The following is a 1,153,433-nucleotide window of genomic DNA, read 5'->3' on the forward strand; positions in this document are numbered from 1 at the left end:
TGACAAGTTTTGATTAATATTTTTCATTACTTGTGCTGACTATAAGAATTTTCCCTGCAAGTGTGCTACTGGGACTGCTGCTGTGATCTACCAGGTAGGTGAGGGCTGGCAAGCAGATGAATTGGGATCTGATTCCATTCTGTTACTGTATTGACTTCAAGTTACTTAATTTCTTTCAGGATTAGTTTGTTGCTCTTTAAATAGGAGATGATGCCAGCAGGTAAGCTCAGTGAATTTAAAATGCTGTGTAAATGCAAAGTTGAATTGTAGGTCTGGTTATAAGATGCTGTAAAGAGAGCTCAGTTGGTCTGGGACTTCTCCATGTGTAACTTAATTCTTACGGAAAGGACATGGCAAGAGTTAAAGTGTGAGACACCTGCAGAAAGTTACTCAAATTCAGCACATGATTCAGTTTAGATGAATCTGGGCATCTTCTTTCTGAAGTCCTCATTATTTTTTTTTAAATATCAAGATATTCGTTTTACTTTTTCATTAATTATTAGACAGCATCATCCCTAGTATGACCAACACTGAACAAGAAGTGTACAACCCTGAGTAATAAGTAGGACCATGTTTTTTTCTGCTCTAGCTCATTGTTTTTCAGAAATATCATTAAGGCTCCTTACATGTTGAATTAATCCCTTCTGTTAAAACTAGTAAATATTTCAGGTATTCCTTTTAATTTGTCTTCAACCTTCTGGACCCATAAGTCTGCACTTTTGTGTGGGAACAAATTCCAGGTAGAAGACTGCCGAACAGACCTGGCAGACAAGGGATGTTCGTTATGCTTTGTCAACCTTTTTTTCCCTAGTAGAAGAAAGTTAAAAGATTGAAATAAGAGATTAATACTTCTGTTATAATAAAGTAGAAGTAAAGAGCTTAAGGACGTTATGGAAATAGTTTAAATGTCAGAAATACTGTAAAATGGGGGGCTATTAATTTTTTAGGAGAAATCTCTCCTTACCTTTGGTGAAATCACCACTTTGATTTCTGTCAGTGACGGAATCTTTCCATACCATGCTTTGATGCACAGGATGACTTGAATGAGAGTTGAAGTGGGACTTGCCAGCCATCATAGTAGAGCTCTTTCACAGTGGTAGGGCGAAGGAAGAAGAGAGTGCACCCTGCATCATCTGGCAGCAAATAAGGCACAGTTATTTGGGTGGCAGATGCCTGACGTAGGGAACATCTCCACTATCTGTGCTAGCAAATGTGAACCAGTGTAAGTCCAGGAAGTTGTGGGTACATGTTACAGCCCCTCTAGGGCAGGAGACCACTGTCCTCTTGGTGCCTGCACAAAACCAGGCACAGAGCTGGGAGCTGCTGCCACCAGCACAACCATCACCACTATGGGTCGAGAGAATTTCATTTCTGTGATGATCATATTCAAGTAATGAAGATTAGACACCCCTAACAGAAAGATGTTCCTCCCAGAAGCTGGTCCTCACAGTTACAGTTTTCACATGTATTTATCTCTTTTCACAAAGGGGCAATTAAACTCCCATAAGTCTGCCAAATTTATTACATTCTGTCTACCTAAATATTTCCTGTCATTTCAGTTGAATGTGGCATTTTCCGGTTCTTTTTATCTTGCAACTGCTTAACTGTCACACGTTCTCTCTGAGCTGGCTAAATGTCGAGGGTGGAATAAATTATTAGTCACATACTGTTATTTGTACAACTGTACTATTTGGATTGGGGACCAATATCCTCTTGTATTAGGTAGGCATCTGAATTTGAATCTGAATGGTGGTCACTGTTCCAAAGAAGTCACAATGTTGATGTGTTGAAGCATTTTTTTTTAAAATCAGTTGTAGATGAAAGCTGCTTTGAAGATAAATGCAGGATGATTAAATTAAGTATTACTTACTGATATATATTTCTTGCATAAATTTGATTTTCTATTTACATTGCTTCCTGAAAATGCCATTGTTAATAGAGTTCTGACATCTTATTTCCCTTATTGCTGTCTCAGTAGCATTTTATTTCTGATGCTTTAATAACTCAATATAGATTGAAAGGATAAAACTGGGGGAATTGACTGAACTAATTAGACCCTGATTTGTCTGACTGTCCAGCACCTGACAAACGTGTCTTTGACATAAACAGAATAAAACATTTTTGCCATTAGCCACTTACAAATAGCTATTTTGGTGAATCTTTGAAACTATTTAATTCTTGGGGCTTATTGTGCTGGGTAAGGAACCAATTCAGGATTTTTCTTTTGCCATTGTGACTCCTCCTTCCTGTCTGTGTTGAAGTAGAGTTGTATTTAGTAGTTTCACAAAAACTCAAAAGCAGTTAGTGCAGTTATCACCCTAACAAACTGAGTATTTCTGAGAAAGTGGAAATGTTCCCATTTCAATTTCTGGTTAATGACACACTTGAGTACGGGATCTGAAATGTCAGTCTTTGTATTTTCAAACCTGTAGAAACTTGAATAAAGCTTATACATAAGAGCAATCAACTCTGATAGCAGTAGGCTAAATATCAGTTTCTGAAAATAAATTTTATATGAATCTATTCTCCAGACAATTTGACTTTTAAATGTTTAAAAAATGTGACATCTTTATATAAGTGAATATAGATTGAGGCAGGAGCTATAAAAACTTGAAGTTTCCATGCATCACCTACTTTTCACTATCACCTGTTAAACAGCACAACTAGATACAATGGGGCTTTACTACTTTCCATTGCAATAATTTACTGCCCTTCTGACCTATAAACAGATAACCATTAGCATGACTTGATACTGTTAGATGTTTGGATACATTCTCAGAGGTAATTCACGGTTTTAAATATTGTATGTCTGAAGGGTTTTATAACCCAGCATTTGGAGGACGGCAGCATTACATTTCCTTGAGCAGTGTTCTGGGAGTAATGGTTTGTCACTGCAGCCCTCTTACAGGGCAAGTGTCTTCTCTTCTCACCTCCTCCTGGAATGCTGTATCCTTATGTGAGGACCACTGAAAAATTCATTGTCCTTTTGTCATTGCTTTTTTAGAGTGTGACTTCACTGCAATCTGCATGCAGAAAGTTTTTGGTGACCTCAGTTATTGATTTATACTTATAACTTCATTGCAGTAAGGGGGGCTTGCTCCATTAGAGAATTTGGGAGTAAATGTAAGTAGGTTCTTGTCTTGCATCTGCTACTGACTCATGCTGTGACCTTTGGGTAATTACTTCAGCTTTCTGTGCCTAAGTTCACTATTTGTACAGTGAGGTCAACAAGGCTTCCCACCAGCACTTGTAAAGCTTTTCAAGTTCTGTGCTTGAAAACCACAAGAACAAAGCACTGTCATGATTCATAATGGCATTACTCCTTTGCACCAAAGCCCTCTATTGAAATAAGAACAGTTGGGCTGAGGTAAGGGTAGTGAATCAAGTCTGTTACCTTTTTTCTATTTTTTGAGGTAAAAAGCAGCCCTAAGAAGCATTCATGCAAAATGGCAAGCCATTTAAATGCCAGCGGGGTTGTTAGTCTCCTCAGATTGCTGCTTTTGAACATTGCTTTTCCTTTTGGTCAGAAATAAGCCTTAGAACCTCAGGTGAAACACAGGTTTTCACATCTCATTAAACTGAGTGTGCAGCAATGTGCCTGAACTGTGCCCGTTCATGGAAACCAAAGGATTAACACCAGGTACTGGTGCTGGCTAGGTTGTGAGCTAATGACCAGTGGCACTTGGGAAGGTCCACTTCATCATTGTTCCTGTTGTTTAGAGAGGTTAGGGGCAGGGGAAGTAATCCTGAAGATGTCCCGCTTAAAGAAGAAAGCATGGAAGAATCTTGAATGACTTGCAAAAGACTGTATGTTAGTGAGACGTGAGGTGCTTAATCCTCATTTCTCTTATTAACTTAATTTTTAAAGCTTGTTTTAGGACGAAAGTGAGAAGAGGGCTCATAGCAGTGGACAAATAATTTACTTGGTAAGCCAGTATAGATAGAGAATGATTGAAGCAGAAGACCTCTGACATTTACATGATGTTTACCTAAAGCACTCATTGTGACTTGTTTGTTACAGAAGTCATTGCCTGGAGATTAACAGTAAATGGTTGAAATGGGAATATAAGAACAGAATGAGAATAAGACAAAGGATAACAACAGGGAAATGTGTTCAAGTGGAGGAACAGGCAGATGACGTAGCCATGCTCTGTTGATGATATTTTTGGACTGTGATAATGTTATCTCAGTAGATACTCTCAAAGGAAGAATTATTCATCCAGGTTATTGTTTCTTGAGAGGGCAGTCTTCTCTGATAAGCATTGTGAAGATTATCTATAAGTGCATGTAGTGTCGGTAAGAGGGCTTTTGTATATCCAGGGTTTATATTTCTTTCAAACTTGGAAGAAACTCTGTCATTTACTCTGTAAGGGTAAGCATGTGCCTTTTCTTCACAGTGGGTGTATTGAGGTTGCCAAGTTCAGCTGCCCATCAAAGATGAGATCATTTAATTAGAAAAAGGCTTTTATGCTTTTGTGGGAAGCTGTAGAGAGAATGTGGGTAGGGAATAAAATGATTGGAGGAACGGTAGAAAGTATGCAGCACAGGTCAATGAGAGGTCCTCTGTAATGACAGTAATTGTTGGGAACATTTTAAAATACACCTAATCAGTATTGGGATTATAAAGATTTAATATCTGACAGGCAGAGATTTCCACATAGCCATAATTAGAGAGCTTGTTTAGGCAGTGGAAGATCTCTGCTGAAGTAGTGAAGGTTGGGTTAGGGTCTGGCCATGGCCCAATTTTATGTCTTTAAGATTTTGGAGGCATGCTGGGATTTGAGGTTGCAGTTATGCTGGATTACTGAATTGAAATGAGTTTTTCATACATCAGACGCGAGTACTACACACTCATAGTTTTACTGAAATATTAGTAAAAAGAAGTCCTTTCATTCCTCAAATGCTCTTAAAATGTTCTTTCTAACAAGATAATAACTGTAACCTAGCAATTTTATATGCATAACCTTTTGTAGGCTGTACAGCGTGTGCAAGCAGAAATGGCAGGTTGTAAAAAATTATTGTAGTTGTTTGTATTGTGTTAGTGTTTAGAAGCTCAACCTCCATTCTTTGAGGTATAGCGTGAATATTAAAGGAAGATAGAGATTTCTGGCCCACGCTGCAATTTTGCAGAAGCACAGCTTGCTGCTCGCACCCGTGTATGAGCTCCTTACTGGGCAGTCAGGCACTTCAGCAAAGGAGCTGGTGGTGGTCTGGGCAGCAGAGTCCTGAGCCTGGAAATACATACTAACAGCTAAAGAAGCTGTTAGGGTTTGTGAAATGCTGTAATAAAATAGAAACAGAATTCAGATTTTCTAGTTTATTTGTGTCACTGCAGAGGTGCTGGAAAATGGAGGGACCACAGTCATCAATCTTGGGGTCATTTAGACAGATTGTGCACGTGTAAATAAAACATAGTTCCTGTCTTGTCCAGCTTACAATTTGGGGTACAAGCAGCAGAGAAATGAAAGAAAATATGTAGTGGTGATAGCAGAGATGGAAAGACAAGGGTGTCCATGGAGCATATTGCCATATGAGCTTGCTGAGTGCACAGTGGTGCTCTGTGCCTGTCTCCCTGTTATCTTCTAGTAGTAGTAACCAGCAGTTGTTGTTAGCCCTAGCAGGGCTTGCTATTCTGATTACAATCTTGCTTTTTTTCCCCCCTCAGCTTGCATTCCCATGTAATTTTAGCAGTATTCTTATGGAGAACTGTTAGAGCAAGATAGGAAGCGAATGTTTTATGGCAGCTCAAATCTGTGCTGGAAAATGGCTTAAAGCGTTCCCTTTTAACCCAAGCGCTTAGTACGGTATTTGTGGCAATCAAGAATGCAGGAAATGAGGATGCTTTGTTGCAGAGTTAATGAAGAAGATTTCAGTGTCTGCAAACCCTTGGTTGCAGTTACCCTAGCGATCAGAAGGTGCTTATTTTCCTGTCTTTCAAGGCACTCTTGCGAGAGCATTTTCCATATGTGGCAGAGGAGACACGGAGGAGGGGGCCTGTGGGAGATCACATGCCGGGTCATCAGTGAAGAAAAGGGATCTTTATTTGTTGTTTGTTATCAGAAATGAATTACTTAAGGGCATGGTTGTGCCCTGCTTTGGTCAGGTACCTGAGCCTGCTCCAAGCAGGCTGATATGTTGTACGGCATGGTGGTATTAGCTCAGCTCCCAGAAGCAGTAGAGCTGCATCAGTAATTAGTTCTTCTCAGCAAGCTTAATTAGCAGGCTCAAGCAGATACTGCACTGACATGGATACTTAACTTCTGGTTTGTGAGCCAGCTTAAGTATGTGTGCAAGAGCCAAGAGCTGTGCAATGTGGACTTAAAGTTTTACCATCTTTGCTCTATTTCATTTGCAAAACAGACCTTCAATCTGTTTTTAAACTTCTTTCCTCGAACTTTTGCTGCAGCCAGTGCATTTGGAGGTACTTTGTATCTGTCAGAATAAGTACTGCTTTAAACAAGGCCCACACATGTCTGATTAGAGAATATTCTTTTTGATTAAAATCCATTGGTTAATTATTCAAACAATTTTTTGTTGCTTTTATTACTTTTTTTAAAAAATCAAATCCCATTTCAGTCATCTTTTTAGGCAGGAGATGATTTATAGAAAATGATCTTAGTGTTTATTTGAACATCCAAATGCAATAAATCTGCTCAGTATTTCAATAGCATGCTTATTAATAGAACACATTATTCTGTTCAATATTGCGTTGTCTTTAAAATTTAGCAGAGCATTAGTAGTAATGAAACTAGCTTAAATCAATATATCCCTGTTATGAAACCATCTATGTGAGGAAGAAAACTCAAAAATTTGCCTGTAGCACAATAGCTAGGTGATAGTTGCATAAAAGCATCTAGAAGAAAGAGTTTCATGGAACTTTTAGTTTCTAATTTAGGATGTGTGCAGATCACAATGTATTAATTTTAATAGAAATCTTTTCAGAACTAAAAAAATTTCCCATAAAATACTTTGATTGCTGAGAATGGAATGTTGATCTCACTGTCAATAATGAAAAAGCTCCAACTCATTGGAGTAGGCTTTATAACTACACCACATGCAACAACTAAATTGAGTATTGTGAATACAGTCCAGAAAATATCACAGATATTTTTCTATTCAGTTGCAGAAATTGTGTGAAAAAAAAAAAACAAGTGCGCAAAGAAAAACTAAAATTAGATTTAACATTCTCAGCTTGGCAATCGCACGCTTCCATTAAATGTATGGGCCAGAATTTTTATACTTAGATGTCTAAAATTAAACTCCAGAATAAAAGACCTGATTGTAGAAAGTGCTTAAGCACAGTGTTTGTGGAGAGATGCGTGCCCTAGTTCTGATAGTTTAATTTTAGTTTTCCTGGTGGTTACTGTCAGTTCGTTTAACTCAGTGTTGCCGCAGAGCGTCTCATTCTCTTGACTTAAGCTCGTAGAGTTATCCAGCAGTGAGTACAGGGCTGTGCCCTGCCCAGTGTGCCCTGGCAGCACAGCAGCTCAGGTGGGTGGAACTCCATGGTACTACGAGTGTTTACAGTTTACAGGAAGCAGAGAGAAGACCAGTTAAAGCCAGGCCACTAGTTCCTTCTAAAAGCCTCTTAACTTGGTATTGCTATGGAATGGCTGTGGGGAAAGCTGCCTTGGTTTCCATTTTTGAGAACCAGGCTATGGTTCTCCAGTTTCTGGAAGGCAATTCGGGTTTGCATCTCAGTGGAGTGTTTTGCTAACAATGCTCCCATACTGAAGACTTAATGACTTTTAATGTGTTTTTTATTGTGCATTGACCACAGTTTTCTGCATCTATTTCAGCTTGGTTAAATCCTCCAAAAATACCCACTGCCCTTCCAAAATTCAAATCAAAACAAAAAAGCCCTCATCAAAAACCCCAACCAAAACCTTCGCCCAAAACTTCAGAGATATTGTGGAGGAAGCAGTTTGCTCCTCCGTTCTCTATCAGCCTCTACCCATGAAGCTGGAGGTCTTCAGCAAACATTGTCTCACAGCACTTTCATGAGGTGGGTAAGTAGTAAAGTGTTGCAGATGGGTATCTTGAGTCTTGGACCCATTGATTTACTGTTGAGATATAAGTGGAAGAGACAGATGAGTGACAGCATTCCTGCTCATGAACTTGCTAGCTCTTTCCCCTTCGTAAGATGTTGAAATGTAATGAAACTTAAACATTTTTAAACAACTTCCAGATTAAATTTTAATAGGAATGAAAAATGAACAATATTCTTACAAGTAAGAAATGGTCTTCATTATTTTTTAAAGTCCGTATCATAAGGAACAGCACCATTAATAAAAGCCCTGAGTTTTTTTTATATTATGTACACTGTTCAGATAGAAATTTAACAGGGAATTTTAATGAATTGATGGCAGAAATCACATTTTTATTACATCCCTTTGCGGAATATTTCCTGTGAGACCAAGATAGAGGGAGGCCAAAATTAATGGCTTTTCATAGGAACTGAGTGATAAGTTATGGAAAGCTTATAGAGATAATAATTTTAGGCTGCTGTTTGGATAGCTAAACAGCCTTATGGAGAATTGCTGCTTAATAGACATATCATGGGAATTAAAGACATTTGGATGTTAATTTGTATACTTATTTTTGGTATAGGACCACAAAGAGAAATTCATTCTACAGATACTTTGCTTGCTGCTCTGTAGAGAGAGGGAAAGAATTCACTTATCGGATAGTTCCTGTCACTCAGCCGCTTAAGAGAACATGGAGAGTTGTCTGGGGGCTGCCTCTCTTTTCCTTTTTCTCCCCTCTTGTGGTTTTTAATCTGCACCATAAGAGAGCATGATAAGATCTTGCCATGGTTTTGTTCTCATTAAAAATTAAAGAAATTGTTATTTTGGGAAATGAGAGTTATGTTTAGGGAAAATAAGCACCAAAAATATTTATGAAAATCTAAGCAATCTAGCATATTATGTTGACTTAGAGTCGGGCTTGTATTGCCCACTTGGCAAATATATTTTACCATATTGCCGTACAACTATGATAATAAATGAACATATACTAAAGCCCCCTATCTTCTATGGCAACTGGCGCTTTAAAAGCACTTCACGTGCTCAGTTTCCTGTATTTTAAATGCAGATGTTCATCCAAGTTTTAATACCAATGGGAGGCCCTGTTCAAAACCTGCATTAGAGTGAAGCACAAGGTGGCAATAAACTTAATTCGGGCTTTTATCTTTCTTGGTTCCACCTCAAAGCTTTTAAATATTGCAGTTCTGAAGTGCGAATTTCTTTTGTGTTAGTCATTTCTGCGAACACCTGCGAGCGGCTGGGTTTAATTGGCCTACAGCTGGCACTGGCTGCGTGTGCAGGGGCTGGGGGAGGCACTCCGGATCGGCTGCCTTCGCGGCGGGCATCATTATCTCCTCTCCTTCCTATTCAACTCCCCTTTTTTTTTTCGGTCTTACATGCAGGTTAGAAAGGTTTAGGGATTAGGCACTGAAAATAGAAGGGGCTCCAGCGAGATTTGATGCCTCCTGGATGAAGTAATTTCGGCAAATATATCTGCATGCATCAACACCTTACTGAACAAGTCAAGCGTGGGTTTGCTAATCTTGTTAGCCAATTTGCAATACTTCTGTAGCTTTCGTGGAGGTGACTGTGCCAGGGGCCAGAGAGGCAGAAGTGCACAGCAGTGACAGCAGCGTAGAAGGGAGTAAGGATTTTAAAAGTCCCTTCTCCATGTCAGCTGTTAGCAGTGTGATGGACGGTGTCACCCTACAAAGCGAGTACAGCTTTGTGTATGGATATTTTTGGTGGGATGGCTTTGCTTTAGTTGTCAGTGGTCCCATTTGCATCGAGACTCATTCGATCTCAGTAACTCAGTTTAAATTAGCAGTCTTTTTGTTTCCCTGAGTGTCTTCTGCTTGTTCTACAGCTTTGAAATAACTGTTGCTCTGCTTTTATTTTTTAAGTTGATTTTCAGAATTAGGAATTGACATGACAAACCTTCTGATCTCGTGCAAGAAAATACTGCAGAGTGCTTGTTTAGAAAGTATGCATTTAAGAGGAAATAAATAGTTCTTTACCAGTTGCTGCTTTGTAATAGATTAGTACATTGTTCTGCAAAGCTTCCCTGGGCTTTGCAGATGAAGTTGAATTATATAACCTTCAATTGAAAAGGAACGAGGGAAGGGAGAAATGCAGCCAAATCACTTGAACTAAGCCAGAATGTCCTAAAGGTCGTATTTCCCAGTGCTAAGAAGGAGAAAATAGTCTCTGTATGGAATATTTTATTCACAACAGGAGCAAAACTGAAGCCTTCTAAATCTAAATTGAAAGCTGTGAACAGCCGCAAGCCTATAAATACACCTTTTGGATTATAATAGGCCATGTAGTCTTTGTGTCTCCCTTACAAATGGATTGTAATTTGGAGAATTGTGTAGTTTGTGAATCCAGTGAGTTTGCTGCATCCTCTGTTGCCAGGTGTATTTCCATTAGGCATTCATTGTACGTGGCCTGTAAGGGCCTTTCATGCCACTGTGTTGTGAATCCTCTGTGCTTTGTAGCTTAATGGTCTTCTACCAGGTGAGACTTACTCTAGAACAAAAAGTCTGCTTAAGTGGCCATGAAAACTAAGGAAATGCCTCTTCACTTCCCTATCAAAGGAGCACATATATTAGTCTAGCTGAATTTTTCCTTTTACATGGGCCACAATCTTGCTGGTGATTGACTTTGTTCCAACAAAAGCAGTGCAAGTCTTTATTTCTGAACAAGCGGAATTTCAAAAAATAAGTGCATGCTGGGTGCAAAGTGAATACTGGAGAAATAAGGTCAATTAATTACCTCTCCCAACTTTAATACTTGGGGTTTTTTTTCCTTCCTGCTGTTTTTCTGGGATCTCACTCCTAGTGTTTATGTCAAGCTTGTTGCTTCCCTTTAAAATGTTTTTCTGTGCAGAGAGGTACTTTAGTGAAATATCATGTTAAAAAGAACATCATTGCCAAGGAGAGAAATGGTACACTCTGGAAGAAAGAAAGGGCAACTACTTTGGGACCGAGTCTGTATTGGTTACTCTGTTCGAATACATGGACGATATCAGTGATGTAACTTGTGTTGGGGAGAGTGTAGTACAGAGATTTTCGTCAGTCTTGACTTTGGTGTAGTGCCTTTCATCCTTCATGTTTTCCATTAAACACATTTGGTGTGACTGCCTGCATGCCCAGAAAAGTGTAGCAGCACCCTCCTAACTTCAATGCAACTTGTTCCAAGTTTCTTATTTGTGTTACCCAATTGTGTTTAATTAGAATACCTTAATATAGCAGACACCTTGCCTTCGTCTAACCAGATTTAGGACTGAGAATGAGTGGAAAGGTCTTATCTTAATGAAAATGAATTTTCTTCTGTCTGAACAATAATGCAATAAAATGATCAACCTTCTTTTTTTAAGCTGTTAATTGCCTGCATGTGTAATGCTACCTAGTGACATTTCTAGCAGTGCTGTGTGAGAGCCCTGCTGTTGGTCAGAGATTTTCGGAGAGTGCTGAAAGATAACATTATTAGTAACAATTAAGACAAATGTTTCTTTTGTGGCTCGAAGAAGGCTCATTTAGCAAAATCTCTCAAAGGCAAGGCATTGAGCGTTTACAGGGTTTTATTTATTTTGCAGGAAAGTAAACTGTTTGAAGGAGGGGAGGGGCTGGAGATTACATTAGACCCAGTGTAGCAACAGTCAGAGGCATTCCAGTAATGGTACCGATGCAGGGCCTGAGTGTGGATATCATATACAGCAGAGGGTGAGAAACAGCTACCTTGAATATTCTTCTTACAGTAACCAAATTCTTTAGTTCCTGAATTAATTAATCAAAGACTCTAGGCTGCAATGTCATTATGAATAGTCAGAACATTTTCAGCTTGGTGTTTGGCTCATCAGTCTGGCAGGCACTGAACTCTGTCAATCCCTATTGAAGTTGTGCCAATCTTCTTAGATGAAGCTGATTGATGTGAGCCCTTTCCTCACCATTTATTTGGACAGCCAGACTGTGTGTGACTAAATTCTTGGCCATCACAGACATTCAGATGAATTCATTTTGATTACTTCTGGTTGAGACTTTGGGGAAACATGAAGACTGAATTGCCGTTCTTTTCCTCCCTTGCCCTGTGTCCTCCTCAATCTCTTCCCTGGTCCATCCGCAAGCACTCTGCTCATGCACGCGTGCATGTGAATATACATGCACACATTTCTGTTGCTAGGCATTAATCCATGGGTCCAGGCAGAGTTCAAGAGCTTTTTTTATACTAATTGTCTTTTACCAAACTATTTCTCTTCTCTGTACAGCACGATATTGGAAAATCATGCTGTTTTCTCAGTTGCAGCAGTTTAATGCTTGCTCTGTCTTCAGTGAGTTGCTTTGCTTTTTTTCTGCTATCTGGGACAAATTTAGTGTAAATTAAATGACCAGTTCATTTTTTGCGCTCCATAGGCTGCAGCAAGTAATAAACAGCTTATGTAATCTCCTAATCATCAACTCAGCCAAAAAATGTCATAAAACTCTGCAGTGTACAGCACCTCGCAATGATTTTTGTAGCCTGCAGAAACCGTATATTATGAATATTGTTTGCTATGGTTTTTTTTATTTGAATCGTCATCATCCTCCATTTGCAGAAAAGAGAAAGACTTTCTTTTTTTATTAGATGTTCCACTTTCAATCCATATTTATTGCCTCTGTGTGTGGTTTTTAATTCTGCTTGGAGATTGTTGCTTGCTTTCATTGAATTGGAAAAATGATGTAAAAATCAAAAACATTAGGGACAAAGAGCTTCTCTATCTTTTCCTTCTCTGCCTCACTCCCCCCCCCCGCAAAATTTCCACTTCACTTTTGGTGACTCATCTCATCCTTGCATTCTCCATCTATGAGTGTAACCAAACTTTTCATCTTCCCCTCCTTGCTCCCACTGTAGGATTTTTCTCCTTCCATATCTTCTTTTAAACATTTTTGTCCAGCCTAAATACCATGACAGTTGGCTTCCACTGCTTCCCACGGGAGGCTTCTTTTGTGGTTTGCTATCGGAAAGCATTTTTATAGACCTTATTTCCCATTTCGTCATTTCACACCCATTTTTAGTGTCCTGTATAACTATTGCCTATTACTTGATGTTAACCTGTTAGTGCATACTGTGATGTTTTGTTTAAGTGTTTGTCTTTTTATTGGCTCACTGGTGTTGTAAATTGTTGTCTATCATTAATACATCTTAATTCTTTTTTAATGGTATGACTTTGAGAAGGCATTATAGAACAGCATGCTCTGTTTCAGGCTCAGTGGTATGAAATACAGTGTTGAGCATTTTCTTCTCAAACGCTTTTAGAGGTAATTTTTCAGTTTTCATGGTGCTGTCATTGATGCCAGCCATATCTCAGTCAGTCTTCCTCAGTGCAATGCATTGAAGAGAATTGATTTGAACAGAATGATAGATGTGGTCTAAAAGTTACTTTGGGGAAACTTCTTAGGGTGATCTTACAGTATCAGAAAGATTTGAAACAGGTTTGTGTGGCTTCAATTGTAAGGGAATACTGCCTTGGGATTTTTGTGAAGGACTCTGCGTTAGCCCTTGGAAGGGTGAATTGCTACTCCCTTGTGAGTAATCCTCTGCCCTGTGAAACTGGCCCTCTTAATTCTGTTCTATGCAGTTTTATTTGTAGCTTGCTTTACATGTTTAAATATATATTCAAATAAAGTTATTTGACATGGGCTTGAACTAATCCTGCTGATGCTGAGTGTTCTTGACTCTGAAATTGTTGAAAGGGGAGAGCAGTCAGCCCCTCAGCACCTTTCAAAACTACTACGTTGTTGCTTTAATGTCAGATGTGTATTTTATGTGGGCAGCGGAAACTGTCTTTCGGTGAACCTTCTTCTTTCTTTATAATTTGAGCTAAGCAATTGCTCAGTGCCATTTGATGAAATTGTAGTGAATTATGTATTTTCAGGCACAACAGTTTCATGAAGGAAAGCAAGCTTTTACAGAGCTTATAAGAGTCTGAGATGGAGTACAACATGGTTGGGATTCATCCAAGAGAAGTAATGCAACATGCATTGCATGAATGTTAATGGGAATAGTTTCTGAAAAGGAATTGCAAATTCCAACCTAATGCAAGGAGGTAGGAGAAAATCCTGGCCCTTTTGTTGTGGTCCTGTAGATACTAACAGAGAAATCCACATACTGGTTTATGGGTCATCATTGCCTATGGTGCTCTTGCTAAGTACATTAATAGAACAGTGTTTGTAAAAGGATACAAGTTTAAATGTTTTAGTAAACTACAGAAGAAGATTTGAAAGGGGGAAGACGTGGGTGTTCTAACTACCTACAGCTTTGGCACCCTGTCTGCTTGTTTAATTACTGTAACACATTTGACACAGTTGAAAACTTTTGAGTTAAAATCTTTGTGTGTATTTTATATAGAATGATGTCTTTTATATTTTCTCCTCTGGATTGATCAGTCATTTTTATTTAGGCTTTATTACTGTAATACAGCTGTTGGTTATTTTTCTTTTTAATGCTTAGCCCTTGCCCAAGGTGCTTTAAGGGGAGGAGGAATAGATCAAAATAATAATTTTTCTTCTCCTAACATTAAGATAGGAGTTTTTAAATTACTCAAGCCAATTTATTGCAGAGTAGATTCATTGCGGATACACTCAAAATCTATCGGATTGATTGACGATGCTGTTCTATCGACATGTCTGTTCCAAAAGAGAATGTGGGATAATAGGCTGAAGATTTGATGAATACCATTTTGTTTAGAGAAAATTATATTTTGGTGCATTTAGTATATTTGTAATGTGGAAAAGACTTTGAAAGTTACCTTCAAAAGGTGACTGTAGAAAGGCTCTTCCATTGCTGATATCAAGCCTTGTGAGAATGGAGGGTTTCGGCGTTGCTCCAATTCCAGGGAGATTCCACTGCTGGAAAAACACAAGCAAAATACATCACTATGGGTTTTGTAGTCTGAAGGTTTATAAAAAAACCTCAGCAAACAAATCACAGAACTTTACTTTGAACTTGACTTGTATACAACTTGTATAAACTCCTTTCAAATAATACTGAGTTAAAGTTACCTTAATGAAAATGTTTGTAATTTTTTTGGATCTCTCTTTTTAAACAGGAAGCCTGGCTCACTCATTGCCCTTATGAAGTGAAAGGTGATAGTTCTTTTCAAATTTATGCTATTACTTTTGTAGGTTTTATGAAATAGTACATTTTAAAATTAGTGGAATTTGTGAAATCACATGGTGTAATTCCTAATAATGCATGTGAATTCCTAAAATTCACAAGAAAATAAGCTAATAGATTCCTCTCACGATTATTTTTTTGAATTGATTTATCTTTGGAGGCAAAAAGTGGTGGATGTTCTCTTTGATTTTTCCATATTAGATTTACTTTCTGAACCATGATGTCCCCAAGTTTAAATCTGAGTTTAGAGCAGAGGCATACTCTGAGTGCAGCAGGTAAGACACAGAGGAAGAAAAAGGTTAATTTCCAATTCTGTCTTCTTTATATTTTGTGTGTGGCAAAAGATTAGGTGTGACACAGATTAGGTGTCTTTGAGATGTTTATTTAAAGTGTTTTTCGACACAACTTGCTGATTCACGGTGAAGCCTTTCTGTCCCACAACTCTGTGGCCTGGCCTGTATCCCAGCCAGACGGGTGAAATTGGCTCCAGGCTCTCCCTTCTTTGTTGGGGGGGCTGTATGTGATGCCTGAGGGGATGAGAGAGGAGTAAGGACCAATAGTTTTTGGCCTTTCCTTGATCACTTCCACTGTAGCCTCAATTTTAAGAGTCCCTAAGCTGTGGCTTACTTCAGTGCTCAAACCTTGGTAAAGGGTAAGGCTGAGGTTGAAACAGAAAACTACAGGAGCTGTGAAGTTGTGTTAGCAAGCACAGAGAGGGGTATTGCCCTGTTTCTCATGCATCTTCAATATGCATTCAGTAATAGCCACAGCTTTGTCTCTGCTCCATGTACAGGGAGAATGGAGATTTCAGGATGAAATAGAGCTCTCCAGGAGAGAACAGCTTCAAAGCATTATTTAGCCCTCCTTGTGCCCCCCCTTCCAGCAATTATCTTAACCTCATTTATTTTCCTCCCAACTCTGATATGGGGACTGCAGTTTTCTGTGCTGAAAGAAATTATGACTATTACTTTGATTATTCTAGTTGGGAACTGCCATGAGTACACTACATGCAGGTGCCAATTTTTTTCAGTTGTAGAATTGAATTCAGACATTGATATTGATGCAGTTGAACACATACAAATTTCAGTACAAAATACGAGACTCCTAGAGTTCTAGTTAGTTGCTTTTGATGAATTGAAATAATTCATATGCTCTTATTAAAAGCCCAGAGAAGAAACTGAAATGCATCTCTGTATGCATGATTCTTTTTTAAAATGAAGGCTAAGAAAATCCCAACTGATACATATAAGATGTAGCTTTTTTAATTTATTGCTCAAGCATATGCAAAAAAGGCATTAATTTTCAGTAATATAAAATTCTCGATGTGTAGTGCCTGGAGCTATGGTTTTGAACCTAAATTGCATGTATTTACTTAGCCATATAACTCTGCAATGTGGAAAATGGAAGTGCATTTCAAATGTGTGCAGGGATTGCTATTACTAAAACCAGTTGTAATTTATAAGTGAGAAAAATAAAGCTTTAGATGGCAGATGAAGAGACACCTTTATTGACTCCATATGCTTGACTGCATGAGGTGCCTTCCTGAAAATGGGAAGCAAGTGCCATATTTTAAGGAATTTCAGAAGCCAAGCATCAAGGGGTAATAGAGTTGACCTCTAATTTCAGAAATCACAGGCTAACGTTTGAGAACATTTGACTTCCAAACTTTATTGAATGCTCTGCTTAGCACTCAGTTTTATGATAGTAAGGATTTTTGGCTGGGAGGCACATCAGTTATACTGTTACCTAGCAGACTTTTTCACTTTAACAGCAGACACCAATGGTCTCTAGGAATGAAATGCTGCTGCTTCAGACTGTGCAGAGGTGTGGCTGGACTGGCCTTCAGTCCTTGATTTCACAAGTGTGGTTTTGCATCCTCTGTTCTTTTTTACCTTGAACAAAGTGCAGTGTAGTTGGTCGCTTTGTTTCTAAGTAGAGATTTTTTTCATTCCTGAGGGTTTGCTGTCTCCTTGGCGTTGTAATATTTTAACTGGCATTTTTCTATCTGCCGCTTCCTAGAGTGTCCATTATCCATTGCTGCAGTATGTTATCTACAGGCTGTGTCTTGGAATTCTCAGTAGGCAGTTCTCAGCATGGGTGCTGCTCACCTTACAGAGGTGTTAAGGAAATACATGGTTTGGATGTATATTTAGTGCAGACTTGATTCCACCCTGTGGTCCCTCCACCTAGAAGTAAAGATTCCATATGAACACAATGTTGCACTTTCCAAGATGATTGAACTTTTGCTTTCAGTACAGGTGTGTAAATTTTTAGAAAAGGGAAAGTTTTCCCATTAAATAAGAAGTTTCAGCACAGGTGAGGTAAAACTGTGACTTCCACCTGCTCTTAGCTTGATCATATTCTTGTGTGTCTGTTGCTTTTGGTATGAATAAAAAAAAGCTGTGTGAACAATTTTTGTGAGCATTGGTAAATGCCACCAATAAGACACAGGAGCACAGTTAAGCATCCCTTTGTGAGTTCCAAGTTTATTAAGTAACAAACTGCCCATCATCATATAAAAAATGAAGGGAAGAATTTAAATGTATTTTCTGTAAGGCAGTTTTCTTTAGGTTATTCCTAAGTAACCATATCTGCTTTCTGAATATAGAATTTGAGCCTTATTAATACATAATACATAAATTTGTACAAGAGCAAAAGATTCTTTTAGCATCTGGACTCCTAAAGCGACAGGTTTAAAGATACTCAGAAACATTATGGATGAATAAAGCTTCTATTGCAAAAAATACAGCATAGGTATAAAAGCAAATGAAGGACAAGACTTCTAGGTAGGCATACTATTTTTTGTTAAACAAGACTGGCATACCTGGGAAAATTAACAAGGTTTTGGGCAGCCAAACTTTTTTGAGGTCTGAAAAGGAAACAGCAGATTTCAAAGCTAAATGCAACAACTTGAGGGCAATTAGCAGTTTGTTTAAAATCTAGTTAGGATACTTAGAGGTTTGTCCATCAAATATAAAATCCTAGATGAGCCTCGAGGTTTTCAACAACTTCTTTACTTGAAGTCATGAATAGCTGTCATATATACTAGTTAGGTTTTTTTTCAAGTATAATTGTCTTGTACAAATATCCAGACTATTATGTGTTGTTAGCAGTCTGCTCTCATGCCTGATAGTGCTTAAAAGCTGGAATGCTGTTTGTAGCCCTGCTGGTATTCGTTTCAGATTTGGAGGAAAGAGCGGGCTAGGTCTGCAATACAAAGTGATTAGTGGCAAAGTAAAAAAGTTCTTTCTACTGAATTAACTATTTTGTCAAATGGCACATTTATTTACAGGCAGGCTCTTTGGACAATTGAAATGCACTTGAAACAGTCCTGATACTTCAGCACTGCAAATTGGAGACTGGAAAATAGGAGGACAGAAGGCACAGTTTTCATGCTAAGGTTCCTACCCTGCTCTACTGCTGAGGAAATGAGCTGCCACATCTGCTGTGCTGTGACAAGATCTGGACAGGATATGTCCAGGAGACTGTGTGGGAACAGAATCCAGGCAGATGATGGAATTGTTTGAGCTGTAGGCTATCTATGCTGTCACATTTAATGGCATACGTTCAGCATCATCACAGACAATAGTGAGGCAGAACACAAGCATGTTAAGCACTGCTGTTTTTTGCCTTTTCAAAAATGAATTTCTTGTATTTATTAATTAGACTAGTTCAGAAACACCGAATTTTGCCAATATGGATATAGCAGCAGTGCCAAGAACATGGCAATTTAACCAGTTTCCAGTTTAGTGCTGGTTACCTAAAGCTAAATAAAAGAAGAAACTAGAAATGAAACCAGAAATCCTGGTAGATGTTTTTGCAGCAACCTTACAGTGTGAGCAATATCAGTGTAGCTGATTAGATTTCTCTTTACACATAAAGATTCTGTTGTTTTGGATGTGGATTGCAGTTTTGATTTAATCTTTTTTTTTCCCCCCAGTGACTTCATATTGTCATTCAGATTGATTCTAGCTATCAATTTCAGACAAATTAATTTATGAATGATTTTTTTAAATAAAAAAATTGTTCATAAGGCTCTTAACTCTTTGGAACTTGTAACCCAGAGTAACCCTTGTGTAGCAGCCTCCTGTTGGACTGTAACTGGAGCTATAGGTTTTCTGTTCCTCCAAAATTTGTACCACTTCAGATTTGAATTTTTTAATATCTATCTCTTGAACAATCTCTTTGTGACTGAGATTCAGAGAGGTCCTGTGTATTCTTTGACCCCGGTGTCTTCATCTATAGAACAAGGAGAAGAGTGCTTAGTTACTGCCAGGAATATTCAGGCATAATGTATATAAATACCTCTAAAGGTTACAAGTTCTCTCAAAGTGCCTCATATTTTTGCTGATTTAATGTTAAGTAGAAAACTGTGTGTATGTGTGGTGGTGGCAGTGGGGGGAGTTCAATCATCAGATGTCAAGTTTTGTTTTATTTTTATAATGATTTATGCAGTTGTTAATCGGCAGCTGACTCCTCAGAGGGAACTTCAGGGGGATCATGTATTTAGAAACAATCTGGCTTCTAGTATTTTCTCTCCATTGTAGTTTTCTCCCTTTGTTCTTTTGTTCTCTATTATGAAGGACATTTGCATGAAAACAAGATTTTTGTTTCTTAAGAGTTCAACTGCTCCTGCTGCTTATTCCCCACCTGGTCATAATCCTCCGTTTGTGACATCTCAATTGGTGGCTGTGCAAATGATTATGATGTCAAAGACAGGATTATGACTTCAGGTGAGAAACAAACAGCAGGAACTGGTGAACTCGGGAGAAATACACATCTAGATTTTTCTCTAACCATTTTTATGTTAAAAGCACAAGAGAAATGCAGACAATAGATTATGTATGCATATTAAAATAACTGATGTATAAGCAGATTGTATCATACCAGAGAGTAACATGACAAATCTATTCTTTAAATTGCTTCCACTACTGTTATTCTCTAGTTTCATCTACAGAAAATTACAGTAGTAGAATAATATCCAAAGACAGTGTTATCAGGACATAGTTACTTCATTTTACCATGTTATAGCTCTTGTGAGAAACTTGTGCTGTTGCAGCACAAAGTCCTTATTTTGATTATAAAAAGGTTTGATGAAAAACATAGAAACAGACCCAAATTGTGGACTGTCAGTGAGTTAACAAGGGTCCCTGGCGACAGTGCGGTTTTGGACTAGATCAAGCTGCTTTATGATACAGTGGGAGGTTCTTGAATTTGTTTGAGTTCTTCTGCTTGGGTTCTTTTTCTCTTGTGTAATATCGCACTTCCTTTTTGTTCCTGAGGACCCCACTGCCCCCAGAAGCTAATTCCCTAAAGGGTTTTTGCACAGTATCTCCTTTTGAGCATTCTTGTCTGTGGTTGGGAGTCCTATGACAGTAAATGGCTTGTATGGCTCTGCAATACAATAATTTGCCCCTGTGCACAGGGCAAGGGGAGAAAGGTATTTGCTATAGAAGCTTTACAGGTTTGAGAATTACAACATGAGGAAGGTGTGTGTGTATGTGTTACAGCACCAGCTGATGTAACTAACACCTGAGATTATGTCTTTGGTAAGTTAGTGGTGGATTCTGAAGAGATTGCTCCACAGAAATCCTGTCCAGGGAATCAGCTTGCACAGTTCTGCTGTTCAAGTTGTTACAGTCATGACTGGCACTTTTAGTAGCTAATGCTAAGGTCATCACAATGACAATTTTTGGTTAGGAAAAAATTTTTCCCCTTCTGCATGATTTCAAGAATGGCTACTTATAGATACGTTATGGAGGAGTTTTTTTGAGGTATTTAGCTTTTCTATTTTTTGTGTGTAGTTTGTGAAATGAAATGGAAATAAACTATGTTATCTTTTAAGCATTTACTGTACTGTGTCAGAATGACTGGGTGAAAATAAAAAGGGAAGAGAGGAGTTAATGTAACAGAAATAAAGATGTGGAAAATCATCCAATCCACAGTTCTGATATTTGAAGTACTCCCAGCTTCAGAGAAACCATGGGGAGTGGTGGTTTTTTTTTTTGGTTTGTGGTTTGTTTTTTTTTTTTTTGAGCAGAATTGAAGTAGTTATCTTCAGGAGCCCAGTAATTAAAATTAGAAAGTTGGTAACATTTTTATTGCAGGCAATTCTAGTGGTGAGATTAACATTAGATAATCTTATCATTAAATAACCAGGCACCCTGTGATGATCTGACACATGAGAGGCTGCACAGAGCTTCTGGTCCCCCAAGGGCTGTGATTGTTTTATGGTTTTATCTTATGATAACTGTGCTTTGGTTTTGCCCTTTTCTAAGGGTTTCATACGGTACACATTCCCTCCCACCTCCCTGTAAATTTGTAATTTAACGCTACTCTAGGAAATGGCAAATCAGCATGAAACTATTAATCTTATCTCATATCATGAAACAGACACTGATCCAAGAGATCTGATTACTTTGCTTCTGGTCATTATCCAGACTGAACACTCGGCTTGGGCATTTGTATCATCAAGAGTTCTGTCATCAGAAAGGAAAAGATTTCAAAAACAAGAGCAAAATCTATGATCAATCCAGTTTAACATTTCCTGCCAAAAATACAGTGTGGCACCAGAGTCCTTTTACTGGTCACTTAGCGATCCGTTGTGGTATTAAAGCCTTAATTTCTGCCCTGTGTCTACAGCTTCTTCTTATGGGTGTTTAAAGCAGAATAAAGGACTTGAATGTCAGGCATGAAGACTTTAAATAATCTGTAGTGATTTTAATGAGTTCAGTCACAATTGCCACAGGTTTGCTGTGCTTCGTAAGTATTTCTGAGATGGAGCTTGCAGTCAGGCTCTCTGCTGCCAAGTTGCTTTTCGGTCTTTTGAGAAGGATGGAAACTGGCTCCTGTTCAGTCCTGCAGAACTGAGTCGGTTTTAGCTTGAACTGCTCTGGAAATAGCCATCTGCATCCCCTCCCCTCCAATGAGTATATTGTGAACAAGAAATTCAGTTTTAATTTGTATTACAGTTTAGCTAATTAAAGAAAACTCATTTTAAATACCCGACTGAACCAATGTGATTTGGGTTTCTTCTGTTCTTTACTCTTGGCTCTTCTTCCTTTTTTTCCCCCCACTCAGTTCTTCCAAATACTTGCAAGTTCATATCTTCTCTCCCATCAAGTTTGTGGCACTTCAAAAGATGCACTTATTTAATATGTAACTGTGAGGGAAGCTCAATCTCTTTTTTTACTTTTCCAGTAGGATAGAACTTTATGCTCTACAACAGTATTTGGAAAATATTTTTTTTTTTTTACTATTTACAAATCCCAAGGGACTTTGTAGATATGGAAACATGTGGTGAGAATTTCTTCTCTGCTCAACTGTGTGGTTGAAACTCTGTTCCTGGAGGGAGGGAATTTTACTGTTGACCTAATTCTACTCCTGTTAAAGTTGGCACTGAGTGGTTTTAGAGATTTTCAGCCTCAAAGCGTTACCATTCTTTGTTGAATCCGAAGTTTAAGGAGGAGAGCTGAAGTGCAGCTCTTTCAGATGGAATAAGGAAGGCTTAAGCCTGGTAATCAGAATACATTTATTAACTAACTCTATCCAAAGAAGTGGCCTGGGAACCCAGATAGAGGGTTCAACTTTGCATTAGAATTTTGTCAGAACTTCAAAAATTCATACCTTTTGGCATCATGGGCTGTTTCTGCTCTCTACATTGGTGCAGACTTACCGTACAGATTGAGTTCACAAAGTGGGGAAGGATAAACCAGAGCAAAGGTAAAATATAAACCCACAAACTTCTATAGTTTTCCCTGGGGAAAAAAAAAAATCCCTTAAAATGGTTCCCTTCTTGAGAATAATTAATGTCACATTTTGGATTTCATATATCTGCTACATTAATTGCTATCAAGTGGCGAACAGACTTTTTTTTTAAAATGCACAGCTGTTAGGGTACTGGTTGGAAAGGGCACAAAAGAAGTATGTAACACCTCATCACAATACAGCTCTTAAATTGGCACAACACAAGAAAATAATGGTTCTCTATTAAAAGGAAGGTCTGCATCTCCAACTTGGAAAGACTGTACTGTAGGGGCTCAAAGTTGGAAATTGTCCTTCATCTTGTAAGCGGGGCACGGTGTTTTGCTAACTATTAATGTAAGACTATAAACACATATTTAGTACTTTTGCATATCTTTGTGTGCTTATGATTAAGGCCAGCTTTGTGCAAGGCTTTCCTTTCCTCAGACTCTTGCAATTGCTGAGACTTTACTAAGCTGAGCTCAATTTGATAAGCCTGTTGGGTGGGTTTTATTTGGTTTGTCTGTCCAGACTGCAGTGTCTTAGAGTGAAGGCGTTTCCCTCACAAGGTCACTGCTGCCCTGGAGTAGGGAAGGGCCTTTCAATTTATGCTTGGTCATGCCCTTTTAACTTAATGTTCTCTTTCACACAAGCTGGTAGTGATGGATGTCCATTCAGACAACCTAATGGCCTATGGTAGCTATAGAAGAGCCTTTACATCAATATTCTGCAGCTGAGACCCATCAGGTTGGACTGTCAAACTGCTATACAACACATCTAGGACTATTTTATGCAAATAATAGCTGTGACAACATTGCTATACTTTATGATGTCAAGTGGGACTGTAAATGATCATTTCCACAGGTCAAGAGTAAGCTGATCTCTGTGGCTTGATATATCAGAGGTCATTTCCCTCTGTCAGTGGTCGCTGCCTTCAACAGTACTAAACCCACTGCAGAATACCCTCAGCTCTTAAGGAGCCTCAGCCATACATGGATGTCTACTGGGACATCTGTTGTGGCATTTCAGGTGTGGTGAGAATGTTGTGGAGTCAGCATCTTCATGGTGAGCTCCAGAAGGCAACAGTTGGCTTACCCTGGGAATGGGAGATTCCTATTTGCTCCATGCCTGTTCTTATCCTTTGATTCAACTCTTCCTGCAGTCTTTCATTAGTTAATTTATGTACCTATTTGGAATACTGCAAGCCTGCCAAAGAGAAAACATTTAATTTCTCACTGAAATCACAGCCTGTGTGCCAAAAGGACCTTGAATTTTTATGTTCAGAGGGCTGAGCCTTCCAGGCTCCAGTGAGATTGTTTGCCTGTGTTGCTTAGAGGTCTCAGGGACACCTGTCCAATGCAGAGACTGTCAGATTAGGTTACAGATTATGAGATATCATGCTGTAAACGTGCTTAGGTAGAACTTCTTCAGGGGTTGTTATATTTTGCACAAAACTTCCAGTTACATGTGTTCTTATTTAAAAAAGTTCACATCCTTTGCATCTGTGGAGCGCTGCTTGCATGTTCAGCTCTTCCTGTGTAACTGTAAACAAAGATGTTGACTTCTTGCTAAGGCAAGAGAACCTGACAAGAGCAAGGATATGAACTAACTATGGAAAGCAGGAACTGGAAGCATAATATGCAATATCTGCCCATGGTGGAGTTGTGCCACTGTTCAGAGAAGACTCAGCATTTCAGGCACCTTGGTAGCAACTCCAGCATTACCCATGTACTGGTTCATTCATCTCTACGTTGCATTGTACCCTTATGTGTGTTTGGAGTATGTCTGTTTTTGCACTATTACTGTGATATATAGAAATAGTCTGTGCTTCCAGCAGGTTAATTTGTATTTTCTTCACTCCCTTATCTAAATAAGTTGTTCCTGGTAATTTAGTCACCTTGGCATGACAGCAAGTTTTGGCATGACAACAAGTTTCTGCATGTCAGCGACTCCAGACTGGTTGTTTTCTCTCTTAGCTTCATATCCAGTGAGAGAGACATAAGGACCCCTCTTGTGTTTACCAGGGGTTAGCATGGGGTAAAAACACACAAGCTGTGATCTCAAAGCTGATGAGACTTTGGGCAGTCAGTTAGACAGCTGCTGTCTTATAAATGGTATATATACTTTTCTGAAATGTGTGGAAGTCAAGTACCATGGCTCTGACTTGATTCTTATAGAAGACATTCGTAATTTTCTGTTACCAAGGCTATTTAACACATAACTCTGTCTTGCACCAGCATTTAGCCAGTTAATGTAAAGCTCTATATTGGTGGGGTGCTGGTGTGTTAGTCTTGTTCCAGTCTTTGTTCTGAAGAACAGCATCATTACAAAATAAAAGAGTCCTTCTAAAAAGCTTTTATTTCTTTCATGAAACTTCTTCTTTGACAAGATGAAGTGAGTCAGCCTGTCTTTAATGGGATTGCACTGAAATGTCTGCAACTCTTGTTGTCATTCCTTGGCATGATCGTTACTTGAGGGGCAGATTAGAGGTCAATCAGCCAGAGCCACAGGGGCGCCCACAGCTAGCCTCAGGATACTCCCTACAAATGTAAGATCAAAAGGGCAGGCATATGAAAATTACTGTTTACTTTTTATGAATTATTTCCCAGAGATGGGATCATTAGCAGAATCTAAATGCTGTCTAGCTATTAGTGCAAGGACACTCCTGACAGAATGCACTTGCTTGGGCATACCTTTCCACTGTTAAAATAAAAAGATTTTCTGGTTTTGCTTTTGTGGGATTTCTTTATTATTTAAATAACTTTCTGGTTGTTGTTGTTTGGTGTGGTTTTTTTTGCCCCCAGTACACTGTCCCTGCTTCTGAAGAACGTGCCTTTAATTCCTAGATGTCATCTATTTCTTTGTGCAGCAAAGGTATTTCAAAGTCTTCATCTGGGGACTCTGCAGGAGTCTTCTGAAGGAAGTAAAACTTTCTGGTAATCTTCCTGACTGAAGAGTGGCTGTTACAATTCATTGCTAGCCAATGGGTACCAGAATTATCCCTACTGTAAATACAGGGGAAAGGTGATATTGGCTGTCACACGGTGAGGTGCATGTTGCAAATGCTGATGCAATGTCTACTTCTGCAGTAATCTTCACACATCAAAGTCTGCACCTTCTTATCCACATAAGTATCTGGCTTCTGTTTGATCACAGTAATCAGGGCTATTTAGAAGGGTCACAGTATATTTGCCCTTTTGTCTTGTGTCTGGAGCTATGAAAGCATGACTTTGGAGCAAATGTTGATTGAATTCTAAGGAGACTGGCAGGAGCTGGGAACATGTGTAGCCCCTGATATGCTAAACTTGTGATTCCAAGTAGAAAACTGTTTGCTTTTTAAAATAACTTTGAAAAAGTTACCTTGAAGAACCAAATACATGGTGGATATTACTCTTTAATGAAAACCAATATGAACTTTCCTCTTATCGTCTAACATGTTACTACCCTTAATGTGCAATAATCAAATGCTGCCCAGTGTAGGAACGAAGCTAAATCTGGCTGGCAACCAAAATAAAATCCCTTATAGCTATTTTTTATGTTCTTCAAATGTGTGCTGAGAGATTAGGCAGTTGCCTTTTTTCCCCCTTCTCTGCTGTTTTCCTTAAAAAGTTTAACCCCCCTAGAATTCTCTTGCACCACCCTCCTATGATAAGGTCAGGAGGCAGAAAATCCGATGTTGTGTTCTTTATCTAAATCCTTATCCTTCCTAATCTGGCTAGACATTTTGGATAGGTGTGTTTTTACTTATTTGGCGTGATATTTTCTCAACATTACTTTTTTGGCATTTATCTTGACAGCAGTAGCTAGAGAACTTCTTGCTAGTGTTTAAAAGGATAAACTGAGCATCTCCCTTTCCATCTTTTCCTCTTGCTGTTGGATAGAGCCCAGGAAACTTTTTAATCCTTGCAAAGCTGTGAGCATGCAAAGGAAACGTGTGTGCAGATGAGTGGGGTCGCTGGGTCCTCCAAGACAGGGGTCTGCAAAGTGTCCATCTACATGAGTGGGTCTGGGACTTAGCACAACAACCTTCTAAGAACTGAGGCACAGATACTATGAGTCTGTGTGTGCTAGGCACAGTTTATGTTTGTACTGAGCACACCCAATCTCAAAAGTTTTCCACCATATGACTTGGACTTCTTGGGCTAGCTCTTCAGCTGCAGTCATGCTCACAGGTTCATGAGATTCAGGGCCTGGACATTGCAGGCTTGCCCTGCAATTTCTTGCAGACTTTACACTGAGGCAGAATCAAATATCTAATGGTTCTGTTCATCTTAGCTATCTTCATTGCTGATGTCTTCTTGTTCTTCTAGTCATCATGTAAAGCAGTGGTTTTAAGATATCTTTTACTGCATCTGTGCTTCAGAGGCTGTTACGTATGCTTTTTTTTTGATTATGTTGTACTGCAAGGTTTCTTAAACCTCTCTGAAGTGGTATGTCTTGAAGCCAATACTCGAATCCTGATGGGTTTCTAGAGCACTGGTCTCTCCAGTGCTGTTAGAACAGAAGAATGGTGGAGGTCTCTTCTCCACCCAAATGGTGAGGTATGTGAGGTGCATCTGTCAGCTGATAGCTTTTAAATTAATATTTCCATTTCCCTGTGTGTAGCCTTATCTTTACAGGCAGGTGTATATGCGTTGGGAGAGGGACTATTTTTGGCTCTGCTGTAGGAGAGCCTGAAGGTAATGAGTTGTGCATAGTAAATCTTGCTTACTCCATAATTTCCACTACATTTCAAATTAAGGGCCTAAATTAGGGTTAGTGTCAGACTTGCTCTTTTGCTATGTCCTAATTTTGTTTTAAAAGCACATAGCTAAGGACTTTAATATGTTTTAGATTCAGGGCTTGTAAGTTATACTAAAATCCCTAAGGGAGGCAAAATAACTTATTAAAACCTTGCAAATGTTTTTGACTGCTGCATTCTATTATTTTCTATTCCAGTGGTAGCATGCAGCCTCTGCTGCTGATGGGTGGAGGAACGCAAACCTCCAGGGCCCATTAGACTTAACTTGTTTACTGCATTGATATCTATATGTTAAATGACAAGAGAGTTCAGGTTATTGAATAATTTAAAATTCAGCTCTAATTGGTGTCATATGACCTGGAAAAGGCCATGGATGACGCCAGGAGCATGCTGTGAAATTCTTATAAATAATTCATAAATTAGATCATTCATTTGCCTGGATGTCTTGTTAAATGCAGAAGTTTGTAAGTAATAACTGATGATATAACACCTGTAAGTATTTAGTTCATATGCTGGAAGGTAATCTACCTTGATGATCTTCTAGCAAAACCTGCCAGAGTACGAGAGTTAATTGCACTAGGGAGAATGCACTACATTTATTTGGGATGGGCTTTGGCAAGGCGTACCGTGCAGATGTTGCATTACACATTCTCTATCAGCTAGACAACTATTCTGTGTATGCCCATGTTAAAAATGCAGCTCATCACTCTTCTGCCCTTATTTCACATGAACTCCAAATGCACTGGGAAATGGTAGTGACCTGCTCTGCTCACAAATAGTATAGTTTTTGAAATATTTATCTAGGTCTTGAACTACTGATTCTTCAGTAAAATAAAGGGCAAAAGTAAAAAATTGAAGTCAGAAGATTCTGATTTTTTTTTTTTTATTATTTCTATAATGCTGGCAGCACATTGAATCTTAATAGTAGGACCTGGTGCTGTCAAGATTAGTGCAGTGGCATTTTTCTATAGTGCAAACAGGAATGACACAGTTTTTTCCCGGAAAGCAAACATATTTGTTTAATTTTAGTGGTCAGGTATTGCACTGCCATATGTGAGTACTGGTCGAGTTTAATGGGCATTCTGCTCACAGTGACTTCCAGGACTCAAGGTACAGGCACCTCACTTTAGTTTTCTTGGAGCACTATATTATTAACAACTGCCTCATCAGCCAGCGTAAAAACAGTTTACTGATCTAAAATGGTAGCGTTTGTTAGAGATTATCTACAATATTTGGGTAGCAGGAGAAGAAGGGTGGCATGTTTATGAATGCAAAATATACACTTAAAGCTGAGTGCCAGCAAATGCTCACATGCTACTTTGAATGCAGGTTTTTGTGCACCTGGCATCCCAGCTCAAACCCTCTTAACAAAGAGGAGAAAAAATACTGAAGGCAGCACAAATATAGGAGGTGTTCCTCTGCTGTCAGCCAGCAGCTATAGATTCACTTTTTTGTGATGTGATCATATTACTTTTACTTTTTTTTTTTTTTTTTCCTACGCCTGTTCAGTATGTTGAGTTCAGTAGATTTTTACAGGAAAAATACAGGTTGGTTGACTGTCATTCACAGTTTCTTTCATTTTGAGACCACTTGTTTTATTCAGTGGAATATGGCAATCATAGCTATACATAATTTCTACAGAAAATGGTGCTTTATTTCTTGCTTGAAAAATGGTCGGCTTACCTTAGAGTTATCTACTGTATTTATCTTAGGCAGTGACAGAGACAGTTGCTTTACTATTACGTGGCCCTTTGTAATGGCTGATACTGGGTTATTTATGGTAGAGATTTTAATAAAGGATTACACGATTTAAAGAAAAAAATTTATAGACTTCAGTAGATCCTACCAATATACTTTCAAATCTTTGCCCTTTTATGTTCTTTCTGATAAATTCTTACAGATTCTTGGAAAGAACAGCTCCTTAATCACTAGTAATGCACTTCAAATAGTCCTATCATTTGAAATAATTGTTCTTAAAAACATCATTTCTGTTGCCCCAATATCCTACCTGAGCTTATTTATAATTCATTCTCCTCATTCCACTGACAAAAGCTTATACTGTTGATAGACCTGAAACCCAAAGCCAGGCTTTGTTCAGATAAGAGCCATACATCAACAATGCAGAGTGGTGACTGAGTTCCAGGTTTTGAATGTGTACCTTAGTGAGTGTGTCAGCTGAATCACTTGGTAGAATCACAGATTTCTTTAGGTTGGAGGACACCTTTGAGCCCAACCATTAACCCAGCGCTACCAAGCCTACCATTATATAAGCACCACATCTACATGTCTCTAAAATACCTCCAGGGTTGCTGACTCCACCACTGGCCTGATCATCCTGTTCCAGTGCCTGACAGCACTTCCAGTGGACAAATTTTTCCTAATACATTTTACTGACTGTGTCCAAAGAACAGCTATGCTGGTGAAGAGTCTTTAGGTATGTGCCCTTGGTGCTCTGTAAGGTGATTCTGTGTATGGTAGCCTCTCGTTTGCCCATTTAGATGTTTTTACTTCATCTTTGAAAATCTTTATATCTCTATATTTCTTCTCTCTTCATTCTTCTTGGTCTCCTCCAGGGTTCTCACCTCAGATCATCACAATGGACTAGTTCTAAATCAGTGCGTTCCTCCCACTGTTTCTACCCCACCAAAAGACACCCCTGAGCTGAAAATCCAGATTAGAGAAATGTTCTTAAAATAAAACTGAGAATAATTTTACTTTGTTGTCTCTCTTTCTGCATTCAAACATGTTTCAGCTAAAAGCTACAAACCCAGGTGCTATGAATTAAACTCTTAACGCTGTTAACATCTCTAGCAATTTTGCTCTTCACCCCAAAAGCACTGTATTTTACTGGGAACCCAGCTTTTGCCCCTCAGAGTGCAAGACTTCTCAAGGTAATGATTCTGGGCTGTTTCTTAAGCATGTTTTGTACGTGCAGTAAAATCTGCTGGGACCTTGCCTGTGTTGAGATTGTAAGTTACGGATTCATCCCTTGCAACACAAAGCCCTGTGTGCTGGAGTCAGCCTGTAAATGTGCCTCCTCTGCCAGCGCTGTGAATTAGAACTGCCAAGCACACAAGTTGCATTTAAGAACAATTTGCAGAGATCATAATGCTGCGTGCATAAAACTGGTGCACTGTTTGTCTGTTCGTAGGAAGTTTTTAAGGGCTGGATGTTTGTTTAAGCTCTGCGCTGAATCCCCGAGCAAAAATTACTGGGGTTGCAGTAAAGATTTTGTAGACCTTCGCATGTGTCTTCCTCTTTAAACCCTTCTAAAGATTATTTAAACCATTTTTAATATCTCCTTGTTTCACAAGAGTTTCACATCTGATCAAGTCTTCTTAACTCCTTGTGCTGCAAGGAGCAGTGTGAGTTTGTTTGTTTAAGCCCCAGTTAAAGGAACTTGTATCTTTAAGTACTGTACAGCAAGCCTGGAAGAGCTCCATGGAGGGGAAAGCACAGCTGTTCCATCATGGTCCGTCATGGTTTCTATGTGTCCCATAGGCAATATCTTTCTTAAACTCATCTTGTAAAATTACCCAATTCCTTGTGCTTGTGTGTCTTTAGACTCACAGTAGAAGGTGGGTCTTCGGATAATTTTTTTTTCTTACTTTTCCCCTTCACCTGGCCTGCATCCTACAGATCTTGACATGCACTGGTCTCTTCTCATCCTTCGTAAGTGTAAATGTCAGTCCCATTTCCCTACAACCTCTACCATCCAGCTGTACCTTCAATCAGAGCTTTAACACAAATTACTAAAGAAGTTGTTGACTAGCTTCTGACTCCCAATAGCTAATTTTTCTTTGGGGTTAGACCCTTCAAAGTACTGAGTAGCCATCAAAGGCATGTTGGAACTCACTCTTCTGCCTAACATGACCTCCTCCTCATAAAGGAATAAAAAACCCCACTAACATTCTATGACATTAATGAGAATTTTCCCCCCCGCAAACATATTGTAACTGTGAAATAACATTAAAGTTTCTCTGCCTTGTTATGAAGTCTTTAAATGTCAATGCCATTTCTGAGACCATCAGGGCAGACTTAATGGCGACCAGGGTCAACAAATGCTAACTGGTACCTCTCTTTTAGGGCCTTCAGGGACTCTTAATAGAGTCTCAGCCATGAAGTTAATTTGTGATGTGGACCTTTATTCTTAGACCCGATGATTATTTTGTAACATCTTCATTCATGTGCTTAGATTTCTTAACGTTCTCTTGTCTATTCAGTCAATAAACTGCTGAAATAAAGACATTCTCAGGCATTCCATCTCTTGAGTTTCCTTTTTTTGATGTTCCTTTTAACTTCTGGTTATGGGCTGTGGAAGGGTAGTGTGTGCTTTCAGTAGACCACCCCTACACTGCCAGCCCTGATAGGATCCTCTGATACCCTCAGGTCTGAGATCTCCTGCTGTCCTAAGGGACTGGGAAACTGTCCACTGTGAAAGCCTCTTCCTGTAGGTGTCCTAAATCCTTTGCTGCCAGAAACAGGTGAGGTGGGAAATGAGAGACTGTGTAACTACAGGATTCTTTTACTTACTCTTTTCTGTAATATTTCTTCCTGTTGCTGGTCATCCCTTTCTCTATTGCCTAATTTAGATTAAAAGGGCTCTTTAGCCTTTATTTGCCTAGAAAATATTGGAGACAGTGATGGCACGCCACAAATAATAAATAACAAAACTCCATCTTTTTGGTGGCATGTTGCGTTTCTACTCAGTTGCCCTGCCAGACCCTCTGACTTTAAAATATTTTAGTGTCCTGCACTTTTCACCCAGTCCAAGCACCAGACTCTCCTCAGACATTTAGCACTGACATTAATGCAAATGCCTCCAACTCACTAGGCCCTTTGGGGCAAAACATGACATCCTTGGCTTTCAATCACATGGCAGAGAGGATATATTTGTATGCACAAAACTGGAAATAATAAAATATCAGTATTCAGGTGCTAATCCACATTAATTTGCATTCTGTGAAGTCTACAAGAAACTTGTAATTGGTTGTCTTGAAGGGCAGCTGAGTATATTTGGTATTTTGTTTATTTATTAAAAAAGAATTTAAATTATACATACAAATGCTGCACAGATTTGTATTATATCTCTCTTCTAATCGTTGTTGGACCCTTGCTTGCATTCCTAAATTCTAATGTTTTGGGTCTGATTGACTGTCTTGCACTCTGTGTGCACAATACATATCTATTGTAAGCATTGCCAGAGTGCAAATTATACCTTTCTTTCCATCAATGGATTCCAAATTGCCCTGCTAAACCACTTATACTGCAGTGCTTTTGCTGTCCTTAACAAACCTGGCTTCTGTAATTAAAAAAAAAAAAACAACCACAACAAGATCTTTGTGAAAGGTCCCAAAGGCTGGAGGAGTTTAAATTCAGTTTGTTATTGAAATTAATGCACAGGTCTAGCAAAAGATATGTGGGTGCCTGATACACTGCTGTTCTGATGTGCATAAAACCTCAAATGCTTAGCTGCCTAGATGAACCTCAGTGCAAAGATACTCCAGGATGTAAGTAGGATTGTGATGTCTGTTACATCATATCCACAAGTATAACAAAACCACTAGAATTTGCTTGCACTGGGTTGACAAATGTGAATTACAGTTGCTTGCTTTCTTCAGAGTTTTATCAGACTATAATCACTTGCCCAGCTTAATTGAAAAATCACTTACGTTTATAGCTGTATTTAAACATGTTTTGTATTTAAATGACAGCTTTTGATGTACAACCATTTTTTACAGAAAGTAGTTGGTTTTTATCTGTGTTTCTGTAAAGATATTTCAAAAACTCTCATCAAATTTCCAGTGGTAAGTAATATCCCATTCAGTGCAAGGTGAAATGTTTTACATCAAATCTCCTGCTGTGTAATGGCCAATCAAAGACTATTTATAGTGGCTGAATGGATTTTTTGGCTCCGTATTCAAAATTAAACATTTTCAAACCTTAACATTTAATGTTTTTTGCCACTCTTCAAGTTGATTTTATGTAACCCTAGATGCTCACAACTACTTGATACTCTGAAGTGACTCATTTTATGCTGAGGATCCTGCAGGCAGTAGTTTTACATTTATTACACTTGTGTAGATGGAATGAAATGTAGATTTGATAGCAGATCCGTGTCTGTCTTCTGGTAAACATTTTGTTGGGTTTGGCTGTATGTCCATCAGTGTGGCGTCTGTTTCTGAGAGAACACATTTATCAAGGGAAATTGTTGAGCAAAGATAAATTTGAGTAATTTACAGGAAATTGTTTCTCTTATTGCAGTTATCCAGTAAGAAGATCTCATGCCAGCAGCCATCTCTTGAGCTAGATGGCTCCTACCTGGGTGTTGGGGGACCTTGGACTCTTCATAAGAACTGCAGAGCACCAGAGGCTGGAAGCCCAGCCTGTGTTGCATTGTCTCAGCCTTGCAGGAATAACCCCCATTACGGGACTGAAATCCGTTGCAACCATCAGGAGTGTCTGAAGGAATATATGATGGAAAATGACTTGCACAGAAAGTGTAACAACACTGCGATTTCCCCAGCCAAGCAGAGGAGCCCTCACCATGTAAAACAAGCTCAGGAGGTGGACCAGAAAGCAAATGAATTTCAGAGCACGTGCCCTCAGCAAGTGAGTCATGGTTGTGCCTTCAGGCATGTAGGGAGCTCAGGGAGCGTGGAAGAGAGCCGCTATGTCGGCCAGGTACTTAGAAAACACTCTGGGCCAGTACACAAAACCTGTGATCATTCCAGGCACTCTCGAGGTTTTGGGCAGAATCACAGTGCGGACTCGGGGCCTAAGGAAACGGAGCTGGCTAAAAGCTTGCAGGAAGAAAGAAGGCAGAGGCTGCTTCTGCAAAAAATGGAGCTGGAAATCGAAAAGGAACGACTCCAACATTTATTGACTCAACAAGAAGCAAAACTGCTCCTAAAACAACAGCAACTACACCAATCCCGTATGGATTATAACAGGTGATTTTGAGACTTATAATTAAACTTAAAGAAAAATTCTGAAATTTCTAGTGAAGACATGGGTGATAGTTGATTAAAGTGGGAGAATGGAACTGATAAAACAAGACAGGCAAGACTTGTGGCACAAATTCTAACAGTGATTTAGAGGAGAGAAGACTTTTTAGTGTGTTGGTATATACTGTTGGCAAACAGCATGACAGCTGTGGAAAGCAGCAGAGGAAAACAGTAGGTGGTAGAAAGAAAGGCACAAGACAAGCACTGCTAAAAGACTAGGTAAGAAAAGAGAAGCAGTAGAAGAAAATGAGACTTTGATCTTAGTGCAGACACTTGAAGGAATACAGACATTTGCCAAGAGAGCAGCGTGAGCGTGGATGGCATAGATTCATTCCCTCTTCTTTCCTTGGAGAGTTTTGAAGTGTTGCACCCTCCTAGGTAGGGACTGTAAGGAATGTGTTTTACAGAAAAGATAGAGATCATTATGTGCATATATATATATATGGAATATATATTTTTTCCCCATGTATTTATGGAAAAGGAAGGGTGCTCTGTGTAGCAAGGCCATTTTCTTTCCAGTGGTGGTTGTGAAAAGGAGAATGCTGAGACTGAGCCACGGTACATGCTTAAAACTATAAGAAGAAAAAGGCAGCAACCATAGAAATACATGATGTGGCTTGAAAGGCCCTTGAGCTTATTGCAGAAGGTTAAGTAACAGGTTTCTGACAGTGTAAATAGAGTCTCTGAGAAAGGAGACAATGGGAACAGGTTAAAGCGAGTTAAATTAACCATTGTAACTGAGTTGAGTACTAGCATTTCAGCATTAGGAAGGGAAAACAATAGGGAAGAATGTAGCAGTCTTTTAGGAGAGGCAGTAGGAGTGTTTCACAAGGATGCATATTTCTATACAGTTCTAATATGGCAACTGCTGATAGCATCCCATGAGAGTCTGCATTACATGACCCACTTCCTACGTTCATATATTATAACCACCATGGAGGAATATATCACTTTCTCTTCTTAATTCCAGCCCCTGGTTACTTTTCAAACTGTAGAAGAGAATACTGTAATCTAGATGGTCTTTTGTTTGCCTTCTTGGATTGTTGTTTACATTTAAAATATTGTGTTTATATGGCTTTAGAAGTACCTGTCTTTAAAGCAATCACAGTTGTGTGTGTTGAAAATGACTGAGGTCACTAACAAAGGATTACGACTTCAGGTGAGAATTAAGTAGGAACAGATGGATTCTTAATCATCAAATACCTTAATTCCATGCATGCATCCCTCTAATGAAAAACAAGTAGATATGAAGGACACAAAGACTTTTAGAGTTGGTTGTGAGTTTTTTGGTGTTTTTTTTTTCCCAGTGGGAATTTTTCAGGATTCAGAAAAATATAGACCTTAAATATCTACAGTGATGTCCTCGTTATATCTATTTTAGCTATTTTTTTCTGAAAAAAAAACAACTCTCATGGTTTACAGAGCTCTAGTTACCTAAAAAGAATTCTATGAATTAAAATCATATATGATCAATCTGAGGACTCAGTATTTTTGTGATCTCTTTTCAAAGGTGCACTTGAAGGCGGATATGCCATATTCTCTCTAAGAAAGCAACTAGAAAATAGTGTGCTTTCTCTTAAAAATGTTTCAGTATCTTTAGAATTAAATAGTTGATATTTACAGGTAAATCTCTTACACATCACAGTTCTGTTTCAGTTCCAGGTATATAATTCACTTTTGCACTTGGTAACAGGGCGGTTTTCTATACTACTAACAATAAAAATGAGTTTAGCTAAGCTCAAATACCCTTTGCTTCATTGTCAGGAGGTTCTAACCTAGTTAGGACATCATGACAGTTTAAAAAAAACAATACAACAAAAATCCTTTTCCAGACAGTGTTTATTTTTGTCTGTCCTTCTGCCTGGGCAGAGTGCTGGTTAAAGTCCATTCCAAGCTACTGAAAGTATTGTCATTGAATGACAAATAAAAGGTCTGACCATTTGCAATTATTGGCTATTAACTTTTCTGATCTTTTAGCTAAAGTGTGAGTTGATCCTTTTTTTTTCTGCTGTGCTGCATCATGACTGCAATCTAATTGTCCACATTTCCCTATTTAACCTCAAGTGTACATAGTACTTTCAGTTTGCAGTTTCTGTCTCTGTGAAATAGTTGCTCAGCTGTCAAAAATGGTGTGTGTGCAGGCAAAGGGGTAGTTCAGTGACTCCTGATGCCAGCCTCACTGGAGTAGACTAGTAAGGGCGAAGCCCGGAAACAGGAATTTTATTCAAGTAAAAAAGTAGTACCACTGTCTTGGCTTTTCTGTCTTCATTAGAGAGAAAGAAAAAGGTGGAGTGATCTATTAAAATTGGAGCATCATCTGAGGGCCCATAGTTTGAGGACACAAAACCATCTGAAACAAATTCTACATTTTACGCAACTTAGGCATGATGCCTTTGAGCTCTGATGCTGAAACTGTAATCTGAGCCCAACAGGGATGTTTTTTATTTGATACTGTGACCCTTTCCTTAAGAGAGCTAGTCCTTGGAAATCAGTAAATGAAACTTTTCTGTCTGTTTCCCAGTGGTAACCCTTGGAAGCAAAGGCACTGGACCTAAGTCAGCCTTTCGATACAAAAGTATATCTGAAAGTGTGAAAACAATTGCAAAAGCATCTGCATTTAATGTGTTTAAGCACCCTGTTTATAGACACATAGGTCACCTTTTTTGTGGCAAATTCCTGGCATGGTGAATTGACCAGCTGCAGAACCAACTAACTCATCTTTTTCAGGATTAGAGGCCACGTCCCTGGCTCAGAGTATGTGCCCATTGCTGAAGCACCCGGAGAACTTGCTCTGATGATGAACGGCAGCAGCATGGGGCTGAGGTAATTTCTCTCTTCACTTCTAAGTGCTTCACAGGGTCGGTATATCTTCTTGACAGTGTGCTGTTGCCTGCCAAGTGTATTTGTTCATGTGTTTGTTTCAGATTAAGAGCTTTTTTCTGCAGGAAAGGTAAAATTCATTGACTGCTGTGTTTTATGAGTCAACTCAGTAGTTATGATGACCAGTTATTACTCAAGGTTTAGGGTCTGACTTCCTGAAGAGGTCTCAGGTTTTGTGTGTCACCTCTTACCCCAGTGCAAAATGGAATGTTCTCAAAATCTTAGCTTTTTTTCTTTGTTCTAGGTGCTGCTTGTAATTTTTTTAATTAAAATCGGAACATCTCTTTAGCCTGGATTTGGACCTGCTGTAAATAATATACTATTCCTTAACTCTCAGATCTTTTACAGTTGGTGACAGATACTTGTTTTTTAAATATTGCTGCGTTGCACCTCTGCTTCGGTGAGATCAGAGCAAACCACCACTGAAATAACTGGAAGTAGAGTTAAGCCAATATTTAGCTTATAATCTCCATCTTGCTTGCTATTTAAAACTTCAATCAATACAGTATTGCACTTTCTTTCTGTCCTACCCTGTCACATTTCCTGTTAACACTGGAAGAAGATTCAGGCTTATTAGAAAAGCAACAAATAAAAGCTGTGGATTTGGCAGGGTTTTTCTCCTTTTCTCAAAAAGTAACAGCTTCTTGTTCTATGCTGTAACTACAGGTATCCTTTTGACCAAAGAATTACCTCTTTCGTAATTACCTCTTTGGACAAGACGAGCTGTGGTTTGAATAGCCCTTTTTTTAAGTGACGAGACAATACCTTAAAATAATAAACTTTCTTCTCTGTTTTGAGAATACTGGAAGAACGGATAATTTATTTATGAACTAAGGGTCCAATACTTTCTTTTTTCTTCTTTTTTTTTTAACTTTGTTATACTGATTTTATTTTATGAGATCTTCTTCACTGAAAAGGGATAAGGCTTTTTTCTCCAGAACAACAGGAGTTTGTAGTTTCCTTGGAATACTTCACTGCTTACCCAGGTGTTTGGTTACTGTGAGTTACTGTCATATCCTCCTTGTAGTCTGATGCTTTTTCTTTCACTTTTTAGAGTATTATCACTGTAACAAAAAATCTGGAGAGTCACAACATGTTTAAGATGCAGTAGCATTAAGCTCCTTGGAGGAAAAAATGTAACCTAGAACATCTGTAGGGCTTCTGGCAACAGTTTACCAAAAATCTGCAAATATCTACATTGCCTAACAGGGAAAATTTGTGCTGTTAACAAAATGAGAGTTCCAGATTTCAAAAGGTTCCCTACCCTCTCTTCATTCCCCTGGTTTAATTTACTGTAATTTTTCAAAGTTAATGTCTGTTCGAGCAGTCTCAAGTTGCCTTGCCAGCTGGTTGCAAAGTTTGGCAGCAAAACACTTGGAAGTTTTTCTTCCTATATGCCATCCTCAGTTTCGCAAAGGTTACCAGATGAATGGTCCCTAAATAATTTACTCTAATGTAAGGCTTAAAGAGGCTGCAGAAGACAAGTCCATTTGTCTCTTTTATGCATTTGAATATGTAAGTGATGTTTTCTTCAGTATAGAATCTGCAAGTGTGTGGCTAGAGCTTAGAAAGGAGGAAGAGCTGGTAGGCATAAATCTTTTTTTTAACTGTTTCTTTTTTTTTTTTTCATTTTCTTGGTGCTGTTATTTGTTTTTTAATTGACCTGTCAAACAGTTCTTGTTACGGCAAATGCTAGCAGAACGCTAATGGAAAATCAGCCCTCTCTGACTTCCAGTTCATACATGAGAGCTCCTCTAGCAAATCTCACAGCATGAAACTTGATTTCAGTCTTCAAATAAGCAAAAAAACTTAGCTTAAAAATATCCTGGTATTTTAAAGGAAATTGTGAAATTCCTGTAAAATACTAAACTTGATGAAGTGAGATATTGGAGTTTAGAAGTAAAATAAATAATATAATCAAGAACTGAAAAACACTGGTTTTTTTTTATAATTAACAGCTCATTTTGAGTTAATTATCTACAATTACAAAAATCTAATTGCAATTTATCCTGTACTGTCTGTGGGAAGAATTGTAGGCAAGGGAATGTGCACACTGCCAGGCATAAATGCTATAGGATGGGTACAAATAATAGACGAACCCTTAATGAAAAGAAAAAGCAAATAGGAGCGTGCAGCTGTGCCAGGCTATTGAAAGGTAATTGTAGCCAGAAATGAGGTATGTAGTTTAAAAGGCATCTTGTCATCTCCTGTAGGGATTAATTTTTTCCCTCATTGAAGAAAGAAAAAAAAGAGTTCACAAGCAAATACAGTAGAGTTTGATTTCTGATACAGGCTTTCCTTATAGTCTGTCAGTGAAAATGAAAACTTTTGTCTTAGGGGCTACTACAGACAAATTTTCAAATGGATGCCTGTTTTCTTTTCTCTTCTACTACTAAGGTCTTTTTGTTGTCGTAGTCAGGAGGCACTGTCCATCTCAACCTATTTGGACATCTACTCTGGTATGAATTTGCGGTGTTGAATTTGTCACTTCCCTGATGGGTATGTTGAGAAGAAATGTGACTGTACCTTTGCCTGCTTGCAACTGGGCCGGCATGTGGGACCTGAAGGTCTTCAGAAGTAGGATCTCCAGTTCTCTAAGGTGCAGCAGTCAGAGCAAGTTTTATTGAGGACGGTTTTCGGTAGCTCGGAGTGCTCCTGTGTGAGCCCACATCCAATTTTTAGCTATGGAGATAGTAGCTTGTGCAATTAATGACAAGTTGTCTGTATAATTTCTTTTCAAGTCTGCCCCAGTGTGTGAGATGCTTTAAAATATTCAAAATAAAAACATAACCTGATGCATTTGTTCAACATAAAACAGCCTTTTACAAAGTGCTTTCCATCTCCCAGATGCAGATGCTTGGTACATGCTCAAGTACCCACTCCATGCTTATTCAGTAGTATCAATACACCCAGCACCTGCTTTTGTGTGTGCTCCTGACATCTGCATCTGGGAAAGGAATTCTAAAACTCTTCTCCTCTTTATTTAATCTTAACTTTGGATCTGAATGGCGTGGAAATAAGACCTGTTTAATGGCACCAACTAAAGAAGACACGTTTTTCTACTTTGCAAGCACTCCTCCCCACAGCTCTGCTGTGTGCCTAAATCTTAGCATACAAGATACCCTGGTTTTCTGACTCTTGGGTTCCCTATACAGCTCTGCCAGTATGGCTTTTTACTGCCTTCTCTCTAACGCACATCTCTGCCTCAGATTTCACACAATTCTGCCACTGAGCCTCTACGCAGACCTGTGCAAAGTGTTATAAATAGGAATTGTTGGATACAGCAGCTACTGAATGTGTTTACAGCTATCTGCAGGCATTCTTTCAATGTGTGCTACCTGGTGAAAGGATTTCTTTCCCGGTGCATTAAAGATTTGCAGGTGGAATTTGCCACCTTTAATTTCATTGAAGGCTCTTTATGTTTAAGTGCTTCATTCTATATCACCTGTGTGTGTTTTTTTCCAGTTTGTATTTTTAGTTAGTTGAAAATATCAAAGACAGAATTCAGCAGTACTTCCCCTCTACTTGGATGCTCATTGCTATGGTGATAGTTCCAGGAGGGAATGCTGTCAGGGGTCTTTCAAAAGATTTTTATGTTTATGGTGTAACTATTTTTATTATCTAGTAAGAGAAGGTGACAATTATCTGTTGCTCCTTGTTTAATGCTTTGTTACGAACTCTCTTTTTTCTGAGGGTTGTTAGACGTGCAGAAATCTTTCCGTGGTGATGTGCAAACACACTTACATGCTTTTGTTCAAATATTCAATGCAATTAAACAGACCTGCAGAGGAACACAGACTTGCAGCTCCCCCTACTGTCCCAGGCATATCCAGGTTTGTTCACACAATCCTTCCTTCTAATTAATTTAAAAATAAAATGAAAATCACATGAAATCTCATGGCACTGCTGCCTCTGACCTGTCTTGTGCTGGCCCCATTACTCCTGTTTTTGAGAACAGATTTTTAGAAACAACAGTAGCACCCATTTTGTTTCCTGTTTGCAGCTTTCTTGTCAGTTCCTCATTCTGGTGGGTGTCACCTCCTGTTACTCTTGTCCTGAACCTCTGGAGGAGGAACCATCATCAGAGCTGCATCTGGCTTGTTGGCCAAGACCTTCCAGGCTCCAGGTCCTCTATGAGTTGTCCTTGGTCTCTTGAGGTGTGTCTATATAGGACTCGGTCAACTTTTAGGAATGTACTGTATGCAGTCTGTTGGAATTTTTTTTCATCTATTTGCTGTTTTGGCAGACTGGCACATTAAATTGGGATGAAATCAACCGTGCTTGCAAATGGCCCATAAAATCTGTGTATCTGGAAGCTGCTTACCCACTTGTTAGTGCTCCTTTTAACACCCAAGTTACTTTCTTGTTCCAGATAATTTTACATTGAAGTTTGCATCATTTTTAGATTGGATATTTGTGGAGCGAACGCTTGTTTGGCCGGTAAAAAAAAATGCTTGCAGATCTGCCAATAGTGTGCATGCTGAATTAGGTGCAGATATGAGTTTTTCTTTCTCTCGTGGTGTTGTCTGGCTATATATAGGCACAGCATCCTTCCAACAGATGGCTGCTGGAGTCTGCTGTGACGTATGGGAGAGTACAGTCAGAGTCAGACACACATTTTTGCTTCGTTAGTGCCACGTGCAGACTCCGAAGGTAGTACCTTTTCTTGCTCAGGGCGAAGGCTTTTGTTCTGATGTGGTTACTGAAAGCTTACTGCTGAATGGGGGGGTGTGTGTGGCAATTTTTTACTTATATCTATGCATGCATTTAATTGTTTTTTTGTTAGGGTAGGCAGTGATCCTTATCAGACCAGGGAGAAGGGAGCTCATTTCTGCTGACCTGGTTCCTTCACTAATCTAATTTTCAGGTTTACTTTCAACTGCGACAGTGATTTCAAGCTGCCTGTCTAACATTTACCTGAATTATGCTGATTCTGTTCTCATGATCACGTCTGCTGCACACAGCAGTATTACATCATTTCCATTGCAGTCCAGAGTAACCTTGAGCAGGAAGCCTACTGACAGACCAGAGGTGTAAGATCTAAGCGGGAGACACCATAGGTAGTTTCTGTAGGCAGATGCAGCCTACAGCCTCTCAACCTGTAGGTGAGATCTTCCAAAAGCACAGAAGCTCAGGTGTTAGAAACACTGCTTATCATAGGAGGGCAGTCAGTGAAAACAGGCTTGTTAACACTCAAGCACTTTGGTGTTTTCACAAAACTTGCATTTCTTGCCAGGCTTCTGCATGGGTATAGTTCTGCAATAGCACACATCAAAACTGGAAATGCTCAGAGATTTTTTTTTTGTCCTTTGGGTTGAAATATTTAAAATGCATGCATCTCCTGAAGGAATTTGTTCCTTGCCAACGCTTGCAGACAGTGAGAGACATTTTTGCAAGTCATTTGCAGATGCCTCCTTTACAGGAAAATGTAGACACTGTTAGTTTACTGCCTGAATTGAATTTTGAAAACCTGAATTCTATTTTTATAAATTGGAGTGGATTACCTTTTCAGACATATAATTTTGTTACTTTTTATTTTTATATGTAATCTTGGGTGAAGAGAAAATTATGTTCGATTTAGATATTCATGTCCCAGAAATTTATGACTTGGAAAAGTTAGGAAAAATCTTATAAAACAAAATGTTCTGGAGGATAGTTTTAGATCAGGAAATTCTAAACCCACCCGCACAACTTTCATGCCATTTAAAAGCTTATATCAGAACTGATGGGGCAGGACTAAGAACAAAAGCTATTGGTATTGCAAAGTTAAGCGAGAAATCCTCTGTACCCTGCTGTTCTGGCCATGATCACAGCTGCACTAAGCTAAAACCCACTCCCCCGCCCCTCTTGTGACCTTGGCTGCACTTCAGCACACAGAGAATTGAAGCAAAAGGCGAACTTCAGTAAATGTTAGGTTCTGCCACTTGCAGATGTGCAGACTACATGTAAAGATAACGGCACACGTGCTCTCGCTTGCGCTCCAGCTCTCGCTGTCTGTGATGTGGACTTGGTGTATTTGCCACTGAATTATTCTGACATAAAACTTCCCCGACCGTACTGTGTATTGAGTTGAACTCTGTGCCTTGGCGTGGGTGCTGAGGCTTTGCAGAACTACCCATTATATTTATAACAGTGCTAATTTCTGAGAGCCACACAGAGAAAATTTTAGATTCAGCCCAGCTGATTTGTTCTTCACACTGCTCCTGCGGTGAAGAGGATTGATTTTTGTGTTTCTTTTGATATTTGGCTTCATTTCCTCTGGTACTCAGTGCTTCAGGCCTTAATCCTTTAACCTTGAATGCGAGCATCAAGGCTTCAGGAGGGATCAGGCCTTTTGATGGAGAGAGAACGTCTTTTGTTGTACCAAATGGTTGGGAGTGGTATAAGGTGAGACAGATCTCCAGACAGTATATATTTCTCTATGGTGTTAGAAGACTATAAACAGAGGGTGGGTTTAGTGGGGATTATAAATAATCTGGAGGAAGGTGGGGTATTAGAAGCAGTGGAAAAGAGTTAATGACTTTTTCTTTAACATTTGACCAATAACCAGTCTATCATGACAGATGTGTACTGGGTTGCCAAATGCTATAGTCTGATTTGGGTAATGGTTCAAAGCTCAGCCTGTCATGGAAATGGCAGTGTGGTCCCTGATGGAGCAGGGGAAAAAAACCTTTTCAGCTTCTCAAAGGGCAGTATTTGTGGAAGCAGATGCTTGCTTGCCCTACCCAGCATAAAGAACAGTTCTGTGGGCAGCCGGGAGAGTTCGTACTGCTGGATTTTTATAGGATCATTAATTATATGTTATAAGGCAGCTAAGCATGGCATTCCTAACTCGATGAATTCCATTATGAATGGCCTTTTCATATTCCTCATCTCATTATATTAAATGCATGTGACCTGAAGTTTAGCTAAAGTTATTGTTCGGGTTAACTTTCATTTAGTGGTTGCCCTAGTTTTAGAAACAGTATGATCTTTAGATTTTATGGAGAGACAGGTTTTTTTATGCATGTTTTTGCAGCACTATTTTAGATAATTTCATTTGAAACTAGGTAGGAAACTCTGTGAGGTGTCAGGGAAGGGATTTAGTTACTCCTTGATTTGCCTGGAGATTTCTGTACCCACTGGATGACAACATCCTGTTACACGGATTTGGCTATCATCTCTCTGCCAATAACTCTTAAACCCTCTGCTCTGTTCCGTCTAGTCGTGCATATCTGACTGCCTCCCTGACATATAATCCCAGTTGTTTTGCCTTCAGATCATTCCTAATCTGGCCAAAACAGAACTCCTTACTTTTTCTTCCGAATCTCTCTTCACTTCTGATTTTGATAACGCCACATCCTCCCTGCCAATCAGACTCCTAACCTCGGGGTCACTCCTCTTCTCTGTATGCATCTGGGCTGCTGACAGCTATTGCAGCTTCCTTCTTCTTTGCAGCTAAAACATCCTTTCAGTGTGTCAACACTTAACCCCTTGCTCTAGTCCTTCCTTCATCTTGCACCTTGACTTCTCTAAAGTTGTCTTTCACTGCTCAATAGTCATTCACTTCCTTCAAAATAAGTTTTCCAAGTGGGTATCTTGGCTGTTTATTCAGATCTTGTCACCTTTACTTCTCTGAAACCTCTCTGACCAGTTGTCCACAGTATCAGTCTGTTAAAAGTCATAAAGGTGTTTCTTATTTTATTTTCTCTGCCACCATCTCTTCTTTAGTTCTTCAGTCATGTGTCAAAGTTTTGTTGGATGTTGGATGAACTTTCAGCCAGGCACTCTGACCACATTCCCTAATTCTATCTTTTGGAACCACTGAGTCATGTCATGGCTACTTCTGCCTCCATCTGTCTGTTCCGACAATGTCTTTCGTGTTTTACATTTTAACTCTTTGAGCCTTTTTCTTCCCCTCTAAACTCTGAAAAAGTTTGAGTGCTTTTTTCCCCTCCCTTCCCTCAGTCCTAATTTGGTGAGTTTCAGACTAATATATCTCTTTGCACTGACCACAAGGATGGTCTTTGCCTGGTAAATCCACACAAAAACTAAATCATATTGAAAACATATCACTGGTGACCTAGAGATAAAAGTATTACAATTCAACTGCAGTGACAAATCATCAGGTCTTCTTTGTAGAAGAGTTTTCATATGGCTTCTAGCACACACAAGAGTTTGGAATAAAACAATGTCCAAATGTCCTCAGTCTTCTGTCAATAGTGCCAGACTTCACCTCTCAGTGTAACTACATGCCCTTCAGTTTGATCAATGCGTAGTCAATCCTTTTTTTCCTTTTAACTCTGTATTCCCTTAATCTCTGTTTACCTCTTGCATCCTTTTTGAGTAAATCATGTCTCTGAGAAATGGGCTAAATTTATATATCAGCTGTGGACTCAGCAGTGCCGAGATGGTTTGACAACATAAATAATGCAAACCTCTGGACCCACGTCAGTGTCACAGTGGCACTTGGTGGCATCTGCTTTGGACAAACTTATAACAAACTTATGCAAAGGTAGACTTCCAAGTCCAAAAATCAGTAATGGTAGCTCTAAGAATCACTTATATCTGGACCAAAAGGGTTTCCAGAGGCTGGGAACTGGCAGCCCAGAGCCCACGGTTTTCACTGCACACAGCCTCGTGCCGGGATGTCTTCCCTTTGTTCTTTCTCTTGGTACTGGACATCAGAGCATGCCAATACATATTTCAGTGATATGTGCCTCTTAGTGAGGCAATACTTTCTGTCTAGTTTCAATTCTATTATATCTGAATATATTCTGAATTTGAGTGCAAAAACATGTTCCATCTGCTCTGTAAACATCCTGGTTGAGTCAATATTTGGTGGTGCTGTCAAATTCACATAAAATACATGCATTGAAAGGAAATCTTTAGTGTGTTGAGCTTTTTTTGTGGGGCCCAGGCCATGGCTTTTATAGTTGTATGCCACCATTTAGGCATCCAAGTCTGTATTGGACTTGCAATAAATACCTGATTTTTCAATCACTAGCCATCAAACATGCTCTGTGAAATACGTACCTTCAGTGGATTTAAGGCAACTGAATTGGCCAGAATTGAAATCTTAAATCTTTACCAAGAGCTACCCTGTCAAATCTGCATCTGTTGGGCATGGTAATCCACTAATCTGAGTAAAGTCCAAAGTCTAACTTCTCTATTTATTTCTCTTCAGGCTATAGGATTTTTTTTTTTTTTAAGCAGATCAATAAACAATCTCAGTGTTTTCATTTTACTAAGCAATATAATATAGATGACTACTAGTGTAGTGGTAAATCATTAATATACTCTTTAATCATAGAGTGACCATGTCCCACAGATGTGATTTAATCATGGAGAAAAGTCTGAAGTGTGAAAGTGCATCAGGAGGGGTGTTACCAAGAGATCTATAATAGTGTATGACACCATTTTAAAAGATGATGTAGTATGAGAGTATTTAGGATCTCATGTACATTTGTAGTTACAGACCTGGCAAAATTCTAACATGTGATTGTTTTTATTACTATAAAAGAAAAATCAAAACCCATGTCAGGTTTGTCTTTGGCTGAGGCCCCTGTGTGATTAATGGCTTTTTGGAATAAGAAAAGCATTATATCCTCCAGATTCACTAGCCCCAAGATTTGTAAGAGTTTGACACTAACAGATCTATAACCCTATAACCTAAAAACCTGTAGTAACCTGTGCTTAGCATGCTTGATTCAATCATCATGGGATACAGATAAAGGTGATTAGAATAAGAGGACAGAAATTTCATAGTAGAAGAAGGGTCCTGTAAGGGTGGTCCCACGTTGGTTTCAGTGGTAATGGTTCCTGTTTAGAGAAATCAGATTCAAGGACAGCAGCCTCAGAAGAACAGACAATACAAAAACTCTATGTGTATTATGCACTTCGATGCATTTATGGAACACTTTCCCTGCAACATTCAGGGCCCAGAAGGTCACCTCAGGATCCTTAGGGGTATGTGTGTTTGCCCACCTTAGTGGTTATTAATTTTCACTGCTATTAGTGAAAAAAGTTTGAAACTTTAAATTTCTTCATTTGCTCACTTAGAAGCCAGGAGTGATAATTTATCCTTGCTGGTATCCTGAGTATTGGAAGTTAGCATCTATCAAGTGTAACTCTGTCCATGAACAGAAGCAACTGTCTTTAACTGTTCTGATCCTCCAAAACTGCAAATTTTCTGTGCATATACATTCTCTTCATAATACCTGCACACAAGAGTGTAATCTTAAGTATCTGTTGCTCTAATTAGGAATTTCTTCAAAGTATCTTATTAGTCGGGCATACTGGAAACCTTGTGAGTATCTACTTTTCAATTCTTATTGTGTCCCTCCTGTGCTGTATTGTCACTTATCCTTAGCAAATGATTGCTCCATGATGTGTCCATGATCAGAAAAAGGGCTTTTGCAATTGCTTCTCATTTACTGAAAGCTCCTGTTATCAACACCTATCAGCCTGTCTGGAAACTTCTGCAGAGGAGAGAATGCTTCTGTACTGATAGTGTGAGCAAAGGAAAACATGGGGTGGTTAACACCTGCACATCAGACCAATCTTGGCCACAACCTGTTTTGCAGTGCAGCCCATCTCCTGTGAAGCCTTTTGTTCTGGATGAGTCAAGTGGAGAAGAGATTGTTCTTCTTCTTCTGTGCTTTTATCACAACCAAATTGCAATCCAATCTGGTGCATGATGGGTATCTTGTGAATGGGGCTGGCTCTCAGCCAAACACTAGTGAGGCTGGATAAGGCACTAAGGCATTCACTTTGCTGAAGAGCATGTGATTCTCCTTCTGAAGGAGAGAGTGATGCGGATTGATGTACTGAAGAAGTTTGGATTTAGTTCAAAAACTTTGTCCTAAACAGGCTTTTGCATCATTCCTTGTGGTCCTTTCACTGGTGACAGCCAGGAAGGCTTTTCAGTTATACGGACACTGTTTGGAAGGATTGTTTTTATACCTATGACTTGACATTTACATGACTTCCTTTTGTGAAGGCTGACAGCAGTGCTTGCTGGAACGACAGCTGCTCTGCTCTGCTCTATAAGAAAGGCCAAACACACAATCACAGCATTTTGCCCTGCTAAAGCTTGGCCAGTCTGTTTCCTGTGGCCATTTCTCTGTGACTGTCTGAAAACCTTTCTGCTGGAATTTTCTTTGAATTCAGAAGAGAGAAAAGCAATCACAGCTCATTTCACTGTTTATTAGGACAACTCATACATGTGGGAAACGTGCTGGTAGGGAGTTGAAATGTAGTGAACAGAGGAAGGACAGGACTTCAAAGGGAAGGCATGAATATAATTCTAGGTTAAATTTAGCTCAGTACTTGCTGCAAATGGACCTCTAACTGTGTATATTAAGTGAAGCCTTGACTTCATTGAAGATAAAGACAGTATTCTGATTGATTCAATGGGACCAGGGTTTCACCTATGGCTGGTATGATCTAATAGGTCATTGCTAATTAAGAGCATATGTGGCCTCAGTTCTTTCTGGCGGAATTAAATATCTGAGCACTAGTCACTGAGGGAATGGGAAAGGAACTGTTCTCTGAAAGAGTGGTCTGGAGAAGCCATGCTATGGATTGCTGTACCCTGGTACAGCTTGAGTGAAATATGGAAGAGTTTTTATCACAGTTAGCACTATAACTCCTCCAAGATGAGAGAAAAATAAACCAAATGCAGTAAGTCCAAGAGAGACTGTTCAACGGGGAAAAAAAAAACCCAAAACAACAGAGAAACCCGACACAGCCATGGGCATTACTGGATTCGAGGGCATTGAGCCTGAAGGGTGCTGTAAGAGATGAAATCTGCATCACTCCCCAGCAATATATTGTCTGCATAATAACATGTAGATTGTAGGCAATCACTGTCTATTTTCTGTGATGAAAAATCCTTTTATTACAAGCAGATTTGATAATATTTATATTTCAGTTCCAGTACTCTCTTTCACTGTTGTAGTGTTTCCCTACCTGTCCCTGCCCTCTTGCCTAAAAAATATGTGAGAAAGGAGATGGACGTGGTTCTGAAGACAGTTGGTGTTCTTTAGCCTGGAGGAGAGAAGGCCCTGGGGAGATCTGATTGCGGCTTTTTATGCTTAAAGGGGTCTTTTAAGAAAGATGGGGACAGACTTTTTAACAGGGCCTATAGCTTCTCAACTAAAAGGACATATTTAAATTAGATAAGATGAAGCAATTTTTCACCATGAGAGTGGTGATAGGTTGCTCAGAGAGGTAGTGGATGCCCCAACCATGGAAACATTGAAGGTCTCTCTGAATGGGCTCTGAGCAACCTGCTGTAGTTAAAGATGTCCCTGCTCATTGCAGGGGAGTTGGACCAGGTGACTTTTAAAAGGTCCCTTCTAACCAAAACTGTTCTATGATTCTGTGATCTCAAACCTTTAAATGAATATGCTCTCTAGAAAGGAAAGCAGCTGTTTCTTATTAACATGCACTGGATCCCAGCAGTGCCATTAACATGCTGATGCATCCAACATAAACCTCAAAATACCAGGTTTCATAATTGGCCCATGAAATCTCACTCTAGGTTTAAATATGGTCTTCAAGGTCCGTATTAGAAAAGGATTTTTTCCTGCTTCTTAAAGGGAGGAAGAAAGTGTTAATCTTAGATTTTTTTCCCCTACTGCTCTATGTTTCAATTAGATAGGCTTTAGATTTTTAAGAATGTGTTTTTAAGGTGGTTGATCATCTGACGAGAGCAGATTGGTTTTGTGGTGAGGAACAGAAGGGTGATGACATTCAGAGATGAGAGATTGTCCTGAAGGTCACACTGTGCTTCTCCTCCTCACCTGCATCCCTCTTACTTCCCTTCCAGCTCTACCGAGCCATCCTGTGGATTTGTACCCCCTACATGAAGCAGTAGCTAGTAGACCAATCTCCCTCCTCGTTCCCATGTGCTGCTCTGCTGACTCAGCCACTCTGACATGTTTCTCCTCAGCTCCACTTGAGAGGACTGAAAGAGTTGTGGTTGCTCAGTAGACCACTACCATTTGTTTTCTGATGCACTCATCCAAAGGCTAGAGTGCTTCTTTTCCCCCTGCAGATGTTTTTCTGTTTGCCATGCAGACAGCTGACTTCCCAAACAGCCCCACTTTGGAGCAGGTGGTTTTCAAAAGTGTGGTTTGATAACTTGATATAAACTGATCTAAATTTGGACCCCTGCAGAAAAGATGCTCTTGTGATACATTGACACCTTGTCCTTTGTCCCAGCGCTTGTAATGCTGCTGCTTTGTACCGAGCTGACTCTGGAAGCTGATGTGGCTCAAAACACTCCCAGCCAAAGTGGCAGGGGAGGAAGCAATTTTCAGCCTGTTTGTCAAACTGCATCTGAAATGGCAATTCAGGTTCCAGCTACAAAAACGTATTGCTTGGGTTGTCTACTTATCACCAGTTTTGCATCATTAAGTGTTATGCATTCTTGGCCCGATATAATTGCAGCAGATTGCACACATGAACTGTTAATTATTTTATTTTTAAAACAGAAATTACGGAACAGGAAAATAACATTCCAACATGTTTGCTTTTGGAGCTAACCTACCACAGCAATCTGTTAGTTTGATAATGGTTAAACTCGCAAGCCCTTGCCTCAGCAGAGTGCAGTAGGGTACCATTAAGGCAGCCATCTGTTGAACATACAGTACTGGAGGCATGAATTGCCTCACGTTCTGGGTTTCCGAGTAGGTGTAATGTAGTCTTGTTTCTCTGAATGCCACTGCTCTGCACTGAAAAACGCGTGGAAAGATGAGAGTTCAGTGAAAGGTGAGCACCCAAAACTGGGATCGAAGGCTGGGAACCCGTCGGAGCAGCGCCGGGTGTGGAGCATGGAAGAGACGGAAGCTCGTGGGCGTGCACATGCTGATAGTAAATGGGACTCTGGCAAGAGCCTGAGCTGCTGGGGTTGCTTAGCAATTCAATAGATCTGCAAAACTCCATTTGCAGACCAAGGCTGCCATTATGTTGGATTGATTCATCAGGATCAGTAGCTAAAACAAGTTATATTCTATCAGAGTTTTCTTGCATTAGTTTAAAAATGAATTTAGTTGGCTCTAAGTGGACATTTATTTTAGTATCTTGAAGAACTGACTTTCCTCTATTAAAGCAGAATAATGTATCTATATGGTGCCCTAACTTGAACAGTACATAAAGATTAGTAAATAAGACCCCATTAAAAATACTTATAATGTAAGTAACATGGGTCCCAATAGCCTTTCTAATGTCCATTAATGCTTATTCTGAGGATCAGAGCTCATTTTACTGAGCCATTTAGTCAAACCGTGTGATTATTTAGAAAGTTAATTCATGCATACTAAAATCTAGCTTAAGTAATGCAGAGGGTAGGAGGTAAAACTCTATGGAGACGATAGTCCTTTTTGTTATTTAATGATCAGCCATAATTAACTTGCAAATTTGAAATAATTAGAACAAATTAAAGGTATTTAACTTTGCCTCCCTAAAGAAAAATTCAAATTGCACCAAATGCAGCTTTAAATTATTCAAGTCTCAGAGGTCTGTGCTGGGTTTTTTTACAATGCCTTTTCTATGATGAGAATACCAATCTGCTTTTTGTCAGAAAGCATCCTATCAAGTAATTGTTCTTTGTGTCTAATAAATGACAGCTATTCTTCTTTGTAAAAGTATTTCAGTCTCTGAAGACTACATCAGCATTTCCATGGCATTTTAATTCAATAAAACAAAAGGTTAATGTTTTTCTACTTTTTAAGGAATGCAAATACTAGCAGTATTCAATGGGTCCTGAATGACATTTAAAATTTGCCATTCACGCTCAGCAGGGATATCGCGATATGAGGTTCAGGCAAAGAGGAAAGAACGTTCAAGGTGTGTTTCCCTTTGTTGGTGGTGTACTTCAACATTCATAATGAGGCAGCAGTGCTGAGACTTGCTTCTTTTCTGACGACACTACAACTCCTGCCTTGGTGTGTAGGTTAGGTGGGTTAATAAGGTCTTTACTTAAGACGGTCTTCTCTGTTGTGTAGTTTCAGGGAATGGCATGAAAATTCATTGGGTATTGTGGTGCCCTGCAGGAAGTCCTTCCAACCATGGTGCTTTTGTGTGATACAAAGGATCGTTGGATTTGAAAATAGACAAGAACCTCTTTTGTCTCTAAATCTCTCTAGATATAAATAACTGATTCCTTTGGACCATATGTTAAGTTTCAATTTCCAGGTTGCAATAGTCACATCATTCATTTTACTAATTATTCCACAGGTGAATGAGTAAATATGTTCTGAAACAGATTTTTTTCCCTTATGTTTTCTTTGTTTAATTGTGGCACATAGTTAATTATTGCACTATCCCTTTCCCTTCTTGGTCTGCACACCCTTCAGTTTAAGTGTCATTTTAAGATTTGACACTCTATCCTTACTTGAGCAAAACTTCAGCATGAGCTATCTTGTATTAAATACTAAACAATGAGGCTCTAACTAGTTGCTTACTGAGCCTATAAATGCAAATACATTTGTTTATGGTATTTACCATAAATTAGCTTCTCTAACTTCTTCATGGTGTCTGCTTGAATTGCCTCTGTCATTGCATTATTTAAAGCAGAACTCAGTATTCTAGAGGTAACTGCACCATGTAAAAGGTGTATGTGGTATCATCTCCCTTATCTGCAAGCCAAAGGTCACTGTCTTCACAGGAGGACTGTAGGTTGTAATTAAATGTGCTTTAAAAACCCAGAAAGCATCCAAATAATGACAACCTCACTGTTTTTAAGTGCTGTTAATCATCCAAGTCCAGGCAAATGGAATTTCAGGTCCTGTATTATCAGAGAAATCTGGTCAAGTATTAGACCTGTAAGCCTCTTTAAGCAACTACCAGGATCTAAAACCACCTCTTGCTTTACTTGGGGTTGCAGGTATTAGTAGGTTAATAATTTCATATAATTCAAATAAGATACTAATTTAGTTCACCATAAATTTTAAAAACACTTTGCAGTATTATTAGTAGTCACATGGTTTGAAGCCCTAAAGTAAACGGAGGTTATTCAGAGAAGTTATATCCAACACTTCAGCCAGTTATTATAGGTCATAAGCTATTATATACTGTTCTGCATTAATAATGCAGGAGTAATACTAATTGTCCAACAGGCTCAGTGGGCCCTATTAAACAATGTCTTATACAGCACATTGATTTGAAACTTTTAATTTAGCTATCATTTTCTGACTTTCCCTCAGATCTACAATAACTTCAGTCCTGTAAGCTTTTAGGTAAAAGATTCATGTGATTCAACTCCACAAAGCTGTATCCCAAACTCAGTGACAGTCTTTGGGTTGCCAATGCAAAAGACACTTTTTTATGGTTTTAATTTCTTTTTGTAACGGGGCTTTTTATGATGGGAACTGATGATGTGTACGTGTTGGGAATCCTCATTTAAACCAGTAGTTTAAACCAGAGAACAGAATTTGAAAGCAGTAGGTTGTCTTTACTGAGAGAAAGATGGGTCTCCATAACCTCTTGTCTGGCCAGAATGTCTTGAGATTGATGTGTCTGCAGAGACTGAAGTCATGCTTCCTCCTTGTCACCAGATTTGCCTCCTGGCTCTATCTGTGCAATTGTTTACAATCTTGTGCTGAAGTTCATATAGAACCATAATGGTTCTGGTTAACTTTCTCTTTTCTTACTTCACTCAACGTGCTGCACTTGTTGCACCAGATGCTCTCCCACCAGTTTGCTTGCATATTCTCTATCCTCCTTAAAAGTACCTCTGTTCATTCATCTCACCTCTTTGTCTCCCCTCCTCTCATCCATTTTCTTCTTGAATCAACTTGTCACCATCCCTGGAGGCTGTGGTGGGGGGAAACAGTTTTCCCCCTGAAGTTATAAAATGGCAAAACCCCAGGGGGTGGTGACCCTTGAAGTTTTGAGGTTTTACCCAATGAGCGCTTCTGCAAAATATAAACATATCACAAGCAGAACAGAAGAGAAGGTAGTTGTAGTTGTTGTGGAAGAAGTAGCCATGTTCTAAAGCCACGAGCTGAAGGGGCAAGAGCCCCTCTGGGGGGCCACGGCCCCCCAGGCCCCCAACTGGGGTCATAGAAACTCAGAAACAGTGTTAAACTGGACTGAGGTCTGTGACTGAGAAGCTAAAGAAGTTTTCTCCATCGTGAGTGAGCAGAGACAGAGCAGCAGCAGAAGCAGCGTCCAGAGATTGTGGCTAAGAGCCAAGAGATAACTGAAGAAGCAGCAACAAACATGCAGCCAAGGAAGACACAGAGTTGTCTGAGAGAGCCGAGAGAGAGCCAACAGCAGAGAGAGAGAACTAAGCTCAAACAGAGACAGAGTTGGGGTAAGAAACTGAACCAAAAACCCCAAACTCCTTCTGTGACCTTTCCTAAGTGGAAAGGATGGACTCCTACTGAATGGAAGTCCTAAAACTGCAGCAGCACTGCAGAGAGGAGCTAAAAAGCTCTGAGAAAGAATGCAGAGGGGGTGACCTTGGTCCCCCCCACTGCTTGAGACAGAGCACAGAGCTCTGTAGGGAACTTGAATCCCCTGAAGATAAAGACCGTCACAAAGACCCCCGCGCTTTGTGATATGACGTGGTGATAGCGCCCTTGTCCTGGGAAACACAGCCCACGGAAAAGAAGACCCTCGTTTGAAGAGGAGTGGCCGAGAGGGCTTGGATACCCCCTCGTGTGTACTGGCAGAGATCCAGCTACTGCTGCATGAGAAGAGGATAGATGCCTGCTGCCTTAGAGACATTGCTGCTCTGAGAGTAGAAAGGGATCTTTTCCTTCTTCCCTCCTGGACTTTTAGTTGGAGGGGAGGAGAGATTTGATCCATTGTAAATACTTATGTCATGGTAGAGATAATGAAGATTGTATATAATGTATTGTAGTATTTATTTTGTACAGTCATTAATATATATTATTAATATAATATATAATATATATTCCCTTTCCCCCATTTTAAGTCTTGTGTAGTGTCTGGAGAAACCATCTCACACTGGGTTGAGATGTGGGAGGGGGCTTGGACTAGGGAATTGGATTTTTGGGGCTCTCAAACCATGACAAGGCTTTTAAAAAATATGTAGATGTGGAATTTCGGGACATGATTTAGTGATGGCCTTGGCAATGCGGCTTTATAAGTGAACTCGATGATCTCAAAGGTCTTTTCCAACACAAATGATTCTGTGATTTTATGATCTTCTTTCCTTTTGCAAACTACACTTTCAGATTTCTCTTCACATAGTCTTCTCTGTTTCCCCTTGATTCTAGCAGAGTGAGCGTTTTTTAAACTACTCTTTCTTACATTTGAGGTCCATTGTGCTGGAGAAAGTACTTTGCATGTCTTCATCCCACTTGTTCTGTCCTAACCACTTGAGAAATCTGGGATCTAACGTTTTAGGCAATGTGCCCAATGCTACAAAACTCCAAATACAATTGTCAGAGTGCTGCTGGCTGCTGCTAACCAAAAACTTCTGATAAAGTGGGTTGGTTACTCTTAAAGCCTTAGGCATCTTGCTTTCAGAAATGATAAATGGATTCAGCAAGAGCTCAACCAGCAGCATAGTGTTCATGCTTCTGGAGAGAGAAAGTAAGGTAGAGGGCTGGGTGCACCATTAGTGGGCTGAATGCATCATGCAATAGCTTGATATTTCTTTCCTCCCAGTGTCCCGATGTTGAAACATGAAGATTATTTACTGAGGACACCTCCAGTGAGCAAGAACTCCAGAACACGAGGGAGCAGTCGTGGGAGCAGTTCGGGAAAGAAAATAGTTGGTTTTGGTGCAAACGTGGAAGATGGGAAAACCCTTCTGATGCAGACCAAGAGGGAAGGCACCAAGTCCAGGAAAGGTAAGGAGAAGCAATACTGCATTGCAGGACCATGAGTGTGCTGGTGGCATTTAGAAGTTATGCATATGTGTGTTCAAGAGTATTATCAGTAAAATGCACAATAAAAGGGAGGGGATTGCAGGTTGTTTAAAACAACCTAAGAAAAGGTAACTACATTTAAAGCAATAAAACCCATTTTCAATAACAAGTGGTGGTCTTGGCTGCTGTTCCTGGTGAAAAGATAAAAATAGCCCTTTAGTCTCAAAAAGCTGCTTCAATGATTTATTATTTTATTTCCCAAAAGTGCAGTGGGGTTTGCTCTTTAAATGTAATCCTCTTTGCGTTCTTTTCCTGCTCAAGTGATGACTTCTCCATCACAACCTGCTATTTTGCCACACAAGGGATATCTGTATTGCTGGAACCTATCCTGCCCTTAGCTTAGTACCTCCACTTAAGGAGCAGAGGAGCAAAGTCTTTCTTAGGAAGGGAAAAGGTTGGGAACAAAAGCTGCTTGGATGTTTCACTGCTGAGCCTTGAACATAATCCTTGGTTCACTTATGAACCAGCTTTTTTTTTTTATTTTAACTTGTCAGCCAGTTTGCTGTATATGTCAGCATAAAAATAAAGAAAATGGCAAAATGAGAAGAAATGTGGTGCAGTTCTCAAAGGAACAAATAACTTATGTTATTGGTTAAGACCATACCAACATTAGAAAGCAGTCCCTGTGAAGAAACTTTCAAAAGGGTATCATCAACCAGGACCCAAACAGTGGCTGAGGTTAATCTCTTCCAAGACACAGCTACAAAAGTTGGAAGCCTGTAAAGGGCTTGTGTCCAAAAAAATCAATTTCTAATTTGAAACAAAATCATTTTTGACTAACAGGGGTTCAGGACCCATTACTTTTGCTGTATAGTCTGCTGACATTTCACACTTTCTGTTGTGCACAATGAATCCTAATAGTCATTTTATAACATTGCTACACCAATCAATTTAAGCAAGAGAAAGCCGTTACAATTCTGCAAAGTTTCAGGGGCAATTTTCACTGATGGTTTTCTTTTATGTTTTTTTTTTTCAGCTATCTTTTTTTTTTCCTTCTCTTTTCCTCTTCCTTCTGCCCCCCTCCTTCTCAGTACTGCAGTGATGAAATTGAGATTTTTCACAGCTGGATGATGGGTTTTGTTCCTTGGATGGGGATAGTCCCAAAAACGTAATTTATTTGCCACAGATTCAGGGGGGGGAAAAAAATCAACCTGGCCTCTTCTTCATTCATTCATTTCATTTTGTAGTACTTAGGAGAAGTTACAAGCTACATCTGGCTATTGCACATAGCAACTGAGCTGCACCTATGCTGATTTAGTGATTGTAGCGGTCAGCATGATCTCTGAGGATGGTGGGTATCTTTTGCATACACTTACTGGGTTTGCTAGCTTTGAAAGTGTAGAGCTCTGTGGCAAAATTTGACTTATAAATATTGGCACTTGCTGTGATATGAGATAAAGTTCAGAGGAATGCTTTCAAGCTGTGGAACAACCTCAGGTCTATTACTGATTTGAATGGTTGTTTATCACAAGGCAAATTACCTGGCACTAATCACTGAAGTTGAAATCTTCTGTATTTTAGTACCTTTTAACTGGCTTCCTTCTGTTATATGATTTGGACTCCTTTAGCAAGCATACACACACACACTTGTGAAGTGTTTTTATCCATCTTTGGGGATCATCATGACCAAGTGTCAAGTTTTTTAATTCTAACTAGCCTGGACTCTGTCCTTGCTTTTGCTGGATATTCCCATCTGCTGCTGACCTGGGATTTCTGCTTCAATGCCCTGTGGGAAAGGGGAATGAAGTAAACAAGGTGACATCTTGAGGCATGAAAGTTAGTGTTATTTAGTCGCACACCTTAAGGTGGCCTTTTAGTCAGAACACAGCAGTGCTGGATACTGTATACAGAAACAGATTCAATTGAAAAATTCGTGATAGTTGTTAGATGTTGACCTGTTGACCTATTTTTCTCATGCCTTGATCGGTCTGGTCTGTTTGAATTACATGTTCTTCAAGATGATGACTCTCTTCAAGAACACCTTAGTGCAGTGCCAGTGCTGATGTGGGACTTTGGGCTCACTATATTATCTTGCTATACCACTGGAAATGGTGACTGTAGCAAGGGAATGGGGCAACTCATGGTAATGTCTCTCCAGAGCAACATAGGCACTTGCATCAGGTGTAAAATTATTAATTGTGAAACTGTTCCCATCCTGGAATGGTGGAAGGCTTTTCTGCCCACAAGACTGCTCACTTACTGTGAGTATACTGAGTTTGGAAAGGGTGATTTCCTAACAAACCCACTTTTCCTTTCTCCCTGAAGATATTTAGTAATGGGGAGAGGAGTATTGTTAACCTGGCCCTATCACCTCATGGAGTGGAAAGGGTCACTTCTGCTCGTTTTTCAGGGTAGAAACTTACTGGATCAACTTATGCAATCAGTTTTTATTCCCTCACTGTTGCTTTTTGTCTCCTATTTCAGTTTGGTCCTTAATTTTTATTCCCGTGCTTTAGCAGGTGTTTGTGTCTTGCAGTCAAACTTTTTAGTTTTACCAGCAAAACTTTAAGCAGTCGAAGCAAACCTGGAGTCTTAGATCCTTTAAGCAGTAAATTGTTTTCATTGGTGTCACCACTAGCTGTGTCAAAGTGTACTAAAATCTAACAACTTGTCTGGTTAAAAAGCACTGGAGTACAGAAATGTGTGCTTCCCTTCCTTTCTACTTTGGAAAATTTTTCTTTGGGGCTGGGAAACTTAAACTAGATTCTACCCATTGCACTCTGCAATATTGGGCACCTTTCTGTGTTTCTGTTTAAAGTATTCCTCTTTACCCCTTTCCTGAAATACCTCTGAATTGAAACAAAAGAAAGAACTATTTTTCCCTTTGTGTCTATGTTGGACGTAATATATGCTTGGTGTTGTATAGCATGCACAACTTTCCTTTCCATATGTAGAAGAAAGAGCCAGAGAAGGAAAATTATTTTAGCTCATTTTAGCCCTGTACTTTTCCAGGGGCTGATTTTTCTGTATAATGTTTATTTTTCAGTAGTTTTTCTAATGTAGCTTCTTAGGGATTCAGGATCTGGCACTTCTTCCCTTGAGGGAAGACTCTTCCCTACAATCGAATAGAGCAATTAGTTAATATTAGGGAAGTGCTTTGAAGATGTGAAGTACTATATAAATGTTAAGTCTTATGAATATTACTATTATTCAAGTCATAAAGATTTCTTTTATGATTATCAACCTAGATTTCCCTTTGCTTACTTTCATCCCATTGCTGCTTGAACCAACCTCAGCTGTATTTCTTCATTCTTAGTGTTTACACTTCCAAAATACAGACTGCTGTATTTCCCCAGTTTAGTGATGTTTTAGTTGTCTGTTTCTCAAGCAGAAATATACAACTATTTGAGTTGTCTCAAATGATTCTTTAATCTGCTTTAAGTCAGTCTTGTACCAAGTTAGCCAAATTGAAAATAGTATTCTTAACATTACCATTTAGAAGACATCTATAATTGCTCTGGGGGTACCTTGCCTTGCAAGTTTGTTTTTTACTATTTGCTGCTCCAGGTTCTTTCCATTGGTGTCAGATTATCACACCATGTAAGAGCTTTTTCTTTTTTCCAAGGGTAAATTTGTCTGTTCTTTTTCCCTGGTTCTTACTCCTTTAGATCATCTGCAATGTCTCCAGTCTCATACCGTCTTCCAACACCTGCAAATCTAATTAATTTGCTGTCATTTGTATCACCCCAGTTCTCTATGACTTTTCATAAATAATTACCAGTCACTTCATAAATTCATTAACTAATTCCCTTTAGCCCTGAAATATATATCCTTCAGACTAAAGACTTTGTATCTTTTTTTTCCCCTGATAGTTTTTTTTCATCAGCTTTATATAGGCAGGTATTATACATCAACAGGGTCTTCATTATCTTCTACTTGCCAATTTTCTTTTCCTTTATTTTTTCTCATAGTATATTTTAAAATTATTAGTAGCTTGGACATTTTTGGGATCATTATTGATTTAATCATCTTTGTATATTCACTTGTTTTTTGGCACTTTTATTCCCTCAATCGACTTGCATGCTTTTATCAAGATGTATTTTTAAACTTTTTTTGTTTAGATATGCACTTATTTGGGATTTCTTGCTACCCTTGTTTTTTCTCTGTGCAGCTTAACAGCCTCAGTATATTCCTGCTTAGTTTCTTTTCTTGTTTTCTGTTTCTAGCCCTGGTAATATTTTCAAACTTGGGTCTTTGAACAGTCCCCCTGAGTCTGTGTTGGCTACTTCTGAGTCCATATATTTTCTTTTTTGCAGAAATACATCTAGTTTGCTATGAAGGTAGTATGTTGACAATGTGCCAGCCTTTTCTTATATTAGAAATTGAATATATTCTCCTGTGTTCACCAGGTTTTTATTACTTTAGTATTAGTTTCTTAAAATCCAGCTGCCTCATTCCACTGTCATGTGAAATGATTTCTAAATATCTCTTGTTCGATCATAAAACCAAAAGTCTAAGCAAGAGCCTTCCAGTCTTTACATGCATACCCACTCTTCTCATCATGGATTGGCACGCTATCAAGTTACCAGGGACACACAATCAGCATATATCCCCATGATATTTCCAGGAGTTCCTTCACTGATAATTAACTCTTTGTTAGGCGAGATTTTTTTCACTGCATGGTACTGAAGCACAGTTCATTAGAGCAGAGTGATAAGAACCCATTTTTTTATTAGCCTCCTTAAAGTGCACCTTAAAACATAGGGGTTTACTAAATTTTATATATTTGTATAAATCTTAAATCAGTGCAGTATTTTAAATAAACTTAATCCCTTGGACATCTGTAAATTTTGCACTGACGCTGGAATTACAGCCTTGTTGCTTCATGTTTCAGCATGGATGATAGATAATGTTGCTGTTCGCAGAGCTGAGAAATATTTAGTCATGACAGAATTACATAAAGAGCTAAACACTGGTTTGACTTTAATTTTTGCTGATACTTGCGGTTTTTCCTATACTAACTGTTTAGTTAAATGATGTTGGTTGCACAGAACTAATTAGGCTAGATAAAAAAGCTCAAACCCACAGGCTTTTGTGTAGTAGATCATATTACTCCTAATTTTCATATTGCCTTTACCTCTATGCTATTTGTGTAACTAAATCCTATCTATTTGGAGAGTAGAAGAAAGAATGGAGTATCAGTTCTATTTTATTGAAAGCAAAATACTGTTGTATTTACACTTGGAGAAATAACATCTTATAGCATGTCTTGGGAGCTGCATCTGTGAAACAAGCCAAATCCTGTGGATGACTGTAAGAAATGATAACAGTGCGAGTCTGTCAAACTTTGGGCAGTAAGATGGAGGCTGTAGTGTGTGTTTTATTGTACAGATTTGATCCTATCTGGTCCTGAAATGGATGCTGTGCACAGTAGTGTCCACTGATGAGTTCTCTGATTGCCATTTCTCTGTATATGTCTGGCACTCCAAAAGGTTTCAACTTTTAGTCCCAGTGTTCTGTAATAATGCAGAATCGTGAGACATCTGTCCCAAAATTAATAGCCTCTGATGTCTGGCTTGTCTTCACTTCATTCCACAGGGACAACTTCAGGACCTAGGAAGGATGCAGGCACATCTCCTGGGTTGATGGGCAGCAGCAAAGCGCTTGCAACCCCAGGCATATCACCGATCCAGCATGACACTTCACGGTAAGCTGTAGGGTAATCTCTGGTTTAAGATTCTGCAAACACAACCATCAAATTCTCCTAGATGCAGGGAAGTGGCTGAATTTCTATGATGTTTCATGTTCGCGCTAGCTGGATGATATAAACTAAAACCTGCCATATCCTTTTGACATTTATAGTAAGCCTTAAGTTGCTTTTTAGAATAAGAAAAGCAGGAATATGCCAAGTTCTAACATTTTAATTTTACTTAGATTTTGAACAGAAAGTATTTTATGTTGCAAGTCCTGACACATTAAATGCCTTTGTAAATAATTTGTATGAGCACTGTTAACCCTGTTAGGTTTTACATCCACGTGAAGATTTTAATCCCTCTGCATTTGCCTGCCTCTTCCCCCAACCCCATATTTTATCAAATGGCATTTCTTTTAAAATGTTTTGTATGAGAGTTATTTTATGTTTAATGACGAGCAACAAAATCACATTAAGTCAGCAATTCCTGATTATACTATATATCTGCACTAAATGCACTGGAAAAGCAGCATTATAGCTTCTGCTCCAATGAAAAAACTGAAAGCAGCATTGTTGTTACGGTTACGAGTCTGAAAACTTGCCTTCTTTAGGCAGGATTACATCTCTGGTGGTAAATGCCTAGAAGAACAGCACACAATCCTTGCTTTTCTTTGTCATATCCTATGTTTTCTCATAATAAAATCTTTAGTTAAGCAACAAAATAAATGCAGATTGAAATATGAATTTGCAGTATTTGACACCACTACTAGTTAGGTAACTGTGAGGTGGCATAACAAGAATGTGCAGCCATTCTTAAGAAGAGTTAAATGTTTCTTGGAGGATGAGAGGGCTAGAGTCAGATTTAATCTTCTCTTGGCCCAGTGGACTAGGAAAATGTATGCTTGATATCATCCCTGTATTCTTGGCAGAAGCTGGCAGTTTATTTCTATCTTCTGAAGGAACTTGCGATATATAATAGGTGAAAAACCACTATCAATATTGACAAAATTGTACTTCCTTGCTATGGAAACACTTTTTTTTTTCCTTCTGATGGGAGAGTTGATAATTCTGGGAGGATTTAAAAACTGAGCTAGATTAGGCTCTGTTTCCCACAAGTAGCTGTATGTTTAAACTAACAGAAACCACAAGATTGCCTAAGCATTTCTCTTAAAAGGAAGGGTTACCTTTGCAAGCCAGTCATAGCAGATAAAGTGTGTGTAAAGATAGTGCTTGATGCTGTCTAATAGTGCTAAGTTGAGATTCCATTCAAGCACTGAGAAGTAGATATAATTATTCACATCATATGACAACTGCTCAGAAAAAGGAATTTTATTCAAGAGGATTGATGATCTATTCTTTTCCACAGAGGGGAGTAAAATATTTGTTGAAATATGCTGTTAGAAATCATACCAGGTAAAGTGATCAGTAAAAGGAGTCTGATTAGCTGTCATCCTTAAAGGCTTATTTTACCAGTTGATGACAAATTTTGAAAAATCCTGTATTTTTGGAGTGCTTTCTCCCATACTTCCTCATTTGCTTTCCCTCCACTGGTGCTGTAGCTATAATTGACCATAAGCAGCCATGTTGTGCTTTCCCTTACTCATGGCCTTCTCTAATTGAAAATGGTAAATGGACAAGTATTTCTGGGGAAACCTAAAGCTGATTCTGTCCTTCATCAAAAAACCTGCTTGGGCAGCAGGTCAGTCTCAATTTATCACGGAATGGTTATAAGCTTAGACTGCAGGTTTAACTAACTAAATTAATCAATATTGAGAGTTATTGCTGCTATTGTGCCACTAAAGTTAGGGTTTGTCAGCATGTTCATTATGATCTGTGATTTGGGGGGGTTAACAGCTTAACCACAACAGTTGGCATGGATCTGAAACTTGCAACACAAAGCCCTAGACTAAGAGCAAATTTATTTATTCAGCAGTACATGTAAACCTAATTACTTTTGACTATTTAAATTTATAGGACTAGATTCAACTCATGTTTGTGCCAGCTTTAACTAGCTCAAACCCTGGCACCAGGCAGCAGCAGCAACAGAAAGCCTGCCAGGGAGAAGGTGTTGGAAAGCGACATAAGCTCCCTGGCAGCGTGAGGCATCAGGGTGCTAGCACAGCTTCTGGGAAGGGCTGGCTGGATAAGCAGGCATGGCAGGTAGAAGATGTGTTGGCGTGATAGCCTGTCTTGGCAGTGCTCAACTGGAGGCTTCAGTGTGTTACAGCTACCTCCTGCTTGAGGAAGAACTGCTGCAGTCCTACATCCTTCTCTGTCTCGGGATGAATCATGTCTGGAGCAAGAAATAAATGTCCCTAGAAGGTAAACGTGAACCTTAAGAGCCCTAGTGCTACACCTGTAGAAGGACCAGACTTGAAAAATGAATGTGCACAAGGTGATTTCAGTGATATCTCTGAAAGAAAAAAGAAACCCAACCTTTCTTTATGTGGCATCCAGAAATAGGCTAATAGTGAATTTGCTTGCCCATCATGCTTCTATGCCTGCCTGTCACTGCCTTTCCTAATAGAGCCAAGCTGAAAGTTTGGCTACCCAATGTTATTAAACCAAGTGTCTACACCTGCATGAAGCCCTTAGAATTATGTTCACAGCAGGTCTGGAAAGCTTTTCTACTCCATGTGCTTATTTATCTAGATCAAAAAAATCACAGGCGAGGTTAGGGCTGGGCAAATTTGGAAGAGTAAGTTTGTTCCTTACCCCTAAAGCATAATTATTCTGATTGTCTTAAACATTTCCTTTTTGGTGATCAGGGGCACCTTTCTCATAACTGGCATTTGCCTAGAAGAAAGAGTCTGTATTTTTGCTTTTGAGCTGGAGGGACAGTGGAAAGGGGAAGCAGTGGCATATTGATGCTTTCTTTTACTAATTAAGAAGTTTTTACATAAACTAGATCTTACCTTAGCCATAATCAGGTACTGATTTCAGCAAAACAAGTGTTGTGTTGCACACAGAAGAGAAACTACTCTAAATTAAAGTATTCAGCTATTTTTGAAAAAAAAAAAAAAGAAAATTACAAACTGTACATTCTGAAAGACCATTTAATTTGATTACAGCCCTGTTGCAATTGTCAGGCTCTCCCCACGCAGAAACTGTTGTAGTGTTGAGTTTGGCACAATAAGTCCTATAATACTGCGGATAATCAAGCACTTAAAAAGACACAGGCAAAGGTTGTTCTGCTCACCATGGAAACAGATAATTCTCCTGTAGCATTTTTCACTTTGGACATCAAAGAAGTGAGTTTAAGAACAGTTAGGTAAATTAAGGGATTGAGTGATAGTCTGGGATTTCAGCATTAAGCATGTGTTTTCTTGTTGCAGTTTCAAATCAAAGCTTTAATGCTTGCTGAATGCATTGTCTTTGAGTGAAGTTTCTTTTAGCCATTAAAATAAGTGATTTAGAAGTTCTTGCAATACAAATGCTATATTTGAGCTGTATTATTATCTGTTAGACTACAGTGGCCTGTTGGAGTTTTTATAAACAGATTGTATTGTGTAAATTTGTGTTTAGGGACATTTTAAAAACAAAACTATTTACCCAGTTGCCCAGCACATCTCAGGTGAATGTGTATTCAGGGACTTTTAAGCAAATTAATATCTGATGTAAAATATAATGTGCAGTGTTGTATACTTAATAATGCACACTGGAATAGTCTAGAGTAGATCTGTTATGCTGAGTGTTAGGAAGTATGACAGTGATGAGATTTAAGCTTTTGCCTTACTTAGATGGTAGTTGCTTTTCAGATCTGCACATATTGGATGCTTAAATATGGATATTGACTTAAGACGATCTATGAGGTTCCTTCTGCTGTAGACTCCAAGCAAGCACTGACAAAGAAATAGAATTATTTTTCCCCCTTAGGATCAGACACCGTACAGGATTCAAAGGGAGCAAGAAACTTAAATTCCAGATTTAACTCAGGAACATTTAAAGAGATTAAAAGTGCGTTTGGAGCGGGGTGGTGAGTTAGTTTCTGAACGTGGTAGGAGAATGCAAGTTTTGCCTACTCCCTGAGAAAGCCAGCGGCACAAAAAGTCCAATGTAGTTCCATATGCAAGTGATAAAACCAGACATTGGCAAATTAATCTCTCTTATTCACCGTGTAGGTTGTTAATTGTTCTCTCTGCTGGCTGTCGATATAATGTGAAATTTTCATTCCCCATTCAAGATGGAAAAAGTTGTGGCTGAAAATGTTAACATTTGCATTTTTATTTGTTGATTTATTTAAAGGACAGCCTCTCTTACAGCAATCCATCACTCAGTGACACCCCAAATATGAATAATGTATTGTAGACTTGCGGTTACAATGTGTAATAAGTGCCAGAGACAGTAGAAGAATGTTAACTATGTTGCAAATGTAATATTTATCGACTCATAGTTTATTGCTTTCGAGGTTCAATAATACTGACCATAGGACATTAATATCACTTATCTTGATTTTAGTTGGGCACCTCTGTATGTAGGAATAACCCATCTATCTCATACTTACAAAATAAATGTGAATTTTACAGCGCTTTGTAAGAAGTACATTGTAGGTTTCTTGGCTTAATGCTCATAGTTCTCCTTTCCTGCCTTCTCATTTAGTTATGTCTTGACACTGATCCCACTGCAATTGCCTGACCTAGGTGGTGAACACCTCAGCACTCTTCTAGAGGCTGCATTTTGATCTTGTGCCTTAGACAGGATTTGGACCAGGTCTCTCTTCCTGTTAAAGACCAGTATGACAAGAAGGTAGTTAGGTAGTTTTCCAGTGCTTTTGTCTGAAAAGACAATGGCTGAGAGGGTAAAACAGAGAGAACTCCATTTTTAGAGAGACACACTTAGCAAATCTAAATCATCTCTCTTTGAGGATCACCGATATCAGAAATAGTAGTGTTTAATTAGGTCAACATTTGTTATAGACATGGCACTTAGTTACAGAGAAATTTTTGCTCAATGAATAGAAATATGTTAGAACAACTTGGGAAGACTGGTATTTAAAATTCAGTGGTTTTGAGAACCAAAATTTTATTGATAACCTGCATAAGGAAAGAATTTGCAGTAAGGCTATGCTAACGTAGCAAATCTTTCAGTAGTAATTATTCCTGTCTTCAGTAGTTGCTCCAGAGTTCTGCTTTGGAAACTGATACCGACTGGGCAAACACTACTCCTTATCTACCCTGTTCGGTTACAACCACTAAAAGCTTTGAAGTCTCAGGGGTGAAATGCAGATGTGAACCCAGGGCTGGGATCTAAACCAAATTTAACAATGGGAGCTTTCAAGCCTGCGTTGAAATCAGATTTCACCTGTGAAGCCTGGCTCTTGGGAAACTTGGAATTGGGTTCAGCCGTGAAAATGATAAGCCTTGATTATATTTTGTGTTGTAGACATCAAGTAAATTTTGAAGTGACATTCTGTATTTACATCTGAGGTTATCAAATTTAACACATCATTGGCTTCTTTCCTTACTGTGTGTAACCGGAACACCTATTTGTGTCAAAGCAGCCTACCTAATAAATAGCTGCTTTGCAGTAACAGTTTTGGTGTGTCCATTGCTGACAAAGAAAATCATATTGGGAAATTCTGATTTGCAGTGCAAAAGGATTAATGTTAATTGCCAACTGTTGGCTGTAATTGTCACCCTCATTAAAATGCAGAATTATGTATTTCTTAGTTATAAATAACTCTTCTAATTGTACTTGATGTATGCCAGTTTAATCAAAAAGTACACTTGCAAACAAGCAGATATTTGCATTAATCTAGCACTGGATCTTTGAGTCTTTTTTGATCGTCTTTTATTCCAAACTTTGACTAGTTGGGGGAGGTCTATTACAGCTACATATCCTTTACACATTTTTTTTTCAGCTCTGTGGATCTGACAGGATTTTGTATTAAAATGAGAGAAAATGTCTTCTGGGAATGTTCAGTGAAACAGAAAACGTGTCAGTTTTGAAGTAGTTGGCAAGGTTTCCATCATTCAGGGGTATGACAATAACTTGATTGTAGTTTGAAAGTAATAGTAAGCAAAGGAAAATAGAGTAGAAATCATATTATGAAACTGACTTTACATAATTTTCATTGTTATCTTAATTACTTTTTTTTTTACAATTTTTTCTCCATGTGCATTTGTATGTTCTTAAATACCATGTTAAATCTTAAGTGAATGTTGGTTCATTGGATGTGATTTCTGTTTGCATTTGTAATCACAGCTATGAAAACTTAGCCTCAAAATATTTTCAAGTTCCTTCTGTTCCTTGCTCTACTCCTTTGTCAAAAAAAATGATTTGACTGTGGTTTTTTTACTCCACTGATACCTTGAGTGCTCTGCATTTTACTTTTAAACGTATTCTTAGAATTACTGTGATGGCAATTTCTACAAAGCTTGGCAAGTCTTGGTTTCTGTCTTCATGGTTCTCTAAGCAGCTCTTCTGTTCCTAGGATGGTGGTAATTTCTGTTCTTCTCTCTCAGAGGCATTTCCTCTTGGTTTTTTGGAGAGTTGTTTTTTTTTTAGGTGGGAGGAATTGGTGAATAATACATGCCGGACGATTGCATCGTGCTTTAAGAAGGCTTTATCCCTAAAGATGCATTGCCATATTTCTACCATATTGCTTACGTGTTAATATACTGCCCTTTTCTTCTCTCCTTCACCTGCCTGGGCTTTTCAGGCTCTTTGGGGCAGGATCTTGCCATGGTACATCTCCGTGGTTGGTTGGTCCCTGTAATAACGATGATTAACTGTGATGATAGTATAGTTAGGGTGGAATTCATCTTGCTTATCTTGAGACAACTGAGCTAGTTACCCTTAGCTCCTTTTATGGTCAATGAATTATTTTAGAATCAGCTAACTATCCTTTTGGTAATACCTGTCATCCTGTGACCTGTAAAATAATCCTGGAGGAATGTGCACTGATACCTCATCCCTCTTGTAGCTGTATATGGGGAACTTAAAATAAATTGTTTGTCGTTTGTATTTTCATTATGGATTGGAGGCAAATGCAGGGTTAACCTAGGTGCTGCATGGTCAGTGCCCTGATTATTAATATACCTTTAATGCTCACATTATAAATCAAAGGGCTTAGATATCAAAGATATAAAGCCCCCACTCTGGGAGAGGGAGTGTATATGCATGATTGTGAACACACAGCATCTTCCTCAGTAGCATGTGAGCTTGTGAAGTGATAAAGTGCTTAATAAAAATCGTGGTGATGGAAGTTTGACTGCGTGGGGGAGTCCTTTTTAGAAGCGTCATGGCCTGGTGGTGCCCTGTAACTCAAATACAGGTGACCATGGTACTGCAGTGTTTCTGAGGTTTGAGCAGGGCCTCGATCCAGTCGTATCCCATTTCTGCCAGATAACGTTCTGTGCATCAGGAGATGGTCTCAGCAGGCAGACACAGCTCTGTATTCTCAGTTATTTCCACCTGATGAGTTGCCTACTTAAAAAATAAATTCGTGCCTCTTTTGTCACTTAAGGACAGTAACCAGTACTTTATACTACCCTATTTGCAGTGTTTCCAGTTTTTAATGCGCTTTTTTAACCCTTTGTGATATTCCAGTTCTCTGCTTCAATAAGGACACCCAGCTTTTGTTTGTGCTACCATGAATAGCATAGTATCAGCAGCAAATGTCTCTTCCTTATTTGTCCTTTCTCTAGGCCACTTATGAATGCATTAAAGAGTTGAGACCCTAACACATTTCTGTGATGCTCCACTGGTGACCTCTCTGGCCACTTTATAGCAGACTAATTTTAATGTTTTCTCTTAATTTCCTGAGTTTTAACCAGTTATCTATCCATTAATGGATTTTTCTCTTTGTTATGACAACTTTTAAGTCTTTGGTAATGGATTTGCTGGAGGCCTTTTGGAACTCCAGATAGACTACTTAAACTGCATCTTTCAGATGCAAAATAATCTTACGAATCTTGTAAAGGTCCCTGGTGATTGAAGACTTAATATGAAGTCTCTGCTAATATGTCATGTTTGTTGTTTCTTTATTATAGTTTCTGTCAATCTGCTTGTTCTAAACATTGGACCTCTTAATTTGTAGATTTCTGCATCTTTCCAGATTGCTTAAAAAGAACCCTGTTTTTGCCCCAGAACTGAAGCAGTTTTAGGCAATTAGTTACACGCTACAGTTAATAGTTCAGCTATTTCATACCTGAGCTCCTTCAGAAGTTTGAGCGAGTACCAGCTGATCCCAGCAATTTATTATTGTTCATTCATCTCGATTTGTTCTGTAATTTATTTGCACGACATTTCAACTTTGAAAGGTCTTCCACCATGTCTTCTGTAGCTTCAGAAACTTTGTAAGTTCCTGCTTCATGAATATATGTTCAGCTCACTGAGCTTTTCTGCTGTGGCCTTATCATCTGTACCTGCTCCTTTATAACTTCATTTCCTCTTAGCTTTAACAGATACTTAGACTTCCTATTTTTTGATCTACTTAAAAGTGGGATTTGTTATTAGACCTTATGCTTTCAGCAGGATAACCCTTATCTTTGACTGGAATGTTTTGTTGGCTTTGATTTTGGGGGATTTTTTTTAGTTGTGGGTTTGCTTTTTTGTGTTTTTATCTCTTTGGGGTTTTTTGTTTGGTTTTTCCTCCCTTGTTGATCTGTCAGTTTGTTCTTTGCATTTTCTTTATTTTTACCTGACTGGGCATAACAGTTTACTGTTCCACTGAAACTGGTATGGCTCCATTTCATCCTTTGGAAGTGTTTCTCCATAGGTTGAATCTTCATTTTCAGAGCCTTAGTATGATAGTTATTTTTAACAAGCTTTCTTATTTTTATATTGTTTCCACTTGTGAAGTGAAAGGCTGCTGTAGCAAATTTTTGGTCAACAGTACATACTGTATTGGTTGTCACATCTGGGCAGTGCAGTGGACTACTGATGTGTGAGAGATTTTGTGGAAGGAACAGCACAACAGACAAGGACTCTTCAGCTTGGAAAAGAGGTGGCTAAGTTTAGGATATTATTAGAAGTTCATAAAATCAAACGTGACCTGCAGAAAATGAGTATGGAACAATTCTTTATTGTCTTGTCTACTGGAGAAGCTGGTGGCCATCAAACCATTGTGAGGTGGCACATTCAGAACATGTAGCATGGAGATAAGAGACCAGAAGTCCAGTGAGCTCATATCCTGACCTGTTATCATTATTATGTTCTTAATTCCACATACTCGGAGACTGACACTGCAGTTTTCTCTAACTTCCACAGCTCTATAGCTGAAGTCTTCCTTAATATATGGATTATAATGATGATTTTTAAGTAACAGTCTATTTTTAAATAACTATCATCTCTTAACATCCTCGTTAAGACATATCTGACTGGGGAAAAACCCAGTATCTGGGTTTGCATCTCAATCTTACAATGTTACATATCTGTCATTAGTCAGATAGGACATAATAACAGAAGATTTGGGCCCTGATTTTTTTCCTGGGTAAGGTAATAAAAGAACCAAGGTATCTTCCACATTTGGGTAGGAAAATCATGGTAGTGTTTCAGTGTAAAGAATATTGAACTTTGAACTATTGAACTAAATGTGTTTTTATTTTTTAGGCTTCCCAGCATTACTTAGGGAAACCCTGAATGGTGTAATATACCTTCTAGCTTTCTAATGCAGACTTGAAGGAAACAGAGCTGGTGGTGTAGTCTCTGGTTACAGATCTTTGTTCAAGCTGGGTGCACTCATTTTTACTGTAGGTGTGACTTTTCTCTTCCTAGGCCACATTTCCTTTTCAAAAACACATACTATTGATCATTGTTAGGTTTGGCTTTGTGATGGGCCGTGGCTAGAGCACTAAAGATAGCTCTTCAACATTTAGATAATCTTAAAGGAAAACAGTATTTTGGTGAGTTTTTTCACCATTTATTTAATTGTAGATACTGCTTATATTTAAAATTTAAATTTCCCAATGCAATGTTCTCCTAGCTCCCAGGTAATTTGGGGCCATGTATGTTAATTTTGTTCTGTTCTGTGTTGTTTATGGGATGGTGCTTAGTTTATGGCCCTCTAGGGGGGTGGGGGAACGTTATTTCTTTTAGTCTGGATGTGTTGGGAGGGAAGTAATTTTGAAACATGATGGAAAACCAAACCTTTAACTGAAAATAATATTGTATCTTTTTTCTGCCCTGTACTAACTTAGCTCTATCGGTTTAATAGTGGTGCCTTAAGTGTTGTTTTTCACCTTTGGTTCTTTCCACCCATGAGTTTCAAAGTATTTTGCTTTGTTACATACCGCTAGTGAAAATGATCTAGTTGAAGATGTCCCTGCTTATTGCAGGGAGTTGTACTGGATGACCTTTAAAGGCCCTTCTGACCCAAACTATTCTGTGATTCTGTGAAAAAAATTGCTGTCACAGTTCTTTTTTTCTTTCCCTCTAAAAAACAACCAAAGACATTCTACAGTACTAATATATAATTTATGTATTTAACAGCTTTTAAAAGATATTCTCAAAGCCTCTAATGCCATTGTACTTTTAACTTTCGTTTTTGCTTCATCTGCGTTGAATCATCTTTTACTACTTAAAACAGAAATTGGGTTTATTGAAACATTTCAGTTCTGATTATTTTTTAATAAAGATGAAGAAGGCTAACCTAATGAAATCACTGGAATGAAATGAGAAAAATTTGAAAAAAATTAATAAGCTAAAAACTTGAAGTTTTTATTAAGTTACATTTGGCTGTATGTTTCTCTCTGTGTGTAGTGTCTTGGATCAGTAGGATGAGAAACATGTCTTGTAAAGAATGACCTTTGCACTGTTAGGCTGACTTTTTCTGTTACATTTCCAGAAGAGTTACTGGAAACGCATTACCAGTAGTTCTCACATGAGTTAACTTCTGTGCCTGTGATCACGAAATTGTGGTTTGAGATGAGCAGTAGGACTGAATTCTGATTTCTGAATTTTTTTTTCCCCCCATAGTTCAAACCTGTAAATATATTTTGTAGAATACGTGTATGTCCTTCAGTCTGTTGGCCTTCAGTCTGTTGGGTATCTGTGAGACATCATAATATACAAGCAGCTTTATGATTTATGAGTTTGCAGACTTTTTCATAGTCTTAGAAATAAAATGCTTCGTGCTTCTTGCAGATTATCTGTTAATTCCCTGTGGCACTATGTTGGTGTATCTGTAGTATGAAGGGTGTAGTATGAAGGGTCTGTAACTGGCTTTGCAAGACTCTGGTCTGATGTGGCACAGTCTTGTAAGTGTTTGTGCCCCTGTCCCAAGTTCTGCCCAGAATTTTTCAAGCTCCTCTCTTGTTCCAATGACCTTGTCTTTGCTGAGGAGCCTATGTTCTTCCAGCGCTGCCTTTTCTTTTTACTGTAACAGGTGAAGCAATTCCTAGAAGGACTTTAACAGGGCTCCAGCTGCTGCTCATCCCAGCTTCTGCTTGACTCTGTTAATTGCTCTGTGCATCCCTGTTCTTATCCATATGCTTGGAATTTTGAACGTGTATATCTGCCTCGTTTGTAGGCAACAAACCGACCTCATAAGAGAGTTGTCCTCTCCCTCTCCCTCCCCTTTCCTTGCCAAGTTCAAATCTCTTTCAGTCTTTTTCATATCTCCTAATGGCCTCTCAGCATCTAGATTTCCAGGCATGAAAGGAAAGTGTGTTTTCTTAACTCAGCTTGCTCTGACAGCTAGATACGGCTGTGAAGAGCATCTTAAGGGACGTCCAGATCACTGGAATGTACAGGCCTATTGTAATTATCTGTACATTTTTCTTGCTTTCTCTCCTTCTGTTTTGTTATGAACTTTTTAGCAGCAGACTGTTTCTAGCAGTGCACAAACCGTAACATCACATGACATTGACTTTACTCAAACCAGAAGATTTTTGTGCCAAGGTTGTAACATTGTATCATTACTTCATTGTATCTGTGTGAAAATTTTAATTTCACGCCCTGTGGACTTCACTGTCTCTGTGCACTCTGATCGTGTTGTTGCATAGAAGGGTAAGTCCCTGGGTCACATTCATTTTGTAGTGTATTTTTTGGGAGGGTTTTTTTGCTGTTGGTTTTTTTGGTTTTTTTTGTTTTTTTTTAAGTTCTATTTCTTTTGAGAGATCTTGCTGAAAAGTTAGCTCGGGATTTCTACCAGGAAAATATTTGCAAGCTGAAATACTAGAACTATTTTTACTAAGATTTTTACAGCATGGCTATGATCATTTTATTAAAAAGGAAAAGCTTGTATGGGGTTTTGGACTACACTGTGATAAATTTGTATATGAATACATGCAAGTGATTTGGTGAAATATGTGGGAAAGGAAGGGAAAACCCTTGTTTAAATATATCAATAATCCAATTATCCAATAATCCTAGTTTTAATGAGTTGCAAACCTTTCTAGCCAGAAGTCCTTGGTTTATGTTTGGATTGGTTTATGGAGCTTCCTGGTTTGCAGGCATTGGTCTTTTAAGCTTCCTTGCTTGTACCATGCTTGTATTGCAGGGGGAGGTCGGTGTCCAGTCCTTGATAGTCTGTCCTTGCTCTTTTGTCTGTGTTGATGAACAGTACTTCACTACAAAGTCACAGAGTAGCTGAGGTTGGAGGGCACCCTCCGAGTCCCTGTTTGGAGCAGTCAAATCTGGCCTCTGCTGGTGCCTGCAGTTGTTTCTCCCAAAGTACAGGACCTGAAGTTTCCTGTTGTTGCATGTTGTGAGATTCTTGTGGGCCCATTTCTCCTGCCTGTTGAGGTCCCTCTCTGCACACTTTTTGGCCTCTCTCAATCTAAGATATATTCTGAAGAATATGGGACTGGGAGACTTAGTTTCTTGAGCTGTTCAATGCCCTGCCTTATTTTGTAGCCTGTTAATGACCTTATGTAGTTTCTAACAGAATCATGACTGTCCGCAGGTGTGTGGTTATCGAAAAGTAATCCTGCAGCGGCCGAGATCATCTTTGCTAGTTACTGCTGGGAATGAACAAACTAAAATTTCACTTCCCTGCCCATCTGTTCAGCAGCTGAAAGTAGGTAATTTATCTCAGTGGGACAGCTACCACCTGTGTAAAGTTTTTGAAAGAGGTTGTTAGCGTGCAATGACTGCAGCCAAGGGACACCAGGCCTGAGCGCCTCACACTCTGAGCCCTACTGCTGGTTTTTTCTGTAGGGTGCCTTACAACCCGGTACTTGCACAGTGTCAGACCTGTTCTGTGCCTGTGTTCCTGTGAAGCTTACGAGGACTCTACCTCTCTACCTGCTTTGCCACACAACCCGCTCTGGTGCTGGCTGTGTGCAGCCCTTCTTTGACATGCGAAACCAGGCACCACCAACATGTCGTAATTTTTACAGCTACTGTTTTATCTCAGTGGCTCCTCTTGAATTATGTATCCTCATCTTTGATGTATGAAATCTCAGCTGATTTAAAGATTACCCCAGAGAGTTCAGCACACCTGGAAATGAACGGAGTGACAGATAGTCCCAGCCTTTCCATATTGGAGCACCGAGTAGGCAGTTTTACAGCAGTTGGGTAATGGAATACAATTTTTATTAGAGCATTGTTTTTTCACATATGGTCTGCACCCAAGCAGTCAGTATGTTGGGATGCCAATGAGCTCAGTTGCAGTGTTTGTTCTCAAGCAAATCGGAGGGAGTGAGTTCAGATAAAGAGCTCGTGCATAGGGAGATTATGGGCTGTTCTGTTAGGAGCTGGGCACCAAAGGTTTCTCTAGATAAGGTACCCAAAACTGTGTGTGCCTGTCACTGGGAGGTGAGTAGAACAGAGCGAGCGAATGCAAATCTGGCTGAGAAGCCGTTGCTATCTGATGTCAGGCTTCTGAGCACAGTATGAAGAAAACAGAAGCAACTGAGCATAAGCTACGTATATAATGTCAGCAAGATACAGAATCACAGTGCATATAAACCTTAAGCACTCTAGCCTGTGAAGCATACTTCAGTTTCTTCAGTGGGTGTTGTGGTCACTCTGCTCTGTGCAGGAATTAGACTTTAGATGAGTTTCAAGATCCTATTTGCCTCTCTTATGTTAGCATAGCTGGCATAAAGATGATGCCAGTTACTATGTCATTACAAACTGATACCAATAAAAAGCCAAGAGCAACAAGCATAGCTCAAGTTTGTAGTGCAGTCTGATCAGAAAAATGGGCTTTTAGCAAGGCAAAGTATGTCCAGTATTTGTATTTTGACTGTTGCTATACCTTAAATTCCTCTGGATTTCTACACAGTTTCAACCTATTAGCTCTTCACCACACTCATTACTTAGTTACTTCTACCCTTTCTCCTTTTCTTCATGTTCTCTACTAAGGAGCTGCTAGCACAAGCACAGAGTCTATCACCATAGCCTTGCTTCCAGGGATCAGGAGCTGGGAGAGGTTTGCATTTACCTCTGGAGTGTAATTCTGACTGATGGGTTCTTATCAAGTTTGCTAAGTCCATCCATCCAATTGTCTATTTCTGTTTTGAAGACCAAGCAACCATAAAGTTGAAAACTGTGTTGTATTTTTGGAATCTGAAATTTCAGACAATGCACTTATGAATTATTTATGGAGAATGTGTTTTCAGTAATGTGCGGCATAAAATGGAATGAATGCATATCCATACTTGCCCTGAACTCTCCAAAGTGCATGCTAATAAACAGAATGATAACCTACCATCACTTTTGCCCTGTAAGATTTACAGTGCAAGCACTTTTTTATGTGGCTTAATTCAAGTCAGTTTGTCAACTTCAAGCTCTAGTGTTTTGTTTTAAAGTACAACTTGATGAGTGATTTTCTATTACTTAAAGAAATCTGCTTTTCCCTCCCTATTTCAACCAGAGTTAGTGTCTAAATTTTTCTAGTCATGTTGGCATAGATCCACCCTAAATTATGCTTTAATTCACAATTAGAAGGAAGTGGCAACTGTGCAGAGCAGCAAACGTTCCATTTAAAGTGGCCATTATACAAGATCATGATTCTACGGAATGATTAAGATATTGAAGAATAATTCAGATATCTTTAGGTTTTTGGCCATTTAGAAGTGCTGGGCTTATTTAATTTTTTAAGCCTCCTTGAAACAGCTTTTTCCATAATGACAGTAATACAGGACTCTATATTATCACAACTTGATGTTTACTTCTATCTGAATTGTCAAATAGCAACTTGTTTTCAGTGATATAGCTGACAGGGCAGAGATAATTAAGAAACAAAAGAATTTGAGTGCTAGATTTGCTATTACACACTCCATGCCACAGCAGAAGAAATTAAGCTGACAAGCAGGATAGGAAGAATCATGCAGATCCACAAGAAGAGTTGCTGTTTAGGTACAGCAGTTGACTGTAAAATATTTTACCAGGATAGAGAGAGAAAAAAAAAAAGGTAAAATAAACTATTTCCAAGCATTCACTGAGGCATCTTATTTCCAGGGTGTGGAATAGAGAGCTTGCACCCCAGTACACCCCAATACAACAAATGGCAGCAGGCAGGGAAGAAAGCCAACCCCAGTGAAGTGGTGGCAGAACTTCCATTGGCTTCCATAGGGTCATGATTCCACTCCAATATATACTTAAAACTACTGCAGCCTGATTTTGCTCCTCTGCTCAATGAGGTTTTAAATCTTGCACAGCTAGTTGCAGTTCTTGCCACAATGGTTAGAAAGTCAATGAAAACTCACAGTTCAGTAACTAAATGACAAGGTAAGAAGCTTTGGAATCATAAAATGGTTATAAGTGCTTGACCTAAAACTATGCAGATCTCCCAGTGACTGTACAACTGTACAAAGTTGATTTATTAGCTGGCAGGCTGGGACTTTGGACTGAGCTTGTGAAAAAGACAGGTTGCTAATCCATGTAAATGGTTATAGACTTTGCAAGCTGTATGTAGTGGGGTTCTTTTCCCCCTAAGCCATGCCCCTTAAAATTGTTTTGTACTTATTTAATACCCACAGAGTTTTAGGGTATAAGGTTGTCCCAATTTTGCTGAAAGCATGCTGGGAAGAAGAGATGAAACATGGAAAAGAAATCAAAACTTAGGAGCAACACCAAGACTGGCAGAGAGGAAATGCTGAGTTGCACTGTGACATACATATGCAACCCTTTGTCAGAGGCTTTAGTACATTATAAAAGAAAAAGCACAATTTTTAAGATGATTCATTGAATTAGAGTTTGCTTTGAGGGGAAAGGTGCTTGGGGACAAACTTGTAAGAGCAAAAATTTGAGAAGAAAGGCAGTTAAGGCAGGAGATGTAGGGGGATGAGGTATGGCAGAAAAGATGATGACAGCTTAGTTTTGGCCCAGAACAATAAAGGGTGAAGATCTTACTGAAGATATGCTGTGATGACAGAGTGCTTAAAGGGAATAAAAGCTAAGCGTGCTCTGAAGTGCAAAGTTATTATGTAATATCACAGCAGAATCAGGGCCCCAGGTGCTGTACATATACCGAGGTTCATTTTCTGATCTGAAGAGCTTTCAGACTTGATGAGAGAGAAACGGGTGTGTGGGAGGGGAGAGAAGGACAATACAAACAGAGTGATTGCGGAAGGTGGTTGTTAAACTCCATGGTAGTTCCCTGGTTCTGTAATTTCTCTCTTTTATACAAAAACTTCATTCTAAATTATTCTTCTGTCAGTGGCAGATCTGATTTAAAAGGTTTCTTTACTTCCCAGCACTCATGTCTTTGTTCACCCTCCCCTTTCCAGAATTATTACAAGCTCAGTTATGCCAATTCTGCTGCAGCCCGCAGCCATACCTTAAAAGAAATGATCTGTGGTGTTTCTTGTTCTTGGAGTTCAGTTATTTATTTATAATTTAGCTACTAAAAACACACAGAGACAAAAACAATAAAGAGGCCCTTTGAATTGTGTTTGACAGATTGGTAACAGGCTAGCAGGGTATGAGTGAAGGGCCGATGAGGAAATAATAGAAAAGGCTGAAGTACCAGGAGCAAAGAGGTAGGATAACTGAAGACTGGGAGCATTGAGATGGGAGTGTGGAAAGGTGAGGAAAGCAGGTGTTGGTCTCTTACCAGCAGGTAAGTGAGAATGGCCTGTTTGTGTAGCAAGGAGGATTGAGAGCAGCAGCAACTCTTATTTTGGTAATGACAGCTGGTTGGATGCGATCACAGGTGAAGCAAGGGTGAAAGCTGGGGAAGAACTATCTCTTTATCAGGCCTGCCTTAGGGCTCAAGTTTTCTGAGATGCCATTCGTAGACCTGTTGTCCTTTAGTGCACTGGCTCTGCTTGGTATGCAAAGGGCCAGGGGCAAAACAACAGTGCTCAGCCCCTTTCAAGACTAAGTCATCTTTAACTCTTTACTACTTTTTATCACGCTGGGGAGGAAGGCTTGTCCCTCAGCACTGCCAAGCACAGCACATTTTGGTTAGCAAAGGTGTGATACTGTTACTCAATTCTGCCGCCTCTCTCCAAATTCTCCTGTGCAAAAGCTGTAATCTCTGATGCCATTTTCCACAAGATTTAGTGATAATTGTGAATAACCCTGGAAAACGAGGCATTGAATTCATCAGTGTTGTAGGTCTTGCAGTACATGGTGATGTGTTGATACACTGCTTTGCATCATATACACTTAAGAGAGGGACCTGTGGAGCAAGGAAGCAGCAGCAGAAAGTCTGAGTGTGTACAGAGAAGCATTGCGTGAGTGCTGGAGGGAGCTGATCTCCTCTCTGTTTCAGTGTAACCCCTCCAGGGGATATGGTGCTTATTTCTGGGTGATTGCTTACTGGAAAAAAATTGTCAAAGATGGAAGGAGAGTGGCAAAATCTGTTGCTATGCTAGAGGTATTGATTTATGAGAGAAGATTAAAATACGTGTGGCTCAGATAAATGTTGACTGAGACAGGAGCAGAACAGAGAAGTGTAATATTGTTCAAATACTTACGGTGTATTTGCACCAAAAAAGAAGACTAATTTCTTAGTACCATGCCAGATCTTTAGCCACAACTAATAGGGTGAAGCTGGGAGGAAGAAAATCCACTTTATTTATCTCTCGCTGACTATCAGAAACATGTTCTTATTCGTGACACATACCTTTTCCTCCTACCAAACTCTGAAGCAAAAATTCATGGAACATTTGTGGCACTTCCCATACTACTCTGTTCTCTTTAATGGTATGTTATATATTTCCCATTGGGCTTTGGCTTATCTATTTTGACTGTGTGCTCTTTTGGAGAGAGGACTGCTCTTACAAGTGGTAGTAGAGTTGGTCCCCTTGATCCTGATCAAGGCCCTTTAGGTTATACCGTGGCCCATAAATAAGTAATAATGGTAATGATAGCATGAGATATATTTAGCTGTGCAATGGCTTCCCAAGGAGAGCAGAGAGAGGCTGATTGTTAGCAGCAAATGTGAGGAAGCACACTGTAGGGAACGGTTCTGTCAGCAGGGAGAGGGCTGGATGATCTAATAAGTCTTTTCCTTCTCTAGGTTATGATTCTGTGAATTCTGCCTCGGAGAGCTCTCTAAAAGTCTCTGATACTGTAAGCTCTCTATTACTGGGTGTGGGTTTTGCAGCACTTCGGGAGGCTCTTGCTGAGGACACTGTATAAATATATTCTGTTTTACGTTGTGTGATATATTTTAAATAAAAGGCTCAGATCTTTTTTTAATTGCTTTGAAATATTCTGCAGTCTGATCTTTTTCTTTAAGAATTAAGAAACTTTGAGATGCTCTTGGAAAATACAGACCTGTTACAGGTGAGAAATACGTCCCCACCTGGAGTTGGTTTAAATACAGTAAAGCACTGTTGAATTTGCCTCCTTCTGTATCCCACAGTGAAGTATCTACTCTGAGTCCCAGCCTGCCTGAAAGTAAAATGGGAATCTCAGGCTGTCACAATCCCTTTGTTTCTGATTCTCGACTTAAATCTTGTTCGTTCTTGTGATGTTTCGGCCTCAAGAATTGCCCTTGTGTTCCTTTTTTCTGTTTTGGTGTCTTGACACTCAGTACATGGGAATTATCCCCCCAGGGTGTGGTTTGGTCACTGAAGATGGAGTTCACACTGGAGTTCAGGGTCCCCTATCCTGACTTGTGGCCTTTCAGGAAATGACTGCAAAGTCAGCTTTTCTTTCTCAGCTTTCACTTCCTTCCCAATCAGCCTCTCATGTTCATTGACATATTCATCTCAAGTTTGCTGGGCCAAATAGCATGCTGGTTAAAACCTGGATTATATTCATAGAGCAGGGAGGGGAGAAGAAAGAATAGGAGGTACCAGCTCAGACCTCTGGATCCTGATCTAGTGGACATTATGTGTTTGGATTTTCAAAAGGACTTTGCCAAGGTTCCACACCAAAAGTTGTCAAAGAAATCAAGTTTCTGCAGGATTGGAGGACAAGTCTTTCCATGGATTTACTGGTGATTAAATGATAGCAGGCAAAGTGACTTAATATTCATTTATCATGATGAAGAAAAGTCAGCACTGGGGTCCCACAGGAACCCACTGAGCTGGTTCTTCACCGGGGAGCTGGAGTAAGAAGTGAACAGGAAAATCTCCTGGGTGACCTAAGAAATTTGTTCGTTCTTTCACGTGGTCCAGTGAACATGTCAATAGCAAGAAAATAAAAAAAAAAAAGGCAGTGAATGAAACTGTAATTTACCTAGGGAAGAGTCATCAACACCATGCCTATGTGATACTGAACTCAGAGCAGGAGGTTAGGATTTGTGGAGGTCAAAGCTTCCTAGAACTTCCCAGATCTTGAGGATACACAAGTCTTGGTGTACCTGCATTTTGATTCTGGTTGGTTCTTTGCTTCTCAAGAAAGATGTAGTGGAGGCTGGGAAATGTGCACTGGACAATTAATTTGATCAGCAGGATGAAGCAGCTGCCATTTAAGGAGAGATCAAGAAGCTATGATTTTGGATAGGAAAAGACTGAATAAGAAATGATCGGGGTTTGCAGAATTGTGAAGGTGATGGGTAAGTTGAATGTGAACTGTTTTTTACCAGGTTCCACCATGTAAGAGAGACTAACTGCAGTCAATCCTTAAAAAAGCACTTACAACACTAGTAAGACATGAGGTTAAAACAGAAAACAAAAGTTTGTCTTTCGATAACAATGACCTTCCTGAGCAGGCTGTCACGGGACATTGTGGAAGCTGCAGGCTGAAAAAGGAATTAGTCAAATTTATGGACAATGGGTTGGTATATGGATGTTGGAAGGACAAGCCATAGTGATACATCTAGCATCCCTTATGCAATAATTATGGATGCAAGAATAAAGATGGCAGAGAGTGGTTAGGACTCTTTAATTTGAGTGGAGTTCTTCCCTTTGCCTGTGGAGCTTGGATTAACTTGGGCATGGGTAATCAATCCATCGTCACAGGTGTTTCTTCCAGATAACCTGAGGTTGTATCTCTAGTGTGGTGTCTTCAGGTTTCAGGTAGTTTTGGCTGCTGAGGCCACTTCTTATCTGCATCTGTTATTTCTCTGCTTTTATTTGCCCTGTTTGTTCCAGTCAAACAGGGGATTTGATATTTGCTCTATCATAACAATAAACTGTTTAATTTTCTGTAAAATGGGTCTGTTCCCTACCCCTTGAATGTGTTTTTAGCTGTATTTAGCATTTGTAAAGTGCTCAGGGGCAGGCTGTGTTTTATGAATACAAAATAGTGTTAGGCTTTGTACTTAGGCACAATACTGTACCGTAATTCAGAGGCAATTCATGTAACATTAGTAAATCACTGTGAACTTTATGTTGAAAATATAAGCAGTAGTATAAAAATAAACCTTTTTATTTCCTCTGGTATATACAGTTAAATAAAGTAAGCCTATACAGCTACTAATCTCCAAAGCCGTATTGCCAGTATGCTTTGTTAAAATGCCATCACCTTTCAAAGAGACATTCCATGTGTTTTGTACACATTTATGGTTGAAGAATAAATTTTCAGAGACTGTAAATGAAAAGATATCTCTTAATATAGTGATCAAGTAATATCTGACACTGCTTGTTTAAAGAAATATACATATATCTTACTGCCAGAGTATTTATGACTCTAATAAGTTTAGTTATTTTGCCTCATGGGGAAATTCCTGCTCCTCCAAATATCAAACTTGTTGAGGTTGTGCTGGTTTTTTCAGGAAGGAACAAATAATATTATTAGTTAAATGGGACTGCACAATATGAAAATACATTAGTGTAGTTTAAAAATTGGACATTGTGTAAGAATTATAATATATTTTACTAGCAATGGGAAATAGAAAAACATTAAAAATTCAATGGTGTATCCCAAATGTCTAAATAAATACACAAGCATCATTGTTCAGCCAATTGAGGCAAGGATGCTCAGTGGTTCCCTTCAAGAGCACTGTTCTTTCTAATATCCTGCACAGTTATGAGTTCTGTGCATCATTCTTGCATAATTTGACCATTTTTTAGGTACTGTACACTGTGGGACTCTCTGAGCTCTGATTGCCCCATAGGTTTTATTAGAAAGAATACCAAGTGGTTTCAGGTGATTTCTCAGCAACCATCCTGGGAAATAAGTGTTCTTATGGTTCCCAGAGCATCAGCCACATTCGTGTGTTTGTCACAGAAATGTGAAAGTCTTCCTTCCCTTTTGATTTGGAAACACAAGACAAAGCAAGATGCACGTGTAGATGTTCAGAGAGCTGTACTCTGCTGCACAGGCAGTGAAACACAAATACTGTGAAATGAAGGATTTGGCTTTGTGCCATCTTGTATTTATTTTTGTACTGTTTTCCTTTTTAAAATGTGAATGTTTAATGATCTGTTCTGAATCATAATGGTTGATGATGTTTCCTGTTACCTTAGTGATAGACTACAAAACTCCTTTACATTAAGAATTTGCAAACTCCACTAGATACTTATTTAATTAAGAGCTGGCGCTGAAAGTTTCTAATAAAATTTCCACAAGGGCTTTAGGGGCTGAGGAGACAAATTTCCAGCAGCCTGTGTTAGTAGTGCAGAGGAGATTAAGGGAATCCTGTCTCAGCACTATGCAATGCCTGACCAGGATAGATTTAGCCACCCAGGTCACAGTTCTGCTATACCCAGCTATATTCTGCTATATGACCCAGCTATACCAGCTTGATCTCAGTGGTTCAAACCTCTCAGATAGTTTGGTCATCTCTGTGCTGCTTTCTGAGCTGTATTTGGAGTTTTATGTTCTACAATAAAAGCAAAGGTGAAATGTCTTCATTGGAAGAGAGCTTCAAGTCTTAGCTTGGTCTGTTCTCTCTGCTCTCATCTCTGTCCTCTTCCATATGGCCCTGCCTTCCTCCTGCTTCGTACACTAGTTCTTTGTGTTCCATCTTCTGATGGCATTTTTGGAGACTTTATGATCATTACTTTCACCAGACTTTGTCTGTCTAAGTAGTTAGAGTTCTAATCCAAACTCGTAGACCTTACAAATTTTCCTCTCTCGTGATGAAACATGCAGACTTTCAAGCTCATGAAAGTTAGATGAAAAAGTATACATGGGGAAAGTGTCAAAGCTAGACTTAGAAAAAAGATTATTTTCCAGTCTGTTGCGGAGATGCTCTTTCCAGCACACTAGCAAATGTACCAAAAAGGTGAGGACAGACTGAATTATCACCATCCTTAAAGGGACAGTTGCCCATGTCGTTTTCCTTCTGTTGAGAGGGCAAAACCCATCAAAGCAAATGAGTGTAAGCATCTAGCACTGATGGAACATTTCTTTGCTTGGTTGAACATCTAGATGTGAGGAGTTTCTGTATGTGGCTTAATGTACAGTGCTGGTACTTCCGCAGAACTTTTGGGAATTTTTTCTCCTTGGGAAGCATGAACAGTACAAGGGGACCCTTGGCTGTTCGTTTGCATTAAAAGAGCATTCACTATTCATAAGCCAAGTTTGCCAGATCAGTTTTCCTGTCTGAAGTGTTCTGACTTCTGAGTGCCTGATTCTGCAGCTTTGACTTCACTGAAGCCATTAAGTGTTGTATTAATAAAAATAATAATGAAGCCTGTTTTTACTTATGCATTTATTCAAGTCATGCAAAGAATACATATCCTACTTTTAGAGAAAGTTTCATTACAGGATTTGAGCATTCTGACTGTGTCTTTTAAATATTAGGATACAAAAAAAAGGTGAGAAAATTGTCTTTGCAAGTTTCAAACCATTCTAGGTCTACTCTGTTGCCTCCAGCCAGATGCTGTCTGATGTTGCCTAGACAAACCAGGGCAAACCATTATCCTGGGATTAAACACTAAATACCTGCAAGGAGCATTCTCTTTATCAGATAGTGCTCTGTTAGCAGAGTTCATTCACTTTATTGCATATATAACTGTGGTGTCAAATAGACTGATTTACAACACCTGGTCTTTTAAATAATCTTTGCTATTTGCTGCGCTTGTAATCTGCCAAATCATTTAGCCTTCCTGATAGCAGAAATGCTGTAAAACTTAGATAAACCTGCAGAAGAAATGAACTCGAAGGTACTGCTGAAATCTAGGGCCTGCACGTTTGCTATAAACGTGCTGGCTGGTTTGGTTTCCCCCTGCCTAATCTGTGATTGAATGTGGCTGCTGGAGAAATTGAAATTTTATGATAGCACTGCCGTCAGAGGAGATAAGCATTTGTATGCTAGACTAGATTAATCTAAAAGGAACTTTTAGGTGTGGCTAATGAAACCAGCCTATGTGTTAACTGGGTTTCTTTGGGGGTTCAAAGCATATATCTGTATCTATACAGAGTCTAGTCCAAAACTTTGTGTAAAAAGTCTCGTATATCTGTGTGCTAGTTCTCACTATCAGTGCAGCTTATTCCATTTTACGTTGGAGATATCTTTAAGAAGCTTCGGTTTTTAAAGGGTATTTCTGAATGCTAATACAAACTTACAGACCCCTCTAAAATGGTCTCGTTTGACTACCCAAAACTTCCATGTCCTTCTGAACTTTTTGGCTGGGGTAACAGAAAGACATCATGTTTGCTTAGGGTTAGCCTCTTACAAGGTCCATTTGAAAGAAAAGCTGGGGGGTTTTTTTTGGTTTGAGTTACTAATTTTTTGCTATTAGGGGTGATTTAAACAGAGAGATAATAGAAAGACACATAGCTTTAAATGTGAAAAAGAAATTTGCAAATTGGGTTTTTGATTGAGTGACATGCAAGCCTAGTACATTTGAAGGAAAATAAAACAATCTATAATCAAACAGAGGAGAGAGCACTGTGAGGCAGTAATGTCAAGCCAGTCTGTGTTAGAAATGATGGTGGCCATCAGACTAGAAGAAACAAAAAAAATGGAAGGAAATAAAAACATTTATAGAATAACTTCAGTGGTCACCATTAACACTGGTATAAAGCCATGAGTACCACTGTTAACTCCTTTGAGCCAAGGAAGTAGTTCTGTGTCTCAGACATAACAGCGAGTTACCTGGTTGTGGACAAGCATCTGTCATGTTAGGAATTGGAACAGGCTACCCAGGGAGCCTGTGGTGGAGTCACCATCCCTGGTGGCATTCAGGAAACTGCTGCACATGGCACAGAGTGCCATGGTCTGGTTGACAGGGCAGTGATCGGTCACAGATTGGACTCGATGATCTTAGCAGTCTTTTCCAGCCTAAGTGATTCTGTGACAGTTTTCTGAGGACGGATGGGACTTAGCACCCGCTGCTGGAGAAAATGAAGAGTGTTTTGCATGGCATGGCTAGTTTAGGGAAGGAAAACCTTTTGCCTGCTGCTGCTGCATGAGTGGGGTCTGTCTGCCTTTGGGATATACTTTGGCCACTGCTAATCTTTCACATGTGAATGTTCTTAAGAATTTTTCATCCCATCTGAGTTGACAGACTACCCCAGCTGTATTATTTGCTTAGTCTTTCTATGTTCCTACTGTCATGAAAGGAGAAACAGGAGATTTTCTCAAAGCACGGAACAGCTTGAGGTGTTTTCTCATGCTATGAATTAACTCTTTTGCTTCCAAGAGAAGGACCCTATGGATCCAATCCACAGCACCAGCTTGCAGTTGGGTGCTGTGAATAATGTTCTGTGCCTGATAGTCTTTGAATGTGTGAGTTACTTCAGCGTTGGGAACATCAGGCAGATTAGTGCTAACAACAGGATGGAACAAAGGAGACTTTTGGGTAAAACTCTGGAGTGCTATCTCTTGGATATCACTCTTAGTTATCACTTAGATAGCACCAGAGAACAGCCTCCCTGGGGAAGCACTGGAAATGGTATTGTTTAAGACATTTAAAATTGGACAGGAGGAAATATATTGTAATGATCAATCCTGTGCTGGTATTTAGATCAGGTCTTGTCTCGTGTGAATATTAATAGGAAGTCTCTGTCTGAAGTAACTGCCATTATTCAGTGTGCGTTAGCAGATAACACTGGCTTGCAACCTTCCCCCACATCAGTACTCCCAGTTAAAGGACAGCCTGAGTAATGCTTACACCTTTGCCTTTTCTCTGGGTGTCTTTGTATTACCTTGCTTAGATCCTATTCCTTCAGTGCTTCCACCAGACAGACTCCATATAGTACATAGAGATTTACAGGAAGCACATGCAGTTTGTGGCAATAGTAATAAAGTCTCCTGCTGTTTTCAAATCCCTGGGAAACTAAATCAAGTGTAGAGGTCTATTCAAAAAAAAGGTGCAGTGTGTTGCTTTACCATTACTGGTGTGGGTCTGCCTTTTACCCGCTCTGTGTGTTTGGCTGTCATATCTCTGAGGTCTGTGTTCAGTCTCCAGAGTGCGACTAAGACATTGTACACCTCAAATGGAAAAGCTGATGAAACAGCTTAAAATAACCTGAGCACCCATGGTTTGCTCACCTCTTTTCCACTATCTCTGTGCTGTCATTACTGACAGGAGCCCATACAGCAAAATTTGTTCTGTGCTGGTGGCCCCCATCAGACAAATGCAGGTCTAGTCTGATTTATGGAGGCAGGAAGACTGGATTCAATTCCTACATGGTGCTGTGATCTTAATGGAGCTCTGTTTTCTTGGTGTGACTCTGTAGGTACGAAGCCTGTCTTCTGGACCTGGTTGAAGCGATGAGTCCGATATCTGCCCCGGGACACCTCTGCAGAGAACCTGACGACAGGAACAAAATGCACACGCCTCGTCGTGCGAGCCACAGGCTGTCATCATCATGGCACCAGAGCCCTGGCAGCTCCAGGAGCAGAGCAGAGGAGATGGAGGAGAGCCGGCTCCTCGAGGAGATTTTCTTCATTTGATACAACTCAGTGGTCTACAGCCAATTTTTAAATTATTTGAGTGACAACTGCTTGTTTTCCCTCTTCTAAAACATAGCTAATTATCATCCAGTTTCATTTTGGATTTAGTAATCATGATGCAAGTATATTGTTGGGGAAGGCCAATCCAAAAGCGTTAGCTTTTTTCTCTAAACCTTTCATGTGCCAAGTAATCAATTTAAAATAGAATTTTTTTTAATCTACAACATTTTCTAATAGATTGAAGTCACAGTTTTGCCAGCCTCATATCGGAAGTATATTTCATTATCGATTTTTTGGCTCTAAAGCAGTTTGCAAGAACTGCCTAACATTCAAGAACCAGCATGTTCGAAGTAGATTATTTTCTAATTAAACAAGTCTGTTTAAAACCTGGCATATTATAAAGGTACAAGCACTTTATTACTTTTTCACTGATTTTTATGATCTACTTTTTTCTTCAACATTCTGATATTTAACACACTGAGTTTTTAGGGGATATATCGTCAGCTCAACTCTACAGTGTCTGATAATGTTAATAGATGATGTTACAGGTTGATGTACTAGGCACCCGTTTGAATTATATTTCTCTTTAAATCAGTGCTATTTGACAGAGTTTATGTGCTTGGTAACCTAACCCTGAAATAGCAGAACAGAGTCAGACGTTGTAGAGGTCCAAAACCTATTTGATGTACTTTTCAAGATGAAATACATAGTAGTTGTAGTATAAGAGCAGTCTTAAGACATTTTCACTAACTTGCACTATTTTGATCCTGTATCCAGGCTCCATTGTAAATAAGACAAATCAGTAATTATTTCCACTAGCGGCTCGCGAAGCACATTTTCCTGCCGGCTTTAATTATTCATGCTGTATCTATTTCAGTTTATTTAAATGCACTTCCATCTACTGCATGTACTTGGTTATTTAAAGAAATGTGCCGAATTGGTAAAAATGACTGCAGATTACAGGATTAATGGTCATTTTCTCCACAATGCAGTGTTCATATTTTATTGTAACAGTAGCCACCGGCATGTGTTCCTAGAAATATGAGGCTAAAATACTCATTTTGCACAGTAAAATTGCAGCGAGGGAAAGGTAGAATTGAGCCAGTGCGGGCAAGTTCTAGGCCATTTGCTCCCAAAATCCACTTCGTGGGCCAGTACCACTTTTCAGATGGTCTCTTTAGGCAACCCTGCTTATCTTAATGGCAGGGAGTTGCTGTGCTGATCCTTGGGGTATGGCTGCTGCCTGCCTCCCTCACGCTGGCTCCTGTGCAGTGTTTGGTGTTCTGCAAGGAGCTCACAAGGCTTGGGAGCACAATGAGAGCATTGGTGTACCTGCCCCTGGCAGCACTGTGCTCTCATGGTAACAAAACAAAAGGAGGATGAAGGGGAAGAAGAACCTCAGGTTACTCTGGGCTGCTTCGCTCAGGCCCAGTTCTTAATCACAAATTAGGTGATACCGTTTTTGTGCATCCCAGCTGAATCTTAAAAGCTGCTTGGAGGAGTTTAAAGAAGGGAAGCAGCATTGCTGGACCAGAAAATTACTACTGTGGAAAGCCCCTGTGTGGTCTGTCCTGCTTTTAGTTACGTATTACAGTTCTTTGGAATATGTCCATCTGCTGTTGAGTGTCCCGCTCGTTCTACTCCCTGAGCCTGTGAAGGCACAGGTTTGTGCTAAGAGCCCCAAAGATGTATTCAGTGCCCTGAACCGAGTATAGTGAGTGGGGAAGTAAGTTTTCTCATTCTGCTGGCTGAGTAGTCAGCCAGCCCTTGAAAAGGGCAGGAAAAAGGAGGAGAAAGAAGAGAAAAATGTACAAAGACCAGCAGGAAAACTGGGGATAACCATGAAGAAATGACTGTCACATAAATCTTAAAGTTTGGGGTTTCTTTATGGAGTTTTTTAGTTTTGTTAGTGTTTTTTTTGTTAAGGTTTGGCATTTATAAAGAAACAGTTCTCTGATTTCAGTCCAATTGCTTCTCTTCTCTTTTCCAGTTTGACTGAAACTTTAATTGCCTTTTCTAATAAGTGCTAACTGACCTTTCGAAACAGCAAAAAATATATGTCTATTTCTTGAAAGGTGCCTTTGTGTACCCAGTCGAGAACACTACGTGGGAGCATTCTCTTCTTTGGTTCTTTTGTGGGTGCCAATATTTAACTACTTTAGGATTCCTTATGATCCATTTTGTCCATAAGAATTTGTAGTTCTGAAGGTGATTTTTGACTTGAATCTGTATTTTGGTTGTAGCTCTTTTTTGAAAGGACATTGTCAGGTTTGTGGGCTCTATGCTTAAGGTGCTGTCCATCAGTCAGAGCTACATGGGAGGCATATCTTCATGAAGCAAAGGTTTCTAGAATAAAGATGGTTAAAATGTCTGATGGCTGAAGACCTGTATGCTTTAATTCTCTGTGAGATGTGAACAAAGAAACAAAACCTATTAATTTCATAGACCCTGTGGAAAATCATTTTTTATAATGCTGGCTCTTGCTCTAGTTATCAGCAGTACATTAGGAATAGTGTTTAGCAGTCAGTGCAAGCAAAGATATTTTGCCATGAGGCACTACAAAGTTGAAGTTATTAAAACATTTATAGCCTTAGAAAAAAAAATCAATGATTGTCAAATAGGAAAGGACAAAATCAGTAGTTGGGACTGGGAGGGGAATTGCTTTCCATCTGCTAAAACAGTAGAGGAAATGCAAAAATTAAGCTAGCAAAAGCAATCACTTGACAGTGTCCTTTTAAGTTTAAGCTCCTATATTGGGAGCTGCCAAGTTAGTCCAGCCATGGACTGTTTGTCCAGAGTGTCCCCAGTGAATATTCTCCAGCTACACATCTGGATGTGTTTTACGTGAGGCTTTGTGGAGTGACATGGCTTTTCTAAGGCTCCCACTCAGGCCTTCAATTTTTGTCCTTCCTCAGATGTTTGTACACACATTTGATGTCTGTTTGTTTAGTTACTGCTTTTGTGCACCTTGCACACCATGGACCTGTAGTAATCACACCTTTTTCATGTCTAGCCTCTCCAGTCTTGCTGTTGAATCCCATCCTGGGTACATATTTATATATGTATGTGAGGTCTTAATCTAATAAATTATCTGGGAGTTTCATTTATCCTTCCAGACTTTTATTTGGCTTTTCTTCTTGTTTTTGTCCAGCTCAGACATCAATACTGCAGTTGACAATTTGTTCCACTTCCCACATCATCACATTATGTATGCTGTGAGTCTCCAGTTTGCTAAGATACATGAGGAGCTCATTTTAAGCCTCCTCTTCCTCTCCAGGACACCAGTCTTGCTATGAGAAGAAGCAAGACCTCTTTTGCAGCAAGAAGAAGGGTAGAGGTCTCAAAACACAAAAGAGAAGAGAATGGGAGAGCCAGCACCATGCTTTGGACAAAAAGGTGGAATTAAAGAGTAAGGAAGAAAGAATGAGGTGAAGGCAAGCAAGGATAAAGATGCAAGGCAGAGAACTGTACCAAAGGATGACTAAAGGTGTAGGTGAAGTGGAGGTGAGCCAGAGGGTGGGGCTGTGTTGTTAAACTATAGTAAGCAGATGAAGGAGAATTGTGTGTTTATGTCTTGGAGTGAGAAATGTCTTCAAGCACAGGTTCCCTTAGAGGTTTATGACTCCACACCCCTTTTCTAGATCATGTTCCTGCATTGGGGAACCATTGTCCAAGGGATACTTGGCAAATGAGAGAAAGAAGGAAAAATGACCTTGACCTAACTTAGTTGCTCCCCTTTAGAGCAGCTGGACAAGGAGGCCAGAGCACAAGGAGGGCAATAGTGCAGAACCACTCTATAACCCAGGGCATGGACTGAATTTAATTGCCAGCAAGGTACGGTGACTTAGATGACAGAAGAATATAAGACTGAATGTACCAAGAATCTGAATAAGGGAGAAATAAACAAAACAAAATTTGCAGTGATCCAATGATCTGTGGAGGTTTGGTGTTAAGGAAGAAGAGGAAAGGGCTTAGCTGCACTTCAGAGAAATTGAGCCTGAGATATCGCTTGAAAGTGCCTGTGAGCCTGGGGTTAAACTCTAAAAGTTGCAGCAGAGATTTTCTGAAATACGACCTCCAGGCTGTGTTTGAATTTGCACTATCTGTGGGGGAGAGAGCACAGCCTGGTTGGTTAGAAACCTCCTTTTTCACTGTTACTAAATTTATGAAATTGTGTGCTAATTAGTGTATGATTTATAAATTTACATAACTGCATGCTACATAAGACAACACAGAATATTGAATGAGGTGATTTAAACCAGCAGAAGCAGTGAAGTCAGCTCTGACTGGATGGCTTTCCTCTGGAAAGTGCCTCTTGTGATCCGTATGTGCTCCACTCCCTGCATCACTTGAAGGCTTGTCCACTCAAAATGACAATAAATGTTTTACAGTATTGTGACTCCATGTAGATGAGAGACAACTACCTTAAGCATCTTTGGCATGGCTGTGTAGCAGAGATTTCTTGGTTATCCTTGGTGTTTGGAAGCAGAATTCTGCTAAAAAAAGAGCAAGAACCTGGCCTGGTCAGTTTTGGTGCTTGATGACTCCACAGTTCACAGGGGGTGGTACAGCACCCCAGCTGCAGCACAGGGCTGGGGATGTGGGGGAATTGGCTTTGTTTCCCAGCTCTGGGGGAGCCACTTTGCCTCCCTCTACAGCAGGTTCTCTTGGTGAAGTGTGTTTTACCACCAGATCTCAGAGGGGCTCTGACTTATATTAGGGCCCATAGCAGAACATGCTGGATATATCCACCAACGATTTGTCTGTGAAATGAAAGCTGTAAGAGCAGAAGCATGTAGGCCAGTCACTGCCATGGAACAGAAGCTGAAGCTCTCAGACTTCATGTATTTTGAGGCTTGAAGGGGTCATTTCAGGCTCTGGGAAGCTAAGCTGGAGAAACTCAGATGTCACTGACTGGTGAGGCCCTAACATATGTGAAGTGAGAGATGCGCAGATGGTCCCAGCAGACAAACTAGTCCATGAGCTGCAGTGACAGCCATAACTTCTTAGTTTCCTTAATTTGGGAGTCATCCTGAGTATGTGAAAAATAACTTTTCACTCATGGCACGTCAGGGAGTGTAAGTTCATTCTTTCTGGTCTCCTCTCCGCAGACAAGAGGAGAGTGAAAAGTTGGAAAAAGTTATCTTTCCTGGTTGCTTACTAGCAACTACCTTAAAACCTTGAAGCATGGATTAGATTAAAGCAGTTATCCAAACACAGAGTGTTGAATATCGTGAGCATTAAGGACAGTGTGGGAACTCCTCTCCTCTGCTAGACCTGATAAGGAAGGAAAGGACAAGATGAATTCACAGACACAAAAGCTGGTTCTTTCTCAAGTTAGAGTTGACTGCGAGGAAGTTGCATTGAAATTTTAAAAGCGCCCCGTTAAAATCTTCCAGCATTCAATTATTCTTCCTGCTGTGAAACTGCCTTATTTTGAGGCTGGGGTTATCTACCTTGAATTTACAGCTGCTGGACTTTGTTGTGCCTTTGGAAGCAGGATTGCAAAGTTCCTGTGTTGTCAGACAGTGAGTAACCCAAAGGGAGTGATAAACTCCTGGTCCAGCCTTCTCTTTGCTGAGATGGCATCCTTTACGCCTTGTGTCCTAATGTCTGCTTTCCAGCTCCTGGGTGATTTGGGGTTCCTGTTTCTGAACTTTCTCTATCATTTATGCATCTTGAAGGGTTTACACTAGAGCAGAATGCCCAGTTCCAGCTGCTGTTGATGTGAAATGGTGACAGCGTGGCCTCATTCTGCACAGCATTTCCATTTTGGCACTTTCAGGAGCCTTTTTTGGAGGTGTTGGGCTGGGTACCTGGTCTGGTTGCACTTCAGATCATGGCCCTATTTCTTGAAGCAGAAATTCTGTTAAGTGAAACCAGGAGACCCTGCTAAATTTAGAAGAGTTGAAGACGAAGGAATCATGTGAAGTAGAAATACCAGGCAGAAAGAAAAAGATTGTAGGATTCAATCTGGGATGGAGCATAAACGTGTGGGTGCAGCACCTGTGAACTCAGACACCTTGAAAACAGTCTGACAGACCCATGGTTGATGGGATGGGCGAGACCCAGACAACACAAACTCTCAGAAGGGGACAAGTGAACAAAGCACAAAGCAGTAAAAACAGACAAGAAGACTTTGAGCTGCAGGTGCGGAGGCGATGACATCTCTGAATTGCAGAGTAAATGGCTCCTTGTCAGTGGAGCTGGTGCCCCTCTATTTGAACTAGTGCCTTTCACACAGGGATCTCATTACCAGAGAGTTTACTGGCAGATTGGAGAGATTTCAGTGAGGAGTAATAAAAATGATCAGGGACTGCTAGAATTGACATAATGAGGAAACAAGATGAGAAAAGTCAGATATTTATAGCATGGGTGAGAGAGACAATTAAAAGGTGGGGTGGGAGATGGACTGGGTGACCTGAAAGCCTTGTCTGTTTCTAATAACTCCTTGTTGCCTGCTATAGGGAGGATTTGAATTTACCAAGGCTGTCAATCTGACTCTTAACAGCCCTAACTTCCCATGTTGAAAAGCTCAGGTGGGTGTACTCTGGCTGTATTGGCAATGTCAGAATGTCACTGGTACTGTCCTCTGTTTAAAAAGGTAGTCATCAGCCATGTTGTGGGAAGAAATTGACATGATGACAGTAAAGGGAAAAAAATTAGACCTTCATAAAATAAAAAGCCATAGAAGACCTTGCAGAGAGCAGGGCTGATTGGGAAGGGCTCCCTGGTTGTTCAGCTGATGATGCTGAGCTTTTCCTGCTGCCCACAGGGTGGCCTGTGCAGTAGGAAGGTCCCTGGGGAGGGAGCAAATGTGAGCATTTTTCTCTATGAGCTGGCACCCATCTGTGCACACAGCTGAGCAAAACCTCTGCTCTCCAAGACACACAGATGTGCACAGGCTGTTGTCCCCAACAGCTGCTGAGCTCCACTGACAGCTCTTGGAGCAAGTTCTGTGCCAGACAGAAACCTGCCATCCCACTGATGGCTGCAGCCACGTGTGGGGTTTCGCTTCCCTTCCTGCTGCCCCAGTGCAGTGGGATCCAGCCCTGAGGGACAGGCAGCCTCCCCCACGGGTATTCCTGCACCTGGGCCAGGGTCAGTGTTCAAGCAGTTTTTTAGAGCCTCAGGTTTGCTCTGGACTTGAGAGACTGCAGCAGAGCTGGAGGCAGCCAAGCTGGAGACATCCCAGTTCCTGGCTTGCAGTCAAATTAAAACACAGCTACTGAAAGCAATGGGGCTGTGTTTGTTTGAGGCACTTTGGGGAAATATCAGAGCGGTGCTTGTTGAGTCTGGTGGTGGAGTAGCCGCTCTGTTTTAATGATACCTGTGTGCAAAGGCCACAGCTGCTGTCATCCGTTTCACATTAGTCTGACTTTCACAGAACAGACATAGCCTAGGGTGGTGGAAGGGAGAGAAAGGTGACCAAAAAAAAAAGAAAAAGCGATCCATTCCATCCATTTTTTCACTACTCTTTCCATCCTTCTGAGCTGCAATACCAGTCTCTGGCTGAGCAATAGTAATCTTATCCAGCGTACTGTTGATTTAAGCCTCTTGGATTTATATAACTTTGGAAATGGTAAACTATATTAATTTGCTGTGTTTTCAAGGGAAAGTTATTTATTGAGAGACATTTTTAACTCAAGTGCCAGGAGCCTTAAATCATTATAATAAATTCATGCTATTCAGGGTTTCTTACATTGTAATAAATTTGTTTTAAACATGAATGAGGAGATCCATGATTTCTTTAATATACTGTTCTGTATTTCCTTTCAAAATGACACAGCTCACTATATCAAGTGGGAGAATAATAGTGAGAGATTTACAGCACTTAAGAATAACACAGCCTAGAAATGTGACATGTGAACCAACATGGGGCAGGGGGCTGGAAGGTGCAGGGAGACCACCAGTGCTCCTGGTGGCACTGCTGAGAGTTAAACAGCAACAACGGGTCAAGATCAGCGAGTGAAACCAACAGCCAGGTGGGAAGCTCCCTGTGCAGGGTGGGAACCACAACACGGTCTTGTCTTTCCTTCCATTTGAATGTGCAGCATGCCTTCACCTGAACAGTGACAAGGACCATCTGCAGTGACCTGGGAGGGTGACCCAGACTGGAGCAGGACTTGAGCCAGAGGTTTGCTTCCCAGCCTGGGGTCTTCCTCCTCTTCCTCACCTGAGAAACCCACCACAGCCTTTTCCCAGGGAGCTTGTCTGCCCTGGCTGTGATGGTGGTGGGGAGCAGACCCCTCAGCGGTGGCCAGTGGCCCTGAAGTGCCACGAGGAGGCATCAGGTGAGCACTCTAATAAATTTTAGTCTCTATTCTTAATCCTTGACCCCCCATTAAACCCCTGCTGACCCTCCTGCTCACCGTTACACACACGGACAACTGCGAACACTCACCATAAAACTTGCAGCTGGCTTTACATCAAGTCCTCCCAGCTTCACGGGGGCCCCTGTGGGCTGTCACAGGGTCAGGCTGGGTGGTGTCAGCCGAGGTCTGAGACAAATCCACTCTGGCAGTGCAGTTGTGGCTTTCTTGGGAAGCAGAGCTCCTCTGCCCCATGTAACATCTGCTGAACCCCTGTGTCCCAGCCCACTTCCTGAGTGCTGCAGGAACGAGGTCTTATGTTTGTGGTGATCTTAGGATCGGGGTTGAGTAGGGCAAAGCATCATGGTGCCCAAAAGGGCAAAGGCCAGTCGGTTTCCTGCTATCTAACAAGAATGGTTACCCCGCGGGAGATACAAAAGTCGTTCCAGCTCCCCAAGGCACAGCCTCGCTGTAGAGAAGAGAGCAGCTGTCCTGCCTTAATGTGAAAATCAGCCCCCCCGGATGCCTGTGTATGGAGACAAGAGCATTTCGCTGGCTATAAAGGGTTAATGAGTCTTTGGTGGAGGTGGCAGTAGCAGAGGGTAGTTAAATTGTGCTAGTTTTCTGGGGAAATGGGGTGGCCCTGCTGCTGCTCCTTCTGGCTGCAGGTGAGATGTAGGACACTGAGGACTTCAGCAGCCCAGGGAGGGTGCTGGTAGTGCACTGAGGATGCCTGTGGGCTGCTGGCTTCATGAGGTTGGACAGCTCAGGAGAGGGGAGGAGGGGACAAGAGAGGGCCTCTCGTGCTCACAGAAGTGATGGCAGGACCTCATCTGTCAGTGCAGAAAAATGTCTGGCCAATAAACTTGCCAAACGTCCCTAATAAAGGGCTGGATGTGTTATCATGTAGAATGGTTTTATAGGGGACAGCCATAAAACGTGCACATTGCCCTTTAAAATGCCAGGACGAGGATTGATTCCAGCAGGGCGGAGGGAGAGGAGGAGGGGAAATGAGGCTAATTGGAAAAGGGGGATAAATCCTGGGACTCGTTTCTCTGCCTTGGGTCCCCAGGGTGTCAAGGAGCAGTAACAAAGTGGGATTCACTGCCTTATGGGCTGTGCCTGAACCTGGGCTTCTCTGCTCTGCCCTCTCTGCCCTGTGCAGTGCAGTGTTTTCTTTCTGGCTTTTGTTCCTGCTGCAGGACTCTTGCACCTGATATCTAGCCCAGAAATATACTGCAGAGATACCTGCATCAGCCTCTGTGCTGGTTCCTCCTCGTTTGTGTTTCTCCTTTTAATCCCAGGGGTCCAACACCCATTGTCTCCTCCTCTCCAGTCCCAGGAGCTGTGTCCTGCCTGCCCAGCAGTTCCATCGCCAGCTTGTCATTCCCTCTCCTGTCTGATGACTTCAACTCCCCCATGTAAGTCCACCACTGCTGAGAGATTAACCACAGAAGTTTGGACAGCAATTTTGTGTCCCCTGTTCCATGGACAGGGGACAGCCCATCCAGGGGATGCAGGTGTCTCTGTGTGCTTTGAGCTCTGCTTGGATAAACAGGAGAGAGGAAGCTGGAGGGAGGCCCACGGTGTGTTTAGTAGCAATCGATAAATATATTGTACTCCAGCTCACTTTTAATGCTGCAGAAAACAGGCAGTGATTTCACTTAATAAATGTAGACAGTCTTGTGAAGCTACAAGACCATCTATCCTGCTGGACAGTTTCTGCACCACAGGACTGCACGTGACCCAGCTCCCAGTGTTATCCACAGCTGAGGCTCAGCAGCTGCCATGGGCAGAGGGGCTGCCTCTGGTTTTTCATTTTCTTATTTGAACTACCCTGATCAGAGACACTGGGAATAAGAGAAATAAAAGAGTTTTCTCCTGAAAGTCAATGAAGGGCTTGTGGATTTGGCCATGAAGTGGGAGGTGGGCAGGTACTGGAGAGATGGAAAAAGAAAGAGCCAGGAAAAGCCAGATTTTTGTTGGCAAGGACTGCTTCAAAAAAGTTTCTCAGTGTGGATTTGTTGGTACTTGCCAGATCTCACTTGTCTGCCCACTCTGTGCATGTGGTGCTGCTGAATTTCAAATTTGCAGTGTCCCTGGCAATCCCCATCGGAGCTGGAGGTGGCACCTGTGGGAGTGAGGTGGTGCAGGCAGGGCACCTGGGCTCTTTGGCTCTGAAAATGCCATTTGGCCACCCAGGGTAACTGACAGAGGTTTCGAGTTCTCCCAACTGAATGGTGGTCAGGTCCAGGTCTTTCAGTCCTGTTTCACAGTTGTGAAGTTCAAAACAATGTCCTGAGGTCTGGGTTTGCTTCTTTGCTCTCTTTTGGCCCAGGTCCATCTCTACTGCACTCACCACAGTGAATTTTTCATTGAACACAGTTTTAGTTCTGGATTTGTAATTAAATTTAAGGGCTGGTAAATTTTACTGTGAACATTTTTCTGGCTCCCCTCCTAAGCATTTGGTCTGTTCAAATAGTACTTAGTGTTTTGCAGATGCTGTTGGATGTTATACTGCCAAACACAAGTATGAAAAATGTGCGATTTGGAAAAATACTAATACATTTGAGGTCTTGTTTTTGCTTTTATGATCACACTTCAAAGCTTTTTTCAATGTTTGTTACAGTTATAAACTTATGTGGCATGTGGGAATATCGTTCTACCACTTGACTCTAAGAGCTGTGACCTTCATCATCAAGCTTATGATCAAACCATGGGTACGGCATCACTGCCCATAATTGCTTCCTGAATTAAAATATTTCCTCCAATCTCCAATAATAAGGAAAATGAAATCTTCAGGTAGGGTTTAGTAGCTCTCCCTGAAAGAGTTTCATCTCATGCTAAACATTAAGCCACGTGGTGATTTCTGGGCACCTCTCTGCTTTGAGACCCATGGGAGAATTAACTCAAATTCATTTTTAAAGGGGATTAATTAAACTGCATCAGGACTCTGTTTCAACACTGAGAATTAAGATAAGTTGAAGTAAGACCCCTTTAATTAACCAAAAGAGATGAGAGACCTCTTTGACATCAAATGAAAGTGCCCAAGGAGCTGCTGGTGTGATGTGACCAGTCCTTTTTACATATATTTAATTCAGACTGAGCGACCTAGTGTAGACAAGCCCTGAGATGTTGAGACTGGGTGTGACCATAGTGAAAATATCTGCCTTCCCAGCTGTTTTGTGAGGGCACAGGTGGTATGTAAGAAGCAGGTTGCTCTATAAAATGAGACAATCATTCTTGGTCTGTTCAGAGTCCAGTGATGCCATGGAGCTTTTACAGGCTTAGCAAAAGACATACTCTTTAAAAAAAACCAACAAAATTGCAAGTCTTTCATCAAGAATGGAAAATTTCAACAGAGAAGACAAACTAAAGATGAGAGCTCCAAAACATTTGCTATCTGACCAAGTTTTGTCCCATATAACTTTGATTGGGGGTCTCTTCTTTGTTGATCTATGGGGGAGGAGGTTAAAGTTTAATCAGCTTTTGTGTACACTGGGAAAAGTTTACTTTTGAGTAAAGACTCAGACTCATTTAGCTAATTAGATACCAAGGTGATGTGTGCACTATGTACATTTCTGACAGTTTCTTATTCTTATCTCTGCCATCAGTAACTTGGCTGTGAAGTCTGATGTCTGAAACCCTGCCAAGATTTCTGAATGGAGTCGCTGGTGAGGGGGTTCTTCACCTTTTAGTTCCCATTTCAGAATATGAGAAGTTTTCTGTTTACTTTTATCGTTTTCTTTCCCTCCTTTCTGTTTTCTTCCAGCTGGGGATCTGACATGTGATTGACTCTCAGCGCCTTGGAGACACTCTGTAAAATATCCATGACCACTTCTGTTTAAGAGGAGAACTGGCCAACTTGCTTTTCTGCAGCAGAGGTGTTCAGGGTGTAGTGAGAGTAGGGAAGCTCATGAAACTGTTCCTTCAAGCATCACGCCAGTGTGTATTGACATAGGATTTTCCTAATATCCAAACAAAGCTGTTAAATTCCTGAGTGCACGTGGGATGTCTGAGGAGCATCCTGTGGCTCGGAGCTCAAGATCCACCCATGTCATGAACCTGCCAGTGGGCCTTAATGTAAAGTTCAGATTCCACAAAACATCATGCTACCCAAAAACCCACTTGAATGCAACTTGATTAAAAACCCAGAAGGCAATGTGAGACACCAGATGGGGTATTTTGCAGAAGAACTACCTAAGCTCCTTCTGGAAAATGCCAAGAAGAGGTCTGGGCCAGCCTTTGTGGTCCTTTGGAGAACTGGAGCCCCCAAGGTGGAGTGTGCCAAGATCACTGGAGAGCTGTGTGGATTGTGGGGTCTGGCAGGGTCTCTGAAATCCCTGGGTAGGGTGTGCTGCACTGACAAGTTCTTTGAGGAGGTGGGGGTGCTAAGGACAGTGTGATGTGCTAAAGGTCATTTATCAGGTCCGGGGGGAGCTTGAACAGACCCCTCAGGTCATTGCCTGCTTTCACAGGAGGCCTGTGGGTCACTCAGCCTGTCCCTTGGTCATTCCTGCTGAACTGGTACAATGCTCTCCTAGCACAAGACTGAGCCTGGGACTGAAGGACATTTGAGGATATCCTGTGGGGAAGATATGCTGCAGGAGGAAACCTCCCAGGAACAGCCCAGGAATTGGTGTTCTTACAGGTCCTGGGCAGAGAGGCTGCGGACCCTCCTATCCCTTCACTAAAGGAACAGCACAGAGTTTTCTGAGCTGGAAAATTAAACTCTTTACATCAGGCGAATCCAAAGCCAGGAATTAATTTTGGAAGAAGAGTTCCCTATTTTACAAACTCCAGCTGCATCCGAACAGGTTCAGTGTGGCTTTGCTAAATGCTTCTCTGAGCCCTGACAATCTCTGGAAGGGAACACAGTTCTCCCTGCCAGCTCCCCAAGAAGGTGAGCGTCAGCATGGGATGTGATTTCTACAACTTCTGCACAAAGCAGCTTAGCAATGGGCTCACTGGCTGGTGCAAAAAGCTGCTGGTGCTCCACTTCGTTGCTCTTTCCTGAATGTCAGCCACGGCTTTGCAGAGAATTTTTTGCAAAAAGGCAAATGAGTCCAAAGAGAACATAGTAAATGTAGCCTTGAGTTATACTGGGGATTTTTCAGGTGGATGTACTGCCCTCCCTCTAGTATTAGCCATGCCTTGTGCAGAGTGTGCTCTGGGTCATGTGCTTCAGGAGCAGAGTCATAATTTTCCCTCTGACCCTCCCCAGGCACACCTACCCCTGGATGGGACAGACCTGCTTGGTACACAGGACTGTACCAAGATAAAGCATGAAATCCCGTGCCTCAGTGCCAGGTAAATCACAGAATTGACCAGGTTGGAAAAGACCCCCGAGATCATCAGGTCCAACCCTCGATCCAACCCTGCCGTGGTTACCAGACCATGGCACTGATGCCACATCCAGTCTCACCTTAAAAACCTCCAGGGACGGTGAATCCACCACTTCCCTGGGCAGCCCATTCCAGTGTCTGATTACTCTCTCTGTAAAAAATTTTTTCCTAATATCCAACCTAAACCTCCCCTGGCACAACTTAAGACTGTGCCCTCTTGTTCTAAAATGTTCTCCCTAATGAAACTGGAGCCGAAGCCTGTTGCTTTTACTTTTAAAAGCTGATGTTATTTTCTTTTCCTTGTAGAAGCAGTTGATTGACCAAAGGCCTCTCGCGTGGAGTTTGCTTCGAGATAAGGTAGAGAAAAGAGAAGGCCTGAAAAGGGTAGGGAGTTGGGAAGCAAAAAGAAATTTTTGGAGGTTTGGCAGATTGGGACATGAATTGCCAAAGATTTAAGGGGCTTAGCTGAAGATGTTTCATTTTGACACAGAGCAGGAGGAGCACACAGATTCATTATGGTCTGCTTCTCAGTTCTGGTTGTCACAGAAAAAATTCCTCAGGAGGAAAGAGACACGCCCAGGAGCATGTTGGAGTAGACAGAGATGTCCTGAAGGAGCAAGTGTGGTGAAGCTGGCTTTGTCACCAGAGAGGAGAGGCACCAGCATCTGATTTGGATCACAGGATGATTCAGGTTGGAAGAGACCCTGGGAGGTGTCTACTTTACCCTCCTAAAAGCAGGGTCAGCTATGAGATTGGACCAGGTTGCTCAGGGCTTTATCCTGTTGAGTCTTGTAAACCTCCAGGAGTGGAGATGACGTTGGCTCTGAGATGGTCAGGCTGTCTGAGCAGCCTTTTCCTATGCTCAGCTGTCTTCGTGGGGAAGAAACTTTTCCTTATATCCATCCCAAACCTCTCTTGTCTCAGCCTAGCTCAAAGTAGTTCCCTAATTCTGGCATCACCTGCAAAGTCTCATGCATCCTCCAAGTCGTTGCTGAAGGAGTGAATCTGGACTGGTCCCAGAACGGAGCACTGCAGTATTTCATTGGCAATTTTAAAGATCTGCTGTAGAAACTAGTTTTTTCCCCTCCCTCTGAGTTACATACCATGAGCTGTGGGGACAACCCAGATGTTTTTCATGTAGGGTTGGCTCTTCCAGTCAAGAGCTAGAAGAACCCCTTTTTTAAGCAGTTAACACCCGTAAGAGCCAACTAAAGGTGATGGCTGTTTTCACCAGGTATTTCCCTCTCCTCCCTCACCTTCATTCCCCCTGCTCTCCCACCAGCAAATAAAGAGAGAAGAAATGCTCATTGGAGTCCAGCTGGGGAAAGTCAGACTAAGCCATAAGCTAGGTGAGGCAGTCTTTATTGGGATCAGAGGGTTATGGAAAACAGAGTGCAGAAATGCTGAGAGGAAATTACAATTGCTCCCTTTTAATTTTTTTTTTCCTCCCTCTCCTGTCACTGGTTTTTCCTCCTAGGTGTTGGGGTCTTTCCAGAGGCATTCGTTACTGTTAATGATTTTAGCTTGTTGGCTATTATCACATTTGTGCCTGGGGACTGCAGCTGGCTATCTGGGCTCTGGCAGGCCTTGACAGCAATCAGCTCCTTCCAGCTTCACACTAATTTTCTCAGGGGAGCTCAGAAAAAAATACTTTTTCGTTCATTTCTCCCCCTCTTTCTGTGTGTCCTTCCTTTCTCACTTCCCTGCATCTGGCCTCCTGTCTCTGGGAGCTCTGACCCAGGAAAGGTGCACACAGGGCAGGCTGGTGCAGAAACCCACAGCGAGGTGTGGGGCATTTGGATGTATCCAGGAGCAGAAACATTTCCAGGGAAGATATACCCCAGCTTTTGTTATTCATTCTGTGTTTGGACCCAGCTTTGCATTGCTCCTGATCCCCCAGCTGTTACAGAGACAAGAAGGGATCATTGTGGTTATTTCATGAAGAGTGTACGTGGATCTTTTTCAGCGTCTGAGCCTGAGCACAGAGCTTTTACAGCCTTGAGTTTAATATTCTCTTTTTTCCCTCCATCATCATTTTATATTATTCAAAGCAAATCAGACAGCCTTTGAAGAACGGCTCAAAGCCTTTTTTCTTACTTTCTTTTCTTCTTCTTTTTTTTTTTTTTTTAAAGGTGGGAAAGAGTGGGAGCCACCTGGTACATTTCCTTTCTCAATTCAGTGATTTTATTCATTGGGGAAGAGATCGCTTTGCATCTTGTTCTTTAAAGGAGTGTAAAAGGCAGGTAAGATCTGTATTTTTAAAAGCCCCAAAAAAGAGTCCTTTTCTGTAAGGATGACCAGCATCTTCCTCACACTGAAGGCAGCCTGGCTGGTGGAAATGTGACTTCTTGTGGGTGGAAGGGCTCTGGTCTGGAACCACTGTTACAGTCAGAGCTGCTGAGCAAAATCATTGCTCTGAGACACTCCAGTGACTGTCCAGACTAATTTGGAAGGCCGAGGGTCTCCAAAGACCACTGAATCTGCTAAAGTGACCATCAGAAAACGGGTTGCCTAGCTGTTAGTTGCCTTCTGGAGGGTTTTCAGTGATGAGCACTGCTTTGGCAAGGGGATCTCTTCCATGGGAAAGTGTCTTTCCTGCTGCAGAAGTGACCTGGGAGCAGCTTGTCAGGGTGTCAGCTCTCAGGGTTGTCCTAGGACCCATCCCCTCCACAATATGTGCAGGACAGCTTTTGGCCCTGCTGAAACTTGGACTCATGAAGAGGGTCTATGAGGGGATTTTACCCAGCTCTCCGGTTTTTGAGAAGACGTTGGTTCTTGGTTGGTATTTTCTTTAAGGAACTATTTCCACTTCAGTCAGAGCTAAAACACGCTCTGAAATGTGGCGTTTAAACGAGTTTACAAACATCACGCTGTCACATCGTTCCCCACCTCTTACAGGTGATGAGGGCCCTCCGTGGCATTGCCAGAGGATGTCCTGTATGCTTTTGTTTAGTTGCTGCCCTTGTTTTCCCCCAGTTTTGGGGAGCAGAAGAATCCCCGATGAAGAGTCGTGTCCTCTCCCAGCTCTATTCTTCACGTCCTCTCGCCCCCACTTAAAAGTGCTCCCACCTGGGGCTTTCCCAGGGCACGTGGTGGCTCAAAATGGTGGTGGGGGAAAAGCACAGATGCACTGAAAATGCGAGCATGCAGAGATGTGTATCTTCCACTGGATCTTCCCTCTGCAGCTCAGCACCTTCCAGACCTGCCCATCTCTGCTGCTCTCTTGAGAGACACATAAAACAAGTCATCAACCCCAAAGGTAATGGCCTCTCTGGGCAGGCTGCCAGTCGTTTAATGTCTTCGCTAATCATCTAGAAGTGGAAATAAACAGCACGTTAATGAAACGTGTGGGTAAAGCTAAACTGGGAGGAGCCAGAGGGGCTGGTTTGGACAGTGGAAGTAAAACAAAAAGATCTGGGGAGGCTGGAAAGACAAGCAGAGAATTACAGCTTGATGTTTGGCTTGGGAATAATATGACTACAACTGGGCAGGGAGGCAGAGACAAATGGCCACGTGGGGACATTAGGTGCCTGTGGGTGAAGAGCAAATTCAGCTTCTGTCATGCATTTCAGCTGTAAACTCCTGAAAGTGGGGACACAGCAGTCTGTGTCCGCAGAGTGAGGGACACAGGAGCACACATCTGGAACAGTATGTGATGCCTTTGGCCAGGAAGGTGTTGGGAAGGCAGGCAGCAAGGTGGGGAAAGCGTAAAATCATAAGTAATCCCAGAAAAACCACAAAATAGTCTGTGCCCCACGTGAGTGGCCTTTGATGGAAGGCCTTTGAGTGCAAAACACTTCCAGGCCTGTCTGAAATAGCAGTGCATCAGGAGGAGGGAGTTACTTGAACAGAAAAGAGGCTTTTTATTCCAATTCACTATGTCAATTCCTAATGGCAGGATCTGCTACAAGGAGAGCTATAAAGAGAGTCATGTTACTTCAGGCAGAGACGATCTAAAGAGTTTGGTTTCCTTAACCCAGCTAACTGGGGGCAAAGAGGGGATCCAGTGGTTCCCCAGAAGGACTCCTGTGAGCAGAGTGGATGTGAAAATCTCTAAGGCAATGTTAGAGCAGAAACAAACTGGCGTAAATCTGTCTTGTGTGAGGAATCTAGAGATAATTTTCCAGCCCTTTTGTGATGATGGCTGGCAACAGCCTCATCTGGAAAGGAGAAGGAGCAAAGAAGGAGCATATTCTGAAGATGGTTCTGTACTAGCATTTGAAATTCTTACAGTGATAACAGGGCCTGAATGGGTTCAAGAGCGGGTCCCTGCAAGTCCTAAGCAGATAGTACTTAGAGTCCAGGTGTCCAAAGAGAAGATGGCCAGCAGCCCAGGGGGCCAGTGTGGAGGCACTGGAAATGTGATTAGAGATGAGTCAAAATTGTCTGGATTAGAATTTTCAAGTGACTTTTCTGTTGACATTCTTGCCAGATACTGGAAGATTTTGAATGGGCCAATTTCCTTTCACCCTTCCTTCCCTTCAGCTTTTCCTGACAGAAAAAAAAAAAATCATATTAGGGGAAAAAGAATGAATATTTAATGAAAATTTCCAGCCAGTTCTCTGCTCTGTTCACTACAGAATAGCTGTTGCAAGGCACCAAAGCCCCTTTGCCCTTGTCTGAGCTTCCTCCTTGCCTCACAGATTGCCTGGGCTCATTTTATACTCGGTCTGGGTTACTGAAAAGATTTTCTGAGTTCCTGAGTGGACCGTAAACTTTTCCCATCTCTGAAAAGTTCCTTAGAGCAATTTTCTGAGTGAAGGGTATGAGAACCTCAAGAGTCTGAGTTGTAGAGGTGAATTCTTCTGGAAGGATTCGAATCCTCGTGCCAGAGCAGGTGAGATCTTACACAGATATTAGTCAATAAGTTTGTTGGCTCAGCTTTCAGCCAGAAAAGAGAAGGAATTTGTGATACAAGGGGCCTGAAAAGAGCTTGATCCAAAATTCAGCCCTAGATGTGGACTTGCTGGTTCCAAACCAAGGGATTTTAAGGGGAGGAAGGGTGCCAAAGGCTTATTTCAAGCAAAAGGTCCACATAAAAGTGTCAGAAGCATGCCCATGAGAGAAGGACCCGAGTGGGGAGTTTAAAGGCAAAGCAGAGTGGGAGATTTACTAGGAAAGGCAAGAAAGCTGCCTCTTTCATCTCTACTTGTGGCTCAAGCCTTTCCATGTCCGCCCATCTCTGGTGCTTTTGCTGCTCTCAGGGAGGGAAAATAAAACAAGTCATCAACCCCAGAGATCACAGCCTCCTGGGCAAGCTGCCAGTTGTTTAATATTGCTGCTAATGATCTACAAGCAGAAGTAAACAGCATGTTAATGAAATGAGTGGAGGAGGCTAAACTGGGGAAAGCTGCAAGAGCTGGTTTAGAGAGAAGATTAAACACGAAGGTTTGGGGAGGGCAGAGGGAGAATCAGGACAGGATTGGTTTGGGGATGGTTCAAGGGGATATAACAGTCAAAGGGGTGAGGAGAAGGAGGATAAAACAGTGCTGGGCATTTGGCCTATTGAGCGTGGCTGGCGAAGGCCTTTCAGTAGGAATGAGGAAACAGCTCTGGGTGAGAGAGATCAGGTGTGCAGGTTATCCATCAGAGGTGTATCCCACTTGCCTCCTCTCCACCGTGGTGACTGACCATGAATTTACCTCCGGCTTGTGGGAAAGAGCCTGACTCTGAGCAGAGCATAGCATAGCTATGAAACTTACCAGGGAAAATCAGGGCAGAATAGCTCTATCCCAAAGCTCTTTTCCATAATAACCAACCAAGAGGAAACGTACTTGAATCAGGGAGTCTTGAGCCTAGCCCAGTGAGCCAGCTTTCTATTGGCATAGCAGATCTGGAACTAGCTGGATTTATGGGTCTTGCTTGCTGTGATTATAAGTACTGGGAGATGGAAGCTTTCACCAGTGCTCACTACCCTGAGCCAGCAGTGGGATGAGTTTGTTATCATCCAGTCCTTGTGTGGCCTGCAGGGGGGGAGAAGTCACTTTGGATAAATGGTCCCACCCAATATTTAATTTCTCCTGGATTTTTTACCCCTCCTTCCCCCTCATTTGAAATTCATTGGCTCTAATTGCAGAGGTAGTCAAACTTTGGCTGCGTCTGAACTGCAGGTCTTCGAGGGGACTCGCACGCTAGACAGTGAGATGAATGATTTATTATTATATTATTATTTATTCATTTAAATTCATGAATGCTTATCCAAATCCAAAATTGCCCAATTTCATCCAGATCTGAATTTATAGATTTTTCAGGCCAGATGGGACCACTCTGATCAGCAGCCTGACCTCCGGCATCGTGCAGGCCAGGGAACGCCACGCGGCAATTCCCACGGTGAGGGGAAGCTGCACCGCTGTGTAAATCAGCATTATCAAACCCAGTGACTTCTCTGAAATGGTCTCTGGTGGAATCTGCAAAATTGCCCTGCGGTTTGCAGCTCCGCTTCCCAGGACATCACAGAAAAAGCAGTTTCTTCTCTGCCCCTCTGTCTGGAAGACAGCCGTGGAGGGGGATTTCAGCAGCAGGTCAGGGGGATCAGCCAGGGCCAGGGGATAAACCACCCTTCCCTACAGCTATGGGATGGCAAAAAAATGCACAAGACTAATAAAGGTTCCTATAGTGTTAACATGAAAAAAGTTGCTCTGGCTGCAGAAACTTCCAGGAGCCCAAGGGAAGTGAACTCCCCAAGCCAAGGTGGGTCCTGCCAAGACAAGTGTGGTGGCTGGTGGCTCAGGGGAAGCCTTCGTGGACATCTGAGGACAGATAGCTGTGGGCTTTACTCTTCGCATTTCCTCTCGTCAGGAATATTCTTTTCAGTTTCCTGACTTGTTTCACTGCCTGTGTTGAAGTCCCTGAACAGTGACACATCACTGAAACCTCAAAAGGCAGGTAGCAATTGCTGTGGGTTGCCAGGGTTTTGAAGTAAGTTTAGGGTTTGGGATGTGCTTAGGGAAGAAACTGGGAAGTTACACAGGAAACAAGTGAGTAATTAAAAGGCAGACAAATTTGACAGCAAGCAAGGTCAGAATGGGATCCAACCTCCCCTAAAGAGTGGGATTAGTACCCTGTCTCCCAAAAAAATCATTAAAATGTGTCTGTCCATACTTAAGAAGGTGTTAGAAATCAGGAAATTGGCAGCAAAGCCAAGATAAAGGAAACACCAGAAAGATTCTGTTTCCAAAATCTTTGTGGTTTTGCTGTAAACCAGCCATTTGGAAGAATGTCATCCCTCTCCAGACATGGAAACATTGATTCCCTTCTCTTCTTTGCAGAAGAGGGTCTGGGATGAGACCATGTCTGCTCACCTCTAGTGCCACAGATCCTGCAGACCCTGGAGAGCAAGTGCAGGCCATGGAGTTGAGCAAGGTGACCTGTTCTGCATTCAGGCAGTGGTCCTGCCTACCTGGTTTATTGGGCTTTCAGTGAGAGAAAACCCAAAGCTGGAGAGCTGGGTTTCAAAAGTCATCTTTTGTAAGACCATATTTATCCTTATAAGTCCTTTAGATCTTTCTCGTCCACCCAACTTGTGTTCTTATAAACTGGAAAGAGATCTGTGCTACCATGACACAGGTTTCAAGAGATGGCTCCAATGTCTTGCATAAGATTTGTTTTCTGCCAAATGGCAGTAATGATTCTGGTTGTTGGCTCCCTGTGGTCCTAGGGTGACTAGAGTTGGCTTGGTGGGCTCAGCAAGAAAGACATGCCAGGCTTGCAAAATGAATAATTGTTTTGAATATTTTAGCACACATGAAACACAAATAAGATAGAAAGAAAAGACCCTACTGGTTTGTGCTTGCAGTCGTATCTCCTGTGGGCCTTCAAAGGGGCACCAGAAACTTCATACACTCTTTAACTTTCGGAAATTCAACGATCACCTTATCCAGGATCAAAAGACAGAAGCATTTCAGTGGTCCATAGCAGCAATTAAAGATTAGAAGCATTGTGGCTTTCTTTTGCATTTCAGGCTGGTGGAATTGAAAGGAGGAGGATGCAATCATCAGCTGGATGTTGTCCAGGATTCTGAGGCTGCGTCTATACCTGTAAATTAACTGTAGCTAGGTCTGCTCTCTTGCACAGAGGCCAGCTGGCACAGGATATCCTGCATCTGTACTATTAAATTCTCTCACCCTCCAAAAAAGGGGGGTTGTATCCAAATTGCCTACTGAGAATGGGCACTAGTCTGTGCTAATTCCCAGGCTGTGTCTAGGCATCATTTGGGAACATGCTAGCTAGATTGTGCCAAAAACATGCCAGGTAGTGTTTTAACAACTTGCAATACACAAGATCAAGTTCTAATGTCCAGGGAAGTTTTCACAACTGTTCGTTCTGGTGGTAAAGATGTACTATAGGAGTTTATTTTAATGCTTTATCTAGAGTATCTCTGGCTTCTCTGTGAGTAGTGCTGATTGGTCTCTTGTCCTCAGGTTCCCTCTGAAGGTCAGTGCACTGCTGGGATTATTCCCATTACCCATCACCTATAAGTTTCCTCTGATCTCCCAGTTGCAGTAACACACACATGGTTTTGCCATGGTGTGGGCAAAGCAGAGGCAAAGGGGACTCTGGAGAGAATCTGGCAATGAAAGTACTTCAGGATAGTGTTGAGGTCATGGGAGTTGCCAGAAGCTGGTCTTTCAGGTCTGCAGTGTCTTTCCAGATTGATTTATGGAGAGACCGGGGGAGTGCTGAAAATAATCCTGGAGCATGAGGGCAGCACTGTGGCTGGCTGCATGAAGGATATGAAACAGAAGCTGTGGGCATAGTTCATACCATAAAGCCATCCCCTCGATAGATTTGGTGATTTTGCTTTTATGTGCTGTCTCAGAAGTCTCTCATCCAAGAGTGTTTCCTGTGTTATAGGAAAAGCTGGCATTGTTGTTGGGGATCTGAACTGCAGTGTTCCGTAGGTTGATGGCATCTCCCTGCTCCAAACGTGGGGTGAAACGAGGGAAGGGTCACAGGTTTGACTGTGAAAGCTGTGACAGTAGCTGTTAAAGGCTTTTCGGGAAGGAGTGGGGGTGAGCCGACCCCTGCCATCCTCCCTGACATCCCGCACCTTGCTAATGGCAGCAGAGATGACTTTCTGCTAATGCAAATGTTCACAGCTGTACTCTGGATGTTGCTGAGTGGATAATGGCTGATGAGTTTGCCTGTAGACAGTCACTCCACTACCAGTGTGTAATTAATTGCTATGTAAAGTGCTCTGAGATGCGGTGCTGCTGAAACGCTGGGTGTATAAATGCCATCCCCACACAAAAGGGAACAACATGCAAATTCTCTAGATATATTTTTAAATACGAGCATTTTTCAGCTGTTTGCTCTTTTGTAAAATTTATTAGGCCCCCTCCTGGGAACTGGAAGGCAGCAAGGGCAGTGTGCATGGATGAGTTGGCTTCCAGGGGCTCCAACTGTTCGTGCCGCTCAGCCCCAGACTCCGGGGGGTCATCTGTTTTTCTTCTCCTATTCCCTTAACCTCTGTTTAATTTTTGTTTCCTCTTTCGCTTGCTCGCTCGCATGGTGAGCTGCTGCCTGCCTGCCTGCCTGCCTGGGGAGGGCAGCAGGGAAGGAGAATGCTTTTCTAGCAAAGGGCAGGAGATTGTAAGGGCTTCAGCCTCTGTTTCCTTGTGAACCAGAGAGGTTCCTTGTCCTGCATCCTTAGTAAATGTGTTGAATGTGTTGTCCCAAGCGGATGTAAGCCAGAGAGAGGTGGTTTGAGGGTTGCAGGAGCTGCAAAGCCAGTGTGGTGGGCTGGCAGCAAAGGATAAAGCCCTGCTTGGCTCTCTGCAGAGGTCTAACACCAGCTCTGAAGAAGCAGTGGGAAGGATAGAAGGTTTTCCCTGGAAATAAGTCTGTCACAAGGTGATTGACAAATCTCAGCAAGGTGGCCTGAGTGGAAGGCTGTGAAATCTGGAGTGCCACAGATTACGTAAAAACAGTAAAACCACCCCCGTATGGCAGAGAGGAGAGGACATCCAGTGAAAACACCACACAAGTTTAAAACAAAAAATAGGAAGTAGTTTTTCTTGGGCCATACAATCCTGTTAGAGAACTGATTGTGAAAGTGAACAGCTGACGTGCAAATAGGTTAAGAAGAAGTAGAGTAATTCAATAATTCAAGTCCACTGCTGACCATAGGACACAAGGGTTTGGTTGCTGTCCCTGCTCCTAAACATCCAGCTGTCAGAAAAGCAGGGAGAATATGTGGGGGCTTGGATGTGTTGCAGTTCTTGCAGCCATTTCCTAGGTGTCTGTTGCTGTTAATGGATACAGAAAAGACATAAAGACTATATGGACTGGAAATCTATTCTAAAATTCTTTTATGTTGCTGATATTTGATAGATTGGTGAGGGGTAGTTGACAGATGTTGGACAGAAATTATGAGGAGGAAATCTGTTTAATGAGCACTTTCCTATGGCATTCCTGAGAAGCAAGTCGTAGCTTAGATGCAATTTAACGTTTCCATCAATGGTCTAGAAATAAATAAAAACAATGCTGCTGGGTAAATTGTACAAATAACCTGAAGTTTTAAGGATTGGTTGATATGGCTTGAGAATATGTGCAAAGGACATCAGCAGTCCAGGCACATAGAACATACATTTTCATAGTGTTAAATTGAGAGGCAGAGTAGGAACCAAGAAGATAAGTTGAAGCTACGGAGTGGTGAACATCAGCATCACAGGAGCAGCTGAGGTTGGATGGCATCTTTGGAGGTCGTCCACTCCAACCCCTTCTGCTCAGAATAGGGTCAGCCGGAGCAGGTTGCTCAGGACCACATGCAGTTGCATTTGGAATACGTCCAAGGATGGAGACTCTATAACCTCTCTGGCAACTTGTTGCAGGATTTTAGGATCATCACAGTTTAAAAAAAGCTTTTTATTAAATTTAAATGGAAATTCCTATGTTTCAGATTATGCTTCTTGGTCTTTTGCGGGCACCATGGAGAAGAATCTGGAACTGTCTTTATTGCTTGCTCCCACCACATATGTATACATATAGGTAAGATCCTTTTAAGATCTCCTTCTCTTCAACACACTGGCCAGTGGTAGCTCTTAGTCTTTGCTCACACATCAGATGCCCCAGTTCATTCATTGTTTTTGTGGCCCTTTTGCTGGACTTGTGCACTGGGGAGCCCAGAGCTGGACACAGCACTCCAGATATGGCTCACCAGTGCTGAGTAGAGGAGAAGGATCTCCTCCCTCCATCTGCTGGCAAAGATCTGCCTAATGCAGCCCAGGAGCCTGCTGGCCTTGTCTGTGACAAGGGCACGTTGATGGCTCAGGGTCAGCTTGGTGTTCACCAGGACTGTCAGGTCCTTTTCTCCAAGCTGCTTTCCAGCTGGCCAGTCCCAGTGTGCAAACTCCTTCTGGAAGGCAGGGACTCTGAAGGAGATTGAAAGGTCCTAAAGGAAGGTTCTTCATGTGGACCTGTACTCAGTGTGGTGGTGGGACCAGCTGATGTCAGCTTGAAGGAGACTGGTGAAAGGACAGGACTAATTCTACCTCAGAAGGGATCAGATAAGAGAAAGCCATCTCCAGTCTGGGGACATGTGCTTTGTTAGGGAAAACAAGAAATTGGAGAGGATGCAGAAGCCCACAGAAATCTGGGCTGGAGAAAATGCTTCCAAGAGAGCAATTTGCTTAGCTCATCAACAAACTCAAGTGGTGAGTTCCTGTGTGTGTGCACCTGCTACAGAGGACTCTCAAATCTCAAGAGAAAGAAAGGCACAAGACAGACCAGTGCCCACAAGCTGAACACAAGTAGATGTGAGCAGGGATCCAGGCACCTGTTTTGTTGGTCAGTGTCTCTAGGAACAAATTTCCAAAGGTTTTGGTAGAGATTTCACCTACTGGGGTCTTTGAATCAAGGCTATGCGACCGTAGTTGAACCCAGCCTGTCGGGTGACTCACTGGGATACTATGCCCTGTGATGTCCAAGATCTGACAGGCTGTGTTTAGCCTCTCTCAGTGTAGTTTAGCCTGTACAGGCTGGGATTTCAGGTGACTCAGTAGGGGGAGTAGCAGGTGAGAGGGTGGATGTCACAGATGGATTGAAGAGGTGCTGCCATTAGCAAAAGGGCAAGAACCCTACAGAAAGGTACTGGAGCACCCAAGGGGCAGCTGGCTGGTTGTAGTCTTTCTGTCTCAGGGGACAAGAGGCTGTCATTGTCTTTAGGCATTGATTGGGCTACTTAAAAGGAAGAATCCTTGGCATCTTCACATAGCATGAGTGTATTGCCATATTGTGTATTGCAATGCTGGTGGATTTCTCAGTCCTGTCATGCCTTTTTTGCCTGGGTTTTCCTTGGATCTCAGCTGTTACTGACAATACCAGTAATCCATGGCTAGTACCAGGTCCCCTCCGTAAGGAAGATCATTCACCCAATGATGACCAGACCCCAGATTTTCAGCCAAATACTTCTTTAAGTCAGCAAGGACCACTACCCATAGGTACTGCTTTAGCTTCCTGCAAACAAAGAAGAAATAGATTTGCAGGTCTATGATGGGGAGAAATCTATAGGCACAAATGTCTTTTCCCTTTTTTGTGCTTTTACTCATCACCCACAACAGCTTCTATTTCTAACCTTGTGTTTTAAAAAAACCCAAAACAAACCCCTGAAAGTCAATATTTATTTTTCAGTCTCCCTCTCCCCTGCTGTTCGTCTCTGAATTTAATGCTTTTGAAAGGTGAATGATTGACGATTTACTGAAAATGAAGTTAAAATATAAATAATTCCACGATTTGGCTGCTGTATTAAGCAGGCATATGAGAAAAGCCCAGAAGACCAAGGTTGGCTTTTATTATTAACAAGGAAAAAAATTAAATTTAAATAAATGTAATATTTATTAAAATTTCCTTTCACGCTGTTACCTGAGGTTCATAAAACTTTTGAGCTGTGTCAGCTTTGCACTCCCCAGTACATTGAACTCCAGGGAAAACTATAAGCAAATTCTTAAGATCAATGCAAACTACTTCTCCATTACTCAAAAAAGGGAATTTTAACTATTTTTGAAGGCCCCAGGACTCCTCTAATCCAGATATAAAGACTTTTTTCACCTTCAAACTTCACAGTTCCAACTCCCCTTTCACCTTCTCTTCTCCCATCGCCACCCCAACGCACACAGCCCTTTACACACTGAGGAGTCACTATACATCCTTTAACTCAGTTTCCATCTTTCCCATGGCTAACTGCCAAATGAAATTTGCCAAAAGGTGGAGAAAGCTGATCTGAAGCTGCCCCTGTGCCCAGTCTGTCCCCACAGCAGTGCTGGTGCCAAGGAGAGGAGATGTAAGACTCTGCTAGGTGAGAATGGCAGGAGGAGAAACCTGTTTTCCTGGGATGAAGACACTGGAGTGACAAAGCCAAGCCATGTGCTGTAAGAAGGACAGAGGAGAAAGGTTGGGGGATGAAGATCCTGTCCTTGGGTCCAAGTTTGCCTTCATGTCAGATGTGTAGATACATATTCCTGGAGTAACTTCTCACTTGAGGGAACCTGAGGGCTATGTGGGAAGGAAACACCAGATTGGTCAGGAAACTGGTCTGAAAGGACTTGATAATTAATTACCCTTTTGGCAGAGGTGACCTGCAGGTAACCTGAGCTCAGGCTACCTACAGGACAGTGTGGTGGCCACAAGTCCAAGCCTTCAGCATCTCTCTGGTGACAACACCAAGGAGCTAGAGCCCTTGTTTGTCTGAGCTGAGCATCTTGAATGCAGCTTATAAATATAATCCACTGTGCACCTCAGGTTTGCTTTGGGAGATAGGAAAAATTCAGAGATGGGACCGTCATCAAAATTTAGCCTGGGCACAGTGGGGTCTACAGGAGCATGAAAAACAAATGATCTGTCTCAGAGGAATTCACTTGTGTGTAAAGCATCTCAGTTCCTGCATAAGGCTCTCAATACTGCCCAGACTTTGAAGGAGATTTCACACACAGAGGCAAGTTTTGCTCTTTGTGAAGACAGTGGGTGTGGGGAGAAAGAGTAGTTTGGACTTTGCAAGTGTGGATTCAGAGGGAAAAAAAAATGAACTGTAAGAGAATGTGCTTTGATGTTGATAAACGTGCCTTGTGAAGGCCTTAAAAAAGAGAAAAAGCAAGAGAAAGAAGGATGTTGAAAAGGATGATAAAGCAAGAAAAAGATCCATGGGATTTGGAAACATTTGAAGAAACCTTTTTATAAAGCTGTGCTAGGCACGTCCCGTCAAATCTCTCCTGCTGTGAGGAATTTTCATGTTACTTTGCAGATAAACTTGTTGAGAGCACGCTGTCTGCCTCCATGGTGACAGTGCGGCGTCTCGGAGGGAACGGCCCTGCATCATCATTTCTCCTTCAGTTCCAGGCAGCATCTGTCACTGCTGGGCTGTGAGCTGCAAATTAGACCCATGTCCTCCCTTGACTGGGGAAGCAAAGCAAAGCTGCATTTGGTCCATTTTAGGCTGACTTTGTCAGGTTTCCTTTGGACTTGTTCAGGCGAAGTGTCACTTGTTCATGAGGGACTTGTTGCTTAGATACCTGTTCCAAAAACCACCTCCTGGTAATCTCTTTAACTGCTATTTCCTGTCTCAGGTGGCTTTTGGGGGGGCAGAGGGGAAGGGAGGAAGAGGTGAGACTGACGTAGGATATATGATAACTCAGGCCTGGAGGCAGCCAGGCAGGATGCTTGAACTATCAGGCAGAAGGAGGAGGGGATATATGTCATGGAGGTCTGGCTTCTTAAGGATGGAAGGGTTAATGGAATTGTACTGCATGTGCCATTCTGCTGGTTGGTGCCCATCTAATGCAGTTTTAACTCCCTTGAGGAAAGTTTAGGTAGAGGAGAAAGAAAGCTCAAAGTTATTAAGCTCCTGTATGTTTTGTGAAAAAAGGCATCTCCATGGAGGAAGGGTGTCCTCTGAACTGCTCCTGGCATTCACAAGTACTATCCCGTCACAGCACAGAATTCCATAAGACAAAGAAAGACAAACACACACACACAAAAGGACAGTGCATTGAGTCATGGGAGACCAGTCTTGGTTCTTCAGCTCACAGAAAGTCTTATTTTGGGTGGTTCAGCTGAAAATGAGGAGGGGACAAACGAACAGCAGAAAATGAAATTGAGAAGGAAGAAATGTATAACACTAGAAACTGATCCAAGTGAGCAGAATGTTTTTGAGTTACCTTGACGGAGTCAGCCAACGCATACTTGGCTGTGGGGCAGCTGTTTTCAAACCATGCTCTGCCCTTGGGTTGTTCTCTCGTGGTGACTGTTGTATCTGTGTGATCTTGCTATTGCACCTTCACCCTGCTACTTGTGACACTCAGCTCTTCCCAAAGTGAGACTCCAGCTCTGTAAGCCAAAGATTGCTTTATTGTGTCTTTGCAGAGCATCTAGCAGGGGGATGTGAGCTAGGGCATCAGTCAGCGATTGAAAGGCAGGTAACAACTGACAGCCCTGACTGAAATGTATCCCTTGAAAATATTTCTCATCAGAAGATGGACTTCTTTTCATTAAATGGAATCTTTCTATGAAACATTATCAGTTCTGTCGAAATTTTCCACTTTTTTATTTAATAAAAGGTTGTTTACCTCTTTGGTTTCCTTTCCTCTGTTGGTAACCTGAAAATTCTTCATGTTGTTCAGCTCAAAACAGGAAAAATCCTCCAGAAATGTCTACCTGACAGAAGTTCTTCCTTTCTTTGTGTTGTAAAACAATGAATAGGTCAAAGTTGCTCCCAGTATAACACTGGCCACACAAAGACAAACCCACCTTCACCTAGTCAATGTCATGTGCTCCAAGTAAATGGATGAGGCCATTAGTTTAATAGAGCTCTGTGTAATTTTGACAGAATTGTTTCTGAGTTTCTGAGCTTAAATCTTCCTTTGGACTTCAAGACATTTGAGCTTTTAGTTTCTACAGAGTTTAAACTGGCACCCTAAAAAGGAGGAAGGGAAAGGGGGAAGGTCTATGGCAGAGGATGGGAGGGTAAAGAGAATGGCAGAGGATGGGAGGGGACAAGAAGGAGAAAATGTAAATGTGTAGGAATTCCAATGCAGGTTTCATGATTCCCACAGCTTGACTTTTAAGGGATCAAGCCTTCCAATTCTTGCAGGATAGTCCCTGAGGCCATGTTAAGTCACCCTTGCAATTACTGTCTTTAAACAGAAAACGTTGAGTGCTTTAAAAGCATATTCCCTCATATTAAGAGACAGCACAGGTATGAAGCAGTGTGCTCCAGTGAGCTGGAGTTAACTCCCCATTTTTCCACCTCTGTGGCTCCGGTGCCAATCCCTGGTAATTTTGCTTTAGCAGCTTGGCTGCGGCGCGTTAACTTGTGCTCTGTGAGGGGAGAGCACAGGCGGCACTGCTGCGGACCCCAGTGCTGGGCTCTCGCAGCTGTGCTTGGCTGGGAGGGGCTGCAGCTCTCCCCACATGTCACACAGAAGTATTTCAGGCGAAGCCTTTATGATAAATTAGGGAATGTGGTCAGCCAGAAACAGCCGGAGCGCTGTTTTATTAATCTGCGGGTGGATAACAATAAAAATGATGAAAGATCTAATCAGCAACATTATTAGCTGGAGGTTGGTGGGGCCAGGAGAGAAAAGGGGTGTGTGGGTGATGTAGGTGCAGGGGAGAGTTCAAAGACAGGGAGAGGCAAGAGCATTGTCTGCCAGCACTGTCAGACAGTAAAATTGAGGGGTGAAAACATTGCTGGAGATGATACCTTCAAAATTTCAGTCTTCAGCCCCCCTTTCTCATTTGCTGTTTTACAGCTTGTAAAATCTGGGACATTTTTTAGCAGACAAGTTGCCCATCAGTGCCTGATGCTCCCTCTCTCAGTTACTCCCTTCTCTCAGTCCCCTCAGGTAAGGCCATGCCAGGACACCAGCATCACATTCCCTTCCTGTCTGGCAGGAGGTGGGGAGATGCCCCTTTTCTGTACTGTATTCTACTGCTCTGTCTTTAGCTTTTTCTGCAATACCTAGGAGGCTTTGATGATAGAAATGATAGGGATGGGCAACTCAGGTCCCTTTGGCATTCATTATTAACTGGAGTGGGATGCTTATGGTGGTGGATAAAGGCTTCTGTGTATTCTCTGGGTCCCTTTTCAATCTTTTTCTTTTGGCTTAGTAAGGTAAACAAATATGATACAGGAAAGCCTTGTCTAAGTACCTGAATATGGAAGAATTGGAAGGCTCCAAATCTCCATTAAAGCTTTGATTTGGCAGCATCACAAAGTCTTGCACTCAACACATCTGTATGCAAATGCATTATGGACAGCTAAAGAGCCTCTGTTCTTCTCTCTCTGTCATATTTTGCGTATTATTTGCTTACAATTCATGTCTGTCTCATAGTCTCTGTGGTAAAAGCATATTGAGGAAAGTCATCTCCTTTCCCAGCAATTTTCTCAGCTTCTCTTGATCATTAACATGCTGGAAACCACTTGAAAGAAACACTGCAATTTTTTAAGGGATTTTATTCATTTATTCATCAAGGTTAAGGACCCTGAAAAACTGCTGTCTACATCTTTTAGCACTTACTTCTTTCAAACCTCATATACATTATAGTCCTCAATCTGGAGTTCTCTTTTGCTATGAGGTTTTCTCTGCCTGTATCTTCTGTTGCAGTCTTAATATACAATAAACCACTTTAAAATTAGTTATACTGCTACAGATGTCAGGAGAACTCAAGTAATCTGATGAATTTAGTAAGAATTCCAGGCTGTGAAACAGACACAATGAAATTCTCTCCTTCAGCCTACTTGCCTCATTATTAAACCTTCAGTTTATAGTGTGCAGACAGTCGTGCACTATAATTGAGGTTGAATTGCCATTCTCATTATAAATCCCCCTTTCTCATATGCTCATAACTTCAACCAACACATGGGCTGAAACTGTGCACGCTCACTTCTAGCCCACAGTAGAATATTTAACTTCATGATCTATGGGCTTTAGCTCTGCTGCCATGCTCTGCTGCCCCATATATTTAACCACAGCAGGGGCTTCTCTAGAGGTTGAAATGCAAAAGCTGAGCATTAACAGGCCTGGCTTAGGCATCAGCCTTGCATCTGTATTTTAGGTGGCTGGTGCCCTGGTGGGGCCAGTGGCATTTGCTAGCCAGCCATCTGAGAGGGTGTTATTTTTAAGACCCTGTCTGACAGCTTCAGTAAAAGAAGTCTCTCTGAAGCCTTGAAAAACACCTGACCCTCCCAATTGGCTGGGCAGGAGTTCAGGTGTTTCCTTAATTCACTGCCCAGAACTTAGGTCGAGTCCCAGCGAAAGTATTCCTCTGCTTCTGTCCTCTGTGCCAGTGAGATCTGTAAGCTCAGTTTGAATTTCAGTAGGGGATCCAAAACTGTTGACTACATCCACTTGGACCCTGGGCAACTCTGTTAAGCCCTCAATACCAGGGGCATGGACCTCCTTTCCTCTGTGGGCTTACTCCCCTCTTACTCGTGTGTGCTCTGTGTTCTGACTACGTCTACTTTACTGCCAACTCTGGCAATTAGAGGGAAGTGCTTGGTTGCAGTTTCACACTGCATGGGCTGCCCTGGTGTCAAATCCTCTGAGAAAGGGTTGGTTCAGATGGGCAGTTCAATATTGCACCTCAGCCTGCAGCCAAGAAGAGCAGAAAGGGGCAGCCTCATGGCTGCAGCACTCAAGGAGGAAACAAGGGTTTGGGATTTGGAGCTCTGTTCTGCTCTTTGTCACAGGTTTTGTGTGTGCAATCAGATGATGCAATCAGATCTGTTGACTGGACCTCTGCTGACCCAAATGGTGATGACCTCTGGCTCAGATGCTTGCATTGAAAGATAGATGGGACCATTTCCACTGTGACAGTGTTTGAAACAGTGCTTGCAATGAAGGAAAACAATATCCTCAGACAGACCACACTGCAGTGTCCTGGGCAGATGCCCATTCCCTCTCTTGTGCACTCTCCTCAGGCAGAGTTCCCCTGCCCCACCTTCAGCACAGTGACTCATCCTGAGGTGCTTCATGGAGAAGACTCAAGAGCTGAGTGTTGGCAGAAAGTCTGGTTTAGAGTTTGTGGAGAGGACAAAGGTGAGGGATAAAGAAACACTAACCTGTATTTGTCAAGAAACCCAAGACAATAGGATTTATGTGGAGAGTTGTTGGGTTGATTGGTGTTTGTTTCTCATATATTTATAGTGGGGAGAAGGAGGTGAAAGAAAGGCTTTAATTTGAAAAGAAATTTGTTGAGTTGGAAAGTATGAGGTAGAGAAACAAATGACCTCTTACAGCCAGAGAAACCATGGACCAAGACCGGTCCTGTCTAGAGACAGCTGGTGCGGGGGAGTGGTTTTGATTCGTGCCATCAGAGAGGCCATAGTTGTTCACAAAATCCCTCTTTCTGCCCTCACTTTCATGATCCAACACTTGCTCAAGGAGACAGCAGCAGTGGGGAAGGTGCTGCCATTTATCCCCAGCAATTTATTACCAACCTTTCATTCTGCAGCAGAGAGGGAAACCTCTGCCTATCTCTGGAAGTCTGTCATCTCATTGATTTTCCTTGGTCAACACTCCAGGACTTTCCTCCATCCCCTCTTGATGTGCCCATGGCAGGGGCTGAGGATGCAGGAGCGCATGGCAGGACCTGAGGACACCATGGCAATGTTTGCAGAGCTCATCTGCCAGTGCCCTGAATCCCAGTTCTCCTGCAGGCGAACGGCTCAGCTTTCTCACACCTCTCCCCCACGTTCTTTGCTCTCCAAGCACTACTTGTAGGAGTTGAAAGTGACGTGACGGAGCCTGAGGGAAAGGGGAAAATACAGTCTGTGTCTCTGAAAATGTAAAAGGAATCCTTCTGTGTATTTTGTTCCTCTCCTGATACTCATTCCTGTCCCCAGCTGAACTGCTGTGACTAACTGCACTGAGAATTTTGCTCCAAAAGTGCAGTGGAGATGAGGAAGAAGCTAAAGGGTGGGAAAGAAAGTGACTCCTATGCTGCTACCATGGGGGATTTTCTTTGACATAAACTTTATTTCGGGTGACAAGGCTTAACATCTTCCTTAATGCTATTTCCTGCATTTCAAGTTCGCTGATCAGAGCCTGCACTCTCTGGAAGCTGGTGGTGTTACCCTGCGTGGTGTGTGCGTGTTTTGTGAATGTCGGGCTTCCTGACACTTAGGCAAAGAGCTTTCTAGGGGTGCTTCCCTCCACAGTAATGGCAGGAGGGGCTGGGCAGGACCTCTCCAGGCTGCCCTGTATCCATGGGTTTAATAGCTCCTTTCAAATCCTTTTCCCTAAGAAGTACTTCTGGCAATCACTGTCCACATGTGCCTGGACTGGACAGAGTTTTAAGAAGGAGCTTGGCTGGAATAAGGTAGCTCTGAGCTTTGCTGACAGGAGTTATCCCTAGGAACCATGTGAAGGGTTTCTGCAGCCACCAAAGCTGTTCTGAATTTTTAATGAATTTGAAGATCATGCCTCAAGCTTGGTCTGCTCTGGAGACGGTGTGTAACAAAGAATTACCTCCAGCTAACACCAGGACCAGAAAATGAATACAGGGTGTTTTGGGTACATCCAGATTTTTCTCCCTTTAAACACTGTCACAAAGAAAATGCTACTGCTCTCTGGTTTTGACCATCTGCTGAAAGTTTACACCCAAGACAACTAAGGACACACATTTTAAACTGAGTGGTTGGCTGGATTTGAGTATAAATTTACAGATGCAAGAATGTAAGAAATACATTAATATGATCTGTGGACCTAGGCAGACAAAAATTCCTGTGCAGTTTTGCTCACCCATCTCCACCTCATTATTCTGTTCCTCTGATTGTTAGTTCTAGTGCACCTTCTGTAAAATTGTGGTAGCAAACAGGAGGGTAGAATATTGTGTTTGTTGTCTGTCAGGCACTGTCTCAAGGTTTTTCTCTGTTGATTGGAACAGTTGACATCTATTGTTTTTATTGTTGTCGTACCTCAGTTCCTTTTTCAAGCTTTGTGGGTCAGGCACCACCAGTTGGTCTGTGTTCCTGCAGTGAAGGGTTTTAGGCACCCATAGAGTGTGACAAGTCAGATTATGACCACTGGAGAAGGGCAAATCTTTGCTGCTGAAATATTCCTCAGAAAGACAAGTCTGTCTTGACTCCTCCTCTGTCCTCCATCTCCTTAGGATTTACTGGAGAAAACCCCCACATTTAATTTTGAGCCTGCTGGACTTAAAGGACTTCTTTATAGTGTTCATGTGTCAGGGTCCATGTGAATTGCTGCAGTATCTGACAGAAGACCTAGTTTGTGTAAGACATGCTTCCAACCTCTGCCAGTGTTTCTTTTCCTTCACCGAATGCCATTTCCCATGAAATACTGAAATATCTTGCTAGATGGCAACTTTTCTGGAAAGTTGCTGCTTTTGATTGAACAGTTTTCTCCATTAAAAGTTTCTACACTTTGAATGTTTTGGCCCCATCTGGGCTGAAAAATGTAGATTTTTCAGGCTGAAATTAATTTATATTTTTTTTTTTTTTTTGGTGAGGTCTGCTTTGGAGATATGTGGGAGATTTGGTTCCTTCCCTCTTTCCCCACCAAGTTCAAGTAGGTCAAATGCTATCAATGTTCTAACTTTATCTTTACTCCTTCAAATCCCCACCAGCCTCCTGGACTTGACTTTACAAGTCCTTTCATGTCACTTCACAGTGTAGTGGGAGGAAGTGAAAATTACAGGCCACAGGCAGGGTTCCAAAAAGAGCTCTCTCTCTCAGAAAGGGGCTGGCATCTTTCCATGGGCCTTCATTGTATTTTATAGCCATACTACAGTATTTAACAGCATAATTTAGGAAGTGTCGGTACTCTGTTGTGGAGTGTGGAGAAACTGTCTTATTCAACCCCTGGCGACGTGCACTGATTCAAATAATGCACCGTGAGGCAACGTTAATGTTTTCTGGAAATGGAATTGGAGTCAGAAATGCCCTTTGTGGCCATCAGCATAAATACTGTTGCGATCCTGATCAGCAAGGAGAATTCAAAACCTTTTGCCCTTAAAAAGTGACTCTCTCTCATATTTTAATTAAATCTCCACCAATGTATGAAATAATTAAAGAAAATCAAAGTCCTTGCCATGGATTAAAAATATACCCTAAAAGTATCAGCAGAAGACCTACTGCTATGCAAAATCTGAGTGAAACTGTTTCTCACCCTTCCAACGGTGGTACCTCTTCATTTCTTGTGTGCTTTTAATGCCTGGGGGAAGATAGGTCTGGCTGGGATCCTAGATCACCATCTGATTTAGGAATGGGAAAACAATGACTCTTCTGGGCTGTCACAGAGACCATTTCATGTTTACCTCAGCTGTGCAGCTGCCATCTGTGTCTTACCGGATTATCCGAGAGGTCTGCTGTCAAATGGAGTAGGAGGAGGCAACAGTAGCATAAGAAGCTGGTCAGATATAACCTCCTGAAGAGATTTTAATATGTTCTCCAGCCCAGAAGGCTGCAATATCCCTCATAATTTCTGTCGACCTTACCAGACTCTGCACTCAGATTAAACAAAAAAGCCAGACATCAAATCCATGTAAAATCACTCTTCACACTTGCAGACACAATGTCAGGCCCTTTCTGCAGGACTGGTGCTGTATCGACTTTTTGTAGCCTCTGATAGCTTTATTTCATGAGAATAACAAGGGACATGGCCAGAAGGCAGACCAGCTTTGAGTAGGAGACTGGATGAGAAAACCACAGAGGTCCTTCCCATCAACACTGCCATGATTTGGGTTCTACACCTGCTCTGTTGGGGTGGTTCAGAGGGCTGGTGTCTATTGCAGTAACATACCCATAGATCTATGCACATCTACAGTAATCACAGAACCACAGAATCATGAAAGAACCCATGTTGGACCTAGAAGGACCATCTGGTCCAAATTTTTGTGGGAAAGGGATCTTAGATGAGATTATCTAGCACTAAATGCAATACAATTGTATCTTGGAAACCCCCAGGAATGTGGACTCTACTGCATCACTGGGGAGGTTGTTCCAGTGATTGACAGTTTTCACTGTAAAAAATGTCTTTCTTAAACTGAGAAGAAACTTCTCCCAGTGCAATTTGTGCTTGTTCTCCATTGTCTTCATCCTATGGCTCCTTGTGAAGGGAGAGTGTCTGTCCTCTTTGTAGCCACTTAAATCACTAGCATAATTCCTCTACAGCCTTCACCTGAAATTATCAAGGCAGGCAAAGCTGTATTGTAACAAGAACGAGCTAGCTGGGCAATGGACTCTTCTTTATTTTTAAAAAAATGTCCTTTGTAAATCTCAAAACCAGTATGAGGCGAAGACATATGTCATGTCACAAATGGGTAAAGTGAAGTGATGCAACCCAGAAACGGTGCTGAGTAGCACTGCCACAGGCTAAGCACTGGTCCATAACCTCCTCTCAAGATGGCATGTGGCTTGGTAACTGTCCAGCTCCACCATCTGCAGAGACTGAAACTCAATTGCTGTTAACGAGAATGAAATTATGGCGATATTAGCATAATTAAAATGAGAAGAATCCTAGTTCGAGGATGATTGATACCCATGGAAAGCTTTGGATTCAGGCAGAAAAGGCAGGTCCAAGGCTGTTGGCTCAGACGTTATTTACCTGCGCGATTTCTCCAGGTATGGGAGGAAATGTCCTCCAAAAAAAAAAAAAAAAAAAGAAAAGAAAAGCTTAATGTGTCTAGTGACTGGTATTAAATAAATGATGCATGTTGGCAGAGCGATAGATGAGAATAGCGGAAAACACATTGTGAAAGGAACCAGAAGAATTGCTGTCATAAATCTCCCCAAACTATTCCAGTCTGAGGCTTAAAAGTAAGCAGGTTACCAGGAGTATAAGAAAGGGGACTTTAGAAGAAACCCATGGCTCTGTAGGTTCACTGACACAAGTTTTGCCTGTGTGTCCACCCTCTTAGGAGAGGAGCAAGGGATGACCAGGGAAAGGAAAGGGTTGTGAAAGTGTGACATTGCCACTTGGGTTGTTTGTCTCTCGGGTTTTATTTTTTATTTGAGGCAGGTTAAAAGAGCTCCAGGTGTTCTCTCTAGAAAGAAAGAGATTAGAAGGCAACATTAATCAAGTTTACAACATATTCAAACAAGTAGATAAAGTGGAGAGAAAAAATACCCTGAAATGCTTTTGTAATGAATGCATATTTTAGCTGAAGAATTCACAGGGGTCGACACGTATATATGCAAAACTAGGGTTAGAAGACAAAGTGGGATTATTTTCAAAGCTCATAAATAATTTAACTGTTGGAAGAAAAATGCAGAGGTTTCTGTTGATCTTATTGCCAAAGAAATGACTTTAGGCCTGATAAAGCAAGGGGCTAAAGGTGTTTTCACACAGAAGAATGACAGAGCATAGCTGTTTGTCTATTACAACTTGTCACACCAATTGTGGTTTTTATTGAGTAAAAGATGGGCATGTTGGGACAGGATATTCTGGCTCCTTTGACACACTAAAATTGCAATTTCTTGTTGACTTTTGTAAGGTGTTAACTGAAAACAGTTGTAAATGTTCCTATTAACTTATTTTGCTGCAGAAAAGAGGCCATTGCTGAATGCTTTTGACAACCCCACTTGGAAAAAACATGGGAGGAGCTGTACAAAGGACCAGCACTGGAAAATCTTCTGGAGCAGAATTCCCTCTTAATTTGCATTGCCAGTTACCATGAAGATTGTGCCACTTCACAGTGACCAGGGCAGGTCATATAAGAGCCTTGTTATCTATTTAGCATGTGCAGTGATGCATGCCACAGTCACACCTACTTAGTCTCCATATCTGTCACATATCTGTACAGTTTAGTCGTGCAGTGAAATGGCTGAAGACCTCAAAGCCTCTGTTCCACATCATTTTTGTTCTTGCCGTCTGACACTGACCAATAACTGCCCCCTCTGGCTCGAACTCCAGTTTTGTTCTATTGAACTGTTCTATATTTGCCTTTGAATTTACATTTCCAGAGCGTGAGAGAAGCTGGATTGACAGCCCTGGAGCCTGCTTTCTGTGTGAACCTATGGTCTCTTTGCCTTAACACACCTCTTTGTTGGCTGGAAGCTGCTGCTGCTCAGCTCAGGGTAGAGCGCTGGCGCACACAAACACCCGCGCTTCTCCTCAGCGTGCAGCGCCTGACCATGTGTGCACTCTCTGAGGCTGTTTCAAATGGTGAGTACAAACCATGGCTAATCTGTTTTACTTCCCGCTTCACTTGGCTTCTCTCAGTTGCTACCTCCCAGCTGAGATTTACTGGTTTCCATCTGCACGGAAACTGTTTCCTAATTTAGCCAGGTGCAATGCCTGGCCGTGACCGTCCGTCCGTCACCTGTGGGACAGACCAGGCGGCTCCACAAGCTCAGGCCCTGGAGGAGGAACCCCCGAGAGGTGGCATCTCACTCATTTGTGGGTCCCCAGCTAAAAGTGCAACAAAAGCACCACCTGGGCTCATGAGCAGTGATAGGAACCCCTCCGATCCAGGACCACTGCAGATTCCACATGGGAAGGCTTGCTGAGCAGCTGACGGCAAGTAGCTTCCACTGTGACCTGGATAGAAGAAAAACGAGGTCCAGGCAGGCCAAGTTTGTCCTCCAGCACAAGCTGCAGACCTCCGCCTGCTGTTCTTCACTATTTGCAGTTTGTGGGGCAGGAGTGCTCTTTTAAATCTGATGTATCAAAACTGATCCTAAAATTTGGCATTTGGTGGTATCTGTCCCTTCATGGAAGGAAAAATTCCCCAGTCTCCGATTAAACTGGATTTGGACTGTAAGCCTTTTAGGAAAATGTGTTGCTTTATGTGGCTTCCCTACTTCTAGAAAAATAAAACACCTTAAATGTCCAGTATTTCACTCAAACTCAGCTCCCTCCCAGCCCTGCAAAAGCTTGGTAGTCAAGGAGAGAAAATATTTACTTAGTAAAGCTTTAAGATCAGGCTTTTGGGCTGGAAACTGAAAGGTATAAATAAGCCAGATAAAGGACAACTCCTGCTTAAACTACAGAGCGTAATCTGCAGAGACAGGTAGCTCTCTAGCTCTTTATCTTGTTTTGGCTTGGGCTGCTCTGTACAACACCGTCATCACAACAGGAATTTTGACATTCACCCACTGAGCCACCTCCTGAGTGGGATGCTCAGACTGGGCAGAGGAGGCTAATAATGTCCCACACTTAGGGCCAGCCTGCTCTCCTCAGGCTTTTGTGTGAATCAGTCTTATCTCATGTTTCTTGTCTTACCCTAAACTCAGCTGCTTGCTGCTTATCAGCTATCAGAGTTATGCACAGGGACTCAGACCCTCTTTGTCTTTGGCATTTGGGCTTTGCAATGCAAATACAGGTGTTCTGGATAACTGTCCCTTGAGGTTAGGAGAGTTGGGTCCAGAGGGGCATGTGTCTCTTTATTATCAGTTTCCTGGTTCCCCAACCAAACAAGCCTTGACCCCAGAGCCAACTGCAGTGCACTTGTGTCAAATGTGATGCAAAGTGTAATTTGATGATTATTGAGAGAAATTCATGTAGTCCAGCCTGCTCTGGGGCTGCTACAGGAAGCACAGTAACAGAACACACTGAGTGGAGGGAGTTAAAACAAGGCAAAATTGGGCTGACACTTTTCATCTGTGCTTATATGCCATTGTAACAGTGGCTGGGGGCTTCTTTTGGCTTGGCTAAGAAAGACATTGCTAATGTCTAACACTTGATGACAGATGGTTCACCAATGCTCCTAGGCCCATTGTCTCACTTAATAGCTCTTTGTTCTAGCTGAAAGAAGGTAATCTTTTCTTGTAGGAGTCGGTAGGAGGATCTGTGTACAATATGCCTTCGTTCAACTGTTTCAGTTTTGGAGCCTGTTCTGTAGCTCACTGAAGCGGAATCGTCTCTCTTACCCTCTGTAGGAGGGACTCACAAAGGAGGCATCACAGTCATGATGCCTAATTTGTGGGTGTTTTGCTCTCTGGTAGGACTCACCACACTGAATTAGGCAATTGCATTTTCTGGGCTGTGTATGGAAAAAAAAAAACAACCACATGATCTTCTCTGGCTCAAAGTGTGAGGAGGATTTTAGGGCCTCTGTCTTTCCGAGGAGAGGCACCCATTTTTGGGATGTCATGCTGCGGCTCCCCACTGGGGAGAGTTAACCCGCCCACTCACCAGCTGACTGCAAACTGAGTGTTTGTATCTCTTCTTAAGAGCTGAAAGCAATAACTGCAACCCAGCAAAGGTTACACCCCAGGAAACTGCCAGGAGGAGCAGACCGGGGTGTACCAACGGGAGAGGTGGTGTCCCTTTCTTCAGGTGAGGTGTCCTGTACTATGTACATCACGTTCATGGGAGTGATGTTAGGAGCCTGGGTATCCTAGGAGATGTTATGGAGTCACTTGTCCCCCAATTCCGTTTTTATTTCCACCCTTTTAAACAAGACGAGGCAGGTCAGCGGGACGAGTTGTGAATACCTCCCTGGACTGCCATCCCTGGACTCCCCTGATTGTATAATCAGGGCCATCTTCTGTGTCATGGGAGTCTCAGGGGGCAAATCTCACCTTCCATCTGGACAAGGGAAGAGTCTGAACCTGCTCTTGTCATATCTCATGTGAATGCACTGCACCCTGTGAGGCTGCTGCTCCCAGGAGAAGGGCATCTTACCCGTATGTGTGCCAGGAACCGCCTTCCCTGGTCTGTGCTCGTTTGAGGTGCTCCATGCCAAGCTCAGAACTTACCAGATGGAGACCCAGAATTCAGGGTGGTTTATGAGTGCCGTGGTGAGAGGGTGTTTGATACCAAAGTGTTTTTTTGCCACCAGAATTGGTTGTTTACCAGGAGTGTCGTTGTACAGGTTCCTCAGCAGTGATGTGGGGAAGGTTTAAGGTTGGGTGGACGCTAACAAGAGCTTATAAAATGATGAGGGCAAGTAGGCAAAGAGATAAGGTTCTGAGCAAGCTGGTCCAGTTGATCTCCTGCTCATTGCAGGGGGGTTGCGCCTGATGAACTTTAAAGGTTCTTCCCAACTCAAAAAATTCCATGGCTCTATGAGGCATCAGAGTGACCTCATACCCTTAATAAATGAAACACAAAGGCTCTGATTTGGAACCTTCTGAGTGTTTTTTTGGGGATGTGTTTGTAGTGAAAGAGAAGCTGTGCAATTGAAACCTGTTTCAAAAACTGATTTCCTCAGCAAGTAGGACAGCAGTGCTATTCCAAAAGGCATTTCCAGAATCAATATTTGGCTGCCTTGAGACTGTGGCCTATTCCCATTTCAGCAGCTCTGGAGTGGCCAGGACAAGTCAGGTGTTTTCAAATTAAGTTTGCTAAGGGACATTACTAGGAAACAGCATCAGCAGCTTCCTTCTCCAAGTGGGGCAGTAAAAAGCTTGCACAAGCTGCTTGGGCAGGGTTGGCACATTGCTCTGGAGCAATCGGTGACGTGTTTCCCCATCTGCCAAACCCCTGTGATGTGTGAGATATCCCTGGGACCACAAACACAAATACCTCACATGGTTCTAGACCCATGGGATGGTCATTTCTCACGGGTCATACCTGGGACTGGTAGAAATGTGCTGTTGGAATCTGGAATATTGAAGGTGGAAAAGTCCTCAGCTTGATTTGCAAAAACATTTCCAAATGTTATTTCAGTGTTTGTTACAAAGGGAAACGGGCAGAGCTCTTGTAGCCTTGTTCAAAGTCCGTAACATCTTCTAATAAAAGAAAATTTTGTAATGGACATCTGCCTGGAGTAGGGATGTGATGGAAGTGGGAAAAGGAATTGTTTCCTCTTGTGTGCAAAGGAGGAGTGTCTCAGTGGCTGCATCAAGAAACACTGATATGGAAAAGTGACTCCAGGAAGGGATGTACTGCTTTCTTAGAGACACAAAAATGTGATTATTAGTAGCAGTGTCTCCATGAGACTCCATAAAGAATGGCAGCAAACCATGCCCTGTTCTCGTACCAAAGGTTGCCCTCAGCTACTCATGAGGATGGGATTGCAGTTTACTATAATCACAGTGGTGCCAAGGAGCACATTGGCAAAGGATGGATGTCTGACCTTTAAAAAAACCTTTAGTTTCATGTAATGTGATTTAGCAGCTACAAATAAGAGAGAGAAGCCAGCATCAAATATCCAGTGGCTTTTGAACCTCTGTAATAGAGTGTTCCTGATCTGATGCTGCTGCATGCTGGTGCACACAGACAGGCAGCTACAGGCTCTCAAGTTGACTTGGCCTCTTTCTTCATTTTCATTGCTTCAGATGGGGGTGTTTGTTTTGCTAATTGCCTGCCCCAGCAACACAGTCCCATGCTGAAACAGGATCATGCTGCAGTTTGTTTTGCTTTACAGCACCTGCAGTGTAAATGGGTGGACTTCCTTTGGAGAGAAGCATGGAGTCTCTGTAAGGCAAGTACTTAAATGTTAAGTCTGGGCTGGTGTATCTGCACAGCCCACAGAGGGGTGCCTTTATCAACCATAAGGCCACGTCTACATTTGTGCTTCAGCCCATTCTGTTGCAGTCTGTGTCTCTACCATAACCAGAGAGCTGAGTATGTGAAGTACCCATCACTTAGTTTAGGCAGCAATGTGGTCACAGCAGTGCTTTATTCCGCAGCACACCATTGTAAATGACCCTCCAGTGGGCTGACTCCTCTTGTGGTGCCTCCCTCTTTATTGGGGAGTGAACTTGGAGATCTGACCAGCCTTTGAGCTGGCATGTAATGTGTGGGGATGTGCTGGGAGAAAGGTCAGGGCCAGGCATGGTCCCTCCCGTGTCACTGGTTGTCCCTGATGATCCTCATATCTGGATTCTCCAGTTCAGGAACCCCAATAGTGTCTCTGCAAAGTCAAATATTTTTAGGGGTACTGATGTAACCCACACAGGCAGCTTTAATAATGTTTTCTGGTCTCCTCTTGGGAGCTGGTTGCTCTCCAACACTGGATATTTTATCTCCTGTTTATTGCAGGGTACCTGAAACAAGATTCTGAAATCTTGTCTTACAGTCGTCAGTCAACAGCCCCCCACTCTTTCTCATTGACCAGAAGTGTCCCCAGCTGGATGCCCCAGGGATGCAGCCCATCCTGCTCAGACAACATGGCCACGTTCTTGCAGGTACGTGAGGATGTACCTCACACTGCAGAGACACAGCTTCTACCTCAGGGAGGGTAGGGGAGAGCTCTGGGGAGCTTGAAGGTCACGAAGTAGGGTGGGGAAGGTGGCCTGAGTAGTGGGGAGGGGTTTAGGCAGTACTTGCTCCCTTTGCTTAGTGCTCCCTTTGCTATGCCACTTTGGGAAATCAAGTCTTTCTTGTTTGTTGTGGGGCTTTCCCCCTTCAAGTAGAGATCTTCACCTTCCCTCAGCCCTCTACCCCCACCTTAGTTCTCAACCTGGCCCAGGTAAGAGGTTGAATCTCTGTTTGTCCTCTTCATCCCTGCAGCTCAGAACAGGATACTGAATAGCCTTTGGCATAGAAACCTCTTCTTACTGGAGACCTAGTTCTGTCTCAGTGATGTTTGAGATCAGTTTGCACATCTTTAGCCTACTCAGCCCTCTACAGAGCATCTTCTCTGTCCAAAGGCAGAGATGGGATTGGTGTATGTGCTGTTCTGTATTTGCCTTTACCTTCGGATGAAAGGCAAATACTGACCATGTTCCCTCCTTGTATTCATCATCTGATTTATATTTCATTTGTTTCTATTGCCCTGAACAGACATAAAAAAAATGTGGCAGTTTGAGTATTAATACTCTTAGTATTAATAATAGGAGTTTGTACTAATAGAGCTCCTTCCATCTGTGGACTGCAAATTATGGAAAAGCACCATTAGTCCCATTTAGAGGTGGATTTAGCTGGTGCAACTTGTCCAAATCCAGATGCGGCTGCAAGAATCAGGAAGAAAATGCAAAGGCTCCTGGTTTCAACCCGAGCCCCAGCTCAGCTGATCTGCTACAGCCATTTCAGGGGGAAAAAATAACCGTTCAAAAGGCAAGATGTGAGGCATGCTCAGGAAGAAATTGAGCCTCATCTCTGGAGATTGCTGAATTTCACAAGGTTTTCCCAAAGCAGCAAAAGGAGCAATGTCCCGAGCTTTGGCCTCTATACTTATCAGCATGAAAAAACCATGAGCGTGAAATCAAACAACAGGCTTCAAATGGGAGCTACAATGACTCTAATTTGTATGTACCATTATTTGATCTTCTAACCTACTAGGTTTAAGGTAAACCACACTGGAATATCAAGCAGACATTAAATGAAACAGTGTCATTAATTCAATCCAATGAGATACGTTTTATATAACAAAGGGATTTGTTCTGATACTCAAACAATGTATATTAATGAAAGAGTCGAAATAGATTCATTTTGTTCTCAAAGCAAACACATTAAGGGAAGCCATCAAGAAGTAAAGAACACGGCTTTTTTTTTTTTTTTTTTTTTTAAACTGTGCTTTATTTAGGGCTAAGCTGGAAAGCGTCATTCAATAATTACAGAAGATTACAAGGAGTTTTAGGGAATTGAGAGTGAAAGAGCAGTTGTATGGAACTGCAGCTGCGTTACACATCTGTACTTCCTAGCTGTGGGCTCAGTTTGCTTCAGTCCTTACTCTGGCAAAATGCTCGTTATATCCCCATGAGAGTTTTGGAAGAGTAAGGACTGCACGGTTCGGCCCAATATATAATCAAAATTAACATTAAAAAAACAAAAACAGAAACAAAAAAAAAAAGGAAAAAGAAAAAAAAAAAGAAAAAAGTTCAAGATCGAGATAAAAAATACAAAGAGAAAGAAACAAGAATATTAAACAAGAGTAAAACCAAATAAATAATCAAAAAACAATTATCACACTGCTCAATCGATGCAAACAAGTGTGAGAATGATGTAAATCAAGTTTTAAGACTGTGAAAATAAATTATAATAAATATGATATACTTTAAAATATATGTGTTCTTAAATAATTCATTGTTTTTTCTGAGTCAGATTTTTTAAAGCAATGTCTTATTTTTAACTGCTCTAAAGTCATTTACCAAAGATAAATATCGTGCTTTCATTAAATAGTTTTCCTTGTTTTTTCTCTATCATTACAATTAAAAGTCCTACAAAATATGCAAATTTATTTACAGAAAACAGAGCCAGCATCTTTTTTTTTTTAAACATCCCCCTGTTTTTCAAAATTCCTTGTAAACAGTTTCAGAAATTCTTCAAAGAGATTGTTTCTTTAGTTTATTTTTATGTTTTTTTTTTTTAAGCTTTTTTAAAGATTTTTTGGTTTTTTTTTTCTTTTTTTTGTTTTTTAAGATTAAGGTACTAGGCTAATCCCTTGCCCTGAAGGTTTCTAGAGCAAATATGGAAGCTACTGAAGCATAGGATGATGGGAATTTTGCGGACAGCAGATCATGAAGACATGAAGCGTTTAGCTGTGTTTTGTTGTTCAAGATAGAACTAACGTCTGATAAAAAGACAGCTGTTTTTTTTTTCCCATTTGCATTGTCTACAGAATTGAGTCTTGTCTTGTTTATTTTTTAATAGCTGGAATGCTTGCAGTTAAAAAAGCTGCCAAAATAGCCATTTTTCTCCTTTTTTTCCTCGATAAATAACAGCATCCAACAGCAATTGGCAGAGAGTAGGAATTTATGCTCAATCTAAACTCTACAAAAATTACAGTTCTACAACATCTTTGTTTTTAGCATTAACGCTAACTTCTATGTAGTATTATTTTTTTTTTGCTTTTTTTGTTTTTTTTTTTTTATTTTTATGTTGTCTAATTTTTTCTATTATATAGGTATTTTAAACTTTCTTTTTTTAAATTCTGTACAACTATTAGGATTTTAAATGGGGAGAGTTAGAAGCATTTACAAACCTTTTTGTTTTCCATTTAATATCAACCATCTTTCCTTTCTCTTTTTCTATGCCTTTTTATGTACTTATTTATGTATTTATTTATTTACTTTTTTTTTTGCTTTTCATAGATATCCATCTTACCTGCCTTTAACAACGCAATCCTTGCGTATTATACAGAAAACCATATGAAAGCTTCATAGACTCTAATTAATGTATAACCAAAGAACCTCCCAAAGTATCAAAGAACTATTATCTTGCCGTTTTAAAAGCATTTAAGCATTTGATTTTTTTTTTTTTTTAATTTTACATATTTCATATAATCGCTCTCAAAAACTGTTTTAGGAACAGCTCAGAGAAAAGGAAAGAACTTCCATATTTTACATACAGCTACAAGTCTGCGGTAAAAAGTTTTGTCCTTTGGTCCCTATATAGCTAAGGAATGACAGATAAAGATGCTCAGTGACTGTTACCACGGGTTCTCGCATGGTAACCGCATCCTTGGTGGCAAACAGGCACTCCTTTGCCAGAATCCAGGTTTGCATCTCCTGTTTGAAGAAAAGCCGCTGTGGTGATATCAGTGTCTCTTCAGAAATCCCGGTTGAATCTTCCTCCTGTTCTGATTTTACTTATGTGTTTGTTTGTTTTCAAGCGCATGTCCTTCGAAGTCAGCAGATGTGATACTTTTCTTGAAGAAATGTTACAGTCTAAACAATCAAAGAGAGAATAGGTCTGAAGTCTTCAGCTTGACTGATATTTGCTGATATGTCAAAGGTGTAATCCAACAGTTCACGATTTTTTTTTTTTAATATATATATACTTTTTTTTTTTTTTTTCCTAAATGTGGCCCATTCAGCTGCTGCCCTAAAAAATGAAGAAGATCATTGCAAATTAAATCAAAAAGGGGAGGGGGAAGTAGGGAAGGTGTGGGGGAAATATTTGAGACGGGAGGGGAAAAAAGACCTAAAAATGAAAATGAAATTAAAATCAAGCCTGTTCTTTTGGGCCCAATCCTGCTCCTGTTGAAAGTAATGGGTGTTTTCTTCTCCCTTCAATTGGGACAGGATGGGGCTTCTGCTTTGGTGTTTTGATTTTGGAGGCATTGGCTCTGATTCTGCTCCCACTTGGCATCAACAGAAAGATTCCCCTTGACTTCAGTGGGAACCGGATCAAACCCAAAGTGAGCAAGGTAGTCACGATCATGATAAAGAAAAACACAATTGTTCCTAATAGCAGTAGTAATAAATCAAAATAATATTAGGACATGTCTATGTAAATCTGTATCACTACGTATGTGCAGATAGCGGCATTTTAGTTATTTTTAAGTGCCACTTTACAATGCCAGATCACAATCTTGCTTGGCAGGCTTTTGAGTGTGAAAGGCATCAAGAAAGTGTAGTTCTATATTTTAATGGGGTGCCATCTATGACAGTGTATGAGCTTTCTGTGGAGACGTAGCTGCCAATAACATCTACTCCTTTGTGAATGTCAGCAAGTAGGACTTTGAACAGGCAATTTATAGGAGGTTAAATAAAAAAGGCTGTTGGAATAAACTTATTTTTGAAAAAAAAAATGTAAAGCTAACATTTCTTAAATAAAAAAAAAATTATTTAAAAAAAATAATCATGATCCGACTAGGCTTGACATTTAAGTAGGATGCTTAATCATTAAGGATTAGCTCTTATCTCCTTCTAGCAAGCAGGTTCTTCTTATACACTCGGTGATTTATTACATCAAGAAACTTAGAAACTGCAAAAGGTCCACTCTGGTGGAAAAGTGTCATGCGGAATATCAATCCATGCTGGCAGGTTTTCACACTGTTGGTTCAACAAACAGCAAACCGTACACAGCAGTCTAAACAATTACAACACCAAAAATAATAATATAATAAAAAAATAAAAAACACTCGTCAAGGACCCTTTTTCAGTTGTAAACAAAAAGATGCATTTTGCTTTTTGATCTGGATGGGGTTTTTTCCCACTCAATCCCTCCCTCCCTCTAAGCAAATAATTTTTGCTGGAGTTGCTGCAATACGGCACCTTAGAATTAGGAATTCTTGAAAAGACATACAATGAGGCTTTTCTTGGGGTTGCTTTTTTTTGATTGCTATAGTTTTCAAACTACTGTTACTATCATTACTCTTTTTGGTTTTGGTTTGGTTTGGTTTTGGTTTTGTTATTTTTTTTTTTTAATTTTTAGAAGGTGATTTGAAATATCCTAAGGGGGGAAAAAAAAGGTGTCAATTGAAAAAGGCCCCAATTCTCCGGAAAAAAAAAATAATCACAAGATTTCCAGTGCAAAAAATTAACCACACATTTTTTCTCTCTATTTGTTTTCCAAATTATCTGTAGTTGTAACAATCCCATTTTTTTTTCTAAAGAATTAGGAATCCATCTTTTTTTTTTCCTTCTATGTGACATCTAAAGAAGCATAAAACGCTGACGAGAAATCAAACGACAAATAAAGAAACCACTGCAAGCACCAAAAACGAAACGAAAATGAGCACAGCAAAAAATTGTGGCAGCACAAAGTCAAAAAAGGCACATGTGATCATGACTGGCCAATCATCAACTGATACAACATCCAAGAAAAATGCTTCAATCACGGCACCTGCACGAAACTTGACGGCATGTCATGCAACCAATTCTTAGCTTGTTACATGACGCCATCATGTCACACTTTCAACTTCGAGTTGATTTGAACTTACGGCCTGGGGGACTGTATTCTCCACTTTCATGTCATTACGAGAACTTTTTTCCTAGCTCAGCGCGAGACTGTGGTGGATTTGACTGGCTCTTGGTTGGAATTTGATTGAATGACAAAAGAAGAAAAGATTTTTTATATATATATATTTATATATAGTGTGGAAAAAGGGAAAGGTGGGGAAAGAAGATATATATAAAAATAATAATTAAAAAAAAATGTTACAAACACAGCATCAATTAAAAAAATTCTAATGGAAATACTTGCCATTAAACTATAGAAAATGAAACAAGAATGAGAGCAAAACAAACTAACCGAACGGAAAGAAAAGAAAGGAAGAAGAAAGGAATTAAAAAAAAAAACGAAAAAAAAAAAAAAAGGATGGAGGAGGCCTAGCCAGAGACACACACACATAAAACACACACTTAAATGTAGACACACGGTCAACAGCGAACAGGAACAGAGCGTTATGCAGCGGCTGTTGAGGAGAGCATGCACTGAATGGGTGAGCGCAGACACAGATCGGTTTGCGAAGTCTGGAAAATAAACACATTCACTGCCAACCAGAATGCTTTCGTTAGCACCGGCCTCTCCCACACCACCCCCAGCATCCTGGATGCTTTGCTGGATGGCTAGCCAAAGTCCTCCAGGAGCCTTCCCGTAGCCTCGGATGGGCTCCGGAGCAGGTACCGCTCTAATCTGGTTACATTCAAAGTTTGAAATCGTGGGGGGTGTAATAGGCCAAGAGCTGCTTTGGCTACTGAGAATATTAAAAAAAAAAAAAAAAATAAAAAAAAGCAGCTACTGCTGGTTGCTATATGTCCATTTATCAGTTCACAGGATGGTGGACTCTGAAACAGCAGTGCTGGTATGGTGTGGGAAGCAGACTTGTAGGAGGACTTGGATGAGACGATGGTCCCTAAATCAGCATCATTAAAAGAAGGACATTTACTCTTTTGGCATTTAGCTTTGGCCTGAATTTAAAAGATAATGGAAAATAAAAGGGATAAGAGAAAGAGAGGAGAGAGGAGAGGAGAGGGTTGGAGAGGAGAGGGTCGGAGAGGAGAGATTTGGAGAGGAGAGGAGAGGAGAGGAGAGAAGAGAGAAGAGAAGAGGAGAGGAGAGAAGAGGAGAAGAGGAAGAAAAGAGGAAGAGAAGAGGAAGAGAAGAGAGAGAAGAGAAGAGAAGAGAAGAGAAGAGAAGAGAAGAGAAGAGAAGAGAAGAGAAGAGAAGAGAAGAGAAGAGAAGAGAAGAGAAGAGAAGAGAAGAGAAGAGAAGAGAAGAGAAGAGAAGAGAAGAGAAGAGAAGAGAAGAGAAGAGAAGAGAAGAGAAGAGAAGAGAAGAGAAGAGAAGAGGGCATAAAGGAGAAAAAGAAACAAAAAGAAAAAGAAAAAAAAAGGAAAAAGAAAAAAAAGAAGAAAAAAACCTGCCAGAGGCTGGTTGCTACAATCTGTAGAAACACCCTGTTCCTTCCCTACAAGCAAAAATGTCCCTTTACTGGCCCATAGAATTTTGCCTCAGTAACCACTAAAAATCACTGCACACAATGATACGCTTGTCTCAGTCAGCAGCTCTGCACCCTGTTCCTCAGGTATAGCCTTTCTGTCCCCTTGGCAGGACTCATATCTCTCCTCCCAGCCTTTTTCTGAAAAGTCTGCACACGACTGAAATTTCACCTTGTTTTGGGGTGTCACAAGAATACTGTTGGCAGTTCTGATCCTGAAGTCATGCATGCTGACTAGAGAAAATGGCTTTTTTTTCATTTGTTTGTTTGGGATGTCTTCACTGTTTCTGTGAACTGAAACATGCTTTCTGGCTGCAGCAGCTATGCTCAGCTGGCAAGAGGCGATGCTGAACTAAGCCTCTGATCCAAGCACTGACTTCAGCTCCACACTTTTCCCACAGTTGGTTGCTGTCTTGGTTAAAGCTGCCTCCTCCTTGATGGCTTGGCCCCAAAGTCCTGCCCTTCAGTGGTCTGGAAGTGTCAACCTGAGCTTCCTGGGGTTTGAGTGAAGACAATAGACTGGTACTCCCGAGGCAGATGCAAGATCTGTGTCTACGGTTATTTCACAAGCCAACAGAGAGAAAACTATCTTTTTCAAGAAGGCCCAGGTTAGAATTGTTGTCATTTGTGTCCCCAGGTACCTAAGAGTAAGTAGTGTCAGCTATGCAGCTTCTGGCTGTGCATGAGGAAGAGAAACAGGCTTCTAGGATCTCTCTTACCCCTCTGGGCTTTCTGGTCATGTCATAATACAGGAAAACAAGCAGCTGGGACAGGAAGGACGTCTGTCAGCACCACAGCAAGACCTATCTCTTTCCTTACCTCAGCTGTGCCAGCAGGAAAAGAAAGGGTTAACAGGCTTTGCTTCCCTGAATAGACCAAGGAGGCAACAGGAATGGGAGACATCTGTTGGAACAAACACCATCCTGCTCTATTTCTGGAAGTAGCAACAACATGCATCTCCTGTCTGGGGTTGGAGTATGGGATAACACCGTCTGCCAGGTCAGGGGTAGGAGCTCAGTGGACAATGGGTTTACACGTGGATGCTAGACCCAGGCTGAGAAGAGGTTCTTTGGCATAACCTTACTGGGGAAAACATTTTATGTGCACAATGGGAAGGACCAGGCTGGTCTGTCAGTGACCACTGCTTTGCAGGTGACACAACCATCCCTCTGACTGTCCTCCACAGACACCCTCAGACACTGGATGAAACACACATGCACACACACACATATATATGTACAAATGAAGGATTAGGACTTGCTGAGGCTAAAAGAACAACAAAAAACACTTGAAAATGTTCTTTCAAACAAAAGTTACATGTGGTCATCCTCTCTGCCTAACTTGGGTCTGTATTTCAAGCACCAAATGAAAGCTGTCCTTCTAAAGCAGGGGTCTACAGCATCTACCCAGTCAGTGAAAGGGAGAAGACCCTTTGGCAGTCTCCAGGGACATGTCCAAGAACTTGTTCCACTGAGCAAACTACAACCAAATAAATCGGGCAAATGCCCAGTTTCTTTGAATCACAGAAGTGGGGCCTGAGACTGTTCTCCTTGAACATTGGATAGACATAATGGCTTGAAGTTTTAAAGATGGGATTCAAGATGAAGACACCTCCATCTGAGCAGATCACTCTAAGCCAGTATTAGTGGAGACACAGAGGGACAGTAGGAACCAATTCATTTATCCTCAGGGACTGTTCCAGATGAGACTGTGAGTCACGGCCACAAAGAGCTGGTATCTCTCATATTACAATGAGGACCTTGACTGACTAACTGTGAAGGAGACAGCTATGGTGTAGGTCTATACCATCAGGGGAAATGAATCTCAGTTAAAGCCTTGGTTAGACAAACATAAATCTAGTCATGTCCTTGTAACCTGTGCTGTCAGCAAAGTAGTCCTAATGCTACGAACATCTCTGTTGCGGGGGAGCTTTTCACAGCAGTTTCTGATTGGACTGTAAGGATAATCTCTGGATTGTAGGACACATTCAGTGCCCATGTGCTGAGGTACTGGGTACTGAGGGAGCTGGTGTAGGTTCTCATAAAGCAGCTCTCCATCATTTATCATCAGTCCTGGGTAACTGGGGAAGTTCCAGTTGATTTAGGTTAGCCAGTGTGATGCCCATGCACAAGAAGGGCCAGAATGAAGGAGGATCCAGGGAACTACAGGTCTGTCAGTCTGACCTCGATGCTGGGGACGGTCATGAAGAGATCATTCTGAGTGCCATCACACAGCATGTACAGGAGAACCAGGGGATCAGGCCCAGCCAGCAGGGGTTTAGGAAAGGCAAGTCCTGCTTCACCAACCTGGTCTCCTTCTATGACAAGGTGACCTGTTCAGTGGATGAGGGAAAGGCTGTGGATGTTGACTTCCTGGATTTCAGTAAAGCCTTTGACACAGCATTCTCCTGGAGAAACTGGCTCCTTATGGCTTGGATGGATGCTCTGTTCCCTGGCTAAAAAACTGGCTGATGGCTGGGGCCAGAGAGTGCTGGTGCATGGAATTATATTCAGCTGAGGCCAGTCACTAGTGGAGTTCCCCAGGAGTCAGTACTGGGCCCAGTGGGAGGCTGAGGGGAGACCTTATTGCTGTCTGCATGAAAGGGTGTTGAAGACAGGTGGCAGTCAGTCTCTTTTCCCAGGTAACAAGAGACAGAACAAGAGCCAACAGCCTCAAATTGCATTAGGCGTGGCTTAGATTGGATATTAGGAAAAATTCCTTCACCAAAAGGGTTGTTGAGCACTGGAACTGGATGCCCAGGGATGTGGTGGTGTCACCAGCCCTGGAGGTATTTAAAAGTTGTGTAGATGCAGTGCTTGGATCCACAGTTTAGTGGTGGACTTGTCAGTGCTGGGTTAATGGTTGGACTCAGTGTTCTTAGAGGTTTTTTACCACCTAATATATGCTATGACTCTATGATGCCCTTGCAGCAGGCAGATGACCTAAGAGGTGTGCGCAAGATGTTGCACAAGCCCAACAGAACCGAGACTGTATGGTGAGTGCCACAGCACAGGAGCTGTCACTATATATCTGCTAAGCTTGCAAATGCAGCCAACTTTAGGAGCAAGCTTGCTGTGTGCCTTCACAGGACCACACAAACCGTCCAGCGCTGTCACCATCATGGGGAGCTACCAAGTTGAAATTCTTCTTCCTCTGCAGAAATCTACTGCCTCCAATTCCTCGTCATTTCTGCCATGTCTCTCCCCTGAGTCCTTGTTACTCAAGTCTCCACTGATCATCTCTACCTCTTTATTCTTTTCTTGGAGGTGAGAAGCCTCTCCCTGAAGAAATCCAAGGGCCCTCACTTCTTCCGGCACCAAAGTGGCAGCCTCCTCTGCTCACACTTAAGCCTCTGATCATGGCATATGCACACTTCTTCACCTTTATGCAGTGCACATTATTCTCCGTTTAGTTACAGACACATATGTGCCTTTGCATTCCACCCAAAATCACCGTCAGGATCCTGACCTTCTCTCTGCTGGATCCTGTGCCCAAGCACACCTACTGGAAGGAACTGGAGATGTTTTTTTCTACAGGTGGCAGATCTTCACAGCTATTGCCTCTGAAGCTAATCAATATTATTAAAATTCCAGCCCGTGTTTTTCTCCCTTACCTTTTGTCCTGTTTCTATAGCAATTTCAATCTCTGTTTTTGTCTCTGTGTTAACTTGCTTCCAAAGCTGGATGGCTCTGCTTTTCCTCTGCCTCAGCCCTCCTTTTGACTGCACCCCAATACTAACCCACACAGATCCCCCTCTCCCCAGCTCCTGGCCAGACTGCCTGCAGAGCTGGATAAAGGAGGCAGGGCTCTCCAAAACAGACTCCATCCCTATGACAACCCCTTTTAAGGCTGTTTTGGAAAGTCCAAGATCAGGAGACCAAATATCTTAGAGTGGGAAGGGCAGTGCAGTGAAGGGGAATTTGCATCCATGCTGGGATTGAAAGAAGCCTGATAATTTATACTAGACAACAACACATTTACCTGGACTCTTGGGATGCTATTTTTGGGAGGGGGGGGAGGAAGAATGCTTTTGTCAGATGCTTCGATTCTAACATCTGAAGGTTGAAGAGGAGACAGATTGTATATATGAATCTTTATATACATGAATATGCACACAAACATGTCCTACATATGTATATGTACAGAGGTATTACATATACATATATATTAGCAGAGACAAATACACATACACAGACAGAGAAGCCAATGTGATCTAACAGGGAGATGGGAGTCCAGCATTTCAAATGCAAATGTTTTCTGTATTTTTTTTTTGTTAATATGCTTGATGACCCTGCCTCATTTTTCTAATTTATAAATTTAAGGTGATGATAGAAATTAGCTCTTAAATTGCAATGCCCTTCTTTCAAATAATTGTATGACTTACTTGCTGTGCAGTGTTGTTACTAGGGTTGCTCTCATTTAACTATGTTACATTAAAAGCTAGTTGAAAAATGACAATTATTTTCCAGGGGAAAATTGTCATTATTTTGGCTTTCTTTCCTGTGAACATTTTAGTTAATAAACAAAACAAATCTGGGGTGGGGGAGGTGGCCAGAGAAATAGATTAATTTTTGCCTTTTTTTTTAATCAATCTGAAAACCAGTCCAATTTTAACAGGAATTTAGTGTTTTGAAGCCAATATTTTTAATCAAGATAGGTTTTTTTTTTTATTATTTTTTTTTCCTGTCTGCATTTCTTTTTTAATCTACTAGAATGAAAATTTGTTGTGGAAACATCCAGTTTGGTCAAAATGTCACTTTTTGGTCACCCACTCCTCCCCCAGCTGGTTTGATGAAAAATTGTCAAGCAGCAATAGCTGTGTCACCTCTGATTTATCTATTTTTCTAGAGCCATTAGTCTCAAGCAGCGGATGAAAAAGCACCACAAAGGAGCAGCTGCTCCTGGAGGAGCCATCCCGGATGGTCAGAAAATGTCACTGGCTCCCTGAGTGGTGTTGCCTTTTCTCACTCTGTCCCCAAGCAGTGGCAGAAGAGGTGGTCACAGTGTGGTGAGGATCACAGTGAGGTGGGAGGCATCTCAAAAGAGACGTGAAGGTGTGTGACAGGAGGAAAGGCTGGGCTGGGCAGAATGGGGGTGCAGGGTGGGCTGGTGCAGGAGGGGGCTGGCACCAGGGTTGCTGCTGGGAGCAATTAAGGGCTTGGTAAGGGCTGAGTGGTCACAGCCCTATTCACCTTCTTCAGCCACATCCAGAATTTACTTGCTCATGCAAACATAGCTGTAAGCTCTGTTCCTCTCTCAGCTGTGTTTTGCCAACCAAGAGCTTTGCAGGCAAAGATCAGTGCAATGAACTCAGGTCATTTTGAGAAGCAGAGTGGTAGTGATGGTAAAGGTCAAATGAATGCCATATGGCTACTTTTCCAGCAAAGCCTGAAGCCTCTTTCCCTCCTGATGGCCATCTCAGTGGGTCCTGTGCCCTGAGGAGCATTTCTCCTGCCTCATAAGGAGTGCTCACCCCTGCTTTTGCTGCAGGTGAACATTAGGTGAGAGAGAAAATTAGTCTTGGTGGTAGCTGCCTTTCTGCACATAATGAAAGGTTCTTTATTACAAGGGGGCCTCAAGGAGTTTACTATCTCCTGAGCATTGTTCCAACAGTTTAATTAAAAAAATGTACATGGCTGAGAACTAAGTCTAATTGGGAAGCTGTAAGAAAGCCTCAGTGCCCACTCTCTTCTGGTGCCTTTATAGAGTGATTAGAGCTTATCAAAATGCTGATGAACCCAGCGCTACACTCTCCTGTTTTTGTTGCTGACAGTTAGATTGGGATGCTCACTCTCCTCTTCCTTTCCTCACCATCCTCCTGGGATGATCTCAAGACCCCAGACAAACCCAGCTGATGGATCTCAGCAGGTACGATTAAGGTGCCTGTGACCTCCTGGTAGGTTGCCTGATACATCCTGCCTGGGGCTCAAGTACCTGACACAAGACACAATAGCCCACAGCTGTCTGCCAGGCTCTGGGGTAAGAATTTGGTCTGTAGTTGCTCACCAGGTACAGGAAAGATGTGTTGGAGTGGTGTCTGTGTGGGGTTGCATCCAAGAAAGAAGGAGACCCCAGCTCTTCTCCCTGCCTGAAATCCCTGTCAGGGTCCTCAGTGAGTCTCCCAAAGCTGGTCCTGTGCCATATATATACTGGGACTGTTCCCCAGAAGTGAGACTTCACTCTTCTTCTGCCAAGCCTGTTCAGCACCTCGCCTAGCTGCTGTACCCCTCTAAATCAGAATGCAGCCAGGAACACATACTCCCAGCTTGCAATACTCAATTACTCCTTCTGATATTTTATTTTTTTTGCCTGCAGCTTCAAATTACCTTCAAGGTGCACAGTGCAATTAGCTAAAAATATTTCCTGCTTCGTTTTAATTGCACTAAAACTCTAATGTACCTCCAGCGAGGAGCAGTTAGGTGGAAACTGGTGCCCCAAATATTTCAAATTGATTAAAGCCCAGGATGATTCAATAAGCTTATACAGTTCTATTAATTATTAAATGTTATTAATTTTTTGTTAAAAAGCTCAAAAACATTCTTGAAGCCACATTCTGCATGATGCTTCTGAATGAAGATATTTTCACTGAGATTATAACTCTTTCTGAGTTGGAGAAAGATAAGGCAAGAATTCCTCCATATAATTGGAGCAGTTTCCATCTGAAGAATTCACATCACTCTGCAAATTTTAGTATCTCAGAGTTTGATTCTGAAAACACTTATGCATGTGACTTGTGTCTGTGACTCATTTCAGTGCTATAGCTGAGGTATTTATATGGTCCTAATTTAGAGTTGTAGCACATTTTTGTTCCAAACCTTTCTTAGTGGAAAATGCAGGTGATCAGTCAAAAATTATGATTGCTTAAAAAATAATCAAAAACTTTTTGTCTGAGAACTTAAAAAGAAATCAAAGACAAAACAATTTTTTTGGGGAAAGCACTGAAAACCAATGTTCTGATTCCCATGATGTCTGGTTCATAAGATTACTTCAATGTACTTTCCAAAGAGTATTGAAAATAAATCCCAAATTGTATTTACATCCAGTTGAGTTTGATCAGTCTCAGTCCTTCAGGTTTCTGGTTCTTTGTCACCTCAGGCAGCCTGTGCTTATGAGGCATGTCCCCTTGTTCCTGCAGCTGTGCTGGCTTGGGATTGCTATCTTCCCCTGATCCACAGAGCTGAACTGGGAAAATTCAGCAAGTTCCTCACCAGTCTCATACAAATGACAGGATCACATTAACCTAAGCCTTTATGCTCCTCCCTGTGCCTAAGGGCTAGGGATTAGTCTGACTGAGGGATAGTGGTCCAGTAGAGGTGGGATTAAGTGCATGTCCCACCCACTTCCATGGCTGTGAAGGAAATCTGCCAGTGATGGTGGAGTCCAGGGCAAACTTCAGAAAGATGCTACCCATCTCTGCAACTCTCTTTCCTTCTCCTGCACTCATCAGGGCAAGAAAAACCTCTGACCATCTCTACAATGGCTCATGTCCACCACTGATTCTTACAGAATTTCGAGGGAAATTGAATGTGCTCAGCCTCTTGACAAAGGGCACATTGAGAAGATGAGTCTCAGGAAAAGAAATAACCCAGCAGCCCCTCACTGCTGGTGTGCAAGTTCATTCACTTGCTTCCTCTGAAGCAGAACTCCAGGAAGGCAGGTTTTGGCTCCTCCTTCCCCTTGGGAATACAGGAGACAGATTAAAGAGTAGCAGAAAAAAAGTTATTTCACAGTTAGTCTGCCCCGAACAGGAAAAGGTTCCTGACACCAACAAACTAATCAACACTGAAAGCTTATGAGGTCAAGGTTTCCCCTCTCCTCCATTATTCTTCTGATTTTTTCTGACTGGCTGGGACTCAATAGACTGCCCTGGCAAGTCTGTAAATATAAAATCCTTTCTTGCCTTCTTCTGGAACTCACCAAAGACCATTTGAATACCTTCAGGGAGAAGTTAAAACTCAACAAAATCAAAGCAACTCACAAGAAACAGGTTGTCCAGCCAATCTTCAAATGGTGACCATTCTGTAAGTCAGTCCCAAGGAGCTTGTCTCTTTTCAACAGGAATTGGGAAAGGCAGCTCTCCCTCCTAAGAGCAATCCCTCTGGATTCAGTGTTTTGTGTAAAGACTTATGGCCAGGAATGCCAACGCCAAATAACTGAACTGGCCTAGCTGGCAACAGGGTGAGAGCTGTGCCTGAAGGAAGCAGCTTGTGACCATCGAGGTTAAGCTCTGACCATGTGGGCTGCCTTGAGCACCTCAGTGCCTGTGCCTCCTCCCCTGTGTTGCCTTGAACAGCCACCAGTCCACAGCTGTGGGAGTTTCCCTGACCTGACCACCAAGAAGAATCCACCCTTTGCAGAGTCTGAAAAGAGGGAAACATTTGCTATTGGCCCCTACCCTTTACAGTGTAAAATGCTTCTGAAGTCAAATGAGAAGAGTTTATACACCCTCTTGGTACAGAGGAGAAATGACAGAGGAGCTGGGAAGATCTATGACTTGTGCTGCATTGGAAATGTCCAAAGTTCCTGCCCCAAAGCACTGCCTGTGTTCTCTCCGTTGCAACGCAAGGAACTTTATTTGGCACTCTTTCCATGGCAAAGGTAAGGCTGCTCCCTCCACCTCTCCTATCCTTGGGCTCTCTGATGGGACATGCTCCTTCAGTGCTTTGGTAGAAAAGAAGGAAAGAAAAAATGCCCCATTCCCTACCAAGATCTGACAAACAGGAATCATAGCTGCAGCATAAGCTTCTCTGATGAATTCTGCCTCAGCAAAATGAAATTAAGATTTCAGCAAACAAGTTCCAATTCCGTGGTACCAGTAGAACAAATGACATCTGATAATTGCTAACTCCTTTTGCTTATTCTTTGCTCTGTTCACCCCATCAGTCTCTTCAGATTATATTTTCAGCTGAGTTTAATGAACGCCATTTATTAAACTAACACCAGGGTTCTGCTTTGGCCTCAGACAGATGTGCCTGCTAATATGAATCATTTTGTTCAATTGGATTATTCTGATGGAGAGCGGATCCCTGCCACTCCAAGGAGCACAAACAAATGGGGAACAGCTCGCCTCCAGTTGTGACCAGCCGCTCGCCTTCATTAGGAGGCAGCTCCAGGCTCCGCAGGCAGCTTGGCAGGATGGTGTCCCTACTGCTCCTGTCAGCCAGCAATTCTGCTCCTTTCCATTTCCCTCTCATGCACAGAGAGAGCCCAGATTTCAGGGTGGCCCTGAGCCTGGTTTGTCCAGGGGACATGAGCATCACTGCTACCTTTCCTGCGCTGGACGTGGGCAACAGGGTTTGCCACCACCTTCATCATGATGAATGGTCCCTATGTGAATGCAAACCAGACTGCCCTAACTGTGTGTCCTTCCCTTCCCAGTATGGCATATTTGACCTCCTTTACGTTGACACCTGAGAAAATGTGGACCACTTATTTGCTATTGATCCTTCTTTACTCTGATCTTCTCCAATTATTTGGGCAAAGGGACAGGGATGATATGCTTTTAAAGGTTTGTGTTAATCAGAAATAAGAGATAACATCCATCTGAAATCTCCTAGACAGATATTCCCTTAGTCTATCATTTGGGATTTTAGCGTTGAAAATTTTGGGTCAATCTCTGTAATACCTTGTGTTCAGGCACCAGACATCCATCTATCTGTCTATCTCAATACAAATCCTGCCTTCTGTGAACCATAAAACTCTGAGCAGAGTGACATTACCACTTCTCACCTCGACAGAACACACTGAGCACACGTAACTTGGGGAAAAATTACAGAGGCAATTTGAAAGATTAGAAGAGAAGAAGCAGAAGATTTCTGCTCCCTGAGAATAAGTGGCCAAATCCCACAAGTCTTTAGCTGGCACAAATCATCATCACTCTGTTAATGCCTACTCTTTTCCCAGGTGAAGGGCAGGCCCAGCACTTGTCCAGATACCTGTGAACTTCAGGACAACTCCTTTATTCTAGAGCATTTCTGAACAAAGAAATTGTTTGCATTTTAATCCTAATAAACATTCTGGGGTTACTTCCAGAAATCCCTGGTGAGTATCAGAAGTCAGGCTGTCAGGAAGTAGGTCTGTGAAAGAGAGAAGACCCCGGAGAGAGCCCTGGTGCCAGTCTGTGTGCCTTTACTAACAGCCCTTTAGCATGCTCCTCAGCAAAGCCATCTACTGAGACATTAATTCCTTCATTCAGGTTTAAGTGTAGGAATAGTTCTCCAGGAGTGAGACATTCCTTTACTCCTGATGACGATCTGTACACCCTTCTCTAAATTGCATTACAAAGTGCTTCACAGGTAACGGGAACAAGACCTATAGGAATTCCTGTCGGGATTTTTTGTAACAGGGTCTGTACAGTCTGTACAAAATAATGCTCTTGTGAGATAAGAGTAGAAGACAGAAGTCTCTCAGATAAACCCCCCTCTGAAAGCGCCAAGTCTCTTAAAAACTGACATGTAAGAGCCCAGTTTCCTAAAGCTGGAATTGGGCTACCTGCCTGGTTCCCTTTCCCAGTGTCCAGTCCGTCATGGTGGAGAAATACGTACCATACAAGGAAAATGCACAGAGAAAAATAAAGAACATGGAAAGCATTCACTTCTCATATGTTATGGGAAATGGGATGCAACCTCTACTCCTGAGTGGAAAAGTTTCAAGAGAGTAAAGAAAAATAGAGTATCTTTTCCAACAAAGACACATTTGTAGCTGACTGCACAGCCCTTGGGTTTAATGGCCCAATCATTTCCAAATCCTTAGAAATCAAGGTGGTGAAAACCTGTTTTCTTGTGGAACAACCTGCTTTTTCAGACTCTACCATAACAATCAGGGCCATGGTCCACAGTGCATCCAAATCAACCAACAGATATCTATTGGCTTCAAGGACTGGGCCTCATATAGCCAGAAATCTCAAAGGTAGGCATCTTGTCACTGCGAGGATTTTAAAGTGTTACCCTGCTTTGCATAGAACAGATGGATGTTTCTTACATAGGAAAAAGTGGATATCTGAAAAGGTGGGGAAGGAAAATGTATCTCCCAATAATGGGAGAAATCTGCCTTCTGAAGAGGATTACTGGAGAGTAGAACTGCAGCTTTCCAGGGGTGCAAGAGAATTTCTTCTGTTTGTCAGTCATTGTTGTATAAGGGGATTTTAAAATAAGCCACAGAGATGTTTGGAGATAGGCATGATCATTTCACAGTCTCTCTGCTCTAAGAAGACCACAGTGGCCAGAATGGTGACATTGTGCCTCCCTCTAGAATTGCAAATAATTGAAACATCTCTGCTGGGAGAACATTTAGAGCTAAATAAGTAATAGTGGGCCTGAATCCTTGGCTGCCATAAATCAGTGTCACTTCACTGACTTCAGAGAAGCTGGTGATTGACGCTGCATGAGAACTTAGCCCGATCATGGTTGTGGTTAGTACCTTTCCAGATAGAGCATTGAGTTTTCATTTACTCTGCTTCTTGCTTGGGGAATGACTTAACTGCTGTTCTACTTTCCCCTCCAGCTCAGCCTTCTACCAAATATTTCAAAAAGGTTGGATGAAGCTCAGCTAAGTGGAAAAACGAACCGTTTGAAATGAAAACTCTCTCTTTTTTTTTTTTTTCCTAACTGCAGTCACAGGGCAGGATGAAAGACACTTGAGAAGCAGGGTTTGTACCGTAAACCTTCAATTCTCTGCTACAGCTGAATCAAACACTTCAGAGACCAGAGTTTTGATATTCACTTGTATCTGGCCAAAGTTTCCGTACCCATGAATTATTCAAATATGCAATTATTGCATTTGCTATATCACTGGGTATAACCGTGGGAAAGAGAAACAGTGTCCTAGTGCAGCTGATTGTATATGCCTTCCAAACCATAAGGACATCAATTTAAGGTGCTCACATTGATGGAGTACTCTGCAACCCCTTATTAAGATTCTTGCCAACTCCTGTAGCAGTTTTCCCCTGCAGAGTAAATTTCATGGAGTTTTTTTAGCCTCCCTTTTCTTTATCTCTACAGTGTAAGTGCCAAACACTACCCCATACAGCTTCAATTCATGGTTCTGCAGTAGCTCTCAAAGGTCAGTGACAAAAAGATAGGATCATTTTCAGCTTACTGATCAATGCTGCACAAGTGACCTGAGTCCTGTGAACCACATGTTGAGGCTGACTTGTAACTCTAAATTTATTGAGAGTTTCCAGTTTCCTGTGTTAACCTTCTCTGCTGTTCACTTCTACTTAGAGCCAGAGGGCTGTGCCCTACCTTTGTCCTATACTGTCCACATTATCCCTACCTGGACAAAAAAAAGCATGTTCATGATGCTCATGTTCTCATTAACTAAACTCACCACAGACAGCTCTATTGGCCTTCAAATATGGGGCCATCTGAGAGGAACATCTCTAAAGCCCTAGACCTTTCTGATTCCATAAAATGAGCTTCAAATGACTTGCCCTTTGCTCTCTCCCCGAGTAGCCTTATTTGATGGTCTTGCAGGAAAATGACCATGCTTGGTTTTTTAAGACTCATCCTGAATTTTCATAAGCCTCTTTCACTGTGGGTCTCTCCCTTCTATTATTCTCTTTGTACATATTTTGTTTAGCGGAAGATTCATTCTGCCAGTGTTTGCTGCTGCTGCTGCTGCTGAAACAAACATTTTGGCTATGGGTGTCTCCTGTGCTTTTCCATCTCTTCGACCCTCATTCCAAATCATGGCTGTTTAAAACACCCACCCTTTCCTTTTCTTATATTTTCCAGCTTTTCTTCAAGTTGCAGTCCCTTGTACACTGGCCTAGCAAATCTCTGTGATGAATGAATGTAGTAAAAGGTTCCTTCAAAGGCTGCTGTTTTCAGATTACTGCAGCTGCCCATTAACTAACACAATTGAAGCTCACACTGAGCTCAAGAGGCTCTAAAATCTGACTTATTCAGATAATCTGTGTGACATTGTCCACATGAGCTCCCATACCAATCTTGTTGGTCAAGTTGTTGAATTTGACACTACCACCCTTCAGTCAACCCTACAATTTTGCATGTTTTGCTGTTGGAAGTCTTTGAAGAGGGCACAATCATAACAAGCTCCTGGTCTTTTCACAGCACGGACAAGTCAGAAGGCTCTTTGTTGGCTGAGTCATTGGCAAAAGTTCTCACAAGACACCAAAATTTTACTTCAGATCATAGGAACCAAGAGCATCACAGTGGGATGAGAAATGGGAGGCTGCTTTCACATCTATTATTTAGTACTGAAATAATTATATTATCTAACATTAAAAAAAAAAAAGGGGGGGGGGGACATGGGTTTTAATGAAGAATTCCTGCTCTGAACTGAGGGAAAGTGTTATGGTTTTGCATTGTACTGCTCTATCAGTCCCATGACAAATAGCATGGATCCGTTAGTGACCTACATGGACTCATTTAGATGCAAACACAGCAATACTCCTGAAAAGCTGCCCTGCTTTGAGGACTAACAAGTTCCAAATATTGCTGAATGGAACTCAGTCTCAGAGCAGTAATTACTGATTGTAATTTTGGAGTAAATTCAGTAATTAATTATTGTCGTTTTCCATCAGTGCATTATATTGTATGCCAATCTTAGAATACAATAATTAGCAAATGGGATTTTGCATGCTCTGGTATCGAAACTGTGGTTTATAGAACAGACATGAGAATTTTACCATAATAAAGTTATAAGTAATTTAAATGGGCAGGCAGGTTAAAAACTATCAGCCAGTAAAGAGTTTCCTTGTCAGTTTTGCAAACATCTTCAGGAGCTTTGTTTCAGCCTCTCCCACCAAAATTCATGTCCTTTCTCTCAGTACAAGCACAGCAACAAAGTTGGGGTTGCAAACACAGTGAGAGATGCTTAATTTTATCTCAGTTGTCAGTGGAAATGAAAAACAAAAGTAATCCAAAGATTAGAAAAAAATATTGGCTGAGGTGATGTTTTTCCAGTACCTAAACAGACTTTCCTAAATTAAGCTGTGCTGATTTTTTTCTCTCTTTATTCAGTCACATTAAGCTTGTGCTGGAGTACTGTTTTGATGCAATTATACTAGTGCAAATTTCCATAATGTAAGCAAGTCCTAAATGATCTAAGTGATGACTAAAGGAGGGAAACAACAATAATCTGTGCAGGTGGAAGAGGAGCTGGTTAGCATGATTGTAGGAGGCATAACTACAAGAAATGGGATTTTATCCTGATAAAAGATATTTGGTTTGAATCTCAAGATGAATAGTCTAATGGAAAACAGTGAGATCAATGCAGCTGCAGAATAGCCTCTCACTGGAGGTAATAGAAACTTATCTGAGAGGCATAAGCAGCAAAAAAAATCAGTAAAAAATACACTTTCATTAGACTTTGCATTGAAGTCATCTGAAATGACAAGAGAAGCCAGAAATTTTCCATTCACATCTGTTTGTTTATGGGCATTTGGAATTTTGCTTGTTTGTTTTATTTTTGGCTGATAGTGTCTACTTACTATAAAATGAAGGGGTTTTTTTATTTGTTTGTTTTCGTTTGGTTTTGGTTTTTTTTTTGTTTGTTTGGTTGGGTTTTTTCTCTTATTAGGGAGCTGAAAGAGAAAAACGCAAAGTTTTCCAGTTTCACACGTTCTGCAATAAACCACACAGGTTCATGAAGCTGTGAAGGAGGACGTGAACATCTTTTTTTTTGGTTTTTTTTTTGTGTTTGAACTTTGGCCTATGTTATTTCCCCTGGCGTTTTGGAGAAGCGGGTTGCCTGGACACTGCATTCGTTTAATGTTTTGTCACTATTCTTAGGAGCACAGCTAAGAAAATCTTACTGTTGGCCTTTTTTCCCCCCACTCTTCTGTTTCCCTTTTACCTCACTCAGTCTGTCTCACTCACACTCACTTTGTCTCTCTCAGTTTCATGCCAGTGCTCTCAGTCAGTCTCACCCAAATGTCCCTCCACCTTTAGCTTTAAATAAAACTTCAACAGCAGAGTATCTGCCCAAGGTGGAAAGCATCTCTTTGCTAATGATCAGTCACTGTAATGAAGCCACAGAAGTGGAATGGACAGGATTTTCACTGCTCTTGTGTGTAATGTCTTTTATTGATCTATCAGCTGGATGGTTCTGGGCTGCTCTGTGTTATGTCCTTAAAAAGAGCTGTGACCTATGCAGTTTTCTGGGCAGCATTATCCTACCATGGGCAGCATTATCCTACCATGGATAATACTGACTGAGCATGGATGGGGCACCACAACGAGCTCCCAGACCCAGTGCAGAGGGCTGGAATTGAACTGATCACATCTGCTCCCATGGGGAGGAACAGAGGAGAGCTCTCCTCCCTGCCTGTCCCGGCAGTGCTCCCTGGCACTGGCCGTGCAGAGGGCTCACACACAGCCCCAGACACTGCAAGTTGTACCTGAAACTTTGTTCACAGCACAGGGTACTGAAGGGCTCCTAGGAATGGCCACCCAAGGGAGCTGTGGATTTCAGGTTGTTTTTTTCTTAATTATTTTGTGCATTTTCTATATGAAAGACACACAAAACGCCTCTGAATCTTTGCCTCCTAGTCCTGAGGGGGGATTGGTAATAGAATGTATTGATTCTGGCAGAGTTACCTCAAATGATTCTCTTCTCTTTTGCTTTCTCCCAACCCACCCTTTCTCTACCCCCTCTCTCCCCTCCCACCCTCCCTTTTACTTTCCCACAACCACCTCTTTAATTAGAAAGAAAAAAGAGAACAGAGGCAGCCATTTTGGAAACATTTTGCCATCTAAATTCTTCAGAGCTTTGCTTGCTGCAGCTTATCTGCCACATCACAGAGACCCTTTCAGTGTCTGACAGCAAGTTTAGAGCACTTGCAATGAAAATAAAGGAGTTCAAATCACTGTGGCCTAGACTGCTTGTGTCCCAAAAGGGAGATTTTTACTTTTTTTTTTTTTTAAAGAAGTGCATCCAGAATTAAAATTGAGTGAAGATCTTTCTCTCTAAGTTAGGAAATAAGCAGTCTGGTGAATTACATCAAACTGGGTGCAACTTTTTGTTGTTTTTGTTGTTGTTGGCATCTTCTTATTTTGAAAGGAATTCAATAAAACAAGGTACTTCCTTAAAAAAACCCCAGTTAAAAAGTTTCTTGAAGCACATGAGTAATTGCCCTGATGTCAATATGGTTATACACATGCTTCAAATTGGAATTAAAGACCCTGAAGAGCTGCGGCGAAAGTAAAGATAGATAAAAAACCATACTGGAGTTATTGTGTTTCTATCAGTTAAAAGAAGTTGCAAATCAAACTCCCGTGGGGGTACAGTAACACCGTGCCGAGCCAGGAACAACTGACCTATCTCTGAGTCAGGCTTAGCAACTGAGTGCTTAGCAAGTGCTGACAGCTACTGCCCAGCCCTGGTGGGAAGCTGACTTGTGAACACCATGAGTAAGAGCACTGTCTGCTTCTAAGGTGCTGGTGTCGATGTTTCCAAGCACTGGAAAGCAGATGAGCTGAAGGAAGAGCTGGGTTTAAGCCCTTCTGATATTTTGGGTACCCTTGCTGTCACCAAGTGTTCTCTCCAGTCTAATGCAGTAAGGTACTCCCTGTGCTAAACAAAATCCTTCCCTGGGATATGCTCCTGCAATGTCCTCCTGGGGCCACAAGCACTCAGGCAATTCCCTTTGTTAGGTGAAAAAATACATACACAAAACCTTTTTCTCCTTTTCTAAAAGCCAGGTACAGCTCCTGCAAAGGTCTCGCCAAGGTGTGAGTATACAAGAGAATAAGGACCTCTGAGACACATTTACTCCATTTTGGCAGGATCTCTAAAAAACTCTCCTGTAAGCCAAGTATGGAAGTGACACGGTGGTAACAACTGAATGATTTTGCAAAGCATTAAAACCAAAATAAAAACCAGGAAGGCTAAAGGACTTCCTACTTAGAGGCAATACATCAAGACTCTTCTGCTTTGTAGAAGCAAAGGAAAGGGAAAAAACTCTCTAAGGGAGACATATGAAATTTTATTACCATTTTACCTACTCGGACCTTTTTATATAATTTGTTGGGGAAAAAAATAACGCAAACAACAAATCTCAGTCCTACTAGTGAGTAATCCTTTTACAGGAAAACAAGCTGAGAACCCAGCATCAGCCTGATCATGTAGAAGAAGAGCACTTCATAATGATCCATGATAATAAGAATACCATAGACTTAAATCTTTAACAGCACAGGTGTCCACAGCCCTGTATCTTCTTACACACTTAGGAAACAACCATATCCTCAGTGATCACAGCTATGCTATGATATAAAACTATTTCTTGGTGCCTAACTAGGGACACCTTTGTGTTCCTTGATCCCTTTGCAGGTGCTACTGAAAACCTTCCTGACAAAGACAGTCCTTGCTTTAACAAAATCGCATGCATGCATCTCCCGCTCTCCCCCAGCAAAGCCTGCAGTACAAAGCCAGTGTGATGAAGCAAAAAGCGTTTGGATATGGAAACATATTTTGGTTTCAAGCTTCCAAGAGGCCTTTTCATAAGCAAGGAAAAGAAAAGAGGTATTCGAAGAGGGAAAATTCATTGACAGTTATTTTCATATGGTCACATATAAAGGAGAGTCTAAACTACGGACCTGTTTCTTGCACATGCACCTGATATGTTTATTGGAAGGTTTCTTAATCTCTTTTACATTGTCTTCAGTGCAGCACCTCTTTCAAAAACATTTTGATCCCATTCCTTAATTCCCTGGGAACAGGGTACTGCTCTGAAGACTGGAAAAATACATTTTTCAAAGATATTAGAGATACCAGTGAAAAATTAAACCACTCCATTTTTGTTTGGGAAAGTTGAAGATAGGGATTTCCTGCCTGTCTTAGATGAGTCAAAAAGGGCCTGAATCAAAATCACGGAATCTTAGACATTACAGCTAAAATGGCATGGAAAGGTCACCTAACCCATCTCTTTATCACTAATTCAGGAATACAAATTGCTTGCTACAGCTTAGGGCCTTCCTAGCTGCTGCGTTTATCTGGTGTGGAACTGTTTTAACAATAGGGAGACTTCCTGTCTCTGCAAACAAAAAAATTAGGGGTCAATATTTCTGTTTCTCAAAGAATTATCTAATGGAAGAGCCAGCCAGTGGTGGAAAATATTTCCATTTTTGGAAATATCTCCATTTTTGTTATTGGTGATAGGTTGGGATTCCAGCCTGCTGCTTCTGATACTTTTGATGCTGTTACATGTATTATAAGTTCCCTTGGAGCATCAAGCTGGCTTCTTTCCAGCAACACATAGTACATAAGTCTAACACTGAGACCCTAGGTCCTTGCTTGAGCTAAACTTCCTTGGCTTTGGTTGGGTTTTATCTACACACAGAAGTTTAAAACAACTCAGGAAGAAGTGAACATGGATCCCTCTATTAATTTCTTGGGTTTGGGAAGAAATAAATTAGGAGTTACTTGGTTGTTAGGGAGACATATTTACATCAAGTTATTATGCTGGGATGAAATTGGATACAGACTTTACCGCATGAAGAATGAAGAATGCTTTGAAACGTTTGCAACACAGAGCTATTGAGACAGACACTGTCCCAGTCCAGTCACCTGGGATTAAACCGCAGCCCAGTCCCACCTCTCAACTGCAGATTTTCTTCAGGCACTAAAAATGCTCTCTTTGGCTGAGCAAGGAGAATTAGCACAGTTGCTGACTCTCCTCTAGTGACCAGAAACACTTTCTAGAGATGCAGGATGCCGCTGGGGTGAGTAACTTGGCTCATCCCTTGTTAAGCATCCTTCCACCTCTTTTTCTACAGACATACACACACAAACAGTCCCTAGTTTATGTGGGGGTGTGTGTCTGTGCAGAGTGGCTCTAGCCAGAGTGAAAAAGGCAGAAGCTAGAGAGTCACAGAACTGTATATTTCTGAGGGTCTACAACACAGAGAGACGCTACAACTGTAGCTGACACCCCTTTCCCCATGCAGTTACCTGTGCTAGTGCTTTGTATCCAGTGGTTCCCACAACTCTTCAGTAGGGACGATTAGCATCCTTTGGCCTCTTCAGCTGCACCTTCAGCCTCTTCATGCCAATCTGGAATCCATTCATGGCCTGGATAGCAGCTTGGGCACTGGCAGGATTGTCAAAACTCACAAAACCTGTCAAAACATGAGGCAAGGCAGGGGGCTTAATGAGCTGAAGGGTGCCAAGGCACGTACATGCAACGACCACTGAGAATGAACATGGGGAGGGGGGTGAGGGCTCTGAGAGGGGGGAAGTGAGCAGGTAGGAGGGTGGGCGGGTGGTCAGGAGAGTGAGGAGAGGATGGTTGCCAATGTGGGACAAAGGATAGGAGGGGTTGTTACAGATCAGTGTCCCAGGACACAGTGCCTGGTCTGAGTGCTAGTTTGAACACAAGACTATGTGAAGCACAGGGATCCAAATGTTGGTGCCACTGAACCAGCACACACAAAATTTGGGTCACCTTTGAGCTGGGAGTCAGCAGATGTAACGCATGGTCTCAAGGCACTCTATCTTACTCTCTTTCCCTCTATCATGATTGGGGTAAACCTCTAGACCCTTCTTAACTTGCCAGCATAAATTTTCCTTTGCCTTCCAATCTTAACGATGAGGGGAATCTGATATACCTACTGTTACTTCCTTATTATGACAATATAAGTAAAATGTGAATTTAATAAGTTCTCCGTTATGATATTCATTGGCATGAATAGTTTGATTGTTGGCCAGCTAAGCAATATAAAGACCTTTAATAACTGGCAATTTCTTCAGACTTTATGTTGACTCTGCAGTTGAGAGAGATGAACACTAGTACCTTCCTAACATGGTTTCCCTGAGTAGTTTCCTACTTTACCAGCAAATCATCCAATCAACCACAGAGCATATCCAGCAGTAGAAACTACAGTGACTGAATGTTGTATCTATGGGTCACTTAAAATGACATTCTTTGACTCGATGGAAGACTAGTTCTCTGGCAATCTGACAAGTCAAGATAGGTCAGAAACACAGAGGATGCAATGCATCTAATGAATTTAGCTCGGGAAGGGTTTTTGGTGTGGGTTGATTTTTTTTTTTTAATGTTAGATCTAAAAAAAAGCCTAATTTGTTCGTTCTGTGTATGACTGTAGCTGGAGTGACCATGGGTCTGAGACATTAGTGAGGCAGGGGGTCATCACGCTGTACAAGAATTGCCTCTGCTATCTTTGCCAGAAACGTCCCTGCCAACATTTCTGAGCACAAACCCTGGGTGAGACTAGCCCGGACCAGCCTGCACTCCAGACAAAGCCATCTGCTTACCCACCCCTGCAAGGCTCTGGCAGCACAAACCAGTCCTAGGAACCTGGTGTCTCTCAACAGACAGCCTGAAATGAAGAGACAGTCTCTGAGCCCCTCAAAAAGCTAATGCTGAGTGTTTGCTGCCAGGTATACACCTGCTCCTGACAACAGCACCAGGCCTGGCTTACAGCCTTGGACTGTACTGTGAATGCATTCAGCAGCACCTCCTCCCTGGTCCAGTTCCTCCTTGAAAACAAGTCTCACAGGGTGGCTTCCCTTTGAAAATGACAGAGCTGCATATGGAAGGGTACCTTCTCACTCCTGGATTCCAGTTGTGCCTTTGGCTAATAATGTAACTTCATGACAGGTCTTAGACTCCAAGTGAGATAGTTCAGGTGTACTGAGTATGGCACATGTGGTTTTACAAGGGAGGTACATGGAATAAACAGATATCCCTCTTTGTCCTCCCCTCTTGAAGCCAAAGCTCCAAGTAACTGGCTGTCCACGCAGTTTTCCTGCCAACCACCTGGATGAGGGGGTACCAACACGGCAGCTCAGAAGATGTCATAAAAAGTACTGCTCAAGCCTCACAGCAATCATCAATTCCTAGGCAGAAAACTGGAGAGTAATGAGCTGGGGTATTATTCAATAGCAGTGGATGTGCTCTTGCAATCACTTATTAGCCAGTAAGTGCCTGGTGATGTTCCCAGTTCACATCTGACTAGTTGAATAATCTATTAGTCAACAAAGTCCTATGATTCAATTTCAGTGAAAGAATAAATTAAACACCTCCTGATTTCACCCAGTTCATTCAGATTCCCTTGAGAGTGCTTTAGTTGATCTCCAGCTTTAAATATGTTGTCTACATACCTCATATCTTTGAATATAGGACGTAGTGAAAGCCATTTCTTTTTAAGATCATGTTAGGATTGCTAATATTCATGACCAACAGACATCAACTGCATCAGTAGACTAAAACTGTGCCAAGGAAGTTCAGAGAAACGGGAACCTAATAATCTGTACTGCTGAATTTTTTGACTTGCGCTTAACTCCAAAGAATTTCTAGACAAAGCCTGAGTATTAGCACAGAACAGAGGCTGTTTTCAGAAGTTAACTTGGATGTGGTCATGATACTCTAAGTGAGAAAATTTAATAATTTGGGCGTGGGCCATTTTGTGCCAGCTGTTCCCAGTGCTAGGGGAAAGTGCCAGGTATGTTTACTGCACTAATATATATGTAGTGATCAAATACCAAAACCGAGTTGGCTGCAGCTGAATAATTGCTTAGACCATGTCTTTAGAGAACCTATCTTGCCTGGGAACTTTAATTTCTACTCTTGTAACTACTCCTGTTTCAACATCCCTCCTACTGACTAGATTGTGCCTACATGTTCATCCACTTGTGAACAGAACACCCTACAATAATCAGTGGAGATCTAGTCAATGGAGTGTAGAACAATATTTCTCTCTTTTTTCAGGGTACTCTTAGCTGTGCTCAAATGAATCAAATCCCACTTGGCTGTGTATCAGGGACCAGTGCTGGCTGCAATGAAGGCAGGCACCTTAGCTTAAATCAAGGTACCTCTATTGTAGGATTTACCTGGTTCCATAACTAGGAGTGATATCTCAAGGTAAGATGTTGTTAACTGCCTAGACCTTGGGTGAGGCACTCCCCAAAGTGATGTTAATCAAACTCCTAATGTATGCAACCCCCTCCAGAAATGTGGCCCAGTATGACAGACTATTTGTTTACTTTTGCCATGACTAGACCTTAGTGGGATGACAAGCCCTGGTGCTGAGATGGTATAATCATACCTCTACAAGAACCTTGCTGTGAGATAAGCTCACAAAGCTACACTAGTTTTTATCATCACTTTGCTTTTGAAATGGAATTCTAACCCATTTCCTCATTCTGTGCAAAGCTGTAAATAATGCCGCATTTTAACAAATGGGACTAATAAGAGAGATCAGAAGTGCATTTGCTCACTATATTTCATTTAGACCAGATAATGAAGCTGGGAGTCGTACTCTGATTTTGGTATTAGTTGCCTGCAGATTTGGACCAGAAGTTTTCTCCTTGGTTGTTCTGATATCCACTGATGCAATATAAAAATCTCCTCCTGATAGAGGAGATGAGATGGGAGGCCTGGTGAAAGAGAAGAAGGGCAAATGCTAATAACTGTGCACTTTCCTTGTGAGCACATTCTAGAGACAGAGCTAATTCCTCTAGCTTCTTTTCACTGTTTTAATTTTTAGGGGGCCTGATACGCTCAGAAGTTGCTGGTCCATCCAACCCTCCTGCTTTCTGTTATTTATGTGGAGTTGTGCTTCATATTGTTGAAGGTATTTAGATTAACTAACTCCAAAGAGAAGATGGCTTATTCTGAGAGTTGAGATGGCACAATTATAAGGGATAGGCAGATAATGGGCATATTCCTTTCTTTTCTCAGGTCAAATACTTACTGGCAGATTTGACTTTTTTTGTTGTTATATTGGCACTATTGCCAGTTAAGCATCTAGGTTTCTTCTCATCCATGTCCGCAGGGTTAATGGTGCTATGAGAGATTTAAACATGTATGACTGGGAACAGAATGTGTGTACTGGGAGAACAACTTAAATACTTGTTTCCTAAATGGCTTTAATGTTTGAGCCCATGGGCTCAAAGCATAATGGTAGTACTGCACATGCTATCTGTGTTTTTAACACCACCCCTGCATTGTCATCTACACTCTTGAAGGACAAAAAAGAAAGGGGGAGGTTAAAAAGCTTGAAGCTCTTTCTGTGCGTCAGTTAATTAATAATCAGAGAAATATATGTTCTGATCTGAAGATGGTTGGTAGGAGGACAGCATTTTGTGATAAATCTATTTTATGGGGGGGATGTTGGTGTTTTTTCTTTTTTTCCTTGTCCCCCCTAACCCCTCCCCCAGCCCCAGGGATTATTTAAAAACGCTGTCCTAATAAATGATTTATCAAAGCAGAAAAGGAGGGAGAAAGCTGCTAGGATGGCAACTGAGGGCATCTAAACTTTCTGATTCTGCACAACTTCTTCGAGGAAGGTAGTGATGTTGAAGTGCATGACTTCTCCTGGCCTGCTCTTTTCCTGCAGGACTATATAAACTATTAGCAGACAGAAACTGGGGTAGCATCTTCAAATTGTTTTATTTTGTCCCCCTTTCCTCCATAGGAAGTTCTGCTGGTGAAGCTTGCAGAGGGAGCTTTATGCCTTTCTCATGACATCAGCATGATCACCAATGGCCTTATGTAAGATATTACTTAAGGGCTGTTTTTCTGTTTTAATCATCTGGGATGATAAAGGAGGGAATGCACAGTCTACCTCAGAGTACATTTGAAGACTATTTTGGAATTGTAACCTTTTAGTTCACAGTGAGTATTGTCTTTGCATGTCCATTAATTATTTTGTGCACTAAGTGCAGTCCTGAATGAGCCCATCGTTATGTTCCTGTGGATCCTTAATTGGTTTTTCTGAGTTTTCTGTTTCTCTTTGCATCCAGCAAGAAGAATTAGTGGTTAATGTGCAAAACAGCCTTTTGATGATCTGTTACCAGGCTGGAATAATATATTGTCTCTCTTCAGTTGAAGCTTTCCTCTGGATGGAGCTCAATGCTTGGTAACTATGCTGAGCATCCCCTAAATCAGGAGTCACGACCACGAATGAGGTGCAGATGCAAGCTTTTAATCCAAACCCCTGAACTCAGGGCAGATGGTCCTACAGCAGGTCCATTCATGTAACTAGGCTGCCTTCAGGCAATGGAAAGGAGAAGAAGGACCTCAAAAACCCAAATGTTTAACTTGTCTTAAAGATAAGAAGAGTGTTTTAATCTATGTTTCAGATACTTTCTACCATCTCAGAGATGCAGTTTGTGAGAGATTGCAACAGAGACAAGTAGGGATTACTAGCTCTTTTACTAGTGCTTACTAGCTTTTTTAGGCCAGATATAGGGAGTTTTTTTGTTTGTTCTGGTTCTGGCTGTCAGAGTATTTGTCTGACTGCCATGAAAGATCTTTCTTGGTATTTCTTGTTTATTCAGTTACAAAAGTCATTAGCTAAGGAGAGAATTTCGTTCTTCTGAATGTTTTCCTCTTGACATTCAACCCATATTTTTTTACTGGAGGGAAATAAGAATAACAGAAGAGCAAGAATCTGCTGCTCAGTCTGTGGAAGGCATATTCTGATACAGTGAAAGAGAAGAAATGCCATGCAAGTGGCCTGGGCACTAGCACTGGAGAAGTCCATGTCTCTTGCTTCCCTTGTGTCCAAAATGCTTCTACCCAGGCTATAAGAAGAAACCTTGGCCAGACTAGAGCCATAAAATCATAGAATACCCTGAGCTGAAAGGGACCCACAAGGATCACTGAGCCCAGCTCCCAGCCCTACACAGGACAGCCTCATGAGGCACACCATGTGTCTGAGAGCATACTAAAATGGAAGAAGCTACAGAAAGCACTGACAATTGATTAGATCAAAGTCCTTGCTCTCCTGTCCTTCCCTCAAGCATTTGAGTGAGGAATTATTGATATAATTGATTATTAATATAGCTGTCCTTTTAGTGCATGGCTTCCTTGCTTTTGTTACTGATCAGTGATGGGTGAGATCTAGGAACAGCAGGGAGGCATTTTTGGCTGTGAAGGTAGCAATAAGGTGCTCACACCAGAGCAGTGTTTCTGTGAGAATGATGCTGGGGAGGAGCTCCTGTCCTTCTCCCCCATCAGGACCTGGCCACCTGCTCCTCAGAACTTCCCTGCTACTTCGGTCCATTTCAGCCTTACAACTGCTCAGTTTGCTTTTCTCTGTGTTTATTAGTCTTATCAGAGAATGGAGGTTTTGCTTTAATTGCCTTGCAAGGTCTTTACCTTGCTGTGTTCTTTACACGATGTACTAGCTGCTGTCTTGCAGTTTTTTAGTGCTGTAGAGAATTTCAGGATACAATCTGTATGTAAGTAGCTCTATAATGTATATGTGCATTGGAAGGTATTGTACTGTAAGGTGATTTATGGGTACTGGAATACTCAATAAAGGAGTACGTCTGCAGATCAAGGGCATAGCACTTCAGCTGTTTTCCGGTGTCTAATAGGGTTGGATGACTTTTTGGAATATTTAACCTTCCCCTGATGTTTAATCATGTCCAAGAGGGATCTGTCTATCCAGTTATCCATCCTATCCATCCATCCATTTATTTTTTTAATGTATGAACAGTCAGTAACTGACGACTATGCTAAACAACTACTGTAAAATATTTCACATCTGCAGGATGAGATAATTGAAAACTCAGAATATTCGAAGAATTGGCTCAGAAATTTGCTGAACCACTAATGTTCATTTTAGAAATTTATGGAATATTAGAAAACCTTCAAAGTGTTCCAGGAAAAAAATTCTGATATTAATTTTTAAGTATGTAAACTAGATGACCTGGTAAACTTAGTTAAATTTTCATAAGTCTGAGAAAAATTATCAGAACTTTGATATGAGATAATATGACAAAGAATTTAAAGATATACAATTAGTACCAATCATCATGGTTTCATGGAAAATAGCATCTGTCAAATGAAACTGATTGCATGAAACTGCAAGTTTAGTGAATAAAGTAAGTTATCATAGAGTGTACTTAAACTTTACTGGAGAATTTGAGAGACTCCTTCTTTACAAAAAGTGAAATTAGCCCAGAAATGAGAACACTAAAAAAATCGTGAATTATGGTAAACAAAATTGCAGAGATTCTAGTAGGTTCCTTCACCAGTGTGCTGAAATCTCTGTGCTATTCAGTTTCTCTAATATTACCTGGAAGACATTTGAAGTAATTACTGGTAAAATTGGCCTATCATATAAAAACAGTGAAATAATGACAGAGGTAAGTCATGTTGACGTGGGTCACTGCATGGGCTAGACTCAGGTAGAGAGTTCCATTTTAATCCAACCAAATGCAAAATTAAGTATCCACAGGAAAAAGCAAGTGGGTCACTCATAAAAAGAGGAAATCTTCATTAGAAAACAGTGCTTCTCAAGAGAAGATGAGTGTTGTGATAACAGCCAAATTCATGAGCTCTCAGGATTGTGCTGAAATACTCAAAGTCCCAGGACAAGGTAATGTTACCTCTCAGCATGGCTCAGGAAAGGTTTTTACTGGAATTCTGCATTTTCTGTTCTAGTGATTTCTCTACTAAACAAATAAGTTTTAATAATTATTCTGGACTAGAAGAATAATTCTAGGTCTGAAAGAGTAATGGGAGTGGCCATAGTTTATTGAAGAGAAGGTTAAAGTCTTCTGACCATAGGCTATAAATAATACCTAATAAAACATATGGGGGGTTTAGAATAGGTAAAAAAAAGAAGAGCTTGATGATTTCTTCTAGATGGAAGCAGACATTTGACAAATCTGAAGTGGAAATAAGACATTGAGTCTGCCTTTTTTAAATAGTGAAGGTAATGAACTATTTTGGAAACATCTTGTTTAGCAGTAGGGTAGAGCACCTATCACATGAAATATTGATTGAGAGATTTTCTAAAAAGAATGCTATGACTCAAGCAGAAGGTTTTACCCTGTCACATGAGCTGAGGAATCTGGCATATGTTATTTCAGAGTTCAGTCCGAAGGATGAGAACAGTCCCTTCTGATACTGCATATCTGTCTGTCTGTCTGTTGTTCATTTTGCATTTCAGATATTTAGAAAATCAGTTCTTACCTACTAATCTGGCATGGATTGAGGTAACAGTCATGATAGAGGTGACAATTGATGTTAATGCCTTATAATAAATGGCCCCAAAGTGTGGGCTGCAGACCACTGAGACAGCTGACTGGTACTCGTTCTTCATCTTGCTTCCAGCTGAGAGAAACTGAACAGATGGGAAGGGGAGATTAAATGAAGAGTGAAAGTAGATGGCATGATTAACTTTCTCTAAAGGTCACAACACCCAATGCAGAAGGTAGCTTGAAATACACAAGCATTTTCTTTATGTCACCTTCCCATCTTCCTGTGTATGAAGCTACCTCCATACATCGAGTCAGTGTGAGCTGGAGTGTGCGGGGAAGTTGGTCTCTGTTTTTGTTCATTGTCTGCCGGATGCTCTCCAGAGAGTACCTCTGTCTGGAGAGGTAGAGAGAAGCAGTATCTTCTCTGAAGAAAGTAGAGTGCTACAGATGCTGACCCTGAATATGATCCTTAAGACCAAGAAGGACTTTTCTTCCTATGAGTCTTCATTTTCGCAATCTATATGGTGTTAGGTTATTTTTCATAGCAAAATTACTGTCATGACTCACATTTAAAACACAAGGTTAGGATTCAAGATTAGATTAGAATTTTCACAATTTAAAGTACTGCACGGTCAGATCAGATTAAGGTTCAAACTGAAAGAGGGGAAATTCAGATCAGATATATGAAAGAAATTCTTTACTGTAAGGGTGATAAGGTCTAGTGGAAGGTGTCCTTGCCCATGGCAGGGGGATTGGAATGAGATGATCTTTAAGGTCCAACCCAAATAATTCTATGATTTGGTGTTGGTTTTGGCTCATGCATACATCTGGGCACATGATCAGGATCAACTTTTTCCAAAAAGATGAAAAGAAGTAAAAATCTGATATAGAAAACCGCAACAGATCTCATCATAAGAATGGAGCTAACATTAAAAACTCTTTTTCCTGTAAACAGAACTTGTCTAAAGGATGAACAATTGCTTGTCTGATGCTATGGACTGTGGTCTACCCATTCTTATAAGTAGAAGTTGAAGTTATCCAATAAATTGATGGAAGAAGTGAAGGATTCAGACTTCAGCCGTTCTTTGGAGTCCCCGTTAATCAAATACTGGACCAATACACACACATGTCTGCTGTGGACAAAAACCTTTGTGGTTCTTCTGTAAGAAATATAATGTTCCAGCCCAGGTGATGATGATTATTTTTCTCACAAGGAACAAAGTAGCCAGTGACGAATTACCCATAGATGAGTAAATAGTATTTGTTTCCTTTTTGAATGATGAGTAACTGAAGCAATTTCCTAACTACTTTCAGAAATGAATGGAACTCTTCTTGACTTGCTTTCTGAGTCTTCTTGTAAACATTTGATGGCATGATGTGTCAATACAACATTTATGGGGAAAGTACATGTTTGGAAAAAGCAGGTGAACTTTTGAGGAGATGTTCTTCTCCAATGGAAAATCAGAGACAAAGAATTAGTTTAATGTAGGTTTTACACATTAAATGCTATTTTTACATTTGTTTTGTTGGAGTTTCCAATATAAACAAGTGAAAATAATTACTGAAGCTCCGACCAGCCATGTCACAATCTATTTCTCATCTTAATCTAATTTCTTTTCTCCCAGGTTCTCTCTTGGATCCTACCTAATTTGTGACTTTTGATACAGAAGCCATGTATGAATACTGCAGCTACTGAAATCACCAGTCATCCTTCTTGGTCTATAAGAGACAAGTGTCATAAAAGGTGACCTTTTTTTTTGAAAATATTTTGTTGCAGTGAAGAAAATTCCTTCCTGGACTCATCAAAGAAAAAAACCCAAACCTCAAAACACCCAAACAAACCAGGAAATCCTACCAAGAAGGTATACTGTGAACTGTACTAGTGACTATTTTTGTAAGTTCTCTCATGTCCCAGAAACTCCCTGAAATAAATCCATTCTTGATGCATCAATGCACAGAATCTCCCCATCTTGCTCTTGATGACCATTACTTAGATGGACAACTAACCACCTCTTCCCTCCATGTTGTTAACACCTGATACCTCATTATGGGTCGTTCGGGGCAACCCGATAAAAAGACCTGAAACTTCTCTGGTGGGACAGTCTGGAAGTTTCTGTTCAGAAGACAGAAGTGATGATGAACAGTTTTTGGCCACAATTTTCAAACCAATATTTTACTTTCTGTGGAGGCGACTGTGTGAAAACCAGCTAACAGAACTAAAAGTGAACTCAAAGGAAAAAAAACCTCCTCGTATGCAGTGAGTCACTGGGAAGGGAAAGGAAAGAAAAACATCTCTTAATATTGTGAACTGGCACTGACCTATGCTGGGTAGCAAGAGGGGAAGGGAAAGAGTTGTACAGCTATGTTTTAAACTGGAAGATAATATCTCTTCTAGATCCAACTAGCTGTAATATCTGTGGTCCTTTCAGTGTTAATGTAAGACCTCCATGTTTTCAACTACCCACAATGGACAAGGAAACGATCATCTGGCTTCTTTTTTCAACAACATCAATGGGAATGAAACACCATCATATTATAGTATAGCTGCTGATAGATTCCTGTGGTTTGCCAGCAGAGCATCCACCATTAATGGTCTTCAAAAGAGTATCCTGAATCCTAGAGATCTCAGTGAAAACCCACCTGCAGTTCCTCAGAAGAGTTACATTCAGTCTGAGGGACCTGAATCATATCACAGATTGACTAAATCTTGATCTAGTTCTGTCCTCTGGGGCCCCTGCCCAATGATCTGTCTGAGCTCTTGATTCACCCTTGGTTAGGAGATGGGAAAATAAGCTTGTGTATTAATTAGTGAAATAGGAGGAGAGAATTATTGCTTGAAAATATGTTTATGAAAATGCCTCTGAATAGACAAATTGAAGACCTGAGAAAGGCATGATGTTTATTGATAATCAGGACAGGAATCTTAGTTTGAAGAGATGAGGAAAAATATGAGTCACCCCTAAAAAAAGAAGTCGCTCTTGCACTGAATTAAAAAATCCAGCAGCAAAAATTCTCTTATAAATATTTTTAAAAGCCCAGTAACACAATAATCCTTCTGGCATCTGTTCAGCCATGTCAGAAGAGACACTATGACTAGGCTTTACAATTTCTGGAAATCCTTCTAGGGAATGATTTTAAAGGGTCGGTAGAGACCTGTCTTTAGAAAAGTCATCTAATTTCACCTTTACATGGTCAGAACACAATCAAATTTGTAGGTCATGTTGTCAAAACGGGAAAAATCTGTTGCCTATGAAGTCGCCAAAGACAGCAACCCCTCTTAGATGTTAGATGCACCTCCTCCCTTTTAGAACAGTAAAGATGCTTGGCTAAATATCAGGGGCACTGAAGTTAAATTGGTGAAAGTGGTATGGTCCTTATGGGTCCCTTCTAACTTGAGACATTCTAGGATTCATAGTCATGCACAGTGGTAGAATGAGAGATGGGATATAAATGGAAACAACTGGGGTTCAGACTGAATACAAGGAGAAGCTTTTCAGCTTGAAGGCCAGCAAACATTGGAGCAGGTTGCCCAGACTCAAACCACTTGTTCAGCAATTTTTGTTGATTTTAATAACTTGTATCTGCAGTTTGTTATTGCAGAAATATATATCTAGTATATACATGGTGCACATATTTGTACATATGTGATATGACAGATCAACACTGTGGAGAGAGAGGAGCTGATACTGAATTTTTGGGGGGGATTTGAGAAAGATGATACCAGAAATGGTTAAGAAAATGATACCTGTTTTTATGGGGATCTGCAAATGGTTACCTTGCTGACAGTCTTTGAATATGTCAATGTATATTATTTGAAGATACTAATCTTGTCTGGAGATCTTTTTGATTTTGGTTTACTTACTTGAAAACGGAAGATATCACATGCACCCATACATTTAAACAATGATAAGGTTGCAAAATGAAGCACTCAAGTTAGAAATGCATGAAATTATGTTACCTATAAAATTTTAATTCTGTATTGTTTTGTGTATGCATAAAGGCATTGCTTCTAACCACACATTTCTGTATTTTTCTCTTTCATGGCATCCTTGTTTTAATTACTGTCGAGAATGAATAACATAACAGGGTGAGAAAATGGCAATGTATCAGACTCATTATTGCAAGTGTTGGAATGTAGACAGTAAATAAGGCAGGGAAAGGATAGTTTTGTAGTTGTACAACCAGATGCTGCCTTGGAAAACTAGGATTTTTCCCTATTTCTGCCATGACATCCCATTTATGCTGGGTATATCATATATCACAAAATTCCTTTAATGAGATCTCCTAAACTGTTTTTTTTACTGTTAAGCAAAATAGAGTGGCTCTGAGTGCCAGTGCTATACTGTGGCTTGAATCTGCATCACTTAACTCTCTTTTCTCTCAAAAGAGGGTGGCCAAGAGACAGTCATTGCTTAGTCATGCCCAAGCAACGTCCAGCCGTGAGTTGTCATGGCCCAAGTCAAGACAATGGTGTTTAAAAAAAGTTAAAAATACATGTATAATTATGGCATAGCATTTGAGCAGATACGTGAGGCCTCTTTAGTTTGCCAGTGAAGATGAAGGTGTACTGTATGTTCTTCTTTCCTTGGTGCTTGGTGCATGACCTGAGGTTTCACTGGCAGAAGGGCTGCTGCCTGTACCTGTATCTGAAGCAAACATAAACACAGCATGCCCTGCACTGTGCTAAATACTTAGAGAAAACAAGCAAACAGACTGACCAGGCTTGCGGCATCTCAGATTAGGAATCCAAGATTAACAAATGGTCTTGGATATCTTTTTCTGCCTTGTGAGCCCCTTGGTGAAATGAAGACACCATGGGCACTGTCATAATGCTGTTACTTAGCTCTGTGGATCTTTCAAGTGCTCTGCTGGGAAGGGCCTTAAGAAAAGAGATGAGGAAATAATAATAAATTCACATTCATAGCAGGGTTTGAATATCTTGTGGAAGGAAGGCCTGAGGCCAAGCACAGGGATCTATTGAAAAGATGCTCAGTGACTATCTAGCCAACAGACTTGAAGACACTGAAGCACAGTCCTGTGTAGTGGATAAGAAAGGATGGATAGATAGCTATAGAGAAGTTGAAGATAGATATATATGCATAGGATGGTTGGATGGTTGGATAGACCGATAGAGACTCATCCCCTCTACAGCTTGAATTTGACCTGCGTCAGAGAGATCTTGGGAAAACAAAAAATAAATCAGATATAATATGTAGATAAAATACTATAGTGGGTCTGCAGTTTCACAAGAGTAGGATGTGTTGACTCTGCATTCTGCAAATCCATGACTTTGAGTTCAGAAATGGGCTTGCCCCCTGGAGGGGTCATTATTATGACTTCTGAACAGAAGCTTGTGACCATAATGAAAGCAACACTAAACTCCCTCCTCTGGCATTTCCAAACCTGAGGGTGTTTGCATGTGAAACTATAATATCCTTGGAGCATGTGTAGGACCAGCTGTACACAATTCAATTTCATCTACTCTATCTAATGTCATAGAGTTTTTAGAAGAGGTGGCTGCAGATTCCACTCTGTGCAGGCACACAAGAACCCAGTCGGGTTCTTCTCCCGTGCTGATGCATTGATTTGAAGCTCAGAACATTAAGCTTTTAAACTATTTTGAAAGGTCTGGTTTTTTTTTCTTTCTTTCCTCTCTTTACTTACTTCTGGTGTTAACTCTTGACATTGGTCATTTGTATTAGCCACATAGTGAACATTTCCCCTTTGAAGGTCATTAAAGAGCTAGACACAATGACCCTGCAGTAATGAATTCCTACATCTAATTACCTCAGGAGTAAGAACATCTAAAATTGTTGTGTAAGTGTGCATATCAGTAGGTATGCACCTATCCATAACTTAAAAAAAATTCTGGATAGACTTTATCACTTGTGGGAAGAGATGGATAGAACAGTGATAGACACATGGACAGTCAGATAAACAGAAGACAGATTCTGCTAACATATCCTTGTCTAATAAATTGTTGAGCTACAAAAGAAAGCAGAAGTCCCTGTGTACAATGTATAGATTTTCTTTAATGTGAGTTATTGGGAAAAGACAGAGCTGTCCCTTTAACTGGAGAACTGCAAACAGCTGTTCCTTATGCATACATGCTTGCTTGGTCTGAAAGTTTTGGTAAGTCAGTGCATAACTGACAGTTAGATTTATCTCCCCAATAAGTAATCAACATTATAATAAAGGAAAAATGCTTTCAGTGCACCTTTGAGAGTGCATCAGAAATTAATCTAAACATCAAATTAATTATAGTTTGTAAATGAATAGTGGCTCACAGCCCTAATACTTCTCCCGCTCCTCCTCCTCCCCCTAAAGCCTCCCCCAACCAACTGCAATGGCTGGAGGTGCTGTGCAGTAAGCTTGATGAACAGCTCCTTCTCTTTCTTACTCACAAAACTCTTCCCCTTATCAGCTGGAAAGGAGTTCCATCCTTACTTTGCAGACCTGAAGTCTCAGAGCCTGGCTGCTTTGGAGTATAAGAGAGAGAGTAGCTAGCAAATATCAAACTTTTGTGCCTCCTTCCCCTTTCCTCTGGGAGCTCAAAGCACACCAACAATGTCCTCTCCTCCCCCTGGATCAGTTTCCCCTGAGCTGGACACCTCATGATCTTCTCCTTGGCTGTCTGCCTGTGCCAGGTCCTTCAGAATGGAGAGGACCACGACAAACTAGTGCTGATCTGAAGCAAAACATACCAGGGGTCTGGGATGTTTAATGTGCCTGGAAAATTGTTTTGGTATTGTCTTGGCTCAGGCATTCAAATTAGTGGCTTCTTCCATTGCATTCTGAGCTTTGATCTGCAGGCTGTACCTATATGAGAATGACAATCTGAGATTTTCCAAGGACCTGAAACAAAATGTATTGCCACTAGACCATGAAAAGTAAAGAAGAGAGCCTAATTCTATGAGCTAAAGGGAGAAAGAATCAGGTAGAGACTTTCCTGAGGAAATTTGAAATCAGTTTAACTGTAAAAAAATAAACTTCATCATAGTACTTGTAACAGCAGCAAACAGAGCTATACCTCTCTCTCAAGTCCTTTGTAATCATGCATCTATCTGGTAAGATTTTCTGTTTACCAAAAGAAGGGTCAGAAAAAAAAAAAACAAACCTCTGATCTGATAAATAACTCTCTTCATCTATGCATCCTAAAACGCTGTGCAAAGGAGTCAGTGTACTGCTACAAGAAGAGGAACCCAAGCAACACTGCTAGGTTGACCCATGATCACCTATATGGGGTAGGAACATGCAACTGGAATTTCTTTCCCTTACAACACCTTATTCCTGCACCTGCTCATTTCTCTGGATGAACCCAAGGAGAATTGTTGGCTTTTTTTTTTTTTTTTAATATTTTTTTATTAAATGAGAAAGTGCCACATTTGGCAGGGCATATTGGAGGCACATTGTCAGCAGGTGCTGAACAATATTTTTCTAATGTACCTCTGGGTCCCTTGTTCCACTCCTATGTCTTATGGAGTGCTGCCAATGCACTTTAGACCTAATATGCAATGCCCCTGGTCCCAGGGCCCTGCATAGCTTTGTCAGTGTCCTAGTCTCTTGATGCATCTTTCTTCTTTTTGTTTCAGCTTCCAGATTGAAACCCTGTAGATCATCATGACCTGCCTGCTGCCTTGCATCTCCCACTCCACCTTTTTACCACCACACTGCAGCATTTAACTGCCACAGCATGTTTTTAATAACATGATACAAGCTCTACCCATCCCTCAGCCCTTCTCCTGAGCTTCGCCCCCTCCTGTGTTCAGTTCTCATTTCTCACTGCTTTTCTCACTTTTAATCTCTCTCCTTTGTCTCTTCAGTTTCTCTTCATAAGCTAGGAGGAGTTTAGTAGGTAATAGAAATATTTAACAGCAAACTTAATTAACTGTTATGACTCTCATCAAGTGATGTTATTTTCTCTATTTTGGCATCTTCAGAGAAGATTGGATGCTTTTCCAAATGAGGTGGCCCATTAGTAACTTTCAACTTTCCTGCAGAGCCTGCAGAAATTTGGAATGAAACTAGATGTTCATGTTGTAAGAGGAGTCAAACAAGATATTTCCTTTACGATGTGTAAATCTATGGTCCTAAGAAGCCCTTGTATTTTGTAGTCAAATCTAGAATGCTCCTTGCTTTGTTTATTGTGGGACATTTCAAAAAGGGGTGGGACATCCCTTCTGCTGATGGGAAAGTGCGTCTGGAGTGCACAGAAAAGGAGGAAAACATCTGGCGGTTGTGGTTGCTTACACCTGGGGTGTCAGAGCATGTTGAGCTGAGTGGAGGGAAAACACAGTGTCTTTCTGGACATAAGGCAGGTTGTTGACATCCTTCTGGAGTCATTGGCCCATGGAGAAAAGCTGAAGCTGCCACACCACTGGGTATAGGAAACAGGCGCATGCCAAGGAGACATGTGGGGAACATGGAGCAGAACTGGCCTGTCGGTGTCTACTGTTCAATGGTGTGCAAAAAGCTGGCAGATCCAGGTGCTTATTGCTTTCTGAAAGAGGTGACTTGAGGAATGAATTTCCAAGTGTTCCGGTAAAGCAATTCCTCCAGCTTTAATTTATCTACATCTTATTTGACACTTTGGGATAACCATTTGACCTCTTCTGCTCCATCCATGTTCTCGTTTTTCTAATTTCTGTCATGCCTTTCTAATTAATATTTCCCAAACCTATCTTTTTCTCTCTCTTCTCTGTTAAGAAATTTTTCTAGAAGATGTCTGTCTCTGTATTTCACTAATTTAATGTCTTCAAATACTTTCTTAAAATGTGTCTTATGGGACAACAGTAAGTGATCCCAGGCTGTATTGTTGCATCACCCTAACATGGCTAACTCAGAGGTAGAGTTAGCCATGTGTGGGCATGGTGAAGAATAGCTCTTCTCAGATTGCTTTCTTGTCTTAGCAGCCTTAATAGTGTCATTTTTTACTGGAGTTTTCTTTAATCCTTGTACACAAACTGCTCACATTTAAACTATCTGCATAACTGAGAGGAAAATTATCACCAGAACCATTGAGACCAGCACAAAGATGTTTTTCACATCCTCTGACATTTAGCATACCTACACACAGAACAACCTACATGTGTGTAGTGGGAAGGTGGGAGACCCAGTGCAATCTCTGCCTTGTGCAGAGACAAGCTCTGGGGTCCTGCAGATGTTGACATTCAGGCTGTGTGCACACTGTACCTCCATGCAAGACTTCCTGGACCAGCCTACTGTGAGAATGGGAGTCACTGTCTTCAAGGAATATCCGACTCAGTGTAATTTTTCCCTGAGTGAGACAATGATATCTGCTGTGGCACTGCTATTTCAGTGGGAATAGACAGCATGGCTCAGTAGGAGAAATATGTTGGCTGCAAAAGAGGTGCATGTACCAGCTGGGTATTGAGTGAAGGGCTAGTGAGAGAGGCGAGAGAAGGGCAGAACATCGAAGAGCTGTGAAGGTGAAATCAGTAATTCTGAATACAGGAATGTGGACAAGGCAGAGCCTGAGGAGAGACCCAAGGAGACGCTGATATGGTTGGTGTGATGGAGGCTCAGACCATGGAGATAGACAGGGTGTTGCTGAATGGAAAAGAAAAGGGTGGTCTGCACTTGGCCATGTTACAGCTGCATCAGGGTAGGGGTGGAGGGAAACTAAAAGACAGAGGTTGGAAAAATTGTAAGAGAAAGTGAAGGATTTGGGTCTAGCCTGGATTTGTGCAGTAGAAGAAAAGTCAAAGGCAAAGAAGCCTTCCAGTTTAAATGACTTTTTTTTCAGTGAGAAGTCAGGGTGGTTTCTCAGGCAATCTTACACACTACAGCAGGCAGTCCCACTATGGAAAAGCACAGACATATTTTAAGCACTTTCACATTTTATATATGATATCAGTGTTTTTTTATACATTATACTGGTGTTTTATATATGATATTGATGTTTGCTGTTTGCCTCTGAATTGGGAAAGTCAAAGGCTTCCTGACCAGGTATGGTTTCTTTAGCACATGCAGGTTCTAGTGGTTCTCTGCAGGGTCATGGACTCCTGAAACCAGGAGAAAGGCTTGTGGCTGATCTCACCTTCTTTCTAATATGCCCACAATTGCCCATCCTGCCAGTAGTCACCAAAGGAGATAAATTTGTACTTGAAATGCAGGGGAGAATTCAGAGCCAAATAATAAGGAATAAAATTATAGAATGACAGAATAATAGAATGGTTTGGGTTGGAAGGGACCTTAAAGATCATCTCATTCCAACCCCCCTGCTGTGGGCAAGACACCTTCCACTAGACCAGGTTGCTCAAAGTCCCACCCAGCCTGCCCTTGAACACTTCCAGGGGTGGGGCAGCCACAGTTTCCCTGGGCAACCAACCTATGCCAGTGCCTCACCACCCTCATAGCCGAGAATTTCTTCCCAATATCTAAGCTAAATCTCTCCTCTTTCATTTTAAAGCCATTCCTCCTTGTTCTATCACTAAATATTCTTTTCAAAATCCATCTCCAGCTCTCTTGTATCTCCTTTAGATACTGGAAGGTGCAATAAAGTTTCCCCAGTGTCTTCTATTCTCCAGGCTGACCAATCCCAACTCTCTCCATAGGAGAGGTGCTTCAGCCCCCGATAATCATTGTGGCCCTCCAAAATTCTATTTTGACATGCTGCTCTACTGACTCAATTCAGTTTGGGCCAGCTGCTTACAGGTAGATCAACAGTGAGGCGAAAGCAAAAAATGAAGTTTTTTCTATTCCTATGGAAAAAAACATGGTGACATTTTTCTTCATAGAGTTTTTTAAGTTTGTCTAAAGCAGGACTTCTTGACAATTTCTCGACAACCTGGGGCTAGACTCTGTTACAGCAATTTATTTGGGATCTGCATAGCAGATATATTTTAAAAGGTCATATAATGGTGGAATATCTTTCTGGGGCCAGACAGAATTGTCCCCCCAGGCTAGCATTTGGAGAGCTTTAGCTGGGTTAAAAAAAAAAGTGAAACAGAATGCAAATGCTATGTTCTTACATGTTGAGTTTTGGGAAATGTTTAAGCAGAAAAGGAAGGAGTTTTCTTACTTTCAAAGTTAATAAAATGCCTTTTATTCCTTTAGGAAAAAGTAATTTATTTTTTTAATTAAATTTACTTCCTGTACTGAAATTTACAATCAGTGCCAGCTTCAGCAGACTTAGCAAAAACAAATGAAAGGCTTGATTTTCTGTACCCCCCCTTTACATTTTTACATTGCTTTAAAGCAGGATGGGGGGTTTTGAAAAGCATCATGACATACCTGTGATAATTGGATACCTGTGCTTCTGCTATTTCTATCCTTCTGGAGTTGGTGCACATGGCAGCATAGACAACATGTTTGTCTGAGACCAACCATCACAACAGGCACTCAGCTCTATGGGTGATTAAGTTAAATCCAAAGGAAACTGAGGCGTGACACCTGGGACCCAAAACTGAACTAACTCAGGTTTTTGTGTCTCAGAAGATAATATAAGGTGACAAAGATCCACTAGCAATCTCTAAGTCCTTCTTTTGCTGGCCTGTGAGCTTGAGCCGACACTTCCAAAGGGCACTTTCTTATTTAAGGCTGCAATATCCCACAGTTAGTTTTGGAGTTTACTTCATCCAACAAGCTGATGTTTAGTCTTTCCCAATGAGACTCAATATTAAGAAAAATTTCTGCTAAGATCCCTCAATTCCTGCTCACTTATCAACCTTGATCTCGCAGTACCTTGGGAACAGCAATAAATGCAGCCCCTAAACCCTGCCCCACAAACTGGGTATGTGTGGCTATCCTCATGAAGTCTTGTAGCCATCAGCCTTTGAGCTGAGCTGGGATAAGGATAATACCTGTCCAGCAGAAGACATTCTATCTTTCTGCATTCAGCTCCCACCTTGTTTCTCCATATACCTTTGGTCTTTCCACTTGTCAATATGTGGAGAACCAGGCTCAGTATTCCTCTAAATATTGATGAGAATTTCACTGCCAAAAGTCCATTTCTAATCTGTGGATCTCCTTGGAGCATTAGTTTTTGATGTCACCTGGATCTTTGGTGGTCTATTTATCTTGTTACGAGCTCTTATATGGTGGGAGCTCTATAAAGCAGGTGGGCTCTGGAGACAACAGGGTTAATTCATAGTTTTGAATTCTAATTTGAATTTCCCAACTGCCTCTACACACCAAACTTTTTGTCCTTCATTCCTCCGGTGCTTGAGCGTGCAGCAACCCAATGACTCCTGATGAAGGGGAGTTCTGTGTCCCTCTCATCAGGGGTCAGGGCTCCTTCAAACAGAGGGGAAAATATCCTATTCAGAACCTCTATGGATGTGCAGGAGGAACTGTGCATAGAGAAAGGGCACAAAACTCTTGAAGTACTGTCTGACATGCACCATAGCTAGCAGGGGATGAGGTAAGAGTTTTGGGAGGTGGGCTGTTCAGGAGGGGAAAGGGGAAGGCAGCATGGAAGGGAAGCATAGAGTGGAGATTGAGAGTGGTTGTAAAATCAAATGAAACTCCAATGAGTCTTAACTCTGGAAGTTTGCCTGAGAGACAGAGTCCAGATTAGCTGCAAGTAACAGGAAAAGAAAAGCAATAGTTTGTTCTGTTGCACTTCTCAGGGAAGGTCTGCAAAGAGTTCAGGATGGCAGAGAAATTACAGATCCCAGTGGTGGGCACATGGATGGGGGAGATAGCCTGTCCACCAGGTGGGATGGGATCAAATGTGACAGGGTCCCCATTCTGCTGCACTGCCACAAGTGAACGTTTGCAAACAGCAGCATACCACTGAAACCCCATACACACATTACCCCATGGCTCTTGGCTGGCTGAGCCCACCCTCAGGGTATTCCTGCTTGCTGCCCCACAGGCAGCTCAGTTTGTGCTCTTTTCCTGCTCCAGCTGGCGAGGTCGAGCCAGTGATGAGGCCAGAGTTATGTGATCCTGGTGCAGCTTTCAAACCCAGCCTCTAGCACAGCTGTCAGCGAGGCACGGGGTTACCTTAGTCTATCTGTATCTGCTGGGGTGCTGCCTTGGGTCCAGTGGGCTCAGAGCATGTCTTACTGTGATCCTTCAAGCAGCCATTCTTCCCTCCCCTCCCACCCCCTCTCATCCCCTTTCCTCCCCTCCCCTCCTTCCCCTCCTCCCCTCTCCCTCTCCCTTCTCCTCCCCTCCCCTCCCCCCTCCACCCTCTTCCCTTCCCTCCCCTCCCCTCCCTTCCCTCCTGCATCCCCCCCATCCCCCATAAGACCAGGATTTCAGTTGGTCAGCCCTTATCCCCTTGCAATCTAATGCATCACAGTTGTTGAAAAGCTGCCCCCACAGCTCTGTCTTCCCTTCAACCCCATGACCCCATGTTTGTCTTTTTGACTTAGGTGCAGAAACTCCCCTTCTGCCACATGCTCCCTCTGCTGATCTCATCAATACTTCACCTAGCCCCCAGTTCCACCCTTTTGCCCCAGGTTCTTTAGTCTTTCCTATACCATCCCCACATGCCCTTACAAGGGGGGATATTTTTCAGCCCACCACCAGCAGCTGCAGCATCTTGCTGCTGGTGAAACGCCAAACCTTCACCTCTAAGCAGCGCACACAACTCTGAACATGAGACAATCAGGAGAGAAAGTGGGAAGGGGGAAAGTATTGACAGAAGTAAGTTGAGAGAAATCATAAAGCTTAAGCAGAAAGAAAGCAGTTTGAAAGGTAAAGTATTCAGAGAAAGCCCTTTCCTGGATGAATCTAATTGTTTTGTTATCTTTACCCACCAAAGCATTTACTTTGGTTTGTCGCCCGATCCACAAACACTTTCGAGGAGATGACATTACCGAAAGGCAGGAACATCTGCATCAGCTCAGCATCCCCAAACTCCTGGGGCAGATGGTAGATAAACAGGTTACAGCCCTCTGGTCCTATCAAGAGAAAAAGAAGACTCATGAATGAAGAGAAATAGGATACGAGAAAGCACATGGTGGACATTTACTTTGGCATCCTCTCTCTCTGACTGGTGAAGGGTCACCTCTAGGAAGCAGCTTGTAGACTTTCAGAGGAATAACAAAGCACAAGACCAGGAACTCAAAAAGTTACCTACAGGCTATGGTAACTTCATTAACCTTCCCAGGACAGACAGCAGGATAAAATATAGAGACAGAGGAATGCACTGGCACATGTGGCTATGGAAAGGCAGAATGGAGGAATAGTAACACAAGAATGAAAGAATATGGTTCATAATTTTCTTTTGTTCCTTGTAACCCACAGGGTCATTTTGTTCTGTAGAATTTTGCATTCAGCCCCCAGTGTGACTCATCTTGATAACTCCCCCAGATCAGGACAGTTTGGCCATGTTCTCCATTCTAGAGGGTTCTGCAGGAGAGACTGCAGAACCATCTCCATCTCCAGAGAGATGGATGTAAATCCAGATTACTAAACAACAGGGATTGGCTTTTTTGCCTCGATGCTGTAGCATATTCTCTTACAGATTTCAAAGGTACTTGGGAAAATATCCAGAGAGGAGTTAGTTGGAATATGAAGTTTTGTTAAAGTAGAGACCCTCAAAAAATGTTCTGTTGAAATTGTATTTTGGGACAGAAGAGGGAGAACCTGCCTCTGGTCAAATAGTCTAGAATGAAACTCTTCAACCCAGCTTTTATTTTTAAGCATGGTGTCTTTGAGCAACAGTCTAAAGGGGGCAGGTCTGTCCAAGAAGTTTTGTTGAAAAAATTAAACACTTAACACCTCTACAGTGTTCAATAGCAGAAAACTGTACAGTTTGAGGAGACAGGGATTCTTTTTTTAATCGTCTTATTTCCAAAGGTATTTCCAGGTGATGCCCAGCTTTGCATTGGCCTCGAGAGGTAACTCCAGCCCTGCTTTGCTGAGAGGGGATACAGTGCAGCCCTTTGCCAAAAGTATAAGAGCTCAGAGAGAAGGAAGGTTTCCTCCTTCCCCCTAGTCCATGCGCCTGCAACCCTGTGACCTGACTCAGTCAACTTTCCCCCTTTTACGTCTGTGGGGAAGGAAAGGGTTTTTTAATACTCTCGTTTTCTTCATCAGGGCATAATTACAGTGTCATAACACAGCAAATTACAACTTTGCCTTTCCTGTTAGGGAGAGGAGTTCGCCTAGATGCTCCCACCTTTTATTAGCCATTACTCATCCCCCCGGCTGGCAGGAGAAGTACGGTGAAGTCAGGATTCTGGCAGATGCCCATTTAAAGCTCATTAAAATTCCTGGGCCTCAGCATGATTGAAGTCACAGGCTCTCCACATTTCCTTTTGGATTAATGGAAAATGAAACCCTAATGAATATTTGCTAAGCACAATTTTCCCCACTAATTTGCTAAAAGGACTGTCATGAAGGAACAGCTGATCCTTTGCATCTTGTGCATTTCCTAAAGGTCATGGGGATGGTAACAGGGTTTCTTCCAAATGTGGGGGATAGTGGTATGGTGGGATAATTAACTAATTAGGCACCCGGTCATCTGCTTAGCTAAATTACTTTTGAACCTCAGTGGCCCACAATCAGGCTCCCCTATTTCATGCCAAGCTTTTCCAGTTTCCCCCCACCTCCTGTCTGCCTCTTCTTTACTCTCTTTACTGAGCAACTATCCCTTCTCCAATCCTTGCTGCCATTTGCTTCCACACAATACAGAGTTATTGGCATGGTAAGCTAGATATGAAACAGTCTGAAAGTGTTAAACAAACACCAACCCCCTTAGATGTCTGTTACAATTGAGAAAATTCTGCCCAGGAGAAGACCATGGTCCAGAATAACAGGGAAAAAATTCATTCCTTCATCTGAACATGCCCCAGAGCACTTCTGCTGTGGGATTTGAGATCCACATTATAATAGAATGGGTAAAATCTTGGCTTTGCTGCAACTGGTGGCAAAATTCCCACTGACATCACCAGAGCCAGCAGTTTGCTCTGTAAAACTGGCCAATTCTTTCAAAAATACCAGCTGCATTTCCTGGGGTCTTGGACTCGTTGTGCATGAGTACGGATTCTGCCTGTGTGTGCTGAGAAACACCTACCAAGGCATAAGGCAGACCAGGAGGCACACAACTTCATCTAGACCATGTTTAGAGGCTGGGCTCAAGGAGAGAACAACCCTTAGGTCACCTTGAAATCAACTTTTCCTCACACGACTCAAAGACCAAGAGTAAGAGACCAGTGAGGGTGTGAAAAAGCATGGACCATCCCCAAAGCCCAGCTCAGCTCTGAAATGTGGCTAGGAAACCTATGCTGTGGCTTCCCATATTGACTCAGACATGCAAGGCTGAACTCACTTTGTTCCCAGCTACAGAGGGTTTTTGGCTAATTTCCAGTACTGAAAATGCCACCTGCTTCTGAGAAAAAAAAAAAAAAAAGGGATAGTTTGATTTGTTTTGTCCCCCTCACATATGAAAATTCTGTCATTGGAGTTTAATAAGCAATTTTTTGTTGAATCCATCTGTAAGTTACCTGTTGCAGTTAGAGTCCTTGGTAAAGAATTCAAAAAACATGATCTGTCTGCCTCACCCATTCTACCTTGTTGGATTTTTTTTGCCTGCTGCAAGTTAATATAGGCACTCCATAGTAGACTATGGGTTTGTGTACGTGGCTGTCTCGTCGTATATACATGTATATTTTTAAGAAACCAAAGATAAGACATCAGGAAGAAATTCTTCACTATGAGGGTGGTGAGGCACTGTCCCAGGTTGCTCAGAGAAGTTGTGGATGCCCCATCCCTGGAAGTGTTCAAGGCCAGGTTGGATGAGGCTTTGAGCAGCCTGGTCTAGTGGAAGGTCACTCTGTCTGTGGCAGGGTGTTGGACCTAGGGTTTTTAAGGTCCCTTCCAGCCCAAATTATTCTATTATTCTGTGAGTTGTTCATCTCAGAATTCTATGAAAATCTAAGTTAGTTCTCAGTGCACAAATGTGATGAGTTTTGAGGGACTTGCTCAAATAACTGGAGCAAGAGGAAAATCCCAGTGGGCACGGAAAAACCTTACTGAAAACTCCAACTAACTTGCTGGAGAGAAAGTTCTGGTTTTGAACAGAGTTAATGGATTGTTGGAGATCAGTAAACTTGGCAGTTCAGGGCTGAATACAGTAATAAAATTATTTACCACAGGCTTTACTTTTCTTTTTAAAAGGGCTCTGAGCCAACCTGAAATCTAACCCTCATGACACATTATGAGAAGAAAATGAAGTTTCATTTTTACACTTATGTCTACCATGGCTCATTTCTGTTCATTTATACACAAGAAGCACAGGTAGCCTTGATTTGGACAAAAAAGAAAGAAGAGCTTTAAGGAGCTCACAGTTTATGAATAATTTGTAGATTACAGGGGAACCATGCTGGATAACGGAAAAACCTGTTACTCAGGGCACAGAATCACATGGTTGATTTGGCTTGGTTGGACCTGAACTGCTAAGCCATTGCTCTGTCCATGTTCTTCACACTCCAGCTCATTGTTAGTTTTTTAGCACCGGGACAGCTACAGACCCAGCCTATCCCTTGGTGCCCACTGTCAACATGAGTCAACTCCACATACCTGTTCAGATATCGACTATGTATCATTGCATCCCTAACACGTGAGGCAATGTCATAAGGAAAGGCTATGATTAGACTTGTTTTCCAACAGTAACTAAAACTGGGCTGTCCTGTAAGATTGTGTGAAGTTAGCCTGCAGCACTTTGGTCAGCTGCACACCTCACCTCTACAGCAAACACTTAGAGGCTGGAATTTCATTGCCTCTTCTGCATTTGCTTCCTGTTCAGTCCCCAGAGTGTTTGCGAACAGGGCACGTGAGAGTCACAAGCCTGTACCACTTTATTTTAATGTATAAGTGTACTTCTGAGTTTCAGAAATTACATTAAGATGAGTAATACCATTCAAATGTAAAATTACCTCCAAGTTTTCTGACATGGCCTGAATCAAGATTTCATCCCAAGTTTTGATAGCTTTGGATCTATTCCACCCCATGCGCTCTGTCAGCTGCCGTCAGCCTCAGTGCTTGTGTGGAAGTAATGACTAATCTCTACAGGAAGGTTCCAGCAGCCAAACGTTTCTGGGCTTGTTATCCAACTGGGATCCAGGAGCGGAGAGTTTAGCATTGTTATTATCAATGTGATCATTGGTGTTACTGTTGTGGTAGGGCTGGTTCACTAACGAATCAATGTTTATGCACGTCCTTGCAAACATAAAGTAGTCGTCTCAGCACTGGGCATTACCGTCATTATTAGAGTTCCCTCTTGCTGTGTTTTCCTGTTAGAGGTTAAAGATTCTTAAAGGTCTTGACCCTCTGCTAAAATGGAGTGTTGTGTCTCATAGATTATCCCTCTAGCAGCAGAGAATGCCACAGCATCCTAACACTGCAGGAAAATGAGGGACATTGGGAGTGCCAACCTGCATTGGACTGGTTGTACACCTCTCATCTCTGGCCCCCAACTGCCTTCAGCCTCAATACCAACTGCTTACAAGAAGGAGTGAAGAGTTATGAGATAACTTGTCCACTGGGTGACACTCACTCCCAACCCACAGAGACACACCATGCCTTATGAACACAGGGATCTTCAGGCAGAGGGTCTTCAAAGAGTGCACCACAGCTTTCCCCTGCTCCTGACAGTTCCTGGCACTGTGCTGTGCTGAGCAATGATCTGCTCGCCATTTTGTCCTGTGCTTAATCTAGCCCCAGTAAGTAATAAAAAGCAAAGTCCTTCAGCATGGGGGAAACATCTCTGTAATGATATGATAGGTCTGTGCATCTGTTCTCACAGCAGGGACATGCACTGGAGCTAATCAGGAGCTGGAAGTTGTGTTCCCCAGGAAATTCTGACATAGGAAAAAAATTAATTCCAAATTAGATGGAAATGCCAACATTTCTAATTTTCTTACAAAATGAGATTTCTCCCTGAAAGTAGTTCTAGGCCATCAGAATGTTTTAGCTTGATAGTGTAATCTTGATCCATTTCATTCTGACTCTTACACTATATTAAAACATTAAATGTAATTACATATAGATAATAACACATATAATATAGAATATATCTGAATTAGTGATCTAATAGAGGATAAAATTTAAATTGTAACTATTTAAAATGAGGGTTGGTAAGCTGGAGCACCTGACTTTAAAGTCTCACTTAGGCAAGCAGTCCCTTTTTCTTGTCAAAAGGGAGCAGTGGACTCCTTGGAGGACAACTGGAGCTACCCAAGTGGGTTGCCTCTGAGGATTCCACTGCTCCCCACTGACTCTAAAAGGGAAAATTACATGGCACAGTTGTCTCCCAAAGTGTTTACATGCAATAATGTTACATTTACCTCTCCTTACTTTTTGTGTCTTCAGTGAAGCCATCCAATACTGTGAACTAGATTACTCAGGCTCCTCTGATAGTCAATGTAAAGAAATAGGTACCCTTACTACATGATTTTTCTCATCCTGATATAGAAATTGTGCTCTACAAGATCTGATTTCTGTTTCCAGATTACCAGTGGAGGCTGAAAGGACTGGATAAGCTACTGTAAATAGCAGGTCCTTGATCTCCAAATAGCAGGTGTCTGAAATCATGTTACTGGCTTTTAATGAAGGAGTTTCCTACAAAGTTCTTTATTTCAATGCAATTGCATTTTTGTATGTATTCTCAGACACAGACCCCCACTGGACGTTATTGCCTATGTTGCTAGCAGGTCTTTCCATGGCCTGTGCACATCAGCGTTCTCTTCTCCCTGGGGACTGAGGACATATCATCAGCAATTCCCCATGAGCATGTTTCTCCATATTATCCTTTATGACAACGATGTTGTGCCATATATGGAAATGGAGAAACACTCAGTGGACCAGGGATCCAAAGCAACTAGGCGTTTAATGGATACTCTAGGTGTACAAGGAGGGGAACCAACGTGATGGGGATGGCTTGCTGGGGTCACAAAGGAAGACGTCACTTTTACTCACCTTCTCTCTGTTGCTGTGGGATCATGGGAGGTGGCTGTGGGAACGCTTGGCTGATCTGGCCATAAGCAGCAGGATAAGCAGCTACAGGGGAGAGAAAGGGAGAGAAGAAAGAAGGACAGATTTCAGTGCTGGGAAGCGAGGAACTTTCACTCCAAGCCACCATACCAAGCTAGAGGTGGGCTTTCACCCTGCCTTTTGGCTCTGTGAGGGGCCATCTCGTGCAGGCTGAGATGTGGCAGAAGAACCATGGTCGTGCTCCAGGAGGTGCCACATGGCCTTGAGGACCCACCCTCCCTTCAGCTTCGTCAGCAGTAACACCGAGGAGAGCCATGCGGTGTAAATGGGGGTCTCTGCTGAGATCTTTCCCAGCAGACAAGCGCAACCATTCCAGATGGTGACATGAACACATCCATTCTCCAGCTCAGTGTAGAGGGGCCCATGCTGACAGCCACGTGCAGAGAGCGAGCACGCGTTTCCCCTGTGTAATCTCCCTTGTACCCTGATTAATTCCCATGCTCGTAAAAACAATCCGCATGCATGTTTCCTGCCTTCATATGCCCACACACTGTACGGACAGAGTTGCACATACACCCTTGGATATACATTTTCTTTCATGTCCATAGAGACCTCCTCTCTCTCACACAAACACAGTGGAAACAGTGAGCAGCAATTAAACAATTTTCCCCAACTCAGCTCCCCCACCAAGCAAACAAGGGGAGCCATTCACTACCACAGATGGTAGATGATGTGTCTTGCTGCTAAAAATACAGAGTATGGGTCGGCTGCGAGACCAGAGAGAAGGGGATAGGGGCCATGTGTGTGCAGAGGGGTTAATTAACAGCTCAAAGGGTTGAGCTGCTTCCCATCTATCAAACCTCACAAGCAATAAATGACAATAACTAAAACACCAGCAAATGAAGCCCTACATGGAGAATTAAATTAAGTTTCCAGATACAGCGCTGACATGAGATAATAGCCATTCCTCAGTGGGAGCCCATGATCACTCCAGTTACCACAGGAAATAATGACTTTGGGGTGGCAGCTTCCTCGCAACGTTGGCCATGGACACCTCGTGAGGGGAGGCTGAACACGGCGGGGTCGTGGTCTGCACCAGGTCACTTTGGCTGGTGTCAGTCCATCAACTGCAAAGGAGCTGCTCAGCATACAGGGCAACACGAGTGGAGGCTGATCCACTGGGAGCTGTGGAGAAATCTGCTGGGAAGCTGGGAGGATGTCTGTGTATCTCCTAAGTAAGTCTCAGACTAAGTAACTGGGGTATGGCCAGTACACATACCCTAAAAAATGGGTATGTGCAGGCATTACATACCGTGCCAGGCACAGCAGCAGTGGCTTTGCAGGGCCTGCCTGCCTATTTTCTCTCTTTGCTACAGCATTCAGGAGACCTGTTGTAGCAAGTGGCCTCCAAAGCAGTGGCCTGATTTTGGACTTATGAATTGTGCAAGGGCAAACCAGACATGATCCTGCTGATCAAGTTTCACTGAGGTACAGGCCAGCGCGACCAATTCCCTGGGAAAAGGGAGGAGGTTGCTTCCTCTGTGGGAGAAGACCCTGGGCTTGGTGTTTGTGCAAACCTAATCTGGGAGCCTGTGACCCCCAGCTTGCCCCTGTATTAGAAAACACCTCCCTTCTCTCAGCCCCCTGAGGTGTGTTCAGAGATTAATGGCTTTACAGAAGAGAAAGGTTTATTGGGAGAAAGTGTTAATACTAACGACCTGCGTACTGCTGCACTCCAGCGTAGGCTTGCTGCAAGGGGTCTGCTGCAGTGGGGCTCTGTGCTGTGGAGACATAAGAGACAGAAGGAATTAAGGGGTTAAAACATGATAGGCACTCTCCCTTTCTCTTTCATCATCAACATGTGTTGTGAGACAGACAGACCGACCCAGGGGCTGAGGGTTGCGGAAGAGGAGCAGCTTGCCTTGCCCTATGGACAGGACTGCACAGAGCCCCCCAGCATGGCCAAGAGGGTTCTGTCCCCCAGCCATCACCCTGTGAGACCTTGGAGCAGAGGGCAAATAAACCTCTCTCCTCCTTTCCCAAGCTTAAATTATGGATCTGCACTGAGCATGCAGATTTTTGGCATTGCAGTAATCAACCCCAAAGAGCCCTCATCTTAAGCCAGGACTGACACTGTGCTAGGTGCTGTGCAAACTCAGATCTCAGTGACAGCTACAGTCACATGAAACTTTCAATCAGAGCAGAAAACAACAGGGGCATAGCAGGAGGAAGGAGAAGAGAACAAAGCAGTGGCTCCTGTCATCCCCACATCCCTTCGAAGGACTGTGTTGCTGCCAGGCAGCCCCCTGTGAGAGAGAAGAAGCTGGTTGGGGGGGGCGGGGGACACCACTTGTCTGCTCCAGGGAGGATGCTGTGAATCTCTCCATAAGGCATGCAGTCTCTTGCTGGCTTAAAAGTGCATTTTCTCTCTTTACAAGTGAGCATTCCTCCCCACTAAAACTGTTTATTTTTGTGAAACTTTGAAGTCTTGCTCAAATACAACCAAAGCTAGTTAAGATTTTTTTCTCTTTTTCTCCTTTGGTTGATAGGGAGGAAAAAAAGAGAGAAACGTGTTGGATAAGCTCTTTCTTTATCTGCAGCAATAAAAAATTTAAAGCAAAGCTTGGCTGAACCTCCAGTCCAAATGTCACCTTGGCCCTAATATTTCACTTCTTGTTATGAGTTTAATTTGTATTTATTGGTGCTGCACAGTTCTACATTTACACAGTCCCTCCGGCTTATTCCTTGTAGGATGATCCCTTAGGGAGCTGCCACTTTCCCACATCCATCCCACCTTTTTCCTTCTTACCCGCACAGAGGTGTGGCTGGAGGCAAGGCTTGGAGGATGCAAAGGTGGGGGCCTCTTGGAAGGAAATCTGGTGCCATACACCTATCCAAGGAGAGACACTGACTGTATGGCAAAGTGTGGGGGAGGTTGTCAAACGTGAGTATTACAGACCCAAGGAACATGGATTAAGTGTTTTCTTACAGATAGATATACCAGCTTGAAACTTAACTTTAAAGATAACCATTGGTCATGCTAGAAGCTTGCAAGGTCTTGCACTTTTCTCCCAAAATACAAGGAGGAATGATGAGAAGACCAAACTTTGAGGCAGCAAACCCAATTAGCTGGCTAAAGCTTGGAGGCTTCTGTTCATTACAGACATTACTGGACACGTGGGTTTTGAGAATGGGGTAGTCACAGGAAGAAATAAATGGGATTGCAGCCTTAGGTTGAAATAATTACCTAGATGACTTTTGGCAAGTCCCTCAATATGTGTGTATGTGAAATGGGAAAGCACTGCCCTACTGTAGGGATTTTCACTTCTTACAAAGGGGTGTGAGGAGGATATATTAAAACCTGTGGGAGATCAGTGGAGGGCATAGTAGAGACATAAAGCTACATTTTTAAGGAGTAGTTGTTCCAGGAAACTGGAGGAAGTGGTTGGAAAATATAAAAATTGTTTCCACTTACTCCTGTACTCTTGAAGAAGAAACCAAATAAAGTCTATTCTTTTTAACCTCTGCTCAAAATAGTTTTCCTCAAAAAACAGAATGTTGATCATATTGCTCCAGAAGAAAGCTCAACAGCTATGAAAGGTTGAGTCATACACCAGTTCCCACACCCCTTTGGGAGAATGTATCATAATAACTTGGACCCTCCAAAATAACCAAGTCCTGTCAGGTAGAAGATATCTCCTGAGAAAGGTGAGGGAACCTGTGGTGAAATAAGCAAATCTTTCTGAGACAGCTATGGTTTTGCAGATTGCAGTAAAGGAAATGATCTCCCATCTCTGCTCCAAAGGCAACTGCCCCTCCTTCTTTGCACTCATCTGTTTATAGAGCTAGAAGAAGAAATTGTCTTTGCTACCCAGGAAATACAGTTACAGCATTTCATTCCTTTCCAAACGAGTCTGGTTTGGGCATCTTTGTTCTCTCTCTGACCTCCTGACAATTCGCGATGGCTGTCGCTTCATTGACTCAGGAGAAGTCACTAAGCAGGACCTGTCTGACTGTGGTCCTTTCCTTAATTTCTTGCCTCATCTGGGAACATATGGGAACTGCCCAATCTCCCAGCTACAGCTGAGACTGTGCTGAACAGGACCACGTGGCTCACTGGAGAGCTGCTCTCCTTCCTTGCCCCACCTGTGGATATCTCACCTGCCTTTGGAACCTCACTTTGACCATCAGAACTACGACATTCTGCTTAGGAAATATACACTGAAAACCATGGTTCACCTTTAAGATTAAATATTAGAACTGGAGAAATACTTTATTTAAAATGTTTGGGACAACAGGACATTAAATGCAGCGTTTCCCCCTTCCACATTAAAGCTTTTAGAGTTAACTATTTTCCTGAATATTAATGACTTGTCATCAAAGGTAGCATCTAAATGGGTGTTTCTTTCTCACGAGGGTGCCTCATGCCCCAGATCATGCATGGAATTTCGTCTTGGCTCACAGCACATGCAAGCCAGTAGGAAGACTCTGCCCTGGTTTCAGTCAGCTTTGCTCCAAGTTGGAAATCACTTCCTCATAGGAAAAGAAGATGCAAAATGGCTGTTCTAACACACAGGGCTCTTACACTGACCCAAACTTTCCTGGATGCTCTTGAAAAGGAGAGAATTTAAAGCACCTCTGAGGAGGCAGCAACCTGTGGCTTGGGGCTCTGTGTTTTACGTGTAGTCTCATACCCTACCTTTGGCCACTTGGGAGAAGTAGTTATGGTAAGTCACAGCCAGCAGGAATTTAACTTGGCAGTTCTTAAAAACAAAAGTGATGATCTCTGCTCACTGCAGAACTCTCCTTCCTTAGCCTGATGATTGTGTTTACTGAGCAAATGAAGATGTGTCTCCAGTACAGTGGATGTGTCCGTGCTGGCCAATATGGCCTATGAAGATGCAGGGACACAGACTCCAGCGTTGGCTGGGCACCCTGGTAGGAAGCCAAGGCATCTTGGGCAGCCATGAGCATATCTTCATGCTGCTGCTCACTCTGCCAGAGGAATTAAACCTAGGAAAGGGCATAACTGCCTGCACTCCCAGCTGTAGCATGCATGAAGCCAACAGTTGATATTGATCCAGAAATCTCAAGACACAGATTAGACATTTGAGGATGTTGTGTCCCTACTGTGTTCAGTAAAGTGACAGCCTTCTTACATACTAATGATCCATGAGAAGTTCAGCAGGGGCTCAGATGTAGGAGATGTATGAGAGTCAACCCACTGCAGAAGTTTTGTATGGCTGTAGCACACCACGTGCTAAAATTCAAAGCGATGGGGAGATAGGAGTCATTTCTGTGTCCCAACACAAGGAGAACCATGAGTTAAAAGTTGCTTTATTCCTTCATAAGACACACGTCATAGGTTGTGTGCCCCTGTGGCCTTCACATAGATCATTAGGTAGGAGAGTTACCCTGTCTCAGCCACCCTTTCTCCCCATCCAGCTTGCCAGTCTTCTTTGTTACTGCAAATAATAGTTGAACACAAGCATGTGGGGCTGGGAACAGACCTCAGCTCCTCAGCTCTGTGTACTGCCTGTGCTAGGTTGTGACCCCACAGTGGTCTGTAAGGTAAATAACTCAGTAAGAGCTGGTAAGAGCTATAGGGATATAGGAGGCACTAGATGAGGGACATGGATTACATAAAGCACCTTGAAGGGGCTTTTGGGCCAGAACTAGCATGTCTCTAAGTTGTGACATCATCCAAAAACCTCTGATGTGCTGGTGACTCTGCGTAAATAAGTCTACAGATAACATCTGAAGCAGCTTTCCTTCTGGCCAGACTCATGGAGATGTCATGTCCAACATATGGACGTTTCTGAGATTAAAGGTGATGTAATGTACATGCTGAGGATCACCTGGTGGAAGGAAAAATGCAGAGAGGTTCCTGAGAGGCCAGAGGACAACTATCAATCATGTCAGCTCTGCTGAAGTCCCTGTGGCCTTGCTGCTTTGCAGGAGCTGAAGATCTGGCCTTGCTAGGGCAAACTAAAGGTATACTGTGAAAACAGATGCTAATAGTAACTTCATTTGTCAGCTCAGGGCAAGAGTCTTATCCCTGGACATCTCCTCTATATTAATTTGATCATTTCCATATCTCCATGGGAAAAATCCTGCTCAGATACAGTTGTCTCTTTGCAAGATGATCCCGGCCAAGATGCCACAAGGTGACCATGGCAGATAACCTTCCATAAACCTGGAGATATAAAACAAGCCAATGACCTACTATATGGCCATAAATATAAATTTAACGAAGGCAGTACTTATTCATTAGGCAGAAGTCAAGAAATGACTCCCAAGTCCTTCAAAGAAAGTAGATCTGTTAATGTCACTTTCCAAATCCTCTGCCTGATGCCAAAAAGTGAGGATGATTTCCCAAGTCAGCATGAAATACCAGTGCTTTAAAATTAACACCAGGAAGGTTTTTTACTACAGATATATCTCTAGATTGAAATCCAACTTTTTAAAGGGGCATTTAGTTATTGTTGGGCCTGACATTTAGCTTTTGTCAGAGAGTGAATGAATGGAGGTGGCAGAATGAAGCACGTTGTTAAAAATAAATAAAATTGGTTTAAGTGATGTTCTATAAAGAATCTCTCCTGAGATGTCAGTAGCCCTGCTACAGTGTCTGGCCAAGACAAGCTGTTATATGGGTGCTTCAAGTGAAAATGGCTGCAGGGGACAGAGGGTTGGAGTCTGCTGTGATAGTCAGGAGTGTAAATCAGGAAGATCTGCACCTAAACCAGTGGGCTGGTGAGGAAAAAGGATGATGGTTACTGTCTGAGGCATCAAAAGGGGGTCCTCCATACCCCTCAGCGGACTATGGGACAGCCTCCCTGTCCCAGCTCAGGGTATGAGAAAGTCAAAGTGATCTCTGAAACCAGAAGGGGCCAGTCCTTCTGAGAGACAAAAGCAGGATCTGGCTCATTTTAGGCCCCTAAGGCACCTTGGGACTTCATTTTGGTGGAAGGAGTCAGCTTACAACTGTATGATACTCTCTCCACTCCCTGCTTCTGACATTTTGTGCATTTTTTTGACAGACATGCTCAATTCCATCTATTTCACCCTGTTTTGAAGAGATGCTTCCTATAGGGGTCTGAAACAGCAAGTTATCAACTGGATCCACAGCTTTGTGGTCTGCCCCATCTATTCTTTCCTCCTACTGTCTCAAAGGTATTTTACACCTCTCCCAGGAGCTGCAGCTTGGCCACTATCACCTTTGGGAAGGTGGATAGGGGAGGAGGGTGATCAAAGAGAGGCAGTGTTGTTTAGTTAGTGTGGGGGGTAATAACATAATGAGAGGAAAAAAAATCTATGTGAAGGCCAGGATTAAAATAAATAAATAACTGAGTGGGAGGGCTCTATTCACCTTCTCCTTAAATCCAATTTAAATCACTCTCTACAGCCCTAATCTATATCCATAATTATATCATTTCGTACAACAAGCTTGCGAGAGGTCTTAAGAAATTTATGTAGATTAAAATTCATGGGTGCCATAGTACAGATTCCATATTATTAAGATTGATTAGGACAGCTGATGCTGTGATTAAAGAAGCCAGCGTTTACTGTTGTAATTAATTAGGTATTCAGACACAACAATAACTGCAATAACGGAAAGAATGTGCTGATCTGGCAGAAAACAGAGGCTGATCCCTTGTTTTATAGTCTCGTTTTGCCATTTAGGGGTGGACACCACTCAGTTAAAGTCATGTTGTCCCACTGTCTCTTCCCCTACGTATCAAAAGAGCAAAGAAATTGAGGGCTTTTGTGCCCTCTGCTTCATCCTGTTAATAGGAAAAGCCATTTTGGTAGCATCCCCAGGTATTGTAGATGCTTGTTTAGGACAACATATAGTCCTACTATAAAATTCATATAGTTCAATTTTGGAAAACAGGGGTATCTTTATTATTTTCTTGGTAGTCCCACCTCCAAGCCCCATCCCTAATTGGGTCCCTTGTGAGATGGAGACCAAACAAAAACATGACAGGAGACATGTCTGGCAATGAAGAGCTTTCAGTGAGCAAAGTAAGAAAGACACAGAAGACCCAGAAATGCAGACAGGTGGACGTGGCTAGTCAAGGTGATGAGCTAAATCAATAGCAAAGCCAGGGCCAGACATCCCTCTCTTTGTCTAAGGCCATAATCTCAGAAGTCAGGGTCAGGTTTTAAAAGCTATTAAGGTACTCTAAATCCATATTTTTGGGGAGCTTTGTTTAAGTCATCTTTAAAAAAAAAGCTCAAGGTCTTAACTCACATAGACGCTACTGAAAACACAGCACAGAACCTGATTTGTGTTTAAACTTTTTCCAGATCAGAGGAGAAAACACTTTGGCTCTGGAAAGGCTTACACAACTGCTTTAAACAACCTCATTCATTACAGCTGCAGCATGGTCATTGGAAGTACATGGCATCATTAAAGTAGCTTAGACTACAATTGAAGATGGCAACTTGTTATTATATTTTTAATGAGTGCATTCCCTCACTTATTTATTTTACCAGTAAAGTGTGGTTTATGGCACAAGGCAGATTGTTACAAATGGGTCAAATAAATGCTTTCTAGTCATAATGATGTCTCAGGTGCTCTCTGTTGCAGTTTTGAAATTGCTGATACAAAATATGAACAGGAAAGCTCTCACCTGGAGATTTAGGGTGGGCAAACAGAACACAGACAGAGATTTCCTGTAGTGAAGAAGTTAGTCCCAGGGTAGCCGAGCCAGGCACAATTCTAGGGCATAGTGTGTGCCTGGACCAAATGTTGTGGGGTTTGATTTTCATCCTGGACCTTCTAAAGGTGCAGGTGGGTCACTCTTTTTCTGTTCTCCTGATTCATCTTGTATCTAAACTCTTCTTGACTGACATCTTTTGGGTCTGAAATGTCAGGGTAGATGTCGGGGTGTGGGAAGCCATTTCTTTTCTTTCTCTGCACAAGCAAAGTCCTAATCTTGCCCACTGCCACTGGATGGATGATCAGGACTGACACTGGACTCACTTGTCTGGAGCAGCAGCTTGCCCACCAGCAGTGCTACTAGTCATTGACAAGCTAATAGATAAGGCTGTCATATTATCATGCCGGGCACTCCTCCCCTACAGAATTAGTTTAGATGAAAATAATAATTACACTTGGAATTTGAATCCTGTCTCTGCTGGCAATGGGTGAAGTAAGTGACTGCCTGATATCTCTTCACTGACCCAGCTAAAATGAATTGATGGTCTTGGTTCAGTTACTAAGACATGAGTTCCTGCAGAACTCGGTGGGGGACACCCTTACTGCCAGTCTCAGCAGTGGCTTGGAAACATGTGGGCATAAAGGCTTGTCTTGTACTGAGAGCTAGTGCTCACAAGAGAGGGCTGGACCCCAAACAGGGTATGAAGTGGAGACTGCTAGCCCACTGTGCAGCCAAAGGAGGGGGTTGGTGGAGAAACTTCCGCTATGTCTGCAGAGAGGAGACACGGAGCTAGTCCTGTCAGTGGTGGGCAGTCAGAAAGAGAACCACAGTGTGCCTGAAAATAGTAAATGAGATGATAAGTTTTTAATGTATTATGAGGAACTGAGGGAACTTAGCTTTTGTTTTCCTCAGCAACCTAAACCCAGAGCAAATGCACTGAGTCAGAATCAGAGAACATCCTGAGTTGAAAGGGATCCATAAGGATCATCAAAATCCAACTCCTGGCCCTACACAGGAGAACCCCAAGAATCACACTGTGGACCTTAGAGCACTGTCCAAATGCTTCTTGATGTATGTCAGGCTTGGTGCTGTGATCACTTTCCTGGAAAGCCTGTTGCAGTGCCCAGCCACCCTCTGGGTGAAGAACTTTTTCATGATATCCAACCTAAACCTCCCCTGACACAACTTCATGCTGTGTGACCAGAGAGAAGAGATCAGTGCCTGGCCCTCTACATCCCCTCACGAGGAAGATGAAGAACTCAGCATCTGTGAAAGCATTCCCCATCTAAGGTTCCACAAAGCTGACACACCACTGATCCATCCCTGGTGCTGGATAAGCTGTAGATCCCTCAACTCAGAAGGAATAAGGTTGTAGGATGTTATGTAGTGTATTTCCACATTTTTCTGGGCACATCACTGGAATATCATGGAGCAGTCTTCACTTTTCTGAGAGCTCTGCTTTGTTTCCTCTTCCAGTTTCCTCATTTCACTGATTCTTTGACAGCCAATCCCTTCTCTCTCTTGTTTACTGCCCTTTGGTCTCATGATTTTCTCGTCTCTCCCTCCCTTTCTCTTTCCAAAGAGGTTTTATCTTTGAAGAGAGTATTTTGTGCATTCCCTCACAATGCAATTCAGTAGGGCAGGACCTGTTACCAGAAAGCAGAATTCTGATGAGGTGAGACACTGCAGAAACCATTGCAGATGGTCTCTACTGTTATTGTACATCACACATGGTTACAAGAGAGGCTCTGGGCTCTGGGTGGCTAAGAAGCTTTGGCAGAAGAGCACAGTCCCTGCTACTATGACTAATGTGGAAATGGCAAAAGCTCTTGTGCTGCTGCAAAGTGACTCACAGTATCATGGCACAACAGATTATGCTCTTTGTCCCCACTATATATTGTGACACATTGCCACGTTCAATAGCTCTGCAAGCTGAAAGATTAAAGGGCAGGAATTAATATACAAAAAGGTCAAATCTCCAAAGGGGCTCAGGCTAGTGAAAAGGGAAATACTCGCTACCTTGTTATTCACTCCATGCCAAAAAGTGCACTGAGGCATTATGTACTGGTTGATCTTGGAGAAGGTGAGACCTTGGCTTACAAAGAGTATGCTTCCAAGGAATGGTTTTCCAGTGCTACTGCATGAATCCATAGACTGATCAGATGCACAGAAAAAGCTAATTCCTGCAGGGACAAGGCCTGTGATGAAAGGCCTGGTGAGTAGGGATGTTTTACCTACTCTGGCCTTTGCCGCAAAGCCATGGATGGTTTGATAGTCTAACTCAAATGATACCGTGTATGTCCCTTCTGCAGTCAGAGGGAATCTTAAAAAAAGAGTACAGAGGAAGACAGAGAGAAAAAAAATTGAAATTAAAGAGTAAATACAATTGCATCATGTGGATATGTTTTTACAAATATTGTGGAATTCTGGAGTCCTTTAGATGCAATATCAAAAATATTACAGCTAGTCACAAAGGTGAACATGTAGACAAACTGCACATTTAATTGAATTTATTTGGGTCGGAATAGTATGGATGTCATGCCTCTATAGATGTTCATTGTCCTGTTTTGCTATTTTCAGACAACAAAGAACATTCTGCTACAGGATATAATGGTGTGAACCCACATTTGAGGATTTTTTTTGTGGAGCATGAGAGCAACATTCAGGCTTTAAACAATATATGGCGAGTCATAATCATAGCAAGACTATGATTATGTACATAATACTGCAGTAGTCTTAGCCACTTTCAGAATGAGAGATATACCATAAAGGGAAGTTGTTTGGAAGATGCTGACTTTGGACGGGGACTGTCATGTTCTTTTCTTCTCTATAGTGTTAATGCAATTGCTTGCTTGGTCGTAATATTTTATTTTTACCCTTGCATTTAGAAACAGAGACATGCAGAACTACAGGGCAGTGCCAGTAACAGATGCAACAGAGGAAAGTGTAAAAAATCCCATAATGAACAATGATGGAATAAGCTGCCCAGTGATGAAAATTTCTTTCTAACCCCAAGCAATTAGTGGCTGGCTTATATTATAAAGCATGAAGTTTTGTGTCCTATCTACATTTTATCCAGTCTAATATGGCTGTGGATGTTCTCATTACCCATATAAATGACTAATCCTTTTATTTTTTATGCTACTAAGCTCCAGGACTCAATAAAGCCTGTGGCAAGGAGTAGAGTTTTGGAGAGTGCATAAACGCTCATGAGAAGGAAGAGAATTAGATGGAGCAAACACATGATGTAAGTTACATGGGCTTGCTTTCAGTGTTTCAGGGACAGACAAAAGTAAAATGAGAGGTGAGTGTTTGACCTGCCACTGTTCCCTTTACACCTCTGGTATAACTTAAGATGTCACTAAGTTATGGGGAAGCTGAGCACCGAAAAAGACAAATATATTGCTGAAGACATGCTGAGATAAATTCAAACTTTATACAGAGCAGACTATTTAGATGTCAGCTTTACTGGCAGGAAGGAGTCTCTCTGCCTGCAGTGAAGAGGAGCAAGGATGGCTGTTACCTTTTAGTGTGTCGGGCTTTTGGTGTTTGTGCAGGGACTTACTGTGAATTGCTGGCTGAGCAAGTCTCTCTGAAACTCAGAGAGAATCAGATTAAGGCCATTGACTTTTATATAATCATGGATGAAATACCTAACTGAAAGGCTTCTTTAATTATGGGGATAGTTGGGGGTAGTAACAAAAGCTCAAGTCATTAAGATTCATCTAGAAAGAACATCTTTTCTCTGATATCCACAGTAATGGATCATGGAAGATTAGCTAAAAGGAGCTAGATAAACCAGGAAAAAAGACAAGACACATAAATGGATGAATAAACAGAGAGATGATAGACTGGCAAACAGGTAGAAACTGAAATAAATGGACGGTAGAACAGATGGTTATGTTTATGTAACCTTAAAGACAGCTTTCTTGATGCTGTGGTTGAGTTCACTGAGCATACTAAAGGCTCTTTGCAATGTTCTGGTGCCTTCACAAGACTCAAAATCTCCCCTGCCCTTAAGCTGCTACAAAAACATATATACATGCCTACAACGTTCAGTAGAGTAAGTCCCTTGATTTCAATTCTGCTTAGAGATGAACTCACAGCTACATATTTGCAAAGTGTTTATTGGGAGGAGGATATTTATTTGTCAATACGTAGGTAAGGCTTTTGTGTTTCTATGTTATGTGGTATTTTTCCTTTTGGCACATAAAGTCCCCTGTGATGACGACTCTTCTGAGTTTTCAGGACTGACAGAGATCTAAATAATTATTTTTTTCTCAGGGTTTTTTTGGGCTTTTTGGTTGGAGCATCTGACTCAGTATTTGATTTTCTAACAGTCTAGATCAATCTATGAGCACCCCAGGGTAATATACTCCTTTGCCAGCTGGTGATTAGGATCAATTAGTAACATTTACTTAAATTTTTATTGCTATGATTGTTACTATTAGTATGTATACAGCAATGGTAAAAAATGTCTTCCTAGCAGAAGGAAGAAGGGAGAGGGTTATTGCAAATCTTCAGAATACTGAAAAAATGCAGGTGCACATGAAGAAACGGTAAACTCCTGAGTTCTTGGTGATTGCAGCCTTAGACTGTCTGTATCTTTGTAAACAGAGGCAGATACATGTCCTTTAACCTCCCTCCTTCATCCATGACTGCCAATGCTTGCAAAATCACTCCTTCAGTGCTGGCATCTTTGAGCTAGGCACAGTCTGAATCCCAGCAGTAGTTCTCTGGCAGTGTGACACAAAAAGGTGAACCTGAGCCCATTCAGTGGCTATACTTAATGGAGCTTCAGTCTCCAGGCCTGGTAAGGCAACAGGATTTGGATGCAGTGAGCAATTCAGAGGCCAATACCTGCTCTCTGCACACATGAAGCAGTTTGGGTCAGCAGACATGTGGACCCTTTGGGCTCATCCTCCCAGAGCCATTTGGCTGCAGAGGAATTCCAGGAAGAGTTACCAATGGTGGGTGCTAGCAGATGCAAACAGGCTTAGCACAGCTCTTTTGAGGCCACTCAGGAGCAAGACCCTTGGGTGTAACACTAGGAGATCTACCAGCATGAACTGGTCAGGACTAAGTGCAATTTTCAGCTGAAGCAAAACATGCTGGTTGTCCTGACTATATTCACCAGACACGCTATCCAGCAACTGAGCACTCAAATATTCAGAACCAAGTTTTTTCACCTCCAACATGCCCTTGATGTTTATCATCCAGATTGAACTTTTTAACTACTGTAGCTGCGTAAGACCTCAAACAGCGATGTGGGGGTGAGTCCTGATGGTGTGAGGCATAATCCCTCTGAGGTCTCTCTTGTTGGACAAAGCCTGTGGATGTGGACAGCCTTCCCTAACACTGAGGGAGCAGGTTGTGGGCACAGCATGGGTCTGGCTTACCTGGATAAGGGTGAATGCCATTAGCAAACACGGCTTCTGCAGCTGGCTGCCCATTAGCCTGCGGCGGGAGGCCAGTGAAACCATTCACCCCAATTGGAGATGGGATGCTAGGCACAGCTGGTGCAGTTATGCCAGGAGGCGTGCTTCCACCTGCAAACAGGGAGGACACGATGTCAGAGCTGGTGAGTACTGGAAACAACAACAACTACATGGAGAAAACTGCTGACACAACAGCTGTGACCACTAGACAGAAACCTCCCAATAATCCAAGAAATGAAAAATCTTCCAAGCTGCTGAGCAAGTGAAGGGACTGCTTGCCATTGCTCCTCTGTTCAGGAAGCATTTAAGAAAGGCTTGCAAATCTTTCAGAATTTCTCAGCTCTACCTTTCTACAGCAGTTCCTCTCAATTTCCCTTTGGAGCTCTGTGTGTGTACTGACTTCCAGGACTACTCTCTCTGCAGACTCCCAGGATAGACCTTTCACATACAAACTGATTCTGAACTTTCTCAGCACTAGGGATCCTTACAAGGCTTGGCAAGTTGATTCACAACCTAAAGGTAGCCAGCGATACTTTTTTTAAATGTCACTCTTTGGCTCAAACTTGACTTTATAGAGTTTTGACAGACTTCTCCCAGTGAATAGGGGCAAATTTTGGGCTAGGTTTGTTCCTATCATGGAATCATCCTCCTTTCTTTCTTTTCTGACGCATCCTATTGGGGACTCCAATGCTGCTGTTTCAGAAGAACAAATTAGTCTTTATGTTTTGGGTGAGATCTTGTCACCCACTGGTAGAGAATTCTTGAATTTCTGGGGATAGAATTAAATCCCTCTGCTACCTCATTGTCTGCTCCTGTATCTATGTTTAAAATGACTGGACAGTCTGTTCTTCTTCTGACATAGTCAGGATAGTTTTAGGGACCAAAAATGAGTTTTCAAACATGCTGAAATAGTATTTTTCTCTTGGTGGCTGTGTGTGGGAAGTCTAACTATATAATCTTGAGCAATATCTTTCTGTGTCAAGGTATACTACGGGTAGAAAACACCATTTTTGCAGTAACCTCTTTTTTAAACCAATTGCAGATATTTTCTTCACCACAAGAGTATTCCATGGTGGGTAAGTCCAGTAACACAATTTAATGACTGCTTAAATCTGTGTTGGTGCTTTAAGAAAGCCAATACAAATGGATGAGGTGGTTTAATATGTTCAGATTTGAGTAGCCCAAAAAATAGGCAGTATTTCAACTCATTTCTTATACCCTGGGCAGACAAGCTGCTGCTTCCCCTTTGCTTATTTAAATGGTGTTGGCCTTTAAAAATGCCCTCTGTGGAGGTACAGGGAGCCAGCAGTGGCAACTGAAGTCCAAAGGCAATGCTCTTAGCATATGCCATCAGCTTGCAAATCACAAAGGCTACTTAAAATTTCAGTTGCTTTTCTGGATCTCTCCTTTATTTGCATAGAAAATGTAAGTAATTTTTTTCTAAAATTGCAACAAGGGATTTGTGCTAGCTATTTTGTGCATGTCTAAGGAAGTTTAGGCACATTCATTGGAATTTTTTAATTTTCTTCTTATAAAGAACCCCCCTGGAGAGGTCAGATCTGTAGCTGGAGTAAAACTGGCATAATGCCACTGCAGAGAACAAATGGTGGTGGTGGATGCCAGTTGTGGATTTCATCCCTCGTTTGAGATCTCTTGCTGCAGCTACACCAGGTGCAGATTTACAGCACAGAGGGAGGGAGGGAGGGAGGAAGGGAGGGAGAAGAGAAGGAAGGAAGGAAAGCCTAAATGAAATTTCATTTCTAACGTCTCTTTGCAGTTAACAGAGTAGCAGATCCTCTGCCAGACCCACTTTTCACCCACATTGTAGCAGAGATGGGAGAAATGTAAAACCTGAACCAAACTTTCAGAGATGTTAAATTAATTGCCTCACAACTACGGGTGGTGTGTGAGATAAACCTGAGTCTTGATGGAGAACTGTTAAAATGGCAGCAAACAGCATTAAATTTTTTCTGGTCTGAATTACCCACTGGGACTGCCTATCACCACCCACACTGACTGCAGGCCAGCCAGGTGACTATATTAAATGAGAGGTCTGACTTTTGCATGGTCACAGCCAGATAAGATGGATATTGTCTCTCATCTGTTAGATTTGGCTGGATCCAAAACTCTCTGAGTTTGCAGGTCCCATAAGCCTGAATTAAGTCATGGCCATGTCGCAAGGAACCCTCTCTCCTAGAGGTGGGACACACAGGAAACCAACTAGATTAGGAGCCCTGAAGATATCAGCATAGAGGCTGAGCCAATACCTCCAATGCCTCTAGGACTCCTGGGTTACCAGCATCTTTTTTTCTAGCACAATTTTTCTTTTGCTTAGGAAAGATCAAAACACTTCCTTTTTACTTTTTCAATGTTCCAAACACTTTTTCTGATGCCTGTTTTTTTTTTTTTTCCAGAGAACTTTGAAATATTTCATTTTCATTCCAAGGCAGAACAAAGATATACTTCAATGACTGGAAATCCTGCTATGAAGCAGAATGATCATTTTCCATTTGGCTTTCTGAATGCTAACAAAAACCAGCAGGAGAATTCATGTTAGGCTTCAGATATCTCCTGGCCACTCAGAAATCACTGCTAGTGTTGTAGGCTTGCTTGCTCAGAAATTATGTGAAACATTTTCTATGCATCTTATAACATGCTTTGTGAGTGTTGTAGTAATACAAGGAGTAATTTCAAAGTCTAAACATTTCTCCTAAGGAATAATTGTCAATGGATATTTCCACAACCCACCACAGAGGTTTTTCATGAAGGAAGTTACTCATTCAAGGTAAATCTGCAATAATACCAAAGTGAATAGGCTCTGTGATTGAAAATATGTCATTAGGAGAGTGCAAAATTGGCCACCATGAAAGACATCAGGGGATCATCTAAACCAGCATCTTATTTTCAATAATGACCAGTCATGAGTGATCCAGAGAGCATGTAAAAAACATGAGTTTCCTCTCCTGTATTCTGACAGTGAGAGTTTAACAGTCCCCTCATCCTGTCAAACACTGAAACTGCCTGCCCAGGGAAGCGATGGAGTCACCATCCCTGGAGATATTTAAAACGTGTAGACGTGATGTTTAGGGACACAATTTAATGGGGAACATGGTAGTGCTGGGTTAATGGTTGGACTTGATGATCTTAAAGATTTTTTACAACCTAGGTGATCTAAGATTCTGTGACTCTGAAAGGCACTGGTGACAGCAGAAGAGGAGCAGTTTATAGCAAAGAAGAGCTGGGATGCTTTTTGTGTGCTGGATATCATGGTAGGCACATAATTTGGCTGTTTTACAGGTATTTTCGAATCTATTGCACAAAACTCAGTCGTTTTCAAGACTTATACATATGCAAAAGAGCTTGTGCTCTTTTGTGGTGGGTCCATCACAAACCACTGCCTGGATTCAGCTTTCCAGGCCCTGACAACATTTGAATTCCAGACAGTCTTTGTTTGATGTTCTTTCTGCTCCCACCAACACAAAACAAATCTAGCTAATGCAAATATGATAATCTTTCCAGCAGTGGGTTTAAAGGGTGCACATATAATTAAGCCACTTTTCTGTTTGGTTTTGCAGTAGCTCCATCGACTCATTGTTTATACTTTTTATCATTGTGTAAACATATATTTTGAGATGTGTGTGGTATAAGATTTTTGAGTCAAGTGCTTTTCCTTGGGTCTCCATAAGTTCATGTGGAATGAGATCTGTCTTCCTTTCTCTTCCTCTCCCCCCTACTTATATTCTAATACAAGCAAAGGAAAAGATATGTATATGATCCAGTAGCTGCTGATGCTGTTCCCAGCTACAGATTGCAGAGAGATGCTGTGTGCAGTCAGGGATATTTCCTTTGGCAGACAGGTTAGCACAGCTCAGTTCATTAGGAACAGTGCCCAAACCTGCATTGCTTTGGTGCCTTAATTCCCTGCCATCCAATGTTTCTCAACCATCAGGCATCTTTCCTGACTGCTTTGTCAGATGGCACTTTCCCACTCTGGGGCTGGTGCAGATCTCTCTATATTCAGCAATGAAGCTGCCTTTTTCCTCTCTTACTGCTCTGCTCTGGAGTCCCAGTTCCTGGTCTGCCCAATACTGCCTGCACCATAGCAGGCTCAGACATATCTCACTCCTTCCATGTCTCATCCCAAACCTTTGTGAAGCTGGTCCTCTCCAAGCCAGCTGGATGCTTCCAGGTTCACGCAAGGGCACTGGTATGCCACATCTTTCTGAGTACAGTCCTATTCCCTGTATCTCTCATAGAAACAAGCTATGTCACCCCAAGGACCCTTTTATCCCAGCCTGTCTCTTAGAAATGGTCCTCTGAAGATGTACCTTTGAGAGCTCTGCTCCCCTACCAGACTCTGGTAGATTGCAAGGCTTTCCAAATTCTCATGTCTTTCAAGGTTTGGTCCCACTTTCCTGCTTTGCTACTTCACTGCTGTTAGGCCATGTATCACTCCATGACTACCAGGCTTGATCATTCCTTGACCTCTTCCTGCCCAAATGATATCCCTGTGCTTCAAGCCCCAGGAAAGACAGACCTGTTTGCATCTCAGCTTATTTCTCTGCCCATGGAACTACATATTGCAGCTCCTAGAATGGGCTTCTCACAGCCTAGACAGATCCTGGCAGCCCTTCACTGACTACCTGTCTCTATTTCAGCGGCCTGAAACCCTCTCACCAAAGGTCTTCATTCCAGACAGGACCAGATATCTTCCCTAAATACCTACTGTCCTATCTCATAATAGGGGAATGGCTTATGTGTCCCAAAGGCAAAACTCATCTTGTTAACGATAATGCATCTTACCACCAACCCTATTTTGTTTGTCTTTAGACCAGCCTGGCTGTGACAGCACCAGCACTGACCAGCTGGACACATATATACACCAATAAACCAGTGCAGGACACTGCAGAATGTTTTATGACATTTGGAGGGTGCTCAGACACAAAGAGAAGTTGTGTGTGGGATAAAACTGAGAAGGAAGTGTCACAGAATCATAGAATTGTTAAGGTTGGAAAAGACGTCTGAGATCACAGAGTCCAACCATTAACCCAGCACTGCCAAGCCCACCACTAAACCAAGTCCTAAAGTGTCACACCTACACATCTTTTAAACATCTCCAGGGATGGACACTCAACCACTGCCAAGGGCAGGCCATTACAAAGAAATCTTTTCCAATACCCAGTCCAAACCTCCCCTGGTGGAACTTGAGGCCCTTTACTCTGGTCCTGTCACTTGTAACCTGGGAGAAGAGGTCGATGCTCGCCTGGTTGCAGGTGGCTAAAACGGAGAGCTAATATGTCCTGCCAGGTCTCCTCTGGGATGGGACCAGATCTTCCCACCCTTTTCCCTCTCCACCCCTCTGTCCCCTTACCTGAGGTTGGTGTCATGGGGGCGGCTGCCAGGCCGTTCATGTTCAGAGCTGCCATCTGCTGCATCTGGGCCGCGGCAAAGGCTGCCATGGGGTTCAGGTATCCGCCCTGCGCCACCGAGGCCATGATCGCGGCCTGCTGCTGCATCAGCTGGAACAAAGAGAGCAGGGAAAAAATATCACGCGGTCACTGGCTGGGCAGCCTGTGGCACCAGCATCAGGGTGTGGGCCTGGTGAGGGTGTGATGCACCCCTCTCTTTTGAGATGTCAGCACACTGTGCCTGTGGTACCCCCCAGGCTTGGCCTTCCTCCTCGCTACAGGAGCTGGAGGCAAAGGTTATCTTTTCATCTTGGAGTCTTTGTGGTCCCCATCCCCTCCATGTCTTCCCCCAGTGTGGAGATCTCCCGTGAGCTGGACACAATCCTCTGATTCCCTGCTACTTTTCTGATAAGAAGGGCAGACAAAAGATTTTATACATAGAAAAGACTATATACTACCTGAGCAAAGAGGTTTCATGGCTTACATTGCTTATATCAAAGTTCTGGGAAAGCCCTGGTGGTTAGTGATGGGAGACCAGTGTATGCAGGGAAAGTGGACTCCTTCTCGAAAGCAGCAAGCCTGGCTAGTTCTCTAGGGATAACCTGATTTTTTTCCATCTGTCAGTGAGAAAAATCACTTTTTCTGAGGCTGCTAGGAAGTGTATGGTGGGTACAAAGCAAAACCATGACCAAACCTTTTGACCAGATTATGGCATATATTTCCAATACAACTAATCAGAGACTTCCAGAAAAGCTGTACAAGAGAAGGGAGCTCCCCTACTTTAGCAAGATTAATATTGCCTAATAGGAAAACCTCTTTCCCATGGTTTTGATCTGGGCTGACTTCCTCTATTAATTTTTTTCCAGAAAGTGGTCAAAATACTGCTTGTTTCAGGGCACCTACCAAAAGCAGAAATAAGTAACCCAGGCTACATTTTCAGGCATTCTGGGGGTAAAAATTTCGAAGCAGAAGGCTGGTGAATGGTTGTACATGCTGGAAATGCTTCTTTCATTAAAACCAGACTTTGTTATCATTATGTTACACTCCAAACCTAGCACACAGATGGTGCAGTTCACGTGTACAGTATGGCTGCAGTGGGCTTATAAAATGTTCCTGGTGTGAAGGATAAGACAGTTTGGTTGAAGCTGCCTCTTGTCTCCTTCCCTGTAGCTGTATAAGGAGTCAGACAGGGTACGTCCGAGTATCCAATCCCCAGCAGTGACCAGTGGTGGATGCTTACAGATGGTATGGGGGAAAGAAGATGCACAGAGAGTGTTACTCTGTACATTGCTGAACCTCTGGTAATCTGTGCCTTGATGATAATAGTGGAAAAGAAAAATGTTTTCCTGTAGTGATTTTAGAAGTGATTCATGTCTGTGATGTCTCCAGAATTGGAGTAACTCTGTTTTGCTACTGTCTGTCATTTTACTCTCTCTCCCATCAAGAAATCACCTTCTGATACTGTTTTTTAAGCACATGGGACATGCTTCTCAGCATTAAACAGATCTCAAAAGTCATGGCAAGGAACACACTGTTCCCTACTGTTAGCTTTAATACAGAAATAACAGCTAAATTAGCTATTCATACACATACGCACTAAAAGAAACCAATGAGTGCCTTGAATGAACCCTTGAAAATGAACTGTACTCATTCAAATACTGAGACTTGTCACCATCAGTAAAGGATGCTGTGCCACTGACCCGCTGAATAACCATGCACATGTTGTGGAAACTTGCCTTGGTTTCTCCAGCAGTAAAATGGGACACAGGATACCTGCCTCCCCACACAGGAGTGCCTTCAGATCTACAGATAAAAGGTGTTTTATTGGAGTTGAGTATTATTATTTTTTGAAGCCTAATGCAGATTGGAGGCAAAGTGGTGGCTTTTCCTTTGATTGTTAATTACCCTTTTTTATTATACCCTGCATAAGACACTTTCACATTTTAATTAGTGATATCCTGTTCTTTGTAATTACTGATGGAGTGATTAGACAATCTTTTCTATTATAGCACAATGCTGATTCCCCTTTAAGGAATACATTTGTTTCTAGACATTATTTGGGTTTATTCTGCAGAGAAGGTACTGAGCAGGTGATTTTAGAAAGTATGCCAATGAAGTGAATGAGGAAGGGGAAATCCATCCATCTTTAACACTGGATTGACTCCAGCACTAGGTGTCCTGACTCATATCTCATTTTCTGTGCTGGGTATTTTTACCCAGGACAGAGGAGGCTGGTTGCAGAAATGATGGCCAAGATCTATGCCTATAGGATCTCTGTAGCTCTGCAGACCCAAGTAACATCTCTCTGAGATGGATGCAGTTGCAAGGGCTGGGAACATTCCCAGTCTGGACCTTGTCAAGTTTTCTCTGCTTTTCTCCAAAAGTGACCAGAGCTGCATGAACAAGCCCACCTCAGAACAGAGAGTGATGTATGGTTGGTTGTATGTGTGCCATAGTCTTGCTGGCAGATATCAGCCTGGTATTTGAACCAGAGACATTCTAGACTAGGCAGAGGACTATGTTTTTGGCATTTCCCACTGTCAGGTTCAGTAAACTAAATACAGATTGGGTTTGCTTTGAGCTGGTCACCCACCATGGTTGATGTGCAAACAGGTAGAGAAATCTAGGCCGAGATTCATCTCTCCCTTCTGTACCCAAATGCCTCTGGGCAGATGGATTGCAGCTTTGTTTCTCCCTGTGGACTGGATGTGGAACCTCAATTGATTGGTTCAGCTGCACCTACCAACACAGTCAGATGAAATAATTTCCACCCCTTACCTGGTCCTCAGCAGATATTTTTGGAACTTGGTTCACATTCATTTAAAAGAAAGGCGTTAATCCCATTTTTTGAGTTTCACCTGTGCTGCTGAGAAACAGGGCTCTATCTAAAAAGTTGCTGCATTGGCAATAGTAGTACAAATTATTCTAGTGCTCCAAAGAAAATCTCCATTTTGCACTCAGCAGAGCTACGCAGTCACTTATGACATTAATTATGGCTTATGCAACTTTTTCTCCCACTTATGGATGTCTCTAAGCTGTTCAGAGTTAACAATGGCAGGTGCTCCTCCTGTTTGCAAATCAGGTAACCTCAGTGTGTCACTTCTTGTGCTTTCGGAGGGATTATAAATTTGCACTGGAAGGTGCCTGTTTGCAGAGTATGCCTTGGCTACAAGGATTGCAAGGTTCCTTTTTGCAATGCAATGTCATTCATGCCCTTCTGTCACGGACCTTTGGAGAGAAGAAGGTATTTTCTCTCTCCTTATGAGAAGAACTAGACGTTCCTAATCTACTGATCTATGTTGAAGGTGCAGGGTCTGCAGTCTAAAGCCTGGTGAATTTCAGTGAAATGGTCACTTAAAACTGGCCATACTCCCACAGAGACCGAATTAGGACTGTGAGGAGCAAAGAGGTTAAATTTATCTTGGGGTTAAAAAGCTAATGCAGTAAAAATAAAGTCCTAAGCTGTGTTTTGGTAAACTAGATCAAGTGCTTCGGCTACAACAGAGATCCTGCAGAGAGCAGTCACCCACTTTCTGTTATGCTCAGTGCTCTGTGGAGGTACTCTCCAAGATGTCCTAGAAAACTAGCATGCTGAAATAAGCTGGACCCCTTCATATCATGACCCAAAAGACACAGAGCTCACTGCAGTCTCTGGGTTAACCTAGGGTTTCCTTGGAGCTCAGAGGAGTAGAGCTTCCCACATCTGAACACAGATGTGTACCCCTGTTAACTGGCTTTGCTACTTTGGCTAGAGAGTGGACCTTGACTTGTCCTAAAACTGTCTGGACATTTCAACTCTTGACAACCCTCCTGCCTCCTTTCTAAGGTCACAGGTCCCATTCACACCTGTCCTGCTCTTGTTGGATGTGCTCAGGAGTGAAGGTTAAGGGGAAAGAAGAGGGAGCTCCCACCCAGCCCAGTGGTCAAAGCCTGACTGAGTGCAGTGGCACAATGCAGGTAGGAGGACAGGAACTCAGTCACCTTGGAAGAAGTTGACAGGATAAGATCTACCTCCTCCCCTCCCAGGATGGCTCCAGGGAAATTTACAAAAGAAGAGCAAGTCCTGTAAGGGTCACCAGTCTTCCTTATAAAACCTCCAGGGTATTCCCAGTGAAAGTCACCCCACTCCTTCCCCAACTCTCCCGGAAGACAAATGTCCCATCCACTATCTTTTCACTTTGAAAGAGACCCAGCGTATGGTCCCAGTTAATAAAACTGTAGAAAGTGAGGCAGTGACCCCACCAGAGGCAAATCAATAGCAGCAGGGCCCCTGGGTATTGTGTACTTTAAAATATGCCATTTGAAATGCAGATTTTCCCTGCCTGGGCTGGGGCTACAGAGCACTAATCAGGAAGACAGCAGCCTTATTGTCTCAGACTGATCCAAGGGGATGTAGAGGAGCTTTTCCCTCCCCTAGCTGAAAGGACGTATTTCCTTTTGCTTCTCTTACTTCCTTGGCATGACCTTTGCCTCAGCATTTAGAGCCTTTTCCCATCCATTTTAAAGATTCGTTCCTTCTTTCCTGCTAACTTTTCTTTTGCTCAAATATTTATCTCCTGAGGAGACCAGGAGATGCTACCAGACTGGTTCCTGCCACACCTCAAGACAGCACCTCAAGAGGTAGAGAACCTGCAGTTGCCATCCCAATGCTTGAGAACTGGTGGGGCAGGTGGAGAGGCGCTGGTAAAGCCATCCAAACCATGGGAAGGGGTGGCAATGATGGTTGATCAATAGAGAGAGATGGAAGGATTTGTCTCACACATCTTTTTACTACCTTGAGTTGCAGCTGTACTCAAGGGCAAGAAATACTCTCCTTTTTCTTACAGGAGGAACAATTGCATGGAGACATGAAGGAACTTTCTCAAGGTCAAAAACTCCTGCTGGAAATAGGACAAGAAAGCACAGCCTGCCTTGCTCAGCCCCCAAAAGAAATGCGTGTGAAAATGAAAAGGGGAAGAGGAGAAAGGAGGATTATTTCCGATGAACTCTTTTTGAAATAGTGTGATCATTGCCCTTGGAGAGGTCTTACTCTGAATGATGTGATGACCTTCCCCTTTTTTTTCAGTGTTATTTGCCATCCTTGTCTCTGAATGACATGATTTTTTTTGACTTTTAACATTCTTCATTTAGTATAATAAAAGTAATAACAGCATCCCACACTTCCCACATCTAACAATCTATATAGACACTTAGCTAATGAATCCTCATGGTAACCCTGTGATAGAAAGAGCTAAGCAAAGTGATCAACCAAGCAGCAAGAGGACTCATATCTGGTAAAGTCACAGAATTGGCAAATTCATGTCTGTTTTACCTAACTGGCCATTAGGAGGTAAAACTAAAAATACCTTTCAAGCCTTCAAACAGGCAGAAGATGATTGGTAAAAAAGCCAAAATAGTCTTTCATACATTTTTAATGTTTTCAAGAAAACAGAAATTTCTGTTTTGAAAGTAAAATTTAAATTTAATTAAATTTTTTTTTAAAAAATCAAACAAATGTGCAACACCTGTATTCATGTGCCCTAGTGTCTTTCCAGTCTGATACACAACAGTTCAGGTTTCTGATTTCCTGTGAACTGTGGAAAAAACCCAAAGCCTAAAAAAGATTGTACAGAGAGCCCAAATGTGAGTGTTCATTATTTCTGAATTACCAGGGAGCTGGTGGTCAGAAACATGGTATTAGCACTGCTACAGAGTATTATGGCCTCAAAATAGCTTCCTCTCCTGGAACAGATCAGAGCAAGTGATTTGCGTACCAGGTAGTATTTACCAAATATACCGTCTCATTTTGGCTATTTAAATGTAATAACTATTATATCCAGAAGATAGCCTATAGTCAGTAATTTTCCCCCAATTTCATAGGGCTAGCTGATTTTTTTTTAAAGTATCTTTCCAAAATAATTTCACAGTACAAATTGAATAAATTTAGGAAGGAGAGATCCTTCCCATCAGCACTACCTCAGATTATTTAGCAAAAATATCCTTTCATCTCCACAGGAGCTGGACAGCGAGGTAGAAGGGGACACCTAGGCTTTTGTAGTCAGTATGGTAGTCATTGCTGCCCTAACTTCCCAAGAAGACCAGCTGTGATGATGACTGATAGCTCTGCTGTGTTGGACATTCCCAGATTTGTTGCAGTTTTTGTCTGGAGTTTGGGAGCAGCAGCCATTTGTACTTTTTCAGAGTGAGAGAGATTTACTGATGGGAAAGGACTTGCTCCAGGCCAGAGTAAATGCTAGGATTGCCTATGTTGTCTCTGCCCCAGTCTGTCTGTTTTTACTCACAAACTCTATGCCTATCCCTGCCGCAGGGTGCAATCAGTCCCAAGGCTGGAGTTTGGCCAGAAGACCATGGCTAACACTCCCACCCCATTTTTTATGTAAACTTGATTTATGACTTTGATCTTATCTTAAATAATTTAAAAATTAAATAATTTATAATGTATCTGTCACTTTCCAAGGCTCTTTCCTTTGTTCTTGCTTTGCTCTTCTGCATTTTCCCATCTTCCTAACCCTTTTTTGATCTGTGAACATTTCCTTTCTGTGTGGTGGGGCGTCACTGACACGAGACAGCTCCTAACTATTCCTTGCCACTTTCTGCACAGAAAGACCTACAGGAACTTTTGCCACCATTGTTTGTTTGGGCCAGGATTGTACTACCACTATTTACAGTCTGTTTTGATTTTTACTGCTTGCGATTTTGGGCTTGGCCATCCCACCTCTTACCAAGATCTAAGAAGGTGTGCTGCGCTCCTCTGAGGTGGAGAGTGTCCCTGCAGGCTCATTCTTGTCTGGCAGCAAATCAAGGTGGTGCCAGCTAGCATCACTCTCCTCTCCAGACTGAGTTCAAATCTATAACTCAATCTGGGCTTAACTTAGACTGCAGAAAGAGCTATCAACACCCAGCTGGTGTATATTCACAGTAACCCGACACCAAAAAGAGCTGATGCTCTGTACACGTGTGAAATAAAAAAAATAATTGCCCCATAAAAGGAGAAGTTAAATGAGTATGGGAAGATATTGCTAAAAAGAAAAAACCTAAACCAAACAAACACACAAAAAACAAAGAAAAACCCCCCAAAAAAACCAATTCCAAAAAACCCCACCAAACCAAACCAAACCAACCAAACAAAAAGAACAAACCACCAGACTCTGAAACAAATTAGTGTAGGGCCTCTAGGAGCTTTAGGAAGCCATGAAATTTGACTTGCCTTGAGCTGCATACAAAAGAGGTGAAGTGAGTCTGGTGTGGCTTTCTGTGTCACTGAAACAGTGTACAGGGTTGGTGCCAAGCTTTGTCTGGTCTGCTTGCAGGTGGCACATGAGGAGAGGATGGAAAACCGCACAAAGTGGAGAAGTCCCTTTGCTTCCTCATATTTTTTACCTCTGGGTCTGAGGCCATACGGCTGCTGAAACCGAGGACTGGTTGCTTGGCTGATGTGAGGCTGCCACTGCTATCAAGGTTAAAGTTGTTTAAGCTGAGGCTAAGTGGGTTGACAGCGTGCAACAGCAGTAGGGAGTGAACTGTGACATGGCCAGTTGCTGAGTTGTAAGGCAGGTAACTTAGGGAGGAGCTGGGGCCCAAATCAGTCCTGATGGCAACAATGAAGACTCAGTCAAACACTGATGGATTGAGATCCTCGTTGCTTCTCCTCAGAGGGTTTGCAAACCTACAGGTGCCCATCAATCTATCATGTGTGTTTCTGATGCACCGGCCACCATGAATGGATTGAGACCTTTTTGCAGGAGCTAATCCAGTCACAGTGATGTGCAAGATGCTTCTCTGGGGCAAATACAGCAAGAAACTGCAGCATATGGGACTTGAACAACTTCCTCTCTGGGGACAGACCATTAGAAACTATTGATAAACTGCTGTCATGGGATTGCTTGAGAAGTCTTACATGGAGACATGAGTCAGGTGTGGACTGTAGGGGGATAGCTGAGAGTACAGACTACAAGTATGAATTAGAGAGCCTAATGTCTCCTGCTTGTTCTGACCTTACTACCAAGCACTGAGGCACTTCTTGCACTTGTGTTACTGCCCTACCTCTGTGTGAAAACTTGGAGGGACTGTGCAAGAGAGAGCTGTGTCCCTGAGGGAGAAGAGGAAATAAAGAAATCTGATCATCAGCTTTACTTGTACACGTGGAAACAAGGCCAGGGAGTCAAGTAATTCACTGAGTATCACAAGAGTTGCTGGTGGCCGTGGCATCACCCATCATGACAGTCCTGATCCTGATGTTTCACCTTCTCTCCTCTTGACTTGCATTAGCTCTTTGACTCCATTTTGGGCCGAATAAAACTGCTCTCTCCCTTTTCCTCTTCCTTATCGATCCCTCCATCTCCTGCTGGCATTTGTGAGGTGCCAATCACCTTGATATATAAGAGCCAGCAGTCTGAGGTGGATTAATCAAGACCGAGGGAACGCCACAGAGCCTTGAAGCTCCCTTCCTTCCCTTTTATGTGAGACTGTGAGATGAAACAGATAGGGAGGCTGATTGAGAGACAGCATCTGAGCACGCTCTGGGTGTACAGGTGCCAAACAGGAATGTGATCCCATCATTTAGACAGCTCTGAAGTCCCCAGGGTAATTGGTGTCACCAACTTGTCATATCCAATGGGTCAAGATCTAAAACTTATTCTTTCCCCATTGTTAGCATATTTATCAGGGGGAAAAAAAAGATAATGGGTCCAATTCTGCTTTTGCAGAAATCAATATGAAAAATATTTGTTTGTTTCAATGGGTGGGAGCAGACCAGGAATTGTTTTCACTCTTCCTTCAGCCATAAATCCTCGCCTACCATCATAAAATACCTGTATTATCTGGTGAGAAATGGAGGAAACTTTTGTCATGTAAGGGAGCAGACTTGCATTCTCTCATATCAGGATTAACCTAGGCTGGAAATTAGAAGAGTTACTCTAGATTAAAAATAATGCAAGAAGAGTTTTTGGACCAGAGCATCAGGACAGTGGCGTCTTTACCATCTCTCCAGCTGCCTGATCAATGCCTGTAGAGTAACACTGAAGCCACATCTCCTGCCTGTCAACCTCTGCAAATGTTCATCCCAAGCTACTTGTGGGTTGCCTCCTGTTAATCTCTCTGATATGTAGAGGCAAAAATCCTGCCTCCCTCTGCCAGGCTGCTGACCACTGACCTGGGCTCAGATGGGATTTACTGTCTCTTTTCCAATTCCTACAACCTTCCCTGGCCAGGAGGACAGTTAAACACAGGCAGGCTGGGGAGGGAACAGTTCTTCTATCATATGAGGAAGGGAGAAGGGGACAAAGGAAGAGACAGAGATTGACTTAGTCTGGGAGTAAAAATGGAGACAGAAAAAAAGAAGTAAACATTTTTCTAGACAAGAGTGAATTAAAAAGTCCAGAACTGCACCAAGAGGTGAAGCTGGGAGGAGAGGGGGAACTTCTGTGGAGCTCTACAGTACATCCTCACACCTCTGCATGGCTCACACAAGGGGTAGACGGGGTTGTACCAAGGGTTCCGTGAGGCTCAGGACCCCCAGAGAAGGACAGAAATTTTCAGATCTTCAAGTTAACAAACAAACATGGGCATGTGATGGGAAATACATGGTACCAACAAATGAGAAAGAAACAGTCAGGGAAGAAAGCAAAGCCTGGTGGTCAGTGCACTGAAGGAAGTATGGGTATAGCAGAGTGTGATTCCTGAGCTGGCCCTGTAAACCTCAGGCAAGGCATTTGGTCTCTTGTTCAGGAATATGTTACTCTGGAAAATGGTACTTCCCTCCTGTACACAAATCTTGCAGAGTACAAGGGGACCACATTTTGCCACCAAACAGATGAAGCACTCAGATACACTGCCTGCAAATGTGCTCTAGAGGAGGCAACAAAATCACTGGGCAGTATTGTGTCTATTGTGTCTGCCTCCTGCAGGCATCACCTCTACCTGCCTCTGAAATACCTGACAGAAAGTCCAAGTTACCTGAACCCAACCTTGTCTTGCAGGTCCTTGTAAATTGTAGCCTAAGAAATAGTACTAGTGCCAGAGACATCAATTTCAGGCTATCATCAAAAGCCCAGCTCCCTGTACAATCCCGTCTTCTCAGGGGCCCAGTGTCCAGGTTTCGTATGTACATAAAGTACCTGAAGCAAATCCAACAGGACTTTTTCCCAGTGCACTTAAATCATACTGTTTTGGGAAGCCAACACTGTATATGTACATATCTGCTTGCCCATTTTGTTATTATCTAGCATGCTTTCATGAACCTAAAAACATTTCTGTCAACAACTGCCATTTCATCCTGTGGTCACTCCAAGGTACCCAGAAGCCACATGATGACATGAGGCAAAGAACTAGGATAAACTGAATTCAGGCTTATTTTATCCAAATGCTCAAAGGCTAGTTGTGCTTTTATTTTATAACAATGACTTAGACCCCATAGGAAGCGTTTTGCATGGGTCCACACATGATCGTGGTGTGGTTACTGCTAGAATTGGCTACTGCTAGAACTGGATACTGCACCTCTGAGACTTGCCTGGGAGATTCCCTTGTCTGCCCTGGATAATATTCCCAATTCCATGAACATGTGTAGAGTCAGGGTCTATACTTACTGCCTGTGCATAGGCGCCATAAGCCCCAAACTGGATGGCCATGGGGTTGAACATGCCCATTTGTCCTGCCATTTGCTGCATGCGCCTCATTGTACGCTCCTTGTCCGTGTCCGCAAACTTCACCACCAGGCTTGAAGAGGCTCCCTGCAGGACAGGAAAAAAAAAGGACACACAAGAGGGAATGAGCTAGATACACACTTGCTCACCAATCCATACATGTAACACAGACTTGGTACAACAAAATTCTGCTGGAGCTGACTTTTTCCATGCAAAAAAAATCAGGTTTTTGAATTTGACCCTTGCAAGGGGCTGAGAGCATCAGAAAGGAAGTAAAGGACCCAGGAGGGTGAATGCCAGCAGCCTGTTTCCTAATTTCCTCTTAAATTCAAAGTCCTAGCCTGTCATTCATGTTCCCTCTGTAAAAGTTTTTGCCTTATTCTTTCAACCTTCAGGTCCATTAGGTTGTCCTCATCAGAGGACAAAGGTCTGAACTCAGTGCAGCAAAATGTAAGAGGCTTTGCTGAATGAATGCGGTAGGATTTGGGGACCTATTTGTTTTGGTGGAATGTGCGAGGTTTCTGCATTCTAGACCCCTGAACTGGATCGCCCTTTCATGCTGCTCTCTTGTAACCCATAGTGAGAAATCTCTGCCCAGCCTTGGAGATGAGACTCAGTATCGTGGGCAGAGTGTATGTATCATCATGAAACAACATCTGTTCTGCACTGTTAAATTAGGGGAGGAAAAATAGTACCTGATGGACCTGAGTTTCCTCTTAGAAAATTGAGACTACTACACAAACCCCCACATTTAAAGCTACACATCTCCAGGAAAGCTTTGTGATATTAGGATTTTGTCTACAGTCAACACCAGTGCAGAACTACAGATGACCATCAGAACTGCCTGCAGAAAACTGTGAAAAACATGGTGCTTTTGGGGATGAAAGAAATCCCTCTCCTTCCCAGAATGAGATGAAAGGTCAGTAGCTGCAATCCTTACATTTCTAATAGGAGACAGAGATGGGAAGAAACAGATCTACTTAGGAAGGAAGGCACTGGTATTTTTTTGTCTTGCTCCAAGGAAGTCCCAGCTTCATGGGTTGGTTGACTCCCCACAGGGTGTTCTCCCTGAGGATGGAGGAGATGCAGAGAGGGGAGAATCTGGCCACTGCCCTGGCAGCAGGGGACAGTTGCCTCGGTACCTGGGCTGCCATCAAGCCTGGGGAGAACAGGTGAGCTGTCAGGAGGCTGACAAAAGGCAGCTGAAATCATTGTGCTCCCATGGTACACTTCCCTTTTGACAAACTGGTATTCATTGTTGGAAATATAGTCAGCCGGAAATTACCAGCTCAGCCTCCGGCTGTGGCACTAGAGGAAGACCAGCTCCATGCCAGAGGAGCTGAGATATTTCAGGACCCTCTTTTTTCTAACAGGTGGATTTTCTCAGATTGTACAGGAACAATATTATTAACTGGCTTGCACGCACTCCTATGTAACTGCAAGCACAAAAAATAGTCTCTGTGAAAGCAGAGTTGCTCTGCTACAAACTGGGAAGAATGTAGTAAACCACAGATATGGATGTACATATATATAAGTCTGAGCTATACATATTCAATAGCCTCTCCAGATCCTCGGTTATGAATAAAGACTTGAGGAATTAACTTGCTAAAAAAAGACCCCAACAATCTAAGGCCACACAATGAGCGATGTTCCCCCAGATTAGCAGTCTGTTCTGGGAGAAAGTGATTTTCATTGGTAAAGAATCTTTCTTTTTGACCCGTTAGTCTTTCTCTAATAAATCTATAACCTGCTAACACAATGTGGTGAAGAGCAAGGTTTTGAAAAAAGTGCTTCAGGAAAACAAAGGGACGGAGAGATGAATACTCCATTCAAGGATGGAGAGCAATCTTCAGAAGTTATTAAAAAACCAAAACAGAAGGGGGAGTGGAAGGGGGAGAAGAAAAAAAATCTAGCCAAAATTCCCCTGCATTTCTGTTGAAGGCTAGATGACTTTTCATTTTTTTTACATCACATGATGTAGTTATTGATCCTTCCCCAAATCACACTCTTAATTGCAGCTCATCGACAAATGAATATTTTAATGCATACATTTCCTGCTAATTATCACCTGGACTAGTTCTTAATTAGATTTCAACACTCATTTAATTAACCCTGATCCAAGAGACTGTTTGGTAACTCGAATCTAATGATTTAAACCTATTTGCAGCTGTATTGGAGGGAGGCACTGGTCCACAGCAGATTGGGCTGTTCAGAGGAGCTGTTGTGATTTGCAGAGCAGAGGCTGCAGCACTGTGGGCACAATGCAGGATGGAGGATTTTGAAACTGAAACAGGCACATGAGTATTCAACTCTGCAAAGGGGTTTAGAAGATATGACCTGCTCTTGTTAGAAGGACAGAGAAGTGTAAATAAAAGTTGGTGTCTTCTTCCTTCCTTTTTTATTTCTAACTCTATTTGCCCTGGAAGGCTTAGGGCAAGAACTGCCTCAGGCATTTGCTGATGCCTCACACTGTTGAAAACCAAGCTATTATTGTAGATGGCATCATGAAAACATGGGTAACCTCCACACGAAGTGCTTGCCCCTGGAGTGTTCTTCCCTCCTGACATGAGTCATAGTGACTGCACAGCAGCTGTTTGACCCAATGGGATCTCGTATTGCCTCTTACGAGATGTTTTTCTGGGTTGCCTGTCGCAGCAGGACTTCAGAACCCTTTGAACATCTCTATCACATACAGAGAGCAGAAAGGCCATTGGCAAATAAATGCAAGCTAGAGCACACTCTACAAAGAAAGAAGAGAAAAAGAAGGTTTTTTTAAGAGTGCAAGTGGTTAGAGATGTGTAGCCAGTAGAAATGCTGCAATGTTCTTGAATATGAAGATCGACCTTGGGATTGATGCTTTCTGTGTGTGGTTCCTCATGTGCAGCTCTTTCATGTGGCCCAAAGGAGATCAGGCAGTAAATGCTATCAGATCTGCCAGTGCAGGACTTTTTGCCGTGGAGCCAAACACTGCTGTTCATCTACAGCAGAACAAGGCTACTTCCTACTCCAGTGACTACTACTCCACTGAATAACAACAGAAATGCCCCAGAATGGGCCAGATTTTCCATAGGGTAAAAACCCCAGAGCCCTTCATCTGGACTATTTATTGCTTCCTCAAGCAGCTAAACTGCGGTGTAAATCATCTGTTGTCTGCTGACAAAGGCAATAGGTCCTGTCTGCTCAGTCATTTATTAGTAATACATAATCTCCTTCTTGCTCTCTCTGGCTGTTGGACTGGACCTTATATTTTGCCAAACCCCAAGAGAGTTACACTGGGTAAGTCAATAATGTTTGAAATGTACTTCTGCATTACAGTGAGGAAAAGACCTGTTTATTTCACTACCCTGCAGACCCACAGTCAGAAGAGACCATCATGAAAGTGAGCATTCCTGCTGGTGCCTCTGCAATGGGCTGCTTGGAATTGGCATTTATCTCCTTTTCCATCAAATCAACCTCCTTTTTCAAGTACTTTGATATCTACTGATGAAAAGAATAATGTAGGTCTAAGTATTATTATGCTTTTCCTATTCTCTCTTGGGCCAGCAAGTCTACTTAATATGACTATCTTGCTTCCAGTCCCCCTCCCTCACATAGTAATGAATTGCTCCCCTTAGTCAGCAGAGTCTGATACTCTCTAGGCTGGCGGTGCGAGCGAAAAGATGGAGGAAAAATCACTCTGCGCCACACTCACTTTGTAATCCCTAATCAGAGTCCTCTGTGGGAAAAACTAATTTCCCAGCCTGTCTTGACGTGTGAAATAAAGTCATTCTTGAAAACAGGAGCTTGACAGGTCGCTTGTGAAATTTCATATTCAGCTAAAAATAAAATATCCATCCATTGATATTTCATTTAAAGGCAAAGGAGAAAAAAATCCTTTGCCTGGCTGTTGGAACTGTTTCCCATTAGACATGATCTTCCAAATGGAGTGCATACACAAATTAAGCAAAAGCTTTTCAGGAGGCCAAATATTACTGCACAGCATCAGGGAAAGTTGTTTCTCCCTAGAACAATATTCATAGGAAAAGTTTTGTGAAGGTGTTGCCTTGTAGAATATATGTCTGAATTTCCTTTTCCTGATAGCCCTATAAGTCTCCTCTAACCCAGTAGGTTACCAATCCCCATAGATGGTTAGACATCTTTTTCTTGCAAAACTGATGAATCTGGGCCTAATTTGTAAAAGTCTTTAGGTAATGTTTCACTTTAAGCTTGGTGAATGACATATTGGAGGTAAGCATACACTTAAGCACTTTTAACACAAGGGTGTCTCTCTCATACAGGTGGACCTTTGTATCTTAGTTAGCTCAAATAGAGCCAGTCAAAATCTCTGGGCAAAAAATACTGAAAAAAGGTTTGTTACATTAAATTTCCAGTGACTGAGCCCTTGAATATAAGAGATCTGAATGTGCAAATCCCATAAACTACCTTCCGAAATGTCAGCTGTAGACACAAACTAAGATGCTTAAATGAATAGGTGCTGCCTTCCTAAGTGTCACCACATGGATGGTTTTTCTTGTGGTGGAAATTCTGCTTTAGCACTCCCTTTGCTACTGTAAAGAGGAGCTGGGAGGATGCTGATCCTCAGCAAGACAATCAGGCGAAGTATTACGACACAAGGATCCTTGATGTTACAGCCTGAAATCCAGAGGAAGGATTCTCTGCTTTGGACTCTGTCAGCTCAGGCCGTTTGGTATGTTTCCCCTAAGTTTGAAAACAAATTTGGATTTTTGTTTTAAATGCCTGTGCAGCTTTACTGAAAGTCAGTCTGCTGAATTAGCCAGTGGGATTTGACCCCAGCCTGAGGTTTTAGATAAGCAAAAAAGAAACTACTGTCCAGATTAAAACCATAGAGCAAAGGGAATTTTAGGTAGGTAGAAGTGTAATTACCCAGGCTGGAAGATGGCCAGAAGAGGGGGACTTACATCCCTCCTATCTTGTGAAATATGTTGTTTTTCTGTACTCAGGGCTTCAATTTTGTGTCTCATCTGAAAGATGAGTAGGACAGCAGTCCTACTCTAGGAGCTGGTTTAGGCACACTTGAGAGCGACAGAGATGGAGAGGGGAAAGAAGGCATTCATCCAGGACTTTAGTGATGGACCCTTTGATAATGCTGCTCCCTCAGTAGAGAAGATTCTTCATGAAATGTCTAAGCAGAGAGAGTTGCTGCAGGTACTTCCCTTCACAGGTCTCCGGAGCCGTAATTTATTTGGAGTGGAAGCTTGATTTAGATTTTACTTCCCATACACTACTTAGCAGGTGTCTCTCAGAGCTAAAGTTATTGCTTTCCACAGGGCAACAGAATCATTGAGTCCTGGTGTCACTGTACCCATTTCTAATTAGGAAGAACTCAATATATAACCCAGGTGTTAGTATACCCCTCAAATCAAAGCCAGTTATCTGAAAAACCTAAACTTAAAAGCAGAGTTCTTCAAGCACCTCTGCATTTTTCAGCTCAGTCTATGAATGATAAAAGTCCTCACAGAATCATTCACCTTCCCTAATGTGTTATGAACTGAAAAATATTGTTATATCAACATAATGGAAATTATTACCAGCTATTTAGCAATATGAAAGCAATAAATAATTATTTTTATGTTATTTGAAGAAAAATTTAAAATCCAGAATTCAGAAGAGATTGTTACATGTTTCCCCTTTCCAGTAAGAGTAACATGGTTTGGAAGACTAGGTATGATTAGCTTTGTACTAACTAAAAAATATACTTCCTCTGAAAATATTCTTACAGCAAAAAAAAAAGACATAATTTTTTTATAAATTATTACTACTACTAAGAAAATCTTTGATGGCTGCAGCTTTGAGCCTCATAAAAGGTAGTGTCTGAATGACATTTCCTTTTAGTTAAACAAGCACGAATGAAAATAAGAGAAGTGGAACAATTCCAGAGTCATAAAATAAATTGTCCATTGTCAAATTGAGGAAAAGTCACAACCAGGTATGGAACTCCTGATGCTTCAGGACTCTGCTCACATGAGCTCCATGCTTCTTTGGCAGTTTGAGATGGGGACATGAACAGCCTAAGATGACTTGGAAAGAAGCAGATGTAGAGAAAGGGCTTGCAAGCTGGGCAGATACATTTCAGCTGTGCACGTGACATGAAAGAACATTTCCATGGCACCGAGTTCCAAACATGCTTCACATAACTGGGCATCCCAAATCCCTGTCATGCTGCTTGACTCTAGGACGTTGTGGTGTAAAGCATCTTGCTTAACTGAGATAAGAAGAAGATTTAAATTTTTGCAACATTTTTAAACTGAAGATTTTCAAGCACTGGCCAGCCATGGGGTTGAACCAGATGATCTTTAAAGGTCCCTTCCAACCCAAACTATTTCATGCTTCTATAATTATTTGAGAAAATATTCTGCTTTCAGGGAGGTATCACCCATGCTTCAGTATACTGAAAATAGGTGGTCAACTCTAGCTATGAAGTACTGTAAATTCAGTGAAGCTGTATTGTTTTTTGGTGAAATAAGAAGTTGGTTTACACTGAAGGATCATTCCACTATACTAAGACTGAAACATGTCCCCTTGCTGCTGGGTGAGACTTCACAACCACTGTTCCTGTATCACCCAGACCTTTGCTATGGGAAATCAAGCTTGTTCTCCTACTAGATTTCACTTGCCAGTGGACATCTGAGACAAAGACATTGGTGTCTGGTAGGATGCTTCACATTCATTTATGAATTTGTGGGAACTTCAGTTGAGGCTCTTATCTGAAAGTCATAGTTTTGATCTAAATACATCTTTGCCCTCTAAAGATTCCTTTTGATCTTTGCAGAACCCATTTTGGTAATAACTACTGAATCACCTAATGCTATGTCTTGGATAGCAATGTACCAGTTACTAAGGTCTTTCTGTATTCCTCACAAGAATGTGTGTTATCAACCCAGACCACACACCTGAGCAGCTGGAAAGGTGTGAATTAAAAGGAAAAAATGAGAAACATCAAGAGTGATTTAATGCTGATCCAGAGCCTACTTAACTATGTAGGAAGATCCCACTGATATAAATGATGTTTAGATCAAAAATACAGGAAGGGAAAAGGAGAAAAAAGAAATGCCCCCAAAGCAAGCAGAGATGTAAAGACAACACTGACATCTTTAATCCTTATTAGAGGAAGGTGGTAATGCCTGGTGGAGCTCCCTCCAGTAGGCTGAGAACTCCCCTGGTAGGCAGGGTGTATTTTATGCCTCCCAGGTTGGAGACTCATCAATGTCTCCGATATCCCAGAAAGGTCAGTGCTTGGGAATTATTTTAGCCCCCACAAGTCTTAATCTCATCCAGACTATGCAGAAGTTGAGTGCAGTGAGAATTTCAGTGGCTACTGCCAGCACCAGGACTCAGGCAACTCTCAGTGGTGGCATAGTCCTGCTCCTGCTTTCCTGTGGCTGCCTCCACAGCTGCTGATTTAGTGCCTACCTCCCCTTGGGCCCATAAGGAGACACTGTGGTGGCAATTAAATCCATTTGTCCAGAGAGAGATCATGTGGCTCACGAGCAGTTATCATTGGTATCTCATTTGGAGGTGATGAAGGCTTTGATCTAGAGGGAGTAAGGAAGCCCAGGGAAGATGTTGAGTGAAGCCTGTCATGTCCCACAGGTCACTTCACTGTCCTGCTGGGTGCCTGTGTGGCTGTGGAAATGTGACTAGAGAAGTGAAGGCCATCTTTGGTGCCAGCATGATTCATACCCCCTGTCAAGCAGCTGGGCTGCCTGGGTTTCTATTCTGGGACCCAGAAAGATATGATTAATTAGTTCATTTATGAAACTGGGGGAGAGGCAGGAAACACAGTCTCACAATTTTATTTTTTTTTCTAGAAAGAATTAAGGGAAATTATAGTAATACTGGGAAACTGCTATCCCAAAGCTTGTAGAATCAGCTGTCTTGATGGCAGTAGTGGGATGGGATGGCCTCTGAGCTTTAGTCCCTCTTTATCCAGAACCCACTGCCCAAAGGAAAGGAAAGCTGAGCTATCAAAAGTTGTTGGAGTTTGATGGAAGAAATGTCTGCAAATTAACATCTTGGTATTACATGTCCAGTGCTTTTTTCATCCTAAAAGACAACGCATACCTTTATAAATGGTGTTGAGGTAGCATATTCAGAAAAATCATTCATTACTGTGAGGAGAGACAGGCTTGCTGCTGGTGAGTTATAAATGGGTTTCTAAGGTATTATTACTTTTTAATAGAAGGAATGGATGTGCTGTGCTTTGCCTTGAGTTAAACAAGCCAGCCTGTGTGTTATACAAAGACATTGCAAGGAGTGCTTGTTCTTTAGAGAGCACAAGATCAACAGTAAAGAGAAAAAAATGTGTCAGAGTTGGCATCTCTTTTCTCATCCATCAGCTTCTCCAGCATCAGCAGCGTAGAACCAGGTCTCAGCCTTCTGTATTGATTTAAACAGATGGACTTGCACTGATGGTACCCCACACTGCCCTAGACTTTGTGACTTTGGGCAAGTAACTTTAGGGCAAAGGCAGCTGTAAGTCATGAAGCGGCTGCAGATGCTGGACTTCCATCAACTTTCACCTTTGAAAATCTCCCCTTTATGTTTCTGTGGTCATGTAAAACTGAAGTCTGATGACTTTTTTGTTTCCTATTTTAGTCTCAAGAAGAGAAGGCTTAGAAGGGACCTCATCACTCTCTAGAGCTACCTGAAAGGAGGCTGTGGTGAGGTGGAGACTGGTCTCTTCCACTGTGCCTGCAGTAAGAGGACCAGAGGAAATGGTCTTAAGCTGAGACAGGGGATATTCAGATTAGATGTGAGACAAAAAAATTTTCACTGTTAGGGTGGTCAGATGTTGGAATCGTTTATCCAGGGAAGTGGTGGAGTCACCATCTCTTGAAGTGTTTAAGAGGTGTCTGGATCTGGTGGTGAGCGATGTGGCTTGGTGGTTTAGAGTACAATGGCAGTTCTGGGTGGACAGTTGGACTTGGATGATCTTAATGGTCTCTTCCTACCTTGTTGATTCTATAATTTTATTTACCCTGACAGCCTGAGAGGATCAGTGGCTCTATGTCTACTGACTCTCATAAGGTGGCTTTTATTAATTGAGAACTTGAGCCCATACTGAAATATCAATAGTAGTAAATTCTGTTGGTTAATTAATACTTTAAAACTCTTTAATTGTTATCTGCTTACACTATGAGTTTGTCTATGGTTCTGTTTATGTTACCAGGATATTTTGAAGACATTTTTCAGAAGTGAGGTGGTGAATTGATGGCTTCAAGCTTGGTGTTCGTAATTCTATATTTTTTTATATGGTATCAAAAATTCAGATTTAGATGCTCAAGTATTCACTGGTTATTACTTTTCTGCTGGAAACAGGAACAAGAATTGCTGTCACTTGGGCTAAGAACTGGCTAAATATGTAGATTAATTATGTATAAGACTAGTTCACTCACAGACATTGCATTGTTGCTTCTTTTGCTTATCTCTTGTGTCTTGTCCCTTAGGCACTCAGATGACCTAATTGCAGCCATTTTGGGCATCTATTCTAAATCCTCAGTAACTCAAGACAGTGAGATATCTCTCTGAGGTCCTAGTCTCTCTCTGTCAACTGTAGCAAAACTGTAGATGGCAAGACTACAGATGACCCTGAAGTTTCCCACTTTGAACAACACTTTGGCATAATTCATCCAGCCAGGTTAACCCTGGCCTTTAGTTAGCAAACTGCTGAGTGTGGGAACTGTCCTGTCAGAGGTTTGTATGGTGTTTAACACACAAGAATTTCATCTAAGACCAACAATAACCACATTTCCAACAGTAGTAGTCTGAGAGAACATCTACTAATGTTTCTAAGAGTGCGAAAAGAATGCTTCAGCTGAGGTGAGACCTGCAAGCATGAAGCCGTGGCTCCACGCACCCAGCTCGCAGATTTGGATGGCTTCCTGAAGGATGTGTCTTGCTGGAAGTGGAATGCGTTACAAGTTTTAAACAGCAGCCTAACTGCCTCAACTTTGTGGAAATGACAAGCCCTTCTTCTGAGCGCTAAAGGCTGCCATGAGCCTGCAGGGAGAAGGGGAGTGTGCAGCTGGATGTGTGTGCGTATCTACGAAGACGGGAGGAGCGACGAGGAAAGTTTCTCCTATGAAAGAAATGATCTAATTTGAAGCAAGTCCCTCATGGGAAGCGCTGTGACAGAGGCTGCTCTGTTCCTGTTAATTTTCACAGTGCAGCTGTCAGCGGGTCTGTAAATAGTACTCTGCGAAGCCAACACTTCCTATCCACACATCAACCATTCAATTAACAGAAGAACAGAAGAAGGAAATAAAGTGCACCACAGCCTTCTATCACGGCTTTGATGTTTTCCAGCAATTTATGAAAGTGTACACAAATCTAATTACAAGCCCCACTGCTTCCCATTTACATGGAGCTCCTCAAGTTCAGAGCTGTTTATATCAAAATAATTGTTAAAAATACCTCAGCTGATCTACGGCACCGTGGCCCCCCACTCACCGGAGCCACCACGCTGCTCCTCCCAGGGATTTTCTGCCGACTCAGCGCTCTGGTGCCCGTGTGCTCACACACAGTACCTGCTTCCCCGCTGCTCTGCGGGCACGGTGCCCGCGCTACAACTTCATCATGCCCACAAAGGCCTGATTCCCTTCCCTCCTCCACCTGCTCAGAGCTCCTTCTGCTCAGGCTCTCGCTGCTCTCCCCTCCATCCCTAACTCACAGAAATGCTCCTCTGTCGTGCTGACAGGGGGTGAGCACAGCTGCTCGGCCGGATTCTGTAATGGGGCTGTGTCTGGAGGCAGCTTTGCAAAGTCATAAGTGCGCCGTAGGAGCGCACAGCAGTAACAACAGTAGTCATTAATGCTAGCTGGGGTTGGTTTCTTTGGTGGGGTGCCTGCGCTTCCAAAGCCAGGAAGATGAGAACCACTGCTCCTTTTGCCATTGGTCTGAGAGGCCGCTGCATGTGACAGTCTGACAAAGACACTTGTAAGTCCTGGACTAGTGGGTGGCATCCCTGCCCGTGACAGGGGATTGGAACTAGATGATCTTTAAAGTCCCTTCCAAACCAAATGTGATTCTACGATTCTTGGGGCAATTTTTGATAATCTCATATTTGAGTCACTGTTGCCTGATAAAACAAAAAGGTGAGAAATTCCTTCAGCTTAACTAATAGGAAAAAACCTCTTATGGTATGACAGGGTAGATAGTACATTGTCTAAGGAAAGAATACAATTCTTTCACCTGACTGTGTTTGTCTGGGATTTTTTGTGCTATCGGTGGACTTCCAAAGAGTAATGGTGGGCAGATGCTGGAAGTCAACGTTGTTCAAAGTGTTGTGTCATTCATATTTTCTTGATTAATAAAATGTTTTAAATGCCATAACTAGAGATCTAATCAATCTGTCATCTAATAACACTGAGAAATAACTGCATAGATTGAGATAGGTGATTCCTGAACAGAGATTAGAAGTTTTTCTTTGTCATTTGTGTTGATAAGAGCTGCAGAGAAAAGTGTTGAAATGAAAGCCCCTAAGTTAACAAAGTTTTGGGTTGCAGTACTTCTGGTTTTTCAAAGTTCAGCTAAACCAAATCTTTCTTTGAAAGGCAGACGTCTGTTCAGTTCTTGTATCCAAGTCTCACATTTTCCCTTCTTTTCACAAAAACCAAGGATTCTGTTTGAAAAGTCATTTTCATGGAAGATGTTCAGCCAAGCATGGATAGACTTGGGATGCTGTTGCCTGGGGACAGAAGAAATGCAGTGCTTTGACCAAGCTGCTGCAGACATTTATACTAAACCAAAAGCGGATGTTACCTCTGTGGTGGGGGAACCCACCTTACAGCATTCTGGATGTCTTAATGGCCTTAAATATCATTAATTAAAGAACGATATAGAATGAACATAGTGCTGATAATTCGTGTGTTAAGCAAGTTCACAGCACATGTCAGGAAACTCTACTGCAGGATGCCTGGTTTCTGAATCCCAAATTGCTTTATTAGGGCAGCAAATATCCAGGACAGGTTTCAGGTCTCCTCACATTGGACATGAAGTTAAGTATTCACCCTAAGCTGCACTGTTTTTAGCTTTTGTTTGTAAGCACTACTGGTCCTTTTCCATTCTAAGTTGCTAAGTTGCACTTTCGATGAAGAATGACTATTTTGGAACTGGTGGTCCATAGCAAACTGATGCCTAAAATTATCTAAAAAGCACACTTCTATTTGGGCTTTGGTTTGACAGGTTTCAAAATCTATCTTTATAAAATAAAATTCCGTCAGAGGTATCTATTTCCCTCTATTGATTATAATAGAAACTTAGATGACAAACTCTTCAGACATAGTTTCTTAACTTCTGCATGTCTCAAATTAAGTGAGATGAGTCCCATTTCAGATATTCAGTCTAAGGCTGTTATTGAGTTATCCATTATAAAGGGACAGGCATGCCCAGAGGGTGATATTGCCCATCCTAGCACAGAGAGACAAAGGGAAGAATGCACAAGTCTCTGGAAATGTCTTTCTCTCTCTCCCTTCTATAAGAATCCTAGAAGATATTTAGAATAGATCAGAAACATTTAGGCTGTTAAACCTAAGTCAGATGAATCATTCTTCACTTCTTCTCACCCCTGTGCAGAAAATGTACATAACAGTATTGTTCTACCCCATCCAGGAATTAATTCATAACCAAAGAAATCCTGAGCTGCCACAGTAGGTGAGATGGTGAAAAAGGTGCAAAAATACTATATTTTTTAATCCTGTGTAACTTCTGCGTAGGATGGAGGCTGATGTGATTTAGGTATGCATGATTCTACCCCTCTACTCCTCTCTCTTGAGACCCCACCTGCAGTGCTGCTTCCAGCTCTGGGGGTCCCAACATAAGAAGGACATGGACCTGCTGGATTGAGTCCATGGAAGGCCACAAAGATGCTCACAGGGTTGAAGCACCTTTCCTGTGAAGACAGGCTGAGAGAGTTGGTGTTGTTCAGCCTGGAGAACACAAGGCTTCTGAATGATCTTAGGCACCTTCCAGTACCTAAAAGGGCTATAAAAGAACTGGAGAGGGATTTTGGATAAGGGCCTTGAGTGACAGTACAAGGGGTAATGGCTTCAAAGTGAAAGAGAGTAGGTTTAGGTCAGATATGAGGAAGAAATTACTTACTGTGGGGGTGGTGGGGCACTGGCACAGATTGCCCAGAGAATTTGTGGATGCTCAATCCCTAGCAGCGCTCAAGGCCGGGTTGGATGGGGCTCTGAGCAACCTAGTCTAGTGGAAGGTGTCTCTGCCCATGGCAGGGAGATTGAAACTGGATGATCCTTCCAACCCAAATTATTCTATGATGGTTCTGTGAGGTGTAGAGAGTTTATTCTGTGTGGGTGGATGGACAAGGCCACATCTTGGATTTGTAAATATGTTGTAAAGAATGACTCTCCAACACTTGGCTGTTGCCCAGATATGAAGACGTGGAGAGAAGAAGAAAACCAAGCTAAAGATGATGCCTAGGAGGGAGCATGACTGACAGGTATGATGATAATATTGTCCACAGTGATTGAGAATGGAGGTGGAGGAGAGAAAAAGAAGGTTTTGGGAGGAAAAGAAGAAGAGCTCTGTTTTATACATAGTGAGCTTGATCTGACAGCTCAACATCGACCAGGACATGCTGGAAAAGCAGTCCAAAATTTTGGTTTGGACAGGAGTCAGTCCTGCAGTAGAGAAGCTAGATCTGCAACCTGTCACTGTAGCAATAGGAGCTGAATTTGTGTTGGTGGATAAGGCTGTTAGGGACAAGACTTGCATGAGGAAGAGAAGAGGATGATATGAAAAGACCTGTTTATGTCCCCATATGGATAGAAAACAGAGACAGGAGGGGATGGAGTAAGCAAAACTAAAAATGTGGGGCGTATAATTATTATAAATATATCATAAATACATGCAAGAGTACATGAAAATTATGATCTCTTAAAAAGGAGGATACAGGGATCAAGTAAAACACTATCATGAAGTTGATGAGCTCCTAGGCAAAATTATCTAAAAAGAAAAAAAAAGAAACTCTCTTGACAGGTAGGTACAGAAGGAACTTTGGGCCTGCTCAAAAGCAAGGAATTTTGGGTAACTTATTTCTAAAGGAAATGATTGTTTAAAAATTGGAAAGCTTTAGACCTGTTTGGTGGACTCCTAGGAATAAAAAGGGCCTTGCACAGGAAAATGAGCTTGTGGTGGATGGTGGTCAGGCACCTGTCCAAGGTAAGGTTAATTAAAATAAAGAAGAAAAGAACTTTCATAAAAGAAAGTTGCATTTTGAAACTATTAGGCAACATATGTTGTGTGAACAGGAAGTCACAGTAGAGCAATAATCCTGACAGCTGTGGAGGAACAGGAGTCTGCTGCAGGAACGAATGGCTCGAGACCTGACAAGAATGATGATGGATGCCCTGTTGGTGGTACAAGAGGACAAACCAATAGACGCTTAAATTGGCTGAACCACAGGAAAAACATTGAGTTGGCACCACAACAGGACAAATGAGACCAGTTCGAGCGGTGGGAGAAATGGAAGGGACTGAAGGAAGATGGCAGCAGTGCCCTCTTCTTTCCCAAGGACGACGGCTGCGTTGCTGTCTCACCACGAGGTGGCTGCATTTCCCTGTGAACATCCAAGCCCTGAATGATGCTGCACACTCCGATGTGCCATGAAAACCAAGAGTGGGAGCAGAGATCCTGCCCTTGCAGGATTTGGCCTATCTCTTCAAAGAGCCTTAGAAATTTTGAGACTCTCTGGGAAAAACCTCTTTTGCTCCATGTGTTCGTTGAGTGTCGGTCACTTGGCAGGTCCTCACGGGTCTGCTAAGACATGGTAGCTGACTGTGTTTCTGTGCCTGCTTGTAGCTCATAGGAGATACAAGGCAATGCCATGTAACTTAGCTTATAATAAAGAGAAGGAAATTAATAATCCCCTTCTTGCATTTCCTGTGAACCAACAGTACGTACTTGGACTGCTGCTGAGGTTCAACCAATTCACGGACACTTGTGAAGCCATGGAAACTTGATTGTGAGTCTGGGATGGGCATCTAGTAAAGGTTAAATTGTGATTCTTTTCCACATGCCCAGTTCTGGTTATTCAAGAACATTCTATAGCAGCTATTGGAGTCAGATATGTCAAGAGGAAAAATGGTCCCTTAAAATTGACCCATGAAATAACCAAATTCTCAATTGTTTTGTACATCCCAAGCTCAGGTGATATCACCGGGATGGAACAGTAATTTGTTCCCACGTGGTCAAGAGATGAGTACTTTTTTCTTATCCGAAGTGTTCTGAAAGTAGGAAGGGAAAGGACTGGGAAAGAATAACAATATTTTGGGTATACTAAATCTGGAAATATTTTCAACTCTCCTTGAGTTTTGTCTGTTTTCTCCCATCTTCCTGTCACATTTGTTATAGGAGTTTGCAAGATTATTGGGATGGAGACTGACATTTTATTAAACCTTTTTGTGGTACCACACCTTATGGAATTGAAATTCCTGACATCAGCTTATAAACACTATTACTTTGGGTCAAAGTTTGAAAGGAAGTCACTAAAAGTACCTCTTCAACATGTTTCAGGAAAGATGTCCACAGTATTTGACTATGGGATGTTAGCATCAAGCCCAACATCTGGTTTTGTTAGGAGGAACCTTTTAGGTTACTCTTAAAAGCATTGAAGTACTTCAAAAATTTGAGACCTATATCTTTAGGGAGATTTTTTTCAGTAGCATCACTGATAAACATTTTTAAACTGATTAGTCTAAGATGGAGTTCCAAAAAATGAGATCTTGATGGTTTGCTAGTTTTAGAAACCTTTCGCCTTGTAAAGAATTCTCCATTTTCATCCCTGCAAAAATCTAGAGAAAATCTGTTGGGCCCACTTTTAAACTTATTTGGATAAATTCAGGAATTTACATTAGAGTCTCTTACTTAAAGGGAGATTTTACACTCTCAAATATTTTTAATTGAGCTTTCTTGTATCCTTTGCAAGTTGTCGGCATGCTTCTTAGCCTTTCATGATTTACACTGTGAATAATTAGTAATAAAAATAATATACTATTATAATAAACCAAAACATGTTGTACCAGATTGTCTTTCCCTTCTGACAGTGGAATGCCTTACATTCCTCTCTGTCTTACGATGATGTACAAATATTTATTTGCCTAAAAAATACATCTCCATTGCTATGTTCTTGAACTATCAATCTTGAAACCCCATATTAGTAGATATTTGTACAAGTGGAATGATCTCTCCAGTGTTTCCTGGAAGATCCAGTAGCTGGTCTGAGACTTTCAAAAGTCAGAGGTAGGGGACCACATTTATGCCTAGGTAGGTTCTTTTGTGGTAGCAATGAGAGAGGCCCATCACTGTATGATTTGTCTCTGTCTCCTATTGCTTCATGTGAACATGCTGCTCTCACCTGAACACTGGCAAAAAGTTCTTTATCCTTTATCAAAGGGACTCTTTGAGGAGAGAAGACAAAGAAACTCTCAGACATAAGTTTCTACTTGATTCTTCCCTTTGAAACTTGAAAGATTACACTCATGGTGAGTCTGACCCAAAGTTTTTGGCATCTGTGAACCATATGACTTTTTATCAAGTCTTCAAAACTGCTGGTGACAGGATACAGCACCCCTTGGGGTTCTGTGCCTGTGAGGAATGACAGTGTCATCCTAGCCCTTCCACTGATGAGTTCAGCACATCCGAGGTCCTGAGCCTTCTGGATGATGAGTTGCAGAACAAAGATAAATCATCCCTCCTCCTCAATCAGGCCACAGGACAGCCAAGGCTGGTCCAATTCTCCCTTGCCAATGTTACAGAGCTACTCACCGGCATTGTCTGGCTGCCATGCAAGGCATTGATGGCAGCTTGGGCCTCTGCATGTGAAGAGTATTTCACAAATGCACACCCTGGAAGAGGAAAAAGAAGAGTGTAAGAAAAGTTGCATGGATGTCATGAAAGTCCATCTAGCTGAGTATCCTGTCCTCAGAAGTGGCCAATAAATATGGCTGTGGAGAAACTATAACAAACAGATGTGCCCTGATCCTTTCCAAAGTCCAGTTGTCAGCAGCCTGAGGACCACTTAAGGCAAAGCTGCAACCAGAATTCCCACATTGCTTGTAATGAGCATTGACAGACACAAACTTAGCAAATACATCTTGAATTTGACCTCCACAGCTTTACATGGCAGAATCTTGCAAAATTTTACAATTTATTGGGTGAAAAAGACTTTTCTTTCATTCATATTAGACTTAACACTGAGCGTTCTGCCCTCTGTGGTTATGAGATATGGTACAGAAGAGTGTTTACGTTATCAAAAAGCTACACACACATACTTTTTACAAGCAACCACAGGTCAAATATACAGAAGGCATTCAGGGCTACTCCAAATCCATGAGGTACCTTATCACATCACTGTCTGCTAGAGCTCCATGAGACACTGCCCAGAGCTTGTCCTGGCTCCAAACAACTTTGGTCTCACAAAGCACAAGACAGCTTCTGATGAAGTAGCAGGGATGGGAGAGGTAAAAGTGATGATTACCTTCTTGTCACCACCAAACTTTGAATCTTAGTTTTTCATAGCTGCAAAGCCAGCACCAGTGTAGGTGTTCTCTTCTGGACATTAGAGAAATGTAGGCAGTGCTTCTCTGGCCTGCATTGCCATGTGAGGAATCTCATGCTGAACTCTTATATAAGGTTTTAGGATAGAAAGGTGCATTTATGAATATGTGCTGGAGTGCAGAAATGATCAACACTTCAAAGGGTGACATGCACTACTAGAGTGGGGGAATGTATTGCCAACACTCCTAGCTACAAGCAAACTGACTCAGAGAGAGGAAGGGTAATTTCCATATGCTAAGGCGGTTTTTGGAACAGATTGGGAGAGATCTGAGAAGTTCTGGCTTCCATCCCCTTCTATTACTACCAAATACTTCCGAGCTTTTAATCAATTTGCAAAGCCCTCACTCTTTCCCCGAAGGGGTCCAGAGGGGATGCCAGTCTTGATAATGGGATTTCTCTCCTTCATTCCCTTCGCAGCATCTTCAGAGGGTCCACACACCCTTATGGATCCCTACAAGTGCAGGGTGAAAAATGAAGCAATAGAACTTGCAAACTGTAAGAATGAGCCCCAAAGGTCCCTCACATCATCACTGCAGGCTGATAGAAGTGAGATTGAAGAAAGCAGTGATAGTCCTTTCTGAAAATAATACACATTTATGAAATTAGTTTACAGTTAGGAGCCCTTCAATTTGCGTTACCTTCTCAGCACCGTGCTCAGACTGTATTTCAGGAAAAGCCCAACGGTTATTGCTAATAGTTGGATCTAATTTATAAGGAGCTGAGAGGAAACAATCATGAGAAAATGAGATAGATAACTTCAACTGGAAACTATAGGGATCAATTATGACATAATCGCAGCCCAGCATTCCCGGGCTCCTGAGATACTGCGTTTTCCTCTTCATTAATCAGAGATAATCCAGAATTAGGGTGTTTAATTATTTGCAGAGATTCTTTTGTACTTTCTGCCTCTAAAAAGAAGATGCTGATTAGCAAATACACAAAAGCTTTCCAGTTCCAGCCACCCATTGCATTTAGTGCAGGATTTTTGGCTGCAGTGTTGTTGTCATATTGAAGGTTTCACTCTTTTCAGGTGAAATTCACCCGTACGCTGAGGGTCCTGATGGATCAGTGGAGCTGGATAAAGGTGGGAATGAAGGGAGTAGCAGGCATTTATCTTGTTTAATGCCCAGGATATTAATGGGATCCCTCCTACTGCTTCCTATTAACTGCTTCCAGTAGGTTTTGAGGTAGCAGCTCAAGTGAAAACTCATTTTTTACTGGTGTATGGTGGCAAGGCAATAGCAGAGATCCCAACATTTTGTCCATTTTGTTTGTGTCTTCAATGGGATGGCTTCTGTATATGACATCAAAACCTTCCTTCCCATTTCACCAGAACTGACTCCAGGAGCTTATGAGGTGAGGATGAGAGTCCAGCCACTCTTCTCAGAACAATAGTGTCACTTAGACAGAAGTAAACCTGGAATGTGAAGGGATTTTGACAAACAGAGAGATACAACCTGTGCTGAACAGGGTGACATATGTGCTTAAGTTTTTCTTGTTTCCTAACGTCCAGATTACAGGGCTGGAAGGGCTGCTCTGACTGTCTTGTCAACTTGGAGGAGACTGCAGTCTGGCCCTAGGATTATGATTGCAGAGGGTGCCTAGACTCCTCTTGTGGAGGGTGCTGTGGGAAATTTTTACTTTCTGAGTTATCAAGGCATACAACTGCTTAATGGGGAAAAAAATGGGGGGGGGGGGAAAGGGATAGATGTACAGGGAGCAGCAGCAATGCAGATTCTGTGGGTCCTTCTGGCCTGCTGAACTGGATCCACTTGAGCTCCCTCACCTGAGGAGTCCTGGACTCCTGGCTGCACAATGGTGAGCTTTACCCGGAGGGATGCAGAAACGCTCCACCCTCTCCCAGCAAAGACAGGTGCTGCACTCCCCTTCAGGCAGAGAAACTCCTCAGTCACAGCTCTTCTTCCACCTGGTTACCTACTCCAGCCACTGTGCCTGCTGCTGAGTGACTCAGCAGGAGGTGTTTCTGCAGACCCTGAAGGGCATGCCTCATGGCTCAGGACATCACCCATGGCTTCAGGCAAGGCTCAGCAGCTTTTTGACTGTGACTGGACCGAGATGGCATTAAACTGAGAATCTGCAACCTACCTTCTGAGAGCACTGAGCTACCTGAAGGACTTAGAGGCTCACCACAGGGATGCCTTGTGGGGCTTTACACAGTGGGTTGGGTAGGATTGAACTCTATGGGATCTGATTGCTATCTGGAATTTAGGCAATCTGCTTAAATCTCAACTGATGTAGAATTTAAGCCTTATGGGTTTTACCCAAAATAAGAAGCTCACAAGCAATGTGTGTCACATACGGGTTTCTAACAGATGGAAAACATTACAGACTGGGAATAACTTTGTGGGAGTTGTGGCTTGCCTGACTGTCTCCTAAGATAAGGGCACTAACCTTAAGTTTTCCATTGGATTGACTGCTCTGTGTGCGTGTGTGCATGTACGAAACTGTGTGTGTGTAAATTAGGAGCTTCACATTCTCAGTAAATAGCACCAGCAAATGGAAGCTGGTAATATTAACTCTGTCAAAGCTCAGTATTGATCCTGAGCAGCTCAGTGAAACGCCAGCCTGAGACTGCAGCCTGCTAGCACTAATAATTAAACTGGTTAGCAATATGGAGCTGCCACTCAGATTCTGTCTTATAATGAAATTGTTTAAGAAGAAAAGAAAAAAAAATAGAGCAAGCATGAAGACAAGTCTGTGGTTTGGATCTCCTCTGGAATTTGTTTCTTACAGATCTCAGACTTTGTTGCCTTTATTATTACTCTCTTTAACTCCTTTGTCATTAGACTTTTTTCCATACAGTTCCAGGTAGAAGCAGACAGACATATTTTTTTGCTTTTCCCCAATTTACTGATTTGTTCAGTGAATGAACTGCTTAACTGCCTGCTGTTATGATGATTGGAGCTCCTCTAGGCCATTCTAGCCTACTGTTTCCAGTGGGGCAGCCCCTGCCTCTGGGTGTTGTGGAACTTAAGTACACAGCTGAAGAAAGGTGCCCACTTTTCAGCCTATTTTCAGTCATTTATGTCAGGAAGGCTGAGCTGTGCTGATGTATATTGAACTGCTGCCCTATAACACTGGTGTGATTTAGTTTGTTTTGGCTACCAGTGATTTTATGGAACAACAATATCTTGTTCCAGTGTATCCCTGTGATTTGGATTTTTTACCTCCCTGTTGCAAAAATATGCTGGTTGATGTTGTCACTTGTCAAAATACCGAGTGAGATACGAACTGTGTCAGCAGTACTGGTCTCTTCTCTGGTGTTGAACATTCCAGAACAGTTTATGCTATATTATATGCAGATTAATATTTAATGGACACACTATACTGTCAAAAGAAGAGAACTTCCTATTTAGATTGAAGTTACTTTGTCTAGAGACTGATGGGGACAAAAAATGACATTCCTGCTTGAGAGGGAGGCCTTATTTTTATACTTGGCCTGTAGCAGAGGATCTTTTGTGATATCCAGGTAAGAAGTGATGCCAAAAAGAGGTAGAAGAAGCAAAGGCACCTAGTTTTGCAGTGAAGCATTTGCATGCTTCAAACGGTAAATATCTACCAAGTGTAATATTTAAATTGGTACCTGTAGCCTTGTGGTTGCGATCACTGGCTGATAGGAGTCCACACAAAAAAGACTAGGTGGAGAAGAGGAAGATCTGAGACTGGTGGATGGGAAATAAGCAGAGATGATGATGGAGCCAGTGAGTCAAGATATAAAGTACCAATGGTGTCTTCTTTTAAAGAAAGAATCATCCTGTTCAATGGGGTGGAGAGAGAATGGCTTGAGCGAATACAAAGGCCTGTTCAGAGGGGAGGTCTGTCCAAGCAATAATAGGCATCAGTTTGCACGTGATGAGACACAGCTCTTTGGAGAGGCATGTTTTAAAATGCAATTTTTCCCCCCATGCACAGAGTGACCAGCAAAGTACAGCCTTCCCATTGCAAATGTGACCCCTTCCTAAAGTAAGACATGCTGTTCTAGAGGCTACATGGTACTTTTGTCATACCAGAAAATGGCACTAAGTCCACTTGACGCAGGCCATCACCTCACCTTTGCTGTTGCCATCGGGTCCCCGAAGGATCGTGCACTCCTCGATGTTGCCAAACGCCTCGAATAGCCTGCGCACATCGTCTTCCGACTGCTGCTTATTGAGCATGCCCACAAAGAGTTTTCTGTCTTCTGGAACAAAATAAAGAGATGCTTACCATATTTCAGGGGGGATACGAGAGCCAAGATGTCTCAGCATCACACGCAAAACAAACGGTGATTTCATTGAGGTGACACATTTCAGAAGCTGCTAATCTTTTCAGGTGGCTGGCTTGAAAAACCTTAATAGCCTCTGACTTTCAATGAGTACTTGAAAATAATCCAGCAAATTTTAAAAAACCAAACCACCAAACAACAAACAACAGTGATTTTGTTATATATAAAATCTCTAACTGCCTCTTAAAATCTAGGCAGCAAAGTGTTCCAAATCAGCTTCTTCTGATCAATTTTTGCAGTCAGCTTGCAGTAACTTAAATGACAACATTGCTCAGACTGCAATCCAAGAGGAATATGGATAAAGATAGCATATAGAAACCAAGTCCAAACGAAAAATAACATAAGTTAGTGGCCCTTGCAATACTAAATAAGTTGCAGGAAAAAAAATGTTTAACATAAGCTTTTTTAAATCAGGATATAACGGAAGTCACAGCCTGTAAATTGGAGATTTGTCATTCAAGCCCACTCAGAGACATGTATCTAAAAGTTTGGATGAGGTTTTTTAATATATTCATAAAGTTCATTTGAAACAGGCCCAAAGTTTTTGAAACATAAAGTTAATTTATGTGATTACTAATATCTAAAGTAACTTGAGCAGCTGGTATTTCATACCACAGCAGGATATGGTCTGCCAGTAGATAATTGTATTTTGAACAAGGATGCTCAGTGTAACCCAGCAGTGTGCACTTCCAGCCCAGAAAGCCAACCATGTCCTGGCCTAGAACAAAAGCAGGGTGGGCAGTAGGTCGAGGGAGGTGATTCTGCCCCTCTGCTCTGCTCTTGTGAGAGCCCACCCGGAGTGTTACATGCAGTTTTGGGGTCCACAACATAAGAAAGATGTGGGCCTGTTGGAGTGAGATCAGAGTGTGGGTTGGAACCAGATGATGTTTAAGGTCCCTTTCAACCCAAACCATTTTATGATTTATACTCAGATTTAAACCAAGTTTGGGGATCTTCATGAGACACCTTCAGAAAATATTGGTGAAAACAGACTAAATTTATGATTGTCAGAAATATGTCAGAGGGTGCTGAGTTATGCCTGGAGATCAGGTTTCCATTCAGAGACTAACACCACTGCACCAAGAAAAAAAAGGAAATTTACATAGTTTACACCGTGTATGTAAACAGGCCATTTGCACATGATTCATAAATGTCTTATTTATCATTCATTAAACACTATGTAAATGTGTGAACCAAGAGGTTTTTATTCAGAGCACTTTACAGAGCAGATGTAACCAATTTGAATAAATATATGTAAATATATAAATAATTTTATTTTTTATTTAATTTATTTTTTAATGTACTGGTTAACCTAAAGCTGAACAAAACACTGGTTTGCAACAATCCTTTTCTGGCTGACTAATTGGGCAATTTATGTCACTTTTGTTCACCGAGAAATCACTGGTGTAGGCAATCTGTTCTGCTTCAACCAGTGTTTGATCAAAATTCCCCTCTCCAAGATGCACCTGCACATTGGCAAATTACTTTACAGCCTTGGATGTGAATAATTTTTCATGCAGTGGCTATTGAGTGGGGATATTAGGAGCTTTCAACCCTGCAGTCGAGTTATCCACGGCAGCAAAAAGTGAACTACCCACGGAAAACAAGGAGTTATGTTGCCTTCAGTTAGGCTGATGAACTGGTAGAAGAAATAGGTTTAGGAGGGTATATGTGCACTTATAATAGGTGAGAAAAACAGAAATAGCCTTCAGACAGACATGTTAAAGCAAGAAATATTCCTACTTTATGTTGGAACTGATTAAGCAGAGAGGCATTTTGTGGTCTTTGCTGACAACACAGCGTTCAGACTTTAATGATGCACAGATCCCTAACACCATGGAGGCTGTCCTCACCTCACGAGGAGGTGATTTAGACATGTGAAAAGGTTTCTTTCTCGTTGGCAAAGTGTCCTGCAAAAGGACATCCCTCCAAGACATGAGGTATAAGCCTTAGAGAGGCAGCGACTGAAGTTCACCACTGTGCACTCTGGGGGACATCTTTCAGTCCAGGGCATGACAGAGCCTTAGAAAAAGAATCCTGTCCTAAGTCCAAAGGTTGTCCAAATATTGGAGGAAAGCCCACCCAGCAAATGAGACCAACTGCCCTGCAAGATGGGAGGTAATTTAGGAAGGGAGCAGGGTAGTGGGAATGAACTAGGAACAGCGCTGGCAAAAGGTTTTACGTAGAAACTTTGTGTCTAGTAAAGACTTCCAGCACAACAGAAGCATTTGTTATATTGTATTTTATACTACTTCCCCTGTTTCAAATAAGCTGCATCAGCAAAAACACTCCTATAGCTGTGTAACTGTGTTTTCACTAGACTTTTTGCTAATATAAATGTATCATTTTTTAAAAAAAGTCACATCCCTCCTCTGTCAGCAAAACTCTCTAGTGTGGAACTGGCCCGAAACTGCCTTGTTTGGTCTGCTTTATGCAAAGCTAAAACCAGGGTTCTAGGAACCATTCAATTTTATTTTCTTTAATTACTGTATTTTTTCCCCCTGCATCTCTGCACTATACTGGCAGTGGTGGTGCTGGTCCCCAGAGCTAGCTGGCAGACGATGTGGTGCTTTGGTGAGCTGCCCACAAGCTGGTTGTCAGACCACCAGGAACAGGCTCTGCCAAAGCTGAGGACAACCTTCCCCGGGAGCAGCTGGTCTGGTCACTACAGGGTAGGTGGCACAAAGGGGACCCTCATGGACAGCCAGGACTCAGCTGCTTGGACATCACCTCCAATCCTATCTCCAAGTCAGTGTCCTGTCTCCATCCTGAAAAACAGTGCCTTGTGTTGTTGGGGGAATCATTAGTCACGTCTGCCATCACAGAAATTGACACAATCACACACTTGACTGATAAAAAATGAGTCAGTTTAACAAGTTTTTTACTCTGAGTGGCTTTTATAACAAAGTGCTTCATTTTCCTCTCACACCCCAGCTCTTTCAGGGGACTCAGAAGCATGTTTTAATGACACCCCTCACACATCTTGGGTGGGAAGAGAGAGGGAAGGGTCCAGCAGATAGGATCATTCAGCATGTTCCAGGTCTTGGCTAATGAGTTTACGCACTGATGGTCTTGTATGAGCCTCTTACACCCTGAGTATCATCATACACTGCTCTTCCACATCTCAAATAAAAAACTAACATGCCATGCATCGAGACAACTACTTCTGATTTTAAAAGATGTCTAAAAAAGACCATGAAGCTGCCAGAATAAAGTGAAGAGGAATGCGCTGATGTCAGTGGGATGTGTCTTGAGCACTATGGATGCCACAGGTGCTCCTCACCAGATGATTCCAGTGTCCTCTAATGAGAGTTGGGGGATCTACATCCTACAAAAGTCAAAGTTTTAGGCTGCACACAAATCTGTAGCAGTCACAGATCAAGCTGTCCCTTAATTCTGCCTGCCTGTAGGGTCCATCCATACCAACCATGGTCCACCCATATCACCTGCACCAGTTCCATGCTTTCTCTTCTTTCACTGAGACACTTTCCCAAATCTATGTGTCTCAGGATCCATGCCTGAATGTCAGAGAACTGGGAAGACTCAGTTCTCTGCAGCCTCCGTTGCAAAGTTCAGTGCTATCATCCTCATTTCAGACTGTGAGACTGAGGGGTAAAAACCTTCCGACCAGGCTTCCTAAGACCTGGGTCCCAGGGAAAAGTGAACACAGTTAAGGAGTACAGAAATAACACTGTCCAAGGCAGAAGCAGAGGACAAAAAGAGGTCAGGCATAAGCCCATAATCTGGGATGTCCCCAGCCTGAGCCATGGGCATGACCATGTGCTCCAGCCTCAACTGGCCCATGGCCCTAGAGAGGGTACCTCACAGCACCATACTGTCTTGCACAACAGAAATGGGCAGCCGCCAGGAGCATCCTCTACCTCCTCTCTGTGAAGGAAATCAAGACACTGAGCTTATTCAGCATGTACAAGAACAGGTGTGATGAAAGAAGCTGATCCCACGTAGCCTCCTCCAGGCCACACATGGTTGTGCATCAAATATTGATCCACATCTGAGCCTCTTTCCTCTGCTTTTGTCAAGAAGGACCTGTCCAAATTCCTGTCTATTAAGTACCCCAAAGCGACTATTTCTGATTCTATCTCACATCCAAATATTACACGTTGGTGAGGACACCTCATTAACCTTGCTGCAGGGTCAGGCCTTAAAACAGCAGCACTGTGAGCAGTGACAGTCCTGCAGTGTTGTGACCGAATGTGGTGTCCATGTGAGCCTCTTCTACCCACGTTTTTGAGTTCCCTCATTATTGTTCACCCCATTATTGGTCTTTGCCCACAAGCTGAGTCTATCACGCCTGCTTCGCCATGGAAATATCCAACCACAGGTGGATATTTCTGTGCGTGGTGGCACCCAGGAGAGCCAGGGAGGTTTTTGCTGGTGCACTCTGCTGATATTGAAAATTAAATTCCTCCCAAGTCTACCCATTTTGCTGTAAACAAACCACCACAACAACAGAAGGTAGCAGCTCCTTCCAGAAGGACAGACTGGGAGAGAAAGACCACAGCAATGGCAAACCAGGGTTCCCAGAGTTGTCCCTTTGGTGACATTCCCCATATCCCCATGCAACCAGGCTTCCCTCTTCTCATCTGCTCTGCCAGGGATGGAGGCTTGTGTTCGTCAGGAAAAGCTGGCTGCAAGGCACAGTGGTGAAGAAATGCAACTTGTCAGATAAATATACAGTGTCTATAAATCTCCCTGCTATGTTTTTAGGAAGCCTCAGCACTTTCCCTGGTGCAAATAGGGGTTAAATTATTCCCTGTTCTATTTGTATTTAAATGTTATGTTTCTATGATAAGCGTAAGGCAGAGGTGTCAGATGGGCCTGGGCAAAGGAGACAACACACGTGAAAGGTGAAATAATAGAGCTCTGGAAACCAAGTGCTGAGAGGAGATGGGAAGGAGGGATCTGGGAGCGAGGGGGAGAAGGGGGAGGACGGGCACTAATTAAAGAGACAGAAGGGACAATGAGATGCAGGATGTTTGACCCTCTGTGGAGCAAGAGGACAAGAACAAGAATCACAGCAATTGTGGAGGGGCTGGGGGAAAATTAGGGTCACTCACAGGGAGACATGACATGGGATTGTGTTTATCCAGATAGCTCTCGCTAATGTATGTGTGTGCGTGGGGGTACATTTAGATAAGAGTATATAAATACACGTGTTCTCATATTCCTCATGCAAAACAAAGAGGGTGAATCCTTGTATCAGGAAAGCATAAGCCAGTTTTACTGTCTAGAACATTGCATCCAAAGCCCTGGAAATAAAGAGGGAAAGATTTACCACCCTTGTGGCCCAGGCTAATGAGGAGGGCAAACCAGAAGATCACTACAGTCCCTTCTAGCCACAAACCCATTTATTCCAAAACCTATGAGCCTCCCTATTTCATCCTAGGTTCACTGCCAGAGCATCACACATGGATAGTGTGTGTGCTTCTTCATGCAAGAGTAAAACTAGCCTTTTTTTAATTCTGTGTGGGAATGAGCATCTTCTGTGTGTGCACGGTATTCACCAGAGCAGCCCTCTGATGTTACTCAATGCCTTTGGCTTTCTAAGCATCAGGACCAGGTTGTTGTATGGCTTAGTTTCAGAAAGCAGATGCTAACTAATTCCATCATTTATATTGCTAATAATTATTTGTCTCTGCTGCTATTCCCCTCCTCCCCAAACATTGCTTGCGCACACAGTGGGGGACCATCTGCAGTGCCATGGTCCAGACACTGGGAAGGCCTTTAGGCTTATCTCCTTGGCACCATGACAGAACAAACGAGCAGCCTAGAGAGGTTTTCTGTGCACGTTTGGGTAAGAGGAAGTGCCGGTGCATAGGACCAAGCGCCACATTTACCACAGAGGATGCAGGAGGCAGAGTGGGTCTTCTTTGCCCACTCTCCTGACTTATCCTTGGCAGACAGGGGAGAGGAGACAGCTCTGAGGGTGTTCATTGCAGAAACATACAGAATCATAGAATGATTTGGGTTGAGAGGAACCTTTAAATGTTTATCTTGTCTAACTCCCCAGCAGTGAGCAGGGGCATCTTCAACTATAGCAGGTTGCTCAGAGCTTTGTCTAACTTGATCTCCCACGTTTCCAGGGCTGGGACATCTACCACCCCTCTGGGCAGCCTCTGCCAGTGTTTCCCCACCCTCATGGTAAAAGAAACATTCCTCGTAACTAGTGTGAATCTGCCCTCTTTTAGTCAAAAAGCATGAGTCTGTGTCCTACTGGTATGGGCTATATTCAACAGTCTGTCCCCATCTCTCTTATTAAAGTACTGAAAGAGCCAAACAAGGTGTCCCTGCTGCCTTCTCTTCAACAGGCTGAACAACTCCAACTCTCTTAGCTTGTCTTTGTAGCAGAGGTACTTCAGTCCTCTAATCATCTTTGTGGCCTCCTCTGAACACTCTCCAACAGGTCCACACCTTTCTTATGCTGGATGTAGCTGGATGTAGCACTTCAAGTGGGTATCCTACAAAAGCAGAATAGAGGGGCAGAATCACCTCCCCCAACTTTTGATGCAGTCCATGACATGCTTGGTTTCTGGGCTGAAAGAGTGCATTGCTGACTCATATCCAGACTTACATCCGTCAGTGCCCCCAAGTCCAAGTAGTGGGATCAGGAATATGCCAGACTCACAATGGTGAAAAAGAATTATGCACCTAGGTTTCTTTCAGACTGCTATGAACAAGGTATCCTCTTCAGGTCAAAGAAGAAATAAGGAGCTGTAGTGTGGAAGGGTGAGCTGCAGGTGCCCTGAACATTACAAAAGTTTGGTTTTAGCTCCGAACTCAAACCTGCAAGTTCAAACCTGCCCCCCTCTTGAGCTAGAGTGTCCCACCACTCCACTCAACCTGTGCTAATTCAGGTGATCAATAGGCTAAAAGCAGGGCATTTCCCAGGTCCTGGGCTTCACACTGCTACTGCCATTTTCACAGCAGTTCTACAGCTATGTGATGATGATTATCGCCCTTTCCACGGGGGAAGTGATTACGAATTCTGTTGTAGCTAATTGTAAATTAGCTAATTATCTTCTCCATGATACCTTGCTGGAAAATACATGAACCTTGTAAAATAGAGGTGTTTCAAAAATTAGGACGGGGCGGGGGGGAAACCACCACCAAGAATCAAAAGCCCAACCTGTTGTTCTGGAAACAACAGAAAACTACTGCTGCCTAACTCCAAATAACAGCAAATGAACCCTCCTTCAACCTGCACTGGCTCCTAATTCACCCTTTTTCCCTCCTCCTCCTCCTCCCCATATATAACAGCACCCTCAAGGGGCAAATTCTACTGCGGGCTTTAAAGTGTTTGCTGAGTTCACCTGTTCCTAGCAGCTGGGTGTTGTGGGGCATCCCTAATCACGTTTTAGCAGGAGTGACTTTGTGCTGATCCCCTTCCCCTCCTCCCTCCCCCATTTGGTTTTACTCAACAGATTCTTTATATCACATGCATTAGTAGATACGATTGCACAGCTGGTGGTCTCCTAGTGCTGGAGGCAGAGGCTTTGAGACACCCGGGCTGGAGAGAATAACAGCTAATCTGAACAGCTGTGTGATGGGGACAAGCACAAAGGAATATAAGCCCAGGTGTGGGAGCATAATTCTCCTGCACAAAGAAGGAAACTTCATCCCACAGGTGCGTTACTCTCCACTGCTGCATCTGAGAAAAACTTAGTTTGAAGGATTTCTCTTATTTAATTGCTTGGCTGCACTCTGAGCCCTGACTTGGACATGGTTCCTGTAAACAGAGTGAAGAACAGCTGAAAAAGAGACAGAGGGTCTGTCTGATTCGGTGTGCTGTCTCTGGCAATCGCCAGTTGTGGATGTCTAGGGAACACTAAAAGAAACGGGGAAACAATTATATTATTCCCCCCAAATATTCTAGAATTCAGTGCTCTGCAGTTTAAAGAATCCTGGAGTATGCAATGGGTTTTTTTTTTTTTTCCATATGTAGTAGTTTCTGAAGTGTCTTTATTTGATATAATTGTTCAGTGGACTTATGAACCCACACGAGTTGCAAGCATCCACCACATCCTGCAGCAAGACTTTCTGCAGCTTAAACATGAACTGAGTTAGGAACTTCTTCCTGCTGTTTATTTTGAACATGTCACTAACCATTTTCAATAGATAGAACCTAGATCTTACTCTGGAAAAGAGTGGAAATCACTCTTGATCCAGTTATGGAAGAGTGGACCCACGAGGATATTCAAGAGCTTGTCTGAACCTCTTTTTTGTGCATTTCAGACTGGTATTTGTGACTCCTGGGTCCCATCTCAATCCATGCTCTGGAAAATGTGGAAGGGAAAATCACTTTTCCCTTAGAGTGATTTGTTATTCCTGGTACCAAAGAGATGGATGACTGTGCAGTTACTGTTATTAAATACTTACAATACATCTCTGCCAAGGACAGCGGCCTCAGTGGAAATATGGGCTACATAAATTAACTAGTGCAAAAGGCAACCTCAGTTTCCCCACCTACAAAAAGACTAATTGGTGTTTGTAACAGGCAAAACTGGGCATTGGTGAGGTTTGCACACTCCAGGAACTCAGGGAGCTCTTGTAGTAATAATGAAAGATGCCTGGAAGGCTGGTGGTCAGATCTATGCCTGAACCTTATGGTGGTTTGTATCAGATATAAGTGGCTGGAGCTTTTCCAACTCCTTTTTCATGGAAGAGGAGTCTATGACGGGGTAAGTCAAGGCAGGGTTTAGTCCTGAATGAAAGCCCATATTTGCAAATGACAGTGACTCTGGATCTTGGAGTTATCTTCCAGGGAGAGATTTTCATGTCCTGCAGCAATATGATGCCTAAAGACAGCATTGCAGTGATGTAGGCACATGTGTCCAAGAGAACATAGATGCTGGCAGCTGTTGGCCCTATGATAAACTGGAAAGAAAATTAAATTGTTGCCAGATGGCGAATCCAAAACCTAAGATTGTGTTTTTAAATTAAAAGTGACTTGGCCTATTCTCTACTTTCAGTGTCCTCGTCCATATTACAGTCCTATTCTCCTGAGCAAAGACCTGCTTTACAGGGAACTGGAAGAGGTCCTCAGTGTGCATCAGCTGCTAAACCACATCCAGAAATCGTCTAATAGAGCAATAGGATGGGCAGGATGGATGAAGTGCAGAGCCATGATGAAAAATAGAAGGAGAGGATGGAGAGGATGGTTCAGAACAAGAGACTGAATGTGTTTTGGGCTTGACTGGTCTGTGCTGCTGTAGCAACATCTGCACTAAAGTGAAATCCAACCTTAAACCTACATCCTCATCCGGACAGTTCAGATTAAAGCACACTCAGGCTTCATCTATGCAGATAGTGTGTGAACAAATCTTTGGCCACGGGCCAAGCAAACTCTGCCATGAAGACACAGCCTAAATAATTCTAAGAGCACACCCCTCTTGTACAGCTGAGAATATTATAACCCCAAGACAAATATCAGTAGTTCTGACTTGCTGAACAGCGCCGTCACAACTGCCCATTGTCAAGAGATGCTATTCCCTGTGCAGATTTTCAATGACAGGTTTTATGGTGTTTGATATTGAGCTGGGAAAACAACTTGCAAAGACCCATTCTATTTGTAGCCCTTGCTTAGGGAAGTTGGTGAGAGCAGTTTAAAACCCTGTGTCAGGCAAAGAACAGAGACTCTGCCCAATTTGTGCCTGGCAGTTCATAATTCTTCCAAGTTTATTCATTATCTGAAACACACAACTGGAATATTTCTGAGAATTATTCATGAGTCAATGCTTTTTAGGAAAAGATTCAGGAGTCAAAATGTGATCTTTCTAAACTCAACATACAGCCTAAATACACACTTTCTTTGCACCAGCTCTCCACTATAGGAAGAATATCTGAATTCAAATCAGCCTTACAATCATGAAAAAAAGCAAAAATCATGCCTCTTTCCCTGGAAATTAGCAGCCTGTTCTTATAATTCCCATTTTCTGAGAACACCCCTGGAAGCATTCACCTAAGGAGAAGGAGTCCCAGCATCAAAGAGTGGAGGTGTGCAGCTGTGCTGTGACTAAACTTCACAGGATTTTGCATGACTGTTTAGGCTCCTTCCTCCTGTGAATCCATGAATGTTTCCCTAGCCCAGGTTGACGGATTTCCTGAAGAAGAAGGAGGTGAAGGAGAAGACTGTCTTGTACTATCAAATGACACCTCGAATGAACACCGAATCATGCTTTTACACTCATCTTTCAGAGGCAGCTCAGATTTGAATGCAACTCCTACAGCCTTTGGTTCTGGGGAATTTAACAGATCTTAATTCTTAAGTGTAACATCCCCTTTTAACTCTGTGGCCACACAAGGCTGAGGTTGAGCCCGAAGGGCCATTTGGTTTTCACGCTCATTCAGAGCAAAGCTTAGAAGCTTCTTGACAAACTCCGCAGGGTCAGTGATGTCAAGCCTGGTACGTCAGGAAAATAAGTTTCAGTTCCCAAACTTATCTCACTGGTGACCTGTTGGGGCTTTGAAACCCTTTGCAGAAGCCTAGAAGGCCAAGACATTAATCCGTGGTAGCACTCCAGCCTTGAGCACGGAGGACTATTGAAACAGCATAGGCATGGGCAGGAAGGGGGGTGGGAAGGACATATTTTCTCTTGCAGGAGCTGGGACGACATTTCAGATCAAATTAAACTTCAGTTTTTAAAGACTTCAGTGGAGGTAATTGAAACACTTCCTCACAATTGCCTGAACCTAAGTGTTATCTCTCTTTTCCTCTGTATATCATCCCTTTTCCCCCAAGCCTGCGACAGCCCCGCACGGCCACAGCCTCCTTAATATTAAAGACGGTGATTAAATGGGATTCACCAAAAGACAAAGGGCTGAAAACCTGCCAATTGTTAATCCCTCTTTCGCTGTGCTTAAAAATTCCATTTTCTTCATTTGAAGAAAAAGGGGGGGGGAGAAAAGAGAATTATACGCCTATGTCTAATTTAAATTCTGGTGTCGCGGGTCCTGTTCCCTTCTCCCTCTCTTGACGTCTGAATATATTCCTTTATTACCATTATTACAGCTTTCTGATTGCATTAAAATTCATCCACACGCTTCTCTCCACATTCCACTTTTCTTTTGCCAGTTTTTTTGCTAATTCCTTTTTTGTCTCCCCCCTTTTCTCCCCACTTTCAAATTATACAGAATGCTATTAAAGATCTCCACAACTCCCTTCTCTATTGCTTTTATAAACTTGCTGGCTTTCTTCCTCTCCATCCCCTCATCTACAAACAAAGAAAATAAAGAAAAGGGAAAAGAAAACACTAATAATAAAGGAATCCAAGCAGCACATCTCATAGGTCTCAATAACACCTTTCCTACATCATACAGCTCCGAGCCTAATGCTCACTTCAGTTATGAAGCTGTATTTCACAAAGAAGTTTTGTGTATTATTTGTTTGATTCTTGTACCTGGAATCCTCAGCTAAAATCAAAAGTGGAGTGTGCCAGGCTGTGTGTGTGTGCGCATGGAAAGAGACAGTCTTGCCTGTAACTGTAAGGAGAAAAATAAGGAGATTGGAAAAAAGGAAATATAATATCAACCTGCTTTACATAGCAGGAGCTGAAATCCTGTAAGGATTTGCTTATGGATGTGAGCAGTGAAACTGGGCATGCAGTGCATATGGCCAGTTGCAGGTGATTAGTACAAGGTCTGAACTCAAACAGGATCCACCCGTTTAATCCTTCAGGCATCCCACTGGCTGCTAGGACACCTTAACAGTGACTTTTTTTTCCCCCTCAAGACAGAACAATAAAGTGGAGGGGCATAACATGGTACCAGTGTGATTAGGCTGGGGCGTCTGATGCCCCTAACCTGCCCTTGTAACTCTCCTCGTCCAGCCGGGAGGAAGAAGCTGCTACTGTGAAACTGTCATTCATTCTTACCAGTTCTTCACAGGGTGTCTAAGTGGGTTTTTTGTTGTTTTGGTGGTTTTTTTGCTATTATTATTTTTGTTGCTGTCACCCTCAATTACACTGATATAATGAAATGACTGAAACAGGATGAAAAATGGAATTTTTCTTTCTATAGCAAATACTGATGTCTCAAAAAATGTGCTTTCACTTTGAATTGGAGAGGCCAAAGTTCTTGCGAAATGGAAATTCTTCACTTGTGAAACATTACAGGGTATTGTCTCGGAGGAATAAAAAGCCTTTGTCTTAATAACCTCAAAACATAAAATATATAAAGCAGAATGGCTGTGGTTTTCAGCCAGACAAAAGAAAGTATGTTTTCACACACTATATGAATAAATGAAAGACATTTCTGTCATGGGATGTTGCTGAATGCAAAAGTCATAAATTAGCTGCAAGGCAAATGAGACAGATTAGTGGTGGTTATGTCCACTCAATGCTATGAAACATGAATATCCAGATGAAAAATCTAACTTAGTCACTAAACCTCTGTCTGCTGGAAGCCAGAGGGTATCAAGTGGAGGATCACTCTTCATAAAAGCCCTATTCTTACTGTTTCTAAATGGGCACTGCTGGAGCAGAGGATGCTGGACTAGACAAACCTTTGGTCTAACTCAAAACGGAAGCTAGTGGTTTAATACAATACAGACTTGAAACAAAATTAAATCAAAAAGATCCTGTTAAAATGACAGATTTGTACCTCCTGAAACAAGAACTCAATACATTAATTTAAAAAAAATAAATGTCCCCTGGCAAAAATCTTATTGAAATTAAGATGTTCCAGGGGAATGCTTTGCCTGTTACAAAACTACATGTTGGGCTAGATAACTGTTTCTTCGAAATGCTTTGGCCAGCTCAACAAATGACCCAGGAAACGAATGGGTCTGCTTCAGGATGCTGCCCAGCAGCATCTGTCTTGATTCATCCACATGCTCATTTAGACTGTTACCCTAAGGTGCGCGTGAGAAGGAACATTATATTCCAGTGATGTTACACCAGCGCTTGAAATAAACATCGGGGATTCAGGGTTAGAGCTGAAGCTTATTGAAGTTAATGAAAAAGAGTGCCACAGAGCCTTGCAGGCTTTGGATCAGACTCTTGATTTGCTGAAGCGCTGCTTAGTATGTCCCTACCACTGCTGGGTATTGCAGATTCTCCCTGATGCAGAACAGTGTGTTACACCCATGCCAGGAGAAATCTGGAGGGGATGGAGCAGAAGGACAGCAGAGCCTGAGCAATTCCCGTCACACCTTTTGTGTGCCAGGGTTTGGGCATCCGAGTGTATTTCCCTGATTCAGCCAATTTCCTTGGGCTCCTTTCACCACTCTGCTGCAATAAGGAAAAGAAAACAAAATCCCTGTGAAATCTGCACAGGCAAAACTCCTCCTTCCTACGAGTAGAAGACTTTCCTGCAGGTCTGACCACAGGTTTTAAAACAGCAGTGCAGAGCAGTGAGGGAATGCAGAAAAATTGGGATCAGGCAGGGTTTGCAATAGAATTTATAACCAACACATTCACAGAGGAACTTTCCTTTAGTGAAAGCAATATTCAGCACACACTTGTCTCGAAACAAGACCTGCTGGGCTGAGAAAGAAGCTACTCATAGAGGTGGGGTATCCTGTGCCCTGTTCTGGAGCCCCTCAGGCTCTTTATCTCCCTGGATTTGGCCTGATTTCAGACTCAGGGGAGACCCATCCCACTCAGTGCATTGAGACAAAGATTTCTCCTCTCACTGGGGAAAGCGAGATTCCTTTGATGTCACTTAGCACCCCCCTGCAAACATTTTATTAAAGATTATTTCTTCCACCCACCCTCCCACCCCCCCAGCTCTCAACTCCAACTGGCTTTAAATGCCACTGTCATTTCCATCCGCTGACAGAGCTCTTTAACTGCCGTGCCGAATGGCATTCGCTAAAACCAACTAATAGAAGGAAATGAGGTTAACCTTTAAGAAAGGTGAAAACGAGCCGGGTGCTATGCCAGCAGTAAAGAATAGTTCATAAACAGCCTCCTGCTGCAGAGGCAGTTTAGTCCAGGCACTGGTGTTGCTGGCAGTCCTGTGGGTAGGTGGGTTTCAGGGGGAGGATTGGTCAGGAAAAGGGATGGGACCACCTCATTCACATGGCTGAGTCATCCCTGCCTGTGGGTACAGTCCCATGACTCTGATCTTGGCTGCTGTGGTTGAATTCACAGCAAACATGCATTGGCTGTAGTGGACTTGTATGATATATTAGTGGTTTGCGCCAGTAAAGCTTTTCTCCACCACCTTCCCAAGCATGCAGGAAGATGGAAGTGCTCTGGGCCAAATCCTTGCTGAGTTTGTTTTTCCACTGGTCTTTTTAAATCCCTTGCAGCTCAGCCCAACACTGCCTAGTAATTCTTACTGCCTGGCCCAGGGCTCTGCTTCTGTAAAAGTAGTATCACTGAGTGGTGCTGACCTATCTGAAGGACCGCTATTGTCCTTTTGTTTTCCTTCAGGCTTTATGACTTTGTCACCTTGTTTGTCAAGAGTTAGATAAAATCTTGGCTTTAAACTAGTTTGATCTTACACATGCCACTCCTAAGCTCGTACCTGAGACCTTGTGCTATGCGACTCATGAAGGAGAGCAAACAGGAAGAGTTGGGGGCCAAAGACCATGCACTTCTATACAAGAGCTGCAAGAGAAGGGGCATCTCTCAGACTACACAGAAGACTCAAGTGTTCAAGGCCAGGTTGGATGGGGCTTTGAGCAGCCTGGTCTGCTGGGAGGTGACCCTGCCTGTGGCAGAGAGGGCTGAACTAGATGGTCTTTAATTTTAACAGCAGATGAGTCTTAAAGGAGGGAACTCAATACCTTAGCAGTTTGAGTATCAGAAGAAGGAGATGCAGCAATGCCGCGATGAGAACAAGACAAATATTTATTAAGTAATTTTCTATTGACAGTGCTCTGCTTCATCTAATTTTAATTAGACCAGAGAGCCTGAAGGATGCACATACTACCAACTACTAACAACAACTGGCAATATAAGACTGAGTCCATGCGAAGTGGGGATATTTGTCTCCTGTTTTCAGTCAATTTTTTCCACTCTGTATAGGTGTGTCTCTGTTTTTTCACAGAAGTGTAATGAAGTTGGTATATCATCCTACCACTGCACAATGCTGGCCATGCTATTGTCTTTCTCTGGCCATGTCAAAAGTATTTGAAATGGAAAATTATTCACCTGGACCAAACAATTAGTAAGCATAAATCTAAAAGCTTCCTGATCTTTAGTAGGTATAAATCAACATTACACTCATACACCATTCAATGATAGAATTATTTCTCCCACCAACACAGCTATGGCAAGATCAGCAAGTAAAAAAACCAGTTATCCCATTCCTACTCAATAGTAGTAACTGGAGAAATTAATTCCCTAATTCAAGGCAAAATCGAAGTCTCAGAAAGGTGAATTTCCAGCTACTAGATCTTTGCTGTCCACATAGGAAAAAATGACCCTCAGCAGGCTCTTTCCACCTCAGATTTCATCACTACTAATAATGCTTTTTGGCTAACAATGCTTTTTGGGGTGTGTGGGGAAAGCAGGGCTGTGCAAGCCAGATTTAAACCTGGCTGCAGTCCCTATTACTGCAACAGTACTGTAACTGTGCTAAGGGGAGTCATCTCTTCCCTTCATCAGTAGCTGGGACTCAGAGAAACAGAGAGAGACAGAGAGCGAAGGTGCTGTTTTATAGCAAGCCTTTTTCTGAGCTTGAGAGTTCACTGTGCTATTATTTCCCCTTTTTCCCTCATTTCAGGCCTTTTTTGTGTTTCATGTTTGGCCCTCGGCAGGCTGAGAGACGTGCTGACAAGTTGTAACTCTCACTCGGCTTGGCGAGGGCTTTGTTCTCTGCGTGCGTGGCACAGACTCGCTTCCTCTTTCGAAATGTGACAGCGAGCGATAACACTGACACACAGAGCCAGAGCCCGGGCTCGGCGCGCTCCCCGTGCTAAAGACCCTCTTCGGTGATCTGCAGCATCAGTCAGGAGGCAAAGACAGGCATTGCACAGGCAAACACACAGCAGTGACAACTACTCCTTTCTCCCCAAACCGCCTTAACCCCAGACTAGTCAGAGGCTCTCACATGCCTGATTCTTCGAAAAGTGATTTGTAGTGGTCTGGTCTCTCCCCCTCTGTACCAGAGATGTCCACAGAGCTGCCACCCCGGGGGGCCTCCCAACCCAGGTCTGAACCACCACGCCAAAGCTGCTGCCTCGCAGCTGTCCCCACAGGTTGTATTTTGCCCAAAAATGTGTGTCCTGGGGAGGGGCCAAGTCTTACTACAATGACAACAGGCAAAGCAACCGGCAGCATCATAGTTTGCTTTGATGTGCATCCTTTTGTGACAAAAGCCCATCTCTGACTTCTGACTTTAATGTGTTTGGCATTGCGTTCAAATTAGAAAAGTTTCAGGGGAAAGTTCAGCCTCTCTCCCGCTGATTAAAATGCTCTTTAGAATATAGGCTGTTTTCCCAGAAAAGATACTTCCATAAAGACCCAAGTCTGTTGGAGCTCTCTCAGGCAAGGATGAGCACAACTCTTTAAGCCTGACACTTGGAGACATCTGTTTCATTTATACAGGTCTTAAAAATCTACTGCAGTTTTTAAAAGATGAATGCTAGGCTGACATCAGTTTTCCAGAGTACTCTCTCCACCAATGCTACCTACTAAAAAGCCATCTTTGTCCTCCAGTTTCCTTGTTTGTATAGCAAGAGGTCCCGTCAGATGATTTTGCCCACCACCAAGCTGGGAGCTAATGTTGGCTTCTTCAGCTGTGCTAACCACTTTTCTAGGTCATTGCCTAGGTACTTTTCTAGGTCAAAGTCTTATGAAATATAACCCCTCGCTCTTTAGGCCTGTTTTTTAGCCTTATTCCTCCATGAGTCAGCTTAGATTTGGTTCTGCAGAAACACGCACATAATGCCTCAGCCAGCCAAAGCTCATTCAGAGTGACCTAAGTGACTCAGATGACTCTGTATCAGAGTTCTGTCCTTACAATTTTCCATTTTGTGTTATCCACAGATTTTATCAGCCAGGATATTTAATTCCACATCATTCATGACAATGCTGACTAGCATCAGAGCTGGTTAGTGATCCGTGTAGAACCCTGCTACAAATACCCTCACTCTATCATGCTTTCTCTTTGACAACTGCATTTTGAGATTTGTCCATTACCCACTTCTTAATCCATTTAATGTCCACCCTCTTGAACGCTGTACTCAGCAGGAACTACAGGGAAGTTCCAATTCTAGAGATCCAACCTTTGCAGCTCAAGATAGCTTCTACTGATATGGAAAACTCAATCAGTCAGTTTTGCCAGAGGGAAGATAAGATCTCAAAGATACATAGCCCCTCTCCTCCCTTCCCTTGCCTCTGGCATTGTTCCTCCTCCCAACTTGAACAGCAGGACTTCAACTCTGCTGCAGCACAGTTCTCTAACACCAGCAGTTAAGAAATACTGTATTTTCCTTTCCCCAGATATTGCTATAAAAGTTGGGCACCAACCTCAGTTATTTCTGCTCTTTGCTCTTGCTTACTGTGGTTTATTTTTAATGACTGGTTCACTCACAGGTTGTGTTTGCTATGTGTGTGTAGATGTTATATTTGCAAATACAGTAACTCAACCACCCTAAGAAGGACCCTGTTCTTTTTTATTATATTCTTGTCACTGTTATGTCTGCTGGTCCCTGGGATTAAATACCCTCTACAAGCTACTCCCACAGAGAGTGTGAGAGCTGGAGAGACCAGCAAATAAAGGAAAACAAAGTCACAATTCCTAAGAGTGTTTCATGCAAGGGGAAACACAGGACAATTTTTTTTCCTTTTCCCACCTCAACATCTTTTTCCTGGGAGCAGAAGTAATTCTATTGAATGCACTCAGAGATTTCCCTGCACAGTGAAGCAACGTAAAGGCATAGGGTTCTTATCATTCAGCTTCCCTGAACATTTCTCCGAGCTAGAAACAAAGCCCAGGTCCCAGTTGGGATGACATTTATTTAGCATATGTAATGTTAACCAAAAGATGTCAGGGAACATGCACTGAACCCTGTTTTGTCTCTTCCACTGTTTAACTATTGGCTTGCCCTGACTCATCTTTGCCCTGTTCAAGCCACTTTGACCCAGGCTGAGGAAGGTGATTTGGTGGTCCTTCATAATACAGGCACCTACTGGGCCCGTCTTTCTTTCAGGTAGCAGCTCATACCTTGTCTAAGCAGAAGCAAGGATGCAAGGAGTAGTGGCTTGAATGATTTGGTGTAGGCTTTCCTGAATTTTAAAAAAGACACTGAAAGTTTGCCTGCCAATAACCCACTCATGAGTAAGACACGAGAGTTTGCCCCCAGCTCCCTAGGTACTCATCCTACATTCAAGAGATGGTCTTTTATCTCACTGTTTCTGCTGTTAGATATGACAGTAGTTCTGGGAAAATCTCTTTGTTTTCTTTTTTTTTTTTTTTCATCTCTCCATCTGCAATCCAGGGGAATTTTGGCCTTGGTTGTTTTGATACCCAGTTCTGAAAGAAGATGCTATCACAGTGACGATAGAGGAGACATAACACAGCTCTAGCATATTCATTCAAACTCTGCCCAAGTAATAGTGGGTGGTGGTGTTGGCCCCAGTTCAGGCTTGGGGTAACTGAGGTCTGGTGAAGTTAAAGAGATGCAGCCTGCAACAGACTTTGAGAGTTGTGAGCACTTGCCTTGCAGCACAGTCCAGCAGAAAGCACAGTCCTTTCCTCTGGGTCTGGATTTTTCTACAGCACTTTCAGAACACTAGTCCATAATCCTGACTTCAGAGAGCTTTGCACAGGCTGCCTAAATTATATTAAAGCACAAGATTTGTAGCTCAGTTCACCCAGAAAAAGCATGTGTATGTCTGCGTGTTTGCATATGGATGCGTGCGGTGTGTGGGAGTGATTCCCTAAATGTGAGGAGAAGTGCCTATCACAGAGAATAGACCTTAAAAGGGTTCTCTGAGCTGTAAGTGAGAAACCAAAGCTGGGAAGAGAAAAATAAAGCAAAAAGACAACCTTACCACTACCACCAGCAACTCAAATTAAAAAGCAATTGTGTGTGTAAGAAAAAGGAAGCTTTGGATAAAAAACAGGGATAAATGACATTTGTTGTGAAATGCCTCCCCCACTCCTGTCCCCAAGTGATAAGAAAATGAAGATGCCAGGGGAACTTCAGGTTGGATTCAGGCAACAAAAACATTTTCAGGTCAAGCTTCATCTGATGTTAGCTTGAGTTCCCCCCTTAAATGCACTAGGCAAAGGTGCCACTGTCATCACTCTCCAAACCTGTGTGTCCCCACAACTTGATGGAGATGTGGACAGGTGCCCATGGGCCCTCTCATGCCTTCCCTTCCAGCAAATGCTACCACCAAAATGCCACCCCACCCTCTGCTTTATGTGTGATCCTAGCACTGCCTTCCAAGGAGAAAAGCTTCATGAAAGCTTGGGAAAGAGGAGAAACTGCTCCAGGAGAGCACCTGTGACCCAGGACCCTGGCAGGACTCTCCATTGCCCTGGCTCACTTCATGGAAAAGCAGGGAGCCAGGCAGTCAGTGCTGTCAACTTCTGGGTATCTGAGGGAGCTGACAGCTGTCAATTAATGCTGACAGAAGTGAGAGGGACTCACCAACGAGTATGGTGGGTGCCTAGCATGGACAGGAGGAAACCAACTTAAGTGTTTAAAATGCCTGAGAGAGTGTGAGAGATTATTTTTTCCTTGTCTTTAGTGGAGTTGAGGTCATGGTCCTGTCTCCAGTCCCATTACCCAGTGAGTCCTCAGAAACCTCTACATGGTGCCAGATCCAGCCCAGCACTGAGCACTGCCTTGGAGGTTTTGAAGGGCTGGCAGGATGGGGACTGCTGTTGATTTACTTCCTTGCTACTGTTCGGGTAAGCAGCAAGGTAGGAAAGGGGGGATGATTGAAAGGAATGGGGAGAGAAGAAGAAAGGGGGAAGAAGAGATAATAAGAAAGCCCCCACTGCCCTCTGCCATTGTGCTGCTCACTGGAAGACTCCCTACTGAATTACGCTGTCGTCTTGCAGGAAAGCATGTAATAACTGAAAATACAGTGTCAAAAGGAATTTTTCAGGCTTTGACAGCTCATAAATTACAGTTCGTTGACTTCTTCCTGGGTCTAGATTTAAATTAATAGGCAAGCAGATATATATTTCTTTTACTCCTTTCTCCTGAGAAGTAGCAGTTGTGGAAGTGATGCAGTTTCTTGCATCTCCATCTCCCCCTTCCCTCCCTCCCTCCCTTACAATCAGTCTCACCCCGATGCAGACCAGCTTCACTCAGTCTCGAATCCCAGGGCACAGCACAGTGGTCCTCCTGAAACCGCCTCTCCCCAGTACACAAGTGGGAAAGCAAAGGCCAAGAAATTCACTATTCCCTTGAACAAATGGTCTCTTTATAAAATCAAGCCCTTTCAGAGGACGTATTTGGTGGAAAATGGTCATGGGCAGTAAAGGTCAGAGACGCTCAGGTAAGTCGGTGATGGCTGCAGCATCCAAAGTGAAAGCAAGCAAAAAGAATAGGCCTGCCTCCTAAATAAATCAAAGTGAGATGAAATGGTCATCGATGAACAAATGTGCATTGCTCTTTCCAGGGAAATGTAGGTGCTCACCGATAATGAACATGAAGGTGGCTATGTGAAAGGCTGGCTGGCTGGCTGGCTGTACAGACAGTTGCATGTAATGGCAAACAGACTAGACAGGAAATCATTTCTCCAGAAGGTAGTCACGCTCTAAAAGGGATTACACTCTGTATCTCTTGAATCTCTTGGATGCAATGTTAAGCAATAAGTCTGCTGGTCTGAGCTGAACAGCTCCAGCATTTTGCTGCTTCTTCTTCCAGGAAGATGGAAGCTTGCATACTCAATGCTCCCGTGAACAGTAGTGCTCAGCAGTGAAGCTGTTTGGTGGTACATCAAAGCATGGTAGGGAGGTGTCATGCTGCAAAGGACCTCTTGTTCTTCTGTAGGGTGACACATTTATGAGTTTGGGGCAGGATAACAAGAGGTCTGTTTGTGATGTTGCTTTGCAGGTATGAGGAGCTCAGTCTGCATCAGCAATGGATGTGAAATTCCTAGGAGGATGTGGATTTGCAACACGTAGGTAATGCAATGCGTCAGGTGCTTTTGGATCCTGCAGTTTGAAAAGGTCTCATGTAAAAAGGGGTTATTAATAGTATTAATGGTTCCTGTTACAAGTTGTAGTCTGTAGCCTCCAAGGAAACTGGGGTAAACAGCGGGATGCGTGCTTGGCAGCTCCTGCGAAAGAGCAGTCCAGGACATGTCTGTTTTTGGGAGGGCGGCAATGACTCAGAGCCGGGAGCTGAACATTTCCCTCACTTGCCACAGTAACACAAAGGAAGGGAGCGAAAAGTGCAGAGCCAGAAGCAACATGGGTCCTGGCTGCCCTTACGGAGGTGTGTGAAGGGACAAGTGTGACAATCACACATTTGAATCATCTGAAAGGTCTCTGCGCTCTCCCCACCGGCTGCGTTAGCGCCGGCGCTGAAGGGCAGTCACGTCCCTCTGAGGAGGCAGCTCCTTGTGAAGTGCTGTGGGCTGAGGGTTCAGTCACCTCTCAGCTCAGCAGTCCCTGTGGGATGCCCTTTGCAGTGGGGCTGGGAGAGCTCAGAAGGTGGAAAAGGGACAGAGGGGCTCTGGGGGTTCAAGCAGAGCACAGGAGTGGAACAGAGGAGGAGCCAGCAGTCCCAGGGGTTTGCCCTGCAGGGAGCCCTCCTGTCTGGGGACACAGGGACGTTTCTTTTTGACTGACTCCACTATGAAGTGACCAGTCACGGTGGTGTTTGGCAAGATCTCCAGGTGCTCCCAATGTGGACTCCAGTGCAATGACTGCAATGATGCAGGAGGGACAGAAATCCAATTTCAGCTCATCCAGGAGAGAAATAGCCTATTCAGTGCTTAAGGTTTCTTATTCTGCAGTTACCTAAGTCCTGAGTTTGACTGTTTACAGGGGGCTGCTGCTTGGGTATGCTGGTGTTTTGAATGGGGAAAATATCAGGACTTTGTGCTTAAATCTATTAACTGAGACTCAAGAAAACCTGTTCTGAGGAAGTCAGTTATTTCCAGTGCGTTATTCAAAGGGGTATGGAATACCCCAACAATGTGATTCTGTGTAGGGAGCGTGTAGGCCTGTGTGTGTGTGACAAGTGTTGCCATTTGTAGTTTAGGTGACAATTTGTGCAGCGATGGATAAATATCAGTCTCTCTCACAGTCTGACACATACCTGTATCAGCACTATTTCAATTGGAATTACTATAAAAAGGGTGTAAATTAGTTCCAAATAAGAAAATGAATTCTTCAACAGTTTCACAAAACCACTGAAGGCCCTTTTCCATGGCTCCCAAAGTACCACAGACCGCAGCAATGGAAAACTTCTTTCAGCCCATGGATACCAATGCCAAAAAGACTACACTTATGTCCAGCTTATGTCTGCTTGTTCTAATTTCAGCTCACAACTATTTCCCACCAGCTCTTGCTTCTGGCACCTCACTGGGACTATCTAATCTGTTCTGCCCCTACAACCCTCTCATGAATACTTGCTGCAATCCCCAGTTTTCTGATTTGCAAAGCAGCATTTTGTAGAGGACGCAAAGGCAGAAGTGACAGAGAAATAAGGCAACCTTTCAATCCATTTATCAAAGTCCTTGAAGTTCCCATTTCAAGGAAACAACCAGAAAGAGGGAGCATAAAAATTGAATATGAAATCCAGGGCATTTTAAATAAAGGGAAAGGTTAACAACAAAGCCAGTTCCCTTGATGATAATGAAATAAAATCAGTCCTGAAACCTGTTGATCCTGAATGGATCTTGTTTATTAGGAAAAACCAATTGAATGTACTGACAGAATAAAACCACAGAAACATAATGTTTATTCATTTCCTCTTTCTGTTTCTTTAATTGGGTGTTATGTTTTTCAAAGTGCAAAAAATGGGTCTAATATGCTATAACCAAGTGAGACCCATTTAACCACACTCAGTGGGTCAGTCTACATTTATCCATGTGCTGTTGAGTTGCACCTGTGTTTCCCTAGCAAAGAAATCATTAGCTGTCAAAGCTCATCTTGACATTGCTGAAGACCAAGAGGAATGTGTGAACCACCCTACTTTCACCTGGAGGTGGCAACAGGTAACGCAACGACTAGGCAGGAACCTCACAACTAGGCTTGGGAGCAAAAAATCATAGCCACTGATTTAATGCTGCCCATTAGACTGTGTCCTGGCTAAGGGCAAGTTATTTTCACGATAGTTGTCTGGCATAATTATTTTCAGGCATAGAAATATTTAAATAATGAAGCTCAGAGGTGTGATTTTTGAACTGAGATCTCATCTATTTAGGTGTTTGTAGCACAAGTGTCGTAATGATGTCTCAACTTCAGGCTTGATGAACCAATGAGACCTTTGAGAGGTCATACTCTCCCATGTCTGAGAAATCTGTGAACTTTCCTGCATCTTCTTCTGGAAAGTTTGATGAAGTCTCTTTTAAGGAAAGTGATGCCAGACAACAGGAATCATGTTACAGCTCCAAGCTAAAATGAGGCGTGGATGGAGCAAGCCCAAACCTCTTCTGGAGAGGGAACTGGTTAAATGCCAGGCAGACAATTAATTTCCCTGAAGGGAATTTGCAAAAGGACCTATAGGGAATGTGGGTGATTTCAGGAAAAGTTGAGTACCAAACTTTCTTTGGCTGTGCATGAAATCTCAGATGCTTTTTATTATTGTTGTTGTGTAATTTTGACCAGTTTCAGAGCTGAGTGTCACCACTTTTTTCACTGTCTCCAGCAATGATCATCAAGAGCATCACAGCCACTTAGAGACATGTTTTTCTTTCTTTTCATTTGGATATCCTTCACACAATTTCCCTTGCTAACCTGCACGATTAGTATATTTTCCCTCCTTGCTACCAGTGTTTAACGTCATGGTGGCTGTGCTCTGTTCCTTGCACAAGTGAATGATGGTGCCTTGAGTGCCAAACTGACCATGACTGCCTGTGACAGCCTTGGCCATGCAGCCGAAAAGTGAAAGAGTGAAGGATCCTATGCTCCTGTCTACCCCTTGGTTTCAGGTCCTCTGGGTCAGAAGACTGTGGGGTAAGTTACACTGCCTGTTTTGTGACTAAGCAGAGGACTGCTATGCCTAGCATGCGAAGTGTGACATCTCTCACCATCATGAAATGTACTAATTGGGTTTTTGTGTGTGTATTTTTTTATTTAATAGTTCTGTAGGATGCTGAACCTGCATTATGATCAGAGGCTGATGAGTTAAGGATATGGAGAATTAGGCTCAGCTGGGCATCTCTGCCATGGGCTACAATAGCTTGTTATAATCTGTACAGTATTTCTAGCAAAATGCTTTGAAATTGCAGAGCACCTTCTGTGTGAGGGACAGGGAACTCTTTACCATCAAGGAGGTAATGTGGGAAAGAAAGCGGGAAGCTTTTAACCCCTGTCAGTCATCTGTCTGCTTCTCAAACCAAGGCCCAGAAAATCTCTCTCTCTAGCTGATGGGATGCCTTTGCCATGACATCGTCCTGACAGCTCTGCATTCCCACCCACTTCCCCTCACCCTGCCATTTTCATGTGCTCATGAGCTTGTACTCGTGTGTGCACTTAAATCCCAGCAGTTCAAGCAAAATCTGGCACCACCTACTCAGTGTCCCTTTGATAACCAAATAAAAAACCCCTACAACACCCCCTGCCAGCTTGTATTAAGGTCCTACCAACCCCCTACTTCCCCATTTTGAGTTGCAGAATGAGTTTCTTGCCTTGTCATGTAGTGCAAAGGAGTTTTCAGTGCTAGATTTTGCTCCACGAGGACTAGCTGTTTCTGGGACTTGGGAAGAGACAAAATATCTATCACACAGGATGAAAGCCAATGTCTAATTCAGGAAAGATAGCAAGGAACTGGTTTAGTGTAAGGCTATCTTAAAATTGCCTTCTGCTTCTTCTAGAGCACCTGGTGCTTCTGAAAGTTTGATTGAAAACAGGCTACAAAATTCAATTTCTGTTTTCTTTACCCAGTGTTGCTCTATTTCACATAATTGCACACCTCTATTTCCACTCTGAGATGTTTCTGCAATGAAGCACGGGTGAGCTGAAAAAGGGATCTGGTTCCATTGGAGACAATGACTTTGGGGTTCATGGCCAGCAAAGGCCAAGGACAAAATCTGCACACCAGGGAAACACAAAGCCACAAACCTGTGCATATTATCTGGCATGAGATGCACAAATGCACAGAGTTTAGCGGGGTGTGATTAAAGCAGCAAAAGGAGTACTGGAAAGAAAGAAAACAAGAGAAAGAGAAAAAGAAAAGAATGAATGTGATGGGGGAATGATTGCAGGCCTCAGTCCTACATTTCTCTTTCAGAACAGTGGCAAGGGGCATGAAGATCTCTGTGTCTGATGATGGGGACATACAGAACCCGGTCAGGGAACAACTGGTTCTTTCATTCCCCTTGCTGGTCTGCTGGCCCACTGACTCTCTCTTCAGAGGCTGAAGAGAGACTCCTGGGTCTCCCTAAATTTTATACTCTGTTGGCTGTGCAGAATAGGTGATACCTTCTATAAAGAAGGTATTACGAAGAAATTCTTTGAGGGTTGTGAGGCATTGACACAGGTTGCCCAGGGAAGCTGTGGATGCCTCCTTCCTGGAAGTGTTCAAAACCAAATTGGATGGGACTTGGAGCAATCTGGGCTAGTGGAAAGTGTCTCTGCCCATGGCAGTGAGGTTGAACTAAGTGATACTTAAGGTCTGTTTCAACCCAAAACATTCTATGATTCTAACAAACTAGAAAACCTCCCTTCTTTCAAGAAAGTAAAGAATAGGCAGGGTATGTTGAAATGTACTGATTTTCTCTGGTTTTCCTCAATTTCATAGACAGGCCCACTGGCTCTCGGGATCCCTGGAGGGAGAATCCAGATCTTTTGTGGGGTTCTTGAAGGGCACTGAAGCAACACCTATGCAGCAGGGCCCAAGCACCTGTTTTTATAACCCCACAGCCGGGCTGAGAAATGTACCTGCGTTGTGAATGGGAAGATGCTCTTGTGTTTACTGGAAATAACTTCAGGTGAGTTGCTCATGTAACTCTCATTGCATATCATCTCACCACACACACACAGGCAAAGGCTTCTGCCATCTTGTAAAGGCACTGGTAGGTTTTATGCTCATTGCAGCAACCTGGTTTCCATTGAACAGATTTGGTGTGTTGCACTGGATGAAGGCAATTTCCCTCCAAGATCTCGGAGGGTCAGAACCAATTAGCATAGTCCTTCCCACCTCCCCTGGGGGCAGGATTGGGTGTAATTGTAGCCAAGGACTGATCTTGCCATGCAATATCATCAGGGGTGACACAGCTGAGCCCCTGATGAGATGTTTGCTGACATGTGTCAGGAAGGATCATGGCATGCTTCCCTAGATGCCCAGGTGGATTGTGGGTATGACAAAGGAGGCAGGGGGCTTGTAAACATTTTCTAATATGGCATTTAAGACAAAAAAGAGTGAGCTGAGGCAGAACAAGGCAAATTAATGTAGAATGACAACTGCCTTAAGGAACATCAGATGTCTGGAGAAAATCAAAAGAATTCTTCTCCCAGGACTCCAATGTAAATTTCTGTATCTCTATATCTATCTGAACATACATATGTAGGTCTGTGTGTACATGTGCATATTATGGCAGATTGTCAGCTGGTACTCAATGGTAAAGGTCCACTTTGTGAAGATGCTTAAACAGTCATTACCTGTTTGCTTCCTGCATGTGTAAGCTGGATGCTCTGACTTTTGTGGATATAGGTGTGAGCATGTCTAAATGTTCTTTTCACTCCCTTATAGACCTTGGATACAGAATTTTTTCAAAAGTGACTAAAATGGGCAAAGATTAGGAAGAAAGCTTGTGTGTATGGATGGGGCAGCTAACTGGAGGCATATATGTAAGAATCAACAGATGCAAGAATTGAATTATGTGACTCACGGGGCTTTGACTGCATGTTTGAGAGAGAAATTAAGGAAGAAAACTTCCACTGAATAGTTTCTTGACTTTGAGTTCCTAAAACTGAAGAATTACCTTAAAAGAAAAGATGTGAAAATTTCACAGTTTGAGAACTTTAAACACCATACAACCAACATGCACAGTCATGGAACAGCTGAAATAGGCAGAGATAAGAACTGATGAATGTATATGGGTTTCACACTATCAAATCCTGCTGTTCTTTGAACTTGATTTACAAACACTGAGGTGCTTACAGACTGCTCAGCACTGCAGAAACTATCGTTGTTCATCTGTAAGAAATGTGGCACTCTCAGCATATCTGCCTGCATCAAATAATTCAGTATTCATCCTCTTAATGAAGTCATACTTCTGAGGTGAGATTTAAATTGCAGGTTAAAACACCCACATTTTTAACCTACAGATAGTCTGGCCATTTAGACTGCCAAAGCCAGTGGAGAGGTAGTTATACAGTTAGGGGAGCTCAGGGGACTCTTCCATTTAGTCTGTGGTAGACACCTATATTCTGTCAGCTGCACTGATCTCTAGACCCTGTGCTGAACTGTCAAGGTCTCCATGGACTGCAATGTCAATGCAGGCTCCTCACTTTCATGTAGACACCCACATCTGGAAAACAACTGGTTAAGTGTCTCTGGAAAACAACCGGGTCTATGTCGCTGCTCAAACAAGCCATCCTCTACTTCACTGAAAAGCAGCGCTGCTTTTCCGGCCTGGGCTAGGGTCTGCAGGACAGGAATCAGCCCTTTAATATCACTTCAGGCTTCTAAATCTGAGTACATCACTCTCATGTCCCTTCACAGCCAACAGAGATATTTGTGCCTCCAAAGGCTGATTCATCCCATCAACACTGTTATCTAAGAAAAGTCAGGCAAACTGCTCTGAGCAAGTTCCCATCTCTCTTTCTAATAAGTATGAAGTAAGTTCAAATACCTGCTTTAGACTTAATGATTAATATTCAGATGGCTAAATTTAGGGGAGACTAATTAAGCACATATAATCCTCAGTCCCTAGGTATGCCTCCACATATCTTCTTGCTGGATCATACATATCATAGTTTACCTGACTGATCACAAACCACCAACATAGCTGGAATAGCCAATGTCAAATAAACACAGAGATTTTCTTTGTGATAAGGTCTACGGAGGTAAAAAGAAAAAATATGTTCAAAATATGTGTCCTAATAATGAGCTAAAATTACTGTCTGCACATGGTGCATGAGGAGAAGAGCAATTCAAAAAGAATGGGGAAAACCTCTTATTTTCAAAGTATCACACCATTAACACAATATATAACTGCTACCTGCAAAACAACTTTCTTAGACAAAGAACAAAAGCATTACAAAATGTGGTGATAGCTGGCAAGACACTGCAGCTCCTGAGGTTTCAAGGTATTTTAGAGAATTAATATTTTGCACATATGCAGCAGGTTTCACCTGAAGATCTCAAAGCACTTTGTAAATATATATGCATTAATTAATCTTCACAGCAGCTCTATGAAATAAGCACTGTAAATATAATTATCTTGATTTTACAGATGGTGAACTTGAGACTCAGAGCAGTGAAATAACTCCCCCAAGTTCACACCACGAATCAGCAGAGCTGTAGTGACTGGAATCCAATGGTTCCACTGCCACTTCTCTTTACTAACCCAGATGACAAAAGTCCCTTTGCTTAGGGTAACAATAGGCTCCACACAGAGAAAAGAGCTGCCCTGGGACTTCACACTTTCTAGTTGGTAAAGCGTTTTCCCCCCTTTGAATAGGGGACATGATAAATGCACACAGTGCTATTTATTATTAATATGCTCATTAGGATCTGCATCGTTACCACAGGAGGAATGCTGTCGATAGACAGTGTTGGTTGGCAGGCCAGACCCTGCCCTGGTATTGAACACGACCAGTTCTGGTGGCTCTTTGCTGCTTAAAAGGACGATTTCCTTAATAAGCAGTTCTCCAGAAGGCACAGGCAGCAATCACGCTTCCTGCACATCTTTCGTCTTCATTTAGTGTGACTTGCCTGTTGTATCTTGTAAATAACCCGTGGTTGTCCCCACTGGGGAGAAGCACAGTTTGATATAATGTCAGCCTGAGCTAAAACTGAGAAAGCTGAGCTCGCCGTGAAGGGGAGGGTCTCTCAAGCGCCCACATCTGAAATCTTCAGCCTACTCTTACCTTAATAAAAAGTCAACCTGCCAGCATGTAAATGGCAGTGAAGAAAAAGGGATGACACGTGGCAAGCACAGGCAGTAATCAGTGCTAATGTTTGAGTATGGAGGAGGCACTGGAGCTGTCAGAGCTCAGGGGCTTCTGCAGGGGCACCTGGTGGTCTCCTTTCTCCTTCAAGTGATGAAGGTCCTTCATGGGATGGGTGATGCATTTTGAAAGGTTTTCAAGAGGAAGTTATTGATTGTTTTCATCTAAACTACATTCCTTCAGATTATTCCATTCAATGCCATTCTGTTTGGTTTTTTTCTTTATAGGAAATGCATCTCTATGTGGTACCTTTGTTTTTGGCAATCTGTGCTTCAACAGTGTGCCTTGATGAATTTTTGGTGAAAATTATCTACATTTAAGTATTATACATTTTGTTCTACTGCACTGGGATTTGGAAAGCTATTTTTACCCTGTAAGATCCCAGCTGTGTCCCTTCAAAGCTGTGCTTGGTCTGGGTATCTGCATGCTCTTTCACAATCTTCCCAGTATATTCGTGTCAAATGGTATTAGACCTCACCAATTTCCCCTAGTAATGGTAGCTCAGCCTCTATTAGAATATTTTAATATTCTCTTTTCTGCTGTAGCCTCCCCCAAGCTACAGAGACAGTAATTGGATCTGGTATGGGTCATCACACAGGAGAATTTTGGGCTGATGTCGGCCAAGACAGTTCCCGCTTCACTCCAGGAAGGCATCTCCCCTGTAGCTTAGAGAAAGTTGGATGTCAGATGTTCCCCAAGGTCACCTCTGCAGGGGTCTGTGATTACCCCCTCACCTGTGGCCCCACACAGACACTTGGCCCTTATTGTGTTAGTCAGTGGGGCAGAACCTGCCTCCCTACATTTCCTCCTGGGCATCTAAGCCTGACTGAGAAGACACTCAGTTTGCTGTGAAGGTTAAGATATGTCCTTTTTTTGCAAAATCTTGGCTGAGGAAATCAGTTGTGTGGGTGGCAAGCCCAGAGGACAGAGGATTGTGAGACTCTTTCAAAGCCAAATCCTGCCTTGGGTCTGCATCATGCAGCGCTCTTGGATGTGTGCGGTCCCAGGCTCTCTGTTTTCCAGAGATGCCACACATTATATTTTATTTTAATAGAGGCTTAGTTTCAAATCCACCCCTCAGCTGTGCCTGCAGGGAGTTCCCAGCTGAGGCCAGCAACAGGTGTGTGTAGACGTCTAAAAACAGGACATGTCCCTGAGCTCCCTCCTGCACACCACTCCTCTGGGGATGGACCTCAACTGCTGGGCAGCATACAGGATCCCTGAAGGCAGCACATGCCAAATTTACTCACCTTTCTGGAAATATATTTAGGAGAGAGGGTAAGAGATAAGAGAGAGAGAAAAGTGAGAGGAACCTCCAAAGTCAGGTGAGCAATGTCCACAAACTCTGTCTGAAACATCACACAATTTGTTCCCTGCCTTTTTTTCCTCCAGGTTTGAAATACTCTGAGGTAGATTGTCATATTTGCATAGATTCACTTGTAAAGGGGAAGTTCTGCTGCTGTGCATATCCCTGTTGATTGCCACATTGTTATAGGCACCTGGGGGGTCCATAAAGGAATCAAAGAATCAAAAAAAGTATAATGTAAAAAAATTGCAAACAACAAAAAGCCATATTGCATTTCCTAGGAAGTCCTGAAATAAGTATTTCTCAGAGAGGAGGGCCATAAGTAAAGATGACATGGTGAACACAGCTCTTGGTGTAACAAACAAGCCCAGATCTGCCTCCTATTCTAATTACTATCTTTGTTTACAAGGTCATCTGCTTGTGCAGATCCTCCCAACCACCTTTGCATTGTTCCATTTTATTGCAAACACGGATCCTGTAGAAGAGCTTGAAAACAGAACAAGAGGAGAGAAATAGGAGCAAAAACCACCTCATCTCCCCCCAGAAAAACGTGACAACTATCCATCTCTTCCTAAGAACAGAGGAATTTCCTCACTGTGAGCTGGCAGCTTTCAGGAGGTGCAGGCCCAGCCTGCCATCCCTATTACTGGCATTGCTCACCAGCTGTTAGAAAACAAGCTTCTGGACTGCTTGGCACATGGCAAATGTGACACAGGTCCTTCTGAACACCTGGAGGTATTCTGAATACCTCTTTGTCTTGCAGCTCTCACTTATGGCTGGAGATGGCTTTAACTCTGGAGTGTGGGACCAGTTCACCTGCACTTTCACCCAACCTTGCCTTGGAGGTTCCTTCCTCTTGCAGGGCTATTACAGATGTTCGTACAACAGCTGCTGAACTCCTGCAGTTTGCAGCTCTCCTACAAAGCTTGAAACACCGCTGACTTGGTATTCTATCTTGACTGAGGACATCTGGTAAGCTCCATCACCCTGTGCAGCCAGGATTCATGGCTCGTCTCTCTGAAACTGCCACGCTATCTATATCTACCCTTTAGCTGACAGCATTTTGGAAAGTGAGAAGAGATTTCAGTGCTTTATTTTATTATTGTACAAGTTGTCAGTCTTGAGGTTCTTTGACTAACTTCTGCCTTCTCCAGGGACAAATGGTCCTGCTCAAACAATGAGAAATGCCAGTGATGCAAAACCAGCATCTAAAACACCCACATGAACTCAAAACAACAGGACAACTCACGGAAGAAAAATCCACTGAAAACTACCGATACAAAGAATGTACCCCTGACTCGGGAAATCCCTGAGCTGCCAATTGCAGGAAGCTAGGAAAGTATATTGATCTTGCAATTTTCCCTCTGCTTTATGACTGACTGATCTAGGAGATGGGATATGTGTGTGAATGACTGCTGGTCTGACTGACTATAGTTGTTCTATGTTCTTATATTTTTTCCCGTTTTCCCTGGAACAAGTGAATCCACACAGTTGGGAATGGGGGATTATTGCAGCACCCCATGGAGAACAGTCCCTACCAGACTGCTTCACCATGGCAAATTTGTTGCCATGCCACATAATTGTCATTGCTCACATTGAGAGGAACAGGGAATGGGTTAAATCAGGTGCAAGACAAGACTGGTTCTACAGCACTACAGTTTACTGAGCTGGGGGAAAACTGAAAGAAAAGAAGGTTTTCTTTCTGACATTCGTCTCTCAACAGTTCCTCAAAAAGTTGTCATGAAGAATACTTGCAGATGAAATGCCCAGCTTTTAGAATTTTTTTTCGTCCCAGAAAAAAATCTGGAGGTTTATTTATTTTTTTTTTAATGTAAACTCAAAACTCTTTCCAATTGGAAGTGGAAAACAAGTAACTAGTTTAGAAGGAATTCTTTGGGTGTGCAGGAATAAAATTCCCTGTTTTACAAGCAGGTCTATTTGCAGCATGTGTCTGTGAAAAGGAAAGGTTGCTGCAAGTCTGAAAAAACACTTTGTTGAATCATTACAGAGTCAGCATGCTAATCTGGATTTGTAACAGAATGGGCTTAAAGACCATCAGACAGACAGAAATTTCTCTCTGTGATCACTAAACTCTGCAACTTCTCTAATAAGCAGAATTTCCAGTAGAGTTAGTTAGCAACCCCCTCCCAACTCTAGAAAAACCCTTCTTGCTTTAAAAGCCCTCAAAATATTCTCTAAGTTCTCAAGCACCAGCTCACAGTGACTTTTTTTAGATACACAAGGATGCTACCCGAAACAAGGAACTAGGCTATTCACTCCTCTACCCTCACACTCCAGTCTTGATTGATTACAAAAAGCTGAAAAGCAGCTATTGCAAAGAGAAAGGTAGTTTAACTCGGGAAGGTGAGCTGAAAGATGAACAGATAGTGCTCGAGGTGGTTGGACTGATGTTGGATCAGGGAACTGCACAGACGAAACCTGACTTTTGAAGTCAATAACTAGGTACAGCCTCAGCACTGTAGACAATTACTAAGATAAGATGCAGTTTTACCAATTGTACATCTGTATGTCAAGCAGAACAAATGAAATCCTTGACAGTCTCTTATAGGATACCAATCCAATTTAAAGTGCATGGCACAGGGATGAGAGCAGTAGACACAGGTTAAGATAAATCTTGCTGTTTTCCTGTGCTTTCCCAGATAATTTATTCAGTCTTTTTATTTATTTTTTCATAGTATGGAAATTTCTGTGCATGCTCCTTCCATAATAAATTTGGGCAAGCTGTTGCCATAAGAATGGGAAATGACAGATTGATTCTGCCTTTTGGGATGTTTTTTTTTTCACTCTAGGGAACAACATGCAGTTCATTGGTAGTCCAAAGCTTTGTTAATTTGATATTAATTTATACTAATTTGATATCAATTTGCACTGAAGATATAATCCCTTGAAAGATGCAACTCTTGGAGCAAAAGGTTAACCTCACTGCACGGCTCAGGAATCTGAAGCACAGGCTTACAGCACAAATAAGGTCCATGGCCAAAATGCATAGGAATATTAGAGACAATAGGTCTGTTTCTACCCTTTTCAGTTTCAAACTTTGCTTTTCTGTTGACTTGAAATGGAGAGAGCTGGGAAAAAAGACTGCTAGGCTTAGTATCAATAAAATTACTACAGATTCAGTGTGGGAGAAAGTTGTTTCCTGGCTCTGAGTTTACTATAACACAGGATATGGTCTAAATGCAATACTCTAATTGTTAGCCATCACTCCAAGGTCTTCATTAAACACAAACTTGGACAGTTCTGTCAAAACCTTAAATTAATCAGCTGTACTTATGACTCCACTGGTGTAAATTAATAATTTTTTGAAATCTGGAGCTCTTCACCAGTTACTGCCACTACAGAAATCGTTGTGTGCTATGGTTTGTAAGAGCTACTGTGCTCTACCCCTAAGGAACAGTACTTAAAGAGCAACTAGGTGTTATTTATTTTGTACTTTTGCCTTCTATGACCACCATGTTCAGCTGAGGACTTGCTGTTTCACAGTGGCATTTCCTACTTCTGTTTTAATAGTGCTTTGAAGAAACCTCTGTAAGTTTTCTTCTCCCTTTTCTCTTTGGGAAAAAGTTAGAGACCAAAATATATTTCAATAGGAACACATGACTGGCTTCCACTTAAATGAAAAACAAGTCCCATTTAGCTTCTTCCAGATGAAAAGACTTTTCCTTTAAGTATCCACTTCGCCCTCAACAACCATTATTTGTCATTGGCATGGAAAGCCACATGGATGGAAGGGGAGAATGGAACAATCAACTCAAAATCAGCCACCCTGCATCAGCTGTGGTCATTTCTGTGACATCAAAGCCTCCTTCTAGCATCCTCCTCAAGAAGCTGCACTAAACAAAGGTATGAGGATAGAACCTGCTGATTGCAATCATCAGCTGTGAGTTGGAAACAGTGTCCCAAGTGCCAAATGCTGGAACCTCACTTTAATGTTTAATTTCGTGTTTAATTTTTAAAATTTGATTTGATCATTATCATAAACATTAAACAATATTTCCTGTTTAAATATGAATAGGCTGCATTATTTGATTGAAATGAGTGTTCAGATGGCTAATGCGTTTTATTATGGCCATAGAATTTTACTGTTATTTCCCCTCCAGCTGCTGCTGTTCCAGGGAACTCAAAGGGATTCAGTTTTCAATAAGATGGGCTCTATCCGATGGCACAGTGTGGTACACAAGCTTGCCAAGAAGAGTCTTTCCCAGCCTGGGGATACTGCTCCTGGTAGTTTTATAACACTGATGAGTGGCTGTTATGGTTCAATGTCCATACAGGGACCTCTGAAAGGCTCCTCACAGCCTATCTCCCCTGCTACCTCACATCTCTAATTTGCTTTTGTAATGCCAGTTCCCATCGTTGGTTATCCTGTGATAACATCCTCTATCAGCCAGTAATTGAATTTTGCAGACAAGTATCTCACTGGTTTCTCCCATGCTGCCCCTTCATGCATAGTAGGAGCTCCTGAAAGAGAACTGCAATCCCATCTCAGGATGTTCCCTGAAATTTCTCCAAGCCTGGTCCCTCTTGCTATGATGTTCACATATGACTTTGACAACACTGCAACCACACGTCTGTTGAAATCACTTCCCCTCTTGCTATGAAACGTAGAGTTTTCTCAGCTCCATTTGCTGTTTTTACTTCTTCTCCTTTACTAATCCTGCACTGTCAAAAGTTTGGAGTTGAGTGTGCTTCTAGCTAGTCTCTCTAAAATGTACAGCCCTTCCTCACTACAAGCGTTTTTCAGCACTATCTTAATTAGGGTGAGGTGGGAAACAAGAATTCCATTTAGCAGAAAATGTCATGTTTTCATACATAATTTTTGTTCCGCACCAATGACCTTTAAAATATGCTTGGACTGACATCATCACTCTTCCCCCCCTGAACACCCATGAGCACAGAAATCACAGTAACTCAGCAGCACAAGTGACCCACGCCAACATGTTGGAGCCCTTGCTACTGCACAAAGTCCATCCTGGACCTCAGAAAACTGTTCAATAAAAGTTTTACTGAATCCACTACTTTTGTCCTCAAAGTCTGAATCACAAAAAATTACCATTTTTGCCTGAAAAATTATCTCAGTCAGTGCTAATTATCGTGTGGATAATAAGTATTTAGGAAAGTTGCATTCTAGCACAATGCTTCAATACATCCAGACCAAATGTTGCTGGCAAAGAACAGTGAGTAATGGAACTGAAAATCGATAACACCTCTCTTTGAATAAGAAAAAAACATTTACAACTTTTTTAAGGTGAAGGTATGGTCCAGTTAACCCTTCAGAACAATTATAATAAGGGAAGAAATCCTTACATCAAGATCATTATGAAAATCCATCAAAAGAGATGAACCCACTTCTTGTGGTAGGAAGTAAAATTCTAACTGTTTATTGATGGGAGAAAGGTGGTTATAGTTCTTCATATCCAACACTTCTGTTAAATGGAATTTCTCCAGCATGGAGAGGTTTTAAGGGATGTATTCTTCTCCTCTAACTTTTGTCGTCTAGGAATTTACCGAAAATGAGCTGGCCAGACTCTACAGGAAATGTGGATAAATGCAAGTGAAATTTCATGAAGTGGATCATCTCACCTGTTTTAGGAGTGAATGAATGACCACATGGGAAAACCTCTTTTCTTCTTTACTGACTGCTGAAGCATCTCAGATGAATAGCTAAGAATTACCACCTAATACTGCTAAGACAGAAGCTGTCAGAGATGTACATACTCCACCCCCAAATGACTTGCCCCAAATATCAGAGCAAGAATAAGACCAGAATTCTGCTCTTATTATTTTTACATTCATGTTCCGCTGTCTGACCGATGATGACCTCTCCAGTGGCAATTCTGAAAAAAAAAATCCATAGCCTATAACGTTTTCAATCACATATTTTGCAGTATCTTCAATACCACCACCATTTCTGATGGCTTTGAGGTCTTATAAAATATATGTATTTTGATACATCTGAATTTGTCTCCTCCAAAGACAGAAGCAGATTCTAAGTGTGCAGAATGAGGACAGTAGTGTCAAATAACACTACTGGAGATTACTTACAGTAATAAAAAATGGAAAGGGTTTCTTAGGTTATGTGGTTCTTTGATGAGATGGCACATCTCCCCACCTAATTTTCAAAAATAGGTTGCCTATCCTGATTTTAAATGTTCTAATTAACAAGTAACATCTCCTCCCCTTGGGGCCATCATCCACAATTTGAGAAAATTCACAATGAGTAATTTCTTCATTGAACTTTGTATACATTTTATAAATATTGTTGGACTTGATTATCTTAAAGGTTTGTTCCAACTTAAATGATTCTATGATTCCATGAAATTCCCCTTTACTTGAATTTTGCACAAAAATAGGGCTTCCCTTACTTCCTTGGAGAGCTTAATTACAGACCTCTAAATTGTCCTGTTGCAGAAATTCAAGCAGACACAGATGTCCCATCCAATCCCATGTTTGTCAACCATGAAAACCACACAAGTCCTTATGCAACAACAGATACTTCCAGTAAAAGGGACATTTATATTAATAAATAGGTATGGTTTTTCACACAAAGGCAGACACCAGAAAAATCACAAAGCTCAGACCTTCTGAAGGTTTAAAGTGGGTATCCACCCATGAAGATATGTGCTCCTTGCATAGGATGTGGTCTCTGTAATAGTTGTTACAGCACTGAGATGCTTGCCTTACTGTGGCAGGCTGAACCAGAGAAAATCACTGCAAGTCGTCTCCAGCAGCAAGACAGAGTATGTAGACCACACGATTATGCAGTTCCTGTCTTCTAGACAGATATTTACAATATGCACTTACATGGTGCTCCACATCGACAAAACCAGGCCTTAATTGTATTTGATAATCAAATCTGCTTCTCCGCGCGGGTACTGTACAGCTGGCAATTCAGAATGAATATAACAAATAGGTTCAATTTTTATTTTTTTTTTTTTTTTTAGTGCTCTCCTTGATTTTCCCCTAAACTCAATGCAAAATACAGCAGGTATATATGATCCAGGAGGCATTCCCAGAGCCAAGATGTTTATATTAATAAAAAATACTGGAAATGGGATTATGTTAATGGAAATCAGTCCCACTTGCATTCTGAAAATATCTTCTATTCCATCTTATGAGTAATATTTGAAAAAGAACTGCTTTCTCTCTCTCTCTCTCTCCCTCCTCCCTGCTTTCTCCCTGTGTCTATTACAAGGATTTTAATAGAAAGACATTCAAATTGTAACACTCAGCAGCGCACGAGAATCAATTATTACTTTTTTTTTTCAGTTTCTGGTTACCGTATTATTTTGTATAATTGTTGATGTCTGTCATCTAAATTATCTCACCAAAAAAGCCATCTCACACACAGACACACACACCCCCAACCCCAAAAAATAAGAATAACAATAATAATAAAAAAAAGTCTAACAACCCTTCACAACCCAGACACAACCTTGAGGGAAGGAAAACACAAAACAAAAGAGAAAATAATAATATTAAAAAAAGAGAACAGCCCATCTAGCTAATTCATCTACCCAGTAAATGCATGTGTGTGGTGGATCAGATAGGCTTGATAGCAGGTGATGGGGGTCGGGGCTTTGCACACACTCTGAAAGGGTTTTGATGGTTGCAATTACTCGCCCACGCTTTGACATAGCACACAATGAAAGACTACAATTAGACAACTATTATTCCTAACTGCTGATACCAATGATGTCCATACAAAGGCAGCTCACTTTGTCATTGCATTATTCACACTCGAGGTGCATTTGTGTATATGAGTTTGTGAAGGGAGAGGGGTGCCCGTTTCTGTTTGTATTTGTGGCACAGTATAAATTATCTAGATTTATGCACACTGTCTCTGTAAATCTCTGTTCGAGCACACAGTCATGCAGATTGCTTTTCTGCAGGCTTGCACACATGGAGATGCAGCAGTTCCCCTGGTCTGCACTCAGAGCCCACAGAAGGATTTACGTCGGCATTTCGGGGTTTTGGATGAAGCCCTGGATGGGCACATGGAAGACAGGGATGTGATTTTCGTCCTTAGCTTGTGTCTTTTTGGGCTCTTTTGTTCTTTGCATCACATTTCTCCTACATCATTTTGTGCTGATCAATGACTCCTGGATATGGTCATGTTACAAATAGGTTTACTTTACTGCAGAAGATTAAGACAGAAGATTTCTAAACTGATTTTAAAATAGAAACTATTACTATTTATGTTATTAATTTATTTTTTATTTCTATTATGTTGGTAAACTCTTTAAACTGGGAATGTGGGGACTTCTGCTCAAGTCAGAGATCACTGGGCATTGTATGCCACTAGAGACTTTGGGATATAACTAAATGTGGGGAGTTATTCTGGAGTCATCAGTTTCTAATAACTAATATTAATAGTGCTTAATAAGAGAAAGTAATAGTTAGCAAGAATATCCAAAGTCGATTAATCTAATTTGGGCTAAAGTAGTCTGACTGAAAAAAAAGAAACTAGACAGGGAATTAATTAAGAAAAGCTATTCCTTGCTAAATGTAAACTATACCCTAATCTGAACGAACGTATCTGGATAGAGAGCCCTTTCAAGAGCCCTTTCGATTTATTTTATCCTCTGGTAAAGGGAATTCTAGTCAAATGTTGCCAAAAGGAGTTAAATCACCAGTGGGACAAGGCTCTGTGTTCTGTGTGGGAGAAGAGCTGCAGGATATGCTGGGGCCAGGTTTAGCCCTTGCTCTTGCCTTAGCTGTGTGCATAGCAGTTCTCACTGTAGATACCAACAAGATGATCACTGTATGAGTAATACATTGTTAGATTTATACAGACTAACTTAGGTCATGTGAAATCCCAAAGCAAAAGCAAGTTTGCACCAATTTTACAATCAATCATGTTTTTAATTGATTTACTGCTGTATCTTCAGGATGAAAACATCCACAGAGCCCTGAAACACACTCACATCTCCTGACAGTAAACATTTATTCATGGAGGTTCTTGGACTGCATTGAGAATTCCTCCCAGGAAAGTCAGTCACAATGAAATGAAATGCCAGTGTACCAATTAATGGCCAAATCATAAGGCACAAAATAATACAAGACAAGAGTAATAAACCTCTCCAGGGAATTGCATCACTGTTAATGAAGCAAGTAATCAATAGACCATTGTTTGAAAGTGATGCTTGTTGCATGACTGCTTAGATGGAGATTTGAGTAACAGCAACATCCTGAAAAATGTATCTTGAAAGTAGATATTCTGTGAAATTTGTTTGAGAATCATGAAATCTAGGAAATTTAGGAGGTCTTTTGCTGACGGCAAAGATTTGAAAATCTACAGATTTGCTCTCCTAGGAGAGGTAGCACCCAACCTTTTCTAGCCCCTGAAACGCAGTTTGTGATTTTACCATCAAGAAATAACAATTTGGGTACCAAGAGTGATGAAGCCACAGCAGGCTGAGACCCCAGGAAGGTGCTCAGATGACCTGCTTGTGCTGAGGTCTGAGCTTCCATGGGCCCTCGCTGTGGTTAGAGGAGACTGACCAGGGGAAAGCAGAAAAAACAGCAAGCTTTTCCATGGAAGCCATGGCCAGGGGTGGGGCAGGAAATTGCAGCAGCTCATGCTGCTTCCAGAATTGGGAATCTCTCAGCTAGGGGTTTCTCCTCTTGTAGAAAGAGAAGGCAGAAGGAGGAGAGCTGGGGTGAGACACCAGAACCACATCTTTCCCTTTGCCTGCTTGCCATTCTGGTCTCTGTTCACTGGGGCTGTTTCACTGAGGGAGCCAGCTGTGGAGGTTTCCTAACATGAATGCATCTGGCCTGAGTCAAGGTAGTTCCTTGTCATAATTCTCTGGGGCTTTCCTTGGGGTAGCCGTAGTTGTTAACAGCACGTCTGGCTTTCCCAGCTTTCGGGGTGGTCACGTCAGGTAGCAGGTGACAGGGCTTGTCACCGTTTGTAAATGTCAAGCAGGGAGCAAGAGGGACCATGCATCAGAGTTCAGGGCCAGGTAGATGTACTTTGCCTCCTGCCATCTCGTAAACTGTCCAGGCTTCCCTCATCTCCCCGGTGGGGTTTGCAGCCGCAGACATCCCCAAGACCTGACAACGTGGTGACAGCCCTGCTGCCAGGCTGCTGGATATACAGCAGAGCAGAGAGGGGATTTGCAGGGACTTTTTTGCAGCAGGACAGAATGCAAATTGGGGACTGGGGGTACTTGCTTTGGTGAAGCATGTGGCACCCCATAGAGCAGCACCCCACAGAGTAGCACCCCACACCACTGGTCCTACTTCCAACATTGGGTGTTTTCCTACAGCACTCTACTTTTACAGAGCCAGGAGCAGAGCTCTCTAAAATGCCTGTCTATCCAACTAAAAAGTAATGCTCCATGTTTTCAGTGCTGCTGTCTAACTACATGTGAAACACCTGCTGTGAGAGCTTGCTCCATAAGAAGGAAGGTTTCCAGCTAAAATAGCCAGCACTCAGGAAATGAGCCTTTGCTGGGAGGAACTTCACTAGCAAAAAGACTTATCCTAAGCACCCAAATCCCAGCTTGGATTCTCATCTGGGAACCACATGTCAGCAAGGGCACTCATTCCTCAAGCTGACTGTCCAGGATATGTTTTCCTGCCTTGGGGAACGCCTTTGGCTTCCCAAGACCCGAGCAGGGAGCTCGGAAAAGGAACTCCCACAGCAGACTGTACCTTCGACCTGGAATAGCTTATGGGCATCATAGTCTGTACTCCAGCATTACACACATTCTTTTAGAGATTAAGGTCCCAGAACTTAAGCCAGGTGTGTTAGTCTTAAATACAAGAGCAGCTCCATTGGCTTTGGGGAGACAGCACAGCATTTAAACTATGCATGTGTTTAAGCACCTGGCACACAAGCTTTTCTCTCTAGTGCACTTCTATCTCCCCTGGGCCTAATTTCAACTCCTTCCACTTTATAGTCTGTGGCCTCTGCTGTAAATTCGAAGAGTCAGAGAACTAATTTTTAAAAAATATTTTCTGCTTGAAATATTGCGAGTAAAGAGCAGACGAGAATATATATCAGTTAAATGCTTTTTTAAAGGCACATATGACACAACACGACATGACACTCTGCATTTTAAAATTAAGTACAGTAACAAGGAACCCCCAGCTGGAATTTCCTAAAATATGGCTTGCCTCCTCTGGAACCACTTTTAATTTTAAGTGCTGACTTTCCTGACCCAGAATAAAGTTACAGGCAATGTTTACTAGCCAGTATAGGAGGGAATTGCTCCCTTATTGCATTTCAAGTGTGCAAGCCACTGAAAATCAATATAATAAAGTAGGAAAGAAAGAATAAGAGCATATGCCTCCTCTCCCCCCTCCACATGCACAGACACACACATCCATAGACCTGTCTCTCTTCTCCCCACTATGACAGGTAGTGGCCCTCTCTAACCTTAGAGGCTAGCAGTGAAGAAAGATGAAGTTTGTCACATTGTTCCCGAGCAGTAAGTTGTACAGCTAGGTCACCTCCAATTTTTAGCTAGTCAGTCAAGCCTACCTTTCCACGAGCAGTGCACAGCTGCCATTCCCCAACAAATAGTGAAATGATGAGTCCATGTCACAGTGGAGGACACCATCTAAGCTCCTGGTATCCCCTTCAGCTTGGTAACATGATGGGAGATGACAGGGACATGACGTGGGGCTGATGCGAGGCAGGAATCTCCATAACAGGTCTCCTTGTGGAGGCAGCGAGGGGCTGACCTCTGGACATTTCAGAGACACAGGGAGCCGTGAAGAGGTGGAAGGTCACGTCTGAAAACTGCTACTTCAGGGCTGGAGGAAGGAGGCTGATCACTACTTGACACCAGAGCCTGAAGGCAGACAAGATGCTGGAGGAGCAGCAACGATCCAAGAGATGTCTTTCAGACATCTTGTTTTCTTAACACACTTTGGTGCCAAGGTGGGAGGAAGAGGAGAAAAAAGAGAGAAGGAGGAATGACTCACTTGTAGATTCTGCATCAGTTGCTAAAGTTTGGGTCTTGTCTTTGCTAACAAGGATCTTTTTGATTTCTTTGTGGCTTGCAGACTTGTTTGTGGCAGAAACACACCATTCTGTCTGCAGCTTTGGGTTTTACCTAGGTGCTGCTCTTTCAACACTAAAGCAGAGGTCCAGTGCAAAAGTGATCCTCCCTCCTTTCTCCCCATGGCACAATCTGGCTGGGTGCTGTGCTCTTTAAGACCGATTTTATTTGCTGGTAGGGGCCTGAAAATGTTTTTGACCCTGGAAGCATGCAGGGCAGATGTCTTGTGAACCACAGGGTTAGCAACATATAGCAGTCATTGACTGCTGATATTTATCACCTGTGGGAAGATAATGTAAGTGCCTTTGCTGTCTCAGACATCTTTGTGCCACATAGAGCCTTTCTTCTCCTTGTAATGCAGATAAAGAAGAAAAAGGCAGAGCCCTGATTATCTGGTGCTATGAACTAAGACTGACCAAAGATGAAAACTCTGCAAGATCAGCAAACTCACCCTTGTCCTGAGTGTCTCCCATCTACCCTTAAAATACATCCCAGGATGTATCTCTAAACGACACAGTCCCTGTCAGTCCTCAGCGGCCGTAGCCTTGTCTACAGCCTGACAACTTTATCACCTCCCTCCCTCCCTCCTGCTCTCTTTCACTAGTCTTTTGGTGCATGGGGTATTCAGGGTGATGGCTAGTGCCAATGTTAATGGGAATAACACTTGGAGGATGCTGGAGGGAATCAAGGCCTCTGTCTTCCCAGGCCATCGTTGTTTTGCAAGCTTTGGCTCTCACCTTTAATGTGGAGTCAGCTTTGTTGGCACATGGAGGATTCACCCTGTGGGATATTTTGCTGACTTTTCTCTTCACCTTGACTCAGACATGCACAATAGAAATAGCAGCTGTGGACTCCTATGGTTTCAGACCCTGCCCTGTTTCAATTAGAGAGGCACACGGGTTTGCAGAGGAGGTTTTCAAGAAGGACGCGTGGGTTTCCTTTTGAGAATAAAACACAGAATAAAAAAGAGTTGCACTGGGCTGCCGCTTTCTCCTCAGCACCTCCAAGCACCTGGCAAGCAGTCAGTGCCCTGCTACCTTGTCTGACAGAGAGGAGCACAGACTGTGCTTGAAGTGCATATCTATCCTTTCACTCTGGTCATACTGACAAAACTCTCGCCTTGAATCCTGGCTTCAGTTTTGGACCCCTCATGACAAGAAAGACATTGAGATGCTGCAGTGGGCCCAGAGAAGGGCAACAAAGATAGGAAAGGGTTTGAAGCACAAGCCTGATGAGGAGCAGCTGAGGGAGCTTGAGGTGTTTAGCCTGGAGAAAAGGAGTCTCAGGGGGGACCTTCTCACTTCTCTACAAGTACCTCAAAGGAGGTTGTAGCCAGGTGGGGACTCTTCTCCCAGGTAACAAGTGACAGGACAAGAGGAAATCAGGCTCAAGCTGCACCAGGAGAGGTTTAGATTGCATATTAGGAAAAATTCTTCACTGAAAGTGTGGTCAGGCATTGGGACAGGCTGTCCAGGGCAGTTGTGGAATCACCATTCCTGGAAGTGTTCAAAAGGCATGTGGATGTGGCACTTGGTGACATGGTTTAGTGGTGGTTTGGTGCTGGGTAAATGGCTGAACTTGATGATCTTAGAGACTTTTTCCAACCTTAATGATTCTATGTTTCTATTACAGAGTTTCATACTGGCAAAATCTTGCTCTCCCAGCAGAAGGGCTTGGGTACAAGACCAAGGTGTGGAAGACATTGCTGAAAAGAAGAGAGCTTGGAGAGGCAGAGTGCTTCTCACCTCCATGTCAACCCACCCTGGTAATCATGGATAACTTGGTGCAGACTGGAACATGGCTGTTGTGATGACAAGGTCACCTCCGTGAACAGCTTAGCCCTGGGGCTGGGGAGGAGGTGACTTGATAGCAGTGGAAAGCAATCTCCCAAGGTTTGCAAGAAAGTAGCATCTCCCAGTTATCCTCTCAGCCCAGGTATATGAGACCTGCTGGTGTGAAGATAGGCAGAAGATGATTTGGCCCCCAAGTGCCTCCAGCTGCTGCAGGAGATGGGAAACAGGTGGGAGAACAGTAGGTGATTCCTGACAGCTGAGCACCTCTTGAAGGACATGCTCACACCATGGAATACTCAGCCTTCGAATATCCTTGTGACCTGGACAGCCTCTCAGAAGCACCCAGCGCAACCCAAGAAGCACACCATCACCTAAAAAATGAAACCACCTTTACAGCTTTTCAGAGGTGCTTTCATTAGTGAATCAAGAGTCTTCTTCTGACCCTGCTCCTTCATCTTCCTTACTAGGCTGGAGGGAAATAGCATAGATCCTCTTCAGTGTGAGGCACCATCCTCGCCCAGGAGAGGAAGAGAAGGAGGTGCTAACTACAAGGATGGAGAGCAAGGGAAAGCTCAGAAACTGTTTGAAAAATAGAATTAGTTTTACATTTAGTTATTCTTCTATTTCTTTTTGTCTTTGAAGAATTCATATGAAATTGTTCTAAAAAAAGTCAAGCTAACATCTTGCCTGAGACACTCACCACTTGGCCCTGGGGAAAGGCTGCGTGCTCTGCAGCCTCCCACGAGGAATGTAGCTGGCTACAAGGAGTAGTGCCTGCTAGAGGGTTGCAGCAATGATAGGGCTTAGAAACCCATCAGGATTTTTACAGCAATCTCAAGCTGTTTGAGGCCTTGCCCTCTGCTGTCATGTGCACACTTGAGATTTTTTTTCTTTCTTGTTCAATAAATCCCTGGTTTTCTAGACCTCAGGAGTGTACCAAAGTTTGAAAGTGACCCAAGTTCAAGCTAAAGGCTCAGCAGGAGACAAATAAAGGAACCTCAACTCTATTATTAAATAAGTAAAAACCTCACGGCATCTTTAGGTCTGACTTATATTTTCTGAGTCCTTGAAGTTGCTAATAAACACCAAGGAAATATCTGGGGCTTTGATCCTCAGCTCAAATATTATTTGAGAACATATTCAGAAATATACTTGTCAACATTTGGAAACTTTGGAAAATTCTCTGCATTTTCAAGTTTGGACAGCTTGTGTACAAGAAAGGGTTTTGCAAAGTCAGGCTATATTGGGTTTGAGTGGCAAGGTTCTGGTAGTGGGGGGCTGCAGGGCTACTTTCTGTGAGAAGGTGCCAGAAGCCTCCCTACATCTAATAGAGCCAATTCCAGCTGGCTCCAAGATGGACCTGCCACTGGCCAACACTGAGCCCACTAGAGATGATGGGAACACCTCTGGCATAACAAATTTGAGAGGAAAGGGGGAAAAACTGCTCCACAACAGCAGCCAGAGGAGAGGAGTGTGAGAGAAACAGGTACACAAAGACTAAGGTCAGTGCAGAAGGAGCGACAGGAGGTGTCCCAGGTGATGCAGAGATTCCCCTGCAGCCTGAGGTGCAGCCCATGGTGAGGCAGCTGTGCCCCTGCAGTCCACGGAGGTCCATGGGGGGACAGAGATCCACCTGCAACACGTGGAAGATCCCACACCCGAAAGAAGCTGTGACCCCACGGAGACTCGTGCTGGAACAGACTCCTGGCAGGACCTGTGGCCCCCTGGAGAGAAGAACCCACACTGGAGGTTTTCTGGCAGGACTTGTAACTCCATGTGGGACCCATGCTGGGGAAACCTGTTCCTGAAGGACTGACCCTGGAGAGGAAACCCACAATGGAACAGTTTGGAAAGAACTGCAGCTTGTGGGAAGAACCCGCAGTGGAGCAGTTCTTGGAAGACTGTCTCCTGTGGGCAGGAACCCTGTCCTGGAGCAGGGGAGAGTAGGAGGAATCCAGCCCTGGAGGAAGAAGGAGCAGCAGAGACAATGTGAGATTAACTGACCACAGACAGAAATAGGGAGTGAAGTTAAGTCCAGAAAAAAAGGAGGGATGGGGTGAAGTTGTTTTAAGTTTGGGTTTTCATTTAACATTACCCTATTCTGATTTTGTTGGTAATAAATGAAATTAATTTCCCTGAGCTGAGTCTGTTTTGCCAGTGTGATCTCCCCCATCCTTATTTTGACTCCAAAACCTTTTCTCTCTCTCCCTTCCAGCTGAGGAGGGGAGTTATAGGGTGACTTGTTTAGCAGCTGGTGCGCAGCCAGGGTCAACCCACTACACTTTAAGCCTTTAAAAAGCGTTAATTGTTTTTTATATATCTAACATGGAGTAAGTAAGAACAAGAAGGAGAGGGGTGTCAGGCAGAAAGCATTGAAGTAAGAGCAGTTTTCCCTCAAAATGCAGCTCTCCTTATTGTTATTATTTCAGCTGTTGACCAGTAATTAAAAAAAAATTCTTCCTCATAGTCTTCAAGACAGCTTTATCTTACAATCCACTTTTTGAAATGGCCTAAAAAAAATGCATAGTCATGGTCATGCATAACCTTGACCTACAGATATTCAAAATATAGCTCCTAGTCAGAATTTGCTCCCTGAAGGGTAGGATAAATTTAACCAAACAGTCCTCCTGACTGAATCTCAGCACAGACCAACACCCGTTTCACTAAAGGTATCATAAGGACCATGTTGCAAAATAAGCATGGCCAAATGCAAACTCTGAAAGTCCATGAAATGACTTTCAGCTTGTTGAAGTATTTTGCACATATTAATTAAACTTTAGATCACCTGGTTTAAATAGGAATAGCAGAACTACTTCAAAACTAACTTTGAAGTTTGCCTGCTGTGAGCAGGAGGCTAGACTGCATGTCCTCCAGAGTTCCATTCCAACTGAAATGACACAATTTCATGAAAGTGGTACAAAACTGTTGTAACCTAGAAAGTCAATTTCTGAGACAGAAAGAGACATGGTGAGTTCCTAACCACAGGCCTCATTACTCCTCCAGAGTTAGAGGCTGAGTGCCACAGTCCAGCCTCACTGCTGGCCATCCCCATCCTTCAAATGCCATCCAGCGCCCCCGAGAGGAGCCCGGGGACATGAGCTGCCTCTCTGCTGAACAGCTGCATTACTTTGAGAGGAAGTAAAAGCGTGAAGTGTTTGAAGGTCTCTCTGTCTGAGCAGATCTGCATGACCAGTTCCGTTAGCAATTGCACGTCCCTGGCATGCCTGGGTAGTTAGATGCTCTTCAAAGACTGGTGGTGGGCAGTTTTAGCCATGCATCTTTTCATCTTTTATGGCTACACTCCTTATGTCGGAGCCATTAGCAATATCTCTAAACTCCCTTTCAATCATGTTTTACGGTGCCTGTTCAGTGCATTGAGGTACCTTTTATGGTTGAGATGACACTTTCATTATAAGCTGCTGTTTTCAGTGGTTTATAACTTTCCCCCAAAATTACCTCTGAGGGTTGGAATTTTCTCATGCTTTCTTATTAACAGGCCAGTAGTGAATTTATTTAGAAAGTTGGAAGTTAATCTCCACAGCTCTTTTGGAGTTATCAAAACTTCAGGAAAAAAAATGCAAACCAAAAGTATTTTTGATCATGAAAAAGAAAAAGTAGGTATGTATTTTGAGCACCCTGTAACACAAAAAATTACAGTGACTACATGGTCCATGAGACACCTCTTAATTGTCATTAATTTAGGCAAGGAAAAAAAATTAAAGACAATGAGAAATTGTAAACTGTTCAGAAGCAGTGCAAGCCTAACAGTAAGAGATGGAAGATGTACTTATGCTTGTTGGAGGTTGAAGGACCTTTTTTGCTGGCTTCAGCATTTTGAATTTCCTGAGCTTTGTGCAGTGGGCCCTTACTACAGCATCAGTAAATGACTTTTGAATTCATAAGCCAAACGGTCTTAGTCACGCAACAAATACATGAGAATCAAAACTAAGGTATTTATCCACTGTTCTGAAGGTATTTTCTCACTTTTCAGAATATGTGTGTTCCAGATGGTCCTTGATAATACTTATTGATGCCAATTATTTTCAGACTTCATTTTGGCTGAGGAACAGGAGTCATAGTCTGGGCATATGCTGCATCCAATTGTGTCTACTTTCCTTTTCAGGGAAAGAAAATGTGTATTGTCTTGTTTCCTTCTCAATGCTTAAACCTGCTCCTTCAATACGTTTGCTTGTTTATGTGACAGAGGCTTTCATTGGAAGACCTAAATAACATCAGTATGAGTCTGCTGGGTGAGATGGACATCTGCTTTGATGTAAAGTGAAATAATCTTCACAACAAACAAGTTGTGAAAGGCTGCTGCAAATCTACCTGGGCTTCTTTTAGGTATATATCAAGAGGAAAATAAATATGGAGACAGATTCAGTTTAGATTATTCTCTGCGGATCTGCTCCAATGTTGGCTCCAGCCAGTGGGTCCCTTTTCATTGACTTTAATGGCTTTCCAATCAGGCTCTAGGGTCTTATTTTATGTTCAATGACCCAGTTGTTCATGATGAGGTTTCAGTAATTTCAAAGTAGCTGGAGTTGCCAAACAGTGTTAGATATAAATGGTTCACTTTCCTCATAAATTTTGCAAAAGCAGCTCCACCTACAGGATCCCCCAAATTAGTGAGAGTTAAGCAACTCCTGCAAAAGGAGCTATGAAATCTTGCTTGAGATTTTTAAATTTGCATTAGCCTTTTGTTAGGATTCCCCTGTGCATTTTAACCTGTGCAAGGCTGTCTTAAACAGCACCTCCTTCAGACTTGCAATAGTACCTCTCAAACAGAGCTAAATGCAGAAATCACCACTTTGAGTCTAATATTCTAACTCAGGGAACTCTCAACTATACACATTTTGAGGAAAGAACTTAACTACTCTATTTCAACTTTCAAAGCAAGGAAACCTGGCCAAACACACTGGTTTAAACATTAGGTAGAGCTGAATGGTCTCAGCAGCCTGATCCAAACTGAATGAAGTAAAAATCTTTCCCCTCACATCAGAGGTCACAGAGATGATGATGTTTCCTTCCTAAAAGGCGAGTTACTTCACCCTGCAGTATGATACACTGTATTTAGCACTGTACTTTAAGCCGCTTTGAGCTCAAATGAATATAAATACCCAATGGTCATTCTCTTTATTAAACCGGAGATACACAAAGGACTAATAATCTGGTTGTCTTGTTGTTCAGTCTAATTATAGTAGGGAGTGTGAGGAATCCCATGTGACTCCTAACTTTGGATGAAAACAATTAGTCTGCAGCTTTCCCTTTTTGGCTTTTATTATTATCATTATTTCAATTAATAAACTTTATCTTCCTCTGCCACAGTCTACCAAAGTGCATGCTGCAAGAGAAAGGGAAAATGAGATATTCTGTTGTTTTCACGTGATTTCTGCCTTGGTTTTTGGGTAAAATTTGTTTTGTGTATCAGGTCAGTGAGCTCAAGAGCTGGATCGTGGAGAAGGATATTAGAACAAAATGCTCAAAAATGTTTTTGGTAATGGAGGCTGCTGTCAACATTTCTCAAGAATAGGCCAAGCGCAAACCTTGAAGAGGGGCCCTAGGGAATGATTCATAGTACGGACTGATACAGTAAATGCAATTTGTTTTAATTAAGGCGATGGCTTATTGCATAATTCACATTGTGTTGGCTGAAATGACCGCACCAGGTAGTTTTGGAGAATCACAAGCTGTTCTCATAAATTCCATTAACTGTAATGCAGCAAATGTTGCAGGAAACAGAGTTTCATCAAGAAACATAAATGCAACATTCCTACTTCTCACAAGTTTCCACCAAAATTAATTCTGCACTATGTCCTCAGCTTTTAGCACCTATATATTCTGAAATATAATTTTTCATTCTTATTCCCTAATACGCTTAATAAAGTTGTAAATATAGTCTACATTCAAAACAACCAGCCAGAGTAACAACAAACAGCCTGGTGCAAAGGAGGCAAACATAACTCAAAGCCCATCCAGCTCATCATGGTCCTAGAACTGCAGAGGTTGCAACTTTGATGCACTGCAGCCTTCAAGGTATCAATAATAGAATAATTTCAAAAAGTAATTACTGTTTTGATTTGGGAAATGGTGTCCAGCACAACCTAAGATGCCTGTGCTTTTCAGAATGAACACACCAAGTTGATTCACTCACTGTACTGTCAGCTTTAGTAGCCCTCAAAAACCCCCATGTAATTAAGCAATCAAACACTGAGTAATGAAATAATGAAATAGAAATACAGTTAAGAAGAACTAAATTTGCCTGGGTCAGCCTCATATTGGCATTGCCAAACATTTTCAGAGAAAATTTTGTAATATTTATCTTTTTCTAATGTCGCTTTGTACTTCTAAAGCAAATGTCATAGACTCATGAAGGTTGGAAAAGACCTCTAAGATCATTGAGTCCAACCATTAACTCAGGACTGTGAAGTCCACCACTAAACCATGTGGCTAAGTACCATATCCATATGTCTTTTGAAACCAGGGATGGTGATTCCACCACGGCCCTGGGCAGCCTGTTCCAGTGCCTGACCACCCTTTCAGTGAAGAATTTTTTTCCTCAAATCCATTCTAAACCTCTCCTGGTGCAACTGATTTCCTTTTGCCCTGTCACTTGTTACTTGGGAGAAGAGACCAACCCTCACCTGCCTATACTCTCTTTTCAGGTGATTGTAGAGAATGATAAAATCCCCCCTGAGCCTCCTTTTCTCCAGTTTAAACACCTCAAGCTCCCTCAGCTGCTCCTCATCAGACTTCTGCTCCAGACCTTTCACCAACTTCATTGCTCTCCTGTGGACACACACACCTCAGTGTCTTTAAATAGATGTATCAAAAACCCTAATATATATAAATATAAATACAAATTAATATGCTGATCAGCATATATATATGGTATAACATAGAGAGAGTATAGTGTATATAGTATGAATAGAGTTAGAAGGAATCTGAAAAACCAGGGTGCCATTTAGTAGTTAAATATTTACTATTTCATATGAATCACATTGCACTTCAGTTACTCCAGTCCCAGAAAGCTGCAAAAAATCAGATACTTGAAATAAAAAAAAACAACAACAAACATCTTGGCAAAAGTGAGGTAATTAGAGAAGGGAAGGAAGAGAAAAGATCTCTGATCAGCACTGGAATTCATGATTAGACATAACCATTATATATATTTCCTCAGTGAAACAATGAAGTAGATATAAAAAACTGATTCAAAGAATCATAGAATCCAGAATATGCTGAGTTGGAAGGGACCCACAGGGATCATCGAGTCCAACCCTTAGCCCTGCACAGGACCATCCCCAAGAGTCACACCTCTGTCATGGATTTAGCTCAATCAATACTAAATACCTAAAATTTTTGTGTCTATTTTGTCTATAGGCAATATATGTAGGTTTCCAGAAATCTGTTTACAGTCTGAGGATGGGGTTTTAAAACAAACAGGGTGAGTCACCCATCCTAGCCAACAGGGAAGTGAATTTAGATGGGACCTGCTCCCAGTCCACTGCATGGTGTTGGTGGAAAAAACACTGCGGTGCATGTTGTACTATCTGAATCACTCTTTCTGAAACAAAGCTGGCTGAAGCTGAAATCTCCAGCGGCATTGCCAGTCCAATACCACCTGGCCATGGTGCTCCATGGTCACACTTTGGCAAATGCCTTCTGCCAGGGGTACCTGTGTCACTCTAGAGCCAGCCCCGGGACTCTCCAGCACACCGACAGCACTGACAGATGGAGAGCTTGACTTCAGCACACCTTTGTGTCTTCATCCGTGTAAACAAAATGATAGGCTTACAATGCTCGTGTTCAGCTTCAGTTTTCTCTGGCTAATGAAACAACCCTCCTCACTGTATTCCTTCTTTCTTCCTTTGGTGCTTGCCTTGTCTATTTATCTTGTTCTCTGCTGGCAAACTCAGATCTCTTCTCTGTTGTTGGGCAGCACAGCAATCTTAGTTTGAGGAGGGAGAAGAGGTAGATTTAGGTGCTGCCCAGCTACAGATGAATGTCAGCTTATCATAAGTTGGTGGCTGTGCTCTTTCCCTTCCCCTCCCACTCTGCTGCCTCTCATGTGGTGTTATCCATTTGCCTCCTGCACTTTCTCTTGGAGCGTCTTAGATATAACAGCAAGCCAAAGCTTAGCTTTGAGCAAAGTTCCTCACTGCATTATACATGAGTTTGGAAACAAGAGGAGTTTGTTCTGAATCCCACTTAGCCTCGTGAACCTTCGCAGGTGAATTTCAGGCCTATTTGGCTGGCGAAAGCTGAAGTTTGAATTATTGAAACAACAGGGGGGCGCGTTGGATCTCCTCTGCCAGGAAGGCTGAGGGAGACAGCATTTTATTTTCAGCCTTATTAAAACTTCTCTATAGAGAGGAAGTCGATCTTTTCAATTGCTCTTAATCTCCAGAGAAATCTCCCACTGATCCCTAAAATGCCGAACTTGCAATCTTGGAGCAGTTTTTAACCTGCAGTGCTGGAATGTTTCTGTTTCCAATACTGTTTAAATGCATCTCCCTTTGCCGATTACTCTGCTGTGGCTGGATGCTGCCAGAGCCTACCATGGTGTTAATTTACACAAGGACAATATTTATTGTCCACAGACTTCTGTGACCACCTGTGACAAGCTATGCTGAGTGGTGGACCTTGAGATCCAGGGTATTGGGTAGGGATGTTGAAGTAAAAGCCTGCAGCACAATTACAGGTCTTCGAGAAATAAGAGTCTCACCTAACTCTGGGAATGGGATTCAACTCCAGCCTGCCCACATCTACTCTGGACAAATGTCTTTGTTTCTATGCAGCATTTTATATTATATCTGGATTTTGACAGACAGATTAGCCACACGTCCTACAGCAAGGTGTCATGTTTGTGTGCAAAATGTTGTCTGGGCAGGACCCACTGAGCCCAGGTAGGTGAAGGGGTAGAGAGACAAAGAAGCTGTGCTCCTGGGAGAGGCTGGGAACTGTAAGAAAACTTTCCGTGATGTGGATAGGCTTTCTCTCGTGCCTATGAGCTGAGGAGCGGAGCTGAGGCAGAGACTCCGCTGGGATGAGATGTTCCGCCTGAGGGGATGGAAGTGGGGGAGGAAAGGAGGGGGGAGAATTGTCAGCATTTGGATCAAAATGAGTTTTGCGAAGACAAAAGACAACATCCCGTCCAGTAATCTGAAGGCATCGGCTGAGCTTTACCTGCTCCTTTAACATGTGCTGTTTAAAGATGATGAGCGTGAGATTAACATCCTTTGTTTTCAGCTCTTAGCTGCCTCCCTTCCTTAGCCTGGAGTGATTCTTTATCTCAATTGCCAGCTTTGCATGTCATTCAGTTCAACTTAATCGCAAGGATCCACAAATCAAGCGATTTCAGGCTAGGGGCTCTGCCTTACAAAGCCTTTGCACGTCAGCAAATAGGATTTTTGTGCACTTCCTCGTGGACTTAACAAAGACACTTGCTCTCGGTTTACAGAATTTACAGAGGGCAATTTGGGCATTTCACAGTGCTGTTTGCATGAGGAGCCTTTTGAAGTCAGCGATCTCGGGTAGCCTATATGAGTGAATAGGCATTAGTACTGCAAATAGAATCGCATCCCCGCAGGAAAGCTCCTAATTTAACGACCAAGCAGTTAAACCAGATTCAGGGTCGAGATCTTCATCTGGTTTGAATAGGTGGAAATTTTGCACACTTAAAGGTTATGCGAAGAATTACACCAACCGAAAATTACACCCTAGTATTAGGTTATTAAACAGAATTGTTGTGAAGCATTCACCATGATTGCTGCATGTATCCTCGGATCTGCATGTAAAATAACCATCACACATCAGTGGACATGGTCTACCAGAATGTTCAAATGTGGGAGGAAGTCTAGGTTTGAGAACATTGTGAGGTTAGACCCGACTACCTCTCAGTAATCATGGTACAGTAAAAGTAAGATATGCAAGATATGCAAATTAGCAAGATATGCAAACCCAAGGACATATGGCATATGGCTGGCTGAGAATTTGTGGGTTTTTTTGCCCATTACTGCATTCAATGGAGAGAAGAACTTTGTGTCAAAATTTAAATCATGTGTGATTTCGGATCAAGGAACACTTACAAGTCTTAACTGAAAATATTGCCCTTCTCAGAGCAAATATTAGATCCTGCGTCAAAGCACAACTGTTGGTGGCTTCTTGCTTCAAAGTAATATTTAAATTTTTATCTAAAATTTGACCTGAATTCTAAAAGAGCACAAATGGCTTAGGATATTTCATGTAAAAAGTACATTTTGGGTTGACCCAAAAGCAAAAGAAAAAAAAGGGACGAAAAAGACAGACTCACTCTAGAGATCACTCTCTAGTGTTCTGGAGATTCATATCATTTTAGCCGAAATAAGCAGAGAGATGTAAACCACAAAGACTTTCAGGCTTTCTGATCTAGCATTATTATGTATCCAGCAGAGATCAATGCCTCAAAGAAAAGTGTGAAATGCCCCATTAAAGGTATACATTTGATAACGATTAGTATATGGATGTCTGAGGTTCCACCTCTTCTCCTTGTTAGGAAAGTCAGCTCAGTTAGCTCCATCTAAAGTGATATTCCCCATTCGGGCATCGGGGATCACATGAATTTGTAGAGAATTGTACTGGAGGAAAGTAGAGAAGATGTAGGTAACTTTGATATCTATACAGTGGGTGCTCTGTTCTCTCAGGATTAACCACTCTTGCCTAAAAACTCAGTTCCTTCTGTGGGAGTTGCAGCAATACTTTGCACCACCATAACCAAGTGTTTAGGGGAGGATGCAACGTGGGATTTCATAGCCAGTTGCTGTGGTTGTGTGATGCTGAATGGGTATGTAGGTAGGCATAATGGACCTCTGAAATTGGAATTTGGCTCTGGAAAACACGTAAACTATTTCAGCTTTCCCAAAAGTACCATGTCTGTAATGGCCACATGCTTATGGTTATAGGCTGTAGGCTGTGCCAAGGAATTAGGCACTGAGCTGTTTCACTGAAGCTATGAACACTGCTTTCTATAAAGTTGGAAGCTTCATTGTTTGTAATCATCTGAGATCAAAGACGGAGAAGATGCATTTGTTGTTGCTTCTTCATGTCTTGGAGAGTCCTGGTATTTGATTCAGATAGTCCGATTTGTCTGTCTCTGCTGACATATTAATAGCTCATCAGACCCAGTACTGCACTGTGTATGAATGAAGGGATGACACAGGGAACTTCTGTCAGCATGAGGAAGCCCAGCATGTTTGAATATCACTGTTCCAATCCCAGCACCTCTTTTACAGGTAGTGGATTGGGAACTGAAGAAGAGGTATAACACTTGTTTATGTGGATCTAAGGGAATCAAAGCCTCCATGCTCCATCCAGATCTTTAAAAACCCAGATAGTCCCAGATCTGCAAGGAAGAACTTGTTTGCTGTGAGAAGCTGTAAGGCTCTCAGGTCTCCTTTCTCCAGGACCTACATAAATACGAGGAAGACAATCTCACCTCAAGCGTGAAAAGGTTGACTAACCCTTCAAAACAGAAGCAGACATGGGGAAAGATGGGAATAAAGGTGCTTTGCAATGACCTCATTTCTCAAAGCACCTCCTATGTTCCTTAAGAGAAGCCTGCCAATCCTACTTTTTTCCAGTTTTTCCCTTGCTGAGAGATAATTTCCCTCCTAGTGCAATAAATGTGGATACAATCACCTCTCATAACTGATCAAGTCTACAGGCTCCATTTCATGGCTGCTGAAGTAAAAACAGTGGCTTTGCTCTGCCCTACTCTCTCCACAGAGAAGCTGAAACCTCAGTGGTCCCATTGCATGGTCAGGCTTGTCAGCATAAACCCACATCCTTCAGCAGTTTCTAGTCACTCTATGGCTGAAGTGAACTGAGAAAAACTCATGTTTCCCAGTTCAGAGTGGGTTTGCCACACAGTCTGAGCATATTTTGGGTGACCTATCCCGAAAGCTCATGCTCTGAGGACTCAGATGCATTAATGGATACTACAGGAGAAGCTGCTGGCAGCTTTATCAAAGCTGTTACCATAAAAGAGACACCCCACTCTCTGAGCTGCAGAGTAGTCAGTCATGCAACTTGCTGCGTGTTTGCTTTACCATATCAGCTTTAAGGAAAGGCAGAATTAAACATTACACAGGATGCAAACATGGGGATGTGCTCAAACATACACACGTTGCACGCAAGGATAGCTGCACACACACACACACACACACACACACACACACTGTCCACCCTGCCAAGGCTGGTAGCAAAGAGCATTTACTGAGGAGTGTGAACACCTCCTAGTGAGAAACCTGTTTTGTCTTTGAGAAAAGTTACTTTTCTTTTACAAATAAGGGCTATTCTTTTAAGCTGGTTTTTTTTGAGGTGTCAAACATAAAAATGAGATGAGACGTCAATCAGGGCCCAGGGGGATGGGGAGGGGGAGAGAGAGAGAGAGAGAGAGAGTGCCTGAAAAATGCTTCCAATGCAGGCAGCTTGTTTAAGCACAGAGCATGTTGCAGCCAGCTGGATCTTTGGAGAAAAAAGATGAATTTCTACCCATTTAAACATGAATAAGGTGAGATGAAGGGAGGGGGGAAATCCATGAAGGTGAAAAGCCTTTTTTTTCCCTTTCCCTGGTTGTGATGGATGATTTCAGCCTAAAGTACTGAACCTCCCAGTGAAGAAAATATCTACAGTGATTTTGATAAATAAATGCTTAGACCTTGCATTTGCCACCTTGATGTTGGAAAGAAAGAAGTTTAGGCTGCAGAGTGGGTTTTTTTGCACAGTGCTGAGAAGGCTGGGACAATCCTGCCACTCCTGCATTAAGAGGAGTTTAACTCTTGGGCATAATTTCTTGCTAGTTTTCATTTGTTTGTTTTTGTATTTTTGTTTGTTTGGTTTTGTAGTTTCTTTTTTTTTTCTTTTTTTTTAACTATGCAGGAAAAAACAGAACACCCACAGAGGCTAGTCTCAAGACAACAACAGGCAAACTTAAGATGGCACATATGAGAGTGCCAAGTGTTTGGAAAAGGGAAGGAAATTGGCCACTTTGTCCCGCAGACATCCAGTGTTGACTTTTTTTTTTCCCCTATGTTTTTAGCATGATGCTATGTCCTGGGTGTTGTGCAGGCTGGCTGCAACGAGCTGTTAGCAAATACTTTTGGAGCAGAAATAAACTCTCAAACCTCAAAATGTTTTTTAGTGAAGGCAGATGCACACATCCCTCACATGGATCAAACTTAAAGGGTTTCTCGGGTGCAAGAGTTACTCATGGCTGCATTCACAAATTACATGGGTTGAGGCAGTTCCTTAGCTTTTCTTTCCTTCAGATTGTAGCTCCTTACTTAGAGGACCACCTCCTGAAAAATGTGGATCTTCTGTGGCAGGGCATCAGAGGATACACTATGATGTATTACAGTTCTGTATTTTTTTGCAGGAAAATAAAGAAAAAATTTCAATGCCATTGCACATACAACTGGCAAAATACAGTAGCCCAAGCTGGAGCATAGCTCAGATCATAAAGAATATGAAAAGAGAAGCCTTTGAAGCACTACCCAGGATTTGTGTTTTACACCCCAGAAGTGTTCCCAGTACTGTTCTGGAGAAGTGCACTAGGGAAGTGGTGCACAGTCATTGACCAACTATGATTTCTACAGTAACAATGTTTCTCCCCCTGAAGCACTCCCTGTTCTGCCTTGGCCAGATTTAACACTGCTTTGCTGATGAGATGTAAGCAGATCAGAAGTGTCAAGCTATGTCTTGGAGAAACTAGACTCCGGCACTTCTGTTGAGCCCTGATTTAGAAACAAACACTGCTGGATTTCCAACCCAACTTTCATTAAAAAAGAAAAAAAGAAAATAATACTTAAAAAAAATACATTCCTTAGCTCTTGGCATACCGAGTATCTGCTTGTGTCACTTGTCTCCTAACTCCAATTTCCAAAGGCCATTGAGTTAGTTCCCCCTTAGCACATGGGAAAGGGCAAATGAGGGCAAAGACATATTCAAATGGGGCATATATCCAGTCCTTTCATTCATTTTCTGGAGCATGGGGACTCCTGATGAGGACAGCGGTGCTCCTACAAAAGGTAGTTGTAATTCCTCTCCCACATTCCTGCCCAACAATGAAGGATTTGAACCTGCTCAGCATGAGCGTGGAGCTACAGAGAACCAGATATAAAAGGCAGAGCTAAATGGAGAACACAAACACATCTCCGAGCTACACTAATGAGAACATAACTAATACGTTGCATATTCCCAGCAGCATGAAGGAAACCTAAGGGAAGCACAGGCATTCAGAGGTATTATTTCACTAGCTGTAAACTAGTTTCAATCACACAAGGGTCTGTGTCTTTGTGTATTTAAGTTCCTCTACTGGTTTCTTTTACCCTCAAAAATGCCCAAAACTTTAAATCTGAGAGTAAATTGCTTGACTGTGGAAAGCTGCATCAAACCCCAGGATCCAATGTATAGTGGGAGGGGTGACCTTTGGTTCAGTAAAGGTGTGGAGAGACTCCTGAAATCCTGCACGACCCTTTTTATTCCCTCTGAAGTTTGTTTGGCTCAGTTAGTAACCACAGATCTTCCAAGAGGCTCCAGATTCACCCAAGCTGCAAGATGAAAGGAGGGTTATAAGGAGGGCTATAAACAAGATATCTATGGGTTTTTTTTCCCCTCTGCAGCAAACTGTGGCAGAGGTGGCAGCAGACAAGAATGCAGATGTCCGTATCATTTGCTTCCCAGTATATCAGGGGAATGACAGGTCAGCACTTGGGTTTGCAGTGATTTGCATTTCTGAGATGAGAAGGGTGACAATTTGAGGTGACATGACAGCAGGAAGTGTTTGTAGCTGTACTGGCCCTTAAGAAACCAGAGACAGGACAGGCAACATGATATTTCTTATTTGGCCGATGGACAGACCATTCTGGGGGATATTTCCAGAAGAGGATGCCTATCCTAACACCTGAAGAAGATGTGGGGAAGCTTTTCGATTTGACCTGTCACAGAGTTCCCTTTTCTTTGAGAGTAAGGAGAGGGAGAGGGATACAAGAAATGAAATTTTCTTCCACCCACAGTGTCACATCCTCTCCAGCTCGCTGTGCAGATGTGGATAAAGCACAGACTGCCCTTCTTTCCAAATTGGTACGGGCCCTGGCTGTGACAGGGATGTGCCAAAGGCAGCTGTCCTGAGGACTTGCTGAAAGCAGTCTGTAAGATCACCCTTCTGAGACTTTTGCTTTTTTTATTCCCGTTCCATCCCAGTGAAGCTGATTTGTGCACTAGGGTCAACTAACTGTCTCTATCAGTGCTTTTTGCAGTAGCAATTAATTTGTGTTAAAAAAGAGGTTTTACTGAGAAATGGGTGAAAGCAGGAGGGAGAAGCGTCAGACGTTGGAGACAGATAGAGAACAGGCTTCTTTTGGCACTGCTCTCGCTTGTTCCCCCTTTCAGAGCCTATTGATGCCTGACGCTGCTCTGCAAACAGCCAAATGCTGCTCATCGGTCTTCCTGGGCTTTGCATTCTCTCCTTGGAGGACACCTGCCCTTAAACAAAGGGGCTTAAACTGGCTGAGGGAGAGGAAAATACCGACACTGTTTCTCATGCTGAGAGGAGGTTGATGAAAAAAAGAAGTTTATGATTGCAAGAACTTCAGCGAGGATATTTCTGCAATGTCTAATTGGAAGGCAAGCTTTTGAGAGGGGAAAAAATTAATCAAAAATGTGGAAGTTTTCCTACCAGCTCAAGCCAAGGTGGAAGATATTGTCCAAATTGAATTACCTAAATCCCCTCAGGCCTCCTGGCAGGTCTTCTAGGCAGGTGGCTTGTTGGGCAGGAGGAAAATTAACACAAAAAAGCCCTTACTATGCAGGCTGCAAAGGCTTCCCTGCTTTGTTCCTCATGTTGTGTTTAAGGGATTCCTCTTCTGCCCAGTGGAGCATCTCCATTGACTTATAGCAGCTGGAGAGCAGACCCCTTGGCAGATATGTGGCTTTCCCTTGCTGAAACAGCTGATGTATTACATCCCAGAGGAAACTGCCTCTGAGTACCTTATAAAGCAAAACCAGAGTGTACATAGGAGCATGGTTTGAAGTCTTAACTCAAGCAAAAGCCCATGGCAGAGAAGAAAGATTTAGCTGAATAGGAATAAAGAATCTGTGCTTTGGGAGTTGACAAGACATTTGGGATATGCTATGGGGAATGCTGGAGTGGAATGGACTAGGCAAATATAGGGTATCATAATCATTATTTGAAAAAAATCTGTATCTAGAAACCCCAGCTCTTCCATTAACTAAAACATCAGCTCATCTGAGCTTCACAGAGCTCAGCCCTGTCAGAGTTTGGGAAGACATGGTCTAGCTCTTTCTTAAGAAGTGCTCAGCACATTTATTTAGTTATTTTAAGTGGCACTATAAACGAATCTAATTTACCAAGTTCCCAAATAATTTAAAACATCTATTACAGAAAATAACATTAAAGACAGAGGGAAAGGAAGCCAAAGTAAAGACCCCAACTGAGGCAGGGTTTGCTTATTAATCTTCCTTATAGAAAGTAGATCTGCATCAGAAGAATTGCAGCGTTGGGCAGTGTAATTAGTGGGGTGTAATTAGTTCTCTGTCAGAGAGAAGTGCTCCTCTTTTGGGTCCACATGAATCCAAATGGGCAGAGAAGGGAAGAAAAAATTTCTTAGGCCGTTTCAGAAGTCTCACTTTGTGCTGAAAAAAAACAGCCTAAGGTGAACCACTGCCTGCCTAGTGAAGCACTGGGGAATTTTGCAGCTTTTGCTGTGGTTTCTCATCAGTTTTTCACAATATGATTTTGGGAGAAGGAAAGACAGAAGTATCTTGCCAAAGCTGGCCCCTGAGGGTTAGAGTGTGACTGAAGCATAGGCCATGCCTTGCAAGCTGGGCAGAAGAGTTGTTTGCAGGAGGAAACCACACAATGGTCTCATCATGCAAAGCTGTATCAGACCTCTGCTTCACAGCTTTCACACTGCCCCAAAGTCACCTGTCTCCATCACCTTCACTCATAAATACAGAAAACTGTCTAGCTCCTACCAGGAAATTATAGAAAATGTGGTGATGAAATTAATCCCACAGTTTCCTTCTGAAATATATTTGTTGTCCAGGTGTTATAGGTAAACAGTAAAACAATAGTAAAACAATAGCAAAACAAACCTGTCAATCTGACCAAATCCATCCTTTCTAAGGCTTCCTATGCTACCTGTGCACTCATTGAAGCCCATCCTGAATTTCATCTCCCATGACAGGACTATGTGCTGCTGAGGTGTAAATCTGGAACATCACCACTGATTTCAGGGTAGTTGAGTTGGATCTGCACCAGCCAAAACAAATAGTTCAAGGAAGGAAGCATCTTTCATAGGCACTTTTATGGTCCCTAAAAGTGTATTTTCCACTACATTGTCTAGTTAATTAGATAAATGTGTTAACTATTAAGGATAAAAGGATCTCCCAGGTCCTCAGGCTGCCTCAGTACAGGGAAGCTCAGGGACCAAGGCTGCACATCTCTGTTCTCTAGTAGAGGAATCACTGTTTGGATTAGGTGGCACAAAGCTCTGCCCTAATGGAGAACTTAACCCAAAGATGACACTAGGCTTTCATCCTATGTAAGCTTAATTTTCAGAGGAAGAGTATTCCCAAAATTTCCTCAGCATATTAACATCCTTTTTGCCAGTTCCAGCAAGGAGACCAAGAGCCTTGACTTGGCTTTGTCCATGTCTCATCATATTCCTCTGGATTACCAAGGAGTACAGGTAAACTGGTGGGAAATAGTGTAGAGGAGACACTGTTACTGCTCACTGAATATACTGATGGAGGACACCAGTGCACTGGGGCTGGGAGTTACCAGAGAGAGGGAGGGGAAATGTGAAGCCTGTTTGTTTCTGCTTTGAAAAATTAAATGGCACCTGTGGACATATGTCAGTGTGCACACGTTTCCTATGAATGGGCACACAGAAAAAGCCCCAGCGTTCAGTCTGGCAGAGCCCAAAGGTGTGTCTTTATTTCTGTATGGGTTTTTTTAAGTCGACAATGGTGGCCTTTTCTGTGCATATCCAACAGTTGTATTTTGGTCTTTTCCAGCTGGAATGAAACTTACAGTCCAAAAGAAATGAAAAGAAGAGAAGAGAGAGGTGGGAAGAGTAAGTGAAGGAAATATGAAGAGCTGAGTGCCAGAGGCTGCCACCCAGAGATTTTTGGGTTTTGTCTCTCCTTTTCCTAGAAAACCAGAGTGAAGCAGTGATGGGCATCAGATTCCACTGGCATGGAAAGGCTGACTGTTTGGGAAAGATTGTCTAGGAAGGCCATGAGCATCTACACAGCCCACCTCATTTTCAAGGAAAGGGATTGATTTCAAGTAAGCAGAACTTTTTTCCTTCACCTTCCCACTATGCTGTCATACTCAGTGTTGGTCATAGTCAAACAACATGGCCCTTTCCTATAGCATAACATGTGCCTTCCAGCAGTTATGGCAGTATTTGGGGGTTTGGGAAGGTTTGGAATTAGCTCTGGTTCTGACACAAATTTCTGAGGCCTGGGGCGCGCTGTTTTTTTGCTTTTTTAAGACCAGCTCTGCTCATTTCCGCTTGGAAACCAACAGGATTTACTCTAGCCCTGAAGTGCAGCATGTGTATACATGCTTGGCAAGGCCAGGTAAGATTTGTTCAACATCCTGAGCCTTGAAGCTGAGCTGGAAGTGGATGGAATTTGAGTAGGTCCCATTTGGATATTTTCAGATGGAAGTTATGCTGAAGCAGGTGCATAAAAGCACCTTCTTCACATCTTGCAACACCTTTTTGACCTGTTTTGGTATCACAAAACATGCCAAGATTACAAAATTGTTTCATAAAGACCACAACAAAGCTTGGGCCCAAAGAATGGTAGTCTTCACAGGTACATAAAATCTATATGAAAGTTTCTTCCTACTGTAAACTCATGTAGAGCAGTGCGCTTCATCATGCTTCCTCAGCTACTCATCCAATACCTACTTCCAAATTGCAGAGAAAATGTTTCTCTGTCTATGCTTGCCTCTATCCCACATAGAGGAAAGAGGGGAGAGAAGAAAACCCCTTTTTTGAAGAATGCAAAGATGGAGAGAAACAGGGCTAGTAAGTCAAATACCAGAGGGCTATCTCAGCATTGGTAATCAAACTGGGCTTACAGCATTGATGTGGACAAACACTGAAGGTCAAACTAGGAGATTTCTAACAGAGTTGCTGTAGATATGGACTAAGAGTACCCTTACAGACAACATTAACCACTGAAGAAGTCATTGCTTGGTAGCCAAGAACTACAGGTGCTGCTTCACCACACTTCATTCAAACTTCATAAACTTTGTTTTTTATCAAGTATAAATAAAGCTCTGGAAGAGCCAGACTGGCAAACAAATAAATGCTTCTGCTTTACTTGATTTTGTAGGTTACATTGCACAAATATTTAGTGGGCCAATTCAGGTAGGGCCTATTTTTTTCTACAAATCTGTGCATATATGTGTATATATGTGTGAACATATATACAAAGTACACAATGATGTTTATGCATGTTACATATATGTATATGCACACGTGCACACACACAAACATGTCTGTGTCTGTCTATCTGTCTATCTATCTGTCTATCTATCTATCTATTTATCATCTCCCTGAAACGCTTCTATTACAGGCATAATTTTCTTTCTCACCCCTGATGTAAGTCTCTTTTTTAACCTCCTCTGAAGACACCTCCAGTGCCTCATTCTGGTGCCTAATTGGCCTTATCATTAGGATTTTTTTTTACCTAATGTCTAAGCTAAATGTTTCCTTTTTAGGATTCAAGCCATTGCTTCTTGTTATGCCTCTTTCAATGATGTCTACATAATATGGATTGATACGCTAGTCAGGGGTGGTTTCAAAAGAAGCAAATAGCATCCATTAAGGAATGGCAAAATAGGAATGAGTCATATAAAAATATCCATCTATCTGTATATATATTTCTCTCTGTGTGCAGATGGACACACAAACATCTTCAAGTACACACACACACACACACACACACACATACCAACAAATCAAACTGCCGCATTTCAAGGATTTACAACATTTAAAGTCCTTAGACTGGTAACAACATATTATCTCAGTCCCTGGATATCCTAAACCACATGATTATTTCCTTGCAGAAGCCAGTAAGTTGTGGATGACAGAAAAATAGCTTGTCTGCTGCTAACTAGGACAGTCATGCTCATTTTGCAACCTTGTGATCCCTGCTTTTAGATAGTGAAAGGTGAGATAAATCCCACCCAAATCCTGTAAAGCTGTAGGTCTGAAACTAGTCATTGTTTTAATGATATATATTTGTGAGACCTAGTGAAAGGGGCCTCCAGGCCCTGATTAAGATCTCTATTTGCTGCTCAAATGCAAAATAGTATTATTAATAGTGTTAGTAATAAGCAGTACAGAATGCAAATCCCGAGAACACATGTTATCAAAGCCTGTGCCGCTTTAATAGTTGAATGTTTATAATGTACGTTTTGATCTTAAAATCATAATCTTTAAGGGAAGTAATTTATTATTATTATGGCTTCAACTCCACTAACCATGTGTTTTTCCCTCACTTTCCTCATTATTAAGTGATAGGCTGGTAGTGGCATTTCCTCAGACAGGATATGATTGTGTAAATGCTGAGACTGAGCAAGAAGGGCTACTTTTAGATGGTCAATGTAGCTATTGAGATCAGAGTTCACTTTCCATTGCAGGTGTTTGGGGTGAAAAATGCCAACAGGACTTTTTCTAGTTGGTGCTCAGAAATGTTTAAGTATAATGATTAGACAGAAGTAATTACTGTTTTAATGAACAATTTGTTGCACAGTGATGCCCAAACTAGAACTCTTTGATCATTAGGGTAGACTCTTCCCTCCTTCTGTCCCCAAAGCCCATTAGAATAATTCGACTCACCTAGGTTTAAGCACAGCTTGTTGGTACTGGAAGTTAGCTACTTTATCCAATACAATTTCAAATTAGACAAGATAATCAGAAGAAGCTCTGCCACTTCACTGGATGGACCATTCTTCCACCATCAGAAGAAAATCTCATAATTGTCATATTCTCTCTGAGGTTTTCTTAATTTTCAGCCTTCTTTTACTTGCAATTTATTTGGCACTGACAAGAACGCCACATCTTCAATTTGCCCCTTCCCATTCATACAGAGTTGCTTGAAGTGATAAGTACCTCTCCTTGAAAACTTTTCCTATGTCTTTCTCTGACTCATGTGTTCAGTTATACTTCTTTTATTTTGGCCTTCGGAAGAGTTCAATCTACACACTGAGTAACATCACAGCTACACAGAAATGAACCTTTGTTCTGCATATGCCACATATTTATTATGGAGATGCTAAAATCGGGGGGTAGCTTTTCCAAAACCCTTTTATTACTTCATGGTTCACTGTTGATGTGTTTGTGGAATGACAGAAGACAAACTGACCTCAAAGGCTGGAACAAATGAAAATGAAATGGAAATATGAGCAGTATCTTTTCCATCTAATCTTAGACTCTTACAGAAGTGGATACAAGGTGCTCCATCTCCTTCTTGCATCTGACATAAGAAGGATATAAAATGAACGTTCAGCAAATTTCATTTCTGAAGATTACCTCCTACAAATCGCAATATGAGATCTTAACTTTGCTGCTGTAAATTAATAAAAAAGCCCTGTAAGATCAAACCATATCTGCTACAATCCTCCAGTCAACACAACTCTACTGTGTAAAAAATGAAAAATAACAACAAAAACCCACCAAAAAAACCCCAAGGGAAAAGTGTGAGAAAGGAATAGAGCCACAGGATGAACGTGTCTTGGTTTGGGTCAGAGAGATACAAATATCACCAGGACAACAAAGATATTTATGAGTGTTTGGAAAAGCATGCAGAGCTGAGATGCTGAAAAACATCATTGCCCTCATAAGAATTTCTCATCCCATTGGCCAGGCTACTATTAGACACTGCATTTGAATGCTATTTGGTATATTGTGTGGTTTCTTTTGTTTCTTTGTATCTGGATGGAGACTTAGTTATCTAATATTGAAAAAAGGGGTAAGAAAAATAACCTGTTTCTACAGTAGAACATATCAATATATTGGGATTTCATCTTGCATAGCTGAATCATTTGTATCTGACAGTTACAACTACATTGAAGATGTTAGGCTTCACAGATAAATTAACTCTAAGAAATGCTTATAAATCTAGAGAGCTGCATCCATTGACTTCTGCTCCAAGCAAAGGCAGAGTAACCACATTTTTAGAAAATGGCTTTCTGTTGCTATGACAAAAGAGTTTTTGGTGGAAGTCATTCACTTTTTATTGCTGGAAAAGGACACTGCCAGGGTGAAAAATTTCATAGTCATGATGTTAATGAACATAAATCACAGGTCGATTTCACCAGCAGTAGTGGCTCTGGGAAGACTTTCTAATGAAAGAGATGTGTGGTATCATTTGGCTAAAAGGACGTGGAAACAGGAGTCAGCTTTCTCCCTTAATGGTGTGCTGAAGAGCAGGTGCCCCTGGACTTGGCCAAAGTAGTTGTTTGAGGGAAGAGTGTTGGAGGTAGCAGGGATGTAAAATGGAGAATGTTAGTCATGGACATCTACCTAAAAGGTGACTCACTGAGCCACTCATTAATTTATGGGATAAAGATTTCCCTGGGCTTAATACTGTGGTATACATTAAATATACAATGGAAATGTAGTCCTTGAAATTTTTACTCATCAGTCTGTGAATCAAAAGCTAACCACTTCTTAAAAGGAATCATGAGAAAAGGGAAAGAATGAGAAACAGTGAGATTAAACCTACTATATATAATTTGTATGCTGTCTAAATAACATAAAATTATGCTTTTTCCTGGTTGGAGCTGCAGCAGGATGTTTTTGATGCTTTTATTTCCACCTGAGTTATGTCAGCTACATTAGTACATTTGTGCACACTCAAAAACTTCCTTTACCGTACCACCATCCATTCCTTCACTGAGTCCCTAATCACTTCAGTTCTACTCCTACAAAATTTTCATGGCCTGAAAACAGTCAAAACAAAGTTTTTGTCTAATTAAAACCTGTGGCTGAGAGAATCAAGCTGAGTATGAAGAAAGAGAATGAAAGAATTGCTAAGTACTTTTTATGGTCTACTAGCTAAACTACATGGACCCTCCAGCATTCTGGCAAAACCAATGCACAAATAGGCTCTTTTCTTATTTAATTTGCTGGTGAGTGTGAGGGTGCTACTGTGGTCACTGGCAGCTCTCCCAGAACTAAATTCTTTTGAAAAAGTCCTGTAGAAGCAAAGAACCACCTCAGTATGCTTGAACGTAGTCGTAAGTCATTGCAGAGATGATATGTACTTCTACCTGACAAACTAGCACTTGAGAAGTTCCCCCTTCTTTCCTGTGGTAACTCTTTACATAACTGGACAGTTATGTAAAAGAGAGGGATTGTTTTCCAGAGAGAGAAACAGAACATTTATATCTTCCTCTACCTATTCCCATGCTCTCCACTCAGCACAAAAGATCTTACTGTCAGCTGATATTCTCCCCAAGGAAAAATAGGTATCGGAATCTTTCTAGGAGGTTTTCCTGAGGTAAAGAGTAGGGGAAGGAGGGACAGACAGTGAAAAATAAAGGAAAAAAAACCCCAAAAGTGAAAGAAATTATCTTACAAGTTGTATAACTACCTTCTCAGAAAAGAGAGCAGTGGGTAATATTCAGGAAATGTGACTGCAAGTGCCTCAGGTGCCTCCCGAGTAGGTGGGTTTTACTAGGTGCCAAGTTCATTCTCTGGCTAGACAGTCACCTACAGGAAGCTCTTGGCTTAGGTAACATTTCTGCTGGGCAGACAAAAATCAGCAATGCTGAGAGGATGGTCTCACAGACTGGTAATGAAATGTCTTGCTAATGAGAGATGAGTTGGGCTGGGTACAAAGATCATTGCAAGGTGCTGCTGTATATGAGGACATCTGTCAAGTGCAGTTGACCTGCCAGAAACAAGCCATTTTAATTGGATGTGACTCAAACTTCCTCTGTCTCCACATGATATTTGTATGCTCTATGGAATAAATGCTTCTGGTTACCTTCGTTAGCATGTGTCATTGAATATATAATGTCCTGTCACTTTTACTAGTATGTTCTATTGACTATATTGCTCCTGCAAAGCTCATGTTGAGTTAATGTACCCGATTTATTTATACAATTCATTTTGCTTTATTTCCAGAGACATGCTGTGACCATACTGTGATGCAGATCCTGTGAGAGTGACTGTAATAAATAAACCCAGTGAACAATTATCTCCCAAACACAGCTTCACTGACACAAATCAGTGGAGTATAGTTCTTCACTTACATTTAAGAGCTGATGGTCGCATACCAAATGTGGAGTGTAACCAACAGGGAGTACAAGCAATGCATTTGTGAGCAGAAATGGAGGTGCAGGAGGAAAAAGCCAAGCAAAAAGCTTCACTAGTAATAATATGGAGGATAAAATAAGTTTTGTGGTGTGGGTGTACTGATAAAAGTAACCTCTCTGAATGTCTATATTTTTTCCTACCAGTTTTCTGGTAGATAGATAGATAAATAGATGACTAGCTAGATAAATAGAGTGCTTTTTAAATGGAATTTTTGTCTTATGATGCTTGCATTTGGAATTAATAAACATTTTGTCCTTTGGAAAGGGAACTACACCGTTTCTTCCTTCTATCTGCAAATATTTTCTTTTTTTTGCTGGATAACATTTACTTCTCTGTACATTTTATTTTGACTATTCTTGCAGTAAAGCTGCTCTGTATACAGTCTGAGATGGTGTCATTCTAATGTTGATGGAAACTAATGAATTTTCTGGAAACTTGAAAAATGTTCAAATTTCCAAGAGTAGAGTGCTGAAGAAACAAAGGGATCCCACAATCACTGATGTGCTCTGTCTATAGTTTCAGATAACTCTGAGAGTGCTTGAAACTAGATGCTTCAGACCTGGAACAATCATGGTATGAATCCCAACTAACAGCAGGTTTTATAGGGTAGGTGTGAATATTTGAGACGTTCTCCAAACAGTGTTCAGATGTCTTAACAAAAACTGAGATTTCATCAATATAGTCACTATTATTTAGGGTACAATTCTTGTGACAAAGAGATAGAACTTTAGGCTGAAATGAATCTTGTTCAAAGTCCACTGACCATATTGCCTAACTCACTGTCAACTATAGAGGCAGCCAAGAGAGATTTGCTCGGGTACAGATGTATACCCTGCAGATGCACATAATCAACCAAAGGAAATCACTGTCTTGATTTTGAAGCAAACAAAATTAAGGAAGATGAAGCCCAGCACTGCATATTTTTTAATATTGTAATAATAATAATAATAATAACCAGCATATTGGTGAGACTTCCTTATTCCATAACTCTACAGTTACTTTACACTGTCGGCATTCACGTTTGTAGTTCCTCCAGGCTTCATGGTGACAACGTGGTATCAATGAGAAGACAGCAGTTTTGATTGTGAGATTGCTTCAAAGCCCTGAAAAGCTAACAAATGTCTTATCCACTGTGATTCCTGTCACTTTGAGCTTTGAGGTCTGAGATGTTTAACTCGTGCTGCGCTACTCTGCCTTTGTGGAATATCGGCGAGGAGAATATCTTCACGTGGGCAGTGGCTGCCACCTGTGTGAGCCCAACGCCACTCTTTCAAAATGGATGAATTTCCTCTCCCCAAGTGTGACTCAATTCACTAAGGTATGTCATGGTAGAGAAAAACTAGAAAGGTAGGAGTCAGTTATGTGAGAGGTGTGGGACCACCGCATAGGAGGAGTTTCATTCTGTTGGCATTTCTTTGGGTGATAAACTCAGCTACTGAGAGTTGAGGTTGTTCCCTCCACCCTCTGACCTCACAAACCCAGTGAGTGGGTCTGTCCATCTGCATCACAGTATTCAGCGCCATGGAGCTAAAGGTCGTGGTGCACCCCCATAACCACCTTAGGTGGGCCCTGGCCTTAATCAGGCTGGAAAGAATGGACACTGAATATCAACCAAAGGAATCCGAGGCTCTGTCCCTCAAGAAGCCAAGACATGGTTTGCTGATGCTTAAGCTGCTGGCAGGAACAAAAAGACCACTTTGCCACAGCAGTCATGCGCAGTGTGTCTCCTGAAAAGCCAACGCAAGGCAGGGCAAAGGGAGAGCAGGATTTCAACCTTCGCTCCAAGCTGCCTCGCTTTCCTGGGTTTATGTCAGGCCCTTAGCGTTATTTGAACATAGTTTTTCTGGTTTAATTTGCATAATTGATGAGATGGAAAATTATCTCAATGATTGATGGATGTTCTGCATGCACCAGGGTTTGTCACAAAATATAATGCATCTGTAGGATGAGCCTGCTGCTCCTGCCATGTTATTTCCCAATAGGGCTATAAAATTCTAACTTAACCCCGCAGGTTTTTAGGTTTCTTTTCTTTTTAATCTTTTGCGATATAATGTGCAACACAGTAAACAAACACAAAGACACAGCATCAACTAAAGTTACCATCTTTCTTCATTGTACTCCAAGGACACGGAGTGATAAAAGGTAAAAGCTGTATCACACTTGTGGAGTTGATCCAAGACTTTCCTACACGAGGCGTTCTCACTCTCAGTAGACTTACTCTATAGCTCTATCTATACATTTCCACCTGCTTTGGGGATGGTCTATCTCTTTTAGACATTTACTTTAACAAAATATTCTTTATATTTGCAGTGGGTTAACAGTGTGTTAACCACAGTTCATGTGATGAGTGGACTTTATTTTGATAATTGATTGTAGATATTTTTTATAATCAAAAGATGAGGCCAAGTGCAAAAGTACTTTTTGGTACTTAACAATATTTCTTCCCAAGGGAAGCCTGACTTTCCTATTCAGCAAAGCAGGGAGATACATGGGTGACTCGAAGCCTGTCCTAAAGTTGAGTGTGAAGCAGCATACACTTGGAGTCCAGCATGAAGTCTGTTTTCCTAATATCTGACCTAAATCTCCCATGACACAACCTCAGGCCGTTCCCTCGGATTCTGTCGGTGGTCACTACAGAGAAGAGATCAGTGCCTGCCCCTCCTCTTCCCCTCCTCAGAAAGATGTAACTGCAACAAGGTGTTATGAGGAAAGTAGGGAGAGAAGGAGGATGAGAAGAGAGTTTTCTTGATTCTCATATTGATCATAAACAAAAATTATGAACAAGATTTCTAAGGCATTTTCAAATTATTTTAGCAAGCTAAAAGCATAGGCTAAGTCTAAGATTTTCACAGCACTTGAAGGACAGTTTAGTTGTGCCAGATCAGTTTTCTAAACAACTCTACTTTTGGTATGAGGAGGACATAACTGCAATGATATCAGTGAGGCTGGAAAGATAAACTACTCTAGCATTCTTCCAAAGACTTAAGAAAAGGTACCAGAGTAAAGTATTTACCCCAAGAACTCATTACTGTGACAACTCGTTGCACTGAACAAAAATTTGCTTCAATGGGAATTTGCTCTCTGAGTTACATATGGATTCCTCCAAACTGTGAACAGGTCTAATCTGCTTTTCTCAGTGATTTGATTTAATACACTTTAGTTCACATTAACAAGAGGATAAAAACAGGTTTCCAGTATTAAGCCTGTATGTGGTACTATGCATTTTTTCCATCATATAGCATACATTGTTAATGTCCCCTGCAGAAAAAGGATAAATCAGACCAAGAAAGTAAAAAAAAAAAAAAAAGTAAGAACTAGAGGAAGGTATTGACAATATTGTGTCTATGCCCCTAGAAAATGACTCCAAACCTGAAACTATTCAGCTTCTAAGCACTGAGGTAGAAAAATCATATGACGATGGCCATGGTTCTTTTCCAACAAGGAACTTTTCTACCAAGGAAAATGAAAGACATTCTCTCCATCCCTGATCCACGCATGATGGTGCTCCAGTTTGAAGTGACAAAGGGTTGATTAGTTATGATCGGCTGCTACAGCTGAGGCAATACAGAACTCCAATCAATTCCCCAGCAATCAATTCGTTACGCTGAACTCTCTTTCCCTCCATCTGCAGCTGCCTGACATCCATCAGGGCCCCCTTCTCCTGCCTGCAAGTCCTGGTGAGCATCTGAAGATAGCTCACTGGGCTGAAATGGAGATCACTGGCTGGGAGTGCTATTGGGCAGAGAGGCGGGCGGCGTTAACCCTCTGGAGCTGAGCAGCTCAGCTGCACACTTCAAGTTTCCACTGTGATATTATATTTGACATTCAATTTGAAACCCTCAACTCCTTTAATGCAATATCTCGGCACAATGATAGTAATAAGGCAGTACCACTTGCTTTCAATTTAACTACCAAAGGCAAAGTGGAGGGGGGAAGAAAACAGCCCCAATTATGTTAACCCCTTTGCTACTAGCTTGGTATGGGACTTTACAGGTACAAAATCCTGTATTAAAATGAACAGGAGAAGAAAATGGCAGAGCAGTGGTTTTTCAGCTAGCAGCTAAAACGCTTTGTTTTGTTGTGTTTTGCTCCCTGAAAGTGCCAGAGGCTGCCATTTGCTCTGAAAATTTCAAGAAAACTGCATGAAGATGGGGCTGCTTTATGGTAGACTTATCACCTTGCATACATGACATGAGATAAAACAGTTCAAATCATAGTTTTTAAATGAAAGGGTCACAGTAAGCCATGATGGGACCCTCACCAGGGCCCCTCTGATGCTTCAAAACTCTACCTACATAATTTTGTTGCTATCCCACAACAATCAAAATTATAGCGGTTTTACTTTTACTCTGAATTATTCCCTGTCCAGAGAAATGCATGGAAAACAGTGCACCAGCTCTCAATGTCTCTGTTTTACAAATGGGTAAACTGAGGTCCAGTTTTGATCGGATATGGGAATTTTGTTCACTGTTTAAGCTGAAATACTGACTGCTAATTTTTAGGGGTTTTCAAGGCTCAGATATGGGACTGTCAGTTCTGGAGAACTTAGAAACACCATTTCTAGCCCAAATTTGCCTCTAATCCCAAGGCAAGCAGGACCGTAATCCAGATTTTTCTCAGCCTTCCAGGAGGAGAAAATACCAACTTGGGCTGTGTTACTTCAAGTTTTGCTCAGCTCTTCTACTGTCATTCACCATTCATTAGACTCAGGGGATCTGAACCATCGTTAATCAAAGCAGGGATCAGTGTGGGAAAAAGCGGACATAGTCCTAATGGATCAAATCTAGAGGTAGTGAATATTCATACCATGCAAAGGTGTGCAGGATAAGGATTTTTCCTTCTGGTAACTATTTCTTTCTCTTCTTCACCTTTCTTTCCCTTTGACCATGCTTCTAGACCTGCACTGTGGAGGATGGTATAAAACTTCCCATCTGCCTCTTCCCAGCTTGTCCTTAGACAGCAAGTGAATGTCAGAGATCTAGTCTCAAACTATTTAAAAACATTTAGCCAGCTTTACACGGCAACTCTTCGGTCAAACTTTCTCTGCTTTAGGAAAGGACATGTCGCCCCTCTTGGCAAATCAATTATTCAGACGCTGTGATAGTCCGAGGCATCGTATCAGTAATAAAGTAGTGAATTATTAATCACGGCTTGTGCCGTTTCGATTAGATTTGGGAAATTCAGGATTAAATTTCTGGCACCCTGTGTCTCGGATTGAGCTCAGCCCAGCTGGCCTGACAGGCATGAGCTGGCTTTGTACTTCAGAGGAGGCTGGTGGATAAAAATTACTTGAAAAGCCTCAGAACTTCAATTATTATTATTAGTATTTTGGAAGGAACTGGAATAACTGAAAATAGATTTCCAATCTGCAGGGCAGTTTTGGTTTCACACAAAACTTCTGCTGTTATAGTTCAGTCTCTTTTTCCCAGTTCCTCTGAGCTCATCTACTTGCTTGCAAGAAAGACTATCTGGGCTTGAAAGATGAGACATTCTTGTGAGCCTGTGTGTCTGTGTACAGTATTTACACTTTGCACATTTTATCTGGGCTCTGAGGACACTCTGAGAGACCGAAATCATACTAATTAGAAGAACAAGACCAGCATTCCTACTGCTCTGGCACTGGCTGTTGAGGGAGAGCCTTTGTACAGGAATGTGAGCCTTGGCTTCCTGGGACCTTGCTTGCAGTCTGCTTGAGGCTAGTGGAAAAGAGTTTTGGCTTTATCTGCCCTATGCCCAGCAGACATTCAACCCCTACAGTGGCCTGCCACTGACTTCACTCAACTGATGCTGTTTTGCTCTTGCCTGTGCTTGGTGCCTGCTGTGGAGAGCCTGCTCTGAAGTGCTGGTGAGAGCTCCTTTCACTGGTGAAGGGTTTTTCGGTAGTGTGTCTGATAGCAAAGGGAGTAAGAGCAGGAATGGGATAGGTGGCTGGGAGAGGGGAGTACCAGCTGCCCCACGTATGGCCAGGTGAGATAAAGAGAAATGTTGGGATGCAATGCTGGGGTGGGTTGGTATATCTGAGCAAGGCGTGGGACAATGCTGTGTGTGAGAGCTTGGTACTGCGGGGTATTGGGAGCATGTGAGCTGAAAGGACAACAGATATCAAATCACCTGGGAGAGTTAAGGGGAGATGTTCTGGTGTGCCCACAACCAGAGTGAAAAATGTGCCACAGAACTGAGAATAGAGCTTTTCCTCTCTGGTGACTTTCATCCATGGGTGAAATTTAATTTTTCCTTGTTGCCTATAGGCATAGCAGATTTGCAGAAGTTAGTAACTTCTTCAGTAGTTAGGCTGAAAAGTTAAGTAACTTTGTCCAGGCCTTCAGGAAATCAAAGGAAAAACTCAGGTGACCTGACCCTGCACTCACATCCATGTCAATGGGAACTGATAGCACAGGTCTGAAATGAAGCCTGCTGGGTTTCTCTCTGTGAAGTTGGCCTTTTGCTAGACATACAACTGAGGGAACAGCTTTTGCCACAAATGTAGTCCAATTCAAACCCTGAACAAGACTCAAAAGTGACCGAGTTGAAAACCCTTGACATGAAGGAAATAACATTTCACTCTGTGCAGTTTTAATTTCGTCCCTCTGCCCTGGAGTCAGAGAACAGGGACTGTGGAGTGCATGTGCATTGTAGGGAGGAAAGTGTGTGGGGAGATGCTGCATGTAGCTAGTTTCTTACTCTTAGAAGCCTTCATGACTTTCGGGGAAAGGAAAAGCAAAAAAAAAAAAAAAAGGAAGGTTTTAAAAGAATTTTTTTGAAAGAGGAGCTGAAAAAGACATCAAAACAGATCAAAGAAACTCATGGAAGTGGGAAAAAAAAAAGGAAAGAGGGAGAAAAAAAAAAGACGGAAAAGCTCCTGCAGTAACATTGGATGAAAATTAAGCTTCTCAGATCTGTTTAAAAGATATTCTGTTTGATCTTTTATATCTTCTGCTCTGATTATCCAGGTTCCTTTTGATGTCGCTGAGCCCTATAGAACTGATATGTAAAAATACACATACATATGTATTAATACAGTGGGTACACATGCACATGCAGGCACCCTCTCATGCTGTCATTGCTGCCCATGAGTGGGAGATGTGAAGCCAGTGGACACGAGGCCACAAAGGAGCAAGGTCTGGTGCTCTGACTCTGTGATATGTGTGTCCCATGCCACAGTGCCTCTGGGGCAAGAAAAAACTTCCTACTCCTCTTCTTGGCAGGAACCACTAGGAAAAACTGAGCTCTGAGGCACAGAGATTAAAGGTAGGAAGCTGCAACTCTTTGCTGGCACCCACTTCCTACTCTGTGCACCTCCCAAACCCTTGGGAAGTAACGGGCTGACAGTCATGATGATGTATATCCATGGAAAATTACCTCTCAGAGACCGTGCAAAAAGACACCCACAGACAAAAGGGACACAAGACAGCTGCTCCTTGGGATCTTGGAGAAGTCTGTGCCACCACACAGTCCCCACTTCATCCCCTCCTGCCTCCTGTCTGCTCCCCATGCCTTTGCACCAACGCCAGCTCCAGAGTCCTCAGCAGTTTAGGACAAACTGATTTTTTTCTGCTCTCCCCTTAAAATAGGGGAGTGTGGCCAGCCCTAGGATGGCTCACTGATGCTATCAGGAGTATGGGGAAGGATTTTGCACAAAGCAGCAGAGACAGCCCCATCATGCCAAGCCAGCTGCTGCTGCTGGGGCGGGAGGAGGGAGGCAAATAGAGGCTGCATTAAAATCCCTTCTTGACCAGGCAACAAGCCTACTTTGCCTCCACCTGCAAGAGCTTCTCACACTTCAGTGACACGTGGCCGTGGTGGAGGCAGCAGGACCCAACCCTGGTGGTTGCAATCAGCTCTACATCCCCCCAAGCCCCGGCTGTGTCGCGCTGGCCTCTGCTCCCCACTGCTGTGGCGCCCACACACTTCCAAACCTTTAATCTGCTTACCCTCAGGAGGCCCTGGGAGGCAGGGAAAGTGGTGTTAAGCTCATTTTACAGCAGGAAACACGAGTGATTTCCATACAAATACTGTGCAAGCTGGCAGTAGAGGTGGGACCCACGCTGCACCTACCAAGGCTCTCGCTTTGGGCAGGAGGGCAGCTCTTTGCCTCCCATCCCCATCTTTATGTGCTCGGATTTGCACTGCTGAGTGCCACCTCCTGCAAGAAAAACTGTGTCCTCCCTGTACCCCCTCCACATGGATCAGCATTTTCCAACTGCCTCCTCCCTCATCTCCCAGTTTTCCTGTGAGGGTGAGCATGATGAAGCACTCCAGTTGAATTTGGGCTCAAATACATACTTTCTTGCAATTTTAATACAACAACATGCTTCTAATTGTTATGTTTGGAGAAGAGTGTAGGCAGATGGGAAAAGCAGGCACAGTATTTTGTTTTTTCTTAGCTGAGGCTGGTACAGTTGGTTGTTTCAGCCCCTGGGCTCTGGCAGTTTGATCCTTCCTTGCTAGATGCAGCTTTGTGTGTTTATTCTCTTTCTCCTCTCCCTGCTCTCTCCCCCACCCTCATTCAGAGGTTTCCCAAGTAGAGCTCTCTATTGCCACTCCCCTCCTTAAGCTCCCAATTTAAAGGAAAAAAAAAAAAGGAAAATACACAGAAAAATTATTTTAGTTTTACAGACAGCGATAAAATGATCAAAGGCTTATTTGTAGCTAACAGCAGACGTACATCACTCATTGAACTAAGATGGGATGGAAGCATTTTCTTCATATCCTACAAATATGTTCCTTTAAAAAAAAATCAATGGAGGCAGATTTTTAATTAAAGCAGATGCTGATCCTTCCTGCCCCTGATGCTGCTACACATCTTGTTGTTGTTGTGGCTGTTGTTATCTTATCTGGGCCTTTATATATTTATGTATTAGCCCCTGAGAACAGGAGATTTCGACTGATTTTTCTGCAAGGGTTGGGGGAACAAAAAGAAGGTGGGCCTGTTGGAGTAAAATGTTTGTCTCCAATCTCTTTGCTACCCAGGTGAGGGTCAAACACCCCCTTCCTTGGGCTTTCCCCTCCTCCAGCTTTGGTGATGGATACAAAGGCTAAGCCTTGCTGTCTCCTTCTCTCTGTCCTTTTTACAGATGCAAATCCCCCCTGCTCAAGCTCAAGAGTGTCTCTGGGAATAAAATGTGCTCTGTAGTAATACCTTCATTTGAAAGTGTTATGGAGATCTGGAGCTGAAATCCTGAATGGCTAGCTTTCCATTTTCCCCCCCTTATTATTCTTATTTTAAATACCTTTTTTAATTTTTCCAAAATCCCCTCCTAATTTAGGGATCTGATAAAATGACCAAGAAAACCATTCTCTTCTTCCACATCCAGCAGATCTGGATCTCCAGTTTCCTTCCTCTGTCCTGTGCAGGACCATGATCCTTGTGGATCCCTTCCAGCTCAGAACATATGACTGCATGATTCTCTCTTCTTCAAACCTTCCCCCAGTTTCTCAAGGGGTTCCTAACAAGGCTTTCATAATGAACATCCAAGACTAATGTATTTGGTGTTGGCATCCACAGATGGAGCTAGTACTAGGCTTTGTGGGTTTGGACAGGACTGAACACAGGGTCCATCTCCTCTCCCTCTCTGGTGCTCTGCCTGCTGTCTACACAAGTCCCTGGGCTTTTGCTCTTCAAATTCAGGTAAGTGCATAGAGGTGGAGGTTCATTCACTGAAAATGAGTGGCAGTACCCAGATATTTCATCCATTCCAAAATCTGAAGCAGAGAGATGGCGCCTTGCAGAATCTAAATCAAGGGTAGGTTCACCCTTCATGTCAAGGCTGCCTGCTATGAGCTATGATCATCCCTCCCATGATGGAAGGAGATGTCCTGAGTCTGGGCTGTCCTCTGCAGCAGGCTCTTCCTACAGGCCATGTTTCAGTCCCCATAGATGGCTTTTATCTGTAGACTTCCTTGACTTCACTCATGTGTTATGCCTAGACATTACCTAAGGAGTTCTCTTGACTCTGCAGGCTCAAAGGTGACCTGCAACAGCCAAAGATTTGAACAGATCATTTGTTTTTGTGTGTGTCAATAGGACATCTGATCAGTGCTGCGGGGCCTGAGGAGAAATTTGTCCTTTCTGTCCACTACCATGCATTTGGCCAGGTGCTGCCAAGAGGGAGGGCTTCACACCCACCAAGCACAGGCCATTGCTGGAGGCACTGTACCTGACTGGGTGGATCACTGGTCCCATCTGCTGTGGCAAACTATACCTTCATATGGGGAAGGGAACTGATAGGCAAAACTGCCCAGGGAATGATTTTTCTTTTCCTCTTATAGCTATCCACTCAGCATCCATAGAGAATCACACTCAGCATCCACAGAGAATCACACGCAGCATCCACGTAGAATCATACAATTGTCTAGGCTGGAAAAGACCTCTGAGATCACTGAGTCTAGTTGTTAACCCAACACCACCATATTACCACCAAACCATATCCCTCAGGTGTGACATCCACACGCCTCCTGAACACTTCTAGGGATAGTGATTCTACCACTGCCCTGCGTAGATTCTTCCAATGCCTGATCACACTTTCAATGAAGAAATTTTTCCTAATATCCGATCTAAATATAATATCTAATATATCTAATATATCTGTTTGAACCTGACTTCCCTGACTCTGCACACCCCTGACCTTCACTATCCTTAAAGGCAGCCCTGGGGATGCAGTTGTTCCCCAGGTCTGTCATACACATGGACTGAGGTGTGTCTGAGTACTGTTTACTTCACTGTCCAAAACGCACATCAACAAAATAACTAAAAAAAATACTTCTAGTTTGCAAGAGTGCCTCTCCTCATCCAAAATGTAACAACTTTTCATTTTATGTTTTATTCCCTTTTCATCAAAAGCAAGCAGATTAATAAAGGAAATTGAGAAAAAGGAAAAGAAATAGCTTTGTTTAAAAAATACCTCATCAGCAAATTTTTTCGTATTTTCAATCAAGTAAACTGATTGTGGTATCTTATTATTTGATAGGAGCATGCATATATTTTCATTCAATCCTTAACTATTTTTTTCCCCAGTGAATAAATTATTTGTTCAAAATCCTTTCTCACTTGTAATACCAAATAGCATTTTTGTTATGTCTGCTAAGAAAACTAAATATTGACTTCAATATTATACAGATTTAGAATTTTTCTTTTGAAAGGGTGGGATGCATTTGGAAGAAATTTGGATGCATTTGGAAGAAATTTAAGTGTTTACTATAAATGTGCCTTTATCTGAGATAATCGCCTTTAGCCTTCCTCTGTAGTTAACAGGTGTCTGCTCTGCAAAGTTGAGGGCAAAAGTCTTGTCATAAAATAGTCATCTACCTTCAGCCAAATTGCACTTCCCCTAAAAAAACACTTTTTGCTCCATGTTCTATATTGCAAGCCTTGGCTGACTTGGAAGGATCTTTGGAAGGATCTGCATTTTAATTACATGACTTAGATATGGGAAAATTTGGGGAATATTAAACATGACCAACTAGTTTAAAAGTGAGTTTCTTCTTTAAAGCTGTTCAGGATGCTAACAGGATTATGCAGCACCTTACAAGGCTATGGTTTCCCTAAAGCTGGCTGTGCAACAGCACATGGAAATAAATGCTTCTAATTTCAGATTCAGTGCCTGTGGGCAGAGGCACCAAATGTGCACAATAGTGCACAATTTATTTGCAATTACAAATACCCACTCTGTGGAGGAAACACTATTAGCTGTATCCCTTCTCCACTGAACTCATATTCATTCTTTTAATACTATCAATACTTTAAAATGCATAGAAAAATGAGAAGTAAGATATAAGCAGCTTGCTTTCTCCCCACACCCAAACTTACTTAAGAAAACACACTCAAAAGAGGTAAACTACACATATATATATTTGCAAAAGATAAAATCCACTTCAAAATGCAATCCATAACCCTCTTCCAGCTTTTACCTTTATCAGGTGGCAACCGAAGTCTTTCACATCAATAGAGTGTAAATTCTGTTAATAAACTCTGCTACAATATGTTTGAAAGTGTGAACCAATAAAATGTTATACCTTGAGATTAAACTATATCCAGCCTCAACAGGAGTGACAATTTTTTGGTGGACCTGGGTTGGGGTAGGGGGTTTTGGGCATTTCTCCGTACCTTTCGCAGTGATCTGAAGAAGGACACTTCAGTCACAATACCTTGGGATAGATGTGTCTTTCACTACAGTCTCATATAACCATCCATGTTTGGATGTTGTCATGGGAGTAACTGTCTGGTTATATGCATCTTTTCTCAATTGCATGGTATTGATTGATGGCGTAACAAAGTTTTTGAGTGGTAGCTCAACAGTTTCTGGAGAAGTTCCAGAATCCCTCTCTCTTTCCTCTGTTAGTGGAAGGGAAAATGTCTTGTCCTCAGCATTAGTTAAACTCTGTGAAACTTGATACTGCTGTGGGAGATCTGTGTGTAGATTCATACTCTCTGACGACATTTTAAATTCACTGACTGGCATTTACTTTGTAAATAAATAAGGGGATCAAACCAGCACTGCTTTAGAGAGGTCAAGCAAAACCTTTGGTCTGTCTGTGAAATATGTAGGCCAAGTTATCTGCTCTTGGAAACCACCATAGCTGTACTGAAACTTACTGATTTATGCCCTGAGATGATGAGCTTCTGTAAAGAATTTGCATCCAAGAGAAAGTCTGAGCCAGAGAGTGACAGCAGTAGAGATAACCAGAGGGGACCTTCCTCCTGGGACCAGAAGGTTCTGGTTTATGCCTTGCCTTGGGAAACATAGGCTGACCCCTATGAGTCCTAGGTCCATTTTCTTTTCTGAACTCTTTTTTCTTATATGTTCTGTCTTCCTGTGTTTGCTGTGCACTGGACAGTGTATGATGCTAGATGCCCAAATCTGTTTTCAATTCAGACTTTCAGAGGCTTTGCCCTCACATTGCCAGTTTTTGGTCTGTGTCCATGGTTCTGCCTGAAGGTCTCTTTGCACCTGTGGGATTTGTGGAGGGGTGAGGATGGTGTTCTCAGGAGAACTGAAAGGAGGACTAACTATGTGATTATTTAGGTTACCTCTACAGTAAATTGGGTGAGAAAAATGGTCTGAGGCAATATCCTGTGATTGGCAAAAATCTGTTGTTAGCACAGTGTTGGTCACTACTGTTATGAACCTCATCCAGATATGGTCTGGGGGATGGATGAGGCCAAAAACTACTACTGTCTGCAGCATGGATATGTGCACCCCTTTTTTTTTGTTTGTTTGTTTGTTGAAGGAGAGCTTAGCACTGTCAGCGTGAGCATATAAACATCTTTCATTGTGCACAGGGAATGCACCTACAGTGATATGAATGAAGTTCTTGCCTACATTGATATATTCTAGCTGAGGACTTAAACTTTTTCCATGGCATGGTTGCACTATCCATATTAAAAGCTCCCTAAACAGAGAAGACATACCTCAGAACACTCGTAATATTTCCCCTGATTTTTATATACTTTTGTTATACATATACTGGCCACTGCTTGATAAAAGGTACTGTATTACCTTTCTCTGTGATCAGAGGCTTTACAAAAACTTATATCCTAAAATGTCTTTGTTGCCTTTAAGGATAAAGCATTCCTGAGTAATTTCTTCTAACACTCCCACCCCCCTATATTCATTCCTGCTTAATCAATCTATTCTAGCAACTGCATTTCTCCCCCTTGAAAATCAAGGGTGACTTTCAGCTCCCAGCATGATTGGGAAAAAAGTCTGGCAGAGATTAAAGAAAAGAGTTGCTTTTCCCTTCTAGAATCTGAGTGGGAGGATGAGATTGGCAGAAGTTATTGGTCAAAATATCACTTAAGAGAGGCAAAGCTCTTCCTAGGACAGTCTCTTTCACATCCTACTTACAGTAACAACAATAGCCTTGGTATCATTTTAAAAGAGAAACCAGAGAAGGTGTGGGGGTGGGAAAGACAGGAATTACAGCCCTTATATTAATCAGATAGAAAAGCTCTGTCTCCCACAATTCTTTCATTAGCTGGCGAGACAGGTGCCCTCCGACCTCCAGCATCACTTACTTCCTTGGTAACAACTACTGCTGGCAGATGATCCCTCTTGTAGACTTCATCCATATTCAAAGAGTTGTCACATCCAACTGATGCTAAGAAGCTAATCAAGTAGAATTTTTTTTCCTTTTCTGTGTCTTTTTGTTCCCCCCTCTTACTCCTTCTCTCATGCTAGAAAGATTTTTCCCCACCATGTAGTCAAATTCTTTTGAACCCTGAGAAAGGACCAGATCCATGGGGAAAGCAAGGAAATCCCTTTTCCGTTCACACGTGGAGCCTCTGATGATTTTTCCCCTTTTACATGTCAAATCTGGGACTCTTTTGCACTGCCACTAATGGCATTTAAGAACGACCCAGCACAAACAGGGGCTCGACTAAGGGAGCTGTCTCACCACACTTGCTGTTTCAGGGTAGGCTGAAAATTTTCCATCAAAACTATTTTGAGATAAAAAATTAAATTTCCAATGCTGTCCAGATTTAGAAGAATGTGGCCTTATTAAAGCAGTTGATTTCACAACAGATAGAAGATGAGTTAAAATTACATTTTCCAGAGACATGGATAATATTTTCACTGATGTTTTCATTTTGTTTGCTTTTTTTTCCCACAGTAAGCCTGTCAGCTATACTGTGCCTCTTCCCTGTATTCAGAACCAACTTGTCAATGTGGTTCTGAAGTAGATAGAAAGAGTTTATATGAGAATATTTTGATGCATTTTGTACAAAATTATTTTCTAACAGAGATCTCATGGCCATCTCTTCTAACTACATGCTCAGATTAACGTGAAGTAATTTCAAACACTGAGGGTGAAAATGCTGAATCTGAAGCAGCAACTACATAGGAAAATCTGACTCTTATATTCTTGATGAGAAAGAAGAACCAGAAGAATAATGAAGATGCCATTTCTGCATTTTTCCATTCTGAGATTTATAGATTTCTGATCATTTGAATAACATGAATCATCTAGGGGAAAGTCTGAGGCCGTCGAGTTCAGATAGACAGAAACTCTTCATTCACAACAGTGTGTCAATGGTTGTCAGTCAAATATGAGGGAAAGGGAATCAAAGTCAGGAATTTCTGTTCCAGAAAACATGGAGCTTTATTTCATTGTGAAACTCTGGAACACCTGGTATATTTTATTTACAAGTTTTGAAAATTATGTATCATTAGACAAGAGAGAATTTCTAAAGTAGTTCCATTTTTTTCTGAAAAACATTTGTAAGCAACTGACCTGAAGAATCTCTAATAAAAAAAAAAAATCTATAAACAATAGCCTTGTTACAATACCACTGATTTGTGCAATTCAGAGGAAATGCTGACATCCTCCACTAAAGCATTAGTTTCAAGCTACAGAAAATGCTGGTTTAAATCCTAATGGCATCTGTTTCTCTTCCATGAGTTAATTCAAGAAGAATAAATGTGGAAAACAAAGGAAAGAAGGAAGTCAAAGGCATGCTGGTACCAGGCAAACATCGCCCCCACAGATCTCCCTTATTTCCACCATCCGCTGCCAGGTTCCTTGTTAGAATGTGCAGTGCATAATTTACTCCTCATGTCTCCCCTTACATCATCCTGTGAGTACAGATTCTTCTGTAGGCATCCTTGGTGCTGCTGCCGTTCCTGTCACCAGTGCAAACCGAAGCTGGCTGGTGGGTTTACTCACAGGAGTGTGTGCCCTGTTGGATTCCTGCTGCAACTTTTTAGCAGCCTCTGTCTTCATGACACTGTTTTTGGACCTTGCTCTCACTCTCTCTTGCCTAGCAATGTCTCATCTCATGGATACTGGAGAGCTAAGTTCATTAAAATGGAATTTGGTGGGTTATTGCACGAAATTACCTCTATTTACATCTGCTGCCTGTCACTTTCAATGCTCTATGTCTTTTATCACTTAATACTTCTACTACCTGTCCATGCCAACTTTCAGTGGGCAGCAGTTGTAAACTCGGCTTAGCATTGCTTGCTGCATGCTCTCCTTCCTACAGAAGACTTTTAAGGGGCTGTGTGAGCCTGTGTCTAGGCCAAGAATACTTGTTCATGGGTAAGACAGAGCTACAGCTGTGCTGAAATCCAGAAATGTCAAAAATATCCATAAATTATTTTCCTAGGCTGAATTACGGTTTCTCCACTGTTTTTAACCCTTTGTCTACCGCAAGATGTCTTTGTTGAGATCAGCTGAGAAGAAAAGCATAAAACTGAAAGTAAGCTTTTGGCTAGAGAGAGAACTGAACCTGAATCTTTCATGTCTCAACAGGGTTGGGCTGCAATGTTTCAGCAAAGAGAGAAATGCTGAATTTTTGCTTGTGGAAGACAGCTTAGCTGTGGGTCGATAAGTGACTGCATAAAAAAATTCATGTCTAGGAGACATTCGACAGGTGGAGCCCCAGCTGAGATCCCTGTGCCTTGACAAAAAAGGCCATACCTGGTCCTGGTCAGGCACACAGCAGACTGTGTTGTCCAGGCACACAGCAGACTGTGCTGTCCAGTGGCTGAGTCACAGCCTACAGAGCAGCTGTTACTTGAGTTTAGTTGTGCACTCCTGGTTGTGCAGCACCGGCCCAGGCACTAGAAAATCTTGAAAACCAGCCCATTTGCCTGTCTAACACACCACATCCATCACCTCCACCTCTGTTAACTTGTGTGAACGAGTCAGCAGAGACATTGAAAGGATGAAGAGCAGCAGAATGTGCTATTTCCACAGACCTCAGCAGGCACTGGCTAATGTCCCACACCCGCAGAAGCTCAAGCTATTACATTTTTCTTTCTGCTTGCTGGTAGTGTGACACCCAAACACCTAACTGGCTACCAGGGCAAAGCCAGGGAATCTGCCCCTGTGAAAATTTGGCACATGCCAACATGGTACAGCTCAGATGTAGATCAGAAATGACAGCTTTAAAGTCTTCCTTACTTACATTTCTTTCCTGCCCTTTTGCCAGTGAGTTAACACGGCATCAAAGTGTCTGCCACCCTGATCTCTGACCATGAGCCTATTAAAATTGCATTGGAAGTTAACAATAAGGATGGAAAACAAAGATCAAATGAATAATGCATTTACAAAGCACTTCAATTAGATATTGAAGAAAATAACATAAATATATTAGATAGAAAAATATCTTGAATTATAAATTAGATGGGGAATTTCTTTTTTCACCCCCAATGGGAGGAAAAAATGAAAGGAAATAAAGAGATACATAGTCTTTTAATGGTTGTTGGGAATAAACTGTAGGGATATTTATACTTCTTTGCTGTTCAAGCTTAGTAATTTCATGTGTTTTTGCAAGATAACATTTGGGTCATGTGATTTCATCAACCAATCCAGCTGCCAGGCTCTTTCCTGACACTTGGTAATGAAGTGATATGGCAGGGTAGGACAAAGTCACCTTATCTTTTTATAAATGCATTGAGTGGCATTTGGGATGCCTTCCTACCTTTCCGGTTCATTTGCATTACACAAGAACCCTCTAAATGTTAAAGCTTTCTCTGGCAGTGAAAGTTTGACGCTTCCAGCGGCATTCAAGGATATCTGTCTTGGAGTGGCATAAAAATAATGATGTGCAGTTGTGTGTGTGTGTGTGGGGACGGGGCTGCGTACGCGTGTGCGCAACAGCCGGCTGAGAGGCTCCGGAGCTGTCTCCGGCACCAGAGCAACGCGTGTCGTCCATCCAAGCTGACAGGCCTACCCAACCTGAAATCATCTGAGTGCAGTTTCTGAAATCGTTTGAAAGTGGAGTGTCAGGAAGATGTTTGCATGGCGAGTGACATCTCCTCCCGGCGTGGTTTAATGACATCCCTCCCTTGTCATAACTCTCCTCACGCTTCACAAATAATAACAGCGGGGGAAGGACTTGGCAAGACCGAGTTGGGAGCAGGAATGGGAATGTGGGAAAGGGCTGGGAGGCAGGAAAGTGCAAATCGTTGGAGACAAAACCACTTGAAAGGGCTTGAATCAGCCTGAGCATTCGTACCTGGGAGGGCTGTGGGTGTTTCTTGCTTTCCATCACTCTCCCATCTTGTTAAACAAAGGGTAGGGATTTACCCATCTTTGCCAATCAGCCCAACCTAGAGCAGCAGGCAAGGATGAAATCACTCTTGGTATGGAGGCCTGTCTGTAGAGATGCTGATTGTCTCTAGGTGTTTATTGCAATATGTTTTTCGGTTGCAAGGAGGGAGAGGGCAGCAAATACACTGCTGCGTGAAGGTTTTTCCTCCTAGGTCCACTGGGCTTCTGGCTTTGTAGGACTGGCAGGCAGGCTACAAACTGAAATAAACAGGTGAGAGCTTAGGGGAGCAAAGTGCTTGACCAAGTTAAGGGATTTGAACTCCTGACTTTTAAAAGCAGCTCAGTCACCTTCCTGGTAGCTCATCTTGGGCAAGCTGCCCCATGCTTCTGTGCTTCAGTCACCTGCCCTGTACTAGGACTGAGGAATGAAGATTAATCCCAGGGCAAACCAAACATAGCAGAATGCTATGAAACATGTTATGACATTGTCAACAGGTGATTAACACGGTTCTTTTAAAATGTCCCATCAGCACTACATACCCTCAGTTAATACTGGAAACGAAAAATGATCAAGAAAAAAAGGAAAAATGATCAAGAGCTAAATGACAGAGTCTATATATTGATTTGGTATTTCCCCCACTTCAAAAGGAAGAGGGACATTTTCCAAGGGTTTGATAATTGGTGTTAAAGAATGGGAAAACAGACTTCTGGCCCCATTTTCGGTCAGTGCAATCTGTGTGTGAAAGATGCCGCCTCTGGATTTGTGGCAGGGAATGCACCCAGAAGAACAAGCCATGTCACCCACGAGGTCTGTGTGCTGCCAGGCAGAGGAAAGACTTGTTTCTGTCAGGCGTGAAGACAGTGAGAGAGCCGAGGAGCTGGAGAACCAGGTACGCTGCTTGCCGCGTCTCCAGATGGCTGTCTCAGCTGTCTTCTCAGCCGTAAGAGGCAGTTCAGGAACTGAAAGCCTGCACCTGCTGCTGAAAGAAACATGATTTTGTAGGTGCTTGGTGTCTGAGGATTTCAATGTGCAATAAAAAGATAATTTATAGTAAATCATAACAATCATGGGTGAAACCTCGAGGCCTCTAACAGTCTGCTGTGGGGCAGAATGACCACATAAGCTGGTGGCAAGTTTGTGATCTCAAGGATGGAGTAAACGACTGAACTGCAGCCCAAGGACTGAAATAATAATATGGCAAAGGGAATGCAAAGAGCCTCCTTGCTTTAGCTAATACACCTGAGTAAGTGCTTATGTACTCCCAAATTTTGTCTTCTCCCTTCCCTCCATGCTTAGTAATCTTTAGCATGCAAGCTAGTAAGAATAGATGGGCGAGTTTTTTGGGTTACTAATTTTGTCTAAAACACAGATATGACTGTAGTTCACAGACAAGGTAACAGCTTGTTCGGCCAAATATATCTGGTGTAACGCATTTGAGCCCAGTAGACACGTGTGTTATTCCCCGTGTCCAGCTATGCAAGAGCATCTGAGGCATTCGTACAGCTGCCCCTCAGCCACCTCCACACACCAGGCATGTGGACAAATTTTCCCGGCTCCTTTTTAAGTGCCTTTCCAGCAAATGTACAGTGGGCAGGCTCCTGAGAGGATGGAGGGTATATCTCCTGTGTGGACAAGAGCCTGCATTCCTGAATTTGGAAGCAAGGACTGAACCACCCTAACAGCCTCTCAGGGTTGCATGTGCTCTGCCAGCCCTCTGGGAGTGTATTTACAAATTAAATGAAAGAGATAACAGATGCTTCTACATTATTTCACAAGGAACTGAATGTCAAAGTCAAGGAAGAGGAAGGGAAGGAAAGAGCTTTGCCAAAAGGAGTGTGTACCTCAGTGGCTGGTGTCATCTTAAATGGGCTCGCACTTCTGCCACTGGAGGGTCCCTGTGCACTGAGAAAGACTGTCCTTTGGATGAGTTGTTCAGCTAGCACCCTTTCTCTTGCTTCCTTTGGGTTTTCTCACAGAGGATAAAGGTTTCCAATGCCTTTTCCTTGTCCAAAGTACTTCATCCTACAACTGTGCTGTTATTCCCTAGCTCCACACAGCACATTCCCCTCTCCAAGGCTGTGGGTCCGCAGCTATGCGACACATAAAGATTAGCATTTGTCCCAGTCCATACATTGTGCTTCCAGGTTTCAGAGTTTGCAATGGGCATGTTAGTGAGCAGAGCTGCAGACTAAGGCATCCTCTCTTCTTCCAGGGTAAGTGTCTTTTCTTCCTGTTGGCACAAATATGTTCCTCAAAAACACTGGGGGTGGATATGGGACGTGGTTCCTTTGCTGTGCCGTGAACATGGTTAAAGTTTGAGGAGGTGTTTGTGTGAGTAATGGACAACTTGGAGAAGGAAAATAAACCTTGAATTTGCTGAGGGGTTAGTTCAAAGTCTGATTTGGTTAATGGACTCTTTCCTTCATCCCCACTGGCTTTAAAAGAAAGTCCAAACTCTTTGCGTGAGAATCTCTGAAACTCTTTTCACCTGACACAAACATCTAACAATTTGGAACAAAGACAAATTGAACTATGCAAACTCTCTCTATTACCAGTAGAAAGAGTGGGACTCCTCACTCTTGAGTGTGATTCCAACTTGAGATATAGAGGTATAATATGAACTTCATGTCAGAAAGTTATTCAGGTTACTGGAGCAAAGATATACAAACCAGAACAGCACTGTGACTAAATTAGAAACAGCACCAGAAGATACCAGAATATTTAGGTAAATCTTGAGGTGAGCTGAATAGACATAATGCAGAAAGCCTGCTAAATTGTAGGAATTACTAAGTGTAGAATCAAAGTAAGGCTCAAGTGGAGATCCCTGTGATTGTCTTACATTTTACATCGCTTGGATTCCTCAGATGCCTCCATGACCTCAGCTAATGTTTTCTCTGATATTCACCACACAACAGTAATGGGAAGAGTAGAATTTAACTGTTATTGCCGAGGGCATCTAAGTTAAATACCACACAATTCCCCATATCTAACTAAGTGACTGAGGAGGGAATAACACACCTATCTTTACCAGCATTTTCAACAGAGGCACTTAATTCCGTTAGAGATATTTAAAATTGAAGTTCTTAAGTTCAGATGTGTTAAGACTTGTGGGCTCTGTGAATCTGCTCCACACACCAGGCAATGGAGTTATCCTCCCCCCTATTGCACTCTAGCATGTGAAATATTAAATATTTATTTTCTTTTTTATTTCCCCACCCTCTGCCATGCTACCTCTGAAATGTCTAAAACTTTTTTCATTTACAAGGAAAATTAAATAAACAAATAAATAAACCCGGCAGAACTCAAAGATTTCTTATTAAAGTTCTGAACATATGCTACTTAGGAAAAAAAAATCTAAGTGAAATTGGCTGATAAAGTAAGAATCCCACAAAGGGCTGTTCTTCCAATCATCCGGTATTTCTCCTGTAATTTCCTCAGAGATTGTGGAATGATTTTCCAGATGTCTCTGTTCCTTCCAGGTGGCGTGTTCAACATGATTTGGAACAAGGCCAATCTTATGCTTCTTCCTATGCAGGCGAGATGATACTGTGCAAGGTACATATATGTACATACTCCCACATTTTTGGAAACATAAATAGCATGTTTCTTGAAGCGTACAAGTAAAGCAAAACTCAGAGGAAGGGTGGGTTATTTTGTGAGGTTGGCAAAATAGTCCTGTCTGAGAAAAGGGCTATTTTGCCCTTTTGCTATTTTACTTTGATCAGTAAAAGAACCAAAGGTAGCTTTTGCTATAGGAGCATTTTCAAGGGGTCAGTAGGGGGTACAACTTTCTACTGCTCTTTAATTTGATTCACATAAATCCTGTTTAGCCTCAAAGCTACTTTTGCTCCCTCCCAAATTTCCTCCTTGCTCGCCTGATGAACATAGACTTGGAACTAGGACTGCAGGGAGTGGAGCTTCTTCTGGGGCAAGACACTGATGGCAAATGAAAATAGCAACAGTAAGTTTGGATCAGTATATTGGATCAGACCAAAAACCTCTGTGACCTGCAAAAGAACAGACAGCCTGTGACAAACTGGGTGATTCCACAATGGACAAGTCTGTTCTGCTTTTCACTCATTTTCACCCTGCAAATGTAACTTCTTCACTGTAAAGGAGAACCATCTTTGTTTTTGGTGCTGGTTGACAGGTCTGCTCTGCATTACCAGAGAGATTAAGCAGATCAGTACCACGAGTGGCCCCTGACCCTCTGAGATGGATGGTTGGATGGATACAGCAGCGTAAATGCTACTGGTGGATTTTAATAGTTGTGATTTTTAAATGACAAGGTCAATTCTTGCTGGGACAACAGAGAGAGATGGACTTTGGCTGTGCCAGAGAGAGCTGAGCACTGCCCTTGAGCGGGGTTTTTGTTTTGCCTCTTCCCAGTACTGATGTCAGCAGGAGCAATAACAACCTATTGGGTTTTAAGATGAAAGAAGAAGAGAAGGTATTTCCCCCCTCCATATTAGCTCCTGTGATATATTTAAATACCTCCAGCATACCAACATCACAAGCTAAGCATAAGTGATGGACCTTGGGTCCACATTGCTTCAGCTCTACAGTTTACTGCTGCAATTCCCTCACCACAGACTCTATGTACATGTTTTTGCCATTTTCACTCATGTTTTTTCAATCAAAGTCCAGCCTTTTAATGGACAAGTTTTTCCAGCAAAGTCTCCAAATATTGTTGAAGACATATTTCCCTTCCTCCAGTTATAAGTAAATGTGATTTTCAGAAAAACTTCCTGATCTTGTGTGGTAAAAAAGACCCTGCTCTAACTGAAAATTTGTATCACCAATGGAAGGCATAATACTCATAATCTATCTGTAATACCTACCAGAAATATTTTATAAGGCAGTGAATCTGCTACCCTCTGTGATTAGAGGTAATTGTTAAAGAAAACCAGGAAAATTAGGAATGAGTTAAGTTCTAGAAATTTCAGAAATTTTTCCATTTACTGGGTTGGGATCAAGGTGCAATATTTTTGCTAAACTTCTGTAAGAACAAAACTGAAGAATAAGAAAGAAATGTTTCTCAGCTTAGGCTCATGAGACTTTCTATCTTCATAACTGTGTGAACACTAGAATGCTGTACTACACCATTAACTTTTTACATATTTTGGCCTTTTTATGATAACCTTTTCTTCCCTACTTCCCTGAAGCTTTGTTTGCATTTCACGTATTTCTAGCACATTTTTGGTGCAATTGTCTAAGCTTCTTTCAGTAACCCAAGTCAATTCAAACATGCATATATATACACGTATATGTGTGTTTGTGTGTGTATATATATATATATATATATATATACCTCAGTACTGAAAGAAGAGATTGGCATAATTTCCACTTGGTATCTTTTGCACTGGGAAATATGTTGAAAGCAACATTTTGCCTAGAACTGCTTTGGTTTGGACACTTAGATTTTCCAATAGCATGTGTTATCCACCTTTTCCAACTAAAGATGTTTAAAAGTCAGATGTCTAAGCTTCCTTTGTTGTTATTTTGGATAATAAACAAATCCTGAGGGCAATTAATATAATTTTTCTTACACACTTATCTTTGTCTGCAACGAAATGACCTCTGGAGATGCCCATTCTTCTGTATTTATGATGAGAAAAGCCTGTCATGACTAACCCCAATTAGACATCTGGCTTTTAGGACATCAGGAAAGATAAATCTTGCCCCAACTGGTTTGGCAGAAGTTTCCCTCAAACCGTGTTATAGATATACATATGGTCATTGCTCTGTCTGATCCTCTTATATCTGCTGGTTCCTGGACATTGTTCATGGGCAAATAAGAACATGAGTCTTTATATCTGAGAGCAGTGGGGAGAAAACCATAGGATGACACTTGCAATGAATAACTTGCTTAGGAGTATTGCTGAAGGGCCAGAAAGTATGAAGACTTCTTTCTAGCAAGTCATCAAAGAGAGCACTGGAAACAGACTATATTTCTCTCTAAACACCTCTCTTTCATTTGCACCTCAGGTTTATTTCCCCAGAGCTTGCAACAGCCAGGTTCTAATTTTGGATGCGTGACTATCTTTTACTGAGACGGTCACCAAGAACATGAGATTGACAATAAGTTTTTGGATGTGGGAATCAGCAACAAATTACTTTTTGAAAGTAATTTGGGCGACACTGAGTAGCTGATAGATTCAGGCCACAAACACTTTCACCTGAATCAAGACAACCTCCAAAACAAATACACCAACCTGGAAGAAAAGTCCTGCCTTGTGCTGGAGGGATGGTTGGGTCACTGAGCGTAGCTGTACTTCTTATAGATAGAAAAACATGGGAAGAAGGATGGTTCCAGGAGGAGAAGGGTGTAGAGGGAAGTGCTGAGGAGACTTGAGTTACTCTAGCCATTTGAGATCTTAAAATAAAACTAAATGGGAGTCCAGAAAGACAAGGAAAGAGAGAAGAAAGCACACTGAGTTTGGCATCTCTGATCTCAGCTGAGCCTACAGGGAGTCTGAAAACCATATAAGACTGGAGAACTCCAGCTGTGATTCTGGTGCAAATAGTCCCCTTTGTTGTCAGTAGAGAAAGGACAGTAAAAGCAATAGCCAGTATTTCCACCCTGGTGTTTACTCAAGAAACCCCCCCAGCCTTCTGCCCCAAGATAGGAATAAAATCTGCTATTTCCCTCCTCCTTTCTGTCCTTGTGAAAACAGACCCCTGAAAGAGAGGATCTCATGTTTTGAGGCCGACAGGACCATTTTTCTTTCCCAAGAGCAACCTGTGCTGTCCTGATAGTGCTCCCAGGGAGAGGGCTGGTAGAAAGTCCCCCTGAGTGGAACAAGGGCAGACTGGCCAGTGCACAAGTTCTTTAGAAAGCACTGCTGATCTCATGTGCAGCTGCCCAGCAGGAGAGGGCTGTCTCTCGGCAGGACCTCAGTGGCTACATCTACATTACTCTGAAAGGGTACCATCTGGAGCAGCAGGAAACATGGCACACTCCACCTCCTGCGGACTGCCTGCCTGTGGAGAGTTTGTTTGGGCCTGCCTGGTAGCACTCTAGCCCTCCAGGTATCCCTGGGCATGTGAGGTCTTGTGCAGTGTGGCTGGAGTACACTTGACACACCTTGGGCCATTCTTGAAGGCTCATTATCTGCACAGAGGGTGATTTCCTGGTCTTGAGCTCTCAGGGCTACCCTGAACAGCCAGTGTAGAGATCTTACATCAAGTGTTATTCAATCCCACCTGTTCACAAGCAGTTATTCCTGTCTTATGCACAAGAAAGCGTTTTACATCTCTGTTCACCTAAGTCATTCCTCCCTCTTTCCCTCCACCCAACAACCTAAAACCGCACACAATATCAGAGAAGAAAAAGCTGATTTACAATAACTGGTCAGAGTGTGGGTACATTGCATAAAATATTCTGTTTGTGACAGAGGGAGCCATCCAGCCAATTTGATAGCTCTGCTCCCAGGGGATTAAAATACCTCCTTCATCTCAGCAGAGAGCCTGTGTATGGAAAGAACCTGAATTAAAATCTACCTTTTGCTTCAATGCCTTCAAAACACTGCTGCCTCTCATGGGCAAAGCCAGACGTAATCCTGGATTCAGTTCCCTCCCAGTATTGTTCAGTGTGTTATCTTGCCTTGTTTGTTTGTTCCACTTACTTGTTATGTACCCCTGACATGAGGATAATCAGAATCTCTGGAGGAGGGGAGCATCCTCCCTCTTGTAATGAGCGGAGCTCTGTCTGCACCCTGATGCTCCCAGGCAGTCACCAGTCTCATGGGTTGGTGATGGTCCCTTAACCGCACCAGATGAATACACCCCCATCTTTAGCTAGAAAGATAGCTCACACTGAGATCTTTCTTTTAAATAGACAGTGTTAGGTCAGGTAAATAAATCTCGTCTTAATTGGCTAGATCAAGGTAACCCAGGTAGTCTGAGACAGAATAAGACACAGTTTACACCAGCGATCAGTGTCCTCCCCAGCCTCAGGTTCATGCCCCTAATATGAAACAAAAATACACCAAGGGCTACCAAACAGAAAGACACCATCTTTGGCTCAGAAATCCTTTGAACCACAAATTGTGGGAGATGGGATAAATACTTTAGGGAAGAATCACTGCCTGCTTGCCATGATTTTACATTTTGTTCTAGGCATATACTCTTGTCCATAGTCAAAGATTGATCATCAGGCAAGACAGATGTGCTACGCTAGACTTGTCATTCTCGTGTTCCTCTCTACCTCAGACCTTGGACTAGTCACTTAAGGACAGCTTTTTAGTGGCGACATTGTTCCCAACTTCCTTTATCAAGGTCACATTGGAAGTCTGTAAAAGGTCTGAGAATTAATTCCAAATTTCTCAAGTGAAATTTCTACACATTGGACTGTCCACTCCCTGATTCATGGCTGCTACAACTACTTTCAGTTGCAGACTATCAAACCTTTTCAGGAGCTGTCTCTGATCAGTTGATAGTGTTTTTGAAAAAAAAAAAAAAAAAGAAAGGGGAACATGTCAAATAAATTCAAACAATAAATAAGCCAGCTGAAATCGAGGTCTGCTCATGGATATTCAGTAAGCTGCAAAAGAATCAAAATCTGTTGGATAAATTATTCATTGCAAATTATTTGTTCATCTTGACAGTCACAAAATTATACAATCCATTAAAAAATAAAATAAAAAAAAAAAGCCCAGTCACACTATTTGACTCCAACCCTGTGTTACAGAGAAAAACCCACCAGGTTAGTATTTTGGAAGAATGACATGGTTGTGCCCCCACTGATGGGATCTGGTGATGTCTAGCAGTTCTTAATTCAGTCTAGGAAAGGCAGTACCATACAGGTAGCCACTGACTGCCTCTGGGAGAGGTGGATTCATTTTCTCTTAGGGGATCTGAGGATTTTCCTCCGTCTTTCCCTCCCTGCTTCAGCAGAAAAGAGAAAGTGTGGGGACCACTACTCTCACATAGTTCAAATTGCAAAGTCACACAAATCCACTTCACTTTATGTCAATAGGCTCTGTTCAAAGCAGGCTGTGTTGCAACATCTCCTGCTTCAACACATCCGTGGCCCTTTATGCTGTTGTTCATTACTGTCACATCAGAGTGGTCCCATTTTTAGGGTGTCCTGGTGCGTCTGTTCCAACAGACAAAATGAAGAGCAGAAGTGTAGTGCTCAGTTTCCTCCTGTGTGCACCTCTCTCAAATACACAGCTGGGACCTTTTCTCTGCACAGCCCGATAAACCTGTTTCTACACAGGGAGGGGCACTGAACGATACCGATAACTTGTATCTGGGCACTCCCTTTGTGCCCACTTTGCACTGCCTGGTGTAGAGGGCTTAGACCAAGGCTAATAAGCACGGACACTATGTCAGCTATCACTTTGCTGCAATTTATTCTACTTCTTATGGCCCAAATCACTGAAAATACCCTTTATTTTCAAAATGAGAAACACACCAGAACCCTTACCAACATATAGCAAAGTGAACAGAAGAGTACAAGGTCCTGTGCAGCAAGTCCCATACCAGGTTCTTACAGTCCACACATGGACCGGAGCTGGTGAAGATAACTTTAATTACTTCTACACGCACAAACACACACAAACATTCATATGCACATATACATGCATGTGTACAAAGACCAGTGTGATCTGATTAGTGTTAGAAAATGTTGCAGAGAGTAAAAAGCCCTCGTACAAAGGCAGAGAGAAAATAAATGTTTCTATTCTGTTTTATACCGCATCTTACACACTATCCTCATCACCATAGGGTTTATTTTTCCCTCTGAATTTTTCTTCTTTTTAAGTTTTGATCTGAGGCCAGGTTTTCTAATGAGTTTAGTGAAGGGATCAAAGGATCTAACCATCTGCCTAAAGAAAACAATAGTATTTCCAATTGCATGATGGTATCTGGCAGGGAAGGCAGATTGCTGGGCTCCTTAGCTATATCATACAAGAGAGATGGGAAGTGCAATAGGGAAGGGAACTTTATCTAACCAGATGCCAGAAAAATATCCAGTCTTCCAAAAGTGTGCCAGTTACTTTGATTTGGCAGCAATGGAGAGGGTTGGAGAGGGTCGGAGAGGAGAGGGTCGGAGAGGGTCGGAGAGGGTCGGAGAGGGTCGGAGAGGGTTGGAGAGGAGAGGAGAGGGTTGGAGAGGAGAGGGTTGGAGAAGAGAGGGTTGGAGAGGAGCGGAGAGGAGAGGAGCGGAGCAGAGAGGAGAGGAGAGGAGAGGAGGGGAGGGGAGAGGAGAGGAGAGGGTCGGAGAGGAGAGGAGAGGAGAGGAGAGGAGAGGGTCGGAGAGGAGAGGGTCGGAGAGGGTCGGAGAGGGTCGGAGAGGGTCGGAGAGGGTCGGAGAGGAGAGGAGAGGAGAGGAGAGGAGAGGAGAGGAGAGGAGAGGAGAGGAGAGGAGAGGGTCGGAGAGGAGAGGGTCGGAGAGGAGAGGGTCGGAGAGGAGAGGAGAGGAGAGGAGAGGGTCGGAGAGGAGAGGGTCGGAGAGGAGAGGGTCGGAGAGGAGAGGGTCGGAGAGGAGAGGGTCGGAGAGGAGAGGGTCGGAGAGGAGAGGAGAGGAGAGGAGAGGAGAGGAGAGGAGAGGAGAGGAGAGGAGAGGAGAGGAGAGGAGAGGAGAGGAGAGGAGAGGAGAGGAGAGGAGAGGAGAGGAGAGGAGAGGGTCGGAGAGGAGAGGAGAGGAGAGGAGAGGAGAGGAGAGGAGAGGAGAGGAGAGGAGAGGAGAGGAGAGGAGAGGAGAGGAGAGGAGAGGAGAGGAGAGGAGAGGAGAGGAGAGGAGAGGAGAGGAGAGGAGAGGAGAGGAGAGGAGAGGAGAGGAGAGGAGAGGAGAGGAGAGGAGAGGAGAGGAGAGGAGAGGAGAGGAGAGGAGAGGAGAGGAGAGGAGAGGAGAGGAGAGGAGAGGAGAGGAGAGGAGAGGGTCGGAGAGGAGAGGAGAGGAGAGGAGAGGAGAGGAGAGGAGAGGAGAGGAGAGGAGAGGAGAGGAGAGGAGAGGAGAGGAGAGGAGAGGAGAGGAGAGGGTCGGAGAGGAGAGGAGAGGAGAGGAGAGGAGAGGAGAGGAGAGGAGAGGAGAGGGTCGGAGAGGAGAGGGTCGGAGAGGAGAGGAGAGGAGAGGAGAGGAGAGGAGAGGAGAGGAGAGGAGAGGAGAGGAGAGGAGAGGAGAGGAGAGGAGAGGAGAGGAGAGGAGAGGAGAGGAGAGGAGAGGAGAGGAGAGGAGAGGAGAGGAGAGGAGAGGAGAGGAGAGGAGAGGAGAGGAGAGGAGAGGAGAGGAGAGGAGAGGAGAGGAGAGGAGAGGAGAGGAGAGGAGAGGAGAGGAGAGGAGAGGAGAGGAGAGGGTCGGAGAGGAGAGGAGAGGAGAGGAGAGGAGAGGAGAGGAGAGGAGAGGAGAGGAGAGGAGAGGAGAGGAGAGGAGAGGAGAGGAGAGGAGAGGAGAGGAGAGGAGAGGAGAGGAGAGGAGAGGAGAGGAGAGGAGAGGAGAGGAGAGGAGAGGAGAGGAGAGGAGAGGAGAGGAGAGGAGAGGAGAGGAGAGGAGAGGAGAGGAGAGGAGAGGAGAGGAGAGGAGAGGAGAGGAGAGGAGAGGAGAGGAGAGGAGAGCTGCCATGCGAGAAGGAAGAAGTTGATGTATTTATCCTCCTCCTGCAATGGGCTCCAGTGGTGCAGGGGGACAGACAGGCAGTAATCAATCAGACAGAGCTTATTGGGATGAATTCCTGTACTTCCAAGGCAGCTTCTCTCCTGCCCCATTTATTCCATCTCTTGACAAATTCCATTCAATTGAACAGTGAACTAACTGGTTTGTTGAGCCCTGTTGCAAGGGAGTGGATGCTTACACAGCTCTGCCTTCCAGTGAGCTTCTGGGATAAAGGCACTTGTTGAAACAATTTAGTGTTTGCTAGGACTTAGCAGGTGGAGTTTTAAAGGAGGGAGAATAATTTTAAATTTGCATCTTAAAACTCCAGTGGTGGTTTGGACTTCCAAAAGTCACAAAACACACTCAATGATAGTGATGCCACTTTAATATGTCTGAGAATAAAAACAAGGACTAAAAAGCTACCAATAACTTCTGTGAATCTTGGCATGTGAATGCCTGTTCCCTAAACCATCAGTCTTAAGTTAGGAAGAAGGATTCAAAAGAAATTTAGACTGCTAAACAAATTGCCATTGCTCTGTCATGGATTACTTTACAGCCATAGAGCTTGGTTGTTAACCTCAGCATTGATCCACAATCGGTGTGACCATATCACTGCACATGTCCATACTTCAAAGCACTCAGAAATCTTAGACAAATGTCCAGCAGCCTCAGATTCTATCTCCACATAGACACAAATTAGATACCTAATGAAAAACGTGGATATGTGGTAATCCTGACTTAAGAGAGATGATGGGGTTCCTACTGTCTCTTTCTGGTTGGTTTTGAAAAGATGACCAGTCACAGAGTCACCTGAGCCCTTTCTCCATAAGATGCTGAGAGAGAGGAGGTTGTGTCCCACCCCTAGACATTGGAGATGTCACTTTTGCACTGTCTCTCTTTAGAAGGAGAACACTCTGTGTTAGCAGAGCACTTGTATTTTTTAATGTTGATACCAACCGCTTCCTCCTAGGCAAGTTACAGGTACAGAAGAGTAAATGAGCTAAGCAAAGGCTGAGGCAAGGGGGAAACTCCAAATCCACAGCCCCAGAGAGCAAGCTAAGCAAAGAGGGGCTTCTCAGGGCTTTAGTGCAGCATCCTCTTCCCGACTAGCTACTTGGCATTCCAGTAGGGTGGGTTAATCCTTTGCCTTTGATGAATCTTTAATCTTGGCACCTTGTGGCTGAAGCCGGCACTAACTAGCAGATCCTGGCGATCAAAGTCATGCACTTAAATATTTCATTTATAAATAAAAAGTAATAAAATAAAAAATAAAGACTTGTCTTCATAATAGCAATAAGGCAACTCCAAGGGGGTTGTTAGTGCCAATTAATCACACTCTTGGGACTGCAGAGTAGCTTCACTGCTTCTTGTAACTCTAATTGCCCTATGGGTGCAATTATCCATACCCCCCTCTTTCTCTCCCTGTCCAGTCAGACCTTATGGCTTAATTTCAGTGTAGGCTTTCTAGTTTTTAACCTCTGTTGCTCTAATACACCCTCTCCATGACACAGGCTGGAAATGGAGAGTGATGAGGCTAATTCTTCTCCTCTTGTGCATGGTCACTCTGGTCAGCTGCAATGTAGGTGTACTCACACCTGATCCAGGCTGCCAGTGGGGACCCTCAAGGGAAGCCCCATGCTGCAGAAGAAAATTCACGAGCAATATCTTTTTGGATAGGGTCTGCAGCTCATGTCCATGAAGGCACATAATTCTCTCCTCCTACTCAGTACCTCAAACTTCCCACTGAAGCTTTAGCCTCTACTCAGATCTTGGGGGCTGGACCTGAGCCATGAAATTCTGAGCATGGAAAGGAGCCTTGCCATTGCTGCTTGTGCTACTTTGAACATTTGGAAAATACTAGAACTAATCCTGTTAAAGATACTTACCCTTCTTTTTCATTATCTGTTATTGAAGCATTTCCCAATTTGAAGTTAGGACCTGACCCACAAGACATGTAAACCTATAGATAAATGGAGGCACATGTGACACTGATGTAGGATTGACAGGAACAGATATATGGGGTAAGGGATGAAAACATGGCAAGAAGAACACACCTAATGACTTTTTGGGACTCTTTACTTGTTCTGCAGAAAAGGGTTACACCATCTGACTTAGTTCCACTGAAAATGAATTTCCCTGGATCCATTTTAAGTGTGCTGCCTGACAATTTTTTTCTGATCGCCCCCAGCTGTTACACTGGTAGAAGCAGTGAATGACTATTCTCTGTTCATCTTCCCTGAGACACTCAGTTTTACACACATCTGTCGTAATCCAGTTTTATCAGGAGAGACCAAAAGCACCAGTTAGCTCCTCAAAATGAAAACTAAGGGTTTATTTAATCACTCTCTATGAAACAAAAATATGAGAATACAGGGCTCTTTATTTTAGTGGACGGGGAGGTAGAAAGAACCAAATCCTAGAAGACAAAGTCTGACATGCAAAGAGGACATAAGGTGCCATTTTTTAGGAGTAAATAACTGTTAGAAATCTTTACCAAGGACTGTAGAAGTTAACCTGTCATTAGCTACTTTAAAATGGGATTAGGTGTTTTCCAAAAATACATACTTTACTTTGACAATAACTCTTGGACTCGAAATGGGAAATAATTCAGAGAAGTCTGAAGGCCTGTTATACATAGCAGGCTAGCTTAGATTGTCACACCAGTCTCTTTTGGGCTTAAAATGCATGAACTATTGAGGTCTCCAAGGCAAAGGTTGCTTTCTCTTAAAGGCTCAAACCTTTTAAAGGTTCAGTTGTAGCTACTTGTAATGTTCATCACCCGCTGTACTGGAGGACCAAAGCTTTGAATTCAGGTCTTAAAATAAATAAAAAAGTCAAGAACTGGATTTAGACTGTAAATGTTTTGTGGCTGATCTGAAGTTGGTCACCCTACTATGACTAACCATGTGAATTGGGGGCTGCAAAGAATCTGTCATATTGGAAGTCCAGAGCTCTCTAAGTCCTTAAAGAAACCTAGTCTGTAACAATAAAATTTTCCTCATATTTTTTTTCTTAATATCTACTCAGCTGGTATAAAGGAACATAGCTCCCTTAACTTCAGCTGAGCAGTAGCAATTTACCACATCTGAGAATATGTCTCATTTCACCTCTCCATTCACTGATACTGACAGTATCACCTCTTGAGAGAAGAAAAAGGCAGATTTAGTTCCCATTGCCGATTCATTCCTTACTTTCACCGCTAAGGCAACTAACAATTACTGCTGATCACACACACATACTCAGACAGATTTGCAGAGAATTGCTGCAGTTCTCCTGCAATGAAAATACTCTAGCTTTCATAAAAATCAGAGATCAAACTGTTCCTGTGCCTTGTCCTTTCCTCCAGCATTTAAGGCCTGGAAAGCTTGCTGCTTGTGTTGTAATCTTACCCAGCTACAGGATATGTGACTGCGTTGCTTATTCCTCCCCTGTGTAATGTAGACCTCCATGCCTCACATGAGCCAGAGCCTTGTATGAGTTATACGGCTATTATGTTATAAGTAGGACTGATGTATTACAGAATGATGCCATAGATCCTATTAATGGTACTCAGGCTCCATTTTTTTCTCCCTGTAGTAAATTCTACAATTTTTTGGAAACGGGCAGCTTCCCCGGGATGCAAAGATCCAGCACCTGGGAGTGGCTTAGGCAGACTTTAGGGCTGGCAGGGTTAGGTGGTGCTCACCTGAGCACCTCACTTCTTCACAGTGGCAGGATTTGTGTTGACACAGTGACCAGCCCCAGTTGAAAAACTGAGCTCCAAGAGGTTCTTCCATTCCCTCACACATCAGTCCATTGCCCGAACTGTTTTTACCATAATAATATTTTCACTTGTTCTGAATTTACTGTTACCTCGGCCCCTCACTACAATTCATTCTTTGCCTGTTGAGAGATTTGTGGGTATCTGCCCTTTTTCTAACACTCTCCTGCCCAGGAGCAAGACACAGTGTGATATTCACATACAGTGGCTTTTTTATACAGGGTGATTTCAATGAAAGAGCCAGTTTTCAGGCTCAAACATCTCTGATCTTCAGTAGATATGCATATTTCTGGGCTGCAGTCCCATTCTGCTCTCAGTTCTTTATAACAGGAAGAAATATAAAGCCCAGGGTACCCGTAGGTTGGGACTTCAAATCTCTATATGGATATGGTTTAGGTTCCTTTCTTCTTTTAATAATCAGGATTGAAGTACAGCACGAATCCTTTCTTTCCATGGCATTTTCATCTTCTTGGAACTGTTCTCATATGAAGTTTGGAGTTTTCTTGAGTTTACAGCTTAATACTGGATATAAGTTGGAGAGAAGTTCACAGATATGATAGTTGGATGGGCTTTTTCTCCTTTCCCCAAATTTGAAATGGGTACAAGGACTTAATACTGGATTTTGTCTCTACCTATCAGCTAAACGAAAACAAGTCCTAGACACAGGCACTATGTTGTGGCTATACAGATCCTTATGGGCCAGGCATCCTTTCCTGGAGAAAATTCTGTTTCACTCGCTCTGCTCTGGGTGGAAGAGATTTTAGACACGTGAATAAAAATTGTACTGTGTCTCTTGTTCTGTGGGCCAGAAAATGGGCCTTGGCTGGTTTAATTTGCTGGAGTAGATATATGTTTTAAGATTGCATCATGTGGTAATGATAACAGGACAGCGAGACATGAAAGTTTAAAGATAACAGTATCTTCCTCAGTCTGGTTTGCTGTGACTCTCCTGTATCTTACAGTTCACTTTCGTATTTCTTTCCCGTATCTTCCCTCCTTCCCAAAACCCAGTTAACATGCACTATGTAGCTTCCTACTGGATGCCTGGAAATGGTTTTGAAAAATGCTGGGTTCTTTGCTTAGAGGAACTGTGGGGCTTGGATATAATCAGTGCTGCCTCTGCTCCAGCCTAACTAAACATTCAGCAGCACAAGAAGCAAGTGAACGAGTGGTTTTGAAACCATGATGCAATCCTTGCCTGTCACATCTGATTTAGGAAGCAAAGTCAGATGGCCTTAAAAAAGAAAAGACTAAACTAAACTAAACTAAACTAGCATATCCAGTGCTTCTGTGTTGGAAATGAAACATTAACAATCAGAGGAGAGTACTGAAGCAGTGCAGCCTGCACATCCATCTCGGGCACAACAGACCAAATGGAAATCCATGTCTGATAGACACAAGAAGCCTAAACACCTCGATGTCAGCAAGACAGAGTCAGCCTGGTTACAGGGAAGCTGGTAAGGTACAAAACTGTGGTCAGAAAACTAGTGTGTAGAGTGTAATGAAGGCAGCTCTGGCCAGCAGCTGGGATCCAGGAGTGGCTTAGCTGTGTGAGGCACAAGGGATTAGGGAAGCCAGGTCTTCTTGAACATACACTGAATTTACCACTAAAAAAATCAAGATCTTTTCTTTCTCCAGAAATCCAAAGTACCTCTTCTTGCTAATGAAATAAACTATATCATGTGGGGAGGGTTCACTAAAGGGAGGAGAAGGAGGGGGAAATGAGATTGACAATTATTTGCACTTATTTGTCTCAAATCATCATATATTTGACTTTTTTATTGACTCTGTTGACTTAATTGAAATATTTGATTTTACTGACTAGTGTTTGGGTTAAAGCAGCGCTCCAACTCCACTGTGAGTGTTAAAAATGTGGCCTGAATCAAAGATGGGCAAAGGAACACTGGCTTGCCTATTTGTATCCACTTACCCCATATCCAGTAAGAGTCTCACAAAACCTGCTAACCTTGACTGACTATCCTCATGGTATCAGGAAGCTTCTGCCACTTTGGAACCAGAGGTTAGACAAGATTTTGGTAAAACTGCTCAGGAGAATATTCACCAAGTTGAGGCTCAGCTTTTACTCTGAGTTCTCCTGAATCTGGATATGGCTTAGTTTCTATCTGGTACAGATTTGACATATGTTTTACTCTGAACACAAACCCCTCCTTTTAATAAAGGGAGGAAAAGAGATATGTAGCAGGGGAATTGACACTTCTGTGTTTGTCCCATTGGGTCCAGAAGCAAAAAATGAGTGGTATAGTAAAGAGAGAGTAGAAAAGAAAGAGATGAAATCACAGCCAACTTGTCAAACTAGACTATTTCTCCGTCATTTTAAGATTTATCTTTTTCTCTCCTTTTCTTTATTACTAGGAACATGAAGGTAAAGGCAGAGTCCCTTCTGAGTTGTACTCCTATGGCTCCTGCTTGTGGAGCATCTCTGAACCCCTCACTGATGCAATCACAAAAAGCTTCACAGCACCCTTGTGAGAGGAGTCAATATCATTAAGGACAATTGTACCTTAAGATACATTTTCTAAAGCCTCATCTGTGTTACAATTAATCTCCAGTTCCAGTGCAGTATTTGGCCTTCCAAGGTACACATTTACTTTCCATAGCATGTAGTAACGATTTTCTGTCCCTGGTTCTGACTTTCCAGTGGTGAAATCTATACAGAGCCTTCTCTGGCTCATTTTACACCAGCCCATCATCTCAGACTCTCTCTGATATTTGTTGTCTGGTGGTGTTGCAGGTCATTAAGATAGATGCTTGTGGCTACCTCGGGACGGACGGATGTCAGTGTTGGGAAGATATGTTTCCTTATATATGGTTTGCTGCACTCACTGGGATATTTCAAGGTGGGAAGGACTATCTGAACACAAAGTGGAATTGAGCTCGCAGACTGTCACAACTGTTGGGCTCGAAGGCACCTAGAAAGAGCTCATTTTTCTTGTGAGAAGACAGGATCAGCTATATCTATGTGGTTATGGACAAAAGTTTGTCTAACCTGCTCTTTTGGGTCTGTAGTCCTGGAGAGGCTGTGCCCTGTGTGAACAAAGAATTTCAGATTTTCACGGACTTTGCCATTTTACAGTGTGTGTTGTTGGCATGAGTAAATTTCACTGTGTCATAAATGTTACCACTTTTAGTAATTTTTTTAAGTAGCATCTGGAATCCTGGAATAAAGGGAGCATTGCATACTTATTTTTACATTGAGTTTCGAAGCACCATAATCACTGGACCTCTGTCTTCCTCCACCTCTCAGCCCTTGGGGGAATGAATAAAAATGAACAGGTAAGGCAATACATGATGCAAACTCAAAGAATGCCATACATGTCTGTTAAAAAGCACCTCAAGAATGTAAGCAACTTTTGTGCTTCTGTAAGGCTTGACTCCTGATTTTAAATGTTTGGGATCAGGAATACTACTGTGGGAGATAGAAAGAAAAGCGTGGGCCAATTTCCCTGCTTGATGCACTGGGTATTACCCTGCCCAAACCGGAAGCAGACAAGACAAACAAAGCATCAGATGACAGGAGAAGAATGCCGCTGTCATTTGGTTAAGTGGGCACAGACTGGGGAGAGGACACAAGTGTTCTGCAGCTTTTGGCTAAGTTTGTGATTCACCCACCTGGGGTCACATCTTCACCCTCTGAAAGAACATCCATAGCTTATTCCGAGATGCTGGGGAGCCCCTTGCCTGTGTCTGAGGGGATAATTGGGCTCTTAATTGCCTGCCATGACTGCATGAGAAAGGTGTATGGTAATAATAATGCAGTAAATGAGAACGCTGGCTATTTGAATATCACATCCTTTGTCAGCTTTATTTCACTTAATAATGTGACATGGCTTGGGGAGGGAAAGAATTATTAACCTTGCCATTTTTAAGCCTGAATTGCTGGGAGTTTTTCTGCTAAAATTCACGTCCTTAACTTTCTTTGATATTTAACAAATTCTGAGTTTTATCTCCATGGAAGCCTGTTTCGGGAGGGATCATAGTTAAATATTTTTTGGGAGGAAAGTAGGGAGAACACAGAGCAAGCCACGATTTGGGAATTGCGTGTGAAGCAGCCTGGCATTGATTAACGTCGTTAAAAGAAAGTGGGAGGGGAAGTGTACTGAAAATGAGTGAAAGAATGGTATTGTAACCTGCTTTATTGCATTCCCGAGATGCCTGACTTAGCCTCATTGTCATAGCAAGATGATGTGTACCCTACGAGTGTATAAAAATATATGAACTCCTGGGACAATATAGTTCAATCTGCTCTGCTATTACCCATCATGCTCATCTGAGCACACTACAGCTATTAGATCTGTTTGTGAAACAGCTGAGCCCATGGATGGATCTCCTGCAACGGAGCTTGAATGTACAGTTGAGACAGGGTCTGAATGTACAATACATGGAAGGAGAAACAATGGAAATGAATGCACAATGGGGATGACTGCACAATGGGAGGTGCAAGAGGAATGAATCTGCTCCTACTGTGGATATGTAATGATAAAATAGACAGATTGCCATCTATAATTCATGGTGTTTGCTTCCCCCTTCCCCTTGTCAGATAGCCCTCAATCAGTTTGACTTGCAGAAGCTATCCTTCATGACTGAAAGTTGTTAAAGTGCTGTCGTGTTTAACCCCAGAGGTAGCTGCATTTAAAACGCAGGAACCAAGCTATGTATGTGGAGAAAACAGTGTCCTGTGCTCTTTCCATTTCCAGAGAGACCAAAGAAGAGCTACCCCTGAGTGAAGAACAGCAATACCAAAGCAGCTCATTGCAACCTGTGTACAAAGGCAAAGCAGAACAGCACCCAAGAAACCAAGATCCCTACTAAAATTATTTTAAAATTAAGAATATATATACCAGAATATATATCTATATAAGAATATATATGTTCTAATATGAAACTTCACATTAATATTCTTAAAGGGATGCCATCACAACCCTAGTAGCAATTAATTTTTAAGGCACTTGAAGACAATTATTGTACTATACCCACTACTAACACTGGTGCTTGGTTATCAGTGGCACCATGAAGTAACTGAGTCATGTTCTTCTAATCTCACATTAGGATACATATTTTTATAGATACATGCTTTTTTCTAATAATGCAGTTTCTGAAAAGTACTGAAAAGTACTATGCTGTCACACATCTGCATCTTTGTACTTCTGTCCGTAAATAAATTTCCTGTACTCAGTTTAGAAGAACTATAAAATTCTCAAAATGTTTTTTCTTGACTGTTCCTGCAATAGCATTCTCCACCAAGAGAGGAAAAGGAGATGAAAAAAAAAGGACAAATAAAAAAAACTTGTTATTTCCTTCTCTGGGTAATTGCATTTTCCATACCTCCCCTTTCAGAGGCATTTACAGTGAATTCTGCCTTCCATTGCTTCTATTGATTTGTAGCTCTGCAGGGTGAAAGCCAGACCCTGGCAAAGCCAAAGGGATTTTTGACTTCATTCTTTAAGAACAAATCCACCGGTGTGCTGGATCAATGCAAAGAGTCAGAGCACTGGCCTGTTAAACTGGATTTGTAACTGCTGCTCAGAGCTACAGCCATGCAAGCAGCCAAACTCTACCACTGAATTTAGCCTTCACTTTTTGGATGCCTTTTTAGTGACTGGGTAATGTGTGTTAGCAGCAGCTGAAGGCCTGGGACGTCCCTTTCCACTCACACAGTTTGTTTATGCACTGGGAGTTGCCTGCTTGGTTTAGCCCTACGAGCAGGGACCTGGTTCAGACCTGCCCAAAGGGGCTGTGGGATGACCTGCTGTGGGATAACATGCTGTGGGATAACATACTGTGGGTAGAGTTGAGGAGTTGAAGCAATGCTGCCTACTGAGGTACAAGGCCATATAAAGTCTCCCAAGCACAGATGCCCAACCTGGCACGCAGTTCTGTTTTTTTTATAACAAAAGGCGGATTTGATCTGAAAAAAAAAGCCATAACTCTGAGCAGAACAGCCAGCAGAATTCCAGCAAGCAAATCCATAACAGAGGAGGGAATGAAGCATCATCTCTGAGAACACATGAGGTTTAAGAGCTGAATAAGCTGTTGACCTTGGCCTGTTTGTTGGCTATATAATCAGATCAATTAGATACAATTGTTAATAGCATAGCCTAATTACTTCCTAATTTCTTCAAGAATACCCCAAGCATAAGAATTCAATTAACTGCAACTATACAGAAAGTTTGAAGTCTGAGCTATTCTCCTATCGACATCATTTGGATGAAGAGAATGCGAGCAGACGTTACATTTCTTAAAGAATCCAATTTTTAATTAATTTTAACTTATGAGCTAATGAACAGGTTCCTTTTGTAAATTCTCTGAAAATTTCTTTCCTCCTCCAAAAGTAAGAATGCTAAGTTTCAGAAGAATGAGCTGTAGTTTGCTTGCAAAACAATGAGACAGAATTGCAGCTTTCATTGTAGAGTAGAAAATTTTAAATTACCGAATCAAGGCTTTTATTAGACTTCTTTATGCTGTATGCCCTCATCCCAAAAGAAAAATATAAAATATAAAGTGGTCAGATGTTTCTAAAAAACACTTGGCATTGAGAATACAGGGATGTTTTAGTCATTGCTGTGTAAGCACTGCACAGCGTTGAGCCCTTTTCTGCTCCCAGAGAGGTGTCTGGGGGTACACAAGAAGTTGAGAGGGGACACGTCTAGGACAGCTTGACCCCAGCTGACCCAAGGGATATTCCATACCATATGACCTCATGTTCTGCTTATAAAGCTGAGGAAAGAAGAAGGAAGGGAGCATAATCAGGGTGATAATATTTTTCTTCCCAAGTCACCATTACATGTGATGGAGCCCTGCTTTTGGGGAGATGACCGAACACCTGCCTCTCCATAAGAATGCTGGATGAATTGCTTGTTTTGCTTTGCTTCTGTGTGCAGATTTTCTTTACTTAATAAACTGTCTTTATTTCAACCCATGAGTTTTCTCACTTTTACTCTTCTGATTCTCTCCTCCATTCCACTGGCAGGGAGTGAGTGAGCAGCTGTATGGGAATGAGCTGCTGACTGGGGTTAAGCAACAACAACTCAGCAGGAGGTTGAACTACTTGAACATGCTGGAAAGGGAAGGCAAAACAACTTTAATGCAAAGAGAAGGCTCTTGGATCACAGGAGACATTACCATAGGTCATAAATAAAAACTAAATTCACAAAGAAAATCTACGTATCAGAGCTAGCTGTAAGCTTCCCAGGTTGGGCATTAGCTGTTCAATTGCAGCAGCATGTATGGCAGTGGGAAGTTGCAAAAAATCCCATTGAACAGCTGAAGGAGTCACCAGGTCTTAGTGTGTCCTGAGTTTCTGCAGAACTCAGCTTCCAGTGGTACCTGCAAACTCAGGTACACAGGCCACATAGGCTGCACCTCTGCATTGCAGGCAGCAGTTCAGCTTCAGTGACCTGTGCAGTGCTTTAAGCATGGCTGCACTGCATGACCCTGAGGCCTGAGGTCCCCTTGGGCCTGTGAACAGACATGCTCCCCCTCTCCAGCGTGCCAAGGGAGGCAAGGGGTAGGGTCTCATGCACCTGACTGTATTGAATTCCTGTAAAACACCTATGAACTCTGTAAATCCCGTCCATGTACTCTTGAGACTCAGATGGATCAAGACCTCTAACCTGACTATGTGTGGGCATCAGCACTGGTTTGAAGAAGTTGGACCAGAGACCTTTGGATGTCTCTTCTCACCAACAGTCCAGTGAATTCCCTATGATATTTCGGTTGACATCTCCTTATCTGACAAGGAGGTAGCCAGATCCCTCTGATTTCTGTCCACCAGCTGGCCATTCAGTGTGATGCACTGACATCCTCTGGGAGGGGAGCTGGGTCCTGGAGTGAGTGCTGTGCCGCCACACCAAAGCTCCTCTCGGTTTCTCAGCAGAGCTCAGCTCCTGGCTCGACTGAGCTTCATACCTGAAGGTTAACATCCGTATTTATTGATTTTCTCCTATTTTGCTAAAATTTGGCCATAATACTGTCAGCCTTTTTGTTACTCTAGTGAGGAATGACAAAAGGACACTTTTCCTATATGGAAAACTGTGAAATCTGTTTGCTTTTAAGCTTTGCTACTGAAAGAGAAACCCAGCTGGCCTTTGAACCCTGACATAGATGCAATTCTCACTGAAGATGGGTTGGTTTCTTCACTAGATTGCAGAAAAAGGAGGAGGCGAGGGCAGAGACAAGCATGTCAAAATGTGGTAATGAAAATGCTCACAGGAAATATTTTAGATCAGTAAATACACTCTAATGGCATTTGCACTTATTTAACATCTCTTTTACACATTCAGCATGGCTTAGGGGAGCCTTAATATAAATGTGAATTGGGGTCACAGAAAGAGAAATAGATGCAAGGAAATGGGCACAAACTCACAACGATGCTCTCAAGTGGGATGCATTGATGTAACTCCTAATTTATGGTAGGCAAAGTTTTGGCCATACAGTATATTCCCACACACCGATGAAGACATACAGATGCATGCAGTTTTCCTTAAAAATAGCAAGCTTTCACTGGGCCCCACTTCCCATTAAAGAGGACTTACATCCTATGAAAATTCATAAACTCTGCAGGCGTTTCCACGGCGATTTGACGGAGTAATCTCCCGTCATCTCAGCTTCTTGGTGACAATGACAAGAGGAAGATGGATTTATCAAATACACAGTGACATGTTTATGACCCTGTTTTGCATAAGCAGGAACCTGAGCCAAAGGCTGTGCAGCTTGAGATAGCAAGAGGGTTTTTATAAATATTGTGACAAGCAGAAGTGATATTTGGAAGAACATGAAAAAAAAATCTTACAGGTTTTTTTTTTTTTTTTTTTTGAGACAGACTGCATTGTGGTGGGGCGGGGGAAGAAAGCCTTTTCCCACACTTCTCCACAGTTCAATTTCCCAAGAGCATGAAGGCTTAGCTCTCCCTCACCTTGAAAAGTTTTTCTGTTAACCCTTCTCCTCCCTCTGCGCAGAACACCCTTTTAATAAAAGTGCTGTTAGGAAGGGAGCAGGGGGAGTGGTCTTCATCTTTCAGTGATACAAAAATAACGTGGAAAAGCCATAAGAACACAGATGGCAACAATAACTGTTTATAACCTGCACACAAACATGCCAGTCCTAGCTCCAGATGCACTGCTGCCTTCACCAACATGGCTCTCAAGTTGGGAGCACCACTAGAGGGCCCACACACTATTTGAAGTGGTTTTGCCCTCCTCTTGCACAAAAAATCTTACTTTACTGCAGCTCCTAACCAGTGGTCTAGATAGCTCAGAGGGTACTACACAGGGTGCTCTCTTAGGTGACTTGAGTCTGCACAAAGTTGTTGTCTCTTTGAGGCAGGACTAGACCTGCAGAGTTATGAGGCTCTAGTGCCCAGATTAATCAAGGTCTTCTGCAGACACAAGGTCTTTGCTAACAAACTCACCCATTTAATGCCCTGGGCTAAACACCGAGAGAGGGGCATGGAATCCTCAAAGTTAGGGGAGGGTGAACTCTTTCGCTGCATGCCCCCCTCAGCAGCCCTGCCTGCATGAGAAATAGAGCTGTCAAGAGCTGGCGAGACAGCTCCAGCCCGAGGTGTCTCCACCAGAGGCCAGTGGGAGAGTGCGGCGCGCTGAGGTTTGCACAGCTGTGCCATGCCCGGGAGGACGCACAGCAACGGCGGGGACAGGGGATGAGTGATGCTGCAGAGCCGAGGACTGAGCCCCGCCGTTTTACATTCACAAGTTCCACTGCAGGGGGTATCCTGAGCACTGCCAGATACTCTTCTGGAGGCTGGCAGCGAGATAATAAAATGCTAGCGCTGTCTTTCAACTTCTCATAAAACCAGGAGGGCTGGTTGAAAGTGCAGTAAATGAATCACAGGGAGCTAAAGAAGAAAAATATGAGTAAGAAATGTGCTTAAATGTGTTTTTCCTCTCTGGGTTCCATCATTTTTGTGATAATTTATACACCAAATTAAAGAATGAAGCTAAGAGAGCAACCATGTGGAGGGAAAGGTTGTGGGTACCCAGAGAGCTCGTGTGCTAGACAAACTCAACCAAAACCTGCAGTGCTTGGTGTGAAATAGCCTTTGTTTTAAGTTTGTTTTTCTCCCTCCCTTACTCTCCTTTTTTTTTTTTTTTCTTCCTGCAAATAAATATATTAATTAAATGACCCTTCTTTAGAATTACACAGAAAAGAGAGTTCAGGAACCTTTATTGAACCGACCTGTAAAACTAGAGCAAAATCAGCTTCTCTGTTGTTTCCCCTAAATGATTTTTCCATTGCATTTCACATCTTATCAGGGACTTGTTTGGGCTTGAAACTCTGAAGCTTTTTCTGTAGGTCAGTTCAATAAGGCACTCAAAGCTGCTTTTCTCTCCATTGATTGGGATGTTTGGTATGGTTTTAGCTTTTCTAGTTTTTTCAAAAATAAAATAATAATCGGTGGTTTTTTTCCTTGTATTTCTTTTATCTTTAAAGAAAAATAGACATTTTCTCAAGTCCATCACAAAAATATTCCCTTTCTTTAAATGAACTCATCCTGTTTCATTGCCTGATCTTCCAGAAAGGACTCTAGCTTCTCCACTAACACTGCAGTGTTATAAAATCTGACTGATAGTCTTGGATTCAAACAGTTATTTTCACCAGACAAGAGATAGGAATGAAACAGCAGCTTCACCATCCATCCTACCCCAGGGTAAATTGTCTTTTTCTGTACTGACAACCTACAGCCTGTTGCACAACTTCTATTTTTGATGCCATCATATCTAAGGAGAAGGACACAGGCTGAGATCCAATGGAATGGACAGCATGTGAAGATCTTTAGGTGGCCTGAATTAAACAAGAGTCAGGAGACAGGCAGTACACTGGGAGGTGAGGGTGACTCCACAGGTCTGTCTCATGGCCTGGGTAGTGGTGAGTGTTAAGAGAAGTTGTGTACCAATAAGAATGAAATCACCCTTCTCCCGTGCCCCTCCAGCCATCTAACTCCATGAACAATAGTTCACCACAAGGTCAGAGATGGGCTCCACACTCTCACTTGCCCTTGGTGCAATTTTTCTCTAACAGCCCTTTTTTAATTTCCACCCCATTCTTAGACAACAAGCACCATAGAGTGATGTGGTTTAAGATAGCCCTTGGCACAACCTCAAACACCCTTCTGGGCCTACAACAATGAACAGGGATACCTGAAAACCCACAGAACCTCTGTCACTTCCACAGGAACTTGTCTGGGAGGGTAAAATCCAAGAGCCTCTCAGACAACAGCACAACACACACATAACAGCACCTCCCCACAGCCTCTGTTCCAGCTTGAGGCAGTATCCCAAGTGGTCAGATTTGTAATTGCTATAGCTCTGTACAAAAGTCACCTTTCTTTTTGGGCATTAGTAAAAATTTCCCATTTCCAGTTGACTGATTATATATTTTATCTTTTAGATTATATTTCTTCTTCCTCCCTCCCTCCAGCCTTACTCTCTTCACAGCAAACAGTTTCATGTAAACCTTCTAAGATTTCTGCGGGGAGTGGTAGGCAATAGAACTCTGTTGTCTAATGGGACTTCCACCAGCATTTGGCATCCTTCCTGGCATTTCACCCTTCATATTATAATTTATAGTGTAATGTAATTTTTTTCATATCACGCTATAACATAAATTATTGCCAGTTTGTCCTTAACACTCAAGGAGACAGTCTAGGGCTTTTTGAACCAGGAAAAAGAATGAGAGAAAGAAAGAGAGAGAGGGAGAAAGAGAGATGGAAGGAGGGAGGGGGTGGAGGGAATGGAGGTAAGGGAGCAAAAAACAGGATGGGAGGAAGGGATGAAGAACAGAAGGAGGGAGGCAGGGAGGGAAGGAAGAAGGAAATTTATTTATGGAATAAAAACCCCCAAAGCTAAATTGTATTTTCTAAAGGCAAACTTAGTAAATAAAATGAAGAGGAAAACTTTTTGTCCCAGTAACTTATTAAAATGCTCTGCTTCAGCTTAGCATATGTCAATGAGTCCTCAGCGGATCAGACAGGAGAGAGTGTGAGGAAGAGATCATCAACCTTAAAAATGATATATTTTAAAGTTTCCTTATCTTTCTCACTAGTACGTCCCTTAAATTATTAAAAGTGAAAGACATTTTAATATCATTTGGAGGCTGTTTGTTCGTTTTTGGCATCTCATTTCACCTGGAGAACAACATTATAGAAGACAGCTTTACTGTCTATTTACTTTATTACTGGGTGTTATTTCTATTACAGTCCCAGTTAGAAGCCCCACTGGATTAGGTGTTGTACAGACACATCCCAAGGCATGAGCAGGCCATTTAGCTAAGGAGACTGCAGGGATGTGCTCATGTCCCCTCCTCTCCAAGCTGGCACCATTCCATAGGCAAAACCCTGCCCTGCATGCAGCAATGCTGGCAGAAGATTGCCTCTGCGTGCTTCATTTGCATCACTTGAAGAAATCATCACACTCTACTGACAAAAATATGTCCTCCCTCAGCTCCCATATCCCCTGTCTTCCTTTGGAAGCTCCACCAAAGCAACCAGAGAGAGCAGCAGAGGTGCCCTTGTGAGGTCAAGCAGCTGGGAACACTCTACGAGCAAGTCCCCAAGATTACCATGCTCTTCCATCATTAATTGATCTCAATAAAGGAAAAAGAAAGGAAAATGGAAATAAAACAATTTTAAACGATTGAGGTTTGAAAGTATCAGGCCAGAAGGAACCATTTGACTCCTGAATGTGGCTTTCTGTGTCTGACAGACTGGTTGATCTGCCTGAGCAGCCTCCCCATCTAGGCTATAACACAGTTCACCAAAGTTGTCAGGGCTGCATGGTAAGGGACAAGCTGGTCCCAGCCTGGCTGTGCTGCAGGCAAGAGTGCTGCTGTGTGCCAGGTGGGCATGCTTGTGAGCTAGGACAGCTGGAGTTAAACACTGCAGCCAGCTCCTGCTGACAGCAGTCTGGGCCATTATATCAGCATTCAGGGCTGTACCACATCACACATTATTTTCCTCCACGCCCAGTTTAGGGGGGCATCATGAGAGGAAAGGAGTTTTGGAGGAATCATAGAATCACAGAATAGTTTGGGCTGGAAGAGAGTTTAAAGATCGTCTCATTCCAACACCCTGCCATGGGAAGGGTCACCTTCTACTATCCCAGGTTGCTCAGAGCCCTATCCAGCCTGGCCTTGAACACTTTTAGGGATAGGGTATCCACAGCTTCTCTGGGCAACCTCTTCCTGTGCCTCACCACCCTCACAGGGAAGAATTTCTTCCTAATGTCCAATCTAAACCTCCCCCCTTTTAGTTTAAAGCCATCACCACTTGTCCTGTCTCTACATGCACTTGTAAAAAGCCCATTTCCAGTTCTCTTTTAGACCCTTTAGGTACTGGAAGGTGCTATAGGTCACCCCATAGACTTCTCCTGGCTGAACAACCTTAACTCTCTCAGCCTGTCTCCATAGCAGAGGTGCTCCAATCCTCTGGTCAACTTTGTGGTCCTCCTCTGGACCTGCTCTAACAGATCTTTCCTGTGCTGAGGGCCCCAGAGCTGGATGCAGCACTTGGGGTGGAGTCTCACAAGTGCAGAGGGGGAGCATCATCTCTCTTGATCTGCTGATCACACTGCTTTTGATGCAGCCCAGAAATCAGTACCTCCTTCCCCCTTTTGGACAGCATTCATGAGGCTTTAAGTGCTGGGAAAATAGTTTGGCTTTTGGATCAGGATTTTTGCCAGGGGCCAATTTTCCCCCTTTCCCCTCCCTTTCTTCCCTTCCTTCCCCTCCTGGTTTTCAGCAGCTGAAGCAGAGCAGAGAGGTTACAAAACCACCCAGAGCCTCCAGCTGCAATAATCACTTGGGCTTGTGTAGGATTTACACTCTGCAGTTGTAGGATTATACCTATAAACAGCTCTGAGAAAAGAAAATAAAAACAAAAACTACTTCTCCACCTCCTCATCCCTCTCCTTTCTCCATGCCCTGAGTTCCACACTTCCCTGGCTCAAGACCTCTGAATACCCATCTTTGCTGGAGTTTCAGTAATAATAGCTCCTCTCTCCACCTTATCCTTCTCCCACAACCTTGCCCAGTTACTTGAGCACAGTATTTTAGGGCAGCACCTCTCATATGACTGCTCTGGGGATATGGTATGTATTTTCCTTTTTCCTGTGTGTGTGCAGCTGGTGCAGGATGCCTGTGGCTTAGTAAAGCCAAACACTTCATCAGGTGACAATCAGCCAGATGCAGACTTTGCCACCTTTCTTTCTAATGGGCTGCTCCAAGATCTGTGCAACTTTTGCACAGTCTGCTCTGTCAATTTCTTTGCAAATAAGAGGAGTAGTGTTAGAAAGGTACATCCAATTTGCTTTTCAGAGGAGGGAATATTGATACCTACAAATGGGTATCAGAGGCAATGAAGGTGCAGAAGAGTTCCACCACATCAGCCTGAAGTTGCCTGGTGGAATAAGCCAAAATAGTGACTGTGCTGCTGGAAGACTCTCTGCTTCCTGGAATTCCTGGGAATTCCTTACCAACTTATGCATAAAATCTGTCTCCCACTTTTTCCAAACGTAATTTTCCTAGACACATCTGGTCTTTAAGCTTTGCCTGTGGAAGATCCAGGCCTTTCCCCTGTTTCACAAAGAAGGAATGCAGGTCTTGTCCTCGTTCTGCTTAATGTAAGGATTTATCTGGGTTTCACTTTCTGCCTGATTGTAAATGAAGTTTGTCCATCCTAATCTTCTCTGGGGGCAGCTTGTGAGAACCACAGATGTTTTCTGAGCCTGTAGAGACTCTCAGAGGAATGATTGCAAAGTGGAGTTGCTCTCTTGAGAGAGTCTATAGTAATAGACACACCTGTATTAATTACTCTGCTGAAACAACACACATGTCTCAACTACTGCTCACTGCGTGGACCCAAACTGTATTCTTTTACATTCTTTCATTTTCTTATTTCTTAATAATATTTTTTTCACTCTCCAGATCCATGTCCAGACTTGTTTCCTCCCTCTGCTCTGTCTTCGCACCCTGGGCAGAATTTGACTTAATATATTTGCTTAGACTTTCTTTGTCAGCCAGCTGAGCAGAACCACTACACAATAGGCACACGTTAGCCTCTCATGGACTTATCCCACTCCATATGTTTTTGACATGATGAATTCAGTCGATTGGTAAATGGATAAATAGTGAGAGAAATTGCTTTCTCTCATTACTCGGCGTGGCTGTGTCATTACCCTTTAATATTACATCATTATTGACTGATGCAGCCTGCAAGACATGTCCAGCAGGATGTAATGCCGTGGTAGAGATGTACAAAATATTTCATTCAAAGTTTACCTCTCTGTTGGTGTGCCTGTGTATGGTTGAAAGAGGGAGAGGAAGAGAGATGTGAAACCCCAGCAACATAAATGGACAAGCGTGCTCTTGACTTTATCTTGGACTTCAATTTGTGACAAATGCTTTCGTTCAAAGTCGCCTCTGCCCTTTATCAAAAGGACCAGATCCCTTTTAAACCATGATGCCAAGACTGGACATCCCCCAAGCTCATCCTGCCCTGACATGCCAGTTCCTTGGTGTAAGAACTTCATGACTTTTCCCTTTAAAAACTACTGTGGCTTGATCTAACAAGTTAGATACAATCCAAGAGATATGAGCCAGAAAACCAAGATAGGTTTCTATTCTTACTGAAGTCCTACCTCCTAAAAATAGAGAGAAAGAAAGGGAGGGAAGGAGAGAGGGAAGAAAGGAAGGAGGGAAGGAAGGAAGGAGAATGAGAGAAAGAAAGAGAGGAGAGAGAGAAAGAAAGAAAGAAAACAAAAGAAAGAAATAAAAGATGTTTATTTTCCTCCTAGTCTTTTTATTAACTATTTTGATGTTGTTTGCTACCTGGGTTCAACTATCCAGGTCTGGACTTCCTGCCTCACTCTCACACTGAACAAAACTTTGAACACTGTATCAAACCTTTGCATCTCCTTTCTTAATTTCATTTGGTATTTGGAGATTTCTGCTAAATAGTTTTTTCCCATTTGAGACTCTAGTTTGCTGCTCTCCATATCTGAGCAATGCCCAGAAAATGAGAGAGGACAAACAGAAACAGAGGAGTCTGTGGAAGAGAGGAAAAACCCAGCCCAAAACAACTTCACAAAGAAAAGATAAAATAACAGTGACAATGTGACAAAAAAAACCCCAAAAATTAATTCAGCTGTCCATGCTCAAAACATATCCATTGCCTACTTGCTCTAGTCACCTCTAAATTAACCCCCAAATGTCTGTTGGCATGGGGGCATACTGATGAACAGGCAAAAAAACCACTGTTAACCCAAAGTGTAGTTGGTCCCATTGCTGTAAGGAGTCACAAATGGTAAAAGTTTATATGGGTGTAAAAAATAACTAAAGAAATTCAGGAGTGGAAAAATCCACTCTGGAAAAGTGACTCCAAGGAAATCCTGAGCCTACATCACAGGGAAAGCAGAGCAGTATGTCTTTCTCATTCTTACACTCCTAATTGCTTTTGGCTCCTGTGGAGAGATGGCACTGGGCTAGACAGACTTGCTTGATGCAGCAGTTCTTATTTCCCTGTGTTTATGTAGAACACATAATTTGAAACAAAACCATAATATTAGTAAAAGGACAGAGGAATGTGTTAGAAAGATATTTTAGCAATTGGTTAAGAGAGAAAGAAACAATTGAAAAAAAAATATTGTCAGAGGGCTGTCTCTCTGCCCTACAGCCGTGTTTCTCCTTCCCCTTGCTATCTTAGCCCCCATTTGAGAAAGAAGACACGTCAAGTTAAAGATGAATAAAAGCTCATTAAGAAACATTGGGCCTAGATGAAATTGCCACTGGGATTACACTGATGGGAAGGTCTTCCCCCACCCTTACTTTTGTTCAAAGATTGCAAAACCTTTTTCTCCTCCAGGGCTCTTGGCCTCCGCCCTGGTCCTGGCTATCTCTACTCCTGCATGAAACCCAGGGTTTGAAGGGTCCATGTGGGGAGAGAGGAGGAGAGAGAGGGAATTGTTTGTTATACTTCCTTTTGTTTTTAATTAACCTCTGGTGTTTTCTTTGCCTAGAGACCAAATTCTCTCACCCTGATTTTTTACACATGCCTGCATTCAGACTGCAGAAAAGATCAAGAGAGAGAAAAATTGAGGAAGTTAGAGGGGAAAAAAGACCTTCTCCTTTAAAAGGAGAAGCTTTATTGCAATCTGTGGAAGTTTTACAGGCCAATCTTTGCTTATTAATCCTGGAATGAAGCAAGCCCAAGAGGAGAAGACACACAGTGAGCTACCAGACTTCTGCAGCTCGAAGTTCTTGCAGCAGACTCTCACTTCAGAGGCTTTCACAGGAACCTCTGGGTTGGGCTTCAAGACAGAGGTATGTGACATGATCCTCCCTTTACAAGGCTTTTCTTGCTCTTTAGCCCAAACACTTAAAGATGGTGATGGTTCAACAAATACCAACACTGAAACATCTGTGAACTTATTCAGCAGATCTAAAGTTATACTTCAAGAACATGAGGGCACTTTTGTCCATCTGTGCTCATGTTCTGTGACAGGACAGCATGAGAAGGTTCCTAGTATGTCATGAGAAGTCTTAAGGTAGCAGAAGGGTCTATATATATTGCACTAAGTGGCCATACAGAAAAGGCACATTATTGCAAAAAGTTAGGCTAGAAAAAGAAGAGCCACTGTCTCCATCGAACTGCCTAGATGGGAGTTCCTGGGATCACTAGAGACATGAAGCACAGTCGCAGTTTAGATTTCATTTGCCTTTATCTCCAAGAATGAGCTGAGCTCTGCATTTCCAATTGTGCACACGCCAATGGAGTTGCTTTCTGATATAGGGAAAAATCCAAATGTTACTTTGTGGATGGACCAATTAGAGGTCAAGGAAAGCTATAAAATATCCAACATGACATTTTAAAAGGAAGACAACCAACACAACTGCCCTCTAGTCTGATTGTGGTTAGAGAAGGAGAAAGAACCTTTTAGATACGCATGGTAACAGAAATATAGGTGGAGGGCATGACAGGGAGATTTTTGCTACGCAGATTAACATAGGCATAATCAAAAGCTGGAGTAATAATTTACATTTAAACCTTTGTTCCAGACAAATTCAGATTGAAGGTATCTACAGAAAGTGAAGAATAGATTTTCATAACTCTCCATTATTTCTGTGAACTTGTCCAACAACAGCACAGCATCATGCTGCAGAGAGACTGGTCACTCAGCACCCTGAGCCTTTCGATGAGTAGTAGTGTCCTCATCTTTTTTGGTCCCTTTACACTACCAACAGTGCTGTTACATAAGGGAACACACCAAACAACAGCTTTCCTGTGAAAAGCATTATCTTTCCAAGGGACAGACAGCCCAGTAAAAAGCTTTCTGTCAATTTCAGTTGGGACTTTGGGCTAAATTCTCAGCTGATGTAAATCAGTGTAGCTCCAATGAACTTCAAGTTGATGAAGCAGATTGAAACCACCTGACAATAATCTTGGAGAATCCATAGGAGATGTTGATGCACAGGTTATGTTTAAAAATAATAATGGTAATAACAGCAATGGCATAAATGGAATTTGCTATGGGGCCTCTGAAACACCACCAGCAAGTTGAAAACATGAATAAAGATTTGAGTATGAGTTTCCTGGTCTGTGGACCAGATTTGGGAATTCAATGCTTTGTGTATCTTCACTGAGTAAAAGATCATTCTGCTGCTGTTTTGAAAATAGTGAAATAGTGAAGTAAGATGAATGATATGGTACAATAAAAATAAAACTATTTCAGATCTTGTGTAATTGAGTCCCTAACTCATTTGCCACACCTGTTACAACAAATTCAAGTCAGGGTATCATATATGTAAAGTATCACTCAGGCATACATAACATACTGAATACCCATAGAAAATAATGCTGAAATACTTGGATTTTCACTTCCATAGACTGTGAGTTCTGTTTTATGATGCACTTATAAGCTGTTCCTCCTATTCCACAATTAAGGACAATTCTATGCCATCCCAACTTCTCTGCTCTTCAAGTACCAAACAAACCCTGAGGGCTGTAAGGGTCTTCAAAAACCTTGGGTCTGCTGCCTGTGAAAGGAGGGTCAGAACTATAGCAAAGGTTTGGCAGGAACCTGGAGAGGCTCCCAGCTCAAATAGCACACTGCAAGATCACCTTTGACTGTGGTATTACTGAAAGATACAGTTCTCTCATTTTTAATCTGCCTCTAGTGACAAAAAGCCTCAGCCTCCCCAGACTATCAGTTTTATCTACACGGCTTCTTTCCTCACCATTAAAAAGGATTTCTCCTAGTCAGAATCTTTCTCCATTCAATTTTCTGCCTCTTTCCAGTGGCAATAAGGAAGTGAATAGGTCTTCAGACAAGTAACAGAAACTCTGTTCTCTCATTAAAGATGTCTGTTGTAACACCCATTAAATGGCGGGTGCCACAAGATGCAGACATTGATACAGGGCAGCAAGTTATCCTGACAGGGACAAGGGGAAGGACATGTCCTCCCACTTTCCTTTTCCAAACTTTATCAGAGCCAGCCTTTGAAAATTCAATATTCGTTCTGAGCTCCTGCTTAATAAACTTGGCAAACATGACATTTTTAAAACAAAACAAAACCATGCTGTTCACTTTCCCTTTTCATTCTTAATTGGCCCATCTAAAAGCAATCAAGTGAACATTTAGCTGTGTAGAAAGAACTGCAGGAGACCTCTCCTCCAAATGCCATTATTCAGGAGTGTGCAGGAGTGTGGATATGTTTATGGAGAGTGGGAGGCACTCTGCAAATTGTCTCTCGACAGTGACAGAGAAAGAGGAGCATAACCAGGGCTGGGACTACGGAGGGATGTAGGCATCACGGTGCTCCAGTGTTGGGGATTAGCTGCCTGGGGGAAATCACAGCCTGCTATGCCTGTGGTTTAAGCTCCCTTGATGGTGTCAGGGGAAATTAGGCATTCAAGTACAAAGTATATAAAAGGCACACTGAACACGGAGCTGCCAAAACTTGCCAAAACAAAACCCTGTAGAGAAAGGGATCTCTTAAACCCCATCTCTAAACAGGTCTCAGATACCAGCCTTTGTTAGGGGATTGGCCTGCCAGGCTTTAGGTGCATGAGCCCCTTCTTGCACAACACGCCCACCCAGAGGAGGGTCCCCACTCAAGCAGCTGCTCTGTGAAAGGAAAGGTAAATTCCAGGCTCTGAAGCAAGAGAGAAGGAGGTGTGTGTAAAGCATGGCTGTCAGCCTGTCTTTCCCATGGCTGAAGTGCAGATCTACCAAAGTACTTAATCTGCTTCACCTGTTAATGGGTTTGAGGGTATGAAATCCTGTCTCTGCTGCTTGGGGTGTGTGATGAAAGACACCAGGTGTAGATCAAGCTAACTTTGCACAGCAGGTAATACAATTTCTAGAAATACACACACAAGTGTGTCTAGGGCAGGAATCAGGTTTCAACAGTGGAACCATACAGAACGTATAATTATATTTTGCATTTTTAATAGACCTATTAGCATAATAATGCATTAGTCTAATAGAATATTAATGTAATGCTGAAATATTAGCATATTACAGATCCTTATTCATTAATATATTAGACCCTTATTGTATTAGTGGCACAATCTACTAGAGAAAATGTTGCTTTGTGTCTGATATTGCAATCCCAGAAAAAATTGAGGTGGCAAATAGCCTCTCTGTGTCACAGGCATGCCTGAGTCTAGGTGTTAATGCAAGAGGTGCGAAGAAAATGCTTTTGCAGACAGAAGGACCTAGTATTTGAGCAGTTTTCCCACTTTCTCTAAATTCAACCTAAAAACTCTTTAAGCTGTTTCCATTTAAAAAAAAAAAAAGGCAACACTCTGAATCCTAAACCCTTAAAAATCTCAGAGCATGAAGAAAGAGAGTCCATTTTCTGACATTTAGATGTCCTCCTAAAATGTAGGGAACTGGCTTCAGATCGTTGTTCTCCCACTGTGTCACACTCTGGGGAGTGCCCACTCTGAGGACCTGGTGGGCTCCCTGGTGACCAGCACCCCATTTCAGAATTTCTCTGTGTCAGACACTTCCAAAAAGATTATCTCAGCAGTTTATACCCTGATACCCCACAGAAGGGATGAGCAACCTGACTACCTATTTGTCTGGCTTTCTCACATTGGTCCCCTTTCTCTACCACCACCAGAACTGACAAGACTGTCCTGATAAATACTTAATTGAAAACAGCAATGTCCCATGAAAAGACCTGACAAGCTTTATTAAATTAAGGCCCCCAAAATTCCTCTGTATCTTTGTTAAGACATTGTCAGATTGACATCAGCCTTGGAGTCACATCACTTATCTGCTCTCCCCATCCACCCCTTAACAGGGAGTGAGGCCTCTTTGAGTGTGTGTTGCTGTTCCTCCCTTTGTGCTGGGGAAATGAACTCCAAGGGCATTTTTAAGGCAGGACCCTAGGACAACCAGAAAGTCAAATCAGCATTGCTTTCTCTGATAGGGGCTCAAGTCCCCCATGAATGGGGCTGTACAATGCAGTTGCCTGCTCAAGCTGCATATCAGGCTGCATGACCCCGATGTCCTTATGGCAACTGAACAAACATTCTCTATAAGCTACGGAAAACAAATATCATCTAGCGACTTAATCCCACGTCTCTCATTCACAGACAGACTGACAAACAGGACTAATTCCTCTTATTAATACTTTGAGTATAGGCAGCAGCACTGACCAAGATGACTCATAGGTTAGATTACGTGCTTTTAGCAGAACAGGAAAATGTGTGAAACAGAAAAATGAGGGATGTCAGTAGGGATGCAGAGTTTTGAAGTCTGTTGTTTCTTTTCTTCTTCTTTTGAGGAAATGCAGTACAGTCCTTTCTAGAAGCAGATATTCTCCAAGCTCCAGGTAACCCTCCCAAGTAAGGACAACAAAGAGAAGGTGAAAATCATAATGCTTACCCTCTAGAAAGCATTTGCTTCAACCTGGCTTCTCTGTGGTACCAGAATTGTTTGAAACTCCTTCTAAGGAGCTCAGCAAAGTAAGAATTTTGCTTTTAAAAATAATATACTAGATTCCCAATAAACAAAGCTGTTGAATTGAATTGACATTAGTGCAATTTTTTCTTAGTCTTACGTTAGAGCCAAGGGGCTGTTTTCCTGGGCTTATTTTTTTTTCCCCTTGATGCATTTAAACAGCAGCTTTCCTCTTCTCCTTGTGATCATGTTAAATGTTTAATTGCTCTTTGCATTTGCTGACGGCACAACATAAGCCCCTGCAGTAAAAGAGATTTGCGCTAAAACTCAAGTGCTTAAGAAATAAGGAAAGGGGTTATATTTTGGGTCAGTTCAATTATCTCTATTTTTGTGGAATTATATATTAATTTTAATATAAGCTGCAGCACAGAAGTGCAATTAGCATTCAGACAATGTGAGAAAGTCTTGCCTGAAGTTAACTGATGTGTACAATTCATGCAGGGGATTCAGGGAGGTTAGGCAGTGCAGATCACTGCCATAACACAGCTAAGCCAGGTCCTCAGATGGTGTAAATCAGCACCGTCAGTGGAGCTGTTCTGATTTACACTGCATAATTATGTTCCACCCTGCTATGGGCTGAAGATGACAGCATTGGGATCATCACTGGAATATAGACTTTTTATAAATTCCAAATTACATTAAAGACACCCTGTTAGATTGAAAGCACGCCTTTTATTAGGAGGTATCAGCTATTTGGAACCAATGTCAGACCCTCCAAAGAAAGCCTAAGTAACAAGGAGAAAGCCTTGCCTCCCACTTTCACATCAGTCCAAGGCAGATGCTTTTACACCACATTTTGGGTTAAACCACTTCACTCTCTGCATGGCATAAAAGGGATGTCGAGCACAGAAGAGCCAAACTACTCTCTGATGGGACCCATCTCCTTCCAAATTAATGCTTCAGGTAGAAATATGTAGATATTTATCCTCCTGCCATGTCTGGCTCCTCACATCTAAATCTGCAGGGCTGACCTGAGTGAGTGAGAGGCCGTGTGGGGCTTTGTTGCCAGCTGGGGTGAAACCAAATCGCTGAGCCTGGTGAACAACCCAAGCAGAACCATTGTATTTCTGGTCTCAAAACTCCCAACTAGTTCAAGTTGGGAATTTTGCAAAAGAATCTTTTCTGTCAGAACCTGTTTAAATTCAAAGAATTAATGAGCTTGTACTTTGCAACAGGCTGAGAAAGAAAACGACCTAGAGAGACCCTGGACAGGACCCTTTATGCTGCTTTGTTACTGTCCTTTGTTCAGCCCCCCAGCAGACTGGGGCTCTGCTGCCTGGTGAAGAATGAGCCCAGCTGATCCTGAAATGCAATCAATGCATAACAGCTTCAACCAATCCATCTAATTTACTGCCTGCATTTTTTCTGGGTTTGCTTTTCCCTTTATTTTTTCTTCTCACCACGAAGAAAAGACACTCATTTAAAAAACAAACAAACAAAAGAACAAAAGAATACAGAAAAGATAGCATGATGGGTTTTTTGTTTTCTTTTGTTCTGCCTTTTTTTTTTTTTTGTTGTTGTTGTTGTTTGGGGTTTTTGTTTTGTTTTTGTTTTCCCTGGATTCACCCTACTTCTTCCCTTCCTGAACACTGTTTTGGGAATCTTCTTATTTAACAAAACAAGGTCGGCTCATCAGCACAAAAGCTGAGAGTTTCACAGGGTCCAAGACTGCTTCCATCTACGGAATTACTTTTTAACACATTCCGAATAAAAATTATCCCCTCTGAGCCAAATGCAGATTGACAGCCAAACACCAAACAATCACATTTTGTTAATGCATTTACAGAGGTGCAAATGCCTAATCCAACACTGGTTTGCTCTGACAACACAGTAGTGTTGTTGGGCTGTCTGGTTTTTTTTAAGAGATTTTGGAAGGGAGACTCTTGTTACTGTTAAAGGGAGAAGACAGGAATCCTGGGAATCCCTGGGGCTATGAGGTTGCTTACCAACGTCTCAAGACTGTTTTGCTAGTTTATAGTTCAGAATGCAGTTTTTGTGTCAAAAACTGAAGCCTTTAACATTTTCAAAGCCTGTCTTCCTCTCAGTTGTGGTGCACATGCTGATGGAGCAAAACAAGGGCACTCAGAGTTCAGTAGCTCTTATAATTGGAACAAAACTGATTTCAATCTAAGATCAATTCTAAGAGGAAGCTTCAGGTGCCATTCAGAAATGACAGGAGAGCCCGATATAAGCCCTAATATTGCAGGAATAATGTAGCACTGATCAGTTGGAAATCATTGCAGAAAAGTTGCTGTCTAGATTGTCTTGCTTGAGCATAAGCTATGGATCTAGATTATTTAGACTGACAGATAGACAGACAGATATGGGTAAGGAGGTGAAATTCCATCCTTGTCACTCAGTGATCTAATTTAACCTGATTTTCTTCTATTTAATTTTCTGTGCATTACTATAAAGGTGTCTGTAACCTCATTACCTAAGCATGGGAAATGTGAAATTAGACTAATAGGTAATAGAGATAAATAGTTACACCACTCAGCAACTATGTACTTCCCCTTACCTATTCTTCTACTTATGCATGCATCCTTCAGTTTTCAATGCTGTTGAAAAGGGAAACATTCAAGGCTTAATATTTGTCTGCATTTTTTTTTTAAGTGGTCGATACAAACACTAACACACACTCACAGCTCTGCAGCAATCTCAGTCCTCTTGAAAATGGTTCATTGAGCGCCTCTGAAACATCAGCGTGAAGACATTAGATCACATGAGACGCTCAAAAGCTGTGCCCAGTGTTGAAAATTCACCTTCCTTATTTGTGTCTGCCTTGTCCTCCATGTAGAAAAGTCACCACCTCATCCACCTGACCTTTAGAAAGTGACTGGTTCCCAATGCAGTTTTAAAACCTGTGGTCATGGGGTGCTCTATTGTTTTTCAGGATAAAGAACAGAGCTAGAAATACAGGGGGAAGTTACATGACCCTTTTGCAAACTAACAGGTGATTTGTTTGACATCAGTCAGGGTTACAGTGGTGGAGCTGGGAATGGTGCTACCTCTTAAGCAGAAGAACAAATTCCCACCTTCCACTTCATCTACCCTAAAGGAAGGAAAGGCTCACAGGGATCTGCTGCCCACCCACTGTCCCAAGGACTCAGGGGTTGAGTTAATCCCATCACACTAACAGAACATAACAATGTGTTGGGAGTACTTACCACATTCCTTGAAATTGAAGAAAGTTGCCATGGTTATTAGTAGCTCCTAATGATATTTGCATAGATTAACAGACTTTAATGCAATCATGAATGCTACAATCCCGGGGAAAATAATGAAGAAATCCATTATGAGGTAATAAAATAACTAAGTCAATACAGTAATAATTTGATCCCATATTAGTAATAATTTCATCTCCTGCTGCAAGGCAATTTTAATGCACATACCATTTCTGGACAGTTTTATAAATATCACCTTTGTTTGAGATAATTAATTAGCAAAATCAAAAAATATATTGCTGGTATTTTGTACGATAAATTAGTCATTAGGTTTAAACTGGCAGGCTGTAATAAAACTTATTAAGATAAATATGCTGGGATTCTTAACACTTCAGAGAAGCTGTTCTCCTCTGTCTTAAGGCTCTTCCAGTGCAGAGCTATCATCGCTGCTGGATGGTTTCTGTGTATGTTAAAACCCAATTATGAAAATCATGTTTATAACCCTGACTTGCTTAGCAATAGGAGCAGAATGCATTAGCCCATATGTGCCCAGTAGATGAGGCTAAGGTGAGGGTGAGTTGCTGAGGGCCCTATTATCTCACTTCCCATCGTCAGTCAGAGCCCAGAGCCTCCTGCAAGACTAAACCAAACTAACTTCACTTCAGAGGACCCCAGGTCCAGGTCATTCTGCTGATTGAGGGGAGCGTTTTGCAGTCAGAGCCAGGGGAGAGATGGGGTGCTTACCAATTCTAGTTTTCTACTTCTGCTCTAATTTTGCGACTACTGAATTATTTTGTGCCTTCCAGAAGTGCCTGGAAATCACAACAGACCCCAGCAACATCTGTGACAAGGTGGCCATTGGGGCCAAAAGATGCAACACTTGACAGTGACCACCATTTCCAGCACTCTGAAATGTTCCCTCCACATGGTTGGAGCTCTGAGAAAGGCTTTGCTGTGTGTTTGGGGAGCTGTCCCAGACAGATGGCACAGGCTGGCTGAGGCTGTCAGTACTGGATGGGGACCAGCTCCTTGCAAGGAGCACAGATCTTGCCATCTAATGAGCTGATCTTGGCTCCCTGGAAGACTGTGCTGTGTGGCCAAAGCAAGGTTTGCCATTCTGGGCTTCATGACACCACTATCCAGGAACAGGGGTATTAAATCATTAGATCGCCTTTTCAAAGGGCATTGTTTGGGTCTTGCTTAAACATCCCCTGAACCAGTTTACTGTCATCTTCTCAAGGCATTACAATCTTCCACTCCAGCCAAACTCTGCCCTCTCCCCACAGTTCTGCATCTGGCGAGGTTTCCAAATCCATGTCACTTTGAATTTGGAATGGTAGTAAGTGACACAAATTGATGATACATCAAACTCTAGGTCTCTGTGTGGGCCAATTCTCAATGCAAAATAGGAATGTCCCCAAAACCTCATTCTCATCTATAAAAAAACGCACAAGAATTCAACATTTAGCTGGGAGTAGGCCATGAGTGTTTTTGAAATCTGCTACTAAACCAACATTGTAGTAAGTAGTCAAAAGACAGAGAAAGTTGTAATAACCATTTCTCCTCCCATTCAGAAAACCACATCTGTTATAATACCATTAGGGCAGCACAATACATTATAGAGCTAAGAAACTCACTCTACTGTAGAAACATTCCTAATACACCATGGGTATCACTCTTGAAATAAAATGATAGAATCAATATTTTGTCATACTTGTTTAGCTTCTTTGGGGAGAACAAATGTTTTCCCCCACCATGTAGCACTGCCTTCACTTTGTGGATACTTTTTCATTGATGTACAAAGTGCTTTATGTACAAGTTTGATTTAGGAATCCCATAAGCTCTGGAGTGCTGGAGGCTGGAAGAGCAACTGGGGCAAAAATCATTGTACAAGCACTTTATTCTTAAATTTTATTTTATTTTTTTTAACCATGCTTCTTTTAAGCATGGTCAGTGTTGGAGAGGGTTGTTGGACTACAAGGACCTTCAATAGACAGAGAATGGCCATTATTATATAATCATATCACATTCCAGTGCCAATTGGCCATTCAGTTGGTGGGCTGTATGCCTTGCTTTTTAATGAGACCTTATTAGACCTGAATTTCCAGTACTGATATTGGGCATATTAACTAGAAAGCTGTTTAAAAGTGCTGTGACATGAAGAGGACTGCAAGTCTAGGCAAGACCTCAGAGATTATTCAATTTACTGTTGTTTGTGGACACATGTCAACACCACTGCACTCTCTGTTCTGTCATCTCTGATTTGGTGCTTTCGAATACACCACATTTGCTTTGACTGCTCAAAGGGGAAGGCAGGGTTTTTCAGGTCCAGATTTCTGGGTGTGGGTTTCCTCAAAGTTGTCTGAGACTTCTAATTATCCATTGGAGCTATTCCTTTGGATGATCTCCATTGTGCCTCCTCTGTGACAAACACAAATGACTCAAGTTCTGCTCAATGTCTGTGACCCATGAGTGATCTGGCACCTCCCAAATGATGTTTCAGTAATGGCTACTGGGTAGGTTCTCTGTTGGCTATTTTATTTTTCTCCCCTGTATGCACTGATAAATGCAAAACACAGAGTAAAATAGGATGTTTTTATAACTACCAAAAGAAACCACTGAACTACTTGGGAGAATTTTGACATATTGGTAGCACCATACTATCCCTCTCACTAAGACCTTGTGGCCACACAGGATGAAGTGACAAAACATTTGAGGATGAAGGGGTAGACCTGTGAAGTCTACCTCATCGTGTTCAAGTTGGAAAAGCCCCTCAGTAGCTGGTCATTTTGGTCTTAGCTGGATCATGAGAGGTTCGGAGACCTTTGAAGCCCAGTTCTGTTTGGCACCAGGAATCCTCAGCTTCCCTGCACTGCTAAATAAAACGACCTCAGGGGTGAGGGCAGTGAGGAAAAGGCCTTCAGCATCTGTTGTGGAAAAGTGACCACAGCGACAGGCGTCTCACAACTGCCATTCCCACAATCGTTCCCCTTGTCAATACGATGACCTTTCAGAGGCAGAAGCTCCTTTTTATTACTCTGTGCACTGGGGTAAAGCAGGCCACGCTGTGCTATCTACCCAATTTATCAACACTATTTACAGCAGGTCCATTCCACTGTCTGGCTTAACTCAGTGCCCAGAGACTCGGCATTGAGAGAGGAGGCTGCTGCTGAAGAGAAAGAAATGTCAATTCCAGCCTAGTCCCCTAAAGTGAAATAAAAGAAACAAAGTAAATAAGGAAAGAGAAGTAAATACAGTATCTCCAGGGTGATTGCCTCTATCTAGTCCAATACACGCAAGTATGAAACCAATTGAAACACCATCTTATCCTCTAAGTTATCACCACACACAGAATGTCATCTCTTGGTGGCCTAAAAAGAAAGAAGTGTGCTGCATCCATTTTAATGAATACGACATATCTCTCACCTGCTTGTATTTTAGCAACCCCAAACTGCTGAAAAAGGAGATGGGAGAATTTGTTCTTCTTGTTTGCCCTGAATCATGAGGATGGATTAAAGTAGTTTTTGTTCTGCTTTGTTTTTTTAAGGATTACTTTGGGTAATTTTGTTTTCTTTCTGCTCTTCTGTGCTTTAAGGGTTCAGGTTTGCCATCAGTTCTCCAGAACCTGTGATCAAGATGTAATCTTTTATTCTTTTTAAATTAGAGAAAAACAGGCTGTTGTATGCATGGATAGTTTTAAGGGCTGCAGGTAATTGGAAAACACCGAGTACCATGAGACTCACTGTGGAGTCACAAGGGTGGCAGTCTACTCTCCATCACACTCAAATCATTTGAGCCTTGAGCCTGCCTTTCAGCAGGTTCAAATTCACTGCAGTGGCAAAACAGGCCGTATCTTTCTCTTATGGTACTGCTGCCTGGTCTGTAGGGATGCTCAAGCCATGAGATGAAGGGGATGCTGCTCTGATACTTCACAAAACGTCTCAGCAGATAGCTCTTATCATCATGTCCTCCTGTCATATGATCTGTACTGCCCCCTCCCCTCAACAAGGATCATGCTGTGCCCATCCATACATTCTTCAAATGAGTTAATATATTTATTATATGTTTATCTGCCTTACTCCCCCTACACCCTGGATTGATATCGGTCCTTGACAAATACACTAACTCAAGACTAAACAGATAGTCATCAATATCTCGGATTTTATCTTCTATTATTTGGACCAGTATTGAACCACCACATGGATGGTCCATGGGGACTGTGATGAACAAAAGAATTTATTTGTTTCCCTACAGCTGAAATATGGCCCCCACAAACCCTACAGTTGTGATGTATCACAATGTCGGGACATACTCTGAAATCTAACCCAACCACCTCCTCACAGATTTACAAATCAATCAGAGCAAAATCAGGAGACCTGGTGGAGGCTGCTTTCTTAAATCATATTTGAAATGTGAAATTAAGAAAATAGGAAAAAAAACATGAAAGAAAAGACCTATGTATAGAGGGCAATTCAGACAGGTTTCACTGAAACGAAGGGCTCTGTTCAGGTTTGCTATTGTAATTACACTTTATTCCTGCCTCTCTCTCATGACTGCCTACAAAGTGGCCCTTGGTAGCTTTCCCTCTAAGCAGTCCCTTTAGTTTATTGCTCCCTTCTGGGATCCATACCTGCCTATGAGAGGCACCTAAACAGATGCCTGGTTGAGGCCCTAAAGAAACTGCTTGCACACACCTTCAAGTCAGAGCTTCATTCTAGACACTGTGGACTTTGGCTATGAAGCTGATACAGCAGATGACACAAAAGGAGGAAACCAAAGATATCAAGACCACATTCCTGCTGATCCTCGTAAGTACTTCACCAGGGAATAAGGGATCCAGGTCAGGATAACGCGTTAAGTTCCTTAACACTGCACTGGGCTTGCTCACAGCATGTCTGTTGACCACCTTGGTTTCCTAATAGCAGGAGCAATGAGTCCTGGGTGCACCCAAAAGCAAAACAGAAAGAATTTAACAGGATTAGCTTATACCACTTCCAGAACATTTATCTCTCCTGTAATTCCCTTTGTAACTCCATCCTTGTTTACACTGGTGAGCATAATGCAGCACATCACTGGTGATGAGTTGTTCCAGCATCACTGTCATTCAGCTTTTAGTAGCTGCCTCCTAAGAATCTCATGGTCATTTGGGCACTGCCAATGTTGTAAGATGCCTTTAACACTCCCATCTGATTGGCAGTGAAGTGTGACACCACTAGCACTGAACTTTCTGCAGTGTCTGTTAGAGATAAGGGGGGGGAAGAAACTTGAATAATTTATATAGTTAGTTTAATTTAAATAATTTATATGCTAAGCATTGCAAACAGAGCTGAAGTTGATAATGAGTCCAAGAAGCACATTTTGAACTCAGTTGCAGATTCTGCTGCATTGTAATTCTTGCAGGATACAGGATTTCCTAGCAGTATAAAGGCCTAGGAGTGTAAACAAGGTAGTTGCTTGAAGAAGAGTCTGTACAGATTCTTTCATTGCCAATTACCACCAGATCATCTTATGTTCTCTACAGTTTGTTCAGTTTGAACCTCCTAAAACTATCAAAAGCTGCATATGTTTTCCCAAGCCACAGAGAGAAGACTGGCTCCATTGTTTGACAAATAACAGTGTGTAACTGGTGTAATCTGTAATCAGGAATCAATTAAAGAGATATCAACAGGAAAGGAAAGATAAGGGAAAACCAGGAGAAAATCAATGAACAACATAAGGGAATTGATCATTCAAAGGGTCTTTCTTAAGCCACTGGGTCCTCTCAGAGGAATCTTTGCTGCATGTTGCATAGGCTTTGTCTTATCTTCTTCAGCTTTTTCTGAGCTGTTTTACATGAGGAAACCCTTTCTTTTTAGCAATGAGGTAAAAAAATATATCCAAGACCCCCACCTCCCAGCTTCATTGAGTGGCCATTGCCTTTTAGACTTAGAATGCAAGTGAGATACATCTGAGAGGTTGCTTAGAGCTAAAGAAAATTGATGCTAAACTTTGTGAATTCTTGCATGAATTCACAGGGAATATCTCCAGGAACACTTTAAAAGATGTACATATCCTCCTCAGGGATGCAAGCATCAAAGAGATCACTACCACATACCTCATGAAAAATGATTTCCCACACATCCTTACACAGTTTAAGAACCATCTTTGTCATAGCAGACCAGCTATTTGCTACTAGCTTCTTTTATCAAGATTTTTTTTTCCTGCTTGAATTTCTAACATCCTTAAAAACATACAGACTAGTTTCAAAGAAGCACTAGAACAGCAGTAATGAATCCATATTACCAACTCCATCATTGCTTTGAGTGTCAGGATATTTTATGTTGATCCATGACTCCTCCCAGAGTTCTGCTGTTTTGTGTGTAAATCACAGGTTTCAGTTAAAAAATAAATACCTTTCCAGACATGAATTGTTGTGAACAACAAAAACCTGAAAATATAAACCAGGTCCTGAGCTCTGGAGACTTGAAAACTATGAGAGAAGTGAAAAGAAGCTGCAAATGTAACTACTGGGGAAAAAAAAGAAAAGAAAAAGAAAAAGTAAAAGAAAAAAAGAAAAAGAAAAAAAAAAGAAGAAAAAAGGAAAAGGAAAAGGAAAAGGAAAAGGAAAAGGAAAAGGAAAAGGAAAAGGAAAAGGAAAAGGAAAAGGAAAAGGAAAAGGAAAAGGAAAAGGAAAAGGAAAAGGAAAAGGAAAAGGAAAAGAGTCCGGATGTTTTTAGGGGGTCTTATTCATCACTTTTGAACATTCGTATGCTGGCACAATAGTGAAACTACGAAACACTTTGGAGCTTTTTCTTGTAGAATGCCAAGATTTGTGTCATTTCCTCTTGTCAGTTTTACAGCAGTTAGGGAATTCACATGCCCAGTGAAAACAGCACTGACTGTAATACAAAGAACTAGTTCCAAGGACTTTTCAGGATCCAAAGGGTGTCAAAGACAAAACCTTATCATGAGGAAACCATCTTCCTCTGACTGCCAAGGAAGACAAATGGAGTCCAGGCTCTCTCTGAGCCCCACAGGTAGGTTTGGGAAAGATCATACATGTAGAGAAGACATGATTGTGGTAATAGCTCCCTCCAGTGAAGGACCTAACCACATTCCTAAAAGTAGGAAAGGCTTTGGGAAGCTGGGGTCATCATTTCTGGGACCAGAGTTAAGGAACTGCTAAGATGTGCACCATCTTGCACCTCAGCCAAAGCCAAAATCAAGACTGTGTATTCAGACATGAGCTCCTGCACTCCACACCTAAACTTTCTGAACCCTCTACCCTTTGCTTGAAAAAACATGTGCTTCAGAATCCTAAGCAGTCATTCCACTGCTGTCTGCCACTGACTTTTAGGATCCCCCATTTCACAGGAATAGGAAGACAGAAATTCTAGCTTGGAAAAGCCAGAATTTTTGTTTTCTAAATGAAATGTGGGATATGTGACAAGGAAACCTTCTCTTTACTAACCACAAACAAAGGCAGCAAAATGTAGCTGGCTCCTATCTCTTTGTTCTAGTAGTTTATGTTATGAATCAAAAAAAGCTCCAACCCCACCTGGTGCTGAACTAGATGAACTCCAGAGATCACTTCTAACCCCAACTATTCTGTAGTAAAGTGACCCTAGCTGAACTATCTTCAGGAACCAAGCTGGGGAGGGGGGATAAGGAACTAGCCATGCTACATACGTTTCATAGCATTTCAGCTTATAAAGCTTACTAGAAATAAAACTGAGATAATTTCATGTCCAATTTGTCAGCAAGTGTTCTCAAGACAAGGAATTTGGATTTACACCACTGATCTGATTTCCTTCTAGCAAGGATGAGATAAAGCATGGCAAAGAACTGTAGACTTGTCTGCTTCAGCATTAAACATTTTGAATGTTGGTTGATGTCTCTACAGGTGAAATATTGTGGGTATTAAAAAAACCAACAGAATTTGCTGTACTGAACTTTATCGTGTTGGTCCTTGTCTTCTGCCAGGTAATGCTTGCTGCCTTGGAAGACTGTGTTCTCCCCATTTCACCTCCATAATTCACAGGGTCAATTATGCAGAGATAGACAGAGAGAGCAGAATTATTTCCTGACCCCAGGCACCGTCAGTTGAAAGATTCCTTTATCTTTAGCTGGTGATGTCTTGATACCAACAGAAAGTTATTGCCACTGCTGATAAATAAAAACATTTAAAAACCATTACAGCAAGATATGTAATAAGTTTTCTTTCCATCAAGATTTCTTTGTGCTGTTCGAAACACAAGCAGGGATGAGCCTTTCTCCCGGTGGTGGGTGGTAACAGCCAGAGCTCCTCTGACCTCCTCACATCTGACAGCCCTTTCCCTCTGCTCTTTAGGGAGGGAAAGGTTGAAGGTCACCTCTGCCTTTCTTGTTTCCTTCCCTGATGCTCTCTGAGAAGGAAAGGCCTGAAATTCATATCGGTGACATCAAGTACAGGGTCTGCGGTGCTACTGCACTTTTAAATTAACAAAGCATCGAACATTGTCTCTCCTTCTTTCTCTGTCTTGCCTTCTCTTTCTCATTTAAAGCTAAGCTGACCAAGCATCTCCTCTGCCTGATTTCCATCTAGGGCTGAGCATCCCTACTGCCCTCTCAACAGCAGGCTCAACTTTCCCTGTTCCTCACTGATGATTGGACTTCAGCCATACAGTAGGATAAGTTGGAGAGAAAGCTGACCTAATGTGTCTGTCTCCCCCTTGAACCACCCAATACACCTCTAAGTTTCTTTCACAAATCTGTGTTTCTATGCGTTTGTGTTCCTAAAAATGTTTTCCAACCCACCCAGCTCTTCGCCGTTTCCTTTCCTATTTCCTTAAAATCTCATCCTTAAAACCACCATCACCACCAGTCTACCTGTGCGGTGGTGTAATCCTGGCTGACCCAACATGGAGAAGGCAGAAGAGGACAATGCACAGGTCAGGTTTTTTTACCACTTCCACTTATTGGAAATATCAAATGAAAAAGAAATAGAGAAAGAATTAAAAGAGGCATAGAGCAAGGTTCCTCTATAAAGAAGACAGGTTTTTAACTAGAGAGCTGTTTTAATCCACTTGCAATTACTCCTGTTTTCCCCTCTCCTGAATTAATGCATTCAGGACATGTAATTGTGTATGATGTACATCTACAACTCTGAAGCTCCTCACTTCCTTTTTTTTTTTTTAATGAAACATCAGGATTTTTTTTGGTTTTGTTTTTGTTTGTTTGTTTGCTTATTTGGTTTTGTTTGTTTTTTTCTTTTTGTTTTGGACAAAGACTTATTAAACAATGCAACCTGAATTGCTCAAGTCACTGAGTTTGCTCAAGCCTGAGGAGTGCATTCATTATTATTATTGCATTTAATTAGTAATTACATATAATCATAAATTGTGCAACAGAAAATAAGCTGGGATCTCTGCCATAAATGTCTCAAAATCTAGTAGACTAGTAAATTCTTTATGGAAGAATGCTGGTCAAACTAACTGAAATCACAAACATCACATCAAATAAACCAAGGTTTGTGTTTTATTGTGTGGGTGTGGGGTAGGGACAGGGGTGTGGGGGGGGGTGCTGTGGTTTTGCTTTGGTTTTGTGTTTTTTTTTTTTTTTCCTTCCCCTTCAAAATTATGCACAGAACACTTAACTCCACCTTTCAAGAGTGTGTTTTAGGTCAATGTCCCCTTTTCTCTGCTAAACCCACAGATCATTTTCTCCCTTAAATGCAGACAGTTATCTGTTGTTTGAAAAAAGATAATTGAAGGACTTCTGATGAAAGTGAAATTTTCCCACAATTCAAATAATAGTTCTGAAAGCCATTTCTTGTGAGAGCAATAGTTTAGCTGTCTTACATCCCCAGCCTTCACAGGGTTGGGCTCCCCTGCCAGGCTACAAATCCCATGGTGGCCCCCATCCACAGCATTTGCCTGAGGCACCGCGACAGCTCAGGTCTGGCCGCTTGGAAATTGAATTTCAATTTGAGAAAAGTCTAAATGTTCTTCTTCAATCAAAGATGTCAGACTAAAAAGTTTCAGTGTTTCTGGAACTCCTTGTGCCAAGATGGGTTTTGATATTCTGCCTTTACATTCCAATCCAGAAAAAACACAAATGTTGACAAAACTGTAATTGCTTAAGTCAGCTTTCCTATTTAGGTTCGTTTTGTTAGAGTAAAGCAGAAGACTGTGAGGGCATTTAGACTTCTCTTTAGTTCATTTAGGAAGTTTAAAAATAAGGTGGAATCTGTTGCCCTCTTAAAGGAATAATAGTGTTTGCTTTAACTATTTTAAGTAAGGCCGTGGTTAAATGTTACAGCAATCCAAGTACATGGCACCAGCTAAAGGATCACAAAAGCTTCGAGCACATGAAATAAAGTGCTGATCTTAGATACTGCTGCTTCAAATGTCTTTGATGTATTTTGATGCTTTAACTGTGTCTCAAAAAGTTTCAGACTGAGCCTAGGGTTCAGATAGAATCTGGGATTAATGCCCATTTGTAGAAAATCCATTTTCTATTCTTCTATGTAAAACTAATGTTAAAACTTGAACATTTTAGCAGAGCTAGCTAGTTCACTGATGTAATTTGATTGCGTGTTCACACCTGATCTGGATAAATTAACACCACAGTGCTGAGTGCATAGCTCCTGTACTAAAGATTTTGGTGCTATATATAATCAATTGTCCTCTGTCAGTTGACCTGATATAGCTCATCAAATAAGTGTCCTTAGCTCTACCACCCCTGCAGGCAGAAGAAGCCATGAGAAGCCCAAAAGGTGGATGGCAACTCATTAGGAATGGTAGCACAACAATTTTAGGCCATGCGGCCATACTTCCATCCAGTGTGCTTATACTGGTACAAACCTGTTACAGATGAAAATTGTGATTCATTCCTGATCTTAGAGCCATGGACAAAAGTAACTGCAATATCAGATACCTGTGAGATGGCACCAGTAATGTTTAGTCACCTACAAGTTAAATATAGATTTTCTTAGCTGCTAACCCTGTCCAATTCAATTGTGATCAGAACACTAAAGAAGCCAGCTCAGTTTTTGGCATAACTGTGAAAAAATAAACATGTCATACTTCATAACCTGCAAATTGCTGCACAGGCAGAGCCTGTGGATCCAGGCAGAATGTCCCTGTCTCTGACAAAGGCCAGCAGTGGATGTGTGGAAAAGCTCTGTAAGAGCAGGTGCTGATACAGCCTGGGGGTGTCCTCCTCGCCTTGAAACTTAATTGATAAATTTATTGACAAGGCGCATGATGCAAAGTACCATCACCACACACTTTTTTTACAGGGAGACTGACAAAGTGAAGCTACCACCCTTCTGCCAGGGATGGACTTTGAGACACCCCTTTGGCGACCGACAGTCTGTTGTTGGGCTCTCGCATTGCAGCAAGGGAAGGAAAGGCATTCCAAAACATGTTTGTGAGACAACAGAAACCAGCAAAGGGTACTCAAGGGCAAACATAGCACCTGAAACTACTTGTAATTCACATTTTGTTCCTGAGGAGGTAGAGCATGTTGGCAGTGTCCCTTTAACTGCATTGACACCGCAGAGCCGGTAGCAACAGACTGTTGCCAGTAACCAAGTTGGTGGCGATGCAAAGACACACCAGATTACAGAAAATGCAAACGTGCTGCTCTCAGAGCCTTTACTGAAATAGCTCACTCTTTAACAATATTGCTTTTCAGTCCCCTGTTTCTCAGAGCATTTTGTAACCAGACTTTCTCTGCCCTCACAACATCCCTCACAACAACTAACTCATTTCCAGTGAAAACGGAAGATCAAATGCCTGTCCCAAATGCACCTGAGACCCAGGAGCAGCAGGTGTGCACCTCCAGGATAACATGGACTTAAGTGACAGACATGCCTCTTTTTTAAATACTTAAGAGTAGCTCCATGTATAATTGAAATATTTTTGCCACGCATTGCCATGTCTCAGTTGATCCTGACATATGACAGCTGCTAACTAAACAAGTAACACGGCCAATAACACAAATAATGTCTTTTAAAGCCAATCTAGGAACTGAATAGTTGAAACAAAGCCTCCTTGTATGGATGATTAGGCTGAGAAAGCTGCCTGCACTGTACAAATCTCAGCTGACCTGTGGCCTCAAACAAAACTCTTTAAGGATTCTTTTAAATACCTAAAGTTGATCGGTTGAAGTGCACTTGGAGTTATACTTCTAACTCATGTGGAGAAACTATCTTGTGTTCTCAAACTGTAGCAAAAAACAGGGCAGTGAAAGCAAATCTTCCCATTTACTCTAGTGATTTTGGGAGATGTTCTGCCAGAACAGAAGTGACCCTTGCAGAGCTGCACAAAGTGTCTGCCTAACAGTTCTCTTTTCACACCTTACTGAAGGCTATTCTTGATTTTGTGTGGTGTTTATCCTCCACTCTCTGCAGACCACCACTGAAATCACCTGAACAGAGAAGGTGACATCGAGACAGTTCCAACTCCAGCGTTCTGTTCAGAGTGGAGAGTGACAAAACAAGACAATATGCAGTCCTCAGCCCAAGAATAGTTATATTCTGAACCCTAGCGAAGAAATCTCCAGAATGAGCATAAAGATGGAGAGTTTGGCTATGTGTTAGCACCAAGGAGATTTTAGGGCCATTTACTTATCTGTGCAGACAATTTCTTCTTAGCAACACCAAGTACTACATCACTTCATTGCTGTTAAATATCTGTTAAGGGAAACAATGGTGACTAATGGAGAAATGAGAAATGGTTATGGGCCATATTCTGGCCATGTACTGGCCATTAGCATCAATCTAAAAAAAGTCATGCTGTATTTGGGTGACTGTTACCCTCTTTCCTACAATAATCAAAACCCAAATGCACCACAGACTAAGCTAAGTCTACTTATAGGCAACAGTGACAGTCAACCTGAACCAGTCACAGGCACTTTGGGTGCTGAGCAATGCTTGCAAGGACAGTTGCTCATTCTACTGAGACCAAAAGAGCTGCCCTGATGAAGACAAGAATGATGCTTGAGAGTACCTTCATCAGGAAACATCAGGATGGACAAACAGCCAGGTGATGTTTTCTGGCTGGAGGAGATGGTGGGGAGACCTTCACAGTCCAATCTACATGACTATGGTGGCAGGTAAAGATGTTAACCCCAAATTAAATTGTTTCAGTCACAATAAGGGCCAAACTTCCTTCTACTCCCTGTAACAGCACAGGGTGGTTTGTGATCAGCATACTGCTTTCAGTAGGAAAATCAGTTTTCTGACTGCATAAGAGAAAAAAAAATCTGAAACAAATCAACTAGCAAAAAAACCCCAGGGAGGCAGTAGGAGAAAAAATGGGTGAAGGGGCCCAAGTGAGGTGGCAAAATGTATGCCTGTCTCCCTAGACACAAAAACACCCAACACTATCTTCTGAACCGAAATCCTGATGTTGGAAGGCATGCAGGCTCAGAGGAAAATAACTGTAATCTGTGTGAAGAAGGCATTTGCAGCAATTCATTATAATTCCTTGCTTGCTGTCACCCGTCTCTAAAGTCACTGGCAATGCAGTACTTGTGTGAAGTTATTAAGGCCAAACTCTCTTTAGATTCATGGCAAGTGCCGAATGACAAGGCGAGAGCCCAGGCAGTGATAAAGTGAAGTGACATGCCATACCCCCTTCCTCTCCCCCACCCCATCACCACCATGCCAAGGATGAAAACACTGCAGATTTTGCAAATGAGAGCCACCTCTCCTCTCCCTGCCCTGTGCCGGGTTCTGCCTGACATACACACATCTCCTTGAAGCATGCACCCAGAGGAGGGAGCAGGGAGTGGAGAAAGGCAAAGGAAAATGTGCTTTTCCTCACTTTCCCTCCACAAAGATCACACAGGTTTCTCTCAAAGGTTTCCAGACAGATGGCATATATGTGAGATACAGGGATAAGCAGGTTGTGCAGAGGAGAGATCCAGGTGGGAACTTTTCAGCTATACGAGATAAAGGCACCTCTTAAAAAAATTATATATCTATATATATAAATTGATTGCCAACTTATCTATATCTAGGTTTATCCTTCTATCTGTGTTTCACTGTTTATTTTGGTAACCCCAAGACTAGACAGAGGAGAGGTGAATCCCTTACAGTTATACAGACTCCCAGTAAATAAAATGTGTAAGTTAAAGGTGATCACTCTGGAGATCAGGGTTCCTTTCAAACTGCTTTTCTCTGTCCCCTCCTGTTTTTTCTTGCATCCTTGGCCACTATGTTTTTTCCTTCCTCTGCCTGTTCCTTCTTTTCCTAAGCTGGGCAGAAAAATCAGCTTAAAGGATAATACTGCTCAGCTTTCAGTAGGATAACACAGCCAGCCCACTGGGAAGAGAAAACCTCAAACCCAACCAGAACGATGAAAACAAGCAGGTTATTAAAGGTCCTCCTAAAGCAACAGCTAAACCCGTGTTTGCAGATACTCACAGGCTGTTGCTCAGCAGTGAGGATCTCTGGTTCAAATCCAAGTGCTTGCCAACAGCAGGGTTGTAGTGGGAAAATATCCTCTCCTCCCTCCTAGCCCCTTACTCTGGAAAAGCCATATGCTATTTTAGCAGTGTAGGGATGCTCATAGGCTCTGAGCACAATCTGTCAGAAACCAAAGAGGAATCACCTTGCCCATTAGACTTCTACAAGTTAAATTAACCTGCAGTCAGCTTCTGCCCATGTTAGGTTTCAAAACTGCAGCAAAACCTATATTGCCAAAACTTCAAACAGATGAGCAAGGCTATTAAGAAGCATCTGATGGGACCAGGTGTATAACCGCAGTTCACTGCATTCTCATGCACTGGGTCATGGTCATCCCTGAAGTTATCCTTCACACTATGGTACTGATGACCCATCTCACCTCCCTTGAGGCTAGGGAGAACATGTAGACCTTTGTAACTATGTCTGAAAATTCAATCATTCAAAATCTCAGGAAAGCAGGCTTGCAAAAAGTCTTCCATAGTCAATGCCTGCAGCCAGTGAAAGGTCTGTCAGCAGCCACCCCTCACTGCTTTCCCAGGAGGAAACACAAATGCTGTTGACTTTTCTGATCTTAGTAGGGTGAGAGAGGTTTTGCCTTTCAAACACCTGAGGATTTCAAAAGAAGTCACCTTCTTTACAGAACCAGCTAAGCATGTGGGGTATGGATGCTCCATAAGAAGAAAGGAAATGGGCTCTGACTCCCCAAGGAATAAGGGAACTCTTATTGCACTGAATTCAACAGGAGCTGGGCCTTGAAATGTACTGGGGAGCCCAGGAGTGAGTTAAGTCTAAGCAAAGATTTAAGGCTAGGGCACAACATAAATGCACCCACTTGTTTAAATTAAAATTGCCCACAACCCTTTTATTTCCTTGCATCTGATTCTTCCCTGGCAGATGACAAGAAATTGCTGGTCGTTTGCGGTTTTTCTTGCAGTGAAAAGCCACAATCAATCACGTTTTCTTCTGACCCTGCAGTTACAGGGAAACAGAATGAGTCTGAGCTATATTTTCAGACTCCACAGGTTGCTCTGACTCTCTATTTGGTGCCACGTCCTCCCTCTCTGCTTCCATGTTATAAAAGATCAGGGCTCTCTTTTATAAAATAGTTCTGGCATTTCCATTATCACACATGCCTGAGAACAGGGATGCGATTGCACTGAATAGTGTGAAAAAAAGAAAGGAGAAAGGGAAAAAAAAGAAGGAAAATCAAAGCACAGCCGAGTTGATTATTTAAAGAGCCGGGTGAAATTTGCCATCCTTTTAAAGCATCCTGGGCTCTGGAATATCACTGTGTCACTTAATGTTTGCAGTTAAGTATTTACAGATCTGTTTCCATGGCAACCGATTCTTCAAAGTTACTTTTACAATTCTGTTTTCTAAAATGTGTTTCTTTGGTTGATTGCACAGGGATATTTGGAAAGCAGCCAGGTCTAAATCATGATTTTTTTCCCATTAAGGAGAGGTCCTTTCTAATCATGTTTAGTTAGTTCTTTGATGGCTTTATCTTGATTCGAAAATGTATTTTGGTTTTTTTGTTAGCAGGTGGGAGAGGGAAGGGGGGAAAACACGAACAAGCATTGTGGGACTTCAGCAAAAAGAAAAAAAATGTTGGAAATTAGGAATGCGAAATAACCTTGTCTGAGTTGATTTTACTTATCCTTTCATTGTTTAGGAGAGTAGGCCTTTAACCACAACAAAATAAATAAATAAATGTCCCACTGACAGCTTGAATGCATTTTGAGGCCACAGGAGAAGATGACTCACTTATTAATTAGTCAGGGAGATGGCAGCATGGGGCGGGATGATGAACAGTAGAAACAGTGCAGACACTGAGACAGGCAGATTCAGTACGTGCAAGGGTTGGTTGCCCCCAGCTGTACAGAAATACCTGAATGGAGCAGGTGAAGGTTGAACCCCACCAGTAACATGACACCTCGTGAAGCAATAGGAGGGAACCAGTCACGAGTTCTGATATGGTTTCCTTTGCAGCTGTGGACAAGGTAATTTGAAATGTGTCTTTGTGAAGATGTGAAGAATGTGTGTGTGTCCTGAGCCCACTGGCCTGTGCTCTTGCCATCCTGGCAAGACCATCTCCCCATCCCTACATCTGGCTCCCGGTCCTTCCTAAGCACATAGAAGGAAGCATGAGAGCTTAACCTAAAAAACAATATGTTGGGAGCCATACAAGTATGTGGGATAGATGGGAAATGGATGTATGCCTTCTCATAAGATGTTGTCCCTACCTGAAGTCAGAGAAAAACTTAAATTTGTCAGGTTGACTGCTCAGAGGTGGTGCTTAGCAGTGGTTTAGGATAGGTATAAACTTCGAGCACATGCTGGAGGAAATATCAGCCCAGATGTGCTTGTAAACCTCACCACAAACAGAGAGTCCTGCAATGCTCAACAAGCCACCACCCAGGAAACATTCAAGGTCAGGTTGAACCGGGGTCTGAAAAACCTGATTTGGGTGAAGATGTCCCTGCTCATTGCAGGGACAATGGACTGAATGACCTGTAATGGTCCCTTTCAGCCCAAACTAATCTGTGATTCCATGATTCTGTGATGCTATGATTCTGTGATTCTATGTCCCTGTTGATGGAGACAGGAAAAATATTTTCTTATTTGACTGGATTCAATGGTTGATGTAGCTGAAGGTGAGCCTTTAATATCACTAACAGCCTCCTGTGCTACAGGAGGCAGGGGGGTGTATCTCCAGGGAAAGGTTGGGACCAGAAGACAGAATATTACAGAGTAACCAGAGTACCACAGAATGTTTCCCAGGGTAGACTGGTGGGGTATCTGGCATTGATAAAGTAGATTAAATATGGACAGTATTACAATAAGATAAAGAGGGATGGGGAGAGATATAGTCTGATCCATATTTTCCTATGCTTTGTGTGAGACAACATCAGATGGTCAAATCAAGGAATGAGGTGTCAGGACTCCCAGGCTCTCTTTCTAGCTCTGCCACTAATTAAGCATCTGACCACTCAGGCACTCTGTGCCTCCACTAACCTAAACTTTCAGAATTGTTGTCAGATTCTGTTAATTACTGTCTGCAAAGAGCTTAGAAACCTACACAGGATAGATGTTAGACAGGTATCCCAGTTTTAATGTTAAAGTTCAAAATATTATAATTGGAGAACTGGAAATGGGTGTGGAACTGAAGCTGAAGCAACAGAATTTTTGCAGGAAAACTTAAAAAGTGAAGGAAAGCAAAGGAAAAAAAATTGTGAGGAAAAAAGAAATGAAAATGAAGACTCCTAGGCAGGTGACAGGCCAAGTGAATTTTGGTTTGCTGAGATAATAAGCCACTCTTTTAAAACTTTTTCACTTTTTCCTCTTGATGCAGAAATGGTCCATTAACTCTCAGGAAGATGATTGACCATTTGCCCTTTCTAGACAAAGCTGAAATAGTAGAAACATCACAGCAAAACATATGACCCAGCTTTTGGCACACCCTGTGGCTCCAAACCTTTAATGCGCAACACAGAGTCGTGGAATCTGAAGGGAGATGACAAAGAGACACTGCCTTGCTGCAGTGTTTATTAAATGGACAACAACAACGAAGAGGACCAGGAGAAGTTGCAGAGGGCAAATTTCCTCCTTGAGGGGGATGGAGGGAGTTGATTTATCCTGATTTATTTATCCTTCAGTGTATTGAGTGAAAAGAAATCTTCATAATGCATGACCTTGAGGACAAAGAAACAACAAGAAGCGAGTATGATCACTCCAAAAAAACCTCAGAAACGAGGGTGAAAGAATGGAGTTTGGCAGTGACCTGTTATATTTTTAATTTGAGCTGGCTGGTGGTTTTTCATAGCCTCTTAAAATGGGATCCAAGTCGCAAAAGCAACAGGTGATAATAACAGCCCTTACCACCTCCTGTTTCTTCTCCCTGGTCATTTGTTGACTGGTCCAGCTGAGTGAATGCTGTTGTATGAAAAGAGAATGACCTGATCTGCTCTGAGTAACCAGCTCTTGAGCCTCCAAGCTTAAGATCACAGTTGGAGAAGGAACAGAAAACCTTATCCGTGCTCAAAGATACAGATTTTCTGCTGCTGAAAACTAGTCCTTTCCTCCCAAAAGCAGCAGAGGCATTGAACACATCTTTGTGACTAAATAAAATAGGTTTGGAGCCATTCTCCAGCTCCACAACCAACAGACACAGTCTGAACCACGTCACAGAAAGTAGATCTGTTATTTTGTGTGGGCTCTGCTCAGAGGAGTGGGAGAGAAGCCCCTTATAACAGACCAGTGTCAGCCAAGCCCGGAAATGAGGGGATGTGCTAATGTCATGAGGTGTGGCATAAGGATGTATCAGCACCCATGAGCATGGAGAGCCTGTTGGAAACACAGTGGGCAGGGTAGGGTGGAAGGAGACAAACCTGGCAGATATTTATTCACACTACTTTTGGGAATGGTCCTTGATGTGCGCTTTCATGTAGGGACCAGCGATCAGTCTGGACACAGGCCAAAACTGTCGAGGCATGGGCTAATGGTTCTGTAGTGTGGGAAACTGAAGGGCAGGGCACATGCCAACATCCTGGACTGTCATATTTACAGATAGAGATGTAGGCATTGTTGCCCATAAAGGCAGCAACTGTTGGCCTTCACTCACTCTTTGCTTTACACACTGTGCAGAAACTCAAAGCCAAAAGATTCTGTGGTATAGGTTTTCTGGAGCTCTCTTTAACATTGTATGCTATTATTTCATTAGGATACAAGTACATATTTTTTTTCTCCTTGTTTATATGGGAAATATGTCAGAGAGAAGTCAAGACAAACTAGACTTTCTCTCATAAGCTATGCTCTATAACACATTCATTATTTTTATGAAGACATCTTGGAAAGAAACTTTTCTAAGCCAACAACTCTTTAAGACTTTCATATACGGTGTAATAAGTCTTTGTCCAGTCCTTCTGGAATGAAACAAGTTGACTTCCCTAATAGTCTATTGAGTTCTCACATCTCTATTATAAATAATTTTAGTTGCAGACATTTAATTAATGTTATAAATATACTATTTATGATGTGCTTTGGGAAATTACTAGTTCTCTCAGTATACATCATGTTTGGGTTTATTGTTTTACTTTGCCTTGCTGCAGTGGCCAGGTGCCTTGCAGATTCCAGAGCAATCACAGCCCTTGCTATGGGGGCTCTGCCTTCATATTCACTCTGTCACTGGGGAGATGGGAGCTTACCATCTTCCTGTGGTCTTTAGGCACCTAATTTAAATGTAAATGGAGTGAGCAGTGTGCAATTGAGGTTCATCTAAGGATTAAGTGCCTAAGAGTTAGATGCCTACACTGAGCTTGTCCTTAGCTTCCCTATGCAGTGAAAGGAGAGCAATAACAACCTGAATATCCACCTAGAAACAGTTAGGTGAGTCACACTTATTGCCTGCCTGTTTTTCTCTGCTGGACCTAAAAGAAAATCAGGGAAGCTCAGACCTCTTCTCCTGACTTCTAAATGTTAAAAATAAAAGATAGGAATCCCACTCCTATATAATGAATAGAGATACACAGGGGCCTCCAGATTTCACAGGATTTGCTTCAGATAGCTGCAGCTGGACAGTATGAACACTCCCCTCTGTGTTCAGGCTTTGATCCATCCATGTGGCTTTCCTTCTTAGAAATGTGCTGTCAGGCTTGGATTTCCAAAAAGAAGCCAGAAAAACTTTGTTGGGATGAAAGTCCCTGTCTGTAGTAGGCCTCGGTGAAAAGCCAAGACTGAGTTTTGTAATAATGCCATTCATGGAGTTGTAGGATTGCCTCCAGCACAATGGGTTTTGCAACAAAAACATTTGTTGCTTACACCGTGGTTTATGGAGTAATTTCCATCAGAGGATCTAAACATTCTTACACAACTCGCTCTAGAAGAGCTGAAAACTCATGTGATGTTTGGCATTGTCATGACTCAGAGGTTTCTTTTTTTGATTGAGTACGCTGAGGTACATTAAGTTATCAGGCAACAAGAAGCACACAATGAGCCAGAAAAGCATCTGTCAAAATACAAAACTACATATATGATCCTGTAGTTAAAGCACAAATCTCAGAATTTAAAAAGACTGAAATATGTCTGCTTTTTACGTAGATACACATTGTAAATCAGAACATTTAATTTTATCTAACAACATCTCTAATTCCTCACAAAATGTGTGAAAAGTCTCCCTTTGTCTTGACTAAATAAACGTGCATGAATAGCTTTATGGGTTTTATTCTCTGGCCACACAGCACCTTGCACACTGGACTCTCATTTCAAGTGTGGATCAGCTGCTGCTGCTGCTGTTGGCATTAGCTGGAACAGAAAATTGGTAGCCCCTTTCTGGGACTAAAAATATGAGCCTGTGTTCAGTGTAAGGGTCCTTGATAACAGTGGAAGTTTTGTACATGTACAAAGCACAGTGGTGTTTCCTGTAATTGTGAAACTTGTTCTGATGTGTTGATGGAACCTGTAACATTTAACATGTGCAACATGTGCACGTACACACGTAGTCTCTCACTCACTCACACACACACACACACACACACACACACACAAGATAGAGTCTTCTGCCACTTTTTATCTGGCAACATATTAATCTTGCGTTTCGCATTCTCTAAAAGCTTCACCATTATAACATAATTACTGCTGAAATTGACCTTTAAAATATATTCCAAATTTCAAATGTCTTTAAACCCCTCAGTGAGCACCATTTTTCAATTTCACATATTGTTTTCTTTTTTAGAAGTGGGACAAAAGATGGGAAAGAGCATTAGCAAATGAATGTCAGCATGTGACATATGCACGTAGTGATAAAGCAAAATCTTGCAAAAATTTACCCGGGCATTTTTAATATCCAGTCTTCAAGCAGTTACAATTTCCCTTAAGCTAAATGAAAATGTAATAAGACTAACTAAAATGTTGCATTTGTGTCTCACCCTTCCCTAAAGTAATTCAATCAATCAGTTTAGCTTCACTAATATTCAAATGTATATCTGAAACTGGCAATATTAAAGTTCAAGTACTCCTCAGCCTCTAAATACATTTAAACTACCTTTATTAGAACATGCACTTTCCTAAATTAGTATTAGTACCTAAAATTGGTTGTGTTTCTAACTACCCTTAAAGGAAAACATAACCTTGCCTGTAAATGAGATGTTGAACTGTATGTGGAGGCAGATTTCTGTAACACAACATCGAAGACTGAAAATGTGCATATTATAATGCACTGATGAACCTGTGTGTGCTCACATTACTGTGCAAATAAGAAAGTATAAAAACATATAGTACAGCTTCCACCCAGCAGCATTTGCATCCAGCTTTGTTTTTTCCATCTCCCTATCCCAGAGAAGGGAGGGCAGAGTACACAGAGGAGAGTGGAGAAAACTCCTACCTCCCAGAGGGTATCCAGGGGAAAGACTGCTGAGGAAGGGCATTTTCCCTTTGGCCAGGGAAAAGCTGACATGGGTTTATTTGTATGGTTTTCAGTTGTGGGGTATCCTGGAGAAATCCTATCTGGAAAAGACAGCTCATGGATCTCTTACTCTGTCTTCTCCCACTCAGGCAAGTGTATGGTCTTCACACAGGACCACTGCATAAGTGGTATGTCTCTGCTTACCCTTGAAAGTGTACACTCCAAGGATGTTTTGCAATCTCAGGCTAACCAAGCCCACTTAGACTGGGATGGGAGGGAAGGGATAAAATGCAAGAGGCAACTGTACCCACAGAGGCCCCTGGCTTGTGAAGAACTCTCTGCACTTCAGAGGTTGCTTTAAGCCCACACTGGAGCCAAATGTCTGAAGACAAGCATAGCTCTGCCTTTACACTCAACTTCTCAGACCCCTTACGTGGTCTCAGCTCTGTCCTGTTGACAAAACTACCTATATCCCTGAGCAAAGCCTGGGCCTGAACCGCATCTGCAGAGGAGAGGAGGTATTGCCTGCATGCTCTGGAAACTTTTGTAGAAGCATAGAATCTCCAAATAGTTTGGGTTGGAAAGGATCTTAAAGATCACCTAGTTCCAGCCCCTCTTGCCATGGGCAGGGACACTTCCCAGGAGATCAGGGTGCTCCAATCCCTGTCCAACCTGGCCTTGAACACTTCCAGGGATGGAGCATCTGGGCAACCTGTTTCAGTGCCTCACCACCTTCATGTTTTGTGCAGACCCTTCCCTATATGGCCAAGAGGGTGCTGAACTCCCAAACACCCCAAACACCTCAAACTTCAGGGGACCATCTCCAGCCTTGGGAGACATACGGGCAATGACAGGCAGGCAGTCACACTGCCAATGCATGGGTTGGGCAGCTTCATGATGGACACAAAAGAGAACAGCCTCACTGAAAAACACTGGTTTCGTGTCCATTTACCCCAGCTGAGGATCCAGTCCATTATTTCCAATTAGGTTTGATGGAGGATTAATCCAATCTCAAGTGTCAGTTTTCTGCCCCCTGACAGCTGCTTACAGCGTGACGCGTGTGCAGTAACCTGCTGGCCCACCTTACCTTTTGCTTTATGAAAAAATGCCATGCAGAGTCAAGCTTGGTGGAAATGAAGACAAATGAAAATAATTGGAAATCTCATTAGTGACCATCCAACAGCTTCGCTGAAAGGTAGAAGGTTTTTTGCTTTCCCTTGCACACACCTGGTTTAGGTTGTGAGGTTTTGTTGTGCATGTCCTGCACATACACCCACACCTTCTCCTTCCTCCCTTCTACAGGGTGGTGAGATAATGCAAATAAATTGCTCTGCCTACTTTGCACAAAGGTTTACATATTGTTCTGTTGATAACGTTTTTGGTATGCCTAAGAGATATAAGGGGGAAATATCTGTCTGTAGCACTTCTAAAGTTTGTGTATTATCTAACTAGCTCATACTGCTTTAGAGGCTTTAAGCCCTCCATAAGAAGTCCTTTTGCCTGTGAATCTTTTATGTTACACCTAGGTGTCCTCATTATAGGGGCTCTACTATTTGACAAGCAATGCTTGTCTCTACAGTCGGTGATGAACACAGCATGACAGGCAATGTGTGCCTCTGTCCAAAGCACTGAATCACAATAAAATGGTAAATTACTGTCTGTCATAGCTAGAAACTGCAGTGAGTAATATTCAATTCCCTATTCTACATAGGATGAGGTGGCAGCGGGGGAAGGGTGCACTCGTTTGGTGGTGGTGGGAAAAGCTAGTGTTATACTCCTTTTTATTGAATCTTTGCAATTGAAAATGTACCTGGACACTGAGAAAGAAAGCAAAAGAGGGGTTGTAGCAGGAGGAAAAAAGATGAATTACTGGCAAATGGAGTTATCGCTAGAATATTTTTGGACAACTCAGAATTTGTTATTGTTTGGGGATCATCGGGACAGAGATATTTGCAAATAGGATTCACTCTTCTCACTCTCTGGCAGAAATACGGAGTTCAGTTTCGATTAAAATGCAGTAATAATTGTGAGTTGGACTGTGTGTCACTGCTTCTCAGAAAAGCCCCCATTAGAGAAGCCTCTATTTTAAAACAAGCCATTCATCATTGAAGTATAATTTCCAGTAAATATATTGTTTGTTCAACTGTAATGCTAGAGATAATGTTTAAAATTCTCCCCTCATATCTCATTATGAAATAATTGATAGCAACATGGCCATTTCTTTTCATTTGTGAGGCTTTTTTTGTTGTTGTTTTTCTCCCCTTTTCCTTTAAGGCAAACTCTTGAAACAATCAATATCAGCAGTTTCAAAAGTGTGATATAATAAATAAATCTCTCAGACAATGACAGAGAACATCCTTATTATAATAAATTTACCATAAATAAAACTGTGTGTGATATTCCTAAGAGCCATTTTACATGAATGCCTTCAAATTTTGTGCAAGGAGAGAGGAAAAGGAGGAGGGGGGGAGAGAAGAGGACAAAGATGTGTATTCAACAAATTGCTTCATTCTCAAAATATATTACATTTGGCTTGCTGCATGGTGCATGCAAAGAAAAGTACTTTCCCCTTGCAGAAACACACTGCAGTGTTTGGAGTTGTTCAATAATATTGGCCTTGGTTACCACATATGCATCCTTTTTTAATAAGACACATTGCTACAGCAATTACTACATTACTAATTGCTGCATTGTTACAGAGTTTGTCACTTACCTGTTGTCTCACAAAACACCTTTGGAGTCTTTCTCTTGAAATATTGTAATAGGTCAAAATAAATAAGGACCATCTGTTTTGGCCATGGAGGTCCAGTTTTGAAGGGATCGAGCAAGGACATATAAAACAGGTTTAAAGAGCAACACAAGTCTGAAATACAGTTTATGTTCTGCCTGGTACAGTACAAAATTTTCTGTTTTGCAGACTTTTCCTCTCATTTCATATGCCACAATCTGGAATTTCATGTGAGGTTGAATTTTCAGAGAAAATTTCTCCTCTCCCTCTCCTTCCCATCCCCTCCGGCTTTCAGTAAAACCGTGGCTCCACTACGAGTTTGGCATCCAGCTCTCTCAAGCCTAAAATGTGTGCTTTAATTTAAGTACATATATAAGTGATTTGCTGAAGAGGAGTCAAGCATATTGTTAACCTTACAGAGATGCCTTCCTTGACTTTGAACAGTGTGCTTCAGGTGTCTGCACAAAAGACCAGAATAAGGAAGGGCAGATTTTTATGCAAGACTTGTGATCTGTTAGGATTCGATATTGGTACTGAGACATTGCAGTACAGAGGTAGTAATACAGACAGAACCAGAGAAAATGGGCTCCTCTGAAATTCTGGATTGCTTGGGTTGAAATACTTCTTTGCTTAAAATCTTATGCTTTCCTACTGACTTGTGCTGGTGTTATCTGAATTTCAGAACTATATTTTTTAGGGGAAAATGAAGAAATAATACCTGGTAGGTGGCATATGTTTTGTTATTAATAGTAATACCTGGCACTCAGTTGTCACTTTTCATCTCCAAAGCTCTTTACATAATTAACTAATTCATCTTCACCATCCCTGCATGAGATGGAGCTTTTCACTGAGGCAGCACTAGGGGCTCATGTATTCACAACTGACACTGTTCCCAGGTGGGACTGATTTTGGGTGAAAAACAACTGACCTGACCTAAGGACAGGTCTGTCTTATGGCCTCGTGCATGAATACGTGCAGATTTGAGAACATCTAAGGAACCTGATGGTGCAGTTTCAGAAGGAACTGATAGATAAAGTGGCTAAGCCACTGTCCATCTTATTTCAGAAATTGTGGCAGTCTGGTGAAATTCCTACCAACCTGAAAAGGGTAAATATAACCCCACTTAAAAAGGGAAAAAAGGAAGACTTCGAGAACCACAGACCAGGCAGGCTCATCTCTATGCCCAGAAAGCTCACAGAGCAGATTCTCCTGGAAGCTATGCTAAGGCATGTGGAAAATAATGAGGTGATTGGTGACAGCTAACTTGTCTTCACTAAGGGCAAATTGCACCTTACATATTTGTTAGCCTTCTACAGTGGGGTTACAGCCTTGGTGGATAAGGGAAGAGTGACTGACATCACCTACCTAGATTTGTGCAAAACATTTGGCAGTGTCCCACACAACCTCTTTGTCTAAACTGGAGAGACATAGATTTAACAGATGGACCACCCAGTGAATAAGAAGCTGGCTGGATGATTGCACTCAGAGAGTTGTGGTCAATGGCTCGATGTTGAAGTGGAGAACAGTGACGGGTGATGCTCCTCAGGGTTCGGTATTGGGAGCAGTGCTGTTAAACTAAAGGAGCATTCACTATGAAAATGCTGGCATGTGGTATCCCAAGAAACACTCAAAAGTTCTGCCTACACACGAGGAGAGGGATAGTGTGGAGACCCTGTGACTCCCCTCTACAAGGCTATCCCTGTGTTCTCCTGAATCCCTGGTCCTCTGGGTACTTGGAGGGTGCTGGGGAGTGTCTGCCAGCCTTATCAGTTTCTCCACACCTATCGGACCTACATATCCATTCAAAAACATTCTCTGTTGTCAGTGGGATCTGGTGGAAACAGTGGAAACTGGGTGCTGCTGGATTCAGGTCGGTTGTCAGAATCTGCATGTGAGGAATACTCCTGTGAAATCTGCCCTTCCTTGTGTTTAGGCTGACACCAGCCTTTCTAAGCAAATCACAACAGTGGCAAAGGGCAATCTGTGGAATTGGCTATAGGCTCCATGCATTTGCTGACATGATCACATTTTTTTGTTCTATATTTTTCCTTTTCTTATGGAATGATAGAACTTTTGCATTAGGACCCAATCCAAAGCACCTTGAAGTTTGTTTTCTGCCCTTTTTTGCAATAGGTATATCTATGGGCCAAATACCTCCACCCTCTCTGCAAACAACTTGGGAGAACTGTTTTAATCCTGCCAAAAGCCCAGACCTGCAATGATGACTTCAGTGGCACAGATCTTGACCCTGCAGTTAAGACCTTAACAGGCATCTCCCACTGCTAAGATCTGGGGAATACACAGAGCAAAGCATCAGAAGCTAGATTTAGTGGACAGCAGAGGGCAGAAAGCCCATGGAGGCACCCTGCTGGATTCTCCTTCTTCTCCACTGGCATAGAAAACTCAGAGACAAATGACTTTTGCCACAGGCTCCCCAGAGTGGCACCAAAAATTAAGCTGCACAACCTTCCTGTGGGTTTAGGCATATGTTCTGCTGACTGTGGGAAGCAATGAGCTTTTCTCCCTGGTGCACGGCCATCCTCACATGCATGGCAGGACCTCTCCACCAGGAGGTGATTCGTCAGAACCCACTATGAAAGTCAAACCCTGCAATTATAAGGAGTGGCTGCACTTAAAAGAGAGATGTAGAACACCCCAGCATGCGCCTGGATTTATCATATTGAAAGAACATAGTCCTCTTTCTACACAGTTGCAGTATTTGATAAACGGCCTACATTAGGGTACCTCAAAGGTGCTCTGCATCATTAATTACCAGGGTATATGCTGAAGAGGAAGTTAATAAAACTCGTCTCTTGCATGGAAGTCAGAAATCTTACTACCTCATGATTCCTGATGGAAGAAGATGTTTCTGAAGCTACATGTGCAACCTTGTACAGGTAATAATAACAAAACACTCAAGGGAGTCTTTTATGTTTTAGGATGTCATTTTTCTTTTTGATTTATAGGATACTAATGGCTTTTCTCCTTTTTTCCCTTTTTTTTCCTTAATTTTTTTTTGAGCCAAGAGCCATGGCAAAAATCAACTGATGACACTCAGATTCAGAGAAGAGAAAAAAAAAAGTAAAAGAAAGGAAAACAGAACAGAATAAAATGGAACAAATAAGAGTCCCTCTGGGAGGAATGCCAGCCGCTAGTTTTGCTATTATTATACTGGAGAATCTTATAAAACTCTAGCCATTAATAACGGGCTCTGCCAGATATTGATAATTTATTCAAATTGTAGGTCTGGATTTGAGGGAGCAGATGTTCCTCATGCAGACACTTTCAGAAAATGAATTCCAAAGAAACAAAATAACATTCGGTGCTATCAGTGGAGAGGAAAGGCAGTATTTTAGTGTGCAGTAAACATCTGGACTGCCTTCTATTTTTATTGCCTCTCTTGCCCCTGGTTCTCTCCTACTCATCCACCCTTACTGTTGGATGATTCTGCTACTCTTCTTCTTTGACATCAAGTAAATAAATAAATACTCTGCTTAGCCTCCTGCCTGTGTTAGAATAGATCATGACAGATTTCACCAGGAGTATAGGGACCTGACCAACTTCAAATCACTTTGAGCAGGAGCAGAAACTCCAAACAAGCCTCCTATTAGGAAGGGTAGAAATTAATTTTGATCAAGACCAATTTTTTTTTCTGGTCATTTCAGTGTTTTGAGGATGCTCTACCCAATATAAGGCTTAGTTTTACCCTCCAGCAAATTCACAGATGTTCCCACTTTCTCTTTCCCTCTGCCTTGCTAGGCTGGAGGAGGACTGGATATTCATAACCCCAAAGTCTCACTGTCACAGATGGTCCAAATTGAAGCAAGCTGTTCCATCACCTTCTCCAGTTGTTGGCTGCTCCATTTGAAACCACCCTAGACATGGTGCAACAGAATGTGCTGTGTGTCCAAAAACTGTTAAACATATTTCCTTGGGCACAGTGACAACTGTTGATGAACACTAAACTGCAATGCTTGGTACCAGTGGTCCTGTTCTCTCCAAAAAAAAAAAGCTAATCTCTAGGACCAAATCCAGAGGTCGTAGTGAGATCATGTTGGCCAGATCTTATCCCTGGGAGATCACTTAGCTTTCTGCAGATCTGTGTGGTTCTGAAGTAGGTCCAAGACTGCCAAGGGAGCTAGGATGGTGGTCTAATTTTCAGTGCTTTGCAAATGGCTGTGCAGAATTACATTCCCAACCAGTCCCACTTTACAATTCCCATCCTTTTCCAGCTAATCTCATGCAATAATTTGTCTTCCAACCAGTCGCATGTTGCCATCTGTCTCTGCTCCTGACTGATCCCAAGTTGCCATCTGCCCCTGGCCGGCCTTTTTTTAGCTGTACCCCATTTGGAGAGGAACATGATGATGCTAAGGGATGTCAGTCCTTCAGACTGCCTAGTCCAGCCCTTTGACTGACACTTGGTTTTCACAGCCTGCAGAGATTGAGGCACATGACTCCCCATCACACAAGCAGCCTCCCTCTTTGCAGTAACTGCTACAGAGAATTGTTTGCAAACAGAAGGAATCAAAGGAGGATTATCCCAGGGATCTACATAACAGGGTGTGGGAAGTACCAGGGAAAGGGAAAGAATAGTCACAAGCAATTTATTTGAAAAGGGTGTGCAGATGCAGCTGTGGGTCATTGCCCATGCCAAATAACCTTAAAAACTACTTAAGAGTCTCTTTGCTCCCACTTCCTGTGCCCATTGTCTGCAATGAAAGGCATCCAGGGAAGGTTCTTGCAGGGTAGGAGCCTAGAAGTGATCATGTCTAATTTCCCTCCAAAGCTTGACTTATGGTTTTTGAGACCTTTTCATGAAGAACTTGCACTGTTTCTGAAGCTGTCACTCTTGGAAGTATTTTCCTTTGTGAGAGAAACAGAACATAGCTGTTTCAACATTCCTCTGGTAAATTGTCTCCTTTTTGTCTTCTCTCTGTTTAGGTGACAGCAAAAACCTCCTAGTTTCACTCTGATGGTGACAGCACTTCACAGTTGGATAGTAGAAGGGAAGTGGAGTTGTTAGTTCACTTTCCATCCTTTGCAATGCTGCCTTGGCCTCTAATGCTGCATTTCTCATGCATAATGTGTGGAAAAGAATTGAGGGATCAGGGTCTGAAAAGCGTCTCTTAATTTTTCCAGTGCCCAGTTGCCAGCTGCCACTAACTTTGCAAACTTTATTGACTACTGCTATGTCTGGTGCTAAGTATCTTCAGACTTCATTCCAAGTAATGGGAAAAAAAACTGAGGGGCAATCAGCTAGTTCCATGATGAATGAAGCCCATGTCACTCAGAGAAAATGAATATTTCTTTGCAATAATGACCAGATGGTAGCAAGACTCAGATCCAAATTAAAACATGCATGATAAATGCCAAGAAAACACAGAAAGACAAAAACCCAACCTGGAGTGAAATCTCTCTATAAATCTTTCCCCCCTACAACACAGGCACTTCTAATGGGAATTAAATTATTAAGAGATGTTGCAAGGAGAATACAAATGTGAGACTCTTCCTCCTTCTTGGAACTTTTTGAAAGAGTATTTCAGCCCAGCCAGCTGGCTTTTCTTCTCCATATGAGACAGCGCTGGGCTGAATAGGATCTTTTCATGTAGAAGCACAGGCAAAATACTAATCCAGAAAATAAATTATACATTGGAGTTGGCATAGAAATAGCATATATTTTGCCTTCTGTGGAGTTGACCTATGGAACTCCTTGCTGCAAGAAATTATTGCAGCTGAAGGTCTTCAAGGACTAAGAAAGGGGGTAGTATTTGGAACTAGATGTCTTTAAGGTCCCTTCCAACCTAAGCCATTTTATGAGTCTATGATTCTATGATTTGCAGATGGTAATAGCATTCAAAATTATACTAAACAGAGAAAATGTGGGGAGTGGTTTTGCAACATCTTAGTTCCAAGTGGATACTAAAAATAAATTACTGGTGTTAGAAAGAAATGCTGTTATGAAAAATGTAGAGTCTGTAATTTTTTTCTGATACTTTTTCATGAGGTATATTATATTTGAAAGTGCTATGATTGTAACAAAGGACAACAAGTACTGCTGCAGCTGATCTAATATGGCATTTACAGGGATATTTGAAGGAAGTCTGTGTTTTGGCATCTTCCTGGATATCTTCTAGATGAGCCAAACCTAGACTTTCACTCTCCAAAGAAGTAATACCCTCAGAAACCTTATTTTTAACTGCCTCTTTCTGATCCTGCATGATCCCTGCTATGTCCCCTTCCTTCTCTTTGCAAATCTCACGGTGATGCAAAATAGATGGTCTCTCAGGGGACTGGCTGGCCTCTCCCTGTCGGCATTGACACCTTTTCCCAGCACTAAGTTAATGAGAAATATTAAATTACAGAGGCACATGCACGCTTTGGAAAGAAACATGGTGTTTGATCCCGCCAAACTGCCAAGCTCTACTTAAAACCGATAACAAATGTTCTTCCCCAGCAAGATGTGATTAGCTTTTATACCTGTGTAGATTGTACAAACACACAGGAGGGAGCTTTTAAATATCATTGATTTGCCTATTTGAAATTATTAATTTCAAATTCGGCTGGAACAACCTTTGCTAAATTACACTGTGCCAGTGGGAGTTAGAGGACCCACAAGTCTAAACTTAACTTAAGAATGGGAGGAGGGAGGGCTAAAGAAGAAGAAAAAAAAAAAAAACCTGAAACAGCTAAAAGTCCATTTAAACTCAGTAGGTTTCCAGTTAATTACATTTTCACACCTATCCCAGTAGTTACAGATGTATTTATAATGTATGCCTGCCTCTGTGGTTACTGAATACTGCATTCTCCACGGACTCTAAGAGCCAGGATTTCTTTCCTACATATAAAAGACCTTCCATTTTAATTGGAGTCACATCCAAATACTGTCTAGGTTCAATTGTAATGGCTCCAACTAATTTTCTTCCCTTCCCGTTTCTCCTCTTCTTTCCTCCTCTCTTCTCTCCTGTACAAAAGGAACAACTGGATGTCCAGTGTGGAGACATCCCTGATATCTGGAGAAGCTTGTTTGAGGTCACATCCACCATTTCTCTGAGCAGTGGGATAGAACCACTCAACTACTCATTACAGCATTCCCTCCTGATCCTCAAAACATACCCAAGCTCTTTTGGATATGGATACACTAATTCATCCTCTCCACAGCTCCCTCCTGGAAAGGGAATGCACCCCTTTTCTCTCCAAAAATTTCTTCTCCTTAAACCCTGACTGAGATAGAACCCCGTGATCTGCTCTCCATGTAGCAAGTCTCACAAAAGGGTCCATGTCTGAGATTCAGCCCTTCATCTCCAAGTTATAGCTTGTGATCCACACCACTGTGGAGTGAAACAGGCTCCTCCAGAAGTCAATTGCTCTGTCTTTTTTCAAGCAGATGAATTGCTATCTGGAATTACCTTTCCTCTCTGCTGGCTTTTAAAGGAGCCATAGGTGACTAGCTCAGTCACAAATACCCAAATTTAACTGGATAAACTCTGCCTTAAGAGACTTTTGAAGGGGCCATTTGAAGAGGCTGTTGCAGAGGGAAGGACTGAATGTGAGCACACTTCAGGGAATGAAACCAGTTTTTCTGATCCCACTCTGTTCCTGTGAAGGGCTCCTACACCTTTGGGGTAGAGGAACAAGTAGAGGAAACAGAGAGTTAGTTATGCAAATCTCCTCCCCTCCACTATCTCTTCCTTTGTAATGACCAACTTTTTCTGAGCTTGACCCCAGGGCCTGAGGTCCGCAACTCTTCTGAGGAGCCCCAGAAGAGCCCCATTATCTGCACTCCTTAACCTACATGCATTTGGGGGTCTCCAAATACCCTGCATATTCAGCTGGAGCCACATGAGCAACAACTTCCCACTGGAGTTAGAGACACTGAATGATAGTTTCAGGTCTGAAACACCAAAGGCTTGCAGCACAGCCAAAAGTTTCTCAAGGGCTTTGTAGAAGCAGCTCCCACAAAAAAATATGGCCATCGGGGACTGCAGACATATTTCAGTCACAGAACTAGTGACACCTCCTCATCGTGCCTTCTCTACTGTATACCCCAAGTGATACCCAAGATATTGAGGCAGACTGCAAAAACAAATCCAACAAAATCAAAGTGATCATGTATCTAAATTTGCCCCCCTAAGAAGAAAATGTCAGAAGAGACTGCACTGGAGAGAAACTGGTCATATTGCTTAATGCCTGACTGGAAGGCACTCCAGTATGCTGGTGCTGAGGATGGGATGAAAATCTATCTGGAACAGAACAGCACTCAGGAGATTATTCACAGCAACAGCATAAACAAGGAAAATTTACTATAGTATATAGACCACCCAAGTATGCAGTAAATGAGCTTCACAGTAATGGAATTGCCATATCCCCCTGAATCGTACCTCTGAAAGGCTACCCTGCTGTTTCAAAAGCAAATTCAGAGTAGATGGTAGGTGCCCAGGTGATTAGAATACAAGCCATAGGGAAAAGATAAACCATCTAAGTTGATAAGAATAGCATAGACTGCTCTGACAGAGCAAAACCAGTGTGAGCATTCAAGGAGACAAATGGGTTGTAGAAATATGGCAACAGCTATGGTTTGCACAAACACTAACCTGAAGTGATATCATACTATCTGAAAAACCAACCTGTGATTGCTGTAAAAGGCAGCTATTCATCTGGTGTCAATCAGCATAGCTCCATTGATGTCAGCTTCTTTTCACAGTCGTGTAATGTGCTATTTCTTTGCTAATATAATGCAACATAATTTCAGACTTTTTAAAACTTCAATGGAGTTACACAGGCCTCCACCAAGCAAGGGTTTCATTGACAGCCTAGTGCTGAACATACAGAAGAAGGCAGAGTTAAGATTACAGAAGCAACCTTTACCTCCTTGCCTGACGTCAGAGTGTTTCACTCTGAAGCCACAGCATTACTGTACTGCAATACACAGCAGTACTCCTAAAAACATATCAGCCCCTTCTAACCATTTCCATTTACAGTCCTCTCCATGCATGTCTTGAAGAGCCTTAAGAACGCAACTGAATGCAGCCTCCCTACCCAACTATCACAGCTGATCAGCAGGTGGCAAAACTGATGCAGTAAGATGTTGACTGGTTCACAGACATCACACAGGTTTACCTCTTTTTCTTCCTGATTTTTCACTTTCTCCCTGATTACACTTTTATCAGTAGTCAGCATGATGCCACAGCCAGCAGCTTCCTAAGGGTAGTTCCAGGAGCTGGGGAAGGTCAAAACACCATGGTCATATCGTTGTCCAAGAAGAGAGTTTGGGCTCAGTGTTTTGCTCCTGTTGTCCCTACTGTTTTGTACAGACTAGCAGACTCTCACAGTCAATACCTGGACGTGATTTGGAATGTACCACAAGCCAGATACCTTTCCCAGTAGGACAAATGGATGATGCCATTTAGTTTTAGGGAGAAGAATATGTCTAGAAATTGGGCATGATTTACACTGGTTCACTTGCCCGCAGAGCAAGAGGAGGTCTGTGATGACAGCAGAGGTAGCTGCTCAGACACCCCTGGCACTAACATCATGGTGGTGACTTCACCTCTTTCTAGCCAGAGCTGTTTAAGTGAGGTACCCCAGCTAAGACACAAAGTCCTACACTGAGAGCTTTGCAAGGGGAAGATGCCTCTCAATGCCAAGAACATCCTGCTTTTGAGATGCTGGTCAACTGAGGGGGTTGATTTTTGTGTCTCCACTGTTGACTCACAGGTCCTGGATGATGAAGCCAGGAGCAGCTGAGCAGGAGGTGTCCTCCCTCAGGGGACAGGGCTGAGACACTCTCCCTGGCTTTGAGTGCTTACTCAGCAAAGCAGGAGAATGGGAGGTGGGGAAAGACAGCAAGGAGGGAAAGCAAAAATAAACCTTACCAAACCATACAAAAATGTTTTCAGTTCCTGTCAGGAAAAGAAATATTGAAAATGACATCAAGTCAGAACTCATTGATTCTCTTTTGTTATAAACATTATACAGAGCCTTCCAATCCCTTAGATTTTCCAGAACAGCAAAGTCACTGTCTGAGCACCTTAACCCAGAGTCTCTGGACCACCCTTTCCCATCTTCTCTTTTAAAATTATTATTACTATTATTACTATTATTATTTTTTTCTTATTGTTTTTAAATCACTCTCTATATAACAGTTGTTTTTCACATTAAATAACATCAGATGAGAGCTCACCATAGTCAGAAGAATGAAACTGTCATCTCTAATTTGCCTGGCAGAAGCTGCATTGACAGGAAGTTGTCTGTGGTTGTTTAGAAATAAAATAATGCTCTGAGGAGAAGTGCAGAAACTTAATAGGACTTTAAAAACAACAGGAGCCATGGGGACTGCAGATGGTTCCTAGGCCTAAGGACTAAATAAACAATGATTTTATAGGCAAGAATGTAGCCTAGGGGAGATGGCCTCTAAAGAGATGTTCACACATATTGTGTCCAACATCATTAGACTGCCCGGTGGGAGCAAACGTTCGGCAGTTAAAGACATTTTGAAAAGGAAAAATCAGCCTCAAAAGATGCTTTAAATGAACAGGAGGTGGAAGAGCAAACCGTCTGAAGAACTTCGCGCAGCTAAATGACTCACCAAACATCTGTCTCGGGGACCAATAATTTGAAACTGATTGACTTACTGGGTGTAAAATATATAGATAAATGTAGTGGGGAGGAAAAAAGCAAAAAACATCCAAAAGGAAAGGTGGGATTTGCTGCAGGAAAACAAGGGATAGATGCTGGTGAGGAAGGGGGGGTCAGGTGGGGGAGATGGGAGATTCATAACTAAGTAGCAATAAAGGCAGCAGGGATGAGCTCTTTTAAAGGTCCAGAACACAGCTCATATTCTCTCTCTCTCTCTTTGAGGTTTCATTTAAGCCTGGCACATCTGAGTGCAGAGAATTAAAAAAAAAAAAAAAAAAAAGAGAGACAATCTGATATTCACTGATTGAAAAAGCAAACACAGGGACCAGCCTCGAAAGGGATCCAGCGAAGCGATTTCGAAAATAAGGGCCTTGGAACAGCAAGTGCAATCTTCTACCCAGGGCTGCTAAACCCTTTCTGTCAAACCATTTACATTTATAAGGCCTTCAGTCATGCAGTGGTTTTATTTTTTTCCCTTTCCCCACTTCCCACCTCCCACCCCACCTCCTCTCTCCCTCTCTTTTCTGCAGAGTGCTCATTTCAGACTCACTCCTTTGTTACACCTGTTTGCAAGTGGGTATTTTGCAGTTAACTTCAGCTGGCCTCTTCATATTTATGGCTTTCAAGAAAGGCAGAAGGTGGGGTGAGGGAGAGAGCCAAGACAGGTTTTTTTTAAAGAGATGTGGTAAATTTTGCATCTAGCATTTTTTGGCTGGAGGGTTTGCTGCAAAGAAAGGAATGTTGACATTGCAGCTGCTGCTGGAGAGACCTTTTTCTGCTATGGATTGAGAAGAACATCAAAATCCCTATTGTGTGAAAGCCAAAGCCTTATTTTTGTATCTTGACAGCTGTATATATAGATCTGTTAGATTCTACACATCTTCTTACATTAATTACCTGGAAATAAGATTACATTTCTAAAATAACAAATTCTTTTGTAATGGGAAAGATCACAATTTTTTTCTTTGGCAGCAATGTCAAAATACAAGATTTTGACACTTTTCTGAGATTTTTCTCTGGATTACTTTTTTTTTCCAGATGAAAGACACTGTTTTCAATTATCAGGCATTTCCTAACAAACTTAGTGACAAAAGAAGCCAACCCAAGCCAAACAAAGTACAGTTTAATGGAAAATTTCTGACTCTCTCACTGGACAAGGTCTGCTTTTGTTATCCAATCTTACTTTTCAGCCTTCCCTTGGAGTTGGCAGTTTAATTGATGTGAACCAGGTTGACCTGGTTTTTTTGCTCATCTGAGGGTACTTGGATCATATTCTGTGTCCCTTGAAGCTGTAGAAAAATAGCACCAGTGCTCTTGAAACTAACAGGATGCTCATCACCTTGGGTTTGTAAGACGAACACCAGATAAAGAGAATCAATAATCTATCTCAGAGCAGCAAAAACATCAGAGCAAGCCCTTCCACACAACCCTCAAAGGCTCACAGTGAGTCACCATCAGCAAATGCGGATCTTGTTTATGCCTCTCACGCTATATCAGGATAACACACTAGAAATAACACTGCTATTTAGATCTTGCATAGCATTTGTAGGATGGAAACGAGCCTCTCAGAGCTCTTGGCAAAGGTGGTTGAAGCCTCACTATTCCCAGACTGGGCAAAAGTGTGACCCTTGAGAAGGGTCTGGGAGTCAAGCTGAAGACTCCTAAGGAGCAACTCAGTGCCCCACCACCCCTCGTCCCCATGTCACCAAGGGCATTGGTGAGGATACCAGCTTTGGATGCAGGCACCTAGGGCGGACAGACATTCCAAACACTCACCTGGCCCATTTACAAATACTCCATTCCCAGGAGCCAGCTTTGGTCATGCTAGGACAGAAAGGATGATTCCTAACACCAAAGGTCCAAAATATCTCTGGAGGGGGAGTAAATGGTTGCTTCTGACTGAAATGGGCATTGAGGAGCAAGCTTGGTTCTGCCGCCATCTGCTTCGCGCTCAGCCACCATCTCTACTTGTGACCTTCATCCATTTTACTAAACCAGTGATTTCAAATGTGGGTCCCTGAAGTTAAATGTCTGAATCCTTATTCAGACAACAAAATAGTTGGCCTTCATCTTGAAGTTGCTAAGCAACCATTGCTCGTATCAGAGCCAATGGGATCTGCAAACATGCAGAGGTACCATCTCCAAACGTGGTGGTACAACCTCTGGCAATCAGGTCACCTGTCTGGTCCCTAAATACTGAGGAAGTTTGCTGAATTTAGACACCTGAGGATGAACTTTCTGACTTTAATTTCTTTGATGTTCCCTTTTATGAAATAATATTGCATTTTACTGAGCGTGGGGATCTCACCAGCAGTGGGTCTGCAAAACACCCAGACTGCTTGGGTGAAAGAAACTGCAGCAGAAAAGAGGCAAAACAGGGTGGCAAAGCAGGCAAAAGCAAGTGAAAGCACTGGTACTCAATAACATGGCACTGGGGCACTGCGGGGCATAAGCAGCTTTCATTTTTTCTGTGACTGTGCCATATCATTAAACCCTCGTATTAAAAAATGACATCTCACAGACAAAACCGTGCTAACTTCATATGCCAGTGCAGAGTCCTATAAAAGGCATTTGGAAAATCATGTGTGGGGGCTGGGGTGGGGAGGCAGGGGCTCACAGGAGTTATGAAATTCAAAGGGATTCCAAAAAAACATCTGGTGTAAGGATGAAGAGTTCTGGGGTCTGGTTAACAGGTTTATTTGCAGTTTGGAAGGCAGACTGACCAAAATGCAGTGTGTTAGAACAATTTGTGTTTGAGGAAGGGAGCATGGCCCCCAGCCTGCTCTTGTGGGATTATCAGGTCTAGGGCTGTGCAAACATGAATGCATTGGTCTGTCACCCTGAATACCTGACTCCAAAGTGCTTGGGACATATTGAAGTATAACAAATAGTGATCAAATATCATCCCTTCCACTGAAACTTGATAATTCATATTCTTACCCTGTTACAATGGACCACGGGGCCATGTATTTTTGTCTACACTATCCAGCATTCTCCTAAACAATCTCTGGATGGTTAGGCAATTAAGACAGGACAAAGCTCATCACTCAATGTGTGGTGTGATATGAACACCCTGTTCTGGAAGCTAACAGGCTTCAGTAACACAAGGTGCTCTGTGTCAGTTGGCCTCAGTGATTGAGAGAAGTCCCAGCAGCATTTACTTTATCAGCCACCAGAAACTCAAGAATCTGCATATCTTTCATCTAGTACAATCTTCTGAATACCACAAAATGAAATATTTCACCTGTCAGCTTTTATGTACAACTTGTTTGAAGCAGAACCTGTCTTTAGAACATTCAACAGCAATTTTTTTCCATGGTTTCTCCTGTCCCCCACACTGCTTCCACAGATATCAATTAATTGGGTCTCATATAATCGGCTATGAGGTTAGGAGAGGGAAAATTCTCTGCAGTTCAGATCAAGAAGAACATCATCTGAATCAGGAGCAATGGTGAGCTAAAGGGACTCATAGTCTGCTCCACATCTGCTGGCTGAAGGTGAGTCTCACGTGGATGAGGAGGGTGATGTCTGGTATGAAGCAGTAACATGAGAAACAGTAGACATTGTGGCCAGTACCATGTAAGAAGACAAAGAAGTATGTCAAGAAATGGGACAAAGGACATTATTAGGGATACTATTACTGCTGTGCCTAAAGAAAATCACAGCACTTGAATTTGATCCATTCCAGATAGTCTGGACATTTCAGTAGAATTCTTGTTTCCTTGTTCATCCAGGACCTTTTCCTAAACTCAAAAATTCCTTCCTTTTTATTACCATTTTCTGTCTTTGCCCTGTCAACCTTAGCCTGAGTTTAAGAAGTGCTGAAATCTCAGCAAATATACCACTATTTCAAAAGCAGCAGATATAAAGGAAAAACCGAGTTTAGTCACAGAATTTTGGGCGAATTCTTACTGTTTGCAGACTCCAAGTCAGGAGTGTTCAGTTGCTTTTCTGTGTGTAGCTCCAGGTCTCTGGCCTGACCCCACTCTTCCCCTCCCCTCTCTTCTAGAAAATAAATTTAGAGAGATTCTGACGAGCAGGGACAGGAGGAAGCTGTGACATGTAAAATGGCAGTCTCTGGCAGGCTGTGCTTGCACAAACAACCCCTCAGTGCTTATGAAGGGGAAAAAAGTGGGAAGGGAGGAAGCAGGAACTGTAAGCAGACTGGCTATTTTCAGGTTCTGTTCCAGGCAAAACTGGTACTAAATTATTTACCAGCCAATTGTGTGAAGGACTCAAATCCAGTGGCATCCACATGCAGCACTCATAACCTACTAACTGCATTAACGCAGCTGAGGATTAAGGGAGATTTGAATCAAAGTAATGGGAAAGAAATCATGTGCTGAAGTATTTAGATGTAGTCACTTTTCATGCCGCCTCAATGCCTAGGGACTCATCTTCCTCTTTCCCTGGCAAGAGGCAGCAGCCAGCTACTAACCATCGGTGCTGACAGCTTCCAGCTCAGCCAAGCTTCCATTTTGGAGATCGAATTTGCAGAGATGCAGCTGGGTCCAGGAGAAAAAAATCGAAAAACCCCCTCTGAACCAAAAACAAAACCAAGAAAACAGACAAAGAGAAAGGAAACAAGAAAAAAAATACAAACCACAAACAAAGTGCTTTGGGGACTATTTGAATTAGTAGCAGGGGGCTGGCAATGGGAAGGAGAAGTCTGTTAAGGGTCTCCCAACTTTTCCCAGATGATTCTGCTAACCAGCTGACATCTTTTACTGGATTACTGCCTGATGGGATGGGGAAACGAATCTGAATAGCAATAAGGCAGAGAGCTGGAGCAGTTAATCTGTGACACCACAGCCAACTGCTGTGGTTGTGGAGGCAGACACTCTTCTCCTCGTCTGAGAGAGGAGGGAGAGGAGGAGAAGGAGGGAGAGGATCTTACAATTTGGGGAACAAAAAGGGGAATTGGTGACTATAAGATGCCCTCCTACTAAAGTGCTGCTGCAATAAAGCAGGGTTATAAAGGTGCACATTTAGTAACCTATCTCCAGTACCAGGTTATACCAGTGCTGCATGGTGAAGGGGAGAACAGAGCATGGGATCTCCCTTATCTTTGCTTTCTGCTCCAGAGCTCACTCATGCTGAGGAAGAGCTAGATGAGTGAGGAAATGAGAAGTAGAGGATGGAGCAACTGCAGCACACGGAATTCACAGGGGTAAGGGATAAGGATTTAGATCGATGCTGAGTTATAAGGATTTAGATTGATGCTGAGTTACCTGGTACCCCAGCATATATTTTTTTTTTTGGACAAGGAGATGCCCAGACTTTGCAACCAGGTGACATCTTAATGCAGACTCAATGCAGAGGATCCTCAAATTGGTGCCAGAGAAGCCTGGCTTTGAGACTGAGCTTCATTCCATGGATCGCCACTCAGACACTGCATGAGGTGATGTTTGGTGACAGTGGTGACAGGGAGGAGGGTTATCTCTGCACAGCCTGTAAACCAAGGACACAATCTGCCCCTGCATAGTTAAATCCTGGAAGTTGTCTTGCACTCAGCTTACATGTGAGCCTTTTGTTACAGGGAGAGGGAAACTTTGGCAAAGACATTGAGGTGACACTGCTTGTGGGAAAGTTATACCTGAATCTTTTTAAGCTCTTTTTGGACAGCACAAAAGAGACAGGGTAGGACAAGGGAGTGCTGGTGAATGGCTTATCTGAAGGACACCAGTTCTGAGGATGCAGACCTGCACTCTGGGGCAGCCAGGTGCTGAGGGATGGGAGCAGACAGCTCTCACTCAGCCATCTCTACTTGATCCTTTGTAAATCTGAGCCTGAAATCTTTATTCACTCTCAACACCCTATGTAATGTGAAGTTTTTACATGTCAATCAATGTCACACTTTCAAAGGGTAGTGTTTACTCTTGCCAGCAAAATTGGCAGGATCAGACCTTAATGATGGGAGAGGAAGGAGTCAAGAAATGCACACTGGAGTTGAAAGCTAAAAACATAACAACTGGCCTGGACATCCCACAAATCCAATAGTAAATGAAATCCAGTGGGACTTTTTATTAATTTAATCTTGCAAATTTTTTTTCCCTTTCTCTTGTGACAGCTCTACAAGACAGATCTATACATACCTCCTGTACTTTGCATAGTTCAGGAAACTGAGGCATGACTTGCTGTAGAGAGTTTGCATTCAGACTGACATCTTAACCTCAGCCTTTCTTTGCACAGGAAGGTGCCAGCTGAACTGATGAAAGTCTCAAGAGCTGGCCAATGTCAGCTGCAAACAGAGCTGCCTACCGGATGAGATACATGTGCTGTAGTAATAGGGTGTAGGGAGAGCTGTGACAGCTGTATACATACACCTGTACTTCACTGTGTGCAGCACCAGCTATAAAAACAGATCTTCAAAATCACCCAACTCCCCTCAGCAAATCCTGTCTGAAAACTACAGTCCATTCCTGTCTGTGTGAATGATTAATGCTATGGACTTGCGCATACAGACAAGGGCTCATCAATTTCTTTAAATGGTGATGGTTCTCGAATGTTTCACCTAATTTCAATGAATTTGCAAACCCCATTTCATTTTACTTGAGCCTGTCCCCCAAGGGCTTACGTTGTGCAGTTTCTTTGAAAATGTGTATTGCTTTAGATCTGTGCTTTGTAACTGGCTAACCACCTACTTAGCAGCGCTTGTCATTTGGTTGTTTTTTTTAATATTCTTAAATCTTATCAAAACATGAGTCCTAAATAAAATTCCTCCTGCTAACTACCAGTCATGAAGTCATTACTGGAAAGGGCAGCTGGTGGAGGATAGCAAAGCTGAGCTCAATGCTCCTATTTGGAGTGGACAGCTTCATACTTGGTAATAAAAAAAGTCACTGAGTGTTTAAACTATGTTTTCCTACATCTCTCAGCCTGCAGCTTGATCAGACTCTCCTCTAGAGTTAAATGGCTAATTCAAAACCAAACTGACTTTGGTTAATAATAATAATAACAATGAAAAAAATAAATAGCATTCATGGGCACCTCCTCAACAAAAGGAAGGATTTAAATTAATGCAGGAGTTATTATATTCCTTTAAACCAACACCTTCTGAAAGCAGAGTTTAAACAAAAAACCCAAAACATTAAAGCAGAACACACTTGTTGTACATTTTAACTTTTAATCATCCTATCAAGCTGATTAAATAAAAAAATAGAGTGGTGATTTATTTGCCTGAGGGAAGAAGGCAGCAGGAAAATTTCAAATGCATTCAAGGATTTTGGTGCCAAACCAAAAATCAGGTAGAAATGGAGGTACAGCTCTAAGATAGTCCTTTCTTTGGAATACCTTTTTGATATCACACCTGTAGCCCATTATTGGGAACAGACCCCAAATTTGGAAATGAAACAGGGTTTAACTCACGGTGGAAACAACCTACCTGCCTCCTCTCACTATTTGAGGTGCTGGAGTGTGTCCAGAGAAGGGGCAGAAGCACTGGGGCAGGGTCTGGAGCACAAGTTTTATAAGCAGCAGCTGAGGGAGCTGGGGTGTTCCACCCAGAGAAAGAGAGGCTGAGGGAGGACCTTATCCTTCTCTACAACTGCCTGAAAGGAGGTTGTACTCAGATGGGGGTCAGGCTCTGCTCCCAAGCAACCAGTGACAGGATGAGACGATGTGGCCTCAAGCTGCACCTGGAGAGGTTCTAGTTTGACATCAGGAAGAATTTTTTCACTGACAGGGTGGTCAAGCATCCTTTCCCAGGGAAGTCCAGGGAAACTGTGGAGTTACCACCCCTGGACATATTTAAAAGATGTGTAGATGTGGAGCTTAGGACATGGTTTACTGGTTGAATTGACACTGTTGGGTTAAGAGTTGGACTCAATGATTTTAAAGTTTTTTTCCAACCTTTAAACAATTCTATGATTCTATGAATCTATCCTAGCACAATACCACCCTAACAGAGACTGACCCTCTCAAGAAACACTTCATATAAACCCAGCAAAAAATTGTTCAGATCTGAGTTCTCATTTCAATGTTTTTGTTATTTTTGGCCCAAGTCTAACCATCTTAAACACTGGTACAACTTAGAACAAGATCCAGGAAAATCTTTACTCTCCATATTGTTAAATCTTCATCTGCTGTCAGATATCATTCTTTAATTTTGTTTTTACCCCTTGCACTTGAGAGTTACAGTTTGAGTAACAAAAGCTCTACAAAACACAGATGAATCATACAGGCAGGTTAGGGTGAACAGCTCTTGTAATAGTCACAAAAGCCTGAAAAACGAGATGAATTATGTGCATGCCAGTTGCTGGGAGAAGATTCATTAGACTGCTGGGCCTTGAGCTTGGTTAAAATCACACCCCTCTAAATCACCCTGGAGAGGTTTTCTAGTGCTGGAGATAACTCACTAGGGAGTGACTGAGAGCACTGGGGTCTTGGCAGGCTCTGACATGGTCGGCAATAGGACCTTGAAAAAGTCTTTTTCACCTCTGTGCCTCTGTTTCTCCTCTCATTGTCTCTTTGTTGCCTGGGCAAAATGTGAAGATCAAGAACTACTGCATCTTATGAGGTGTAAATGCACTGCTTGGGCTCCTCAAACCACTTGCAGAGGGCACCTGGAATAGTTTCAAGAAAGAAAATAGCAATGCTGAGCCCACAGATGCACAAAATCTCTAGGAGAGAAACTAGAGTACCAAGTCATGATCCCTATTGCAAAAATCTTTCAAAATGACAATGTAGTGGGGGAATTGCACTGGTCTTGCAAACTCCAGGGTTTACTTAATCAAGCCAAAACAAACTGGTGAGAGGTATGAAAAGCTGAGCTGAGCCCTTGCCTGTGATACAAAAATCGAGGCTGGTCCAGTAGATGCAGAAATTTTACACAATTTTCTAGAAGGAGCAAGTACACAAGCCAGAGGCTGCATGTAACCAGAAAGCAAGATGCAAGGAGCTTATTAAACATTAAGTATAAACAAATACAAAAAATGAAATTAAAAAGAGAAAACATCTGAGATCAATACTCTCTCAAATACCTGTCTTATCAAGCCCGGCAAGTTGATTGCAGTCCAACCAAAATGACCTGCTGTGAATGATTCCCAATCCTTTTCTCCTTCATTTTTATTTTTTCATTCCTGAACTCGGATAATCTTTTATTGATATCATACACGCTCGTAAGAACAATGCTGCAGAGATAGTGGGCTTGCATCATTTCACAGGCAATGTCATGCTCAGGACTTTTGCATCCTGCCTACCAAAAGTACAGAGTGACACAGGCAGGATTTTCAAAGGACTCTAACCCCAAATCAAGTAGGTTTAAGTAGGAGTTGGAAAGCCCAAGAAGGCAATTAAATTCATTGTGCAAAGGCTGTTTGGAAAAGAGTAGGAAAGGTGTTTTTGTGCTCAGTAGTGTTAATTTACATTGGGGGATGATCGAGCTCTTCATTTATCACTTTCATTTTAACAAAGGTGAAGCTGAGGCTCAGAGAAACTAAATTCAGCAGGAAAAACCCCCACCAAAACCCTTATGGCCACCTTGTTGTCACTGAAAGGAATTAGTGAGAATAATTAACCAGTGAGGGTAATTAACCATTGAGACCAGGGATGTGGCAACCTCTATCTTGCTTTGAGACATTTCAAGGCAATTAGATACCTTTGGCTGAGCCAGACACTGTGGGACAGATGCAAGAGTCACCAGATGAAGTTCAACACTGTGCATGAGGCCAGGCACAAGTGTCAAAGGCTACTCCTGCTTTCAAACCTCCATGGAAGAAGTGCAAAAATTGGAAGTGTTGTCATTACTTGCATCAGACTTTTGCTTTATACTCCCAGTACAAGAGACGAGAGCTTATCCATACAATTGCAGCTCCATATCTTTTCTGACCAAGGAGTTGAAGCTTCTACATAGATCTGGATTTTCTGAGTTTTCCATCCAAAGTTTCTCCCTTAAAACTGAAAGCAGAGCAAACAGCTCCTCTCTGCCTCAAATTTGACTCTCCATCTCAAAGGAATTTGGAAAGGAACGTCAAAGAAGCCTATTTAAATGGCATTATTTGGACACAGCAACCAATTAGATTAAAACTAAATGATTGCATGAATACATTGCGTGTATCCAACAACTCATGGGCCATTACACCCCCTAATTGTATGAGTTTGACATGCTGGATGTTATGAGGCAACATCATTGAAAACTCATGGAGCTGAACAAGGCAGAACCTGAGGTCTGAAATACTTCGGACCCAGAGTATATTCTGATTTGATTCAAAATCACTCGTACCAGTCATGATCAGTGAAAGCCTTGTTCATCCCTTGGTCACATGGATGACGGGATACTTAGGCAGAGATGGCTTTTATGCCCTTGGAGCAGTAGTCTACAGTCATTAGTGCTGTTAATGTCTTCCACATCTGCTGTTTGTAAGAGGTCAGAACAAATCTCTACACTGGCTCTTGCCCTGTCCCATCTTCGGACCCTATGTCCAAAATCACAGAATCGCAGAATGGGTCAGGTTGGAAGAGACCACAGAGGGCCATCTGGTACAACCTCCCTATTCTAGTAGGGTCATCCCAGAGCACATGGCACAGGATTGTATCCAGACAATTCTTGGATATTTCCCATGAGGGAGACTCCATAACCTTTCTGGGCAATCTGTTCCTGTGATCAGCCACCTGAACAGTAAAGAAGTTCTTCCTCATATTCTCATCCTCATCAAATTCACCATCATTCAAAATCGGTCCTTTATGCACTCTCTTTTCCCCCTCCAACTATGACCCCTTCTTTGCCTTTAACTTCACTCATTGAGCACTACAGTACTTGCCAAATGGAATGTGTGGTTCCCACACATTGTTTCCTGTCCTTAAGAGGAGCATCTTGGGCCTGCAGGTCTAGCATCTCACTCATAGTTTGCTCAAAGCATACTGAGATGGGACAAAGGACAAAACAGTCATCCTTCCTGAGAGGGCTGCTGGACTCAGGGTATCAAATTTCTCTTTCCAGTCCTTTCTTATCTTTTTAAATCCTTCTGTCCTCTTTCACTTAAGATGAAAAAAGGAAGTGAGAAAGTCCACAAAAGTATCACAGAAGCTGGGACAGCTCCCTGTGAAAGGAGCTCTAAGAAGAACCTGATAAAGAGGATGGGGTTATTCTAGGAATAACCCCCACCCAAAATAAGGGCTGAATTTGACCACAGTGAGATGAGCTCCAAAAAAAGATACTGTGTAATTTCTGTAGCATCAGTGCATCTTTTTTGTAAGAAAGGCAGATGCAGAGAGCTTGGGATCACACCTGACTCTATTGTAGGGAGTTATAAATATCTCTGTCACTGAACAGAGTTAAGATGGTATTACCAGTTTACACTATCGTCGTTGCCCAGTGGATTGGATAAGCTACCCAGGAGCAAGTGAACTTCAAATGAGTGTGACAGGGCCCAGGAACACCACTCAGCTCTCAAATGCAGGCAGAAAGGGTAGGACACAGGTACCAGTCTTTGAATCACTGCAGACACAGATCGTATCATCCTGCAGTCGTCATCCTTCCAAATATAGAAGGGGATTCACTGACAAGCTCAACTTCTTATCTTTGCTGCTGACCTTTACTGAGTTACACAATTGGTTTCCTGAACTGAAGAGGACTCACATTCGCAGTTTACTATGCACTGGCTGTCTATACTTTTATGGTTTGCACTTTTACTTTATTATCTTTAATTTTCTTCTTCCAACTCTTGAGTGGGTATTAGAAAGTCAATACAAAACCTATTCCGGCCTTTTATTCTAAAATAACAGCACTAAGCTTGTTTATTTACACGGAGACAAGATGATATTTGTGACAGCCTTGTCAATAGTTCAATGGCATGACGCTAACTTTTTTTCTTTAAACTCAAATGCACTTTATTTATGTGTGTTGGTCTGTCTCTCCAGATTAACTCTTGTTTTCCACAATCAATATCAATATTCTCCAAAGAGTTGAAAAACTTCTCAGACAACAGCTGATGAGCAAGGCATTTGGCCTTTGAACGCCTCGCCCTAGGGTAGAGATGTGCTGATTCCTGTGAATGAAGGGTCAGCTACCTTGAATTTACAGTTTTCAGGTTGCTTAGTTGAACAGGACCCTTTTGTACCTCTTACCACCTAACAGAGACCCTTGTCAATTCTGACAGCATTATTTTTCAGTCCTACATCTTAGGCCAAGACCTATATCTTTCTGTGCCTCAGTTTCTCGCTTGTAAAACAAAGAAAGGATACAAAGCAATGCATTGGTTGTTTATAGATATTAGTTGATACACAAATCTGTATTTTCAAATTTTAAGTCTCAGAATGAATGGTGTGATTTTCAGAGGACCTGAACACAGACATTTAACAGAATCACAGAATAAGCCAAGTTGGAAGGGACCTACAAGGTTCATTGAGTTCAACTCTTAGCCCTGCACATGACCATCCCCATGAATCACACCATATGCCTGAGAATACCATCCAAATGCTTCTTGAACTCTGTCAGGCTTGGTGCTGTGACCGCTACCCTGGGGAGCCTGTTCCAGTGCCCAACCAGCTTCTGGGTGAAGAACCTCTTTTTAATATCCAACCTAAACCTCTCCTGACATTGGAAGCTGGGACCTGCAAGCCCACTCAGTCTAGGGATGTTTCTAATAACTCTAGGAAGGAAAAGTGGTTAAGGTCAGTTTGGACAGAGGGGAATTCGCTCAGATCAAAAGGATAGACTCAGATCAAAAGCCAGAAGTGAGGTTGCTCATATGAACTAAACCGTCAAGCCTGAGGAATGGTTATTTGAATTGAGAATGCCCTGTCAATACTCCTCCTCTCGGTTGATATAAAGAAAGTCCCCAGCACATTTTGTCTCAGAGTTCCAGGCAGCTGTGATGAATACTGGGGATGCTTTCTTGTGCTCTCTTGATCCTTTCATAGATGCAGATTATCTATGCCTTGCAAATCCAAAACAGATAGGCTCTTGGTTTTTGATTCAGACCTGACTACTCTTTGAGTGACCAGCTATGGCTCTGCATTTTACCTGACCACCTTTAAAAGGAAATTAGGGTATTGCCTAAATTCAGTCCATTTTCATTCCATGTGGAGCTTGGGGAACAAATGAGCCCTATAACTCTAGATCTAAACACTCATTCTAAATCATCTAACATTGAAGAAATCCAACCCTGATGCCCAACTGAAACATAAACTATACCTCCTTAATCTTACTCGTTCATGCAAACTTTTTCATGTTCTACCTTGCACTCACAAGGTTTTTTGTCCAGTCTGTTTCTCCAAGGCATCATTTTGCCTTAAGTTTGTCAGAGACCAGGGACTTGCTCTCAGAAATTACTGAGTTTCCAGTCTTGCAGGAAATGTTTCTCATTGTTGCTATGACCTACTCCAGAAGCAGCTGCCTTTTGGTACCAGCTTCAAACAGCATTCTGCCAGCTTCTATGAGGACACTATGGACAGAAGTCATGCAACAAGGGCAGAGGTGGGTTGCGCATTATTTTTGAACTCTAATTAGCCGTAAAGTGGTGTCTGGGAATAAACTCTAAACTGTGGAACTCAGATGTGGCTGGCTGATTATTTCCCATATTCTGTTGACCCTAGAAGTCAATAAAGCTCCCATACTGCCCTTCTTTGAGATTCCCCTTCTTCTCTATAACAGTGTGATTAAAATACCCTAGTTCAGGTCCAAGCTATTTGGATGGTGCTATGTGCCTCTTCCCCATGGATTTCTTCACCCTGGCTGCCGGCCAATCAAGGCTTTAGCAATCTGATCAGCTGCATGATTTAATGAACCCTGCTTTCATGGGGAAGGGCACATTCCTTTATGAAAACCGGTGAGATATCACATTTCACAGGATGACCTCTACTTTCATAAGATGATGGGAGAAAATTGGTTTTGGAAATCGAGGAAGATTGCATCTTGTGAAACAGAAACCAGAGAGTGACACAGAGACCACCTTTCCATTCCAGTCCATTTAATTTTCAGGTTTTGGTTTTGATGGGGAGCTAAATATAGTTTGGGTCACTAGCCCAGAAGCACAAATAATTAACAATGAAAGAAACTCCTCTCCAACTCTACTACTTTATTCTGTGAAACTCTCACAGCAAATGTACTTTGCTCAAAGCTGAATAAAGAAAAACAGCTTGTTCTCCATGCTGCTGCAGCAATCTTTGGAGGGAGAAATGTACTTCTATTAACAATATCCTGCAATGTTCTGTTGTTCTGTTGCTATTGCTCTTCCCAAAAGGCAGATTTGAAGAAGTGGCAGAATGCAACGGTCCAGACATTAAGACTTGAACACAGAGGTGTTGTCTGGGGTCCAAAGTTTGACACCTATGTAATTTCCAGGGTCCTATCCTGAATTCTTGAGGAAAATAGCAAAAAATAGATAATGATTATAACAAGTAGAGATTAACTTTGAGAGTTGTTTAGAGAACTTAAGAAAGATTCTCTTTCATGAGGTCATAAGCTTGATGCTCTAGGCTAAATAGAGTCTGACAGGCATGTTTGTTCAGGATACATTTATTACTGAGCTATCCAGGGACATCCACAATTACTGTCAGGAGTCGTCTGATGATAAAAGAGCAGAATGAGCAAAACGGAAGATTAAAGGCACAGAACAAGAAGTAGTGATGTCTGTCTTCACTGAGAGTACCCAGTTGACAGGAAATTTTGAACCATTCAGGAATCTCTGTGTGTGTACGCTGAAACTTGCTGTACATTCCTTAGACAGTGACTGTCCTGCTTCTGTAACCTTTTAGACACATAAAAAACCATCAAAGGGCACAGAATCTGTGATCTGCAGATTCTGAGAGAATCTCTTCAGAGAACCTGTTATGCAGAATTTGGACACTAAAGGGTGTGTGTGTGCTTTTCTGTAGCCCTTCTGTGATACCTTCTGTAATCCCTATTACCTACAAAATGCCTTTCACACTCTTTCCACCTTCAGTATTCCTGGGAGAAAACTGGAAGTGACAGAAGTACCATTACTTTCTTCTACCTGGTGTCTTTCTCCAGTATTGTCTGGCTTCCAGTTTATTCTGTACAAACTCTTTTACTGTGATAACTGGGTGGACACTTTTGCAGGTGTACTGTGGTCATACTCTCCTTACAGTGGAAGACCAGTGACTGATCACAGGGGTAGATGGGAAGGGAAGAACCTGCCAGATCTTCCTTGTATGCGTTCATTCACTCTTCCTGTGAAGTTAGACCTGCTGGGACTTACCTCTCCTGGGGACCTCCCTGGAGGCAACTCACAATGATAAAACCTCATCGTCCTTTAAGATGTGATTTGCTCGAAAGGTGTACAAGGGCCTGAAAGTATGCCAATCCCTTTATAACCACTAGGATTCCTTTTGAATAGCCAAAAAAGGAGGAAAAAATAGAAGAAATTATGTTCAATCTGTAAACTCTGCGGGGAAAAGGGGTGTCCCAAAAGTTTTACCCCTGGAAATGATGAGATGTCAATGGAAAAGGGACATTTTCTAGTATAGCCTGCAACTGGGACAGTTCAGCACATCTTCATCTACTCCTTCAGAAATTCTTCTCTACGTCAATTGAGAGATCCACGTAAATACATCCTAGAAAAAGTGTGGGGGTATCCATTATGGACATAGTGTTTGAAGGGCCAGATTATATAGTCGTCTGCTAATATCTACTTATCAATTCTGCATTCCTCAAGGAATTCCCTTTGTCCTTACCTAGAATAAGCCAGGAGAGCACCCAGCCTGCAAATGGGTTTGAAACAAACAGAAGAATAAAGAAAAAAATCCTTCTCCCCAGAGTCTCTTCACCTGCAAACACTTTTCTTTCTGTGTGTGCATGGCTACATGTACTACAACTTTATAACTGCACTGGGTTCCCCTGGGGAGCTTCAAACTCTCTTACTGCTTATGACCACCAGTCAATTTCCATCCAGAAATATCTTCCATAGAAAAGACATGAAATAGGCAAGGAGAAAACAAATATTCATTACTTCAGGAGTTAAAGTAACATCCATTTGGATTGCACATCTGTAAAAGGCCAATAAATTGAAGGCAATGCACATAATTACATTACAGGCCAATCTGAAAAAATGCTGCATTCCTCCAGAGCAATTTCCTATTGTTGGGGTTTAGAAAAATTCTCCCTTCCTGCTGCTGCCAAAACAAAAAAAAAGAAGAGAGAGGGAGAAAAAAAAGATGCTTCTTTTTTTGGATGTTGATGATTAAATAAAAGAACACTGAATGGCAATAGTCATTAGACCAGCAGGAGGAATAAATAAGGAACATCATTGGTAGTTGTAAATAATGGATGCCGTTTTGAGCACAAAGCAACACATCTGGTAATTATTCTCAATTCCACTCCAATTGCTTTGATTTGGCGGTGCAAGGTGCCACAATGAATTCTGCCTTTATTTATTTATTTATTTATTTGCAAATCAGTATTTAATTGTGAATTGTCTCGGAAGAATCAATGGGATTTATTGCTTCTGCCTTACGAGGTGTGAAATGTTTGCCATTACTGAACAATGGATTATTTTTTAATAATCTCTGCCTAATGTCCTTTTTGTTTGTAATAGGGTTGTTTTGGCATGGGTGGAAGTTGATTTTAATCCTCCCCTTCCTCACATACTTAAAATTTTTGCCTTGATGCCAACACATTTTTAGGATTGCTTATTTGATATTTTGCTAACATTATTTTCTTTATTAAAACAGAATTCAAACGACTTCTCTGACAAAGCCTCTCTATGTGACATTCTACGAATTACTCATAGGCAGATGTTTTGGAGGGACACAGTTGGACCTAAGTGACACATATGTCTTATTAATCAAAAAATGTGATTTTAGGTGTCTTTTCTTAGCCCTGATTTTTTTTCCCACTATGATTTGTGTTTGTCTTTAGAAAGAATCTTTTCTATCCATTCTCTCTACTGAAATTCGAGATAAAATCCCTTCTCTCTAAAACAAAAGATAAATGAAGAAGGTAGAGTTTTTCTTTTCATTTTCAGTGATTATTAGGAAACTTAGGAAAAAATTAATTTGGAAGACATTTTCGTTTTTAAAATTTCTCTGGCTTCGACTCACAGCATTTGTGGATGAACCTTTCCTCTGTCAAGAATTTTAATTTAGTCTTGCACATAGTCTTGCCAAACAATGCCAGGGGTGATGGTGACTTGGTAATGATTACACCTTTAAAATGTCTCTGGGCCTTGGGTTCTTATCTATGACACAGTAATAAAGGACTTTTTTTTTTTTTTCTGAATTGTCTGCTGAGATTATAACCATGCCAGGACTTCTTTTCTATTACAGTGCTTACAGTACTTAGCAGAACAGGGACACAGTCACAGTTGCTTTCTCCAGATGATACTGTAATTACTACATTAATTTGTATAACAACCTTCAATCCTCTGGCTGGGACACTCCTTCCCCTGAGCCACACTTATTCCTGTACTAAGCTGACACATCCTCTCTCCTTAGGACAGGACTCAGTTCAGTTGAGTCTGAGATGACTTTTTTTTTTTTAGGAAACGATGGGGGGTGGAAAAGATATTATATTTTTAGCTTAATGAGGAAACAGTGATCTTCATGACATTAGCTTTATTTTAAAACTAAACAAAGAAACAATCTCCACCCTCCAGGCCTATAGCACATCAGTTTGAAGCCAATGACAAAATCTCTGGGGAGCCAGAGACCTGGTTGTTGCAGGGACAAATTCCCAGACTGGACTGCAGCTCCCCAGGCCCCAGTGGAGACCAGCAAGCCCCAGGAATAGTCTCAGAAAAGCAGAGGGAAGGGAAGGACCCTACTGTTTGTCAGCTGTACAGATTCTGCTACCCTGGGGATGACTGGAAAACTGCCTCTTTGAAAGCCACGCTTTTGTAGAACAGCAAAGTCGCTGGAGCTGGGCACAGAGTCCCCTCTCTCCTCCTCTGGTGACAGTCACTGCACACTTAGCTCTGCTGTGGAACAGAGTAGGCGAGCTAATTAACACAATAAGTCATAAAGAGATGGTGCCAGTGGGGAAAATGGATTCACGTGAGCTGTCTGTGTTTGTACCCCTCGCAGTCCTCTGTCACGAGACTGTAACTGTGTGATTAAGAATGACGTGAGTTAACTCCTCCTGTCCAGGGGTCTCCTGGCTCTCCTGTTGCAGTGGTCTCATCCCATTTTCTTTCTCAGAATTACAGCAATTAGCAACAGAAAAGGCTTATTAATTCTTCTATCCCACATGCTCACTCTGCTCCTTGGATGGAGTGAAATGAATCCCTACGTTCAAGCAGATCATTGTCCAGCCAATTTTTAAACAGCTTGAACAACAAGGATTTCTTCAGAAAGCTGCTTCATTGACTAATGCCTCTCTCTCAGACTGATTAGCTCCCATACATGAAAGAATAAAATTCATTTGGGGAAGAGGTGGAACTGAAACATTCCCCTTGTAGAGTATTCATGAGACTGCTCCCTCAGGCATGGGTTAACCCCGTAGCCAGCAATCATATGTGGATCAGCAGTCTCTATTTTGCCTGTGGGTTATGTTTTTTGTGTCCAATCAACATTCCCAGATCTGGCATGCAACTTCTGTTGAACCACAGAGACAAAACTGGAATTCACACTGTTGGGAAACAGTTATCCAGTAGCTGTTTTGTTTAAAACAAAAAGAAATTGGTCTTGGGGGTGTAGAGGGTGGAAAACTTCCAGAGAATGGAAATACACAGTCCCGATGACATTCCCTCAGCATGATTAAGCCAGGTTCAGGGATGAGTGTGGCTCGAAGCCCAGAGTCACACTTTCAGTGGGTTTTTGTTATGGATTGAAGTATCTGAGTGTGTGGGAAGAACGGAAGGAGAAAGGATTCAATCTGTTGATCTAGGTCACCCAAACTTGGTAGCTCTCAGACCTTTATTTCCTTCTTGCAGGAAATGACAATAAAGATACTTCTTATGAACAGCTGAGTCAGGGTATCATCTTTGTTATTGTTTTTTTCTTGGAGCAAATGTTCCTGTTTAAATTCTACAAAATAATAATAATTGAAGACATAGAAAAGTTAGGTAAATTCCATTCACCACAACCCACTGGGAATGAATGCTATTTTCAAATAGTATTTGGTTTTGCATTCATTTTACTTCTTTTTAGCTAACAGTGCCTCATACTTAAATATCCCCTGAAGGTAAAAAAATATTAAAACCTACAGAAGAGCTGACATAAAGAAAGGAATTGAAAAGAGCACCTGACTAAAGTGGTTATTATTATTCACCTTGATACAGTCTCACACACACACATAGATATTAATCCTTAAGTTCTTTACTAACAACTTCTCTGACAGTTAAGAGGGTTCCACTTCAGTAATAGTAGTTTATTGCATTTTATCAATAACAAGATCAAAATTTCCCAGGAGTACCCCTAGAACTCCAACAGGCATGTGTACACCAAGATATTTTGCAAAACTTTTTGGGCTCACTGATATCCACAGTGACATTAACGCGATGTGCACTGGGTGTCGAGTGAGATCTTTAAGTTTGTTTTCCATCCTTGCCCATGAGAAAAATTAGAAAGAATATTAAATGAAAGCCAGATCATGTCAAGAGAAAGAAATCCTCATCCCACGCAGATGGAACTTTTTTTAGTGAATTATAGAAGCTGAATAATTTGGGAGAGAACTATGCATTTTACATTAAAAAATAAAGATCATCACTAGGATAGATCAGTCCAGACACAGATTTCTGTGTCTAATTCATTGCTTACATCACCAGAAGACAAAAAGCTTATTAGCCGTCCAAATCAAGAAATGTTGCCCATCCCAGACTCAAAGTGCTCACTGGTTCCAGACCTTACTTGTGAGTTTCAGCAAACCAAACAAAAGCCAAGTGAGTGAAAGACTTGTTTCCAAGTCCCAGCTGATTTCATCCTTAATGAAGCAAGAGACCTGGAAATGGATATAACCTTCCACTGCAAAGATACTTGTTATAGGTCACCATGGAGGAGTAAAGAGGCTCTGGGGCTGCAAGCCAGGACTTCACCGCCTGAGTTAATGAACAAACTCCTTCTGCAGGAATACTGCCAGGAGTGAAAAAAATAGCTAATAGAAGGCACAATTAATTAATAACTATTGTTCAGGTAATCTGAATAATATTTGTTGGAGACTAAGACCAGACTAAAACCTGACCTGTAAAATTCTAGTCTCAATTACCCTAGGGATCGGTTACTCTTAGGAAATAAGCACTCCCACTAAAAAATGATGTGCTTGATCTGACATCAGAACGGGTACAGACAAGCATGGCCTGAGGAAATGCGTGTAGTGGCTGTGGCATTGCCCCTGGTTTCCTACCTCAGCAGTGTGTTCGAAGACTCACTGTAAGAGTGGGAACAGGGAAGAGGGACTTGCATGAACTGTGTAAAGGAGCTCTACAAAATTTTCCCAAGGCCCCAGCCTTTTTCCCCCACCCCCCTTATTTAAGGAGCTCTTCCAGGTACTGGATGGTAAAGGGATTTGTCTGCTGTATGGAGACAGGTACGCTTGTGGTCCTGTCCCTTTGTCACAGAACATCTCACAGGGGCTGGTGAACATTACCCTTGCGACATATCAAAGAACAAGACAAGTAATATTACTGTTTTAACATCACCTGAGTGCAGAGGTGATTTTCCCCTGTGTTGGCTGTGCTGCTAGATGGCAAAGGCTATAATCTGATCCTGCTTGGCTGGGACATTGCTCTGCAGTCATTCTGCCAAACGTGAGGCTAAGCTAAAAGGAATAATCAAAAGGTTTAAGTAACTGGAAGTAACTCTGTAAATCTCTATCCTCCTCTTGACTTGCTTCTTCAGGGAGTCAGGAAGCACTAGAGACACTTGAGACATTCCTCGCCTGATTTCTAGCTTGATGTTTCACATGAGGAAAATGAGATTATTAGGACCAAATAACCTGATTGTGAAGTAGGTGGGGAATAGTGACCACAGAAAGGGACTTACTCTCAGCAAAAAAATCTCAGCTTCTGCAAAAGACCACTTTGGTAACACGTCCTGCTGCCAAGTTGCCCTCTCTTGTCTGGTTCATCACTTTGCACACATCCAGCTATAGAGAGGGTGGTCCATGCCATGAGAGGCAGAATCCTTGCCAGCAGACATGCTCTCCTTGACACCTGATGGAATTGTCTCTCCCTCACTCCCCCTGTTTCCTTTTTTCTCTTGTTTTGTTTCTGTTCATTGAAAAGGGACAGAATCTGAGTTTCTTTTTTTTTAGGTTTCATCTTGTTGGTCTTCCATACATATAAGCAACTTCTACAGCAGGATAACGTGTACCAAAGCCTGCTCTAATGTACCCCACAGTAAATCAGACTGACTTTTAGGAACTTTTGTGAAGTTACTGCTTAGTCACCAACATTTAAAAAGAAGAAACCCTGGTCCTATTCTTTTGCCCACTTGTTATAATTCTAGAAATTATGGTGATATTACTTAAGAGAGACACAGGCAGGCAGGAGGAAAGAAAGGAAGAAAGACAAAACCAAAGGAAATAAAGAAGGTAAGAAAGGAAGAAAATAAGACATTGTACTTACAGCAAAAAGAATATAGAAACGAAGTCTAAGGAAAAAACCCCAATACTTTGACAAATTGAAAATAAACCCAATAATTTTTCTGTAAAATTGCCACTGACTTTTAAGAAATCTAAAAAGACATAGGACCTGAACAATACATGTGCACACACAACCCACAAAGTACCTAGTTATGTGCAATCCACATATTCAAATTAGTGTGATTTTCTTTGAAAGGAGGAATTAAACTGACTTTTCTTTTATCCAGAATGCTACAATGAGAACAAATAATGTAAGTACACATGTAAAAAAATCTTGATCTACAGAAATAATGAGACAGAGTATTTTCTGGTGTTCATGAAAAGCAGTAACTCTGACATGATGTTAATTTTAAGTTGCCTTTCTTTGAAACACAGGTTTCCATATGACTAGTACCAGCTGGGGGTATATTCCAGTTGTCATTCAGTGCTGTTCCTGCAAAAACACTTTTTATGTATATGTATATGTTTTTTAATGCCACTGATTACTTTAACTTCTTAGCCAAGCTTTATCAAATATACATCAAAAATTTTTGTTAGAGGGCCTCACCTATGGTTTGTCTGTAGTACATTGCACTGCATGTTTGGGTAGTGGCCAGAGATTTGATATCCATGCAGGAAAGCATGAGGATTTCAGAACTCAGACTGAAGAACCATCTCTCCTGCTGCTAGATATACTGCCACACATCTGGGGCTTTGGAGGTCTGCCTCAGAGTGTGTTTTCCTGCACTTTGTTTTGAACCTACGTGCTTTGAACAACACTTCAGATTTCATTATTCCACAGGACAAACAGAAAAAAAAATCAACACTACTAATGCAAAGGGGTTTGGAAGAGGAATTGATACAGTCCAGACCATGTTAAATGAAATTAAAGTTTGTTGACACACTTTTCATAATCCTGAAGTCTGTCTAGACAACCTGAAGATATGATTGAACAACAGATAACCGTTTATGTTTGAATATTACTTTTTTATGCTGATATACAGAAAAATTTCATAAGCCTGTACCGTTTTTCTTGTTACCTTCAGGTACTCCTCACTGAAAAGCAGCCACCTCTGATGTTATGCTACTTATTAAACATTGTGCAGGAACTCTCTCGGGTGGCTTTGACTGAGGAGGGAAGGGAAATGCAACAAGCAGGCTGACTTTGCTGCTGTGTGAAGCATTGTTGAAATCAGCAGAAAGGAGCTAAGAAATCTGTCTGACATCCTGTTAAAATCAAGAAGCTGTTACTACAGGAGGCCTCTTGACAGGGTATCAGAGTGCACACATTGAAACAAGTTGCTTCATGGGCAGCCAAATGTGTAAAACTCTCTTCCAATGTCCCTACCCCCATGAGTTCACCGATGTCTAATAAAAGATGGGCTTATGAACACTAATGAGAACTCTCTGCTCTGCTTGGCTGCCCATTTTCATGAAATTTATAGGAGTAGCTTTGGGACCTCTTCCACCCCATCAGCGATAGGTTAAATTACCCAGCGGGTTCAAAGCTCAAAGGAGGAACCCCTGACAGATTGACTGATGGATGGGCCCAGGCACACACACACAGTTGCTTGACTGTAGAAGTCTCGCTTCCTTCAGAAAGAAGGAACAGGGGTTTTATAGGGCCTAGCCAATAGATGGGATAACTTGTATCAAATTGGCCAGTATTGGCTTCTGAAGAGGTTGTTTTAATATCAATTCAATGGCAAAACAGCTTCTGGAGTTTGGAGACATCACTTTAATGTCTCCCTGTGTTGAGTGTCCTTGCTGAACTCGAGAAGCTATGGTACCATCACTGGTGAAGGCAGTACCACTGCAAGCATGCTGAAAACAAAGGTCTGCAAGGAAAGGAGAGCTTTTCAGAAGCATGCCCTTCATTTTAAAGGGCAAGGCCGCAGCTTTGAGAAGCCAAACAATTTCTCTGAAGGATGATTTTTGTTTGTGCTGCAGGGGTATTTACTGTTCTAAGATTTCCTGGCATTTGGGTGTTGTAGGTAGAACAGATTTACATAAAAAGGGGAGAGGGAGGAAATCAAACCTTCAAAGGAGCTTCAAAAGGACAATATCCCAACCCACTGTCTGTTTGGGAGATTTTATTTGGTCAAAGCTGTTGCTGAGCCTTTTGTGACCAGATATTTGTACGTGTTATACTGCATGTTTGCACGGCTGCATGTGGGAGATAATATAACTGACAGGTGAGTGATGACAAATTCCTACAGCACAGAGGATGCAGGGAGGTCAGGAATGGGGCTACATGCTCTCCAGCATTATAGCACCACCTTTTCCTTCTCTTCCTTCAATGCCAGGTGCAAGATGCTCCCCATCCACAGGGAAGAGGCACATAGGTGGGTGTCAAGATCCTGACAGGCTGGGACCAGGGGGAACTCCCTTGCAAACTCCCCACCCCTCTGTTCTCCTATGCCCTTTGATTCACTTTCTAGCACATTTACAAAAGTCAGAGGACTGATGCAAAGCTGAAGTGAGGATAAAACAAAGACCAAATTTAAGTAGAGTGCTGAACAGGATTTAGAAGACATGACTTCAGCTGCAAGCTGTGTAGCAATGTGCTGTTCCCAAAACACATTACTCACAGTTCCTCAGTTTCTTTGTCCGTACATTGAGCAAGGTGAGGAGGCTGATTACATCTGAAAGAGGCTTTGAGAGCCACTGACAGAGATTCAGAAGGGCTAATATTATCTACATCATCTAGCAGAGTAGCATCCATTTTAAAGCCATCTTTCTACCCTTTCTGGATAAAGATGAGGTGCTTTATGTTGCTGCTACAGCAATGGGGATGGGAAGGAACTGCAGTTTCGCTTTACACCCAACTCTGTTTTTAACTAAGGTTAGGAGTGGATGTGTTCACAGCTGGTGTAGTATTTGAGAAATGTCTGTAGGAAGCAATGTCTAACTGTGGAAAGTTACAACAAATGGAGGACAGAAAAAGGAAAAGAAGAAAAAACAACAACCATTTGGAAGCATATACACACAGGGAGAAACCCTTCTGTGCAATTTCTATGCCAGTTTCTACTACCCTCAACTTATTCCTTTTAACACTAACTTGCCAAAGTAAATGATAGTTTGCACTTTCAGTGGTTGCTTTTTTTGCTGTAATTTCTCCTATGCTCACATTTCAGCTCTAAATACATTTGCACGAATAGAAATGAATGTGTGCCCTTCCTGGTAGCAAATCCACTAACTGTCTCTGCACTTCATCAGGCTGTGAAAGGCAGACTTCACACCATGAGAAACAGTCCAGGATAAATCAGCCCATTCACTCCCTCCATTCATCTTTTGAATGTCTCTTGCATGTGTTCAGATTGTATCATGGCACAGATAATGTTGAAAGACACTTCAATATTCACTTTTAATTATTGATTGTTACAATGCTCAGCTTTCAGAGAGTCAACATGATAGCTGAAGAAAATTCAAATCAGCAAACACCAAAATGATGGGGAGAGGATGTTCAAGGCTCAGGTACTCAGAGTGCTCTAGAGGAACCCTCCCATGGTGTTATTGCTCCAAAGCCTTCTGAGTAGGCCTTGGACCAAACCCTAAATAGTTTCATGAGTACACACTGGTTTCAAAATTTGTCTTTGTACCTCTGGTGACTTAGGAATTTTCACAGAGTAGAAAGAAAACCTTACTCCCAGTCATGACTGGACTTCCTGCCCTGGTTGCAGATTGTGCTGCTGATAGTGAAAGCAGTTGCTTACATGGAGAAGATGCTGTTAAGAGACTAGTTCATGTATTTTGCTTGTCCTTTAATGTGTGGAAAAAGAGAGTTAGACAAAGTCACAAAAGAGAGTGCACATCACAGCTTGTCAAGAAACCCTACCAAATCTAAATATTTATGACATGCTTCTGCAGGGGTAACTGAACATTTGGATTATGGATACCCAAAATGTAATTTTTCAAGCATAGCAATCACTGAATGTGAAGATTTTCCTGTATTCTCATCTTTACTCTGAAGGTAAAACATATGTGGTCTATTGGCTCTGCTGGCTCATATGACCACAGACAGTCCAACCAAGTGCCATGTATTAATTTATGATCTGCCTGGAGCTGGTAAAGAGCTATTTCCTGATATAAAACAAACAGAATTGTGTCCTGCACCACCATGTCTTTCTCTTTTTCAAATTGCAGGACAGGGTAGTTGTATACAAATCTGCTTATCACGTGTGGTAGAGAAGCCCATGGATATCCCTGAGGTGGGATCAGGGAGAGATCTGCAACCTATTAGTTGTTTTCCCTGCCTTTAATGGCAGGATCTTGAAAACAGCTACTGGGAATAATGGAAAACTCAGGGTTGGATTGGCTTTGTAGCTTTCCTTGAACACGCTGTAGGCAGGAATACAAGCTTATCAAACAAGAGTCATGTGAAGTGTAATGTTCTGTCATGGCACTGCTAAAGAACAATACTTGAGATAACTCTTTCCCTTTTTGTTAATTGAAATAGCAGCAGCAGGCGCAATATATATCCACTAAAATCATCCTTTCTCCTGTAGGCAATAGAAAAAGTCTCACACAACATACTGCCTTGCACACTAAATTTTCAACGTGCCCTGAGCTACAAGGAGGTACAGATGCAAAAAGGAAACACTGATGTCCCAAAGGAGCCAAGAGATATGGCCAAGGTAATTCAGGCTGTTAGAGACAGAGCAGACACCTGAACAAAAAGTTCAGATTGGACCTTTAACTTCTTGGCTGTCCTTTCCTGCTGATAACAGAAGCAAGTGACAGAAAGAGCCCAGCAACATCCACAGGCTTAATAACAATCATTACTATGCTGGGAGACTGGATGGATAATGCAGTCCCAAAGCATGGACGTGAACTAATGTCATCAGCATTGGTATAAATAGGGTGTCTGCATTTAATTAATAAATAATAGGCTGCAATGCTAATCTCCTTCTGCTAACTTTTTCTAAAGGTGCAATCTATTAATCACATGTCACTGCCAGCCTGGTCACTTCTTTTTTTAGATTCAAGACAGAAAAAAAATAGCTAGAAATAAATGGATCCTAAATACAGCAGGGCAATTGAATAGCACAGCCAGCATTATGATCCACTGCTGATTTCAATCCTTAGCTACAATTTTTTTCCCCCTAAGGATGGATATAATACTTTAAAGGGAGAGTGAAGACTCATGATATTGTTAAAGGTCAGCATGTTACTGATGTCTGCAAAATGGAGGATTTTTCTTCTCTTATTATTTGCCCATGGAAATTCTGTCACTCTACAATGTCTGTTGACATGCAGTAACAACCATTTCTGTGGTCACTGGATAAGGCAGGTGAGACATTTCTTTTTAGTTGGGGACAGCACAATTTTCTGAAAAGCACTGGACGTGTCTCACCTTTTTGGCACATGGTCAGACCAGGAAGTTAGAAACTCAAGAAGAAAAAAACAGTTGCGTTGTTATGGAAATGTTGCAAGAAGGAAATAACAGCACTTGGACTGCAGAGGAAGAGTTATGCAGGTTGCTTCCTCTGCACATGAATATCTGCTTTTCAGGGGGGAAAAAAGGTGTTTTGAATGAACTCCCTTGCATCCATAGACACCAGGAATATTTCCACTTGTTCAGTTTTAGGATAATCACGCTGTTGTGCCTTTTCAAGGGTGTCTCTAGAAAAATCTGGAAAATTTTGCCCCAGGAAAAGATCGCCCCTTGTCGTTTTGTGTGCAGAAGAGTGGGGAAAGCATATGTATTTAATTTTCTAATTGAAAAATGTATCCTACTATCTCTACTTGTTATACGTAATTGATAACCAAAATGTATCCCTACTAATTGAACTGATTTGCTAAATTATTAAAAGCCTTTTAGAAGGTTCATCTCCACAATTCCAACCTGTTTGATATCAAAGTTGTACTGAAGCCTCAAAAGAGGCACTCCCTGGCTAAATTTCTTTATTCTTCAGTCAAATGCAAGTCAGAAGTCTCAGCACAGACCGTCTGGGTGAAATTTTACAGTCAGTTTATGCAAGAGGTTAAATGAGATCTAACGATTCTGTCCAGATCTAAACCGTATTCATTTCCTTTTAATCTAGGCAGAAACACTAGAAGAATGGCTAGTGCTCCAGTGCTTTGGCCTTTCCTCTCAAAGCCCAAACTTCAATAAGGGAACATTAGAGGCTCTAATAAAAACCACATTGCCTGGAATATCAAGGAAGAGTGCAGGATCACACACTGAGATCAAGGAGAGACAGGGGTAAATTCAGCTCATTGCAAACACCGGAGAATTTACTTGCATTTGGATTTGATTCTCTGTTGTGAGACGTGATTTTTGACCTCTGTTTTGCTTTAGGTGTCTCTGGTGTCTTTTAAGAGCTCTCTGCAAAGATACACTTGGTGTTCAGGGACGTCTATATCCTTGCACCCATGTTTCTACCACAGTACCCACAGACCTCCGTAGTGAGTGGCACGGTGGCATAACAGGCTGCCTGCCAGTCCTCTGTCCCTGAGGCATCTACTGAACCTAAGTTTCTTTTCCACTAGCAAACTTGTACACTAAAGGCAGCTGTTTGGCCCTGGGTGTGATCAAATCTGCCAACCACGTGGTGTGAGTGTGCAGGAGAATGGTCCTTGTCAAGAAGGAGGCCACGCTATTATTGGCTTAAGTTCTTGTGTATGTTATTCAAGATGTCACTTGCTTTGTCTCAGAGGATGTTTCACCAAAAGGAGCTTTGCTTGAAGGCCATCCTACTGTTTTCTTGCCCCAGGTAGATCCTAACTCCACAGCCCCTGACCTGATCGACTAGTTTCACTCCCAATAGTGCAACCCAGCACAATGGGGTTTTTTTTGCATCTGTGAAGACACTATATGAGAGCTTTGCATTCAGACAGTACATCTGGTCTTATCTTTAGAGAGTAATCTTTTAAGGAAAAGATGGTCTCCATCAACTCAGTGTTGTGCAGTGAACCTGGTGTGATAGTTCATGACCGGTCTCCCAGGCACTGCCACAAGATAGATAGTAAATAATTAGATTTCTGATCTAGGTAGTAGAGAGCCTGCTTTGGTTTACTCTGATCTCTAAAGTCATTAAACTCATACTATCTTCATTCCCCCGTGCCTGTGGTTCTGGCCCACTCTTTCACACCTCTTTTTCATTAGCTATTCATAATAATAATAGTTATAGTCATTTTAGGGGAAAAAAAAAAAAAAAAAGAATCCAAGAAAGCAACTCATCCAATGTACCTTACATTGTGGCAATATAATTTTGTGTTAATTGCATGCCTGCTTGGAAGTATCAATATTTTGTGGTTTATAATCAATGCATTCTGGCCATTCATTAGTGACCCAAGAGATGGATAAAATAAAGATTTGGGGGAATTAATTACCATTCTTATGGCAGTGCATGGGCAGGAATTATATTACTAACTATGAATTCCTGCATCATAGGTTCGATGCTACAAGAAAAGCATCCCCTCACCAAGACCAGTCCTAACATATTTAAGTTGCTTTTCTCTTATTTTTAACACTCTTCTAGTCCCTTGCATTGGGCAATCTTGTGGTATGAAAGAAACCTGCCTTGGCACAGAACATGTCCTCTTCAGCTTCCACAAGCACCAATAGGTAGCTTCTCTTATGGGAACAAGTTCGAATTGATTCCACTGTAAAAGTGTAAGGAATCAGCCCCACGAAGCTGTCTCCAACTATTTGGAAGAACATCATTATTTGGGGAGATTTTCAAAGGGAATATTTAGACACCCAAGGCCCATTGACTTTATGTGAGATTTGAGCAGTGAAATACATTTGACACTTTTGAACACCTCTATTTATCTAACCAAGTTACTTCTGTGGAACTAATTATTAGAGAGCCTGAGCACCTAATAATCCTTAATGCATGTATCCTTGCAGCACCAATATTATTTTATAGAAGGAAACTGGAGTCAGAGCAAGATGTTCGACCAATTTTACGTGTATATTCAGTCAAAGATAATAATAGTCACCAGATAGAAATGGAGTGAAAATAATAGGCTGACCCTAAGTAACCTCTTCAAGGTCGAGGAGAATATCTGTGGCAAGGTAAGAATTTAAGCCTCAGTCTTCCAAGCTGCAGTCTATTGCCCTGTGTAGAGCTTTCTTTTCCTCTGTGCAGGATCCAACTGCAAGACTGTCCTTAAAATTGAAAAGAAAGGAAACAGTTCCTCACTAATTGAAGCCAACTGTTTATCCTCCCTGGGGGAAAATGTTTCAGTGCAGTGCTGCCTTGAAAATTACCTTTCTACAAATGATATTACAAGGGGCCATATTCATTTTCTATCACAGATTCCAAAGCAAGCTGGTTTTAAAGATAAAAATATTTTTCTTAATTATGAAAACACATTTTAAAGACACTGATGTTGCACACTACTTTGAAGCTTTTGGGTTTTTTTTGAGTTCGCTTTCTGCTGCGAGAATGGGAGTGGTAGCAAACTGAAATACAAAAATACAAACGAAAATCGACTTTAAAAAGAAATTAAAATTGATCAGATTATCTCTATTGCTTGGGCTGATTGGGATGCAACCCCTCCTATTCTTCCCCTGATGTTATGAAGCAAACACATTAATGGAGAAAGATGTCTTCTCTTTTTAGGACAATACCCCAACTTCTTCTACAATTCATAGTTTTTATATAGCAATTTTTATTCATAGATCTTACCCAGGATTTCAAAAAAGTCCAGTATCATCATTCATGTGATACAGATAGAAAACTGTGGAATGAAAAGGTGAAAGTTGCGATTCATCTTACCTCTCTTTAGGTGTCTAAAAGTGAGAATACCTAAATCTGAGTTAATTGTCACAGGTTCATTCCTGATTCAGTGAAGAAAGAGAGAAGGGACTTTGAAGTACCATTTATCCCATCTGTCTTAGGATGGGGTGAATCACAGTTTGAAGCACCTTTCTCCATGCACTGTCCACAGGAGGAGACTAGAGGACTAACTTAGACAATATGCTTAGTATTTAGGTGCTAAAGCTAGGTAAAGTGAACCCTGCCTGAAAAAGCATTCTAAGAACAGTGCCATAGTAGCCTTCTTCAACATTTCTTCTGTCTCTAAGTCTAAGGCTGCTAAGTGGCCCAGATTCTGAGTAAAAGAACTAGATACAGTTTACTCAGAGAGCTACATTATTTACATAGAGATTTTCTGCCTCCCAAACTGATTTCACGTACACACTTGTAATATACAGAGAGAGGTTGGAAAATGCTGTGTGTGCCACGAAGAAAAGTTTTCTTGACCTCCAGCATTTCCAGAGCCTTGAAACTTCTTGAAAGCTGTGATAGTGTAATCTAGGATCTCAGCAGGCAAGAGGCAAAAGCCTTCTCACTGAAATTCCCAGTCAGAGAGGAGAGTTCAGTCTGCATCAAAACCGCAGGGTTGAGGTAGTCTGTGTGCCAACAGCTGAGGGTACTGCCTATAGTCCAGACATTTCCTAGCTCCTACTGTCCAGAAAAACTCTGGATTACTCTAGAATCAAAGGTATTTTCAAGCCTGCAATAAACAAGTGACAGCTGAGAAGAAGCAGACAAACATCTTTATGTGCTGAAAACTGGACTCAGCTTATACTCCGCACAGCAGTGTAACTATATGAACTGTACCAGATCTGGAAACAATCATGTTCTCTATCCAGATTCAAGGTTTCAAAGGTGTTAAGGTTCTTGACTGACGTTGATTACACTTGGGGTTAGATGAACAAACGAATACACAACAATTACATGTGTATGCCAGATGGGTGCAACTCTAAGTTCCCAGAAAGAACTGAAATTCAGACCTAGAGCAATGATGGCAGGCAGGAAAATAACTCTGGGTACCTTCTTAATTTTTCTTTGTTGTTAACTATAAAACATGCCTGTTTTTAAAATAAAGAAAAAGAACCCATACAACAGGAGTAAGGACAGCACCAAGCCCTAATATCTGATGCATTGGTGATGGTGTAGGGGATGTTAGTACAGCACTCAAGAGCTGTGCTTGGGCTCAGAGTGAGAATGTTTTGATTTTCTGTGAATGTGAGACCAAGCACACAGGGAAGAAGCTTGGAAAATCTCAACAAGCAAATTAAATCTCTAAGGTGTGAGCATCATTCACGCATACTGTATTCAACATCAGGCATAAAAATGGCCTATATGTTTATTTTCCCCCAAATTCTTCTTTGAAAGAACAGCAAAATGTGTCTTATGTTTTTTAAAGAAATGTCCGTGTAACCATAACAACAAGTTCATCAATGGAAAAAGTACGTAATAAATGGCTTGTTATTTCGACTCTTTTTTGAGACAGGTCATTAGAAACTTCATTTGTCTACGCAGATTGCACTTATTCAGCTATATTCTAATAAAATGCACATTGCTTTCAATAAAGGGAATGCATTTGCTATTGATGTGCTATAAACTACTATACAGAGAGGTGTTATTATATTCCTGTGTAATAACAAGCCAATTACAGTGATCAGCAAAACCTTTACAATAAAGTCAATGCACGAGGAGTGATTATCATAATGCATTCTAACTGTTCTGTGCCATAAATGCTTTGCAATTAATTGTGGAGCGTATCTATAAATGTATTATTAATGCTGTATAAAAACCCATTGACAAGCAACTTTTACATTAAAAAAAAAAAGATACTGGGATTGTTATATGTCCCTGAGTTCACCTAGGAGGTTGAGATGCATTTACAAAGGTAGGATTTTTTTATAGGGTTACATTTTTTATTTCCTCCACTCTTCTCCTCCTACCACTTCTTCCATTTTTGCCTTGCTATTGAAAAAAGTCCAAATATCACACTGCGGTGTGAGGGCCCTCAATCACTTGATTTTTGGCCCTGTATCGATCATTCTGGGCACAGCTACAGCCTTCCACTGGTGTCTTAACCCTATGGCACTGACAGCCTGACATGCACGAGTGCCAAAGGCACTAGCCACAGAAAATGAGCAAATTAAAGCATATCACAACCTAAGCAGGTAATAAAAGAAGGGCGTGAAGGAGAAGATAATCAAAGTTACATAATTGATCAAAAGTTTTGTCTTAGCAAGAAGCAGAACTGATATCAAAACCTCAAGGCAATAAGCATAAGCTCACCAATCTCTCCCCAGGCTCTGTTCTGGTCTCTCCTCCTTCCTGTCAGTAAATTGTTAGGTTACAGATGCTTTATGAAAAATGTGCAGTGTGATTTTGTTTTATTTTTTTTTCTTTTCCTTTTATTCCCTTGATTTTAAAAGGTTGTCCTTAGGACATGTGCTAGAACACAATGTCCTGTGGATCTTTTCCAGTTCCTATTGATGGGCACACTTCCATCGATTTCAATCACGATGGAAAGGGCAGACGTGAACAAAAGTTTGATGTCCCTTATATTCTTTCAGCAGTTGAGTATGGAATGGAGCACATCAGCCTTCAGCAGAGTCATCAAATATAAAACACTACACATGAGGATCTGCCGGAGCCTTTTTTCTCCCCCAGAACTGAGTTTTACCAGAGAGTGGAAAGCATGAATGGGGTCACCCAGGGCTACTTTGAATTAACTGATGCATTTGCATGCTGGTACATTCTGCCTGCTTGAAAATAGAGCCTTCTGAGGACAACAGGGTGTCAGCTGTCAGTAGGGTCATGCAGTCCTGAAATTCCACAATAAACCAAGAGATTTTCATTTCCCATTGATGTAATCAGTTCCACAACCAACTACAGCTAGAAAGAGAAGATTTTTGTGAGAACTAAAATGCTACTTCTAGATGAAGTTTATCTTAGGCCTAAAGGAAAAATACCACAAATTTTAACAGATGTTCAGACCTGAAAAAAATTCAATGGACATGTTCTCTTTGAACTCAACAGCCTTGGATGTTGTTGTAGAAAGATGCTTAACACACAACAGGGTCTAAAGCTTGGGTTTGCTTTCACCTGAATTGGCAGAAAGGAAGACTGTTAAAATCTAAATGAGTTTTTTGATCCTGCCCTGAACCTTATCCTTTCCTATTCCATGGGAAGGACACCAGGACATATAGGACAGAAGAGTCCAGATTGATGCTCAAGACTGTGGGATGCCTTAAGTGGCTGTTGTGGTCCTGGGTCCAGCTCTTTCCCCAGCTTTTGAGTATACAAACAGACAGGTAAACATGTTTCAAGGCATTGATATCTCTCCTAATACTACAGCATGTCCAACAGCCAATCCTCAGGAACGCCACCCTGTCAGTGACAATGAGGTTTTCTGCTGGTCCTGACATTTCCCCAGCCTCTAAGGCAAGAAACCTGCCTCCCAGTTTAATATCAAAGTCTTTTCTTAGGTTCTTGTTTGTTTTTTTGTTTTGTTTTGGTTTTTTTTTTGTTTTTTTTTGTTTTTGTTTGTTTGTTTGTTTTTGTTTGTTTGTTTGTTTGTTCTTGTTTTTGTTTTTTTCTTCCTTTGACTCACGAGTTCATCTCCACTTCTGGTGGATTTTTTAACAGAATATTAGTTTATTTTTAAACAGTCATTCCTTTTCTTTGCCCTCCACACAGAGATACTGCAACTCATTATCAGTGGATAATATTGGATATGCAATTAATCAAGAAAAAATATTTAGGTTTGGCTGTGATGGTGCCTCTGGGAAGAAGGGTCAAAACCAGCTGATAATGTTTGGGACAAACCTCTGGAGGAGGGCATGTATGAGACTTAGGAGGAGGATTTCACATGGAGTTAAAAATCACCTTTCAAACTGCAAGGAACGACAAGAAGGGAGAGAGATGCTGTTTAAACTGTTGTGCACACCAAGGGAAAAAATGGGAATATGAGACCTAGGTGTGGTAAATATTTTTTCTAGAGGCCTTGAGTCCAGACACCACAAAATGTGAAGAGAGGAGCTGTTGCTGTCCAGCTAGTAGTCAGCATTGCCATTGCAATGTTGTCAGTGAAGGCTGGCATTCCTGTGTTGTGGGACTTTTGCAAGTTCCTGTCTGTGCCATTCTCTACCTCAGCTATAGAAGATCAAGTTGCATCATATTGTGCTCATGATGATGTTTGAAGAATTAATGGAGCTGTGAGAAGGGAGAACATTATCTGCTTCCCTAGATTGTTTCCCAGTGTTGCCTGCTAAATGGGCATGGAGATAATAAAAGAAAAAAAGATGAGCAGTTGAAGAAAAAGCTGTGGCAAGCCACATTGAGGTGGGTTGTGTGGATTACCACCTCAAAACCGGACATTCCCTCAGCCTGCTCTCCAGGTTCTGGGGTGGGAATTCTTTTAAAGAATCTCAGCAAAGGCAGAAGATAGGGAACCACTGGCAAAGTTTCTTCCACAGAGGTTGATGTTACAGGCAACATGTGGCTCAGAAATAAGGAAGAGATGAGAATTACAAAGGTACAACTCCAACATGTTTATACCCCAGATTCAGGATTTCTTGGGTGCTGCCATAGCCCAACCTTCAGCAGAGCAGAAGAGATGATGATGAGCTCTGTCAAGATTGCTCTCTCCTTACTTACCCTTCCCTCTCTTCTTCAGACCTTTCTGGTCTGAAGGTCTAAGCAAACAAACCTATTCTTTACAAAGGGTTTCCAAGGAGGAAGGAAATCATCCCATGCAGCATTGTTATACTGGTGTGAAGCCAACAAAGCTGAAAGAAACCAGTCTTGCTTGACTGCAGCTCCTAAATAGACCTGGATCTGGCTGGTACCTGTGTAGGAAGCCTCCTGAGAGGTTTTGACCATCTACACAAGCCATGGAATTCTGATCAGTTAATGTCAAATAATTACTGGGACCTTGGGCTGCGTTTGTCACAAACTACCTTGCCACCTGCAGCAGAGAGCTAGTGAGCTAGAAAAGACCTGGATGAAACAAGAATTAGACTTAGACTTTTGTCCCAAATGCAAATAGAGCTTAGAAACCGTGGAGAGGCCATTCTGAGCCCATCATTGTAACTAAGCTGAAGGCATAAAAAAACCCAGGTCATAGTGCATGAGCAAGGCACCACTGTTTTACTATTAACTGTAATTGAGTTCTTGAACATTTTGCTCTGAATCTGGAATAAACCATAACCAAACAGATAGATTCAGAGCCTGCAGGTCAAGTAACAGGTAGAGAAATGCAGCAAGTTTGTTGAAATATGAAGTCCAAGCCTTCTAGCTGCCAAACAGCAGACAAAAAACCAGTTAATTTGCCTCCCTCAAACATGCACAAAAACAGTCTACCTGAAAGCATAAACACAGATAGAAGCTTTAGTAGATTTCTTGCATGCAGAAAGCACTGCAATATGATGCATCACAGCCTCTCCTGTAAATCTCTCAACACTCTCTTTGCAGGACACTGAACCCTAAACTCTAAATCACTTTCTACTTTTCCTTTCTATTTTCTTTAGTCCAGGAACCTTCTATTTCTCTTCCACAAGATGCTGGAGGACCTCAAAACCCACTGTGAAGTGCCTCTTGGTAGTGACATTAACACTGGGTCTGGGCAGCACACCATGTGCATCTTTGCATGCCTTCCTTTACAGAGACTTTCCTCTGTCCTTTGAGAGGAATGTGGGAGCAGTGGAGCATCTAAGCATTGCTAACGGACTGCAACTAGAGCAGCAGGAGAGTCCTTTCCTTTTAAAAAATGTTACTGCCTGTACAACGTAGTGGGACCTCAGGGCTGCGTTTATCATAGGTTAACCCTGCCAGCTGCAGTGAGAGTTGTCTAGTGAGAGCTGGAGATATTGTGGATAAAATAAGAAATGGCTCCAAACTTTTGCCCCAAACCACAAAACAGACTTGAAATCTTTCTCTGAGTTTGAGAAACTTTAAGACATGGATATCTACGGGCTATTTTTAGAACTGTACATGAGACAAGGAACCAAGAAAAAACAACTTCACTAAGATGAAAATAATAGAGAATTCTAACAGTTTAATTGGGATATGTCATGTTCAAAATTTTAATGTGGACTTATAACTTACATCTCTAAAAATATATAGGAATAACTAATCTCTGGCAAAATAACTTCCATATAGTGAAGTCAAAATTTGACCAAAACAAAGGTCAATGAGAATTTTTAAGATATCCTTAATAAGGCTAGAATTACACTGTGATTTTTCAGAACAAAATAATGAATTGTTCCCTTTTTATCATGTTCTATCAATTCCACTACACCTAAAGTCTCTGAAAAATCTCAAAGGACTCTGACTTTCTGATCAGGTATTTGAGGCTTCATGAAGCATTTTGTGGAAGGAGTAGCCCTATGAAACATTTTGTAGCTTGACTATGCAACACATATGCACAAACAGGATGGAATGTAAATTGCAAAATTTTCCCATTAATTTAGACTGTTTCCCTAGAGACATATATTGAGGACACATTCATTTCTAGTTCCTGTAAGATTAGGCAAATGTAAATAATGACAGTTTTTGTTGAAAAGTTTTTCACTCTTTGTCTTGCTCCAATATGGAGATTAACAAAAAAAATAACAAAACAGGCAAAACTAATAAGAGGTGCTCAGCATTTCCATTTTGGAGGGTTGAGTGTAATTTGTGCCAAGCAACATTTTGAATTCTTCCTCAAACCTAGATGGCCTGATACTCTAAATTCTTGCTCACACACACTAAATGATAACATGCTATTTTGGTTCAACCAAGAATCAGTACACAGGAAGGATTAAAGACTGACAAAATCCAGACTCCAGAAGAACAACAGGAAAAAGGGCTGAGCAGAATCTGAGTGAGGGAGAAAATAAATTTGGGATTCTCATCACCTTTTAACTGTGGCAGAACTTGCTGGAAAATTCAACAATTAATGTTTTAGCAAAATGCAAGTATTTGCCCGTAAGTAAAACACAATATCACTTCCTCAAGAATACTGCTCACGACTTTCAGTAAAAACCTCCTTGCAAACTACAGTTTCAAAGAGCACTGCATTTTTTCATTATCACCGTGGTTTGGCACCAAAATTCCTCATCATTCGGGAGATAGAGGTGTATTCAGAGCATGGACTTTGGGCAGACCAAAAGACTCGTGCTGTGCCGAAGAACTCCTTTGTCTTCCAAGCCCCCCTCTTCCCTCATGTCCCAACCCAATACTCGGACAGGGTATAATAAGCTACAATTTAAGTTTCTTTGTTGTTGAAGTTGACCTTTATCTTGCAGCCCTAATGAAGTCTTTTGATGTGCTCCTAAGACACACGGCCTCCTTTTTAGCATTCTGTTTGCAGAGCCTGCGTTAACCGGTGGGCTCTTGAAGAACGTAAGTTTTCATACAATGCCTCCCTTGGGTGCCAATTGTTCTTTTCTCCCATAGTTGCCCTTGAGTCATGCCGTCCTGAAACATCACCAGCCCAGAAGCAGCTTGTCAGTGGGGAATTAGGACAACGTGTCTTTCACACCAATGATGAGCACACCCACTTGGCCTCTGCATTGTGACCACCACTGACAGAAGCAATATGGGAGCAGACTGGATGGGAAAAGATGAGGTTTGTGCAAGATGGGGAGATAATTAGCTAAAACACAATAGAGAGGGAACCACTGGTGTGACGGATAATGTGGAATCAAACTGCCACTGGAGCCCTTTGCAGTTCAAACCACCATCCCTTAAAGCAGCTGCTCTTAGCAAAGGAGTTTGAAAACCCTTCCCAGAAAGCCAGGCATGTGTTCTCTATTACTGATTTGCATTTAAAAAAAAAAAAAAAGAGTGATTGGGAGCTACATACCCTGTAGGCGCACTAAGCAAATTGGCCAGCCTAATTATTATTTTTTGGTATGTCTAATTAAATAGACAAAAGGCCCTCCCTTAACTCTCGCTGTCGGCACGAGCTCCACTGGAATGTGCATAATGTCCCCTCATTTGCCCAGGCAGCTGAGCCTTTCCCTTTTCCCCTAGGAGACTGGCGTTGACAACCGCCCATGGCTTACCCAGTCCTACTCAGACACAGCCAGATCATCAGACAGGGAGGGAAAAGGGGGAAATTGACCTGGTTCTGCTAAAAACTACTGGACAGTGCTGCACAATGTGATATGCCTTTTTTGCAGGTTAGAAATACGCCGTGGTCCTTCAAAGCAGAACTTGCCATCCCAGATCGCATCAGATACTTTCTGCCCAGTATTGGCCAAATTCCCTCAAATTTTCTTTAAGGGGGGCTCTAAAACTGCAGTATTTATCCCTGAGATTTCTAGTGTTTTCCCAGCACTCAGTTCCTCTCCTGCTCTGCAATTACATGGCACCACAGTCCTTCTTACAGAGCCTCTCTCAACCTGCTGGTTTTGCCACTCCATAACACCAGCCCTTTAACTACAAGCTACATACAGTCTTCCAATGACTTGAGTCACTGGAGAGTTTCAGCCTCACACTGACACAGTCAAAGCCTCTGGAATCCACAGCTTTCAAATAGAAAGAGAACATCGTGTCTTCTCTCTGTGAGGCATTTTACTCCTTTTAAGTAGTTGTTGCTGGAGATTTCCACAAATGCCAGCACAAAGATAGTCATCTCACAAATGAGGAAGAGTTTATATTTATGGTGGAAATTGAAAAGTTTTCAGACATCTAAGAGCCACATCATTACTAAATGACAAACCTTACTCCCACATTTATCTGATGCATAAGCACTAGAGGTTTTTATTGCACAGATGAGGAAAAGCCTCTCTATTTTTTCCCAAAGAGATAGGGATAGAGAGGAAGGAAACATGTCATTATATATGCGCGTGTATATATATAAATGTACAGATACAAGAAAAAAAATAGCGGATGGTAATTTATCCAGCATAACAGACCATCTCACACTTTCTCAGTGAGCTCTGTGTTTGATCTGACAAACAGACTCCTATTAGAAGAGTACGGTGAAGTATCACCACATCAGTTCAGGTTGAAAACCTTTTACAGGAAACACCTTATCACTGGTGATCTATTGAACAATCACTTAACAAAGCCTTCCAAATCCACTGTGCAGGATGGAAAAGCAAAAGACCAGCTCCTGATTTCAGCTACACCTGTGCAAATCCTGAATAACTCCCCGGGTCTGAGAGAAGTCTTCAGTTTCCACAACAGGTTTATCCAGATAAGCTGATACAGGTGCAGAAAACTCTGCCAGCTCAGAATTTGCTTTTTCCAAAAGCAGAATTGCTTCAGTGCAAGCAGAAACAACACGGTCAGAGAAACCATAAAATATCTGCTTTATCTTAACCAAATTAAACACCTCTGCAGCTCAGCACAATGTAGGTCTGAAAAAACCCACATTGCTGTCACTGCTGTTAAACTTTGTTAAGTCAGTGCCTGATGCTTCACTTCTTAACGAGGCAGTTATTTGTTTCTCAGGCAATCGCTGGCACCTGCCTGCCTTTTAAAATCAAATAATAATTGAATATGAGGAAAGTGAGATGAAGTAAAGGAGATTTAATAAAGAGAATCTTTGCTGCGGAGGGAATTTCTTTGGCAGTGATTACGTTACTAATTGATCAGCACATTGCCTGAGAGAAGCCAGAGACAACAATTATACTTAGCACTGTGGCTGAAAGCAATGCAGTCAACTACCTCCTCGGCTTTCGCTGTCCGCTGGTTTCACCTGGATCGGTCTGTTCATCTGCAAGGAAGAACAAAGAGAAACACGTAATTAATGGAGGAATCAAACATTCATATACAGAGGCTCGCCTTGTTTTTTTACCATACGTCATAATTAGCACCAGAATGTACTCCACAAGGCGGGGGGGAAAGCAATTAGTAAACAAAGAAGTAACCATGGAGCAAAGGCTGCTGCTTGGTCTGAGGTAAATAAATCAGTGTCACTCCATTTACCTGACAGGAGCTCTGTTGAATCACATTAGGAGAGGGATCTGACTCATTTCACACAGGTCATGAAATTTTAAACATAACTTTTAAAATTTCTAATAGTTTCTTCTGGAAACACTACTGTGTGAGAGTAGAAGTGCCTTGTCAGAATATCAGGATCAGTGAGACTTTAATTGAAAAGATTTCTTGAGGTTGGCATGATGAAAAGAAAATTGAAAAGTGAATTCCACTTCTACTGTTAGCTCAGTTGGATAGTCACCTGTAACATAGCAGACTCCATTTCACATTTGGGGAGTGGGGTTTGAATCTGATTTGTCTACATGCTGCAGGAGTGTTGGATACTGTGATTTTTTGGTGGAGTAGAGGACAGGATATAAGTAAAAATTTCTCCCTCTGTTACTTTTTCAGGTATGTTCTTCCTTTCTCACATCAGAATATAAATAAGCATTAAAACCTTGCCACTGTGCTGTGAATAGGACTTCTGTTATCAAAATTATCCCTTTGGCAGTCAACAAAAGCATCAGGGACCATCACTATCCCCAGAGCTGCTCACTCTCAGGAGGGCAACAGATGTCTACAATGGACTTCATTGGCAGTGCCTACGTGATGTGGGTGTCTGATTAACAGGGGTGAGGCTGTACCCCTCCTGTCAGTGGCTAGAGATGCAGATTGGATCAGAACCAGCTGAGATTTTAATCTGAAAACTCTTCTTTGCCTCTTACTCCTTGTCACATACACTGTGCAGAAGGATATTCAAAATATCTTTCTATGTGTGACCATGTCTGAGTGGAATGAAAATATCTTTTAGATTTTTCAACCAACAAAGAAAGTACAAGTTCAAACAAGTATCACAAGGAGCAGAAGGTCAGAAGACAATAGGAATCTCCCAACATATGTCTTCCCAAATAAAGTTGGATCACAAATTGGCTGATGAATGTCACAGGGTGCCTTCAGGGGATACTAGTCATCCCTTATTTGTGGCTAATCACAGTTGGGTAGCAAGGCCATTAGTTTTACTCTTCCTCCCCCCCCACCCCCCTTAATTCCCTCTTTTTAAATTTTTTTCTTTATTTTTTTTTTGAAAGTAGTTCAGAATAACTTGGATTTATTCTAATTGCTCTGCACACATATTTAGTAATAACAAGTTATCAAGCTGGCTGACAAGTAGGTTAAGATGATGAAAAGCCTAGCAGATCCTGCTGCACTGTTGTCTCTGGAGGAAAATGTACTTATCCATAAACTGACTACAGTTAGACTCACACTCTGGGAGAGAAGGATCAGTGGCTCCAGACACTACTGAGCAGTTTCTGCTCTGCTAAAACCAACAGAGGATCTGGTACCAGATAAAGCTTGTATCAGCCCCTGCTTCTGCAGCTGTAAAGACCCATCACTCACATAGGTATCACAAGATATTAGCAGGGCCAGAGGCAACATATTTAGCAGCAGCAGGACAGACATCCTGCCATAGGGCTCCTGTAACATGTAAGCAGTTAGCTATTACAGGCATTTAAAGATCTGACATCACAGAGATGAGGAGGGTATGTCATGTAACTCCAAACGTACAAAAACTGTAATTTTAAGCCACTCTTAAGCTGGCGTCTGAAATGAAAAGGATGTATGGTCTTCTGAAGTGCCTGTTCCTCTCTGGTGATCACAAAGATAGTCTATGCATCTAGGTGACTTCCACCTTTATTGGACTTATGCCAGATGAACCCCATCTTGGCTCTCATGTGGAGGATAATGAAGCCAAATTGCCCCGTTACTTCCCTCAGCTACTCAACCTCTGCGACTGGTTTGTGTTTGTAGAAGGTTGGTGTTGACACCGTCCACATACCAAGATCTGACTTTTGACACTTGCACTCCTGTTACATATTATGGGTTCCTAATGTGGTCCTGATAGCTAATCTAACTCCCGTGGTCAGAGGAGGGTGGTCAGAGACCCCTGGTGCTCACTCCACGGCAGCCAGAACCTGCATTCCAAGCAGCCAGCAAGAGAAATAGTCATGGTAGACAGGAATTTATAGATGTGCAGCACACAGACCTTGAGAGACAAGGTCGTGAATCCAAAATGGACACAGCCTTGTGACGCAGAACACCCCATAAATCTACCAACATAGGTGCTGATCTGAAGAATGTTAAAGTCTATGAAAATTCCCGCTGAACTAGAGTAAGCTCTGGAGCCAATCTTTACAAAAACAAGACAGAGCTCTTCCCACTTGTTGAGTTGGATGTGATCAGCTTGCAAAAGGCAGAGAAGATCATCAGAGTTTTTGGCAAAAATTAAAGGACACAAAATTTTGGGGGGGAGGTTGGTTTGTTTGATTGTTTTTGGTTTGGTTTGGTTTTTTGGGGGGTTTTTGGGTTTCTTTTGGATTGGGGCATGAGAAAAAGAAGACAATCCCCAAGAGGAAAAAAAAAGAGGAAGGGAATGAGCATCCAACAGAGGAACTAAAAACTGGGGGAATTAATAAGTAAAAACCTAGTGTAATTTAATGTACACTATGATTTATACACTTGACAATTTCTTTACAGACCAGAGAGAAAGTGCTGCCTGCACAGAGCCCATAATACAAATTGAGATCATCTTGACATGAAAGACACCAATTATAGGGAGAAACACTGAGAGGAAAATAATTAAGTTTCCTTTCTCCATCTATGGAAATTTATTTTTTTTTTTTTTTTACACAGACACTCCGGGAGCAAGGAGCTGCCACAGGGACCAGAAAAAGGCTAGGTGGGGAAATAAAATGGTAGAAAGATGTAGCTTTCCCAGTCTGGGAAAATGCCTTCTTGAGGAGAAGGGAATTTAGAGCTTCAAGCTCCCTGTATATTCTTCATCTGGAAATTGCCATGGGTTTAATGAAATGAAACCAAAGGAGTCCTCTGTAGAGTTTTTGGGGGAATACTGAAATGGACATCTTTAATCTGTCCTGTCATGATGTACCCTGCGAGTATGATAGAAGAAATCAGGCAGCAAATCTGAATTATACCATGGAAGTCCACATGGGATCATAGGAATTACAGATGTTGCTGTAAGGTTTTTTTTGCACCCTGCCTATAGAAGACTCCAAAAGAGGTTTGGCAACATGAGAAAAGAACTGGGCAGGCTAAGCCAGCATTTGATCTAACAGATGGAGTGGATGTAATCTGTCAGGCTTTCCTCTAGTATGTGCTACACTTCTGTTCATTCAGTGGTCACTCTTTCCTCTGCCCATGGATCCTCACTGTGCTCTCCTTTGAAATATGATCATGGTTCCCTATTCGGTATCATTCCTATTGGGCTGCCACTGCAAAAGAAGGATACTGTTTTACCATTAGTTAACCCAGAAAGTGTTTATCTCCTCTTTAGCCTCTCTCTCAATCTTTAGGACTTGACTAAAATTTTTTATTGTCTACACAACATGAAGATGCCTGACTTTAGGGAACCAGAATGCTCAATAGGTATGAAACCATTATAAATAAGGACAATGTGTATCCTCATTCATTTTTCAAAATCTTGTTTGGTCAAAAATTTGCTTTGAAGTGCCTCCCTCAACAGCAATTTTGTAGCAAAGATGTGCTGAGAGCCACTGGGGCACAAAGAGGTTTAGGCAAGTGCCAAAAAAAATAATTTAGGTGTTTGGTTACATATGACAGACCCAGTTTTCCAAGAGGTGGCAAGCAGGTGGCAAAACAGGCGTTTATTCACAATTGTGTTCCCAATGTGGACTCAGGAAAAGCCTGTTACTCATGCTCCACATCTGTACTGGGAAATATGGGTACTGGGTACCACTGCAGCTGTGAATCAGTCCCTTTCAGGAAGGGGGGGTTGTATGTCCTTTTCCCACGAGTGCCATAAATGTTTGGGTTTATGGAGAAGTCAGAACTTCACATGCATCACACTTCTCATTTTACTATGATACTTTACGCATTCATCTCTGCTGAAAACCGCCTTTACTGTCACTTTTGCATACCTTGGACAAGATGATCCTACTTGTTACACTTCATACCCTTCAATTTGGCTTTTTCTTCCCTTTTTTTTTTTTTTTCCCTAAAACCAACCCATTCAAATCATGCCAGATATCACCATCTCACACCAAATTGCCACTGCCCCACCTACCCCCACTCCAATTCTCCCAGCAAGTAGAAACACAACATCATTTTTCATGTCCAATTACAGCCACTGTGGTGCCACTGTTAAAAGACAGCGCAGGTACTCCTGTCAAAAAGGGTTTGAGTTACAAGAAGCGATGAATTATAGCAAGCCCTTTTTCAATTCTCCACAGAAATGAAATGTCAGAGCTTGCTGCTGTATTTTTCTCAGCACCATCAGCTACAGGCCACTGCAGGAATTAGACAGGGGACAGACGCTTTTCTGCATCATGATTTTTCTTTTCCTAAGGTTGTCGTTTTCTCCCCCCACCAACCCTCTTCTTCTCCCTCTGGCTTTGATATTAATTTAGAGGAGGTAGAAGGATCACCTGGGAAAGAAGAGTGTGAAGCAGAGACAGCTGATTTCTCACTGTCTCCATCTTTCTTCTTCTCACTGTTCCTACTAGTCCTTTCTTTCTTTTCTCACTCCGTTTTTCATTGCTCATCAATATATCTGGTGTTTCTAGCTAAGACTAAGACTCTACCAGGCTTGGGAATGGACAAGTGCAGAGATTAAAAAAAGAAGAAAAGGAAAAAAAAATCAAAAAGCATGGAGATATACTGAATAGCTTAAAATGTGATCTGAGATGGGAAGGAAAGGTGAGGAGATAAGGAGAGTACTGAAGATCACTGAAATGTCAGTTATGGTTAGAAAGAGCATATCCAAGCAGAAGAAAGCTATACTGGAGATAATCTGCTGATTATGCTTAAGGATTACAAAATTTCAGGAGAAAAAAGGTTATTCTAGAGCTTATATGTTCTATAAAACTATGGAAGATGATCCTGGTAATCATTTGGATAATAATGAATAGCCTTTCCACCACTCCTTAGAGGTCTTAAAAAATTTGAATTCTCCCTCAGAACAGATTGGGTCTTTGATTTGTATAAAAATCTGTGATGAAAGGAATTCTGCTGTCCATATTTCCTGAAGTTCCCAAAAAGTGTAAAAAGTAGAGGTGTTACTCCACTGACCTTCTGGGTGACTTTGGACACATCATTACCTCTTTCTTAGCTCTTTCTTCTCTACAATAAAGATAAAGTTACCATAATGTACCATGAAGGTGGTTGATGAAAAAAAAATTATCTAAAGTCTAGTGTTAAATAGAAAAGGAAACAATCATCCAGTTTTTTCTATGCCTGAATTACGTGAACATTATGGGGGCAAATGACAAACTCTTCTTGCTCACTGATGTTCTGTTGTGTTTGGTATTTTTCAGGCAGCAGCCCCCTAAATCAATGTTGTGACCTAATCATGAAGAATAGGATGCTGATGTGAGCTAGGAGATCTTAGCAAATGCTTATTGGGCACTACTGTATCTCTATAGATGCTGGTTAGCCTATTGGAAAACAAATCCCATCCCAGAGCAACTTCCTTCCTAAAAATGTTATGCAGTTCTTGACAATCTCATGGCATAGCTCAGATGTTAATTGGAGGTATGAACTGCTCTGAAATTTCCAGAAAACCTGTTTATTATGTTTAAAATCTCTCCACAAAGCACTAAGAGGAATTTAATTTTACCACTTCTGCCGACTGAGTCTGCCATGAGCCTGTTTTCAAATGTGCCAAGAACACAACAGTAATTCCTCTGAATTCAATACAGCAATTTATGTGAGTAAAGGTATTGGCAGGAATGTGTTTGTAGGACTGGGTCATAATTTTTAAAGCATTGAACAAAATCTGCCCTGATCGAGGGCCCTAAGGAAATGCAAAGTATATTAGTGTCAAAGTTGGAAAGGCCAAGAAAATCATCTACAATTGAATTGTGTATGTGTAATTGCAAAATTCAAGTAAATCACTCCATACCTGATTCTGAGTGACATAATTGAATTACAGTGATCTAAACTAGATAGCCATAAGCCTGAATCCAAAGCAATCTCCTCTCTCTGAAGAAAAACCACGAAGTCAAGGCTCAGGTTCAGGGAAATTTCTCTGAATGTTACAGAATAAGGAAGGCTGCTTCAGCACAGGTTAGCTGCATGACCAACCCCCTGTATTTGTATAATTCAGCTGTAGTTCATAGAGCAAAAACCTGCTTCTATGGGAATAGAGGTAAGTGCTGTGTTTGCATGTATTGCCACATTAACTACACTTACCGTGGGCACTACAGACTGGTACAATGTTGGATTAATGAAAGACTAGGAAAAGGAAATATTTTAAAAAGTTTAGTAAAAAAAGAAACAAATCATATTGGTTTGCCTTGTGAGAATTACTCATTAGTAATACGACACATCTGAAATGACAATCTCAAACCCTGCCTGGGTAAAGGACTCTTAATTCCTCCCCACCACCCACTTCCCTGCCTGATGAGATATGTGTCACAGACATGTACACAAACAGATGAGAAGACCTGAAACAGGAATGTGCGAGATATGAAAAAGAAAAAAACACATTGAAGGGTCTGACCTTTACAAATCAGTCCATGCTCTGGTGCCTACCCCTGAGAATGATTGCTACCGGCCATCCCTGCACTCTGAGGGCATTTTCTATATATCATATAAAACACATCGTAATCCATCTGTCTAACTATTGATTCATCTTTCTCCTTTTCTCCTGCGTATAGATGAACCTTGAGAGGGCTTCAGTTCAGTTTAGATTCACATGCACAAGCCTGTGGCTTCAGATACAAAACTCTCTCCCCATAGAACAGTTTAGGTTTGAGTTTGAAGAAACTGCTTATCTTGTCAATAGCCAAACAGAACCTTTCCAGTACAAACAACTCCGAGTTTGTCCCCAGGATAGCTGAGCATGTAGTGTTCAACCTTACAGTAGTTCTGGTTTTAAATGATGTGGGAAAGGGTAAAGGGAGAACTCAGTCCTCAGCAGGTTTGAGGACAAAGCACAGGATGTTTGGAACAAAGAATCATTTTCCAAAACAAGAGAGACAAAACTGCCTTTTTTTTTTTTTTTTTTTTTTAGTATTTATATCTTATGAATATTGTTTCCTGTGCAAATCTGCATGTGAAGGAGACAGCAGGAGATCCTCTTAAAGCCTTGAGCAGTCACGCAGTAAAAATGATATTTCAAAGGTCTATATTCACTGTGCCTCCTCACACACAGTACCTCAGTGACCTGAGGTACTGGTGCCCTGATCATCCAGATGGGTATTTATTGCACTCATCGATCTTGCTTGGCTCATGCACTTGACCTTTCCTCCCTTGAAAAGAAGGGGGTCTTCTGGATGACAACTTTACCTTGGGAAATGAGTCTGTAGCCCAAGACCCCTTATGTATGTGAGAAGTCCTAGGACATTTAGTGAGTACACTCCAGCAAGTAAAGAGTCTCAGGACTGGCCCACTGGTTGTTCTAAGCTATATAAAAGGGTCTATTTGTCTATGTATCCTGACAGCAGAGGTATAACTCTTGAATGGACATTCTGCTCATTAAATCCAGTTCCCTGCTGCTACCATGAGCAACCACAATGTGAAATTCTGTTCATAAACACATCAAATTCTAATATAAAACTAAGTCAATCTTTTGTTGACTTTCCCCTCTTCTTCCCTAAAATCAGTAGGGATAAGCTTTTCCACAATCTCATCTTTCTTCTAATTTCCCTCTTGAGTTTATTTCGAGATAATTTACATCCAATTTTAAAATGTGCCCCAAACACCTTTTATCTAAAATCATTCTTTTCAATTCCTAACTTTTTCTATTAGCCAACTCCACATGCATTGAGCAGAAAGCAACCTCATTCTCTTTTAGCCTAGATATTTTGATACCAAACTCCTTCAGGACAGAGCAAGAGCATAGCCATAGAATCAGAGAATTGGTAATGTTGGAAAAGATCTCTAAGATCACCAAGTCCAGCTGTTAACACGGCGCTGCCAAGTGCACCACTAAACCATGTCCCGAATTGCTACATTTGAACCTGTTTAGGGATGGTGAGTCCACCATTTCCCTTGGCAGCTTGTTTCTGTGCTTGACTGCCCTTTTGGGCAAGAAATTTTTCCTAACATCCAAAACCTCTCTTGTCACAACTTAGGCCATTTCCTCTTGTTCTTCACCAACCAAGACAGCCTTAGGCTAACTGGCATGGAGCCTCGGACTACTGAGAATGGCTAATAAGTTAATGCACACAGAAGGCATCACAGAACTTAAATGAGTGATGAGAATGTGTGCTGAGGGTCCTGGTTCAGTTTTGCAGTGTGTGCTTAGCTCAGGCATTTGTGCTTGTAGGTCTGTCTCTGCCTGCAGTGCCTAGGTGAAAGCCTGCCCTCAGACCCCACATCTGAGTTTTCTCACAGATGCTCTCAGTGTTAGTCTGTTGCTGTCTGTTGGGCAGGTAGGGTGTTTTCTGCATATGGGACACGTCATGGGCACACAGAGCCCAGAGGACTCTTCGGCACAGACGTGAGGCCAGAGAGACAGATGTATCCCCGAAGGCATTACAGACATAACCCCTGTTCCCCCACTAAGAGATGAACATCTGCTCTCGTCTTTTCCTTATCCTGAGCCCATGACCCCCGGCTATTGGCACTTCCCTGATGTGCTCTTCACTCTCTAGGCTTTATCTCTTCTTCTGAAGCAAGACCCAAACATTGCCTTTGCCACTAATGGTTGCTTGGCCTGACTCTACAGACTTTAGGCAAGGCCAAGCTCCATTGACTTCGGTGCTTTGAGTGCAAAAAGAGATTGGCCACTGTCCATCCAAGAAGATTAGACCTTCTGTGCTTGTAGCTTCATATGCCTGGCCACAAAGATAAGAACCACAGCCAGCCCTTTTGCCCATGGAGAAATGCTTTCCACAGCACTGCCATTTAACGAACAACTGAGTAAGCAGCGTAAATTAACTAGCTGCTTTCACCCACTGCCAGGCCCATGAAATACAGGCTCTCTCATTGATCTAAACGTGTAGGTGGTCTCAGAGCATGACTTAGAACACAGCCTCCACAGGAAGTGAAAAAGGCTATCACCAGGCTAAGACTGGAAGCATGGTACCCATGCTACCCCTTGGTACTGGGCTAGACCCACTCTGAGACAGGAAGTGGTTTCCCCCCACCACTGGTCATGCTTTCAAAGGTAATGTGTTTACTCTCTTCCTTCTATCCTAATTTCCTTTCTCCCAAGGGTTAAAGTCATCTGTGGGGTGAGCTTGCTGCAGTATAACAGAGAGCACTCCATTACCTCAGTCCTGAACCCCAGGAGGATCAGATCTAAACCTATTCCAAGTAAGATGCTGCAGCACTTCTGAAGATAAGAGCTTCTTTCTCAAGGTGTATCCCTATCCTATACAGGTGGTATGGTTGTGCTCTCCTTTCAGTTCTATTAACAAACAAATATAATCTAATTATTTTAAGATAACCTGAAACAAGTCCCATTTGAGCGGAAAAAACCCTAGCAGCCATGCAACCTTGTCCACTGATTTGTCTAAACTGGTTTGAAATCACACCTCAAAGTAGATGTGTGAACACTTCGTCTAATCATAAACCCCTTAGCTGTGCACTGGATCAGGGCTGCAACTCCTGAACTGGAAAATAAAAAGTAATTTTACAAAAAAGAAAACAAACAAGGAAAGACTCAGAGAAGGAATAAGACTATCTTAATCTTGATAGTGCCCCTTTAAAGAAAATCTTCTGCAAAAAGACTTAGAGCACTAAATTTTTCTTCTGTCCTCCTTCACAGATAGGAAATGCATACTGGTTGTGATTTTAAGCCCATCCAGCTGCTCAAATTAGTCCTCAGTTCCTAACAGCAAATGAATAAACACAAGCTGGAACCTTGCAAATTATAGCAGAGCCTTCAAAAAGAAGGGAAAATAAAATTCCCAAACATTTCTTGAATAGGGAAAACCATGGAACACTTTAAAAAAAAAGACCCAAACAAAATCAATGAAACAAAACCCCACAATCTTTCCAGATTCGAGAAACTCAGGGTTAGTGCAATTCTCTCTACTGGTTTCAGTCCTTACAGAATCAGGCCCTCCAATGCAAAATGAGCTACCTCTCACTCCCATCTATGTATAACTGGTATCATCTGGTCCTATGTTTTGACAATTATCTGTAACATAATTAGCAGACTTATGAGCTTTGCTGATTAATTATGCCATCCTTCAAAGTTGATCTGGGTACTTACAATAAACAAACACCCTGGTTGGGTAACAAAGGTGATTTTCTGTGTCTGTTCCAGCCAACAAAGGCTAGCAAGCTCATTCTACTATGGAGGGATGTGGTCAGAGACTCCCAGGTAGCTCATGTGGAGCTACTTCTCTTCTGGTCCTTGACCACACCCTGACTTCCCCCCTCCTGAATGATTAAATATTTTCTCTCTGCTGAGAGCTGTCCAAAAAAAACTGGTGTCTGATACTAATGCATCACTGATGCTTTCCTCCTCCAGTTATGCATAAACATTGCCTTTCTTTCTTTTCCACCCTGAACAAACACTCTTTTTTCTTTCTTTTCTTTTCTTTTCTTTTTTTTTTTTTTTTTACATCAACATGTACCAAAGCATTAAACAAGACATTCCATTAATTTCTTCATCATCATAACTTAAGCCTGGGACATACCCTTTAAATATTCATTCAGCTATGAAAACTGGGCATTAAAATTTTAATAATGTCAAGCTCATTTGAACTGAGCTCCTGGGGGACTATTACGATACAATTAGAATAAATATGATGATTGATTTGGTGTAAAGGTTCACCTGTCCACATCTGTTAGTGGCCGGAAGCAGCATGCCACCTCTGGCATCACAGCCCATAGCTCCAAGTTATTTATTCCCTTCCTCATCAACCCCATTTGCTTTTCACTTGCTTGCAAGCTTGACCCCCTCACTTCCTTGCACAGCATGTCCAGCTTGGACAAAGCTGGAAGAGGCAAACCAGAGAGGTGTCGTTGAGAAGCGACAACTCATCCAACTGCATTTTCCTCCTTCCTTCCTTCCCCTCCTTGTGCTGTGGCACTTGATTAAAGAGGGAGCGCTGATCAGAGACACGAGAAGTTCAGCTATAAACTTTCTGGCGGTCGTAGCCATTAACCTTTTGCAGTATGAGTCTGAACTCCCAGGGTCTGATGCTCCTGGGTAGATCGGTAGCAAGCCTAAGCAACATTGACATGTTTGAACCAGCGCGGAGGAGAACAAGGCTTGCTGCTTCTTAGCAGCATCTTTCCAAAATCACAGCAGAGAAACAGTCTCAAGACGTGATGCTGAGAGTAAAAAAAAATAAATAAAAAAATTGCAGAGAGGGAAACCGAGCAAGAAATCACACTGCTTAAGGAACCTTCTGTTTCAAACTCAGGATGTTTTTGAATACACAGACAGATAATCAAAAGATTTTGGTCCACTGGGTGCTGAGCATATTTGAAAATTTGGGCCAGATTGTACTTTCTCTCTCTTGCAGTGTGAATTGGGTGCTACATGGTGTAAATATGAAAGGACATAAAATGGAGTCATCACCACTGAGAACAATCGTAGAGTTTGTTTTGGTTTTGTTTTTTTTTTCCCTGTCATCTACTTAAAAAAACCCTACTCATTAATTCTTTGAATAAGGGTATAATGTATTTAAAGGTAACCCTTCTCTAGCCCTGCTTACAAGCACTGCCAGTGTTTCTGGCTTTTGGGGTTTTACCATCAGTCTCCTGACATATGGTGCTTTCCTTAAATCCCCAACTTCTGGACCCTAGCAACTTTTTAACAGGAGTTTTGATTCCAGAATAAAAGACAATTTTTAATGCTCAAAATATAGCTCAAAGAAAATGAATACATGAAAATAAAATATCTCTTATTTATATTAACATATCATCCATGATAGCTTGAGATAATTTATTACTGATGCATCTTTTCAGTAGGCAACATTAATTATTAGAAGCATTATTTGATTTTCACTGTTTTAAGCTGTTTTTATTCCTGTCTGCATTTTGCTTAAAGCAGATACTTATCCTAAAGCTGTCATTTTCTTTTTCAAATTCAAATCAAGTCCAGTTCCTGTGCCTATTTATTGTCTTTGCTTCTGTATAATTTAGTTTTAACTTATTAACTTTTAGTAATACTTTTGTATTATTTACTTTTACACCCCTCCCCCCAAATAAAAAAGTTTTAAAATAAACTCAGCCCATTATGCATTACAATATGGAGATATGAAAGGTAACAATGGTCACTTGATGTTGATTTTCTCAGAAGGAAAACAGCAATTTGGGAAGTCTACTTACTGTGAACCCACGTTGTGGAAAGATACAGCCTTGTACTCTTTTACAAAGAGTATTACCTATCATCTTCTTCCCCACTAAGTTTACCCCAAGGAAAAAGGGGTTAGACAGTAATCTTTATCTTCAGCGCCCATTGTGAGGATTAATTAGATATTATTCCTACAAAATTGTGAAGTTCTAAAATGCTATATAAGCTCTCAGTGTTATTATAACGTGCCATACCTTCATAACGTATACCACTGCAATATCACCCCTTGGTTGTTCAAGACTACAGAACTGCTGCTTCTAATTGAGTTAATGGCTTCATAGGCTGGTAATTTAATAAAACAGACTGCTTAAACCAGCAAGGTTTTGATTAAATGGGGTGTGTGCAAAGGGGAATTTATATTTGTTAGAAGCTGCATAAATCCAAGGCATCAAGGCACAGATAATGCCTGTATAATAGTCAGTTATACAGAAAGGAAGGAAGGACAGAGCTGAAAGCCATGGCATCACAGAAAATCTTAAACTGGAAGAGACTCTTAAGAATTATTATGTCCAAATCCCTGCTCCTTGCCGGGCTACCTAACACTGGTCCGTTTGACTAGGAGCATTGTTTAGATGCTCCCTGAACTTGGATGCTCGGGTGAGCCTGTTCCAGTGATCCACTCAGACAAGAACCTTTTCCTAATGTCCAGGCTGAACCTTCCCTGATGCAGATTTATTGAATTTCCATGTCCCTGTCTCTGGTGACCAGAGAGAGGAGATCAGCACTCCCATCCTCTGCCCCTCCACGACAAAGTTATGGTCTGGTGTCATGTACAGCTGTAGTCAGATATTTTGGGCTGGTCTCAGGGGTATGCACAAATAAGCAATGGTGTGCACATACAGATAAGACTCTGGGCTTCTGCCACTGCTCACAGAGGCAAGGAGGCTCTACCCTAGGATATCATGCACCTTGCCTGATTTTAGAGAGAAATTCTATTGTTTCTTTCCAGATGTCTCTGCCCTCTAGTTTAGCTCTAACAGCGGAAGAAAAATTGGAAAACTTTGGAGGCTGGGGGGAATGATCCTATTTGCTAAATGGAAAGTCTTAACTTGTACGGAAATCACAGGTATTTTGTGAAATTGCCATTCTGAAGCAAGTGCCTGGCCGTGCCCACGCAGAGGAACGGGCTGCTTGGAGACCTCCAGAGGGAGCTCTTGGCTGCCTAAATTTAAACAACTAAATTATGCAAACCCAATTTCCTAGATAGAGAAATTAAGGATTTACTCCGGGAAGCCTGCTTCATTAGGTACTTAAAATGTACTCAAAAGTTAGTTACTTCAGTACACAGACTGGATCGCACCTTTGACTCCAGTGATTGCCTGTCTGCAGTGATTTTGGACTGCGGGAGCAGCTCCAGGTGCTTCCACTGACTGCTGGAGTCAGTAGGAAAAAATTGCCCTGAAAAGAAAGGGAAAGAATCCCACCCTCTTGATACTCTTCTGTGCTGTAAATACCAGGTCCTAGCTGCTTCTGTACCATGGGTCAGTGCCACTGAGAGTTAAAATTTTGTTTTTGCATCATCTCTCAAGAGTTCCAAGTCAGGAAAATCTGAAACCAAAGCAATCCTTTCTTTCATCCATCTGACCCTGAGAAAACAAAGAAGGCCAGGCACAGCTAGCCTGGCTATTTTGTACATAAAGAACACTACCCACAAAGCTAATGAGAAGCTTTTATGGCTGTTGGTAGAGCACTGACAGATAATAAGGAACAGGTCCAAGCTGCAAAGTTTCGTCTATAAGAGGCTGGGTAGAAACTTTCCATAATAAGGGCCAGTCATAAAATTCAGATGCTGACGCAAACACAGGCAGCTTAGGAGGGCATATGGCAATTGTGCTAGTGGTTGGGCTTATACCTTGTTGAGAAATCTGGCTCAACTAAGCAGTTACTGACTCACATCTTTATCTGACCCAGCCAAGCTCACCAGGTCAGATGTGTGCACTTCCACAGGCCTCCATTCAGGGAAGGTGTCGGGGCTTCATCAGAGATGGGACCTGGGGGGGGTGCCTGATGGGGGAGATCCAACCACATGACAGGAACCATGAGCCCTGAGAATGTTTTCCAGCAGGGGGACCGACACTTTGTGGCTCCAAAGGAGCTGATGTCAGCACTTCAGAGGGGAAGAGCTGGTTCAGCAGAAACAAAAAATAATAGGAGAGTGGGAAGTCTAACATCAAAAGTGGATGTTTTTCTTTCTCCCTATATGTTGTGCTGTGGTTGGGTGGCAGGTTATTGGTCCTGGTAGTTGTTAGACTCTAGACTGCCCTATGGCAGGGGTCAGGCTGCTTGATGAAAATTGTCCTCCTCAGCCTTAAAATCTGTGAACTTTGCTGGAGTTCAGGAAAGGTTTGTGCTCTCAGGGACTCTCAAGTAAAGACTCAGGACAACCTGCTTGTGGCTCCAGGTATTGTGCTTGTTCCCAACAAGAATCTTATTTAGAGGAACATCAGAGATATTTCGAGAAACATTAATTTCATGCCAGGCCAAAATGCCCCTGCAGTAAGCTCTGTTGAGCCAGTGCTGAACAAAGGGAATTCAAAATTCAGCTCCTTCACGTGAGGTGGTGTGCCTGTGCCTGCGTGTGTGTGTGTGTGTGTGTGTGTGTGTGTGCTTTAACTAAATCATTTATGGTCAATAATGCCAGGTTATTATAGGTCAATAACTTTCCATTATTCACTAGCCTTGCTGTGCTCCCACTGTCAGGCAGCACACCGGCATGTTGGCTCTCGCAAAGTAAAAAGCTCCTGATGGGAGCTTTGGAAAAGCAAGCACGAACACAGCTTGAGCAGAGAAAAAGAAAACAGGGGAGGGAGGGAGCGTGAAAAGTTCTAGTTGCACTCAAGAGTGTCTTGGGGAACGCATGTGTGACATACTCTCTCTCTCTCTCTCTCATACATGCATGCGCATTCAGCCCCAAAATTCATTATTCTTGTGCTCCCAGCTGGTCAGATGTGAGGCAGTCCAGATCCCAGGGCTGCGTGACCACAGAGCCGTCCTGAGCAAACATTATCTCTCATTAAGGTCTACAAGCTCGGGCTTAATGCCACAGTAGCCTGCGGGTTGTCTAAGCTCTGTGTGTGGAGAGTTAATGCTCACAGCTGCCTGCTCTGTACTGAGTACCCAGGAGAGGAAGAGTACTAGGTTTTTTACAAGTCAGGGTGCAAATATCAACAAAGAAACAGAAATGAAGAAATCAAAAATTGCAGGACCACATGAAAATTATATTTGCCCCTGTCACTACTGCACTGGTACTAATGGTCTGCCCCGTGTCTCATGAGAAGAGTGGTCAGGAGCCTGGAACTGCAGGTATATGTAAATAATAGTCTGTCTCTGTGGAAACTGCAGGAGGCAAAAGCTAGCCCTGTGGTTTGGCAGAGACTCTTTGGTGCTTCTGCAGAGGGTCTGAGCACGCTGCTCCCAAACAAACATTTTGAGATGACAAGCCAGGACACAGGAGCTGTGGGATGGATCCATCTCTTGTGAAAAGGCAACGAGTGCAAAATGAGTGTCTGTGTGGAAAGTGGAAGCAGACAGGAATTCAAAGCCTGGGAAAGGAGACAAGGAAGAATAATGCTGCTGTTTCATTGAAAACAAGTTATCTAAGATTTCTGCCTAGGTGCCTTTTTGGCCCTTTGCTGAGCAGTGCATTGACCCTACTTCCCTCTAGCACTAAGACAGTGCCTTCCTCATGAAACATCTCGGCGCTGATCACACTGTGCATGGAGAAGGACTCAGCTTGGGGGCAGAGTGCTGGCTTTTCCTGATGTTTCAGGTAGTGGACAGTGACGGAGATAACATCTCTGCAGCCTCGCCTTTGTTAACTCCCACGTCAGCACAGCTGCCATGGGCAAGGAAGAGTTAACGGGAGCTCTGAAGAGCTGGTCCGTTTTGAATGTGAATAATGGGAATACTCTCCTTCAATCGGTATTCAGCACAGGGATGTACAGAGGTATAAAGTTAATCACTAGCTGGGCCACCCCTATTTCCAGAAAAAGAACTTTAATACCTTCTTTATCCAATGAAGTACCATTGTTATACCTGCATATTATGAAGGGTTTATTAAACCGGTGATAATCTATTCAAGATAAAGTGATCTGTATGGCCAACTGAGCACAGATCAGACAGAATGATGGGAGGTTATTGTTAAAATATGCAAATTCACATCCTATTGAAATGCAAACCCTCCAGATAAGATTTTTTAATAAATCTGGTCTTTTTTCACTGCATGAAGGTAACCTAATGTTTATTGACTTCAAGACCATATAATGGAACGTAATATCTATTAGTCAGATCCTTGCCTCTCTTTCGATTACTGGAGGTACATGTTCTGGCTCCTGAAGAATTTTTGTTTTATGGTTTGGTACAAAAGAAAAGAGATTAAAACCCCTGAAATTAATTAACTTCTTTCTACACAAAGCCCCCCTTCCTCTTCAACTGCTGTCATTAGTTACTCAAGTAAAAGGAAGCAGTACCCATCAGCTGAGAAACTGTCCACTATTTTCAGTGTTAGGAAAAACAACCAAAAGTACAAATGCTAATTTGGAACACTTTTTTTCAGTTTAAAAGATAAATTAAGACTTTTGAATGCCTTCTTTACGCTTACTATTACCACAGCAGAGAAAGTTGAATAAAGTTTCATTTTACTCTCCTGTAAAAAAGGCCTATGAAACAGCTTCACCTGACTTCTCTATGTGTGTTTCTGTGTGTAAGAATTGTTTAAAGCACACATTCAGCGTGCTTTTATGAACTGGGGGGGGACAGGTGATTTCTGAACCAGACACAGTTTCAGATACCAAAGTGCCAGATGAAATAAAGGCTTTTATTTTAGTGAAATGCCAGTGCTGTGATAGCAAGAGTTGAGAACTCATTTCTGCTTAAAGGTCACTTCTCCTCAAACCCTGTAAAATCTACATGCTGATGTAGATTGATCTGAGATTTGGTGTGTCTAGTGAAGGTGGAAGGTTTGTTTCTGACTCCAAAGTGAAGGTCAGTAGAGAAAAAGTATCCTGAAATAGAGCTCCTTGGAAAAGCCCTGCCCAATTTAAAAAGACTTTTTCATGTTGCTGATAGGCTCTGCCAGCTGTTTTGTGGTCAAATCAGGATTATGATTATCATGCTTAAAATGCTCTCATTTTACCAGCAGGTTCTTGGTGGTCACAGAGCAGAAGCAGTGAGATAGAGGGCTGGGCAGGGGCTGCAGGGGATGGGACAGGCAGCTCAGCTCTGGGCATGGATAGCAGGGATTCAATAGGCAACCAAAGATGTCCAGGCTGGGGCATGTAAACAGCTGCCCATGCTTGGTTATCTGAAGCATCTACACCTGTTCTGACCCGTACTGTTCTGCCCAGACAGGGCTGTTCAACAGCACAGGGGTAGACTTTTTAAGTACAGCCAGAAGCCTTTATAGGACTGGTCACCTCTCTCTTAGGTCAGACCTCTGGCTTCCATCACAGCTGAAGAATAACCCAAGTTAAACCTTTCTGGACAGTTAGGCTGATGGGGATGTGCATAAAACATGCTGCCTGCCTCTGTGTCTGCAGTGGGAACAGCACTTTCCATCCCCAGTCTGCACCACTGCCAAAACACAGACTCTCTACCCAGGCACCCTTCTCATCACTCACTTCACTGGGTATACCACCAGTTACAAATTAGCACTTAATCAAGATAAATCCCATAGGAAGGATATGGGTAATATGCAATGCATTAAGCCTGCAAATTAAGATGGTCTGATTTAGCCCAGGCTTTAAAACTCCCAAGCTTGCATTAGGACTAATGATGAATGGATGTACGTCCCTGGTTGGACAGGAGCTCTGTCAGGACAAGGCTGCCCAGCAGTGACAAAGCCAGAGTGAAACAAGTGCTCTGCTTAGTGTTCATTAGGCCTTCCACACTGCCCCTGCTTGGGAATGTGCTTTCCCTTGCCTTAGATGGTTGTAATAGTGCCACTTCTCCAGGATCTATTGACTTATTGGTCCCAGAGTTCATTTACAAAACCCAACTGAGGGCAGTGGATACTGGTATAATTCCCCTCACTGATCAGTGAGGGGAAACTGAGGCACACAGCATCATATTTAGAAAGGCTGACCTGCACTGTGCCCAGGGCTGGGCTGTGCCCATTTGCTGGCTCTAAACGGGACCCTGCACATCACCCTGCTTAGGCACTCTCAATCACACTTGGGAGTCTCTTGTTCTTTCACTAACTAGCTGCAGGGATATAGGTGACATTTCAGCTCTCTAAGTGCGGCCCAAGGTACAAGTTAAAGCTCAGTGGCCTGAATTCTCCTAACAGATTAGTGGAGTAGCACAGAAAGAAAACTCTTTCCCACTCCATCTCCTGGGCTGCAGCATAGGTGATGCAGCAGGATTATACCTCCAGGTACAAGTGCAGCAATACCTAACAAGTACCCTGCTGTGGGATGCAGCACACTTTGCAAATGTAAAGTTAAAGACTGTTTCTGTCCCTCAGTGAATGAGCAGTCACAGAACTCTGGTTAGCCTCTCTTCAATTCCTGCAAGGCCTGAAAGAAGCCTGCTATCAGGCCTCACATCTACTATATATACTCCAGAAATTAATCTCTGTGTGAGATCAGGGAAGAAGAAGACCCTTTATTAGCTTGTTCACCCATCAAGGTCAGGGTCCACATAGGCTGGAGTACACCAATGTACTAGTCCTGCAAAATGCAGGGCAGCTGCTATTTCAAGGGAGGATGTGATGCAGGCTTCAAGAGGAATCAGTTTAAGATTCACAGCTGAGGAGCATCAGTAAATGGCTGTGGTCTGCAAGGGGTTAAACGGCTTTGTTCTGGCTGCAGGAGTAATTTAGGGAAAGAAAATCCTTTAAAATAACAAGCTTGGCAATATCTGTGGTTTTAAATGTACTTTTCTTCAGATTTGCACTAGTGTTCAAACTTGTCACAATAGGGTATCTTTCCTGGATGTCATACTTCACTTATTACTGGGAATGACTACTTCCTACAGTGCGCCTCTACTTTATGGCTTTTTAAGATATGGATGCTGTCATCATGTTCCCCAGAGATGTGTTCTGGTTCATGGAGAGGCTGTTTTATATAATCTTCCGTGAAAGATTAAAACAACAGAACAGGAACAACATAATGCAACACACTACCTCCTGACACAAACAACGATGTGGTGGCACAGGCAACAAAATCTCCTCACCCACTGCAAAGTAGCAGACTTCATTCATGTGGTCGAACATCACTTTCCACAGGAAGATCGGATCACGTTCATTCCCAAGAAGACCATGCTGACACCCTATCCTGGGAACAGCCTTCACCATAGCATGTTATCTCTCCACTGCCCTCATCTCCTCCAGCATCACCTGTCTGTTTCGTACTGATATTCTCCCTGGTGTGTCTCCATCCAACAGCTCAGACGAGGTACCAGCAAGTGGAGCTCTGCCAGCCGGTGCAATTCCTGAGATATCCTTTCTTTCCTGGCTAGAAAATGTCAAATCTCACATTTTATGCCTCCCTTTGCTCCTTGCAGAGCAAACCCCAGCCAAAGTAGAGGTGATGGCAAGAGAGAAACTTGGGGAGAAGGCCCTGTATCAGTTAACAAAACACTATTAGTGAACGTAAGGGATTACCCTGGGATACTTCACCCTTTGATCCAAGGTATCAGCATGCCCCATTCTAAGAAGAAAGTGAGAGAAACTGTGTCTAATCAGAGATGCACAATAATTTGCCAGGAATTGCCAAGGCCAGAGATCATCTTATTGTCACTGTGACTTTTTCATTGCCAAACAGCACCTTAAATCACATAACAATAACAAGGAGGTTAGTGTGAAGCTTATGCAAGAGTAGAAATGTGTCTTTTTGGGTTTTTTTCCTTTGTCTTTCTTTTATTTACTTCACCTCCAAGATAAGAGGCCAGTAGCTGCAGATCTGCAGGAACAAGAGGGCTTTGTGATGAGCGAGCAGGATTAAGGGGGCTGCTTCAAAATTTTGATAGTGTTGAAGATAGAGCTGAAGAACCAGGACATGTCTGTGCCCTGAGTGTGTGTGTATTTGTGTTTGTGTGCCTTTCTCCAGCTCCCTGGCTGGAGAAAAAGATGCCAAGCAGGAGAGATCTGTGTGTGCTTGCTTCTGGCTTTACCTCAAATCCAGATTAACGCTATGGATTTGAAAGTTTGACCACTAACATGTGAATTAAATCCTGAAGGAAAACTCTTCAAGGCTTACAAGAATATTGAAATACAAAACTGCTGATGAAGAATGAGGGAAATTATGTAAAATAAAAAGTAAGAACCAAAGACTTGCAGTATAAAGGAGCTGAAAGAGAGAGGTTGAAAAAGTCTCATAAAAAAAGAAGTATAACAAGTGCTGTCATGGACGATTATAAGGGTTTGAACCTGTCACCCACAGCAACAAGAGCACTGGCCTTTCTCACTTGACCTGAGGAGATAATGCTGTTAGCTGAGGTTAGAGAGGGCAGGTGATGTGTTGCTGTTCAAATACAAAGCAAAGATGTCCTTTCACTCCAGATAATTAAACTAAAAACATAAGCAAACAAGGCCTGAAGTTCTGGAATTGCCTGGCAAAGACACTGAAATCCCTTAGGAAATGCTGCTAGTCCTTCTTATCTCGACAGCATCCACCCATCCTTATGAAATGTTATTATCTTGAGGATATTCCATTCCCTGATGTTTGTTTAAAAAATACCAGTCTAGACAAAACCAAACTACACCCACAACCACATCCCAAAATGTCCTGTGGTACTTTACAGGATGTTGAATTCATAAGAAATTCCTGTATGGCATTGCTGAATGCAGCCATTTTGGAAGGTAACATGGTAAGAGCCATGGTAGAAGGTAAATTCTGTATTCAAACGACAGGACTGAATTGCTTACAATTTTTTCTTTACCTATTTTGTGCACTTTCTAAGAACATTTAAACAGTTGTGCTCTATAGCAATGAATATTCAAAAAAAGCCCCAGATTTCCAAGATATATACAAATATTAAAGGAAGCTGAGTGTTCCACTTTCACACAGATATGTGTCTGCTTATTGAATCGGAAGAATGAAACACATTCACCATATGATTTTGCTGATCAATCATAACTCACCAAAACAGCCTGGAGAGTGAATATGCATAGATAACAATTCAAATATGCAAAAAGGGAGAGAAAATGCAACTTATAGTTAAGAATAATTACAAAGGGTGAATTAACAATTAGGCAATCATTAATATAAATTCTTTGGGATGAGGAAATAAACCGACCAGCTATGAATATATTTAGCCTAGAAATTAGGAGAAGGATTATCTCTCATCAACAGTATGCAGTCCTAACCCAGCAGAAAAACTGAGGAGCAAGATACAGGAACATGTTCAGATGGACCTTGACAAGTTCATGCACTGGCAAGGGATCAAACTTGCTGATCCAGGAATGTCTTTCACTATCGTGTGTTTCCCCCTTTTTTATTTTACTTTTGATTTTATGCCAATGCTATCAAAGCAAGGGTGCCTCCTGCAATTCTGTTGTCAGCTCTGAGGCTTGGCTTAGAAATAGCTTAGATTTTGAATTCTTCTTCATTTGAAAGTAAATGTTGTTCAAGCTTTTCTACAAATATGGGTTGATAGAAACATAAGTTACATTTAATTATTATTAAGGTGAATCAGCACCAATTCACATGCCTCCAAAGGCAGGAGATTTAGGAAACTGATTAGCAAATATTATTGTTGTTGTTTGTTAATGATAGAAATATTGTGAGAACTGGCAGAGCGGCTCAGGAGTTTCAGTTTTCAAAACCAGTTTCCAAAAACCTGAACAAAGATGTTTTGATTATCTCTTCATCTGTTCACGATACTTAGTTTTCTCATTTGAAAGTCAAATAAGCCGATGTCATTTGAAATGAGAGACAGTGCCTGACGCATATGAATGGGAGTCAAGGATTTCTGTGCACAGTGGTTCAGAAAACTGCCAATTTGTGTGCGTGCAAAAGTAGTCACCACCCTCTTGACAAAGCCACTGAGTTTGAATCAGAGACCTCTGGAGCGGTGGGCTCCAGATCCACAGCTTGTCTTGAAAGGCTGGCAGATGCCAGCTGGAGGATTTAAAAACTCACACTCAGAACTGGAAAGGACAGGGCTCCAAACACACCAGTTTCTGATGCTTTTAGTTTCCCACACATATTTTGGGAAGGGATAGGGAAGAGGCTGAGGAGGAGAAATATTCAACGTAAGACTTAAACCTGCAAATTATTTTTTCCACTTCCTGGCAAGCATTTAGCTATTATTATTATTGTCATCCATACAGAATGTTAACATTTGAAAATGCAAAGCCATTATTCCTTTAGTTAAAAGCTGATTTTCTTTCCTGAACTCACCTCCCCTCAAGACCCAAACAACATCAGCTTAAATAAAACAGCAACAATGAAGGCATGCATTTCATAGTGCCTGTTGTGGTTGAAAAGCCAAGTTTCATATTCATACATGTCCAATTTCAATCAACATTTTTTCCAGTGTGGATGCTGTTTACATCTCAACCCCAGTATGGTCGTTTCTACCTCATTTTCCCTACAATGAACACCTTAATCACCTTTCCCCTTCACAGATACTCAATTAATCATTTTAAACTGTTTTAAAGATGAAGAACAGAGAGGCAACCTTGAACCCTAAACATTTACTTTGATGTCCGGATATCAATTTTGAAGTGTGGAGATTACATCAAAAGTTGCAACATTTAAAATCCAGGGATAGGGATTTGTGATGGAGAAATAACCTAATGATCAATACAGTACAAAAAATATAGATGGACTGAGAGATAATTCCTAGACTAAGGATTCATAACACCTTAAAAAATAGGGAAAAAAAAGGGAGAGGTTAAAAAGAAAAAAAAAATACCACTGAGATGTGCAACAGAACTGCCTCCAAGCAGAAGGCTGCTCTAAGACTTCTCTGTAGGCATGATTATTCCTGGCTGGGAGAAAAGCCCATTAAAAAGCTTTTCTGCACCCTCCCCTGGTTATGGGATACAATCCTGAAGAGAAATCATTGACATGCCTGTCTTTTTCTGAAAGGGTTAGTCAAACAAATTGTCTTTCTCTCCAGAGCTCCTCTCCCTGCTTCTGCCCTTTTGTCTTTCTCTTTTCTTGTTATAGTTAGAAGTGAACATTTTGGCACGTTAATTAAAAATAGTAATAGTTGCAACAGAGGAAAGAAAAGGAGGGGTAAGGTGGGGGAAGCAGAAGGGGGATGGTGACTGCAGCCCTAATTAATAGAATTACTCTCAGTTGAAAGTCAGCCTGATGAGGACTCTTGTCCTTGAGTAAACAACTCCCTGTGTCTGCCTGTATGTGCATATATATAGATAAATGTACATGTAAACACAACTATTCTGTTGCTTAGCAGCCAGTAGTGTCCTTTCATGAGAAAACAAAATATATGTGACAAACAGTCTCAAAAACACAAAGTTCCATAAGCATATTTCTTTTCTCGAAGCTATTCAGACAAGGTGGAGAGTGGCCCTGAAATTAATGTCTTATCCAACGGACAAAGGCAGAACTAAGCTAATTGGATTCCCATCTGTTCCAAACATAGTCTCAACATCACACAATAATAAATAATATGGTAATCATGGCTAACAATTAATCTTTTAGTTCAGATTTTTTACAGGGTGCTGAACGGACCCTAATTTCACACAAATATAGATTGCTGTCTGAACATATCCTCTGGACTAAAAAGAAAAAAAAAAAAAAATCATAGTCTGCCCAGGCACGATCATGTCAGTTCTTTGGGTATATTTCAGGAGAGCAGAGGCTGCCTAATCTAAATGCCTCCTACAGCCACATGCAAACTGGAATTTAACAGAATCTAATTTTGATCTAAACCCAAACCAAATGTGAACTGAACTGTCAAAGGGCTGTTTGAAGTGACACATGTGCTCCTTGTTTAAAAATTTCTGGGATGAGGAAGCACTGGGTAAACCTTTTCCATCTCACCTGGGGAGAGTAGCAATACACCCTCACTGCCTCCTTCTCCCTTCACTGTGTCTTTTCCTTCATTAGTCCCTGACTAGGTATTTTAACTGCAAACTGATTGCCCCAACTACTGTCTCCCTGTTCTGTACTGGTGCAATCGCAGCTTCAACTCAGGACTTTACAGCAGTACCAGGAGGTAAAGAGGGATTAAAATCTAGGCAAATTCCTTTCAATAAGCCCGTGAGAGATCACAGAGCCAACACCCCCCTGATGATGTCCAGTTGGGCAAGTCACCACCTAAACGAGGAGCCCTGCTGCTGGGTCCTCTGCATGGACATTGTTACAGGAAAACTTACACAGACACACAAAATCCAGCTCTGACATAAAGAGGTCTAGGGCTGCTGACAGCAATGTGTCCAGACCCATTGCACATCTCTGTGGCAGAGGTGGGTGTGGGATCAACATTTTCCATGAACTTGTGAACTTCCCCACAATCTATGTAAACTTTTACATCTAAGCAGCTGGTGGCAGTGAGATGCCTTACTCTGCTCTACTGCACAAAAATCACCTCCTTGTCTTTCTTTTGACCTGATTCCTCAGCAGCTTCATTTCATGCTCCCTAGTTTTAATTCATGCTGAAGTCAACAGAGGTATGGAAGAGAAGCAAGGGCTAAGCCATGGAGTTGTTACTCCACATTGATGTGAGCTCTTAAACATCAGTTATATCCCAAACCCGGAATAGCCACCCTTTTGTGGTAAGAGAAATACTCTGTATAGGGCTATAGCTGTGAACAGATGGGTAGAAATAAGGTGACGTGTGGAGCTGGAACGACCAGTTAATAAAGTTTATAAAATACTTTGGGAGTCCATCTGGATGGTTGATACTTTATAAATGTAAGGCCATTATCAGTGCCTCCTAACAGCACCCGACCATCACTCAGCACTTTTGGACGGACAGTTAAAGAAAACACATAAAATATATTCTTCAGCAGATATTTCACCCAGACTCTTTTACTTGTAATAGCAGAGAGATCTGGGCTTTCATTTGTACAGACCATTCCCATTTGCAGTCACAGGGAAAAATCCACAATAGCTCAACTCATGAAGCTGTTGGATTTGTTATGTTTGAAGAATGAGGCTTCAGAGCACAACCCTGGAAATAAATGAATGGTTTAGGAATTTGCTAGTGGCAGGTCTCTTGCAGCAGTAGAGGATAGGATAACCAAAGGGACAGTAATGGGAGAGACAGAGGTTTTTTTGGTGGTGGGTTTTGTGTTTTTTCCTCTCCTCAGGGGCACTTCACAGAATTAAATTCAAGTCAGTAACAAATGAAAAACTAGATCGCCTTTCTGGTGACAGGGAGGTGCCACATGTGAATATTGGACATCAGCAGCAGTTGTGCAAAATGCTCATTTTCCTTGTGGTCTCCCTGACTGCCCTTGGGAATATGGCTGGGGAGGAAACAGGAAGACATTGCTACTGCATATATATGACTTGGAGCCAAACAGAATGATCACAAGGATCTCATTGAGACTCCTCCACAAGGTCGTGACGATCTTATTCCTCATAGCACTTCTTTGGCTAAAGAAATCTGGGGGACGGGTGGGTGGCTGCATTCTGGAGAAAGCCTCTCCTCTTGGGTCTTAATCACCATTTAGTGTGAAATCAGGCTGTTTCTTCGGAGAAATTTAGTGTTTGAGCTCTATGTTTTTTTCATGAAACAAATGTGGTGTCTATGGAGAATCTTTTTTTTTTTTTTTCCTTTCAAATCCTGAACACCCCAAAGATTTCAGGCTGAAGATGCTGCCAGAGGGAGTGTGTTTTCATTTCCCTGCCATCGTTCTCTGCTGCAAGATGGCTTCCCCAGACATACCAAGCCTCTCAGGATACTCTGTAGGCAAAAGTTCCCATGATGAACTCCTTTTTTCCACTAAGACTGGAGACTATTATACGTACCATATCCATGGAGTCTAATTTAAGATTATGGTGTATGGAAGAAGATATAAGCATCAGTTACCCAAATTGCTATTCACAGCATGGTGGCCTTTTAAAATATAAATATTTATATATGCATTCACTTACTATTTGTCCATGGAATCAAAATATTCGATGGAAAAATTTTAAGGACCTTATACAATTGTTTTTGTCAACTTTTTTTTTTTTTTATGAGGAAAGGTAGCATAAATGAAATTGTTTACATTTTTACTACAGACCTAATTTCTCTCTATTTGTGTTGCTACTGATGTGGTATTTAAACCCTTGTTAAGAGATAATGTTGCAGTAAGCTGTTTCTATGCTTGAATTCAATTTCCTGCTGCAATATCTTGGAAGACTGGTAACAGAATTGGCCACTACTTATAAAACCATCTTTTGGGGCTTGGGGATCAGTCCACTCAAATCTTCATTTCATTGTAAAAACCTGGACACTATCATTAACTGACAAGATGATGTCAGATGAGATGAAGATAGTAACTTCTCAGGGAGGTTTGCCATGAGAGACCAGAATGAACTTGTCTTTTGACTTCTACAGACTTGTCCATCTGCCTTTCATTAGCCCTGGCTTAGTGATGTAAAGTGGAAAAGCATAATAAGGGAACTACACAGTCCTGATGGTCTAATCTCGACATTTTGGAAGGTTTTTGCATGTGACAACTAGGAGACTCTATTGCATTCAAGTAGATGGGTGAGCAGACAGAATTTAAGTACTATTAGTCACATGTTAATAAAGACATACACAGTCAAAGTAGTAAAGCATGAAGGAGGTAACACATGAGAGCCCAGTTCTCACAGGTGTAGAGCCATAGTAGGAAACACTGGCACATAGGCATTTACAAAGCATGCATGGAAACAGAAGTATTTAGGTGCTGAGTAAAGTTAGTGCAACATAAAGGAGCTTGCACATTTATCCCACCAGGACTGCAGGAGGAAGAGTGACAGATTATATACAAGATATATACTACATGAATGATTGCCCCCAAAGAGTACTAGGATGATGAGATGGAAGAGGATGTCAAGGTCAAATTATTATTATTTTTTTTACTACAGCAGCCAGACAGCTCTCAAATGGTTGCTTTGAACAGCTCTAATAGAACAATGTCATTAAAACCCAACAGTCGGTGCTCAGGGAACAACATTGCTGAGTTGCTACCAATGTCTTGGCAGGTGAATATGAAGGTTCACACTGTTAATGAATAGCATTTGTAATGACTGCTTTGTTTCATTTCAGCAAATGCTCCATTTCCAAAGGAACTTCAGGACAGGGATGTGGAATTGAATCAACATGCATTTTGGGCTCACACAAGCCTTTAGCCTGGTCACAGGAAGATCAGAGACCTCTTTCTACACTGACACCAGACAGCTCTTGACATTGCTGTTTCAAAGACTCTTACACCTGTGTCTATTAGTCTTATAAATACTCAGCATTTGCATTGGGAAGTGGATTCTGGTCCCCACTTGTAAAGGGGGAATTGTCTGTACACCATCAATGTCACAACCTAGGTCCCACATTCAGCAGAGGGCTCCAGCATGTGCCTAATTTCAAACACGGGCATACAACCCATTCAACTCACAGAGTGAGAATGTGTGTCCAACGTGCAGCATGTGGCAAGGAGGCAGCATGTGGCACAGCAGGAGCTGACACAGCATTGTTTGCTACGTGTTTTTTGGGTTATTTTTACCTGTAGGAATGAGTGGGGAGGAAAAGAAGGAGAAAGGAAGCAAGCATAGACATGGCAGGAGAAGGAAAGAAATGAAATCAATATGTTATATGTCAAGGCAGAAGGACAGAGAAAAGTTCCCTAAAGATTCCCCAGTCAGGTTTGGATATTTTTTAATTCTTTTTTTAATTATTATTTTATTGTATTGCCATTCAAATAACACTATGGGATGTTGAGGCTGTTTGCTAATAGGTATGCAGAAGTTTGATCACTGGAAGAAGACACCAAGAAATAGGAAGGATGGAGTGAATGTCTTATGTGCACGATAGTGTTGTAGAAAGGCTAACTACAGTGCGTGGAATGAGCCCTGTTTCATAACAAGCACCTGCTAGTGACAGGTGAGATACTCAAACTAGTATGTGAATGTCTCCCAGAGAGCTGAGTGGGTCCTACTGTGCACCAAACAGGTAGTGCCACATTCACCACCATCAGAGTTATCTGATTAAAACATATTTGTCAACAAAACAAAACAGGAGCTTCAATCATCTGCTTCATGACTCCACTCTGATCGCCCCTGTGCACATCTTTTCTAGGTCTAGGAGACAAAGCCTTTCTTTCCAAGTTCTGTCTTTCCAAGGCTAAGTGCTTACTAAAAGTTATTTGAGAAAGGATTCTGACCTTTTTTTGTGTAAAGACATGGTCCCTAGTCAAACCAGTGAAAGCTGAATGTTGTCATTGGTAGTTCACCTGGTTGCAGAATCAAAAGTCTCTTCTCACTCACCCACAGTGGAAAGCAAAGATCACTAGTGCAGGAGTTAACTGGAACAGATAGGGAGGACTTCTCTCTCAGGGTTAAGAAGGCAGTGAATATCCCACTATGTAGTCACAGAATCATAGAATCATAGAATCATGGAATCATAGAATGATTTGAGTTGGAAGTGACCTTAAAGATGGTCAGTTCCAACCTCTCTGCTGTGGGCAGGGACACCTTTCTCTAGACTATGTTGCTCAGAGCCCCACCCAGCCTGGCCTTGAGCACTTGCAGGCATGGGGCATTTACAACTTCTCTGGGCAACCTGTGCCAGTGCCTCACCACTCTCCAGCTCCTCTAGCTCCTGGCAGATGCTGAGCACTGTCTTCTGCAGGGCTTCTCTGGTGGGGTTGACTCATGCTGGAGGTAAGAGTGAACTGGCTCTGCCTTGTGCCTGTGCCCCAGAAACAAACTCCCACCAAGGTAGTACCTTCTCCCTGCCAAGGAGAAGTGTGTTAAATACAAGAGACAAACATTGATGCAAAAAATTATGTAACCTACACAGGTGATAGCTGGGAGAAGAGGGGGAACACAACAGACCCCTTCATGTTCATATCGCTCATGGGGGTGAAGCAAGGACAGCAATCCACAGTTTAACACTCTCCCTGTTAGGTCAGGAGAGGCCACTTTGGGAGACCTATGCCAGGAGCTTGTTTGCAAGGTACTTCACCATTGACCCCAAAATCCCTTGGGAGTTTGCTGGGTACACTTCCAAGGGCCCTGCTGGGGCCTAATCTCTGCGTGAAACCGGCTCCGATAAAGAGCAACTCTGGTGGCCAAAAATGATGCAGCGATTTTCAAGCAGACTACAAGCTAATCCCCAGGATCATGATTAACATGTTTATTTTGCTCAGTTAAACAGATTCTAATGTCCAGGGCTGGGTGTAAGCACTGCTAAGAACACAGTCACTAAGCTGCCAGCTTTGGGTCGCCTTTGGTGATCTAAATGGCCACCCCTGACCCTCTAAAACCCCTGAGATTCCAGAGAGTGAGCAGGTGAGTTTCTTTCCTTTTAATTTATGTATTTATTTGTTTATTCATTCGATTTTCTAGAACTAAAAGATGCTCTGGCCCACCATTAAGCAATCTTCCTAAATTTAAGACCATTGTTATTTTTAATTAGTCACCTATGGTCCTAGATTGAGGCAATGTATTTTTCCTTTCATTGCTCATCTAAACAAATTTTCACAGCTAGAAGAAAAACTTTCTTCTCAGTAAGAAGTAGAAGAAAGTGACTAGAGATAGCTGACCTCTACTTGTCCAGATGCTGCCAGGTTCTGTATTCAGGGTTGCCCATAAGATAGGAACGAAGATGATCCTGGTCCATGGGGCATTTGTTTGCTTTTGGCTCTCAGAAGAAAAATTAAGCTACCTAACTTCACTTAACAGCCGTTAATAACAGAGTACTCTTGCCACCCACACCAGAAATGTCCTGGCTGAGAGATGTCAACTTACATGTCAGGTTGCATGCTTAGTGTGTGTAGGGAGGTGTCCTTTATGCCCCCAGGCATGTAATGGAAGAAGAGGGAACAAAGCCTGAATCAGCTCTCAGGGAAAGCTTAAAGTAGAGTGATATCAGGACAACCAGATCTCAGCTAGAGGTCATGAAGTGCAGAACAGGAAATGTTCTCTTGTGCTTCCTGCAAAACACCATCCTGCTACTGACATAGTCCAGATACCTCTGAAACTTTCCATGCTCTTTGGATACCTTCCCACTCCCAACCATTAGAGTGTGCTGCACACGAGCAGTCACTAATTACATCAGAGGGAATCTGGGCTTAATTCAAATCCCACATGCAATGCCAGGACCTTGCTTCTCATCTTCAGAGATCTGGGCAGGACAGTATCTCTTCCTTCCCATGGTATCCATTAGTCATTGACTTCCTCCATGGCCCCTAATGCCTCTGCATTGTCCTCTCCTGTGCTCCAGGTTCCATACCATCCATTTCCCATTCTCCTCTAGGCTTTATGTACTTATCCATTCCCATCACAACAACAGCCAACTGATTCCAGAGTTACAGGCTCAAGGGATGACACAGACAGAACTAATCCTAATTTGGGGCCTGAAGGTAGGTTAAACAACTTCTGGGGGTTCCACATTTTATCATTTTATGGCTTACCCTCCCAAATAAAAATTAAGAAATACATTAAAAAAAACCAGAAAAGTCAATGGAAAATTAAGTTTTATGGGGATCTGAATAAGTTAGAAATTTGGTCAACATCCAGAATACTTTCTGGGATATAAGGGAGAAAAGAGTTTGGAAATAAAGAAAATGGGTGGGATTTATCCTTTTTTCAAAATGACAGGTTTTTTTCTCCTAAACTGAAAGGAGAGGACTGGATTAACCCCTGAGCAGCATTCTCCTGAAATTCAGGAAAGTCTGGCAGTACCTTTGCTTTTCTCTCAATATGTTTACTTCTTAAAAAAAAATAAAAAAAATTCTATTCTTTGTCTTTCATTTCCTCTATTTCCTCAGACCATCACCTCATTTTAGGATATAGGATTTCTGGAGTGGAGAACACACAGCATGTTCACAACATCCTCCGCATTTTCAAACCTAAGAGTCACTGATATATCTCTTCAGGGGTAAGACCCCACAGAAATTGCACACAAAGACAGGTCCAATGAGATGCAAGATTTCAGCCGCTGCTCTACACAGACTTTGTCATGTGATTTCAGGCAGAAACTGGGCTTTAGTCTATAAGGGTACAGTACTGTGACTTTTCAGCACAGCCAGGAATGTCCGAGCTATCTGCCTGTTACCCTGTATGTTGATTATGATCCGGGGCAAACTGGCAGAGAAACTCCTGCATGGACCAGAAGATTGGTTCATAACAGTGGTCCATTTTCCTGAATACAGCTAGCTGAAGCTTGTGCACTGGAATTTTGAGCCCAAACTCAAGTGCTTCAAGTGCAAGGGCAACAGTCCTGTGGAAGGCAACGTCACTACAGCGTTACATGCACTCAAATGGCAGCATGTTGACTGTGCGGTAATAATTCATTTAAATGAATGTGTGGGTAGATATGTTTTCATTGATCACGCATATGACGTGTAGAACAAGCAGCTTTGAAAACATCTAGACAAGCCTGGAAGAGTGCAGCTGTTAGCATTGCAAACTACATTATCACCATATATTTAGATTGTTATTAAGTGAACTTTAAGTAAGGCATCCTCCATTTGTCATTTTCCCCCCTGGTGAATTCAGCTACCAACATTGATTTACTTTTTTTTTTTTTAATCTGAAAATTTGGTTATTAAGTTTTCAAAACTTATTAATCTGTTTTCACTTCATTGGTAGCAGCTTCCCCCCACCTTCTACTTAGCTTGTTAAAACTCAAAGTTGATTAAATATGACACAACAGTAAAATATTATATAAGCTCACAAGAAAATTTTTATTTCATTATCGGCACAAAGTGAGTCATCTTGAATATGACACTGGCTTTGGCTCCATTTTCTCTCCCTTTTTTGCTCTGGTTTTATATTTAATCACAGCTTTTTTCTCCCTCTCTTTGCTTGTACGATTTTGTTTTTCAGATCCACAGCAGAACGATCCAACTTTGTTCTTACACTATTAATTAACACCACGCTCTAGTTTCCAACATACTTAAATGATGAATAAGGTTAAATTCCAGACAACGTTCTGTACATTGCCATCAATTAACAATTTTCGAGGCAGCGCTTCATTAATAAACACTGATCAGCAGAGCCCTTGTGTGGAGTGCATTGGAGCTGAGAAATTGTATCAGAGCTTCTTTAATATGTGAGCTGGAGTGTGTGGTGTGTATGAGCCCGTGCACAAGTGTGTATGTGTGCGTGTGTGAAAAAAAATCAATGCAATATCCTAGGAAACTCATCAGCACATCATCTCCTTAAAGGTTAATTAAGAATTTGAGGAAGAACAGAGGGGCTGAAGCAGAGGTGATGGACATTCGTGTCTCTCCAGATCATTAAGTACTAATTAGGTTTGGAAAGTCTATTGAGCTTCCTTGGTCTCATCAAGCCATGTGATGGTCCCTGGATACCTCAGTGTGAAATGCCATCAGCACTATATCTCCCTTTATGAACAGGATGCACTTCAGTCTCAGGTGTGCCTGCTGTCTCTCACCCTGTGCATGTGTATGCCTCCTTTGGTATGTGTTTGATTAAGCTATTTTATATACTGCATAAAAACTGCATGGAGAATACAGACCATTTCAGAATCATGTGTAATGCAGCATTTTTGCTGGAAGGCTAATGAGGCAAAAAAAAAAGGGGGGGGTAAAAAAAAAGGGAAGAAATAAGCAGGAGAAAACCTTCCAAGTTCATATAAACCCTTTTGCTGTGCTAGAAGTTCATTTAGGGAGGAATTCCAGACTGCCTTTCTTTTACTTATGTTTCCTGAGCTCAAGATGGACGTGGGGCAAGACAGGATCTTCACAGACAAAGTTATTAGAGCAAGACCCACCATGCTGCTTCAAAGAGACCATAATATGCATTTTGTTAATTGCCTCTTTTAAAACTCTTAACACGAAGGGCTGCACATCTAAATCCCAGAAGAAGCAGTGACAGTTTTTTTAAGAAATGGGTTCCATGGAAAGTGAGATGCTGCTTTTACCTTAATTTCCTGACTTTTCATTATTTTCCAGCCTATAGGTCTTACAGGGACAGATTTTTCTTAGGATATTTCCTTTAAATTGAATTGGAATACAAATTTATATGTTCTACTGTGGACAAGGATCTAGCAAGCAAACTAACCTGTGCCTGAAAGTAACCTTTGAGGTGCCCAGAGACTGAGTCAGCTCTCAGTGCTAATGTACAAAGCAATTCAAACCAGATGCCAGTGATCAGATAAGATTCTTCTGGAAACCAGCCTTGATGGTGTTATTAGAAAAAGCCACAGCTGGCTCTGTTATGAGGGTTCCTTCATGGTAACTCAATAAAATTGGTTAGTCCTAATTTTTAGGCAGTCTTAAGCCAGTAGCGTGGCATAAAGCTGATGAAAGGTAAAGGAAGAATAGGTCTTCAGCACTGTCTGTCCAAAGAGATCTTTATTCAGGAGTATGCAAGAGGTGTCTTTATACATAAAGAGCTAATCCATACACCTTTTCCCTTTCTTGGAATGGAGAGAAGAATAATGTGCCTCAAGATATTAGCACTCATTTAATAAAATTATACCAGAAAAGGTTGTCCTCAGAGCTGGCATTTTCAAGGGACACATGCTATAAGGGAGGATGTTGACACTGGGGATAGTTGCTGTTGCCTTTTTGAGCCCCACTGAACTTTGACTTTGATTGCACATGATAGAATGGAAGTTAATGGTTCACTGGCTCAAACTATTGCCCTGCCGATATTGTGCTTTTAACATTTCAGTTATTAAGAGCAAGTCTAGTTGCATTAGCAACATCACAGGAGTGAAGGCAGCAGTCTGGGAACCACTGGGATGTGGGTCCTTTAGGATGCTTCTGGAATTAAAAACAAGTGCCACCACTACTGGCACCCAGTTTTCAGCACGAGATGGCTGAATTGAAAAGCTACTGATAATGCTGCAGCCTGTACATCTGCTCCAGAATATCAAGGACCCCTTGATAAACCCACTGCAATGCCTGGAGCACTTCATCTGCAGGCGACTTGCTCTCTTCAATATGGAGAGGATTGCCACTAATCCTGGCGCATTACTGTTCACTTGACAGAAGTCGCCTGAAACAACTTGCGTCTGTTCTTGTCCTGATTTGCTGTCGGTATTTATTAAGAGCAGTGTGCTTAAAATGGCACACATTGTAGCCTGCAGATAACATCTTAAGCTTCCTGCCTATACCAACAAAAAAACAAGCACCCCCTCCCGAAAAAATCTTCTCCAAACATTGACACGCCCCTCTTTGCTCAGCCATGTTGATGCTGTTGCTTCTTCCCCAAGAGATCTCTGTGAGGACCTGGTGCAAGAAGCACCTTACCCCTGTTTTTACTGATCACCTGATTCCTGAGCTGCTGCAAAATGATTTTAAAAACTGAAGTGATAGAAAATAAAATACTACCCCCTCAAATCAGTTCTATATTCATGACTTCAGCAAAGAAACATGTTAAACTCACAGAATCTGTGGTTCTCTACTGACCAGAGACCTTCATGTTCCTCCCCTTTCTGTTATGACTGAACGTTTATCTCCCAGGATGTGAAGATGTAACAGCTGCTCTGAACATTCAGTCTTAACCACTGTGATTAGAAGTAAACAAGAATCACTGCTGAATGCTGAATATGGTGATGGTTATAGGATGTGGGCATTTATTTACGAAGGATATGGTTTGACTCAACATCACTGACTTGTCAAATTGACTGGATCTACACAGTTTGACTTTTTACATGGCAAAGACTATGAAACTTTCCCTCTTTATTCCTACTCTGATTCTGATTTGTGTCTGGATGAGTTTTTAGAAATATGGGAAGTCCTCTGAAGAAAAAACCCAATGGTAGTAAATTTTGCTTTGCAACATGCATTTTCCAATTTATAGCAAAGGCCCTACAGTGTTTGTAGATGAATTGTTGACTACCATTTCTCTTAGCTTTTGAGATCTCTTGGTTTCAATATCATCACAGACAGGGAAACATTATCAGTTTCAGTAGCAAAAGACAGTTCTCAGGCACACCGTCAAAGAGAATCTAGTTTTCTGTCTCTCCTACAAAAAAACCTGTTGTTCTTCTGCCAATTCAACTAACATACAGAAAAATAATTTTGGGAAGAGATGGATAATCAGTTTTTCCTTAAATAAAGAAGCTAAGAACATAAATTGTATCACTTTGTGCTTCCTTTACGAGCCTGTGGAGCTTTTCTCTTGCTAAACTAATATTTCATTGTTAGCGGATGAATGTTCAGTTCTATCAGGTCCTTAAAGACCTATTTCTTCTTTTCTTGGATGGATAGTACGCTCCAGAATTTAGCATCAAAAAAGCTTTTTCTTGCTCCTTTTTGCTCCCAGCACATTGGTCTCTTGAAAAGTTTCATCACTTATGTGTGTGAAGGATGTGTGTGCATGTGTGAGGGTATGCATATGCATCAGTCTAGCATATTTTAAATAATTTCATATACATATGTGTATATATATATACATATTTGTGGAGAGGACATGTATATATGAAGAGGGAATACGGTCATACTTGGTCTAGTGTTTTTGTACTTTAGGCAGTGTGCAGATAGAAAGAGGTGTGAGTTAAATAAGAAGGAGTTAGTGTGACTCTTCTGATCTCAGTAATGTACCAGAAGACAAAGCAGTGAAATACCTTTCCTCCTGTCTTTAAAATAAAGGATAGTTTTGCAAAGCAAGGTCCTGTACATCAACTTAGTTCATGCAGAATCTTAACATTTGTCTGGGACAAGCAACATTAGGTATGGCAGACAGTAATGGTGCTTTCAAATGAGGGACAGATGGCTGTCCAACACTGACACTGCAGGTGTCCAAGACTTTTAATTCGGTTTCATTCAGTGGACCTTTTGCTCTCCAGTCCCTTGCTACCGCTGTCAAACTTTTCCAGAAGCAAGAAAGAGTGTGGGGACAATGTGATAGAATTACAGAAGGTGGTAGAGTCATTTGTTAATCCATGGGGGAAATTAGGCCATCAGACAACAACCTGCTTCACAAAGAGATCTCTGGGAAACAGGTGTGTGTGCTCTGTGTGTGGATGCATGGGGTAGTCGTGGAAAGCTGTGGATGCAGGGGAGAGGACAAGAAAGAGGACTAGCTAGTGAGCTTTGGGTTGGGAGGTAACAATAATGACAGCCAGATTCTGATGGTATATAACAGAGTATCCAAAAGAGTAAAACACAACCTCTGCTATAAACCAGCCTTCTCTTGGTTTCATTTGAAAAACTGAGCTCAGAGAGGTACAGAAATTCTCTGGCATCACAGAGGCTCATCTATCAATGTCCTTGTAGATACCAGTGGGATTTGATGAAGAATAGAGTAAAGGCTCCCTTGTCCTTTTATTTCTTTATCCATTCCTGCAAAAAGAACAGTGTTTGGAAGCTTTAAACATTTAAAATCACAGATGTGATACCAAGACAAAGTCCTTGGTAACCCTAGTTCTGGTCTTGGGAGTGGAAGGTGCACTGTATTACTATGGTACAGTGATGGTCTGTTCGTTGTGATGGTCCTCCTGGAAATGCAAACCTGTCTGCAGCTGAGTGTTTTGGGAGCCATCTGTGCCAGCAGGTTCCCCTCAGCTTGCCTGATGAAAGTTCAGGTATGGAATCACCCTAAGCAATGTTTCCTCTCAGCTGGTTCTAGGTATCTTCAGTGTTGGTGGGCACTGTGTAACTCTTGTGGAGTTACTTAGACCTGGAAAGGGACAGGGAGACTGCCTTTTCCGGCCACAGCATTTACAGAAAAAACTCCCTGTGAGCTCTCAAGACAACAAAGCCTGTCTTTGTAATGGTTTGTACCATGAGTCCTGATCCTGTTTGGATTGTCTGGTGTCTAGTGAGGGGTGTGCTCAAGCACATCCCCTCTTTCTGTGTATGTGTGGTGCTCAGAACTCCATATGACAATGTATTCCACTGTGTCAGCCCTCCACAACATTTTCTTTGGGAATCAGGGCAGCTGGGCTGAGAGGAAGGATCTGGCATTATGTATCTGCAGAGTTCTTGAGGGACATTGGCACTGTGAGATGTGATTCTCCAGACCAGCACCAGGGTCAATATATGTTGTGATACAAGTTGATAATCTGCACGAGCTATAGATCTAAATCACTGTATGCGTCTACTGTGCCTGAGGAGAGGGAAGAGAAGAGGGAGGAATCACAAATTCACAAATTGATATCTGGAAATTCTGGTTATTTTTAAGGTGAAATCCTGAAAAAAATTTTTTCCAACTTTTAAACACACAGTTTTCTCCAGATATCAGGAAATATCAAAAGAATTTCAAAAGCATTTTACTAAAGACAAGTCTTTTTGGAAAGATATTTTCCATTAAAAAAGAATATTGCAATTGCTGTCTTTTGACCATCATTTGGACAGAGTTTACATTGAATTACAAGTCCTAGATATCAAGTATTTCACCTTTGATGAAATTATATGAATAAATAAATATTTTTCTTTGCATTCCCTAAGAATAACTGTATTTTCTCATCCTGGCTGCTGGGGATGCTAAGCTGTCCTGCTTCTCCAGGGACAGGCAATGCTGCAGGGGTATATTCCCAACCATATAACCAAACTGCAAAATGTCCTTCAAGCATTGTTCAGAGAAATTGCATATAACATTTTGACAAGTCATGTTCTTTACACTACAGAAGAGCTAACTCAACTTTACATCAGCAGTTTGACCATGATCTCTGCAACTTTTATTTTATTTATGGGTTGAAAGGAGTCGTGATTTGGTCAAATTTGAAAGTTCAGATGCTTTTTGGTTTTCTGCATCAGAAACAAACCTCCCAAGCCTCATCACTTTTGCCTGTCTTTAGCTGAGGTGAACAGCCTGATTCAAATTTTTGTAAATATACTTCAGCTGGTCTCTGAGAGGTACTCCGCACTGCAGAGGAATGAGTCACGTTGTTGCTTTCACTTTTACACTGGGGATACCGCTCCTGCCAGGATCTTGCCATTTACTTGGAGAACTAGTCAGCGTTCCTTTCATATTCCAGATTGTCATCCTTCCCTTCCCTTTCCCCCTTCCTGCACCCTCTGGGAGCTGCAGGACAGCATCTTTCTATTGTCCTGCAGAGATAGACCTCAGCTGAGTGATGTTGCCAGATTCTTGGAGAAGGAAGAAAGGAAAACAAAACTCCAGCAAAACAAAACCTGTTCCTATTCATACCCCAAACCCTCAATATTATCCCTTTATGCCAGCTGCACCATCATAAGACTGCGTTCTATGTTGCCATGATTTTTTTGGTGGAGAGCTGCCTATACAATCTGTGAGCGCTGTTGGAACAGCCCAATTTTACAAGCATAAAGTATTATGATTGCATTGATTTCCATCATAAATCATATTTTCCATCCTCTGTCTTTCTTTCCTTGCACTGACTGAATTAAGCCTTGGTGTTTTCTTTAGCTGCTGCCAGAGCTGAGGCTTGAGATGATATTAGGGTAATGATGATAAATTTTAGCCTCAAGCCAAACCATTTCCACATTATAGATAATGTTTTTTTCCAAATAAGTTGTTATTGGAATCCAGGACCCACCACATCTGCAGGCTCAGAGGCTGCCTCAACACAGTCTCTTTGCTGTAATGGGTTTATAGATTTGAAAATTTGCTCTAAACAAATAAATGAGAGAAGAGAGGAAAAAAGAGAATGAAGGAATGGAGAGGGAGAATCAACCAGAAGGAGGAGAAAAAGAAGAGAAAGAAAGGGGGGAAAAAGGAGAAAGCAAGAAGACAATAATAAGGGAAAGAAGAAATGGAACAATGAGGGAAATAGGAAATAAGGAGAAGAATGAGATAATGCCCACAGCAAAGTACTAGCCAGCCTGCTGCTAGCTGTGCATCTTTAGGAGCAAAGCTGGCCCCACAGACAAGCACAGATGCCTTGTACAAGCACTAAGGACTGCAAGCATGCAGACCCACAGCTGTGTGCTTCAGATTTCACCCCTGCCTTCTTACAAGGCCACTCCCTGTCATCTCATCTCATCTCATCTCATCTCAGAAATATAATATTCCTGCAAAATCTCAGCTGTGCCCACGATGGAGTAGGGGGAAACTGAACTAACCTGACCCAATACTGGTATCTGCACTATGGTCTCAGTCTCCGGTGGTATCTTACTGGTCTAAAGTGATTCTCATATTTTAGGCTGATACAAAACAGGCCATGTTCCCACTTTTGTCTAGGAGGAATTCAGTCTGTGTAATCAGGCCTGAAGGACAGTGTCCCATGCTCAGGAGAGTATAGATCCCGGGCATAGTGACCTTCAGGAGAGCAGTTACTTACTTGTTCTTCAGCCACTGTAAAGGAAAGCAGTTCACCATGTCACTGTGGCATCATACAAGGATAATGCTGTTTAACTCTGTATCCTGTGTCCCTCACTAGTGCTCCATCCCTGACTGGGAGCATGGCTCAATAAATCTTGTGCTCCCTGTGTGGCTTGTAAGCACCCACATGCCCCTCTGCTCTGCTCCTCACGTTAACCAGACCATACCTGCCTGAGTGTTTTTTGTTTGCTGCTCTACTGAATGAGTGAAGTCCCCCATGGAGAAGCACAGGCAGAGATGTCTGCTTCAGTGGCAGGCAGCCCTTGGAAATCATACTGACTTAGAGCAGTGCAGAAGTTCTGAGGACTCCTGGTTTGGAAAATCACCTGCACACAGAGAAGCTCCACTGGAAAAAAGCACACCTTGATCCCTACTCTGTTTTTTCTTGTGGTTTGCCCTGCCAGATGACACTTTCTGAGGAAACTGCTTAACACCTATCACCATTTGCACACTCAGACAAGCAACAGTTTCAGATCCTTGGTTATCTCGAGCTTTAAAATTTCACCTCCTTAGTTTACACTGTGATGGTGGGATTAATCTGAAAGAAAGCAGGCATCTTTCTTCACACCCCAGTTTCCAGAAAAGCAGAGAAATAACTAATATCCTGATTCATGCTTCTTTCTCTGGAGCTCAGAGTTATTGTTCTTCTCAGCCCTAAGTCAGAAGCCCTCACTGCAACAAGCCTGGGCGATGCTGAAATACAATCTGATGCAGATGGTAGGGGCCAGCTCTGATTCTGACCAACATATTTACAGCCAGGAGAAGGGAAAAAATGGACCTGCAGATAGGTAGGCAGGTGGCAGGCAGTTTATTTCATTGGCAGTGCTGAAGTGCTACTTCACGGGATGCTAAATGCAATAAGTGGGGAGGAGAACAAATTTAAGAGGGAAGAAGGAGGGAGTGAAGCAGTCAGTGCTCTTCAGGGTATGAAGGGAACATCCTGCACTTCCAGAGGACTCTCAAAAAAAGAAAAACACCCTCAGGATGCTGCCTTTGCAGGGTCCATGTCTTTATTATTCATATCAGCCCCTAAAGAGGTGCTTTCTCTGAGGACATGAGTCATCTGGGAAAGCCAGCAGCCCTACCACGTCCCTGCTGCAAGTCTGGGTTGGCAAAGACAGTGAGTCCTGGGCTAAGGATGCCAGATGGTATGTCCTTAGTATTGAGCTAAACCCTTTTACTTGCTCACCTGGGTGAATCAAATTGGGATCAGTTTGATTTAATCAGACTAACTGGTGATCCTACCAGCACCTACAACTAAAATGTACCCAGTAGCATGCTGCTGCAGCCAGACCCACATGGAATATGTGCTGTCCTCTCTCACTCCACAAGCCTAACTGCTAACTAAGGTAGTGCTGACTAACCAAATTAGGCCTCCACTCTAAGTCTATACTCCTAATACCAAGTCCAAAACTCCCTGATAATGCAGCAGGATGCCAACACACAGGGCGGGACCTAAGTGCATTTTCCTCTCTCCTTTTCTATCCCACAGTGGAAAAATTCAGCAAAGGCTTTACACATGTTGTTTCACCCATGGATTGCCTCCCTTTTCACTATGCTCATTGCAGGAAAGGGGGGACCACAACTGAAATCTGGAATATCAGTGCAGTTAGGCACAGTTTACAATGCAGGACTCCTTTCAGTGAAAGGATAGATGACATGGGAGGTCAGCAAGGTGGACAGTGGCAGCTGATGTTGTAGTAGCCATAAAGGCAAGCATCATGTAGGGTTTAGGGCATGAAAATATACACCTGCAGGTGCCAGGAACAACCACCTTAAGGCAGGCAAGAAGAGTGTGGAGCGAAGTGTCCAGAAACTTCATGTCTCAAGAACAGCTTCTGCACAGCTCTCACTCCTCTGACTCCAAAAAATGACCAGAAATTAATGTAGCATTTTTTTTACTGCCTGATAAGTTTGCAGTTGCAAAGGCAGGAGTTTGATTGCCGTTGCCAGGACCCCATGGACAATGTACCTGAGAGGACTAAGTCACTCTCACATTTACTAACAACCAGCATTGCTGCTGGCAGGCACACCACTGGGAGAAGGATTAGATAAAGCACAGAGAACTGCCCCATCTTCCACCTTGTAAAGGAGCATTTATAACCCAGTGCAATGGAGCATTTACAGTTACTGTGGCTGCACCAGACAGCTTCAGTCTGCTGGGCTGTGATACTGGGTCTGATTTGGAATGAAAAGAAATACTAAACCATATTCGGACTATTTCATGGGTTGTATTTTATTTTATTCCATTTGAACAGTGGTTTGGTTTATCTTGCGTTTAATTTGAAGGATTGAGCAGGTTCCCAATAAATCCCATAGTAAGATCTACATGAGAAAAACACTTAAAAAACCTCCCAAACCAACAACAACAAAACCCTTTCTTCTGCTGCTGCTGATAACAAGGCCTATTACTTCCCAGCCTATGTTTGGTTTCAACACCGTATAATCTCTCAGTTGCAAACAAGAGACCAAGACAGCTCTGACTAGAGCTACCCTATAAATGATTTTGTCCTCAGTGTTTGTTCTCACTGGAGAAGTGCCAAATTCCCTGCTCATGTGGTTAGGTACAGGCGGTAAGTAGGTTTTTTGGCTGGTTCATAGGTAATTCACAGGTAGTTTGCTAGGAGAAGCCAGATTTGTACCCAAGAAGAAAAAAAAAAACCTCTTAAAAAAACTTACGTTCTGAGGTTAATGCTTCATTTCATCATACTTTTTCCCCATTTAGACACAGCAGATGATGTCCCCCACCTCGTGGTTTTGGTGGGTTTTTTTGTTTTTTGTTTTTTTTTAGCAAAGGACCTAATCTGGGTAATAAAGATTCCATGAGGTTATATGGACATGCAGCACACAGGGAAATACACCCATCCTTGGCCATTGCCTCTCCCAAGCACTTGATAACATTTCTCTCTTGACCTGCCCCAAAGCTGACAAAGGCTGTCAGCACAATGGAGCTCCTTGGCTGCCCAAATTGAGGGAGAGTGTCTCTGTTTGAACTAACAGGCAGGGACTGACTGTGAATAAATTTAGTCTAGAAATGAAGAAGAGATGGAGATGTGGAAAAGCCTTCCAAAACAGAACAAAGAATGGGAGTGACCTGAACAAATGCAGATGCCTATAACAGAGCCAGGCCCCTTCAATTCGATCGAGAGAATTAAGCATCGCTTATGAATCATCTCACCCTAATGAGGCATCCAAAATAGACCAGATGAATCACAGTCCAGAAACACCTATTTTTTTCCCTTTGCTGTAAGAGCCCAAGGTAACTGAGACAGAAACATTTACACTGTAGGTGGTTAAAGTTAGGTGAGATGAAATAAAACAAAAAAAAAGAGTAACAAAAAATATTCAGCAACAAATCCCTAAGAGTTTTTAGATGCAATAGAACACTTGCATGAAGGTTATCTGACACAAAAGGATGTGACCGAATGAGATGATGCAAGGAGTCCACTGCAGGTCAAATAGGACAATTCTTGCAACAATCTGTTAATAAAACACTTTCTTGATGGAAACTGTTTACAACTACTGCCATAAAAATACAGATACTTTCCTTTGAAATTCCTTTTGCAGTACTCCTTGGTTTATGTTGGGATAATGAAGAACTGCATCTTCCCTGTTAATTTGAATTTAAGACCTAAAGATGACAGTGTTTCTCTTCTCTCTTTAATTAATCTATTTTTATCCACTATTCCTGTAATGAACAGAGGTGAATCAAGGGGTTTGTTTAAATAAGGAAGAAGCAGACACTTATTCAGGAGTGAGGGTTCTCTTTATACTCTTTTCCTCTAATTTGTCTCAAATATCACCTTTCAAGACTCCTTTCCCCTTGAATAAAGCCAACTTTCCACATGGTGATTTCTGCTACCACTGCCGTCTCAAATCTCATAAAAAACCCCATTGCTTATGAGAGGCTTCACTTGTCAAAACTAATGGGAAACAGGGGTAGGTGATGGATAGGAAAGATGGAGAAGGTTTTGTGTTCTGAGTACCTCTTTTTAGCAAACCCACAGTGATTGATTTTACAGAAGCCCATCTGGCACAGTTTGGATCCCTGGTGCAGACAGTGGTGGATCCTAGCAGTGCATCCCAGCACAGGTACCAGTTAAACTGAGCCACAAAGGGAGCCAGCACACATGGTCTCAAAGGTATCAGTACCTTCTTCCACCCAGGATGGAGTCCTACCTTCCTGTTTTTGCTAGGAGTTATCAGAATTAAAGCACACTTATGGCACCAGTGGGGTTTTCTTAGGGTGAGGAAGCATCTCAGCTCTGGTCAGTGTATTCTGCTTTTGGTATCCTTGTGTTGAATTTGACAACAGACAGCAGACTTCAGTTCTTGTTTTTAGTTTGGAAATGAAGGGTGAATTTTTGAAACAGCTTAAGAATGGTATTCCTGGGGTATCTTTACCTCAATTCACAAAACACCACAGTCACACGTAGGGCACCTCTGCCACAAATCTCCCTAGACTTGCACCTATAGTCAAAAGATTCTGTTCAGAGTTTGGCTTCATCACTCAGAGGAGCAGATTCTGACACCAATGACTGAGTGATGTCATTTCTTGCCGTGTTCATTTCCTTACTCATATTTTTACCTCACTTTGCTGTGTATCTAGCATTAACAAAGAAATCTATGTGAGTTGCCTGACTTGTCCAGCATTCAGATCTCCTAGATTCCTTTACAAGTCATCTTTCACAACAGTGACCAGCATCCTCTGGGCATTGTTCCTCTCTGACTCTACCTGTTTTGAAAGCCCCACACTAGCATCAGTCCTGCCACAAATGAAATAAATCAAACACCACTTTTTCTTAGGAAATGGGATCCCTCTACACCCCCATGCCACAAAAGACCTGAATTATCTGAGCTTGACCTTCTGCTAAATAATAATAACAATAACAATAACAATAACAATAATAATAATATAATATTTTTAACATACCACCTGGTGCTCCAAGTGATGTGAAAACTATTTTGAAGAAATCTGCTTAGGTGTGCTGGATGCAGGTGCTTTCAGAACCTCAACTGGGTTCCATCACAATTTACATTATAGTACCACCCACAGCCATCCATGCCCCTGACACATGGGTAAATGCCCCTAAGTTGCTCCCTTTACTTTTCTCTTTCTTTCTTTTCCTCTCCATTCTCGTCTTTACAGGGTAATCACCTCATTTGGGGAAAATATAACAAAAAACCAGCTTTATGAGTGAAGAAGCCACAAGATGGCATTATAGAGCAATTAAACGAGAAATCTGTACTGGAATCTGCTTTCTCCCTTGCCCGTGGAGAAGAATAAGGAGCAGGGAGCAGTGCTTGTTGTAAGAGGGGACAGGTGTTTCGAGCAGCCTCCAACACAGCCACTGTCGCTTCTGTTGACGGTCTCACCTGGTTAACTCTTATTAACATTTCCAAGATTTCAAATGAAAGCCCTTCAGGAAGCAGAGGAGAGCACATGCCTCTTCATCTAGCCTGTGCTAGTGTTATTTTCCCCTTAGTGCACTGCTTCCCCCCCCCCCTTTCTCCCTTATTCACAGGTGTATGTGCTCACATTTGTGCTGCTCTTTTTGGGGTGTGTGCAGCACATGAACCTGTTCTCCGCTGAGGTTGTGGGTGTGATACACCTGTTTGAACTCCACGTGTGCTGCAGCTGCAAGTATATGAAGACATGTTGTGGGACTGATGGACCAAAGGAGAAGGGAAGCAAAGCAGTGTGCAGGGTGTGCACATGTGTGTGTGCTGTGTGAGCAGCGTGCACACACACGGGTTACATGAACACCTAGAGGTTATGTGGCTGAGGCACACGTGTGCAGGGTGCAGAGGTTTGGCTCTACTGTGAAACAGCAAACAATTCCAGGGGAAAGTGATCTTGGGAAATGGTCGTAGGTGCAGTGTGTACTATTTTTGTTGTGCTGTGGCAAGCTGTGTAGCTATCACAGTCCACTGTAAGCATGTGGGCATCTCTCATGGCTTGAGGGCCCGATGGCATGAAGCAAAGTGTGTCTGTGCCTTGGTGGGGTGTTAATCATTCAGGCAAACTGTGCCTGCATGGCCATCCTGGATACAGCCGTGCTAGCTTGGCTCTGTGGTGCGGCAGGAAGCGTGTGTGCATCAGCACTCCCATGTCTCGTGTTTCTGTGGAGCGTGTGATTTATGCATGCATGGACATGGTGGAGGGCACATACAGCTGGTTTTGGGCAGTCACAGCCCACTGCAGCAGTGAGTGTGGGGAGGGGGAATTGGTAACATTCAGCCCCATCCTGCAGCACTCGTCAGCACTGAGGGGGAGAAATAAGGATGAAAAAAAATCCAACCCCATTGCTGACTTTCCTTGCAGCTCAGCAGAGAGTGCGGCACCGGCAGAAACAGCTGGGCTGCTCACCAATACCTGACATGGATTCACTTGTTTTTGTAAATAATATAAAGTCTCCTTTATTCCCCACCGTGCATTGTTATGGGCCAGGTCACTGAATGCATTAGGGCTGATCCCTCAGAGCATTCTGCAAATGAGACAGAGCTCAGAATGCACATGCTTGAGAAATCAGCTATTCAAAATAAAAGCTGGGATCGACAGACATCTCCAGTGTCTCCTTTCTTTTTCTTATGGTCAGTGAGGGTAGGTACTTTTCTTGGTGGCTGCTGGTGAACAAAGAGATGCAATGGTACAAATGTTGCTGTTTTACATACAGTGGTGTTTGAAGGAGCGTGTAAAGAAACTATTTCCCTTTTTTTCTTAGAAGTTACTTTAGTATTGTTATTTTTATTGCTCCTACCACTACGTTTATAATTGTTACTATTATTAAATTACTTCATAGTCAAATTGGCTAAGGGAATCTTAGATTTTTTCCTTTTCTTTTTTTTTTCCCCAGCTATAAAAGAGCTAATAAGTTGCCGCATTGGGGCTCCAAGGAATTGATGCAAGATTATTCCCTCATGGATTACTCTCTCAGTGCTTTGTCCAGCTTAATTTTAATATTAGTCATCATTGTTTCATATTTGCATTGTGTTCCAGTCAGGGCTCATTTTGGTGCTGCATTTCCTCAAACATAAAGCTCCCAAAAGCTTAAAAGCAAAAAACAGCACAGGGGCAAAGCTCTCTGTGTACCGAGGTGTTATTTTTCACTGTAGTCCATGCCACAGTGTTGTTCCTTTGCTTTCCTTTTCATGCCTGAACCCTTCTGTTCTAGAATACAGCTGTGCAGTGGAGTGATACCTGTGTAACAGCTCCCTGCCACCACTGGACAAGGCCAGTCCCCGTCCTCCACCAGCCTGACACTGTGGGGGTCCTGCCACCCTCACCTAAACCAGTTTTGGTGCCTGTAAGACACAGAGATGGTTCAACCTGTTAGCCCTGTAAAAAGTTATTCCCTCTTTTTATTTACTTTTTTTTTTACCCCACTACTGCTTTTGTAATTTCTACCAATTCAGTGAGCTGATATTGCCCAGAGGAAATAATGCCATGGAGGGGATATAGCATGTGTCCCCATAGAGGACCCAGCTTCTGCACCTTTCAATGACAGCTTGAGCTTGAGTTTTGACTGTACAGAAAAGTTATAGGCAGTGTGGGGTGAAATCATCCTTAGTCCGTAGAGAGGAGGAGCATGATCTGCCCACCAACCACACGTGCAAGCATGCCCTGCTCTCTCCCCCTCCCCTCAACCTGCCTCAAACCTCCTGCGTAATCCCAACCAGATGCAGTGGAGTGGCACCAGCTTCCAAGAGATTGGTTTATGAAATGGGTCATGACAATTAGTGTCCGAGACTGAGCAGATGGGAGTGTGTCCATGTCCCCATGGGCACAAGGGCAGTAGGTCACCAGAGAGTCAACTCAGGATGGACAAGAGAAAACCCGTACTTAAACACACGCAAAATATACTGCAGGGCACTAGAAAAATGAACTACAATGCAAAGAGCCATAGGGAAGTACTGCAAATGGAGTGAATTGTTTTCTTTGTGAACCCACTCACCACAAATGAGGGAGGATCTAGGTCCTTATGTGGAACCTCAGACCCTGTGCTGCTACTGCTGTTGCTACATAGTGCTACTGCTGCTGCAAAACATAGATGTGGTGTAGAAAAACAGAGCAAAAGGGAGAAGTCTGGAGAACTGAGATCCCAGTAAAATGATTCCATGGCACAAGTAGAAGAGGAAGGCATCTCTAGCACTTAGAACCCAATATCCTGGTTATTCATATGATATGAAGAGACAGCTCCGCACAACGCCTTAGAGAAGAAATCCCCTCCCAGGAACACTCTGAGGTCCTGATTTAGCACAGACTTAAAAATGCATTTGAGTCTCACTATCTCAAGTGACGCTTACTTCTGTGTGTGTACGCTATGGCTTTCAAAAACTGCACCAGAGCACAGAACAGCTTACACCCGAGGAGAGTGCAGACGTAGGCACAAAAAATTACTGAGGCTGCCTGAGAGCGTTCTCTTTAGTGGCCATCCCTTTGCTACACACAACATGGGGAGACCTTCCTCGTAGGGTATCATCTGCTTCATGCTGAAAGAGCATAGACAGTACAAGGATGAGATGATCACCCGTGTATGGGAGATTTCTGCTGAGTCTCTTTTTGGCTCGAAAGGGACTCAAGCTCTGCTCTTGAGAAAAGTTCCTTTCCACCAGGCTATCTGCTACACTGTGAGAAAGGAGAGAGAATTGTACCCTCTGCCTCCTAATACTGTGAAATTGGTGAGAAAAGACAGAAAGAATATGTAGAGCAGAAGAAAGGGGAGAGACAAGGGTATATCTCCACAGCTCAGAGATTAGACAGCACACTTTTGAGTGGGAAACTTAATGTATTTGCCTTTTATCCAATGCTGATTTCATGCAAAATACATTCAGAGATTTATTTCTTTAAAGAAGAGTGCAAGAGAGGCTGGGCTATTCTTCAAGAACATAGCCTATGTATATGGTTACAAAATAAGAAAGAAATGTTTTATGCAATTGTTATAGAAGACAGTATGATTAGACAGGTAGAGAAAGACAGAAAGAGGCAGACAAACAGAAATATAAAAGAAAAAATAGAGAGCTTGCTAGCTCTGAGGAAAGCTGAGTATTATGAGAAATTATTGTGTAAAGTAGTAGTCGTGTAGAACAATAGATTAGGGAAAAAGAACCCTTAGCCCGTCACTGGGAAGGAAAAGCAGTGCAAGTTCAGGATGCAGCGAAGCATCTAAAGGATGGTTGAGTGGGTTAATAATGTCACAGTGACATAATCAAATTAGTAATGCTATCTTGGCGATTTGGTCTAGTCTATCAAGGCATTTACCTGGTTACATTGTTCAAAACAATACCGCTCCAGAGGCAGAGGAGTCCAGATGTCCTGCCCATCCTATTCGGGCACACGCCATCCCCTCTTACGTAAATCCTCACTGCAGGGAGAAGGGAGTTAATGGGGCAGAAATTGCCGCCCGGCTCTCTCCTCTCTCCCTGCCTTCAAGCCCTGTGCCCTGGATGCCATCTTCCAGCAGCCTTGCTGGGGCAGAGGTCTGGGGCCTTGCTGGCACAGCAGTATGATGCCATCCCTGAGACACCTCTGCAAAGCAGGGCTGGCAGCAGGGAAGTGGCATCAGCCTCCAGGGCGTGGGTAAAGCCAAGGCAAGAGGAATGAGTGTTCCTGAAGTCCTTCCTAGAGGAAAAAGATCTCCTTGGGGAAGGATTAGAAGTTTTATTATGTACCTACTACCCTCTGATTCGCAGCACACCCTCACTAGGGTGGCACTCCCCCTTTTTCTTTCCCCATCATCTTCTGTGATTCTCTAGTAACTGTTGTGTGTCTTCCAGTCTGAAAGCAAGGTAGCCTGATAGAACTAAGATGAATCTAACTAGTCAGGGGAATAAGATAGGAATAAGGGGATAAGGACTGATCTTAAATGGTATGTCACACTTGCGACACCCAAAAGATGAAGCACAAGGAAAGATCTGGGGATGGTTGGGAGGGATAAATTTATTTCACAAGAATGTGTGTGTCCAGGCTAGAAATTGGTATAGGGAAGGGAGAAGGAAAGAAAGTCAGATCTTAAAAGAACAGTGACTGGTGAGAAGGGAATATTTTTAGAGTTTCAAATAATTAATTTGGGCCGCTGCTTTATAAGAGCAAATTCCCATGCGTCACTTTGTCAGACTGAGATTAAAATGTGTTTATATTTATATAGTTATCTTTCACAGAGGTGTTTCATTTAAATACATATATATGTAGTGTATTCGTGTATGCACACATGAATGGAAAAAAGAGAATCTCTAAGTGTAAGGGTCTTTGCTTCAAATTCTCACAAACCAGAAAAGACTATAAAGACCACTGATATCTGTATGAGAAAAGGCTGTCCCCAGCCCCCTCCATCTGCTCTCCTCTTCCAGGGCAGCAGGAGGAAAAGCAAGGAAATGCAATTCTCCCTGTTCCACTTCAGTGAGGAAGAAGCAGCACAAAGAGTCCCTGAGTCTGTCAGCAGGATTCGGAGATGGGCACAGGGCTCTTGGAGAAGGAAATAGAAAATAAAATCAAATGAGGCTTAATCCGAAAAGCAAACGTTTGCTGGGACAAAGCCACCGCAGGGATTGTCATTTCACAAATTGTATTAATCTGGGCAAATAGTGCTTCAGAAAGAGTAACCATGGTGTTTATGCTCAGTTCCCCTTCCTGACCTTATCTTGCCTCCCTTGCTCTCTTCAATATGGGCCAAACCCTTATCACTTTGCACCAAAGGTCTCTTCCTCAGTAGGGTAATCATGCAAACCTGGAATTTGTGCATGAATCCGATAAGGAAAAAAGATGACTGAAATGTGAATTTTTTTTTTTCCTTTAGTTTAACAAGTAGTGGTAGAGATTAGTGCCACAAGATGACAAAACTGGGCACCCAAAACCCCATGAAGCAGTTCCTGCAATTTGTAGAGGCCGCGTGCTGGTAAGTGGGATTGTGTTATCACACTCTGCATCTTAGGTCCAAATAAATGTGCAAGGCTGAGCAGGTAGAGAGAGGGCTGGAAAGCTAAGGCATACGTAAGGGAAACAGGGTAAGCAGGAAAGAGCAAGGAAATAATTATAACCAGGCTTGCAACACTTCCTACGCTCCTTTTTGGTCCAGCCAACACATTGGCCACCTGTTTGCCTTGCAAGATGCTTTGCTATAGCTGTATCTTTCATTTCAGAAGGGAAGTGAGAGGACAGGGGTTTTTTTTTGTGGAAACTGATGGAATTTCTCTGCATTTGCCTATCTTATTATCTCTCCCTTGGCATCTGAACACCTACAAATTGAAGAGTTTTCCATATACAACTTTTACCATGAGGAAAAGGATTCATGAATTTCAGTTCTGAGTGGAGTTAGCACAGACACAATAAAAGAAAATCAACCTTTTTTTCCCCTAACAAACGCTCACTCAAAATGACACTGGGAAAAGAGCTTTTCGGCTTGTTATGATACAAAATCTACCAGACTTTCTCACGAGCTGGGGAGATGGGGAGAATATTTTTTTCTTAATTTCAAAGGCAGTAAATATCGTGATTTGAACATTTCAGATCAATCTCTAAAGCTATTGAGTTCATGTTCTGATTAAGAGAAGCAGTGAGCAAAGGAGAAGAGTGTGGGGGAAGGACGTAAAAGAGTAAAAACTAGCACAGTGAAAAATCAGGCAGAGTGAAAAATATATTGAAACTGTGAAAATAAAAGCTCTAGAAGTGTGGAAAGAGCAAAACTTATGGCAGGAAAAAAAAAGCTATCTGCTGTGTCTACCCAGCAGTTCATCCTAATCTTATCTGTCATGCTAATTGCCAGATTTAGGTGTTTGTACCAAAGAGGAGGGTGTGTGTGAGTTGCCGTGAGCTCATGTGAGTGGCTCCTGACAACTCACACATACAACCCGCTGATTCCCCCCTTTAGCTAGAGGAAAGATTTTTTTTTTTCCTTTTCAATTGAATCACCATCAGAATGAGCTGAATTACAGGAAAGACAAGGTTAGGCAGCTTTTGAGAAATCCAATAAAAAAAATCCAAAGGAATCCCCAAACCCCTGAACTGCAGGAAATGTGCTAGTTCCTGTGTATTACATGGTTTCCTTCCCAACATATTAACGTCCAATACCCAGAAATATGCAATGGCATGTGCTGCTTTACCTTTTCTTCCTGAGGCTTTCACTCAACCTGCAGCTCTGTGCTGTCTTCTGCACCCCTCTGAAGATACACTGAGTTTTGCACCCACATTTATCCCCTCTGCCACTCCCAAAATTACTAATTTTGGTTAAACTAGGAAGTAAATGGAGCTTAAACCGGGGAAAGTGTGCAGAGGGCAGCTGATGGTGGTTTAGTAATTCTGTGATGTAGCATCAGCTCGAGTGACAACGACTCATTAGCAGCTAATCCAATCGTTCCTGCTAATCCAATCAACTGGAGGAGCTCGAGTCATTGCTTTCCAAGGATGGTCATCTTGCTCTCTCTACTATCCTAGGAGGTTAAGGGAAGACTAAAGGCAAACTGAGCTAGCTGGGTGCACCCAGCAAGTTCAGTCCCGGCACTGGGGGCATCCCCTACAAATTGGCCTTGAGTCCACGTGGCAAAACAGCGACAAGCCAAAAGTCAAGGCACCCCTAACAGTCTTTGTGAAATACCACAAACAAGCTTCTCACTAGCTCACTTTGACTGCCAGGGACTGGAGGCTGGCTGGGATGAGGAGGACGATGAGATGGAAAGGGTTAACACACCGTTATCTCCTCTCCGGAGGCTCCCTCTCCAGCAAATTGCAATCCAGCCCTGAAAATTTTCAGCAGCCGCATCGATGTCATTCCACTGTGCCTTCATTACCTCCTGATCTCTAAATAAGGGCCAGCTGGGCTCAGAAAACATTATGTGGTGCTGTTACGACTGACATAAACCACCAAAGTGGCATTTTGCAGATGAGAAGAACGAGCAAAAACCCCGCAAAATCCTCTGCAGTTGTGTTTAAACGAGGGCTGTAACTTCTTACACATGTCCTGCTCCCAGTCTACAGGAAGAGGCTGATTAATCCTGCATGTGTTAGCCTGGAATATTGCATTACTGGGAGCAAAGAAACCCCTTAATCATATTGCTGGTTATGCCAGAGGTCTGTTTTCTCTCAAATGCATCACATTAAGAGCCATCCCTAGGCTACAGCACCGTCCCAGGCTATTTTTCAGGTTGCAGCACTATGTACAGGCTTTGTTTTAGGGGCTGACGAGCTGGGTTGTGGTTAACCTTGAGATAACCACAAGCAGCAAGGAAGTTCTGAGAGAAGATGGAGATGGTATTTTATCATCTCCCATCTCCAGGAGAAATACTGACCAACGAAGAAGAGCCCTGCTCATAATCTCCCTTTGCTGCTTGCTCTCAAAGCAGGGTGGTGAAAGAGCTAACTGCGACACACGGGATGGGAAGCAGTGCACTGTCTCTCTCCTTTTCTACCCTGATTTTCCTCCCTGACATGAAGAAAGAATTTCACAGGGAGGATTGCTGTCTGCACCTTCAAGCCCTTTCTGAGGGCACAGTTCAATCCTGATTAGGTGTGTGCTAGGTGACAGGGCATCCCCACAACCTCGTTCTCACCCAGTGTAGCAAGACTGGTCATTAATGAGAGGAAAACAAGCTCTCTGAGACCATATTCACTTGGGAGATCTGGAGCTTTGGGAATCTGTAACTCTTCCCTTGAGCCATTATGGGAGTGTACAGGGAAAGAAAAAAACAGTCTTGTTGACACAGTCCCTCCTTAGGAAGCCCAGGGGAGCACATGAGAAATACACATCTTCTGAGATGACACACCATGCACCTGATCTCAATCTCCTCTCCCAAAACACCTGTGGGAGAGACACTTCTCTGTGCCAAGGAATAAAGGGTTTCCTTCTGATACTACAGGAAAGTTCTCATTCTTTGTTTATGCCATAGTTGAGGTTCAAATATGCATCCATGACTCGTCTCCTGTAAATAAGCAGGACACGCAGCCCCCCAGAAAATAATCCCGTCCTTCCCCAGCTAGGACGTTTTCTGAGATCTAACAGCCAAATTAAAAAACATCCCCAATATGGGAAGTCCTGGCAGCAGCTTCAACCATTACAAACACAGAGACAAGATCCGTGACAATAAATGATGTCCTGCAAAGCATGAAACTAAGCAGAAATATCTTTGGGGATGGCTGATTTTCACACTCAACCCCAGGGAGGAGGAGGCGACAGAAGGAAAAGAGCCTCTGTTTGTACAAGCCACTTTGGACTTTCCCTTTGAACAGGGCACAGGGGCACTGAGTCTTACAGCCTTTTTAATAGGAGCATCTGCTCCTGTTCCCATCCCAGCTGGATGGCATCTATGCGTGTTTGCTGTTAGCGAGATGTGCCATGTGTCATGAGGAGGAGTGTATCCTGGGCAGGGAGCACATGCACATCTTGGAGGCCTTTACACCATGGCAGCAGGTCCATTTGTTTGGCCTGGGCACTTGCTTGGGGGGCAGCAGCTGCATTCTCCATGTACTGTGGAATTTCCAAATGGTAAAGCCCCCAAGGGTGGTTGTCATTACCAGGATAATATGTATGCAAGTGAGGGTGTGGAGGGAGAGGGCTTCATGGGTGCCTTCCACTTTATCTGTTTTATTTTATTTTATTTCATTTTATTTCATTTTATTCTATTTTATTTTTTATTTTTTATTTCTTCCACGGACATCTGGAAGTGAGTTATCTTGCTCCCACAGACCCTCTGAACTCAGGCCATCTGTGGGACCATCTTTTCCTCCCCCTCAGTGATGACCTGCCCTGCAGGAGGTTGATGGTGATGGAGAGGGTGTGTAGGAAAAGTCACAGGGATGTCCACATGGTCAATAGCAAATTTGCCAAAATGGGATTCCTATCTATTTCAGAGGCTTGTTACGCAGCTCTTAATGCTTTGGTAGGTGTTCAGAGGGATGAAAATGCCAAAACCCCCTTATTTATTTGCAGTTGTTCTCCTTATTCCATATATGCATTTTTCCTGCAGAAACATCCACTACCAATCTGTAAAATGCTCATATTTACAGGGTGAGTGGGGGCAGATGAAGTAGTTCACCCTACCCTACCCCTTGTAAAGGATTCAGAAGCCCCATGGAGACCTGCAGTAGCCTCCTCTGCCCATCAGCAGCAAATTTAACTGCCCCATCTGCCACCCCAGTCCTCCAACAGAACAGAGAATGGGCCAGCCCTTACAGCTAAAGGACAGATCGTACACAAACTACCATATGCACTGGCTATTACAGGTTTTAGTCCAAATGACTTGCATGCAAGAGCAGTCCCAATCTCATCAACAATCCCCGAATTTGAAGTAAGAACATTCTACAGAACGGGGAAGAGTTTCTACTTAGTAAAGAAACCTTTGCCTGAGAAAGCTTACTATGAGGTTTGTAAAAGGAGCCTGCATCGATTCACGCTGGGTGTTAATAATAAATCCAAAGAGCTACAGCACTGGCTCCTCGCCACCCACCTTGGCGAACCCGGCTGAACCGAGCAGACGCACATACAAGTCAAACTCTGTGGGCTGGACACACAACAAGGTACTGTTGTCCCATCTGTGGCAGTGCACACGCCAGTGGATATCAGCCTAACACAAGGCAAGGAGATACATGGGGAAGCGGTTGATTTTCTTCTTCCTTCCCACTTTTTTTCTTTACTGCTCTGAGCTGGGAAGGGAATCTGGAAGCTGGTGCCATGTCCGTGGTTCTTTGGTACAGCAAACACAAGAGGATGCTCAACATATGCTCTGTTTGTGCTACGACACAGGGGCAGACGTTATGGGACTGATGTAAGCACTACCTGGGATGCTGACACCCCAAAATGTCCACGGTGCTTTACGACGCTGATGAACCAGGCTCCTGCTGTCCAAACATCAGAAGTCTGTTTCCACCAGGAGCCCCCCAGCATCCACACCAGGGCCAACACCCCTGCAAGGGCTGGTGTGAAATTTGCTGGACATGACCTGGTTAGTGTCTCCAAGGCCTAATTGGCATCCTCTGCGATCGGTCTGACTCCGGCTGCCAGGAGAGAGTAAACTGTCTCCTCCTTTCACAGATGGGATGGGGGAAGGGGTGACCACCGCGTGTCTGTGTGTCGGTGTCAGGGGATGGCAACAAAGGATGTCAAGAACGTGGCGCTGCCAAGGGGCTTGCATATTTGGCTTATAACCTGATGAGTACAAGGCAGGTGGCAGAGTCTATGTCATGCCCTGTGGGGAGTGGGGAGGGAAGGGAAAGAAAGGAGGAAAAAATAAGACTGGTGCAGATGGGAAGTGCCAGCTCTTCTTGCTGGAACAGAGCTGTTCAATTGGGAAACCCGGCCAGAAAAACTTAAAAGGACCAGGAGGGAAAAAGCAGAACTGGTCAGCATCAGCAAGTATCTCCTGATCCTTTTCTACAACCTGCCTCATTGCTATTTCAAAAACCTCCTTTTGATAGAAAATTAAATTAAAACCCCCACAATTTAAAAAAAAAAAAAAAAAGGAGAACAAGCTAATCTCAGAGATTTCAAATAAGTATGTGGCATGGGTGTGTGTGAAGGAAGGAAGGGAGAAAGAGAGAGAGATTTAAAAAAAAAAAAAACAACCTAGAAAAAACTTCTTGGAACAAAACACACACGAGGTAATGCCAAAAACTTGAGAAGGAGAGTGGTTACACACTAATTTAATTCTCTAATCCCCCTACTCCTGTCACTGTTTACTCACTGATAAATGTGCAGTAGCTTCAGCAAGACAGCCACATTTGCAGAAACTGACAGCCTGACTCAGAGACTATTTACCTAAAGACCATGAATATTAAAACAGGTTTCCAAAAGGCCCCCATCTTGAAGGAGAAGATTAGCATGGGGCCTCTTGCTGACAGACTCTTCCCTCTCCACCCCTCCTTCCCCCCCTCCGTGATGCATCTCTTGTGCAAACACTCGAGAAGTATCACCTAGCTGAAGAACTGAAATATTGGAGCAATGCCCTGGAGCTGTGCATTCAGCTTGAGCCTGACAGTGAAAACACCAATCCATCCAAGACAGAAGCTGGGGTTAGTATTTTGGGGTGGATTTCCCTTTTGGTTGTTCGTGGTTTTTTTTTTCTTTTCTTTTAAATAACTGATTGAGAACAAAAATAAACCCCACATGTTTTTGCTATTTTTTTTCCTTCCCTCTGGAAGGTGAACTATGAGCATAGAGTCCTTTAACAGAATTAGAAAGGCAACAAAATTATATTCCAAAGTCATAATCTTTAAATGAGTTTGACTCTGTCTCCTATGATGGTGCAGAAGTTCCCCAGAAAGCTGGAAAAAGAGTAAAGTAGAACTAGAAAGGCCAGAGAAAAGGATAGCTTTAAAGATTGGAGGGACAGCACAGTTTCTACAGGACAGAGAAGATGAAATGGCCTAGATGCCCCAACAGAAATGACAAAACAGAATAGAAATCAAATTGATCTATATAAAAACGCAAATAAAATTTCAGAAATATTTTTAAATAGGCAGTTAAGAGTCACTTATTGTAATAATTAAAAAAAAGTTAAACTATCTGGGAACAAGTTTGAAATCAAAATAAGAATTATTTGGTTTTTATGTTTGGTTTTATGCTATGTATATTTTACTGGAGGAATTTTTTGCCACAGAATCTTGTGGGGACCAAAGTTATAACTAGGTACAAGAAAACCTTAAGAAATTTATGAAAACAGTGTAAAAAGTGCTGTAAAAAGGCAGTGGTGCAATAGCTAGCAAAGAATCACAGACTGCTGGAAGAAAGGGAAAGTAGGCCTGTCCTGTTTGACAGTGGAGTTGGAAGAACAATATATACACAGATATTGTTTCTCTCTCTCCTATTTACCTCTCCTCTCTACCAGGTCTGAGAAGCACTCCCTTCCCAGAGAGAAAGCCTCCACACACTCAGAAACAGGGATGTGCACGTACAAGCCAGGTGGGCATTGAATGTAACTCTCCCCGTGTAGCCTGAATATTGACACATCACTGACTGTCTGTCCCACCCTGGTGACAGCAGTAAGAACCACGTCTCTCACAGTGGATGACAACACTACAGTGTGATGCATTTGTCCTGATACAGACAGTACTGACTATCCTTAGAAATGGGTAAATATCCTGACTCTGAAGACAATGACTTCCAGTCTTCCCCTTAGGTCGGTGAACTCTTCAGACAGAATAAAGAATTTGTGATTTTCCAGCCTCTCAAGCTGCTCCAAGACCTTTCTATGTTGTTGCTCATTTGGCATGGAATGACACAACCCTATTGAAGTCAGTGGAGTTATTCTGTTGAGTTTTTTTAGCCCCACAGGAGGATCAGATGTTTTCAAAGCAAGCCTTTGGAATCATTACTGTCAACTGCGTAATGGACAATGTTAACACAAGGACAAGCATATTTGGCTCCGAGGGAAAAGGGTTAATAGTCATCCCCCAGCATCCCTGGACACCTTCCTAATTGCATCCAGACAGTCCATGCCTGGAAAACTACTGCCAGTGAGGCTGCCCCTCAGCTTTGCCTTCAGCCAAAAATCAGATTTCAGTAGAGCAGTGCAAGAGGCCACTTGGTCAGAAAGGCCTTGCAAACACTTGGTGATCGAACATGTGAAAGGGTTAAACCATGAGACCACTTGGCACACACACAGCTCTTCTCTGACCTACATCAGACCTACATTTCTGCCTCCACAGCAGTTCAAGCAACAACCCCAGCCCCTTCAATATTCATAATTCTCAGCTGCCATGAGGCTAAAATTACCCAGAGAAAGATGAAGTCTCCTTGTGAACACACTGAAGGCTACTGAAAGACACCTCTTGTTCAGAGGGGATGGGGTGAGGCAGGAGACAAAGTTAATGGAAATCTTTGCTAACACAGATGGGAGCTTCTCGATGAACATTTTTTGCAGGCTGGAACTGGTATCTTGTTAAAGCAAGAGTTTAATTATAACTAGAGCTACTAAAATAAACAGGCAAAGGTGGAATATTAGGAAAGCCTCCTGGAATCAGAAATGAAACATCAGAGTGTTCATGAAATTAGAGTTATTCCACCCTCAGAATTTGGCCCCAGGACAGAGTGGCTTCTTCAGCTTCTCTTTGGAGCACCTCCCTCTACAAAACCTCTTCCTAGCACCTGAATTCCCCTCACTTTCTTTGCCGGCCAGAGGCTTTCAGTAGAAGCTGAGAAGCCTGTTGTGACTCTAAATAATACTTGCATGGACAAACTGAGGCTACTTCAGGTCCAAATTTAAATGCAAACTTTAATCCATACTCAAAAGTTAAAGAACAAATGCTATGAAGTTTAAAAGGTGGGAGCAGTGTTTCTTGATGATCTCACAAGAAATATTTTACTTTCTGTGACATAAATGGAAGAGGCTTTGGATGCCCTTTGGTTTAGTGGTTGCCAGAACCTTGGAGTGGGTTAATGCAGGCAAGCGTCACTCCATGCTACACTTGTTCCTTAAATGCTTCTTCTAAACATTCACTTTTAGATCATTGAACAGATGGGTCTTGGGTATGTCTCTCCCAAGGAGGCTGAGCAGGTATGGTTTTCTGTATTGATTGATAGCTCATTGTGGACTTAATTGTTTGGGAAGCTTTTGTCAGTATGCTGTTTTCTCTGATTGGATATACAGGGGAATATCTACACATGTGGAATTATGGCATCCGAGGAGTATGGGCAGCACCCCTTTGATTTAGAAGAGTCCTGCAGTCTTTCTGAAGTAGAGCCATGCCCAGACTCCCAAAGGCTGACAAATCCACTCTCAGTTACAGCTCAGGTGACTCATCCATCTCACATGCAATGGTTGTTCTCTGTTGCACACAACATTATGCCAGTACACTGAAATGCCCCAAACTCCTTCCTGCTTCTGTCAAAGACTGACCTGCCGTGGACTGCAGGGTGTGTCTCTGTTTGTGCAATGTGCCACAGAACCCCTGCAGGGTGGTGTATCTCCTAGTCTGACTCCTTGCTTGGAGCGGGAGCTCCTCTGATAGGCATGCTGCCCAGTAATGATGCTGTGCACAGCCAATTGCTCTTGTGATGTGCCTCAGCAGAACAATCACACATCCCTCTGCACGTTTGTGTGCTCCTCAGGCAGTTCCGCACCTCTGATCCATGATAAGACCCCGTGTATAAAAATTAGCACACTGGGAGGGGAGAAACTTGAGTGATCTCAGAAGACATAAAGGTCCTTAACTTTTATTTAGATATTTTATGCCCAATATGAGGAAGGAAGATTAGGGTCCTAAAGAAGAATTTGAACACATAAACATTTTCATGGGTGTAGGAGGCTGTCAAAGAACATACCACCAAGACTCTGAGGAAATAATTTCTTCTTTAACACCCACAACCACGCACTCATCACCCATAAGACATGCAGACAGTCCTCCTCTTCCCTCTCCTTTCCTTCATCTATGGCAAACCACACTATTCAAACTTTTCCACTATCAGTAAGAGAAGCTGCCATTTACACATTTACAGAGCAGCAGACACAACACCAGTTTAATGATATAAGGAGGCAAAGAAATAAGGAGCAATCTCGATATAATGTATACACATATATTTTAAAGACTCAGCAGGAGAGACTCTGCTGTCATTTTAGTTTATTGAGAAATAGCTAAATATTAAAGAGAGCTGGGGCTGATGGAATTGGATGGAAAGTTATATCTCTGAATCTATTTGTAATCACCTGTGTCTCTGCTTCTTTTCTCATAATACCTGTAGAGACAAGACATACTGCTAGCTACTCCCAGAGCATCTTATAAAGAATGTAAGGGTTTTCCAGCCTCTGGCATTCAGGTGGTTTTGGACTGGAGCATGTGTCAGCCCTGATAAAGCAGGAGGGAGTTCAAACCAGGCACTTGCAGCATTTGCCTGGAGAGGGAATGCGTGATGGCTACTCTACAGGAGGGATCACAGTGTCAGCAGCCATGGTGTGACTGACCTGTGTGACTGTAAGAGACCTTTAAATCTCTCCCTCTTGTCTCACGATCCCCGCTTCCTCCTTGTAGCTGCTGCACTGAGACAACCCCAGACCCATGTGCCTCCCAAGCTCTCCACGTGCATGCACCACGTGCATTTCTTTATCTCTGTGTGCCCGCCCTTCCCTCATCCTTTCATAACAGCTCCAGATGGGTGTGATTAACAACACACATGCCTTACACACCTTCTGTGGGAAGTAGTTTTCAGCAAATTTCCCTAAATTACCTTAATTTTACAGGTAGGCAGAGGGAAAATGAATAACACAAGTCATGCAGCATGCCCAATGGAAAAAAAAAAAAAGTGGGAACAGAATCCAGATTTACTTTTTTTATATTTTTCCTCTACTTTCTGGGCAGCATAGTGTGCTGTAATACTGGTATTATAGGTATTACTGGTATTTTAAAAATAAGTCACAACTGTGGAGTTGAGAAAAGGATTGAGAGACTTTTTGAGATTTATTTTTTTTTCCTCATACATATGCTCTTGCCAAATTATTTTTTGAGTAGGTACTGACTATTTTTTTTTAAGAGCTATTCACAAAGGTACATGGGAGAGACATTTCCTGGACTACAGCCAAGTGATAGCCATTTGTCATCAAAGCAAAACATTCAACACCCAGTTGTAGTGGATGGTTTTGATCAGGCAAGGAGTTTAGCTGGCAGTATGGATACACTATTTTAGAACTTATTTCAATTCTAGTCCACCAAGTTGCTTGTCCTGTCTCTAATTCCGCACAACTGGCCACCAAGTTAGTACTTTTCTGATTTTCTAAAGTTTTTGAGGCAGTATGTCAAGTAATAATCAAGAGGCACTCCACAGCCTGGCACAGGGAGTATAAGCACCTAGGCAGGCAGATAAATTGTTTGTGTTCTCTGCCTGGAAGAGCATAACTTTTGCAGTTGTGTGTTTCCAGTAGGAGCATTCGTAATTATGAATTCAGCAAGTCACTGCACTGTGCATATTCCACAGCGGCTCATGGAGAAATCATTGTCTGTGAAAAATGCTTCTTCTATGCAACAGGCATAAAAATTGAGTGCAAACTGTCCATGAACAGGCAGAACAAATTCAATTCGGGAGTCACAGGGCTATTGTGTCCTGCACAATGGTCTGTTGTCACAGAGTTCTGCATAGGCTCCAGGGACAGACATAGGAAACTTTAATTTTCAAATTATTTTTAGTTTGGTTTCCTAAAGAAAGGAAGGATTTTGTGATTATTCTGTATCTTAATGTCTATTTGCCTCTCTCTCTCTTTTCCTCTTCCCTCAATAACTTTGAACCAATTGGCACAGGAGGGTTCATTTGCAGCTTGATAGACACAAGAGAAAGTAATCACACGATGCTGTAGGGAAATAGGCTCTGCTGGTTTTTTTCATTTTCCATGAAATGCGTGTTTTTGAAAAAACTTTCCTGGGGAAGTGGAGATGTTTTTGAGTATTGCCTTCTCTCACCATTAAATATATAGTGAATAAATTGAGATCATTATTTGAAGTAAGTTCTAAGCTAAGATGGCTGCTATTTGTGATTTACTTTGTCCATGTAGGACAGAGGAGATATCTTTCGGCCCTTTGCTGCCTGGAAGATCAAGGTATGAGCAAGTCTTGTCTCTAGTACTTCGTCTTAGCAGGTTACTACTTTAGTCAGAATGATATTGAGGGGTCTTAAAGGCAACAGACTCTGGACTCAGGCTTAGGAACCACTGGCCTAAACTCATCAGTCAAGTAGTCATGTCTACTGCTCTATTGCTGGCTAGTGAAATAATCAGTCTAGCTCCAGAAATTCATTCAGTGATTTAGGGCCAACTTTACAGTCAGTCACATGACTGACTAAGGTATCCCTTTGTCTTTTCAATCCTTAAGGCTAATAAAAATAACATGAGCCTTCATGCTTTTCTAACTTTTATGGAGGAAGAGATTCAGACAAAGCCCAGTGTAAAGGATCTACAAAGCCCATCTCTTCCCTCTCTCTGTATACACCTCACTGACAGATCAATCCTGACCTTGCAGCAGAACAACCCAGTAGGTAAAGAACCAGCATGGGACTGAGCTGCAGGTAAGTCATTAGCCATTTTCAGCTGCTAGCTCATTAATTTCCATAGGTGCCTAAAAAGTTTCCAGCATCCGGACTTCTGTACATCTGTGCCTTGGTTTGCCACCCACTAGATAGGAAGGAAACCTACTGGTCTGTTTCACAGGAGGGTGGATTTCAGTAATGCATTCCCATTGTGTAGTGCCCAGACACTGCAGAAACAGCAGCCATGTGCATACATCCTTGTAGATCCTTCCTTTACTCCACAGGACAAAATTCAGCAAGAACAGAGCAGACTAGACTCAATTGTTTACTAGAGTAAATTGAGGCAGTCTTATGAACTACCACTTTACCCCTGCCTGGCTCTAGAGTGCATGATAAGAGCTGTGTAAGCTGGGTGCTCCTCCACACTTCTAGGAAAACCAGTCAAGCAAGAATTCAGATTAAGAGAAGTGTGCACAAATGTTTTCTTTATAATAATTAATACATGATTAATAGGAACAAATTCTGAAAATAAATGATTATAAGATGTTTCTATGGCATGCCACCGGGATGATGGGGATAAATGATGCAGAGGCACCTGAAAGTTGAGAGCCCATTACTAAGCATTTATAAAGAGGAATGCATAAAAATATTTATCCACGTCTTTCTGAAACATGCTCTAATGTGTCTTCGAGCAATTTATCAGCTAAAAAGTAATTTTCATTAATCACTTATTAATTATTAATAAAGTGTTTGTAAGTGTCACCTTAATTTAAAGAGCTTCTGAGTCAAGGTGCACTTCCAGACTTTCCTTCAAGAAGATCTTTTTCCCAGACCTGAGTCCTTCAGATTCAAGTGACCTTGGTACATCCTTCTTCACCCAACCCACTCTTGGCCTCCACAATTGTTAGGCTTGCAAGTGGGACTAAGTCATGTTTCTGGAAACCACAATTTGTCATTTCGGAAGGAAACTTGATCAGATCCTCTCTCCCCACTCACAAAGCTGGATGCCCAGACCTGGGAACGCAGCATTCAAATGTTTCAATTTATCATTACAGTGGAACCCTGAAGAGATCACATCTGCTAAGACCATAAATTGGACAAGATCCCACTTCAGAAGGAGCAGGCTCAGCTCAATATTCCCATTCTTGAACAAGGGACCAATTAGGCAGGCTTATTTACCTGCCATAAAATGAGATGTTAGCCAGTGGGAGAAGTCACTTAAGGACAACAACAACAAAAAGTCTTTCTGATCTCTCTGTTAGAAATGGCCAGCTTAAGAAACAGATTCTCTCCACATTCTCACTTCAGCCTATATGTCCTCTGTTCCTTCTGTTTTTTCATTCCTCCTTTCAAGTCAGTCCCTGTCCCTCTCTGCCTTTTCCCTTTTGTCTTACACATTTTATCTTCCTCTCTGTCCCTTCTCTTTCTGCTCGCTCTTCTTTTACTTAATTTTTTTCTCCTCCTCTTTTGCTCTCTCTCTCTCTTTTTTTTTTTTTTTTAGCACATGCATACTTCCAGATAAGATTTAATTTTGAGCTTTCTTACTGAACAAGCAATGAAAAAGGTCTTACATCTTGGAACAGAACCTGGGCTACAAAACGAGCAAATTGCTCACACTGCCTTCCCTTCATAAGATTTTACAGTGAGGATTGGATCTTCTTCTTGCCAAAAACTGTATTCAGGCCCCAAGAGACAGTAAGGGGGAAATCTTCAGGCTTAAAAAGTGATATTTTCTGCTTCTCCTCATAACTTCAAATAGGCTTCTTCACTAGATGGATAATAGTGTGTGAGCATCCAGAGTGGAAGCAGAGAGAAGCAGACACACATCTGTCAGGGATGGTCTGTGCACATTTATCCTGCCTTCGTGCTGGGGGATGGATGAGATGACCTCTTGAAGTCCCTTCCAGATGTACTCGTCCATGAGTCCATGATTAATTGCCTTCATGATCTGCAGTTTATCTATCCAAAGAAATAAGCCTCAAAATCTCCTACAAATACATATCCTATAGGCTGCCTGAGGATATTGGCCCTCCATCCCTGGAGTGTTGCACCCTAATTTAGACTCCATAGAGGGGATGTCTCCCTGCTGATCCCTGCAGAAATATAGCCCCTTTCACACCCAGCAAAGGATTTAAAGAATAAAGCTGATTTATCTCAGTAGAGAAAAGAAGGGAAATTTAGGCTCTAAATGGGAAAGAAAATTTCTGTACTCTGCTTTCTCCGAAGACAAAGACAGGTAGCTGAATCTTGGTGAGGACTGTTGATGACATATTTTGGTTTCCCAGTATTGTCTCCCCTCCAGGACATGCAGGATTAAACTGTGGCTGCCTTCCTGGGGTTATGAGATGTGGTATGGCACAGAGCACCCCCATCCCTTCCAGAGGGGAGCCACAGAAGAAAAGACTATGACTCCTGCAGTTTTTCAGTCAGAGGGTGTCAGAAGGTGAAACCATGTTCATCCATGTAAGGATGTTTTCCATATTCATCCACATAAAAATGAACATGGAAAAGGGCAGATGCATTTTGACAAAGGGGGCCAAAGGAGGGAGAAATGAAAATAATGAAAAGAATGATAACAATGAAGAAGGAGGCTGGAGAGAAATATGTCATGAGTGTTTTGTGAAATACAGATGTGAAAGTGGGAAATTCTTGCTTTCTAAAGAGATACAATCCTGTTCCACCTGAACTACTGGACATCTCCAGCTGATTTATCCCAGGTATTTGTTTAACAGTGGGATTTATTTGACCCTAAACTCATCCTTTTCTCTTCACAGGCTGTTGTGATTGGCACAAATAAACACTGTCGTGGCACTGACCTTTGTTCAGATATAACCTATCCAAAGAGAATTTAAGCTGTCTTCATTATGGCAGGGGAGGCTGGTAAGTAGAAGAGTGGGCCTTTCTGGAGAAGCTGGTCATGCAACATTAACTTACTGAAAAGGTTCCTGGTTAATGAATATAATACATAATAAGGATATTCAAGACTTAATGTGGCATTTTTAGGTTGGTCAGATCTGGGATATGGGGAGTTTATAGTATTCTATCTTTTCAGTAGTCATGACAAAAATGACTTCCAATAGAGGAAGTTTCATATCACCCTTTCTGTCTCTTCTGAATAATCAGAAATCAAACTGATTTAAAAATTAATATGGATGAGATTCAACTCAGTAAACATAGATACCTGTGTATATCTTACCTAGTCACCTTCAACTCCCTTGTTAGACAAAAGAGCAAATTAGACACTTCCATGCACTTCAACAATTAATTTCCTCTTAATGTACATATCTAAACCAGAGATCAGGGAACTGTATAAGAAAGAAATCTTATTTTCATATGTTGACCATAATGGGAACTTACAGTTCCATATGAACCATCAATTCAGATGCAGATTTCTAAAGTTAGATTAGATTTAAAATTAGTAAGTTAAAAATAATAGTAATAAAAAAGCGTAAGAAGTATACTTTCTGCAGAGTTTAGCAGGAAAACAGTGTCATCTCTATGGTTCACTCTCTTTTAAGAGCTACAGAGCAGAGAGGTGATTTTAAGCTGAGCATTTCTTAGTCATATGCAAAACCTCACAATTTTAACTTTATATTTTTAAATTCAACTCTACTGACCAATTTTTCATAACCTTTCTTATTTCCTTCATTTTCTCTGTCTCCTTCCAACAATCTCACCACTTGTTTCTGCACTTTCTTTTCATCTTGAATACAAAGAGCAGGTTGATCCCAGCTCTGGCCCTGGAAATGTCAGGCTGAAAATGTTACTCTTGGAGTGATTTGCATGCATTACAAAGTGACAGGTGACAGGAGCACACAACCTCAGCTAATAGATGATTAATGATGTGATGTTGGCCAGCACTGTTGACTCGTTTTCCTGCTCTTCGGGAAACTTCAAAGGCAGCTGGCATTTCTGTTGCCTTATGACAGGCTCATAGGTGAGTGTAATTGTTTAGTCCATATGTGCATAGCATAGAAGGAGCCACGAGCATGCTCATGGAGCACACTTATCTGTATGTGTGTATATGAGGCGATGTGCAGGGTCGTATGCATGAGCTCCCGTGTGCTCCTGTGTGTGCATACGAGCTTCTCGTATACAAACTGCCAGGTTTCCGTGGGTTGCTGAGAGCATCATTATCCAGCTACTATATTCTGAATAAAATACCACGGCCCATTTGGGGTTACAGTCTAAAGGAATGAAGGAAACTCACTGGAATTTTAATCTGGATGGAGAAAAATCAGCCCTAAAGTAAACAGTATGTTTGGAAAGGAGCCCAGTAAATAGCAATCAGAACAGGATTAGAAATAGGTCAAGGCTGTAAAATTGGATCTTTTTTCACACCCTTTTTTTTTTTTTCTCAGCAAAATTTGGGAGGGTTGAGGTCATTAAAGAGATTAAGGCTAGTTCAGACTCCAACCCCACCCAGAATCTGAGGCATAGGCTCACTTCTGACGCATACATTATAAGTCTTGGGTTCAGTTAAAGAAGTATTTGGAGTTTTCTAGAAGAATGTTCTTAGGCAGGATCCTCCCAACACATATAGATGCCAGCCTTTGGATTTAAAATTCTTGTACTCTGCAAAGGTGAGGGAAATCTCATTTCCTACTCCACACATGAACACCTCTGCCTTCTGCCCTGGGTTTCCTATTCCCCAGCACAATATGTTCATGAATCTCTTTCAAAGATGCTCAGCATTAGTGGAAAGGCAAGAAAACAAAGTATAGATGAGAGCTGGGGTTTGCAGTTCTGAATAAGAATCAGCCAAATTGGTCTTTAAAAAAAAAATAAAAAAAAGAAATTAGTGGTTTTCCAAACCAAAATTCTGTGTGGGACTTTTTTTTTTCTTTAGATGGAAAAGTGTGGAATTTGAACTGTCTTTGAAACAACATTTAAACAACAATTTTCAAGAGCTAATACAGCATGAAGCTGCTTTAGCATAGAGGAAGAATGTAAGGAGAGCTTAAAATAGCCACATTTTTTCTTTGTTCTTCCAATAGCTGTCATTTGGAAAAGCACAATGCAGATGTCAAAAGCTGAAAATATATATTCCTAAAACCAGAGACAAATAGCCAGAGGAGGCCTTGAAAGATTTGTATCTTCTGTTGATTAAAAGGCGAAAGTAGGAGAGTCACTGAGATAAATCTTCCTGCACAGAATCACGTAAAATTGGATTTGAAATGTCCTCAAGAAATCAGCTGGGCTCTGGTCAAGAAACCTGTCCTAAGCAATTGAAGCCTATGCCTGAACTCTGAGCGAGCCCCAGCATAGGATGCACTCAACAAATCACCTGGATCCAGATTTTGGGTCCTGCCTGAGTGTCTGCCTGAGGCCCATCCTACAGTACTTTCTCCTCTCTTTAGAGTCAGCGTAGAGGGGAGATGGGCAGGTTGTGAGATGCTGCTCGCAACTTGAGGCTTCAGTACTTCTGAAACTGTCACTTTTCTTTTCTTTTTTTTTTTGGTTTTCCTTGCCTCAGGGAGGGTTCAGTTTGTTAACTCAATATAAAGACTTGCCATGTCCACTTCACATTTCCCAGCCCTCACTAACCCTTCAATTCACAGGACATCACCCACTCCAACCCAAACGCTGCTCTAGACAGGGCAAGACATTAAGTACCAGGACACCAGAAAGCAGAGAGAAAAGAAAGAGCTGGTAGGCTTTGATCTATTTCAGACCTGTCAGATTAAGCAGGTCTGGAGGTCTGGGTGATCGGACTTGGGCTTCATGCTTGCTTAAGCTGAATTGCCTTCGAGAAAGCTGAACATTCCCTCATGGTGAAGTCTGTATCACTCTAGCTCCATCTATAAGCAGCAGCAAAAAAGATCTCAGCACTTTGGGCTTCTGAAAGTACCAGCTCCTAATTTGTGACATTTGTGATATCCATGTCACAGAATTACAGGTAAACCTGGATTGATGCTAAAAACGAGTGTTGTTTCTAGTGCTCCTGGAAATGCAGTTCATTGTATATTAATCAAAATCTGTTGAATAACGTGAATATGCATGGCTTTGTGTGTGAATGTGTTCAAAGGGGATATCAGAGGGACAGAAAAATGGCAAAAGCCAACCCACAGAAATATTTTCTTTAAAGTTTTAATAATGTTATGGCACATAACATTATTAAAATGTTATAGGTATTATCATGGTAGAGACATGGGTGCATGTACACACATAGGCTAAGAAAAGGAAGAGAAGACCTAACCATTTAACAGCAGTGCTAACATTTTATGTGATACATTAAGTAATATTTTTCTTGTTGCTTAGAACTTTGAAAAGCTGCTTTGAACACTTTTCCCTTGGTTATTGATAAGTATTAACTTCAGGTACCTGTACTGTGTGGTTAATTTTAAAAGCCTGAAAATTTAAAATTACAAAAATAATTTTTTTCCAAACAACATGCTTTTCGAAGTCTAGTAATTTCTAAGAACAGGAAAAAAATCCAGAAAGAAATCAAGGCTGAAGTTTCTGGCTCACACTTACTTTTGATAGAAATTAACACCGGTAACAATGCTTTTTTCCTTCAGGACATTCAGGAATATGCCTTTATTTCACCCTATATTTTTAAGCAAAATTTGGATGACAGCATTTCAGATGAGTGACTGGTTAGCTCATTTTATTTTCCTTCCAAAGCTTGCACTGGGCAAAGGAGGCAGGTCTTATTTCACACAGTATTTCTGGCTGTCTTTAAGAAGGGAAATTTGCAATAAAAGGTAAATGCAAGGTTTTGAGGAAGTTTTCAGCAAGCATAAAAGGGAGGATTTTAGTGGGAAGTTGATAACTGGTGATTGCAACTGACATTTGCTATAGTACTGGAGTCACTGTTCACCTGCTATGGAATTGCAGTCACCTTGGGGTGGAATGCACCAGCAGCTGTAAGTCCCAGCTTAAGGCAACAGGGGTTTCAGCCTGTCCTCAGTGGAATAAAGATTAATTACATATTCTATGCAGCAAGTGGGTACATAAGGAACAGTAATTTCTTTTAAAGTATTTCTAAGTCTGTTAGAATTAAAAAGTTTCTGTTATGCTCTAAGACCAAAAGGCTTCTTTTCCAGAGCCTCCTGATGCCATGCTGGGCAGTTCCAGGAGCAAGCTCTTTCCCTGTAGCTTGCACAGTTTCCAGAGTGAAAGTGGTAGCACTGTAAAACAATGGAAGCAATAACAAGCTCTCAAAACTATCACAGGAGGAGAGATGCAACATCCTGAAGTTTCTCCTGTGATCTCAGCCATAACTTCATGCGGTTACATCTTCTACAACCCAGCTCCAAAGGGCTGCCAAAATGCTGCTCTTGCCTTCTAGACAGTGTGTGTATCCGATCAATCCATTTGATTTGTAGGTTAGGACTAAGCCTTACAGTCAGACCCAATGATCTCATTGCTGCTAGCATGAATGCAAAATGCTTTGAGTAAAAACAAGGGGATTGATCTAAAAGGACACAGGTAATTTAGAGCAGAAGTTGGGCTTTTGTGTATTAATTAAAAAGTTCTCTGTAACCTATGGGACGTATCAGCTCTCTTGCAAAGGCTGTCATCTCTGTGCAGCCAGCCATTTGTTTTGCTTGCTTCCTGGAGAAACTTGATTTTCATGACGGGCTATGCCTTTTGCTACTATATCCTCTGGGAGAGAGGTCTGGTCAGATGATTAACATTATCTTCTCTCTTAAATATTACATTATTAAAATTGGGCAGGCTTTTTTTTATGGAAACTGACTAATTAGCCCCACGTCTCATCTCAGCTGTCAAAAATCTCTGTTCATTGACAGTTTACTTTAAGTGGCTCAATTAGCATAACAAATGACTCACCAAAAGTTCTGTAGGCATCCTGTTGATTAATGTCATTTATCTTGCAAACCAGCAGTAGATGTGTGAGTTGCTCCTAACAATTATTATATAAGTTTATATACGTATATAATAAGTGCCTCTCAGAGAAGCAATGTAATTTAGGTGTTATTTGCAAACATTTAATAGCAATAAAGGGCTTTCATCAGCAGCAACCAGATGAATGATTTCTCGATTAGGAACTAGGTAGAAGACGAGGCTATGTTTCCTTGAACATCACACTGCATGCATCTAAGTGATATAAAGAACAGAAATTTCTATGAACACATGATCAGACCGAGGAAGAAAGAGACTGATCAGAAGTGTTATTTTTGTATTTTTGACTTTTTCTGATGGTAACAGTGCAGTATATACTATTTTGTCATGGTATTTAGTATTTTGCTCATGCTTTACGTGTTCTGTGGGTAATGAACAGAAAAGAAAATGTCTGGGTTCTTCAGTTGCAGCTTCAAAGACTTGCCTTGTGATTTTTGCTCCTAAAACTCTTATGTGATTTTGAAAACCCAGTGTCTTAAGCCCCCATGGCCAGAGGTGATAGCAGATCAAGGGGCACAGTACAGCAGCAGGGCAGCTAATTTTCTATTAAAACAGGACCCTTAACTAGTGACAAGGCAGAAGTACTGGGCAAGTGGTGGAGAGGAGGTTTTTTCCCCTCAGCTCTGCCACTCACTGTTGGCATGGCCTTACTTAATTCCTTCTCTGGACTTTTTTCCATCCACTTTGATTTTATCCATGCTGCTCATGAGGTCTACATGGTCCTTGTCACAAGGACAGTCCCTCCCTGAGTGTTCACGCAGTGCTTTACCCTACCTAAGGTCAGGGCCTCAGAAACCCCCATTATATAAAACCAGCAGCATTTCACCACAGAGCAAATTCCAGGTATTCACCACTGTGGGGGTAAACAGGCTCCTATCAGATAGCATCTCTGATCAGATGACAATGTTCTGAAATTTCTGCAGATAGAGGATTTCTGAGATGGTCATATCATACCCTGAGAGGCATCAGTATGGGTGCCTCTGTAATCACAGCAAAAAAGTATGTGTGTGTTTCAGTTGTTTCAAAGTACTTCTCCTAGAGGAAGAAGCTTTTATGACTGAACTCTTTAATAAGGGTTCTTCCCCCTGGTCTCAGGAGGGACCACGCAAGCTTTAAAGAAAGTACAGCAAGTACTCTTGCTACTGAAGCCACTAGGAGTATATTTTATAAAGCAATATTAAAGAAATACTGAAAGCAGAATAATTTAATCAGATTCATGAAATCAAATACCCCCAAGGCAGCGATGAAGATGCAGCTCAACAGGTATTGGCATTTCATTCCATAGGAAGAGGAAAATTCATCAGCTCCTTTTTTTTTTTTTTAATTTTTTTTTCTTTTCTCTTTATAGAAGTAAAACTTGACACTAAATAAAACTAAAGTCAAATAACCGTAGGATATGAGGATTAGTGCAAAGGCACCTTGAACCTATATTCAGTCACATTCTGTCCTGTGTTTTCTTATTTAGAAGCTGGAAATAATTCACTACTAGGGAGTTGGAGAGAATGTTGTCAAGTGTTTCTTTAAATGGCAGGTTATTTTCCTGATCACACAATCAGTCACTGGCAAAATATTTCACCTCCTTTTCTCTCCCTACTTAATTATGTTGCCATGACTGCATTCTCTTCTGGGAGAGAGCAGCATGGCAGACTTTTATCCCAACCTGGAGTCTCTTCTTGTTGCAGAGATGAGTAACAACAACATATGAAAAACCTCTTGAAAAATTAGCAGTGGAAGAAGCCTCTAAAACTTGAAATTTAGGGTTCCCATGTGTCCTAAGTTTCAAAAGTCTGTTGCAAGGAAAGAAATTGTAATTTTTGTTCTTTTGTGCTGTTACTCATATATTCAGCTGATGGCCGATGACTTTCCTAGGGTTGTTGCAAGAACAGTGTTTCTGTAATTATATCCGTGTAGGCAATGGGAATGAGGAGCAAACTGACTTTGATAGCAACTTGTACTGTTAACTAGGAGATCTTGGGAAAAGCTCTTGGAAGAAAAAAGTTATGATTCCTCAGCATCTACTATGATCCCATTGAAATGCCAAGTGAGCAACAATTTGGAGTGTACCTATCCTTGAAAAGTCTCTGGAGAAGTCATTCTCATTTGCGAGGTACATAGCTGAAATCAAGTGACAAATTCATCTCACTTAAATCTAAGCAGCAAAATTCAGACACCAGGTTTGTTCCAGGCATCTCCACTTGCTGTATTATCTACAGGGAGTCAGATGCCCCATGCAGTGACTCACTCTCTGCTGCAGGAGCTGGTGTCCACTGGCTTACGAAGGTGCCTGTGTCTCCCTATTGACTACTGAGAGAACCAAGAATAGTAACTTAGACTGACTACCTTCCCTTTTACTAGAGCTAAAATTAGCTGAGAAGATTCCCATCTAGCTGTGTTCTCCAAAGTAACGCAAGAGAAAGTGGATAGTAGAGAAAATTATGCTTTCAGTTCACCAGGCAGAACATGCTGTGCAAGGGATCACCTTTCCTTTTTTATATGGCCATCAAACCATTCTCTGCAGTGAGGGAATGGACTTGAAACATCAAACATCTGTGTGCCTGAGGTCCGGGTGAATGCAGTCCACAAGCACTAAGGTGACCTGGAAAAGCTGAGTGAGTACAGGGGAACGAAGCACTGAGGCAGTGCATGATCCTGACAAGTGGCAACAATATCCCTGAGACAGATTTTGAAGAGTACGGAGAAAAGAGCATTCAGTTTATGATGCATATTTAACAGCTAAAATATAGCAGCAGTACTGTTCTGTCCTGCCTCGTGGCTTCTTTCTCCAACAAGGCCATCATAAATTCTGCCTTGAGCAAAGCAGAACTGATTGGACTCAATTTATTCTTCTTTAAAACACACACACAAACACATTCACTAGGGAAGGATATAGAAGTTCCAGGAAAGAGCTGTAACTCAATTGCCATTATAGAACAGAAAGATAATTAAGTAAATGTTGGCAGGGGATAGCATTGAATAACTTTAGTAGAATGAGTTCTTCTTTCCTTTGCCCTTTGCAGAAAGTATCTGCATTCTCCAGAGACCCCACCCTAAATTGCTTTGGATAGCTTCCTTTTCCCAGAAGGAAGTCAGAGAGAACAGGGCTGGAAGGGAGATCCAAAGGTCAGTTTTCCCCAGTACAAGGCAGGATCAACTCAAGATGAGCTGGTAAAGATGCATGTTTTCTCTGCTGGTGGGCAGGAGATCTGTATGATGTGTAAGGCTGCAGTTAGCCCTTCCCATATTGCTACCTGGAACTTGGGAGAATCCAGGTAACAGTGGAATCACTTTGATCTACAGCTTGGAGCAAAGAGAAGCTTTTTAGAGAGAACTTAATAATAAGTGAGACATAAGTAGACACCCTGAAATATAACTGGCTTTTGTTCGTGTCTGAGTATCCAGAGTATAAGGGAGCCATAAGCTGCAGTTACTAATTAGTTCCAAGGGCAGATAAATAGCACTTCTGCCTTTTATTTGTCCCACGTGGTGATCCACTGAGTTTGTAGACTTTGGCACATTTTATGTCTCAAATTTATCATGAGTTTATAGCCAGACAATAAGTTAACAGAAGAAAAACAAAAAAACAAAGAAAAAAATTGTAAATCTTATTAGACTGTATTTTTCAAATAGAAGATGAGAGAGAAGGATCACATGTGAAAAGAAGAGAAAGAAAACAGAGCAGTAAAAATGTGAAATTAACATGTTCATTCTTGTTGAGGCAGGTTGGTTTCAAGTAAGACAGCTTCTCTTTAATATCAGTGGGTTTTGGACAATGCATTTCTTCTTTTTGAGTTCACTGAAAGAATTGTGTGCAAAATGCTGTGCGTGTGTATACATATGCAGCCACCTCTAAAATCTAATTATTTTAAATCAAAATCTTAGAAATATTTTATCTCACTATCTGTCATGAAAGAGTATTCGAGCTTCTTGGTAATGAATCTTTGTCTAAAACATATTTGGCAATCTTTGCATAATCATGTCACTATATGTCATAGACTACACCTTCAAGAATCACCACATGATGTGTGAAATGAAACAAAAATAGCAGATATCCTTAGAGTGACTTTGGTAAAACAGGGCTAATTTCTCAACCTTCAGAAAGATCAATGTGATCTTAAAGTTTCAAACACTTCAACAAAAATATTTTTGAGAGGGAAACAGAGATGGGTAAATGGGCCATTTTAATTTAATAGGAAAGTTAGCACAAAGAAATTTTAGGCTATCACCGCACCTGAAATTTATGGTATGCTCAGGATGAGAAGAAATGTTTCATGATTGCACAATTACAGGCATTTCCACCCTTGCATGACATCTTTAGAACTGCGTTTTGTATCTTAGGGTCTGTTATGACAACACCTGTTCAGAAAGTCTCATTTAAAAAATGAGATTTCCCACCATACTGTCCTGTGCTTGTGTGGGAAAGAGAAGATGATCAAGAAGAAAAATGCATTTGACTGGATCAGGAAAAAAAAAAAAGGCACTATCATGCTTATCCAGGGCATTGGATCAAAAGTAGACATAGTAAAAAGTGTGTGTAAGTAGTATATGATTCATTTAATCTCTATCAATCTGAACTTTAACGGTATAGCATTTAGTTTAACCTAATCATTCTAACTCCTTCCACAATCAAATATAGAAATGTACATACCTTCAAAGAGACATTTCTTTTGTTCTTTGTTTTAGCTTGAAGATATAGAAGGCAAACTTTATTTTGTGATGGTTCTTTTTCTCCACTGTCTATAGAAAGGTCTAGATGACCAGATTAACCTCAGTACTTTACTTCGAGACATTTAAAGTTTGTGTAGAATCCAATCCAGCAAGAGCTCTTGTTTTAGCCTGAAATGGCTAAGATAGCAATGGTTGAAAAGCAGCAGAAAAACTATGTATGTTTTGTTTAAATACAATATTAGAGAACATAGATGACCTTATTAACATTTATTACTTGTGTTTTAGTGCTACCAGAAAGCTTAAGCTGCCTAAAGACTTCACAGTGTAAGCAGAGATGATGGATAGGAAAGGACGGACAGTTACAGGAGCTCTAGCAATGAGATTTAGTGACTACCTGAAGGTCACAACAGATGAACATTTTTTTTCAACTTAGTACTGTGAAGATAGAGACACTACAGCAATGGGCAGCTGGAGAGGAAAGGGAGAGTGTTGGACAAAGCCTTGTTTCCCTAAGGATTCGAATTTAACCATGGCTTTCATTAGGTAAGACATCTAAGTTAGTTGTACCAGGCTCCTTCTGCACTTATCTGACAAAATAACAGCACCTCTTGAGAATGAGTCAAGTTGCTAAGGGATTGAATTGCAACTTGAGTGACCTTTCTATGCGTGAAGCGTAAGGAAACCTAATACTGACCTCACTTAGAAATACATGATCAAGTTTGATGAGAAGAAAGTTCCTGTGAAGACTGAATGAATAGATAAACAAATCATGTAATGTGGATCTGGATAACTTGAGATCATCCTGTGGATGAAGAGGGTTTGGGCATAAAGTGTTGCCTGAACTTTGCCACTTATTTCAGCAGAGCTTGAATTATACCAGTACTGGAGAAGCCCAGAAGAGGTGCTCTGGAGTTTACAGATAGGATTGCCACCAGTTGTCCGAGCTTGGGACAGGCATCCAGAGGATGAATAGGACATCTACAGGTGGTCTAGGTTTAAAATTATCCTCTAGAAGATGATTATCGGCATCAGATCTCTGTATCCGAAGCTCATCTGTCATAATTTCTTAGTAAGGAAGAAATGAGAGACAAGATCTGCCAAAAATACATATGATGGATCAGCCAAATTGTTTCTAAATGGTACCATAGTCAGAGCTCTCCACAGGGGGCCAGCATCCAGCTGCATTACACTATAGAGTAAATGCTACTGCTTTGGAAAAGAGTCAGTGGCAAGTGATTTGCATTAAACATTTTTTTTTCTTTTGTTGTTGTTGTTATTTTTGTTGCTATTTTTGGCTAACACAGAACTGCATCAGCATGTGATATTTACAGAGAAAGTGCCCAGTTGCTGATTTCCAGTACACTTTTTGTCTCCATGCTTAGAGATTTTAGTCCCAAAGGGTGGAGAGGAGGAGGAGGAGAGCGACAGGGTGGAGTTGGTGACAGGGAACCAAAAAAAACCTAAATGAGCAACCAGAGAGACCATCCAGAGCCAGAAATGGTTTTCATTTTCCAACATTTTCTTTCAAACTCAAGAATAAACAGGAATCTGTGAATTTAGAACACCTGTGGTTCTCTCGCCTTGGTAAGGAGAACTGAAAGGAGAGAACTAGACCTAGGTTGAAAGCCAGTGAACTCATGAACAGGGGCCATGGAAGTAAATGGAGCCCAGGGATTCATGGATCTTGCCATGGTCTAGAGACCGTTTCAGCATATGTCTAGTATGCAGCAGGATCTGGCAATTTTCCTGGTATTTAGGCCTCTTTTGGGATTGCTGCTCTTCTGCACATGTTTGTCCTGGAGGATTGTTTTCACTGATATGGTGTGATGAAATTCCTATCTAAACACTCACAGGTGTATGTAGGGATGGCTCTGGTCTCTTGCCCAGACAATAACGTTGCTAGGGGCATCAAAATATCTCTGCCCCTCAGTTTGCCTGCTCTAGTCTGGGGACACGATGGCTGTGCTGGAGAGATGCTACACTCACCCTGCAGCCACCACTTTTTGTCTGCTGACTGCAAAGGTGAGGAGAAAGATCAGTTTTTCAGAGATCTTCCTCCAGTTCCATTCCTTCCCTCCTGTGACAGAAACAGCCTGGCCAAACCCAACCCCTCATCCTTGGAGCGTAAAACACTTGGGTGCTTTCAAGTGTTATCTCTACAAATCTTTTTCACATACCCAGATACACATGGATTTATGTGTAAATGCAATCACATAAGTGTCTGGAATGATTGCTATAAGGGTAATTACACAGGTAGTTGTCTGCATTAAGATGCATCACACACATGGATGCATATATATGGATGAGAAAGACAAGCAAAGACATTAAAAGATTAAAAAAAAAGAAGGCCAGAAAAGACCACTGGATCAATCCAGGAGTTTTTCTGCCTTCCATTAGCCAGTCGTTATCATCTAAAGCAAGCTCTGTTGGGCTGCACAACATGCTGAAATTGTACAGTATGATGAGAAAAGAAACAAGAACAAACAATGAAATATTTAATATCTTCTAGTGGTGCAGTCTCTAAGCACAGGGCAGTGCATTAACACTGTTCACTGTGCCTCCTAGCTTGAGTGGCTAGAACTTGACTATGGGAGACAAAAAGTGGAGAACAGTTTTTGCACTCCTTTTGCACTGAAAAAGCCTCAGCTGAACTGAGGTTTGGGCACTCTACTTGAAGAAATGTGTGGATAGATCAGTGGATTCAGAGGAGGGTGGATTAGAGGCTGAGAAAACACTATCCACAAGAAACAGCTGAAAGAATTGTGCCTGCTTAGAGTGTGGCAGTAAAGAATGTGTAAGGGTAATGAAAATAGTATTAGAATATGTAAAGCACTTTGCTCAGAAAAACGTTTGTTCAGTTATGAAGATGTTTCAGGTAAAGTATAAGATGCTTTTTACCTGGAAAGGCTGCATATTATAGGGTAAGAAAACTTCTACTTTCTTGAGATGTCCCTGTCATTTCACTGCCCGTAGAGCAAGTTTAGTCAACATGCCTAATTTTTGTGTGTGATGACAAGGACCCTTTGCAGGCATGAGGGCACTGCCTCAAACATAGGTGTTTCATGTATCAGTGCCATCACTGTCAGGCTACTTGGGCTTTTTTGACACCTTTTCCCTGAGTATCTGCCACTTGCCATGTTTAGGCAGTATGCTACTCTGTGAATCTTTAGGATTGTACACGTGTTCTTACACGAAAAGCCCTGCTAGAATACCACTGAATTTACTTTGGACTGATGTGTGCAGCATGAACATGAAACTGTATTTCATTTGAAATGCCTTGTAAGGATCATCCAAGAATTAACACCTGCGTTTTAAATACCCTACAGAACCCTGAGACTCCTGCACTCTTTTACAAAAGTCATGAAAAGTTTGATGTCCTGAGTAAAGTCACAGTAGCCAAGTTGAACATGGAGTCATTTCCTACCTTTTAAAGTGTTCCTAGGATCATCCATAAGTTTTAATGCCCTGCAGAGGAAATGCAGCTGAAAGGATTTGGTTGCCTTTTCGGTCTTTTTGTTTGGGTTTGTTTTGTTTTCTCATGAAAGTTCCAAAGCCCAGCCTCTCCTCAGTGAATTTTCTTTTGTTCTCTCTGTCTTTATTTTTTTTTTTTTTTTTTTTTTTTTGTGCAGGAGAAACACATTTACGAGTCACTAAAACTAGTTAAAACTCTAGCAATGTACAGGCTTCCTTTTCCTTGACCTGCCTGAAACACACTGCTTATCTGCATGAAAAGGACACATGTACAGTGATTACCAGATCTGCTGTTCAAGCAGACCTTTTCTTTCTGGGTCTACTGGTCCTGGATGAGGGTAGCTTGTTTGTGACTCCACCTGATGAAGACTCAGAAGAATACGGCATTCACTGTAGCAGAAGAATCAACTTAAAATTCAAACACCCAAGTCTCATCTTACTAAAGACTCTTCCCTCCTGAATACTCTTTTGACCCCACAGCCACAGAGCTCCAAGGTCTGTACCTCAAATGCTGGCAGGGGCTCCCATACACTCAGAGCAGATTTGGTAAATGAGATCCAGACTGCAGGTGAGCTAATTCAGTGCCATTAGCTGCAGCCAGGACTTCATCTCCTCATTAGGAAAGAGATAAATTATGCAAAGTGTACTCTCAGTACAAGCAGCAAGAACCAACAAAGCCATAGAAATGAGAGAGGTGGAAGGAAAAATAGTCTGCAAAGCAGAGCAGAGTAAATGCAACACTGCACTAGAAGTGGTGGGAGGGAGCCCTTATCTTGGATCAGCACCTGGATGGAAGCAGAAGGCTTCACCTTCCTTGGCCCTCATTTCACCTTGCCAGCTGCAGTGGAAGTCAAGCTAGAGTAAGGGCTCTCCCCTTCTGTGCTTACCCATGATCCAAAGGTCCCTTACTAGTTGTCATAGTTTGAAATTGGCCCCCCTGAGAGGCTGGGGGGGCTCAGAGGTGATTGGGTATATTCTTCATGTAACTAAGCCTTTTGAGAGAAATTGAGTTGTGTAAAACTGCAGAGCCAAAGAAGGAAAATATTTACCTCTTATACCCCTAGGAGACCCTCCACAATCGAGTCTCTGCCCTGACACCACTTTACAAAGCCTGATTTTTTTCTGGTGGCTGTTGCCTTGGAGCATGTTATTAATGTGAACTCTTCTCTGGTATTGTGTTTATTTTATTTCCAGAAAAAAATACAATAGGGAAGAAAGTGACTGTACGAAATATCCTACAACCACCTAAGTAAGATAAAATATCCCAGGTATGGGCAGGAAAAAATGGTTGACATTGGCTTAGGTACCAGACCCCTCTCAATCCTGGTCCCTGCAGGACTGTCAACATGGTGACCAACCATTCTGGCACCCTTCTATGGGAGGGAAATCCTGCCAGGAGCTGGGCTGGACTCACATTAATTTTCTCCTGGCCAGCAAAGACAGACCAGATTGCAAAGACTGTGAACTCGTGACCTTGATTTGTTTCCCCTCCAACAGCTTCCTGGAACGTTTGGTTTCTCAGTCTCCTCCTTTTTGCCCAGGAGCCATCATGGGGGCAGATACAGCCCTGACAATGCCCCCCAGGTGTGAACCTGCCCTGCTGGGTGCAGGAGGAGCCAACGTGGCCAGAATCCATCAGTCATCCCCCCAGCACAGGTAGGACTGGGCTGGAAGGACGGCATAACAAAGATAGACTACATTTAGCTGGATACTTTCCCTCAATCATGGCATTAGCTTTGCCTGATCCTATAGTTAAAAACAGCTATTTATTCTATCACTACATGCTGGCAAAGATATATTGCACCAAGTCAGCACCTACAATTATTATAGTACAGGAAACCTTTGCTGTAGCACGTTTAGTGCTGCTATTTATCAGGCACAGCTATTACATCCTGGCTCCCAACAAGGCTATGCAATTCTGGCACCCAGGAAGACAGCAGGTGCTCTGAATTAAACCAGAGCCCAAAGACTTTCTCTTCACCTTCCTCTGGCTTTCCTTAATAGTTTAGAAAGGATTGAGGGCTATCAGGAAAGAAAAGGGTTGCAAGAAAGCACTCAGTTTATCTGACACTATGTCTTAGTGTCATGAAATACCATGTGTAGCAGGGAAAATGTTGCTGTGTTGTGACGGAGGTGACAGGATCTCTAGAAATTAAAGAAATTAGGATCCAAGTAGGTTATACAGTTCTTCAAGGTGCCAAACCCACAGTATTTAATTACAGTAGATATTTCTTTGTGAAATGCTTATCCAATACTACCTGAGAGCCAAAAATATTGCACATCATTGTCCACTTGCCTATCCAGCCAACAGAAAGTTTACTGATACCACTACTGGTCCATTCACATACAGATTCAAGGCTCTGGACACATTTTTTGTATCTTTCCTGTATAATTTAAACTTTGTTCTCTTATTCCCAGCAAAACTATCTTGCCAATGGTCTGTACTTCAGATTAATTTGATTTCATGCCTTCCAACAGAATGGTATTTAGGAAGGTGTTTCTAATAGAATCCTCTCCAATTTTCTAACTTCAGAGTTTTTAGCAAACTGAAAATTTGATTCACAAAGTACACAGATTTATTGTAATGATTAAAAAAGAGAGAAGAAAATGCTAGGGAATAGCTGACTGATCAGCAAAAAGGGAATTATTTGGATACCTTCCTGAAAGCCTGGTATTCCAGAGGTCTCTTTCTCTCCCTCTGTCACTAATTTTCAAAAGAAATTCAAGCCTGAATCTAAGAGACTTCCCTGATGATTTCTTTCTGTGAGAAAAAAAAAAAAAGGCATTTTTTTGAAAACACGATTTTTCAGTAGAAAAACGTTGTCTAAATTACTTTGATCAGTCCTTTCCAACATCTTTCCAGTCCAGAGTTGCCAGCAGCTACAACAAGTAATCTGGGCGTGCTCTCGGTGGAGCACCATTGTCGGCTACCGCGCGCGTTCCTAGTGCCAAAAGGCACTCGGTGCCTGTCAGCCTTAGATGTTTGCAGGGGCAGAACCCAACTTGGACAAATTCTAAGTTCTGTAAGAGGGCCCAAAGGCAGAGAAGAATATATAGGAATAACTGAATGGGGATCAGTACTCAGCCAGCTACTCAAGACCAAGTAATAATGCAGAATATTTTGGGTCACTGCTTTCAAGGATATTTTCCTTAAGAAATTTTTGGGATAGTTTGAAATATACAGATTTAGCTTTATTCTCACCCGCTTTCAGCCAATGGCATCTTTCTGAATCTGCTCCTGAAGGCCCCAAGCCCCTAGGCCTCCTGTTGGCAGGAAGCAGGTCGTCATCATATTATGAAGCTACTACTGACCACAGCTGGCTGATTGCTTTGCCTTTGCACCATGATGGAGGTGGCTCATGGGATTTGGTGTGATTTATTTATTTAGGTTTGATGCTCCAAGACAACAGTGTCGTTTTGTTAGAAGGAATAAGCAGATCAGGTTGTGTGACAGAGGAACAGAGGGAAAAGGAAATTAAAACATTCCCCAAAATAATAATAGTGTTAATTAATGCAAAAGGAACATTTCACTTTGGCCACCATTGCCGATGTACAAGACACCCACACTGAGTGGATCTATTGACCTGATATTCCTGCTTACTGTGCAAGTGGTACTAACATTAGGAGGACCATATTTAAGAGACAGTAGACCTTAAGAGGCATCTGCTGATGGAGCTGCAGACACCACTAAAGATTCATGCTACTAACTAGGGGAGGGACCCACACAGTGGAAATAATTTGCTTAAAAGCATGTTGATTTGGACATCACTAATCTCAGCATTGATCTCTGCCGGCATTAACTTTGCTGTTAATGCAAATAAGTGAACATAAGGATGCCATTAATTGTATTGATATAATGGAAGGCATTGCCCTTGACTTCAAGGCCCCCCTCTTTGATTTAGTGCTTGCCAACGACTCGACATTTTTGTCTTCTCTCCCCCTTTCTGCTTGTCCAAAATGATGTTTCATTCCTTTTTATGTCTCTGTTACGCTTGGAACATCCTGTCTCCACGTTCTGCTCCTTCAAACGTTCCTTTCTTTCTGAAGGTCCTGCATTCACCTTCCCTCCTTTCCCCAAGTGCATTCTCACAACTCTAACGGGAAGAAAGCAGCAGTATATATCCAGAACACATCGGCAGCAACACACATGAAGAATTCAGGTTGTACTTCCAGAATGGCAAATTCCCTGTGTGATGCCCTGGATGAAGAGGACTGTGAGTTTCAGGAGTAAAGTAATAAATGTGACTTATTCATATGGATTTACTGAGGGTGTTACTTGAAAACAGTGCCTTTTCCGACTGCCCCTTTTACAAACTGAATACTGATAAAAAATGAAGGCTCTGGAAGGGTTAAAAATAATAAAAAAAAAAGAGTTGAGGACTTTAAACCTTTATTTCAGAATGGATTTAAGGCTACTGTATATGTAGCTTCCACAAATGGAGGTTAGGAAAAGTTGTTTCCCTTTATTATTACCTACTAGAAGAAAAAATACCTGATGGCAGAGGGTATTTTAGTTTAGGAAGTAAAGACACTGCAAAATATCACTCTAGACAAACTAAGTCTAAAATTGCAGTATAGTTTATTTTGACTGAGTCAACTTTCTGAGTCTTAAAATCTTTAAATCAACTTTAATTTTCTACAAGTCATATTCAAGATATGAAGCAAAAAAAAGAATTATGCATTAGAGTGAAGGCTTTTTTTTTCCCCAACAAAAGTGTTAATTTAGTCCAGAAACTTAACAAATACATATGAGAATCACTTTCCCTGACCCAAAGATTTAACAGTGCCAAAAGGGAAGACACAGGAAGAGAAATACTATTGCAGATCTATCATGGGTAACCACAATTTTCATTGAATAATAGAACAAGCATCAATTAACTTTGCATTTTTCTCAGCCATTATTAATTGTTTGATTTCCCGAGGGCACTATCATGGTAGAAACTGGTATTGAGTGGATCTTAAGAAGTAAGGGTATGGGGAAGATGTCATATGTGTAAGTGGCTTCCTGGATCAGGAGGCCTTCAGGCTGTCTTTTTCAACCAATCACCACAGCTTCATTTAAAACAGGGTTGCTGACTGTTTGAAATGCTGTCAACTTTGAGATAATCAGAGGCATAGCCTCTGGAAACTAGCACATTGTGGGACTGTAAAAGGAAGGCCCTGAAGGGGAAAGTAGGAATAGTATACGTAGCAGTATGAAATTGGCATCTATTTGTCAAAAACATCCTTTGCCACCTCTTTTCTCCAGCAAAAATATTCCATTGCAAAAAAAAAAAAAAAAAAATCCACCAAAATAACAAACAAACAATCAAACAACCTACATTCAGCCTTCAGTTCCTCAATTAACATCTGAATTGTAATCAACAATCTTACAGTCCAGGAATCTTTCAAGAGATGAAAATTGTTGTTTTTCAAGCTGAACATGAAAATACAGTGATGACAGTGGGATTATTTTGGAAATACATGGCCAATAAGAACCTTGGAGGGACTTGATCCATTTCAAATCCAAATCCCTTTTGGTCTCTTAATCCATAAATCTTACTAGAGAAGTATGTTATTGCTAAATAGTTGCATTTAGGATTTGCAGCTGAATTTTCATGTACAGTTGTCTGTCATCATACATCTGTAAATGCATCTTCAATAATTGCTTTTCACTTGCAAAGGGTTTTTCTCTGCAAATCAGTGATAGAAATGTTAATTTTGAATAGCATTTCTGTAAATGGGAGGTGTTTATTAGCTCTAACTTACAGATTGGAAAACTAAGAGACAGAGGGTTAAATGAGCCTATTTTAAAAAAAAAATCTAAATTATTTATATCAAAAGAACACATAGACATCCAGACGTGAACCAAAACCCCATTATAATCAGCACCATAAAGAAAAAAAAAAGGAAAGAAAATTGCTGTCTCAAGTGGCTTTCATCTTAATTATAAGACAATAATAGTGGACAGGTGGATTATCACAAAAAATAACATGAGTAAATGTTAATTTGTTCTTTCCCTTTCTTTTGACTATATGATATCCATTTGGATCCTAATCTCTCCTGATTTAGTGAAAAGGAAAGAAGTTCCCTGGTAATCTGAGGAAATGGGTGTATGCCTTGATTTACTTCAATGAGGCAAATGCCACAGGCACCACTCACACTAAATTCTCTTTCTTTAGTGTAGGCTATGAGGAATGTGGTCTGGGATGCTCCTGCCCGGTAAAGCAGCAGGATATTCATAGCATCTGTCTTTTCATTAGCACACAGAATAACATGATCTGTCTGTCCTTTAAACTAAGAAGCAAGCCAAGTCACTCAAAAGGGCCAAATTTCATGCTGCTTTAGCTCCACTGACTTCAAAATCCAAGACCTAACTGGAGACCCCAAATATGCCACAGATCAGTCAAATTTCAGTGGTTCCACAGTTCCTGAGGAGGAGGAACAGATGGACAGGAACACAAAGAGGCTGATTGCATAAATTCTGTTTCTTAAGAAACTAGACTAAAATTAGGTGTTTTAAAATCCAGATCGAGGGTTAATTTTGTTTGGAAGTAGGTGCCTGAACGCTAACACATATGGTTAGGACAGTAGCTGTTTCTGTTAGTGTTGTCAAAACCAGGTTCTGATATACCAAATTCAGTTCTGGTATATCATTAGGGACTGTTACGTCATAAGATGAGATATGCTTTATGGTCATTTCCACTTCAGCCATGCAACCTGCTAACAATAACTTCTGGTTTCAGTCAATTACTTTATAATTATGCTTTAAAATGTCATGTCTGATTTGAGCCAAACACTTTGCTTTCAACCTTCCCAAGAGAAAGAAAGATAGTGGCACGAAATTGCAATATTAAGAGTAAAACCTGGACCATCTGTAGAGACTCCCCAGAAAAGGTCTCAATTTAACTGCTTGTGAAATCATCCATTAGCAAAATAATAAGTATTTAAAAAAAATAAATTAAAACCACAAAACCCCACACCCTCAAGCCCCCCCAGTGTTAAGTAGGAATGTCATCAGCAATAAATTTAATTTAAAGCTCATCCAAACAAGCACTTTTGTTGGTAGGAATGAGAAGGGCAGTAACCCCTTGCACAGCAGTGGTGAGGACAGGAGACACTAACACAGAAGATTGGTAATATATGATGGTTATGTATGTAACCTCTTTCTGAGAGTCCAGAAAATTGTTGTCTATTCTGACACACATTCTAGCTTTCAAACTACCAGATGCAGTCCTTCTTGATTTCCTTTTCTCACCTACCCAGAGGAAAAGTTTTGCCCTGTGATGAATTTGCACAGAATTATGGAGAAGGTGATTTTCTCTAGTGATATCCTGGAATATGAATACTGTGCTACATTGTCAAACCCTGCTGCAAATCCTGATGCAGCCTCAGCTTTCCAGGCCTTCCACAAATCTTCCTCCCACCAATTCCCCCAACATTCCCCACCACATGCCCTGATATGAATCATCTTTCACAGCAGGAAGAGAAGAAGCAGAAATTCCCTGGTGTTACCTAAACGTGCTGTTTTAAGGACTAGAGCTGTAGTTCTGAAAGTACCCTTCCTTTGCACAAGGCCAAAGCTCTCCATGCTGAGTAATCCATTAGAAGTCCCATCAACTGTGTATTCATGGCACTCACACGCAACTCAAGTCTCCACTGTGGCTTTGGAAAATCTACCCCCAGTGTTATTCTAATGCAGCTGTTTGTCTCCTTGTGAACTTATAATGATAATAATGATAATAATGATAGTAATAATGACTGACACTTATATAGTACCTTTCATCCAGAAGGATCCCAAAGTGCCTTGCAAACTGATTTGAAAACGACTGCACACCCATATTAAACATCCCATCCCTATGTTAATGCAATGTTAATGCTGCAAATGTGAAGCAGGGGAAGAAGACAGGAAATGCAAAGGTTACAGCTTCAGGAGCAACATCCGTGCACCCAGCATCTTGCCTAAGAAGTTCTACCATTTACAACATCACCTGGCAAACATTGCACAGCAAATAATGCTTCCCGAACTGACAGAAAGGTGATCAAAACCTTGTGCATCTGGCCATGAAGGTAACTGAGTGAGTGAGGTGGAAATTTCGCTCAGTCCCCTTCCTCAGGTGCTGATATGGAAAGCTGAGTTCCCTAATTTTCTATTTTTATTTGCTGCAATTGAGAGGGCAACACTAGATGTAGATGCCCAACAGTTAGAAGTAATGTGGCTAATGATGCTGCAATTGGACAAGGGGGGGAATGGGAAGAATCCTGCTGACTTAAGTAAATGCTGGATCAAACATTTGTTGAATTATCTGAACAGCAGCAAAATTCCACTCTCCTCCCCTTTTCTATTTATTATTGGCATTGTGAGTTGCTCTGTGCTTTTGCAAGGGGGAAACCATTCTTTTCTTTTGCGCACCCTCTTTTCTTCAAAACTCTGGATAATGTCTCTTGGAACCAGATCTCACATGACGAGTTTCAACTGAAAGGTGCTTTACATCCATTTGAGCTATGTTCCTCTGTTGATAGAACAGATGAGCCCAATGTTAATGGTGCAAACGGTGCTGCTTTCAATGCACAATTAACCAGGTCAACACTGTGATGAATAAAAATTAAAGCTGGCATCAGGGAAGACTCCATAGAAGTTGAAATCAGTTGTTTAGATGCCTCTGATTCCCAAAACATCCTTATCTCTCAACAAACACTTTTTTTCCCCCCGCATAAGGTCAAATCATTGGCATCAACAGACTGAAACAGAAGAGTTTGAAGGAGAGGAATATATGTTTTAGAGTGCATGGTTTAACAAAATCAACAGCCCTAACCCTTGTGACTCAACCAGCTGTGAGTTGCTTTTTGGACCATCTGGACAGAGAGGGATTTTTTTATTTTACTTTTTTGTCTGTATTGAAAGATGACTTGGTTAAGAGGGTGCAAGTAGATACACAAACACAATAGAAACTGGCTGTGTATACAGGGCAAACACCCACTAACTCATTGCTACAGCTTCTTAAAAGCAAATATTAAAACTAAGTCATCTGTTAGGGCAGTCATCTCTCACAAATTGGGAAGTAGATTCTGCATGGTCAGATCATTTAGTTGCTCTGGCAGGAGTTTGACATTAGTCTGGACTCATCTGTCTGAGCTTCTGGCATACTTTTTATTGCAGGGTAAATCTCTCAGCAGAGTGGGGAAATATAAGTATAATTTTATCTATCAAGTTCCTCAAGGCTTTTTTTGCTCTGTTTTGAGAGGTTATTTCCTGCCAACTGTTTATTTTCACACAGAGATGGCACACAGAGGGGGGGAAAAAAGGAAAAAAAAAGGGGGCAGCAATATATAGAATAGAAATGATTTACTCTCAGAAGGACTTCAACCTGTGTTTGCCTCAACACCCATATCAGCATACAAGGGTTAAAATTCCCTCTCTTGTAACTGTTGCTATCAAGGCAGGTGGCAGAATGGCTTCCCAAATCTCTTGAAGTTTTACCCTGGGGGTGACTTCAGTTTATCATTTTTGCACCGTGAAGGCTTTCATCCCACCTCAAGTGAGACTCTGTAATGGCTGGCTGTGCTCAGCTCTGGGAGAATAGTAGTTAATAGTGTCATTTTGGAATTTCTTATTAATAGGCCAGCAAAACTGCAAGGTTGACAGCACTATTAAATATGACAAAGTCTTCTTTAAAACACTGACTGTTTGACTGGTGGGAGAAAAAAAAATCGTGGCATGATTTATTCCCAGGTGTACGAGTCACAGACTCTCCTCTATATCTTGTGTCCGTGGGATGATCACTCATGTATAGTCTGCAGTGTCCTCATACAGCTCGTCACAGAGGGCTCATCTTGACTCTACAACACTGAAACACGCTCGTGTGTCACCCTGCACTTTCTCTGGACAAACCCCCACTTTTGGCCCCCAAACCACAGGAGAGTTTCTTCTGAAATCAAAGCATTTGTAATTGATCCCTACATTGGACAGCTGCTTGTTCTGGGTGGAAATTTCCTACCCATAACAAATGACATCACTGTTTAGGTCAAAGATTTCATAGTTGGATTGATAAGGTGGGAGGGTATCTCAAAGCAGAAGGCCACTTCCAAATGGAATTGAAGAGTTTAAGAAAGATTTTATGTATATACCTGGGAGCTTCTGAGACATGCAAGAAAAATGCATTAGGATTAGATTAGATGAGATTAGATTAAAACAGCACAGACATAGGTGACCAGAGCAACAGTCAGTCTTAGTTCAATAGCTGTCTCAGACAGTGGTCAATACCATCTGCTTTTCTGCAACAGGCAGGGCACCCTTCAGTGGGCAGCTGTGGGGATAACATACTCATAAGGACAATGGTTTCCTAAACCCCATTAATTAGAAGTTGGTTTAGGCGCTGAAGCAAGAAAGCTTTTATGCACTCTGAAGCTCTGGGATTTTATTTTTTTTTTAATAAATCCTCACAATAGTAAATCTGGATGTTCCTGCTACCTAATAGAAGTCTAATCCCATTCTCTCCCTTCCCCTCCTCCTCCTAAACTGTCAAAATTTTGGTCTGAAGTACTAGTTTGTTTTTTGTTTGTTTGTTTTTTTTTTAAAACCAAAACTTTTGCTTGGACAGGACTGAGAAACCCGTGTAATAGCTCACACAGTTCTCCACAGCCTTGAGCAAATGAGGGAGAGAAATTGTTTCAGTCACTGAAATCAGAGATGACCAATTTTGTGCTATCTGGCTATAATCATTAAAGTAGCTTGAAAAATGTAGCTCTTCCATGTATTTTCACTTTTCACACTTAGCACCCATTTCCTTTATGAGACAAGTCTAGTAACTAAACCAGCCTGGAAGGGATCCAGGGGACATGTTTAGCATTCTGTATTTCAGACATCTTAAGTGCATGTTTCTTGGCTGGACCACTGTCTCTACACCCCATTTGAATAATACAAGGTTTTACTGAGAGGAAGAGGAAGAGGTATTATGCAAGAGAAAAAGGAGATGCATCAGCTCTGACTCATTTCAAATGCCAGTCCAGTGTCCCATTTTACTGAGTGAGTTGTGTAAGGTCAAGAATACAACGACAAGGCTCAAGGAGAGAGGATATTGGTAGTATTTTTCTGCATGAAGCTTCAAAAAGTTTAGAAACACAAACCTCCCGTTTTTTAGGTAATATCTTATGATTGCCAGACAGTTGAGGTTTGGTTAGTTTGGCCAGTGCTTCCTGTTTGCATTTCACAGAACCTTGGATTGTATGTGGAGGTTTGAATATTGATCGAGGGATCCCTAAAGAAATAGTATGAGGTACTGTTTTTTGAGGCACTACATTTTTTGGTTCACTTTGTTAAAGTGGTATGTCCTTTATCTTGTGCAACCATTAATTTGGTCATCTCTAAAACCTTATAGACAACAATTTGCCTCCTAAAGAAAATATATTTTTGACTCCCAGAGTTTTTACTGAAGAGCCCAAATATTGTGGTAAAGGTCTGTTGCAGTGAGCTAGAGGGTAACTGCCAGAGGTTTCCTTTCTCCTCTATGAGCAGTGATCCCCAGATGGACTTTGTGTCTGGTGATGAATTGACCCTTTTAAAGCAGAGGAGACAAGGATGGTACCTAAAGAGAGAGTTAAACCTATGGAGGTAAATGAGAATATGAGTCATTCGAACTCTCACCAGGTGTTGCTCCAACAATCTTTAATAAAAAATTGCAGCTTTCAAATGAAATACCTTATTTTTGAAATGTACTTGTACATGAAATGTTATATTATTTTCAGGTGAAAGGGGCACATATTTTGAGCAGATGCAATTTTGGTATTTGCCTGCTGAGTTTTGACTTTGAAAGGCAGGACTTCCCATCCTGCCATTTAATCATGTGGAGGTGGACAGGATTTAACAGTTCAGATCCAAAGTGGTATAGAGGTCCTGGGAGATAGCTGAAAATCTATACCCAGAAACTATCTGGAGGATGTGTCTCTGCTTATCGATGGTTGCATGTATATGTGGGGTTTTGTTTTATTTTATAACAAGATATATTGGCTAACTGGGAGCATTTTATTAAAGAGAAAAGTCTGGGTAAAGCCAGCAAACTATTCACTGCCAAAATTTACCCAGAAGTACCTGTGTAATTGAATTTGGCTGGCTCTAGCAAGATATTTGATTTTCTATAATTGGATTGGCTAATGGGGGGAAGAGGGTGGGGAGAGGGAGGAACTGGAAAGTTATCTATCTCCCTTGACAAAATGATCCAGTGAGTTGGGAAATTTCTCTGCCCTTAGGGATAGAAGGGCCAGATAAAAACATGAAAACAAAGCAAGTGATGGACTGAAGCAAGAGGTAGAGCTAGAAAAAAGGGGTAGCTCTGCTACAGTCTCCTGAGATGCTTGTGGGCAAGTCATTTAATCTTCCCGTGCTTAAATTCTCCACTCTGTGCCTGTCTTATTTCATATTTTGAGTTCTTTGGGTTGTAAGTGCCTTATGTGCTATAGTGCAATAGGATAAGAGCTGGGCATTCCTACATGACATGGCAAAAACTCTCCCACTGAATATACAAAAGCCAGTAAGTAAATGAGGATGTACAAAAGAGTTTTTGAAGGGCTATTGTGTCTCCAACATACATTTGTTTCAAACACATTATTGTAGACACATGGTATTAGAGGACTTGGGCACTTTAATCTGGACATTCAGCAATCCTGGACATACCCACTGCATGCAACTCTACCCTGTGTGTGTACTTGGCATGAAGCATCCTGAGGTTTCCCTTCAGCTCATTTCCTGTGGTGATGCATACCATGCTTCTGTCACAGGAGACTCATGATAGTAAATGTTATTACAAATTTTTGGGGAATAAGAGCAGTTCTACTGGATCAGACAAAGGACTGGATCAGTCCGCCCAGCTAAAACTCCTCTCATCAGAGTTGGTGCATAGGGCAAATGTAGGTAAGAAAGATTATATTTATACTGATTAATCTTCCTAAACTCCAATAATTTTCAGTTCAGAGGGTTTCTGATATGTAGTATCTGTATAGTCAGTAGCCTTCACTGCATTCCCACATCCATCCTTCATGCTGAATCCACAAGAAACAGGGAAAGAAAGCCAGCTTCATTGTATCATACAGCCATGTGATTGCCAAAAATATAACTTTTGGTACTATGGAGCCCAAACTTGTCACCACAGCAAGGTCAGATGGGATGGGAACAAGAATTTAACCGGGGTGATAATGGTGGAGACTGAAAGTTTACCAAAACCCTCCCCACCCATGTACACAGGTAATACTTTTATACTGGTGTTACGAATGTATTGTTCGATGGTATTGCGACAATTTTGGATAACAGTATCTAGAAATGCTAGAATGCTGTTCTTATACTTCATTAAAAATGCAACATTTTCATTTTAGGGGATTTTAAAATGTCTAATCAATCTTCCCTAAAACATCAGACAAATTTAAAGCCAAGACAGAATAAAATCTTTGGTTTTTGGACACAACTGTAGTTTGAAATAATTGCCAGGGTCCTTTTTTTGTAAGTAGAGCAAAGTTTTCTAAAGAAATGAAGTTAATGTGATCAAGTTGTGCGTGTGTTAGCCTATGACTCTTTCCTGATTACATTATTGCATGATTTAGCTCAACATACATCAAGGAAAAAAAAAAGAAAAGCCTTAAACAACACAAGTTAGTGCTGACTCTGAGGGGAAGGGTCATGCTAGTAGCTTACACTAGACAACATTAGACAACACAGAATCCACAATAGTGAGAATCATCATGAACATCTTGGCCACAAGCAAAGATCTGCCACCACACACACCTTTTCAGACATCTGAAAATCTCATCATCAAGACACAAATTCAGAGGAATTTTGCATGACTTGCAGAATAAATTCTGTTTTTATTTTGCAGATAGATGAGTTATTACAGTGAGTACTGTAAAACTTTTTGGAATTAAAATAGATAGAGGAGGAAGAAAAGAAAAGGAACACATACTTAAATCTTTCTTTAAGACTTAATGACAGTCTACTTCTAAGAACAACCTGTTGGGAGAGCTGGTTTTATAGCCTTGCAAAGCTGGAGCCTGGGTTACCCTGGTACCCCATTCCTTGTCTGCCTGTTCTTTGTAGGAAAATGTACTCTCCACTATCAATATACATGAAGTCAACTTCCTTAATCAGTTTAAAAGCCTTTTGAAAATGTATTTTGTGGGTGTCTCACTAGCTGAATCTTTTATTTATGGGCTTATACTGGGATGGTCATTTAAATTTTTGTTGGGAGTCCGTATTTTATTATGCATTTTATTTGTTTTTTATTGAAAGCTTTCTGAAGCACTAAGAAAGATGCTGGGCAAGTGATTGAATAAAAGCAGACTCATTTCAAAACCTCTCCCTGATCTTTCTGCCTTTTCCCACTGCAGGTATTTGCACACTCAGACTTCTGCCCTCTATTTCATAGCATACACCACTAGTTTATTTTCATCTTCTATGAAAACCTAACAATTTGTGGTATATCTAAGAAAAAACAGCACCAGAATGCTAATAGATATGATAGCAACTGTAGTAAGTTTATTTGTTTTTTATTAAACCTGAAGAAACACAGGAACCTCCTTATTTTCCTGAAACTTTAGTATTTTTATTTTCCCCATCAGGTTTCTCTTTGTGGAATAAATTTCTTAAAAATAAAGCAAACATAACATAAAGATTTTTTAGAAATTTTTCAATTTTAAAGAGGATAGTTTTGAGATCATGCTTTCTCCCTTCTTTCGTAAAAAGGAATCCTTAGTATAATTACCAATATTTTGTGTGGGAAAAATACATTTTTCTTGAAAAGAGAGTAAGAGAACAGCATGTGCTGTTTTCTGATTTGCTTTGTATTTTCCTGTGCTGTTCTCCATATACTGGCAATTCTTCAAAATGGACTATTCCACAGACAGATGAAGTTACAGCGTCCAAGTCTATAAAGATACTTCCCACTCAGACTTCTGGCCCACTGTCACATTGCTTTGGAAACTGATGAAAGATCAAACCTTAAAGGAAGCCAATGATCTGTTTCAGAGCTTTTTACTACTGGCTGACCATGCTACAGGAGTAAAATGCTGTCCTGGGTTCCAAAATGCCATCAGTTTTGAACAGATCATCTGCTGACAGAGTTACACACAAATACAGAAAGAAAAATGAAAGACGTAGATGCCAAGGAGTATTTTCTTAAATGAAAAGTATATTAGGTTGTAACCACCCTGGGAAATAAAGGAAGCTCTTTTATTTAGGATCCTGAATACTCAATCAGACAGATCCAGAGGAAATACATAAGAGAAAACAATTGGCAAAATAGCATCCTACATCACCTAATCCATCCTCCCAGCTCTTTTTTTTTTTTTTTTTAAGGAGTGTTGAGATCGTACATAGCTTCTGAATATGGTTGTCCACAACCATATTACTGGATGCTTACTCATTATGACCCTCTCCACAGAACTCCCCCTTCATTCCAAATCATCCTGCTTAGAGGCCGAGGAACCCCTTTATGCTTTTATTTTATTTAAAAGATTAAGTTAACATCTTTTAGCACAGTAAGCTACATTATGTATATCCAGCTCATAAAAAGCCAACTTCATAGGAACACCTTTTTTAGATTCTGTTACCCATATTTTGTGGGCCTATAACACTAATGGCACCGCATGCATGTTTTTCAATAGATTTACAGCAGTGATCTTGTAAATTACACTATCACATGATGAAGAGCAGAACAGGTGATTAACTGCATTAACCACACACCTTTGACCAGGTCACCTGCACTCTATGCACTGATTTATCACCTCTGTGTCAGGAAAACAAGCCCTAGATTTCCAGAAAACAGTAGAAATGCTGATGGGTCAACCCCCAAAGTGCTCAGATACCAGTATTTTCTTCAGCACTTATGAATCAGAGTCATATTCTGAAGTCAGGTAGATGAACTCTTACTGTACTTTAACATCACATGGTCCAGGTGGGCACAGATCAATATATAGTTCATATCTTTTTTTTTTTTTTTTTTAACATGGGAAGAAATGGCAGCTGAAAGACTGAACACCTGTAAAGTTGTGATGCATTCTTTATATAAAAAATAAATGTTTCAATCTGACTGAGTTAGAAGTCTTGTAAGAACATATTTCTCCTAAGCCTTTTGCATAACACTTAGGTCAGGAGGAGCTTTTCATCACACTGCTACTTAAAGGTATGAAGAAGATAGCTGGAGATTAAATATTCTTTGGAGCAAGCATCCTTGAACTGGCAGGGGGTGGGGACCTGAACATTAAAATGATGATCACACTGTCACCACACAGTCGGATGTATATCTTTACAAGATGAAGGCAAGCTCAAAAAAACATCTCCTACCCTTTTTGATAAAAGCAGAAGACAGAGAAGTACCTAGGAAATGTCTACATATTTTTTTTTCGTATACAGATGAAGCTGCACCTTCACCTATTTCTAGGCATAAATGAACATCTAACACCATGGATATCACAGTACTGTAATGTGCTAAAGAGTGCTGCTTGGGAGTAGGAGATGATAATATTTTGGGTTTGGTGCCTCCAGAATATTTCTCCTCCAGGAGGACAGAGTGAGTTGAAGTTCATCCAGCCAGATGTGGGCACTGAACATAGATTACTCCATCTGAGCAAGTCACTTTTGATTTTCTCTGTAATCAACAAAGAGAAATGTGTGCTTTTGGGACACAATTCATTTGACTGATTCTAGATTTCAGCATTAGGATGAGAGGAATCACACCACAAAAGAGCGTACTTCTCTCTACTGACCACAACAGAAGGCCATGCTGATTAGCTCAAACGTATGTAAAAAAAAATAAAAATCTCTATAGCTAGAAATGATGTGTAGCATGTGTGTACAGCAGACTGTAATGGGAATTCTAGTAAGAAAAGGTGGGACAAGGGAGTAATTAAATAAAATCTCATCTTTTCTTATTCAAAATTTAAATATAGAATATGGCAAAGTGGCTGAACAACAATTAACTGACAGAGTTAATGAGATGGGGGGAAAAACACTCAAAACAGAACGAGCGCTAGATTTGGTGTATCAGGATTCCTGTGTGTACCTTGCAAATTTACAATGTCAAATTGACATAATTTGAAGGAGATGGCGGGCATTATCCTAGGAAAAAAAAAAGAATAGCATCCCATTTCTAATTTGCATATGCATATTTATTTATCCGATATAACAGCAAATTCTGCTGTTCTCTGAGAGGCATCTTTGCATCTTACAAATTTCTCCCCATTTGCACAATTAGTGCTGGCAGATAAATGTACTGGTTGGTGAAGCATGCTCTTCTTTCCCCTGCCAACAGCACAGGTCTCAGATATCTTGTTGAAACACAAAGCAAGAGCGTGTCACTGATGGGCTAACTTGTAAATTTTGGGTCATAATTTTTTTGTGTAGCTATTCTCCGTGGATCAAGCAGGGTGGGGGAACATCTAATGTGTACTGACCAACAAGGTGTACATATTGGAACACTTGGAACAGACTCCCCAGGGAAATGATTAAGTCACCATCCCTGGAAGTGATCAAAAAACAAGTAGATGTGGCACTTCGTGATATGATTTAGTTGGCATGGTGGTCCTTTGTCAAAGGTTAGACTTTATGATCTTGGGGTTCTTTCCAAACCTTAAAGGTTCTATGATTCTATTTAGATTCTAACCTGCATGGGCTACAAAGAGGTGTGTGAGGTCCAGCACCATGGATGAGCTGAACATGTGGTATGGGTAGTGGTTAGGGCTGCAAAGTGTTCATCGCCCAAAACACCAACACCCCAACTGCTCAATAGTCCAAAAATCAGTTGAGTTCAGCTTCCAGCTTTGGTCTGTTCACGTCAGTTTGCATGAAAGACTTGAATTTCTCAGTAGCCCTGTTTATTCATTGGTTCAGCATTTGGGTGCTGTACTACAGGCTCTAAATTTTCGTGGTCATAAGTTGGTCCTTATAAGTCATTCTCAGAAGAATTAAACACAAAAAATATACATTCTCTCTGTAAGATAAGTCTTCCCTTGTGTTCCTCTTTGTCCCACTGCAGACCAAGCCCAGAAACACAAATAAAGGAAGAATAGTCTAATAGAGATATCATCTGTAGGGGCCAAAATTACCCCTTGGCTATTTCTCCTAGGCCACACAGACCTCTTTGGAATAGGAAGGGATTTTCAATTAGACATCAAATTAATAAGGCACTTCTGATGCTCCATTCCTGCAGGAAGACATTAGTAATTTGTTTGTTCCAAAGGCGCCACTCATATTCACACAAAATGGCATTTAAATGTTAATCGAGTCAGGGGATGGGGAGTGCTTGCCAATCACTACACAACTTAAGGTCAAGGTTTTTGTCTTAAAGGAGGACTCAATGTTAATTTTAAATTTAAAATTCTTGACAGATAGCAGGTTTTCAAATGCCTTCTACAATCTGGCTTGTTTGATTCATTTTAATGAGTAAGTAACTCCTGGCAAAATGAAGGTTTTCCCATGTCTTCAAGGAAATGGAAGGGCAAAGAGGCACAGTGGACTAATCCTGCAACCACTACGGGGAACAGGAAGCAAAACCAATTTAGACTCCCATTCATCTCCTTACTTCCCACATAGAGACCAAAAAGAGTAATTTACATTCCTGCGAACACTAGGCAATTATTGGAGATTTCAGTTTAAAAGGAAAAAAAAAGTTCTCAGTATTAAATTCAGTGTTGGCTCTGTTCTGGAGGAGCATTTTGTGCACGTGTCTGTGAACATGTTTGGTTTTGTTGTTTCTGTGCTTTATGTTCTTTGATAGCTTTGGGTTTTTGGTTTTGCTTTGTTTTTTAACTTTCAAAGTGTAACATTTAAGTAGCATAAGGAACCTGTGATCCCTTCTTGACATTTTTTCCAAATGTGTCAGTCCCAGAAAAGAGCCAGAGGGCTGTATTTACCCCTGACTGTTGCAAACTGAGGTTAGGACTGACATCTCTCTTAGGCAGTTCTCGCCATCACTGCACAGGTATATGACAGACTGTCATACCTCCCAGGCAGCCTTGTAGGGGGTTATGGATTCAGATTGCCACTAACTCTAACTTATGACCTCAGGAACGTAAAAATATATAAGGACTACTTCTGATGAGAGATTGGAATGGAATGAGAAGGGCTGTGAGTAATCAGTGCAATCAGTGAGATACTAAAAGTTGACCAGATTCATTAAGCAACCTGGTCTAGTGGGTGACATCCCTGTCCATGGCAGGGGGGTTGGAGCTAGATAGTCTTTAAGATCCTTTGCAACTCAAACTATTCTATGATTCTGTGCTTACAGAAAGGGTGTGAAATTAAACTCTGTGTTCAGGAGAGAAATAGTGTTTCTAGGGCACAGTTCCTACAGTGGTAGACAAAGGAGGACACATGAATCTCATAAACGAAAGAGTCCATACGAATGTCACACAACTATTTCTCTCTGTTGATGAGTTCTTCCACATAACTAACTCACAGACTGTCAAGTTAGCTGAAATGATCTCCAAATTAACTGTTGATAGCAATATTGTGAAAGAATTTATTTTCATATCTTACATCAATGAAACTCAGTTCTACCCTTTCCTGTGTCTAGACTAGAGAGTCTGCTCTGCTGGCATAAGTGTTGATAATGTACAGACACGTAAGCAGAGAACTCATGATCCTGGATGCCTAGCATATCTGAACTTTTGGGAACCAGTCCCTCCCTATTTCATCCTCCCCCCACACATGCTATAAAGTAGAGGAATAGCATTTCCATAACCAGAACATTCAATGATGTTGAGATGCTCAGATACTCAGCGATGGCACCACTATTTTAGACAGTATCAGAAGAATGAGAAGATTTGACTTGTTTTGCCCTTTCTAGCTAAAGGGGACAAGTTTCCACCATTTGACTTCATCAAAAATGGAGAAAGATGGTGAGAATTAGGCCTCTCCAGGGAGCGATTCAGTCCAGGGTCTGAAACATCCTCCAAGAATGTCAGACTCCTTTGTCAAGTGGAATGAATCTGGACATTAAAAACTGTATTGTACTGGAGCTATCTGTCCATTATATAAATATATAATCTTCAACAAAAAGGTCTTTGAACTGTCGTCTTGACCTCTACATGTTTAGATAATGTTTCACAACCCCATAACACACATAGCTGTCTTGTTCATATGCCAGCAACATAAGCACATGCCCTTTTTGTGATTGCATGGGAAAACACACCTTCTCTCACTGAGCTGGCATACAACTGTATTGAACTGAATTGCTGAAAGTGTCCCAGGCCTCTTAAAATCTGAAGGGCAGGAAAGTGCTAAAACCCCATGAAACGAAACAAAATTGAGCATATGGAGTCAGAAGTAATCTCAAGAAAAAGAAACAGATACATTTTATGAAGTCATAAAGTCCAACCTTCAGCTAATGCAGTATTGTTCCCCAAAAATATAATGCTGCCATTTCAAAGCAAACAAAAAGCTTGAAGTTCCAGCTTTGATAGTTCCTGGCCTGTGTGATGGTGCTTAGGGAGAACTTTCTTTGGATGTATAGTCCCCATCTATTGTTTTTTATTTATTTATTGCTATTTGTTTTATTTTTCCTTACTGTGCAATCTGTTATAACTTTTTGTGAAATTTTTCCTTCTCATACCATCACTTCTCTTTATGGAGTTACCTAAATTCCTATAGCTAATCAGGAATGAGATTGGTGAAATGAGTTATCTTTGCATTTATTCATAGAATGTGTAAGTTAAAAGAACCCACAAAAATAAATTCCTTACTGGTCCTGAACACTTTCATTTATAAGTGACAAGTCCCTTCTTCTACAAAGTAAATACCAGTAGGATGGTAGTTTACAGAAATATAGCACTAGTCTCACCATTGCTATCTGTTCTTCATTTCTCATTTAAGAAAACTAAAGGAAGATCCCAGGAGGCCAAGCTGACAAATAATGATATAAAACTCATTGTTTAAGGCAGTAGTAGAACAACTGCTTTGAATAAAATGAGATCAGTCTATGATTTTTTATTCCAAGGAAAAGGAAATCTATAGGCTCCATTAGATTTTGTTAGTTACAGAAGCAGCTAAATCATGTCAAGCTATTAATGTAACCTGCAACCTAACCACTGTGAGTTACCTACAAGAATTTCTAATGGGCACCTTCCCCAGATAAGTGTTAGCATCATATTCATGTCTTTGAATAAGCCTCTGCTAACACTAGAACTAGACTGGAAATCAGGAGAACAAAGTTCTGGTCCGGTTTGTCAGTTATCAACTGTAATCTTGGGAAAAAAATTAATTTCTCCCATCTTCTTCTTTGATTCCCTGCCTTAATCCTTGTTACATTTACTTGGAAGTGAACTGTCCTTCAGTGAGGACTATTCATGAATGAATGCACATACAGAACTTGGAACATTGGGATCTTCATTTTGATGGTGACCATGAGGTGCTACTGAAATTCAGATCAACAGTAACAGCTAAACTGCTATCCTGCCTCCCTCATTCCATCTTCTCCTCCACCAGAAACAAACAAGCAAACCAACAAACACTAAACCAGGCTAAATAAATACATAAATTAAAAAAAAAAAATCAATTCCCTGTTCAGATTTTTATACCAAGAAAAGGATTAAAAAAAAAAAAAAAGAGAGATCTTCAGATATTAAGGTTGGAGGATTTAAAATTCAAAGAGAGTTAAGCCCCATCAAATTACCCTGGAAGAAATTCTGCATCCTGACTCTATAAACTCTTCTCTGGACTTTGGTTTCCTGGCTTCTTTCAGATATCCATATCATATACAGATGGTTTTGCTTGGCCAACAAATGCCTTGGTGGTTTGGGTTTTTTGTTTGTTTATTTTTTTTTTAAATATCCTAATATATATAGTGTCTTGTAGTCTGAAATATTATCCCTTCTTCAGAAAAGGAAAATTTTAGTAAGTATGGAAAAAAATTTACTTTTGCTTTGTCTGGGGAAGCAAAGAGAAGGCGGTGAGATGAACTGAACACATGAATGCACTGTGCCCGCTGGGGTCTGGCTGTATATTCATTATGCAAGGTCAGGGTCTCACTTCCATTCCTCCTAGTATAATTTAGGTAAAGCCACCACACAATGCCTGACCTTTCCATGGGACAAGCTCCCTGTCTCCCTCCTGACATGCTGCAGTAAATTTGTGTGTAATTAAACATAGTGTTCCGACACGCTGGGTCTCTGCGGCCATCTGGTCTCCCCTCTCCAGCTGACCTTTCAGATTGAATCCAGCACAGACCACCAAGGCTGGGAAATGTCTGGAATCGGAGAGCAGCACAGTGAAGCAAGGAATGTCTGCTCAGATTGAAACATGCTCCCTCCTACCCGCTCCACTTGGGTCATTCTCTGTGGAATCAGGAGCAGGAGTCATGGAAGAAGAGTAGGAAGGCAGCTTTTCTCCTGAGCGATGCTTCAGCTGCCCCTTGGGCATAAAGTGCACCCAGGTCCCAGATATGATGAGAATCCAATTGGCAAAATACTAAACAGGAAAGACCAAGTTCGTCCCTAAGGAGTCTGTGATCTGAATTACCAACTTTGGAAGGACTGAAGGGTGTTCCTAGCAGGGCTCTCACAAGGTTACATGACATTGCTGACCCGTATGGATCTAGTTATCAGACAGCATAATAACTCTGGGTCAGGAAGGAGTGAGGAGATGGGGAATGGCCAGACTAAGAGTCTAAGAACTAACTACAAGAACCTCCTCTAGCCCATAGGAGTACACCTAAAAAGCAGGACTTTTCCAGTGCCATAAGGGATATGTTTAGAAATATAACTGCTTTGAAAAAAAAAAAGCCAACAAAACTACATGGTAATACTGGGCACATAAAGACATTCTTTGGAGGTTACAGACACTTCTAGAAGAACTACAAGAGCAAGGTGATGATTCACAGGACTTGGTTATAAGACTGAGAGTCAACTCACCATCTTCTTTTTTCTGTATCTATATTTGAAGTAATGCTCTAGTTTTACTTTATAGTCAAAGAAGAGGAACTGAAAATTTCACACATCTGACCAGTCTGGACAACTGTACTGGGTAGAGGTTTCAACCATTTAGATTTATAATGATCAGTTAAAGAAATCCCACCCCAGCTTCTTCATTTACACACATATAAGTGAGCACCACTGCAATGATATAAGGGGATCTCAGAGGTCTTTTAGGGCCCTGAAAGTCAGACTGTCTGTTCCCAGCTATATCAACCTCACTATGTTTAAGTGAAATGACCTCTTTGTGCTTCACTTTTTCTAGTTAAAAAGAAAAAAAAGAAGACAGTATAACAATAATATGAAAAACTATGTTCCTCTAAATTACAGAAGTATATTACCAGCAGCTATGACTAGCACTGTCTAGAATAATTGAAAGTGTGAGAAGCCTAAAAATGAACAATTTTGTAATAACATTCCTTCAAGCGAAAGGTACTGCAAATCTGGGTACATCCCTTAGAAACTTTTCTTTGCCATGGCAGGCATTTAGGACTAAGATTAACTTTCTGTTAGTAGGAAACATCATTATCATGCTGGTTCTTTTCTGCATCAGGAATGAAGACACCACAAGGGAAAAGGCACTGCAATATACTTTCAGACCAGTCTCCATCATTAGAAACTCTGCTGTTTATCATCACCTTCTCTCACAGACAGTCCTAACAAAGAAGTGGTGGTGTCTTAGGCATCTAAATGACCTTTTGAGTTGAAGATTTTCAGATGCACTGTATCAAACTTATTACTAAAATCCTATCACATAACCTTCCCCCTCCTTTGTCTTTACACCGACGTTATTAATTCTCAACCCCATCTTGCTCACGGCTCACGATCCCATTGTCCTCTAGAAGTTTCGTGATATTTTCTCTGTCTTTACATTCCATTATTTTAATGGGGAGAGAAGTTAGATTTATAGGATGGTAATTGCCAGGACCAGGAGAAAGAAACAGAAAAAGACCTATATTTTTGTAGGTCATCCAGCCATTTCTGGTGCCAGTGTCTGAATGTGCCTTCCTGCATATGTTCCCCTCTTTTGCCCAATGTGCCTTGAAGCCTCCTCGGCAATGGATTTTCCATCCTTTCCTTTGGGAGACCATGGCTTGATATACTTCACTGACAGTAAGTGTTTTAGTCCTGATATATATTGTGTGTTTTTCTTTGCTTAATTGTGTTCCATTACTCTTAGTTATATCTCTGTGGACCATTCTAAATAATTCCTTCCATCATTGGCAACTTTCCCCTTCAAGTTTGTGTATTTATTTCTTGTCCTGTAAAGTATCCTTTAAGAAAAACACAATCATTCAGCACCTTCATCCTCAAGATACAGAGGAGATGTCTAGACCTCTACCACTTGAGGTAATTCTTTCTGTTCTGAAAATCACAGAGCTATCAAGGTAATTTGCTTGGCCTATAAACACAAAGAATAGTTAAAATGGATAAGCTTTACCATTAAGTGAAAGGGTAAGGGTGTTAGAAGAAAAAGCTGAAATAAAAGGTTTTACAGTAAAGTGACCGAATCCATCCAGTAAACTTAAAACCATAACTGAGGGTGTCCTCTGGTACTGTTTCCTTTCAGGATCTTTGGAAAAGTGACTCTCATTGAACTGGCCTCCTTAGTAACCCCAGTAACCTACACTGTGAATGATATGTTGCAACACCCCTCTAAAAGACAAAATAAAACCAAGGACTCTATTAAGGCAAAATACCCACACTGAATCAAATACTTGGGCTCTTTCTGTGCTGTCCCCTTCCTGCAAATTAGCTATATCAAAACTTCTCTTATCTAGGCTCAGAAAAAAGCAAAATTCTCACTGGATGAAAAATCTGTTTCCTGCTCACATTAAGTTTTAAGTCAATATTTTGCAATTTATAAGGATCTAAAATATAGGATTTCAACTCAATTATAGGGTGCAGATATGGTTGCAAAGTGCAAATCTTCAGTATCTGTACCACCATCATATTTCTCATTATATCACCAGAGTGCAATGAGGATTTCTTAGCTGATGCCTGAAAAGGGCCAAGAAATGCTGTTTAAATGTTATTCTTATGAGCTCTTTGGTTTTTGGGGCTAGTTTAATTTCTGTTCAAACTGTTACTAATAATTCCTTGACCTTTTGATTCAGCTGCAGTACCTTTGGCAAGAGAACTCACTTTTGAGGCTGATGATATTTCATCCGTTTGATTTACCCCTGAGCCTGGAGCACAGTTATTTACTATCAGAATTAAAGCATGAGAAAAAGGGCTATTGAGTTAGTTCTTCAGCCCTGGTCAAAAATATGCAACACAGAAATTACCAAAAGAGGAGGCAGAAAACAGAGACAAAGTGTGTCTGCGTCGAGTCCCTCTTGCCAACATCCTCCTTTGGCAGCTTTTGGAGTGGGAGGAAGAGATGTAAATCAAATCCAACAGAGTGTTAGATAGAGTAGAACTGACATTTGAAGCTGCAATACCTTAAAGTCAATATCATTATCTCTGATATTTACTGTAGCACACAATGCTTGGATGAAATGGTAAAGTTCACCCATTCTTCCCATACACACTACATTGTCATATGTGCTATGACAGACGTACTCAAGTACACACACACAGAGACAAACCAGAAATAGTTTCACCTAAATGTCCAGTGTGAACTTCCATCTGAGGACATCTGCTGCTCGGATTCCTCAGAAATACTGTGTTGGTGGGTGAGACACTTTTCGAATATGATTTGGCTTGTATATAGGTTATCTCACTCCAGTGCCATTTCTAAGCATAAACGCTGCTACTATTTGGGATGGATGATGTTGGAGAAGACCGAAATGACTAAAGACATAGTATCTGAAAGGGTGAAGTTTTGGGACTTCTCAGGTAACAAGAATCTCACTTGCACTAAGACATCTGCAGTCAGTCAGTCAGGACTTTTTGTTTATAGTCAATGGAAAGAAACAAGCAAGCCCTGGAAACACACAGTTGAGTTAACTGAGATGTGTATCTCAGGATGTGATGAATCACTCTCGGGAGAGGACTATTTCTCTCCACTGACCATAAAGGGAGTCTAGCATAACTAGTCCAGACTTTGATGTCTCTCATTTGGCCTTCAGCTTTAGGACAGATGGGTCTCATCCCAGGTAGTATTTTTTCTTTAGTATGGAAAGACTATAGATCTTTAATACAGGGGAAAAAGAGAGCATGGGACTAAGGACTCCTGCAATTTCTTCCTAGCTCTCTAACGCTACTCTGGAGAGGTCTTTTGTAAACTCGTCAGAATGGTGTGGAATTTCATTCACTTAACTTAGGCATCAAAATCATTGAGTTATTTCTAAATATATCCATCAATTTTCTAGTTTACCAACGGGGTCTACTAAGTGCCATTGGGGATGTCCAGAGAAAAAGCTTCATTAATTTAATTCCTGGACCACTGCTGCTCAGGTCACAAAACTCTATGTTTGACTCCTCCTTTCAGTGACGAATACACCTTCCCATTTACTTTTTATGTCTTTAAAGAGCATACTCTATGCTGTTATCTCTCATACTACCTGCTGTCATCTCTCTTAATGCAAATCTCACCTCGACCCCACTTGTGCCAAGCTGGGCTGTCCTACACTGAACTCAAACCTTCCTTCTGCAGACATGCAAGGCACAAGACAAGGCACATGCCAACAGCATGGAACAGTCCCAAACTTTTGGTGGTGTATATGACTACTGCTTCTGGCAGTGGGTAAAGGCTATGTGGAAACTTGTGGAACACAGCAGGGACAGGGTTCCAGCCTGCTGCCTGAGGGGCAACAGGGACTTAGGTTGAGAGAAAATTATCCTGGTGATTACGGGAAGTGACTGGGACAAGAATTTCTTTGAGTAAATAGGAATTTCAGGGCTATTTTAGGGGATGCCAGTGTTTCTAGATGCCAGAATACTCCATAGTCCAAGTGATTTAGGTTGTTTCTTCTATGAAGTAAAAAAACCAACCAAACCAAAAAACCAAAAACCCAACCCACAAAAATACAAAACCTTCCCTCTCAGTTCTCAGCTTCATTATCAATAAATCCAGATTTGTGTCCCTGAGAAATGACCACCAAGGTGACGTAAACTGTCTTGACTTCAAAAGGAATCCTGCTCATTTTCATGCCTTTGTAATTTCACATGAATCAAACACTTTAATGTGATCAAGAGATGCATTCATCATATATGGCATTATCTTGGGAGCTTAAGGTATTTCCTTTTACCCTGTTTTCTTGATGGAAATATTATTTCCCCTACTTTGCCATTATCTGAAGGTTTGGCCTTCAAGAACAATCATTTCTATTACTACAGCACTAGCCTAAGTGGAAATAGCAAAACACACAGAATAACAGAGAAGATAGCACTGGAATGAACAAAAAAATCCTGCAAAGCACCTTCAATTTTTTAGAGGGGATTTGAAAAGCTGTCAATTTTCTGCTGCTAGCTGACTAGTTCTCTGTACCTCTAGCCACAACAAGCAATAATAATGAAGCTTTCCACTTCCTCTTTCTTTACCTGAGCTTCTCAAAACTCTTGACTATATCTGAACCTGGAAGTCTGGCATCTGGGAAAGCTAGGTAGGCTTTGCTATGAATTCTTGACTGTTTTCAGGATTCATTATTCAAAGACATGAGCTTGGATGACAGGAGTTGACTTTTTATAGGACAGAGGGCCAGTGCTGGAGTAGATTTGTTTTTCATGACAGGGAGCATAACAAACTAGTGGAAAATGTTGTTACCTGCCTTAGACACATCAACTCCAATGAAAAGAATATGGTCAGATCTCTTTTTCTTTTTTGGTGTACCACTGCTTATTCAGATTCTCTTTCCCCACAGTCCCTGGATCTCAGTATCTCATTTAAAGAGCTTTGCTCACTTTAAATGTGTGCTAAGATCTGAGCCCCAGTTTACTCCCTCTTGGTTTTCACTTTTCTATTTATCAAATACTAACTGTTTTTCTCTGCTGGTGAGGGAGCCTTCTAACTTTGACTCATTCTCTAAACAGCAGAGTTTCTCTTACTTTCTTCAGCACAAATTCCCTTCTAATCACCCTTGAATTTTAATTTTTCTCTGCAATAATGGGACTACACCTGGAAGTTCTGAGACTCAATTCATGTTTAATCCGTTAAGCATGCTCCACTTTCTCGCTGCCCCCATCTTCAGGGAGCTGATATTTCATTCACCTGACATGTGACAAATTTTAGCTATTCTGGGACACTCATTGCTTGGAAACTGTTCTGCAAACTGTTTTGTATTTTAAAGTTCAAATTAATGTATTCCTTTTAAGAGCATCAGGCCCCTTACATGAAATCATTCTACTTATAAGTAATGCTGTCTTGTACTACTGCAGTAAGTCCATCAGGTCCAACTGCTGACAATCCTATCAATCCACTCTGGAAATCTGAAATAATTTTATGAAGGGTGGAAATTCTTGAGTAAGAAATACCTCAGCTCTCTCATAGGAGGAGGAATGTGGTGTGGCAGTGCAGCTCTTCTTCATGCATCTCCTGATGGAGGTATGGGAAGTAGAACTCAAGTTATAAGCAACGGAAGGTTTCCCTAGACTTGTCCAGGCATTGTCCCGTCTCAATACTATATTCCTCCTTCTCCAGGATTTCTCTTCTTAATGTGGAAATAGGGAAAAAAACCAAGAAACCAGGACCTTCAATTTGTGTGCTGAGACTAGAGCCCAAGCATAATACCAAACCTTTTGGAATCACTTGTCTGAAACTCAGCTTTCCTCAGAAAACTGTCTTTTCTTCAGGACTCTCCCAAATCCTTGTCTACGCTTCTGATGAGAAAGGAGAATGAACAGGTGAACATTCCAATGTGCTCTGTTAGTTTGTCCTGTACCCTTGTTGTGTTACGTTAAAAGTTTGGGATAACTCTTCCCATCTCTTTTTCTTGGACAGCGTGTGTTGCTTTGCTAAGGAAGAATGAGACACCACAACAGAAAGTCACAGGAGGGCTCATTACTTTCTACAGCCAGCGAAGAGCTAAAGAGAAGAGAATGAGCAGGCCAGTTCGCTGCTGTCTGGAGAGAGGAGAGGGCAGGGGGTACTAAGAGACTTGCCACTGAACAAGGATCTAGTTCACTGGGGCATGTGGTTTCCTTAATAGCATTCTAGGTGACCTTTGCATTCTGTGACTCAGTTGCCCTACCTAAAAAAAAAAAAATAAAAATAATCAAAGCAAAGATAAACCGAGATGTTTTTTGTTGCTTCAAGAAAAATAATATCGATTTTCTTTGGAGCCTGCAGGTTGGAAGTTGTTTACTGTCCAATATAACTGCCTCAGAATAGATCTTAGTCTTGAAGAGCATATTATCAGTTTGATAGCTCCCAATACTATAAGGTCTTGATTCCAATTAAACTCATATCCTATGAAATTTAGTGGGAATAGCATGGGTGTGCCTTATATGGAATTCAATCAGGCTTATACTTTAATAAATCTATGTGAAAAGGGGCTAATAAATAAATTACTGAAAGAACAATCTGCCTTTCACAGCCAGAAAAGGGCCCTAAAACAATCCAGAATTTTAGTTATGATAGCTGCGAAAAAGGAGTTTTTTAGATAAAAGACAAAAATACACCTTTGGCAGCATTTTATTTACTCATTTAATTGATATTCACTCTCTGAGCTGATGCATTTTCATATCAGAGTGGGATGATCTACTGCTTAGCAAACAAAAATGATCTAAAGTAGAGATGGAAGAGATCTACAGGGGCAGATTTTCAAGCAATTTGCATGCACTCTTATGTATACAAAATATGAGCACCGTTACACACATAACTGTACATGCAAGTCTGTATCAATGCATATGCAAATCAGGCTATTGTGCAGGGTATTATGCCCAATCAGCTATTCAATTGGTGCAATTAACCAATTTCTACACAGAACTCTTGTAACTGGGCAGGCAAATTAATGCAACTGCATGCAAAGCTTACACCAGCATTTGTGTACCTAAATGTTCTGTGCCTCTAGCCCATTAAATCAGGGTCTGTTTTAATTAGACTGTGTAATTCAAGCCAGACCAGATCACAATGTACTTGGGAGTCCAGTAAATAGAAACAGAAACATATTTTCTGGTATGCTTTGTCATTCAAAGACACCACTAACCCCCCCACTACTTCCCTTGGATTATGAAATTGCAATCACAGCTTCTCAAAATTTAATATGGGAAAAACATTTCTCCTGATGTTCAGTCTTAATTTTCCCTCGCTTAACTTAATCTTATATCCTCTAGTCATCCTCCTACTCTAAACACCATCTCCCACAGAATCATAAAGTGGTTGCTCTGTTTGCTTACCTCAGTTACAATATTTCTAGGAAATGAATTATTTCTGTGTGAAGAAAACAAGAGATAGATGGGGGTCCTCTTGTATGGGTCTTGGTGACAAGAGTCCTGTAGTCCTGTTTTGACAAGTCTTGACAGTGTTTGGTTCAAATAAAATTTAACCTTGAGTAGAACCATGTATAATTATCCCCCAACCTTTTCCTCAATTCATCTCAAAGCCAGGTTCAAATAGGTTCTTTTCTATGGATGGAAAAAATAAAGCATCTTCCATAGAGCCTCACTGTAAATCAGAAACTGAGAAAGGATAAAGTCTAGATCTCCCAAGAGCAAGGACAACAACAAAATCCAGTGAATGAAAGGATTTTCCAAATAATTTTATTCAAAACCCTGGTTCTTCAACTGGATCTACACTGGTAGGTCACTGCAAGCTTATGCTGTGTGCAGAAGTAGTGGACTGATCTCAGAATTGAGTGCAAGAGTCCTTAAAATAGTACTGTTCAGCCCTCAGGGTTGCAAAATATCAGAATCATATTGTTTGGAAGGGGGTCATCTGGTCCAAGCTCCACTTGAAGCAGTGCCAACTGGGATCAGGGTCCCTTCCTTAACACATATATATATTTATATAATATAAAGATGATTTTTTTTTTATACCTTCAGTCCTTTGATAAACGTATTTTCAATGTAAGTACGGAATGCTTATTTTTTTAATGCAACTGTGCCATGATAAAAGGGAAGAAATTAAAGCCTTCAAAGGTAAAAATCTTGTCTACCTACAAAGATGAGGTTTATCTACGGCTTTTCCTTATATGGGTGATGGTGTTAAACCAGTATAAAATCAGTGGTACACCACTGAATTAAACCTCTGTTGCTACAAAACCTGCTTTGGCTAATGGCTTAAAAACATTCTGCTTTATCAGGCTTATGTAATATTATGCTTTGCAGATCCCATATCTTACAGCTGTACTAGAAGCACTTATTCTATGTTCCAGGTCCCTTTTCCTATATATCAAACAGCACAATAATGAAGAATTATACTGAGTTGCTAAAATATTAGACAGAGAGAAGGAGAGAGAAACACATTTTTGCAATGTTTTGAACCTAGTGTCACTGGGATTTTTTTAATGCATAAGAGGCAGAGTAATTTTGCTCTAGTTCCACATTAATTCCTGCACAATATGCATTGGGGATATTATTTTTTTACAAGACATTTTAAAACCAGGCCTGAAAACAAGTAAAATCCATTACTGACTTACAGTAAATTCCTAAAGGATTCTCTGTACTTCTGTTCCTACTTCAAAATGGCTATACACACACACACACACAAACAGATTCAGCAAATGTGGCAGTATATTTTAAGATTCACTACCCTGAAGAAAATAAGACAAGAAACAGTAGACCCCATTCAGTATATTTATTGTACTTCCTTAATTTCCAAACCTCAAAAGCACAATGGGCACTTACAGTACATGATCATTTTTAATTCCTAGAAAGTGATTTAAGATGAGAACATTCCTAACAGTGACTTCCAGCAAGCCATTCAAACATGGCCCTGTTCCTAGATTTGAACATTTTGGTAAGACTTGGCGCCTTGTTGAGGCTTCATATTTAATATGAAGTAGAATTAAACTTTTAAAACTATTCTTTGCCATGGAGTCAGGAGAAGTTGGTTGCTGAATTGTATATGTGACCATCTATATATTAATTATATATATATATATATATGTACACACACACATATATGTATATATAAAATATACATACATGCATGTTGTATAATACTGCAGTAATGCAAAAGAGAAGCCTTAAATACAAAAAAGAAAAAGGGAAAAATGAAAGAAGAGATAGAGTGTAAATTTCCTAATGTCATACAGATAAGGAAGGAAAACTGGAGAACTTTCTTAGATGCCTGTACAGAGCATAAAAAACATGTCTATTGAAGCTTTTCCTTGGGATTAAAGGGATGTGGATCAGATCCTAAGGAAAGCTGTGGCTGCAGAACTGGGAAACAGGTTGGAAGGCTCATGAATGAACCCCAGACCTTCAAAAGTCGGAGAACGAGGAGGTGACTTTGCACAGCCGATGGCCTGGATGCTAGGAAAAAATCAACAGAAACCAAAACCAACCAACCAACCAAAACCAAAACCAAAAAAACCCCAACAAGAACAAACAAACAAAAAACAAAAACAAAAAAGCAAGCTACAAATAGCGGAAAAGTTTTTATTTAGCAAAAATAGTTTTGCCTATGATGGTTGGAAGTGCGTAATATCTGGAAAGATATACGCAGGTGAGAACAAAATGGCACAAATATTTGATGTCAGCACTGTCTAGTTCTTACCCCATGTGATTTGGCTTAGGTTGAGGATAACCCAGGTAGGTGAACTTGCAGTCAGGCTGCTATGGCTCTTTGCTTGCTGTCAGTAGTCAGGATAGTGAGCAGCTCATTCTACCAGTACTGCTCAAACTCACAGCATAAAAGACACAGTAGATAACCGTGTTACAGAAATCTGCTTCTGAGATTGCAGATGGGAAAATGAGGCCAAGAGAATTAGTTTTACGGGTTTTGACTGTAGTTTGGGATGCCCAGTTTGAGTCTTCTAAAGCCACTCATTGCCCTGACTTCTTTCTTTCCTGATATTCCTGTTGCTTCTCAGAATCTCACACTGTCTTTTCTCTGCAGTGGTTTGTGTTCTGTTACTTTCACCTCAAGCGTCCCACTTTAAAGCACACAAAATTGGAACCCACCTTGACAGATATTGCTCAAAGTTTTGAGTCTGCCATAAGCACAGGGAAAAAGCTCCAGGGCTGGGATTTTAATTAGGAACCTGCCAACTTTTGTTGCTCTATCGTCCACAGCTGCCTAGACATGACAGATGTGGCAAGAGGAGACCTGATATGAGGGAAGGCTCTCTTGAATCCTTTGTCACATCACTTCACCCACAGTGCATGCAAGGGATTGGGAGACACAACACATACCAAAAATATATGCACATATATAACCTTCCCCTTTGTGCACATTTCACACTAAGCCAAAGTTTTGGAGATTAGAAGAAGCAGCAGTGAATTCAAGTGGCAACAGCAGAACAGAAAGGCATTTTGATGTCACAGGAAAGATTTTTGCTCTCTCTCCTACTACTTCCCTGCAATGTTTTATTAATGTACAAGCAAAATCTAAACAGCCACTGAGATTTCCCCATCAAAAGCAGGGGAGGAGGAAGACTTCATCTCAGTTCTATTTTTAAAGCAAGAAAAGGAGGGGGGGACGTGATTTTATATTTAGACTTTCAGACAAAGAAAGGGAAGATGGAGCTAGTAAAATGGTACCTTCAGAGTATGTCTTAGGTTAACGTGATGCTGACTATGCTAGCCCTCAGTCTTACAAAACCAAAAGGTCCCTGGTTTCTCCCATAAATTGCTGTGTTGTTTACATAAAAATGACACCCCTCTATTTAGCTACCTCCTCTTTTTTTTTTTTTGTTTGGACTTCATATCATCTCCACCTATTCTGCTAGAAAATAAAACAGCTGAACTCATCACCAGAATTTATAGGCTGAGGATTTGCTCTGGTCACCAGCCTAGGGCAATGGATTACAAAGAGGTTCAGTCAGGTCTAAAAAGAAGGTGTACATGAGCATGTGACAGGCCAAAATTAAAGAGAATTATTTCCAGTGATAATTCGTTTATAGTCACTACCAGATATATGCCTTGTATGTGCATGGTCATGAATATATAGTTGAAGTTGGCTTTGTTGAGTAGGAGATTCTTTGATGTCCTATGTCCAACTTTATTGGGAAACAGTGAATGTGCTGGTATGTAGAAGACAGGTTTAGGTCTACAAATTGTTCTTTCAGTGACCATGCCAATATGTAAAAGCCAGGTTTAAGTTCCTGGGGGAAGTGTGTTCCTGTGTTGCCTTGTCCAGCAAAGTGCAGGGTGTAGGAGGTTTTATTCTGGTGTGCAAGGAACATATGGATGTGTATTACAGCCACACATCTGTTAGCATGCTCTGGCTGCCGAAAAGTCTGCATGCTTGTCAGAAAGTCTGTATGATCATTAGCGTGTGTATCTGTGTGTTCAGGCACGTATTGATACTCACTGACTTGCATACAGTTATGTCACATTGTGCGAGTTCGTTTTGCCTTGTTTGAAAGTCTCGGTGAGAGTGTATATATCTGCCTTTAAAAATTGCATTGCCGCAGCATATAAATATTTATATATGTAACTGTCATAAATCTGTCAGCTTGGCAAACGTATGAGTCGCCAAGGTAACTTTGGGAGATTTTTATTGAAGAACTCATAAGTTGGAGTTGAGGAATAGCTGAAAGAAATGAGAATTAATGGCTACTCAACATCACTATCATAAAGTTAGTTATCCCAAGTTTCAGAAAATGAAACAGAGAGCATTATGGTGACCACAGATACAGTTTAAGTACACCAGATTTGCAAAAAGCTTAGTGTTTTCACTAAAACTAAATCAGGGTACTAGGTCAGCGTGCTGTGTCCTGCTAGGGAATCCTGGGCAGACGCACTTGGAAACCAATGGCTGTTGTCCTCTGAACTATGCTAGGAATGCTTTTGGAAGAGCTGACATAATTTTCAGATGGTATTTGAATATGTGGTAACTTACAAAAAATCCTTCAAGCAGAAATCTCTCCTAAATGAAACCTTACTTGCATATAGACAAGCAATCTTTTGTCATTGTGTAGTTTTTTTGAGGCACTTGGTGATGCAGTTAGCTCTGCTAAGTTTTAGCTAAAGGAAGAGGTGCAGAGGCTTGGTAGTGCAGAGATGTTATCAAAAAGTGAAACCACATTTTCCTTAGGGCTTGTCTACACAGGAAAGTTTTTCCAGAGTAAGATGGTGTACTGCTTTCTGCCAGGGTAATTTTCTTCCTTGTGGCTGGTATAGTGTTTATTCTGTTTTTAATCGGAGGATAATGTTGATAACACACTGATGTTGCAGTTGTTGCTCACTAGCGCTCACTCTAGTCAGGGACTTTTCAGTGTCCCAGTGAGCAGGTGCACAAGAAGCCATGAGGCACCATGGCCAGGAGAACTGACCCAAACTGGCCAAAGGGATATTCCATACTGTAGAACATTAGGCCCAGCACATAAACTGTGGGGAAAAGATGACCCTGGGGGGCCGCTGCTTGGAACTGTGGCTGGACATCAGTCAGAGAGTAGTGAGAAATAATAGAAATTATTATTATTATGATTATTGTTATTATTATTATTATTATTACTACCATTGGTGTTTTGGTTTTTTGGGGTTTGTGGTTTTTTTGGTCTGATTAACTTACTTTATCTCAAACCACAAGCTTTCTCACTTTTACTCTTTTGGTTCTGCCCCTGCCGCATCCTGCTGGGGTATGGGAGCAGGCAAACAGCCATGTGAAGCTTAGTTGCTGCTGACAGGGGTTAAATCATGAGAGCTGGTCAGTGTTTTTTCACCTGTAGGCCACTGGCGTCTGCTCACATAAAAAACACTTCAGAAAATAATTGTAAATTTTTGAATATGCCATCATTGCCTCTAAATTCCCAGTCCAGCTTTCCCTGCCTGCCCAATTTCCCAATTGCCCAAAACCACTGACTGCTGGTACCTCCAAGCCACAGGGGTTATCTCTGGTAGTACTCTGAAAGCACAAAAAAATGTCGTTTATTACTTCGGGGGTACGAAACAGTTTATTTGAAGTAAAAATGTTCATAAGGCTCAGTATTCCTTATTACTGACTTGATAAATAATAAGAAGAAAAATCCTTGTACATTCTGTGGGAGAAAATAAGATTTATTATTTTAATAATAAATTATTTTAATTTTTTAAAATTAAAAAATAAAAAAAAACAAAATAAAATCGTGTTTAGGCTTCCAATGCACTTTCCTGACAAACACACTTTTAAAATCTTCCAACACGTCTGGTATTGGTTTGTTTTACAGCACTGAATGCAACAGCAAGTACACAGAACCACAGGCCTTGTTTGCATAGGAGAGGGGTTGGTAAAAATTTGGAACAAATCCTCTAGGATTTGCAAATTAGCGCAACACTGTGCAAGATGGACCATTTGCACCCTGAGAGACTATGCAGGGACTCATCTCTCCAAAACCACCTCTAAGTCTTGAGGAGATCTCTGCAATGCTGCAGATACAGCTCCGTGAAGTCAATTAATTTCCCTTCTGTTATTATTACTTTTATCGTTCATTCACTAGGACTCCTGTTTCATGTCTCAGCTTAAGACTAAATACTTCAGAGTCTCACAGACATCCTTCCCTTTTTGTTCCAAGGATTACATCAATTTATTTATTTTTAAGTACATATTCTTCTTAATGTCTTGACTTTGGGTAGCAAAAGAGCAATCATGAAATTACCTTGTTATCTCTCAGTATATTTATACTTATTTGTAAGAACTTAAAGAGCACAGTTGCCTGTCTCACTGTCAAGGCCACTGAAGGAATTAGCCATAAGATAAGCCACCACAGTGGGAACTTGAGAGAAGCACAGAAGGGAGGAATTTGCGACAAGAAGGCTTTCATTACAAGCCTGGTGGAGGTGAGATCCAGGCAAAAATTCCCACTGTGGCAAACTGTAGGAAAGGAAGAAGCTGCTCAAACACATATCACCCCGAGTTATGAGAACTGCATCTGTGACTACCCAATTGGTACCCAGAACTGTATAAAGGTGGTGCCCCCAGAAGAACAACTCAGGATCCCCACCCTCAAGAAGCCCAGGGGGAAGAAGGACCAACAGGACACTGCTGGATCCACAAGTGGTGACTATCTTCTGTTTGATCTCTCTTGCTCTCTCTCTGCTCCTTCTTTTCTATTTCTTTCTCTCTCTCTACCTCACACTGTTAAATAAAATCTGTATTACTGACTTTGAAATATGGTCTTATTTGCACCTCAGTTCAGGCAGAGGCACCTCTCACTAATTGGATCACAACAATATTGGTATGTACAAATGTGTGGATTTGTAACTGTATGTATGTCCATATTCATCCACTTTTATATGTACACACCAACACACGGAAAGAAGCATATTTCTACAATTTTAAATCTAAGGGAAAAGCTTTGGTGGGCTGCAGAATTGCTTGTAGCTACTGAGAGCCTTCCCCGTGGCAGGGATCAAGATAAGGAACTGATAAGCTCAAGGATGCAGGAAATCTCCATTGTTTTCTCCCAGTTTTTCCTGAGTTGTAGACACCTCAGGCTCTAAGTTCACCAGGGACAGATAGCAGGGGAATGACAGAAGTCTCTGACATTGTGATGCTGTTCTTTCAGAACACACACCTGTGCTTTCAGAGAACAAAAACACCTTTCCTGCCCACCTGGTCTGCCTGGATGAGCAGAGCCTGCCTCCATGGCACTGCCTCGCACGGGGACACCCGGTCACGCTTAGCAGTGCAAGCAAAGAACTTCTAAAGCTGAAAGAAGCTTTTAGCTTGACTTCCATGAAGTTATACTACTCATCAGACCTCTATCCTCTGCCTGCTTTCCTCAGGAATGACTAGCCTATCATTATTTGCATGTGATGAAGATATTTTACTTATTGGGGAGCACAGCAGAGCGGGGGAAACAAGGAGAAGACGCTTCCTGCCTGCCCTCTTTTGTGTGTCTCACACAAAAAAACCTCCTATTTCTTTGTGATGGAAAACAAAACCAAACCCCAAGCCCCACCACTGAAAAAACAAGGATGCAAGTTTTCAGACCGCAACAGTAACTGAGCAATGTGGTACTATATCAAGTTGGATTTATGGTATCCTGGAGTGCAGGACAATTCCTTAAAACACACTCACAGTCAGGAAAAGTGACTCTGTATAAAATGCCATCTGGGCTTTCCATATTTTATTCTCTCTTCTAACATTTCCAGGTTGAGTTCGTTAAGTCAAAAATAATTTTTTTTTCATTTCCAACTCAGCTCTGGCACACTCCCCTAAGGATGGGTCATGTATTATCCAACTCTTACATCATCTTAGAGGAGAACAATTCTGCCAAAAAAACATGCAGTTTGATCATTTTCATCCTTACATATTATCTGTCGCCTTGCAAACCTATGAAATTTCTTTCAGACAACATTAGGAGGCTACATACAATACTTCTTTGAACCTACTTCACCAAGAGAAAACTATTTTTACTAAAAAGACAGACAAAAAACCAGAAGAATTGGAATTATTTTTGTTTGAGGTATTTTACAGTTGAGTCATATGAACCTGCCATTTTATTTTTTATTATTATTATAATACTGTATTATAATACTGTATTATAAAACTGTAAGTATATCACAAGTGGATTGAAATATTTAATTTACTGTGCTGAGGGAACATACAGCTGTTATACTAGCAGGGCTACGAGAAACTGTTTGGGTCAATCCAAACATTTTAAAAATCATATTTTCCCAGCCACAAAAAATAAAACCAAGAAAAAATAACTAATTATTTCTTGCTACTTGTAATGCTCCAGTGTGGAACCATGAGAGGAATGAGAAGGAATCAATGTCGCAGCCCAGTAGGAAAAAAAAAAAAGTAATTTCTTAATTAAAAATTATGAATGTAACTTTTGTTGTGTAGAATTCCCCACAGAATAGCTCAGATCTTCCTCGCTGTGACTTCCAATAGCTACTTAGAAAGCCGGCCTCGACATCAGTACAATTATGATCTTGCTGGCTAGCTAAAGTGAAGCAAGAGGCGTCTCTTTGTGCATTGAGCCTTTAATTAAGCAATAATAAATGAGATCTACCCATAGTTCTGTGTGTCAGGCTTTGGCTTAGGAAATATAAAGACTGAGGAGCCGTGATTCATGTTCAAATATAATGCATGGTTAGGTAACATCCAAAGTGATCAGAGAGGGGAGCCAAGGTCCTGATATAACCCAACCATTCATCACTTATCAGCTCTAACCCCTTGACAATCAGGGCACCCCTCCCTCCTTTGGTAATAGGTTAATTAATTACCAATTTAGAAGTAATCTTACAAATCAGCTGTTGCCCTTGATAAGAATTAATTGCAAATACTTTTTGGGGAGGAACATATTAAATGGACCTTTCTTTAAAAAAAAATATCATCAGCAAGCAGATGAGGAGCAAGACTCCTAGACTGGTTTCAGAGATAGGAGAATCTGAATCCTCTTTGGTGGGGATGTGGATGACAACGGAACTCATTAATTTTATTTATTGAGGAATTACCAAGATAGTGATAAAACTGTTCTAAGCTCATTTATAAGCCTCCATAGCCCACCCAAGTTCAAATCCCTCTGAAACAGACACCTCACCCACTCCTCCTTCCAGCAGAGGATTTAAATGTAGCCTATCTCACTGTCCACTGATTTTAGCCAAGACTTTTAGTTATTGGAATGATGTGGACCCGCTAGAGTGAGCCCAGAGGAGACCACAAAGATGATCAGACAGATGGAGGACCTCTCCTGTGAAGACAGACTGAGATTTGGGCTTGAGAAGAGAAAGCTTCCAGGGAAAGCCTATAGCACTGTCCTGTACCTCAAGAGAGTCTAAGAGAGCTGGAGAGGGACTTTTGATAAGGGTATGGAATGATAGGATGAGGGGGAATGACTTTAATCTGAATGAGGGTAGGTTTAGATTATACATTAGGAAGAAATTTTTCTCTATGAGAGTGGTAAGGCATTGGAACAGGTTGCCCAGAGAAGCTGTGGATGCCTCAACCCTGGAAGTGTTCAAGGCTGGGTTGGATGGGGCTGTGAGCAACCTGATCTACTGGAAGGTATTTCTACCCTTGGCAGGGGGGTTGGAATATAATTCTATGATTCTCTGATGCTAGGTAAGATTCCTGCCACTTAAGTTTAGGGTATCTGGAAGGTAGACGTCTAAGCTTTTCCTTTACTCAGTGGAATTCTCTTCACCCTATTCAGTGATGAAATGTGAGTGTCCACTTCGGGGTGAGATGAACTGTGGTGTAAAATTCAGTAACTGGCCTGTTTCCCTGCCCACAGACTCTAAATCAACATTGGGTCACATGAAGATATATAAAGATTCTAGGCAGGCCACTCTTTTTGGATAGTATTCTACTTGACCTTTTTACCATATATATAATTTTTTCTGCTGTGCTGGTGACATAATAGACAACAGAGGAAAACAGGTACCTTGCAGGACGGCAAAGGTGCCACCTTCAAGATGTTTCTCCTTTAATGTGAAAATCATCTTGCAAGTGCTAGTGATGGAGCAAAGAGGTTGTTTAGATATACAGGTATCATGATGTCTACCTTTCCTAGGAGGAATCCCAGCCTAGATAGTCTGACTACCATTTGACTCAATGAAACAAACTCTTTAAATGAATAGCTTGGACATCTAATGAACTTCTATTAGACTATTTCACTGTGTTGAGACTGAGTTCTCATATCAGTGACCACAAGTGTAGACTGATCTTGACCACAAAACATGAAATATAAGGTAATAGCAGAGGAGCTGATGTCAGACTGTAATACTGAGTTCCAAAGCCAGATTTTAAAAATGGCAGCCTCTTGCAGCTTTCAGAGGCTTTGAATTTGGAGACCCAACCCATCAGAGAAATAGGTATCAGTTCTAAAGAGTTCAGTGAATCTAGATTAAAACTCTTCCAGAGTTGGAAGGGCTTTTCACAAGTAGAGTAGTCTTCTCTAATAAGAATTCAAACTCCCTGGACCTCCTGATGTTTATCCATTACTAGAAAAATATATGCTTCATTTCCCATTCCCATTAACATGGATAGCTGTGGCAAAGGTGCCTGAGAACCAGCAGGTTTATAGATCTGTAGCCATATGAATTATCAGCAAGATGCTTCAAAACCACTGGAGTCCGATATTTACATCTCCTGCACAGAGCCATCATGAAGTCTATGCATCACTTGAGTCCTACCTAAGCACTCAGCCGGGCTCTGCTCTCTCACATCCTGTGCTGCAATGAGATCAACCCAAACTATTGTAGCCATCAGCAATATCTGGCTCAAATTTTCAGGAAAAAAGAATTAAGATTGGTTCTTATTTTATCGTTGAGAGTTCGCTTATTTCTTACGACAATGAAGTAAATAGAAAGAAAAGCACATAATAAAGCTTTATACCTCAACATTATATTCTCTCATTGGGTGATTGTGATCTGATTCTTTTCATTCCATCACAATTTGGTGTTTTGTTGGTCAGAACTGAAAATATTTGCAAGAAAAATCTGCTACAAAAGAAAGTCTCTCAACTTGTACAGAGAAAACTGGAAGGGAAATAAACCCCCCAATAATAAAAATAATAGACCCCCCCCACTTCTATAATTTCAAATTAATAATGAATCAATAATTTTAAGACAACAAAAGTTGGGTGAGTGTCACTAGAAAATTACTTTTTGCTTTGAAAATGCAGTTAAGAAGGACTAATAAACATAGTAAGACAAAAAGCAAATTAAACAGCTTAAACTCATGATTCTTAAACACATTCACCTGATTCAATCTGATTTTTGAAAATATTTATTTGCCATATTTTCCCAATTTCACTTTTCATCACAACTGGAACACAAAATATTATATAAAAAGCAATCTCCATAGCTCTACTCCAACGGGAAAAAAAACAATACCCATTCAACTCTGATGTGCCACTGCCCAGTTTCAGATATATAATTAGAATAACGTTATTTATCCATTCTGCTGCTAATGAAGACTCTCCTTGAACTCAGTGGTAGGGGGTAGCGCTTGTGCTGCAGGAAGACCTATTTTTCGAGCCTTCCTGTCACCACGAAATTTCAAGCAGGCACAGAAAGAAGCATAAGAAACATCACGAAGTCAGAGACACCAACAGGTCTGTTACAAAAGCATTTGCTGCTAGGAATATGAACAGCATTGTTTCTATTTCTAACTGCAGCATGGTTCACAAATGTTTTCCCTGGAGCCGTGCAAACCTGTTGTTGCAAGAAAATGAATGAAAACTAGGCTTCTTAGGTGGTGGTGTTTGCTATTTTTTTAACCTGATCAACACATGGGGATGAAATTTGGCTCCTGTTATGTTTAGAGACTCCTGAGTTTGATTTAAAACAAACAAACAAACAAACAAAAAAGTAGGTCTCAGATCCAACAAAACGTTTTATTAGTTCTTGGGCAAGATTCAGAGTTATGTTTCAAACCGGGAAAACTCTGCCAGTGAAACCCAACATCTTTATGAGTCTCAGAGTAAACAGGGATGTGAAATTCAAAAAGAGGGTTGGGCTTTTTTTATTATTATTATTTTTATCTATGAACCTGTCTGAAACTGGAACAGAGCCTCTTCTGAGTAGAACCCCTAGAGATTCACAGTCCCTGCTAACCCTTCAGCCCTGCATTCCTCACCAAATAGATGTCATACATCATTTCTGAAACTCAGACTGCAAATGGGAGCATTTCCTAGAGGCAGGAGTAAATGATTCCCCTGATATCTCTTTCTCATATATGGCATTCCACCACCTATTGTCCACTCCGTATGCCTCCTTCTCCCTGGTAATACCCCCAAGAGATGGCTGATGTCCCGCAAAATAACCAGAGAATGCATCTTTAATTGGGTCCAGAAGAAACTTTATTACCCTGTAGCTAGCTTCTTTGGTTTTTTCTATAACAAATTATCCTAATGATCTGACCCAGGACCAGATGTTAATTGCAATGGAAAGTAATCAATTTCCTTTACTGAGCGTGAACTCATTTGCAAGGTTAGTCAGTGAGCAGATATGGAGTTCTTAATGAGGCAAGAACCTAACAGACCTTCTGGGTTCCTTGTGTCGATTCCAGGTTTACTGCATTGCACCCATTTTCACTCTACCCATCTTTAGCCAGGCCACCCTATTAAAAAAAAAAAAAAAGGCAACAAAAAAACTGCAATCTGTCTCTGATCACTTTGTAAAGTATGGAAAAAAATAATAATGCAAAAAACACAGCCATCTGAGAGCTGTAGATTCTAAGAGACAAAATCACCCTCTGTATATATAAAAATAAAAATAATAAATATGTAAATCACACAGGAAATTATGGCTAACGGCATGTTGTTTAATAGAGGATATTATTATAAATATGGGAGATGCTCAAACAACAAATTAAGCCTGCAGTATTCTGAAAAAGAGCTCAGAGGACGCAACCTAAATTCTAACTTGGCTGCTGTCTTCGGTGCTTCTGTGCTTTCGTCTGGGTTTTATATTACCACTGAGCACAGCTTTAAGAGGGAAAGGTTGGGCCATCCAGAGCGATAAAAATATAAAGAGGGGAGGGCGATAGCAGAAGGAGGTATTTAATCTTCCAGCGAACTTCTCAGAAGATGGTTTTGTAAGAAAAAGAGCTTTTGGTGGGGTTGGATGAGAAGTTATTTTCCATCCTGGGGAGGACAAAAGGAGGCAGGTTGTCTATTCAGCAGCCACCAGGATAGCTCTAACAGTGCAACCTCTGGTGTATTTGCACCAGTGGAGCTGAAAATTGGAGTAAACACCATCGTTGTGAAGAGCAGTTTAGTCTGTCTACCTAGGGGTTGCAGTGGGGCAATTACACCCTACTGCTGCTTATAGTGAGTCTCTAGTCTACCCCAGCTCTGTGAAACAACATTTTTTTATATATATTTTTTCTTTTTTTTTAAGAGAGGATAGCCTTAGGGTCCAGCTCTCTCTAAATTCCTAGTTCTAAACCAAACCCTCCTGCTTTTCAGGCCAATTTTTAGTGTACAAAACCCCCTATCTACCATTTTATGTGCGAAAGTGGACCATAAATTTAAATCAAGGCCTCTTACAAGAAAACCTGGTTTTAAAATATTTAAGAATTAGCCCCACTGCATCAAGATTAAACCTCATATTTCTGTTAATCAGTAAACTTTAGCTATGAAATCAAATAGTTTTTTCTCACTGGGTAATCCTCTATGGTATACTAGCTATCAGAACAATCTATATCCCAAGGATATAGATGGACAAGAGGAAGAAAAACATGCTACAAGATGAATGGTAATAATGCCTAGGACCATTATTTGTTTGCAGAAAAAGGTGTCTAACATCTACAGTCCCAGCAAAAGATTCTTGGAATTCACATTCCTGGGACTGGCAGTACCATTCCTGGGAGATGATTAAGTGAGCCTAGACATGAGGGCAATGTGTTATGGAAGTAGTGGAGGCAGGCAGGCAAGAGAAATCTAAGGGAAGAAGGATTAATTAAAGAGAAGGAAGAGGGGAAAAAAATCCATCTCCATAGTATACTTTTATGCATATATGTTATAGTATCTAATTGCAAAACTGAAATCTCAGTGGCCCCCAGCGGAGTTACATAAAGCACTAGTAGTTTTCAGTGCATTCAGCTAGAAAGGGGTATTGAAAGGTGCATTCTGCACCTGTCTACATCAATAAATAGTGGTTCAGTAAGAGATTTTCTCAGTGATGATGTCACCCCCATGTTGTGCCTACATTACAGACCCTTTCAAAGCACACACATCAGGTTGTTCTGCTACATCAAGGACAGGTTTCAACAAAGCCTGGTAGCTTCCCCATTTTTTTGAGGTGAACACGAATCCTGGAGGTGAGGGGGTGTGCCCATGACTGAGGAGGAAAACCTTCTTCTCACTGTCATCTCATGGAGTTTCAGGAATAAAATCTGAGTAGGTGATTTAACATGAGGTGGTTTCCCCACCAAATTGAATTAATCAGGAAGGATCCTTAAGGAAGAAAATGTATCATTATTCTGACTGAGAAGAGCAAGTGTACATCAGCTCTGCTCACAGCTCTGTGTATGCCCTGGAGTTAACTCAGGCAATAGGAACAAACGTACTTTATTGCAGTTTTTTTCCTAGCAGTCCTTCAAGCTTTCATCTGGTCTGTTTATATATTTAAAGTGGAAATCAGAAGGTCAAGCCACTGCCACAGAATTTGTGAGAAGATGGGCCTAATAACTACTTTAGGCATCAGGCAGCTGAAGAATTTGGACCATTGTGCTGAAGAGGTTGCCCTGGACAAAGCCATATGCAGCCCTCCATTCCATCCTGCCCCTCTCTGCCTGCCAGAGGGAAGGAGGGACTGCCCCTGGGGCTATCAGGTACTGGGCTGCTTTGGCCAAATTAATAACAGCACAGTGAACATCTCAAGCCTCTTCACCTGGAGTTTGACTTCTCTGCTTACAGCTCTGCAAGCCCAAAGCCTGTTCATCTGCCTGTCAGATGCCAGCACAGATATCTGCATGAGTAATCACTGCAGATCCAAAACACTACATGTGACTTAGATGCCACTTTCTCCCTCGCTTCTCCTTTCCCCATCTCACCCAAAATAACAATGACATGACTTCTATTTTCACCTGCTCCCCAGAAGAGATATCCAAAAGCACTTCCTTGTCTACTTACCACCTCTCCTTTCTCCTCAGAGTCTGTCCATACACCAAGAGCGATTTTTTTTTTTTTCCTGGACATTCAGTGAACATGCCCTCACTTTGGTCAGGTTGCTTACAAAAAACTTTTCAGCAGAGGATACTGAATGTTACCAGGGAATGCACTGAGTCATTAAAATAAAGCTACAAAGAAACGGTACGAAATATCACAGGTTTCACAACCTCTACCATGAACCCCAGACCTCACACAAACATGTTTTCTTGTTCCGCAGAGGGTCAGCTTTGGACAGACTCAGACAAATTGAGCCAGGCTTATTAGCCTGGGCTCCCAGCCAGCGTGCTGTAGCTCGTGGCAGGGTGCAGAGGCAAGGTGTGGGTGGTGGGGGAGGTGGGAAAGTGCAGATAGCGTGGAAAGAGAGAGGTGGAGACAGTGAGAGGAATGTGGGGCACGGAGTGGGAACGCAGAGGATGCTCAGGGAATGGTGAGGAGAGGCACACCAGGAGATGGGGTCAGAACCAAAGCAGCAGGAACATATGGAGGAAGGAGAGATGGCAGCAAGGCATGGAGACTGCCATGATCCTTGGCTTAGTCACCCACTCCAGTGATAGCCAGCATGTCCCAGCAAAGGCAACCCCCCATACACGGCACTTAGCCAATTGTGCAGTGCTGCCTGTGGGGAAAAAGAAACTTCTTCCTGACCCCTGTAGGCAATCAGTTTATGCCCTGAAGCATGAGATTTGATTAGCCTCATTATCTCAGCTTACATAACTGTAAACGTTATTAATGGTAATAAAATTATCTAGCCTGTTTTAATAATACAGCCACAGTATTTGTCTCAATGACCTCCCGTGGCTGTAAATCCCACAGGGGACTGGCACATGGCATAGTGGTTCTTTTTATTTATTCTAAATTTACCAACCATTAATTTCACCAAGTCACCCCTTGTTCTCCCATTATGGGATGGAGTGAGAAGAAGCCGATTATGTCTCAGTGCACCTTTCCAAATGCCAAACACAAGTAACTCCAAGTCTGATTAATAAGTTTGGGAGTAGACACCACCAGGCCTTCAAGCCTTGGGATTAATCCTCTCTCCCTAGCTGTCAACTAATATATTCCCATGATATCATGGGACTTGGCCTGGACTCTTTAAAACTCACCATGCAGTTAAGGAGATTTAGTATGCTGGACGTGAACTCATCAGTTACCTGAAGCCTAAGCTACAATTTTGGCTTCCAAGTGTCCCAAAGCAACCAAACTTCCCCAGTCTCTGCAGAGCGATCTTGCCAAAGAGAGATGCAGCAGTGTCACTTTAGATTTCAGCCACGACATCTCACTCCCTCTCTGGTGTTCTGCCTCTGCTGAAGCAACCAAGCCGCACTGTAAACCTCTCTACCCAAGTGGGTGATGTTTCCCCCAGAGGTCTTCCCCAGCACATACTCAGAGTGTTCAAGAGGCAAAAAGCTGGAGATGGTCACAAGCTCTTCTTCAGGTGATGCATGCTTGCTTCATACTATGACAGGTGAAGGAAACTCCTGCCTTGTCTCATCTTATGCAGAGAAATAGCCTGGACAAATCAAATAAAGAGAGAATAACCTACTCCTTGTCTTGCCTGCAGCAGATTGTACCTGTCTATACAATTTTTATGGAAATGCTGAGACTCTGTTCCTGTACTCACACTTTTAAATATAAAGGATGGTATTATGAGACAAAGGTAGGGATAATTTGGAGAGTAGAGGAGTAATAGAGTTACTGTTTTATTGTGCTTCCATGTACAGTGCTGTTCTGTGTTCTCACATAGGATGGGGGGGCATCATAACTTCAGCTTTTTCTTTCTATAATAAAGATACAATGAGATAATTCATATTATTTGGTTTTTGTTTTCTATTTAAAAAAAAAAAGTTAGGTTTTACCTGCTTGATAAAAACCCCCAATGTAAATATTTGCTCATTGTCACAAATGAGGCTGTCTCTAAGTAAATAAAATGAGCCCAGTGAAGACAAACATTAGGTCAACTCAGAGGTTGTGTTGTAGGTCAGCCTAACATGATTCACATCTTACATTAACCTCTTCCCTTTCTTGTTTCTCCATTTGGAGAAACCATTTGTAGAACCCTGCTGATTCAAATGAGAAACCAGAGTAAAGTATTGCTCCGGTTTGTAGGAAAGGGTGCATTCTTCAGAGACTATGGAAGGGGCAGAGAGGTGAAGGATGAATTTGCTCTGCGCATCATGACTGCAGCTTTTGTTCACCTGTAGCATACACACACAGGGTCTACCCCAGGAGCTGTTGTGGGCTATTCCCTGCCAAGGACAGCGCTGGTTTTCATCAACAAAAGCTGTGCAAGATCCAGACCTGTCATATCAAAAAGATTCCTGAGACTTCTACATACTCCTCATAGTTTTGGGAGGGGGGAATGTAGGGTCCAGCCTGAGGTCACACTTGCTAATATTGCCAAAGGGCTACCTCCCTCTCCTCTGTTCAACCAACAACTCTTTAATGTCAGAGCTGAATCCAGCCAGTATCCCCAGTCCAGGCAGAAGGAAGGTCCCAGTTCCCCAGTAAAAACAGTGAGGGTCAGGGTGGTTCCCACAAACCCCACTGGCTCTCAGAGTAAAGGCAGGTACCCAGGTAAGCCTTAAGGGAGAGCCAGTGACCTCCGGGCCTTCCTCGTGCAAATGCTGCTTCTCAGTGCTGGAGCAGCTCAGATCTGTATAGATAAACTCTCCACACTGAAGGCAGATCTGAATTCCCAGTCCACGGCATTGACCTACTAGTTAAGCACTGCAGTGCCATTTGCTGGATTCCCAGCGCAAACATATGCTTTCAAACATAAATTGGGATTCTTCTAACAGATTAAAGCTGTTTTCCTTCCCTGGAAAACAGCCCACGAGGAAGGGAGCTAAAGGCTCGGCTGCCTCACCATGCTCCCTGGCTCAAGAGGATTTAACATTCAAGTCGCTAGTCTTGCATCCTGCCTCACCGTCCCCCCCTTCCCCTCTGCCCGCCCCTTCTCCCCCTCACCCCCTCCTGCAGACCAACTCCACGTCTGGTGCCTTCCTCCTACCGATTTCCCTCAGGTCAGAAGAACTCTGTCATCAATCCCCCACTGAGACTTATTTCCAAAGATCAGCACTGACCCAGAAGTCACTTGGCACCGCACCATCAGAACAGCATGTGCCGGCGCTGCTGAGAGGAGAATCTCACAGAGACCGGATTCAGGATGTCGGGCCGTCTGCTAAGCACTTGTCAGGCTCCCATATTTCAGAGAGAAGTCTTTACGCAGCTGACCTGGTGACTGGGGGATGTATTTATAAAACAACGCGCAAGGGCCAGGCTGGTTGACCCCGTAGTAGCACTCCACACTGCTGAGCAGAGGGGCCTGCGCTGGATTCGCTGTCCTCACTGCTCTCACTCAAAGACAGGAGCAGGGCAGGAGATGGCTGGTCAGAGTTTGGAGTTGGGGATGGGAAGGGGGAAAACAGTCAGTCAGTGTAGAGGATGTGCTGTGGAATGAAGGTCTATAAGGAGGATGGAGAGAGATGCATGTGAGGTGCCTGTTGAATTCTACACCCTGTCATGGACAGAGGGTCTTGGGGTCACCCAAGAGGAAGGTCCTACATCTTAAGGTTGATGTGAGGTAGGGACCAGGTAAAAAGGATTTTTCAGCTTAGGAGCCTTCACTAGAAACCCTACATAGCATGATGTCATCTTTCCTGCTCTGGGACCTTGACTGCTGCTCAGTGGACCACAGCTTGATCAGACACCTCTGGCTGACAGAGAAGGTCTAAGGAAAAGGGAGAAGCAACAACACTGTCCTGTAAATATACTTAGGTCCAGGAAGCAGCAGGGCAGTACCTATATGAAGGACAATTTATAAGCATAAGCCAAAAGGTACCTTAGACTTTGTGAAAAGAAAAAGAATAGAGCTCTGTGCTACAACTTTAATAGGACTTTCCCAAAAAATAGATGATGCATCGGGCTACCTTGGCATGCAGGAGCTAATCCTTCTACCAGTCACTTAGCAAGTGATGGCCACATCCAGCTCATCATCTCTCAAGACAACATATGTCCTTGCAAAGGAGGGAACCTTCTGTACATAAAGTACAATTTGCAAATGTCACTCACGCAATCTCTGTGGTCAGGGCCCAAACAAACTGAAATATTTTTCATCTCAGCCTAAATACATCCCTTGGTATCTGCCAGTTTTGAAGACATAGAGGTTTCTCAAATCTGGAGCCACTGGATTGAATCCCACATACAGATGTTGGACAGCTGATCCCATAACCAGAGAAGGGCAGATGGGGAAAAGTGCTCTGCTTTGGATACATAGATGCCCACCATAAAGGAAACTCATGACAAAATATGACTGTGCAATGACTGTGCTATCTGAGACTGTACCTTTTCACTGAATACAGGGAATCCATGCCACAGAGCATCAGTGCTGACTTCATCAGTGTTTGCTAGTGTTCCTAGGTAGTCAAGCACCAAACAAGAGTCATGTTTATTCAACTGGTTTCGAAGGTGGAGATCTGAAATCTGAACCACAGCTTTTCACTGTGGTTGGTCAGAATATGACATATGCTATTATGGCCCTGTCCTCTGGGGTGAACGAAACATATTTGTGTGGTGATATTTTCAGTTGTCATACTCACAGTTTTGAATTTTGCATTATCTGAATACTGTTAAATCCTCAAGGGCTTAAACACTCAGAAGAAGGGAATGGGCCACTAATGGGAGAGGGAGAAAGAATTAAAAGGAGACACAACATAATGCACAGCTAAACACAAGCGTATACAAACACACAGACAATCAACTCAGTCCTACTTTGAATGGAATCACTCCGGGAAGAACAATTCCTTTCACTCCAGGAACTACTGGGTGAATTTCTCCAACCCATGTTATGTAGGTCAAAGCAGATTATCACAGTAGTCCTTGGGGCTTTAACATCTATGAATATACCCAGTTGATTGCTGAGCAGGCCTTTGGAGTGCCTCGGTGTAATGTGTGCTGATGCTGTTCAGACACAGAGGATGGGTGCATGCCTGACTTAAGACACTGCATTTTTTTTGTTACAACTCACAGTTTTCAGTGCTGAGATACTGTGTTCACATGGCAGCCTTTGCTTACTTTCCCAACCTTCCCTTTGGTTTCTGTGCAGTCTGGGAAAGGGATACAGGACTTCAGTGTCACTGCAGATCAATGGAACAGCTTTTCTTGGCAGCAGGAGATAATTTCTTTTTTCCTACCCTTTTTTCGGGATGACACTGGTGCTTGTCTGACTCCACATGGGTATTACACCAGGCCTGGTCATACCAGCTGCATGAGCTGGTTCACCTCAGGAACTCTTCAGGAGCTGGACTTGATGATCCTTGTGGGTCCCTTCCAACTCTGGATGTTCTATGATTCTGTGATTGTGATAAACACCTCAAGCCTGATGAGTGCTACACTGGTGCAGCGGAGAGAACACAAACATGCAGATAAGGGCAGGGAATGACATTGCCCCTTTTTGTGGCAGCTCGCCATTGGAGCTATTTACTTATATCATCAGAACATGTCCTTTGCTGTCCTGACTTAGGTGATTGATATGGGGCTGACTCCAGACACTGCTCCCCTCTAACCCAGCTAAGTGCCTCAACAGTGACTGCAGGACTGAAGCCGCTTCCTTTTCCAATGTCTCGATAGAGGATGGCTCCAGCAGGAACCAGACCTGGCATCTGTTGCATGTTGTGTTAGGACCCCGGGCTGTGAGCAGTAGCAGCATGGAGCAGACGTGCCTTCTGCTCTGCTGCCTTGTCTGTAGGGAGCAGCAGACGCTGGGGAGAGGGGGAGACAGGCACCACTACGGATTCGTTATCATAAAACACCAGGAGCCTTGAGTCAGAGCACGGGCCAGGTCCTGAGGCGTTTTGATCTGTACTATCCCATCACACTTCCAGCTAATTTTCAGGGTCCTCCTCTCCCTCTTCTCGCTCCACATGAGGACTGAGTTATCAGATCCTCTGTATTCATCCCACAATACAGGTAAAACCAACATTAATTCTTTGCTCTCCCATCTCACAATTTCTATTTCAGCACCTCTCGGTATCATGGGACACAGCCCTTATACTCTGAGCTTAGCCCACAGGTAAACCCTCTGAGGTGGCTGTTTCCACTCTTTCTATGCCCATTGCTTTAAGAAAATATAACAAAAAAAATGCCCACATTAGTATACAGAGAAAGGCAATTTATACAGGGCATTAGGCATGCAGTATAAATGAGACTACAGGAAGAACAGAGTGAATGGTGAATGTTTATGGAATAAGTTAACAACTGGGAATGATGTTGCATTTTCCATGCAAGCAGACAGACAGATATAACATGGTCCCAATAGGGAAGAATAAATCCCTGTAGTTTGTGGCCTACTTTCAGCTTCGTTAATGGAATAAAGGCCAGGAGGCATGATGTCATGAAATTAGCTTCCTAATTAAACATTGCCTTTGCCTCTCTTCCCCTCCCCTCTCTGGATGAAGTCAGTGGCTTTGCTGGCTCAGAATGTTTGCTATTTGTCAGGGATTGAAACTCCTTCTGAGCAGGGTGTTTAGATGTCTTTACCAGCATCTCACAACAGCATGATCTGCAGCTTGAAACCCAGAGACTGGCACCCTGGCTTCTCTTCTTAAGACACCTTGAAAGCCAAGGGACTCTATGATTCTCAGGCATACCCAAGTCCTTTCAAACATCTGCTCATGCAACATTCTCCAAGAACCTCTGAAGGAATGTGCTACGTATAGTGTTTATGGATCTTAAAGCAAATTTGCTGGCTGGAACATTTCAGTGATATAGCTCTTGCTCTGAATTTGTTCTTTCATCCCAGCTTTTCACATAAAGAAGAATCGGAACACTTGCCATAACTTTGGACTGTTCAAGCCAACTGAGTGATGAGCCTGCCTTGCTATGTAGCAGGAGATTGGGTCTTTGTTGTCCTGTCCTCTCCTTTATACTCCATGTCCATCATTGCTGAAGAACCAGCCTGATAGCATGAGGAAGTGGAAACAGATTAGAAAATATTTTCCTTCCTTCCTTGCTTGCTTGCTTGATTCCTTCCTTCCTTCAGTCATGTACAACAATGTTGAGGATCTGAGTTTCTGCCTCATGAGAGGACACTAGAATCAAGTTGTACACACGTCTTCTTAAGGGCAGTGAAAAAGTAAATGCAGATGATATTCCACTAAAGAAGGGAAGATTTAGCCTTTTCTGCTTTTGCAATCTGCTAATTGGTAAAACCACCTCCGTGGTTTGTCCTTACTGTAGGTGACTCATACACAGAAGAAAAAAATAATCAATATTTCCCCCACAATATAACATTATGGTTTTCAATAGTAACTCCAGAAAAAGACCAAAATTCAGTACTATCATAAAAAGGTTGGTCACAGGCTTTCAAACTAATCCAAAGTTTGCGGCAGCCTAGTAGTTTCTCGTAATGTAATATCCTTAGACAAATCCTTAACATAGTTATAATCACAAGGAAACCAGACTTCTCCCGAGTTTCTGTGCATCTACCACTGACCTGAACAAGTTTTTTATTCTTTTACGAATCTACAGTATGGGAAGTGCACTGACCTTTCTCCCAGAAAATGTCCATGGCCTTACTTTGTCCATTCAGCTAAAAATGCAGCAAATACAGTACGGCCATGAATAATAGAGAGCCCAAAAGTTGATGTTGCCAAGAACAGGTGACTCAGGAAGTGGTTCAGACATATGCATGAGAACATTTAGCCCTGCAATTCATCAAATGTAGATGTGTTGTTCGTATTTATCATTTTTATTCCAATACCAAAGCAGAATCTACTGTATTTATTTAAAAACTAACAATCTCTGCAGCAAACTAACTTGAAGATAAGCACACCCCAGTGTGAGCCCAAGATCCCACTCTCCTTGCTTTCCTCACTCAGGTTGTGTTATGAGGATACATGTCCTGGTACATCTCTGTGTTATGGCTCATGGTGTGAGGAAGGAACAACTCATGGAGTTTTGGATGGGACAATGCTCTAGTTTACTCATTTTAATCTCCAAATATACACCCCACAGCACTGGAACCACTCCAACTTCCAATTTATCACCTATAGGCTCCCTACTTCACCTTAAATTCCATGTGTAAAATCCTCTAATGTGAGAATTCAGAAATGAACTGAACTGCTCTGAAAAGGTGAATGTGTAGTTGGAATGTGGCTGATATTCAGGGACTCAAGCTCCCTTTGCCTGAGCTGTCGACCCACACTTCATGGACCACACTGGTGCTGACAAACTGAGACAAAAAGCAAGAAAGTGAGATGCAGAAAGTCAGGAAAGGAAGGGGTAGGGGGGCTGTGTGCCAGTGATACAAAACTTGATCTACAACCTTAACCCCAAATCAAACATCCTCTCAACCCTGCGCTGCTCCTCCCCTCTCCCCCTGTCTGCTCTGCCACACAACTCCCAGTGTGATACTACTACGGGGCATCCCTGTAATGTATGTTAAGTAAGTGTGTGTCTCCGGGTGCGCTTGTCTCCCATCGAGATGGAGCTATTTTCTCTCACTCGGCATCTTTTGTGCAGGTGCGTGCTTTACAAACAGAAAAATCAGCACTCTGCAAAAGTGTTTCTGTTAACATTTATCACCCCTTCCCTTAGTCATCACCACAGCAGCCCTCCCGGGGGAATGGGAATGCTAATTCAAGGGAAGATGTAATACTAGACCATTGGGAGCCCCGGATTAGAACAACAATACAAAAGGGAGAAGGAGGAAAAGAGAGACAGGAAGGGAGAAAGAGTCCTAAAGACAGAGGCAGAGGAAGGGTTGAAGTCTCATTCCCTTTTATTGCAGCCCCATGCTTTTTAATTGTTCCGCCTGAGTAAATCCTTCCTCTGTGATCCTGTTGTTAATGAAAAAGTCCGTTGCGGTCACTCTGATGGCTTTAAGCTTATGCTTGTACGATGGTTTCTTGAATCCCAGAGCTGTTAATATATCTGGAGTGGAGCAGCTGCAGGGCAATCTATTTCTATGATAATGTGTATACAGAGGTTTTATTTTTTTTTTTTTTTTTTGGTAGGGGTGGGTGGGAAAGGAAGACAAGAGTGATTCCTGACTGTTATCCCCTTTCCTCTCCTTCACCTCTTATCTTTCTTCTAAATATTTCTAGAGAGTCTACCCATAGCCCTAGGTGTTACTATGCAACTTCAGTTTTGAAAGGCCACTTTTAGGGGCTGAAACCTTATCTATAAGTGAGTGGTATAAGACTCAGTGTTGCCATTGCAAATCATGAATGTACAATGGTTAATCTCTATAAAGAACTAGGCTGGCAAAATGAAAATCCCAGGATATCCCAAAATGCTTTCAAACTGCAGCAAAACCTCTGATGCTGAATTCCAGGAGTAAAATGATTTCAGCCTCCAAGAATTCCCATGAATACATAGTGATTGAAATTGAAATCTGGAGTTTCACCCTGTAAAATTGCAAAATGTTATAATACGAAACCAAATAATTTTGCAGACTCCATCCAAAACTGACAGCACTTGTGTTTGAGCCATCTATCTATGTGTTGTAGTACCACATAGAAACCTATTTATGTCTATGCAGTTAAACTTAGTGCTTATTTCCCTTCTACACAGGTTGATCCACAATTATGTTCTCTTTGTCCCTCCATTCCTATTTCTAATGAAAGTTTTGAAAATTAACATGAAACAGGAAGCCGAAATCTAAAATGTCTCAGCTGCCCCTGAAAAGACAACAAACATCCAGCTCCATCCCTCATCTTCCCCTTTAAAAAGTCAAACGTATTTTTGATGGGGAAAAAAAAATCACACATGTCAGCTACAGTTTTCTAGTACACAATATTCCTATTTTTAGCAAGAAGTGTAGTAGAGTGAGGATTGCCCTACAAAGCTAAGCATGACGTGTAAAAATAATCAGCACACTGAGACCCAGAACTTTGCTGTATTATTTGCAGAGATCCTTTGGATCTCATTTGTATAAGAAAGGAGAGACTCTCTTTGGTTATGTGCAGCAAAAGCACATTCAATTTGAAGACACTATCTTCTTAAAACTGTTGAAACCAGAGAGCCCTGTGCAGTCAATGAAGAGGCAGTGAAGATGTCAGCTCATCCTCTTTTACTTACTAATATTGTCCAAAACCAAATAATTCAAACCTCAAACTTTTTTAAGTGTTGGTATCACAATCTCAGCCTTGGTGAAGGGTGTGGTTAAAACACAGAAAAAAAGTTGTTTCTTTTTTGTTCTTCGGCAATGAATGATTGTTCTAACTTCCCCCCACTTCCCTGTAATTATTTGGAAGATACTGTCACAGAAAGGTCAGATAGCAGAAAACTTGACTCAGTCTTTCATAGATATACGCTGGGGCTAAAAAGGGCAATGGCACTTCAGCTATGTTTACTGAAGAAAAGAGCATTTGCAGAACTTACTCAAAGGCTTTTGAGATGCAAAATCCCTACTTTTATTCACTGTTATAAAAAATCATGTAGCAATATTTGTATTCCCCCCCCCGTACTTCTATATGATAAGGCAAATATTCTTCTAGTAAACCCAAGAAAATGAAAAATTCAGTGACCAGATTTCTGCAACTCTGCATTTTTTTCAATCTAAAGACAACACTGTGTCAGTGAAAGGTCTTGTTTGAGCAGCTGGAGACTTGAAGATTTACATTTTTAGGCAGTGTAAAATAGTTTGCCAATAAGAACAACTCAGAAAGTGAAGGGAAAATTTAATCTGAAGTTTATTCAAATGCCTGACCTCTATTTAACTGCAGCTCAGCTAATGATCCTTAAGAGCGCTCTACCTGTCCAGTTGTTGAGGGTTATACTCTAATAATCATTCCCCATATTGAATTAAGTTGACACTGAATCTGCAATTAAAAAATAAATGTGACAGAGCAAGGAAACAAGAGGAACTTATTTGACAAAAACAACCTGTGATTCATCTGTAATCTCGTATATCAGGCACACTGCCTACACTGTAGTGAGACGTGCTACTCGGTCAAGCTTCTGTTGACATGTTTTGACAAAATTCCTTTTTCAGGTTGTTTGCTTGATCCTAGAGTGCACAAGATTAGAGCCCTGCTGTTTTATACATTGTATGAGCTCCTAATAAGGAACAGTGTCTGGTCCCTAGAGGACTTAAATTAAAACAGACATGACAGAGCACAGGAACAGCAATAAAAGCAAAGACAAAAGTTGAAGGGCATTGTTATCAGAGAGTGCTCAAATGCTACAAGCTTTCAAGGGCCTGTTCTTTTGATAGTCATGCAGAGGACAGTGGAGTCTGGTGCAAACACCAGTTCTGGATGAGAGGACAGGACAGCTGGGTTTGCTGCTGTGTAGACATATCTCCTGGCTCCAAATGAGCTCATGCATTTGTACCTCAGAGTTCCCCTCTGGTGTAGCCATTGCTTGGAAATCACTCTGAAGCTCTGAGGTCACTTTGTTGTTTTTGAAACTGTTTTAAAAAAAATGAATGCAGAAGGCTGGGTATGAATTTTTGTAACTGAAACTATGGATGGCGGATGGGGTGGGGTAAGACTGAGCTGCAAACTGCGCTGCAGACTTGGAGCTATATTTGTAGCTCAGGCAGCTTTCTCCAGAGGCCAAGTTTTCTGTTCTCCAACAAAGGTGCCTAGGGTCACCATTGGAGACCAAAGAGTTTTGATTTGAAGGACAACACCAAAACAAAAATGCATCAGGGACCCAACTGAGAATAATATATCTGGCTAGTTTATGGGCAAAGTCCTGGCATCTTAACTGGATCAGATGGCTTGGGAAAAATATTTGTTCTGTTTACCTACTCCTGTGTGGGCCTTGAGTTGGAATGGTGATGCTTGCAGGAAATCTGCAGCTGTGTGCAAGGGGAGGAATCACTAACCCAAACCCAGGATGGTGATAGGCAACCAACTGAAATGGTCTATTTTCTCCTCCAGAAAAAAAAAAAAAAAAAAAAAAAAGGATTGTTGATTCGATGGGGAGAAAAGAAAAAACCACAAAAAAAGAAATTATTTAAAAACAAAAAGGAAGCTGGACCCACACCAACTCAGCCTTTACAAAATCCACACTTGGCCTCAACCTTGCCACAAGACAAAGATGGACTGAGAAAGTCCCTCTCCAGAGGGTCCTACCAGCACATATCACAATAGTAACAGCTGAACTGCAGATGCTTTGTAGCAGGTATCCTTTAAGGACCTGGGAAGCCAGCCCACTGCCTTATTGAGCTATTACCTCCTATACAAACATTACATTTACTATCCACATCCCTACCAGAGGCACTGCAGTTACATCCTGGCTCTCCAGGCACAATGGCTGCTGCTCCCCTCTCCATCCTTTTTGATTTTTGTTCTCTTGTGCTTCATTGTCCTTGTTGTCCTCAGGAAAGAAGGAATCTGGGACATTGATGCTTCTACTGATCAGTGCAAAGCTGCAGACACGTGTTTCCATTTGGCCATTACTGTCTGCTTTAGATGAGCAAAACCAGATTAGCTTTACTTCTACCAGAAACTTTAGACTTTGAGAAAGCAAGAGCATTCCTGCCTTTAGTCTAAAATTACAGTGAATATAACTTTATACACTCATTGTAAAGCTACACTAAAGTACCATGTCTTTTTAGCTGCTGCAAGGAACACCAAATAATAATGCAGCTTGCAAATTATAATTTTCAATACAGTGGTTGCTGGCTCAGGCAAAGCAAGCGAAGGGAGGGGGGGCAGAAAGCCCAAAAGGATTCTGGGTATTTTTTTTCCTTTTACCTCATTAAGCTTTGCTTCCAATTACATTTTAATGATGCTTGATGTCTTCTGTATGCTAGCATTTACTGCAGTCTCTTTAAATTTAATCGTCTTGATAATGGGTTACTCTGACACTGCAAATTAGGGGCTGAAAGAAACCTTTTGCCACATCCAGAAAAAGCTGTATGTCCACTCCATAGCCTGTTGCTACTCAGCAGGAAATAGCAGACTGGTATTGTAGTGTTCCTTCTGCCTCATGGCTTCCTCCTTCATAAATGGTGAATTAGGATGAACATATGACATGTAGGGGGGAGAGAAAAAAAGAAAAAAAAAAAAAGAGAGATATTTCTGGAAAATTGTTTTCTACCTGCGTGTTTGAAACCATTTTGGCATATGGGGCATCATTTTGAGCTATTCATTTTCTCCAATTTTCTCCACACTCATTAGGAGCTCTAATGGTTGCCTTCTTGCTCTAACTTGGAGCTAAGGGGAATTTACAGAATTATTTTTGAAGGTAGTCTTACCTTTTTCCAACACTCCTCATCCTCATACAACAGGCATCTAGGTAGTATCCATGCAAGCTGTAAACTCACAGCCTCATGTGGAAAGATGAAGAGAGTAAAATTAGAGGCTCATCACCCACATATTTTCACACTTGCTTGTGGTGTATTTTGGATACTGCATTTGCTATCAGTCTATATGACTTCCCATCTTCAAAACATCTAATCACCTAGCAACCACTGGGTCAAAACCCTTTCTAGGAGTTGAACATTTTCAGATCCCTTCTTATTCTAGGAGCACAATAAATGGGAAAAAGTCTGCAGGAAAAGAAAAGAGCAGATACAAGGAGAAAGAACACTTGGAGAGAGGGGAAAAAACAAGTGCCACAAGTCATAAGTAATTTTGGTGGTGTATTGGGATTTAGGTCAGGTCCAGGTTCTGCTGAGATCTAGAGTCTCCCCCTTCTTAAAGTTTAAAATACTTATTGAAAAGTAATTCTGAGCAAAAAGAGTTTCAAAGAAGCTTTATGGATTTGGATCTCAATTCAGAATTTGGTTACATTTCCCAGTTTCCATTTGGTAATATTTCTCTCTGACAAATTATTACTTCTCTGGAAAGTCACAGAACCTCCAAACCAAATGAGGGCTCTGAGTAGTTGAGTGGAATAGGTCCTTCTTCAGCCACACAGATAAGCAGCAAAACAGTATTTCATTAACCCCTCTTGTTTTCCATTAGAAAAATGAACCTGCAGCTTCAACTTGATCCCTACCTTCTGAGTGTCAACACAGTGCTCATAAATTGCACTGACAATGGTGCCAATAGATTCAAAAAAGGGAAAAGTAGGACAAAGACTCCAGTTTCTTTCCAGTTGTTATCTTACACTGCCACTGGAGCTCAACAGTGGAACAGACAGGAGTGGTGAAATCATTCCTATTCTCCATCTCACAACAGCATCTCTTCTGGAAAGAGTGGAATTGTCACTGAAAGGAGCACACAATTTTGGTTCAGAAGGTGGCAGGCTGGTGCAAACAATGCGGATCTTTCTCATTATGTTTACAGAAAGTAACTAGTTTGCTTAATGGCTGTCCCATTAAAGACAATAATTAAATAGATTATGGAAGCTGAACTAATCTAGCAGCCTCTATGACAAAGACAAACATTTATGCTTTAAGTCTGATGGATCACTTTTTTTTTTTTTGTTACTCCCTCTTGTCTTTTTTTTTTTTCCTGAAGGAACTGTTGTAGTATATCAAAGGCCATAATTTCATTCAGCTCTGAAGGTCATGGTGGAAGGGATTACTCCAGATATCCCTGAGGCTACACCCTGTAAGGGACTAGTCAGTTTATATTATATTATAGTTCTCAATTGAGAACTGATTTTTCTAATTGTGGGTTTTATAAACTCTAATCTCTATAAAATGGACTGAATTACTTACCTTATTTTTCTCAAACTGGGAGAAGGTCTCTGATCTACCAAGCTTCCACCCCCCTTGCCCTAATTCCTTGAAGAACCATGAAAGCACAGTGTGAATAAAAATAAATTCATGAAAGTGTTTGAAATTTCTAAAATTAGTATGAATTTGTCTCTGAAAGTTGGCAATTTTTCAAGTAGCTTTACCCCTTTATCCCTAAACTTTTCTAACACATAATTTTTATCCCCATTGTTTTCCTTCCAACTCATCTCCTTTGTTATGAAATAAATTTAGAAAGTTTAAAAAAAAAAAAAAAAAGAAAATCCATCCAAAACTCGCAAACCTTCCAATTTTAACCTTATAAATGAACTTGAAAGGAAATAATATCCATTACTGCCAAGATGTCTCTCTTACAAGCAAGCACTACTATTTTGGGGAAGCAGAATGTGCAGAAAGAAAAGCCTGGCTGTTTTTCTCAGTCCTAAAATAACCCTTTATATATTTTTTATTTGTTGGGAGGTTTTTTTCCAAGAGGTTGCTTTTGTTTGTTTTTAAGGATCTGATTTAGGTTAAGAACGGCATAAAAAACCAATCAATATCTCAAGGAAAATGTCTCACTTCAAACAACGCTCAGCCTAACACATCTCCATTTGTTCAGCTTCCTCTCCATTTCAGTGCTATTTTAATGGGGTCTCCTCCCTTTTGCTCTAAAATAAACCCCTTACATCTTTAGAATCAATTTCTCAAGTGCCCCAAATGCCATCCTGTTGCTTCTCCAAAACCCTCGGAAATGGACTGGAAATCAGAGAGGGTCAGGCTCTCTCTCCAGAGGTTTCCAATGCCCACTGATTCAAGCGGGCATTTGCTTTATTGAGGAAGGCTACTCTCCTCAGCACATTCATGTTTCTGCATGAGTGCTACACCAAGAACTCGCACGAAGGCATAAAATATAAAATAAAATAAGTGGAGTGCTGTGCCCAGCTCTGGGCCCCCAACACAAGAAAGACATTGATCTGTTGGAGCGAGTCCAGAGGAGAGTCACGAAATTGATCAGAAGGGTGGAGCAACTTTCCTGTGAAGACAGGCTGAGAAAGTTGGGGTTGTCCAGCCTGGAGAAGAGAAACCTCCAGGGAGACCTTATAGCATCTTTGAGTACCTAAAGGGGTTACAAGAGAGCTGGAGAGGGACTTTTCAGAAGGACAAAGGGCAGTGGATGTAAGCTGAAGGAGAGTAGATTTAAATTAGATATCAGGGAGAAATTCTTTACTATGATGGGGATGATGCATTGGAACAGGTTCCCCAGGAAAGCTGAAGATGCCCCACCCCTGAAAGTGTTCAAGGCCAGGCTGGACAGGGCTTTGAGCAACCTGGTCTAGTGGAAGGTGTCTCTGCCCATGGCAGGGCGGTTGGAACTAGATGAGGTCTATGGTCACTTCAAAGACAAATCATTTAATGATTCTATGATTCTGTAACACTTCGTTTCTGCTGGGTTACTTTTCTGGCTTTGGATGAGAATGACTGTAATGAATACAGCCTTGACCTAGTCCAGGATCAACACCGACATATGCGAGAAAGCTGAATCCATGGAAGATTTGCTTTTACATCAGCTGCAGAATTTGTGCTTACTTGTGCTATCTACTGCTATTTGGCAAAAAGCAACTACCTCCTCCTATTCACTAGTTGGGAAGTTAAGGGATTTGCCAAAGCACATTAAATAAATCTGTGGCAAAACTATGACTAAACCTCCATTCTCTGTTTTTGTCATTTTCCTCTGAGCCTTACTAGGTGATAAACTGATCTCCTGTCACCTGTTGATCTAGAGCCCACGTTGTCTTAATTATCATCTGGGCTCCTATTCCAATCTAAAATAAATAAATAACTAATGAGGAAAAAAGGATTCTTTCTACAGATTCCCGCTACCTTGAGTCTCCTTTTCCTCTCTACCAGCCCATTTATCATTCAGGGAATATAAATAATTGAGAAGAATAGTACATAAAATTAATTGTAGAAAACACAGGCTTTAAAATTCTCATCTGCATTAAAAAATAAAACAGGGACACTTGAGCACTCCATTTTGTAAAGTCACTTCCAGCAGACTTTCTGCATCTGCATAGAATTAGCTGCAAGACTTAGCAGCACCATTCATCCTGTGAAGATGTTCTTATCTGGCACCCATAGATCTATATCATAGGAAAGCATTAATTGAATATTTATTGACGAACACCTGAGAGAGGTGAGAAAGAGAGGCTGATTGGGGATGGAAGAAGACAGAAGGAGGGGGAACTGAGGTTGGAAAAGTGGGAAGAAAAAGCTTATACAGCTTTTCAGGACATACTGAAATACTGTGTGTTTCAGGACATAGAGGCATACATTTCAGGACAACAGAAGTGTTGCAGCTTTAAAAAAGGATCTGAAGAGGAAGGCTACAATACTTTTTACTGTTGCCCCCAGCACAATCAGACAGAATGAATCTGTCCAGCACACCCAGTTGCCATCACTTCCAAGGGCAACCTCTGACATCTGCTCTCCACACAAGGGATCAGCAGAGGCAGTGAACAAGCCCACCAGAGGACTAGGTTGAATCCTGAACACCCTGTTCTACCTAGTTTTCCTAAGGAAACAGGGTTTACAGAGCTGTGCTATGTTTATTACCTAACTCCTTGTCCCATTCTTTCTCTGTCAATATTTCTTGTAGCAGCTGGACAATTTTAACCAAATTTGACAGAGTGAGAGAAAGAAAATTCTTCAAGACAAAAAAAAGACATTACTTTTCGCAGATGTTTATGAGACTAGACAGCTGAGTGAAGGAAAGCTTTGTAAACCTCTTTTGAGAGAAAACTGAAGTATGTTCACCTCTTTATATTAGACACTGGAGAATCTACAAAGAGCATGTGATGAGAGAAAGGAGGGAGATTGGATAACGTGGGAAACCGGGCCCCATTCCTTCTGCTGCACAATATTATTTTCTACATCAGCCCTTAACTACATTCCAACCATAAATAAAGAGACATAACTGATATCTGTCAAAAATGCTCTTTTCTACCTCCTCCACCTGAGGGAGAAGCCTGTGTTGAGAGCAAAGACTTTGCTCTGAAGATTTTATGGTAAATGTTTCTTATGGACTGCTGTAGATGATAGGCTGATGAAGAGCAGCTGGAACAAAATGCTGCAGGATACTGTGGAAAGAGGAAAAAGTAGAAAGGGAAGTAGAAACATGGAAACATAGAAGCAAGAAACGGGGCATAAGGAAGGGATAAAGTGGCAAGGTTAATATATGAGTTCTTTTGGGGGCAAATAAATGGTCTTAGGATCAATGAAATCAGTGCTGTCATTGGACCACCTGAACCTGCAGTTGTGTCACAGGCTTAGTATGGGTGTGTGGTGTCTAATTTTCTCATCTCTCAGGAGTTGAGGACATGTAACTGTTTTTCAAATAGGTGGAGAGGGATGTTGGGCTGGAGGAGAGCAGCACTGGGATGCTTGAGCCCAACCATACAAGTGTCACTCAGAAACAGAACCAGGAACCAGGACATTCTTTGGACCAACCAAAGATGAGCTATTGCAATGCATGATGGTATGACACGAAAAAAGGGGAAAATGCAGGCTGAATACTTGCAGGAATATTCATGGAAACGAAATGTTACAGTAGGCTCCTGAGAGAAGTGGCGAAGGCTACTTGAGATGTTAAAAACCAAGCCAAATAAAATACTAGAAAAGACACATATGGAGATACTGTCACATTGTCCTCACTTCCCTGTGACTGTTCCAGTGACTTTCTAATTTTTAGTATAGAAACCTTCCTTCCCCACCTCTTTTCAGATTTATTTTTTTTTTAAGAGCTTCCAAACTTTCTTTCAGAAGACATTGAGAATTCTCAACTCACACACTGCTATTGACAGAAGACCTCAGGTTTGTTTGCACCTTGACTGGGAGTCAGATAATCCTGACAAAAACATTGCAGAGACACGGCAGCTTTGCTCTCGCCAGCAAACTCACTGATGTGTGGCCCAAGGGTGTGTGTGTGCCACTGTTGTGCTTCTCTTAAATCTTTGTTTTTATAGTACAGGCATAGCAAGAAGACAGATGATGCCAGCTCCAGCATGGGGGGTACGTGCCTACTCCTCTCCTCTCCACAAATCGCTTGGGGTCGTCTCTGGTCATGAGCCCCTGATAAAAGGACGAGTCCCTCTCCATGTTGTTGTCCATGGGTTCACTTTTGCTCAAAAATTCCTAAGGGTTTCTAGGAGAAAAGATGGTCCAGTGGTTAAGGGCTAACCGAAGGCTCAAGAGATGTGGTTTTAATTCCCTCTGTGGTTTCAGGCAAGACACTTAGCCCGACATCCACATAGCAAAATGTCAAAACACTGCATTTCAATGCAGTCAGAGACAAAGTGCTTCATGGTGGAAATGCCAAAGGAAAAAACAAAACCTTTGGGTTTGGAAATTGGGCTTTTCTTTTCAAAATGCCTTTGTGGAAAAAAAAAATAAGAAAAAAGCAAAAATAGGTATAATTAGGAAATAAAATCCAAAACGATAATTACTTAACTTTCCATCTTCTACCCTGTATGAAGCAAGGCAAGAACAAAGCATTTCAGATTTACCCTGAAAGAAGTTACATCTTTTTCTTTGTTTCACATAAAAATTGTACATTTTGATTCAGTTTAATTTGAAAGTGAGTTTCTCCTCACTCCAAACTGTAATCCTACCTTGACCAACCAGCACAAAATTCAAGCTCCAACTGGGAAATTATTAAGAAAATTGTGGAGAACAAAGAAAAGGGTTGACAATGAGATCATTTCAAGTTACTTCTCATTTTGCAGTTGTTTTTCTTTTTTCCATAATAAAGAAAAATAAGCTAGGAAGACAAATCTAATAAGGGTGAGAGTCTCTTTGAACATATGTTCTTGACACAGAGATTTCTGAAAAAAAAAAAAAAAAAAAAAAAAGCCTGGCTATCAGCCAGTTTCACTGCTTAAGACTGATGTGACAACTAATTAACTGAAATGTGGAATATATCTTTAATTCACCAGTTATGTATGTGTAAGTTGCTCTGTTTATTTATACGTTCATTTTCTCACCCTCTTTTTCTGACCACCAGACATGAGACATGAGACACTTTAAAAGCCCGTGGCTCGGTAAGATTTTGATCGCAACTTTCCTGTGGTGGTGGAAGAACTCTGGGAGGGTATTCAACATTTCATCCACAAAGCGTTTAAAGGAAGAGAGAGCGAAAGACAGAAAGGAGGACAGAAAGAGAGAACTAAGGAATTCAGAGGGATGCATTATTCAGCACGCTTGGAAATAACCCTTTTCACTGGCTCCACTAAGCCCAAATGCCCTGGAGGTTTTCACTATCTATCTTTTTCCAAATGCAGCTCAGAAAAAAAGCTCACATCTGTCAAGATCACAGTTTCAAGAGTCCCAATTTATTCAGCTGAATGGGATAAAAGCGCCTGTTGGAAAAAGATTTGAAAGGGGGATGGGGGAGGGAGACTGTCCAGGTCCTACATCTATCTTTCTAACTCTGCGTGCGTGTGTATAAAACACACTCGTTCAAATATACACACAGGCAAAGCTGCCTGCACTTCTTCCAGCACAGGACTGTTTGTCTAACTTCACGCAGGGCAATTCTGCAAATCTCACATCTGTCAAGAGCTGGGCAGATTTACATGCATTGACCTATAGATATGCAGCCTAAGCACATATGGATATGGTATAAGGAGATATAGATATATACAGGAGGCTGGGAGTGTGAGGAGAAGGGAATATAAAGGAAAAGCTTAAAAATCTTGTTGGCTTTTTTTAATCTCTGCCCTTCTTGATCTGCTAAATGCTGTCACAAAAACATTTATTAATATGCAAATTCTAAGTAGCAATCTGGAGCCAGTCAGGTTGCGCTAATTTGCACATTAATATCCCTCTTCTGGTTTGCCTTTGCTCTCCAGTGGAGGAAAGGAGACAGAGGAATCTCGTGCTGTATCCTTTTAAAAGGCTGCCACGGCGGTGGTCCAAAGTTTCATTTGAAATGCTGATGCACATTTGAAGAGGAGGAATACAAACAGCATCTAACTCAGATTGCAGAGAACAGTGCGGAGAGAGAATGGAGCGGGTATGAGAGAAACCGCTGCCAGATGCTTTCCCCCGAAATCCCATAATTGCACCATAATTGCAGGCTGCAAAGAAGGCAGCACCATAATGAAATTGGTCTCAGAAACTGGCTTTAGAGTTCTGATTGTTTTCTCCTGTAGACTGATTTGTGTTTTCTATGGCTCGGGTTTTCTTCTGAGTTGGATTTCCCTGTAGTTCACAGATTGATGGGAGGGGGAAGAGTGGGGGAAAGTGAAATGGGGCAAGTGAGGGGAGGGGTAAGGGGAAGGCCATTTCTCTAAGGAGGAGGGGAATCGAGAGAGAAAAAGAGGGGGAGAGAAAGAGAGAGAAAAGGAGAAGGAAGACTTTCCTTAAAAATTAGTTTTCTCTTTAAATTTAGTTGTATAGAATCAGCACATAGTAGGCTCAAAATATAGAAAGGAAGTTGATTCTTCATACAGTATTTAGGAATCACTTTGCTTCTAGACACAGCTATAAAATACCTGCATAAGTCCAAAAACTACGAAGGGTTCAAGAAAGGTCTACCCAATGCTCCTAACTGCAAAGGTCTCCCCTCAAAAATTGTCTGAACCTGAATTTGCTGCAAGAGTCCTGACACTGTCTAGCAGAATATGTTTGCCTTCCTTTTACACCTTTATTTGAGCATTTACTTACGGTCAGTGTTGGAGAAGAAGCTGCTGGATGAGATGGAGTTTTAGTATAAGCCAGTAAAGCTCTTCTTAGAAAAACTGGGGTTTTACTTAGGTGACAAAGCCTGTAGGTAATCATGACAGCTCTATACTAGACTAGTAAGTGACTGACCTAGTACTTACAGTTACATTCCTGGAACTTGATTAGACATGCTCCTATGTATGGCACATTTCCTCTTGGAGAAGGTGAGGCTGGGGAATAGAGTCTTGAATTAGTTAATGTACTTAATATTAAGACAGCTGAATGGTTTAGACTGTAAGTGTTGGGGACTGTTTAGTTGAAAAAAAATTGTTTTTACAGAGAAGCTGAAACACTGAAGCAATAAACTGGATAGATTTTCTAATGGTCTTTCAAACCTTCCAATCTGATGTCAGACTGGGAGATTGAATCACTATATTCCTATGTATTCAGTCCTAAAACCAAGAGAAGACTGGTTTTGTGATGTGAACCTAGTCAGCCATCCCTAGTATAACTTAAATTGATTGAGATCTCCATACCCTGGACTTATTTCTCTAGAGACTAGGTTGAGACCTTCAGCTTGCTCTTATCATTTGATAACAGACACTTTTGCTCCTAACTGCCCTAAGTCAAATGTAGTTCAGAGACCCTGAGGTGAAAAGATCCCTTTCAGCCAACTTGATCAATAGCCCAAGTCTGTTTTGGGAAATTGTCAGGCAGATTTGCCAGAGAGGTCACCAAGTGTACTTACCCAGACCTTCATTCATGGTGTTGTTTGTAAAGCTCGTGATATTTTATTCACACACTGCAAAAAGCAAGAGTTCTGTTATGGACTGAAGCCATGAAGTCCCTGTTGGTACAAGTTCTTCAGTTCCCATTAAAAACTGTAATTTTCTGGTTAACTGCTGTAGCATTATATGGCTTTACTTTACACATATGCTTAAAGATACAAATGAGAGGTGAAGAATTGCAACTACTCATCTCATTTATAAGTGTAAGGCAGAGATAATGAGGATGAAAGACGTCTCACCTAATTTTAGCTACCTTGAACACAAAATATTTAATTTAAACTAGTTGTCTATAGATCTCCTAGTTTAAATAAGGAAAAGCATCTCTCTTGGAAGAGATTTGTCCTATTCTGAGACAGTTACCTGCAGTAGGTGTGAGAATGGAGGCACCTTTCTCATCACTGTCTGCAGAAGAACCATAAAATCTAGTTTGAATTGCATGCATTATTTTGAGCAGCCTGAAATCCCATGATATGATCATCCCTCCTTCCAGGAGGTAAAATACTTGTGATCTTAATTCTACCCTTTGGCTCATGAGGACCTGCACCTTGTGCCAACATTTATCCTAGTGCAAAGACAATGTAAAAATGCTAGCAAAAAAGAAGGATGCTGCTTTCTTAGCACTGTGAAAGCAAGCATGGGGAGGAAAGTAGAGTATTGACTGTTGCTATCCTGGGGATAACCAATGTAGAGATGGTTAGAAAGGGAGATGTCTTTGGTGAAAGCTGGACCTACTGACAACAGTTGCAGACAAGCAGGGGAAGGTGCAAGGTCAACCTGTAGATCACTGGAAACTAAGCACTTCCAATCCATTAATTAATTACACAGCTGGAAAGAGGGGACTGTAAAAAAAGGTGAACACAATGACATTGCTGACAACAGGAGCCCTCTATTTATCAGTCATAATGAGCTTCTTCCGCCCCCCTGCATCCTCCCTCCCCCAGCGCTACAGCTGCACTGATGTGACTGAGCACTTGGGCTCCCCTCTCACTCCCCAGCCAGTCCCCTCCTTGCCAACGTGAAGGTGACTCAGTTATTCATGTCAGTTAGGCCTGGGGTATCTCAGTCTGTGTACCAGGCTTCTTGGAGAGTAAACACCACCCCACCGACGCAACACATCTGCCTGCTCTTTTCTTGGGATCCTTTGCCCAACAACTCCTTTTCCTCCCCTCTTGACATCTTGTGCAATAAGCCCCTACCTGGAATTGAAGGGCTGGAGACAAAAGTGCCACCACCTGCTTGGAATACTTGAAGCTAATGAAGTGAGCAGACAAGTATGTTGAAAGTAAGAGCTACTTTTTTTCCCCCTCAAGTGGTACAGAATTAAATCACTTGTTGCAGGAGATGCTGAGGCAACTAACAAAGTTCAGAAAAGTTCAAAAAGACAGATTAAACAAATACACAGGACAATCAGTATCTACTGAGCTGAATGACTTCAGAACTGGAAGTTCTTATGACATTAATTTCAGTTGAAAAATCATTGTCTACTCTTATGTTATGTCCCCACAACTGTTTTTAAAAACAGAATACCAGGATAGATGGACACGTGTTCTCACCTTAATCACACCTTAAGATAGCGTGCTACAAACCAACACCTGTAGCATTCAAGCCACAGTTTAGACCTGAGGCAACACTAGCATTTGTTTAGACCCAAAATTTTCCTTCTGGACTTACCTAGCAGAATTCTCCACAGTGCCCTATTTCTGAAGAACAGCCTTACTATACTTAAGGAAACTGAGGCAGAGCTAAATGATGCACAAGGGTAGGAAGACCTCATTTTTTCAAGGCAAGTGATCTGAGAACAGATCACTTTCTGAAAAGTATAAGCCTGTTAGTTAACACAGTCTGTCTCTTCCTGTTCCAACTTCATTAGGTGGTTTGGAGTTCATACTGGACAGAAGTGTGAAACAGATCAAACAAGACCGAATATTTCCAGGAGGGGAGCTGCAAACTCATGAGTGTCACCTCTTGTGAACAGAAGAGTGGAAAGGTGTGAATTTGTCATTTGGGAGAGTGGAGCTGGGGTGCAGATGGTACAGCCTTAATAATCTCCTCTCATTTGCAAAGGCTAAGAAAAGGAACAATGCCTATTACTGTCTCCTACTTTACTCCACACTAATGGATGCCTCTGAACTAGCAGAAGTCGTTCCCATTAAATTCCTGCATTATCAGGCCATTACTTGACAGGGCAAAGATTAATCACAAACTTTCCGGGGACCATTTATTCCATTTGCCAATCTATCTCTCCCCGTTACGCTGCTTTGGTTGTGTTGTCAATTTTTCAAGTGCCAAGGAGTTTGGACCGATCCAGTTTTCTGTCCATCCATCTGTCACACACCTGTCAATCTGGTTCGATCTGAATGCACTGTTTGCTCTGAGAAAGTCAGAGGGGGAGGGGAGGTGGGCGGGATGCTGAATGGGGTGGGAGGCAGAAGGCCTGCGTTTGAAAATAAACAGAAAACAGATTAGTAGGCTGTGTTAAATAGAGAATGGAGGATTCAGAGAAACCATAGAGGTAAGAGTGAAAATTTAACAACATAAATTTAACATCTCCCCCGGTGCTGCAGGCTGACTCATATTGTTAGGCTGAGAAACTATGAATGGGTTACCTTAAAACACCCGTGGATTTATGGTTATTGTTCATTTTATTGTTCTGCTTGGTGGAGGGCAATGTGTGAAATGGATTGAATGGGAGAACAGATCTTTTAAGAAAATAAACTTTTAACTCAGTGGTCTAAGTCATTATTCAACATCTTCAGAGCTTAGCACCAGGAGTGCTCAGGAAATGTAGCAGAGGGAAAGTGAATTGTACAAACACTTGAGAGAGGAGTTAATTACCCATCCTGATTTCCTTTTAATCGCTATGCATTAAGGCAGTGAGTTTGTTCGCCGTTAGTTTGGTTTTGAAGAAGACGACCTTTCCTTTCTAAGCTGTTCTACTTCACCACCAGTGTATTTGTCCCGTGACTGAAAGGTACTCTCACCTCACTGGTGGATATCACAGAGGATCCTGCTGTTCAGCTCAGCTCACAAATTACACCCTGTGCTTTGCCATGCAGTTTGTACAGATTTGTGATTTGGAAATGGTCTTGGTTCTGAATTACAATCAGGATAAAATCCATCTAGGTTCAAGAGTTATGTGATGGGACACAGTGGCCCAGATCCTTCCATGTAACTTCAAATATTTAACTAAGATACTGAAGCTCAGAATGCAGCCATCCTGAGCTATCACTGTGGTCAATGGAGAAAAAATAAGCAATTCAAATATTAAGTGGCTGAATTCCCTCTGGAATTTAACCCCTTTAACAGACTTTTTAACCTTTAACAGACTAGGGTTATTAGGCAACCAGTATAAGTTTCTTGGGTAGTTGTCTAAAGATAGATGGGTTGAGACTAAGCCACAAATCCATCTGATATCCACCTTTAACTCAAATGATCCTGATCTCCAGAAAACAGGCAACCTTAGAGTTCAAAGGCTGCTGCATCAGTTTTAATATTCAGGACTCTCTTGGCACCCTTTTTCATTCACTCCTCTTTCATATCAAATTTTCTAGGAAGCACGTGGCAATGATTATCCTACTCCTCCTACCCCCTGATAATTAACCAGACATTGCAAACAGCTCGACTCCATTCCAAATTGGTCTTACTCATGTCTTTCTTAGAGCCCTTGTCCCAGAAAACTAGGGAGAGCTCCTACAACAGAGACATCCTTGTGGATCACATATTGGTTTAGGATTGTTTGTTAACATGACAAAAAAGTAAGATCTAAATTTTGCAGAAGCTTCAAATAATGAACAAACTCTAAGGAAAAATGGCCAAAAATTACAGCTGACAAAGGCAATTTTACAACAAGCTCCCATGAATGACATCTGAAAACAAAGGTGATGGTAAATTTCTGCCCCTTTACAGAGACACAATGCAATTTCTTTCAAAAACACCAGGGTTGGGGGACAACGGGTTTTTTTAATTTTATTTTTTAAAGTTTTCCTCTTTCTTTATCTGCGTGTAAGAGTGTAGAAGACAAATTCTGATTTTTAAAGTTTCTAAAAGTAAATGACCTCCAAAGAGTTTATGCATGTGAAGATCACTGTTCAGAAGTAGCACTTAAGCATCTTTACCCCTTCCTTTTTGCCTTTACCCCATCTTTGAAACTGAAGGTTAAAAATGAGACAAAGTGGAATGATGTTTTCAGACAAGTTTGAAAAATCAGACCTGCCAGCTTTATCCCATTGCTATGGAGTGCCAGCTCCACTTTCATCAGCTCACATTAGAGGTTTCTCACCTTCAGTCCATTCAATCAAGGGAAACCAATGCAGGCAGATGGAATAGGACAGTTGATCTAGCATCTACAGGGTCAGATTGGAACAATCCTTCCAGCGAAGCCTCCGTGGAGATGGAAAATAAAACAAACAAATAAAATATAGTTCCTTTTTCATTCCTACCAATAACCCTTCCTCTCCCCTTTCATCACTCCTTTGCATGAAGTATTGGAGAATAGTGTCTCTATTTCTGTCTTTTTTCATTAGAAAGCTTCTTTGTTAAATGGAGGAAAGTGCAAGGGATCTTGGAATATTTCACACTTGTTACGAGGCTTGCAATCATGAATTATTTGTTTGAATCCAGATTGAAGTGACTAGCAGAGTCTACGGGAATATTGAAGTGACCTGTCTGGAGTAAGATGGGAAAGTTTCTAATGGAGAGTGCTTGAGTTGCCTCTGCTCCTACCAATTCACATCACTTTGCACTCTTGTCAAAGCCCCAGGAGGACTGTGGGAGAGAAGACAACTAGATAATCACAATGTTAAAGATAGGTCCTTCAGGATGGGGCTGAGACATCCTGAATGTGGGTGTCTGGGGAAATGTAGCCTGTTGAGAACACTAGGTTCCCAAAGCTGTTAATGTCAAACCATTCATCAACAAGTACATGCTCAGGTAAGATATTTAGGAAAGCAACAGCTGGGACAGTAACAAAATCTTCTTTAGAAATCCCTCCCAACCATACTCTTAGTGTCAGATGAAGGCAAAATCTGTACAGCAGCTTCCTGTCAGGTCCTCCTTCTCTGCCTGCAGGCACCCTGAAAGAGCCTGGAAGAGACTCTATGAACATACCATTACATCAGGACTACCTGTTTCTTTTCAACTCTTTCCCTGACTGTAGGTCCTCCCTCTCTTTTAAATTTAAGGGGCTGGGTTTGATTTTTGTTTGTTTGTGTGTATGTGTCCAGTGAATCATTCTTCTAATCTTCCTGATCTCCCCTTACCAGTCACTTCTCCCTTCCACTGAAAACTGATGTATTACTCCTCTCAGGTTTCTTTTCAGTATTCACTTCAATTCCAACCTGATTGCTACCTGCAGACTGATTTCTCCACTGATGAATTCAAGGTTGTTATTATTTTAAGTACTTTTCAGCAGAAATGATAGAACTTTGAACTTTAAAGCAATGCAATGGTGGAAGCTGCACAATTCTCCATGCTGAATAGGGAAAAAGACTATGAGAAGGCTGTAATATTCATCAACAATTTAGAACAGGACTGGACTTTGACTCCTCTATCCCAGTATTAGCAAAAACATAGGATGAAAAAGGCTGCTACACAGCTGAAACAGCAAATGGTGCATTACTATTTTGCACACAGGAATAGTTAGAGGCAAAAGGTGTGTAGTTCCCTATTCTCATAACAAAGCTGACTCACAGCACATTTATATTGTTCTGGTCAGTACAATGCTGAGAGTAAACTTGATTTTTGAGACACTAGATATGCCCACAACAAATGTCCTAGCACGTTGCAGCACATTATTTGCTAGCAAGATCAGCTAGAAAAAGAAATGCAAAATCAAGCCCTCTGTGTAGCTCCGGCTTTATTTCAGTGCCAAGCCAGCGTCATTGAAAACAGAGGTCAACAACTGATTGTGCAGGTGCCAAAGATGGCACAGAGTAAACCAGAAGACTGGGGAGACGTGGCTTTTTGAAAGATACATTTGTGAGAGACAGGTGCCTCACACAGAAGCAAGATACTGCTGATCAGCTGCCTGTGTCTTTCACTAGCAGTCTCCTGGCTCCCGTTGGGTTTCTACCTGTACATGTAACCTCTAATTTTGGAAATAAAATGCCTTACACCGGGAAGAAAAAAAAAAAAAAGGCATCAACATGCCGCTATTTAATGGTTGCTGATTCCATAGTTTAATTCATTATTGAAGTTTCACCTTGCTCTGAAACAATTAGAAGCGCTCATATGATCAGTTACCAAGTCTCAGTTGGGAGGTAACAATTTATGGCTGAGAAGCTGGAGGTGACAACTTCTGAAAGTGCCTTTCAATTGCACCTCCCCTCAGTTGTGATAAATGTGTATAATGATGTAAGTACATATTTAGGGAAAAAAAAGTTAAGGCAGAGTGATGTTTCACAAGAATCACAACCCTTGGTGCACGCTGATGCACCATAAAGGTGTATGAATGATGCACAGTGGTGTAAGCTGTACTATGTACCGCATAATAAATACCTGTGTGTGTTCTCAGAGAAGAAAAGAACTGATAGAGAAATCTAAATTAAGTCCAGTCCCCTATTTGAAGAAGTATGACGCGACATAAAGCCATTTGTAAAACTATCACCGCAGGCTTGCATGAGGTACTGAAGAAAGACATCCTATGAAGACCAAAAATCAGCGAGAAAGGGGTGAGCAGCTAAACTAAGAAGTGCCATAACGTGAACACATGCTGCCCCCACCCTTTTAGCCCAGCAGAGAGTTAAATGCGCTTCAGGATGGCACTGATAACCTTGCCCAGCCGTTCTTGTGTGCTGTGCTCCCACTGGAAACATTAGAATAGGTTCCAGCAGGGTGGGGATGAGCAAAGGGGGAGCAGGTTGCCCGTCTTCAGCAATATGCTGTTTATCCAGCTTAGCCATAAAGCAACGTAAATCAAGCATGTCATCCTACCTAATTGCATGTTCATATAGGACTTAATTGGTAATATTCCTGCAACCCAGCTCCTCAACCTTCATGTTGCATTGAGTTCCCTCTCAGAGACTAATGAGCTTTATACAACAACAAACATTTAGGTCTGTTGTTCTAATTCATTAACATAATGGGCAATACAATGAGTAGTTATGATAATAAACACTAATAAGAGGTTCTAGCAACACTTATTCCTAGCAATGCCAGGGTTGTATGGTGTGTTTGTACAGTGGCAATGGTGTGCTACGGGGGTACAGTCCTTCCAGATCTTCTCTAAGTGACCACCCAGAGTACCAGTTCTGTGTCTGCTGGCTTAACACCTGAACAGCTGCATGCTTGGGAAGCAAGGCAGCCTTTATGTTTTAACTTGATTCCTAAAAATGGTATCTCTTTTACAGGACAGGTTTTTTCCTTCCCCCTTTGTTCTTCAATAAAGAGAAACCTTTCATTTCTACAGTCATACTAAGGTTCTCAGTGACAGACATCCCATGAGCAAAGAAATATAAGGCTACAAAAATGTATGATTTCTGAAATTTATGGCCAGAACTTTATCGCGATGGAAATATTTTTTTTCTAATTGAAGTCTGTGCTGCTGTTATGACACTAATTCAATTATTCCTTATATTACATTCATCATAATTTTATTTTCTACTAAAAGTCACTTGTTTCCCTGACACAGGTAAAGAAGAAAAGGGTGAATCTGCACTCTAATAACATCCTTTTGCAATTAATCATAAGAGCAGTATTAAAATGAAATCATAGAATAATTTAGGCTGGAAAAGACCCTTAATATCATTGAGTGTAACCATTAACAATAAACTAAAAAAAGAATAAAACCATGTGGAGTAAATATTAAATATCTCAAAGACTTATAACAAAGATTATGCAAAAAGCCACCTGACATTTTATCGTCATATTCCAGAGAACCTGGATACCTCTTTGGAACGGTTTCAATCAGAAATATACTGGACTTTAGAGAAGACTGAAAAACTTTTTGCTGCATTAAATAAGAAACCCTTTCAAACAAGTCACAAATCGCCATCAGAGATTTCTGGATGATGCTGAGAACCTGTGATATGCAGTGCATGGTATAAAAAATGTCTTGTGCTGGAGGTGCATCATCTTTTATAACTCTGCAATCCCTCATGGACCCTACATATGTCGGGGGTCTGTAAAATGACTCAGATTTTCCACATGTTTCCTGCCAATAAACAGTGTTTCTATACAGGCAATGACTTTAACTATGGTGGGAGTTAATATCTGTAAGGACATGAAATGACCACTCTGTTGACAGTCTCAGATATTTATCTTCTACGCCTGTGACTCATGCATAGTGCAATTTCACCCATATGTTTGGTCATGAAATTCCCTCCTAGAGTAACAAAATGCCGTAGGTGCAGTTATTTTTCGCGTGAAATCACCAGTGACTCTCTTGCTATGAACCTCCCTGGGGGGAAACAAACTGAGGAGGTTGGCTTTCTCTCTTGTAAGATTCAGCGAAGACAGGGAAGAGTGTCTCATCTAAGCTATTCAGATTTTAAGCTTAACCTTTAAGCTAGTCATTAAAGGCAACACTCTAATCAATAAAGAGGGATCTGTACCTCCATGAAGAACATGTATTCCTTCCCAAAATTGGTGATATCTCAGAAATACAGGTAATTTTTGGTATATAACTCTCTCAGCCTCTTTAGTAAAGAGAATACCTAGTTTAGTTCCATAGAAAGATAAGAAAGACACCTAAAGCGATGCTTTCTCTGAATTTCTCCCTTTCATTCCTCTGTGTATCTTTTAGGAAACAGTCTTTTCAGGAGAGGAGACGCCCTTTAATGTGGTTTCTACAACATCAAATACACAATTTGCATGAAAACCCTCTAACAGACACTGTCATCAAACCACGCCATCACAGATGTGGAGACTCATCAGTTCGTGTACCACTCATTCACAAAATGTGCTCATCTTTCTTGGACTGTGATCCACAGCAGCTGAAGAAAAGTCACTTCCCATGATATGGATTTTTCCCGACCCTCTGTCAATGTTTTTTACTGACCTGAAGCAGAAGCAAAGCTGTGATTCAAGGAGAGAGCTTATTTCGATTAATGGGGTATGAGGATGGGGAAAGACATGTTCATTTGTAACCTGGGAATTCTGAGGGGTACCTTTGCCTCAGGATCAATACTGTTGGAGCCACAAGTGTCTCTGTCATGCTGCCCTCCCCTCAACAAAAACACGCATCATTTTTCTTCCTTTCTCGTCTCCTTCCTCCTCATCCCAGAAGCTTTTACAAATCTTACCCTTTCCTATCAAAGCAAACTACTAATGGAGTTTGGTCTTGAGGAAAGGGGAGTAGGGAGAGAGGTTGATTGTTTTAGAGAGGAAAATTATTCTCTGCTTTCTCCTACCACAGCCCTTTGTTTTCCACCTTGAAAAAAATACATCTACTTGAAGGGAATAATAGGAAATAATATTATTTGAAACAAAATAAGAAAATAAGGATAGGACTCATTGGTAACTTTGAATTCCATCTTTGACAATCTCACCATCCATTTATCTACAGCTTGACTGTGAAAGATGTATTGGTGGCAGCTCACTTAATGATTTTAGAACTAGTACTGCTGGTGCCCCAAGCCAATTTGCCATTAAACAGCAGCGACTTGGAGCCTTTCCACTGTACATTCTAATTTCTGGAGGGAGAAGAGATGGGAATTGGTTTCTCTGTGTGCAATGAAAAGTTGATTCTCACCAGTAAAGATTAGAAATCTTAACAGATCTGCAGTTTTCTGATGTATATTTTAGAGTCATTTGACATTATTCAGAGTGCAGATCCATGACATACAGAAATGGAAAGCTAAGCCTAACCAAGAAGTGTTAGCTGCCACAAAAGCTAGTAAGCAATTTTTCTTTATTTCTTTATTTATTTTGGCAAAATGAACCCTAGAGTTACCCCACGATACGGGCTGTAGCAAGAAATCAATCTTTCTAGACAATCATGTAACAGAGATATAAATGTAATTTAAACCTTCAGATAGGATGTCCCTGCTATAATTGCAAATGCATTGGATTTGGATATATGTTTTACAGATGTTGGTCTGTTGTTAAAGCCTGCTACTCTTTCCACAGCCTTCCAAAAGAACCCTGACCAAAACATCATACTTATGTTTCCAGAAAGTAAATGCATTCATTCAGAAATTCTGAAGACCTCTAGATCCTTCAACTGCAACTGTAAATTTTTCAGGTTGCCTCTTGCCAAAGTTACTTAAAACATGGCAGCACAGACCAGTTAGTGTCAGTCCAGGCCTCCCTCAGCGCCAGGCAGGACACCAATGCCAACAGTTCTCTATCACTGCTTTTGTCTGACCCTCTACATAGCACTGGGCACTGAATTTCCCTATTAGATCTTTATTAACTACAATGACTTTTTAAGCTGAAATTTGTCTTCTGAAAGAGCATTCTACTCTTTTTTAAGAAACTAATATAAAACACACCACTTGTTTTTCAACAGGCAATTATACTCTGCTTAAAAAAGAAAAATCCATTTATCTAATTTCAACTTCTAGTCTCTGTTTCTTGCAATGTTTGTTCCCTTAGATTGAAGACTCTTTTATTACTGCATATTTTCTTCCTTCTGAGGACTGGCCACAAGGTCATGAACCAAGAAACCAGTGCATTATGTATCAAGTCACCATCACAGGGTTGTACACGTGCCTTCATCTCAGACTTTTTCCTTGGTGTCTGCTGTGCGATAATAGTATGTCTGGCTGGCTGCTGTGTCTCACCAGGGTGGTGGTGACTTCTTCAGTGGCAAAAATATTGTTTGTGATCATGTAATTGTGCTCAACTCCTTCCCCTCTCTCTCTGCTTCCCCTCCCACTCCTCATCTGTTTGTGCGTTTGGACATGTTGTTCCCCACTTTTTGCTTTTTAAGCTGGACCTCCCTACCACCATCTTCTCCTCCTCCTCTTTTCCCTTACTCCATGACTTTTTGCTGCTCCCAAAACCTGTTTGTCTTGCAACACCACCTCCTCAGCTCCTGCTGGTGGGGCTGGCAGTTCTGTTTCCGTGAGAGTTAATGTCAATAATGGCAGAAAATCTTATCAGCTTGGAATTTGTGACTTCATTTGATGCCAGTGAGCTACACTTCAGCATCAGTAGCCAGTGATTTAGAGTGCAAGCTCTGTGAGACAGGGTCTCTACTCTGTCCATGCGCAGGTATGGCATCTTCTCACTGATGATAACTTCTGGGGGCCCAGTAACACATATAATAAGTGATTTAAGCGATAATCTGTGTAAGTAATTAGGTAGCTGTCTCTTCCTCTCACCTTCCCAGGACCTCTCTGCATGTGATTCCTGTAGCTTTTGATTTATCGAAATTGCCAGGACCTTCCCTGACTGTCTGTGAACCTGGATTAATTCAATCTGTGTCTGCCTCAGTTTCTTATTGGCCAAAGAACTGTTCAGTTGCTACTTCAAGGCACTGAGGACTAAAGTTGTAGTCTTTGCATATGGTTTAGGATCCTTCACTGCAAAGGTTCAAGATAAATGCAGTGTTGTGTTGTTACAGAATCAAAATACTGTGCAACCTCAGTATTTAAATTTCATTTATGTTTCTGACATTAGTGTATTTTTTTGCATCTAGGAGCATATTTTCAAAGGCTTCAAGGAAAGGCAAAAGGGGGTGACCCCTGACTTTAACTGCAAGATGAGAATTCCACCACCTCCTATCCTTTTGGAAAACTATTAAGTATTACAAAAGGATTCATAAATCTGATAAAACTTTCTGGCAATAAATGATTGATTCTTCTTTCAGGTCAGAGTAGGAAAAAAACCAACCAACAGTAGGTGTCATAACTGTCTGTGAAAAGAAACAACAGGATTTAAAAAAATTTCTATCTCTAACATTTCAACATGGGCACACTAAGAAATTCACTGGTTCCAATCCTAAGGAGCAGTTTATGTGGCAGAACACAAACACCAGGTCAGGCATCTTTAGAAGTGTGATACCCAGTTCTGATCACCTTCTGGCATGTTGTGACTGGAACTCACTGAGGTGCCCAGGTAAATATTAATTTTTAAAGACCAAGTAGAAATTTCCAAAGACTTATACTAGATATGAATAGGGTTGTGAAAATCAGGAAGTTCTGTGTGAACTTGAAAGGAAAATCCCTAGACCTGTGTTACTCTAACAGATTTTGGCTCTCAGGCTTTATTAGCTTTTCAAATCTCTTAAGACCTCCCCATTCCTTTCTTTTATATATTTTAGCTTTAAGAGAAAATTAACCCTTAAAAATAAATAAGGATTTGTAACTACATAGAGACCTAAATTTTTTAATAATTGACATGTGCTGGAAGCCTTTGATGGAAGCTGGCATTCCTCGTCTAGTTTCGAGGATAATGAGATGGATGCAATTTTTATATTGCTATTGCAATAATAAGAATTTTCTTCATAAATTCATATTCTGTTCGTAGTGTCATCCCATCACCTTCATCTAAACTCTTTGGCACAGATCATTCTGTCTTTCTGGTGCTGGTCTAATTTAGCATATAGGAAATATCTGTTGCAACTCACATTCAGTTTTAGGATTGACAGATGATAAAAGTCTGGAAATAGCTGCTGTGGACCAAAATCTTAACATCCACTTCCAAAGAAGAGTATGACATCTACCTTTGAGTGTAAATGGAACCTTAATGTTATCATTAAACAAGCAAACAGGGCATAAAAATTGTCTTTAGGGGAGATATGAACACATATGGAAACTGCTGGAGGAGAATGGGGCCATGTCCTGCTACAAGTCGATTCTAGTACCAGGGGGGGAAGAGTCCAACATTTCTTAAAGGTATGTAAGACACCCAAGAACTGTATAAGTTTCTTATTGGCAATAAGTTTCTTATTGGCAATGCTACCCAGTTTCCGCTTGCTATCCATATTTGAATTCAAATATTTTCCATATCTTCCAGAGGAAGAAGAACATTTATCCTCCACCTCGTCTTTATTAAATTTTTCTTTTTTTTTTTTTTTTGGTTGAATGAGTGATAGTTTTTGTTTGAGGGGCAAATGCTGGAAGGCAAAGGGGCCTGGTATATGGTTGGACAATTACAAATATATTAATTTCATCTAGTGTGCCGTAAAGGTAGTGTGCCTAACTGAAACACAAGGATAGGAGAAAGAAAGGAAAAAAGAAACCCTTCTATTATCCTTTCTGTTTTTTCCCCCTTTCTTTTTAAGGATAGCCTATCATTAGTCATCATGAAAGCTCTTGGTGACCACTGAAACAGAGAAGGGACCTTTGACACAGCTTGATCAATCCTAATTGAATAGACCAGAGGGACAGAAGCCAAAAGGAGGGGACCCATTCTTTGCATTTGACAGCCTCGTCCTTTTTAGTTTGTCAGCTGTCAGAAAATATTGGGGCACTCTCAGAGTGCATGAGAATGCTTTAAGTTGTCATGCAGTTTTTTGCTACATGAAGGAGATTATTTTAAGGCTTGAAAGTGTCTGGTCTGCCCTGAATATGTAAGATTCAAACTTTGGGAAGTACCTGCTGGAGTCAGCAAAGTAAATGGGAACTTTGCTAGGTGAGGTCTTGCAATGTTTCCTCAAATTAACAGAAGGTTTCACTTCACTACCCACCTCATATCCCAATTCAAGTTGTTCGTCATTACTCTTTTACGATTTACCTTCTTCCTTGCACAGGAGGATATGAGGCAGAAAAGTCTGAGACTTAGTATTTTCTGTGGCACATCCCACTTGAAGATGTTTATTCTGTGCTTCTACATTCCCCATGTAAAGTTAATAGCTTAAGAGAAAAGCTGAACTTCTAGGAAAACTGCGTATCTGGGAGCAGACAATCATTGTGTTTTTACTGCTGTAAATGGCAACATTCTTTTGACCTCTCAGAGGTTGTTGTACATCAGCCCCAGCATAAATATCACTGGCCCTGGAAAAAAATACTTCTTGGAATGTAGAGATGGGGGCAGAAAGGGGATAAAAGTGTCTGCCTTCAGTCTTCTTGTGCTCCCATCCCTTCTCCCCCAGCTATGCTGGTGTGATATCACTGCAACCAAAGAAGTGGTTTTCCACGAGAAATTTCAAGCAGTGTATAGGAGAGTAGAGCAAAGAGATCTAGGGTTGGATAACAAAAAGAAGAAAAAGTCTTAGACTAAAGACTATCAGTTGAGATCTTCACACTCACAACAAACATTTTCATACTCAGCTCTGAGGCCCCTTTACTAGCATTGATTTCCCAGCCTCTCCTCTTGCCTTCCATTACATGTAGATTTTTGGGATCTTTGCCCCTCTTGTCTATGTTTTGAATCCAAGCATCAGACCACCAAGGGAATTCCCTGCTCTACGCTGTTTCCAGTTTGATGAGGAGTTCAAAATGCTGAAAATCTCCTCAGAAACTTCACCCTAAATGGGTCTCCATTCTAGTGGTAAAAGTCAAAGCAATCAAAATTGCTTAGAAGTGCTACCATTTTCTCCTTCAATGTTAGTCAAGGCTCACACAATGACATCTCATTTCTCCTTCTGTATTTTGACAAGTCAGACAGAAACATAAGCGTGGTCCACACCCTTGTCAGCTCCTGATCACCTCCCTCTCTGCAGTGCTTATAAACCACAGTGTTTGTCTACTGTAAGGACTGTCTCCAATATGTATTTGGCAAAGAAAATGTGCACAAAGATCCCAGTTCCTCTAGCCATTATCTGCCTCAAGAAGATGCAGCTTCTTGAGTTGTAGGGGAAGTGCAAATCGTCACATTGACAGTTCCTCTGGGAATTTTGTTTGGAATTTTTTACCTCTTTCTACAACAAAGGATTTGCTGCAAACTCTTGTTCTCATATTGTTCTCTAAAGGACCCATCTCTGGGTAATTGATAGGCTGCACAACATTAGTATAATTAAACCAAAAAAGCAACCACTCTGGTAAAAAGAGGGAAAAGGAACTCTGAAAGGAAGAATGAATAGCTTAAGAAAGGTCAAAATGGTCATCAGCACTGTCATCACTGCAAAGATCTTAAGTAGAGCCTGTATGGCCATAGAGGGAGGTGACAGACATCCACAGGGAATGTCTGAAGCCAGGTTGTGATGGTGAAAGTTCCTGTCATATTCTGGAAACTGTCTTAGCACTGAAAAGCTAGGTGAACTCAGCTGCACTGAAAGCACCATCTGAGCTCTGACAGGTCATACCAAACTCTTAATGTAAAGAATTCACAGGAATCTGGTCTCTCATTATTCAGCTTATTCTGAGGGAGATGAATTTCACTGCATTGCATTGGTTACTCCCGTGACAGCTGAGTGGGCTTTGTGTCCAGGAACAGCAAAAACTTGTATTCTTATACTGTATTTTCGCTGACAAATGTCTTTCACTGTGGCAGCTTCACAGGATTTTAATTTCTACCAAGAACAACAGAGATACTGATGTTGGTCACCAAGTCCCATTTAGTCTCAGAAAGGCAAGAGGCCATGAGGAAGATAGGATAAACTATTTTCAAACATGTCTTAGGTTGCAATTTATAGTACTTGGGTCTCTCCTGAGTTTAGTCTTCCAATAAATAAACAAAAATTATGTGAAACTGGGGTTTCTTTGCCTTGGTGTTTCCAACAGAAACTTTTGATTCTCTAGTTGCCCATGATTCACAAAGATGTGTTGAAAACCAATTTAAGACCCAGCAGAACTGAATGAGGCACCACATTCAGCCAGATGTGGAGATTCATGCCAGTGCTTCTGCCACAGGACAGATGATGAATGGCTGTTGGTGTTTGGGAAGATTCTGCAGCCCAGAGCATATTGCCTTGATCTTCAATGTCAGAGAGTAGGTCGTCATACTGCTAGGAAAAAATGGGAATGCCTGGTTCTTATACCCTTCCTTTTTAACATAGAAAATAATTTAAATATTGGGAAAAACAGAATGAAAGTGTAATGAAGGTGGGTGGCTATGAAACATTACTAGCATAAGTTGCTGGGGTTGCTGGCAATGTTTCCTTCCAGCTTAAACAGGAAATTCAAAGGTGCAAGACAACCCTGTCTGTAACTAACACGTCTCACACTTTGGTTTCAAGAAGAAAACTCATTTTGCTCAGGATAGAGATACCTGATGGAGAGAGAAGAAAGTAATCCGTGACTGTCACCACTGATGGTCATCGCTAAATGATGAAACAGTTCTTGTAAGTACAGACTGATCTGCATGGATTCTCCTCGAGCTGCAGGAACTGGGACATCAATCCCTATGGCCTCTCATGCACAGAAACTTAACTATATAATATCTGTTTTTTCTACTGAGCTTGACATGAATCAAAGACATGTTGAGATTTTTTCCCATATGATGACATTTTCTTTCCGGTCTGTAACCGTATTGGATTTTCTCCCGTCTTCCTTCACATACACATTTCTCAAGTATTTGAGTGCAAGAGTCTTGGCTCATATATAAACATCTCACGGTGCTTTGAAGTCCCTCAGCAAGGAATAAAGTTCCCAGTCCAGATTCTCAAAAAGCACAAGAAAGAGAGAAACTATAGGAATAAAGTTGTGTCCTTCATACATATGGAAATATCGCGGCAGGGGGTTGAGGGCAGGACAGAGAGAGATTTAGAAACTGGAATGAGCTGGCTGGGAAAGACACATACTGAGTGACGGTTAGTCAGAGAGGGTCTAAGAAATAAAGAGACCCGAAACAGTTGCTGTAGAAAGGACACAGGTTACAGGAAAACCGAAAGAAAGAACAAATATCACCCTTTCTTTTTTTTTCCTTTTTTCTTTCTTTTTTTTTTTTTTTTTTTTTTTTTTAATAATTCAGAATAAAGTAGTTCCTATTTCAGCACTGCTCTCCTTGGACCGCCCATATCCGACTGCTGCTCTATTCATGTCCAAAGATGCATGCACCACTTGCTAGTCGTAGCACTCTTTCGAAATCATACATTAAAAAAAGATGCATTAGAAAGAGGAAACTTATAAAACAGGACTTAGATGTGTGCGGCAATCGTCAGTTTACTGTTGTGGGCAATTTGGATTTCATTGCCATGGATCTGTGGTGTTCTAGAAGCAACTGTAAGAATTTGGTAGAAAGTATTCCTTACTCAAGTATCCATTGAGCAATTTTATATTGAAAATTTCATGAAACTGGTGAAGAATTATTATGATTTATTTTTTTTTGAGGAGGACCTTTGATGATATTGAAGTTGCCATGCCTCTAAACATCAACTGAGGAGCAGTAAAATTTGGTGTAATTGAGAAACAGTTGCTTGGCTCATTACAAAATCAGATGTGCTTTTTTGCAGAAATTAATGTGAAGACAAGAGGAAAAGAAAAGGGAAAAAAAAAGACAAGAGAATCACTATACGGCTCATTACAAGTAAATTTGATTCTGTTCAAACAACCCTGACTACAGAGACATTTGAATCAGCAAAATGAGATACTTAGCAAAGGACTGGTATATCTCAGTCTTGCTGGACTGTCCTAGCTCTTTATGCCTGTAGTAGTAATCAGTTGAAAAGAGTCATTCATATTTCACATCTGCTTATTACAGAGATGTTTTTTTGTGTTAAGAGTCTGAAAGTCCTAGATCTGCTATTTCTAAAGCAGAAACAGAATAAGGAATGACACCCTTATTCTACAAAGCCAAAAAAACACCCTGTGAGCAAATTTTTGCATGATATTCTACTGTAGTGAGAGAAAGCACTTTTTGTATATTTTTTTGTGGTGCCCCTCCCCCTACCTTTTGCATGACACAAAGCTACATTTGTTTCACTGTATTTTTAATGGTAAAAATCAGCATTACCTTTTTATTTCACTCATTCAAAAAAAAATGGGGGAGAGCGAAATGTCAGTTTTCTTCAAATGGAAGCACATTTCTCTCACTGTACTTCGGGGGCTAACTGTGCAAGAAAGTCCATGGGAGGAGATTCCTAACACAGCTATCAAAACCAATACTGACAGGCTATAACTTCTAATCAAAGATTGACCTCGCTCAGAGTGTATAGGACTCTAGGGAGAATCTTAGGAACTGCAGACTGGTGAGCCTGACTTCCATCCCTTGAAAGATGACAGAGTCTATAATAAACAATAAAATCATACAGTACATGAATTATATTTTCTGTTGGGCAGCATGGATCCTGTGAAGGGAAACCCCACCTCAATAACCTGCTGAATTTCTAGCAGGGTGACTGTAAACACATGGATGAAAGGCAAGGAATATTAAAGGGAAGAGACTTTTCAAGAGACAAATCAATAGGGATTGGTCCTGGAAGCAATTTTATTCAATGTCTTTGTCCATGGTCTGGTAAAAAAATAAGCAGAGGAATATCCAACTTTGTAGATATGGTAATCACTTTTGTGTTGACTAGGAGCTGCATAAAAGTGTACACATGGTTGACAAATAAGCTCCAATGTGGATAAACCTAGAGCAATGCAAGTGAAAAAACCCCAAACAATCACTGATGGTTCACAATGCTGAACACGAAACTGGCAGTTATAGTTCAGGTAAGAAATCTTGGCTTCATGTGGACAGGTGTTTGAAACATTTGACTCAATGAGCAGTGTCAGCTGAAAAAAGCCATTGAGATACTGGGCACCATCATGAAGGTACCAATAATGAGACAGGATACATAATTTTGCCTCTCTCTAAAGGTAGGGTGCACCCACATCTTGAAAACTGTGTGTTTTTCTGCCTTCCACATCGCAAGACAGACATACTGAAGTTAAGGAAGGTACAATGAAGGGCAAGTACAATGATCAGGGTCATACAGTGGCTGCCTCCTGAGGGGAAATTGAAGGACTGGGACAATTCAGGAATCCGAGGTGCAATATCGCAGAGATTTACAAAAGGTGAAAGCACTGGATGAGTTGAACGTGGAAATGTATTTCAACAGGCCATGCAATAAAAGAAATGAGGAAAAATGACAGTAGCAGTAGATTTGTTTAAAACTGCCAAAAAGAAAATCTTCTTTATGCAGTAAGTTGCGAACCTCTGGAATTTGCTACTGCAGGAGATTGTGTGGAAGGACAATATCAGCTGGTTTATAGAGGGACTAGTTGCTCACAGACAGTAGTCTGTAAAACAGAGACCAACAGGATGAGGTGTGGGAGCACAAAAGGAATAGTTTGCAGACAGTGACTTGTTTTGCTCGCTCTCCTTGAGTAGGATCTCTTACTGCTTCTGCTGAAGACTGAACACTGGGACTGATGAACAATTGGTTTGATTCCATGGGCATTTCTCATTTTCCTTATGTATATGTGCTATGCTGATGGTAGACAATTTCCATGACCTATTCTATGTCAGGCCCTGCACATGCCAATCCTGAAAAATAAAGTAATGTAAACAATGGTTGGTCAAGAGTTTACTCCAAGCTAAATAGCTATAGTGAAAATTAGGGGATACAAGCCAAGGTCAGCAACATGCTAAAGCAACTCAACACAGCCTAGAGATGATTTGCACTGGGCCAGCTCCAATCTGTGTGAGTACTAACTGAGGTCTATATGGAAAATATTTCATCGCTGTATTTCATTAAAATATGATATCTCCAGGGTCAAAGATTTACAATCTCCTGGGACACTGAGCCACTTCCCCTGCTCCTGAAAACACATTGTTATCCAAAGCAGGAATAAGTTTAAGGAAGTTATTTTTCTGGGACTTTGTAAGAAACTAGTGTGATCCATTCTGGCTGAGGATATATTTTGTGAAACCTTAGCTCATTATTTACCTTCTGGATATTTTATACCCCAGGTGGGCCAGTGGTATGAATATTTCAAAAGGGGCTTTGTTTATCCCTCTGAGCATAATATAAGAAAAAAATGGCCATTCACAGAGTCAGCTGCTTCTTCTGATCCAAGAGTTTGGGATGACCTGTAGCTGTCATTTTTATAAACCTAGTCAGCAAGGGCACTGGAGTTTAAATGATACTGACTGATGCTATGGAAATAGGTTGTCCTTTGTGAAGACATTTTATCATATCACTCATAATTGGAAGAGTGAGCATATAGATCCAAAGCAGAGATTCACCGGGGAAGTAAGTCCTGGCTACCCTGTTAGAAAAATCTTCTTTCTAAATTGATGGTAACAGTTATGACCTATTTTTGGTACCCAGTACATGACTGGGAATGAGAAATGGGTAAAATTCTGACCTCATCTACCGCTTTGTGAGTCCTGGAATTAGTAAGCCCCATCCTTGTTCCACTGCAGGTATGGAGAAGGGCCTGAATTAGCTCTGCAGAGCAATGGACGCAGTAAGTTAGGATCTATTAAAGTTTTGCACTTAGATGAAAGTCATCCTTGGCATAATCCCAGTGAAAGACATTCAGCAAACAGCAGAATTACAGATATAGCCCTTTTGTATGTATGTAGTAATTCTACTTCCCTTATAAATCCAGAAAGTGGACAGTTTCTGCCATCTGTCACTGCTAACGAAAGGCTGAGTGGCCCAAGACACCCATCCCTGAAGTGGAAGCCTGTACACAGTTGGAATCAGTGGAAACAAGAAGTGCTCTGAGCTTGTGCTAGCCAAACTGTACGGGCACTCTCCATTATACCCTTCTTTTTATGAGGTAACTTCGTTATGGGCTGCCCTGAAGGATTTAGACTGGCCACTGTGCTCACTCCATGTCTTGCATTTGTTTCTCCCAAGTCTGGTTCATCTGACACACACAAACCATTGCTATGCCTAAGGAAGGAGAATACCTCCAAGCCTCTTGTGGTCCACATTCACAGCACTAGAAGTTCTGTATGGAAAAATATATGTAGCTAGGTAGCACTCTGAATTCTATCATATCTTCCCAGGAAGACAATAAAAAAACCCAAAAACCCAAAACCCAAACACAAGAAAAAAATCCCAAACAAACAAACAAAAACCCCAAACCCACCTTAAACAAACACATAAAAGGCTGTGAATGAAATAATACATTAGTTTCACCATAGGCTTTGTTGCTCACTCTTAAGAGTAAAACTCAAACAGGATGGTGCAATTACTGGTAAGTAGCACAAGGGAACCTGGCTACCCACATGGTGTTCCATATGTAGGTTTTGACTGTTTTCTTGGAAGGGCCTGAAACGCAGAGAGTTTAAAAGGAACTTAGGGAACTATCTTGCTGCATGCTTCTGCTTTGCATACTTCAGACTGGGAGACAGACCAGGCTGTTATGTATGCTGACTGAATTCACCGCAGTTTCATCAAGAAACCTATTTCAGCTCCAGCATAGCATGTTGCTAAATCTATAGTAAAGACAAAGCTTTCTATACACACTACAATGCTCATCAATAGACATACTAATACTTATAGTAGGAGATATTTTTCAGCTGGCCACGTTTTGATGCATTCTCTCTCATATTCATTCCTCAGAACCTCAATAATGATCTGTGAGAACTCCTTTAAAACCCACCGGGCATAAAATCATTTGCAACAGAGTTCATCAGCAAAAGGTATTCTGTAATAAATAGATAACTTCTGGGCCCCATTTTTGATGTACAGTCTGTGAGATTGCTCTGCATGCAATGATGATAACATCAGAGCAAAGGATGTCAGGATGTTGGAAAAATTTAGGTTAATACTCTAACCCTTAAGAGATATGGGATATTTTAGGCATGTCTTAGACACAATATAATTTTTGTTAGGATAGTGTTACTCCAGAGTCATTCATTTATTTGAAGACTTTTAGATTTATTCCAGTGAGATCAAAAAGAAGACAAATTAAACTGACATCCAACAAATAGCCTTCCAAATACGTAAATCAAGAGATATGAATCTGCAGTTATTGATAGGTACAAATTACCAGTAATTGGCCAGACGAGGTAAGAGTTTTGTCCTGTTCCACTTACTCTTTCTCAAAATTCAGAGGAAAGCAATTAAATGAATCAAAAAACCTGAAAACACCTAAGTACTAGTCAGTCTATTTCATTTATCCTAAGCATTATTACAGCCAAGTATTGCCAGTGTTATTACTCACTTTGATTTAAAAAAAAAAGTAAATACTAAAACTACTAAATTTGTCTGAAAATGAATAGGAACAGATGTCATAAAAAAGTCTGGTTTTGACTACTTTCCACCTTAGCTGTACAGACCGGTAAGTTTCGAACAGTTGAGTCAGAGAAGCGTGCAGCTTTTTGAGTGATTTAGACTTGTGAGTGAATCAGTTGAGGTTTGGTTATGTGATCAAAAAAAAAAAAAAAAAAAAAAGAAAGAAAAAAAAAGATTCCTTCTTCTTGATTTCAGATATTGCTTTTCTTCCCAAAGGGTGATATACAGGATGCATAGAGGAGTTGAACCATAATAAGAGTCAGAGAGTTACAGCATCTTAAAGCCCTGGAGAAGTCCTCATTTGAATTCCATTCTGAACTTCCTGGCTTAGGCCTCTCTCTACATCCTCCTGCTTTTATTCTCTTTAGTTGTGCACTAACAACTTTAAGGCTCGTGCAGCATGTAAGCTGATTGCTTTGAATATAAATGGGAAGACTATTAAAAGCAGAATTTAGTCTTCTACTCATAAATCATAAAAGGAAGCATAAATTCTGTGTTTTAGTGGAGATTTAAATTCCTAAATGGGTTTTATAGGAGCCACATAAGACCTATTGACAATACCCCTTTATGATAAAAAGTAAATAGAAGTGACAAAGTCAGAATTCAAAATGCCACTGCTTAGCTCCCACTAGCCTTCTGAAGAAGACAAAAAAATGGCTGGAGGAAATCTCAGAGGGAAACAAATGATAACATGAAATTAAATGTGTAATATTCCTTTTTATGCTGTGTGGGGGAAAAAAGCACTCAGAGAATGAGTTGGTACATTTGCATAACAAAGGAAATCAACAACAACAACAAATTGCCATCGTGTTCAAAGCTGATAATTGCACAGATGACAACAAGAAAGCGCCTTTCTTCTCAGCTCTCTAGGGGACAAGCCTTGTCGAGATGAGGAAAAAAGGTGGAAAGTGACCCCACTTGCTTTCATGAAAATTAGCAAGCTCAGAAAATGTCTTTGGTGCAAGGGGGTGGCCAGTGAATGGTGTGAATGCTAATGAACACAACGAGGGCAGAGGCTCAGCCAATGTTCCCATCAGCTCCATCAGACGATCAACAACTGGCAGCAGACTCTTCTTCAAACCACCCTCATCCAGCTTTACCAACATCCAACTCACCTTGTCAAGAAAGTCTTTTTGGAGAAGTGACTGTTGAGGGGTTTCTGTTTTGCTTTCTTTCTTTTCTGGTTTTTTTTTTTTTTTTTTTTCTATGGATGCTTTCTTTCAAAGATGCACTGAATTTCAATTCCTCATGCCCTGTGAAGTGTGGGACTCCCCTGTGAAGTGTGGGACTCTCCTCTGTTTCTCTACAGACCCAAGTAATGATCTTCAGTTTTCCCAAGCCAGTTATCTGGACATCTCACCTTACTGGGATGAAGGTCAAAGTGTTTGCAATCGTTACCTCCTCTGAGGTTCCCAAGCCCTAGAAGATTTCTCACTCTGGAGATAGAGGTGGTACTTTGGGCACCAGCAGATCACCAATTGTCACTGGTTTTGTCAGCATGAAAGTATGTATTTGCTTCGTCTGCAAGATGAAACATAATTCAATTTATCCAATGACTTCCTAGAACTACTGTGACTCCAGAAGTCTACTAAAAGTGCTGAATAGTGGTGGTATTTTTTTTTTAATTATCCAGTGGTAAGTTGTCCTTGAATAGAGCTCTAAAACTCTTTGAAAGTGTGTGACTGACGCTGAAAGTCCTAGACAGAAAGACAGGCTGTAAGAGATCAGGACCAACTGATACATCCCTGTTTAACTCACCACTTCTTACTCTTCTCCATCCCTGCATCAATAATGCAGCAGGCAACAAAAATGAACAGTGACAGAGTCTTATTCTAGTCCTTCTTATTTTGGACCATCTCTAGGAGAACAAAAATAGCTCCCTTTGGCAAGTCTACCCTGTCCTTTAACCTTATGGAAAATATTTATAAAATTTAACAGAGTTTCAACTATTTGATTTAAGAAAAAGTCCTTTAAAGTTTGAAGAGTTTGCCACAAATAAAACCAATTCTATAGATATAAATTATTAAACCTTGTGTGTATTCTGAAAGGTAAAATATGTACATGCATTTTAAAGGATTTGTTACAGAATTCGACAACAGTTTTAATTTTCTGTCAATAAGATCAATTAAAAAGCAAATAGGTCCTCCTTCGACCCCCCTGAATAACATAGATAAGAAAAACACAAATGGTTAAAATCAGTCAGGTATTGTTTTACTTTTATATCCCCTGGGATTTTTATATTTGGTGTCTGATGTCTAGTTTGCTTTTATTCATTCCAGAATAAATGGATGGCGGGCAGAGAGACCTTGAACAGACAGATGGTTAAGGTACTTGTGAGATCCCTGGGTTCAAGCCTAGATAACAGACAAAACAGAAACTTTTGCCCGAGGCTTTAATATCCTGTATACCTTAACCTGTCAGTCCTTACAGTTCAAAGAGTTTTATCTTGTATAAATAATGAAGCATTTGTAGGGAAAATGGGTGCAGGCATGAAAATTCCATCATTGGGGGACTCATTTAGGAAGACTGAGGTCACAGATTCAAATTGTTCTTCAGCAAATGAAGAAAAGAGCAGGCAAAGGCTTTCCTGTCACATAGACAAATACAGTGAGCCACTGGTCAGCACTCAATCTCTCTCATGTGGGTGAATTTACCTCATCCACCCTTCCCCTAGGGGTCAATAAATATGAGAGATCTTAATATTACTCTAAACAACTGTTAAAACATGTTGAATACTCAAAAAATCTGTCATTGAGTAGAATACTTTCATTGCAGTCAAATCTAGGATCTTGGAAACAAAACTGACCTGCTGTGGAAATAGATGGAAAGGAATAAACACCTCTATGGGACTGCTAAGAGATCCTCTAGCTATTTTGAGACTCCACTCATTTTACTTTTTAAACACACTTAATTTGAAAGCAACTGAAGGATGTTGCTATAAGACTAAAGAAAATTTTACATCTAACTAGTCCTTTTACAAGCACAAATGTTTGTGACTCAGGACATCATCTTCATGCAATAGAGCACAGGCAGCTTTGCTTCTGTCTCTGCTTTGTCTCCACTCATCAAATGGAAGTGGATATCAGTTTCTCGTGGGATGCAGGGAGCAGTCTGCAGTATTCACTGGTTATACAGCCATGACAAAGTGAAAATATGAATCTTAATTATCTGAACAGAACCAAGATGCAAAAGTGTGTGTGGACTTGAACACTGTGTTGTTTGTTTACTTTAATTTAGATGAGTTACAAGAGTAAGGCTTTCTTTTCTGAAGCTTGTAGAGTAGCTCATCAAGACCTAATCAGGCAAGTGGGTCCTTCCTCTGCTGGTTTCCCTGCCTGGCTGATGGAGCTTAATACCTGTATGAAGCACCAACTGGCGTTTCGCTGGGTGCAGGTTTCATCAGATGCATCTTTAACATTTTAATTCTGACAGGTTTCAGTCGAAGCAACAAGTCTAGGGTGTGAAGATAGACAAGTGTTTCCAACTGAGGACAGCAGATGCACAGACTGGACCATAAAAACAAGGGAAATGGGACTGGCTTGCATTGATCCTGGCTGAGTGTAGCAACCTGAACCATGGACAACTCTCTCCAGTGATCTGTGTGAATTGTACCAAGAGAGATGAAGCAGCACACAGAGAGAGGAAAGAAAGGTTAGAAATACTTTGAAGTGAGATTCTTCAGCCTAAATCCATCACAAAGCTCAATCAAGTACATATGTAAAGCCAGTTTGAGGGGCTGCCTAGAGGCCCATAAAATCAGTTGTCTATGCTACTGGTCCTTAGCAAAAGGTTTATTGTTAATGCTGTTAATTTTCTGTGGTATACTTCAGTTTACTAGTATAACAGATAGAGCTGGAAGCTCCTTCCTCAATATTTGAACCTAGTTCCTAAACAGGAACAAGTAATTTCAGACTTTATGAAAATGATGAGAACTGTTTGCCAATGGGTTTCTTGTGACTGGATTCTCTGATGTCTAATACAGGAGAACATCAAATAGCTATTTCTTCACTGGAAGCAGTGGGAGTTCCTTTCACCCACCATTCCACCCGTTTCCAAAATTCATGTTAGAACAGAATGTATTTGAATCTTTTTACCCCCACTTCTTAAAATATCTGAAATTAGCTGAGTTCAAAAGTTGAAGGACAGACACAGACTGTGATCCTGCCCCTTGAAGCCAAATTTACAGTTTTAGATTAAGTCAGAGCTACTTAAGAATCTCCATGGCAGTACTACATAATTTTTCTGGTGAAACAGGTTGAGAAAACACAATTATCATGACCAGTCTTCAGATGAGCTGATCAGCCCGTGCCTTACCAACAATTGCCCCCCTCCCACCATTTGGTCAGACCCTGCCTGTGTGTATAAGGATGTAGTGCCCTATAAAGTTTGGAAATGTCTGGTAAACATTAAGAAATTTCAGTCTCATCAGGGAAGGAACCAAGGTTTAAACCCAAATGACAGTGAAATGAGGAAAAAAGGGAAAACAGGTTACATGAACTGTTCAAGGAATGAAAAAGACTGCAGCATAAACCCACCTTTATCTCCCACATATCAGCTTAGTACATTCAATGATACCTCACATTTCAAACATTGGTGATTTGGTGTTTGGTACAATCCTTCAGTACTTGGAGGATTGTGTGTAGGGTTTCATAGGCTTTCCCTTGAACCAAACTCAGATCTTTCAAGTGGTAGTTTACAGCAGGAGCAGGGCTATTACTTTTCTCTCCTTAATTTATCCATGAAACCAGACCATTTCCATTAGTCAAGAAGAATTTAAACTCCTGCCATGTGTCCTCCAGACACAAACCCAACCCTGTACCATCACCAGGTCAATTTCTAGCAGAACAGTGAATGCAACCTTCCCGAATCCTGTCTCCCTGTTCCTACTTAACATTGGATTTCTCTCCCCTTTATTTATTTCATTTCCTGTGCTTGCTGTGCAATGAACCTCTCCAGGTCCATTCATTCATTTCACATTGGCAGCATGTCACTATGGGGACAATCTATTGAGGATGAGATGAAAATAATATTACACCATCGAGCTGATAATACCTGACTTTAATATCTCTTAGCAGCATCTCCATAGTGCTATGTCAGTGAAACAGATCAGACAGCGCAGATCTCTAGTGTAAACCAAAGGGGGCATGGGGGGAATACTTCTGCTATCAAAATTAAACTTCTAATACATCAATAACAGAAGGTGAAGGGGCAGAAGAACTGCAAGGAAACCGACCCGTTACCTTTCAAGTAGTGACTCTGAGCAGGAAGCTAATAAACATCTGTATTTAACTCCAAGCACTTTCCCTCCCTCTCTTTTCTCCCATCTTCTTGTCTTGTCTGCCACCAATAATACACTAGGTTGGTTATATATAGCTCATTTTAGTGACATCATAACCATTCCTTTGGTCATTATCATATTACTTAAACAGATTTACGATCTGTGTGTTTGAATAAAAAAAAGGATGAAGGAGGGATGAGCCATGAGAAAAGATATTCAAGAAGTGTGGTTAAGACAGCCCTAAGAAGCTCTGTGAGTGGCTTTGATCTCTAAATCCAGTCAGTAAGCCTGTCCTGTAGGTAAGACACAGGGCAGGGTGTTGGGACAACCTGAGTATTTTTCTTGATCATTCCATTTTTTTGCTATCTAGCCTTCAAGGATTGTTTAGCTTTTATCACTGTTTCTGCGTCTCAAGCTTATGTGTGAGAGAATATCTTCTGTGCTTTAATGGCTAGATGGACGTGTTCATGTTAAACATATTAATTCCTCTGCTTCATTTGGTATTGTCACGGGGGAGAACTTGGTTCAACAGTTCGCTCTAATAGATCCAAATTGTGGGTCAGATCTGATCCTGAATGCCAATATTTCATCTGAGGAAGAGGATGGAGGTGGATAGAGGAATATTTCAAATTCATTAAATATCCTCTGCTGCCTCAGCAAGCAGCTTATCAAGGGAATCATTAACAGTGTGAAATTTTTAAATGTGTGTTTACAAATGAGTCTATAAAGAAGATGCCTGGAAGAGCTGTTCAGCTCTTCCAGGTGAATTTCAAAGGCCACATCAGATATGGATAAAATGCAGAAAGTTGAAGAGGTCAAGTCTGAAGCAAATGGACCTCTGTTTAACTCTTCATGTCCTGGTGATGTTGCCTGACTTCCTTCTGCCTCTCTATCACTCCTCAAGCTACCTTTCTGGTATTCCTCTTTACATGATGATTACCACAACTTATCCCTCCAGCACCTACTCTTGGCTGGTGTACCACTGCTGCCTGTACCTGTGATTGTAAGCTTTAAGTATGAAATCAGAGTCTAAAGCAGAATTAAAACCTACATCTCTTCCTGCAATTTTTTTCATACCTATTTCTAGAGGAGCAATCATTTCGAGATGATCCTGTTTGCTATATTACAAGCCTGGTGAAAAGTGTGAATGAGAACTGTGTTAAGGCTGAATAACTTACCAGAGAGAAAAAGTCAAAAGAAATAAAATAAAAAATAAAGTTTTTAATGGGTTTCTGAACTTTCTGAAAGGCTGCAGACACAGCATCCTAGTTTTTGAGATCTATGCACTGATGAGTTTTCCCCTTTTTCTTTTGCTGTTAAAGTTCCTCATGCAGCCAAAATACAAGTGGTCCCTCGGCACTGATTTATATTATTTTTAGCGATGTGCAGGCAGCAACAGTTTTGAGCCCTCAAAGCCTAATAATATTTTTTCCTTTAAAGAAGAAAGAGAGAGAGAAGTGATCCTCCACAGCAGATCGGAGCAGGAGAAGGTGACTGATAAAAGTTGTGACTGGTAGATTGAGAACCATACCCTAATTAGATGGGAACTTGGCATTTGAGTTGTGACTTCTGCCCTGGTAAAGCTCTTCTCTGACCAGAGAAAGGAATAAATTCAACACTTCTTAAAGCCATCGTGGTATAAAATCTGTCCAGCTCTGTGAGAAGCCTCAAATTTAAATTATTCTAACTTCAAACTCTGAAAATAGCATGTTCTGAAAATAGTTGATTTTAAGGGTAAGGTACTGGAATACGACTGAGGACACTTCAGTCTTATTACCAATTCTGTACCAAAATTTCAAGGTTACCATGGGCAAGATGCATAAATTTGGACACGTTCGTTGAATGGGCATGTTCTTTTGCTTGTCTTGTTTCATCACCAAAAAAACAACATTGGGAAGGGGCGTTCTCTTGGCATGCAAGTCCTGATCTCAGGCTCTTCTAAGGCATAAATAGCCAGAAGCAATTCAGTACTGGCATATCTTCATCAGAACGCTGGGAGCAGAATCATCGGTACAGATTTAGTCATCTACAGTATTGGCATTTACATCTGAGATAGTCATCTAGGTCACCTTCACAACCCATGAGAAATAGTCAATTCTAGAGAACGATCCATTTAATTCAAATGTAGATGTCAGGAGAATCATTCTCTGGAATTACCTGTTTCTCTCCACTATCTGTCTATAGAGTTTAGGCAATTAGGTCAGATGTGTATTAATTACACACATTTATCCATGAATCCCCAGTTGTGACACCCCAAAGAAGACACCCTCCTCAAAACATCTAAACTTTCCATGATTGGGTTTGTGGTTAGTTCTCAAAGGTGGGATTCTAGTGACCTATGTGAACTCCCTTCAGAGTTCATTTTTTGCCGTGATCTAGTAGAGCTCAGAAGGTTAGAGTAGGGATGAGTGCTGACGAAAGAAGGAATAGATTTACAGAGCCTTTTAGGCAAACACTTTTGATGTCTTACATAGGTTGAAGAAAAGCAATACTCACCCACCTCCAAATGTGAGCAATTCTGTCTGCAAGAGAAGTAATGCACTTTGATTTGTGAAATCTTTTTTCAAGTGTCAGTGATAGTGAACTGTCTGCTAAGACATCCCTTGCATGAAGCTGGGTGGTAAAAGAGACACCATTTCCTCTACTCTGGATCCTGATTTCACAAAGCTGATCAGAACTTTATGTTTAATTGCATCTGTCCAACAAGCTGAAAGGTTACAGCTGGGGACAAGGCAGGAAGGAAGACTAAAAGGCACTGAGAAGAAGACTACTTAAGATGAACTGGAAGAAAGAAAAAATAAAATGAAAGGCAAAGAACATAAAGAAAATGAACAACCCAGCCTGGAAACCACCCCACTGCCACAAAAGAAGCCATTCATTTACATTCGCAAGAAACGCAACAGCAGCTGGAGGTGTCTGGGCACTGCCATTCCACAGATGATGTCAGGCCTGCGGAAGATTTTTCAATTAATCTCTCTTGACCCTGTGCCTTGAACCCTCCTTCCTATTTTTAACAACCCCATTCTGTTGAATGACCTTGGGACCTAGTGACCAATAATGCCCATTTAAGTAACTGCAGGGGTGTCGGTAAGTATGCAAGGAGAATTTGCAAAGGGCTCATTATGTAAAGAGTTAGTTACCACAAAGAAGGACTCTCTCTCTCTCTCTCTCATTCTTGCCTGTAGGCTAGTAGTTGGGGACCTTAAACAGAGACTCAGTGGCACTAAACACACAAGAAATGCTCTAAAAAGGCCATTCTGCATGTAGATGGCTATAGAACTTGGAGAAAAGAAGAAAGGTCATATGAACGTATACCAATCAAACCCATCAGCATCAGGAAGAAAACCATCAAAAACTTCATATTCCTTCTTTCCACTAAAATATCAGATAGAAAAGAATTGTAACTAAAACAAGGAAAAGAAGCACCAGATCTCGTTTTACAGCACAGTGTAGAAACTAACCTCGTCCTGTTAATCATTTTGAAAGACTAACTCTGTAAGGATTTGGCTTCAAGTTCATGTATGTACATTAAATGTATAGTGTGATTTCTTTTTCAGTCACAAGATAATAAAATGCACTAATCTACTTTGCCTCACCGGTGCTACAGAACACAGTTTTGTGCCCACAAGATACATGCTTGAAAATATCCTGGTATAGGTACAGCAATAAGCGTTGGATGCAAACTTAGGTTTTATTCCAGTATGAAAATGTGTGTTATACCCTTCCAAGCATTGTGGGGTTATGAACATGTTTTCTTTCCTGTCTTTAGTACATGTGTTTGGCAGGCTGAAAAATAATGTCTCTGTTTTCTTTGGAGAAAAAAAAAGGGGGGAAGTTACCCTCTGTTGAATGATGACATGATGACAACATGGGAATGAAAACACAATGTACTGTAATGCTATGTAAACCTCTCTGTACTCCTCTGCTGATGGAATGACAACCATCTTGGCCCTCACTCTAGTTTTCAACCACCTATCCTTTCACAAAATGCTCTGGATCAGAGGGGGGAATGACAAGATATAAGGGCAAGGCTTAAAGAAGAATGAATGATAAACCTGGTAGACTGGATTGGATTTAGAGATACCCACTGCAAGGAAAAGGAGAATTTTCTTTGTAGTGTTCCCATTCTTGGGGTTCTGTAGGTAAGAGCTGAAGAACAGGTAAGAGGATTTATAGGAGTTGTTGGTGATGTTGGATTAATGCTATTAATCAGAACGTAAAAACTGTCATCCTGGGTCAGACTAAAAGTCTGTAACAAAATAACCTGTTTCTGACAGTGACCTGTAACAGATGTTTGGGGAAAGTGTATAAACCCATGGCAATTACAGAGTGATCTTTCCCCTGGCTGTACTCTCGTGTCTGAAATCAGCAGTTTAGAAACTTTCTGGGTTTTCACTTCTCAGACTTGCAGAAGTTTTGCGTGTAAAATGTTACAGAATCCAGCAGTGAAATCAGGCATTGCTGATGTGTACTGGTGGAAGCCATTCTCCATCTTAAGAACGAAAGAGCAGTTTGATAATGTCACTCCAAACAGGCTTTAGTCCTTGACTAAAACCACCACTGACCTATAGCGAGAGCCTGTTATTTTTATTCTGGGATGCCATTTGAGCTCCAGGCCTGTCAGATCTTACCAAAATGCGTGAGCCTACCAACATGTATAAACCTAGTGAGTTACATGCTGAAGGGCTGGATACAGGAAGATTTCAAAGCTCCCTTCTCTGTGAGTTCATAAATTATGATAAACCTGTTCACCCAGCATCTCTTGAAAAACTCTTCTCTATGTAATGTCCTTGTACCACTCTTGCTGGGTCATCGGCTAGCAAGGCGGCCAACACACTCTGCCCCAGTAGCGTTACACAAAACTGATCCTAAGCAGTGATCAAAGGAAAGCAGAAGGGCAAAGCACCAGCAGAACAAAGAAGATAAGGACCACAGAAATCCATCAAATTTTAAAATGCATTGGATGCACTAACGTCTCAGAGGAGACTTAGATAAGGACGAAAGTAGCTCTTCTTACATATTCCTTCAAGGCTGAACTTTGACGCACAGACTTACTTGCTCTCCAACAGGTTTGTTCACCCCTTTGTTCGTTCAAGAGCCTTTTCCTTGTAATGGAGAGATTTAATTTTGCTGACCTCTGTTGATGATTAAAAAATAAGAACTAAAATCGAAGTGCTGCTGTGTGTGTTTCTCTACCAATCATACAAATCTCATTTGCCTCCTATCGTTCTAATTTTATCCAAGACAGACCTGTGTGTGCCTCTAAAACAATCTTGTCACTGCTATGTTCAGGCCTTGTTTCTATATTCCATATTTCCTGACATCAGGCAAAACCTCCCTTTTTTTCTTGTCTATTCCCATTAGTTTCTATTATAGCTGTTTTCTTTCCTTTCCTTATACCTTTTAATTTCCCTTTCTCTCTAATTCACTGTCTCTGTACTGGTATTGTTTAACTCTCAGGAAGTATTTTGGGACATGCTTGATTAAAAAAGATAGAGGAGATTAAATTCAAGCAGTTTTATATTTTTACCTTCATTCTTCCACTTTCCCCTGCCAGTATAATATCTGTAATAACTGAAGTATTTATATATTTAGTGTTTTCACAACATTTTTTTCAGTCAAAATATTCTAAATTCATTGGTTTAAAACTAAGAGGTAGTAACATATGTGATGGATCTAAAAAGGATTCTAGATTTCTTCTTTTAAAACATACTGTATTGTTTTAATTGTTTTATTTATATAACAGTCCTCATGTTTTCTGGAAATTTAAAATAAATTCATGTTACAGTTATAACTTCTCTTTGATGTTATGTGGAATGCCTAAAGTATTTTGGGCTTTTATTTCTTTCTTTTCAAGAAGAGTTTGAGGCACTAATGGCATTGACTTATTTACAGAGATGGAATTTTCAGGGGGAAACAATTAGATATGAGGCTTTGGTCATTACAAATTTAACCCTCAGATAATCTTCATTCTCCTTAACTGAAAACTTGAATCAAATGGATTTTACTTGCTTTTTATTCTGTGTATGGAATGGTAGGTTTTTTTCCCCTCCTTAAAAAGCTGTGCAGCATGTCAGGGTGTTAGAATTAGATGGTATTTAAGGTCCCTTCCAACCTAAATCATTCTATGATTCCATGATTCTACAGTAACCCCGAGGGGGAAAAAGAAAAAAGAAAATCAGCCTTCCACCTGGAGTTTTGACTCATATTCTCTTTCCTTCAAGTCTGACTTATTTGTAAAAACTTCTAATAAACATGAATCTGACAGTCAGCCTAATATGCTGGAATCAAAAGCTATTATTGACTTTGCCATATTGATCAATGGTGGCCCAAGCCCTGTAATAGATTACGGTGTTTCTCTCTAAACTCAGCTGCTCAGCTGTTCTCTCTCTGCATTAAATGAATGCTCCTCTGTCAGGAAGTGTTAAAATGACCTGGTTCAGAGCCTCTTGCTCCAGGCCTTGCCCTTCCATGGATTGGGTACATGATGCACTTCCAGAGCCACGTAAACACTGAAGCAGCAGGTTGCTGCTACTTTTTGGAGGTGTGTTTCATGTGGTACTTTACTACTGGATAAAACCCCTGTTTTGTCCACTCTTAGCAACGCACCCATCCCATTTCTCATGGCATATGTCATCAGCATCCATGCACTGTTGCTTCTCTGCTCCACTGTGGGCTGTATCCTCATCGTTTAGACCGGGTATTGAGCCACAGGGAGGCTTATTGGCCTCTCACACAGAAAGCTCATGCCTAAGAGGGAGTTTGAAGCCACTTCTTTCATGTCAGCAGCAGGTGTACGAAATGTTGACTAGCTCCTCTCTCCTTATGTTCCTTAAACCAACCTTCTACTCCCAGTTCTAAATTCCAAGAGTGTCGCTAGGTGAAGATAATCCTCCTCTGCTTGAGGAGTATGGTACGATGGCTTTTCCATGACATCAGTCTGAGCTCATAGGAACATGGAAAAGGAATATCTTAAGCCTAAAGGTGAGTTACACTTCATCAGACTGCGCAGTCATGGTCTTCTCCGTGCCATCTGGAGGTGATAACTGCAATAAGTCCGGAACAACACCAACCTCCTCCAATAAGTAACAGCTGCAACTATCTGGAAGGCAGTCCCTATGTTTTGTGCTGTTGTGGGATGGCATTTAGCCCTATGATCAGTCCAGCTAAGGTCCTAGTGGAAGGAATGTTTCATGAGGTGCACAGGGATTCAGAAAACACAGGCAATTTTGCTATTTCTACAGCTGCCCCTTCTCTTGAAGCCAAGAAAAAAAGAAAAAAAAGGCAACCACTGCTCATGTCTTGTGAAAATACGCAATTCAGAAATGCTTAAATGCAGAAATGTCTAAGGAAAATTTCTTCTTCTTCTCTGAACAAAAAGATGTAATCGGTACTGAACAGCCAGTTGCAAAAGTGTTTCAATATTATCTTTTCACAGGAAAAAATTATATATAATGTTCAAGAAAAGTGAAATGAACACATAAATGCTGTTTTCAGTGACACCTTATATTTTTCCCAGATTGCTCTCCTAAGTTAGACTATTTCTACTGGATTTAATCAGAATAGAAGCAAAAAATTAAAGGAGGGCAGAGATGTTGAGTGATCCACTCAAGATAGGTCTTGATTTTTCAGTGAGACCCAAGCAGGTCAGGGGCAAGGTGTGTACAGGATCTACCCAGAGGAAAGCTAACACTGGTCTTCCCTGAGAGCAAGCCCAGAGCCAACATTTCCAGATCTATAAATAAACAGCCTTTCGTTCAAACTGGGAGAAAACAAAACTATGCTGTGAAGCAAACAACGGACACTGGTATTGAAATTAAAAGGATGTGGAGAACATGAGAGTTTTAGAGCAGGTGGCATCAAACCCTTCCTGAGCAAGTCAAGGGCTCGGCGTCCCCAAAGCAACTCGGCAGAGAGCTCCCCAAAGCAATCTCTTACACAGTCTTCTGTAGTATGTAAATTTATTGAAATACAGTCCCCTTTGTCTACTGAGAGATGAGTGCGCTGTGATCCGTCCTCTCAACCCACACTGACACAGGCAGCTGACATAGTGGTTTTGAAGATTTCCCTTTTGTTTTTGCTGCCAGCTCGTGGGAGGGGGAGAGAAAGAGGAAGGGGAAAGAGGAGGGCGTAACGCGCCTGCAAGTGTGTGTAGGCAGGCCAAGAGAATCTGTGCCACTGAACACCCAGATGGCAGGAAAAATTCACCTTTTACTAACTGGATCAGTGGCAGATTTTTATAGCGTGTGGGTGGGAGAGAGGGCAGGGGCTGTGAGGAGGATGCAGAAAAAGCAGAGCATGTAAATGCACATATGTTTGCACCAGAAAGAGGGAAAGAAGGGCACACGGTGGATGAACAGGCTTCTATCTGCATGTGAAGAGTGACAGAGATGCACAGGGGAGAGAAGCTGAGTTATGGCTGTGTGCTTCAGGAGCAGAAGTCCAAACACCCCACAAACCTCTCCTCTGCCCTTCTGTGCAGAGGCACACAGAAGGTCTCCAGCTCCTGTTACCCTTGCAAGGTATGTTACAGGACAATTTCCTTCTCCCCAGATCCCTTAAAATGAGCTTTGAAAATAGTAAAGGCTGTCTGTCTTGAGCTGTACTTTGTCTACACCCCTTGAGGAGACACAGCCCATGCGCAATCCAAGGCTCACATTCTATGACTTCGTGCTCCTGACCCCGAGGCTGTGCCCCTGCCTGCACCTCTTTGCAATCTGAATTCCTACTTTTAGAAAGAAATAAGCCAGTGGAAATCTTTCAGACCTACTTTTCTGGGCTCCCATATATCTACGTTAATAAACTAAACAAGGCCATGGACTGTTCTTTGACCTTGCAAGCACGAAATCCTTGCACATGTGTAGTTCAACTTTTTACCTTCTCCCCAGAAATGAATGGACTGAGTCCCACTTGCCTGAAACAATCTGTGTCATCCCTTAGACTGTACCTGGGGATCATGGCAGAGTGATAATAAGCATGGACACAAAACATAGCAAGGGGCATGCTAACAGCAAAATAGTATGGACAAACCCTTGCCACAGAATCACAGGATAGTTAAGGTTGGAAGGGAACTCTGAATGTCATCTTGTCCAACTCCTCTGCTCAAGCAGAGTCACCTTCTTGTCAGTGCTCGAGCCTGTACCCCTAATTCACCAGAGTACAGGGATCCTTAGGAAAGTCCTGACTCTTTCATCTTCAGGGATTGAATCACACAGTTTCCACTCATAGTTTTCATTTATCTGAGCTACCTGACATGCTGGACGGCTTGTGGTTCTTGGCACTCAAATACAACTCAGAGGGACAAGAACTTTGGCTGGAGCAGGTGAAGTCTGCTTTGACTGGGAACATATGGGATACACATAAACAGTTCCCCAAAGATGCAATTTAATACTTCTAAATATCCCACATTAATTGTGTGCCTGAACCAGTACTGATGCTCATCCTAAAGGTATCTGGAGATCCACAAAATTCTCTCCGTGATAGTAGGTGTAATGAAATGCATGGAAGATAGCTTAAGGTCATGACCATGTCACTTTGTGGGTATTTCTTAAAGATTTGTAATTGAGATCTGTTAAAAGACTGACTCCAGTGAGATCTGACTAGACTTGGGAAGATGTAAGGCTTTTGGTGGCTGAAAAGGAAAGGGAGAGAGGGATCATTTTAAGCTCAGTTGGAGTAAGGATGCAAAACTGCACAAAGAAAATCTGATAAAGAATGATCTTAGTCATCTTCAACAGAGACTGTGCTGTGATCTTACATCTCTGATATCCTCAAGCTATGGGTCCTAGGTGTTGTGTTTCAAGATAGAATGGACCATTTTGATAATTATTTTGACTCTCTGGTAACAGAGTTTAAGTCAGTAAGTCCCAGACTGAAAAAGTGTCCTCTGTATCCCTCAATCAGCAGAACAAGCAGAACTCTGTGCACGTAGAAGTATTTTGCCCGCCATCTGTTTTCTGATAACTATGCAGGAAAAGACTGGGGTCTTCATTCTTGATTCAGCCTGAGCCACCAAAGAGATTCCCTGCATTGTGTTAACAGACAGGTATGTAAAAACAACTGGCACGTGCCATGGGGGAAATCTCTAACAATGCCTCAACAGTGAGTATCAAGGCAAACCTTTTCCAGTGCCTTCAAGAGAAATCTAAAAGCAAATGAAAATGGGGAAAAATAATCCTCTCACGTCTCCCTCCCTGAAGGCAGCAGATGCTTTAAAATTCACCAGACAAGGTCTGCCTTGTAGCAGACAGTAGGGCGGAGAGGGTGGCTGCTCCTCCGCTCCCCAGGCCTGCTCCCAGGGATCTGCATGTGCAATTTTGGCATTTCCATAGATCTGTTTGATTGTTATGCAGATACTTGGTACAGGGAACTAGATTTGTTCCCTGGCTTTCCCTCTGTGGGGGAAGGAGCCTTGTGTGTGGCAAACAGCATGTCACACTGGCCATCCTTAATCCACCAACTGGCCAGTGACCAGGAACTGCTGCAAGCAGCACTTCCAGCTGACTCCAGCAGTTTAATGGCCCACTCTGTGTTACACAGAAATGCATTTCTCTGTCTGGTGATTACAAATGTGGGGCTTGACCCTCCACTCTCCCTCTAGCATTCTTTCCCTGACCTGGGGTGAGGTTATTCCCCACAAGAGGAGAAACCCTGCTGTAGAATTTACTGTGTTAGAAGAAAGGGGCCCCAGATGACCAGCATCAGTAATCGATGGTGAGAACCTCAATCCTTGTCCCAGTTCTGCTTCTGCTCATGTGAAATGAGAGCTGGGTATTTCCATCTCAGCTTATAATGAGCTGCACCTTAACAAGGGCCTGCTTATGAGTCCTCTGAAGTCATCTCCCTGTCTTCAGGAGCTTCAGACCCATAAGGAGTCATCTTCTTCACAGACAATAGAATGATTATTAGATGTATAAATCAGTGCAATGACACTGACTTTTATGAAACCAGGCCAAAGTACATTAATGGAGAATTATTTCAGGAGCTTCTCTAACGAAGGAAGACAGTATTCCCTGCAAGAACACAACAGGGTTGCAGCTTCTGGACAAGTTCTGTTGAGCCATTGCTGTATCTCCCAATACCTTCCATGAAGTATTTTGCACAGTTTTGATCTCAAAAGGGACTACTTAAAATATATGTGAACTTTTATTTGCAGAGTGTTTATTTTCCTGTTTTTTTGGAAAAGGAAAATATAAAAATATAAAAAAAAATTACACTACTGTAACAAAATAGGTTAAAGATTCCTTGGGCCAAATGGACTTGTATATTGGTGGCAATATGCAAAGTCCACACCTTTAAGTACTTATTGTAATGAACAAAAAATAATATATCTCTCAATTATACATATATATAAAATCAACTGCCCAGTCTGACTTCTTTCATAGCACTTAATCAAGGTGCTGCAAGTGTCATTTATTGTGTGAGTATCTCTTTCCTTTCTCAGCACTTAAGGTGTTGTCACAGGCATGCTAAATGGTCAGTCAAGGAAGCTCATTCTGAGCAGGTCTCCTCCTTCACAATGTTTTCCCTGAACACTTGTGATTTTACCAACTCATACTCTTAGATGACAAGGCATCATATAATGTAAAATTCTGTTGATATAGAGCAGATTTAATGAAAAATATATTTTACACTTTCCACTTCATCCTGAACTGGGAAGCAAAAGTCACTTTTTTCCCTAAATATAAGCATTTGGCCCCTCTGAGATACTCTGACATCCAAACATTTGATATTTGAATTTGAGATAGTCTTCCCATTACAGATAAATCATTTTCAATGGATTGTCATTGGAACCAAGTATTTAAGATGATTATTTTAAGGACAGACAGGTTATTCATTCCCTCCACTGACCCCAGAAGGGGTGGAGATAATCAGCTCAGATGTAAATATCTGTCTTTTAGACATTTAAACAAACCCTGTTCCTGAAACTCAGCTTGAGTGGGGAAGTGGAAAAGGCTTTGTTTGTGCTGCAGAATTCTGTGGGCAGCACTACAAGTAGAAGATCCCTGCTGTGATGCAGGTGAAGCTACTCCTGTCAGTTTAGGAGCTCACTGAGCTCATGTAGGGAGTCTTTGGCCATCCCCGTACCCTGAACAGATTTACTGTTGCATCTGCGTTTGTGCCAAGAAAACTTATCCTAGTTTCTGAGTTGTGTAAAGCTCATACCATGGATAAGATTGAACTGGCATTATCAGAACTAAAAACAAGAATGTATCACCAGAATATTTTAATATCTCTCTGAATACACTGACTTTAAATGCAGATTTAAGCCAGATTCACCAGAATCTGAGCTGCTGCACAACACAGGATGAGTTCGACAGAAAACTGCATCCAGTTTCATGTAAAACTAGCCAGAAGGAAAAAAAAAAACAAACCACAAAACCATCAAACCAAGATAACAACAACAAAAAGAAAGAGCTGACTTCAAAATTTGGAAGGGAAAGTATCAAACAAAGCAAAACAGCTGTGCTGCAAATATCACTAGTGTTTTTTGTTTTCATGAAGAAAGTTCCTTTCAGCAAAACAAAATTTAAAAAAAAAGTATGTTTGCCTGTATCATTATTCAAGATAAATTCCCAGATTCTCTGAGTACATGGATAACACTCTTCATTTGGGTTTTAAACCACAGGAGTGTCCTGCTGTGGACAATGGCAGTAAGTAGGAGATTGTGTAGTGCAGGAATAACCTGAGTTCTGCCTTACAGTTTTACTATCCAGCTGATTTCCCCAGGCGCTGATGCAAACATCTGGGCATTCATGTGCATGTTGACATTTATTTCTTTATTTTTTAATGCCACGGGGAATTGAGGATTAGGTTTGTTATTTCCACTAACCAGGCATTAAAATACCTTGAGCTGATCACGCCCTTTCTGAATTTTGACTGAAAATCACTAGGCAGAGGGAGGATGACACAGCCCTAGGAAATAGTAAGAGAGATTAATGCAAGCCACAGCGGCAGCACAAACAGCACCCAGATGTAAAGCACCGAGTAAACAACTTTTCTTTTCCCTTCCTTTCACATCGTGGTAGATGAGCCACCAGAGGGAGTCCAAGAGATCTCCAAGAACTGCAGGATAAACAGATCAGCTTTTGGCAAAATGAAGGTAATTAAACATTTTCTACTGGGGGCTGCAGAGTTCAAACCAGAGTGAGCTACTTTAGGTCACTGCAAGATCTTCATCGTGGCAAAATTTCTCAGAAAAGCTAAATCGGACTTAATTTACAGTTTAACTTTTCCAAGAAAACAAAGGGAATAAAGAAGCAAGTTGATATTTTTAGTATTATTGTTGATGATAAAAATGTATTCCTAATTAAATAATATTATGTGTTTCTAGATCAGTGGAATGAAAAAGAAGGTCAGGTGATGGGAATACAAAGGGCAAATGGTGCCTTGTCTGTGCCACTGTGCATTTGCTCATGTGTATGGAAATACACACAGATATTTAAATACAAGAACGTATACTGTTCATTCTTACTGTTTGGTAGCAGGGGATGAGATATGAGGTTTCACACTTCCTTTCAACTTCTAGTCTGACTGCAACGATGGAGGAGGAAACCAACTCTCATAGGGGACTAGAAAGGGGTGAAGGATGTCACAGGCTGCTGTTTATAGCTGTGATGGATAAATAAGGGGCTTAGGGACATGGTTTTGTGGTGGACTTGGAAGTGCTGTGTTAATGGTTGAGTTTGATCTTAAAAAGGTCTTTTCCAACCTAAATGATTCTACAGTTCTATGTCAGGTTAGAGAGACACTACCACCGTGGAATTAATTCATTGCCCTCCTTGTAAGGTAGGGCAAGGAATAACACTGGTAGGCCAGAATTATTCACATGCCAAAAAAACAGGGTTGTGCTCTGTTATAGATCTTTTGTGGAAAAAGTAACCACACAAATGTCAGGAAGAACATCTTACTCAGGTCCTACTCCTCTCCTCTGGTCTCAGTTGGGACTATCACCTTAATGTCCAAAAGCTGAGCATTTTTCTTCAACATGGAGCTACAGAAGTCTTGCTTTTACCTTCCTTCTAGAGATTGTTGGCTGGAGAGCCAAAAAGTTCCTCTTTATCCAACCTGTCTTTTGTCCTACAGTAGTGAAATCCTACCAGACTGGTCTGAAAACAGATGGGTTTCTGCAGAATATTGACATTTTCAGCAGGAAATACATGTATATGTGGAGGAGGAAGGGATTCATACATTCCTGGGTAATATGGGGCAGACTGTATTTGCAATATCATGCTGGTAGTTGTAGCTGAGCTGTTCTGTACAAGAAAATATAGTCAAAATAGATGACGCAAGGGAAAGGTGAAAGAGGAGCTAAGAGATGTGACTATGGCTATAGAGTGGATTAGTGGCAGAGAACACCCTCATCCACTACACTAAAAAGGCTGTTCCTTCACCATATTTGAATTTTCCACTTCTCCCATGGCTGCACTGGATTGAATATGATATTTCTACAGGCCTCTATAGAAGAGTAAAGAGCTGAGATATTAAAAATAAATGGTGAGATGCTCAGGACAGTGATTTGGGGAACACTTTGTCAAGGAAATCAGGCTAAAGGTGGAGATGAATGGCTCAAGCGACACCTTCTGGGCCAAAATCCATCCAAAGTCCGTGAGGTGAGACTTGAAAAAGAAGCCTGACCTCTTCCTCCTGCACAAGAAGTGTGAGATAACATTCCCTGTCAAGCTGTCTGTTCTCTGGATCAGCAGATTAGTTGGAATGATTAGAAGAAAAGAAAGGATATTTTCCACTCATTTATTTACAAATTGTACCTAATGAATTATTGATCAGGCGAGTAGACCTCTGCACAGCCCTCTAGGAATCTGTCCTTTCCAAGTCACACTCGTGGCCCCCTGGCCTGGTAGGTCCAGTGGAGATGTTTCAGCCCTCACACTAATGGGGTGTTTGGCTGCAGAGGCCACTGTTGTTTTTCTATTGCTTTCTCAGTGCAAAATGAATCTCATTAATTTAACTGAAAAGCAACAGAAAGGGGGACAAAAAAAGCCAAAGCTATGCATCTGTATGAGATAAAATGTTATAACCACCACTCCAAATCAGAAAAATAATTTCCCTGTTGTTGAGGCAGGTGAAGGATAAACACAAGATTCTAAGTCAAGAGATTTGAACTCCTTTCTTGTCTCTGCCACTGAAACACTGAGCAGGTCACTGGCTGTATTAGCCAATGTAACTACCTGTCAGCAATAAGAGTGCACAACCTGTGTAGGTCTCATCCATGGCTCTCTTCACAGACACTGGGGATGGAACCAAGAGCCACACCAGTCTGGAGTGTAATTTGTCCAACTAAACACTGGTATCTGCTCAAGGCCAGTGTGAGTCATGCCCTAAAACTCACCATCTGTCCTTCTCACTTCTCCATTATCTATGAAGGGAAATGAGAATCAGAAGCCTAGACTGTATGGACCTAATCTACCTTGATCAAATGAACACCACCACTGATTAATCTGTGTCCCAGTATTTCTTGTTCTTGTCTGTTTTGTCTCTGTGTGTATGAGTGTAAACCCTAGGCCTTATTGTCACATACATGCAGGTTAACACTTTTATCTGCACCCTTTTGTTTCAATACTTCTTTGAGAAAGAGATGAACTAAAAATACAGGCATCAGAATATGGACCCTGGATAATAATGTGGTCTTGGATTCCACTGTACACAATACAGTGAGGCCCCAGTTTTCATGGTTGCCCCTTATCCTGCACTCTCAGACAGTAACAGCTTGAGCTGTTCCACGCAAGACCTTTCACCAGCACAAGGCAACATCAAGGCACTGAATTTAATGGCAATACTTTAAATTATATGGTTGAATATCTGTTTCTAATCTAAACAGCAAACATTTATGCTTCATGTAACCTCAGCTTTATTTTTTTCAAGGGAAAATAATAACTTTTTATTTATTATTATTGGGTTTTTGCATAGCTGGCAAGAAGGTTAGAGTCAGTCTCTTTCTCTCTCCTCCTCTCTGAATACCAGCTGTTCTTCATGAGGGGATATATGAGCAGTTTTATACAGTTTTAATATCCACCAGAAATTACATCTCACTGCCTTTAGGGACTGAACCTTTAAAATTCAATTTCAAATAAATATAATTATAAAATAAGGCAGGGAAAAAAAGGGCAAGAGAGGGAAAGAGAGTATCAAAATTCAGTTCCTTGCTATAAGAGCTTCAGGGCACAGCCAGTGGGGCTGTGTTCTTTAGCAACAGTAAGAAAAATGGCCTGGGGCTCTGAGATTAGCATGTTGATGTTTTGGTCACCTCTCTCTCTCTATGAAGCCAGAGATGGCAAAATCCCATGCTGAAAGAAGGAAGGGGAGCAGGAGATTTACAGAGGAAGTTTTCATATCTTCCCCAAATCTGACATGATTGGAGAAATATTGAAAGAGGAGAGAAAGAAAACAAAACATGAAACAGCTGAAAGAAAGAAAGGAGAACTGTTGAAGTATCATCTCAGGTTCTTTCCCCAGAAAAGAGACCTACCTCCAAACAAAGTAGGGTCTCAGAGAACACAGCTGTAATTCTGGCAGGAAAAAAAGCAACCAAACCACAAGCACTAAAAAATCAACCATTCCAAGACCAACATTGTGGCTGGTTAATTTCCCTCAAAATATGACAGGGAGTAGATCATCTTGTTTTTAAAATGTAAGACTAGTGTAACTGTGTGGACATGCCAGTCCTCAGAGAAGCATTGAATTTTACTTGAATGTGCAGTGTTTCTAACAAGGCATCATTTTTTGCTGCAGCAGACTTCACATTAACATTAAATTAAGAAAGTCCTTTCTTACAGGTCTGGACAGACCTGACCTGATAGGTGTATCTTCTGCTTAGTGAAACTAAGGAAAACAAAACATATTTAGCATTTAGCAGCAGTGGTCTGCTATTTATTGCTAGTAATACATAACACAATGCTGTAACAACTGTTGGGACCCCAGTCAATGCTCATCCTGAGTATAACAGGCTGTGTTAGCAGGAGAATCAGATGCTCAGAAAGTGCAGGTAGGTGAGGGAGAGGTTGTAGAGTAGGACTTTGTTCCCTTGTCCCTAAGATTGTTGTGAATCCAGGGAGCACAAACATACTGGAAAAATCATTTGAAATCTGAGGATGGCCTGGTTGCAATTATGGCTCACCAGTTTGGTTGGAAATATCACTGGTTCTATTGGATTGATGAACAAATTCATGTTCATTGGCAAAAATAAATATAAAGGAGTGGCTTAGAAAGAAGAGGAGGTACTTGCACCCTCCACACTGGCAACAAATGCTCAGGGCACTCAGCAATTTGCAAGACAACTTTTGCATGTAGGTGCCCAATTCCATACCTGGCACCCCTCCCCTGTGTGCTCCCTCTACCTCACTTCCTGGGAGGGATCTGCTCCGCCCCAAAGAGAACATTAAAACTTCAGAAAAGATGCATATAGTGTAAGTCATGTGGTCACAGGCTGTTTGGACCATGTGGGCTGGGCTCCAGGAGCTTATTTCTGATTTTCTGAACTAAATCTAAGAATGTATGTCCTCTGGAAATCAAGGCAAAGAAGACATTATGGGAAGAAATTTCACTGACAATTCTCAAAGTTTATACCAACCAAATGACAAAGTTGTGAAAGACTGAGCATTCCTGAGGATTTCTGAGAACTCAAAAAGTACCTAAAAAGAGGGAAACAGGTTTAATAGTCACAAGTGGAATTAGTAAACCAGAAAATAAACTGAAAAGGCCAAACACTTCTTTGGGTCACAAATCTCACGAAGTTGCTCAGAGGCCCAGGTCTTGCCTGGAGCAGATTTTGTTACAAGTTCTGTTCTGGGACCCAGTGATCCCAGGAAACCTTTTTCCTTTTCTCTAGCAGTTTTGTCAGTCGCTGCTGGGACTTCAGTGGAAATCCTTGGAAGTAGATTTCCTCTACAGCCTTTCCACATCACGCTCCGATGACCAACTTTGCTCAGTACAATCTGCCCAACCACAGCAGGACACAGTCACAAATCAGTCAGCACTTAGGGAGCCCCTTCACTTTTATCTCACCTTGCTCTCCGTCTGCTCCCTTCCCAGGCCTTGTCCTTTCTTACACAACTTGTGTATCATCAGATAAGCAAGTAAATATCATTTCGGAGAGCTGCCCCCTCTCGCCATGCATCTGAATGAGCACCAGGTTTGCAGTTATTTGTTTAGCCACTGAGCTGAACAAATTAGATTAACACAACACATGCAGCGAGGGGAGGAGGACACGAGGAGGGGGGGCCCTTCTGACAGAGGCAGGAAAGATGCTGGGGAAGTGCTGTTGTCATGGCAATTAACCCCGTCTTGGCAACGGTGTCCTTCGTTCCCCCAGAAAATCTGCTAGGTGATTCCCCTTTCTTCTCATTTCTGTGTGCTGCAGAACTGGGGCAGAGCTGCACAGGATCAAAGCTGTGCTTCAGAGCTCGGGAGGTTGTGACAGTTGCGGTTGTGTGAGGAGAGATGTGTGGGAGAAACTTCCCTCTGCTAAATTCGGTGACACACTGTTAACAAGACAATACAACAGCAGGGTTGGTTGCTGTTTTCTCTCCCTTTCTCTATTTTTTTACAGCCCAATGAGACCTTTCATTGTATTTCAAATGTGTTTCTTTTAAAGCTGTTGTGAAGATTCCCTCCTACTGCTTCCACTGCTCTTCCTCTTCTTTCACTGCAGCTGATAAGCATCTCACTCTATCGAGTCCTGTTTTATACACAGCATGGGGTTGTGGAAAAACAGCTTGCTCTTCCCCCTTTGAGATGGGCATCTCACAAGAAGTCCACTCTTACACAGCCAACTAGTCACCTGCATCTCTAATTTCAGGGAAACTTGGCATGTTCTTAACCCACGGAGCTGGAAAACAGGGCAAAAACTTTTCCAAGGCATACTCTCTTTTGGCGTAAATCAGTACAGCTCCTCTGAAGTCAAAAGGCTTACTGTCAAGAAGGACCAGATTAAAGTGTGGGTACATGAGAAAAGTTGTTATCTGTGTTTTATAGATGGCACAGAGTCAGAAAAGGGTGATTCACATGGAATCACTGTCCTGGGAGCAGCCAGAAATCTTCTGCAATGTAAACCAGCAAGTCAAACACAGAACCTCTCTAGTTTGAAGTAGTAGTGACCATCTTTAAAACATTACTCTGGATAGGCCAGAGACTAGTACATTTTCCAAGTGGAAATTACCAAAAAGACCACAGGGAAATCGGATTTGTCAAAAGATAACTTTGCCTGTGTTCTACAACTTTGACTTGGAGCCGGTATTTTTTTCAACTCTGCCCCTCTCATTGAAAGGTCTGGAAGCAGTGACCTCTCACTGTTGGAGACACAGCACTGAATTGTGATTTTCTATTTCTGAGATAAACTCCTCTGCAAAGGGGGGGAAAAGTGCACCCAGTGTATGAGAACATCTCAGTGATTCCTCGTCCACCACAGAAAAAAAAAACAGGCAAGTGCTTAGGTAATTGGAAATGGGATGAATCTAATTGTAAGAAAAGCTTTACTAGATTAATCAATTTAATGTCACCTCTGATAATTCTTGAAGCAATTCCATGTAGATAATCAGGATGTATTGATAATCCAAACTAATCAAGAGGTGTGGAGTGATGGAAAAGCCTTTTTCTTCAGTGTACTATGGTTACAAAAAGACACATGTTAGACTAAAACAAGAATTTTCTTTTCCTTTTTTTTTTCTTTTTTCCTTTTAATGAAATCTGTCTCTAGAAAATTTTAGTCTGACAGAAAAGAATTCAAATAATTTTGTTTATCTAAGCAAACTGGAACAGGCCTGTTCTTTTTCAGGATATTCGCAGATTCTCTAGTATTTTCAAGTGGTCTTCAAACTGAAACAGGGAACTGCAGCCACCAGGAATTAACCAGGTTACTGGCACCAATAACGTTCACAGTAAGAATTCTCTGTTTCTCAGTGGAAACTTCCAGGAAGGGCTGGTGGGGGTGGAGGCAGAAGGCTGAACTTAGTTAGATAAAACTTGTGAGGTTTATCGGTTGGAAAGCATTGAATCTGCCTCTTTGAATGGCCAAACGAAGCTCTAGAGTCAGTGGAAAGACCAATCTTGGAGGAATCTACCAGCTTTTGGACACTGTGACTGAGCAAGTTATGGTTCATACCAGATTTAGAAGGGATAACGCATGTATGAGCAGCGGCAGAAAAAGCAGGGTGAAGGTAACCATTTCTCAGTGCTCTCCCTGCTGCAGGTGTAAAGGAGAGTGTTAGATGGAATGCCAGAGAATACAAAGCCAAGAGTTAACTAGTTTGTTTGCTGCTTGCAGACTGAATGGTCCTTAGAGGCACTGCTATCTAAAGGGGCTTCCAGCTCCTAAATACCACTGCAGAGGGAGGTTCCTGAACCACTATGTTTACATATAGAAAATTATACTTCCTCCTGCCCAGAAAGGTGCTTCATGGCTTCTGCTGTGGCCAGAGAAGAGAGCTGACAATGAGAGGAGAGATGCTTATTATAGGGCTGACATCTCCCTGCTTTTAACATTTAACAGCTGAGATCACTTTGCAGATTCCTCAGGGCAGTGGGAAACAGAGCTGATGTGGACCTTTTGGTGATGGATTTTTTTATTTAAAAATGATTCTGATTTTTTAACTTGCTTTTCTACTGTCCCATCTCAACATTCGAAGAAACTAATTTCCTAAAATGTGAAAAAAACCCCATGCTAAATATACTGGATTTCCCAAGGTGTAATTCCTCTTAGCCAAATTCAGCAGAAATCCCTACACTTTTCCATAACCCTGTAGGCTGCCATAATCTGCTATAGTATAGCAGGAGAGAGAATGTAACTGATGTTTAAGGCAGGTATCTGGAGAGCCAGACTCCTAGGTTTTGTCTCTGCTTCCATCAACAAGATGGCAGCATCACTTTCATTAAATCTCTCAGGACAGAACTTTCAAAACCAGAGTATTTAAGCTCAGACACCTCCATAGGTCTTCTGAGGTCTGCAATCATCAAACCTAAGGCCTTTGGGTGGCCTTCGAGTGTCAAACCATGAATAAAAGCATTTATGCCACGCCTCTAATATGACGTCTAGGCAGCTCTGTCATTCCTAATTCTAAAGAGAGGTTAAAAGTATGAACCCCCAAAAGACTGCTTCTGGGAGCTGAGGGAGTTGCAAGGGGCTCTGGAGGAAGTGCCAAGAGGTCTGAGAAGTCAACCTCCCACCCCTCCTTTGCACTTTCTGGAAGTAAAATTCACTCCTGCAGAGAGAACGTCCAAAACAAAGATTTTACAGCCCTTAATTTGTGCTGGATACTCCTCAGCAAATGCTATTCCAGATGCCAAAGGCCAGCTGCAAACTCCAGAGCAAGAGCTAAAATCAATTTGCAGCCAAAGTAAAAATGCCTGGATATCTGTCCCTGGCTCCTTTGCTTCCCAGCAAAGCCATGAAATGAGCTACTGCCTTTGGTTACATGGTTAATTTCAGAAATGAAAAGACCACTAGCAATAAGGGCATCTCTGGCTACATATTGTGGAGCTCGAGAAAGAAGATGCCAGTAGCCTTTGCAATCCAAGCTGCCATATACCCTCTTGGAAGCAATTTCCTTCCAGTTTTTAGAGAAAATATAATAGGGCTACTTCTGTGGAAGAAATTCAATTTTAAAACATATATTCAGGTGACTGAAGAAGGGCTTAGATAAACTAGAGTGAATATTGCTGAGGGGCAAAGGAAAGGGACAGAGATTATAAAAACAATGTCAAAATCAGAGGCATCCAGAGAAGGATCTGCAAGATGAAAATATTTCCCATTATGACATAAATAAAACTGCACTTCTCTGTATCTCGAAGATGGGCATTTTATTTTCCTCTCTCCCTCTCAGATTTATAACAAAACAAAAAAAAAGGAAACTTTGCTTTCACAGTTGACTAGAACAGTCAAAATCCTCTGACTGTGCTAAATCCAACAAGAGCAAAGCCTGATCACCAGTGCAACATCTGCCATTTGACAGAGGCTTCTCAGAGACCTCAAACACCAGGAGCCTGGTCTCCTGCTAAGTGAACTGTTACTTTTCATGTTCACTGTTCCTGCCGTTCCTCTGTCGTTTTAGGTTGAAGAGGACTGGTCTTATACACTTTAAGGAAGAAGGTGAAAATTTGGGGGATATTTTGTTGTATGTATTGGTTTGTGGTTTTTTAGGTGTGGGTTTTTCTTTTTTTTTTTTTTTTTTTTTTTTAATATTGATAAACTAGAGATATGCCTGGCATCCAGGCATCTAACATTCCTCCAAGGTGAGTTCATCCTTGTGCTGAGCACCAGCAGAAGGCTGGTATGTTGAGGACATTCCCCATCAATTAGTTGATGAGCAGGACATGGCAGGACAGCGATGGGTTTCTGCACCAAGCATGTATGTACCCACACTGCTGATTAGGCAGGAGCAATAACACCCTCCATGTCTGAAAAGTGACTGCGGTCCAATACCATTATTTTCCTCTAACAATAAATAACCTTAAATAAATAATAAACAATAAATAAATTTAAAGGGTACTTTTCCCTACATGGTAGGCTAGATCTTGTCTTGGTATTGCCTTTTCAGGACTGTTCCTTGATGCCCCTGCAGGAAGTTAGACATCAGTTGGTACTTTGTACCCCAACAGGACATCTTTGGAGACTTGAAATTCTACCTGCCCTTCGTAGATACAAAACAAAACATGAGAACCTGCCTGAGTTGCTGTATGGAGTTACTCTGTCAAAATAAACCTTGCTCTTTAGTGTACTAAAATCCAAACACATCTGTACCAAAATATCCCCCTATTTTACAAACAGAATCCAAGAACAAATATAAAAGAGGAAGTGTGACATAGGGGGACCAGATCTCCCAAATCTCAGGTTAGTACCTTAAGTGCAAAACAATTTAACCCTCAAGGGTGTTTTGGCATTTTCATAGAGAAAACTTGATTTGGAATAGTAAATGCCTAAATTAAGTCAGCTATGATTCAAATACATGGCACAAGAGACAAAAGCTCACCCAGATATGTCCTTCATCAGTAGAAGGAATGCCAATTCATGTGAAGAAACACACACACAAAAAAATTATATATCTCACCATAGTCTCAGTCATTCATAGTAAATCTGGATATACAGAGCTGTAGACTGGATGGATCCTCTATTATGACTGCTTCTTGGACTGGCAGAGGAAATACCGTAATTCCTTAAAGGCTAGGCCAGTGAGAAGGCAGCCCTGGCACTCCACTATATTTAAAATGCTCATGTTAACTCAGATTCTGAAATTAATAACACTGCATATTTTTGGCTGAAGTTAAATTGATCCATAATGATTTGTGCCTCTCTCCTGCCTAGTAACTTTTCATTAGAAAAACAGATGTATTAATAATGCTTTGGTTTGTCTTTAGCTTCTCCTAACCAACCACACTAAAGGTCTTTGTGCTGGTGGATGGCAATGGCTAAGAAAATTATTTCTTTCTGTTGCATGTGGAAACCTTTTAGCTAAAAATGACTTGGTTACTATCACACCAGGCTTCCTTGCACTCATAGTTCCCTCTGTATAATTCATTAACTACTGTTTTTTCTTACAGGGAGTCTGTGACTGTGTAGCTCATATTGGGTTATCTCTCCTTTTCCCCACCGAAATAGCAAGCAGTTGCCCCCAGCCCTAAGCTGTCTATGTTGGCAGCATCATAGAAAAAAGAAACTTGTATGTGAATGGAAGAGCTTAAAATCTTGCATGCAGAAGATGTTGCTCCAATCCCTACGACCATCAGATGCCTGTTCAGAAATGGGATCAGAAAGTGCAATGGTTTGCCAAAAGACTAGAAACTCCAGGGTCCTAAAGGACTGGTAAAGCTGGGCTGTGGTTTGCTCTGACGTCTGAAGAGTTTCACACAGTTATGGATCACGCTCTGCACTGACCATCTTTAGCATGACCATCTTTAGGATGGTCAGTCCCATTCGTGCTGCACCAACACTTGACCAGGTGTCTCGCCCATTGTGCCTCAACTTTCCACTTCAAAATGAAGTTTTTCAAGTCTTCCCTGTTGAATTTGAAAGCTCTTTAGGGCAGTACTCACTTCCTTCTAGATGTTCGAATAGTGCCTACGGTACTGGGGTTCTGATTATTGGTGTGTTGTCTCCAAACCACCCCTATTACAATTGTGAGTCAAGATCTTGTCAAAAACATACACCTATAATCAAAACAAACCAAAATAAGTACTCCTTTTGGGGATGATTTTTACCATATTATGAAATGGTGAACAAAGAAAATAGAATCCCACCCTGACAGTTCTGAAGTGTTTTGAAGGAAAACACAAAGGGCGGGGAAAGGAGATGCACCCCTTGTCTCTTGCATTATTAGTTTCTGGAGATATTTCTCCTTTCCTTCTTTTCTTCTGGAAAAGTGGGAGTGGCAAGAGAGAGTGAGAGAGGTGGTGGTGGTGGGAACTTATTATAAAGTGAGAGTTTAACCCCATCAGGACCTCTTTGTAATGCTTGCGCAGCAAACTCTGTGTTGGCAGCAATAAAAATAAAGAAAGTCGTTGTGCCTCTGTTAAAATGACACATCACATTTTCTAAGTGTATCAGGTATTTTCATTGAAAAATTGTATTTCAGCAAAAGAAAAGCACAAGACACCTCAGCAATGTTTGCAACACTTCCATCTCAAACAGTTTCCTTTTTTTTTTTTTTTTAAAAGAAAATAGAACTGGTAAAAAGTTACCTTGTGGTAGTTTTTCAATCCTTCCAAGCAATGTTAGTAATGATTTTTTTTAAAATTTTTCCTCACTACCACTTTTTGAACAAGTCCCCCCATTCTGTTCCTGAAGTGAGAGTAAAGGCATTGCCTTTGACAGAATGATTCTGGATTGGGACCAGTATTTGCAAGGCTTGAATGTTATTCAATAAATTTTCAAGAGTTTTAAATTTCAGGACAACATCTCACCTTGACTAACTTTTCTGAGATTTTTTTTTCCACTCTTCTCTACTCCCCCCTCTCTTTCGCTTTAATACAGTTAATATCTTCCTGGGTTTTGCTACAATAAACTCTCTAGATTGGTATTATTAATAAAACCCTACCATCCTCCCCCTCGTTCAATTAATCTATGCATCCTTTTTTTGTGTGAAGGTGTCTGATGTCAACTTTGATGATTTAAAGGCCATAAAAAATAAAAATAAAATAATAAAATCACCCAATAAGCTCTTAAAAAATAAGAGGGGGTGAGGAGAAGGAGGCCCTGTGGTACAAAACTATAAAAGGTTAGATTAGACTTTAGCAGAAAAGTCTCTGTGATAATTACTGTTATCTGCTGATCCATAAACTCTTCACACAAACTGCAACAGTAAACCAAAAAACTGACACTTTAATAGCAATGTGCTTTGTAGCGCGGGGACATCTCTCCTCCTCCTTCCCACATCTCTGTGCCTCCCAATGCTTCATTTCCTCACAACCCTCTGACAGGTGGAGCTGACAACCCGGATTCCCAGCAAGCAGTGAGCAGCTAGAGGTCGGCACTAATTATTGCTAAACTTTTGCAGACTCACAGCATGATCTAGTTGGGAAAGGAGGAGGAGGAGGACAGGGTGAGACAGACCATCATTCTGGTAGTTTGGGATATTTTTTTTTTTTGGAAGGGAGAAGGAAATAAGAGGATACTAAGAAATCCTGGGGGAAAAGACCTGAGTGTGTCCAAAACACAAGTCCCAAAAAGGTCCACCATTCCCTGCTGTCCCTCAGCTGGCATTAAGTGTTCCAGCCCCACTCACTGGAGCAGGTTTTCATCACCAGATGTGCTCCAGTCCCCAGCATCTGTGGTGCAGCACTTTCATGGTTCGCAGCAGGAAGAGGTCTATCCACCACACAGATGGAGAGGGAGAGATCCAGAAGCATCAGGAAATCTTTCTGGACTTGGCTTAGGTGACACCAAATAAAGAGCAGATTTATCAATGCCAACTTAAGGATGCAGCTCTGGACAGGAAAATTGAATGCTCTGTTTCTCATGTTTGAAAATCGTTTTATGAGTGGCAACTTTGTACTGTTCCTGTAGCTTCACACAACGTCAGCCCCTCACAGATACCAAGATGGGAATCAGATAAAGTGAAGGAACAGTATAGCTAAGAAAGGGCAAACTTTAAAGAGAGGACTGGAGTCAGTGAATTGCCCTACGCCCTACACATAGACATGAAAAAGGTACTCTGAAGGTAATGATTCTATAAAACAATTAAGAGGAAATTGCAAATTTGAATTATAATGGAAGACGTCAGCTAACATAAATCACTGAAGGCAAAAGACCTCCACTTCCTTCCACTGGCTCCATCTTTGTCTCATTTCTCCACTCGTTAGAATTTAACAGGAAACTATCAGCCATCTCTAAATATTTTGAGCCACATCATAAAATTCAAAAGAGATTCACACCGAGTTTCTCATGTCATATAAGAATAGTGAAAACTCCTCCTGAAAAGATTTTAATTTCTATTTTATAACATGAGGTTTATTGACTCATTTTCTATAGAAAACTTAAAATTTGATAACATCCTACTCAGTTCAAGGGGAATACATTCTCAACAACAACTTCTGCAACACTTTTATTTAAAATAATGTTGTATGACCCAAAAAAACCTAACCGACCAGTAAATTTGCAAGCCAATAACAACTGGGACAAAACCAGCTCAAGAACTTGGAACAAGAGGTGAATATAAAATCGGTCTAACAAAATGAATTAAAAATCGTAACAAATAATTTTTCCCCATTTCTAACAGATTCAGAGACTCTAGGAATACAAGGAGACACTGTGAGGTTTAGTCTGGCCTCATATACAAAATCTTCTCTTAGTCTTACACAACAGTTTCTGCATCATGTCCCTCTATTTTGTCTAGCATACGGCACATTTTAAAATACAATCCAATTTTCACGTGAACATCCTCTACTGATGAAAGACCCATCATGTTCCAAGATAGACTGCCCAGCAGTATCCCCTTTTACTTATTCTTTCACGTCCTTTTCCCCTGTTTTTTCTGCTTAATCACAACCTGCAGCTCCAGGATCACGTTACATAAACTGAGTGTTCTCCTAAATCTATATATTTTTTAATGAAGTAGTGATATTCAGGCAAACAAACAAGTATTCTCAAAATCTGAAGAAAGAGGTGCCTGGAAACAGATTCCTGAGATCAGAAAGCACAATCCTCATTCTTCCAAGAAGCCATTATCCTGATCAGCAGTCTTTCTGTGAAAATCCTGCATAAAATATATATGCATATATAACCAGTTTGAGGGAGAGTCTCAGTATACTAAAAGGAGAATGAATATGAAGCAGACAAAAGATTTTTATTTATTTTTTAACTACACTGCATAATTACCCTGTGCAACAAATTGCCACAAGGTTCCACGAAAGTCAAGACCTTACCATAATTCCAAATAGGATTAGACATTTATATGCATAATGAGAACATTCACAGTTGCACTGTCTTGAATAAGAAATGCTAGGGAAATAACCCTCTTGCTTCTAGGTATAAGTCAACCACATGGGAAAAAAGTTGAGAGGAAACTCAGTTTATTCTGTACTTACCCCTTATGTGGATTTTAGTGCTTGTCCTGTAACACCCAAAGCAGAGGTGGAAACAGACACTTGGTTCAATCAAGCACTTCTAACAAGATTCAGTTACAGAAGAATAATTTTGCAGTAACTGGTGAACACACAAGGTACCCTCCTCCCTTGGATTAATCTTTTTTGCTTACATAGCTATCTTGAGTATAACAGATATCCATACTGTCTAGAGATATAGGAGAGATGTGCACACATCTATAGGATTGAATTGAATATGATCTTAGAAAAATCTTTAAGAGGTATCGAAACAATCACAGCTATCTATCCATGAGATCAAAATGTTATCAAATGGATTATATGCCCTCTCAGAGTTGCTTCTATAAAATCCTGACGATTTCACTCCTATTGAGTCTTGCAGCACTTTGCCATAAGAAACGATACGTCAAGAGTACTGTGGAATTGGTCTCATTACACCTGTGGTAGGCAAAGGGTATGTTTTCATCAATGGTTGATAATTCAATTAAAAGACTGTTCTGAAAAATTAAAGCATGCATAGATTTGAAGACTGCAATATGCTGACAATCATCTAAGACTTGGCACTGAGCTTCCTTGCTGATTCAATCACCTTCTGGGCTTATGAGCCCACTTCTGCTTCTGTTAATGAGATGAACCCTCCACTACAATCAAGGAAGATTTATGTTTTAGTCAGAGAGATCCTGGGTTACATACCAGTAGACTACAGGACTACTGACAAATACGTGTCCTTTGTAAGGGACAACAGCCCACATCTATCCCATCGCCCTACATGTTTCTCTCTGCTATATTGGGCAGAGATCTCAAGCTGAAGACTCTCCAGCAGTACCTTTTCTAGCCATTCTGAATGTCACGCTAGTCTGGCATATATTCCTGTCTTTTCTTCTTCCTCTTCAGTATTCTAAAGTTTGTGTGGATTTAGGTTGGGTAGGTGTCTTCCTTAAGCTCAGTTCACATCATAAACAAGCGAAATATGACAGACAAAGTGAGAGAAAGCAAGACAGAGCAATTTGCCATTTGACCAGTTCAGTTTTGTGCAGACCCCAAGACTGCATTTAAAAATTCTCATTATCAGTATGCTGCATGATTGTTTCTAAATTGTGAGACTGTAACAAAACCAACCTTTAAAATCACCCTCCCTAGCCCAGCTGGTACCCTGCAATGCACACAAGCCCTGAAAGCAGCAGTCAAATCTATCTTTGCCCTTGCTGTGAGCTTTCCATCACGCTAAAGTCTCATTAGTCCAGACTGAGACACACACAAGAGCACCCAGCAACCAGCAGATCCTGCTCAGAGATGAAGCAAAACAACATTGGCGGGGGGGCTGGTGTGCGGGTGGGAAGAGCGAGGGGTTAAAAATATCTCAGAACCTCAGTCTCTCTCCCAGGCAACTTTCAATCCCATTTATTTATTTATTAATTAAAATCATTTAAGACACAGAAACAATCTCTGGAGACATAGAGTCTCATTTAGAGAGTTTTGTTTAGGTTTGTTTTTTTTCCAGTTGGTTTTCTTTTTTTTTTTTTTTTTTCCTTCCTCCCTGTTTGGAGCATCCTGGAATGATCTCTGTGTGCCTCCTGAGGGAAGGCATGGCACTAGCAAACCCAGAGGCAATTTCCAGGCTCTTGTTAGGCTAAGAAAGACCCACAAGAGAGAGCCTGTTTTTCCAAACTTTTCTGTCTGACCACAGCCTATGAAATAAACCCCGAAGTTCTGGCTCCACTGAAGTCAATGGCAAAATAGCTACATCTTCCCTGCAAAAAAAATTATAGTCAGAGCCCCTCAACTTTGAAGATGGTCTCAGAGGCAAGAGATAAACTTTGTCCACTTTCTGCTGCCCCTTGGAAAACAATCTTGAGGCATAACAGCATTAGGGGAGTGGAACTAGGTCTTGTCTGAGATATAAAATAGAAAATATAACACCCAAGTTCAAAATGCAGCATGACTTCTTGAGATAGAGTTGGCCCAGCAGCCACTGACAGCAGAAACGGAGGAGCCAATAAAAAGCCAAATACCCAAGAAGTAGTGCAGTAAATGGCTTCATACATTTAGTTTGCAGCTTCCTAATTCAAAGGTATGACCCTTCTCCACGCCAGCAAATGAGGCAGGAAAACACTGAAAGAATAGCTCTTGATTTGGATGTTACAGTCACCCATCTCAAAACTGCATCTAGATCTGACTCAAGTTAACAGCAAGTCTCCGAGTGCCTTTGCTTAGGGAAAGGATGAAGCCTGGAAATGCTGGAGAAGGGACTATTTCAGTGCAATAGTCCTCACCCTGAGATTGAGTGGGGGCAGGAGAGGAGGAGAAGAGTGTGCCAAACCCACTCCTGATGTGTGCTTAAGAGGAAACTGAGGCATGGAAATACATGCAGGTATTGGCCTGAAATCACTGAGAAACAAGAAACACCACCAGGAACAGAACCCTACTCCCTCCAAATCTTTGTTTAGTGCCAGGACTCCAACACCTTTACCTTCTTTCAGCAAAGACACATCTTTATCCCTTTCTGAAAACTACTTTTTTCCGGTTCAGCTCCATTCAGCTACATCGAGTCCTTTTCCAGCCACAGAGATCACTACATGTCTCTGACAAAAAGCTCTGCATTGTCGCAGCGTTCTATAAAGTCCTTCTTCTGCCTACATCTCATTCTTGTTTTTTTTCCTTTCACTTCTTTTTCCTTTTTTTTTTTTCCTCCACAGCCCCTCACATTATTCATCATAATCATAAAACATTCATTTGCGCTTCTGACCAATTGGAAGACCCTCACGGGAGGCCATAAAGGGGGGGTGTCAGGGTTATAATGAATGTAAATGCCAGGTGTTTAAGCTGGATAATGTGCAATTTGCAACTCAAGCAATCTGCACAATAAGCAAACCTAACGTTATGGTACCTGATAGGGGCACGATGGCCATTCTGAGAGAATGAAACATTTTACGACCTCTATGTTGCCCTGATCTCATGATCTAATAATAGTCCAGACAAAATTAGTTCCTGCTATAATGTCTTCGAATGTTTGGGGGGGGAGGTGGATGGGGAGGAGGGATTGCAAGGAGTTGGAGAGGGGGATGAAAATTATATCAGGTGGTTGAGCTGAAGTTTCAGAGGATCAAAGGGAATTGCGAGCTGGATGTGCTATTTAAGACAATAACCTTCTGCTGAAAGTGAGGAGGTCAAAGACAGGTCTTTCATAACTATCTCACACACACATATAAGCGTGTACACAGAGCTGTTCCCCGGGATTTGTCTGCTGATGAATTAAAAATAGGTTGATCGTTGTGAAAGGACTGATGCTCCGGCAGTGCAGAGCTGGACAGTCCGATTCCCCAATGTCTAATGGAGCGTCATCGTTCAGAAATTAGCTAATCTCGGGCTGGAAATAACTGTGAAGAGGAGTTATTCCCATCTTGCTCCCCTGATCCCAAAAGCGAGTTTCATTTTCTTTCTTCCCTGCACGACTGGGTCTGGCTCGGCAAGGGAAGGGGAAGGCAGGTCTCCATTCAATCCTCTCACCCTATCAAAGAAACAAGTGTAGTTGCTGCTCTGCTCTGGTGGAAGGGACACCCTGAGGAAAGCTTCTGCAGTCTGCCCAGTGCTCTTTAAAATGCTGTTCAGATTGTGAGGAACATTGGTAGGAAAGAGAATAGGAAAAAATATGTTCCCAACAGATCACTGAAAGCCTCAGAAAGTGCAGTTCCCTTTGGGGAATTCAGTCAGGTTTGTTGCTCTAACCCACGTGACATAAACACTTTCCTCTCATGGTACAGCAACTCCAGACAGTGCTCACTGCACCTCCACGGGGCAGGAGGGGAGTGCAGAGGCTAACCTGCTGTCTAGGGAAAGCTGTGGAAACTGCAGACCTGGATGAACACCACCAAATAATCCTGCTTATCCTTCCCTATCTCCACTTCTTGGCTTCTCTTTTTCCACCTCAGCACTGCCTGTTGCTCCCTTGGGTGAGCCTCGGGACATGCACATACCTTCTGGCGTCCTGGTGCTCAGCCACAACCACTTTACTCCATCTGACCTCAGCAGCCTGGCCTTTGGATATCACCATTTGTCTCCAGTCTGTGCTGGAAATGCTAATTCATAAAGGCATCAAAAATATATCAGAAATGGTAACTTTCTTTTTTTGCCTCTAAAGTAATGTCAACACTCAGTGCTGTCCACCAAGCTGGATGCACTCCAAGAGTCCATATCTCTTTAAATTTCATTTCATAATATGACTTTTATTTATTTATTTTTAAATTCGAATCCAGAAGAGAAACATTAAAGCCTGTTGCTTTTGTTCAGTTTTGTTTTCTCTTTTCCCTAAACACTTTATGATGGATTCTTCCTCTATGTCACTTATGTTTACTATTAAGTAGAAATGTGTGTGCGTGGTAGGTAGATAGATATCCCACCTGTCTGACAGAGCTAGATAGCTGCGTTTGATTCTGATGTTGCAAAGCTCAGCTCACCACTACCACTCTTCTGCTCTCATGAGCTTTCTGGTTTGTTTGTCAGAGACCTCACTTCCAGGTCATTTCTATTGGGCTAATCTAATTTTGAAGTTACAAGGTTTTGCACCAACCCTCATTAACATTTTTAGAGTTTTAGGAGAGAAATGATGATAATTTAGCCACAAACTCTCCCTGAGATGTTCCCATCAGAAATTTCACGCATACATGAATACAATAATTGCCAAACAAGCTGTGATCAAATTTGGCTTGGTGTAGGTTTTTTCACTCCCCCAAACCTCTGTGAAATCAAAGGAAGAAGCCAAATGTAAGGAAGGATTTGCCATGGGTTGATACGTTTACCAGCATTACACTACATTTTGTACCCAATGCCAGAGTTTCCTCACCCATTTTTTCTTACTGCATTTTGTTAAACAGCGGATCAAGGCTCCCTTCCTTGCAACTTTCCTGTCCATCTGAACTCTATTGATTTATATCTGAACACTGTTTCCTAGATTATATATCAAAGTCTACAACCTGGTACACCTTCCTTCCATTCCCAACTCAGCTTCCTGCAGGCTGTTCCCCTGGAATTTACCCACACTTGAGCACACAGATCTCTTGAATCCTGGAAAAGTCAGCCACGTGCCACTGCACTCCAACTTCTACTCTAGATGTAGAATACAGAAGATGAGTCTTCAGCCATTTCTTGGTTATAAACTGACCCATGATAAGGTCCCTCAACCTCAGACTGTCCTAATCCTCAGCTCTTTCCCATCTGAAACCTCTGTCCCAGAAACTACTCAATGCTGCACCTGGTCTCTATTAATTTCAGGTGACCTGGAAATAATAACATATACTTGCACCCAGGCATTTCTCTACTGTTCTAAAGAAAAAAAATCCTGGGAGAGGCAGAATAACTAAAATGATTCATCATAAGGATTTTAAATTTGAAAGGGATGTCGATTCTGTGCAACACGGGATACAGGACAAAGTGGAGCTACTTGTCCTTCTTCAAGCTCCATCTCAACCTTTCACGATGGATTCTCCTTCCCAGACCAGCATCAGGTATCTAACAAACGCTGCCAAAGGGATTTAGGCACTAAATAGCAGAACCTGGCAAAGCTGAACAACTCCTTTCTTGTTGACCTGTGTTTCAACAACATAGCCCTAAGCGACTGACATTTTACCAGAACAGGGATGAAAGATAGCTTGCCTGATTTTCTGTTATAATTTCCTGGTTTGGCTTTTTAATTGCATGTGTGTGTGGAAAAATATATCAGATCTTGGCAGGGAAAAAATGCCCCTTCAGAACCTGAATTCTGCAGATTTTATTTTCTGGAGCAGATGATGGTCTTTGTTTATAAGAAAAATTAGGCCAAATCTAACATTTTCACAGATGGAGGAGCCTGAATTATTTATCAGAGGTTCATGATTTTTCTCTTCTTTTTTTTTTTTTTTTTCCTAACTGGTAAATAATCAAGTCCAAAAAGGCTGATATTTATTTCAAGACTGGGATCAGCTCCACACCAGCAAAGCTAAAACAATTTCTCTCCATTTTACTCCCTTCCTTTTTCTCTCCCTCACTTCATTTGGAGATATTCCACTTGTATAAATAATTAAAGATTCATTGGCCAAGAAAGAAGGAGGAGAAGAAAAAGAGACACTGACTTTTTGGTATTGCAGTTGAAACATAGAAAGAAAAAAGTTTCATACAATGGAGAACAAACAAAATGGAATAATTTAGCTGGTTCCAGCTGTTTCAATCGAGGACACAAGGAACACTGAAGTAGAGACTGATGAGATAATATGTTCCCATGGAAACTTTCATCCTAATGCCTAATCATTGAAAGGTTGGTTTAATTCATGCTTTTGAAAGCTTTGCATTACTCTGTCTTAATATGTTTTCTTTTTTTTCCCCCATTTACTAGTTTCTACATGCATTTTTCTCTTCTTTTCTGTGCTTAAAGCCTATAAAAATTATTCTCATTGACTGTACTCATATAGCAATGAGTTCCACTAGATCAGAGTCTAGAGAGACACAAATATCTCTGGAACAAGAATGGGAAACATGTTTACTCTGGGTCTCAAATGAACTATAAAAACTTTTTTTAGTTTTTAGCCTGTACCCTGTCTCAAGGCCAATGGAGGTGAAGAATACATTCGTAAGCTGAAGGAGATGCTACAGTAGAAGGAGCAAAGATGAAAGAAAACCAACCAGGAACTCTTGTAAATTGAGGTTAATATGAATTAAGAAGTACTTTGTACTGAAACCTTACAGGGGTGTGGAGGTGTAGGTTAGGGTATATTCAGCTTACTCATGACGAGTGCTGAACAAAACCCCATAGGAAAATACAACACCAATCAGCTGGATCTACCCATATCTTGCCAATCTCGAGGTTCTCAAATCTTCTTCTTGGGTCCACATGTAAGTATTAACTCTGGTCTACCAAAAAAAAAGCCAAAAACCAGCCACCACCTCCCCCTATCATATTATTACAGCTCTCAGATACACTCAAGACTGGATCCGTTAGGAAAGGTCAGTTTCATAGGGAGGAACTATGACACAGAGCTAGCTAAATAAATAAATAAATAACATATACTGTAATTGCCACATGTGAAACACCTTATTTAACTCTAGAATATACTCTGTGATAGAAATGGTTTATGTATATATAAGACAATACTTTCAATACTTTGAGAAAGTTGTTTCATTATGGTTGCTGATGCCTCTTCGGCATTTGAAAAGAAATGCAAGACTTTCTGCAGCCTGAAGAAAGGCTACGCCCCTTCTCCATACCCCAAGAGGGTGACATGATAATCCTCATGCATACATGTAAGGTCCGGGCTTTGACAGAACCTCTTGTGAAACACCCCGTAACTTACTTTTAGCACAAAGTAAAGGGACAGTTGTGAGAGATCTTTACTTGAAATTCAGCAAAGACTTGGCACAACAACCAGAAAAAACCCCCATCTGATCAGTCTGCTCAAAGTCCTGCAGATGCACTCATGTCAAAGCAGCTGAAACTAAATTGGTTTTCCCTTTGACGGCCATTAAACCTCGGTTATGCTCCACTGATTAGTTGATCTAATGGAGAGGTCAATTTTCATGAAAAGTGGTGGATAGGAGAACCAAGGAGATGGGTCATTTTTCATTCAACTATCTGGCTTTGGCTTTAAAAGAAATTGTCTTGCAAGAAGAGTGAGATAAATACAGAAAAGTTTAATGAATGTTCTAACCTCTTTCCTTATAAACTTCAACTCCATCACACTATTATGCTTTGCTTAATCTCAAAGAAATAACCTCAGAAAAAAACAGGGTGATGTCTGGACTAATCACAATCACAGTACAACAAATAATACACTGGCCAGTAATTTATCAAACATTCCACTTTCACTCCAGAAACTTTTTCTAATGCTCGTCTTCTTGCCAAGCTCTACTTGCTTCCCTGCAGAACACAGAAGGGATGGATGGCTCACTTGGGGACAAAGGAATCAGGCATCCCTGCAGCAGCAGCCTTTGCTTCCCAGCTCCGAAAAGTTTCAATCAAAGGAAAAAGTACAAATCTGAAAAGGGTAAAAGTACCAGAAAGTCAAAGCTTCTGTTAAGTGAGAATGGTGTGTGCTGGGAGCATTAGCCAGTCTTACAAAATGCCGAGCAATCACAACTGTCATTACTGCCACGGGGAGAGGAGTGCTTCCCAGGGATACGTGGCAAGGGATCTTTTCCACCTAGATAATTGTGAGTTCTCTCACCTAGGGATTAGGTGCAGGCTTTGCACACTGTTGCAGAACAAGGAATTTGGCTATTTAAATGGATTTGAGGACACACTAATCAAATAATTCCTCCATGCCAATGTAATTAATTTTTTTTTTTAAGGATACAAATTCAAACTAGGATATTTCATTTAACAAAAAAGCCAGACATATATTCTGAGATTCAAATAAATAGCAATTCCAAGTTAAAAAAACAAAAACCGAAACAAAAAAAAAAACCAAAAAAACAACAACAACAAAAAAAAAACCCAAACAAAAAACACCCCACCAAACCCATAAGTATTTGAACTACTTAATACGTTAAGAGAATATTTTATAACTAAACACATATTTTACCAACTGTAGCATGACAGAACTAAATGACTAGCACACCTCTGCAAATATTTCTGGTCTAGCTGACTATATCTACAAAACTTAAACTTTTTGAGATTTTTTTCTTTGAATGAAATGTCAGTGATAAACTAGGATAAAACTCAGTATGTAGCTAAAAGGCTCTTATTACATACCATTTAACTGTCACCACTCAGTAATTGCAATTACAAATTACTGTAGCTTTACAGTCGCCAATCTGAGATTAAATACTTGGGAAAACTACTGAATAGACACCCCAAAGTAAATGGTCTCTGCCCTAGTTTCCTAACAATTTAGTCATTGAAATGCTTGGATAAAGCAGAATGGGGTGGGTTGCAAAGTCTGGCACAATGAAAGAAAAGGAGCTTGCTAGGCAACACCAAATCACAAATTGTCACTTAATCATCAAAGGACACGTGGGAAACACCTCAAAGGCACAGACTATGCATGTGGAAGAGTCCTAATGCTGTATATTATGGACTGTATTTGACAGGCTCTGAAAGCCCAACAGACTTTTTCTCCATATGCGATACTTAACTAGGAACCATAATTTTCAAGACAAATATGGTATTTCAGAACAAACACAGGAACAAAGGAGCACTCTGGACACATCAATTTCTTAGAACAAATTTAACCTGCTCCTTCAAATGGTCACATGGAGCAGCACATGGATTGCAAAAGAAACAAGAGAAACCCTACTGGAACATTACCCCACTTGCTCTGTTAGGAGATGATGATAGAGAATATTAGCTACAGGTGACATAATAGCCCTACTGGTTTAGGCACTATTGAAAAGTGTTTAGATATGGCAATGAGTAGATAAGAAAACCAGAATTGATGAGAACAACATGTCTGGTTAAAGTATGTTTAAGGAGGAATTTGAGATAAATAAGATAGCAGCTCTGGAAAAGGTGATACCAAAACAATCCTGCTTGGAGACCTCAGACGCCAATCTGGCTCAGCATTTTTGGCGTTCAAGGGATGTCTGTGCAGCTCTACTTCCCAACAAAGTGTGAAATCAGCATTTGGATTTGAAAGCCGTATTCCAAAGCACACGAAATTTGTATCTGCAATTTTAATTGATTGAGAGATGGTTAAAAGGCGGGAGCTAAGCACAGCCTGCAGGTACACAATGCCCAACAGCCAGTGTTAACAAGGACATACTTAGCTTGCCTGGAGAAACAAACAAGGACAGAATTGATAACTATTTCATGAATGAGCTGTAACATGTTGTTTTAAAAAGATGCTGTCAGAAGAAAGATACAAACAAACCAACACGTGTTATTGAAGGGCAGTTGCTATTATCTGGGCTATTAGCAAATGGAAAAAACTATTAAAGCAGAAACAGTGTTAGAAATCTAATTCACTTTTCAGCATTAACGCTATTTACTGCTTCACTCTTCTCTTAAGTTGGAACAGAGAAAACGGACTAATCAATTTTCTGTCCTAGTGCTAACACAATTTCTTAGCAGGCCCTGAAACTGTGGTTTTGGACTGTATACTCAGAGCTTACAAAGTAGTCAGACATGATCTCAACAGAGAAAAGTAGTTGTAATGGATGAGCACCATCATTTCTGGGGATTATTTAAATTTTCCTATGATTTATAGTAATTTTTTATTTTCCACTTGCATTTAGAGTGTCAATAAATGATTAGGACTCTGTTGTATTCAACACTGTTTCCAGAAGAAAACTCATTCCCCCCCCAATTCACTAGCATATAGCCAAACAATAGCTAATGAATTTGTGAACCCAAATACTTCCCCCCTCCCTAACTGCTCTTTTTCATAAAGTTCTCATGTCCCATTAGGGTTCTAAAGCAATATTGTGGCACAGGAAAAAACCATCTCCTGAATCTTGTTCCTTTAGCTAAAATCTCATTGCTTAAGTTCACAGCCAACTTTGTTATCTGTGGACTCTTTAAATGTGGAGGACTATATAAGGGAAATGAAAAAGAAAGAAATAACAGGGCATTGAGGTAAAAAAAAAAAAGGGGAAAAAATATCCAAAAATTAAAAGAAGTATTTGCAATATTATTAAAGTTTGTAAATGTTTCTGCTGAACGAAAGTTCATGTAAAATCACGAGCATTTGAAGTACAGGATAACCACATTAAATGCAAGCCAAAGGAAAACAATATACCCTTAGTACTATTTCCATTTAAACTGCTTAGCCACACAGTTGCAGACATGAAACAATTCCGCTGAGGTCCTCCTGCACTCAGGAAATTCTTCCTGGGTCACTGACCATCATTTAAAGGGCACATCTAAGCCCAGTGTCCAGTGTGAATTTTTCAAATTAGCCTACAGTTGCTGCCTCTGCAGTACACAATTGTGCTCAAAACCTCTGAGCTTTTCAGAAAGGCCCCTAAACCCATTTAACAATCAAAAAAAACACAACAAAAACACACAAGCAAACAAAAAAAAAAGAAAAAAAAAAACAAACAACAAAAAACGGCCCACATAAATATATGCTTACTATATTTCACATGCTGTGCAAACATGTACACAGGCCCCATAAAAGTGAGAGACCATCTCCCCTCAAGGCTCTCTATTAGATTTGCATGCCTGAGAGCGGCTGTGATTCAGCCCAAGTGACTGGGGCCTGGTGCAGGAATCACTGTAATCCCGTGGCCTCTATTACATCCAGAAGGTCAGGATAAATGATGTGCTCTGTCCTCAAAATCCTCTGAGTGCCTAATATTGAGGTAGGCATGGGAGAGCCTTTTGCGACGGTTGGTTCAGATAAACATCCTAACAGCATGATAGTGTTGGCTTAACCCCAAAGCTATGTCAGCTGTTTCTACTGTCCAGAGACCTTTGTGTACCAGGGATGTGAAAGTCCTGCCAACATCAGAGGCATCTACTACAGAGTCCGCCTCGTCATCCCTCCTTGAAACTCACCTTTGCAGTGACACTTCCAAACCACTCAACACCCACGAGGCAGCCAGTGTGCTATCACTGCAACTTCCCAACCAAATCATAATCCGCTCTATATTACCTTGCTCTCCCTCCATCTGTTTGCTCTGGCCTCTCTCAGGCGTTCACATCTCCGAGCAGTTCAGGTCAAGGACCATCTTTTCATTTTGCATGTGGTAAGCACTTAGTAGTCCAGGTCTTTTACCTTCAAATCATACCTCCTGCGCCCATGGCAGCATACACTATAACAATCCAACAACAACAACAGCCCTGAGGACTGGCCCAGCTGTGAAGTACGACTGGAGTAGCCCATGCCAGCCTTAAATTTCTCCAGGGTATCCACTCCCCTACTGTTCCTTGCAGCACAGTAGAGATGCTGCAGTGACACCAGAGCAGTGCTGTGGTAGCCCCCAACGAGAAGGACAACACACACCTCACAGACACAGACAGAAAACCATCCCTCCTCCTGTGCCATGCCCTTGTCCTTGGTCCCTTTGGACATCCCTTCCATCAGTTCAGTGCAGTCAGGACTGGAATCCTTGGGTCTGTGCCAGCAGTGAGTGGAAAAATCCATCAAGTTAGTAATGTAGATTCAAAAATAACTTTGCACTAATTTCCCACCCTAGAAACAGCCTCAGCAATAAAATCCACTACTTTCTTATTTCACCGCCAGATATCTGAAAACCTGAAGCACTAACTGAAGTCCCCGTTTTTCTTCTTCCTTTAATTAAAACAAAACAACCCCCTTTGGTCATCTAAGATTTAAAAAAAAAAAAAAAAAAAGAGAACGAAAAGAATAGGTGGGAAATTACATTGAATAAGTTTTTTTATCCTGTTCCAGTACATGTAAAGCTCCATTTTCTCCAGAGAAATAAATTAAATAAGATCTTATTCTTCTGTTTGTTTTAGAAAGATAAAGTGATGGCTTAAAAAAGCCTTTAAGAAGAGGGCATCTTCTTCCTCCATAGTGCTTTTGCAGGTATCCTCTCCCCTGTTCTATATCAGCCCAACTTTACTCACTGCAAAACAGGTAATATCTTTCTCCACTTTCTCCACTAATTCCCTTGCCTACTTCTATCTTAACCTCTCCAGAGAAGGATCTGACTCCTATGTATCTACTTCAGCAGGTCTACCTCCATGAAAATTATTGGTGTTCCCAGATTTTTGCTGATGTCCCACAAGGGATCACCACTGTTAAAGTCCAGGCATACTCATGTGTTTTTTAATGTCTTTATAAGATATAAAAGCAAAGGGTTGTAATAGGATCCAATTTGACTCTCTGGGAAGCCCTATCCACTTACTCCAATACAGACCCCAAGAACTTGGACTTGAATATTGTGTATACAGAAGCCTAGATTTAAGACAAGGTTATAAGTGCATGAGTAAATCCTTCTTTTTTCAGGACATTTAAGTGCATTCTAATCTATGTATACAGCATGTATTTCAGTGTTGTCCAAAAAAGGACTGATTTCCCAAACTGTTGTTGCAATTTATAGATGGTACTATGTTGTTCATGTGATTTTGATTTTCTTTTTTCTCCTAAATGCTTTGTTTTGCTGTCACTGCACGTACGAGGACAGGCTTGAAAAGCCACTTTAAAATTATATAGGGTCTCTCTTATATGCTTTTCGGTTTCAGTCTCATGGTGTTTAAACCAGCCTGGTGATTTTGAGTTCCCTGACACTGTTCTTACTTTCCAAGACTGGGATTCAAACATGCCACCTGGCAAACAAGGCACCAGCCCAGGTTTAGTGGCAGAGCTGCCAGTGAGCTGTTGGGTAACACACTTAAATCAGCCACAAAACAGCTGTCCCAGACTGTAAGGAAGCCTGCTGGGCTGCTTAAACTCTTCTCCTGAGTGGGCATAAAATTGAGTCGTGTCCACTTGAGGGTAGGAATACTGCAGGGTCTTTTGCACAAGCATGCCCCAGTGATCGGGAATACATTCTTTCCTTTCAGTCTATCCCTCTGGATTCTATGCACAGGGTTATGACAGTATAAATATTCTAGGGACCAGGGACTTGGGGGCTGAGTTAAGGAGGAGGAAGCCAAAGAAAATACATTTTAACTAGCAAGGACAGTTGCTTCTCCTCTTTCTGTCACCTTGTGGGCTTTCGCAACAGAAGAGATATTTTATTTGTATTTAATAAAGCCCAGCGGTAGAGCTGCTTATGAATCAAGCTGCATCATGCATGGAGCTAGAAAAAATATATATTGGGATTTTCTAGCTCGCTAGAGTTATTAATCTGGCTCAAAGCCTGCAGTAGGTTTTAATATATTAAGTGAAATTGCAGGCCTTTGCCCCTGTCTTTTTGCTAAGACAACAACATACATACGCCATATTAGATTCCAATTTTTGTACATTTCAGATAAGGAGTGGATTAAATAATGAATGAGATTCCCATTAGCCTGGAATTTTGCTTATTTCAGACAACCTCCTCCTCCCCCCCTCCTTTTTTTTTTTTTTAATCAAAATGACTACACTGTGGAATATTTTTGCATTGATTTGAGGGAATTTTTTTACACGCTCATTAAATTTGCATTTACACATCTGACAATACTTTTTTTGTGTCCCAGACACTGAACACTGCATTAAAAAAAAAAAAAAAAAAAGAGAGAGATACACTCTGCTTTTGCTTTGAATTGTGTGAAATCTTTCTCTAGAAGAGTGAGTAAAGTTTGGAAGATTTTTGGGATTCCCCATGATTTGACAAAAGCAAGTGAAAGATTCCTGTGTGGGTTTTGTGGGCATCAGATGGGGGTCACTGTAATTGATATGAGACACAGGAGACACCGGTGCTTTCCACACTACTTGATCCTACCAGATTTGTATGGAATTGTCTCTTGCAAAGCACGTTCTGGTATTCCCACCTCCAGGACCTCAAGTGCTGGCTTACCACCACTCTACTAAGCAGATGTCTTTCCTTGGGCTGCTGTTAGAAAATTCCTGTTAAGTTCAGAAAGCAGTAATATAGAGCTGTGAAGTTAATAGATCCCAGGCTGGAAAGCAGAGATATTCCATGCAGTTTATTTACCAAGTAAACATGGTGTTTTCTGATGTTATTCTGAATATAAGCCCCTGCCACAAGAAGGCAGCCACATCTTATGCTTGAGCTACCCAGGAAAAAGTTCTACCAGTCTGTTTGTCTTTAGAAATATTAGCAATAGGTGACCAACAGCTGGCTTATGGAACATTTGACCACAAAGTGTTCAAAGTCTCACCAAGCTGTGCAGCCAGAGTACCAAAGCCAGTTACTCTTAGACAAGAATTTTAGCCATCTCTAATTCACATATTGGAGGGAAAGCTTTCCCTTTTCTGCACTAAGCCTTTTATCAAATAGCAATATGGGGTGTAAAGTGATGTTTCCCTGTTACCTTGAGACACTGGATGCAGGAATCATTGTGTCACCATTTGCCCCTTCTCACTGTTAAAACACTATATAAATGTTTATCCTTGTTATCTCACCCTTAACAAAATTCTCCTGATATTCAGAAAATTTCCTTTGCTTAATTTCCTACTACAACTCCTAGTAAATCTCCCTTTGTACTATCATAAGCAGTTCATCTTCTACCTTGGAATTTACATCCTTGTAAATATATGGAGATAAATATCACGTACCCTCCCTCCCCCCCCAGTCATTCCTTAGCCAAGCCACGCATATTTGGTTCTTTTAATCTCTCCTCGTAAGTCAACTCCTCACAGGCTTTTCATCATTTTTGTGGCTCTTGTCTGAACTTCCTTCGATTCGCCCACATCTTACTGGTGAGAAGATGCCAAAAATGAAAAAAATAGGATGAACCACTTTCCACTATATGTATCACAGACGTGCTACTGACACTGTGCAAGGATCTCTCCATAGCCCATAGGGCAGGTGTGCTGGAGGCTGGTTCCTCCATCAAGAGATTCAGCTGACAGGAAATGGCACTCTGCAACTTCATGTAAAAATAAAGCCGTACTAGTTTTATACAAGTCATTGATATTTTTTCCCTCCCAGCCACACACACCAAAAATAAATTTTAAAAAAGTCTGAAAGATATGCTTACATTTATATGTTTATAATCAAAATCTGCAAACATTGATGTAACAGAGAACATAATATTTTCACCAATATCTGACTCAAACAAAAAAAAAAAAGAAAACAAGAAAGAAAAGGTGATCTAGGGACTAGTAGGAACTAATGAGCACACTATTTTAGGGAACAACCAGACTTAGGCTCTGTCCCCACCTTCTCCACTTAAATACCCTTCTGGTCTAAGACTGTGCAACTCAGTGACAAAGGAAAAGGTCCTGAGTGACTGCATTTCTCTGCATTTTAGGGAGCTGCAGGCTTGGTTCACTAGAGCAGATAAAGCACTGAGATTCTCAGCCAGGCGTGCAAATCCTTTCTTAGCTATTGGGATATACTGGCTTCTCTCAGGCTGCTTAAGGAACAAATGCAGTCAGCACAGTAATGACCTACCACCCAACACATAATTATATATTTTCACCATTACAACGTCCTCAAAATATTCTTTTTGAGTCAGAAAATCTCTGTGTTGGGTGCTATACAGGCAAGGCACAAAGCAAAGAGCCAGCTGCCACTCCACACACTCTCAAACTGTTCGGCTCAGTGCCAACAAATGGCAGAGGTGTACAAAAGGACAGTTTTGTTCAGCTTGAAAATCAATGATTTCCACATGGTGCCAGCTGACTATGGTTACTGGAGTTTTATTTACAGCAGTATGAGAGCCTTTTAATTGTGCAGGAAATAAAATACCAAAGGACTCCTCCCCTTTATCTCTTTTTTGCAGAAGAAAGATTTAGTTTACAAATCTACCCTGTAACACATCCTTTGTACTTTTATTTTTCCACCAAAAGATATACTGAGTATTTACAAACACAATTAAATGTGGAGAGGAGGGACTGTAAATTGCAGGTGCTCAGGAGAAAGGTCTACCAGACCGAATTTAAAAGCTAAATTCAGTGAATATAAAACGCAGCAGTTCCCATGCTCTTTAGTGCACAACCACTTTGCAGAAAGGGAGAGAACAGGGTGAAAATCATGAAGAGTGGGGGAAGTCAGGACGCTTGGGTTCGTTCGTGTCTCAGTCACTGTGTGGTAATATTAAACCATTCACCATCTTTGGAATTCAGTAGTTTTGCAGGTAAAAAGTCAGATCTTACCTTTGTAGTTTTTATTGGAGCTAAATCAAACATATGAGAGAGGGCAGAGTGAAAGGTAAATGAATGACCTGTGCTTCTGTGCCTCCCTCTCTATTCCTCCTTGGCTCACATGTGGACTTTGTAGGGGCTCAGATACACTCAGAAACACATGCCACAGGACAAAGAGTGGATTTATTTGTGCAGATAGGTTAAATTTCCCACTGATCAAGACGGCCAGGTCCCTCTTGGGGCCCATATGTTTCTGCCCTCTCCCAGGCAGTCATCACAGACTTGCACCCACAGTTCACGCTACTCTTTACATCTGAAGTTCCCACACATTTCCACTGCTGTCCTTCTTAGCTGCAGTCCCAAACCCTCTCACTTGGGGACTGCTTCTCCAGCATTTTTGTCATGGTGGTTAAAAGCCCCCTCACTACAACATCCAGTGGAGAAACCATTGTGCACTGTGCTCTCTTAAGTCCCAGGGCCCACTCCACTAATGGGCACATCCAGGTCCTCTCAGAGCAGGCCAGCTACCAAAAACAAACAGGTAAAGAATTGGAAGCAAAATCCAGAGTAGCAGGGTTAATATCTATTAGCCTGAGCCAAGGAGACTGTGGGTCAGGGCAAGGCATTCCTGAGCAGGCAGCTGTGAATGCTGAAGCCAGTCCTTAAGTCTAGCTAAGCTTCAGCAGCAGCAGTTTGGAAAACCAAGTAGGTTATAATTATGCATCAATTAGATACGTCTGGCCCTGCCTTGCAGCTGAACAGACAAATTTTCAAGATCCCTACCAACAAGTACACTATACTAGGGTTTTCTTGATAATGATTATCCGCAATGTAAAGCTGATCTAGAAAGCAAGAAGGGATGGATAGGTAGAAAAAACTGATTTTAATTTGCTTGACAGTTGGAAAGAAGGTCAGAGAGAGCAACAAGGCAAGGGAGAATCTCTTCCAGATTTGAGAAAAGTCTTCACTGTGTTTCTTCTTCCTTTCCTTGTAGAAAAGAGACCTCTTTGCTCAGAGGCAGCAGAACTACTTTGTAAGAAATCAGGAAATGAGTAATAAATACAGCTCAAAAGCAAAGGAGCTGAGCTGGCAACTACTATCAGATTGTTCAAAAACTGCTATTCACCCAAAAGAATGGGATTGGAGGAGGGTGGGAACGGGTGAAGGAGAATCTACTGAAATGAAGACAAATAGATAAAAGTAACTGTCATTCTTTTTGTGTTCATGACAAGTTCTTGTTCCTTCAAGAACACTACTACCTCTATTTTCATTTACACACCAGATGCTTGCCCCAGCACCACAGAGTTGTTGGAACATTCTACTTACAATGGACAAGCCATATTTGTATCTAAGATTGGAACAAGAAAAGACCTGGCTCCTCTGACATGCTTTGGGGGAGCTCCAGGCAGTCCACTCTGTGCCTTGACCTTTCTCTGTCCCTGTGCACATGTCCAGCAACTACATCAAGGTGACCTAGATGGTATCTGGGGAAAGCAAGGAAAGGAACAGAAGCTGGAAGAGGCTTATTCTCTACTGTTCTCTCCTTTTCCACCACCTCTGTGGGTAGTTGTGGAAGCAAAGACATCCAAGTGACTGATCAGACATCCCCCGGTAAAGCAGTTATCCTAACTCCAGAACCTAAATGGGGAAAATTATCCCTCCTGCTCCTACCTGCAAGGGCAGAGAACACTTTTTGTGTCCTATGTGTTGAAAGCAGAGTTTCATTGAAGTGGAGTTGTTGTTCAGGAGAGCAATGGATATTAGCCAAAATCTGTTCTTCCTATCAGAAAAGTGACCAACACAGACCCTCATAGCAGATATATTTACCCTGGAAATAAGGAAAAACTGTTCATATGAGGTCATACAATCTATGCTGTCTGGAACAGGTTTTATTATCTTTCCTTCATCTGTTCCAGACAACATCTGCACTTTTCACACCAGCACTGTGTTCCCAAGGGCAGGGTGAAGCACGTCGTGACACAGGAATAAAAGTCATCCTGATTTCAAAGGGTACCTGGAGAAGCTCTGGGCTTTCAAGGGAAAGCATCAGTTCAAAGCTTATAAGGAGCTGTGAACACCATCCTGCACAAAGGTGACACAACAGTTGGCACCTTTCCTTCCAGTGATGCAAAGCCTCTCAGGATATTGCTCAACAGTTACTTGGTAGTTCTTCATCACTGTGCAGCAAGTTGCAAGCCACTCCCCTTGAGTTTTATTCGAAAAAATTTCATCTTGAATTTGAAAAGAAAATTATATTTAGCTACAACAGTGATATAGGAGACTCTAAACTCAGCAAAAGCTTTTCTTTTTCCCTCAGAAATTCACCATAGACCTCTCCTAGGAAGTGCTTTCAACCTTCATTTCCTCAGTGTCCCCATTCACACATTAGGGAAGTAAAAATTTTCACTCTCTCCCCAAAATTTTAGCAGCCTCAGCATACTGAAGACTACAGTTGCCATCAAATCCTGAGGAAATCTGCTACTATTCTTATCAAGTTGCCTTTCTTAAGTAAAATGTTTCACATTTTCCCAAAACATTAACATTTCAGATAACTTTGGAGTACTGACATATTTTATAATGTGAGAAAATCGTATGATCAGATTTTTCTTGTTTTCGCAAAGAAATGACTGCGTGGAACCACAGACAGTCTAAATCAGTGAAACTCTGTCAATGTCACTATTGCAATAGTCAGATTATTATACGCTTGACCCTGTGGTAATCACTGCAGTTTTCTCTTAACCTGTCTCACTTCTGTTTTAAACACACCTTTTCAGGTCCTGCTGGGACCTTGCTTGCTGGCTCCCTGGTGGAAAGATGTCCTGCTTTTATGAAGTGTGAAAGTAGCTTCTTTCCCTGCACGCTTCTCTATTATTTGAAGCTTAGACCCTGGGAGAATTTAGAGCTTTTCAGATCAGACCCAAAGGAAAGTATGTCATCAGGAGGAAAAATCTTGCATATTTAAAATACCCTGTGACATTATTTTTAGTGTCTGCAAAAGGGTTAATGGCTTCCTCATTGAATTCAAGGTTCCAATGCCTGTTTATAAAGGTCATCATAAATCTGCTACAATTAACAGTTTCCCATCCCACAGCAGCTTTGTCAATCTGTCCATGGCTCTTTCCCAATGACTCTTGTTTCAAACTCCATCCTTCCCTTAGTAGCACTCAGAATACCCAACAAATGAGGATGAAATAATGAATGCAGTAGCGTTAGATGCAGCTAATGACTCCTCAAGTCCAGCACCTATTTCAGACAGTAATTAGGAGATGTTTGTGGATAAAGAAGAAGAAAGAACAAATCATTCCCTCCTGGCCAGAGCCTTTTATCCTTGGGAAATCAGAGATTATGGAAATTTCTCAGAAATATTTTAGGCGGGTAACCACACCTGAGAGTCACCATAGGCACCTTCTCTGGAAATTTGCCTAGAATGAATTCTCCTGGTGTTCTTATTTATTTAATTATTTAAACCTTCCATTCCAGGAATGCCTCTTGATCTTCACAATATCTTGAAACAATTAGTTCAACATTTTGCTTATTGGTTGGGGAAGATTTTTTCTTTTCAACAGAGGAACTTCCACTTATGTCTTAGTGTCTCTACTCCAAGCTATCCCAAAGTTACTGCTTTGCTGGTGCCTAGCTAAATTTTCATCCTTTTATCTCCAAGTGGTCAGGACTGACTGTACCTATCCTGGATCTTTCAATGATACTGGTATTTTTCAAGGACATGGCATTTTTCTAAGCTAAGTAGCACATCCTCCATACACCGTGAAAGGTTTGGAAATAATAATTGCTTTCTCAAAGTATGAAGCCAAGCTAATGAAGCTTGGCTTGCTACAGATTTGTGTCTTAGGCCTCCCATGCTCTCCCATCTCGACAACCCAGCCTCCTCCACTGTGTCCAAAAGCCTGTGAGCTCTGTGGCTGGTGCAGGTTACAACACATGCCAGCTGCACTGGCTGGTACAGGGGTGCAGATCGGAGCTGCTGCCCTGGCTGAGCTCTGCCCACCACATCCTCAGAAGGGAAGTGCATTGGTACCCCTTTGCCAATTTTTGCACAACTACTGGAACCGTCATCAAAACTTTCAGGGTGTTTTAAATGTTGTTGAAACCAGCTGATAGGTTAAAAAATATCATGGGGGAGTGCAGATGGAAATGGGGGTAGCGCGGAAGCAGGTGAACAAACAGATGTGGGTGGACTGTGTGAATGAATAAGCTGTGTTTTCCTTGGAAGCAAGACCAAAACCATAGCTCAAATCCAGGCAAAATGGAGGTTTGCCTCAATCCATTCTTCCCAACAGACCACCCTACAAACAGAGGCAGCATGAATGTTTGCCGAATGTCCTTGCATGTGTACAGGCTACTGCAGCTGAGCAAGCAAGAGCAAGAGGAGGCAGAGCTCTAGCCTTTTCTGAAGTCTGAGGTAAGCCCCTTACATACAGTATCACTAAGGAGCAAATTCTTCCTCCCCCTTACGTCTGGTGTGTCAGATGCCTCCTCTCTCTACACCCACTGATGTTTCCTTCAGAAGAGGAAGAGCAGAGATGAAACTCCAGTGATATCACATTTCTGTATCACGAAGGTCCACCTAGAGTGAGCAGGGAAATGACACATCCCCTCCCAAAGTTACCAACTGTGGAGGATTCCCTATCATCATATTTCCATTTTTAATTCTTTGAGTGGGTTGATATTTGGGTAGGTCAGTAGGAAAAAGAAGGGGTGTGAAGAATTTAATCGTGTCTGTTTGCCAAAATGCAACACAAAATCTGCTCCAAACAGCAACATACATATTTGAAAGAAAAATGAGAGAGAAGGAAAGTAAAGAAAACTTGGAGGGATACCTTTTCATAGCTACTACCAATTTTCAAGTTGAATGAATTTCAAGAAAAAAAAAATTACCGTCAGGAGTGAAGATTTCAAGCTAAGATACTGAGAGGTCTCAGCCCCCATGATGCCCAGTGGTTGGATCACACACCTTATCCCTCTCTGAAGTTCTGCTATTTGAGATATTTTTCCAGGTCCTAAATATAAAAGCGATAAAAGCAGTTGATTATGATGGCAATAATGAATTAGGAGGATCCTTTTCCTCTAATGCTGAGCTTGACTATAGTAGGGAAAACTGTATTGTCCCAATAGTGGATCTGTCTGTACCCCAAATGTTCTTGCCACGTTCCCTGCTATAGGTTTAAAGCAGTAGCTTTTGCAGGTCTCTCCCTCCCTCTCCTGCTTGAAAAATTACCACCAGAATCAGCAGGTCCCGCTTCAGATAATCTCTGTTGCTCCCCTCCTTCCTCTCAGTATTTCTTATCCCCTCTATCAGAAAGTGTAAAACAATGGCCCTTTAGGTCAAAATCTTTTGTTTAAATCTCTGAAAGATGAGTCTCAAAATGGATTTTAAAAAGGTCAGAGATCTAAGCTTCCAATTCTCTGTGAACATGAAAAGCCTGAATTCGCTCCAAGACTCCACTGAGCAGAAAGACACAAGGATGGGTAGAAATTTACATGGAACTGCTGTTCCTGAATCTGCTTTATCATTTTCCCTGTCTTTCCCACCTACAGCCTCCATATAGAGGCCACAGCAGCTTCCCTCTGCAACTCACAAAAATCAATAATGAATGGGGAAATTTGAATTCTTCCTCTCCATGCTGCACTCTCTTTTCTCTTTTTCTGTAGTGGCAATGCACAATACCCCACTGAGGTACCTGTCCTTAAAGACGGCTGAAGCTAGAGGGAAGGGGAGGGAGAAAGGAAAAAAACACTGAAAATAAAAGATAGGAAAAAAAAAAGCTGGAATCATCCAACAGGGAACATATTTCACAGGCTTTAAAGGGTTCAAATCACAACTGTACCTGATTACCATGAAGTACATCATTCACTTTAGAACCAAATTTACCCACACAAACTTGGTGTTCTTCCCCTGTTTATTACTGTAAGTTATTGCTCTCCGAAAAGCTGACTCATGAAACTCAGCTTATGGATAATGTTCTACATGTTAAGGCAGCAAATCCTCACACCCTTCTCAGCTGCTGCAGTTTGTGTCTCTGCTACTACAAGTGTCAGGCAGGACATAAAGCAATGGATTTGATACTCTGGGTTTCTTATTCTTGCTTCTAACACTGATGATTTATGTGATACTGGGCACAATCCACTAAATTAGACTTCACCTTTATCTACCTAGTTGTCTATAAAATCAGAATTGAGCACCCAGGACTCTCAAAAACAAACATTAAGACATACTGAACTGCTTCCTCCCAAATGTAAGATTTTTATAAATTATGCCTTTTTTCCTTAATTATAAGTGTGTACAGGTTAGAAATTTATTTCCAGAAAAGATGTGAGATGGAAACTCATCTACTTCTAGAATCATGTTTCTAGCAGGTGAAGCTTTGCGGAAGGTCCAAATACCATCAAGAAAATGAAAACTATGTTCAGAAGCAGAGAGGGGGAGAAGGAGAAATGGCAAATTTGAAATGCTATCCTCAACAGAGGAGTTGCCAGGTCTCAACAGTTAATGTTGTCAAAAGTGCTTTGGAAGAATCTCAGGAGGAAGGTGTAAAAAAGTGTACAGTGGTTGTTATTTGCTTTCTGAAAGCTAAATATCACATTTTAAAGGCCAGAAATGCATGAGTCCAGAAGGGTTTAGGCACCAAAAGGGAATCTCTCCAAGCCAAGCCCAAACAGACTAGAACTGGGGAGACCTACTATTTACATCTGCTTTGCAATTAAGCAACAGCACAAACATAGCACTACAGCTTCCCTTAGCTCAGTGCTAAAGCTCCTGGTCCCCATCCTGCGTGGGTCTCCTGCACATACTTAACTTGGGTTTCATTGAGTTCAAAGGGATTACTCATGCATGTAATGTTATTCATACGAGTGAGTGCTCACTGGATCCAGGGGGGAAAAACAACCCTTTTCAAAGATTCGGAATATTCAGCAGCCTTTATTATTAATTATTACTCTGATTTACTTTTCATTTAATATCATGCTGCATTTCTTCTTCATGTTTCATAAACATGCACACAAAGATCATCATCTGCTGTTGTGGATTTCAGCAGGAACAAACCCAATAAGGTATCACGAGAAAGACTCTTCTCAATTTTAATTCTGGATCAACAAAACCTAGGAAGCCCTACAAATCACACCTGACGGAGACCTTCTAAGTAATTTTAGTCACCAGGGGTCTGGATTAGGTCTGACTGGGAAATGGATTTTCCTATATACTCAGATAAAGAAAAAGAAAGATTGAAAAAGTAGCATTTTAATTGGATTGAGTCTATGGGAAACATCAATTTTTCATTGAAAACCAAAATACTTTATTTTTCCCAAAACTTGATTTTCTTCTTCACCTCTCCCTTTTAATTTATCAATGCTAAATCAGTATTTTCAGGGGGGAAAAAAAAAGTGTCCTCATAAAAACCTAGAAAGGTCAAATACTTAATTTCTCCCAGACACAGCTCTGATAAAACATGGTCACTAATCCTTATTTGGAGACAACTCACGAATAATTCTCTTTTTCATTTTTAGTGTCCTATCCTGACTCTTTCCAACTGATGGTTTTTCTGCTAGAAAGCTGGCAAAATCAGACCTACCTCACTCATGTTGCATGAGTGCTCACTGTATCCTCAAGCATACCCTGCTGTTCTGCCACATCTATGGTTATACACATCTTAGGAATAATAAAACATGGGGTTTGGAGTGGGTAAGAGGTACTGTCTGTAATGGACATTCTCCAATGAGCTGTCTTTCAGAAATAAGGGAAAATGTCATTTGTGGTGACAAGTTTATTTGGTGACACAGCCAGGCTGAGGACTCCACAGTCCCTTAGCACTCGGAATGTGCTAGAGGGATGAGCCACCTTATAATTGACAGGGAGTTTGTCTTCCCTGTGGAAATGGAGTTAGTGTTACTACCTCTTCCCACAGTGCAGTCCTGAGACTCCCACACACGCTTCGTACAAACTTGGCTGGACAAATCATGATCTCCACAGGAAACATCACCAAGTTTCTGCACTGAAAGCTTTCCCCGGGAAGAATGTGGCACTCCCCACTAACCATACAGGGAAAGGACAGACCTCCAACTCCAGGATATGAAAACACCCTTTTTGGATCCTTCTTGAAAGATGGAGTGCTCTGCCCAGGTCATGCAATAAGTCAGTGGAAACCTACATCTTCCAAGTCTCATCCCCGTTCCTTCTCCACAGCTTTATGCTCTTCCCTTTGTTTTAGCTGATGCCCTCTAAACTGACAAGTCCAACTTCCAGAGCCCTCCTGGCCCTGTCTGTCATCCCAGCTGAAAGAAACTCCATTCTGGCTGTCCAACTTGGGCCAGCCCTAGCAAGCAGAGCTCACAGATGGTTAAATGCATTTGACATTTCACTGCAGGGCCTGCAGCAGAAATCCTTGCCTGCTGTATCCGGAGCCCTGGATAGTAGCGAATCAAGGCTCGTGGCTCCAGCGCTGTGTGTGCACACTCTGCTGTGAGTTAATATTATTGGCTCGCCCCTCAATCATGCCTTTTCCAGCTAGCTGCTCCTGTCAAAGCACATCTCATTAGGCCTGAAGGCTCAATGAAATGGAAATTCATGTTTAAATTTAAAAACAACATATTGACCCTGGGAGCCAGTGATGTCTACATTTTTAATAACTTACTGAGAATAAAAGGAGTGTATGTGTATGGAGGGAGGGGGAGGGCTGGGTGGCAGGAGAAAGAGGGAATGTAGAAGTGGAGGGAGGACAAGCAGACAGGGCGAATAGCCAGCCAAGGACTCTGGTCCTCTCCACTCCCCTCCAGCTCCATTCTCACCTTATTTGTCCCTCTTGCTGTGTGGAGAAGAGCTCAGGCTTCACTTAAAGGGATCTCATAGCCCCAGGAGCAGAGTATGCCCCTAATCTGATACTAAAACAACGAGGGAGGAGAAGAGCACTGTCTGATGCAGCCTGTCCACATACATACATACATGCATATCCATCCATGGGCACGTGCACATACATGTGTGAACTCTGGTCCCCCAAGCCCTGGGCATCCCAGTGAGTTGTGCTTCATTTTTACAGAGGAGTAGTATGCTGCAGAGCGCGAGTAAACACGGATCCGTTTGGAGGAGGACGTGGAGACAGATACACTGCATGTGATTTGCCATGTGGCACAACCCCAGCCCCCTACGCCTTGCTGTGACATCAATCCCAGAGAGGCACATACAGCTCACACCGGTTAGGTAACCTGGGGGGGGAGGCAGAGACAGCATGTCTCATCCTGTGTGATTACAGGAGGAGTGATGCTCCTTCTGCTGGGCTTTCGTGTTCCCTGGTAGCACCCAGGGAGCTGGGGATGGGGAGGCAGAGGTGGGAGGTCCTCTTACTGTGTGATCACTGCGGCCCCCATGGCAGTGTTTCTTGAAAACAAGCGATCTGACAACGTCATCCTGGCTGGCATCCAGCCTGGGGAATCACACGCTGTATGGATAAACCCACTCTGGCTGCTGTGTCTCCAGACAGGGATGGGTTGCTGTGTTGCTGCACCGTAGCAAGAGTCTCCTGGTGCAAGCTACACCTCAACAGGAGGTGAGAGTCATAATTACTAATATCTGCGGACAGCACAGAAAGTTGAATTTGCAACAAGCTTTAGAATTTTGGATGGAATTGCTGTAGATGAGTAAAGTATGCCTATCAAACTAGGGAGAGCAGAGATCCCTCTCTAAAGAACTCACTTATTTCTTCCGGGCTCCCCTCTCTTTCTCGGCACAGTATTCCAAGAATTTTGACCAATCCTTTGGTGATGTCTCTGTTCTTTAACTCAACCCTAGTCATCTGTCTGACTCAGAGGGATGTGCTTGTCAGTGTAGCAAGAATGTGAACAGAACAGGACTGAAGACTTCCTGACCTACATTCCCGTTCAAAGCTGTCCACTGCAATTCAAACTAGTTCTAAACATTGTAGGCATGTGAATTCCTCAAATTTTCCTCACTTTTAATATGAAATCTTCTATGTTTTACCACTTATCCCTCTGTTGTCCTGAAAATTATCCTTATCCTTATTTCCAGATGTTAGGGCTTGCCATTAGCCCTGTGTTCATGTTTCCTATCTTTATTCTTTGCACTGTTTGACCACTTTGACTATTTCTCCAGCATTCTTCATTTTTACACTGATGGTTTTTGTTTCATACTGTTGCTATTTTCCAGATGTATTTAAAGATTGTGTTCAAAGAGTTTAAGGACAGATTTCTCTCTCTCACCTCGCTGACATCACTCACCACAATTTCCACTCACTTACTGAACACCTTGCTCTTGGCTAAAGCATCTTTTCTAGGAAGCCATCCAAATGTTGATTCGAAAACTTCAAGCAATGAAAAATTCACCCATCTGAAGCAATGACAAAGTTCAATTACACTCACTGATTACAAAAAAAAAGCACACCTTACTCATAATTTTTGTCTTGCTTCCTTTCGCAGGTGTTAGTCCTTGGTGTCATTTTTCCTGATAAACTAGAGAATTTTTGTTCTTCACATCATCTAAGCCATGAAACTCATAAGCACTTCTCATCCTCTGCAAGCTTGCTCCATCTGCCTCACCTTCTCCTTTGTGGCTCACCGAGTGATTCTCCACCCCTAAAACCTTTTTCCCGATGTCCCAGATACCACTACAAGCCCTCACTTGTCACCCATCCCCCCAAAGTGCCCTGCAAAGTGGGACAAGGACCTATGGTGGCATTTCACACTGGTGTGTAGGGACTGTGAATCTTCTCTGCAGGTCAGATACCAGATACCTTGACCCTTCAGTCAGAAGTCTGCACATCTCACTGAAAGACTACAGAAGTCCTTGGAGCTCCTTCCACAAACAGAAAGAGAGGGAGGGAGGCAAAAAATCTGCAGGGGTCACATGCAGAAGCTATTAAATAGCCTTTGGGCTTCTATTTTATTTATTTATTAAGCTAGACGAGGAGCACAAAAAGGAATGGAGGCACTTTGTTTCTCAATTTGTGTCTATTATCTATTGAAATTTGACATAATGTCTCCACAGTTCTCCTTAATATTCCACTGTATATAGAATGTGACTAGCTCCACCATCTAATGTGACAGCTTAGGAAGATTAAAAAGAAAAGCTAAACTAGCAGTAGTTGGAGATGAGGAAAAGTAGCACATTTATGAATAATTTCAGCTGAATTCTAACAACATTGCATTCCCTGGACTGGACACATTTATTATCTTATTCACCATGACTACTGCAACATTAGTGATTTGTTACTGAATCAATTATTAATTCATATTAGTGAATAAGGCTCTGTCACTTAACTCTTCAGCTGTCCATACCCACTACACGCTGATTGAGATTTTTAACTATGCTTTCTCTCCCTTTATCTTTACCCTTTCTGAACATCCATAGTGAAACAAAATGATGCTTTTCATTTTAGTAGTCCATTTGGCAAAAGCCACTTGTTTTCCTTTTAATTGTGAGACTTTACCATGGAAAACTCCTCTTTTGGCACACCAGTTTGGCACCCAAATTACCAGGGAGTCAATTGGTTAGGTAAGGACTTGATCTGTGAAATAAACTGGTTAAAAAGATCAGTAAAATAGAAACATCTCCCCTCAAAAGCTTCTTAGGTTCCCACCACTGTAGCAGCAGGCACAAGAATTTTAGTGTTTTGATGTGTTTGGTCACTGGAATATAAAGCCTGCAACAATAAAACATGCAGATGAGAGGTTTTATCCTCCAATGGTGAAACACAGGAACAGACGAAATCATGGACTCAACCAGAGCCACCAAGCAAGGCAGAAGCAAAGATACAAGTAATACCCACACCATCCGACCTGATGCTTGCAGCTGATACCACTCTGTCTGTCAGCTAGTTAGAGAACCAGGTAACAAATTTGAAGAGACGGACTGTAATCAAGGCTCCATCATGGATTTACTGCCATGGGCAGTGACGGTCACATCTGAATATTGTCACCCTACCGCCTTTGAGAAAAGACACTAGAAAGAAAAAGGAACATACTAAAATCTTCACAATATCTGTTAAATGCAATTGAAATGACAGTCATTAACTTACACCTTGTCATGTGCAGTGCACAGCCTACCTCTCAATGGCCATTAGACAGAAGGTAAAAATAATCATTTTAACAGTAACTACTATCAGTGAAATATATTGTGATTAGTCACTAAGCTCTGCTTAAATCCTATGTGTATGGTGAGCTCTAGGCCAGGAGTATTTGTTGTCACAAATTCTCCTATAGTCCAGTGGAGCAAGCTGTAAGCAGCTCGTCTCTGCCTGATGTAGGCAAAATGCTCCCTTAGCTGCATTCCTGGTGCTCCAAACTGCACTGTGTCACCCCAGGGTGACAATCAGTCAGTCCTTAGAGGTGACCAAAACAGTGACTGTTGTACGAGTGAATGATGTAAATGTAGCCACCTGTCCATTCCAACAAACAGCAATGTCTAGCCCTAAGAAAAAGGCTGCGGCACCCCACGAGTGTTCTTGGATCTCTCAGAAGGCTTGAGTCTATCCATGTTCATCATTCAACAGCACTGTCTTCAGAGAGTGCTATAAATGATGTGCACAGTCACCAAGCACCCTGGGTGCTTGCTGAACATACCTGCTGAAAATTGCTGGGTTTGTTTTATATGAAAGGGCCTCTGACCTCCCAACCCTTTGGAAAGGTTGAAGGGTTTTGTTTTTCGCCTTCACTTTGCCCTTCTCAGTCTCTACCCAGAAAATTTCAGCGGGAGTGATTAAGTTCCAAGACAAGGAAAAACTGATTTGATGTTAAATTTAAGCCAAGATCTCTCAAAGGGACTTGTATATGTTTACCAGAAATCGGTTTGCAGAATGTAGAAACATGTTTGTTTCTGTATCATACCTCTGAAGCACACAGGCATAAGGCCATCCTTCAGCAGTGATGTCTAAAAATGAAGGGCCTTACAATGTCTATCACAGAGGACACAGTCTCTAACCAGTAATGTCCTTTCATCCTTTGGATTAGCAGAATTACCCAGTAACACAGGCCAATATAAAGCTTGGGAGATAACACTGAAATCAACAGAGATTGTCCATTTGACTTTACTGCTCCCAGAAATGAAGCTTTCAGGGCACGTGGTTCACATCCTTACGATCAACCTGCATTTCTCTCAGTAAAGGCACATCAAGGGTCAATATGAAACCTTAACAACCAGGTTTTTCAGGATAGTACCTACACGAAAAATTTCCTCAAATTATGTTGTGTAGTTCTTTAATGAGAGACCAGAGAAACAAGATAACATTTTTAGGGAGGTGATTCTGCACTGTGCTTACTCACAACTGATGTCAGTTTGCTCCTTTCAGTGTTATCACCTGATGTAAAGGTTTTTCCTGCCTAAAGGAGGACTAAAGACATGTAACTTATGCACAAAATCTGTCTTCCCACATCCTCCTCTGAACTGTCCAAGCTATGAGCACCACAAGAAATAAAGTAAATAGCCTAAATGATGGCAGGTCAATTAGAGGTTTGAAATCATGTCCAATTTCATAATCTGAAGCATTATAAGTAACACAGAAAGGATTGTCTACACCTACAAGTGTAAATATTTGATTTTTATCTTGACATTGTCCTTTCAAGGAAAGTCACAGAGGGGAACATAGAAAGATTATAAAGAGGATACTCATGCATTGAAGAGCCAATGCTTTATGGACAATGGTTAGGTAGCATAGGGAGGATGCTACCGAATCCCTGTGGTTGTTGGAGAAAGGGACTAGACATGACAATATGACCCATTCTGTCTAATAAAAGAGGTTACAAAGGCCTTGATTAATTACTCTGTGAGACATCAATCTTTTCTTACTGTCATGACCAATATTTCTGCCCCACACATCGTGCAGTCGCACAGATTGACATCCAAGTGCAAACACAAATAAACATTGCACTGCTTGACTTGCTAAGAGAGGGAGAATATTTGAGATACTCATGAGGAGGTCAATAGTAAAAGAAATAATGCTCAACCCTCTACAGTCCTATTACAGCCTAAACAGATCAAGATCTGTCTGCTTATTTTGTTAATTTTTTTGTTGTTTTGTCCCAACACACCTGCCTCAATATTGTCTAATATTCAAATTCTCTCTTGGTTTGACAAGGAAAAGGAGATTAAAGTTTTCAAAGTAATTTGCAAGAATTTTATTCCATGCTTCAGAAAATGAAATTCACCTCTCTGTTTCCCACAATTCTCATTATAATTAGAGTGGCTGTGAAAGGTGGGCAAGGTCTCTGCATCAGCTGAACTGGCTTGACATGGACCTCAGAAAAACAAAGCTACTCATGGAAAACGTTTGTTTATAAAAGCCTAAAAGGACAAAAACGAAAAAAAAATCCTCTATCATTTAAGCCTGTCCATAAATCTCAGTAAGACTGCAAAGTTGCAGCTTGCTTGGTATATTTTATAGACAGAGATCTTGCTGACTTGGCTGACACTAGCTAGGAGGCGGGGAAGGCAGGAAAGTTGAGATTTGGGGTGGGTAAACATTCCCATCCATCAAGTGATTGGATTTGCAACTAAAGCTGTGAAAGCCACATCAGATTAATGTTGCCAGGGCAGGAATGATGTGAAAATCATCTGTTTTTAATTCGAGAGATAGTAGGGACAGGGAATACACACGTCAGGCCAGGGCAGTCCTGGACCCTCTGTACCTTCAGGCCAAGGTGCAGGAAAAAAGACTCCCACACAGATCCACATTATGTATAATCCTGGAGCATGTCCTCAGCTCTTTGCACTTGGTGCAGAGCAGGAAGGGGAGGGTGGAGGACAGGGTCCAACAACCAGCCCTGCAATTTCCCTTCGGCTTCACATCTCTTTTGTTCAGAGCAAGATGCCCCAATTGTGCTGAACCATGTGAAAAGAAAACCTACAGAGGCTTTTGTTCTCCGAAATCTCTCATCGAAGGAAAGAGCTGAGACCGAGCAATTTAATTCACTTAGGACTTTTGTGTCTTAATCCATGGAGCAAGGTTTTCAATCAGCTGTGGGGTGACAAGGGAAGGCAGCTCTGTGCAGGCTCCCCTGGGTGCAGGCGGGTGGGTGGAGGGCAGAGAGGGAGGCGAGGAGCTGAGCTGTGATCAGTCACAGATCTCCTACCCAGCCCGAGAGGAGCCGACCAGGCATTACTCCACACCAGCTTTCAGGAATGCAAAGCAGCTTATGTGTGTAGGTCATTTCAGGACACTAATGATAATTAAAACGAACCCTAAAACACACTGGCACACCAAATGACGACGGGAAGTAGAATCTGTGGGTGAAAAGGGAATAGGTCCAACTCCTCACTAGGGGGGCAGATGGAGGATGCACAGGAAACAAATTGGCTTTAAAAAAAAACTACACATACAAGGAAAATCTGTAGAAAGGAGGAGACTAGCAAAAAAACAAAGAAACAAACAAACAAAAAAACCCCAGCAACCAAACAAAAGAGGGACAACACACATTTGGACTGAGAGAGCAAAGAAAACTGGATGAGTAACAGTCCAGGTTGCATGATTTGGAGAGTACCTCAGCATATCTAGGAGTCAACTGCTTTCCATCCTCAGTCCCTTCACAGTTATGCAGCCTTACCAGGGCAGGGACAAGGTGAGACCCTGACACTGAAACAGGTAGAAGTCTACCAGGGTGTGGGAATGACCGCCAGTCCCATGTCAACAGTGTGTGTTTCACTCTCTCTACACCTACACCCTGATCCAATGTTTCCAGCTACCAAAGGTCACTGCTTCCCCTCACTGCTTACAGATTGGTTCTGCAGAAAAAGGGCCGGGGACCAAGATTTGTACAGCACTTGGAAATCAGAAGTCATCTGAGGAAACAGAGCAAAATTTTTGTTCGTAAGGCTGACCCCTATATACACACATAAACTCATTCACACACATACAAACCTTTCCCCCTCCTGGAACACCTGGCTTTATAAAAGGTTTGCTTCTACTTTAAGGACACAGTTCAGGAAGGGCAGCTCTTGAATCACATTTCTCCATAGAGCACACAGCTCTGAAACTAAATGTTATCATGAAAATCCCAGTGGGCTGAGGCTGGGAAGGAAAAACAGACTCCTGACCTGCAGTTGTTAAAAATGGCTTTTTGCAGAAGAATGGTAATGTGAAACGCTATCTTACAGAGGGTAAAAAAATAACACTGGAAACTCAAATTGCACACACTGAAGTTGCACACTTTTAGCACCTAAAAAAAACAAAACAAACCCCCAAAAAACCAGCACAGCCTGTAATCACTGTTGGAAAGTAGTATTGGGACAGGTCTGTGGTGTACTGAGAACCATGCATCTCATACCATAGCAGAGGGTGAAAGAGAGAAGTTTGAGTAAGACAGAAAAGGAACTCTTGACTCCACTCTGGTGACACCCCACCTGGAGCACTATGTCCAGTTCTGAGACCCCCAGCACAGGAAGGACATTGACCTGTTGAAGTGACTCCAGAAGAGACATGAAAGATGATCAGACAGTTGGAGCTTTCCTACAAAGATTGTCTGACAGAGTCTGGGCTGTTCAACCTGGAGAAGAGAAGGCTCTGGGCTGACCTTTATTACCATGTTTCAATATCTGCAGGGGGCTTAGAAGAAAGCTGGGGAGGGACTTCTTACAAGGTTATGTAGTGACAGGACAAGGGAGAACAGATTTATTCTGAAAAAGAGAAAAAATCCTTTACTATGAAGGTGGTGACATATTGGTACAGGTTGTCCAGAGAAGTTGTGGGTACACCATCCCTGGGAGTGTTCAAGGTAGGCTGGATGGGGCTCTGAGAAATCTGTTCTTCTGAAAGGTGTTTCTGCCCATAATAGGGGCATTGGAACTGGATGATCTTTAAGGTCCCTTCCAACCCAAATGATTCTATTCTTCTATAATTCTTGACCTGGTTCTTCCTGAGCTCCAAGTGCTCTAATTCTACCAGCAGAAACACATGATTCTCTAGCCTTGAAAGGTCCAGGTGGGTGGCTATGGTGGTTTTGAAGCAGCTGAGCTCATGGGTCAAACAAATGACATGAAGACTTGGTGGCAGCTGGTCACTATATTTAAAGATTACAGGCCTAGCTGCTGCCACCAACACCTTTTAGCAGTGCTCTCTCTGCCTCCTACCTCCAGATGTAAACCACTCATTGACCCTCTCTACCAGAAGCCAGGACTTGAGAAATAGCTACAGACAGATCCTGTTCACTCAAGATCTTGATAGAAAACTCTGTAAAGAGTGAAAATTTTCATGGAAAGAGAATTCCAGCTCAGTGTTACTGTAATTATCAGAAATGGGCTGAATTCAAATGTTAACAGCTACGTTTACAACTGCAAGGTGGAAACAGAAATGCTGCTTACATCAAATGCACTGTGCCTCTGACAGCCATATCAGCTCCTTCTTGACAACTTGAGGAAGAAAAGCAACTGTCATCCATGGTTCTCAAAAAGAAATCAAGACCCCTGTGAGGCCAGACAGCTACTGAGAGTCTGATCTGAATTTACTGCTGCAGACAGAAGGGAAAGTAAATGGCACTTTATGAACTCCATCATTTATTGACTCGCCAACATTGTTTGCTTTTGGGGAGGATGGTGATGCTCTTAAAACCTATTTTTCTTCACACTGTAAAGGGACTTGCATTTGTTTGACTGACTGCAGTGGCCTGATGGCAGCATCACCACCTCTTGTGGCTGAGCACACTCCTTCTCCCTTGTTCCTGTACTGAAAATGCTCCATTTCATAGTTGTTTTACTTGAAGACTTCTGACAACCCCTACAAAGACATCTCCTGGAAACTCCATGCTTCTGCTGGGCTAGGAGCAAGCTGTTGTACATTAAGCAACAATAACTAGGAACACCCAGAGCTCTTGAGAGCCTCCAGAAAAAAGACAGTATCCCTCTGCATCCTGTCAGGCTGAGCATGGCCACACAGAGCTGTAGCAGGCATCCACTTCAGTTCTTTCTATCTCAAACACTGGTCTAGCAGAGTGACTCTGGTTTTAAGATCCTCCTACGGCATCAGGAAAACTGACTCACATGGGAATCACCTTCCCAAACTGCAGCCACGTAGAGGTTAGGCCGTGGTGGGTTCACCCTGGCTGGATGTCCAGTGCCCACCAAAGCTGCTCTGTCACTCCCCTCCTCAGCTGGACACAAGAGACAAAATATAACAAAAGGCTCATGGGTTGAAATAAGGTCAGAGAGAGATAACTCACCAGTTACTGTCTCAAGCAAAAATGGACTTGACTTGGGGGAATTAGTTTAATTTATTACCAATCAAATCAGACTGGGATAAGGAGAAATTAAACCAGATCTTAAAACACCTTCCCTCCACCCCTCTCTTCTTCCTGGGCTCCATATCACTCATGATTCTCTCCTCCTCCCCCCCAGATGGTGCAGGAGGACTGGGAATAGGAGCTGCAGTCAGTTTGTCACGCGCTGCCTCTGCTGCTCCTTTCACCAAAGGTGTTGAACTCCTCACACTTTTCACCTGCTCAAGCGTGGCATTCCTCAAACAGGAGACAGACTCCCATGAACTGGTCCAGTGTGGATCCCTTCCACAGCAGTGTGGTTCTTCAGGAACAGGCTGCTCCGGTGTGGGTCCCACACAGGCTCACAAGTCCTGGCAGTAAACCTGCTCCAGCCTGGGCTGCTCTCTCCAGGGGCCCCAGGTCCTGCCAGGAGCCAGGCTGAAACAATAAGGGTTTGTTTTTTCTACAGGAAGCTAACTCATGGATCCTCTCTCTCATACTAAGATGAAACATGTAAGAATTAAATATCTTTTATAAAGCAATAAAGGAAGTGTTGTCAAATTCAATTCAAATCCAGCAGCAAGTTCAAAGTTATTTCATGGGAAGGGGAGGTGGGAAGAGATGGAAGGAGAAGAGAGGCAAAGAGAGAGATAGATGTGCCAGGGGAGGTTCAGGTTGGATATTTAGAAAAATTCTTCACTGGAAATGTTGTCAAGCACTGAAATAAGCTGTCCAGGGCAGTGGTGGTGTCACCAGCCCTGTAGGGATTTAAAAGCCATGTAGAGATGGCACTTGTGGACATGGATTAGCTGTGGGATTGACAGCACTGGGTTGGACTTGGTGATCTTAAAGGTCTTTTCCAACCCTAGTGATTCTGTGATAAGAACTACTGGAAAATGAGATGTTTTTTAAGGAGAGTTTCTGCACAGCTGCTAAGTTTCCCCAGAAAGGGCCAAGGATGCAAGAATCACTGGAAACATAAGCAAGAAGAGGTATATGGGCTCCTAGCCCTCAGGCAAGCCCTGTTCCCCCTGTGAACGCCATGGCTCTGAGGAAGGTGTGGGAGCAATCTTGCCGGCTCAGTGCTGAGGGAGACGTCTCTGCTCAGCTCTTCATGTCCACTCCCACTTAAGCTGCCACAGAATAACCTTGTGCTCCCCGCTGTGCCACTGTGCAAGGGCTGGCAGGGGAAGGGGCTCGGGGATAATGAATGAAGCTCTATATTAGCCACAGAAGCACAGGACAGTCAAATGAAAGGGTAAAAGTATGGTCATGAAAGACAAGCAGTCACTCTGACTGTGTGCTGGAGGTAATTACTGCTATATAAATAAACCAGAGGGAAAAAAAATCTTTTAAAAATCTAATTACCATGCAGCACTGTGGGTTTCAACCTTGGTCAAGTACAGGCAGACCTGATTTACGCTCCATCATAAAATCCTAAGCACGAGGCTGGTCTCCCTCTCTCTTTACAATATGAGTCAGGGAATCAGCACAGGACACTTCTCAGAGAGGAGCTGCCTGACAGATAGATGTGCTCATGTCTGGGTGGGTCAGCATCTCCAACAAGCCCAGAACTACATGAGTACACCACCTGCATGTCTATTTATCACAGCTTTTCCTCTGCAAGAACAACACCTTTTTGTTTTGTTTTGTTTTTTCAAAACAAAAGAAATGCTCCCAAACCTCTGTTTCACTGGACTTTTTCTGATGATTAGTGTTTCTCATGACCCTTAGTAAGGATATTTCTCTGTTTTGCAGAGCTGTCTTCCTTCTTTGAAGCATGTCATGAAGCATTTCTGTGAAATTTTCCTAATTGTGTAGAAAGGGAAACTGAGGTAGATGCTTAATTTATCACTGAAACTTTTGTCTCCTACTCAAGCGTTTTATGCTCTGCTTATTTTATGTTGTTGTTGTTTTTTTTTAATCTCAATGTGAACCCTTTAGCCATTATTCCAAGATAAAAAAAATGACCCAAACTTAGATCTTTATTTCCTGTCCCCCTGCTCATTGCAGGATAGAACTCATCCACGAAGAACAGTGGGTGAGTCAAGTGCAGCAGCTACCTTTAAATGCAAAACCATTTTGAACTTGAAGAGCTGAGGCACATTCAATAGCAGAGCAAAATAAGTCCTAAAGCACATCTGATTCTCCTCATGTGGAACCAAGTGCAATGCTGCAACATTTTAACTGCAGAAACACTTCTGACAACAGTCAAGTCCAAGATGGATTTGCAGCTCCACATTCAGAGCTGTTGATATAAGTGGACAGGAAGCAGATTTCCCATCATGAGCAAACAAGACGACATTTTTTTCCCATCCCAATTTGAGAGAGACAAATCAGAACCTATTAAGTCAATAATTTTTGTCAGTAGACAAGCATACACGCATATACCTATAAGGACAAATATGTTAGGTCAGTGAAACATCTCGTATAAATTCCAAACTGCAAAACTGCATTAAAAAAACCTGAAACTTTGCTCAAGAGATTTCAGATCTCAGCATTGGTTAGATTTGAAAGCCAAGTATTTTGCTTAAAGCCATATCAAAACAATATGCTTCAATAATTTCTAAACACAAACACAGATCTGAAAGTGGTAGGACACCCTGGGGGAAAAAAATAACTTATTGTGCCATCTAATTGTTTCCAGCACTTTTGGAAAACAAACAGTGAAACCAGAATAAGCATTAAACAGCAACAAAAGTTAGGAAACAAACACCATCAGTGTTCAAAAGTAAGACAATTTCCTTATCATCGTTAATGAGATTTATTACCCAGCATCTGTTATCCTACCTTTAAAAAGTCAAAGCCCACTTTTAATAATTGCCTCTTGCTTTTATATGGTATCTGGCACTCGCACAGCTTCCTTGATTAGACCTCAAAGCAGGTAAGCACTGTGATTCAGAGAAAGGAGGATTCAAAGGTAAAACAAATTGCTCATAGTTTCAGAGAAATCAGTGCCAGAGCAAAGAATCAGAAGTCCAGGCTCCCATTCTTTACCACACCACATTCTCCTCCCACCACACCACCCTGCAGCTAAAACCTTGTCCACTATTGCCCACCATCAGTGTCCATTTTACAACCCTGATGGCACTGAAACCTCTGTAGCTGGAGAAGTTACACACAAATATAAACAGCCTCATCAGAGGAGCCTCTGGGCATCTAAATGGACAGAGTAAAGAAGGTGGGCACTGCTGATCACAGGGCTGCTCGTGCATAACACCATCAGGAAAAAAACTAATAGGTGCAAACAGGCTGCAAACACCCTTAGACCTGAAGGTTTGTGACCCATGGAGGAATAAAAGTCTTGAAGAGCCTGAGTGAATTAATACACAGCTTTACCGAGGGCTGTGCCATGGCAGCAGCACTAGCAGAGGAGAGGAGTGGGTAGCTGAGATACTTCACCTGATCTCATGTTGAAGATGTTATGGGAGGGTGAATGGTGTGGGGAAAGAACGCATCCCATCTTGAACTCACTTCTGACAATCATCTTTTTTAGCTTTTTAAATTAGGATCTAACCCCATTTTGATGAATTTCTTATTGGGCAAGGCAAGCAAAAACATTTGAGATTACATTTTACTAGCTGTGAAAATCTCAGCTGTAACATTCCTGTAGCAGCAATTCTTGAAATGTGTTTTATCAAACCATGACCCATGCCTCTAAATTTTATCTTATATTCCTGGAGCCCTTTCAGTCAGGGAAAATGTAAGCAGAGAGTTCAAACTGTCACAGATCCACTTACATTATATTTAAAAGTAAAAAGAAGGGGACAAATATTAAAATGCTTCCACACAAAGAGAAACACAGAGACAGCTCTAAAAGAAACTGGAATAGCTCTTGGGAACAGCTCTTGTCTCTTGAATAAATACTTTGCAGTTTACAGTTTTCTATAAAAAAGACATTTTCTTTTTTTCTATCTTTCTTCAAGCTAAACACAAGCTTTATATTGTGAAAAACCAAAGGGTTTGATAAGCCCAAGAATGGGCTTCCTGAATATGTGTCTGAATAGGTGCATTTTTAGTCTGGGTTCAAGAAAAAAATGCATGTACAGCGTGTGCCACACACTGAGACTGTCCCTGCTCTAAAAACTTTGCTACATGCCTGCAATTCCAGGAGTGCACAAGAGGCACAACTTGGAGCTCTGCTGATGAAAGGCACCAGTGGAAGGCAGAACTGTGGTGACATCAAGAGAAACTCAGATGATTCTCATCAAACTGAAGTACCTGCTTTTTCTTCCTCTGTTCTTAACTCTCACCTTTGCCTTTCTTCCCTATTTGACTGTGGCCTCTACACTCACGGGTATCTCTAGTATTTGCAGCACTCACAGTTTACTGAACTTTTCTCAGCTGATATTTCTTGCTTGCCAGTAGGGATTTAATTTTAAAAACTAATAATAGAAAAAAAAATCATTCATGTTAGCACTGCAGGAAAGGTTATTATTGCTCTAAAAAAAAAAATAAAAATTACAGAAGCTGATTCTGAGGAAGACAGGCAGTTGTCAGCTCAGAACAGAAGGGCCTGGTGGTCACACATGGCTAACTCTCTTATCAGGGTGATTCGCTCCCTACAGACTAGCCAAGAAATAGTTCTGCTTACTCCTGTCTGATTCAGCTGACCTCAGGCAACCTTCCCTCAACTTGTCTCAGCGTAAAAGTCATCAAATAAAAAAAACATGGTGTGAAATTTGGGGAAGTTCAAAAGCACATCAGAGATTTTGACTTGTTCTTTTAAAGAAACAGGATGTGCCACACTTAAAAATGGTCCTTTATGTTCCTGAAGTGCCTGAAAGTTATAGTGAAAGAGAAAATGTTTCAAGTGTTTAGCTCCTACTTTACTATACAGAGTAAGTGACAAAGTCTTGCAGGCAGAATATCTCTGTGAACAATAGGAGCTGCTCAGCAAGAGACAATCTCTAGAAAAAGATGCACAGAGACCTTATGTAGGGCAAACAAGACTATGTATTTAATATCCAGGCTATTACTGTTACTCTGTTATGTCATGTATCTTGTCCTGTGATGCAGTTTTCCCATCCTGGAAACAAAGATAATTTATTTTTTGTTTGCTTTAATCTTACAATTAAGTTATGTGAACACTAGCCACTAGTTTTTGCTGGGGATTGTGGCTGAATTTCTAAAAAAACCCAAACCAAACCCCCAAACAAAAAAACTAGCATTTATTCTGTTTCTTAAATATCATTAAATTTGTTAAACTCTAAAAAGAGTAGCATTCTTGTTTCCTTTTTTACCACAATAATATAACTTTTTAAAGGTAAATCGAATTTTTTGTAATACTTCCTGCATGTCTCTAATATCATACAAAATTAATAATAGAAATTCTGAATTGCAGAACAGGGAAAAAAAATCTAAATAAAGGCATATTTTAAAATGTAAAAGGACAGAATCAGGCAGTAAGAATTTTAGTCCAAGGGCAGGAGAAGTCAGTCCAAATCTCTGACCACTGAGTCACAGGGCAAAACTCAAATTTGTCAAAACTTAAAGTGAATATATTTGTTTCAGCTTTTATAGACTGTAATAAGGATCAGGACAATATGTGCACTAGTCCCCCATAATTCCCTAACAAAGGATATGAGAAATGTTTTGAAACTGGTTCACATGTACAGTTGCAGAGGAAGGCACTGAGATACATCACTAATTTTACGAGAGAACTATGCTTACATGGTTATTGGGATGCAATAAAACAAGTTAGTTTAACAACTATGTCTTGGAGGGCTAAAGCCTTACCCACTCTTCACTCACCAAACTCATAGTTTAAAAGAACTTTGCTTTTAAGTAGAGCTTAGCTGGGTTACACAAGCTTTAAATCTGCCCCTAGGTCTCTTCCCTCTTTCTGGCAAGGGCCCTCCAAACCTTGTGATGGCATCCTAGTGTTGCATCAGCACCACATCCAGCTCATCACGGGAGATTTACAGCTGTGTCAGTCTCAAAGAGCCTGGGTGAGGGCAGCCACACAGCGGTATATTTATCGTGCATCACTTAGGAGATGCAGAATATTGCTTGGACACTTTAATAGATGCATCAGTGTTAACTGATTTGCTCTGAGGCACCATATGCTAATCAAATGGGGTGCGATGCATAATGTCTTATTAATGTCGTAATAAAGGAAATCTAGATGTGTTCCGTAATGTCTTTATGATTACCTTTAATTTTAGATAGCTGGTGAAGGAATGTGTGTTCAATACCGGGATCTGCTGTCTAATTGCCTAGGATATAACAAGAACCAAGTGTGCGATAAAAGGCCAGGGTTTTTATTGGAGATCGCTGGTGACAAAATAAACCATAAATAAGTCTTACAATCTGAACAAGTGCCTGAAACGCCACATCCTGATCGGCATGTGAGATTGTTTTAGGCATATTTTGATTTCTTTTCATCTTTAGTCACCAACCTGGAAAAAGGAAAGGCGTAGACACAGAGGGATATAGCTTCAAAGAGGCTCCCAGGAGGTTTAAATACACGGGTCCAACAGATGTTTTACATTTACTTCTACAAATAAACATACTCACAGTTCTGTCATTCAATTCAAGCCACCCCTTATGCTTACGACAGCTTTTCAGGTAAAGTTACCTTAAGCCTGCTCATCTTTTTCATAAATGCTCTTACTACTTTCCTTCTTAACACACACCCTACTACTTTGAATTGGCTTCTGAGAATTTGAAGTAATATGGAGAATAATCTCCTATTAACAGCATATGGACTTCAGGCGTTTTCTATTATGCAATTTGCCTAATCCCCAAGGTATTTTGCTTAGGAAAATGGTAACTATTTCCCTTCTGTAACTGGGGAAACTGAGGCACGGGGTTCTAGTAACCTGATAGGTGTGACAACACTTTGGATGTGGGATTAGGTGCCGGGTCTCACAACTTCTACATCAGCTTCTGAGCAAATAAGTGTTTGGAATGGAGCTCCTCACATCAAGTAGCATCAATAGGAATCTTGTGCAAAAGATGAATTGATTTAAAGTGATGTCCTTGCTTTATCAAGATTCTCACCCAAAACCTGGTGCTTTTGCACATATGCCCATATCACCCTCTCATCCTTCTTTTGTAGAAAAAGCTTTTAAGCCAGGACCCCAGAGGAAAAGTTTTGCAGCTGAGGTGGTGAAATTGGAAACCGCACACAACCAAAAATTTTAGCATGACCCTTCACAACCAGAGCTGCTCAGTGGTGATATTTGAGCCCCTTCATACAGACAAGCTCCAAGGTGTCTTGTCCCTAAATATATTTAACAGGTGTACACAGAGTTATTTCAGGTGATGAAACGAAGATCAACATCTGGCCATCATAACTGATACAGAGAGGAAGGAAAGAGTGAATTCTGGATCTCTGAGTGAACTACAATCTGCTACTCCACCACGAAGCAGAGAAAAGCCTCTGCAGGTCAGTAGAGTCACACCAGGGTAGAAGTAGTAAAAAAACTAAACGAAAACCAGGCCCAGGAATTAGAGCAGCAATGCTGCCTGGGCCCTAAGAGACAGCCAGAAACCCTTTGATAGAGTAAAATCCTTGTATGCTGCAAGAAACAACCTGCAAGAGAGTTCCCTATCGGCATCATTAATGCATTCCCCAAAGCAGAAATCAGAAGGCTCTTTCCAGAGGAGGGATGCTGCAGAAAGAGGCTCCCTGTTTAATGACACCAGTGAATATTTTGCCTGATGTGGAGAGAAAGAAATTAGCTCCTGCTGATTTGGTGTCTACACAGGCTGGGGTGGGCCCAAAATTCATGGTCAGAACAGGTGCAAGGCAGGGTGAGAAGTGGAAAGAAGTCATTTCAGCAGTGGGATAACTAGAGAGTGGTTTTACAATTCATGATCCCTTCTGGCCATTTAGCTTCCTGGAACATGGGATTCACCTTCCTTATGATCTGTTTCTCTGTCTTTTGGATTTATGAAAAATGAGGAATTGGTGCTCAGGATCAAGCAGAACAAAATCAAACAGCCCTGGGTACAGTGTTGGCCCCAGATGAGAAAGAAACTGTGCACTTAGGCTAAAAGTCATATTTTCACCTACTATGTGATTTTAAGTCTGGACTTTGGTTCCAGACCAGCTCAAAAAGTACAATGTTATTACTAGGTACAGAATATTTCCTTCTTCCTCTTTTTTTTGTTCAAAGTTCAGGTCTCAAATCAGTGTTGCTGTTTCTTAAGCTAGTGAATAGAGCTGTGAGGAATCCCAAAAGATAAACTGATCCAGAAGGAAGTATTAATATTCAGTAATTCATGAATGCTTGTCTAATATCATCTTCACAACCTACACAGACTGAGATAGCACAAGAACAGTAAATACCACCCTTGTGCTTAACATCTTTGCTGGCCAGTTTCACATCTCAATAGCTTTCTGCAGTTCTTTTTCTGTATATTGAAACTTCCTGTTCCCTCTGGTAGTTGTAGACTGTTCAAACAGAGGAATTATCCACCTCCATAGAAGCACATCTGCCTGACTTCCATGCAACTAAGGCCAACGTTCTGTTTGTCTGTCATTCTTAACTTTTTTTCTACTTCTTACCTTTAACCTTATATTTAATTATTTTATTTTTCCCTCATCTGACTAATATAACTCTTACAGCTTCTATGTCACATGCTATGTTCATGTAAAGTCTAACTTGGATGGAGATGCCTTTATTATTGACCTCTATGCACTGCCTCAGTGCTGGATACCAAGATACCAGTTTCATCATCTTAGTCAGATGAATGCTCAAGAAGGAATTTGCCACTCTGGTATGCCTGGACTTCTCAACACTAACACTGTCCAGTGGGAGATTCTGAAATAAAATGGAAACAGTAGGAAGGAAAGATCTTGGAAGAAGCTAGAAATAGAAACAGACAAGGAAAAGGAATTATAAAAACGTTTGAGTTTTAGGTCTAGTTTGAATTTCTCCCCCAAAACAGCACTGAAAAAACACTGACCAATATAGACTCCACAGTTTCTGTTTATCCTACAAATATTTCTACACCAGAATAAAAAAATTAAATATAGCACTTCAGACCAACTCCAGCTGAAACTTAAGATGAACCTGAATATCTCTGGGTTTGCCTAACCTGTATTCCTAATGCTGTTTGTTCTAAGTCAGCAAACCCTCATTTCTAAAGGGAATGTTTGAACTTAAGTCCTAATCCATATGAACAACGGCAAGAACACATAAGAGTGGGAATCGTAAATCTAAAGCCCTTTATTTTATTTTTCATTGCCTCATAGTTCCATAGCTCTAAGCATTGTGGCTTCCACAGAAGGTAGCAGCACACTGCCAGCAGCATACCTAATTAATTCCTCCTTGCCTGTTCCATGTGGCTTCCTTACCCCCCATCCAACTGACCTATTGCTTCTCTTCAAGATAGGCTAAATTAATGATGGTGAAATTAAGGAAGAAGTGAATTATTTAGTTCCATATAGTATCAAAGCTTACATGATCCCAGCACTGACTAGGCCAGAAGGATCAGTCCATGCCCTTGGGATTGCTTTTCTGGTCTCCTCCCCGAGTTCTCATCAAAATCAATGGGAATTTAGCCTGGTCTTCAGTGGGTGACCTTTTAATTCTCAAGAGGTGCATAACGCTTGGCATTTACTCTGTGCAGTGTCTTTCATGAGAAGGGCTCAAAATATCTCTCTACACCAAGTTTCACAATATCCTCAAGGGGAAAGTAAGCATTATCCTCATTTAATTAATGCATTGCCAAAGGCTAAAATACGAATTAAGGAGGGTGATCCTTCAAGGTACACAGCTTGCTCATATTCTGGTGAAGCTGGTGGGGAGATGAACACACTGAGCACCAAACAGGATTACTTTCCAAGACCAAGGTCAATTTTCAGACCAGATATTCTTGCCCAATATTCTTCATTCGATGTTTATATTCAGTGTCTTCACCCACTTCTGCGTCAAGATCCAAGTGATAGCAATAACAAGAAATATTTCAAATTGATTTGTTTGTGGTGTTATGTGTACATAAGCCAGCCAATCCTGAAGCACATCAACCAACGTGCCAATTTTCTCCTGTCAATCAGCACAGCATAGCAAGTAGAAAGTGTCACTGGGAAGCCACCAACATTCACAGGACTTGGCATTACTCCTGCACTGGCCAGGGCTTGTCATACCACCCTGGGGTAAGTCACCACTCTCAGATCATCTGTTCAATTCCTACCTATTACCCTGACACTAATAATGAGTATCTTACTATCAGCAATTTGCTCCTTAAAAGCAAGCAAACAGGAAGAGGAACAAAGCCACAGAGAAGCTAAATAACTTCTAAAGTCCTGTAGGATGTCTGCTGTAGCCAGGGAATTTAAGAGAGTTGGCTTGGATCTTTGTGGAATTAGAATTCTGTCCACTGGACCATAAGGAAGGTACAAAGATGTAAACTTCCCTCTGCCTATTCTCATCTGCCATTCACCTTTTCCCTCCTCCTTTTGGTCATAAAGGTGTTTATTTTGATTACATCTTAAGTGCTTCCAGGATTTTTCTGCTTTTGAAGATGATTTGATGTCTTGATTGAGGCTCATAAGAAATGTGTAAGCAGGCAGATCCCTAAATTAGCCTGAAAGTCCTGATGGATGCATTTTCATAAGAAAAAAAGGCAGCAGTGGAGGTAAATTAAACTTTACCATGATGCAGACCAACAGCAAAATGCCCAGAATTGCACTGAAACACAATATCATCTTTTTTTCTTCTGCACAGCAGCTGTAAAACAGAATTAAGCTAGCATGTCACCGAAAATAGGATCTCTCCTACAGGGGGATAATGTCTACCATCATTTCAGAGCAATTTGTTGCTCTATATTCAAAGAACTCTTGAGTTTCTACAATAGGCAGTCTAATTGCAAACATTTGGTGTTAATGTTTGATGACTAGAAGCACAGCAAATCCAAGGTGTATTTCAGAACAGTATGTGTGTTTGCTTCAGTGGCTGGACAAGGCATCCATTAGAAGGTGATGAGCTAAACTGCAATCTTCTTGGAAGATTTTATGACTGTACCAGGATTTAAAGAAGTGCTACTGAATGCACCTCAAATAGGTATGGGTGTGAGGTTTTCAGGATCTGAAGCCAAATAAATGTGGCAATGAAGACGAGGGACAAGTCAGTAAGCCAACCCGCAGTTACAAAACTAGTGAGCACGTGTGCTGAAGGTGATTGTTATAGACTGGCCTGAGCTTTCTTTAGCACAGCCTTGAAAATGTTAGTGATGAAGAAAGTGTATGAAAAAAAACCCCACCACCCAAAAGATGTCAGCTTGATCAATGCCAAAAACTTTCTCCAAAACTTTATTCTCCAGTTGTACGTTCATGTTCTCTTTGGTCGCAGTTTCAGTTGCCAGTAAAATGCAGGTTCTGTTACAACAAGTCTCAGCTGTTAGAACTTACAAGTCATGACAAATAGTAATGGAAATATGAAATTCAATGTTTCTGGAATGTTCAATATTTTTTTTTTTAATTTATGTTATTATCTCTAATTCTTTATACTTGGTATATAATCTATTAAACACGGAAAAAGTATATTTTGAGAAAAGTTTTCTTTTATTTTTATTTTTTTTTACCTGAAATTTTATGAGAAGGCTACCATATTAGTACATGGTTAAAAACTAGAATTTATAAAAGAAAAGGACCCATGCAAATCTTCTGACAGAGTATTTTCCTTGATTCTTAGTTAGGTGTTCCTTAGTGCGTGCTCCAAAAAAGTGCCACTGTTATAAGCCTATAAACAACATGACCCATAAAAATTCAACACTAACTTCTAGTTATATATTGTTACTTACTATTTTCTTTATTATATTAGACATCTCCCATGCTCCAGGTATTTTACAGCTCTTAGGATAGTTAATGCAATTTAAATATATATAGTGACTGTACTGAGTTCTTTTTCGGGAAAGGAACTATAATCTATCAGAAAAAAAGCTAATTACAGTTTATCCCATTGATTTATATCTCCCCAAGCCTCCCCTCCCAATTTTTTTTGTAAGTATTAAAAACCTTAGGTTGTAATTTTTATATATGCTGCTAGATAGATTAAATACCAACTAATTCTCATATAAAACTGGTAGTTTGATCAATACAGCTAAAAGCTTCATTCCTCACGTATGTATTTCTCATCTTTAGAACTATCAATTTTAATCTCACATGTTGAGATTAGATAATAATCAGGACAGAAATTCAGCCTCACAGAATTCAACAAATCTTCCTGTTCAAATTCTACAGAAAAGAACAATTGATCCCTCTTTGGAATAAGAAAGATGGACTGGGTAATCTTTCCAGATTCTGTCCAAGTCTACATCCTACCTTTCTATCATCAACCCCTTGCCGCCTTCTCTTTCTCTGTGTTCCCTCTGTAGGAAGTAACCTCACAGAAACAGATATAAGAGAAAACACCCAAACAAAGTTAGAAAAGGCAGTTTCCCAGATTATTTGTTTCCTGGGCTAGAAACACAAGAGAAGACACTGGAAAGCCACCAGGAAGGTTTGCCCTCACAGTCTGCAAGGAACCAAGCAAATCTGTTTTGTCCTTCCTGTAAGACACAAATGGATTTCTCAGTGAGTGAGTCATTTCATTTCCCAGATAGCCCCAACGTCCTTCTTATGAAGGAGGGCACAAGAGAGAAGGGAAAAAAACCCAATAAATAAAAATCACTTCAACAGCAATGGGTGTGATGTGGGAACCTGATTAGAATGTCATAATGTAGCCCTGACATAGGAAATTAAATAGAGAACCAGCAGACTACAAAGATTCTGGTTTCAAATAGCATTTATTGTCAAATTAAAAAAAAAAAAAGGAAAAAAAAGTGAGCAAGCAGCAGAGGTGCTGGATCTCCAAACGGTTTTCTACGATAACTTTGAAAAAGGTTATGTGAGGAAAGGAGGAAAGTGAAGCCCTTTCACTCTGTAGAGGAAAGTAAATGGGTGACACTATGCTAATGAAGGCAGTTCACTCCCAGAATGAGTCATTCAGCAGCAACAGGGTCTCTGTCCTGCCTGTTGATTCATATTCTTTTCCACCTAGCACCAAGAAGTCATCTTAAAAGGGTTGGCTGGGTGACCTACCCACTAACAAGTTTGGGTTTGATTTTGTTATTTATGTGGTATTAGCACAGTGTGACCCCCAGGGAGATTTTCCCTTCAGTGATGTCTCTATCCCTCAGTCTCTGGGTTATCTTCAGTGGGGTGGGATGGAGCAAAGCTTGAAGCAAGACATGATGCCAGAAGAACTACAGAAGAAACAAGCCATGTGCAGGCAGTGTATCTGTTGGTGGGAAGATCAGCTTGGCCTCCACTTCACAGTGCAAAAATTAAGACAGAATTTGTCTTTTTTTTTTTTTTTTTTGCCTTGAAATCTCATTGTCTCTGTATGAATAATTCCTAGCGTTTCTATTTCTCTCCTCTGCTTTGACACACAGGAGCTTTTAAACAGATCAGCCCCTCAATGTGAGAGCCCAGATCTGAACTTGCACAATGACGGGATACAGGTCTCATTATGCAAAGTTTCCTTGAGCAAGATTGTTTAAAAATCAAAACAAAATGAAGACATCCACAATGTTGGCTGTAACAAGAGTATCAGCTGCACAAGGACTCTACATCTGACCCGATCGACAGCAGCAGAAAAAATTATAAACCTTGTCCTTCAGAACTAGAACACTTTATTTTCATTTAATGACAACTATGATGGTCTTTTTAAGAAGCAAGCAAAAATTAAAGTACTATTTTTAAGCGTGTATCTTTTAAATGTATCACTTTATGGAAACATTACTAACCAGATAGCTGGTATAAACTGTCATATTTCTAGTGACTGAAGGCAGTTGAATCAATACTTCAAACTAGGCTCAATATTTGAATGCAGCAGTAAGGAAGGTGGTGTAATCCACTGTTATAGATTAGATGGCATGTCAATCCTAAATTGCACATTACAGAAGAACTAGTTAGAAAGACTTTTCCTCTAAATATAGCTGGGTTTTTTTTTCTGAATAGTAAATATTTTTTGTGCTAAGTTATTTAGTCCATGTTTTCCCTGATGATATACAATGCAGAATTTGTCTCCTGCATCTATCACACTGCCAATAACTCTCAATAAAACATCAAATTTATTATCAGAAAGTATTTAAGATCAAAATCTTTGATTGCCTGTAATGAGATGTCCAATGATGCTAATCACAGAAAAAGTGTCTGTTTAGAACTAATCATCAGAAGCAGATTTCAATGTGAAATAAGCAGTGATCATTATGACAAGAATAATAAAAATAAAAGAATCAATTGCACATATATTAAGCAAGAGCTCTTGTACATTAAATATTCATTTTATTCTTCACATTCACACCTATAACTTAATAAATAAATACTGCTGTTTATTGGGGATTTCTTAACTTTCAGCAATGGGCATCTGAAAGGAAAACACAAATATATTCAGAGAGCTCTTTGAAAAGGTGACTTACAGCGCCATAATTCAGACAAATGCTTTTCCTCCAAGTAGAAAGAGCACTGATAAAAAAAAAATCCTTCTGCAGGTTTTACTTCGTTTTTGTTTAAAAGGTTGATTTTCTATCTAGACTGATGCCACATTGCTTGGACAGAGAGCTGAGGGACAAAGAGGCATTCAGACCACTGCAAGATATTTTCCCACTTTTGACTACACCTATGAGAGGCCCAGGTAACTGAGTGAAAACTGAGCTGTGCTATGGCAGGTTTACCAAGTCTCAGTGACAGCAGTACTTGGCTTTGATATTACCTATGAAGCCACTGGAGGAGAAAGATCACTCATGATGAGTGAAATTCACAAGGTGAATTTTGAAAATTTCCTTCCTCCCTCTTGTTTCAGTAGCAGAGGTTGTGCTTGCCTGGAGCTGCTGCAGTGGCAACCCATGGATTGTACACCCTTATATCATCATTAGCCTGAAAAAGCATGTGATCTCTGCTCCAATTTACCAGTAAGGATTGGATGGATGTCTCTGTTGATGGCAGCTATATCCTGGCAGTCCTGCTGCAGCAGCAGTGAAGGATATCTTGTACTCAGGTCAGATCAGCAGATCTGCTCTCTGTAAAGGTATGGGATGCAAAAGGACCAAGAAGCTCCTATTGGTTGGATGGGACCTCAGTGAACTTTGTTCAAGTTATATGTACATTTTTTTCCCTAGTATGGATACATTATGTCTCCAATTCTGTCCAAAATTTTGATACAGTTCTTTTACTCATCCTTCTACTCAACACCCCCCCTCCCCATTTTTTTATTTTTTTAAATAATATTAGGTTTCTGAACGAGCAGATTGCTAGGAATTCTGCAACTAGGTGAACCAGTGGTGGAACTACTGAACACTAATTTTTCCAGTCTCCCTCCCAGTTTGCTTTCTCTGCTGTTAAAATAATGTGCTTAATCTCAACTCAGTGGAAATCAGGCTTTCCCTCCTCTATCCACAGCCTTATTTTCATTAAATTTGTAAGAATTGAATACATTTGAGAGGGCTTACTCCTGAAAAAGAAAAAAAAAAAAGGAGAGAGAGAGAGAAACTTGGCCACTCAGTTCAACGGATTGGAAAAAAGGCAAGAATGGTAAATAGAGCTGCAATACAAAAAGTTTAAGACTCATGTTCTCATAAAATCAAGCTTAAGAAAGAATCAAAAAGTATCCTCGTTATTTTTGGAGGTGTAGCTTCTTGACCTCTGCACTATAATGATATTGGTTCTGATTTTACTCATTTGTTTACAAAAAATGAAAAATATAGAAAGTAAATAGATTTAAAAAATGAGTAAGAAAAATGGATGACAATTTAAAGCTAAATAATGGGCTATACTGGTTAACTGGTTGAGCTGCATACATTGCCAGCTCCTGAATCGTGACACTGTAGTCTTCTGACTCCTATACACTCTTGTGCATTTATCCACTTCTTTTGTTATTGTACACGCTGATCTTCTAGGCCTCGCATATTTTCTAAATGCCTTTGAAGCTCTTGAGCCCCACTGGTAGCATTATATGTAACCATGGCTATTCCTGTCTTTGCCTGTGAAGCACTGGGAAGCAGCATTGGGAGTGCAGACATACAGCAACAGGAAAAGTCAAGGCATCGCTAAAGCAAGGAGTCCTGTCTAGGATGAAAAAGACTCTGCATGCCTAAGATGGAAATCCACTTCCTTTCAAGACAGAAGAGCCTCTGGCCATACACAGCAGTTCAAAGTGCCACATACAGACCTGCCATGACAAACGGGGTTTATCTTGTGGAGGACAGCTTAATTCGCGGTTTCAGTGGGGACACACTGGAGAAGGATTGAGCCTGTAGGTGTTCCACAACAAATCGAAAGAAAAAAAATACTGTTGCTAATGGAACACATGGAGAAATAAAAATTTCTGTACTTCTCTCTGTAAAACTCTTCATGTAAAACACTCTTTTCCTGATGCAGTGTAACAAAAGTGACAACAGCCTCAAAAGTTGTGTTATGTCAATTTTTGTCACATCTCCTGTCTGCTCAATTATTCAGCAACCCAAGGGACCAAACTTAGTCTGGTCTTGTTCAAAAGCTTATGATCTGTTCTGCTGACCTTGTGAAGCATCTTTTATTCACAGGTAGTTGAATGGTAAAATTTCTGTTGGGATAGAGGCCACCTAGTGCCAGAAAATTGTGATATTCTGTCAAGATGGACATCCTAGTATCATATTTCATATCTCATTATTATCCAAAATAAGCATAAAATTTTACCCAAATTAGTTAAGCTCCCACACACTTCTTGGCCTAAAAATTTAGCAGAAGTGTCCAACTCTGCTCTTAAATCACTGGGACATGGGAAAATAATATTCAAAATCTTGGCATCATCACAGGTTTTCTCTAAATAATGTGAGGAGATTTATTGTGCATAATATGTTAGCTCGCCCAGCCCTCTGGCTCATTCTAGAAACCCAGCATGCAAACACATTCATGATGCCTGAATACTCAAAATTTGAGTCCAAGGTACAAAATCAGGAGAAGATAAACATGAAGAAAAAATGAGGCAACGCCAGAAGAGTACATTATGTTCAAAATGTTTCCCTTACCATGTTGCTGTAGAATTTGTCTATATACTAAAAAGAAAAAAAAAAAAAGAAAGCATCAGAGTATTATTTCCTACTGAATGCTTACAAAACTGCAAGCACAACAGATCATGACACCTAAGCAATACAAATAGTCTAAACTCTTGCCAATGAGACTTTTGAAAATATGTACCTGTTTCTAGATTTTACCAGTTCCAGAAAATGTACAAATATTGTGCTTTATAAGAGTAAAAGTACACCAGCCAGACTTCTTCCTCTGTCACCCTTTATATGCTGCAAGGAGAGAAGCCCTTCCGTGTTGACTATCTAATTGTGTTCTGCGAATGCTGCAGGGACCCTTAGTTCTTCACCTCAGTCCTTTATAAGCGATGTTCCTGCAGTAGACAGTATAAAACTCTAAATATACACTTTAGTGTAAAAAAGATATTCCTCTGCAAGAAAAAAACTGAGCTCCTTTACAGTTTGCCAGGATGACCATATTGCTAGGTGGATCAGAAGATATGAAGGTCAAAAATTTGCTCATGGCTAGGACAACTGATGTATTTGAGCATCTGTAGTCAGCAGCACAGTAGGCAGGGGCTACCACAATGTCCAGGAACAGAATAGGCACAGAACATGTAAATTCATCCATGAGTTTTTTATATGGTAAATCTCTTATCTAGAAAACTTCTTAGCTCATTTCTCACTTGTTAGTTATGTTATATTCTTGTAAGTATTTGACAGAAATGTGCCTGCAATTCTTCTTAAAAGGTGTTTTTTTTTCACCTACGGTTGACTTTTCTCTTTGGTCCATGCAACTGCTATCAGAGGTGAGTAGCAAATTTCTAATCAACATATTTAATCACACTGCCTCTTCAGAGAGGCCACTGTAGTGCTCACGTAATCTCCTTTGTCTTGGTTCCTGGAAATTACTTGGAAAAACAATGGTTGCAGCTGCAGAAGTGCTGCAGAGTGAATAGGGAAAAGAGGTGCTCCAGCCTCTTCCTTAGCTCCAGCATTTCTCCCTTAATTTAGAAAACAGAGCAGATCCAATTAACAAAACCGAATATGGTTTCCAGAGCTATTGATGGAGCTCTGCATGGAGCACTTCTCGCAGCTAGAGAAATTGCATATCTAACCAAAAGAACTAACCCAAAAACCCCTAGTACTAACACTTTTATATTATATTGGCTAACTGGTGTTGGAGAGACTAAAGGCATCATTACTGTTGCCTAGGATTTGTCATGCTGCCGTACCAAAAGCATGTTGGAGATTTCAATGGGCAGAACTGACAGCAACTTAAAGGGGCACCAACTGTTCAATTTATCTCATTAACTTCAGGCTCTTAAGTAACCTGTCCTTCAGAAACGCTTCAAGAGATTTCATTGACTGCAGAGTGAACTGAAGGAGATTAGCTTCTAACCTGACACCTCAGCTTGAGTGAATCAGGAACCAGCAGTCAAAGACACAAGACTGAATCACCAGTTCTCTTCACAGCTGTACTACAGCTACTGGTGAACAAGCCTTCCTTTACCCCACTTCTCTGCCACCCCTCTGTACCCCTTTCCCAAACTGGAAAAATCTCAAAGGCAAAGGACATCTCAGTACATTCGTGAGACACTAAACCCTGCAGGGTCCTGACTTGCCCTGAACCCAGCAGCAATTATTGATGCATAACTTTACAACCTGAATTACTACATCACCAGCAGAACTCGTTTTGACAAGGCAACAGCACACATTAAAAAAACCACCCTCTGAATTAGACGATTCTAATGGAAGTACAATCTTCCACATCTGAGTAGAATATTAATACAGAATTGGAAACAGCATCTTAGTATTAGGAGTCTAGTCCCTAAGTTCACTATATATTGAATGAGCAGAGATTGGCATAGCCAGATGGCAATTCAGATCCTAGGTAGGCTGAACTGACCCCTAGAAGTGTCTGTGAATATTAACAGTTCCCTTTAATGATTTGGGAAGCACGTCTTAATTTATACTGAAGCCTCTAGCGTATTTCTTTCCTTTCCCACCCGCCGCACAAAATGTTGACATAGAAGACACCAAAGCAGAAAATTCCCCCCAAAGAACTCTTAAAAATTTACTTTTATCTTCTTCTATTTAGATCTGTCTATGCAACAGATTGTTTTAACCCATTCAGTTGTACTTTCTGGACAAAAACACTTGCAAACTGAAATTTCATAATTCTAGATTTCAAGTAAGAGATGAAAAAGCATGTAGGTGCCATATAGTATAGCAAAATGGATAAATTCCGCATCCATTGACACAAATGTCAAAGGTCTCATTCTCTTGCAGGTCTCAGCTTTAAACAGTACTTGCCACCACAGCAGTATTGTTGGAACTATTCGAAGTGATGGAGGAGAGGAAAAAGAACTTGAAATGAAGTTGCCCTTGCGCTGATATAATTTTTCCTTGTTTCCACAGAGCATAACAGTTGAAGAGGGGAAACCTGGACATAGGCCTATTCATATGAACAGCTGCTCCTGCTAATTACCTGTCGGTTTCTAAACTCCTCATCGGAAGACAAGGGAACAACATTCCCACCACTGGAACCATTAAAAGATCATCTGTTTCTATCATCAGACTAGAAATGGAGACTCAGCTCACCAGGATGCTAGTAAGGAAATTTAAGAGGGAAGTGTAGCAGACAAGGATTCATTTATCTCAACTTCTGCCACTGTGTATCTACCCAACATCTCTTTCATTCCCCTTACTGCGGTGAGAGATTCTGCTCTGGGAGTACCATGACCAAACTCCCACTTAAGGGCTGCACATTCGTGGGTAGCACAGGAAGGCAAGAAGACAGGACTATACATGGATGACCAGAGACACGAAAAATGACACGGGAGTAATGCTCTCCAAGAGACGAACACCATCCTCAGCTGGAAATTGACCCTGAGATCCTTTTTTGCTAGTCCCTTTGTGTGGGTTTTGAGACGGGAAGGAAAATCCCAAACTGCTTGCTTTCCTGGGCTATTCACAGCTGTGTGAACCCTCTGCTGTAAGTGTTTGAAGGTGCCAGATGCCAGAGAGGTAGGAGTGGAAGCAGAAGGCAAAATACACTCACAAGACCAGCAACATTTCAAGTATTTTGAGGAAATCTACTGGCACCGAACAGATTTTTACATGGGAGACAACAATCCATAAAGGGATTTGTTAAGCTCTTACAAAAAACATCCCTGGGACCTGTGTGCAAACCCACTGAAGGTAATAGGAAGATCCCTGCTAACATCAGTGAGGTTTGGATCAGACTGGTGGCTGCTCACCAGGCATTTGCACCAACAACTGATTAAGACTCTAGGCAACAATTTAATGTATCCACAAAATTCAGAGGGGTTTTAGGGAGACACTTCAGTCATCTTCTGCCTCAGACTTTAGAACACATCCACTCTCATCCAGTTTATATAAAGAACAGATATCATGAAAATTGTAATCAGCTCTGTAAAAATCTTAGTTTAGCCACCATTAAAAGCCCACAGTACTTTTGTTCGTTGTGATTTATGTGATTTAAAATCCAACTGAGGAAAGGGTTGGTGGATTCTGTATACACTATGGATTTTTCATGCTGCCAACAATTAATTTATCCCACAAATGAAACACCTTTCATATTATTTTGTCAGGGAAATACCAACTTGCCATCAGTAAGGTCTTTTGGCAGTGTAATTTATACACTTTTTACCCGTCTGTTGGCATTAAGGCTTTCTGCTGTTTTGATGGTGGTTTTTTTCATATCCTCTTTCATTTCTCCTTGAAAATTGAAAGGGATTAGGTTAGTGTTTTAAGTGAAAAGTCACAAAGTTGTATGAAGATATCTTCAAAGAGACAATACGGTGGAGATTCCTCGCTACCAATTGTCACCAGGTACAAGGGTTCTCCATGTTTTGTTTTTGTTTGGGGTTTTGCTTGTTTGTTTATTTATTTGTTTGTTTTTAAACCTCTATATAGTTTATAAAAATGTTTTGCTTCTTTTGTCAAAGTAAACTGGACGAGGTATCACTTAGCTTCATTTCCTGAGACCTGATCAAGGGTCAAAGATTACCTTGAACTGACGTCTGATATTAGCAAATAAACATTCTCCTCTTGTTTCCCACTTGGTGAATCAGCAGTCCCCATGCTAATCGTGTCGACAGGTTTTTGCTAAAGCAGAGGAAGGGAAATTCCAGGTTGACAAATAAGTCCCCAGAGAAGTGCACCTGTCAGTTACAGGAGAGCCTACAAGGCACCACAGAAGCAAAAGCAACAGGGTGGACCCATGCCACTGAAAGTGATATTCACAGGGTCACAGCCCAGCGAGCTACACTGATGCACACAGGTTACCAGGGCAGCACACAACAAGTGGGCATTACCCACCACACAGTACAGAAAGAAAAAACAAAGCAATGCATCCTTTAAAAGCACAACAGTGAAGAAACAGAGGGTGCACTGGTCAGCTGACCTTTTGCTCCTTGTGTTGTATCTTACCTGTGTTGCCACCCAACACCTATACACCATCAACATTCCGGTGTTCTCTAGTTCCCCATTATTCAAAACTTTTCTCCACCCAGTTGTCCCAGAGAAAAGATGCCAAATCATCTAAAACTTGTTACCCTTCTATAAGGTGTCTTTCAGAAGTATTTCAGAAAAAACACCCTCTATTTTTTTACCCCACACTTTCTCTCCAAATGGGGTCGTTACTTTCCCTCCCATAGTGCTCACAAAGCAACCCTTGAGCCAAATCCTGAAACAGAACCAAGCATTTGAGTATTTAGTCTTGCGAGTAGTAAATCCAGAACCACGGTATTACTCATTGTGGGAAGAAAAGGACAAAGACCGTCTTTGTGACCTGTGGTAGGAAATGTGATTTTAAAAAGAGCCGGATAGAAGAAAACCCGGGGTAGGAATAAAGTGGCTGGGTCATGGTTTGGTGTTTCTCTTACCCCTTCCTCCCTACTCTCAGTAACCTCCTTTCTCTTTGTCACACCAAGGCAAGCCAGGGAGCTGGCTGGACTCTGAGGCAATTTCATCCCACATTGCAACCTGCAGGGTTGAAGGTACAAAATGGCTCTCTTTGCTCAGAAATCTCCATTGACTCCCCGCTTCTGCTGCAGCTCTGGTCACTGCAACACTTTACTAGGGAAAATAAGTACCCCCACGAGCTGGGGAGATCATCTTGTCCCAACAGAGCAGGAGCCAAGTCTGTGCAGTCCTACAGCTGCAGCATGGCAGGATAAGGCAGAGCGAAACACAAAATTAATAGCACCAATATTGTCATCATCGCATTAGTACAGGCTCCAAATCCTTTTGAATTACAAGACCAGCCTGGGATAAGCCTTCCCACACAAGTCATGGAAAAGCAGGGAATATTCTTCTCTCTAGCTGTCAAATTGTGCTTTCCTCTCAAGCAAAATGTAATTTTTGCTTTCAAAGAAGAGAAAAGGAAATTTCATGGGAAGTTAGTATTTCTGTTTCAATAATGAAATTTACATCAATCCAATTTTACTCATCAGGAACAGAGAGGCTTTAAGAGCGTCCTGAATTTCCAGTATTCAGGTGGCCACTGATGCCCAAATTAGCTCTGTTTCACAGCTGTTATTAGTAGTGCTTTGTGCCTGCTTCACAACTAACAAAACAGTTTTATATTAACACAGGGACCTAAATAGATTTGTCCATTAAACACTAGTACATTAGACCCAAGGTGTCCCTTACAAGTATCCCAGTGGAGTTTTCTAAACAATCTTGGCTAGAGCAACCTTGGGAGGCAAGTTTACTGAGAAACATCACTATTAATAATAACCCTTCCAGGGCTGAATCCAGGATCTAAAAGAGAGCTGTTCTGGAAGTGTGACTAAACCTACACAATCCTACTGAGAAGAGGGAAAAATAAACTGTTAGAAGTAACATAAAGAAAAATAAAATCTCAGCAGAGAATGATGTGATCAAATATTTAGATTAAAATTCCATTCCATTATGTAGGGCCTTCTACCCCACCCCCCACCCCAGCATTGACATTGATATTGCAAAAGCAACAAAAGTGTATTCCTGACAGATTAAAATAAGATTTTTATCTCTAGAGGGTAAGAGATTTGTTAATTTCTTGGTGGGCTGGGCAAAGCAATGAGATTCATATTGTTGTAATTATTAATTTCTTCAGCAAAGTGCTAATTCTCCAGGTACTTTATGTATTGGCTACATTCTTTTTTGTATTTCCAACAAAGCTATTAATTTAATACCATCTTCTCAGAGGAAAGAAATCTGAATGGAATTAAGGATGCATGATCACAGCTAGGAAAATGAGCAGAGACAGGAAGGGGGACAGAGAGAAAAAATTAAAGCTCTGATAGTTTATTCTGCCCAAGAACACCAGTGGAAAAGTGTTCCATGCAATGTTAATTTGTCCTTATTTAGGTAGATTCTTCATCCTGATCAAAGTCATTTTTCACACTTTGGTTGTGCCAATGAGTAGATATTGGCTGTATCAGACCAAAAGATATTCTCTAGAAAGGGATATTCTAAAAAGACTATATTTATCTAGAAATAGCACTTGCATGCAAACATACCCACTCTGAATACAAACATTCACGGATATAATTTCTGCCTAAATTTCTTTCCTGAAAAGCTTTGATTCCTGCTAAGACACACTAGGATGAAGGACTTTGTGGCGGCAGATCAGCACCCAGCTGTATTTCTTCCTAAAAGAGCTACACTGTTACAGCCAGGGAGCACTGTCTGGACAGAGAAAGGAAAGTTGGACAGAAGATTAATTCCAGGAAGTCACCATCACCACCTTTCCCTGCAGGGAACAAACATGATCCAGGTTCCTTTTCCCCTGATTGTGACCTGCTGAGACCACTTATGAAAGGACGGGGCTATTATGGAAGGTCTGGGACCAGGGGAACCACTTTGGGAGGCTTGCTAGACCAGGGCACCACACTGCAACCATGCCTGTGTCCCACCATTTGCTGGACATTTACAGGAGTGGTGCTACCAGGGAGGTAAACCCAGACTCACATCACCCAAAGCAAGTGTCATGTTAGAGAGGAAAAAGGTGTCACACTAACAGCAGTTTGATACTTCCAACAAATATCTGAAAAAAAATCTTTAAGTCCCAATTAAGGGATTTGCTCAGCCCCAAATTTTTGGGTTTTGTTTTAATGAAAATACCAAGCTGATTGTGCTGGGGGACAAGCCAAAAGGTTTTGCTTTGAATCTTTTATTTTATTTTTTTTTTTTCTTTCTTCTTTTTGCTTGCTCAGTGGTATTCATAAAGCGTTACCACCTAGGGACAGGTTGCAAGGGGTCCAAATATGATGATAGTTTCCATATCACTACCTGAGACTAGAAGAGGCCAAGGGGGAATGTGCTTCCTACTGAGCTTAATATTTTCAAGGAACAATGCCTGTTACAAACCCACAGTGCCGCTGGGCCCCAAATTCTCCTTTTATTAAGAATCAGTCAATGCAGCTCCACCTTGGGAAAATTCAGTCTCCAAGCCTCAGCCATGAGTCTTTCTCAGAAAAGGGGGTTCTTGCCATGCCTTTCTGGTTCCCTCCTTTGGCCTCACTACAGCAGACCGAGATGTTAATTGGAAAAGCAAGGCTAATTAAAACCAGAGAGGCAAATGAAACTGTGAGGGGAGTGAAGGGAGGGTGGGGAAGAAAGTTAAATTCAAGCACATAACAAAGAACATTTCTGCCCTGCTGTTCCTAGGAGGGATCTCATAACAGTGGTGCAACAGCCCAGAGGCTACAAGGAAAAAAATTAAGCTACTGTGTATAACAATGAAAACATCAAACCCTTTGTGTACCATCAAAATGGAAACCAAGAAATAAAGTTAAGATGCTAAACATGTGTTTGAAGAGCACTGAAGCATGCGGCATGTATTTGACTTCCACCTTCTGGGGAGTGCAGGGAGGCATGACTGAGATCTATTAAATCCAATGATGGCCAAATGCTCTGCAGGTGCACACAGCTCCAGTCAGGGCACAAACCCTGAAGTACAGACACACAGGTTTTAGAGAGTCGTGCCACCAGGCAAACATGCTGGACAGAAGTATCCATCATCCCTTGGGAGGAGGTGTCATCACCTTTCTCACTGAGGATACTTAAGAGATACTACATATGTTCATCCTTCGACTGAACACTTACCTCTCTCACTCTGGGACCAGCCTGGGACCCCCCCACCACAGCAGGGAAGTGCCTTTGCATGCAAGGCAGTTGCATATGGCCTGGAGTTTATAAGAAACCTCTCCTTACAAATGTGACATCCTGATTCCTCATACCCACCAAGGCACTGGTGTACATAACAGCTTGCTGATGGAAAGTCAAATCAGCAAGGGCCAGAAAAGGTGAGCAACAGGATTTAAAAGGTAAGATCAGAGATATTTTTCCTCCTCTCTAATCAGAGAACTTCTTTATGCTTAACTTCTCCAAGAATAATAAGACCAGGCTAAATCTCAGATAATGCAGAAACTTGCCTTTTTTGTCTGGTGAGTCAAAGGGGCAGCAGAAGGAAATGAGAGGGCCAAGACTGAATTCTCATTTCCCTCCTTACACATCCTCTCCTTCCTTTCCTTCCTGAGGATTTCACATCTTTTGCAGAGTTCCCAAGTGCCCTCAGGGTTGTTAACCCTTTTGTGGGCTCCACACAGAGTTCACTGTGTTTTCTGCTGGTCAGTGGATGCTCCACATCCCAACCTGCATACGTGAAGGAAAAGCTTGTGGCAGCAAATATGGACAAGGTCATATTCCTGACCATTCTTTTTTCTGCAAACCAGAGGTGACTGCTTCCTTCAGAAATACAGCTTGAGACTCAGCTGAAGGCCATTTAGACACAAGGAAATTTAAACTTTCACAAGTAAATCCAAAACTTGTAGGAATATAATCAAGTTACTCAATAAACAGGTAGGAGCAACTGTTTTCCCCCTACAAGACCAATTAATTTCAGCTAAGAAAGATGCTTGAATATTTGGAACACACACAAAACACCAAAAGGAAAATGCAATGTACGATTCCCTTTTTTTTCCCCTCCTCTCAAGCTAACTTTTGTTATTAGTGTAAAAAATTACCTCATTAATTGGCTGTGAGGAGGAACACCATTCACAAGACATTTAGCTACCGGGAGTAGGAAAAAAAAAAAGAAGAAAGATAAAGCAATATATATTGAGAGATTGAACACTATTTTGCATCACAAAAGGCTTTGGGGTGGGAGGGTACAATAACTTGCAGCATTTCTGTCCTCACACAGTCAAATCACCCTTCCCCAACCTGCTTCATCAGCTTACAAAGAGTTCCTGTTTCTAAGGGATTTTGACCTCCCTCTCTTTGTTTCTTCACCAGGATCACAGTAAGTGTGATAGGACCTTAAGGACAAAGAGAAGAAAATAAATAAAAGAAGGCAAGGACAATTGCAGAGCGGCCAGTGTTAATGTCACCATATAAAGGGTCTGTCAGCATTTCCATTAGAAACTCCTATTTTCAAAGGTTTATAACTTGGCCATAAAAATTCACTCTGAGCAGCAGCTGGAAACTTGGCAAACAAAATCTCACTCAGCTTCAATTGATTTTTCTTTTTCTTTCTTTCCCCCTGTTCCCTATCCACCTTCATCCTCTATCTCTCCCCCTTCCCCCCTTCTTTTATTCTCCTTCTAGACAGTAACTTTGGGTTGATTTAACCAAAGAATGCAAGAATAGGCATCCTACTACATGTTGTCAGATACACTAACACTGCTCACATTTTGCCTTTTCTGGTCCCCAGTGCTTTGTTTATAAGGTCTGCAATCTTTGGGGATTTTTGCTTCACTTCTAGATATTTTGAATAAAGAATCCTCCAAAATCTTCAAGGCACAGCTCTACTTTGGGCTGACTGCAAGTACCATGTATCAACACCCCAAAACCCCACAACTTCTCTGAAGAGAAATAATTCACTAAAAAGAGGCTCACCAAGAAAGTGCGTGTTGCAGTCAGTCCTTTGTGGCATGTGAAGCCTGGTCAGAAATGTCAGGATAGCTCAGCTAGAAATAGGAAATGCTGTGTCTCCTGGTTTGTGCCGGTTTCGACCCACCAAATCCCTTCTCCTGTCATACAAAGGGCTCATCTACATGGGATGTTTAAGTGAATATGACAGCAGCCATCTTGGCTGACACTTGAGAGTAAACTGGAGACTCTAAGCATGACGCTGTGCAACTTAAATTAAATTGCCAAGGCGGACGGACCAGGCACGGCGAGGGGATGCATAACATATGCTGAACAGCAGGAAGGCAGCTCTGTAGGTATAAGGAGTGACTTGAATTAAATGCAGTTTGCCCTGGTACAAGTCACTCCCCCAACAGCAGCTCTAAGTGTTCACAGATAAAGAGAGTGAGAGGAAGGAGGAAAGGGAAATAGGTGCATCACTGTGACGGGATAGGGAGATTTAAAAAGAAGTCTCAGTGAAGGCAGGTTTTAAGGTGATGCCAAGCAAACAAACATTTTGAAAGCAGAGCAAGGAGACTGAAAAGTGAGGCACAAAAGGCTGAGAGTTCAGGTTCAGAAACATTCTTGTGTTTGAGATGCTTCTCTGAACTGCCCGAGTCAGCAAAAAGGAGATGGTGATGGTGAGCTTCTGTCATGAAATTTTCCATCCCAATTGTCATTGGCAGGAGGAAAAACTTGTACACAAAATAAAAACAAAAGAGAGATTAAATGAGGAGGAAAAAACCCCAAAATATTGATGGTCTGAATTTTGGGTCATCTCATATTTGTGTGTGGGGTTGATTATATTTATGCCCGTACACTGGGTGTTGAATTCCACTCAGTAGTGGTTTTTTTTCACCATGTGTCAAAATATAATTCAAGCTGGACAAAGTGAGATGACAAGATCAAAATAGCTTCAGTGCGATTTATGGATCATCTGAAATATTCAGTGCACTCTTACTATTTTTAAGAAATCTAAGAAAAATAAACAATTATATTAGAAGACTATAAGGCAATTACATCAGTATGGAAGTAGCCTCTTTATACCATGATCTCATTTTTCAGACTCTGCACAAAGAATTATGTTTAGAGTGAGACATCTCCCTCTGCTTTGTTTTGCACGTACTAAGCTGCCTAAGAAAAAATTTAGGGCAGTATCTCAGTCTTCCTCCAAGCAGATTATACTTCTGCATCAGTTAAACATGAGAAGTGAGTTTAAATGTGCAGAGTTCAAAGCTGAATCCAAGCTCTGTCAAAGCTAACGTTAAGTGTGTTTTATCCAAATTCCATACAATCATGTTTTGTCAATGTCCTAAGATATAAAGCTATTTGCTCTATTTATCCAATAGAATGTATGAGCTCATCTCACTCAAACTTTTGTGTCTAGAATACCCCACATGCAACTGAGATAACTTATCCATCCTTTGGAAGAAATGCTGCAAGAGTTGATATTTTAAAGAAAATTTAAAAAGTCAGCATCAAATTAAACAAGAAGACAAAGTTAGTTAAAAATCACATGCTTACATTTCTGTCAGAGTATGTAAGCTCAGCAAATGCATATTTTCCCCTATTAGAGTAGTAGTGTCCCCTAGCAGCAAAAGAAAGGGCAAGCAAATAAAATGTCATGAGAGAATTGGGGCTGCAAGGAAGCTCACAGAGAAAAGAAGGAACACAGTAATTAGGAGAAGGACTTAGGGAAACAGTTACATCATCCCATGGAGTTAGAGATCAAGTGGAAAGGAGAGGAACCAGGAGAGACTTTGTTTTTGATGTTTTTAATTGATGCAATGCATGGCTGATGCCTGAAGATTTGCTACCAGTTTTGTTATTCTAATTAGCGAAGTGTACAGACAGGCAAACCAACATCAAAACCCTGATCCGTAGCCGCAGACCTCAGGCAGCTTCAGCAGCAACTGAGGAGATGCGTAAAGCACCGTGACACCAAACACCTACACACTGAGAAAAAAAAAAGGAGATTTATGGGCCAGCGTGCGAGACTGGCAGGGAGACCGTCCCTTGTTGTGGGACAGAGGCACCTTTGGTGGAGCTGCAGCTTCAGCAGCAGCAGAGTAAGTCTGAGCATTAAAAGCACAGGCACACCACTGCTGGCTTAATCCTGCACTCAGGGGGGAAGGGGGTGTTTGCTTTTTTTCTTTTTTTTTCTTTTTTTTTTTTTTTTGACAGAGGTTCATGAATATGTTTGATATGTAGATGTAGATTTATATCAGTTAAGATAGGCTAAGTAAAGTTACCGGATAAGAGAGGCTAAGGAGGTGTATGGTTAGGGATTAGAGTGTGGTGATAAATGGTAATATGCTTTCGTAATTAAAGCAAATCTTATGTTAAAAAGGACTGGAATCTGTTTGACTGGTAGATAGGGTTTTGGGTCTATTTACAGTCCAAAGGCACATTTAAACTGCTGAATCTCCCAGTTCCAAGTAGATCCTTTGACTGTGTGATAAGCATGTTTTTCATTTTCTTACCGACTCCTCCTTATTCAGGGCACATTCTGGTTTCTGAAGGAACGAGTTTTTTCTTTATGATTGCTATCCAGAAGTTGAGCTTGGAAAATGTGACCTAGTTCTGTAAATATTTGACCTCTCTGTCCCTTGCACACCCCATCCTCACCTTCTTCTCTCTCTCCACACAAACCGCCGGCAAAACATCTTCCTCATGGCATCATCTCTTGTGGGGTAGGAAAAGGGCAGCACAAACCCAAAAATTGCACACACAAAAAAAATAGTGGTGCTGATGTTTTCCTTTAAGGGCATTTGCTTTACAGTTCACAAAATGGCTACCCAGCTATAAAAACATCATCAAGGGATTCAAGTACATCATATACATATATCAAGACAAAGTAAACGTGGATATAACTGGGTATATCACAGTCCCAAGAAAATGACTTGAGGCATTGCAGATATGTAGGAAGCTAATCTTGGTATCATATTATCCCAATTACCAGTTTATTATTTCTTCCGCTTCCATTCAAAGATGGATTTTCCAGTCTGATAAAGCATATGCCAACTTGAAATTAGGAATTGGAGCTATTCACATGTAAGAGTTGGATCTGAAAATCATTCTTTGACATCTTGAGTTTGGAATCATTTCAACAAAAATGAACAGTTTTCATAATCAGCTTTTTGTTTGGTTTGGTGAGGCTTTTTTAGGGGAGGGGGCTGGGAGGAGCAGAATATATTTTGATCATTCACAGAATTCCTCAAATCAGAACCAATATAAATTCCTCTAATGACAAGCTCTGTCCTTGGCAAAGGTTTCCTACTGCCTTTCACCCCAATCTTCCCACCATTCTGACTTATTTTTTCTTAAATGTCTTCATGAAATTCCATTTCTTTTGTTTAAAAGCTTCCTCTCACCCCTCTCCCTGAACAGCACTTCCCTCAAATAAATACCATGAAATGCTGAATGTATTTTTTCTCTGAGGAACCGTTTAGACCCCTGCTAAAGGTACAGAATGGCATTTCGGTTGTTCTAGTTTCTCTGGATTTAGGCTAATTCACAGGACACCACTCCCAATTTATCTTGCAGTTTTAGCTAAACCCCTATCAGTGCCCAAGGCAGGATACCTGTGCCTAGGATGTGGGCACTGTCCTATCCAAGCCTGACCACATAAAAATTAGACATACCTAGTGTGTATGCACACATATGCAATGTATTCTCAGTGGATTATTAAGCACCTTTTATCAAAACCCCTAACTTATTTTATAAAGTCTTATGATCATGTCAAATTTTCTTCCTGTAGAAAAAAAACCTGACTTTCCTGACACGATCGCTTACGATGGAAACAGGAGCACTGTGACCGAGGAGATCAGTTGAGAGTGCAGGATTGAGACAAGGAATTTCAGGCAAAGTGGTACCAGATGACTTTGCCAGGCATTCAAAAACAGAGCTGCAGAGAGTTATCTGGCCTCTGAAAACCATGCCTTAGACACAGGACCTTATGGACATAATCACATACAGCTGCTTTCTCTGCCTCCAGCCTCCATCCACCTTGTCCCTCAGGCAAAAAAGCATTCAGGAACATAACCCCACTCACTTACTCAGGGGAAATTCTGCATTCCCAAAAATGCAGATCACAATGTGATTCCTTCCCAAAACAGAAAGTTCACAGGATCCCTTGGCATCTATAATTTCACAGATACAAAGAGAAAGAGCAGGAGAACACAGCTGTATTCACCAGCACAGACTACTATAATTTCAAATAAAAAAACCCAAAGGCCAGCCAAACACTCTCTGGACATCCACATTTGCATGGTTTACGGCAGGTGCAAACCTAGAGGACATTAAAAAAAAAAACAAACAAACCATCTAGCTCTTAGAAGATATGTCCACAGCTTACTGAATTTGGAATAACATCTTTGCCTTATTACACTGCATTTACCTTGTGAATCATTTTTCCCGAGAGCAGTTCTTCATTTTTTTACCTTCTCATCTTTCTTTATTTTCCACAAATGGGAGACTTTACGCCCTTGACCATTGGTTCCCACCAAAACTGGTGTAATCTGTGTCACTTTATGTAGATATCAGAGAATAACATTAATTATGTTTTCTATGCTTTACTGTATTACTTCTGGCTCCACGAAGAGTTAAAATCCTTTGCTAGAAAAGATGTGTAGCTAAACTTGTGTGGGAGTCTAATATATTCCCAGACTCAGACAAGTTACGTGTGGCATCTCACAAAACCCCACATTCTTTAGGAGCCAAACTCATAGCAACCATGTTTACCTTCAGCATAACCAGCTGAACGTTGCCTATTAATGCTCAGTTCTGTAACTCACAGCGACACAATGAAAGGTCTCTCAAGCAGACCCAATGCAGCCTCTTGCACAGGCAGAGAAAGCCGCTGACCTCTCAGCTGACAGTGAACTTCTCTGCTGTAGGTAGCCCTCAGAAGGTTCTTAACCCTGTTGGCTACCAAGGGACATCAACCACAGTCTGGCACCTGTTTTTGAGTGCTCTGAATATCCGTTCGTGAAGATCCCATTCCCTCTCCAGTGAGCTGACTACATGCAACAACTAATGAACGAACACTCCTGTCCACTGCACCAAGGACCTCGGATCTTTACCAGGCAGAGCAGCACTGACTTTGCTCTGACATGCAGAAGTTCCACATCTAGCCTGAAGACTCCAAGCAGCAGCATCAAGACCCACCACAGTACAAACTTACTATTCCAAGTGCAGAAGCAGTGTATGTGAGGATGGCTTCCTGCAGTAAGACAGGAAGAGTTACCTGAAGGTTAAATGACTTATTTCAGAACTTGATGCATTTGCAAGAGACATTTAATGCTAGGAAACAGCTTCTATTTCCTCCTTAATAGAAATGAAAATTACAGTCTCTATCACTAACCTGAAAAGATGTTGGAAACTCTAACCCTGGAGCAGGGGTCCCTTTTATTTGGCTCCGAATATTTTTTTTCCACACTTCATTAAAATGGGTGGTTGTGAAAGGAAAGGCAATAGAGAAGATCTGGTACTTCAGCATCCTTCAGAACAGCAAGGGCTTTGCAAATTTCTGTATCCAACTCAATTAATATGGACATGTACAGGGGCAGCAATTTAGGTGTGGGTTTATGTACGGTTAGATAAATGCAGATGTCACAGTAAGCTTGCATGTAGATATATATTTATCTATGTGTGTGTGTATATATATATATATAATCTTCAAGACCGATAAAATGCACACAGCTGTTAGCAGCTGAAGCAGGCCTTAATTACACTCAGGTTGTCATGGTAACGCCTGACAAGCTTTGCCTTCCTGGATGGCAGCATTTGCCCTCTTGGAGTTTCAGCGTAACAGGAGAGAGGTTCTAAGGGAAATTAGAATAAATCACACAACTTTCCCTGGCTTTTGTGTCTTCCTGCCAAGGCAAAAGGACTAGGAAACAACATTGCTCCACAGGCTTGACACATCAGAACAAGGCAAAGAGTGAAAAAGTACAGGAATTTAAAGGATGGTGGCACTTAAAATACTTTGTTTTGCTGAGAACTAGCATCCAGCTTAAGATTTCAGAGCATTACCATCATTATTTTTTAATATATGTAAGGCATCATTAATGTCAATGAGTCTGGTGCATGAAATCATTGTCGATAACATCTGAGCTTTTATTTCTTTTATTCAAGTGAGATGACTGATGGGAGAAGGATGTTTCACCTATCATCTTTTATCAAACCAGTGACACAGTCAGGAAGGGAACTTAGGTCAGTTCTAACTACTAGTCCATACTCTGCTTAAGGGCAGCTGGTTTGATATGCATTCACTGAAGTCTCATTTTCTCAACTCTTGCCTTTCTCTTTGTGAGAATTATATAATTCTTTGTTTTTCCTTCAATTACCTTACAAAAGTAATTATTCCTATAAATAAAATGTTGAACCAGCTTCGCCCTCTTCATTCTTCCCATGTCTTAAAATTAAAAAATAAAACAATCCAAATAGGAGAAGACATATCTAAATCACCACATATCAAGGACACTTTAATTCATCTAGCTCACATGTCTGTTTTCCTGAGTAGATGGCAAAGCAGCAGTACTGTGGTGAGCGACTTCATCAGTAAACATCCATCTCAGAGTGGTTTCAGCCCATTCGGGAATCAGAGAGGGAGTCAGTGGTCTAAGCTTTGACTTCAAGTTTGAGTTAATCAACTTAGATTTCTTTTTTAGGTAATACAGACCAACACACCAAGGGCAATAGGTCTCTGAAGGTGCCCTTCCCTTTTCTGTCTATAAAATGGGTCCAAGACAGCCCATTGGGTCCATGGACAGTTGACTTTCAAACACTGGAAACTGGGCATGACTCTCCCCCAACAGCTCTGCAAAAGTCAACCAACACACAACAAGTGGCAGTCCTGCTTAAATCACACAGAAGTGGCTCAACAGCTCTTGCACAGAAGGATGTTAGCAATGAAGAATTCAGGTGTTTGTACAGTAGGCCTCCAAACACTCCTGCAATACATCTAAGAAAGAAGAACTGAAAATCCTAATGAAAGCAAATTTGCATACAAATGAAAGTTATTTTTGCACGCACTATTCCCCCACCTCCAGTTTCATTCTCTTCTCAGAACCTCAAGGATGCATAAGACACGAGGAATTACTGCTGGACAGAAACCTTGTTTCCATTTCCCATAAAGAGAAGAAAGAGAAAAATTTCTCGCAAAATGTGCTTGGCTATTTCTATGCATTGAAGAGTTTAAGGAAAAGGGGGACAAAAAGACTTATCTTTTTTTTTGTAACTTAAAAAAGAGGAAGGATAACGTTTCAAAGTGGAAAGTCAAAATGCTGCAGTTGAGAAAACTGAAGCAGAAATGAGAAAAAGGATAATCCCTCTGGGCCTCCCCCAAATTTTCTGAGGGCACAATGCTCTAAAAGGGTTTTATTGTAAGATGACGTTTTACACTAGAACTTCTCTTTAAAGCCAAAAAATATTTCGATAAAGAAAATTATTATTCTTTTTTACTGAGCACCGAATGCGTGTTATTTTGTCTCAGAAGGATTCTCACATATTAACTTAGAGCTTTCTGCATCATCCTTTCCTAGGAACCTATGTTTCTAACTTTCACTTCTCTCTCACTCTCCTCCTCCCCCATTCTAATTTTATTATTATTTTTTCTTTCATTTCATAAGCTCTTAGCTTTTTAATATGAGAGCCTTTTATTTCTATAAAACTGCAGCTGCTTTCATTTAGTTTTATGGATTTAATGTATTTAGAGGTTCCAAGAGAAGCTTGGAGCTGGCGGTATTATCCAGACATTTGCTGCTTAGTGCCTTTTCTAATGACAAGACTTATCTGATTCAGAACATTTCATATCTGTGGAAAAATTAATTCTCTCTCCCTTTGTCTTTAGGCCTCAAGATTTAATTTGTTCAGGGGATTCTTTCAAGCACTTTTTTTTTTCCCTTTGCAGATACCCTGATGACTTACTTCCAATGCTGAAGTTGTTCTTCCTGCTGGCATTTTAGTCTGAACTATTTGCAACTTGGTGCTTCTGTGCTTTCCCATCACTACGGCGTTTGAGCTGCTTTCAGTATTTAATGTATTTTGTCCTGCTCTGTGATGTAGAGGTTACTATTCTCACCATTTTACATACATGGAAATGAAGTGGTAACTAGAGCTTGTATTTACAATTCAACTATATTGATTTCAATGTGAGCTGCTCATCTCAGATATTCTTCTGAATGTAAAACAAAGTATTTTATTCTAAACTGAATAGGAAGTTTGCTGAAAGAGTGGAAATGAACTTGGGCACAATATTAAAGTCACCACCTTTTCTGTGGGTACCACACCACCAATCTGTGTATGGTGTTCCTGGAAACGTTGTTTATGGCAAGCCAAAAAAACGTATTCATCAGACAGAATTGGTCAATGAATGGTTGACATCATTCATTGACATGAATGGACATCAAGTTTCAGGCTGACATCAAGTTTCAGGCTGAGAAACACAGTAAGACAAATTGTGTAATTCAGGGCAAGTCCAGAGATGAAACTAAGCGAGCTAAAGCAGTCCTGTGCTGGTTGCAGGTGGACAGCACATGAGGCAGCCTATCAACATTCACAAAACCCCATGTTCTTTTAGTGGGTTTGATCATTAGACAAGTATATTCATGTAAGACTACTCTGTCCTCTCATCAGAGTAACCCAAGGACAGCAGCAGGATGCTAAGACATGGACCAAGACTTTGCAATTACTGAAGCACCAATTTAGTTATCACTTGCTATTATTCTGTCACCTCTGTTGCACAGGAGAAAACTGCACCTGTTCAGAAGCAGTTATTATCCATATCTATTTTCTCTATTTCATCTCTCTGCTTTTTGTCCTCTGCAATAACTCCTGAGGACCTTTAGAAAGCCTCATACTAGCCTTCTTCTTCACCCCATCTATTAACCTGATCAGCAATGAAAAAGTTCATTGCAATATTCATCCATCACTTTTAGGCTTTATGGTTAATATCCTTTAATATATTTATGGGGAATTCACGCCTTGCAGAAGCACCATTTCTAATCACTTAGGACAGTTCACTGTCATTCTTAGTTAAACCCTTCCTGCATTTTTCTTGCAATATTAAGAACTAGACTGCAGATCCCTCATGTACCATTTTCAGGTATTTATTTTGCACACCCCGTTAAAAACAACACAACACAAAACAAAACAAAACAAAACCCAAACCCAAAACCTCATACATATATTTAAACATTATTGGTTTTGCGATCTAAGCCTGAAAATGTGTATATTAAAAATTGACAGTAAAATCAGTTACAATTAGATCTGAATTTAAATTTCTGAAGTTGTGAAACGATTGCAAAAACAGTATTGAGGAAAAAAGAAACCAAACCTAGGATCAGACAATAAAATTCCTTCAAAGTCATAAAAACTTTTCTGTATGTCATTCAAGTAAACATGTGTCTCCTCCTTTTCACAAAAATGGAACCTGTACAGAGAGCTGAATTTGGGTGACAGGGAATGGGGCTGGGTCTAGAGATCAGGGAAAAACAGCAGCAGCAAAATAAATTACAGTGGCTTTCTTGCCACCATTAAGAGTTCCAGAAATTTAAACCTTAAAATATTAAGAACATAAGTCTGACTGAGAAGAAAATACATTCTCATGTTTTTGTTTCCATTTGTTTAGAGATCTGAGAGGGAAGACACCCAAACTCCCTATATGTCAAAAACCTGTCATCTCATTCCCTTTAAAAGCTCATGTTTATGAGGCATTTCAATAAAAAGAAGAGGAAAAGATTTGCTGCTCTGCTAAAGAACAAAGCAACGAAAAATACCTTCAGGTATACATACCACAAGGCAGCTAAAGGGCACCCCTCAAACCCTACTATATGCATTCCCATGCACCTACTTTCAGGACTTTTGATGGGAAAGCTTATAAAACGCTTGTGTTTTATCAGTTGATAGGGGCAGGCCAGTTATAACTGCATGTGGCACCATCCCTGTAAGAGGGGAAAAGATGAGAGAGGGGTACAAGGCTGGCTCTGGATTTCCCATCTGAGGCCCACAAGACTATTAAATATTAAATATGTGTGTTAGATGTCTCACTGACCACTGAAGAAAGATTGTGCTAGGGGCTGCACAGGGGCAGACAGCATCTTGAAGAGCTTACAGCCCAAAAAAGGTAAGGCAGCAAAAGGAAGTGACAGAGAGCAGCTTTTCAAGGATCACAGCCAAAAGATCAAGCAAAAGATGAAGTGGAAGCAAAACCCAACTTTTCAGCCCAAGGGAATCACTGAGTATGGTGTAGAACGAGAGGGTGCCCCTCTAGCTGCTAACTCTACATATGGCACCTTCCCTGCACACACAACTCCAGGGAGAACTTGTGGAGGGAAGTGCTGCTCCAAATACTCTGGACAGATGGACAGCAGAGGACTGTTCTCCAGCTCAGAATGAGACACAGGAGTCCTCCCTGGAAACCCACATGACTAAACCAGTCGTGGCTCTTCAGGCCAGTTCTTCACATTTCCTTCCTGCAGGGTTCAGAGGACTGGGAGTTTGTTGTCACAGGAAGGAGACAATACAGCTGGGTTGGGGAGAATCAGAGCAGTGGATGTTTGTACACATCACGTACCCCCCAGCTCCTCTGAAAACACATTCTCCCTTGTTTAACTCCCCAACAGAGCCACAGACAGAGCTGAACTCCATACGCTCCATTTCATATCCCTTCACTTATAAACCTTTATTAAGGCTTTATGTTACACAACTATCACCGATACAAAACTATTGCATTTAGGCTTCCAGGAGACCGAGTGCATTAAAACTCCTTGCGTGGAATGGCAGGAACCAATTCCTCATTTTTACTGGCTGGGAACTGAACCTTAATAGGCCACAGAGCACAAAACTCATAAACCACTGGAGTAAGGGGAGGAGGAGAGAGGGGGAATAAAGAGGGAGGAGGGGGAGAAGTTTGTTGCTGAGGTTATGAAATTATAACAGAGAAAACCAAAAGATGTGAAGCAGGGTGCAGTGAGGAATTCTCTCCACATATGGCAGAGTTAAGCTTGCCGCCGATGCCCAGCAGCTGGAGGGGAAACAAATAAAGCAGGACCATACTCTTAACAAAAGAAAGTGTTCCTTGGCACTGGAATAGCAGCAACCTTCATCTCCAGCCCTGGCACTCCTCAGGAGAGGTTGAGGTTTGCTGGCTCAGGCATGAGTTGCCTTTGCCTAGCAACCAACACAAAGTCCGTCTGTCAGCTTGGTCTACAGTTGCTTCATCCCTCCTTCCCCCTTCTCCAAGCACAGAGCAGGGTCTCCAAGCTCATTTGTCAGCCTTCAGCTCTATCCACCTCTAAGCCCATCTGAAAAGCGTATTCTCCTGTACCAACTGGAGGTAGCAAGATGGTTTGGACCTTTGTGAATTTCATTCTGTTCCCCTTCATCTTATTCTACTTTTGCAGCCCCTTACTGGGGAGTTCTCTGAGGAGGACCACCTGCTCTGAGAAGATATTTAACCAAACAGATTCACCTGGGAGGAAGCACCAGACACTCCTGCAACCACACATATCTCTCCCTGCCTGGCTGTGGTGTTAAAACGCTTGTTTCTTCTGCTGGGAACACATTCTGGGTGCAGGGGGGCTTTCAAAGCAGGATGCAGAACAAAGGAAAAAAACCCAAACAAACCCCAAAACAAAACAAAAAAGCCCCAACAGCTGGAAGCTTATTTCTAAGGACTGCTTTCCCTGGTATGTATCAGGTGTTCTAAATACAGAAACAACTCTGCAGACTGGAGAGAAAAATTCAAATCTGCAGCTCGGAACACTTCCCAGTTAAGTTAAATTCTGCAGCCATTTATTTTGATGCGGAAAGTTACTGCTGGGATCCCTCCCTGCTGCATCACTATGACCTGAACCACAATGGGCCGGGGATGATAGCACTTCCTGGAAGAGCTAGAAGTCATTTCACTCCCTTACCCAAGAAAAGGAACTTATTAGGAAATTAAACAAGCTGAAAGGCACAAGACTAACCCAGTAAATGCAACTGTGCTCCAGTCAGAGTCAGAAGAACTGGCTGCTCTCCAAAAGTTTGAGCAAGTTAGTCCCTGCATCAGGGTTCCTTCAAGTCAGAATGAAAGATAATCACCCATTCTGGGCACCAGAGGGATATTTACTTAATATGTTCTGACTTTGAAAATGGAAAATTACGAGATCTATAGCAGCAGTTACCTTCCAGAGTTTAAAGTTATCATAATGCTACTTTTCTAACTAGAAGAATCCTGATTCCAGAAGGAAGAGCAGTATTAGATAAGCTTACTTTGTGAGCTGCCTGGTGTCCCATTCTAGCCCACCATCAGGAATCTTCTCCCCTCAACATTAGGCTCCTCTTTCAGGGTATAAAGTATTTTTAAAACTTATAGGAAATAATTTTCAACTACAAAATCTGTGTGAACAGGGGAAGAACACCCGAAACCAAAGAGATATTATTTTTCCACCCCCAACCCACCCCCTACCCCTTCTAGAAATATTTTTCATTTGAAAATAAAATGTCTTTTTCTTCTGGGAAGGAAAATTAAGCAGTACAGGGAGGCTGCTGCACAGCTCAGTAGTTGGGATATAACAGGCCCTGGGAAATTACAAGCACAACCCAACCTAAATGTGGTGCTACAAGATGCTGAATTCAGCCATGCTAACCCTAGACCATCACTGTCAAGGGTGAGACAGACAGCTGGTTATTCTCACCCTGCTGGGCTGCAAGGACAGCACCAAATTTTCTCACCGAAAAGCTTTTATCTATAAAAAGGTGGAAGAGACAATAGTTTTTTTAACATTTTTAATGATATCAAATTCAATTGAAACGAGCTACTTTGTCATCACAGCTCGTTATCGATTGCAAGCTGAACATTCTCGGCAAAACTGGGACAAGCAAGAGTAAATCTTACATAAAAAGCACAGTTCTATTGATCACAGCAGCCGCCACTGGCCCTCTACTGAAGCAACAACGATCTACTTTAATAAAAATGTAATTCTCCAGTAGAGAGGAACCCATCTGCCTTCCAATCCACTCTGCATCATACTCTTCCAAACGCTCTTGAGAGAGAAAGCAGACCAGTTCATCCCCCTGATAAAACACTATTACTATGCAGTGACACCATCAGACTTGATTTAAGTACATCTGGCATTTTCAGGTGTAATGCCTGAAGCAATAATACTAAAAAACCAGAACAACCCTAGTTACGCCCTCTGGGAGTTGCATGTGTGTGAACTAAGTAACTTATAGAATTCTTATTTCCATAGTATCAAGCTCTTTACATTCTGTAATGTATTTATCCTCCTACTACTCAGGGGAAGGAGAGATCAGTGCTGTTTCTCTTGCTTTCCCAATGCTTACTTAGATCTTCATTTCCTGTGGCATGGGATTTGGAGACCTAAATCTTGATGTGGGCTTGAGGCTAGGGGATTTGGTCGTGGTCATACAGGAAGACGTTGCTGTGGCTGAAAGCTGGTTTTGACACTAGTCACAGGTCAGACTCCAGGCTCTGCTGGAAGCCATTTGGTCAAACTGAGTGTGATAATTACAGCAGGTGCCCCTGAGGATGTAGAGGGACTTCTATCCCCATTTCTACTGCTAGAAAATTACATTCTGATCCGCAGACACTGTTGTATACATTTCCTTTACCACCCCCCACACTGCTGCATCGACATGCACTTTTAGGTTAAACATGGGGAAAAGAAGACCCAGAACACTGTTATTTTACTGAAGCCCACGAGAAGTCCTTCCCCTCTGTCACAAGCTGGACCCTCTCACAATAAAGGACACACATAGCTCCTGTGTGGCCATGTGATGCTGGGGACTAGAGGGCCTCTGCTCAGCAAGCTGAGGAGTTAATAGAAGCAAAACAAATCCCCCTTATTTGCCTCAGGGTTAAGGGTCAGTGTAAGTAAATCATTAATTAACAGGCTGGCACCTCAGTGCTATTGACAGGGTTTTGTGTACACAGTGGGACTGTGGCACCCCCTGCAATTAAGCAGGCAGTGAACTTTCCTCCTCCTGCTGCCTCCCACTCAGCTTGAGCAGGCTCACTATCCTCTGTCCTCCACAGAGCCTCCTCTTTGTTCTTCCTCTCAGAACAAGGTACCAGCTGCCCCCCTCTTATGCTTTTCTCCTGCCCAGCACAGCTATCTTCAGAAACTAAGCCTCCTCATTTTGTTGCTTTCTGACTTCATTCAGCACTTGCTCCTTTAAAAAATAAAAACCAACAAACCAAAACTCACTGGCTATGCATCCATCAACATATGCATTTATTTTACCCCTCACTTAGGTAAAGGTACACCTACAGACTTGAAAGAGCTCCCAGGTCTGTGGTGATAACTCCTCAGCGTTGGAACTGGTAACTTTTCAGCCTTAAGACACTACAGTGTCTCAGAGGGAAGAAAAATATTCTTCAGCTCTTGGTCCCTAGATTTAACTAAAAATTTGGGATCCTAATACCTTACTAGTGACACCTGGGTCACCTAGATTTCTTTGTTTCTTTGTTTTTTTTCCCTTCTAATCAAAAACAGGCCTGTTGACAACCTGATTTCTATGTCAGATGGGAAATTGCCATGCAAAGAGTAGTCATTTCAGAGAATCCACAGTCACAGATCCTCATAACAATCAGGGCAACAGTGTCAGAGTAGCTCCTAAGAAATTCTTTTTACCATTTTCTTTGCAGAGAAGCCTGCTTTCTTTTGGTTCTTTGGGTTTCAGAAAGGTCTTGACCTGTTGTCTGAAGGCCTGAGGTTGATAACAAAGATCAGCTATCTCAGAGCTACATCACACTGAGAACAACACTGGTTTTGGAGCAGAGCTCTGAGCCCCTGGGAACTGGAAGACCAAGATCAAGGTTCACCATTTCCAAACCCATCAATGTTACATGATGGGACAGCCCACAGTCTGCCAACTCCCAAACTGCAAATCAGAGACTGTCCCGGCAAAATCCTAATGCATATTTGTGTGGCTCCTGATCGCAAATAATTACAAATGCTCTGATCTACTCAAACACTGCTGAAATAAAAGCATCTGAACAGCCACCTTCCTCCACTCCTGAGGTATCGTATTAGTACAATGTTGTCTTAAGATCTTTGACATAATGTTGCACTCCAGGTAGAAATGACATGAAAAGCATGATTGTAACTCAGTAGGAGCTCAGACCATCCCCCCATCCCAAACACCTACAAATTTCTGTCATATTAATCTGATTCCCACAACAGTTTGCCTCCCCCACCTTTTTTCTTTTTTTTTTAATTTATGAAATTTTGTAAGTGCCTTGTCATTTCTTCATTATACCTTTGAGAATCTACTTTGGGAAAACAGCAAAGTAAAGGTCCTATGGTGCATAGTTGATTAGCTTTCCACAGCATTTTCTAGAGGGACAACAAAAAGCACAGTGAGTTTAAAGCGACTTTTCTCCCTTTCGCTTGCAGGCACTGGAAGGTCTGATGAAAACTGGGAGGGTGAAAAATAGGACTGAATGTCTCCCAAAGCTGTGGGCTTTACTCAGTTTTTGAGACACCTTAGCTTTGACAGACTAGCACGTCCTCAAGAATTTAGATAACTCACAAGCGTGTCTCATTTCAAAGCTTGAATGCCAAGATATTACTAAGTTTAAAGGTGCCTCCAGTGCATTAGATGCAACTGGAATTTCAAGTATGCTGATGGAACTAGTCTGTCCCTACCTAAGCCTCCCTGCCCCTCCCTTGCACCAAGATTCTCTTTCCTTGCACTTGAATGTTTTTACGAAAAAATGCTAATCTTCCCTTGTATAGTTTATCTACACAAATAGATTATGTATACACTGGCAACATTTCTCTATGCAGCACACTTGCATCCTGGTATTTCTGGTCACCAGGACAAAGGTTGAGGGAATCAACACTTTCCTCCTCTTTCCAAGTGCTCCACTGTTATACGCTGCCTTTGTCTTTAGGCATCCAGCTCTTGCACTAGTTACATGCAAATGCCACCCTGTTCGGTTCCCAAATCAAATGGATGTTAAAAGCAGAAAGCTGCTAGCAGCCAAATTAACAGCACATAATTAGTCTCATGCATAAACCTCTTAAAAAAGTACAGGGCACTTGGTGTCAAGATTAGACAATTAACTTTGTCAGAGCACGGGAGAACGCACTGAAACGCTTACATTTGCACCGACGAACAAAGCCTGCAATTCTCACCGGGACTCGTGTGAGTAAATACTCTAGGTCAAAGCCTTGACAGCCTTATTTAGATTTTGCTCACTTAGTGCAGGCTCTGCTCAAGTAAAGACCACATATAATCCAAGGAAACACTTCAGTTTGGCTCTGTGTTTTGACAGCCTATAAAAGACCGGCTGGAGCATAAGCAGGATCAGCAAAAGTAAGCCCTTCCATATACACAACTCCGTCTGAAACCAGTGCTATTTTACATGCTAGCCAAAACATGACTGTTACTGCAGCATATTCTGCAGAGCCCCAGCCAGCCAAGCTTTAAAAACATCTCAAATAGGGGAAGGGCTTCAGCCAATTCCCTTTATGGTGAGATGTGGCATCATAGAGTGATCCATCAGCAATTCATATCTGTGACCAAATGGGCTCTTTCCCCGGGGAGTGGCAGACCCGGGGAGATTAGCACCTGTCTCTTTTCTGTTTATCACTGGCAGGTGCTTAACTGAAGCAAGAATCAGCTCTGCTGTAGTGGACAAAGCTCCTAAAAGATAAGATGGATGTGCTCAACCACTGAGCTAACGCTTGGTCAGGAAATAGAGCAAATGAGTCTGTTTATCAAAGGTGGCTTTGTGAGCTGATAGGAGCAACATGGTAATTCATTAATACGGGGAGTATTCAGACTCTACGAACAGTTACCAGGAGAAAGCTTTCTGCAGCACAAATGAGATCATCTGGTCCTGTAAAATCCAAGAACCCTGGTGACCCTACAACATCAAGAGCAGGCTGGCACAAGCTAGCTCTGTTCAAGCTAATCCTTAAATTTAAACATAAACACAAAGGGATGTGGGGGCGGAGCTTTCTCTGATATGAAGGGAATCTGGCCACATTCATGCAGCACCTGAGCTGACAAGCCTCCCCAGATGGCACTCCATGCAGATTAACTCCTTCAGCTAGATACAGCGAACAGTAGCATGCTAGAATGTCTAAGTTAACTATTGTGGGAGTCTCTTCAGCGTTTAAGAACTCAGGTGTATGAAAGGCAAGAAAAGAAGAACAGAACAGCACAAAGGTTGTACTCTTTCAACCTGAAGCAGAAGTTTAGAACTGTGATGCTCCTTCCTGAGCCAATGAAGTATCCAAGTTTTCAGAATTCAAAGACTTGCAAAAATATTAACTCACAAACACTGAAGAGCTTGCCTAACATGAGAAAGGAAATGTCTGTCAAAAAGTCTGACCCACATGCTGATGTCTAACATTGTTGCAGAAAATGGATAATCCTTTAGCACAGTAAAGGTAGATGTCATTTATTCTTCTAAGTTTGAGGAAAAAATAGGTCCTTAGTGAATTTGTTTAATGTAAATAAGCCCTCTATTTATCTTTGTCTTTAATAAATTCATACATTATTAGAAAATCCTTTATACAAGAAGACCCACTGAGCTATATCATCTCATTTTAAGAGATTTCCTGTTGGTGGAAAACAAAGCAGCCACCTGCAAAGGCCTAGTGCTCAAAAGGATTTAAATAAACACCCACAGATAATTAGATCAGTTAACCTTGCAAATTAAAACAAGCACATTGCATTATCTGCAGTTTATCCTAAAAGAAAATATGAAGTTACCTCAGATAAATAGTTCAATAAAAACAGTGAAGAGCTTATAACAGGCTGCATAATGCTAAATCTTCTAAGTATGTGGGTTAATAGGATGAAAACCTACTTTCTGACTGGCTTCATTTTGGAGAACTGGCTACTGATTTGCTTAGGTCCAGGGGATCAGATTTGATTCACAAGCCATACTGTCAGAGCAGTTTCACCTAGCATTACCCAGGCAGTCCTAACCATTGGATCACTTTCTGTTCAATGAAAAAGAAAAGGTGAGATGACTAGCCACACTCAACTACTGCTCTGCAGTGGTTGCAAGAAAAAAAACCTTTAACATTTAACCTTTGTTAGGCTGAAACTAGGGAAGATGAAACATAACCATGGGCACAAAATGTGACTTTATCACTCAGGCATTCCCTTTCTTTTCATAATACAGTAATTGCTGTTGTGGTAAATTTCCTCACACAACCAGAAAACCAGGCACAGCTCATGGGTTATGTTACAAAGAAAACAGTTCAGATTGATAGTTGCTCTAGCAAATGGATGACACCAGTTGTCCAACAGCATCACTGTGCCAGCTTGGGTCATTGTAGGTCACCTACAAGCAGAGAAGTTTTTCCTGTGTTTCAATGGCTTAGGTGTGCAGCACACAAGCTGCACCAACAATTGCCTGGCAGTGTCAGTCTGCTGGAGAGCATCTGTGTGACCACACATAACCAGGGCTGGCCAGAAAAATGCCACTCCATTTAACACACACTTCAAGGCTTTGAAGCGTATTTCTCTCCTGTGAAGAGAGAACTGATACTTTAACAGAAGAAGTATTACTGCATATTATCCAGTGATTAGATGCAATTTTAGGGGAAAGTATTCTACCAGTTTTAGAGCAGGTTTACTTACTTGTTTTGTAATCCCAGATGTCATCAAAACAGGATAAACAGAATATTGTGGTCAAACTACTGCCATGAATCTGAGACACCATCATAATAAGAAATATGATGAAAGCAATATTGTTTCAGAAAACATTTCAGTGCTTTCCAGGAGAATAAAAAGTTTTGTCTACTTATTTTTCCTTCATCTCTGCTCATAAGATTTGGCAGTGTCTTGTGTTTTAAACAGGAAAGAATGCAGTAATAATCTTAACAGGGATCTGGCCTGTACTACAAATCCTGCACACAGGTAGCTCCTCATCACAGGCCACTTACCCTTCACTGCTGGAAGATGACAGATGTTGGTTCTGTAACCAGGAACTGCAGTTATTCTGGCAGCTCCCTCTCTGCCATTGATGGCATCTGTTTTCATGACCAAAACTGCTAACTTCTCAAGAATGTTTAGTGAAAACCTGCTCTAAATGACAGATTTAAGGCTTTTTGGGGTTTTGTTGTTGTTCATTTATATGTATAGACACATACACATACATATGAATGAGTCCCTCTACAGTTGCAGTGAATGCCATTTACCCACCGTGGTCAGACAGGTCTGTTGGCTACAACAGTGCCAATTTTTTTGCCCCAGTATTGACACCAAATCAAGATTGTGGAAGATTCAGAAACAAGATGATCCTGTATGAGGCTATTTCAGAGATCTAGAGAGACATAAGCCGGTGCCCCAAATAAAATAAAGAAAGAAATTTAGAGTGACCACTTGCTGTTATATCACCCAATCTGACTTACTGTGCCTCGTTGGTCACAGAAGTTTTTGAAAAATATTGCAAGCCCTAGCAGAAATTGGCAACTATTAAGGTAGACTTTACAAAAATAAACAGAAAACTGAATGGAGATGGGGTTAAACTGATTTTTTTTTATTTGTTTTTGTTTTGCTGGTTTTTTTGTTTGTTTGTGTTTTTGTGGTTTTTGGTTGGTTGTTTTTTTTGTTTGTTTAGGTGCATTTAAGTTACGCACCAAGTGTAAACCAGAATCTCAGCTTTATCTTCAGCCTTGTTTCTGCACACATAATGAAATCCCTAAGTCAAGGCTTGATTACCCACTGCCCTTGGTTACCAAATCGTTCTGGTTAGCCTAGAAAACAAGCCCAAATTTGCATCTGCTGCTCTGCAGATAAATCCCCTGGGCTAGTACAGGAGAAGGTCATGGCATTGGGAGTGCACCCTTAATGCCACAGGCTGTGCTATGCAGACCTGTAAATAAACACGCAGGGTTTGGTTAGCAAGGCTATCCCTTCTGTACTTCATACTGGAACTGGAACGTTAAAGAAGAATAGAGAACAAAGTGAAAAACAACAAAACACAACATCAAGATAAAAAAAAAAAAAAAAAGGCAGCCAGAAAATAATCTGGCTGCTGCAATGCTAAGGAACAGATCTTCCCTCATCTATATTACACCCCCAGCTTTCTGCTGCAGATCCAACACACTCGAGTTTCATTTCAGAAAGTGAAGCTGCTAAGCAGCTACCAAATGACCTTTGGCTCTCAGATGAGTATTTATGGCAGGCAACACATACATCAACAACAACAAAAAGTTTCCCCAGTAACAAAAATGTTTCTGCCAGCAATGTGTCTTTTACAAGCTTGCAAGATGTATCAAGAGTCTAATAATCAGATTAAAATCACATCAAACTATGTTGGGAAGTCAAGGTGAAGGCCTTTGGATTGTTCTCATGAATAGCCCTATCCAGACCTACCAGGTGATGATAAATTCAGGTTTTTGCTTTGTTGGTGTTTTTAAAATTTATTTTAAGGGCTTAGAGTTTTTAAAAGCCAAGAGGTGGAAAAACACTTGGTGTTTTAGCAGTTCTTGCCAGCATCTGACAATAGTGAAATGGTTAAGAAAAAATAATGTGATTTTTCCTGTGCAGGGGGAGCAGTGGACCGGCTAATAAAGACATGATTTTTCTACACCACTTTTCAAGAGCTTTGTTTTCCTTTTATGGGTGAAAGCCCAAGTCTCAGAAAGGCAAAGTGTTTTGTCCAATATAGTCTGTATTTCTAACAGTTAACCTAGGAACAAACTCGAAACCTGAAGTCCCAGAATAGGGTTGCATTCCCTCCCAGGATCACTGGGAGCCAAATTAGTGGATAGGTTGACTGTTTCTACTTGCTGCAGAACAGGAATGGTCAGTTTTATATTGCCAAGCAAGAGAAGAAATGCTGAAGTCCCAGAGCTTTATTTCCAGTACTCTCTTGAAAGTCTGGCTTGAATCTTTCATTTCCAGATAGCCTTTGTATAGGTACTTGAAATAAATACTATGTCCATATTGATCCCTGCTTTCCCCTCCCCACAGAAGGACACCCGGGAAATACAGACAGGCATCGCCAAAAGAAACACTACCATCTGTCAAAGTGAGTTATTAAGTCTGAGAACTAGAGTTCAAAGTGTTAATACCTGCTCTGGAGAAGTAAACTATAGTAAAAGCCTATCCAGATATCTGTGGTCTCTAAGGTGAGCAGCTTCTAGCCAGCCTAGCTACAGATGAGCATCTGAACTATAAAGCCCTACCCAGCCCAGGACAGCAGTGCCACAGTCACCTGGGCATCTCTCTACGCTACAGGGAGGCAGTAATCTTGCTTTCAGGTTCAGATTATTTGGGTTTGTACAAATCAGCAATTTAAATAACTCGAACCACCCAGCCGCTCATGCACAAAGAGAGTTTGGGAACATTCAGGTAAGGCTGCAAAACCAATGGGTAATAATCTCCTTCACCCTGTCCACTCCAGCTCCGTAGAGGACCCTGTGGGATCACGCATCAGGTCTCTCTACATTATAAAAGGGTTAGTGAACCATGGGAAAAAGCTAATGCTGAGTACACCCAGCAAACCGTAGGATGGCCTTGGGTGTCTATAAGGGACTTTAGGTTAGCTGTACCTAAAGTACCTAAAGTACCAAATCCCAGGGAGAGAGGTATTGAGATAGGTAAGGGTACTATCTGGATGAAGAGGTTCACAAAAAAAACACTGCAGTGCCAGAGGATCGCTCCTGCTTCAGCTTAATCTAAAAGTCAAATCACATGACTGCATTTTCCAGTTTAACTTGCACGTCTGCCACTACCAAGCCAGCCTCTGAGAATTGTATTCACCTACTCACTGCACAACTCCCACCAGCTTCCCAGTATAAGAAAAACAATGTCCTTGAAAATAAAAGAGCTCTACTGTTCGCTCACTAAACCCCGTTCCACCTCCTCCCACACATGCTGAGAATGGACATTATGGATAGTTCACATGAAGAGAGGGGTTTGTTGTGTCATTGACTTAAATCTGCTTTCAGGGAATCCAGATGAAGATTTTTCACTGGTTCCAAAGGGAGCAGAACAAAACAGTTACTGAACACATGTATAAGAAAAATCTACCCACCTACTGCCAGAAAATGCAATCAGCTTCATCCCTCCCCCCTAGTACCAAGTTGGATTCTCTGCACAGAAATGAGTCATTTGTAATTGACTAATCCACAGAGAGAGAGATCCAAACCAGCCAGAGAGTAAGAGGCCTGAAAAGCCTCCTCATTGTCTTCCCTTTGGAAAAGCAAAACTGTGCTTTAACTCCAGCTTCCTAAGGCCTCTAGTTTTTTTCTACACAACTGCTTAAACCCATGGACTCCCAGGATGACATCAAATAAACAACAGTAGGACTTCACCACACGGAGAGGGGACCTCTCCCAGACACGTGAGCGCCGGCTGCAGAGGCATCGGTGAGTCAGCGGCGAGCAGATCTGCCGCGTGTACACACAGGCCATATGCTACTGGATGTATCATCACTCTGTAGTAGATCTCACAGGCTCCAGCATGCTCATGTGTCTCCCTGCCTACCCCAGGCAGAAGTGGTCCCTCACATCACTGCATACACAGCCAAGGCTGGCGTCACGACCAGACCAAGCACGGAGGTCACAGCCCTGAATCACCTCAAGCACTCTGTGAATGCTCAGGGACCAAAGTTAAGCACTACGAAACAGTGCACCCAGCCAAGCATCCTAAGCCTCATCAAGGAAATGGGCAGCTAGTGAGAAAGATGTCTCAGCAACCTCAGTTGTGCAGAGCAGCTTTAGGTCTGGCCAGTGGAAAGGTTTGCCTGTGGTGATTAATAAGCCCGTGGAGAAAAGCTGTCAACGCCTCCTGTGCCGGCCCTTTGAGGACTGTGCTGAGCTGGTCCACACCCTACAGGTCATAATCTAGAGAGCTCAATGCAACAGGATTTTATGAATCTCTTTCTGCTAGCGTCCTCCCCTTCCTCGCTGAAAGTTGTTTGAGCACTTCATGATGTATTCCAGTTTAGTGAGGTCCTCCTTTTCTTTCAATTCACTTTAAAATCATTCTTTTAAATTACTCTAAAATGATTATTTTACTTATTTTTCATAAATTTAAATCTTAATCAGAATTGCACCAGTATTTTCATTTAAATGAAGCTGTTTTCATTACATGAAATTTCTTCAGTGTACTTTTGAAGATTTCTATAATGCTCATTTTCATAGAGAATTTGAAAAACTATGAATGCATTCCTTTCAAAAAAAGTCAAATTTTAACTCCATTTAACCCCAGCATATTTCTCATGAAACTTTTTTTCCTGGGCTTCATTTTGAATTTATTTCTTTGAAGATAGGCAAGGAGATGAGATTTGGATTCAGAGGTGGATAATTACCTGCAGAATGGATTTGAAAATTTGTTAGATTTTCAGCGAACTTGTCAGAATCCACAACAAATCTTTCAATGCCTCCCATGTATTACGCACATTTCCTCATATTAAAATGCATAGGTACACACTTCTATTTGTTCTGTGTAACCATTTCATGCTTTGTGGAGGTTTGAACTTTCATTCCATTGTGTGAATTCATAATTATTTGACCCTTTTTCTCTGTGCTGTGCTGCTACACATCGGACTTACCACACCAGCTATCTGTAATGATCAGTGGGGATTTTTCTTGCTAAAGAAACTTAGATCTTAGCATATTTTACTTTGTGAGGAAAGAATTTGAAGTAATTAATTGTGGGAAAGAAAGGCACATTGCATCTCACTTGAACATGTGATGATTAGAGACCTTTCTCTCCTGATTGTCTCATGCAAACCAATAAACAAAGAAATTCTTCAGAGGGAAACTAGCACCTCCTTTTTTCAGATAAGACAGAAAATACACTTTATGTAGCAAGGAAATTAACAGTTGTTTACCCTGCATGCTCTCCAGAAGAGAGGCCATTGAGGCAAGTCAGCGACTGTGTGATCCCATAATGGGTAATCACAGATTGAAATGGGTTCGTGTTTCTGCTTCCTGAAAAACAGTTTTTCAAAGTATGTGTCCTCTACATTTTTTCATATCTTCTGAGGACCCGTGAGCCAGCTACTTGTAACCTAAGAAGAGTGGATGTTCAAAATTAGAGAAGAAATATCAGCTAGGAATGAAACTAAGACTCTTCTGGCAAATAAACAGACCCTGATGAAGTGAGCATCAAGGGAGGATTTCTAATTTTCTTCTTGAAAGCAATATGTTTCATCTGTATACCACTTATAAGTAAGTGCTCCTTTCCATTGCTATGATTCAAGATGAACCAGAACAGCTCCAAACTCAGAAACACTATGAGTAAACAGTAACATTCCTGAACTTAATTATTAAAAAGAGCTCTCTATTGATTGATTTTTTAATAATAGAATGTGAATTATGGAATATATTTGTTCAGAAATATTAATCAGCAATTATTTTCCCTAGCAAAAATATAGATTTTTCTTCCATTAATGTGAAGAGGAGTATTATTTATTTTTTACACTCCTTACTTTTGCATTTTTCTGACTGTATAAGAACTGACAAAGATTATATATTGTTGGGTTTTCTTCCAAGGTCCAAACAAAATTGTCTTTTGAAAATAATATAAAAGGGATTTTTATCAAATGTTCTGGAAAAAAAAGCAAAAAACCACAACAAGACCCCAAGTTGTGCAGCAAAGTGTGTTTTCAGAGTACTGGAAACTAAAGAGAACCTCTACAAATGGGATTTGCAAAATTAGTATTTGCATTCAATTTTCAGCCTCTACGTCACTTAAATTTTCAGAAAGCTTTTCAGAAGCCCCAAGAGATAGAATACAAAAGATACAAGCTAGTCAGAAAACTGTACATTAATACTTATATTTTTACTTCATCTCCTTTGAAGGTTTGCTTGAAACTGTACAAAGAAAAGACTCACAGGAAATAGTTGCCCATAGTAACTAGTATCCTGTAATGAGAATCATTTATCCAACTTTCAAAACATATCCTGGACCCACCTGTCACTTCAAACATCAAAGGTCTTATTGAAGGGATATTTGAACAGGAAGAATCTTTTTGGGAAGTGAAGACTACAAGATACTAAAAAATACCATCAGAATGATGTAAGAGACACTCAGGCAAGTGTCTCAGTCCTCTCTTGGTTTTTTGCATTAGATACATTCATGCTTCGTTAAAGTTCCCTGTCTTCTACTTGATACAACAAATAAAGTAGATAGCATGGGAATATTAAATCTCTCTCCAAATTTCAAGAAAGCCCTTTTCCCTTTTCTTCCAGACAAACTGAGTGTTTTTCCCCTCCTCCTCCTTCTGAAGAACTGAGGGGGAAGGGCAGAAGAGATTTTCCTTGTGAAATCAAAAGCTACCCTTGAATCAAGTCTGATAGGCTGCTGAAAATGCAGCACAGAAACGTGTTTCTGTCAGTGAAAGACCTTGTTTGTAACCGTAAGGATTGTATGCAGCACGTCGTTTGATCCTGGGAGGACTTTGATCTATGCTAGCACCTCAAATATAGCAAAGGATGTCACTAGGCTTTGGAAAAAGAAGGGAGAGGAGAGACAGAAAGGGAAGGTGTTCAGTGCCAAGCAGATTACACTGAATTCTTGATACACTGGTCAAGTGAAAATGGGCTTTGTACAGAGGAGAGTAGGTGTTGCACTTTGGGGGAAACTACATTTCACCATCTAACCCAGAAACTACTATTCAGGGACAGAAAATGTCCTACAAAAGCATATCAGAGCAGCTTCTGTCTTCAGAGCCTTTTGTGAGATCTGAGTGAAATGAAATCAGTGGTCCCTTCTCTTTATTTCCCATTGTCTCATCAGAATTGGAAGAGGTTTGACTGAGGCTCAGTGTAGAAAGTGTTCCTGAGGGCTAGAAACAGATGATAAACAAAAAGGTGGTATACAAAGCCATCACACTGCTGTGGGTGTTGATTTAATGCTATCAGGCCAAGATGTATGAGGCAATTGAGGCCAAGAGCCATCCCCAGATGTAAACAGGTCAGAGGTTGGTGCAGGTTTGGGTATCACATGAATTTTTCTTATGTGGGTGGACAGCGTACAGACGTAGCGGGGAATCTCAGTGCTAAGACAAAAGATAGGACCCTTTCTACATACAGGAGTCAGAAATTTGTGGACCTTTGAGCAGCAGGGGAGACCTTTAGCAGATGATACTGAAAGGAAGTCGCCTAGGATTATCTCTTTCATATGCCAACATGTGATTCCCTCATCTCTCTCCAGGACACTATTCATTCACAGAAAAACAACAACAACAACCAACAACAAAAAACCACGAAGAATAACAAGGAAAACCTGAAATTTGCCTCAACAAAAAACTTTCTTTCTTCATGAAAGTCTCACTCACATAAGGCAAGAGGAGACATACGATCAAGCAAGGCAAGGCAAATGCTTCACTTTTTCCCCATGCTCATTGATGCTAGAGTAACTTAGGGAGCTTTGCTCCCTGCTAACCAACTTCCCTTTCTGTGCCCTTTGGAGAGATGTGGTAGAATACGATGGGCATCTTGTATTATGTCTTGGAGAGAAGCAGAGAGGAGAGAAGTGAGGAATACTTAACACAATGCAGAGGTTCACTGCAGTGACAATAGTCTCTATTATTCTTGACATGACCCTAATGTAAGCATGGGACTGTTTGTAGGATGCCTCTTTTTATTGAAAAGTATATCTGACCCAAATTTTATTAGAGATGTCAAACACAGTATGGACAAGTACAGCATGAGTCTAAGAGAAAATTTAAAAAAAAAAAAAAGAAGAAAAAAAAAAGCAATAGTAAGGATGTCACTCTTTCCTTATTTATTTTCAGGTCAATCATGAGCAAGAGAAGAGAGGCAGCCCCTTTCTGAAAGGCAAGAATCATCCTGAGCCATCACCTTACATTGGAAGAAAGCTTTTCCCTCCCAACAGTTATCATCCTTTGTCAGCATCACAGGAATGTCTAGGACACTGTAGTCAAAAGCAGGAGCTGTCACTGCTAAGCACTGTACGTAAACACAGATGCATATGAAAGGAAAAATCCTACTCTGGAGAACTCTAAATGTCTACTAATCAAAAAGATGACACCAGGGGAAGGTTAATTAGCTCCATTTTGTAGGTAGGATATACAGGCAAAGGTGAGTTCATTGACTTCTGTCCCACAGGCAAGTGTTGAATCTAGATTTCTAAAACGCTGGTTCTAGTTCAGCCCTCAAAACTACACTTTATCATAGGTATTTTCTCTGTGCACTTTCTCACAGCCTCACTTTCCCACCTAATGGAAGACAAAGGAGACCAGTTTTTAGAAAGACAACTGAGGAGCTGCCAACATCTTAATGAAACCTGAGGTCAGGTACAGCAAACTCCCAGTCTGTATGCCTGGTCCACTCTCATTACAACATGTCAAGAACCTATATACTCATCTTAAAATCAGCCACGTCTAATATTGTGCCTCAATGGCCCATATCAAAATCTTCATCCACTCAAAAAAGTACTTAGCATTTCCAGTAAATTACTTAGCATTTCTGTAAAATAGAGGGAGGGGAGAAGAAAATAAAGGAAGCACATGTGCAAATATCTTCAAACAGCCAAGAACCGGGTGAGAAGGAAATTTAACTGTGGAGGGCAGGGAAAAGCCTGTGCCTGTTCACTTTTTAGTTTGAATTAGGTAAGGCAGGGATTTGTATCAGGGAAGCTCCGTATGTCAAGCAAATGTCATGCCTGCCTGTTTGGGTTGATTTCTGCTTTTCTGGCCTTTTCAATTCAGCAAGAATTTTCTATCAGATCCAAAACTCAGTCTCAAATAAATGCATGACCAAACCCACCATGATCCCTCAAACGGAAAGGTCTCAAATTGACATTTTCTAGAGAAAATACTTTCATTAAAAATAAATAATAAAAAAAAAACAAACCAAAAAAACCCAAAACTAAACCCAAAACCATAAATCCCTGGCAAGAGTCTTATACAGTACCAAGTACACTGTATAGGTTAGGACAAAAATACCAAAAAAAAAAAAAAAAAGAAGGAAACGCCAGATGTAAATAACAGAGACTAGTACACCTCCAAGTCAAGACAGTGGTGTTGATTTCCCCTAGATACGCAGAATCAGTATTTGAGCACAACATTTGTGGAAGATAAGCATTCCCTATTAGTGTTATCATTCCAAGTGTGAGGGAAACAGATTCACTTAGACTTCTTAAGGTGAAATGAGGCTTTGGAGTTCTATTTGCTTCAGTCAAAGGAGAAATGACATGAAGTGTTCATTCTGGAAACGTGACTTTCCTGACAGGCTGGAAAGTAATTTTATGATAGAGAGACTTACATATATAGTAACTCACACTCCAGGTTCAGAGTACATCTAGGTTTTAGCAACTGGATGAACAGGTGATTTACAATTTGCATGATAGATGCTGTGGACTCCCTGGTTTAAGATTTCTGTTTATCACTAACATGGTTACTGCTTCAGAAGCTAAACCCACTCACAGGAAAAACAGTTTTCTGTAAAGTTGATAGTAGACACAAAGAAAACTAATGGGTGTGCAAGGAGATGAAAGTAATTGTACACTGATGTGTTTTGCAACTGAAGGGTTGTGCAGTCTCTATATGCTGAATGGAGCTGGTTGCTAACTGTTGCTTTAACTGTAATTTTATTGAAGCAAATGCTCTACAACTAAAGTCATTGGAGAAAAGATTTCAACTCTTTTCCCCAAGTACCTGGGTTTTGATTAAGATTTTCCGGGGAGTTGTTTTGTGTGAGTGTGATAACAGAGACAGAAAAAACCCTGAAAATATTTCTAAGGGGAAAAAAAAAATTGAAAAATAATTTTCTCTGGTGGAAGAAATGCTTCAATTTTTTTAAACAATGTTGAGTCCACCTGGTACAGATCTGTTTTTCTCTCAGTTGACTTAAGTGCTTTAAAAATGGAAAAAGGGTCATTTGTGCTGATTAAAAGGGCATTAGGCTAGATTTCAAAAAGCCACAAGGTAGCATATCATCTTAGTCAAAGTTCAAGGTTAGAGTTGGTATTAAAGAGCAAAGCAAGTGAAATCAAGAGGGTTGCTGTTAAACTTGGCTCTTATAATAGTGTCGGCTTCTGTTCAAAATTCTCTTGGCCTCTGGACAAGACACTGCAATTCAATAATAGCTAGCAGAGACTTTCTAGGACTCTCAAGGATGTTTTTCAAGTAATAAAGGGAGAGACCTCCAGTGGCACTGATCTGTATCATCAGGCCACCACGGATAGGTGCAAGACTTCAAGTGACATCTCAGGAGCTGACTGGCTGCCTGGATGGGCTATGAATAACCATAATAACGATTATAAGGAGCGTTTGCACATCAGTGTGAAAGAATGAGGAGCAAAGAGGATAAATGTGACTCTTAATCTTCAGCTATCTGCATGGGAAAGTATGATTAATAACTACAGAGGCTTAACATAACCTCCTCAGATAACGAGTGAGGTGGCCTTCTCCAAGCCCTGATTATCCTCCTCTAATGGGCTTCATTTATTGTGTAAACTAATAACCAAGGCCTAAGCACTGCACACTCAAGGGTCTGCAGGAAAAACACTGGGCCCAAATGTGATTAAGTTGGTGAAAATTGCCCAGCAACACAGTGTGTTGCTTGAGCAGAGGCGGGGAGCAGGAGGAGGGAAGGAGGAGCAATGTTTCCTGAAAAGAAATGAAGCAGAAAGTAGCAGCAATCTGCCTTTTAACATAGATCTGATGGTATAAATCCTCTGCCTTTCAACTGGGATTGCTAGAGTTTTCAGCTGAAATTAGTGGAAAGGCAGGACACAGCCATAAGGTGCTATTACCAAGAAAGAGAGGCACCAGTAATGAGGGGATCTGATCCAATGCTATGCAGAAAGCCAGCAGCAATGCCAGATCTGGAGAGTAACTCAAGTTGTCAGTCAGTGTTTCAGAGCTGGAGAGTGAAGAGGTGCTCAAAGGAGGCTGGATTCCCCAAAGTGAGTGAGTTCAGCAACTCAACCCTGGCCAAGGGAAAGAAAAAAAAAAAAAAGAAATGACCTTCCAGCTTCCCTGGTTGTATCTCCAAAGTGCAAGCACAGCTGAAGGGAGGCAGCTTCACAGAGCATCTAAAGAAAGAGGATGAGATTCTCATTTGAGCTGCACTGATGTAAAGAAGCTTAAACTCCGCAAGAGCCCATGGAGTTACTTCGACTTTACACCCAGCCAACAAGAGTGCTGAATAAGAGCCCCTCCTCACTGGAAAACATATTTTTTAGCTTCACTGTGAATATCACATTAGATTATCCAAACCGGAATAATTGTAAATACTCGATTTATATGGACCCATTTGTGCTGTCTGCTTAATTGTTGCACTTCACTCAACAAGGACGGCTAAATTAGTTTGGACAGGCTCACTTTAGAGGCATTACCATTGTGCTATGGCAGCTTGGGTTCAGAGTGCTGATGGAAAAGATTTAAGGCTTAATAGAATAAAAATAAAAGAGAAACACATAGCAATATAGATAAATTTGGGACCTCGACTGGGACAGGAGACACTACCTTTGAAGGGAGTCACATCTGTATTTTACTCTTTGTAGTATATCCACATTTGTAAAGCCTGTACTATAGTTTCCAGAAAAAACATACAAAGCCCACAGATGCAAGCATTTTCTCAGGATCTTCTCAGAAACACTATGCTTGTTGAATGCTAGTGACACATGCCCAGCTTCCCCAGGAGTGTCTTAGCTTCTCCCCACCCAGGTGAAAGCATGTGTCATGTCAAGCAACGTGAAGGTGCAGTAGCAGAAAAAATAACAAGGTGGGAGCAGGAGGCTGCCACCACCAAAACAGCTATCCTGCAAGGTTTGCCCCCCTGTATACATCCCACCTACCTTCTCCTGTGCAGGATAAGCAGGGATACAGAAATCAATCCCTAGTCACTCCCCAGTTGCTCTAAGGAAGAATAGACAAGAGAACATAGCATGTACAACCCTCTCCTGGCTGCCTTGTTTCTCTTAGGCAACACAAATGTACATTTAAAAACTTATATACACCAAGCCTCATAATTTTCAGAGACATCAGATTTAGAACAAGCCAACTCTGCAATCTGTATGTGTGTGGCGCCACAAAATGTGGACAGGATCAGCAAGTTAAGTCTCTACTTTTGTCTGGGAAAAATATACGGGAAGTAAGGTGTTCCTCCTCAGCAGCTGTAATCTCAACTCATTTCACCAAGTAGGCATTACTGGAACATAGGCTAATGTTTCCAGCAAATCTGCAAAGGAGATAAGAAACGGCAAGGACAGACGTGCGGGATAAGATGGGACGGAGGAGAAAAGGAGAAAATGATGTTCAGCCAGACATGAGACACTAGTGTGACTTTATTGAGAGAGGACACTACAAAGTAATGCAAAGGACAGAAGCAACATCTCAGATATTTACCAAGGAAGACCTTGACAGTAAGCTAACCATAAATAAAAAGACCGAAAAAAACTGATTCCAGTTTTACCATCCTGAAAACAAAATGCTCTTCCAGTGATCAAAGCTATAAATGAAATAAGAAACTCATACCAGCGTGTCTTATCAGTTACATATTTACCATGCAAAGTCACTGCACTAGCATAGAAATTACTGAGCCGTTCTAAGAACAAGAGAAAATAAATTTTCTTCATCTGTTTGAAGGAGCAACCTAAGCTTGGAATGGATTAGTTATAGCTGGACAAGACTTGCTCTGCCAAGACCTACCAGTGATAAAAACAGTCATTTTTCACAACATACCAAAGAAAATGCACACTAGAAAGTAGCAGAGGCTTTGAGGACTGTAGTTTACCATACCTAAGGGGAAAGAAAGGGAACAACTACCTTAGCACCATAGGATTCATTTGGTGCTGAAAATGAATGCATATCAAGGTTGAAATATGTTAGAGAAATCAAAGAAATTAGAAGGCACATGTTTTTACAAGAAATTGTATTTTAACAAGATTTTTTTTTTAAAAGGGATGACATGGTGGGAAGGGGAGGGGAGAAAAAGTATGGGAAACAAGATATAAGAAGTTACCATTAAAGAGAAAAATGGGAAATGCACGTTTCTTCTTTGAAAAATAGGTTAGGCTTAATTTTGTCCTTGTACTTACAGAAACTAATCAGAGAGATTTGACATTGCTGGGAACCTGCCAAGTGCAGCAACTCATACATGTGGTGCCACTGTAAGTCTCTCACTGCAGCTACTCCACAGAGCAAAGTCACTTAAGATACCTGCTTGCCTGAACTGATAGTGCAATCTCATGGTCAGTCGATCCCCACCACTTTCTCCCTGCCAAAGTAAGAGTGCAGCAGAAGGGAAACACAGAAGCTAAATGGGTTACATCACGTCAAGTCCTATCAGAAGTTATCCGTAAGTGGAGAGACAGGACAGTTTTTGCCACTCCCAAAAGCATTCCAGCTGAGATAGTTCTTTAAAAGGTGTTCTTCACTTAAAGAACAGTTTCAAGTTTAATGCGTGAATCATGCTTTTAGATTATTTAATACAGGAAACACAGCTTTTTAATTTATTTTTTTTTTTAAAGATCTGCAGCCAGTGTCTGGATTTCACACAGTAAGGCTTGCAGCCTGTCTACTCTGCAACTGAAATGTTTTCAACATCCGTAGATGTTCTTAACCTACATAGCATAAGTAGCACTAACAGAAATAATGTTTCAGGCAAGATTCAAGTCCTTACTACATAAACACCCTCTAGGAATTGCAGTCAGGGAATGTAGTTGCTCCACAGCATTCAAGCCCATGTTTTCATGTTTTCATTGCTATTATATGTGCTATTTAAATTAAATTAGACCAAGGCATGGGTCTGTGGGGTTCAACGATAACTATCTCGGTGGTAGGTATACATCCATCCATCACTCTTGTGTGGGGCCTTCAACCTTTGTACTTAAAAAAATTGCTTTCTTATCACTGAGTATCTGAATGATTTTAAGGCATGTATACACTCCATGAAAAACGTAGGACAGAGAGCTTACACCAGTGTAGGCTGAGAGCAGTACAGCTGTCCCTGGCAAACCTACAGTATAGATGGGCATATCACCATCTACATAGGTGGAAATCCAAATCCCGTAGTCATACAGGATTTTTGACTAAGTGCTTTGCTAAAAGCTTACATAGGCCTTGTGCTACAGATCACAACCAGTACATGATTCTCCATTACTATGTAGTGCAAATGTGGGAAGTGGGTGTTTGTGGAAAGGTTAGACTATGAACAATGACTCCTGGACTAGGTGATGTCACACTCTATCATCCATATGACTGAAAGACTGAAGTGTTAAAGGGTGCCTGTCCTCTTCCTCTATCTCTTTGTGACTGGGAACATGGGATGATGAGAGGAGGCTTGCTACTTGCAAGTTATTCCCGGTATCCCATCACTGCTGAATCAGTAGGGTGATGCAACTTGGAATAGAAGTGCTTAGGGTTCATTAGTATCCAGTGTTGAACCGCCTTTAATTCCTACAGTTTAGAACTGGGACCTCTCTCTAGTAAAAAGCCCATGGGAGCTATTGAATGGCCCAGCAGGTGTCAGGGATGCTCAGAGTTCTGTGAGATCATATATTCGCATGCAAAGATTCTTGGTAAAAATATGTTTCCTCATTTAGAGCTATGGTACTTTTCACGATGACATCATTTCAGCAGTGATAAATATAGCTGAGTCTGCTCTTTCCTACGCCATATAAATCCCTTGACCTCAATCAGATCACTGCTGATTTACACTTGTGTAAATGAAGTCAGAATCAAGCCATGGCATTCACAAATGTAGGCCAGAGTAAGCATTACTCACAGACAAGAGATAACTCTTCAGAGGAAGGAGAAAAGATCATTTTCATGCAAATATCCTTAATAATAAGGAACAAGAGTTAGAAATAAGAGTATGAATGAAATGCAATCAAGAACTGCTCTGAGATCAGATTTGCTTCTAACTTTATGATGCTGCATCAGCTGCTCTTAAAGCAGCTTAAGCCCAAAATTTGACCTACCTGAAACTTGTTATATAGCATTTTTCATCAGGGATCTGTGAGCTAACTCAATCTCTAGGCTTGGCTTTGAAGGTAGCTGAAGGTGCTCAGCTGCTTGCAGGGTGTAAAAAAATTTGATTGCTGTGTTCTATGAAAATGCAAACTTTTTTTTTCCCTAAGATCCAGCTTTGCCCTCAAATTGTTATACATTATCTATTTATTTATGCATAAACAGTGGCATTATGGTTTGGAGAATAGAGGTCCTTTGATGGGAGGTAAGCTTGACTAGCCTATGGGAGTTTACTGCTATGCATGTAAATGAGGACATACATACAAATATGCAGAACAGACAAGTGAAAATATACAGCATCTCTTTAAAATGAAATACTTTGATTGCTCCAATCACAAGAAGTTGTAAAACTACCCTGAAGAATTAACAGCCTCAGTACATGCTAACTACATCCATCATAAATTCGTCTTTAGTTTCTGTTATCATATCACTGTCTCTTGGGACCCCCAGTCCTGTCATCATTTGCCCTTTATAATTTATTCAGCTTGTACTTGCCTGAATCCTTTCTACTTATCATTCATCTTTACAGTTGTACATAAAATTAGATTGATCCTCCTATGGCAGACACGTCAGAGAGAAAAGTTGTCATTGAATAACACATAAAGCAAATGAAGGTCCAGCAAAAGCTTTTGTTGAATAACTTGGAAATCATCCTTAGAGACCCAAAAGGTGTCAAATTAAAAAGACAAGACAATGCTACCTTTATAATTTATTTTTTTTGTGCATTATTTTTCAGATGCCACCAAATCTCAGGGCTGAGAAGCCCTGTTCCCATTTTGCATATCAAGCTGAGCTTGGTTAACCCTCACAAAGGTGATGAATACACCAGTCTCAGCTGAGATAACAGCATGCATCCAACACACTGGTTCTGTCAGGATGCTGGAACTGTATTTTTTTTCTTCAAAGCTCTTTGGACTGGGCAGCAAAGAGAGAGTTTACTTTGTATTCTAGAGGCTGCCTTATAGGGATATAGAAGCCAATCTTTAACTAGTGAAATGGAACTTTAATGTTTACCAAGCAGATAGGACCCAGGTGTTTCATCTCATCTGGTGAACAGAACAGCACTGTCAAACTACAGGGTTTTTTAGTAAATGGAAAGTGCATGTAGCTTCCTTTCCCTCTCCTCTCCCTCCTTAACCCAAAGCAAGATCCAAAAGGCCCTTTACTTGCTGGTCAATAGGAAGTAGGAAATAAGGTGTAAAAAAAAAATAAAAAAGTCTCTTTAACCATGACTTTGACACCCAAAGATTTTAAAGACAATTTCTGGAGAATTTCTACAGGACTAGTTGTTTGGTTTTTTTTTTGTTTTGGTTTGGATTTTTTTGGGTTTTTGTTTCTTTGTGGGTTTTTTTGGTTTTTTTTTTTTTTTCCAGGTCTCTTCCCTCAAATCTGTTTTTATTCCTTTTCATCTTCATTTTTAACTTCAGAAAACAGACATGTTTCTCCCAAGGGAACAATTAAATGTGTTTTCTTTCAAAATCTAAAGGGCATGGTGAGCAGGCTGTGTGTTCAGCAGGCTACTTTAATCAATGGAACCCATCCAGCCTACCACTGCTGACCAAATTGCAATTTACATCAGTAGAGACAACTTTTGAAATGGGAAGTTGAGGGAATATAATACCATTTTTGGCATAATACAGCATGCAGTGTGATATGTGGTTTAATGGTTTCCTAACAAGCTTTTGGAAAAAAGCTTTGAAACATTAAAAAAAAAAAAAAAGGCAATAAGATCGTAAAATTTCAAAGTCTGCTTGAACAGTGAAATCAATGTTATATGTGTAGAACTTCTGAAGTCCAGATGACACTTATGTCTCATTTAAGCCTTATTACAAGGTTTTAAGAGGGGCTAGTCTTTGCAAGGCATTCTCCCCCCTCCCATCCACGTTCAGGTCTTTCCTTACATATACATAAGAATTTGAGCCAGATATGACCAGTAACATAGAAAAACTTTCTTTTTTTTTTTTTTTTTTTTTTTTTTTAAACTAAGGGCAACTTTATTTCAGTTAGAGAGGGGTTTTTATTTTTTGGTTTGTTTGTTCTAAAAGCAGTTTAATATGAGTTTTATGAGCTTACCTGTCTTCTAATGTTAGAGATGCATATTTTTACATACAGTGAATAAAACAGAATGTGTTTTTTCTAGATGGTAGAAGAGACAAAGGATATCAGAACAGTTAGGAAGAAAACTAATTATGTTACGCACTGAGAAATTTAGCATACCAGAAGTACCACTCTCCCTTTCAAGAGGAACAGATACAGCAAGAAAACCAGTCTATTTGCCAGACAGAATAAGCCCCGCAGATTGCTGAGGTTAACAGTTTCTTAGCTACTTAATTTCATAGTTATTCTTTGCAAGTCTTACAAGAATGTTTTAACATTATGCAAAGAGACAGTGCCTCCAACCAAGTATACATGGACTGTTCACTCCCATTGCCTGAGAGAGCCACAAAGAACTAGAGGGAAAAAAAGTGCTGCTGTGCTTATCATACATGAGCTCAGTTTATTTGTGCTATAAATAAAAGTAGATCTTGATAGCGTAATTACATTTCTCACCGTTATCCTCTGCCATTCACTGCAGAAAGAAAAAAAGAAAGGGGAGAAAAAGTTCGCTTCACTATAATTTGTAACCAAAATGACTACACTTAAAACATAATTTTATTTCCCTGACTTCATTTCCTGTGGAGCTTTGTGGGGCAAATAGATAATATTATACCAAATCTGCAGGCAGATAATTCTCCCATACGTTGCACTGTCATTGTCTAGATCACTTTCCCCCCTCCCCATGCTTTCACCAAGACCATAAGGCTGTGTTTTTGTTATCACATTTTGTCATTGAGGCATATATCAGCATCAGAAATCCCCGGGGTGAATCAACTTTTACTTTTTCTACTTTCTCTCTCCTGCTCCCCCAAATTACTCTTCCTTGCCTGATTCACTTTTTATAATTCTTGGAAAATAAAACAAAAACAAAACAAAACAACCCAAGGTGGTTTCCCACTATGAAGGATTAGCACAGATTATGGTGAACAGTGTTAATTATAGGTGAGGAAAGAGAATAGTGCATCTCTCCAATCTGTTCTTGATTTCCCCCGTGTCTGTCTGTCTGGTAATAAGCCTCCTTTAATCTGGCAGTCCCCTTGGTGAAATCAGCGCCATGGACAGCAATATTGATTGCTTCTGAGAAACCATCACAGCTGCTCAACCAAATTACCTTTGATATGTGACCTTTAATGTAATTACTGCAACATCAAAGCATTTCTATAAATTATTAAAGAACTAATATACTTCATCATCCAGCTAGTCTATTATATGTAAAATAAACAATCGCAAGTAAACGCTAGAATTTGGATTGTCCAAAACTCACAAAGTGCTCTTTACACACACATACATACTGTGCTACATTAACCTTCTGTTTTAGGCAAAACAATTTCAAGCTGTCCAAAAGAGCCTAATTCAGTCATTCAGATGAAAAGGATCTAACTGATAATTTTATGTTTTACATTCCATTCTAGTTGCTTCGAAATATCTATCATGATTCCTTCCCGCCCAAAAACAAAGTGCCATAAAGACTTTATTAATCAACACATACCTGCTTGGAAGTCTTTTGATTATTCCACAAGATGAGTTTATGCCCCGCATATAACATAGAAATATGTGAAACATATTTCTGTCATCTTACAAAGCACATCCAGAAAGTAATTACTGTAAAATATGTGCATGTAGCCACTCCACTAAAAACAAAGTGATACATAGCTAAGAGGCAAGGCGTCTGAATCTGGACAAAAACTCCTCATGCCTCACCATTTCCATACATTAACATTCATGTGAATATTATTTAAAATGACTCATTTCCGTGTTTTGTAATACAAAGAACACAAACAGCAATATTGCAAGAGCAGGAAAATGTGCTGTTATCTGGGGGATGGGAAAGAATAGCTTACTCTAGTACTATTTACTTTTTCCTTTTCCAGACCTGTTAATTATTTTTGATACCTCCTCAGTACTGTTTGTGTCATAGGCAGTGGAGTCTCAAGAGAAGATATTATATATATGTCATTTGTGAACTCACGTGAATGAGGACTTAGACCCCTGACCTTAAAAGTGCTTTTTATTTTATGTTGATGAACTATGGTTGATATTGTTGGCGCATGTTATCAAGAACAGACAGGTAAGTAATAAATAATTCCCTGCTACTCACATAGGAACTATAAAATAGTATCCAGGCATGATAGTTTATCAAGAGACAAGACTGGTTTCCTTAAATAAACTACAGTGACATCATTCAGAAGATGAGTTCAGAAACTTGGCAGAAAGCTGCATGCAGAGGGTTTGTTGGTGTAAAGTAAACCTTTATCCTGAGACAAATAGAACTGGAAATGAAAGGGAAGGGAGAATTCAGTGTTCAGAACTCTCAAAAACCTGGTTGCTATTTTAGACAGAAGATTCACTGTTCCTGATTCTATCAGATCCTGATGTGTCTCCTGAAAGTGTAAAAGAAAACAAAAAAAGCCTCTAAAGTCAGTACGGTGTATATGTAATAGAAACTACACAAACCAAAGAAGAAATTGTAGTCTAGAATCAATCACTGTAGCCTCTGCAGGAAGTTTTGATCGTAAAGCAAAAGCTGGTTGAATTTTGCTACTGTCCAAGATGACAGTTTTGACTTTAAGACTTTTGTGATTTGAAGTCCCTAAAACACAGATTGACATTCAGAACTGTGGATCTATAAAGAACTAAAAAGGAAAAAAAAAATCCTAAACATCACTTGCCCTCCCTCCCCAACTATGAGCCTTCAATCTCACTGTCTTCTTGAAGATATTTGCATCATACAAATTCAAGATGAGATTTTTGCCTCACAGAGAAAATAAGGGTTCCATCTGCAAGTGAGTGGTCTAGTTCCTAATGAGAAGAGTAAACAGTCTTAGTGGAAACATTTGGAATTTCATTTCATCTCTTTAAATACATGACACATGCCTATCTCTAGTTTTGATAAATACATATTTGATTTCAAGCACATTTAAAAAAAAAATAGTTAAAATGTTACCTGAAACATCCTTACTCAACACATTTTCATTTTTCAAACATCCAGTTCTATCATTCAGAAAAGACAGGAGTAAAAAGAAAACATCATAGGGGTGTAGGGGGAAGAAAAATCTAAACGCCAACAAGACTGAAGTTACTTTCAATCTGCTGCTAAGGAGTTTCTATGAAAAAAAATTATTCAGAGGGAGTCGTCAGCTGACAGAAATATTTTTAGGGAATGAAGTACGTATATATTTACATAAGGTATGGCCTTTTAAGCAAAGATAGATGTAGATGAGCAAGTGCGTGGGTATCTTCATACTGGCAAGGTGGCTTAGAGATAGGTAAATAGACTCGGGATGATGGAAACAAGCAGAGCAGAGTCAACACTTCCTTCAGCACCATAGAACAGGGGATGTGTCTTAGGTCTGATGGAAAGGTTATGGCTGCGCACGATTCAGTCATTAAACACCAACTAATAAGGTCAGACTTTTGGATAGATTTCCTCTCATTTTAGATGCAACCTGGAACCCTCAGGATCCCCCTCTTAATTACTTGATCACTGACTTTTCTGTCATTGGGAAATCAGCCCTATTCTAGCTACAGGAGGACTTGGCTGTTCCCAATCCATGTTCCTTTGTTGAATCTAAATAGTCTCTCTCTCTCTGCTCCCCTCCACCGGGTAACTGCTAAACTAGAAACCCATCCCAGCAGGGCAGGTCTTCCCCACATAATGCTGATTCTATTTTTAGTTTTGCTTGTGTTGTCTGAACCTTAGATCTTGCTCATGTGAATAATTTTCCTCATTATCCTGTGTTCGTCTTTCCTCTCTCTCTTTTCTCCTTGTCTCACCGCCTTTCCAATCTGCTACAGCTGCTTGAATACTAAAGTAACTGAGTCAAACCACTTTGTCATCAGGAATATGTTTTCATTTTGTGATAACTCAATAATGTGATCTGTTTCTTGATTTCCTGCAGTCACACCTTGCTTCAGAGAAGAAAAATAATATGAAGAAATACCTGGTGAGCACTTCTAATGTTTCATTGTAGTGGTCAGAATCCTAAAGACTTTCCTCAGCTGAGTAAGGCTGGTAGGACCCAGCCCATAACCAGTTAATTACTGTTTTCCTGACTACCAATAAAAGCAAAAATCCTTTTATTTTTTTCGTGCATGGAAACCATTTGGGTGGGTTGGTAGTATCTTGATTTTATTAGCCCAATGCAAATAGTGAATCATCCAAACAAACGGAGACATTATGCTTCCAAGTCTGAGATGAGAACTCCATATGTAAATCATTTTAGATTGAAAAAAAAAAAAAAAATGTTATCAGTCTGGACTCACCCCCGGCAGTGTCTTCTGTTCATGCAGTGCGCTCTGGGCCTTTAGAGCAGACTCCCTTTCGCAGTATGTTAGGAAGGCACAGCCTGTAAACAAAAAAGCATAACCTCAGTAACAGCACTGCTTCAGAGAAGATCCATTTAAAATTGAGATGTAGAACAAACCATTTTCCTGTCATCATCCCATTCCCAGTAAATCAATCATAAAAATCTCTCCTTAGCAAGGGAGTAATCAAGAATCACGAAATGAAGCTATCATTGCTTCCTCTGAGGCCTGTGAGCAACAGTGTACCTAGGACTGCTTGTTCTTTGAACACATGTTTAAGTGCCAGGGACAGAAGGATGCACAGAATTAAGGATCTCAAAGATTCCATGTAATGGTAAGGTGGGGCATGAGATCCTGCTCCTGCTCCAGCAGCAGCACTGGGAATAAGCACTTTATTGTCATATCATGTTGAAGGTCTCATGCCCTCCTTTTGTATCAAGTATTTTCAGTAGAGGGTATACAAGGACTTGGAGCTTTCTACTGCAGAAGAGTACTTCTATTGTTTAGCCTGGCTTGCACCCACAAGTAGTTGCCTTATTTGCATCTCACCAGAAGGCTTCCACTCTGTGCTAGCTACTGCTCTCTGGTTCCCACCCTTACACACAATTACAGCAAAGCCCAAACAATCAGTCCAAAACCTGTCTGATGCACAGATCATTAGCACTTCAGAGATGCTCCAATGGATTATGTCCTTGATTCTTCCGAAAAGTTGTCTTATTAACTACAAAGGCCAAGAACATGTCAAGGTAGGGCCCTGCTCTACCTTCTCTCCCCACACGTTTGCCCTCTTTTAAAACTGGTTGATGTTGCAATGTCTCACTCCAGTTGTGAGCCTGATGTGATCAAATTATTCCTTCTTACTGCAGTATACTGAAAACTTGCCAGTCCCTGCAGCAAAAAAAGTGCTTGTTATGCAGAGGACATTTTCTCTGAAATTACTTCAGAATGTCTGCCACCTCTCCAGCTCCTTGAAATGGAGGAATCCTATCTTTCAAGGTTCAGGCAGCATGTCCCTCAAGCTGCGGGTACCTTTCAAGAGCAACATGAGTACAGAAAGACTACCAAAGAAAGAAACATGTTCCATAATCTCATTTTGACCCACTCACCCTCTCCCCATGCACATATAAAGTATGTAACAGGTGAGTAAACAGTATACTATGAACTTTTCAGCTTTGATTACCACTGTGACATTTTGTCCACTGTTTTTCCCAAGCTGGTTCCTTAGATAACATTACTGAAGAAATACACACTTGTTCTTTTCTTCCTTACAATTCTTTTAATAGATTAGTACATACAAGAGACTAGGGAGATTTTTTTCTTATAAATATACTTTTTTTTTCTCAAAGATTGTCTTGTGGAAGTCACTCTACTGCTCTCACAATAAAGATACATTTTGGCATGAAAAAAAAAAAAAGAACAATTTTTTTTCACTATTTCTTACAATGTATTACTTTCTGGAGGCCTTGTTACTTTCAGCATATTCAAGCCAATCACATTGTTTCAGTAATTGAGAGTCAGAAGCAGAAGGTGACAATCAAGGAAGGAGACTGAGCAGCAGCAAAAGTTTGCATACTCGACTTGGAATTATGTTGATTTCTTCCCCTTTAAGTGGGTGATTTTTCAGTTAGTCTGTATCTACCAAAGAAAGCAAAGAAAGAGTGGCAGAGAGTTTGCAGCAAGCAAAAGTAATGGATTGAAAAGGATCCTTAAAAGTCACCCATAGCTCAATAATCAAATGGGAAACTATGCTTAAATTTAATTTCAGTGCTAAATCACAGGCTGAAAGCTCTCTGTTTACTAGACACAATAAGAAAGTCTCCCTTTAGTAGCAGACGTGGAGCAGCTGATACAGTCTAATTAAGCACATTATAGCACGCTGCTACAGAGATAAACTATGCACTATTCCATAATGATAGCTATATTTTTCTCCTCATTGTGATGGCCATGATGACAGTTTAGGTTAACAATGTCCTGCAACTCCTACAGTATCATGACTGTAATTCAGACTGAGTAGACAGAAGACAACTCTGCTCTGAAGGAGCAAATTTCCCTTCCAAGATCCACACTGCGTGTGTACGGAGGCAAGTTCTCATCAGGGTGAAAGCTCCACTAAGTCCTCTCCAAACATGTTGGTGAAAGTGGTAGAAGTGCCAAACTTCTAGAAACAATGCTTAATGGAATGTTTCCAAACATCACTGATTTCCCAAACACGGTGTTATGGACAAAAAGATGCTGAAATGGAAAAGGAATCGACCCTTTTATATGGTCAGATAAAAAAGCCACCCTGCTTTCCAGGGTCAAATGTTGAAGTGTTTCATTGTCACTTCCAATTCATACATCATGCACATGAATGACAATCTGTCCCACTCTTGTTGGGCAAAAAGTAATATTTTAATGAAAAATAATATCTCATTTATTGTAAGTAAGACCTTGTTGCCTAGAGACAGTAAGAGGTTCCATCCTAACTGTGACCAAACGGAATAAAGTAGAGCTTAATGTTCATAACTGGTCTTGAACTTGAAAAAGAGAGTTCATGCGTATTTTTTGTCTTCCATTTACTTACCACAAAATTGTTCTCTAAGGCACATATACTGATGGCATTAGCCATCAGTTAAAATAGTATTTTTCAGAAACATGTGGTCTCTAATAAAACAATACATATCTATTATTTGGTCCTGCAAGTATTTCTATATTTCAGCTCCTTTTGCATTAGGATGAAAGGCAATACTATTTCTTGAACCTGCCTGCCCTACCCGCTCCCCCCATTCACCCCCAAAACATCAAAATAATTGATCTGTCCTTTGTATTGTGTTTAATGGAATGACAACTGTAGAACCTCTTTCAAGTGTTACTTTTCCTAGGTCACCTCTATCAATGTGAGTCCATATGGCCCCTCCAAAGGGCTCTTCTTTCCTGGAGACTGTTGCTTAAAGAACAGACCACTGGACACTCAGCTGAACACTACAGCATACAACACATTCAACAACTGAGTCCAGAAATAATATCATATGGAGCAGATATACTGGTTTTTACAGAGAAAAGAAACTGGTGGAAAAAGTGGTTTGGTTGTGATTTTTTGTTTGTTTGGTTGTTTGGTTGTTTTTTTGTTTTTTGTTTTTTTTTTCATTTTGATTTCCCAGATGGAAAACAATTTCAGAACAATCAATTTTCCCTGCTGAAACTTATGATTGTGTATAGAACCACTTATTTCACTGGGAAAAAAAAGTATTTGATAGTAAGCTCTTAAACAGCTCAACAGCTCACTTGCCATCAGCTGTTTGAGTTGGATGTGAACATGATTTTTGGGTGAAAGACTTCATATTGCATTATAAATAATTTTCACCATCCAGCCCCTTTGAATTGCCAATGTTCAGCAGTATAATGAACATTTCTCAACACATCTCCTAAGGAAAGTTAGTGTAAAGCCTATGCATTATTTCTGTCATCTACTTCTATGGGTGGTAAGGACTGAGTCAGTACAGTGCTTGTGAATTATTTCTGAATTTGAACAAAAAATCTAATTGACTAATTATTGATAATGAAGGACTTGCTCTTAGTTGTTCCTAATTTCAATTCCATTTCTCTCAAACATGTCATTTTTTCCAGACATATGTCAATCAGCTAAAAGATGTTTTTTTGGATTGTCTTTCCAGCTGTTCATTTACTACCAGTGGACAGCTTTTTGGGCAAGCATATAAACATCTGGAAACTCCCAGCTGCCAATTAACTCTCAACCTATTGAACTGCAGTCTCTTGGAAACATGAAAACATATCAAGTGGTCTCCTGGGAAACAAGGTTGTTAAAGAGAAGGGGGAAACAAAAACAAAAGCTTGAGATGGAAAAAAAATTACAAAAGCTGTATTTTAATTTTATCTCCAGAGAATTCAAGAGTACAAATAATAATTGTATGGAATACAGATGGATTATAGTCGTGGGTACAGCAACTTCAACTCCACAGTAAGTCTCCAGAAGATTTTGCACGAGCCTAGGAAGCAAAACAGTCAGGGGACATGTTGTGAACTGAACAGAATAATTCTGGAACCACCTGAGTTGCAGAAAGCAAAGTCAGGGACCGGGAGAATGGAGAAATACCCACGGCAGCAGAAGATCAGATTTGAGACCATCTAAGGAACCTGAAGATGTACAGGCCTGTAGAACCTGATAAGACGCATCTGTGGGTCCAGAGGGAACTGGCAGGTGAAGTGGCTAAGCCCCTATCCATCATACTTGAGATAGGCAGACCAGTGAAGTCACCAGTGACTAAAAAAGGGAAAAAAATCCATGTTTTTAAAAAGGGAAAGGAGGAAGACCCACGCAACTACAGACCATATCTGCAAGACCACGGAGCAGAGCCTCCTGGAAAACACGCTAAGGCACATGGAAAAAAGGATGTGATTGGTAACAGCCAACATGGCTTGACAAATGGCAAATTGTGCCTTACAAGTTTGGTAGCCTTCTCTGATGGGGTTACAACACTGGTGGGAAAGGGAAGAGCAACTGACAACATCTACCTGGATTTGTGCAAAGTATTTGACACTGTTCTTTCCAACACGTCTCTAAAATGGAGAGACATGGATTTGAGGGATGGATCAGAGGAATTAGCTGGATGGTCTCACTCGGAGGGTTGCTGTCAGTGGCTTGATGTCCAAGTGGAGAGCAGTGATGAGTGACATTCCTCAGGGTTTGGTATTTGGACTAGTACTGTTTAACACCTTTGCTGGTGACATGGACAGTGGGATTGAAGGCGCCCTCAACAAGTTTACCAACAAGAAACCCAGTTTGTGGTGCAGTCGACACTCGAGGGAAGGGATGACACCCAGAGGGACTTTGACAGGCTTGAGGGGTGGTAAATCCCATGTAAATCTTGTGAAGTTCAACAAAACCAAGTGCAAAGAACTTTACCTGGGTTGGGACAAACCCAGAACAAATAGAGACTGGTCAGGGAATGGATTGAGAGCAGCCCTTATGAGAAGGATGAAGGACATGGAGCTTCTGGAGAGAGTCCAGGGGAAACCATGAAGGTTGCCAGAGGAGCTGGAGCAACTCTCCCGTGAAGACAGGCTGAGACACTTGAGTTTGTTCAGCTTGGAGAAAAGAAAGCTCTGGGGACATCTTACCTAAGAAGCTACAAGAGAGTTGGAGAGGGACTTTTTACAAGGCCATGTAATGTCAGAACAAGGGGGAACGGCTTCAAACTTAAGAGGGTAAATTTAGATCAGATATTTGGAAGAAATTCTCTGCTGTGCAGGTGATGAGGCACTGGAACAGGTTGCCCAAAGAAGTTGTGGATGCCTCATCCCTGGAAATGTTCAAGGCCAGGTTGGATGTGGCGTGGTGCCTTGGTCTAATGGAAGGTGTCTCTGTCCATGGTAGGGAGGTTGGAACTAGGTAGTCTTTCAAGTCCTATCTATGATTGTATGAATTACTTCACCCCACTAGTACTCCATTTGTTCTGGTACAAGTGAAAACAGAGTCTTTCTATTTGATACCTGTGTGCTTATCACTTAAGCAAAACACTTGACTCTCATCTTCTTTAAAGCAGTTAAAAGGCCCTGGTCACCTAATTCATATTTAGCTATTTAAAATTAGTAATCTTGTCATCATCAATAAGACATTCATTTGACTTTGCCTATAGGAGACGATTAAGCCTCTGGAAATGTTTATCCTCTACACTTGGTATAAGATCTGTGCATCACCTTTTAAGGTACAGGCTTTTAGTGTCAAGGTTGCATTTTCCCAAGATTAGGTTCCACTTGGCACCTTTAGCCTTTCAACTACCACAAGTATATGTGTTATCTGTACCATGATTATTCCTTGTTATATATGGTGGGGAAGATGGTGCATACTGAAGATCTAATGAATTACTCTAATTAAAGGCTTTTTTACCCTTTCTTGTTTTATTCTGGCAGACAGCCACAGGTATCCTGACACAATTTCTCCTCTTTGCCCATTTTTTAAATTGAAGACTTATGACCTTTTCTTTATATGATTTGTTTCAGTGACACCTTATGATTTTATTAGAAGAACAACATAACCTCACACAAAGCATGACTTTAGATATTCCATACACCTAGATCTAGAGGCATAGTCTAAGAGTAAGTCTATAACCATGACAATTTCCAGATGTTTGCTGTCTGTCCAAAAAAGGTATGAAAAGGTCTTATTTAAAACTAATGAATATATACTTCAACAGATTCTGGGGAATGATCCCTTAACCTTCTTAGGCCTATGTTTACTCTTTGGCTTTATGGGGGAAAATTAGAAGTTTGATAGGTGCTTTAAAACTCTTGCATGAAATCTGAGAGCTAAAGCAGATTCTCAGCTCAGGGGTGTGAATCCAGTCAAGGGAAGAGCTTGCATGAAACTCAGCACAGCTATGCAATTACACCAATGTGAAATTAGGTTCATGATTTGAACCATAGTCCATTGTCTCTCTTGGAAGAATCCTTGGCTCAGATGCTGACCTCAGCCAAGATAATCCAGAACAATTAGGATAACCCTAGGTTTTGAGAAGGCTGACTCAAGTGATCTAAGCCAGTTTTTGATTCACAAACTTTTGTGACTATAAAGTATGCACTCAACCAATTATCACAGCTCAGTTGACAGGTGCTAACTTCTGAAACTACAACCCGTCCAATACTTGTAAGTGTAACTAAAATCAGAATCACTGCCCAGGAAAAGATAAAACTTTCACAAGGCTGTCAGGTTTTTGTTGACTTTTCTTCTCTGAGTCAAATACCTTCTTGTTTTTAGTTACAAAAATGTTAATTGACTTTAACAGTGTGGATTTCCTAAATTTGCCTTCCTGTGTTGTTTTATGTTAGACTTCTGTACAGCACATAAACTAGTGAAAAGAAACTCTTGTGTAACACGAGAAAGAACAGATATCAGCTCATTGTGTCTTCTACTGTGGGACCTTTTCCTACTGTCTTTGATGTCATGTCATGACTAGGCTTCGCGAACGAAGATTTGGGAAGGCTCTATCCACATTTGTTACAGGTCTTTGATGTACCCCACATCCTAAACCCCCAAAGCAGAGAAACTAAGGGCTTTACTTCAGCAGCACACTATGGACTTCCAGAAAGCAAGCTGTAATTCAAGCATAATTATCCAGGACCTTCATGCTCTATACTGAAAATTACATACCTTGGATCACATGCTAATGGTCATACTCCAATTTAAGAATAGCTACCAGCTTCTAGAGGAGATGTTTTGAGAGCAAAAACATCACATCTCTGAGGAAAAAAAAGGAACTTGCAACTGTTAACAGGTCTTAGCATCTCATTTAGTGATGCTTCAATCTCTCTGTACTCTAACTACCTTTGGAAAAATTAGAACAAGGTATACAAGTTATCTGTGATGGACCAGAAATCTGTCCCCCATTTTCCAGACTCTGGATTTGTGTTTAAGAGAGCTCATTCTCTGAAAATAAAACAGTTCATTGCTTCAAAATTCAGAGATCTGTTACACAGAGCGAGATTGTGGTACTTAAGAAAATTCTTGCCTTAAAATCAACATCTCAGGTTACGTCTCCCAGTTAGAATTTCAAAGTGAAAAAGAAATCTTTTTTTGCTTTAACTATCCTAGCTCTACATGTCTGGTTTTGAAACAATTCTCATTTGCTCTGTCTACAGTGGACTGCCCAAGGTTTAATCACTTGAGGGTTTCAGAGATTGAGCTGAATTTTCTTGAGGGAGACACAATCAATAAAGACTTTTGGAACTGGAAATGTTTTATCCAATTTCTTCATCTGTTTCTCTCTCAGTGATTAACTACCTTCTGACAAAAGTTAACATCTTTGCTGGTAAAGAACATTCACTTGGCTAGAACTTTCTTTTTCTCCATCTCCCCTGCTGCACAACAACTGAACACTAACTGTTTAGAGAAAAAGATAGGAATAAAAATCTTCCCAGATATCAGCTTCCCTGTCAATTATATTGCAAGGCAGATTAACATCTGAAATGCCCTGCTGTGTGGAATGCTAATTTTCTTTTTCCTCTTATGCTATTTTCCATTAACTATTATGATGCTGTAATATTCCTGTTATAGATAACTTGATAAGGTTTTGTGTCTTAAAGCACACATAAGGCCCACTTGTGTACACCCATGAACCAATATAAAAAACAAATTAAGGGGCCAAATCTGCAAATGCAGAAGTTAACCATATTTACAGAATAGTAGCTCACTTAAAAATGCATTTATGATAGTTCAAAATGAGACATTCATAAGCACAGTCCAAATCAGAGTCTTTCCTCAGACTAAACAGTGTTTAATTATATTTAGCAGTGTCCAGGCAAACAGCAGACAGACTTGGGTAACTATTGGTGTATGTAAGCATTCCAACAAAACAGACAGTGGTTTCATCCTGATTTTTAGGTTTTTAATGAAAGCAGCAGTTTTTAAAAGTCAAAATTTCTCATAGAAATTTTCAGTGAAATACTTCACCCAGAAGTGTTTCTCAGCCCTCTGATATAATTTTTGATCAGATCGTACAGCAAGAGTAACTTAGTCCAGGACAGTCAGTAGTCCAGGCTCCCATCTGAATCAGGCAAAGAGGATCTTGAGTGCAGGGCTTTGACACAGGAGAGCACATTGTCACTGGCAGACCCCCAAGCCTTCATGTCTATTTTTTAAGTAGCACCACAGTTTCCTTGCCTCCATACTACTGTAAAACTGGAAAGCTTTTTATCTGTCAAACTTTCTTCCCCAGGATGAGGGAACAGTTTCAGGCTCTGATTCACACATAGATGAGTTTCTCCTGCGGTCTCGAAAGTTCCTTGCAGGCTGCTTTGAACCATCTTTTTCTTACTGGTACACTCAAAATTATGTGTAGAATGAACCATTGATTAGACATACCATATACCAGGTCCTGTTCTCCACAACTGTCAGTGTTTCAGCTTTAAATTTGATCCTGAAATTTCTGGGGTAATTTTGATCATCTGAGTCCAAGTCAACTGAAGGTCCACTTCTCAAGTTTCTGCAAGTCTAACCAACCACCCAGATCATTTTACTTCCAAGAACAGATGTCTAATTTCCATACATACAACAAGTGGTCAAATAGACCCCACATCAAACAAAACAGAATGTAGATTACTGGTTAAGGTAGTTGTCTACCACAGAGAGTGCTGTCATGCCCAGGAAGGCCTACAAATATTAAATTCTTTAAATTACAGTAGAAAATTTATTTTTAAACAGACCAGCCTCACTTCAGTTTCTCATTTGTTGCCTGCTACCTGTAGACTCCATGTTGAAAGGAGAGGTGTATGCCTTCAGGTCCTACCCCTCAAACAGTTAGGGAGTGCTTTTAAAATATAAAAAGATTGACATTAAGGTGAAAATAATAATCAATTGGTTTTCCAGACCAAGCAACAGTGTTCCCAATATTTCAGAACTCTGTCACTGATGAGAAAGTCATGCAAAAACTCTAGAGATCTAGAGATCACTCAGGTAAGGATGAGAATAAGTAGGTTCCAGCTTCTACTCCCTAAAGAGACACAAAGACATCCAGTTTAAGTTGTATCCTGACCACCTTTAAATTTACTTTCTTCAACCTACCTATTACTTCAAAGAAATTCCAGCATATTCGTGTTACCCATTTTACATTGAAGCCTCAGGGAAAAAAAAAATTGAAACCCTCAAGATTTCTTGTTTCCAGTGTGGTGATGAAGAAAAAAATATAGAAGTTGGGGGTTTCTTTTGGTCTCGTGATTCACTAGTTAAAGTCAAGCATATAACTAGAAATAATCCTTCTGTTGAAACAGTACCTCTTGCATCCAGACAGTTATGGGTTAAACCTCCTTAGAGGACATGCATTAATTAGACTCTGTACCTGCTGTTCTGGGTCCTGCCTTTTGAGTTCTTTCTATTGTTAGCAGTATATGAATAACTCAGTGGATTTTCTAAAACATTTAGCTGTTTCGGAAACTTTTCCTCTTCTTCATTTTTGTTTTGATTTTTTATTCACTTCTTTTGGGGAGACATCTTCAAGAATGCTCAACTAGTCTCCAGAGGTTATGCTACTGTTAAACAACAATCACTTTGAATGTCTTGAATCTTAGCAAAATAAAGCTAAAACAAAACCATCTCTAGACTAATTAGACTGTTCTGCCACATACAACTTTGTCCAAGTCTTGATTTTCTGCATCTACATAGAGTGATTTGGGATTATTTTTTTTTTTATTTTGTTTTTTTACTGCTCATTATCTTTCACAAGGGTGAGGAACAGACATTTCTTGGAAAATGACATTAAGTCTATGTGTGGGAAATGTGTTCATATTTTTACATAAGAAAAGTTGGTATTTTCACCCTTAAGAAATGTTAGGGCCATGCAGTAAACATCTTGTTGATAGCATCATCAAATGATTAGTTATTTATGCTTTTATCTCAGAAACATGTAACTTGTTCTAAATACAGACTCGTGCGTTCTCTAAACAACCTCATATTCTTTCTTCTCTCAGACAGAGCACATATGTCAATATAGACTTTTGACATTTCCAGCTCAAGGTTGAAAGCAAAAGGCACTGAAACAAGTGCAGAAAAGAGCTATTATTAGACAACTCCTAGCCCATTCAGAAACAGACTATTGCAAATATCTCTCTAAAGTTATTGCTCTTACCAAGTTTGCCAGCCTAAATTTGTCCAATTCAGGAAATTCAGGTTCAGACTGGAACTTTTCAGACGCCTCTCAAAATCAACCTCAGTACTCATCTACTACTTATGATCAAGTTTTTCTGCTCACTTCGTATGCAAGAACCATAAACAGGACAGCAATAGAAACTCTTTGCTAGGTTTCACAGGGTCTTGTTAAGTTTGAATTCAGGTAAGTGCTTCTGAAGCCACCTTAGGATTTTTGTGTTACAAAACAAATCCAACCCCCCAAAGAATATATTTCCTGATTCCAGCTGATATAGAAATGAAAATCTTTAAGCAGCAGCTGCTCCTACAAGATGATCACCCTGAGACTGGAAGTCTCCAGAAACTTGTAAGAGTCACAATATGAGCCAGAGAAAACTCTACGATACCAGCTGGCTTCATGAGATTTCTGGAGACAAATTTCATCTGTCAGAACAATTAACATCCAAGCTCCCATAACCAGATGCTGTTTTCCATATGTTTTGACTTTGAATGGCTGCTTCTATCCTCCAGGAGATGTTGGGAGCAAACAAATATTGTCTCTTACTGCCTATTTCTTCCTCCTTATCCTTCTTTCTCAATTTGGCTCATTCTTTAAGCATAGGTAGTGGAATGGCATGAAGTAGGATCAAGTTCTTCTGCAAGCTGCCAGAGACGATGTAAACTTCCTAATCAACAGACCTCTATCTGCTTAGGGCTGAGAACCTCAAGACATACTCTCTGTGTGTGCATGAGAGAGAAAGCAAGGTGAATTGAGGTGCTCTGGAAGCATGGTAGGAGAAAGACGGAAAACTTCTCTCAAAGTTCCTATTAATCAGTTACAGAACAAAGGAAGAGAGGTATGTCCCAAGAACAAGGATCTCCATTGACTGGCTGGTAAAAGCTCCAAGCTGAGACATCATTGCATGGTACAAGCTTACTTTAATTATTTAGGAACCAGACAAAGCATATGGAGACTGAAAAAAGATTTAACCACCTATCCAAAGCCACAAAAAGAGTTTGTAGTAAAGGTCAAACTTGAAACAAATAAACCTCCCAAGACTCTACCTGGAGCTATGAACACCCATAAGTCTGCTGTTTTTAAATGTGGACAAATTCCTGTATAGACCCATAAATACATTATATCCCCAGTAGATTATCTCAAAATGGTAGATTAGGAAAACACTACGGTCCCTTGCATCCAGGTGCATTTTCCCATCCACTATTTGTTACTGTTCCTCAGTAACAAGCTGAAAACAAACTCTGTGAATTTTAGCCTAAAACTTCAAATTTTTACAAAAGACATAAGAGATGTAATCCTTGAAGTGAAAAAAGAAACAGTGAAATTAATTAAAACAAGATCTGTGCAATTTACAAAGCTTCAGTGCACTGGGTTTAAGAAGGGCTCTTGTCAGGGTGAAGTAAATGAGGTACAATTTCCTGATGAGTAGAGAACACAAAGAAAAGTGTGTAGTAGTTAAATATCAGACAGGTATTTTGATCACATTTTTTGTTAATCAACTTAAAAATTAGTGAAGGCTGAGTATGTTGTAAATTGTTTTGGTTAAACCTTTGAAGCAGCTCATAGCAGAAAGTTTTGCTTTTAGAACTGAACTTGTATTAGACTGGAAGATCAGTGTAGATGACAAAACATTGAGTGCTGGCAGGAGGAACTCGCTAGTCAGGAAGTGTCAATTGTATCAAGATGGAAGAACCATCTAGCAAAGCAGAAGTTCTGATCTTAAATTTAAACTACAGCAAAGAAGACTTCATACATCAAGAGGAAGGGAGAATAAGTTGCAAAACATCCTGTAGGGTGCTGAGCCCCTTAATACCATGGTCAATCACCTGGATTCCTACTAGGGAGGATTAGCCTTGCCTAGTACCTTGAATGATTCAGCTCTTAAAATGCAGGTAAAGAATAGCCACAGAGGCAAATGCTGAACAGGACAGGTGAAGCTCAAAGGCAGTAATGTCAAAAGACACTTTCAGATGATAGTGGACAATATCACATACAATACTGTGTGTGTCTCTTCCAGATCAAAGACACCTCCCTCCTTTGGTGTCAATGGAAAACCCAGATCTGAAATGATCCTGTCAACTCTAATCACCTAAAAGTCTTCAGAAACACATGGAAGGAAAAAAAAGGAAAAGGAAAAATGGATTTCAGAGATGAGTAATAGAAATTCATAATGGACTGGGAGGACTAACTTATGAGAGAAAATTAAGAGAACCAGATATGTATAATTTGGGTAAATGATGACTCAGGGGGATAGATGATAATCAGCTACAAGACTTGAAGGTGTAAACACAAAGAATGGAGAAAGTTTGTTTGAGCTGATATCTGAGAACAATAACTAGGGGCAACAACATAAAATTCTACATCAGAATGTTTAGTCTGAGCTTTAGGAAAGCTTCCTAACTGTTCTGAATATTGGTGTTCGCCCCTCCTGCACAGCCTCGAAGTGGCTTTTGTGTGTAACCAATCTGTTAGTTGAGAATATATTTAATTGAATTTTTATTAAAGTTTACATGCATGACCACATAGCCTAAGGCTTTCTGGATCATATAAGTTCAGGGATAGTATGGAATAATTCCTTAAATACGATTGAGGGGTGTCTTTGTCTGTGTGTGTTGGAGGCAGGGACATAGAAAAGGCAGGGAGGGAAAAGGCTGAAGAGTTAAATCAACATGGGGGGCAGGGAGCCCTCCCAGTGAAAACTTTTAAGTCAGCAATTTTCCAACACCTTTCCTGTCACTCTCCCATCTGACTGCTTTATAAGGTTTTTGTCTCCCTACTCTGCTATAAGGCATAAAGAGAAATTCTTGCAACCCTGCAACAGTATCACAACCACAGATTCTTATGCCATTTAGGACAATTGCAAGCTATAAGATGGAAGTTTATGACCCTACAGAAGGTAAAAGTAAACATTACTAACTGTCTCTCCCAGCCATTAGAGAAAATCAGTCCTTCATGGAACTTTTATTACTTAAGTGACTTGAAACCATAAACAAAAGTTAATACTGATCCAAGAGCAAATACATTCAAAGGGTCTTCATTTTTCCCTTTCTCCCTATTTCTAACTCTAATGATTGTATCCAAAAGTTTAATACTGTCTAACTAAAGAAAAAGCACATTTTTTGTTTTAAGAAACCAGTTTAAATAACCTTTCTTGGTGAAAACAAATCAGAATGTCAACTGAGTGGGATAAAATTTTCATTAAAACACGATCCATCCATGGGCAATTGTCAGTAATTTTCAAGGGATTGGACAGAGCTGAGCAGCCAGCCACCCACCAATGTTTTCTGAGTGGTGTACTGTTTTTGTTTTACGAGGATAAATTTTTTTGGGAAAAAATAAGAATCAATCATAAAATGATCTATTATAATTTTACTGGGATTTTGTCCTTTTTTTTTTTTTTTTTTTTTTAGTTTAATATGACACCTTGATTGGTATTTCTTTCTCCACCGATTTAATATAGATTGGAGAAACTCTAAACCACAAATGAACAGAAAAGCATGTCTGTACTAACACAGTGCCAGCAAACAGTTCCTGGTGTGAAAGTGTTCACTCTGTGGAGCAGTCTCCTTAAAAGAGACAATTGGAAGCCATTTTGACCAAGACATTAAAAGATGGATGAAAGAAACTTTCCAGGTTACCTACTAAAACTTTCCCTGTTGCCAGTCAATGTATCAGTGCATAGTGGATAGCTGGGAGCAGACACACTTAGAGATGTGGTTACACTTTATTACTTTTTTTTTTTCTACCAGGAAAGCTAAAAATAGTTAGCCAGCTGCCGAGCATCTCTGGGAGGCTAAACTCGCTGGAGAATCCCTGCTGATGTCAGAAAGTGGGAGAGTAGAGCTTAATGAGTTTAAAAATCCCAAAAAAACAACTACTGTTGTCTTCAAAAGTAGTGGACTAAAACATTATATAAGGATGATGGTACCAGAACAGACAAAGTCCATCTCCTACAATATCCTGTCTCCAGTGGAGGCAGAAACAGATGCTGTGACACAAGTATGAGGAGAGGATGTGCATCATGCCCCCTCTGGGTATTCTTCTCAGTTTCCAGCCTTGTGGCTCGGGGACTTCTGGTCCAAATGTGATCTCTGCATATACAGTAATCACTTGATGAAACTGAATCTGCCATTTTCCATGGCCATTTGCTACATTTTAACATTTCAGTTTGTTTGTTTTCCTGTAAACAGATTTAAAGGTACTTGTTTGTTTCTTTGGAGGGTTTTCTTCTGATTTATAGTAAGTTTTACAGGAAAAGTAGAAGACTTCTGCCTAGCAAGCTCCAGTCTTAAAAACATTCATCATAAGAGCCTTCTTCCAGGACCACCTATAATCTGATTTTATGGAGCAGTCCAAAAGACAAATCAAGAGGTTATAGCTTTAGAAGTGTCCTACAGGGCTCCCAGTATCTTACCAACTCATTTACAGACAGTCAGGGAATCTTTCAAGACCCAAGCACATCAGGTGGCAGAAGCTTTGAGTTGAAGCATTTCTTAAATATTTTGGTTCCACTAAAGCAGCATTGCTCAATAGGGAACTAATTTATCACAGAGTTTCTTCTCTAGTCTACCTCTGCTGATAAACCAAATTTCTCATGACAATACCTTCTGCATGGTAATAGGATAATACCTGCAGGAATGCTAAATAATATTTCTCCAATGCCCAGAAAAAAAAGAAAGTTTACATATACTTCTCTTCCTTACCCCTCTCCATATTCCTCCCACTCACCCCCACCCCCTCAGCCAAGGACTATAAAATCTCTTCATGCTCCTTACATTTTTGAGAGTGAAAATACAAGATTTTGTGGTTCTTTTTCTTTTTTTTTTTTCCTTTCTTAATGCAAATTAGAAGCCAGGAAATATCAGAATTTAAATTGCCCCTGTAGCAAAACTATACTAATATATGTGTGCCTTATAGAAGATGTCAGTTATATGATTATTTTCCCAGTCTTTGTACTCTAGCTTCTGTCACTGGACTGTCTTTGTTCCATACTTGTACAAATCCCAGCAGATCAGCAACCTCATCAAAATAAATGCATGCAGCCACCTTCTCCAGTATAACTAAAGTAATTCTCCATCTGAACCGAAACATGTGATATTATACAATAAGATTTAATTGCAGCAGATTAAGTTTGTCAGGATATGCAGAATGTTATGCTATAGCCGAGGCAGGAGGAATTCTTACCTTGGGAAAGGGGTAAAAGAATGGAAAGAAGAAACTTCTTGTCCAGCTATTATTAAACAGCCTAAATGTTGAATATCTCTGAAAGGGCCACATCTTCCTCCCAACTCCCGACGTGCATACAGCCCTTCTTCACACCACTCAGACTCTACTTGTGCAGTACTTCATTTTTTTTCCTCTCCTCTCTCTACAAAAATATTTCAGAGTTGCTTTATCAAGAAGCAAGCTTAAAGAATTTCATGCCTAAAGATGATGAGGACATGTTTTGTAGATGCATTCTTCAGTTTTAAATGCCTTACTATATTTATCAACTAAACAGATAACACTTAGCATCTATAGCTTGTGTGATTTAATGTAGCAGTATGTTAACATGACATTTGATAATTCATGGTCAGATCTGTCCAGCTGAAAAGCCCTCTTCATTGACAACCTGCTGACATGCTGGACTGGGGGCTGATCTTTACAGATAATGACTTTTACACTACCTCTTGTCTTTGGCCTCCATGGAGTACAGCCAGGTAACCACAAAGTCTTTCATCTACTCTGCATTTCCATGTCTAAGACTTTCACAGTTTTTGAGTGAATGCCCTGCAGCCATATCACTGCCCCTTTGGCTATGATTCCTGCAAACTCATGGAACTTTGTGTCCCCAGAAGAACTCCCCTTGTAAAGGCTTTTCTTGCAGCTCACGTCCCATACCAGGAGGAACTACAAGACGTCAGTCTTTCCCCTTACACATGGTTTCTCACTGTGTATCACTTTGTGAGTGGAAGGGTAAGACAGAGCAACTTGCAGTTGCTGCTTGTTCTGGTTTTGGTCAGCATTCAAGATTCATGTAGGTCTTTGCAAGGTCAGAGACTCTTTGGAAAGGTAGCAAGTCAGTGGTCATCTAGTGAGCATTACGTGACAGGATATGTTGTGACACTTTGAAATGCACATCTAAGGGTGTCCCAATCTGGTCACTTAAGATCTGTTCACATCCTTTCCTTCAGGTGCACTATGGAAAGGACAGTGGCTTAATCTCAGTGTGTTGTTCTAATGCTGCCTCCAGCAGCTAATAAAAAGGCCTGTGGCAAGGAGAATGTTCAAAATCTGGGAAAAGAACACCATGGACATTAACAGGGCTTTCGGGAAGAGGGGGTAACATTCCCCACACCTGTATTCCAATAGGTGGATTACAAAACCTGGAGCCAGAGAGATGTTACCAAATCCCTGTTTCCTGCAAGAAATAAGAGCCTGCTCTGTCTGTCTAGCAAAATGGAAAAAAGCTCCACATAGATAGGATTGCTAGCTACATCCCCACAGTAAATATCAAGGAGAAAAGAAGCATTTAAAATAAAGGACAATGTTGCACAAGGACAAATAAGTATAAATTGACCATGAATAAATTTGATTTGGGAATTAGAAAAAGGTTTCTAACCATCAGAGGAGCGATGCTCTGGAACTGCTTTCCAACAAGGATAGTGAGAGCAAACGACCTAATTAGTTTAAAGATGAGGCTCGATAAACTTATGAAAGGGATTATGTGATGTGGTTGTCTGCAACAGTAGGGAACAGATCCTGATGAGCCAGGATTTCCCCCCAGTCCTGTGTTCCAGGCCACATCCTGTCAACCCAAATCCTCAGCTGCAGTGCAGTGATTTACCAGGCATCACAGAGAACACCTTATTCTAAAACAGGACTGGCTTATGTTTTCCAAAAAGCATAGGTTTGAACTTACGTTGAAAGTGAACATCTACTACTGAAAATACAAGAAAAAAAAGAGAGGGGGGGAAAAGCCCCCAGAAATCTTTATAGATAGTGGGAAATGAGAAACTTAGAAATTTGTTGTTGAAATAAAGGTGGGGGAAAGAAGGGAAAGATTATTTCTACTGGAAACTTGGGCAAAGTACTCCACTATTTTGATAAATAAATATATAAGCAGAAAATGATTTTGATATTTAATAAAAATCAGTCCATGCATTTGTAACTTTTGTTGCAAGAGATAACACATCTAGATAAACATATTAGTCATGCAAACCATATTTTCTGTTCAACTCTACAAACTGAAAGTAGCACTCTTGACTGCCTAGCAGTTGTAGGTGAACCACAGAACTGTCAATTCACACCAATTACTATGAAATGGAGCCTGGGAGGTCAGCTCATCCAAGCAGCTACCAAAATGCGCAGAATACGTAAAGCATTTAACATTTTTTGTCCGATCCATCCCTAGAAACCACTAGAAATGAAAAGAATCTATATTTTGGAATCATAATGCAATATAAATTGCCTCAGTCTGAATCCTATTGAGTATTAGGGTGGCAGGTGGAGAAGATTTAAAATGTAACCACTCCTCCTTTTTCAATAAAGAAGCCTTATGCTACACTTCTGCAAAGTTAAAGCTGTCCCAGGATTACCCCAACAGCAGTGTTATTAGCCATTATTTTTTCCTTAAGATAACTGATAAAGTTCCCAGGAAAGATCAGTCTTGATATGCAAAGCAGTCTCACACTGCAAGGGAAATTATTTTCTGATAAGAATATAGAGCAAGTACTGCTGGTGTCTTGAGAGATCTTAAGGGTGTCTTAGATTCACCAAACAATTCACAGTAGGTTTTTGTCTGACCACTCCAATAATGTCTCCTGCCCATGTTTCCCAAATTAGATCACTTCATCATGGCTATTAAAGCCATAGGGACAGTCCTCCACATTTCTGTCATTTCCAGAAGAAAAATAGGCTGCACAGACCCGGTCCGGGGTGTCAATTCTCATCTCTGAATTTACCTAACATGAGTGCCCTCTATACAGAAGCACAATAGCTGACTAGAACAGTGTATTAAACTTCCTAAACCATAGGAGTTTCCAACCGCGTTGCAAAAACTCTTTTGCAATTTTAGTTCCTCTTCTGCACCAGTGCCACTGAAAAGGGAGAAATCGCTATCCCCACTTCACACATGTTGAAAAAATGTTTAGAAAAAAAGCAGAAAAACTCTGACTACCTTTCTCGTCTGTGCATATAGGGTACTTAGTAGGTCAGGGCTGTTTATCCTAGATACCAAGTTAAACCCGGTATTTTGCCTCTTTCAGCTTTTCCCAACTTGTCCGTAGTGCATTTTACCTTCTCTCAACTGAGTCCATAAAGAGATTTGGGATCTTTTCTGAAATGGAAGATGTTCTACAGCTACAAGCTGTTATAGCAACCAGCCTGCCTACTGCTCTCCTGGGCACCTGCATTATGCAGAGCTTGGTGTTCTCACTCTTCGCTTCAGGATTTGGTGCGACACTTCTGAAACATAGCAGACTAGAGATAGGATGTTTAAAAGAGATAAAAATCCTTAAGAGCAGCTTCAAAAACTTAACTTTTTTCCAAAGTTGTCAGAAAGAGAAGCTTTGAGACCTAAAGAGATACAGACGTGTTGGAGGGAACCTCAGAGAGTAGGATGGATGTAAAGTAGTAAGAATGATCCTCTGGTAGACATTAATGTCTGCACACCTTGTCCCCCGTGCTTTGGTTTTACATGTAAAGAAACAGGGGTGGCTTCCTTTGTAAAACCTGTCCTCTTAGTTCACAGGATGCATGACCAGCTTTCATTCATCAGATCAACCAAATCTCTTTTATTTTTTTCTGTATTCTCTTTTATTTGGTCTTTATTCTAACAGAACTGATACTTTCATATACCTAAATCGTTCTTGAACATATAAACTCCTTCATGAAGAGCAAACAGCTCCTTCCTTCCCTCACACTATAGTGCCAAAGTCTTTTCCTAGCTTTCTCTTACTTCTGCCGCACAACATTCACGGGTTTTACTTTAAAGATGAGCCTGTTCTGGAATCACACACACACACACACAGACACCCCCCCCCCCCGTTCTTCCTCAAACAGAATAACATATACTCTGAAGCAGGCTTAAAGATGCCTAAATGTATGTGTAATGGCTCATCATTCTGTATCTTTAGGAGACAAACAATGAATGTCAGAATCTTCTTTAAATTTTCCTAACTCATTTAGGAATTGCTTTCACAAATCACTCTGGAAACTTCACCCAATGTTTTATGCCTTTACTTATGCCCTTTTAAAAGCTGCCAAGCTGCATCTTTAAAGCTTGGGCTTTATTCCACCAATTTTGTGAACACAAGCCATTTGTGACTCAATTCCCTTAGGCATGCAAGAGTCCAAGAATAAAAATATATACTAACCCAGATGATTTCAGGGAGGCTATTTGGGAGTAGGGAAAGAGAGGGAAGAAGGTGCAAAGCCCAAACAGTGACATTTTTCCTGAAAGAAGAGTCACAAATTTGAAGTTTGTAAGGAGCCTTTCTCTATATCAAAAGACTGTGATGAATATTTCTATCCAAGGCAGGAGGCAAAGGGACCAAAAATCTCAAAAGAAAGCTTCATTTTAGTGCAAATTTTTTTACGTCTGCAACAGTAACCCGCTGCTACATCTGTAAGTCCACATTGTGGACAAAGAATAATTTCCATTTTCACCTCTGAGCTTGATTTTTTCTGAAACCTTAGTGTTAAGTCTTGAGCAGATGAAGGACCATTCCAAGAAATCTTTAGAAAAGGAATAAATGAAGTCAGATAAACCCCCAGTCTTACAATTTTATGTCAATGACATGAAACACCAAGTAAAGACATCCAAAATACTTAAGCCATTGCAAAGTGGCACAGTATTTAGCTCAATACTGTTTTTGTGGAGGGAGCTCATGCACTTAAGTTCAGGCATTTCAGAATAGCTGCCACTGAATTCAGAGAGATACGAGAATGCTCTGTCACTAAAACTATGGATTTGCCCTTTTGATGCTTAGATTGGCAAAAAGGTTGATGGCCAGTTCCTTTCCTGCCCACTCTCTACTCTTCTGCGTTCTGGCTTGAGGCTTTGATTCCTGATGTCCACTGACAGAAAGTTGATTTAGGACAGGTTGCTTACAGATCCCATCTGCTTTGCAGCAGCAGATGTCAGGCTCTTTCAGGAAGGATTTGGCAGCATCTTCTCCACTGTTTGGTGTGGATCAACCACCATGGCTGCAGGAAACATTAAATAACAGAAAGAGACAGGCCAGACACAGCAGACTGGTCCCTCCATGACACAGATAAATATACACTTTGAGCATAAAGCCTTTATTCCCTTTCTTTTCCTTCTGTCCCTTAGATCAAGCACACCATGGGCTTCCACATGCCTTGCACTGATGGCCAGCAGGTTGGAACTCGAGTGCGGGCTTAGATCCAGCTTCCTTACACAGTGCAGAGGTACCCTGAGGCATTTGAGGAAAAGCTACAGTAATACAAATCCTCTTGTTTTCAGCACAGAATATAGACAAAGCAACAGTGGATCTGGATGGGGAGCAGTTGGCCTTGTTACAAGGTGTGCGGAGTGAGAACAAAACTAGGCTCTGGGCCTGCCCGAAGTTTGGCTCTAGTCCTCCGTGGCTTTATTCCTGCTGCAGCTACAAATGTGTGAGTCTACAATTTAGTAATAATATACTTCTTGACTGACCTTTTCTGGCAAGTTAATGACAGGAGAGAGTAATAAGGACATGCTTTTTAATCTAACGTCAGTCAATAATAGTATACAACTAATAGACTTAGACATCATATATTCAATAATTGTTTTTACTTAAAGCCCTTACAGTTTGCCCACTGAGACACAGCATGTCAGCAGCAGTCACTGCCTATTGATAGGTCCTGGTGAGACATTTATTCATACCTTTCTGGTTACTTTATCTTCTCCCAGAGCATCCATCACTCGAGTATCTAAGCACTGAGATATACATTCATTTATATACAAACACATTTTGGCTCAGCTGCCACAGAAACTGGGATCATTATATGTTTCTCAATAGTAAGCTAGCTCCCCTACAAGTACACCCATTTATTTCACTTCCTTGCAAGAGGAGTTTATTTATACCTTCTAATACCTAGAAATCTCAACCAGAATCAGCACTTTCTTCATGTTAAGAGGCATGTGCATACCTGGGAGCACATTCAGATAATTTGAATTGCTTCTTATATCAACATGTGTCTTAATTGCTTTTCAGAGGACTAAATAAAATACTGAAGAGGGAGACAGGGAATAAGAAGAGCTCGGGACTCCAGGAGGGTTGCATGAAGCAGGGTATGACATCAGCCAATGGACAAAGATTTGAGGGATCCCTGCACCAGGTCCCATAAAGGTATGACAGAAACAGATTGCCCCATCCAAAATCACCCATCAGGGTGCAGCACCTGGATTTTTCATCATTCAGCACTGGTTCACAGCACGCCTCAGATATAATTGCCACTCAAGCATCAAGTAGTTTTAGAGAACAAAGAACAGATTACCAGGGGTTCAGTTAGAACTGAGATATCTAGAACGACAACAATTAACTATCTTTTTTCATATGAGCATTATTCTTTTTCTGTCTTTTGATAGGGGGCAGGAGAGGTGCATTAATAGTTAGTTATTTAGATAGTAGCTGCCCTAGGGTTAAATTGCTAAAAACACCGATCTTGCTTGTTATCCTTGTTTTGTTGGAAAGATTAGGTTCACCTCACTTTACATGGGAAAGATGAATGACCCAGTTCACTGGCAAGGTCTAAATTGCAGCCCTTTGCATGCTGAAGTCTTCCACCACTTACTCTTGTCACAAACAGCACCCTGCAATCCACTTAGTTTCATTTACAGCAGATTAATTTCTCTCTGACCTTTGGCTCTGCTGCCAAACAGGCCTGAGACAGACAAGAGCTTCTGAACAGCAAGTGTATTTGATGATGTCAATCACTGGACCCCAGGGATATTCTTAACTTCTCATGTGCCAGAAAACCACAAAAGAAACCTTTCTCCTGCTTCTGGATGTGAATGTCCACACAACCTGTGTTGTGGCTAAGCAAGACCTACAGAGCCCCCACAGCTGCCCACAAATGAAGATGGGTACACTTATTTTTGACTTATTTTCAAATGTCACTCCACTCCTCCTCGGACAATTATATTTATTTTCTTTAGGTTTAATTTTATAGGCAAATTCCTTGTCATAAGAGTCATACTGCTCAAATTGCTACTCCAGCAATTTTATTGCTCCATTGCCATTTGCATGCCATTACCCAAGTGGGCCTTGCAACATCATTACTTTGCTTTCAAGACTCCATCTATAAGAACAAGAAAAAGTTACAGTCACTTTCATAAGGAAAAGAACAGCTAAATTCCACTACTGTCTGTTGTATTCTATGCAAGAAAGTTCTCTCTTACATTCACTTTCACCAAGAGTGAATTCCACTGAGCTGAATTCACACTGAATGAACTGAATTCAATTCACACTAAGTTCACACTGAATGAACTAAACTGAATCCAGAACTGAGATTTTGTCCAGAAGAGAGGGAAGACAGCTTTCTTTCCCAGGCACAAGCACTGTATGGGGTTGGAAGCTAGGAACTACTTTTGTGTGTCTTCCTTCCAAAAGAAGAAGGAAACTATTCACATCAACTGTCAAGAGTTCTTCTCACGGCTGGAGTTCCTCAAGACAGAAAGCAAGGCAGAAAAAGAGGGAAGGCAGTTAAATTACAAGGTCTGGTTGAGTTCATCTGCAGTGCTTCTCTCCCAGCTCAGCAGTACTCAAGAGCATGACAGGAGCTGGACTTCTCGCTATTTCCAGGGCACCACCTGGCAGAGCCACAGGACTTCTCATGTCACCTACCCTCAGTGCCAGCCTCTTCCTGCAGCACTACGCCAGTCCTTCGGCTTTCTTTCTCTCCTCCACGAATTTTTCATGGGGACTTCAAGGTTTACTGCAGCAAGTTAGACATTTCCATTAACGAGAATGCCCTGAGTGGAATCACAGAAGCATCTTTTCAATCCCTGTTCAGGAAGTCCTTTTGCAGAGTTGGCAACTGCTTGTGGAAAATTATTTTCCAGAGCACATCCAGACCCTCTTCCTCTAGCCATATGCTAAGAAATCACGCTTCATAGTCTGAAAGGCCCAGAACGATTTGAAGGTCTGTCATTTTTCCTTTCTTACAACTGTAAAAATCCTTAAAATAAGTCCCTGATTACCAAAAGAACTTAGTTGTTTTTTTTTAAAAAAAAACAACAAGCAGTAAAAGAAAATTTGCAGAACTGAGTCATTTCTGCCAGCATATCTCTTGAAAATAATGATGTCCCTCCTCCAACAGATCGAATTCCTCTTAATGAAAAAAAATGCATTCATGTAGATAATTCTCACCTTCATTTTTAACTGTTGCTTGTTACCATTAGGACTAAACACAAACATGCAGCAACAAGAGCAGTTTCTGTCATTTATCTGTTTCAATGAGCATTCCCACATCACTTCACGGTTTGAGCAATGTCTCCGGCTGGTTTTTCCTTGTCTCTTCCATTTACAAATATTTTAGAATTTATTTTCTTTAGTAACTAGTACAATGGGCCCACTGATTTCAGATGATGCACCACTACATCAAAATGATGGTTTTAAACATTAATGAAATCTGAACATAGCAGTGCACTTTTTCAAATACTTCGTTATATTTTGTTGTATATAGAACATGGGATTGCAGTGGGTTTCAAAAAACAATATTAGCCTTCACTGAAGATTTTTTCTTTAACTTAAAAGAAACCTTGACAGAGATGGAATAGAGTTGTTTCAAGCTCAGTCAACACTTTTCTAACTTTCTATGTCAGGTTTTTATGTGCGTGAGAGAAGTTCTAAGTGTTTTGTTCTCCTTAGACAAAAGAGTCCTGCAAAAATCTACATGATTATTGTTAACAGTACTATGTAATATTGTATGCCTGTGAATTTATACTCAAGACACTCCAGGTATATAAATGCATGGAGAAACACAGATATGCAATATTGTACTGAAACAGTAATGCTTAGCACTTATATAGTACCTTTTATCAAAAAAAAAATTGAAAAGTTCTCCAAAGCTGTTGGAAGACTCAAATCATAAATATCACAGGCAGAAAGAGGAGCCAGAAGTTCCATGCTTGGTGCTGTTGGGTCACACTCAACCATCTGATGGGTATGGTTGTGTTGACACTACCTTCTCCTCTAACCAGGAGTTTGTATTTCTTGTGTACACTTGTGAAGATAGGAATGGACAAGGTTGAGTGCTTAGAGTTCACCAAATACCTAGCCATTTCATGCTCTTCTGACTAACTACTCTGGGAAAATTGTTTTATTTTCAAATGGCTGAATATATTGGAGGGTAAAAACTTGCCTACGGCACCAACACGTGCCTGCCTCTCACTTTTGTCTTGGGGTTTCTGCAACCTATTTTATAGAATTGTTTCAGTTTTCCTGTTTCAGTTGGGGTTTCCTTGGTTTCCTTTCGGAGGCTGCTTTCCAGATATGGACAGCTTCTCATGGTACAGAGCCTAGAGAACAATTATGGAAACAGAACTGGGAAAGGAAAAAATTTAAAGTGGCTTGATAGAAAATGGTTTAGAGCTTCCTCAGTTTGATCACTTGAAAAGTTTTCCCTCTTCTTTGCCCATCTCCAGATAAGGAAACATGCAAGAGATATGCATGTCAAAGTTACAAAAACTGTCTATCACATGGTAAACACACTACATAATCACAGCAAGATGAGGTTGCCCAGTTCCTCCACCATTATCATCTATAAGCAAGAACTGGACAGTCATCAGGAAATTCTACTGTTCTCCAGAACTTGTAACCTTGGAAACCAATGCCTAGTCTCCTGATTCCCTTCCCACCCCAAAAAAAATCCAACAAGAAGAAACAAGTATCTCAGTTTTCACCTTGGAGCTGCATGATTCGCCTCTAAGCTCTGAGGTGGCCAAGGACAAATGCCTTGCAGGAGATTTGCAGGAGCAAGGTAAGGATGAATCCTTCTTTTCTTCAGGGAAAATCTGGAACATCCCTATAGTCTATAAAAACTGTTGCCTGAACACTCTGCACTCACTGTTGCCTTCATGTGTGCACTCTGTCACTATAAGACTATTCCAGGCCCAGAAAAATGGTGATCTCTTAGCTGCACTGCATTGCTAAAGCTGCCTGGGAGGTAGTGCATCAAGTCCTAGGTAATGGCACCCCATCTTGCTCCAAGATCTCTTCCAGCTTGTTTTCAAAGGACAGATCTTGGTTTCTGAACAGTGGACGATTCTGTAATTACGTACATTTAAATAAGAAGGGAGAATCAAGAGCAATTTTAAGGGCATGTGGATTTGGTCTTCTGCCAAAGTGCTTTATTCTATAATGAACTCTTCCTTTTAAGCCACTTTGCAGACACTTTGGTCTGAACCCAATATCAATAATATAGGTTAAATTTCACATGCTTAACAATATTTAACCCTGGGGCCCCTTCTTAGGCTGTTAAACACCAGACAGCACACCAGCTTGGGGTACTGGGACAGTAGGTGAAAGCTGGGAAGGCAGCCCACCAATGGGTAACTAAAAAGAGAAAGTGAAACCTTAACCTGTGCTGTATGAGTTCAGCATTGCAAATGGTAAAGCAGACCTTCTCTTTCAGACTGTTTGTAGTCCCATTTAAATAGTCAATAATTCATCACTTTCAGAGAGAATGTTAAATGCAGAAAGCAGCAGAATGTAAATTGAAATGGCTAATCCTTTTTAGCATGATCCATTAACAACAAAATATTAAAGGTGAATGAGAAGAGACTTCATAGGCGAGTGCATTGACCTTTTGCCTCTGAGGAAAGGTCTGTACTCAAAGCTTCATTAGGTTACAAGCATAAGTGGGTCACACTGGCCTAACAGACATTTGTCCATATCACAAAACCAGTGACAGCCTGCAAGTACAACCTAGAGCCTCGGATGGAGCCAAGGTTACAAGAGGACTCTCTTCAAGGCTGTGTATACCCCAAGCTGTCTGTGGTTCTGAGCACACTGCTTTGTTCTTCAGCTCTGCCTCTCATCTTCAAGGGAATAGTAAGTCCTGTGCATCTCCAAGAGCTGGAAGGATTAGAAAGTTAAACCAAATGCTTGGGGATCGTCATCACAGGGGAAGGGAAAGGATATTACAAATGGAAATGACACTATCTAGAATACTGGTGTCACTATATGTGAAAACTGGGATGTAGTAGCTGAGTTGGAGAGTAAAGTAGCAAGAAAAGATGGAGCTTAGGATGCAATTTTACACTTTAACTGTGTTTTCATTTAAAATCCTGCCGAAAAGATTAAAACCCTAACAGAATAGTATGAAGTCAGAGACAAAGCAGCTTAGCAAGTACTCCTGTTGATTTGGGATGACAATCTCCAAACCCTTAAAACAAACCAAAAGACCAACTCCTGTTTTAACCAGGATGCTGAAAGACTAAAGTACCAGCTCTGAATGTAGGTATTTTAAACTTCCAGAGCTTGAGCTTAACCCATTCAAATTGAACACTGACATTGCCTCAGATGTTCTCTGCGAAGCCAGAGGTTTGGTGCCAGGATAATGTTTTCGATTGTTTGTTGAGATACTAAAGAAGCAGAAAATGTTATCAGAGCAATATATCAGAATGGAGTCCAAGGGGGCTCTTTTGGAGTTTGGGTGTATTCCTCTGGGACTCTGCTCATTCATCTTCTTTCCAAGACAACTTATTTACTCCAAGATTTTTTAGGGTGTTCATGATTTGGGTACGTCCCACCTCACTTTTGCTTGTGAAATCTCTGCTCTGAAGCCATTTTTTTCTAGGCAGTGCTCCAGAACATAACATTTCTACTGGGAAATGACGACTGTGCACAAACATAGCATCTACTTAGCAACAGAGAGAAAAAGAAAGAGAAGTGGGTTTTCTTTTAGTTTTTATAAAAGGCACAATAATCTCTTGCCCGAAGAGTAGTATAAGTGTTTCTCATAAAACATCATAAAACAATACAGTCCTGTAAAACCAAACAACATGTCAGAGCCCTATTTATTCCTTTCATTAACCTGATCTAATCCCAAGAAGTTTCTAATGGAACATGCTTTGAATTGATGACTCTTCCTCTAGATCCTCAACTTACCCAAAAGAGATGGAACAAATATAAATATATCTACACTTTACACTCAGTCTTAATTTGTTCAAAGCTTGGAAGAGCTTAAAAACCCACTAGTGCCTCATGGAAAACTGATAAATATTCTATTTAGAGAGGTTTTGGCTGCTTATGTCCTTGTTTTTCCTGTGGTATTCCCTTCCACCTTAGCAAGGACTCATTCACATTGAGAATACAAGAGTTTTATTGACATTTGCAATGGGAGGGCCCTGCTACCCAGCCCAGCCCACCCCTTGCTAGTGGGGAACTGATGCCCATAGCCTTTAGTTATGGTATAAATAGTCAGGTAAACTACATCTCCCCCTTTAAAGACCTCCCAACTCAGCACAAAAAAAAAAAAAAAAAGCTTTTTTTTCCCCCAAGAGAAATGTATTTATCAGAATTACTTCGTATGTTCTCCCTATCCTCTATAATGTTCATTACAGGGTTTCTCTTTCTTTAGTTTCATCCCCAGCTCTTCATGAACCCCAATTCAGAACTCACCTCCCAGTGATTACATTTTTTTCAAGGGTCTTGCTGCATGAGATTAGACAGGAGGAAGGCAGGGCGTGATCACTGGAAGGGAAAGGTCCATCGAGGAAAAAAACCTTCAAATTTTAAGCAAGGATCTTTGTGTTGGAAAATAAATGGATGTGTTTACTCTAGTTCAACCTGGGGAAGAACAGGCAAACATGCTTCGTCTCTAGCAGAAAGCAAACGTTAGCAAGGGTGCTGCTCTGTGGAAGGCAGCAAAAGTATATAAGCAGATGGTGTTTGAGCATTTAACCACCGCAATCCAAGCATGACTTGGCAATGAGTATACTAGAGGCCCTGTTTACCCTAGAGCTTTGGACAGCGCAGCTGCTACTCCAGTTCTGGTAGAAATTTTCAAGCACAGGTATGCTTGGTGAGGGACATGGATCACTACCCTAGATGGGCAAGAGGCACTATCTCCAATTCAGCAGTGCACTCCGTACACAAGCTCTCCAAACTATCTCCATTGCTGGTCTGCACGCTGAATCCCAACCGGGATGGCTGATGGTTGCACCAGCATTTAAGAAATAAGAAATATTTGGCCTGTTCAGACTCAGTCAACCAGTACTCAAGGGGCTGACTGCCTTCTCAACAATCGAAAATGTAAATTATTTTAACTGCCCAGCTGTAAACTTCATCTCATTCACATCGTCCCCACACATTTCTTCTCCACTATCTGCATGAGGATGAGAAGACAATCTTAACAGAATCCTGTCTTTCATTCTGTCCATGATGAAAATAGCTGTGGATGTTTGGGGATGCTACTTACACATATCCAAACATGGGAAGAGAGGAGTATTGTGTATACACAAAAAGAAATCAGAGAAATAAACAATAACTCCACATACTCAGGCAAGAACATGAATCTCTGAATCGACAGTGATTCGGTCTAAACCTCTTTCAACAAACGTCCTTCTTGGGCATAAAGACCAACAGGAATCTGGTAGACCTCTTCTTCTGAACAGAAAAGCGACCCTGTGACCTCCAAAATCCGATCCCAAATATCCCCTATGTCTTAAGCAGCCAACCAAATATAAACAAGTACAAAAAAAAAATCCAAATTGCCTTAACGTCACACTGCCTGCAGTGTAATGGCGAGATGATCCCTTGCCTCCCATTATCCACCCCAATAATTCTTTTATATGGAGTGTGAAATAATTAGGAACAGCAAAAATAATTTAGGAAACAAGAAGAAACTAATTGTATAAGCTTGTTTTGGGAAAACACAAAGGACAAAAGCAAACCTGGTAGAGATGCTGACAGATACAGTACCAGTATATTAAAGCCCACACATGTATTAATAATAAGCTAACTAATGGTCCCTTGCACAATACACAATGAATTTACTACACAGCAGCCTGCTGCTGTGCTGCACTGTGGCTCCACACCACAGAGAGGATCACAGTTTGTGAAGCAGGAGAGTTTAATATTGTGTCCAGCCCAATGACTTTACACTGTGTTTTGGGAGAGACCAAAGTTTCAGACTGCAGTTCTGGGAACTCGAACATCTCCAAGCCAGAAATGCTGCTGATTACATCTTTTCGATCTAGGCAAGTTGCAATCCACCTCAGTGCCTGCCTCCCCACAGTGTTAGATTCACGTACCAGGAAGCGGCTTCACTCCTCAGCAGCATTGCTCAGGCCTTTCAACTAATGCTGGGGCTAAACCTCCAGGGGTTAAACCCACCTTTCTGCCTTCTCCACCGAGGTAAAAGATGCTCTCCATCAGTAATAGAAGTCAACGGAAATATTTGTTCATACCTAAGGTCTTTTTCCTTTCCTCAGATCTTGCTAGTAAAATAAGACATTATCTTTGCTTGCTAAATGGGAAAATCAAGATATAGTGTTAACTGCAGAACTCACTGAAGATCACCCAAGTGGTTGAGTTTGTGTGAATACGAATCAATAGATACTGCATCCATGTCCTACCTTGATAGATCAAAGGTCTTAAAAAAATCAGGGAGAAAGAGAAGCCTGAGGTCAGCATTTGTCCTTGACTGCCAAGAACAACACTTGACAGGACCAGCAAACCCTGACCTGAGGCAACGGAAGCTCTTCTTGACAGCAGGTTGTCAGTAGGCCAGACCACATTATCACTTCAAGACAGACTCTCTTTCATATCATTTTCTACCATATCTACTTGCTCTCAGAACAAATAGATACAAAGTGTGGATTTTCAGATGTGTGCTCACGAACCATTCTGAAAGCTGCAGTGTTCCAGGGGAAACAGTCCCACAGTGAGAAGAAAAAAGTTTAAATCAGGCATTTGTCTCACAGAAAAAAAAAAAAATCTGCTTAAAGTGTTATCCTTTTAGGGGTCCAGTCCCATACATTTTATACTCAACCAGAGTTAAGTTGCTGTCTCTACAGTTCAGCCTTGATCTGCTTACAGGCTGTTGTTTTCTCCATCGGGTCAACTTCACTGTCTGAGCTTACACTGGATTCTGAGCTCTAGGTGTTAAAAAAGGCCCTCTGTTCTTTGAGTCACTCTCTCAAAGAAACTATCCAAGTACACTTGATCCTCCAGAATTACCTTGCTTGACTGCAAGCTTCCTAGCTCAACTCATTGGTTTAGAAGCAGTGCAGTAACATACTGTGAAAGGTCCTTCCATTTTTTGATGAGGAAATGGCATTCACTCAGACATGTTCTCGACCTCACCCAAGCAGCCTACCGAAAACTCCACAACCACTTTGGTGTACTACTGCTTTTTTCACCAGCACCCACTGCAGCTACTGGGCAGCACTGCTGCTTGTTCACCCACCTGCTGCACATCACCTCAGCACTGGCTGAATGTCAGTGCCAAGGCTAAAGGTCTCCTCTATTCGTGTGCAGAGTTTTGTAAAGCACTTCAGGATCAAGGGTTTCAGCGAAACGCAAGGGTATTATAAAAGCCCAGAATTTCCTCACAGCCAGCTTGTCAACTAATTACAGCTGTGTGCTTTGCTGAGAAGCTCAGAAAGGTATCAAGAGCAAAACCTCATGGCATCCTCTGACACTGACAATGCTGTAGCAGGGAGTGCTGCCATTTTTTATGCTTTCAGGACTGTCTTTGAACTGAACGTGAACTTGCATAGATATGTGCCTGATGCACAAGTCAAGTGCACCAGTGCAGTGATCCACCACACTCTCCATCACTTTACACTTAACTGCATGCCAAGCCTCCATAAATTACACTTGCTGCTTTCCATTCTGCCTCTGACAAGAGCACAGTCGACCTCTGTGTCACTCGTGCCAGCGGCGCAGAGCACAGGCAGCAGCTTGGACGGAGGACTGCTCAGCAGAGCTTTTCCTTCTGAAGGAGCCATGGCAAACTCGCTTATTTCTACTTTGGCCTTCCTGGAAAGCTGCAGGTAATCTGCAGCATGGATGGACTGACAGTGAGGACCTTGTCAAGGAAATTCTTTGTCTGGGGTTACTTGAGAAGACTCCAAGAAAAAACCAGAAGCAGAACTTGGTCACATGAATGTCAGTGCAGGATCTTAAATTGGTCTTCTCTTGAGAGAAGACTGTTGTGTCAACACCAGATGTTCATTGATCCTGTCTGATCTGACGCTCATGGGTAACACCTCCAAGCAGGTGACTGCATTGGGGAAAGGAAACCAAGAAAGCCACATCTTCCATCTTCTTATTCTAAGTGCTCTTACAACACATCTCCATCTCTTTGCCCTCTATGCAAGAAACATAAGGGGATGAGTTTTTTTCCTTCCCCCACCTTCCTCACAGTCACTTAAAAAGGGATTATTGTGGCTTTTAACAGGTAGTTTATGAAAGGAATTAAATTACGTGGTTGCCTGCTGCAATAGCAGGGGGGACAGACTCAGTGACCCAGGGGATCCTTTCTAGGACTGTGTCAGCCTATGACTAACATCAATAAAAATGATTTCATCCCAGTTTTTAAGTGTAGGTAGGAGAGCAAACAACAAAGTAATGTGAACAAGAAGCTCTGAAAAGCTGGAAGGAGGGGGATGGAAGAGAATGGCAAAGCACATGTGCAGTGTCTGGTGGGGGAAAAACAAGCATTCAACTTGGACTAAAATATGACTTACGAGGCTGTTCATTTCCACCCCTACTCCCACGTACCTGAAGGGAATAGAATTTAAGTGTCCCGGCTCTGGCTTTGTAAGTGATTTGACAAATTGTTTTCTGTGCTGCTGCCACAGTCACCCAAAATAGGTAAAATATTTCATTTTGGAAAGGAAAACATTTACATGAGGACTTGACCTTTAACTCAATGTCAGAAGCTCCCCAGGTGGGAGGCGAGACTGATGGGAGCTTCAGCAGAGTCTAGAAAGCTCCTGGAGTAATTACTGTCTCCATGGCAACAAAACACTGACACGGGAAGAGGGAGAAGAGGAAGGAGGGGGTTATGAACCTGAAACCCACATGGGTTCCCACCTACATGCAACTTTGAGCCATTAGAGAAGTCCTGGTCACTCTCTCAGAGTGACAAGGGCTTGAACAGCCTGGATGGACTTCACACTTGGTTGTGTGGAGGATCTAGCATGGGTGCACCTTCCAAGCACCACACTTCAAGGCAGGATCCCAGGAGAGAAACAGGATGAGAGCAGTCTCCATCCCTGCTCGTAGCTCAGCTTCAAGCTGAGACCCTCAAACAAAGGGTTAAGAGGAACAAATGCAGAGAAGCTTCTACTGGCTTTAGAAACCTTAGTTCACCTGTAAGTGAAGTTACAAAGCAGCCAAAAAGCCTGGAGAAAAAGAAATACATGTTTTTAATCAGAACAACTCAAAAGCATTACATTTAGAAAAAAAAAAAAGAAAAATCACACAGAAGAAAAAGTTTGAAAAAACATTCATCCTTTTGCAGTACTCTTGGCCTATTCTCATCATCACTTAACAAGCCAAGTGGACTGACTGATTTTTAGATACTTCACCATGAAATTAGAGTTTCTGGCAGGAAATTTCCGCAGGGCAAATCACCAGGACAGAAAGCAAAAATAAACCCTGTCAAAACCAAAGCATGCATGCTGATGACCATCTTGAGTAACAGAATAGCAGAGGCTAGAAGGGAATTCTGGAGGTCATTTTGTCCAAGATGACCAAGATCTTCCCTCTCCTTGGTTTCTGTAAGCTTACTCAAAACATGAAGAGTTGATGTAGGGTCTGTTCTGATCCCAAAGACATTCTCTATTTAGGAAAATGCCATCTGCCACAGAAGCAATGCTATGTCCAGGCTCTTCTGTGTGACCCTGTGTACTCAAGTCTCTTAATCCATATTCCTTGCTAGTGACTGGAAGCACTTCAAGAGAGAAAGGAAGGTGAAGGGGGGGAGAAAAGAATTTTGCTTCCTGATTTTTGTAGAGAGAAGATAATATTTTTCATCTTGGTGCTAAGCAACAAATGTTTTCTCTCCTTCCATTCAAGGTTTGTCTTTTAAGCCGTTTTCTTCCCTTTACTCCATTCTCTTCCTCCCCCTCTCTCCATTTACTTACAAAAGCTGTTCCATTCAGTCTAATTGGAACAGATGGAAATATAGAAAGTTCCTTTTAAAAATATAAATAAATTATATACACACACACTTATATTATGATCTGGAGAGGGGAAAAAACATCAAAATCTGAGAGCAAAAAATATGAAGAGCTAGTACTCATTGTTCTGATGCTGAACTCTAATTTTAGATGTGTTTACAAATGTGTTCCTCAAAAAAAATTACAGAAAGTGCTGCTCCGTAATATATGGTTTGGCTTCTTTTGCAGCTAATGCTTTTTTGCTAGAAGTTAGCAGTTGGAATCTTCATGCAAAGTGATTCCATCCCTCAGAAGATGCGGTCTGCGAAGTTCACCAAACACTTCCCCCCACACGCGTACCTTCCCTCTCTACATAAACAACTTATCTCATTTTCCCACCACCCCCTTCTTTTGACCCTGGTACATTCAACTTCTTCTGCAATTATACATTTTGCATCTGAATTTAGTGCTTCTGACAAGTGACAGCTACTGGATTGACAGCCTGAGAGAACTGCATCCTGTTTACCCAGCAGAGGGGTACGGGAAGGTGTGGCTCCCAATCTACCATGTTAATCTTATCATGATCTTGGAAATTATTTTCATGAGTAAACCTCAAAGCATTTAAGGTCAATATCTTTACTCCATCTGCTAATAGGATGACAGATACTTGGAGGACCGTGAAGTGACTTGGCCAAGGTAAACCAAAAGAGGGGTAACAAAGAGGTGTATGAAACCCACCTTCCCCAATGTCAGTTCCCTGTCCATCTTGCCCTCCCTTGCCCTCCTTTGTAGAAGAAAACACATTTCCATCAGCTCTTGCCCCAGCCAAAGTGCATTTTGAGGTCAGATAAACACACCATGGACAACAGAAACCGCAGAAACCACTGGAGCTGTCAAAGGCTTCTTCATGGTGTCCCTCTGCTCACCATAAATAGTAAGATACCTATTCCCACTCATTTCCCGCAGGCTATTAAGGCAGCCGTTAATAGTATTACTGCCATCATGAATAACTCTGTTATTATACATTGCCTCCTTTTCAGGCAGGAGGAGGATCAAATCTGCAGGCAAAATAGAAGTCTGAAAAGTCTGCTTGCGTATCTCCTCCCCGCACCACTGAAGACCTCCAAGCAGGAACGTAACACCTGAGAGATGCTACCAGTCTGCTAAGGGACAGAAGGCTGTATTTCTTTCCCACTGAGAAGTTCAGAGGCATGGAATTCATTTTACTATTTATTTCAATGGTAAGAACACCACAATTAGCAGTGCCCTCTATTTATGAGTCCTGTTGACTACCAAAGGTCTTTGTTCATAGCATCCAACCACATCAAGAAACATCACAATACAGTCCAAAAAGCAGAAAGATGAGAAATCAGAAGGTGGGGGAAAGGGAATTAGAAAACTAGTCTTGTTTGGGACGTTTTGTTCACCTGAAGTTACTTGATGTCTTTCTGTCCACACTGTACTACAAAAGAACATTAGATTTCCCAGGATCTGTAACTGAGAGTTAAAAGTTGCTAGGAGTACACACTTAATACAAGTGAAAAGAAAGAAAAAAGCTGAACTTTCTTTTGTTACTAGTACTCTTTCAGTGTACATTTTTCCAACTACAAATCTCCAAAAGGAACAGAAAACCTGAGGTGCAGACTAGCTGAGACATTCCGCCAGCTCAGGCTTAGCTAGACTCATACATTGATCCTTGATCCTTCTGCAGAAGACCCAGATAGTGTCTAGATGGGCCTCTGCCTCACACTTGAATTGTATATTGAGACAGACACAGGAGAACAAGATTAAGACTAGAAATTTGTTGAAGATGGATCAGAATTGATCTGAATGAGATATGAAGCAGAGGTATTTGGATCTTCTAAGGATGCAAAAAGAAGAAAGAAAGAGGGTGAATAAGTGCATATCAGGTGCAGACAGGCAGGAAGGTCAGACTTCATTGTTCTACCACACATCAACCCCTGACTCAGAAAAAAGAGCTTTCTCCCCCTGCCTCTCAAGCAGGATGTTTCAACAACTGCTGCAGAAAATAGTACAAATAACACAAAATACTCTCAATATGACTGATTTCTCACCACCCTTCCGGTTCTTTACGGAAAATTTTGAAATAGTTCTACCACTTCCATACCTCTCCCTTGGGCTTTCTGTCACTTTCTGCAAGTTTGCATCATTAGGCAGTTTCCTAGCTAAGGGAGATAAGAGGAATCAATGTGAATTTGCATCCCCTTGATTCCATCCTAAACTATCCCTCTCCCTCCTTGAAGTTGTGCCAATCACTCCATGAGATCAACACCATGCGCCTGCTTGTGTGAACAATGTGGGTTCAATTCCCATCCTCACCAAAAGCTTCCTAGGTGACAGGTCTGTTTTCTTCTCCCCTCTGTAAAACAAGCATTGCATTTCACTGTCCCACAGGGAATTTGAGAATACAGAACCTCAGTGATGCTTCAGCAGCTCCAATGCAAAGCTGGTAGAAATCTTCTATTTGGAGATGGGTGAGGGGAGCTATTTCCCCCCCAGTCTAATGAAAAAAACCTTCACAAGCTCATTTCTAAGTTTGCTGTAAAAACGAAGAAGAAATTCCAGCAAAAGTTCCAGGCAAAGAAATATTGCCTGTGCATGTCCCCAGGGCCGATTTTGTCAATAAAAAAAGACCAAGAGTCATGTGAAGAGACACATGCCAACTTTTTATAAAATTCTTGTCCCTTTTTAGAAAAACAGTACATTCTGGTCAATTACCTATGACATGTAAGGGTCACCCTAGAACCTTGCTCTCGTTAAGATATCTCAAGACAAGCATTCTTTTTTCTCTACACTGACAAACAGCACTGTGGAACTAATAGACAAAGATCAAAAAGCTTCTCCTCTAAGCAGGCAGCACCCACAAAACCAGGAGTTAAAAGGTACCAGGTGAATAACTAGAGAAACAGAAAGGACTATAATTTCACTCAGAGACAGATAATTCTAATGAGACAGACAATTTAAAAATGCATTTTGTCTTTTCTTCTTTATTGGGAATAAACATAAATTACAAAGGTAACAAAATCCTCAGTGGTACCCCTCCCCCTGGTTACCTGCCCATGAGCTCTAAGAGAAGAGAAAGCAAGAAATAAATGTTGGCATGTTTTATTTTGGACCATCAGGCAGCAGTTTGTACTGATAGATGTATTTTTGAGAGCATACAGCTGCCTTATTCACTAATTAAGGCTTCTGAGAGTGTAATGAAAAACTGTGTGATTTCACTGCATGGCAAACAGCCAGCACAATTTGTTTCAGATACACAAAAGAGATTTGAGTTGCAGATTATCTGGGTTCTGGTAGGGTAAGTTTCATGCAGGTGTGCAGCCAAGGCAAAGGAAAAGGTGCTGGCCCCATATTCCCAGCACATCCATAAATCCTACCGTTGGAATGTCTTCCAGAGTCAAAACCCCACAAAGCACTGGTGACATTTACTGTGTGATCCAGTGTGACCACCCTTACCTGAACAGTAGATTGTATATACCATATGTACCTGATAACAATAGAGGGAGTGTGTAGAAGAGGAGGAGGAAGAACAATCAGGGTAAATTTGCAAGCCAGCGTAACTTTTATAATATGAAGTAAAGGACAGGATTCCTGCTTTCCAGACCTTATTGTGGCCTTTCAGTACTTGAGAGGGGCCTATTAGAAAGATGGGGAGAAACTTTTTTAGTAGGGGCTGCTGTGATAGACAAAGGGTCATGGTTCTAAACCAAAAGAAGGCAGATTTAGATGAGGCATAAGAAAAAAAAATTTTAAAATGATGGTCGTAAAGCACTGGGATAGGTTGCCCAAAGAGGTGGAGGATGCTGCATCCCTGGAAACATCCATGATGGGATTGGACAGGGCTCTGAACAAACTGATCCAGTTGACAATGTCCCTGCTTATTGTAGGGCGGTTAGAATATATGAATTTTAAGAGTCCCTCTCAACTCAAACCACTCTACAATTCTATGATTCTTTTTCTTGCTCTGTATCTGCTGGTGTGAAAGTCCTGAATCATTAAACGTTTTTTTGTTCTGACCACCAAAGGGGGAAGAAAAGACTTTTTCCTACTGTGAGAAGCAGCACCTATAAAAGAATTTAGGCTTGCTCAAATTTGAGCAGCCCTCACACAACACAGTTCAGACAAAACAGTCTCCAAACAATGGCTGGTGTATGCACACATCTCTGAACAAAGATGATATTTCAACAGTAAAAAAAGACTGAGCCTGGGCAAGATGCCAAGACCAGGAACCCCAAGAATTGCTGACAGGCTAGAGAAACACCAACTCCACAATAGCATCTATCCTAGAACATCATCACAGTCTGTCACCCTGACCACACTGGCAGCAGCCGTGAACTAGCAGAGAGTGTGAAAGATGCACACTATCAAATTTACATACATCAAGCAGACAACAATATGACCAAAATTAAAAAGCTACTAATACATAGCAATCTGCCAAGTTGAAATTCTGGACTCTTCGGATATCCAACTCCATTTCTGTATCTATTATATTATGAACATAACCTCTATGACTACCAGCAGCTGGAAAATATAAGGTTTGCTTTCCTTAGTATTTGGAAGAAAGCCCCACTCTTTATCCCGGTGCTTCATATACAGCACTTTTCCCACCAATTTCTCTCACTATAATCCAGATTATAATCCCAAACCTTCAATCAGAAGCCATCAGTTTTCAGATATTAAGGGCACAACTGATCTATGGAGACAAAACACGCCAGAGAAGTAGATTCCTCTCAGTAATGGAGATGAACACATTTTTGGACACAAACCTCATCTTTAGGCACAGTTTTGACAATCTGATCAGTACAAGGAAAAATTGCCACTAGAAACAGTCTGTATCTTCAAGGGAAGGCATTCTTAATAGGAGGGGGAATAGGGGACTTCTTACATATTCATTTAAGTTTAGCAGAGAGCAACAGGGCTGCCATGATCTACAGTTTTATCTGCACAGTTTTAGAAGTCATTGGGAGTCACTGGAGTTTTTAGAAATGATGTTATACTTAAACTTGTTGACAATTCATTTTAACTAAGGGAGTTTGAAAAGCAATGACATTGTCATGTATTGTACACCTCTAAAGCACCTTTAAGTAGGTGCTTAAAGACACCTTTCACCATTAAATAGCTGCAGGAAACAGATATGTTTCTTCGGTAAGTTCGTTTATTATTTCTAAAACATAAACAAATTTTTTGTTTGGTTTTCAAAAAGTTCCTTTTGTTTAAATACCTTCCAAAGTAATTATTTGGTACACAGAGAAAGTATGGTTAGAACTTCCAATGCATTTGTTTCCTGTTTTTTCCTGACCTCAGAATAAAATCTACTATTTTTCTGCCTGCCCTAGCTAACAGTGATATCAGTCAACTGTCCCATGTTTCAACAAATCACAGCAATTAGCAACAAACACCACCACAGAACAAGCATTTCTAAAGACTATCCACAGAACACGTCCAGAGACAATATTCAGAACACATGAATCAAGAAGCTCTTAACACACCAGTCATGGAAAACCTAATTAATCTGATTCAAAATAAACACTGTAACCAAACGCTAAGTGACATTAACCAGGCTGGAAAAGACTTCTATAGGAATAAAGTGAACCCTTGATGTGGTCAGTGAAGCAGCACTGAGACTCAGAGAGGGAGGAGGGTTTGAGGGGTGGATTGGCACAAACCACAGTGTGGCCAGAGTAGATCAAACAGGAGAGAAGCTCCTGTTAAAAACACTGAGCTCCATATGATCCTGGTCTAGGTATATTTTTCCATGACGTGTTCTGGGAATGAGAAATCAACACTCCCTCTGAAACTGTTATGGAATTTCAGAACTGCTGAGCACAAAGATGCCACCATTGATTTCAGTGGGATCTGCTGTGTGTTTGATGTCTCTGAAAGCCTGGCCACACACTTAGGTTCCTACACAGAGCATTAAAAATTTAACTTTTAACACCTATTTAAAAATAAGCTACAGAGATTTCAATGTCTATTCCTGGAAGTACTGTCTTTGAGAAAAGATTTGGCAGCCCACAGAGGGCCAGCATTGCCCCTGGCTTTTCAAATCCTATTGCCCTCCTCAAAAGAATAGCATTCAATCTGTTACTGCACCTGTAAAATCTACAGGAAGGTACCATGGTGCTTACCTGTGTTTGGGCTAAGCCAAATGCATCCTGGTTATGAGGGAATGAGGAAACAAAGGCACGTGCCTCTATTATTGAAAATGATGTCAATATTGCAATCACGGTTACCAACAAATTCTTCAGTTTTTATTCTGGTCAGGCCAGATGTCCTTATTTACCAGCTAAGGAACAGTGCCCCAACATAGTTAAAAAGCTGCTATGCAGCACCCCAGAGTAGATGTATTTCCCCTCCTAAATAAAAAATAAATTAAAAATCCGGTTTATAGTGAGAATGGCAGGTCACCTTGAGCCCATCAGGAAAGAATATAGCACTTCCAGCTTTACGTGATTTAGGGATGTTAACTAGTGACTTTACCAGCCTGAACAGCTTCTGTAGTATGTTAGGTGCTTCAAAAAGTTTATGATGTTGCCTGTTTTTAAGCATGATAATATATGAGGATATTACCTCTGAGCAACCACTGTTCTTCATTTGACAGAACAGGTCATAACGAGCCTTCACTTTACACTTTTGAAGCTTTGAATCAAGGGTAGGGGTTTTGTCTATTTCTGTACTAAAGCTGCTAAAATTGAGGTCCATTTTCTCTCCTTATCACAGAGCCTGTGGTTTTTTTCCCACAGCCTTATAAAAGGTGAATACTCTTAAATCAGGGACATATGTTGTTCTAACACCTAATATTAAGCTGTTACAACAGTGAAGTATGAAAGGATCAAATATATTGTTGCAGTTGCCCACTGATGAACTAAGGGTTATACATGTCTAGTCTTCCTCGGTAAATAGTTTTTCATCACCAAAAGGGGACAAAGCAAATATCCTGCCCTGCCTAACATCACTTCTGGGGTTTGGAGAGCATTTGCCGTTCACCATTATGGTTTCAGTTTTTAGTCGACTAGAATAGATGCAGAGACAGAGATTCCTTCCACGTCACTTTAGATACATGGCTGAGGCTCTCAGAACAGACTGTGATGGTCCAAAGTTATTTATGCAGCCAGTGAATGCAGAGAGAGGGGTCTCAGGAGGGCTGTTTGTAACCACAGCCTGCTGGGTCAGGCCCAGCATCTATTTATCCCAGTATCCTGTCTCTGGCAGTGGTCAGTAATGGCTATTAAGTGAAAAAGCACAAGAACAGAACAAATATGGATGTTCTTTTCCTAGTATACTCTCTTAACCTCTGCTATCCGCATCTCAAAGATTTGCTGACTCCAAAGTAGCAACCTTAGACTTTAAAAAATTTCCTTGAGTGGAGTTATCTGAACATTTGCCTAGTCACTTTGAGATGGGAAATGTCTGCCAACCCCGTCATACTGCAGATAGGCAATGATGTAGAAACTAGTGCATAGTCAATGATGTAGAAACCACTGCCATAATATCAGTGCTTCAAAATCTTAGAAGGATGCTCGTATCATATGGCAAGATACAAATAAGTATCAGTAAAAAATCTCCAGGGAAACTTCAGCCTCAGGAAGCAAAGGTAAAAATGCCACAGAACCAAGATCAAACTACTTTTTGAGAATCCAGGTAAAATGTAGAAGCAATGTGGGTATTTCTGATAAGAGGAGTCAATAGTATTAGTCTCATTTTGTTCATGAAGGGGCTGGTAGGGTGCAGAAGAGTTAAGAAACAATGAGACATCTTCTGTCAGATCTACAGCAACTATTTAACAGGAGTAAAGACACTGCTGCATCCTGGAAAGGTTTCTGTGGGGCTTCCTGGGAAACACTGAAATACTGGAATGTTATTTTCAGAGATGGTTTCGAACCAATACATTTAGTTTTATTGAACGTATCTTAAAAGCCCAAACTTATCATAGGGTTAAAAGAAAGAAAAAAAAGAGGCTGAAAATCGGATGAAAGTCTAGTTTTTCACAAATTGTTTTTACTCAGTCTTTCTTTCAGCTAGCAGCAAACACACAGTGGTACTGCTCCTCAAAAAGCTGTGTAAATCACTTTCAGGTCCTATTGCTTTTTGCTCCCAAACTGATCCAGTAATCAGATATCATGTTATCTGTTTAGTCTGTCCAGTCAATACATTGCTATTTAAGTTGCATTATCACTGAGATATATTTGGTACAACAATCTGCAGGGATTGTATTACGGAACACTTAATTGTTTGCTACCCAAACTCAGGGCTATTCAATCAGCCCCATGCTAGTCAACAAGAGGCCTCGAAACATGACCCTGTCTCACCCCACATCCGCATTGCTTTCCCAGACTTCTTTAGGGACAGGACCTGATCTACGTCTTCTGGACTCCACTACTCGTTGCCACTACAGTGGATTGCAGAAAACTTAGTACTTGTAGTCAGAGAACTCTCTACACAGTACCAAAAAATGTCAGAGAGCTGCTTCATGCTCTCGCCCTCCCTTAAAGCATAGGCTGAGTTGAAAATGAGCCAGTGATGTCCAGTGTGACTCATAAACAGTGCTTTAGGCCAGAGTAAAGGAGGAGAGTGGAGCAGACACCACTAGCAGCTGGCTAAAGGTTAAAAGCTGGAATTCAAAGGGGTGGGGTAGAATGGTATTTTAGATCAGCAGTGTCCAACTGAAAAAAAAAGAAAAGGGAAAATGCCTGGAAGTCACAGGATTGACTACCTCCACATGGATCTACTAGACAGGCCCAAACGCGAGGGAAAACATTATTACCTTCTGGTTTGTACGAGTTGCTTATTGCCACATTTCTTCAAAGCTTCCCATAGAGGGGGAAAAACATCTCCCACCATTAGGACTCCACCAAGGTGACATGGTTGCTGGGAGACTCACAGTTGCAGGTACCTACTACAGAGAGCTAAAAAGACAAATCCATTCTGCATGTGTGACCAAGGCTTGTGGCTCAGCCACTTCCAGCTTGCTGCTGGCAGCCTGGATATTACCTCTAAGATAAATGAATAAGAGTTTAGGTCTTATTGGATTACTGTTTATTGAACTTTATAAATTCCAATTAACAGACCCCTGAGCAATAAGAGACATGTAGTGTACTCTTCATTTTATAGTGCAATTATTACTGAGTTTATCCTCAGCTGAACAAGAGGTATTAACGGATAAAACATGGGAAAGAAGACATACTAATAGATAAAAGCAGATATTGGAGACAAGGAGATAAACAGATACAACTAGGAGAAAATGCACAAGGCAAGAAAGAGCACATGTGTTTGGCTGATTAGGTTATTTCATTGCTTCTACTACTATGCAGGAGGCCTACAGGAAATTGATGAGACAGTTACACAGATGAGTAAGTGTCCTAAATATGCAAGCAGGAGAAGAGAGGTAGGGAGGGGGAAGAGAAGGGGAGGAAAAAAAAGAGGCAAACAGCAATCAAAATAGAACAGATTTTGGAATTTATCATTTTCATAGTTGCTCTAGAGGCATAAACATGTTGAGAAAGATCTCCCAAGTCAGCATTTTGCCAACGTGCAGAGAAAGTTGTACTAGTGAATTTTTGGTATTATTTAAGATAAGAAAACATGCTCAGGGTGTTTGCCCATTAATTTATACGATCAAGAAGCAATGCAATCTCTCCATCCCCGCTCCAATATGGGATAGAAACCAAGCTGCTAGCACAAGATCTGGAGGAACTCAGCTCCATTAAAATCCATGGTGGAAGGATGGTGTTTTTAAAGCACTGCTGCTACAGATATTTTAGGCCGCTTTTGCCCTCCTCCTCATTCTCACATGCCTTTTTTTATTTATTTATCAAGCCTGTGTATACTGTCTTTTTCAGAGATAAGAGGAATATATATGTGTATAAACTTCAGCAGTAACTAACTACATCGATCCAGTCCGTGTCGCCAGGGTTTCCTGGTACTTTCATGTGCTTAATATGAGCTCCCCTACCTGTTTTCTGGAGGTATTATGAAGTGGATAGGGGAAAGAGATTCACATCATCTTCATCTCATGCTTGAACTTTCACATTCTCTCCGCTAGTGAGAATATTAGGATGATAGTTTCCACTTCTTTCTCACCCATCCCACCCCATGATATCAGAACCCAGACACAGCTTCTTATAAATTTAGGTGTCCCTAAAAATTCACAGCTTACAAGACAATGCAAAAGGTAGGTATCAGGTGTTTTGCTTCCTAAAGTCCCAAACAGAGGTAGTTTCAGTTACTTAATTCAAACAAAATACAAACAAAACAGATAATTTCTAAAGTTGGATGACTTCTTCTTGACCCAGAAACACTACAGCAAGCTGAAGACATGGTTTCATTAGCAGGCTTAACACTTTCCTCCTTGGGAACCAAGGTCAAGGGAGGTGAGGGCTGGGGAGATGATCAGATGTGCTACAGAGTCACTGGTAACTTAAAATAAGATTGTGTGGCTACACTCAGGTGTTGTGTATACACCCAGGTGTTGTGTATACTTGTGATGAAAGATAGCTGTGTCCCAGCACAGCTGCAATCTGAACATAAGGCTTGTAAAGGAAGGGAAGGATGGCAGAGCTACACACAAGAAGGGTCACCAGTGTTAGGGTATTTAGATTTTACCCAAGCTGTGACAGTGCTTGAAACTGATCCTGAATCTGTTCACCCACAAATTATTTTTTCCTATAATGCAAGAGTTGCTAGAGAGAGCTGGCAATGGTCCTGTTCAGCCTCCCTGCTCAAAGGAAAACAGATTTAGTTGTTGCTGTCTAGTCCAAGTTTTGTCTGCTCCTGAGGGTCCTGTATGTGAACTCCACTGGAGCTGCTGGTGTCAGATGTTGTAGGTAATGGACTGCAGCAACAGATACTCTACATCCAAACCTCCGTATTTCTCTCTGAATTCTGTCTGGAAGCTTCTGCCTGTGCAAAGAAGGTGTAAGAATGTTGATTTGGTAGTGCCTTAAACGAATGACCCTTTTTTAACATGAGGAAGAAAATACCGAAAATAACCCCTATGAAGGCCTATGACTATTTTTTAAAACTTTTCTCTAAATATTGGGGTGATTTTAGCAGAACATCAGAACAATCAAATTTAAAAAACTTGAGAACCTCAACTCTCTTTTTACAGGTCCTATCCAGCAATATCAATCATAGGAGTAGTTTACACCTCTCAACTACTTTCCTGTGTTCCCTTCCCATTCAGATTCTGGGAAGCTGTAATACCCACCCCCTTTAAAGCTAGTGTAAGTAGCTAAATAGCAAGTGGAAGTAAAATATTTCTCCAAGAGCACCTCTTGTTGATGAAATACAATCTCCTTATGCAGGCACTGACCTGACACAGGGCCATCAGCAAATTCTCCTGACAGGTTACAGGTTGCACAACGCCTCAACACTTACATGAAAGACAACAATTAAGCCCCAGGTCAGGGAGAGTTAATCTCTTCAAAGAGATGAACATACCTACAAAAATAATGCAGACTAAGAATGGCTAACCCTACTCCCTGTACCACCTCCTGAGCCCCCCATTCTGCAATAGATCTTATAGAATGGATCACATTAATTTTCTATAAACTCTATCAACTTGAGTGACACGTCCTTAAGGGTTAGGTGATTGATATCCACAATGAAGTCTTATAATCTAAAATCATATTAATATTAATATTAAAGATTTTCTGTCCTTTATGTGCATCATTAAATTCTGAGTATAAGGTGAAATTGACAACATACATTTTGACAGCTTATCTATAATAAATATGCAAATCTTGATACCAGCATGTCATCACAGACTTTGCTGCTCCTTGAAATATCAGAGATCCTTTCTTTATGTGACATTTACAGTGAAAAATCAGATATAAAGCATTTTGTATGACTGAGATTTTCATTGGTTTAGTCTTCAAGTATAATGATGGGGCTTCATATTCCATTGGCACTATCATTGTCCCTCCTTCCTGTCTCCTCTTCATGACATCACGGTGGGGAGAAATGTCAAGTGTTTCCACTCTTTCTTTGCTCTTCTTAAAGAAGACGAATTTTAAAAATGTACTCTCTTATGAAATCTCAGCAATGCCTTCCCTTAGGCTCACACATACCACCAGAGAGGTGATTACTCAAGACAGGAGGGTTGTATTTAGCCTAGGAGAGGGATTAAATGACTTAATAGAAGGGATTCCAGCTGTCCTTAACACTATGTGTCTACCTCAAACCTGTACAGTGCCACCACACTCCCACACAGAATTTAGAAGCCCAGACATGATGGAAGTAGTATTTTGAAGCAGTATCCTGAGTGTTCTGGCCCAATATTCACATAACCCCAATTCACAGATACCCACTCCATGATATAATCTGGTACAGAGCATCTTAAGCTTCTGTATTCACAGAAGTTCAGAAGTCTAGCAGCAAGATCTAATTTCCAGCCTGTTGCTTGCTGGGATTCTGCATGTGCAGTGTGAGGCAATATCATTCCTGGGCTACCACACTGGCAGTGAAGAGATCCAAAGCAACTGTCCTGTGCTGACTTCTATGCATTTTGCACACCTCAGCCCCTTCCTGCCTCCAGTCAATCCTTATCAGGGTCTGCTGCCAGACTACAGTGTCAGGAACAGTGGGATATTCTTTTTGTGTGTGTGGGATTGCTGTGACTAGAACAAAACCCATCTAATTTTGATTGGGAATTTGAAGCATAACTAATCTAAACAATTTATCACAAATTTTACACTACCTTGAGAGAGAATGTGTCCATGTCCATGTGTGCATGTCATGTGTCAAAAAACTATTGAGCCATCTTTACTTCTGCTGTCTTCTGGTCAAAGCCTGATGCTGGCCATGAACTGTGGGATATTAACAAGGCAACACAAAAAGTGTGTGATACTGGCTTCACTGTAGAGTCCATGTGTGTATATGGGCAGTGCTGAATGGGAATAACAACGTAAGGTAGCTTACCCTTAAGTCACTGAAGGATTCAACACTGAGCCTTTACCACAGGCAGAGGCACCAACCCCAGTGGTTTGAACAGAATAATTCACTTCATTCTCAGAGAAGGCAGAAGTTTTATAATTTGTTCAGGTGCTGAAACCTTTGGGGTCTTTTTACTTCAACAAAAGGAATAGGGATTGGTTAGAAAACGCCAATCCACAGATTTTTCAATCCTGCCAAGTCACTGCTCACCTTTCACTAAAGTCACAGGAACCTATATTTAATAACATCTACGTTTACCTAAGAGCATCCTGCCTCTCACAACAGGTTTGCATGAAGAGTTTGAATGCTTCAGAAGTTCCACTTCCCAGTATGGTTAAGTTGTTTGTAGCCTGTAAGGGAAATCCTGCAGCCAGAGAATGAAATCTGTGTCAAATCAGGCATCTCCCAATTCATCCTGTCAGCAGCCAGCCTCTGCTCACAGCCACATCACAGAGCAGCTGCAAGCCACGAGATGTAGCTGAGGGCTGCCACCCTGCCTGCTGTGTAGGAAGCAAAGCAGGAACTTCCTAATCTAAGAGATGCCACTCCAAAACCTGGGCTATAATAAAAATGTTCCACAGGAAGGGCTGCAACCTCTGCAAACTACAGAGATTCATGTCAACAGGACGTGTTGTCAATACTGACCCCAAGACAGGCTGTGTCTTCAGAGAAGCAGGGGGTAAATAAAGGAGGTTTTATTTCTTCTTTCCCTACACTGTTCCCACAATTAACACACAGCTCCCGTGTTGCATTCATCTCTGACTAATCCTCCCCTGCTTTATTTTTTATTTGTGTTGACTTGACACGCCTTAATCCCTGAGTCAGCTCCTATTTCTTGCTAAACCAAAGGTAAATCATACCAAGTCTACCCAGCAATGTTAAAGCTGGCAGGATTTATAATGCAAAGCACCTGCTAAAAATACCCATGCAAGCACACCAACTGCAAGAGCTTTCCACAGCACCGGAGACAAACATGTCACATTCAGAAGCAGAGCAAGATGGGGGTAAAGCAGTGCAGCTTGTGAGAGACCAGGTCTGTGTCCCACACACAGGGCTCAATGAAGGAGGCATCAAGGGGCAGGAGAATTTCTCTCTTAGGCCCTGCCCATGCAATGACTTCTCGCCCTCCCATCCCCTGTTATCACGGCTGTGTCACGAGCATCACCCACGTCACTCACTACACTGCAGGCAGTGTGCTCGCTTTCCATCACACACACATTCCTCCCCACCCTCAGGAACTCCTCACCCAGGGCACTGCCTGTATGTACTCCTCACCCTCAACTCACACACCCTCCATGTGCTTTATTTTTACCTCTCTCCCCGTTCCTCTCTCTATCTTGGTGTCCAACATCCTACCCAGCTCTGCCTCTCGCACTTGTGCACACTGATGTGCTCTCCCTGCATCCATGTCCCAGGCACTGTGTGCAATTTGCACTTCCTCTCCCTCCCTCCCTCCTGCCTGCCACCATCAGACTCTCTTTCAAGCTTGCAAGAGCCCATGTGCCAGGCGGGAAGAGAGTTTTTTTGATTCATCCACATTATCAGCAAAGTGCATCCAGATCTGAACAGCCCTGTCAGCTCTTGAGAAATGAAACAATAGCAAATATCTGGTGAATTTCATGGTTATCAACACTCCTAATCAGGCAGATGAACTGGAAAAAAAAGCATTCATTACTTTGAACTAATGATTCCTTAACATCTTTGCTTTTTGAGATTTGACTCACTTCAGTTTCCTATTTTTATTTTTAAATGAATTGGAAACACAACCCTTTTCTTTGCCCGGGAATTTCTGCAATATCCTGGAACCTGAGGTCTCTTTTCCCTCCTCCCCCTCCTCCAGCTTCTGTTTGCAGAGCATCATTATCATTATGTAATGATGTTTCTGTCGAGCTAGCAGAATTGCATAGTAAAGCGCATTAACCTGGCGATAACGGATCACTTACATTTTTTATCATGATCTATTGCCGAGTTAGCACACCGGGCCACTTCCAATAGCACCGTGCACTCGATAAATTAGTGTGCTGGCCTAGAACCCGTGATGGAATATTGTTTGGATTTCTGGTGGCTCTGCAACTAATTGTATTTTTCCCCATCTGTTTGCTTTGCTTTGACTCAGGGCTGTCGAGGGAGGAGAGTGTAGGGGATGAGCGAATAAGAGAACCGTCTGTGTAAGATTTATCCCTTGCCACTAATTGTCTCACCCACTGCTTCATTAGGACCTCTCCCATCAACTGACTCTCTGTTGATAGCTTCCAAGTCTGCCTGATCCAGACAAGGTGCTGAGCCCCTCCTTAATCTTTGTGAGGCGACAAAGTTTTCTTATCACTGCCAGCGGTTTCTGCACCCAGATCAGCTCAGGAGCCCCACATCTCTGAAATTGTCTCAGACAAGTCTGGAATAGGACTGGAAGCTCCAAAGTTTTGATTTACTATGGTATTAGTTTCATTTACAAACCCACATGCCTCAGGAGAAAAAAAAAAATCAAGATGCCGAAGCGTGCATCAAGCCAAAGGAGAACTCAAACTGCTTATGTGACCAACAGCAAAGTCCATACAACTTCTAAGACTTTACCCAAATTAGAAGTTATAGTGGTTTTTCAAGTCAGTAGGTTTCTGTAAGGATAGCATAGAGATTTTTCCTGGGTTCAGCCAAGATAAGGTCCCTGCACAGTGATGGTAGGACCAAGAGATGTATCATTGCAGCCAACCTGACAGTCCAAAGCAAGGAGATGAACATTGCTATACCCTCTTTGCTCACAGCTTCTGCAGTGGACACCCCTGATAGAGAAGGAGGTTTTGTGTCCTTTTTCATGAAACCTTTGTTTATTTTCCTTGCACTTCAATAATCAGGGCCAAAAATAAATCATATTGCTACTACTTGCATCGGACCTACAGAGCCAGATTATGGCATTGGGTATCTCTATGCATGGTCCTTTGAGAGCTGCCCTGCTATTACTGCAAGCTAAGCAGGTCACTGGAGAGACCTAGAGGTCCCAGTTCTGGAAACTTATGCATGTAATCCTTATGCCACTGCTGACCACAACAAGTTTATTTGTGTACTTAAAGTTAAAAAACTTCATGAAGTGCTTGCAGGATCAGAGTCCTATTTCCCTGGATGGTAGTTCTGCTGCTGGTAAATAAGTGCCAGGAAATAGAGCAGAGACATGCTGGTTTGTGCATCCCCAGGCACACAGAAGACAGAAGCAAACTCTAATATTTACCAACCTGAAAAAACTGTAAAAACCTGAAGTTTCCAGCTTCCCTGACAGTAGTAGCAGCAGAAGAGTGAAATAAATTAAATAATCATGCCATAAATACTAATTAATTGCCATTAAAAAGTACTCAAATCGTTTAAAAGAAAAATGCAGCCATTAATCAGAATAGCTCAGGTACCTAAATAAATATTTACTATTATGCGTGCATATTTAATCTACCTACCCATCAAAGACTAATGCTCTCTTCCTTGCCAGTGAGGCTTATTAACATCCTAGAGGGATAAAACCATGCCCCAGAACTGTGCAGGAATGGGGCATAGGGATTTAGGAGTAAGACAGTTGCACAGATGAAAACATAAGCCTGCAAAGGTGGTACTATATATAGCCTTACATCCAGGAATAACCTCATCTTATTACCTGTGTTTAAACTAACAGCTCTGGGCCCTAATACACAAACTCATTGTCCCAAGCAAGCCCTTCTTAATGGATAGATCCCATCCTGAACATCTCCTAAGCCTACACATCAAAGTCTTCTTGAGATCAGGATTTAACATATTGTATTAATGAGAATTACTTTCAAGCAACTGTGCAAGAGTAGGTCTATCTATAGCTTTCAAGAGACAAAACCCCTCCATATCTGAAGTCTGCTTCCAGATGATTTGTTAGGGAGGCAGGTTGGAACAATTTTCATGAGAAAAAAAATCAGCTAGGAAAGAAAAACATAACTGCTAAGCTTTAAAGAAGGGGGGGGGAGAAAGGCATAACTAGCTTTGTTTGAGAACACACAATCCAGCTCAAGGCTTACAAACAAGAATTAAGGATACTCACAGTCTGAAACAAAACGATTTAGCAGTCTATTACCTACTGCAAATGGACTCTTGGTCCTTTACAATGCTTCTACTCCTTGGGTTAAGGGGTTATCCCCCCAAAAAGGCAGACTAGAAAGAACTCTCATTGAGGGGAAACCTTAACAAGATACAGCCTGGGGGAAAGAAATGATAAAAAGAGAGGACACTGGGGCTTGTGTGGATGTTGTTATGTGATGCTTCTGGTGTTGTCCTGAACTTGTGTGCTCCTGCTTTTTGAGCAAATTGCTTTTCCAAGTGTCTTCAGGGGAAATTAAATATAAACAATTAATAAGTATTGGAAAGATTATTTTTAAGTGTGCTCAGGAGGCATTTGCTATGATTGCTATTACTTCTAATACAATAAATGAAGGAAAAGGGTTTGAGGTTTGTTGTCTTGGTATTGGTGTGGTTTGGTTTTTTTTTTCTAAGTGGGTTTTGATTATTCCCCCCCCCCCCAGAAATAAAAATAGATACTTCAATAGTGACAAAGTTAAGAAAGGCTCACAGAGAAAGCACGTCTGTTAAGCTTATAAGCAGGGCTTACTGAGACAACTTTTTTGGTACAGTTTTCTAAAACCTCTGCTACCTTCTTACATAGAGAGTGTTAAAGGCCTGTGGACAGGAAGGGGCTACTCCAGGAACCAAGCCTTTTTAAACACTACTGTGAGTAAAATAGCACATACTTCTTCCACTTACTAACTTTTCTGTTGTGGTGTTTGCTTCTGTTGAAAATGAATTTCAGAGCTTATACCTCACTTAGCAGTAAAGGAATTACTACCCAATAGCTCAAACTCACAGAGGAAAGTTCCTATTCTTCCTGAAAGAAAAAAAGTTAGACTACTACATTCTAGGTAGCATATAAACATCTGTTCACAGATGAAGAAACAGGAAGTATTTACTCTTTAATGACTAAGAGCCAAATTCAAAACCAGAGTCAGGTATATATCTTCAAATGAATTTCAACAGCAGGTTTGATATCTAAATATCTTTTTAGATGCAACTCTACAGCACCCTCACTTGTGTATAGTTCATCAATTCATGTAGAATAGCTCTAAAAAGGACAAAGTTCAGGAAAAACAAAATGGTTTTACAACTAACATTTCAGCTGTAGGTTTATTGACTTTGGTAAAGCAATGCCAATTCACACTAGCTGAGAACCTGCATGACAAATGCAGTGAATGGGAACCAGGTCTGATCTTGCAATGAGCTCCTGACCCCATGTGAAACCACTTTAGCCTGGAGAGCTGTCAGGAACTGCAGTCGAGTTTTGCAGAGGAGCCTGCCAAAGCCCACCTTTATTTCTGAGTAAAATAGGTGTATCCCCTCTCCCAACTACATGAAAGAACCCCCTTTTTCTCTTAACCCTGTGTTGTTGCTCCTCGTCTAGATAATCACGACAGGGAGAAGAGCAATTTTTCAGGAACTGACTTGGTGGGCTTTAGGGGAAACAGTAGAAAGTCCTAAGACAACAAGAAGAAAGGAAAGGTGTTGACTCCAAAGGCTGAGGGCACCTGGTCTGGAGGAATTATCTAATGGATAGTGTTTAGGATATGTAAGTGTTTAGTGTTTAGGAGCATGGACATGAAATATCTGTTGACAGTGTTTTCTAAACCTAAGGACAGTGTTTTCTAAACCTAAGGTTTGTTCTGTGACTGCACAAAACAGATATTTCTTTCCTACCGGTTTTGTATTGAGAGAACCAATGTTGTTCTGCCATACGGGGAAGGAAGAAGAAGACTCTTTTGTCACTCACCTTTCAGCAGTGCTGAAGAACCTCCTGCTTTTCACTGATGACATTGTGGTTTTGTTGCTTTGTTTTCCAGACAGCATATGTACTGCTCTGCCCTGCCTTGTGGCTCTGGGCTGTGGCTGTGCAGCCAAACATGGAAGCAGTTCCACGTGGTTCAGAAGCAGTCTGGGCTTGCACATGCAAGGATGGAGCAGGTGTGACTGTCACTATAACGGCGTGGGGTCTCTTGCATGAGCAGTCCAGCGTGTGTGTCTGTCTCAAATCTACATCAACCTTCCAGCTGTGATACTTTCCAGAGATGTTTGCAGGAGAGGGGGGATAAGCTAACCTTGGTGACTCTGGCATCCCCTTGAGGAGAAAAATCCTCCTAGGCTGTTTCACCAGGAAGATATTAGTGCAAGCAGTTTAGATTTACTATAAAACTCTGTAAGTTTTAAGATATCTTGTGTTTTTTGCTGATTCTGTCTTAGGATTTATTGTCTTTCTGTTTTGCTTTAAGTGTAAGGCAGGTTCAAATCAATGTTTTAGAAAACAGCAACTTGATTCTTTGTCCTTGGCCCCAGCCTGCTTTTCTCTGCAAAGAAGCAATATTGTTTTTTTTTTTTCTGTCAACTGTTAGAGAAACTACAAGCTTTGTGTTTCCATGACCTAGGCTGTTTTTTAGTGCCAAGGAGATTTTAACAGAAAATTCTCAGAAAACCCAATGCCCTAAATGTTTTGGATAAACATTTGTCTTGTGTGTGTGTGTGTGTGTGTGTGTGTAGAGAGAGTGGTTTTGCTTGGGGATCTCAGGAATAGAGGAGGGCAGACAGCTGACCTGTGTGTGCTGAGCACAGCTGGGGGATGCTGGTGCAGGAGGTGGCTCTCTGGACCAGTACGGGTGAGTGAGTGTCCCACCAAGTTCGTGGAGGTGATTTGATGTGACAGCTACTGCTGTTCCCAAAACAAACACTGTACACCAAGAAGAACCAAGATGGTGCTTTGGATGCTGCATTAGCAGGAGATAAAGATGTTTTGTTGCTTCTTGTGTCTTAATTCTGGACCAGAGATTTGAGAAACCGAAGCTCTGGTAAGGGCATTTATGCGACTCAGAGGAGACTTCAGGTCTGGGCTCTGTTCCAAAATATGGATATGTAGAGAAGGTGTTTTTATGCTGATGGAATAGATGTTTTTGGGGTTGAGTGCAAACTGAGGGGCTTTAAGGTTGGGACATAAGCGCCACATATAATGGTTTAGGTATTTTTATTTATTTACGGCTCTAGCTCTGGCTTTTTCATATATCTAAATTCCTCTCATGTAACTGGGCACAAAAGCAGTTTTTACTTTCGAGGGGCAAGATGGGAACATAGGTTGTGAGGCACTTTTGCATGATGATTGTGTAAAGTGCGTAAGGGCATAAAACTCTTTCTGACCTCACTGATGGCACAGGGAATGGTGCAGCATAAGGAACACTGGGCTGGTGATCAAAAAACTTAAGTTCATTTTTTCACTTGGCTGCTGAGTTGCTGCACGGCCTTGAGTGTATGACTTCCTCTCTTCTGTTTCTTTTGGCTTGTGTTTTTGTTAAAGAATGAACAGCACCTTGCACTGTGGGGCACTGATTGCAGCTGAGCTTTCCAAACTACACCATATTGCATAAGGCAAACTTATGAATTATTTCTATTGGTTGTTTGATAGAAAACAAATTTATTCTTACTCTTGTAGTAAAATGTCATTACTATTGCAAGGAAATGGAGTTTCTCCCAGCTGTGCAAAGCTGGTGACAGAACTAGGCAGCTTTGAACTTCCTGTGAATTTGCTAATGCATGAATCGTCACTGACTGGCAAGTAGAATTTCTCTTCATCTTGTTTGTGGGTGAAATTCATTTCTCCCTGTTTAGGCTTATGTAGTTATTTAAGCTGAGTCTGACATTGGGGGCTTAAGGATTGCATAGGTGTGAGATTGCTCTCTGCAGAGGAGTTTTAATCTCCTATATGCCCTTAACTTTCTGTTAGGATGGACTGTGTGTTGGTGATGTCAGCTCGGAGCTAGAATCAGAGTTGGTGCGAAGAGAGAAAGGATTGGTGTGGAGAGTTAAACAGCATGGATTTCAGTGGAACATCATCCATTTACAGTCGTGTCTTGAATCAGACACTGGGAATTTAGTTCAATGACTCTTGGCTTTGCATCACTTGACTGGAAGTCATATAAACCATCTCTTGGCTGATGTAAGGCCAGTAAGACCAAAAGACCTTCTTCCTTTTGCATCAGCTTCTTTTCTAATGCTAGACAGAGGCACTCATTTAGATCTATCCATGACTAATCATTTCTTGAACACAAAGGCTAGGTAAACTCTGTATTAGTGGAAAAGGAAAGAAGATTTCTGGTTTGCTTACAAGAAATTCAGGGTACCTTCTATCCTTTGCAGACTACCAAAGAGAGAGATTGATCTGTGGAAAGAGATCAAGACAGCCTGAGTGGGGCAACCTTCCTGTCAGTTGATGTTACTCACTTGCATTCTCTCCATGCAAAGAGAGTGCATTTTTAGATTAGTTTTCAGAAGACAAGGCCCATGATGGTGGTGTTACTGTCTCTGACTCTCCACTATTCCAATCCAATGATTTCTGAATATATTCAACCTCAAATAACTTGACTAGGTTGAAAATCTGAGTGACTAAACTGAAAGAAATGTTACAAAAATGGGTAATCTGAGTAGAGAAGAGACATTTAACTCAAAGATACCTTGGTTAAAAACCACAGAGGTGGCTCAACCATGTTAGCTGAAAGATCTCAAGTTCTATTTTGGCCACATGAAACTCCACTGTCTATGGCAGTTTGTCCTGATGGACTACAAAAAACAAAGGCAGCAGCTGGAGAACTGTACATTTGCTCTGAGTTTACTAAAATCACTGTACCTAACTTGGTCCAAGCTCATGAAGTTCCTTGGGTGCTTGATGATTCAACACTCCATGTACCCTTCTATGAAACAAACACAGAACTCATTAAGAAATTCTGTAGGAGCTGGAATGTTCCTTTCTCATTGGGGATGCATCTATGTGACAACACATAACAGATGAATTGCAGCAATTATGCCACTGGTATCTTTTAACCTGATTTCTTAGTGAAATGTGCTTTTTCAAGCATCTATGCTGTCTGCCTGTCTAAGGGTGGCTCTGTCAGCCTGTCCTTCCAATGTAACCCTGAAACTCACTGGGCAAATTCAGCATGATATGACAGAGAGGAGAGGTCTCAGAGACTGTTATAAACTTCATTAATGGTTTGGCTGATAGTGAAATCACTGAAGAAAAGGCTACTAAGCTCACCCTTTAGTAGACATTAGGGAATCTGCTTGAAGAGCGAGACATCAAACGTGAAACATCACCAGTTTTCTCTGCTCTCCAAACAACTTGTTTTTAGCTGTGCTGGACCTGAGTGAGACAGGGGAAGGACAGATTTAATTCCCCCGCCCTGGCAAGGGAATATGCTTAGCCCCTGACATCATTATAGACGAATCCCTCCAGGGATATTAAAGATGGAGAGCATAGTTCAATCTTGGTGGCGTCATGTCCAGAGGGCCAGTGGGAGAAATCCTCCTTGCCTAGTTAGGCTTAAAGGGAAACTTAACATGAAGAGGATGACTAAAGTGCATTTAGAGCGAGTGATTTATGTAAAACTATAACCTTTATAAAATAGGATTAAGTGCCAATGTGCTTACATTTGGATGGGGAACGCTTGTTATTTGCCCTGTAAGAGTTATGGCCAATAGGTCTCTGAAGCAGAGACCAAGGAAGAGACAGAGAGTCTCAGTCACTTTTTCTTTTTCCCTTCGCTCCTGCCCCCCTCCTTCTTTCATTAAAGCTACACATCATCCGAAGTGGCACCAGCCTCAGAGAGTCTCTGACAAAACCATTGCATGGAGCCTCAGGAGAGAACTTGCAGTTCATGTTCTCTCTCCCTGCCCTTCCTCTCCCCGCCTTTTGCTTTCTGAGTGTACATCCAATAAGTCAGATCAAACTTAATCTTGTTTGCTCTGTCTCTAATTCTCTTTTCCTTTCTCTGTTCTCCCTTTCTCTTGCTTCTCTGTTTCCTTGTCCCTCCTCTGCCCTCCAGCTTCAAGATGTGTCTTATGCTAGTCTAGAACAGCAGCACTTTTTGGGTTTAGCTTTATCCTTTCTTGTTTCTGGCCTTCTCCACTAGTTGTGGATCTATAAGTGCAAAGAGTGGGCGAGGGAACATCAGTGGAATAAAAATGAATTGGTATAATTCAGTCCTTATTTTCTGACCCTTAAATTGTTGAATGGACTGATTTTACAGCAGAGGTGTGCTTGGAATGGAGGGAGGAATTTGCTTTTTTGCACTGAGACCCACAGATATTGGGAACCTCTACCCACAGACACAAACACTGACTAGAAGATTAATCCCTTGCCCAGGAGGTGCAGGCTGTCATGTTAAATGATACTCTGATCTGTGATGATTAGTAGGAAACTAATATCACAAGGCTCCACTTGTTCATATAGCACATTCCTGGGTACTTTGGGATCTGCTTTTTTTTTTTTTTATCAGGTTCTGAGTATCTGTAAAAATTTACCAACAAGAGATATGCTCCTTCAGCTCAGCTCCCTAAGAGGATGAGCCATCATTATCTTGCATTTGTAATTGTTTCTTCTTTTGTGGATTTGCCTTTTTTTTTGTTGTTATTGGTTTTTTGTTTGTTTGTTTGTTTTTCTCTTTTTTTTTTTTTAATTCTTGGTATGTTTTTTTTTAATTTAAGAACACATTATTTAATTAGCAGACAAGGTGTGCAATAATCACTGAATTGGGAACTCAGGCTTGCATCTTTATTTCTCTGCAAAACCTCTCCTTTCTAAAGTCTTCCTCTGTGGAGAATGGAATATATCACCCACCTGAAATGATGGAAATGGGTAGCTCAAACGACTTAAAAATAACCACTGTCCAATGAATCTGACTCCAGTAATTTCTTGAGTTTAGGAAAATCTTTCCTTTCTCATGCCGGGAGGAGAACAGAATTACTGGTAGTCTTGGCTTTTCACATCCACTGCTGCTATCTGAGAAGAAAACTGTGAGTATAAATCAGCTGGGGGCTCTGATCCAATGATTCTCTTCTTTTCTGAGTGCAGATTGCTGTGTTTTCCTCCCTATGAAATGGGAATTAGACTCATGGAAATGCAAGGCCTGTAAAGCTGATTTTTATCATGCTCCAGTTTTCTGCTGGTATTATTGCAGTGACTTCCATGTTCTTTGCTCTTGGTATATATCGGGATTTATAAAGATAAGGGTTGGTGCAATAAAGTTTCTTAATATTAGCGAGAAAATTAATTTCTAGTCTGTGCCCTAACATGACATGTGCCAGTTATTGATGGATGAACAATAAAAGGGGCAGAGGCTTTGCTCAGTTTGAATTCTTGCTCCTCCAAACCTTTTCAATATACTTTCAACTTTAGTCAGAAGCTGTAATGTTGCATTTCCGCAATAAGTCCTTTCTCAAATTTCTCAAATTCTCTACTTAATATGACCTCTCTCTCAAATGGTTACTTGCAGCTGTCAGGATTAGGAACACTGTTCTGCTCTCGAGACAAGACACAAAGACACTTTCAGGACCTGATTTTCTCAGATTTTCTCCTTCTCATGGCTAAGCCGTCCATGCTCAAACAACAACTTTTCTTCCAGTGGCTCTGTTTTAGTATTGGAGCTCCGAGTACTGCACTGAGCAGGAAGCCAGGAGAGCACAGAGGTAACTGAACTCCTTCCTCCCCCAAAACCCAAGACATCCCAAATCAGTTTGATTACAGTTTTTGCTTTGAAAGCTGCTGGGTCCCTTTGAGCCTAAGTGGTTGTCATGTTTTACAGACGGATTATTCCAAATCCTTAGGGAAGGGAAAAAAATTAACAAGGAGGATCAAGTAGAAAACCACTATTGCAAGCATCTCACCACCTTCAGCTACCCTGTGGCTGCTGTTGTGTAACACAATCCCTGTATATGGTGCATTACTGACTTCCAATATGTGGTAACATTTACATTAACATTAGGACACCATCAAACCTTTAGTTATCCACATAGTTAAAATTGTTATCTGTATATGAACCCCAGAGATGATATATCTAATTGTCAGCAGTGACCTGATGATAATAGCAGTACAATTTAGTTACACTATACAGTATCATTAATCATCCAAATGTAGCATAAACAGAATGGACCATTTGCTAAGGTCTTTCTGGGGGTGGGAAGAAGATCCCTCACTTATAACAGCTGTATACGCCAGAGGCTTCCCTAAGGAAAGGGGCTGGTAGGATGGGGGGAAGATTTCTCTATTGAAATCAGAATCACCTTCAAGGGTGGTACATGCCTCTATTTATTAGCATTATGCTACATATGCTAATGGCAGACTGTACACTATTTCTGAGCATTAACATCTGCTCAGAGCAACAGACTTTCACTTACAGAAACTGATTTAAACTCAGTGAAGCAGATAAACACAGAAATCTAAGCAGGTGGCTGCAACTGAAGGAAGAATTCTCAATTCCTGCACTCAACCGATGAACTTCACTAAAACCATAATTAATATTCAGATAACTATATTCCGACACATAGAACAAACAAGATCATTTAAAGGATGCAAATGTCTACCTGGGATGAGGGGAGGCAGGGGCTTGGCTTTGGAATACAAAGTGGTTTGAATAGAAACCCAAAGCACTTCTTAATTTCATACTGCTGACTTTGATGTTGGCCTGGGCCAGAAAACACAAAAAAGTAAGAGGACGTTATTGTATTGTTCACAGGTACAAAGTGGGAATTAAAGTTTTGAACAAGCAGTTTGTGTAAGGTAACGATAGAAATTATTCTTTCCTTGTAGGATGTTAGATAGTCTAAATATCTGTTACAGAAGCGCTGGTAAATTTGGTCACTACTATTAATACCCCAACCTTTCATTTGGGTAATGTTGTAAAGGCATGATAAAAATAAGAAAAAAAAATAAATCATTTGGTAGTCTCTCCAGTCATGCTTTCTTAAGTTTTTTTGAGGACTGATAGCTGGTTCCAAGTTAAAGACTCACCGCAGGACAGTGTTGCAAAAGCAAAAGTCCTTCCTGTTTCTTTCAAACTCCAGGCTCATCTGAAAGATTGTATGGACTTTACTTCTAATCTAGCTGAGCCTGAAGCTTAGAGTGAAACATTAAATGTGAGTTTTACATGTATTCAGCTTTTATTGCAGACATTAATCTGGTTCCAGATGTACCGTTTCACCAAAGAATTATGTGATAGTTCTTTTTCTTGTATAAATGGTATACATCCTTATGGCTAGTCCTAAAAAACATATTAAAACCTTGTGTACTCCAGACAGGTCTCTGGACTGGTATTTTCTCCTAGGTGTTTCCAGAAGACTCTGCTCAAGGCTTTATTGTGCCCTCTGAATTATTTTTCTTCTCTTTATTGACCAGGTGCACAGACATAAATGGAATATGTCATGTACCTACAGTGCTGGGTTTTCAAGAACTGTGGATTGGATCTGCACAGTGATGAAGTTTCTCATTATAGTTCATTATGTGAAGAAGTGAACAGCATCAGGCTTTGGAAATCCCTTGGGCTGAAAATGGTTAGAGCCTGGGAGAATGTCTGAGGGAGGTATTGTATACACTTGCCCTCTTCTCACTATTCTCTGGGCAGGTGTTTGTGGCCACTGCTGGGTGCAGAGTGGCATTGTGTGCTTCATATCTTTGAATCAGTGTGACTGTACTTATGTTCTTAAGTAAGCAATGCCTTTCTTTCCTGTTTCTTTTTCCCGTTACGTCTTTAATGCTGAAAAGATTTCTAAGCAATCCTCAAGGATCGAAGCTTTGTTTATAAAGCTGATCCCTGTGTTCACTGGACTCCAGGAGGAGTGAATGGGAATGAATAGCAAGCCAAGCAAAATTTAAAGGATGATTTTGAGGCTTGACCATGAAAATAACTGTATGCACTCTGTGAGTACTCAAAGAAAATATTTCTACATTTTTTTTGGTATTGTTGTCTCTTTTAGTTTCTCCAAGTTCTGGTGTGCTTTGCTGTGCTTCCTCACAACCAGCTCCAGAACATGTGAAAATATATGAGAATCTCAACTTTTCTTTTTTTTCAAATGTACATTTTTCAGCCTATGTGTTAACAAAGAAAATCTGAATCTTGAAGCTTGAAATACTGCAAAACAACAATTATAAACCTCCCAATTTACTCTTTTGAGCTCAAGTGATAGAACGCATTTTGTCTGAAGATTTTTAATCCAGCATTCAAATTTTGGATGATCTCTTCTTTTTTTCTGAATGCGTCAGAGCCGGCAATAAAGCCCTATTATATTGAAACCCCAATTTCTTGTTTCCTTTGAAACCAAAAGTCGCAACTCCACGGCCTTCCAAATTCTAATAGCAACTCCCTCTTCTGTGTACACTGGGAATCACAGGGTATAACTATGTCACTCTGATCTTCTGAGAGGACTCATAGGATATTGGATACTTAAGATACCTATATTACTGTAAAGATTTGAGATTTACTCTTTCTGATCCACCCTCTGGCATTTTTACTCTTCAAATACAGGTTCCCATATTCTCCCTCTGTGTTTTCTGGATATTGGAGTATCTTAGGTGGGACTTTTTTATGTTACACGTTGTCAGAATCAGGAGGGGCATCCATTTGACTCGAATGAGGCTGCACCTCGCTAAGTACTTTATCATTTGCTCAACAAAGTCAATAATAAAGCTCCTACCAGCTTCAGCTGTGCAGGATCAGGGAAAACTGGAGGTAGAATGTATGATGCTATTCTAACTTTAAAATTATTAGCTTCCATATGTTCCAAATTTGTGGGCATGTAAAATGATTGTTAGAGGCACGCATGACTTTTTGAAGTTCTATTCAAAAGGATTTGTTACTTCAGAATATTAACAATCTGGAGGATTTTTTCAGATGAAATTATTAGGTTGTTGTAGCTGTAGTTTTTTTTCCTCCCCCTCTCTTTCTGCTTAATTGTATGCACGCGAATGGTTTCATTGACTGCTTTGGAGGGGTGCAAAAAGATCTGCCTGAAAAAGTGTTCTGTATAAAATCACAAGGGGGAAATGAAAAGAATGCCTACCAATCTGTTAAAAAAAATAAAATCGCCCAAGTGTGTGGTATCAATTTCCAGGGAAGAAAAAAAGGGTGTTTTCAAGAGCCTCTAATGCAGCCCTAAGTAAGTTTTCACTGCCAGTTTACAAGAAGAATTTGTCTGAGGAAAAGCAAAGCAAGAGCAACCACCAAAGAAGGAGCACGCCTGGAAAACCAAACTTTCTTTGAGAAGTGCACTTGCAGCTCTTCTCAGACCATACTGCAAAACATGACACAGTTGCAGCCATCTTTTCCCTCCTGAACTCCCCTGCCTTTTCCTGCATCTGTATTAAATGCCTGGCTGTTATCCACTCAGCACAGTAGGGTCACTAAAGATCGGATGATATTCTTTTAGTCGGCCATGACTGAGCGAAATGTGACGTCGGTGTTCGGAGATGGGACCCTGTTTCTGCACCCTGTTATTTACCCAACAGTCAGGAGACATGGACTCCTCAAATGGGAACGGGAACAACCATGGGGTTAAAGTGGAAGGTGTGGAGACATTTTCAGGACATGGGCTGCTGGTACAGAGGGCAGGAAAACGTGTGTAATGGGTGGACCGACTTTGCAGCTAAGCCATCCTGCTGCCCTAAATATGTGGGTTGCTCTGTGTCAAGGTACCCCTTTGGGTACTAGGAATGTTGTTGTTTTCCCCCTCCCTGCAAGCAAAGGAGAGGTATAAGGTTTGCAAGGCAGTCAGAAATCTTTGTTTGAGCAGTAGGACAGCTGTACGAAGATGTATAGTTATTATAGACATATATATAGCAAATAAACCCGACTGGAATCAGGACATCAAAAGACTGATGCTCTCTCCCAAGTATTCATCCTTTAAGTACTGTGTCTTTCTTTCTTTCTTGTTTTGTTGACTGCCTATTAGTGTGCTAATCTCTTGGGGGAGATTACTGAACAAATAGCTGTTGGACAAAAATAATGACAGGGAAGGAAAGCACACACAAAAAAAAAGAAGTAAGAAATGGAGGAGGGGCCAGTGATTGCAGAAGTAGAGATGTATGAAATCACACAGCAGTTTCAGAGTGAGGAAGGGCAAAGAGACTAATTTCCCCATAGTTCAAAGGGAAAGGAAAACCAGATCTGCACAGGAGGAACTCAGCACTCTGGTAGGATCTGTCCGCGTCTTCCCCAAAAAGGTGTAAAACCACATGCCATATGTGAACAGTAGCTGTCCCTGTCCAATTCCCGTTCCTCCAGGGATGATGGTTGCTGGCCCTGTGAATGCTTCTGATTAAACCAAAGACTTCCCGAGCTAAATATCCTGAGTGGGAGCTGGGAACTGGGACCGTATCACATCCTCCGTGGGTGATGTCAGCCACCTCTGTGGACCTCCATCAGCTCCGAGCTCAGCATCTACAGCCCCCGCTGCTGCCCAACCCTGGCCTCAGTGGAGACACAGCTCAATGTGAGGCAGAGCCCTGACTGATTTTCCAGCTAACTCGTTCAGAAAACAAATCTATTGTCCACATTATGTGCCGCACAAATATTGTCGCTTCCTGGGAGAGGCTGTTTATCTATATTTGCCTAGGATTGGTTTTGAACCGGACATTGAACCCATTTCCATGCAATGATTAACACTGGTGGTGGAGCAAACAAAGGGAAACAGCTTGGAGTGGGCTGGTTTTAAAAGAAAATAAAAAGAAGCAAAAAAATCCCTGTGGTCTGAAAACGCTACAGTCAAGAGAAGGCATTCTGTAATCTGGGAACAGTCCTATATATAGCAATATGCCTGAGTGCCTCTGGGGAGCTGAAGCACTTATAAATCTCACGTATTAGATGGAGTCAGAGTACAGCACTCTCTCTGTTCATATGGAGGTGGCTGTTTCTAGTGGTTCTTGTGCATCTTGGAATAATATCGCCGTACTCCAAGCTGATGCTTTAAGAGAAGAAAGCCTTTTTGCTTTTGTTCTGGCCTCTTTGGCTCTTTCTTAATTTCTTTTCTGTTTTGTATACTTTTTGCTTAGTTTGGAGAGACTGAGAGCAGACTGTTAGCTTGATGACTAGACTTGCACGATTTTTTTTGTCAGCTGATATTTGTGGAGGAAAAATAGCTTAGCAAGAAGGAAAGCTGTTCGCAGATTTGGAGGAAATTTGGCAAGTTTTTTCAAGCAGAACATAAAAAAGATAAAGTCAAAACATTTCCTTTTAATATCTTAAAAAAAGTTTATTTGTGGGAATAATTTCTTTTCTTAAATAGTTGTGACTAGTTTTTGTTACTGTATTTTACGAAAAATATAGAAGATGTCCCAACATGGATGTGTTAAAAAAAAAATAAAATTTGAAGGTTCTGGGATTTTTTTCCATAGAAAATAAAAGAAATTAATTTTTGAGCTTAACATAGTTTTTTTTTTTTAATTTTTTTTATTCCCACTGGTGAAAAATATCCCAAACCTTCCAAGTAAGACTTGATTAACCCTGTGCAGTTCTAATTTCTCCCTGGAGCTGCAGTCCCTGACTTTCACGACAACCTCCATCACTACTGTGCCCTACATCCTTGGTCAAGTCACCAAATCTCTCACTAAAGATTTCTTTCCCCACACGTACATGTGCAGCACCTTGCACAGAGGGGACTGGTTTTGGTAGTAACCTGAAGGTGTCACTACTACACAGTGAATACTGGTACCCACCATGTCCTGCTCCTTAGCAGCAGGATGGTTGCACTGCAGTTACAATGAATATGCAAAAAAAAAAAAAAAAATAAAAAATGCAATGGGTATCTCAAAGTACAGTTTTAGCACTTAAAAGACACCAATATATTGACCCACTTGTGTCGATATTTATTCCTTAGCAACTGCATTACTTTGGCATATGAGCCTCTATCTAACTTCCATTAAAATCAGTGAAAAACTCCCATTGACTTAAATGGTGCAGGATAGAGCCCTAAATCTTTAATGTAGTCATGTGCATGTTTCTGTTTTTTCTAGATAATGTAACCACTACAATGTAAAAATACATCTATTGCATGCATTTTGCTCAAGCATCTGTAAATGTGACAGAAGTCACTCTTTCATATTATATGCTCTGTATCAACAAGTTATTTCTACTTAGTGATAAAGGGAAAAAAGTTCATATAAAGTTCTTTTCCAAAAATGCAAATGTACCTTCATGTAGAAATTCCCAGCAAAGATTGTCTATAAATATTAATTCTTCATAACGTATACCAAGACTACCTCACGCTAGGAATTTCACTCCAAAAGAGTCAATTCTTATGCAGCCACTGCGTGCAAATTTTCCTTGGTGTCTATACATCACCTTACTAACTGCACCAACTGGGTTAAAATAAGACTGGCACTTACACTGAATGCTGTCACCGAGGATGCCAGGTCCTTTTCAACCTCACTGCAGCCTGATCCTGCAGTTAGGATCAGGTTATGGGCAGTTTTCCTCGGCATAATCCGCAGCTGCTCCTGAAATGTCTTCCCCGCTGCTGTCCCACAACGTTACTCCCACCCAGAGGCAGCAAGGGCATCTTCTGGGCTGCCACGGCCTCCTCAGGCATGGTGAGGAAAAGATGCCACACTGGAGCCTAAAAGTCCCTCCTGGCTATCCTCACAGGGCCAAATCCTGTGGGTGAAATATCAAGAGCTTCCCCCTTGTAGCTGCTGAGGATTTGGTCATCTCAAAGGAAAGAAACGGAGGAGAACGCTTTTACCAGACATGTTTGCAGTATTTCTCACACAATGCCAACTCCCTCTTTTTCTCTACCCACCTCTGCAACTCCTGATTCATTAAAAGCAGTGGTCAAGGGCTGCAGAGGTGTCTGCTGTGTGAAGATACACCAGTAAAGTGGACCCTTCTAGGCCAGGAGTCTTCCCAACATTGCTCTAAAAGCAGTCAAAATCCAAGGACTTACCTCCCTCCTGACATTTCTCAAGCTGGGGTAAGGAAGAGTTAAAAGGTCAAGAAGGGACCTGGTGGGAGATATCCCAGGATGACTATCACATTTGCTGGGTTAATTAGCCAAAACCCCTCAGCTGCTGCCGAGCCCCTTCTCGCTCCTGGCTCTTGCTCGGGAACCTGAAGCGGCTGGGTTGGTGGGATGGCTGCCAGCCACGTTGTTGAATAATGTCTCAGCATCAACTCACACTTCCCCTGTCTGCTGGTATCCATCTGCTGTCTTTCGTCCCCTGCCTGGCATTCCAGGACCTTGAGGCTGGAGGTGTCTCTTTGTCCCCCGTCTGTGTGTCACGCAGCACAGTGGGACTCTCAGCCCCAGCAAAGGTGACACATTTTAGCCTAGAGCCAAGGCAATCCCAAGATGCCACCACGCCACATGCAGCAAGAGGTACATTTAATGCAGAGAGGAGGCTGAGCTGCCCTGCATTTATTTCCTCCCTATACACCATCACGTGGGTTTTCTCTCACCCTAAGAGGAGACATGAGCTCATCCTCTGTGCACCCCAAAAGCTGTCTCATTGCACCCTACAGGAAACAAACAGCCTCACAGGAGTGTAGACAGTTCTCCCAGCAGTGGTGTCTTTAGGCCTGGTCCAAAGTAGGATTTGAAAGATGGAAATTAATATGCATTAATCCTGCAACCTTGTTGAAGCAATGTCTAAACAGCTTATATGTATTAAACACTCTCAGCCTTTGCTGCCCGAGCCTGTTACTGTTTTTCAGCTGATGCCTCTAGAGAAGGTCCTAAGCAGACACCAAGGAAGAAAGCAAGATAAAACTTTAGACAGCCTGATCTTCAACAGGGGTGTTTGGAGATGGAGAATTAGAGACACAGATTGCATCTCAAGTGACCCTGATGCTCTTTTAACTGGCAGGTTTCCTGTCATCCTGGCAAATAAATGCACAGAAAACCGTAGCTACGGTGTAGTGACTCAGGGTCCTTTAGAAAACTTTCACTGTGTGCTCCAAATCCTCACGTCAACTCTGAAGTATCAGAGAGGAACCAGCAGGCTTGTAGGATTTGACTGAATTTAAATCAACCTTCAGCATAACTTTTGGGTAGGCTTTAAACCTGTTCCGTGAATCAAAGGAGCTGTGTTGGCATAAGGGCTCCCCCACTCCATTCCCCTATATAATTGCATCCCAGCTAGTAATCCATCAGGGCTGTGATCTTTTTGGAGAGTATAACGCACATGTTCAGCTTCTGCAATGTCTTCTGGTTCCAGTGACTTTGCAGAGCTTTCACAAGGTTTGGATGTGGCCCCTCCTGTTGATCTGTAGCTTCCTCTCTAATTATGTGAATGTTAGTGCCTGGGGAAGGGAGATGGAAAAGGTCCCCATCTGTCCTGATTCTGAAAGACTCAGGCCTGATCCTTCCCTGCCAGTCGTAGTAAATAACATTGCCCTACCAGCCCATCCCAGGCAATAAGGGATTACTTGCAGGGAGTAAAGGTGGGAGAGGAGGATGTCAGACAGCCCCTCCTGGAAAGATTTATAAATGCATCATAACCGACTTCACAGGCTTAGTGCCTTGGAGAGTAATTGAAAGAGATGTTCCATATTGATCTTTTCAGAAAGTTCAGTTTGTCTAATCCATCCCCTCCCTAGAGCCGGGTGAAAAATGTTTGAACTTGTAGTGCTGGTGTTGGATTCTGCTCTCTGTCACCTGGGTGCAAATGTAGGAAGAAGGCAAATCTGAAGGCCATGGAAGCTTCCATGGTGTAAGGGAGAGCAGAAGCCAACCCCAAGCACAGACAAAGTGTACTGGTGTGTCTGCAGTTGGGCTTGGTTTGAGGAAAACCATTTTTGTCACTGCAGGTTTCCAGTGATTTGATGAAGTGGGCATTATGTATCCATGTTGGGATGTGAATGCCAGGAATTTATTGCACAAAATATGGAGAGGAAAGATGATTTTGTGATTAAGAAATCAGACTGGGACTTGTATAATCTCTGTTTAATTCCCAACCCAGCTGTAGATTGCTGCTCTGCCCTTGGATAAGTTATTTATGCTTGGATCCATAAAGCTATTTAGGTATCTAACACCCATTGATTTTAATGGGAGTTGGGCTCTAAGTGCCTTTAAGGATCTGAGTCTTAATCTTGGTGCAACTCAGGGTTAGGAACCAAACCTATTTGATCATGATCTGGTATTTCTTTCCTTCTGCTGGATGTGTGCTTGTTTGTGTCCATTTGGAACATGGCAGGCCTGTATGCATCTCTACAGCATCTAGCACATGGCACTTCTGATCTAAGCTGTTGCCGAAAAAATATAGTACAAATGTGATCACAATTGCAAAAAATAACCCTAAAATACTGAGAGCTAAACTACAATTAAAAAATATCTATTTGTTAATGTTCTCTTGTGCTTTAAAAAACATCAGCAAACACCGTGTCTTCTACTGTGCATTGATTTCCCGTGGCCTTTTCAGTTATTCAGCCCTTCTAGTGACCCTTCCTCAAAACATCACAATTATTTTACAAATGCGAACTGGGCTATGCATCCTTTCTTTCCACACATGGGATTATTGCTAACTTTTCAGTCCAGGAAACTGAGTCACAGAACTTTGTTCCAGACAAAAGATGCGTAAATAAGCACTTGGGCCTTGAAACAGCAAAACATCCCAGTAAATGTTGCCCTGGAATAGACTCACACTCCCTTGTTTCAGTCAGATTTACAAGTATCCCGACTTTAAACAGGTCTCTGGGGATGAGAGTCACAGATCCACTACTCTGGCTTCTAAACCACCCTTTTATGCCACCTCCTCCTGTTCCTCACTAAGTTTGCTGTACCGATAACAGCATTCTGCACCCTAAGGCTGCAGTAAGAGCAGGCAATGCATGGTCCTCCACACCAGTAGGAACACAGAACCAATCAACCACAAAGATCACGGTGTTTTCATGGTTATGGAGTCTTTGTGAGTAAGAAACTGTTTAAACCAGATACACCAGCAGGTGTATGGCAGTGTCTGCACAGCGTTAGAACTGAAGGTGTATCCTTCATTAGTAGCTGTTTCTTATTGCACTTGAACATGAAAAGCCAGCCTCAAAATCTAAGCCTGTTCCCAGGAAGACTAAGACACTTCCATGGACGAACACTGGAATCTTCCTGTCTGGGGCACATTTTCCTCTGAAATAGCAACTATATTTGATATAATTCTTTTTTTTTTCTTTTTTTAAAGTATAAATTCCTGAACTTGTGGCACTGCCCTCCTACTCTTTGGATTTCAATATCTTCAAGGGGCAGATCCCCTCTGAGGATTCACTGCACGGAGGCAAACTGTGCTGTCTGTGGAGCACCGAGAACAAACAGGTAACCAGAGACATCCAGTGCTTCCTGGCTGCAATGGTTTATATCCCCCTAAAAGAGCAAGACAGATTTGAAGGGACTGTCATGGCCTTATTTTGAAACAACTTTTTGGTATAAAGCAATTGATTAATATACTGAATTAAAAGGAACCTTGGAATGCTTAGTGGTGTTGCAACACAGCTAAGACTTGTTTAACCAGGATGATGTGGGGAGAATCTCACCAGGAGGAAGCCATTATCCTTATCGTATCAGGAAAATGGGAGCAGTTCCACCTGGCGTTTCATTCATGTGAGTGTTGCTGGTGGGTTTAAAGCTTTTTTGGTTTTCTCATGTGTGTAGAGAAAAAATCAGAAACCAGTGACTGAGATCTCCAAATAAATTAAAAGGCTTTCTTTCCTCTACTCAGTTGCCCTCTCTGTGACATCCCTTGCTCTCTTCTCCTCTATAAAAAAAAATCAGTTAAAATAAATGAGTGAAAAGCCAGCATCTTACCAAAGCATCTTTGTGCAAAGGTTTAATTTCCTGCCCTGCTGTGTTTTTGTGTGTATATGTTTTTCTTTTTCTCAAAGACAGGAAGGAAATAAGAAAAAAGCAATGGCAGAAAAAATAAAGAGAATCAAGAACTTGTCAGATAATAAAAAGAAGGGATGTTTAGGAAAAGAGTGGCCTGAGTATATTTTCCTCACACCAAAAACATCAGCCACCTCTATAAGAATCTGGAGAGTGGGGTAAAACATAAAACAGGTGGTGTCTATCTGAGAAATTAAGCTTGGCAGTCCTATACCCTCCCTTCCAACTCTGAGGGTCTTTGTTGTAAGCACTTGCCACCACAGGAGACAAACTATGAGGGTGCGCAAGGGGTTTATAATTGATGATCGCTGGCAGGGGGGGGTCTTTTGCGTTCTCTGGCGGTTGTGGCAGCAAGTGGGGTTGGGTGGCATCCCCGAGCAGGCAGCGAGAGAGTTGGAGAGTCAACAGCCCTCCCCAGGGAAAAAGTCAGGATGCTCTCTTGCAGGATGCGAGCGCTGGGCGAGTGCGTGCGGCAGAACAGATAGGAAGGAGCCACAACGTGGCAGCATTGTATCTGGTGTGTGGAAGAGACAGCTAGAGTCAAGCGAACCTGACCTTGGTCCTGCCTGTATCAAACCCGAGCTGATTTATTCGGAGTGGGTCTGTCTGAAGGTAACATACAAGGAGCAAGCTTTGTTGCCAGGTATTGGTGCCTCAGAACTAACCCCTTCTGGAGAAGAGGAAAAAGAAGCAAAAAAAAAAAAAAATTAAAAAAAAAAAAATGGGGTGGCTTGATTATTATTCACCAGAACAAGCTAAACTCCTTTTAGCAAGAATCTGGCAAAGCACTGCCTGTTAGGAAATATCTGTTTACACAGTATGTGCTATTCCAACAAGGCCTGATCCCTGATACTTCAAGTGACTGTCAAATGCTAACTTTTCAGAAAATCTCGAAGTTCTTTATGTGGAAGTTTTATTTATCCAGTTTTGTAAAGCAAAGATCAGAAAGACAATGCCAACAAGTTAAGTATCCTGAGGTTTTTAAATCAATCCCGAATTTACAGTGTCCAGCTTGAAACACCAATTGCGGTAGGGACCCCCTTCCCCAAGGCATGTACACAACAAGCATACAAAACAAGTAGGCACTAAAAAAAGTGACAGCCAGTTTTAATTTTTCTCTAGAAATTACTTGCTCAGCGTCTACAGAGTAAACCAACAGCTGAGCTAGGAAAAAAAAAATGCTATGTCTCCTAACTCCCAATTCTCAACAACACTGCATGTTAAAAGTCTGGATAGGGCTGTGAATTACAGGCTCTGCCTGGGTGAGGTGGATGGTTTTTCTGGGTTCACCCCAACAGCTAGCCTGGAACAGAGGGGGAATGAGCCATCAAGACAAGCCATTCGCTCGTGAGGTTCATTTAGACTGCAGGTTCTCTAAAGGATTTCTGTGCCTCTTTTTCTCCACCCCTTAGAAAGAAAACAGGTCCCACCAGGGAAAAAAAGAAAAAAGAAAAAAAAAAAAGGCTTCATCATCTATGCTTGGTGAGGGAGGAGAAGGGGGAAGAACTGGAGAAGGGGTAAGGAAATAACAATTTTCTGTCACCTGAAGTATTGTTTAATGCTTTACTTAAAATTGCTGACAGCTTCTGCACAGCTGTATCCACGATAGAAGCAGCTTGTTGGCACATTGATAAAGTATTAAGACGAGTGCAGATCTGGGCACGATACAAAGAGATGAGAGCTCCTTGCAGTTGAATTAAGGCAACGCGCACAAAGTAACCATTACCTGGCAAAGGATCGTTTTGATGCCGGCGTCTTTTGTTTTGATTCCAGATCAAAGGGAGGATAGGTGGTTTAGGGCTGGCGCTCCAAGTTGCACAACTAACTTATCTGTGCCATTAAAGCAAGCATCACATTGCCTGCTTGTAAGTAGGGAAAGATCTGAAATACATGAGGGAGGGACGGGAGACAAGGGGGAAAAGCAACACCAACTCTTTACTATGAAGTCGTGCCAGTCTCAAGTCCTGCAGAAGTGCATTTAAATACCTGTCTTCCTTCTTCACAAAAGCCTGGGTGCAAAGTCCTCCTGCTGTTCTCAGTCTGGAAAGTCTCACTGCAAATCCAGATCTAAGGTTGCGTCTGCTTTTAGGAAGGTCTGGCTCCTGTGCTAGGACACCCTCTGGATCCGCAGAGCCAGTGTAACACCACCTTGTCACAGAAAATATTATCCCAGCAGACCCCAGGGGTGGGCACAGCCATATTGATTTAAAAATGCCTAATACCCGCATGCTTTTACTTTCCTTCTACTATTTGTGTGTGTGTATGTGTGTGTATTTATATGTCAGTGTAACCATTTCTATACAGGTATTGTAATGTCTCTAACAGAGAAGTTTTGTCATCCCCATCATGTTGCTGCATTTAAAGTGGTGCAGTTTTCTCCTTCCACAGACCTAAACACAATCGTGTGAAATGTCAAGCCCTGTCAGTTCCTGCTGGCTTCGAGGGAACCTCAAAGCTTCTTTTCTGAGGGTCTCAGCAATTCTCTCTGCACCCCAAAGGAGAACTGGGCCCCAGGTTAATGAAAAGTAGGGCAGCCTTATCCTATCAGCTGTCTGAGAGGGTGCCTGGCATTTTGAGAAAGAGCGACAGAGAAAATTCAAGTTACCAAGGCAATAGGAAACCTCAGTGTAGAGAAGACAGACATAAAAAATACGTGCTGGATCCAGACACAGCTGCTCTGAGATAAATTCACTGCATGCCCTGCCTCAGTTTCCCTTTGATTTCAAGGCCAAAGGTGATGCTGGCTCACTGCAAATCAGCATTGTGAAAATGTTGCAGTCAAGATTTCTGCCATGCTGCCATTTACACGTGCTCTTTCTAGAGTGTGAATGAATATTGGGTTTGTGTTGCATCGAAGTCAAATAGATTGGCTTTTCTGCTGCCTCTGCTGGAGCTTCTGTGGAAATGAGTTGCACAGCACAAGATCCCATCCCAACCCATGCACACTCGAAAGGTAGAAAGAGAACTCCAACACCTTCTCTCCTTTCCTTTTCCCACCAGACTGGGTCAAATCTCAGTCTCATTATATCGCAGTAATCCTGGAAGAAATTCATGGGAGTCAGTTCCTCTAGATTTACATGGATATAACTGAGAGGAGAATTTATCACCATGTCTTCATCAATGGTTCCTAAGCAAGGAAAAATACTAAGGCCTCCTTTATCTTGACAGCACAAGATGGCTCAATAAATGTAAAGCACGTGTTACATAACAGAGGAATAATCTATGGTATTGAAGGCTCACAGATCCCGAAAGTCTTTCTCACTTGCAATGAAGGGAGGGGGGGACTGGAATTAAATAAGGAGAAAAATATATATTGAATAAAGTGCTTGTTGCAGAATATTTTTTTTAAATACAGAACTGTGAAACCTAAAGTAGGGCAATACTCTCCCTTTCAACAATACTTTGACTTCCTACAGTCAGCAGATGCAATATGCATAGGATTCAGAAAGATCCCATTAAAATTCATTAAACCATGTTTCCAGCTATTTAGTAAATTTTGAAGAAAAGAAACCTATTGCCTCTTCTGCTCCATACGATGGCCTCTTTGAATGCAATTAACCCTTCATTCATAGGTCTTTCTATCCAACTAATCTCCCACCCCGTGCCTTTCGATGCATTTTTAATACCACAGCTAATACTGCTACCTAAAATCCTCCAGCAGACACCATGCAATAGAGCTCTTTGCACAGGCAAGGTACTGTAAATCTCCATAAACAGTGCTTGGATGAACAGCAAATTCAGATAAGTGATGTGTTCTTTTTCATGGCTTCCAGTTACAAATGAGGGATGCTCTTCATCCTTCAAGGTAGATTTTTATCCAGGAATTATGTTGGTTTCATACCTGCCCAGGGGATTTAGCCACTGGGTTTGGGGAATCTGGGCAAAAAAAAAGGCGTAAGAAGGGGCAAGGTGACATAAATAAATAGTGAAACAACAAAGAGAGACGTAGTGGTACACACGCAAATAAATGTCAAAAATGAAAAAAGAAGAAAAAAAAAAAAGAAAATGGATCCAGGAAAAGAAGAAGACATTACATGAAGTGTCAGCTTTATCTGCCTGAAGTGTAAAACTCTGGTCTCTTTATTACATGGTTGATAAAGACTCAGGACCCAATCTGGTCTCATTCTGAGTTTGATAAACTGTGACCAATTTCAGATTGGAACTCCTATTTACGGAGGTGCTAAGTGGAGAGGGGGATTATATCATGCAAAACAGAAGCAACCAAAAATATTTCTGTTCCCCCCATCTTCTTTTCCCATCTGATAAATGAGCTGGTTTGTCAAAACAGGGAGTGGAGCTGGAGGGGCCAGGGAAAAGGGTTTGGTATAAAAAAAGAAAACAGAAGATGAGAACTGAAAATATTCTGTATTTCTGTTTACTCAGAGCAAATCCCATTCCCAAGCCAAATCTAATCAGAATCTGTCCATGAAAAAAGAATTCAGAAAGGAAATATTTTGAAATACAGGAGGGGTCTCTGCCTGATCCTCACTGCAAGGTGTTCAAGGTACAGAGTGTTTCTTTAATTATTTCAGTGTTCTGTCACGGCTATGAAGGAGTGTATTTCTGAGTCACAGAATTATGCTTTTCACTTGGATTCTGTAACACCCCTACGCTTAATTATTTCATCTGAACTGCAGATTTCCACAGATCCAGCAAAGCATTTAAGCACCTGCTCAACTTTAAGAACCTATTGCGTTCTGGGAGGCTTTCCACAATATGAATTAAGCGCACACTTTGCTAGATGGACGGCTCTATACCATAACTACATTTCATCTGGAAGAGGGCCAGGCTCTTTCCCAAAGGGTTCGCTGCTCTTTAGTTTATCGGTCTGAAATTTGTCCATAAGTGTATGTGCCTTTTTTCGTTGAAGACTTTGTTGGATCTAATTGAACTCTGGCACAGTGTTTATGATCAGTCTTGGACAACATGTAAAGGACTAATCCTGGCACTGCAGAGTGGGACGCAAGCGTTGCAGTTTGTGTATCGGATGCGAGTATCACCCTAAGCCACTGGGAAGCCAATCTGAAATCTGCCTGCTTAACAGAGAGGCACTGCCATTGCCTTGCTCTGCCAAATCAGGGTATTTTAAAGAGAAAGCAGAATGATTCTGTTTAAAATTCACAATGCATCTGTACAGAGGATGAGAATTTCAAAGTACGGCAGAAGTCTTACTTTATGGGGAGGTATTATCCTCATTGTTCTTCCAGAGCTGGAAAGGGAGGAGAAAAAAATGTATAGGAGCTCAACTCTGCAAAATTTGTGGACCTGAGTGGCAGGCTAAGTGCTACACAGCAAGCTGTGGAAAAATATCAGCAATCAAAAGCCAAAAATCTGGTCTCCGAGCTTCCCGTTCAAAGACATGCAATGTACTATCCTTTCTACCCAAGAAAGTGTATCAAGTACACACCAAAGATTTAGAGGTTGAACACCCATGTAGGGGTATACATTACCTATCTCACACTCCACTGGCACTGGGCCTGTAACACCATGGAAATGTGTGTACAAGTTAACAGCAAAGTTCAGTTGCTGTGAGATTTGTATGGATTCGTCCGCTTTAATTGTTTCCATGATTTAAGCATTAGGCACCAGGAAATTAATCTGGGCAATAGTCAAGACAATCTGCACAAATCTGGGTCCAATGTTGCTAAAACAAGCTGGCTGAAATGAAAAAGTGTAGCTGTGACTCTCCTCCTGATACCAACACACACACACAAAAACACACACACGAAAACCGGCCCTTATTTTTATTATTTATGGACACAGATGAAAAGCCAAAGGGGGCATGGTAATGCACACAGATGCTGATTAGCTGGAGATTATATTGATGATGTAATAAAAATTCACTTTGTCTCTTAAGCTGCACCAGGACAATCAAAGAGAGATTAGATAAAAATCAGAGAGAATGAATAATAGAAGGGAGAGGTATCATCGTAAACCATAACTCCCTGCAAAATGTTCTACCTCTGACTGTCCTCAGCCAGAATAAATAAGGGCTGGAGGGTGTAAATACAACCCAAATGTACATAAGAAGGAGGCAGATGTGTCTTTGTAAGTGTATTATTTATCAATAAGCAGCCAGACACACGCATTTACCTGCACGGGTTTGCAAATACGCACACGCAAACATCTACATGCACGTACCTTTCTAATTCTGTTGAACAGATGATGAGAGGGAGTGCAAGAGAGAAAATACTGTATTTGGAGAGGGACAGATGGACAGCAAAATGTATGGGATGAACAATTAGCAGCGTACGGGAAATGATCTGAGCGAGAAAGATATGAACTTGTGGGGAAAAAAACAAGTTGGACTCTACTTAACAGGGCAAGAAACACACATGAGAACACCCACATGTGCATCTATTTACCTAGGCATACAGGAGTGTGGATCCCTGTATGAAAAAAGAATCCCTCCAGCCGCAAAAGATCTCAATCAGAGAGAGACAGAAGAAAACTTTCCCCTCTTGGAGTGCTTGCTTGAAAAGGAGCAGAACTCCCGCACGTCTAACATTGGTTTAAGTTTACTGACCATGTTTAATATTTGATTAAACCTTTGGCATAGCTGACTATCCTGATCTGAATAGATGATCCGACGCTTTCCCTGGTAGTAAAGCCAAGCATAAGTAATAGCGGTCCTCTGACTACCGCTGCCTTATGCATACGAGTCAGATTTTGCCGTGTCTGAAAACCTGCTACCTGCTTCTGGATTCTTTTCAGTTGCCCAGTATTTTCAACAATGAAAATGAATCAAACAAAAAAAGCCCAAATGCTTCTCCCAGCCATGGAGGGGGCTGCAATTTATTCACAGCTGTGGAAAAAAGTCCCTTCCTTCCAAAGTATTCCCTGGCTTAATTTTACCTGTTCTTCTTGCTGTACTTTTTGCTTGTGGTTTGCATTATTACTTACTAAATACATTAGAAAATGCTCATCAGCTTGCTCGGCAGCTTGGGGATGTTTGTGTGGTTGCCCACACACATACACACACACATATACACGCAGCACTTTTATAAATAAATCACAGTCATAGGGGTGAGGAGAGGGCATGTGGTGCTTTGGAAGGGAGCAGAATATCAGAAAAGAAAGGACATCTTCAGGATGAGAAAACAGGGGCTGTCAGAGTTTCTCTGCACCTCTCGAAACCTGTGAGATGGCCACTGATACTGATCATAGAAGGTGAAAGACGGGGACACCAACCTGGGATGCTTTTTGCCTGGCCAGCTGGGTGAGGACATGTCTAATTCCTCAACACAGAAAAACACCAGGCCTAAATAATCAGCCTACATACTTTACACCTGAAATGAGACAAGACTTACTGGGAGAGGTATATCTTTTATTGGACCAATTGGAAAAAAATTAGACAAGCTTTCAGGCATGCAAGGAAATCTGTCTTTTTTTTCCTCAGTTGTATCAGCTGGACTAATAAAAGATATTACCTCTCCTTACAAATGTTTTCTCATTTATAACCTTAGACCATCACCGCTAAAGCTACAGCATGACTTCTGCCTTAAATACACACAAAGCTCTTTGCAAAGCTGGATAACACAAATTCTTCTTTACACATAGCAAACTGAGGAAGAACAAGGTCTAGGAATGGGATCTGGCAGGATACGGAAGGTTAGTAAGAGGACTGGGCTAGAAATAGGCTTCTAATCCCTTCCTACCTACCTTTGAATGAAGAAGACTCTGATGCAGCACCACATCAAAGGTTTATTTTGTCTTCGTGCTTTGATTTGGGGTTGCTAGAGAGAGGTCCTAGAAGTGAGGGATAGTTATGTTTCAAAACAGCAGGGAAAAATATTTTTGCAAGAAGGTGAACTGTAGTCCCAGAATGGACTGCCAGGAGTAGTCATGAATAAGATCATGATTTGAAGAACGCAAAGGAAAATGTATGCAGGATTTTTGTTCAGGTGTGAGAAATCAGCTGCTGATTTAATGAAACAAGAAATGTTAAAAAATAAAGTGGTGCAATCACCTTGGCGAAATTACAGACTTACAACATTATTTTTTTTTAATCTTTGAAAGACGACATCGACCTTTGAACCTCAAAAGAGGGAAAAAAAAGTCCACTTTTTCTGTCTATGTGCAGAAATATATCTGTTTGTGTATCTGTGTTTGTGCATATTTTGTGAGTGAGAGTCTTTCTGCCGCTACTCGGAGCTGTTTTGCTTTCTGAAGATATTTGGGCAGTATGGCTTCCGTTTCCCAAAACCTGTTCAGAAAAGAGCTGGGAAAGGAGAGGAGAGACAGCTAACGTGGTCTGAGAGAATCCAAGTGGTGACTCGCAACATGAACTGGTGAAGTGCTCTCCACAGGGGTGACAGCCAGCGATGGCGCGAGGGCAGAGCCGAAACAGGGGAAGAGTGGTGTGAACAGCAACGGTGAGAGCCAAGGAAAGAGGTCTGTAGCAGCAGAGGTAGACTATGGAAAATAAATGACTCATGAGCACAGCTAGGCAGAGAAGGACATTGTGAGAAATCGGCAGTGAGCCTGGAGCGGCACCTGGGGAAGGGACCTGATCCCAGCGGTGGATCTGAGCCTTTGGTCCACACACCCACACCTGTACCTGCAACCAGATAAGGAAGGTTGGGAAGAGAGGGTGAAGAACTGGTCCTGGATGGGAGCCCAGCCAGTGAGAGCCTGGGTCCTGCACTTGAACAGCAAGTGCAGAGGACAAGGATGGAGACCTGAGCCAGAGGAATGGGAGGCTCACCTGGCCATTGGACCTGTGCCTTTTGTCAGGCAGCACGGAGCAGGGTCACTGGGTTTGCTGGTGGCTCAGCTATTTCTTTTTGAATTAAGAGGCTGCTGCCAGAAGTCCTGTCCCTGGAGCGGTATAGGGGAAAAGACAAGGGAGTGACACACCTATTGTGCAACTCCTTTTATGAATAAAGTCGCGAAATCTAATTCTACCAGCACCTCTCTGGCCTTTTTCAATGAGCCGGTCAGTAACAAATGATCATTCAACACCACAAAGCAGACGTTATATAGGAGAACAGATTGAGGCTAATACAACACACATTCCCCTCCAAACAAGAACCCAACATTCCTTCTTCAGCTTTTTCCTCCCCCCCCCCATCTGCAAACACTGTCAGTAAAGCTAAGTAAATATATAAATAATTAAACAAACAAATACTTTCTCTGCTGCCCCCGGGCCTTTGAAACTGAGACTTAGTTGGATTTCAGGCAATCAAACAGCATCACGTTCACGCACTCACACTGCACGCACGCTTCCTCTCCACCTTTGACAGAATATCATTGACTTGAGTGCACTGTGATGATTTCAAATAGACTAGAGGTTAGATAATCGACTCTACACACACACATAACCACATGCACACTCCAGCTTCTCCATTTATTTCATAAAAGACATAAGCACAGATGGGATGGAAACACCAAAAAAAGACCTCAAACAAACAAACAAAAAAATCCCACATACATTGCTATAGATGAACTAAGTGAAACTATAACTCAAATAATAATTAAAACAAACAAACAAACAAACAAGGAGCCTGATTCATTTGCTTGTCAGATCTTCGCTGCAGGAGATAATCTGAAACCCTCCTCTTTAACGAAAATGTTACTAAATTAAGTTTGTTGTGGCTGGATACCTGAGGACAGTGGTATATTGCTTATTCCGCACAATAACCTACACCTTGGGTAGCAGCAGTGAAAGCTACCTTCTGGACTACCTTGCTCTGCCAAAGTCAGGGATATTCACATCACTGTTTAAGGATTCACACAGTGTCTGTCTTGTTTGTGAGGCTGGGTCAGAGTCTAACTATTGACTTCAGAGAGTGTTGGGTCGGTACTCAGCAAATGGGTGACGACTGCCAATTCCATCTGCCCGTAGTGAGGGCAGAAGAACACTTGTCTAGAGGGAACTTGCTCTTTTTACTGACCCCGTGAAGGCAGATACCTTCAGTTTGATCCAAATCATGCTGCAAACAACAAGTTTGGATCAGGCCCTAAAGAAGAAAGGTGGGATGTAGCCCTTCATCAAATCCTTGCTTTGAAACTCCCTCAGTTGCCATAACAATGAAGAGTATTGTATGTGATTCACTAAAAGAAGGAAAAAAAATACAAATCAAGATCCTGAATCAGTGAATGATGATATTCCTGTACACAGATGCTGAATCCTACTCACAAAAAGAAAATTGACAAAATTACCATTGACCCTTTCTTAGCAGAACTGGGACAAATATGTATTTATAAGTGAAATGAGCAAAGCTAATTTTCCATGTCCTCACTGAGTGTTTTTTGAAAGCATATATTCTGGGTCTACACTGAAAGGGACTCTGATGTAATACTTTTACCATCAGAGACACACTAAAACCTTTAAGTAGAAAAAAGTAAATGTCAAATTTATGCCATTAACTTCTCCCACCTAAAAGAAACCAACAAAAAAATAAATAAAATAAAATAAACTCTGACTGGACTAATATTGCAGTTGGGGAAATGAAAGATCAATAGCTCACTGGAGCCAATGAGAATCTTTCCATTGATTCAACAGGTTTCAGATCAGGCCTGAAGGCACCGAGCTTAAGTGACTCCATCAGAGAGTGTTGGTGAGTAATTATCCACGCTGTGATTAGAACCGAGGCATCCTAACCGCCCGCCCTCACCCACCAGATAATGCCCTTCCTTTGAATGAAGCTGCAGGCACAGGCAGCAATTTAAAAGGAGCAGCTCTGAGGTGTATTAACCGTTGCAAATAATTCACAAGGAAGGGCAATGCTTGTGTTTCTTGTTTATTTATTTGTTTGTTTAATTTGTTGTTGGCTTTCCCTAATCCATAGTAGAATGTAAAAACTAGCACCACTCTAGCACCCTTATCTTCTGTAAGATCTTTATGTGCAAGATCTTTTCCTGTCAGTGCTTCTCTGGGTTGCCTCACTTTTTTTTTCTCCCTTCTCTGTCAGTGACTAAACCTGGAGCTAAATAATTTCTAAGATACTCTTTTCTTTGGTATCAAAAATGACTGCATCCCCTCTTGCAAATAAACATGAAGCAATGGTATGCTTTTAAAGACTTTGCCAAAGAATTTTTGTTGCTTGTCTTGCCCATTCCTCACTTCCACTCCTACTTTTCTCGTTTACTGCCAGTATCTTGAATGAGATTTCTTTTTCTAAAAGGAAAAAAAAATAGAACCATATAAATAAAAAAAAAGATAGGAAGAAGGAAAGCAAAGTAAAAAAATGGCCAGGCTCCGTCCGAATGCACAAACCAGAACAAATCCCACAGAATAACATAATTGAATAACAATATAAAAGAGGGTGAAAAATTGCATCCTCATCCATGTATTATTGAAGATGGAATACGATCAAATAAATCGTGTTTAAAAGCAATTAAATACTCACAAAAGAAAAACACTTGCCCTGTCAACTGAAAAAAAAAAGGTGTAATGAAATGCAAACCATCTTCAAACTACCATACGGACACTGGAACGAGACAGTTGAAGCTGAATGGTATAGCAGGAGCGAACTAGCTTACCTAGATAAGGCAGCCTATTGTTGAAGAGGGAGTAGTCAAGAAATTCAGAAGTATTCAGGTCTGTGTATCTGGTTTTAGGTGAGCAACAACCTTAAGGCAGCACGTACTATTGGCCGCTCCTGTTTCAACCAGCGGCATCTTGCAGAACTGCCCGTAAATTCAGACCCAATCCAAACACTGCTGCAGGCAAGATAGAGTTTTTCTGAAGACTTCACCGGGCTTTTGGGCAGGTGTGTAGCTGCTCTGCAAAGTCCTTTCTTGTCAGTTATGCATTTTACATATCATAGAATATATATTACTTCCACCCTGGTTTTCCCCCCATCCCTTAAATGCTGACAAAAGGTGTGGGGAAAAAAAATCAAACACTTTATTGCAATTCTGTGTTGAAAAAGAGCTCTCTAGGACTAATACTGTTTTGATGGGGACTGAACTTGTTGACAAAAATGCTCCTGGAAGTTTCTCAGGTCCCTTCTGTGCCCCTGCCAGGCAAAGACCCGATCCTAGAGAAAGAGAAATCAAGTTTCTGCCTGGGTCAGGTGAAATAATGGACAAGAAACAGAGCCCAGGCAAGAAAACTGAGTTTCCTCTAGTTTAGCTTTCAGAGAGGTGCAAACCAATTCAATCTGCTCAGGAAAAGTATCTCCCTCTCCCCCTGCTTCCTCCATACATCATTTCAAAGAAGTGCGTCTTTACCTTATTATATTATTAGAATCAATCAATATTATTAATATTATATGTGGACAATTCTGTAAATTCTTCATAGTTCTCCTCCCTGCCTGTTAACAGCAGGTACATTATACAATCTCTGGTTAGATTGGTCAACTAGGCTATCAATAGCCTTAATAAGCAATACCTATATTGTGACCTTTGCTCACAGAACTGAATCTCTCATATAGGGCTGTCAGATTCCTCAAAGAAGTATTGATAAGCTCATTACTGTATTGCTACATATAATTTTAGGTGTGATTTTCACTCACCCTGAAGCATCTGGTAACCTAATACTTTTTTTGTCCCTCCTAAAGCATTGGGCCTTTTACAATTGATCAAATAGTGAATTAGAGCATTATAGAGAGGAAACATAATCAGGGGATTTCAACAAGCACACTGTGATATATCTTTTGATCTTCTGACAACCTTCATCCCCCTGGATCCTGGGAAGGAAGCACTGTTTTATAGGGATATTATTAGGCTGATGCTGCTTTATACATCTACCTGCAAGAAGCTACCGAATCCGACAAAGATATTTGTGTGCGTTTGCAGTGAGTGATGCATATTATGTGATGCGAATCTATCCTTAGGGACTGGAAAGGAGAGGAACTATGTGCAAATGCAAGTCTGCCTTTTCAATACATGCATGCATACACAGTCTCTGTGTAGTATATACACAGGCATTTGAATTAGAAACAGGCCAAATATACAGTCAGATCTCATCAGACCAACTCTGTCTGCAAAGCGCCGTTTTTATTCTGTTTGAAGAAGCTTCATGTCCAGAGTTGTCTGCCCCAGTGCACTGGGGAGGCAACCTGGTTGCCTCTAAAATATTTTGGAGACTCAGATACAATGTACAAATAAACCAGAGATGAATTAATTAAGTGTGACTGTATCATTAAATTAGTATAATGAACAAATGGTTACGTATCATATTAAACTCTACATATAATTGCAGGAATACCCTGTTAGTCACCTACCACTTCCACATAAGAATATGATCTCTGTACTGTCTTTTAGAAAGGAATTATTTACAGACCTATATTAGCCTGTCTGTACTAAATGCATGTTTTCATTAACACACATATAAAATAAATGGTTGCATGTGTGTGATATACAAATATGTCAGGTGCACTTCTATATCACTGCGTATGCACTTTGCACATAAAAGTTCATACTCCGGTACACTTTTCAACTTTTTCTCTATGTTTTTTTTTATGTTTGTTTGGTTTTTTTTAATGTTTTTATGTTCTTCTTGTGTTTTCCAGATTTAAATAAGGAAATTACACACCTCAACCACAGAAAGGGATGAGAACAGCCTGTGTTACAAACTCTATCTGCACTGCACCGTGGTCTACCAAACCGTAAGCAACTTTGGGTCGGCAAAGTACTTTGAAAGACCTGACAGTGAACTGTCCCTTCAACCATGCAACCCTGGAGGAATCAACATTGCCAACAGTCATCTATGAAATAGTTAATGTTAAACAATGACTGTCTGTGTTCAACAAAGGAGGTAGAAATAAACAGATAAGGGTGAGGTAGATCGAAATCTGCATGCCTCATTGGCTGAGCTGTCGGATATTTCTAATGCATCTGAAGGGTTTGTTACTAAGAACCTGTTAAGTATCTTTAAACCTTTGATCTGTAGCCAGTCTTAACAAAGGTGACAATTAATTACAGGAGAGTGCATTGCAATAAAGTTACATCGTGGTCAGTTTATATATACTGTCCAAAGCTGGTTCACAGAAGTCACTGTCAATTAAAGTCTTCTTGGAGTCCAGTTCATTATCAATTTTTCCCCCTTGCCTTGATCAATATTTTTGGCTGCTTCAGCTTGACAAACTTAACACAATGTCTATATCTATATGTCTTGCCATTCATTTACATGGGATAGATGGCCGTATATGATTTATTTTTAGCTTCTTCGTATGGTCAGGCACTTTATTTGAGAGGTTTAGAGCTCTCATCTATCTTTATTTTAAGGAGCGACAATAATAAGCCCTCTCTTCCTTCAAGGGGATGTCAGTTGGATATAATGAATGCACATTAAAAGCTGCATTCACCTGTATATGCATTCAGGCTGTGGCTCACAGTGACAAAAGCAAACAAATGCAATCTCTGTGGTGACATCCACACCAAGCAATGCAGCACAGACAAAGTGACTCAATAGATCCTGCGATCCCCAAAATGCAACGATGCATCTCAAGGAGGTAGACAGAGAGAGAGGCCCTTGCAATATATACCCCAGCACACTCAGTGGAGCAGTGGTGGAAGAAAACCATAATTTTTACTCACCATGGTTATTATTTTCCCCTTTTCTGCAGCAGATTTTAATACACAAGGGTCAGTCCACCATGACAAACCCCGGCAACAGCCATATGAGCATCGGTGGAGCATTTAAGTGAGTGAGAAATGCAGCGGAGATCGGGCTTTTGGCAGTTCCTCAGATTTGTTTTAGTTTTAGTTTCACTTACAGAGAGAAAGCGAAGTTAAAGAACAAGCCAAGAGGCACAGAAATTAGTGGCATTAGATGCAAGTGTTCTGGTTTGCTATGTAAATCCACAATCCAGAATTTTAGAGGGAATGCAAAACACTGAGTAAGCGCAAGCCTGCACCAGGATTTCCAAACATGAAGCCACCGAAGTGATGGCAAAATTCTCACCGAGTTCTGCCCAGCAAGCAGGTAACAGGCCTTCACTCCCAAAGTAAAGGTGATGCAGGGTTTAATGAAACACCAGCCTATTTGTTAAGGTCGGGATTCAACTTAGTTCCCTTAATACCTCACTTGCTTAGTGTAAACACTTACAGGGCAGAAACCAGACAGCACTTGATGGACAGGTCATGTTGAGCTCCGCAGTCTCCTGCTTTTTTGGAATATTACTTTAAGTCTATAACCAATCCCTATATGAGTTTTTGGGCATCCGAGGTTTTTCTCTACTTTAAATGCAGGTAAGCGGTCCAACAGCCCAGATCATCTCCCCCACTTTTTCTCCCTTGGAACCATTACTGCCTGTCGCATAAACCCGCCTCGGTTCACACTTGATTGACGGGAGGGACGGTAACAGCTCCTTTAGTGTCGTTATGGTCTGTCGGGTCAGTGCGGCTGGTATGCTCGCGCACAGGGTATGCATGATAAAAAACACCCTGATGTCTTGCTGAGAAATGTGGCTACGTGTTTCCAGCTCTAAGGGCTAGGGGAGACCCTCCTTGGCCACCCAACCCCTTCAATCCCTGGTTCTTGACCACCATGAGCAGAGAGTCCTCTGCCCGCCCTCCTTGACAGGTACAATCCACTTTTCAGTTGAGCACAAGACACTTTCCACGATCTCGCTCACTTTCTACCCAGATGAAATTTCCAGGTATTTCTGACAATTTCCTTCAAAAGACTATTCTGTCAGCTACCTGGCTTTTATTATGCTATGCAATTGGAATCCTCAGCTAAAGAAAGCCCTGTCTGTGACACTGGCCACCAGCCGACGTGGCATACAGGACCAGATGAACCATGCTTTTCATCCAAGGTGACAAGGATCCTCAATTTTTCCCTCTACTTCAGTGCTGAAATTCCCGATCTTTTCTGGTTGGGTGTAGGAAAAAAAAATAACATAAAACTAAACCAAACTGTTCCCTCCTTCTATTGTTATATTTCAGAAATTAGTAAGTTTCTGAATCACTCTTTAATTAAAACCTTGGTAGGGTCAAGTAAATAATATGAAATTTTATTTTTGTTGCTCAATAATTTTTTTAAGAAAAAAATAAGTCCCTATTTTTTTGTTCCATAAAATGCCCAAAGGCACCAGTATGTGAACATATTGAGGGACAAAAACAGTTGCAATCCAAGAAAGTGTAGAAAACATAAGTCTGACCTGGAGAAATGTAAGAGAAGAAACAAAAGCACTAGAAACACAAACTTTAATTTCTTTCTTTTCTCCACATCAGTGTAACTTTTAAACAAATCCATCTTGTAAGGATGATTAGTTGATATGGTGGTGGGGCTAGCCGAAGAACAGCTTTCAGTGCAAAACTTAACAGCCAAGCAAGAGATTCCAGAAAATTGGAGTTTGTATTGGAAATGCTGACACAACCGTAACAACAGCATCATAACTGGCTGCAGCTGCTTTTAGAAACCAGAATCCATGTCCAGACCCCTGAAAAAAAGAGTTAACATATACCCTTCTAATTTATGAGGCAATATGAGCTATCTGTTTCACATTATCAAAACACATAGACACTCATCTCTACAGGAGATTTTAATGTACAGGGGGTTGCTTTTTTCCTCTCTTCCATCAAGCTGTCCAATTGCATTTTGATTGTTTTAAGGGGTTGTTTTTTAGACCTAAAGCATAAAGTCCCCTCTGCTTTATTCCAGTTTATTTGGGAGTTTACCTCCCTAAAACTTGTTTGGTTTACTACCATACTAAATGCTGTATGTGTTGCTTTCAGCCAGGCAAGTCTTATGTTTCAATTATGGAGGAGTTTATTCAGCACCTGTATTGCGTTGTGCTTCTTTTCAACTAAATTTCCATTTCCCAAAGGCTATACACATGAATGTGTATACATCTCTTTTTCCGTATGTATACACACACAAATATATACATTTCTACATATATACAAATACATCATCTTAACTGAATACTCATTTTCACTGCGCCTTTGAATTTCTGACATGCCCAAAACCTTCATAAACATCTCAGACTTAACAAGGTTTTAATTTTTCTATCATCTATCTTTGTAATCAAACAGAACAGAATATAATGAATGGAAGACTTGTTTCCCTACCCCAGAGGTGTCTTAAATTTCAAAATTATTTATACTTTTGAGAAGGCAAAGCAGTGAAAGAACTAAACTATTCTCTTCATACTGTATTTTTCTAGCTGCCTTGAATGCTTGCAGAGTGAGTTTTGGGTCAGGTAGGAAAAACATCCTAACCACAGGACTGCAGTAGTGGATTTCAAGAAGGGTTTGGGGGGGTTGTGCTTTTTCCACCCCTAGAAAAGGGTTGAAACAATGTTGTTGCTCTCAAGTCTGTGCAAGACTCCTGCTTTCCCACTGCTCACTATCTCCACTCTTTAAGTGCACTCTCCCGTGTGTGTTTGAGTAAATCTCAGTTAAGTGTGGGATGCTGATTTCTTCTGACTTCCTAAATAGAATATTATGGAGACCTGTGTGTTTTAAATTAAAACACTTTCCAGGCCTTGGGTACAAGCAAGCTTCAATAGAAAAGACTGTTTAAACCTATGGGGACAGTCCTATATTTAGATTACATTAATTCATAAATATTATACTAAATACCACTTAAATTGGCCTTAAATGACTTCAAAGATAATGCATTATAATATGGCTGTCCTGAGAGCACTAACCTTTATGTCTCCCAGTAACTCAGCCTTTAAGCATACTCCACTGCTAGATAAGATGGGGGAAGTTATGAATGAATGTCTTGCTAAATTGTTAAAGTGTGATTAGCTAACTCCGTGCATGTGTGTGCGTATATGTGTGTGTGTGGGTGGGTCAGCTCAGCCCCAGCAGATTTCTGCCCGTGGATCTCAGCACACAGCCTCTTCCCAACACTAGAGCAAAGTACCACAGCAGGAGCCTGTTCCTGCCCCGTGTGGAGAGAAATGAGGATGGGGGAAATATGCAGCAGCTATGCTCGTGCCATGAAAGCTTATTTTCTCGGGGATCTGGCAAGCCTTTCCCGCCTTCCCCCACATGCTGCTTCCCCCGTACCCTTTCTCTCTTTGCGTATCTGCAAGAGAATCATAATCCCCTGCCTCTTCCCTGGTATCTGTACTGGTATCAGCCAGAGCTGCTGGTGAAAGAACCTGGAACTTCACTCTCCTTTTGTGATAGTTTTTCTTGGAGAGGGGCAGTCATATACTTTGTCTTCAGGTTCTTAATTTTCAATTTCCTCCTTCTATACAGGGGCACCGCAATAGGATCTCTTCATAATATTTTCAAGAATACACATCCTTTGCTCTCATTTCAATGGATTTACACCTGAAATTACTCTGGTTGCTGGGTTTTTACTTTAAGCACAAACCCACTTTCTCCCCCTCCACACCCAAGGTTTGCTCTCCTTACACTTAAATAAACTACAACCTACTATTAACCCTTCAGGGTATGCCACTGCCACAGCTTCATCCCCTGAATTAGGAATGAAATAAACTGAGAGTGATGGATCAATTAATGTATAAGCATTATGCATCTCTTATGGAAAGCATCTTGGGGTTTTGTATTGCCAACCTACCCCTGTGAGCCAAGTTGGACTATCTTTATGCAATTCTTCACCTATGCCTGCAAAGCAAAGCCAAAATAAGGAGATCTGAGTGAATACAATGCTTCACATGACTGCATTTACAGAAGGGAAAAGAGAAAAAAATAGACTAAAAATGAAATAAAATGAAATAAAATAATAGAAAAAAAAGCCAAACACAATCCTCATCCTTCAAAGCCCCATCACGCTTTTTGACTTAATAGTAATTAATCACTACTGGCAAGAAAGTAATTTTTTTCCAGGTAGCCAGAGGCACATTTTTATCAGGATTAGCTAATAAATCAGCGGCATCGCTAGAAAGGAGTTCAAACTCTTCTCGGATGTACTAAATAAAACCGATCTCTGAAATGCTGGCAACTCGGTCTGTTGAAGCTTTGCTCAAACCCTAGCCTGCAAAATAACAATCATCATCATCATTTTTCTTTCCAAAGTCCAAAACTTCTAGGAGGTTAAAAATGACTGTTTGTTTTGAGATGAACTCATGCATTCTGGTTTGATGAAGTGACAAGATTCCCCACCTGGCTTTTTTCCTAGGTTGCAGCTTTAGAACAGAAATGAAATGAGGGAAATGAAGTTAGTATCTTGCTTAATTCAGGGATATGTGTTAAACACATCCAAGCAAGACAAATGATCCCTCTCTCTCCTCTCTCTCTCTCTCTCCCTCTCTCTCTCCCTTCCTGAGTTTGTCTCTGTGAATACAGACATACAGTAAAAGCAGAGCTGAACTGAAAGAAGGAGAATTCACATCTATGAAACAGAAATTAAAGTTAGCGCATAGATCGATTAATTTCAGGTTTAAGATAAAACATAACAAAAGAATAAAATCTCATCAACAAATCAGAATAACCTCCCACCACCACTAAAAAAAAATAAATAAAATACTTTATCTAGATGTTAACTCAAAGATTTCCTCTACAGTATGTTGAGTGTTTCTCCTCAGTGTAGCTTTTACTGCTGTTATTTTTATTTTACAGAAGCTTTAGATGATTTTTTGAAAACACATGCACACACACACGAGCTCAGTGGCTACTATCACTATCAGACAAAATCTCCCAGGACCCTTCCTTCCCTGCACTTCTTACTATTATTTTTACTTTTATTATGAATAATTATTGTAGTATGGGTGTCATGTTTAAATGATGCCAATCAGACCTTGATGTGGTTTCTAGGAAGCTAGTCTGGAAAGAAAGCAAGGTTCGAAAGAGCTACACTGATCATTTTAAATACGAGAGTGGTGTTTGGAGCGACCGGCAAGAAAGGATGGAAGAAATATCCTATAACTTAGATTGAGTACCTGGTCCCTGAGCCCTGAACATTTTCTCTAGCCTGTGTAAAACTGATACTTTGCACTGTCAGGGTATATTTTCACTCACATTTCCTGAGACTGGAAGCGAGGAGGGGAGTGAGTGGGAAGGGGGAAGAGATGCCTGCTAAACATGCCTTTAAGTTCAAGATTTACAACTCGCCAAGGCATCTGGAAAGCTGGGAAGCCAGTAATGCCATTACCCGTGACTGTCACTGCCAGGAGTCTACCAGGCTGGACTAGACACTGGTACTGAAGCTGTCCTGTTAAAGATGCAACTTCCACTCTCCTCGTAGCCCCGTGCAAAACGCTTTCTCCTCCTGCACTAAATCTGGAGTCACACCCCAATCACTTCTGATGCAATTTTTTTCTTTTCCCTTTTCTTTTTCAAAAATAAATATCTATATCATAAATAAACACACACACACACACATATACAGAACATAAGTTAATAAGGTGGGTTATATCACTCCCTGGTCTCTCCTGCTTCTAAGCGGGGCTACCGTGCAAATTACCTTCAACTTCCTCCCTGCGAGTCCTACTTTCCTACCCGAGGATCCAAGCATCTCTCCCCCATCACACACACCCTCCCCCACCCCCCAAAACGTAGCACCATCTAATCTGAAATGCACCTCCGGAGAGCCTAAGCTAAGCAGGGAAATGAGCGGGCAGGGATGGAGCGAGTGAGGCATGGCATGGGGAGTACATCTCCGCTGCCTTTAAAGAAAACCTAAAAAGTTCCCGGGATGGACTTTGGGCGCATTAAAGTAGTGCTTGGAATATGCCTGCTCAGGGACTTCTCCCCTCTGGAACTAAACTGCCACCTGTCCCTCCTGGCTTGCCTTCTCAAACACACACACATATCTCGGGATTTTGTGCACACACCCCTGCCCCGTTTGAGATGGGTTTCTTTATTGTTGTTTATATCCCTGTTTCCATGCTGAATAGAGCCAAAATGAAATAAACCCCCGGAGCAACTCACTCTCCTCCACCTCTTGCTTTTTAGAGGACTACAAATAATAATTGTAACAGTAGCAAAAATAAGTATTATCAAAGAAAAAAAAAAAAGAAAGAAAAAAAAAAAGAAGAAAAGAAAAGAAAAGAAAGAAAAAGGCGCTGGTACCAGATGCAGAACAGTTGTAAAATAGAGGTTCCCATCAAACCCAGGGACAGACAGACGGACACACACACCCCTGGGCTGATGATGAGCGGCTCCCGAAGGCAAATACTGAGCACCCGCTCCCGCTTCAGCACCGCGGACAGCTGCCGCCGGCCCCGCGCCCGCGCCGCCGCTCGCCCGGCGCTCCCTGGGAGCAGCCTCTCACCCCTCAAAAAAGCGGGGAAAGAAATAAAAATACTAATAAATAAGCCAAAGAAAGCTGACTCCCTGCCCTGCCTCTCGCTCTTCTCTTCCCAGGATGGGTCTATTATTTCTTTCCCTGCCCCCCCAGCCTGCCGCCTCCGCCCCCGGGCCAACCAAAAATGAAATAAAATGAAATGAAATTGAAAGGAAAGAGAGAGAGAAAGAGAGAGCCAGGGAGGGAGAGGGAGCCTGCCTTCCTCTCCTGATCTCTCCCGGGAAAGTTCAGGAGGTAACTCACCTTTGTGCATACCAGTGAACCTGTCCTTCAGCACCGTCAGTTCATAGATCTTCCCGAACTCCTCGAAGAGCGGTTTGAGGTCTTTCTCGTCCAGGTTACGGGGGATCTGCCCAATAAAGAGCTTAATGGCATCGTGGTCCTTCATTGGGATGGTGGATGGGTTTCCGGGACTATGGTTTAATCCGTTCATATGCCCGTTGGTGCTGGGGTTGCTGTGATTGCTACTCAGGCTGGTATTGTCTGGTTGTCCGTTTGCTAACGTGGCCATCTTTATATACATAGAGAAAATCTTCTTTCCTTTTTTTCCCCCTCTTCTTTTCTCTCTCCCTCCCTCTCTCTCTCCCTCTCTCTCCCTCTCTCTCGCTCTCTCGCTCCCTCTCCCTCTTTCACACACACACACACACACACTCACACACACACACACTCCTCCCTCTCTGTCTCTCTCTCTCTCTCTCTCTCTCTCTCTCTCTCTGGGTCTGATCTGATTTTTTTTTTACATTGAAGATCTGTGTCCTTTCCGTTTAAACAGGCTGGATCGGTTCAAATTCCCAGCCAGACTAGGGGGTGGGGTGTGAGTGTGTGGATGTGTGTGTGTACTGGGAAGGGAGGCTAGGGGTGGGGGATTGCTTTTGCCTCTACTCTGGCTAAACCCCCTCCTCCCATCCAACCACCCCCCTGTCTGTCTGCCCGACAGAAGCTTAATGGTATCTTCCAACACAGCCCCTGGCTATAAATAGCACTAGGCGCATGGCTCTTTGAGAGACAGTCAATTTCTATTGTGCCAAGTGAGCAAAGGGGAACGGTTGCGTTTTTAGGACCAATGATGATGATTTTTTTTTTTTTCCTTTTCCTTTGCAAGCCCTCCGATCAATCGCTGTCCTTATAATTTCAGTGATCATCGGGTAATCTGCCTTTTTATTTGAGAGGGGAAAAAAAACCAAACCCAAGGTGTTCTGACTTCTTTCTATTATTATGTTGTCTCTTACTTATTATTTACTCTTGTTATAATTTCTCAAATGATAATAAAAGCAGTTCAGATACGGATGAATCCCCGGGCTTAGAGGTTGCTTTTGCTGTTGTTGTTGTGATTGTGATGTTACAAGCTCTCTTTACTATATCTGTTCTTGTTGCATCTAAAAAAAAATGCATGCTCTTTAAGCTTTTTTTTTCAATAGATTATACCGCTGATGATGACATCAAGCTAGGAAAGCGCAAACTATATTATTGTAGCTCTTCGGAGGGAGACAAAAAATATCGAGATGACTGTTGTTAATTTTCCTGCTGCTGATATTTATTTTACGTACAGTCAGTGCGGGCGTTATCTCCTATACGGGCTGTGTGTGATGTGTGTGTGTGCGTTTGTATATTGGAAAAGGATTGATTAGATAAGATTTTCTTGCCCGACTTTCAAGCCATCAGGATATTCTGTCTGTCTCTGATGGAAACATAAATCGCATTTTGTAGTCATCAGTGATCGGGAGTTGCTTGTCCGAACAATGCTCTCTAGACAAAGTGTACTGTATGGTGGAGACCAAATCAGCTCTTCTTTCATAGCATCTGGAGGTGGGGAGGGCAGGGAGCCTCGGATTAAGGACACAACTCCCCCTTGTCCCCCAAATAATAATAACAGTAATCCGGACAGTAACAAAACAAGGCTCTGCGTGTGCTCAGAGCAATTTTTCCCTTCCTTCTCCCCCCCCCCCCCCCCCCCCCGTTTTCCTTTTCTCCCGTTCCCCTGCCTTGCCGTGCAAGCTGTGCGGGGATGAAGCTCACAGAAACACCGGCAGGCGAGCTCGGAGCAGCCTACGAGTTACCTGGCCTGAACCCCCGCTCCCCTCCCGGACAGGCTGCATCCACCGGACCCCCTACTATCCCCCCGTATCCAGGGGGCTACCCGCAACCCCCCGCAGCCCCTCGGCCCCTCGGGGCCACCCGGCCATTGTTCCCGGCGCCGCCGGCTGATCCCCGCGGCGGAGGCGGCGGCGGCCCCGGGGAGTTGGGAAGGGGGGCTTGGGGGGCGGGCTGGGAGCGGGACCCCCCTACCCCAGGCACCCGTCCCCCGGGAGCGCAGGTAACACGTGTGACTGTAAACGGAAGGGTCAGCCGCGGAGGAAAGGAGGTTATTACTTTAAAATTTCAAACCTTCCTACACCTTTTACTGATCGCAATTTATATATATATATATATATATATATATATATATATATATATATATATATATTTAATTTCTGTTTCAAAAACAAACAAACAAACAAAAAAAGGAGCAAGCTTCACCACTTTTTTCACTTTATTTGGCTTTTTTTTAATAACAGAGAGGCAAGGTAGTATCCTACCCACTCCCCCCCCCCCCCATCCCCATCCACCTCCCTTAAAAAAAAAAAAAATAAAGAAAATAAATAAAGAAAATCACCCCAGTGAAGGTGGCTCGGCTATTCCAACTACTCCTGCGCCTGAAAGTGCTCCCGTGCCCTGCCAGGAGAGGAGCGGGGGTGGATCGGGGGGCGGCGGGGCTGTACCCCTCCCCGGGGCCGCCGCCGCTCCCGGCGGGGGGAGCGCTGCGGGCGGGGGGCGGGACGGGCCCGGCCCCGCGGAGCCTCCCCGTCCCACCTCCCCGGGGTCCGCACCTGGGGGCGACACTCGTGCGGAGCCCCCGGCACCCTGCGCTGCCTTTTACGGCTCTCTAAACGTCTCCGGGCGCTGACGGGCAGCAGCGGCCGTCGGCCGCCGGGTGCCGGGCTGGTGGCAGGCACCGCGCATTGTCTGCCGCCTGGCCAGGCGGGCAGTGTGTTGGGGTCCAAGTGGCGCTGGAGGGAGGGGGCAGAGTTTGTCCGTCTTCCTTTCCTGGGTGCACACCTGCAACCTTTAAAGGCTACAGACGCGGAGATCTGACAGCCCAGGAGCTGCTGGGAGGGTAAAACCCTTCTCAGACAGCCCCGCTCCCAAATTCCCAGCCCTGTGACTCACTTGTTTTCAAATCCTGCCTTGTGCCTTGGACTGTGATAGAAGAATGACAACAACAACAAAACCCACATGAAACAAAGTCTTTCAGTTGCCCCCCTACGCACACCACCATCAAAAATCCTAATATCCACTCTTTCTGATCCCTAAAACCACACCCATGATAGAGCTAGGAGGACTCAGTGAAAGAAAGACCTTTTTTTTTTAAAGAGGGAATATCCACTACAGCGAAAAGTGAAACAGCATCCGGTACTGATCCATCCCAGGGATAGCTCTGTTAACACCTTGTCCACGAGCAGGCCACTCTGCCTGCAATCGTAGCTGATCCCAAATGAAAGCCAAATTAAAAGAATAGGGCAGTAGAAAAAGTCATTTTGCTGCTCAGTGCGGGTGTCCCTTTTATAACAATCTCTATTTTTTGAAACTTTGAGCTGGTCCACGCCCTGTTTTCACAGCGCCGTAAGTATAGTCATTTAGAAATGGATGCTGTTCAAGTACAGCCCCCTGGTGCACAGGCACAGCTGTGAGGGGTGGCAGGATGAAATAATACGGACACAAATGTTGCTACAAGGGCTCGGAGATGAACACAGCTGCTGCTGTGGGTGGAAATAAGCTATGCCCCATAAGCACCTTTACACATGTACAAGGGGCTGTAGTGGATTTTAAAAAGATACGGGCAAAGGAGGAGTGAAATTGTTATCTATAAACCAGCCTTTGCTGAACAGTTCCCAAGTGAGAAATGTTCCCTGTGTAATCACAGTGGGTCCAGTTCAGCAATCCATAAGCAAAGAAGTCCACAGAAATTTTGTAAGAATAAGGTCTTTTGTAACAGGCTTCAGTTTCTCCCAGAGAATAAAAATTATTTATCTGTGTGGAACCAAAATAAAGCAAATAAAGCACTTTACTTTTTTTTTCTTTTTTTTTTTTTTTCTTTTTTTTTTTTTTTTTTTTTTTTTTTTGTTTAATGTGCCTTCTTGCAGGGAAAAAACAGTCCCCTCCCAAAACCATTTGCAGCCCCGTTTTCTCCTGCTCCTCACTCTGGTGAGTGTCTTTCAGGTTTTGGGTTGTTTATTTGTTTTTGTTTGGTTTGTTTTGTTCAGAATATAAACACTATTTATTTTGGGGGTAGATTGCCAGCAATTTTTACCTCCTCGGAAGAAATATTACCCCAAATCAGCACAGCTGGGAAAATGCACTGACATGGCCAGGGCAGGGGTAGAAGGATGCAGCAGGATCAGCCACAGGTATACACTCACCTCCTATGAGAAAGGGTTTGCAGACCAGGCTTTGGCTTTTAATGTGCCTTTCAAAGGGCTTGATTGATTGCTGTTAATCCTGTGAACAACTTCGGTGTTGTTAACAGGACTGCCCACATTAAGTAAAGGTACTCACATGCATTAGTATGCTCCTCGTCCCCATGACGTCAATACACGGCTTTCCAATGACTTCCAGGAGGGCTGGATCAGGCCCTTGCTAGCAGCAAGTTTTTAATGAACACCGTTTGGTGCAGGCAAGGGGGGCACAGTGATACATCAGTCCTGACTGTCTTCATTCTCCGGGAAACGAGCAAGTAAAGAAGAAAGGCAGGAATAGGCTGAAAGGTTGCTGGAGGGGGATTCTTCTGCTGAACTTCAAATTCCTGGACCCATAGCACACAAACCCATCTGTGGTTGTACGATGTAAAAAGACTTGCAGGCAAGTTTTGTTCCAAAAAGACAAAAAAAAGGTGTGAATTTTATTCTTAAATAGATAAACTAAATAGCAGGCAAGTTTTGCTTCAAGTAAATAAACAACATGTGTGATTTTTTTTTTTTAAATAGCAGTCTATTCTTTAGTTCTAGCTAGCTATATCAGCTCATATATTTACAGATTTTCTGCTAGCTTATTTTATTAAGACTTTTTTTTTAAGTGACATGAGACTGTTAATAGCAAAGACACACATTCTGATCACAATTCAGATATAGCTTTCAGGTTCTATGAAAGGGCCCGATCCTGCCAAGTCTTGTAACTGGGGAATTGTTTACTTCAGCCTGTTAGGCTTTGCAGGGAGTGCTGACAGGATCGGGACATATTAGCTACGTAATCAAATGAAATAATTGAGAGCTGCATGTGGGTCCCTAATACATCGAACAAAAGGAGAGGGACTATCACCCACTAAACTTCGGGTGAGAACCCAGGCATCAGGGGATGGGCCAGATCCTGAAAACCTTAATCTGCATTGCTGTTAATCAGTCTGTTGTGGTCAGAAGGATTATTCATCTGAGGAAGGATTACCCATGTGAACATTTGCAAGATTGGTTCCTGAATTAATGCCTGAATCAGTGTGGGTTGGTTTTTTGTTTGTTTGTTTGTTTTAGTTTTTATTGTTGTTGTTTGCTTTTTTTTCCCCCCCTCTGCCTTAGTTAGAATCAAGAAGGTTGATTGAGGAGATAAATGAAAAATTATTTGTATCCAAAGGAGTTTAGCACAGGATTGTAGGATATAGGCAACAAAAGGTATCAGTGTTTTAAAAAAAGAGTTTGTTTATGGAGTCATTTTGTTATTAAATAGCACTGGTGCGTTTGAGGTGGCAAGGTGAAGACTGCATAGAAACCCAGGATTAAAACAGGACAGAAAAATAGAAGAGAGTGTGTATTCATGTGTTCTGATGTGTGTTTAGAGACAGGATTTGTGCAGATGCATGCATATACTTCACTACACTCCACTCAATGGATTCTGCTATTTAAAGAGAGGTCTCCAGAATATTCCTATTACCTGTACTGTAAACACTGTAAACATGCTGTCTTAGTCCTTTGAAAAGAATATCAAGTTTATTATCTCCACATCCCTTTTCATAATAGGTATGTCCCTGTACATAATGAGTAATGAAAGCAAGCAAGCTTGCATTGTAGGGACAATAATGCTTCATGTTAATATGGACCTTTTCATCATCAAATCATTGTGCAATCAATAACAAATTAATGCTCACAGCGCCCCTGTGAGGAAGGGAGATTGCGGTTCAATAGGAGCGGGTAGCACCACCAATTACAAAGGCTGCTTGAGTCTTCCTATAATAAAATCCTGTTCAGCATTGATAAACTTTGTGTGTTTTGGCTGAAACTCTAAGTTGGGCGCCAGTATCCAGTTCAAAGTATTTAATTATTTCATGAAAATTTCATCTGGAACTATTTGTCAATCCTTGAGAACAACCCATAGGAGAACTGGTTTGAATTAAGTCAGATGAGATGTTTGTAAAGCTCCCCTGTCCCCATGCTTTACAGCATGATACTAAGAGTTGTCAGGAGGTGAAGCTCTTTCTCAAGTTTTTTTTGCTATCTCTGGGAAAATCTGCCCCAAAGTGGCCAATTAAAAGCCTTGGGAAAATGGCAGTTCTCACATGCTCACTAGAGATGCAGATTTCCAAAACCAGATTCCCCAGTGACTCGGCTCTCACCGGGTTTGCTACAGCAGACAAGAGTTATTCCTGTCATTACAGCACAGGGCCTGGACAGGCCAGGAAAAATTAGAATCTGGATACCTGAAACAAAAGCGGGGAGTCTGTTTTCCCTGTGCTTTCAGGGGCCAACAGGGAGATCCAACAGTGAGACTAGAGCAGAAACTAAAACAAAACAGCTGGGGGGAAATTCAGGCAAGCTGGAAAAACAAGGAGGTTGGTGTATCACTGTAAAGGATTCAGAAGAGACACAAATGGGGAACAGGCTGAAGTTCAGACTCAAAGATAGTATCTGCACCATGAAATGATCCAGGTTCAGAGTATAAGTTTGAGAAAAGCATTAATTGTCTTAGCACAGTCTTTGACATGGGTTTGGTCCTCATTAGCCTCCTAGGCACCTTCTGGGTGCAGCTTGGAGGTCATCACAGACCATCATGGAGTTTTCAATAGGCACTACAGGCAAGGATAATGTGTTTTTTATGGAAAAGAGCATTTAGCCATATGGGTACTTGGTGCCATGCCATTTGGACCCAGGGTTAAAAAATTCTCCAGTTATTTATTTGCATTGACCCAGTTAGCCACAGAGAGCTTTGGAGGAAAGGTTGTGCTGAGACACAGCAGTCTGCTTCTCAGTAGGAGGAATCTGGGAAAATGGAGAGAAATGGGAAGGGAGACAAATCTAAAGGGCAACTGTCTGTGGTACAATAATGGGGAAAAGAGAGGGGTTAAAATACTGAATGTGATGTAAGAAAACATTGAAAAATAAACTCTGGTAAAACACAGAGGACCTGAGAGCTCTGAGGGTGGTAAACTCAGGAACTGGCCACTGAAAGACTGAGGTAAGATAAAAGAGACAAATCAAGAAAAAAAAAAACAAAAAACAAAAAACGAGATCGGATACAGGACTGGAACAGAGAGGGGAAATACAGAGTGAGAAGGGGTGGATCTGAGAGGGGGATGAGTTAAAAGAACAGGAGGTTTGGTCTGAGAGAATATTTGCCCCTAAAATTCCACTTTTCTGTGTATTTGAAATGTGAGGCAGAGTCCCTCGGTCCTCTACAGTCAACAAACAGCACTGCACATGCCATCTACTCTGTGAATGATCATGTAATTAAAGTCTGAATTAGAATGCATCTGTACAACAAAGGAAAATCCAGGTTGTGCACGTAACCTCAATTCTGGGAGCTCTTAATATTTAAGTGCTTGTCTTTGCAACCAGAATAATTTCCTTTTAATTAGGGCTTGTGTGCAAGGAAAAAAACCCTCCCCCCCACTCTTTTTTTTTTTTTTAATATATATCCAGTTTGGGATTTGGGGACTTTAACTTAATTTAACAAGGTTAAAGATGGATTTTAAGCCAGCTTTTGGAGAGTGTTGTCTTCCCAGAATTGTAGTCACAGTCAGTGCATATTCTCGGAAAATCAGGTCCAACTCTGAAAAAGACTTAAGCAGCTAATTCGTATTTGGGCACGCAGCTGTTTGCTGAACTTTAGAGAGAATGAAGCATGGAGATTAGGCGTGTGATGTTAGTATCCCAAATCACTGGTCACTTTTCACATGGACTTTTAGAGCCTCAGGGGAAAAAATGGCAAAGGCAGTGCTCAGATTCAGAGGACTGTGATATCCCATGGCATGTTTTACTTCTGAAGATGTACCCACTCTCATTCTGAACAATGTATGTTGGAGGCACAGTCTCAGTACTTTATTTGTGTGCATGGATGAATATTTGTTTTCAAAAAAAAAGCATTCTTCTCCTATTTTATTCTTCAAGTAACCAGAGGGAATGACAGTCAAGGTCCAGCATTAATGCTGCTGATTTCACGTGCCTCATTCTGACAAATGCATGGCACGGGATCAAGTGTTGACTCTGTGTGTGTGTGTGTGTTTGGGGGGCTGTGAGACCATGTGTGAGCGCATCCACACATGTACATGTGTGGAAATACTGTAGACAGAGAAAGAGGATACTCTACAGCCAAATGTGCAAAAATGGTCCTTATCAGCTTTCTCTTATAACTTCATAGTATCCTTAAAGAATTTTTTTTCTTTCTCCCTGTCTGTCTCTCTACCTGTTTCACTCCCTTTCTGTCTGGTTGTCTACGTATTTTACAAATATATCAGTTCTTTCCTGTCTGATAGATGATATCTCTACCTGCATTGTTTGTTACTGATGTTGTAAATATGTTCAGTTTCCTTAACAGCCAAATTTCTAAATCCATCCTAGAATTTATGGATGTAATAAAACTTAGACCCGTTCCTATACTGTTTTAAACTTATATATATATATATATGTATATATATATATATTTTGTCTGTTTATGTCCAGGATAGCAAATCACCCATAGAGTGGTCTGTCTTCTAAAGGCTAGACAGGCAGATGGGGACAGCAAAGGAAATAAACAAGGATAGTCAAACTGTTCAAGGCTCCAAAAGCAAAGGGAGAGCATACTTATGGTTTTAGTTAACTTCTGAACCAGGCTCACATTAATAAGTTTATGGAACAAAACCAGAGGTCATCTGTCTGCTGTGTCTTAACCCAAACGTGCATTCTCTGGGAAAGTGTAGGGTCTTCATCGCTTTAAAATTACTTTTACACCTGTGAGCTGGTTTTCTCTCAGACACTCTTCCAGTATCTCAGGAAAATTGTACATTGCATGTACCTTCCTATGTTCTAAAAGTAATAGTTATAGTACAAATGACAGCATAATACAAAGATTCAAACTCTATTCGTTCCATTGACTGCAATACGAGGGTGAAGAGGTCTCTTCCTGTATTTCCAGCTGGTGGGTTGTGCTGGACCTGAAATTAGAACAGAAAATTTTTCATCTTTTGTGCTTTCTGCATGTATCCATTTAATCTAGGAGCCCCAGGTACCTCTGCAGTTGATGCTGAAAGATAGGTGTTATTGAGGGCTGTTCATCCCTCCAGACCTTTAGCTGAAGAGGAAATGGAGATTTGAATACAGAAAGTAGAAGTACCAGATCTCTAGGAGGTAACAGATGGGGAAAATGCTTAGAAAAGTTCAAAAGAGGGACTAATAGAGGAGGGGGGAAGAGAGGGAAACTAAGAGGGAATGCAGGGGTGAAGGGAAAGCTCTAACTCATGGTGAAGGCAGAGAAAGGTAAAAGAACTACAGCGTCCAGGAAGAACTAGAAAAGTCGTGATGAGGAAATGAGTTGGGATAAGAAATGCAGAGGTTATCAGAAAAGAACTGGGTGGGTAAGGCAACTGTTGCCTTTCTGGAGAAGCTCTGAACAGGCACTAGATTCAAGAGCTTGGAGGGGTAAAAGCATTGAGTCAAAGAGGTTGTGCATGGGGAGAAATGGCAAAAAATACGTAAGCGTTCCTAGAGTCCGTAATGGAGTAACAGGTCTCTGTGACATAATTCCACAGTCTTGAATTAATCAAGGAATCTGAACTAAATTTTCCAGCTCCCTCTGCAGTGGCTCCTCATGGAAACCTTCTAACTCTATCATCTACTATGTTGTGACAGGAAATAATGGGATGAATGTAAAGATGTCATGACCTTTGTGAACTTATCTACACTGAAAAAGTATGTAAGATGAACAGAGGAGTTTCTACATGTATTTACATGCATATTTTGACATTGAGACTTAAGATATGCCAGCATTAGCTTCACATACAGTTGGAAACCAGCTTCCTTAGAAATGCATGTAAGAGAATTCTAATCCCTTGAAGAATCAGGATCATGGGGAAATCATCTACTTTAAAGATTTTAGATGGTTGAAACATGTCATGTAATGAGGTCACCATCTTGCACATAGCAACATATTTTGTATCTTTGGGGTTCAGTTGTTATGAGATGAAACATTTTTAGCTAAGAGATGACTATCTCTAGGTGATCCTTTTTTTTTTTTAATTTCTTTGCAACCACACGGTTCATTCAGTTGAATATCTGTAACTCCAAATAGCATGTGAGTCTCAGGTTTCAGGAAGATTCTCCTACCAATATGTGGTCCAATCAGGCTGGAAGAACCTGAAAGCCTAAGTTGTCTTCCACAGTCACTTCAAGAGCTCAAATTAAGGCAAGAACCTTGCTGGTGGCTTGTGAGTTTCCATTACAGGAAGTGGACTGACCTGGGTTTCAGAATCCACAGTAGTTTTTGCTTTACTGAAGATGTAGATACAATTTTTGATGACTGTATTCAGTAAGGAATTTCCTTTCCAAAGGAGTAAATACTGCTGCCCAAAGGACGTTGGTTCCCTCTATCTTTGACTCTACTGAGGTTTATAGAAAATCTAGATCAGGTTTCACAGCCCATCCCAGAAAAACCACAGCTTTTTAATCCAAAACAAGAGCTCTTTCATATAATTGCAATTCTGTTTTAAAGATGGTGTAAAATATCTTAGTCCATATCAGGTAAGGATCTGCTCTTTCGTGCCAAACAAATAAGAACCATTGTTGTTGTTAAAAACCTCTATTCTATTCTTTATGAAAATAAGAACTAAGTGAGGGTGAAACTGCCTAAACACATAAGACACAAAAACACCATATCCTACACCATGCCTCTTGGTTTCAAGGCACAAAGATTCATCTCAAGTGTTTTTAAGCACTGAAAGCTGCAAAGAATTCTTTATTATTGCCTCTCAAATGTACACATCAAATACATAAGTATACATTTTAAAGAACTCTTTTGGCTGTCACATCCCCTTTCCTTTCTTTCAAAGCACTTACTTTGGTCAGCAACAGAATATATGCCAAATCATCCCCAGCCATCATGTTTCATTTGATTTTGCTATACTTGCCATAGAACATGTTGAAGGCTTGGAAATCAAAACTCAATAACGTCAGGTGAGCTCAGGAGAGCATTGTGCCTTCTGATAAAACAGTACATCAGCCAAACAATCTCAGTGTGTACCCTAATATTGGCCTTGGTATTCTGGGACATTTCTGCCACATATAGATTTCAATGGTTTTAATAGGATCATATTCTTCTTGTCCTTAAGCTCATGTAACTGGAAGACACTTTGTTATAAGTACATTTACATATGAGTTGGGGTCAGGTTGATCAGTATTAGTTCCCAAACTTAACTGAGTACAGAACAGCTTGTAGACCCAACAGTGTTTCTCTGTCCCTGAGCTCATATTAGGATGAGATTCAGGACTGCATCAAGGCTCCTGTGCTATGGTTTCCATGGAAAGGAAAGTGAGACGCAGTCTGGATGGAAACTATTGTGTGATTTTTTCAGATCCCCCTGATTTGAGCAATCAGGGCATTAAAATAATGATGATTTAATGAAAGGAACAAAATAAGTAAGTATTTGGTAGTCAGTTTGGAAGCAGTCTTTATATATTTCGGCTTAAACCGAACCCTAAAGCATTCAGTAGACTTTCCAAGGTTCTGATATTTGCATTGTGCTGGAAGGAAGGGATGTGAATAAGAACTTAGTTTCACTCCTGAATCTAGTGCTGCTCACAGTAGTGACTTCATCTATCTATGCTGACCTTCAGTTTCCCATTTGCACTGAGTAACAGACTCAGTAATGAAGAGTCATTCTGGTTTTTTTCAAAATTGATGAATTTAGATTTTGACCCATACCAGACCCCAAAAGCAGAGAGGTGAACCTCCAATTGAATCTCTGGATGACATTTTATTCCTGACTAGTCAAAATTAGCAGGTGGAGATGCTTTTATCCCTTTAACAAACACAGAGATTAACATGGAAAAACTCACGAGTAGTCACTAGCTCACGTGAATTCCTAAAACCAGGTGGGAAAGTTTCAGTTCCAAGTTCAGAAATCAGTCAAAAGTGCACAGAGGAAAGGTGACTATAGTATATAAATACCATATAACAAATAGCAGTTTCCCTGGACATAGTAATTTCCTGGGAGATAACTTTCCTGATGGTGGACTGAGGTGACTGGGAATCTTAGAAACAATGAAACACTCTTCTGCAATACAGCTCAATGCATACAATGAATGCAAAAGGCTGAATGTAATGCTGTTGTTGGCCCTTATCCAGTCTTCTGATTGAATAACAGTCTGGAATCCTGTGCAGTCTCAATAAGACAAGGTCCAAGATGGAGGAAAAGAAAGCAAAGACTGGCACAGTCATAAATGCACTGCTAAATGTGAGGACTTGGATGTGATAATAGCACAGTTTTTTAAAGAGAATGGAAGGTGTGACACTCCTGAAGCCATCCTCTCAGAGGCTGTCCAGGGAGAAGTTCAACATCCCTTGGCAACAAGGAAACAGATGCATCTAGAGTTAATAGTGTTCCCAAGACCAACATTCTCCTGCTGAAACAGATTCTAATATAGAAGGCTACATGTGAGCTATTTTTGTGCCTACAATGACTGCTGTGTTTGCCTCTACTCCCGGCATCACTCTCATTGTACTGTATGTAAAGCACTTTAGGACACATTGGCTATGAAAGGAAGTTCAATTTGTGAAACCAAATTCTATTTTACCCTCAGTCACTGCACACTGAGCCGGGTCAGCTCTGCATTCATTTAACTTTTTTTTTCTTTTTTTTTTTTTTAACAGAATTTCCAGCTCCTGCCTGCCTTTGGAGTTACCAAGGAAGCGCACACATGATTTTATATAAGTCATACAGATATTATGGTTTTATGTGTAAAAATATATACACGCTTGCACATACACAGAGAGACTCTGTAGAAATGACTCATAATGACAAGCAAGAGACAGGGAAAAATATCAGTTCATGCCTTTCTTTGCTTGAAATTTTCTGTCGCTTTTCTGGTGAATGATGTTCCTTTACTATCTACATAATGAATACCCTCTTTCTACAGATAATTAAAGAGATGCCGCCCATATCCAGCTCAAATTATATATTTATACATGATGACCTTCTATTAATAAACATGCGAGATTGTTGCAACTGAACAAAACCTCACAAGTTTTCATTATTTCCCTCCACTTGGGCTCTTTATTATCTTTCTCCTTATGTGTTTAGCACTGGTGAGAGATGCCAGAGAAACGGTCTCAGTAAAAGGACAAGGCAATATTGCCTGTTGTCTCACAACTGGAGTCTGATGATTTGGACTGACTCTTTGGTTCTGATCTCTGGGGTAGCTGTGGGCCACTTTGCTTTGTGTTTCATGAGCTAGATGAAATGAATCATAAGGAGATTTATTTCTCCCTTGCTTCACTCCCCCACACAGAGTCTTTCAAGGAAACAATATAAAGCCGCTGTCTTTTTTAAGGCCAAATAATAGCACATGGAATATCACTGTTTGTCTCCAGACTGTGATCCTGTGCCCACCCCCTCAGCCTGTGAAAAATCTCCATCTAAATGTATGATGTGACTCATCTTGGACTCCAGTTTTCTGGTCTTCCCTGTAACACTAGAACCAGAGGAAGTTTTATTAGACCAACAGGTGAAGCAGGAAAAAAAGCCCCAAACAAAACACAAACCAACCACCAAAATCCAAACCCAAATAACTCATTCCATGAGCTTGTAGAAGGCCTTGAAGAAATCTCATTGGTGAGGAAATATTTATTGTTAGGTATTTGTTTTGTTTTGTTTTCCTTAGCAATATGGCTTGATTAATAAAAAGATTTATCTTCTTTCTTTTCCAACTCACCTTATTCCTATGCTTAAATAATTCTCACTACAAAACAGGTACCACCATCATGTATTTCCCCTCTGGAAGGGGAAACAAGTAATAGTCACCTTTGTAAAAGGGTCTACAGGAAAACAGATTTTTCTCAACCTAAAAAATGACAAGCACATATAAAGCACATGTTGCAGCCTGGCATCTTCTCTGTGTGGTAAGGAAGTTGATATTAGCTGTTCTTGCTCAATATCCACTGGACTCAGGTGACCTGCAAGATGCACAGATGAAGAAGAAAGCTACATTTTATTCTTTTGCTTTCCCATTAAACAAACACATGAACAATATCATCATATATATTCCTCACTTTCAGCATGACTGTGGTCAAGAGAAAATGCAGATAATGAAGCCTGGTATTCACCCGGTTTCCATAGCTTGGCCTCAAACCCAAGCAAAAGGATTTGCTCCACTTCTTCCTTTCCTGCTCAGCAGTCATCATTTCATCTCGTTCTCCTGCTCCCCTGCTAAGCTGTGAGTTGGTTTTGGTTTGATTTCTTTCTTTTTCTCTCTTTTATCAAGTCTGTTAACAATCATTCCTTCTCTTTCTCCCTTCCTCTTTTATCTTGGGCCCAAGAGTTTGGTTTTCTCAAGGCATAGCTTTGTGTCCCGTTTTTTTGTTTTAACTCATTTGGAAGCCAAAAAACATTTCAATTCACATTTGGTTTTCCCAATAAATCTTGTTATCCCTGTCCTGTTGCCAGCCTTCTCATTCACTGTCATTATCATTTATGTCTTATTTGCCCTAATCTAGTTATCCAGTCTTTTTATCAGTTTATTTTACCAGTCCCCACCCAAGCAAAACTCCTTTGAATCCAGTAGAATGTAAAGGGAAAGGTGTTCCTGTTCTATTTGGAGTGGATAATTCAAAAACTCACAGCATGTGACAAGGCAGTGCTGAAAGAAGACTTGGAAAACATCCATGCAAAATAACACACGACAGCGATTCTCCCCAGAGACCAGGTAGGCTAAATGCTTACACCCAAGCCATTCTGCAAGCAATCATCTGGGAGTAAGATCTCCAAGACTTTGCTTCATAATATCACACTACATAACCAACAAAATCCTCCCGTGCTCCCACAGTTGGCAGCAGTACATTTCCATAGTTTCCCACTTCCTAGCCTCTCCCAGGCCCTTGCAGGTATTCACTGATGTAAAACACTCTCTTGGCAAAAAGCATTTTGGCAATCTACATATTGTGTCCCTATTTCCCATGAATAATATAATGTTTCTCGTGCACTACTCTGTGCATCTGAGTCTGGGCTAAAATTTTTCACTAAACTATTATTGTGAATTATCTAAAAGGCATGTCTTGAAATGTTTGAATTTTGTATGCAAAACACCACGTTTCACATAACAGATCCTTTGGAAAATCTCCACTGTTTAGTTCTCTGTGTTGAACCAATAGCACAGAAATGCAGTGCAATGCCTTTCACAGGCAGAATGTAAAATTGTGGTCCTAAGAGGCCACAGATTGTTGAGAACAGTGTTTGTTTAACAACAGCAAGAAACTCAGCAAGGTTTTAGACCTGGAGGTCAAAGAAAAGCCTCCCCATCACTGGTAATGCATCATGGAGGGTATATGAGATTATTCTGTTTGTACTTGGCTCTGAGAACTTCAATGACCATCAGTGGTCAGGACTGGATTTTGATATCTCTTTTGAAGGAAGGCATCTGCAAGATCACAGTATCCTTCATGACCTCAGCAGAGCCCTACTTGGTAACTGGCATGAAGCGGAAAAGGAAAGAGGTCTTTTACTGACTTATTCCCATTTCCTGAGTCATCTGTGTTTCCCTTGCAGATCTCCAACTAAGTATTATCTTAAACTTGCATTAGTGGCAATGCCATAGTTAAAACTGAGCTATGATACCTTGTGATGTAAATTTCTCCTGAATTACATTTTAGTGATTTAATTCTTTCTCCAGTCTTTGACTCAAATTAATCAAGAAAAATACAACTCCCCAAATTTTTTTCTCTTTCACATGAAGATGTACTGATGCTTTTAGTGATTGAGAAAAACCTTTAAAGACAACTTATCTAGAAACGTGAGTGTCTTTTTGTTTGTTTCGTTTGGTTTGGTTTCTTTTCAGGTATTTTTTCAGCACACCCATTAATATAAGACAATCTCTCCACACTTCCTATTTCACCCTCTGACTCATCTTTAGGATTTCTCAGTCATCTGCTGTGTAGTGGGAGTTGAAATAATCAACAGAAAAGTTGGGCTTGTCTCCCTTTTTTCTTCTCTAATGTCACAACTGAATCAAGATATGTCAAAGAAAAATGAAATTCTTGACAAAGACGCATTAAAAAAAAGTTACAAATAATCTTCAGTGTTAAAATAAATGAATGCAGCAAAATCTAATTAATAGCAATATTGTTTTTAAATCCGTGCCTGCTGTGGAGGCAACCATTTCTAACAACATAAGAGGGGACAATTCAACAGCTACAATCTAGGAGATGGAAACTCAATCTCCTCAAGCGCGAACTTTCTATGTGACTGTTTCTGCTACCCATATGTCAGGGAAGAATTATAGCATCTCTTTCCTTCACAGGAACGTTGGTAGGATAAATACATTGAGGACTGGGAGGCACTCAGGTGCGGACTCATCCCACTTAACTATGACACCTGTCTGAGGAAACTAAGAAGTTTGGTTTATTCAAGGATACGAAAGTTAGAGGCAGAAGGATGGACATCTGCAGAAGGCAATTGAGGCTGCTGGAGATGTGAGTCACCTTCAGGAGCAGCTTGTCATTTTCCACTGAACTCACAGCAACCATGTACCTGGGGATGGGATGAAGTTGTCTGAACACAAGTATCCAGTGATCACTCGGATGCCCTGCGTAAGCGAAGACATGTGGTTACGGAAGATATATATGGACTTCCAGGACTTCCAGGACAGAGTAGGATGTCCCACTGCTCTTGCCATGAGAGTGGATGTCTATGTTGAAGAAACTGAATTTTTCTCAAAGTGTTTGAAATAGGTAAATAAATGGGGCCTCCAGGACAATCTCTGTGAAATCCATTTAGAAGCTAAAAGGGAAAATTCTATTGGATATAGAAATACCCTGTTGAAGATTTCTGCTGAGAAAATATTGTAGCTACTTGTGTTGAACCTAAAATGTACCTTTCCTGTTCTTTCTGTCCTCTTCTTTCAGCTTTTCACCAAATTGTTTGTTAGCTGCCAGTTTGGGACAGGCATAAGGACAGTCAAAGGATAAAATGGGTAAAGCATGGTAGATTACATGTGATTTTTAATTATATTTAGAAACTCTGACAAATTCCTTCCTCATCAGTGGAGATATAATCCTGGTGCATCATATCACTGGTTTCTTTCCGCATCTCTCATCTCCAGAGCCTTGCTTTTCTCTTGCTGTATGTGAAAGATTGTAAACTCTCTTCTCTGTCCTCTTGATTATTCCTTTTAAACTTGCTAATAGCTGACCAGCTTTCCACTGTATTGTAGCTCAGTATATAATAACCTGCAATTATTGTCCATTTAGGTTTTCCCCTGGGTCTGCTTTATTCTTGCCATCAGAGGACCTGTACACTGCTTTTCTGCTGATTTTACTACCAGATTCATTGCTGCTGAGAAGAAAAAAAAGTCACTGATGATCTACAACCCGTTATATAATTTTCCCGTCTGTTGTTCTTATCTTTTTTATTTTCTCTGTTCCTTGGCCTACTGTAGAGACTTTATGAAAATTGCTTTATAATAGGCCTTCCTCAGCTGTTGTATCCTGTTCTGTACTGGATCACTCCTAAAGTATTTTGCTGCTGTGTTCTGTACTTCTGTACAACAGTTACATGATACCCGGAGGTCAGTGTGCACAACAGCTCTGCTGTGTTTTCACTCTCTTTGACTTGACTTCTCCACCCTCTTTTCTGATCTGGACAGCCACTGTAGACAGAATCCTAACTTGGATATTACAGTTTGTTACTTTTCATTTTCATTAGGGGGGAGAAAATTTTTACACCGGGTCTGACCTATTTCTTATTATCTACACATGAAATTTAGTTTATCTACAGAGCTTCTATCTCCTGCCTTTCTTCTCAGTCTTGAGTTATACTTGAGGCCTGGGGTATGTAGGCTAGTAAACCTTTCATCCAGTGAAGATCTTGGATTGAAATATAATGAATTTCTCAAGGCAAAGTCAAGTGGCAGTTATGTGACTTACAAGCCAAAATGTTATTGGTAGGAGTAAGATTTCTGAACAATTCAGAGAATCTGGGCTATTGTACATAGGAATTTACAGAGACACACTGTTGTTACACTTACTTATTTTATGTGTTGCGTTTTTTTCAATGTAGCACTTATTAATTCCACCACCTTTGAATTTATCCAGAGTCTGTTCCTGTAACATTACAATTAGTGTTCTGTGCACTCTCATGCAGATCCATATGTATGCTGCTCAAAGGGTTAAATATATACAGATTCTCATTTAGACAAAACCAATCTCTGCTGCAAATCATTAATATATATTCGTAAGTACCATTCCTTACCTCCCCCAACTCACACTTAGGTTTGGTTAATGGGAATGATCATCCATGATCCAGTCAGTTCAGAGGTGGCTTCGCTGCTGAGTTGAGCAGAGGCAAGGAGTGAACTTTGTTGTTCTGTTTCAGAACCCCTTCACTGCTGCTTCACCACCCTGATGCACTTCTCCTGTCCCCCGTGGTCTTCCTGGGGGTACTTGGACCTTCGCTCCAGGAGGCTGTTTGTGCTACCCTCTAGTGGCCAATGTACAGAGAAAACTGCTAAATTAAGAACACAGACCAAATTTTACGCAAAGGTGATAATAGATTTTATTTTCCACGACATGAAATCAAAGCAAACGATTTTGTAAAATGAAAAAAAATTAAACAGACAAACAAACCAAAACCAAAAACAAACACCCAACAAATAAATCTGTTTAAAGTTAAAGGTTGGGAATGAATCGGAACTTCTAAAATATCAATGTCTTCTAAATCTATGTAACTTGCATAATACAAAAACCTTGATGAAATGGAAGGTGATTTTGTAGTCTAGGCAGGGACTCAGAGTATTTTAAAACACCAGAGATTTGCTGTGTGAACAGAAGGCAATAGTTTGACGTTCCCACTCAACCCCAGTAAAATATGACAAAAATACTGTGTTTCCCTCACTATTTGTCTCTTTTGACTATAAATTTTCCAGCAACAGAAACTCTCCTACACGGTTCATACAGCTCAATGAAGATCTTCTCTAGGTTGAACACAACCACAGCAGTAAAACAAATAAATAATATTTGATGAATTACAAGGTTGTAGAAAATGAGATGAGATGGAACTCAGTCGTGGAGAACTGCTGACCAAAGACAGATGTCTGAGAGCTGTGGGGGAGAGTGAGAGGGTTTCCAAAGTTATTGATCCATCTGAGGTTCTGGAGTTTACTGTAGGACTCATGAAAAGCGAGGGAGAAAACTCAGGTAAAGATAAGGAAGGTTAAAGGGACAATACATCTAACTGACCACTGAAGAAAAATGGGCCAAAGACATGAGAGTGAGTGCTGCAGAGTCACAACTGGCACTGAGGTTTAACATCTATAACAAAGCAACTACATATCCCCCAATGTTCCTCTCCTTTCTAGCCCTCATCAAGAATTATTTCAAATGTCCAAATAGGCCCATTTTGGGTCTATTTTGACTTTTAGAAAGTCACACATTTTTGTAGAGAAAATAGGCTCAACAAAAAATGTGTGAAATCCTGGGGGACAGAACCAGCAGAAATCATTTTCTTCCAGTCTGGTTTTTCAAACCATTTGAATCAACATTTGACAGAAGACCTGTTTCAATCCCAGACTTGAAACAGGTATTTTATGGCTACTTGTGAGGTTTCTGGGAGCTATGGTAGAGATGTTCACACATACTTATGACTGGTGTTATGTCCTCCCAAAAAGCTGAAGGTCCTTTAGCAAACAGTTTCAGAAAACTCAGAGGTTCCCTCTGTGCATCTACAATGATGAAATTTAATTATCAGTTGTTTGAATATTTAGAGGGTTCCCATTATTTCCAAGACATAGGGCTATCAACTTCTAGAGAAGAAACAACCTAGGTGAAGGTTCACACCAGTAGTTTAGGATTAAAAAAAAATCAACAAAACTTTTTAACTGGTTTAGGTAGAATGAGGCATCATCTAATTGTTATTACCTAGTAGGTCATACTCATCTTACAGTGATGTACCCAGGTGATTCTATTTCTTCTATTAGGCAAGTGGAAGAGGGTTACTATTTTGTTTGTGCTATGTTACTGGAGACATATGCCCTATGGTGTTATTTTAGTCTTGTGAAATAGTAACCCTTAATTTGAGGGGGTTGATACAGTAGGTAAAAATCAAAGCAAGACTTAACATTTATAAAAACTCATGAGTTTGGCAAATAGAGGGTAAGACAGCAGCTGAGAGTTTTGAATTGAAAGCTTAGTGATTAAATCATGGTTGCTTAGTGTTTGTCTTCAAACACTCCCAGGAAGGAGGGCAGGCAACCCATATATAAAGTGGAAGAACAGATTAACCCTGACATTTCTAGGTCAAGGGAATAACCGAGGTCATGCCTTTCCCAGGCCCACCAAAGTCACATCTGTGCAGATCAGGAGAGCTCATGGAAGTACTAATACAAAATTCAGGAGGGCAAATGGTGCCGCTACTCTTGAAAATGCAACATGTTAAAAATTACTTTTGTTTTCACTCACTACATCACTGTGCATGTTCTTCCCTGTCTCTCTAAAGCAGCCTTATAAATCATTGAAGAGAATGGTTCTATTTTTGCCTCAAATATCCTAGCCTTGAATTCTCATGAATATTTTCCAAATTAGGTCTTCAGTTTACTAGATCATACACTTATCTCCTGGTTTTGTATGTTATGAAGGGTTTCTGTTTAAGAAACAAAATTCAACTCTGGTTAGTAAGACATGGGAGATAACTCAGGATTAGAATGTTTTAGGCCTGACAGCTCACTGTGTTTTAAAGAACCTCCAGAAATGGAGATGTTACAAGCTTCCCAAACAGTTTACTCAGCTTCTTAACTATTCTCCATCAGGAGAACATATTACTGGTGTCTAATTTAAATCTTTGTTGTAATTTAAGTCTGTGCCTTCTTTTCCTGTCCAGAGTGACTCTGAGAAATAATTCATCACACTTGCCTTGGCAACTCTTGAACTGAACAACCATTACCTTACGCCCACTAGTCCTTTCTTTTCTAGGCAAACTACACCAGTTCTTTTAACTTTTCTTTTGGAGGACAGTTATAGCTTAACCATGTAGCAACATATGTACGTCCATATTATTGCATTCTGTTATTTTCTCATTAGGATTTCTTTTTTTAACTCCTGTCTCACACATCGATGTAAATAGGAGTGATTTCATAGTTAGCCTTAATTGTCTACAACTCTGTATGTCACCCTCTGCCATCTGACAGTAGTTTAGAGATGGCACTATAGCATATGACACCTGTAGTGATGGATCTTTCTGTAGCTCTGGTACTGTCAGATGCAAGGACTTCGGGAGCTATGTTTTAGTCTGTGCAATAACTGTAGGTTTCAGCACAGTGGTTCCTGTTTCTCCATCTGAGGTTCCAAGCTATGCCACCCTCAGTAAGTGAGGGCATTGCTACATTCCTGAAAAACGTAGAGCCCAGTCAGTGGGCAAATATTTTATTTCTAGGACTTATGGATTGAGAACAAGTGTTGTCCTCGTCGCAGATTACACAGAAAACCCTGTTCAGCTGCCTTCTGTGCTGCCTGTATCACTATGGGTAAGTCATTAAGCTTTCTTTTGTCAAAATTTCCTCTCACTTTAACACGAAGAAGAAGATTCCCAGAGCTCATAAGGAGAAAAGAATTTAAAACTGCACAATGGTACTAAAAAAATAAAATTATAAGATGCATAAATACAATTATGGCAAGAACAACCACTCTGTAACAAACTATGAAACAGTGACACTTTTCAGATTATGCGCAAAGATCTAGATACAGAAAAGCAAAGGAATGACTACACCTTTTTCTGTTTAACTCATAAACAAATGCATTTGCTTCAGGAACAAATCATTTTGTGTATAAAAAATACATGCCAGTTTACTTTAAATGAGATTTCCCATACATATTAATTTTACAATGAATTTATGCTGCAGGCATTTCTTATTTTGCAGTGCATACTTAGGTACCAATATCAGGATGAGAAATAAATACAAAAATTGGTTTCTTAGTGTAGCACCACTTTAAATGTCCATTTCTTGATAGCTAGCATGACTCATGCATTCGTCTATTTTGTGGGCAATGTGGAAGTCTCTGTTCTTCCAATAGGTAGGATTTTTAAACTGTGTGATTTGTACACTATGCAAACGATGACAATTTGAAACTTTAAATATTCCTTAAGTAGAGAGTTTGGCATTTTGTAAAGCAGATAGTAGTCCAGATAACAGATTCATTAGGTGCTGTCAGGTCTTGTCACCTCAAAAAAATAGGTCTTTTCCTCCCTGATAAGCAGCTCTGGTTGCCCTGTTTCCTCCTAAAGTTCATACACTTCCCATTATATGGCCTTCTATCCAGCTTCTTGCAGCTCTGACCTCTTGGATGCTTGCTCATCCTCTTAGGGAAAGCAAACAAACAACATACCAACAATTGAAAAAACAACAACAGAAAACAGCAAACCAAACCAAACTCAAAATCATAAGCTTTTTTTGTTTCAGAGAACACGACTAGAGAAAAATATATTTCTTATCCTATCTACAAATTTCTGGTAATATTTTATTAATTAAGCTCTAAAGCTCTGATAAGCTGCAGTAAAGATTCAAGATCTCAGTGGGTCACTTGTGACCAGGACTTGAGTTATGTACAGGCCTCTAAAATTCACAAGCTCACTGAGCTCCAAGAGATATCTTAAATTTCAGCTGTTTAATTCAATTTCAGCTCCAACTGCTGTTTGAGTGGTGGGCTGTGAACTCACCATTTCGGTACCTGAATGCAATGTCTCTCCTGTGCTTTCTCTGGTATACATCCTTTCTCTTCTCCTCAAGTGAGTCGAGCTGGAGAAGATGAGGAAATTGCTTGCTGCACATATGAGAAAGAGAAATCTGGCTTGAGAATGTTGGAAACAGCTCAGGACAAGAAATTTTTAAGGAAGGAAACAGAGAAGAAGTAGTGAAAACAGAAAAAGAAACTGCAGTTAGGTACTGATTAGAGGGAAAGGAGGGAAACTAAAAGTGGACTGGAGTAGTTGATGCATCTAATTAAAACTGAATGAGGTGTGGGACAAGAAGACAAGAAGGGTCTGGGGATGGATGCTATGGTGGGTGGCAGAAACCCATTATGGACAGAAAATCTGTGCAAGAAAGGTAATTATTTTAATTGATGAAAATGCTGAGTCTTCAGTGACAGATGAGTTCACCATAGCTGGATTTTGAACATGCAAAATGCAGTTTAAGGTGAGCCACACTGTAAGGTCAGGTGTAGGTATTTTTCCATATAGTACCTGCGATTTTAAACTTTAATATCCCACTGCCTCAGTTTCTCACTATGTAGCATATGCCATTGAAGAGTTGTAATGTAAATACTGATCTATTCAAGCACTGAAAAGAAAGGTAATTAAAAAAAAAAATATTTTTAAAGGAAATAAAAGGGATTTTTTTTGTGCTTTCCCCTCTCCCCCCCCCAAATTAAGATGGTTTATGAAAACAATGACCCTTTCACTTTTTTATTAAAACAGCATTTTAATATAATGCTTTTTTAAGCTCCCCAGGAGCAAAATATCTGACTAAGTTAAAAATACACCTCTGTCCTTCACATGAGTATTTAATTATATAAAAGACTCCAGTTTTCAGTTCTAGTCATCAATGCTGCCTGTTTTCCTTAGAGTCGTGTGAGAGGAGCTAGAAATAAAACATAAGTCTGTGAAGCTTTCTTGTTGCAAGCCAGAAAGCTGCCAGCACGGTGCTTCTTGATGCAACCGGGAGTGGTGTTTTTTTTTTTTTTCCCTGAGATGAACATTTGCAGCATCTAAACTCACTTCCCCAAGCAACCATCAGATGGTAGCAATGCTTGTTTGCTATCTACCATGGACTAGATTCAAAATGGGATGCAGAAATCCAGGCCTTTCTCTCCAGCCCCAGCAGCCACCCAGTAGCCTTTCAAGAGTGCCCTGGTGTTTGCATTTCGGAGGACAAGGAAAGGTGCAGATCTGAGTGTTAGTGCTGAGGTAGACACTATGCAAAGCAATCTGATCTCATATGCACAGAGTTGTAGCCAATAGCCACATGCATGAGGGAACAGATGAAACCCAAGGGAAATGCAGATGTCCTGTCCCTGGTTTTGTTCCCTGGGTTTTGGTTTGCTGCAAAGGAGGACTCTTAAAGGGTGTGGAAATGGAAATAGCAAGAAAATTAACTTGGGACCTTGAAACTAACTGTAGTAGAGACTCTCAAGGAAATCAATCCAATGTCACAAAAGGGTGATAGAGCGGACTCCTGTAGCATGTAGGAGTCCTTGGTGAAGTGATCAAAAAGCTTTGTGTGAAATCCTGGCTGAAAACAGCTCCCTACTATGGACACTGCTAGTCAAGTGTTATCCTTGAGGCTGAGGGCAGGATTCAGTGACCCTGATTCTAAATGTCACACAGTTAGACACTTAGGCCTGACTTCCCATCAGCATTCCCTGTATAACTCATGGAGAGACAGAGACACAGAGAGAGAAAAAACTTTTCCCAGGGTTGGATTCCTGACTTGAGGTGTGGAAAAGCACCCCATGAAGGTGTCTGTTTCTCTGCACTAGCCAGAAATGGAACTTGTCTCACATAGATTTTGGTCCCGATTTTAGGTGTCTGAGATGGTATAAATCGATCCCCGTGTTTGCCACTGAAAGGTGCAGTTCCCAACATTTGTTCTGCTTTACTGTTGCAGACAAAAAAAAAGAAATCAACCCCAAATTTATAAAACGTGGGCAAATACCATGCAGTCACAGATATCTGTAACTATCATATTTAATTTATTAACAATTTTAAAATAACTGATGCCTCTCCAGTTGCTTAAATTACAGAGTTTCCCCTAAGATATTGGTAGTATTGGGAATTTTATCAGTACTTTGAAACTGTGCTTGTTCACTTATGCTATTTTTGCCAGTCTTCTCTAATGTCCAGGACTGAGTACTTTAACACGTGCCACTGCTGCTCTGAGGTACCTGATCCAACTGCCCGGGTGAGTAACAATTTTGGGTATACCTTTCTTTGCTGTTTTCTGGTCATGCGATGATTTCTTTGGCAAAATGTCCTTTTTATTTTGCCTCTTTCCCATGTCCTCTTTGTCTGCACCTGTCTCCTGCTCAGTCTTCCCAAGGCTGCTGAGGTGAGCATCTCTGGTCCTGTCAGGATTGGCAGCAGAGCACTCTAGTGTAGGGCACAACAGGGTTTCCCAAACTGGGGAAAGCTCTGGTGGAGCCGAGAGGGCTGGAAGCCCACAGACCATGTGACAGTGGATGACATGACCCAAATGGGGTCAGTAGCAATAGTGGCCAAGCCCCTGAACTTATGAAAAAAGACTTTAGAGAGCTCTAAACACCAAGAGTGACACCAGCAGGGTGGGAAAACAGGGCATGACACAGCAGTCAGGGCATGGCACGGTAGTTTGGGTGGCAGTTTGTGCAGAAGGGCGTGCAAGAAGAGCACTGCAGCCCTGTCAGCTCAGCCAGGGAGCAATGGTCTCCACACAGCAGAAAGACACGACCTCTCTGAGTTTGTGCATCCATTCTGACTGAAGCAGCTGCCCAAGCAGAGCTCTGGGGGAAACACTCTGCCAGCTGCAGGGTGGTCCCTGCTCTTATGCCAGTGAGAGGTTACAAAGACAGAGAGGCTCCTCTGTTTAGTGACAGCACTCTAGGAGGAGAGGAGTAGTTTAGGAGTATTAGAGAATGAGAGAGAGACTGGAATCACATCCTGCCTTCCCTGGGACAGGTCTGACAGACAGAAAGGACACATGTCCCTGTCCTCTCCCCACCAGATTAAACACAGTGACTTAATGGACAGAGAACAATGAGAACAAGTTTCTGCTCAGCACAGCAGGTGTGTCCATGATTGCCCCACTTCTCCAGTTGCACTGGGCCAACAGGTGTGAGGTTCTACCAGTGGAACCCAACAACAAGGATGATGGTTCCTCCAACACAGACGTGTCCCCAAGGTTAAATTGACCTGTGCCCTGCATCAAAACTGCTCCATAAAGAAATAGGATGGGTCATTGTCATAGGAGACCCCTTCTCAGGAGAACAGAAGGCCCAGTGTGCAGACTGGAGCCATTCCTTAGGGAAGACTGCTGCCTCCTTTGGGCCTGGGTAACAATGTGAAGGGAAAGTTTCCTACCCTGATGAAGATCTCATGTCATTATCTGCTACTGATGTTCTAGGTGGGCAGCAGTGAAGTTCCAATAAGAAGCATGTAGGCAATCAAGAGATACTTCAGGGTCTCAGGAAGACTGGTTAAGGGATCAGGAGTATAAGCAGTGTTCTCCTCTATCCTTCCTACACCAGGGAATATTGAGGGAAAAAACAGGAAGAAAACATAGTTGGACATCTTGAACCACTGAGTGTTACAATGGATGGCTTTAAGCTCTTCAGGAGGCACAGAAGGAGAGGTGATAGAGTAGCCATGTATGTTAAGGAGTGTTTTGATTGTGAGAGTTTATGGGTAAGAATCAGGGAGAAGGCCAAGGTAGATAACAACGAGAACCATAGAATGGACTAGGCTGGAAGGGACCTTAAAGATCACCTAGTTTCAACCCTCTGCCGTGGGCAGGGATATTTTCCGCTATACTACCTTGCTCAGAGCTTCATCCAACCTGGTCTTGAACACTCCCAGGGATGGGGCAAACACACTTCTCTAGGAAACCTGTTCCCCTGGTGAAGCCTCACCACCCTCACAGTAAAGAATTTCTTCCCAATATCCAATCCAAACTTACCCTCTTTCAGCTTGAAGCCACTCCCCCTTGTCCTTTCTCTACATGCCCTTGCAAAAAGCCCCTCTCCATCTTTCTTGCAGGTTCCCTTCAGGTACAGGAAGGCCATAGTAAGGTCTCCCCAGTGATGCCTTCTTTTATACAAGGCTGAACACACCTCGTTGTGTAAGTTTGGCCTGGCTCTCTTGCCAAGTCTGAGCTGTCTCCTCCCCCCTCCAGCTCTCTCAAGCGAGGGAAAAAAAAACCGAACCACAGAAAAACCGAAGAAGTCTGAACGAAAACAGGATTATATCAAATATATATATTTACATATATTTACAATTATATTTACAATTTGAATATATTGTACACACAGTAGGGAGCTCCCGAGGGGGAGGGGGAAAACCAAAAAGCGAGGGGGAAACAGGGATAAAAAACTAAAAACAAATACCCTCCAAATATATACCGCTAATAGAGAGCTAGCAAACAAACAAATAAAAAAAACAAATTAAATACTCCCCTGAACGAGACAACAGAACTGTGTGAAGCACCAACCAACTCCATGCCTCCAGAAAGGACCAGAGACAATGGCAGGTCTGAGGAGGCAGGCCTTGGCCTAAACAAGCAAAGACCATCTGCAGAGAGACCTGCCACCTTCAGCCACTGCAAGAGAGATGAGAGCGAGCTCTCTTATCTCCTCCTTATATATATGTTGTGTTAGACTAAAGGATGATACGGAATACTTCCTTAGATTTCTGACCCTGTTGCTAGGGAAGGCCTAAAAAATCCAAAAACCAACCCACTACACCAGTTTTCTCAGCCTTTCCTCATACAAAAGGTGCTCCACCTCTCTAATAGCCTTGGTGTCCTCCTCTGGACTCACTCTAACAGGTTGATGTCTTTCCTGTTCTGAGACCCCAGAGCTGGGTGCAGTGCTCTGGGTGGGTCTCACCAGAGCAGAGCAGAGGGGCAGAATCCCCTCCCTCACCTGCTGCCCACCCTGCTTTGGATGCAGCCCAGGACATGTTTGGTTTCCGGGCTGTGAGTGCACATGGTTGGGTCATGTCCAGCCTCTCACCCACCAACATCCCAAGTCCTCCTCAGCAGGGCTGCTCTCAGTCTGTCCATCTCCCAGCCTGGATTTTTACAGGGGGTTGCCCCGATGCAGGTGTAGCTCCTTGCCCTTTGTCTTGTTAAACTGCATGAGGATCTCATTGTCCTGGCTAGAAAGTCTATAGTAGACTCCCATGATGGCATCTGCATTATTTGTTTGTCCCTTGATTCTTACTCAGACACTTTCAACTGTGCCCTTGACAACTGTGAGCTACATGCATTCCAGGCCTTCCACTGTATACAGTGTCTCTGCCTCTTGCACTCTGTCTATCCCTCCTAAAGAGCCTGTAATCATCCGACAAGGCACTCTAATCACAGGACCACCAGGTTTCACTGACACCAGTGATGTCAGATCTCTAGGACTGGGCCAAAGCTTCGAGCTCATCCTGTACCAAATGGTTCAACTGCCCATCCAATTCCTTATCCATCTAACAGTTTACCCATCAAATCCATTCCAATTTAGAGAGAAAGATGATGTGGGAGACCATGTCAAGTCCAGATAAATGACATTTATAGCCCTTCCCTTGTCCACTTATGTAGCCACTTCCTCATAAAAGACTACTAGGTTGGTTAGGTAGCCACAGTGATGTGATGGTTGGAGGCTACCTTGGGCATAGCAATCATGAAATTATACAGTTTTTGATTCTTGGAGAAGTGAGAAGATGGGGCCAATCAACATTACCACCTTGGACTTCTGGAGGGCAGACTTTGGCCAGCTTAGGAGGCTGGTTGAGGGACTCCCCTGGGAGGCAGTCCTGAGGGTCAAAGGAGTCCAGGAAGGCTGGACGTTCTTCCAGAAATAAATCTTAGAGCTGTGGAAGCAGATCATTATCATGTGCTTAAGCAGTGTTCCCCAGGGCTCGGTGCTGGGGCCAGACCTGGTGATCTGGATGAGGTTATCAAGTACACCCTCAGTCACTTTGCAGATGATACCAAGCTGGGTGGGAGTGTTGATCTGCTGGAAGGTAGGAGGGCTCTGCAGAGGGATCTGGACAGGCTGGATCAATGGGCTGAGGCCAATCCTGTGAGACTCAGCAAGGCCAAGTGCCAGGTCCTGCCCTTGGGTCACAACAACCCCCTGCAGTGCTCCAGGCTGGGGGCAGAGGGGTTGAAAAGCTGCTTGGTGAGAAAGGACCTGGGAGTGCTGGATGGCAGTGGTTGAAATGAACCAGAGTGAGCCCAGGTGGGCAAGAAGGCCAATGGCCCCTGACCTGTGTCAGCAACAGTGTGGGCAGCAGGACTGGGGCAGTGACTGTCCCTTTGTACTGGGCACTGGTGAGACCCCACCTTGAGTGCTGTGTTCAGTTCTGGGCCACTCACAACAAGAAAGACATTGAGATGCTGGAGCAAGTTCAGAGAAGGACAATGGAGCTGGAGAAGGGTCTGGAGCACAAGTCTGATGAGGAACAGCTGAGGGAGTTGTAGGTATCCAGCTTGGAGACAAGGAGGCTCGGGGTGACCTTTTCCCTCTCTAAAAGTACCTGAAAGGAGGTTGTAGCCAGATGGGGTTTGGTTTCTTCTAGCAAGTAACAAGCAACAGGACAAGAGGAAATGGCTTCAAGGTGTACCAGGGGAGGTTTAGATTAGATATTAGGAAAAATTTCTTTACCGAAAAAATTTCAAGCTTTGGAATAGGTTGCCCAGAGAAGTGGTTGAGTCACTATCCCTGTAGCTATTTAAAAGACATGTAGTGTAACGCTTAGGTTTAGCAGTGGAGTTGGCAGTGCTGAGTTAATGCTTGTTCTCCATGTTCTTAAATGTGTTTTTCAATATAAACAATTATGTGATTCTGTGGTTCTAAGGATGTAACTTCATTAAACCACAGGATGGACACTTGGGGCCTCTTTACTGCTTGAGACAACTAATTCCCATCAGTAAATTACTAAACTATAGCCCACTGTCAGACTTTTTGATTGCAGGTATACTATATTTAGCAAAAATAGATTTGGCATGTCTGATTACCTGTTTAGCCATTATGTCTCCTAGTAAGCTCTCAGGGAAGTGAGAATAATATTCTAGAACAAGTACATTTTTTTTCCTGTCAGCATAATCAGTCCTATGTCAGCTTTGTTCCAGAGAGACTTTTCTTTTTTTTTCTCTGAGTCACTGACATTGGATTTTTTTTGGCTCGGACTGGACTTATATTTGTAGCATGTATAGCAATTCTTGACAGCTTCTTAAATGTCAATTTATATTTGTCTAGCTTTTTTTTGAATAGGTCTTTCTCTTAGGCATTTCAATTCTTAACTGGCCTTAGTAAATCCCCATAATTAGTTGCAATATCTGGGTCCAGTCATGAAGGAGAAAAAATGGAAACAGTCTGGACTAGTTACTTTTATCCTACATGCTTGTCACCACACAGCATAACCACCTTGCTCATCCTAGTAGTGTCTCACCAGGACTGGGATATTATGTTTTACCTCCCAAGATGTGCAATTTCTCTTTCAGAGTTGTTGTTTAGCAAGTACAGTATGAATTTTTTCAGGCATTTGTTTGTGCTAAATCAAAGAATAAGCTCAGAGAAAACCTCTGCACTGTGTTCCTTCACACTTTCAGTAGATGTTCGAGAGAGAGGGACTGAACTTTCAGCTGTCTGCAGAGTTTAGTTTTAGCTTGCAAATCATATCAAACCCCCGAAAATTTCCAGTATGATGAGAGAAGGTCATGAGATGGTTGCATGTGGTGTATGGTCTAGATGGAAGTGGCTGTGTCTTATAAATAAATATGTGCTATTTGCTACATCTTTATGCAAGGACTAAAGCCTTATTCTCCATTTAAGTGCACCATTGGGATGCTGCGCTGCTCACTTTTGGTTTTCACCATGCTGCTGTAAAAGGTGTCCCTCCTGAGTATCTGCCTTTCACACTTAGGGCATGTTATGGCTGTACCCTTCTGAACAACAGAATCACAGAATATGCTGAGTTAGAAGGGACCCACAAGGATCCCCGAGTCCAATTCTTAACCCTGCACAGGATCATCCTCAAGGGTCCCACCATGTACCTCAGAGTATGTGTTCTGTCTGCAGTTCTTCCCTGAGACTTGTAGCATGTTAGAATCCAGATGCCTTCTCTGCCTGTCACTGGTTCGGATAGACAGACTGGGGGACAGATTTCTGTATTGCTCAACTGTGCATTTTCCCCTTCTTTTGCTGCAGAATGACTAGTGATGGCTTATGCAATTCAGTTAAATACATGTTGAATGAAATAATGTATTTATTTTCATGTTCAAGATTGTCTGAGGCTGCCCAAAGCCTTCAGTAATGGTGTTCTGGCCTCCCATGGCAGAGCTATCACAACTAGCTATGCAAACCTCTATGCTGTCCACAGTGTGGCTTGTTTATAGGGAATTGGGTCAGGGGTTGAAACTAACCTAAACACCAGAGTGTGGAAATGATGCCACCAAAAAGATATCCTGAATGTGTGGGGATGTATGGCTTTTGTAGATGCATGACAAAAAGTTCTTGCTTCTTAAGCGGAAAATATTTAGCATTAAAACTAACCTTTCTTTTTCCCTATTTTAATCTGATTTTTTTCTCTTTAAGGATAGGAGGACACTTTGGTTTTGCACCTCTGTCCAATTTACAAACACCTATAAACAGGAGATATTTCATTCTCCCCAACATCCCCATTTACTCACTTGAGTAGTCATGGCAATAAGGCTACACTGGTTTTTCTTTTGGTCTCCTCTTTAACAAAAAGCTCTGTTTCCTGAGGACTGCAATGGCCTCAAAGTTCTTCTGTGTTCTGAGAACTGCTCTGTTCCTTCATGCATTTCCACAGTTGTGTTGTTCTCCTATGCTTCTTTTTTCTTTTTTCCCCAAGAATGTGACAATTGCCATGTAGTAAGCATTTCTGCTAAATGATAAATCTTTTGCTTGTGTAACATCATCGAAAGCAGAAAACTTTGAAGAAAGGATGATGCTTTTTTTTGCTCGTCGGTTTTTGTTTTCTACTCTTTAATATTGTAAATGCTTCCATGGTGAAAAACAAAAAGTGTAGTTCATCACTTTTTGATGCATCAAGAAAGGGAAGTAAGAATCTTGCAAGTGTTGTAGGTTCACCATACATATAGGGCCCTGCTAATTCTTCTCTCTCAACTGTATAGAAATTCAGAAATACTAACTTATAGACATATATATATATGTGTGTGTATATATATATATATATATATGTACACACGCTTCAAGCTTGTGATCATGTGGCCTTACTGCATAGACTGAAGGTGGAGAGTTTCTCCCCTTGATTTCTCTCTGTCTCAAACACTTACAGCAGAACCACATCACCTCCTTCTGAAAGTTGAGCCAGTTTTGGTCTTGTTGGTGTCGTCAAAGGGAAGGAAGTGGGTATCCATAATGCAGGTGTTGATGATTCGTGCGATGTTTCTCCTCTTATGATAGTGACAAGGCTTATGCCATGATGTAGCTTTGAAAACCCCAGCTGTATCTCTGAGCATGAGATCTTATGAGTCGAAGCAAACTTGTGGAAATTGCATTCTTTTGACTTGCAACAAGAATAACAACAGCTGACATATATATATATCAGACCTCTATTTTAGCCATTTTTTTCTGTTGTTGATAGAGTGATGACTAATCTTTCTTTCTTGATGGAGAACAAAATAGGGTGGATAAAACATAGTGAAAAATTAAATCAAAGGCATCTGTGGTTACTAAAAAGCTGCTTTTGTCAGAAAGGAGAGACATCTGAAATCTGGGATTTCTTGGATTTCAGTGCCTTTGGTTTAAATGTCAGTGATCAATAGGATATTTTTCTGAATCTGTATAATTTAGATTCAGAGTATTTAAAATAAAATAAAATATTCCTAAATTTTTCTGTTCTCTACCCCTGACTCTGTTAAGGGTCTCATTCAGCCCTTACTCAATTATCCAGTGGAAGTGGAAGAAGGTTCAATGACCTCAGTGTAGGCTTCTTCTCCCTTGAGATAATATACTTGTCCAAGTTAACTGCAGAGACATTCAAAGAGGTTATTCATGGTTTGCAGAAGTTGAAAGCAATTCAGAAATTTTTTTTTCCAAAATAATAAAAGAAAGATTGTAATGTACAAACTGAAAGGCATAAATGACAGGCATCTGTTTATCTTACACCTTAGAAGGACCCAGAACATTACCCCTCAAGTAAAATAACTCAGCTGTGTGCCAAGAGAGACAGAAGGTGATTGCTGGTTCTTCACTGTTGGTAAGACTTATCCCCAGATTCAAAAGATAATGTATTTGGAGTGAGAAGATGAACAGGGAAGGCCTAGGAAGGGAAAATATGATGGTCAAAGAATATCCACTGGCATTTGTCAAGGCAGCTAGCTCTCTGTCCTACAAGCTTGTGAGTTATATCAAGTCACATTTCTCCATTTTATTGGACATACTTTATTTTAACCCAGGAAGATTCTCAGATGCCTTGAACTGATTTTGTGGTAAACATAAGCAAACCTAAATAGCTGTTTTATTATAGCTTATTGTGCAAGTGTTGGTTCATAATAAATCATTGTAGTCTTTAGAAACAAGCTTGAAACAAGTGCATAAATATTAAATGGCCTCAGGAATAAAGACATTTTTAGCAAAATTATTGAATGTGGTTTTCCAAATCCATTGGGTAATCCAAAATCCCCATAATCATTTAAGGGCTAGCATGTACTACCATTTGTAGTAATGCAAATCCAGTGTAACTCTGTTAAGTCAATAGAGTTATTCGAAATTAACATAAAAAAATAAGTAGAGTTTAGTCTATGAAATATAAACAACATGATGACTTGAAATTCTATCCATTAGGACAAAAGAATAAAAATTCTATACCTCTGCAGAAAGAGGAAGTAAAGTTATCCGTATTATGTGTGCAAATTTAGGCAAAAAAGATTATACTGATTTAATTTATGTAATAAAGCTCTTATACCATAGTCAGAAACATTGAAGCAGAATTATTAATTTAAAAAATAAAATACTATTCTACATTTTAATAATTCCAACAGAAAAAGAAAAGGATGAGATCTGTGGCTTTTGTAAAGCAGAAATATTCAGACCAATATTTTTGCTTGCAGGTCTCTCTGCTTTCAGAAGAAAGTAATAGAAAAAAAGGAATAATTCCTGTATCCTCAGTTTCTGATGCTCCATAGACTTCCCACATTACTAGGGATTGTCCCATGGAGATGACCATGTTGTGCCTCAGTTGTGAAAAGCTTGAATTACACCTGATTAAGTTGTTTTTGTCTCTTCTCTTACACAGACTTACAAGATAAAATTTGCCTGTGTGGTGGCTGGGTAGAAATGGGAGGCATCTGAGTCCATGAGAGACATGCAACTTCAAGGTATCCATCTGAAGCAACAACAATTATGTTACAGTCCTGATAGCATAAATGAGGGACCAAAGGCCTGGGGCTCCTCAGTGTAGCCTGTGACACTGCCTTTGGGGATTCCCCGAAATGTAAAATGTTGATTTTTGCCCCTCAGAGTGTCACTGACACTGAGAGTGAGCAGAGACGAGGCAGGGTTGCCTGATCCAGTATGGAACTGCCAGTCAGGGACTGACAGAATAGAGAGGCACCCTATCATTGAACATTCTCCCATTTCCTCTTGGGTAGCAAATGGGAGTGTTAATTAGTGCTCTTCCGCCAGGTTGTGGGGATGCTGTAAGAGGCAACACACCGGTGGAGGAAAGCGCTTACACAATGGTGGAACTACAGTTCCTGTTGAAAGGTGGAGTGAAAGGGAAGGGATGCACACAGAGCTATAGCACTCTCCCCTTATTATATTTATTTGTATATTCATAAGTAGTTACAGCTCACCCCAACCCAGAAGGTCTGTACTACAGACAGTATCCATCCGGGATGCTTTTACAAAAAAGCATACAAAAGCATCCAGGATGCTTTTGGCCGGGATCATTTCCTGAAGTCCAAGCAGGGACCCAAGGTCCTGTGTGTGGCCTCACAGAGTGCAGTGGACACCACTGATGGAACCTCCCGTGTTAGGACATGACCACAGACTTACTCTCTGCCCTGCTATCCATCATGAACAGACTCAGTCACAACTACAGGGGACAGGGGACAACTTCAGGACATTGCGTCTTGTATTCTAGTGCTTGATTTATGAAACGTAGCAAAGGCAGAACTAAGCAGGAGCAACTTGTCTACAGGAAAACTCCCTGTGCTTCAGCTAGGAGACGTGCCTTTTAATGCAACCTCAAAACATTTATTATAAAATGGAACAATTTGTATTGTATTCAATAATGTTTTCAAAGGATTGTCAGCCCCTGTCTGCAGGTGCCTTTTCTTACAACATATAATCTATAGCACTCATTTTTCCCCCCCTCAATAACCATATAACAGAGATATGCATTACAGAAAATGTGTATAGGTTTGCTTCTATTATAGTCATGATCAAAAGGCTATGATATATTGAAATATTTGCTTTGTACAAATACATCTGTTATCAGAGGGTTCCTTAACATAAATGGTGTGTTTTCTATAATGTGCTCCATCTAATGAATGGTTCAGCGAAGGCATGAGAACAGAGCTATGTGGGAAGAATGCAGTAATTTCTCTTTAACGTGCAGGAATTCTGAATACAAGTAAATGCATGCCAAATTTTATTGCTTCTAAATCTGAATAATTGTATTTCTGAGCTGTGCATCTGGGTAGATAATAAAGCCACAAAACAATTTAATGAAACATATAAAAAATCAAATGACATTACTAAATATTATAATATGCAGAAAATATATTTTGCATATTGTCACCTAATCTTTCATCCACATACTAACAAATAATGCAACAATAATTGAAAGTCTTATTATCCATCTACGTAGATTGAGACCAAATTTACCTTGTTTCCTTTTCTTTGTGTGTGTGTGTGTGTGTGTACATAAAAGTGAGATTGATATTGTTGTTTTATGTTTATGGTACATTTTTTCCATAATAACTAAGGTGACCAACATAAGTCTTTTCTCCATTCAAATCAGTTCTCAACTCATAGTGTGGTTACATTACCTAGCCAAGTACTTCTAAGAGGTAAGACTTGAATACGTGGCCTCCATCATTTCCTGTCTTTGATGCATAATTCTGCAGGAATGAAAACTAGAATACCATAAAGAAAGTGTGAGTCCTCAAATATAAATCCAGTGTCTAAAATTTACAGGTATGAGGTGCCCTCACCATCCATTATAGCCAAAGGACAGATATGGGTAATGCAGAGGGCAGTACTGCTGACTCATTCCCAAAGGCTATTTTAGGACGAGGTGAACTGCCCTTTTGTAGGTTCGTGTTTCTTTCTCTTGACTCTTAAGGAATCATAAATGGCTGGCTTAGATTTAGATGTCTACCTTTTAGAGGACCATGTAAGGTAACAAGAATCTCATCTAAAGAGGTTAAAATACTCACAGGCTCTAGAAGGGAGGGATCTCTTTTGTTCTTGCAGTGATACTAGCACTTTGTCACTGATTTATTCTGCTCTGCCATGGAAGAGGTCACTGCAGACTTCCAGCTGGTTGTAATGTCTGGATTTAAAGGACAGCAATCTGAACTGTCTGTCGCAAAATGTCTTTTGCAAAGGTGAACTTTTATTGTCAAAGGCCACACAAACAGTAGGAAAAGGACTGAATTTCCCAAAGACCCAAGCTTGGTAATGTGGTTCTGGCTTTACTTAAGACAACTGTTGTCCCTTTTTTCCTTGTGATGTGTCGGCCCAGGTTTTGGCATGCTTGTACAGAGAGCAGTGTGCCATACCGCTGGATGCCCTGATAAAGTCAGCACAGGAAAAATTGTGCAAAGTTAAGGTAAGTAAGACTCTGCCTTGCTTCAAGGATATATAACCAACTCCTTTTTGATAGTGACCATCCCTATATAGCTATCTGTGCTCATAGAGGAAGATTACTGTCACCACCACATCTATCCTTTTGCTGCTGGAAGGAAAACATTTATTTGTTTTATTTGTCCTCTCTTCTTTACTCCTCTTTTTTACATCAAATTCAGAGCCTTGAACCTCACTTTACAAATTCTGGGAAGGCAAGCTGGTGACTATTAAACACCCTGAACCAATTAGTGAAAAGACTTCATGCGAAAGAAGGAACTGTCCTCAGTGAAGACAGATTTCATACTACAAAGTGTTTATTGTATTGAAGACAGGAGATTTTTTTTTATAAGCTGCCACACCATGATTGCAGGAACAAATTCCTGAAATAAGAAAGAACCATTGTATAAATCATAATACTTTCCACTCTGGGTGTCGAGTGCACTTCTGCATTCCTTCTGCTGTTCTTAGAAACAACTCACACTGTCTTGATATAAAAGAGTCATTTAAAAAATTACAATTTTCTTATCAGAAGAGAGAGTAAGAAAGACCCAGACCTAACTAACCCTGATGGCCACACTCCTTGAGGTGTTATTTGAATGAGCAATAATTCTTTTTTGAGAATATAGGAATAAATATGCTGAAAAATAGAGATTAGGAATTGCCATATAGAGATTTCCTACAGTGAAAGGGTGAACAGAATAATCAATGCATATAAAAATATTCTACTTCCTTGATCTAAGAATCGAATGCCTGTAGACGGGTTTTCCTCTCACTCATACTAGGGTAATTTATTGTGCTTCACAGAATGCAGAAGAAAACTTGGCCCTTAATCTGTGAAAGGAAGTTTTCAGGATGAGGAATTTGATTTGACTTCAAAGAATATGAATCAGTTCTTTCTGTTCTGTAGTCAATTATTCCCTTTCAATGCAACTCCCTTTGGGAATAAAGCTTTTTCTGATGAGGTTTAGCCTTATAGTCCATTACAATCCCCCTGGATTCAGCCTTGCCTCTGAGATTCTTTCTTTTCTCTCTTCCTTTCTTTTTCTTTCTTTCTTTCTTTCTTTCTTTCTTTCTTTCTTTCTTTCTTTCTTTCTTTCTTTCTTTCTTTCTTTCTTTCTTTCTTTCTTTCTTTCTTTCTTTCTTTCTTTCTTTCTTTCTTTCTTTCTTTTTCTTTCTCTTTCTTTCTTTCTTTCTTCTTTTCTTTCTTCCTTCCTTCCTTTCTTTCTTCCTTTCTTTCTTCCTTTCTTTCTTCATTTCTTTTTTCCTTCCTTCCTTCCTTCCTTCCTTCCTTCCTTCCTTCCTCTCTTTCTCTTTTTGACTTCCTTCTCTCTTTTTATTCACTCCTCTTTTTCTTCTTTATATGTCTTTCTACCTTCCTTCAAACAAAGATTTTTCCAACAATTTATGCAAGATCTATTTAGACAGTCACTACCTAAATCAGAACTAAAATTCTTTTAAAAGAGTAATGATTAAATCTTTGAAGCTTAAATGAAGGAAATTACATTGTCCAGTGTGTCTAATGGGAGATTTATGCTTCAGATATTTGGTTTATTTATGATTTATGATGTCATATAATCTTGAAAAAGTAAAACTCCAACAGGTTTTGTCTGGGTTTGAATATCTTTCTGCTTCCTAAAAGAAAAAAAAAAGTTCTTTTAAATCATTATAAGTCAGTAATTCTAAATTAAACTAAATTATTTGAAGGACTACTAATGGTTTTTAATCTTGTTAGTATTTTAAAGTATTAAAACTGCCATTTCAAAATAGAAAACTTGCATACCTAAAAGATATCTCCTTTGTGATGATATTGAAGGTAGTGATTGCTTTTGGTTGTTTGTTTGTTTTTTTTTTTAATATTAGTATGAATTATTGTAAGTTTTTTAATGTGGACAAAACTACAGGGTTTTATGGAAAAGGTACATTTGGAAATGAAACATAATCATGAAGTTCAATCCTAGATTCAGACTTAAATGTTTTTTTGAAGGTCTGAATGTTTTTTGAAAGATTCAAAAAAAATTTGCTAATCACTGACCTCCCCCTCCCATACACTCCAGCTGTGACCACATAAGAGAACCATTTAGAAAAGTTTTGTCATAGTTGTAAACATAGTGTTTGTAGCTTAGTTAAATGGACACTGTAAATTTAGTTCAAGATTAATACGTAGGTTTAATACTTGCTATTTTCTGTAATTTAGCTACATCTACTCCATCTTTCTCTCAGCCATAAAATTTCAGAAATATGGTCTAACGGAAATTAAACCAGGGCTATCAAAATGATCAGAACTTGTTAAGGAGATGTGATTTCTCTGTTTCAAAGTGATGTATAAATGCAACATGGGGCAGAAAAGTGGAAAAAATTGAATTATTTTTTCCTAGTTTTATGAATTTCTAAACTTTTTTAACCATACATTAAAAGTGTCATTTAACCTACTAGATCTGAAGTGTTAAATATCTCCATATGATGTCTTAAATGCAAACAACAAAATATTCCAAAATTGTAATTGGAAATGAGGAAGTGAAATAGATTGTAAACCTGAACTTAAACTGATTTTTCAATTTCAGTGTCCCATTATGTGGAAACATAAAACGCAACAACAACAAAAAAAAGAGATCAGATTCTTCATTAAAAAATTGAGAACCAAATTACTCACTCTGGAATCACTATCTGTAAAGGGGGAGGGTTGCAGACACTTTGAGGGATTCATACGGGTAGCAGCTATGCCTCTCTTTTCCTTTTTTATAGGTGGAAGGGAAGGCTTGGTACTTTTTGTTATTGCTGTACAGCTTCATGAGTTTGGAGAAAGGATGATGTTCTGTGATCTAAGGTGGAATTTATCCAGACAAGGAAACATCTCTTTTTTAAATACTCAGCTTTTCTTTCATGTTTTCCCCTTTTAATGTTAAATGGGTCACAGGACTTGCAACCTACCCACCTTTTAAAACTATCCTTTTTTCTTTCTGTTGTCTGAGATAACCAGCAGTGATTAGAATTGCTTGATATTTCAGGCAGAGGAGTGAGGTGGAAACGCTCCAGCTTATTGGTAAGCAAAGTAGGCAGCTTTGGTCTCACTGGTAGCACGAAGATGAGTGGTTTAACATCAGACATTATATACTTGGAAGAAATAAAAAAAATCAGGAAAAATATAAATAAAAAAGAGTGCAAAGTTTTATTGTCGAGCGCGGCTGTCACTTCATGAAACCAGAGTCATATATAAGATATATGTGACATACTAATAGGAAGTAATTTACCCAAGGATGTTTTTGTGCCTTGAAGTGCCTTCAACATTTCTGCTTTGAAAACTTTGCAAGTGTGTATGCATCAGAGCAGTTACCGAGGTGCTGAAGTTCCCAATTTGCGCACAATGTGACTTTTATAATGCTATTAAACTCATCTCATGGAAAGCGGTGTGCACAAAACAATGATACATGAGATCTCAAGGAGGCTGCTGAATGGGGGAGAAGACTGGAGTGTGGAGAAAGCTTTTATAAAGTCACTTTGAGAATGCACCTCTGCTCCAGAAACCTTCTGTTTATTCACATTGGAAATTGTCTCCTGCACTTTGGGCTGAGATTCATGCATGTGCTGGTTTTGTCTGGGGTAGACTTAATTTTATTCATAGTATCTACTATGAGGCTGTGTTTTGGATTTTTTGCTGAGACAATGGGGATAATACAGAGCTGTTGTCGTTGTTGGGCAGTGCTTGCACTGAGTCAAGCATTTTTCTACTTCTTAGCCCACCCCACCAGAGAGGGGTCTGGGGGTGCACAAGAGGATGGGAGGAGACACAGCTGAGACAACTGATCTCAAGTGACCACAGGGATATTACCTACCTCATAACAACATTCTCAGCCTACAAAGAAGTAGATGGAGGGAAGGGGGGGAAGTTTGGAGTAATGATGTTTGTCTTCCCAAGTCACCGTTACGCGTGATGGAGTCTTGCTTTCCTGGGGATGGCTGAGCACCTGCCAGCTGATGGGAAGTGTTGGATTAATTCCTTGCTTTACTTTGCTTATGTGTGTGGCTTTTGCTTTACCTGTCTTCACCTCATGAGTCTTCTCACTTTTATTCTTTCCATTCCCTCCCCATCCCCACTACAAGGTAGGGTAGTAAGTGAGTGGCTGTGTGGGGGTTAACTTCTCTCCGTATTTAAACCATGACAATGCTGCCTGCATTCCTCATGCCCTCTGTATAATAAATTACATGCATTTGCTTTTTCTTGCTGAAGTAAATTCAGTATTGTAGTCATCTATTTATCTCTAGCATGGGACGGAGACAGCCCGAGATTCCCTCCTGTCCCACGAGGTCTAACTTGAAGTGATGGCCTCGGACGAGGACATAGGATTTGTAACTGTACTGGTCATGCAATCATCAATAAAATCTCACCATTTTCCAGCTGAAATGTAGCTCTTTTCTCTCTTACCCTTGCTCCTGCCTTGCCCACGTGCCCTGGTCTTTTCTCATCTGTTTCTTTTCTGCATCCTGACTGTAAATTCAGGAGAATTTTTGTCACCTGTGTGAGCAGGAGCAGACCCATGGTGCCCAGTTCTGGATATGGAGTTTTCAGGGAGTTTGTTGGAACACAAGTAAACCTCCGAATTTTACAGCTGAAAATGCCCTCCATCCTCCTTGTGTGCTGAGACAGTTCTGAACATTCCATTTGCCCCATGGGAGGCGAACTGAGGGCACCAAATTAATTTTCTACTGAAAAGTGGCAGGACGATGATGGACTTGGAGAGAGAGATTTCCCTGTATGATAGGAAAATCTAAATCTGTAATTTTCCTTTTTCCATTCATAAAATAACAATACAAAACCCCTTTAGAACAAATAATAAACATGTTACTTCAAAATGAAATTCCCTGGAGGAAAAAAAATTGAGCAAGGTGAAGGTCAGTCTAAATGTTTTGCTGTACTAAGTAAAACTATATATGACTTTTTTAATACACTAAACCAATGGTTTTTTTAAAGTATTCTGAAATTTTAAAAGAAATATCCCATGTGGAAGGTTTTACTACAGTACACTTTGTCACCATCATTATGTTTCATTTGTTTTCCTCCTCACATGAAATTTGCTAGAAAATAAAATATTTTTAAGCATTTTGAAAAATACAATTTTCCTCACCATGTAGGTATTCTGACAACATTGCTTTGAACAATTTTAAATGGCAGGGATCCTGGCTCTGAAATGCTCTGCCCAATTTAGGGCATCTAAACTAGAAATGCGAGTTCTGTGGACTTCTGTTGTCACTGAAGAAAGAGAGAGAGAAAGAAATGCCTCCAAAAAGTGATTGAAAACCCCCAGATCTGACTCTCCAGTCTCTGTTGTTCACACTGGCAGAAATTAAGCTGTAGTAATACAGGTTTCAGTTACAACACATGAATCCATCAGGTCTGGTAAGCCCATGGAGCATATGTGAACTTGACAACTACCCCTGTTTCGGGCAGCTGTTTGAAGACTAACAAAGATTCAGCTGTACAAGATCCCAGACTATTCCATCAGTATGGCCCTTTTCCTCATGAAGACTTAGGCTTAGTCATAGACTTAAACATATTGGATGTATTCAGTCTTGGATTTGGTAGCTAGGAACATGTAAAACCCAATACAGCTGGGTTTAGGTGTAGGAATATCTGTTTAGTTAGGAAGAGTAACAGACCTGGCTCTGTCCTCTTGCTCCGCTGGTCTTTGGAGCTGATGTAGCTCTGCAGCAAATAAATGGTCTCAAATCACAGCAAGGAGAAAGCAGTGGAAGAAGATAAGCCGTGATAACTTAAGACCTACTCCTGAGATGGTCCAATTAATGCATTTCTTTCTGTCCATGCCTCCTTCTTCCTAAAGACACAGCTTGAGTCTTTGGGGTATGAATGTGAAAATATCTGTATGTGAGTTTGTGCCCCTGTTTCTCTCCCCTCCCCTTCAATTTTTTTTAATGGTATTCAGGGAGAGTCATACTTTTATTTTTCAAATTACATTAAGGAATTTTATTAAATATAGGATTTGGGACTTGGCAAATAAACCGGCACATTGTGCTCCTATGGAGACAAAAGGTGACTGAACAGTTTAGCCAGCTGACATACAGGCAAAAGTAATGCTCCACGGTAAGAGGATTGCAGGCTCTATTGTTGGGCCCACAACAGGAACCAACTTATTGCAACATTAATTTCCCATCTCACATGGAAGTTATTTAAGGGAGAAGACTAACAAGCAAGCAGTGCCCACAGTTTAATCCTATTGTCACCCTGATGGATTTAGATTTGCTGCTGGGTTGTAGAGGTAGAATGAGGCTGCTTTGTTATTATTTCAACTGTATTTGGTGGGGGAAAAAAACAACCCCAAAATTAGGAAAACATGGCTTCTGCTACCTTTAGATAGCCAGGAACTGCTGTTCTGTTAGTGTAGGTATAAGACGACTAAAATTATATCTTAGTGATGCAGGAATTCTTCACTCGGGAATGATAGAAATATTTTTAACTGCAATTAAGACTTGTGAAATGTCTCTTTTTTTGGCTACATCTGTTCTTATGACTTCATTTCTCATTCGCCTTTTTTTAATTTGTATAGCAGCAGTCACAGCAGAACACGGGGCCAAGTGTAGTAGTTAAGGTGCATTTCCTACTCTCTGCATCTTGGGAACATTTGTAGAAGTTCACCTATAGTTGTACATTTTTTCTGTAGGCCCAAGACGTGACATTACTTGGTTTTGCAGTTATAGGCAACTACTTTACTGACGTGAAACAACAGCAGCAATCTCCAGTAGACTAACCATTCAAATATTTAGTTCCCCAGATTTGGACTAGGTGTCAGAGCCTCTAGTGATCCTTTTCAGCACAAAGCTGTTTAACCTTACACTGAAAGAAAGCCAGTGACAACTTTGGATTACCAAGCACGTACACTCTAGGTTCAGTTTATCCAAATCTTCAGCTGATGTTGATAGTCATAATTCCACTGAAGTCAGAAAGTGTCATAGTGATTTACACAAATAAGACAACTAGAACCGCAACCTTTATGGCTTTCTTGAAAGGGATTGCTCCTTTTCAAGGTATTCGAAGTCAGGGTGAACAATTGAGGAGGAAATCAGGAGTTCTCATTGTTTGTGTTTAAACCACAAATCTAGGCCATTTACAGGTACTCACCATTTCTTGTTCTTAGGACAAGACTAAACTTTGGAGGCAAGTTTTATTTGAAAACAAAACCCAAACCAAAACCCCACAAATCTTTTGGGATGAAAATTACCTCTTTTTTTTTTATTATTCTTTTCTGGAAATGCTTATTATTTTGTTGATTTTTTGGGGGGTGGGGGTTTGTTCATTTGTTTTGGTTTTGTTTTTTTTTTTTTTTTGGGGGGGGTTTTTTGTTTGTTTTTTGGGGTTTTTTTTTGCGTTTTTTTTGTTTGCTTTTTTTTTTTTTCCAATTTACTGAAACCCATACTTGCAAGTGTACACTTCAACATTCCTATCTTAATTATGGTTCAGGAAAAGAAAATAGGAAACAAAACCACTCCCAACCATTTAAATTACCCATGAACGGTGTTTGCTTATTTTTTTAACTAGTTTTAACTGAAAATATATTTTTGTTTACAGGCAACTGGCCTAAAGCAGAACTTTTTTCCTTGAGGGACATACAGATGCTGTCTTCCTCTCCTCTTTATTTGACTTCATCAAACTAGCATTCCGAATGGCACCATGGCTCTTCCTAATGTTCCTCATCATATCACTTAGTTATGTATATGTTTTTTTCTCATGTATGTGTATTATAGTTTTTTTCTTCTCAATACTTTATTCCATACGGATGGAACATATTCAAGGCCCTGTCAGTCTGACAGTCTTTCTCAGTCTTCTTTAAAAATAGTCTCTTTAAATATGTCTTGATCCAGATCTCTACCTTATGCTCTTTGGAGCAAGGAACATATCAGATTTTTAAGCACAAAGAGTTCCTTTCTACAATTAGTAAACCATTTTCAAGCGTGGAAATCTGATACACAGTTCTCAAAAAAAGACAAAAATATGCAAAATATCAGTCAGTCCTCTTTACATAATTCTGGTGCCAGCATAAAGGTTTTATACTCCCCAAATACCTTCTGTCAAATAGATTTGAGGCACGTCTATTGGAAGTGTCTGCTTGCACCATTTTAAGTCGTGTGTGAGGTCCCCAGTTTCCTCTTACAGCTTGTTCCTGAACTTTAGCAGCCATCATCTTCCAGCCCAACTCTGGAATCTTTGATCAGAAATTACTGCAGATCCCTGCTCAGTGGCTCATTTGCATTTAATATAACTACAGCTATTTAAAAATTATGAATTTGGGATTCATTTCACCTAATTTTAGTTAACTGCAGGGTAAGTGTCTACATACGAGCTGGTTTTCTGAGCTCCAGTTGCTAAAATTGTGGGACTCCACAGAGGGATTCCTCTGATTAAATGCCATGCCTACTTCAGGCAGAGCTTGATTACTCTCCAGAATACACTGGTTCTCCCTGGAAAAGGATCCTGAGCTCTGGGTTCACATTGCAAGACAGAAGGCATCTGGATGCTATCTGTCAGCCCAGCATGGATACCTTGGATCATCAGATGTCAGTGCACACGAGTTGAGCCCTAACATCCAGAAGTTTCTGAGCTGTCTTGATTCCCTCAAGTCATCAAGGAGAGAGAGCTGGGAGGAATTTATTTTGGGAGGTGGGTTTTGCTCACCCTCCACTATACAGGAAAATTACATGCCTAAATTTTAAGTCAGCTGAAGTGTTCTGCTGTGAAACTCACCCTTGGTTATGCGCGGGGGGATGAGGTCAACCTTTTAACAGCACTTTTAAAGACACACATCCTTTTGTCATGCCTTGGAAGTGAATCTTAATCTATTTTGGCTTGGAAGGTTGTTTCTGCCCTTGATTTGTAGAGGAGCCCAGGGCAGTTGCCTACTTACTTATTTCAGTGCTTCTTTACCTGAGCAGTGGATAATAATCTCACAGGGATTTTATTATTTATTAGTAACGCTGATACAGCACTGATTATATACAGACATATTTAGTATCACATTATGTTAGATGCTGTAAAAATAAATCAAATGATACAATTTCTATTCCACAGAATTTGCAGCCTGAAAGAAAATATGCAACAAAAGTGTCCTAATAAAGATGTGAGGTTGGTGAGGATGAACAAAATTAATCACACAAAATCCATAGCCCATCAGAAGTAGCAATTATAAGTCATTACCTGATATTTTTCAGTGCTTTTACATGTTTAGATGAAAGTTTCTAGACAGGCTAATGCCTGTGTAAGTGAATCATATAGGGAATGAGTACTTGTAAGCAGACTTGCTATATTTGGTAGAATAAATGGTTGTGTTATACCAAAAAAAACCCCGGAAAAAAAACCAAACATATTTGCTTTGAAATGTTTGGAACAGAATTCCATTTATATTTAGTAAAATTAATTGTTATGGAAATTAATTTCTCCACATTTAATGTGCAACAGTTCAGCAATAAGACTGAACCTATTTTGATTTTTTTTTTTTAAATAAAATGTATTTTTGCAGTGCTTATAGTAATTTGGTCTAGTAGATTTGACTGGAGAAAAAATATACCATGACAGGAGAAACAGATTAGCTGCACAGGTGAGGAAATACATGTTGTACTAAAGCAAACAAGCCAAACGTACCCAGGAGTCCAGAACAATTTAACACACAACCTTCTTTCTCTCTAGAACAGCGTCATACTGCCATGCACTAGGTACTAAGGCACCCATGCTAGCAGTGCAGTTACCCTAGACAACATCCACAGCTACCTGAGAACAGCAGTCTCATACTGAGAATTATTTTCAGCATGGCTGAATCTCAGCCCAAAGATCAGATGTTAAAAGGACTAGATTTTGTGCATCAGAAGCTGGTGTAGCTGATTTAATTGGACAATATAGTGTAATTTACTAATTTAGATGTATATACATGTACTCACCCATGCAGGACCATGACATAAAGCTACAACATAAGTAAGCATTATAGACCCCAGCAGCTGTTTAAGAACAGGTTCGTATTAACATGCAAGGATATACTAACTGGTTTAGGATCATCTGCTCTGTACAAACTTCAGTTTGTATGTGGTAGTCCTTAAGTGAAGTATCCAGACAAATGAAAAATGTTTATGACTGATATGGGAACAAAACAGGATATGTGATAAGGAAAGGCTGAGAAAATTAGCATTGTTCAGCCTGGAATAGAAAAGGCATCAGAGTGACCTAATTGTGGCCTTCTGGTACCTAAAGGGACCCTACAAGAAAGGTGAACAGGAACTTTCTACAAGGACGTGTAGAAACAGAACAAGGAGAAAAGGCTTCAAACTGAAAGTGAAGAATTTTAGTTTATATGTCAAGATAAAACTCTTTACTGTGGAGTTGGTGAGGTACCAGAACAGGTTGCCCAAAGAAGGTGTGGGTGCCCCATCTCTAGGAGTGCTCAAGTCCGGGTTGGATGGGAGCTGGAGCAACCTGGTCTAGTGAAAGGTTGGAGTGAGAGGATCTTTAAGATCTGTTCTAATCCAGGCCATTCTATAATTTTGTGATTCTATGATTCCATGTACAAAGCACAGTCTTACTTTTCCAGTCAGGATTATTGCTGAGCAGGTTCTCTCTTCCTGCTGGATAAAGATGCAGCTATTCCTCCTGCTGACTCTCTGTGCAAAGACAACTGCCAGAAGAATGTCCACTTGCCGAAACTAAATAACACTTTTTTTCTTTTTACACCACCTTGTATTAGTTCAACCAGACACTCTGAGTTCATATGCCAACCCTACTTTATAGAGCATGAAATAATAGGCAGAAAGGATTTATTACATTGATGTCTATTTTCTACAATTTGGGCTTCTCCAAATTACTCATCCACACAGGTTGAGGATATGATTGCTTGATCATATTTTAGATGACAGGGACATCCTATAGGTTCCTATAGCTGTGCACTGACAGTGGAGTGAGGTCCTTAGAGCTACAGAGATGGAGGTGTCTACCTGTCCATGGGTAAGTCCCTCCCGAATTCCTATTCAATCTCTATGCAGTATGTGAAGAGTGATAAAGTCAATGACTGAAGAGGTTTATATTTGTTTAATTACCATCATTGAATAAATACATTGGTCAACTAAAGCTGCTTCAAGAGGAGTAGTTTTGATAAAGGCTACTGCTTTATAACTTTCCTGGTGTGAATTCCCCGGTATTTAATGAGAGCCGTTAGCAGAATTTCATTTTCAGTGCTTCCTTTTTGTGTTTGGGCCAACAGTTTCTTTAAATGTATAGAAACTTGGTGGTTTTTGTTGCTTCTATCCCTCTGGATTTTTTTCTGAAATTGGCTAATGGATTCAAAATCTACTTGTGCAGAGATTAAAAATCTAACTTTCATGGGTTTTGACCACAAAGGACTTAATTTCCCTAGAAAATTGTTGAAAAATTTCTATTTTCAGCTCAAAGTTGCCCACAAATATAAGAATAGTTTGAAGTCTACAAATCATGATATTATTTTCTTAACTTCTATGTGATATGTATTCTTCTCTCCTGCCCCTAAGAGTATTGTCTTCTTTACTTATTAAAAATGAACCATTTAAATAGGAAAGAAGGGACTGGGTAGTATCTCAGTGTTGCCTATCATAATGGAAATCCTCTCTTGGTTGTTCTTTAGGTGTCATCACACTGTATCTGATAAATAGTAGTGACAAACTGCAAACACCATGGAAAGTTGCATTGATTATAATATTAATTCAAGAACAAACAAGACAGATTTTTTCCTTTAATTCAGGGGGAACAAAACACAGCATAGAAATTGAACATAAACAGAGTTGGGATCTGCAATTCATTTTTCTTGTTTACTAGGAAATTGGGCCTAGTTAAGTTTCAAAAATGCTAATGAGGAAATAAATTAGGTAGCAATTTTCCAAGGCAATATCTCATTGGCTTTGTATTTGTTTACTTTTATCTATATTTGTCCTTGTTAACCCCTTTTTCCCCAGTCACTGAATTTCATTCACTTTGTTTTTTTTCCTCTTTTTGTGTTTGCGTATTTGTTTGGCACGATTGCATTTATATGTTTCCAAGAAATTAATATCCGCACTTCACAGAAAAGAAAAAGGACAGGAGAGGAAATAACATATTTTCAGGGTCCTGTACTCTGTTCTTGACTCACTGTCAACTGAATAACACGTCACTCACACTGGATTTCCAAGAAGCTCTTGACATTTGACTAGCTGTATTCACAGTAAAGTTAATGGTAGTTCATTGAAGCCAGTGAGATCAGACTTGGGCCAGCAGTAATCACGTTTGAAAATTCCATCCTTAATCCCCAGTAATTTCTATTGACCTTTGTGAGATGCTTCTCTGGAAGGAAACTTTGACTGTGATGAAACTTAAAAACAAGAGGCAAATTCAGATATTTTTTTCCTTAAGGCTAAACTATATACTCGTAAATTTAAATATAACTCTCTTGTTAAGTATGTTTGGTTGTTGGTTTTTTTTTTTTTAATAAGAACTATATTCACCACCAAAAGAAAATGCTTAAGAGTAAATTATTTCATTACATTAAAGGTATATGGCTCAGTGTAATGTCATTGCACTGTAATTCCCTTAAAGTTTTGCTCTTGGCAACATACTTAGCACATGGGCATCAGTCTGGGTAGAGAAAAGACAATGCACTTGCATCAGAAAATTCATCTGCAATGCAATTCCATTCCGTTCCACAGGATTGTCACCATTAAGAAGTCAATTTTCAAACCCCATATAGTGACTTTGAGAATGGCACTCTAGGACCTGCTGATATAAAACCTATCATTATCAGGTCAATCATTTCCCAAAGCAGTGACAGATATTCAACATTATTTTCAGAGATAAATGAATAGTCTTCATTGCAGCTCCTCTCCTTGTTGGCAATTTCAGTAAAGAGGCCAAGAGGTGAATAGCCTGCAGAACTGGTTCTCTTTTTTTCATGCCTGGGGTTGACTTTTTTAAGTTAAAGACCTTTTGGAGAAAGTTTGCCCTCTCATAGCCTTTTTTGCAAAAAGTGGCCATGTATGTGAATTTCGAGCAACCAGCAACACCCATTGCTAAAGGGCAGGAGCTAACCAGGGAAAGGTCATTCCAATTCACAAAGGGCTTTGATATTTCAGAATAGCTGACTTTGTTATGAACTGAAGGAGAACCTCACATTTCAAATTCTTTGTGTAAAAGAAAAAATGTCATGGTCCTCAGGAAACCCACCAGAAGAGCCATCCTGAAGGTATGAATACTGGAAGCTCTTGGGAGGGTGGCTGTACAGAGGCTCCACAAGTTTTCTGTTTCTCTTATCCTGCACGTTAAAATGGGAAATCACTTTTGATAAGTAGTGAGATGAGGAGGGGCCAAGGTATTTAGGAACTGAAGATCCAATAGCTTTCGAATTTTCTGCCTTCTCTTCTAAATAAAGAGTCACAGTGGGATCTCAGCAATCCCCACAGCCAACTAATGGAGAAAATGGAGAGAGGCACTGACCAAAGAGAAGACAATTTTTTTAATGGAATCCAGTCTTAGATTCCAACATGACTCTGTCAAAATTCAAGAGCTCTCATAAAATATTTATATTTCATGAATCATCACCTCTTGAGGGAATATCATTCCTCAGGAAGTTTCCACCAAGCAATAATGAGGATGAAGCACTTCTAGAAGTTAGGGATGGTTTTTTCGTTGTGGTTTTTTTTCCCCAAAAAATGTACTGCTATTCTCTTTCAGATGCCTATACATAAGCTTAGGGGCCACAGACCTAGCTTTAATAATAATGTCCATGCTTATTCATTCTTTAACATGCTTTTCACAATACCTTACTAACATATACTTGTATTAGAATATTCATTCAATGTCAAATATAAGGCAAATTCAGAAAATGTTTCTTTTTCTTCTCTTCGGAACTGTCTCCCTTCAGAACGAGTGCGTCTCCCTTCTATCCTAGAGGTATAACTGGGAATAGATAGGAAAAGTTTTTTAAAAATAAGACTTTGTAAAGGTTTCTTCAACAGTTGTAGACCTCTAAGACATGGAAAGAAAAAAAAAATACACCTACGTGAGAAAACATGGGGTTTAGTTTTTATTATATTACTGTTTAGATTGTTACCTCTTGCATGTTCATCATCCCACACATCAAGTAGTTTTTTAAGTAGAGTTTTATTTCGGTTTTTGTAAAGCCTCATTCCTTTGAAATGAAGCAGGTTAACATGAGTTTCACATGTAAACTAGATCCATTGCTTGTCTGAAACCTCCCGTGGGGACCTCTTTGTCATATTCCTCTGACAAAGGCCAGATAGTCACAAGTTGAGGATGGCCCTTTTTTATCCTCTGCTGAGGTTTTCCCCTACCAACCCATGCTTCCTGCCTTCCTTTCCGTGTTCTCTAAATGCTTGCATCAAGACCTCATTCCCTGAAAGAAGATGCCTGTTTCCTGCTAAGCACCTCTTTAACAAGCCTCGTTCTAAATAAACATCATCCATCACATAACTGTGTGATTTATACCTTTCATCTAGGTAGGTGTGCTGATCCAGGCATCAAATGCAGACTAAGCTCCCTTAGGGAATGAATTCATCCTTATGTAGCTTCCTCTTCAAACTCCATTTCTCATCAGAATGAGCGTTTCCTTTTTTCTCCTTCATTTTCTCCCACATTTTACCGTCTCCCCTCTTCCTCCCATGCATCAAGTAGTTTTACATTACTCTTCCTACATTAAAAAAAAAAAGCTTTATTGCAGGCAACCTTTCAATTAAATTTCTAAGTAAAATGACTGTATTAGGCAAAAGTTTGTGTAGTAGCCAATAAAATGTCAGATAATATCGAACACAGGCTTGGACTAACCTTGCAACCCAATAAGTTATTATGTGCAAATGTTACAACTTGATTTTGAAGAGAATACACATGTATGATGAAGCCATTTTATGACTAAGCTGAGTGATTGATTACAGCATTCTGATCCATCTGACAAGATAAACTCAGATAAAAGAATCTGATGATATTTAAGACTTGACAATTTATTACCCAAAGACTCCTGCAAAAATGATTTTATAATTCCCTTCATTTAAGTGGTTTTTTTCGAAAGTAATAAAACATATTTTTCAGAGTAACTGACTGTGATCAGAAGAAATTCTTTTTGTTTCCTAGTGGTAAATTCCACTAAGAAATAAAGATGAGATGAGACAAAACAAACATTACTGTTCATCCTGGCTGCTTCTTGAAGCCCTTTTATGAAAGCTAGTCAAATGGGAACTTGTTTTTCTGTTAAAATTTTAAGCTTTTTATTATGTTTAAAATCTTATTATGTGCTAAAGGGAAATACGGTGAATACGTGAAGTCAAGAATTCATTATTAATAAAATTGAAATCATAATGGTAAAACCAGACAGTTTAGATTTATTTATTACGGAAAAGGAAAATAAAGGATATTTTTTAATGAGAAAAAAGTCTCAGTAATACAACAAATCAGATATAGTTGTTACACACACAGTAGTACATACCCCTTTCACAAACATTATGGTCCCCCTTCCACTGTCACTCTGGATCCTACACCACCGATCTTCCTCAAGCAAAGGAACATTGGACCAGGTTATTCACTATTCCAAGTTCACAAATGGGAAAAATATGATGTTAATTTTTTCTTCATTATTCCTCCTTTTTGAGGGAATTGGTATAGGCTGGTTTTGTATTTTTTAACATCCTTATACACATTGCTCTTTTTTCTTTGTTTGCATCTTTATATTACATCCCAGTTTACTGTACAGAGTATGTTTTCTATATGTTAGATATTTGGTCTTTGCTGTCTTTGCTGTCCTTAAACTTGATTTCAGTCAGCTCCAAGTTTCATTTCTTTCACCACTGGTGACCTGTTTATAGCTTCAAGCCCAGAACTAGACTGTATAGCAGGGTTCATTTCTCTTAATTTAACCCAGTAAAGTCAGACCCAGCCTTTGAGGAGAATGAGAGAGCACTTCCAAATGTTTGACATATAATGGCATGAATAGCTCATCAAACCCCTGTTCTTTCATTGTGGGAATATGGATCCTAGATAATTATGAACATATGAGAGAACTTTCTGAAAACCAGTTTATGTAATCTTTCCCCATTATCTTCAATACTGGCAAGTCTCTTTCATCACTCTCAGATTTAACAATTTCAATTTATTTGAAGGAAAAGTAAACCTACCAAACCTCCAAACCAAAGAAATTGTCTGGAAAGCTCCTGTTGACCTCTCTGAGAACTGGCCATTCTGTATTTACTGATGTATTCAGCCCTTCTGGATTTCAGACAAATATTTTCCTAAACTGATTTTGGTGATGTAGAAGACAATCTATTTTGGTGATATGGCTGCAGGAGTAAGCCAAATTTCTACTACTGGGACCTTTTCCTTATATGAGTCTTAGTTCTATTTAGTCTCAATAATCCAATGAAATATATTGCTCCAGAAACAATTAGAGCCAGAAGATTCTGTGTCCCTGCTCCAATTCATTTTCTCTCTTTAACCTTGGGCAAGATTTTTAATTATTATTTTCTTCCATCTCTAATATATAAAATGGGGAAACTGTTGTAGCCTGATATCAAAGGTAGCAAATATCAAGATTCTGGAACCGTCTAACTACCATATGAATAATACTCTGCATATATTCCCTACACATATAAATAATCATAATAAATGTCATAATAGGTAATAATGCATTTGCTTGCTCTGCCTATTCTTTCAAATGGAGTACAACCAGAAGAACAGCAATAATTGGTATGAGTAATCAACCATCACAACAATGAAAGTTTCAGCTGAAAATAAGTACCAGATGTTGAATGAAGAATAGTGTAATAAATAACCTAGAGGTGTGAAAAAGAGGCACATTCCATTTCATCAACAATTTCTGAGATGATGAAGTTATTTTTTTCTTAACTGTATAAAATACACCAAAAATGTTTATTAGGAGAAATATTATTTCATCTCAAAAGTTTTTCCTTTAACAAAATAATGAAGTTCCTCCATTAATTAAGTCATTAAAATCATGTCTATACATTAGCAACACAAATATCAAATTTTTGTTCCATCGAGACTGAAAAGGGATATTACAATGCCATGAGAATTCTTCCTATGCTACTTTAAATTGAACTGTAAATTAAATCAACCTTTTTTCCTAAAGCTTCATTTTAAGCAACTTGTCAATATCTACCCCAGCATAGGAAGGGCATGGATGTGTTGGAGTGGGTCCAGAGGAGGCCACAAAGATGTGATGGAGCACCTCTGCTGTGAGGAAAGGCTGAGGTAATTGGGATTGTGTAGCCTGGAGAAGAGAAGGCTGGTAACAGCCTTTCAGTACTTAAAAGTATAATAAAGATGGGGACAGATTTATTAGTAGATCCCATAGTAACAGGACATGGAGTCATGGTTTTAAAATAAGAGGGTAGCTTTAGATTAGATATACGGAAGAAGTTTTTTACCATGAGTAGTAAAACACTGGCACAGGTTGCCCAAAGATGTGGTGGATGCCCCACATATGAAAACATTTTAGGTCAGGCTGGACTTGGCTTTGAGCAAGCTGATCCAGTTGAAGATGCCCCTGCTTACTGCAGGGTTTTGGATTAGATGACCTTTAAAGGTCCCTCCCAACCCAAATTATACTATGATTCTTTATTTATGACAGATACAGTCATAACACATACTAAATACATCCTGTTTCTGTCAACTACAGAAGATAAGAATGTTCTTTATCTGATATTTCTGCATGTAAATGACATGTCTCAGAGGCTCTGTCACCCATGATTACTCACTCTCTGGATATCCCGACACCATCATTCAGCAATTCTCACAACACCCTCTCGAGAGGGTCACATCTCTCTCCGTGTTTACTTTAGGTGGAGATTACACAATCTTATTTCTTAATTTAAAACCTTGTTTTAGACTTTAAGCTTTTATAAGAAGTATATGAGATCCTTGTCTTGTGTTTTAAAGATTTCCAGTGATACATTTTGGTTTTGTATTGGTATGGATGGTCATCTCTTTAGTTCCAGAGAGGGTCATCATGTAACTTCTGGGTTACCCAAAAGTTAGCAAGACTATACCAACATTCGTTAAATAGATATGCCTTTGGAATTATTTTTCAAGATAGCTTAATTAGTTGCTAGTGAAGATTTATTCTTCTGTCCATTGAGGAGATCTGAGTATAACTAAGGATTTTGTAAGCTTGGGCAAAACAAGCAAGTACTCTTACTATCCTGCACAGTTCCTAATAGTTTTAAACAAATTCCTATATAGTACATCTTTTAAGTTCAAATATATAATTGCATTTCATTAGCACATGGAAATGCACAACTGTTTTGCCACGTCTGCAGTTTATTTTGAGACAAATCATTCTCACAATCCCAGTTCACTGAATCTCTGTCTCTACCACTGTGAATGAAGCTCAATATTAAAGTTTTAGATTCTTGTGAAGAAAATTGTTATCCTCAATTCATTTCACCCTGAAACAGCTGTACCTTAAAGGAATACACCTTCCACTGCTCTGTCTTTGCCCTGATCTGATGGATGTGCATTGTTCATTAGGCTGAAAGAGTTGTAACCATTTCCTTTGCAGGGTGTTTGTGGATTTTGGTGTGTGGGGCCACCGAATGCTGTCAAGATTGGGGTCTGTCAAGAGGGTTTGTGTAGGTCAAGAGCTTCTGCAGTGTCCCACCAGCTGGGCACTGACTGCCTTGGGAACAGCTGTGCAGAATAGATTTGGGGGTCCCTCGTAGACACTACGATGAACATGAGCCAGTAATGCATCCTTACAGAGGTGATTGGCAACCACACACTGGGATGCGTTAGCAAGCCCATTGGCAGCAGGTTGAAAGTTATTATTATATTCCATTCAATACCACTGAAACCAAACCTGGAGTACTACATCTGCCCTGTATGAGGGAGATACTCTAGCTTGTCCAACAGACAGCTAGAGGGTACAAGATGTATAGGTGCCCAACCATGAGACGTAGAAGGAGAAACTGAGAGAGCTGGTTTTATTCAATTTTAAGAAAAGCAGCATAAGTAAATACCATTAAATACACATTAGATAGTTAAAAACATGATGGAGCCAGTCTGGTTTTGGAGGTAGACACAGAAAGGACAAGAGGTAGTGGACACAGGTTACAGAGACTGAAATTCTGATTAGAAATTAAGGGAAAAAATCTCATAACCCATTCGTGACGATACTCAACAAATATGTGAAGCTGGAGTTCACAAATCGAATTATCTGGCAGCATGGGTACTGACGCAAAGGTCTAATTTTATATGCTTTACTGAAAACCATAATAACCATGAAAATAACCATAAATTCGTATGGTTGAAATCTGTCCATAACAAAATAAAATTAAAGTATTGGTCAAATAAATAATACATTAAAAAAAACCCAAAAAACAAACAAACTTTTTCTCTAAAGAAACCCAAACCAAAACCAACAAACTTACCTCTCAGGAAGATTCAAAATATTATACAAAATAAATAAAAACCAAACTCTGTGAATTACAGTTTAATCCTTTCATGAGCTATTTTCTAAATAGACTAGTTGAGCCTTTAAAAAAGCCCTAGAAAACTCAAGTGAAAAAAATGGACTTAGAAGGTAAATATTTAGTGAAATATCTGTATGATGTGAAAACAAGCAAATGCTAAAGTTTCTCACTTCATTAGGAGCAACACCAGGGAAACAATTTGTGTTTCTTGTCTGGGATCACATTCTCATTTGTTATCCAACATTTCAGCTTTTCTCAAATGTCTGGTTTTACAGAAGTACAGGACAAGTCTCTCAACTATTACATAGCCATGAAGTCTGTAAAGGATGTTTTAACTAAACATTTCTCTCTCAAGACGAACTGTAAAAGAAAAAAGGACCAAATCAGAAGGCAATTTCTTTTTAAATTTTTGACTATGAGAAGGAGGAACCTTATGGGACCACACTTAGGAAAAAACACAAAGGGGTTGTGCTTTTTCTCAGAACTGTGTGACTTCTGTCAGGTGACTTTGAGTTGTTTCTTCACTTTTTGTGGGCAGTGTGTTCAGTGGGACTGCTGGACTACTTGATTATCAAGACCTGCTGCATGCTGACATGGATACGCACTCCAGCAGTTCAAAATTGCTCTGACATATCTGCAGATATTCATGATAACAACCCGTATCTGGTAAAATAGTGTAAAGTGTGGTGAGAAACATCTCCCTTCAGTGACCAGTATTCACTAGGTTTCACTCTCCAGTTTCCATTTAAGAGTAGTGACATGCCCTAATTATCTCATCTGGCCTCTCATTATGTCATTATAACTCTCCCCTACTCCCCTCTGGAGTGTGACTGTGTGGCAAAGTTTTATGCAGGAAGGGCAATAGATCTCAACAACTGAGCCCTTCTTATCTTTTCAACTGTTCTTCCATGTAATAACACAGAGCCAAAAGAAGTTTCAGGAGTACATACTAAAAAAGTCTGTTCCTAAGAAATTCAGAGCACCCACTTACATGAACAGATGTGAAGGTCAGTGCCTTCTGTTGTGTTCTGGGTTTTATATGCAGATGAGGTAGTAACTAATATTTACTCTATTCATATATCACAGCCTAGAAAACCTGAAAGACTCAAACTGGCAAGTGATCTTTGACCTCATGCAAAACCTCAAGCCTATCCATTTAAATTATGCTTTTTCCTGGGATGAGGACTGCTTTTTTAACAGTTTCAGGGGATATGGTAAGTCTCTTGGAGAATCAGGCTCTCCTTTGTGTTGCTGGCACCTGCTTTGCCTTCCTCCTGGGTCCCAAAAAGTCCACAGCTGCACTTCCCCTGCTACTGTATGTACTCACAGCCAGGAAAGTTGTTTTTAGATGTAGTTTCCTGGCTCTCAGTTCTTTCAGAACCATATTGGACATTCCTAATCTGATGTGCAGAATCCCTTGGCGCCTCTCAGATTCTCTTTAGGAAAGAGTGAACCTGTCATATAGCTTCATGGACATTCACCACATCCATACTTCAACTAATATTGTCTTCCCTGTGAATGGTACCACTTCATCATGGCTGTCTGAAGATAGAACTTTTCACTTCCCTGGGAAGCAGTTAGAAAGACAGGCTCTTAGTCTTTTCTGGCCTGGAAGGAGAAGGACCAACAAATGCTGCATTTACTAGGAATATGAGACAGAATTTCTTCAAGGCAATAAAGGCATTTAACATGCTCATCTGTCACTAGAATTTGACTGTCACAACAGGGGCAAATTTTTAAGTCTAGGGACTGTAGGAAAGCCCTGACTGCGGAGAGTTTTAATAAATGTCCCAGGCTGGGTAAAGAAAGATGTGCCATGTTATTTGTTCTGATCAAAACAAAAAAAAAGAATACAATTCTAATTTTACCCTGTAGGCCACATGGTACACTGGGAAAGGGAAATGTAAGCCAAAAGGAGGGAACAAATAGATCCAAAGCATTTGGGTGTCCTGTGGCAAAGAGCACAGAAGGAAAAATGAATGTCTCCAAGAGCATGTCATTATAGAAATACTTTCCACAGCAGTTGTGAGCATCCATAATACGAAGAAATACAGTGACTAGGAGTCATGAGGATTAATGAATGGGTAAGCATCTTTGTCCAAACCTATCACCTTCAACTCCTTTTATAATTAAATGAAAGTGAGAGCTGTATATGCAAAGGGTGATTCATTTAGTCCCAAAACAGGTTAGCTGAGGTAGGTCAGCTGGGTTATCAGCTGGACATGCCACCTTTTCTTCAATGACTTTGAGAGACTAAATTGACCTGTACATCCAAGTTCAGGTGCCTAAATATAAGGATAAAAATCACACCAATGTGACTTTCACAATAACACCAGTCATTTAATTTAATGATGGAGTGAAACAGTCTAAGAGTGTAGTAGAACAGCCATAATGTTGGTCATTTCATGAAATATCTGAAAATTTCAGTTATTTCATGAAATGACTGCTTTCACCATCTGACTGTAACATACAGCTAGGATTAGAAATGAACAAGCTACAACCATGTTTCTAGTTACTGCATTTGTATCTGAGCACAGTTGTTCTCTCACTGTGGCTAAATCCTTATGTAGGTTCTTATCAGGAAATTTTGCTATTGCAGTTCCTCTTAGCAGATAACAATTTTTGCTGTTCTGTTCTTTTTTCCCCCTATTGTTACCAAAATAATAACGTTTATAAACATCACTTTAAAAACATACCATGCTAGGAATGGCTGTGCTGCAATATATCATTCTGAACTCTACCGTATTCATTTATGGTGAAGCATTTTATATTAATGTTTCCATTGCTTATCACAGACACTGGCATTATAAGTGTTTAAGTCAACTCAGCTTGGTTATTTGTTAGGATGGGTTTCACTGCCATTTCCTTCAGTAAAATCCTCCCTGTCCCCATTCAGTGGAACTGGTTTATTCCTGCCAATCACTGCTCTTTGACTGTCTTTACCTCAGTCCATCAGCACTAAATAAATTAATAATACAATGGATTTCTGGTAATTATTAATTATGTCTTTCAGACATGTCATTTCTTAGGATTATGTGCACAGACTAAGAAACCAGAAAATTTAGAGCAATTGGAAAACAATCTAACATCTGAACATCCAGTCACATGAACTTTCAGGTGTTGGTAACCTTGACCCTTGAATTCCAAGTTCAACATTTCTGGGCTATTCTGACTCTTGTTATTCAACACAATTTCCTGAAATAAGCCTTCTGTTTAAGGCCTTGACCTTTCCTGATGAATATTAACTAGTCCAAGGCAGCATTCATAAGAAGTTGTGCTTCCTTTTCTTCCTTGGCAACTTCCCTGTGCATCAATTGTTATATTTGTGTAGTGAACAGCTCAGGTGGCATCGATGATAGGATTTTTTTTTTTAATCTGATTTGATCTGTAGGCTGCCTTCCTTAGTGTACTCCTAAATATGCATTTTATTCGTAGGTTTCTCTTATTGAGTGCCTCCCAGCAGAGAAGATTTTGCATGAGATCCTCTCTGTTATAACCAGAAACTCTTGTGCTGAATTCAGTGGAGCTGGGCTACTTCATAGCAGCTCATGGTTTGCCCACATGCTATTTATTACCTTTTCACCTCGTAAACTCATGTACATAACTGGGACTAATTCTGTATTTGGTGGTTATTTCAAGATATGGACCCTAAAATGCTTAACAGGTTGCAACTTAGAAGTATTCTAGAGAAAAGAAAAAAGGTTTTGAGAATGCATTTGTAGTTATTAGAAGAAGGGGGACAGAGAAAGATCATACAGAATTCTTGGGCAAGTCCTGTCCGAAGATAATGTGATATTCTTTAGCCTTTAATTGGCTCCTTGTCAGGGGAAGGAAAAAAAATTAGTCCAGCTAAGGTGTGAGAACTTGAATTTGAAAGTGGACAAACAGAATTTCACTAAATAAGGGGGTCAAATGGAGTTTCACCTTGAGGTTTCATGTAGAAAGAACTGAGTCCTGAATTTTTTAGGATTATCTTTGAACAATTTTTTTTTAAAAGCTATATATATGTCTTTGTGGACTTGCTTCTCCTTCTTCTCTTTTATTACACTTATTTTTGTCTGCACATTGAAGAATTGTGCTAAAAATTCTACTCTGTCTGGACAGGTATTAACAAAATTCCAATGCTATTGTATTCCATGATATGTCCTATTATGAGAAAAAACTAACTAACAAAATACATGCATTGTTTGATAGCTAATCCTAACAAATAGACAGATCTGTGTAACTAATTGATTTTTCACTTGACTGGTAGACTCAAAAAGATCTTTCTTTTCATCACTGAAAAAAAACCAACCAACCAACCAACCAACCAAAAAATAAAACCAAAACCAGCAAAAAACCTTGGAAATAAACAAAAGACCAGTTTGGTTTGTTTCCATATCTCTTAACTTGCTTGAAATGACCAAAGAAGCTTTTTAGAAAATGAAAGTTTTATTTCGGTTTGAAAATACAGAAGGGAAAAAAAGTGTGACTTCGCCCATTCTGGAAACAGGAAATTATTTTCCTTCATGATGATTCAGTGTGTAAATGGTTCTTGTACTGCAGCATCTCAGACCATGCACTGATATTCCATCCTGTCCCCAAGGTCCTGCCTGGTAGTACTGGGGCTGTGACTGGTACTGGTTACTCTCTCTGAGCCTGATCCTTCCCCCTACACCCATAAGCTCAGCCCAGCCCTGTCACCATGGACCAGACAGGTCATGACGAAAAGCAAAAATAATTGTGTGATTTAATAGGATAATAAAATCACAGAATAGTTTGAGTTGGAATGGACCTTTTAGAGGTCACCTAGTTCAATCCCCCTCCAGTGAGCAGGGAAAACTGCAACTGGATCAGGTTGCTTTGATGGTAAATATTGGGTTAACTTATTGTGATATGGCAAAGTGACCAAATTCAGCTTCAGAAAGTGTCTAGATATGTGTATGATAATAATATAGAATTATGTCTGTAAGATAGCATTATACCAATACTAGCATTACTGTGATTAAAGTTAAGAAGGTGCATAAGATCCTTACTGGGTAAAGAATCTTAGGGGGAAAAAAATTGTAAAAGTTCAAAATATCTAGCTCTACAATTTACTAGTAATGAGCACAGTCTGATAGAAAGTCATACTGAAAGTTCAGCAAAAGAGGTTTCTGGTATACCAAGAAGCATGGTAGTTTTCTATTTCGTGGAAAAAGAAGTATTAAAAGAGCAAATAAAACACCTTTGCTCTTGGTGTGTACTTTCAGAGCACAGAAAGAGCTACTAGTTCATAGGGTATGTGTCATTACTTGTCAAGATCAACAGTAATTGGTTTAATTTTATCCAAGAAAAATACTTTGTAAAAGTAATTGGAAATCTGGGGAGGTAACTGAAAGGGCAGAAAATGAGTATAATTTTGATTTTTGAAAAGAAGAAAAGAAAAAGAATGACTATGGTAGTTATCACCTCCTAGGCCCAGTGGAAAACTGCACTGAAATAACGGATAAAGTACTACAAAATAATAATTAGGGAACTTCTGGATAATTTTATGAGCAAAATTAGCACATGAGTTTATCAAATTAAAATGCTTGAGACTCATCCCTTGAATCTTCACTGCATTGCACCTAATAAAGATTTCAGCATTTACACAGTGACAGAGAAAAACAGATTTGTCCCATAGGAAGTCAAGAATTCTCCCTGAAATGCCTACAGAGCTATCCACAGAAGGTGTTCTGAACTTGTGGGAAGAACCTACATCAAAACCCCTCTGCTATGTATTTTGAAAAAGCCGTTGAGACATGCATTTTTTGAAACAGAAAAATATATCACAATTTCTGAGTTTTCATTGTTCAAATGTTAAAGAACAATTTATGTCATCCCTGGTGTGAAAAGGGAGACCTTCTGAAGTCCTGAAAATAGCCAGGAAATGGTAAGAATATTTCTTAGACTTTTAATTTTTGCTGGTTTTACCCTCACTGATAAATAGATCTGGAGTGCATCCTTTGTTGTGGACACTGTCATAGCTCTGGTAACAATCTTGCATGCCACTGCAATAAAGAATGAGTAATTTTGCATGGATCTGACTGTATAGCAGCTAGATTTTGGAAAGACTCTTGCTATCTATCTTAGCTGGGAATGTCATGGGTCAGCTTGAGTCTTTTCTTGAAGGTGCAAAACTCATGTTGGTAAAAATGACACATAGACAATAAGTCCTTCCCCACCCCACCTCCAAATAAAAAGTATCTAAACCATAGCCAAGAGACATAAAACTATGACAGCTCTTCCATCTTAGAAGAGGGTACTAAATTATTTGGGTTGTCATGAGGCACGCTGGGCTAAAATGAGACCTTCATAAAGAAAACACAATTTTCATTTAAATGCCACATTAAACCTCAAGAATTGAAAAGGCTGACAGATATTAAAGAAGTCATACTTATTCACACAAACTTCTCAGCTGAGTAATCTCTACTGAGATTTATAAAGCGTTTCTCAGGAGTAAGTACTACTTACTGAAGTAAAAGTTGTTGGGACCAGGCCTTCACTTTCACCACCCTGTTCTGAACTACATAAATGATATCAAGGGTCATTATTAATAAAAATCTTACCAGTGGGGAAACTGAGACATCGAGATTTGATTTATTAAAGGTCATAGAATAAATCTTGATATCAGAAGTTAGATGAAATGATTTCCAGACTTTTCTTTTACATAAGAGTAACATTTTCCATCAAAGAAATTCATGTGTATGTAAAGATTCTTAGAAATACAGTAATAAGTAAGCAAATAAATAACTATATGTATAGATATATGAGATCTTCGGGTTTCTGAAGTAGAAACTGCTTTAACTCCATCCGTGCCAACTAGCTGACAGTAGGAATGTTCTTGGTTGCTAAGACTTTTTAATTAAGATGTACTCTGTGCCTATGTGTTTTTGGGTAAGAAGGAAAAAGGTAATAATCTGCTTTTTAATTAATTTTCAAGGCTAGAAGAAACTCTAATTTGATCATTATCTGTATTTCAGTGTGTGATGAGCCTACAGAGTTGTCCTATCTGAAACCAGGTTATCCCATACAAAACCAGGACAGGGAAACAGAAAATGCATTATGAGTTGGAGGGAAAAGGAGCAACTGTTAACAATAGACAGATTGAAAGCCAAAATTGTACTCACTAAATAGCCATTTTAGCTAAAAGATCTGTCCACAAAGGGCCCAAAGGGGGGAAGTTTATAGGGAGTAGGAGATATTTTAGTTCTGAGTTTCCAAACTTCAGTCAAAATAGATAGAAATAGAAAGACCTACAAAGACATCCACTTAAATTTCATTCCCAATTTCTGGGTGAGATTCAGATATGATTCCTTTAAATTATTTGGGACCTTTATGGTTTTAGAGAAAATTAAATAAGAACAGATATATTTCAGAAGACTTTGAATGGTGATGTGTTATACTGTATTTTTAGCTACAAAGCATCTGTTTAGTCTAGAGGAAAAAAAAAACGAAAAGAAAAAAAGAACGAAGAGAATTTCATTAAACAACCAACCAGTGAACCTCTGTCTTCCTCCACTCAAAATAGGGAGAAAAGAAAGTCTGAAAAAGTTTCACAAAGGACCAGTTTTGGTGCAAGTTGTTAACTCTGTTGATTTACACTAGTTGAAAGGCACAGTTCAATATAAAGAAGAATGAAAAAAAATATCATGATAATGAGCTTTTACCTACATCTCAAAGCTATTTCCTAAGCTTTGTTCTTTAGGACGCACCTGGCACAGGCTGGAGGTTGCAACAACCTAAAAAGAAATAAGAAAGGTTTGGTTCTCTAAAGGTACAACGACTTGCTGTACAACATATGGAAGACAGAGGGATCTTAGTACAACTGTCGATTTCTGGATGGTTGGGAAAGAAAATCAATAACATATCCCTAAGTCATATTACAATGTACAAATGCCGATATTATTGCGAATCAACATGTAATACTGCAGTATTAAGTTTTAGCTTGTAGTCTCCTTAAGGAAGCTTACTCTTGTAAGCTCTTTGGGAATTAAGGGTAAGTTCCTTCTCCGTTCCATGCATGAGACAATGCCCCAGAGTTTGCCAAAGGCCTGGGTCTTTTCAGCAGCAACGTAACACAAACAGTTTTGTGGTGATATCTTTAACCTCATTGAAGGCAATTGTAAGTTTTGGGTGAGTCGGGTTTCATTGTCTGCTGCACTAATGCAGTCCTTCAGTCAGCACTCAGAATACAATAATAAAATGCAATCAATGACTGCTCTGTACTTGCGAGCACAAGTCCTGGGAGATGCTAGATAAACTGCCAAGGATCTCAGGGGATGGCAAAGTTGTTTTGGACTTGCACAATTCTGATTTCTAACTGAACTCTTGTACCGACTTTAACTTTTGTTTTAGGAAGGGTTTTTTCTTCCATTTTATTTTTTCCACTGATTTTGACCCTGTCAGAGTGGCTGTATAAAAATGAAGATGCTGGAGGGAATTGTGACAGAGCCTCCATAGTTTTCCACTGAGCCAGACTAACAATGCTCTTCCCTACTCTCAGTTTAAAAATCTGATAAAACTAAAATGAGTTGTCATAAGGCGATATGCAATGAGAAGTAAACCTTTTCTCTGAATTCTCCTGAAGTCTGATGTCATAATGGAGTAAAACTACATATGTTAATGTGCTAACATCATGTCTTTCTGCAGTTTGGCTTATCCAAAAGAGAGTAGAATTGTCTTTTCCACATAACCAAGCACCTCCGTAAAAATATGTTTGAATAGGAAAACAACCTTGAGAAAAGCTCTTTTTACTTGGGTTTAGTGTTTTTTTCTCCCTCTGAAGGATACTGGGATTTGACTTTGGGTACCAAATACAACATTATAAAGTGGGAGAGAGATGGGAAGGAAAAGAAGGAATTTGTGGAATCATTTACCCCTCTGTAAGTATAAAAGTGAATAATAATGTGTCTGACAGTGAAACACACTCAGTTTGAAATTCTAATTAAATACATAGCCAGTGACCCTGGAAGCACCTCTCAGAGTCATAGGAATTTAGAAATGCCCTAGAAAAGTGGACCCATGCTGCCTCCCTGCAAAGACCCACAGAATGTCAGAACAATATCTACATTATTATCTTTCAAGCTCGATCCATATGTAAGATCAGAATTACTAGGGAGGCACTTGCTACTTATTGCTGATTCAGAAAGAAAAGCAAGTGTGACATGATGTAAAACTGTGTGTTGAAATCAGGGTGTACACAGATTTGCTTTTAAACTCAACATGCTTAGGGACTGTGTAGTTAGGGCAGAGTAAAATCCTTTGGGAATTATTAGCCACCATTACATCAGCCAACCTTTCTTGAATGACTGGGTCTCTGAAGCTGCAACAGCGCAAACAACAGCATTTTCCTGTATTCTGATTTTCTGTTGCTGTTACAATTGGATATATGGGGGTGAAGACATGCACCCTAGTGAAGCCTCTTGGTGCCTAATAACAGATGTTTCTGTATACAGGCAAGTGGTATCCTATTATTCTCTACATCATCTGTGCAGGGAGAGGGGAAAGATAGAGCATCAGGAAAAAAAGGCTGTATTCATTATTTCTTGGCCTTAAGAAAATGTGCCCATCAATCCATCAAAAACAAATTTTATTCTGTAATATTAACGTTTAAGGCTATGCTCTTCTGGCATATTGATTCTCCATAGGCAGAAGAACTCTGAAATGGAAACAATTTTAGAAATGTAGTTTTCAGTTTCCTTAATATTGTATGTTCCTGTTATGAAAGAAAATGGCTTTTCCTTCCCCTTTCTCTCATTTTACACTGTATATATTAGTCACAGAAAAGTGGGCCAAGTTTCTCTCTTGTACAAGTCCAAGGACCTTATATCCCTGTGAAATTTCAACAACCCGTTTGTTTCTTAAATAATTAAATACCATCATGTCTTCATTTATAAATATTTTAATAAAATCCTGGTCCAAAGTGAGGGTTACAATTAGGATTTCTTTTTTTATTTTTCATTGAACCCCCACATGCAGGACAACAACGGAGTCAGGATGTTGGTTAAACATATGTTTATCTTGGGCTGTGCCCTTAGGAATTTGAACATTTACTACTTCTGAAAGATGGAGTTAAACATGTGCTGAAAGTTTTACTTAATTTGTATAATTGGAAAATGTTTGGGCAATGGAAAGTAGAATCTTCAACTGCTTTGGAACCAAAATCTTGTATTTGAATGAGCACTGGAGATGAGCGTTGGAGAGTGTTACCGAAATAAAAGATACAGTATTGGACAAAGTTCCGGGGAACTAAACTACAGATCTTTAAAGTTGAGGCTGGAACTGAGATGGCAACTAAAATCTCCTCACGTCTCTGCATCTGGTGCCTCTATATTGTGGGTAACATACATGAATGCTTCCATTGCCAGTGCTTCTAGTATGTGACGTGGTTTGAAATCTGTTTTTCCCTGTAGGGGAACAGAAGGTTTAGGTCTCCAGCTCTGTCAGTTTGACACCTCTTGACAGCACAGACCTCCCACTTTGGCACTCTGTTTTTTTAGCTTTTCTGTCAAACATCTCCTGCTTTTTGAAGAAAGAAATCACTTAATTCATTATGGCTGAAATTCAGTCCTCTGCAGATAACCAGCGTATGATCTGTGCAACCCTGGGGCACTGTCTGCCAGGACCTGACATAGGACCTGCAAAAAGGACTTTGTAGACATTTTAGAGGTGATTAGATCTTGTTCTGGACCACTGCCTTCAAGAGAACTTCAGTGCAGGGGAAGAAAATGCACATGAAATAATATCACAGATTTCATCCAATATGCTGTTATTTATATAACAGCTCCTGATAACCCACAGAAGGTCTCTAAGCCTGGCTTATCATAGAAGATCATGTAAACAGGAATGCTTGATAGACAGCTGTTCTCTTGAGCCAATAAAAAGAACAAATGTAGCTTGTTTATAAACTCTGCTAAAATGAGATCTAAATGGCATTAAAAGAAAAAAGAGAAGAAATCCTATTTATAAACTCTGCTTCCACACTCAATAAAAGTCTGCAGGCTAAAAGTGTGAAAAGCCTTCCACCATACGGGTTTGTGAAACACATGGAAAAATAAAGATGTGTGTGTTTACAGAAAATATCCCAAACTCCCAGGCTGCTCTCAGCACCCCAGTGATGATCACAGTTGACGAGTTCTATGGTGTCGCTGCACGACTCATTATGTCAAGCATCCATCTTGGCTCAAAGATTTCCTACATCCCCGATCACATATCGCTGCTGAAATTAATTCTGAAATTCACAGGAGAGAGAAGTGCCATGTAGACAAGGCAATAAAAGCTAGGTGGAAGGAAAACTGATTCCAGCATTACTTCTGCAGTGTTGTGGGAAAACATGATTCTTAACATCCATCTATATTAATTGTGGACCAAACACATATTTGTGAACAATTACTCCAAGATACAATTGTGGGATTTTGAAACTTCACATGGTTTCACAGAGCTTCCCAATTTGTCTACCTCAGTCACCAGATGAATCATGGTACAAAGAAACTTCTTGAAGTTTAGAGGCTTTCAGTCATGTAAGTGATGCTGTGAGCAAGATCAGACACTGAGTTATCCATGGTCCATTCCTGTATCCTCGCTCTGGAGCTCACAATGCAGTTTAGGATTGCATCTGCTTCAAGAGTGACGTATTTCCATGTAGTTTTCTCTAGTATCTGTACTTGGCATTATTTCAGAAGGTGGATTGACCACACCTAAATTAGGGATATGATTGGGAAAACGCAGTAATGCCTAATGCTTAATCAGGAAAGTATTATAGGGGGAAAACCAATGGAGCGTATTATAGGGGGAAAACCAATGGAGCAGAGATGTGTATTCAATGTATGCCAAGTGATTAAGTGGTGATTAACCAGCGGTTGAAATTCTAAGGTCTAGACTTCTAATAAAGTGTCAAATAAAGATTAAAAGGAAAAAGAAAGAATAGCTAAAGAAGAAAATCAGTAAGCTTTTATTTTATTAGTCTTTTTATTCAGAGCAAGTCTTTTTTAAGTCCTATATATTTGTACTCTCATGTAAAGTCCTGTAATAGAGACGGACATTGAGGATGCAATATTTAAGTGCACTTAGTGGATTTGAAAACCTACCTGTTATCAGGTTGTTTTTCATGTTACCTAACTTTGAGATGTATTAAACAGAATTCTAACTATTTACAGTATCACTTTTAAATATAAATAGATATCTTGGTTACATCATTTGTCTTAGCTATATTAAAACTCCACTGCAAAGATCTTAGTAGCTTCACAAACCACTGATCATACTCTAAAGATTTTATCCAGCTTGGATAACAATTACTTAGGAAAGTAGTGTTACTGAAGTCAATGGATGGAGACCTTGATGCTACCGTGCTGTGAATGTGGGTCATAGAATCAAAACCTGTGGTAGCCAAACTACTTTATAAACTACAGAAGACTTATTAACATGCAGTGGAAGTTCTCAAGGTGGTTCTACTCTCCAGAGCTAATGATTCATGCCAGGTATTATCATCATGCTTTGAGGGCTGTTCAACTGCAGTCCATCTCATCAAATGCAAAGGATTTCATTTCTAGACAGCACCACACGATAAGTTTTAACTCGTCTTTTGAACAGGAAGATGTGGTAATTACCTAAAACCAGCATGTGGGAATAAAAGTTTCCCTTAAGGAAAACGCAAGCAATGAAAAGTAATAAATTACCTGCATGTTTTTTTTTTTTTCTCAGTCTCAGGACTGAGCAATCATGGGAGCTCGACGACCAGCTCCAACTACCCCTGTATTTGCATGGTGTAAAGGTGTCAAATTACTGCTTAGCAGTCCACATGCAGCTGCTTCACCGTGATTTCCAAATGTTTCACTGCAAAGGGAGAGGAGGAATACTAAGCATCTTTCTCCCAGCTGATAACTTCTAGCATGGGAACTGCTGTGATAAGGTGGCGATTTTACCAGGAACTTACCATGTCAAGTGGAAAATGAAAGACCAACCAAAAAGTAAAATATCAGTTGCAGTCAAGCTGACTAAGGACACTAAAGTGGAAGAGTATCCTGTGCAGAGAATGTATGGTTTTCACCACCTCAGCCTCAATGGATCCTGTTAATTTTCATGAGTGTAAAGAGTGAGTGAGTATAAACAATCTTATCATGCAGTGAAATAGGTACCTTCTGAACGCGTGACATGGAGTCTATACTTGCTTCAGCTTATGGAAAAACAAGCATGCTCTCTCAATCATGGAGAATCTTACATCTACTTTATTTCTTACACTAAATTTACCTCTTGGGTTTGCAGAAGAGTTCAACCTGCCCTCAGTCTGAAAAGTGGGAAACTTACCTCTACAGCTAATGAAAAGCAATGTTACAGTGGGGTTGTGACAGTTGTGGTTCAAGTCAAGTGTAAGTTTTTTTATAGGAAGAATGTTAAGTGAAAAGCTATATTTATGATGATCTTGATGGAATCCTTTCCACTTTTGGCCATTCACACCTCTCTGTATCTCCTTTCTGTCTCTATCTCCTTTCCTCTTGATCATCTGGATCAAGAAGATTCTAGCTTCTGGTTTCTGGAACTCACAGAAATCATTTTTTTTTAAAGGGTTGACTATAATAAACCTGTTTTGCCTCTAATCCAATTTCGGGTGGAAAACTGAGAAACGCAGGAACTGTCACCAAGAAAATGATAATTGCTTATCCGTAAGTTCTGTAAAATAAGTGTCTTTCTCTCATCTTATTAGTTAGATCAGTTTTTCTGTCCTTTGCACCGCAGTTCTTCAAACTTTATTTTGATGAAAACGTGCTCAGCTTGTCTTCTACGGCACGTAACACTGCAGTGGAGAAGTGCCAAAGCTAGAGAAAAAAAAAAGTTCCCTGAACATAGCAGGCATAGGAAGAATGTTACATTTGTCTACTCACATTGCTGATTCCTGTTTCTTCTAGTTTCCTGTGCATTGTTCTTGCAGGAATGCAACTTTCAACAGAAAGAATCATTACCTTTAGAGCCTTCAGTATTCTCTCTGATCTTAATTTTGGACGGCTTAGGGGATTGTATTCATCTTCTCCCCTTGGAAATATCTTTTCGGAAAAAGCTCTCTTGTGTTGAATTTCTTCTTGCATTCATGTAAATCAGTCAGAGGTGAAACCTGTGGCCACTGACAAAGACATACCCTTTTTTTCATCCCCCATTGCCACTTCCTGACCTGCATTGCTGGGCACCATTATCAGGAGAGGCTTGTTTGGAAAAGCAGATGCCACAGTGTAACAGTCATAGCCCATTTACAAATCCAACACAGGTGGCTTAACATAATAATAACAATGAAAAAAAATCAAACATAAAATAATGGGAAAATATGTGTATTGTTTGCTCTGTTTGACATCATAAAAAAGGTGCACACTTGGGATGTTTATGCCCCAGATTGTTATTTTCTGATAATGTACCTGGTTAAAGTAAAGTTTTCCCTCTGGATGCATATATAAGGCTTAGATAAGAACAATTCACAAAATCCTATTATAGTGCTGCTGTACACAAACACATTTTCGAATGCTTCAGATAATATCAGGTACATATATACAAGAGGAAAAGGTATTTCTAGGAATATCATTATTGGTGGCATATCTGTTTAAGTTTCCATATGCACTGGTGGTTCTTTCTTTGAGTCAGACATTGAAAACATAAAAAAAAAAAAAATTGATTTTTTTTTTTAAATTACAGTCTTTTTTATACAAACAAAGAAACACAAAGTTTTAGTGTTCTTTCTCCCCTCTAGCTACCACAATTCCATCTTTCTACCCAAAAAGAAAAACACCACCTTCAGATCTCCAATATATTCTAATTCCTTTCAGTATATGTTTAATTTAATCCAAAGGGAAGAACACATGAAAATTTTCAACTGTCAGAAAACATAAAATGTAATTTTTCCTTGCTTTTGAATAGGTATCTAAATAAGTAAAATGTCTACATCTTACAGTCTGGAAGACACTGCTTTATTGCTGTGTCTGAAGGACTCAGAGCTCTTTGCCCAGCACTGGGGAAACAAATAGCTGCACTGTTGAACCACTAAATCTGTATTTCTACAGACCTGTGCTGTAACATCTATATCCATCATGGACTTTTTTTCATGACCCCATGCAAAACATTTAACCTATCTTTGTCATCAAGACATGGGGGCAGTCCTGAGGAAATTTCTGGGTTTGCGTCCAGGTTCCGTTTGTCAAGTCATTGTCTCTCATTGTGTTTCCATTTTCCCAACTGTGCTTAATGAATTTAAACCCAGTACTAAAGGGCATTGTGACATGCAAGTCCACAGCAGAATACTAGAGGGGGAGTGCAGTCACTGCTGATCCTTGAATACCTCTAGACAGCATTGAAACATCTTAGCAGAATTTACTCTGGGTGGTTAGTAGCTTGCTGGAAAATTTTAAGATAGCTTTGTAATTGTTTTAAATCTCCTATGTTTAAAATAGATTTAAAAGTATCTGGATGTGTATTTTACTAAAATATTCAGGCTATTCAAATATTCAAGCTAATTAAAAATAGTCTACACTAGTCCTTTTACTTTCATACAAAAATAGGCCGTACATGTTAAAGGAGGATAATACCAGAGGCTACAGAACAGCCAGTATTATATGGAGGCTGAAAATCAGCTTGTATAATTATAATATGTTTTAGCTTTCACTGTTTTCAACTATACTTGGCAATATATTTATAAACATTCAATATTTTATAGTAATTAGGAAAAAAACTTTCAAAAAGAAAATCATTAACATCTTTTTAGTAGATTTAAACTAGACCTTAAACTGGAATTGATATAAGCATTACATTTTGTGATTTGTATAGAATATTTAATAAGAGTTCATAATTATAAAGTTGTAAATGCAATGCAGTTGTAAAACTAAGAACCATTTGGTCAAGAATCAAGCTACTAACATGAATGTCTCCTCAAAGAACAAGACTCCTTGTACTAGACATCCAGCTGGTATAGACATTATCATAATCTCACAAAACCAGATTTTTATAAAATATGCTTTAGAAAGAATCTTGACTTTCAAAAATGTAAAGAGCAAAGAGGAATGTAAGAGTATGTTAACAGAATATATCACAAACAGCTCTCATTCCACACTATAAAAAAACTTCTAGTTGAAATAAAATCAAAACTTCCTGATGATTGCTTATTGAATGTGTTTTCTTCTAAAAATGATTTAAGCCTTTGAACCTTAAGAAACATATATTTATAGCTCCAAAAGGCTCTAAAAGAGAAGGTGATTACTTCTGTATTACTTGTGTTTTATTCTTATGGATGCTTTTTGTTTTGATCTCCTGATAACCATGAAATAGTAAAATTCTTCTGAGACATCTATCTTTAAATATTATATTTTAGTTTGTTCATGTAGCAGTAACTGAGTCAGTTATTGTAAAATAAAACTGGGATTAATTTTACTACATTTTTTGCTATCCATGAGAAAGGAGTCTAATGTAAACTAGCCTCACAGGCTCCCCCTATAATGAGTACGGGATGTTTTTGTCCCTTGTAACATTTGTCATCTAAATGTTTGGCACATAACATGAAGCCAACCAAAGCACAGTCTTCTGCAAGTACCTATCTGACATAGGGGGCATCTTAACTGACCATTCCAATGAGATCCAAAATCCACCCAACTGAAGACAAGTGAGGTGAACATTCCTGCAAGTCAGTAGGAAAAGGCTGATATCCTCACAGGGTTCTTTCTGAGGGGAGATTGTGTCCAGCTATCCAAAACAACTAAGCTTGCAGAGACATTAGCTTTATTTAACAGCCTTCAAAGGCTGAGCAGTGTTTTCAGAAGGAAAACAATTTAGGAACATGTAAAGTTTAGTTTCATCATCTTTACATATGAAACCTACAGAAGCCTTATCTGGCCTCATGGACAAAGAACTGGGGTTATGAAATTTGACTGGTTATTTAACAGGAAACCTTTGAAATATGAGAATGAAAGCTATTATGTAGTGTACACAGTATCAGATGAATACTTCAGTAAGACCATGTATTTGTTATTTATCACTGAATGTACTAATTAAGGTATATCTATGCTGAAGATTAGGTTGAAGAAGAAGAGAGCTGCTTATACCCATTGTTCAGACACAGCAGAAGTGTGTTGCATAGTTGCTCTACTGAACAAAATGTAGTGTTCCTTCTTAGTGCTGCTTATTCATTTAGGATTAGTGTATTTTAACAGAAATCTTACGTGTTCTGACAACTTAGCAGAAAAGTCGAACCACTCTTCTTGCTTCCAACTGATGTTATAGCTGTAGCTTTTCTTACCAACTGGGAAAAACAAAGGAAAAAAGAGCTCAAGCTTGTTCACAGGGGTTACTAAGGTAAATAGCAATGTTCCTACACGGTCATTCAATTTGGAAAGCCCACTGAAAACCAAGTCTTAAAAGACTCTTATGAGAAGTGTTAGACTGTTCCCTTACTCTTTTATAAAAGGGAAGTTAACTGCAATTTACTGGAAGCAGAATTTCAGCTTGTATTGAGCCTCATGAAACTAAGTGGCTCGAATAAATGCAAAAAGTTGCCTTGAAAGGAACTCTGAGTCATTCTTACCAGATACACATACATACAAAAGCTAGTTGTAAGTGTCCTACATATGCATTAAATTGACTGCACAGTCCTGAACTATGTTTCTAAAGCCATGGCGGTTTTAAGGAGTAGATGAGAGGAGCTGATTTTAAATCCAGTCAAGCCTGAAAGAAATGTACATTTTTCCCTGCCTAAAGTAAGAGAGAAGGTTATAAAAGCTTCTAAAATAAAGAGGCAGCTCTCCTACCGCTCAGCTTTATAGTATGGCCAACAGCTCTTCCAGTTCACTCCTGGGAGTTTTCAGCAACCAGAGACCTAAGAACAAGGACTGAGAACAAAAGACAGTACAACTCAACATAAAACAGCAGTATTCAATAACTCAGCATTATTCCTACCATGTGATGACATCACTGAGATGACATTTACAGAGGTGATGTGCAGCTGGAAAGCTTTGCCACAGAACTTAATTTAAATTCTCTTTGAACAATTTTACGGGGATGTGGAAATGCTATTGTCATGTACATGGCTGAGAAGTTCTACTCTTGAAAGCCAGCTTTTTCAGAATATACATTGCTGTCCTGGAGAGGGCATTGAGGCTAAAATTTGGTAAACAAAGATAAGTAATGGGATTTAATACAGATTTAAGGTTCTTGATATTCATTGATTTGCCTGCCTCAAGACAACTGCTTGACTGGCTTCTTTTGATTAACTGACTTAAAGGCTTTCTTTGGTTTCATAGGATTTATTTAAGATTAGTCATATTTGCTCACTTAAAAATTGCTTTGGTTCTCCATGATACACCAAATAGGATTCACCAACCCTTTAATGAATTTTACCCATCTGTAAATTATTTTAATTACCTGTGATACAGTATTACTTGTCTGCTACTAATTTTGATAATAGAGTACTTGATTCCCTGAAGAGTCAGCTGACTCTCCAAGGGGTAATATCTCTCGAAAACCCTTTGTAGAGAAATATGCTGGAGACTGAAGTAATCAGTTTGTGTACTTTTTTGCTTTTAATGTAAGTCTCCTTTTCTGAGAATGAAATTATCATAACAAAGAATCATCCATTTTTCCTTTTTTTTTTTTTTTTAATTATGACAAGACAAAGAATCCAGTTCAAGAGACTAAATTAAGGGAATCCACCCTGATTTACCATCCAGAGAGACAGATATTAACATTAGCTTCTACCTTTAATAATTTCTTCAGATTATAAATAGCCTGAAAAACTTTAAATAAAATGAAGTTATACCCAGGAACTCAAAATAATTCTTCCTTCTAGACTCACAAGTGTTATCAGTAATCAAGAGTACTTCATGGTCATCTTTAGTTTGATTATTAGCTCTTGCTAAACAGGAACTCTTTTTATCAGGGATTTTCTTTTCAGTTTGAGAAATGGGGAACTATGAACCAGCAAGTGTGACACAGTATCAAGCTAATTGGAAGTAACTGTAATCAAGAACAGAACTGGCAGACAAGTAGATGGATATAATGTAATGTGAAAGAGGCAACACAATTTTTATAGGAGGTATTTATCCCTTACAAAATTTATTATAGTGCTTTTAAAGAGTCAGCAAGCATACGGATAAAAGCACACTTGGATTTTTGAAAAGTCCCTTACCAAAGGCTTGTAAAAATCTAGGTTATTACAGAAAGAAATACGAAATACTTTTCTTGGGTTAATAACTACCTAAAGAACTAGATGTGAAATGTAAGAATAAACGGTCAGATTTTTTATTGGAGGTAAGTGACCAAGCAAGTCTCACAGGGATCCTTTCTGTTGCAGTGGAGACAAAATCTGTTGATGGCACTGAGACGGTCAGAGTAATAAAAATAATTCTGACACCCAGAAACACAGATCTCATGATGCTGAATGACAGGGCAACAAAATGGCAGGTGAAATTCAATGTTGATAAATGCAAAGTAATTAAAAAGGGGGAGAAAACTCCTAACTACACAGACACTGTTCTAGGATGTGGTGAACTTGGTATTGCTGGATTTACGGTTGAGCTTGATCTCAAAGGTTTTCTCCAGCCTAAAAGATTCTATGATTGTTTAAAGTCTGCAAATGACATGCAGAGTGGAAAATGCACATGAATTCTCAGTATTTCTCACAGTACCGGACATAGAAGGCAAGAAACTATATGATCAGGAAAGAGATTCGAACCTCTACTAAGCATCAGAAAGACAACTTAAGCAGTTACTAGAGACTATAACAGTATCTGTGTAGCACTCCTGCACATTTAACTTGTGTGAGCAGATATGTGCCTGTCCATATAAAGCATGATGGTGACTTATTTTCTTTTTCTTGATAATGCATACATAAGAGTAAAATATACCTATTGAAATGCACACCTGCCTTGTCTCTCTTTATACATGCATATATTTATATAGGGCTATCAAGGAAGGCTTCAGTTCCTGACTTTTGAGGGGCTTAAGGAAAGGATTTCACTGGATAGAGAACTCCAGCTTCTGCTAGTGGGAGAAAAGGGCTCTTCTTTTATATTCTTCTTTAGTTTTGAGTGACGTACAGGAAAAAGATGCAATGAGTCAAACAGCAATCTCCCTCGCACCAAGCAAACCCAGAGCAGACATACCAAAGCCAGCTCCATCACTCCAAGAGTGTAGCTGAGAGCACACCCTTGCCACACAAAGTTTGATGACAGCTTGCCACCTCAGAGCTTCTGGAATAAGAGATTACAGTAATATGACTTAAAGTCTGAAAGTTTCTGACATTTAATATCAGTAATTAAGAGTTGAGATTGGTGGCTGGATCAATAATCCCTTGCAGTTATTGATCAGAAGCTGCCACCCTGCCAATCACAGAGCACAGCTGACCTTATGAAAGCTGATCTCTGCTTCCAGCACTGTCCCTGTACCACCTCCTTATGGCCTACGTGCCTCAGAAGTGCTTAAAAAGATGTGCAGTTGCTGTCATCAAGATCTACACTGACAGGAGGCTTCTGGGACACCCAGCAGTGGCTGGCTGCTGCAGCTCACTCGGGTATGGAAAAATCTTCAAAGGCCTGAAAGGCAGGACCACTGGGGATGGGCTCCTTCCCCCATGGACCGATCCGCCTCTCAATCTGCCACCTATCTGCTGCCAACCCAGAGCAGCTGTCCCCTCTCCCCAGACTGAGGCAGCACCATCCTTTCTCTCCCACGTGTAAACATGAAAGTGCCTGAGGCACCCTTTGCAGCCCAGACAATTTCACGTGCCGTAGGGTGAAGCCTCTCCACCATCCCTCCCCGCTGACTGCTGCTGATAAAGTGTCTCTTGGTTCCTCAGGACAGCACTATGCTCCAGCCTGTGGATGAGGGCCCTTACTTTGGTGTGCAAAAGGCACTTAGGTGGAGAAATGACCCACTGAAAAGTTTACATGGTCATCAGAGTAATTTTTTCACCATTGGATCTCTAACGTCTTCCATAAGATTTCCCATCTGAGATGTAGGATAAGCAGCAAAGTTGCTGGCTGTCAGTGGTTAAAAAAATTAATATACATATACATATACATAATAATAAACAAGTATTATTAATGTATTATATTAATGTAATATTTTACAGAAGTCTTCTTTCCAAATAAAACATTGAATTTTCATTCGCCAATAATAAATCTGTGGGACAACTGCTCCCTGTCAATTATTATACTGCCAAACACAAATAATTCACAAATCTTCGTCTTGGACAGTCTGCCATGGTTAGCTGTGTTCGGGGAGTCTTTTGCCTTAGTATCTCTTTTTAGCATGTTGAAGTTCCAATGGGAAATGTAGATCAATCAGACAATTTAGCCAATTAAGGAGAATGAACACATGAAAAATTCCACAAAACCTGTGGAACTTGTGACTCATACGAAACACACAAGTGAAATCCTGAATAAAAAAAAATTCCAGATCTTTACTTTTAGAAGGTTATAAAACTTTTTCAGAAAAAAAAAATCGACAAAGAAAAGCCACAAACCCTAGAATATAATCCATTTTTCTTACCAGCTTCAGTAGTACCAAAGGGATCCTCTCACCCTTGCCATTTCTTTCACTGTCACCTGCCAAGGGGGCCCCAGTCAATTAGCTCAGAGTTTTAAAAGATTCACAAGCAAGTGTTCAGAGTCTTCCCACTGCTAAAAAAGTACACTTTATCTTCTCTGCCTTGTGCTGTGCCATGAGTGGCACGTGACAGTGTTTCACATCCTCCTCCACACAATGCAGCTCTACAGCCCGGTTTAATACCAGGAGAATTAATAAGGAGAATTAATAGTTATTTAACTTTTTGGACTAACAATGGATAAGTATTTTTAGACTTGGAGATATCTATAGATCTGGATTTCAGTCTTTAGAGATATTAATGTCACGTAAGGGCTTAGATGTTAAAAGAAAATTTGATTAAACTTTAAATTAAGAAATATCTGAAGAAGCAGGTGTCTGTGGAAAGCAGGAGAGGAAGGTATGCAAAAGGAGCAGTGCTGGTTATCTTTCCTCTCTTGATACAGCTCCCATCTGAGCTGACCCTTCTGAGATAGGACCTGTACTCAGTGCACCTCCTTCAGCAGGCAGCTGGGAGCAGTAGGAGCTGAAGAATGCATTAAGTCTGCTCAATCAGCTAATTAAAATTAGCTCTGCTGATCAAGTTCAGTATGTTAGTGGCTGAGTGCAGCGAGACTTAGTTATGGATGAGGAAAAGTCACTATGTTTGTCTCCACTGTATGCTGCCCAATTAAGCTCAGTCATTATGTTTATCCTAATTCAGCACTAAGCTTCACCTTCCCTTGGCAGAGAGTATGACATGCAGCAGCAGCACAGAGGAGAGAGGACGGGCTGATAAGGCTTTTAAAGTCTGTTTCACAGGGAACACCTTGCTAGTATATTGTTGGACTAAATGACCTTAAAGGTCCCTTCCAGCACAAACCTTTTGGTGATTCTTCGAGCTCATCAATCTAAACCAGAGCCCTGATACTCACTGTCAGATACAGCCACTCACAGGAAGGCTGTGTTTCACAGTATATTTTAAATGGAAGACTGAATGCACACTCAAGACCTGACACCTGGGCCCACCTAGCTGAACATGATGACTTTGCCATTTCTGTGAACCATAATATGCAAATACTGAGATAAAATTCCTGTCCACACAATAACTTCACAAATGGGAACATGGTCTACAATGAAAGGTTTCCATTTTTCTCTATAATTTTCTCAATCCCTAAGGTATCACATATCTCCACCATGGACACCAGGCATCCCACCTATCTCCAATTACCCTAGTCCATGCTTCAGGAAAGGAAAAGAAATTGCTTCAAATCACTTCAAAAAGACTGAGGGCTTAAAAGTTAGTTACTCACTTCAAAAAGACTGAGGGCTTAAAAGTTAGTTACTGTATTCCTGTGTGAACTCTTTCTTTGCTGTACCTCTGGATGAAAGAGAGCTTTCTCTGGCGGTAGAATTTGTCAAATGCTTTGAGGATGCCTGTTGAACGTGACTGAGATGTGAAACAGACATTCAGCTATTTACTATCCCCAAGACCTAGTCATTTTTGGCCAAGTCTAGGAACACATATAGTCATCCTGTGACACTTTATATTATCAAACAAGATCCTTCCAAGAGCTCCAAGATCTCTGGACTTAGAAGACTGTTTCCAAAGTCGAATGTTTTCACTTTTCTGCCAAAAATAGCAGCAGGTACTAACATCATCAGTGTTTGCTACATTTCTTTTCATGCAGTGGTCCATTGGGACCAGTGATGGATGTTTCCTCCTGGAGCTTGCCTGGGTAAAAGGGTGCTTTTTTCTTGGATGGTACCTGAGGGCTTGAGTCTACTGTGGACGGGGAAAACCTGGTCTTTCCCATGCCCATGTGAATGTATCAAACAAAAGGGGTTTTATCATGCACTTTAAAAGCTTTTTTATCAGACAAGAAAGATGTTATGAAATCACTTTTTTTTTTGGTTACAGTCTTGGAACCAGACACTTAAATTCCTGGTTGATTCCTATGGGATATGCACAGCCTCATTATTGGTGTTACTACTTCCCATCGTACTTCCCATTGTACTGCCCCACAATGCCATCTATGAGCTTTGGGAAGGTGTCTCAACAAATCAGGCTGTTCTCACATTTTCCCTTGCAAAAAAAAAAAATCAGAAAGGATCCCCAAACAGGAGGAGCTTTCAGCAAAACTCGCTGAACAGGAGGAAAGACTCAGGATCCAAGAGAAGATCCAGAACGTGAGAGGGCCATAAATACTTGTTCTCCATGCTAACCCTTCTGCTGTCATGTGCTCCTTGTTGTCATTACCTGTGCTAAGGAAATGTAGCCAGCATGCGTGTGCCTTTCCTTATGCTGTGAATATGCCTTAATTTTTTTGTGCAAACACACACTCAGCTGTTCTGCTCCTCAGCACCCCATCTGCAAAGAAGGAGATGACAACACTTTCCTATCTCAGAGATCCTCACAGTGGAGGCTGTCGTGATTTCAACAGATGGTGCCTTCAAATTTAGGGGAGGAAATCAGCTGGTAATCTGGATTTAGAGAGCTACACACACTTCATTTCATGCATCACATTGGGACAAACCTCCTGGAGCCTGCTCCTCAGGTTGGGAACTTGCCCAGGGGAGGGCTGTGTAGATATTTCATTTCCCATAGTGGCTATTTCAGTTTTAGCCCCTTTTCTGAACAGGGAAAAATGTCTTAATTTTGCAAATAATGGCAGAATGCTTCTAAAACAGGACAATTTAGATGGATAGATTTTGGCTGATATTTAAGAACTGTAATAAATAATCTCCTCCTCACCCACGCCTCCCCCAGAAATCTACATATCTTTGTGCATATTTTATAACAAACCTTAATAAAGAAATAATCCAAAATGGCACCTGTTAAAAAAAAAATAACCCCAAAATGTGGGTTATTGAAATATGAGTGTAATATAGAAAAGATAGCAGTGCTGATATTAATGATCTATCTGCCTCCTGGTGCACTTAAAAAGTCTCTCATGTATTTTATTTTATTTTTTATTAGAAACTGTATCATTAGTGCTAAAGATCTGACTGGTAAGGACGAAGAGAAAGATCTGACTTTTTAAAAGCCAAATTCAACTAGACTTTTTTCCTTACTTAAAAAAAAAAAAAAAAGGCTTTTTCATAAACATTTTTTCCCCCTCTGGCTGGAATATTAGGACAGTATATTAAATTCCTGCCCCCAATTCCACAAAAGGAAGACCCAACTACATTTACATAATAATGTCCCTACTGTGCTTTTGACAGATGGGTTTCATCGACACAGACATACTGTTAAGGGCTTAGCAATAGATTAAAAAAACAACAACAATAGAGTGTAACATAATAAAAGTGTATTGTAATGTACATCATAACTTTTGGCCAAGGTTAAATATCCAGTTGGTGTATGAAAGTCGTATTCCATTAGACAAAATAGATGTCACACAGGAAAGCATTAAAGATGAGTTGACTGAGCCATTTGTTTTTATTTATATTACATTATATTTTCCTTGATTCTATTTATGCAGTAAGTAAAAAAAAAAAAAGAATCCTCCAGTTCCCCTTTTTCACCCACACCACTGCACCACAATGTTCTTGACAGTGAGTCTCTGCATGTGAGGCTGCCCATGGTGAAGGGTGCTCAAGACCCACCTGCTGGAGTTGCAGCACTCCAATGTAGACACACCTGAGCAGCCTGCAAACTCTTACATGGTTAGCAAGCCAATCACAGCACTATCAAGCTCACCAAGTACCAGCCTCTGCTTATAATTTCAGAGTTCAGAAAAGAGCCCATATTGCAAGTCACTGGATTAGCTGCCGTGAGTTCCCAGCTGCCTCCACTCCTTGCTGTCTGCCCTAAGTCAGATAGAATAAACTGATTTGTAATACAGGGACTCTTGGAGAGGTTATGAAGGGGAATTTATTGGGGTGGGATGTATAGTCCTACCCCAACGATACTGTCCACTGCAGTGCTCACTCTGAGTCAAATTAAAGGAGGGTTCTGTGCACTGTTTCCCTCCCTACAACATCTCTGAAGCTGCCTCTGGTCCTCAGGAGATTCTCCAAAAGCCTCTGAAGAGAAAAGGGAGCAGCATGTGTCTTATTTTTATTGTTGTTGGTTCTTTTTCCTTTCCTCCCCCCTCCAAGCTCCTGCAAATTTGTGCCTTTCTTCAGTAATGGCTTTGTGCAGCTTCACGATAAAAGTCATTCACCAAAGAGACAGAGCAGTTTTCTCTGCATGTCTCCCTGAAAGGTACTCTTTGGTTGCGAGAGCTTCACAGCCTCTCTTTAATGTCAAGTTATATGGTTTTGGGGGCTTTCCCAACTCCATCAATCCCCCTGACGGCACAGACACTTTGAGTGGAGTGGTGAGGACAGAGCTGATAAACTGCAGCCTCCTCCGGTACTGGACTTTGTCCAAGGAGACAATAATGCTCTCCCCAGGAAGCGGTTTTTGTTCCATATAAAAACATTTTCCCACCAGGAGGTGGTAGCCAAGATGCACACGGGGACGGGTGCCACCAGGCATCAAGTGAGGCTGACCTCACTGGTAACACCACTGTTCCCTCAGCAACTGGAGTGGAGGCAATGGACTCCCCTAGTTGTTCCTCATGTGGTCATGACAACACACATCCAGAGGGTCTTGTCCTGCCTTGGAGAAATTGTTGTGATGCCCAGAGAAGCCCAAGAACGTAGGAGGACCTATAGTGGAAATCATTGAGAGAAGCCATTTACTAGAGAAGAAGGATGAAGAGAAGGAAATGCAACACCTAACAATTTGGTAATTGACAATTCTGTCGTTCTGGGTTTCTGTCAGAATATGCCTATTGGGCTGCAGGCAGTATGGCACAGGTAAGGGGAGTTCTCATAAAAAGAATCTCACAACCTAAGGGAATACACTTGTACTAGAAGAAAATGGATTGTGCTCTTCTACGTGAAGGAGGCAGAGATGGACTCAGTCCACTATCTTGTTTACACTTTGTGTCTTGCAGAAGAGCAAGGGAAGGAATTCCAGATCAACTACAAGCACACCAAGTATGTTCTTGCTTTTATTCCACTTCCAATGAGCTACAGAAGTGAGGCCTGGCATAGTAAGAGATTGTGTATTACCTGAGCAGGCTGGTGTTCCTCTTTCCTCTTTTAGTCCTGACAGTCAGACAGAGAGACTGCAGGTACCTGTCCAGTAAAACAAGTAATTGGGATGGATATGCACGCAGTGAGGTAGAGACAGTGTGTTTTATTTTCCCTTCTTTACCCTGTGCTATAAAGAGGTCACACAACATTTTGGCCATTTCCAATTTCAATATATTCTATGCTGTCATAGCACCAGGATCACATCAGGACCACAATAACTTTATTTAATTCCAATTCTGGAAAGACGTTCTTTTCCTGACATCGCATTGCTGAACCTGACTTCCAATATTTAAAGCTAAATATACATGCACAGAGATCCATGTTTTGCAGTGAGTTAGCATAGCACTAATCCAAGCTATTTACAAGTACATTGCATATATCAGAAGGAAGGGTTTTGTTTGTTTTTATTTCTCAACCATATTCTGAAGAGGTCATATGTGAAACACAACTGCGAGAAATTTTATTTTTCTTTTGTTTTTATCAGTCTTTCTGCTCATTTATTCTTATAAGATTATGTGGCTATTGGCTTTTAATTTCCTATTTAAAGCATATCTCCAACTTGTAAATAAATATGTTTTTTCTGGTTTGGGTCATGTTTTAGTCTCCAGTTAATGAGGAAGATGAACTGGGCTCTAATGCCCTGCTCTAGGCTTGTTGGTAAAGTAAAAACTAATTATATTCTGGTCTTTGCACTTGTTGGAGATATTTAGAACTTGTTTATACTCTGAATCTCAATTGAAGGTAAACTGACACATCATGTGTATGTTTTGAGTACCTGCATCAGCTTTCACTACCTGAAGAACGTTTTAGTGGTCTAGCATCTGTCTGCACAGAGTTGCAGGTGGGGAATAAGAGCGAAGAAGTAATTTTTGTTATGTGTTCAGTTTAACCAGGGAAAACTATGACCAATCATCGGAGGTTCATGGAAAACTTACAAACAAATCCACTTCCATGAAAGGTCTGTGACACTGGGATAAGCATCAGGGAAGGATCCAGCCATTCTGATTAATGCAGAAACTGGCAGGTAAATCTGACGAAAATACAGGTGGTTCTTCCCAAAAAGAGATGGAAAGAAATTCAGTGAGATCTAAGAAGTACTCATTGTTTCCCCAGGGAAGAAAACAGCTTTTGTTTTTGTACCTAAATTCTGATATGCAGCGGGTAAAAAGAGAGTCACCCATGCAGATAAGAAGATCCTCAGATCCTGCTGCAGGGCTAACTCAATTGCTTTCCTCCTGTGTTTGCTAAAATTGGTGCCTCCTGTGCAAAAGCCATGATAAGCAAATAGCAATATCATTCCAAATGTACTGTCATCATCATCATCATCACATGCCTCCTCCTGACCACTACATGATGAAGAACTGACCTTAAAAATGGCACCCCTGGCTCAGACCAAATGTGACCACTTTTGTCCCTGCCATCTGTCTATCCATCTTGGTGACAGGGAGCCCTGGCTCTGCTCACTGCCCATCCACTATGAATAGGCAAGTGACTGCAAATGAGCGTCACTTAAATGGAGGGAGCTGATACCAGCCTCAGGAAAGTATTTTGCACATCACGGTAGGAAAGGGCCATTGGTTTTGTTCAGATTTGGGTTTTATTTCTTGTTGCACTTGTAAGAAAAGAAATTTTCTTCCTTGGGGGTAATGCAGATATTTGCATGGATAGATAGTTAGGGGACAACAGAACAATTTCATGGATGTGGTCCAAGTAGAAGGGGCAGCATGGGGGAAGGATTGAAGAGACCACTGAGAAGAGCAAATGAGTGGTTTTTGTTTTCTGAGGTAAATACTCAGAAGGAAGACCATAGGGAGAGTAATAAGTCTCTGGAAGGCATTTGGGATTTGTTTTGAAAATCATCTGACTAAACCATGTTCCTCACAGAGCCAGTAAAGACACCAATCTTTTTTCTCACAAAATAATCTTACCTCCTAGGAACTAATGAAAATTTAGAGACTAGAAATCACAGAGAGGGGGGAAATAAAGACCAGTGATCAAGATGCAAAAAGAACTGAATTAATGTCTCTGTTCTGCCATAAAGCATCTTTTATAAATCTGGAAAAAAATAATCTTTCTACACCAAAGTTTCACAGGTAGAGACCTGTGAAACAGATGTAACAACATTTATTTACTTTTCCAGAGCTTGGAAAGGGCACACAAATGGGAATAATCTAGTATAGGGGAGTCATTTTCTAGTGACATTATTATGTTATTATGCTGCATGACTTTAGTAATAGGATGTGCTATTCATGTCAGAAATTTCACCATAAGCTCACACTGATTTCTATTTCACAGAATCACATAATCACAGAATTTTTATGGTTGGAAGGGACATTTGGAGATCATCTAGTTCAAACCCTCTGCTGAGGCAGGGTCACCTACAGCATGTGACACAGGAATACATCCAGGTGAGTTTTGAATATCTCCAGAGAGGGAGACTCCATGATCTCCCTGGGCACCCTGTCCCAGCACTCTGTCACCCTCAGTGTAAAGAAGTTCTTCCTCATGCTGAGGTGGAACTACTTGTGTTTTAGTTTATGGTCATTTCTCCTCATCCTGTCGCTGGGCACCACTGAAAAGGGTCTGTCACCATCCACTTGGCACATGTCTTTTAAGATATTTATACTCATTATTGAGATCCCTTCTCAGTCTTCTCCAGACTAAACAGGCCCAGCTCCCCCAGCCTCTCCTCATAAGAGAGATACTCCAAACCTCTCATCAACTTTGTGGCCTCCACTGGACCCTCTCCAGTAGCTCCTTGTCTTGTACTGAGGAGCCCAGAACTGCACACAGCATTTCTACTGGGACAAGATCGGGGTACTATGTGTTTTTAGACCATATCATGTTGATCCTGTAAATCTCTTCTGGTCTTGATGCACAGAGGAGTGCTGTGGTTGTGTTTCCTGGAAAATTTATCTGATGGAGGAAACAGGAAAAAAAAAGGGCAGGTGTTAAGAAGGACGTGGACAGAATTTTTTGGGATGTATATGATGCAACCAGGGGAAAAAAACGTTACTGGGATAGGAATGGGGGAGGAGAGAGGCGGATTACAGAGAGTAGAGTGAAGGAGTAACAAAGTGAGCTGTGGTTCCTGGGCAAGAGCGAGGAGGATAGCTCAGACAGGAGTGTCATTGTGTGCTGCTTGGTTGCTTCTCCAGATGGAGACTTTTGAGGCCAGGCGTCAGTGACAGTTTGCCCATAAGTGGTGTGCCAGTGCCTGAGATATTTATTAAGTTGGGACAATTAATTCCTCACTTACACAAGCACTTAAGTTCGCTGACAACTGTTCAAAAGTCGTTACTTGCATTTAACAGTGGTAAGAAGATCAGCTTTTTGTTTTGCCTCTCAGTATCATTAATGTAGGGGACAAAGCCAGAGGAATACAAACCAGCCCTCACATTGGTGCAAAAATATTGGCATTTTGCTTTCAGTGTGATTATTGTGATTACAGGCAACTGTCATGTCTAGACAGTTCAGATGAGATTGTGGCCCACTGGACATCGATGTGAAATGAAACAGATTGTCCTGAAGAACTGGTCATATAAATGAGTAGGTCAAAGGAAAGGTGGGAGGAGAAAAAAGAAGTCATATAGGACGGGTTTAAACGGACCTTAAGTATTATCCTGTTCCAACTCCCCTGCCATGGAAAGGGACACCTTCCTCAAAGACAAAAATATTTGTTCCAGGAGGCACAGCAGGTCTCTGGACAAGAGAGGAACAATATTGAACTCCCCTGATTGCTAAAGTTCTATTTAACCTACTTCCACAGACTTATGGCACCAGGATGCAGCGTGACTGTCTGGTGTACTAGGAGAGAGAACAGATGGCATTATGGGATGAAGCCACGCTTCCTTGACTGCATTGTGCAGCCCCACTCAGACCCGTGGTGAGATCACTGCATTCTTCAGGCTCTTATAGGGAAGGGTAAGTTTGAATGGTCATCATGTAAGAGGGAAGGATTGAAAAAATTCATATTTTGTATGAAAATACAGGGTACGAAGAGAGCCCGAGGGATCTGATTAAAATGAGAGAGAGATTTTGTAGCCCTGGTTAATTCCAGTGAAAATGATTATTTCATGACTTTGGTCTGGTTGCACTTTACCAAGGTACGATTTCAGTTCCTGCCTGAATATGGATTTATCTTCTTTTTTGAAGAATGTTACTGTTACCCACCATTAATCATAGCCGCAGCATGCAGCATTAGTGGTCTTTATTGGGCAGCTATATTGGCATAGAAAACATGACATTGTCTTAAGAACAGCCCAAATTCATGTGTACAGCTGCCACTCATGAAGCTCAGGAAGACTCCCAGATGAACACTGTCTCAGAGTTCCTACCATTCAGGAAGTAAACCTCTCCTTGCTTTTTGCCAAGATCTCACCATAAGACCTTTCTAACACGACACAGTCAAGGAATCTTTCTTGTAGCATCAATCTGGTAGGACAGAACTGGCTACTATGCACAGAGGAGAGCTAAGCCTACCTCTGTGTTGGCCTCAGAGTCTCCATGAGGTGACCGGATCTAGAGGTCTGGCATTTGGCATAATATTCCCAGGTAACCTTTGTGTGCCTCTACTGCCCATTTGAGGCTTTGGAAATGTGTGGCCAGGAAGCTGCACATTTTAAAATGTGGATCCAGGAAAAGATGGGCCACAAAGGTGGTAAATCCAGGTCTGGAACTCAGAGAGAAAAGGAAACATTAGCAAGGAACTGAGATCTTGCTGCAAGCCAGTGTACAGCATTTTAGCACGGCACATTACCTAGATTTAGGTGGCAGCTTGTCACTGTGGGACCTTGTGCTGCCTTTCTGTTGTGACTAATGAGCCTGTATAGCCAAGTGGGCTCCTTGCACGGCTTCCAGTGAGGAAAGAGAAAGGTGATCTTAGAGTTTATGGGGTTGAATAAAGCCCTTGAGCACACAGCCTCACTTTTTCCTCCTACTGCTGTTCCAGATTTCATTTTACCTTATAAAGCAGAGAAAACAACTGGAAAGAGGGGAAATTCATTAAAGTTTCTGGGTTACACATATGAAATAATGGTGAAACTCTGACAGATTGCCCCAGAAGTGAGAAGGCACAGAAATCTCATGGCCTTGGTGTAGGCAGGATGTCCCAGGAATGGAGTCTGGTCTTGATATGCATGACCTAAACAAGTTACTTGAAGGACCAGCTTCTCCCTTTATGACTATTCATCTTATGTCTCCACTGATGAAATAGAAAGGAAGGGTGTCAAATCAAAGCTGATCTCTATGAATGAGTGTACTTGGTCCAGGGATTGTGTTTGTGATGGGGCTTTGACTTTAACATCCCAATTCAAACAACAATGTGCAGAAAAAACATCTGTTTTAGTGAGGGAGATGCATAGTTCATTTTTTTTTTTTGTATTGCAGAAATTTGCTGCCAACCCTTTTTTTTTCTTTTTTTCCTGTGTAAAAAAATGACTCTGAATGCAATAAGAACAAGATGTTCTAATTAAATAGATTTGTTTACATCTTATAGCATGAAAAACTAATTCTGTCTGATATACTGTAGGTTCTTGCACTATCTCTCTCCCACTTCATGTAAAATTACCCGTTTTAAGTAGTATTTTATTTAAGAATATATAAAAAGTGTACTTGATTAAAGAAAAATTGATTTAAGTCCCAAAGTGTTTATTTCTAAAACAAAGGTTTCACTTCAGGGTGCAAGAAGATGGGAGGGGGAGAGCAGAAACTGTGCTATACCTCACAATATTTCTTCCCTGTTTTATTGTATTGCAAAGGTCCCTACATTTACTAGTCATGAGATCTCACAGCCTGTGGCTAGAACATATTTTTATTAAGTGAGGGTTAAAGTCAGGGCCCAAACAGATCCACTGTAATATGATTACAAACATAATATCCTGACCCACACCTGTGCCATAGTATCAACTGCAGAAGAGAAGGAAAGGCAAAGCCTCCTGACTGAAACCATGTTCCCACCAGTGTAAAGAACTATGCTTGTTCTCCACCCAGACAAAGCTGGATCATCCTTAAAGGTGCCACAACACGAATTATGTGGAGGATAAAGACTGCAGGTAACATGGGATCCAGCTGGAAAAATATATAAGAACAAATCTCAGCAACTCACAGGACAGGCCTGCCCATCAAGTTATCTTTTTAGGTATTCTGAATAAGGCTGGATGAAGCTGCTGCAGGAAAGAATAATATCCCAATGAATTTATTTCTCAGGTTGTTGAAGTGAGATAAACAGGAATTTTTACTGCCACTTAGACAAATTTCACTTCAGGGGCAGGGACAGGGAGATTATACGACCTGCCACTGAGAGAAGAATCCAAGTATGCAGTCCATCCTTGAACCAGAAAGACTAATGTCTGCATGCAGCGCCTATCAAGCAACAACCTTCTGTATATTACAATTCCATCTATGTGGGCTATAAGTGGTGCAAATAACGCCTTGCTTGAAGTAGGGCAAGTATCAGATTGGTCAGTATGCTTTAAGAGAAATTCCCCCTGTAGAAACACAAGGATAGGAGCATTTCCTTAGACCACCAAGTGCCGTAGCAGCAATACAGGGAGGTTCAGGACCCTTAGTAAGTAACTGCTGCACCATCCTTTCATTCCTGGTACTGAGTCGGGGCACTGTAGGCAGTTGTGTTCATCCTGAGACAGAGCATGGGAACTCAGAGAGACTCAGGCAGTTCTTGACCACTGGACTGTCTCAGTGTGTATCTCCAGTTGCCAAAGGGGCACAGTTCTTCAGGTATCAAAGCTCTTTTTAATATAAGTGTGTCTAGGGAAAACAAAGTTTTGAAACACTTTTTTTTTTTTTCTTAAATCCTGATGCCTAAATGAAATAAAACTGACATAACTTACAAAGTTCTTTTTTGGAGGGGTAAGCAAATTGCTTTTACAAGTTCTCACTCTGTTCCAGCTCTCTGGCAGCCAGAGTTGCAGGAGATGTGGGGATGCTAAGCAACTTGGGCTTGTGCCTCCCTGGCAGCTGGAGCTGCAGGGAGACTGGGAGCCGGGTGGGAGCTGGGTGCTCAGCCCCTGGCCCCCTGCCTGTTGCAAGGCTCCTGCTTCCATCAATTGCCTGTCTGTGCACAGAAAGTTAAATTGACAAGAACCTTTGTGGGGGGGGAGTGGATAAAGGGAACAACCAGGCGAAATCATGACCATCTCTCCAAAACCAAAAAAGAATTAAAATTAAAAAAAAAAAAAAAAAAAGAAAAGCTGGAAATTTGTTAGTGATTTGAAAATTTCCACAGAAACATCACTTGGATGGAGACTCCATGTTCTACCAGGAAATTGTTCCAGTGGGCAAGGGAAGAAAGTGAATTATGCAAAACTCTCCTGGGCTCCTGATGGTCTCAGTGAAATGTGCCCACCACCTTTCAGGAAAATGATCAGCACTTTCTAAGAGACACTTAGCACTTTCTGAGGATTTTTCCTTAAATTTGGTGTAACTTGAAGATAAGGCACACAGAGGGTAAGAGCTCCAGGGAAGAGTAATTTTCACCTTTCTGGTGCTTACAGCATGATAAAAAACTTTCCTCCGTGCTTTTGAATTAATTCCTCAAAAGTTCCAATGCCTGCACACCCATTTGTTTCCTCATTGTTTTTATTAAACAAGAAAGGCGAGCTTTATTACTGCGCAAATGAAAGCATCACCAGAAGATAGATACTTCCCAGATTCTTATTAATCTCTAAGACTTATGAGGCTGCCTAAGTTCCACAGAAATTAACATACTCTACAGATTTCTTCTAGAGTCACTGAGTCCTTGCTACCCTATATGGGGAATGAAGGGAAACCGAAAAAGCAAAACCAAAGGAGAATAAATCTGTATTATTAGGAGGTTGTTGCAAGTCAAAATGTGCATGTGCATGCATGTCTTTGTCTACAGACATAGGGCAAGGCTCTGTGCTACGGTGCATCATCTAGAGCAACATTATAGTAATTTACCATAGACTGTGGCTGTATAGATTGAACTGTGTGCCACAAAGTAGAGGTCGTAATCATAATTAAAGGACAGTTAGATTTGCAATTCAAAATAATTTAAGACTAATCTCCAAAACTGCAACTGTGCAAATTAATATGGCAAGGTATTGAATTTATTCTTTTACCTGTTTTCCAGTGTAAGATTACCTGTGCCTAACTGCAGGCACACTTAGTGCCTGTGTTGTAGCATCATTTAATATCCCTAGCAGAGACCAAGGTCCCAGAGCTGTAGCCATTATACATGAGACAGTTCCTACCCTGAACATAACAGTCGAGGAAGAACCCAGAGGCACAGCAGATGGGTGAAATGACTTAATCATCCAGGTCGGTGCGTGAATACCCAATTGAATAATCAAACCAGAGCATTCTGTCTCTAAGGACTTAAAAAAACAGAGTGAGAGATAAAGAGAGAGAAGTACAACAGTGCAGGAAGATCTATCCTAGGCCAGGAATAACACACCATCAGGGCAGAAGAGACTTATGGCACTAGCAATATTTTTAATATATTCTGCTCTTTTCCAGCAGCAAATTCCATGTTTTGTATCTTTTGGTTTCTTGTGGTTCAGAGATCCAGCTAGGTAAGGATATCATGCAATGCTGGGAAGGATTTTATACCTTTTTTTTTTCCATTTGAAGTAGATGTTCTGTTAACATCATGTTCATGTGATTTAAGTGGCTAAAACCAGTTTTCCTGAGACAGGAGGAGGAGACTGAAGTGTATGTTCCTTATGATCCTCACATGACCTGGGCTACCTGGTTACTAGGTTTCCTTTGACACTTCAATTCCCATAAGATCTCACCCACTCTGACAAGTTTAACCTATGCATCACATATTTACTACAAGTCAATATTGGTTAGTCAAAGACTGTGAAACAGAGAATGGGTGTGCTGGTGTAAGGTGAATTTTCTTCGCGGTAGCTGGTATGGGGCTGTGTTTGGGATTTGTGCTGAACACGGGGATGATAACACAGAGACGTTTTTGTGGGTTTTGAGCAGGGCTTACAAAGAGCCAAGACCTTTTCTGCTTTTTGTACTACCACGCTGGTGAGGAGGGTGGAGGTGCATGGGAGGTTGGGAGGAGACACAGCTGGGACAGGTGGCACCAGATGACCAAGGGGATCTTCCAGACCACATGATGTCATGCTCAGTATACAAAGCTGGGGGAAGAAGGAGGAAGGGGGAATGTCTGGAGTGATAACATTTGTCTTCCCAGGTCATTATCACACGTGAAGGGGCCTTGTTTTCCTGGAGATGTCTGAACTCCTGCGTGCCCATGGGAAGCAGTGAATTAATTCTTTCTTTGCTTTGCTTTTGTGCATGGCTTTTGCTTTCCTTATTAAACTGTCTTTATCTCAACCCATGAGTTTTCCAGCTTTTACTCTTCTGATTCTTTCCCTGCTCCCACTGATGAGGGAGTGAGAGAGCAGCTGCTGGGGCTTAGTGGCTGGCTGGGGTTAAACCATGTCAATGGGAAAATTGAAGAGTGTTGAGTGATGAATATCATGAGAGAAATTCCTGGTACACCAGACCAGAAACACCTCAGTGAGCCATGTGGGGGATATCTGGACTCTCAGTGACTGTAAAGTAGCACAAATAGCTCTGGTACTGATGCTTGCCACCAGTGGACTCAGTCTTATGATGAAAATGCTAAGAATTAACCACATAACCAATGTGATGCATTTCCAGGCCCCAAAACAGCCTGAACAGAGCTCATGGACAAAAACATTTAAGAGAAAAAACTGATCTTGCAACAAAAAAAGGGCTACTTGCATTTTAACAAACTGATTGGTAATGAAAGCCACAACTGAGCAAGCTTGAAACTGCAAAAATAGGAATAAATATGAAGTGAAGGCTTTCTGTCTGTGATGAGCTTGATAAAGCCTGTGATTGGATGGAATGGAGTAGCTCCTGTTAACATCCACAGCTTTTAAGGGTTGCCTTGTGGGAGTAGGGGTATGGAAAGAAAAGAATAATAATAAAAAAAGGACAAGAGAGTCTGGGATCCCCTGAGATGAAACGAAAACACAGGAGGCAATTTATGACATTATGTATCACTATTTGTCCCTTATGACACAGTGTATCACTACAACAGGCTGGAGTGTATCACTGAATATTGGTCGTGAAGACTTCCTTGCTTACTCATCTGAGTACCAGCAGGTTTGCACGTGTTTTCCTCGGCTGGCAAACAGCAGAGGACCACAACTGATGCACATAAAGTTCAGCTACCCTCCACTTGTCCCAGATCAGGAGAGCTCATAGCTACAAGGATGAGCTGATCTGCAGCGACTTAGAATCAGCTAAACCTACAATTTCAGAGCTAAACTCATCTCTTTTAGCTGAAAATCTTAATCCTCGGTAGCTAATTTAAACTTCTTCCCAAAGAAACGAGACACAATTGTTTGGTTGTACACTGTTTTGTGTGTTGCTGTGGGGTTTGGTATTTTGTGGGTTTTACTGTTTGGTTTTTTTTCCTTCTCCCCCCTCCTCCCTACCCTCTTTGATTTTGGGCTGCTGAGGTTAGCACTAGCAGTGCTCCATCTTTAACAAAAAATTCCAATGTATACGCATTGTGTTCCTCATTTATGCTTCCCCACTACCCAATTAACGTCACACTAAATTATATACCTGCAACAGATTTAATTCCAGACCACTGAGCTGTCGCTTTTAACCCTCTGCATGTATCTCTACAATATTTATGAGAAAGCTGTACTTACTTTAACAAGTAATGAGAGATTTCTATAGGTATTTAGCAATTCAATTTGTTATAAGAAAGAGTATAGTCCTCAACGAAATCTGTGGGATGGTTCCAAATACATATAGAAGGATTTTGATATCTATTCAGTTCTCAAGGTTTTAGAGTAGTTTTCCAAATCCCTATTATGCTGCTATGGAATGAAAATAGATGGATCTATGGCTAGAGTTAAGCAGAGATCTGGGCTCATTTCCAAGATCCATTGAACTCCTCTAAGATGACCTTGAACAAAGCACTTGAGATGTGGTCCAGAGTGTTTATTTCAGTGTCCAAATGGGGCGTTGAATGAACTTAAAACCTTAAATGCCAGGAAGCTGTTTTCAAGGGATTGTCTAAGCTTAGAGCCTCACAAATCTCACTGCAGATTTCCATGATGCCTGACCTCAGAAAGTACAGGAAAACCATGAGTTGCTTGACCTGAGGCACTAGAGTGCAATCAGATGTATCACATACATGAACTTCTTGAAACAATTTCTACACATGAAATGCCTCTCACTTCTCTGTAAACCAAGGTACAACTTCAAAAGAAATTATGGTCCATAACAAGGATAAACAAAAACAAAACTCTCCAACAAAACCAGGCCCTCAACTAATTGGTACAGACTTATTTATACCTGTATTTTCTGTAGAGGTATGTCTGTGACCATTAAGTATATCACTTGCAATGAAACCTAGAAGGGTACAGCACCATTCTGCTTTTGAGAACTGGGGCTGTGGCAAGTAGAGGGCAGCTGAACTTTATGTGCATCAGTTTTAGTCCTCTGCTGTTTGGCATCCTCTCAATAACATTTTTGAATATCTTGGAAAGACACTTTTCATATCCCTCAATGTACTACCAAACTATTGTATACTCAGTGTGATGAGGGCTGGTTAAATTACACATTAGGAAGAAATTCTTCCCTGTGAGTTTGGTGAGGTCCTAGTAGGTTGCCCAGAAAAGCTATGGATGACCCATCCCTCTAAGTGTTTAAGGCCACATTGGATGGGTTTGGAGCAACCTGGTCTAGTGGAAGGTGTCCTTTCCCTTGGCAGGGGTTTGGAATGAGATGATCTTTCCAACCCAAACCATTCCTATGACTCTATTAACCAGGGGGGGTTAGGTCCCAAGGCAAGGAGTGAACCATTTTTATAATGAAGATGCATCCTTAAAAATGTCTACAGGTGATAGGTGACTCTTGACCAGTTCTCACAGAGCTTCTGACACGAGAACCGGGAGCTCTCCCTGCTCAACAGCCAACATAGAATCAATGAAATTGATTTTTGGCCATTACGATGTGAAAGTGAGTACTCTGAATATTGCTTTTAAACCTTATAGCTACGTCTCTGAAGATATTTGTATATGATGATTTCAGAAGAAAGTAGAAGGTTAAATACCTCTTTGGTTTGTCTCTCTCTGTCTCAGTTTCTTTCATGTAAAATTGAAACAAATGTGCTCAGTAGCCTCCACAGCTGTTGAAATGGAAAATATGTTACATTTTGAAGAAATCAAATCACATATTTCTGAAAAAAACAGCAACTTATGTAGATAAACATTGTTTGGTTTTGACACCACCAATATTCAGAGAACATTTTCTGCAGGGAAATTACATATTACCTTTAATTAGGAAAGAATGAGCACTTTCAGTTCTCATGCAATCTTTCAAATACTTTTTGAGAGTTCCGTCCTATCTTCTCCTGTACATGTTCTGTTTCCTGTAAATGTTAGTATTCGTGTGGTAGTTACAGTCTTTCAACTTCACCAAACTTATCTCTAGCTGGTAATCAAACTTTTGTATATCCTTTATTTAACAAGAAAACAAATGATCTCTGGGTATTTCTTAAAAAAACAACCAAAACCCAAAAAAATCCAACAATAAACAAAAACAAAGTCCCCAATAACACAGCAATAATTAAGTTAAAAAAACACATCAAAACCAAAACTTAAAAAAAACCCAAAGCGTGAGCAAACACTTTCAACAAGATAAAATCTACATTGGCAACTGCAAAAAGCTGAACACTGCTTTATTCACCCCTCATGACAGATTAGCCAAAGCAGGTCTGATTCAGATGCTATTGCTCAAGCTTAACAAGATTTCTAAGTGTTGGCATGCACATCTGGTAGTAAGGTTGCTCAAATCCTTGGTCAGATCTGGCCAGTACCATTAACTGGGTGGAGAAAATGAGGCACTCCAGTAACTGTCTCTAAATAGAATCATAGAATCATGGAATATCCTGAGTTGGAAGGGACCCACAAGGATCATTGAGTCCAACTCCTGGCCCTGTGCAGGATAATCCCAAGAATCACACTATGTCTCTGAGAGCATTGTCCAAATGCTTTCTGAACTCTGACAAGCTCAGCGCCCTGAACTCTTTGCTGGGGAGACTGTTGAAGAGCCCAATCACCCTTTGGGTGAAGAACCTTCTCCGAATATCTGACTTAAACCTCCCCTGACACACTTAGTCACCGTTGATGAAAAAACAGAGCAATCCACATTTTGAAGTTTTGGTTGATATTTCATAACCATTCAGAATGACAAAGCAAATCTCCCTGTACATATTTTTTTCAAGGAAATCCAGGAACATTTTCTGATCATTTTAATACATATATATACACATATATATATATATATTAATTCCTACAATTCATTAAAGCAGGAATAGAGCAGGAATTTCTTCATCAAAGAAGAAAGCAGTATGGTCAGCTATACTTTCCAAGTAAGGGCAAATGAAAGCATAAGAAGGCTCAAAAATGGTGCAAAGGTCCTGTAGTTTTCAATTAATTTATCTTAATTAGGAATCTAAAAGTTAGTGGTGTGATTAGGCTCAGGGATTAAGACATCTAATTTTAGATGTCCGCATGCGAGATAAATGCCCAAGTACCCATTAAAGAGAGTAGAGGTCTAGTCAATACAATTAGTGGTTTAGAAAGAGATGAAGCAAATGTCTATATCTGGTCAACCAATAGATCTTTAAGCTTAGACACCTAGCTCATATGTAAATACCTAAATTTAGACATATAGTGGCTTGAGTCAGTTGCCTGAAAATAGAAATCTGAAAACATTTGAAGTGTCCTTGCACTTTGGAGATGCCCACACAGAGCTGGCGTGTGTGGTACAGGATGTTAGAGAGATGTCTAAAGCCATCAGCCACTGGAGGTCAGATGTCACGCCCTACCACAATTCAAGTCACACAGGTTGCCTGTTTGTTGTCTGCTAAAAAAGTCCCCTAGCACTGAGCTTGTCCTAGGACTTCCAGCTGCTCATGCAGAAGTAGTAACACTTGAAACGCTCTAGACTGAGACAGCTAAAAGGGCTGGCAGATACCACATAGTATCAAGGGAATGCTGCTCCCCAGAAACCAGAGGTTGGCCAGAATAGCGCAGAGCCTAAGTTTAAGCAATTGCATTGAGTTCCAATTGTCAGGCTTATCACCTGAGGCTTGCTCTCATAGTCAGTGGAAAAAAATACATAGACAAGTCCATCCCATTCTAAGGTAAAGTTAAAAGCCAGATCAGATGAATTGCCTTCCAGATTTCACTCAGCTGGCAATAAAGGGAGCCCAGTATGGCTTGTTCGAGTTTCCAGTTTGGGAGACAGAGTTGGTAAAAATGCAAGTTGCATGGGAGTCCATGTAGCATCCTAAGCAGCCAGGACCCATCATCCTTCTAACAAAATACTTAGATATAACATATGCATTTATACTGTCACTATATGCCTTTCAAACCCTATTACCAACAACTGACTGAAGAGACTGACACACGATGTGTATTACAAACATCCATATTGGGATGGAATCCCTGGCAACAGTGCCCATCAGTATAAAACAAACCACCACATCTTACAGTCCTGAATAAGATCCAGTGCATAGATAGCATATGACAAATTTGCAGACAGCTTGTTTATGACCAAGAGGTCATTTTTTTCTGTTTGCTTTACAAGCTAATATGGTTATACTGCATGGAGTTTTTCTCCAAGAATGATCCCAAAGCATTCTGTAAATTGAAAAGATGCAAAGGAGCTAGGGATGAAAGGAGGAGGAGGAAGAAAAGAAAAAGTTTCACCTCTGCTGGGAAAATGAAGCCCTTTTTTCCAGGTTAGAAGTCTGACAGTTAAAACTGGTAAAGGCCATTGGCAACAGATATCATCTATGAGAAACATCAGAAGATAAGTTCTTCTGAGATAGAAGGTTGGATCTTTTAGTCATATGATGTGGTAGGGGTAGGGGTAGGACCAGAGGCATTTGCTGGGTTTGATTTCCCATTTGATTTCCCCTTAAGCACAGAGTCTGATTCTCATTTTACTTTTGAATGGGTTCAGCTGGTGGAAGGAAAGGAAAGAAAATCCCAGCAAACCTTTTCACACTCACTGCTAAAGCCATATGCAGAGGGAATCATATGTCTCATGAAGTTGAGTGGAGGTTGGGGGTGTTATTCTCATTTATATGTAGTGTATAATGCAATACAGTTTATGTTTCACTATGCAAAATCATATCTTCAGCCTGGAAATCAGCCCTGTACTAGCTAAACTAACAGTCTTTCCTAGGGTTGTGGCTGAGCACATTTCAGTTCATGTCATAGATGGTTCCCTAAATTTCACCTGCCTTATTACTGCTTTTTACAGGTACAAAACTTAATGAACGCTTAGAATCAGCAGATTCCCTTTTTCTTTCAGGTCTGAGTGGCCTGTGCACTGGTATTACTGCACCAAGAGCTCTTACAGCTGCTCTCAGAACAGAGATAATCACTGAGTTCATTAAAGCCAGACACTGTGTTAGGCATGGTCTTTCAGACTCAACAAATGAAGCAAGAAGACCTCTTTCTGCAACAAAAATAACAAGGAATTAGAGATCCAGCATCCCAAGAGGCAGATGCACGAGAAGCAAAAGTGGGAACCTGTCTGGCCCAGGGTGTAGTTCTTCAAACCCAGGACTAAAGGGTTGTGTGCACATCCCGCGTGGCTGGGCAAAATTAAACGATATCCAGAGCAAAACATAATCCATTTTAAGGTTTACAGGGGATGGAAGAAGGGTTTTAGAAAGAAACAAAATACTGCAGATAGATTGGAGAAAAATGAGGTAACTTCCTCCATTTTTATTTTTTTTTTGGTATACAATGCTTTCTGTAGGACAGCTGCTGTCTGCCACTGCGTTCTCATCCTACCAGACAAAATCATATGTGATCACCTAAACCAGAAGACAGAGGCTTGTAAAGTTCTGGTATGTCCCTTCCCTTTCGATTGACAGCATCATGCCAGCTGCCGCTAAAACAGGAACACATCCGGTGATAGAAAAGCTCTTCTGCTTCCAGCTAAGGCTGTGTAGTGTTCAATTTAAAATAAATAATTCTTTAAACAGGGCATCAGTGTCAAACTGATGCAGTAGCCAGGGGTCAAGCCCAAAATCAACAGTTTGGCTCAGTCTGACAGTCCACTTCCTCCATGGGAAGCTCTGATCATCCACCTGGTAGATTCTCCTCCTTTGCCCAGTGGACAGACAGCTCTGTCTGTCTGTCCATAGCCTCTCACCATGCACACCCTTTACCAAGGCACCAGCTCCTCTTTCTGCTCCGTTCCCACTCAGTGCCCTGTGCTGCAGCGGGAGATGTTATTGCACTGGTGACATTTCCATGTGCAGGCTGACATTTCCCTTTGGAAGGAGCTACTCACTTTACAGTCCTTTTTATTTATTGTTGCTTTGGCTCGTGGGCCACCATAGAGGTTACTTTAACATAGCTGTAATTAAGGATCTATGATGATAAGGTCCTTTAAGTAGGGATTTGCTATTTTTATTCAACTGTAAAAATTACATACAACCAAAGGGATTGTGTAAACCATAAATATAGACATGGTTGTGATTCAGAGCTCAGCAACAGTGATGTAAATCACAACAAAAGCACTGTATTTAGGAGAGTCATAATGCTGTAAATTAGAAATAACTCTATATAGTATTAAGCATTCTAAATGTATAAATTTCGAAAGACTGTGCCAGAAAAGTACCATCTTTCTTTTTTTTCTAGAAGGTGGATGCAGAAGCTTTAAGGACACATTCCATGTCAGTCTAGTAAAGAAATTAGTTTTCAAAAGATTTAGGTCAATAAGTAGTATTTTGGATTTTGCAATAAGTAACTGATTAGTAAAAGTGTACCCTTTTTTTTTTCTTTTTACTTGAAGGTTGAAATAGAAAACTACAGAGTTAGAAAGGAAGAAAACATATCAATATGAAACTGTTTTCATTATTTTAATTTATTTTCATTCAAATGTGTATACACAAAATGAAAAGAACCACAAATGGAAAACTGAAGAAAATATTCAAATAAAAAAGTTAAATTTTTTCTTTCATTTGAAGACGCAGCAGGAAGGAGAGGATTAATCTTTCAAAGGAATTACAGAAATGATATTTTGGAAATGGAAAGCCATAATGTTTTGTTCTAAAATACGTCAAAATATGGTATCATAATAAAATCAGCACTAAAACTTTATTTTTATTCAGATGACAATTTTTTTTTTCACAATACCAAAATAAAATAAAACAAACACACGTAAAAGTAACAAGTAATAGGATGAGAGGAAATAGCCTCAAGTTGAGTCAGGGAAGGTTTAGACTGGATGTCAGGGAAACAGTTGTTCATCAAAAGGGTTGTCAAGTGTTGGAACAGCCTGCCCAGGAAGTGTCATCATACAGATGTGGGACTTAGGGACATAACATAGTGGTGGGCTTGAAATGCTGGGCTTACAGTTGGACACAATGACAAACTCGATGATTCTATAAAAAGTTTTTTTATTGGGCTCAGAAATTCCTTCTAATTCCAGATTATTAATAATTGTTCATAAAAAATATTTATGCTTTCTATAAAGCAACATAAGTGATGAAGTACTGAATTAAAAGAGCTTAGAGTCTTTAATGCACAAATTATAGTGTTCTTATGACACATTTCAGATCACTTAGTAGGCCTTGATCAACAGATTTAGTCTGAAAAAAAAGAAGTGATCCGTTACATGCTGCAATTATTTAGCTACTTATAGAACATATTGGTTGGAAGACATCTTTTGAAGTCTCTAGTCCAGCTGCCTATTTGAAGTAAAATTGTAATAGGCCAGGCTTGTCTTCACCTACCTGATCTTGAAAGCATCCAGGGATAGAGACTCCTCCAATTTCCTGTATGATAAGATCCAGGGTTGCACAATCCCTAGCAGCAGACATTTTTCCACTGTCCAGTCTGCCCCTTCCAGGGGTTCTCTTATAATAACTGCTACTGCCAATAAAGTTCAATCTTTGTAAAAGAAATATTATCAAATTATTGTAATTAATTTATTTTTAAAAATATTTTCTGATATTTTCTAGATAAAATTTAAGTTGAATAGATGTAATTCCACATTCACTTACATAGATTGTTCTTTGATGCTCTTGTGCTCTGCACTGTGAATGATGTGCCAAAATGAAAAAAAAAAAAACAACTTAGAAAATAAAATACTAATGCTATCATAAAACTTTCTCTTATTTAATTGGAAGAGGTGTAAAATAGTAAATTCTAGACAAAGTTTTACTGAACAGCATAAATTTTTCATCATGTTCTTTTTGGATCAATTCAAAGAGTTTTACATCAGGTTGGTGCAGGACAAATAATCTCAGGTAGAAGTTCTCAGGCTTAAACGAGTTCATTTTTGTGGAACACATTGAGTTTGCCTTACTGCTTGGAAAACCATCCCTGAGGACTTATAAAGTGAAACAGGCTAGAAACAAGGAGAAACTTATTCAGGTATTTTCCAGTGTTACTGGAAATCATGAGACATTTGAATAAAACTTAACAAAATGTTGATAGCATCTATCACCCTTTACATTTTTTTTTACCCCTTTAGTCTAAGCTTTAGTCTTTTGAAAATATATTCTCCACATGTGTAATGGGTTTTTTACCCTCTCTGAGAGGGAAGCAGAACTAGGATAGTTCACCCGATGTATATTTTACCAATAAGGTATTCCATACTATGTTACATCAACTCAGATATAAAAGATGTGAAGGATTTAAGGTCCTTCTTCTCTTCCAGGCAGCTGCACGGTGGTGGATGGGCCACTTCTTTGGGGGAAAAGAGTGTTTGTTGCGGGGAAGTAGCTTTTGTTGTTAGTTCTTCTCTATGTGTATAGTTTTATAATTTTTTTTCCTCTCTGTGTACATATAAACCCGCTTTTCTTGGCAGTTTCTGTTTTCTTATTTTTTCCCTTCTTCTCCCCCTTTCCTCCTCCCCTTTCCCTCCAGAGGAAGATTGGGTGCAGGCCTGGTGAATACCTGACGTTCAGGCAAGGTAAATAATAATGACATGACAAAAGGCTTTTCACAAAAGTAAGTTGCTAATTGTAAATTCTTATTGAAATCCTGATCCAAAACCTTTTTAATCAAAGATTTGTTCATGTAAAAATTGGCCTTTTGATAAGGTCTAGCAATAAGAAATTCTACTTCATCTGTAAAGTCTTTCGTGTCACCATTGCATTGTGAGTGTTTGGTCTGGGTATAGCTCAGAGGAGAGTGAGACCAAACTGGGGACTCCAGCCATAATCATATTCCTATCATGATCTGTTGTTTACCATTTCTTTATAACCTTGACATCAATTGTTTCAAATGACTTACCATGAATTCTGGTAAAAAAAATAGGGAAAATGCGTTATTTATCTTAAAAGGCCATTCTGCAATCAGAATCCTTTCTAATGCAGCGAGAAGGGGAAAAAAAAAAAACTCAGACTCATTAACACTTTGCTTGTCCACATATCTGAAATGTAATAAATGCTACCTTTCATTGAAATGGCAACCATAAACAGTGAGCACTTCTAAAAAAATAATTAAGCAGCTGGACTAAATCACAACTACGCTGAATGAATTTTTAAGCAACTTTTGAACAGGAATGCATTTCTTCTTTAAATACACACAAAGAAATAAATGTAAAACTGAAGCACGTATTAATTTATTTCTACTTCTTTATATTGCCCTTAAAAAAAAACAAATAAACAAACAAACCAACCAAACAAACAAAACCCCCAAACCAGATCTGCTGGAAGATGCTGTATAGTGAGCACACTGAAAATACCAAATCTAGATACTAAGAACGGGCTTGTGCTTTCTTGCAGCATCATAAAATGGGTAAGGTTGGAAGGGACCACAGTGGGTTACCCCAGAGCACATTACAGGATTGTGTCCAGATGGTTCTGGAATATCTCCATTGAGGGGGACTCCACATTCTCTCTGGGCAATCTATTCCAGTGTGCGGTCACCGCACAGGAAAGAAGTTCTTCCTCATATCCAGGTAGAACTTCCTGGGTATCAGTTCCTACCTGCTGCCTCTTGTCCTGTTGCTGAGCACCCCTGAGCAGAGCCTAGTCCAGCCTCTAATCCCTCTCATACACTGCCAGACTTTGACAGGGTTCCTTGTCAGTCATCTCTTCTTGAGACTGAACATGCCCAGCCTTTCCTCACAACAGAGGTGCTCCAGTCCCCTCATCATCCTTGTATCCATCCACTGGAGTCACTCCAGGAGCTCCGTGTTTCACTTCTGCCAAGGCACCCAGATCTGGACACAATGCTCCAGGGATGAGCAGAGGGGCAGGATCACCTCCCTGAACCTACTGGCAATGCTCTTCCTAATGCACCCCAGGATATGACCGGCCACAAGGGCACACTGCTGGATCATGACAGCCTGTTGTCCACCAAGACACCACGTGTTTCTTAGCAGCTTTTCTTCTTTTCTTCTCAGCAGGTTGGCCCCCAGCCTATGTTGGTGCACGGGGTGAGTAGGGTTCTTCTCCAGATGCAGGACCATGAATTTGCCTTTGGACTTCAGATGGTTCTTGTTTTCCCATCTATACATCTTGTTGAGGTCTTTCTGAAGGGCTACACAGAACTCTGGGGTATCTGCAAAAAAAAAAAAAAAAAAGGAAACACTCGCAGTGCAGGATCACCAGAATAAAGAAATCTTTCCAAAAGACAGAGGTGCAGTGTTGATATACGTGAACTATAGTTCTTATTTGACATGGTAACTATCTTCCTCACTATCATGTTTCTAAGGACAAAAAAAAAAGAACAAAGAACAAACAGAGACATTTGGAAATAAAGAAGGAGACATAATCTGTATAATCATCATTCCTGGTGTCTTCCAGGCTGGTACACCGAGTACGTTTCTTAACTTCTGTGAAGTGTCTGCTTGTAAGGAGAAAAGTAGCAAGTGTCTAGTAGCATATTAACACTCATACCACACTTGTGCATGGTACATAAGATTCTTAGAATAACCGGTTGAGAAAATGGCCATAGTCCTTTTATTCAAAAGCAGCACAGGTCACATTTTATTTGTTTGTTCAAATTTCATTTTCAAGTTCCTATGTGTTTTGTGTTCCACTTTTTTACCTGAATTTCATTAAAACCGAACAAAACAGAAAACGTCAAAGAAAACAAACAAACAAAACTCAGAAAGGCGATCTAGAACTCAGTAACTTATATATATAAATATATATTTAAGGTAAAACATTGATCCTTAAGATTGGAAGGCTGATCTCTATGAACTCCAAATCCCAAAACTAAATTTTCGATTCTGCACCAGGACAAAGTTATGTTAATATTGTATCTCTTTAGGGTTATGAAACATCCTCATTTACAAGAAAGGATATTTTTGTTGGGTGCTTCACATAAGAAAAGAACAAGCTGTGCTTTCTTGTACCAACTGGAAAGCAAAAAAGACTCTCGAGACTGAAGTTTTAATAAAGGGGCCAGATTCATTAGCTCATAGCCATCACTGTGCTAACTACATTCACTCAGCTTTTTGTCATCTCAGTGCATCTCAAGAGAGCTCTCCCACCCACCTGTACCACCGCAAACATGCACAAAGCTGGGCTGAACTATGCCTTTCCTTAAGAAATAAAACTTCAACCAAAACAGATCTGAAAAAGAAAACTCTTTTCTGATTTTGAAGATATCGAGCAATGGAGAAAACACTGTTTCCCTCAGTAGTTTGTGATGCTGGTTAATCATCTCCTCCGTTGTGCCTAATTTCTAATTTGAATTTGTCTGGCTTCAGCTCCCAACCATTAGTTCTTGATGTGCCTTTCCCCACTAGATTAAAGAGCCCATTAATACCCAGCGTTCTTCCCCTGTGAAGGTACTGATACGCTGTACTGCAGTCACCTCTCAGTCTTCATTTTAATAGGCTAAACAGATTGAGCTCTTTAAGTCTCTCTCTGTGAAGCATTTTGTCTGGACCTGAAATCACTTCCATGGCTCTTTTCTGCACCCAGCTCATTTTTTTAAATAAACTCTTTATTTTTATTCATGCAGATGCCAAAATTGTATTCCACTCTCAGTCCTCTGAACGCTGAATGCTGAAATGAAAAATTTTCTTCACTCCTTCCTGATTCTTCCCTTTTTATGCAGCCCCAGGAACACACAATCTTCTATCAGGTCCTCTCTTAAAATCATCATTACACCTACAACGTTAACACTTAACCAAAGTCTTCTGTTTCCAACATTCTGTGTCTGGGGTGCATTGATTGTTCCCAGACATATTATTTCATTTAGAGTACCAAACACAGCAAAATTAATTATCATGTGTGGCAGAGACCAGTTTACTGAAAAACACAGATTCCTTTGCATGGCTGCTTGGATATTGCTAATATTTATCCCTCAACCAACTAAGGGAAGGACAAATATTTTCTGTCATCTGCATATTTCATCAGTAATAACTTTATATTTCCTTCCAGTTCCCTGTTTAAAATGTTGATGAGTATAAAACCTTTTTTTCTAAACTACTAGTATTCACTGGTGATTCTTTATTGATAACAATTTTTTTCACAGCTGGTAGGTTAGTCAAGAGAACTGTGTGTGCTTTGCTGATACTCAGAAGCACATATTTTTAATCAAAATGGTATGCTGAAATACTGTAATGTATAGCACAGTAGCAGAATCATTTTTATCAAGCAACCTTTAAGCACCTCCAAACATGCAACCAGGTTTGCTTTATGGAACCTATTTTCAATAAAACCCCTTTATTATTATTATTGGTTTTGATTATATTCTACCACTTGAGTTTTCTATTTGCTGAGTGCCTTGTAAAATTTTCCATTTTCTCACCCAGAATTGACATCAAACTGTTTTTTTAATGTAATGGAACAAAATTGTTATTTTTCTGGAACACTATGTTGTTTTTGTTTTGCCTTTTTTTTTTTTTTTTTAGAAAAAACTATTACAAATTCACATTAACAGGAAGATAGGCACTTAAAGCCTGCACTCAAGTTCCTGAAATGAGAATTTCAGCCCCTCGATTTGTAAATGTCTATGCCTAGAAATAATATTTCTTCGTCTTTATTGGTTACTACTAGACTGAAAAGTACCCAAATCTTCGCTCTCGAAGCCTGGTCATGAGACTGAAAAGTGCTTTATTGACCTCATCTGCTACAAGTAGTTCACATTGCCACTTTCAAATGTGAAAGGTAACTTTTCATAGAAAATGTACCTTTTTTTGCATCCTTATTGTCATTTTTTTAATTATTCTTTAGTAATGGAAATATCCCACTCTTCAGATCTCTTCTACTATACTTGAAAAATTATCTGTTTGCTTGTTTGCTTTGCTTGCTTGTTCGTTTTTGCTTGCATGTTCTGAGCCCTGCAAGAAACATGATTTTTCCATGAGACCTTTATGAATTTTCTTTACATTTTAGCTTCTGCTCCAGACAGACTAGAATATACACGTTTGGGATATTCTCTTAACATACTGTTAGTGTTGGCTGTACCAGGTTCAGATGAACCTCAGTTTGCTACAAGGACTGGGAATGCCTCCAGGATTGCGTCGTTCCAGATATTTGTTTTTTAAGCATTTCAATTGCTAATTGAATATTGTAACATGCAAAAGAGTAGTGGCTCTGACTGTGATGCTTCTATAGCACAAAATATGTTCTAAAATTTAAAAAGTATATGGATATTTATGATTAGGAATCCTTTTTTTTGATTTATATTTTTTACCAACCTTTCATGTTATATCCAACAATTTTTTCCTACGTAGAACTACAAAGAGAAAAGATGGGGTGTAGTGAGCTTTGGTTATTGGAAACACTCATTTGTAAGGCTATCTGGAAAGCTAAAACTGATCTACTCATTGCATTCTGCAGAAAGCAGCCTCAGTTTCTGTTCTAGTTTTGTTAAACATGAAACATTTCCAGGTCCCAGAGAAGTTGTGGATGCCCCATCACTGGAAGTGTTCAAGTACAGATTGTATGTGGTTCTGAGCAGCCTGGAAGCTGCCTTTGCCCATGGCAGAGGATTTGGAGCTATATGATCTCTAAGGTCCCTTCCAACTCAAAAATTTCTATGATTCCATGATTCCTGCATGATCCTTACTCATCATCAACCCTGGTTCCCTTGAAGCTCATGTATAAATATTTAAAAAAGGAAATGTTGGCATTAGCTGGCAGCTCAAAAGCAGAAACAACCCTAAACATTTGCTGAGGGTTGTATTGATAAACATTTTGAAGACACAGCCATTGGCACAAGAATTTGACCCCTCTTATTATTATGACAAAATCTTTTCCTTAAATTGCAGTGTGGCAAACCAAAGCCTGTCCTGTCATACCAGTTCTTGGGCCTGGGTACTTCAGATGTTTAGGATAGCTTTATTTTGCTGTGGTGATTTTATTACATTTTTTCCTTTTTCCCAGCATAACTTTCAACCCTTTGACAGAAACGAGAGAAGGTAAAATTTGAAAGCATTGAAAAACTTGATCTCTAATCCTCAAAAATATACAAACCCGCATAGTAGTAGCCTGAATAGGCATTAATTGTAACACTTGGAAATGTTTACATGGCATGTCTCTTCTTTCTCTATATACACACATGTGCATATTTATATGTATTTGCATGTATTCTAGATATACATACAAAAATATGTACATGCATATGTGTTATTTTAGATTAAATGTGCACCATTCTGATGTACGTTCTGATACCTCTCCCCTTCTTCCCCTCTTTCTGCATGAACTATTTGGAAATTTTAACTTTCCTCAGTTAAAGCTACCTCTATTTAGGTCTATTTACTTAAATGTCTATTCGGATGTAAGCAGAACCACACTTGTTTTCCTGAAGTTATGCTTCTCAGGTTGCTCAGAGAAGCCTGTGCCTTCCAAAGCTGTCCATGTGAAGGGCTGTCAGAGGGGCTGCAAGAACACAGCCCACACTGACAAAGTAACAAGCGAAAGGATATGAAACAAGTGGTGAGAGAACAGGTACAGGAGGAATCTGTCATTTCACCTTACAGAATCTCTCTTGATATTTTTCCTCTTTATATTCTCAACCCTAACACAGCTTGAACTTTCGTGGAAAAACCTATGCAAAGAGGGATTTTGCAGCACACATGTGATAAATGGGATGCCTCTCAGGAACATAAATCTGTGCTGGTGCATCCTGATGTAGAATTGGTGTTGATGTTAACATGTCATTTTCCCAAATGCTTCAGAATCCTTTGGGTTTGCCATGAAGGCAAGGATTTATCTTCTAATCTCAGAACCACTTTTCTCTGTCTGGATTAGCCATGAGCAGGAAAGTCATTAACATTTATGAACTGGGGATTAATAACACTCCAGAGCATATCATGTGGGCTGTTTATCCCCTGCCCAGCCCCTTAACCTATGTCTGAGATGGGTAGAAAAAAAAAGGTAACACAAACCCATACTCATTTGGAAACTTAACTCAATCACAAAACAACTGAGATTGGCAGGAATCTCTAGAGATTGCCCAGTCCAGCTCTCTGATCAAATCAAGGTCAGATCAGGTCCAGAGAGATTTTGAGTATGTCCATAGATAGAGACTATACAACTTCTCTAAGCATTTTATTGTCATGTTTGATCACACTCATGCCCATTAAAAGTTTTCTTTATGCTTAAATGGAATTTCCTGTATATCCACTTGCGCCCATTGCCTATTATGTAAACTTGCTGAGGGTACATTTTCCCATCAGTCAATTCATTAATATAGATTTTAAGTAGTATTGGCCCTCATTATAGACCTTTGGGATATACCACTAGTAAGTGGCCTCTGTGGATTTTGCTGATCACAAATTCTTTGAGAACGGAAGTTAAGCAGTTTTCAGCCCACCCCAATGTCTAATTAACCGTCCCATATTTCATCAGTTTGTCGATGGGAGACTGTGTCATGAGCCTTGACACAGTCAAGAAGAAACAAGTTTCTCAGCTCTTTCCTTGTCCACATAACTATTCTTTTCGTCTAGATGATTATCAGGTTTGTCAGGCATGATTGCCCCTTTGTAAGTCCATACTGACTACTTCCAATCACCTCCTTATCCTTGGTATATTTGGCTCCCTGATTATTTCCCCCATCATCTCCCCAAGGATAGATATAACATGAGCAGCCTTCAGTTCCTCAAATCCTCCTGACTGTCTTTCTTGATGATAAGGGTAACGTTTGCTTCCTCAGGAACCTCCCCCAATTGTCATGACAATTCAAAGATTATTTTAAAGTAGTCTCACGCTTTAAGGATCCTCAACATTTGTGGGTGCATCCCATCAGGTCACATATTCTTGTGTATGCCCGACCTATTAAAATATGCCTTAAGCTGATCCTCCTCCACCAAGAGTAAGTCTTCCTTGCTCAGACTTTTCCACTGCTGCTGAGGTTACCTCATGAGCCTGGGAAGTCCTAGTGTTAAATCTCACTGGTAAAGACCAAGGGAAATAAAATGTTGAGTACCTCAGCTTTCACCACATTGCAAATCTCCTATGCCATCCAGAAGCAGGCTTAAATGTTCTATAAATCCTGTTTTCATTGATGAAAAATGCCTTCTTTTTGTCCTTCATGTCTCCTGCAGGAGCCAATGCCACTGAGTGGCCTTTCCTAACACCATTGATATGAACTCAGTTTCTACAGTCCTCCCACGTCACATAAACCTGCATCTACTTCTTGTACATTTGCTTTTTGTATCTTAATTTTTGCCAGGATATTTTGCACCCATTCAGGCCTCCTGATGCCTTTTCTTGGCTTCTTGCTTGTTGAAATGAGCTATTTCAGTGCTTGGAGGAGGTGGTCTTTGAAGCCAGCTTTCCTGGACACATTTTGACTCCACAGCTGTGTCCCTTGGCATCTTTTCAAGCAGGTCTCTGAACAGGTCAAAATCTGCTGACCTAATGCCCAAGCTTGTGATCCTGCTGTTTTCTTTTTACATCCTCTCGTGGTCCTGACTCCACCATCTCAGAGCCGCTGTAGCCAATCTGTCCTGAACCTTCTCTTGTCTAAGCATTGTACTGTTCATCAACTGGTGTCTACTTCTCTCTAATTGAAGAGTTGGTCTTAGAAACAACGAATGGCAAGTATTGAACTTTCTGCTGTATAATAATGCTGGACCTCTTCTGAGATACTCTAGCAGAAATTATTACCAGCCCGATCCAAAGGACATGGAGGTCAAGAAGAAGATTTTCAGACTTTATGCTCTACAGATTACATTTGATGACCTTTTTTTCAACACAGAAAATAGAGGACATCAAATTCAATCATTAAAAAGCAAACACAAATCTAACAAATCAAGGGTATTCTGATTGTAAAGACTAAAAGCCTGATGAGTTGTTGAACTCCCTGCTGCAGGAACATTTGAAGATTAAATATCTATATGGGTTCATAAAAAGCCCTTCATGAAAGAAAAAGCCATCAAGTCTAACATAAAAAGGCCATCCCTTATCTTAGAAATCTCTGTACTGCAAATTGCAGTTTGCATTGGAAACTGAAAGAGTATTCTGACTAAATGCCACTATATGTTTATCTTACCTGGGCATCCACTAATTGTCAGTATTACAGAGATGATCCATAGTCTGATGGATTCAAGTATTCCAAAATACCATCACACAGAGTTCTGTCACAGCTTCTAAGGTGCTTGGGGAAAAACATTTGAAGTGACTGGGAGATTTGCCATTGTTTTCAATGGAGTTGAGATTAAACTCTCAATAATTCATTTTAGGAAATCTCTCATGTTTTGATATTTTTAACCACAGACCTGTGGATCAGTCCATTTTGGCACTGGGGGACAAATTTGAAAAGTCTTTTAGAATTATTAAAAGGACCTGTTTTTCTAAAAGAATTAAATCTGTAAAGCTTTTTGGACACTTGCCCTATCACTAAGATCTGAACTTCTAAGCCTAATGGGAAGAAAAAAAGTGAAACTCCTTACAACAAATGTAAATTTGTAAGAGTAAATATAATGCGAGTTTTTTGATCTTTGCATTTATGTATGCATAAAATCAAGAAATAATCCCACTCTGAAGTGGTTTGTTGGTTTTTATTTTAGTGCTTCTCTTATACAAGTAAACTTTTAGGTCCAGATTAATTTCTGGTGCAAGTCTACGAAAAGCTCTGCATCAACAGAAGGGATAGATTTGTTGGGTAATCTTTTTTCATTCCAGTCAATGATAAACCCAGCACTTTACTCACTGTTTCTCTTTGTGAGTTAATACACAGTATTGAATTTCCTCTTTGTATTCTCATTCTTTCTTTGTGTAGGCATTTGTTTTATTCTTTTCTTTTTTTGTTAGTTTCCTTGGGGGATGAGGCAAAGGCATCATTACCAAGAATGCCTTCAAAAACAGCTTTAAAAAAAAAGGAAAGACAGTCTGTTTGTCCTTGTTTTGAGCAACACTTTATAGCTAATAATTACTGTTGCATGGCTGGACAGGATGTTGGAATTATTAGTAGTCAGAGGACAACATATAATTATAATGAAGTAAATCACAACTGGATTGAGGAAAAGGGAGACAGAAAGGACAGAGTAGAGAAGAAAAGAGAGTAAGGACAAAGACAAAAAGAGCAATGGGCCATATCTTTCACTTTTGTGAATCAAACATATGCTTTTATTAATAAGCATAGATAGTTTCTATTTGATAGGTCCTATTTGCTATTGTGTGAATCCAAAATCATTACAGAGAAGTTCTGTCTTATTACAGTCGAGATCAGAATCATAATCATGTGGGAGGAGTGAATGACACGTCCTGTTGTACATTGAAAAATCGTCCTGTTCCCTCTGCTCTGTTGGCTGAGGACAGTATGGGCATTTTCATTTCTGTTTAACATGTACTAAATGATAAAACTAAATCTAGTTGAGATTTCTGAAACTTGTAGTGATAGGATAACAGCAGTCAGACTTCTCTTATGTTACATCAGGCAGAGTTTGGGGTCTGGTCCAGAACAGCAGAACTGGGTACTAAGGAATAAAAGTAACATAAACCATCTCAAGTTTTGAGAAGAATTAGAACAAGAAAAGGACCAAAATAAAACACCCAGAACCCTTCCTGTCCTGTATCGTTATTAAAACTAAATATTTCTCACTATAATCCTTTCTTGACATTTTTTTTCTGAAAAAAGCCAGAATATATAACTATAGGAGAATGGTGAGCTTTCTGTCATGATAACTTCATCCCACGCTAAGATAAGATAAATCCTCTGGTGACACCTGTTTTTTTCCATGAATCACATAGTCTAGATACTTTCTTAGAACTGTTCATGTCTAACAGTAGATGACATAAACCTCACTTCATGTGTCTACAAAATTACTCACTCATGGTTTGACCAATTTACTTTTAAAAGTAGAACCTGGCTGCAAATGTATTTTCTGTTTCACAGAAAATTACATTATTCCCATAATTTTCACTCTTTTTAGCTGGATAATAATAATAGGAGAAATGTGAAATTTACTTGGGAATGCGAGTCTGAAATAAAATAATAATGATTTTTATTTGAAACTTTCTTTTTCAAAGAAAGTGAAATGATTCATTGTAATGCTCGTGTTTGATTTTATACACTATGAGCAGCTTTAAAATGATACAGAAAAGGCTGTACTGAAATGGAAACATCTGAACATTCTGTTCCATTACAAGCTCATCAGAACAATCTTCTCGGATTTCTTCATAATGAAATTTTATTAGAATTGATAGATTTTCACACAAGCATGCAGTTTTGACAAGCATTTTCTTCAAGAAAGAAAGAAAGGTTGGTAGAGGACATTCTACTAGTTTTCTTTAAAAATCTCTGCATTATATTAAAAGAAAAAAAGGAACCCCACCAAAAAACAGCTAATCACTTCCCCTGACTTCTCTCTAGACACCTATCTACTATAGTTCTTCCACAGAAATACTTAATTACTGGTACCTAAAAATATTTTGCCATTGAAGAAACTTTACCTTATATATAATATCTTATTCTCAAAACAGCTCCAAAGGGCAGACTAATATAGTTGTGCTTATCTTCTCACTAAAATATTAAGATATGGAGATTTTAAATAATTTACAAAAATGAAACTTGAGTTTGATGAAGACTATAGATTTAGGTATTGTCAAATAAGTCACCATTATGCACCCCTGCTTCTGTCTTTAAAAATAAAAGAAAATTAATCTTTTTTTTTTGGATAAATGTTAGAACTCAGCCATGTGCAATGTAAAGGGAAAGCTATCATGTTGAAGAATTGAAGAAACACTTACGAGGAAAAAAAATAGTGGAACATCCCACTTTTGCTTCTCCTGCATAAATAATGCAACCCAAGGGCAATTAGCATTTGGAGAGTGGTTTCTTGTCATATCAAGCACCACTTCAGCAGCCAAATGATATAGACAAGTCCCCATTACAAGGGAAAACACAGTGGGACAAAGGAAAATATTTCACTTCATGAGGTAAAATCCTTTATATAAAGGCCATCTACAAAAGAGACAATGATCTTTGCTCCTGGACACCTACTAGCCATTAATGGGAAAGTTCCTCTGAAAACATACACATGCACTTACAACTTGGGCTCTAATGAGGACTTTGCTGTTTGATGACGACACATCTGGCATGCTTTCAGAACTCTGCAGTCCCAATTATAAAGCTGTCCAGCAGGAAAACCCATTACAGATCTAAGCTGTCAGACCTTCGAAATGAGGTTGAAGAAAAAAAAAAAAGAGGCAAAGGAAAGAGGTTAAAGATGAGGAAAAAAAATAAAGGAAGAAAAGAGAGGAAACTGAGGTTTGATTCGGAGGAAAGAAAAAAAAAAAAAGAAAAAAACGGTGAAGAGTAAAATACCTTTAAAGAAAAGTTGTTCCTAGAGCCCCCTATAATGTGACAGAGCTAATTTGTGCTTTTAAAGATCTAAAGAGCCTGCTAGCTGCAGGTGGCACAGAGGTTACTTCTGGCATGGACTGTGGGCATCAGATAACATAACACAGAAAACTTCTGTCCCCCATGGAAAAGTTAATGAGATCAACTCTTTTAGGATCCCCTAAAAGAGTTCCTTCAAGCTCACCTCACCCACATCTCATTCTTGCAGGCAAACAAAAAGTATCTGGTTGAGTTTAATTGGCCAACCAATGCTTTGATAGCCAGGGTTTTTTACTTGTCCCTGGGGTTACTCACTCTTATAGAATTAGACCAGCTAACTGAAATATGAACATCAATTTTCACCCATTTTTGTATTTTGTTTTGGAAAGGGTGTGTGTATCCAGGTTTGGTAGTAAATTTCCATAAATAGCAAACCTTTTAAATCTGTTAGCCTTTTCACTGTGAAGTCTCATAATTTCAGCATTTCTAGTGAGGTCCAAAGATTCTCCAAACGATGTCTAAGCACAGTAGATGTAAAATAAGAAATAGTACATATGTTTCATGGTGTGGTGTAGTCTAATTTATGACAATAAGAGATACAGTATTATAGGACTCAGCTATTGTATCCACAATGCAATAAATAAACATGCAAACTATAGAGTCAAAATGAGGGGATTAATCCATTCCATAGAGTTGTGCCAAAATGCCTTATTCGTTGTACATGCATTAGTTCAGCTGGTTAAAGCCTGGTGCTAATAATGCCAAGGTTGGGGGTTCAATGCCTGTATGGGGCATTGACTTAAGAGCTGGACTTGAAAACCCTCATGGTTCCCTTCCAACTCAGAATATTCTGTAATCTGTAATTAGAATGAATCAGAAAGTTGCAGCACAAAACAAAATATTCTCAGCACAGAAAAACTGCACAAAGTAATAACTATCCTGCAAATTTATTCCATATTCCAGAAGCCACGGTATCAGTTCGTGTCACAGAATAACAAAAGATCAGATATATAAAGCAAGAGGAAGTCCATATAACCTTAAGTACTGGTCTCACGTAGAACTGCTATCTCAGTAGTGTCAGGCAGTTGGTCTTCCCACTACCAGTTCATCTCTATATCTTGAACTCGAAGCACACAAACTGACTGAAAAGGTCTGAGCTCAGGACATGCTCAGAAAGGATGGGTTACAGGGCATTTAGTCCCTACTGCATATTTTCTGTTCGGCCAGCACGCCTTATGAGAGCTTGGTCTGAGAGAACAAAACATTCTTGGAAGTTCCCTTACAGGGAAACTTCAGACCTTGACCCCAGTACATGCCTGCATGGATTCCATATGTAAAATGGAAGGTGTGGGTTAGAACCCAGCCTTTCCCAGCAGAGGAAAGGTATCTTTGTAGGTATCTTTGTGTAAGTTCTAGGAACTGAAGCAAGTTCTCTGATGTACCAGCCTCATGAGGATATTCTTGTTCAACCTTTACTGTTCAGGTAATCTCCCAAAGTAAAATGCCCAGCTGTCTAGCTTCCCTGTAGCTTTTTTCACGAGCTCTGCTTTCCCCTGGCCTTTGTACCCTATTCCGCTCCTTCTCTGTATTTCCTCCAGACAGAGAGTATGATTGCACCCCTTTATCCACCCTTATTGTCATTTATCTGAGCCATTCTCCCCTCTGTCAGTGGGGCTAAGGGGAAATCACCCCTCAGTGTAGGAAGCCTGGGAGTTTAATCTCTCCTCTTTTTCGCCTCTTAGGATAATGTGAAAACATTTTCCTTCAGAAAACATGTTTATGCAACATCAGCATCAAAAAGCCATTTTCATGTTTTCCCTAATGACTTTATCAGACACACAGAAACACAATGAAAGATGTTGTTATTCCTTTTCCTTTCCTTGATCTTTATGTTTTCATGGAAGCATCATTAGTGAGGATAATATTTGCGCCAGAATATATTCGACACATGGGCCTGACACTCTCATTCTAATGCATCACCAAGATTTGTTTTTTTCTTTATTAAGCTCCCCAGCATTCATCAAAAGTCATTTCAGAAACAAACACTTCTGTCATTTTTTCGGGAGCAGGATGACCAAATTGACAGAGAACTGACAGAATCCATGTAGTTGGATTGCTATATGCATGTCTGGTAACGTCTCAATTATCAGAGATTTGAACTCAGTTTCTTGCTCTTTCTCCAAATTGTTTTGTGAATTCCTTTCTTCCTGGAGAAGGAGGGAACTTGGTCTTTGCCAGCTATGCTGACTACCAGTATGATGAAATATGATCTCCCTTCAAGTGCTGGCAGAAATCTCTACATAATTAGAAATGACGTAAACAAACAGCCAAACAAACAAAAAATCTCCAAAAAAACCCAAAAAACTCCCCAAACCTAAATTCCACTCTCAGTTTTTCTTTGTATTTTTAACCTGGTCCTTTTATTAGCAAAGCTTTTTGCACTCAGGGCTGGCTATTACAGTATGACACTCTTAGTCTCAGATTTCTAAAGTATCAAAATCTATCACTAGGAAGACTTTGCTGAGAGGTGCCGCTGCCTTTCCTATGCTACTTAGCAGCTGCTGAAGAAAGCATGACTTTAGTCTCACCAAGTAGTCATTTTTCAGGGAATTATATACCAGTTTTAGCCTTCTGCATCTCCATTTCTCTGTGAGATGATAGCAAGTAATGCCTACAGAAAAATCAATATCCGAAGAAGACAACTGAGCTCAGCTGTGAGGCAGAGACAGCCCATGTCCTCAAGAGTTTAGAGACCTGTTAGACAGTGGAGTCAGAGAGTAAATAAGGACATAGTGTTACACACAGAGTAGTCTCAGGGAGAAGAACTCACTTCCCTGACTCCCAGTGCAACACTGGTTTCATATATAGCACTTAGGGCATGTCTTTGGAGAATAAACTTTCAGTAGTTTGTATTCAGGAAACGTGTGACTTAAACTTTGTGTGGAAGAGTCCAAACAGACGACCTTTACTTTTCAGGGCTTTCTAGCTTGCAGTCAGAGTTAGGCTGTGGCTCAGTAGAATGGGTTTAGTCCTTTTTGAGTCGTCACATAGGGAGGAAGCAGGTCCAAGTCTCTGCCATGACCTATTGTATCATCTTCCCAGCCACAGGCTCCCTCTGATCTCCGAGGTCACCGAACCATACTCCTTGGTTATATGTTGGTGAGCATGTATATATGGAATGGGAGGGGCTGGCTGCTATTTGAGCTTGCTACGGGAGGTTTCTAATCCCTTAACTTTACAGGCTAGTTTGCAGAGTTATGATGGTGGTTTTTTTTTTCTTTTTTTTTGTTTTGTTTGTTCGTTTGTTTTTGTTTGGGTTTTTTTGTTTTTTGTTTTGTTGTTTTTTTGTTGATTGGGTTTGAGGTTTTTTTGTTCCTTTTTTTGTTTGTTTTTGGTTTGGTTTTAGTTTGTGGGTTTTTTTGTTGTTGTTGGTTTTGGGTTTTTTTGTTTGGTTGGTTGGGTTTTTTGGTTTGGTTTGGTTTGGTTTTTTTCTTTATTTTTTTGAGGTTTTTTGGGAGGGGTTGTTTTGGTTTTTTGGTGTTTTCTGTTTGTTTTGGTTTGTTTTGTTTTTGTTGTTGTTGTTGTTGTTTCTTTTGTGGGTTTTTCTGGGGGGGTGGTTATTTGCTCAAAGGAAAAGGCTAGGAATACACATTACATTTTGAGCACTTTCTTGGCTGGTATCTTAAGAAGAGACTCCTGCAAGTCTTCCCCTCAGCAGTGAGCCTTTCTCTCTATATCACTGAGTCCCCTGCTCACAGTTCATCTAGAAGAGAGCGAACTGCTCAGCCTCACTTCATAGCTCTCAGGTCCCAGCTGAGATCTATTCATGAGAAACTCTACAGTACAAATCAAGGGACCCTTAGGGTGCTGTATAAATTCATAACAAGGGATAATCCATTCTCAGCATTGCATGCAATAACACTTTCAAAACAAACTCCAACAAAACACTGTAGAAAACACTGGGGGAAGGTAGAACAGCAGGGGAACCGCAGAATGGTGTTGCAGAAACACCAAATCATCCCACCCCCGGTGCTGTCAGGGTCCCCGAGCACTAATCAGCTCGGCCGGAGCTGGGCAGTCTATTTCAGAGAGGCGAATGGAGGCACTGTGAAGCAGCACAGGGGATCCATCCACTTTGAGGAAGTGTCCATGTGAGGAGTGGGATTTTCCCAGGTTTTCCTCAGAGACAATGCCAGGACTTGAGAATCCAGTCCAGATCCAGATCATTTTCCAGAGATTTCTCTCTGTCTCTCTCTTAGATTTGGGGGGATATAGGGTAGTTAATCATCTAAAGAAGATAAATATAAAAAAAATTAAACAGGAATAGGTAGACCCAAGGGCATTACCCAAAGTTAAAAACTATGATAACCCTCAAATTAATGCCACAGTTTACCAGGCTGGTAAATGGTAATTAATTTTTTTGGTTTCAGCCATTGTCTCCTCCTGTCTTTCTTGTCCTTTACCTTGTAACAGAGAAATAATAGAACCCAGTAAAGGAACTGGATCTTGGGACAGAACAAGGTGACTGGGCAGTTTTATCATGCAAAGAAATCCTGAAGCAGTTTCAGACAGCACTATGTGTATACCTCTTCAGAGATCTGTCTCAGACATTGGAAACAACTGATTTTCACCAAAAAATGGTTAAAAAATATTGCTCCTTCTACTATGTGAGGCTTGATAAACACTCCTTGTATGCTAAATTTGTGAAATAAACAGGTCCAACTCAGAAAGGTCTTCTAACCTGGCACAACAGTGAACCTGTCTGAGACTGAAAGTCTCCAATTCCTTGCTCTTTCAACAGTATTTAGCACAGCACTTTCAGTGTCTGCACTATTAATGTAGACATCTCTGACCACAGAAGGAAGGAAAACTGGCCATGGACTAAGACTATGTACTGCCAAGTGCTAGTCACTATTTCAAAATATGGAAGATATTTCTGTGTGTGTGCTTAAAATGACTCACAACCTGGTTTTCTTAAGCAGTCTATATTCAAACTTACTCAACTGTCTTTACATGGACTGAATATTGACAGTTTAATGTCAGCACTATCTCATGAGATTTCCAGGAGTTTTGAAATTTATCTCAGAATATAAACTCTAAGAATTATTTCCTCTGTGTACTACCATCATTTATCTTTTCAGAAGAAGTTTGCAGGGGGAAAAAAAAAGATGAAAATTTGACCTAACATGTTTAAACTACCAAAAATCCCAAAACTAATTGGATTAATAAGAAAAAAAAAAAAACACAAATAAACATTGCTAGGCAGTAATCTTCAAATTATTATGGGGTTGAACTAAAAACAGTACACTTTTTTTGGAGTGTTTAAAAAAGAGAAATCTATAAATCTTTTACCTGTTTTGCACAAGTTAATAATGAAAATGTCGATAGATTTTGCCCAGATTCCATGAGTTGTAGATTCATCAAGAACTAAAAATGAGGTTCAGCAATGAGGAACAAGCTTCATGACCACTAAAAAAGCTCATAGGAGTTAAAGAGCTCTAAGTATAAGCAAAAAAGTTATAGAGGGTGCTGGAAAAATAGTTAAGGGTATCACAGAATCAAAGAATGGCCTCAGTTGGAATAAACCTTAAAGATTAACTAGTTCCAACTCCCCTTCTGTGGACAGGGACACCTTCCACTAGACCAGGTTACTCAGAGTTCCATCCAGCCTGGCCTTGGACACTCTCAGGGATGGGCATCTGCAACTTCCCTGGCAATGTGTGCCAGGGCCTCTCCACCCTCACAGAAAGAATTTCTTCCCAAAACCTAGTCTAAACCTGCCATTTCCTCTTGTCCTGTCACTCCATGCTCTTGTAAATAGCCCCTCTCCATCTTTCTTGTGGGTTCCCTTCAGGTACTGGATGGTTGCAGTTAGGTTTCCCTGAAGCCTGGTCCCCTCCAGAATGGGTAAATCCAATACTCTCAGCCCTCTAATTATCTTTGTGCCCTCCTCTGGACTCGTTCCAACAGGTTGATGTCCTTCCTGTCCTGGGGACCCCAGAGCTGGATGTAGTGCTCCAGGTGGGGCCTCACCAGAGCAGAGTAGAGGGGCAGAATCCCCTCCCTCACCTGCTGCCCATCCTGCTTTGGATGCAGTCCAGGACAGGATTGGTTTCTGGGCTGTGAGTGCACATGGCTGGGTCATGTCCAGCCTCTCACCCACCAGCACCCCAAGTCCTTCCCAGCAGGGCTGCTCTTGATCTGTTCATCCCCCAGCCTGTGTTGAAACTGGGGGTTGCCCTGACCCAAGTGTAGCACCTTGTACTTGGTCCTGTTAAAACTCATGAAATCTCCATGGGTCCACTTCTCAAGCTTGTCCAGGTCCCTCTGAATCAGCACTGAAGACCATATCAAAAGTCCACTTAAATCAAATGAAAAACTGCTATTAGCCTCAGTAGGCTTCACTAGACTTCTAATTAGGCTTTGACTTCAAATGGTTTGACAGGGCTGAAGGGAAATGATGAAAAAGAGGAGAATAATAAAGAATAAAGCAGTACTGGGGTGAATGACATAGCCTCCAAAAGCAAGAATTGGGAAGGAAGCTGGACTGTAGCAGACAACAGGGTGGTGAAGGGACTGCAGAGCTGTGTATGAATTCACACAACATCTATTCACACCATTTCTCAAATGCTCACTTTTCCAAACAGTAAATCCAGTCAGCATTTTTTAAAAAATATATATTAATTTATTTCTAGGAAAAGAAAAGCATGCTGTTGAATATTGGTGACTCCAGGATGCTGAGTGGGAAGGCAATGATTTATAATACATTATAGGAGTGGGCATGATAAAAGTCTGCAAAAAGATTCTATTGCTCCAGAGCCTCTGGTCTCTGCATAACTTAAGCAACAAGGTGCCTCTTTCAGACTGCATGGTTTTAACCTGAAGCTATTACCAGCATTTGAGATAACATATTGTTTAATCCTTCTAACTTCAACATGAATCATTCAGAGGAATGAGGGGAGGAAGGGAAAGACTGAGGGGAAGGAAGGAGAAGGGCTCTTGTAGAAATTATAAGTATGAGCTGTAGGATCTGATGATAAGGCAGAAAGGGATACTGAGCCATCTGTGTAGGGAAGGTAGGATGACATGTGACAGCTCTCGGGGTTCTGTGAGCACACCTACCAGGCTGGGAAACAAGGACAGCACAGTGGCTTGCCCCCAAGCTTTTCTCTCTGTCAAGGGGTATCTGAATTCCTGCCCAATGATGTCTCTTTTGAAGCCATTTATTTTCCTTCAGCAGTGACCAGTGCTGGTGTTGTTGGAGCACTGGAGAATTTCCCCACAGTGGGATCTTCTCCGAGGTGAATCTGTCAGTACTGCCAGGTGGGGACAAATCGGAGTTGAGCACACATCTCACCTCTCACACCCTGCCTCCAGGGCTAGGCAGCCTTTGGGGACTGACAGTGCTATCTGTGACTGAGCTGAGACCTCAGGGATCACAGCCAGGTAAAGTCTTGGAGAAGACTATTTGCATACAATGCCTAAAGCAATATTGGATCAGAAATAAAAGTCAGTTGCATTTGTCAAACTGTATGTCCATCACACTGGGACATTCTCTGTGCAAGAAGCACTGACCCTTTCTGCCTTTTTCTGAGCTCACTGTCACAGCCTCTTGGTTATTTCTTTCTGTTTTAAGAGCACTATAGAATTTGGTAGCTTTTGGTACTGTTTTTACGTACAGGCAAGCCTCCATTTTACATATCACCTAACCTGTCAAGTACTCTAGTTTCAGGCCTTTGACACAATCCAGCTGTTATACTACAAAGAACAGTTCGTTTTCTGTTTTTGCTGAGACTCAAGGATATTTTTTGGCCAAAAAATTAGCTTTAATACATCAATACATTTAATGAGATTTATATCTGCATCCAACCTTTCAGCCTTCAGTCAGGTGTTGGCAGCCTTGTGGTCCCAACTATTTGTTTGAAATTCAAGCTCACAAAGAGTGTTTCTACCCATTAAGGTGACATGAATTAAATATTCCCTTGGAGTTTACTTGTGCATAACCACGAAAATGCATTTTTTTTCCTGAAGACAGGAGAAACAAGCTGCAAGTAGTTGGGTATAAGTCATAGAGTCTCTCCCTTCTCAGTCCTGTATGTGTTTTCAGAATGGAAAAAACTCAGCATTTTTATTTTTCATCCTGAATCAAGATGATTTTACTTAATTGACCCATTGATCTTAAATTACAGTGCAGAGGAATGCTTGAAACCAAGAGATCTCTATATTCCAGGTGACTTATGTGCAGATAAAACTTGCATATATGATGTTTCTGTTCATTTTTGTAACACCTAAATCCAGGTGTCTGAATGCTAACTGCCACCTATACTCTCTTGGACTGAACAAAATATTGCTTTGGGTAGCCAATATCATGGAGATCTATTTTTCTGGGTTAGTAAAATGAAATATATCTTCCTTTCTATCATTATTTCTCCTTCCATTTCTGTAATGATATTTTCAAGGAAAAAAAAAGCATCAAAGTTTGGAACACAGGCTCATTTTAGCTGCATTATGATTGTTATTATTACTACCAGTAGTACTACTTAGCTTTTTATAGCTTTTTCTTGTCTATTTCTTAGAGAACTTCATAAAACAAGGAAATACTCTTATCCTGGCTTTCCTGAGGCGCTGAAATACAGAGAAAAATGAAATAATTTGCCAACAGTTAAAATGGAGGTTAGTGGTGTGGCTGGAAATAAACCATAGGTCAGAGGAGGTTCAATGGTCAACAGAGTAGAATAGCAGTTTCCAAGGTAAATTTGTCAGATGCCTGGAAATGTGCCCTGGTTTGTATTGAGAATTGTTTTTTAAGATGGAAAACTCTGTTTCAAATGAGAAGAAAGAATATGGGGAAATGGGTGAAGGAAAAGCATCATAATAACAGGTAGGAAGTGAAAAGAGTTGGGACCTAAGAGACAAATGAGGTTGGAGAAGTTAAGACAGATATTTAAAAAATAAAATGTGAGAAGGACTATTCTAGATGATGTTGCCTCATATAAGAAAGGGAAATTTAGTCCCTTTTAATGGAGGATGGAAAATATTCACACATGACTCCTCAGCCCTTTTATAGATCCATAAACATTCTCTTTAATGAAGCTGAAACCAGGATTTTCTCTAAGCGTATTTCAATCCATGAGTCTCTGATTCCTTTCTCAATCCCAGCTATATTTAACAAAAAATAGAAAGGAGGAAAAAAAAAACAAGGAGGGAAAAAAAAGAAAAAAATACCCTCTACACACTGCCAACTTCATTGGTATCAGTCACAAATGCTTACAAGGATTACAGTGCGGTAATGAGCTTTTGTACTAATGGTACATCTTTTAATAACTGCTATCTGCTCTTCCAGTTGTAAGTGATAAGTGAGGCTGTATTGTTAATGACAAAATGCCTCACCTTTCCCCCCCGCCCCCATCGTGATACTTCATCTTTCTCTGAATTCCTCAGCTGAAGGTTGGAGAGAAATCAGAGTTGATTCTTAGGGTGGTTTGTGTGGTTTGGTGTATTCCAGCTGATCACAGGGCTGAGCTCCGGCTCTGCTGATCCCTCTGGGCTGTGGCACTGGGCACCCGCACAGGAACCTGGGGAGGATGGCCAAATGGAAAAACGTGAAATGCTTCTATCCATGACAGGGACTGAAAGCAGCAGGGAAGAAGGAAATGTAATAATAATAGTCAGGTTTCAGAAGCAAAGAGAGCTGTGAAAGGAGGATCAGAGAGTGGCATTTAGGTAAAATGGTTTCAACTTTCTGCTCTTTCTTCCTGTGTGATGTTGGCCAAAACATTTATTTTTTTCACTGTCTCCTCTAAAGCAAGGCTGACAGCACTTCCCCATCTCACATGAAGGATCGGAAAGGAAAGGAAATGGGGATACAATCATTCAGTGAATGTCAGGTCATTACTTCTTGTGATGGACACTCAATGTTGTGAAACTTTGTTGCTCGGGATCGTTTTGAGAAGAGATTAGACAGTGTCAGTGTCAGACTTCATTGCTCATCCTCCCTAGAGTGCAGCTAGGCCTGTGTCCTATGATTCCATAACTGCAGATACAACTTTGTTTAAAGTTTGTCTTCTCCTCTCAGCACGCATTTTTTTTTTTTTTTTGAAAGGGGAGAGATTTAATTTCCATGAAGCTTTGCAGAGGATCAGAGAAAGAGTCAGCTTGTAATGGAGGCTTGCTTAGTCTCTGTTCATGTGGAGGTATCTCTCTCCGTGTTAAGCCAGACTCTCTGGGGTCTCAGTCAATAATTGTATCCTCTCTCCTAGCATAATCTACAGTCTGTACCCATGTAATCTCTGATACCTTGGGTTTTGTTTTGTTTTGTTTGTTTTTTTTTCATAGACTTTCTTGAGCACAGGAAAACATTCAAAGCTCAGAGGTCAAAGAGATGCTTGAGTGTTGTCTGGGAATCTCTTCAAGCAACGTTGTCTAACCTGAGACTCTGGTCTGGTTCATCAGAAGTTCCAGCAAACCTGGTTCACAGCATGGCAAACTGTAGGAGAGGCAAAGGTGAAATGAATTCATTTAGAAAGAATAAGCTCAAAAATAATAAATACAAATAAGAAAGACTTTGTTTTCTGTACAGAGCTGGCAATGATAGGGAGAATGAGACCCTTTGGAAAGGAATTTTCATGGGTGGATGTGCCACCCATATTTGTACCAGTTAAGCAGTTAATCTCATCATGCTTTATAATCAAGCAAAAGGAAAGCATTAATAAATATACTTTATTCTTTAAGTAATATATAGAACTCACCAGAAAATTGAATTTTCAGAAAGATTCCGAGTCTTAAACACTATCCTTTTTTTTTTTTGGATGTGTTTTGGTTGGATGGTTGGTTGGTTGGGGATTTTTTTTTTTTGTTTGTTTTATTTTGTTTTATTTTAGAACAAAATGTAGACCAGAATTTCACGTGAAAGAGAATATTTACAGAAGAAAATGTCAGAAGCACAGTAAACACAGCTATCCCTACCACCTGGAACTGTTTAGAAAAATTTCCATGGAGAATTCTATTGAAATTAGCGCATTCCAGAAACATTTTGGTTTTGCTTAAATGGCATTTTCAGGCAGGAAAAAAAGTTATATAAAAATAGTTTTAGCAGTGTTATGCCTTATTTTATTTTATTTCATTTTTTTTCAGTAAACTCATTTGCTCGGATTTTTAAACCTAGAGATGGAAGAAAGTCACTAGACAGTGTAACTGCAGATAATAATCCTACCCTGGGAGAGAAATGAAATATTTTAATAATGTGAGGTCCTTATGATCTCTGTCTGCTAGATTATATGGTAATAATATTTTTTTGATGCAGAAACAAGTGCAAAGTCTTCAGTATACAAAATACTATTGAGGAGAAACAATGCCATATGATATCAATACAAGACCTGAAAAAAACTTTCAAGAATGCCCCCCTAGAAAGACATGTAAACATACCTGCTTCAAATCTGTCAAAATTTTTTTAAAAAATTTAATTCTGATTATCTGTGCATTTGTGTATTCCATATGAAATAATTTTTTGTTCAACTGCATTTTGGGATATTAAATTTAAATATTCTATTATGACGTTCAAACAGAAAATGTACTACTCAAAATTTCTCCTAAGGTACTTCAAGTAAAAATTTTCAGCAGTATTTCATACAGATGTACATGCATATGCACATACAAAGAGTATTTCTATTGAAAAAAGATTTCTAATGGAATTCAGTTTTAAACATCTTTTTCTGACCAGTTCCACTGAAGAGCTTCAGGGAGAAAAATGTTGCATGAGAAGAGCACAAGCATCTAATGTTATTTTTCCTAAATATTCCCTGAGGACTTCTTGTTTCAGGCTTTTCCTGGTCCAAGGCCAGTACCTTTGGGCGTAATAACTCCCAACAGATTTTCAGCTTATTCTCTCTCTTTTTTAAACCCATAGGAATTTTAGCATACCCAACATCCTATGGCAAGAAACTCCAAGTACTTCCTTTTGTTCATTTTGTTTAAAATTTTTCTAAATTCCCACCTACTAGTTTCATTTCATGCCTTAGTTTGTTTTGAAAGATACAGTAAACATTGTTTTCATAGACACTTATCATATGGTCTTTCAGTCATGTCTTTATTTAGGCTGCAGAGTTTCATGCATGGATACTGGTTTATACCTGTGATCTTTCTTGTTGCCTTTTTTTTTCCTATATCCTCTCCAGTTCTCTTATTTGCTCTAAGAGATGAGGAAAAGTAGAACTGCACACAGCATTGTGTCTAGGGGCGCTGCAGACTTGCAATGCTTTTCTCTCTCTTGCATTTCTAAATTTAACAATAGGTAAGATGATACTTTCTTAGCACTATCTTTTATCATCCCAAGACCTCATTTCTAATTCGTTCTGAGCCCATCATGGCATAAATAAAGTGAAGATTTCTCTTTCTGTGTTCATCAGTAAAACTTGATTCTGAGGTCTTTATCTGAGGAAAAAGGAAAGCAAGGGACAAGAAGTTCTAGGATACAGTAATATTTCCAGATAATAACCCTAGGCAAGAAGTTCAGGGTGACAACCCTCTTAGAAAGCTGTCATGTACAAGACAGGCTGAGTGAACTGGACGATGACGAAGAGCCTGATGCAAGGTGTATAATTTGTCAGAGAATTAAAGATGGTGAAAGGTTAAAAAACGAATTAAGGGAAGATTAGCATTGTTTGGAAACATACATATAGAAAGCAATCTGCTAAAGGAGAGCACTGTGGTGAAAAAGCATTCAACATAAAGTCTGCTTACCCAGAAAAAAGAGAAGAAACTGAGGAATAAAGTGCCCAGAGCTAGACACTATCATCTCTGCTGCAGCACTGGCAGTTCATTTAATAACTTTCAATCCTATGTCTTGGTATTACAAGCTTTAAAAGCTCCAGCTGAAAACAATCGCTATTAATAACCCCCCTGCTTTGCAATATGAAAGCAGCAGGTACAACAGAGAGACACCTATAATCCCTCCATGTTAGACAGCAGCAGAACAGCACTCAGCCAACCATGGAGGAGAATCCTATAAAAATACCCAAATCCATCTCTCCATGATGGATGGTCTTTGTACAAGCACTAAAGTGTATTCCCTTTAGTACCACTGTCTATTGATGTTGAGCTACTAAGTAATCTGAGGGAAACTAGGAAGCGATCACCATGATAAAAAATAAAATGGATTGGGGATAAAGATGGAATTTCGTCAAAACCATCATGATCAGAACAATATTGCCTGAGAAATGGGGAGCTTTATATCTGTCAACATGTCAGTGTTTGGACAGGAAACCAAAGCCTTGGAGATTGGTGTCAGAAGAGCGATCTTTTTCTTCGATAAGCACCATGCATGTACCAACATGAAATACAAATGCAATCTTGCTGACTAGAATTCATGACAAGTAGCTCCTGTGAGAACAGTCTGAAACTGTAAGACTGCTCAGATGCTCCTGGATGACTTCTCATATTCGCTAAACATTTACTCAGCCTTTACTCATGAAATACATTCTGCTAATTCATAAGACTTTTCTGAACCATTTAGGATTTATTTCAGATTTTTAAGTTGAGCCAAATCTTGCATACCTTATGTGGACTAATGAGAAGGAGTCTTTAATACTGACATGACTCAGACTTAAAAGCAGCAGATAGTATCAAGTCCTACACAAGAACTAAGTCTAAAATGCTGATTAGCATAGGAATCTAAAGCTGATTTAAAGAAGAACTAAAAAAAATAAGGAAAGATATGTTGACAATATGATTTTGAGGAAGAAAAACTGTCAGCAAAGTCACATAGGAAAAAGTTAACTAACTGGGATTTGCCAGCTTGGGGCCACCATATTTCTGAACAGAGATGAATGTCCAAAGACAGAATCAACCATTCAGGAGGAATAACAGCATTATCCCAGGAAAGAAAAGCAGACTGAAACCTATTTCCTCTCTGCACATGTTAGGTATTCAAAGCAGGAAACAATCATAAAGTTACAAAACAGGTGAGATTGGGAGGCACCTCTGGCGTTCCTCTAGTCCTTCCCACGTCTCAGCAGGATCATCTTAAGCAAGCTGCTCAGGACCATATCCATTTGTAAGTCCAGCATCTTCAAGAATGGAGATTCTCTAACCTCTCTGGGTAACTTGTTGCAGTGTTTGACTACTCTCACAGTTAAAAAGTTTTTTGTGTTTGTTTGAATTGAACAGAATCTCCTGTGCTCTGATTTATGACCATTGCCTCTTGTGCTGTTTACTGGGACTTCTTTCCTGTCTCTTCTGAAGTATTTATGCACATTGATATAAAATCTCTGCGAGCCTTTCCCCCTCCTGGATGAACAGTTCCAGCTCTCTCAGCTTCTCTTCATATGCAATGTGCTCCAGATCCCTCATCATCATTGTGAACCTTTGCTAGACTTGCTTCAATATGCCGGTGCCTCTGAACTGGGGAGCCCAGAATCAGACCCAGCTCTCCAGATGTAAGCCTGAATCCTTTTTCTACACTACAACCATTTTATGTCTCTGAACAGGAAAAAAAACCCTCAACCTGTGGAATGAGTTTTCATAGGCTTTTATCAGAAGAATTTAAAATAATTCAGTAGAACCACTGGGAAGAGATTGACAGAGAAAAAGAAAGTGAAAGCCATCTCTTACATCAACAAGAGAAATTAGTGTCCACTTTCTGTTAAAATGTTTTTGGAAAGAAATTGATTGAAAACACAAGGTTTCTGAGGCTTCCAGGCTTTTGAAGTCTGCAGAGGGATATTCACGAGCCTAGAAATGTCCAACTGCTCTGAACTTGATCATTTGCTGCAGAGAGTTCCAGCGCCCCTCACGAGAGTACTGTCTGGTTAAACTCCAAATAAGACCCTTACAGGGTGGCCTTAGTATCTCTAGCAGTTTGAAAACTTTTAGGCATGGGGAAGATTTCTCTAGGCTGAAATGCACCTCACTTTCTGAGCTGAACAGTTTTCGGTTTATTTTTTCTTGACAAAATGGTTTAAAATCTCATGGTTTGAGTTATCTGTGGCTGGGGAATTGTGAGTGCTTTTCATGCCTGAAGACCATTTCAGATGCTTTGCTTGTGCACAAACAATTCAATGTTTGGGAAAAAAAAAATCTTGGCATGGAGATCATCTGCAGCAAGTAACAAGATAGTAGCTTCTTAAGCAAAGGAATAAGAGGACTAGAAATAGAGAAAAATGGAAATATTAAGGCCACAAGGCTGGATAGCCTGTTTCTCCTAGAGGATGTCATTACTCAAAATATGAGAAAGATACTCAGATAAGATGAATACAAAGAATTGTAGTAAGTATTTACCAATGACCATATTTAAGGCTTTAAAAAAAAATAGTCCTGGGGGCAGGTTATTCAGTAAACTGTAACAGCCTTTTTTTATTATTATTTGGGTTTGCGGCTTTATTTGTTTGCTTTTCTTTTTTATTTATTATTATTTTCTGTCCGTGTTGATGCCTATGATGTTTTTTTTGAGGCAGTCAAGCTTCTTGTTATGGGAGACAGAGCACTGTACCATTAACTCTTGTTCTGAGCCAGATGAATGGGCCCTGTGTTCCTCTGTTATGCATGATCTACTTTTGTTCATATGGAACATCCAAATATAGTCAATTAATGGAAAAGGATGTACAGTCATCTGTGGTCTTCAGGGAGAACAGGGCAGAATTTCACCTAGGCTTTTTACATTTAAATGATATATCTAAGATGGCTCACCTAGGTTCTGCCAAGACTCAGTAGAGGGATGTGTGCAGTGATCTATAGGTTTTATCTTGGACAGTGCTGCCAACCTGGGTTGAATCCATTATTGCACTTGATGTTTCTTCCATTGATATCATCACTGTGTAAGTGACTTGCACTGAGTAAATCACTAGTGATATGAAATCTTCCCCAAAACTTGCATAAGCTCGTAACCAAGAAAGACTTCAAGAATGACTTGAAGGATGAGAAGAAATCTAGATGCTTTCTGGAATGCCTGGGAGTGTGGGGAAAGGGAAATAAACATCAGGGAGGAAGAAGAAATTATTAGCTTAAAAGATATTGTGGACACAAGAATATCTGGGGGTAAATTGACAGTGAATAAATGTGTGATGGAAAGGGAAAGAACATTCCTAGCTTAAAAAAAGCTAATTTTAGTTGATGTGCAGAATATGAATCTTCAAGCCTAATATGAGGATCAGGAAAAGAAAACCTAATTCCATTTTAATTCAATATATAATTAAAGCAAATTTCTGATTTAATACCTGCATTTTGTGAACAGAAACTCTCTATGTTCCTGTGGTACTGACTGTGTAACCAGAATTTGGTTCATATAAATTTATTTCAATGTATTTCACAAATTTTATGAGTATTAATAATTTTTCCTCATTAGTGTGAATATTCATTGCTTATTTCTTTTATTTCACTGTTTAAATGTTTATATTATTGCAACAAAGTCAGACAGAGTGTCATACTACATTAAGTGAAGTAAAAATTTTCACTGAATTTTTAAACAGTTTAAATTAAGTTAGTGAAAACTTTAACATTCAAAATCAGAAGCCAGAATATGTGCAAGCCAATTGAAAACTCCACCTTGCCTAATAGAAGAATCTGGTTAACTGACATATTTGACCACTACCCTCAAGGGTCTTCAGGCCTGCAGGGGGAAGAGTTAATGAAAATAAGAAAATTGCGTTTCAGATTAATTTCTAAGAAAGATTCAGGCTTGTAAGACTAAAAGGATCATGGGTTGAGTCTTATTGCCATTCTTGAGAAATAAGTTCTGTCAGCAAAGCTCTGCACTGAACATGGAGATAAGGTGAGATGTTTCACATGCCTCAAGTTGGTTAAAAATAAATATAAGCTTGGCTCTGCGTATCAACAAAGAGATCTTACAAGATACAATATGACGAAATGAGATCAGCAGAGTAAATCTGAACAATTTTGCTTTGTGATGTGCATGTTAAAGTCACTGAGAAAAGCAAAATTCTTAATTCCCCGACTTTTATGCATATCAATTTTGTAGCTCTATAGTTGTATTACTTCGAAATTATTATGATTTGGAGGTTGATTTTTATAATGTTTTCAACTGCTATTGGTTTTTGAACAGAGGTTGGATGCTCAGTACACAATCTCTTTTCACTGCAGAAACCATAGCAAGAGCAGTCTGTGTAACTATCATGTACAGGAAATTAGAATAGAGAGTTTTCATAATTCGTGGGCTTGCATACAAATCTCCAATTTCTGGAACACAGACAGCACTTCCCTCCCTCAGAGCTGAAGATAAAAACCTGTGAGTGATTCTGAGGTGCTAAAATATGATGGAGACAAGGACCAGATAAGAATCTCGGTAGATAGGACAGACAGATATAAACACTAATCCTGGGTAAGATTTCAAGAAAAAAAAAATCTAATCAATAAACATATGGGCAAATGAAAATGCAAATGAGCCACAGAGTTATAAATGTTCAGGAAGAAAGAAAGATTTCTGTAATACTTACCCGTATTGCATTGACTTCAAGTAGCCCTTAAGTGGAACTGACGGTATTACAAACACAATAAGCACTTCTAGACAAACTGGAATAACAATCACTTCAGGAGCCTGGAAGCATTCACAATTCTGCTGTTGTCAACTCTTTCAGTGGCTTTAATTTTCAATGGTAAGCACAACTCCTATATAGTGTTGTCAAAACCGCAATGAAGTTATGTCATTGAATATTAAAGCGCTGGCCTGTGGAATGCCAAACACCCAGATTTGAATTTCATGCTCTCTACTAAACATCAAGACAAATATGTCTAATTTCATAAAAACCTCACCAGCCCAGAAAGGCTGACAATCAGGCCCAGTGTTACCACTTTGCCAGCTGAAACAGGAGTTTTTACTTTAAAAAAAACTCTTCCTAGGAGGTCAGAGGAGGGGAAAAGTAGAATGGGGTTAAGATTCATGGATGCAGTACGAGATCAAAGAATGAAGGGTTTGGGGTACTAAAAGGTGCTGTTCATCAATGAACAGAAAAGTCACATTTGCTTATGAAAACACTCTCTTTGTCTTGTTGAAGAGTTTGGGAGGCAATTCAAGAAGTGCATAATGAAATTGGATTATTTACCTGGACAGATAGGAGATTCATTTGCTGCGGAGTTTTTCAAATTCCAACCTTGATTTGTGAGCCATGATGGTGACTAGTTCAGCAGGAAGAGCAACACACTTGTGTTCCTCACCACAATCCAGAAGGTTGCTCCCTCCCTTGTCCTTTCTGTCAGCGTTATTTTATGCTCCAAGATGTACTCAGGGTTTTTCTCTGTCTTTCCATGCCTTCATGAAACTGGAGGTAATCTGTGATAATCCCTTGGCAGCCTGTAGTCTCTCTGTTAAATCTACTTAGGTCTGAAATATGTGTTCCCCTCTGGGGTACATTTTATTCTGTCTTACAAACAGTAGTGAAGGCCTGTAACCACTGGAAAGACCTGGGAGGCCAAATGAACATGAAATTCTGGGTAATCTCTGGACTAGCAGGGTAGTTTTCTTCTGGGATGTTTTCCAAAAATTCTTGATTTGACCTTGAAAGTAGAATTTCATACCTGCTTCTATTGGATGAAATTCATCTATTCATTGAATAGATGCCCAAAGCTTACCAATTATACTCAGATGCTCAAAATAGTCTGGACACTGATATTCTGGACAGAATGAGTTCCATGCTGAAGTATTCCTGGCAGGTAACAAAAAAAAGAAAATTAATTGCTCAGTCTTATTTTGTCCACAGTTTATAGATAGCACTGTGGAAAGAAGTGTTCACTATGCTGTGTTTCTGCTCTGTAACCTCTTCAGTCTGAGACTGACTGAAATCCAGCAAACTCTTTTCACTTAAGCATCCTAAAGCTTTGAAAATTAAAAATCATTCATTAGTCTGACTGTAGTTTTAGTGCCTAACAAATATTCAACAGTTATAATAATTAATGGGAATATTTTTTGTTGCTCCATAGAGCACCAAAAGCATATTAGAAACACCACATTTCTCCCAAAGTTACATTGGCTTCAAGATATTTCCCTTTGATTACTTTATTTCCTTGGGGGGGCATTTCTATGCTCACAGAAATCTTTTGGATGCTCTGTTTTACCAGTGCTTATGCCCTCTGAGATCCTGCATTATTAATAATACTAATTATTACAATTATTTATTATTAAGCAAAGAATGAGAGAGTTTCCAGCAATTCAAAAAGGGCAGAAGAGAATATAAGTCTTTTCCTACAGGAGTTGTGGTTGAGCTTTCAGACCCTGTGCAGTAAGAAGTCCCTGAAAGTGAGGAATTGTACTTAAGAAGAACATCTGCTAAATGGACACAGACAAATAATAAAGACCTCACACATTTCTGGACTTCATAGTCAAAAGGTTACACTGGAGGGTGTTGATAAAAAAAGTGTCGTAGTTTTTGTAATAATCCAGAGTGCAGATCAGTATCTGAAGAGGTCAATTAACATATGATAATTTCATGAGGTATATTTTAAATTTCTGTAGGAGATGTCCTTTATCTCTTCTGGAGGACAGAGAAGTGCCTGATCACAAGGAGGAGAGTGTTCTGACTGTATAACCATGGCTCACAGTGTGCACTGTTATGCAAGTTTTCTGAGCTAAAGCTAAGAGAGATGCTTTATCTGCAGATGCAGAATCAGAGCTCAAAAGCCAGTAGGAGAAGCTGAGTTCAGATACCAAACAGCACAGAGTAGTGACTCAAGACAGTGCAAGGTCATCTGATGGTCTGACCAACACAACAGACCATCCTAGTAAAAAAGAAGATTTCACGTCTTGGACTTGCAACCAAGAATTTTGTTATTATGGAGTGCAGAGTGAGGCCCTGTCTAGAGTGATGTGTCCAGTTCTGGACTCCTCAGTACAAGAGAGACATGAAGCTCCTGGGGCTGATCCAGTGAAGACCTACAAAGGTGGTTAGGGGACTGGAGCATTTCTCTTATGAGGAAAGGCTGAGGGAGCTGGGCAGGTTCAGTCTCAAGAAGGGTCTATCCATATCTGAAGGGAGAGTGTCAAGACGATGGACCAGGCTTTACTTAACAATGGGACAAGAGGCAACAGGCAGAAACTGATGCACAGGCAGTTCCACCTGAATATGAGGAAAAACTTCTTTTATGTGTGCAAGGAAATCTCTTCCAAGCACAGGAACAGATTCCCCAGAGACTCCCTCATTGGCGATAATCAAGAACTCCGGACACAATCCTGTGCCATGTACTCTAGGATGGCCCTGCTTGAGCAGGGAGGTTGCATCACATGAACCCACTGTGGTCCCTTCCAATCTGACCCATTCTGTGATTTTGGGGTAGTGAAAGCTCAGACATGGAGGATGACTCTTTGAGAAAAATTATTCTCAGGGAGTTTGATATTTAAGAGAGAACATGCTCTCTGTGTGGTTGACCCACCACGTCTCCTCTATTTTCTTGTAGAATAGAGAACAACTCTTTTTCTCCTGTAACTTAGAAATAGAGGCCTCTAACTCATCTAAGTGGTGAAGCAAGAGCTTAAGCAGATCTAGACAAGCTTTTAAGTTTTTATATTTATTCTTCTAATTCTCCCTTCTACTGGTTAAGCAGAAGTCAGTTCATCACTGTGTAATTCTGACTAGATAATTTAAAAGAAAATGTATTGGTCTTCACACTAAACTGGAAAGCAATAGATGGTTGCTGCAGATCAAATGTTATGTCTTCAGCTTGGTGTAAAACTGGAGAAATGCCACCTGGAAACTATGGAAAACCTGCAGTACACCTAAGCAAAGCACATGAGGAAACTAGTGAAAGAACATAGACAGAATCATCTCTGTAATTATGGCAGTGGCATTAGTGACTTATAGAAGCTTTTAGATATTACTACTCCCTTCAAAAAATGAGCATGCTTCCCCTTTCTGACACATGCCTCCCCACCCAAGCACACAGCAAGTGAATTTTATATCTGAAACATATTCAATGGAATAAAGAACAACAGATGTACAATTGGAAACAGATCCGATCCAGCAATCCAAAAGGTTGCTTCTGAACAACATCTGACTCAGGAAGATTTTTTTTTTTTTAAATTAAACCAATTCAGAAATAAAGATTTGGTTTGTTTTAGTTTGTTTTTTTTGTTTGGTTGGTTTTTTGTTTTGTTTTGTTTTTTTCGTGTGGACTTATCCCCTCTTCCTTTTATTCTAAAGGAGAAGTCCCACTTTAGATTCTAAATGTCTTAATGGCCACAGAGTATGTATTAGATGCAATCACAGAAAAACAGCATTAAAAAGGATCTTAAGAGGGTGTATAATCCATGTAGTTCTTTCCCCAAGGCAGGATCAACTACTTAAGCCATTTGCAAGAGAAGATTGTCTATCTTTTTCTCAGTAATGACCAGTGATATATTACAAACCATGTACTTACATATAATACACCAGAATTTGGAGACTACAGGTCAGATTAAAGTCTCACTTGCTGACACTGTGCAAACTCATAAGAAGAAGTGATTCCGGTTCCAAACAACTTTCAGTCTCTGCAGAAAAAGCAGCCCAGGGAAAGAGAAATAATGTGTCATGATGTTTATTTTATGCTTATGGAATTTCAACCTTTTTAGCAGTAGCTTAATCTATTTTCTTTTTTTTTTTTTTTTTTTTAAGGCTAATAACAAATCTCCAGCTGACCACAACTTGTGTTAAAAAACACCACCACATATTGCACACATAACATGCAGAAAAGAAAAAAAGTCCCTATGGGGCTCCTGTATAACCCTCACATGTCAAAATGGTGAGCAAGACTTCTATACCTAGCATGATGTCTTGTGTCATTGAACATTTACAAAAGAAAATGCTGCCTTTAAAAGTAAATAATAATTACAAAAGCATAGCCCATGATGGAGTTTTCCCAACACAGCATGCAGCTGTGGAGCCAAACATGCTTATGCCTCATTCCCTGAGTGATGGTTTATGTTTTGACATTGACTAACTCATCCATGCTCAGGGCACAAGCACTCAGACAATCTCCATCACCAGTTTCCCATTAGAAATCTTGATCTCTGCTGAAACAAGCTCAATTCTCTTCATTATTTCCCAGCCGACAGACGGCTTGAGAGGGAGGATATTACAAGTGTCAGTCTCTTTGCCTACGGACAGGCCACGGATGACACCAGAAGGAGAGAAACAAACAAATAAAATATATCTCTGTTTGTGTGGCAACTTTTTAATGTGTTTGTTGTACCACTATGCTTCATTCATTCTCCCAAAACTAGTTTACCGGCATTATTTTCTTGGAAATCCTTCAGCAAAAGTGTTATCTGTCCCCTTTTTCTCTGCATTTTTGTTAGGTTCTTACTATTTGACAGAAAGAAGGAGCTGGCAATCCATCTTGAAGAGCTATTTTGTTATTAGAAGGAGTTATAAAGCTCTTCAAATTAGCCATGGAGTAAAGTCTAGCAAATATTTTTGAGAAGGATGGTGTTTTCTTACTAAACAAGACAAAGAATGAGAAGCTGAGCGTTAATGTAGGTCTTTCCATAAATATCTTCAGAAAGATCATTTTAGTTGTATTAATAATTCCATGGTTTTGGAAATGAGACGTCAAGTTGAAAGTCTGTAGGTTAATGAGAATTGTCATAACTCCTTTAGCTACTATAGAGATATGGTGTTTTGTGCTAATAGTTAGTCATAAACACAGTGAAAAATAGTCCCTGACCTGAAAATCTTACTTTTTGAAGGCAGAAAATAGACAAAATTGAGAAAGAGCATGAAGAACAAAATGAAAGTGTGTTTTCCACTCAACACAAGTGGAAACACAGAATCACTCATTTGAGGATATGAACTGGTTCTAAACATACATGCAATTGTTCCCTCATTCTCCGTTCTCACTTCAGGGCATTTGTGGGTATATCCCACAGTTTTCTGTGCGAAGATGCTTCACAACTCTCTTTAGAAAATGTCATTAGAGGTAAATTAAACACTTATTGGTCCATTCCTTAATGAATGAAAGTCACGGAATGGTTCTCATCCATAATATAGCAATTTCTTTGCTTTTAAAACAGGATTTTAAGTGCCTACTAAGAACAGTCCTAGACCCATACTGGTTGCCGAAATCATGCCAAGGAATAGCTTTGGAGGCTGATCATTGTCAAAATCCTAAACCATATCTGGAACTGTTCTATTTAGTAGTATCAGTAATCATCTTCTAGTGTCTGTACATGTTCCCAGACAGTGTTTCTCATTAATGTGGCCATTCCCTCTCTGTCCCCTCAGGGGACCTCTGTGATGGTTGGTGACAGAGTATCACCATACAGGTGAGTTTTATTAAATGCATATGTGTAAAGCCATCTGAGAAGAAAAATAATAAAAGATTGATAATGTGGGTATGTCACTAAGTTAGTTATTGCCAAAGAGAATCTATAGCCTCTGGAATAAGAAAATATAAGAGTGGACCACATTAAAAATTAAAACACTTTCCACAGATGTTGATGTTCACCATTTTGATGAAAATTTTCATTAAAAAGCAAATCTTTTTTTAAATATATATATATATATATATATATATATATATAAAGCTCTAATATCAGGGAACAGAATTAAAACATGAACATTCTGGCACTAAAAGACGGAGGAGAAAAAAATATATGGAAAATAAGATAAATGATGTAAAATAAAATAAGTCAAGGAAAACCAAGGGAGGATCGGTGTACTGTCTCAAGAAATCTAGTAACGACCTGCTAGAGGATGGAGAGGAAGGAGGTGCATTTTGCTTTATTGTGTATTTCTGTAGAATGCAGTAAAAGAAAATTCTACCATCTGTCATCTTCAAGAAATTGGCATGCTATGACATTGGACAGGTTTGTTCATACTTCCAATCTGCTGCTCGCTCATTTCTGCTGAACAGTTTTGTTCTCCACTTCTCCCACATAGTTTTTATTTTTATCATTATTGTTATTATTTGGAAGTTGGATTATGCTCCATTATTTTTCTATAGCTTGAATTCTTCAAGCTAAAATAAAGTAAAATCATCGTAATAAAAAATATCAATCTACCAAAAACTCCTAGACTGCCTCCATTACCTGGCTCAATCTTCCTTTTTTATTTTTCCAGATTTCATTTAGGTATACTTTTTATGGTGATTAGACTTCCCCAGTTCACTGTTTGGGGTACAATATTAAATAAAATGTGTCATAATGAACAGTAATGTAACACTAATTTTTACTGACATTAAAATCCATAAGCAATATATATGAAATTTATGTAAGTAGGTTATATCTCCTATTAGAGCAAGTATATTTCTTCAGGATATGGCAGGAAAATGTCTCTGTCATAAGTTACAATTGCAAATCCAAAAGACAGAATTCCCTTGCTGTATGTCACAGAAAGTCCTAGATGTGGGATTTATTTAACAGCTCTGGCCCAGCTAAGTGATAATGTAGATATCAACTCTCAGCTGATTTCCCATCTAGGAAGATCCCTGCCACCACTGAGTGCTCCAAAGGGAGGACACCAAAAAAGAAGAGCTTATTGTTTCTCAATAAGCTCTTTGACAACCAGGAGGACTTGGAGAACCGTTTCAGGGTAGAGGTTGACATTTTAGTCTGTAAGTGCTAGAGTACACCAACCTGTTGCTAATTACATCAGGAGTTCCTAAATCTGCAAGATCAGAAGTTTGAAAGGAAAAAGCTTGAAGGTTAAGTTTTCTTGATTTCCTAAATAAATAAATAAATAAATAAATAAATAAATAAATAAATAAATAAATTTTTACACTCATGCAGCCATGTAAGATTTTGTTAGAATTTATCTCCTTCTACTTCATCTTCCAAGTTTCCAAGACTGATGTGTCTTCACATTTCAATTAGAATTTAACTAGAAAGCAGACTCTAGGAATGTCCACTTATCTTTCAGGAGAAATTTTAGAATAAACATGGAGCTTCAAGATGAACGAAGCTGTTTTGTAGAAAAACCATAAAGGGATAGAAAAAGATGCAAACTGTGAATTGCTGAATGAAGCAGGTAAATACAACACATTTGAAGTAGATTGCCAAAAAAACATTTCCTTGGTTTTTCAGTAAAATATGTTTTCAACATTATTAAATTTATCTGTGGGTCAGATTTCTTATCAGCAAAAATATTTGCAACAATTTTGGTGAACTGAAATTATTGCATTTATATAATTAAATGGGGATCTAATTTTGAAGGAAATGGACATTTGTTCAAATTAAGGAATACTTCTCACGGTTTTATTTTGAACTGAGGGGAAAGGGTGAGGATTTGAGATTATCGAGGAAGGCAAAGAAAAGCTAGAAGAGGATTCATTAGGCTAAGGAGCAGATAGACCTACAGGGAAAAGCTTGGGACTCGAAATCTTGAGAGTGGTGATGACTCAGGGGAGTTACACTAGGCTTGGAACAGTGAGTTTCATAGCACAGTTTGGCCCACGGCCTGGAAAAGAGCCTTCTTGCTGTCTGTCAATGTTCAAATGAATATTCTTCAAACTTAGAACTCTTTTTATAGTGTCTTCCGTCTGGGGATCTGTAACGTCAAGGTGGTGTAAGAGGGATCAAAATTTGGCCAAGTACTTTATAATTCAGGGGAAAGTGCTTCTAGGCTGGTGACACGTGCCATGTAATCAATAAATAACAATATTTACATCATCTCTGTGAAGAATTTTCTTGATAATTAAAATGTAAGTAGACACATTTCTCTCAAAATCTATCTAACAGATCAATTGTATGAGTAATAATGATGGAATGTAGATTTTTGTTTTGTTGGTTTAGCTTTTATTTATTTATTTTCTTGTTTATTTATTTATTTATTTATTTTTGTGTGGATTTGAGAGGTAGATTTAAATAACGGCTAGAAAATAGCATTTGTGGAATTTTCAGGAAAAATAACTGAGTTCTTGAAGTTCCATGCAGTGACAATTGATAGAAGAAAAGCAGAGAAATTAAGCAAAAAGACAAACTAAGGAAAGATGAAGACAATCGCCTTGATTTGCCGTAATCTCCCCTGTAAAGAGTCTGTCTCCATATCATTTGCACAACAGTGCAATATTTGACCTGCCAGTGAAAGTGCAGAGGTTCTGGCCACAGTCTGTGGAAAACTTTATAATTTCAAATAATCTGATGCACAAGATATTGTATGAGCCTCATGTTCTATGTTATCTTTCAATTTTCAGTGATGGAAGAAATTGAGACAGAACAAGTCCTCTTCAAGGGCTTCTAAAACTAATCCTTTGTTCAGTTTCCTTTCTCTGATCACCCAAAAAACCCAGTGAAGACAAGAAGCATTAGAGAAAACAAAAAAACAAATAGGATTCTTTTGTGCCTGGTAACTTTCCTGGGGAAAGGTTCATGTCCCCAGACCCAGCCCTGAGTTTTACATCCATCTCATAAAAGTAAAACAACCAAGAGGTACTTCAGCACCATTCACAGGTTTCATAGAAATGCTCTCGTTTATAATTTGTAGCTGAAGTTCAGAGAAGGTGAACAAACCAAATTATTCATTAGACAAAGGTGGAGAAAAAGATGAAGAGAAAACATTTACCTTGTCCTTTCAGGTAGTTAGAAGAAATCATGAAGCATAGGATTAGCATATAACAGGAGACAACAGTCATACTTCACACCCATATAATTTTTCTCATCAAAAAACCCTTGTTGTTACTGTGACAATACTTGGTTGGCCTTTTGTTATGTTCTCATCTGCTTCTGGTTATCCAGTCATTAGCCATCAAACTCTGCTGTCATGAGCCACTACTGTGCAATTTTTTGGTTCACTGTGGGTCAAGGATAACAAATATTTTTGATTGCATCTTATTTTCTTGGTGTCTTGGAGGGGGAAAAAACAAACAGTTAATCTATTTCATTTTACTGATCACCATCAGGAGTTCTGGATGGGTAATTTTGTGTCGTTACTCTGTCCCTATCTCATAAAGTTTCATTTACTGCCTTTTTAAACAAATGATGACTCCAAATCTATTTGTCACACAATAGCTCTCAAACATGCCAAACAATAACTATTACTATTCTTGGCTTGTTTGATCCAAATGGCATTTGCAGACATTATTCCTCCCCTCTCCTTGATATGACTTGAATAGAAACCTTTAAATAAATAAAACAAAACCCAGAGCAAACCTCGAAAACAATAAACTAACAACCAAGCCCTGGAAAACAATCATAAAACCAGTGTCTGTTACCATTATAAGTGGGGAAATCCAATTATGAGATGTCAATATTGTTCTCCTTTCAATTGCTTCAAAAAGGTTCGTGTATGTATAATTTTTAGGTTGATTTCATTGGCTTTATCAAAAAGAAACAGAAATTATGTAGCCGAAAGAGGAGTTAACCCCCAAAATTCTTCCTATACATAAACATGCAAATACACGCACACACATACAAAGACACACACACACAGAGTGATCGATATCAATTTTCAAATGTACTATTGATCTCAGTAGCCCCTAATTTCAAGACAAACAATAGTTTCTTTTGTAATTTCCATGCTGTTGATATAACTGCCATCATTACTGACCTGTATGTTGTCAAATAATATTGATTGGGTATGAAATGGAGCAAGAAGGGGCTGGCGGCAAGGTGTATGATGGGAGGAGAAAAGAGTACCAGTGCCTTCTGGTTAACTCAAGGAATAAATAAAAGGGATGCAACAACTTTATAGACAAGTAGCTGTGAGGGCTGGTCCTTGGGCTGGACTTTGACCTACATTATGCATTTTGCACCCCTCCCTGTAACTCCATCCCCACCCTCTCCCGTGGTGGATTCTCCTGACTATTCAAACTGCAGACTCATGAGAGGTTTTTCAGCTAAATTCGTTAAATGTGATGCTTGATTAAGTCAGGGAAGGATGCTTTTATGACTAAACCACCGGGAACTCTGGAGCCACAGGTTTTGTCTCTGCTCTACCAATGGCTGGTGAATCCAGAAGCACATTTATAGACTCCTGACAGTTCTGCATGGTCCCTGCTCCAAGGTGGGGCTAAAATTTCTTTTTCTGCCTTGTCCATTAAATTGTACAGTTTTTATAAGTGATTGAGGCACTTCATACAGAACTTATGGGCCCCTGTCCTTGAACTTCTGGAGGTTGGTGGGCTACTGATACATTTCTGGAAGTGCTGTAACTGTGTCAAGTGCCATAATTGGTGATGCACAGTTTGCAGAGCAGGAAGGCAGCTGCAGGACTAGGTTTCAGAACTCATTCAGGTGACTAGAGCCTTTACTGGGATTGTCAGGTCCTAAGATTTACTTTGCAGGACTCCATCCAATATCTTGTGCTCTCTAAATCAATATTAAATCCAAAGTATCCTCATAATCATGTCTAAACTTGGAGTTATGGATATTTGAAAGAAGCCTCTGGCTCTCACACAGAAAGGAGAATATTCATTCACTTGCCTGGACAACATGCTGACTGGTGTAATTATATTCTACCAGCTCAGATTTCTTCTGCAGTATCTGCTGGCTTTGAAATCATTCTTAACTTCCTGTCCTGAGCTGCTTTGTAGTATGGCTGTGTGTTTTAAATCATCTGAATCAGCCATGTATCTGCAGTGATGATACCACAGCTGACTCATGCATTAGTGTACATACCTCAGCCCAATTAATCTTCCTCCAAGGAAACTGCATAAATAATATCTTATGACTACATGTTATCCAGAACCTTTCATCCTAAAACATTTTATTATGTCTTACTAGACTATATGTACATACACGTATATACATCTATGTATATACACACACAGTGAAGAGGGAGAGGAAAGGCCAGTAATGCAGTGTCAGGATCCAAATTTGGGTCATAGTTGTAAAAGATCCAGCTTCAGGATATTCTGATAGTCTGTGCAGTTATTTACACTAACAGTTCACTTAACTGACTTCATTAGGATTCAGGAGAATTTAGATGCAATATGCCAGGTTAATCTATAGCATAGATATGAGCCTATGGGTAAAAATCCTAGGCCCCTTTGGAATCATTGTAGAAACTCCCAAAGGACTGAAAACTTCTTTCTGTCTAGGAACCATTCCCTTCGGCACGACAGTGCACCCCTCACTGGAGTGGGAAGCAGCTGCAAAGCTTTAATGAATGAAAAAGAATATAATATCCAGCTAAAACTAGAGTGGGAATTATAAGTAGGCAAATCAACCAGCAGTTACTCAAATTTAAATCTATTGAGGATGCTGGGGTTAATGACTAGTTTATGCACTACATTTCCTTCCTTTAATATTATTTTAATATTGTTGTATTTTATTTTAATTACGTTCAATCTTAGCTTTTCTGTTACTTTATAGAGGAAGCACATTTGTGCTCGCTAGCTTGGAAAAAAGCAAGAAGCAAATGTCAAACTTATACCACCACATGGGATCTAAAGCTTGGTTTAATTCTGGTTAAGACAGATCTAAATTAAAACTACTTTCCTTTCCCTGTAGGCCCCTTATTTAAAAATGACAGGTCCCTGAGTGTGTGTGTTTGTGAGACTAAATGTTTTACTGAAGAATCATGAACAGAGCCCAGGAGAGAAGTAGAGAAAAGGAACAAATAAATATAATGAATGATTTCAGATACTAAGTCTTGTTTGAGTTTCCCACCCTCTTGAAATGCATTTGTGTCTCTTGTTCTGCACGAGGAGGTCTTTTGGCTTTCAGTTTGTTTTCAGGACAGCAAAGTAACTATAAGAATCACACAGGACATGGATAATTGTAGTATGCATGGAGAGAACCTATTGTAGAAGCAACTGGTCACAAGTCTTTAAACTGTGTATTCTGGTGTATGAAAAAGGAAATGTTTCATTGTTTCAAACAATCACTACTGTGTTCTCTAGGGATTTACTTATTTACTTATTAGGAAAGTGCAAAATATTCTGGAGATCCATCAAAACAAAAGTCTCAAATATTAGATCTTGGTAGCTAACTGCTAAAACAGAATGTTCAAATTTTGTTACATTTACCGAAATGTCTGACGGTAAGAACAAAATGGTTAAACAAATAAAGATAAAATAGATGTGAACGCAACTGTGAGCACAAGGCTGTTCAAGTCTCCAGAAACATCTGACAGCTTGAGAAAGAAAATTCTATGGACAAATTCATTTTCCCCAACCCCTTAACTTCATGTGGTCGATGAATGGCATTCCTTCACAGTTTTATCAATAGAATGTAATTCTGGCCAGATCAGTCTGTCAACAAGGAACAACATCAAATCATTTTGTCCATATAAATAAATCACTTGCTGTTTATTATTTCTTTTCTTTGTTTGTCAAAGAAATGGGGCTATTTAAATGCCTTCTGCAGCCCAGTGTAAGAATGGAGGAAGACGCTTCATTGTAGACAAAGCACATAGTGCAGGCAAAATTGCCTTCATACAAAGAACTAGAGAATGCAGAAAGATGCAATAAAAGGAATACAAAAGAACCTTTTATTGTCCAGTGCCTGATTTATAAAATAGATCTGTAGTGAAAGTGATGTTTTACAGTTCAGGTGTGGAGGTCTCTGGTATGAGCACAGTAAACACATAAAATCACAATGATTTTTGTACTGAAGGGCTTGATACACTGTTGTCATCCCTGACTAATAAGAAAGCTGGGAATGTTCAGTTCAGTTGATATTCTTAGTTAGATGATGTCTGTTTCTCATAGAAATTTTTCTACTTTCTTGTGAAAAAAAATTTCTTAGGAAGATTCAGAAGTATAGGAGAGTGTGTGAGGACTGATCAAACATCTTTTCTGAAAGCAGTTTCCTCAAGTTCAGCATTACCAGAGGACATTCCTGCATGGGTTGTTCACTTAAGAGTTGGACTCGATGAAGGGTGCCTTCCAGAATATTCTGTGAAATTTCTGTGACATTCCTTTATCCCACTCCAGTCCTCTCTCCCTCTAACAGGTTGCTAATTCCTGCCCCTTTCCATCTACTTCTCAACTACCACCAAGGGAACCACAGAGGTCAGAACACCTCTGCTAATTCTGTCCAATTCCTTAACAGTATAAGCTCTGTGTCACAAAGTGAAGAAATACGGTAGAAAATTAAAACTTGGGATTTTTACAAATGACATTTTTTCAATCCAAAACCTCTCCCATTTTGGTTAATCTAGGTTTATATACTTTCACACACCCATAGGAACATCTTTGTCATGATCTGGCATTCCACAAGAAGAGATGGGTGACTCTAACTGTCTTTATCTCCTTGTAGATCTCCAGAATTGGGTAGGACAATAGTTTTTAATCTGTGTCTTATGCCAAACAAGGAAGGAATATTAGGAACACCTTTTGCTAAATAGTAAGCTATATGTAATCACAAAACCCCCAAACCAACCCGAAACTAACGAGTAAATTCATAAAGACAATTACTTTCACATCATTAGATCAGTCAGGGCAAGGACTCACCAGGATACTTGGTAAATCACAGCAGAAAAAGAAATAGAACTAGCTGCCTATAACCCAGAGTATGCTCAGGTCTTGGGACAGTACTTGCCCTTGATACCAGGAGATCTCAGGCTCTGGGAGTCTTTGAAAATAATTCTAACTCCCTGCAGGGCTCTAGAACTTCAAAGGATACAATCTCTGGAAGGATGAACACAGCAGGACCAGTTTTACATCAAACTGCAGCATGCATTGAGGGTACAGAGTTTAATAAGTTTAAATGAATATGTAAAGAAAGATGAATATTTGAGTACATGTTCCCAGAGCAGGTTGCTTGTAAACTAATCAGTCTATTTAAAGCTACCTTTCTCAGGAAAACAGGTGCTGAATTCTGGATTGTTGGAATGATTGCCACCTTCTTCCCTACAATGCTCTTATAAGTCTGGTAACTGTAAGTTTGCTGTAACCACAGTAGCTGGATCACAGTTCCCTGTGTGTTTATAGTGATTTAAATTCAGACCTCCTCAGTTGTGGATGACTGTACTAGCTTCAAGACAATACATTGTTTCATGCATGGAAATGTTACATTTTTGCCCAGAATTTCTCAGAGGCGTTCGTGAATGAACTGAGAAAGTCCAACGATTTGAGAAAGCTTCAGGCCAAGCTTTCCATTTTACCTAGACTGCCAACGAAGAGATCCTAGCAAAACTGCCTGGATAAAATACGTTTTTGGGTACATTCTTAACCCCTTCAATATTTAAAAAAATCTGTAAAAAATGACACTGTTTCTAGCAGAGGACTTGAGCTCAAGCCTGTTCAGAATGTCCAAAGCCATGCTGTTGAGGTATAGTACTAGCAGATAGGCTTAGGACAGATTCTTATAGGCCTAAGTATTGTATGATGGAGAATTTGGACCCAGGTACTTTAGAGATAACTGGGCAAAGACTAACCAGAGGCTACTTTCATTAATCTAACTCTGCACCAAGCAGCTGACCATTGAGCGCTGGGGGCTCTTAGCCTGAACCAGCTGTCCTTTAGACAAGAGCAAATATATCAGTTACCTGCAACCTGGTTGCTGCTCTGGAAGAGAGCCAGTGGGATGGGGGAGGAGCAAATGATCCGGCCAGTAAGTCAGGGAGGGTATCTTTCTCCCTGGATGATTGGAAGTCTGTGCTCCCAGGGCAGAGGCCCTAGAGAAGGATAATCGTTCCCTGTACTCCCAATCTTCCCGCCTCTGGATTCCTCAGTTACATTTCTTCCCCTCATTTTCCACGCTCCCCCATGTTTTTTGGCAGGTGCAGTAAATGTGAAAACAAACTGTAAATGCCTTAGAGTCTTTTTGTTTTGTTTTGTTTTGTTGTTGCTTTTCTTCCTCACGTCCCCAAAGAAACATCAAAGTACAAAGGAAAGAAAGCAATACTGAGAATAAGAGTGAAAGCCAAACAAAAAGGCAGAGGGGAAAAAAAATAGAGAGAGAAGAATAAAAGAATCTAGTGATGGCCCTGCGGAACTTTCTTCAAGGGGGTTACACTTCCTTCAGAGAAAGTTTTCATATATGTTTGTTTGTTTGTATTTTCAAATTGGGGCTGTTGGTGCATATTCAGAGGAGAAGAACAAAAGCAATGCAAATTTCAGGCGAGGTGATCACTGCAGCAGGCTGCTGACAGGGCCACCTGGCTACTGCAAGCAGCCCATTGCCCGCTGTGCTCACCTGCTTAAATATTAACAACGAAGGGGAAGGTGGAAATGTATCAATTAAACATCAGGAGTGTCTGAGCAGGGAGATGGATTGTTTTCAGGACACAATGCAGGCAGTTGCATCCCCTGACTTCTGATCCTGGCTGCTTAACCCTGTGGATGTTAACCTGTGTTAAAGTGTTTTATCTCCCTCCGCGTTCTACCCTATCAGGACATGACTGTAACAGAAAGAGAACAGCATTCATTTCCCAAAAGTGAGGAACAGAGATTCAATATTAGTCCAGAAGCAGGTTTGAATTGACTGCAGCTCCAGACCAGAAGCTGACACTTTTCGTTTACAGAGTCTCTGTCTGAGCCATCAGGTGTTTTGCTCAGAGTAGAAGAGAGACACTCAAAATAGGTCTTAGTGCAAATTAAACAACCTGACAGTGGCTGAGGATGCTGCCTTTGCTGTGTGGCAAAGGGAAGCTGAGCCAAATCCAGGAAACAAACGCTAACCAGTCTGATTTTACCCAAGATTTTTTTACCAAGATTTTTTTCAAGTAAGATTTTACCCAACTAGTCTTAAAAATAATAAAGTACTAGATCAGAGTTAAGACCTGTCAGCCCCAAATTTTGAGTGCTGCCAATAGTGGGAGTCTAAGGATAAGTGTAAGAAAAGAAAAGAATAAGGTATCTATCTATCTATCTATGTTTCTCCTGTATGGTCTCCTAGCCTCCTCAATGGCATCCTGAATACAAAGTGTTTTCTATATCTTCAGTCACTCTTACTTGAACTGTTTTCCATTATTTGTTTTTCCTTGAATGCATGGGAGCTTCTGACTTCCATGACATCCTGTGACAAGCAGGTCCCCCATTTAACTATGCTAATTACACAGCTTGGTTGTCATGTGCTGGATAACCCATTGACAAACCTTTGATCAGTGATACAAGCACTTCAGGTAGTTGTACTCTTCTACCATATTCATATTACCACAAAGACCTGGTTTTAAAACATCTGCTTATGGGAGGTGTCTACAAAATTGTGGCACATTTGGTGAATGGGCTTAAAAAGAAGTTAATCTGGAAAGTCCAAAGCAGAGGAAGCTCATACACAGTGATCTGGATGGGTGATGGCTTTCGGTTGTGTGCAGTGCTACTCAGGCAGTGGGAAACATGCTGTCACCCACACAAATTCACTCACAACCTTGGCAGTCATCATGGCAGATGGCCTGAGCTGAACTGAATCATTTTAGCTTTTACTAGTGCCTTAATTTCATATTGGCCTCATTTTAGTTTAAATTTCAAGAGATTTAAACCAGAACATTTTTACCTTTTCAGCTGGGCTGTATAAAATAGTTGCTGATAGTTCAAACCTGCAGATAATATGCTCTCCCAGTATTTCTAAGAACTAATTACCTGTGTGTATAAAATAATGAAATCTCATTATATTTTCTTTAAAAAAAAACACCATGCATTCCATTACATTATCCAATTACTACTGTGCTTGTACAGTATTATGTTACTGCCTGATCACAGGCTATTTACTGTACAGATATGTTACTTTAATTAAACAAATGCGACTAGTCATACAAAGCAAGGATATTTCAGGATGAAATTTGCAAGTACTAGCGATTGATCCTGTATTTAGTTTAACCAGTGAAGGGTGAATTCAGGGCTTTGTCTTACAAAAGATTCGTGTTGTGGTTTTCATAAACTTTTTAACTGTAGTGATTGCTTAGAGTTCCTTCAAATCAAAGCTAACTGTCTAAAGCTACATAAAAGGCTTTTGTCCTGACTCAAAACCTAGAATAATGTATTTTAAATTATCATGATTATTTTTCTATTTGCTGTGGTGAAATAAGATAAAGTAAGGATGAATGAAAACACGAAGCAGAGATATCTGAACAGAAAAGATGAAAGAAATTGGAAAGGAGAAGGGGAGCAAAGAATGACAAAATAAGTTAGCCAAAGAGCCTCAGTAAGTCAATTACATAGGAGATGAACCTCAACTCTCTACAGGCCCAGAGCAGTGTTGTATTCTCTTGACCCAGCTAAAAACTTACAATCACCACATATGACCAGCTCGTAAATTGGGAAAAAAATACTGGTGACTTCCAAGAAGATTCTCTATTTTAAAACAGATGGGAAATTGGACAATAATATTAATTTGTAAAGAAAAAAAATAAGAGTTTTTTTAAGGGATTGATTAAACTTGAACAGTGTTACTTCTCACTGCTGGCAGATATCTCGGTCTTGCAGCTAGTCTTCTGCTGAAGGAGAAATCCATGACTCCATGGAAGGGTTCAGCTTTATAATGTATTGATATTACATATGTTACTTGTATAACAGAAATGATCAAATCAGAGTTTGGACCATCCGGCTTTCGGGAACTTCAAACCACTTCCCCAAGTGCAATTCTGTGTTAAGTCAGAAATGCTATGACAGAAAAAAAACTCCTTCCTGAGCTGTTTGCCACAGCTTCCCACAAAGGAACTGCAGCAAAGATCTAAGAATGATGCAGCATTTCTAAAAAGAGAAACTTGCCACTACTCCAGTGGCATTGGCACCTCCTGAGGCTGTGTGTGAGTGCCACCTGCTGACCCCTGCCATGGGAAAACAGAGCAGAAGCCACTGGTCACCTCCTGCTCCTTTGAGTCTGCAGATGCTCCCTACCCCATGGAGAGCAAACCTGTTACCCTTTCCCATCATGTAACACATTATCTAAGGAAGCTACTTTCCCAGTTATTCCCATTTATTGCCTTCTCTGAAGACCTCACAACTGTACAATCATGCACCCACCCTACGAAGCAATCATTTTTAACCTAAAAGCTTATTGCAACATCCAAACTTTACTTACAGTCTTGACATGAGCCTGAAGATTTCTTTAGCTCCTATGAACACAGTATCTGCTAGGGTTTCCTGCAGCTAGAGCATATCTTCACAGTATAGTGCCTTCATAGTGCCACCTCTTCCTCTTATATCATAAGGAAAAAGTTTAGCACAATGGGACACCAAAAATCCATGCATCCTTTAAATTTTACTAATATAATATGTGAAAGATGTTACAGTAATAAATCATCAACCTGGGATTGAGTCTGACATTGGACTTGTAAATGAATCATCTAGTGACTCAGGTCTCTATCTTTTAAAAGGGGAATAAGTCTATTTCCTCTGTTTTCCTGATCTGGGTGGATTGTGAGCTCATTAAGCAGGTACTTTTTCTTTTTGTGCATTTCTTACAGAATCTGCCATGGCGTGTTCCCTCTGGCATTGTGAGGACTGCACAGCTGCAGTACATACAAAAATATGGTAACATTAATTTAAAACTCTTTTGAGGACTCACATAATGCTGGTTTTGGAATTTCTCTTTTTTTTTTTTTTTTTTTCCAGAAGTCTTCTTCACAAGGGAAATTTCACTCAGAAAGAACAATAGAGACTAAATTAAACTGTGAGACCATTGGGAGAGACTCAACCATTTCAAGTAGCTGTATTGATATCTATATGCATAATCTAGCTATTGTGGTACAGGATTGGCAAATCAGGAAAAACAGAAAAATTGTCCTAACTTACAGAAGCAGCAGCATCCCAGCTTGCTCACAGTCTTTACTTGTCAGAGAAAATATTCCTCATTCCGATTACCTTAATTTTTGTATTATCCAGACCCTTCCCTGGACAGCTTAGGGTCTAAATCAGAGCAGGGATTTGCTATCCTTGTTCCACATGCAGGAGTTAAAGGCCAGAGAGCTGAACGCTCATGTCCAAGACTGCAAATACAGTCACGCTGCCAAGAACGGGAATTGAACACAGACCTTCCCCGGATTACACTGCAAAGAGACACACACGCACCCTGAGCCAGCGGTATTTACATCTGTTGGTCCTCTAATACTGCGTGATTGTGTTTGCACAGAGCTGAGCCCAGGTGAACAGGCTCTGCCTTTTGGCTGGGCTCAAAAGTCTGGGGCATGATGACACATGATGTGTATTTATCCAGGTTTTAGTTGGCCTGGATCACATGCAGTGAGTGTGCTGGCTGCAATCTTCAGTGTACAGCATCAGTGCATCCCAGCTATTAAACTTTGGACACAAGAACGGGTTTTAAGAATTTACCTCTTTAAAGTATCAGAGGAAGTGGAATAATACATTTCTTCCTAAAAGCCTCAGAACAAAGTGAGAAAAAAAAATACTAACCCTCCCTCCCTCCCCACCACCTCCAAACAGCAACAAATTCCCACCCCTGCAGGCACCACATTTCCAGGCTTTAAATAAATAACAACAGCGAGGCCAACCTTTCCATCTCCCCTATGTAAGAGGAGAAACATTCTGGCTTTGCCACATGTCCTGTAATTATGGGTCGAACCCCTGTTCACAGGGGTATCGATCTGCTGCTAGCTGAGTCTAACTCATTAGGTATTCCTTCATTGTTTCCTATGCAAATTAAGTTAATGAGAATTAGGAACATAATGGAGCCCATTCACCGTTCTAGTTGGTGGAAAATGGGTTTGACTACCAATTTTCCATTACAGCTGTTTTGTAATTACTCTGGAGCACTCTGCATTCTAATGGAGATCCTGAGCTGATCTGACAGTCGCTTAGCTTTTTTTTTTTTCCCCTCCTCTCTCCCATCTTCTCCTTCTTCCTAGAAAAAAAATGCGAGATTTTTTTCCATTAAAGCTCTGGAGTTTGATTTCTACTGCAGTTATATAAAAAAAAAAAAAAGAAAAAAAAACTCAAAAAAACCCCCTGGAACAAAATCTCCTTTTCTTTCTCCCCCTCCCCAGAATAGCTTGCCCCATTCTTTTTCCTTGAAATCTGACGTCGGGGTTGCTCTGCTTTTAATGCTTGGCTTAGTTTGCCCTGGGAAAGAAAAAAAAAAAAAAAAAAGGCAAAATTAAACCGAAAGCATCATGGATTTTATTCTTTTCACCCTGGTTTCTGAAGGAAATGAGGCTTATCATGGTCAAAGAGCACACACGTCTCTGCCTATTTGTCTGTCTGTCTCACTTTACAGACTGATTAGCTCATTTCAATCAAATTTAGCTGAGGGTTGGAGGTGTCAAGGATATTAAATTACTACGAGCTTCAGAAAAGAGGCATCTGAGTAGCAGAGAAACACTCTGTGAGCACGGCCGCTAAAGACAGGCTGCAGTGTGAGCCCACTCTCATTAGACTAGAAAGAGACCACATAGAAAAATGCATTTTTGAACATCTCAGCCACAGGATCAGGGTTTGCACCTTCCCTGACACATGGCACAGTCTAGCCACGAGACACAAAGCCAGTGAAAACCAGGCTTCGTTAGTTCTGCTGAACACTGAATGAGTCGTTTTCAAGCCATTGAGTCTAAAAGTACATTTAAAGCTGCAAAAGAAGTTCAAGGCTTCCAGCTTTGGAAACCACTCTCAGCTATTTCTCTGCAGAACGTATATTATTAATCATGTTAATTACAACAGTGCCTATGGGCCAATCAGGTGTGGGGCTGCACTGTGCAATTAGGCACTGAATAAACACTGGATAATAGCTGGTCTTGGCCTTATCACACAAGTCACACATGAGGATGGGGAGAGACTGGAAAGTGCAGTTAGATATAGCAGTCATGGTCCCCCCATCAAAGTTGTGTTTCATGTGTGTTGAGGATGGTGAGAGCTACCTTCAACTCAGGTCTTGCCCTTCATCATGCAGGGCATTAGCACTCTGAAAGCATTCTGAATACTGATGGTGAAGTTACTTTTATTTTTCTACTTCAGAAGTGAATGGCCGGTGTGATCCTGACATAAAATTAATATAATTCTGAAGGGTGATATAAAAAGGCACCTTCCTATAATTCTCTCATGAAAAAAAAGGAAAGTTACTAACACCAAAAATATTTTTACCATTAATAACAAAATTTATATGGGCAAAGATCATAAGAGACCTTGGCATGGTCTGGCATGCTGCTGTGCTTAGAATGACACAGGTGGTTGCTCTACATAGTTCTTACAAATTGTCTCTTTGGGCTTCATCTCAACTCTAGGACTCTCCTGGGGCTCAATAAGGTTGTTAACCAACAGCTCCTGATTCGGGGTCCACAGGTCACCTTGTAAATAACAAGATCAGATTTTTGTGAGTGTTCACCATTCCGTAATCCTTTTGGAAAGCTGAACACATCCTATCCCACGTCTTCAGTTCTGACTCCAGTTAGAGCAAGATGCATGCAAGGCTTGTTTGAATAAGCAGAAAAACTTCCAACCTTCCTTCATGGGAGTAAGTTGAGTCTGGGGGTTAAGAAAGGCCAATAGCTACAGGGAAGGAGGCAGCAGGAATACAGCTGGATACCTCTATACAAGACCAAATGAACACAAAGTGTGTTATACCATTTGGATTATGAGAGAGGTTTAATTGAAATGCACAAACCAAAAGGTCAAATTCATGTAAAATTTAAAGGCCATTTTTATTATTTGACATGGAACAAATTGTAACTTTATATTGCCTTTAGATGCAATTTTGTTCAATGAAATTAGATTAAGCTAAAATAAAACACGCCCTTTAAAGTGTTAAGATGAAATATTAGAACTTATTATGGGTGGAAAGAGATTTTGATTTCTCTAATAAATACTGAGGAAAATATTTGGTGGAAAGTACAGCCACCTAATTTGCATTAATACAAATGAGAACTATTACGTTTAGCTGATTAGCATATTCATATGTACTGTAGACACGGCATATTCAAAATAGACTGATTACTTACTTAAAGTACTACATTTAAGAACAGAACTTTTGAAACTCAGAATGTGCCATTCATTATATTTGGAACATGATGCAATTTCAAGGATTTTACAATGAAAATAATGTGCAACACTTAAGAAATATCAAAAAGAAACATATATAAGACAATAATGATCATTTTGGGAATCTGTCATTTTAAATAGAACAACAAAGTGAAAGAGAATATTGTCAGGTAAAAAGAAAATCACAAATAAAACAGAAATGTGGTATCTTATAAATATGGTACCTGGACTTTAAGAGATTTTATCCTGACAAAGTCCTAATTGTAAAATTATGGGAAAATTATTATCCTTGTTTTCACATGAGAGGCAGGGTAAGTGAAATGACTACCTAAAACAGAGGAAGAGTCAGGCTCAGAAAAATTTCAGATATGTATATATTTTATATTTTTCTTACATCTGCTATTTATGCCTTATCTATCTTCCTCTCCCTAGACATTTTCTTTCATTTATCATAACATACATTACTCAGTCTAGCAAACTACTGAGGGACATATTTTCAACCGTCTGAACTAGCAGTACTATCTTAATAGTTCCACTGACTTCACTAAAACTAGTTACATTTAATGATCTCACACATCCTAAATACTTTGATGTATCATGGTAAGATATACCAGTAATTTCAATCCATCAGTTACCCTGATCTTTGGTAAGTGTAATATAAAAACGAATATCTTTTCACTCTTCTGATATTTTGGCTTAGGTAATTTCTATTTACCTTATAGTTTCACTATCTTGTTTTCTTCCAGAAGCAGGGGGATTTAAAGAGCCCTCCATCATTGTCCTGTCATAAAGAAATAGAGGGGGTAAGTCACTCCTGTGATCTATCCAAACCGTTAAGTAAAAGGACAGAGAGAAAAAACATTTTGCTTTTTTTTCCCTCTAATCTCACTTAATGACAGTGCTGAGCTGGGGTGGCTATTTAAAAAAAATAAAAGAACATGCAAAATCTTTGAAAAGTGTGAGATGCTGACACTATACTTTCTGCCTTAAGTTTTCCTTGGAAAGAACTGAATAATTACTGAACTTTCATCAGCGAAAATACTTTATATATTTACGAAGAGGCTTTAGGTACCATGATAGACCTTTCTAGTCAAGCATGCAGAATGTAAGAATAGGGAGCTTCATTTAATAGTGAGCTTCTCACATCATCATACCAAGCAAAATCTGGAATTGCAAATGTGGTTGCCCTGAAAAAATCCTGGCAATGTTTTAAACCTGTGATTTTAATAGGAACACGGGAGCTCTTCCCCTTACTTTTTTATTATTATTTTTATAAGGCAATCATTTCAGCATTCAATTCCCCATCATCACAGTTTTTTGTCTGTTTGTTTTTTGATTAACAAGGAAAATGAAACAATTTTCACAGAGCTGCTGTAGATGCATTCAGCCACTGAGATAAGATACACCATCAGAGATTTAACCCTCAGATTTGTATTTTTGCCTCCTTCTTTACAGTAGTTATATTCAAATCTGGCAGTTTATATCCAAAAGATTAGACCTCCAGCTGTCATAGCAAATTTAACTCTAATAGAATCTTAGGCAAAAATAACAACAGCAACAGCAACAGCAACAAATTGTCCACGAGTGAATTTTTGTGGTTCCACTTCTCTGCCCAACATTTCTGGAAACTGGATAAACTGCTGATAGAGAATGCGAGAGTGAATCACTGAAAAGTACTTCAGAGAAGTCCTTCTTGGAAAATTCTATCCTAGATAAGGGAATAAGAATTCACACTAAGAGAATTTCAATGAAATACGTAACACCAAGATGCATCCAACACAGCAGTTGACAGTAAATGTCCCAGTGGGAGAAAGGGGGGCGTGAATTTAAAAAAAAAGATAATTGTTTATTGTGGATGTAGCTAAAAACCTACAAAAAATTAGACAAAATGAAAGGGATCTGAGAGTATACTGATCCCATTTTCATAATATTTGTACATCTGTGCACCCATCCTCATATCTCACATCTTACTTTGCATACACCAAGTCAAAAAAAAAATCTTTCATTGAGGCTTCTAGGCTTAAACACTACTTTTCTCCATTTCAGCAGAATACAAGCTGCCATTACCAACACAGATTCTCTAAAATAGAATGAAAGATCCAAATCCTGGAAACTAGAAGAAGCTGGACATTTAGTAGGATAACTTTTTGCTACGGAGACCTCAAAGGGAGCTGTAGATGTGCAGCATCTCTGAGAATTTAACCTATCACATTCAAAACAGACAGCATGAAGCTTATTTTCTCCTGTCCTCACTCATCCAGACTGTGCTTTGTTGAGAATGCTATATTCGGAGCAAAGGATAGTTTTGGATTTCATACTCAAAAGGTGTAACTTGAATTCCTGAGTTAATTGAACTAGATGAATGGTTTTCCCCTGGACCTTACTGGGATCAAAACTTGTCATTTTTCATTTCCATTAATGAGGTACCATAGATATACACCGGCAGCAACTCTGGCAAGAATGAAAGTGGAAAGGAGAGCAAATGGTCAGACTATCCTTTTTAAACTTAAACTCTGAAGGCTGTTAGGGAACTTTTCTTTCCCTGCCTTACTAGTGTAGCTTTTCTTGCTACTTTCTCTAAATAATCTACTATTCATCAGAGAAGGAAGAGTCCAGATGACAAAACACAGATCTATTAGGGCATCTTTTACAAAAGCTTCTACACTTCCTGTTTTCCAATTCTTTCTTTCACAGAATAAGACAGACCTAGGTGTGACCATGTTTAACAAAACTGAACTTAGAATTCCTCATTAATTTTCATCACTTTTTCAGCACAGCAGAAAGTTTTTCAGGAGAATCTAAAGAGTGCTAAAGCTTCATATCGAAGTCAATAAAACCTGTTACCTGTTTTTGTTGGGTGTGAGGGGAAATGTGAAAAAAAGTACATTGAAGTACTTTCGAATGGAGCCTATGGGAAAGAAAACAGGTCGACTTTTTTGTTTTGTTTGGTTTGGGGTTTTTTGTATTTTCCTTTTTTTTTCCTCCCCCTTATTTCTGTGTTTTATTTTTTTAAGAGTAAATGAATCATAATAGAGGATTTGGAGAAATTATTCAGAGCACAATGCAAAGACCTGCTGAATGGACAGTTTAATTGTGAGAAATAAACTGGCAGTTTGAAGTAAATTGGCATTAGACCAAGGATCTAGGAGAGTTTTTGTCTTACATAGCACTAGCACAAGACTCTGAGCAGGAGCAGTACTGTGAATTGCCTTTAAAAGCCATACTTAGACGAGTGCAATTTCATGTTGCAGCAGATGTGATGCCAGTAGACAAAACCATAAGATTCTTCAATGGGGAAGCTCTCTAGACTGAACTCATTGGAATACTTCAGTGATTAAACCAACATAGACAGGCAAGGTTATAAGAGATCTGTCTCACATGTAGGAAAATGCAGGGTGATGTTATATGTCATTTTCAGCAGGATCTTGCTGCAGTTTTCTACGAGCATTGCTCATGAAGGATGACAATGTATTTGAAGTATTTTTAAAGATTTGACTTTCTCTTCTCTGTGCAAATCGGGAAAAGCAAAGCACTACTCTGGCCACCATTACTGCTACTATTCCCTCTTCCTCCAAGTCGAGTAAGTATTCCTCCAGCCATGTCCTCTATGATTAGTACTGCCTTGTGGCTAGAAATGGAAGACTGGAGCTTCAATGGGAGTTACTCTTTAATTTAGAATTTTAATCGAGTTGATAGCAGTACTACCCATCATTATCCCTTTGATGGGAACAACCTCTCGGACATGAGAGACAGTCCTCCCTGTATCTCTCACCCACTGTCAGATATTCAACTATACAAAGTCAGGATGTCTCTTACCAGTGGCATGACCCAATTCTGCTAGTGTTTTTATTTTCCTGCAGCCAGAAGCTTTCAAAGAAATACCTAACATTAATTTGTTTGTGGAACACCTTTGAGCAATGATAATCTTTGGACTTTGGGCTGAAATTAGTAACTTTCTTTTTATAAAAATACTAGAGACAAGATTAAGATCTGGACTGTAAAAACACAGTGTGTAGCTATAGGGCAGGTTAGTGCCCCTCTTTTAGACTAAGGCCTCTTCCCTGTCACATTCCAGAGTACAACTCTATATTAAATGAAGCCACCAGCACGTAGTGTAAATTGGTACCATGTGTGTAGAAGTCAAGTGACAGCCAGGGACCAAATAGTGTGTCCCTAGGTCCATGAGATTCATGACTTTGAGAATCAACATGTAAAATACATTGCATAGTGTCCTGCAGGGAGACATTTAAGTGCCAATCTCTTTCTACCTAGGGCTGCTTGGAAGCATTAAAAAGCATTCCTTCAGTTTTGGGGGCTTTGAAGAACTTCCAGGTTTTTTATTTCTAAAACTCATCAAGGCAGATGTACCAAACAGTTGTTTCATAACTGTATCCAACTCTCTTAGTCCTTTGGCAAGAAAATTTCTTCTTTCCTTCATCTCAAGCTAGTATTAACTACAATATCTCCCATTCAGAAGTTGCACTGCTTATAGTCAGTCAGCTTTCCAATACAAGTGAAAGTTGGTTTTACTATACTCAGTACGGACTTATTTTTAAGTCAAATAGGCAAGAAGAAGCTCGGGAAAACAGAAGAGAAAAAATATCTCATTCACCATGAGACTGTCACTTAGTTTTGGATCTTGTCAGCAATTATAAGTGGAGGTGCATCAGCATAACTGTGGGAATATTGATTCACTTTATATGTTGCTGTTACTTAAAAAAAGCAGAAACTAGATCAGTTCTTCAGCTAGGGGAAACTGTCATAAATGTATGGATGAAAATAGAATTAGTCTTCTTTACATGGAAGGATCTCACTTATGACAAATGCAGAGATAAATTTGAACAAAAATTTTAAGTATTTGCGTTATTAAATACATATACATGTATGCATAGAGACTTCTTATGGAATTGATAAAGTCAAGCACTCAGGCATCAGTAAATATCAGAAATAAGGTTACCAGTGCTATTTGCCTTTTCTCTCATTGTGGCTGTTGATTATGAAACCACTTTTAATTACATGAAGACATGTTGTTCACTCCATGGGTGTCCTGCCTCATTCAACACTCAGGTTGAATAGGTCTCATTTTGTACATAATGATCCTGTATGTGCTTTCCCACTGTTGATTACCAACCATAGGATTCACCTCACATCCTTGCAGGGATCCCACACGTATATGTTTACATCTGAGCTAGCTGCTACAGGCTTCCCCTCTAAAGAGGGAAAAGAAAGAGGCGTTTTAAGACGTGACCCATTTTAAATCTGTGTTTTAGAGTGAAATGAATTGCCCCCTAAGGAGAAGTACTTCTCTCCCTTGACTATAAAGAGACTTTGACGAGCTCAGGTAGAGCCCTCCACACTGTGGATGCATCCCAATGCCTGTGACCCCAGCTGTTATCTAGCACATAGTCTTTAAACCCTCTTCCAAGTAGAGAGGTTTTATCAGCCCTATGGGGTAGTCTGGTGGTCCTTGTAACATGACCTGAATTATTCCTGTAACACATCCACACTATAGGCAAGAGGGCTCCAGTCACCCAGCTTCCAGCACTAGTGTTTTCTCACAGAGCTATCAAGCCCATCTCACCTCTTGCCATCAATAACCACTGGAAGGAGAGAGTCCCCTCCAGAAAAAGATTCTTCAACAGTTCATGAGACAGGGTACAGGGATGTTGTTCTGTGCATTAAGTTGAGTGAACTGAATTACTCCCTCAACCAGGACTTTTTCTTCATGCAATACTTTACATGCTGAGTGCACAGTTCCCCTCTCCTTTATTACTGTTCTGACTCAACACACACCTTTACATATCAGACACCAGGGCCTGACTTCAGGCACCAGAAAACAAGATAGAAACCATTAGTGACCACATCTGAGAAGTTCAAATCTTCATTTGCAGCACACACAAGGTATAATCCTGATCTCAGAAACAGGTCAGCATCTTGCCTTAACTCCCTATGTCCTTTTACAAAAGATAAGGATAGGATTTTTTTTTTTTTTAGCTTCACGATCTTGTCTAACCACCAGGATATATCCAGCATTTTGAACAAAATGAACCAGAGATTCTTAAGGCCTTAAACTAAAGAGAAATTCTCACCCTTGGCCTTCTTATGACATCCAGGCAGACTTTTTAAGCTGAAAAAAAAACCCCAAAACCCTGATAAAAATAATGCCAACTTCCTTCTTTGTCAGGTATGGCATAAGCATATCTCTGGCCCCTGCCGACCTGTTGGTTTTCTCTTTTGCCTACAGTCTCAGACTGTCTCATCTTGAAGTTTACAGCTGAGGGTAAGAAAATATATATGAAGAATGGACTCACAGTGAATCCAGTAGAAATTCAGACAAAAGTAGAAATGACAGTATATTTGTATGCTCCATGTCCCTGCAGCTCTGGTTTGTTTGTTTTTTTTTCTTGGAGAGGCCCTGTCTTCTGTTTCTTCTGCATCCTTGTTGTAACTTTTTACAGCTCACATCCCCTATCGTTTGTTTTCTTCAGTCATGCTGAAACTTTAGTGATCTTCATCTACCTCATTCCTGGTCCCAATCCACTCTAAGGGGCACCTTATCAGCTCCAACTCCCTATCCACTTGGTATTCAAAAGCTGGCTCAGGTTTATTCCATCCATTCTGTTTGACAAAGTGTATCACCCAGTTCTGGGTCTAGCTCACCCTGAGTTCAACCAGAGACTTTTTACTTCTCCGCAGTGTTTTAAAGTAAAAAGAAAGTTACTAAACAGTGAAGACAGACCATTTCCCTGTTTGGATAACATATCCAAAACTAACTTCGCTGTAGTCCAGGTAACAAAAAATAGAATGCATTTCAGGTTCAGACTTGACCCTGCCCAACAGAAAAAGAAAATGATTAAGGTATTTGACAGCAATAATCTATTTCCATGTAATCTGTAAAGACTGACATTTTTAAATGTATGTGAATTTGCCATATTGGGGAAATCTTTACTGTCCAGAAATAGACACATTACTGTTAAGGGAACATTCTGTGATCACCAGATTTTATCCATAATTTGACAAAATCATGGATGCATTTAATCTTTTCTAAAACAGATCAACTTGTTATTCAGAGGGGGAAAAAAATCGTAGTATTTTTGTTTCCTGTTGTCATAACGAACATTGTTGCACGAGTTCAAAAATTAGAAGGAAAAAACCCAGATCTCACCCACAACTGGAGGTAAATACAATGCTGGGACAATTTCAGTTACAGAGGCTTAGGTTTAGCACTTATTTTTAGATTATATGGCAAAAGATCTTTTGCAGGCCCACACATAGTAGCACAGAGAGAGCATAGCAGGTGGGGGAACCAAAATGATACACTTCCAGGTTACTTCCATGCCCATCACAGGGTCCATCAACCCATTAAACATCCATTTCCACAGGTCCAGAGGAGCACAGGGGTACACTGCCAGACAGGGACCCAGATCAAGGATTTCCAACACTCTATCTGCCCCTTTGACACCCAGCTGTCCAAATAAAGCCTTTGCTCCACTGTACTGGTGTGACACCCATCACCACAAGCCATCAGGAGCAGGTCTTGGCATCAGCTTCCAGACAAAGAGAGAGTTTCTGCCCAAATGTGTAGGACATGATATAGAATGTAGAGGAAAAGCACTTTGGGATTACACTGGACTTGTTATGAGATATCTAGAGATTAGGCGATTTAGGAAGGAAAAAAGTTCAGGAAAAAGGAGGAATTAGAGTCTAAAAAATGGTTGGTCGCATGTAAATAATTTACTGATCAACGCACTTGTCTGACTGTGCCTTGTGCCTGAAGCACAATCTGTCCTGTTTTCTTAGAATCATAGAATCATAGAATAATTTTGGTTGGAAAAGACCATTAAGATCATCATTAACATGAAACCTTTAACCTAGCACTGTCAAGTCCACAAAACTCATTAGTGGAGTAACTTAGGACAGAAAGCACCCCTAGAGAGATACTTGTCTGAAGGCAGAATGAGACTCCAACATAAATTAAAAAGGGGCTGTAAAACAACCATACAAACACAAGCAGATGATCTACACCAATTCCTCAGCATTACCAGGGCATCAAACTGCATCTAGAAATCCAAGGATCAATAATTCGTATTTCGTACACAGCCTTGTATGAGCCTCAGCCAAGTTACGACTTTGTGTGATAGACAGAAGGGCACTCTGATAACCTCTGGGAACACACAGACCGCCTCTTCAAGGTCTTTGCATATGCAGTGTAGCCCCTTATCTCTGAAAAGGACCAACTGATTTATTTATTCTTGTTCTTTTCTCTCTCCTGAAGGAGAGTTGCCCATGCTGTGTGCCTGTGTGCAGGGGATTTGAGCCCAGAAGCTGGAGTCAGACCATGGGTGGACCAGTCTGTCCAATGGACAGCAGCTGGAGCAGGTGTGGGTACATGGGTGAGGTTGAGAGTGCCAGAGAGCATCAAGCAGTTGGGAGAGTGAGTAGACAAAGTTGCACAGGGGCATCAGCCGTTGGACCAGGAGAAAGAATCCCAGCCAGCTGTGTGTGGTGATAGCCTGTAGCAGCAACTGGTGTAGGGCTGTGACCTGACTGTTTTATATGTCCAGGTGCCAGTAGTTGGGGAACTGGGAGCCAGGGACAGCTACTGGGCAGAAGGACTGTCAAGAGTCACCCTGTTCATATGTACATATCCACATGTTCTCACTAGTGGACCTTGGTACTCCTCGGTAAGTGAGGGAAGTAGGATGAAGCTGTTGGTGCTGTCTGTGTTTGAGTGAGTGCTTTGAGTGTCTGTGATCCATGTGGCCAGATATATGTATAAAGGTACATATATGTGGTGTATGTGTGTGCTCTGCATGTGTCTATCCACTGGGAATACATCCTCATCCTTGCTGCTGGCTGGACTGTAACAGCCTCACCTCTATTGAGCTGGATCCAGCATGATGTATTTTTCTTTAGTGCTTATAACTGTCTGAATACAATAACTACTAATAAAACATATAGGAGAGTAGTAATTTTATGTATTGGTACCAAATACTCTCAAAACAATAGCACAAAAATAACTCTTCTAAACCTCTGGCCAAAAATGAGACGGAAATAACCTCCCAGAAGACTGCTTTTCATGAGCTAGTGAAGACTTTTCATTGACTGGTGTGTGTTGGCAAAGGCATAGAGTAGTTCGTTTTATGTTTCATTCTCACAGTCCAGATATGATCAATGAAGCTTCTTTTTTACAGACATCATTACTGAGTCTCCTAAGGAGGTCTTGGTATATTGGGACAAAATTGTACAAACCACTAGACTGAAGCTGGAGTAATCTAGAAATTAAAAAAAAATATTATGAATTTATCACTACTTGTTCACAGGAAAGCGAAAGAGGAAAGATTGTTGTGTATGTTATGTGGGTTGTTTCTTTAAAGATAAAGTGATGCTGTTTTTTGTCTGGAGATGTCAGACTCTCCAAATTCATCTGAGACTGGAGGGATAGGGGAGAGTTCATTAAATTATTAATAATACCTTAGCTAAATATAATTGGAAAGCTTTGGAAAGAAAACAATTTCTCATTATTTATCAAAAGAGACAAATTGGTTTCTTTAGCCTGTTGTTTTTATCTTATGCACTAACACTGCACTAGGATGTTCCATTGTGCAGCAGGTATTTTGTAGCCCTCCTCGTGTCAAGTGACTACTTCTTTTGCTCCAGCTGTGAAGACACCTCCATCTCAGGCTGGGTGGCACCTGCTTCAATCCTTGCTGTTGGAATCCATAATAATTATCACACACACCTCCTCACAAATGTCTCTGGCTGGAGTGCTGAGTGACTTGAAGAGTATAGTCACACCACAATTTGGCATACTTTGGGTCATGTGCATCCTGATGCTTTTCTGTTTGCAAGTATTTTTTAGAGATAGATGGATGGTAAAAGCTCCCTGGTGTGGCAGGAGGACAAGGATGAACCATCAGCAGAAAATACTGAGTCATACTCAACGTGGTAAACTAACAGGAAAAAAAGAAAAAACCTCCAGGCCTGTCATGTCAGGGCTGCAGCTTTAACCAGGGCTGACTGATGGTCCCTGAGATCATGTTGTTCTGCTCCATCTCTGATACCAACTGGGAATCAAGGAAACGAAGGCTTTCCAGACAAGAGTTGTCAAGTGTGGGGGAAGAAGGGGACATGGAGAATGGTTTGAACTCTTAATTCCTGTGCAGGCAACATGGATTTAACTGATCCAGGAAACTTGTAACAGGAAATTCAAGCCCACACTAAGGGGTGGTTAAAAAAGGGCAAGAGAGAAACAGGAGAAAATACTTCTGCAGTGAGTGACAGGCTCAACCTAATCACTGACCCAAATTTATATAGCTGCGACTGCAGATTATACTTATATAGACTCTCTTCATCCATAAGGACAGGACATTTTCTTGCTCTTTAGGAAACAAGAGGGTAATCACATTTCTCTTTCTACCAGTTGTATAGCAATAGGCAAAGACCAACTCAAAGCAATGTAGCAAACATTTGAGGAATCTTGGAAAAGATTTTCAAGTTCTCCATGAATTCCAATTTTCTCTACTAACTCTTCATTGTCACCATCAACAAGAATGTTGTCTGAAGCAGCGGTGGAGATTAAATGAGCAATTTTCCTCTTACAGTGCATTTCACAGGCATTCACCATTATGAAGGGTTTTCAGAAATGGTTGGTCATCTCAGGAGACTTTATTTACCTATTTTTTGCTGGTTAAGACTTTACTCCACTTTTTAATGCTCTCTGTGGCACAAATATAAAAGCAGAGTAAATGGGAAGATTTCTAATGAAATATTTCCCAATTTGAAATAGTTAATACAAAAAAAAATCAACATACATTATGGAGATCTGAGGACCTTTATTTAGCACATAGACCTGTTTTCCCATCTGCTTTCCCACAAGTTGCAGACTTTTTCCTTCTCCTTTAAAACAATTTTTTGAGACATTTGGAAAATCATTGGGTTTTTATCCCAGTGGTTAATTCTATAATTAGTTGTGTGTTTGATCATTCAAGAGCCTACAGTCTAAGAAACTCATTATCTCAAGCAGTGATTGGATGCTACATCCTGATATGGACATAGGCATTTGGATATACTGAGTAAAATGAGTTTACTGCTACCAGGCGTTTCTCAGGAACTTACATGTACCATAGGAAACAGAGACAAAAGGAGATAAAGTGACCAACAAGTTCACTGGGTCCATCTGTCCACTACTGGTGACTACACATGTGACTAATACACCCCTGTATATTCAACAGATTCCCTTTTAAATCTGTTGGGCTTCTTGACCTTCCTGTTCTGGTTGAATAATGTTTGGATAAAAAGATATATACATAAGTGGACTGACAGAGAGTTGAAAATACTCTGGGCTGCATTTTGATTTCCTTTGCTGATGATCTATCGAATATACCTGATGCATTCTATGTGTTCATTGACTTTTCTATTTGTTTCATACTTGTACTCATTTTTACTGATCACCATCCTGCCTTCTGTAATGTCAAGATATAATGAAAAATCTTCCACCAACAAAGGTGTCCTTTGATATTTCTTATAGCTTATATATCTTTTTTCCCCCCCTGGATCCATGCCTGTTGCTTTTTGATGAAGTTTCAAATGCAGAGCACACAGTCATAGCTCAGGATTCAGCAACTGGGGTATTTTGTCCTTCTTTTCATTGAATTTTTTTCCTTTGCTATTTTATTCAGAACTGCCATAATTGTGTAGAATATTTATTAAGGTTATTCACAGTATTGTTATTATCTGACTAATAGGGTACTAACAACTGGCCAAGTAACTGTAGTAATGAAAAATCTGGATGTTGGTCAGTTATTTTGTTATTGAAATGATTGTTAGGTGTGACAATACTGGCCAGAACAAATTAGCTACTTAAGAAAGGCAGGATGTTTTCTACTTAAAAGGTATAGGTGACTTTGCAGTGCATTTGTGTCAAAACAGCTTATCCGAAACAGAAGCTCCTTATACAATATAAAGGCTTTTTAGAGGGTGTTTTCTAAGCACATTATTTTGCTTAGTTGTTTTTTTTTTCTTTTTTTTTTTGTCTTATTCATCTTTGCTTTTCCTCCTTTCTTTTTCTCCTTCTATATTTTTATTGTTTGAACATGGAGGACAAAAGGACCCTGGAGGGCAGATTTAAAAGTGGTATTTTGTCACCTTCACACACAATGCTCTGTAGTGGAAGAAAAGACTTAGAGCAGCTCTCCAAGGAGGTGGGAAGGAAGAGTTTATAAATGGATTTTCACTAATATTTTACGTCCTTCTTATCCAGAGGAAAAAAAAAGGTCTGGTTCAAACATCTGTGCATTAACATGCAAGATACAAAAAACCAGGGCTACCTTGCTGGGAAATTTTCTCTTTAAAAGGCTCACCTAGATGAAAAGAGATTGTGTGTGCCTGTCCTTCTAGAAGGGAAAGCATCCCAAGCAGAAACAAGAAACAAAACCTTTCTGGACTGGCATCCTCAGTAACAATCCCAGAAGCTGTGAAAAATGGCAGTGATCTGGAAGGTCTGATACCCCCAGGTCACGTGGATGTGACTCAGGGCTATGGTTTCCAATGGATTTATCTGTGGGCAAACCCACTGTTCAGTCAGGATAAGGCATTTGTCTTAGAAGACATGGATAAGACATTTGTCTCAGACGACATGTTTATTAGGTACCGCACATGAATTACTGTGTGAAGTTCCCTGATTGTACTCTGTAAGTTGATTGTGAACTCTCATGATTTCAGTTCCTTTTTCATAATTTTTTCTCTTTAAATGTCTGCTTTCTTGAGGATACGTGTTTTGGATAATGTCTGGTTATATGTCTGTCTTTTCTTAAGTAATTTGTAGTTCCTGTGGCTGCAAAATTAAGTTTATGGACATGGCAAGAAAAGAATCTTGAAAAAAACCAAACAACCAAAACCAAATCCACCAGAGAGAAGCAGTAAAGTGTCAGTACACTCTCACAATTTTCAGCTTGTTTAATGATTTTTTTAGGAGGAAGGGCTGAATTTTGGTATTCACACTCCTGAGTCTGGGAGCAGTGTGGGTAAGCACTACAATATCTAATGACCTCAAAATATGTACACATGAAATTTATCTTTATAAATAAAGTTCCAACAAAGGACACCTGGGTGAAAAAATTTATCTTGTTCACACTGTACCTGTTCAGTGAATAGAGGAATAACAGACTGTGTGGTGTCAATCTAATTTGGTATTTTTTTTCTTTAGCTAGCACTAATTAATTTTGAACACAGAGGAAAAATGATTGAAGTAAAAAAAACCCCAAAAACCTAAAAAAAAACAAACCTGGGAGAGCCTAAATGTGATTAACTTTCTTTTGTAATTAAATTGGTAAGAAGTGACCTTAAGTGCAGTTAGGTAGACATATACTTAATTACTACATGATAAATAAACATCCTGAAGCAGAATCTGACTTTTTGATAGAGGAATACCAGACCTGGGTAGACAAAGTGGTTGTAACAATGAAGGAAAGGGGAGAGTGTTGCTTGACTCTTTCTTCTGTAGCTAGAACTCTTTGCATTTGAATAGAAAAATCATAGGTCATAACTTCACTATTTGTTGTTAAATTGTTGTCATCACAACATCTCCCTGCTTGTCAAGCAGGGTGAACTCTTTGACACGGCATCTGGGTACAAGTCAGGGTGGGTCAGTACCTCTTCTTGGGGAGGCTGTGACAGGGAAGATCCACAGTTTTTCTTCTCTCCTTTCTGTGCTGCTGATAGAAATTAAAAAACCTGACACATCCTTCAGGATGACACACGCCTCCAGACACTGGGAGTGAAGGTGTTTCCTTCATGATGGTTGCACATTAGAGCTACAGATTATGCTGTCACTTGCCATCATGGCATTCAGAGAAGAACTGTGCTTGTGAGATTCAGTCCTGTCCTCTTTATTCAGAACAAACCAGGCCTGGTATCCTCCAATGTAGTCTTGAAGAACAAGATGTGTGTGCTGCAAGGACACAATGGTAATACATATTGTCATTAAGACAAGTGAAACAATTTACTTTAAATAGAGGGGGAAAAAAGGACCTGACTGGTCCACAGAATTTTTTTAATTAGTATTATTATTGTAGATTATCAGAAAAGAAAATGTACTTTTTTGATTTCTAAACTTTTGCTGTGTTTGATCTCCACTCCAATTGAAATCATAGAATAGAATCACAGAATCATTAACATTGGTAAAGACCTCCAAGATCATCTAGTTCCACCTTTGACAGATCACCACCTTGTTAACTAGACCATGGCACAAAGTGCCACATCCAGTCATTTCTTGAACACTTTTTTGGATGGTGATTCCACCACCTCCCTGGGCAGCCAATTCCAAAGCCTGACCACACTTTCAGTGAAGAAATTCTTCCTTATGTCCAGTCTGAGCCTCCCCTGACACAGTTCGAGGCCAAAAATTTTTTGAAACAGGAAAATTTTGAATTGTGTCATCTTCCAGGAAATAGATAACTCAGTCCCTTTTCCCATTGCAAATACAGTTGCTAAAGTGCTGGAAAAGAATCCCATTATTTAAATCAGTGAAATGCCTTTACCAATATGATTCTTATATGATCTTGACAGTTCAAAAGGTGCATGCTCAGGTTTATTGTTTTAACAGCAGATTGACAAAATTCTTGAAGGAACGTTGTCTCCTTGAGCTTCAGAGGGCTAAATTGGATGTTGTGTTCATATTTTGAATGAAACTTTGAAGAAGGTAAAAAGCATTGTGAGTTCACTCCAGCCTGCAATTATGCTGCTGATAAGATGTTAATGAAGAGAAGCGCTGAACAGACTCTGCAAAGTAGTTATAATCAAGTCTTGTTGTAATTAAAATTGTCAACAAATTGACAAAGACTCTTAGTGACTTGTACTAAAACCACTAGGAAAGTGGAGCTGGGAGCATCTGTGCATACACTAAGGCCATTGCTTTTTTCAGGATGACCTTTTCCTTAGGAAATTTTCCTTATACAGAGTCAAACAGAAAGTCCTGTTAGCCTAAAGCATCAAGCCTACCCCAGGCCAACCACATCTGTTTTGTGAAAGTGTGTAAAAAATCAGACAAGCACAGAGTGAAGCTTTGACTCTTTGCCTCTCCTGGCAATGAAGTTTTAGGACTTGATGATCAAGACTTTGTGCATGTGTCCAAGCTTCTGAAACTTCTGGATGCTTACAAACCAACAAAGAAACTGAACTTTCTGCGGGCTGAAATACCTGTGTGCATGTTTGTATACATATCTAAGCACCTCCATGTCTCAGTCTACCCGTGCAAAGCTCGTTATGTACACAGCTTGCTTTAACAAACACAAGACCTGATGTGTAACATAAATGTTATGTACATATAAAATAAAAATCATGTCCTTGCAATGGTAGCAGAAGGGACCTTGCAGTCTTTTAGAGTTTCCAAAAAATAGCATAATTAAATTTAAAAAAATCTATGGTGATTTATTGGCAGCGAGGGTCCAATCCAGGGAAAAATGAAGTTTGTACATTTCACAAGGAACTGGGCTGGGTTTGTTTAGTATGAGTGGCCAGGCTATGGATGACTATAGATTTGGTTGTCTGGCCACATTTTTTCTGAACCAGGCCATCTCTTTTTAGTATAATGCTGTATTTTTTCCTTCTATCATTACATCAAAAGTTCATGGGAAATCATTAACAGCGGTTTCACAACCTTCAAAAGGTATCACCACTTTTATTCCTTTGTAGAGGAAAACACACCATGTAACTCTCAGCTTTTCATCCTCAAGTATTTTCCACTTAAAAACAAGTTTGAAAGCAGCTTAAACATACAACACATCATATATTTATAAGCCAGGAGTAGAAATCAAACAGCCTAGGCTTGAGGGAAGGCTGGAAATAGCCCACATCTATTTCTATATATAGACCCTTTTGCATATGGCACATAACCTCTGAGCCAAAAAGATTCTAGCAGGAGGTGTGAAACAACTCCTTGCTTTTGAATAGGACAAATGCAGTGTGATGTGATTAAAAGGATGATTGTAATATTGTATGTCCCGAAACATTAATAAGCTGGCATTACAAATGCTCCCTTGTAACTGGTTTTGACATCAGCATTATTAACTGTTAATCAAGGAAGAGGAATCACTAGACAAACATTAAGCAATAGTGATCATGGATTGTTAGTAAACATGTGAAGGAACAATATGTTTTTACACGTGGCTACAGTTGGCATCTGCACCATAATTTTTTTATTATTGTTGCCACTCCTCTGCCTTTCTGACCAATCTGAGTCACCAGGTATTTTGGCTGGGGGAAGTGGAAGAGAGTATTTGCTTTTCTGCTTAAACTTTGCTTTGTTTTAGACCAAAATAAAAGCAGTACTAGTAAGATTTTGAGGGTTTGAAGTTTCTAATTACTTTTTGAGGAATTTTTAACACTTCAAAGGCATCATACATTAGTCCTGCTACAAATAAAGAATGAAAAGGATGGGGGAAAGTTCCAAATAAGGATGTTTTCTTATTTTTTCACGCAATCATTTGTAAAACTCAATCTGAATTTGGAAGGAATGCTTTCAAAGTTTGAGTTCTTAAAGCTGTGTTATTAAAAAACCAAACAAACCAACAAAAACAGACCAAACAAACAAACAAATTAAAAGGAACCAAAACTTTTCCACACACCTAGTGAAAACAGCATTATGTTTCTTCAGGATTAAAGACAGCCAAATTAAAAAAAAAAAAAAAAAAAAAAAAGAAAAGAAAAACCTGGGATGGTTTCCCGTGAAAGTGACACTGAAGGGTGACTTTACACCAGAGGAGTTCTTTCCCTTCTCTAGTGGTGGCTTGTCCAAGCTTAAACATTCTGAAGTCTGCGAAGGAACATCCAGACAGTTCATCTAACGTACCCTGATTGAATATTTTTGTCATCCTGAATTCAGCTGAGAGGCATCACAGTCCTGCTCTACTTCCTCCTCCTTTCTACATCACTGACATGACCCCCAGCCTGGGGGGCCTTTATGTCAGCTGTGGATCCTTCCCTGATGGGGAAATTTTAGTGGCTATTTTAAAGCAGCTGGAGATATCCTTTAAAACACTACAGCAGTCGGGGGAGGGTTAATCAAGGCTATCCTAAGTTTTTCTTAGACACTTAACTTCTTTACTTGGACTTTAGGGACAGAGCAAATGAGACAAGGAATGGACTTTCTTCCAAACATAAAGTGTGGGTTTTATTGTGCTTCTTTTTTAGAGGCTCTTTGACAATGAAATCAGAGTCCCTCCTTTATCAGTGGATAGGTTATTTCGTGCATGTTTTTCAAAACTTGTCAATACCTGTCAAGATCCATAGGACAGGCGCATTTTACAACACCCCATCAGACCTACAGATAAAAGTACGTATTTCTGGTTACCACTTTCCTCGGCCGTGAGCTGCAGAGATTACAATGTTGCAGTGGCATGAGCATCCAGCTCTCCTAGAGAAAGGCTGGAAGTACAGCTGACAAACCAAAAAATAAATATTTTGCATTTCAGAGCAAATAACTGCATAATGTAAGCCTATTCATTTTAGGATATATAATCTGAATGTGATAGAGTGAAGGGGTAGCCAAGCTTTCCCTGCACCATTCCCACTTAATTTTTCAGTGCTGTCTGTTTCTTGCAGCCAGGCACTTGGAGTTTTTTGTCTGTCTCTAATTTAAAGCAACAAACTCAGGTTCTGTACCTGAGCCCTCTGAGGCTGCGCTCCAGGCGAGGTCCATATCCATGCTTAGGCACGAGGGAAAAGTTATCTTGATGCAGTCAATGCCATGAACACAGGGAATTGATGACTTGGCATTCAAGTGCCGAGTCATCAATCATAAAGAATCAATCTTCACTCCCTGAGGAGCTGGCCCCAGGCAAACATAATTCTCTCTCACTGCCACAGACCTGATAGCTCTTGTCCCATTTGTAGGGATTGTATTTGTTCTTATTTCAACATTGATTCACTTGGCATTCAGGAGTATTTTCCAGATTCCCAGAAAATGTCACCTAATTCATCCTCTCTAAAAGGGGTGGTGATGCTTGTATATTAGAGTACCCTAATACTTGTTTTTTTCCAAGTAGTACATTACACTCTAAGAGCTGAATGGAAAACAAGATCCTGTTGGTTCCTGTATTGCCTTTCATGCATGTGATTTGAGGAAGGGGAATGGTAGGCACACAAGGAGGGCTGTTAAAAGCTTTTGAGTGCTTTTAACTCAGTCAGGCTTTTTGTGTCTGTCAGCAAGTAGGTTAATCAGTAAGCCTTATTATTTGTATTCCAATGGCAATTCAAAGGGATCGTTCTGGACTACATCACCATTGTGAGCCAGGACCTATACTTACCACGGAATGAAAGCTGGGCCTTACCTGTTTAAAGCTTATACACTGGAGAATTGATTTCTTTTTTTTTCCCCTGGGACAAAATGTCCTGAAAAATATTAAGGTATGTAAGCCCACTGAATTCCAAGAATTGGAGTGCTGGCTCAGAAGCATAGTTGCTATACTCACTTCATAGGAGAAAAAAAATGGGGTTTGTTTCTTCCTTTTTTTTTTCTCCTTAAATTATTCTTAGTCCTAGACAGGGAGTCAAAATAGCCAAGTCCTAAGCATCAGAATATGTAACTAGCTAATTATATGTGAAAGAGTGGAGTGCATTTACAGTGCTCTCTTCTACATAGGTTCTTATTGTAATTTGGGACTTGAAATCTTGAAAGCTGGTATTTGGAGCTTAGAAATGCTCCAATAATTAGGAATCTGCATCACATTTTTCTCATTAGAGGCAGAGCTGGTACTCAAAACCTGCTAGGGAGAGCACTTTTCCAGAAAATGCAAGATTTTTTCAGTGTTCCTTCTGTGCTGTGGGGAGTAGGGACTCACATCTCCTGCACCTCAAAAACCAGTCTTGATTACCGGTGCACACAGTGCTTCAGGACGTTACATTCCTCTTTCCACTTGGCCTGAACTGATCTAACACTGTGCTACAGGCTAAGAGTGATCTCAACCATCCCCTGCTCCTGACTGTGATCTCCTGCTATTACCTTACATGAGTTCCAGAAATCATGCAACCATGGAGTGAGATGATGCAGTTCAGTGCTCTGGCTGAAAATAATTTCAGGAAAAAAGAAAAACCCTAAATGTTTGATTTTTGATCAGAGAAGCAAACTGATGAGATTCACTTTGTGGTCACCAATGTGCTGAATCTGACATGAGGTCAGGAAGGGGATGGAGGGGATGGATGGCTGACTTCTCTCAGGTACAGCCAACATTAGGTCATGAAAGGGCAGTGCCCACATTTCAGGTATTGTGTAGTCAAGACTGGCAAATTCCTGGCTTTAGAAGCAGGTTGTGTAAGAGAATGTTGGAGGGATCAGAGGTCTTGAAATTTCAAACACTACTGCAAACACTAAGCAATGTAAACATTTTTTAGACTGTCATCCAAACTGTTCTTTCTTCTACTTACTAGGGAGTTGGCCAGATGTCTAACCCTGCTCTTCATTTCCTACATTTCTTCTATTTTCCACTTTGTGGAATTTTTTTTTTTTTATATTTTAGTATTTAAAGGAATTATGGATAATGACTAAAAACAATAATAATAAATTTGAGCATTTAAACACTGGAAAGAACACATATTCTGTTGCTGTCTTTTGTCAGAGTAAGATACACTGATGTGGAACTAGAATCACTTTTATTTATAGGGGGGAGGAGGGAAGAAAACTAAAGAGATTGTATTCATTCTAGATAAGATTCATATAAAGAGTATAATGGCAGGAACTTAGACTTCAAAATTTAGCTCAAGAGGGACTTTCATAGTATAGGAAAATTATATGAACTATTCATATAGGTCTGAAATTCCCTTCTCACAGATAAACCGGGGTAATGATAGTGAATTTCTACCTTGCTACTCCAGCACTAAATTCCTGGTCTACAGGGAACCTGATAATCATATTTTACTTGCCTAGAAGAATTTTTGTTCCAACTGCTTTGCTGATCTGGAATAAATAATTAGTAATACCAGAATTTAATGAAAATTTCTCGTTTATTTTACAGTCACAAGAGTTGCAAAATACATTTTTATAAAGTTTGGGCGAATCTCTAAACTGAACCTTCAAACCATCCAAGTTTTGTTCATTCTAAGCTTTAATGCTTGGGAAAGTGACCAATGAGGCATAAAGCAAATCTTATTGCTTCATCAGATGGTGAGTGCAATTCATGATCTACTGACAAACCCAGCAGAGAATGCTGAAATATTGTGGTCACGCCTAATAAAATAGCAGGTACAGCCTGCAGATAGGGTAAAGACTAATCTCAGCTTCATTCACTAATCTTTGCTGAAGCCAATGGGAGTAACCTTGGCCTCAGTTCAACAAAACATTTAAGCACACGTTTAAGTCTAGAACTGTAGTTAGAATGATTGTAGGCTACAAATGAAAGAAAGTAGGAGCAAACTCTCAGTGAAACTGGCCAAGGTAGGCCACCTCACTCCTCTCGCTAAGTTACACAGGAAGAGCTCTTAAACACTGTTTAAGTTTCCTTTGTAATTTTTTTTCAGATTTGGAATGTTCTTAAGTAAATAATTTAAGTTGAGGTTTTCTATTTAGCTGAATTAAGCTTTGCATAGCAAATTTGTCCCACTGAACTGGGACAGTGATGATTCTGCTGGCCAAAAAACCGCCCGCTAGATCTATAAAAAGTGGGTTAATTATCCAGAAAGTTTCAGGAGACCCAGGCAGACATTCACAGTCCTTGCAAAAACAGAGATGCAGAGCCTTGCTGAGACAATGAGGGACCTACTTGCATGATGAATCCATGATTATCTTTCTCTCCACACATTTCTGCTTGTCCTTCTCACCTAGCTTAGGAGAGCTCTTTTCAGAGAGAATTTCAAGGGCTGCTTTATTTGTTAGGAGACAAGGAGGCACTAATAAATTCCTCTGTGTGAGGTATTTAATTACATAATAATGTGTACACTAATCAAGGTAAATGTGTTTGTGAAAACACCTTGATATGGGAACAGTTAATCACCCAAGGCATTGCTTCTTAACACACCTTGGAAGTTAACTTAATTAAATTAATTAGAACAATGAAAAAATGAACTGTTTATTGGTCTACAATGGCCCGAAGCAAGCGCTTTTCCACCAATGCTAGGAAACCTCCCAGACTACAAGTCTTTTTTTTTTTTTTATTCTGTACCTCTAGTTCTTGCGCTTATGGCAACTCGTGAGGAGCCTGAAATGGATGGCATTTTCCTCTACAGCCCCGACATCAGAACTCTTCATCTGCAGGAACCAGGTGATTTGTACCCAGAAGTGCTATACCTGCAGCCAAGATCCAGAAAATGAACTCATCTGTGAGCTGATCTGTGCAGCTATGTGCTAGTTAGAAAAGAGCAGTTAATACGCAGGGGATATGCTTGTTCACAATCAAAAGCCAACAGAGACCTGTGAAAAGGCACCTTATTACCTCTAGTAAGCTTTGCATTAGATCTCATTATCCATTATAGCTTTCTATGTCCAAATATTGTGTTCAGTGCAGCCATTTGCTGTCCTGTTTTTCTGGTGGATCTAGCTGACAAATATTATTATCTTTTCCCCTGTGGCAACAGCAAATTCTTGTTGACCACAGCTTTGACAGACATACAGCTGGTCTGTAGGAACATGGTTGTGTGTTTGGTCACACGTGAAGCTGCTGTTAGCTGTATGTGGACACCAGGGCTGACTTAAACTGCAGATTTGTGTATAATTTATCATTCTGTCAGGACAATATTGATGTGGAGAAAAAAGCAGACACACTCTTCAAAGCCTTTCTTTCCTGCTCCTTTGTCTCCCCCTCTTTAGCTCTGAAGAAAAAACTCCTACAGTGCCATGGAGAGATAGATCTAATAGATGTATTTTGTTTACTTACCTTAAACCAAAAAATTACCTTGACTTGATTTCTAGTGTGGTGACACAAAGGTTTGCATTAGGTTGTAGGAGGGGGTGGATGAGGACATGGTGAGTGTTCTCAGTGAAAACAGTGGCTTATGCTGACATAAATCATGCATGAAATCAATGCTGTATCAAGTCACACTGAGTGATGTCAGCAATAGGGTTGGAAGTTCATGAGGCAAATGGTTGCTCATAGCTTTTGTCATAAATTGACCTTTTAGAAGTGTCCTAGATCACTCCCTCTAGGACACCCAGCGGGGTTGGTCAGGGACAGCAAGACCTTTGGATGACTCAGGACCCTGACACCTACCTATGTGTCATTTGATCTCAGATGAAGCAGGGGAGAAAGAGTTTCTTCACTGCCATGAGTCTGAGATGGGGACTGGTCTTAGAAGCAAAAGACTAGCCCTTCTTTCTTCATCATGGTCACCTGTTCATGCTTGCAAAAGAAAATGTAGCTTCTCAGTAGACTAGTTTTAAAGAGATGCAAGTTGTCACCAATACTCAAGGAATAATACTTGTGGGCAGAGATTGCCTTGCTCTAAGCATTTCACTAACATTAAAAAAAACAATGGACTTTGCTCCAAAATGGTACTCCAGGGCAAGCTGAGATACTAGATGAACTTTAAGGTCCCTCCCAACCTAAGCCAAGATGCTTCATAAACATGGGACTGGTTTTTGTGTTTGTCAGTCTAAAGAGCAGAATGATGCTGTGTAGTTAAAGGTCCAACTTTAACTACAGTGGTCTTTCCAACTCGATTACACTTCTTGATAGGGAACAAATGGCAGCTTCCACTCCTCCATAAAAACTTTGTCTTTTGTAGTTCCCAAGAGTTTAACAGTTGGTACAACTGTCCATTCAAAACAATGCCAACATGCTCCCCAAATTGATTCCTTCAGGTTGTGCATCCTAGGAATTTGTGAAGATGCACAGCTGGATCCAGAAACAGGTTAGCTGTATCAGTGTGGCTTTGCACCCCAATCCATGTGTCCTGGTGCTCAGTTTTGCAGTTGGAATGCAGACTTCTGTTCATACAGCAAGATTAGTCCCAACTCTGAAGCTGTCATGGGCAACAGTAGCCCAAGGCTGTCCTCATCACACCCTATTGGTGAGTGCTGATGAGCCTTGTGATATGGAGAGCTTGATTTACTGACCTGAGTCTGTTAGTGGCTGAGTCATGGATGAAAAACCCCACACAAAACCTACCATGAAAACAATTCTGGTATTTTCAATTAATTATTTGGATAGACATTTTCTTCCTAGATAGCAATCATTTCTGCCAACTGTCCTTTGATAGGACCACAGGAGGCATCCCTAACCAGTTAAAGTAAAGACTGTGAAGAAATGAGCTGCAGGTATGTTTCTGGCCTTCATTTTTTTACCCATGTAAAAAGGTTTCAGCTGTCACTGCAATACCTCCCTGCTGCCCCTCACTCACGTGTATGATCCAGTCTGTCTTATTGTCACAATTGGAACACAGCACATGAAAAGAGGGGAGAAGGTGACATCCTGTAAATATGTGGTACTAGTGTTTTCTGCTTGCATTTCCTAATCAGGCTATTTCTGAAATCTCTATTTTCTTCTGCTTCCAGGTTTTGATGCACTGCTTTTCTAGGCAAGTGTTGGTTGTTCTCACTTCATTTACTCGTTCTTCCCCCACCCCTCCTCCTTTATGTATGTTTTTGTTAGTTTGTGTGCCTGTGCAAATGTGTTAATAATAATTTTGGGACTCTTTCATCAGAACCTATTATCACAAACCTATGTTGTTGCTATGTAACAACATAGCTAAGTTGTGCTGTTGTTCCAACATTTATTTTTTTATCTCTGTGCTTTCGATTCTTAATTCTCTCTTTCTTCCAGAGTTTTCTCCCTTCCTCTCCCCTGAAGAAGTCCAAAAGTCATACATCACACACACATGTGAACACATAACGCCCACACACACCCCCACACCCCCACTCAAACAGAAAGAAACACTGGGGGGAAAATACCCTTTCAATTCCTCCCTGTTTGGTGACTTATTTATACTGTTTGGTGACTTATTTATTTAATTTCAAGGTCTCTTCTGGAGCTGAGAAATAAGACACGACAAGGCATGTGTTATACTGAGATAACGTATACCTTTGGGGAAGTGTGAAACACAAGGCAAAGAGGAGTGCCTTCAATGACCCAAGATGAGAGTTATCTTGTGGTAACACACACCTAGATGTGTCCCATTATGGCTGTGAAGGATACGGATGGAGAAAGTGGAAATAAAAGGAATATTAGAACTTAAATTCCTTTTATTGTTATTATTATTTTTTAAGTTAGTCTGCAGCATGTCCTTCTATCATAAAAAGGAGAGTAGAATTCCAGCCAACAATCCTATGGGACATCCATTATAATACAAAATAGTGCATGCAAAGATGATAAAGCCAGAAGGGACACTCACATTCACTCTTACTGTGGATAGTTCCACATCACAATTTATTAAGTGTCACAGAGTTACTCAGCATTGGATTCAATGTATTTGATTACATTCTTTCCCAAAAGGCATCCATACTACTTCTGAAGACATCAAAACACGGGGAATCTATTACTTACTTGGGTAATTTGTTCTAATAGTTTGTGACCCCAGCTATTAAAAAGTTGTGCCTTCCTCCAAATTTGATTGTCTGCCAGTTTGAATGTGTCCAATCATTTCTGCTTGTTCTGTCATGTCATATTGCATTAGATGAAACTACATATCCTACCTTGTCCTACCTATGTTGTAATCTAGTCACCTTCTGGCTTTCATTTCAGAAAATTAAGTGGATTGATTTATTTTAATCCTTCATTAAGAACGTATTGGAAACCTTATGATAATTTTTAAGACTTCTTTATAAATTGCTTTATGTCAGCAACTTTATTTCTGTGCTGGTTTTGCTGGGGTAGAATTAATTTTCTTTATAGTAGCTGGTATGGGGCTGTGTTTTGGATTGAGCAGGAAAGAGTGTTGATAACAGAGAGATGTTACTGTTATTGCTGAGCAGCACTTACACAGCCCCAGGGCCCTGCCAGTGAGGGGGCTGGGAGTTCTCAAGGCTTTTGGAAGGGACACAGCTGGGACAGGTGACTCCCACTGACCACAGGGATGTTTTAGCCCATGAGATGTCATCCTCAGCTTACAAAGCTGAGGGAAGAAGAAGGAATGGGGGACATTCAGAGTGATGGTGTTTGTCTTCCCAAGCCACTGTTATGCATGATGGAACCCTGTTTTCCTGGGTATGACTGAACACCTGCCTGCCCTTGGGAAGTGGTCGATGAGTTCCTTGTTTCACTTTGCTTGCACATGTGGCTTTTTTTTAGCCTATTAGACTGTCTTTATCTCAATCCCTGAGTTTTCTCACTTTCACTTTTCTGATTCTCTCCCCCATGCTGCTGGTGGGGGAGTGAGGAAATGGCTGTGGGGGGCTTGGTTGCCAGATGGGGTTAAGCCAAACATTTTTCAGGACTGTGATGTCTCTAGTCTCACCAGTAACATTTACAGAAAACATCATCATTTTCCAGTCTCTACTCTTTATTTCTCAATTTGGACACAGAATGAAAGTTTATGTAGGCATATTGCATTCTTTTTTTTTTAAATCAACATGGGAATTCATGATAAGTGTAAAGATATAAAGGAAATAAATTGATTAGTACTTATCCTGCAAAGTCCTAGAGGTTAAAGGCTTGGGTGGGATGAATGTGACTCCTTGGTTGAGTGTGCAACGATTCTGGTTTCCTTAACACTGAGTTTCAATTTTTCAAAGTGTAGGATTTTCTTTCTAAAGAAAGCAAAGACATTTTAGACCTTCCTTTTCAAGGTATAGTCATGTTACAGTGATACTTATTTTTATATGACTGCCATTTTATGAGATAGCCAGGTGATTTTCCTGTCCCTACCCTTAGCTGTCATCCTGTCAATCTCTGTGCCATCTGCAGATTTTAGCTGTAGTGATTTCTTATTTACTTATTGATGAAAACATTGAATAATGCTACACCAGTTACTAAGCCACATTAGAAACAGCTCCCTCCTAAATCCTGGGATCATATAACATTAAGTACTGCATTTTGAGACCTGACAGTTAGCCAGGTCTTAATCCATTTAGCATATCTTTTATTCATATTGTATGGTGATAATTTTAAGATTAAACTGTTTTTCAGTACAGTCAGATATAATCAAACATATTGTTAAAAACAATGGGATGAAAAGAGTCTTATCTTTTATCAGATCTTTCAGTAACACAGAAATAAAAAACAAAACAACAAAAAACAAACAAAAAGAACAACAAAAAAAATCAACCTGAGAGGTTCAGTCTACATTTATTTGCTTAACAAGTGATTCTTCTTTTTAAAACATCAAGCCTTTGAAGTCAGTGAAATTTCTCAGTGATTTAAAAAGTATGCTGATCCAAGCAAAAGGTGAGAAAAGATTGCTGTGGTCCTTTCTTTAGTACATGAACTCACCTGATACTCTGTGCAAAATTTTTCTAAGTATAATCTTAAAAACAACTGTTTTCCTGTGTGACCTGGGTGAATTGAATTCAGTATTTGTTGTAGCAAATTGTGCTCAATACCCAGTAGAATGAAATTCTTAGATTAATAGATTTTAAGGCCGGAAGGGAACATTATGATTATGTGCTCTGACCTCTTGCCTAGTGCCTGTCACGGAATTTTAGCCAGTAATTCTCACCTCAGGCTCAATATCTTGTGATACATAACAGTCTATTACTACAGCAAGTGTTGGGCTTCTTTGGTGCTGCCTACATGTGAGTCAACTCTTTTAAGAATCAGTTTGCTGGTAATGTGGGGATGGATATGGAAAGGGTTGGGAAATAACATATATGTAAGTATTTATTTTTTTAAGGGAAGGTAAATATTTCATACTCATATTCACACACACACATATATATATATATATATATATATATATATATATACACATGAACACACAAAACATCATAGAATTATAGAATCCTACAACAACCCAGGTTGGAAGGAATCTCCAAAGATGATCTGATTCTACCTTCTGTGGGAAAGGGAGCCTAGATAAGATTATCTAGCACCCTGTCCAATTGCATCTTGAAAACCTTCATTGATGTGGACTTTACTATGTCAGCGTGGAGGTTGTTCTGAATGGTTGCCCTCACTATAAAAAAATTTCTTGCATCATTCATTACATCAAGATGAAACTACTTCTGGTCAACTTGTTCCCATTGCCCCTTGTCTTCTCCATATGACTCTTTGGGAACAGGAAGTCTCTGTCCTCTTTCTAGCTATTCCTTATGGTCAGGTACACAGTGATGAGGTTGCTCCTGAGCCTTCTCTTCTCTAGTGTGAAAAGACCTACATTTTTCACTCTTCTCATGGGACAGCTTCTCCAGTCCTTTAGATCATCTTTGTGGGTCTTCAGTGGAACCTCACCAGTCTGTACACAACTTTTTCTAGCTGTAAGGATCAAAGCTGGATCAGAGGCAGCCATAAGTGGGCTAAGTGGAATGATTTGATACATCCGTATATCTTTTTTTTTACCTGTAGATGCAGCCCAGGATTTGATTTGCCTTTGTTGCTGCAGCAGCACACTTTTGAAGCATATTTTGCTTGTTGTTCCCAGATCACTTTCAATGAAGTTGCTCCCCAACCACACAGAGCTTAGCTTGTACTGAGCCCTTTGTTATGTCAGCCCAGAGCATTTGTATTTTCGAAATCTTGCTATGTTAAGGAGAGAAACTGAGCTCCATGCTCTAGCTGACCGAAAAACCCAAGAACCTGACATGGCTCAGGGCATGTCTACCTTGACAATTCAGCTTGGATCAGGAGTGTATTTCTGAAGGGACCTTCTGATCTTTCTCAATTATTAATTGGACAAAGTGAATTTGAAATGTTTGAATGGGATCTTCTATTGACAAAACTGATCTCAGTGATCTGACTTTAATAAAATAGCTAATATGCTTCTGTCCTTGTGCTCATGGGAGCACCCTGGGGTTAGTATGAATTAAAAAATTCTGGAAAGATACATAGTGTAGATATTGGGCCCTCAGCAGCAGTTGATTCTGCATATCTACTGAAGTCACATCACTCTGTTTGCTAATGTAAATGCATCCTCAATATTTCCACATCATCCCAGCCTGTGAAATGTCTCTGAGACTAAGCACCTCTGTTCTGCAAACAGGGAGAGTCATCCTCAATTCAGAAGCACTGCTTTAGCTTTATCTCTAAGCAAATAGGCTTTGTTGGTCTCAGCCTGCACCGGAAGGAATCTGCTTTGAAGTCAGCCACAGGGCATGGTTTATCTACAGTCTGAATAATTATCAATAAATGAAAGCTGAATTTTTTGCTGTGGTACCTTTCTACCCTCAGCTCTTCAATTTCTTCTCCTCTGCTGTGTTGCAGACAAGAAGCTGGGTATTGCCACATATCACGCATGAAGTCACACATTTAGACTGTGTGAAGCTGTTCTTCCAGATGCAGACCTGATGGCACTGACTAGCAGTGTCCTGGGGTACTCAGAAAGTTGTTTATGATACCTCCTTTTCACATTAAAAAGAGGGAGATGAAAGGAAACTCAGAAAAGAATGATATTTTCAATCTCATGGTGTGTCAAAGCCACGATTGCAGTGGTCAGTGAGTGGCCCATATGGAATAAATTTCTAGACTTTCTGCTTCTTAGGGTGTTGGGGTATGCATGCAAGCTGACATCCATGTTGGTAGTCCCCACAGTTCATCTCCAGATCATCTGGGCATATATTCTCAACAAATTACGTACACTAGAAGCTAGATGGAAATTTTGATGCTGTGAGAAATGTGCTTTGTGAGCCAGACAAGGCTTTGAGCATTCAATGGAACTGATGCACCTTGTGTAACATACAGATAACTGTTAGTAATTTTTCTGAGTGCCCTTTCCTCAAGGACGATAAACTTGTTATTGCTTCACAGAGAAAAAAATAAGTCTCATACACGCCTTTTTTTAGTTCTTCACTCAGTTCTCAGGGTACTGGTCAAGATGGCAGCCTTTGCAAACATGAACAGAGTTAAAACACAGTAGGGATGTAATGAAGTGAATTCTTCAGCATGTAACAGTAGCAGATTTTTATACCAGTCCTGCCAAGGGCTCTCACCATTAGTGACATGCACAATATTAACTTGTATTCCCAGGAATCTAATACTTAAATTCTTTTGAACACACTACTGGAAACAGACATGCTAAGGGGTTGTCATTCTACTCACTAATAATGCCATATCCATTATTATCTTCAAATACCCCCTTTTAGAACTTTGCTGATCCCATTGAATATTCTGGGTAGCTGAGTTTTCAAAACATATTCATTCCCAGTAGAGCTCTATGCTCTGTTGATTGGCTGCCTCCTTTCCTGATCACGCTGTGAACTTTAGTGGATGAAATTTTATACATAATCACGCTGCATTCTTTGCTGATTGAGCCGCCTATTATCACTGTTTATATAGCTATTACATTCTGCATTTGCCAGTCCAGTTTCAAGCTTGTTTTTCCCCCAATATATTATGCAAAATAAACTGAACAGGAATTACAGTATTTCCAACCTGCTGTGTCTTCAGAATCTAAGATAGCAAAATGCTTAGGTTTTCTTTCAAATAGTAGGATAAATGATTCTTCAAAGATTGAAGCTGCTGGTTATGGAAAGCTTGTGCCACTTACTATATGCAAAATAGGAAGATTTACAAAGCAACTGATTGCATCTTTATTTGCTTTATCAAAGAATCTAAAACCGTAGCTGAAACTATAGAAAATGCACTTTAGTGGTCTTAAAACAAATGATATCCCCAACAGATTTGTCAACAGCTTAACACATAAGCCCTGGCTGCTGAAGCAAAAAGCATCTGGAATTTCTACTGCTAGAATATGCACCTTAATAAGGAATAGATTCAAAAGTTCAATTCCTGAATTGTAGAGCTTGGTCAGCGGAGTTTTGCAGCTGAACAAGCGTTGTCTGTGCAGCTGGTTTTGCCAAAAATAAATAAATAAGGGGAATGAATAAACCAGTGCTCAAAACTATGAATCTTCCCTAATAATAAAATATGCAAAAATGATAGTAAACTCTCTCCATTTATTAAATTAAATTATGCATCTCAATCAGCAAAGTGTGCAACAACTGCACTCAAGAAGGGCGTCACTAAATCAGGGGAAGATACAGCCCAATCAGGAAAATTTAACAACTCAATCATTAAATTAGGCAATACTACCAGAACCAAGGTAAATAAAAAGGAGATAAACTATGCAGGCTGATCTTTGCTGGCCAGCACATTGAGAAGGAGACTGAAAAACACCATTGGATAATAAATAGGACAGTTTCCCCCAGGGACCAGACCTTTAGGTGATGTAAGTGATTATTGCTTTAATGAAGTCACTGGAGCTGTATCAGTGCTTTTAAATACCTGGTACGACAATTGTGTTGTGACTCTATGGGATCTTTGTTCCTTTGTACTCTGATGAACACTACTACTGCTACGTACCCCCATTGGGACACTACTCCACTAGGAAAGCAAGCAATTGCAGTTTAGTTTTAATTTGTGTAGTATCTATCTTCTTTTGTACCTTTCCCCAAATAATCTTCTCTTAAAAAAAAAAATCTTCTGCCAGTGACAAGGAAAAAAAAATCAACCTTCATGCTCAAATGTCTTCTGACAGTTTTGAAACAGGTAAGCCTGCAGGGCAGTTTGGGGTAGGTGTTAAAAATGGCTATAAGAGGGTAAAAGGTATAAATGGAAAAGATTTGAATACGAAGGCAGTGACTCCGAAGCAGTGATTCCTGGAAATGAACAGAATGTTTTCTATTGAAATGCGTGGGAGAAGAAACATTTCAGGCAGGCCTTGGTGATAATATTTTGGCCTCTCTAACTAAACAACCTGTTGTAGGATGGTGTATCTGCATGATTAGAGAGTCCTTGGATATTGCAAAGAAGAGAAAATCATACAAATAGATAAGATGGCATCGGGCCTCAAATAGAAAAAAAAAAGGCTTCCAGACTGTACTGTCAATAAATGTATCAACCTTTACCATTAATTTCCAAGTTAGATCTGACCTTTCAATGATGACTGCAAAAGCAATACAACTGCAACCAAAAGCAGCAGCCACTGCTTTGGAGAGTCTGCAGTCCACCAGACAGACCAGGTGAAAGTAAGAAAAGATAAAAAGCGATTACACGGCTAAACTGAGGAACAAAGGAAAGCCAGTGTCAAAGCTGCTGAACCTCACTGTCCTTTCTTGGTCAAAAACTTTCGGAGTTCTGTAGCACTTCCTAGACTGCCTTTCCCTAACCTGTGTCAGTTGTGACCTGTCAGTCCTCGCTGATCGGCATCCTGTCTGCTTGTGAGGACTGGGAGCCTGAATATTTACCCAGGGCCTTTGGTGGGTGCTTATGAGTTTTCCTAGCCTGTGTCAACATGCCACTGCTATTATCTTTACCTATATCAAGTAGGCCAAAGGCAATCTGTTCTGAAATCTTGTCTCCATTTTGCTGGGTAGACATATGCTTAGTGAAATCCTTAAGGAAAGCTGCCACTAATACAGTGTACGGAGAAGCTGAAGCTACCGAGCATTACAGGTGTTTATTTAACCTTGGCATACATGGGAAAACTATAATGATTTGTTTTGTACCTGAAGGCCCAGAGAGGATTATGTTGCCTGTCTACTGTCTGTATGTGAGGTGTGTGAGCAAGGCAACTTAAAAGACAGAGCCAATTTCTGTGCTTCATCAGGATCAAACATTTCCATTAAAATACTAACTTTTAAACATTAACATTAGTCTGAAATAATTATAAAATAATTCTCCCTGCGGCCATTATATCCTTAAGTGAGACGAGGTAATTTCTGCTGTTAGTGTTCTGAGCATTATTTTTCCAGCTTTCTTCTTTAGCAATTCTTTCCAATAAATTCAGTGCTCTTGAAAATCAGATACTAATTTAAACAGCCCAAGAAGGAAGGTGCTAGAGAACACTCAGACATAGACATGCATAAAAATGAGCTCACACACGTACACTGGTAATAAATGCCCAGACACACACACGAGCATGCAGAATCTCTCCTGAGGCTTTGCATTCTTGATGGTTCTATCACATGTCATATTTTACAGGTCACAGGGCCATAAGGGAACTGCATGCACGGTCCAAATGCAGTTGCCACAAACTGGCAGATGTCTGAAGCAACCACAGTTTCAGGAGCTGAAGGAGATAAAATTCACAGTAGTTTAACAGGACTCTGAGAGGTAAAACACACTTTCACCTTCTTCATGTTTCCTGTGGTAAATTACCATCCTGCTCCCACTAGAGTCTACAGGAGGTGAAATACCTAGCGCCTCTGGGGAAGGGCTGGGTGCCCACAAGTCATTGATTCACCAAACACACAGGTGTGTGCTTCAGAGCCAGTGGCTTCAATAAGAGCCGAGAACAAGTGGGCAGCTCTTATTGAAGTCGGCAGCTCTGAAGCACATGCCTGTGTGCTCTGCAGAGACAAACCTTGGACTGATTCGGACACAAGCACTCAGACCTCTTAAATTGACTTTAAACCCCCCGCAAAACATAGATACACGCATTTCACCACTTCAGCATGCCCCGAAAATCAAGGCATCAGGAAACAGAGGAGCTTCTCTATAATATTGAATAGTGGATGAAAAGGTAAAATATGTATGATATGATACAGTTTTACCTGAAATTATTCCTTAAGGAGCATTTGGTCTTTACTTAATGGTGCAACCACTTGTTATAATAAGACTTGGAAGTTTGTTTATCCATTCACTTACTTATTGGAGGGTATCATTATTTAATTTCTGAAGTGTTGCACCAGGGGTGTATAGGATTGGGAAGCATTTTCCCTTTTTCTGGATGAGATAGGAGGGAAATTTATACGTAGAATTGGGTAAGGATACTTAAAAAATGTAAAATGTTTCATTAAACAGAAACTTACCCCAGCTGTTCATTTCATTTTTATACCTCACAGAAAGGAAGCTGCTGCTCATGGCTGTTCAAGGCATCTGGTGTCTTATTTGAGGTTGTTAGTTGCGAATGGACGAGCATAGATGTCCGTGTATTGGGGAGAGTTTCTAAATCCTCCTCTGATTGGCTCTCAGCACTGGAAGCATCTGCAGACCTTTATAACCCTCAGTTCACTGCAGTGACTTAGTCCTTTGCTACCATTAATGAACCGTCAGAATATCATTAGTGCCAGGAAAGAGAGTGCAATTCATCTCACAAAATACAGATGTTTATATATGAGGTGGCTGGTTCAGGACTTCCCTACAGTCAATGGGTAGAAATACATTTAGGTCATTTATATGGGTAAAGTGGTGTAGTACACTTGTGCTTTTGTTTTTTTTAAACCAATTAAAAAAAAACAAAAACATGACAGACACTTTGAAAGGAAAGGTTCAGAGGTAATGTTTCAATGAAAACTCTTTGAGAGGAATATAAACTCATTATCTTTCCCTTCAGCCTCCTCTTCCTCCTACTCTTCCCCTAAAATCCTTCCCCCCTAAATCCTTCTTACTATAAGCAAAAATTTCATGTATTAGAGGAAGATGTGGTGAACATTTTGACTGTTGTTTAGCTGTGGGGTTTATTACCTGATTGATCAGTTTATACACTGATATAACAGGCAGAAGCTCTGCCATTGATTCAGGACTGAACATTTATTATTACAAAATGGTTTAGTCTATTTAAGCTTTTTTTTCTTTTTTACGAAACAAAGAATACTGATTTTTGAGTACTTAAGTTTGCAGCTCAGTAGTATTCTCTTAGCATAATACATGTGAAATTTTAATGATGTCTTCTGCATTCAAGTATTGCACATTTAGAAGACCTTTTTTAAAACAGATACTGCTCTGAACAGCAATTTATTATTACAGTACTTCAGGAGCTGTTTCTCAGAATTACGGAGTAATTTTTAAAAGGAATAATTTTTCATATTAATTCTTATTTGACCATGTCCCTTCCACTATGAAAGACTATAATTACATTATTTTTTCATGTGACCTAACTTCAAACTGTCTTTTAAAAATATTACTTTTACAAAATATGCATACAATTTTTAAAAAATATATTGTCATGATATTTCTTTAATGAGAATCTGCTTGTAAAATTTACATTGTATGTTACTATCATTATATATCTAGTTGGCCAAGTGCACAGAAATGGAAAATGGAATTTTTTTGACGATAAAAAAGCATGTATGTTTCCAGATGTAAAGTGTTTAGCTGCAGCTATGCAATTGTATTGCTGAGTCAAACAGGAAGTCTTACAGTCACTGACAATTAATCTTGCAATTTAATTTTAAATCTCTGCATTCACTGTTCAGTTTTCTTTATTACTAAATGTTAACTTTCCTTTTTAGAAGAATTCCTATACAAGAAGTCCATTTCACATAAGTACTTTACTCTGGTGTGTTAAGAATAATATGCAACAGCATCATAAGATGCTAAGGACGGGATTTATTTCACCTACTTTAAGTTGCCTAAAAATTACATACTTGGTCCAAAGCAGATAACCAAACCCTGTTTATATTCAGAGGAGAGAAATGGGCACCTCAGAGACTGATTTGTCCTGCCTGTGTCAGACATCTGGCTTAAGTTGGGACAAATCACTACTTGGAGCTGTCTGTTTTTCTCTGCTCACTGCAGAGAGACCCTAGGTGATTATTTTAGGCCATTCACCTTTCAGACAGCGAAGGTTAGTTGAGATGAATCCTATCTCTAATTGTGGAAACCCAGATGGCAGGGAAGGAAAAAAAAATGAAGAAGACGATGAAGCAAGAGAAAGAAAACAACAACTAAAATATGTTTCTTGCATTTATTTGAGAAAGAGCAGGCAGGCACTGTATTTAAAACCAGTGCATAATGTTCTGTGCTCATCATGTAAAAGCTATGGCAAAGAAATCTGTGTTCTTCATGTGTGTGGATGTGTGTGAAGGGATTAAGCAGTTTAACACATGCGTATGCTTCCAAAATATCTTTTGGATTGGACCCAAATTAGATTTACTCAAGCCCAGACACCTGTTTAAGGTTGTGATGACACTGCCATATGGTGGGTCAGTTGCTGCACACATGCAGACATGATCAGGTTTATTTAGTCAGTTCAAATAATAATAACGCAGGCACCTACCCTGGCCCCAGAGCATGGTTTTGGTACATGAGATCCATAAGATTCACAGCTATGCTTCCCTGAGGTAGCTACAGCTATCTTGGGCTACCTGCCTGTGATAGACTAACATCTTGTTTTGTGGAATCACCTGAGGTCTGCCTTATGTTGCCAAAAATTTTGGCAACACAGGGTGAAAAAAACCTGACCCTCCGCTCCTCCAGCCTCACCTCTACCTCTGTTGCAAGGTACCACTTTACCAACACTCTCAGTGTGGTAGTCGGTGTAATCTCACATGCATGTTCATAAAACCTGAAAAGGAAGAAAAAATACACCACAGTTTCCAAGCATTTGGGGTTTCCTTTGTGCTATTTTTGGTCTTCTATCAAGCACAAAGGAGACAGAGTGTGATGTCACACGCCCACCCTGGATGGCTATGTCAGGCACTGTAGTGTGATATGAAAAAAAAATAAAATAAAGAAGATCAAAGCACTTGGCCTTTATAGAAAGAGTGGGTTCAGCAATGTTTCTAAGGAAAATAGTATAATTAGAATGCTTGCTCCTCTTGGACCATAATTAAATGCAAGCACAATCATAAAACTACTTAAAAATAGGGGAAATTATTTAAAATCAGTTAATTCAGGATTTTGAAGTAATTTGCATTTCACAGACTGAAAAAAGCCCCAAAGACAACCTTCAGCTAGGATATATTTTTATTGATATTTTTATTAAGCTCTAAAAAAAATTGTTTTTCAAAGACAAATTAAGCTGTAGTGAAATACATTTACAATACCGTGATTTCATTTTTTTTGCCTGTAAAGTATGGATATGAGATCAATCAGGCAAAAACCCTTGTGATATCAGCAACACTGATTTTTTAAAAAAAATTTTTTTAAAAATGTTGTTTATTATTATTCAAAGGAACAAAAACATTTTAAAGCAGATTTTTGACAGGTATTCCACCTGTAAAATACTTGGTCATTTCTAGCTTCTATTAAGTAGATCCAAATGACCATGTGTGTCCCTCAAGCCCCTGTTGTTGTATGTACTTCTGAAGTCACATTGACTGCGTGTGACTGTGATACCATGATGAAGTGCATTGACAACATTTTAGTTGTACTCTTTGTGTTAAGTTGAATAGTAAAACATGAGTTCGTTTGACAACAGTCAAATGAAGATTTACCATTGACTGTTTCTGCCTTCTGTCTTTCCAGTGGGCACTTACATGTCAGACTTCTCAGTTTAGAGTTCCCTTTCTTTCACCGGAAATTGAAAATCCTCGTGGCTTTTTTCTGCTTTGGTAATGGCCAGACACAACATTCATGTGTCTAAGCATAAGCATTTCCATCTGTTCTGGTCATCTATGCTCCCTTGTAGTCAATGGAAAGAAAGAGAAACTCTTTTGTCACAGTCCATCTCATACACTAAAATATTTCTCTACTTGGCTGTAAAAAACCCTAAGAGAATTGGATTAGTGTTTATCAGATTCAGATAACTATAATTACACTCAGTGAGATCTATCTCTTCTATTGTCTTACACACTGCACTCCAAGATGACTAGTCTCTTTTCCCAGCCCTGCTTCCTCTGTGCCAGTCATTGCTCAGCTTCCGTTGTTCGTTGCTATCACAGCATCAATAAATGGCACAGGTAGCGCTAATGGTACAAGAAAGCCATTGGTTGCAACAGGTTGATTTGGACTCAGTTTGACTCCGTAGTCCTACACTAAAAGGCTAAGAATTAAAAATAAACATCTAGTGGGGGGAGTAACTGGAGAATTGTAAATCAGCTCCTTGATATTGTCTTTATCCGTTACGTCTAGTAGGGTGTATGAAAGAAATTTAATGTGTAAGGAACAGAGATGGTGTTTAGCACCTGACTGCCGCACTGTAGACACTTCAAGAGTGTTTGCTTAGGGTCAGCCATAGCCTGAACACACAGGCTGCCAATAAAATGCATCTGAAGGTCTCCTGGAATATATCTTCTGGTCTAATTTAATCTAGGAGGAATACAATGTGTAGGCTCAAAGACTGCCATGTAATGCAGACCAAGGCATGGTAAATGAAGACAATTGGGAAATTTGCTTCAGAAGCACACTTCTGGTCTGAAGTAAAACACTAATGTAGGTGCATCCGCTAATAAGTGTGATTAGGGCTTATTACCATCCAAGCTGTGTGCATTTACCTGCAGTCAAGATAACACATTTTACAGATGTAAGTTAACAATGCAAAGGCAATAACTTTAACGGTGAAATATTTTCTCATTAATTTCTCTTTCCATAGGAAAAAAGTTCATTTATGTAATCTCAACCGTTAGCCCCTTAGAGTTATCTTTTTTTATTGTCAGGGAACAAATCCTTTTTGTTAGGAAATCTGATTACATGTTTGAGTTATTGACCTTTTTTTGGAACATTTTTTTTTTTTAAAGATGCTCATTAAGATCTTTTGTCTACAAAACAAGTGTGTTTTCCTATGGCATAGAGCAACCAAATTCTAATTGCTGGCTTCATTATACAGAAAAGTAGAAGTGTAACAATCAAGAGCCTTATTACACATACATAATTGAGTTTCATTGCAACTTATGAAAACATAAACTGTCTTAAACACACTTGCAGAAAACGTTGCATCATCAAATCAACACTTTTATTATACAAAAGTAATTGTGTTTAAAGACACCAAACATATGTTACATATACAAAAGAAAAAAACACAACAAAACAGAAGTCTAATATGATTCAGAATTTTTAGCAATGCTCAAATCTTCAAGAGTTGTTTTTGTTTTGCTTTTTAAATTAATATCTTGCAAAATGACGGTAGGTGGAACTGTCACCAATTAAACAGACTTCAGTTGTTTTGGACAAAGCCATTTGAACAAAGTCTCATTTGATACAGAACACAGGATGCATTAAGTTTGCAAGGTAGACATCTGCAGCTGAGTTTATTGTTTAACCTTATTGCCCATCTTAGTACATGCAGACAACTTTTACTAAATGTGTTTCATTTCATGCCTACTGCTTTCTATGCGGTCAAACGTGGATATCTGCATTGTATAAGTCTCAAGATAGATGAGATCAATCCACCTTTTATCAGTCTTCAACATGAATTATTAATATGGTTTGAACTGGGATGTTCAGTCCAAATTAAAGGTGAAATTTGGATTTTTTTTTTTAGAAGGAAGAGGCATTGGGTGTATTGTGAGTCATTGTCTGCTCATCTTCTAGTATTAAATTTGTGCTTTGGAGATGTCCTGGTCTTGGCCAGGATAGGGTCATTTTTTTGCGCTAGCTAGGTTGAGGCATGGCCTGGATCCTAATGTAATTAGGATCCTCAGATAATTACCAGGGTCAGGGGAATGAGACTCTCTCTTGGCTCCCAGAAGAGAGACATTCCTTTTGGTCGGGAGAAAACTTGGCAGGGAAGAGGTATTTGTTTATTGCGTAGGGCTTTCTGTGTAAATTGTGCCTTTGTCTTATACTTCTATTATTAATATTGTTGTTCTTATCTCAACCTGTGATCTTTGCCTTTTGTGCTTCCAATTGGTGGGGGATGGGGGAGTGAGAGGCAGTGTGGTTTTAATGACAGCACTAAATTGAAGAACACCATTCCTAAATTACAACAGCATCCATTGGCACCCAGTGCTGCTCATGAAGGGTTGAGATAATGACAGATGGGCCCAGGGAGGGTTGGAGGCAGATCTGATCTAAGGATTTGCTGTATTAGGTGAGGAGCCACCAGTCACAATATCACTTCGTCTGTTCATGTGGTTGTGGTACCTGACCTTGTGTATATTCCTGCGTATGCAACATGCACTGCTTGTGATGGTCTTTCTCAGAGCAGGGAGAGGGATCAGGATTGCTTTGTTGCTGTACTGTGTGATACCAGCTTATGACATGATAACAGAGGACAATGAGGGTCATTTGGGATGTGTATTCAGTGTTGCTCTGCTATCCATACCTTGGGCATTACCCCTGGGAGCCCAGTAGTAATCATATCCAGTCTATGGGAAGAACACGAGAGGATGATTTTCCCCAGCTTGTCACCCCTTTTTCTCCTTCAGGCCTGTTACAACAACTTTTGAAGATTTTTAATTTCTCCCAGATGTTAAGAAACCATGTTCTTGTTGGACATCTGCCAGGTCTCCTCAGTGCAGTCCACACCATGCTTTAAGTTACAAGAGGGATTTTTGGGAGGTCTTTCAGAGATCTACTCACTGAAAGTTACTAACTATGTCAGCTAAGATGGGAGCCTTGAAGCACACTTTTCCACTTCAAGATTCGATATAGAACACAGTGCTTAGTCATTCACCAGGATATCCTTGGCAGACTTGGTTAGCACAAACATGTCACTTGAGTCCAAGCTTGCTATTTGAGTTTCCTTTTGTAACTCCTGAATGACGCAGGTAGGAAATCTTCTGTGAGATAATTTTTCTTCTTGTCAGGATGTTTCTTCATGACAACAACATGATTTACATGGGGATGAGATAGACCCAGATAATTTAGAAGGAAGCCGTGAAACACCCCAAGCAAATGTACATCTTGCTATAGACCAATGCATGATCAGGGATCCAGATACCCAAGTTTGACTGGATTACATTATTTTCTCCTCATTAAGCATATATAGATATATAGGTATTTAATGTGTTATTGTTGAATCACAGAGTTGTTAAGGTTGAAAGAGATCTCTAAGATCATGTAGTCTAATCACTATCTTCCATTTTCCACTGTCCTACATCTTACACTTTGGATTAATCTAATTTCGTTCTCAAATTTTAAATTGCCTCTTAATGAAACACTTATAAATCTGTATTTAGTATTTAGATTTCACCAGTTGCTCTAATTGTTACTGGTGATACTTATGAATCACTTACTATGAAAGCGAGCATTATTTTAAAGTACTAGACTTGTTTGAGATGTTGCTGACATGGAAAGAGTCAAATCTCAGAGATCAGACTCTGAGGAGGACATCAGAAATCGGGATGAATGAATTTAGGCAATGGTTCATAATATATCCACAGCATGGAACAAGTTTCCTGGTTCCTGTTTCAGAGCCTTATCTGAGAGACCACAATTCTAATTAAATCTCATCTCAATTAATCTAATCATTGTGTAGTAAGTTCCATATTGCACCTTCTCCTGATCTTTGGCAATAAGTAATTAGTTCAGTATAAGCATTTGACATTTTCTCCTGACCATTAATAAATACCAGCGCAGCTATTCATTCCAGTCAGTAGCACCTTTACTGTCTTCCCCCACAAATAAATGGTGAGAGCAGGAAAAAACATAAAGCTTTTTTTATTTTTTTTTTATCCTTGGGACTCACAGTGTCTCCTTTACCTTATCCATCAATACATTTGCTAGTATTTGTAATGTGCCTTATTGTGACATCTTTGCTTGGTTCCACACGTTTAATACGTCAGTTCCTCCAACATTCAAGCACACTTTATAGAGATCTATTTGGAGACTGATATATGTGCACTATTAATTGTATATATTATATATAGTATATGAAGCGAGAGAGAGAAAGAGAGAATCTGATTACTCTAGGGCATCAGCTCCTTTCAACCAATAATAATTTAACATCTCTATTAACTACTTTTTGATGTTCTCTGTAGAGGGTACATACTGTTTTATATACAGGATGCATAATAAATTCCTATGAGATTATGCTGCAATTGAGTAGAAAGTCTATAATGCATAAGTGATGGAGCTGAAAAGCAGCTAGGAAGGATTTTCCTTTCAAAATAAGGTCACATATTTATATCTCATAGGGCAACATGATGGGTGCTGAAGAGCAAGAGGCACTGAGTTGCACTTTCTGGTGTGCTAAGCCTTTCTGTGCATTCACTGCTGCTGGAAAATGAGATGATACACAATAAGAAGATGAAGAAGAAAAACCCACAGCCTTCTGAACCTCCAGCGAGGATTTGGTGTCATTTTCTTCAGAATAGTGAAAAACAAGGATAAAATTAACCTCAGCTATCATCAGCTAAATGAGGCATCTCTTCTCAAGTAGTCTAGCACTTTCTGTCTACTTTATTAGGTGGCATTGTTGAACCATCAGAGATGCTTGCCTGTGCTACAGGCAGTCTTCCCCTTGATGCCAGAGGGAGCCAAGGGGACTACCACAGACTGGATGCCTCTCTCTTGCAAGCCATAGTTTGATAGTGGGTATCCAGCTCTCTGGCTGAAAGAAAGATACTCAAATTCTAGCTCTACCTCTGATCTTCTGAGTCTTCTGAATATATTTTAAGTTATTGTGGCAAGGAACTCTATGCCTGGTATTGTGTCTGCCCAAGAAGAAAGGGAGCCTCATTCTAGTTTGTGTTGGCATATGACAGAGCAGGGCTTGAGATGGATTTTATCAGCTCCAGAAAGCTGATGCACTGAATCATCAATGCAAGGAGCTGTCACTCATTATTGCAGATCCCATCCTGGACCAGCCTGAAGTTCTGCTGAAGTGATATGTTTTCATAGTAAGTTGTGATTTGGAGAAATCGGTGTTTTCTGTTTCAGAAAAATATGCTGAAAGAAATTCCAGCTGTCCCAACTGGCTAATTTTGCCCTGAAGATCTTTGCTTACTTTCTATCACTTTGGCAATAATCTTGTTTAACCATTTACATTGCTTAAATTTGGAAATGTTGTCACAAAATATTTGTTTTCCCAGAGTAGCTGCATATTAGAAAACAAATATTCTGATATTCTTAGCTATAAATAAAAATAATAAAAGTTATTTAACTTTATTCATAGAGTCCTGAAAGTTGTCAGTTAAAGGAAAGGCTCAGAGAATTGTCAGTTTTAAAAAATTGTTTTCTGAAAATATCAGTTTGTCATAAATAGAGTAATCTATAAAAAGGAATGCATTGAAGACTTAGAAGTCTCTCAGCTTGAAAGCCAAAATTGGGAAAAATGCTTAACAGCTAAAACATTATATGCTGTTTCTTAAACAAAAAAATGCAAACAAACAAACGAAAGCCAAAACAAAACAAAAATCCTAAGTTGGGGGAGCTGGTTTAAGCAGTTTGCCTTTTGAGATGTAAGTTAATGCACTAGAATGTATGTTAAAAAATAATTGAACTTAGATTCAATCAATTTTTGGAGCATTTTGAAAACGTCATTTTTCTTACCTGGGGTAAGATTGCCTTTCCGTGTATTCACGGTTCTCACTGATTATTAAATAAATAATTAAATTCTGACTTGGTTTCACCTAGAACCATTGTCATGTGCTGTATACTACAGCATTTTTGTATATTGTCTATGTGTTTGCCAAAGAAAGCACTTATGAGTCTGTACCTGTTTGTGCACATAATTAGGTGTGTAAATGTGTAGCTTGGGTGCAATCAAGTGTTTAGGAGAATGAAAGAGACTATGAAGGGATTCATACGTGTTTAGAGACTCCAGACACAACCTAGTTTTTTTTAATTCACTGAAATCTGTGAGGATTTGAATGCATGAGTGGCATCTCTCTTTCAAACATCACTGCTCTCTAAAACTGACCAAGAGATTTCAAGTGCCCAGAATATCTTGAGAAGTGTGGAGTGTTTCTATCTCTTCCCAGATCTGCTTCACACAAATCAGAGGCGGAGAAATAATACAGTTTGTCCAAATAATAGGCAAAAAAAAGAAAAAAGAAATATCTAAACATGAAAAAAGAGAAGCACAAACTTGAGTGAGAAGTTCTGGTCTTCTCGTGTCCCTCGTTTAAACTGGGAGTTCTTAAAGTGAGCAGAGAAACACACAACAACTTCTCAGTTCTGATTTAGAGTTTTATCTGGTTTGTGTCAGCAAAACTGTTTCTTTGTAGGATAAGTGCTTTCTGTCGAGGGGGACAGAAGACTTGTTTTCAGTTCTTCAATTGTCTGTGGTTTCTTGGGTTTCAACAAACTCTACATAGTTTTATCAGGATCCTCAAGAAATTATTTTCCTGTTTCTTCTTAGACCTTCCTTTGTCTATATGCACTGTTCATTTCCAGGGCCTACCTGTCTTGAGGCTTCCTCTAGATGATTTTTTGCCAAGGCTAAACTGTCCTCTGGAAGTTTCTCAAGACCAGTATGATAATCAGATTTCAGGAAGAACTTATTTCCCCTATATATACCGCCATAACACCTGAAAGTAAGCATATGGGATCTTTGGTCCCTATTGTGTGGTCCTCTTCTAAAAGAATGAGAGCCACAATATACTGCAAGATGGCAATACCGGGTTGTTCTTGCCCCTCAAAAGGTTTTAGGCTTCTCACTCAGAAGCCAATAGCCAAAACCAAATAACACCAGTGAGAAAAAGAATTTTCAGGAAGTGTAAACAACACTAAGGAAAAATATATTAAAAAACTGAATGGGAAAAGAAATTAAAAATCAATAGAGAACAAATGTGTATAAATCTCTAGATTATTAAAACTTCAACTTTTCCTTCAAATATTATTGCCTTGTATTTTTTAAACAGCTCTACTGCTGATGTGCCTACTTCCCTACTAATTTTGACTAGTCAGCTGTAATAAACATGACTACATTGTGAGCAATAGCATTTAGCAATGTTAAACCAGTGTGATACAAAAGGCATCTGGCTCAGTAGCTTGAAGCTAATGTAAGCACAGCCCCTCATTTCTTGGTGCCTTGTGTCATGCATTCAGTTCATCCCCTTGCTGATTCATGTGGTTTTTAACCCTGCGTGTTTGTGAAGGGGTGTGTGTGTCTGGGCACAAGCAGAATGCATGCACGTGTTATCTACGTATGTGATGTGGTTTGACTACCAGTTTGGAGCCTTCGGAATCCGAGTGGTATGGAATAGAATCAGCAGGTATTGCTTTGGCACAGAGGAAAGCTCTGGCTTTGGCATGTGTCAGCACTGAGTCACCCGACCTTGAACCTCCTTCCCCTGTCCTGCATCTCCATAGCCCTCCTGCACAGGTAAGGACGCTGCTCTAGAATGGTGTTCACCTGGTAAAAATGCTTACACTTATGGAGAGTGACTGGTTGGGAGGAAAGTAATGAAATGTGATATCTCGCATAGCAGTGCAGTGCAGAAATCATCCAGAGTGATTGTCAAGCATCAACATTCATCAAATAAGACCAACCTAAAATGGAAGACAAACTCACTAATTTCTTTTTTTGTTTTTGTGTTGCACTGAATATCCAGAGACTGGCCTCATCAGGGCCTCAGAAGTCCAGTTACATTTCACAGCTGTGCTTGCCCTCAGCTTTTCAAAGCTCTGTAGTTTAAAGGTTTAGACAACAAAACAACTGTGAGGAAATACTGACAGCCTATTAACCCTTAACAAAGGATGGGCTCTGAGCAATATTTTAAAGACCATAGTTTTTCCTCTGTGTATTCTGTTCTTTGTTGATTCTCTTATGAGATGCATATAGGTTTTCTGTAGACTTTGGACTTAGATAATATATTTTTTTTTACTTGTCTTTGCTCAAAAACTTCTGACTTTGAACCAGTTGCATTCCTGCTTCTCATGCTTCATTTTCCCCATCTTTTAAAGGATTGAACATCAGAGTCATTTGCAAAGGAAGTTTGATAAAGGCTGGAAGACTTAAGCACATGTGCTGCTAAAATACAGCTTGAGGGTTCTCCTTGCTGTCACTTATTCCTTTACAGGTGTTGTTGGATAGTAATTATGAACTCATGCTTCACATCATGAGTGTGATTGTTATGATTATTTAGAGAAAAAGAAGAACATGAACAATTCCCTGAAGTGGCCACCTGTGCAGGTGTGGTCCTGCTTTTTCACTGCCTGCTTTTTTCTTCTCTTCTTCTGGTTCAGTTCCTCCATCTTCTACACCACATAATGCCTTCTCTTCTTTATGAGGAGGAAAATCTCCCCCTTTTTCATGGCTGTAGCTTTCAGCTTTCAATGATTATTTTTTTTTCTGTCTTTTGAATACTTGCAACTAAATCTGTCTCACTGCAGCTTCTCTTACACCTGTGTCATTCTTCTGCTAGTATATAGTTGCTTCCTTTTCTTTACCATTTCTGCTGTAATGTTGTGACTCTTCTACCCCTGGTACCCTCTCAGTTCTTACCTTACACCACCATCTCTCTTGCTCTCTGCCTCCAAGACTATTTTTGCAGCATCTGCTTCAACTGATGGTCTCTCTTCTACTGCTACTGTTTTCTATTTGAGAATGAGAAGTGAATCTCACCTGAGCACAGGGGGGCTCTCCTGCACTCCTGGGGATACCGTTTAGTCGTTGACATTTTCCCTGCTAAGAGTTGTCACTGTCATTGCTTGTACGTGGTGTCTCTTCAGTAGGAGAAAACATGCCCTAGCAAGTGACATTTACCTTTGACCTTTTGTGACTCCTCTGCCTACTGTGTGTCAATTGCATGATACTCAAGGTGAGGAGAACTCATAGTTTCCATGTTGCCTCTGTTTTATGTTTACATGATTACAGTGGCTGACCATTCCTCACTGAATGAGAGATCCAAAGGACCTCTGCTCTAGAAGAGGTCAGAGCAACCAGGTATCATTTTAGTTCTTTTGAACAGGATGGAGTGAAAACCTGTTATGCTGAGCTGGAATATTGCAGTGATTTTTCAGAGAGAAGGTCTCATTTACTCCAGTAAAATATTCTTCAAAGCTACAAAATATAAGGAATCAGGAACTGTTTACTGAAAATGTTCTGTAAAATGACCGGGAATTGACTTTACGGCCTGAGGATATCGCCTCTAATCAAGTGTGAAATCCAGAGAGTGGGCTCATGGCTCATGTTTTGCTTTAGATGACAGCTTTCATGTTAAGCCAGCTCAGTCCTTCTCAACCTGTGATCCATGAAGTATTAGAAATCAAGACATAATCCATGGAATGATTGCAGGAAATCTTCATAGCTTCTCATTTACTTTGCCTGTTTAGAAGGTCAAATCTCCAAGTCAGATATCTTCATTCTGTATCTGCATGACAACTTGCTTGAAGGATATGGAACTTTCAACTAAGACAAGCCAGTTTCATCTACCTTGCTAAATTTATGTCTGAGAGATCCCTGATAGAGCTGGGACCGAAGTGGTCAGTCTATAAAGCACAGTGTGATTAGCTTGGCTGACACACTGGATGGATATGTGTAGACAGTTTCCATTTTGGCATTTACTTATTCTGAGCTAATCTCTCCAGAACATCTGAAACACTGCTCAAATACCAGGAGTGGAGTAATAGATGGTGATTGATAGTTTTCACTTTGCTTGCACTGTGCATCCAGCTGCCCTCATTCACTGCCCATTTAGCTAAGTTGCTTTTCACATTTTAACAATTCAGCAGAGACCAAGGTTGAGCTCACACCATTATCAAGCTTGCAACAAAAAAATATCTTTGTTCTGAATTGTCAGAGGTTCTTTTCTATCTCCTATTGCTTCCTCATGATATCAGAGATGAGTCCAAATCTGTCAGCCTTGTTTTATTTTGAAAGTAAACTTAAGATACCTAAGGAAATTTAGAAAAGCCAAGTGAAAAGGTAAGAAAAAGGCTATAGCAAAGTTTTACTGAGGCCACAAGGGGAACAATATAGACACTTGCACTGTCACAGTATAGGCATTCATGATCTCAGGGGAACAGTAGGAGATAGAGAAGGAAATCTTTTAGTTCTTCAGATTAGGATATCCAAGATATTACCAATATCTCAGGCTAACAGAGTAAGAGGCAGAACTCTACATGTTTATGTGTCACAAAGAAGCCTGAATAAAAAGAAAAAAGAAAGGCAAAAAAGCCCACAACACCGACCATGGGCAAATTTGTAATTATTCTGACGCTGTTTTTGGAATGGCTGCATCCTGTAACAGAGAATAACATATTAACATCTGCAGATGACACCAAGTAGGGGGGAAGTGTTGATCTGCTGAAAGGCAGAAGAGCTCCTCAGAAGGACTTGGACAGACTGGAGAGTTGGGTTGATTTCTATGGGATGAGGTTCAATAAGACCAAGTGCCGTGTCCTGCACTTTGGCCACAACAAACGTCTGCAGCACTACAGGCTGGGGACAGAGTGGCTGGAGAGCAGCCAGGCAGAAAGGGACCTGGGAGTTTGGATTGACAGGAAGCTGAACATGAGCCAGAGTGTGCCCAGGTGGCCAAGAAGGCCAATGGCATCCTGGCCTGGATCAGGAACAGTGTGGCCAACAGGTCCAGGGAAGTGATTCTTCCCCTGTACTCAGCACTGCTGAGGCCACCCCTGGAGTGCTGTGTCCAGTTCTGGGCCCCTCAGTTCAGGAAGGACATTGAGGTGCTGGAGCAGGTCCAGGGAAGAGCAACAAGGCTGAGGAAGGGACTGGAGCACAAGTCCTATGAGGAGAGGCTGAGGGAGCTGGGGTTGTTCAGTCTGGAGAAGAGGAGGCTCAGGGGAGACCTCATCAGTCTCTGCAACTCCCTGACAGGAGGTTGTAGCCAGGTGGGAGTTGGTCTCTTTTCCCAGGCAATGAGCAGTAGGACAAGAGAGTTCAGTCTTAAGCTGTGCCAGGGGAGGTTTAGGTTGAATATTAGGAAGAAATTTTTTACAGAGAGAGTAATCAGACATTGGAATGGACGGCCCAGGGAGGTGATGGATTCATCATCTCTGGAAGTTTTTGAAATGAGACTGGATGTGGCATCAGTGCCATAGTCTGGTAACCGCGGCAGGGTTGGAGCAAGGGTTGGACTTGATGATCTCGGAGGTCTTTTTCAACCCAGTTGATTCTATGATTCTGTGATTCTAACACTGTTAAGGTAAGCCCTTCTGACATGTGCTTTTGCAGAAATGTTTGGATAACCAAATAGTATAGTAGTAGGAACTGTTTTATTCAGTCTTACTATGTATCTGAAATACACATGCCATCTTGACAGGCAAATGCACAAAAATCTTTTTTTTTTTCTTGAGGCTGGCATTACAGATCTATGTATCTATGCCAGCTCAGTGCCTAGCAGATCATATGAGGAAAACACTTAATTCCTTCCTCAGTCCTGCTATTTCAACCACATTGATCCAAATGGACAAGCAGGTCTTACTGGGTATCTTTAGTTCAGTAATGAGAAAATGTTGGAAATCGTTCACCTATTCTTACCATTGGTATATGCCAAATATAAGCCAATCTTTAAAGTATTCAGAAAAGCAATCAGAACAAGAAGCACAGCAGATAAACAGTATGTTCTGCAGAAAGACTAGCTTAAATCAAAACTGAAGCCACAGTTTCAGTAACCATTCCATTAAACACTTGGCTCTATACATAGATGTCAGGCACTGGTTTTCTGGATATGAGTCTGGATCATAGAATCATAGAATCCCAGAATAGTTTGGGTTGGAAGTGACCGTAAAGATCATCTTGTTCCAACCCCTCTGGACAAGAGCACTTTTCTTTAGACTGGGTTGCTTCAAGTCCCCATCCAGCCTGGCCTCGAACACTTCTAGGAGTGGAGCACCCACAGCTTCTTAGGGCAACCTATTCCAGTGCCTCACCACCTTCACAGTAAAGAATTCCTTCCTAATATTTAATCTAAACCTCCTCTCCACAGAAGAGTTGTTTGGTTTCCTTACAGAACAAACCATTTCACTTCCTCTTGCCTTCTCTTGTTTCTGAAGAATTGACAAAAACTTCATACAAATAATTTTTGCCTTTTTTTTTTTTATCATAACCCCTGATACAACTGATCTCAGGATTCAGCAGAGGTTTCTGGCTTGTATAAGACTACAAAAGGCAGTAGTGATGCAGGGAATCTAACTGAAACAACTGAAACACTGTTTGAAAGTGTCTATGTCCCCTAACTGATTGGCATTTTATGCTACCAAACACAACAAGAAATTTTATTTTTTTTTTCCCTCTAGGGAGCTCCTTTTCATTTACAATATTATCTGGATTAACACTCCCCTCTGCCACACACACAGACACCTCCCCCCCGTGCCTTGATGGCAGCTTTGCTCCCAGGTTTCACCTTTAAATGCTTACTTGCAGCAAAGCTTCTGAGTGACCTGTGAACCATACGGAAAGTCTCTGAAGCCCTGGGGCAAAAGGGTTAACTACAGATGACAAAGTGCAACCGCCACTGCTATAACTAACCCTTCATGCCATTTTTTCTAATAGGCTTTTGCACTTTCAAATTGCTCCATTCTCAACCTGAAAGAAACAGCTACTGATCCTGGGGCAAGAGCAAGTCAAAAATAAATGACAACTTGATTTAGCTGGGATGACCTGTCACAAACAGACTGGTGATTTGTTGCTTTCTGCAGTTGTTTAGTATACTGTAGCCCAGCCAGGTACAGTCATTTGTATGGGAATGGCTGGCAGCACTTGCTTCCGTTCTGATGAAGCTCTCCAGAAAGGTTTCAGAGTCTGCAATGTGTATTTATGGCATCTGTTGCACTGCTGCAAGTGCTGGCATTTCCAACTGATGGGACCTCCATGCCACAGGTTTTGAGACATGAAGCCCCTCTATGCTACTTCACTTTGGGCACAGCAGTACACTCCCACATGGGCACATTTCCATCTTCTTACTGGCACCTCTTAGTAAAAGGGTTTGTTCATGCCCCAGGTGGACTCAGCTTTGCTCTGCTCCCCTCTTTCACCCCATGCAGCCTCAGACCACAGAAACATAGAGATAACATGACTGGATTGAACCAGCATTCAGCTTGGCCAGTGTGTTTTCTCTGTGAGTGACCAAAAGCAGATGCCTAGGGAAGAACACAGGAACAGGCTGCTATATCTTATACTCTCTCATACTCTTCCAGCTCATAGAAAACTTGCTCAAAAGTCTCCTAATCTCCAGCATTTTGAGAGAATTCCGTATTCACAGATGTGACCTTTAGCTGAAAGATCTAAGTGTATATTTTACGTATTTAGCCTAAGTCTTTCAATTTGTGTTATCTTTTTTCCATTTGTACCACTTTTTAGCAAGGAACACCACAGTCTCATTAGATGTGATTGAAAGGACACAATCACCTGCTAACATACCCGTGTCTTGCCACCTATCTGTCACTCACCATTTCACCCTAATTTGGTGTTGGCTCTTCATTTCTTTAACAGTACTGAATGGAGCTGAAAAAAAAAAAAAAAAGGATGCTTGTAATATCCATATATGTTTCAGTACACAAGCTTTACATTCAAAATATTTGTCATCCCAAGGCATAACATCTTTCATCATCTCAAAATTTATAAGCTAGTCATCCCATTTTCCTATCATTATTCACCATCTCAAAATTTATTATCTAGCCATCCCATTTTCCTATTTATTCGTCTCAGTGGTCTCTGGTTACACTGATCACCACATTCATAACTGAAGATTAAACAGCTTTCTCTTTTATCAAAATCAAATGAAAACTTTGAGTTTCCAGGTGGGAAACTTTGAGTTTTCAGTTGTAACTAAAATGGGCTGAACTGCATTATCAAGGGACACAAACCACATTTAGCTTTTTGACTGACCTTTATAAACTCTATTAATCTTTAATATGAAGGATGATTTTGATATGATGTTTTTCCATGTTTACATCTAAGTGAACGACATAAGGGAGAACGTTACATGCTCCTTTTATGTTGAATCACTCACATTTAGAAAAGACCTAGCAGTTCATGGACACTCCTCAAGGTTGATTCATCATCTGTGGTAACCAGGCTTTTAAATTAAAGGCCTTGGCTGTCTAGTGTTAACCATGATGAAACCATGCTTGCATCACTAACTAGAGACCTCCCAGGTGCAATTTCTTTACTTTGTTGTTGGGTGCAAAAACACCCCCAAGCCCAAGTTTCTTGCTTTGATTATTTTTCACAGACATTTACAAATATATGGAATCAGTGTAATAGGTAAGTATGGCTTAGACATGAGGGCTTGTAGTATATCTAAATGTTATATAATTTTCTTAAATTGCAACTTCTGCATCAGGGACAGGATTTAACTCTCCTTTAGTATAATTCCTGGTGTGCTGCACCCTTAACATATGATGACAGTTTCTATTCATTATCATGCTACAAATAATAATTTGTAAAAATAGTAAACAATATATTTAAAGGCAGGAGACAAATATAACCAACCACTGCAGAATTGTGCAATGCCCAAATGGCATTAGGAACCAGTCATCTGAAAAATAAATCTGTTTGAAGAGATCATATTATGATGCTGTGACTTTACTGATTAGAAATTCTATAGGCCAGAAATATAATTTTGTTCAAGCCACCAATAATAATTAGTGATATAGAAGTCTAATTATCTGTTGCTTTTTCCTTCAGAAATTCCATTTCAATCATTCAGAAAGTCTTTGTTTATTTATTACTAACTAGCGTAAAAAACCCAATTTATACCATGAAATTAAAAAGTGGTTTTGGTATAGGAGCTGCCTTCATGCTGCAACTCATATCAAGGAGGGGAAAAGAAAGAAGGAACATAGTGCTGCTGTTTGTTAATTAATAATAAGGCAGTGAAGCATTGCAGAACACTAAACCCACTCCACTACAGCTGAGATGTAAGTCTCCTTTTTTTTCCTTACTATCTATATTTCAGTCATTTCTAAAAGCCCATGACTGGATTCAGGGTGGCATTGTGCAGATACAGAATTGATGCATGTCCTTGAAGAATGCCAGTCTGAATATAATCAACCAGAGAGAGAACTGAGCCAGTGAAGCAGCTTGTCCATTAACACACAACAATAAAAGTAAGGAAATAAATCTGTCTCCTTTCTTTTGGTCTAGGATAGAAGTTAGTGGAGTCCATGCCTTCCACCTATGCAAAAATTTGAATTCAGTTTTCTTGACTCACACAATTCCTGTTTCTCAAATGCTATTGTTTATGGTAGAATTAACACTTTTTAAAGGAATCTCCAACTTTATTATTGATATGTTGTTTTGTTCTATGCCATTTACTGTAGTTATTAATATTCAGTTATTCAATATTAGAAAATATTAAAAGATTCCAAAGTCAACAATATAGCTGGCACAGTGAAGTGAGAGCAAATCTACAGGCATTGTATAGCCTGCTTGGTTTTAATCATAATAATGTAAAATAATGTGACTACTTTTCAAGATGGGAAAATTCATAACTGAGAAATTTCTCAAAATTGAGAAATGGGCTAGCAAATGTTTGTGGACTGACATCAAAAAGTATGCTTAAAGACAAATCATCCTTTGCCTTCTATTCAATAAGATAATCTTGTACTACCAACAGTTATATATATTTTAAGATAGTTCATTAGACATTTTTATTAGATAGTTGAGAATTAGTAAAATATTTTTTTTCTTCATACTAAGAATTTTTTAAGTTTTCTGGCTTGAAATGGTGTTTCTTTGGCACTGAACCTCTGTTCACACTATGGTTCACATAGGTAGATGCCCCAAAAACTTCCTTGAAATGTAATTATAAAGTATACATAAATGAAGTAAGATTTTTTTGTTCTGTAATAGGTTGGCCATTTCTAAGTAATATTCAAGGTAAAGCTTAAGTTTTGAATCTAATAGTTTTCTTTGTCATTAGTTATCCGTATAATCAATCACTTCACAAAAGTCATGAAGCAATTGTATATGAATTCTACATCTCTCAGTTGTACAGCACTGTTCTTTAATGAAATCTCAGGATTTTGTTTAACGTATTAAGAGGGTTTTTTTACTTGTTTGTTTGATTTAGTTTATTTCTCTCTTTGTCTTAAAATCCCATGGCTCTTTGCCTGGTTCCCTGAATTTCCTGACTATGTTTGGAAATTTTTGTTGTTTTGATCTGATCCTTTGCAAACTTCTGAATTTTTTTCAAGGCCTTGAAATACTTTGGTTTTTTAATCTTTTTCATTTAGTCCATGATCAGAAACAAAATTCCCTGATGAAAAATTGAAATCATCTTATCCCTGTACATTTCTAATATAAATTTTAAATTACATATGGATTATTTTTCTGAATTTGGTGGAGATCTGTTGTTATTGAAAAGGTGAAGGATCTTCCTGCTTATTCATAAGATTCTATTCCGTAGATGTTTTTGCCCTTAAACATTTGCACATATCTATATCTCACACATCTTTGAAAAGAATATTTCCTAAGAAAACCAACAGTGAACAAAACCACTTCTCTATATGCTTTGGTTTCTTAATTTTAGGTGGTCAAATCAGAACAATTGTCATTGTTTCCTGTTTTGGTCAAGTGGAAAAAAAATATCCAAAAACTGCAGGTCCCTCAAATCTCAGGTGTGCTCAGTGAGTCTATGGAGCATCTTTTCCTCTTCTACTGACTCCAGAAAAAATCTAAGCTGATGAAGTTCCTTATTTAGAACCTCTTAACTTGACACATCTTTTAAACATCACTAAATAGGTATCATAATTCTTTGTCAGTTTTGTGACTGGCTTAAACTCAGTGTTTTAATAATCTGGACACAGCTCAAGGCAGATGTGTTCCAAGGCAGAACTACGATGACAAACTTATTCCCAAATCTGTTGGGATTGGTCAAATACTTGGGATATACCAACTCAGTCCTGTTTTCTTCATTTTTGCTTCTGATTACCAAGCAGGCTAACTTTGTCTGTTTCCTAGAGAGCTGTCCCCATTCTCATGTGGTTTACTTTTCACCTTCCACCTACAGATCTGGATATTATTTTTGGACGTGTTTTTAACTTTTTAAGGACTACAGAAAAAAAAAAATTGTTTGGCAACGAAGTTAACTTCATAATATATAATTGAAAGTACTGAATATCCCAGTGCCAAATATCATTTGACTTAACCAGAGAAGCAATCTGGCAGAGAATGAAGGGACACATGACCAGAGTTGTGATATATAAATATTCTATCATGACTGTTGTAATTTTCTCAGACAATATAGAAGCAGAGTTTTGGGGAGGAGGGGGAGGTTGTTTGGTTTTGTTCTGTCCTGTGTACATTCTTATGTCTTTATCTACCTATCTATGTAAATGTCAACTGACTGTTGAAATTCCCAAATAAAAAAAAATCACATTTCCTTTGCTTAGTCAAAAAAAAAGATTCACTGACCATGCATATTTTTAATCTGGTTATAAAATGCTCTAACAACAAGAAAAGAAATATTCTGGAATAGCATGATAATAATAGAAGAAATGAGTGTGGAAAATGGACTAATTTTAAAGAGGGATCTAATAAATGTATAATTGTATTATAAGGTGTAATTGCATTTGGTATTCAGGAACAGGATTTGTCAGCTCAGATACCTCTCTTACATCTTCATGCTCTGTTCTCCTGTTATTCACTCAATACTTTAAACAAAGTTCTTTTATTGGAGATCATAAGCAGGAAATTGAAGAAAATCCACCTATTTGGACCATCTGCATATATCATAGTATCTTGATTCTAGCATGCCTGCTTCTCTGTCTTGAGCCGCTTGTCATACATTTTTTGCAAATCAAACTTTATGGCAGGTATTAACTACTTGCATTCATTATGTCACCATTTTCCTGCTGCATTTTCAAGGCAGAACTCAGAATTGAATCAGATCCAAAAATGTTGTAGATTACAGGATTGCTAGCAACTAACAACTGTAGTACATCTATGGGCAGAATTTTGTATATGGATCATTTTTGGTAGGATTCTGTTTTGGATGGTTTCACAAGAAGGCTCTACCTAGTAAGCACAGTAACCAAAAATGGAAGAAAACTTAGTGAGGTCCTTGAGAGGAAATGTCTGTCTTATAAAACATCTAAGAAAATTATACAATAAATGGGATAGAGATAACGAAATAAGGAAATATGACCAACAATAGATATTGACTAATTTGATCGACAAAATGTAGAATCAAAATGTATTAAAACCAGCACTCTCTATCTTACTCATTGCTTATTCAGAGACACTTTAACTAAGATGAGTAATCAGAAAGAATGAAAGTGAGGAAAGATGTAAAAATACCACTTCTTTCTTTTTTAATTCAAGCACCTCTTGATATGTAGGGAGGCAAATTGTAGTCAGAGAACTCCACGGCCATAAAGTCAGTTATTTTATCACTCTGCCTCCATTATCTTGCTCTATACCTTTATGAAGATGCAAAAATGACTCTGCTATCTCTGGACATTGCAAGGTCAACCTGCCTTTCACTTCAGTGGGCTCCTTATAGTGCTATTGTCAACTCACAAGGCTGAGTCAGATGAGCTGAGTACAGGTGGCGGCTCTACAGGAGAGAATAACTGCCTTTCCCCATTCCCTCCCCATCCTTCAGTCTACAATGAACACAAGGAGCCACAGGAACAAGCCATGGATCAGTAAATTGGCAGAGCTCAGAGATCAGTCAGTCAGTCAATCTTAACAGCAATTCATTCTTGGATTTGTGGATGCTGTGCAAAAGGATGCTTAGAAAAATCTAGGATAGGGTAGTTATTAAAGGAGATTAAAGGGTATTATCAAGTGCTTCAGCAAGTTATAATTAAAAAAAAAAAAAAAAAGCGGAGAGAAGAAAAGAGAGGGAGAGCGAGCAAGAGGGAGAGAAGGCTAATTTTTCCAGTCAGTGAAGTTTCAAGGATGAGAAGCCTAGTTTTGCCTTGTTATTGGCTTCAATATTAATTATACAGTATTTTTGCCACTTAACAAAAAGAATCAGCTCCTTCAACCCAAATTCCCTAGTTAATTTCTTTGAGGTAATAATGCATAAATAAGACACAGACTCAATGTTTTTGACAATTAGAGGTGCACCAATGTAGTACACTTGCTGAAAACTCAGCCTCCTCTGAAACAGAGTGCCTCATCTGCCACACAGATGTCCCAGGTATGAATCCAATCATCCTAAGTGGAAAAGGTAATTCAGCATTTGCTTCAGTCATGCAAAGTGATACTACAGGGAAATATCTTTCTGTCCCTTCATCTGCAGACAGAACTGGGTGAATTTTATGGTGTTCTGCAGCACATTAGGATACATAACCTGATGGTTACGTGTGCCCTTAAAAAATTGTCTGTGTCTATCCATCTACGTAACGACCTCTTATTTTACAGACTCGCCCTCCTTATAGCAGTTGATCACCCTCATACAAAGATATTTAACATCAAAGGGAATTCTTATAAAGTCAGTATTGAACACACATCCCAAAGAAAGCAAAACAAATTGGAAACTTTTCAAACTTCTAAGGAATTGAGTACTTTTTTATCATTATTTTATTTAAAAAACAAACTAACAAAACCAAACAACAACAAAACAACAAAAAACCCTCACCAACCAAAAAAACCCCAAACAAAACCCCCTTAAACAAATAAACAAACAAAACCAACAATGACATCAACAAAAGAACAAAAAACCAAACTTGAGTCTAGGTTACATTTCTTTGTTCTTACTACTTTTACCCTGGCCAAGAAGCCAATGGCCAAATCAACATTCTGTAGTGAAGTGGAATCTGGGAGCGTTTTTTTCTTCTAGAAAAGATAAATTTTTCCAAACTACACAGCAAAATCCGATCGGGAAGGATGAGTCTTTTTGATTCTTCATCCTGGTTCTGTCTTCAGAGGTTGTTTCAGTTTTCAAATAGTTGTTGGAGCATGATCTGTTTTCAAGATTCCTGGATTAGGACCCCATCTCATCTAAAGAGGAGGGTGTTCCCATAGACATTAACATTCTCAGCAGTGCAGTACCCCCTCATTTTTCATATGCTGTGTCCAGGTATGTCATGCAGCTGGTTAACACTTGTTGACCATGCTGAAGCTTGGTAGCCATAGCTATTTCTTCCCCTTGCATTCAGACCACATTCAAGATTCAATTAAAATCCTCTCAGTATGTGCTGTATCTTTCAGTTATCAATGCTCCATTATACTGTGTTGTGCTTTTGCTTCCTGGAGCTGTTGCTACATGGAACCTGACATAGCCAGAGGTTGTAAAGACCCTTTACGTCCTTACATTCCAGACCTGCAAGGTCACTTCATCAAACCAAAGCTCATTAAAAAGAAGGAAGAAAGGTGATCTACCATTCTGACCTCAGACATTGTAGCTGAAAAAGCCCTTTGCCATTTATATTTCAACTTTCAATGAGTATATGACTCAGTACTGGAAGGATTTGTAGCTGACACTCAATAGAAGCTGCTCTCGAATTTTGACAAATCCCATCTTGAGCCGAGAAGAGAAACAGATATTGATCCTAAGTGTACCTAATTCATCTCTGCACTTGTAATCCCAAAAGAAAATGGCTTCTATGACCAGAGGGCGTTCAATATTTTTTCCATCTTGTAAAATAAACAGCAGTTATTTTGGTGTGTCTTCATGCGTCGGGAGCAACACTGTAAGTAAACAAAGCACTGATTTTTTTTCCTCATCTCTTTTTTTTGAGCAGAGTTACAAGAAATGCTGGACCTCTTGATTAGACTAATTAAATTGTATCAAATAATTTAGGCTGATGAATGTGTGGAGGCCACAGCAGCACAACTGAGATCTGTGGCTCTGAAAGGAAGGTCCATGTCTTTACCAGAGAGTTGTATTTCATCAGGATCGTGTAATAAATCGCGAAGAGTTCATTTCACCCTGATGATCTATCCTCAGTAGCAGTGTGGTGGCACTAGCACTTGGGGAGTACTGAGAGCGATGATACATGGAGAGATAAAAGGCTGAGTTCTGTTGTCAATTACATTTGTGTAAATTTGGAGAAATTAAATTGATTTTACAGGTGTTCTTAAAAATAGAGCCTGAGGTTAGGACCCAGGGCATAATTTTACTTATTGTTCATTTTTTCAGCATATTATACTAGAACAATTGAATGCAAAATATAAGGTTTAGATGTTCTGTCCTGAGAGTCACTCATGATAAGAACTGGATAGCAAACAGCCATACATTCTAGCTGATGAATATTTTCAGTTCCTCAAGTACAGTCAACTGGAAGGACCTAACACTGCAGCATACTGTGTGTGAAGCCCTCATTTAATGTGGGAGAAACAGTCTGGTTTTGGAAATAAGCAGACTAGACATTTGAACATGAGTTTCCCATCATTATTGGAATATTGGATTTTATGGGGCAGCTGCGACTATTTCCTGACATAGCTAGGATTCACCAAATATGCTGAATTTCTGAGAAAAGCTTTTTTTTCAATGAATCAGTCTTTTCTGACAGCAATGTCAACAAATGTTGAAAAATTTCCTATCAGTTCCAATAATCATACACGGGAGCATCTGCCTGCAAAAAGTGGTGAGCAGGGAAGAGTATTTATAGGCAGGTGCAACACATTAAGTGCATCTCAGCAGGGATTTGATATTTTTAAGCAAGAGACACTTCAGATTTTTAAGGGCATCTTTGAAACAAGGGTAACGTGGTGTAATGCTGTGTGGTGTAATGTGTATATGGATGGCTGTGGAAAATAGATGTCACATACATAAGAACCCAGATTTTCCCTTGTTCTAGATCTTGTTTTTTTCTTTTTTTCTTTTTTTTTTTTCTTTTTTTTCTTTTTTTCTTTTCACTGCATCACAGAATCACTTAGGTTGGAAAAGACCTCCAAGATCATCAAGTCCAACTTTTGACTCCATTTCTTATGTCTGCAAAGGACTGAGCAAGTTGTTCCTTCAAAAGAGTAAGTTAGAAAGTGCTTCTCTTAATTATTGTCTTAATTGTCAAACAGTTCTCTTACATACTGTCTTTTTCTCCATAATTTCTTAGTTCGGTGTTGTTATGAGTTTGATGGTGTATAAAATCCATCTCATGAGGCCTACTACTTTTTCCTGGACTCAAATCTCAATCTTCTGGTGAAACTTCAAAGCCCTAATTCAAACAAGAGCTATGAACATGCATGCCCAGCAAGACCTTACAATATGTCTGATTATGTTGAAATCAAAGGAGTCACCTCTCTGCAAGATAAAGGTGAATCTCAATAAGAATATAATCTTAGGCCAAGCAAGCCATTCTGAAAGAGATTACCTGTTAGTAGAGAGATAGTCAAAGTGGAGAGGTGGCAAGTAGGAAGCAAAATTTGTGCTCTAGTAAATGATCCAGAAGCCCTTCTCTTGAAGTAGCTGTAGAGATCTGACCCCATGGGAGCCAATGGGATTGCTGGGTCATACTGAAAGTAAGTGTGATTTTCCAGCTCAGTCTCCCACATGAAATTTCAGCTAAAAGGAAAGGAAGGGGAAGTCTTGAATGCCTATGTATAGGAAAGTGAGTGTTCCTTTTCAAGGACAAGCCCATACCTTCTTTCAGAAATATCAAATGTCTTTTGAATTTTCAGGTAGTAGGGGCACCAACATTATCAGCTAAATTATGTCAGAACAGGAAAGGTTCATTCTGTGAATTCAGCAGTATTTTAGTTCAAAAAGGAAGGATTTAGTTTCATAGAATCATGGAATCATAATATCATAGAATGGTCTGAGCTGGAAGGGACCTTAAAGATCACATACTTCCAAGCCCCCTGCCATGGACAGGGATATATTCCACTAGACCACATTGGTCCAAGTGCTGTCCAACCTGGCCTCCAACACTTTCAGGAAAAGGGCAGCCACAGCTTCTCTGGGCAACCTGTTCCAGCGCCTCACTGCCCTCACAGTAAAGAATTTCTTCATAATATCCAATATAACCCTACTCTCAGTTTGAACCCGTTCCCTCTTGTTCTGTTACTACATGTTTTTGTAAAAAGTCCTCCAACTTGCTTGTAGTCTCTCTTCCGAATCAGAAGACTGCAATTAGGTGACCTCAAAACCTTTTTTTTTCAAGATTGAACAAACCCAGTTCTCTCAGCCTTTCCATGTGGGAGAGTTGCTCCATCTTTGTGATCGTCTTGGTGGCCTCCACTGGACCCACTCCAATGTCCAGTGTCCTTGTGGTCAGAGAGGTGCAAATAAGGGATTTATTCATTGACATTTTTGTTTGGCAATATCTTACTGTTATGGAAAACCTCTAAAATATGGTGGACAGGGAAAGCTCTTTCTTCGTAATGAAAGAGACATAAAATGTGTGGCAAATTGGATGTTTTGGGGAGAAAAAAAGAGAAAAAATAAAAACAACACTGGATTTTCTTTTAAAGGAAGTTCACATATGACGTTTTGTCCTCCATTTATCATACTTTCAAATATTTTTATTCTTTTATTGCTTAGGGCAAGATTGCTACTGATGATGCACAAGTAGGCAAAAAATTGGAGTTGATTTTGTGTGGATTCTTATGGGTAGCCGTCAGAAACACCCAGTTACTTCCTAGCTAGAGTGACTCTGCTGAAGTTATCAAAGCTCTGCTGCAGAACAGCTTATAAATGATCTGGAATTAATACTGGACAATAAAGAATGGAAACTACTGAACCATGTTTGCAGAGGTCTGTTACAGGGGTAGAAGAATTCAGCATTAGGTGAGGCTGTAAAGATGATTGTTGGAAAACAGGCATCATAAGGACACTGTGTAATGGTAGGGTCATTTAAGAATTCTGATCATTAGGTGAAATGATGTAAAATCTGTGTCATATAGAAATAGCCATAATGCCAGCATTTATTTACCTTCTTTGTTATGACTAATTCCCTATAAAAATAAGTAAATAAAAAAATAAATAAAGCCATCTGGCAAGCTTGCAAAGCATTGAACATAAACATTAATGGCAGTGCTTTTTCACTTAGATATCACTTTTAATCTAAGGTTCTTAAAATGATCCACATTAATTAAGCCTTATGACTTTTTATTGAAGTCCATAAGAAAAGGCAGATAATACTTGCTGATGCTCTATGAATATGAGAAAGTTAAACCAATTACACTAGGATTTTCAAATAGTTTTTAAAAAGTGCATTGGTTCAGATTATATTCACTCAGAGGTTTGTATTCAAAATTCTGGTAAACAGAAGTATTTATGAATCTCCTTTTTTTATTTTATTTTAATGGCTGTTTCCAAATTTGCTATTACTTAATTTCTTTGACGACTTTCTTTATCAGATGATGATAGAAAGGAAAGAGGAGCTGCCTGAAATCCTGAAAGATTCTTAATTTTGAACACAAGCAGATTCCAATGTTTGCTGTCCAAGGGAGGAAAAAAGAAAAGAAAAAAAAATAAAAAGGAAGGACCTGTCCAAGCTGTCTAACCAAACACTGAGGAGCACACTCACAAAGGCCTAGATTCATTGTTCCCTAAGCACCTGACTGGTTATAATCATACAAAATACTCTGTGATGTTAAAAGCAGGAGCTTAATTTCTCTGGAGGTTAATTCAGCCTTCCTCTGATCTCAGTTAACTAGTGAAGGGAGTTATCTCTCTTCATTGACTAGACAGGGAGCTGAAGGCAACTATATTCCAACTTAAAAGCCCTCAGATGCTTCACAAATTAGCAGGATTAATCCAAGTCTAACTCTTTATGTGTGGCTAACTCCTTCACTTAACATTTCCATCAGCCTACCAGCTTGAGAGTATTTAACTGCAAACAACTTCAATGATGGTCGAAATAAGAGTTTTTTTTTTGGAAGCTCAGTTAGATTGTGAAGAATTTATCTAGAAAGATGCCAGTAGCCTTAAAAATCCAAGGTGTTTCCTTGGTCCTCTATTTCCAGTAGGAAATTTTATCTATTGTTGTAGAGTGAAGATTTCTCCCCATTTATTAGTGGAGACTCCCATGTGAGACAGTCCTGGGTCACCTCAGCTCTTCAGCCATGTCAAATGATTGTTAAGTTGTTGTATATAAGCTGTTTATATTATAAGTTTCTTCCCTTCCCTTCCTTTCCCTTCCCTTCCCAAACCTTTCCTTCCCAAACCTTCCCTTCCCAAACCTTCCCTTCCCAAACCTTCCCCTCCCAAACCTTCCCTTCCCAAACCTTCCCTTCCTTTCCCTTCCCTTCCCAAACCTTCTCCTTTCTTTGCTTTCTCTTTCTTCCATCCCTTTCTTTCTTTGAGATTTTGGAAAGCTGGTGATCCTTCTTTTCTCTGAGCACATTGAATACTAGATATTTCTTCTACTTCAGTGCAATTTTTTTTTTTAATTATGCTGTCCTTGAACAGAATTCTCTCTTATTGTTATTAAGCACACTGTTTGTTGACTCCTTTTCATGTACATGGAGACACACTATACTTGAAAATTGTATGTAAATATGTATGGAGTGTTTTATCCTACATAGAGACCGATTAATATAAATTATATTGTTCATTATTCATATAAATTATATTATTCATTGCTATATCTTCCAGATGAATGGAATAGTATCAAGAGTATTCTTCTCTGTAATAGGAACAATAATATGTTGTCAATAGACAGATACCTTAATAAGATGAAAAATCAGTTCAGTGACAGAAACAATAGATTTCATAGGAAACTATCTGACAGGAAAGAGGCATTGCATTGTTTGGAACACCTGTGGTTAATTATCATAGCTGAATACATTAAATTCAGTTTCCAACCTCATATATCTTCATAGACTGTTTGGCGATATTAAGCGATAAAGGCTTAATAATCAAAAGTACTGAGTTAGCAAATGTTTTCTAATTTTAATAACTTCTTGTTGTAATTACCAAGTCTTGGAGTGAAATGATTTAATTAGAAAGTAATCAAGAAGTGTCTACTGTTAATTGAAGAAATTATAAAAGATCTACATTTTTAATATATTTCTTGGGTAATAAAATTAAAGTCTATGATAATTATTTTATAAACCATGCTGATAAGAAAAGTTTGATACCAAAATGAGATATTGTATGTAGTAATTCCCATTGCTGCATTTGCCTTTGGCAGGTATAACCCAAAGAAAGGATACTTTAGACATATCCATTATCTGTCATTTCACATCTTAGCATACTTAAAGAACGTCCATTCATGCTCACAGCTCCTGTGAGAATAGCAATAATTATCATTATACCTATTTTTTTAAACTAATAAAGTGAGGTTAAATGCATCAGTATAAATCATGGCTATTTATAGGTTAGATTGAAAAATTTCTATCTAATCTCTCTTTGATAGAAAAATGGATTTATAATTAAGCTGTTTTTTTAAAATCAAAAGGGACAAAAATCAGTGCTTAAAAAATATTCATCTAAACCTGAAAGTCTTTGAATTTAGAAAAAGTCTGCAGAGCACTAGGATTTATAGTTCTTACTCTCCACCTTCTCATTATTCTCTGTCAACTGAGTACTGAAAGTAAATGGTGTTTCCCAAAATCCTCCATGGTCATGCATTTCCATGCTGAACCACGCTCAGCAAGTGGGGTGCCAAAAATGCTGAATGTGTCATAGGGATAAAACCTTTTTCTCCTGACTGCTGCTATTTCTGTTAAACATTCCAAGACACTGATCATCCGATTTAAAACTTCTGTGGTGAACTGCTATTCCCTCTTGGGTGTCTGTTAAAGTTAATTTGTCAATGCACAAGAAGCACAGGATAAAGATCTTCTAACACAGGTTTGTCAGAATAGACCTGGTGTATGTAGGTTTCTGAAATGGTACATGCTCTTAGGTCCTTGGCTTGCATGAAAATCTTGTACTCTAATAAATAAATGCTATTAAAAAATATGTTTTCCATGAAAGGGAAAAATGACCTGCTTGCAGGAAAAGTGACAGAACTAAAAACACACACAGAAATGTTTTCCAACCTGCAATAGAAACAACTGGAGAAAAGAAATACATTCTAAAGATGAGAAATGAGCTCATTTTTTTTTTCATGAGAATGCCATTATTAGCTTACACCTTTTAGTTATTTCTCTTGAAAAACACATCTGGTTAATAACACAACCAACATCACTGTTCCTCTGCTTGCTGTTCTTAATCCTGAAGGACTTTTCAGACTGTCAGCTGATGATGTCATATGACACGCATGGTGAGCAGCCACTAGTGAGATGAAAAGTGGCATTTGTATAGCTGAACAAAATTTAAATGATCTGTCTGACTAACAAGACTGCAAGATGTTGGAACAGTGATTGACAAACTGTCAGGCACTTCCGACCGGGTTCACAAATGCATGTGCATTTTCATTCCTAATTTACTCACACTGTTAATACAATTGTAGGTGCAAATAGGACCCTCATATGCCAAAAAATCTACTAAGCACTGAAAACACCTGATTCATGTATGTATGTGAATTTTCTTGTCAATTCAATTGGCTTCTGTGCATCCATGTTTTTTGTTAATTTTGGAAAGCTGTAAAAACCCAACAAAACCACCAAAAATGAAGAAAATATTTTACTTCTCTAGAAATTTTTGGATCAAAGTAAATCTAAATTACTTGACCATAAATTTTGTTTTTGTTCTGCCTTAGACAGAAAGATGACCTTGACATAAGGCATCTTTTTGGGAAAAATGAATGGTTGGAGGGTCTTCCCAGCTCTTCACTAAACCCCAGAAGTTACCTTTGACCTTGAGCATTACTTCTTAAACAAATACAGCTTGAAAACTTAGGAGGTTGCTTTTCATTTGCCTGCCATCTAAATTCGTTCTTCAGAGACACTCTGTCAGCAAAGGAGATATGACTCAGTGTCTTCACTCTAGGAGACAAAAAGAAAAACTTCACTCTATGTCATGTTTTATATGAAGGAGAGAAAGAATAATTGTATGTTACCTCTTTTGGTTACCTTGCAACACAGAATTTTCTGGATGACTTCTTTTACAGAATAAGAAAGTCTATTTTACAAAAAGAAGGTAAAAAAAAATGAGGGAATGGAGACATTGGGGAACTTGTGCATCCTTAAGGATAACACAAAGGGGAGTATTACAAAGACTGTTCCCAACTGGGCATGGATTTATAAGTTACACAGAGCACCCTTATCTACTGAAATGCAGAACTATATGCATGAGAAATTCCCAGCTCCTGACATTTTGTGAGCTTTTAATAGTACCATTAGTCAATATATCAGTATGCAGCATATCATATTGACTAGAGCTGATGTTTATAGTGGAAAGCTATTGACTTATGGGATGAAAAAGTGGATATAATTCAGCTTCAGGCATTATTGCCCACTGGAGGTTACTTTTTCATTTACAGGGACAATAATTTGCCCTGTAAACTGAAAACTCTTGGTTCACTATATATTTTACTATACACTTTAATAAGACTTTTTTGCCTTAAATGTGCTTTACATAGAAGCTGGAACTTCAGCAGTAGTATATCCTATGTTAAAATAGCCAATACTGAAGAAAAAGAAAAAAAAAATAAAAAAACCCCCATACCTAAAAATATAAAAAAAAGCCAAACCAGCAAAACTTGAGTGGCTCACTAAGATGCCTTATTTTTATAAATTGTCAATAACACATTTAGTTATAAATGTTAAGGGATACCTCTTACATATCTATCATACTGTATGATATTGGCAGCAGTCTTGAGGTTGACAAGACGGTTGGGCAGAAAGGCTGTGCAATCTTCATCCTCAAAGATTTTCATGGAAGCCCTAGGAAACTTGTCTGACTCTGCTTTGAACAAGAATTCGAACAGAATGGCCTCTTGAGGTCCGTTCCAACACAAAACCTCCTATAATCACTCTAAGAATTTAAACAGGCTCTTTCTGCATTCACTGGAGAGACATGGACAGCTACAGAGAATTAGGTCACCTCAGCAAAAGACAAGTGTCTGTTACAAGTGGGAAGAAATGTTCTCTGGAGCCACTATAGAGGGAACTTAGAAGGTTAGGCTGGATTAGGTAATGAACACATGGCTTGTCACTTCACCTTGACTACACAGGCTGCTGGCTAGTTGAAGATGACAGGATTATTCCAAGGTGTTTGCTTTGTATGGGGCTCGCTCATCCTTGATCACAACTGACGACTTAGAATGCTAACATAGTGCATAATTGCATAGAATAAAACATGCCATATGCATTGACTGGTGAACTAATGATCTGGATCCTACAGTTTTAGTAAAAGATCAGCTTGCTAACCACAAGACACATATACTTCAGCTGACAATATATCTTGATAAGCTAAAAAAAAATTCAGAATTAGCTTGTCAATAGCAGAAATGAGTCAATAGCAGAATGACTGCTATTCACACCTAATCATAGTAATGGCACAATAGACAATATTCATTATCCACCTGTCAAATCTTGGTGCGAAAAAAGGCAGTAATAGATCAAGGATAATATAACAATAACAGTAACAATAATAGTAAAAACAAGAGCAGCAGCAAAACCAAAAAACATCATGTCCTAAAATTAGTGACATAAATCAATGAGTGTTTTCTTTTGTCAATTCACATTAATATACACTGTATAAGACATAATATCCCAGGGTATCCTAACACAACATGACATCCTGGTTTTACTTCATGAATTATAATTTAAGACTTAATTTTTTTTTCACCCATTGGATAGTTACTTACTGTAACATAATACATTGAGGGATTTTCTCCAGGTATTGTGGTAAGATACTCGTTTATGTCCAAGGAGAAAAAACTGTTCTTTCCTCTTGCCTTTTTTTGGTAACATTCATCCCAACAGTGATAGAGTGTGACAGGACTAAATAATTTCAATCACAATTTGACAGGTTAATGCTGACTTTGTCTCACAGAGAGGAAAGTCTTTTTAACTAGAACAAAAGATCTGGAAATCTGGTCTTGTTTTCTTCCTATGAAAACTATTTCTTCCACTGCCTGTTTGGCCCTTGATTAGTAATGACAGCATTCCTGGTGATGTTGTGTTAACCACGTAGGATTCCATCAGTTAGAGGTAGGTATCTCCATTGTAGGTGTCATATGTGAGCTGACTATCTGAGATCCCATTAGAGTCGAAGGGGATTATGGTCAACATGTACACCTTTCTCTAAAGTAGACAGCCACATTGTTGTTTTTTTTCCCTTAGGATTTTTCAGTGCATTGACTGAATTACCATTGACTGCAACAAGAATTAACTTACCATCATTGCCATATGTATCCTTCTGAATCTGGAGCTGAAACTCACCCTTACTACTCAATCTAGTTGCCTAGACATGTAAGTGTGTAACGTCATTTGAGATGCTGTGTGGTTGGCAGGTGTGACACAGTCTATAGGTAGGCAAAATCCTTCTGTTCTTTTGGACTGGCAACCAAAAGGGACACCCAAGGGCATCTCAAATGACAGTAGATAATTATGTCTAGGCCATTTTACTTTATTCTTAGCATCTAATTTATGACAATCATTAAGAATATATCTATACTGAGAAATTAAATGGGACTAGGAACATTTCTGGTCATTAGGGTCAAGTAGCAAAATATATTTGTGTCTATGCTGAGGAATTCACTAAGCTTCTAAGAAGGGTGAATGCACCTGGAGTAATGAATGCACTGGGAGTGGGCACTTTTATCTCCTAAAATGGTCCCTGGTTTTGGCAATGTGTTATCTATTATGAACCAAAACTGGACCAGAGAGAGTCCTAATATCTCGTTAATATGGCCAGACACACGTGAGAGACTTTCTGAGCATTATTTCATCTAACAGTCATAGCTATAGTGCCTAAGAATTCAGCCATGTGTAGGCATTAACAGATAAACATTCCTCATTAAACAATAGAAATGTTAAAAATTCTCATCTTCCTATATGCCATCTCCTAGGTGGAGTATACATAACCCAAAAATTCCCAACCCTTTGAGACAGCATACTTCTGGATGCATCATGTTCTACCAGATTTATTTTTCTCTCTTTCTCTTGAAGTAATTGTCATTCAGTGCTGGAGTTGAGGTATTGCAATAGGTTTCTGTGGGTTTGGTTTTATTCATTCCTCTCTCTGTCTCTGTTTTTCTCTTTCCTTTCAAACACAGAGCATAATAGAATTGCCACTGACAAAACCCTGACTCCATTGGAGTGAAAACCATTCATTTGTCGTTCAATTTTAAGATTCCTGACTCCAAATGTAAGGATATTCTCCATGGACGTAATGGGACATTTAGCAATTCATTCATTTTCTTTGCATGCTACTTATTTAGACACTCAGCAGTTGGCAGCTTTGATGTGAGTGGTGGAAATTATAAAGACATTACGTATCATAAAAATATAAAGGAAAGAAAACACAGGCCCTGTTTTATATCAGACTAAATTGACTAGTGTCATACTCAGGATATTTTGTTTTATAAATTATAATCGTTAGAGGAGGTGTTCCCTTGAGTGAAACCCTACCTGTCTGTTTCATATATAATACCAGCTCTTCACTTTTTTCTCCTTAAAGAAATTGCTGTATAAAACTTGAACACAAAGAATTAAATTTATAAACTCAAATAGCACACACATGAATAAAAAAGTGTATGGCTGTGTTTGAGATCCTTAACATAATTAAGGTGTCTGAGTGTGAATCAAGTAAAAGCATATTATATGGAGGGAGTGGTAAAACTCATCTGGACAAGTAGGGATGTGATGGTAGAGAAATATTTATATAGAAGGTGAAAGAAAAAAAAAAAAGTCAATTCTTCCATGCTGCTGTTCTGTCCTGTTTTCTGGTCATTTGTGGAGGATTCAGCTCAGATGAAAATGAAGAATCCACACAGCTGCTCACTCAGTCCTACCCCCTTGGTGGGACAGAAAAGAAAACAGGAAAAGGAAGAGTGAGAAAACTCATTGATTCAGATAAAGATACCTTAACAAATGAAGAAAAGAGAGGCATAAAACCCATCAGCAGTGATGCAAAGGCAATTCATCACCATCTCTCACTACCTCTGAGCAACAGTCACCTTGGAAGACACTGACTCCCACATTTCAACTTTGAATTGTGGAGCGTGACGTAGCATGGAATGTACTTTTGGTCAATTCAGGTCAACTGTTGTGTCTGTTTAGCCCTCCAAGTTCTTGCCCATCCCTAAACTACTTCCTTGGGGGTGGGGGGGGGGGCAGAAGGCAAACAGCCTTGATGTGCAAGCACTGTTCATCAATACACAAATCATTAGTGGGTTATCAACACTGTTCCAGCCAAAAATTCACAACACATCGTCATAGGGACTCCTATGAAGAAAATTAAGTTCCATTCCTGCCAGACTCAGTACATCATTATAAGTTCTGGTGTTAGAACAGTGACCCACTTTGACTACACATACAGTGAGTCAAAAACTGATAGATGTACTTTAGGGGTGAATCAGTGTTTGAAATAAGTCTTGCATATTTCAAATATCAAGGATCATAGTGGGATCAAGATTTACTGCAACCATTTGGACACCGTAGAGCTAGTAAGAGTTCTAATGGCCTTCGTCTTTGCTATGCATTTTTTTCTATTAATTTTCTTCTAATTTTTTTTTTCCCTAGTAATTTCTCAATGGAGACTCAACAAGACTTTTGGAATTGATGTACTTGTGGATACTAAAATCTTTGCTAGATTTCATAAAATCATAGAATCAACCAGGTTGGAAAAGACCTCTAAGATCATCAAGACCAATCTATGAATCAACACCACCTTGTTAGCTAGACCATGGCACCAAGTGCCACATCCATTCTTTCCTTGAATGCTTCAAGGGATGGTGACTCCACCTCCCTGGGCAGCCCATTCCAATGCCCAATCACCCTTTCTGTGAAGAACTTCTTCCTAATGTCTAACCTGAACCTCCCCTGTTGCAGCTTGAGACTGTGTCCTTGTCCTATTGCCAGTTGCCTGGGAGAAGGGACAGGTACCCACCTGGCTACAACCTCCCTTCTGGGAGCTGTAGAGAGTGATAAGGTTATTTGAGACAGATTCTCAATAAGATATTGAAAAACTCAATCTAAGTTGGTTTAGCTTTGAGCTTCAAGGTGTAGCAAGGGGCCACCAGGAGTTCCTCCCAGCAGTTCTTCTCTGCAGTTCCACACCAGTCTGCTTCTACTAGTGCCAGAAATCCTGTACACGGCTACCACGGTTTCATCCACATGATTTTGTGCTATCCATAAATACCCTGACTCAATGAATGGACATTCTATCTGTGTTGATGTTCTCACTGCCATCTCAATTTTGTGACTGATCTAGAGGCAATTACTGTTGGAAAACAGAGGCAAAGAGAAAGTGTGATATAAATTTTAAAGATGCCTGATTTTTGCTGTTGTATTGAAAAATAGCTGTAAGGCTGTCTTCAGAGGTGGAGTCTTAACACCTACTAAATTTGTCTCATGGAGTTTTACCTTTTGAGGCTGCCATCTAAGGTACCAGTCAGGGAAAACAGTAAACTGTATCTTAAGTCTGGGCAACTTCCGTGTACTTCAAATTTATGTATGCGCTTAAGCATTGCCATTAAAACCTAGAGAAGCAAATCTGGAAGAATTTTTCTTTATAGATTTTTTGTAATAGAAATCTAGTAAGTTTAAGGCACCAGAAAGACACTCTATTCACGCTACTTTGGTATCACAAACAAATGTAGAACTTTTTTGAGGGTAGACTAATATCTTTCAAGCAGCAACGATATGCAACAACGTGCTTTTCAAGACAGCTTGTTGAGTTTCCTCATGTCTTTAATAGTTTCCATGGTTATTTAATTTTAAATTTTGAAAGTTTACTTAGAGGTTTACTGCTCAAAATCAGAAGATGGGAGTGACATTCAGCTCAACTGTCTTTGCCATTCTGGAAGTTTAACATCATCTGCACATCAGTCCTCTAGGCTGTGTGTTCAATTGATGACTGAAATGCATTTTTTTTTTGAGAGATAACTTGTTTTATCAGTTTCAAGCATCTGCTTAAGGGTGGGATGAGTTTTCTATTTTATGGGTGAGGACACAGAAGAAAGAGAAGAGGAAGCCTACCAGCGATGGACTGTGGCCCTGAAGGAAGCTGCAGAAGAAGAGGATTGTATTTGAAAAAATGGACTTATTTAATTAAGACAGACTTAACGGAGTAAAACGACCAGTTAATGCCAGTGTTAATGTTTTAATGGTACCTTCTTATCTCTGTTTTTACAATGGTTTGTTCCTACAAGAGTTCCACCCCTCCCCTCTCATCCATGTCCTATTGTAATCCCTCCTCTTGTGTTTTGTACCCAATGGTTACCCCTCTTTCTACCAACTCCTCCTCCTATTTGTAATACCCTAAAAAGTCCTCCGAGCTCCCCTATAAAAGGGGGAGCCATTTTAATAAAGTTTTTCACTCCTTCACAACCTACAACCTATGTTGAACCCTGAGTGGACTTCCCCGTCTTGCCTAGCTGGGCTGCATTACTATTTCCTTCTCACTTCCAGAATTTATTTCTAGTTTGAAGAATGAATTATATGTTAAAAATGTCATCTGTTCATTGAGGCATTTTTACTCCAAACCATAAACAATCCAAGCCTGCACAGTTATTGTCATTACTACAGGCACTGTTGTTTGGGTACCACATCCTCTCATTATCTTCTAGTCTGTCCTCAGCTTGAAGATGTTCTTGCAATCACACGAATGCCATGATGTCCTGGTTCTTCTCACAAAGAAAGAACATGCTGTGGTATGTCTTGTTTGTTTTTTCCTGTGAGGAATAACAGATTATTACAATAACATAATTCATTTAGATGCATTTATTAACTGAAATATTGTTTGACCGAGGCAGTTTTAACTTTATTATTTAGTCAGTATTCAACACATGAAAAAGATTAAAAAGAATTCTATGTAGATTATGCTTCTCCTCATACAGCATAGAAGTTGAAGCTACCTAGGATCCATTGTTAATGAACTTTTCTTTTTGAAACAGATTTTTTTTAAATAAAGTTCTATTACGAGGAGGTATGTGGCAAATATAAACTTTAAAAAAGATGTCATACCTCAAAAAATGATGCAAATGTTGCAAGTTCTTTTATGAATTTTCACTGAAAAATAAACAAACCACTCATATTAAAATTTGTTATGTCAGACTTCATGATAATCATAAATTAAACTTAAATATATCATAAGATATTGAAGATTCAGACACATATAGTTGATTATCCTTTTTTCCTCAAGTTATTTGTTCTGATGTGAACTGGAATTTATAGAAGGGAGGGGTTTTTGTGTTTGCTAGGTTGATTTTTCTCTCTGCCATTTTGTTATTTTTTAAATTAGAATACATTATTCCCTCCACAGAATTAGGTTGAATTGGTAAAATATATGGTTGAAATACATTTAAACAGTTTTGGGTTTATATTTATTCTAGTTCTCTTCTTCAGTGCTGCTTGAATATTTTAATTTCCCCTGACAACTAAAATATATATTCATTATTGAAGGATGATAATTTTTTGCCTTAATATTTGTCTCTTTCATTTTGTGTATATTGCCCTCTTGCTAATGAGTCTTGAACCACTTCAAGAGTACTGGCCTTTCAATGTCCAAAATAATTTTGCTATAAGTGTTTTTGGTTTCTATTTCTTATTAGTTGTTCTTTCCTTACTGATTTTTCTGTTACAATTTTTTTTATTCAGTATAGTCTAGCAATATTTTATTCAAGTTTAGTCTTTACTTGTGGCAGAAATTCTCAGTAGTTTTCCTATGTTGAAAAAAGAAAATATACAGACTTTTTTTATATTCATGTTCTGGATCTGTTCCACCCAGCTGACTTTTCTGCCTAATTTCCTTTTGTCCTTTATTACTGAAAACCTTAGTTACAGACCTACTTTCATCCTTTCATTTAATTTGAATAGAATCAACTTAAAATCATTCTATCCAGGGTTAATTTTCATGCCTGGCTTATCTTCTTGACTTATCACTACCAAATCTTCCAATAGGATCAGAAATCTTTTAACTCTGGCATGTGACAAACCTGTGGGTAGCAGGGACTCATCTGCTATTGTAGCAAAATTATTCTGAAGAAAAGGTATGGCCAGTACAATTTTGATTTTCCATGGTACTTTGAATGTCTCTACAAGTATAAAAAAGAATAAGCTGCTCTAACCGGGGATTAGTGTGGGAGAAGGCTAATTGGTCTTTCACCTTATTTTTGCTGTCATTCCTTCAGGGATTAGGTTAAGCCTCAGTGTATGTTTCATCAGGGAATCATGAAGATTATACTTTGTCTCTCTGTCTATCATTCAGACACTTCCTCTAATATTGACTAGATTTTTATAAGTCTCACAACTCATCATGCAGTGCCTTTTAGTCAAAATAGGTATATAATTTATGGTACCAAGGGCTGTTCTTAGGGTAATAGAATGAAAGGTGTGAGACAATAACATGATTGCTAAATCTTTATTAAGTTTCCTTTTATCCATGCCAAGTCTCATCTTACCTATGGGGTTTAGGCATCTTTAAATTAAGAAGGTGCTAATGAGGTGTCTACAAGTCTGACCTCAGACACATAAAGCATTTTGGGTAGAACTGAGATTGCCTACTATGAAGCAATATAACCCAAAGTCATGACCTGGTTCTTTAAAATAAAGTTCCCCTCAATGACAAAATAGAACTGCCGTAGGAAAATGTCAGTTACTCAGCAAAATTTAAATGAGGCAGAGAGACCAACACTTTTTCTTTGCGTTCCAGCTAGGAATCTTCACGAATATTGTAAAATTGACTATCATTGTTGTATCTGAATGCTTAATTATTCATAGAATTTCCTGTTAGCCTAAAGGCCATGAGAAATCATTGTATTAATTTAGGATGGGATTCACCTCATACAACTAAAACTGTAAGAGACTACAAGATCTGCAACTGGAATAATAGCACTTTCAATTCAGTACAATAAATAGGCATTTTTATGGAAAAATTCCTTGACCCTGCTTAGAAGTTCTCCTTAGGGCAAGTTGAGTTATGCCTTAGAAATGCCAGGTCTGGTTTTGACTAGAAGACAGACTATGGATAAGACTAACTGTTGATAACTATGTTTGTTCAGAAAACTCTTACCTACAAACTCCTTGTGCAATCTAAGTACCTTTGGAGGGTGATTCTTTTGACCAAAGATCCCTGTCTGAAGAAAATGGAGTGAATAGCCACCTGAAAGCGTTAGTCTTTTTTCACTGAATGTGCAGAAAACTCTTTTTACATGGCTATCTTATATAAAACACAAAATTTCTGATATTAAAATAAGTTAATTGTAGTTTAATTTTTATCTGCACTTCAGATAAAGACATTACTTTCATGAAGAAATTACAGTTTTATTTCTGTGATCATATGATACAGTCTACAAGCAAACAGAAACTTTATTTCCTTATTTGAAAGTGCCAGATGATGAAAAACCTGCTATGGTTCTTGACCAGTCATTCTACTGTTTTCTACCACTTTTGCTAAAAATGGATATTTCTTTGCAGAATCAGTTTGCCAAGTTTCAATCCCTAACCACTGGATCTTTTCAAGTTTTCCTTCTAAGACTAGAGAAACTTCTATTATCACATTTTTATTCTTTCTATGGATATTTATAGACCATGTCTAGTTACACCTTTATCTTCCTTTCGAAAAATTAAATAGAGCATGCAGTACTTCACTGCACAGTGTTTTCAAACCTGTAATAATTCCTATGAAACTTTTCTGAACTCTTTCCAATCTTTTCCAATATGTTTTCTCATCTGTGGATACAAAGACTGGACAGTTTTCCCAAAATGGTCATATCAATACCAAGTACAAACTAATAAAACGATTCCTTTCTCCCATCTGATACATTTTCATTTTTGTGTTTAAGGATCATATTGTTCCTCTGCAACATAACATCTCATTGGATCTCATATTCTGCTGATGAGCTATGACTGATTCTCATTTTCTCTTTCAAGTATGTTACAAGATCACAGTTCTCAAAATAGAATTTTCCATCTAGTAAATGTAACTTTGATTTTCTAATCTTGGGACAGAAATGCAGCTGACTGAGGTCATTGTAATACTGTTCTATGCCATTTTGTGCTAGATCAGGATCTGAGCAAGAACTTGCTATACGAACTTGATGAAATCCTTTGCTTAATTTTACATCAGGAATTAAAGATAACCTTAATGTGGTCCTAAAATCATTCCTCCTGAACATCTAAACTATATGTTCATCTTTTATGATCAGGAGCCATCATGATGATCTTGAAAACTCTGCTTCAATTCTGACCATGCTTGTCCTATTCCCTTATTTCACTTAGTTTTCTCCTGTCTGAAGTGTGCTTGTGACCTTCATATTTACAAAAATCTTTGAAAGCAGAGACCCTTTCTTCAACAGTAACACATTTTCCTACTTCTCATTTCCTTTCCTCTTCTTTGCTTTTCCAATTTGTCTATCTAAAAAAAGTTAAGAAAAATCATTAAAAAAAAATAAAGAGAGACCTACTGAGTAATTTCCAGGACTGTTCCATTCCATAAGTAAGCATCACACTCAGGGTAAGATTGGTTTGATTGTAAATTGGTTGGGGAAGGATAAGCCCTTTCTACTGGGGAGAATAGTTAATGTGGTTTCAATATTTTGGATGCAACCAGAGATTCAATGTTATATATCTATGCAGACTTACATGGTATCTCTCAAGCTTCAATTTCTTAATGATGATACCTTCCCATTTCACAACTTGATTGCAGGGATAAATCATTTAGGAGCTTGTGACTAAGAATTCATAGTCATCTGAACCACGAATTACCTCTCAGTACTGGGCCTTCCTTGTGCAACTGCTTTAACAGATTTACAGCTTTCCAAAAATGATTTTTCCTCCATTTTGAATAGAGAGCACTTGAAGGAAAGGTTTCCAGAGATGTGGATGCTAATTCTCATCTTATTGGCAGCTACTTAATGTTATCAGGTGTACTAGGTGAATCTTAATAAAGGAATAATGAAGACAGCATGTTTCTTCCTGCTTTTATTATTGCTTCATTGGACTTTCAGTGCATTACTTTTTTTTTTTCTTCTGCAGCCCATGAACAAGCCACAGTCATCCAGAACCAAGAATATCAAGATGTTATTTTTCTATCAACTCCTGGAAAATATGGCCTTACCTCTTCGTGAAAGTTTTTCTCTTGTCATAGAGAAATCCCACTCTTTCCCTTAACCTGTTACTGATGCTCAGGAAGTCCTCATCCAGGGATAGATGAACAGTGGTAGTCAAACTTGGTGGGTATATAGTAGTTTTCCAAATATAAAATGGTGTTAAGTTCATCCCAAAAGCAATAAACATTTTGCAATTGTACCTAGACCATTGCTCTAAGAGGCAAAATGGGCTCTGAAACAGCTAGGACTATTAAAACAATATTTAGCACTCAGTGCATGCCTTCAGAAAGTATAAATAGATGGGGAAAAAAGATTTTGTAATCTATCTTTTAAATAAGTTGTTAAGGCAACGTAATATGCACTGTTTGTTAGCATTTGTTACTAATATTTAAGACTGTTAAGATGTCCCCATAACAGCTGATGTGTTCTGCTATGGAATCATAGAAACATTTAGGTTGGAGGAGGCTTTAAGATCATCAAGTCCAACCATTAACCCATCACTGCCATGTCCCCCACTAAACCATGTCTCAAGTGCCACATCTACACATCATTCAAATACCACCAGGGTTGGTGGCTCTACCACTTCTCTGGGTAATCTGTTCCAGTGCTTGACAACATTTTTGGTGAGGAAATCTTTCCTAATTCAATCTAATATCTTCCTGGTACAACCTCAACCAGTCCCCTTGTCCTATCACTTGTTACTTGGGAAGAGAAGACTGACACACACGATGTCACTGTGTGGCAACTGCAGCCTATTCAAGAGGCATCAGTCCTAGTACTGTGTACATATCTTCTGACTATCTTATCTACAGAAGACTGTCCTGTGAGACCATTTCTGCAACTGCAGGAACAGTTTATACTGTTTGTTTGTGGATTTTTCATGTGCAGCTCCTGCAGAGCTGACCAGGCTTTCAGACCAGAGCAGATACCAAGCCATGGTAGACAAAGAGAGCTAGAGCATAGCTCAGGAGTGGGTTTTCAAGTGCTGTTTGGAGAAGGAGTTGACAGCCATGGAGCTCTTGGGATGTGATTTCCCACAGGATCCAGTGTACCCCTGTACTCTGACACTGCTAGACTGGGCTCAGCTCCAACATGAAGATAGTGATAGAGGCAGGGAAGCTCACCAGGCAAATATTATGGGTACAGACAGTCTTTGGGTCTTTCCTGGCTGTAAATATTTGGGTCATGTCTGGTGACACAACAAGCACACTAGAAAGGGGAAAGAAAGTAATACAAACACTGAGAATTCTTCAGGGACCTGGAAAAGTGTTCCTGAGGGGCTTCCCCATAAGAACTTGCTTTGTTCCTTCTGTTGCTGTATGACAGTCAGGGCTGGAGCTGTGGGAAGGACACTTCGTGTCTCTGGAGAGGAAGGAGACGTTGAAGGGGTACATTTCAGAGGAGGCACAGATGTGTTTGATCTTGGCATCCGTGGGAGGGGCAGGAGGTGAGAGAGGTTGGGAACAGCCATCACTATATACTGAAGGTCAGTGTTTCCTCACAGCTTGGGTCACCTCCTTCTCCGTGTGCCTCACATCATGTCCTACTCCTACCCTGATCTCCTCCTGCTGATTCCTGCCCCTTGCTCCCAAATGACCCCACATTCTGACTCCAAGAACACCTTTCCTGCCTTTGGTGATTTGATGTGAATATCTGTTTAGCTTTTAATAGGTTAGGTCTGCAAGATGAGAGGTTCCATGAAAAGTTGTCCTTGTTGAAGTAAATGGCAGTGTTGGTGAATTCTGGGGAGCACAGATCTCATCAGGAGCCAATATCTCATCCCAAGCTTCTCTTCAGGCACTGGCATTGACTTGACTTCCTACCAGTTCACAGAGCCCACCTGTTAGTGTTTATTGGTTCAATGACTTCTCAGGACTTTATATTAATCACTATGGAGGCTATTCAACTCCTTCAGCTTTAGTCACCTAGTCTCTTCATTTATTTGTTTATTTATTTACTTATTTATTCTTTTATAGATTATGAGAATAAATGACAAAAATGTGACTCATTCCATTTTAGGTGCATATCTGCTTTAGGATGGATTGGATCATCCTGTGGTGAGGTTACTGTATTGGCCACAGAATTTTAGATGTTAAAGGTAAATCTGGACCTACATGGATGTCTGAGATACCATCACTGGATTCCCTTTCTCATCTGAAGGAAGGACTAACACCATCTGCCCAGTACTAAGGTGTTATTTATGATTTCTAAGTAAAAGCAACACAGGATTTTTCACCCCTAAGGTAATGACAGAGCTTTCTTTTCTCCCCAGAGATTACACTTGATCATTCAGTTTAAGTGAAAGATGAGTGTCTGTGGCCAAGTGATAAGAATAACATTTTGAAATGTGGTAAGCAACGCTTACAGAAATTCATATCTGGTAACTATAATGTTTACAGTTAGGTTGTATCATGTTATATATTAGGTTTTTGAAAGAAACCAAATAATGCATTTGGTCTAACCCAGGAGATCACTTCATGTCGGAGCAAAAGGACCTCTGCTGTGAGCTCCAAAGACATCATGATGTTTAATGAAGAGATTTTTTTTTATGCTTTGACTGAACATCTTGTGTCAAATGATGCATCATCACTTTCCCCGACAAAGCTCTCAGCATGAACTTTGTGCCGTTACCAAACTCCGCAGATTGCCAGTCTGCTTTTTGAGGCTCCCATTCCTTGACATGAGGCTTCCATGTTGCTCAAAGCTTAACTGCCTGGATCCCATCTTTGGTGCGCTGTGCAGCACATTCCAGACTCGTGGGCTGTCCAAATAATACCGCATCTCTCATTCTCTTGCCTCCCGCCGTGGCTCGGCTCTCACCGTCAGCTTCAGAAGAGCACACAGCACGACATGCCTTTTTGAATGCGCAGAGACTGCAGTGGTCAAGCTGAACAGTCAAAAGTCTGTGCCAGTTCTTTCCTGGCATTTTGGATCTCACTCACTGCCAGGCCCTGTAAAAGAAATAATCTCCCGATTGAAGACAGTTTGTGGTGGAATATGGTGATGGGGTGATTGTTCAAACAGCTTTGTTTGTCTTTCAGAACCAGAGTTCTCCACTGTCAAAGTCATTGATTATCAGCTCAGCCAGTGTAGGAGGCTTTTTTCCCCCCTCTGAGCTACAGGACATTGAGTTCCATAATTGTTTACAGTCAAATGCCTATGCAACACTTAATTGCCTTCTGTAAGCTGCTTGGCGAGTGGAGCAAGAGCAATGGTTTGATGAGTAGAGCTAGAGTCCAAAACACTGTGGAGCTTGCAGCAATAGGATCCCTGCTGATAAGAAACAAACACGTCTGCTTCTGTGTCATTGTTTTTTTGGCTGCATCGGGCAAGTTTTGGGAAAGTTATTGTCTCCTAGCAGGCGGTGTAATGGGCAAACACAATGTGTTAGTTCACCAGCCTTTCATCTCCAAACCCAAGCTCAAATTCTGGCTCTAGTCTCTCTTCAGAATGACTTTAGTACATCCTCATTTATGCTCATTTCTATGCCATGGTGACTGGAGCAGGCAGGGGAAGTTTGCTTCAGGTTGCTGCTGAGGTACCCAAAAAGAGTCTCACAATAACTTTATGCTGAAAGCTGGGGCAGAGGTGTTTCAAGAGGTGTGAGAAGAGACAAGAGCCAGACTAAGACAGAGTCCAACAGGAAAGTTTTGAGTATAAAACCCAATATATATGCAAGGGTGAGTCCTGGCATAGCTGAGAGTTATAAATCAGGACTGAAGTGTATTATTTCTCTAATATGATTTTCAGAGTGAGCAGAAGGCTTTACAGCTTGGACAGAAACAAAAGTCTTTCTTAATTGTTGTTGTTGTGGCCAGTCTTCGCGAACGAAGATTTGGGAAAGGTCATTACCCTTCGAGCAGGACGTAGGTTTGTTTAGAGTGACCTTCTCTTAGATGGATGGCCTTACAGGGCTGACGAGCTCCATCTGCCTGGAGGGCTTCCCTGACTGGGAATTGAACCTGGGCTGCGGTGGTGAGAGTGCCCCATCCTAACCACTAGACCACCAGGGAACCCCTAAAGGAACCTGATGGGAAGTATAAAATAGTGCAAGATCTTAGACCAATAAATGAGATGGCTGGGGGCTTGCACCCCATAGTGGCAGATCCATGTACACTGCTGGCTAAATTGACACCAGAGCTAAAATAGTTTGCTGTCCTAGATCTGGAGGATGCTTTCTTCTGCCTGCCCTGGAGCCCTGAAAGTTAATCACTGTTCACTTTTGAATGAGAAAATCCTCTCACGAGAAAGAAAATCCAAAATAATATGTATTGGGTGAACTGTTAACATGCTAAACTGTCTCAGATTGGTTGAGTACTAAGAGCTGTGCAGCAGGTCTCCTACCTCGATTGTGAGGTCACTGCAGGACAACGAACCCTAAAAACAGCAAAGAAAGAAGCTGTCTGCCGGACTCCTCAGCCACAGGAGAAGGAAGAGCAGTTTAGGGACATTTTTTGGGGAGATTTGAGTCAGTTTCTGGTCTGAATTGCCTTCCTCTCAGCATCATTCTGTTCTTCTTGCAAATCTTATGAATATGGTTATGGGGTGGATTAGGCCTAGGGTTAGGATTAAAGTTAAGGTTAGGGATAGGGCTAGGATTCTGATTAGGGTTTTCACTGCCCTTGCCACCTTCTTCTTGATTTCCTTCATGTAGCCCCAGATTTTCTTCATCCCTCTGAACATCTTCCTGAGGGTGCTCTTGATCGGGGTAGACAGTTCCTTCACCTCCACGGCCTCCTCCTCCTCCTTTCCTCTTCAAGGGCTCTCCTGGCGGCTGCTCATCTGCGGCTAAACCAGAGGGCCAAGAGCAGCCCCAGGCCTGCAGAAGGAGCCCAGATGTGCCACTGCTGCAGGGCAGCCCAGAGCCGGGCTCCCCAGGCTCGCAGAGTGCCCTCCTGCTCCTGCAAGCCATCGTTCACCGGCTGCAGGCACCGGCTGAGGAGCCGCGGAAGCAAAGCGCGTAGGACTGCCCAACCCATGGAGCGCAGGAGAGTCCCTGTGCGGGGCGGTGCCCCCGGGGCGGGCGGGCTGCCCTCTGTGGCAGGCGGGAGGCCGAGGCGGCGGAGGCTTAGCAGAGGGCAGGCAGCGCCGAGCAGAGGGCAGGCGTGCGGGGCTCTGGAACTGCTCCTGACGGGACGGGGCGCGACCGGCTGGGATTGGGATCGGACGGGAGTGATGGAGCAGCAGCTCCCGCACCTGCCCGGCGCCCGCGCTTATAGAGGCACATCCGGCCTTCTTGATTACAAACAAACAAATAAACACTTCTCAATTACAAGCAAACAAATAAACAAACAAAAGAATTCTCTCTCCTTTTTTTTTTTTTTTTTTTTTTTTTTTTCCGCTCCACTGTAGCACAGCGCTGTGTTCAAAATTCCTGCAGGGAATGTTTTTGAAGATCAGGGGATTAGCTATGTTATCATGTACCCTGAAACCTGAATTTCTTTAAAGGATTTTTCATGCTTGCTTCTTTTGAAGAGTCTTGTAATTTACAAAGAGACCAAGGAAGAAAAACAAATTAAAGAAAACCTAGGTGCAAAATAAGTCCTAAGGTGCTTTTTAATGGCATGTCAATGCAGAGATGTAGTTAATATGATGATACTATTTCTAGAGTAAAAGATATTTAAAGATATTATATCTCTTGCTGGTGCTTAGTTAGATAGTATGACCACATTTTTAAATGTAGAGGTTCTTAGCGTTAAGTAATCAAGTAGTTCCATTATTTTTATAAATATACCATTATTTAGTTCCATCGCTTTAAGCATATTACTGGTTTCATTACAATGTTAACTAAATTCAAAGTAGTAATGGAGGTAAGTAAAGCAAGATATTATGTATTTTCAGGAACCAAATTTTACCATTCTCTTGCTCATTGTACAAAAATCTAATCTTAGATGGCTTGGGTAAATCAATAATTCAGTTAGTAAAAGTTAAAAATAAAAGCTAAAAGATTGCTATAGATTTTTTGAAAATACTATTTTCCTCCACTTATTTTTTGCAGAGGACATATTATTTAAGATTTTTTTCAATTTATTTTCTGAAACTGAAAACAGAAAGTATGAACTTTAATATATATTTGATATTATAAATCAAGTATTTGACTTTGTTAGGTAGTGGTAAGGAATTTTGGAGGACATAAAGACGGTAAGAAAAAGCAAATACGTTCAAATACCAATACATTAAAAGCCCCTTTGAGGGATCTGGATTGCAAAATGAAAAATCAGATGCTCCTTGAACTCTGACAGGCTTGGTGACATGACCACTTCCCTGGGAAACCTGTTCCAGTGACTGACGACCCTCTCAGTGAAGAACCTTTTTCTAACGTCCAATCTGAACTTCCCCTGATGCACTTTCATTCCATTTCCATGTCCAATCACTGGTCATGAGAGAGAGGAGATCAGCACCTCTCCTTCCACTGCCTCCCTTCAGGAATCATATAGAGCGGGAAGCTGGACTTGATGATCCTTATGGGTCCCTTAACATTTGAGATATTCTATGACTCTGCTTTATTTTCCAAAATTTTTCAAAAAAGGCCATTTTTTTTCCTATTTGCCAGTGTCAGCTTGTTACTTTAATTCTCCTATGGAAATTCCTCCTAGGAAAACCTTTATATCCAGAAGAACCCATTTCAACTACCAACAGTTTCCCACACTGATGGAGAATTTAGAATATCTTTTATTATTCAATAAAAAGTGTTGATTTTATTTTTGTTAGTTTTTCACTGTTTGGGAATTATGAAATTCCAGTAGTCGGGGGAAGTTATTTGAGAACTCACAAAAAATTGTTTTGGATTTTCTTTTGGCTACTTGTCATCCTTAATGATTCAATCCATCATATGGAATTTCTCCATTCTGTTGATTATCTTACCAAAGTAATGTCTCAGAATGCAAAGGCAAAGGTTGTGTTGGCCAAATAATGTTGAAGACAAATTTGAAGAAAACAAACAAACAAAAAATCACAACCATCTTTTGGCAGCTTCTGTCATTCTGGATGATAGAAAAGTTATAACTAAGTGCTGAATTAAGTTCTGAAAAGGAATGAAAATTACTAGCAGTGAAAATCAGTTGCCTGAATAGGGATGTCTAACACCCTTTAATTCATTTTCTAGCAGCTCTGAATGGAGGTGGGATAATTTAGGATATCTAATGCAAGAGATCAGTGTTTGGGCAACTGAATCACGCTCCTATGATCCGTGACTTTGAAGTGACTTAGGCACCAAGTGTCTGTGTTGAAATCAAAGGGAACAAAACACTTCAAGGGTTTTAAAGATTAGGCTAAGAAGCCTACATTTAATAATTTTCACTAATATTTAAACCATACATTTATAATTAATATAAACACAATGAAAATCGATTTTTGTCACAATGAAGACTAAATACCCCCCTCTTCCTCCCAGTGAACAAAACTGGAATGGCTTCATGTACATTACATAGACTTTTTTTCCTTCTTTTTGTTTTTAATCTGGGATATGTCTTTTTGTAGACCATACGAAAAGACCGTACAAAATAACATGGGTTAATTTTTTATCTACTTAAACATTGTGAGCTGCAAGTCATTATTGTAGTGATTTATGGCAGCTACTCTGTTGCCAATTTTAACTCAGTATTTTTCTTACTACTTAATTGTTCTAGTAGGGCTTCAGCTATTATTCAGCTATTTCTGAAAATAGGAAACAGGATGCTTGGCTAATTAGTTCAGAGTCTGTCTAACGGGGACTATTAAAAATGGAAATAAGAAGTGATCTAATAGTGCAAAGTTTTGTCCTGACACAGTATACTAATAAGTTTCCGCCAAAATAAATACATAAATTGATGGAAGAGAATCAGGTTTTAGATGGCTCCCTTAACTATAAAGAGGATAGCACAAAGATAACATGGATGAAAGCCAAATACCTCATGACATTTAAATTTGGATATAGCTATAAAAATATACCTTAGGGTGAAGGGGGGGTGATGAGTCCTGTGCTGACTTTACAGTAAAAGACAAACAGTAAGTCAGTGTTTCTCTGTCTGTTTTCTGAGCTGATTCATAAAACATCAAAAGGATGGGCTATGAAAACCTCACATTTTTTACCATTGCATTATATAGACATGCACATACATGTAAGCAAGAAAACAAACAAGAAGTTATAAGGGAGCAATAATCAAACATTCACAATTTAACCTATTTTTTATTTCTTTTTAAGATGAAAACTATTGTAAGAACTCTTTGTAAGATGTCTTACACATTTTTAAGATGTTCTTTGAATTTAAAAGAAGGTTGAAAAAGCTAGTTTAAATGACTAACAAATGGACCTATAACTGTCATGGTGCACTGAATACACCTTTATTCAATGTCTCAAGAAACCAGTAGAAAGGAGTAGAAGTTAACTGGATGGGAGTAAAATCTTATTTGCAATTCAAATTAACAAATATTAATATAATTTATTCACCTTAGACAAGGTAACAGACAGGTGCGCCTTTGTGAACTGCAATGTGTTAATCAATGTAGACAATGAATATGCTACAATTTATGCATTATGAATTGCCTGGAGAAGAAATGGTACCTGTCAGATGTCCTGCAAGGAGATTTCATGGCTATAAGTTTAAGGGTTGCTTTTCCTTAAAGTGAAAATATTTCTAAGTAAGAAGCAAGTCACTGCAGAAGGAGTGAAAGAGTCTAGCAGTGGAAAATCCTCACTGCACTAGGACTGGTCTGGAAGAAATAATAGAAGAGGTAGGGTTGCTGATGGATAGCTAGAATGGACCTCTGTAGTAATTTGGGACTATTCCTTTGCTTTGATGAGCTTTATCTCACCTTTGATGAAAACTTTGTTGGCATCTTCTTGCTCTTATTCCATTAAAAAGATGCCTTTTTATTGACCCCCATTGCTACTTTTAGGAAATAAATTTCGACATCTTTCCCTTCTCTTCCTTTCCTCTTTGCTTCACATAAATCCCAGTTTAATGTTTTGCTGCACAGTTGTCCTTTATTTGTTCCCTAATATTGTTCCCACTGATATGACAGTGTTATTGATTTTCTCTTCCCATTGCTACAGCGGGATTGTCATTTACATGACTGTCATACGCCGAAACCTCAGGGCCAAATTCCTGCCCATTAGCAAGCTGCCTTGCCCTATTTAAAAGAGGCGTTTGGTGTCCTGTCTGTCTTCCAAATAGGCCTCTTGCTGGCTGTAGCTCCTGTTGGAAGTGTCTCTCTCTCTGTGCTGATTAGAGTCTAGACTGAACATTTGCTAAGGAGGTCCAAGACAAACTTCTTTATGCACAGGGTAAGTCATGCATAAGATTGGATCCCAAAGGCAGCAGTACAATCAGCAATGGTTTATATACAAGTTAAACAAATACTCAGAGGGGAAAAGTCTTTACAGGGTATAAACACGAGCAGATAACTAGGCTCATGACCTCTTTTCCTTGTAAAATGTTACTCTTTGGCTGCGGTCATGAGCTAAGTGACTTTGCCTTCAAGACTTTTCCTTGAGCATTAGTCCCTCTAGATTATTTTGGTAATTTCTGTTGAAACAAAACAAACAGGATCTGTGAATTTAGGAGGAAGGGTCCGCAATGAGCAAGCTGTTCCCTCCGAAGATAGCAAAAGCTTTTCTGACTCCAAAAAGGCATATGGTGGCTCTAACAGGGGACATGACCTGCATTCACTTAATAGTGTTCAGCATACCACTATCTCTCAATTCAGCTAGTTAAAACTCTGTTTACTTTTCTTTATGTATACACAGATATATAAAGAAATGTGCTGAATGATTTGATCAGAAAGGAATCAGTTCAGAATAACGAGAAAAGAAACTCAAAACCTCAGTGGCCACATATCCTGTCTTCTGGGCTATCCCAAGATGAGAAACTTTTGCTTTTTTTTTTTGGTTTTAATGGCAAGCCGCAGTCGGGAGCTGAGAAAACTTCTGTGAGAAAAGTTTCCTGGGCACTGCTGTATCTTCATGAAAAGTTTCAGTTTTGATGATTCATCATTTTCACACACACACAAAAAACATATTGTGTTGAAAGATTTCTGACCATCCCTAGTAATGAATCCATCTGCTGCAGTCAGCGAACACAATTACGAGACAAATCACCCATCTTCGACAGGAAAGCTGAGAATAGAACCCCCTTTTTCTTTTGCTCAAAAAAAAAAGAAAAAAAGAAAGAGAGAGAAAGAAAAGTCACAGACTGTTATCTTTTTATCTTAAGGAGCTTTTTACTATTCTCTATTAGTGGATAACTTATTCTACACTCCTAGGCATGGCCCAACTGCAAGAGACAGACATGATCTTATACCCACACACAGATGCACACAGAGAAAAAGAGAGAGGGAATCTGTGTATGTCCTTTGCCTGCTCTGTGATCATTAAAAATCTGATAAAACTTCTGTTCAAGAATGAAGGTTAGACCCCACCTGCTAGTCATTCTACCCAGGTATCTGCTAAACACTGTCTTCTTTATTGTCGGCAGTATGGCTAGGTAGCTGTTATATACCTGCTGTGCTCTGCACAAGAGATGGCTGCATATGAATGGGCAGAGAATTGCTCTTCCTTTGTGCCTGGTCTACCTTACAATGCATCAGTGTGAAAGCCCATTGCTTCTGAAAATGATAAGAAAGTAAAGAATGTTATTGAAAGATCAAACCTGCGGCCAGATTTTGCCTGAAGACTAAACTGCTTTATGAGCAAAACACTGAGGTTCAGGTAATCGATGTTCAATGTCCATTTCTACCTTAGATTTCTTTCAGCCCACTGGGGACACCATTTAATTTAGCTGTTTGCTGTAAAACAAAGATTGTGCTCATTCTGCCTCTACCCTCCAGCCTCTCCCTGGTCTTCTTTACTTACACTGTAAGATCTTCCAGTCAGGGAATTTAATGTGTTTGTACAGCACCTCGCACATGGGGACCCATCTCCCACCTAAGGCCTCTACACATCACAAACCCCACACAAGCATCCGTTTGGAAATGAGAGTTTAGATGTTGAAGTTGGCATTGTTTGCACCAGCTTAGATAGAGTTAACCCATTGCAATACCCTTCTCTTTCCCTCCCAAAACTACAGATATTCCACTGTACCACATCTGATGCTTGGGGATGTTGCAGAAACCAGGTAAAAAAAAATAAAAGAAGGAAGAGAAATAATCACAGGGCAGATACCACCTGCCTGGACTTCTCCATGGGAATGAGTGATCTGACAATTATAGACTTCAGGTGCTGTGAGGAATCATCTCTCCAAACTGCTGCCAGGGGGAAAAAGACTAGTTCTGATCTGATATCTAGACAGCCTAAGAGTTATTTTTGTCCTTGAAGCCTAATAGTGGGTTATTGGTAATTATAGGAAAAAAAAAATAACCTAGAAAAAGGGTGGGATGTCTTTTTTATTTCCTCCCCATCTATTCTGTTCTACAGAAATCTTGTGGGGTTCCTATTCCACATTTAAGGAGAATTTAGCTCTATTATTACTTCAAATTAAAATATACCTGTTCTCTGAGATACTCTTTTTAGCTTTAATTTGAATGTTTATGTCATTGTCATAATTTCTCTTTAAATTGCAGAAGAAAGTTGCTACAACAGTGGCCAAAGAAACAACCCCCATTTGGCACAATAGTGAATCGCTCTTGGAGTGGCTGGGGTGATATCTGTATTGCCAGAGAAGGGTAAAAACAAAAATGTAAGACAGGAGCAGATGGCAGAGGAAGAAGAGAAACAAAGGAAATAAAGGGGGGGGGGAGAAGGTTCTGAGGGGAAAAGAAGGAAAAAGGGAAGAAAAAAAATAGAGACAGGAATAGGAGAGCAGGGTTCACAGTTGTCCCACATGAACTTGGGATTCTTTAGAGAAAACTTTCCATATAATATTTCAATTTTTTTTAACTTTATTTAGGGATGGGACTGAGAGAAATCTAGAGGAAGCCTCTTTGAGAGCCCCAAAGGCTCCCACTGGCTATTTAAGCTAACTGGAAGAGTTAGGAACCATCCGTGTCCCTTACTGGTCCGTAAGGGGGAAGAATGAACTGGCAAATGGTAAACAGCAAAAAAAAAAAACCAAAACAAAACCACAACTTTCATTTCTTTATTAGTCTCTCAGGACAGATCACTAAAAGTTGCAGGTATCCTAGATCTGTTGGTACCTCTATGAATGAAGGGGGAGAGGGAAGGGTAGGCACAGACCTGAGAGACCTTCATGTAGACCTTCATGGGAACACTTGCTGGAGAGTCTGCACCAACATCCTTGATCTCAATGGGAAAAACAAGCTCATTTATCATTGCATCAGACCCTTTACACTGAGCATTTCTAAGAAAGAGTGGTAAGGGAGAAAGGGAATAATAGGACATGGAGGAGGAATGTGGAGGAAGGCTGAAGAGGAGGAGTAGGCATCTATAGAAATTGTAGGCAGAGGAGAACCTCGATTTGAAGCAGACAGCTGAGGGCTCCAGCAAGGAAATCTGTTTTCCAGCCTGATTCGGTTTCAGAGATGTTGTAGTTATTTACTGAATTGTCTGATGTTGTTTTGAACTGTCTGAGAAACCAGTGGCATTCAGGGCAAATTACATTTAATTTTCTGTACAAATTGCCAAACTATTGGACCCAGCAAATGTGTTTATTAAAAATCAGAGGCATAGGCAGGGGTCACATCTTTGTGGCACCAGATAATCAGAAAGAGACTAAGCCCACTAATATGGACAAATTGCATTTGATTTTTCATGCCGAAAAGGGAACTAATAAAGGCTCCTTCATCTTTGCTTTCACTGTCCTGGAGTATCTACCCAGAAGGGGGTGCTTGCCTATTCCAGCACTATTGATTTATTTGGAGACCTCAGTCATTGACTCACACTCATGATTAGGACTGAGTAAACATTTCTCTCAATTTGTAATACATGATGTTTCCTAGCAATGAAGAAGTATGTACAGAGAACTGAGATCAAGCTGGAAGACCTGTGTGAATATCTCTGATTCTTGAGAAATCTCTTCTTCCACCTTGCCGTGGCTACTCTAGAGTCCTTAATGTGTTGGAGGTATGAGGACAGGTTATGAGAGAGAGGCCTATTGGAATTTATAAGGATGTTTAAGGGAGGGGATGATGTTGAAACATATGCAAAGCTGCTGAAAGCAGACCTCCTATTATCCAGCTAACCTGTCTTTTTTCTTCTGTAAAAAGGAATAGGGGGGAGATTTGTTTGTCTATTGGTTTAGGTCATCTAATTTTGGAATTTAAAAACTCAGCAAATCTGTTATCAGGAGCGAACAAACTATGACTTGTTGAGCTTTTGTGAAACATTTCAATTTAAGGAGTTCACAGTGTCTGAACAAAACTTTCTCTCCCATGAAGAGGAGTACAGTATTTCAAGGGCATTCCTTGGTGGTCAATATTGGGACCAGTATTATTTTACATCTCTGTCAGGGACTAGCACAATGAGATTGAGTGCACTCTCAGCAAGCTTGGAAATGATACCAAGCAGTGTGATTGGTTGCTACTCTAGAGAGAAGGGACCTCAGTGTAAGGATGGTGTGAACCTGCTAGAGTGAGCTCAGAGTAGCCCACAAAGCTACTCAGAGAGCTGGATGGCCTCTGCTATGGAGACAGGATGAGAGAGTTGGGATTGTACAGGTTGGATAAGAGGAAGGTTCTAGGAGACCTTATATCACCTTCCATTTCCTAAAGGGACATACAAGACAGATGGAGAGGGACTTTCTACAAGGACATGGAGTCAAAGAACAAGGAATAATGGCTTTAAACTGAAAGACAGTAAGTTTAGATTAGATATTAAGAAGAAAATATTTACTGTGAGGGTGTTGAGACACTGACACAGGTTGCCCAGAACAGCTGTTTATGCTCCATCCCTGCAAGTGTTCAAGGCCAGGTTGGAGGGTCTTTGAGCAACTGGGTCTGGTGGAAGGTACCCCTGTTCCTGGAAAGCAGGTTGGAACTAAACAATCTTTAAGGTCTCTTCCAAACCAAGCCATTCTATGATTCTATCATTCTATGATTCTATCATTTTGTTATCTCTTTTGATTTGTCTACATATGTAAGGAAATTAGAGTTAGATCTAAACAGAATATTGCATAGGAAAAAAGCCCCAATATATGGATTATGATAGCACCTAAAATGTCTCTCTGTGGTAGATACTAAACCAAATAATTAAAAAAAAAAACAACCAAAGTAAATAGTTTTTTTTGCATCTTAAGGGAAAGTGTGAGTGACATATTCATCCCAACACTTCCTGTCCTAAATATATGGACATCCAGGTTGGAAGTGCTCAGATGCACAAAATCAATTAATTAATTGAACCTTGTTACAGACCAAGACTGAGATTTGTAATTTGATTGGAAATTAATCAGTCTGCATAGGTTTATGTTGTTCTGTTAACACTTGGCTTAAATGGATCATTTCATCCAGAGTCTTGTTCTATTGAGAACTGATCTCTTTTGTGCAAGAAACTTATCACAGTGAAAGCTCTCAGTATTTTAGTGCTATATTTCTAACTGTAAATTGTATTTCTTAGGAAAAATTCATTAATTACTAGACAATGACATTTGGAATGGAAAATGGACGAACAAAATTTTCCATATCCAGTAGGAACAGTATTTTATGAAAATATTGAGAACTCTTTAGGTATAATTTGTAGAAAAAAGGGGAACACTTACCTGAGGTGAATCATAAAAGCTATAGCTTTAATGAAGAAAAGAGTAGGGAATTTTTTGTAAAGTTTCATCTCCCCCTTGTTATAAAGGGACAAACATGCAGTTGGGAATGCAATTCTCCCCTCTAGCATGGTGCCAAATAATTATATGGATCACTGTATAATTATGTACATTCAAGGTTCTCCTAAAAAGCTTGATTTATTCAGCATTGTAAAGACTATGCTTTTGATTCTAAAAGGTCTTTGTTTCAATCCCCACTTACGTAATAGCTGCCATCTTGGCTGACATTTAAGGCTTCAACTAGATATAGTGAAGCTGAAAGTGTAAACAGTTGTAGCTTGAGCGCAAGTTCCAGGGTTCTTTTGTTAGGGTTGAATTAAGCTCAGAGCATCTGCACACTGAGCACACAAGGAGGCCCATGGCACACACAGTCTCAGAAGTGCTGTGAGTCCTTTGAACGCAAATTTTGCTGGAACATGGTTTAATACACTATGGGCATTCACATCTCCTATTGGTTTACACAAATATGAGGACAAAAGTTGTTCCAGAAAGTCATGAGGGTTGCCATCAACTCTGTTTTCCCTTTCTTTACAGATGTTGTTTTTAGGGCAAATTCATCTCCCAGATAATATTGCCAGAACTTAAATAGATGGTGCAATTAACTGAAATTCAAAAGTGGATAGAGGTGTGAAATTTACCCATGATTGTGATGCAAATGATGGATAATCAATGCAAGTACTGCTTTTTCAGACATATTTATCATCTTTGCTATGTTTTTTGATCAACTTTTAAAAGCAAGAATGATCACTTATGTGCTTGTGTGATTTGATGAGATTCAAAGGCTTGAGTACTCAGTAATTCTGTGGCGTTTCCTGGGAACTCGTGACTTTTGTGTTGAAAACATAGCAAACACTACTCTGTAAATGAGTAACATTTCCAAATTTACGTCTTATGCAATTTCAAAAATTTCTGCGGAGCAGAAAAGGGTACTTATTTAGATTTGCACAAACCCTGCTCAAATAGAGAAATCAAGGGCAATATTTCTTTGTCAGTAAGTGTTCCAGTTTGAACTCCTCAGGAAAGACTGAAAGCATCACCAAAGAGAATGGTTGAAAATCTATAAGAAAAGCGAAGATGGATACAAAACTAATTGATATAAACTAAAACTTTACAGAATGAAGGTTTTTATTGAGGTTCATCTGCATCACAATAATTTTTCTACAAAATATTTTCACAGAACAGATGGTAGAATGAACTAGGTCCAAATGTAAGTGAACAAAAAACTTGAAAAAAATAGGTTACAACAATATCCAGACCTGACTTTTGAACATATTCTTATTAAAAGTACTTTTATTCCTATTTTAATTTATATGAAAAAAAAAACAACTTCTGAACATTTTTGTCGTAGCATATTGTTGTCATTACCCATTTTGATGTCTCACGGAAATTAGAGTACTGAAGTAACTTGCAAAAAGTTGACTTGAGGATTTTTTCTCTACTACAGTTCATTGTGGTCCCTGTTTGAAATGTGGCTATTTTGATGATTGAAGATTAGAACACATGTAGGTATCAGAAGAAAATACTTTGAAGAGAGAAGTATCCCAGGAACTGTCTGCCCTTTGGCAGACAGTTCATGTAAGGTAAATCAGTAGTTCAGTGTTTCTGGTAGATCCTTCAGACATGCAAAAATCTGGTTTATTCCCAGCACTTATTGATAACTTAATTAGTATGTTTGTTTGCCTGAAATACTCCACCCTCTTCTAGAAGTTAAAAATCTTCTTTTCCTTAAATATTTATAAATGACGACATTATGTACCTGGGAATGACAACATACTCTATATTGCCCATGTACTTGATGCAGGTTTTCCAAGGACCAAGGCCTGCCATACAGTCTGACTTTCTGCAGTATGTTAAGAAATGTGCAGACAAAACCTAATGTTTCAGCTGTTATTGACAAGGGGCAATTTTCAGTAAATTCAGGGTCATGATACAGGCAGAAGCACTATCCCACATTTGTCCCGACTATTTGGTTGTGAGCGTGCTCCTTGACATGTTTTCATCTTATGTTGTCTACTACTTAGACCAAGGTCTACCTTGTAATTTACCATAAACTTTGCACATATATAAAACGAGAAAATTAAGGTGACACAATGTGCTGAACCTTTCACTGAAAGGTTCTTAGATACAGCTGTGATAACAATGGTATGAGAAATAACAGTGAAAATAGGAAAGAATTCGTATTTTGGATATGGTAGACTTTTTGTTTGCTGTCAAATTAAATTTTGTATTCCTGTATGTTTGTATAGGTAGTCTTTCTTAGCCAAAGAGTTATGCCAGAATTTTGTCACACCTTTTTATATGATAAAATATGTGAGGTTTTACTGATACATAGGATTTGAATTAAATTGACTGGCAGAAATAAGTATTATTTCCACAGCATAACTACACATGTGGTTCTCAATGACAACAATATTATAACTAATGTACTAGCAAACTGGACAAGACCTAACCATGATGCTTTTTATTTTCCAGGTGTCTGAACTCAGATAGATTCATAAATCATGAATGTTGGACTCCGGAGAGTTTCTTAGTAACTTTGTCATGTAATGATGCTCGGCAAGGTTAATTTTCTTTTTTAAAAATCCACATTTTTAGATAGGAAACCTCAAGCATTCAAATTCAAGTAGTACTTACTTTGATCCTGCCTACTATGAAGAGAACTGAGGCCACATTTGGTTGAGGTTAACAGGGAACAAAATTTCACAGATTTCACTAAATATTTTTGAATTGGAAGGGACCGACTCTTAAGTGAATGTCCTGTACAGGGATTGAACCTGTGGCCTTGGTTAGAGCATGTATTGGCACCGTGCTCTAAGCAACTGAGCCTCTGTCTCAGAAACTTGACTCTCTTCAGAGTTTTCTGCATGTTTTCATTAGGCTTACCAGGTGTAAGGGTTTTATACATGCATGAGGCTTAGTAGGAGTGAGCAAAATACACACCAGCCTATAAGTTGCATGTATAAGTTCAGTGAGTAAAAGAAGTCATGGGTTTCTCATGTCGACGTGCTCATTCTTCACAAGGTGAGCTCTTCATTTTTTTCCTTTTTTTCCTTTATTAACCTGGACATGCAGATCACACAACATATAATACAATTTAGTGTTTCAGTGTAATCTGAGGGCACTATAAGCAAGAATTCCCTCAATCTCATGACCACAATTCTCAGAGAGAATATGGCATATGCTTGTCCAAGTTTGTAAGTGGTTGTCAATAGAATACCCCTGTGTGGTGTCTCCTGCCAGCCTGCAGTGCTGTTCATCACCATACCTCAGCATCCTGAGGGGTCTGCAGGACAACAAATGATCTTCATGATCACAGACTGCAAAACAGGGATACATTTTCCCAGCAAAGTCCAGAGGTTTCGGTTATATCTCTGGACTAATTATCATCTCAACATTAAATCAAGGGCCCTTCTAGACCAGTAGCTGGTTTCTGAAAATGACCACCATTAAAAAGAAAAAGGAAATCTAATCAGAAAGATTGTAAAAGACAGAGCAAATATAGAATTAATGTTTTCCTCTAATAACATTTCAGTTTCTATCATTCTTCTGACAAACTTCTCAAGGTGACTAACTCAATAGCCAGTAATGTCTTTATCCTTCACAAATTTGCTCCATACAGTTTTGATTTTAGCTACCACACCATAATATGGCAGTGAATTTCTTAATTTTAATGACTTTTTTAAAATTGTTTTCAGTTGGCTTTATAGTCATTCCATTGGTTCTTTTTTACATTGTATGAAATAATGAGTCATTGTTTACTGGTTACCTACACGATAATATTTGCATCCTCTCTTCATCCTGTTTTTTGGTCTTTCAGCTGTCAGACAAATAAGTTTTAAAATACTTATATTCATACACACACAAATATCTCCCTCCAGCAGATTTACCAAAGAAACACTGGCAAAGTCTGGACTTTTAATGGATAACATAGTAATTTTCAGAGAGAAATGAGTTCTCTATCAATTCAGTAGGCCTGCTGTTTTTCTGAAATGGAGCATGTTCTTTGCAAGTCTGTAAAAGACAGTTTCCATAAATGGATATTTTGAAGCCACTGTTTCTTGATCCATGTCTAAAATTATTATGATCTCACCATGCCAAAACAATTCTCTTGAATAAAAATCTAGTACAGAGGATATTGCAGCAGTGAAAGCAGTCATGCAGTTCAAATTTGTTATATGATACTAAAAAAATAATTCCCTTTGTCCCATTCTTGTATAGTCAAGTATTGATTAAAACTCTACAACCTGAATGCTATGTATCATCACCTCTTTTTAGGACTATTTTGGATGGAAGAAACTTGGAATAAAAAAAAAAAAAATTCTTTCTCCTACCTCTCTTGCTGACTTCCTCCTATTATGTTTATTCTAATTTTACTGGTAATAGTAACCTCATGAGGATGGAAAACTTATGGACCTGTGATTACTCAGACTTTAGAGAAGGCTAAGGGGAGATCTGCAGAACAGGTCATCTGCAACTACCTAGTGGGAGGCTGTAGGGAAATTGAAGCCAGACTGTTCTTGGAGGTGCACAGTGGAAGGTAGAGGGGCAATGGACAAAAGCTGGAGCATGAGAAATTCTGCGTAGATGTAGGGATAAATTACAACTCCACACTTCCCAGTAAGAAATGTTCACAGAGCTACGTCCTTGGAGACACTTAAAACTTAGACAAATAATTCCTGGAATACTCTGTTTTAATTGGACTTGCTTTGAGCTGAACTACTCAGGTAATTTCCAGACTCTGTGATTATTTAATTTTATGATTGTGCATATCTCCCTGATGCAACTTCTGACCATGGCTGAGCTGTAAATGAGTTCCACGTATTCATATATAACAGCAGGGGGTGATAGTTTCTTAGGGTTGAGGAATAATAATTTGTATAGTGCACAACAGACTTTTTTCTTACAAGAAAAAAATGAAAGGAATCAAGATCACCCTGTCTTTTCATTACATCAGGGAGAAGAAAAGCATAAACATAGTTAATTAGAATTTAACACAGATTTCAAAGTCCAGCAAGTAACAAAGGGATTGAGTGAAGAAAAGCTTGTTTTATTCAATCAAAGTGTGTTAAGACACATAGATACTTTGTCCAATTCTGGGTTCTTCAGGAGAAGAGAGATGTGGAGCTCTTGGAGCGGATCCAATGAAGGGCAACAAAGAGCATTAAGGGACTGGAGCATCTCTCTTTCGAGGAAAGGCTGAAAGAGTCTGGGCTGTTCAGTCTTGAGAAGTGGCAGCTGAGAGGGGACCTCACTAATGTCTGCAAGTCTGAAGGGAAGATACCAAGTCGTTGCAGCCCGGCTCTTCTCAGTGGTGCTGAGGAATTAGGTGAGAGGCAATGGGCAGAAACTGATGCACAGGAGGTTCCACTTTCTTTACTGTTCAGTTGACCACACACAGGAACAGATTGTCCAGAGAGGGTGTGGAGTCTCCCTCACTGGAGGTGTTCAAAGACCCTCTGGACACAATCCTATGCCATGTGCTCTGGGATGACCCTGCTTGAGCAGCGAGGTTGGATCAGATGACCCACTGTTATCCCTTCAAAATTTACCCATTCTGGGATTCTGTGATACATAGAGGGATAGCTTAGAGTACTTGTGACATGAATAGTCAACATGAAATTCCCTTTAATCTAAGTAGACAAATTTACAACAGCAAGTTATTTCCTTCTGGTTTTGTTGAATCCCTGAATACCTAATACCTTTAATACTGTCAGCTGTGTTCTTATGAATGACCATGGTTTGGAAAGCTACTGTGCAAAAAAGAGTAGTAATGTCTAAGAGATCTGCCAGTAAAATATTACAAAAGGCAGAAAGAGAGTACAAAGAGGGATTGCAAAAAGAATTGTTTCCAGCACAGAAACAATAACTTATAGGGAGGAATGAAAGCGAAATGAGAGAGAAAATGAAAGAATGTGTTTAAGTTACTATCTTAAAAGAAAAAAAAAGGAAAAAATATAGAAACTTCTTAATGACTACTGAAAAATACTTTCACTCTATAGATTTGGAGATCACAAAGTAGGCTGTGTAGTCAAGGCCAGTGCATGGCCAGGAGCCAGTCTGCAACATCAGGTATTTCTGCATATGGACACCCATTTCTGTTTATAATGATATTTGTGGATATATCATTGATAATTTACCATGTTAGGATGAAGTTATCTAATGAATTGCCATCTTTGCTTCTTGTCTTCAGGTCTCTTATGTTCCAATAAACTATATGTGTGTTCAAAACAGCTACTTAAGAATAGATGGTATTACTTGCTGGTTGGCAAGATTCTGAGAGAATTCTAGTGAGAAAAGAGAGGAATAATATAAACAGGTTTTTCAGCTAAAATTTTGGTCCTTCCACAGATATCTGAAGGACGAGGTACTTGAAAAAGAAGGTACAAATGTGACTTTCTTAGAAGCCTAACACATGTTCCCATCTTTTTCTGAATTTTGTCCCTCCTTATATCAGAGGTGTATATATACCACTCCTCTATACATTGCTATTACCTTCTTAATGTTTTGAATCTCAGAAACTTTTAATAAAGTCATGCAAGGCTCACTGTCTGAAAGCAATAGCCGACAATTATCCACTTAGGGGGTTAGAAAACTGCCTTGAGAATGTAAAGTACACTACTAATCATATCTTTGTTATTTAATGGAGAGCTACTGTAATTTAGTTGCTACAACTGTCACATAATGGGCCACAGTAAATTCACTTGAGAAAAGAAGACCAAAGGCAGGATATATACCACTGCAATAGCTCTGAGTGTCCTAAATTTATATTTTCTTGTAATGCTAAAGAGGCTTTTCAACTCATTTTCCTTTCCAAAACCTAAATTCTCCGGACTGAATAAACCATCACTCGTAAATCCACTTTGACAAACAAGGAGGCGAGTGTATGTACATGAAATATAGATTTAATAAATATTCCCCATATACAGGGAAACCGCTGATATGTGCATAGCTGCTGGTGTCCTGTCATGGACTTTTCACAAAGCGTGATTGGTAATGTGTCATTCTTTTGGGTAAGACTCCTGACAACTGACGCTGTTACCTTATTTCGGTATTGCTTTTTTCCTGATAAACTAAAGCACTCGGAGGCCCATATTCATGAGGATGGTGGTGAGACACACCTCAGAATCAAAAGATTGATTGCGAGTTACATTCAGTGCTGGAGGAAAGGTTGAAATATTTCTTATATTAACCAATCCATTTAGTAATGCCTAGTTCCAAAGTTTCCTCAGCTTATTAACTCTCAGGTCCACTTGTACCTTTCAATTATTAATGCAAGAATAAAACAATGTGGCCATTTTGGACTGCTGAAGCTCTGCCAGCTTGTTCTACATGTCTGTCTACCTAGATCTGAGCCCAGAGCCTCAAACACTGAACATTTTGTTAAATATAAGAAAATACAGCTCTTCCTTCTTCCCAGACTGTAAGTGTTCAGCTAAACTATTCAATAATATAGCACCTTTATTATTCACTGTGTGATTTGTGCTTATATTATTACACATTATTATTACACAATTAATCATAGTGATGAGAGTGAGGAAGAGAGAGAGTTGAAGACGTTCTGAGTAGACCTGCTTCAAAACATTATCTGTACATTAGAAACTATTTCTATTATTACCTTATGAACATTTTTCAAAAAAAAAATACCTTCAACAAATATTTGTATTTGAAAGAACTGCAAGATTACAGAAAAATGCACTACATAATTACTTTTAGATTTCTAATTAATATACTGAATTTTTTGACCAAATTGGGATTTTTTCTAAGGGCAGGAAAGGGGAAAAAAGAAGGAAATCTTTCATTCTTCACAGTACTAAGAAAGCTCTGGCAATGTAGTTCTTTTTGTAATAATCTTACCATCTTGCAACAGATGCAGGCGAGTTTAGTTTATGGAGCAATTTAATAAATAGGTCTGGAAACCAAATTTCTACCATTTTCTGTGTTTTTATTTGACATAGATCAACATTACTCTTATGCACACATTCCATTATAAATGCAATCCTATCTCACTTTACTCTTTAGAAATGGGTAACACTTTGTATGAAAGAATGCAGTTTGCTTTATTCTCATTTTATGCTAATTTTGTTCAAATGCTACCTCAAAGGCCAGTATCTGCCTGTAAACAACCTACCATATTCTGGGATTAATGCACAGTTCAAGATGCACCAGTGATTGCCTGTATATCAGGGCTGGAATATTTTAAGAACTACCCCACTCTAATTAGTACTGCGAAAGATTCTTTACCTGTCTTTACAGAGCAGTGATTGCAGAAGAGGTTACCATTAATGGGAGGTACAATGAGGGCTAATCAGGAATAAGTAAAACAATGTGTCACCTTACAAGAGCAATGATGATTTACCATCAGAATGCTTTTGAATTTCCCATTTCATCACACTTTCTGTGTTAAAAAAGATTGTATAAAAATATTGTCTTATTAAGTAACCCAAGCACACGCCTGTAAAATAAATCTGTTCCCTGAAAAACAGGACACTTAAAAAAAAAAGTCTTGCAACTCAATTTGTGTAGTATGAAGGACACTTATCTTATTCACGGGACCATTTTTTTTCCCTCTGGAATGTAGACATTAAAGATATTACAATTTCCAATCTACTTGCAGTGTAATTGATTCTTTGATGTCCGTTTTCTGCGTTACAAACATTAAACAACTTGTCTGCAGGTCAGTGATGATTTTTATTTTAGTGGGAGGTTATATTACGTTTTTCTGTGTAATTGATGAAAGCTTTCACTTATTTATTTATTTTCTTGAGACTACAGTGGTATGACCTAAAATCCTATGTTCACTTTAAAGAATTATGAATTTTGAAGACATCTGGTTTGATTAGGTTACTTTGCTTTTCTTATACCAGAAAGATATAGATAGTTTGTGGGAATATAGGATTAAAGACATTGAGAAACTAAACCAATCCAATTATACAAATCAATTTTTAGAAGAAAATATTAGTCTGGGTAAATAAGAGGTTATCAACAATTTTTGTATTACATAAAAAATTGTAAAATGAAAACTATTGAAATATTTCCTGTTCCGAGTACTATTAAAAAGTCAGCATTTTGAGAGCTCTTTTCTTTATTCAAAATGTGAAGGCAAAAAGGTCTTGTATCTGTCAGACTATTTAAACATTAATGTTTTGTCTTGACCTTCAGTTCTTTTCTGTAATTTTTCACTTAATTTTTGAATAAAAGCAATTTCTTATCTAGAAGGAAGAAATTTTCAGTTTGAGGACATCACAATGTGACATTTGAAACATTTATTTTCAAAAATGTACTTAACAAAGAAATTTCATCTGAATCCTTACTGTTCCTAATAAGAAAAGTAAAAATCAGAACGAAAAGGAGGGGAGAAAGTTTAAAAACTCATTCGTATTTTTTAGGATTGTAGGAAAAGATTGTACAATAAATAAAAAGCTAATTATTATTAGTGTGCATTTTCCAAAGAAGATAATCTTCTGATATTATGTTTAAAACAAATTTGATAAGAAAAATATTTGTGGTTCAAGGACTTAAAGTGTTAATATTTATTTGATATTGAAACTATCTTCAAAGGAAGAATGCCATTTATCCTTTTCTTTCAGGTTTGTCAAACGAAGTGGATAGTTTCTGCAAAATTCAAGGGAGAAAAACAGTATTTTGATTGATGTCAGGAAGCTGTTCCTTTGGATGGTATCAAGGACAAATTCTTGCATTGCTGACAATGCAAGACAACAACGATGGCAACAACAACCACCAGCACCACCAGCACAACAACAATAAACCACCAAAAAAAAGTGAGACAAATTGTGCTATGCCAAAGATCTTGCTATCTGAAAGTTAACCCTAAATAAGAATAATAGGATTATATATTTTTTTGTGTTCACTAGGTTTTTATTTAGTCTACCTGGTAGCCTGCTCTTTCGTTGTGGATCTTGGAAAACCATGGAGGTAGTCGTTAGAAGCTACCTCTTTGATTCTCTGAAAGTCAAATGCAGTATTTTTAGAATCATCAATTGTAAACAGTGTAACCAGCCAAGAAGATCCTATGATGATGTACTAATTAATGTTACAGAAATTCTTTGACAGGGTTCTACAATATGAAGAAAGGAAAGTCATGCTGTTACGTAGGCTTCAAACAGATGCATGTGTTACTAATGGTCCAACTCTTGTAAATATCTGACATTTATTAATAATGGTCAAGCACAAGAAGTGTTAAACACAACAATTCCTAGATTTCAGCAGGTATTTAATGATAGGATAGTAGTGAATATGGGAGTGAACTAATTATTACCTAGGTACCAGTGAATTTCTCTTAGCAGATAGAACAGAACATAGGGTGTGAATATGTGTAAGGTAAACGGATGTGGTTCTGAGATTATCTGGTTAATGCCTGTTCAGCATAGAAGATTAGGATGGGAAGCAGAAGTAGCACACTAAACACCATGCTCTGAAGTTGTCCAGGTGTTTCTGATAGAATTTTCCTTGTAGGCATAGCCATAAGTTCTAGACCACAGGAGTCAGTAGTCATTTCCGAGCCTGCCATGTGTCACAGGGACACAGTTCAAGCTCCATGTGAGGTTTTGGACCTAAACCTCCTGATCAGATGCATCAGAATTACTGAAGAACAGGGCCAATGTAAAACATTGCCTTATAAACTTTCTGCCTGGTGGTTTCTTCTTTGGAAGTATAAAAACACGGTGAGTGGCTTTCTAACGTTAGGAAGCAAATTGATTATGAACTGGAGTTTTGTCTACCAACAATTTTTAGTATGTAATCTTGTCATGAGTGAACTAAAGTCATTAATAATACAGTAAGCAAAATGTGCTACAGTTAACCTTAAATTATAACTTACAAAGAGCATTCTTGCAGTTTCTGCTATGATTTATGGGCTCAGTTTATTCTATGCAAATTCATGCACAGGTTCTAATAAGAGGGAGGAGGAAAGATAAAAGAGCCCTGAATATTTTATAAGCTTTTTCCACTTACCTTAATTTAGAAATATGAAGCTGAATATGTAAGTAGAGAATAATTACCTATTACTAATCTCCCACATAGTTTATCTATTTCAGCCCTGAACATCCTGAGCAATGCAAAACATAACTGTTTTACTACCTGTACCACTGTAAATATGATAATTAGGTATACTTCAGTGCTAGTTTTTGCTGATACATGAGAAGATAGATACTGTAATATAATCAGGCGGTGCTTCGCTATTGTTTTATGTGCCTTTTAAAAATAATATACCTGCTGTTCAGTATTTCATTCATTGGACACAGTAAAGTTAACTTTTAAGAGGATGATGCCCTAGATAAGTTCCTTGAGCATGCTTTTCCAGATGCGATCCTTAAATTTTAGAAATGGTGTAACAAATTTGGGATTGCCATAGAAATCCACGCAAACAGCTGCAGCAGAACTCAGTATTCTGTGCTCTGCAGCGCAAGTTCTTCAGTGCTCAATACTCAGTTGTGACCCTGACTTGTAAAGGCAGCTGGACACCCAGATCGTATGTTACACAACTGGTTGTAACAGAGCAATATGCCATAGAAGCACAGAATCACAGAGTCATTTAGGTTGGAAAAGACCTCCAGGATCGACTCCAACCTTTGACTGACCACACCTTGTTAACTAAACCATAGCACTGAGTGGCCCATCCAGTCATTTCTTGAACACCTCCAGGGATGGTGACTCCACCACCTCCCTGGGCAGCCCCTTCCAATACCAGACCACCCTTTCAGTGCAGAATTCTTACTGATGTCCAACCTGAACCTCCACTGGTACAGCTTGAGACCTTGTTCTCTACTCCTGTTGACAGCAGCTTTAAAAGCCCCTTCCAGCCTGTTCCTCCTGTTCCTGAAATTTAATCAGAAAATTGATGAGCTTTGAAGTCACATATCAGATATGTCACCACCTTCATTCTGTTCAGTGTCTCTCTGGAAGGCAACCATGTCCCAGTTCCTCATACTATCTGTGAGTTTGATCCAATGCCCATGCAGCAGAAGGATAGAAGCTGTGGGCTGTATTTCTCTTCCAAAAATCTGAAGGAAATTAAAGTTTTCTTTAATTGTTGCTGACTAACACTAATAGGAACCTAAAGGAGGGGCTCCACTAATCGTATTTGAAGACATTCAGAAAAGAAGTAGGTACTAGTGATTTCATTCGATGAATAAATGCGGTTTTTGAATTCAAGAATCCTCATTTTTCCAGAGAACCTAACCTGACAGCAGAGGGTATCTGGACTCATACTGTTGTTTTTTTTTCACATCACCATTACTATTTTGAAAAATATTTGAGTTACTCACTTATAATTGTTTTTTAAATTATGGAAGGAAGGAAGAAAGGAAGGAAGGAGGGAAGAAAGGAAGGAAGGAAGGAAGGAAGGAAGGAAGGGAGGAAAGGAGTGAGGAAGGCAATGAGGGAGGAAGGAAGGGAGGAAAAAGAAGAGAAACAGACACACTCTAGGTTTATCCAAAATTACAGTGAATAAGCTTATACTAAGTTGTATTTTTCATTAGTCAACAAACTAGCCAAAATGTTTTTCTGTTATCTCCACTTCTAGCTATCACATTAAATTAAGATCAAACCACAAAAGGCAAATTGACACCCTTCAATCAGAGAGAAAAAAAGAAATTGTTTACCTGTAAAACATAATCTTGCATTGCATTATCATTCCCCTTCCAGACTGTTTGTCAATCACTGTTTTTTATGCACTTGTAGATATACACATAAAGTACACTAACACCAAGAGCTGTCTCTCAGGTGAACCTCAGGTATGCAGTAGTTATTTAGCTTTTATTAGGATCCTGAAAAACCAAAATCTGTCTTTTCTGGTTTGAGTTTCATGGACTTAGGTAGTCTTGTTTGCCACACTATCTCAGGGCATGTATTTTGTGATACTTCCTGATGTTTAGGACATGCCTAAACCCTGATAGGGTCCTCAGGGTGGATTTTCTCTTAGTACTTTCAAATCTGAATCTGGTACCAGAACTGTTTGTCTAAGCATGGTTACTGATGCTTGTGTCACTCAAAGGTCAATGAGGAATGTCTGGGTCAGATCCAATGTAGCTTTTTAGGGGGAAAGGAAAGAACTCTCAGTTTGGAACTGCACTTTCTGTGATGTCTAAAAGCTGGTACCTATATCATCACCTTATGAAGAGTGGCTGAGGGAGCTGAGGTTGTTCAGCCTGGAGAAAAGGAGGCTCAGAGGGAATCTTATCACTCTCTAAAAATACCTGAAAGGAAGTTGTAGCCAGGTGGGGGGCAGGCTTTTCTCCAAGGCAACAAATGACAGGACAAGAGGACATAAACTTATGATAGGGCTTAAGCCCTTGGTCTTAAGATGCACCAGGGGAGGTTCAGGATGGACATGAGGAGGAATTTCTTCCCTGAAAGTGTGGTCTGGCATTGGAAGCAACTGCCCAGGGAAGTGGTGAAGTCGCCATCACCACTTGTTCAAGAAATGAATTGTTCAAGAAATGACTGGACGTGGCACTCAGTGTAATGGCTTAGCTGACAAGGTGATGTTTGGTCAAAGGTTGGACTTGATGGTCTTTGGGGTCTTTTCCAACCTTTATGATTCTATGATTCTATGATTTCACTGCAAACGTTCAGACTACCAGAAGCCTCAGTACATATGCACAGTTCAGACAGTGAAGATGCAGTGTCATATTTTGAGCACACCATCCCTCGTGCTCTTAATGGATCTGCTCTTTTGTTTGAGGGGAAAGAATATATTTCAGTTTTGAGTCTTGAGTGAAATTTGAGGGGGAAAAATAACCAAATCAAATAAAAACTATAAGGTTATTCCATGTTCAGAGTTCACTGGAGTCTTTACAGAACATTTTCGTTGAGTGGCAACTATAGTTGGTTACTGATCGGCAGTTTTTCCCTGTGGCAAATTCATGTTTCACTGGACAGTTTACCAGTTATTGAAATTTTCCACTGATAACAGAACCCAATCAGTTATCCTGGATATTTTATTTGTACTTTAACGGGGGGGGGGGGGGGGGGGGCAGAGACAAAATAAATTAGCCTCTAGCTCTTCAGTGGCTTGCAAAGGCTATTTTTCTTTTCCCACTGGGGAGCAGAAAAAGTGACTTGGAGTGAAGAAATCCAACTTCCTTGGCTTCGTCCCCCTTCTCAGAACTGATGAGACTGATCCTGTAAGATATTAAACATTCTTTTCCCAGTACACTCTAGTCATAGATGAATAATAAGTCCTTCCATATGACTTTTGGTAGCTCAGCTGAGCTACCTAAATTATCAACATACTTACCCTCTGGCTTTTGCTATAGTGGGTGGAAGGAAATAATAATCTCTAGATATCAGATTTCTATGCTACACTTCTAAGTCCTAAAGCAAGAAGTGATACTCATTTGCTTTATAATTTTAACCTTAGTTAATATTATAATTAATAGACTGAGGATCAATATAGAACTTGAAAATGGATTCCTAATTCTTAATTGTTCTGTAAGATGTGTCATCACATTTGTGCAAAGTGACTAATGACTTAACCCTGCTGAAACAGCAGCAAAAAAAGTGGTATGGTGACTAGAACACTTCATGAATTCAGTGAAAGGCTTAAGCAATAAACTTCAACATATTACATGCTTTTCTGAAGGCTATAAAGGCTTTAAGTCATTTATCAGTTGTTTTACTCAGTGCTGTCCCAAAGACTGATGTGTTTTTTTTATCTGTCCTTCTGTTCAAGAATGTTTGCCCAGCAACTTTACTTTCACCTTTTGTCCAAAATTCCCAGACACGTAAAAATCCTTGAAATGGCTACAGAGCTCCTGAAGGTATCTAATTTCTTCTGTTTTCTGGATAATCATGGTCTGACCTCGGGAGCTTTATCTACAAACTACGGGGAATATTCGCTTGGAATCTTTAGCTAAAACAGTTTGTCAGATCTAGAGTCAGGAAAGCCAAATGAGAAAATTTCAGATCCAAGACATCGCTGTGATGAGGAAATACATACAACAAACAGGGGTTCAGGCTTCTAAATTTCTTCTATGGCAGTGTTCTGATTTAACCCCCGATAGCCAACAAGTACCACTGAGTATCTTGCTCACTCTCATCCCTGCTCCCTGGTGAGAAGGAGAATCAGAAAAAGAGTAAAACTCATGGGTTGAGATAAGAACAGTTTAATAATGAAACAAAGTAAAATATAATGATGATGGGAATAATAATTGCTATAATAATAGTAATAAAAATAAAAAGAGAGGAATAAACCCAAAGAAAGACAAGTGATGCCCAATACAATTTCTCACCACCCACTGTCTGATACCCAAGCAGTGATTGACCCTTCCCAGACAACTTACCCCAGTTCATACACAGAGCATTCTAATGTATGGTATATTCCTTTGAACAGATCATGTCAGATGTCCTTTTCCAAGCATTTTTCATTAAAGGACAAATTCAAATTGTCTCAATTTGCCCAGAATTGGAACACATTTGGAAATCATGGCAGGTATTTACGTGTATTTTGTCACTGATGGTTTTTAATCTATCTATGTCCTGCTGATGAAGGTGTCAGCACTTGCAACTCTTTGGGCTCCATTCCCAGAGGTGGTAATAAAACAGAAGTGGGTAAATAAAAGTCAAGCATGCCAGGTACTAAGAACTTCACTGGAGATTGAAAGGACCATCATTTGTGACCGGAGAAGAGTCAGCATCTTACAGTACCAGACCCATCAGTCACAGGAAGAGAGGTGGGAAAAGACTTCACAGAAATTATTGCACTGATTTCCAGTGACTGGAGAAAGAACAAACAAACAGGCTTATTAGTTCTGGTTACATGGTAGGAAGTTAGCATAACCTGCATCTTTTGATGACTGGAACACAATTAATGTTTGGGAGGTTTTTTTCTCTTTTTTTTTTTTTCATGTGTCTTGCCCACATTCATGCATGAACACATACCTTCAATTTTTTTTTTTCTTTTTTCCTTCATGAAGTGTAGCTGCTCTGGGAGAAGGAATATTGCACTTCCTCCATGACAGCATTGTTTATAAGAAACTGTCGGTATTGATCAGTGGTTAAGGCTGGCAGAAAGAAAGTGGTTTACATTTTCCATTTTAAATGTGTGAAGGACAAACAATCTAACAACCAGTGCTGGATAGCAGCTCGGTCTCACCAGCATCTCCTTTATTGCCTCATATGTGGTTGAGTGCTACACATCTCCCAAAGGAAATCCAGCAACTGGATCTCCAAACCACAGTGGGTGGAAGCCCTTTCATTTCCCACTTCTCCCCTAGCTTCGTATTTATATCTATGCAACAATAATAATACTTTTTTTTTTCCCCCTGAAATATTTACCTGAGTGAAATGAGGTCAAGATTAGGAGCATAATGTGCATGTGTATAGGAAGTAAGTGTGAAGTAGAAATTGCACATTTGGTGGTGAGCTTTTTTTTGTTTGGTTGGGTTTTTCTTGTTTTGGTTTGTTGTTTTGTTGGTTTGGGTTTTTTTCTACTTGTTTTGTGTTGGGTTTTTGTTTGGTTGGTTTGGTTTTTTGTATTGTTTTGTTTGTTTGCATTTTTTTTGTTGTGTTTTTTTTTTTAAAGGCTGAAGTTAGAGTGTGTAATACTTGTTTTATTTCCCTTCACATCAGAACTTTTCTTTCTCGATTTAGCTCACTTTTGAAAAGTTAAACTGACAAAATTTTAGTAAAATCTCAATGGTTTTATGACATCTTGATCTGAAGAGACTCATTCATTAGTGTCAAAATAACAAGCAAAGTTCACATTTTAAAGAAATTTAAGTTTTGATTCTCCTGCTCTACTCTACACTGGTGCTGCCTCACCCTGAGTAATGTTTCAGTTCTGGTCACTGTAAAATAAAAAAGACATTAAACTATTTGAGACTTTCCAAAGGAGGGCAATGAAGACAGTGAAGGGCCTTGAGAGAAAGCCGCACGAGGAGCAGCTGAGGGCACTTTGTGTTCAGCTGGAGAAAAGGACACTAAGAGGAGACCTCATTGCAGTTACAACTTCCTTGTGAGGGGAAGAGGAGGGGCAGGCGCTGATCTCTGCTCTGTGGTGACTCAAGGAAACAGCATGAAGCTGAGCTGGGGAGAGGTTTAAGTTGGATATCAGGAAAAAGTGTTTCACCCAGAGGGTGGCTGGGCACTGGAACAGGCTCCCCAGGGAAGTGGTCACAGCACCAATCCTGACAGAGTCCAGGAAGCGTTTGGACAATGCTCTCAGGCACATGGTGAGATTGTTGGGGTGTCCTGCACAGGACCAGAAGTTGGACACTCTGATCCATATTAGTCCCTTCCAACTCAGCATATTGTATGATTCTATAATCCTATATATCTTCTGGAGCACCAAATTTTACAGAACAATGTTTAAGCTGCTCAACTGAATTTGTGTGCATGAATGTGAGTGTGTACCACAGGGAGTTCATCTTTTTGATTTCCCTGGCTTATTCTTATTACATCTGATCCAAAACCGGAACTTTTGGAATGATTGAATGCACTAGGGTATATTGAACATAAATGTGGCTAATGAAAAGATTTGCTAGCCATAGCAATTTCAAACTCTGAGAGAATTCAAGGGATAATTTATCTGTTGATTCTTCATAGGATTTCTAAGTGATACAGAGTAAAAGGAACAAGAAGAAACCAGTTTTTGAAACCAAGTGGGTGCAGCAGGCAGGGTTCATATTTGAATTTCTGTAGGAATGAAAAACAAGGTAATCTCCAATGGTTAAATTGCCACTGGCCTGTTCCCCAGGTACTGAGAGACACCTTTCAATTTTCCCAAATACATAAAGGGGACAAGGTGAGAGAAGAAATAAAAAAGGAACCCTACATTGAATAAAGCCACTGCTAGGAAGGAAGTGAGAATGCCAAGTAATTGGTGGGTATAGATGGTACCTGCCAACTAGTCAAGCTGCTTGATAACTCTCCCCTGTAGACCCAAAGGGGTAATAGGCAACACAAGAAAGAAGGTTTAGCAATGGTTTCTAGTTCTCGTATGAGGCTTACTATCGATCACAAACCTTTGCTATTGAGAAAAAAGGTAAAAGAATATCTAGATAAATTGGAATTGACAAAGCTAGGTAACGTAGAGAGAGAAATCTCTGGAGTCACCTGTATCCAAAGAAGAGATATTGAAAGTGATACAATCAATGTAGCCCGGAAGGACTCTGGGGACAAATGACTTTACCCATCAAGTCACCATAGTTGGAGGCATGTGGCTGGTCTGTTTGTTTTGGATGATGAGCTCACTGAGGCTTCTATACCTTCTACATTTCATACTGCAATTTCAGGATATATTTGGGATAAAATGGAGACCATCTTAATAGCTCACACAATTCTACAGTTCTAGGCAATGTAACAGTATTTCCAACATTAGAAGAGAGATCCAAGTTGGTATGGGACAGATGTAAAACAGAGGAAAAGGAAAATATGGTGATTCTGTGCCATTTGTTTCTGGTCTCCAGGGGAACAGGGAGATTGAGATGCCTGCTAAAAGATCTCTTAAAAATCAAGTTAGTTAAAATGTGTAACTTAAAAAACACTGAAAGAAAAGGAAGACAAAATATAAACAGAACCTGATGTGAGGTAGGCTGTTGAATTCACAGGGCTAAGAGTGCTAGAATAAGAAAGAAAAATCTGAATTTTCCACCAGTTTTGAGTTTTATACTTGATCCATAAATGAGGCTGATCTCCCTACTGTATTCTGTGGTCATCAGTGAGAAACTTATTTGTTCAGACAGGTAGACTTTAATATAGAGCCTTTCTGGATCTCTAGTCTCTTTAAATTGACAAATTTTTATTAGTTAGAATAATTACTAGATCATAAGGAATCTAACTTTGCAATTTAGCTGCAAAAATCAAGAGGTTCTAGCTGTATAGAAGTACTGTTCTTGAGCCACGATCTGAGAGACACATTTTAGGCTCAGAAAAAAACCATTCTTCCTCTTCAGGTGTGCATAGGCCATATAGAGCAGTAGGAATTTGTTACTGGTTAGGCTAAAAAAAGCAGACTTTTGTGAGTTGTTTGAGCTTGTGAGGGTAGATTTAGAGATGTCATGTGCAATATGAATTCAATAGATTTCACAGTATTTTGGAGGATTTCACAATACATGCTCAGCTTAGCCCTGAGTTGTAATGATAGCCCTTTTGTATACTGCAGTGGTGGTTTTCAAAAGCAAATCCAGGTAGCCTTCAATCTTAAGCATGGATTGAATTTAGCATGGTGTCCTTTTTTAGCAATGTCTCAGCTTTGTCTGCTGCCAGACAAAGAAGGCAATAAGCAAAGTAAGTTTGAACTGTCAAGAACAGCAGTAAGATGGGTCCAGATATCTTCTGGACATATTTAAAAATATACCAGAAGAGTCCTCATTCCTCCAAGAAATTGTGCTACCCTATAACTGTTACATAAATGAGTCCAGCTACTGACACCCATTACTCCAGGTGAACTAAAGCACCCATAGGAAAATATCCTCACTGTTGACTGTTGGCCAAGGAGAAAAAAAGTGGCAAAAGGTCAGCTCTTGCAATAGTTTGAGGTACATTAAAATTTTGACATGGGGAGAAGGGGGAAAGGAAGCAGCTGTGGAGAAATTAGAGGGAGAAAAAAGAGGAGACACAATGGATATCCAGGCTGGATTCTCCTCCCTTTAAACAGTGGCCTACGACTCCAAAGACATGGAAGTACCCATCTCTCTCCATCAGTTACAGAGGGAGGTTAGGATGTACATTTCACTACCTGAAATACTAAATTCTGCACTTAAAATCAGGTGAGAAGAATCCAAGCTTTTATTCACATAAACCTTGGTCAATTAAAATGATCTCTCCTAACCTCAGTTCACCCTGCTACTGCTCCTAGACACTCTGGGCTTCACACACATTACTGAGCACTTCCATGGAGGAGTTACTGCCAGTGAAAGAACCAGTGGGCAAGTTGCATATTCAGTATTCGATTTCCCTCTCTCTCTCTCTCTCTCTCTCTCTCTCCTTACCCCTACCACCCCTCAGGAAGGGAGCATATGAAATATTATTTCAAAATTTTTCCTTAGCAGTAGCATGACAGCCAAGTCAAGACCTTTAACACTTGCAAAATGGAGTATGTAAGTATGTCTCTGGGTCCAGCTCTAATTACCTGTATCCATGTAAGGATTCACCCACAGCACTCCAAAGACAAGGATCAAGGTGCTGGGAATAGTACAGTTCCAGGAGAATACACAGATCTTTATATAACTTTATGCTGAAAGGTACAAAATTACGGCTCCAGTGGAAGAACCGCAGGGCCGAGAGTGGCCCTTAGGACATAAAACCCTGCTGTATCAAATGATACAGCCTCAGCATGTGAATATAAGGACCATAACACTGAAGATTTTACATATTTAATTTCCTGGCAGAGACCAAGCTGCAGTGATTTAAGCACTTGTTTGCCTTAGCCAGGGCCATTTGCCTATGCTGCTTTTAGCACCAATGATGATATACTAAAACCTTTTGTTTGTGGGGCTACAAAATAAGAACTTATCTCCTAATAGCAGCAGTTTAGCTATGTTTATGTCAGCACTGCAGTACATGAGGACTGGCATGTCTCTGCTGATTTAAATTCTCCTGAATACAAACCTTCCAGAGCTGTAAATAGAGAAAGGTTAAGGCCAGATCTTCCAGCTCAGATGAAGTTGCTTCATCGTTTATTATTGTTCAGTTACAATCAAATTATTGATGTTCTCAACATTGCTGGGGCTACTGCATGATGCAAGCCACATGAGTGAGATAGTGGGAAACAAAGAGAAAAATAATAATGTAGAGAAGAATAGAGCTCTTAGCACTTGCATACACAATCATATGGGAAATAAAACCCAGAATGGTGCAGCAAAACTGTGCTTGTTTTTTTCTTTTCCCCTTGTTCATGCGTGATTTGAAAATCTTTTGCATAGGAGAGGAGAAAAAAATAAAGTTAAACATTCTCAGGAATGTTAAGATGTCAGAGTGCAGCTTTTTTCCCTTAAGCATATAAAATATTAAGAACGCTCAGCAAAAGCCAATAGGGAAGCTGCTTAGATAAGAAGATGAATAATTAATTTTAATGCACAGAGGACTAAGTAATACACTTATTTCACAACCTCAATCAATTTTAATATTTTAGTATTTAAAAGTTTTGTCTGTCCAAAAATATTTTAAAAGTTGCTTGTGTCTTTTTGTTTTTGCTAACATCCCAAGTTGTTCTGTTTCTCTCTTTGCCTCTCTTGGTCTCATTCTTCTTTTCCAGTATGCATAAGAGAATGCCTTAGATGAATTTTCTTCTTGGCAACTATCAGTATAGGGTGATTAATGGATTCCTCTCTCTCATGGTGTGGTATTTCTTCTCTACTTCTCTCACATTTGAGAATGGAATATCCTTGCAAATAAATAGAGGCCAAATTCACTGCACTGAAAACACTCATCTTCAACAACAGCCCAGCTAAGTTGCACTGGAAGATTGCACAGACATAGTCAAAGTACTTCTCAGTTAATTACTTTGAAAAAGTAACCCACAGGAGCCAAGGTTTCAGTGCAGACTGTAAAAATGCAGCCAGGAACTCAAGTGAAGATAAATGTTTTCAGGCCAAGCATCTCCATGGCTTTGTGACTGTATTATCATTACTGCCTGAATTAAGTAGTTTAAACCTATCTCATGTATATCTGCATTTCTGAGTTTTCCCTTTAGGATACTATATAGACATGCTCAAAGAAGAAATTCTTACCTTCAAGTTAAAATAAAAGCAAAAACAAAGAAGATAATGGAGGGAAAAACCAAACAAAAACCAAATTCTTGATTTAGACATTGATGAACATGTCCAGAAATGGCCCTAGAACAAAGGGAAAACAGCTTTAAAAATAAATTTAAAAACTACAAATTCTGTGCTGATTTCCAGGTGGATCTCTAAGATCAAGTAATCTTCCTTTGCTTCTAAAACTCCTTCTATTAGGTGCCTGAGAAAATGTACCTATTACAGTCATTAAATGCTCAGCTATCATAGAAGGAGGTTGTCTGCCTTGTACTTCCATTTAGGCATTTATCTCTACCACCACATACCTGACTCATTTTGTAACAGAGCTGATGATGGGCAAGTCATTTCTCCTGCATTTTCCCCATAATTTTATTTGAAAGCAGCACAGACTTAAGTTGATGTGAAGGGAGAATTCTCTGAAACTATGTTCCTCTTAGGCAAAGAAATACTCTCTTTATTTGTACCTAACAATCTTAGACATAACTGGATAATATATAAACAGAACACTACACATTAGGAAAATGGCCATGTGTCCTATAGACAAATATATCAGCTTTTGCTGATCACATTTTCCTCTTCATTATACTACATTTTCTAATTATCATACCATCAGAGCACTCAGAGAAAGAAAAAAAATTGGCTAAATGCTATCTGTAGTGTTATGACAGACAGGGCTGGTATTTTATTTTATTTATTTTATTTTATTATTTTATTGTTTTATTTTATTTATTTTATTATTCTATTTTATTTTTATTTTACCTTGTTTATTTTTTTTTTGTTTTAACCTTCATTCACAACATAATTGGAATTTAGAATTATATTCAATCAGAGAGAGACTTAGGAAAGCATAAATATTTCTGTGGTATGTGTAACTTCTTAAAAATAGATAGCAGTACATCTGACTGACAACATTTCCACAGGAAACACCTCTTACATGTTCAAAAGCATAGAATAAGTCAAAGTACCTTACAACAGCAGCACACAGTAGTTCTTAAATATGATATAATCTAGTATTACTTCCTTTTCCTTCTTGACAGATTTTCATCAAAATAGGAAGAATCTGTTAAAAATAACATCTGTGTTTTTTTTAAATAATTTTTTATTAGGCACTGATGTTTCTGGAATTTCCCAAACTATTCTACCTAAATAATGGTAACTGAAATGCAGACCAAATATTTCTTTCTCTGCATGCAGGATGCTGTACAGTAACTTAAGATCAGCCTGGTAATTATACTTTTGCATACTTGCAAATTTTTATTAAAATGAAGTCTTTTTTTTTTTTTTTTTTTAAGAGTACTTGAACAATTTCTAACATTTTTATTCTATTGCTTATTGGGTTTTCCTTGTTTGTTTCCTCTTTTCCTGATACTAAGGAGCTTGTTTGTGACATCCTGAGAACAATCTCCTTAACAAAGTAGCTGCTTATGAAACACATCTCTCTGGAGTGTTATTATCATAATAAATGGTAAAAATGTGCCTCTGCTCCAGAGAACCTAGTTCAGACACAGGATGGATATGTAAGGAATTAGGCTAGAGATAAAATGTTCTGATGAAAAATGTTTGCTTGCTTGTAAGTTTTTCCTTTAAAAAATTATCTTTCATTATATTCAAACTTGTATGTAGGGACTGTTCATTCTGATGATCTTCCTGATTTTGAAAAGCAGTAGTTTGGAACAGAATAATATATTTCTTTTAAAAGCTCTGTTCAGATTTAATCCTTTTCTTTTGAATTGGAATTTCAATTAAAGTAGAATTTGTGTGGTGTTTCAATTTATGATACAGTTTCAATACACAATTTATGTCTCACATCAACTTTTCAAAATGAAACCTTTAATTTCAAGTCAATATTTTCACTTAATGTTTCATTTTAACCTGCCAAAACATTTTTCTTCAACTAAAAAAACAAAAAAAAGATATTTCAACCTTCTGTATCCATTTCTGAAAGTTAGGTTTTATGATTTCAACCTAGTTTGTTTATCAAAAATATCTGAGATAGAATTTGCAAATGCACATAAAATCTTTTTTAATTAGTACAATTTATTCTTAAATAAATTAAATTGTTATAAAATTTTGAGGAGAAATTTGGAATGTTCAAGAAAAATCTTAACTGCAACGTTTCCTAAAGTAATCTTTAATTTCTCTTTGATGAACACTGAATAACTAGGACAGGTTTATGCACATAGTGTACATGTCATGATGAAGTAGTTCTTAGATACCTACATGATCTTAAAACATTGTGAAAAATCCTTTAAATTATTTGTAAACTAAGAAAATTTAAAAGTAAGTATAATTGTTGTAATTCAGTGAATTATTTTCATAACTTTTAAACCAGAAAAAGTAAATAGTTAGGATATAATTAGAAGCAATAATTAGGATATAATTAGGTTCTAAATTTTAGTCTTAATATTTTTTATGTACCTATTGAAGTCTGAATGACATTAGAATTGATATTTTTTTAAATCCCCTCTAATTCTAGTTACAATTTGGAATGGTTTCTTTAGAAAAAATGAAAAAGATATTTTTCCTTTAAACATAAAATTTCATTGTTATTTTAAAGTTTGTAATTAATGTTTTTTAAGAGCGATTTTATATAAGAATTCCCCAACAAAATAAACAGACTTTGAAAATAGAAAAAAAAAAAAAAGAAAACCAGTGTTATCAAACATACCTGTCTGAGGAGAGGCAATAGGAATTATTTTTCTTATTAGCCAAACCAATTTGTTCATCTTCCAGAAGCAGTTTCTCTAAAATAGCATTAACTTTAGATCACAGTCCTATTTGAGAGTTGTATATCTGGAGAAATCCTGTGTCATGTGGTACAGAAAAATAAAAGCAAAATAACCCTTACTCCTGCTTACCTTTTATTCCAACTACTTTGCTTACATTCTTTATAAGAGTGATTAATACTGCCCTATACACATATTGTGGAAGATATTTTGCTCATGAACTATAATAATTGATAACTAAATTTTGCCCAGATAAAACCCAAACCTATTAAAATATTTACAAATCTTAGCAGAAATAAATATGCATAATAGACTTCATCCTATTCCGACAGCCATTTTTGAGAAGCTCTTTTCTATTTGCACAATGAATTAAAGCAATTATTGTTCATTCTGCTCTAAGCCCCAGAGGCTCCATTATGTTACATGTCTAGAAGGATGCATGAAAATACAGTACTCGTACTGAAAACTTTATGGTCTATATAGGAAAAAAAGGAAAACAAAAAAAAAAAAAAAGAAAAAATTGAAAAATGCACAGGAAACTAACTGATATTCTCACAGCTGCATAGAAGATCTTTGGAACCACCAAGGAGAAAACTGAGGTTTCTTTCCCATTAGTCCAGTCTCCAAGCCCAAGACCACAGCTCAGTATTTAAGGATAAATTAAGAAATGAAACTTCAGTAATATTTTCTCTGTTTTTAAAGCAGAGAGAAAATGACTGACTTCCCAGACCAGGTGAGGACGGGGATGTTGAGAACCTGTTGTTGCCTTTGCCACTCACTTTTGCTGGTCCTATGAGCAGGTTTAGCATTCAAAGGAAACTAATTCCCTGAAGATCCCTGCTTGAGAGCCAACCAATGTAAAAACACGATGAGGACCCTGGGTAATCATCTAAACTCACCCTAGAGACCTTCTTTTGCTCCACCAAACCTTTTTACACACTACCTATGCTAGAAGACAGTTGTTTGAGACTACCTGTCCATCAAATGCAGAGAGCAGTATCACTGGTTGGCAATTAAACCATCTAGAAGGTCCATTTTCTAGAATAAATTGACATTCCTATCCTCTTAAAACTACACATGATTTATAGAGACCGAGGTGAGAACAGGCTCGCTACAGCTAGGTCTCTTAACTGCTGGAACTGCTGTAACCTAGAGTGACTTGATATTATTGAAGCAGTGGTAGATCCCCACTGATATCAGCAAGGTTTGGGATTTGTCTTTCATTAACAAGAGAATGTTTTCATATCCAAGCATATATACATTAAAAACAAATACTGGGCCATTTCCTTGCACAAAATTTCTGTTGATACCAAAACATACAGAAGGATGTGATTCTGAAATCTTTCAAGAAATTCAAAATATGATACTGAAGATTTGGGTTTTTCTTAAGAGTTTTTTGTTATTCACTGAAAGAGAAAAGGTAAACACAGAAGGAATCACTTTGCTTTAATCAAAACAGAACATTCAGTTTGGCTTAAGACTAAATATTTTTAAAATCAATTGCAGGATAAAAAAATAAGTGAAAGTTCATTTGGATTTTTTTCCCCAATCTGCAACAAGTAGAGATATGTGAAAATTATGTTTTTTCTCACAACAACAACAACAACAACAACAACAGAAAAATATATTCTCATTTTACTTCAGTTATTTCAGGCCAGTATTTTCAAGCTGTGTTTCTTTACTGCATAGAGCAACTACTTAAATAAGTCCAGAAAGATTTTATACAAACTACATACACAAATTTCTGTTTTCCTCGCTCTCAGCTGCTTCTTCTAGTTTTCTTTCTGCCTCTGTGTAATTTGCTATCTTCGTAGCCTCTTATAAAACCTGTCAAACACTAATTTTCAGTAAGCAGTTCCCTAAATTAATCACATACAGGTAGTCAGTTTTCTTACCTTAGACTTTCATTAAAGGAAATTAAAAAAAATAAGTTAAAAGAGATATTTTTATAATATAATTTTCTTTTGCTGTTTTCATTCTTTTCCACTGCTCATTTTCATGCAGCTTTGTTTGTCTGGCAAGAGAGAAACATTCTACAATTATTGCATTGTTAAGTGAAGCCTTTTTTATTTTAACTGATATAATTTTCAGTTTGTTCTTAAAGTCAAAATGGAAGGATTATGTATTTATTTTGTGTTTTATTTATTTTATAAAATGGGACTTGAGAAGGTCAGAACATTCAATTACAGGAAAGGCTGGTAAAGCCTCCATGGACAGGGCATCATTACTGGAGTTTTTTCTGCAATCCAGCTGACAGCTACTGAGCACAATTTCCTCCTTTCAGCTGCATGCAGAGAATTGTTGGAGATGAAGGCATATTTTTTAAAACTTTATCTTCTTTACCATATACTTCAAAAATCAACGTCTGCAGCTTTCTCCCACTCCCCAGTGAAGGAGAAGCTGAACTTTCTGCCCTGTGCAACATACAACGGGACGTGCCCCACTGAATGGCACATGATGGGCCTCCCAGAGGGGATTGGATTAAATCAGATACAATAATCTCTGACTGCATCACTGCATCACCTCAGTTTGTTTCTGACGGTATGTATTTAGCATACAGGGTGAAGAAACAAGAAACTTGTGCATTGTTGTTCTGGCCTTGTAAATAATGCAAGACTTGAAAAAGATGATTAAAATTTCTTTCTCAAGTAAGATTTATCTTCTATTTGGAAAAAAACTCTGGGTCTTCTTCAGAGCAAAACTAGGCTTCCAGAATGAGACATTCAAACTCAGTTGTCTATAAATGAGTAGATGTCTAAGCTTTTTTTACAGTCCCTGGATAGTCTAATCAATCATTGATTCATCATAGAACCATAGACTGGATTGGAAGGAACCTTAAAGATATTTTCATTCCAACCCACTTGCCATGGGCAAAGACACGTTCCACTACACCAGATTACTCAGAGCACCATCCAATCTGGCCTTGAACATTTCCAGAGAATCAATTTCAATACCGGCATCAATTTCATTTAACTACAAAAGTTAATCCAGTAGCATTTAAGATGCATTAGGATATAGGAGTTATCCACTTGGGACTGGTAGATACGATGTGGGGCTATGAGTTACCCTTAGCTGGAGACCAGAGGGCATCATGGTAATTTCACTGTGCTGTGTTTTATAAGCTGAAGCAAACTCCACTAAATGTATTATTTAGAACTCCTCTGAAAACTCTAGTTCACGTGTAGGAAATTACTTGATGACTTCATTTGTTTTATGCCTCACTCCTATAAAGAATCATGGTATGTTTCTAATCACTGAAGAATACATACAACTTTCAATTGAATTAAACTTTCAAGTGAAATACAACTTTCAAGTGAATTAAAACTAAGACTAAAGAATCATTCTCTAGAGGTGATCCTCTCTAGGAAGCTTAGCAAACTTGATAGATGTCTGCATTTTGGAAGGATAAGCACAGATGGTAGTGGCCGTTAAAAAACAACAGCAGAAAATGGTTAGTTCAGAGATGGTTTCCATTGCCATCTGAATGTGTGCTTGCTGATTGCAAAGAGTGTGCCAAGACCAGTGAACACAAGGCTCTGAAATGAAGCTGAGGCCATTTTTGGCTAGCTGCCCATTTGAATCAAGCTGAGCTGAACTGGAACCTAGCATAACCTAGCATCTGGTGGTGGTTTATGGCACTAGGTCTCACACAGCTTGCAGATCTCCAAGGTACAGGAAGGGTATGCATTGGGTTGAAGGGATTAAGCACAAAAATAAAGTGTCCCACCAGCTAAATTTCTGTGGCCAAGGAAGTCTTTCTGTGCTGGTCTCTACAGGTGTGCCAGTGGTCCCATTATTTTCAGTGTAATTTTTAAAAGATGTTGGTACTTTCAGCGTTGTGTCTTAATTCCGTCCTTATCAGAGTCAAAACAGAAAACGAGACAACCTGTGTGGACATTCCTATTGTTTGTAACACAAAGTTACAGCCTTGGATTTAAGAATTACCTTTTTCCTACACATTCTCCTCTTATTTACTATTTCTTATCCTTCCTATCTTTTTTGGATATAACACAAGTTAATTGATGATCAGTGGTCTGCAGAACTCATGTTGTGGATTATGGCACTTTATATTGGGTAGGATTAAAGAATTAATTATTGCTCCACCAGTATCAGCTCCCTGCATTTATAGTGTTTGCAATCTAACAATATTATGCTGGACATGAGTATACTTCCTACCTTCTCCAACCAACCTGTTTAAAAGAAATAATTAAACATGTAAGAGACATGTTAAATCACTGAATTTCCACTAGGCACATGGATAGTACAAACTATCCATGCAAATAGATATTTAGTCAAACTGTCTGCTGGTCCAGCTTCATTGGCTTTAATCTGTAAAGAAGTTGGCTGAGTTTTTCCAAGGGAAGATGCTGGATTTCAAACCGATGCCGTGTTTGAGTTTGGTCAAGAAGCCGTGATAAATTAAATCTATACTCAAACATACCAAAGATTTTCTCAGTTTTTCAAATGGCATTTCAGGTCATTTCACTTAAAAAAAAATAAATTAATGCACAATATTTTTACTTCCCTGTTTCCACATCCTGAATTCATGTAAATGTCCATTTGTCAATGGACATATGTTTACATAGAATTATTTGAGGTGGGATTGTACAGTAAGGGGAAAATATTATGTTGGGATGAAGAAACATGAAATATAAAACCATCTTCCTCTTCCCCATGAATGAATAAAAAGTCTTATTCTCTTCCTTCCCCACACCTCCCCTAAAAGGGAAAAAAACCCCAAAACAAACCAAACAAACCCCTAATAATATATAGGGAGAATTTTCCTTCACTAATGATATTCAATTGTTCTAAGAAGAAAAAAATGGTACTAAGTATAATGAGATGCCAGATACAAAAAAGCCATGCTGCTCATCTCTAAGCCCTTCTGTTCCTTGAAGTGAAAACTCATTTTAAGAAGATTATGCTGCATATATTAGAAGATGGGCCGATATTCTGCATTCATACTCTACTGGAGCTTTGGCAGTAAAAGAGAGAGAGGAAGGGAAGGAAAACAACCCGTCTAAAAAACATTTGTTCCTATTTACCTAATATTTTGATATGAGGCATAAGTCTCTTTTCATTCAATTAGCCTTGTGCATATATATATCTAATCTGATGGATTCTTCAGATGAAAGAGTCATACAGTTTTTTTGGTTAGCAAGAAAGCTACAGAGGGAAATAAGATGGTATTTGAATGAATTCCAAATTCAACATGAGTTACAAAATTTCCCTGGTTTCAGAGAAACAAAAACTGAAAAAAAAAAAAGAAAATCCTTTGATTGGACAAGAAGGGCTCAAATTCCCCACAAAATACTTTCAGAGATGTAAAACTCTAAGAAGGTTTAATTCCTTTACTGCATGAGGGGCAGGGAATATATCTCCAAAGAATGAATAGCTGAATGCAAGTTTCTTAATGAATTTGTAATGAACAAAGCTCTTCCAATTCATACCCAAGGAAGATACTGCTGGGGTTGGTGTTGAAATTTTAAATAAGAAATTGTGTGTCTCTTCTTCACCTTAATTATCTCTTAACGATATTTTTGCCATGGGATTTGACTATAAGATTTTAATCTAGTGATTTGTTTAAGATAAAAAACTGTACAAGTAAGATTTTAGGTTAATTTTTAAATGTTTAGTATATCAGTTTGGGACTGTTTATCTTGCTGTGGTTGTAAACACAAGACTTGGCCTGCCTATATCTCTTTCCTGGACCCATCTAATCTATTTTTCAAAAAGAACTAATACAAAATTATGTTACTGACCCCATGTTATATTGAACTCATATTATGTTAAGGTCCTGCTGTGAGTGAAGGGTTGGTCCAGATGACCTTCTGCTCCTCTAACATAAATTATTCTGCTTGTTTGGCAGTTATTTCATCTAAAGATTTGTCAACTGTTTTGTTTCCTTTCATTATTTCCTTTCCTTTCCTTTCATTAGTGTCAGTAGCATTCGGGGAAGAAATAAGGGCCTGATCCTAAATCATTACACTTTGAATGATTTTTGCAATGTGCATGAGAGGAATTAATTTAAGTGGCAACTAGACAAAAATAAATTGGACATCTTTTCAGTATTACCTTTTCCACCTTCTGCAAAATTGAAATACAACTTAACATTTTGTTTCTCTCAAAAACAAATGAAAATTATTTTTCACTGTAATAAATATATATTTCGCCCTCTCCCCTTACCATTATATGTCTTTTATATATAGCCAAACACTAAAATACATACAAACACATGGTATGGGAGAAAACAAATACATTTTATGTGCAAAGAAGTTATATGTTGAAAAAGTCAGATTCTTAAAGGCATTAGGGGACAAGTTAATTTTCATTTGTGTCTTTCATGCTTTAAAGGTCTCATATTATTTGAATTACAAGGGTCTTAGAATTCTGATTTGTAGGATACCACTGAAAATTAAATTTAGCCTCCTAATATTATTTATGAATTTTGAAAAGCAAAACAAATCCCTTCAAACATATAAAATGTGCATAGCTTTATTGAAGTTTAAAAGATTTAAAATGAAATGCTCTGACTGCTCTTAAGTGCTCTGACTGTACCTGTTTAATGAAATGAGGGTGGAAAAAAAATTACATTTTAAACTTATCAATATGCACTGGTTTTTTAAAGACAAATTTTTTAAATTCAGCTGCCCAGGAAATTAATTGAAATAACTATTCAGTTTATTAAGAGAAGAGAGAATATATGTATTTTTTTTGCTGGGATTCACTGAGCTATTTCTGCCCATGTTACTCCTCTACTCACTGCAAACTGACGGTGTCAGAACTAAGGCACTTGATCAGAGTAACTTGAAATGCAGTTCATGAAAGTTGAGCAGTCCAGAAAACATACGATCCATCTAATGTTTTATGCATACCTATAGGTCGATAATGTTATTTATCATTACAGCACACTGGCATGTGGACAGAGCCTGAGAGAGGACTACAGGGCTATAAGCCAAAGGGAAGCACAAACAAATGACAGCCCCTCACTGCAGTGCGTCTATTTGGTAGCAATTATCAGTTTGGGAGTAACTACCAGAAAAGCTGTGGAAGAAATGACCTAATGACCAAGGACGATGCTCGGAGACCTCTGCAACTTGTGTGGAATAATACTGGAAGAAACTTGCTAGCTATGGGACAAAGTAAATTATATCTAAACTAAGCAGTAATAAAAAAAACCCCAAAGCTCTCATGTGTTACTTGCAATGACATTACACAATGTCAAGGAATGCTTTAAAATTAACAAAAGAAACAAGTGTCCAAATTAATGAGATTTTATTGAGTATTTTGTTTGTTTATGGCTGCCACCTCAAATTTTAATCAGATAAATCAGTTGATGTTTTCCCATGGAAGTAATAATAAAAGTACTCAGGCTATATTACCTAACGTGCCACACATATGAAGGAATGAATCACTGCAAACACCCCTGCAGGAAAATAGTGTATTCACCTCTTGCAAACATTACTGCATGCAAAGGCTAAAATACAGTGTGAGTTAGCCATGCTGATCACAAACCAGGGCTGGAGTCAGGCTTTCCTTACTGGAAGCTTGAGAGGAAGACATGCGTTCCAATGCCTTGCCCACTTCTTGACTACTGATGTAAGAAAAGTTGTGTTCTGCAAACTGAGCTCTGGGGAATTAGGAAAGGAAGAGGGAAGATACGAAATAAACTCAGCAGTGGAGGAGGAGTTACTGGAGGTCACACAGTGAATTGGCATTGGAGCTCAATGGTTTAGTAATCGCTTTCCTTTGACACTCCTCTGAACCATGGCTTTGCAAATGTTAGTCCACAGACTGTCCTTGTGTTCTCCAGAGACTTTTCTCCCAAAATAGCAAACTCAATCTCATATTTCTTAAGCTGACATTCCCTACTTATCGCAGCTGAGTCCATTAGCCCCTGAGAGCAGCATAGGATGTTATTCTATTTTTCTCTTGGCTAGTTATTTCAGTAGCAGTATTGTGACTGCTATGCAGAAGACCTCAAAGTTGGAAGGGAAGTCTACAGAAGAGTTGGTGGAGAAATGAGAAATTCAAACAATCTAGAAGTCTTTTCTTCAGGAAGGTGCAGACCGCTTTGATTAAAAGGTCGTAATCAGAAATTTCCACTTATATTCTTAGAAAAGGTTCATTTGGTTAAAATTACCTTGGTCATGCAACATGTGGTCTAGTTGTCACACACAAGGTAGGAGGATAAGCTCTCATCCACCTCAGAAAACACAACTGTTTGCATTGGTCTTCTGCTCTATATGATCTATCCAAAATAGCTGAATTTCTGAACAATTGAAAAGGTCATTAGTTCTGGCATTATCATGACAAGAGGATGGTCCTTTTCTTACCTTCATGCTGACCAAGTGCGTTTGCCTTACATTGTCTTGTCTGTCTAAATAGTAAGGTTTTAACTCCATATTTGACTGAGGTTCACAGTTGGTTGAAGCCTGGGTTTTGCTTTAGCTTTTTTAAATGGCTTTCAGTGACCACAGAGAAAGCCTAATTTAGGTGCTTCAGTTAAGTGCCTAATTTTGGATGGCATGGTTTTAGTCCTTAAAGACTGTGAGCATCCTTTGAAGAGTGGTTAGCACAAGGAAAAGGTCTGAGTAAAATTCTAATACAAAATAATATATAGGAATAAGCTGCATAACAATAAGTGAAGCTGTTTATTACAAGTACAAGCCAAGTGGCATCTCTCAGCCACGAAACTTGATTTATTTCCTTTTTCCTGGCATGGCTTATGGCATGTGTTAGCACTGTTATCCATGCATTATAAATATTTATTTATGTATTTATATTTTATGCTTTTACAGGCCAGTAAAAACAAATAACTGAACAAGTTTACAGGCAGTTAATTTGGTGTTTAATGGAAATAATAGTCTGAAAATGTCCTGCTTTGTGAGAGCACTGAGCTGAGTTTCTCCAGGGAACCATTCATAGCACAAGAGATTTTTCCCTCTGGGTGCTGGGAACCCAGTCTTTGAGTCCCATTTTCTTACTTTGCAAAACAATGAAAACAGCAAAATTCTGTCAATTATGGTGAAAGTTATCAGCAATTCTTAATTTCAGGGATGTAATTGCTGTGTCATGGTAAGAAAAATAAATGACAGCAGTTTTCCATCATGATCTGATAATAGTAATTCAGACTAGGTTCAGACTGATAAATAATATTAATAAAAATTTCAGTTCTTGGCTTTTATAATATAATTATTTTTAATTAAATATATTAAGATATTTTAAAACTATATATTATTTACTTTCATCTTTTTTAAAAAAAGAACATTACAGAAAAACAAAGGGAAGAAGTAGGAAGATTTGGAAAGAAAAAGGGGATGCAAAGACAGTAAAATGGAGTATATTCAGAAAATGTAAACTTAAGTAATTTCAGTAGCCCTATTTTTATTAATTTCTTTGATATTTTTAGTCGTGGTTTGCTGAGAATGAGAACATTTAGGGAACATTAAATTTTTATGGGAAACACATTTTTCTAAAAAAATAAACCAACCACACTTCTTCAAAACACTTACACACAACATTTCTTTAATTTTTTTTTCCTTTGTTCCCCAGGTCTTACGTGGTCCAGCTATCTCCTTATTATAGTTTTACCATCACAAAGGGGTTTTACTTCCCTGAAAGATCACACCTCAAATGGGATAATGTCCTGCTTAGCTTAGAGCCAAAATGACTCCAAGCATGGTGGGAGAGGCACAGGGAGGGAATGGCTGGGAACAACAGCACTGTGGGTCCAAACCTGTACTGAAGGCCAAGTGCCTTGTTTAAACCTTGAACAGGTCAATAAATCAAGGCAGCAAAAAAATGATGAAAAGACTGATCTCTTCCTCATTTCCGTTTGGAGGAGTATAAATGATTATCAAGTCTCCTATGAGGCAAATATGTGTAGCAAGTTTTCTTGCCACTGTGGTCATCTGATTGCCCCAGACTAAGCATGTTTATCATAATTCCTTGTCAGCAAAACCTTTATTTCTTTGAATAAGCTTTTTGGGTTTATTGTTGTTCTTGTCTTTGGTTTGTTTTGATTTATCTTCGTTGGATTTGGGATTTTGGTTTTTTGTAAAGGTTTTTTTTGGGTTTGTTTTCTTCTTATTATTTTAAAGAGACACCCTAAATTTATTTATTTCAGTAGTTCTAAAAGAGGAAGGAAAAACCTATTGAATAGTCCATTACTTTCTTCCACTTCCTTTAAACAGTTCAGAATTCAGCTTTCATTTTGATGGTACTTTAACAGTACTTGATTAAAAAAAGCAAACTAATTACAGTGGAAATGCAGCTCTGCAAAACTTTTAGAAAAACACATTATTTTGTTTTAGGGTTCAGTTAATATACATTCATTTATCATCTTTATAAGAGATGTACAGGGCAATGATGAATAATCCCTGGCTTCCAATCAGGAAATGCAAATTATTCTTCTCTTTTTTTCCTCTCATTTTTTTCCCTTTTTTTTTTCTAGCCAATGCATAATGCATACAAGTAAAACTGAAGCAAAAAAAAAAAATGGCAAAAAGCAGGCAGAATATAATGACAAGCAAGAAATGTAATGTGGTGTGCTACCAAAAAGCTTCTAAAAAGAAGCTAAATGCTGCATTTCCTTCGGTCACAATTACATCATCATCCTTGAACTTAGGAGAAAGTCTGAAAATTACAAACCAGAGAAAGAATGGAGAGGGAAAAAGGTATCCACAGGAAACTAAAAAAATAAATAAAAACAAACAAACAAACAAACCCCAACTAGTTTTGAGGGCTTTCTTTTGTTTTACTTTTTTTATAATGGAGGTCAAATCATGTACCCTAACTTGAGACTCCATCTATCTACCTGAAACTCTTTAAACAAAGGTGACCTTCTTTAGAGAGAGACAAATATATGCTCTTGCTTCATCACAGAGATGTTAGGTTGATTGAACTGGTTGAGCTCTCAAGCTTCCATCACTGTAGCTGGACGGAATTTTAGTCCACTGGGCTTCTGCCTCAGACCATGAATTTAAAAGCTTAAACTTGTATGGGTTGAATTTAGGTTGTAGTTTCATTCTGCTGTCACAGACAGGTGTCAACTCTAATGAAACCAGATGAATAACCAAAAGTTTAAACACAACACAAGAGGGTCTCAGTGGAAGACGTATAGCTATGCACTTAGCACAGAAAAACTGTATATCAAGGTCTCAAGCATTTCTCCAAAATGTTGAAGGCTTAGTGCTCTTCAGAGCCTGCTACTTTTAAATGAGATCTGTAGTGCCATGTCTGAATCATAAAGATCATAGAGAAAGCATTGTAAATTTTTTTTTTCCTTTCTTCTCTCTCTTTTTTTTTTTTTTTTTTTTGCCCTGGTTTGGCTTGGTTTTGTTTGATTTGGTTTCTTTTAGTTTGGTTCATTTCACTTAGGTTTCTTTTGACTTGGTTTCTTTTGGCCTGGTTTCTTCTGGTTTTTTTCCCCTAGCTCCTTAAAATCTTAAGAGTGAAGAGATATAAAAATTTTGGACTGAAGTTTCCATACATGTCGCTATTGTAGTTAAAATGTTTGAATTTCAATCCTGGTTTTTTAATTAGAAGAAAACAAATTACCTCTAAGCTTACACACAAACTTGTTGGGCTGAAGGCTACCTGTATCTGTGCTCTCTAAATGTTGGTCTCTTCTCCCAAGTAACAGATTATAGGATGAGAGGGAATGGCCTCAAGTTCTACCAAAGGAGATTTAGGTTGGATTTCTTTACTGAGAGGGTTGTCAAGCAGTGGAACAGTGTGACTCAATGCAGGGAATTGGTTGAGTCACCAGTCCTGGAAGTATTTAAAAGACGTGTAGTTGTGGTGCTTAGGGACGTAGTTTAGTGGTGGGCTTAGCAGTGCTGGGTTAATGGTTGGACTCTCTGGTCTTAGAGGGCTTTTCCAACTGAAATGACTCTGTGATTCTATGGATTACAAAAGCATTTGGATCACTAAACTTCTGTAGATTTCTTTAAATGTCTGAGCGCTCATTACAGATCTAGGAACATGTCACAGTGATGAATAAGCACTCGAAGTATTTTTCCTACAAGACTATTCCCGCACCAAACTTAGGAAGAGGCCATATTTCACTCCCTATTCTCCTTTTTGATGGTCACTAGTGTTGTTAGAAGAGATATCATAATTCAAGAGTTTTTTACAATTTGCATGACTAATTACTAGTTCTACTGCTAAAAGACTATTCTTTCAGTATTGAACATATGGCTGAGTCCCTCCTGATTACAAAATTACACCCTCTTTCTTACACACAAGTGTCCATTTAGGTCATAAATACTAAGATGTCTGTTGATGAACACATACCATTTCCAAAAAGAAGTTTTCTTCTCCATTTTGCAACAAGATAGAAATCATAATTTTTATTCTTCTGACTTGTACGATGTGTTGCTGCTGCTATTTATTTCTTCCTTTCTTTCTGTCCCCAAGACAGCCACAAATTCCTGGCATCAATAGCCTATGGAAAAAGATATTTCATGGATGGATAGAGGCCAAGATCAAGTTATCTCATTAGGACATAGCAACACGTCTTCTGGCATACCTTTAAAAAATCAAGAAATTGAGGTAAGATGGGACCTCTCATTGTGTTAGAAGCCAAAATATATTTATTGTCCAGATGTAATTTCAGTTTTATTGCCCAGATCACAGGTCATTGGTTAGCAGATGCTGGGCAGGGAATCTAGCCGGTCAGCTAATAGCCTCCCCACTGCTGAAATTAACTAACAGTCAAAAGGTTTAATAACCAAAGGTCACAATAGGCTGTTTGAAGAGTCAGTAGGAATCCATCTGATAAATTATCTTCTTCTGTTCTGGGGCAAATGCTGTCTCACCTCCCTCCGTGATATAAAATGAGAATTAAGAAAGTAAACTCTTACTCCAGGCCAAAAAGTTGATTTTCACAGCTTGCTAACATCTTCCAAGGAGTGCTCGTCCTGTTCTAAACTCTTGCCCCTGTTGTTGCTGACTATTCTGACACTAAAATTGATCAAATTTGGAAGTGGTGCAAAAGCACCAATTAAAGGATTAGGAGAGAATGGAGATTTTGAGGTTTATTTTTTTTTAAAAAAGTATTTGAAAATATCAAACAAAAGATATCATACAAGAATGAAGAATCCTTGTAATATTTAATTTTGTGTATGAATGTCAGTTATTTGCCTAATGTATCATGATAGGGTTAACAAAACCTACCGGACTTAAGATTAGAGTCCTCAAATAGATTATGATATAAGAATTTACCATCAAATTATACCAACCCAGAAGTCTTGAATCTAATTGCTGGAGGCACATATTTTGTCACATCCCCTATTAACTTCTCATTCCCATCTAAAATGCCAAGAAAATGACAATCTGCAGCTTTAATAAGTTGCTAGTGTTTTCAGTAAAAAATGACCATTAGTGAACAATGAATGCTTCTGGTTATTAAAATGACTTTTGTTCCCCCCACTTTTAACTTTTTCCTGAAGTAGGCATAAGCTTATTTTGCACACCCTTAAATATGGCCATACATCAAGGCCTGAAGCAAGCATTACCATTATGGAGCAATTTCAAGTGAGCACTGAGGAACAGGGAATACTTTTCTCTACTTTTCCTTTATTAACATCCTTTATTAACATCTTTATATGCTGCCTTATCCATATGATGGAAGATTTGTCAGGTCACTTCAAGCCCTGCTTCCATATCATGGAACTTTGTTCATGCTTTATAGAAAAGATCTGAAGTGCGAGAGGATTAAAGGCAGGATATTAATGCTAGTGGAGAGAATCAGCAGGCTCCACTAGTCTTACTCTGCTGTAACAATAGTAATGATAGGCTTGAGCTTGATCTGTGAACTAACTCAACTCTCATCATTCAAGTCCATGCTTCCAATAGCAGGAAGAGTTTACATCCAAATACTTAGCATGTGGTTTGATTCCTGTGCCTGAGTTTGTCCTGTTTGGTCATTCTTGATGGGAATCAAGTCATAGAATCACAGAATCACAGAATATGCTGAGTTGGAACCCAGCACTTAGCCCGGCACAGAGCCATCCCTAAGAGTCACACCCTGTGCCTGGGAGCATCATCCAAACACTTTCTGAACTCTGTCAGGCTTGATGTTGTGACCACTTCCCTGGGGAGCCTGTTCAGTGCCCAACCATGCTCGAGGGGAAGAAACTTTTTGTAATATCCCACCCAACCCTCCCCTGATACATCTTCAGGCCATTCCCTCAGGTCCTGTTGGTGGTGACCACATAGAATAAATCAGTGCCTGACCTTCCTCTTCCCCTTACGAGGAAGTTCTAACTGAAATGAGGTGTCTTCTCAGTTTTCTCTTCTCCAGTTGAACACACTAAGTGCCCTCAGCTGCTTCTTGTGTGACTTTCCCCTGCAGACCCTTCATCTTTGTGGCCCTCTTTTCAACACTAACAGTTTTATATCTTTCTTATAGTGTGGTGCCCAAAACTGTCACAATATTCCAGATGAGGCTGCCCCAGGGCAGAGTAGAACAAGACAATCCCCTCGCTGGACCACTGGTGATTCTTTGCCTGATGCCCCCCAGGACAGGGTTGGGCCTTCTGGCTGCCAGGGCACTGCTGACTTATATACAACTTGCCATCAACCAGGACCCCCGGGTCCCTTTCCTGGCACTGCTTTCCAGCATCTCATTCCCCAGTCTGTCCATACATCCAGGATTGTGCCATCCCAGGTGCAGAATCTGGCACTTTTTCTTGTTGGACTTCATATGGTTAGTGATTGCCCAGCCCTCTAACTCATTATCAGTGTGATTATCTGATAAACATGGTCTAGAGGCTGAGTGTGGGTACCAAAAAAAGCATAAAAGCAAAGCTACAGTCTGAGTATGTAACCAGGATTAAACAATAGTAGTGGACTTTCACAGTCATAAATTAATGATGGTCCAAATTCTGTCACTGAGATTTGATTTTAAAGAAATAAAACCTTCCCTGCTTGGAGAAATTTCACTCATAGCCTCTAGGATCACAGCTTATTTTGTACTTTTCAACAGTTTTTCATAACCCTATGCTGCACTCAGGCTAAATTAATCATCTCTTTTTCATTTCAAGTTTGTGCCCTGGCTCAAGGAGTCTGAAGGAAATGAGGTAATGTGAATCTCAAGACACATGCTGCAGACACACATGTAAAGCAGAGCATGACCGTCACTGCAAACGAGTATCTAACGCTGCAGTAAACAGACAAGCCCTCGGCAAAACATAAAGTGAACTCAGTACACTCACCTGAACATGCAGAAGATTGATACAATAAGCACTGGACTAGAAAAGAAGTGAAGAACAGCTAAAGGACAGGGCTTGTGTTACTGTAGCAAAGTGCTGCCAAAAATTTGAAGTTTCCAGCGTGGTAAGAAAAGTGAGAGAGTTCAAACAAAGAGTGATAGTCATCGATCCTGATGAACTGCAGCCCAGAAATGAAAAAAAAAAAAAAGTCCTTTTTCTTGCATTTTATGTGATTTTCATGGCTTCATGTTTTCAATCCAAGGGATGCATGGAACTGAAATTCACCTGACATATACGCGTTAGAAGAAAAATGGCAATTTGCTGTGAATGAAAGCTGAGAAAGAAGAAAGAGAAGGGATGTAAAAAGAAACAATTAAAAAGCTATGTTTCTGATGGAACAGTTTGGATTACTAGGTGGGATTAATTTGTCCGAACATAGATGAACTGATCAATAAATGCTTCCAGGAGTGATTGTCTTACTTTAAGATATATATCAAACCTAGATTAATACGAATCAATCTCTGGAAATGCCTGTTTCTCTCTATTCTGGACTGTCATGAAGGAATTCTTAGGTAATGAAATCAGACTTAGACCTCTAAATTTTAGACAACTGAAGTTAGAGAAGATGAATCACATCCTTACTTATTTGTGATAAACTAGTCCTTAAATAATCCAGCTCAAAGGGACACACAACCCATTTAGATAATAGTACAGTCAGGAGTGTGTGTTTTACTCTATCAAAAAAGTACTGGGAGGTTTTGTTGCTCAACAAAGTATCTAATGTTAATTACCATTACGGATGTTGATTTGATAAGCATAGATCCCACAAAAAGCCTTGGTGCCTTAGGTTGCAAGTGACCAAAGATACTTATTGCAAACATTCTGTGAGTTTTTATAAGATTGGGTAATGTGCCTCAATTTCCCACTTAGACAACAGATTCACCAGTGAAATGCTGTGAAATGCTTCAGAAATAGGCAATATGTAGAACTCCCAGTCAGGTAAAGAGCTATTTCACATTCAAAGACTTTCTCTGTACTTGAACAGAAATTTTGGTGTTGGCTCTTGATATGAACATTATATCAGCGTCCCTTTAAACAGTCCCTTTTCCTAGTCAGCAGTTTTTTCTCTTTTAGTCCCACTCTTCCCTTGGCCAATTACATTAATGTGTGTTTGTCAATACTGAATTTCATTTGCTGCATAACAGCTCGGAGCCCAGCAAATCTTGTTGAATTTTCCTTGCCTCTTAAGCCTGAGTTCTTGTGTCTCCCCAGCTTTGTGTTGTCAGCAAAACTTAACGCATTTACAATCGGTCTCTTGATCTAGGGCAATTACAGAGAGAAGCAACAGCAGGTGCAGGAAGCTTAACAAGAGACGGATGTTGTACTATCATTGTGGTCTCCAATCCTGCGTTAGTATCAGGGTTGTCAAATTGTTTCAAATTAAATTGACATGGTGGTAGAGTAAGTATCACATAGTTGTTATAAACCCGAGACTTTCTTGGCTCTAATGCCTTGAGAGGAGACAAGGGGAAGGAGACAAGGAGGAGGAGACAGGTATGTTACAGAGGCAGCAGCAGAAGGTGAGTGTGAATGCAGGGACAAAACAGGCAGAAAAGAAAAGGCTTTAACAGGCTGCCTGGTACATCTGTGGATTGTCATAAGAAAACAGTTGATGAGGAGTTGCATAGCTGAGAACACAGGAATGCATGTATCATTATGCAATAATTTTTGAATGAATGAACAGGCTACAGCTTTAAAAGGATGAAAATCTCTGTAACTTGCTACCACACCACCAACCTTTTCCTCATTAGGCCACGTGTGGAATGAAGAGCCCTGAACTGAGAGCACCTGGAGCACTTTCCTGGAAAGAAGGGGCTTCTAGGTGAAGACAAAATTTTATCAAGGTCTCCCATGACTGGAATGATTCCTGTGGGTCGTTATGCTGCTAAAATACTGGAATTCTCTAACTGTAACTGTATGCTTTGAGAGATTTGATTCTTCAAAAGGATGGGATGGAAGGGATGTTTCTTCTATGTAGAAAAAGGTAGAGAGCTTTTACCTTTACTGGTACATTTCTGGGCAATGCAGTGAGGGAACTTTGATCTCTCAAATAAGCCTGATGAAGGCTGTTCACAAAGTTATTCAAGCTAGGAAGATAGTCACCTTAAAGTCCAGACATAAATATTTAGAGAATATGAAGAAGGTATAAAGAGACAGCATAAGTAGTTCAACAAAATAAAATGTAAGGTCTTAAACTTGGGGAAAAATAACTTCAGATACCAAGACAAGCTGGGGGCCAATTGTTTGGAAAGCAGCATTGGTAGATAAGGATCTAGGAGGGTCGTGGTGGGCAACAAATGGAGTATGATCCAGAAATATGCCCTTGCAGCAAAGAAGGTCAACAACATACTGGGCTATATTACCAAGAATATTGCCAGAAGATTGAGGGAGGTGACCCTTCCACTCTGCTCAGCAATGGTGAGACATGTCAAGTACAGACTGTTTCTGGTGATGCCTTAAGCCCCTAATAGTTTTTTTATTTTTCTGATTTTGTAAACCTTATAAGTTTTATAAGTAGTAGAAGTAGATTTTAAAAGCAGCAACCCTGTCCCTCTACCCTGTAGCACCCTTATTTTACACATTCCTTAACTCTCTTATCCTATTCCATGTACCCTATATCACTCCTACCCCCGAATCCAGTAGAAATGTTTAGTCTTTTGTCAAGGCAAGGCCTAGACTGTTTAGAGAACAGCATATCAGGGCCTGAATAACAAAATGGAGTCAAGAATTAGGTGAGTGTGTGCACTCTGTGCCCCGAAGAAGATGAAGATTGATGAAGAGAGAGTCTCAAAAAGCCCCCCAGCCCCAATTCCCAGGGGGCGGGGTGGGGGGCAGATCGGAGCAAAGGCCACAGGGTGGACACATTTGGGATTGGATAGATGGTATTATAAAATGTAACATCTCAGGCACAGCGAGAGCGCATCGTGTAACATCTATTGCCTTGGCACATTAAACCCTTTCCTTATCTCACCCCTAATTAACTGCTCCAGAGTTTTGTCTTAGCACCAACATTCCACGACATCACTGGGCCCTGTAGTACAAGACAGGTGTGGGCACACTGGGTCACATCTGGTGGTGGTCCACAGAAATGATGAAGACATTGATGTCAACCTGTCCGGATAGAAAGCATTCATTTAGCAGAACAGTCTAGATGTTAATTGAAATACAAGTTGTCCAGAAAACTATGTATTTGGTCCTAAAATACATAACTAAACATCATAAGCTGAATAACTCTGTAGGTTTTATTGTGTTTGTAAACAAGCAGTTTGATTCAACTGTCTAAAATGAAACATCTACTGTCATTTGAAATTACGAGAGTATGAAACATCCACATGAGTCTGACAGGACTACACAATGCCTATACCCCTCTGGACTGGAGTTTGGAAGCCAGAAGCAATTGTCTAGAGCATATTGAATGCATTAGACACCTCTTTTTAATAGCTCAATCAAATCTCTTATTTTTCTTGATGGTAACAGGAGTTGAGAAATCTAGTTAAGTGGTAGACCTTTACATCTAAATATTTACAATTAGTTTTTCATTTTGTGAGTGGAATCCCACACCACTAATCCTAACACACTGAGGTGAGTTAGTTCTCACTCAAGATATGATGGAATGAGAATGTGCAGGAGCAACACCTCTCTGATAAGAACATGCATTTCTGCTAAAATAGGAACAGTAAGGGCAATAGAAACTTTACCTTATGCACAGGAGAATTCTCTTTTCTGTTTTATCACTTGTTTAGTTGGAAAGAAGTTTACCTACACCTATTGTTCTAAGAGCTTTTGCAGGACCAAGTAGTCCTTCAGTAAATCAGCAGTTAAGGTACTGATCCTGCATATGGCCTTCAGCTTCTGAACTCTACCCATCCTCCCTGTCCAATAACTGGAAGTAAATGGCCTGCTCATGGATCAAGGTATTTGATGCTGCACCCTGTATTTTAGGGCAGAAATAAAGCTGTGGTTCCCTAACTAGACTATCTTGCTGGTAAATCTCCCAAGTCGCATGTTTTGAAGAATCTTCATGTGAGGGGCAGTGCTTTTGAGCAGGCTGTTATGTGCAAACTGGCTTCACTCTTGGAGAAAGAGTTAAAGCAAATATCTTGTAAGCTTAAGAGAATAACCATTATGGTCATTATCATGGGATGGACTTTCTTTTCATCTCCATCTATCTTCTTCAAAATTCAAGTCTTTTCCAAAAGGACTCATTGAAGTTACTGTAGATTGAGTGCCAAGCACTAAATATTTATCTTTTTGATAAATTTAGTCAAGCCATTTTCTTTAATTTTCAATATGTTTCACGTCTTTAGTTGACTGTTTCACCACTGTCACTCACATGTTCTTTCTTTGGTCTTACCTTCTGGGCTCTGCATTACAGTTATAATTATTTCATCCACAGGTTTGCATGAAATTGAGATTATAGTCCTTTCTAGTAATCATCTATCTAAACAATTTAAGAAGATGATACACATACAAACACACACATGCCCTCTGCATGATAGCTACCTTTTGGTGCCCTGCACAAGAGAATCTATTTCTTAAATAAAGCTGAATTCACTGCTCAAATGTAAGTCCTTCAGCAGTTATGAGCTTTCTACCAGATTCCTGAATTCTGACATCAGCCGTTGACTTTGGTCACAATGCACAGAGATGATCCCTCATTTGTGTTTGCCTCTCATGAAAGTACATCTATAATTAGAGTATTGAAACTATTCATAAATAAATCCCATCTCAGGGATAATTAATCTTGTTTGCTCTTTTATTAAAGTCTGAAAAACTAGTTTATATATAGTCCATCAGTGTGAGGAAGGTTTCTGAAGTCCTTCTAGTGGTGTTTTATTTAGAGTAATTTTTTTAAGAACTATAAGCATTAAAAATCGTAGAAAATACAGAAGTTTTATGCAATCCAAAACCCGAAGGATACCTTTACAGAAACCTTACTACTGAAGAACAAAATTTTTGGCAAAGTAAAGGCAATACCAATTAAAAAAAAAATAGATAAAGAAGATAAAGGAGTACAGCGATGATGAAAGACACAAAGCTTTACACAGAACAAATGATCAGCTGAAAAGTATACTATGGAAATGTTTGGTTGGCTTCTGTGATTCTCCCAGGGAATGTTGGGATATTCTCCAGCAGATGTTTCATTGTTCAGACATTTAAAACTAGATTAGGGAAAGCAATAGGAAAGCAAGTGCAGTGAATAATAATTCAAAAAATGGATGAGATTGCCATTGGAACAGATGAACTGATTCTATGTACCTTATTAAATATTACATTGCTAAGATCCTAATATACCCTATAATTCTTAGTATCTTGTTTTTATGTTCTTAAGACATTATCAAATGGAATAAATAATAGGAATGTGGATTTAATTAAAATCCCTCAGCAGATTTATATTTTGGATATTTAACTAAGAATTATTAAACCAATACTAAGATGAATTCACTGCCCAGGTTATGACATAGTTCACTGGTGTCAATCACTTTCATACTGACTTTTATAAAAATTACGTATACACAATGTATAATAGAGAAATTATTTATCCTATCCCCTTCACATCGTCTTCCTCCACCTAACACATCCTTACTATACAGACCACAGGGAATGTCTTGGGTTTTCATGTCTCCATGCCATCTCTTGACTTTTGGAAGGCATTGTAGTCTCTGTCGCCTGAAAAATAAACATACACCAGGTATCATCAAATGGAAGCAACTCAAGACAGAGCCATGAAGCATAACTGATTCTTTCCAATCAGAACACTGTGCATATGTGGGTACGTGGACTGTGCACAGTAATATGGGAAAGCTGAAGACGAAGGTGAAGAAATAAGACAGCACTTGAAAATTAAAATTACAACCCCACCAAATGCAAAGCAGAAAGAGAACAGAATTTTAAATAGCTTGGTAGATAACATCAGCTCGTTAGCAGTTCTATTACAGCTTACACTGGTTTGTTTTCTCTGAGCATAAAAAACACCCTAGTGATATGTTTGTGTCTATGTGTCTGTGTATGGAAGAAAGTAAATTAGACAGACATAGCACGAGTTGTGTCTGAAAATTTAAATGCACCCTTCAAGAAAACAAGAGGTGTGGAGGGGAAGACTGCTGAAGCTGATTTTTCAAAATGTTGGTATATATTGGACAGACCTATGTCTTGGGCGAGACTTCCACTGCCTCACAGACTGTAATTTCCTCCTGCTTTAAAACCGTGATGTTCAAAATCAAGAACAGTTACAGATAAATGGAAGCCACATCCTTGTTCCTGAAGCTTGTGTCACAGCAATCAAAGTCAGGAGGGTGAGGCAAAAGAGAGCAAAGGAAATAATACAGAATCTAATTATTTGCATTTATAAACAAAAAGTACACCCCACCTAAAGGTAGCATTTTTTTTTCCTTCCGATTTCCACAGAAGAAATGAAGAAGCCTCAAGGACAAACTAGGGATTTTACAGCACCAGTGAGAAAAAAAAACCCTTTCCTACTTTAAGACTAAAACTTTCAGTTTGCTAATAGTTGCTATCATAAAAGGTCCGTGAACTTTCTCTGCTTAAGATCTTATTGCTTTGTCTCTGTGATAACAAGTCAATATGTATCAGCTTAGTAAAATGAAGACTGAACAACAGCTGCATGCAAATACTAAAACAAGATCACTGGGAGACAGAGAATTTATTGTGGACAACAGAAATGTGAACTGGCCTGGGAAGATTTTAATGGGATACTAGAAAGAAGAAGCAGTGAGGTTTCGATGATAGACTCAATCAAGACGAAATCCAAAATCACATGTAACTTTTGTTTATTTGTTTGTTTTCAGGTCATGGGTATATTTGTTTACAAGCTTGAAAATATTTTTATTCCAAACTTTTTTCCATTTCGAATTTTAGAAATTTGTATAGTTGCATGAAATCTAATTAGAGGGATCACATATGGATTGATGCCTCTCAAGTAGCACAAGTAATTTTGCAGAGAGATCATCTTCATTTTGATTTTGTTTTTAAAAGCCATATTTTCTTTTGTTTGGAAAAAAAGGTAATTAAATACAGGGTCTTTTTACTATGTATATCCACTTTTTCAAAAAGTATTTTGATGTCTAGTACACACTGAGTCAACAGAATCTGAAGTTCACTGACTGCACTTCATAATCTCTGCTCAAGGTGAGAAAGTCAGACAACCTAATATTTTAGATATAGGTGCTTTTCACTGTCATGAATATATCCCATCATCCGTTTACCACCAGTGGAGTCTTGGCCACAAAATTGTTTCTACAAAATATAGACAGTAGAATGAATTTCTATGATCAGATCTTAAATATCTTTGAAGGTTTGTTTTGCATTGTTTAATCACTAGGAAACTAAAGAACACTAGGAAACAAAACACCACCTGTTTCACACTGTTGAATACTTTTGTAGATCCTCCTGGGTCCTGAGACAGCAGCATGGCTATGAGTGAGGTGATTTAACCATCTCCTAATTAAAACACAAGTGAATCCTCAATGAGATAACTGTACTGGTTTTGGTGGAAAGACACTATCCAAAACTGCTATAAAAGCATCAGCTAATAGGTGCTTTCTGGCTAAAAGGAACTATTGGAACATTTTATAATCTCGTTTCATCCTTCTAAAATTAATTGGAGACACTAGAGACAAAGAGGTATTAGAGGACATCATCTACTGTAGATGGAGAGGTCCATCTGGGGAGGTGCCTTGCATTGAGTCTGAAATATCCTCTAAACAAACTAGGGCAGCTGTAGTTCATGCCACTGAGGCAAAGAATCAGGACTTCAGATGATGGTCTCAGTGTCAAAATGAAAGGACATATCATTTGATCTGCAGCACATTTCTGTCTTTTTTTGGATGATTGAAGCTGATTTGAGTTCATGAGGAAGACTGAACAGTTTTACAGGAAAAGAAAGTGTTATCCAAAAATGTGCTATTTATATAGCTCAAAATAATCTCGAATTAAAAAAAAATCTTTATTTGCTCTATGAGTTACAAGGAGAGCTATAGGTAGTTCAGGTTTGGTGAAGTAATTTACTGTTGTTTACTTATCACTGGTGTGTTGCTAAAATAGGGAATATTTGTAATATTTCATAGCAACTATATTCAAGAATCTCATTTAGGTCTCAGTTCCAGTATGGAACACCTCCTCATCTAGGGATTATGCCTTCATAATTGCACGTTACCCAGTGGTGGTGAAAGACACTCCCCTGGAGTATTTCAGGAGGAAGAAAAAAGCAAACAAACTAACACTGGGAAGCAGTCAAGTCACCACAAAAACCTCACTCCTGTTACATGTAAGTGAAGTCTACTATTCTAGGATTTACCACTAACAGTATTATGCCCACCACAACTCCCCAGTCTCACCAATGCACTCAAACATACAGAAAGACTAGAGCAAATCAAAAGCAAACTTCAGATGGTATGTATTGAGTCAAACACCCATTAAACAAACAAATAAACAAACAAACAAACCTGAAGCATTTGGAAACCCTAACACAAAACAGTATTTATTGTACTTGTCCTTGATAGAAGCTATTTAAAAAATCTTGTGGTCAAATGCAAATCCATATCTTAATTAACATAATACCAGGAGAAAAGGAGGCAATGTGGATAAAGGCGTCAGGATACTTGTTTATTTTACATGTTCAAAGAAGGGTCTTATTGGACCTGTTGGAACAGTCTGAATAATTTGGCATGTTCCACTACAAACTTTAATGCTAGTATTTTTGGTGCAAAGGTATTAGTTTCACTTCAAAGAATTACTTTGAGTTAGTAAGGAAATATTCAGCATTTCTCAGCAAAAGTGTTATATTTACAAAAAAACTATTTTGTTAAAAAAAAAAAGGATGTATAGAAGACCTTGTAAAAAAAAAAATCAAGGCAAATTTATTGAAACAAGGAGAAGTTGGGATTTATGGAACAAGATTCTGGAAATTGGACGGAGTCAAAGACAAGGATATAATGATGGAAGAAAGAATATGGGGTAAATCTTCCTTTGTATTGCTCTTATACACATACAGCCTGTTTTGTTGCTGAAACACAGCTATCTATTTTTTGTTTGGTTGGTTTTTTTTCCCAGAGAGAAAGGGGGATAGTCATGGAATTACGGATGGGTACTTTACATGAATTGCATTACATGCAATCTTAATGTTTCATTTCTGCAGAAACTTGACATTGAATGGATCCCTGAGGGTCTAATAGTTGTAGTTTCCCAATACTCTGAACACACTGAAATCCCCTTCATAAGTCCAATTCCATTCCATTCTGGTGAAATAATTTCCCATAGAATTATTTGCAATTTCCTATTCAAAATTAGCTTCTAGATTCATCCAATTTTTAACACTGTGGAAGGAAATCTTACTCAGTGGTAGCCAGAGAAGGCTATTCTTTGATTTCAGTAGATTTTCATGGACTGATGTCATCCTTAGCTCTGACTCTTGAACCCTCAGTGTCAAAGAGGATAATTTTTCTCTCCAGATTGTGTACAAAAGCGAATTCAGACCCCTTAACCTAGGGACCTTGATGACCCATTAGTGATACTGATAATGAAAATACCAGCCTAAGACAGTGCTCAAGTATTATTTTTCCATCAAACACCAGTAATCGGCAATAACCCCTGAATATGAATTTTTCCTCTTTGTTTCCCTTCCTCCATTCTGTCCTTGTTTGTGAATTCCTATGTGTGTAGCCACCCTTGAGCATATTTTTTGCCATGTAGAAACAATACTTTAAATTTCATCAAAAATCCATTCTTCCTGACTGCGTATTAATGTAGATATTGTCTGTATTTTTTCACAGTTAGTTTAATTCTGTAGTATAAAACTGAGGCAATAAAATAGTTCAACTCACCAGCTTTGAACCAGTGTAATTGAGAGGAGAAACTAGTGAAATGGAATTACACCAATTTTACATCAGGATAGCTGAGTTTAATCTCCTGATTAAGATTTGAAGTTGTTAGCATACAGATGACTCTTGTACAAGCAACCACACTATTTGTTTGCAGTTTCTGCAGCGTCAAAATTCAGGTCGACATGGACAGTCTGTATGTCCCCAGAATTATAACCTTTTTAAAAAAATAAAGAAGATCACAAAGTCTGGAGATGTTCTCTCCAGACTTCAGAGACAATAGTCGTGTTTGTCAGTGCTTACACACAAACATAATCTGTGACCTGAATATTTATGGCCATCAGGGTAGCTAAAATAAATCGTACAAGAGGTCTGCCCAGCTCAGTATCCTGTCTCTGACAGAGGTGTAAAGCAAATATCTTGTGAAGGGTGAAAGATCAGGACAGGTAAAGGAAATAAAGGAAAGTGTCTTTCAGTCCATTCAGAGATCTTTACCACTTGTGGCTCAACAAATTCCTAAACTGGGGCAATGTCTCAGTATCCAGTTGTCTGAGAAGAATTTCTCTAGCATGTACTTTCTCAGTCTCCCTTGGAAATGCGTACCCTCTTGGTATTTAGCATTCTACAACTCCCAGAAAGGAAGTTGTATTCAGGTGGGGTTCGGACTTTTCTCCTAAGCAATCAATAATAGGATGAGAGGAAACGACCTCAAGCTGCACCAGGGGAGGTTTAGTTTGGGTATTCGGAAGAGTTTAGTCACTAAAAGGGTGGTCAGGCATCAGAAAAGGCTGTACAAGGAAGTGGTGGAATCATCATCCCTGGAAGAGACAAAAAAATTATTAGATGTGTTGCTTAGGAACATGTTTTAGTGGTAGACCTGGCAGTGTTGGGTTAATATTTCGACTCAATAATCTTAAAGGTCTTTTCCAATCTTAATGATTCTACAATTCTACATTAAATGCAGAAACAAGGAGTTCGTATTCCAGCCATAAACAAGCAATTCTCAAAATATTTTAGGAACAATTTGGAGTACTTTAAACATAGGCCCAAAAGAATCTCTACATTTCATAGAATCACAGAATCATAGAATATCCTGAGTTGGAAAGGATCCACAAGTATGATGCTGCCCTGAGAAAAGATATTTTCAGAAAGAATCTGACTAACTAAGTTTTCCTTTTTTTTTTTCCCCCTTCTTTCAAGAACAGCACTGTGAGTGGATCTTTCCATTAACTTTGGGAAACAAGCATCAGTTTTAATAGAGCTTGACATGTTTAACAGACAATGTAAACTATGCCTTCACATTGATTATATGCACTTTGGACAATTTTCTTTTAGAGAGGGCTTTATGGAAGGAATAACATGCTTCTCACTGTTTTCAGTGTGATTCAGTTACATTCTGTAGGGCTTTGTGTAACGTGTGTGCATCAAAACACATTTGGCTTCCTTGACAATAGCATATTTTGGGTTTGAAGAAAAATGAACCACTGCATGGCTCATTTTAACTTTGTATGGTGGGTTTATTTCAACCTTTGTAAACTTTACATAGCCAAGCCTGGAATTAGCTGTGAAATGCCAGGCTGATATTTTTATTCCTGTAATTTACAGTAATTTGAACTCTGAGTAGATCCAAAATTTATTGTCTAGAGGCAACCAGTCTGCCTTCAAGGATAATAGATCCACATATTGATCCAGAAGCTACAGTTTCTTTATTTGAGAATTTCCCTCACTGGGAAATGGAATGAAAAAAAGAAAGGGTATCAGCTTTTTTATCAAATTTTTTTTGCAGGTTTCAGTCCTTGTGCTGCTGGATAGGCACATCTGTCAAAGATCAGCCATTGTTTTTATCAACCAGGGTGACTGGAAACTCAGAATGCTTACACACACAGCTCTCAGCACATCACTAGAGCAGAGAGGTTTCCAAGAGCGTGTAGGACAGTACACCCACTTTGACTTAAACCTACCATCAAAGCCAGGGTGTTCAAATCAGCAAGTGGAACAACTGATAGGACGTACTTTGCTCTTTACTGGATCTCCACTCCGAACTCTTGATTGTCAAGAATCAAGTCCATGATGCCTAAACAGAAAACCTCAGAAACAGTGAAAAGACGAGACCCCGGGATAAGCTTGACGTAGTGCTCAAATTGCTGTTGCTTCTTTCCTGCGATGCAGAACTTTCAAGAATTCTAAGTTATGATCCTAGTGATAATGAGAGAGAGAGAGTGTAGGAGAGAGATCATATGGCTTTTGAGGCTTGCTAATATTGCAGAATTGTCAGGACTTTTTTTTCCCCACAAAAATCTTTGAAATGTTAAATACTTATAACTTGTGGTAATAGCTGCCTGAGTTTATAGAGAGTCTGCATAATTTCTCCAAAAGATAAAATGCTTTCCTGTTGTCTCGTGGATCAGTAAATTTGTACTCCACCAAACAAATCTATCTCTCCCTATTCAACTTCATAGAACTATAAAGTTAGAAGATCATAAGTCTATGATTCAGATGCTGAGTGATTCAGGCACAGGGCAATGTTGGAATTGTACTGAGCAGACCCAGTCTCTCCAGTTTAGGCTGCTGAGTAAAGCTGCAGAATACAGAGAGACTTGCATGATACCTAGTGCAAGAAGTTGGACTGTTCTTAATGATTTATGTAGCATGGGGCACAGTGGACATTGAAGGAAGAGTTAAATGGAAAGCCATCAAGCGTAAAGAAATGTCTTTTGAGAAAAGATTTATAGAATGACCCAGTGGATGGACCTTGGCTGATTGTAATCTGCATATGAGGCTAAGGCAGGGGAAAAGGGACTAACAATCAACACTAGAGTAATTTGCCTGATAATAGAAAATTAAAGAACTGGAGAGGCAGGCAGCAGCCTGCAAAATTCATGCAGATTTGGATCTGCTGTATAATTAGCCACAATAGTTAAACTGAAAAAAAAAATAAAATGAATGACATCAAATTAGAGAAAGATTTCTGTAATATACAATAAAATTGCAGAGTTTACATAAAAAAAGGAGGCTTAGATAATGGGGAGAAATTTTAAAAGCTAGCAAAGTGCTCATAATCTGAACAGTAAAAAGTTTTGATATGATTAGACAAGCATCTGTGAGTTTACAATCAGTACAGGTTGTAGTGTGATAATGAAATAAAATTGATGTACAATATGCTTGCACAGAACAAAACCACCATACAAACATATACTTCAGGGATAGGTTTGAGTGACACTCTAAAGAATGTAATGGTAAGGGAAGGATTTGGAGTTTTGTAACCCACATGAATCTTTAATTATATTTTAAAGATGAAATGTACCAACGTCTTATCCTGTTTTGGGCAGTGCATATGAAAGCTAAGCTTCCCTAAAAATTAAGTCAACATAGGCTTATACTGTTGGCTTTGTCTGTCTTTGAGATAGATTCTGGGGTGAACTTAAGTCCTGGTGTGTGAAAGATCCTTGCCAGAGGAACTGCTGCAATTTTTTTCTTATACTGTCACACAAGTTTTGTTTCAAAAAGGAAAGACATAACACTCTTTAATAAAAATAGGACTTGGTCAGGATTGAGTCCAGGAACCAGGACTCAGGAAAATTAATTATGTGTCTATTTTCTCTCCTTTTTTTTTCCCTTCACAGTCATCATGGTAAGCATTCTTTCTGTATCTATTATTATTAGATAGAGGATAAAGAGAAAACAGAATAAATGAGCAGAATTCTGAACATCAGCCTAATGTCCTTTAGAACTACTCCAAGATTGTGCCTGCCATGACCACCAGCACTTTGTGCAAGGCAGGAGTGTGTTGGTTAGAGAAATTAAATATAATTTTCCCCCTCTCTCTTTTCTTTCATCCCTCAAATTGTTGACTACCTACTAGAATGAAGGCAAAACAAACAAGCTGAGGTTTCACATGAGGCTGAAGTACAGGTAGTTGAAGTCAACAGAAATAAACTCTAGATGAAGTCTATCCTTGCTTGCTATAGTAACTTTTAGAAGTTACAACTGAATAGTGTTTAGAAACTTATTGGAGTTTTTCACAATCATCTGTATATGCATACATTTTAAAACAGAAGTGACTGTACTCCACGGGGATCTGGCAACTGCTGACCTTGAAGCAGGTTGTACTGCAGAGGTTGGATCTGGTCTTGGGGAGATCCTTTGTAATTCCCACAGGTCAGAAAGGAAAGTTTCATTTCTTGTGAGTTAGAAAGAGAAAGGAATACTGGGATTTCAAATAGTACAACATGCAACTGTGGTTGGAAAAAAAAAAAAAAGAATTTCTCTAGTCTTAGTTTTTGGGGAAAACAAACCCTGTTCATACTATGATCCAGATCATATCTCAATTAAAAAATGGGAGCTATTTAACAGAAATAGAGACTGACAAATTTTTGCTATGACATAAAGTCTCTGATTATACCAATCTCTCATGTGAAAGTGATACGTTATCTTGTAGATATGGTTGTTTTTCCACTGTATTTCCTTTTCTGGATTCTCTATTTCCTATCCCCTAGAGGGAAATATTCTTTTTACATTAAGAAGCATTTTTACACATCATGTTTATTCCTAATAAAGAGCTGATCCATTTTTCTTTTAGAACATCGTGATAATCCGAATTTTGTAAACTCATGTAGTTCTTAGTAAAGTACTTTTCACAGAGTTGCCTACTACTAGCTGAAAGTCAGAAGACGATTTCTAATTTCTCCACCATCAGATTCTCATGGAGAGGTTTTTGTTAAACATTTAATCAAATCCAGGGCCTTTCACTTGGGACTGTGCTTATTGCTTCTTTTCCAATTACGATATTTTGTAGAGTTCTGGAGTATAATTAAGGAGTTGTCCTGCTCCTTTTCTCTATTTTTGCTCCTAGAATTTAGCAGAACTTCACTTATTATCAGCAAAATATTTAACTGAGGTTAAAAAAGAAAAAAAATTATCTAAACTAAATATTTTTTGATATTTTAGTTCATCTATCTAAAACATTATTTTAGTATTCTGCCGATCCATCAGCCTTTATATCTATATTAATGTTCACTGTGGAATGGACGAGATGGTATGAACGAATATATCCTGTCAAAGTTGAAAGTCCATTCAGTAACTTCAGATAAAAAAATAGGTTTTTTCACTTATACAAATAGTTGGTCGAGTAAGTTATATTTCCATTGTAAAACATCAACAAAAGAGTTTGGATGTTGTCAAAGTTAAGAAGCCAGCTTTCAGCCTCAAGAGATACATTCACCTCCTTTCAAGTAAAGGCCTTCATTTCACTTTCAGGATGATATTTAAATATTAAAAAAAAGCAGAATTTTTTTTTTATTCTGTTTTAGGTGTGTGTGATGTAGTTACTGAAAGTAACAAAGTTCTTATTTTCATGTGGCAATGGAAGAAATCACTAATGCACTATAGCATATTATGGATAGCCTCTAAATTGTAATCAAAAGGACTAAACAATAAAGAAGTTTCATGTAACTAATTTCATTTCATTTTCATATACCTCCTAGTAGTTTTGACTTTTTATTGGACTTTTTTTTATCTGTATTATATTTTCTTTCAGATATTTTTGGCTTGTCTTAAAGTGTCATATTGATCAGCCTGTGGACTTATCTGATTGTCTTTCAGACTGAAGTCCTCTATTTAATTAATATTGCAAGTAGAGAAAGGGTACTATCAGCTGTACTGTATGTGCCACTTCCAAACAATTGACTCAACTTTCCCTGCAGAAACAAGATACTTAAGGCAAGAATAGAAAAAGAAAAGACATACAGACTGATATGGCCTTGTAGCTTCCCTCTATCAATGTGCAGATCCCTCATGAACCTCAAGTTATATGAATCCATATTCAGTGATGGCACCTAGCAAGCAATAAAATTGTCCAAACTGTATCTGATTTATAGTTTTACAATTTTGGATGTGCCATGACACTCTTACAATGAGTTTCCCAACAAAATGCCTTTTATGAGAAAGGTTTTTGTAATGGCTATTTTACTGGTGCCTTTTATTATTTTTTGTGTGGGGAATGTTATTCCTGATTTCAATTTCTTTACCATTCATGATTATAGATGAATGGTATAAAACTAACATATGCCCTTCCATCTGTCCATTCTTTAGCCTGAAGATTCCCCCACAGTATCATGTCTTCTCATCTGAAAAGTCCTACCAAGCGTCCTACAATCGTCATCTCCCATTTTAGCTTCTCCAGTTCTTCTACAACTGACTTATTCATGACGAAGTTATTTGCTTATAGCAATGAAAGATATCCTTACTTGACTATGTTAGTTTAGCAATGTTGAATTGTAAACAAGATACTGAAAATGATCCAAGCATGTTACTCACATTCTAGTCTGCTGATCAGTTTAGTCACTCTCTGTCTTCTTTTTTGTAGGCAAGTCATTTCTGCTTGTAACTCTTCCCCTACACATATTTATTTTCTCCCTACACATATTTAAACTATTTATTTTAGCAGGAGGAAATTTGAGACTGAAAACAGATCATAAACTCAGTCTGTGTGTACCTAATTTGTATGTACAGTACAAAATTACAATTTTCAGTTTAATTAGGTCTTCTAGGAAGATGACTACATGTATTTTCATGTGTAGAGTAAATGCTCCTTACCGCATAAAGTTAGTTGGACCATTCTGGATATGAGATTGTTCAGCTCATTTGCTCATTCTTATCTATATCCAGCTCACTTCATGGTAAGTTCAAAATAATTATTTCAGCAAAGAATGGTCTGTAACAATTGTCCACCTCTTTTGTGAGCGAAAAGCCTGAAACACATATGTATTCTGTTATTTTTTTCTATTTCCTTTTCCTTTAAGTCCACTTCTACTCTACCTAATTTAAAGCAAGCAGAAAAAAAAAAGACCGAGAGAGTCTACACTGAAGGATTTTTGCAGGACACTTAAAGCCAGTTTCCTTTGGTTAATTTGCAAAAACAGTTTTTGATTTAAAATAGAAGGATGGCATATCCCTCCCTGGGAGCAAAGTTGCATCCGCTAATGTTCCTCCAGAAGTGAGTTATGAGAAGAAGCCTCAGATGGATTAGAGAGGAAGGTTAAATTCCAAGGAACTAATTTGTTGAAAAGGTGAAGGTAACTAACTAAAGGAAAAAAAATTAAATTGATACATCAGGTCTGCAATATCTTTCCTCCTCACTGAATATTGATGGGTAACTTACAGATCTCAAGAAGAACAAATGCCATAACATAAAGCAAGGTTGTTTCCCTTAGGAAAATTTAGTGCACAGTCAAGGTAAAGGCATATACGCTCTTTTTGACGTGTTAAGATCTTTCTAAGTGAAATATAAATTTTCATTTAATAACTTAAGATTAATAATAGAGAGATATTTTTTACTGCTAAGAGCCAGATAACTTCTTTTGGCAATTTTATCGTTCCTTTGCCTCCCTAACATTTCTCAGAGATTTAATGGCCCATTTTCTGGTGTAAATCAACATAGCTTCAATTATGTCAACTATGTTAAGCAGATAATATTGGCCCAGTATTTTATTCATGAGTGTACATGAAGTCAAACTTACTTTGGGGTTGAAAGTCATTGCATAAAAGTATGACAGAAGACAGAAAAAAATGTGGCTGGGTAGGACAAAGTGGACAAGGCAACTGCAGTAGTCTGTGAACTTTAATAGCCCATATTTAGTTATTCCTTTTCTAATATAGCCATTTGAACATTGTTCTGATCACAGAATCTGGTCGCAGCATTGTTGAATTTCCTGAGCTGGAAGGAACCCGCTAGAATCCTCAAAGTCCAGCTCCTGGCCCTGCATATGCCAATAATCCCGTCATGTGCCTGAAAGTGCTGTCCAAACACTTCTCAAACTCTGTCAGGTTTGGTGCTGTGACCACTGCCCTGGGGAACCTGTGCCCATGCCCAACCATCCCCTGGGTGAAGAACCTTCTCCTAATATCCACTGACACACCTTCAGACCATTCCCTCAGTTCCTGTCACTGGTCACCAGAGAGAAGAGATCGTTGCCTGCCCCTGTGGCTTCCCCTCATGAGGAAGTTGTAGACTGCAGTGAGGTCTCCTCTCAGGCTGAAAAGACCAAGTGATGTCAGCTGAAAGTTCCAGCAGCAATAGGGAGTAACAAGACTTCAAAGCTGAAGAACACTTTTTACTGCTTCACAAAAAGGGCATCTCTGTGAGTAAAATAGAAGCTTACTTCTTCTAGGTCCATAAGATACCTGCCTGAAATAAGGCAGCTATAAGTTAAACATCTGAGTCATATCCTTTCAGCTTCTTTTAAAGTCAAGAGGGAGACCTAACTGAGGCATACAATGGAAATTCTACTTCCAGAAAATGATCCAAAGATTTTCTCCCTTTTTTCTCAGTGTTCTCAAAGACTCTTTTCCTTCCCTTTCCTTGTTATATTGCCTAAAAAAAGTTTTGTTTTGTTAATTGACTTAGTTTTCTTTTCTCATGCTTGGAATATCCTCTTTGTTCCTTTGCTCTCTATTGCAGAATCACCCACAAAGATTCCAGAAAAAAAGCACTCCTGCTGCCCTTCCTTGTGCCACCAATAAACACTGCAGTCTTCTGAATAATACGGAAAGGTTCTCAGTTGAAAGGATCAACCATTCTTCTGTGTGTTATTTTCTTAAAATAGGTCTGTGTGCATATCTCATAGATGTTGTATGAACAACATCTATGAGATCTTTCCATGTTCAGCAAAAAACTTTCTGTTTGTTCTGTTTGCCTGTGCTAGGGGTCCTGGCATAACTTGTTGAAGATGGGCAAAAAGATCCCAAAACACTGTGCCTGGAATCTGGGGAGAAGACGAACTAGTTTGCTCAGTTAATGGTAACAGAAACACTGCAGATTTCAAGTCTTCAAAAGTCCTGGAATAAAGTAATGTGTAAAGAAATACCTAAAAACTTAGGAGCTCAATGCCATTTTCAAAAGGGACTTGGACAGTTTATCGATCACATTGATGTGCAACCTTAGCTTCTTTAATTGGTAACATTAGTCTTAAAAATATGTCATGAACTCTGCTTGGACTCCCTATTTTTTCGGATTTGGACAGGTAAGAGGCTATCAACCTTTCAGGAAGCTTCCTAGAGCAGTGGAATAAAAACAATGGCATTGAGCCTTGTTCGTTGTTTAGACGTGAACCACTACAGGTAATCTCTATTTCAGACAGAGTAAGCCCACAACCTGTTTATGACCTGAGTAAGATCTTATGCACGGAGACATTGTAAGCCTATACCAGCCAATTATTTGTATGCTTTTCTATGCTTGAAGCAGTTTTGCCTGCAAGCACCGGTGTATGTAAGCAGGATGGATACACTGGTAGGCTCAGATCAACAATCGAGCTCCTGAAGTTTAGCAAGTTAACACACATTTGCATCTCTTGCTTATGTAAGTCCTTAGTGAAGGTGAGATAATGAAATGGCTTTAAGATAACTTTCATTATGATTCATCTGTCACAGACTCATAATGTGCACATTGAACACAACGAGTCTCAGTTGATGCTCAGTTATCTGATGAGCTGCAGGGACTTAAAGTTTACACCCTGAGAATGGCATATGTAGGTAAGGTTTGATCAAGGCAAGGTTCCTATGCAACCACAAAAGGATCAGCATCAGAGAACAAGATTTGGTCAGAAAGAGTGATCTTCATGTCAGGTGGAGGTGTAACAACATTAAAAATGTAAAGCATGGTACTGGTGAAAACCTTGCCAACGAGGTTTAAAAACAAGGAAAAAAAATCCCATCCTTTTCCTTTTCTCAAACCCCTGTCCCAGCATTCCTTTTTAGGAACTTGTTGCAGTAGAGGAGTTTAACTAACAAGGACTTAGGATAGCAACACTATGCTACTTTGATTTCAGGTCATCAGTTATGATAATAAAATATAGAATAGCAAAGTTTTCAGTAAGCAGAAGTCTTAGGTTCTAATACATGCTTAAGCTTATTGATTACACTGGTTTATGTGATAATAAAAATACAAACATACGCACACACCTTTTGCAAATAAGAAAAATCGTTTGTCTTCGGCTATCTCCTCCTTTGTGCTTTCACAGCAATTCAAAAGTCATAACAGATAATGTGAAAACAAAGTGTTTGCATTTCATGAATGACCTTGGAAAAGTTACCAGATTTCTCTGTATTGTAGTTCTAACACTGAGTAGGAAACACTCTCTCGTTGTAAACAATTGTGAGATCATACAATTCTTGATGAGATGAAAGAGGAAAAAATTTATTAATTTTACTTCAGTTTTAACTACTACAAAGTGGTTAAATAGATATATTACTGTTTATCTGAAAAAAAAAAATATATCTTAAGATGCAATGCATTTTGCCTAGTTCAATAAACTATTTACTTTTTATTTTTAATTTTATGGTATATATGAAAGTTATACATATGTTACATATAAGTACAACAATTTTTTTGAATGAAAAAATAATGTAATCAGACTCTTTTATGTTACAAATGTTTAATTTAAATATCTGAGTGGTTTTTGGTGATGTTGGGAAAATATTTTTGAAAAGAGGTTCTGACCTACTGTCTATATATGGGAAATGGAGTGGGTTGTGGGGTTTTGTTTGTTTTGTTTATTTGTTTGGTTGGTTGGTTAGTTAGTTGTTTTTTGGTTTGTTTCTTCTTGTTTTTGGTTTTGGATTTTTGGTTTTTGTTTGTTTGTTTGTTTGTTGGAATTTTTAGTGTTTGTTTGGGGGTTTTTTGTTTATTTGTTTTGATTTGGTTTTGGATTGCCCATGTGATCTTTACCATTTAAGAGGAGGAGGAATACATTTCTTTTTTTGACATGTAAGAAGACCTTCTGTCATATTTGGAGATCAGTGTTGTATTTGCCATATCGTGCCCACAGCAAGGGAAATTTAACCCAAAATGTGGCTAGCAGTCTTAGCTGAGTCCTAGTATTGATCCTGAGATAACTCCTGGGACCCAGCCTTGAGCAGAGTGATTTGGTGGATCATGGTTTCAACACTGTCCATCCAGTCTTCTTGCTCTTGACATGACTGATGAGAGACTTTTGATCATTTCATTCAACTCAATTGTCACTGCAGATGCTTTTTCCTAAAAGGCAAACACCCTCCTCCTTTCACCCCAGCCAGACATTGCTTATCCTGGTGTAGCCTGAGCCCAGCACCTTTTATGCACCTCCACTTATGACTTATGGACTTCTGAAGGAGAGTGAAGCACAGGAATGCCTCAGGGCAAGTGATGTTTTGTATTTGTGTGTGAGGGTTATTTTATTTTATTATCTTATAAAATAGCTTAATCAATGAACTCAAGCAGGTAGTAGAAACTGAGACTTCTGTTTATGGGGAAACTTTTGAGATTTATTTTCGCCATTCGTAAGTAGTGCCGACAACTGAGCTCTGAAGGAGGAAGAAATGGAAAGTGGCCTGATGTACTTTTTTTGGTGTGCACTGAGTCAAAATTTCCTTTCCTTTCCAAGGTCATTACAAAGCAGGAAAGTGACAGGATTGTCCTATTTATGATGGGTTTTTTGTGCATCTGTGTGAAAATAAATAGATTATTCCATATGAATTCCAAATAAAATTTATGACTAAAGTAAATTTTTCTTATGGATATTGATTGTATTGACTGAAAACCCCTCCTTACAAATTCACTTGTTTGTATAACATAAGTGTTATAACTTGGCAAAAAGATGTGTATAATGAATTTTGGCATTGCATATTTTACTTAACAAAAAACTGAAAAGATTTTATTCTTTAGAGATTTGTGTTCTGATTCCCAATGAGGTAGTGGTGGAGGGGGATTATTTCCTTTTTTTTTTTTTTCTAGTAGTAAGACTTAGTATAATCCTGGGCTGTTTTTTGTAGATTGTCTCTACAATCCTGCCTGCATTTTTGCACTCAAATAAACTGCACTATGAAAGGTAGAACAATTGCTGAAGCCTGTTCCTGTTTCTCAGAAGTCTCCAGACACTGTATTTCTGTTTTTGTCCATGCATAATCTAGCAAAACCCACTTCTTTTACCCCTCTCTTCCTTTTTTTTTTTTTTTAGTTCAGATAATTTTGCTAAATAATGGTTGTCTTCTGCTGATGGATATTTGCTAATAATGATAGAGAAAGACAAAATGAAATGCAAGAGAAACTAAACCCCAAAATGCATTAGCCTGCACTCTCATGTGGGTAAAGTTAAATTGCTCCCATACTACTCAGCTGAGGTGATGGCATATTGTGTATTCTTTGTCTCTTGCTGCAATCACCTTTCTTCATCACACTCAAGGTTATATATATCTCCTCACAGGAGATTTTCTCTACAGGCATAACAGTAATAGGACAGTGATGGTCACTTAAAATCTGTAGTACCAACCAGGCTGCCTGCCTTCCTCTCAGCCAGCTCCACACAGCAGGCATTCCTAACTCAGATCCTTAGGCAGTCAAATGAAGACAAGTAGAAAGATTTTGGAGCAGTGTTCCCAGAAAGTATTCAGGGATACACTGTTAGTCAGGAAAACTAGTCCATAGTCAAGAGAGAGGAGCAGCAAAGTTGACATTGGGAAGATTATATAAGGTTCAACATGAACTAACAGATTATTCTCTCTAGGTGCAGCATTAATGATAATAGTGCAACAGGTACAACATCTGGTTCACCACAAGGCTCTGCAAGTAGAACAGTAAGATTTTTAGTTTAATTAGACATGCAAACCCTGTGTAAATCATAGTAAAACCAAAATACAATAAATCACCTAACATAACAATTCAAAGTCAATTTCATTTAGTGGCAAGTTAGATTACATTGACAATTTTTAAATATGTTGGGCTCACTGTCAGTAGAAATGAGAGTTGAGGTGGTGTGGGGGCATTAATCTAAATGTGTTAAACTGGCTTGTTTATGATTCTCCAGTTTTTAATTTCTGTGTTTAAAAGGGAAGTTACAGGAATAACAGAAACCAAACTCTCATATATCCCTTTATACTAATATTCAGGTTCAAACTTCTGTCTATTTCTTTTTTTTTTTTTTTGATCTGCAGTTAGGAATGTGTAATAGATCCCAATGTTCAAAACACCTCTGTCGCTGTGTTGTAAATATACAGAATAAAAAACTTTTTCACATTATATCGTCTACAGAGATGACAGGCAGAGGACTCTACACTGGAGCTGACAGGTGGGTGTAGGAGCAGTTTTACACACAAAACCCTCCCATCTCCCAGTCACATGGCAGACTCATAATCTGTAGGCTGCATACCTGGGCAGGCATGAGTGGGGCACAATTTGTTGAACTAACTCAAGCGTGTAAATTCGCATACATTCCAGTTCTCTCTGAGGCCATACAAATATATATGTATATACGTATGTGCACATGCATATAAATGGCATTATGTTCATTTTTTATCTTGAAGAGCCTGTCTTCAGCAAAGAGTTATGGATATCCACTTTTTTTCCTACTTTATGGAGATCTACTTTTTATCCTGCTGCGTACTGAGAGTCTAAAGCACCAGACAAGCAACCGAGTACATCAGGATCAAAAATCTTTGGCACAATCAACAAAGTAAACCCATACCTCTTGAATCAAATTTTTTTTTTTTTTTTTTTGCTGCCACAAAGTGATTTATTTTACTTTTGCACACATCAGTTTGGTAAAAATCATGTTCGTTTTAGTATTTGAAACCCAAGATCTGACACCCTAGATAGTTCATTCTTGTGACAGGAGTAGGTATCTAATCATTCTGTGCCTTAGTTTGCTGATCCACAAAATGGGAATAGACTGAATCTGGCCCTAACTCCAGGAAAAATTCTGTCAGCTACACTGACTGCATAAAAACTTAAGGATTTGGCCCTGTGCTGACAGTCAGTAAGCTGGAGTGCAAATGTTCTACATGTGCTATTTGACCTCTACAGTTGAGGATTTAAAACTTTAATTATAGGAACGAGAAGATGAGAACAGATTCTGAGTTAGCTACTTTTTTTGAATAGATATTCAGACTCCAGGGGGAATAGTGATTTGCAGGCTCATTGAGGGAGAAAAAGGATGTCCTTTCTTTCCTAGGTGTACGGGGGGAGGAACAAAAGGGGTCCTTGATACCATTCCATTAAAATAAATCACTTCTCAATCCAGGCGAGAATTTGTATCAGAATATTTGATAATCGAAACTTTACCAACAAGAGCGAATCAGAGAGGGCATTTGATTACGCAGAGCCAGATCCTGCTAAGCCTCCCTCTGAGGTGTCTTACTGAATTCAGGAGCAGATCAGTATGCAGAAAGTTACCTGGATAAGGCTTTTAGGCAGTGGAGTCTATGAAAGAGAGAGCTGTGTCTCTTTTTTTGTTCTGGCAGTGGACAAATTATAAGAGTACTAATCATAAAGCCTGACCTCCAGCTGCCATTGAAATCAGTGAAAAAAATTTTTCCTTTGACTCCAGCAGAGACAGGACAGTTAGGGTTAATTAATTAATTACTCTCCAGAAAATGCTTGGAGATCCTCTGATATGGAGATCCTCTCATGTAGAGATCCTATAAAATGGCAGAGTGGCACTGTAATCCAGAGAGGTGTTTGAAGAGCTGCCATTCATCGCTAACAGAATACAATCATTATAGTTAGTAAATCTGCTTGTTTCGTTACGTTAGGGCAAAGGATATTTTTAGGGTTTAAATTTTCTAATCAACAACAGAAGCAGTGATCTGGGAACGGGCCCGTCTAGAAACAAAATGTGACATAAACATGCTGGAACAGTCAAATACTTTGCTGAGACATTCTCTTCAAAAAGTGTGTGTGTGTGTCTGAGTGTGTGGAATATCATTATTTGATGAGCAGGATATTTCTTTCTGGAACTGAGCTACACATAATACAGATTTCAAAGGGCAAAAAGCAAACAAAATATTTCAAAAGGTAAAGTATTTTCTTCCTTCTTTTGATTTTTCTTTTCTGGTAATTTTTAAAGGGAAATATAACTTTGAGTACAACTAAACAATTCTCATCTCTCTCTTACCCCACCCACATTTTAAAGCTAAACCACTAGTATTTCTTTGTATATATTTATGTCCACACCCATGCACTTTTACACATAGATATTCTCATGACTTTGCTTTCTGTGTAATTTTCAGACTCTTAGAGAGAAACTACCTCAAAGCACCCCTGAAAATAAACTCATAAGCCTGAATACATATATTTTTACAAAACAATAAAGAAAGTTTAAGTTCCTGCCCCAAATTATTATTAGCAGTAACAAATGGCCTGTCTGTGTTCTCTTTCAGCTATAGATTGCAGTACATCTTACCAGCAGTCATTTAGTTTTGTAACACCCTGACAACGTAGCACAGTATTACCATTCCCATTTTATAGATGAGAAGAACCAAGGCAGAACGATTAAACAAGTCACCCAAAGTTATACAAGGTCTGGGGCAGAGCCAGAAATAGAATCAAAGTCTCTTGAGTCCCTGACCTTCATATTAAACACAAGATCATTCTCCCTCTGTTTCTAGTTAGAGCATTCAATTCACCCCATCTGGTGTGCATGTGTAATTTGTACCGGAGGGGTAATTCATCCCTAGAGGAGGGCAGGCGGGGCTTGCAAGGGGTGTCAGCTGTGAACTCAAGATTTGCATAGCCTGAACATTCATTGAAATGAGAATTTCTCCCAAGGAGCATCTCTGGAAAACACATAAAAAGGGGCAATGCAACATTCTGTTTAGAGCTCTCCAAGCTTTTAGAAGGTGATTTTCCTCAACTGTTTTTTTCCTTTGATTGCAAAGCTAAGAATGAAGTTTATCCCTCAATAACCCCGGGCTTCATTTACTACCTTGAAGCTGTCATTTGGTGTTTGGGACAGGTGATCATTTAATGTCTTCTTCTTAACCCTGCAGGGGACAGGCTGTTGATGGTGAGTGTGTGCTGATAGAACCAATCCTTTACGTGGCCTTCATACGCTTAATTAGCCACTGCAAAACGAATGCCTCTCAGCTATCAGTGTCATCATTTGAGCTCAGCAGCATTCCTTCCAAAGCAGCACTAAAGATTGGAAGGAAATAATTGCAATAACATTAAGGAGAACCTTAAATTGTATGTGCGTGTATGTGTGTCTATGTATACACAAAAATGTACATATTGTTTGGAGATTATGTAAAAGTTCCCACTTCTTGTTGCAGGAAAACCCCTCAAGGCACTGAGGAATTGTTTGTTAGTTAATTGACAACATAATTGATTACTGTTTTTCTTCATGGTACCAATTAGGACACAAAACTGATCTAATGTGGTGGTAGGTTGTCCTGGGAAGATTCCAAGCCAAATGGCTCTAACTCAGGAGCTTCAAATTAGGATAAGAATACTAACTTTTTGATGCTTAATTAAAGTGAAGTATTAAGCTGTTCAGATTCATCTAGGGCTAAAAATTATAATCATGCATTGTCGGAATGATTCTCTGTGAATCTGAAACTTTAAAGCTTCAGCAGTTTCAAAATGTCAGTCATAGACAAATGGGATTGATTCTGCTCTCTCACCAGTTTGCTCGTGATTTAACCCTGTTGTTATCAAAAGCTTTACTCCAGACTGATGTCACTGTATGAAAGCATGAAGAGAGTCAGGCTCAGTAGCTGTGCTTAGGGCAGAAAGCAAGATAGCTTGATATGTTTTTTGGCATTACAACAAGCAAAGTGTCACTCAAGTCCATAAGTTTCACAGTCATATTGGGCCATTTCCTGTTGAGCTTGAAGTCAATGACTGTTTTCCACATGACTTCAGTTGTCAATAGGCTCATATTTGCTTTAATATTTTTCCTTCCCTGGCAATAAAACTGCTCCTGGTGACTTCCCCTAAGGGATCTAATCAAGTAAACTGCTATTGAAAATGTGCTTTCCTGGTTTTGGCCCTCAGCAGCACTGAGCAGGAGCTGAAAGTGGACAGAGGACTGAGGAATCTCCTCTTGTCTGTGTGGAGCTGCGGAGTCCTCACCCCTCTTGCAAGCTTGCAATACTGTCCACCTGATTCAGGTGTAGGGCATCGGGATGCCTTCAGTGTCCTTCAATATCTTGTCACAGGCTCCAGTTTGTTATTTGACTCTGAGAAGCTGGCAGCCCACGGCTTGGACAGGGACACTCCGTGTTGGGTTAGGAACTGGCTGGAGGGCTGGGCCCAGAGTGGTGGTGAATGGAACTGCATCCAGTTGGTGGTCAGTCACTAGTGGTGTCCCCAAGGAACAGTGTTGGGCCCAGTTCTCTTTAATATTCTTATTGATGATCTGGATGAGGGGATTGAGTCCATCATCAGCAAATTTGCAGATGACACCAAGTTGGGGGGGAGTGTTGGTCAGCTGGAAGGCAGGAGGGCTCTGCAGAGGGACTTGGGCAGACTGGAGAGATGGTCTGATTCCAACGGGATGAGGTTCAACAAGGCCAAGTGCCGGGTCCTGCACTTTGGCCACAACAACCCCCTGCAGCACTACAGGCTGGGGACAGAGTGGCTGGAGAGCAACCAGGCAGAGAGGGACCTGGGAGTCTGGATGGACAGGAAGCTGAACATGAGCCAGCAGTGTGCCCAGGTGGCCAAGAAGGCCAATGGATCCTGGCCTGTATCAGGAACAGTGTGGCCAGCAGGTCCAGGGAAGTGATTCTTCCCCTCTACTCAGCACTGGTGAGGCCACCCCTGGAGTGCTGTGTCCAGTTCTGGGCCCCTCAGGAAGGACATTGAGGTGCTGGAGCAGGTCCAGGGAAGAGCAACAAGGCTGGTGAAGGGACTGGAGCACAAGTCCTATGAGGAGAGGCTGAGGGAGCTGGAGTTGTTTAGCCTGGAGAAGAGGAGGCTCAAGGGAGACCTCATCACTCTCTGCAACTCCCTGACAGGAGGGGGGAGCCAGGTGGGAGTCAGGCTCTTCTCCCAGGTAACCAGCAGTAGGACGAGAGAGCAAGGTCTTAAGCTCTGCCAGAGGAGATTTAGATTGGATATTAGGAAGAAATTTTTTACAGAGAGAGTGATCAGACACTGGAATGGGCTGCCCAGGGAAATGGTGGATTCTCTGTCCCTGGAGGTTTTTAAGATGAGATTGGATGTGGTTATGACCACTTAGTGCTGTGGTCTCATAACCATGGTGGCGTTGGATCAAGGGTTGGACTTGATGATTTTGGAGGTCTTTTCAAACCCAGTTGATTCTACAATTCTCGCCTGTAAAATGGACTTTTTGGAGACATATTGTTTTTGGATTCCAGTGTCTAAATGGATGGAGATTAAATACTCATCCCTATTTCTTCCCTATTCCCAGCCTTTCACTGGATCAATAACTTTGCAAAGAGATCTGCAGGAACTCCTTCTCAGGCACAGATTTCCTCAGAGGAGATAGAGCTACTCACATGAGTAAAGCTGAGCTGGATCAGGCCCAAATTTAGTACTAAATCCTGGCAGTTCCAGAACTGTAGCTTTAACAAGGCTTATTTGAGATGAAGGCACATTTTTCAGTGCTCATAACAGCAGCAAGATTCTTATTATACAATATTTAAAAGCAATAATTTCTGCAGATTTAACCTCATAGATTTTCTAATACAATAAAATTAAATTTAAAAACCCTGAATGCAGCAGATATAACCCCTTCATGTGCAATTAGCAAATTTTAAATAGAAACTTTAATATTAACATTATTCTTTATGCCTCAATGAGTGGAATATTATTTAAATTGATATGACATAAGAGGATATAAATAATTCCTAAGTGTAGATCTAAACTAGAATTTCAGACCATATTGAAATGGCAAAACATTATCAATTCCCTATTTCCCAATTTATCATTCATTACAAACCTGATGACACATTTTTTTCAAAGAGATTAAATTAGCATTAGAGTGCTGATAAACATTATAAATAAATACATAAAGCTATTCTGAAAATTCGGTCTAATATAAAATAAATGCCTATGCTCCACCAAATTTCATCTTCTTTCTGGTAGCTGAGAAAGTGTTGCAAGCAGACACATAGTTGAGAGTGAGCTGCTGTTCTCTTCACTGCAGCAAAAATATAAACATATTAAATCCTGGCAATGTAATTTAATTATGGACTATTCTTTATTCCGAATAAACCTATAGTTCATAATAGAGAGAATTACAATTGACATTTTTACTAAGGAAAATGAACTAAAAATATTCTCTGCGTTGCTTTGTACAAGTGAGATGAAATAGCTGTTTGCTCTCCTGCAAGGTATGAGAGTAAACCTATAAAATCACAGCAATACATGACTAGAAAAAGCCCTATGATCCTCATATGTGTTTTGTCAAAACAGTAGGGTCAGTCCAAGAAGATCAGATGCATTGTGTATCTTTCATTTATTTTTCTTCACAATTTCAGGATTTTCTTTTTGGCGGGAGGTAAGTGGGGTGTGAGAGTGCTGTCATTTGTTTTGTTGTTGTTTTTTTACTGGGTACTTCACCAAGAAATATGTAACTAATGAATGATATTTTGTTGTGTGTGAGGATAACACATCCAGCAGGTACCAGACCTGTGTAATTTTTATGCAAAGTCACTTTTGGCTGAAAGTAATTTAGATGCTTTGAGATGAGTAGTTTAGGGTATATATCCAACAGTCCCTTGCCAAAACTCCCTGTGAATCCATTCAGATCTGGCCCACTCATGCCAGTTGATTCTTATGAGGCAGATAGGAAGCAAATGACAAGGGTCAGGCATTAGGTAAACTTACTTTCTTCAAGATGCTTAATAAGGAAGTTTATCTGAGTGAGGAAAAAAATGTTTTCCCCAAAGTTTCCCTTCTGTTTCCCACAGTGGTCTTCAGCAAGCCAAAAGACATTCACCTTCCCAAGATTATCAGAGTAGAATAATTAGCCTATACATAGCACAGCTCAAGACTGTTTGATACCTACAGCTATGAAATACATACAGCCTAATTTTCTCTCTGACACATGAACCTCACTTTCCTCATACCCTCAATTCAAGGCAAAACTTTTGCCCATTTAATTTTTAAAGTTATGTAATGACCCAGTCTCCTGCTCAATATTGTTTTTTAGTGAGAAATCCACTTTGCAAAACCATTAAAAGAACCTGCATCACTTCAGATAGGCCAGACCCAGGTCACAGTATGAGAAGGAGAGAGGAAAGAAGTGCCCTCAACAGATCGTGCCTTGCCAATGGTACTATTTGATGTGAGGGATAGCTCAGGTACGTGCTTCACCCCTGTGACAGTCAGTGAGGCCAGGCATGCACAGAGGTGCTTAAATCCCTAATAATTACATTGCAAATTACCTGCGCCTTAAACTCTTCATGAAATTATAAATGTCTGTAATTCCATGACCTTGACATCATAAATTCTTATGGGCCCCATGGCCAACTCTTCACCAAGAGTAAATTGCCAGAACGCTAATGAAGTTGATAGAGATATACTGAATGGACAGACTTAGTGCCTCTCAGAATCTGCAAGTCAAAATAACTGAAAAAAAAAAAAAGAAATGCCAAAATTAATAGGTTGGTTAACACAGGACTTCAAGGATTAACAGGAAGAGGATCTCACATGGAAATGAGAGAGAGAGAGAGAGAGAGAGAGAGAAGGAAGGAGGGAAGAGTCCTGAGACTTCTTTCTGGTTGTTCTTACTTAACTATGAAGATTAGAAAGCAAAACATAAAACAATTCAAAACACACAACACTAGCCTCCATTTAGTTTCTCCATGACTTAAATATCAATTCAAAGATACCTTAATATTCACATTCTATAGCTTGCATGCGGAAGAAAACTTCTCTACCTCAAGGCTTCATAGAAGTATAACACATTTTCAGTTATAAAGCTTCATAAGAAGGCAGGTACTTTGCAGTAATAAGGGCAAAATAATTTTGTTTTCTAATACATATCAAAGCTTGCAGCCTTCCCAATCTTCCTGTCAGAATAGAACTGTTCTGCATAGAGCACTTCTCACTGCAACCAATAGTTTTCAAAGTTTCTGTGGCAAGTGAATAACTGAAAAAATAACAAAAAATATCCTAGAACTAACATGAACTCTGTTCTTTCTGCAGCTAAGAGTAGAATGGCAAATAAGGGGAAGTGCTTCCAGACACACAAGCTAATCAGCCATATACTCTGAAGCATAAGATTTGATTAACCTTAGTGTGTGCAGGTACAAAAGCTGCTCTGAAGGTAACTTTATTTTTCTTTTTTTTCTTTCCTTTGAAGTGATAGGGCCAGCTTTTCAGTTTAGCTCTGGTCACTATTTCTTATTTTGTATGATCAAGCATACACTCTATGTAATGGCATTCATTATGCACACAGCTCTTTGAAAGCATAAAATAAATCTCCAAACCAGTCCAACTCTGCTAAGGACAGGCACAGTTCTTCCGGTTGACCAGGATGAGATTAGGGAGAAATGAGCATGAGGGATTCCAAAATGTATATTGCAGCCAAATCTAGTCCCATAGTATATTTGGCATTGTGCTTCGCTCAAATATTTGGAAATCCATGAGCTGAACTCTTATATGTCTGAAGGCAGGCAATAGAAATGTATTGGGCCTCATAAAGAGTTTGGAAAACTGAGGCACATAGTCCCTCTTGGTTGTCTGTAGCCATGACTTCACCAAAATGCAACAGCAACGCAGTGAGCTGTTCACAATTGTCAATGGATCAGCAAAAAATTAATATAGTGAAGCAAAAATGGTTCCAAATTCCTCTCTGTTATTTCTCCTTTCTCTGGGTTAGCTCAAAATTGTGCCAGGCCCAAAAGCCAGAAGTGTTATCCACTGTGCTAAAGCAGGAAGGTTACCTTTGTTTTCATTTCAAGGTTGGTATAATGTAAGTGGCCCATGACTGGCTATGCACTTTAATGGTTAGACTTTGTCTTGGAGAGAGAAACACGGTCTTCTATAGACTTGCCTGCTCTAGTTTTAAGGGAGCCTCATAGCTGGCTTCTGTAGTGCTGAGTGGATAAGTGATCATTTAATAAAATATTGAAATGCAAATACTTGGGCATGGTAAGTCGCTCAGATTCCTAAATAATCACCACCATGGAGGGAATGAACACAGCTCTACACATAAAGCATTTAAGGAAAAAGCCAACAGAAAGGGTTTCTCTTTTTCAACATCATGCAAATTAGTTTCTTAGCTCTGTAGGGAGGAAGTGGAACCAGCTCCACAGTCTGTAGGAGAAGAATAATTCTCCTAAATCCTAAACAATACCTCCATGTGATGCTGGCTGGACTGGTAGATCTAGTTCAGAATTTGAAAAAAAATATGGGAGGAAATAGATGGAAGCGTTATGTAAAAAAACTTCTAGACTGGCGGATAAAGAGGAGGTCACTTTATCCAGAGCTGTCTGGGGAAGATCTGCATTATTGGCTGTCCTCTGTTTTATGTGTAGTGTATTTTGCTATGAAAACTGGTGTTTTCATACCAGTAGGGATTGAATTGTAGGGAAGAGTTAGTAGCTTATTTTACACAAACACACACAATTTGAAATGGGTTAACAGGGGTGCCAGACTACTCCAAAATACTTTTGGGATGTGTAATGTTGAATGGTGCAAACCAAAGAGAATTTCCACAGGCTTTCTTTTGGTTAATTTTTTTTTTATGGTTCATAGCACTCACTCTTGCCCACTGGGATGCTTCTGCCATCAGAGCCAGCATGGTATCTGGCATGTCTCCTACCAGCTTAGTCCATTGCACTGCATCCGATCCTCTTTCCTCTTTGAGTACATGAAACTCTTTCCTTGCTTCCTTGCATCAGGGTCTCTATGTCCCCCTTATTAGGCACTCTCACATCTCATTCTCTTCTGTTTTCCCTCTCAATCAGGGATTCTACGTGCCTGACACTCTGAGGGCTTAAAATCTCTGTTCCCTTATTCCTGCTTTTCTCTCTTGTCCTTTACTTCTTCCCAGGGAAAATGTTCATATCAGTCATTTCCTTTTCACCTTCCTGAGGAGGACAGATTTCTTAAATTTCTTTCTGTCAGGTTTCCCAATCCTCACATTACGTATCCATGTTGAACCTAAACTGCTCCATGTTTGCAGTCCCATTTTTGTTCCAGTCCTCATCACAATTTTTATTTATTTTTCAAACTCCATAGGCAACAATGAACTACTTTAAACTATGTTAGGAGGAAGACTAAAACTGTGTTTCTAAGTGTTGACAGGAAAACCAGAAACAGATTGTTGTTCCATCTCATAAACACAGCACTGGCAATATCCAGTGGATATCACCTGAACAGTAAAATTAAAAAACAAACAAATAAATAAATAAACCCAACAACATCCTTCCCCCCAAAAAAACGCAAACAAAACCAAACAAAAACCAAACAAGCAAACAAACAAGACACACACACACACAAAAAGAAAATAACAAGAAACAAAACAAAATCCCCCAAACAAACAAAAAATCCACCCCAAACAAAAACCGAAATTATAGTGGAAGTGGTAAACTCTTTTTCCTTTTCCATTTTCTTTCTTCCTCCTCCTTCTCCTCATCCACTTTCTCCTTTTTCTTTTTTGTTGAATATCCATTCTAATTCCATGAAGAATTAACTGAAAGCCTCACAAACTAATTGTATGTTCTATAGAAAATTATGCTGCATGACTACAAAGACTGTTTACATTATAAACCACATAAAGGTTTATTACAGTCTGATTTTAATGGCTGCCATGAGTGGTTTCTTTGACTGTTAAAAGACTTTTGAGTCTGGAGGGCTACTGAAGTGATGTGAAAGATCTTTGTCTCCCTCATCCAAAACAGTGCTTTTCCCCAAACACATTGACAGGCCCAATCAAGTGAAAACAAACAAACAAACAAACAACTACCAAGCCCCCTCCCTCGACAAACTGAAGTGAGACAAATTTCTTTCTCTTTTCCTTTTTTACTTATAATGTTATCTTATTTTGTAAGACAACCTGTATAATCAATATAGTGGGAAACCTGTTTCTAAGCTTCTGTTTGCTTCTATATTTGTTCATGTTTTATTAAAGTTAGTTAGAGTTATATTTCAATATTTCTTGGGAATCTCAGTCATACACCCAGATCATATGTATATACATATAAATAGCTGTACACTGTTCAGTCCACCAGGTACTTCTTTTGTGCTACTCTCTATACCAAAAGAAGCCACTTGTACTCATAACTATAAACAATGTGAGAAATAAGTGGAAGAAATAAGTAATAAGGGTAATTTCCTGATAGTAAGCTCAATTAGAATTCAAAATATTTGGACAAACAATACTATGAAATTGCCCCTAACCAGGGACTTCAAAACTGAGATGGAGCAAGCCCAGCAGAAGGGTCTAGGGGAAGAACTCCAACCCGATGAGGGACTGGGAGCAACTTAGCAGATACTCCTTTCCTCTAATCTGTGTGGTTAAGGATTGTCAGTAGTCTGTTTTGCCAAGGAGTGATTAAGAAGTTTGTTACAGAAGTTTTTATTCTCTTCATTTGCTTGCCATTCCTACTCAGTGAGGAATATTGTCTTTCAAACTTTATCACTCTTACAGCGCTCCGTCTAAGCTCTCTTCCTCTACCTGCAAAAGTCCTCTTCAGTTTTACCATTGTAACTTGTGCTTTTCCTTCAAAAGTGTCTGCAGTGGCCTGGCTTCAATGACTGGGCAGCCTTTTAACTGCAACATGCTGGTTCCTTTGCAGTCAAGTGTGGATTTGCATGGATTCTGATGTTGTCCCTTTGATCTTCATCTTGTGGTCTTCTCGGCAATGAGAATCCCAGTCTTATTAAAATGATGATTGCAGTCTGAATCCGACAAGGGCAGCCCAGGGTGGTAAAGGATAAAGCCTGGTGAAGGAAGATGGTCCATTGGTGAGCAAAGTCCAAGGTGGTGGGGGAAGACCATGTGTGTGAGAAGTTTGTGGTAGGGCAAGTCCAAGTCTGTTGGGTGAAGTCCACTGAGTCTTTTATTGGGCTTAGGTTGGGTAGAAATGCCCACACTACCTCCCGTAGGGCTGTGAGTTTTACAATGGGTGATGTAATACTGCATTATATGACATGTCATGAGTCTTTGACACACTCTAAGATGTTACAGCTGCCTATTGTCAGCATAGATGTGTCCATCATGGCAGGTCAGCAGAGATGAATACCTTCAGGTCATGTTGAATGCCTCGGTGCTTTCCCTGAGGGCAGTTGTCACTGCTGAGTCATTTTTATAAAGGCAAAGAAACACTACCGGACCTCGAAGGGTTTTCCTCTTTCCTTGTCTTGTTTAACACCCATCTTGTAACCTGAAGTGTCAGCTATACACACGCTCAACACGTGGGGGGCCACTCTGCTGATTGTTTGAGACAGTAGCATTTAACAACCCAATCTCTCACATGGGAGAGTGGGCAAATGAGTCTGTGGGCTATACCCTCCTCCCAGCCTTGTTTACTTCTCCTTAAACCTGAGATGGCTACACAATAGAACCACCTTTATCTTATCTGAAGTTCCCATCAGGAGGCTTAACTCACAGTCCAATTCCCTGAAATCCAGGAGGCATATTGGGGCAGGGAGCTGGCTTCAGTGATTTTAACAATGTTTAAGCCATAAATCATTTCAATGTCTCACAATATGTTGAGAAACCAAGTAGTCCATTGTCAAGGACTCAAGTGTACTTCCTCAAGAGAAGAAGAGTTTTATCTATATCATTCCTGATAACAGTTAATAATTTCTTGGAGACCTCCAGTGATGAAGAGCCTTCAGCTCTTTCCCTTACTAGTTTTCCCAGAACATAATTATCATTATCTAAAGGATTTACCTTCTTTTCTTTTTCATGAAGTGCCTACATCCTTATGTTCTTCCTGGTAAACAATTTTCTTCCTTTTTTAGAGTTTAACATTACAGCTAAATGTTTACTACTTCTGAGTGTCTTCTCTACTGAGACTAAGTGCCTGTATGTTCACACAAAGTAAAACCAAAAGAGCTGCAAATAAGACTCACTTCAGAAATTGTTTTCTAATTCAAATGAATATTCAGGGTCCTCTCCTCTCTCAACCAGATTTTTCTGCAGAAAAATAGGTTTATTTATAAAAGATGTAATATAAAACCCAGCACATTTTCCTATTTCTTCTCCCTTTCCAGATTTTTATATAATAAACAAAAGCTCCCAAATAAATAATTAACAAAAAATGACTTATTTATAATCAGAAATGTTTGGCTACCAGATGGTCCAGAGTATATTTTCATATAATGGGATCTCAAGTACGGTTTT

General features: G+C 40.6%; 2 protein-coding genes and 3 long non-coding RNA genes across 23 annotated transcripts in view; 4 read left to right on the forward strand and 1 right to left on the reverse strand.

Annotated features, from left to right (window-relative positions):
- Window positions 1–91,265, forward strand: part of KIAA1328 (KIAA1328 ortholog) — a 172,251-nt gene extending 80,986 nt beyond the window's left edge. For all 3 annotated transcript variants that reach the window (XM_051804490.1, XM_051804491.1, XM_051804492.1), the window contains 5 exons: window positions 33,928–34,616; window positions 37,398–37,493; window positions 56,181–56,365; window positions 61,982–62,090; window positions 87,948–91,265. In XM_051804490.1, coding sequence (XP_051660450.1) covers window positions 33,928–34,616; window positions 37,398–37,493; window positions 56,181–56,365; window positions 61,982–62,090; window positions 87,948–88,164 — 1,296 coding nt within the window. In that variant the 3' untranslated portion in view covers window positions 88,165–91,265. The remainder of the gene's footprint in view (window positions 1–33,927; window positions 34,617–37,397; window positions 37,494–56,180; window positions 56,366–61,981; window positions 62,091–87,947) is intronic.
- A 42,694-nt stretch (window positions 91,266–133,959) lies between these two features.
- Window positions 133,960–834,811, reverse strand: CELF4 (CUGBP Elav-like family member 4). Of its 16 annotated transcripts, XR_007907278.1 has the most exons (15): window positions 834,185–834,811; window positions 743,365–743,447; window positions 440,032–440,080; window positions 237,440–237,568; window positions 232,576–232,655; window positions 215,713–215,856; window positions 205,093–205,240; window positions 199,683–199,832; window positions 188,427–188,507; window positions 187,333–187,398; window positions 185,603–185,683; window positions 179,437–179,580; window positions 157,694–157,860; window positions 137,279–137,366; window positions 133,960–135,435 (listed from the first exon to the last, which is right to left on the reverse strand). XR_007907278.1 is itself a non-coding variant. In XM_051804503.1 (14 exons), the coding sequence occupies exons 1-13, from the start codon at window positions 834,462–834,464 to the stop codon at window positions 157,733–157,735; spliced, it is 1,560 nt and encodes a 519-aa protein (XP_051660463.1). In that variant the 5' UTR covers window positions 834,465–834,811; the 3' UTR covers window positions 133,960–135,435; window positions 157,694–157,732. The 16 variants fall into 16 exon arrangements, 15 of the variants coding, with proteins under 15 accessions (XP_051660463.1, XP_051660464.1, XP_051660461.1 ...); XM_051804503.1 differs by lacking the exon at window positions 137,279–137,366 and having other exon boundaries at window positions 187,336–187,398; XM_051804504.1 differs by lacking the exon at window positions 137,279–137,366 and having other exon boundaries at window positions 179,497–179,580.
- Window positions 405,036–406,785, forward strand: LOC127478627 (uncharacterized). The gene is made up of 3 exons (XR_007907282.1): window positions 405,036–405,132; window positions 405,420–405,553; window positions 406,345–406,785. It is a non-coding gene; the product is annotated as an uncharacterized LOC127478627 (long non-coding RNA).
- Window positions 469,164–472,636, forward strand: LOC127478628 (uncharacterized). Of its 2 annotated transcripts, none has more exons than XR_007907284.1 (4): window positions 469,164–469,353; window positions 469,842–469,983; window positions 470,951–471,056; window positions 472,525–472,636. It is a non-coding gene; the product is annotated as an uncharacterized LOC127478628 (long non-coding RNA). The 2 variants fall into 2 exon arrangements; XR_007907283.1 differs by lacking the exon at window positions 469,164–469,353 and adding an exon at window positions 469,497–469,648.
- LOC127478629 (uncharacterized) lies at window positions 620,252–626,860 on the forward strand. The gene is made up of 3 exons (XR_007907285.1): window positions 620,252–620,742; window positions 623,730–623,803; window positions 626,787–626,860. It is a non-coding gene; the product is annotated as an uncharacterized LOC127478629 (long non-coding RNA).
- Window positions 834,812–1,153,433: the final 318,622 nt, after the last annotated feature.

The sequence above is a fragment of the Manacus candei genome, unplaced genomic scaffold (assembly GCF_025592945.1).
Source record: "Manacus candei isolate 608988 ecotype Guabito, Panama unplaced genomic scaffold, ASM2559294v1 h1tg000061l, whole genome shotgun sequence".
NCBI lineage: Eukaryota > Metazoa > Chordata > Aves > Passeriformes > Pipridae > Manacus > Manacus candei.

What these genes read in the sequence shown, in the direction of transcription:
- CELF4 (XM_051804500.1), bottom strand. Translation starts at nt 834,464, where the DNA reads ATGTATATAAAGATGGCCACGTTAGCAAACGGACAACCAGACAATACC. An exon ending in ATGGCGCCTATGCACAGGCA is followed by an intron (nt 205,241 to 215,712) that starts GTAAGTATAGAC and finishes TCTTTGTTCCAG; the next exon opens with CTGATGCAGCAGCAGGCCGC. An exon ending in TGGCATTCACCCTTATCCAG is followed by an intron (nt 188,508 to 199,682) that starts GTAAGCCAGACC and finishes CTCCTTGGATAG; the next exon opens with GTGTATGGCACCAGATTTCC.